We start from the raw sequence: 1,153,433 nt of genomic DNA, 5'->3' as shown, positions 1-1,153,433 counted from the left end.
TACCTACCCGTGCGGACTCACAAGACGTCCTACTACCAGTAAAAGCCTTCTTTTCATTTCATTTCTCGAACCCACTCCCAAGCTATTATCGTAAGTCAATGGTAATAAGACAAAAATCTTCACTTCTTTACCAATTTTTTTTTTTTTTTTTTGCTTAGATGTGTGGACGAGCTCACAGACCACCTGGTGTTAAGTGGTTACTGGAGCCCATAGACATCTACAACGTAAATGCGCCACACACCTTGAGATATAGTTCGAAGGTCTCAGTATAGTCACAACGGCTGCCCCACCCTTCAAACCGAAACGCATTACTGCTTCACGGCAGAAATAGGCGGGGCGGTGGTACCTACCCGTGCGGACTCACAAGAGGTCCTACCACCAGTAATTACGCAAATTATAATTTTGCGGGTTTGATTTTTATTGCACGATGTTATTCCTTCACCGTGGAAGTCAATCGTGAACATTTGTTGAGTACGTATTTCATTAGAAAAATTGGTACCCGCCAGCGAGATTCGAACACCAGTGCATCGCTCGAAACGAATGCACCGGACGTCTTATCCTTTAGGCCACGACGACTTCTAAAAAATTTCATAACAATCGGATGAATGATTTAAGAAGGCATAGAAAACAAACGTGTATTTTCATTCATGCAAAGCTATAATTTACCCAGCGATTATTCCTGGGGGAAATTCCATTAGTTTAATTTTAGATATTTAGGCTCAAGAGCAACATACGCCAATCAGTCAAGAGGCCATAAAACTGCATATGTCCTTTGATCTTTGATCTGATAGTAGCAAAAAACTTCGGTACGGTGCAGATCATCCCTGGACCTTCTTCTTCCTCTTCTTCCAGTGAACTTCCAATAAGATTCTTCTTGCAGTGTCGATTTTAAAAACCTTCGATTGTTAAATATAATATACATATTCTAATAAAAGAACAATGACATGGAGCGAAATGAGATGAAGTTAATTTATTTGAGACTGTAATCAACTGTGATGAAATAAAGTCTTAGTAAAATGGTGGATATTTATTGACAGTTCGGTAGACTTTATGAAAGGACCACCTCCAGTGGCTTTCTGTCATTTTTCCACATTGTGCACTTTCAAAGATGCCAAACAATTAATAAACCACTGTTATTAAATGTTTGAACCGGAAGTAATACTAAATTAACCAAAGAAATAATTCACACAACTTCGCATCTCGCGTTCCCGCCAATAATCCTGAACCTACTTCCAATGCGATTAACATCACCTTTTATTGTACGCAAGACAAGACTGTTTACTTGGCAAAATATTGAACCTTAAGACGTAATGAGAACTTTACATGCAGTAATAAGTCTTTTGTGTGACTTTAAAGTGGATACAAATGCAACTTGCCTTTTGCATATGTAACTTGCATATTGGTAGAAGCTAACTAACTTGCTATAACACCATCCCCACCAATCGTTGAATGGCACTGCCAAGCGCGTTAAGTCGTTTACACGGAGTTCTGGAACACCCAGTCAAAAGCCTCACTCAGTACTTTCACTAACACGTACCACTAACACGGACGCTTACTGGTGGTAAGACCTCTTGTGAGTCCGCACGGGTGGGTACCATCAGCCCGCCTATTTCTGCCGTGAAACTGTAACGCGTTTCGGTTTGAAGGGTGGGGCAGCCGTTGTAACTATACTGAGACCGTAGAACTTATATTTCAAGGTAGATGGCGCATTAACGGTTGTAGATGTCTATGGGCTCCAGTAACCACTTAACACCAGGTGGGCTGTGAGCTCGTCCACCCGTCTAAGCAATAAATAAAAAAAACGCAAACGAATTCTAGGACAATTAATATCATCGGTAATATGTAGATTAGACTAAATTAATTTCAGCTGTGTGCACTATACGGCAGACTTAGAAAGCCTTTATACAGCTACGAAGTGCTACGCCTTTCTACATACTTACGTAGCACTGTTGAGTTTCGTAGAACCGAGAATCGGACAATATTATTTACGAGTAAATTGACCCACAGACGAAGCACTGCTCTTGCTTGGGCCAGTATTAGCAACGTCGTCAGATTTGAAAAAGTTAAGCCTAAGTTACTCCTTATATCATCAGCTACCTATCAGTGAAAGTCCCGTCAAAATCGGTCCAGCCGTTCCAGAGATTAGCCGGAACAAACAGACAGACAGACAGACAGACAAAAATTGTAAAAAATGTTATTTGTTATGTATGTACCGTATATATATATTTGCATGTAGTGAAAAGCGGCTATTTCAATATTACAAACAGACACTCCAATTCGCCCAGCGGGACAACACCTGACGCGGGACAACTTCACGTGGTCACAACGTCACAAGCATAGATAATAATACACATAAATTAACTATAAAATTAATTATAGAAATTAAATTAACTATAGAGAAATTAACTATAAAATAACTATAAGCAACTCAAGCACTTTGTAGGCAGCGGCTTGGCTCTGCCCCTGGCATTGCTCACGTCCATGAGCGACGGTGACCACTTACCATCAGGTGGGCCGTATGCTCGTCTGCCTACAAAGGCAATAAAAAAAACAAAAAAAACCTCAACAACAATGTTACGGGCGTCGGCCACTAGATGGCTTCGTTTCGATTAGTCTCTCATTGTTCCTGTGATGGCAGTAACATATTAACTATCCTATATTTTTATATGCATGTAGTGAAAAGTAGCTATTTCAATATTACAAACAGACACTCCAATTTTATTTATATGTATTTTATTTATATGCATAGATTATACGTCCAAGCGTCCAGGGATATAATAATTTGCTTCATAATTAAAACGGGCGGAATACGATTTTTGTAATTAGCCTGAAGGCAAAACGCGTAATTTGTTAAAACGAACCTTATTATTTAGGATTCGTTAGAAAAATTCATTTTAATCCCCCTAAAGGTCTTCGCTGTGCCTAAAGAGTCTTATGTTAATGTAATAATGGTTATGTAAATTAATACATCTGTTTATTTTAAGGACCGGCGCGGGTAAGATGAAGGGGATTGATTCTTAAGTAGGCACCAGTTTCATTAGAATTTTTGACGGTGTGTAAGTAGTGAGTAGCTGCTGAAATGACACAGCACTTGTCCTAATAGATTACTTGGTTACGATTTACGGAACTTACAGTTGCTAGTGGCCCATAGGCAACACATCTTAAATTCTACTTGGTAATGGGGTTGTGGGACACGACAAATAGAACGGTATGGTATGGACGGTAACCACTCATTGTCAGGTGATATGGTCGGCGGCCTACAAGGCAATAAAAAAAAAAAAAAACCTTACCGCGTGAGTGAAATTTGTCGGTAGATTGACAATCCTAGTGTTATTGTTCATAGCTTGTGCATATGCAAACTTATCTTGACAATGTCGTGAACGAGATTGAGGCATCTGTCAAATTATATGTTTTAAGATACCTATCCCCACATAGACTGGATTGTACCATGTCTGTAATGACCTTCACCACATACATTCGCAGCAGGAATGGCAGGACCGCTTGGATTGTACCACGGGCTAATGCCTGTGTATAGAGCATTGTCTTATTAGATCAACGCAGAGCTCATTCGAATTCATAAGAACGGATTGGAACCAAAGTAAACATTGAAAGCTGAATAAAAAGAGCAAATAACAGATATTTTCTTTTTCTGTGCCGTAAGAAAATATAGATCTGACGAAATTGTGATTGTGGTATTATTGATTCTTTTTTTCAATTGTCTATTTCATAGACGTGGTTTAATTTATTTAATTTATTAAGTCTAACAATGAAAATAAATTACTATCATCCGTAATTGCATGTGTGAGGTGGAAGTTGATATAAATAGAAAAATAATGACAGGATCGAATACCTCTCTGATCAAAAAGAAACCGAGTTGACCCCTATTTTTTTTCCTTTTGATGGGCATCCCAGATCAATACCGGCCTATCAGACGCTGAGGAGTAACCGCCTCATGAGCACGGCTGTTCATCTCAAAACCTCAATGAAACCTCAACGGCATTGCATAATTCCTCACTCACCCTCCGACTGGAACAAATAGCTGCTTCCCGCAAAAATATACGCTGCACAAATAATCACGCAAGTAAAATAAAATATGAGTATATCGTTTGAAGTTCTCCGCTCGTGATCAAATGTTGGATAGAAATAAGTACCCGTCTGCGGGAATTGATGGCATAGTCATATCTCTACGCTACGAATGCACCGGCCACTTTATTTTCTAAGCTGTGGCTTATATGAATCTTGCCATAATAGGTTCATGTTCTTTTCCATGACATACATATGTACATTTATATACTATATGTGTGTTTATATACTACTAAACCAGTTAACGTTTCGCTGTGGCTAATTGTGTGAAAAACATCGATTTCTTAAATCTATTACTGTGATGATACTGTGAGAGAAGCCTTCCTTTTAGATGGATCGCCAATCACAATTGTACTTAGTGTCACAATCGGAACAACGGTTCAAGAACGCATAAACTGGTGATAGGACCTCTTGTGAGTCCGCACAGGTTGGTACTACCCTGCCTATTTCTGCCGTGAAGCAGTAATGCGTTTCGGTTTGAAGAGTGGGGCAGCCGTTGTAACTATACTGAGACCTTAGAACTTATATCTCGAGGTAGGTGGCCCATTTACGGTGCAGATGTCTATGGGCTCGAGTAACCACTTAACACCAAGCTACCTTAGCCTGTGAGCTCGTCCACCTATCTAAGCAATAAACCAAAAATTTAAACAAAAAAAAAATTTCTCATCAGGGTATAGACTAACATAAATAAAATTTGTAGGTTTCAATACCGCCCCATTTATTAGACACTAATAAAGCTCACAGATAACAATAGTAATACTTTGTCACATTTTAAACAAATAATTCGTAAACTAAAATTAAACACATTGTGATTACAAATTGAGACAAAATCTATCCGATCTCTTAAGTCAAAATAAAGCACACATTTTGAAAAAAAAAACTTTTAAATCGAATACATAGTTCCGAAGATCATCCCGGACAAACTCCGTTAGATGCACTAGACTAACATTACTTTCGTTGCCGAAATAAAACAGGAAATCCCGATAAGGATAATTCCGTAATCCAAAAAAATCTCATCTAATATAAGTTATTCTATACTATTCTAAAAGCATCAAACTTTATGAAGACCTTACGCATATTTCGCATACATTTTCGTGTAATATGTTTACGAGGGGACGCGCCCGGGCCACGGCACGGATCCTTTTTGGATAAAAGTATTCCATAGTTTATTCAACACTGAATACGCTATCGGGAATAATTTATCGGCGTTCCGAACAGCTCTTGAGAGATAGAATGTCATGTTTATTGTAATTTACTGTGCGTTTTTATTTACGCTCTTATATATCTCGAATTGAATGACAATTAATCTTCTTAGTCTGGCCATAAATACTGTTACAATTAAAAATAAACAAAATAATACATTTGAATTTGTAATCTGTCATTTCTATATGATTGTTCATTGAGTTTTCTCATTTTGGCGCCAATACATTGTACAATATTTTGCGATATTAAAATGGAGTGGGGTGATAAAGAGAACCGAATCGCTGTGATTGCATTACACAAAGTAGGTATGGAGCCAAATGCAATTTTTAAAACTCTCCATACGCTTGGTATTAGTAAAATGTTTGTGTACCGGGCTATTAATAGGTGCAATGAGACCTCCTCTGTTTGTGACAGAAAAAGATCTGGCCGTCCACGTAGTGTTCGTACGAAAAGGCGGTCAAAGCAGTAAGGGAAAGAATTCGAAGAAATTCTGTCCGAAAGCAAAAGATTTTATCTCGGGAGATGAAGATAGCACCTAGAACTATGTCGCGTATTTTAAAAGATGACTTAGGACTTGCAGCCTATAAGAGACGTACTGGTCATTTCTTAACTGATAATTTAACAGAGAATAGGGTGCTAAAATCGAAACAACTACTGAAGCGGTACGTAAAGGGAGGTCATAGAAAAATTTTGTTTACGGAAGAGAATTATTTACAATTGAGCAACATTTTAACAAACAAAATTACCGTATTTATGTTCAAAACTCTAAGGAAGCTTCCCAGTTAGTCGACAGAGTGCAACGTGGACACTATCCTACTTCAGTGATGGTTTGGTGGGGTATTATTAGCTTTGAAGGAGTGACTGAGCCATATTTTTGTGAAAAAGGTATCAAAACATCGGCACAAGTGTATCAAGATACCATTCTTAAGAAGGTAGTGAAGCCTCTTAACAACACCATGTTCAATAATCAAGAATGGTCCTTCCAGCAAGACTCGGCGCCAGGTCATCAAGCTCGGTCTACGCAGTCTTGGTTGGAAACGAACGTTTCGGACTTCATCAGAGCTGAAGACTGGCCGTCGTTTAGTCCCGATCTTAATCCGCTGGATTATGATATGGTCAGTTTTAGAGAGTACGGCTTGCTCTAAATGCCATGATAATTTGGAATCCCTAAAACAATCCGTACGATTGGCAGTGAAAATTTTTCCCATGGAAAGAGTGCGTGCTTCTATTGATAACTGGCCTCAACGTTTAAAGGACTGTATTGCAGCCAATGGAGACCATTTTAAATAAGCTTTTTATACTTTAAATTGTTTTATATTTATGTATTAAACTAACACACTGTAAAAGTAATAAATGTTGTTTGCAATAGCAATTTTTTTTCCTTTGTCTCAGTATTTATGGCAAGACTAGGTAATATAAAAACGATTGGCAGTGAAAATTTTTCCCATGGAAAGAGTGCGTGCTTCTATTGATAACTGGCCTCAACGTTTAAAGGACTGTATTGCAGCCAATGGAGACCACTTTAAATAAGCTTTTTATACTTTAAATTGTTTTATATTTATGTATTAAACTAACACACTGTAAAAGTAATAAATGTTGTTTGCAATAGCAATTTTTTTTCCTTTGTCTCAGTATTTATGGCAAGACTAGGTAATATAAAAATTGCTTTTATTATTACTTTAAATATTTAATGTGAAATATTATGTTCCCAGAGTAAGTGAAAACTCATCCAGACCTATATTGGGGTGTGACCTGCTACGAATTTATGTATACGAAAAATACATTAATGCCATCCAGTTTTTTTATTTTTATTTGATTGAATTGTTCACATGGTTTTAGAGCTTAAAGTATGCAATTCGTAAACAACTCATATGAAAGGCATTTCTTCCCAAACCAGATCTTCGGTAATTATCGGGAAGCGACCGGAAACCTTCGGTAATTACTCTCATCGAATGTCACCTGTAAATGAATCTCGGGTTGAGTATGATTGAAACGTTTCGCTCTCATTATCTGGTTACGGCTCGAAGGTTCAATTATTGAATTGTGATACAAATGCGGAATTCTTAATGGTATTAATTGCGGCTTCCTATTGTTCTCTCGTATTCCCATCAATGGAGACACGAGATAGGGTATCGAAGTTGACGTGGCGCAAACGATAAAACACCTTATGCATTCGGATTAAGGGATGTATTTCACGGGTTTTTATAGGAAACTAGCTTTTGCCCGCGACTTCGTCCGCGTGGAATAGTTACTTTGGCATAACGCTAAATTTTACCCGTGACTTCATTTACAGCACTCAGAATTGGAACTTCATTACTGAACCGGTAGATGGCGTTGAAGAAGCTAGATTTTGAGATTTTTTGACAAACAATATTTTAATATTTCATAAAAAAAAAAAAAATTCTTTATAAAAAGTATCCTATGTTACTTCTAATACTTCCAACATATGTGTACAAAGTTTCATGAGGATCGGTTGAGTATTTTTCGCGTGAAAACGTAACAAACAAACTTACATTCACATTTATATATTAGTAGGGATACGTATTTAGCACGTTTAAATGAATAACCTACATGAAGTATTCTGTCATATTGTGTAGTAATAATAATTAAAACTGCAGAAGTAAGCCTAGTGTGTAGTGTAGGTACCAACATTGTACCTGTATCTGCAGCGAAACAGCAAGATGCTAGTATGTGTATACAATTTAAAAAAATATTCGCAAACATGAACGAGTTTTGTTTATTTAATTCATATAATTTTAGAATATTAGAATTATTAGATACACTCAAAATTCGTATGGAATTAGTTAATTAACAATTGAAACTAAATGAAAAATAGTAGGGTGAGATTGACGTTAGAAAGATATAAAGACGTGAAGAGATGACTCAATGAAAGATTAATCTCTTTAGCTTATAGTTTAAGAGCATATCAGTGTTTCCACCCTGAACACATCCTAACGGATCCTCCCGATCCATTTTTGGTGCTTTTAGACACTCCAAGCATCGGTGACCGTTCTCAACTTAACCCACCGAGTTTCGCCAGATCTTCGCGGCGGGCTGCGATTCTAACACAGCCGTAGATTCAGCAAAGCACTGCTCTTGCTAGGGCTGGTGTTAACATTCTCTCAGGCTGAGGCCCCTGAGCTCACCTACCAAACCGTCGAATCTGGAATAACGCTTCTACTGGTGGTAGGACCTCTTAGGAGTCCGCACGGGTAGGTACCATCACCCCGCCTATTTTCGCCGTGAAGCAGGAATGCGTTTCGGTTCGAAGGGTGGGGTAGCCGTTGTAATAATACTGAGACCTTAGAACTTATATCTCAAGGTGGGTGGCGCATTTGCGTTGTAGATGTCTGTGGGCTCCAGTAACCACTAAACACCAGGTGGGCTGTGAGCAGGTGTACCCATCTAAGCAATAAAAAAAGAGGATACAAGCGATTGAGTAGAGAAAAAATATATATATTAAATTGTTACTGGAGTTCGTATGTGAATTTGGCACCCACTTCGAGACTTCTTTTACGGTTCAATCCTCTTATCGTGAAGATGAAAGCCCGTGTTATACAAACCGTCAAGATTAGGCTTAATGCTCCCTTAAGTAATACTGTTAGTTGTTTCTTAAAAGTTAAAAGAAATATAACAGGATTGTTTATTAATTACCAGACTCCAGTTGACGCAATGCATAATTTTAAAAGTCTTTAATTAATGTTAAAGGCAATCGAAACGTTCGAAATTGGAACATGAAAACCGTAAGAGTGAGTTTAACCTGTAAAAGTAGTTTAAATTGGGTTTATATTCCTGTATGCAAGCTGTTTGTAACTTAAGATTGTTTTCCTTTGTACGTGTAGGTATTACTCTGGCTGTTTAAATGAGAATTCCAAATGCTGTATGCAACAGCACACTTCAAAAGTTTCGTATCTGTCAATTGAATTTTAAATTTAGAAATTCGATTGCTTTTTTTGTTTAACTTTTAAACGAAAAAAGAACTGGATTAAACAAGTACATAGTCTATAAGAAGTTTTAACGCGATAATTCGCTAAACTACGATAAAACTTGGAAAAAGAGTTTTCGTTAGGCCGTAGGTCCGTAGGTTCTATTTCGACATCGGGCATACAATTTGCTCTTTGACTGGGTGATTTAATTTCTGGTTTCACGCATCCTACCCACAAATAATAATAACATTAAAAAAAAACCAACAGTATTCCAAATTTTTATTCTGACAGTTTGCCATGAATTTCTTTCAACGACGACATATAGTTTCAATGTTTGAAACAGAATTGAACAGAATGTTGAAATAGAATGGAACAGAGTCGATTAATATCCAAAATAAATTATACAAAGCCCAATACCGTGTGCAGCAAAACAAATAAGTTAATGTTTGGTGAGCGATAAAACAATGGCGGCCGTGCTATAAACCGCTGTTATTGAAGAATCGTGGATGGCCGGATTAATGACTATTTAATTCATTAATAGCCTCAGTCACGGAAAGGAGATTTAACGCAAATCTCTGATGAATTCGAAGCCTTATTGATGACATAATCAAAATTACTTTCACGGATTTATCTCGGGTTTTTTATTGTCCTTATTTTTTTTTTATTTTCGTGGTCATCGCGACCGATTATAAACGCGAAAACCGATAAAAATACCGTTTGATGATTTATAAAATAACATTGATAAATTTAATTACGTAGCTAGCTCGAAAATTTGTAGTAACGCTCTGAAAAACATGTTTATTTTTTTGTTTGGGGCCTTTTAAGTAATCGTCTTCTTGAAATATGTACGTCACATTATATCACAAATAATAGGTATCGTTCTGTCTTAAGAGTCTCTGTCTTTTTCTAATTAGCCTTTTCAATATTGGTTTTTGAAGTGAAACTTCTTTATCGGCGTTGGAAAAAAATTTACCGTCACATTTTTCGGTTACGCGTCACATTTTTCCGTTACGCGCCATCTTTTTCTTCACCATTCATTGTTGCCGTACACAAGTGAAGGTGCCTCTTTACTCGGTAACAATAATTATAAAATACCGATGATTTTAAGTGGAGATTTTAATGTAAATTTTGCATCGGAAAATTCTTTGAAGCTAGTTGAATTTCTGAAAGATAAATTGAATTTATCCATGAAAAACAGTCCTCAAACGTCAACAACAAGATCTGGCACTACAATTGATGGAGTTTTTACTCGGTCACTAAATTTCGTGGAATGTAAACCATATATTTCATATTTCAGTTACCATAAGCCATTAATTACAAAAATATATAATGACAATGACAATGATAGTAATAATTCTATTACAATTAATGAAATGCTGTAATAATCTTAGTAGCAAAAAGGTAAAGTGAAATAATTGTATTATTTGTATTCATGTCTATGATAATAAAATCCTTTTGTTTAAACTTTATCTAATTTAACTTTATTTAACCAATTTCTAGAAAGTTGCATGTAGATCATTTTTCGAAAAATAAGGCCATAAACAAGTTTCACTTCTTACGTGTGTACACTAGTACACGCACACATTTTTTTATTAGTTACTAGACTTCTAATGAAGCACTATGCACTTTCCCCGGTTAAAGAGTTGCTTGTGTCACTTTCGATTTCGTAACTTAGCATTCATTTAGCAACGGTTAGCAACTTTTGCCATGTGCACGCTACTGGATGGATACATGCGATGGATAGTTATTATACATTTTGGATAGCATTTACGTAAAATACGTTCCTAGTAAGCGCCTCAATGACTATTAATTAGGTATCCAAGCGGAAGTATAAGTAAGTCGTAGGCCTCGCGTAGTTTCGGAGATCTTGTAATATCTGGTATATCGCTTCCAGGTATGTATTACAGATTACATACAAAAATGAGATTGTGGGCGTTATTTCGTTCGTGATAAAAACTAAAATTCCACAAGTATTTATTTATTATTATTTAATATACGGATGGCCACTTAAATGTTAAGAGTCAGGCGTAAGAGTAAGGCGAACTCAGGTAAAGAATTAACACTCGGGAGGAGTTTTATCGTGGCGTTCACTACAAAATCTTCAACCAACCAGCTCTCAGCATCAAGTCTTCCACCATTATCTACCTTTGAAATTCAAACGTAGATTTAAAAAGAATTAAATATCAATCAATATTAAAAACAATCGCCTTCCACAATTAAATCAAACTTGTCAAATCACCTTAAATCAATGAACAATAATTGTCAGATTGTTCCAAACTCATGACAAATGTTTTCCGGGTAGCATCAAGGAGTTCAATTCGAATTCATTCGAAGCAAAATCTTCTCGATATTTCGATAGTACGTATAACATGATCGATTTGAGTACGCTTTTTGTCTGTGGACGCTTGTTACAAGTTCGGGCCGTCCGTAATCCGACGGACTGCACCTGAAATCCGCAGTAAGGCAACGGTTTCGTGATAGCGTTTTTGGAACGAAGCATAAAAAAACGACTGATTTTTTTCGGTCTTAATCAGTTTTTTTTAATCGGCTTATACTCGACGATTGTTTGATTTGGTGAGTGCCAATGAAGACGTATTCACCTACCTTGAAGAAAATCATATAAAAAGGCAATTGTAACGAAAAATATGGTTTTTACCAAAAACATTAAGATTTCACTTTAAGATTTTTATTATAAATAATTTACGATTAGTCACTATTTAAAAATAGTGACTAATCGTAAAGGTCATTTTTATTTTTCGTAGATGGGTAAATCAGCTCATGCAACACCTAATGTTTAGTAATTATCAGAGTCTGTATATACATCGCGCATAGACATCACAACGTGAACGCCGTCGCCCGACTTGAGACATGGAGTCCAAGTCGCAACAGCGTTGTTGAAGAATTGCCCCGCCTTTAATAAAGTACCCTAAGACTCCTTCCAGGCAGATATAGACAGGATTGCGATACTTGTCTGTGCGAGCTTAGAATACGCTTTATCGTCAACTAAAGATATAGCATTGTTTAATTAACTTTAATTTTGTTAATTAATTTTAATTTTGTTCATTAATTTTAATTAAACAATCAAAAATCAAGTCGACACCGAGAGTCAAAAACCTGCCAGCCCAGCCTCAAATGTTAATAAACAACGCGCCATAACTTAAATTGAACACAAGCTCTCCGTCGAATTCGCGGTGCTAGTACTCAATAAAATCAACATAAAATCATTTTACCCGCTGGTTTTGTAAACGCGTCTTTATCATCAATACAGATCCAAACCTCATACAGTTTGTTCACTAGCTTCGGAGTCCTATTTTCTATGCTATATCCATACATCTTGATGAACTACAATTTACGAAGATTGTTATAGCAAATTTCATGAGATTTCATTACCGTTTTGTTTTCGTTTGAAAAGAATGAAATGGATCGTTACCGATATACATGAAAATAAACATTTATATTGAAACTCACTTTCGTGTTCCTTATTCGAATAAGTGTGCTTAATACAAATGAGTTAAAGATTCGAATAAGACCTCCTTCGTAGGCCTCCGAGCAGTTTGCAAACCAACCCGTGCCTACCTGTCCTATTGAAGCTAGAAAAGCCTGGAGGCCACCAAAACTCACCAAAAAAACCTTTCCGGATAGTTTGAAACCAGGCACTGTTATATCGCGCGATGCAATAATCTTACATAATCCTTACTTAATCCTACCTAATCGTGTCTTTTGGGCAACACTGAATACTAAAAAACTACATTTTTTTTACGAAATTTTATTACGCGAGCCATTTCAATAGTTTAATTCGGAATCAATCTATTGGCAACAAATTTAAAAACAAACACAAAACATTTTTTTTTCCTACCTATGCTGATAGCCTTGAGAGGCTATTTCGTCGTAACCTTAACTACATAGTAGGTGAGCTCGCGGGGCTCAAACCTGACGCCGTTGCTAACACGAACCCTAGCAAGAGCCGTGCTTCGCAGAATCTACAACCGGATCGGAAATGCGACCCACTGAGGAGATCCGGCGAGAAACTCAGTGGGCTGTCAGTGGGTTAATTTACTCGTCGAGCCCTTCGTCGCAAGCGACGGGTTCGTCGAGCCCTTCTCGCAAGCGACGGGTTCGACGAGAACTATGACCGATGCTTGAGGTACCTAAAAGCATCGTTTGTACTTGAGGTACCTAAAAGCACCATTAGTGGATCGGGAGGATCCGAAATGACGTGTTTTGGGCGACGTCGAGTGCTTTCCATTTTGTCCGCAGGATCGGGAATGTAGTTACCGGCGGCCACGATGAGAGAGAGGGTTCTCGTGTCGTGCCGCTTTATCGAAGTAGCGCATTGATGCCGACTGTAGATACTTACAGATGGACTCTAGGTCCAGGTCATCATGCAGGTCGATGCTCCTGACGAACCACGGGGCTCCGACGGCTATCCTGTAAAAACGGGATTGAATGACTTGGAATGGTTTTAAGTTAGTGCGGGCCGCGTGAGCGAACACTACACTTGCATAGGTCATGAATAAAACATTCAATTTCACGTAACATTTCGTCACATTATAAACATCTAAATGCAAAGTTACCAACATGAATAACCGCAAACTGTTTCAAACAACTAAATTATTCAATGAAAACTGCAGCGCGATCAATCTATGTCACTACGGAGTGTTGTCGCATAATATGCCGCATCGTACTTATACCTATATATACCTATATGTAACTAGTCAGGTCATAAGTATTAAGGGTGTTAAATGAAGACTTAGGGCTTCGGGCATATCGAAGAAAAACAGGACATCGTTTGAATGCTCGTCTAATGGACCTGAGACTGAAGAGATGCCGCGCTTTGTTGAAGCGGTACGCGGGAAAAAAATATCGGGAAATTCTTTTTACGGATGAAAAAATTTTTACCGTAGAAGAGAGCTACAACAAACAAAATGATAAGGTGTACGCACACAGTAGTGAAGAAGCGAGCAACCGTATTCCGCGTGTCCAACGAGGTCATTTTCCATCCTCGCTCATGGTATGGTTGGGAGTTTCTTATTGGGGCTTAACAGAGGTACATTTTTGTGAGAAAGGTGTAAAAACAAATGCAGTTGTGTATCAAAATACAGTCCTGACGAACCTTGTGGAACCTGTTTCTCATACCATGTTCAATAACAGGCACTGGGTATTCCAACAAGATTCGGCGCCAGCTCATAGAGCGAAGAGCACACAAGATTGGCTGGCGGCGCGTGAAATCGACTTCATCCGGCACGAAGACTGGCCCTCCTCCAGTCCAGATTTGAATCCCTTAGATTACAAGATATGGAGGACTACACTTGGAGGAAAACTTGGAGGAAAAGGCGTGCTCAAAGCCTCATCCCAGTTTGGAGTCACTCAAGACATCCTTGATTAAGGCAGCTGCCGATATTGACATGGACCTCGTTCGTGCTGCGATAGACGACTGGCCGCGCAGATTGAAGGCCTGTATTCAAAATCACGGAGGTCATTTTGAATAAACTTTAGTGTCATAAGAATCTATGTTTTGTTAAGTTCATTTTGGTATATGAATGGTTACATAATGAATAAACTTGTTTCAATTATTTTACATTAAACATGTGACAGAATTTATGATCTGACTAGGTATATGTAGATCGCAAAATGCTATTTTTTTATTACTTAGATGTCTCAGTATAGTTACAACGACTGCTCCGCCCTTCAAACCGAAACGCATTACTGCTTCACGGCAAAAATAGGCAGGGTGGTGGTGCCTACCCGCGCGGACTCACAAGAGGTCCTACTACCAGTAATTACGCAAATTATATACATATATATACTTATTATATTACACCTGTAACAGAGAAGCTGAGGAGTGCGCGTTTGGGATGGTATGGACATATGATGAGACGAAATGAAAATGAGGTTGGTAAGAGAGTGTTAACTATGAATTTGGAAGGATATAGAGGAAGAGGTAGACCTAAGAAGAAATGGATAGATTGTGTGAAAGACTATATGGGTAAGAGGGAAGTGAGCGAAGAAATGGTATATGATAGAAGAGTATGGAAATAGAAAACATGTTGCGCCGACCCCAGGTGACTAGGAGAAGGGCAGGATAATGATGATCATGATATACTTATTATATTAAAAAGCATGATGCATACTTGCAGTAATTAATAAAAATGACAATAAATAAATAGTAATTGAAATTTAACACCTTATTAGTTTTTTTCGTCAAATGAATAATGAATAATGAACCGCTTTCAATCAACAACGAAAAGTTATAAATCACAGCATGTAATAATCCGCTTGCCACAATTTCCAACAAAGCAAGTATGTAGATCAATCGTGTAATACATCAATCCGGATCCGATACGTGTCCGTGACGTCAACGACTTGCAATATTAGGTGAGGCGGATATACTTTAACACGATTCTCCTATTTGCGGAAAATTTATTTGAATTCTCGAAAGCTACTATTGGCACCAAAACATTAAATTTGCGAAACATTATTTATGGGAATATGAACGATAGTCTCTCTTGACGAAATCAAAAGGGTCCATGTGCCGTTCTTTAGTTGACATCGAAATCAGATAATCCCATAGACCTTTAAAGTAACTTCAGTGGATAATCCACACGACAATCTGGGTCATCAATGACTTTTATAGACGTCAAGAAAACGCCAAATTTCGTAGGGGGAGGGACATTGTCATAGCAATGAGATACCGGCATGGAGTTGAATGCGTTTTCAATCTGAAGGCGCAATATAACAATAGTTTAATTTAATGCTAGCGACCCGCCCCGGCTTCACAGGGTTGCAATATAGAATTTTGGGTTTTTTGTAGGTAGTATAATATATATGTATCATACATATAAACCTTCTTCGTGTATCACACTCTTGCTGAAAACTGCATTAATATCCATTGAATAGCTTAAAGTATCTAAGCAAACAGGCAGCGGAAGCGACTTTATTTTATGTAAAGATAGTGAAAGCAGACTGAAGTTAACTTAACACTTAACACCAGGTGGGCTGTGAGCTCGTCCACCAGTCTGAGCAATGAAAAAAAAAGCTTGGGTGAGAAAGTGCAATAGTGCATATTCTCTTTTAAAATTAATATTAAAAATTAAACAGTAAACAGTATTAATAAATTATACAAAACTGAGCTCTCTTTTTACTAAATGACAGACTTCACTCCATGACACTGAGTGACGCTGAAGAAAAATTATTTTTAAAAAACTAAATAGTTTTAAGTAATAAAGGTTTTTCTTTACATACTTTTAGTTTTTATTTAAATTAATGTTAGGTTAAAATGTCTTTTCAGTGTACCTTTTGTACGTTTCATTAATCATAGGTATATATTTACATAAAATGTCATATTTACGTATTAATCTATTTATATATATTTATAGGCAAAATAATAATATTAGTGAGACCACACATTGTACTTTTGTCTTAAATGCTTTGCATTTATTATCATTTACATCGGCGTCCAATAAAACATACTCTACTATCTATAAGTATATTATATATGAAAATGAATTGCTGTTCGTTAGTCTCGCTAAAACTCGAGAACGGCTGGACCGATTTGGCTAATTTTGGTCTTTAATTATTTGTGGAAGTCCAGAGAAGGTTTAAAAGGTAAATAAATATGAAAATGCTCGGCATTAAATAAAAATGACAATTTTGTTTTTCTTTTTTTTGTTTATGTTTGTTTTATACAAAAGCTTAGGTTTTTTTATTTATCGATTGAGGCATTACGAAGTCTGCCGGGTCAGCTAGTAACAAATAAAACCAACTTAACACAAAAGCTATTACAAATCATTCCATAACAATTTTCACTGCAACTTAGCTTATCGTAAAAGGCGAGACAGACTTCCAACAAAATACTGTTCAAAAACGGGGTCGCGTGCGGACATAGTGACGTGAAAATTGGGTCACCGGTGAAGTAAACGGTATATCATGCCATAGAACGAAGCTCCCTTTGTCTACATGTAATTTTTTTATTAGGTAGTTAAACGAAAGAACTTGCACAGCCACTTTAAGTAGTTACCGGAGATTATAGACATTAAAAACGATAATAAGAAATCTCAGCTCAATAGTACAACTTCTGCCCTACACTTGAAATCGAAACGCATTACTTTCGGTAGGTAGAGACTTGGCTCTGCCCCTGGCATTGCTGAGGTCCATGGGCGACGGTAACCACTCACCATGAGGTGGGCCGTGTGCTCGTCTGCCTACATGGGCAATAAAAAAAATGCTTCGCGACATCAATAGGCAAGGTAGTCGTATCTATCAGTGCGGACTCACAAAACGCATTAAAACCTGCAACTACGCTAATTAAATGTGTAATTAAGTTTTATATTACACGATGTTGCTTCTTCATCGTGAAACGTGAACATGTCTCGAAATACGGAATTCAAACAATGGCACAGTAATGGTTGTAAAACGTCTAGTGAGTCCGTGCGGGTAAGTACCATCACCATCACATAATGCGTTTCGGTTTGAATGGTGGAGCAGTCGTTGTACTGTAAAAACTGAAACCTTAGAACTTATGTCTCGAGAGGGGCATTTGCGTTTTAAATATCTATGGGCTCCGGTAACCACTTTACACTAGGCGGAACGTGAGCTTATCCACCCATGTGAGCAATAACAAAAAAATTGCATCGCTCGATACGAATGCACCAGGTATCGTATCCTTTAGGCCACGACGACTTCAATCTATTACACGATCTTATTCGTTTATCGGAAAGTTTTCCGCTCAGCTACAGTTCAGTAGATTGACTTCCACGGTGAAGGAATAACATCGTGTAAAAAAAACCAAACCCGCAAAATTATAATTTGCGTAATCACTGGTGGTAGGACCTCTTGTGAGTCCGCACGCGTAGGTACCACCACCCGACTTATTTCCGCCGTCAAGCAGTAATGCGTTTCGGTTCGAAGGGTGGGGTAGCCGTTGTAACTATACTGAGACCTTAGAACTTATATCTCGAGGTGGGTGGCGCATTTTACGTTGTAGATGTCTATGGGCTCCAGTAACCACTTAACACCAGGTGGACTGTGAGCTCGTCCATCCATCTAAGCAATAAAAAAAAAAAAGTAGTAAGGAGGTATTTTCCTAGCAATTTTTTTTTATTTGCCTGCAGAATTTGACCTGTGGCATTCACAAATAGTCGTATCGTTCGATAATTGTACATCGTTTTTAATCCTTTAGGCCGCGAATAGTTCAATCACCTACAAATGGAAAAACGCTGCAGTGAATATCACCGCTTGAGAATTGAAATCGAATTCACAATTGTAAAAACGGATACGAAGGGCCACTTCGCGTCACGCGTAGAGAGAAAAGTGGTGCCGCCGTTTACAAGATAGCCATTCTTCTTCTTTCTGTTCTGATTCCACAATATGTAGAGTCGTCGGAGCCTCTCATTATGGTGCATAGGAATTTGGAGTGAATCTACGACCGGTCGCCTGCCTGACGTCAACTTTCCTAGGGAATGCTGTCATTTACATAAAATAGTAGCTAGAAGATTACAAGATATCCCAACCATCAGTAAAAACTAATAAAGTATCTTCCGAGGATGCCATTCGGCGGTGTTATCACTCGTTTAATTAATTATTCCTGTATCTATCTATCTACTCGTAGTAAATGATTCCCGGCCCTAAAATAATAAATTATCTACGATGTATGTTGTATCGATTTTTCTATTTATGACCGAATTCTCTATTTATGACCGCCTAATAGGATTACCGAAAATAAACATGGCACACGCATTATTCTCTGAATACAATATTTTGATCGTTCACAATCAAACTCTCGGTCGTAAAGAGTTCAGTGCTGAGTTCAAAACTGACGTGAGCAGTTGTTTTCTGAATCCACAAACGTTTACGTTCTGATGAAACGAACTTTATATATTATAAGGGCGAATGAGAATGAAACGCGGGATATTAAAAAATAATAATAAACATATAACAATAACAATTGCAGCTGCCTTTGTTTCTTGAGCTAATGTAGACATGGATACCCACCTAATGTTTAATGGGTACCAAGCCTAAAGTGTCAAATTGTTTTTTTTTATTGCTTAGATGGATGGACGTGCTCACAGCCCACCTAGTGTTAATTGATTACTGGAGCCCATGGACATCTATAACGTAAATGCGCCACCCACCTTGAGATATCTAAGGTCTCAAGTATAGTTACAACGGCTGCCCCACCCTTCAAGTTGAAACGCATTACTGTTTCACGGCAGAAATAGGCAGGGTGGTGGTACCTGCCCGTGCGGACTCACAAGAGGTCCTACCACCAGTAATTACGCAAATTATAATTTTGTGGGTTTGATTTTTATTACAAGATGCTATTCCTTCACCGTGGAAGTCAATCGTGAGCATTTGTATGTTCTATGTAGTCTATGTAGTCCACCATAAGCCTACACAGAGTACTGGAGTTCTTTGGACACATTACTCGAAAAGGTGATCGCAATCTTGAACAGCTGATGGTGACTGGTAAGATGGAGGGCAAATGTCCCAGAGGACGCAGTTCCACGAGATGGTCGAACTAAATTCGATCTTGTCTGGACATCAAGCTCCACGAAGCTAAGGATTGCTGCAGATGGAAGATAATTGTGCATGAATGATGCAGCGGGACAGTCACGACCCTTAGTAATCAGGAAAGCGACTCAAAGGAGGATGTAGTTCACCGCATGGTAAGCGGTGCCAGTCGTTCACGAACGTTCGTGTATTATGCCGTTGTAACTATACTGAGACCTTAGAACTTATATCTCAAGATGGGTGGCGCATTTGCGTTGTAGATGTCTATGCTCCAGTCACCACTTAACACCAGGTGGGCTGTGAGCTCGTCCACCCATCTAAGCAATAAGTAAATAATAAAAAATAATAAAAATATGGTTGACCCTACTCGTACGGGCTCACAATACGCCCTACCTTAAGTCTTTACACTCAAATACGATAGTATTCCTTCTTCATGGATGTAATTGCTCATCTCTTCTAAGGTACTTTCTGAATATCTTTATACCAGAAGATATTAGGTCCAATATGAGCTAATCACACGATGCCAGTGCACCGTACACCCTACGAGATCAAGGATCATGGCTGTTTCTGAGCCTCGAACCTGATATCTCTTCATCGCGACACGAGTGATAGCGCAAAATTGAAATAAATAAAATACTTCGATTTACATAATTTGTTTCAGTGTAACATGTTCATTGATAGCTTTAAGAGTGAGTACCTACAAAAAAATCAAGGCTAGATTCCTTATCTAAAGCGGTATTATTAGAAAGATAAATATTAGATTAATCTATTCTAATTTTTGATAGGATTTATATAATAACATGTTTATGAGTCGATGAACAGAGTTGCAACTATTTACTTGCAAACGATTGCTTCAACAAGTTTTTTCAATCGCGTACCTACCTAATTTACAAACGTAGGTAAATCACTCACTGCGATTTTCTGTAACGATCGCGTCATGTAAACCTTTTATTTTGAATGTACCATAAAGACACGTTTAATTAATAATAAATAAAGCTCAGTTTTAAATATAATTTTATATGAGAAAAGTGAAAATGTTATATTACAATGGATTGTTGTAACGATGTTTTTCATATAAACTCTGTCTTTCCTTGAAATATTTTCGACAAATAAACTTAATTTTCATAGAATGCCCTAGTAATACTTTAAACAATTACATTATCCTAAAATAAATATTAATAAGAATTAATTTGCAAAGAAACGATCCACCAATATGAAACAGCCTTTACGTTTGGGCATAATGCCAACGTTCGGTGTTATTTACTTAAAAGGGTATTATAGCCAAAACCCTGTTTTATTTCGATTATAGGGATGGTATCATGCAGGCATCCGCAAAGATTTATAGCTTTCAAAATAACTTCTGTTCAGATGTTCGGGCCTAAATTATATTAGTTTGGCGAGAACTTACGATCTTTGGCTTTTTCAGGTACATATATACCAGACTATTTTTGAACTTTTTCTCATTGCGTATTTTTATCATTACCATCACATAAAAATATATTTTTTAATATGTATTCATCTATTTACGTATGCATTCATATTTCTTGGGCTCTCAGACCCAAAGCTGGATGATTTTTATCTATTTCACTCATAAAACTTATTAAAAATCATCGATCATCCATCCATCATGACGCTTCGCTTCATTCATCTTAATTGTATGAAGGATATGTTATGCCAATATGGCGTCTATAAATATGGATTTGAAAAGAAACTGCTAAATAATCTATTGCGTTTCTTCTCTATTAGTAATCAAGAAAGCTACATAGTATTCTTTCATATCGGCGAGTTAGGTAAAATTAAGTTTATGTGTATGAGAAAATAACACTTTTTTTTTTTTTACTAACAATCACGCCACGTTAACTGGTCCCGTGATAAGTTCGTAAAGAAATTGTGTTACAGGTACCAGATAACGGAAATAAATGTAAGGATTTTTATTATACACATACATATATTTAATATACATCCATAACCCTGGAAAAGACATTTATATTTATCATACAAATATCTTCCCTTGGCGGGATTCGAACCCGCAACCCCCTTGTGTAGTGACATGTCACTTACCACTACACCAGACGGCCGTTAAAGTTATTGTAAGTTAGTTTAGTGTAGTTTAGTGTTAAGTATTGTTTATGAGAAAATAGCACTGGTTACATTAATCCATCCGTTTAAACGACATTATACTGACAATTTATCGGCAAACATAATAAATCCCCATACAAAGCTGCAGCGGGCGACACCTGCGCCCTTTCCCGGCCACCCCACCTTTGATTACTCACGCACATTCCCTTTGTTCCTCTTTGTTCCAGATTGTTACCCTTTATACCAGTTAAACATACCGGGGAAACTGATTTATCTGTGTACACAGGGCCGTTGCCGCGTTTCTCATTGTTTATCAGTTTTAAGACAAGTTATATGTCGGTCAATTTGACGTTTCAGTACTCGAATTAAGGAGAGTTACTCGTATTTTAGATTTATTTGAATATGAGCTGAAAATAGTTTAAAGAAGTGAAGTTAAAACTCTTTGATATGCCGAACATTATTAAGTTAAGATGAAGTGATAATCTTAAGCCGTATAAAGGGTATATGCGTGTTTCAATTTGCATAGATAGGCAGTTTAGTTCATGTTTAGATTCCAAAAATCATTACAGAATTAAAAAGGGTAATTTTTTTTTTTATGAGTCGGTTTTCAGAGGCGAACTCCGCATTGCGGCCCTGGCACGCCAATCCAAAGAAAAACTCGCACAGGGTCCGCACACGTTCTTAGAATGACAACAAAACCTTCCAAGAACTTCATTCGTCTTATTTTACGAGAAGCTCCTTTTCCTTTTACATCTTTTATAGCTTAATCTGAAAATATGTAATTTTATTGCCACAATAAAATCGGAATATGTTTTGTTGTTATTAAAATGGATGGGTTGTTTTTATTTTATATACCTATGAAGGCGAATGAAGATACCTTGTATTCTAGTTTTTTAAAATATCTATTGTTTGTAGCGTGACTCTGTTAGGCAACATAAATACCTTTAAAATATACAAAAACAAACAAAATTTAAGAAATAATATTCCGAAGAAAGAAAAGAAAAAAGAAACGAATAGAACATTTATAAAAAGCACCAAAAGTTTCTTGAGTTTCCGATGTGAATCTTCATTTGCGTAACAGAGAGAGCCACTCCAAATTAAGTTTGCCCTGACAATCCTCGCTGTTTGGACAAGAGAACTTACTCTGAGTGATGTTGAAGTATAAAACTGGTTGGAACTTTTTATTACGCATACAAATTGACTTTCTTAACTGTACTGTATCAAGAATTTTCGATTTCTAAAAACAGAGACTGCCGGCGCGCGCAAACCTGTGATAAACCTTTCAATGACGGTCCTTGGAGACTCGTGGAGCCCGGTGACGGGTGCGGTGACGGGCGCATATCTTATATTATAAGATACTAGCTGTACCCGACCGCTTCGCTGGGCATTTAAAATTAACATTATTATTTCTCACACCCCCCTAAACATTCTCATCATTAACGCCCCCGCAACTGGTGTAGGGAGTCCAACACTCATATAAATATTAGCCTATCCATTAAGTACATGTAATTTCTAGATGGATACCAAGTTTCAAGTCAATTGGATGCATGGTTCAGTAGTTATAACAGAACATCCGTGAAAACCACTGTAGATTTATATATTAGTATAGATTATCCAGGTTCTCGCTTAAAATATGCAAGTGCGGTATATTTAGAGGGATTTTTTTTCATTTGTGGGCATTTGTCGGTAGATGCGAGCATCATGACAAGCATCGTACCGTCTCCACGACCGCAATACCATCGAGTTGTTCCTCGCGTCCCTTTCCTCATTACTGAAGATTGTAACTCCTCCAATACATTATTTTCTCACGTACGATTCCCCTCCATCTTCTGCGATCCTTAGCGCTTCGTAGCAGATAGATGAAATAGCAAATTTAATAGAAAACTAAAGGCAATCAAAATGCAACTATAAACACATTTAGTTAAAACTTCTTTTACGGCTTAATCATGTGTTTTATCATTATTGGTGTTAGGACCTCTTGTGAGTCCGCGCGGGTGGGTACCACCACCCTGCCTATTTCCGCCGTGAAGCAGTAATGCGTTTCGGTTCGAAGGGTGGGGTAGCCGTTGTAACTATACTGAGACCTTAGAACTTATATCTTATGGTGGGTGGCGCATTTACGTTGTAGATGTCTATGGGCCCCAGTAACCACTTAACACCAGGTGGGCTGTGAGCTCGTCCAACCATCTAAGCAATAAAAAAAAATTGTTTTCATTCTTTTCGGACATTTTGAATAGTTTCCATTTACTGTAAGCATTTTAAATTAATGATCTTCTGTAGGGAGCTGTGGCTCATTTTTTGTCGCATTAGATGAACAAGCAGACTGTTCACCTAGTGTTATGTGGTTTCCGGAGCCAATAGAAACTACGAACGTGAATGCCGCCACATACCTTGAGACATAGGTCTAAGCCTCAACACGAATATTTTAACGTTTGCGTATTCATAGATATTATTGTATAACAATGATGCGAGCCCAATTAATTATAATCGGAAACATTTGCATCCGCATTCCGTTGATCAGCTTCGAACACAATGGAATGAGCATAATATATTATTAATATACTTTCAACATTTAAATGGAAATGAGATAAGAGTATAAATTCAGAGTTAATCATAATTTATTATTGTAAATTTGATTGAAGCCTGTAATTGCGTGTTGCAACTTTATATACTTATGTAAATATGCTACAACAATGTATAATATTTAATGATTAAATAAATAGAAAAATCCCGGGATAACTGTCTCCACCTCTTTTTCCCCTACCTATTCGCTGGTAACCTAAGGGACTATTGCGGCTATGCCCAGACCAGGCATGTTTTATTTATTTATTTTTATTGCTTAGATGGGTGGACGAGCTCACAGCCCACCTGGTGTTAAGTGGTTACTGGAGCCCATAGACATCTACAACGTAAATGCGCCACCCACCTTGAGATACAAGTTCTAAGGTCTCAAGTATAGTTACAACGGCTGCCCCACCCTTCAAACCGAAACGCATTACTGCTTCACGGCAGAAATTGGCAGGGTGGTGGTACCCACCCGCGCGGACTTACAAGAGGTCCTACCACCAGTAATTACGCAAATTATAATTTTGCGGGTTTCATTTTTATTACACGATGTTATTCCTTCACCGTGGAAGTCAATCGTGAATATTTGTTGAGTACGTATTTCATTAGAAAAATTGGTACCCGCCTGCGGGATTCGAACACCGGTGCAACGCTTCAACACGAATGCACCGGACGATGTTTTATCCGTTAGGCCACGACGACTTCAAGACAAAACGGACCTGAATGAACCCAGCGTTGTTAAGCTCACTGACTCAACCTGAAAGAATTTGCTAAGACTAGCCTCTTAGCAAGAGCAGTACTTCGCAGAACCTACCGCCGGATCGTAATTGCGACCCACTAGGAGATCCGTCGAGAAACTCAGTATGCTAAATTAACCGCTAATAAAAGCAGTCCCGTATAAATTTCTCCAAAACATAACCTCCTTCAAAGCCTTTCACGGACAAAAAAGTCCTGCATAAAAGTTAAATACAATTAGGCCGACTCAACGAATTTGTTGTACCAAAAAAAATTCTCGTCTAATACCCGACGTATTCATTAATGTAATGGTATTTTGGTTAGATTGTTCCGGCATTTCTAAGGATACGGCAGAGATGTTGGGAATTCCATTTAATACCCCACAGCAATCCGTATTTCCATCGCTATTCAACGGTTATTAATTTCTTTACGAATAAGAAAGGCACAAGGAACGTTTTTTTTTTACATTTCTGTTCTGAGGTTCAATAAATATATGTCGGAGAAGCCACAATTATTAACACCATCGTCAGACATCGTAGAGGCGAATAGGGTGATCAAGCTAAGAGAAATATTGAGTACACCAATCACGTTTGTTATCTTAGAACAATTTAGAAATCTTTTCTTGACGTTAGCAAACGAAAACGAATGACAGTTCTTAGGACGGAGACACCGCTCTTCAAGAATGCTGTTTGGTAAGTGTGATGACGTCTATGCGCCTCCATCGGCTAGGGCTCTATCGTAGCACGAAGTTAGCCAAGTTCCGACAATACCGCAATCGTGTTGCCATCTCTCGGGAATCGTGCTGCGTTTCGTTTAGCTACCAAACTAATGACATTCTCCGACATAATAATATAATACTTTGGTTTTAATTGAACATTTCGTTTTTGCTTGCATTGAAATTTCGTTTAGTTTTCCGTAGATCAGGTCTTCTTTAAGTTATCATGGCATACTCAGGGTGCAAGCGCCCTTCCAGTTTCTGCCGCAAAGCCGATTAGAAAGATGCGATAGACATTAAATAATACCAAATGAGAAACCTAAAATGGGTTGCGTTCACCTTGAAATGTTTATGGACACTGTCAGCTATTCAACACCAAGTGAGTCGAGAGCTGGTTTTCCATTATTCATCATCATGATGCAGAATGGGATGAAGTCGTCGTGGTCTAAAGGATAAGAACCCCAGTGCATTAATATCGAACGATGCGAATGTACCTGCGTTCGAATCCCGCAGGCGGGTACCAATTATCATAATGAAATACGTGCTTAATGGATGTACACGAATGACTTCCACAGTGAAGGAATAATATCGTATAATAAAAATCAATTTAATTTGATTTCGATTTGAATGGTAGGGCAGACGTTGTACAGTAAAAACTGAGACCTTAGAACTCATGTCTCAAGGTGGTTGATGTGTAAGGGAACCAGTAACCTCTTAATACTAGATGAGCTCGTCCACCCACCCACCTAAACAAAAAAATTAAACAAACTCGCATCTTTTGATATTTTGCCAAACATATCAAAATACATAATTATGTGGAATCATATTGTTACGCGCTGGGGTGCGGGATAAATAAAATTCTACCGAAGTACAATTTAAAAACAGTATTCAACACTTAGAACACTTAAAACACTTTAAAATTCTCAATTCGCTTCTTCAGCTTCGCTTCAGGTGATCCGTTCGCTGTTTCGCTTCGAGTAGTTCCGATTAATGACTAACTGCGTGCCATCTCTGCAAAGTTTTTGTACCCGATATTACATCCCTAGAATTATCGAGAATATTCCACACATTTCGAGTATTATGTTTTCGCTATCTGACAATAGATGGCATTGTACTTCGCGAGCGTTCTAGATGCTGTTAGATCCTTCGATATTTGTTCGACTATTCGGCCATAGATGGTGTTACTCTTACCGGCGTAACATTATTACGGTAATTCTGCTAAAACATAATTCAAGGGTTGGCAGAATAATAGTTTGTTCGATTACGATTTATGTTCACGTAGGTACTCTTTAAGCCGAAACTATTTACTTAGGAACTTTTTATATTCGTTAAATAGATTACTCTACTAGAGCACTATCTGCAGTTTTCGGCTTGATATTATCTTCTTTTTATACACCCTGTATAAATAATTTCATTACTAAAACTATAAAATGTTAGAAACCGTCAAATCATTAAAACAAACAAGTCATAAACGATAAAAATGTTTTAAGTACGTCTGTAACTCATGAAAATCTCAGTGTGCATATCGGCGGGAGAAAGTGGAAACGTCGTAACTTGCATTTTGGGCTAAGCGATTTCGTACCTTATCATATAATACATCTACAGTACAAAGTTGGTCTCTTCAAGCTACGACAATTCCGCTTTCTTCCTTCGATATGTATAGTGATGCTTTTATTGGCAGCGGCCTGGCGTCCACTCATCATGCAGGCCGAATGCTCATCTACGTACAGAGACAATAAAAAAAAACCTTTATTTTGCTTAAGTGGGTGGACGATATCGTGGCCCACCTGATGTTAGGTGGTTATCGTACTTCATAGACATCTACAACGTAAATGCCGCCACTAAACCTTGAGATATGAGTTCTAAGGTCTCAGTTTTTACAGTAGTACAACGGCTGCCCCAGCCTTCAAGCCTAAACGCATTACGGCTTCACGGCAAAATAGGCATGGTGATTGTACCTACCCGTGCAGACTGACTAGACTTTCTACCACCAGTAAAACCTCATCAAATGCTGCGTGTTTGCAAATTTAGCAACATTCAGATATTTTAATGAAACTTTTCGACTTTTTGGCGGGATGTTGAAGAAGTGTTTTTTCAGGTTTAAATGTGTAATAACGGTGGTTTATTAACTCTTTAATATCTGTAAAAGTGCACAAATGTGGGAAAATGAAACAAAGCCGCTGGACGTAACTTCTCGAGATCCTCCTAAAAGTCCACTGAAAAAATCTCAGTAAATGACCATCATTTTACTGAGATTATATTTCATCCCACATTATCTCATTTCATTTCATTAAATTTCATCCCTGTTGATTAATGTCTCAAATTAATCATCTTCATTTTCTTTCACTCCATATTTATAATTTTTCATAAAAATAAGAATATAAATTAAAATAAGACGTGACCTAAAAAAAAGGTCTTAGTTACCAGGGTCATAAAATCCCTTAAAAAAAAACTTTTCATTTCGTTTCATTACGCGGCCGTCCGCTGACATGTACACTGTAAATAGTACCGGTTCCTGTACATAATGCCGCATAGAAGCTGTCACGTACAGAAATTACGTTACGGGGGTAAAGTACAACCGCATTAAACGCGGGACGACCACTGCAGGGCCGCACTCAGGAATGTTGCCAACACGTTTTCAACGGTATTTACCGAAAAACGATAAGACGGAACGCAGCTATCCCCCATAGTACGAATAATTCCAATAGAAACTCACACGTTATATGTTTATTAAAGACTCTACCTTAAATTTGTATGAAATTTTTGTACAGGAACACTAATACAAAATATAACTTCGAAGGTGACCTGTCTCTAATTATAGTGAGTCTCCAATTTCTAACAAAGCGTAAAACAAAGACGAATTGCAATTTTTTACCTACATGTTTTAAAAGGCGTCTTAGATTAAGACATACACTAAACATAATTATTTCATTTACTCGTTTTTTATACGATGTTAGATTTACATGGCAAAACCACGAAAAAATGTTAATTTGATAAGCTTTTAATTCGATTTTTCGTGAGAGATAACCGCCAATGTCTTTAGTGTAGTCCTATGTACTTATACTGCCAGAGTTGGTTTTCGAAAAAGGTACAAAAAGTCATAAGAAATTATTTTTATTCGCTAAAAACTAACTGGATCCACCTCTGCATTCAATGACACTTCGTTCTCATTTCACTACCTTCTATCTCCGGGTATTCAATTAATGCAAATTATGAATCCAAAGGAAATTGTTTGAATGTTAAACATTTGCTAGATCCGACGCTTAATGGCAACGTGACCTTTATCAGTGATGTTCATTACGTTTTTTTGTTTTAGCTTTAACTATATTTTTCCTACCTAATCGCTGATAGCCTAAGCCCTAAGGGACTATTCCAGCTACTCATTTACCGGTAGGTGAGTTCTCGGGCTCAACCTGAGAGAATTTGCTAAAAAAACGAGGGCGGGATGAAAAGTAACTAGCCACTGCTATTTAAAAACCTAAAATTTAAAAAATATTTATGTCATTTTTTAATTCGTATCTCTGGCCATCTGTGTTCTAAATATGAATTTGGTGGCGTGAAAATTTTATTGATTTTTTGTCATTTGAAAATATATTTCGTCAAGTGTTTTCAAAATGGATAAAATTGAACAAAGAGCGGTAATAAAGTTTCTTCATATGAAGGGCATGAAGGGGAAAGATATCTATGACGAGTTAAAGAATGTTTTGGGTGAATGTGCTCCTTCTTATGGCACAGTAAAAAACTGGGTGGCTGAGTTTAAGCGCGGTCGTACATGTGTCCAAGATTAAACCCACCCCGGACGTCCAAAAAGCGTCACGACTCCGGAAATTGTCGTAAAAGTAAATGATATAGTTTTAGCAGATCGACGATTGAAGTTATCTGAAATAGCTAACACTACAGGTATCTCAAAAGAACGGGTACATCATATCCTAAGTGAGGAATTAAATATGAAAAAGCTATCGGCCCGTTGGGTGCCGCGAATGCTTGCTTACGCACGCATTCAAATCAAAAAAGGATTCGAGTGCAAAACTCAAAAGAATGTGAACCGTTTTCAGAGTAATAAGGCCGATTTTTTACGTCGATTTGTAACAAAAGATGAAACAAGGGTTCAGAATAAAAAAATCAATCAAAACAATGGACTCAAGCGGGATGCCCGGCTCCAAAAAAGCCATGGCTGTAAAGTCGGCTGGAAAAGTGATGGCTTCCGTCTTTTGGAATGCATATGGGATCTTGATTACCTTTCTAAAGGTCAAACAATTAATGGAGAATACTACGTTAATCTTCTAGATAATCTTCATCCATGTATTCAGTAAAAACGACCAGGCTTGGTGAAAAAAAATCATCTTCCACCAAGACTACGCCAAGGTTCACACATGTGTTAAAGCTATGGCAAAAATCAATGAATTGAAGTATGATTTGCTGCCCCACCCACCTTATTCGCCTGATCTAGCGCCATCAGACTTCCACTTATTCCCTAAGCTCAAAACTTTTTTGGGCGGACAGAAATTTTCCAGGTTCACGGAGACTATGTCGAAAAATGAAATTAATGTTAATTAATTAATTAAAAGTTAAGTGTTTTATTATTTGGCTAGTTACTTATCATCCCGCCCTTGTAGCAGTGCTTCGCTGAATGTACCACCGGATCGGAATCGCGACCCACTGAAAATATCTGGCGAGAAACGCAGTGGGTTTCGTTTAAGGGCTAGTTCGCACATCGAAATCTTCATCGTAATCGACAGGTTCAACGAAGACTGTGATCGCTGTTTGAGGAGCCCAAAAGCACCAAGAATGGTTCCGAGGGATCTGACAAGACATACCTACATTATCCGCCCGGCTTAGAAATAACCAGACACAATAGCTTAGTGATCTGATAGGATTAGATGTGCGCCACCCACCTTGAGATATAAGTTCTAAGGTCTCAAGTATAGTTACAGTGGCTGCCCCACCCTTCAAACCGAAACGCATTACTGCTTCACGGCAAAAATAGGCAGGGTGGTGGTACCTACCCGCGCGGACTCACAAGAGGTCCTATCACCAGTAATCAATCGATCTTCATCATTGTGTAAGTAATGTCTTAAAATTAATTAACCATTAACCAATCATCGTCAATGATATTGAACATATACAAGCTGGATCATATCATACTTTCAAAATATACTATTGCTGTCTATTGACATATTTCTAGCGAATAAAAAATCAGAACCCGAACGATAATAGTTGTTCAATTAATTTTTCCTTCTTACGAGTACAAAAACCGTTGTCGGTAACTAAAACCGATGGCATATTCCCGACAGAATAGAAGTAAAAACTTGCGATCACGAAATCATATTTTAGTAACGTTATTTTCTTTTCAATGTAGCACAATCAAAAATCAAGAGGCACGTGGATTCCGAAGTCTCGAGGGAAATGCGGGAAGCGACCATAAACTGACTTCGGTTTCTATTACGGATTTATAAGATACAGCCATATCCAAAACGATAGTTATTAAATAACAAAACAATAATAGTATTAAACTAACGCAATGTGAACGCCAAACTGGATTTACTTGTGGTAATTTATAATTCCAGGACCTCAGGGGTCGATTCTACTATTCGGCCTCTTTCTGCTGCAAAGCAATCAAACTTTCCAGACTGGACTATGACTGTGATACAATACAATTCATGACGACGCTTGCAGCTGAAAGTAAGTATTGTACTTTTTGACGAAGCATGTTGCTGATAACTTTATTTCTGTAATCTGACGAAGCATGTTGCGGATAATAACATGTACTTTTAGGTTAGGAATATTGTGTTCTTATAGTACTAAAAATGTGTTTGTTTGAAGTATATTAAATTAATACACTTAGTTATGTCAAATTCAGAGTTCGGTCACATGTCTTACAAATAAATAGATTTTATACATACCCTCAAAAAAACAGCAATTAAATACATGTTTAAAAGACTCATCGTATATTGAACTCTTCGTAATCCTCACCCTTTAAAATTTTAAGGTCGCGTCACATGTCTTGAACATCGTATCTCGTTAATAGAGACGCAACATATGCGAGAAATAAAAGTCGAGCAATTGAAAAAATAAACTTTTCCCATTTTGCACAATCAAGTATCAAGCACAAACGGCAGCCCAACAATTTTATTACTCTGGCTTAATATCTTGTACATGATGAGCTGTAAAATAAGATTATCACTTTAATTTTTGTTCAACGAAATATTCGAGGGTATTCTTTTTTCTTTTAATACGTTGACTGCCATTTAGGTCACCGGTGCCCTACGCGACGCACTGAAGTAATTATGTCGATTTCTCTCTTCGATCTTCTTACTAAGGCGCCGGAATATCTAGTAGACTCTGGGAAAAACGAATCGAACCAATAGAATGAATCTATTTGTAAGAGACCTAAATGATCACAACATACATTAACAAACAAAAGAAGGCAATATTAGGCAATCCCGGCTTAGTAACAGAAAACGACATAATTACTTCAGTGCGCCGCGTAGGGCACCGATGACCTACATGGCAGTCAACGTGTTAAAGTAATTAATTTACTTATTCTTACTTGCTAACTTATCCCATCAAAATATCAAAGAAAATGGCGGCCAGAATTTCGCGCGACAATTAAATTTGGAATATTGTAATAGCCATTTGGGGCACTCCTCGCTACATAAATCTAAATACTAATTCTAATGGCCTATTACTATGTCTATGTAATCGTTAATTTTTTTTATCATTTCAAAATACGATGTAATTAATACCTTTGCAATAAAAGATAATTTAATTAATCTCTTTTAATGTGATCTCTTAATGTATTTAATCATTGTTACAGCCTAATTTATTGAGATGAATCCAGACATACACGTATAATTACAGCAAAATGTATCATTTGCTTATTTATAACATATTTTATTTCAAAATTGATCTATATGAACTAAGTCCTTTTGCATAGCTAAAATACAAAGCAATCATCATGCAGAACCCATTTTTAACACCGGAGAAATACTCGTAATGATTTCCTTTTTATTCAAAATTAATACTACTTGTAGATAAAAACTGTATATATTATTTTATTTTTTGGTAAAACATATCCCATGCATTTTCTAGATGAAGACCCTTTTTTTGCCTATAAAGGTATATTTGTATATGACTATAACGTTTTTTCTGTTTGGAAGATACAAATATACTATTTTCAGATGTTACCCTATGCTTGTGCTATATAAGACCTTGTCTATTTCCATATTTCTAAACGAAAAAATAAGACTATATCTTTTAATGGCTTTGACTGACAAGAATGGGATATTTACGACTTCCTTCCGCCGTAGACCTTATAGCGTACGATTTAGGTACTAATTTTAACTTGTTATCCATTTTTAAATAAAGATTTTTTAAGCAATATTGACTTTATTATCACAACTAAGCGATCTTGTAAGTTTTTCTTTGTTTTCCTTTTGAGAGTCGGGACCGTAAAAATGACAATCACAGCCAAATTATTATTAAGCGTTGTGTTATATTTTTCCATTACCTATTCGCTGTAGCCTTGGGGGCTGGCTATTCCAGCTACGCTCTGACGGGGGTGTTATTAATTGGTTTACAACGTACTGTCTTTTTTTCAGTTTATGGCAGAAGCTATCATAAAAACTATGAATATTTCACAGATGCTTGAATCTCACTTACGAATTTTCATATTCATGTTCAATGGTATGTATACAAGTGTATGTATATGTTGTTATTACAATGTGTATTGTATCAATAAGTGCATTGATTAGATTGTACTCTACTACCCACCTATGTAAAGCTCACCATCTTTAAGAATGGTTAGCTGGTACATAATTCAATTGTTGAGTTTAGCTCACCATTTTATAACTTTTCGCAATCATTATAATGTATTAACTGTGTGTACAATAAAGAATAAGAATACATAATATATATACAAGTTCCGAAAAATAGCGTTTGGATTTTTCCAATAGTAGATTCATTCGCAAACCAGCTGCCCTTGAACTGTTAGGTATTCTCCGGAGGCGCTCGGGTAGTTGTTAGCAAATCCCATCCCTCCTGGCTGAGCCCGTTCTCGCCCGGATTTGGACCCTCCGCGTCGTTCTATCTACATATGTATCGAGTATATTCCACCGGTTCGGTGGAAGATCTTCTCTGTGTGGCTAACCTTCCAAAGGTCATAAACGACGCCAAAGGATGGTGCAATATACAAAGCACTGTAAAAAAAGAATACCCTGCCTATTTCTGCCGTGAAACAGTAATGCATTTCGGTTTGCAGGTTGCGGCAGCCGTTGTAACTATACTGAAACCTTAGAACTTATATTTCAAGGTAGGTGGCCGTATTTACGCTGTAGATGTCAATGGGCTCCGGTAACCAGGTGGGCCGTGAGCTCGTCCATCCAATTAAGCAAAAAAAAATAAAAAAATCTAAGGTGCGTAATAAATCCCTGAATCCTACGCAGCGTAACCAATTCTTGCATGTTTTTTTATCTCTTCCACTCAACTTTGAAGCTAACATCACATTCAAAAACGAAAACTATTACTATGTTTGCACCACGAAAGTGAATGAGGCTGCTAAAGTTTTAGTTGGATTTACACCGCCGTCACTTGGACTATTATTGTAGACCCGATTTCATAGAATTAGGTAAAATTTATCATCCCTTTGTCTCATGTAGATAAATAAAATTAAATATATTTCGATTGAAGGATGTGAATTTATTAATCAAGTAGTAAGACTTCGAAATTAAACTTCGGTTCGCTCACATTGCTAGTATCTACGTCGTTAAATAAAGATTACACCGAAGATCTTAATGTAAAATGCGACATTAATGCTAATTTACACTATTAAATACTATTTTCTCGCTATTTCGTCGCACTGTGTCTGCACTGCGGAGTCAATTAATAATCCGTTTTTATTATCTGCTGCTGTGAAGCTGTGACGCTGTTTTATTCCAGAGTTTTCCCTCGAAGAAATCACAATGAGTCTTTATTTATTATAACATGCGCGTCAAAAACATATCACTCTACTTTCTTGGACTCACACTTAACGTGAGACGTCTCAAAATTCTATGATTCTTGACGCACCAATAAATAATATGTTATTAAAAAAAAAAAGGTAATTCATCGATTGAATATACTAATTTTATAAATGTTCTGGAACGATCTACACGGTGACTGATATCAAACAAAATTCACGAAACATTGTTTCTTATTTGACCTTCTGTGGTACAACCTTCGCATGTCTCCAGCGTATAATTTCCCGACATTCCGTCATGAAAGTCAAATATGGTACGAGGTTTTTCAAATTGAATCGCAAATTCTCATATGATATGCGTGTAACGTCAAACGTGTCCATAGATGTCATTTAAAGACGACGAAATCAATTCGATAAATGAAATTATATTATGATTCTTGAATAACAATTCGGGTTTTTTCCCGACAACCTTTTTATACTCGTATATGCGAATACTCTTGAGTGTTGTCTCCTTATAACAGAACAACTGTTTTATATAAAGAATTGTCTTCATCTTTCGTGGCTATCAACATTTTGACCAATACTAGTGGTCTTGCAGTAGTCGAAATTCGACTAAAATTAATTGAAATTATAAGTTTGAACATAATTAAGGTTCTGTTGTCAAAGATTATTATACTTCTTTATTCACAGATCTCGCCGAGACCACACTATAAACAAATAATATTAAAGATAAAGAATATTAACTAATTAATAATTCAGTAATTATTTATATTATATTCATTTAAAATATAAAAAAATCTTCATTATTATCACGAAGAAATCTATTTCTTCGTCTTCAATCATATAAATAATTATTATTTCCTGTTCATTTCTTGCAAATCAACGTAAGAATCACGAAAAACTGCACTTATCATAAATGTTTTATTGCTTACAATACATCTTAACGTAACAAGAGCAAGAGCTGAACAAACACACAAAGCTTCATAAAAAGTTCCGTAATTAGTCGGAGCGTCGGTCAACACCGCGATAAGAAGCTCTAAAGCTCTCGTGAAACTTTCACAATCTCTCACAAACTAACAGGACCGACATAAAAAGGGTTTTAGTAACTGATCAACTTCACAAAGCTCTGGTTTAATTAATTGTAAGTTTTCTGACGCTCTATAACAGACTAGACATGTCCTGTGGAGGCTGGCATCTGAATCTCGGAAACGGCACCAACGATTTTCATAAAATTTAGTATACAGGGGATTTCGGGGGCGATAAATCGATCTAGCTGCGATTTATTTTCAGAAAATGTTGTTTTTTCGTGTTTTCAATAATCAACTTTATCGATAATCAACTTTATGACTCTTCCCGACATCTATTGGTGAATAATAATACTATTTTTCTTAATTGAGAGAAACTAACTCACAACAAGATGGCGTTATAAAAAAAAATACCGAGTAAAGCTCGGTCATCATCTAGTATTAAATTATACAAGAGCCCTCCTTAAATTAGTTTTTGAACTTACTCGTGAAACATTTTTGTTTAATTGATATTTTATTAAGATATTAGTTATTTTTTATCTAATCTCAGGGTCATATATAGTTACACAAAACATTAATAAATCTAAGCACTCCTTTCAGTTATGTTATATCGTTTGTGATTTACGGTTGTCTAAGCTACTCTAAACACCAATGAATCGTCTACCAGTACAAAATAAGGATTTTAATTCTTGTCACCGAATAAACAATCACCTATTTCTTACACGTGCGCTATGAAACTTTCAACGTTATGATAATATTCCGAACAAACGTTCTGCTCATGTTTATTTATCGCATTTCGACATTTGTAGTCTACTTTTTATTGTGTTTATCGTTGGACAAGCCGGCTCATAACGCGAAGCTAGACCACACTTGGAAACAATCTTATTTACATTGTGACGAAGATACACTACCGTATTGCATTTTCGGCCATAGACGTCAGCAATGCCAGAAGCACAGCCAAGCCGCTGCGTACTGCTGAGCACTTTGTGCAAACCTTGGAGGTTTTTTTTGTTTATGATTGAAAGATTACTGGAGTTCTTTCCAGTTTCACCAGGACAGGTGGGCGAGCAAAGGCTCAGCTAGGAGAGCTGGGATTTGCTAACAACTGCCCGAGCGCCTCCAAAGGAGACTTAACAACTCAAGAGCAATTGCTTCGCGAATGAATCTACTACCGGATCGGAATCGCGACCCGCTGAGAAGATCTGGCGAGAAACTCCGCGGGCTGATGCATGGGTTAGGTTGCACGTCGACCTATTTGTCGAGTTCGACGAGCACGGTTACCACCTCGGAAGATGAACATGTCATAGCGCTCAGGAAACGCCGAGGAGGGTACCTCCAAAAACGATCTCTGAAAATTCACTGTGAAAAAACGCAGTAATTCCTGATAGTATCGATGAACTCTGCTTCAATGTGGACGGTGCGATCGTAAACACGAGATTACGGAATCATTTCAAAGAAAAAAGTATTTAATGATCTGTAAAACAAGAACTTTTCTGTTTCTTTCTTTGGATTTCTTTCGACACGATCACGACGAGATGGCCGGTCTATTAAACGTCTCGTTGTATAGAGAAGGTTGGACGGTACAAGACCGCGCGAGGGTCACCAATGCGGTAAAACTTCAGTGGGAGGTCCCCTAAATGAGTTCAGTAGAGTTCAGTAGAAAACAAGGAGAGATATCGGGTTTTTTAGTCTGCTATTAAGTCTGCTCTCTCCAACACTACATGACGATCACGACCACTCTGTCAAGAGTGATACGATTGAGAAGAAAAAAATACAACTACAATGCTATTCAAAGGATCGAACCAAACCAAACAACTGGCATCACCAAGTCAGACCACGACAGTGCGCTAAAACTGTCACTCAAACCCGTCGAATAGAAACCACAGTGCATACATACGTAACTGAAATACTTACTGATACAATAATGAAACAAATAAACGAAACTGTTTATGTTTTAATATATCGAATTTACAGAACTTCTACCCTTTAAGTTTTTAGAACGAAGTTCCTTATGGGACGATGCGGAGGGGTACCCTAACCGGGAAGAACAGTCCGTAACGTAAGATTTTTATTAGTAATGCACACAGTGTACGACTTAACTTTGTAATAACGTACAAAAAAGAACATATTTTTATTATATACATTTTTTATAACTCATTGTGAATAAAATAAAGTTGATAACTTTGTAAAGTAGTTTTATTTTATTTTTATCAATAAAAAATCATAATAAAAATGTATACCCGAATAATTATTTTCTTTATACCTCGAATAGAACTTAAAATTAATATTTTTGTAATAGGGAACTTCGTTCCTATCCGGTGTCCCAAACATCTTTTTTATTTGTTATTTTTTCTGTATTGTATTTTTATTTGTTATTTAACTTGTAGGCTGATGAATATATGGCCCACCTGCTGGTGAGTTCTTTTTTTTTCTCGCTCTAATACGAGAGACAATTCATTACGATTCATACGTTAGATGAATTTTAATAAAGGGTTTCTTGTGATTAAAACTGAATGACTTTTAAGACTAGAATGGATCGGAGTTAGGAGATTTATTGGCATTTCTGATATATGACCCAAATAAATATAATTATATGCAGCTCTAAGTTTGTTTACGTCTTTGCGATTTCGTAACAACTCTTAAACCTTTCAAACAACATATTAATGGAAAAGAAATGAACAAAACCTTATATTAATTCATATAGTTTCGAAGTAGCTGTATACATAGATTTGCTCCTAACAATTATATAGTTAAGGGCTTTTTTCCTACCTAATCTTGAGATACCATATCAGCGTAACCGTTTTTTTTTTTTTTTTTTTTTTTTCCTACCTATGCTGATAGCCTTGAGAGGCTATTTCAGCTTCACCCTAACGTTAGTAGGTGAGCTCGCGGGGCTCAACCGGAGAGTTGCTAACACTGACCCTAGCAAGAGCAGTGCTTCGCAGAATCTACCACCGGATCGGAAACGCGACCCACTGAGAAGATCCGGCGAGAAACTCAGTGGGCTGTGTCTATGGGTTAGTTCGCTCGTCGAGCCCTTCGTCGCAAGCGACGGGTTCGACGAGGACGGTGACCGGTGCTTGTGGTGCCTAAAAGCACCGTTAATGGATCAGGAGGATCCGTAATGACGTGCTTTGGGCGACGTCGACGGTTTACCATTCGGTCTACTGGGTCGGGTATGTAATTTCCAGCGGCTACGATGAGAGGGTTCTCATGTCGTGCCGCCTTCTCAAAATGGCGCAGCGATGCCGACTGTAGATACTTACTAAGAGAGTCGAGCTCCAGGTCGTCGTGGAGATCCACATTCCTAAGGAACCAAGGCGCTCCGACGGCTATCCTGCAGAATCGTGATTGAATAACCTGAAGGGATTTCAAGTTGGTGCGGGCTGCGTGAGCGAACACTACGCTTGCATACGTCATGACGGGGCGTATACAAGTTTTGTAGAGAGTTACCTTATTGCGGAGGGACAGTTTGCTTCGACTACAAAGCATTGGATAGAGTCGTCCTAGAATAAACGCGGCGCGGTCGCGTACCGTTTTTATATGGGGACGGAATGTCATCCCTCTGTCGAGGGTAACGCCTAGATATTTGACCTTCGAGACCCACGGAATGGGCTGGCCAAAGAGAGTGATGGGACTAACGGCGGAGGTGTTTGCGCGCCTACTACGGAGTGGGATGCTCGAAGTGATGTTCGGAGGGCGACCCCTTTTGAAGAGCACCGCTGCGCTTTTCGTGGGGTTAATGTCTATTCGCCACTTCCGGAACCACTGTCCCATGGTGGCTACTGCGATCTGGAGTCGCCGATGAAGCAGCGACATCTTCCTACACGAGTAGTAGATAGCCGTGTCATCGGCGAAGAGCGCTAGATGAGTCTCCGGAGGCCGGGGTATATCATTGATATACAAACTAAATAATAACGGGGAGAGCGCGGAGCCTTGCGGGACTCCGGCAGTCAGTTGACGGGGACGAGAACGAGTTCCCTCTACTCGATATCGAAACGAACGGTTCGACAAGAAGTCTCGTATGATGAGCACGAGTCTGTCTGGCACTCCCATGTTGTACAGTTTGTAAATTAAACCGTTGTGCCAGACTTTGTCGAACGCCTTCGCGATGTCGAAGAAGAGGGCGCCGGTCGGGATTTGTTTACGCCTATTTAGCCCTATCAGAATGTGCTCCGTGAGGCGGTGCACTTGTTGTACGCACGAGTGTTTTGAGCGGAATCCGAACTGTTCGTCTATGAGAATTTTGTTCGCGGTAACAAAATCCCAGAGGCGTTTTCTAAGGAGACGTTCGTAAATTTTTCCTATCGTCGAGAGGAGACTAATCGGACGGTAACTAGAAGTTTCGTTTCTCGGTTTGCCCGGCTTATGTATACCGATAACGTCCGCTTCTTTCCACACCGCGGGAAAGATGCAGTGCGTCATAGCGGCATTTAAAATTGTAGCCAACATTGCTATCAGTTGGACTGGCAAAAATTTTAGCGCGCGGTTGTGGATGCCGTCGGAGCCTGGTGCCTTCCTAGGTTGGAGGTTGTGGATCGCGTCTCTAACTTCGTCAGCGGTAATGGGGGGTAACGCGTCCGAGGGCGGCAGGGAAGCTCTGCGCTCGACCTCCCTGTCGACTAACTCGGTGTGTTCGGGGTCCGCGTGTTGAGTGCTGGTGGTGCACTGCTCTTGCAGTGCATCGGCCAGCAGCTCTGCCTTGTCATCGTCATCGAATGCCGGTGGTTGGCCTGAAGGGCGTAAGAGGGGAGGCATAGTAGCGGTAGTTTCGGATTTGAGAGTCCTAGCTAGTCGCCAGTATGCTTGGTGGGAGGGCGCGAGTTGTTCTAAATAACTATGCCAATTATCGTTACGCGCGTCGCTTAAGCGGGAGTGGACTTCGCGTTGTAGACGACGCATCTGAATCCGGTTTGAATGCGTGAGCGTAACCGGGCGAGGGGCTTTATTAAAATACTCAATATTGAGATCGTTGAAAGATTTTAGTACCGAATTAAATAAAAGTTTTAACTTGTGTAACAATGAGATAAAGTAAAAAAAATTGAAGCTAAAATTAATTCTGTTTCAGACAATGTTTAGAAAAAACTAAGCTTAATACAGGGCGTAAGGAAACTATATATCACTAAAGGTGCCGCCCGAACCTGCTATGTGGCAGCTCGGTAGCCCTACGCTCCTTCGAAATTAGGAATCCTGCGGGCACCCGATTTTAATACGCTTTTATTAGCTTCAGACATATGTATGTGTTTTGTTTTTTGCGGTAGGCAGCGACTTGCCCCTTGCATTGCTGAAGTCCATGGGCGACGGTAACCACTCACCATCAGGTGGGCCGTATGCCCGTCTGCCTACAAAGGCAATAAAAAAAAAATAAAAAAAAAATGTTTGTAACGGAATCTTTGAACATGATTTTGACCCCCTTCAAAACGTCGGATCAACTCGAAATTTAGTATACTTATTAAGGACCGATGACAATTCAATATTAAAAAAATGTTGAAAAATTCAACTAAAAAATTAAAAATAAATAATAGTTTCAAAAAACTAACAAAATACGCTTTTATAGAAAATCCAACTAAAAAATAGAAAATAAATTTTAATATATTTGAATTAAAAATAGTGTAAGAAAAAATGATTTTATTGTAAAATAGCGTGGGGTGTTTTTCAGGATATTATCAAAATAACCCTTCTACTCATATCTGTTCATAAAATATTTATAACTACTGATACCATGCACCCCACGCTTTTTTTTTTACAATAAAGTAATTCTTTCTTACACTATTTTTAATCAAAATTATTAAAATTTATTTTCTATTTTAGTTGGATTTTCTATATATAAAAGTCTATTTTGTTAGTTTTTTTAAACTATTATTTATTAATACAATGCGAAATTTTTCAATTTAATCCGACGTCTTGAAATTATTGAACAATACCTTTAAAAATTTACATAGATAAATACCGGAAAAACTAATAAATCTAGCCTTTAGGCCAGGACGCCTTCTTCTAACTACTGAGCACCATAAGTGACGTAATCTCGTCCAGCGGTCAAGACAAAGATAAAGATGTCCGGTGCATTCGTGCTGAGCGATGCACCGGTGTTCAAATCTCAGGCTGGTACCAATTTTTCTAATGAAATACGCACTTAACAAATGTTTACGATTGACTTCCACGGTGAAGGAATAACATCGTGTAATAAAAAACTAACCCACAAAATTATAATTTGCGTAATTACTGGTGGTAGGACCTCTTGTGAGTCCGCGCGGGTGGGTACCGCCACCCAGCCTATTTCTGCCGTGAAGTAGTATTAGTTGTAGTAGTAGAATACGTTTCGGTTTGAAGGGTGGGGCAGCCGTTATAACTATACTTGAGACCTTAGAACTTATATCTCAAGGTGGGTGGCGCATTTACGTTGTGGATGTCTATGGGCCCCAGTAACCACTTAACACCAGGTGCGCTATGAGCTCGTCCACACATCTAAGCAATAAAAAAAGAGACTACAAACATACGCCTCACAGATACCACTTAAATTTCGAAGACTAGAAATTTCATTACGCTCCTAATGGAAGGACACTCATAATAGGACAAATCGTTAAAATCTTACTCAGACTGGAGACAAATTTTGAAACATTCTCTTGTTTTTAATTATTACAATAATTTCAGGGGCTTAATTAACAGAAACGAGGGTAGTTAGCCGAGTGTCCTTGACTGAGGGGATTAGTCTTAATTTAGACAATTTAATACTTAACGGGACAAATAAAACAGTTTTAATGTGAACTGTATTTTCATTTAAGGTCACTTATGGACATACCAACTCTCGGCCCATCCAAGTGTTTAGCAGAATCAATACAACGCGAATATCATCGCTCACGATGAGAGAAATGATATTAAAATTTTAATAAAAAATTAAGTACCAATTTTTTACAAATTAAATAAAAACACCATTAATGTTGTCGAAATTAATTAATAATAAAGTTAAATCAAAAAGTACGGGTCAGACTTTAACAAAAGTTCAATAAGACCATGAAAAGCAATGTTATATCGACTTCTGATATTGTAATAATGATAGAAGATAGATACTCAAAGAAACCAAATAGAATCATTCTCATCATTATTACTTAGTATTAGTGATCATTCTTCTATACTAATATTATAAAGAGGAAAGATTTGTTTGTTTGTTTGTTTCGAATAGGCTCCGAAACTACTGGACCGATTTGAAAAATTCTTTTTCCATTAGAAGCCGACATTGTCCCTGATGAACATAGGCTATTTTTTTTATTATTTTTTTTATTTATTTTTTTGGTTTCATGTTTGTTTTAATGTTTCCGAAGCGAAGCGAGGGCGGGTCGCTAGTTTATCTATAATTCGCTTCGGTACCTCGACCTATACTATCAATTTCATTCCAACATATACATAGTATGCAAACAATTGCGGTTATCTGTACAATAGCAAATCTCAGTTCGGATTCAATTGGCATTTAACATTGAACTGAATATACAAGATTCATAAACATGGCAAAACTGCTTTATCGTTTTCAAGGCGGAGCTTGTGTCCGCACGGGTAGGTACAACCAAACTGCCGATTTCTGCCGCTATCGTGCACCCCGGTTCCAAGTTTGGAGCAGCGGTTGCACTGATACAATTGAAACCCTGTCCTGGTGAAACTGAAAAGGCCTTCGGGCCACCAGTAAACTTTCAATCATAAAAAAAAAACAATTGAAACTCGCGTCCCAAAATCGGGGGCCGCATTTACGTTGTGGTATGGCCAGCGGTAACAACGGAATCAAAATGTATTAGTTATACGTAATATTGACGGTCGTTATCTCAAGCACGATCTTAGCCCAGTTAACGTAAAATCAAGGTTCTAAAACTACGGAATACAATGTCGGATGCTTTACTTGAGGTAGATTAGGCGATAGGCAGTGACTTAGCTGTGCTCTAGGCATATCTGATGTCCGTGAACATTGGTGATAAATTACCGTCAGGTCAGTTTCCGTATCAACGTTAAAAAAAGGGTTTTCATTCACACAAAAAAATATCGTACACCTGGGCACTGTGGTCCTAGCATTGGTGATGCCAAGAGTGTACACCTCGACAAGCTATCAAACAGACTACTTGTTTATTTATTTATTATTTAAAACCACAGATTATCTAGACAATACATATCACAAGTAATTAGAATTGTTTGTTGGTACAACGTGTTTAGTTCATAAGAAATCGTAAGTGTTTAATTCGTGAATAGTCATTTGGACAGCACCTGATGTGAACATTGCATTGTATAAATAATTCAAATAAAAATTAGAGGTAAATAAAATTGTCTTAGAAATCACATTCAGGTGTCTACTGCCGATATGCAAAAGCATACTTAAAAAAACTGTTTAAATCGAATGAATAATCGGTTACAAGAACACTCCTATTCCTACCCTAAAATCATATCAGTGTCACGTCCCTAATTCGCTATTGATTGTGCCGAATTATCTCATTTTTCCATTTTCCATGTTTTTTTGTAATTACATATTCACTTTTAGTGCTACGCCGCTCAAATTCGATCCTCGGACTTGACTCCGTAACAACCGTCAACACTGAATTGAAATATAATCGGCTAGAAAGTAGTCGGTTGATTTTGAACATCACGAATGCATGTGCATAGCACTGATTAAAATATGCGTTTTTTTAATTAATAATTAAAAGCGATATGAGAAAACAATTTTTAAAATGTATAAATTGATAACTGAAAACGTAAGACTTATTTGTAGCTAGTCAAAACTCTTTTATCCTTAAAGATCGTGGCCTGATGTTGTGGTACTTACAGAAATTTATTAAGACTTTTATACCTAGTCCGAAAAAAAAAACCATTTCAAACGGAAATTAATATTTAAGAACGTACCAAATTATATCTTTTTCATAATTTAACGATCGCTTTCACAAAACACTATGAAATTTATATTTAAATAACATTTTCCTAAAATAACTTTTTAATCTTCCCACGTGTAAGGCAAAAATAAATTCTTAAGCGGACGCGACACGCTCCGTAAGTGACGGACAGACTAATGGTTTCTTTTAATTAAACATTTCCTACATGTAAACACGACTAGTATTATTTTAATACGTATAAAAAATATTTTATCCAACAACCATACGTTTTCAATCTAAAAACAAGAAAAATAATTGTTTATATTAAAACTAAACTAATAGTACTCACCTTATTAATTAAACAAAAAAATAAAAAATAAAACACTAATAATATTTTAGAAAAATAACAAAGGTTCACTTATTAGTCAAAACTTTTATCGAATTTTCACGATTCACATAAGACGCCGGCCGCAGATATCGAAATTCAAATTAGTTCGTAATTTGAAAAGGAGCGCGAAAACTCCCGTGCGTACGGGACACAGTTTCAGGCGAACTGAAGACGACAGCCAGTACAGAACAGAATGAAAGCGCTACGCTCATGCGCTCTATCATTATATACCGCGGGTTTTTCACGCCATTAGAAAATGTATACCCAGACAACAGCGTTTAAACAATCTAATTGACAGCCAAGTATAGTTTAGGGAAAACAAAAGCGGTAGGCAGCGGCTTGGCTCTGCCCCTGGCATTGCTGTTGTCCATGGGCGACGGTAACCACTCACCATCAGGTGGGCCGTATGCTCATCTGCCTACAAGGGCAATAAAAAAAAAAAAAAAAAAATTTTTTACTAACAATTGAATTACGTACTCCCAATGGGTAAAAACTTAAAAATCAAGAGCTCAATATAATTCTATGTTAATAATTTATTTATTAACTTATACAAAGGTGCCTTTCTAAATTGGGGATCATTTAAAAAAAGTTGGTCATGTAGTTTTTAGGTTATAATTTTTCGTCTGATTTTAATGATTGCTTTCGTAGCAAGCTTGTGCGATAGAATCCGCTTCCGATCTCTGCCAATACAGTTTAATATGATGTTTATAAATATATTTCTAGTAATTATACTTCCAGTATAGCTTAATAATATTATATTATTATAATATTCTCTCATAGCTCTCGTATATTATGAATACAAAATTACGAGAAATTAGTACTCACTAGTTACGTAGTAACCGCCCGCGAATTGTGGGGTGTAAGCGTATAAATTTTCCCACAATAATGCCAAATAGAGCGAAAGTAATTGGCATCACAAATCATAAGAAGGCCATAAACTGTACGAGAGATTTTTTTTAGTATTAACTTTTATTAAGTGGTTACTGGAGCCCATAGACATCTACAACGTAAATGCGCCACTCACCTTGAGATATAAGTTCTAAGATCTCAGTATAGCTACAACGGCTGCCCCACCCTTCAAACCGAAACGCATTACTGCTTCACGGCAGAAATAGGCGAGGTGGTGGTATCTACCCGAGCGGCCTCACACCGCCAGTAAATACCAATAACTAAATAAATAAAAATGTATATCGAGGAGTAAAAGGCTATTTGATTTGAGCGACATTTTGCTTAATATGCGACATTTCACTTTGTAATTAAAGGTGCATTTTATTTGATATTAGCATCAAACAGTTCGATGTTTTTAATTGAACTTCAATTAAGTTTACTCCATTAAAATAGGTGTAAAAGTTTTTTTGTTATGACAATTTTTCAAAATTTTAAACTTTAATTGGCTCAGCTGTAAATTAGAAAAATGTCGCATCAACCAAATAAATAATAGGCTTTCACCCCTCGGTACGATGCCACTCCACATAGGATTTTTAAGATTAATATTCCTATAAAATTGTGGCAATTAACAATCTTCAACAACAAACTTCAATGACTTTTTCATAAAACCAGAAAAGACATGTCCAACGATTTTGTTTAATTTTCCTACACTGATGCACTTTCATAGATGCCAAACATTTAATAAGTCACAATCATACTACATATAAGCTGGAAAAATCACTAAATTATCAAAATAAAATTATTGACTTTTTGCATTCCCGCCAATTAATTCCGCGGCAAAATTTGACAGCAGCTTTACCAACTTTTCAAAAATATTACACATAAAGAGTTTGAGTTTGACTTTAAAAAAATAATACACACAGAGCAACTTCAATCACTTAATTCAAACCTGTGAAGTAAGTTATCATTTCTCTTGATATATTTCTCGTGAACCATCAATCTTGGTCTATTGTCCTCGTACGGATAGATCACGACCATCCTGTCTTTTGAAACCAAATACAACCAGTGTTCAACCCAACCATGAGTTCCTCTTTGGAAAGCTGTGGTTTAACTAATTGTAAGTTTTTTGACGCTCTATAAAAGACTAGACATGTCCTGTGGAGGCATCTATGTACCTATATTAAATTATACAAGAGTCCTCCTTAAATTCGTTGTTAGGACTTAGTAGTGAAACATTATTTTTAATTGATATTTAATTAAGATATCAGTTATTTTTTATCTAATCTCAGGGTCATATATATATACATCGTCAGCGCAACCACGACCACTCTGACAAGAATGTCTGACTAAGAAGGTCAACCCAACCCTCATACATAACATCTAGAGTCTCTAATTTCTCTAAGGCCACTCCGCGGAGATGTTAGTGGTAGTCATACTCATAAACAACATTACTTTGGCAATACTATTCTACAAAGTAATCAGCCATAAGCTCATGGCTGTCCACTCTAAACAGTACCTTCTCATGCAGTGTGGGATGTTCTCCAATTTGGAGCCGGTTAGTAAAGTAAGCAACGTTAGCAAAATGTTGAGATATTAACGTATATAGCGAATGCTGTCGAACCAGTTTCCTAAGATAGACAATGATATAATATGTTAATATAATAATAGGGGTTAAAATATGAAATTGCCGTTTTATTGTATTAAGTATATACTTATACTTATAATATACTTCGAATTGACATAGAACTTTCATGGTTTGAGATTTTTGAGTGAAACTTTTTTTCAAATGGTACTTATGAGGTTTTTCTTTTAAAATGTGCAACATTCGATTATCGGCTTTCAGTTGTTTTCTTTATTCAGCCTATACAACAAAGATGGACACTTCGAAAATTCTAGTGATTTGTAATATGAGTTCCGACGCGGAACTAACGCTGCAGAAATAGCTCGCAATGTCAATGTTGCGGTTGGAGAGGGGACTGCTAATAAACGCACCGTGCGATTTTGGTTTAAACGCTTTCATGACGGAAATTTTGATTTGAAGAACGAACCACGTAGAAGACCGACCACACATGTGAATAACAATGAATTGAAAGATATGGTGGAAGCCGATCCGAGCCAAACTACCCAGGAATTAGCGGCACGGTTTAACGTTACCTTGCCAACAATATTGACTCATTTGCGTTAAATCAATAAAATAAAAAATATGAAATATGGATGCCTCATGATTTGACTGATCTGCAGAAAGAAACGCGTGTTGAAACTTATGTTGCCTTGTTGAATCGATACAGAAATGAAGGAATATTGGATCGAATTGTGACATGTGATGAAAAGTGGATTCTTTACGATATCCGTAAGCGAAAAATGCAATGGCGGACCCCAGGTCAAACGCCGCAACAATGTCCTAAAGCAAAGCTTACCAATAAAAAGTTAATGGTAACTGTTTGGTGATCTCAGCATGGTGTTATTCACTATAGCTTTCTCCGATCTGGTCAAGCAATAACGGCAGATGTCTACTGTGTCGAACTCCGAACAATGATAGCAAAACTTGCAGTAAAACAGCCCCGACTCATGAATCGATCTACACCATTATTGTTCCACGATAACGCGAGACCTCATACAGCACGAGAAACCGTTTTAACTCTACAGAAAAGGCAATTAGAAACCATTCGTCACCCTTCGTATTCGCCAAACCTTGCTCCAACGAACTACCATTTCTTTTGTGATTTGTACAATTTTCTACGTGATAAAAAGTTTTCTTCCCAGAAGGCACTACAAAATGCTTTCACACAGTTTGTAGAATCTAGATCACGAGAGTTATCGCAAAGGCATAAATGACTTTCCTATTCGATGGCAGCAATGTATAGATAATAATGGTAGATAATTTGATTAAATATCTAAAATGAAAAAAAAAATTAATTTTTTAACACTACAAGTCCGACTGGCGGGGCTTTTGTGAGTTTTTGTGAGTTCGTTGTTCCGGGCTGTTGGCGAAGATGATATAGAAATAATGTTTACACTGATTTGGTATGAGGATTTAATATAAAAGCGACACAATAACTAAAATAAAATACAAAATGAGTTGAGAATCGTACAGTTAAACTAAGACTCGCAATATTTTACTGGTCGTCGTCGCGCGCGCTGAGGGCGTGTTTTCGCGCTCAGAGAGCTCTGTCTCAGCGGGGGGTAAGGCGGCGGCGGGGGCGGTATCGCACGTTCGGAAATTTCGTTCCGTTATAATTTCCATTTTTCAGTACAAATCGGCAAATTCATACTTTAACCCCTAATATGTAGCTGAGCCTAATATGTAGATGTAGCTATGAAAATATATAAAGAAACGGACATTAACAATGTCTGGGCACAGCCAAGCTGCTGCCGCTCCTGTTATACAGGGTGGCCCATAAGTCCTTTGATATGAAAAAAAAATTATTAAAACAAAACTAATTACATTATGAATTAAATTTTTATTTACATAAAAAGCTTAAAAAACGGGAATTATTTTTTGAAAATAACATCTCCTAAATGTAATCCGTTGCGATCACGGCACTCTTGCAAACGACGTCTAAAATTGTCGATGACTGCGCGGCACGTCACTGCTGAAATGCTTGTCATTTCTCTGCGGATGTTTTCTTTTAGGGCCTCAATTGACCGCGGGTTTGTGTCGTATACTTTAGCCTTAAGGTAGCCCCACAAAAAAAAATCCATCGGGGTCAGATCTAGACTACGTGGAGGCCAGGAAATGTCTCCTCTCTTAGAGATAACTTTGCCAGGAAAAAGTTGACGGATAACGGGCATAGCAGTGTTAGAGGTGTGAGAAGTGGCCCCATCCTGTTGAAACCACGTCCTGGCATTAAAGCCTGAAAAGTTTTGCAATTCTGGTATGAAAAACTCTTCGATCATAGCCACATATCGCTCCGACGTAACAGTAACTGCGCGCCCTCTGCCATCCTCAAAGAAGTAAGGCCCTAGGATACCATGGGCTGACATAGCGGCCCAAACAATCACTTTCGGACTATGTAAGGGCTTCTGATGCTTAAGTTTTGGATTGATGGGGCTCCAATAGCGGCAATTTTGTTTACTAACATGCCCGTTAAGATGGAAATGAGCCTCGTCAGAGAACATTATGTTATTAAAGGAAGTAAACCGATTCAACATTTCATTCGCATAATTTTGTCTTTGAATACCGTCAGTTTCCTTTAATTCTTGAACCAACTGAATTTTGTAAGGGTGCATATGTAAATCTTTCTTCAAAATCCGTTGTAACGATGTCCTGGATACGTTTAATGCTCTGGCGCGCTTACGAGTTGACTGTGTCGGATTTTCGCGAATAGACTGTGTCACTGTGTCTATGTTTTGTTCCGTACGTGACGTCCTTGGGCGACCCAACCGCGGTTTATCTAACGTCGAACCGGTCTCCTCGAACTTAGCAACCCAGTTCTTAATCGTTTGAAGAGTTGGAGTGTCGTCAAAGTTGTGTAAACCTTTGTGTTCTCGAAATTTACGCCGCGCAACGGTTGCCGAATTGTCGTTTTTATAAAACTCGCGCACACAAAACGCACGGTCCGCTCCGGTAAAACGCTCCATCGCGACTAAATTCCCAGAAACCGAAGTTACTCCCCCCGTTTCCCCTGCACCGCTCACGCGCGCCCTGTTCGTTTTATTCAAATTTTACTTTTCAAAGGACTTATGGGCCACCCTGTATATGAAAATGTATATTTTTGACAATTTTTTGACATGACTGCTCCTTCAATACCCAAATAAAACTTTGGAATATATTTCCCTAAAGTATTGTTTCCTACGGCACGCTAATAATGGGACTACCTCTTTCAAACAAAAAAAACAATTTACAAATTCATTGCACAAAGTGAACAAACCTACGAGAAAAATAGTCAAAACTAGAGCCCTCACTTTCCAGGTTTGAAGTCTGTTGACAAAGTAACAAATAATACCCTGAAGGGGGCGTCCATTAATTGCAGCGGCTTGGCTCTACCCCTGGCATTGCTGAAGTCCATGGGCAACGGTAACCACTCACCATCAGGTGGGCCGTATGCTCGTCTGCCTACAAGGGCAATAAAAAAAATTTGCGTGAGGTATTTTTGAGATTTTTTCGGCTCGAGTTGCCCAACGGGGTGGAGCTCTCTATTGTTATTGTTGTACACTTGAATTGTTTGCAAAAGTGACTGTAATTAAAATTACTGTGTAATTTAAGTGACTGTAATTAAATTTACTCACTGTGGAAGGCAATAAAAATAACGAATAGAATCAACGACGCTGACGTCATCATTTGAAAAACAAATCGATTGATCATAATTGAAGTACCAGCATCAGTCAATCTCTATTTTTGTGTAATTCTAGTATATTAAATCGATTTTATCATTTGGTCTTTTTGGTGTAGCTAGACCAGTAGTTACTGATTTATTACCTGCCTCCACTTTCACTATGAAACCGTATCATCTAGTAAATACCAAAGGCTAATTTTCCAAATTATTTTATATTTTTTATTATGGAATTTGATAAAATACTCAGTAAACTAGTTTCTAAATATGAGAAACTTTATTTATTAATCCTACAATGTACGGAGGTTAGGCACTCAAATTCCTGATAATAATCCATCAAACATTTTATTTCACACCAGCATAGCGTATGTATAAAATAAATACAACATAATTTTACAACCATTATCAGAACATAAAAACAGGTATTAAAAGACCACATTCCATTTGTAACATTTGAATTTAATATGAATTCTAAAAACATTAACTATTTCGATAAACGGAGACATTACAATGAACATTATGGAATTATTTCGTTTGTGACGGTTCAAGACAGAAACAAATGCTGATGATCAGTTGACGAGTTTAAAATGTATGTTCAATTATTTAAAAAATCCGGTGTTGTCCGGTTCCCGGGGAGGTCGCAGCCTCTTGACTCCGACCTCAAACGTGCGTTGCGTATAGCGACTACTCGATGACGGTTTGTTCCTCTTTCACGAAAAATTCAATAACCTCTTCGACTGTATTCACCGCATCCGTGTCAAGACCGTCTGTGTCTACGTCTGGAAAAAAAATCGATTATTAAAATTTATCTCCATCAAAACGAGCATGTGCGAAATTCCATAAGCGAAAACAGAAGCACATTTGTAGCACTTAATTACATATAAAAAGATTATACATATTATAAATTCATTTTATAATAATATCTGGCATGTCACGGCGAAACCAGTAGTTTTCAAGAATTTACATTTTTTTTAAAGAATTTTATGACCTCGTAAATAAGACCTTTAGGTCAAGTCTATTTTAATTTTAATGAAAACTGCACCATCACTTTTTTATATATGAAAAATGATAATATGAAGTGAAATAAATGCAGTTGATTAATATGGCATGGCATGGCATGGCATGAAATGAGATAATATGGGATGAAATATAATCTCAGTAAAATGGTGGTTATTTACAGAGACTTTTTCAGTGGACTTTTTGGAAGATCCCGAGAACTTACGTCCAGCGGCTTTGTTTTATTTTTCCACAATAAACCACCGTAATTACACATTTAAACCTGAAGAACCACCAAATAGACAAAATAAAACAAATCACACAACTTCACTCGTCGCGTTCCCGCCAAAAAGTCCGATTTTCATATTGATGACATTCATTTGGTCAAATAGTAATGAAGTTTAATTTCAGCTATATGAATATCCAATGTCAATTTATAAACTTACAATCTCTAAGTTCGAGCCGGCGCGGCTTCTGCTCGTTCCATTCCTGGATCTTAGACTCACGGTACTCCGTGAACTTCTTCATCTGCTCAGTACGCTTAGCCACCAATTCCTGATAAACAATGCCATAATAAAATACTTGAACAATAAAAAATTTCGAAAGGTGCTAGTGATTACTTTTTGCTCTACATATGTAACAAAATTAAGGCCTCGAACCTCTCAGCATGAGACATGAAGATTACTATTGTACCAAAACGTTTACACCTCCAACTCATTTTGTGTTTTTAATATTATCAAAGGTAGGCTTACTTCATACTGCAAACTGAACAAAGTCATAACAGTAGCTATTGAACATTAGGGATGCCAGAAATGCAGTCAAGAAGATTGTAAGCATTCCATATCACCACGAAGTGCTCCATAGCACCCATCCATATTTAAAACTAAATCTCAGTACTTAACTTACTCAGACTTTAATTTGATAAATTAGTGTTTAATATGGTTGTTAATAAACAATACTAAATTTACCTTGCTGGCTTTGCTACTGCGCATACGATCTTTAGACTCGAATTGCGAGTAGTATTTCTTAAGATTCTTCTTGATCTCTTTCTGTTGCTTCTCAGAGAGCAGTGTCGGTGGACGGGGCCTCCAGTGGAACTGCGCGAACCCTTCCTTCATCACTCTGAAATTATTGACAACAGTAAAATTACAGCATCAATTAATATAGAATTCATTTCAATCCAAATTTCTCCCTGTATATACACATGTGTCCATAGATGATGTAATATTATTCGTGAAAAACGATAATAAAATTCATCAGGCTAATTACGTTCAAAGAGAAAATTAGTTTGAATTTTGATTCAATTAATGTATTTGTTCAGAAAGCAGCCCCTTTGGATTTTGAGTAAAAATAATATTATTTTAACATTATTATTCAAACTGGAGGAACATTAAACGGCCGTCTGGTGTAGTGGTAAGTGACATGGTCACTACACAAGGGGGTCGCGGGTTCGAATCCCGCGAAGGGAAGATATTTGTATGATAAATATAAATGTATTTCCAGGGTTATGGGTGTATATTTAATATATGTATGTGTATAATAAAAATATTATATTTATTTCCGTTATCTGGTACTTGTAACACAAGTTCTTTACGAACTTAGCACGGGACCAGTTAACGTGGCGTGATTGTTAGTAAATATTTATATTATATTAATATTATATTATATCTAATAATTTTTTTTTGTTATGTAAACGACGTATAGGCGAAAGAAAATAAATACTATCATTATAAACTGATAACTGTACGAATTTGTCTAAATCTCAACTCTCTGTGATGATCAAAGATAACTGACCTCCTGAGTATCTTGCCCTGGAATGACCAGATGTAATAGCCGCAATCCATTTTACATTTGAGCGAAGACACACCTGTCACTACATAGCGTCCTGTTGGATCCCATTCGATACCAGACATCTGCAAAAGGTAATGAATTGATTTAAGTAAAATACAGACTGCTTTTATGTGATTTGTTAATTACACAAACACGTCTAATCTAATTACTAAGGAAATGTAGTCTATAAAAATATATTTACCTGATAATGATCAGCCACATTCATAATGGTAAAGTCATTTGTGTCCAAGAACTCCAATGCACCACCAGTCAGTCCAAGGTTGGCCAGGACAATGAACTGCCCAGATGGTGACCAGAAAAGATGGTTGAATGGCTTCCTCTCGAACTTCTTGAGCAATGTAGGTGCTTGGCCAGTATTTACTTGATAGAAGCTGATACTGATGTTTGCTGGGTCACCGTGAATAATAGAGAACTTTGACCCAACTGGCTCCCAAGCAAAAGCCTAATGAATAAAACCATAATACTTAAATAAATCTTTGTACACAGATATATGTGTATCAAAATATTATAAAGGCAATATTAAAAATACCGGTGCATGTAGTCAAAGTACCTAACTTTATTTGTCTCATAAGACACTTATTTTTAAATGCAAGCTACCAAGAACAATAGCTTTAAAATCTTTTCAAAAACATGCAATTTATGAGCATTCTAAATAAATGGCAAATAAGGAAGAACATTTGGTTAAATAATTAAAATTTTAAATTAATGTTTACACTATTAGATAATTATTTGTTAATAGTAATTAATCATAAACACTAAGCAACCCACAACTTTAGTGATTTATAGTTAAGTTTCAAAACCTTAGTTCTGTGGGTTTCATTTTAATATAACCTGCTTTGATAGGCATGAGCAACTACCCTGATGATGAAGGCACTAAAAAAGCTGACGAGACGCTTTTTGAAAATAACTTGGGTATTGATTGGTATTGTATTTTATAAATACAACATTCATAGAACACAGTGATAAATATATAACACTAAAATTTGGTGAATTGAAATATCTAAATATTTCCTCTATTCCTTCTCTTTTAATTGTAGCTTTGTAGGCAACCCGCATTATGGTAAATGTTCACCATCACCTCAAGGACATGACATCTCAGTTGGAGCCTATATTCAAAATCTCACTTATAAAAATTTCAGTTGAAATGAAGATAGGCTCTCAGTATGAATTTTAAAGAACATTATTTTAAATTAGATGAATGTTAAAGCTATCAAATACAGAGAAGGGTGAAAACTGGAAACTCGAATTTTTTGCCTACCACTTGCAAAAGTCAAATAAAATAACAAACTTACTATGGTAAACGAACATAATAAAAAACTTAATTACCTGGATAGGTTCCTTGATCTCGACGGAATCTACAGGAATTTCCTTTTCCCTCATATGGAAGATCTCGAAATTATAATACATTCCAGAGTATTTAATATCAATCTTATCTTTCTTCACTTTAGAGTAACGATCTACTTTTACGCACAAGTAGTCTCCGCTCTTCTGCCAATGAATTTTACAGTCAGCCACCGAAAACAAGTTCTTGGAACGAACTTCAGTACGATTGGGGATTTCCAAGAGTGTTACTCTGGCAGGAACATCCTTGTCTTCAGCTACCCAGTAGGCTAGAGTATTATCTGATGGAGACCAGCTGAAATCTCTGCAATAGCATTTTTTAATTACTTTAAGAATAGTATTGAAATTATCTACAATAAAATTTGTGGAATGTATAGAATCTAGCTAGTAGGTGTAGGATTGAAATGATTTTAATAGACCTAGAAATATATATTTTTTGCGCCTCGAATATGGTTATTGCCTATCATTTATGTACAAAGCAGTTATTGTCGCTTAGTCACGTTTGTCTTTCAAGCGTCGATATGATAGCAAACTTACCTAATTCCGGGTATTTTGATTGATTTCTTATCAAGTAACCCAAAACCTGGAGTCTCATATACGGAGAGAACATCAGCTCCAATTCTAGCGAAGAACCTGTCATCTTTACTCCAACGGAAAATAGGCCAGGTAACATACTCATCAGGAGGCGGGAAGCTACGTTTCTCTTGACCAGTTCTGTAGGACAATGCTTAATTTCAGAATAGTACAAGCAAGAAAGTATTTTTATGGAGCATTCTAGGATCTTATGGAAGATAAAGGATTGGTTTTTGAAAAAAAAAAAAAGGGTTTAATTAATTCAATTAAAAAAAAAAAAAAAAAACAATTCTGTACTATAATGTATGAATGATGTGACTTTAGAAAAAGTGATACCAAACATTGTGACCTCTTTACACAATAATATTAGACATAGCCTCATACCTATTTCAAGTAAATATGTAGAGTAAAAAAAAGGAATTTTAAGATTGAATCACACATTTATTTTGATTTTTTCGAACAAATCAATACTATCTTAGTTCATTATACTAGCTTAGCTGAATTTATTTGTGAATACTGCTACAACTACTATCTGAAGTGTTTACATCTAATTAGCCTTTTGGTGAAACTGTAAAGGTCTCCAGGCCATCAGTAATCCTTCAATAAAAAAAAAAAGTTCCACTAGGATAGATGGGCGAGCAAAGCAACCTGAAGGAGTGGGATTTGTAAATTTATTTGGTATTTTTGATATAATACAAGAATATCATAATCAATACTGTTACTTAAAATCTTAGAAAATATTAAAGTATTAAAAAATATTAAAGTATCTTAGAAAATATTAAAGTAAGAAATTACTTACCTAATATCCCAAATAATCAATTTCTTGTCATCTCCTCTGTCACCGCTAGGTGAAAACGTCACAATGTAGTTCTCACATGGGGAAAATGATATAAACCTAGCTTCAGGGTGGAAAAACTTCTGGAATTGTGAGAACTTTGGACCAGCCCATAGTGCTACACCTCGCCAGTGGAAAGTTGCTAAGTATGTTCCTAAAGGTGACCAGACGGCATAGGTTTCGGTCCAGTTCTGGGGGAAAGTAGAGGTGTTATTAAAGCAATTAATTTTATGAAGGAATTCAGACTAATGTTCATAAACTTGATGACGGAAACATGCTCAGAATTGTGCTGAACAGTAATTATCTTCTATTATTATATCAATAGCACTGGATACAGTTATTGAGCAACATCATCCACATGAATCTAGGTGGTTACTAGAGCCCATAGACATAATGTGAATCCCACACCACCCCAGTTCTGGGGAAAAGTAGTGGTGTTATTAAAGCAATTAATTTGATGAAGGAATTCAGACTAATGTTCATAAACTTGATGACAGAAACATGCTCAGAATTGTGCTGAACAATAATTATCCTCTATAATAATATCAATAACACTGGATACAGTTATTGAGCAACATCATCCACATGAATCTAGGTGGTTACTAGAGCCCATAGACATAACAATGTGAATTCCACACAACCCACCAAGAGACACAAGACCAAAGTCTTAACTTTACAGTGAAAAAACCAGTGAGCAGAATAAACAGCAGTCACATCATTCAAACATGTCATGCAAACCATGCATGCCGGCCGGGTCATGCAAACCGAAATGTGACTGTTTTGTGGAAAAAATATGATCATGATATCTGCCTATGCGACTGGTAAATTTGAAATACTTTATTTGGTTTACATTCCTTGTGAGAGATATAAAGCTCATGATATTACTGTATTTACTAATACACTAATCATCAATTTACAAGCTTCTGTTTTCAGACAACTCCAAATAGCAGGAATAAAAAATTCAAAACGATTTCCATAATTCATCACTTACGAAACTCTCAATCATTGAATAATATTAACATTTGGAACTCATTATATGTAATAAAAATAATGATCTGTCATAATTAATAATAGTTATCAAGATAAGAGTTTTGTATGATCTTACTCAAAATTTTTGATTTTTAAGAGCATTCTTAAGAGAAAAAAATACTTACTGGTCTCTCCTGTAACAGCAGGGGTTCAGGTAATGCATTCTGCCACACCTGGAGAGCCACACCAGTCCCAATGCCAACAAGGAACTGGTCATATGCATCAGGATCCATTAAATACCATTGCAGATCTGACTGCACCTTGAATGGTTGAGGTGCCGGTGGCTCCCATTCTTTAGGAATATCTGAATACCTGATATAACAATTATTTTGAATTAATTAAACGGTACTTTTAAATATCTTTTTGAAAAATATTTAGGTATTTAGTTTCATTTCAGTGTTTTTATTTGATCAGTGTGAACTTACTTATAAAATATTTTAATAAAAATTTTCAATACATATATAATACCAAAATATTACATGAATCAATACTTTCTTAAACTTAGCTTCTTCATTCGACAGTTTATGGAAGAAAACAACACATGCTTTTAAAATCTTACAAGAGATGTTTATGGTTCAACAAATTTCTTAGATATTATCCTAACAAAACTATACCCACTTTTAGCATTGTGTGTATCAGTCTAGTATTACTTACTTGGTTATTAAAAAACCAGTTTGAAAAAAGAACTTGTTCTATACTCACTTTTGAAAGTCCGTGAAAAGATTCACTAAAAATGTGTGTTGTTTATCTAATTTACAGTTGTTCGTCGCTTTCACGGCTTCGGCGGCATTCTGTGGGTTACTGTATTCCAGGAAAATGTACCCAGTCGTGAGTCCATTCTCGGTCGTGGGGTAGTATTCGTTGACTATTTTACCGAATTTACTAAATATTTTGTTTATAACGCTCTGTAGTTTCTCAAGACGCTCGGGGCCGACCTGCGGACACCCGTCTACGACTACAACGTTTTCATAACCGTCAGATTCCTTAGGCTTCTGTTCTAAAATATCCGCCAATAATTCTGCAACGTCAAAGTTAGGTTAAGTTACACGACCTCATGAATTTACATGAAGCACTACTTAAATACGGAGTGGAACATTTTGTGTACTTAAGCTAATATATTTAGGTGCATCAAACTGTAGAAATACTCAAAACATCTTTTGCAATATTAATAATTCCGTGGGCGAGGCATATGGCCGGGGAGTTGTGTCCTTCAAAAAAGTGCCTACCTTCTTCAGGAATCTCTACGAAATCCTCTGGGTCGTCAAAATCAGGTTCTTCTTCAAAGTTCTGTTCCTCATTGTCACTTTGAGGAGCTGGATTCGCTTTTTCATCGCCTTTTTTCTTAGCCATTTTGACGATCTAACGTGTACACTTCCCAGACACGCCATTAGTGACAGACCATAGATAATACAGAATCTGACAATTAGCTTGCTTTGTTAACTTTCACTGACAATATGTCTTGCTATCACCATAAACGATTTTCAATGAAAATCGTAAATGTTAATAGAAAAAACTTCTTAATTTCTTAGCAACCATGTTTTCGGCGCAATAGACACCATGGCATAGTACATAGAATGCCATTTGAACACAAAGTATTCTAAGCACATAATATGATTGTGATTTTTTACTCTAAGTGAATTGATCGTAGACAATGTTTTCAAACAGGACTTTATGGCGGGAATGCGGAGAATTTGATTATATTGTTTAATTTTGTATAGAAGCGTTATGCATTTCTTGATGTTTTTCGTATTCGCTTTTTGTGTTGATCAAAATACTAAACGACTCCTAGTTAGCGATAGGCAGCGGCTTGGCTCCTGGCATTGCTGAAATCCATGGGCAACGGTAATTACTCACCATCAGGTGGACCGTATGCTTGTCTGCCTACAAGGGCAATAAAAAAAAAACCTGTGCACCGAGGTACATTATTTAATGGCCATTTTACTTTCAAAGCCGTTTGATTCTGCAATACTTCGTCTGTTGGTATAAGCCCTTGGAGAGAAGGGGCAAGGCTCTCTGTATGAGTCTCAATCACGAACATCCTCAACAGAATCTGAAATATACCACTTATTTTAAAGCTACCAGCGGAATCAAGGCAGTTTAAAAATAGATCGCCAGCTGTTACCATTAATGTTGTTGTTCCACAAGTTTCATTTCAAGGCGTTCATTGCGACCGTTTTGTCATAGCACCCCAGTTCCATGGAGTTTCCACGCAGCCTTCCGCAAGCTTAGGGATTATTGATCTCGGTGTTTCGAGTGGTGTTCAGTATCGAAGTAATTTGGAAGGTAAACCCAAACTAAAACTAAAGTAAGTAAACTGAGACCTTAGAACTTATATCTCAAGGTGGGAGGCGCATTGACGTTGTAGATGTCTATGGGCGCCAGTAACCACTTAACACCAGGTGGGCTGGGAGCTCGTCCACCCATCTGAGCAATAATAAAAAAAAACGAGCGAACAAAAAACAACACGGTACTGGTACTTCACGCTTGGAAAAAACTAATTCTTTAAAAAGCACAAAACTGGCCTCATGTGGAGTACCGCTCCCATGGCTTGGCCGCGACTTCCAAGTACTTCCAAGCTACTTCCGTTAGGACTTCATACAGAAGAGGTCAGTTCGGATTTTCAATAATCCCGTTCTCACAGATCGTTTGAAACTTTTGAGTCAACGGAGTGACTTCGGTTCTCTCTGTATTTTGTACCGAATGTTCCATGGGAAGTGCTTTGAGGAATTATTCGAGATGAACCCTCCCCAACACACCTTCAGCCACCAGGAATTCAATCATACCACCTGGAACTGCTGCATTGATTGAGAGTGCTTTCAAATATATTTTCTGCCAAATATCTTCCGGCTCTAGAATCACCTCGCCTCCATTGTGCTTACCGAGAACTATGACATCTCTTTCTTCAAATGAAGCATGCCGAGAATACTTTGCAGTATGCGGCGACTTGGCTGTGCTCCTGGCATTAGTGACATCCATGGTCACGATCAGATGGGAGCTGTAGGCTATAAAAATAACCAAGGCATTTAAGGAAAACACATTCTACGATATTTTTATTTGATTATATAATTATCAGTGTATATGTTATTATATTGTTATCAGTATATAAGTAAACATTAATATTTATCTTTTTTTTTGTAAATTAAATATTGGTGTGTCATATTTGTGTTGTATTCATTGTTGAAAACGATTTTTTTCTTTACCCGGACCTTTAGCTCTGCATACTGGGTCGCCTAGAAGGAATCCTTATAAGCAATAAGGCTACCAATTACAACACTTGTTTTACAAATGGCGGTTGAATGAAGCTATCTTTCTATCTCCAAAACAACGAAAGAGAAGCTAGACTCAGGTTGAAACGCTTGCCCGGTCCTAAATTGTATTCATAGTTATTAATATAATAAGAAATAAATTACCCATCTAACATTCAGTTGATATTCATTGCCAGCTTAAAAAACAAATATTTTAAACGTGCTGTCTTCAATAATGCTCATCATGAAAATACACGTCCATGATATGAAATGCGTACATATTTTAATGAAGTTTTTATTATTTAGTATTTATTATAGTATTTCAATGAGTCTTGGTAGGGGATATTTTGAGCCTGTACAGTTTGGTCCATCGTACCGCCTATTTCGACCTCGGAGCAAATACTAAATGATGATAATATGAGCGCTATGACATGTCCTTCTCAAAACGAGGCTTGTGGAGAGTATACATAACGGTAGGCAGCGACTTGGCTCTACCCCTGTCATTGCTGACGTCCATGGGCAACAATAACCACTCATAATGTGGGTCGCGCGCTCGTATGCCTATATTTTAGTGTTAGTAATATCAAGGAGACTTCGTTTTAAGTTCATTCAAAGCGGATGAGGAAATTCTGGTTGCGATACCTCCAGTAACCTCTAAGCACAAGGCAGTCCAAGAATTTGTATTATGCACGCTAGAACTTTATAATAAATGTTTTCATTATTTGGGCACTATTAAATAAATGTACTAATTATCAAAAGTACTTCTATAAATATTACGTGTATATCACAGAGACTATCTCGTATAAAAATCGATTTGAATGACTGCGATAGATTAGCAAATAAATAAATAAAACAGTTTAACATTCCATTTGCTGAAACTTTTATTTTTCTCCTCATAGCGCACGCAACACTGCCTTTTGGAGATGAGGTGGCATATGCGGCTTCTCTCGGGTCACAGCACACGATAATTGGGGTCACGTGTACTAGCATGTATAACTACGAGAACAGAACTCTCTATCGATATGAAAAAAAATAATGATACAGTAGCTGTGATTGCGGCTTCACTCAGTTCGATTTGACACGAAAATATTAAAGTACCTACCTACTTAGGCGAGATATTTGCCTACTGGAAATAATTCCTTAAAATATCTTAGATTTAAATGCTCGCATCAGTTGAATTGAATATACCGCGCGTTTTATGGTTATGATACATTCATTAAATCCAAAATTTAAAATTTCATTTTTATTTTTTATTTTTAATAATAATTATTATTATATTATAATACTTTGTATTATATGTATGTATATTTACGGAGATATGTATGTGTACATATATGTATATGTATTTCACTGGAATGGTACACCGCGCGTAGTTCGTTTCCAAATGATTCTTGTCCACCTGATGGTTGTCTGGAAGAGATCGCTCTTAGCGATAAGACCGTCAATTGTACTTTTTTGTTTTTAATGTATCGCACTGTTATTTAATTTTTTGGTGTACAATAAAGAATACTCTCTCTCTCTAAATCTAAGATAGTACCTACTTCATAATTATCTTATAGTGAAACTTAATAGTGTAGTGTAGGTTACCGTAACTTTGCTATAGCGAGAACTATAAATATATTAATGAAACCGCATTTGATCACAAGAAATCGTGAAACGAATATATTATAAACTCCAAATTAAAGACTGATGGAAACACGGGTTATTTATGTAAATAATAACGTCGGATACAGTCGTATTGCGTGCGCGTTTATATCCACATAAAATAGTTTAATATCAGTACATAGTCATAATATGTTATAATAAAGTAAATATTAAAGACCCTTGTCGATATCATTGTTGGGACTTCGAGCTCGACTTATGGCCAGTAAAAAAATTATTGAAGCAGCCGCTATCAAATCACAATTTACCGTTTCTTATCTGAGTAAACAATGGGTGTGTGTTCAAAGTATTCGTCACGTCCTTACGAATCCATCAGATCCAATAACTCTTGCATTAGATACCTTCAGCTCTAACACTAGGAGCAGGCTGAGAAACCCCGGTAACCGTACTCGTCGAACTCGACAAAGAGGTCGACATGCAACCTAACCCATGCATTAGCCCGCTGAGTTTCTCGCCGGATCTTCTCAGTGGGTCACGATTCCGATCCAGTAGTAGATTCATTCGCGAAGCAATTGCTTTTGAGTTGTTAGGTCTCCTTCGGAGGCGCTCGGGCAGTTATTAGCAAATCCCACCCCTCCTGGCTGAGCCTTTGCTCGCCCACCTGACCTGGTGAAACTGGAAAGGCCTCCGGGCCAACAGTAATCTTTCAATCATAAAAAAAAAGGATTCGAGCGTTTGACTTCTGTCAACCAGCTTTGCAATAGAACACAATACACCCACAATGTAGAGTTCACTATTCATTGCATCCTGTTATCATTTAGGACTGTGATTGGTAACTGCACGCACCGTTACTCGTAATCTTGTTCGATCGTCACTCGACTACCAGTATAAGTGCGACAAACGAAGAATTATTGAGCCCGGAATTGTTTAGCTTAACTATTGATGTCATTAGAAAGATCCGTGTTTAATGGTTTTCGTCAATGAACGAGTGCAACGTCCGATTAATAATTCAGAGCGCACGGTGTTACTTACTGTTTTAATTTAATTTCAAGCTGCAGTGGCACACCTGCGTTAAATTTGGAATTTAAACTAATATATAAATCTACAGTGGTTTTTACGGATGTTCCGTTATAACTACTGAACCGTGCATCCGATTGACTTGAAACTTGGTATCCATATAGAAAATACATGTACTTAATGGATAGGCTAATATTTATATGAGTGTTGGACTCCCTACACCAGTTTCGGGGGCGTTAATGATGAGAATGTTTGTGGGGGTGAGAAATAATAATGTTAATTTTAAATGCTCAGCGAAGCGGACGGGTACAGCTAGTACCTAGTTAATATGATTTTACGTTCATATTACCTATCCTATACTTTAAAATAAAATAATTCCATTCATTCAAGTAGTTTTATGATGCTCAAACGAAGAAATATACATACTTTCAATTCATATTTCAGTTTCCCCACGCTATTTAAAGCATCTGGCTGAATATTTAATTTGATAATTTTTCCTCAATACTGTAAAATATCTTTCTTCGAGATCGTATTTAAAGGAGTCGTAAACGGTAGGCTGCAGTGTGTCCTGGCAAGTGGACCGTGGATTGGTCTGCCTTCGAAGGTGATATAAATCCGCAAATTAACTGTGGGTTGAACTACACAAAAATAATCATGTACATATTATATGCTAATAAACGAACAGACGATTGATTAAAAATGATTGTTCGAGTCTTTTTTTTATGATTGAAGGATTACTGGTGGCCCGGAGGCCTTTCCAGTTTCACCAGGACAGGTGGGCGAGCAAAGGCTCAGCCAGGAGGGGTGGGATTTGCTAACAGCTACCCGAGCGCCTCCGAAGGAGACCTAACAGCTCAAGAGTAGCTGCTTCGCGAATGAATCTACTACCGGATCGGAATCGCGACCCGCTGAGAAGATCCGGCGAGAAACTCAGCGAGCTGATTAATGGGTTAGGTGAATGGATTAGGTTGTTCGAGTCATGGACGTGTATATAATACGCAATCAAGAAATGTTAGTAACATTTCTGTTTTGTTTTTTTTATTATTTTATAAAACAGATAAATTTCAACGAATACTAATTTAATAAAACAAAACCTTTATTATGATCATGATATCTAAAATAGAATTGATACTTAACATACATAGGTACATTACTTAATTATTATAATTGACTACACTATTTTTGCAACTTCGTTTTTCATTTATCCTCAATGATTTTTTGAAATAACCGTAACGAAGACGCATTTGAACGATTTACAGCCTTTTGTTAGTTTGAATATCCCTACAGAACGTATCTGGATAAATTATAAGCGACCTGGCACTAGAATACCTAAACTTGTCATGTAGGTACATACAAAAATGCACATAAACAGAATTGAATTCCTGGAGCTCTTTCAGAGTTGTATTCTGGAGACCACGCAGCGGAAAACGTAACGTCAGACGCCCCCTGACTAGGTGGTGTGATGATCTCCGAAGGGTGTCCGGCCAGAGGTGGATGAGGAAAGCCCGAAACCGAGCTTTTTTTTTATTACCCTTGTAGGCAGACGAGCATACGGCCCACCTGATGGTGAGTGGTTACCGTCGCCCATGGACTCCAGCAATGCCAGGGGCAGAGCCAAGCCGCTGCCTACCGCTTAATACTCTCCACAAGCGTCGTTTGGAGAAGGGCATGTCATAGCGTTCGGGAAACACCGTGGAGGGGAGCTCATTCCATAGCCGGAGGGGAGCTCAATGGTATGGATTGTGAGAGTCTATATCCAGCAGTGGACAACTATGGGTTGATGATGATGATGATGAGATAATTAAAAACAAAACAAAACCAAACATAAAAACAGTACTCTTCATAAATAACACGTGTTTTAATACTTTCGTTTATCTTTAGCGTTCTCTCTATTATGTAAAGGTAATATTTATGTTTGTATTTACGCCGTGAGATCATCAGTCGGTGCTTATTGTTTAAAATGTAGTGGTAAATAACAGCTAAAAACATTATGGAATTGGACAATGTGATAATACGATAGACGGGTTAATATGCGTGACAATTTTGGGACTGACACATAGATAGACCTACTCGTAGGACCTACATTTAATATTTAAGAACTAGCATTAGAACAACAAGATATAGCCCCTTTGCTGCGTTAGTATTGATATTTAACTGACGTAAACAATTTTAATCGTTCTAATAATGATATCATATTGTGTTCATACTTCATAGGCCTAAAGATAATGAGTATTAATCAAACCTTCACGAGCTAGTACTAATTAAGCAGTAAATTGATTCGTTGTTTTGTACCGTAACCGATCACAGATTTCCGTAAATCGAAAGAGGAAAATTTTACATTTAGGTAGTTACAATGAGAGGTTTTATGAGTAGGTATCTAATCCTTCTGTGCTGTAAAATTGCATTGTCAATTGTCTCTCGTGGATACTAACACTACACTTGTTGTTGGACAGGGAAAATAATAGCTCAATCGAGTCACTCCGACCGAAGACTCTTGATGAACTTATTTCGAGATTTTTTATGGAAATTAATGAAAGAAATCAGAAATTTAAATTTTCGGTACCGTATTTTTTGCAGTGTTACCGCCTCTTTTTTTAAGGCAGGATTGTTTAATCTTGAAGCGTGAACAGACGTTGGGGAAGAAGGATTTAATACAGGAATAGGAAGACCTCACACGCTCGGCCGGCACCGTACTTCGTAGACGACCACGTAAAGGCAACTCAATCAACTATCTATATTGATACACCGATAGTTCCTTGCTTAGAAAACACTTGATTTCTGCAAATTTGAAGAAGCGAATTAAATCATACGAGCTCGCTCAGCGACCGGACAATTATTATTTGTCGCCCAACTCCCTACTTCCGAGTTCTAATCGGAGAGGAATTTGCAAAATTTATTTTTATAAAACCACAACATTGTTTTTCAATTGTTATCTTAAGGTCCTCTGAACATATTAATTTGCACAGTCTCGAATTCACATCCTTCTGAATCAATTAGGTCTCGATATAAGCACAGAATATTTTAGCCCTATATTTTGTGTTTACAATAAAATCACGAATTTCCACAGTAATCATCACATGATTTTTAGTTAATATATTTAAAATTACGTATTTTGACATATAATGCAGTTTGATACGTTTAGATCAAAGATTACCTTATAGTTCAATTTATTACAGCTGTTTCAATAATAATAAAATTAACATTAATTGAGAAAATAACATTCCATTACAGTGTACACTTGAAAATGTTTTTATACATAATGTAGCTACCTTGTATTTACATTTTACTAGGTATGAATTTCGCTTATTAGGAATTTTACAATATTCTATAATAGAATACTTATATGTCTTGATATAAAAATTTGCATCTTTACTATTTTGTCGCTTGCAAATGACTTCTTCTCCTTGCTATTGTCATATCAAGTAGGGTCGACACGAGATGACACATTCACACTCATCTTTTGGTGTTAAAACTGTTTATTTATGTGAATACATTGGGTAGTCTAATTTAGCCTACAACTTTATGACTGGCTGATGTCGTCTTATAGGAACTGAATTGAGTATAATCGTACTATATCTTCTTCTTCTTCATCGTTCCCTCACTGCTGAGGATCGCGACCACATGTGACTTTCCTCCACAGTGTTTAAACATTAGTTATACTAACCAACCGCTTCCTCAACCAGACCATCTGGCCGGTATTCTGCCCGCGGCGCGCTTGCCCTCTATCTATCTATTACTATATCTTTCTAGCACACAATCTGGGTTAGTATAGTATCTCCTTGCATGTTTACTATTCCGACTTGCAAGTTGGAACACTACATTTAAAATACACTGTGTCTACAATCTAACGTCTCAAGGGGGCTGACGGTTGGGTTGTGATAAAAAAAAATTACGCACGGTCATCCGGTAATTTTTATTTTTTATTTTTTTTATTGTCCTTGTGGGCAGACGAGCATACGGCCCACCTAATGATGAATGGTTACCTACCGTCGCCCATGGACACCAGCAACGCCAGGAGCAGAGCCAGGCCGCTACCTACCGCTTAATACTCTCCACAAGCCTCGTTTGAAGAAGGGCATGTCATAGGATTCCCTGTGTTATGGGTACTAGAGATTGACATAGATACTTTTATACGTTGAAACATATACATATATAGATAATAGACACCCAGATAAAGAGCAATCCTGTCCATCACACAATATTTGCCCGATATGGGAATCGAACTCACCACCCTTGGCGCAGCAGTCAGGGACGCTAACTGCACCACCGGCTCAGTATTTGGGATATCATTTAAGCTGTAAGTCAAATTTAAAAGGGCTTCTGAATACAGTTAAAGTTTTTTACATTGCATTTTACATTTATGTACATTGTCCTTGTAATTATAACTTTTATTATAAATCATGTAAACTACAAAATAGTATTTGCATTAATAACATATAAACATGTATTTGTGTACCTATATATATTTACGCTAATGGTATATATATATTTTTGTGTATCTATTTGTAATTTAATATAGTTTTCATTGCATTACCTTTTGGTTGACTGATAGAGAATGCCTTAGGCATTAAGTCCGCCAATGTAAACTTTTCATGAAGTGTAATAAATAAACTGTCAATTTTAATATGTTGTTAATCTCACGCAATACAATTTTGTTTTGTATGTAGGTATATACTTAATTTAACAACATTCACACGGTGGTATATATCACAGCAAAACCAGCCGTCCGAATTCTGGCTCAACAACAATAATTTAACAACCTACCACCTCCTCTCCTCACTCACTACTCCTCAGTTCGAATTCAGTACAGCAATTCTCAGTGCATCAATCGCCGCCATTGTGAGACGTTGCGTCTCTCGCGTTTTCGGACCACAGATTAACTAATCCCAAACATTAATCCCGCGAAAAGGTATTTTTCAGCCAGTGTCAATTCTCAAAACATTCGTGTTAACTACATTGTTTTTTTTTTGAAGTGAAATCGTAAGAAAGTTTTTTTAAATTGTTGTACAAACTTAACACACCTATTGAGGTGCTATTTGAATTGCTACCTATCTGAGTAGCATGGTTTAGTTTTTTCTTACTGGTTTCTTTCTCAATGGAACGTATGTATTATCGTGGACCTAAATTATCGCTAAGCATAAATTTTCTAAGGTTGCATGCACATTTTGTATTAAAGTCACATAAGTTTAACATCAGACTAAAACATTTGTTTATTATGTTTTTTTAGTATTATTAGCATGTTTTACTAACAGTGTGTACCAAGTTATAGTGTTTTTGGATGGCGCAATTAATTAGTTTCCTAATTTTATGATTAAAATGAAATTATAAATTTATAAAAAGCGTTATATAGCGTAATAATACAATGATTGACTAAGCTGCATCCGTTTATGTTCCACTATTATACATACTTAATGTGTTTATGTTTTTTTTGTACTCTAAAATCTCTTGTGACCTTGTAATAGACATATTATTATATTACATACATATAGTTTATTTTAATGACATAAGAGAGCTCACAACTGGTTTCGTATTTATATTGTAGCTCTCTATCCTTTTCTTCAACGTCATCGGGTTTGAGCCCCGTGAGCTCACCTACTAGTTAGGGCGGCGCTGATATAGCCTCTCAAGGCTATTTATCTATCAGCTTAGGTACAAAAAAAAAACTTTTCTCCAAACGCTATCTATCTGCTTCCGTCAGATATAGGCAGGATTATAGACGAACCCCGGCTAGCTCAAAATGAGACAACATCAATCGTTTTGATTAAAGATAAATAAATATTCTTAATGAATGTCTATTTACCATTATTATGAACCAATCGTATAAATAAAGCATTAGATTTAAATCTACAATATTAAATTTGATTTACATTTTTCATGAGCAATCGCATAGTAGAGCTTTCGTTCCACATTATTTTTTCACATCATTTCACTATAGTGTCAAATGTGAACTAAAACTCAATTAATAACAGATAATTATGATTGTTAATTGCTTGAAATGGAATAGCAATACAGAGAACTTACTTTTCCGGCATCGGAACAGAAAAGGGGAATTTTCGATTGCTTATTTCTTCAAAGGTTTTTGCTAGTTTTTAAACTTCATTCCTATAGTAGTATTTACTTATGAAGAATTCGACAATAATACGCACGAAATTTACGAAATATTTTTAAGTATTGTCTGGTAGTAAATTATCTGTATACTGCTATAACAATATCACAAAGTTTAGATGTGTGTCCTCACGAATACTCACAGTTGGCGGCTTTTAGTGCCATGGTGATTTTCTTTTTTTTTTTCTTACTCTTATCCCACACCATGGTTGGCATGTTGTTTCTTCTACTGCATCCGTTTTCGTTTCTATGGTTTGCATTTTGTTACTATAAAATTTTAAAATAACAATTTCTTTAAGGAGGAGTTAAAAACTAGTAACATTTTATTCGTTTCTCTGAATAAAAATAATAATGTCATAAATGATTGCAAAAAAAGTTTGCCATGATTGTTTTCATTATTCATTGATAATTCCGCTAATATATAGGTATTATTGGATTATCAGCGGTTAAAGTCCTTGAACGCTGACATCCTTTCGTTCCGCACGAAAGCATGATTAGAGGACTTCAAATTTGCTTCTTACCTAAAGCACGACTCAAGATCCGTCTGGTGTTACCAGAGCACATATCCAACTATAAACAAGATATCGAAGCACCAATTGTATTGTAACAATAACCGACTTACTTACCCTTCAATTCGGAACGCATGAATGCTCCAGTGCAGAAATATACGGTTCCTAAAGCCATTAAATTCGGCGTAATTAATTTTTATTCCGCTATATTTGCCAGTGATAACAAACGATTTTTTTTATTGCTTAGATGGGTGGACGAGCTCACCGCCCAACTGGTATTAAGTGGTTACTGGAGCCCATAGACATCCGCAACGTAAATGCGCCGCCCACCTTGAGATATAAGTTCTAAATTGTCAAGTGTAGTTACAACGGCTGCCCCACCCTTCAAACCGAAACGCATTACTGCTTCACCTAAAATGCCACAAACCACTTTACTTTAAATGCCTTGTAGATGCGGTGTGCCTTCATCCTGCTGATGGCAGCTTTGTGCGTTCGAGCCGACGAGATCTGCCTTACGTCTGAAGAGGACCCGTATTTGCTATTCGGAACGAAGACCGCGTACATCTTCTCCAATCGTGGCATCCCAAACGCTAAGGCACATGAAGTACCAGGCAAGTTTAATCTCATAGATAATGTTATGTGCCACGGTTTATGGCAAAATATAATATAATATTAACCTCTAGTGTGTGAAATAAGTAAGACGGAGCGTAACAAGTCGAGGAATCTATATTAATATCCTAGCTGACCCGGCAGACTTCGTAGTGCCTCAATCGAGAAATAAAAGACCTAAATTTTTGTATAAAATATACTTAAAATAAACAAAAGGAATCCGTCCGACGGAGGACACATCAAAGGAAAAACAAAATTGTTATCTTATACCTTTAAACGAGCAATTCCTGTATATAAATATATATATATATATATATATATATAAAATCTGAATCTCGGAAACGGCTCCCACGATTTTCATAAAATTTACTTTACAAAGGATTTCGGTGGCGATAAATCGATCTAGCTACGATTTATTTTCAGAAAATGTTGTTTTATTCGTGTTTTCAGTAATCAACTCTTCCCGACGTCTATGGGCGAATAATAATACTATTTTTCCGCTTTAAAGACACAACAAGATGGCGTTATAAAAAAAACCGATCCAAGCTCGGTCATCATCTAGTTTTTATTTAATTCCGACCATTTTCATACATATTTATATATACTAATATATAAATCTGGAGTGGTTTTTACGGATGTTCCGTTATAACTACTGAACCATGCATCCGATTGACTTGAAACTTGGTATCCATGTAGAAAATACATGTGCTTAATGGATAGGCTAATATTTATATGAGTGCTGGACTCCCTACACCAGATGCCGGGGCATTAATGATGAGAATCTTTGTAGGGGTGAGAAATAATAATGTTAATTTTAAATGCCCAGCGAAGCGGACGGGTACAGCTAGTATTCTATAAGATGGTTACTTGTATGTTAAAATTGGAACGGAATCCAGGAGTGAACGTGACCAATAAAACTAAATTGAAGTGCGCGTTAACTGATTGGACCAATGTTTTTTTTTTTTGGATGGAAAAATTGTATTGACGGAAGTCTTAACTTAATAGGAAATGTCTAATGTGTGAAAATAGTGAAACTTAAAACACTGATTGTAATATTCGATAAATTACGCACGTTACATGCCTGTGGTAACATTGTATTATTATTATTATTATTACTATTTCACAAGCTTGAGACCTTAAGCACTAGAGTGAGACAGACCTACATTTCGTGTTTTGACACTGACACCGGTCACTCACATGCGCACAACACGCAAACCCGCAAGTGTAGGACGGCATTTGCGAATGATTATGCAAAGTTTTCGCTGCATTCGTGGTTTTCCAAGCTGTGTCGGTTTTATAACAGACATCAAAGCGCGCGAACCTCGAACCTTCGCGTAGTCTCCCACACATTCGCTTGCCCAGTTGCGCCGACGATTGCGAAGGTAACGGACGTATCGCCATTTTCATAGTTCGTGACGTCTACTGTGTAGCGTATCTTCATCAAAAGAAATCCCATAAAAACAGCATGGCTGTTAATGATGTCTGGGAAAGAATTCAAAACTCTTTTTCTTTTCAATGTTCTATTGAAGATTTAAAAAGGAGGAAAAATTCGTGAGACATTCGTAAACAAGTGTAGGAGGAAGCGCAAACGGGTTCGCAAATTGAGTATGCGAACCCATTTGCACAGCCGTTAGGTTTGCGAATGAATGTTTGACGGCCCTTCACATGCGCGCAAACATTCTTACAATGTACGAATATTTGCGCGCATGTCAGTGGCCGGCATGATGCTAATTGTATAATTTTCTCGACTCTTAGGTGAGGAGACTGCTTCACTATAGAATACTTGTGTAGGACCTTGTGTTATGCCATGCTTAGTTGGGTGGACGAGCTCACATCCCACCTGGTGTTAAGTGGTTACTGGAGCCAATAGACATCTACGACAGAAACGCCACCCGTCGTGAGATATAAGTTCTAAGGTCTCAAGTATAGTTACAACGGCTGCCCCACCCTTCAAACTGAAACGCATTACTGCTTCACGGCAGAAATAGGCAGGGTGGTGGTATCTACCCGCGCGGGCTCACAAGAGGTCCTACCACCAGTAAGAGTGGGAACAGATTAACATTTTAGTGCAGGCTTGAAGTTAACGTAGTCGCAAAATTTTGTATTTGGAAACTGTGGGAAATTGGTTAACTGACGGCTAAATACCCGAGCCAGTAAAATATTAAAAGCCCCAAAATTATTTAAAAGTTTCTATTGTACACAATAAATTAATTCGTAAAAAAATAAATACGAGGTCTTCAACCTTAATGCAGCCAACAATGTTTCAACAATCTAGAGCATCAATGTTTTGTTTTTTGTAGTCGCCACGCCACGCGGTTTTCACAAAAATTATGCAGTGAATAAGCAAAATGATTCTTTTTTGGCAAAAAAATGATTGTTGATTAATTCACTCTGAATCTTTGCGTGTGCTTTTAATAAATAACAAATATGATATTATATTATTATATAGAGATATCACTGCTATACTTTTTGTCATGATGATTCTGTATGAATTGAAATTCGTCCAAACATTAACTTACTTGAGACTTAGATTTATTTTCTGACTGTTTCCTAATCTTAATGTTATTTCATAATTTGTTAATACATCATAAGCTAAGAAAATCAGTTGAACAAAATTTTATTTCAACTATTTGGTCGTTTTTGAAACGAAAACTTAGTATTTCCAATAAATATATTGATAGCTAAACCTTCTCAATACATATGTAGATACTAATAAAAAAAATACAAACACAAGAGAAAATAGTATTCAATGTTTTATGTTTTTGTCTATTTATTAAATTTTTATTTATTTTATTTTTCTGGACGTACTGGATGTACTAATTCTTAATGCTGAGTATTTTCTTTACTGAATAAAAGTAGTAAAGTAATTAATGAATTATTAAAATAAAAATATTGTTATTAATCTAAATGTGCCTTGTAACATAGCTACACAGAAAAAGCGCGCACCAAACACGCGTTGTTCTGTCTAAGTTAAAATATCCCGCAATAACCGGGAACAGTGGATCTTGTACAAGTTCGTAAAGAAGAAAGAAGGCAACATTTGTCATAATACTCTCTAAAATTCGTTAGTTTCTTTTAAATCACGACACTAACTTCTCTGGTAACTAATTTTTTTTTTTTTTCCTACCTAAGCTGAGAGCCTTGAGAGGCTATTTCAGCGTAACCCTAACTTTTGTAGGTGAGCTCACGGGGCTCAAACCTGATGACGTTGCTAACACGAACCCTAGCAAGAGCCGTGCTTCGCAGAATCTACCACCGGATCGGAAACGCGACCCACTGAGAAGATCCGGCGAGAAACTCAGTGGGCTGTGTCTGAGAGTTAATTTACTCGTCGAGCCCTTTGTCGCAAGCGACGGGTTCGACGAGAACGGTGACCGGTGCTTGAAGTACCTATAAGCACCGTTAGTGGATCGGGAGGATCCGAGATGACGTGTTTTGGGCGACGTCGACTGCTTTCCATTCTGTCCGCAGGATCGGGAATGTAGTTACCGGCGGCCACGATGAGAGGGTTCTCGTGTCGTGCCGCTTTATCGAAGTGGCGCATCGACGCCGACTGTAGATACTTACTGATGGACTCTAAGTCCAGGTCGTCATGGAGGTCGACGTTCCTGACGAACCACGGGGCTCCGACGACTATCCTGCAAAAACGGGATTGAATAATTTGGAATGATTTTAAGTGAGGGCGGGCCGCGTGAGCGAACACTACTCTTGCATAGGTCATGACGGGGCGTATGCAAGTTTTGTAGAGTGTCACCTTATTTCTAAGGGACATTTTACTTCGCCTACATATCATCGGGTAGAGACGTCCTAGAATGAAGGCGGCACGGTCGCGTACCGTCTTGATGTAAGGGCGGAATGTCATCCTACTGTCGAGGGTGACGCCTAAATATTTGACCTTCGGGGCCCACGGTATGGGCTGGTCGAACATCGTGATTGGGCGAATGGCGGAAGCGGAGGTGTTGACGCGCCTAGTCGGGAGAGGGATGCTCAGCGTGGTGTTCGGAGGGCGACCCCTTTTGAAGAGCACCGCTGTACTTTTCGTGGGGTTGATGTCGATGCGCCACTTCCGGAACCACTGTCCCATGGTGGTAGCTGCGGTCTGAATTGTAACTAAAGTGAGTCAGTTGTGTCCGTGTTTACTCAGGAAACCGACAGGGGTTTTATTGCCCTAATACTTAATAGCTTATTACGTAGAATACATTACATAAATTAAAATAAATTGTTGTTAAATAAAAACAATACCCATTTTAATTAAAACAACATCCACACAATTTTGCTGCCTCGTTTATTATGTGTGACAGTTTTCCAATAATAGCGACCCAGTTCCCGCGCGAGGCTGCATCTCATGCACTTTCCCGCCGATTTAAATTATAAGTTAAAAATAATTATACTCTATTATACCCTATGCTACTCTATACAATAATACCCTATAATAAATCGACAATGTTTCTTATCGAAATAACCGATGGAGAATGAGGCGGTAGCCATCATACAACGCAAGGTTTTTGACATTTTCAAGATAATCTTGCATGATAATTAATATGTTTAAACAAGTTTCGACTCACCGCAGACTTCGAGCGCGAACGACTTGTTTTTAGCTGCGAGAATGCAGAAACTGTGGTGCTCGAAGTTCTTGATGCGCTGATGATGAAGTGTGAAGGCTGCAATTGTTCCGCCGCAGGTCACCAGTTTAGAGTTATACGACAAAGGGAAGATTTTCCAACGAACGATATTGCTCGATAGACCGACAGTCCAAATGTTGTTGTTCGAAACTTGTTTAAATGCAAGTTTATCTTTAAAATGTCGTAAGCGAGATTCAGGCATCTGTCGAATATCTTGCGTTGTATGATGGCTACCCGCCACAGAGAATTTGGGACTTTTTGGCGGGAAATCGAGAACCGAAGCTATGTGACTTGTTTTATTTGAATAATTAATCTTCCTTCAGGCTCTTAACCTATAATATGCCTGACTTATTAATCGCTTAGCATCTGTGAAAGTACAAGTATCTAAAATGGAAAAATAATCGCTAGTCGCGTCCTATCCGGGCTTAACGAAAAAGTTTGGTTTGGATGAAGTCGTCGTGGCCTAAAACATAAGACGTCCGGAGCATTCGTGTTGAAGCGATGCACCGGTGTTCGAATCTCGCAGGCGGGTACCAATTTTTCTAATGAAATACGTACTCAACAAATGTTCACGATTGACTTCCACGGTGAAGGAATAACATCGTGTAATAAAAGTGAAACCCGCAAAATTATAATTTGCGTAATTACTGGTGGTAGGACCTGTTGTGAGTCCGCGCAGTAACCACTTAACACCAGGTAGGCTGTGAGCTCGTCCAAACATCTAAGCAATAAATAAAAAATAAAAATAAAAACCTCACTACATTCGCACTATTTCGCTGCGACATTTGTTGCCATCTCGTCTCGTCTCTTTTGATTTCATTTCAATTTCACCCAATAATCGATTTCAGATGAATCAATTTCATTTCATTCCGCTCCATTATACTTTTCATATAACATAAATGTGACTTCGGCTTTTCCTAAAAAAACGGAACTAGTTACTACGGCTAAGAGAATTTTAGAAACAACTTTTAAAATCAATCAACGGCCTTTTTAATCCTTTAAATTTCAATCTCAAGCCGGAGATATTGCTAACACTGGCCCTATCAAGAGCAGGATCTACCACCAGATCGGAAACTGTGTCTATGGAAAGATCTACCAATGACGTGATTTATAAGTGCGGGTCGTATCATGTAAGATCTTATTTAGTTAGAGATGTTATTATGTTCGAGATTAACGACTTTTGACAGCGGACACTTTATTCTCTAATCCTGTACCTGCTAGCGTTCATTCTTAACACGATTACACTAAAAAGACTATTTTCTATTTCATTTATTTTAACATTGCACGCAATGAAACACAATAAAAAATCAAGTGACGAACTTCTAGTCTCGCGGGGAAAACTGGTGCGGCTGCTACCTGCGTACCCGCACGTTACATTGCGCGCTCACTTGAACTAAAACTAAAAGAACAAATCTTAATGTTCTATACGTTTAAGCTAGTAGCTTTTTTTATTTCGCGAATTTGATTAACACGCTGAATATTAGTGTACTTAACCACGCCAAGCTCGACTTGAATTATATACATATTTGCATTTGTCGACATAACGACACGCATTGTCAATTTGCACGTATATCGGTCGTCCTACTCGAGACCATGACTCATCTGTACCGTTAACAATTATTGAGTAACATGACAAATCATCGCTCTGAATTCAAGACTGTGAATTAGATTTTTAATTTTTAACTCGTTGTAAAACATACATACCTACTACGGCTTTACTAAAATCTAACAATATAATCGCTAGTAATTATATTCTAAAATGCCTTTACGGCGAGCATGCGGCCCACCTGATACATACCGATAATCTCCCAAAAATCTAAAACTAGTTAAATAATGAAGCACACAGGATATTCTAATGTTACCTGGTGGAAGCTTGAAGAAACTGGAGTAGCCAGGAATACCAGTGTTCCAAACAGACTATTACCCTCAAAAACTGTAATGACCTAAACACTTTAACTAGTCACCTGCCTGTAAAATTTGACCAAATATATGCCATCCTATCTTATTTAGGTCGATATGTTCTCTGCAGCTCCAATAATTGTGCTCCAAATACTATTTTTGTGGAATACGTATAAAAACTGTTTAAAATAGTAATAATACGAACAAACTTTTTTTTATTGCTTAGATGGGTGGAGGAGCTCACAGCCCACCTGGTGTTGTGTGGTTAATGGAGCCCATGGACATCTGCAACGTAAATGCGCCACTCACCTTGAGATTTAAGTTCTCAGGTCTCAGTATAGTTACAACAGCTGCCCTATCCTTCAAACCGAAACGCATTACTGCTTCACGCGGAAATAGGCAGGGCGGTGGTACCTACCCGCTGAGACTCACAAGAGGTCCTACCACCAGTAAAAAAAACTAACTATAAAAAAACCTTTAAATGACTGTAACAAAACAATATTTAAAAAAAAATCCAATATTCTCGGCAGGATGCCAACCCGTAGCCTTTTGGCTCCTCAGTCGTCACGGCTCGCATAACCCTGAAGCTAACGAGACTGCTGAACTCCAACAACTGGTCGATCTAAAGAACAACATCGTCACGAACTACAAGAATGGAAACTTCAGGAACACTAATGTAAGTTACAAAAATACTAAGTACATCTTATTCATATTTGATTAAGATAGTCGCTAAGTTAGTCGCCTTTCTTTTTCGTTCTTTCTGTTCTTCTGTTCTTTTCGTTTTCTCGAAACCTAAAATTCTAGTATTTATTAAATGGTTTTATAGATTATTTTATCGTCTCCAAACCATCATACGACCAAAGATTCAATCAAGGCTTCCTCTATAAGTAGTAACTTGAAACTATTAAGGCCATTCACAGTGAACTTCAAAACATCTCTGAAACGAAGTCTAATACGGTATTTTTTAAACTTCATATGTCGTTCTTCAACCGAGCTTCAAAGAATCATCATATTGTAAATTACAACAAGATTGAAAACATTACACACATTGTTTCGTTTAGACACCACCAACATTGTTATTGCTGGTAGTAGGACCTCTTGTGAGTCCGCGCGGGTGGGTACCACCACCCTGCCTATTTCTGCCGTGAAGCAGTAATGCGTTTCGGTTTGAAGGGTGGAGCAGCCGCTGTAACTATACTTGAGACCTTAGAACTTATATCTCAAGGTGGGTGGCGCATTTACGTTGTGGATGTCTATGGGCTCCAGTAACCACTTAACACCAGGTGGGCTGTGAGCTCGTCTACCCATCTAAGCAATAAAAAAATATATACCACTGACCACGTTAAGACACAGATTGAAGCTTCAATTATTTATTTTGGTACGTAGACTGTCGAACATCCGTCGTGATAATTTACATCGTTCCCTATCACCAATAGACCCAGAATTTTTTCAAATCCGCTATGTAATGACTCGCATATTAAGCATTCTAGACTCTTCACTCCGGGTCAACGGACTACGAGTTTTACCAGTCACTAATAGCTCATTAAGGATAGGTACATAAATTCTACGTTTGTTTTTGGAGCCTTAATACGAACAACACAGCCGTGAGTTTCCGGCAAAGTCATTACGAAACAACGCACGTATGAATCCATGATAAGGAAACCAAGCATAGTCGGAACGAAATTTAAATAAAATGCAACTATGATAGCGAGCCTTGAAGCTAAAATTTATAAGCTACTAGCTGACCCGGCAGACTTCGTAGTGCCTCAATCGATAAATTAAAGACACAAACAAAAGGAATCCGTCCGACGGGGGGACATCAAAGGGAAAACAAAATTGTTATTTTTATTACCTTTAAACCTTCTCTAGATTTCCACAAATAATTCAAGACCAAAATTAGCCAAATCGGTGCAGCCGTTCTCGAGTTTTAGCGAGACTAACGAACAGCAATTCATTTTTATATATAGAGATAATAAGTTTTGTTAAAAAATGCATTTAATTTTTGTAGTGGCAAACATAAAATAAATAAACACGACAATATGTAATTGAAAAATTATTTTAGTATTCGTTTTTTACGGTGTTTTTATTTACGAAGATTTCACGTTTCAGTATATTTCAATTGAGTTCGCAATACAACACGAAGGTAGGTAGCAGCCGTTCGCGTGTTCGTAATAACATATACCTACACGACACTTTATGCGACACTATATTTTTGATTGTGTTTCATTGCGTGCGATTTAAAAGCCATCAAACATTCTTAGCTACTCACTTAATTCTTAGTGACTATCTGTGACTTTGCTCGTTGACGAAGCCCGCTATAGAAAGCAGAGTATTATATACAGTAGACACTTGACATTGGCGAAATCTAAAAGGAAACGCCATAAACCTAAGAGATATTTAGATAAAAGCCATTGATAAACTAGACAAATAACACCTAAGCAATAAAAAAAATTAAAAAAAAAATTCGAAAGTGGCCTTTTTAGTAATATCGTGTTAACAATAAACACTACCACGAACGATATCAATATATCTCCATTAGCTTATAAAGGCATAGACTATTTTTTCTCCTACCTATGCTGATAGCCTTGAGAGGCTATATCAGCGTCTCCTTGACGTGTAGGTGTGCTCACGGGGCTCAAACCGAGTGTGTTGCTAACACTTGCCCTAGCAAGAGCAGTGCTTCGCAAAATCTACCACCGGATCGGAAACGCGACCCACTGAGAAGATCCGGCGAGAAACTAAGTGGCATAGACGTGATCAAAAACTAAGACCATAGACCGAAGACTTCGCCTCCCATCTTGTGTGAATAGTTCAGAGTAGCTTATAGACACGAAACTGCCATTATGCACGTTGAGACGTGGGGCTAAAGGTAGAAAGAAATTGATCGCCTTGTTAGGCTAGTGGCTATTGATCCTGATTAGGGCACAACGTTGTCAGGATTCAATTCTCATACTCGATTGTTAAAAACATTTGATAGTCGGTGTCCGTTTCCGGTATTCACAGCATAGGACAAAACGGCCACTATGTGCCATTGAATTTGGAACGTTTGTTGTTTTTTTAAAGTCTTCTACCACTATTTGTGACTGTAGGTATAGATAATATCATAATTATACTGAAGTTCAATCCTCAGCCCGTTAATAGCTTTCGCATCAGTGCGTGCAGCATAGATAATATACCTACACTTAACAGTTCTAACCGTGAAGGATCGTGCGGTCCAAAGGCTCACGTCTCATAGACGGTGGCATTCTATGGCTCGAACTCTAACTCAATATAAAATCTAAGTGATGACAAAAAGCTTGCAAATAGACCACGACATTTTTCCATCTCATGTACAGCAAGTGTATTCTTTTTTTTTTATTGCTTAGATAGGTGGACGACCTCACAGCCCACCTGGTGTTAAGTGGTTACTGGAGCCCATAGACATCTACAACGTAAATGCGCCACCCACCTTGAGATATAAGTTGTAAGGTCTCAGTATAGTTACAACGGCTGCCCCACCCCTCAAACCGAAACGCATTACTGCTTCACGGCAGAAATAGGCAGGGCGGTTTAGGCATGTTGTTACGCGCTGGGGTTCGGGATAAACAAAATTTCACCAAAGTAGAACTGAAAACTGTATTCAACACTTAGAACACTTAAAACACTCAATAAACACTTTAAAACTCTCAATTCGCTTCTTTCGCTTCGCTTCAGGTGATCCGTTCGCTGTTTCGCTTCGAGTAGTTCCGTTTATTGACTGACTGCGTGCCATCCCTGCAAAACTTTTATAGCCGATACCACATCCCAGGAATTATCGAGAATATTCCACACATCTCTAGTATTTTGTTTCCGCTATCTGACAATAGATGGCGATGTACTTCTCGAGCGTTCTAGGTGCTACTAGGACCTTCGATATTCGTTCGACTATTCGGCGATAGATGGCGTTACTCTTACCGGCGTAACAATATGTAAATCATTCGATTTCAGCATCGAATCTGCACGGCCGACTTTAACTTGCTGGAACGTTGGAACTGGAAACAGAACAGTAGCACGGCCGGCGATCTCACCAGCGACGGATACGTGACGACGCAGCAGTTGGCACAGGCCTGGAAGCAGCGGTTCCCTGGACTATTGACGCCGAACACTTACAACTATTTGGTATGATATTCGCGAATGTATTCGTTGCTTTTTAAATTAACACGCAATATTATTTGACGGGCTCTTACCGCGATACGCACGTTTCATATTTCCTGTGTACATCTAATGAAAATCAAGGGAAAAATAGATTCAAAGTCGATGACGACCTGGTCCCCTGATCGCGCTGCCAGTGCTATGCATAAGACGTGTTTTTAAAAGAGATACGTACCGCTGATATTATATAAGTAATCGTGTTCAGTCGATCGGAAACGTGTGATGTGGACGCCTTTATATAATATAATAGACACATGTCTTCTTACTAGTACCTCAAGATATATATAGATTAAAATAACAAGCATAGGACAGAATTGTTGAAACGATTAAAATAATTAATAAAGTATTCTAAACCGTACGGCTATGTAAATAAAACTTAATATTTCTTTTCAGTTCAAATTCGTCGAAGAACCACGGTCTAGCAACTCGTTTAGAGCGTTCTCGGAAAGTTTATTCGGAGGCCAGAACGAAGGTTTCGATGCCCCCAAAGAGAACGACGAAAAACTGCTAAGGGTATTGTTAATATTTGAGTATTATAAGTTACTCGTTAATATCGATCACTTTCGGCTATCAATTAAAAAAATACTTGTCGTAACTTAATGATACTGTGACGGATTTTACTTTTACGTACAGCCACTGAAAACGTTATCTATACACTTTTATAGTCTGTGGTATAGAACCAAAAAACCCGCCAAAACTACAACATGTAAAATTACACTCTTACATTTTAATTGTAAAATGTTGTATCCTAAATACGTTAAATAATAGTTTCGTTCGCTTAACGGTAGGCAGCGGCTTAGCTCTGTCCCTGGCATTGCTGATGTCCGTGGACGACGGCAACCACACACCACACAGGTAGGTTGTATGCTCATCTGTCTACAAAGACAATAAATAAAAAAAATCAGAAACGTTCTCTAGAGTGGAGAAAGTTTCATCACAATCGGTTGAATTATCTTCGTACGCGTAGAATAGAAACATTTATATTCGTTTCTTAAAACTACCTACGTGTCATAACGAGAAAATTAACTTCTCGTTGTCTTATGCATTAAAAATTCCAAAGCATAATATGACGTTTTGCATTCCTGCTTTTGTTGGCAATGAAGTGTAGGTACAAACGTGATTTTTTGTTATCTATATATTAATACGTGAAGCAAAAACTTTGTGTCCCTTTTTACGAAAATTGCGCGGACAGAGGAGTATGAAATTTTCCACACTTATAGAGAATATAGAGAAGAAGTGCACAATGCTAATATTTTTTTTAAAATAATGCATAAGAGATACATTAAATTAATCAAGAAAACATTACACACACTACATACCATGTATTTGACGCACACACGCATGCATACTATTTACCTATTGTCAAACTTTTGTTCTTGACGTCTGTGGTCAAATTCAGAATAGATTAAATATTGTTTGTCTTTATTAATCTTTTTTATAGAAGTATAAAATACAATCATAATAGTGTACAAACTTACGATTCCAATTAATTATAGTCGAATTTCGACTACCGGGGGACCACTAGTTTTTATTATTTCTCGTTGTCAAAGTACCTAGTAATCTTTTATCGATTTTTTCCTAGTTATGCTAATAGCCTCGAGAGGCTATTTCAGCTTCTCCTTGACGTGTAGGTGAGCTCACGGGGTTCAAACCGGGAGTGTTACTAACACTGGCCCTAGCAAGAGCCGTGCTTCGCAGAATCTACCACCAAATCGGAAACGCGACCCACTGAGAAGATCCCGCGAGAAACTCAGTGGGCTGTGTCTATGGGTGTTCGTTTTAACGTTTGGCTTTAAACGTTCTAGAACATTCAGATGTCTCTCGAATATTAATTGAATGTTGACCTTTTTTTAACTAACATAAATACTCCATCACGTTCATGACCTGTGCTATGTAACGGATAACCGTGTAGTGTGTGCCGGAGCCACCACAAATGAGGTCCAAGTGTCAATTGTATATGTAGGATTCTTATCCGGGTACTAGTATCAGAATCGACGGCTGCATCCGGCTTCATTGAGTTCTCCGAAGTTATTGCTAGACGCCGTATTGATAGATCATATCGAAGGGTTTTTACTGGTGGTAGGACCTCTTGTAGGGCTCACACGGGTAGGTTTTTTTTATTTATTGTTTAGGTAGGTGGACGAGCTCACAGCCCACCTGGTGTTAAGTTGTTACTGGAGCCCATAGACATCTACAACGTAAATACGCCACCCACCTTGAGATATAAGTTCTAAGATCTCAGTATAGTTACAACGGCTGCCCCAACCGTACAGACCGAAACGCATTACTGCTTCACGGCAGAAATAGGGGGTGCGGTGATACCTACCCGCGCGGACTCACAAGAGGTGCTACCACCAGTAAAAAAACTTTAAATGGTTCTCCTATAACGTTACAAAAATGTCGCTTATTCCAAATAGCTTTTCACCCCGATTCGATTTATTTAACCATATTCTATGTCAAATCGTCATATTCCAGCCACTCAAGTACTGCGACGCTTGGAAGAACCAAGTCGACGAGAACAACAAGACTTTAGAACAGAAAAACATATTTGAATCGAAGCAGGAATATAAAGAGGTAATTGTAGAGAGAGAGAGAGAGGAGACAGAGAAAGACAGAGACAGAGAGAGAATGATTTATTTTATACAAAAATAGATAAATGCTAAACATAAAATACAAACAAGTACAATTGTTGATAAAAGCGATCTCTTCCAAACAAAAATCATTAGGAAACATATTACACGCGGTGTGCCTGTCGATTGAAATATATATACACGTGCACCCATACATATAAATATATACAAATATATACACATACCACATAAATATAAATAAATAGCTACAAACTAAAATCGATCTTACAAACGCTACTTCAAAATTCAATTTATATATATGTATATACTATACTATATAATATGTATATACTAAGTTTCAGATATGCCTTCAACGGCTGTCCCACCGTTACGTTGTTGATGTCTATGGGCTCCAGTAACCACTTAACATCGGATGAGTTATGAGCGCGTCTATCAATCTAAAAATCTAAACAATAATAAACTGCAAACTGAAAATATATGAAAAGTTTCTAAGAAATATTCGCATGTTTTTTTTTGGTAACCAGATGATTTCGAACATTTCCCTGAGACTGGGCTTCAACTACGACCTTCAGAAGAACACAGTGTTGAGCATCTACCAGATGTGCCGATACAACAAGGCGTGGGACGTGACGCAGATCTCGCCATGGTGCGCTGTGAGTGTTAGAAAACAAAACCAAGCTATAGCTTTTACTACTTAACCTTAACTAGTAGGTGAGCTCACGGGGCTCAATCCTGACGACGTTGCTAACACGGACCCTAGCAAGAGCAGTGCTTCGCAGAATCTACCACCGGATCGGAAACGCGACCCACTGAGAAGGTCCGGCGAGAAACTCAGTGGGCTGTGTCTGTGGGTTCATTTACTCGTCGAACCCTTCGCCGGGTTCGACGAGAACGATGACCGGTGCTTGGGGTACCTAAAAGCACCGTTAGTGGATCGGGAGGATCCGTAATGACGTGTTTTAGGCATCTGCGCACTGTTCAATCCCACATACCCACATTTCAGAAGTCATCGTGGCCTAAAGGATAAGACGTCCGGTGCATTCGTGTTGAGCGATGCACCGGTGTTCGAATCTCAGGCTGGTACCAATTTTTCTAATGAAATACGTACTTAACAAATGTTTACGATTGACTTCCACGGTGAAGGAATAACATCGTTTAATTAAAATCAAACCCGCAAAATTATAATTAGCGTAATTACTGGTGTTACGACCTCTTGTGAGTCCGCACGGGTAGGTACCACCACCCCACCTATTTCTGCCGTGAAGCAGTAATGCGTTTCAGTTTGAAGGGTGGGGCAGCCGCTGTAACTATAATGAGACCTTAGAACTCATATCTCAAGGTGGGTGGCCGCATTTACGTTACAGATATCTATGGGCTCCAGTAACCACTTAACACCAGGTGGGCTGTGAGCTCATCCAACCACCTAGGCAATAAAAAAAATTAAAAAAGCAAGGGTCCAACTAATTAGAGCTGTTAAAACTTCTTTAATTACTTAACTCGTATTAACTCTGCGAATCCCAGGCGTTCACGCGTGAAGACTTAAAACGCTTGGAGTACGCCGAGGATTTGGAAACTTATTACAAATACGGTTACGGATCCACAGTCAGTGAGAAAATCGGCTGTAGCATTATTAAGGATATGGTTGACTTCTTCAAGAACCACGCTGAACGAGGTGAGCCGGCAATTCATTTAATATCTACATTTTTTTATTTTCCGAGCAGAAAGACGAGCATACGGCCCACCTGATGGTGAGTGGTTACCGTCGCCCATGGACTTCAGCAATGCCAGGGGCAGAGCCAAGCCGCTGCCTACCGTTTAATACTCTCCACAATCCTCGTTTGAAGAAGGACATGTCATAGCGCTCGGGAAACACCGTGGAGGGGAGCTCATTCCATAGCCGGATGGTACGTGGCAAAAAAGATCTCTGGAAACGCACTGTGGATGACCGCAGTGGCTCCAGGTAGTATGGGTGAACTCTACTCCGGTGGCGGGCGGTGCGATGGTAAAAACGAGATGATATAAGAGATGAGACATAAAGTATTAGGGGTTTTTTAATACAAGTACAGCTAGCTTTACGCGAACGTGACCCGTTTACAAATCGATGCCTCCAATGAACACTACTATAACTCCAAATTCGTACGTTTACAGGAGGAGAGTTTAAACGAAACAAGTTGATAAATATATCTGCAATAATAAAAATTTTATGGTTTTTTTCTTGTGTAACTAGTCGATTTACTCTTGCTTCGAACCCCATCAATAATGAATTTGTAATACTTTTAAAATAGTGAAGCGATTTGCGTGAAAAACGAAAATTTCAAAATTTTGAGTTAGAGTAGTGTTCATTGGAGGCATCGAAATCGTCTTTTCGCATTAAAAGTGTACAATTTCCTTAAATATTCGAAATTGAGTTAATATGCGGAATCATTTGGTATCATCAGTATTTTTCTCATAAATACTGTCAAAAAGAGCGTTGTATGTATATAGTTTTAGTTTTTTTTTTAGTTTTCCTATATTTTGAGTACTATTAACAAAATTAATACATAATTTTATCTTACTTTAAAAGACAGATAATGTAATTGGTAAAAAAATCAAAAATTTATGTTGCAAAGATGATTAATATTAAAAATATCACATGTTAAACCTTTAAAACACTCTTCTGTAAGATTAGTAGTTCTGAGATTATACAGTTTTAATGCGAGAAGACGAAATGAACGAACTCTCTTTCAGACATAAGGACTATAATACAACCGTTCTACTTCTCAGACCGGAATGAGCCATCATGCTTTGCGGCAGAGATGATTGCGATACTGGTACCCACCCGTACAAGCTCTCAATAAGGCCTACCAGTAACATAAAGAGATACTGTGTGCTTGGTGCGAGTTTTTTAACGTTCCCGATAGCGTAAAGTTAACTCAGATTTGTATGCAGTCGGAACAGTGCCCCTAAGTATCTACAGTCGGCATCATTGCGCCACTTCGAAAAGGCGGCACGACATAAGAACCCTCTTGTCGTGGCCGCTAGAAACTACATACCCGATCCTGTAGATCGAATGGTAAACAGTCGACGTCGCCCAAAGCACGTTATTACGGATCCTCCCGATCCATTAACGGTGCTTTTAGGCACCACAAGCACCGGTCACCGTCCTCGCCGAACCCGTCGCTTGCAACGAAGGGCTCGACGAGCGAATTAACCCATAGACACAGCCCACTGAGTTTCTCGCGGGATCTTCTCAGTGGGTCGCGTTTCAGATCCTGGGGTGAATTCTGCGAAGCACTGCCCTTGCTAGGGTCAGTGTTAGCAACACTCCGGCTTGAGCCCCGTGAGGTCACCTACACACGTTAGTGTGAAGCTGAAATAGCCTCTCAAGGCTATCAGCATAGGTAGGGGAAAAAAAACGCCCCTAGCGGCAAACGTAGGCAAACGTTTCAAATCCTCAATCAATGTTACAAACATTTGAGTTAACTGTTACGCTATCGAGAGCGTTAAAGAACTCGCACTAAGCACACTGACATGTAGGTAATAAAAAATAAAAAAGATAAAATTGGATTAAGAATGAGAGTTGTATTAGTTAAAAAATCAATAACTTCATGTTTGTCATTACAGAGTTACGTCAACAACCAAAAGCCATGATCCAACTGACGGACTACCCGATGATCCTGATGGCTCTGACCAAGCTCGGGTCGCGGCAGGACTCGGCCCCCATCACGGGAGACAACTACCACACAAACACCGCGCAGGCCCGCAAATGGAGCTCCTCCAACATGGTCCCATTTAATGCTAACATAGCTGCTGTTTTGTACAAGTGAGTGTATCTATACTAATATATAAATGTACAGTTGTTTTTACGGCTGTTCCGTTATAACTACTGAACCATGCATCCGATTGACTTGAAACTTGGTATCCATGTAGAAAATACATGTACTTAATGGATAGGCTAATATTTATATGAGTGTTGGACTCCCTACACCAGTTGCGGGGGCGTTAATGATGAGAATCTTTGTGGGGGTGAGAAATAATAATGTTAATTTTAAATGCCTAGCGAAGCGGACGGGTACAGCTAGTACTTTATATTACTTCTAATATGGTTCTAGTTACAGTGTTATGACAGTACGAGTAACGCCATCTATCGTCTCCTATCAAAAAAGACATCGAAACAACTAGTAGTCTCGAGAACAACCGTGTTATGTTCGTGAGAGCAACGCCATCTATTGTCGAATACAGAAAACATATATGGAAATGACTAGTACTAGTATGCAGACGCATTTTTCTAGAAAATTGTAAACAATCGTATGAAAGTCATAGATAGAGTCACTTCACATTGAAGAATAGAAGCGTTGCACAGACGGTGTGAATGCAGTTAGTAATCACTTCTATTCAGAGCGAAACAACGAAAGCATCATCTGAACCGAAGCGAAAAAGTGAATTGCATTAAAGTTAAAGTGTCGTAAAAATACAAAATGAGTTTTAATTAGTATTTCCGTGAGAGTTAATAAGTCTCTGGAGCCATAGAGCGTAGCAATATTATACTTTTTTATTATTATTTTATATAAAACTCAAATTTGTTACAAGGGCTGTACTTCAGCTCATATCGTATCACACCTGAATTCAAGTGGTTTTCGGAGTCAATAGACAGCACAACGTGATAGCCGCCAGGCACCTTCAGACATGAGTTCGAAGTTCCAATTAGTTTGTACCTGATATAGAATCTAAGGACCTCATGACTGCTTCGCGACAAATTAGGCAAGAACTATCCTTGCGAAGCTATAGCCATCTAGACCGCTAATAATTATGCTAAGACTTGATACTTTTTTAATACATGATACTATTTTGTTTTGGTTTGAAAGGTGGGGCAGCCGTTGTCACTAAGCTTGAGACCTTTAGAACTTACATCTCAAGGTGTGTAGCGCATTTACGTTGTAGATGTCTATGGGCTCCAGTAACCACTTAAAACCAGGTGGGCTGTGAGCTCGTCCACCCATCTAAGCAATAAAAATAAAATTAAAATAAAATTAGAGAGAAAATTTTTGGCGACCCCTAGTTTGCACACCGCTGCTTTAGACGTCTCGAATTAAACTCAAGCGGCAATATTCAAAAATCGTAAAATCCGACGATACCATACTAATTGAGTGCCTTCAACCTCACAGGTGCACTACGAATGGAAATTTCCAGATCAAAGAACAGTACCAAGTCTTGTTCTTGGAGAACGAGAAGCCAATGAACATTGAAGGTTGTTGGGTTGGACTCTGCGATTGGTCGGCGGTTAAATCGAAATTCGATCCAGACAAATGCGATCTTCAGTTCTGTAACGCGGCCGCACGATCGACTGGCTTCGTTAGTCTTATTTTAACTGTGATTTTATTCTGTATCAATCGTAATTAATGGTTACTTAAATTTAGACTTTACGGTTATGAAGCTAAAATTCACGATCGCATCAATAAATAGTCTTGTTCTTATCCAATTAGGTGATATGACACGATTTTTTTTGATCAACACACTTATGTATTATCTTCAAAAAATCCATTATTTGAATTATTTCAGTAGTGAGTTGGGTTTGTTTGAGCTGAGTGAGCTTACTTACCCGCCCGACCGTAGCTAGAATAACCCCTTAGACTGCTACCAGCGTACTGATAGGTAAAAAATAAAAAAATAAAGACCCACTAGTGGGCAACCATCTTTATTTACATTACGTAATAAATTAGAAGTTTGATATTTAACTAGCTTTTGCCCGCGACTCCGTCCGCGTGGAATAGTTACTTTGGCATAACGATAAATTTTACCCCCCACTTCATTTACGTAAAAAGAAAATATTTTTGAATTATATAATGTTAAGCAGCTATTTAAACTCCTATTTTGATACATTTTTATAGTGCTCACGTGTATTGGTCTTACCGTAATGTTATATAGCCTATAGCCTTCCTCAATAAATGGGCTATCTAACACTGAAATAATTTTTCAAATCGGACCAAGTAGTTCCTGAGATTAGCGCGTTCAAACAAACAAACTCTTCAGCTTTATAATATTAAGTATAGATTCAAAAACCTTAATTCGATTGCACTTCCTTTGCGATTATAACATATTATTGTACCTAGTTGTTAAGCGTTCACGTTATAAATGATATATACCAGTAGATTGTTATTAAATGAAGTACTTAAATGTTTGTTAGTGTTTTTGTGTATTAAACATTGTAATTAGTAGACAGCGGCTTGGCTGTGCCGACGGTGATCACTCACTACCAAGTGGGCCTTATGCTCGTCTGCCTATATAATGGCAATAAAGGCAATAAAGGCAAAAAATTTTTTCTTCTTTTTTGGCTGTATGCGTTGTTACGACACTACTCGATCTAGATTTCTGTGCTACAAAAAATTATGACGACAATTAAAAAAACATACCGACACTGCTACTATTATATGTTTAAATTATATTCATTTCTGTTATGTTTTAACATCCTATAGGTAACGTTTTTCTGTCATCGCTTTTGTGTTTTATTTTATTTTATACAGTTGATTTTTGTACATTCAAGTATATTATTGTTGGATTAATCTCAAATAAAATGTTATGGAAAGACACATCTCTTTTATTGCTTAGACTGGTGAACGAGAACACGGGGCACCTGATGTTAAGTGGCTACCGGAGCGCATAGACGAACACAATATGATTGCCACCACGCACGAGACTTGCCTCCGTCGGAGCCCCGTGGTTCGTCAGGAACATCGACCTCCACGACGACCTGGACCTAAAGTCCATCAGTAACTATTTACAGTCGGAATCAATGCCCCATTTCGATAAAGCGGCACGACACGAGAACCCTCTCATCGTGGCCGCCGGTAACTACATTCCTGAACCTGTGAACCGAATGGTAAACAGTCGACGTCGCCCAAAACAAGTAATTTCGGATCCTCCCGATCCACTAACGGTGCTTTTAGGTACCCCAAGCACCGGTCATCGTTCGTCGAACCCGTCGCTTGCGACGAAGGGCTTGACGAGTATATTAACCCTCAGACACAGCCCACTGAGTTTCTCGCCGGATCTGCTCAGTAGGTCACGTTTCCGATCCGGTGGTAGATTCTGCGAAGCACCGCTCTTGCTGAGGCTAGTGTTAACAACGTCCATAGAGCCCCATGAGCTCACCTACTTGTTCGGTAACGCTGACATAGCCCTCTAAGCCTACCAGCATAGGTATAAAAAAAAGACATTTTATAACCCAGCAATGTATTACGTACAAAAGTGGGTTATCAATAACCATCTCAGCTGACATCGCGGATCTGCTACCCTCTCTCGAATCATAATTAAACTTGTGTTACATACAAATTACTTTATCTAATTACTAAAAATATAATTAACAACTAGCATTTTATATGTAGTTAATACAACACGTAAAATTGATAAATAATATTTTGCCGTTCATGTTGATGTGGATTATTGTTAATTCTCTTCGGAATCTTCTGAGTCGGTCTCTTCATTGCCGAAGGTCGTGTCTAACTTGAAATGGTGATCACTCGATGCACTATGCTTCCCCTCATCGGGATAACTATATTTAAATACTGTGGTTTATCAGGACACAGGGTACACATCGATAACAAGCTATAATAATATAACAATATATTAAAAATCATACAATAATGACATATTATTCAATAACACAATAAGCTTAATGTACTTTCAAACGTTCTTTCTCAAATAATTTGATTTGATAAGATGGCGATGAAAAGATTCGTTCACAAAAAAAAAAATTTAGTCACACTCCGATCTCGTATCAAGGCTGCAATCCACACGCGATACCAATGTGCTACTACTTGAGTAAATGTTAACTCTTTGTATGGAGTTTTAATAGCTTCCCTGCGTTTGCCGCTAGGGGCGCTGCTCCAATTCCATACAAATTTGAGTTAACTTTTACGCGATCGAGAAATTAAAAGAAATCGCACTAAACACAAAGGTGTAACCTTTACAAGTATTCTAAAGCCGATAGATGTATGTTTGTCTCTTTTTAGAGTTGCTTTTTCGTTTCATCAATCTTCAAATCACAAGGGCATTTGAGAAACTCCATATAGCCCATATCTTATTTAAGTTCACCTCTCCAAATTTCGTCTAATTAAATATAATAAATAAATGTTCTATGAGCGTTGGAAAAATAGAAGGGACAAGAATAATTTACAAGCGGTACCCAAAAACCAAAAGTTTTTTTTTTTATTGCCTTTGTAGGCAGACGGGCATGCGGCCCACCTGATGGTGAGTGGTTACCGTCGCCCATGGACTTCAGCAATGCCAGGGGCAGAGCCAAGCCGCTGCCTACCAAAGGCTATACCAAATACGCAATAATTTAATAAAACAAATTAAAAAATTCCAGTGGCTCTTATTTTTGGAAATTTAATTTACAAAAAACTTAAATGTTACTCGAGATGATTTTACTCGGTACGTGGATTAACTATGAAAAATCCAAATTCTCAGTCTAAAAACTAAATCAGTAACTACCTGACGATAATTATCTATCACAGTGTTTCATTAGAACTGTATTTCTATATCACAACTAAACCCATTTTGAAGAATAAATTTTTTTAATTTTTTAATTCACATTACCGATATCTTCATAAAAGAGATAAAGGAAGATAAAGGTTTTCTTAAACCAGTTTCTTCATTTGATGAAATAAACAATATTTCATATGAATATTGTTCGGATTATTGTTTAATAGACATTTGAACTGAATTTTCAGTGACCTTTAAAATATACACTGATTTTTATTTACTCAAATAGAAAATGTATGGAAATTAGGTTTAATCGCAATTAAAAATCTTCTATATTCGTTCATTTTATTATAAATTACATCCAACAAACGTTATGGTGTTAAGATTCATTTTAACAATTAATAGCTAACTCAGAAGGATTTTTGTCACTTACGTCATTTTATAAAAACAAGATTCCTGTTTTTGTTTTTATATTTTATATCGTCTCTAATCATAAATACAGTCGATTAACGAATAACAAATTACAACTGTATCCGATACAAAGTATTTAAGGGCTTCAAATTAATTCTACAGAGATAGGGCACTATTTTGTACAATGACGTCATCATTCAAGAGAGAGCAATACCAATTGCATGCAGCAATACCAAATGTGACCAACAGTCACATTGAGAAAAGTATAGCAGGTAGACGTACCAGGAGCCAGCAAACAATTTAAAGGCTATCTTAAAAAGCTTTTAATAATCTCAATTGAAGCTACAGCGTTTGAGTTCTAATAAACATCATTTGAAGTCGCCGTGCCCTAAAGGACAAGGCGGTCAAGTCCGGTGCTGTGGTTGTACTGTACAAACTGAGACCTTAGAACTCATATCTCAAGGCGTGTGGTGGCATTTACGTTGTAGTTGTCTATGGGCTACGATAACCACCCACCTAAGCCATAAAAAAAAAACAAATAAAAACCAAAACGTCATAAGCGACAAAACAACTTGAAACGATAAAATACAACAAGTGCTATTGCTATATTTCTTTTTGTGTAGCATTCGATCGACACGTACGATTTTTATAAATAAGTAGTAACGCTCTCTCGTACATATCAAAGATGAGGGAAGCGAACGCAATGTCATATATAAATAAGGCCTATTTTCCTACTTAATTTGATGAAGAACAAGTGATATCACAACGGAGGCACTGCCTATATTATAAATTTGATAACCTAAAACGAGCACAAATCACGTCCCTTCCGTAACACTGCCCGAACTGACATTGCGCGTCCTTTTCCCGCTACCGGTAGCGGATTTGTTCTTGTGTCTCTTTCGCTCACTGTCTTCCTCACTAACACTATTACACCGGGGCTTCGGGCTGAGCATCGTGTCCGAGCTCACCGAATCCCTTTGGGACTTCTTCCTCTGACGTTTAGGTACATTTTCGCCCATCAACGTTTCGGTGAACTGCCTCTGCTTCGCCTCCCAAGCCAGGTTCTGCCTTTGAATCACGTCAGGGTATTTCCTCTCGAACTCCACGTCGGGCGGTATGAGCAGCTCCCAGCCGTACCGGGGATTGTATTTGGCGACTGAACGTATTATTTCCAATACGTCTAAGGGCGGCAGGCGTACAGCCGCGGTCACCTTCCGACGGTCGATGTACGTGTTCTGAGTGAAGAGGTACAACTGAAATTTAAAAATTTTAATCTGTTAGACGATATACAAATATGGATTATATCTGGGAAAGTGTTTATAATTGTACATAGGTTTGATATAGTCCCCAGCAAGTAACTTGGCAAGAATTGTTAGATGCGCACAAGTTGTTTTTTAGGTCTCTTTGGTGGTCAAGCGGGACGCGGGGAATGACGTAGCACCGTTCCGAGTGCGCGATTGGTGCGTCAGTCGACCCTTGCCTCCCGCACCGCGTCTACGTTCCGTTCGCTACCGATTACACTTGCGTGTACTAAAGTTGTAGGTACCCTATGTTTATGTTGAGTTTTTGTTACGAGTTGTTATTATTGTATCTATTGTTCTAAATTTAGTTTTTGTGCCAGAAAAATGATTTATGATGTGTACTGTCGCAATTATGCGGGAAGGTAAAAAAAATTTAAGCTGACTACATCGTGTGACCATATAGTCGATTTAGTCACTGAACGTTTTATTGTTTACGCCAGTGACGACGACTCCGGCGGACCGGCGGAGCACACCGCCCTGACTAGCACTACTCACTATGTGATCCCTGGCAGCTACTAGCAGCAGGGGTGGGGGGGAAGCACACCGCTCTCACTAACACTACTTACTATGTGGTCCCTGGCGGCTATCAGCAGCGCGGGGGGCGCGGGCCCGGCGCGCGGGTACAGGTCGGCGGAGCGCGCCGCCCACACGCCGCGCACGCAGCACGCCACGCTGGACAGCGCGCTCACTGCGGCGCTCTCACTCACGGCGCTGCCACTCTCCGTGCGGACGAGCGACCGGACGTCACTCAATGTCATCAACTTAGCTGTGATCAAAAACAATGACAACCTTAAAGAACCTGATACAGTTTAATGTTCTTCCAAACAGTACTCTATGAGTATTGTGATATAAGGTGAACTGACATTTCAGTAGATCATTGGCTTCTGACAACACTACTTTCATTTATTATCCAGGGCATTTGCTTCATGGTTAGTGACTATGGAGGTTATTTTATATAGATTTTTTTTTGCATTTCTACATCCCTTCCTGTTTCAAGAAAATCTTAGTATTATGTATAACTTAACATCAAAATTATATAACTCAATCAAATATTATTTGTAGAAGAGAAATTAACAAATTTTGTATTAATATTGTGTTATAAAATTTCAATAGATATACTCACCATTTAGAAGTAAATTCTTAATTTGCTCTACAACTGAAGGCCGTTTGGTGGGAACTATATCCGCCTCATCTTCAGGCGGTGGTGGTACGAGATTCCGGATATATTCATGAGCGTTCAAACTTAGGGCTGAGCCATCAAGTGTAGTTTGACTGAACAGTTTTAGGCGTTCCAACTGCAATTTATTCATCAAGCATATTTTAACAGAACAACAAAGTTAATTTACCTACTGTATTGCACTTTTTTATAATAGATTCTTATAGCATATACATACGCTTAAAACATACATATCAAAACATATTAGCTCGAGACTACAGTTAATCCAACATATTTCATTCCTATAATGAAAAAAAAATGTAATTAAAATTAAACCTGCAAATTTATTAATTTACCAGTGATTACATTTTTTCCTACCCACAAACCAGTATGTGAGCTCACAGGCTCAATTGTTAAAAGGACTCTACCTTGAGCCTTAATTTGAATCATATTCATAAGCTTCATACAACTAAAAAAACAATGAAAAGAACCTTCAGATCGTCAATTGAATTGATACTGATAAATGGTAATTTATGAACTCAAATTTCAGGGTATTTTCAGGGCATTTTTTACACTTTACTTTTAGATTATAAACAAAACATTTCAAAACTAATTTCATAGGTCAAGCTAATGTTTGACATTTAATGTAACCTAAAGTATGGGAAGTACAGAAAAAAATTACTAGTCAGAAGGCCAATACCACTGACATTAATTTAACCACTCACTTCAGCTTGATCAGTATTTGGATTCACCCAAAACGCATCATACCAAGGCTCTGCAGTCACACGTTGAGTTATAGTTTCGTAAGATTTCTCTCGTGCTTTCTTAGCCACATCTGTTTCTTGACGAGCAAATTTTACGGTCACCTGAAAAACAATTTATTAATATATTAGTACCCACTATCCTAACCCAAAATAGTCCCAAGAGACAAATTATCATGCAATTCATTGAACAGTTTGTCAGTCTTTTAATTCTCTTTGTTATCAGCCTAGATTGCATTGCAATGTGTGATGACTGCAGTAACATGTGCAGCTGCTAGTGGATTCTCCAGGAAATGACCACCCATTTACGACTAGGCTTATTTACTATGAAAATATAGTCATAAATACTAGCTGACCTGGCAAACGTTGTTTTCCCATATACATTATTTCTAGGAAATATATTTTTAGGTGGACCACCACTAACATTTAGGGGTATGAAGAATAGATGTTGACCGATTCTCAGACCTACCTGATGTGCACACAAAATTTCATGAGAATCTTTTGTGCCATTTGGGAGGAATTTAGCGACAAATACTGCGACATGAGAATTTTGTATATTATATAATATCAATAGGAGTGCAACCTTAATCAGTTAGATGTGGTACTAAATACCTTTCTAAAATCGAATAATCTATGTAGAATATCTATCTAGAATACTAGAAAAATTCAGTAATTTGAAGATGGCTAACTGAGATTTAATTTTCTCAGTTTTATATTTAAACTTTTTATATTGTCCGTACAAACCTGTTGTGGTTCAGGTTCATTCTCTTCCTCTTCAGGATCATCAGCCTTGCTCTTTTCTTGTTTACGTTTATCTTGCTTATCATGATATGTGTATGACGGCCTCATTTGTATTATACCTTAAATTAATTTACTATTATTAATTAAACAATAAATGACAAATAAATTCAACTGCAAAGCATATAAGATTCCATGCCACCATCTTATGGATTTTTGCTGCTAAGCAATAAAATGTTCTAGTATAAAAGGTGGGATCGCATTATTTTCTAGAATTTTGACATAAGTATATGACTGTGCCAGGATTCAAATCCATGCACCATTATGTAGGTACCTTTTTTTCTAATGAAAAATGTACATAACAAATATCCATCATTGAGTTCTACAGTGACGAAAATAACATTGTGTGAGAAATCAAACCTGCTTAAAGTATATTTGCTTAATTATGTAGGGCATGTTGTGAGCCTGCAAAGTTAGATACTACCACCTTGCCTATCTCTGCAGTAATGCGAAGTAGTAATGGGTATCGATTTGAAGAGTGGGCAGCCACAATTAACTGAAAGGTGTCTAAGGGTTCTAATAACAACTTTATAACACATGGGCCATAAGCTCTTCCAAGAATATGTACATTTTTTTATTTTTTATTTTATTGCTTAGATAGGTGGACACAGCCCACCTGGTGTTAAGTGGTTACTGGAGCTCATAAACATCTACAACATAAAATACGCCACCCACCCTGAGGTATAAGTTCTAAGGTCTCAGTATAGTTACAAGAGGTCCTACCACCAGTAATTATGCAAATTAAAATTTTTGCGGGTTTGATTTTTATTACACGATAGTGCATGTTTTTAAATTACCTTGTAAAGGAGTACAGTGTAGTTCTTTATCCTCTAATATCGCCACAGCATAGTGTCGAGTGTCAACTGTTGGTCGGCTGCTCTCATACACTATTTTATCCATCATTCTATTTTTGAAATAAAATGATTTATCTTTCTCTTTTACATGCCATGAAGATTCCTGTATTTAAATAACAATAAGAATTCTGTTTCTAAATGACATTGCATGGTCTCTATTAGCTGATTTGGGTATGAAAACTTAAATATTAATGAATTAAGTTTTAAATATTTGGTAAATACGTAGTATGGAGGACTGAATATTCGCATACCTGATGTCCATCAGTGTTTATTGCTATCTGTTCAGCAACGGAAGAACAGAACTTATCACTGTTCGTGTCTAGGCCAACTTCCAGCCTTACAACTTGGTTTTTAGGCTTAAGAGCAGCATTCACGATCTGCACATCACTCCAGTCCCTATTTGCGGGCCTTGCTGGATACTGATATATGTACAGATTCTTGGCTAAGGTCCTCGATAGATAAACTGGTATCTGAAGCGTTATATACGATTTTAAAGCGATAAATCTAAAGACGTCAACATAACCTGAATTAATACCACGTTTATTGAATACTAGATCATAGTTAGTTACCTCTTGCACTACGGGATCGTCGTCATCCATCTTTGTTAAAGTTAAAATCACTACAAATGTTAAAACATAACAAAAATTGTTTCAAATAATCAGCAAACTGCGGTCACGTCATTATGAATCCAATTATGTATTTACAATACATTTGCAATGCAGAAGAGAATTTTTGAGAGATTAGGGTTGACAGATTAAGTTTATGAAATTTCCTTAAAGTTTAAATTTAATATAAATATTAAAACTTAACAGCGCTTCTACTACGTAGATTTCTTGTAGTGGATCGTGCAACCCTTGTGTAAATAGTTCCAGTATCACTTGCGATCAATAAAATTAAGGTAAAGTTTTTAAGAATTAGGAATAATATAATAGAAATTTAATTTCTAGCGGAAAGACGCATAAAATGTTGTTATTGATAAACATTTGACATCCAATAATTCAACAAAAGCATTTTATAAATTTAAATTTCATTTCTCTCGTGGTTCATTCTTATACAAATTCAAGCAATGAAAGTCGACAAATACTACATTTCTGCAATAAGTTTTTTCCCAAACTTATGGAAGTAACTCTCAATCTAGCAAGCGTGTGTTACAAGAATGCTGCATGCCGTAAAGTTAGATGTCAATGTCAACGAAGTCAAAATTGACGCTAAGGGCAAAACACATAGACCTATATAGTATACTTCATTGGCAAAACATTACCTACTTCTAAACAGCTACAATGACTAAAACTCCATTAGTAATTTAGTAAAAATGTTCAGCACTATCCAAAGACTACAATGTAATATGAACTAAAATTGGTATTCGTGTAGAATGACGAGGGAGTTCATTTATGTATTGCATTTTATGTCGATGTATGATTTTAACCATGACACTGCTTGGTATAGAATCTTCATAGGTACTACTTTACTCTTCATTAAATGAAGTTTTCCTATTTCGATATTACTTTAACTTAATTTTAGGGGAGTCTACTCTGATGTTCGTATTTATTGATCCGTACCTCAGGACACTTCGCTTACTACGCAACTTCGCACACAGAGCTTAACACTTCGCTTAAATCGCTTAATTCGCGAAGGCTTGAAGTGTTCAATCAAATCGCTTGGTGCTCGCCCATTTAGCGACTACTGAGGGTGAGTCAAGAGCTAAGCTGTAAAGCACCTCTGTATGCAATACCTTTGTGGAAAACAACCAAGTCGTGTAAAGTTGTGAGCCAACGGGATATTCCGTGCAACGCTGACTATATAGTCCAGTTGTAATGGCACCGCATAATGTCCATCTGGCATTCCGTAGGTGTTGGGAGATTGGGAGAGAAGCGCTCCGCATTAACTAAGGCTAACGGCCCACCTGGTGTTAAATGGTCACTGGAGCCCATAGACACCAACCACGACAATGCCGCCTCCCATCTTGAGACATGTGTTCTAAGTCTCAGTTTTTACAGTACAATGGCTGCCCCACCGTTCAAATTGAAACGGATTAATCCTTCACGGCAGAAATAGGCAGGGTGGCGGTACCCACCAGTGCGGGCTCACAAGACGCTCTACCGTCGGTACTTATGCCAAGGTGCTTTTAGGCACCACAAGCACCGGTCACCGTCCTCGTCGAACCCGTCGCTTGCGACGAAGGGCTCGACGAGCGAACTAACTCATAGACACAGCCCACTGAGTTTCTCGCCGGATCTTCTCAGTGGGTCGCGTTTCCGATCCGGTGGTAGATTCTGCGAAGCACTGCTCTTGCTAGGGTCAGTGTTAGCAACTCTCCGGTTGAGCCCCGCGAGCTCACCTACTAACGTTAGGGCGAAGCTGAAATAGCCTCTCAAGGCTATCAGCATAGGTAGGGAAAAAAAAAAAAAAAAAAAAAAAAACTTATGCCAACTATAATTATTGCGGGTTTGATTTTAATTACACGATGTTACTCCTTAATCGTTAAGGCATCCGTGAACATTTGTTATGTATGTACGGATTTCATTAGAAAAATTGGTAGCTGCCAGCGGGATTCGAATACCGCCACAGTCGCATCACTCGATACGAATGCACCGGGCGTATTATCCTTTAGTCCACGATGACTTCAAAGGTCAAGTTCGCTTTGTTCTCAATTCAACACGACTATCAACTTCGCCGCGTCAGTAAGAGTCTGGTGATCTCCTTCTAACCCAAGAATGTAGACAGCTAAAACACAAAAATATTATTGAATACCATTATGTCTGTAAATTTAAACTAACTAATTTCATTAAGACTGGCTGCCTGGAAGAAGTTTTCCAATAACAATAAAGTAAGTATTATATAATTGACACATCTTGAAGTTCTGTTTGACTTCTGAGTACTTCAATTACTGTTTAATGTCTTAGGGAAGCGTTATTTTAACATGGAAATATTGTTTCGTCAATGATAATATAAGTAATATCTTCAGGATGTCTGATATGATAATAAATGGTAAGTTTTCGCTAGCACAAAACTAAAACCCTTAATCATCTGGTACTAAATGTATACTAGGAGAATTGCATGTCTGAATTAAAAATATCGTGACCTTCACAAAATTATTTGAAGAAGCAGATTTTATGAATTTCCAAGAAATCTTATTTCATTTCATTATTTTTTTTAGATTCTGTACCAGTCGACAAAAAGTGGAGTGAATTAATTCGATACAATATATTTATCATGAAACTAGTAGAATTCGTAAGTAAATAATATCAATGTTAATACTTGGTAAACTTATCATTTTCATTTTCTCTGATATCCGTATCCGTTCGTTGTAGGGTATATCTCTAATCATCACTATATTACCGCTGGCCATTCCAAAACCACAAGGACACATGTACTGTATTTCAAGTGGTCCAACATTAGTGATCTCATTTCTTTTTATCATACTTTATTTTAGAAGAAGAGTGCCACTTTTTATGGAAAAGATGTATTTGTTCTTTCAAATATTATTTACTTTTGGTGCTTTTATTCAATGTTTCCTTTTAAATCTCGTTCGTGTTTGGTTGTGGTTAATTTATGGAGTATTTTACTTTGCTTTATTAGCAGCGTTATCTATAGATTTGTTTCTTATTGCAAACGAAAGAGGGTGTACGTTTAGTTGCGCGTAATTATTACTTCTCATTTTCTTGTATTCATACAATTTTTGTGTAAAATAAACAATAAAATAAAAGTGTGAAAGAAAGAAAACCCTTTTTACTGATATCCACATTATTGATGCTTGACTAAAATTGTTTCTGGTGAACAGCCCCATATTTTGTGATCCTGAATATAGATAGATAAATACTTAGGCTACATATCATTTGTTTAAGACTGTGAAGTAGTGATCACAATTCCACAGTGCAAGCAAAGGCCTGGATTACCAAAACTAAATATCTGTAAAACAGTTATCCACATAGAAAAAGGCTTGTGGTCTACAAAGTTTGGCTTGTGCTCACTTTTCGGCACCGAATGCTGTGACAAGTGGTAGGTATGTACTTGCCAAACATTCATGAAGCATTGATACACCAAAATAAAGCGAGATGCTAAATGACATGATATACACGATGTATTTATATGTCACTATGAAAATTTACAATTGTGGGATTATGAAACTATATTTATGGATTTTGTTTCTCGGCTTCTTCCATTGTTATTAGCGTCGTCGAATTTCTTTTAATTCAGTTCCCCCTTAGAGACATGGTCACTAAAGATTTGTCTCTATGAACTAAGTCTCTATGACTGTCCAATTTAATAAATGAACCAAATGAATGATAGTGCTGTGGGAGATTAAAATTGACAACTCGTTTGTGTTTATAGTTTTATAGTAAAAAAAGTACGTTAATACTGCTCATTATAAATAAACCCCTAAAAACGAAGATACGACAATATTTAAAATTTCATCTATTTTTATGCGCCATATTCTTAACAATTCAATTCAATAAGCTATAGGCTGGTAATTTCATTAAACTTCAAAAAGTACACGATTAACGTGTCGTTTTAGGTTCATAGTTGTGGGTATTTGTATATTCTTTACAACTTTCGAATGCAAATCATTTCAACTAAGGTGATGACCTCTGAAAAAACACGTTAGTTTTAGTCCATACAATATTACAAGGACTAATTTATGCGTTTACTATTTTACACGACGTCCTAACATTTAACGTTATAATGAAGATAGTACATATTACCAACAAGCGATCATAGACGCTTTTTTTTTAAATAAGATTTTATACGTTTAATTAAACCCTCATCTCTAAATTTTTGTATACTATGTCATAACTAATGTTTCTAAACAGTAATGCAAAGTGCAAAGGGATACCTACAACCACAAGTAAAATTAGGGATACAACTTAAAGTTAACTCTCAAAAGAATAATCAAAGTAAAAAAAGCGTATAATATATATTATTCAAATCTACTGTCTCCAAAAAAATATTATGAAGTATGTATTGTGTTCTCAGTTTTCGTCGACATTCCTTGAATAACTTGTTATTGTTATTAAACAAAAATATTTAAAAGTAATTGACATTTGACTATGTATATATAATATAATTTCACATGTAATAAATGCCTAAAGTCTCCCTCGTATTAGGTTCATTTAATTTAAAAGCTGATTGGAAAATGACTTCATTTGACCCAGGTAAGATATTTGGCTAGTTTTTTACAAATAAAAAATCCGTGATTGTTACTTTTAGGTAATGTCAATGATCCTAATGATTTTACCGTTTATATTATCTGATGCCGGGATAATGCATTGCCTGGCGGTTGCGCCCACACTTATAATGTCTCTCATGTTCATCATATTGTATCTGGTGGATCAAGTTCATGACATGGCTGAGCAGCTGTACTTAGCTATACAAATAACACTCAATACCATAGCTTTAATAGCTGTTTTTCTAAGAAAGTATCCAGCGAGTGCATTATATGGACTGTTTTATTGCCATCTGTTAATAGCACTTTGTATAGATCAATACTATGTGTTTAAAGAACGAGGTTGTACATTATTTAAAGATTAATTTAAATAAACTGCATGTAAAATGTTTTCTACTTTTATTATTAACAAACTACGAAATAAAAATTTTATTTAATGTTTTTCAATTCTGAAATCTTAACAAACAGTCCGTATTACTTTTAGGTAGTGGCAATGCTCCTCAACATAGTTCCGCATATAGTGGAACCGGTGGACGTGTTAGCTTGCCTCGTCTCTGGTCCCACACTAATGCTTTCGGCCCTTATTATGGTTCTATACATTGTTGATCAAGTACAATACGAAGCAGAATTGTATTATGCCATCATTGAAATTACATTGACAGCTTTGGCTCTCATTAACTTGTTTATTGTTGGGAAATTGAGAGGAGCTATTTATGGATTGTTCTATATTGATTTAATAATCGCTTTCGGTATGGACATATATTACATGCACAAAGAAAGGGGCTGGACTTTTTGAAAACACACTTGTGCAATTGATTTAAAATCATTGTGTGATTATAACAGGAAAACTCATATAGTGACTGTTTAGAGTATGTAATGAATTTCCTGTTATATATTGTGCAGCATTGAATGTTTGCAGTGATAATGTGACAAGTGAAAGATTAAATAGGAAGTTGAAATCAACAATGTTTTATGTAATGACAGTTATGTTTTGTGGCTGTAAAAAACTGCTGAAAATAACTTTGTGGAATTTATTCTGGATAGTTTCGTTTTTAACATTGGCAACTATATATTGGAATTATAATGAAAATTACAGTGAAGTGGTAAATGCATCGGAAAACCCGTTGATTATTTGGTGGACGGATGGTTTCCCGGGATCGGCAGAGACTAAATATTGTTCAAATAATATAAAATGTGATGTTTTTACAATAGGAAATAAAACTAAGTTGCATAATGTTGCAGCGTACCTATTTTATGGCAGCAGTATTAACTTTGACAATCTTCCATTACCGAGAAGACCAAAAGATCTAATTTGGGGATTATACCATGAAGAGTCTCCAAGAAATACAGAAGAACTTTTAAGTGAGAATGTACTGCAACTTTTCAATTTTTCTGCAACATACAGCAGATACAGTGATGTTCATTTTCCTTTGCAATATCTGAATTCTTTTGAAGATATTACTGACACGACTTATTTTGTGAAAACCAAAGATAAAGATGAACTTTTGAATGAAATTGCCCCCATTATGTATTTGCAGAGTGACTGTGAAACATCCACAGAAAGAGATTTATATGTACAAGAATTGATGAAGTTTATAAAGATTGATTCTTATGGGGCTTGTTTAAATAATAAACATTTACCTTCGAAATTCAAACGAGATTATTTAAATAATTTAAATGAGGAGTTGTTTTTAAAATTCATTGCCAGATATAAATTTGTGATCTCAATAGAAAATGGGGTTTGCGAGGATTATATTACAGAAAAATTTTGGAGGGCTATTAAAGTTGGAAGTGTTCCCATTTATTTTGGATCTCCTTCTATTCGCGACTGGCTTCCGAATAACAAGTCTGCTGTGTTGCTGGAAGATTTTCCGTCTCCGAAAGTAATGTCCGAACATTTATACAAACTTTTAAAGAATAACTACCTGTATGAAGAATATTTAGAACATAAAATAATGCAAAAAATTTCTAATAGGAAGCTTGTTGAAGAATTCCGTTCGAATCCAACTCAAATAGATACTTTAAAAACGACTAACAAATTTGAATGTTTAATTTGTGAGAAAATTCATGATAAAATAAAGGGGAAATCTGCTGTTAATGTTGTCACCAAAAAGCATTACAACTGCCCTAAGCCTATCTCTGCGTTGACTTTGAAGGTAAATCCAAACAATAATTGGGTATTTTCTCGAGATTTTGCCATTGAAAAAGCAAATAATATATATAACAAAATAATGAATGAACATTAATTTTTATTAAATATTTATTTTTATATCAAATATATATATTTTTTATACAATGACCGTTCGTTTGTTATTGACAAATTCCGTCTAGAGGTGAAATCGGATGAATTTCATAGCCTAAACCCCTTTTGATGACGTGAGGAATTTTCTTCGGGACCATTCTGGAAAGAAAAAAGAGTTTGTGATATATTAATTAAAATAAAATAATAGATAACAATAAGGTGTTTTAGATATAATCAACTTACGATATACAGTCGATAATTGGGCACACAGACAAACATAGAGTACAACCAGTGCAATCATCGGTCACATGTGGAAGATGGGTGTCAGAATCGAATCTGTAAGAACATAATATATTAAAACGTTGACTGCCGTGTAGACTCTTCGATCTTCTAACTAAGGCGCCGGAATATCTAATAGACTCCGGGAAAGACGAATCCGCAGATACTGAGAATGAATATATTTATAAAATTCCGAAAAAGGCTAAAACATACATTGCAAACAAAAGAAGACAAAGTCAGGCAATCCAGGCGCTTAGTGATTCATTTATAATACAGATAGTACGCTCATATAAATTTAAAAGCTCTAAGCCCACCTGGTGTTAAGTAGATACCACAGCCCATAGATATCGTTACTAAGTGAAGGGTCCCTGTTCAACTTGAGACATGAGTTCTAAGCCTCAATTGTATAATACAACGACAATCACACCCTTCAAACTGAAACGTATAGTAATAGCAGTAGCTTCACCGCAGAAATAGTCAGAGAAGTGGTACTTACCCTAACGGACACACAAGGTGCCCTACCGCTTATAAAAGGAACGGGCAATCGATTGACCAGCTCCTGAAATTTGAAATATCAATGTACTTAGAGCGGAACTTACTCTATCGCTTGGTACCCAGAGTCTGCACACGCCATGTAGCATTTTCCGCAATTGATACACATATCCTGGAATTGTTGAAAATTAATAAGTAAACCTAAATTAATCATTAGAACACCTACTTGAAGCATTGAGCACGCAACGGAAATACATTGACATTTTGACGGTCTTAAACTGTTTCGATCACGAATTAGTCGGTACCACTTACATCATTTTGCCTTTACTCAAAGACATCATCTACTATTGAAGACTCCTCCATTCTCGTTTAATAGAAGATTAATTTTAAGAAGGACCGCGTTCAGGATAGAACCCTTCGTTTTAGCCAGATAGTACGTCGCACAAAAGATCTCTAGTACTGCATAGGTACCTTGAAAAGTAAAGTACAAAACACAAATAGAATCGAAGTGGCTCAGTAGACCCAGGTGTTTCAAACGATCGATTTGTGTTTCGGCTTAAAGAGGAATGACTATAGCCGTTACTCCATAATAATCGGAATCTCGACCTTGAATCTCAAGGTTGACCGAGAATATCAATTCGATTCTGGTATTGCGCGAGCCGCGAAATGATTTGCCAATTTGCGTCGGAAAAAAGTGCACGTTTACCAACTACCAATACTTTCAACGCGGAAATGGCTGTAAAAAACCGCTTCCACCATTGACTGGCCAATGGAAAAGGTAAGTAACGTTTTATAGGATGTAAGTGTACATTGTAAATAAAACTTATTGCTATCAAGCGTAAAACTTTTCATTGTAGTTTTTATCTTCGTGAACCATTACTACATACATAGGAAAAACTGCTATCGGTAGGCAAACGACCTCTGCTTCCACACTAGACAGGCCGTGGCTCCCTCTCGTATTAAATATAATTAATTACATTTCATGCTAAAAACGATTAGTAATAAAAAATAATCTAGGGTGTATGTAAGCAGCAGCCGTTTCCGTTTTAAGGATTGTTTCGATTAGGTATTTAAAGGCTACGAAATTTCAGATATATCTCAATTAAACCGGACCTAGCAGATGACTTCTAAAATATGAATAAAACAAAAACTCACATCATCAATGAGCGCGACGACTTGGAGTTTATTATCCAGGTGCTTGTACGCCCCCACTTTAGGCAGAGCTTGACCCAATACGTCGCTGATTCTTGGTACTGCGCTAAGGCCGTATGTACTGCCATTGGTCGAACGATTGTCAACAACACAGTCGTCGTCCAGTAAACCTAATTTTAATCTATTTTGATGGAGAATCTGTTCGCGTTTTTTGTTGTAAATACCGAAGTGTGTCAGTACCTAAAAACCAAAAGCGGTTATATTAAAAACATAACTCACCTTCACAAATGCAATGCGTAATATTATGCGTATTTTGCACGGTTGTCGGGTCGTAGGTGCAATTATTTTTGCAATTTTAGCAGCGTGGATAGGCCTCTTACGAGGTGGGTCGATGACCTATTAAAACTCACGGGAATCCGCTGGATGCGGACTGCACAAGACCGATTATTGTGGCGAACCTTAGGGGGGGGCCTGTGTCCACGAGAGAACATAGGTGAGCTGCTACAGTCCAGTATAGTGCAGGCGCAATTAAAACTACTTTTACGTGTATGTGTATTTTTTTTATTGCTTAGACGAGCTCACAGCCCACCTGGTGTTAAGTGGTTACTGGAACCCGTAGATATAAGTTCGAGATATAAGTTCTAAGGTCCGGGTATAGTTACAACGGCTACCCCATCCTTCAAACCGAAACGCATTACTGATTCACGGCAGAAGTAGGCAGGGTGGTGGTACCTACCCGTGCTGACTCACAAGAGGTCCTACCACCAGTAATTACGCAAATTATAATTTTGCGGGTTTGATTTTTATTACACGATGTTATTCCTTCACAGTGGAAGTCAATCGTGAACGTTTGTAAGTGCGTATTTCATTAGAAAAATAGGTACCCGCCTGCGGGATTCGAACACCGTTGCATCGCTAGATATGAAGGTACCGGACGACTTAATCTTTAGGCCACGACGACTTCGAGTATGGACTTATATGGGCTTCAACAATAATTTAACAAAAGGTGCGCCGTGAGCTTGTTGCTCTGTATGTGCAATAAATACGGAAACTGAAAATTTTAAGTAGGTACCTTTCCATTTTCGTCACGAATTGTTTGTACGGGTTTTCCTTTCTGGTGCTTAAAAGTAGGTGGCGATTGTCCCGTCCATCCGTCTAGACCACGAGAACGTAGATACAAAAGAGCTTTAAGTCCTGTTATGTAATCTTCGACCACTGTGAAATCTTGATTTTGCACTGCACTGCAAATCTACAAAGAAATCAAATGCGTACATTGAAATTGACTTTTTACAATAGAGCATGTTTTATGAAAAGATTTCATGAAGAAGAAATAAAATTTAAATGTGACTTGAAATACGGACAAGAAATGGCAACACGAATTATGTAGGTATTGCCAAACTAAAAAAGCTACTTATGCATTTAACAAAACTTGTGGTGCCCCATTAATGTATACTTCTAAAATCACAGATTTCGGCAAGACTACACTTTCTATATAAAAATTAAAAATTATAAATTTCTTTATAAATAGACAAATATAAAGATAAACAAATAGTATGTATGCGTGTGTGTGACAAATACATGGTAGTGTGTGTAATATTTTTTTATTGATTTAATATATGTATTTTTTGTGCATAATTAAAAAAAAAAAAAAACATTCTGCACGCCTTCTCTATATTCTCTACAAGTGTGAAAACTTCATACTCCTCCGTCCGCACGATTTTCGTAAACAGGGGTACCTACTAAGTTTTTCCTTCACGTATTAATATATAGATATATAGATGAACGTTAACGTAAATATGTTGTACCTGTACGACCGGTGCACCACACAAGATGAACTGTAGTGCCGAATCAGCAGAGTCGATACCTCCGATGCCCAGTATTGGGAATCCCGGTAATTTATTTCCGACCGCAGAGACTGCCCGCAATCCGATTGGACGAGTCGCGTTCCCCGATACGCCGCCGTAAGTTGTGCGTTTTTGTTTACCTAAAATTTTAGGGAATATAAAGCTTTTGTTGGTCACATGGGCTTTAATTAATACAGGTATTGCCATAAATTGTCGCTGTTTGGCGGCTTAATGTCATTGTAGTAATTACCGAGACACTAGACAATGTGTGTTTTTTTTTTTGTTAACTCTTGAATATGGAGGGTAGAGATAAGGAGCACCATCTTGTATACGAGACAAGTCGAAAAATTTTCCACTCGCAAGCAGCAAATTACTGTTGGAAAACTCACCGAAATAGCGCTAGTGTAGGAAGTGGAAATTATATTATTATAGCAGACGTAGTTTATGGCGCTGCTTTTTAAATCTTTCCACCTTTTTTATTGCTCTTGTAGACAGATAAGCATACGGCCCCCGTGATGGTGAGTGATTACCGTCGCTCATGGACGTGAGCAACGCCAGGGTTAGAGCCAAGCAGCTGCCTACCGTTTAATAATCTCCACAATCCTCATTTGAAGAAGGACATGTCATAGCGCTCGGGAAACACCGTGGAGGGGAGCTCATTCCAAAGCCGGATGGTACGTAGCAAAAAAGATCTCTGGAAACGCACTGTGGATGGACGCAGTGGCTCCAGGTAGTAAGGATAAACTCTACTCCGGCGGCGAACGGTGCGATAGTAAAAAAGGAGATGATGAAATCATCTCAAACAATTTCGCAGAGATTTCCACAGAGCACTCCCCCAGACCGCTCCACAGAGTCCCTCTGCAGTTTCAGAGGTTCCAAACGATCCATGAATATCCACATACTACTATTTGCTACCTTCATTGGCTCCTTTTCAGCGGACAGTTTTTAATACACTAAATTAGAATAAAATAATACCAATATTCTGAAATAGGCATCGTGATTCAAACTGCTTTGTTAATTATAAAAAACTAGAAGCTATAAACTAAATTAAAATTTATTGACAAGTAATGTAATGGAAACAATACAAGCTGTTACAAACGTACCGACGGCAGGCCAAGGTGTTGCGTCCGCTTTAACCGACATTAATCCCGATACTGTGTTTATGGCAGAAACACCGTTCGCACCACCTGAAAATTGCCAACCACACACAAATTATGACTCATAAATGAAGTGCTGACTATGTAGTACAAGGTGCAAAGAATATTTTGTGGGCTAGTTCTTCCCGAGGCAGAACACAGTCGTTCAACTAAGTTAAACATTAATATTACTAGTAGGTGAGAAATTTATATTGCCTTTTATAAGACTATGGTATACTGGGATGGTATGGACATGCGATGAGACGAAATCAAAATGAGGTTGGTAAGAGAGTGTTAACTATGAACGTGGAAGGATATAGAGGAAGAGGGAGACCTTAGAAGAAATTGATGGATTGCTTGAATGACGATATGTGTAAGAGGGGAGTGAGCGAAGAAATGGTATATGATAGAGGAGTATGGAAGGAGACAACATGTTGCGCCGACCCCAGGTGACTGGGAGAAGGGCAGGAGAATGATGATTAGACTACGGTATACACTTAACAGTGTATAGGCCGTGAATGCAAACACGGGTTTACATTCATAATACCTACATTTACAATGAGTTAAAAATGCTTACCTAATACTAAAATGAAAAGAATACAATTCATATTTCTCCATCATTTTAGTTTTGTTAATGTGAAAATTGCATTAAGTACCTTCATAAGCAGCCACAGCGATACTGACAATGTCCGTAATATTTGGTGTTAATTTCACAAAGAACGGAATCTTGATGGCTTTGCGTACCCACTGAGAAATCCCTTTCACTAACACCGGATCCTGAGAATTTTTCAAATTAATATTTTAATCAATAGAGAAATAAATATAAAATAGTTTACATTATAGGTACGTACATTCATACAATTTAATAGTTTGGTAGTAACAATTTAGTTTACAATTATAGAGTTAGGCGTCCATTATATTTCAAAATAATTGCTATTTAAGCTTTACAGCTTTACAGGTTCCGAAACATTTCAAATACCTATACCATTTCAACATATTTGAAACACTATTCTTTTACATTAGTCGTAAAATTAACTCGATTTAATAAATACGTGCCTCGTGAACCCGTAATGAATGTGAAAATAGCTGGCGGACATTATCTGTGTGCTTAGTGCGAGTTTCTTAACATTCTCGATAGCGTAAAAGTTAACCCAATTTTGTATGCAGTTGGAACAGCGCCCCTAGCGGCAAACGTAGGCAAACGATCCCATTTTATACAAATATGAGATAACTTTTACGCTATCGAGAACGTCAAAAAACTCGCACTAAGCACATCGGTGTCACGCGAGAACGTTTGCCTTATATATATATATATTTTTTTTTATGATTGAAGGATTACTGGTGGCCCGGAGGCCTTTCCAGTTTCACCAGGACAGGTGGGCGAGCAAAGACTCAGCCAGGAGGGGTGGGATTTGCTAACAGCTACCCGAGCGCCTCCGAAGGAGACCTAACAGCTCAAGAGTAGCTGCTTCGCGAATGAATCTACTACCGGATCGGAATCGCGACCCGCTGAGAAGATCCGGCGAGAAACTCAGCGAGCTGATTCATGGGTTACGTTGCACGGCGAACTCTTTGTCGAGTTCGACGAGTACGGTTACCGAGGTCCCTAAGCCTGCTCCTAGTGTTAGAGCTGAAGGCGTCTAATGCAAAGGTTATTGGATCTGATGGATCCGTAAGAACGTGACCTATATTTACTGTACACTGCGTGTAATTTTATAGACCAGCACTATGAAATTGACAATCTGTCGTCGTTTTATAGACGAATATCGTCACACTCACCTGTCCACAGGCAAGTCCCATGCCAGATTCTCCCATTCCGTGTGGGCAAGATAGATTGAGTTCCAAAGCGTCTGAGCCCGCGGCCTCTGCTTTCCGTGCTAATTCCGTCCAGTCATCTTCATTGTACGAACACATTATCGACGCTATCACCACCTGTCGGATTACATGAAGAAATATTATTACAATCATTCGCTCAAAACAGCGATGAAAAGCAAAATAAAAAATTCAGCGCACGTACCCTCCTAATATTTGAATTTCATTGCTGTAAAATGACAGCCGATCCCACCCGGTAGTAAGTGATTAACAGGATCCATATACAAAAAACACCTGACCCTATTCTATCCTGACAGATCCCCACAGACGTCCACAGATGGACATACGCCTCCCCCAAGCCTCGCCACAACGACCGGTCCTACGCTACATCCATCCAACGAAATCCCGAGAACCTAAATAGATAGAATAGCGTCGATCCAACTTGTCCCCTTATCATCGCAGTTATAAAAATGTTACCGAAAAAACAGTTGTTCCACACTTCGGAGTGTTCACAATTCGCTCTGCTACTAATATTTCTTTTATTCTATTAAGTAGATATGAGATCGAAGTTTCGATTGTATTTTAAAGTGTCTGTCTCGGCAGAAATAGACAAGATAGACAGATGTTTACTCATGCGGGCTTGCACCGCGATTCTCCGTAAGTCTAATGTTAGCTTTTTATTTATTGCTTAGATGAGTAGACGAGCTCACAGCCCCCCTGGTGTTAAGTGGTTACTGGAGCCCATAGACAACGTAAATGCGCGTCCCACCTTGAGATATAAGTTCTAAGGTCTCAGTAACGGCTGCCCCGCTCTTCAAACCGAAACACATTACTGCTTCACGGCAGAAATAGGCAGGATGATGGTACCTACCCGTGCAGACTCATAAGACGTCCTACCACCAGTAATTACACAAAAAACTTCAGAGGTGTCGAGGGACACCCGGATGGAACGAAGTTCCTTTCGATTAATTAGTGAAGGAATTGTATTTTTTTTTTAAGTTATAATAATAAATTACGGCATTATGAAGAAGAAAAAAACAATACTATGAACTAAATTACTATTGTTGAAACGCTATCTCGAGAAACTGTAGGTACTCATTACGCGGACCAATCGGATACGAGCAATGTCACGCGATAAGCGCCTACACGTTGATTGGTCAGAATGACAGATCTAAAAAGTGTCGTGACAACTTTTCGTAAGAATTTTTTCCGTCTAGCCCCCTTTCACAACGCGCGATAAGGAACTTCGTTCCAATTATAATTTTGCGGGTTTGATTTTTATTACACGATGTTATTCCTTCACCGTGGAAGTCAATCGTTTACCTTTGTTAAGTACGTACCTATTTCATTAAAAAGATTGGCTATTAACAATAGTCGAGTTTATTCAGCAATAAGAAAACTTACTTTATTAGGGAAATCTTTCTTCAATTCTTTAATGCTCTGGCACCAATACGCTTCACATTTCTCGGATATAAGTTCAATGTTCAGGAATGATCCTTGACCTGGACCGTAGTTCTCGCCAGAGGTGACGCCGCGTACGATCCGAGGTGAGACATTCGTTACTATATCCTAGAAGTGAAATCCATACCAAAATTATAAATGCGAAAGTATCTCATCGTGATAGGTAGGTATTCTGATAACATAATCTATATATTAATACGTGAAGTAAAAACTTTGTACCCCTTTTTCGAAAAGTTCGCGGACGGAGGAGTATAAAATTTTCCACGCTTAAAGTTTATATAGAGAAGGAGTGCAGAATATAATTTTTTTTTTTGAACTGTGCCTAAAAATACTTTAAATCAATAAAAAAAACATTACACACACTACCACCTATTTGACTCATTACCTACGCTTAAACACTCTTTTGTTTAATGTTAAAGTCAAATTGACAATAGATTAATATTGTTTATCTTTAATATTATTTATTTATAGTGTAGCCTTGGTGAAATTTGTCTATGATAGTCTTTGACAATAAACCCTTAATAATGTTCAAACATAATTTCAATTAATTATAGTCGAATTTCGACTAGCAGCGACCATTACTTACAATTATTGATTGTAATTACGTAATTAATGTAATTAATTATTGTAATTACTTTAAAGGTCTATGGATGTTATCAAATAAGTAAATTACTTTTTTGTAAAACGATACCAGGGTGAAAGAAATGTGGATACATAATCTAAACAACGTGAAAAAATAAGACATAGTTTTTCAAGTACAAATAGTTTTGACACAAAGTTGGCCCACTTTTGGGCATTGTCCTTTCTTTCACGAAGTCAAAATTTTTGATACCGATACTCTTCGCGCGTGGCAGCGTGTCTTCAACAATTGCTTTTGTTCGCTAACTGAACATTAGGTATACATCTAAAAAGGCACTATCCCTAACAAAAGTACTCTGTAAAGGTCACGACCCTCAACACTGAGGAACACGATGCAAGGAGGAAAAAAGCACTGCATTCCATAATTTAGGGGGAATTTTTTTATTGCTTTTCTAGACTGACGAGCATACGGCCCACCTGATGGTGATTGGTTACCGTCGCCCATGGACGTCAGTAATGCCAGGCGCAGAGCCAAGCCGCGGCCTACCGGCAAATTTAAAAAAAAAATGGAATATTTCGTACCTTGTCTAGTCCAAAGGTCTTAGTCACCGCAAACCCCCATCCCTGTTGGAAAGCTCTGCGTATCATTGCCGAGCTGGTAGTGGGGGGAGCGCTGGCCAGGCCGAACGGGTTCTCGAACTTGATCCCGCACACTTCGACTGAAAGGTCCACGTCGTCAATAGGACAATGGAATTTTGGGAGTTCTACCGGCGAGTCGAACGGAAGGCCCTGGAAAGGTTGAAGTTTAAAGTCAAGTTTACCCTGGGAATATTTCTTGATCATGTATAGTGAGATTGCAGTTAGCGGATACCAGTTTAATAACTTCAAGGGAAATCATAATTCGACGCTTGAAAGGCAAACGTGAATAAGCGACAATAACCACTTTGTACATAAATGATAGGCAATAACCATATTCGATACGCAAAAAATATATATTTCTAGGTCTATTAAAATAATTTCAATCCTACAGCTAGATTCGTTAAAATAGATTTTTTTTCAGGAATTTCAACTTTAAATTAGTCTACTGTAAAGTTCACGCATTGTCGCTTAGTCACGTTTGCCTTTCAAGCGTCGAATATTGTTCTATCTATTGGCTTAAGACACCACGCCGTGAATATCTATTCCGTGAAAATCTTATTATTATAGTACCTACTGTACAGTGTACAAGCGAATCCGTTATTTAATACACGTATTTAAATGAACCAAAACTAAACGTTGCTCCTCCGCTAATAGCGATCCTCAATGATGAGGATCATGGCCGCCTCTATGCATGGCTTCACAATGATGCATCATCTTACATTAAATAAAACAATAGGGAACGGAGTTGGCGATTATCGGGCACGAACGTAAAAATAAATAAATTTCCTTCATGTTTTTTTTTATTGCTTAGACGGGTGGACGAGCACACAGCCCACCTGGTGTTAAGTGCTTACTGGAGCCCATAGACATCTACAATGTAAATGCGCTATCCACCTTGAGATATGTTCTAAGGTCTCAGTATACTTACAACGGCTGCACCACCCTTCAAACCGAAACGCATTACTGCTTCACGGCAGAAATAGGCGGAGCGGTGGTACCTACCCGTGCGGACTCACAAGAGGTCCTGCCACCAGTGATTACACAAATTATAATTTTGCGGGTTTGATTTTTATTACACGATGTTATTCCTTCACCGTGGAAGTCAATCGTGAACATTTGTTACGTACGTATTTCAATAGAAAAATTGGTACCCGCCTGCGGGATACGAACATCGTTGCATCGCTAGGTACGAATACACCGGACGTCTTATCCTCTAGGCCACGACGACTTTAATATTCATATACATACAATCTAAATTAGAATAAACAGTGCAGTAAATAGAACTGACCTGCAAGTAGCAGTGCATGTACCAAGCCGCCGTTTTGCCATCGTTGACAGATTCAACAGTTGTCTCGGCCACTCCAGCCAGATCCCCGCCTATGAACACGCGGGGTTCTGAGACGCTTTGCATGCTGGAGTCTTCTACTTCTGGTAGTCCCCAACGGTTGAACTTCACACCAAACATCGCTTGTATAACTGTAACGAAAAGAATTGTTATATATCAGTATGACCTAAAATAACCTGAACGTATCTTTTTTATGGGGATCGTAATATACGACAAATAGTTATATTAGCTCAAAGGGGTCACCTCTATCGATCACCTCTATTGATAGTGTGACGTATCGTGAGCTCTGATTGGTACTACATTGGTACTACTAGGGTCATTCCTATTTCTACTGCGAATTATACTTGTTTTTTTATTGCTTAGCTGGGTGGACGAACTCAAAGCCCACCTGATGATTAGTGGGTACCGGAGCCCATAGACATCTACAAAGTAAATGCCGCCACCTACCTTGAGATATGAGTTTCTACAGTAAAACACCCTTCAAACCGGGACGCATTACTGCTTCACGGCAGAAATAGGCAGGGTGGTGGTACCTACCTACCCGTGCGGACTCACAAGACGTCCTACCATTTAAAGGTTAGGTTAGCAGGGACAATTTTATTCTGAATAATATTGCAATCGAGCTCCTCTCTTTAATTTTGGTATGGGGGTAACAGGAATGGTGATTGTTTGAATTAAATATTAATCATATTATAAAAAGAACGTTTGTTTGCCTTATATCATTTCTTTTCTGAAATTAATACACTGGTTTGGTGGAATACCACAAGTTGATGTTTTTAATTCTTTTTATTTTTTCTTGATATCTTCTATTTATGTTTAGGATAAGAGATAGCTGAGTGAGGCATTTGAGAACAACGTCAGTGCCGGCGACTCCTTTTGAGAATGTTATAGTTATTTCTTACCGTTTTAAGTTTGGTTCTAACAGCAACGAGTTGACTAAATAAAAACGAGCTTTACCATCATTATCATAAAGACCAGAACCGAATGCCGAAATGATGAAATTTGCTTTTAATTGCATGATTTGATCGTGATCTTCGATCCATTCGCCGTCTTCTAATTGTTCCGTGCGGCACATCTTTAAACCAATTATCTGTAAAGGTGAGTTTATTTTCAATAGTGATCTACTTTCAACCATAATCACCCGAGACTTAGATTCGTTTTGTTTATTACAATTTCTCCTTGATTTCGTTATTAACATTTTAAATATGTAGAAAAAACTATTTCCTAAAAATTTCTTCGATCCTTTTTTTGACGATTAAAAACCCGACGATGCTCCTCAGACGATTCTTACTTAAAGAATTTTTATTTGCAGCGTCGACAAAAAATTTTTTTTTTAATTAAAAATTCCGGTACATTTCTTAAAAATCATTTTAAAACCAACCTTTCCGTCTTTGACAATTACTTCTTGCGGAGACATGAATGGTACGAATTCACATTTTTCGTCTTTAGCCAAATCGACCTGAAATAAAATAAAGGTAAAATTTAAGTATGTACGTATTTGACATCTGTTTAGTATTAAAAATTATAGGAATATGTATATATATTTATGTAATTTTAATCTCGTTTTTTTTTGTTACGTAATTGCCAGTGGCCTCGAAAGGCCTCGAAAGAAAAGGTGTGTTTTATTTGATGTCAGCATTAAAAGTTCAATGTTTTTAATTGAACTTCAATTATGTTTACTCCATTGAAATAGCTGAAGAAGTTTTTTTGTTATGATATTTTTTCCAAATTTTTTTATTTTAAAGCCCTTCCTGTAAAGTTGCAGCAATGTCATAAATGTCAAAAATAAAATGTCAATGTCAAAAATAGCTTTTCATCCGTCGATATGATGACAATAAAAAAACGCGAAATTGAACCTTAAAACAGTTTCAACAATAATTAAATTACAGTTTGCGCGGAAGCGCTAGTCACCGCCTGAGGTATGTGAGCGGCAGGTAGGTAGGTTTCGTGGAGTCGGAGTGGTGGAGCTCGATGGGGTTTAGTCGGTAGTCGGTTTTGCGGGGCGGGTCCTGCGTCGTAGACGCTGCGCAGCGCCTCGCGCGCCTTTCTCAAGGCGTAGTCTCCCGGTAGGAATTGGAAGAAGAGGAGGACTTTGGTCTTCCTCTTCTCCCTCTTCTTCTCTGGAGGCGCCGGAGTCCGACATAACCCGGTCTATTACCCCTCTCGACCGAATCGCGCGCTCTCCCGTCTCACCCCGCCACATACCTCAGGAGGTGACTAGCGCTTCCGCGTGCACCATAGTAAACTCACTTCTTCGGGCACAGCTCTTATATTGCTGAATCCTTTTCTAAACACGACATAGACCCTTCTAGCTCCGCAACGTAAAGCAGATGTGGCACAGTCGAACGCCGTGTCGCCAGCTCCCAGCACTACGACGTTACCGTACAGCTCTGGTAGTGGTGGCTTGCAGGCACACATTCCTGTTGGAAACGAAGAGCATGTGAATCTAAATAAATAGTTACGAAATAAAAACTGTGAACATTACTTATTGTGGTCTTCGAGCAGCACACGAAGCAGTGCAATGGCTGCCCCACCCTTTGAACCAGAACGCATTACTGCTTCGCGACAGAATTAGACAGATTTCTGGTGCCTACCCTGGCTAGCTGGGCTAGCAAGGGATCATACCACCACCATGACTTTATGTGTAATTACACTTCTAATAAACAGTAATTCGATAGGACATTTTGTTGATGCGGGAAAAGTTAATTTTGATCCTGGTAAGGCACTTTCCGTGTCCGCCCAGGTCACTGCGAACTAACATAAACATAACAGCGTGATCGCGGCTTAAGGCAAGAAATCACGTTTACTAATAAAAAAGAAAATTAAAAAAGATACGCTTAACCGGTCAACCAACCGCTAGCAAGCTATGTAATTATATATACTAGATCATGAACTCGTTCGATCTACAAGAGTCTATCATTCTATCAAGAACCTATCATTCTATCTAAAATATCAGGACACGAAAAGAATCGGAAAATGTTTTATGTACGTAATTAATAAAGCTTTTTTTATATAATCATAATTGTGATAAGAAGGTTATTAACCTTTCTTACTGCCTCTAGATACTAGAGGCAAGAAATCCTTGCTAGTGTAGAAACCCATTTCTTGCGTAAGGCCTTTGAATATGGGAACGCTTTTGGGTTCCGGTAATCCGATCCCGAGGAATACTGCTGCGTGGTCTTCAAGGAGATTCTATAAAATAAAAACAATATAAATGCAGATAATGGACACATTTACATTTTATATTTATAATCATTCGGGAGGAGTCAAACGCTTCGCAAGATCTGCGCGAACGAACGGATCGCTAGTTCATTCACTAAATACATACACGTGTTGAATATGATTCGTTCGATCTATAGTTCAATTTTGAGGCGCGAAACTTCGAAACCAATGTAGCGGATCAACGAATCACGATTTATACATTGGCACTAACTCACATTCAAAGTGATGTCATTTGTAGACAGCATTCTTCCGGTCTCAAATTTCACTCCGAGGTTTTTAACGAGATCAACTTCGTATTGTACCACTTCGTATGGAAGTCGGTATTGAGGGATTTCTGAAGAACTGAAAATGAATACCGCCGGTTAAATGATTTAATACATAAAGTATTTTATTTTTACTAGATATGTATATGTTGTTTACTATTTTGTTACTTTAAGCGGTTATTGTTACCTTAAGCCCCCGAGATACTTTTCCTTCTCGTACACCGTGATGTCCTTGTAACCCAACCTAGCCAGGAAGCAGGCACAGCTGATACTGGCCGGTCCTCCGCCGATCAAAGCGATTTTATGGTCCCCTCCTTTTGGTAGCGGTTTCGTATTGGGGTCTAAAGTTTGGGGGATGCCCATCTTCATGAATATCTGTAAATAGAACACAGCGCATGGTGTGAAGTTACAAAATCTTTTTGCTATTAACACATGATCAAATTTGTGTCGTCCGTGTCAACGAAAATTGTGTCTATTACTACCTACGTGTTAACCGAACAAAATCCTATGTAAAAAATGTTTCGAACACTTCAAAATCAAAACAGGGTGCTAGCTAACGATTCTCAATGTCGATAACAAACTTTCATTTGCTATATTGGAAGCACAAATACGTGTCAATTTAATGAATTCATCCTTCGTAACCCAGCGTTCTAAAATGAAGGTAGCTAGCCGCTACGCGAGGAATCGTATCTTGCACATTGTCTAATTTTTAAGCTGTGTATACATTGCGTGCTGTCTGTGCGTTAAGTCGTACACTGTGTGCATTACTAATTTGTACGTTATTACAAAGTTAAGTCGTGCACTGTGTGCATTACTAAAAAAAATCTTACGTTACGGTCGTTTTTTCCCGGTTACGGTACCCCTCCGCATCGTCCCTTAAGGAAATTCGTTCCAAAAGTCAAATTGCTTACGTCAACAGCGAAATGTTGAAGTCCTCCAATATTGATAGCTCCTTCTTCAGTGGCGTGAAGGTTGCATCCCCCGACGCATAAATCGCTGGTGGGGCAGACCATGCCGCAAGTCAAACCGAGGGGATTGTCTGATAAAATGGCCTTCGCTGCTCCATAGTAATTCTGTTTCAATTCATTCAGTATGTAACGATTTTGATGCTTGCAATTATAAAGGTAATCCAAACGAATAAATGATTTTTTTCGTCTTTTTTTTATTTGAATAGTTAAGCTACGGAGTTCACGACACTCCTAGTATTTAGTGGTTATTGAAGGCCATAAAAATCATAACATGGATAGGCTCCTAGGCTGAGACATGAGTTCGAAGTCACCACGAAAACTACCACCAAACTAGTTAAGGTCTACAAAAAAGATTTCGACGGCCAAGTAGGTACGGAACTTTCGGTTTCTTACATTATCACTTTACCTTATTGGCGATGCTAGTGATGAAGCTTTTGACATCGATCTGCGTGGGACACGACTTCTGACACGGCGCGTCAGCACACTTGAGACATCGTGCCGCCTCCCGTAAAGCTCCACGTTCTGACAGCGTCGTGTGTTTGATATCGTCGAAATTCTTGTTCAGGGTTGGACATGTCTGTAATCAAGTTTATTCAAAATTTTAATCTAAGTATTAATTTTTTTAGTGTGTGAGAGCTCAAGGCTTATCTAGGGTGATTCGGTTTTCGGAGCTCATTTAAGCTAAAAATAATGCCGTCAATTTTAAGACCGCAAAACTTGATGTCAAAGTGTCTATTGTATTGGTTAATGACAATATAACTGTAGCGGCAGTTTCAGCCTTGACGCAAAGCGATGCAATTATTACTTTGTTACGAAAATTCCTAGAACAGGCTTGTCTTGTAAGAATACATAATTGTTTACGATCACACGATCCACAACGAGTGTGTGCCCGTGTGGCGGATTGTAGGTTTATAGCCTTTGGCAGCGTGCATTACGAACAATGTTTAATCTGTGCTTGAAAGAAAAAAAAGCCCGCCAAAACTAAAATGCCAATCTTAATATTTTAATTGTTTAATTTCGTTTAAAAGATTGCTTATTCACTTTAAATAAAACTTGCATGATTATTGCATTATTTAATTTACATCGACATTCAAGTAATAAGTCCAGACTCCGAAAACGAAGGAGAAAAATTAGTTTTACGAGTGATTCGTGTGTAGGAATAAGACTGCTATTCAGTTGATTTTTGAGTATTATTTCTGATACAATTAAATTGATTTCTCGTTTATAAGTATGACGTTTAATTTACCAAGGCTAATTAAGTCGTTTGCTGGTTCGTGAGTGTGTAAACTAATTTAAGTATTTACGAGTGATACATAATTACTGTTCATTAATTATTTTCATTCACGTTATCTTGTAAGTGTGCAAGAAAACGTGCCTAGACTACAATAATTAGGTAAGCCGTTTGCAATATCACCAGTTAAAGCACCCATTTATTTTTCAAATATTTTGAAACGGCGATAGAGCACTCGACGTTTTGTTTTAATATGTTCTAGAAACATCGTTTACCATTATGGCGATAATATTAGGGGCTCTGGTAGGTACTGTTTTGTGTTTGAATTTGTTTAATTGGTAAAACATTTTAAAATATGGTAGCCTTCTTTAGTTTTGAAGAGATTTGTTCTCAGCGATATGCAGTGGCTTAGTTGTGCTCCTAGCTGATGCCCATGAGCAACTTTGAGCATTGGAAGTCAATAACAAATAACTGTCCACACAAACGCTGTAGAATATGGGGTACGTAGGAATATGAAATACGGAACAGTTTGTGTGTGTGTTGTGCCAGGCGAGCAAAGAAGAAAATTACATATGTACTTATTTATTTGAATTAATCAGTGAAGCGTAAAAATATAAGAGATACTGGGAAGAGATCTGTCGTACGTCACAATAATTTTTAATGAAACAAAAAATTTGGTACTACTTATCTAATCCGAAACATCATATTAAGGCAAAAGGTTATATAATCGGCAAATAATATAATAAAATATAAAATATATTTATTAGATTGAATGTTTTATTTCGTAATTATTTCTAATGTATTAAATACGACCATATACTACATTTAAAAGTTATTTTTGATTTAAAAAATGGGAGAATAAATAATGATTGAAATTATGAATGATTGAAAAAATAATTTAATTTCACCGATGGGTGAACAAGTTCACGGCCCTCGAATGTCGCTTTGAGACATGAGGTCGAATGACAGAATGAGGTCCTTGGGGTAGCCCACGAAGAAATACGAGGCTCTCCCACTTTTCAAACTGGAACGCGTCACAATTTTGCGACAGAAACAGGCTAGATCGTGCTACCTATACCCGCGCGGCTATTCAGTAATTTCCCATTAATTTCATGTGAAACAACTACTTACAGTACATTTTCTATCAGCATTTCTTTTCCAATGTTGCTTAATCTTCTTGGTTTGGGCCGATGGAACCAAATTGGTGTAAGGCTTCACTGTAGGATTTAACTTCAGGAGATTCTGAAATAAATTGTAACAAAGATGTACCGTAGTTGTGCATATAATCTTAAACTAATTAGTTAAACTGAAAATATTAGACAGCTGCGTAGCTCTGCCCCTGGCATTTCTGAAGTCCATGGGCGACGGTAACCACTCACCATCAGGTGGGCCGTGTGCTCGTCTGCCTACAAGAGCAATAAAAAAATGGCATTTCGAATTGAAAGAGTTGTTGATTTCTAATAATAATCTCATTATTTTATAACTAATTCCTGAAATTGTTTCTGAAGTGGCCGATTGTATCATCATAATCTAATCATAGCTTTACTTATTCTTTACAAATATATTACAATTATTTCACTGGTGGTAGGACCTCTTGGGAGTCCGCACGGGTAGGTACCACCGCCCCGCCTATTTCCGCCGTGAAGCAGTAATGCGTTTCGGTTCGAAGGGTGGGGTAGCCGTTGTAACTATACTGAGACCTTAGAACTTATATCTCGAGGTGGGTGGCGCATTTACGTTGTAGATGTCTATGGGCTCCAGTAATCACTTATCACCAGGTGGGCTGTGAGCTCGTCCACACATCTAAGCAATAAAAAAAAAACAATATTATAAAAAAAGAACAAATTATCAACACAAAAAAATAATTTACAGATGAAATCAAGCTACAACACTTCAACTTACGTAAAAGAGATAATTATCTTATTTGTAAGAAAATTGTGTGATGATGGCCACGTTTTTATTACATACTCTAGTTTACTTAGCACTGGGTCAGTGACCTTTTCAAAACTTACAGCATGCGCAATAAATATTATGGAACCGAAAATATCAACGTGTTTAAAATATTGAGTACCTACTTTTGAATTATCATTTTGTGTTCTTCGTGTTATCAGTATCACCCTTATCAAAGTTTAATGCGCATTCGAGATGAATTTGACTCTTAATGAACTAACATTAAAAAAATATTTGTAATAATTTTCATTCCTTTATTAAATATGTTTTGCATGTACGTAGATCGATAGGACCGTTATCGGTTTTATTATTTATTATTATTTAGGAATCTAGTAAAGTTTGTTCATTTTATATAACATATTTAGAATCATTCGTTAAATAAATATATTGTTACCAGCTGGGGCTTAGGTCCAATAAAAACTGTTCATACAAATTTTCTTGCGCATCGTTCAACTTGCTGTGCAAATTATTTGGATAAACTAGAACACTATACGGGGTGTCAGGAATGCTAGTGATTGACTGTTAGAGCACTCTCGATACAACTAGAACATTGAAGAAATGTTCTAGAATATTCAAGAAATGTTGCCGTTGTTTTGATATCGATTTTTTACTATTTAACACTGGTGGTAGAGCGTCTTTTACTGATGATTCGGCGTCTTATCAGCCCGCACGGGTAGGTACTACCACCCTGCCTATTTCTGTCGTAAACCGGTAATGCGCTTCCGTTTGAAGGTTGGGCTTGGGGCAGCCGTTGTACTGTTCAATTGAGATTTATAACTCATGTTTTAAGATGGGCGACGGCTTTAACGCGGTTGATATCTTTGGGCTCTGCGTGCTTAGTGCGAGTTTCTTATCGTTCTCGATAACGTAAAAGTTAACCCAATTTTGTATGCAGTTGGAACAGAGCCCCCCCCATCGGCAAACGTACGCAAATGATCCCACTCCATACAAATATGAGCTAACTTTTACGCTATCGAGAACGTTAAAAAACTCGCACTAAGCACACTGGTGACTTAGTAATAAATAAATAAAAATATGACGTTATTTGTACCGACATGACACTGTTTTTGTTGAAAACATATTGAAATCTTGGCTTTGTTCCTCAGTTTATTTACGCACGGACCATTGTTTTTCCTATAACGTTTGTTACTTTTCTTCGTCCACACGTATTAGCTTTGGTATTGTCTTAAATACATTCAAATGACTCAGCTGTGTATCTGTTTTAATTATCTATTCATATTTGCATTAATGTATCTTTAAGCTAACTTTATGAACATTAGATACAAATAACGAATAAAAAACCAAAGGGCTTGATTTTTTTAGGAATGTAGTGAAATGAAATGAACTGTCTTCAATTCATATTTATTCAGTTTGCTTTGTCGTGAGCGAAATACTAACGATTTCTGCAATAATATTAAATAACGCGGTAATTGCATTATACCTACGTTTAGTATCGATTTTCGTTATCACCTAATTAGACCCTGTGATGACAATTAACCTCAATTCTTAAAAACGTAACACATTCATTGCTCTTCAGATTACGATAGTTATTCCGAAAGAATGTTTACTTTTTCATTAAATAAAAACGAACCTGCGAAGTACCTTTTCTTTGTTAAACATATTACTGTAAATGATTTTAAATTGAGTCTGTGATCGCGTTTTATTGCACGTCAATGCCAGAATACTTTAGATACATTTCATGACCGTCTATTCTACAATCCCTATATTGACACTAATAACATTCTCTGTCGCATTTCCGACTTTTTGAGGTCATATTATAATTCCGGTTGCTATGAATAGACACATTGCAGTAGATAATGATCAATGTTGAAAGTTTATTACCTACGTTACGATTTTAAAAACTGTCTACTGTTACACTACTCCAATATAAGAGTTTTTGGACCTTGGAAGGCAACATTTTTTTTTTTTTTTTTTTTTATTGCTTAGATGGGTGGACGAGCTCACGGCCCACCTGGTGTTGAGTGGTTACTGGAGCCCATAGACATCCACAACGTAAATGCGCCACCCACCTTGAGATACAAGTTCTAAGGTCTCAAGTATAGTTACGTATTTCATTAGAAAAATTGGTACCCGCCTGCGGGATTCGAACACCGGTGCATCGCTTCAACACGAATGCACCGGACGTCTTATCCGTTAGGCCACGACGACTACAAAGACAATATAGTCTATGATGTAATACCGAAGGGAATCTTTGACGTTGTATCTCAAGATTGGTGACAGTTTTCATGCTGTGGCACCTCAACACGAGATGTTTAGAAATTGTGTGCTAATTTTATTTATTGATTTTGGATTTTATAACTTTTATAATTGAAATATTTTTATTTATTTGCGGCGGAACGTATTTTATGCCCGCACGGCCTCGTACCAAAATTCTGTTATTCATCCACACATCCACAACGATGTGTTCCAGTTTTAAGGATGTTAAAGTTGTTGGACAATACAATTGAGACTGCGGCCTCAGTGTTTTAAAGTGTGTAACGGTATGCAGGTTGAGATGTCTAAGGGCTCCAGTAAACTTTTAAAATCAAGTGTGCCGCAAATTGATTCATACCAACATGTAGGCAATAAATAAATTAAAATCTCCTCCATTCTTTCAATTTGTATTCGATACAAGGTTAATCTTAATCTACAGTTACCTATAGGTATGTATTTTAGTTGAGAATTGAAAAGGTAGGTAATGGACTAATGGTGAAATAACTACAGCAATACGTGCGAAATTTCAAAAACCATTTGTGTAAATAAAAATCAGGTCTGCCATATCTTTTCATTAGAAAGTCAATAAAGTTTTATGAAAAAAATAATACAGATATTACATAAGTACGTTTTGCGAAATATGATAATTTTTTTCATATTGCATATTGCTTATGTTAATATAAAAAGTAAAGGTGACATAAGTCCATCTATTTAAGTGTTACATTATGACATACCTTTTTACATTTTTGTCAATATCATATTAATTTTCAACGGTTTTATTGCTTTCGTAATAAGATTTCATTTTGTAAAATTAATTGGCCTGCGGCACAAAATTGCTCTGTTAAAAAGCGGCTCGTCAATCAAACAATTAGGTATTGCTGAACGTTTATGGATAAATAACATTATCACGATTCCTTAACAACCAACGTAGGTAATAGCCAGTTAACTTATTACTAAAGTATTCTTGGCGCGAACGTTATCAATTATTATCAGTTTTCGAATAATAATAATAACAACAAAATAATATATATACATAATAATAATTAATTACTCACCTCGATGTCGGGCAGCTCTTTACTTAGTAGCTTCGCCATGATGTTGGAGATGGATTTAAAAAAGTCAGTTTTGTAATCACTAATAAAATGTCTTCGTGTATAAGAATACTTTTTCCGTGCAGACGGAGTGGACTGCTCACTGGCAGTGCGACACAGCGACTGATTGATGATGAAATAAAACTGAATAACGAATTGCACATGTTATCTAGAGCTTGTTTTCATAATTGTGCCGTTATTGACAATATCTGTTACTTAGCCAAATTAAAACGATCCTTCTTGTAAAACAAATAAGTAAAGCGTGTAAGGATCATAGTAGAGCTCTTTTTAAAATGGAGATTGTAGTTGTATGCAGTTTACTGTGTGTTTTTTTATGAAATTTTCGCTTGTGTAATGTCACCAATAGAGTTATATGGACTGTACCGTTTAAAATTTAAAATCCCTATTTTTATATGCGTAATACTCTGAATCTGGTAGGACCTCTTGGGAGTCCGCGCGGGTAGGTACCACCACCTTGCCTATTTCTGCCGTGAAGCAGTAAGGCGTTTCGGTTTGAAGGGTGAGGCAGCCGTTGTAACTATACTTGAGACCTTAGTACTTATATCTCAAGATGGGTGGCGCATTTACGTCGTAGATGTCTATGGGCTCCAGTAACCACTTAACACCGGGTGGGCTGTGAGTTCGTCCAACCACCTAAGCAATAAAAATAAAAATAAACATTGCTTGATGATATTCAGGTTTCTTTTTTAAAGTCACCAGTTAAAAAAATTAGCTCAACTCATAGGAAGTCCTTTTAGCCACTGCATTCGTCCAGCGAGTTTCAAGGTATTTTATCTCCACATACCATTCGACTCAGGAACGAACTCCCGTCTCACCATGGTATGAACCTGTGTGCTTAGTGCGAGTTTTTTAACGTTCTCGATAGCGTAAAAGTTAACTCATATTTGTATGGAATGGGATTGTTTGCCGTTAGGGGCGCTGTTCCAACTGCATACAAAATTAGGTTAACTTTTACGCTATCGTGGACGTTAAAAAACTCGCACTAAGCACACTGTAGGTTTAACGACGGAAGATCTTCCACCGAGCGGGTGATATTGCTCTGTAGACCGACGGTCCAAATGTTGTTGTTCGGAACTTGTGTATGTGCAAGCTTATCTTAAAAAATTCGAAAAGCGATATTCAGACATCTGTCAAATATCTGACCTGACTGTGACTGATCCTGACTGAAAAATGTGACCTGCCTGCGGAATATGAGGTGTCTTGGATGTTAGTATTAACATTGTGTTGTGTATGGACAATTTATACATGATATTTGTTTGAAAAGCCTTGCTTATTTTCTTTCTTGTAAGATGGGCCCTGGGCTGATTAATTATTAAGCAACGGCTCGATCCTTATGAATGTTTCGTATTTCTTACACCTGCTTTTCATCCGCAAACGTCGGATAGTAGTCCATGGACATCTTGATCCTGGTAACCAACATCTAGATTGTCCATTCTTTTATCGAGTTAGATAGTTGCACCCAACCAAGTCTGTAATACATTATGTTACCAGCGTAACACAAAATTTATATAACAAATGTGAACATAATAATATGTAACTCTATCCAGGAAAAACGGCTGAAAGTATCTTAACGAAATTTAGCACAAAGATAGTTTTTGACCTGAAGAAAATAATGACACTTTTCTCATGGTAAATGACATGAGAGTGACTATTCACTCCGGGAAAAATCAGTTTTTTCGGTTTTTTTTTATTGCTTAGGTGGGTGGACGAGCTCACAGCCCACCTGGTGTTATGTAGTTACCGGAGCCCATAGACATCTACAACGTAAATGCCGTCACTCATCTTGAGATCTGGGTTTTAAGGTCTCAGTATAGTTACAACGGCTGCCCCATCCTTCAAATCAAAACGCATTACTGCTTCACGGCAGAAATGGGCAGGGTGGTGGTACCTACGCATGAAGACGTCCTACCGCCAGTAAATACGGTCATATTTTTTTTAAATTACAAATTTAATACGGGTAAAACACAGAATCTCCTGCTAGTAGTACTATGCTAGATCCATGATGACACCAGATGATCCAGATCATATAATTAAAACTATAATAATAATCTATATATTTTTTTGTTGAAAATTAAGACTCGAGTATTTTAACATAATATGGAAATAATTACGAACAAAAAAAATGTGAGTTTAAACCGTAACTTTAGTTTTAATTACCTCAACGAGCCGCGTAAACCGTATAAAGTACTATCCACGTTTTATTTAATTATTTTTAAACTACAATATTAAATAAAAAAAAGGATATATAATAAAACAAACATTTGAACAGTTAATATAAATATAATTTTGAATTATTCAGAGGCTTTACAATATTTGGAAGAATATTGACAATTTTCTTTTCATTATTCGTAACACAGTTATGCAGCGTCTAATTAGTTTACTGGTTCGAATTAAAACAAACAAAAAAAAGTTAACATTATACAAGCGTTTGTAATGAAAGCTCTATATTTTGTTAAAACATACATACATTTTAAAAGTAATGGTTACCTTAAAATACAATTGAACAAGTAACATACCAATAACAAGTTTAAAAATAAAAAGGTTTGATGTTGCCTCAGAGAGAACCGATCGATGTGATGAGGTTTCAAAACGATATCGGATTTTAAAAACAAAAATCGTAAAACGTAAATTACTAATACTAATAAATTGAATATGTTTAAAAACTTATCATAATATGAAGCCCCCTCTCTAATTACGACTTACTTTTTTATTTATAAAAAAATGCAACACCAAATATACATGGCGCGTTCGTTACTTTATTCATCTTTTTTTTTAATTTTGTTAATTTAAATCGTTTTTGTTTTTAATACTAATACATCGTTATTTACACGGTGATTCTTCTAAATATTTGCATCTGAACAATACATACATTAAAATCTTATAGCTACGTTTTGTGCAATTGTTCGAGCTTGTTCTTTTGGGGTGGACGATGATAAAAAACGAAATATACTTTTTTCTTGGCTCGCACCGGCATAAAGCGGTCCTTTGTGGACAAATCGCTCATGCTAACGCAGATGCCGCGCGCTGGCAACTTTTTGTAGCAATCTTCACGCTCCGTCCTACTTCCGTGATTAATACTGAGGTTGCATACATCCAACAGTGGGATCGTATGAACAATAGAGAATTATTCGTCAGTAACGCTTTCAATTAGCTTCTTGTTTTATACAAAATTCCCAGCAAGTTAGAAAAGATCGAACCATCTTTGCAGTTTGTGGTGGAATGTAGTCCCAAACAAATTTACCCGAACGTGTGACCAGAGGTTCTCAAACTTATTTTGTCTACTGCCCACTTCGAGAAAAAATTATTTTCTATTGCCCCCATTTTTTCACCTACTTAAAAACCACTATAGTGAGAGCTCAGTCGCGTAGTCGTTGTCTGAGAGTCCTTCTAGATGAAATTACAAATTGCCTTCCAAGCCTCTACACAACGCCCCTTTTTTTCTGGGCCTTTTAGGGTCTCCCTTTAGGGGTGCAGTGCTCACCAGGGGGCGTTACGACCCACTTTGGGAAAGGCTGGTGTAGACGAACTAGCTCAAGGCAACTCGTTCGTTCACTACAAGGACACCTTTAGAAAGTCAATTATTACACAAAGCGCGTTTTTATAGGATTGCATAATACGCCACGTTTTGGTATGTAATGGGTGGAAAACTTTTATGTGTGTAGATAAAAGCGCGGGCAGCACGGAGCGTGTAGACGATAAATTCCCAATAGTAGCTAACTGTTTTCGATCTCTAAATCTGGTACGTTTTTAAAGGAGCCTCTCCTCACAATCTCACAAGCGCGGCACGCTATGGCAACAAAAGAAAAAACGCGACGCTATATATTACGACAAAAGCAACAACAATTGCACACACCTTAGATACGAAAGCTTACGTTTTAATCATCTTAATACAAAAAAGTTTCATGTTTTGAGGAGTCGGTTTAGGCGTTAATCAACTTAGTGCCGTTTACGAATAGCTATAGATTTATGATACGACGTCGTATGTTTTGTATTCCTTAAGTGATTTACTTTATAAAAATGCATGTGGAAATAGCGGGGGTGGGTAAACGAAAAAATAAAAGTTATATTCCAAAATAAACTTTATAAACAATAAATCGTGTTTGTTTTTGGGCACAATCATTTTTATTCCCAAACAATTTGTTCTTTAAGATGGCGCTACTCATAAAAGGCGGGAAACCAAATTTAAAGACAACAGTGTGGAACTAGGCGAGTACATTTAGACGCTTAAGGACGTATAAGATAAAATAACCAAGATGTTAATCAACGCCGAGCATCGATCTCCTGTACAGAGTATTATCGACAAGAGGCACATCCCTAGTTGAGTTTCGTGCTAGATGTAACTCGTCTAAGAATGATACAATTTTCGATAATTCTTGTGTGTTGTTATGGCGACGCGGCCGTCAATTAAGGCCTAAACCTGTTTTTATCACATTTACATAGAAATGCCTCCTGACACTGAACTGACTATTCATTGATAACGAAAACGTTTTATTGCGATGGGAGGATTTAATTGATTTTTTTTAATTCATATCGATTCCAAGTAAGCAATTGACATTCGATGTTTCAGTCGATCTTTGATGTCATCTATGCTCAGTTCTATTTCATTCGATATCATTTGCTTGGCGAGTTTATTTTTGTTTCATAAATTTTGTTTACTCCCATAAAAGTAATATTAAAGTCGAAACAATCAAATCTTGAATACAACTTTTACCCATAGAAATCAGTTGTAAAAAATGTATAAACGCATTGTTTTCTGGAACAAAACATTTTTCAATAATTACATTAAGAATACATTTCTTTTTTGCTTTTCAATTATATTGCATAACGTATGTGCTTCGCCGCACAAATAGAGACAAAAATAAAATAATATATTTTCAAAACGATTATTCGTCTCGTTATCGATCAATAGTGTACTGATTAATTGATACAAATCGATTTAAAAGTATATCGGCGACCATTCAACTAGTATACATTGAATTGTCCAATTGTGCGATTCCATTTAATTCTTTGAAGACTTATATATTGTTTGCTCGCTGAATTTTTTCATTTGTTTTTGATGATAATTTAACTATTGTAATTATAGTATGCGAAAAAAAATTTGCTAAATTAAATTATCACCAAAAAAAAAATTTTTTTTTTCTGCTGACCATACTTATGTCCTTTTGGCCACACTTCAACAAACGATATGTATCCACAGTATCGGCCGTTCGCAAAGAGCTCACCAATTATTTATATATCAAACATTCAGGGCACGAAACACATTAATGAAGCGGTTACTACCTACTAATTAATGATTGCCTTACGAAACGAATTGATATAAACACTCATTGATAATTACAAACGTACCTACGTAACACAGAAGCGTCGCCAGCGAAGATTACACAATATCGTTTATACAACGCACTGTTATCATTTAATTACCAAAAAACAATACGATGACCAATGTATTAAAACATTTAATCTATTTTAAACAGCTGTGTACGTTTATATCGATGAGGTGAAAGACTATTTTGGTTTAAGCGATATTTCGCTTAATACGCGACATATATCTTTGTGATGAAATGTGCATTTTATTTGGTATTGGCGTTAAAAGAGTTCAATGTTTTTGCTTAAACTTCAATTATGTTTACTCCCATTGAAATAGCTGAAGAAGATTTTTTATTATGTAATTTTTTCAAGATTTTTAACTTTAAATGACTCTCCTGTAAAGTTGCAAAAATGTCACTTAAACCAAACAGCTTTTCACCCCTCGATGTGTGTACCCGAAGCGGACAACTTGATCGAAATGAAATTCGCCACACACTCTTGTGACCATAATTTAGCGCAGGATTTCTCCGTGGTAATCTGACCAAAACATCTACCTTTATCCTTTCGGGGTTGCCTGTTAATTATTTTTTGGTAATCAAAATCTATTCGTGTATTATTATTATTTAATTTGCAACAAAAAATTTGAAATCGAAAATACATCATCATTACAACATTCACCTATAAACAAATACTGTACTTATAAGACACCCATTAATTACATTGACAACAACGCAGAACAAAATCATTAAATAAGCTAGCTAAATCGAAAAATATATAGGTATAATGTTTTTTTTTTTATATATATCACGTGCACAAGTTCCGCGTGACCACCGAGGGAGGGCGCTCGCGAGAGTTTCCTTGATAATGAACTTTATTTCTACAAACATAGAACATATATTTATTTATGTTTAGGTAAAACGATGAACCAATATATCGTCCTTGCAAATTTAAAATCTCCTAGGTGATATTTTGGTCCAAAACATTTTGAATACTCAGCAAAAACTGCCATGTGCATATCTCACTCAATATTTCACTTTATTACGCGTCAATCTTAAAAAATCCTAAGTGTCGGTTTGCATTTTATTGTAGATCAAAGTATCCTATATGCAAATTTTTTTTTTTTCGTAGGTACATAGTTTTATTAGATTTTCTCGAAAACTACATATCATATACACATAGGTTTCAAATTTGCAACGACAATATGCACTATCGAACCTGTGCACGTGCAAAATTTAACAATTTCATTTAATTCACCGACAACAGTCAACGGGATCTTTACAGGGAAACAAATTTGTAGTACCGAACGCAAGTTAAATCAGCAACAACGTAGGAATGTAATTATTTTGTAAAATGGCAAAGAAAAAGAAAAAGAAAAAAACGCGTAAACGACGAAAGCACCCAAACATTTTGTTCGTATTGAATAAGTGGAACGTCACTCATGACTGACAGTGTGACGCCAGCCTTATTGTTTGACAGGAGCCATAGACAAATTAGTTTTAAAAAAAAAAGCCGACACGCTTCCCTCTTTCTGTGTCTATGGTTAATTGTTGACTTTAAGGATCTATAACACTCGAAATCCCTTTTCGTTAACTTTTGGTATATCTACCATAATGATCAATATTAATCTATACTATATATATCTGAATAGATTGAGACAAAACCGTTTTGCATCTCTTTCTCATTTGTTTGTTAGCCGATTTTCATTTTACAGACTGCTATTAAAGTCGAGTGACAATCTAAATATTTTGTTTTTAGAGAAGTCTGTTGTTAATAATGAATCACAATTATGATCTTAAGTTGCATTGCAAATATAACATTTCCAAAAACAATACCTAAATTTAAAATTAACCAAAGTATGGCGTTGAAATGAGTCGCCCCCTCCCAACACCCCTCGCCCCGTGTATTACCGATCCTACAGACTTCTATTAAAGTCGAGTGACATTCCAAATATTTTATTTTTAGAGAAGTCTGTTGTTAATAATGAATCACAATTATGATCTTAAATTGTATTGCGAATATTTTCGCATTTCCAAAAACAATACCTAAATTTAAAACTAACCAAAGTATAGCGTTGAAAAGAGACGCCCCCTCCCAACACCCCTCGCCCCGTGTGTTACAGACCCTACATACTGCTATTAAAGTCGAGTGACATTCCAAATATTCAGTGTACGATTAAACGAAGTTACATTAGGGACTTGACACACACCGACCCCCGCTACGTCGCGCGTATCGTTGGGCGGTGCGCGCTAACGTTTGCGTGTGCGTATCGCGGTCCGGTTGACGGCGCATTAGCTGTGTGTCGCGGCGTTGTTGGATGTTCGTGTGAGCTCTGACGCGCACACCGGCTCCGACGTCTGTGCGATAGCTGGAATTAAATAGAACATTCGATTAAAGGCTTCGTCAGACAGAACGCCGCGTACTTAGCGCTGCGTTTTAACGTCGCGCTCTTTTCATGTCACACAAACTGACTAGATGAGCCTAGCGCTCATTGACGCAACGTAACATCCGCCAAATCATAGTGCCTTTCTATAGCAGTCTGAAAATTTAAAAGTATTATCACATCGAGTGATTCAGATGCGGCATTGTATAAGCGTGGGTATTTTCTAACTAATCCTATCAAAATTTTTTTTATTGCTGCGATTGTTGGACGCACTCACAGTCCATCTGGTGTTAAGTGGTTACTGGAGCCCATAGACATCTACGAGGTAAATGCGCCACCCACCTTGAGATATAAGTTCTAAGGTCTCAAGTATAGTTACAACGGCTGCCCCACCCTTCAAACCGAAACGCATTACTGCTTCACGGCAGAAATAGGCGGGGTGGTGGTACCTACCCGCGCAGACTCACTAGAGCTCCTACCACCAGTAAAATACACGATAGCGCGTTACCTGTGATGTCGCGTCCCTTCTAGAAGAGACTACAATGCCGCCGCCGGCCCTTGATGGGCTGCACCGGGCATAGCACGGCGCGAATCGCCTCATCGAACACGGTCTTCAGGCCCTTCTGCGTCAGCGCTGAACACTCCAAATACTTGACAGCGTTTATCTCCTTGGACATGCCCAAACCCTGAACGAGAAATAAGTTAAATTTACCCTCCGTCTCCATGTGTCCGAACTGGATATTCGTTCATATCTTGATCAGAGATGTATACTTTATCCAAGCCTAATGGATCAATGTGGTAAACAAACAACACTTTTCGCAATATCACGATTTTTGCACTCAAACACATTTAATGATGTTAACATGTCTTAAACCAGTTAAGAAACACCTAACGTACATATTAATGCGGAAATTGTTTTAAATTAACAATTTAAACACAATATTTAACTAAATTTCATTTTTCTTGTTTTTTTTAATAAACTTTACTGGCTTGGAAACTAAAGTCCTTTAAAGCAATAAATTTTAAAAAATTTAGGCCACAGACTAAACAGCGACATGGCAATTTGACATTTCGTAAATCTATCGTATTTATGAATCATGAGGTTGCATTGTACTGTAGGTTAACGAATCATTCTAGTAAATGATAGAAATGAACTTTTCATGACAAGCTCAAATTTCTAACTAGTATCACTACATAGTATAAAACAAAGTCGCTTTCTCTGTCCCTGTGTATGCTTAAATCTTTAAAACTACGCAACGGATTTTGATGCGGGTTTTTTTAATAGATACGAGTGATTGAAGAGGAAGGTTTATATGTATAATAACATCCATTAAATAGTGGAAAAATCAATAATAAATTACAGTTTCCGAAGCGAAGCGAGGGCGGGTCGCTAGTATAATATAAAAGCTTTTTACTGTGTCAAGTTTAAAGGTCAGACATAGCTTGCAAGCTCACAAAGAGGAATTCTACCAAGAATCTGTAACTATTAATTCTAATTTACAAGAATAAAGCATACCTGCGTGTAGGTGATCGGGGCTAGTTTCTTGTCCTTGAGCTTTTCAATGGTGTCCTTGTCTTCGCGTAAGTCGAGCTTGGTCCCGACCAGGATGATGGGCGTCGACGGGCAGTGATGCCGAACTTCTGGATACCACTGAAAACGAAAACAAGCTACCGTCAAAAAAATCGTGCAACTTTACTCACAGAGACAACCCACTAAGGTTCTCGCCGGATCCTCTCAGTAGGTCGCTACTCCGATCACATTATTAGATTATTTATTATTATAGATTCAACGTCACACTGCCCTGGCAAGCGCAGATGTGAGCAAAGATTGAGCCCCGTGATCTCCAGTTTGGTGAAACCAGAATAGGCCCCCGATACTACTGGTAATTGGGACGGAACACGCTATAATATTTATCTTGAAAAAAAAATTCTACATATAGTCTTCTCGCATTAAAATGTATAATCTCAAAACTTACTAATTTTACAGAAGTGTTTTAAAGGTTTAACATGTGATATTTTTAATATTAATCATCTTTGCAACATTTATTGTTTATTTTTTACCAGTTACCTTAGAGTATACACACTATAGCTTGCTTATGTATACTCTAAGCCAGTTACAATATCTGTCTATTAAAGTAACATAAAATTATGAATTAATTTTGTTAATAGTAGTCAAAACATAGGTAAACTAAAAAAAAAGAACTAAAACTAAACTACGCTAGATTTACAAGAGATTTTAAGCGAAAATTGCAAGTATTTTTATTAGATAAGGCTTACTATACTATGTCAGAATATTTAGACGATAACATTAGATAATTTAGATGAAAAAGTAGAATAGAGTTAAATAATTATAATTTAAGTTTAATATTGTTATGTAGATTGTTATGTAGCAGGACATAGTGATACATTTATTAATATTAACCTATTAATCTTTGTTAACCTATGACTACAAATAATAATGAAAAAAAAAACGCTCTTTTGACAGTATTTATGAGAAATATACTGGTTGGTATCCCAAATGATTCCGCATATTAACTAAATTTGGAATATTTTAGGAAATTGTACACTTTTAATGCGAAAAGACGACATATGAGTCGACTATTATCAAAGCCGGCAATGTGACTTTTGGACAATTATTGGTAAATCAGAAAAACGAATTATTGACTTTGTATTCCATTGGCAGTCACAAAACTCTTCTGAACGACATCTTAGATAAATAACAGGTTAAGTATTAACCTTTATTTAATGCAGGTTTTGAACCGTATTCTTTGAAGGAGACGATTATATTCAAATCAATCTGTATTGACACAATCTATGGTCATTTCTTGTCACTTATGTCAATACAATCCACGCGGCATCGATAATGATGTGTTTACATTCAAATCGATGTCATGTGTTTTTATTACTGTCCCGAACAAAATACAGATAACTGTTTCTATGCAATAGAGACGACACAATACTCAAATTATCTTCGTTCTAGCTTACGTGTCCGACTTCTTAAAACATCATGACGTATTAAATTCGGATTCACGTGTAATTATTTGTTTCTTCGGGTCTTGACTTTTAGACTATAATTTTAGATAATCATCTCACTTATATCTTGTATTGGGTGATACCCGTGGATTCGCGCGCGTAGTCAAGGAAATATGTCACCTTTTTTTTGTACATATAAGCAAAAATTTCCCGAAATGAAATGGTTTTTTTGGGAAAAAATTTGCTGTCACATTAATGGCCAAAAAACGATCGCTTTGAAAAAATCATCTCATCGATTATCTCATCATCAATCTGTTATTTTGTTTCGACGTGAAAGACGGACAAACAAACAATCTTTCACGTTTGTAATGTTAAAATGATAAATATTATTAAAAAAATATTCAAATTAACAATTTGGTAGTATTGGTTTCATTAGACCTAATTGTGATTTGTCTAATTTGAAATATTCTAATTAAAACCTGACCTCTAATACTGAACGCAGCAAATACAAATAGAAATTTTGATTAAAGCATTTCGTTTGGGATGAAATAATATATTTTTACCGTGTCAACATCGGCAACAGTTCCCTTACAACTTTAATGATAATATACGTTCAAAGAATTAACTTTTCGTGACAATTCTTATGTATGCAACTTCGCGATTATGTTATTACCAATAATTTCAATCTAATTTTCATATCAATTGCATCGCCGCTATCTTCTTAGGAGTAACGTCTAAAGATGCTTTCAGACTACGCTATACTATAGTGCCATACAGTAAAGCAGCCTATACTTAGCCAATCTTAATATATATAAATTACGTGTCACGTTGTTTGTCACCTAAACTACTGAACCGATTTTAACTTCTTTTTTTTTAAATATGTGTTTTGTTCCAACTTAGGTCATACGGTGATTTTTATTTCGATTAATGGTCGCAATATTTATTAAATAACAATAAAATGATTTCTTATGTTGATATTGTTATTAATTGTAAGTTTCATAAGTCTAAAACAGATGGCGCCTTAAATCAGTTTTTACAGACAATTGTAATACTGTCTGACATTAATATCTCATAGATGGCGCTGTTTTAAAAATATCAACGTTTCACATAAGCTACAATTTAATGGCATAAACACAAACACCACGTGTTGCTGAGGCTAAAGTATAAGTGAAATTTATTTCGTAGTAAACGCAATACAGTGAAATCTAATTGTTCTTACTTTGTTAATTTTTTGTTATTAGCATAGCCGGCCACGTGTTATTTAGAAACAAAAACCTTAGCCACAGCAACGTGTGGCCGGGTCTGCTAGTAATATAAGTGGGATATCGGTACTTTTTGGTTAATTCACACTGGCACACGAGTTTTATTTTTAAAAGAAGAAAATATAAATGACAGATAGAAGTTGGACATAACGATGTTACGAATGTGTATGTAGTATTTTTTGAAAGAATAAAAGATTTTGTTGTTAAACTAAATATCCACTAGATTTCGCCATACCATCCCACATCTTTTTGGGGGCTCGTCCGGGATACCATCCATCGACACCGTTCAGGATGTCGTTCGGTGATAAATTACAGTGGATTGACGAATTTCTACAGAGATAAGTTGAGTGCATTTTCATTGTGCATCCAAGACTTGGAGACGTGTAAAAATAACGATTTTATGATGCAGATTATTGATGAAGTTTCGTGTAACATTATTTTATGCAGACTTATTATGAAGATTACATAAGATTATTTACTGAAGATTACCTACTTAAGAAGAAGACTGATTTTGAAAATTGTTATTAACGACTACTACGACTATTTATTTACGAGTTCAACGAGACTATTATCTTTTTTTTGCATAAAAATCCTAAAGTAAAAAATGCCTCCTAAGAAGAATAATGATAATGACGAAAGAGAAGACGTCGAGGTGCATATCTCGTTTCGTGATTTGGAGCAGTCCATGACACCTTTCACCGGAGATGATACTTACCCGATTTCGGAGTTTTTTGATGAATTTGAAGATGTTGCTGATTTGATGAAGTGGACTAAAGTGGAAAGATTGATCTATGCAAAGAAACTTTTGGGTGGAACAGCAAAGTTATTTTTAAGATCTATTGGTAGAGTTAAGGACTATCCTACTTTGAAGGAAGCCCTTATTGAAGAATTTGGCCCTAAGTTTAATAGTGCTAAGATTCACAAGAAGCTTATTTCACGAAAGATAAAAAATGATGAAACTTTACAACAATACTTTTTAGTTATGAAAGAAATAGCACTGCATGGAAGAGTAGATGATGCTGCTTTAATGGAATACGTCATAGATGGTATCAATGATCCTGAATCTAACAAAGCAATTTTATATGGAGCTACAGATTTGAAAGATTTCCGAAAGAAGCTAGACATTTACAATGATTTTCGAAAGAAGCTGGACGTTTACAGTGATATTCGGAAGAAAATGAGTACACAATCATATCACCAGGCAGTTCCACAAGTAAATGCAGATGCAGGGACAACGTCATTAAGAAAACCGCATTTTAAAAGATGCTATAACTGTGGTGATTTAGACCATCAATCCCCCGGCTGTACAAAGGGCATTAAATGCTTTAAGTGTAATGAATTCGGTCACAAGGGAAACGAATGTAAGAATGATGATAAAAAGTCTTTAATTATTCAGAAGAAAAACGAAGAAGAAAAAATCCCTTACAAGAAAGTGTTATTGAATGGAACAGAGATGGTGGCTTTTATCGATACAGGTAGTGACGCGAACCTTATTATACAATCAGAATTTGAAAAAATTGAAAATAATATCCAACATTATGACAAGAATTCAGAAGTTCGTCTTACGGGTATTGCTAACAAAGAAGTACTTATCAAAGGTGTTTTTACTACTCAGCTACAGATTGATGATGCTGTTACGGATATCAAATTTTACATTGTGGAAGATGATATAATACCTGTAAAGCTGATCATTGGCAACCCCATACTGCGTGAATTCGAAGTTAAGTTTACAAGAAATGGAATTATAATGGAGAAGATACCACTTTGTGCTATTGTTGTTGAGAAGGACGAGGTCAAAGAAGACTACAAGAAATTAAAATTAAGAAAAGAAGATTACAAGAAGTTAGAGAAAGAAGATTATAAGAAGTTAGAGAAAGAAGACTGCAAGAAGTTGGTTAAAGTACCTTACCAGAATCATTTGACACAAAATAGAATACTGTACAAAGAGAAGAATGGAAGTAGTTTTATCGCTGTACCAAAGAAGATGGAAAAAGAAATTATAAGAGAGAATCATAGAAGAGGACGACTAAAAGTTGAAGATTGGGAATGGAGGAGGTCCGATACATACGACTAGCCTTGCTAATTTTATTAAGCTATGAACTGATTCGTCTGAGGCAGACGAATGGGTAGGAATGGCCGAGTGGGATATCGGTACTTTTTGGTTAATTCACACTGGCACACGAGTTTTATTTTTAAAAGAAGAAAATATAAATGACAGATAGAAGTTGGACATAACGATGTTACGAATGTGTATGTAGTATTTTTTGAAAGAATAAAAGATTTTGTTGTTAAACTAAATATCCACTAGATTTCGCCATACCATCCCACATATATAACAGTGTGAACGTACGTGTCCATAACAATGTATAGTGTGCGATATTGTTATATTATGAGCTATATACTATATGCTACTGGTTGTAGGACCTTTTGTGGGTACGCGCGGTAGGTACCACCAACCTGCCTATTTCTGCCGTGAAGCAGTAATGCGTTTCGGTTTGAAGGATAGGGCAGCCGTTGTAACTATACTGAGACCTTAGAATTTATATCTCAAGGTGGGTGGCGCATTTACTGTTGTAGTTTCTATGGGCTCCAGTAACCACTTAACACCAGGTGGGCTGTGAGCTCGTCCACCTATCAAAACAATAAAAATAAATAAATAAATGCTATTATATTATAGCGTATTCTGAAAGCGGCTTAATGTATTCTATGATAAAGTGAAAGATACACAGAAACACGGTAGATACAAGAATATTTATACGGAACGTGGCATATAGATAAAATCGATTTATATTGTCAGATCAATATTCTAACTGAGAATGAAAAAAAATTAATTGAGAGACTCAAACCTTTTTCGGATCCGTTTTAAACATGTCACAAATAAAACTCAGTATGTTGTGGAATTAATTTTATCGTTTCAAAGTTAAAAAATAATCAAGACAACGTGTTTCTTATCGATCGAAACGAAATACCAAATCCAAAGATTCAACATTTTCCATATTTTGCTGTCTCATAGAGTTAAGAATAACAAGATATGTAAAAAATAAATTGTAAACTTTGTAATTTCAATCGAAGCTGCGTTATAATGACCAATGACGTCAATGCTCGTGTGTTCCATTTGAAATATGTACGAATAATTTACTAGCGAGAAAGAGACAGAGATATAATTTAAAAAATCGTTACGTTACGTTATCAGCTATTTCTTCAAAAAATCCTGTTCAATTTAATTATAATTCATCACGGACTCTGTTTATTATAATGGCATTCATTAAACTTATTGGGCTTAGTTTGTGAGCACGAAACCTATGCAGTGTATAAAGTCAATGAACTATACATAACTGGGTCACACGTTTTGCATATGAAGTGTAATTTCCAATCAATCACCGTAGTTTATTTGAGTAGTGTTACGCATTTTTCTTTTTTAACTCTCGAGTTATAGCTGGAACGAATTTAATCAAGTGCTTCATATGTAAAATTCTTCATATGCAACCTTTTTCTCTATCTTTTATTATGTTCCGTTATGTTCTATTTTAGCCGGTACATAAAGCTATACATAAAGCTTTTTTTTTTATTGTTTAGATGTGTGGACGATCTCACAGCCCACCTGATGTTAAGTGGATACTGGAGCCCACAGAAAAAAAAAAGAAAAAAAAAAAAAAAAAACTGCTAACTGACTGTCAATTAATTGTGTTCAATAACATTATTGACATTATTTCGAATATACAGTATTGACAATTGCGGTAATAACCAATTCATGTGATTAAGAACAGTTAGTGAATCAAATTTATATATAAAAATACATATTATTTGTTCTGTGCTGTCATAATGAATAACTTAATAAACAACAAAACTTTAGATTTCCCTTCAAAATCTACGGTTCAGATATCATTTTAGTTTTTAGAGTTTTTTTTTCTAGATGGGTAAGAATCCCTATCCTTGACACTTGAGGTTCAAGTCGCGAATAGATTCATCGATTCATAACGGTTATCCTATGTTAACCTATGTTAACCAAACTTGTGTGTATATTACCTTGGCCCGAACGTTTTCGAATGAGGCTGGGTTGACCAGCGAAAAACATATAAGGAAGACGTCCGTCTGTGGGTAAGAGAGGGGGCGGAGTCGATCGTAGTCTTCCTGTCCGGCTGTATCCCAGAGGCCCAAGTTGATTGGCTTTCCATCTACCATGACATTCGCCGAGTAATTGTCGAATCTGAAATTGAATTGAAATTTTATGAGACGTCTGGGAATCTATTACGTAATATATGTGGGGAGTGTTATTTTTATTACTTTTTTTTCCTACCTAAGCTGATAGCCTTGAGAGGCTATATTTTTTTTTATTTTTTATTGCTGAGATGTGTGGACGAACTCACAGCCCACCTGGTGTTAAGTGGTTACTGGAGCCCATAGACATCTATAACGTAAATGCGCCACACACCTTGAGATATAGTTCTAAGGTCTCAGTATAGTCACAACGGCTGCCCCACCCTTCAAACCGAAACGCATTACTGCTTCACGGCAGAAATAGGCGGGGCGGTGGTATCTACCCGTGCGGACTCACAAGAGGTCCTACCACCAGTAATTACGCAAATTATAATTTTGCGGGTTTGATTTTTATTGCACGATGTTATTCCTTCACCGTGGAAGTCAATCGTGAACATTTGTTGAGTACGTATTTCATTACAAAAATTGGTTCCCGCTAGCGAGATTCGAACACCAGTGCATCGCTCGATACGAATGCACCGGACGTCTTATCCTTTAGGCCACGACGACTTCTATATCAGCATAACCCTAACGTTTGTAGGTGAGCTCACGGGGCTCAAACCTGACGACGTTGCTAACACGAACCCTAGCAAGAGCCGTGCTTCGCAGAATCTACCACCGGATCGGAAACGCGACCCACTGAGAAGATCCGGCGAGAAACTCAGTGGGCTGTGTCTGAGGGTTAATTTACTCGTCGAGCCTTTCGTCGCAAGCGACGGGTTCGACGAGAACGGTGACCGGTGCTCGAGATACCTAAAAGCACCGTTAGTGGATCGGGAGGATCTGAGATGACGACGTGTTTGGGGCGACATCGACTGCTTTCCATTCTTTCCGTAGGATCGGGCATGTAGTTACCGGCGGCCACGATGAGAGGGTTCTCTTTTTTCAGTTTTTTTTTAATATTTATTTTGTTTAAGCCTGTGACAGTGGCAACATTCTATTAGGTTCAGAAAGAGATAGCAGATTAAAGTTAGAGTGAGTAGTAAGAATTTTTTTAGAAAGACGTATACGAAGTGATTGTGAAGTAAAATAAAGAATTTCGATATATTCATCCCGCTTTTACTCATGAACGTTCCCACATATATCTAAATCCTTCAGGACAATCCTAAAACGAGATCTGAGATCTCGGAACTTGGAAGCAACAATCATGTATTTAAAATCGCATTCAAGACTAGTCCTAAAATTAACAAACCAGACGAAATTATGGATTTAAAAACGGAACTGACAGCCCGTTGAGCTAGTTAAAGCGAATCTAGAAACTGAAGTTAATTTAGCTCTTATGTTCTGAACATAAGAGTTAGATGCAGACGTATCTAATGCTAGTAGTATGGTATAATATTTTAGTTTTCCAGCTACATTTATGTTACTAACCAACATCCGTATTCCAGGGTTACTAATGCCGCAAAGAATTCAAATGTTATCCTATAAAAATAATCTTAATAAAAAAAACGACACGAATAAAAAAATGTATAATACTTCAAGGGTAAACGCTATTAGCGAACCATTACGGAACAGAAAATTAGATTTATAAGAAAATAGACCTTTTTACTTACACTGTAGGTATATATTCGCCGGGAAAAGCATTTGTAGTGTAACTGATGAGCAGACATGTTTTACCGACGGCACTGCGGACAAAAGAGAGAAAAATATATATTAAAAGTCTGCAAGCGCGAGACAGTCACCTAAAAACGACTTCCTTATATTTATTCAGACGGACAGTCTGAGTATCAACATGTTTTTCTATGAATTTAAATTTAAAAAGCTCTTTTTTGTTTTTTGTTCTACTTAAATTTAAGGAGAATTTTGTAAAAATGTACGTGATTCAAAAATATATTATTATATAATATATTATAAGATAAATCCTCAAAATCACCGTATCGTAGCAGTGAGTTTAACGTTTACACAACGATCTTAAATTACAAAACAAAAATTGATTTACATCCTCAAACATTAATAACTATTTTTCAACCTATGCTGATAGGCTTGAGAGGCTATTTCAGCTTCTCCTTGACGTGTAGGTGAGCTCACGGGGCTCAAACCGGGAGTGTTGCTAACACAGGCCCTAGCAAAGGCAGTGCTTCGCAGAATCTGCCACTGGATCGGAAACGCGACCTACTGAGAAGATCCGGCGAGAAACTCAGAGCGCTGTATCTATGGGTTAATTCGCTCGTCGAACCCATCGCAAGCGACGGATTCGGCGAGGACGGCGACCGGTGCTTGTGGTACCTAAAAGCACCGTTAATGGATCGGGAGGATCCGTAATGACGTGAATTAATAGCGACGATTATTTCCCGTATGTAGTTTAAGCTCAGTTATTTAAATCCTATGTATGATCTTCAATTATCTTCTATTAGGATAGTGTTTTTTAACATCGTATTTAATAGTATTTTTCGGCGTTATCTGTATTATCTGTTAGAGTGTCTCGTTTTTGTCATTTATATAAATAAATATTAATGCTCGTTGGTATGGTCGTTTGTTTGTCTACTATGTGCAGCTAAAAACATATAATTAAGAAGAAACTTGGAAACCGTTTCCTTGGGCAGTCTAGGAAAGATTCCGGTCATATTACAATCAAAGTACGTATAACCTCTCTCAATTACTTAATATCACAATAATTATAAATATTAATAGCACAGGAGTATTGGTTGTTTTCTGTATGTTCGCCTGATATTACTTTAATTCGATCAACTAAACTAGCTTCACAGTGATAAGTAAAATAATTTTCAAAATAATAGAACTGCTAATTTAACTTTGAAAATAAAATCTAGTTATATTGCAAAAAAAAAAATTGTAACAAAATACATACAGCCACACCGTCTGTATATGTACCTTTACATTGTTGACCTAAAGCATAATACATCTTGAACACGTTCATACCGAGGGTTTCAGAATGCGACAGTGCAAAAATCATACTACCCACAGGCACACACACGAGACTCACCTTGTGTACATGGAAGTCATTTACTAAGATGCGTATCATTATTTTTATAACAGGCGAATTGACAACCTATAATGTAAACCCTAAATTTGTACGGAATTCGTTACAATTCAGGACCACGAATTATTGAAAACTTGTTGTATGTTATAATATTTTCTTCGGCATTCGCGATTCGTATACAGAATCAACTTATTTATTTATTTATTAATTAAGTTGCACCAACAAAGTGATCATCCATACAAAACATTGAACAATTCACAAAAGTTCATGGCAGATGTCACCTCAATTAATAGGTGCAATCGACAGTGCATTAACATCAAAAATAAAAAAATATATACAACTAAGATTTGATTACATTTCATTCATTGCTTAAGATTAATTTATATTTAATTGGGAGATGATCCGTGACAGGTTTTTCCTGTAAGTTGTGAGACAATTAGAAAAAACATCTATTTCACTTAAAATTAGTTCAGCGCAATCGGACAACTCCGAAGGAACATTGACGGATAATTTGATATAAAAATTACGTGTGCAATTCACACGTGGTAGAAGTGAAACCTTCCAAAATTAAAATACAATTATCCTAAACGTCATAAGTATATGTAAAATTTTGTCATTAGTAAATAATTGTAAGGTAGCGCCCTCTGTGAATTGATATTTTAATTTCACATATAATCCTAAATTAAAATTCACTACAAGAGCTTTCATACACACGTTAGTATTAAAAAATCTCACAGATGGCGCTGTATTAAATAGTATGTATATTTCTGTCTCATTCTTTGCTGGCTTCATCCTACACATTTTTGTATTTGTGTCTCTTACCTGTCGTTTTTTCCGTTGCATCCGGTTTGAAATCTCAACGATTCTAAAGAAATTTTCACACTTCAATAATAATAATAACAACAACTTATCTAGCGCCTAAGATACTATTATAGCGATGAAAACCCAATTCAAACAAACTACCAACCTCAAAATACTATTAGTTCGTTCTGTGTGAAATGAAACGTAAAAGTACAGAAATACTTTTTTTATAGAAAATTACGATGGTAGTTAAAAATGTCTGCGAAACGATTAAGGTGTTATAGTCGTTCTTGACCACGAAAACCTGTAAAGTATTCGACATGTCGGAAATAATATCGCAACTTTAGAATTGAAGTGGCGTAACTAAAATTTTTATGAGTTTTATACTTTAAAAAACTTATAAACATGATGAATACAGTTTTAAAACAGTTTGTAACAGTTTATAAAATTAGACAGGCTAGAAAAAGCCAAATTACTCTTTCCGTCCCTTTTAAATCAAACGAATACCCTACAGTATTAAAATCGAAAGAAAAAAAAAACAGTTCTTCTATTACATTTTCGGCGTTTACAAATTCTAAAGGTGCAATATAAAGACTATAAAAAAAAACGCAAGATTCAATCGTAATAGTAGTTTCATGACCTTACAGCATACATGGGTATTATAGGGAGTAGAGAAACCACACACACACCATTGTCTAATTTGAAAAGTGATTTGGAATTCTCGACAGGGAAGCAAGCTCTTGTTTAACGCGCTGTAATTGGCTTGACCCTCATCTATCTTTATATCTAACAGAACATTTTAATGTGAATATTTTTTAAATAACGTCATTCCGTAACATGAAGACCTTCAACATAGTGTTTATCTAAGCGTCCGCGAAAAAAATAGACAAATTACTGAAAATTGTAGAATAAAATTAATACCGCCACCCACATTGACACATGAGTTCTAAGGTCTCAGTTTTTACAGTACAACAGCTGTCTCACCCTTCAAGCCGAAACGCATTACTACTTCGTGCACTACCCGTGCGGACTCAAAGGACGTATCTTCTTATACGTACTTTCAGTACAACCCTAGTTTCAGACGGGGTCAATGCCCTTGCAAGTGTCGGGTTGATACTTCAGACCTGAAACTTTTGGGACGAAACGGGTTACGAAAATCAGAACTCTGCAATACTAAAAAAGATTAAAACTTCTTAGAGAGACATTGTTTTTTTTTTTTCTACCTATTTGCTTTTAGCCTAAGAGGCTATTCCAGCCACGCGCGGATGAGTAGGTGAGCTCACGGGCCCAACCTGAGAGAATTTGCTAACAAGAGGTAATGTCGTAACACATCTACGAAGCAATGTCTTCAGATTATGCATGTTAAATACATTTCATTGAGATGTAAAGTGCCTACTGTCCTCTACCTTTAGAATCAGTAGCTTCGTCGTCAATTCAGTCAATACCCGTAAGTGGGTTAACGGGGATCACTAACGTCACCCATTGTTGTCAACTTGTCACTAGTTTATGACATGAACAACCCAGCAATATAGGACGTTGAGTATAGAGAGAACAGAAAAGGATGGGGTACAATGTCAAACATAATTATCTATCTATATATTAATACGTGAAGCAAAAACTTTGTATCCCTTTTTACGAATATTGCGCGGACGGAGTAGTATGAAACTTTCCACACTTATAGAGAATATAGAGAGGAAGTGCACAATGCTAATTTTTTTTTTAAATAATGCATAACAGATACATTAAATCAGTAAAGAAAACATTACACACACACTACCCTGTATTTGACGCACACACGCATTCATACTATTTATTTATTGTCAAACTTTTGTTCTTGACGTCTGTTGTCAAATTGAGAATAGATTAAATATTGTTTGTCTTTATTAATATTTATCTATAGTGTAGTCTTGACGAAATTTGTGATTATAGAAGTTTGAAAATAGAATCTTAATACTTAGTGTACAAACTTATGATTTCAATGAATTATAATCGAATTTCGACTACCGGGCGACCAGTAGTACTTTTAGTAGTTTCTTCGGTTTTTGCGAGTAATAGACATATTGAAGTTATCTTAAGCCTGTCATCATTTTATCATGAAGACGAAAAGTCGAGTGAAATAAACGGCAAAACCTCAAGATCATATCAGTTCGATCTGTGAGAAACGTAAAATTTAAGGAATATATTTTTTACATGTGTTCTGTGAACACGAAAGCTGTAAAGTATTCGCTGCTTTTAAATAACATAATGACAATAAAAACGCGTGATGTATCCGTTGTAGTTTGAACTAAGGATTTTTACATGTTTTCCATTGACTTGTCTGTTAAGGGAAAATTTAAGCGGTAACCGTACTCGTCGAACTCGGCAAAGAGTTCGACGTGCAACCTAACCTAAACATCAGCCCGCTAAGTTTCTCGCCGGATCTCCTCAGCGATTTGCGATTTCAATCCGGTAGTAGATTCATTCGCGAAGCAGCTGCTCTTGAGTTTTTAGGTCTCCTTCGGAGGCGCTCGGGCAGCTGTTAGCAAATCCGACCCTGAGCCTTTGCTCGTCCACCTGTCCTGGTGAAATTGGCAAGGCCTCCGGGCCACCAGTAATACTTCAGTCATACAAAAAAAAGGAATATCTAAGTTCACTTTAACCCACCTACCTATAACTATTGTGTCAGTCACAGTGTATGCTTTTAATGAAAATACAATAGTTGATAGCATTCAGCTAGCGGTCGCAATAATAGTTTAAACAAAATTGGTATATACATTTTGCCTACAATAGCATCAACCTCTCTTCGTGGAGAATGGGTAGCAATATTCTCTGAGCATTACACTAGCATACCGCAATAGCCAACATCCGTTCAGAAGGGTGGAATAATAATTTTACAAGTTGACATTATCGTTGTCATCCCAATCTATGGGGCTTCTGTCTTCTCACATATAATGTAAAGATAACGATACTGGTGGTAGGACGTCTTGTGAGTCCGCGCAGGTAAGTACCACCGCCCTGCCTATTTCTGCCGTGAAGCAATAATGCGTTTCGGTTTGAAGAGTGGGGCAGCCGTTGTAACTATACTGAGACCTTAGAACTTATACCTCAAGGTGGGTGGCGCATTTACGTTGTAGATTTCTACGGGCTCCGGTAACCACTTAACACCAGGTGGGCTGTGAGCTCGTCCACATAATAAACTATAAAAAAAATTGGATTACGGGCAAGAGGTGCATTATTATAAAACTGTTTAGAATAACTTAGCTTCGGATTAACTAAATCAGTTATGTTTTCTTTTTATGGTAACACGAAAAAATCATCAATCCAATGAAATATAAAAATGATTCAATGAAAGCTAAGTCAATTAAACTTCTTAAATCACAATATATAAGAAGCGCCATTAACAATAATAATATCACAAACGACTGACTCACGACACTGACAAACGAAGTGCTCAGTGACTCATGGGGTCAGGGCTCAGTCAATATTGTAGTTTAAATCAAATAAAAACTCTCGATCGACGCCAGCGATATCATCGAGGGATCACGACCAGGGCGACGACGCCGCGACATCACAATAGTAGAACGTCTTATCTACAACCATAAGTGCCTCTAGAGCGATAGGTTGCAGGCTGGCACAATTCATTATTTCCTTCCTAACTAATACAAGACGGTGTTTACACGATTGATTTTTCTTTTATTAAGCAAACGGGTCATATGGCTCACAGCCCACATGGCGTTATTTTGTTTTCGGAACCCATAGACCGCCACCAACTTTGAGATCTCTTTAAGTACCCAATTTCTATTTTCTACAAATTCAATTAGAATTAAACGATTTTGTTCCTCTTTTTTTATTACTTCGATGGGTAGACGACTTCATGGCCCACCTGGTGTTAAGTGGTTACCGGAGCCCGTAGACATCTACAACGTAAATGTCGCCACCCACCTGAGGACATGAGTTCTAAGGTCTCCGTTTTTACAGTACAACGCCTGCCTCGGCCTTCAAATCAAAACGCATTACTGCTTCACGGCAGAAATAGGCAGGGCTGTGATACCTACCCGTGCGGACTCACAAGACGTCCTACCACCAGTAATTACGCAAATTATAATTTTGCGGGTTTGATTTTTATTACACGATGTTATTCCTTCATCGTGGATTCGTGGAAGCCATTCGTGAGAATGTACTACTTAAGTTAACATGCGACGCTTAATCACTACATAGTATAAAACAAAGTCGCTTTCTTTGTCCCTATATCCCTATGTATGCTTAAATCTTTAAAACTACGCAACGGATTTTGATGCGGTTTTTTTAATAGATACGAGTGATTAAAGAGGAAGGTTTATATGTATAATAACATCCATTAAATAGTGGAGAAATCAATAATAAATTACAGTTTCCGAAGCGACGCGAGGGCGGGTCGTTAGACGCTTAATGTATACTTAGTCTTGCCATAAATACTGTTACAATTAAAAATAAACAAAATACAGTCAAACCTGGGTAAGCGAGAACTGGATAAGTGAGAAAACTCTATAAGTGAGAGTAATAGCCAGGACCCGTCATTTTAAGCTCCCAAAACCTCTATTAGAGAGAAACAGAAGCCTCTGTAAGAGAGAGTCGTTTTTCCCTCATGGACCTCCGTAAGTGAGACTGCTACTTATCTATACCTCTATAAGCGACAGTCGAGCTTTATTTATTTATATTATTTAGGAGGAACAAATGAAAAAACAAATTACAAATTTAACATCTGCTATTTTATGACTAATTCTTAACTTTTGTGAAACTTCCTTCTATTGTTTTTGAATTGGTTTTCTCGTCAATATTGAACCTGTTCTATTTCGTGGAACTAAATAACGTTGTTATTTTATCGCATTCTTTTCGAATGGACACGTGTGCCTCTGTACCGTCATGTTTGTCGGACTTACTCAGTTTTTCGTTAATCAATTGCGAAGGAAAGTTCTGTTCTGCATCATGTCAAAACGGAAAATTAAAGCACTGTCATTAAGTAAATAGTGAATGCGTTTGAATCCGGAAAATCGCGAAATGAAATTCAGAGGGAGCATTAGCGAGAAACTCGGGTTAGTGAGAAACCTGTATAAGCGAGAATGAGATTGTGCTCCCTTGAACTTTCGCTTATCCAGGTTTGACTTACATTTGAATTTGGAATCTGTCATTTTTATATGATTGCTCATTGAGTATTCTCATTTTGGCGCCAATACATTGTACAATAATTTGCGATATTAAAATGGAGTGGGGTGATAAAGAGAACCGAATCGCTGTGATTGCATTACACAAAGTAGGCATGGAGCCAAATGCAATTTTTAAAACTCTCCATACGCTTGGTATTAGTAAAATGTTTGTGTACCGGGCTATTAATAGGTGCAATGAGACCTCCTCTATTTGTGACAGAAAAATATCTGGCCGTCCACGTAGTGTTCGTACGAAAAAGGTGGTCAAAGCAGTAAGGGGAACAAGATCGAGGGACTGCTAGTTAATAAGCCATTCGTGAGAATGTACTACGTGAAGTTAACATTCAACGCTCAATGTATAAGGAAATATTCGGAATATGCATTCGCTTCCGGACACGTGCTCATGAAACGGTCGGACTCATTTATGCTCGGGTGTTCTTCTAGAGAGATTCGTGAAAGTAGGTAGTGGCATGTTCATGATGTTGGTTTTATGTTAGACTTAATTATTATCAACGAGATGATTTTTTTTTAATAACGCCATCTTGTTGTGTCTTTAAAGCAGTTAGTTGCTCTCAATTAAGAAAAATAGTATTATTATTCGCCAATAGATGTCAGGAAGAGTCATAAAGTTGATTATCGATAAAGTTGATTATTGAAAACACGAATAAAACAACATTTTCTGAAAATAAATCGTACCTAGATCGATTTATCGCCCCCGAAGTCCCCCGTATACTAAATTTTATGAAAATCGTTGGAGCCGTTTCCGAGATTCAGATTATATATATATAGAAGAATTCCTCGTTTAAAGGTACAAGATAATCTTTTCTGTATTTGAACACATACACGTGTAAACGTTAGACGACACATGCATGGGCTTTACATTTGGTCGTCGCCTGGCCAACATATTCTTTGAATTCGATGTGTCAGTCAACTTGACAGAGCTGCATTACACGGATATTTAGATTAATGTAGATAAGTAATCAAGCTTATGGTTTTCCCTATGTTAAGCTGTTAGCGGTATTACGTGATGTGACGTCAAAATGTCAAATGAACAGCTATCATAGCGATAAAAACAGATTACAGCTTACTGTGGTACGTCTACGCTTACAGCTACAGCCCACCTGGTGTTAGGTGGTTACCGGAACCCATAGACATCTACAACGTAAATGCGTCACCCACCTTGAGATATGAGTTCTAAGGTCTCAGTATAGTTACAACGGCTGCTCCGTCCTTTAAACCGAAACGCATTACTGGGCTTCATGGTAGAAATAGGCGGGGTAGTGGTACCTACCCGGGCGGACTCACAAGAGGTCCTAACACCAGTACTTACGCAAATTATAATTTTGCAGGTTTGATTTTTATTACACGATGTTATTCCTTCACCGTGGAAGTCAATCATCAACATTTGTCAAGTACGTATTTAATTAGAAAAATTGATACCAGCCTACAGGAATCGAACACCGATACATCGCTAGATACGAACGCACCGAACGTCTTATCCTTTAGGCCACGACGACTTAATTAAGATTATACGTCAGATTATATGTGTACTACAAAGTTTTACGAGATCTTCAAGCCTAATTAGCTTTATGAATATGACCATATAATATTATAAGGAATAAAATATCTTGTGCTAGTGTAAAGAAACGTTACGATTTGCGTTACTAAAATAGTTTGTTGTCTCCTTAGGCCCTTTTGATTATAACCCGATAGATTAGTTGATTGTTACGATTGTTATGTGATTGCGCGAATAGTCGAGAAACATCTGAAGAGTTCTCGAATACGACAATCATTCGAGTTATTTGTATGAGACCTTGAATTATTCCAGTTTACGTTCAGAACAAGGGACGCATTATGTAACAACATTCCTTAGCATTCTTAGATATGTATCTGTCGACGACGCGGTCTTTGTGACTACATTTTTGTTCCTTTTTTGGTATATTTTTTCTTTGCATCTTTCACAGGTTACATATTAAATCTATTTCAATCCACATGAAAACTAAGATTGTACATTCAATTTTACGGAGTGAATTATGTACTTACCCCAAATAAAATATTTTCAAATTTAATATACTTTCTATTTGTATGTGTACAATAAATCATATAGTTATACATTAAACAAAGTTTGGATATTTAAAAAAACGTCATACCGTCGCAAAAACACAGCTTTGCGGGAGACATTCTTAGAAGACGTAAATACATTTTTACAGCCCTGACATAAACAAACACACTAATAATAATCTTGTGTTTGATTCGTAAGCTACGAGTACCCCTAATGTGAGTTTAATATATGTATGTTCCACTGAAAATATATTTTCGCAGGAAACATATAAACATAATATAATATCGACGCTTGAAAGGCAAACATGATTAAGCGACAATAACTGCTTTGTACATTAATGATAGGCAATAACCATATTCGATGCGCAAAAAAATATATTTCTAGATCTATTAAAATCATTTCAATCCTACGGCTACTAGCTAGATTCTACTACAGCTAGATTCGTTAAAATAAATTTTGTTTTCAGGTATTTGAACTTTAAATTAGTCTACTGTAAAGTTCAAGCATTGTCGCTTAGTCACGTTTGCCTTTCAAGCGTCGATATAAACATAATATAATAATAATATGTATTTTTTTAACGATTATAACATGGGTAGCTTCACAGATTAACGTTAAACGAGAGATATGATTCTCAAATATGAATATCACCGTTCATGTGATATGCACAAAAGATTAGCCAGACTAACATTATGCAAGAATGAAACAACAACTCTACTCAACTAATCACAGTAGTAAATAAACACTGATCTGAAATATTTGTGGTAACAATAAATTTTACACATCTTTGGCAGCAAGTCATACATACGTTTCTTCTAATCAAACATATGATATTAATGACTTCCTCATAACAGATTCGAAAAAAAAAAAAACATTTAAATGAAGCGATGACGCATATTTCGAGATTGAGCGGCTGACTCGAACGAACTCAAGTACTTACGCTCTTTTTATCTTTTTAAGTTCGTAATGCAATTGAAACAATAAAAAGATACTTCGTCGGGAACGATTGCTGGTACAATTCTAAAATTTGTTCCTGATCTGTGGAACATTAAATCGTGAATTACAAAATGTATGGGCGCCACGCGTGCATCCAACAAAACAATCAGACAAAATAAGATAAACAAACGCCCTCAATCGAAAACCTTCCCTCCATTTCTGGGGTTCTAAATTTTGCCGCCAAATAAAAAAAAAATACAGAATTCGATTTTTGAGCGTATTCTTAATTTAAATAGTTCGCTTGATCACTTAGTGCATCCTAATTCGATTTTTGAGCGTGTTCTTAATTTAAATAGTTCGCTTGATCACTTAGTGCATCCTACTCCTGCACGCACTTGTTGTTACCCGGTGCATTACTTAATACTTTTGTTTTGTAAGAATGCCACGGTCGTTGCCCTTTGCACTGTCGGTTGGATACGCTTTATCACGCAACTGTTTTCATGTGTACAGATTAAATGACGGGCTACAAATGTTCTTTCTCTGAATACGATCACATTCGGCCCTTGGACGAAAAAAGAGTAAACTTGCGTTACAAAAAAAAAAAAGGGTGCGTGTACTTATGTACGCGCGTAAGAAGTTATACTTTATTTGTATTAAATTTATTTCTTTTTTTTTTTATTTAAATTTTAATCAATTTGAAAAAAAATCGATCAAACAACATCCTCAAACACGCATATTGGACATCCCTTTTCTTGACATCGTATAAATTCGGTAATTCTTGGTACGGTTCGGAAAGTTCACTTGCGGCTATATTCAGACTCGCCAAGTTACGTCGGTCGTATTGTAATGAGCTATTTAGTGGACAAGTTCATTCTGTTAATTTTGTGTCACTGTGCGCGCGCACCGTAAAATTACACTCTCATCAATTTTTCATAACGCGCCTAAAGAAGTATAACTTCAAAAAAATTACCCAGACATTATAATTCGATACATAAAAAAAAAAACAATGGACTATAAAATAGCTGGAAACAGAAATACCGATAATCGCACACGAGTTACGACTGCATTGCGTTGCATAACAATATAACATATCATCGCACGGATTTCCTTTGTTCGTTACAATTTCCTTTGTAATACAACTATTAGTATTACGATTCCATTCAAGAAATAATAATAGTGCTGTCGAGACTACTATTTCGTGCGTCATCTGTTTCTCACGAAGCCGCCAGCCAGAGCCTCGAGTGAGGCTAACGAAATTATATAAACCGAACTACGCTTAGGTACCTTAGTTATGAGTCAAGTTCCTGTAAAATTAATGAGTACGCGTGCGCTAATATAATCGGACTTTAATACGAATCGTAATGTTTTGTTTCGTACTTGATTCACATTTGACAGACAGCTGTCAGAGTACACCAAGTTAATCTGTAGTAGGAGTTTTACTACAGATTAGGAGGGGACTTTTTGGCGGGAACGCGAGGAGTGAAGTTGTGCGATTTGTTTGATTTTGTCTATTTAGTGTTTCTTCAGGTTTAAATGTGTAATAACGGTGATTTATTAACTGTTTAATATATATGTGAAAGTGCACAAATGTGGGAAAACGAAACTGAAAAAATCTCAGTAAATGACCACCATTTTACTGATATTATATTTCATCCCATATCATCTCATCTCATTTCATTTAATTTCATCCCAGTTGATTAATTAATGTCTCAAATTAATCATCTTCATTTCATTTTCAAATAAGACATGACTTAAAGGTCTTAGTCACCAGGTCATAAAATCCCCTTTAAAAAAACAGATTTGGAGTTAAAAAAATATTCTTAGAATGTATTATATTACGTCACGATGATGAGTAAAATGCACTTATACTTCGAAGCGCAATGTTCGAATTAAAATCAATTCGAACAGAGAAACAATTTCTGTATTTATAATATTATTGGCTACCGACTAACTTGGAGGCGCAGTTGTTAGCACCTCTGGCTGTTGCGCTGAGGGTCGTGAGTTCGATTCCCACGTCGGGCAAACATGAGAAGGTTTGTTTGCTCTTTGTCTAGGTGTTTATTATTAGTATGTAATACTTAAACATATATAAGTGTGTTTGTCAGTCTCTGGCAACCATAACACAGGGAACCTTAAATTGGGCCCAGATGACCATGCGTGATTAGTTCTCAGTTATTTCTTATTTATTTAATTTTAACTAATCTATATTTTCTTTCTTTAATCTATAATTTTATCTATCTAATCTATTCTTATTCTGATAATTATAATATAATATAAATTTCTAATATTTATTATTATATTATAAATTATCGTTCAATATCAATGAATGTCACATTATTACAAATCTTCTATATTACGGTTCCGTGGTAGGGTCGCCCGTCCCCTCGACAGCGAGATGACCGAACTATGCTAATTCCATTAGGCGTCCACTTACGTCGCCTGCATCCAAGATAACCAAATGGATCGGGGCGTATTATATCAATTGATTCGGCGTTACTGGAATGACTTAATTTAATTTTTTAGGGGGGGGGGGGGTTAGTGATTATTTACGACTTTCTGATTGTGTATTTTTGTTTTTTTTAAAAACTCCAAATACAGAAATGTTTTAAGCATTTTTAAACAACGCGCACCGTAATGAGGTAGCTCGGTGCAAGTTTTTATTTGAGTTTAATAACGGGCAGGCGAGTTCGAGATCCGAATCAACTTTTTTTTCCTACCTTTGCTGATAGCCTTGAGAGGCTATATCAGCGTTATCCTAGCGTGTAGGTGAGACTCTCGGGACTCAAACCGGAGGTGTTGCTAGCACTGGCCCTAACAAGAGCAGTGCTTCGCAGAATCTACCACCGGATCGGAAACGCGACCCACTGAGAAGATCCGGCGAGAAACTCAGTGGGTTGTGTCTGTGGGTTAATTTACGATAACTACGACCGGTGCTTGAGGTACCTAAAAGCACCGTTAATGTATCGGGAGGATCCGTAATGACGTGTTTAGGGCGACGTCGACAGTTTACCATTCGGTCCACAGGATCGGGTATGGCCGAAACATCAAAATCTTCTGTAACACCTTAACATTTCCTCTTATCCGGTTACGAGTCGAACAAAAAAAAAACAAAGCATAGACAAGCCGCGCGTGTTGTGTTATAAACAATATCTTATCGAAACAGAAAAAAAAAAACGACAGCGATAAGATAACATTGATAAATTTCGTTTAACTACAAATATCGTTTCCTCAACTGAATTCTCCGTGATAGACATGACTACTATGCAACTGACATTACCATTATCATCCATGAGCCAGGATGAGCACTCAAGCTAAGACCGAATATATCGCCTGCCTTAGAAGGTAAAAAAACACGCAAACCACATTCTTATTCTAAAAAGAAAAAATTGAACCCTTTGCGGTCTTAGAACTAATGTAACACTAAACTATAATGATAGATAATATCCAATACGTGGGGAGTCTGAATCTCAAAGGGTAACTTTTATTTATTTATTGCTTGGATGGCTGGACGAGCTCACAGCCCACCTGGTGTTAAGTGGTTACTGGAGCCCACAGACATCTTAAACGTAAATGCGCCACCCACCTTGAGATATAAGTAAGGTCTCAAGTGTAGTTACAACGGCTGTGGCACCCTTCGAACCCAAACGCATTTCTGCTTCACGGTAGAAATAGGTAGGACGGTGGTAACTACCCGCGCGGACTCATAAGAGGTCCTACCACCAGTACACATTATACTTTCATATTAATTTAAGAATGATATTAGCAGTAGCGTCATTTACGTACTAAAGTTATATTATAAGCCTTACATCTTTTTCCACTGTGGTTTTCTGGAACATACCTCTTTCAATAATAAAAGACGATTGGCTTACTCATATTCACTGTTCGTTGAAGTTTTTACGACCTGGAATTTAACATTGGAGTTTCAAGCAAACACTGTAATTTCCAATCCAATCGTGAAAAGTCGGGGATTAACGGTCGCAGTTTTTATTATCCTATTACTTAGATTTTACCGGTCTTTGCCATCGGTTCCCGGAGTCCATAGACATCAACAACATAAACGCCGCCACCCACCTTGCGATACGACTTCTAAGGATCAGTCTGTAGTTTGAGATCAGTAAATTTGTCCGTATTACTTACAGATTACTGCGGTAATGGTTCATTGTGGTTTTGAATACATACTAAACGGCTTATACGCAAGATTTTCAAACTTCCATCTCCACGATAGTGTTCGAAATATGCAATTACAAAACGGTGGAAGAATCTTTAAAGAAAACGATATAAAAAAACCTTTATTGATTTTTTATTATTATTTGTTTAGGCTTTAGATCTCCGGCTCCCGAAGTCTCAGCGAAGTCATTACTATAATCCTAGTTTTTTCAAAAGTTTGACAAAATATCGACCCAGCGCGGCAGCGGCTTTATTACGACGCCCGAATGAACCAATTTATTAACCTAAAACGATTTAGACAGAAAATATAAGCATTTGATTTGTGGTAGACCGCAAGACATCCACCGCTGACGGCAAACCTCAACGGATTTCCAGCATGATATAATCCCTTGACAAATTACCGGAGTAACGATAATGTTGCTATGGCAAAAAACCCACAAAGTTTCTCGCCGGATCTTGTTAGTGGGTCGCGACTCTGATCCGGTAGTAGATAAAGCGAAGCACTGCTCTTACTAGGGCCAGTATTAGAAGTTCCCTTAGGTTGAGCCCGTGAGCTTACCTACTGATCCGCGCGAAGTTGCGATACCCCTTTAAGCTATTAACGATTAGGTAGGGGGGAAAATACAAGGCAGAAAACTTCCCCGAAGCAGCGCTAATAATAATAGAGTACTTCTTTTGCCACGACCAAGGTAGTTTGCACTCTTGGCAGAGTGAGTGGTCGTGTCATCAGTTCGGGTAGTGATGCGCTTCACAAGACGTCGCCATTCCTCCTGTACCGAAGCCATTCTTGTGCACTCACTGACAGGACCGTTTAGGGCTGCGATAATATCATAACGATAATCTGCCGCTCGGTCTTATACCCTCAATCGTGCTAAATCAATCAATATAAAGCACCAGTGAACGCATAAAACAACAAACAAATCCGCAAACATTTCATTTTTCATTATTAGATTATATTTATTACTTTCACGATCACGTGCCGCGTTCCGTTATCGTTTTATACGACGCCATTACGCGGGTACCCGTCGTTTTTGCAAATGGCGTCCCGAATGTTTTAAAGTCGACAGGAACCAGCGCAGGCACGTACTAAATGTACAATCGTCGTATAAATTGCATTGCTATACACGTTTCCATAATAATAATGGGTTGTTGTTCCTTTTATTATATGCCATGATTTGAGTTTTGTTCGAAATGAGCAAATCCTGAATTTCTTATCGATTCATCTTCATAGCAGAACCGTATGCTGACAGAATAGGAATCGGTAATATTAAATACGGAAAATTGCCTATTTCAATCAGTATTAGTTGCGTGTTATGTTATTTTTAAGTACATAGAATACTTGTCAATTTTGCCATTATAATCAAAAATTTTAATTTGCCTTAACCTAGCGTGAGTCAAGCAGCAAACTAAAGCAGTCGGTTTACGTATTTTTATGTTATGAATAAATTTGTTTCAATATACATACAATCAATAATTGATACACAAACGGATATATTTCAAAATTCCAAACCGCTAAACTGTCTACGAAATTATCCCATAAATTCATTTAATTTTGATAAAAGCAATCTCCTTGGCAATTTTAAACGCAATAAACCAGGCGAGTAATGAAGATTGCTAGGGATATCATTAAAATTCACAGCAGACCGTCTGAACCGATGACATTTTGAAATTACTTTAGACTCTAACTGACAGATAGATGAGTCTGTCAGTTTTTAATCTGGCTTGCAATAATTGTTTAACTTTAAATTATGATAATTTTCTCTTAATGATGATTAGTATTCGCCCGATGGTCGATTTTCATTCTTCAATTATAATTCAACATTATTGATTAATTTTATGTACTAAAATTTCGGTCTGTTTTTGAATGCCTTTTTTCTTGAAAAATTGGAAGAAAAACAAACGAACGAATTCCCATATTTTTATCCAATATTTTAATAGCTACGTACCTATAAGAAAAACGCATATCGGTTGAAAAACAGGTGAAAAATACACAACTATTTTGTCTTTGCCCAAATATTTTGCCTTTTCTATACTAATATTATAAAGAGGAAAGATTTGTTTGTTTGTTTGTTTCGAATAGGCTCCGAAAATACTGGACCGATTTGAAAAATTCTTTTTCCATTAGAAGCCGACATTGTCCCTGATGAACATAGGCTACTATTTTAAAAAAAAACTTATTTTATATTTTTGGTTTCATGTGTGTTTTAATGTTTCCGAAGCGAAGCGAGGGCGGGTCGCTAGTTGTATTATATTTGAAATACTTTTTTTTTCAGACCAGCATAGCTGATCCCATGGCGGACTATTTATTTTTATTTATTTATTTATTTATTTATGTACACACAGAAAACAAGACACAGTACAGAGTAATAGTAAAATTATGTACAAAGGCACTGCTTATTTCTTTGAGAAATCTCTTCCAGCAGACCTGCGAGAGGATAATGAGAATAATAATAAAAAGTGATAAGTGTGTGTAGAACACATAACTAAAATAACAAATACAACATGAGAATTATAGCACATACACATAGCAAATATTATAAGTAACACAGTAACACTCGTATATGCGAAGAGTATAGAACCATGATCATTCGGTTGATGATAGATAAAATTGTTTGACCTTGTATTTAAAAACGGAAACAGACTTGCAAACTCGGATGTCAGCCGGCAACGAATTCCACAGTCTGACCGTGTGCACAGTAAAGGAGTGAGAATAGAAATTGGTTTTGTGGGAAGGGAATAACAAAACAGAACGTTGGTTGGACCTGCAGGGAGCATCAGGAGAACGAATGAAAGAGAATCGCTCACGTAAATATAAGGGAGAAGTGGGCTTATGTAGGATATTGAATAAGAGACATAATATTCGAGTATTCCTACGAAGGCGTATAGGGAGCCATTTAAGTTCTTTGCGAAAATGAGAAACATGATCGAATTTTCTGAGATTGTATATAAAACGGATACATAGATTTTGCATCCTCTCAAGCTTGTTTGAGAGCTCCTCAGTGGCATCCAAGTAGCAGGCATCGGCGTAATCAATTATGGGTAGAATGAGAGCTTGAACGAGAGATATTTTTGTATGCTGAGGTAAGAAGCCCTACAGACATCTCAACGAGTGCAAGGCAAAGTGCACCTTCCTACTAATCTCAGCAACGTGAGAACTCCATGAAAGATGTCGATCTACAATAACACCCAGGTTTTTAACTGAATCGGTTAGAGTTATTTGAGTCCCATCCAAATAAATTGGGGGGAGTATAGGATCGCTGAGTCTACTGCGCAATTGTTTACCCCCTATAATGATAGCCTGTGATTTTCCCGGATTAATGTGCAGACCGTAGGCTTTTGCCCATTCACTGATAGACTTCAGATCACTGTTCATCGCAGCAATAGCCGATTCAACTTCAGGCTCCGAGAAGTGGCGATATAGCTGGAGATCGTCTGCGTAGAGGTGGAATTTAGAAGATATAAGCCTAGTGACAGAGTTTATAAACACAGGAAACAGAAGAGGAGAAAGAACACCACCCTGGGGAACGCCCGCACTGACGTTCTGCCAATCCGAGAAAGTCTCGTTAAGACGGACACATTGCGAGCGCCCCCGAAGGTAACTATCAAACCAGTTAATAGCAGACGAGGAGATATTGTTTGATTTGAGTATTTCGAGCAGAACATCGAAGTCAACAGAGTTAAAAGCGCTGCTGAAATCTAACAACACTAATAAAGTTAGTTGTTTGTTTTCCATGGCCCAGCGAATGTCATCGGTCACTTTTAGAAGAGCTGTAACCGTGCTGTGGCCCTTGCGAAAACCAGATTGGAAGGAGCTAAGAAGATTGTGGGAGAGGAGAAAAGACGACAGCTGACGGTGGACAATGTGCTCAAGGACTTTGGAAAGAAAAGGAAGTATAGATATAGGCCGGAACTGAGATGGCAAAATAGGATTGGGGCTTTTTGGGATAGGAACAACGTAGGCTTGTTTCCAAGAATCAGGAAAGTTGCTAGAGGTAAAGGAAAAATTGAAAATATGGGTAAGTACAGGTGCTACCGTTGGAAGAATTAGGGCAATCATTTTAGAGCATACGTTATCAATTCCAACAGCCGTGGATGAGATGGAGAAAAAGGAATTACGGACATCAGCAACCGAGACTGGACTTAAGTCAAAAATAGGGATCCGGGGTACGGATAGACTTGAAATCTTAAGCAACGTGGCCGTCTTTGACGAATCACTGAGTGACACAGGAGGGAGAGAAAAATGCTTATTGAGGGCGCACAAGTCAGTATCCTTGACAGAAGAGACCGGAGTTTTGCCAATGCCGACAGATTTAAGGAATCTCCAAGTATGAGCAGGGCTGCGATTTTCAAGTGATTTGTGACTATGGTCACCATCGTTCATTTACTTTGAGAATGTTGTGTGAATGTGAATGTGAATTTAACGGCCGTCTGGTGTAGTGGTAAGAAACATGGTCACTACACAGGGGGGTCGCGGGTTCGAATCCCGGCAAGGTAAGATATTTGTATGATAAATATAAATGTGTTTTCCAGGGTTATGGATGTCTATTAAATATATGTATGTGTATAATAAAAATCTTACATTTATATCCGTTATCTGGTACCTGTAACACAAGTTCTTTACGAACTTATCACGGGACCAGTTAACGTGGCGTGATTGTTAGTAAATATTTATTTATTAACGTCAGGGATGTCCGTGCCTCGGTATATTGCGAAATAATTAGAGACATGTTGTACACACAGCAACGAGCTCAAAAACCACCTCATTGCGGTTACCAGAATCCGTAGATAACATGTACCACTCATCTTGAGATAGGTGGTACCTCCCTGTGCCCTACCAGCTAATGAGAAACCACAAACACTTTTACATATATTCTCTGAACTGAACGCGTGTTAAAGCATAAAACACAGAAATCACAATCACATCTTCAGATCGAAATATTTTTTTAAGAGCTTTAACATTTCTATGTTTAACACCGGTGTTAGGATTCGCGGCTGAACTAGCCGAAAGGTTACACCAATGCGAGCAGGTTCAATTATGTAAAGAGGGGTCCTGTTTCAGTAATTACGGTAATTAATTAATTAATGTGGATTGTCAGTTTTATGTAATAATTGTTCGCGTAGATATTTTCGAAGCGAATACACCGGGCGTTTTATCCATTAGACCGAGGACCCCTAACAACGTTCCTATATAGTGGATTATAACACTTTTTTTTTTCCACAGGAGAAAATCGCCGGATCCCCACCCGCGCGGCAGGTGGGGTATGTGGGAGTTGAACCTCACTAAAAACTCCTGCCGCTCACAACCGGCGCCCTACCTCGGACCGGGCCGGAGCCCAGTCGGGGCTATTGAAACGGTGGGACAGGGTTGACGCAGAGCACATTACATCCATCCCACCGTCCCACGGACGCCGGACCGGTGGCCGCCAGCGACACGACCACCGGTTCCCTCGTTCAGCGGGCCGAGAGCCCGCTTTGATGGCGCCGCGTTACACCTTCCCCCAGAGCGGTCGGGGGAACGCGGTCTACCATCACCCAGCTTCCTATTGCGGGTGAGCGTGCAGAGCACGCCACCCCACGTCTGGGTCCCTCCCCGCACAAAACGGGTGGGACCCCTAGCTCTTAGGGGGCCAGGTCACGGATACGACCCCGGTCCCGACCCCCTGCTCGGCGGCGGCGGGTTTCTGCGTAGTGAGGAGAGCTTTCCCTCACTCGCCCCGCCGCCTCCTTCTGCGAGATGGTGCACTCGCAGAAGTCGAGCATAGCCTTCCATTACTCATCGCTGCCAAGCATCGACGCCACGACGCCAGGCAGCGACAAGTCAGGTTCTATCTTTGCGACCAGGACACGGCGCTGCACCTCCCAAGCGGGGCAGACAGCGAGCGTATGCTTCGCCGTGTCCAGGTCGTGTCCACAATGGTGACAACTCGTCGTCGGCTCAGCCCCTATCCGGCGCAGGTACTTCCCGAAGCATCCGTGCCCGGTCAGCACCTGCACCAGACGAAAGGTGAGACGTCCTTCGCCACGATTCACCCAGTCATCAAAGACCGGGTAAACCGCCTCGACGGTTCGTAGCCCCCACGTGGGGTTGGCCAATCGCCTCGACCACGACTCGAGCACGGACCGCCGAGAATGGGCCTTCCGCGCCCGCAGCTCACTTTCGGGGAGACGCGCCACGCCCCGAGCACGAAGCTCGCTGCGCCACCGATAGTCGGCAGCGAGCGACTCCGCCTCCAGCTCCCATGGCGGCGTCCCCGCCAAAACACACGCCGCCTCGAAGGAGACGGTGCGATATCCGCGAATGACCCTGATGGCAACGGTGCGCTGCGGCCGGCGCAGGAACCGAGCCATAGTGGCCCGGTTGCGCGGCTCAGCCCACACAGGTGCACCGTACAGGGCCATCGATCGCACCACCCCCGCGTAGAGGCGGCGCACAACCTGATCCGGTCCCCCAATATTCGGGAGCAGCCGGCTCAAAGAACCGGCCGTCCCCACCAATCGGGGGACCAGCTCCGCAAAGTGAGCACGAAAAGCCCACCGGCTGTCCAACACGAGGCCGAGGTACTTCAACTGCACCCCGACCCCTATCCGGACGCCTCCAACCACGATGTGGGTGTCAACGGGTGGCGCCCCCCGCGGCCCGTGAAACCACAGAGCCTCGGATTTATTGAGCGCCACGTCGAGACCCAGCTTCCTTATCCTTCCGACGACGAGGGCCACTCCCGCTGTGGCGAGACGGGCAGACTCCCTATAATCATCCCCCCGGGCCACGACCAACGTGTCGTCCGCGTAACAAATAACGCGGAGGCCCGGGAGGAGGGCGCCCCTCAGCACCCAGTCGTACCCGATATTCCACAAGAGGGGGCCGAGAACCGACCCCTGCGGAACACCACGCACGACCGGAAAACGATGAAGGGTCCCACCGTACCCGGTACATACGACCGACCTGGCCCCCAAATAGGACCCAACCAGCCGGCGGAGGTAGAGGGGCACTCCATGCCTCTCCAGTGCCCCCCCTATCACGGTCCAGGGCAGAGTGTTAAATGCGTTGGCGATGTCAAGAGACACCGCCAGCGCCACCCCACCCCGAGAAACGGCCTCGTCCGAGAGGGACCGCACGCGAAGAATTGCATCCACGGTCGAACGGCTCTCCCGGAAGCCGTACTGCTCCGCCGACAGGTCAGGCCCCACTCCGACCAGGTGCCGAACGATGCGGGCAGCCAGAATACGTTCCAGCAATTTTCCCGCCTCGTCCAGCAGTACGATAGGACGATACCCGGCGGCTGTATCCACCGGGCGCTCCTCCTTCCTCAACAACACAAGTCTACCCGTCCGCCAGAGCGACGGAAACCGTCCCGACTCCAAGCAGCCATTATATAGCTCAAGGAGCCGGTCCCCCAGGGCACCGAGGGCCAAGGCCAATACCCGGCCGTGGACTCCGTCCGGGCCGGGGGCCGTGTCTTTCACAGTCATCTTGACAACGGCCACCCGGAGCTCTGCCTCGGTAATACGGGGCACCTCAGCAGGAGCTTGGCCGTCGACTGTGTCAGACGGCCCGCCCATAGCGGGAGGGACAAAACCCTCCCGCTCCTGCGGGAACAACGCCGAAACGATGTCCCGCAGCTGCTGAGGCTGGAGGCGCTCAGTCATAGAGGGGGCCCACGGGCGTAACTTGCCGCGTACCAATTTGTATGGGCTCCCCCACGAATCCGCTTCGAGCGCCTCCAAGAGTCTCTCCATGCTCTGCTCCTTGGCCCGCCTGATGGCCAGCCGCAGGGCGTCCTTCGCAGGATTATAACACTTGTCGTCTTTTTGTCTAAAAGTCTCTTAAAACCAATTATAAAGTATGAAAGAAAAACGTTTATTTTCAGTGAACTCAAACATAATTAGTTCAAGGCAGCCTTGTGCTGAAAATAAAAGTTCTCATAAATACGCGTATGAATCTTTGAAAATTTCATCGAATCGACTGATATACAGTTTTGTTGAAAGAAGGAAAATTGAAAATATGATGAGGAAAATTTTCCATTTTATCTTCGATAAATGAATCTGAAAAAGTATTTGGTTAGCTGGTAACTCGCACTAAGCTGGATTTCGATGTTGAATCTAGATTTCCGCGAAGCGTTCGGCGTTTAATATGCTTTCACGTTAAAATAACAATGTCCACTATAATAAATACGGTAATAATACGATAAAAATTTCCGAATTTCTGCGGATGGCGCAATATCGCGAAATCGCACGGGTCGACACAACCGACTTGCCCATTTTTAGGGTACGATATCGGTTATTCCAATGTAATAATCAACCGGACACTAAAACAAACCTGAAATTCATATGTATCTTAATAAAAATGAATGACAATTTTTTTATTTTTTTTATTGTCGTATAGGCAGACGAGCATACGGTCCACCTGATGGTGAGTGGTTACTGTCGCTCATGGACATCAGCAATGCCAGCAGCAGAGCCAAGCCGCTGCCTACCGTTTAATACTTTCCACAAGCCTCGTTTGAAGAAGGACATGTCATAGCGCTTGGGAAACACCTTTCTTGATAGCACAAAACCGTCAGCACAAAAGTGGCATATCCTACAATTTTTCATATTCGTCGTTCTACTATATTGCAATTTATTTAAAACAAAATAAATTTTGATGCAAAACCGGCCTATCCCTAGTTTCGCCAATAGATAACAGGTGGCTTTGTCAACATTATTTTTGCGCGTTTTGTTTTTGCCTATGAGTCAGTGTAAATCATTGTCTCCATACTTACTATACTACTCGTAAGCTCAGGTAAGCTTAGGCCACTTTTGCGCTGACGGTTTCATATATAGTGAACTAGTACCTTGCAGCTCGCATCTTCGCCTGCGTTGACTTTACGTTTTGTCGAATCGGCGAAGACCCGTGCTCAGGAGTGAAAAGAAAGGGTAGCATGTTTAATTTGTAGGGTTCCATATTATTGCCCTACAGAGTTACCTCAAGATTGATTCAGTCAGTCAGTTCAGTCAGTTCTGTAGTCATCGTGGCCTAAAGGATAAGACGTCCGGTGCATTCGTATCTAGCGATGCACCGGTGTTCGAATCCCGCAGGCGGGTACCAATTTTTCTAATGAAATACGTATTGAACAAATGTTCGCGATTGACTTCCACGGTGAAGGAATAACATCGTGTAATAAAAATAAAAACCCGCAAAAAATTTAATTTGCGTAATTAGTGGTGGTAGGACCTCTTGAGAGTCGGCGCGTGTAGATACCACCGCCCTGTCTATTTCTGCCGTGAAGCAGTAAATGCGTTTCAGTTTGAAAGTCGGGGCAGCCGTTGTAACTATACTGAGACCTTAGAACTTATATCTAAGGTCTCAGTATAGTTGACAGTGGAAGATCTTCCCTCCGTTGTTAAAACCTTCCAGAGGAACACCGGTTTCTAGCGTTTCTAAACAAAAATGTGTGAAGTTTAAGACTTATCGCGTCAAGCTGAACGCATGACGTCATATATGGCTAATCGTTGTATATGATCTATCTAGGTTCGCTGATGTTTGTTTATTACTATATTGCTTTGTTTACTCCTAATTATAATTAACATTAAAAACGGCTTATCTTTTGTAATGCATAATCGATGGCAATATGGGTGGGTCGAACAACCGCCCGACCTCTTTTTAATTGCAAAAACAAAAATACAAAACGCGTCCAAACATATAGTATTTCCTTTGAAATGAATACTTTTTAAATTCTTCACTCTGGATATTAGATTATGTCCGTGCGAACACCAAACAATGTGGAGCACGCTTTGTGTCCGGCAAATAAGGAGAAAGATACGCACGTAGATAATTTTGTGTACATACATTATTTCACAGCCTAGCCGTAAACAAACGTTATGCGTGACATTAATAGACGGTTTAAACGAAGGTTTAAACTTTAAAGTAATATTTATATATCGTACAAAAATTTAAATTCATTATTGTTAAGAAAACTTTGACGCACTTTATGAATAGTGATACTCATTAGTCATGAGCCCAAAATCGACTGTGCTTGGTGCGAGTTTTTTAACGTTCTCGATAGCGTAAAAGTTAACTCCCAATGTGTATGCAGTTGGAACAGCCGAGCGTCCCTAGCGGTAAACGTAGGCAAACGTTCCAATTCTATACAAATTTGAGTTTTTCTTTTACTTTCTGGATTGTATCCATGTGTATTGGACATATAGTCCTACATAACATTAGTCTTAGGACCGCAAAGGGTTAAAATACACAAATCATTTATAATAGTTTTTTTTGTTTGTTTAATTTTCACTTTTTCGTAACAATATGTTCTATATGACGACTATATAACGATACATTTAATGGATGCGGTTATCGCAAAAGCTGTAATTGGTTATGTCTTAAAATGATATAATTATACTTTGTGTTCAAGGAAGTCAAACGGAAAATCATTTGCGATTGAGGCATGAATTAAGATAATGGCGCCCTTTCATCTTGACGCTATGGCACCATTACAGACTCGGCAATTAGATGGATGATTTAAGGATACATATACTCATGTTTCATAAGTACAACGACAGATAGAAACGTAAATTTTTCATAGATTTGTCAAGGCAATTTTGCCAAAAAATAATAACAAAGTAAATAATTTTTAGACTTCCACATTTAAAAGAAAAAAAACGGTTAAAGTTGGAAAACCTTTGCCTTTCATCCCCAAATACGTACAACTTGGAGTACATTATACCCCTTAAATGATTACAGTTATTATTATTATTATACATACACACACGCATAAGTTATACTATTTGTGGTGGGGTGCTTTGTGCGATTTATTTATTTATTAATAAGGCACACAATACACTTTACAAGCTAAAAAAATATACGCGAGTAAAAGATCTGGCTTGTAATATAAGCCATGTGCGCGTGACTAATCAAAATAAATATGCTAAGTACACAATGCTCCTTCTAGCAACTATAGAATAAAATTATATGACAACAAAAAATAACCTAACTTATAATTATTATATGAAAGTAATTCTATTATTTACAATAATTCATTATTACTTACATCTACCAGGTATATGCCACCATTTATACGACCCTCTGACTGCTGCCTGGTCCCGTCATTGATCTTGGCACATCTATAAATTCTGGTACCCACTGTACATTACGTTCACCAAGAACAAAAAAAAAATTCAACGACTTACTAGTACTTTTTTTACTACCGAGTTTACTAACGAGTTCTATTTCTAACAGCGAAGATGAAAATACATGGTACATTATACATGAAAAATACATTACTGGTGGTAGGATCTCATGTGAGCCCGCGCGGGTATGTACCACCGCTCTGCCTATTTCTGCCGTGAAGCAGTAATGCGTTTCGGTTTGAAGGGTAGGGCAGCCGTTGTAACTATGCTTGAGACCTTAGAACTTATATCTCAAGGTGGGTGGCGCGTTTACGTTGTAGACGTTTATGGGCTCCAGTAACCACTTAACACCAGGTGGGCTGTGAGCTCGTCCACACATCTAAGCACTAAAAAAAGAAAAAAATATTTTTAACGACTTGAGAAACTAAATTATATAAATTTTCCACAAAACGATTTATTTCAAATTACGAATGAGTAATGAAATTTAAAAAAAAAACACTTAGCGGTTTACTAACGAGTTCGACTTCTAACAGCGAAGATGAAAATACATAGTTGAAACACGATCGCGGCGCTATTCCTTGCTACCTTCACAACGCAAAACCTTTCGACTTTCGATATTCCCAAGAAGGCAATGCCTTGTGAAATCAATCGCCCAGAATTTTTATCACTAATGGCGCTTCAACTCCTGTACCTACTTTAGCTTGAACCGATTTTTAATGTTAGCCCAAATGTAGAACGCTTTTTAACGCGACTAATAATTCTTTAATCGCAAAATAATATGTGCAATACGATAAGGAATATAAAGATTTGCGCTAGTTTTTTTTTTTTTATTGCTTTGATGGATGGACGAGCTCACAGCCCACCTGATGTTAAGTGGTCACTGGAGCCCATAGACATCTACAACGTAAATGCGCCACCCACCTCGAGATATAAGTTCTAAGGTCTCAGTACAGTCACAACGGCTACCCCACCCTTCGAACCGAAACATTACTGCTTCACAACGGAAATAGGCGGGGTGGTGGTACCTACCCGTGCGGACTCCCAAGAGGTCCTACCACCAGTTCTAATATAGTATATAATATAGTTCTAGTATAGTAATATAGTTCTAATATATGTGGAAAAATTTTCAGATGTTATCTTACATTGTCACAAACTATCCACAGCAAATTGTTTCACTTAACTGTCGCCAAATATAGAAAAAGAATAGGCCTTATTGCCGTTTCAGAAATAATGGAAGTGAGTATGGACAGTTTGGTGCTATCGGTAGTTCAACCGATAATCATGCACATAATTACTGATGATTTTGTAATCAGATTTCAAGCGATGCGATAACAATAAATTACCGGAATTCCTCAAACTTTTATACACTGGAAAATGCAGCAATAGTTTGCAAACCGACATTAATATAACACTTTACGGTAGGCAGCGGCTTGGCTCTGTCCCTGGCATTGCTGAAGTCCTTGGGTGACGGTAACCACTCACCATCAGGTGGGCCGTATGCTCGACAGCCTACAAAGGCAATAAAAAAAAAAAATTACACCACCGTCTAAAATGGTCAACGGTCGAATCCTCGAATACAATTTAGTTTAATGCTGTTTACTGGTGGTAGGATGTCTTGTGACACCGCACGGATAGGTATCACCACCCTGTCTATTTCTGCCGTGAAGCAGTAATGCTTTTCGGTTGAAAGGCGGGACAACTGTTGTACTGTAAAAACTGAGAACTTAGAACTCGTATCTCGAGGCGGATGGCAGCATTTTACACAGATGTCTATGGGCTTCAGTAACCGCTTAACATAAGTTGAGCCGTGAGCTCAGCCACCGATATAAAAAAATAATACGTACACTTAACCAAACGTAACAGTACTTTGAAAAGTTATGACTAATGTACTTTAAAATAGATATGCATACCTGTGTACAGTATTATATGCAAATTTACAAGGAGCGAAATGTTTTGGAAGGCCCCATTAATTTGGTTAGCCGATTCGCAGTTCGATGAACAATGAACCCATTATTTACCTGTTACCGTCCTATCGATGAGCAAGCGTGGCTGTTTGAACTTTAATATGGCGGCAGTACGTTAACCCGATTCTCGTTTATTGTATCAATGTATAAGAGAGACCATAGAAATCAGGACGTAAATGCCCACATGGCGAAATTAAGCATACGGTCCACTTTAGTGGTTATCATCGCGGACGTTAGTCTGGCTATGCCACCTTTCAAGCCGGAACGCATGAGAAGAAATGTTATTAATATATGGACTCATAGTCTATCAAGGTACGTTAAGAGCCCATACTGGATGGCACCATGGTTCTAGGATCGAGAAAATTTCAAATTATTTATTTATTTGGGAAAGTAATAACATCATAAATCCACACAGTATATTAAACATTGAACAAAAAATCAACAATTTTCCACCAATAACTCAAAAGACGACTAAATAGTGAACAAAAGTAATTGAAATTGTTAACGTAAAAATTACAAAAAGATAATAAAAGTAAAAACAATGAAAACAAACTACCATCATTATATAGTGCAAGTGATAAATAAAGAATATCAATATTAAAGAAGTTCGTATCGTGTACCCATCCTGTACGATACCGATCCAATTGAATCTTCGTCTTCATATCTGGGTGACGATATTAATATTTAAGTATAATGTCTACTCTCTCCAGAAATAGAATGAAATAATGTGTTCAAGAGTAATCACATAGTCCGTCTTAGACATATTTAGATTGTTAATGACGAGATCAACTTGATCATCGTTACGCAAAAAAATTTTTTTTTAATTAATTCAACTTCGATTTTTAATGATATCCGAGAATTTTCTAATTTTTTTTCTTTCACCCATCAACGAACTGCGTTCCGAACTCTTAGTAATATAATAAATCGCTGAAGCTTTGAGAGTTTTTCAAGAGGCTAATTGAGTAATTCCGGAATAAACTCAATTTCCCTTTGTGAAGATTTTTAGATCCAACTTTTTTTAACAAATTCGTTACAATTTACGTTTTACTAAAAAAAAAAAGAACTGGCCCATAGTAATTGTACCAACCATGATATAAAAGGACGTAATTAACGTCAGCGTTATTATCCAAACTAATTATTTATTTCATAGAAGATCTTGCTAAACCAGCTTGTAGTGTAATTACAATGACCTCGATGCAGAGAAGCTGAAACAAGGTCGAATATCGCGCTAATCATAGTTGTTATTCAATTCCGATTATTCTACTATATTGTTCGTTGAGAGAATCATCGCTGAAAATTTTTTGGAGCTCTCGAGGTTTTTTAGCCGTCGCTTTCTTCGAACGAAAGAAGAAGAGCAACACTCATACATTTTCATACCAAAAGTATATCACGCAACAATATAATAATTAATGTGTCAAATCGGTTCATTTACCACTTATCTAATAAGCTTGGCTTACAATTATTTGAGATTATATTGATACCTTAAATTGACAAATAGCAAGGAACGTAGTTACAGACCTTATTGTACACACACACGAATAAGACATGATGTACAACCCATATTAGTGAATAAAGGTACAAAATAAACAATGAAGATACAAAATAAAATTGGCATATTTAATGTTATTAGGACCTAATACGAGAAAAAAACGGTTGAAGTAAAATCAACATTAAAAGAACAGAAAAAGTCCCTCCCTATGGCATCTTACATTGGGTATTTGGAGATATAGCCCAAAGAGGGTTGACGTCAGGCAGGAGGACGGTCGTAATAAAAGTACAGCGAAATCCCTGTGCAGCATAAGAGAGGACATGCCGCGTCGACCCCACGTAATGCGGGATAAGGACAACAAAAAGAAAAAAGCAAATATTGCAAACCTTCATCAGTACAATTGAGGTCGTCAGCGCAAAAGTTGCCTAAGCTTACCTGAGCTTACTATAGTAATGGAGACAATGAGGTCTGAATTAACTTTTACACTGCCTCATAGGCGAAAACAAAACGCGCAAAAATAATGTTGACAAAGCCAGATAGGCCGGCTTTGCATCAAAATTTATTATGTTTTAAAAAAAATTGCAATATAGTAGAACCACGAATATGGAAAAAATGTAGGATAGGCCACTTTTGTGCTGACGGCCTCAATTATCCTGTCTACATTTGATTGTTCACATAATAACCTAATAGTGTGACATCTATGGACTTCGATAACCACCAGCGGTAACACTCAAGCTCGATTGTCTACGGGACAGGTTTTGACCGTTTAGGTTGACCATCGCATTAAACTTTCCGAAATAAACTGGTCAAACTAGTCTGGTATGTGAGCGAGGAACCAAAAATTAGGCCACAACAGTAATTACTTATACGCTCAAACAAACAGCCTGAGGGTGAACCCGGTAACACTAAAAGAGCTTTGTGCGGAAACGATGTCCTGTTGCGGTTCGTTGAACAAATCGAGGCTCGGCAATGTACACGGAAACTATTTAAAGGAATTATAGGTTAGCTAGTATTACATTGTAGTACAATGTCCCACATTAATCAACAAATAAAATAAATTCGATGAATAATTCTACAATAATTGTGGATTTATTAATAGACTTGTAGGCATGCTTTACAGATTATCACGTAAAAACCCGTGAACCGTTTGTATTTTGATTTGTGTGCGTGAAGTTTCAAGGTACGTACGATCTAAATTTACAAAAATGATTTCTTAGAAAGTTGATCTGCATTCGATCAACATCACCTCGTTCTAATAACGCCTGTGTGACGCGCCAGAAATCTGTACGCGGTCTTCGGGATGTTGTAACTCAGCACACATATTGCACTTCGTCGAATCGATAAGTCTAGCCTTGGCGAGGCCCACGTTTCGTTAAAAGAAAACACAGACTGCATTCCGTTTATTCGATTGTCGCATTGTAATTTCGCTGGCATCTTTATTCGTTTTTTTAACTTTGTATTCGTAAAACTGAATCACGTTTACGAGAACTAGAGGTCCCGCAGTAGTCAAAATTCGACTATAATTAATTGGAATTGTAAGCTTGTACACCATTATGATTGTATTTTATACTTCTATAATCACAAGTTTCGCCAAGGCTACACTATAAAAAAATATTAATAAAGACAAAAAATATTTAATCTATTCTCAATTTGACCACAGACGTCAAGAACAAAAGTTTGACAATAAATAGTATGCGTGTGTGCGTCAAATACATGGTATGCAGTGTGTGTAATGTTTTCTTTATTGATTTAATGTATCTTTTATGCATTATTTAAAAAAAATATTAGCATTGTGCACTTCTTCTCTATATTCTCTATAAGTGTGGAAAATTTCATACTCCTCCGTCCGCGCAATTTTCGTAAAAAGGGATACAAAGTTTTTGCTTCACGTATTAATATATAGATAATTTTCATGGAGAATCTCGGAAAGCGGTCAAATGTGACCACCTCTTTCTCCGGTTTAGTCGTGTACGTGAAACGTGTCCCCGGGGTACAAAGGGAGGGCAGTTCGCTGGAGTCGCTATTGTCTTCGAGTGGATTCCGTTGTTCGGTAGATCGACCAGTTCCCGTAGGACGAGGGGAGAGCAAGGCTACGGATCATTTAGCACGCACATCCTCCGACAAAACCCAAAACTTCCATCGTTATTTAAGAATAAACCGTGCCCTAATTTTCAATTACTAGAAGAACCGTGCGATCTCTAAAGTGTATGTAAAACTTTGAATATTTTCGAGACACGTGACTGGCAAAGCAATTGCTGATTGGATAATTTGCTACACCACGAGAAAACCATAATTGTGTTCTTTGTAAAACAAATAGTAATTACCATCAATATTGCTAATTTGTGCAGTTTTTTTTAATGGTATTAAAGTTAATTTCAATCTAAGAAACCTATGTTTATTAGATACGTTTTTATTTATAGTTAACACGCAATAAGGTAAATCATACTGAAACAAAAACACAGTTCTATTTTAGATTACAATTATGTAATTAAAACATTACCGTGCAAAGCTAATTGGTTTTAAGACTGCGATGTAGCGAAGAGATAAGCCTAATGTAATCCACTTAATAAAAAATACCTAAAACAGTGGCATGTTTGTTCGTCATACAGTTGTTGTGAGCATCGAATCTGTTTGAAAATTCTTTTGGCAATCTAGTTTGGTTTTGTGAATCAAATGCATCTTCTTAAGCATAGTATTTCATTACTTTACATATAGTAGATGAGTGTCCTTTGCTTCAATATCACGTAGCTTATTCTAAAAACTTCTCCCAATAGTACGAGAGCAATCGAAGTTCGTAATTTGATAATATTACGTCAGTCACAATTATTTCTGTTTCTCATTTCTTTGCTTATTATATTCTCATACTCTATTGCTAGATGCTTAGTGAATAAGATGATAAAGCTCTCTAATTGCAAAATAATGAAAACGATAAGTTTACTATTTATTACGGAGATCTTTACGTGATAAATTTATTTAAGTTAGAAAGAAAACTGTGGTAAATGACAAAAGTATACATTTTCGAAGACTTGTGATTTTATTCTTCATATAAAATACAAAAATACATATTTAAATAGTGCAGCTTCAAAGGACAAAAAATTTCCAGTGATAACAATTATACTACCAATTTTCTAAATGAATAGTAGATTCAAAAAGGACCTCAAAATTAATACGTCAGAAGTAGCATCAAAAATGATAATAATATGGGATTTTCAAATCTATTTATGGCCGACAAGTGCAACTAAAACTTATTTTAAATCGAAATTATACTATGCTACAAAAAAATTACGCCCATATACATACATAACATGAAAGAGTTCGACGTGCAACCTAAACCAGACACGACCCACTGAGATTGATCGCCGAATTTTCTGTGAGACGCGATTCCGATCCGGTGGTAGATTCAGCGAACGCAAGGCTAGTGTTAGCAAGATCTCCCGGATTGAGCTCCATGAGCTCACCTAACAAGCTATGCATAGTTAGAATACCAATACCTTCACTGGTTGTAGGACCTCTTAGGAGTCCGCACGGGTAGGTACCATCACCCCGCCTATTTCCGCCGTGAAGCAGGAATGCGTTTCGGTTCGAAGGGTGGGGTAGCCGTTGTAACTATACTGAGACCTTAGAACTTATATCTCGAGGTGGGTGGCGCATTTACGTTATAGATGTCTATGGGCTCCAGTAACCACTTAGCACCAGGTGGACTGTGAGCTCGTCCATCCATCTAAGCAATAAAAACATAAAACAAAACCTTAATATTTACAATTCGTATCTCTAAAAACATTGTGACGGATTGAATCCCATCAATATTGTTTTATCATTGAGAACCGTAATACAAAGTCAAATTGTTCTCGAGTCATACATGAAGCGGATACAAAGCAGTCACTGTAAAGTATGTAATTTCAAACCCACAAACTCGTAACGTTATTATAGGATCACTTCTAACATATGTTCAGAGGATATAATATTATGAAGGATTGTCGACATAAAAAGTACAGGTTTTTTTTAAATACATGACACGTGTCCCTGTATGTGCTGTACGTATCTTAATTTCACCTCAAAGATCTTGTTTTTTCCCAATCCTACCCGCTGTTTGACTGATTGGATATTCCAGCTACGTGCAAACGAGTGAGTGAGCTTACAAACTCAATATGAGAAAATTTGCTAACACTGGCCTATAAGCTTAGCTTCGCAGTATCTACCACCGGATCGGAATCGCTATCCACTGAGAAGATCCGGAGAGAAACTCAGTGGGTTATGTCTATGGGGCGAAACATTGTCTAAATTTATCTGAAGAGTTTACTTTTTTTGCTACCTATGCTGTTAGCCTTGAGAGGCAATTTCAGCTTCTCCTTGACGTGTAGATGAGCTCAGGGGCTCAAACCGGGTGTGTTACTAACACTGGCCCTAGCAAGAGCAGTGCTTCGCAGAATATACCACCGGATCGGAAACACGACGCACTGAGAAGACCCGGCGAGAAACTCAGTTGGCTGTGTCTATGAGTTAATTCACTCGTCGAGCCCTTCGTCGCAAGTAACAGGTTCGACGAGGACGGTAACATTTCATCAATAATTTTTAAAAGCCTAAAACATACACACATCCGAGTTTTAACAACAAAAGTACTTGTTAAACAGCATTTGAGAGTTATTTGAGTGTACATAAGTAGGTAGATCACAAAACAATTTTCCTGTAACAATACGCATTGAATACGAAATTTATAAAAACATTTTACCAGTTACGCCTGTACTAAATACGATCAATAAAGTTTTGTTATGAATAATTTATTTATTTTCCGAGTTTGGACAATACTTTTGCTAGTGGTAGGGCATGGCTTGCAGACGTGGGCATCACCGACCCGCCTATTTCTGTCGTGAAACAATGCGTTTCGATTTGAAGGCTTTTTTTTTTATTGCCCTTGTAGACAGACGAGCATACGGCCCACCTGATGGTGAGTGGTTACCGTCGCCCATTGACTTCAGCAATGCCAGGGGCAGAGCCAAGCCGCTGCCTACCGCTTAGCGTGGGGCAGCCGTTGTACTGTAAAACTGAGACTTAGACCAAATCATGTCTGAAGGTCGGTGGCGACATTTACGTCGTTGATGTCTATGGACTCTTGTAACCATTTAACACAAGGAGGGCCGAGAGCTCATTCACGCAGCTAATTATTAAAGAAAAACACCCTCTGAAATTTTCATGATTGATGAAGTTTACTAAAACCATAGCAAGAACCACGATGACAAAGATAAATTATTAGAATCGGTACCAAACATTATTCGTAACTACACTGTAGTGTAGATCTTATATAGTAAGCACTCTATACCAAACCAAATTAATGTAAATTAACTGAATATGTAGTCAGTGTGTACCGACTGATTGAATTCTCTTTGAGTGGATTTTGATCCACGTCTGGATCAAATCGAAACGATTCAATTCGCTCGTGATGCTTTTAATGAAATGTTATATAAATAGTTTTTATGGTTTGGTGGATTGGATGGGTGGACGAGCTCACAGCCCACCTTGTGTTAAGTGGTTACTGGAGCCCATAGACATTTTCAACGTAAATACGCCACCCACCTTGAAATATAAGTTCTAAGGTCTCAGTATAGTCACAACGGCTGCTCCACCCTTCAAGCCGAAACGGATTTCTGCTTCACGGCAGAAATAGGCAGGGTGGTGGTACCTAGCCGTGCGGACTCACAAGAGGTCCTATCACCAGTAAGCCCCCTAAATCTCATTTCAACGCTATGATTTGTCATTAATTATTGCTTTTATCTATAAACTCTGATGATCGACGCCTCAAGATGGCCATATCTATGCGCAATTAAGAATTAAACCCCAACTCTTTAGGTAACTCTCACATTATGATATCCCTGGACTCCGGTAACTAATACCACTTACAGCATTGCGGGCCGTGCGCTCGATAACCCGTTTATTCAATAAATAAAAGCCAATAATCCCTTTAAGCGAATCGCAAATTCGTCTGCACATCTAATTCAAATAAAGGAAACTACTAAAATAATTTTTAAGAGTTCCAAAAGAAGCAAAAATGTGAATGCCACGTTCTCTTAATTATGGATCCTTTGATCTAATTAAGAAGAGGCCAATGAGTAGCGTCTGACCGATTGGCTACAGTTATACGAAAGTCGGACCTTCTTCGAACAGTTTCTAAGGAATGTTGATTATTGAAAAGTGATTAATAAAAAATAATTCACTCCACTGAAATTCAAGAGGTTGCTAGTTTCATACGCGTTTTAAATTTCGAATTCTAATGTCTTCATATTCAAATAATACCTACGTCATATTTTCTCATATTTTAGTAGATACTTCATATTAATTCGAGTGGCAATTCGCTTCTCGATTTTTATATAATAACTAACTGACCCGGCAGACTTCGTATAAATAAAAGACCTAAACTTTTGCATAAAATAAACTTAAAACAAATAAAAGGAATCCGTCCGAAGGGGGACACGTCAAAGGGAAAACAAAATTGTTATTTTTATTTAATTCCGAGCATTTTCATATTTATCTACCTTTTAAGCCTTCTCTGGACTTGCACAAATAATTTCAAGACCAAAATTAGCCAAATCGGTCCAGCCGTTCTCGAGTTTTAGCGAGACTAACGAACAGCAATTCATTTTTAAATATATAGATAGATAGAAGATAGATTGTTTCTAAAAACGAATAAAACGTTTTTGTCAGAAAAAAGCGTTCATGATCGCTTTAACGCTGAATAGAATAGTAAAAAACTGCAACTGTTTTTGTCATCAGCTCTAGAAGACGCTTTATTCATTCTAGGTAAGATCGCTTTTTCATTAACTGCTCTCAGATAGTGTATTATATGGATTTTTTTTATTTAACTGACTAATTCATTACATAAATAAATGCCATGCGTGATCCTGTTACGGTCAAAGCTTTACGGAATACATATTATATGACGTTATCTTAAAACCGAGTCTAAATAATGATCAGAAACATCGCAAGTCTGTGGGACTCTTAATACGGCCCCCTATTACAATCAGTGTGCTTAGTGCGAGTTTTTTAACGTTCTCGATAGCGTAATAGTTAACTCAAATTTGTATGCAGTTGGAACAGCGCCCCTAGCGGCAAACATGGGCAAACGTTCCAACTCCATACAAATTTGAATTAACGTTTACGCTATCGAGAACGTTAAAAAACCCGCACTAAGCGCACAGGTGGCCCGTGAGTTCTTTCGTCCTCGTAAGCAGTAAAAAATGTATAAAAAAGTTATTTCAGCATTGAGATTTAGGTATTTAGACGGTGAGGGCATTGTGTTTTTTTCCTTCACTTACGCACCAAACGAGTGTTGTATAGTATCCGTGCAAAACATACAATCATTGACGTCACTACTAATTACGCTCTCTGTGTAGCATGAAATTAATATGCTTAAAACTTCCTTATTTTCGAATAGATTTCAATTTATATTTTTGTTTATCTGGTTACCGTTAGCTTTATCGTGTATAAACAAAGACATTCGGTCGCTGTGTCTATTGGAAAACTAATTAAAAAACACAATTTAATTTTGTGTGGTCCTTCGACTGTTTCTTTATGGACATAGCAATCAAACTGTAATAAAACATTCACAGTTCAATTGGATTGAGTTACCATAAGGAACGAGTGTTGCCAACTCGACCAGTGCCGTTTTCTAATTCGGAAAGCGGTTAATTTCCTTGGCGGCCCACTAAGCACTCGCAGAGTATCGACTTACATAAATAGCAACGTTTAATTGTTTTCAGAACCAATGAACAAGCACTGTTTTGTAACTATTGTTCGTGATGATAAAAAATAATATCTACGTACATTTAGTTATGTACCACATACTAGTAAATGAGTTAAGAATTCACCAATTCTTTTGAGAGACATTTTGAAATAAAAAAAAAAAGGTGTTTAATTTGAAAAAATATACATAATTCAAAAAACCACAAAAATTGGATAGATAAGTAGTGGCTCAGTTGTGCCCCTAACATTGTTGACCTGCATGAGTGACGGTCACCACTGATCAGCAAACAGAGAGCATATTATCTTTAAAACCTACAATACAAAATGAAATTTTTGGCATAAGAAATGTAGTAAAGTTATAATTAAATTTATAATAATTTATGATAACATAATAATGATTCAGATCTCATACATTTTTGTCAGTGCAATTTAATTATTTTATAACCTTTCACCTGTTGAAGTGCTAAAATAATTAAAATGACAATCGATAATCCGGAAATCGGAATCCGGATGCTCAACAGGATATAAATAGCTTTAGCTCTATGATGTCTACCCCTATAATTTAATTGTTTGTTTGTTATGTTATCACCCTCCGATGAATGTAAAAAAGTAATTGATTAACACAATTACTTGCAGATATTATGGGCTGTAAAGTGAAATACATAATATTTTTGGTCCATTCATTTTTCAGGTATAGTAAGCGGCACGTAACTTGGCAAGGTTTTGATGTGGTGGTAATGTCACGCATAGTGCACATTGCAACAAAAAAATGGTCACTTTTATTGCCCGCATATAATTTTATTTTATTTTATTTTTTATTTGCCATAATTTGTTTTTAAGCCTGTGTGTTTAGAAGAAAGTTAAAGAAAAGAGAGGAATTCGTGAAGTGTATTAGGTGTTTTAAATAAAATACAATTAAAAGTTAAGAAGTTTATTTAAAAAAATATACTTCATATTAAAAATTATTTGTCGCCGTCCTCAGTATCATTTTCTAATAGTGCTACCCCTTGCTACGTTACGTGCCGGGGACTATATGCTAGCTATTTCAACAAAGTAAGCAGGGAATTAAATATAGTTATAATGTTTTCATTCTTATGATTACGAATTACCCTCAAATAATTATAAATTTGATAAAGTTATATCTATTATCATCATAACATATTATTGTTAAAATCAACATTATATTACCCAAACTGCCAACAGAAAACGAAAAAAGAACCTAACCAAGTAAGACTGTTCAGCCCGGCATTTCATCTTAATAGATGACAGCTAAGAACTGTAACTGTTGCAGCAATAACTGACTGCAGGCCATAAAATATACATGAGTTCACAATGGCAAATTAGACAGCTCATTGAGTGTACAAGAGTGGCCTTATATGAGACTTATCACCTCAGATTAACAATTAGCAGAGTTCCTGGATGAGCTGAGATAGTGTTTGCACTATCCCTCCCACCCAAAATATGCATAATTTAGGGATATCAATAAAGTCAATATGTAGAGACCCACCCTTTTTTAGTATAATGTATTGTAGGGATTGTAATCTCTACGCTGTAAATATTAAGTCAATTAGATTAAAAAATCTTAGGAATTTTTAGTTTTTTAGTACAGATTAGATAGATTTAAAATAGGTTTTCTAATCTTATGAGTTAGAAATTGTGCTTCAAACAGTACACACACACACTATAATACTGAACAGGTCTTTAATTACTTCTCAATAATGTTCTAATTCTAGTCTAGTCTATCTGATGACTACTTTTAAAGTTAATAAAGGAAAAGAGTTAGCTCTGAGCTTCTTGCAGCTTTTTTATTAGTAATGAAAATGAATTCTCAATCATGTATCTAACAATTTGAGAGAGCCTGAATTGATTTTATGCCTTTAAATATTTTTGTGCTATTCCATAAGTTGCATAAGTAATAATTCTGTAAGCAATTAAACTTGTACATACCAGCAATTTTACAATGGCTTGAAGTAATGAATGTTGATTATCACAATATTTAAAAAAAGATAATTGAATTATGCATTTGAATTTTAATTCAAATGTATCTTATTTTATATCTATTTAAATATAGTGTCATTATTTCATATATTTGATGCTAAAATGGAGATCTTGAATAATTCCTTAGCACCATGGAAAATATGGTACTAGATACAAAGAGAATCAAAATGTCTTCATAGATCGTTTCCAGTTTAAAAAACTCTGAGATTAGGATTATTAACAATCATAACGCCACCTTTAACATGGTGTCAAATAGATGTAGTAGGTATTTGGGATAGCTGGGCATCTTTCAGTATTCTATGAGAAGCCAAAATGGTCCTTAGTAAAGCATAAATCCTTGTCCAGGGATGGAATACCACTTTGTTCTGTTAAGGACTCCATAGATTTAAGAAACCACTTTGATTCCGAGGACCTGTTGAAACATGGAGCCCAAAGTTTACATTAAGTTGAGTTTCTGAGAGAATGAAATTATTAATTTTCAATTGAAAATATTTGGGTAAATGTTTCGGTAGAATTAATATATAACAAATAAATAAGTAAGAGCTATTCTGTTGTATCTTAATATTAAAACTTCAAATCAAAATGTTTCTTTTTTACAGTAAAAAGACAAACACATGTCTTTTAAAATAAAGACCACAAAAAGCAAACCTCACAATAAAAAGCACTACAACATTATTTTTAATATTTTCCCTCGAATTAAAATTCCATGTTATTAAAAGGTAATGTAAACTTAAAATATTTTTTTTTTTCTCACCACATATTATGTGATGCTGTTACAGTTTTTATTGGTAAAATGAGAATGAGAGCAAAGTGTAAACAGCAAGATTTTCTTCTAATTTAGAAAATAATATTATAGTTAATATATGATTTTGCTCAGTAGTAATATTAGTATAGTATAGTTAAAAGAAAGAAAATTTCTATTAAAGGTCAATGACATGTAGATGGACTATTCATCAATACATTTATCTATATTTTTAAATTTATAATTTCTTCCAACCATAGAGAGAAAATCATAACCTAAATAAAGTTTCTAAATTATATTGAAATAATCGACATCTGATTTGGATGTCACTTTGTTAAAATGATACAAATTTTAGATACATATATATCAATATAACAATAGCAGGGTGATAACAATTATAACATACATGTTTATCTTTGAAACGACGGCGTAAGTTTAAGATGTTTAATTTAAATTATGACGTCAGAGCATTTGAGTTTCAAATTATTACGTTACGAAATCTAGAATGACGTAGAAATACAACGAACTCACCCATCTCCAACAACAACACACTTGATTGCCTGCATTTTTGCTTTTTATGCAATCTTTGTCACAAAATAAAACACAACGGATGCTTACACAGAACAACTCGTTTTTTCACTACTTAATACTTTAGACAATCAAAATACGTCGGCATCACAATCAACACTCGTAGTCTTAGATACGAAAGGTACAGTGTTTAGATAACAACCGCAATTTCATATCTTGGAGATAAGAGGACGATTTACAATAATTTCCTCGTCTCATTAAATTGAAAAAACGTAGGTATCGCCGATTACGTGCACTCACTCCGCTCCGTCAACTGGGCATTCAATTAGGGATGGATGCGAGATGTATCAATCGGAAAATCGATTTGGAATCAGAAAATCGATTATTTTATCGACTTTAACAAATTATTTGAAACACGCCAAATATCGATCGAGAAGGTTGATTTTTTCCTGTTTGTTCAAAGCCAACCACAGAACCAACAAAAAAATAATTTATATTTGGTTTTGTGCGTTGGACTTTTTGGCGGGAATGCGAGGAATGGATTGTGTGAATTATTTTATTTTTTTGGATTTTAATGTTTCTTCAAATTTAAGCATGTATTAATATTAGTTAACCATTTAGCATCTGTAAAACTGCATAACTGTGGGAAAGTCTTAGAAGTTGTCGTAGCCTAAAGAATAAGATGAGATCAAGCGATGTCACGGTGTTCGAATCCCGCAGGCGGGTACCAATTTTTGCAATGAAATACATATTTAACAAATGTTCGCGATCGACTTCCATGGTGAAGGTATAACTTTGTGTAAAAAAAATCAAACCCGCAAAATTATAATTTGTGTTATTACTGGTGACAAAGCATGTTGAGGACCCGCATGGGTAGGCACAGCTTGCCGTGAAGCAGTACTGCGTTTCGGTTTGAAGGATAGGACAGCCATGATACTGTAAAAACTGAGGCCTCAGAACTTATGTCTCAATGTGTATGGCGGCATTTACGTTGAGGATATATATGGGCTCCGGTAACTACATAACACCAGGTGGGCCGTAAAATCGTACACACATTAATACAGTTAACAATTAAATAAAGTCACTAGATGCGGTTTCACGGGTACTTCCGAAGCCCACTCAATTTCCATAAATTCCCACCATTTTACGATATTACACTTCATCTCATCTCATCCCTTTTTATTCCGTTTCATTTCAATGGATTACAATTTCAAGTAAATCAACTTCATTTCACTGCGTTCATCTTTCATCTCATCATCAGCCCGCGGAAGTCCATTGCTGGATATAGGCCTTCCCTAAGGTTCATCACAATGGCGGGTTTTGCCTTACCCAAACCGATTCCCTCGACCTTCGGTAGGTCACCGATCTACTGCGTGGTCTACCTACACTGTGTATTTCAGTGCGACGCCGCCGCGCCGCCGCGCCGCCATCCAAAAACGCAGAGGTCATATATTGAGAGAGTCAGACCAGTCAGAGAGGTCATAGGTTCTACGAACAGTATACTCTGCGCACTCCCACTTCAACCGCGCACTTCTTAGGGCTATATTATATTTATATATTCTCATTTTACATTTATTTTGAATACATAGTAATTGGTATTTTTTTAAACTCGACACTCGGAGCAAACGTCCAAAACCAAATAATCCCAAAAAAAACCCAATTGGCATTTTGAAAAAAATATTTTTCGATTTGGTGCATTTAGTTGACTTTTATGACATTTTTAATAATGAACGCACCCAACAAATTAAATGATTACGACCTAATTAAAATCATTGTTTAAATCAAAAAAATCAAATTAAAAACAAGCAATTTGTGATTAATTATCAAAACACAATTGATCAACAGACAAAAGCAAAAAAAGAACTAAAAATATTGGTTTGTGTAAAAGCCGTTATATGAAGTTTAGTTAACTACCTAATTATGGAGGGTAGACATAAGGAGAAACGTCTCATATGGGAGAACCTTGGAAAAGTGCCCCACTTTCAGCACTAAATAACAGTCCAAAAATCTTCCAGAATGGCGCTAGCATAGGCACAGGGTATGATATGATTCGAGCAGTTGTTAACTGATTGAAGTATGCTGAGTTAGGAAATTTAATTATTTAATTATTAAAAGTATTGCTGTGGTAAAACGTCGAGACATTGCTTGCATTTTCTTAGCAGCTTTAAATAAAATACTTTTTGTGATTTTGTAGTGCTTACAGCTCTTTGGTCCTTTTTTATTTATCTATCTTATTCTAATAACTTTCAGCGGCTTTTTTAAAATTTACCCGGTTGCTACTGTAGCGCCACTATTTAGCAGATTTTAACGGACACTTTTTCACACACGAGACGGTTTTCCTTACTTTTACCCTCCTTAAACCTAAATTTATGTGTATTATCTATGATTTAGTGTTGCGTTGTTTCTTGGGCCCAAGTATATTCCATAATCTTTAATGTAAAAACGTCTAGTAATTATATTAAAATTGGACGCAAAAATTAAATATACACACGAAGTATCTGTTGCCAGAAACAAAAGCCGGGTGTATTCATAGCTTTGTAGCTACGATATGGGTAGATCCTCAGGCTATGCTCACCGCACTTTTAAGTTACCGTGATTCAAAGAGCTGTGTGATTTTAGGTGAACGCTAAAACCCTAGCACAACAAGGAAAGAATGTTCAAAATTTAATTAGTTTTAAAACTAGTTTATTTAGAACCTTTGTATTTCGCCTAAATCTTGACCCCAAGTATATTAGGTCCCCTACGTATTTTGATTTGGGGACGGGCAAAGGTGACCAAAGAAAACGATGTGTAAGCTGCTTTACGCGAGCGAATGATCAATTAGGAACAGATTATCACACTCCCTGACTCACACTGATGGTGGTGCCACCTGGAAGGCTTCAGAGTGCTCACCAACTGAGAGACCTGGTGGTAAATGTGCCATCGACCGTCAGTTTAGCATGCAATCGACACAGGGTGACCAGAAGAGATGCGCTCTAGGCAAAACCGGTCCTTGGCCCCAATTGGCCTTGGATGAATACCGCCTCATGCAAGGTTCGGTTGCGTGTTGATAAGCGACAATAATTTTTAGTTGGTTCAACTCCGATATGCCCAGCATACTGGTCCCAAATCACATATGGATGTCCTACAATTTCCTCCTAATCCAATAAAAGCTGGTAGCCTAGAGAGGCTATTCTAGCGGAATCTTAACTAGTAGGTGAGCTCACGGGGCTCAAACCTGACGACGATGCTAACACGAACCCTAGCAAGAGTCGTGCTTCGCAGAATCTACCACCGGATCGGAAACGCGACTCACTGAGAAGATCCGGCGAGAAACTCAATGGGCTGTGTCTGAGAGTTAATTTACTCGTCGAGCCCTTCGTCGCAAGCGACGGGTTAGACGACAACGGTGATCGGTGCTTGAAGTACCTCGAAGCACCGTTAGTGGATGGGGAGGATCCGAGATGACGTGTGAAGGGTGGGGTAGCCGTTGTAACTATACTGAGAACTTAGAACTTATATCTCAAGGTGGGTGGCGCATTTACGTTGTAGATGTCTATGGGCTCCAGTAACCACTTAACACCAGGTGGGCTGTGAGCTCGTCCACGCATCTAAGCAATAAAAAATAAAAAAATAAACATAAAAAAATTAAATAAAAATATAAAAAATATATATACATATATTTAACTATATCGTGTTTTGGATTATTTTTATAAAACAGTTTTATTAATTCACTTTTTACCTGTTTCACTTTATATCAAATTTTCCGTCATTGTCATTTTCAGTATATTTCTTAGAGTCGCCTCCTTTCTACTTTCTTAAAAAATTAAAAAACAGCTTATAATCCAGAGGTGGTGGTGGATTTTGTAGCCGATACAACTTAAATATTACCATTATTGCTCTCTATCGTAGACTTTATCATACGAAATCGATAAAATCGCTAGAATTCTATCGGACTCAACTCTTAACCGTGCATTTCTCGTATGCTGCTTGGTTTTTCTATAATCTATGCTAAATGCTAATATGGCCACTTCGTCGATGAAGCGCATTGCGCGGTATTGCGTGATACCATTGTTGTTGTCGGCATTATTATGGCAAAAGGTGATAAAGAATTAGAGAAGCCAATAGTGAATAATGAGTTGCCTAATCCTGAGTGTCGAAGTACTGATAATGAAGACTCCGAGTCGGTCCCAGAACAGCCTTTGGACATAGGAGAACATTATTTAGTGCGGCGATCGGATGAGTCATGGCACCCGGCTGAGATTATACAGTCGCGATACAGTACAGCGGAATCTTGTTACGAATATTATGTCCATTATGTCGGATATGATAGAAGACTCGACGAATGGGTGTCCCGCCACCGGGTTATGTCAGATAGGTTCGACGTATGCGAGCAGTCGAACAATAACATAAACTGCGACCACCTGCTCACGGACAAATCCGGCCGGAAAATAACAAGGAATCAAAAACGTAAACATGACGAAATAAACCATGTGCAGAAAACTTACGCCGAAATGGATCCAACGACCGCCGCGCTTGAAAAGGAACATGAAGCTATTACTAAAGTTAAATACATAGACAGGATACAAATTGGAAAATATGAAATCGATACTTGGTATTTTAGTCCGTATCCTGATGAATATGGTAAACAATCAAAATTGTGGTTATGTGAATACTGTTTGAAGTATATGAGAATGGAAAAAACATACCGGTACCATCTCAGTGAATGCACAGCACGCCAACCCCAGGGTAACGAAATATACAGAAAAGGTACAATAGCTATTTTTGAAGCAGATGGCAAAGAACATAAAATATATTGTCAGAATTTGTGTTTATTAGCCAAATTATTTTTAGATCACAAAACCCTTTATTTTGATATAGAACAGTTTTTATTTTATATATTGTGTGAAGTTGACAAGCAAGGAGCTCACCTTGTAGGATATTTTTCAAAAGAAAAGGATTCACCTGAAGGCAATAATGTGGCATGTATATTGACTCTACCTCCATATCAGAGACAGGGGTATGGTAAACTCCTGATAGCTTTTAGTTATGAACTCTCAAGGCTCGAACAAGTTGTTGGAAGTCCAGAGAAGCCTTTATCAGATTTAGGCAAGTTAAGTTACAGATCGTACTGGTCATATGTTTTATTAGAAGTGTTAAGTGCTAGTAGAGGTACATTAAGTATCAAGGATTTAAGTCAGATGACAGGAATATCACAAACGGACATCATTTCAACTTTACAGTCAATGAACATGGTGAAGTACTGGAAAGGACAGCATGTTATTTGTGTTACACCTAAAATAGTTGCTGAACAATTAGCAAGCCCGCACTTTAAAAAACCACGGTTGTCAATAGATCCTTCAGCACTGAGATGGACGCCCCCTAGTAAACAGGGGAACTCTGCCAAAGCCAAAAAGTAGTACAGGCTTACAGGCAGGGCTTAGGGAATGTTAAAACACAGTTAAAACCAATATCTCAAGTCCAGGCCTGTTATAATAAAAAACTGCAACACATAGAATGCTAGAGTATTATAGTCGTAAGAATCTTTAATAAATGCAGTTGCTTTAAAGAAAATTCAAATGTAAAATAGCATTTTGAGATCGAAGAATCCCAGTGGATGGAACGACAGCTAAGTATTTTCAAAATTAGAATAGGATTAATGATATAGCTTTTAAATTGATGAGTGTTTTTCACAACTTGGGGTTTTGTTGAAAGAAAGAGTACCTCTAAATTGTATATTACACTATATGTCTATTTGTATACTATACTTTTATGTATTGCTCTTTTGGGATGATATCTCATATTGTGATGCATTGACCCTAGTATATAAATTTTGTGTATGTAACTTATTTTCAAAGACAAAAATATTTGTTTTCTAAGTGCCACATTCATTAAAAAGGACACAGTTTCATTAATATGTTTATTTCATGACAATGTAATGATTTAGTTCATTACCATTATTATTTCTTTTAATTTGTAAATGCTCTTTTATTTGTTACAAAACTAGATCTGCGTATTTTTGTAACATATCTCATTCAGTTCCTTTTAAACTGGTTTAAGTGATACTAATATTAAGTTTAAAAATTAAGTTAAAATTGGAAATAATGTAAGATTCATTTTAGCTTTAATTTTTTGTTTATTTAGGGCCATGTCTTGTTAGACTGACAGTAAAACTGTCTTCAATGTATAAAGAGACTAATTTGTGTAGTTTAATGTCATTTTAGGGATCATTTTGCAATATTTCATCCACATTTTGAAGTCAGAAATTAAATGATGCAAACAAGGAAATCTTGTGTAATCTTATGACAATGGCCCTCCCACGCATATCCAAACTGTTTTCAGTGTAAAAACACGAGTTTAGTATTGTGAAAAGTTCAATGACTTATGTAACCATGTGCGGACTTAAAATAGCTGAGGATTATTGCATCATTCAAGAATGACATGTGAGATTTGTTTTGAAATGTACTTGAATATTTTCTGTTTAGGATAAGCTTTTGTATTGTGTTTATTTCAATTTGGCAAAAATGTGTTGAATTGTCTAAAAAGATCTTGTTGCCTCATCAGTTAGATTCTGTGAATCGTCAGTTTTCACTGTTTGTTTGTGATAATCTTAATTTGTAAGGTGAAAGTGTCAGAGTTCGAAGATTAAAAAAATGAGAGTAATTTGTAACTGTGTTATTTCTAAACCCTTTTTTATTTCGTAAATTAAAAACAAAACCTTGTATGTTTTTTTTTCAATTACTTTTTATTGATTCATTTTCACATATCGAACACTTATCTATGCATAACAGGAAAAAAAATTACTTAACGTGTTAAATGATCACTTTGTACTTATATGCTGCTTCTGTGACATCATTAATATTCACTTTTATGCTGGGTTCAGGCAACAGAAGCGAGAAGCAGACGTTGTTCTGCGTAGAATCGGCAGGGCAGGGCAGTCTACGTAGAGTACATTGCGATGTGTATAAGCCACAGGTACCTACATTGCAGTGGTGCTCTTACGATATTATAATAATAATAAAAAAAATAGTACATGTCAGTTATTTATAGGCTATAATTAGTGGTAGGGCCCTAGTATACGTGTATTTCTTGTTTTCAACTAATTTCAAATTAATATCACGCTATTGATGGTAATCCACATTCTGCATAAACAACTTTATGACGTCATACCCATAAATGACTATAGTGACAAAAACCTTGAACAAAACAGATTTTTTCCGGAACGGAAAACGTCCCACTACTGTTTAAGGAACATTTTAAATTCAATTTTGATGAGTAAGCAGTTTCAATTTTACAGAGCAGGACAGATTGTTGACAGGCAACGTACGCAGAGTTGCGTCTGTCCATAGGCACACATGCACGTTACAATAAAAGCCCCATCTTGCTTACGATTAGCATACATATACTCGTGAAACTGTGGAAGTCACGTTATTGCCTAAGAACCTGTTTTATGTAAAACAGAGTTCATCTGGATGCGACTGCTTGTATCGACTCGGATTTAACGTATTTTTTTCTGCTGAACATAGATATCGCGCCATTTTACAAATTCGTACGTTAACAATTTAAATTGTTAGAAAAACAACATAATATATTTCGAAATTCGCGGGAAGAAAACGATACTACTAAATTTAATCTGATTATGTCTGGGTTTAATCTGAGTTATCGAGCAGTAGGTATTAAATTAAGTACTTTTTGATCTTATCAACGAAAATTGGGTCATCATACGATACGCTAATACACAGAAACAAAAATCGGATAGATGACGTCATCCAATGGAATGCGCCTTTTTTTTTTTTTTTTTTTTTTTTTTTTTTTTTTTTTTTTTATGATTGAAGGATTACTGGTGGCCCGGAGGCCTTTCCAGTTTCACCAGGACAGGTGGGCGAGCAAAGGCTCAGCCAGGAGGGGTGGGATTTGCTAACAGCTACCCGAGCGCCTCCGAAGGAGACCTAACAGCTCAAGAGCAGCTGCTTCGCGAATGAATCTACTACCGGATCGGAATCGCGACCCGCTGAGAAGATCCGGCGAGAAACTCAGCGAGCTGATTCATGGGTTAGGTTGCACGGCGAACTCTTTGTCGAGTTCGACGAGTACGGTTACCGAGGTCCCTAAGCCTGCTCCTAGAGCTGAAGGCGTCTAGTGCGAAGGTTATTGGATCTGATGGATCCGTAAGGACGTGTCTAGGGCGTCGACGGTGACTGGCTCCTGCATGATCAGGATTCGGGGAGTAGTCAGCGGCGGCTACGATAAGGCGATTATCATGACGCATAGCCTTATCGAAGTACCGTTCCGACGCTGACTTCATGTATTTCTGTATAGATTCGAGGCCCAGGTCGTCGTGTAGGTCAACGTTCCTCACGAACCACGGAGCTCCGACGGCTAACCTGCAAAAGCGGGATTGTAGAGATTGAAGGGTGTCTATGTGCGTGCGGGCCGCGTGAGCGAACACCACACTCGCGTAAGTCATGACGGGCCTTATGCAAGTTTTGTAAAGTGTCACCTTGTTCCGAAGGGACATTTTACTCCGCTTACAAATCATGGGGTAGAGTCTACCGAGAATAAACGCGGCACGGTCACGGACTGATTTTATATGCGGGCGGAATGTCATCGATGCATCCAGGGTAACGCCCAGGTACTTGACCTTCCTGGCCCAGGGTATGGATTGACTAAAGAGAGTAATCGGGGGTGTGAGATTCCTCCTCCTAATACGGGAGGAAATCCGTGTGGAGCTTCCCCTCTGAAAGAGCACCGCAGTACTTTTCGCTGGGTTGATGTCTATGCGCCATTTTCGGAACCACTGTCCTAGGGCTAGGGCTGCGCTCTGAAGCTTCTTCGCGATTAGGGACTTGTTTCTACTGGAATAGTAAACAGTCGTGTCGTCGGCGAATAAAGCTAAATGGGTCGGCGGCGACCGGGGAATATCGTTAACGAATAAGCTAAATAGGAGGGGTGAGAGGACAGAGCCTTGCGGGACTCCAGCTGTGAGAGGTCGTGGGGAGGAGCGGGTTCCCTCGACTCGATATCGAAAAGAGCGGTTCGACAAGAAGTCCCGTATGATGAGCACGAGACTATCCGGCACACCCATGTTGAATAGTTTGAAAATCAAACCGTTGTGCCAGACTTTGTCGAACGCTTTTGCGACGTCGAAGAAGAGAGCTCCCGTGTATAACGGTTTTGGTCGATTAAGCCCCACAAGAATGTGCTCCGTGAGGCGGTGCACCTGTTGAACGCATGAGTGATTTTTACGGAATCCGAATTGTTCATCGATGAGAATGCCCTTGGATGAGACGAAGTCTCTGAGGCGTTTGTAGAGCAGACGCTCATACAGTTTGCCTAGAGACATGAGGAGGCTAATCGGGCGGTAGCTCGTCGGATGATTTTTTAGTTTACCGGGTTTATGTATGCCGATAACGTCCGCTTCTTTCCACACCGCGGGAAAGATACAGTTCGCCATAGCGGCATTGAAAATAGATGCCAACATCACGATGAGTTGGACGGGTAGAAGTTTAATAACGCGGTTGGTTATACCGTCGGAACCGGGAGCCTTGCGAGGACGTAGGTCTTTGATCAAGTCTTTAACTTCCATCGGGGTGAGGAATGCGCCTGTCGCCGATATGCGTGTATGAAAATATTGAAGTGAATGAAGTAAGTACATAGTATATGTATAATTTGCAGATAATAATAGACCGGCTGTTTTTAATCGTTCTCTAAAAAGAAGAATACCTTAGTGTGGATCCCTGACAAAATATGTATTCTACTAATAGGTACTTTTGATTGGATTTTGCAATTCCGCCGATGTGGGAACCGAGTTTTTAGGGACGTGAGAAGTACTTCATTTTCATTGTATAGATTGGATTACGTATTCACTCCCCACCCGGTTAAGCGGTTATCGGAGACCATATCACATCACAACGTGAGCACTTTGGAATCTTTGGACATGAGGTTGTAGTCTCAATTGAATTATGACGGCTACCCTATCCTTCATAGTGGAATGCATGGCTGCTTTACGAAACATACCTAATCAGTTTGGTTGTCCGGGGCTTACAATTTGCCACCAGTAATAAGCCCATGTTTTGTTGCTTAAGTTAGTTGTTTAATGAATTTTGGTCTTCGGCAACGACATCTTATACCCAGTAGGAAAATAAGGGCGACATAATAAATCCAAATCATGTTTCCAAAGTGATCATTTAACTACAAGAACACATACTGAAACTATATATATTTAAATTATTTATAAACCTCATTCCAAGAAGGCTTATGTGTAAGCTGGATTAATTTTTTCACATGAGTTTTCGTACTGTGAAAATATAAATTTGAAAGAAAAAATGTTTGCTAAATATTAGGTACTTAATTACCCATTAAAAACCAAGTTTTACCATAGAATTTATAGGCATTGGAGATATGCGAGAACCAAACAAGATACTGAGAAAATTGTCAATTTAATTTAAATCTATGCGTTAGCATTATTTATAAAAACTTGCGAAACTGCCGTCAAATCCAAAGGGAAGTTACCATATTTTCTTTACTTGTAAATAAACCATAACAACGTTATTGGAAAGGTCCTAGATTCGCCGAATAATGTTACTTTATTAATTTTTTTTTGTTTAAAACAAAAGTTCACAAATAAATTTTGTAACTGCATGTACCACAATGAAAATAAATTCTTTGGTAGTTCACATCGGTAACATAAACCTTTGGTTCACATGAAATATATTGTAATTTAATAAATAATCACAGCAAAGAAAAAAAACTTTTAAAATTATTGCTTAAAATCTATTCCTTTAATTTAAACACCGAACGACAGTAGCATAAAATATTCAACACTTATTACGATTTTTATCTTAGATTGGAAACTTTTTTGCTTTTGACGACGCCATTTTGAATTTTAAATTGTAACCATATTAAAATTAGCAGGGAACATTAAGACATAATTTAAGTCTGTCGTATAATTTTTATTCTATGTACTCAATAGTGCCTAACGCACACCTATGAGTGAATTTATTGTTTATTTAAATAAATCAAAATGCAAGGTAGTTTAATAACCTAAAAGTACATAATATTTATTATCCGCAAAACGCTTCGTCAGATATTTAAATAGAGTTAAAATAAAAGTTACATTTCAAACAAAATTATCTCCGTTAATTTTTTTGTGAATTAGGTCGTTTTTATTCGCAAGTTCTATCGGAGACCGGAATGAATCAATTTTGATAAAATAAATATTATTATATATTTTATTTTTCTTTTATGGTAGGTCAAAATTAAAATAACAAACAGTTTAGCGTAGTTCCAAAAAAAATTATATAACCACATAAATTTTCATTCTGAAGTTAATTTCACATTTGTAACACATTGTCGAGTCAAATACCACAGACTAAAAATAAAAATGGCACCGTCAAAAATTAATATGTCATTATTACATAATATAATCATAAACATTACTAACGAACTACAACTAAATAAATTACTATGTTATATGAGTGTACAGTACCAAAAAGGTAAACGAATCATTGTATATATTTACATGTTTTTTCTGATAAGGTTTTTTTTTTAAATTTCAGATACTAAAACTAAAGTAGAACAAAATTATGTCTATTTCAACTTTACAGTTAGGGTTGCCTTTCATTTACAACAAAGAATATTATTGTAATTTTAGATCGGTTTAATCAGGGTATTAATTATTATATACTATATTATTTTCTACTGATTTTAAATGAATTTCATAACGCGATAAATACAATCTAATTGAAGTTCATATAGACAAAGAGCTAAGTCTAAAATCGACTGACTAACATTGAGTAATTTTTTAGATTGTATAATACTATATAAATTTAGTCCATTCAAGTAAAACATTTTTATATGTTATAACGAAAGTGACCTTTGTGTCGGATGCTAAAAAATATTTAAGCGTATTCTATAAATACAGATTTCACATTCACGTAATAAAGCGTATTGCTCTAATTTAATACGCGGTGGACAACCCTAAATATAATTTACTTTTATGTGGTGAAATTATAAACGTTAACAATAACGAAAAAAAAAAAACGAGAACAAACAAAATGTAACGGTTCCTTGGTTTTTCGAAAATCAAAATTAAAAGAATATTTTTCTCGAATACAAAATTCGAATACCTATTCATATTTTTTTATTATTTTAACGAAACAAGTACATTTTAACTAGGAATCAAATAGTAAGTAGAAACAATTTTGCACGCTAAGAATATTATATTAATACAAATTTTCTCGATATATATTTTTTTAAAATTAAAGGTGGGTAGTCAGTAGAAGGTCTTTTCAGCGAGCCCTTGCATAAAGTGTAGGCCATATATGAGATTACGCACGCTTTTATTGAAATGTAACAGTTGTCACACATGAAATTAATTACAAAATGCGTCAATTTTTTTTATTATTATTGCCTACCCACAATCGGTTAAAACACATCAACAACAAGCTAAGCAACTACTTCACTAAGTCTACCAACTCCAAGATACATACAACTAGTAAGATTTCATTCGATAATTTGTGTATCTAATTAATGCGATATAGCACACAAAAATATATTTTCCTTCATTATCCTTTCTATACAAAAAGTTAATATAATGTTAAGTAAACTCACAGTGCTGTCTTTCTTTTTTTTTTTTTGAAATATAATAAAATATACATTAACGATATAAGTAAATTAATAATTTATACACAAGAGAAATATATTTAATATAAACTACGCAATTTAAAAAGAGTTGCTTCTAAATAATCATACCAGTCAACTACATAACATGGTACACTAAAACATTATCGCTAATGTTATATTGATAAAAATATATTGGATTTCAATTAAATTTAGTTCGAATCGAATCGAAGGAAATTATCGCAAGTAAAAAACAATTTTGTTTCCGTTTCAATAGAATTCAATTTCATTTGTGTAATAAAAAAACGAAAATAAAATTGCGGTTTTCCAATTTGTAAGGGACCTTCGATTATAATTATACGGGTATATTATTGACTATATTAATACTGAATGCGCCAAATTACAGTTCACTACAAACTATTTCCCGAAAACTTCCGTTTTATATTATTTTTGGTAAATACGAGATCTTTTGAAAATACCTAAGACGATTTTGATTTGGTTTTTTTACTCGAACAACAATGGCCGCTGGTATCATCGCGTACACATTTTTTCTATTTTACAATTATACATAGTATATATATTTTTTGTAAATTAATCACACCGTTTTTTTTAACGATATGCAGATAAAATTATTTACTAATATTTTAAGCTCAAGCAGTACTAAATAATTAATTTAGTTATTGCCAAAATATTATACAACAGTGACTTTATTGTTATTTGTAATAAATATTTTTTTTGTCTTTTATTTATAAAAAACCTTGCAAGTATTAGATTTTATGACTTTTTCTGTGTAATGTGATCATATTAAGGCAATCTATGAGAACTTCGGATAAATATTGGGAGCTATTTTGTTATGAGTCACAGTGAATCCAAAGTAAAGGTTAATATGTACTTGTCAGACCTATTTGTCTTAAGAAGTTAGGCGAATACGGAGTAAGCATAATTTTTTCCTAATTTTAGCACACACAATGCTTCAAAACACTTAATGTATAACTACTTGCTATAAACACTACAAAATTTCTGATACCATAAATACATTTATGAAATTCCAAATGAAGCATCTTAAAAGAAATGGCACAAAATACTGAGATTACATAACCGTCCTTTTTCCATATAATTTTAATTACTTAATAATATATTATACATGATATATTGTCTGTATTTTTCACTACATTGCAGGTACTGAGAAGCGACAATCACATCTATTCTCTATATAAACGAATCTTAATATACAAGTCAAAAATTGTTTTTAAATGTCATTTATAATATTTTCTCAGCTTTTACAAATCACAAAACTACTACATACCTAAGTACAATTATAATATTTAATGGAACAATAAAAACTAAAAATTGCATATAAAAAGCGCGGGAATCCAATCGGATCCTTAATATACGAGGTGATGTATAAATATATAATAATATATATGAATACATATTTTCGCGATACAAAAATAAATTGATATGAGATTTTTTTAAGAGGTAAACACTTTAAAGCCCTTTTGTGTACGAGTGTACACTAATACATAGGGAGTTGCATTCTCACAATAAATACTGAAAATAAAATTTTTGATTTTGAAATGCGCGAACGCGTCGATTAATACGTAGGAGCTGTGTAGTCCATGTTTCCTGAAATTTTAGGATTAATAAATATATTATTACTCATGGAACATTTTTTTTGACTGTACTTGTATCGTTGGTGTAATTTGACAGATTTACTGGTGGTAGGACCTCTTGTGAGTCCACGGGGGTAGGTACCACCATCCTGCCTATGTCTGCCGTGAAGCAGTGATGCATTTCGGTTTGAAAGGTGGGGCAGCCGTTGTAACTATACTTGAGACCTTAGAACTTATATCTCAAGGTGGGTGGCGCATTTACGTCGTAGATGTCTATGGGCTCCGGTAACTACTTAACACCAGGGCTGTGAGCTCGTCCACCCATCTAAGCAATAAAAAAATAAATAAATAAAAGAGTTCGGCTGGCGGTCTCGAGCGACCGGTTGAGCCTCCATCTTGAGAGATGAGGTCAACGTTGTAATGACGGAACTATCGCATGCTTAATACGTGGAAATCATTTGTGAGCACACGCTAGGTACAGAAGGTAATCACAATATGAAAGATTGGTACCCTGCTCAAGAAACGATTCACCGTCAGCAAGATGTTTTAAAGTCGTCGTGGCCTAACGGATAAGACGTCCGGTGCATTCGTGTTGAAGCGATGCATCGGTGTTCGAATCCCGCAGGCGGGTACCAATTTTTCTAATGAAATACGTACTCAACAAATGTTCACCATTGACTTACACGGTGAAGGAATAACATCGTGTAATAAAAATTATAATTTACGTAATTACTGGTGGTAGGACCTCTTGTGAGTCCGCGCGGGTGGGTACCACCACCCTGCCTATTTCTGCCGTGAAGCAGTAATGCGTTTCGGTTTGAAGGGTGGGGCAGCCTTTGTAACTATACTTGAGACCTTAGAACTTGTATCTCAAGGTGGGTGGCGCATTTACGTTGTGGATGTCTATGGGCTCCAGTAACCACTTAACACCAGGTGGGCTGTGAGTGAGCTCGTCCACCCATCTAAGCAATAAAAAAAAAAAAAAGATGTAAAACGGGTCGTACCCTATATGAACACAGGTTAGCGCAAATCGAGTTTCTGAAGAAGATTTATTTCAATTTGTTGTCGATAAATACCGTAAATATTCAAATTAACTACAAATTCCATGTCCTTACTTTTGTCGTTTTCTTTCTAGCTCATAATTTTCAAACTGTTTCTAAATATATTAATAAAATACTTATTTTTTATTATTACATACATATTAACTATCTATGGCCAATGTATAACGCACATTTTTTTATTTTTTTTTGTATCTATGATTAAATTAGATCACGGCCCTCCTCATGTTATGTAGTTATTGGAGCCTATAGATACCAACGTAAAGGCTGTCCACCCACTTTGAGACATTAAGTCTCATTTATATAGTACTTCCTCACCCTTTAAACCGCAGAAACAGACTGGGCGGTGTGGTATCCACCCGTGCGGAATGACAAGGTGCTCTACCACCCACCTACTACATAAAATTACGGAAATTATATTTTCAGCCATCAATATGAATGCACCGGGTGCTTTATCGACTTCTTATTTTTTTCCTACCTAAGCTGATGGTATTGAGAGACCATTTCAGCGTAACCTTAACTAGTAGGTGAGCTCACGGTGCTCAAACCTGACGTTGTTGCTAACACTAACCCCAGCAAGAGCAGTGCTTTGCAGAATCTACCACCGTTGCGACGACTTCGAAGAATAGTATTAAAGTTTGCCGCATATTATAATCTTTGTTACCTGTGTTTCCAGCTGTCTGTGAGAAGGGAGGTTCGGTGTAGGTAGGCTGCGGGTCTGGAGCCCCTGGGTAGGTGGGAAAGCCTCCAGGGCTTCCGATCGCGCCCTCCACTTCGTATGCCGGAGCGAACGCCGCATCAGCGCCCATGCGGAACCGTTGGAAAGCGAAGAAAGCGCAGGCCACCTGGAAAGCGTTTTGGTGGATTCTTTTATTTCTTCATCGTCGTACCCTCATTATTGATTGAGGATCACGATCACAGGTATGAAAGTTTTCTATGAAGTTTGGAGCTGCGAGATGGACCGCCTCTTGGATGCTGCGCAACAAGATGATCGGACACTATGAGAAAGTTGTCCTTATAGTGTCCGATCATCTTGTTGGTATCCGGCCTGTTCGAATACCAACAATTTTTGGTTTGGTTTTGAGATTTTTTACCACGGCAACACTGGACGTGAATTGAAATCTGTCACTTCACGGTTGAAAAGATAGATTCGCGGGTCGGCCGCGCCGCTACGGTATCTCTTCATTCCATACTTCCCCTACCACATCCTCACCCTGAAACCTATCCTACGGCGCGATACGACGAGGTCATTGGTTCGTGGTGAGAGATAAGCTAATAATCTTCTTTAATCTCTAATCTTTAGGGGGTTGATTGCTTCCCGCTTCCGTAGGTTTAACCCGCGATTCCCTACAAGTGACCCCTGGGTGGTGCAAAACGGGAGCCGAATACATAATCGGTGGTAGGACTTGTCCGACTGGCTGGCGACCACCCTCCAACTAGAGTCCGCCGCCAAATAGCCTAGCTGTGTTCCGGCGTGTGGGTTGGAGAGCCAGTTTTATTCCTTCCCTTTCCTCTTCCTTGTTCGGGGTGAATCTTGATGATGCCTGGAACATGCGGAGCAGACGTGCGTGCAAGCTCGCGGGACGTGATTGTTTGACGGGGGTATAGGGAGACCCAGTGAAACGGTGTTCGCCGCCGCCCGCCGGTCAGTTGGGGACCTGAACCCGGGTGTCTCTACTAAACTCCGCCCCGGGAAGCTGTCCCGCCAACCGGTGTAAAATCCTGCCGTGCGGTCGTCGTGCCGGAGTCGGAGACCGGAGTGGATCCCGGCGATCGCACGCAGGGTGGACTGGGGGCCCTTCCATGCCCTGCGTCAGTCTCTCACGCAACCCGTGGTCGAGCACGTACTGTGTTCCGCGCTTTATTCAGGTATCGTCACGATTTCGCTTCGAACTTCCTACCCCACCCATTCCCACTCTCCAAACAAAAAAAAAAATCAAACATGACAGTACAAAAAAGGAAAAGGGTTTTGTCGGCGATGCCCCATTCCACATTTAATGTGGATTTCAGCAATGTCAGGGGCCTACACAGCAACCTCGACGCCGTACACCACCATCTTGAGACGGCGCAGCCTGCCCTCCTTTTTCTGACGGAGACGCAGATATCTGCTCCGGATGATACTTCGTACCTTGAATACCCCGGCTACGTATTGGAGCACAACTTCCTGCGTAAAGCCGGGGTGTGTGTATTCGTCCGGGCTGATGTCTGTTGTCGCCGTCTACGAGGCCTCGAACAACGGGACCTGTCCCTCTTGTGGCTGCGCGTAGACCATGGGGGTTGTACCCGAGTCTACGCGTGCCTGTACAGGTCCCAGAGCAGTGATGCAGGTTCAGCTCTGATAGAGCATGTGCAAGAGGGGACTAACCGCGTGCTTGAGCAGTACCCATCTGCGGAGGTGGTGGTTCTTGGAGACTTTAACGCTCACCACCAAGAGTGGCTGGGGTCCAGAACCACTGACCTCCCGGGTCGGGCTGCCTACGATTTCGCCCTGGCCTACGGCCTCTCCCAGCTGGTGACACAGCCCACCCGTGTCCCAGATATTGAGGGGCACGAGCCTTCTCTGTTGGACCTTCTGCTGACCACCGATCCAGCCGGATACAGTGTGGTGGTCGACGCTCCGCTTGGATCGTCTGATCACTGTCTTATCCGTGCTGCCACACCACTCTCTCGTCCTAGTCGTCGAACGACGACCAGGTATCGAAGAGTTTGGCAGTATTTGTCAGCAGATTGGGATGGATTGCGTGAATTTTACGCATCCTACCCATGGGGGCGGTTCTGCTTTTCCTCTGCTGATCCTGACGTCTGTGCGGACCGTCTTAAAGACGTGGTGCTCCAGGGGATGGAATTGTTTATTCCCTCCTCTGAAGTGCCCGTTGGGGGTCGCAGCAGACCCTGGTATAACAATGCCAGCAGGGATGCTGCACACCTCAAGCGGTCCGCATACGTGGCATGGGATAATGCCAGGAGACGTCAGGACCCTAACATCTCAGAGGAAAGGCGGAAATATAACGCCGCTTCCAGGTCCTACAAGAAGGTTATTGCCAAGGCGAAGTCGGAGCACGTTGCTAGAGTTGGCGAGCGACTGAAGAGCTATCCCTCTGGGAGCCGTGCTTTTTGGTCGCTCGCCAAAGCCGCAGAAGGAAACTTTTGCAGGTCTAGTCTCCCACCACTGCGAAAGTCCGATGACAGTCTGGCCCATAGCGCGAAAGAGAAGGCTGACCTTCTGGTCAAACTCTTCGCCTCGAACTCGACCGTGGACGACGGGGGTGCCACACCACCGAACATCCCCCGGTGTGATAGTTCCCTGCCGGAGATCTGCTTTACACAGTGTGCAGTCAGGCGGGAACTCCGACTCCTGGACGTCCATAAGTCGAGTGGGCCAGACGGCATCCCCGCAGTGGTTCTGAAAACGTGCGCCCCTGAGCTGACGCCTGCGCTAACGCGTCTGTATCGCCTCTCTTATTGCGCTAACAGGGTTCCGTCTTCATGGAAGACCGCCCACGTCCACCCTATCCCCAAGAAGGGTGACCGGTCGGACCCATCGAGCTATAGGCCTATCGCGATAACTTCCTTGCTTTCCAAGGTGATGGAGCGAATAATAAATATACAACTCCTGAAGTATCTTGAAGATCGCCAGCTGATCAGTGACCGACAGTACGGTTTCCGTCACGGTCGCTCAGCTGGCGATCTTCTCGTATACCTTACTCACAGGTGGGCTGAAGCCTTGGAGAGCAAGGGCGAGGCTCTTGCTGTGAGCCTTGATATCGCGAAGGCCTTCGATAGGGTCTGGCATAGGGCACTTCTGTCGAAGCTACCATCTTACGGAATCCCCGAGGGTCTCTGCAAGTGGATCGCTAGCTTTTTGGATGGGCGGAGCATCACGGTCGTTGTAGACGGCGATTGCTCTGATACCATGACCATTAACGCTGGCGTTCCACAAGGTTCGGTGCTCTCCCCCACGCTTTTCATCCTGTATATCAATGACATGCTGTCTATTGATGGCATGCATTGCTATGCGGATGACAGCACGGGGGATGCGCGATATATCGGCCATCAGAGTCTCTCTCGGAGCGTGGTGCAGGAGAGACGATCAAAACTTGTGTCTGAAGTGGAGAACTCTCTGGGGCGAGTCTCCAAATGGGGTGAATTGAACTTGGTTCAATTCAACCCGTTAAAGACACAAGTTTGCGCGTTCACTGCGAAGAAGGACCCCTTTGTCATGGCGCCGCAATTCCAAGGAGTATCCCTGCAACCTTCCGTGAGTATTGGGATACTTGGGGTCGACATTTCGAGCGATGTCCAGTTTCGGAGTCATCTGGAAGGCAAAGCCAACTTGGCGTCCAAAATGCTGGGAGTCCTCAACAGAGCGAAGCGGTACTTCACGCCTGGACAAAGGCTTTTGCTTTATAAAGCACAAGTCCGGCCTCGCGTGGAGTACTGCTCCCATCTCTGGGCCGGGGCTCCCAAATACCAGCTTCTTCCATTTGACTCCATACAGAGGAGGGCCGTTCGGATTGTCGATAATCCCATTCTCACGGATCGTTTGGAGCCTCTGGGTCTGCGGAGGGACTTCGGTTCCCTCTGCATTTTGTACCGTATGTTCCATGGGGAGTGCTCTGAGGAATTGTTCGAGATGATACCGGCATCTCGTTTTTACCATCGCACCGCCCGCCACCGGAGTAGAGTTCATCCATACTACCTGGAGCCACTGCGGTCATCCACAGTGCGTTTCCAGAGGTCTTTTTTGCCACGTACCATCCGGCTATGGAATGAGCTCCCCTCCACGGTGTTTCCCGAGCGCTATGACATGTCCTTCTTCAAACGAGGCTTGTGGAGAGTATTAAACGGTAGGCAGCGGCTTGGCTCTGCCCCTGGCATTGCTGAAGTCCATGGGCGACGGTAACCACTCACCATCAGGTGGGCCGTATGCTCGTCTGCCTACAAGGGCAATAAAAAAAAAAAAAAAAAAAAAAAAAATCTATTAAAAGAATATATAACGGCGCCGCGCGATCGCGGCATGTGTTCGAACGGCCTCTAGTGTGGATTTCCAGAGCCCTAAGCTACCACGATGGGACTGGATTCGGATCGAGCACCGCCTTTGTCTCGTTTCCCTATTTTTAATACCGGTCCATCTATTGTCAAAATTGATTAAGTCTAGTCAGTTTGTCAATTGCTGGCACGAAATTGCATACAGTAAGTAATAAGATTTGTCTTATAGTACCTAGTATTCAATATTAGACATTACTACATTGTGTTCAGGGTTTAAAATACACATAATTGTTTTCACGTTATTTTCTAGTATATTACTCACCCAAGCAAATATGGAGAAGAAGCAGAATGCAATAGCGCCCTGCATGTTGTTCGCCGTTCCGATCGGTGGCTTCTCAGTTTTGCCCCAAGCATTGGACAAATAGCAGAATCCAACGAAATACAAGAAGGCCCAGAATGCTGAAAATGTAAACTTTATATCTTGAGAAGACCGAGCTTATTGGTGTGGATTGGGAGAGCCCTATATCCAACAGTGGACGACTGTGGGCTGATGATTATGATGATACCTTGAGACATTATTGTCTTTTATACGCAAAACATCAATCAATAGAATCAGTGGTTGTTTTTATTTATGAATATCGTAACAGTGTCAGTATAGTATGCATGTAAGGCAAACTTATGTAAGCTAGTGAATTACTGTTTTGAAATAAGCTATTCATTTGTTTTTCAGGTTGTTTTATGTCAGACATCGTTCTGTTCGCGACTATGTCAAAGTTAAATTATTATGTAAATTTTTAATACGCGTTCCACTTTGGTTCCAGCGATGATACAGTTCAAAGAATGAATAGTGATGAAATAACTAACTACCGACGAACGCATCGGACTGGTTTTGTATCAAATATTCCGTTCAGAAAATTTATTTTTAAAATGAAATTTATCTACGGCATACGGAATTCTGATAATCATTGAACACTTTTACTGGTGGTAGGACCTCTTTGAGTCCGCGCGGGTAGGTACCACCACCCTGCCTATTTCTGCCGTGAAGCAGTAATGCGTTTCGGTTTGAAGGGTGGGGCAGCTGTTGTAACTACACTGAGACCTTAGAACTTATATCTCAAGGTTAACGTTGTAGATGTTTATGGGCTGCAGTAACCATTTAACACCAGGTGCGCTGTAAGCTCGTCCACCCTTCCAAGAAATTAACAGAGAAATCAAATTATCAAATCTATTTAATGTGCACGATATGTAATTAATAAAACAGTATCATTGTAATCTATACTATTCAACAATGCGTTCAAAAATTAGAACGCGGTATTGTCACTCAGGTGGTTAAAGATAACTATCAACCTTATCAGTTAAAATCAACACACAATGTTGCCTCCGTAACGTTTGCAAAGTAAAAATCGAGGACGGCCGACCCCGTAAAGACGAAAACACCGTATGCACATAAAAAGTAACAATCCATTGCGTGGTTTTACGATCTATAAAATGGACGAATAGGAGATAGAGATGTTGTGAGACAGGTGAATTTGAATGGAGTCATTCTGATGATTTTATTTCCCTTATTAACATATCGACGCTTGAAAGGCAAACGTGACTAAGCGACAATGCGTGAACTTTACAGTAGACTAATTTAAAGTTCAAATACCTGAAAACGAAATTTATTTTAACGAATCTAGCTGTAATCTAGCTAGTAGCTGTGGGATTGAAATGATTTTAATAGACCTTTTTTTTTTTTTTTTTTTTTTCGGGTAGAGGGCCGAACCTCCTACGAGGTCCCCGCGCAAATGGGGCGCGCGGGGTATGTGAGACTCAACGATCTGCATGGTGTTGTGAGCAGACCGCGGGCCCAAGGATTTTAGAGCCCACCCACTAAACGACTCCCCTGCACTCTTACACCCGACGTCCGATCCCCTCCGAGGTCAGAACCCGGATGAGGTAGGGGGGCTACCGCGGTCAACACTACAACCAGACGGCGCGGCTCACCCCAAGGACGCCCAGCCGACGGAGCCTTCGAGGCGAATCGAAGGCTCTGAAACGTCGGCCGTCTCGGTACGGCAGCCCGTCGGGCCGCCCAGACGGTGCCGCTGGTGTCCCGGAATACCCCGCTGGACCAGAACCAGCCTGCCGGGTCGGGACGCGATACACCGTCGACCGGTCGCTCTAATCACTCCACGGCAGCGCGCTAGAGTGCTGGTAGCGCGCCGCGCGGCCTCACCCCCTCAGGTCGCCCCTTGACCTTCACCGGGGGGATTTTAATAGACCTAGAAATATATTTTTTTTGTTCATCGAATATGGTATTGCCTATCATTTATGTACAAAGCAGTTATTGACGCTTAGTCACGTTTGCCTTTCAAGCGTCGATATGTATTTCCGACAGACGAGCAGCGTAAACGCAAGGTTAACACACTTCGGTAATACGCACTGTCAGTGTGCTTAGTGCGAGTTTTTTAACGTTCTCGATAGCGTAAAAGTTAGTCCAAATTCGTATGCAGTTGGAACAGCGCCCATAGCTCTCCTGGCTGAGCCTTTGCTCGCCTACATGTCCTGGTGAAACTGGAAAGGCCTCCGGGCCACCAGTAATCTATCCATCATAAAAAAAAAAGCGCCCATAGCGGCAAACGATCCCGTTCCATACAAATATGAGCTAACTTTTACGCTATCGAGAACGTTAAAAAAACTCGCACTAAGCACACAGAACGCCCTGAAAATATAATTTTGTAGTCTCGGATCTATGGCCAAGGTTAACACACTTCGGCAATACGCACCGTCAGAAAACCCTGAAAGTATAATTTTGTACGGACTCGGATCTATAACCAGTTAGCTGAGAGGAATGCGCGACCTTGCTATAAGAAGTGGTCTTAAAATTGATAATCTCGGATTTGTATTTTCAACTAACCTATAATATGCTGCATAGTATTATTGTTTTTGTAAATCACCTCAATAGTGCGGAGAACAAAACACGTTTTTGAAACTTTAGGGAGCTTTAGTTTAGCGTTAATAGAGTAATGGCGAACGAACATTGTATAACATTGAGGAAAGCATCTTTTGCAGAGTTAAGTTGAGACAACATCTTGAACTATTATTGGTCCATTTTCTGGTCTACAACCTGAAGGTTTTGAACTTTGAACACTAGGAAAATAGGGAATCAGGCAGTTACAGCATTAGCTCATTCCAGCAATGGTACACAAATGTGTATACGATAGGCTGAAACATTTGGAAAAGCGGTCAAGATCGTATAGCGTTCAAAATCGATCGACGTTTCGGGTGTACCTTGTCCATGCCTTACCCAAATATTTTCACGAAAATAATTTCGTGCAGATATTTTTCTATCGAAATAAATATCTAAACATGTAAATTCATCACGATTTCAAATTTCAGGAGGTAATTTTTGATATGTTCCATCACGTTCTGGAATGAACAGCTTTTTCGTTTCTAAAGCTTTGTGTTTTATTCTTTGATGTAATCTTCAAATGAAAAAGTTGGTTGGGGGTTATGCCAATTACGTCGCGAGGGAAACATTCCGGCAGTCATAGGCAAATTTATCCTGTCCTAAAACATACCGCCACTGCGTAAAAGAGCTCCGTAAAATGAATGATACGTTTGGAAGAGATAAAACAAACTGTTTGCCCATTACTTAATAATCTATGAAAGTCGAAAGATTCCCTATAGAGTCCAAAGGTATGATTTTCCCTATAAATTCCGAAACGGTTGGACCCCTTGATGAAATTATCAGATAATCTTCAAATTGGGGTAGCGGGCGATGCTGTGAAAAATCGTCAAGGCTGACTGGGTTTTGCTATTTTAAGATAAATTAAGCCAAGTTTACTTTCAGTGGCAATAAGACCGTATACAAGGGATTATATTTCGGCACACGTTTGTAAATATTATTAAGAAATCAAATTATATAATATTACTAGCTGTACCCGTCGGCTTCGCTGGCATTTAAAATTAACATTATTATTTCTCACCCCCACAAAGATTCTCATCATTAACGCCCCCGCAACTGGTGTAAGGAGTCCAACACTCATATAAATATTAGACTATCCAATAAGTACATGTATTTTCTACATGGATACTTTCAGTAGTTATAACGGAACATCCTTAAAAAACACTGTAGATTAATATATCAGTATAGATTTAATGCGATGTCATATATTCAAATTATATAATTTTTACTTATGACGGTTTCGCGGCATCAGATATTTTCACAAGTGCACGTTTGGCACTGCTCTTAAAACGAAACGTGAAGTTATTCTGACTTCAAAGAAAGGTATCCAAGAAAATGAAGATTTCATTCTTTGAATATAAAAGGGGAAATTGAGATTACGATCGGACTATACTCCGAGAGACTATACATGGAGAAATAAGGATACAATCTATATGCAGTGTTGTCAAAAAACTTTATGTAATTTAAAATTGTGTTCTTTATCGTGTCCGTTGAGTTAAAGAGATGATTTTAAAGAGTTGCGAACGTCTTCCCAAACATGGATGCCGCTACACCTTTTGAAATATGGGATCGATTCTCAATCGTTATAGAATACAGGAACCTTTAACAGCAGAAATATAAAGGGCAGTTCTATCAAACTTGCTCATTATACCACCAACCTCCGAGATCATAATTATTTCGATTCCACGCATAACTATAGCAGCACAACTTTGATTTAATTATGATAAGATTAGAAATTTATATAGAATTGTGTTTGTTGTCGAATCATAATATTCTTGTTTTTTTTTTAGTAGTTTCACAATGTAACAGACAGCGGTTCATCGTACAAGATACTTAAATATGTAAAAGCATTATTTTCAAGATTGACAAGATTAACTTACGTCATTTTCAAGAATTTTCTTAGCTTAATTTTTTTTGGTCTTGAGTATTAGAAGCGCAATGTGCAGAACACATACATTTCGTAGAACAAATAAATAAAATCATGAGCTAAGTAAGATAGCTGCTTCAACATGGCACAAAATGTAGTGCAGTCTTCTTCATGTTTCATAAATTAAATAAGGTTAAATGGAATGACCCCATATTTAATTTGATTATAGCATATATCAGTAGAGATTTAGTGACACGTACTTTGATTTGATAGAAAATTCATTACATTATAAAATTTTGGATATAGTGAACTGCATAAGTGGTGTTGACCTATTAAAAAAGTATTGAGTAAATCTAATAAATATATTCTATCAATTTTCATGCCTATGGTCATCGGTGGATATTAGAATAATGGGTAGCTCGATGTAATTATATAATATCAACATTAAATACAATTTAGAGAACTCACCAGAAAAACCTAAGTCAGCCAACACATAATGCTTCCTAGTCTTGACAGAGGACATTTGCTCAAAGAGATATTCCCCGACAATAAAAGCCACGGAGGCAATGAATGCAATGACAGATATCCCGACACCATAGTTACATGCATTTGTGTCATCATTGTACACGCAATGGTCCTTCCCATCAGAGTCAGTACGCCAGCCCTTGGATGATATGCAGCCCATTACAATCACGCTGAACAGCTGGATGAGACAAAAAGGTTTTAAATAGTTTTCTATAGTCTATGGAAATAAAGAAATAGACTTTTTTGAATTTAGAGCAGTATGAAAGCTCAACTGGACATATGGGTATTTATGTTGGGCAATGAAAACATTCCTGCAATTATAATGCACTAAACACAATTAAACAAATTTCAAATTAACTTAATTCAGGCATTTACTGTCTCAGAAAGTTGAATGTTCTGTAAGCAGCTATTTTTAACTATGTCTTTTAATAGCAGTATCTAATGGCAATATGTCAGAATTCTCCTATAGAACCACCAGCTTTCATTATTAATTGGGTGTTCATCCATTTTGTGATTTCAGAATTTTATTCTCATAATTTTGCACTATTTATTTTTTTGAAATTAATATTTTTTTCAGCGTCTTGTTTTAAGAACGAGATAGGTAATTTAAGTATTCGTTGGAATTTGAGATTAATTTGTCATATCCTAAATTTTATGGGAAATGTATAATATCGACGTGATTCGGTTCTTGTTCATTATTAATAATTTGATTAAATGTTTGTTTTTCTCATTTAATTCAATCAGTCTACGTTTATTGGAAAATTATATTTAAACAAATGTTTTAAATGTAGAGTTCTTCTAAGGAGTAATCTGTTAATTGAACATTTTTAATACGTGTATATAATAACGTATTATTAGGACACCAGAGCATTTTTAATGATGCTTACCCAACATACCGCCCTGACGATCACATGAGGCCTTTGAATAAAAGCCTGAGGGTCAAACGCGCCTCCAGCTTTTCCACCCCCATACGCACCGGAAGTATCCATTTTAGCACACCGCAATTAGATAACTTGATTGTGATACTAGTGCAGTTAGCCGTGCATCAATGACCCAATATAACTTGACCTCCGCTTACTCCAAATTCGTGTTATCGATCGCGCAGCTGAAATTTTCAGTTGACAGAAAAATCTGACAGTAGTGTTGGAGTGATTTCGATAAATAGCGAGCGGCACTTGAGCGATTAAATCGATTTTTCTAAAGACTGTAGATTCAACATAAAAGTATAATTTTGTCTTGTTAATGATTAATCTAGCTTAAGTTTACAAAACCATGCTACTATTTGATTTTGTACATTGATTCCGAACATTTTACAGTACTGAAATTAATGAATACTATTGATTGCATCAAAGGTATTCATTTAATCCAAGGTAAACGGAAAATTGGAATAATGAGCAATCATAAAACTATAATTATAGTGAGGGGTAGATCTCAGGGGTATTTAAAACTATGGGTTAGTCACCAATATCGAATTTCGAATTTTAATCTTCCTTTATCACAAACAATTTTCAATTTTAAACAATAATTACATTTAGACGCGGGCGCACGCTATTCACACTCAAAACGGAAGCGCCCGGAACATAGATTATACACTGTTGAAAAGATCGACATAGATGCTAACTATGTATAGCGAGCGGGCATACGGCCGCGAGAGTGACGTACCGGTCGGTTTGCTACATACTCCCCCTCTAGTCCTGGAGGACGCCCTCGCTCCTGGACTAGCATCTCATTACTACTGGGCTGAGGGACAGGCGCAAGACCAACCATACCACCAGCTGCGGGAGAAAGACGTGGAGCTTCAGCACATGGTTCAGCATGCCGTGTCGTCATATGCCCTGGAACTCGAGAATCTGTTTTAACATTATTTGGGGGACGACCACGTTTCTTTTTAGGCATCACCGGCCGCGGAAGAGCATCACTCTGATTCTCACGGTATAGAGTGAGATCGTTCACATGATATTTCCCTAAAACTTCATCAGGTTTGTCAACATGCCCCACGTTGGGCGCCAGATATAGTGAGGGGTAGATCTCAGGGGTATTTAAAACTATGGGTTAGTCACCAATATCGAATTTCGAATTTTAATCTTCCTTTATCACAAACAATTTTCAATTTTAAACAATAATTACATTTAGACGCGGGCGCACGCTATTCACACTCAAAACGGAAGCGCCCGGAACATAGATTATACACTGTTGAAAAGATCGACATAGATGCTAACTATGTATAGCGAGCGGGCATACGGCCGCGAGAGTGACGTACCGGTCGGTTTGCTACATAATATATTTTCCAAAACACATGATCACAAGCACTTGCATAAGCCCGTTTTCGAGGATAAAAATTCGACGATAGTAAGCGAGACTTCTCAATTTATATTCATTTCATGTATGAGAAAATTTATATGAAATTTATACATTGTCAAAGAATTATTTTGAGAAAATTTTGTTGCATTTTAAAACAAAACGATTAAGTGCTGCTTATTTTCTTTGTTATTATCATATTGTTTCCCTGTTAACTATAATCAATGCACCTTTATGTTGCTATCAGTATTAGTATGATTTATATACCTACTTCAAAGCGATTTTTCTGTAGTATGTGAAATCGATTTTTAATGCATATCCAAAATGAGAATGCTGTTGTTGCATATGCGGATGAACGAGCTTATTATGCTCGACCTGATGGTGGTTACCGAAGCATGTAGACTTCAGAACGCAAATACCCACCTTGAGACACGAGATCAAAGTTTCACTTATATTCTATTACGGTCGTTTCACTGTTTAAGCCGGAACGCACCCTACCACCAGTAGAAAAATTATCACTTAACCCCTCTTATTCTTGTTTGTCGCTACACTCTTAGCAGAACGATCATGACCGTCCTGTTTGCGTTAAAGAGTTTTATAAGCCAACCAGTCCTTCCTCCGCGCGTAGTTGGAATAGTCCATTAGGCTATCGACGAAAAGATAGGGAGGGGGAAAAACTAATGAAATTGCATTGCAGTTCACTAGCTGTCTAGTTTTTTTGATAGAGTATTTCTTAGTGAGTAATTGAGATTAGCAGTTTTTTTTGTACTGAGGTACATACGCTACCAGAGCGCCTTCGACCCTGTTCGAACTTCGCGCCGATTCCCGGCAGCGCCTGTGTGCGAAACCCATGAAGCGCCTCCTATTTTTACCAATCTGCACTTTTTATTATTTGTTAATTTTGAATTCTTTTTTTTTTACTGACAATCACGCCACGTTAACTGGTCTCGTGATAAGTTCGTAAAGAACTTGTGTTACAAGTACCAGATAGCGGATATAAATGTAAGAGTTTTATTATACACATACATATATTTAATATTTAATAACATCCATAACCCTGGAAAAGATATTTATATTTATCATACAAATATCTTCCCTTGGCGGGATTCGAACCCGCGACCCCCTTGTGTAGTGACCATGTCAATTACCACTACACCAGACGGCCGTGAATTGTATTGTTTTGCCGTAAATCTTGTGAGACTTGTACTAGAAATGTAATTTAAGTTTTGTTATTTACAAGGCATATGTTGCGCTTATTGTATCTACTTACTTATCGATACTTCACTACAAATTTTTTATTGTGTAAGTGTAATATAAATAATTTCGTTGGCGACGCCCTTATTGTCTTGGTGCCTGTGTGTAGTTCTAGTAGGTCAAGAGCGGTTATGTCGCGACTGATGTGCGGAAGCATCAGCCGTAAATACCTTATTACCGGTGAATATGATAATAGTAGGTAAATAAAAATAATTTTTGGGTATTACAAATATATTATATCAAAGACAACTGAACTATAAAATAAGTAAGGATCGTTAAGCTGCATCAATAACATTAAATTACATTAAATAATTCAGTTAAAAATAGTCACATTCGTCGCCACTCCGAAAATAATTTTGACTAGTTCGACAAATGATACAAATTATGTAAATTATTATTACTTCAAAGTAGTTTCATGCCTAGCACCTTTAGAATGAGTGACGACAAGAAACTTTGTTCACGTTGAAGAAAATAACTTAGACAATTGAACATACCTATTGTTTTACAAAAGTTTGAAGTATAAAATCTAGTAAATTACATTAAAACCCATCAACCACTCTATTAAAAAAAAAAAACTCCACTCTTTTACAAGGTTTGACATTTCTTTTTTTTTTTCTTCCACGTGATCAAAGAGAAACGTAACGTAGACAGTAACATTATTGCTTAAGGTTAAGTATGTATACAAAACGTCTAGAATATGTTATCAAAGGAGTTAGTAGAAACATTGATCTCTAAGTATTTACACGATCAAGCTACATTGCTACGTTATTTTAAAATTACCTTCATTTAATCAGGCGAATGCAATAAGAATGTACGGAGTATTGGTTTTTACTTATTAAAAAAAACCGACTTCAAGGATTAAATACATCAATTATACAATAGACAAAAACTTGAAATTACAATGCTAAAATCGATCCTGAAATCAGTGAACATACATAATAAGACTTTATTGAACATAGAAGGAACAGGTCCTTTTCCAAGTCGGAAAAAATAAACCATCCAATATTTTTAACTGTAAAGTTAAAATGCGTAATTCAATTAAGACTTATTCAGTGACAATTCTATAGTTGTAAAAGTAAAAAAAAAACTTTGTAAATACATCCAAAGTTTGATCAGTATAAATGGCTCTAAAAGGCAATGAGACAGTCAGTGTTGTTTAACCTAGTGTTTTGTACTATACCATATTATTATTTTTATCACTGTTATGGCCGCTTTCTATCACTATCGGACATGAGAATTCACGAAGTAGGAAAGCATACACGATTACCGTGATATTTTGTAGGAAGTACATAAATTCAAATGTTGCCAGCATATTAATGTTTTCTTTGCGTCAGCTTGGTCTTGATTTGCTATTTTTGTCAATCATAAGGCATGTCTTAAAGCGATGTGGTTAAAAGCCTTATTTTAGTTTATTTGTTCCGTGCGTTATTGTCGTTATTATTTTCAAAGCGAAACAACTCTTAATGATTCAAGTTATCACGTCCTTATTCTGTTATGGTTCTTCATACGAGGCTGACATAATATAATCTATTTAACATGAATTTCTGTGATACAGTAAATCCTAAGTTAATTATAATGCTACGATCTAAATCTAAAACATTTTGTATAAACACTAACTAATGTCCATTTCTACTTCATAAACGAGTACTCTACAATTTTATTATACATGAAAAACTAGCTACTCGGTTATATATTTTTTATCAAGACATGAGTTCAGTAATAAAATAATATTTACAAAAATAGCCACGTCATCTGTATCATTTGGATCCGACTACATCATAGTACTTCAATAGAAAATTAAAAAATACAAAGGAACTAATTATGATTTAAAGATAAAAAAAAAACAATTAAAAAAAAACACACCACTCACTAAATTTCACTACGATAACAAATTAATTATTGTTGTTGTCCATATATAAAATGTACTATAAAGAGTACAAAACGCTATAAAACTATAATATATTATTATTATTCGATCGAGTTTGATCGTTTTATATTTAATGTTGATTACAAGCAAATTGCTCGTCCCTTAAAATAAACTTTATTTAATTTAACAAAAAAAAAAAGGTTTCTTGAAATCAAAAGCTACCTGTTTAATTAACTCTTAATTTATACTCAACGGAAGTCATTTGCCAATAATTATAATCAAGTATCAAATCTTTGGAATTTGAAGTTATTCTAATTTATTCGAGAGTTTGGAGAGATACTTATTTAATTTTAGGAGTCGGTCAGGCCTTGACGTTTCTCTTCTTCCAACATGGCGTCGAGTTCGTCCGTCAGGTTGGCGAGCATGTTGCCGATGTCATTTAGAACGTCCACGGGCTCAGTGCTTTTCCCTTCGTCTTTATGTTCGGGCAGCGAGTGAGGCGTTGTCGGCTTTATGTCGTTGCCCCGGGGCGGCAGGCCGGCGTGCCCCATGCCGGACCGTCCGTAGTCGACCGTGTGCGGGCGGCTCGCGATCTGGCCGCGATTCTGCTTTATCGTTCCCGCGTTTTCGTTTGCGAATGGAATGCTGTCCGACTCTGTGCTCGAATTCGACTAGAACGAAGAAAAAAAATATGTTGAAATAATTCGACTTTTGCCAATTACAGTTCGGTGTTGCCATGTATAATTGGGAAAGAATTTAGTTAACTAAATAATTATAGTAGAAATCTATATGAAGCTGTGTCTATTTTTTGCTTAGACGTGTGGACGAGCTCACAACCTACCTGGTGTTAAGTAGTTACAGGAGCCCATAGACATCTACCACGTAAATGCGCCACTCATCTTGAGATATAAGTTCTAAGGTCTCAGTATAATTGTTACAACGGTTGCCCCACCCTTCAAACCGAAACGCATTACTGCTTCACGGCCGAAATAGGCGGAGTGGTGGTACCTACCCGTGCGGACTCACAAGAGGTCCTACCACCAGTAGGAATGAAGTGACATTTGGAAATGTTACTTTTCGAAAAATATATAGACACCAAACAACAGCATTCGCCCGCGAAGAATGCTCGATAGAAGATATTTTATTTACTTTTAAAAGAAACATCACACTTCTTCCATAAAGTAAAAAAAAAGAAATTTTTAGCTACCTTGAAACTAGCATCAGACCCAGTTCTGAGTTTATCATCTTCGTATCTCCGCGGCGGCGACGACGGCGCCGGTGGAGGGGGAAGCAACCCGGTACTATCCAGAGACACGCTCAACGAATCCGAGCTGGGATACGCTGGCAGACTGAGAGGCAAACTCTTCTCGGGGTGTATTTCCACTGTGGTCTGTCCGAACCGGGAAAACGGGGCGTATTGGGAGCTCTGCCTTTTAGGCGGATCCGGGGGCGGCTTTCTGGCTACGTGCGGACTCGCACCGTACGCGACGCGTTGCAGCCTCGCCGAGTACGCCAGCTCGTCGTACATGTAATCCGGCGACTTGTCTCTGTACGCGGGTGTGGCTTGGATTTTGGCCACAGGACGAGGCCGCACGAGCCCTCGCGGACGGGGCAATGTTCCTCCACCCTCATACGAGCTGTCGTTTGTAGGCGTGATGTCACCGTCATCGTACGAACGCCTCCACTGTCCGCCGCCGTAATAGAACCCGGCTTCCGGCGAGAATGTCGTATGGGATGACCTTTCAGACGGGTCTTCTAGACTTTCAAGAGATTTGCCGCGGGGATGACGAATCTGTGAAGAATACGACCCGCTCTCATTTGTTTCCAAAACACAAACAGCAATGTAAAGCAAACGATGGTGAAACATTACCGACCGGTTACATTAATATTCAAGAAGGGGTCTTTAATAATAATTGTAAAGAGCTCAGGATCGTATAAATTCCATCATTTACTTTAAATCGAATAAATAACCTACAATACGTTTGATAAATGGGTGCTTAACAAAAATCAAAAGGTAATATTACATTATTTTGAATAACTATTACAAGTATGGTACATCTTCATGGACACGTATTGTAAATTGAGAAAAAAATAAATTATATCTTAATTATAACTAACAGAAATAGTAACACTGTATCCGAAAGCATATTTTTCAGAATATTCTATCGACTATCTATCTATGTAGACATTATTGATTTTTGCCAAATTTTTCCTATAAATAAATAGGAATCTGAAATCCATGCTAGGCTGCGGTTGTTAAGTGAATTATATTATCACTGTTAATAAAACTATGTATGTTAATATCATTAATATAAAATACTTGTCATATTGAAAACCATGCTCCTTAAATAAATTACTTTTAGGTATTAATGAACTACCGTGCATAGGCTAAGTGCTACATAGTCAGGCATAACGATGACAGTAAGTAGATATTAAAAAACAGAACAAACAACACATCGTGTGCTTTAAAAAAAAAACGAACATAGACAACATTCACACATTCGCGTGCACGTAAAAGCGTTGTGCTTCGGTGATCGCAGACAATATTGTGCCGTAGGAGGATTCCATACCTGTATAGGGACCAGATCAGTGGCACATAATGGCGTCGCTAGGGCGTCAAAGTTTAGATCAGGAGGTTTATGATAACTCCTCTCCCACTGGTAACGCTCCCTCGGATATAAATCCTTTAGCCGATAACGTCCACAGTGCGGAATGTGTTTGAAAGAAAAAAAAAACAGAAAAAAATAAAAAATGAAACATTCACATGCCGCATCGAGCTTGTGGTGTGGTGAATGCATATGATGTTGCTGGTCGGATGGCAACTCTAACATTTTTTATGTGTAACAAACAATAAACAATTCAATTTCTTTTAGAAAAAAATAAATCCTTTTGTGCATAACTCAGTTTAAGCACATATTAAGGACTTAATAGATCAGTGGGAGAAACTAATAACAAGTAAGTTAGTTTTAATCAAATTAATCAAATGCAGAAGTAACAACTTAGTTCTGAATATATTGTTACATTTCAAAGAGAATAAAAAGAGAATAAATATTTGACTAATAGTTTCGACACCCTCGTCAACTTAGATAAAAAAATTAAGAAAATTAAAAAAATTAAGGTCAATTGCATCATAGACCAGAGACAATATTTCCAAACATGCATAGACTTGTTTAATCCGACCAGCGAATGTAAATGGCGATGGATGGCGGTGGACCTAGAGTTTGAAGCGAAGTTCTGGTACGCAGGGGATTCTAGTGATCGTGAAAAGGGAAACTATTGATTTGTATTGGCAGGTCTAAATATTTTTTCTTATAAGTATCTTCAAAACACTTTGGAAGTGGTTTCACAAACAAAATTATGTTAAATTTGCCTTTTAATATCACGGAGGCTTGTAGCTTCTTGTAATATCACTTTAAGTTGCCTCAGTTATTGTCGAAAGAAGTACATGAATAAACTGTCAATATTAAATTAGTGGCACTGTTAATTATTATTACGTTAGTAAAATATAAATATCTCTTTTAATTTATAGCATTATTTGGCGGCAAAGTTTCAAGATGGCCGATGAGATGACAAGATGTTTTACGTCAAAAATAATCATAATTAAAAAAAAGTGATTTGAAGTGATGCTTTGAAACTCATTTCCGAGAGATGACTTCTAAAAATCTAAAATGAATATTTATTTTTCGTTTATTTTCAAATTTAACTCTTAATCTAGAGATTCTAATTTCTAAAACATCACTACAAACGCCAGTTTCATTAATTAGTTCACGCTCTGCACCGACCTGGCCCGGCTGTATCCTTGTAAAGTCCAAGGATCCCTGGTTGCTGATGCTCCTCTTCCCTGCTCTAATGTCTTTCACTCTTTTAATGGCAAGCAGTATTTTCTTCTGGTGACCAAGTCGCACTATTCCCATGTCCTCTAGATCCTAATAAAATAAGTTGCGTTAATTAGATCTTCACGATTTTTACACCAAAAAAGGACGAAGTTCTCAATTCGTATGTATTTTTTATAGGTGAACCGAGTTTGGTGATTCAATTTTTTTATTTCATAGTCGATGCTTCTCTTTGGTTCCAAGTTTTAATATCTGACCAGTACTTTTTGAGTTGTCCTTAATAATGCATATTTATTGACTTCGGTGCCAATGCCAAGGAGGGTCACAATCTTGAGCAGCTGATGGTGAGGGGTAAGATAGAGGATAAACGTCCCAGAGGACGCAGTCTCACGAGATGGCATCAAGTTCCACGATGCCCTTCACGAAGCCAAGGATCGCAACAGATGAAGAATAATCGGATACTGACGCAACGGGGAAGTCACGACCCAAGAGAACGACGTGTGGAGGATGTACCAATGCGGTGGACCAAGTAAATCAAAACTACAGTGGGAGGTTCTCTAAATCAGTGCAGTAGGATGGCCTCGAGCAGGGTGGGATGGCGGGACATCGCGAGACGCTTTATGTCTACCCCTACCAACAATACATGACGATCATGACCACTCCGTCAAGAGTGACATTATTGCGAAGAACAAAAACAAATTGACATCGTCTACGACTATGTCGGTTTTCTATCTTGTCAATTTTTTTTTGGAACGAAGTTCCTTATCGCGCGTTGTGAAAGGGGGCTAGACGGAAAAAATTCTTACGAAAAGTTGTCACGACACTTTTTAGATCCGACATTCTGACCAATCAACGTGTAGGCGCTTATCGCGTGACATTGCTCGTATCCGATTGGTCCGCGTAATGAGTACAGTTTCTCGAGATAGCGTTTCAACAATAGTAATTTAGTTCATAGTATTGTTTTTTTCGTCTTCATAATGCCGTAATTCATTATTATAACTTATAAAAAAAATTACAATTCCTTCACTAATTAATCGAAAGGAACTTCGTTCCATCCGGGTGTCCCTTGACACCTCTGAAGTTTTTTTGTATTTTTATTATTGAACTAATTTTACACTTTCATTATTCAAACATTCATTATGAATTTTGCTGCAACGTACCTCCCAAGCGAGTTGAGTGACGTCGTGCACGGTGCGATAGCCCTGCGCCACTAGGGCTGGCCCGTACTCTTCCAAACGTAGAAGCCGCAACCATTCTTCTAAGGAACCCTGGAATATAAAAGGATTTAAAAATCATAAGCAAAGACAGAATAAGAGCTCACCTCCCGTCTGGGCGTAGTTGGGATGGCCTCTTAGGCTGCCAGCGAATAAGTAGGAAAAAAACAGCACTTGAAACGGAAATAAAGTTGAAGGTGAAATCAAACGTGGATTTTGGACATTTTTATTTTTTCCACAGGAGTAAATCACCGGATCCCCACCCGCGCGGCAGGTAGAGTATGTGGGAGTTGAACCTCACTAAAAACTCCTGCCACTCACAACCGGCGCCCTACCTCGGACCGGGCCGGAGCCCAGTCGGGGCCATTGAGACGGCGGGACAGGCTTGACGCAGAGTACATTACATCCATCCCGCCGTCCCACGGATTTTGGACATAGCAGAATTTGCAGGAATAATAATATTTAATGTAACGTTCACAGGCATACCGGTATGTAGTCTGGCAAGTTATCCGGTACGTTGAGATTGGCGAGCTCTGCCTTTAACCTCTTGCGGTGGTTGGGCTTCTTGATGCCGACAGCCGTGAGGTCCTCGGGAGTCATCCTTGTTATGGTCGGCAGATCGTACCCGGCCTCTATGAAGAGCCGCGCGTACTCCTCCATTTGGAGGTCAGCTAAGCACGAGTGGATTATGTCTGAATCCTGGAATTAAGTAAAGCTTGTTTAGAATTGCTTTTAAATAACTTTTACCGGAGATAGGGAAACTTGTAATTTTTCAAACGATTACGCGCATTAGGATACAGGACATGTCTCGAAACATGACTTCGGAATTCGCTTTTTATTGTAATAGGAGCCCTTATTGAGACACCCTCCAAACTAGATGCATAGTTGACCGCAGAATCAAATTCTAACCGTACTGAAGATAGGGACCACATGGTTGATTAAAGAAAATACATGACTACACTATTGCTATCACGGGATATAGGGATGTACCTAACCCATAGACACAGCCCACTGAGTTTTTCGCCGAATCTTCTCAGTGGGTCGCGTTTCCGATGCGGTGGTAGATTCTGCGAAGCACTGCTCTTGCTAGGGCTAGTGTTAGTAATGCCTCCAGAGCCCCGAAAGCTCACTTAGTCGCTCGGTTGGGCTGGCATACCCTCTCAAGACTACTTACGTAAGAAAGCAAAATAGAATGGATGTAGAGACTGCAGCTGTAGGATTCTGTGTCGTTTCCCATCAGAATGACATGTTTTTTTTTCGGTATAAAAGATAGCATATTCTTATGTCACTTGCCTGAACTAATACTTAAAAAAAATATCACGTCAAACTGTTTTGACATGAAAGAAGGAAAAAATAAACAAACACACTTTCACATTTATTATATTAAGTACGGGAGTAGGGATTAAGTAAAAGAAACGTTAACTTACAGGTAGACCTTGAGCTATCATAGCTCGGACTCTCTCGGCCAAGTTGCCACAGTGACAGGTGGCGTGGTGGTGGTGCGGCATCCGACCTGACGCCCTGCCGCTGTCCAGGGAGGCTGAGGAGTGTCGAGATCCTGAGCCTGCCGATCCTGATGACGACCCGGGGCTGTCCCGGCCGGGACTCTGCTAAAGACAGTCGAATGTATTTAAAATTATTTTAAATTCGAAGTCACTATAAATAGCGGTAGGCAGCGGCTTGGCTCTGCCCCTGGCATTGCTGAAGTCCATGGGCGACGGTAACCACTAACCATCAGGTGGGCCGTATGCTCGTCTGCTTACAAGGGAAACAAATAAAAAAAGAGGGAGAAATAAGTAAATTATTATTTATCTATATTTTAATACGTGAAGCAAAAACTTTGTACCCCTTTTTACGAAAATTTCTCAGACAGAGAAGTATGAAATTTCCCACACTTATAGAGAATATAGAGGAGTGCAGAATGTATTTTTTTTTAATTATGCTTAAAAAATAGATGAAGTCAATAAAAAAGCATTACACACACACTACCATGTATTTGACCCACAAAAGCATGCATACTACATATTTGTTTATTGTCAAACTTTTCTTATTGCCTAAAGTCTGTGGTCTGATTAAGAGTAGATTAAATATTGTTTGTTTTTATTAATATTTGTCTAAAGTGTAGTCTTGGATTTCACTGTGATTATAGGAGTGTAATAAATAGTCTTTGACAATAGAATCATAATAGTGTACAAACTTATAATTTCAATTAATTATAGTCGAATTTGTACTACCGGGGGACCGGTAGCTATTATTAATATTACTGACCTGCGTCATATCGATTCCCTGATCATCGCTCAGGGCCAGCTGATGATGGTAGTATACGGCGGCTTTGTGTGTCAGCGGTTGGGCGGGCGGGGGAAACGTGAAAGTTCCTCCACCAGCCGGACTTTTACCGAGACTCCCACTAGCGCCACTGACTCCGGACACCGTGCTTCCGTAGTCGGAATGGTCATCTGTAATTAAATTAATACAATATAATCCACGATTTGAACATTGACAATGTGGTTCGCAAACATTTCCCGTCACTGGTCGTCACTGGTCATCACTGGCCATCACTGGTCATCACCCTTTTACTGGTGGCAGGACCTCTTGTGAGTCCGCGCGGGTAGGTACCACTACCCTGCCTATTTCTGCCGTGAAGCAGTAATGCGTTTCGGTTTGAAGGGTGGGGAAGCCGTTGTAACTATAGTTAAGACCTTAAAACTTATATCTCAAGATGGGTGGCGCATTTACGTCGTAGATGTCTATGGGTTCCAGTAACCACTTAACACCAGGTGAGCTGTGAGCTCGTCCACCCATCTTGAAATCATTGAATTTGTATTTTAAAATTGTTATTAATATTTCTGGATTAGAGATTTCAGTGAAATTAAAAGATGCGAATTTTTGAAAAACCAGTTGCCGTGTGTATCCTGAATCAGTAATCGTACAGTTTTATTTCCAATTGAAACTGCAAACGTTTCTAGCGTCACACACAGCTCGATTCTAATTGGTGGCGATTATATACACATCTTTTAATTTCACTGAAATCTCAAGTCCAGAAATAACAATAACAATTTCAAGAGCGGCATATCTATTGCCGCTACAATCGATCTGTATGAAAAACTTCACTTTCATCATAGGTTCGGGGTGGTTACCAAAATTTAATTCTCACCTCTGGTATGGGATGGCGTGTCTGGTGGTTGCGGGTATGGTTGGTCTTCACAGGACGCGTATCCTTGCGAGCCGAAGCTGGAGCCGGAGTGTCTGTGCTGTGGGGTCCCGAACGCGTCTCCTGGCACCGCCGGTGGAGGGACCCGCTTGGCTGTGGCCGTCTTGCCTGCCCCGCTGCCACCGCGAGACATGCCGCCCACTGGAATATAAACAGCAACTACTATTATAAAACTGTAGTTCATCATTCATCAGTTTTCAAGTTCAGATTAAAATCGCACTACCTTGCACAATAATATGGCTCCTACGATATAACTGTACAAGTTGCTACTTATTTTGTATTTACTTGCATATTTTTAGTATTTATTTGTATTTAATCGTAAGTCTATCTTATATTGTATTTATTTTTTACATGTGTATATTAGTATATATTTTTATGTAAGTTTATTAAGATATAGCACCGTCCAGTTCGCTTATTCCTCTCCCTGCAAGGTTGCCTGCAAGAGATCGACTATTATTTGTTTTATATGCTTACTCTGTACATATGGTGTTAAATAAAGTGTTATATTATTATTATTATTCATCATCGTTATTTCCTATTACCCTCTGCTGGGGTGTAGGGCTCGAATCAAACCCTTCCATTTACATCGGTCTTGGGCAGTCTGTTCTAGCTCCTTCCACGTCATGCCCAAGAAACTTAGCTCTTGCTTCACCGAGCGACTCCAAAAACTGTAGTTAATTAAGATATTTAAAGTAACCACTATATTATGGTTTATCTATACTAATATTATAAAGAGGAAAGATTTGTTTGTTTCGAATAGGCTCCGAAACTACTGGACCGATTTGAAAAATTCTTTTTCCATTAGAAGCCGACATTGTCCCTGATGAACATAGGCTACTTTTTTTAATTTATTTTTTATTTTATTTTTTTGGTTTCATGTGTGTTTTAATGTTTCGGAAGCGAAGCGAGGGCGGGTCGCTAGTATTGTATAAATCAAGTACCTAGGACCCAAATTACTAATTAAAAAATGTAGTATCATTTCGTTGATTCGTGTCTACATTTATTTGTTCGATAATCCAAAAAAAATATTGGAAAATATTTGTTAAAAAAATTGTTTAATAGCTTAAGATTTTATAAATTAATAGCGTCGAGGAAACTCGGGGCGGAATTTGATTCCGGAGCCTGTTGGAAAACGGAGAAAGTGTTCTCTGGAAACACTCTGTGAAGGAACGCGGCGATGTCGCATGTAACGGCCTGGCCACGGGGATCGGCGGTGCGAACAGCGAAGCGGTGGACGAGGCGACCATTCGCGCAGCACCGTTTGCAGGCCACGGGTACTCACGTTCGCCGCCGCGACTAGTAAGGAAGTCCGACAGCGAAATGTCTATATCGAAATTATCTCGATATTGCTTACAAATTAATAGTTTTTTGGTTCAGGACCTATTATTTGGAAAAGATTGTGAAGTACATGATTTGAATAAGAATCGGAGTATACCTATAGATGGAGAATTCCACAAGAAGTACGAGAAATACTTTGGGTGGCTAGACTTCCAAATAGCTGGTCTAGCTAGTATTTCAGCTATTTTTTTTTTATTGCTTAGATGGGTGGACGAGCTCACAGCCCACCTTGTGTTAAGTGGTTATTGGAGCCCATAGACATCCACAACGTAAATGCGCCACCCACCTTGAGATATAAGTTCTAAGGTCTCAAGTATAGTTAAAATGGCTGCCTCACCCTTCAAACCGAAACGCATTACTACTTCACGGCAGAAATAGGCAGGGTGGTAGTACCCACCCGTGTGGACTCACAAGAGGTCCTACCACCAGTAATTACGCAAATTATAATTTTGAGGATTTCATTTTTATTACACGATGTTATTCCTTCACCGTGGAAATCAATCGTGAACATTTGTTGAGTACGTATTTCATTACAAAAATTGGTACCCGCCTGATATTCGAACACCGGTGCATCGCTCAACACGATTGCACCGGACGTCCGTTAGGCCACGACGACTTTAAAAATATAAAATAAAAAATATAAAAATTTCGGCGTTAATTTTTCGCGGCGAAAACAACTAAACTCATTTAATCACTGTACTATTCGCCGCGACTACCGCTCGACTCCGTGGCTCGCGCCGTCCGTATTCATGCATTTGTTTTGCTCGCCCGCCGCATCGCGCGATTCGCTCGGTACATTTCGCCGGTCGCTTCGTCGGTCGCCGGTGCGCGTGGCTTGTTAGGTACATTTCTATGCGCTTGTTTTAGTCGCTAGACGCTTCGCCGTTCGCACCGCGCGAATATTCGCATCGGCGAATGTCCCGTGGCCAGGCTGTAAGTGATTTTATAAAAAAAATGGTGGAATTATCATAAACAACCTCTAAGCTTAATCTCCATTTCGCGATGGAAAATTTCTGCACTTCGAAGAAGTTCCATCGAAATGACCCTATTTAAAACAGTTCAATAAAAAAATTGAGTAGGTACTTGTATTAACATATCATTGCATCTCAAAAACTAAATTCTCTTTCCTACTCCTACCTACTCGATTTAAAAGTAATCTTTCATAATCAATCAAATGATTATAATGAATTAAGCTTTATAGAATAACAAAGTAAATGAAAACAAAACTCCATTAATTATCTTCAACTTCCATAAGGTAAACAAAAAATATTGTTGTAACAGAATTTTGACAACAATCCAACAGAACATATTGAAAGCCCTTCTGAAGTTTTCATAATAATGTGGCTCTTTAATGCGAACAAGCCAGCTACGTGGTAATGGCGTTCGTTCACGCGTCATCCTGATCGCCGATAAAACTAGGCAGGAGATAATAAGCTAAACCTGTAATCAATCATGATCACTCCGCTAGAGATGGGCCTTAACCTAATTGCTGTGCCGAATCGATAACACTAACTAATGGGCGAAAAAATCGACATATAATTAATTACGATCCGAGCCCTTGATAGCAGAAAGAAATGGATTTACGGGACGAATTTCGTAATATCGCTCTTTGTACATTATGAAATTTTACTTAAATATTTATTATAGACTAGTTGACCCGGCAGACTTCGTAGTGCCTCAGTCGATAAATAAAAGACCTAAACTTTTGTATAAAATAAACTTAAAACAAACAAAAGGAATCCATCCGACGGAGGACACATCAAAGGAAAAACAAAATTGTTATTTTTATTTAATTCCGAGAATTTTCATATTTATCTACCTTTTAAGCCTTCTCTGGACTTCCACAAATAATTCAAGACCAAAATTAGCCAAATTGGTCCAGCCGTTCTCGAGTTTTAGCGAGACTAACGAACAGCAATTCATTTTTATATATATAGAAGAAGATATTATCGATTTTGTAAACAATGAATATGTAATTGGACTGGCCTGGCCACTAGAGACGAAACTGAATTTGAATCACGTCGATACAATGTGGTCCTGAAATCGTTTTGCGAATCGATTTTATTAAATGTTTCAATTATACGCGCCGACACCTCCGAGAGCCGACACGTTGGTTGTAAAATGAAGCAATTAACCGAATATTTCGTGTGAAGAAGATAATTTGTCTTGAAAAAAAATAAAAAAAATAAAAATGGCGTCGTACAAATTACTTGGGGCTTGTACGATGTTGTTTTTTCGCACAGAAATTTCGGTCACCGCGAACTTTCGTACGTTTAAAATAATATCTTCAATTACACGCACGCGAACATTAAAAGTTATTACAAAGAAATTTTATTTCATATTAAAAATGCACATGCAATATGAATGCGTGCTAAATTTCATGAAATCGAATTTTTCATTATTTTTTTTTCTCTCTCGCGTAGGTACCTACCGTTATTATTTTGAGCACTTTGCGATTAATCGTATCATTCGAAAGTTAACAAAAAATATGTAGATAGTTAGACTTTGGTTTTTGATATTCATTTATAAAAAAAGAAAAACAAAGAAATTATATTCATGCGCATAAAGCAAATTCAAAGCAAAGTCTAAAAACATATATTTGAGAAGTGGTTAAATGATTCTTATTTTTAAATTTCTTATTATTCAGAAGATCTTATTAATCCGACTAAGATTCTTGAAGCATCAACTGTCGTGTGCTCTACCCTCTTTTCGTACCTAATTTCCTTGACCACCTTGAGTACTGGTGGTAGAATGTGCCGTGACACGACCAGATTGTACCTGTGGTTTCACTTGCCTATTACTGCCGCGAAATCAAATCAAATAAAAAAAAACTTTTTTTTTATTCAACATAAATATTCAACAACATAAAACAAAAATCATAAGTTCGAAAGATAGCCTGATATCACGTAGATACCAGCAAATCCTCCCTTCCCTCGCACACCAGTTTCAGTGAATTCAGTAAGTGCCTTGGGTCGAACATGATCAAAATAAAAAGACAACAAAAAGGAAATAAAAATTTTGACAAAACCGCGTACTCTTGATCAGTTGCTATTAGCTGGTCTCTGAGCTATTGTTCACATATTACTTTACATAATAAATTGAAAGTCGTTATTATGAGCACAATAAAGACGAGAATGAGCCGTAAAATATTTTAAATCCACAATAAAATATTTATTTAGCTTTAATTTTATCGTTCACAATCAGTTGACGTTGATCCTTATTAGGCACAGACTATCAAACGACCAAGCTTGTTAGCTCTCAAAGCTCTTGTGAAGGGAAATTAGCTCTAACGGCACTCGAGCTTTTAATCTGACCCCGCTTACTGGATTTACCACCCATAGCTTCTTATGAATTACTTTATTGTCAGTACTTCTTAATAAAGCAAGTTTACTTCATCGGTTTATCGTAGGTCTGTGGTATTTATATTACATATTTTTTAATAAGCCTTCTTTTATTTACGAAGATCCTTATTCAGACACGATTTTATTACTAAACTAGAACAGAAAAGTATATTTTCACTTCTTTAATAACACACAGAAATCCGAAAAAAATGTTCAAAAGAAATAATCATCTGTCTTCAACATATGCTATGGTAGGCAGTGACTTGGCTGTGCCCCTGGCATTGCTGATGTCCATGAGCGACGGTAACCACTTACCAACAGGTAGGCCGTATGCTTGTGTGCCTCCAAGGGCAATAAAAAAGTGCATTTATAGCAATATTTATTAAAGGGTGGGGCAGCCGTTGTAACTATACTGAGATATATCTCAAGGCAGATGGCGGCATATACGTTGCAGATGTCTATGAGCTCCGGTAACCACTTAACACCAGGTGGACCGTGAGCTCGTTCATCAATCTAAGCAATAAAAAAATAATTTATAACGACCCCAACATAAATGGCACATCCCACTGAAACAAAACTAGACCTGTTTCTTGTCTCTTTCGATCGTGCGTAAAAGATACCGTGAAAGAATAAGACAAGACAACTCAGTAATCCCGCATCACACGTTATTTAATTTTATGAGGCAGTTTTTTTTTTTTTTTTTTTTTTTATGATTGAAAGTTTACTGGTGGCCCGAAGGCCTTTCCAGTTTCACCAGGACAGGTGGGCGAGCAAAGGCTCAGCCAAGAGGGGTGGGATTTGCTAACAACTGCCCGAGCGCCTCCGAAGGAGACCTAACAACTCAAGAGCAATTGTTTCGCGAATGAATCTACTACCGGATCGGAATCGCGACCCGCTGAGAAAATCCGGCGAGAAACTCAGCGGGCTGATGCATGGGTTAGGTTGCACGTCGACCTCTTTGTCGAGTTCGACGAGTACGGTTACCGGGGTCCCTAAGCCTGCCCCTAGTATTAGAGCTGAAGGCATCTAATGCAAAGGTTATTGGATCTGATGGATCCGTAAGGACGTGTCTAGGGCGTCGACGGTGACTGGCTCCTGCATGATCAGGATTCGGGGAGTAGTCAGCGGCGGCAACGATAAGGCGATTATCATGACGCATAGCCTTATCGAAGTATCGTTCCGACGCTGACTTCATGTATTTCCGAATTGATTCGAGGCCCAGGTCGTCGTGTAGGTCAACGTTCCTCACGAACCACGGAGCCCCGACAGCTAACCTGCAAAAGCGGGATTGTAGGGATTGGAGGGTGTCTATGTGTGTGCGGGCCGCGTGAGCGAACACCACACTCGCGTAAGTCATGACGGGCATGAGGCAGTGTTTTTAATCAAAGTAGTGTTCCTTTAATAATCAAAATTGAACGATAATCACTGACACTTTAAGATTTAAATTCATTTTCTGTATTACATTTACTGGTTTGATATTGGCCTTTAATTTTAATTAATAATTACAAAAATCGGTTGGCGCGACATTAACAAGCCCACTAGTCTATAGAAATTATCATCGACGATCAGACCGATCGTTACTGCGTCGGGCCTATTACAAAATTATCATTCCTGAACTATTATGACAACGTTAAATTTTAGACTCTAATAATATTGAAATAAGAATTATTGCTGGAAATATCCAGCGTATAATCGTTGTAGCGTGGTTCATATCTATTGACATTTTAAACGTTGCTTTGCGCGCCATTTTTGCGCCAATTATGCGGCGCCGATGTCAATATCCTTGTTTACTATTTAAGCCCTAAATATTGGGAATCCTGGTCCTGGTCGTGACTATTTCTGAAGCGAGCCAGCCATTCGATTGGAATTACAGATATTTAAAAAAAACTTCTACATAACAGCATCTTGTATTCTATCAGATTTTAAAATACTTTTTATTCAATAGACTATAATTACCGACAACCAAATACATAGAGAATCAATCGAAAAAAAAACAAATCCTTCGTAAATCTTCACAATTTTTTTTTTTTTTTTTTTTTTTTTTTTTCCTACCTAAGCTGATAGCCCTAGCGGCTATTTCAGCGTAGCCTTAACTTTAGTAGGTGAGCTCACGGGGCTCAAACCTGACGATGTTGCTAACACGAACCCTAGCAAGAGTCGTGCTTCGCAGAATCTACCACCGGATCGGAAACGCGACCCACTGAGAAGATCCGGCGAGAAACTCAGTGGGCTGTGTCTGAGAGTTAATTTACTCGTCGAGCCCTTCGTCGCAAGCGACGGGTTCGACGAGAACGGTGACCGGTGCTTGAAGTACCTAAAAGCACCGTTAGTGGATCAGGAGGATCCGAGATGACGTGTTTAGGGCGACGTCGACTGCTTTCCATTCTGTCCGCAGGATCGGGAATGTAGTTACCGGCGGCCACGATGAGAGGGTTCTCGTGTCGTGCCGCTTTATCGAAGTGGCGCATGGACGCCGACTGCAGATACTTACTGATGGACTCTAAGTCCAGGTCGTCATGGAGGTCGACGTTCCTGACGAACCACGGGGCTCCGACGGCTATCCTGCAAAAACGGGATTGAATAATTTGAAAGGATTTTAAGTGTATGCGGGCCGCGTGAGCGAACACTACACTTGCATAGGTCATGACGGGGCGTATGCAAGTTTTGTAGAGTGTCACCTTATTTCTAAGGGACATTTTACTTCGCCTACATATCATCGGGTAGAGACGTCCTAGGATGAAGGCGGCACGATCGCGTACCGTCTTAATGTGGGGGCGGAATGTCATCCTACTGTCGAGGGTGACGCCTAAATATTTGACCTTCGGGGCCCACGGTATGGGCTGGTCGTACATCGTGATTGGGCGAACGGCGGGGGCGGGGGTGTTGACGCGCCTAGTCGGGAGAGGGATGCTCAGCGTGGTGTTCGGAGGGCGACCCCTTTTGAAGAGCACCGCTGTGCTTTTCGTGGGGTTAATGTCGATGCGCCACTTCCGGAACCACTGTCCCATGGTGGTAGCTGCGGTCTGAAGTCGTCGATGAAGCAACGCCTTCTTCCTACACGAGTAGTAGATGGCGGTGTCATCGGCGAAGAGCGCCAGATGGGTCTCCGGAGACCGGGGTATATCGTTGATATACAAACTGAATAGTAACGGGGAGAGGGCGGAGCCTTGCGGGACTCCGGCTGTGACGTGACGGGGCCGGGAACGCGTTCCCTCGACTCGATATCGGAACGACTTCACAAAATCATTAGTCTTCTATATATACTAATATAAAGAGGAAAGATTTGTTTGTTTGTTCGAATAGGCTCCGAAACTACTGGACCGATTTGAAGAATTTTTCCATTAGAAGCCGACATTGTCCTTGATGAACATAGGCTACTTTTTTAATTTCTTTTTAAAAATTTTTTTTTGTGTCCTGTGTGTTTTAATGTTTCCGAAGCGAAGCGAGGGCGGGTCGCTAGTTATGCTAATATGAATATTTCCTGAAATTTCCTGTCCAGCCATTTCCGAATAAATAAAAAACAAACATGTAGGTATGTTAGTAATAATATGTGGCAATGGCAAATTCCCCATAGACACAATCAAGTGAGTTTCTCATCGGATCTTGTCAACGAAGCACTGCTCTTGTTAGGGCTGGTGTTAGCAAGTTCTCTCAGTTTGATCCCCATGAGCTGATCTATCAGAACGCGCGTAGTAGAAATAGGCCTCCAAGCTACCAATGAGGGGGTAGGATTTTTTTTAGTAAATCCATAAGCTCAATAACAAACTGCATCTATCTGATTTTACAACAATATTCAGATTTTAATATCATGGCTTAATGGCTTTCGTGTTAGGATGTCTACGGACTCTGGTACTTAACTAAGATGAAGCAGACATAAGAATTCTAAAAAATATTTCTAAAAATACTTTAAAATCATAACGTTTTTTATTTTTTTTTATTGCTTATATGGGTGGACGAGCTCACAGTCCACCTGGTGTTAAGTGGTTACTGGAGCCCATAGACATCTACAACGTAAATGCGCCACCCATCTCGAGATATAACGGCTGCCCCACCCTTCAAAAACCGAAACGCATTACTGCTTCACGGCATAAATAGGCGAGGTGGTGGCACCTACCCGTGCGGACTGACCAGTTGTCCTGCCACCAGTAAAAGTTTTTGACGTTTAAAACGTTCGAACTAAACGAAAACTTTAAGAGCTTGAGTCTACTTAAAGTCAAAGTCAACTTCGTCAAACAGAACGCGTAATTAGCGCGCGTCAGAGCGCTACGCTATGACGCCGAGATGTGTTGTACTACTACGGTATGATACCGTCAAACAGAACGCCAGCGCTCATAGCGCTCATAGCGCTGGCGCTCTGTTTGGTTGTTATGTTACCATAGTAGTACACATCTCGGCGTCATAGCGCGGCGTCAGTTTAGAGCTCTGACGCGCGCTAATTACGCGTTCTGTTTGACGAAGGCTGAAAAGAGCGCGACGTTATGTACGCGGCGCTAAGTACGCGTTCTGTTTGACGAAGGCTTAAAACGATGACAATACGAAACCCCAGCCGCAGCCCGCGCAACATTTCACATAACTGCCAACATTAATACAAAACATATGGTCCTGTTGTGTACATTTGAAATTAAACCGCTGCATCGGTATCGTAATTCCTGACCGTCCATATAATAATGTAAGGAGAATTTAATAAGGTTTCGTAATAATGCTTAATGTTATAAACGTTTTGAGTTACGGTAATGATGCGAAAGGTTTCGGGCACACCGTGAAACTGTGCCTTGAGCGATAAACAAACATCTCAATAGGAATGGTTTTGCGTTGCGATCATTCCGAATGGATTATTGAATAAGCATGACAAAGCCATAGATTCGATTTATAGCTGCATGACAACCGGTCCAATGTTTTTATTTTTTAACCTACTTCAGAAAAGGAGGAGGTTCTCGATTCGACTGTATGTTTTTTTTTAATATTTGTTATCTCATAACTTTTGACTGGGTGAATCGATTTTGATGATTCTTTTTTTATTAGAAAGCTCATAGTCCAATTCTGATAGTGGTATCCAAGAGGAAATCATATAAGTCTTAAATTTGCATTAAGTACGTGCGCGACAAATAGATGAATAACTCAACTCAATATCAAGCCAACCGATATCGATGATTATTGTTTGTATATTAATTTGTTTTGGAATATCTTTTTTTTTCTATTTAAAGTCGGTTTTTGTTAAAGCGTGTCTATTTATATTATTATTGCTTAGATAACTAAGTATACCATCGAGCGGTGAAAGGTTATTTGGCATAAGCGAAATTTCGATTAATACGCCACTTTTATATTTGCAGTTAAAGGTGCGTTTTATTTGGTATTAGCAACAACAGTTCGATGTCTTTAACTGAACTATAATTAAGTTTACTTCATTTAAATAACTGAAGAAGTATTTTTGTTATGATATTTTTTCCAAATAAAATTTAAAGTTTAAATGGCTCTGCTGTAAAATTGCAAAAATGTCGCTTAAACCAAATAGTATTTCAGTCGTCGATATGATATTTACGGTCTACTGAACATAAGCTATATCAAAATTTTAAATTTGTACCTTCAAAGCAGTAAACAAGGTTGTTGTTTCTTTTTTTTTTGTTGTTTATATGGGCGGACGAGCTCACAGCCCACCTGGTGTTAAGTGGTTACTGGAGTCCATAAACATCTACAACGTAAACGCACCACCCACCTCGAGATATAAGTTCTAAGATTCTAAGGTCTCAGTATGGTTACAACGGCTGCCCCACTCTTCAAATCGAAACGCATTATTGCTTCACCGCAGAAACGGTTAGGGTGGTGGTACCCACCCGTGCGGATTCATAAGAAGTCCTACCACCAGTAAAATAATATATGTATTACAAATAAATAAAACAGTCCATCACTAAGCCCATTGCTTATTGGATTGGTTGAACTATAAATTATCTACACAAATTGGTTCTGTAAAGTTTGAGATTACGATTTACGACATTCAACCAGCGGATTTCATTTAATACTTGTCGTGTCTCGTAAATCTTACGTATTGAGTATTTAAATCGATTGTAAAACCATCCTGTGTACATAAAGCGTAAATTCACATTTCACAATTCACAAATGTGTCTCAACTAATGAAATGTATCTTGACGTTATGAAGTTGTCAATAGTAATCTCAATAGTACTAAAAGGTTCATTTGTAAATTACTTTTTAATATGCCGTACCAAAGGCGTTGTGAGATATAAAAAATGTTCCAAGACCGAACCATGTGGATACATGTCGAAGCAGTTAACAAAATTAATAGCCTCCAGGATTACAGCGTAATTTAGATATTTTTTAAAAAAATATGGCTGCTGTTATGTTCATTACTATTTCTGCCCTGAAAGGTAGTGTTTCACATCGCGATGGCTATGGGAAAATTTTTCATTCATCTTAACAGAAGGATACCCTGTGCTAAGATCATCAGATCGACTGCTAAGACTCTCTATATATATTTTTTATTTTTTATTGCTTAGATGGTTGGATGAGCTCACGGCCCACCTGATGTTAAGTGGTTACCGGAGCCCATAGACATCTACAATGTAAATGCCTCCACTCACCTTGAGATATGAGTTCTAAGGTCTCATTTTAATAGTACAACGGCTGCCCCACCCTTCAAACCGAAACGCATTATTGCTTAGAAATAGGCAGGACGGTGGTATAGGTACCACAAGCACTGACTGACAAGACGTCCTACTGCCAGTAATTACGCAAATTATAATTTTGCGGATTTGATTTTTATTGCACGATGATATTCCTTCACCGTGGAAGTCACTTCATTGGAAAAATTGTTACCTGCCGGCGGGATTCGAACACTGATGCATCGCCTACATACGAATGCACCGGACGTCTTATCCTTTAGCCCACGAGGACTTCATAATAAACAAAGCCAACGCAATGCTAACAATGCGAATCACAGACAATCAACATTCGAAATAGTTCTTTACAGAAATTTGTAGACTAAAGAATTATTTAATTTTAGTCGTGTTTCGATTGAGCGACCCCGATAGCTACGCTATTAAAAACAAAACTAGAGTCCGCTGAGCAATTAATGTCCCACAACAAGTGCAGCAATGACAGAGATCCATTACTTAGCGAGTTAAGGCAACATGCGGGTAGCATTATTGGAATCCACCGCCATGTTGTATTTATGTTTCCACCAAACTGATTAAATAAATACAATTTTTCTTTAGTCTCTGAATTAGGCGTAGTTTGCATCCCAGACGAATTACTGTCGTTTTGCATTTGCATTTTGTATTTATGGCATATCTTCCGTTCGAACTAGGAATCACAATTAAAAAATATATATTTGATTTCCCTACCATTTATGTACGTATGAGTGTAGGTATTTTTAATGAATGACGCAAATTATTGTAAATATTGTGTACTATTAATGTTAGATCAATTTTAAATTAAAAAATGCCGATTGCATTACATGTTCCATATTAAATAGAGACGTAATAGAATATTATTTTGATTTTTTTTAAAAACAAGCTGACCCGGCAGAATTCGTAGTGCCTCAATCGATAAATAACAAACCTAAACTTTTGTATAAAATCAACTTAAAACAAATAAAAGGAATCCGTCCGACGGGGGCACATCAAAGGAAAAACAAAATTGTTATTTTACTTAATTCCGAGCATTTATGTAACTATACTTGAGACCTTAGACCTTATATCTCAAGGTGGGTGGCGCATTTACGTTGTAGATGTCTATAGGCACCAGTAACCACTTAACACCAGGTGGGCTGTGAGCTCGTCCACCCATTTAAGCAATAAAAAAAAACATATTTCTCTAACTTTTAACCCTTCTTTGGACTTCCACAAATAATTCAAGACCAAAATTAGCCAAAGCGGTCCAGCCGTTCTCGAGTTTTAGCGAGACTAACGAACAGCAATTAATTTTTTATATATATAGATACGGATATAGATTAAGAATGAGCATTATATTTTTCCGTTTTCGTTCGAATTCACAATAAAAGGTAGATTGAAATTGAAAGCCTGTATCGCAACGAGTTTGAGAACATTCAAAACGGTTCGTCTTGGCCGTGCTGACTGAAAACAAAAGGGCCACTATTACAGCTCATTAGGGCGAAACAATTAGAGGGCCCATCGGGGGCATTGTACGCTAATGGCTTAACTCGGCAATTAGTCGGTTGCGCAATGCAAGAACCGTAGGTAGGTAACAGCTACCGGGTGTGGTAGCTAAATACCTCGTGAAAATTAAATGATTTTTTTTTTCAAACAGCGACGGTAATTACTGAATTACGTTTAAATATGAATTTCAGTCGGCTGAGTTATTTTGAATAGATATAGAAGGAATAATAGGTTGTAAATGAGTGTGCAAAAATTTCGATGCCAACATGGTGTAAGTGTTGCTTTGTTTAAACACTTTTATTGTAAAGGCCGTATTTTAGTGCTGAGCCTATTTTCACATATTTTGCGGAAATTGCTGAAGGTTTTTTTTAAAAAAAAGGACCTTATAAAAAACTTTAACTTTAAAAAAATATAAAAATCAACGTTAAATTCACAGCAAATTAATTATATACATATTTATATTTATAAATATTTTATATTTATTTAATAATAAATTGGTTGCTTGGGTTTCTTGAATGAAACTTCCAAATCGATCCTGAGCTTGTATTTTCCATATACAGGTTTTATTTTAATTTTTATGTTGCGAAAAAGATAGCTTGGCACGGCGATTAATTGAAGTGTATAATGGTGTAGGTAAACATAAATAAATATTTCAACGTTGCTCATTATAATTTAGTAGGCGTTACCTAATTATTGTATTTAATATTAAATTATTAATAATTTATTAAAAGGGTTACACATTTGCGCGCTATGACACGTCCGTACTTACAGATCGATATCTAACACCTATAATTAAACTATGGAAATAGTCTGTTTTTCAACGCTCTGCATTTTATTCGCGGTAATAGAGTCGATCTATCGATGGCACGCGGTCTAGGGTTAAAATCTGCGATCGGTAAAATCATTGGTCTACTCGCCTGATACTCACCGCAGCAATACAATAAATTTATTTAATAACTAGCTGACCCGGCAGACTTCGTAGTGCCTCAATCGATAAATAAAATACTTAAACTTTTGTATAAAATAATCTTAAAACAAACAAAAGGAATCCGTCCGACGGGGAACACATCAATGGAAAAACAAAATTGTTATTTTTGTTTAATTCCGAGCATTTTCATATTTATTTACCTTTTAAACCTTCTCTAGACTTCCACAAACAATTCAATACAAAAATTAGCCAAATCGGTCCAGCCGTTCTCGAGTTTTAGCGAGACTAACGAACAGCAACTCATTTTTATATATAGAGATAGAAGATAGATAGAAGATTATTTTGATTTCGCTTTAAAATTTTGGAGAACTTTCACAAATATTAAATCTAGTATGAAAAAAAAATATGTTAGGAAGTTTAACAGAAGCTGAAGTCTCGTTGGACATATCAACTTGTTGCTCGACCTAATATTCTATCCCATAATGCAAGGCATCATGACAAAATGTCCAAGGCGCCAGAATAAAATGGGATTATAAGTGTAAAGTTGTGCCGAGAATCGAACCACCACACGCATAGACGATCATTCTTGGTTACCACGAGTCGCGTAGTTTTAACCTTCAGGCCAAGCGATACGTCAGTATAAATTACGAAAACAACATTCGTATCATAATAAATTTAATTTAGCGCCATCTAGTGCAAACGTATGAAACAAAAGGAAATAAATCTATATGAATACTTCAATAAATGAATGTACATTCCTGCCTCTTTATCTAGCGCATTTCAGGCTCTAGTAAATTTAATTACGAAAGAGAATTACTGATCGAGAATATTGTGTACTTTTAAAATAATTCAAACAGAGAATTGGCTTTCAGGCTTTCAATTGAATGTTGGTTGGTAAAATTATATCTGTTAAATAAATAAAATTGGAGTGTCTGTTTGTAATAATAAAATAACCACTTTTTACTAAAAGCGTAAGTATGTATACACAGTATAATATATGACAAAACATTTTTTTTAAATTTTGTCTTATTTGTCTGTCTATTTGTTCCGGCTAATCTCTGGAACGGAAGGACCGATTTTAACGGGACTTTCACTGATAGGTAGCTGATGATATAAGGAGTAGCTTAGGCAACTTTTTTTAGACTGGCTTCGCACCACGGCGTCACCCGCGGTACGACAATAACCGCGATAACATCGCGGGATTCAGCTAGTTTTAAATATATTAAAACATATTTTAAAAGATACACAATAATACAAGAGGTTAAATCAAGAAAACTAACGAAGTTCACATAGCCTTATTTCACAGAAAACAATTATTCACCGCTCAACGTCTAATTATTCATTAATGGAGAAAAAAATATCAATCGGTTGAAATTAGATTGTATTGATCAACAAAGAGTATTTGAGTCGTCTATTATTAAATCTGTGCATTTGGACAAAAAAATGTTATTGATATGTCAATACAGATTGATTTGAATATAATCGTCTCCTTCAAAGAAGAATACGGTTCAAAACCTGCATTAAATAAAGGTTAATACTTAACCTGTTATTTATCTAAGATGTCGTTCAGAAGAGTTTTGTTACTGCCAATGGAATACAAAGTCAATAATTCGTTTTTCTGATTTACCAATAATTATCCAAAAGTCACATTGCCGGCTTTGATAATAGTAGACTCATTTATTGTATAAGTTACATCACTAATAATTTTGAACTTAAACCTAATTTTGCTATTTTTATTTCGCTCGAACACACATTTTGCATATTGCCGGAAAGTAAATCGCACGTACAATCGAAGTTCAAGCTTATTGTATACACGACAGGAATAGAAAGGAGTCTCAATATCTATTCAGCAACATGCTGTTCAGTCACGTAAATTCTAAGCCATCTTTTCCTCACAGTTCCGAGGACATGTCAGCAATTTAGCCAGAAATACTGCCGTTAGCATGTCATCGAAAACGTGATCAAGTTTTTTAATAAAATATCTTGGACATTCGAACAATTCTTAACTAAGCCTTTTAAACGAGTAAAAGGCGCGAATCATGTTTCCTTTTCCGACATGTAGATGTCATTAGTATCGCTACTCAATAAGATTTCTCGCTCAAGTAATTATTGCGATTTGAATGATTTTCAGTAATCGAACATCATAATCGATTTCAAAACTACTATTTAGAAAATCGATTGTTACTATTGAATAAAAATATTAATGGTTCGGTAAAATTGAAAATTATTTTACGTAGGACCTTCTTTTGTAGGATTAATTCCATATGGGCGACAATAATCTAAAGAGAATAAAACCAGATAAGTGCGTGTCGGGCTGTATAATGATATTCCGATCTATAAAACATAAAGTATCAACTTAATTATTATTGTACGTGCAATTAAAGTTCTTGTTTTACGAATTAGCTGTAACAAAACGATTTAAAACGTATTTGAGAGTACAAAAATGCTTTAACAATGAACCTTATGTATTGAACATAATCTATAATATTAGATTTGGGTTCAAACAGCTACCTACGTTTTAAAATCAACAAAGCTATATTATCCTGTTTGAAATGTTTTGTTCTTTTATGACTTACTAATCTGCAGATCTTGAGTACAATCTGGTCGAGTACAATCTTCAACTTACCTGAAAACAAACATAAATAAATTAGCTAAAAATAATAAAACCAGGATTATTATCCGTAATTTTACATATAGATCCGACAGTACGGTACAAGTATTTTACTCCGTGTCGTCAATAGACAATCTCACTAACCTTTATACTACTAAAGAGGCAATCAACTAATGCGATGAAAAAAGTAAAGTTTTGTTGAATATTTTCTATAGACATTCCCTATTAATATTATCTACCGCTGGGCAACAATTTGACGCAGTTCTAATAGGTTCATTAAGATACAGTAGAATTCGTATACGACTTCGCTTATAACGACTAACCGCTTTTAACGACGATAATGATTACTCAAGTTAGGTTTCATAGTTAGGTACTGAGAAAATATAACCGTTTAGTGCGACTCCGTTTTAAGCGACCAACTGCTTATAGCGACCATTAACTATGAATATTATGATACGTTCGGTTAAAACGACGCACAATGTTTTGTTTACACAACCTACCAATACCTCATCATCATCATCATCATCTTAGGCCTTACAGCCCAGGGTGGGCCTTAGCCTGGTCCAGTATGTCTCTCCAGACTGCTCTGTTCAGGGCTTTCTCCTTCCAGTTCTTGACGCCGATATTAAATAAACATATGTACTTGAAATAATCCTGCCATTTTGTACGTCATCCGGTTAGTACGACATAGTTTCGCCGGTCCCTTGAAGGTCGTTATATCCGGATTCTACTGTATCTTACTTTCCAAAATTGCACCATCCAGGTGACTTTTATATAAAAAGAAGACATTATATTAAATAAATTACAGAAAAAAAAAATTTTTTTTATAAATTTTTGATGCCGTTTTATCGTAGCATTTTTTTGTAGCGCAATCTTGTATAGTTTTGAGGTATCATTATACTAACATCGAATAACAATACAAGTACATCAGAGATATACGAGATGGCGTCAGAGAAGTTAGTCATAAACATTTTTACTCCGTGCACTAATAATTTAATAAAAAAATTAGATGTACTTAAAGTAGATAAGAATACCTAGATAAATGCCGCGTAGCGGACTAGAACTGCATGATCTCATCTCTTCCCGTGGATGTCGCTTAAAATGGCACTAAGGGATTATTAATGGAAGAATGGGCAGCAGCGTTATCTGATTATTACCAGATTACTGCAATCGCCAATCGGCATTTACTGCTAGTGAGACGCTTTGTAAGTCCGCATGGGCCGCCTCCTCGTGCTCCGACTCTGACTCGGACATGGAGGTCGACCTCGCCCCCGCCTCATCGACGGATGGATTCACCCTGGTACAGAAGGGTAAGAAGCGTGCCGCGGAGTCTCGAGCTCCCGCGGCCGCTAAAATTAGCAAAGCCGTGAACGCGTCGCGCCCCCGCCCTCAGACTCCCGTTGCGCCCCCAGCCCGTGCCACTCCGTCGCCGCGTCCGGTGGCACAAAATAAAACCCAGACCCCTCCCCCGGTTATCCTTCAGGAGAAGGCAGCTTGGGATCGAGTTTGCCTGGCCCTTAAGGCCAAAAATATAAATTTCACGAATGCCCGTAACCTCGCGAACGGCATTCAAATTAAGGTTCAAACACCCGACGACCATAGGGCCCTCTCTTCTTACCTCCGTAAGGAGCGTATAAGTTTCCATACGTATACGCTCCAGGAGGAGCGCGAACTCCGCGTTGTAATACGCGGAATCCCTAAAGAGCTAGATGTAGAGCTCGTAAAAGCCGACCTGTTAGAACAAGGCCTACCAGTGAATTCTGTGCACCGTATGCACACCGGTCGCGGTAGGGAGCCATATAATATGGTTCTAGTCGCTCTCCAGCCTACCCCCGAGGGTAAGAAAATCTTTAACACACAGACCGTCTGTAGGCTCTCTGGTATCGCTGTCGAAGCCCCCCATAAAAAAGGCACTCCTAGCCAGTGCCATAACTGTCAATTGTACGGGCACTCTTCCCGTAACTGTCACGCGCGCCCCCGATGTGTTAAGTGTTTGGGCGATCACGCCACGGCCCTCTGCGCTCGCGACCAAAAAACCGCGACGGAACCGCCTAGCTGCGTCCTGTGTCGAACACAGGGTCACCCCGCGAATTACCGTGGTTGCCCCCGAGCCCCTAAAATAAATCGCCGCGTCGCCCGCCAAAACCGCCTCCGAGCTTCCGGCCCAGACATCAAAGCCTCGGCACCCTCTGCGTCGCAGGCTAAGCCAGCGTTCGTTCCGGCGGCGGTGCCCAGTGTCTCGGCCTGGGCAAAACCGCTGCCGTACACGAACACGGCTACAACTCCCTCCTCCGCGATTCGTCCCGCCCCCGCGACTCGTCCCTCTCCCGCGACCTGCCCTCCGACCGCGTCCGACAATCTCGCTTTAGCGATCGACTTCTTTCAGTCGATCAACTTTGAGCGCGTTAACGCTTTGGGCGACGCCATTCGCGCTGCCTCCACTGCACAACACTTTATCGCCGTTGTGCAGGAATACGCCGACGTATACGCGTCATTAAATACGTACGTCCTCCCCTCACTCCGCCGGTAATCAATGGCGTATATAAGTAGAATAAAGCCCCTATCCGTAACGATAGGATTTTTTAACGCTTACGGTCTCGCAAATCAACGTGATCAGGTTTCTGACTTTTTGCGTGACCACCAAATTGATATCTTTTTAGTGCAGGAGACCCTACTTAAGCCCGCGCGCCGTGACCCTAAAATCGCGAACTATAACATGGTCAGGAACGACAGGCTCTCTGCCCGTGGTGGTGGTACCGTCATTTACTATAGAAGAGCCCTGCATTGCGTCCCGCTCGATCCTCCCGCGCTCGCTAATATCGAAGCATCAGTGTGCCGAATCTCACTGACGGGACACGCGCCGATCGTTATCGCGTCCGTTTATCTTCCACCGGATAAGATCGTTCTAAGCAGTGATATCGAGGCGCTGCTCGGTATGGGGAGCTCTGTCATTCTGGCGGGCGACCTAAATTGTAAACACATCAGGTGGAACTCACACACCACAACCCCGAATGGCAGGCGGCTTGACGCGTTAGTCGATGATCTCGCCTTCGATATCGTCGCTCCGCTAACCCCGACTCACTACCCGCTAAATATCGCGCATCGCCCGGATATACTCGACATAGCGTTATTAAAAAACGTAACTCTGCGCTTACACTCGATCGAAGTAGTTTCAGAGTTAGATTCAGACCACCGTCCCGTCGTTATGAAGCTCGGTCGCGCTCCCGATTCCGTTCCCGTCACGAGGACTGTGGTGGATTGGCACACGCTGGGCATCAGCCTGGCTGAATCTGATCCACCATCGCTCCCGCTTAACCCGGACTCTATCCCGTCTCCTCAGGATACCTCTGAAGCCATAGACATCTTAACGTCACACATCACCTCGACATTAGATAGGTCATCGAAACAAGTTGTAGCGGAGGACTTCCTTCACCGCTTCAAATTGTCCGACGATATTAGGGAACTCCTTAGAGCTAAGAACGCCTCGATACGCGCCTACGACAGGTATCCTACCGCGGAAAATCGTATTCGAATGCGTGCCCTACAACGCGACGTAAAGTCTCGCATCGCCGAAGTCCGAGATGCCAGATGGTCTGATTTCTTAGAAGGACTCGCGCCCTCCCAAAGGTCTTACTACCGCTTAGCTCGTACTCTCAAATCGGATACGGTAGTAAGTATGCCCCCCCTCGTAGGCCCCTCAGGCCGACTCGCGGCGTTCGATGATGACGAAAAAGCAGAGCTGCTGGCCGATACATTGCAAACCCAGTGCACGCCCAGCACTCAATCCGTGGACCCTGTTCATGTAGAATTAGTAGACAGTGAGGTAGAACGCAGAGCCTCCTTGCCACCCTCTGATGCGTTACCACCCGTCACCCCGATGGAAGTTAAAGACTTGATCAAAGACCTACGTCCTCGCAAGGCTCCCGGTTCCGACGGTATATCCAACCGCGTTATTAAACTTCTACCCGTCCAACTCATCGTGATGTTGGCATCTATTTTCAATGCCGCTATGGCGAACTGTATCTTTCCCGCGGTGTGGAAAGAAGCGGACGTTATCGGCATACATAAACCCGGTAAACCAAAAAATCATCCGACGAGCTACCGCCCGATTAGCCTCCTCATGTCTCTAGGCAAACTGTATGAGCGTCTGCTCTACAAACGCCTCAGAGACTTCGTCTCATCCAAGGGCATTCTTATCGATGAACAATTCGGATTCCGTACAAATCACTCATGCGTTCAACAGGTGCACCGCCTCACGGAGCACATTCTTGTGGGGCTTAATCGACCAAAACCGTTATACACGGGAGCTCTCTTCTTCGACGTCGCAAAAGCGTTCGACAAAGTCTGGCACAATGGTTTGATTTTCAAACTATTCAACATGGGCGTGCCGGATAGTCTCGTGCTCATCATACGGGACTTCTTGTCGAACCGCTCTTTTCGATATCGAGTCGAGGGAACCCGCTCCTCCCCACGACCTCTCACAGCTGGAGTCCCGCAAGGCTCTGTCCTCTCACCCCTCCTATTTAGCTTATCGTCAACGATGTTCCCCGGTCGCCGCCGACCCATTTAGCTTTATTCGCCGACGACACGACTGTTTACTATTCTAGTAGAAATAAGTCCCTAATCGCGAAGAAGCTTCAGAGCGCAGCCCTAGCCCTAGGACAGTGGTTCCGAAAATGGCGCATAGACATCAACCCAGCGAAAAGTACTGCGGTGCTATTTCAGAGGGGAAGCTCCACACGGATTTCCTCCCGGATTAGGAGGAGGAATCTCACACCCCCGATTACTCTCTTTAGACAACCCATACCCTGGGCCAGGAAGGTCAAGTACCTGGGCGTTACCCTGGATGCATCGATGACATTCCGCCCGCATATAAAATCAGTCCGTGACCGTGCCGCGTTTATTCTCGGTAGACTCTACCCCATGATCTGTAAGCGGAGTAAAATGTCCCTTCGGAACAAGGTGACACTTTACAAAACTTGCATAAGGCCCGTCATGACTTACGCGAGTGTGGTGTTCGCTCACGCGGCCCGCACACACATAGACACCCTCCAATCCCTACAATCCCGCTTTTGCAGGTTAGCTGTCGGGGCTCCGTGGTTCGTGAGGAACGTTGACCTACACGACGACCTGGGCCTCGAATCAATTCGGAAATACATGAAGTCAGCGTCGGAACGATACTTCGATAAGGCTATGCGTCATGATAATCGCCTTATCGTTGCCGCCGCTGACTACTCCCCGAATCCTGATCATGCAGGAGCCAGTCACCGTCGACGCCCTAGACACGTCCTTACGGATCCATCAGATCCAATAACCTTTGCATTAGATGCCTTCAGCTCTAATACTAGGGGCAGGCTTAGGGACCCCGGTAACCGTACTCGTCGAACTCGACAAAGAGGTCGACGTGCAACCTAACCCATGCATCAGCCCGCTGAGTTTCTCGCCGGATCTTCTCAGCGGGTCGCGATTCCGATCCGGTAGTAGATTCATTCGCGAAACAATTGCTCTTGAGTTGTTAGGTCTCCTTCGGAGGCGCTCGGGCAGTTGTTAGCAAATCCCACCCCTCTTGGCTGAGCCTTTGCTCGCCCACCTGTCCTGGTGAAACTGGAAAGGCCTTCGGGCCACCAGTAAACTTTCAATCATAAAAAAAAAAAAAAAAAAAAAAAAAAAAAGTCCGCATGGGCTGATACCACGATCCTACATATTTCATCTACCTCTGTACATATTTTTTCTCTACCTATTCGCTGCTAGGCTAAGAAGCTGCTACTCTACCCCCTCTGGCTGGTAGGTGAGCTCACGGGGTTCAAACTGAGAGAGTTTACAAACACTGGCCCTAACAAGAGCAGTGCTTCTTTTTTTTCTTCCTACCTATGCTGAGAGCCTTGAGAGGCTTCACCCTAACGTGTAGTTGAGCTCACGGGGCTCAAACCGGAGTGTTGCTAACACTGGCCCTAGCAAGAGCAGTGTTTCGCAGAATTTACGACCGTATCGGAATCACGAGCTACTAAGAAGATCTAGCAAGAAACTCAGTGGGTTGGCCCGTAAGCAAAGTATTCATTCATTTCGGTATAGAAATTAGATCACCTATTAAACAAAATATAAATTCGTTTCGATAAAAAAAACCGTAAAATTGTTCACCCATCAACTGCATAATTTCTTTTTATTAAATCTCTAACTGTTCGGAAATGTGTTAACATTATTTATTTGCGACTACAGTTGCTTCTTATCGCTTTAAGAGTGAGTCGTGACGAATGGGTCACTCTTTAACTTATTGCATGCTAACTGTACAGTCCATTGAATTTTTAGGACAGCGATTCAAACATGTTTCCGTCTAATACAAAAAGCACGCGTTGTGTTAAAACACCTATAGTTCTTTGACATGTATGTATGTTTATAATAGTCAATCTCGGCTCGTTTTGGTGGTCAATCTTTGATCCGATCGCTACCTCACGGGATTGGTGCAGCCGTTTCAGAGTCTACAACGAACATACACATGTCGACTTTTACATACATACATGCTTTTTTTTTTTTTATTGCCCTTGTAGGCAGACGAGCATACGGCCCACCTGATGGTGAGTGGTTACCGTCGCCCATGGACTTCAGCAATGCCAGGGGCAGAGCCAAGCCGCTGCCTACCGCTTAATACTCTCCACAAGCCTCGTTTGAAGAAGGACATGTCATAGCGCTCGGGAAACACCGTGGAAGGGAGCTCATTCCATAGCCGGATGGTACGTGGCAAAAAAGATCTCTGGAAACGCACTGTGGATGACCGCAGTGGCTCCAGGTAGTATGGATGAACTCTATTCCGGTGGCGGGCGGTGCGATGGGAAAAACGAGATGCCGGTCGAACAATTCCTCAGAGCACTCCCCTTGCAATACCGTTTTTACCACGGGTCCCGTGCCCAGGGCCCCCATTCTCAGGGGGCCCCGAAAGACCGACAATTTCTCTCACACGTTTATTCTCAAAACATTTTTGTCGGGCACATTACAATTTTTTTTACAAATCAGTAATCAGAAGGTTCTATTATAGGCACATACTATGCCTAAATTTTGCTCAACAGAAATCCCGAAAGAAACCGTTATCGAAATCGTAACTAAAATACCAGCAGCATTCTAATATCATTAATGACATTATATCATACTGTATTTGATTACCTACAATAAATGGTCTCATACTCAGTAAAAAAATGTTATTATAATTCGCTTTTTTTAAAAAGAGCCTCAAATTCTTGTGTGCCCAAGGGCCCCATCCTAGTTTAAGACGTCCCTGCATACATGCATAGAGAAATCATAGATAAAATAGTCGAAATATTTTCTATCGATAGTTGCACAAAATGCACTATGGTAATCGAATATGCATAATAAACAATATATGATCTGGAATACATCAAAGTGTTAATTCAGGCTATAAAGTATCTTTGTTCGAAATACCCTATAGACGCAACCTACTGGACTTCTCGCCGGATCTTCTCAGTGGTAGCGATTCCGATCCGATGGTGAATTCAGTGAAGCCACTGTTCTTGGTTGGAGTTACAGAATATCAGACATGATTGTAAAGATTAGCTTTGAATCCGTGTCTGCGGACACAAGTCTTAAATGTTTGTTTCTTAAATATGTTTGATTATTTCTGAATTATAACGTTAAAGCAAACCAAAACCGCGAAGCACTCTAATAAAACTTAAGCTTAATGATCGATTGATTAATGTACCTAATAGATACTTAATTTGAATGTTAGTTACGTTAATAAGACAATCACTAGCTTCAAATCTTCAATAACGATAATAATCGCGTCCAATTAAACGGTAAAAGTTTTTTTAAATGCAACCAGTAACGTTTTTTTGTTATTGATCTAATCGCGGATCGAGAATTTTGGCGCCAAACCTTTAGTCTCATACATACATACGGTGAAAGCGTGCCGTCTACTGCCTGAGGCAAAGGGAGATTAATGTTAATGCTTCAGAAAAAGATCAACATAGAATTGGGAGTTTTGACGTGAGCAGGATGACAGGTTGTGAAGTAGTTTGTTTTGAAAATTAGGTACGGATTTATATTGTTTTTTTTTTTTACATATTTTTTTCGACATTTATGTGTAGATCGCTGTGAAATTATTCTGTGATCACGAATTATTAAAGAACAAAAACTAAAAAAGGTGACTAGCATTTGATTTCGCAATTTAGGACTGTACCGTGCATCTTAAAAAATACCATTCACGTCATAATACTAATACATCCTAGTATAATATTAACCTGATTGTATAGCCATTGCAATATGAAACTAAGACTCAGAACTCATGTCTCTAAATTGGTTATGGCTTTCACGTTGTTAACTTGTATGAGCTCCGGTAACCACTTAACACTAGGTGAGCCGTGAGCTCGTTCAGACATCTAAGCATTAAAAAAAAACGATTTCATTAATTTACGTAAAGTTTACACAAGGTTTACGATATTGGCCACAATTTCTCACGCTAGTTTATCTGATTGTATGCTATGTATCTTGTTATCGGTCGTTTACCTCGACAATAACGGAAAATAAATTCGACTTAACGTTGCAATATCGAAACGCAAACATTTAACATTTCGATTAGTCTGTGACAGATTTTATAAGTACAACACTATTCATAGGGAGATTTTAATCTGTGATGAATTAGCCTTTGTGCGGTTTTGAACGATAGGGAACCTAAGCTATTCTGTAAATTGACATCACAATGAAGTAATTTGTGGAGTAATAACTGAAATTCTCGAGAATTTGTTATTCGAATCAGGAATCTTACATCGAAATTAAAGCAATTTGCAGTCACCTAGTAAGATAATTCCGCTAATGTCTTCTAAACAAATTTATACATAGAAATAGCAAGAGACAGCACAATAAGAAGGATTAGATTTGTATAAATATATATTTGTGTGTAGTAGTGGATGGAATTATCACAAGTTCTTAATATTTCTAATCGAATCTTCACAATTCGCAATATGTTTGCATTATTAATGTCACCGGCGACGGTGGCCCTCAATACTGAGCGCATATTGTCCGGCCGGGGCTGTCCAAAAACTTTCTCTACACTTTCGAACGTGCATTAGAAGAATAATTTATCCGTATTCGAATATTTCCGTATAGATTACGATAGTTTTCGGGATCTTATAAGACAATGTGCGCAACGATAATTACTGCTCTCTTGGAGAATCATATTTAATATTAATCACAACTAGGGCTGCCAATTGAATAAAAGTATACAATAAATAAATAAATAAAATTTTAAATGTAGATAATCACACGACTTATTTGACGATGATAGATCACTATAATTCGTAAACCTCAATATTAACTCCAATACAAAATTACCGCTATCTATGTAGTATACTGTAATTTTCCAGAGGTTACTGTTTTAAGATACATACATACTTGTGTATCTGTCATTGTTGCATTGTAGTAATTGAGTGTGGACTGTTTATTTTAATGTTTTAAGATATTTATTGAATCTTCTTAATTTAATATAAGAGAAGTATAAAATTGATGGGTTACTCTTGGCGGCTGGATTTGAAAGAGTTGGTGTCATGGCGGACGTCGCTCGCTGACATTTTGACTTTCAGAAATGGAACAGTCATTATATTGTTGTAAACACACTTAAAGTATGCCACATCCTTCTTCTTCTTCTTTGTTGTTCCCTCATTACTGAGGATCGCGACCACACGTATGCAAGACAGGGACCGCCTGTTGATTGCTGCCCCAACTGTCCTCTTTATAAAATCCGACCGTCTTGTTGGTCCCCTACCTTTGGCTCGTTTCCCCTCTACTTGTCCAAAAATGAGAAACTTTTCCAGATTATGTCCTGATATATCTGCGAAAAAGTTACATGTTCGATTTTGGCTAATGGTGGAGAGATGCTTTGTGATATTGTGATAGTTCAAGGAGAATAAATCCATTGGTCTATTTTTTATTTATTGCTCAGATGGGTGGACGAGCTCACGGTCCACTTGGTGTTAATTGGTTATAGGCCATAGAGATCTACAACGTAAATGCCGCCACCCACCTTGAGACATGAGTTCTAAGGTCTCGCTTTTAACAGTACAAAGGCTGCCCCACCCTTCAAGTTGAAACGCATTACTGCTTCACGGCAGAAATAGGTCCGTCCTAACACCAGTGATTTTCTATAAAGTAGCCCAATGGCATAATTATCTATACTAATATTATAAAGAGGCAAGATTTGTTTGTTTGTTTGTTTCGAATAGGCTCCGAAACTACTGGACCGATTTGAAAAATTCTTTTTCCATTAGAAGCCGACATTGTCCCTGATGAACATAGGCTACTTTTTTTTAAAGAAAAAATTATTTTATTTTTTTGGTTTCATGTGTGTTTTAATGTTTCCGAAGCGAAGCGAGGGCGGGTCGCTATCTTAAATATTTTTACTGGTATCCCTCAAGCTTCTTATACAAAAAACATCTGACTACCCGCAACAAGTATTAAATCGATTACATAATTGTATAGAATCATGTTCACTTTTGAACTATAGGTCACATTAGGTACCTCATACATGCTTGTATTACACATAATTTAGAAGCCACTTACGTAACGATAAGTAGAAATAATCGTGACTTATCGTTAAATTAAATGACCCTTGAAGATAACGGGTGATTGATTGGATATAAGGGGTACCGGTTTTTGTTATGTAAAAACTTCTTAATTGTAATTTATTTATTTTAACATGCATTCAGTTATTTTATTGTATTGTACTATAAACAAACGCACCTACATTTTTTTGTTTTGTTCATACATAGCTTAAGTTAGAGATAATGGGACACGTCTTCACGGATCCATCAGATCCAATAACCGTTAAATACACGCCCTTAGCTCTAACACTAGGAGCAGGCTCAGGGACTCCGGTAGCCGTACTCGTCGAACTCGACAATAAGTTTGACGTGCAACCTAACCTAAACATCAGCTGAGAAACTCAGCGGGTCGCGATTCCTTTCCGTTAGATAGTAGATTCATTCGCGAAGCAGTTACTTTTGAGTTCTTAGGTATCATTTGGAGGCGCTCGGGTAGCTTTTAGCAAAACTCACCCCTCCTGGCTGAGCCCTTGCTCGCCCACCTGTCCTGGTGAAACTGGAAAGGCCTTCGGGCCACCAGTAAACGTTCAATAATAAAAAAAAAAAAAAAAAAAAAATATATATATATTGTGTGCGTCTTATTTGTTTTAGGTAAATCAACAGAGATCCTGTCATCAAACATTCTTAGCTACTCACTTAATTCTTAGTGAATATCTGTGACCTTGCTCGTTCACGAAGCCCGCTATAGAAAGCAGAGTATTATATACACTTGACATTGGCGAAATCTAAAAGGAAACGCCATAAACCTAAGAGATAGATAATCTATTGTAGTAAATAAATCCCACCCATGTGTTTGAGTTACATTACCTGTATGAACTAATAGAAGGAAATATATTTATGTATAACATTCCAACTATTGCAATATATACAAATGGCTTTAAAACCTAAACGAAATTAAGATATGTGTCATGGCAAACATTTTAATTACATTATTACTCAAACATAAAAAAATAATGGGAGTATTTCTCATTTTAACATTAGTCGTACCGCCTTCATCCTAACGGTTTGCTTAGAATTATTTTGCAAATAATTTCAATTCCATGAATTTTTTTAAAATAATAATTTCAATTCCCAGCGTGACTCTTTAATCTACACGTGATGCTCAAATTTCCTAAAGCTTTTCTTTGGTTTAAGAATTTTTAACACGTCAGTCAAAATGGCGTCAGCTTTTTTTATTTTTCATTTAACTTCAATGGCAAGCGGTTATTGTAAGGGGAACATTAAGAGCATATTCCGTGGGAAAAGCTAAATTACGGTTCCAGATGTTTATGAAACTGTGTTTTGTTCCTAAGATGGCAAGCTCGGAGGTCAAGTGCTATCTCACAATTGTAACCGGATTTCTGTCCCACAAACATTCGTAAGATGTAATTTTGCATTACGAAAACATAGTGCAGCGAAATGAAAGCGGATCCACACGCCCTACCCGATCTCACATTGTTGTTAACATAGTTCAATGACATCGCCAATGGTGTTCCAATTTTGAAAAGGCCAATTGCAAAAAGCCAAACCTAAGAGGTTTTCTTCGTCATTTAGATTTAAATAGTTAAAAAAAAAAATATGTTTGCAATTAGCAATTCAGTATTTCGTTAAGGTAGAAAAAAACTACAGTTAAAATTAAACAAAGAAGTGGTAATTGTTTTTCCTTAATTCTTTTAAAGAGAAAAAGGTAAAAACGTGAAATTGCTTTTTGTTTTTGCGAATACACCAGTATTCTCGTTTATCGATTTAAGTATAAGGAATAAAAAAGAAATTCGATTAAATAAATAAAAATGGCTCATTACAAACACAGATCGAAATTAGTGTTCTCCCAAGTTTTCAGATAAATTACAAAACTCACTAAAGCAGAACATTCGAAACACCTCGTAAGAATATATTAATTAGTACTGTGTGAACGACCAGAACATACGAACGGTAATTATGTTGACGACACACTCAGGGAGTCAGGTTATTAAAACGTATCTGACATTACGGTTACAGAAGCTTTTTTTTTTTTTTGGTCAGGAGGAAATCGCCGGACTTCCGCCCTTTCCTGGGGATACTGGGCGGGGTATGTCAGAGTCGAACTGACTAAAACCTCCTGTCGCTCAACAACCAACGTCCAAACCTCGCATGAGACAGAACTCATGACAAGGCAAAGGGGGGAAAGTGAAGCGTTTAGTGCGGAGCACATCTCTCCCATCACCCTCCCCCTCGGGACGCCGGACTGGCGGTCGTCGGCGCCACGACCACCAGCCCTCTCGGTCGGCAGACTGTCCGAAGCCCGCCTAGATGGCGCCGGTTAGAGTGGGTTACCCTACGGAATACCCCGCTGGGCCAGAACCAGCGTGGGTCGAGGATAGCCGGCCTTCCATCACCCGGATGCTCTTGCGTAAAACGCGTGCAGAGCAGCTTGCACGTCGTCTTCTTAGGCCCCCCTCGCCGGTCCCCAGACCGACATGTGAGGGGGACCCGAAACACTTAGAGGGCCAGGGCTTGGGCGAGATCCGCCTCCCTGGCCCCCGCTCGACGGCGGCGGGATTGTGCGTCTCTCACGCGCCCCGCCGCCTCCTTCTGCGAGATGGTGCACTCGCAGAAGTCGAGCATCGCCTTCCACGACTCGTCGTCGCCGAGCATCGATGCCACAACACTTGGCAACGACAAGTCGGTTCCTATTTTTGCGACGAGGACACGGCGCCACCCCTCCCATGCGGGGCAGGCGACGAGCGTATGCTCTGCCGTGTCCAAGTCGCAACCATGGTGGCACTCTGCCGTCGGCTCGGCTGTGATCCGGTGCAGGAACTCACCGAAACAACCATGCCCAGTGAGCACCTGCGTGAGCCGGAAAGTGAGGCGTCCTCTGTCACGATTCACCCAATCCACAAGGACCGGGCGAATCGCCTCGACGGTCCTACGACCAGCCGAAGGATCAGCCAGCCGTCTGGACCATGACTCCAGCACGGACCGCCGAGATTGGGCCCTCCGTGCTCTGACCACACTGGGGCTGGGACGCGCCACGCCCCGGGCACAGAAGCTAATAGGAAAACTTATTATGTCGATATTAAAATGTTGCTAGAGGATTGAAAACTGCTTACATTAAATGGAAATTATTATTAATATTGTTTGGTATATAGTTCACGTTAATCTTTGAATTTAGATTAACTTATAGTATTACTCGTTTAGATAGAATATTAGATAAATATTTAACTAGCTTTGTTATTTTATTTTTATTTAAATTTTTTTGGTAAAATGTTTTGGAATAATGTAACGTCTGCATATAATAATGTAGAAAAACGTTTCAAGTCATTGCTATCAGCATTTCTCCCTTTATCTGCTGGTGTTTACAGCAAAAATTTATCACACAGTCTCCCTTTTAGGGTTGTCGAAACCATTTGTCACACAAATTTTAAAATAGTGAAAGAGTTTACAGGTATGTTATACCATCATGCTTACGCCATTTCTGCCTATAAGCGGTTGGTTATGGGTTACGGTGTTAAGGATACAAAGCTATTGAAACTTCGACCTGCTATCTGAAAGTGGTTAGTTGTAATCACGTGATGATATTTAAGGTTGCAAGTGACCACTTACACAAAGGTTTGGAGATTTTTTGTTTTGCAAGAATATAAAACACCTACCAAATAATTCGAGCAATATAATAATTATTTTTTGTAATTTACCTATTAAACAATATGTGTTACTCAAAAGATAATAATCTTCAAGCATAGACTATCGTGTGTGTGTGTGTGTGTGTGTGTGTGTGTGTCAACCCTACACTTATGGACAAGCAAAGAGCGACCGTGGGTCGAACGGGTTCAACCCGCGGTTACAATCGCAAGTTTTGCCACTTGCCACTTTAAAAATATATTTTCATGTGTCGATGTTTTCAACTACGTAATGTATGTGGGTTAACGTTGGTTTTCGGTGACAAGGTTTTAGAATATTCTAGTGATTCTTTTAAATCACAAAATACTTTAAATTACTTTTTTAATCAACCATATTTAAGTCAATTCAAGAATAGAAGAGATTCTCAGTTTATAGTTTAGCTGCATTTAAAAATTGATGCGACTCATTTAAATATTTTTAATATTTTATCAAAATTCGTATTCCTTACATTTCAAATAGATAAATAGTGTAATTTGCTTATTGAAAGATTATATTTTCATTTTAAAATCACACATTCCTATTCATCTATTGTAAGTTATGTTGTGTTGCCACCTCATAAAATCGTGTAAGTAGTCATGTTATAAATTAATGTCAATACAAACAACGAAATGATCAGTAATTCATATCGTGAGGTGTTAATTCAGCCACTGGCGACTTGTTTATTACACAAGTATTTCAAATTCAAAACTGGTGTGAAATTCGATGAATTAACAAGTTATGTCACCAATACAAGCACTAAAGACTCAAGTTGTTTTGATTAATTGATGCATTGGCGCCATATTTTAAGATAGAGGTCGTTGAGACTCCGCGAACGTAGAGCGCGCGCATTTTTTTCTTCAACATGGCGCCCGTTGCAAGTTGGCGCCAAACCGCTCCATTTCCGAAATACGGATTTATTATCTGCATTTTTTATTAGCTTGTAGTCGTGTCAGCAACCGAGCTCTTTTTGTTATAAGAAATATGATGATGATATCATATGTCTTCTATTAATAGGTACATGATTCAATTTGTTCGATTTCTTTATGGTTCTTAAGTGTTAACTACTATTGAAAGAAAGACGTTTATCGGAAAATTTCAATTAAAAATCAATCTCTCGGAATGCTCGTAAAAGATTTTATACTTTAATAAGAATAATGGAATTAGTGAATGGCCCTTATAAAACACACTAGTGTCTGTTTTGATTTATAGTCGATTGCATCCCATCTCACGTGGGTGTCGCATCACAAGATAAAAGTTACGGCGATTGTATCTTTTACATTTCAATGCAATTCAATCAGAAAAAAACGATTTTCGTGAGACATGATTTATGATATTTTATTTGCGTGGTAAAAAATGAAAGTCGAGATTAATCGTATGTTGTTACAATGTTCAAAGACGTTTACATTGTACGATGTTGCAACAGTTCCATCTCACGATAATTGACATAATCGCATCGGGCAGTATAAAATGAATCTATATATAAATTAAATTTAACATCGACCTATTTTTCATAAACTTATTTCATTTCGAAACATATTATCGTCTTCTCGCATTAAAACTGTACCTATACCTAATCTCAAAATTTCCTAATTTTACAGGAGAGTGTTTTAAAGGTATATAACATGTGATATTTTTAATATTAATCATCTTTGCAACATTATTTTTTTAATTTTTACCAGTTACATTATCTGTTTTTTAAAGTAAGATAAAATTATGTATTAATTTTGTTAATAGTAGTGAAAATAAAGGTAAACTAAAAAAAAAAAATTAAACTAAACAACGCTCTTTTGACAGTATTTATGAGAAAAATACTGGTGATATACCAAATGAATCAGCATATTAACTCGGTTTCGAATTTTTGGAAATTGTACACTTTTAATGCGTCACTTTTTTATTTTTAATAATTATTATTATATTATAATACTTTGTGTATTAATTGTATGTATATTTACGGAGATATGTATGTGTATGTATATGTATTTTACTGGAATGGTGCACCGCGCGTAGTTCGTTTCCAAATGATTCTTGTCCACCTGATGGTTGTCTGGAAGAGATCGCTCTTAGCAATAAGACCGCCAATTGTACTTTTTTGTGTTTAATGTATCGCACTGTTATTTGTTTTTTGGTGTACAATAAAGAATACTCTCTCTCTCTCAAAAGACGATATACTTGCGTAAGATAAGATGGCTAAAATTAAAATGCGATATACTAGTAATAGGAAAGGTATAATATTATACATTTTAAGTGATTAAACAAAAACTCTTTAGAGCTGAACGGACTAAACACAAACGAATTGAGATCTTCTTAGAGACGTCGACAAAATAAACAAGCGAACACTGTATCGATGCATTGTCTATGCACATAGCTAATTCGTATAATCGTGCAACTTAATTTGCAAACTGTTAGACTTTAGTTTCACATTAAATCTAATTAGCGTTTACAATTACTTTAATTAGGGTCTTTTAATTCGTGAGTCTATTTATCCGAGTCGTGTCTTGGATAAATAGACTTGTTAGATAAAAGAAACATTATATAAAAAATAAAAAAACTCATTTGAGCAAAGGTTTTCGTTTGATCACATTCTCAAATATTAAGTGTATAATCTATGGTCACGTTTGTATTTGAAACACACATATTTTATAATTGTTGTTAGTTAGTATCTGATATCTTAGTACTATATAGCACAATAAGGGAGATCGGCATTTTTGTGATATAAATAAAAAAAAATTTAAACATTTACGAATTGTGTGGATTCTTTTCAAAACTCTTCTATCCTGTAAGTGTATAAGAATTCAGGCAGTACGTCGCATTAAAAAATTATAATGTGCAAACGTTAAATGGCGAAAATTCGCTATATTTAGTACCAAACCGTGTACAGTATTGATAATATTATAAAGTATTCTTAAAAATATATTTAAAAGTGATCATAATTATGGTAAATACTTGGTAAACGAATTCCAGTGTTAGATAAATTTATAACGATTCACTCTAAAACCTATTCACTTACACCTTTGTACTTCTCAATATGAGGTTTCAAAATGTTTTCACAAGAAGTTTTACGAGAGGATAATCTTTTTATTGCGGTCGAATGACCATGAATTAGCATTATAGTAACATAAATGTAATTTACATGTAGATGAAATAGTTAAATTACATACCTTCATTTGCTTTGTAGACATAAAGAAATACATACGAATATGTTAGGCGTCAGACGAAATCCGTACTTAATGGACAAAAAGCGTTCTTTCACACCCCGCTATACAAATTGCATTTGCAAAATACGTGATTTAAACTAATAAATATGGCAAAGATTAAGGTTGTTGTTTCGTCTTTCCTACGCAGTTGGCTGTTGAGACTCGATTAAATATAGATATATTTATTTATTGCTTAGATGGGTGGACGAGCTCACAGCCCACCTGGTGTTAAGTGGTTACTGGAGCCCATACACATCTACAACGTAAATGCGCCACCCACCTTGAGATATAAGTTATAAGGTCTCAGTATAGTTACAACGGCTGCCCCATCCTTCGAACCGAAACGCATTACTGCTTCACGGCGGAAATAGGCGGGGTGGTGGTACCTACCCGTGCGGACTCCCAAGAGGTCCTACCACCATTAATAGATAATAAATAAATAACAAAAGATGTGTGGTGTCGTGGGACACCGGATAGGAACGAAGTTCCTTATTATAAAAATATTAATTTTAAGTTCTATTCGAGGTATAAAAAGAAAATAATTATTCGGGTATACATTTTTTATTATGATTTTTTTATTGATAAAAATAATCTTTCTAAAAGAACTTCGTTGCAGTAAATAAAAATAAATAGAACAGATAATAAGATTTTTTCTTTCTTTCTCTCATTTGACGTTGAGTGGTCAGCTTCGCTCGTGGACGCAAGCCTAACACAGCCAAGCACCTTATGTACACCAAGTATGCTACGTACGTACCTACCTACCTACCTCACCCAATGTTAACAGTTTCCTTAATTGTTATACAGGCAACTTTAATTACATTGACAAACTACAAAATTCACTTTAAAGTATTGAGGTGGAGTTAAATAGAGCGGTAAACTTTCGAACTTTATAGCATTTGAACACGTTAAATATTATCAAAACATGCGAAATGCGTTGTGGAATTGTGTAACTTTACGAGCATTTAAAACATTCAAACGTAATTCCCGATATTTAATTGCTCGGCGTTTCTAAATAATTCAAAATAAAGACTATGTATGAATTTTGTTCGTAACTGAAATATTTTGAAAATAAATGCTTTAATTTTAAATTATTTTCGTTCGGTATATTGCAATAATTGATCCGTCAATTTTACCCAATCAAGTACTGACTTTATTACTATGAACTTTAACAAATGATGATTATTGCGGCATATGAGTGGAAGCGTTTGGAATGATTAACTCAAAAACATGCAATGGATTGTAAACACATTCAAATCAATTACCATATTCTGTTGGGTGGGTATTTAGTCTAAAATAGATGGACTTATTGGGCGGAATTAATTCATGTTTTTTTGAGATAAATGAGAATTTTTACAATTTTGTTAACGGCTATATAAACTGAATATGCTCAGGGCTTACTTGGTGCTAAGCGACCACCTCGAAGTCAATTGTATAAGAGCTATCCCACCCTTGAAGTCGGAACATATTATATTCATATATAAGTAGCATGGTGGTTGCTATAATAATAATACCTATTTATTAAAGTAACCAGGACTTATTATGTCAGTGCACCTCTTAAAACTATGTTAGTATCAAAATAACAATTACATATACAATACAACATATCGACATTTTACCTCAACATGGACAGCGATATTTAGACAGCGCTATCTTAGGATTATGGTTACTAGTTAAAACCTATAATATCAGCCTTAATATTTATCATAGAAAGCTTTTATTGCCCATTAAAATTCACCTAATAGAGCACACATCGATCGGCGAAGTTCTCTCGAAGCTCATAACGAGTCTTTAAAAATGCGCTAAATATTCTACAGTGTAAATTTGACGGTAGTCTCAACTAATCTCGCATATGGGCAAAGTTACTTAGTTCTTAAATTACATGCTGCTTTCTAGCGAGCAATCGAAGTGTTAAGGGACGTTCGCATTGGCGCGGGTGGCGGGACAAATCGTGTCGTCTTAATCGATCGGACCGCGTCCGTTACGCACGACCAGTCCGGATAGGGTTGTCACCGTTCATTTGATTTTTTTGTAGAGTGATTAATGAAATTAATGAAATTGTGTCAGTATTACTTATTAGAGTGACGACATGATTTCTAACTTGACATAATATGTCATTGTAATCTTTTTTAGTACTTTTTACTGCCTCAGATATAGTGAAGGCTCTCATGGTATCAATTGAGTAACTGAACTCATGTGTGAATTCCGAAAGCCACCTTGGATAAACGGCGTTCTAAATTTCATGTAAGACGTCACAATTATTTCACAGCTGAAATAAACAGGTCAGGGACAACATCCCATATGGATTCAGAACACGTACTAAAATCAAATGTTAATTTTAAATTGTTTTCAGTATTGGAATCGGGATTTCGACTCGGTTCGTGTTTTGAAGATAATATAAGTAGCACATTTTGCTGATAAAAACAGCTTCGTAGGTAGATTATATGTAAAAATCGACTTTCAAACTTTACAGAAAGCACTCAGAAGACAAAAGACGATAACAAGATACGTACAAAGTCTGAACAAGTGTAACAAATCAAAGGGTAACATATAACAAAGTGTAACAAATCATACGGCGGGGTAAATCAAGCTGTCAACTCATGCCCGAGGGCCTCCGCTCATTCGGAGAACTTCTTCGCGTTTTTGTTGCTGCTGTTCGTAAAGTTCCTTGTTCAAAATTGCTATTTCGTACGTTGAGGTATGGTGATTGGATGCAATTTGTTGTTGTTTGTTAATTAGCGTCCGGAGAGGCTTTTGATGCATTGCGATTTGTGCGTTCGCTACAGACGATTAAGCTTGTTTCGGATTCCGGATAATAAAAATCTGAATACTTGTCCGGTGTAGAAACCTTAAAGGTTTATCGTGAAAACTTTGAAATGACGAAACACGAGTACTGGTGGCATAATACAGCAAGCAGTTAAGGCACTTTACGACATAAGCGCTTTAAAATAAAATGGCTGCGTTAAATAAACCGTTTATTTCAATCGTCTGTAATGAATAGAACGCAGCGCATTCAAATGAACTTGCGAAAACCTAAACGGAGTGCTTTTAAACAGTGGTTATACGGCTCATCTCAAAAGCATCACGTTTTATGCGAGTTATTGTGCAATTGTGGTTTGCACGTGCCGGCCGGTGCGATTCATAATCAGACGTATGATGAATTTGAGCGACAAGGTTTCGAAACCTGTAGGGCTTGCTTTTTGTGTTTTGTTTTTTTAAACAAATGAACTGACTGTGGTTGGTTTCATTTTACATTACTTAATATCTTTTGGGAAACACATCGACGCTTGAAAGGCAAACGTGCCTAAGCGACAATAACTGCTTTGTATATAAATGATAGGCAATAACCATTATCGATGCGCAAAAAAATATATTTCTAGGTCTATTAAAATCATTTCAATCTTACAGCTACTAGCTAGATTCTACTACAGCTAGATTCGTTAAAATATTTTTTTTTTCCTTCAGGTATTTCAACTTTAAATTAGTCTACTGTCATGCATTGTCGCTTAGTCACTTTTGCCTTTCAAGCGTCGATATGCATTTTTTTTTATTAACAATCACGCCACGTTAACTTCCCGTGCTAAGTTCGTAAAGAACTTGTGTTACAGGTACCAGATAACGGAAATAAATGCAAGATTTTTATTATACACATACATATTGAATATACATCCATAATCCTGGAAAAGACATTTTTATATTTATCATACAAATATCTTCCCTTGGCACGATTCGAACCCGCGACCCCCTTGTGTAGTGGCCATGTCACTTACCACTACACCATTATACGTCATTGGTATAATGTTGCGTTCAAATTTACCAGTACCTGTTTAAAATACGAATGAAAACCTTGCAAACTATAAGCAAACATGGATTTCGATGTGACACATTTTACTAGATAGCCCTTCTATTTGACTAAACAATTCACGTAACTAACACCTGGTTTCGAGATGTCGCATCTCTGAACTATGTTTGCGTACCATAAATAGGGCTCTAAAATGCTAATAGTGAAACCTTATCAATCAGTACTTGTACGTGAAATTTTACTTTTTATCATGTAGCCAGTAAGTACATCATATCGATAACAGTAACTGTTGACATTATAGACTGTTTTTTTTTCGGTTGTTTTTGAGATATTCAATCACAAATTCTACTACAAATTACATTAAAATATGTGAATTCCAATGTTTTGTGATTTTGGTGGTTCTTCAGACTTCACGCCAATCGCCTTAGATGGTGTATCCCTGCCAGTCTGCTCCGACTTCAAGTACCTCGGCTCTATACTCCAGAACGACGGCAACATAGACCGGGACGTCACAAATAGAATAAACGCTGGTTGGATGAAATGGCGACAGGTCTCTGCAACAGCATGCGATCGTAGAATGCCCCTTCAGCTCAAGGGCAAAATTTACAAAACGATCATTAGACCTGTCGTGCTGTATGGATCTGAGTGTTGGGCGACGAAAGTTAAGCATGAAAGAGGAGTGCATGCGGCAGAGATGCGAATGTTGAGATGGTTGTGTGGAGTAACAAGAATGGATAAGATAAAGAATAAGTATATCAGAGGAAGTGTGAAAGTGGCCCCGGTAAACAACAAATTAAGGAGCGGACGGTTAGCGTGGTATGGACATGTGATGCGTAGAGAGAAGATGCATGTGACTAGGAGATGTATGGAAATGGTAGTGCAAGGTAGAGGGGGAAGAGGTCGACCGAAGAAGACATGGATGGAGTGTGTGAATAACGATATGAGAGAGAGAGGAGTGAGTGTTGAGATGACGGCTGATAGAAGAGAATGGAAGAGAAAAATTAGTTGTGCCGACCCCACATAGTGGGATAAGGTGGAGAAAAAAAAGATGTGAATTCCAATCAAATTACTGTAGAACCACGTTCTATTGTCGAATCATATCCAAAGGACAAATTATACTTTTAAGGTATGGCCTTATTTAGTACTACTTAAGTCATAGACGTTATTCAATATCTAATTTATAATACAAACGAACAAAACAAATCGACGCTTGAAAGGCAAACGTGACTAAGCGACAATAACTGATTTGTACATAAATGATAGGCAATAACCATATTCGATGCGCAAAAAATATATATTTCCAGGTCTATTAAAATCATTTCAATCCTACAGCTACTAGCTAGATTCTACTACAGCTGGATTCGTTAAAATAAATTTTGTTTTCAGGTATTTCAACTTTAAATTAGTCTACTGTAAAGTTCAAGCATTGTCTCTTAGTCACGTTTGCCTTTCAAGCGTCGATATGCTAAAAAAGCATGTGATAATTTAATTCTCACATAGTTTACTCTACATTTGATTTTTTTATTTGGATCCAATTATCTTGTTAATGCTTCTCGTTATCCTTAGTTAGTCAGTTAAATTGCCTTATCTGAAGAAATTTATACTATTAAAACTATTATGAAAGGTTATAATTTGTTTTTGATGATTTTAAATTGTTTTCTGAAGCAGTTACAATATAAGAGTCTAATGTTGTATTTATTGTTTAATTTTATAACTCGAAATTAAATTGAATTTTTTCTATATTAAAACTTTAGCAATTATTCATTTTGATTTGAAATCTCTAGCTTTCTATAACCACGATAACTATAATAAATTATGAATAGTAAAGCTTTAATTAAAAACAAAAAAAGAACTTGAAATTAAATTAAATAATTTTTTATTTTTTTGTATTGTGACAGCCCTGGCGACGGAGTCTCGTCGTGTTGCGTTGACAAAATGCCCCGTGCCGAATTTAGTCGCTTCGCCTTTTACGCATACACTATAAAATTCACCTCACAGAATCAGGTGCGTTTTGTTTTTACACGGTATAATGTCTCGGGTTACAGTACACGATTTGGTGCGAGGTAAATTTTAAAGACTTCAAATGAGTCTTGTAAGATAGCGCGTGGGATCTGACCTTTTCCGACTCGTAAATTTCTCAAAGAAGATTTACCCAATTTATCTTAAATAAATGGGAAATAAAATTATATGGGTCTTTTTAATTTTTACTTCGATTTTCGCGAGCCGTAGACATAATTAAAACTATTCTGCGGTTTAATCTCGCCTTTTTTATTGTTTTTATATTATTTTATAACATTTCGAATACTTTAGAGATCATTAAAAAATATTACTACTTAAGTTTAAATAAAATGTGTTTCGTTTTCCAAATTTAGTTGATTTTAATCCTTTCTTTGGACTACCTATGCTAATAATCTCCAGGAGTTCTCTCAGCTTCACCAGACGTGTAAGCGAGCTCACGGGGTTCAGCCTGGTGACTGCTAACACTAGCCTTAGCAAGGACAGTGCTTCGCAGAATCTACCACCGGCTCGGAATTGCGACCCACTGAGAAGATCGGGCGTGAATCTCAGTGGGCACACAGGCACATGTGTGTTAATTTACACGACGAATCTTTCATTGCATTCGACGGGTTCGACGAGAACAATGATCGGTAATTTTTAATACTGAATAACAAACACAAACAGCGTTTTATAATGTAAATGTTATTTTATAAACAATAATTTGAGATAACTAATTAACAAGCTCCCGGTCCACGTAATGTTGTGATTACCAAAGCCCAGGGGCATCACGATGTGAGTGTCACCCGAGTCAGAGACAAGGTCAAGGAAGTCTATCGACCTTTCGAAATAGGCTGCTTCGCGACAGCAGAAGGAAGCATAGTGGTATCTGCCCCTATATTGTATATATTGGTATAATCGTCAATAGCACCTGCGGGATTACAATACGGCACCAGTTTTTTTTGCTGATATTTGCAGGTAGCTGTCCTTGTGAAACTGAAAAGGCCTCAGGGCCACCAGTAAACTCTCAATCATAAAAAAAACCTGCCCGCTGGATTCGAACACCGCCATAGAAGCTTCGTTCGGTGTAGTTAACACCGGCCGCCTTATCCTTTGAGACGCATATTAAACATTACTATTTGTTGATTTAAAAGAATCACACGTGACAAATTCACTCTTAATACCTAAACTCGTACATAAATATTTAATAGAGCTTAATCAAAAAAATATGAAATAAGAATATCCCGCATCCTAAATTATCCCTTAAAATTATTTTTAAATTAGCAAGGAAATAAACATTTCGGGCGGCAAATATATGTATAATGAACATTAACATACAAAAGGTTTTCGTATCTTAGCCGTGTGATGCGTCCGTGACTCTCATACGGAGTTGTTCATGTTGAGGATATTAATACAACATTATTATATAATAACGTGTCGCCATATTTTGTTTACGATAAAACCGAGACATGATGTCACCCTTGCAAAGAATAGTATGTGTTCGTGAATTTCCGTTTTAAACTTTTTTTAACCGACTTTAATAAAGCGGAAGTTTTCAAAGCGATAATTTTTTTACGTTACTTTAGATTATTGTTTTTGGGTAACGATTTTGACCAGTACTTTTTGAGTTGTCCTTAATAAAGCATATTTAACTGACTTCGTGATACATTTCTGATATTCGTTTTTTATAATATTGAATTCCGTAGAACCCACTGAATTTCTCGCCGGATCTTCTCAGCGCGTCGCAATTCCGATCCGGTGGTAGATTCTGCCAAGCGCTGCTTTTGCTAGAGTCATGTTAGCAATTCTATCAGGTGAGTCCGTGAGCTCATCTACCGGTCCATGTTTAGTTGGAATAGCCCCTTAGGCTACGAACGACTTGGTAGGTATAAAAAAAGGTAGGTATAAATTTACTGGTGGTAGGACAGTAATGCGTTTCGGTTTGAAGGGCGGGGCAGCCGTTGTAACTATACTGACCTATATATGACTATACCTTAGAACTTATATCTCAAGTTGTGTGGCGCATTTACGTTGTAGATGTCTATGGGCTCCAGTAACCACTTAACACCAGGTGGGCTGTGAGCTCGTCCACACATCTAAGCATGAAAAAAATATATAAAGAAAATAACACGTTGAACCTCATGACGGACACTGTGTATCTACTTTTCCTTATGATCCCAAAAATTTTTGAGGTTCTTTTTTGTAAATAAGGTCTAGTTAGAACTCAAATATAATGGACGACTTATTGCAAAAGTGACTACTCATTGTGTCTCGCATTGGGTTTTTATGGCAGTTAGTAATTTGAATTAAAAACCTATATATGTATATACATAAATATTTAAGTTTTTTTTTAAATCGATACTCGAGTGCAATGACCAATATAAGACTAAAGTCGTGACAAAGTGTTTTCATTTGATAACGCATTCGGACCCACCGCAGACCCTTAAAATTTTGAATATTAATGAAATTAAACACGATTCCGTGGGTATCGCTTCCGATGCGGCGTTTATTGTAAAGTGAACAAAAAGACGTTTATTTTTATTGTACCGAGAACACGATGACGACTCTTTACTGCCCGAATATTAATTAATATAAGATATTTAATATAAAATTAATGTGAAGCATTTTGTTAATGCGAATTTATAATTATAAAATGTACAAAATGTGTGCATCTCTGAAGTATTTTTTTTTGCAATAATTCAGGGTAGTTTGAACTCAGGTTTTAATCAGTTAAACATAGTGGTGGTAGGACCTCTCGTGAGTCCGCGCGGGTGGGTACCACCACCCTGCCTATTTATGCCGTGAAGCAGTAATGCGTTTCGGTTTGAAGGGTGGGGCAGCCGTTGTAACTATACTGGGACCTTAGAACTTATATCTCAAGGTGGGTGGCGCATTTACTTTGCAGATGTCTATGGGCTCCAGTAGCCACTTAACACCAGGTGGGCTGTGAGCTCGTCCACGCATCTAAGCAATAAAAAAAAAGATAAAAAAAGACAGGGAATCCTAGATTGGGGCCCGATGATCGTGCGTGATTTATTTTCATTTCTCAGTTATGTTCGACTCGCGAATATCAAAGACTATTAATGTCTATGTCTTTGTAAAGTTACTACATATAATATTTATTGTTTGTCACTGATTTAAACGAACGTCGAACGTTAACTATTGTAGTTGATTTGCAATAACAATATTGTACACATTGTATTTATGTAGATAGCAGATTGCATAAATCAACAGTAATTTCATTTAATTTACATGAAAATTCATTACTTGAGTCGTCTATTATCAAAGCCGGCAATCTGACTTTTGAACAATATTGGTAAATCAGAAAAACGAATTTTTGACTTTGTATTCCATTGGCAGTCACAAAACTCTTCGGAACGACATCTTAGATAAATAACAGGTTAACTATTAACCTTTATTAAATGCAGGTTTTGAACCGTATTCTTTGAAGGAGACGATTATATTCAAATCAATCTGTATTGACATATCATTAACATTTTTTTGTCCAAATGCACAGATTGCCACCTTTGATAATAGACGACTCACTTCATTGTTTTAGTACAGAGACACAATTAATGAATGCACGACCAGAATTGTGGATAAACATTACCTAATAGTTTACATTATTTACACATTATGTTTAATTTTGTATTATTATAAATCACCCATGTTCTCGAAAACTACAATAATGTGGTAAATATATTTTTTAAAGCAAGTACATTACTCTTGTTAGTTCAATAACTAGCCTCATCTCATATATTTCTTCTGTCCTTCAAAATAGTGTTCACCTATCGGAAATTAAAAAACCAATTCCTTTATAAATACTTATCCAACATAGTTTTAACGAATTAGCTAAATAAAATGCATCTAAGAAGTAAAGAAAACTCCTTGTAAATAAACTAGGAGTTGAATTTGAAAGTGGTTATGAAAAATGATCTCGCTATAAATAATTGAAACATATCTTTTATTTATAGGATACTCAGAAAAGAAACATGTAACTTAAGTGTGAGTAGTGGAAGTACAAAGGCTATATAACGATCACGAGTGAAGAGTCAACTGTGAAACGATCAAGAAGAAGTAGAGGTAGGGGTAGGGTCTGTTGACAGTAGAGCGCGTCTGAGAGAGTAGAGTAGAGAGAGTAGAGGCGAGAGTTCAGGGGAGCCTTTCCAGTGGGTGGGCCTTTATCACATTGGATCATGTGTGATTCGTATGTTTCGCTTTAAAGAATAAGATGACCGTCTAGACTCTAGTCTTGTCACAATGTGGGCATTGATATTCACTTAGTTAGTGCCTTCACCTAAAGTGAATTAGGCTTCTATAGCTAAATTATTTAATGGCAAAAGGAGCTACCTACGATCTTGATACTATAGTAATTTCTTTGGATTACGCGAGTCCTAGATATATTAAAACTATAACTACTTTTTTGGATTTACGGACTTATCCTTCCATGATCACGATGGCTGTAAAGTATTTAAAACTAGGAAATAATTTAATTACGGTAAAAAAGACTGAACCTAAACAAGAATCATAAAAGTAGTACAATTGAAGACATGAGCGGATAAAGCGGTTAAGTACCATTTTTAAGAGTTTTGAGTTTATACATTGAATGAATGTGTTATGTACCTATAAACTATATTAGACTTTAAAACTTCAGATTTAAATGCTTTTTTTTAGAAATCGCATGTGATGAAGAAGTTATGTACGAAGAAAAAGTACAAGTAGCAAAAGTTAGTTGTCCGTTTTCTCAAAATTAATAAATTGTATCATATCCCCTTCATCCACTCATGTCTTCAATTATATTTTGATAGTGATTATCTCGGACTTTGAGCTTCACCCCTTAACCTGTGGGGCTCTTTAGTGTGACACAGGTATGTCTGTACATCTAAATAATTCGTCGTAATCGTAAACTTTGTACAATTGATCGTAAATAAGAACACAGTGTGACAGAGAACGGTAGTCCTGCTTATGGAAGCCAATACGTGCTTCGTGTAGCGTACTAACATTTTATGGGCGAATACATGAATTTTCAGTTAGCATTTTTTTTTATTGCCCATTTAGGCAGACGAGCATACGGCCCACATGATGGTGAGTGGTTACCGTCGCCCATAGACTTCAGCAATGCCTGGAGCAAAGCCAAGCCGCTGCCTACCGTTAAATTTACGGGTCACCAAATTCATTGAGATTCAACCTCAAATGACTTGAAATGTTGATTGCAAGACTAGATTGATTACCTTTTCGGAACGTGCATAGCTAGTTATAAATTGTTATTTACATTTTTTTTTTTTTTTTTTTCCTACCTAAGCTGATAGCCCTAGCGGCTATTTCAGCGTAGCCTAACTTTAGTAGGTGAGCTCACGGGGCTCAAACCTAACGATGTTGCTAACACGAACCCTAGCAAGAGTCGTGCTTCGCAGAATCTACCACCGGATCGGAAACGCGACCCACTGAGAAGATCCGGCGAGAAACTCAGTGGGCTGTGTCTGAGAGTTAATTTACTCGTCGAGCCCTTCGTCGCAAGCGACGGGTTCGACGAGAACGGTGACCGGTGCTTGAAGTACCTAAAAGCACCGTTAGTGGATCGGGAGGATCCGAGATGACGTGTTTTGGGCGACGTCGACTGCTTTCCTTCCTGTCCGCAGGATCGGGAATGTAGTTACCGGCGGCCACGATGAGAGGGTTCTCGTGTCGTGCCGCTTTATCGAAGTGGCGCATGGACGCCGACTGAAGATACTTACTGATGGACTCTAAGTCCAGGTCGTCATGGAGGTCGACGTTCCTGACGAACCACGGGGCTCCGACGGCTATCCTGCAAAAACGGGATTGAATGATTTGAAAGGATTTTAAGTGTATGCGGGCCGCGTGAGCGAACACTACACTTGCATAGGTCATGACGGGGCGTATGCAAGTTTTGTAGAGTGTCACCTTATTTCTAAGGGACATTTTACTTCGCCTACATATCATCGGGTAGAGACGTCCTAGGATGAAGGCGGCACGATCGCGTACCGTCTTAATGTGGGGGCGGAATGTCATCCTACTGTCGAGGGTGACGCCTAAATATTTGACCTTCGGGGCCCACGGTATGGGCTGGTCGAACATCGTGATTGGGCGAACGGCGGGGGCGGGGGTGTTGACGCGCCTAGTCGGGAGGGGGATGCTCAGCGTGGTGTTCGGAGGGCGACCCCTTTTGAAGAGCACCGCTGTGCTTTTCGTGGGGTTAATGTCGATGCGCCACTTCCGGAACCACTGTCCCATGGTGGTAGCTGCGGTCTGAAGTCGTCGATGAAGCAACGCCTTCTTCCTACACGAGTAGTAGATGGCGGTGTCATCGGCGAAGAGCGCCAGATGGGTCTCCGGAGACCGGGGTATATCATTGATATACAAACTAAATAGTAACGGGGAGAGGGCGGAGCCTTGCGGGACTCCGGCTGTGACGTGACGGGGCCGGGAACGCGTTCCCTCGACTCGATATCGGAACGAACGGTTCGACAAGTAGTCTCGTATGATGAGCACGAGTCTGTCTGGCACTCCCATGTTATACAGTTTGTATATCAAACCGTTGTGCCAGACTTTGTCGAACGCCTTCGCTATATCGAAGAAGAGGGCTCCTGTCGGAATGGGTTTCCGCCTGTTCAGCCCTAGTAAGATGTGCTCCGTGAGGCGGTGCACTTGATGGACGCACGAGTGTCTGGCGCGGAATCCAAACTGCTCGTCTATAAGAATTTTATTCGCGGATACGAAGTCCCAGAGGCGTTTACGAAGGAGCCGTTCGTAAAGTTTGCCTATCGCCGGGAGGAGACTGATGGGGCGGTAACTCGCGGTTTCGTTCTTCGGTTTGCCCGGCTTGTGTATGCCGATAACGTCCGCTTCTTTCCACGCCGCGGGAAAGATGCAGTTCGTCATAGCAGCATTTAATATGGTGGCCAACATTGTTATCAGTTGGGCTGGTAACAGTTTAAGCGCGCGGTTGCGGATGCCGTCGGAGCCGGGAGCTTTCCGTGGTTGTAGGCTATCGATCGCCTCCTTGACCTCGGAAGTGGTAATGGGGGGTAACGCGTCCGAGGGCGGCAGGGAAGCTCTGCGCTCGACCTCCCTGTCGACGAACTCGGTGTGTTCGGGGTCCGCGTGTTGAGTGCTGGTGGTGCACTGCTCTTGCAGTGCATCGGCCAGCAACTCTGCCTTGTCATCGTCATCGTAAGCCGGTGGTTGGCCTGAGGGGCGTACGAGAGGCGGCATAGTGGCTATAGTTTCGGACTTGAGGGTCCTAGCTAGTTGCCAGTATGCTTGGTGAGTGGGCGCGAGTTCTTCTAAATAACTATCCCAGTTTTCGTTTCGGGCGTCGCTTAAGCGGGATTTGACCTCCCGCTGTAAGCGACGCATCCGAGTCCGGTTTGAATCCGTGGGATATCGATCGTAGGCCCGGATTGCCGCGTTTCTAATTCTAACGAGGTCCCTAAGTTCGGGGGAAAGTCTGATGCGGTGGAAGCAGTCCTCCACATCGACTTGTTTCGAGGATCTTATGATCGCCGTCGAGACGTGATCAGTGAAGATGTTTATGGATTCGACGGTATCCTCGGGGGATGGAGTTGAATCCGGGCCGCAAGGGAGGATTGGTGGAGCGGTGTCAGCTAAGCACGTGCCCAGCTTCTTCCAATCCACCATGGTCCTCGTATCTGGTTCGCGGTTGAGTGGGCGACCGAGCTGCATGACGACAGGTCGGTGGTCTGAGTCGAGTTCTGACATTGCCTCGATGGAGCGTAAGCGCAGAGTTACGTTCCTCAGCAGTGCCAGATCTATTGTGCTCGGACGACGCGCGGCGTTGTACGGATAGCACGTGGGGGTCGGGGGGTTGAATACTTCGAATGTGAGGTCGTCTATGAACGCGTCGAGACGCCTACCGTTCACATTCGTGCGATGGCAGTTCCACCTAGTGTGGTGGCAATTTAAATCGCCTGCCAGGATGACGTTATTTACAAACGAATGTTCAACATTACGGATTTAGTTCGATAATAAAATAACCATGTAATACGTTAAATTGAATCGATCTGCCCTAATTACGAACAGCTGTCTCATTAAAAATATCTAGAGCCATGCCTTTAGTGGATAAGTGATTGAGGCGGAGAATTTTATGGGCTAGCTGTCACGACCTTGTAGGTACGTGATTATTGATTAGATGTTCTGCAGTTATCACAAGCGATGCCGGGATATAATCAGCGTAAAGACATAACTAGCATTATTGATAAATCGATAAAGGATTTTTACAAGTTTGTGCTGTTTTTGAAGCCAAAAATCAATATAATGGACATCTTAGTATAAGTGAAAGATACTGTACTATTTGTTGACACTAATGTAAATAGGACTTTTTGGCGGGAACGCCAAAGAGTGGCGCGCTTCATTGCCTTATTCTAAAACCGCGTATTCCCTTACTAACTGAATCCTCACATACTTATCAGAAGTAACTGAACTCATCTATTGTTATAGATACAAAAATAAACAATCACCGTGCCCCCAATAATGATGTTTATATTATATTTTAATTTAATATTAACCGATTTTTATAACCTCGTCCCGAATAAATTTTGTGCCGATTATTTTTTTATAATTAGTTGCCGCCGTGTCATAAAAATTACGATCGTGCTGTTCCATTAACATGAATACAGACATTTTTCTGTAAACATCAGCTTTTATTATTGGAATGTGTTCAATATTAAATTAATGAAGAACAAGCAATTTTATTTTATCTTTTCTGTTGACGAGCACGTATGAATGAGGACGTAATTTATTTCAAATTTTAATCAAGACTTAAGACTTAAGACAAAATGGCGTTTTTCACTAGCTCGGACTGGTGACGTGCGCTACCACCAGTAGTAGTAGTAGTAAAAGAAGTTTCAGTAATTAGTAAACTAGGAAAATAGGTATTAATCTGCTGCTACTGACGTATGAGGATGTAGGCAACAGTAATTGTAAAACCAGGTGATAACAACAGCATACCTTGGTTGGGCAAAGTTAGCATTGATTTTTTTTACCTATACAATCGTTAATTATTTAATTATATCCTCTGGTACATTGAAGTTTATACGAAATAAATGCTGTTCCGATAATTTTATTTTATTCCCATTCGATATCGACAAAGAAAATAACAAAATGAAACCCGCAAAATTATAATTTGCGTAATTACTGGTGGTAGGACCTCTTGGGAGTCCACACAGGTAGGTACCACCACCCCGCCTATTTCCGCCGTGAAGCAGTAATGCGTTTCGGTTCGAAGGGTGGGGTAGCCGTTGTAACTATACTGAGACCTTAGAATTTATATCTCGAGGTGGGTGGCGCATTTACATAGTAGATGTCTATGGGCTCCAGTAACCACTTAACACCAGGTGGGCTGTGAGCTCGTCCATCCATCAAAGCAATAAAAAAAAAAAAAAAACTTTTGTAGTGATTTTTACGTTGTACATATATTCTCATATGCTTTAGTTTCAACTCCTTTTGAATATTTAAAAAAACACGATTTCTTATCTACCAAAATCGCTAAATTAGTTTTATGTCATCAGATACAGAGTGTGAATGAATTAAAAACCGAAGTATTCCTAAATTGTGACCATCCAGAGGCGGTAAGAACACTGGAATAATTTCTTGCTGTTAGGGGCAAACGCACTAAGCACTGGCAAAGGCTGCTAGGGATGAAATCCAAAAAGCACTGGTCATTATGGAAACTTTAATAGCCAACATTGAATTATGAAAGTTTAATATACACTAGATGGAGCTTTACTCGGTTTTTTTTTGATAACGCCATCTTGTTGTGTCTTTAAAGCGGTTAGTTGCCCTCAATTAAGAAAAATAGTATTATTATTCGCCAATAGATCTCGGGAAGAGTTGATTATTAAAAACACGAATAAAACAACATTTTCTGAAAATAAATCGTAGCTAGATCGATTTATCGCCCCCGAAATCCCCTGTATACTAAATTTTATGAAAATCGTTAGAGCCGTTTCCGATTTTTTTTTATTTTTTTTTTATTGCTTAGATGGGTGGACGAGCTCACAGCCCACCTGGTGTTAAGTGGTTACTGGAGCCCATAGACATCTACAACGTAAATGCGCCACCCACCTTGAGATATAAGTTCTAAGGTCTCAGTATAGTTACAACGGCTACCCCACCCTTCAAACCGAAACGCATTACTGCTTCACGGCAGAAATAGGCAGGGCGGTGGTACCTACCCGTGCCGACTCACAAGAGGTCCTACCACCAGTCAAGAGGTCCTACCACCAGTGCAAGAGGTCCTACCACCAGTACAAGAGGTCCTACCACCAGTACAAGAGGTCCTACCACCAGTACAAGAGGTCCTACCACCAGTACAAGAGGTCCTACCACCAGTGCAAGAGGTCCTACCACCAGTATTATTCAGATTATATATATATTAATATACAAGAATTGCTCGTTTAAAGGTATAATATTCGTACAACATAACCGTCAAACACGTCATCATCAACGCCGAACCCCATTCAATTTATCCTAATTATCAAAACAGCAATCTCGACGTCGCTAGTCCAATTAGAAGTTATAAATAACATGAGATCATATCTCGTTTGACCTCATCTGACCCCGACTACTACACCTCCGCAATGTACGTGCTAGTGATTGTAGTGTAAGTCATTTTGACTACCCTCATTTCAATAATTACGTAATAGTTAGGTTTTCGTTTTTTTTTTTATAAAGAAATTTGGCTCCAAAGCCTTTGGCCTTTGATTTTGCCAATTTCACGGTATGAACAAAAATGACAGGTGCTTAGAGAGAAAAAAATAACAATAAATACAAATAAATTTGATCAGTTTTTCCATACGCGAATCTGTGATTTTAAAGAACACTACTTTAAAGATAAATATTATTAGCAGATCAAAATTTACATAGAATATTGACATGTTTAGAATAGACTAAAGTTTAATAAAGAATTAATATTAATATGCCAGGGGATGTCTTTTGGAAGGATATCATAAAGGGGGCATATGATATTGGGGCAGTTGAAGACTTAGTTTATTTGTCACACATCAAATCTTGCGGTAAAAAATTATTGACATTACGTGTTGTTACCTTACAGTTTTAAATTTCAATTTTCATTATTATGTAGTTCGTTTTGTGTTAAGAGCTAATCTACCCATATTAGCTAATCAAAACATTGTTTTTTTTTAGTCGCACGGAATCTCAAATATTCGTTTCACGATTTTATAATAACACCCATCATTAGTCTTCCTCCGTTCAGTTAAAAATATTTCTTTCCCAAAAGTACCAGAAACGGGCCAAATGCAGTCTACCCATTACAACTCAGAAGCAATCAACACGGAATAAATTATTTTTGTGGATAAATTACGCATGAGCATTGAATGTATTGTGTTAAGCGCTTCCAAAAAAAATATCGATGGAACAAAAGTATTCTTTTAACCTTCGTTTTCTAATGAGGCGGAAATTAAATTTTCAAAGAAACTCCTTTGTTTATTTTTCTAGAATATGAATGAACAAGTTATTTCAGTATTATTTTATCTGGAGAATCACAACGGAAATTAAGTCTTTCTATGTAACAAGTTTTTTCTTTTTTATTCAATTTAACTTTTTTTGCCTTCTATGAGTATACGGTTTCTTAAATAGTTTCGGCACTGAAAAGGAATGTATAGAAATGTTATAAATATGGAAATTTGATTGTTTGTTCATAATGCAAAATGGTTGAACGGATTTGGATGAAATTGCACACGAAGATATTTCTTGGATAAACCATTTAATTGCTTAGATAGGTGGAGAAGCTGACGACCCACCTGGCGTTATAGTATTATGGGGTGATCACAGAGTCAATAGACATCAACAACTTTTTATTCCACCCATCTTGAGACATTAGTCTAATTCTCAGTTTTACAGTACAACGGCTGTCGCACCCTTCAAACCGAAATGCATTACTGCTTTCCGATCGAAATAGGCAGGGTGGTGGTACCTAGCCGCGCGAGCTCTTAAGGCGCCCTACCACCAGTAAAGCTTTGAATGTGACACTTTGAACGTTAAGTATCGATTCGACTAGTGGTTTAATAAATAGGAAGCGACCACTCGGGAAAATTCAACATCATTACGAATTTAAGGCAGGTGATGCTGTGGGACATATCTAGTAAGTTTTTTTAATTTTGTTTTATCGCCCTTGTAGGCAGACGAGCTTACGGCCCACCTGATGGTGAGTGGTTACCGTCGCCCATAGACATCTACGACGTAAATGCGCCACCCATCTTGAGATATAAGTTCTAAGATCTATGGTTACAACGGCTAAAATAATAAGCTAAGTCTATAAATGTCTGCGATATAAATGAAAATACATATTATCAAAAATACACAAACACACAAAACAAACAAAAGTCAATAGATATAATATTTACTTAAGTATGTATGTACTTTCGTTTTTACGAATATTTTTTTCATTCATCAAATATCAGAAGAAAACTAGATGAACTTGATGATTGTGAAAAAGAAAAATCTTATTAAATCTTTACCGTCGCGAAAGAAAATTACGCCGTCTCTTGGATATTTCTACTTTTGCACTTGTAATGAAAGAAAAATTACATGAGCCCTTAGAGAGGTCGCCGTGTTCGTTTTGCCTAAATTAACTTTTGCGACCCTGTATTCTTGATATTACTTAAATAAGTAGAACTTTCCAGAATTCTCCTATTAAAGACGAAATGAAAAGGTTTTGCCTAATAATGGATATGGCCGCCGACACGGTATTATTGCACATTTGTATCGTAATGCTTTTTGTTTCAATTCATTATTTGGTGTTTAAAAAAACTGTACTATTATAATATTTAAGCATTTTTTTTTTTATTGCCCTTCTATGGTGTATTATCGTCTTAATAGACACATTAGCATATGGCCTACCTCATAGTTAGTCACCAATGCTTGTGGACATCAGCAATGCCAAGGGCATAGCAGAACCGCTGTCTATCGCACCGGACTCTTTTCAAACCTCATTTGAAGATATATATGTGTCGGGTCTCTTTCCGATCATCACCTGTGCCCTTGTGATCAGTCACTTGTAAGTTAGACTTGAAATAAGAACACAATTAGACAATAGCAGACTAGAAACGCGGTGATTTCAGAGATGCGTGAGATAGCAATGGTGCCTCCAAAGAGAATGCCTTTTCTCTCCAATGACTGTTTAGTCATACCACAGCCATAGACTAATTCTTGAAATGTCGCACGTCATGCACAGATTCACTGACACTGGCCATAAGTCATTGTCTATTGAACGAGTCAATAACAAGTCTACCCATAAACAATTACGATTGCAGCGCGATTTCCGATTCCACCCAGGTAATTAACCTGACGTTTCCAATCTAATATATCTCGCAGTTATTTCCACTGATGCTCCAACATATGTAATAGCGTTCAGGATATACTGGGCTGGAGAATTCATTCATTCCAGAGATGAGTGGTAACTGTGTAGCAGTAAAATAAAGATCATAGAATCATCTCAAGCAATTCTTTTGAGCACTCAGGATCCTGTTCAAGTTAAGCGGGAACAATGTTGTAGCTGATTATAAACTTGGAATATACATGCTTATAGTTCGCACGTGTATGTGTGTACGCACTATTTGCGTGATACTCTATAGAACGCATAAGAAAATATACTTAGAGCATATGGGGGTTTTGTGTAGCGGGAGCATGAATTGTTGAATTTTCATCCTAAATTTTGAGACTAATTTTACTTCTTAATCTTTTATTATTATTTTTTATTGATTAGATGGGTGGTCGAGCTCGGAGCCCACCTGGTTTTAAGTAGTTACTGGAGCCCATAGACATCTACAACGTAAATGCGCCACCCATCTTGAGATATAAGTTTTAAGGTCTCAAGTATAGTTACAACGGCTGCTACCCTTCAAAGCGAAACGCATTACTGCTTTAGGGCAGAAATAGGCAGGGCGGTGGTACCTACCTGCGCGGACTCACAAGAGGTTCTACCACCAGTAATCTTATAACTTCTATGTATATAGTCTCAATATATGTTTGCTTTTGTATTAGTGATAATAAATTCGTGTGATAAGATGAATGTCTGTTCGACTTTAATAATAGGACAGAGCACAATAGTATGATAAAGTGAGTTAAACCGTCTCAACTGTGACACTTCTTGTCCTACACGACAAGTCTCGGAGAGAGCAATAGGGAAAAATCATTCTTATAAGGCAGAAGGGATCGATATTAGCAAAGAAAATTGAAATGAAATTCGAACGAAGCAAGAGCTATATTCGAATTAACCCTTCGCAGATCATAAAGCACAATAGATTTTTCGAATCATTCTAGAAAGTCAATCTTCTCCCCTTATAATTCGTTCTCGTGAAATGCTCTCGTGAAACGTGTCATTTGGATGTAATTTGTACGTTTCGGAGCAAGGGCCGTGGGAGGATAATAGAACTCGTTCATATAACATAGACTCGGTCTAATAAGATTTTTAAATGAAATTTTCTTTAAGCACGTAGAATTTCACATGAAAAGATTAGGCAAAAATCATAATACGCGTTCAGAAATAAGATGGTTCTCAGTCTCTGGAAAAAAATTCATGCTGGTTCATGTTTAAACATTTTTGTATATATATTTTTTATGTTTTATTATTTATATATATAAAAATGAATTGCTGTTCGTTAGTCTCGCTAAAACTCGAGAACTGCTGGACCGATTTGGCTAATTTTGGTCTTGAATTATTTGTAGAAGTCCAGAGAAGGTTTAAAAGGTAAATAAATATGAAAATGCTCGGAATTGAATAAAAATAACAATTTTGTTTTTCCTTTGATGTATAATGCATTACGAAGTCTGCCGGGTCCGCTAGTAATTAATACTATTATTGTAACAACAACATTATAAACGGAAAAGTCAATCCTTATGGCTATCGTTTACAAACAATCACCGCCAAATCGTTTCAGACTAGGTGTGGTCGCATACCACACATACCTAAAGATCGGTAGATATGAAAAATAGACGATTAAAAGTTCATTTTTTTCTCATAAAGTCATTCTTAATAAAACTATTTTTCCACATTTATGAAATTAATATTTTATATTAATATTTTATTACTATAATTTTTTCTTCGGTTTTCCCGAATAAAAGGCATCATTAAAACTACTTTTTACGTTTTAAATAAAAAAATAAAAAATAAATAAAAAAAATTATGTATTATCAAATAGTTCCGAAGTTTAAAATACTTACGACTTGCTTGGTCACGGATAACTCTATGACCGTTAATTATTTCATAATAGTTAAATATAATATCAAATTCTGCGACGTAAATTGTACTAATTAATTTTTTTTATACCAGATAAGAAAAAAAATCAATCCGAAAAAAATTTTTATGTTCGATCTTTTAACCCATCAAGATAACCTCACCTACGTGATGTAAAATAAAATATTCTTTTTTTTTACCGCGATATTTTATTTTCGACCGTGTCCAAAGAGAGTTAAAGCGCAAAATTCATTGGGCAAACTTGCAATGTGTATTGTTTTTATGAAACTCGATCTTGCTTTGTCCACATTACCATATATCGCCTTTGTTTTAAGGATAAATAGTTTATTTGAAGAAAAATCAATAAAATTTAATGAAATTAGCGACATACGGATGTCCATGATTCTTCTGACTAATTGAGCAATATGTGATAATCAAAAACTCAAGAAAAATACCTTCAACGAAATTGAAGTCAATTCTTGAATTAAAATCGCAAACTTGTGATATCGAGAAATACAAGATGTATTACAGCAATAAAACAGTGTTAATACTGTAGTCATTTAAAAAACAACACGAAATATTATGTAAAGATATAATTATTTCGTATACTGCATGAATGATTTTGACAGACGTCATAGTGGTAAGCACCTTGTGATTAAAGACATTTCAAACAGCAAAAGACTATAAAACAATTCAATCAACAACTTGCAGTTTGCTTTATTAAATCAGTATCGAAAAAAAGAGTCTAATATTTGAATATAGAGCAATATATACGAAGAACTCGTCGATTACGACAAACAAATTAATCTATAGACACAGCCCCCTGAGTTTCTCGTCGGATTTTCTGTGGGTCGCGATTCCGATCCGGTGGTAGATTGTATACTGCTCTTGCTAGGCTATTCTATCAGGTTAACCTAACCTCACCTAACCTCACCCAACCATCCCAGCGTAGATGGAATACCCCCCAGGCTACCAGCAAATACGTATATAGAAAAAAAGCAAAGCCTCAAAGCGATTGATGTACTAATGGTACATAGATCGTGCTAATTTCATACTAGAGTGGGTACATTTTTTAGAACTACTGTTCGTTGATCGGTTTTTATTTATTTTTTATAACAACGAGAGGCAAACGAGCAAGACGGGTCACCTGATGGTAAGTGATTCACCGCCGCCCACGGTCACCAGCGTTTACGCCAGTGCGTTGCCTACCCTTCAGGTAAGAATATGCTCTTTTCTTGAATAACCCAATGTCGCAGTTGTTGGGAAAGACCGCTGATGGCAACGAATTCCAGAGATTTACTGTGCGTGGCAGAAAACTGTTTTTAAAACGCATTGTAGTGGAACGCCAACCATCCAGATGGTGCGGATGATAGTTCCGGCGAATATAATCACTGACACCTCTAGTTCTATTGTCATTGGTATCATCTGTTTCTTTGTTGATATTTAGGAAAATAATTGACGGTTTCCTATTTGTTTTTATTCATAATCAGTAAAGCTCGTTAATAGGTACAAAAAACCCATTACAAAACGATTAGGCATTATTTCAAAGATATTTCGACTTTATATCTGAAATTGGTGAATGTTATGATATGAACCATGCATTAATCGCGTAACATTGGGTGGGTCGTGAGCGCATCTTCCCGTCTAATAAGCAATTTAACATTACCGAAAAATTATACTGAATAATATCATAATATCAATTATGTATTTGATGAAAACAAAATTTATTTCGAGGTAAGAAACCTTTTGAATACTTTTAAATCTGGAAATATATATTTATATGAGATCCTTTGTGAACGAATGCTGATGAAATACTCTAAACATTCGGTCAGGGGATTGTGAATAATTTATACAAAAGAAAAAAGGTAACTCCCCCGTTTGCGTTTCATGTTGATTTTCCGTGGGGATTGCTTCCATTCACCGGCTTCTTGTGTCCTACTCTAACATACGGAGATCGAGGGGGACGTGAAACGGGATTGAAAAGGATTTGAAATTTTGGCGGAAACGAAATATTCGGGTCGGCTCTAGGGACCGGAATGTTTTTTAAAATGTTATTTTTTAACCTTTCGCCGTTTACCATATGTATTACAGTTGGATTCATGAGGAATCTGTGCTTAGGCGGTTGCAAAAAAAATAGTTCTTCTACATAAGTAGAATAACATACATCTATATATTAATACGTGAAGCGAAAACTTTGTACCCCTTTTTACGAAAATTGCTCGGACGGAGGAGTATGAAATTTCCCACACTTATAGAGAATGTTAATACTTTATTTAATTATGCACAAAAATTACATTAAATCAACAAACAAAACATTACACACACTACCATGTATTTGACACAACACATATACATACATATACCTAGTCAGGTCATAAGTATTGTCACACAGTAAAAACTTTTCTTTTAGAATGCTGGCCACAAAAAAGTTTATTGAATTCGAATTTCGAATTGTTCATGAAAATAAAAATGTATAACTTTTAGAATTTTACTCATTTTTAAATATGGAGTGGACGCTTAAAGAAGACCGTGTTGCAGTTATTGCGTTGCATCGTTGCGGTTACGCGCCAATTCAAATTTTTAACATACTGACAAATTTGAATATAGCCAAAAGATTCGTTTATCGTACCATCAAACGATACAATGAAGACTCTAGTGTAGATGACAGGTCCAGAAGTGGTCGCCCTCGGTCTGTTAGGACTCCAGCAGTGATAAAAGCTGTGAAGGCGCGAATTCAAAGAAATCCCAAACGTAAGCAGAAACTGTTGGCCCTTCAGTTTTTTTTTTTTTTTTTTTTTTTTTTTTTTTTTTTTTTTTTTTTTTTTTTTTTTTTTTTTTTTTTTTTTTTTTTTTTTTTATTGCTTAGATGTGTGGACGAGCTCACAGCCCACCTGGTGTTAAGTGGTTACTGGAGCCCATAGACATCTACAACGTAAATGCGCCACCCACCTTGAGATATAAGTTCTAAGTTCTCAGTATAGTGACAACGGCTACCTCACCCTTCGAACCGAAACGCATTACTGCTTCACGGCGGAGATAGGCGGGGTGGTGGTACCTACCCGTGCGGACTCCCAAGAGGTCCTACCACCAGTGATTACGCAAATTATAATTTTGCGGGTTTGATTTTTATTACACGATGTTATTCCTTCACCGTGAAAGTCAATCGTGAACATTTGTTGAGTACGTATTTCATTAGAAAAATTGGTACCCGCCTGCGGGATTCGAACACCGGTGCATCGCTACACACGAATGCACCGGACGTCTTATCCTTTAGGCCACGACTTCCTTAAGCAGAACCACGGTGAAAAGGGTGTTAAATGAAGACTTAGGGTTTCGGGCATATCGAAGAAAAACAGGACATCGTTTGAATGCTCGTCTAATGGACCTGATACTGAAGAGATGCCGCGCTTTGTTGAAGCGGTACGCGGGAAAAAAATGTCGGGAAATTCTTTTTTCGGATGAAAAAATTTTTACCGTAGAAGAGAGCTACAACAAACAAAATGATAAGGTGTACGCACACAGTAGTGAAGAAGCGAGCAACCGTATTCCGCGATTCCAACGAGGTCATTTTCCATCCTCGCTCATGGTATGGTTGGGAGTTTCTTATTGGGGCTTAACAGAGGTACATTTTTGTGAGAAAGGTGTAATAAACGAATGCAGTTGAGTATCAAAATACAGTCCTGACGAACCTTGTGAAACCTGTTTCTCATCACATGTTCAATAACAGGCACTGGGTATTCCAACAAGATTCGGCGCCAGCTCATAGAGCGAAGAGCACACAAGACTGGCTGGCGGCGCGTGAAATCGACTTCATCCGGCACGAAGACTGGCCCTCCTCCAGTCCAGATTTGAATCCGTTAGATTACAAGATATGGCAACACTTGGAGGAAAAGGCGTGCTCAAAGCCTCATCCCAATTTGGAGTCACTCAAGACATCCTTGATTAAGGCAGCCGCCGATATTGACATGGACCTCGTTCGTGCTGCGATAGACGACTGGCCGCGCAGATTGAAGGCCAGTATTCAAATCACGGAGGTCATTTTGAATAAACTTTAGTGTCATAAGGATCTATGTTTTGTTAAGTTCATTTTGGTATATGAATGGTTACATAATGAATAAACTTGTTTCAATTATTTTACATTAAACATGTGACAGAATTTATGACCTGACTAGGTACTTTTCTTTATTGTCAAACTTTTGTTAGTCTGTAGTAATATTGAGAATAGATTAATATTAAATCTATACTATCTATCTATACTATATATTAATCTATACTGTAATTTTGGCAAAATCGGTGTATAGAGAAGTATAAATAGTCTGACAATAGAACCTTAAAAATGTTTATGTAATTTCAATTAATTATAGTCGAATTTCGACTTCTGTAGGACCGCTAGTTTTATGTAATACGTGTTAAGATATAACAATGTCGAAGGGTAAAAGGCTGTTTGGTTTAACCGACATTTCTCTTAATATGGGACATTTACATATTTTTGGTAATTAAAGGTGCGTTTTATTTGATATCGGCATCAACGGTCCGATATATTTAATTGAACTTCAATTAAGTTTACTCCATTCCAATAGCTGAAGAAGTCTTTTTTGTTATGACATTTTTTCCAAATTTTAAACTTTAAATGGCTCTCCTTCCGGTCACCGTCCTCGTCCAGCCCGTCACTCGCGACGAAGTGCTCGACGAGCGAATTAACCCATAGACACAGCTTACTGAGTTTCACGCCGAATCTTCTCAGTGGGTCGCGTCTCCGATCCGGTGGTAGATTCTGCGAAGCACTGCTCTTGCTAGGGTCAGTGTTAGCATCACTCAGATTTGAGCCCCGTGAGCTCACCTACTAGTTAAGGTTACGCTGAAATAGTCTCTCAAGGCTATCTGCTTAGGTAGGGAAAAAAAGGCTCTCCTGTAAAGTTGAAAAAATGTCGCTTAAAATAAATAGCCTTTCACAGCTCGATATGATAATGTAATGATTTTTCTATGCGCTTGTACTTATTACTTATGCATCGTACTGCGAACGCTCGTAGTTACAGATTTCAACGATTTTGTAGAAGAAAATAAATGAAAAATCTAAAATCTATATATGAGTCGTCTATTATCAAAGGCGGCAATCTGTGCATTTGGACAAAAAAATGTTATTGATATGTCAATACAGATTGATTTGAATATAATCGTCTCCTTCAAAGAATACGGTTCAAAACCTGCATTAAATAAAGGTTAATAGTTAACCTGTTATTTATCTAAGATGTCGTTCCGAAGAATTTTGTGACTGCCAATGGAATACAAAGTCAATAATTCGTTTTTCTGATTTACCAATAAACGTCCAAAAGTCAGATTGCCGGCTTTGATAATAGTCGACTAATATATACTAATATTATAAAGCTGAAGAGTTTGTTTGTTTGAACGCACTACTCTCAGGAACTACTGGTCCGATTTGAAAAATTCTTTCAGTATTAGATAACCCATTTATTGAGGAAGGCTATTATAGGCTATATAACATCACGGTAAGATCATAATCATGTTGTATTTGTTATTTTAGCTGTTCTACACACACTCATCACTTTTAATTATTATTCTCATAATCCTCTTGCAGGTCTGCTGGAAGAGATTTCTTAAAGAAATAAGCAGTGCCTTTGTACATAATTTTCCTATTACTCTGTACTATGTCTTCTTTTTTGTGCGTACATAAATAAATAAATAAAAATACCAATACAAGTGGAGCACCAATAAATAATGTTTCGAAATAGGGGCATAAATAGTTCCTTAACATTCTATAATTAAAAAATATTTTCACTTTCTACGTAATTGAAGTGGGGGTAAAATTTAGCGTTATGCCAAAGTAACTATTTCACGCGAACGGAGTCGCGAGCAAAAGCTAGTAATTTATTTTATAATTTTGTATACCTACTCGTGTGGCTTCATTTGGCATGTTAAAATAAACATTCAAACGTATTCACCGTCAACAGAAGGAAGTTTATAGTTAATATAAGTCGGTGGATATTAAAATAAATTTCTCCTACGTCTACTGTATGTAAATAATTGTTGGCTTAGATTATGCGCGGTAAATATTCAAGGTAAATTATTTATTTACTTTGCCTTCGGCTTTACTCGCATGATAACATAAAAATATTTAATACTACTTTCACGGTTTAGTTTAGCGTTTTTTATTGGTCAATATAGATATTATTTCCGACGTAGGTACTATAAAAATGGAGACCTCAGAACTCGTGTCTTGAGGTGGGTGGCGCGTAATAATATTTATCTTTAAAGTAGTTAGTCTAAAATATTTGTGCTGTTCTTAAAATCACAGATTCGCGTATGGAGAAACTGGTCAAATTTATTTGTATTTAGTATAATTTTGCTCTCTCTAAGCACCTGTCATTGTTGTTCATATTGTGAAATTGGCAAAATCAATGCCAAAGGCTTTGGAGCCAAATTTCTTTATAAAGACCAACTATTACGTAACTATACTGAGACCTTAGAACTTATATCTCAAGGTGCGTGGCGTATTTCCGTTGTAGGTGTCTATGGACTCCAGAGATCACTTAACACCAGGTGGGCCATGAGCGCGTTCACCCACATAAGCAATAAAAAAAAAAATCTACGACCTGTAAAAATCGAAAAATATGCACATGATATATAATAATATGAGTATTGAAAGCTATGAAGGTATATTCTAAAATTGACAAAGTACGGTAAAGAGAGTATATTATTATACATTCTTTTAAATACTACACAAGCATTTTTCTTTATCCCGCAGCTATATTCACAAGAGGAAGAGCAGAGAAGATGGCGAAACATCATCCAGAGAAGGATAATGGGAGGAGGTTGTCACGATCTTCAGACATGACTGCGACTCAGGGAGAAGGGAGGATAGTCACAAACCTTTTTTGATAGCTTTAGTTTGGCAGACAAATCATAGCTGACCTGATATTAAGTGGTTATCTGACCCCGTCGACATTACAAGTTAAATTTCACCATCTACTCATATTTTTTATTGGCCAGGAGGAAATCCCTGGAATTCTATTATCATATATGGGTTCCATTATCAACCATACACTACATTATAAAGTCAGTGTCGAATCATATTGTTTACTAGCTGTATCCGTCCGCTTCGTTGGGCATTTAAAATTAACATTATTATTTCTCGCCCCCACAAAGATTCTCATCATTAACGCCTCCGCAACTGGTGTTGGGAGTCCAACACTCATAGAAATATTAACCTATCCATTAAGGACATGTATTTTCTACACGGATATCAAATTTCAGGTCAATCGGATGCATGGTTCAGTAATTATAACGGAACATCCGTAAAAACCACTGTAGATTTATATATTAGTATAGATATGTGAGAAAGAAAAACATTTATTTATGGTTTTTTTCATTAGTGCCTAGAACATATCAAACCTAAAAGCCTAGTTCAATGATTTTGTTTTCAATTTTCATCATTATTGCGCGTTGAGGCCTCAATAAAACACTAAATTATGAGATTAAAACCTTTCACATACGTCGGCACCTCGCGTTCCCGCCCAAAAAGTCTTAATTCCTACCAATGTGTAATATACCGGTAAACATACATAAAATAACTTAACACAATCACGAAGATTCACGACTGTAATAACACCTTAGACCTCTTCACGGTTGTACATTGTATTTTATATCTTCTCTATTCGTTTGTAAAGCGATTTATGTTGGTAAGAAACATTTAACTTTTACTTTGCTCTTTCGATATTTCCATTGATAGTATTTTGAGTCTCTATTATTGTTTATATATATAAGAAATAACATCATTTACTTTGAGAATGTAAGTCAGTTTTGGTAAGTAATTAAAAATTAAGTAATTTGCGTTTTGGTTTGAAGGGCGGGGCAGATGTTGTAACTATACTGAGACCTTAGAACTCATATCTCAAGTTACGTTATAGATGTCTATGGGCTCCGGTAACCACTTAACACCAGGTGTGCCGTGAGCTCGTCCACCCACCTAAGCAATAGTAGCTCACCCACCAGTAATTACGCAAATTATAACTTTGCGGGTTTCATTTTTATTACACGATGTTATTCCTTGACTGTGAAAGTCAATCGTGGACATTTGTTAAACACGTATTTCATTAGAAAAATTGGTACCCGCAGGCGGGATTCGAACACCGCTGCATCGCTACATACAAATGCACCGGACGTCTTATCCTTTAGGCCACGACGACTTCGAGAATTAATCGTAAGACCAGTAATACGTTTAAATTCGCGAAAACCGAATAAAATATTTTATGTATGTTTGACATTGACAATTGGATCTAATCAAAGGATTTCGTGACTTTCAATTAAATACGTCACTCAATAATCTATATATTAATACATGAAGCAAAAACCTTGTATCCCTTTTTACGAAAATTGCGCGAACGGAGGAGTATGAAATTTTCTACACTTTTAGAGAATATAAAGAAGAAGTGCACAATGCACATATTTTTTTAAAGTAATGCATAAAAGATACATTAAATCCATAAAGAAAACATTACACACACTACATACCATGTATTTGACGCACACACGCATGCATACTATTTGTTGTCAAACTTTTGTTCTTGACGTTTGTTGTCAAATTGAGATTAAATATTGTTTGTCTTTGTTAATATTTTTATAGTGTAGTTTTGGCGAAATTTGTGATTACAGAAATATAAAATAGAATCATAATAGTGTACAAACTTACAATTCCAATTAATTGTAGTCGAATTTCGACTACTGCGGGACCACTAGTAACAGTAAAAAGTTATAGAGCACAAAACAATTGGTTGGGACCCGGCTTCCACTCAGCTAGCGTCAGCCCCTACGTAGCAAGTTTAACGCGTGAAGCCCACGCTTCAAATATTAACATTTCTGCGAAGAGTCTCTCGTTCGAGATGAAATATACTCGCGCGAAATGCTAAAAAAGCTAAAATAAAAATTGTACATTGGAATACTAGCGGTCTCAGGAGCTTTGTTATAGCAAAAGCGCGGGCGGGATTCGGATTATAGTGTTTTCGAGAAATCGTGCTCAATATTGTTAACGTTTTATTTTCTATAAAAATATAATATATAGATCTACCTTCTTTTGGATTGAATAAATTATGGTTTTTATTTTATCAACCTAAAATTTGACACACGCTTTGTGTTCGACAAATTAAAATCTAAAATATGAAATCAAAATGGATTCAAAGCTTCTGGTTTGGTATATTCTTCGATTTACGCGAGCCGTATACATTATCAAAACTATACTGTGTTTTATTTTCGTTGTGTTGATAATATCGATTATCGGATCGCCCGGTCAACTCTTAGTGCTTTTACATACCCGATCCTGTGGACGGAATGGTAAACAGTCGACGTTGCCCTAAACACGTCATTGCGGATCCTCCCGATACATTAACGGTGCTTTTAGGTACCTCAAGCACCGGTCACCGTCCTCGCCGTCGCTTGCAATGAAGAGCTCGACGAATAAATTAACCCATAGACACACCCCATTGAGTTTCTCGCCAGATCTTCTCAATAGGTCGCGCTCCCGATCCTTCTGCGAAGCACTGCTCTTGCTAGGGCCAGTGTTAGCAACACTCCGGTTTGAGCCCCATGAGCTCACCTAGACGTCAAGGCGAAGCTGAAGTATCCTCTCAAGGCTATCAGCAGAGGTAGAAAAAAAAAAGTGTCTTATGCTTTTCAAGTACCGGTAACCCATTCACATTGAACGAAGATTTCGTCGTGCTATCTTCTCGTCGGATCTTCTTAGTGGGTTATCCGATCGAGTGGTAGATTCTGCGACGCGTTGTTCTTGCTAGAGCTAGTCTTAGCGATTTCTCAGGTTGAGCCCGTGAGCTCACCTACTTGTGCCCGCAAAGCTAGAATAGCCTCTTATGCTACTAGCGAATAGGTAGGGGAAAAGATAGTATCACGTGCTACGATAATTGTAAAGCATTCGAAACATAAGTAATAACAAAAGCTAGATTATACCATAACAATAGTATAAACTAATATTTGTACCGTGAAGCAGTAATGCGTTTCGGTTTGAAGAGTGCGGTAGCCGTTGTAACTATACTGAGAACTTAGAATTTATATCTCAAGGTGGGTGGCGCATTTACGTTGTAGATGTCTATGGGCTCCAGTAACCACTTAACACCAGGTGGAGTGTGAGCTCGTCCAACCATCTAAGCAATAAAAAAAACTAACTAGTCCAATATCTTCCGACTGGACGCTTCAGAATTCGCTTGCATGTCATAATTTTTTTTTTTATAATTTTTTTTTTGGACAACCCTAACGAAATTGGCTTCATATCCGAAACGAGGAGGCGGCGTTGCGTAAATTATTAATTTGACTCACGTTTCAAGAGCTTAAGGTGTGTATAGTTTTATTACCCTTTATACTATTTACTCGAAAAGGCTTATATGGACTTTTTTGCTCCTCTTGTTTCGTTATTGCAGAGAGCAGGATAGCTCTGATACTTAAGCTGAGAGCCTTGAGAGGCTATATCAGCGTAACCTTAACTAGTAGGTGAGCTCACGGGGCTCAAACTTGACGACGTTGCTAACGCGAACCCTAGCGAGAGCCATGCTTCGCAGAATCTACAACCGTATGATTACTTTACTCGTCGTTAATTTACTCGTCGAGCCCTTCGTCGCAAGCGACGGGTTCGACGAGAACGATGACCGGATTATTATGTGCCGCGGTTTAAATATTATTGTGATTACAGTTTACAATCGACTCCATCTTGAAATTAAATGGCGACACATAAACATAAGCCGTCGGTTACAGCATCGTAAACACACGTGCGCGCAGTAACTATTTAAACAAACGTATACAATGTCAGCCGGTGCGAACTTACGAACACGAAATGCAGCGAAAGTTAACGTTAAAATTAACGCAATTACATTTAGGCTTACGTTTCTTGCTGATAGACAAATATCCTCTTCGATGAACTTCAGCTACTTACCTGTAAAAGAAAAGGGATTGATTATTTCTATAAATTAATACGTCGTATAAATACGGAAGTCGTCGTGGCCTAAAGGATAAGACGTCCGGTGCATTCGTATGTAGCGATGCACCGGTGTTCGAATCCCGCAGGCGGGTACCAATTTTTCTAATGAAATACATACTTAACAAATGTTCACGATTGACTTCCACGGTGAAGGAATAACATCGTGTAATAAAAATCAAACTCGCAAAAATTATAATTTTTTTTTGTAATTACTGTTGGTAGGACCTCTTGTGAATCCGCACGGGTAGGTAGGTACCACCGCCCTGCCTATTTCTGCCGTGAAGCAGTAATGCGTTTCGGTTATATGGGTAGACGAGCTCACGGCTCACCTTGTGTTAAGTGGTTACCGGAGCCCATAGACTTCTACAACGTAAATGCCGCCACCCGCCTTGAGACATGCGTTCTAAGGTCCCAGTTTTAACAGTACAACGGCTGCCCCGCCCTTTCAAACCGAAAAAGTCTCGCAAAAGCAGCAAACAACTTATCAGATGACCTATGACCACGTAGGTTTTGATGACATTTAAATTGAAATAAGTGATTTGAGTGGATACTCTTCAAAACAGAACCCACAAAGGCTTGGTCGCGGCGGTAATAGAAGAACCGGGTGGTGAAACCAATTGGTACGAACTATGAATTCCCTCCGACCATAAGTAATTACGCAAATTTATAAATAACTAGCTGACCCGGCAGACTTCGTAGTGCCTCAATCGATAAATAAAAGAAGTAAAAGGAATCCGTCCGATGGGGGACACAACAAAGGGAAAACAAAATTGTTATTTTCATTTAATTCCGAGAATTTTCATATTTATTCACCTTTTAAACCTTCTTTGGACTTCCACAAATAATTCAAGACCAAAATCTGCCAAATCGGTCCAGCCGTTCTCGAGATTTGGCGAGACTAACGAACAGCAATTCATTTTTATATATAGATTAGTTTTCTAGTTAATTTTCTGCTTCCAAGCTCTGAAATAACCATACCTCTGGATAGAAGTTAAGCGTCGTACTCATTAGACCACGGATGCCTTCTAAAGCTGTTACTCAGACATAATGTATTAATAGTTAATAAATTTCAAGCATACAATAAACAGTCCAAACGTAAATAGATTTCAGAATTCAAAGGCTTTGGGCCCGTTAATGTTCCGATCGTTAAGCGCATATTCGAATTATTTGCATGAATTGAAGATATTATCCATAGTATAAATTACGTTTTGATATTACTTTTGTAATTAGCTGCCCACGCGTGCAGGAAAAAGCGTATCGAAGTTTCCCAATCGTAGCGCGCCTACTGGCTTGACAAATAACGAAGTTATGTACGAAAATTGGTTTCCGAATGCGGATTAAGTGCGAATGTTAACTGGTTTATCAGTTGCGTAAGGTTTTACACATATACTTGATTTTAAATAGTTTGATTATCATAAAAAAACACAGTACATATTTTCTTTGGTTTCCGCGGGTCGTGTAGATATTTAAAACCACTTTTACGGTTAAATGAAAAAAATTTTTACTGTCTTTATATTACATTCGTCTCTTCGAACACTTTAACAGTAGTCCGATCTCAAGCACCGGTCACCGTCCTCGCCGAGCCCGACTCGAGGTCTCGACGAGTAAATTAACTCATAGACACAGCCCACTGAGTTTCTCGCTGGATCTTTTCCGTGCGTCGTGTTTCCGATCCGGCAGTAGATTCTGCGAAGCACTGCTTTTGCTAGGGCCAGTGTTAGTAACATCTTCAGTTTGAGCCCCGAAAGCTCACCTACACGCTAGAGTAAAGATGAATAGCCACTCAAGGCTATCAGCATAGGTAGAATAAAATAAAAAAGCAGTCCGTGACCACGAAAACAGCAAATAAAATAGTTTTAGTTCCGAAAAAATACGATTTTTAAACATACACAAGTGGAAAAGACTTTTTGATATCTCTTAATGCTCAGATTTTTCGAAGAACCGAAAAGACGCTTCGGATAGTTCTTACAAATTTAGGCTTCTGCAGAAGTGTTTTAGGCTTCCATATAGATATTTATAGTACAGTCAACCGATCCCGCGAAGGTATTTTGCATGTAAATCTGATAGCGGATTTAAAGTTCCCTTTTTAAGGCTCTCTCGTAATAATCTTGACATAATAACGAGAAAGTGGCTTCCCCACGAAAGCCCATAGGATTTGCATCGATAACTGCATAATGAGAAGCGTTTTGTTGTTCGTCGGCGCCGATAGCCCTCGTTGGGCGCCACCGAGTCGGGTTGCGCAAGCTCACACTTCGCACTCACGAAGATCGAAGATTAGACTGCGTTCTTGTTGATTAATTAGAAGCCGGTCCCTATTGTTTTGTAGTTTTAAATTTATTTAACTACATCACTTATTTATTTTACTTCCCTAACAATATCCCGCATCCCACTTAACTTGAATCCATTAATCTATCTTATCTATCTATATATATAAAAATGAATTGCTGTTCGTTAGTCTCGCTGAAACTCGAAAACGGCTGAACCGATTTGGCTAATTTTGGCCTTCAATTATTTGTGGAAGTCCAGAGAAGGTTTAAAAGGTAGATAAATATGAAAATGCTCGGAATTAAACAAAAAAATAACAATTTTGTTTTCCCTTCGATATATCCCCAGTCGGATGGATTCCTTTTGTTTGTTTTAAGTTTATTTTATACAAAAGTTTAGGTCTTTTATTTATCGCTTGAGGCACTACGAAGTCAACCGGGTCAGCTAGTATATAATGAATATTTCTCATAAATAGAAATTTCAAAACAATTGATAATTTTTAATGCTATTTCGTTACATTAAACTTGTTTGAGTGTAAATTTCCAATCGTACAGCTAACTAACTATTAATTAAACTAACTAGTTTATCAGAGGATATTGAAATCAATAAAGCTATGCCCTGCAAACGGTTTATGTTTATGGGAGCATAAACTAAACAATAGAGGTTCGACATTGTAATTAATCAACGAGAAAGAGATGTAATCTGTGATCACAGTCCATAGTGCGTAACTGCGCTTACGCAACCTACTTCCTGAGTTTACGTCTAATTAATCGAACCTATTTAATTATTTTAAAATATTGTTTCTGAATTTCAACGGTAGACGAAGAGAAAAACGTGAAAGATGGGAAAAGTTTTTTTGGGATCTCCCAATAAATTAAACAGCAGTAAACAATATATAACTTTAGGTGATGGGAAAACAACTTTGGTGACATTTCGACTTTTTGTGTCAACGTCAGTATTGTTTTGTACATGTCAATTTTGGGACCCATTATCATGATTAGATGGTGATTTTGTTTTTTTTTTTTCTTGTGTAATTGGAAAAGCGGGTGTAAGGTCCAATTTCAAATAATGTGACGTCAATGTTTTTCTATTACTCCAGAACGCATCATACCAATGTTGCCACTGCCTCTGAAGCCGAAGCGGATGACGGCTTCAAAGGAGAAGAGGTTTTATTTAGCTACCTAACTTCTAGCGGCTATTCTGGCTGGTGGAATTCATCCTGAATGGTGAGCGGCCTCACGGGGTTCAACCTGAAAGAACTTGCTAGCATGTTTTAGCAAGACTAATGCTTCGCTGCATCTGCCACTGGATCAGAATCGCGACCCACTGAGAGGAGCCGGCGAGAAATTCAGTTCGTTAGAGAAATATGACCGTAATATCTGCACGTGCTAGCTTATAATACGATATTTTACATTGGATAGATACGTATCACGAATTTTGAAAGTATCACCCTATTAGCGCTCACGATACGTACCGATGTAATAGTTGGCATTTTGCTTTGAAACACGCATTCTACGTTATTAAAAGTTTAATGACACGTACAACAACCCGTTTAGAATTTGCAAAACCAGCCGGCAAACTAATGGTTCTGTCCCGTGAATTTGATTTGTTGCATGTCCTTATCGTACGTATTTGCATACTCGACGACACACTCAATGTCCCGTTGATAACGTGATAAAATAAAATTTATTAACAGTTTTCATAATGAAACACATGAGCCGAGCTACTGCTGTGATGTATCCGTTTAATCTTCGGATATTTTATTATATCGCACCTTTAGAATTGCAATGGCGTAACTAAAAAAATTAAGAAAATGAATTATAATATACTTACGAATTATGAACATGTATTCTATTTATTAAAATTAAGCCGTAACTTTTAGTTTAGAAAAGGACAAATGTACGCTTTCCGGTTCTTTTAAATCAAGCGCATATCTTAAAAGTATTAAAATCGAAAAACTAAAAGAATGTCTATTTTAATTTTGAATTAAGTCACTTCAATTCTAAAATTGCGATATATATTTGTTACAAATCAAATATCGATTCTATTCACCATGTAACCAACCGATTTTGAACACGCATTTATTAACTTTTCCTGTATTCTTGCAACGGTATCTCTGAATGTAATTTTTACTAACTTCAAGGTGTTGAATTGACTTGAAAATTTGATCACTTATTAAGAACTGATGACACTTGTAGGTTTACGAGGACAGGAAAGATCTTCCACCGAGCGAGTGATATTGCTCGGTAGACCGACGGTCCGAATGTTGTTGTTCGGAACTTGTATATATGCAAGCTTATCTTGAAAATGTCGTAAACGAGATTCAGGCATCTTTTTTTTTTATTGCTTAGATGGGTGGACGAGCTCACAGCCCACCTGGTGTTAAGTGGTTACTGGATCCCATAGACATCTACAAACTAAATGCGCCACTCACCTTGAGATATAAGTTCTAAGGTCTCAAGTATAGTTACAACGGCTGCCCCACCCTTCGAACCGAAACGCATTACTGCTTCTCGGCAGAAATAGGCAGGGTGGTGGTACCTACTCGCGCGGACTCACAAGAGGTCCTACCACCAGTAATTTGTCAGTCAGCATCTGTCAAATATCTTGGGTTCTGTGATGGCTAACCGCCACAACAATATAATTTTATTATTTTATCTCAATATCCTGACCGGATCACACGTAATAATAATAACCAAAATATTGAGTCCTATATACCTATTACCGAGTAATAGGTAGAATATTCAGCTAGTAAATATCAGGTATCAAGATCGTAGTAACGTACCTGTCAGCGGTTCAGGTCATAGTTTTCGCCCACATCCGCCCACTTCTGGCGCCGTACTCAGATTAGCATCCTGACTGTTTACTTTTAACATTCGTAAATTAGTTTCGAAAATATGTATTTAAAACATTTTCGGTTACATTGTATTTATACATACTAGCGAGTTCATATATACCATCTCTAAAATTAGCTTCGGTTAGTTTATTTTCTACAGATGATCGTAATTGGTTGGTTGATTCGGTTTGAAGTAGGGTGGGGTAACCGTTGTAACTATACTGAGACCTTAGAACTTATATCTCAAGGTGGGTGGCGCATTTACATTGTAGATGTATATGGGCTCCAGTAACCACTTAACACCAGGTGGGCTGTGAGCTCGTACACCCATCTAAGCAATAAAAAAAAAAAAGTGTGTGTGTCCGCTCCGACGCACGACTGGAGTTTACTGGATATAAAAAATTAAACGAAACAATACGAGAAATAGTTCTATATTACGACAACACGATACACTACAGATTATTAACAAATTAACGAGACACAAAACAAACGACTAACAAATATATGAAAATACAATAATGAGAGAAACGCGCGATCAGTACGAGGCTTTGTGGCGGACTGCCGGCGCAGCAGCCCGGCGTCACCTGCGATAACGCGGCCGCGCGTTGGCTCCTGATTGGCGCGCGCACGCATCACGCAATCAGGAGCCAATCAGGCGCATAACGCATTTCGTGTGACATGCTAGTACGATTTTGATTGGCGCGCGCACGCATCACGCAATCAGGAGCCAATCAGGCGCATAACGCATTTCGTGTGACATGCTAGTACGATTTTGGTCCCCATAATTTTCATACCCCGGGCCTATATATGTAAATCGATTCTAAAGGAGTAAACTCCAAAAAAATTTGGATTAATTGAAAAATTGAAACCTTGTTAAGCTAAAGCTATAAGTTATTTACGATTTAATGATGCAAGTCTTAATACGTCAAAGGAATTTGAACGTAGAACAATCTTTAACTATGCTCCTAAAAATGTTTGAAAATTGTAAATGGCAAATGGAATTATTGGAAAATTTAATAAAATGTCATTTGTAGTTTTGATTACGGGTATCGCGATCTTCGTCTTACAAATTATTGTTTCTTAGTCACTACATTGCATTGCGAAACGTACCCACAGATGTTAGCATTTTTTTACCTTTGTAGGCCGACGTTCATACGGCCCGCCTGATGGTGAGTGGTTACCATAGCTCACGGACGTCAGCAAAATGCTTGGGGCAGAACCAAGCCGCTGCGTATCGTTAAAAAGGACATGTTCACTACAAGACAACGTTAAGGCTAAATAGTGTTTTCTTCGGGTCGTATTTGTGATTAAAACTGCTTTTACGGTTTAATTTTTGAATATATATTTTTTTAATATTCCTTCTCACTTTTCGTATACTTTAAAGTTCTTACAAGAGTCATCCGTGACCACCGAAACTGTAAATACATCGAGGTAATTCTAAATTTGAATTTTTTTTAAAATGCATCCGTCCCATCAGAGTAATTCCGCTGACCATTGAAAAGTTTGAATTGTTTTTAAACCTTGTCTGACTTCATTGTGCACACAATCAGTATCCGATAAATCAACAGAATCGTCCGGCTTAATTACAAGTCACGGTTATCTCCCAACGTTGCATATTTAGTTGACCGGCCCGGTATAACGTGGGCGGCAGTGAAAGGGACTATCGGAATTGTTTAAAAAAAAACTATTTAAAGCTTTGGCCAGTAAGAATTTTAAAGCATTTAAAATATTTTGAATCAGTTGAATGGTTTTATGCAGATTGATAAAGTTATTTTGGACGATTACTTGGGTGTGCTATGTTTTATGTCAGAATACTATGGCGGCCGTCTGGTGTAGTGGTAAGTGACATGGTCACTACACAAGGGTCGCGGGTTCGAGTCCCGCCAAGGGAAGATATTTATATGATAAATATAAAATGTCTTTTCCAGGGTTATGGATGTATATTAAATATATGTATGTGTATAATAAAAATCGTACATTTATTTCCGTTTTCTGGTACCAGTAACACAAGTTCTTTACGAACTTAGCACGGGACCAGTTAGCGTGGCGTGATTGTTAGTAAATATTTATTATTTATTTATTTATTTACTAGAAGTGTCAGATATACTGTAGTGGTAAACGAGAAGCGACGAAGAATTATCATCATCATCTTAGGCCTTACAGCCCAGGTCGGGCCTTCGCCTGGTCCAGTATGTCGCTCTAAACTGCTCTGTTCAGGGCTTTCTCCTTCCAGTTCCTGACACCGATAACTTTGAGGTCGTGCTCTACGCAATCTAACCATCGGAGTTTGGGTCTGCCACGAATTCCGCGGCCCTCTGGTTTGCTATAGAGCAGTTGTCTTGGCATTCTGGTCTCCTCCATTCGAACTACATGTTCTGACGAAGAATTACAGGAGCCTTAAAATGTTGGGACAATCCTTTTTTTTATGATTGAAGGATTACTGGTGGCCCGGAGGCCTTTCCAGTTTCACCAGGACAGGTGGGCGAGCAAAGGCTCAGCCAGGAGGGGTGGGATTTGCTAACAGCTACCCGAGCGCCTCCGAAGGAGTCCTAACAGCTCAAGAGTAGCTGCTTCGCGAATGAGTCTACTACCGGATCGGAATCGCGACCCGCTGAGAAGATCCGGCGAGAAACTCAGCGAGCTGATTCATGGGTTAGAGAGACAATCCACGATGAAGACAGATCACAAAAAATATATTTAAGATCAAAGTATATCTTAATTCAACTACCGAGTGTTTTAAAGTAAATTTTTAACTTTGATTTTAAATTTAAAATCGTAATAAAAATGGTGATTGTATGTATGATAAAGACATCGAGGAGTATCCAGAATCTTCAAAAAAAATAATTAATTAAAACATTTATCGATGAAATAAAAAAACATATGTACCGTTAACAATGGCGCGTGGTCACCGTATAATGTGTTAATAAATTTTATTAAAGTTTAAGTCACGCCTACAACCAACCCGTTTTTATTGTCATTTACAAAAAGAATGAAAGAAATCGATTATAAAATGAAGGATTACGACCACACGGTGTGAACCCTTGATATAATTTATCAAATACGAAATTCAAAGTTTAGAAGTTTGTTATTGCGATTCAGTAAAAATAAAGTTAATAGTTCATTTATGTACATGAGGAATGAAGTTATTCACGACGCACAAGATTTCGAACTACCCGCAAGTATATAAAGCTGATAAGCCTTGAGAGGCTATATCAGCGTTACCCTAGCGTGTAGGTGAGCTCTCGGGGCTCAAACCGGAGGTGTTGCTAATATTGGCCCTAGCAAGAGCGATGCTTCGCCGAATCTACCACCGGATCGGAAACGCGACCCACTGAGAAGATCCGGCGAGACACTCAGTGGGCTATGTCTATAGGTTGATTTACTCGCCGAGCCCTTCGTCGCAAGCAACGGGTTCGGCGAGGACGGTGACCAGTGCTTGAGATACCTAAAAGCACCGTTATTGGATCGGGAGGATCCGTAATGACGTGTTTAGGGCAACGTCGACTGTTTACCATTCGGTCCACAGGATCGAGTATGAACTGACAATTAGCGATATACGGCGTGTCAGAACACTATTTCATGACAAATATGTCACGTAATAATCAAGTGTCCTCGCTCACGCAGCAGCCAACTTCCGTCGCCTTGGGTATGGAAGCCTGATTGAATCTAACTGAACCAGTCTTGGTCATGGTGGACGTTACTACTGGCGGCAGTCAAAGCACAAATTAGAGTGCCAGCCACAGAGTTCGACGTGACACGTAAGCACATAAGATCACCCCACTTGAATTAAGAATGGTTTGGATCGCAATATTGGTGTCATGGTTATAACTACGTTACTGGTGGCGTCGGTGCCTTGAGTCGATTTTCACGACTCTTCCCACGCGTATTCTATACTTGGTCCACTAACTGAGTGCAATAATTCGATCGTAAAAATTGTTACATATACATATTATTATGTAAATCATATTTTATATTATTGGTTTATATTAACTCATGTATTCGATTTTTTTTTAGCTGTATCTGAGGGATCACGTCTCCATAGATACGCAATCACATTTACATTCACACATGCAATTTTTTACTGGTGGTAGGACCTCTTGTGACTCTTGACCGGTCCTGAGAAGTTCGTTCTTTATTAAAAAAAAAAAAACATTTTTTATTGCTTAGTTGGGCGGACGAGCCCCCACCTGGTGTTAAGTGGTTACTGGAGCCCATAGACACCTACAACATAAATGCCGCTACCCACCTTGAGATATGAGTTCTAAGGTCTCAGTGTAGTTGGAACGTTTGCCTCACCCTTCAAACCGAAACGCATTATTGCTTCACGGCAGGAATAGGTGGGATGGTGGCACCTACCCGCGCGAACTCACAAGAGGTCCTACCACCAGTAATTACCCAAATTATAGTTTTGCGGGTTGATTTTTATTATGCGATATTATTTCTTCACCGTGGAAGTCAATCGTGAACGTTTGTTAAGTACGTATTTTATTACAAAAATTGGTACCCGCCTGCGGGATTTGAACACGGATACATCGCTTGATGCGAATACACCGGACGTCTTATCCTTTAGGCCACGACAACTTCCATCGAAATCTATAGGATGTTTTGACTGACTCGTTGTTGCAATATTTATCGCTCATGACTATTGTGCTGCGGGTCGTAGGTTCGATTCCCACATCAGGCAAACATTCGTGGAATGACATGTTTGTTTGCTTTTTATTTGAGTGTTCGTTATCCATATCTGTATATATTTAAACTATTTATCTATGAATGTCATTCTCTGGTACCGATAACGTAGGGAATCCTAAATTGGGCCCAGATGCGTGATTTGTTCACTGTTATTTATCTATTCATTATTTGTTATATATTTATATATGTATACATAGAACAAAAAAAATGGTTATATCATTGACCAAATACACATTAGGTAAATTCAGAATTTATTGTAACAAATAGAAGTTAACGCCACCGGTGATATAATTCAATTAATTGCGCTAGTAAAATTAATCGCCCAATACCGAGCTATCAGTTTCTAAATGAATTTTCCCCGTTTTAATTAATAGAGTATCAGATTAACATAATCTCACTGTAATTATATTCGAGGCATAATTCAGTGAGTTATAATGATCGATTACTTTATTGGCCCACAAGATGGCTAAGCAGAATCAAGATTGCCAGCTCTTGAAATTTTTACCATAGACATGAATAAAAAAATTAAAAAAACAGTAGCATTTAAATTTATATTTTTGCAAATTAAATATTATATTGATGCAGCATAAAAACCGCATCCCCGTTACGACCAGAGCAAGCGTGAAGCGTAATTTCGCTTATTATGAAAGTAAATTTTATGAATATTATTATTTAACGTATTAAATACCAAGATTACTCAATTTAGTGTTACTGATATTACAGTACTGCGGCAAGCGAGTACACTGACGTATGGAATGTCATATCTTAGAACGCGATAATTATTATATGTACAAATGTATACTCGTAGTGCCGCGAACATTCAAATCTGTTTGTAATAAAGTTTAATCATTGACCTGCGATTTATAGCGCGTTATTAATTGACAGATGTACAATTCTATATTTCTCATACGGCCTTTTATCTATTTTATGTATTTCTTGAGCTCAAAAACATTAAGCTAGGGATGTAGGAAAATAAAAAAAAAATGTTTACAGATCTATGGTGATACCAGCCTATGTACATGTTGCTCCTAAAAAGCTTCAAACTACGTAACTAATATAAAAAAAACATGTCATTTGTCAAGTCGAGCACCGGTATATTTACGGCTGCAATGAATTACCTCGAACCTTTTAGAAGTGCACCGTGTAATGTATTCAAATTGTAATTATACGCGTCGGGCTAAACGTATGCGCGCGCAGCGACGTCCGCCATGACGCGGTTTTTGAATTTGGATTCCGTAGCGATTTTCAATATAATAATTAAATTTAATTTAATTTTAATTATTATTTTTCGTAATACAGCCTTACATTTAAAACATTTAAGTGCATATATTTGTTTCAACTACTTTCCTACCGATTATCGAAGTTCAACGTAGATCACTCACGCCTGCATTTTCCACATTCATTTTATGTGTTTTCATATTTATTACTAGCTGTACCCGTCCGCTTCGCTAGGCATTTAAAATTAACATTATTATTTCTCACCCCCACAAAGATTCTCATCATTAACGCCCCCGCAACTGGTGTAGGGAGTCCAACACTCATATAAATATTAGCCTATACATTAAGTACATGTATTTTCTACATGGATACCAAATTTTAAATCAATCGGATGTATGGTTCAGTAGTTATAACAGAACATCCGTAAAAACCACTGTAGATTTATATATTAGTATAGATTTGGTTTGAAGGAAGGGGCAGCTGTTAAATAGTATAATAGAAAATTCGATATCATATCTCAAAGTGGATGATGACATTGACATTGTGCTGTCCATGAGTTTCGGTGATCACGTAACACTAGGTGGGCCGTCAGTTCTTTCACCCATCTATGCATTAAAAAATTATTATAATAAAAATTTAGATATGTAAACCGACTTTAAGAGTGTAATACGTCAATTAAATATAACAACGATAGCTTTCAAATGTAAAATAATTACAAAATCGCTCTTCAAATAATGAAGAAATTGACGAACACACATAAAAAACACACACACATCCGAACATAAATAAAACCTCCTCAAAATTTTGTTGTCAGTTAAAATTTCATAGACAAATCTGTAGCATAAAGGTCATGTAACCGTATTAGCATTTGTAACGACAAAAACACAGGACAAAAGCAGCTATTAATCCACAGTAATGGAATCTGGTAAAGGGATTAGTGAGCCATCAGATAGCGTGGCCCTGTAACATCGTGGGAATGACATGCGACTTGATGTGACATATTGGAAGATTGATATAAGACCACAGTACAGACAAGGAACAGAAGGCGCAAAAGTATAATATTAATTTACCTTCTTTACAAAATTATTTTATAAAAGTCCCATATGATGTAATTACGTAATTATGTCTATTTACAAGTGCACGATGAGCGTACAATGGGAATGAAATTATTGTTCTTAATGATATTGGTGATAGTTGTATTTCAATAGACTGTTTATTCCTGCAGCGTAGGCTAATGAAAAAATAATATTGTGAAGTTATAAAGACTGAAACTCATAAAAAACAACAGCATATGTTGCATATAAACATAATGTATCATCTAAATTTGGAACATTAGATTCTATAGCATTGTAAAATAAAATAATATCTACATTTAAGCTAATAATATACACAAAAACCACGTTTTTAGAGCTAATTTTCGACAATGGGTCGGTCCAAAAAACTGGTCGACAAATATTGTCGAAATATACCAAACCAACGTACTGAGAACCTTCCTCTTTTGGAATTGCGAGTATTGTAAAGCTTTTGAACGCATGTACGAGTTATTTGAACATTTGTATCGTATGTTTTTAAAAGAAATTATATGAGGTTGTTTTCGTAAAACTAATCAAATTAATTGCATGTACGATAATGTGTCTCATAAGCTTTTTAACATTGAAAATGGGCATTTGCCTACTTTTAACCCTGAGGCTAACCTCACGTTGTATTTCAATAGCCAGAGATCGTCCACACGAAAAGTTTTCTCGCAAGCTTCCTATGCGATGAGTATCTTGCCAGATCATATCAGTGGATTGCGTTTCCGACCCGGTGGTAGATTCTGTAAAGCATTGATCTTGCTAGGGCCAGTGTTAGCAAATTCTCTTAGGTTGAGCCCGTGAGCTCACATACCCGTCCGGGCGTAGCTGGAATAGGCTATTAATCTCTTCCAATGAATCTTCGAGGTGTTTGAAATTTTCCTACCTCTTCAGAATACCCTATCGGATCTCAAACAGAACTCCGCAAAGTTTGTATTTAATATCAATTAAATAAACAGAGATTCGAGTATCGATCAATCGCGTTGTACTTACATTGATAGTCTGCATTGCTTCACTAGGACATTGAACTGTTATTGCGCAGTTAGAGTAAATTTATAATTTTGTTTATTGAGCTACTAATTTATAACGTCGCATTCTTTAAACATTACGTTATTTAATGTTTTCACAATTTCCAAACGGCCTCAACTTAAGATTTTCTTATGTTCTTGCATATTAGAATGACGGGAACTACTAATTTTAATAAAGTTATTATCCCAGGAGTATTTTAATGTGTCCATTAAAACGGAGGAACTAAATTGAACATGTTTAACAATTGGAGTGTAAATACAATAGAACAGCCTTCCGGTAATGCAATTAAAATCTCTTCAATATTCAAAACTATACTCTTGATGGTCTGTTAGGGACTGAAGCGTACGATTTGCTAATTAAATTATAAGTTAAATAGGAATGGGCAATTTCCGAATGTACATTATTTTAAATTTAAATATACTGGTGGTAGGACCTCTTGTGAGTCCGCACGGGTAGGTACCACCGCCCTGCCTATTTCTGCCGTGAAGCAGTAATGCGTTTCAGTTTGAAGGGTGGGGCAGCCGCTGTAACTATACTTGAGACCTTAGAAATTATATCTCAAGGTGGGTGGCGCATTTACGTCGTAGATGTCTATGGGCTCCAGTAACCACTTAACACCAGGTGGGCTGTGAGCTCGTCCACCCATTAAAAGCAATAAAAAAAAAACCTTTTTATTAGGTATGTCAACAATTCATTAAATTTTCTAATTTGCCATTTTTGGTTCTAAAATCACATTTGAGCATTCTGTACTTCCTCTATATTGTTTTCGTATACAGCTACACCGTTAGTCAATAATTAGTATTAAGAATAGTGTTCTGTGAAGGCATTAAGTTAGTTCCCGGACGATATAGCCGCGTAGAAAGCTAACTTTACGATCTAGACCCTAAAGGCTCAGTCAAAGGCTGATTGGAATATTAAGTTCGAAGCTGATTTAATATGCAATGAATTCCCGTGATAGCGAAATCGTATCATTAATCATTATCATGTAGAATTTCCTTCGTACTTATTTAATTTGACGACTTTTCTAATATTATGCCAGGTTTCAAGGAGAATTCGTTTGTATGATAATATTATATTAAAACTACTTTTAAATTTTTGAAGTGAAAACTTCTTTAGAATCGTTGTGATTTCAAACCGGATGCAACGGAAAAAACGACAGGTAAGAGACACAAATACAAAAATGTGTAGGATGAAGCCAGCAAAGAATGAGACAGAAATATACATACTATTTAATACAGCGCCATCTGTGAGATTTTTTAATACTAACGTGTGTATGAAAGCTCTTGTAGTGAATTTTAATTTAGGATTATACGTGAAATTAAAATATCAATTCACAGAGGGCGCTACCTTACAATTATTTACTAATGACAAAATTTTACATATACTTAAGACGTTTAGGATAATTGTATTTTAATTTTGAAAGGTTTCACTTCTACCACGTGTGAATTGCACACATTTTTTTATTATTTTAAATATAATTATATTAGCGCGAAAACAAAAGAAAATGCAGATTGTACGATTTACTTTACCGAAAATTAAACGTTAAAGTCTGCGTTGTTACGGTTCATTATTGTGTCAGCATAAACGAATCTAGAGTCTAGAACAAGGACATACAATATTGTGAATAGCCACTATAACGTGAATGCCCCGACCTAAGTTTGGACGAAACGCAAGACGGCCATGCCCCAGAACACGGCAGTAGGTCGGTACCTAAATTTGGGGGTAGGCTAAATTTAACCTTTATAAGTACCTACTTTCTTCCACTCAAATAAGTTACTTCATAAAGTAGAAGAAAAGAAAAAACCTGTCGAGAATTTGTTTAACAATGTAATTTAACTAAAAGAGAGTGACCGTGAATGGAGATAATGCGGCGGTCAGGTGGCCACAGACGTGTCGAATGGGACATCATCAGTCAATGTTGCTCATTGTCCGGCTAGCAAGTGCTATAAGTAGAAAGACTGTTTAACTCGTTGTGGCTTAAAGTATAAGGCGCCTGGACAACTCGTATCAAGTGTTGCGACTATACCGGTGTTCAAATCACACAAGAGATTAGATTTTTTTAATAAGAAATAGGTGCTTAATAGGTTTTTTTTATTTTTATTTTATTGCTTAGATGGGTGGACGATCTCACAGCCTACCCGGTATTAAGTGGTCACTGGAGCCCATAGACATCTATCTTTAACGTAAAAACAAAAAATTGTAGATGAACGCTGATTCCACGTGGCTAGGATGAATTTTGCTTGTGACATCTAGGGCAATGATAAAAGAGATGGCAAAATCACCTCGAAGAACTCCACAGAGCATTCTCTAAGATACGCAACAAAAAGAGCAACGAAATTTCTTTCTAAGGCCAGAGGTTCCAAACGATCCGTGAGTTTGGAAACAAACCTCGTAAATTTTTCTGTCCTAAGTACTCATGGACAAGTCTTATACCGCCACCTCTTCTAAATTACTCCACACGATAAAGATGTCAAGGGAAATGGGTCGTCTATTCTACAGTCAGGTGTACATGAACCATCAGTGCCTGTGACAGAACTAAGGAATAATTGCGTTGCATTCTATGCGGCCTCATTACCATAACACGTAAAGGTCTTCAAACCATGAAGAGTATTTGTTTTTGTAACTGAATACTGTGAGATTTTTGGCTTTGATTTTGTAACGTTTTAGATAGGTTAGCTGGTTATTACTGGTGGTTGATACCTGTCCATTTCTGGCGCGGAGCTGTGAGGCGATCCAGTTCGTAAGGCGTGGTAGCCATTGGACTATAGGACTGAGACTTAGAACTTTTTTATAAGTGGCGACATTCTCATTGATGTCTCTGAGCTCGGTAATCCACTTTCCACTAAGTGTGTCGTGGGCTCGCTCATCCGTCTAAGCAATAAAAAAAGCTCAACAAAACGTTGGACAAACCTGATAATCATGTTGGATTAGTAAAGGGATCAAATGTTCTGAAAAAATCGGGTCAGTACATGAATTCGTAAGCAATTATTAGCCACAACTTATATAATCGGATATCGAATGAGAAGTGTTTAGCGTATGGCTCATCTTCTATATCTGAGTCTTTGCGTTTTGTAGCGCACATCGAAAATAAACATTAAATAACAATACTGTCACTATCCTGTTATAGTGAATCGTAAATACTAAAGAAATGTAATGAACTGTTTTTTTAATCTACTTCATTCTTTTTCAAATGATTGCGAAAATTGATTCGCGTCACTCGGCATCTTAATATTTCGATTTAGCGCACACTAAGCCAAAAGTAGCTAATGTCCTAAGTAAAATACAATTTAATATTTCATTGAAAATATCCTATTAAACTGAATTCCGCAAAGCTGTAACTTTTCGGATCGAAAACGTATTGACAGAAGTCAATTAAAATCTAGAAAGAATTTAAGATCAAAAAACAACTACCGTTGAGATTACACTTAACCAGTTACATTCTTGTTATAAGATTTCTAAATTTCTGCTGAATCTACAACAAAGTAACGACTGAACCATTGCAGAAATCTCACTTTGCATTGAAAGCGGCCGGTATTACCTAGCCACACAATGTTGCAGGATTAAACTTATAAACATCGTGCGCAGAAGCATAACAATGGCTGTTGTTGAGCCTTATTATAATTTTGTTTACGTTCACAGCGATGGAGAACTGTTTTTAGGTTATAGTATAAATTTATGCCAGTTTGGTTCTGTCAGTAATAGGTGATTTAACTTTAATGCTCGACTTAAAAGGGCGTCTCTAGCCGGTTTCTCTTTAGTAGCAGCCGAACAAAAATTTTAGTATATTTTGTATTTTTTTCTCGATTGACATTAAGTTGATATTTTAGTGTACACCGGTCATTTAATTTTACGGTTTGTTTTCAAGTTACGATTTCTACATCTCAACAATATAAAATCTGTTTTTCTAAGAAATTATTTAAATACCACAATCATAACTATATCAATTGGTCATCTATAGATCGGTAACAAGGTAAACACTCAAATTGTCACCGGTTGTGATTTCGATTCGTATTTGTTACTTTTTAATACCTGTTATGCAATTACTTCACAGAAATTGCTTAAGGTAACAAAATTTTGTCATTGTACTAAAAATACTTAAATGATTTGTTTTTAGTTCGAAATTAATTTTCTATGTAATATGAAATTAATTTCAAACTTGAAGTTCGTTTAATTGAAATACGAAGACTTTATTAATATTACTCTTATAAAATTGTTAATGTACATTTCAAAGAAAAATATCTATTGGTTGAGTTTGTATCGGTTTTACTGCTCAGAGGAACGTCGCTTATTTTTGGAACTGACGACAGCGATAACATGCTTTGACAATCAACAAGTATGTTTTTGACATTTAACTTGAATGAAATAAATTATTTTAAAACTAGACTTTTTTTCAAAAATTACGTTCTCAAAATTTCGAGTCCAAACAAAGGGATAAATACATATCCACTAAATTTGATTTGAACAGGTAGATATTATTGATGTTTCACAAGTGAGACCAATGGGGAAGGAGATCCTTACGCGGAAGTGGCATTGCATTGGATTGGTCACATATTGAGAAAGCCCGATACCCACCTATCAAAGAGAGCACTGACCTAGAAAGTGTCTGGCAAAAGGAAGAGAGGCCGCCCCAGATTTGGCGTCGCTCGGTGGAGCAGGAGCTAGGTGTCTTGGGCATGACGTGGGAGGAGCTAGAATAGACTGCCCAAGACCGATGTAAATGGAAGGATTTGATTCAAGCCCTACACCCCAGCAGAGGGAAATAGGAAAGAATGATGATGATGACAAGTGAGACACGAACTAAAGTGTTTTTGTAAAGCCATATTGTTATTGTCTTACAGTTAAAATACGATTTTAAAAGTTCAGTAAATTGTAAGTGGATGAATTATACAGGTACAGTTCACCGTAGAGTTACGCACGTCCGTCTAGTTAGCGGTGGCTGTATCGAGCTATTTGCATAATAGCCACATGTCGTACACAGCGGGGAACATGAAAATTACCCCATGACACTCGAGCTTAGTGGCCACTGTCGATCCAATAACAATTTTATCTTGTTCTCCGCCATTTAAATAAATACAAATTGATGCCTTGGAAAGTTGCTACGTATTACGTTTGACTTAGAACGAATCTCCACATTTATTTTGAATTGAATATGTCAGAGAAAATTGGGGTAATTTTACATAATTCTCAATGAATCTAAATAGGATAATGCGAATATGATGCAGTACAACTCTCATTTTTATCTCTTCACTGGGTTCAATCCCAAATAACACTAACAAACGATCAATGGCGACTTGAGCCGCTTGAGTGGCCACAAAGACAATTCGCATGTCGTAATTTCACAATATTTTGACAACGCTCTTCACTGTATGATTAATGTTTCTCCAATCATGATTGCAATACATCCAATTTAAATGACATTAAACAGCCTTTTTTATTGAAGTAACTTAAACCGTTGATTAACTCCTGAATTATATCGTCCAACGTGACAAGATCCACTCAAAAACCAGTCAATCGTGTAAGACCGGTAGCAAAAGAAGCAAGTTTGTAAAATTATTTAAAGTTATGAAAAGCTTAAGACATAGCATACCAAGATTTGATAAGACGCATATGGAAATTATTTTACGCAGATATCGCAATATCTCTAGTTAATAATCTTGTTGAATCTTTTAGCCCTTTGAACTAGGAAGGACTTATAATTAAGTAATGAATATATACACTATCGGTTTTGTTTCATCTTCCAAATATGTACTTTCTTCTCTATATTTTGCTTACCATCTGTGTTTGTAAGCTGTTTTCAACTAACCAGTCAATGAGCCTTTGCCTTAGTAGGTAAGATAACAGCTTTTTTTTCTTCATTTATATTTTTTCTTTATTTTCATCTTCATTTATGTCATGAAGTGTTGCACATACCCAAAAAAATGCCAAATATTCTACCCAATAAACTACTATCGGTGAATGTTCTTCTCGTATTTCCACCTTTATTTTGTTCAGTATAACCACCAATTTAGTATAACGCTCAGCATGTAAGCGCACCCTGTATAAGACGCCCAGCGAGTGGTACTTCCTCACTCTGCAGTGCTTAACGCCGCAGGGAGTAATTATCACTTGAGCACAACATGAAGAGATCCGTACTTGTCGCACGAAGAAAAAGTGTTGGGGTCTTAAAAAGTGTTATATATCCCGATTTTAGTATTTTGAATTCAGTGATTCATTGATAATTTAGTGAGTTTGTTTATATTCGAAGATAACAACCGGCTCCAGCTTAGGATGAGTGAATCTAGATATTATGCTGAAAGTACATTGCAGTAACTTCGTATACATGTATTTCTTAAATAATACTTTAATGATTCTTCTTCCATCAAAAGTGACGAATATCCCGTATTAAACATTCCATCCCTAATTGATCAGCTTAGCAATATTTTTTTAATAAATTCTCAGAAACGTGGTTCTTTTTTAAGCATAAGATAATATTTGAGATTTCGTGCTTCTTATTTTCACTCCGAGGTGAAATTTCCATAAATCCTCCCTCACTGAAAGCTTAAAGCGTAAAAGACATCACATCAACTGTCAAAGTTTCTTGTCGGCTTAGGATCTGTGTTGATGAATCAGTAAGCCAGGACAAGTAATTAATTATGTATCTATCTATAGCATGGGCACGTCTATAGAAAAAGGTTTGTTTGGGTCAACACTCCTAATGAGGTAGTATTACACTAGTTCGTTCAGAATCATAAGCCCTTTCTCTTAGAACCACGATTACTGCTTTCTTTATTTTATACTTTGAGCATCCCGCTTATTCTTGCTTTATGTATTTATTCAAGCAGGCAGTATTCTATGAGCCAAATCATAGAAGTGCCTGGTTATAGATGTTTAGCCATTTATTTTTCAAGCTGTACCTCCTACGGGGTTCCCGCGCTTATGGGGCGCGCGGTATATGTGATACTCGGTGGCCGAATATGTGTTAAGCCTTCCTGATGGGATATGGCCAAGAAGTTGTAGAGCCGTTAAATAATTCGCTTGCATTTTCTACCGTAGATTACAGATTGAAAGAGAATTATAAAACAGACGCATATCTAGATCAAGATAATGTGAAAACAGTTTTATTAATTATGACATTTTCATATCTCCATACCGTTTTCGGCTATCGTTACATCAAAAACTTCGTACGGTACATCGCGACTCAACAGATCTGTTAACCTAATTTGGACAACTTTCCATTCATTCTCATAACTATTGAATGGTTTGAATATTTCAGACATCTCATTTCTGGAATCTTCGAGATATCTATATATTAATACGTGAAGCAAAAACTTTGTATCCCTTTTTACATATAGAGAAGAAGTGCACAATTCTAATTATTTTTTTAAATAATGCATAAAAGATACATTAAATCAATAAAGAAAACATTACACACACTACATACCATGTATTTGACGCACACACGCATGCATACTATTTATTGTCAAACTTTTGTTCTTGACGTCTGTTGTTAAATTGAGAATAGATTAAATATTTTTGTCTTTGTTAATATTTTTTATAGTGTAGTCTTGGCGAAATTTGTGATTATAGAAGTATAAAATACCATCATAATAGGTTACGCTGAAATAGCCCCTAAGGCTATCAGCTTAGGTAGGAAAAAAAAAGTGTTTAAACTTACGATTCCAATTAATTATAGTCGAATTTCGACTACTGCGGGACTTCTAGTCTGTTTAGTTTCCTGAGTTTCCTTTATTGATAACTGTACATTTAATTAATAATAGTTTTTAAGGTTTATTAAGCGAGTTATCTGAAAAATTAATGTTCTTTATTTCGAGTTAAATCTTAACCAAACATTACATTAGAATTTTGGATATGGTTTAAAAAGGTTTATCGCAATTCTCCAGTTAAGATTCCAGAATTTACCAACCACATATTGGATGCAAATACTTTTACTGCTAATAAGAAAAGTTGGTGTGATTGATAGATAAATCCGACAACTAACTATACGAGAAGCTCACCTTTAGGCTTCGTATTGTAATTATAATTTTAATTATAATAAAGAAACTTCCGTATTAAAAGACTGTTTAAATTACGAAACTAGCGTTTTAGTTTTTATGGATCCAATTCTCAATGTTTCCATATAAAATAAATCGAAGCGCCTTATATTGAACTCGATGCTAAGTATTAAGTTGTGTTCGGGATAAGTAACACGTGATTATGCCGTTTCGTTACAACGGTACTTTAGGCCTTCGGAACGAGAAGATGTGAATGAAATTAAGAATGTGTGAAGTGCTCCCCGGATAATATCCACTAAATATCACAACTCTGGTATTAACTTGTACCCACTTAATTGAATTAGGAGAATTAGGCAAATTAATATTAAATCGGATGGTAATATGTTTTTAATAATATTGGTAAGCATTGTTGTATAATCTAATGTGTTAAATGCAAATTTAATAGTCTATCTATAATCTATTGTGACAAAACATACTATTTGCGATCGTGAGAAATAAAAATCTAATATTATTTTATAATTTTAAAACAATAGTAATGACATGGATTACACGTAACTATATCTGTATTATAACTAGTATATTAAACCACACAGAACGAATTACGATAGATTATTCTAACAAAGTTTGCGCGTAGAATTAATCTTACCAAAACATACATTGTTTTGTTTGGAGCTAAATCAGATTTTAGTCTTGAAATAAGGGTTGTCACTGGAGAACGTTTGATGAAAATCTAATGATAGTGATTTTGTGTTGTTAAACTAATTATACTCGTTAGCAATTGCTCTTCTATAGATAATAACGATATGTAATTATATTACTCCAGCACAACCCTGAAGCAGCGAACGGACTCAGTAAAGCAGGCTATAAATAAACAATTCTAGATATAAAATTGTCTGCAGGCTCAAGTGGGCGTATCCCGGTTTGTACTTCAAATTCTCTTTTTATTTCTTGAGCTTTTTTTTTACTGCGTATCGTATTTTATGCCTTGTTTTGCTAACAAGACTCAACTCCAACTTCGATTGCTCTTGTGAAACTAAAGTAAGCCTGCATTATGTTTATCTTCGGGTTTATTGTCTTTGAACGTTGTAACTTAAAGTAACTTATTGAAAAGATACTCAACTGTAATTAGCTCTTCGTCCAACTTTATTGTATAATCCAATTTTTTTTTCTTTTTATTGCCCTTGTAGGCGGACGGGCATACGACCCACCTGATGGTGAGTGGTTACCGTCGCCCATGGACTTCAGCAATGCCAGGGGCAGAGCCAAGCCGCTGCCTACCGTTGCGTACTCTCGGCAAGCTTCGTTTGAAGAAGGACAAGTCATAGCGCTCGGGAAACATCGTGGAGGGGAGCTCATCCCAAAGCCGGATGGTACGTGGCAAAAAAGAAACGCACTGTGGATGAACGCAGTGGCTCCAGGTAGTATGGATCAACTCTACTCCGGTGGCGGGCGGTGCGCTGGGTAAAAACAAGATGATGGAATCATCTCAAAAAATTCCTTAGAGCACTCCCCATGGAACATACGGTACGAAATACAAAGAGAAGCGAAGTCCTTCCGCAGACCCAGAGGTTCCAAGCGATCCGTAATATTTTGATAACTAAAAATGTATGTTTTTCGCATTCTCATATCCAGTGTCAAGTGTTGTAATTTTAACTTTAGCTGAGAAAATTCTACGTCGTCTTTTGTTTTTCATTATACCATACCTCATTGCATACCAAAAAAATATTAGAGCACTTATTATACAAATAAAATCGACCAATATTATTCAAGGCTTTGTTTGGAATTGTGAAAATTTTCCGTTCGAGGTTAATTGGAAATTAGTTTTAGTAACGAAAATTACACAGTTATTTCTGATCGTTGCGATATTACAAAAATGCTAAGTATTTTTTTGGGATCATTTAAATGTGTGTATAAAATAGCTTAGTATGTTTCGCAGAGGAGATTCTTCCTCCTCGTTTGGAGACTGGATAATTTGAATGACCCGTTGTGTGCACTTTTCCACGCTCAGTGCCAGTTAGGTTCCCTATTAAAATCGACTAAATCGCCAGTAGTCCTTCTGTTTTCCTTTGCTAGATTCATCTACGTTAAACCCTAATTAGTATAACGAACATTTAAATTTAGAAAGTCAGGTATTCGCATACTGATCAAGCTTATAGAGGTCACAGTTTTAATATCACAAGAACCGCTTAATAGTTTCTTACGAAATTAACACGCTCTTTATCTTATAACGTTTTTATGGGGGCTTTATCTTTGAGGAAGTCGATGTTTACATTTCGTCTTTGTGATGCCGCTGTCTTCGCTATAAAAGTCGAGAATATTAAAGCGGATTAATTGCTGTGTTATGATCTATCTCAGGACATGTGTGATGGGACATTTGTGAGAAATATTTATGTTAATGCGTTCGTAGTTGTAATCTTGGTTGGGTTAAAATTTTCAAAGAAAACTCGTACGGGCTTCTGGTCTTTTATGTTTGCCTCGAAGGATTATTTAAACGAATTTTTTAGATGCGGTTTGCATTACGATTGCTTATGTCACGTCACTATCATTATCATATCTACTAACGTCAACTGTCGAAGCAGGGCCCAAAAATGTTGTATGGAAACTAGCGACATCTTGTAGCGGATGCCCCTAAACTTTGTTGTTAAAGTTAAGACATTTGATTATTGTATAACAAAACACGGAAAAAAAATCATACAAGTCTTTATTTGTTAAAGACAAATTGATTAAATATTAATTTGTGGTTTCTGAAAATTTACAAAATCCTTAATTAAAAATGAAATATAGAATAGGTAATATGCTACTGTATATAGGAGCAACGAGAAACTAGTCGAAGCGAAGCCATCTAGTGGCCGACGCCCGTAAACATTTTTGTTGATTGCTTGAGTTGCTTATCTATAACTAATTTATGTGTGCTATCTATCTGTCGAAGACTTTTTTGGATCTAAGTGACGAAAGCTTTTCTATGATTTGCTATATTGCCTACTTTATGCTTGCTTGTTAATGAATGGTAGGCATTAAAATTGTTTTACTATTTTAAAGGCTTAGACAACAAAGTCATGATTACGAACTGATCTAATGAAGTAGTTATCCTGCATTTTACAAATGTAAGTAACAGTCAAGCTTGACTAAAACTGACTAATGACATAACGCCCAAAGATTTTTAAAATTTTTATTTTGGCACATTGCGAATACATTGCGCCGTCAAAAATTTTAAGGCCGAATATCTGCCCATATTGCGATATTATACTGAAATTGAATTAAATTTAACTGCTATAAAGCCGTGGTTATGTTTGGAAAGTGTCAATATTATGGGCCCTCAGAGGAGTGTACAAGACTGTTGATGACGTCATAAAGTGAATAGTGAGCGAAGAGAATCAAAGTACAGAAATAATTTGAGAGAGATAAAAAGAGAAAAATAACTTGAAATCGGCTTGGTGTAGATTTTATTTATCAAACAAAAAAATAAAAGCATTAGGTGAATCACCAAGTCAGCACTATGGGTACGCTGGTTTTAAAAAGGATTTCAAACAGTTTTGTGTTTTTGTTTATATGACTGGACAGACAAGGAATCCACCGGGTTATTAATTTAAATGTAAACGTCGTGTACCCTAGGTTCCCCACATTGTGACACTAGGACAAAAATATCCACTATGTATTTGTAGACTATCTTTTCGATAGGCTTCTTTGTTGAAATAACCAAGATAATTGCACCTAACTGAGCAGCCTGATAACACGCCTGCCGACAAGTACCTATATAAATTAATTTATAACAAGCCAATACAAAGCTTTTAGAATGTTATGTACAACAAAAAATCACGACTAAATTATAATATTTTCTTGTTGGGATAGAAATTAAAAATGACTGTAATCCACTTAACCATGTTGGTCGATTAATTAATGATACTAAGTTAACAAAGATGTATGAGTACACAAAGAAATGTAATGTTCCCAAATAAATTTATACAATTACCGCTTAAATCTTAATTCGATGTAGGCAGCAGGTAATTTAGGACCCCGGGAGATCTCGTACAGTTGACCGGACGATTTTTATAACAATCTAATAAGGAAACATTTCTGTTAAGTTATCATATTTAAATAAAAATGTTGTTACCAAATAACGTTGTACTTCGTAAATTTTATAATTTAGTTGTTGTGGAATCCGTGAGTTTTGTGGCTGTATGCTTACAATGTTTTTACTTTGTTTATTTTTTCGTTAGTTCTGTGGTATTTGTGACGTTTTTTTTAGTTTGTTTTTTGGCGGGAACGCGAAGAGCCGAGTTGAGTTAATTGTTTTATTTTGGTAGTGTAGTATATTCGTTCAAGTTAAACGTGTAATAACGGGAGTTTATTAACCGTTTAGCATCTGTGAAGGTGCACAAATATGGCAAAATTAAATAAAGTCACTGGAGGTATGTAGCGTCTCGGGTTTTTCAAAACAAATCCAGTGGAGTTTCAGTAAAGAATCACTGAGAATTCATTACACCCCACTTTTTTTCATTTAAGTCTCAATTAAATCAACTGCATCCATTTCGCTCCATATCATTTTTCATATGATAGATTATGCAATTTATTTAGGAATGTATTTAATAATTAAAGAGTTTTATAAACGCTACATCTGCAACAATGCCATCACAAAAAGCCAGTTGCCATATTAAAAAAAAAAGAATAATTGTTTCATTTTAAAAAGCAAAGATTTTGCAAGTATTTAAAAGCGTTTACACGAACTTCATTTTGAATAGATGTGTGAGGATATCTATACAACCAGACAACGACAAGAAAAATCAAAATATTTCATAAATAAATAGCTAAAAGCTTTTTTTCAATTGCAATTTAAATGGGCAAACGAATTCATTAATAATTAATGAATTCATTAATCAAGAAAAAACAATAGCCGATATTTGTATTTTCGTTTATTTACGAATGTCATTCTCATATTAAGAATTCTTTAATAGCTTTTAAACTATCATGGTAGTTTAGGTATATATTAGATTATTTGCTTTAGCTATTACATTCATAATTAATAGATCGGTCCATGAACTCAATGATGTTGAGACGAACACTTTTACATATTTACATATTATATTTTTATGTAATAACTGTTATATCCAATGACATTATTGCTGCCTATCTGTTTTTTACTGTATCTGTTTGAACTGACGCTCAATTTATTCACTAAGTTTTCTGTGAAGTACCATTAAGTTCAATATACGGAAAACAACCATGTGACATAGTAATTCATACAGAGCCCTATAGTATTTTTCACTAAAATACTACAAATAATATGGAACTCGAAAGAAACTTCAAAGTTGTCAGCCTTCTTTTTCTATAAATCTAATACTAAAATTTACATCTTAAATATTGTTTTTTTATTTGTATAACTCTTCAAAAACAATTACGAATTAAATGCAGCGTACAAAGGACGTGTGCTATCATCAGTGAAGACATTTATTTAACTAATATCTCATGGTTAACGATCAGTAAATCTTGTATTTATGTGATTCGAACAAGAATAATCGTTTACCTCTGTACCGGATTTGTAATTAAATGAACATTAAAACTATTAATTTATTTTATTAGCGCTAGGTTAGCGCGAATTACTAAGTGAAAAGGTAACAAAAGTCATTAACTTTCTCAAAAATAAGTCAACTTGATTAATGGACTTTACGTAATTGCCTTAGAAAAAAATGTAATTACAGACATTACGATTCACTTAAAAATTCAAATATAGACTGTGAACAAATATAGATGTGTTACATCGCGGTAGAAATCATTATAATATAATATTACAAATCTACTCAGTACTATGGTTAGATGATTAAAATTTGACAGTTTTTGTTTGGCGGGAAACCCAGGTGTCAAGATAAGGCTTCCGCTTTTATTACACATCATTTGGCTGTATGTACTCAACTCCCTTTGCCTAAGTAAGGGATGAATCAAATAAAATTATACATTGAAATATAACATCATTGTCAGCTCTGATGAATGAGAACTTAAATGTCCCAAGCCTAAGACACCGCGGCAGCTTTTTTGTTATCTAAACATCTAATTTCTATCTATAATATCTATTTGTGGTTGTTGTAAGATTAAACATATAGGAAAATTCCCGCCTATTTCTGTTGTGTCAGTGACAACACACTTTGTAGTGGATATTTTCTCGAGTAATATTATAGTTTGCAAACAGCGGGTCGTGTCCCTATCACATAATAATTTCCTAGACATTATCTAATGTAAAATCAAATTAATAACACGATAAGCGCTCAACTCCGCTTACTTAGGAAGTGAGGTTAGCTTGGCATTAGCGTTTAAGATCGCTTCTGATTACCGTCAACTATTTACTGGATATAGAGTCTATCGCAAGCCCGCACGTTTATATACCTACTACTATGCTGCCTATTTCTGTTTTAGGTAGCTTTATGTTTCAATTAGAAGGACGGAACAGACATCATACAAAACCTTTGAGAATTAGACATAATGATTGAGAACCTATTGCAATAAAAACACACAGACACACACAAAAAATTAATAAAATATATATTCCACGAAAATTTTACAGACCTAGTTTATATTCAGGTCTATTAAAATATATTTTATGTGTTTATCAAGATAGCGAACGTTCACGAAATATAATTACGAAATTAATATCCTAACGGCTTATTTACGAAGCTAATAAGACTTTTATGCTTCAATTAAGAAGTTGATTGACGAAAAATTGTATGTTTTAAACAAGTTTACGTTATATTTTTTTATCTATACATTTTGTTAATACGATGACGATGAAATTTTCCACACTTATAGAGAATATAGAGAAGAAGTGCACAATGCTAATATTTTTTTTAAATAATGCATAAAAGATACATTAAATCAATAAAGAAAACATTACTCACACTACATACCATGTATTTGACGCACACACGCATGCATACTATTTATTGTCAAGCTTTTGTTCTTGACGTCTGTTGTCAAATTGAGAATAGATTAAATATTATTTGGCTTTGTTAATATTTTCTATAGTGTAGTCTTGGCGAAATTTGTGATTATAGAAGTATAAAATACAATCATAATAGTGTACAAACTTACAATTGCAATTAATTATAGTCGAATTTCGACTACTGCGGGACCTCTAGTATAATTAATTCCGTGAAAAGAACAAGAGTTGAAATCGTTTCGATGACACTTCATGAGTATGTTAGCGCATAATTAGTGACAAATATTATAAATATGTTTGGAGATAAATGTCTCGTTTATAAAACATTCAGTTATAGTCAAGATTACAATCGAATTTTTATGACGAAAACCATGTTTTTAACTGATCGCAGTGTCATTGGCGATAACAAAATGTTTTAATTAAAAAAGTTTGTCTTTTTTCATTTGAATATTATTTGTGCATTTTTAAAAGTTAACAAAATAGTCGACAAAACTTTTTAAAATGTTTGCGGATTCGTGACTGATGGTTTAAAAGTGCCATGATTATGTGTTAAGCTTTATTTTTTTTAACTAACATTTTCATTTGCTTTATGGATTTTATTACTTCAACAAACATACAGATTACGATTGCAATACATATTAATTAAAGTTCCTGTGGTCGGATATCAGTTTTTCTTTTCCTACCTATTCGCTCGAAGCTTAAGGTGGGTGAGCGGTAGGTGAGCTCACAGGCTCAATCTGAGAGAATTTGCTAACACTAGCCTTAGCAAGAGCAGTAAGTACTTCGCAGAATTTACCACCGGATCGGGATCGCGAACTACAGAGAAGATTCGGCAAGAAACTCAGTGGACTAGCATATCACTATTAGTCATATACAAACAAATTAACAAAATGTTCACGATTGGCTTCCACGGTGAAGGAATAATAACATCGTGTAATGAAAATCAAACCCGCAAAATTATAATTTGCGTAATTACTGGTGGTAGGACCTCTTGTGAGTCCGCGCGGGTAGATACCACCACCCTGTCTATTTCTGCCGTGAAGCAGTAATGCGTTTCGGTTTGAAGGGTGGGGAAGCCGTTGTAACTATACTATGAGACCTTAGAGCTCAAGGTGTATATCTCAAGGTTTGTGGCGCATTTACGTTGTAGATGTCTTTAGGCATCCGTGACCACGAGAACTCAAGCATTCGAAACGTCACAAATATTATAAAGATATTAAATCGTAATAAACGTGAGATGAAACCGTAATAGAATATAATATTTAATTGTAAAACGAAAATTAAATTCAAAAGGCGTACGTACGTGCAGCTTGCATCAAACGTGCCAGCCGGCGTTGTAGTGCAAAAACAAACGGTTGCAGACGAACGCCTTCCGAGAAACGAAGCGATCCGATCGAGGATGACGGTAAAAACGTTGACACGTGCTTAAGGAATCCAGCGTAGAAAACGTTTCGATCGATGCGATCATAAAATTAACGAATATTCGTTAAGTTTATTACTTTTCTAATATTTTCAACACCGTTTTACTGAGATTATATTTCATCTCATATCATATCATCTCATTTCATTTCATTTCACTCCATATTATCATTTTTCATAAAAAATAAGAATATAAATTAAAATAAGACATGACTTAAAAGACGTTGTTACCAGGTCATAAAATCCCTTAAAAAAACTTAAATAAAAGATTTTCTAATTTCATATTTCACATTTACGTGTCTATAATAATATTATGTCGATAATGTTATAAATAAAATTACATCTACGCTTAATCCTACTACTTACATACTTAAGTTGCGAAAACTGTTCAAGTGTTCATGGTACTATTAAACCTAACAAATCTGTGTAATTCTGAAGATAAACGTATAAATAAATGAACGGGAACAAATCACGCACTGTTAGTCGGGCCCAAATTAGGATTCCCTGTGTTATGGAAATAAAAGACTTATATACATAAATATACACGTTTAATGTATACTTATATAGATAGTCAATACCGAGACAAAGAGCTAATAAACCTGTTCATCACACGAATGTTTGTGTGATGTCGAACAGTAAGAAACGCTGGCTACCGCACCCACCAGTCAGACGTACGTAGACACGATTTAAAAAACAATTTAATTATGTACAATATCGAGTAATGGAAATAACGGATATGGTTCTTTATTTATTTATGAATGAGTGATTATTGATGGCCCGGAGGCCTCTCCAATTTCACTAGGACAGGTGGGCGAGCAAAGGTTCAGCCAGGAGGGGTGGGATTTGCTAACAGCTGCCCGAGCGCCTCCGAAGGAGACCTAACAACTCAAGGGCAGCTGCTTCGCGAATGAATATACTACCGGATCGGAATCGCGACCCGCTGAGTTCCTGATGCATGGGTTAGGTTGCACGTCGAACTCTTTGCCGAGTTCGACGACTACAGTTACCGGACTCCCTAAGCCTACAGATATAGTAAGTACATCAACGACTTTGATAAACCGGCGCATTTTCTAGAACCCGATACGTTTTTGTTCGATTATCTTACTTAATGGAAAATTAAAAACTATACACTAGTTCCATGTATTTTCTATCGTATAATTTGATTTATGATAACGAATACAGAAAGACAAAATGTTTTATTTATAAACATACGGTTGGGATGCTTTTAAAATGGAACATAATGGTGGTTCTGAATTTCTATAAATGTATCGAGTCGTTACGTGCTTTTAGTATAGATTAAGATATGTTTACACAGTTTAGGTAGATAGATAAAACAATAGTGATTTATTACAAAATATTATGAATTATTTCAAACTCCTTCGAGTGCGAAGCGTGGCGCACCTTAGTGACCCCGAAAACCGTACAGCATTCGAAATGTTAAAAATAATATAGATAATGGCAATAAAAAACGCGAGATTAAATAGCTACAGTAATTTTAATAATATCTACTATGTATCGCGGAGAGATGGCGGGACATCGTGAGACGCATCAAGTCTGCCCCTTCCAACACTATATGACGATCACGACCACTCTGTCAAGAGTGACACGACTGAGAAGAAGAAGAAGAAGAAGAAGAAAAATCGCGGAAATCGAACAAAACACGATATTCGTGCTTGTCTTGCGTGTATTTTTTTTTCCTACCGTTTCGCTGGTAGTCTGTCGCAATTCCAGTTACGCGCGGTTACGTGTGAGCTTACGGGCTCATCCTGAGATAATTTGCCAACACTAGCCCTAGCAAGAGCAGTTGTTTCGCTGAATCACTGAGAAGACCCGGCGAGAAACTCAGTGTATTATACGCGTGTGTTTGACATCCGTATCAAAAGATAAAATCCTAGTGTGGATCGTTGGATGTCAAACGTGAATTTTATAAGTAACTAGTGGACCCGGCGAACTTTGTTTCGTCATGCGGTTTGTTTCAAACACATCAACCGGTCAACTTCAATATTCTACTATAATTAACCATAGAATATATTACGTTTAGCTGTCAGTTTCGTTTTGTTATTCCATATTAGTTGCGTTTTGTTATACCACGTTTTATGTCGCGTCCCACGGGAACGTGATAAAAAGTACCCTATGTCCTTCTCCTGGCTCTAAGCTACCTCCCCACCAATTTTCAGCCAAATCAGTTCAGCCGTTCTTGAGTTATAAATAGTGTAACTAACACGACTTTCTTTTATATATATAGATAACTAAGGTGTAGTAAATAATACCACTGCTATTAAATTCACACACAAATGTTTAAATTATTTTGATGTATTTAAAGATATTTAAAAAAACTTGTAATGCGATGTAATCTGGTTGTCAAACATGTAAGGCGATTCATTTATTAGTCTTACCGTTAATAGTATTATGTTAATTTTGATAGTTTTAGGGTCAGAATTCCGTCAATAAATCGTATTTTAACTCGTTGATTGATTTTTACTGGTGGTAGGACCTCTTGTGAGTCCGCGCGCGTGGGTACCACCACCCTGCCTATTTCTACCGTAAAGCAGTAATGCGTTTCGGTTTGAAGGGTGGGGCAGCCGTTGTAACTATACGTGAGACCTTAGAACTTATGTCTCAAGCATTTACGTTATGGATGTCTATGGGCTCCAGTAACCACTTAACACCAGGTGGGCTGTGAGCTCGTCCAACCGTATAAGCAATAAAAAATAAATAAATAAAAACAAATTAAATTTCATTTCGTTTCAAAACTAAGGACGTTAAAATTGTTTTTTTTAATCTTTATTTACTGTGTATACCGGTGTTTCCAATGTGGGGCCCACGCCCCACAAGGGGGCAATTTGGTAATTAAAGGGGGCAATCGCACTAAATTAATATAGAAAATCTGTATTAAAATTATTTCGATTTTGAATTTCAGTTTTTTATTATGTGTTTTGAAATATTACTTACTGTGTTTTGATAATAATTTCATAGTGATTTCTTCCTAAAACCTATCATTTATATTTCTTAAGTGAACAAATAAATTTGTTAATCTTAAAAATTATGTATGCATAAAAATTTTTGAAATGTGACAGTACAGCATAGAACAAAAAAGATTGGGAAACACTGGTCTAAACTGAGTGAGATTCATCAGTCTAAGCATTGAGAAATTTGAGAAAAACATTCAACATTTTAGCATATTTTTCTAAAAAGCATTAATGCTGGCCATTATTACATACTTTAATAGTACCGTTACTGTATCGGCCACTATTTCAAACCAATACGGTTTCGTCGTACACTTAAAATACAATAGTCGTGGTCATAAAATAAATTTTCTTTACTAAGTTAATTTAATATGATCTAGGAAATCACTTATCATGAGAAAGCGTAGACTTTGACGGCAATAAAAATTCCTGCAGGCTCACATCATCTACAAGTCAATTAGCACATTCCAATAAAACGCGCCATTTGAAAAAAAAAAACGCTACAACCAAATGACACTTCTAATTATTTTGACAAATATTATTGCCATGTTTGAGTGACATCACAACATTACATTGGTGTCTATGGTGTTTGACAAATCAGTAGCTCAGGAATTTATTGAAAAATTAAAGAGATAAAAAGCCCCTAATTGATTACGCCTCCTAATATGTAATCGATTATTACATCTATATCTATACTAATACATATATAAATCTACAGTGGTTTTTACGGATGTTCCGTTATAACAACTGAACCATGCATCCGATTGACTTCAAACTTGGTATCCATGTAGAAAATACGTGTACTTAATGGATAGGCTAATAATTATATGAGTGTTGGACTCCCTAATAATAATGACAATAAATAATAACGTTAATTTTAAATGCCCAGCGAAGCGGGCGAGTACGGCTAGTTAGGTTATAAGAATGCAGAAGGAAAATTGAATGTTTGTCGCGCGCTTTTTCTTAGAATCGAAGACAGGAAATACTTACTTGCTGACTGTACCTGCACAACCACTACGTGGGTGATCTTCTGTGAATCGAAATCACAGTACGAAAATTGAAATCCGTAAAATTAACATTTATTTTATATTCTCGATAAATAATTGTTTATATTTTTTTAACGGTTCCGAATAGTGTGGTCGTTTATTTTAGACGCGTTCGATGACTTTGACCTTTCGATTTATGTTTTATATTCATGTATTCTATTTATGATCATAATTCATACGAGTTTTTTTTTATTGCCCTTGTAGGTAGACGTGCATACGGTCCACCTGATGGCGAGTGGTTACCGTCGCCCATGGACTTTAGCAATGCCAGGGGCGGAGCTAAGCCGCTGCCTACCGCTTAATACTCTCCACAAGCCTCTTTTGAAGAAAGACATGTCATACGGAAACACCGTAGAGGGGAGCTCATTCCATAGCCGGATGGTACGTGGCAAAAAAGATCTCTGGAAACGCACTGTCGATGAGCGCAGCGGTTCCAAATGATACCGGATGAACTCTGCTCCGATGACGGGAGGTGCGATGATAAAAAGGAGATGAGAGGATCATCTCAAACAATTCCTCAGCGTTACTTAAGATTACTTCAGCACTAAGTCATTCAATGAAGCCGACGGACCAACACGTATGAATACCGACGTTCTCTCTGTTTCAACTAAATTCTGAAATTCACTATTCGTGCTTTGCTTTCAATAGTAGGATAGTTGTCTCTTCGCGGCATAGAAATTACGATCTTTTTATTTCAATGCATTTGAAGTTTGGAATATATTGACTACGATATTTATCGCCGGGCTACAACACTACAGTACGAAAACAAATGGTAGTTTCAAATTTTTGGAACAATTTAACGACTTTTGAATATTTGTATGTAATTCAGACTACAAGTCTTATTTAGCCCAAACATCAACCCGCTGAGTTTAACGCCGGATCTTCTCAGCAGGTCGCGATTCCGATCCGGTAGTAGGTTCATTCGGGAAGTAGATGCTCTTGGGTTGTTAGGTCTCCTTTGGAGACACTTGGGTAGCTAATAGCAAATCCCACCCTTCCTGGCTGAACCTGTGCTCGCCCACCTGCCTAGTAAAACTGGAAAAGCCTCCGGGCACCAGTAATCTTTCAATCATAAAATAAGTCTTCTTTAGTTTCTTCATAAGTACGAATACCGCTGTGTTTTTCTAGTCCTTAGTTTAGATTATCGCTCCCTACTAGATTGTATTAGTTATAAAAACCTCAATTCGCTGTAAATACTGATGTTTTTACACTCATTTCAAAGTAAGAGTCGGCGCCTTAACCGTTCACATTCCGAAGCACAAACTTCAAGACAAGGGGAGATAAAACTGCAACAAATCGAGTGTCATGAACACACCATACTCGGTAACCGGGAACACCGTTACAAATCCTTACAAACGTTTTAGTCATAACAATAATTCTTATTGCAACAAGCATAAGAATCACAATCGTTTAAATGAAACGCATTACTGAACTTTACTTGCATCAACTGCAGACTTCTTGGTTTCGATGTTTTGTTTATTATTTGCTAAGAGCTAAGATTCAAAATCGTATAGCAGATACTTGTGCTAACAAATCGGGAATGCAGTCTTGAACTAAAAGCAACGTTGTTGCAATTCACGAGAGTCGTTTCTCTGTAACTGAATATTAATCGTTCATATTTCAATTTTTGTTGTATGGATTAATTAACAATTATTATTTAAATCGCATGCATTCATTTTTGTTATTAAGTATTTATTATTATATTTATTTATTAGTTTTTGCTCGAACTGAAACTTGCTTTTGAATTAAAATCATATTTTTTTTAAGTTAAGTTTAATAAGTTTGCATATTTCCTATCATGTGCTCCAAAGATTTATTTGAGTCTTCACACTTCTATTACTTCGATGACTATATACTATAGTTAGTTTTATCGAAAGGATCGTCAGCTTAAGAAACGAAAAAAATAAATATGAAATTAATTACTTATTAATTTAGTTGTGCCGAAATCACGGTTGGCGATGCTAAGGATATTAGGGTATCGTAAAATGTAGGTATTTATAGGGTATTAAAATGGACTGCCTGATCTTCTATGAATGCAAGCTTTAACGTAAGCAATGCTATATCGATAATTGTCAATGAGTAATAGTTTCTAACTGCTTGTGAGTACCTATTACCCCTAGTTTCGAGGTTTAGGTCGGAATCTCAGAATCTTTATATTGGTCATTTGCGGTCTGGAAACTTTCACCAAAGCAGTAGGTGTTCGTTCTGGGGCATTTTTTGTTTCGTATATGTAGGCATGCGGCGTGTATAAAGCTAGCGCGTATAAGTCTAGCTTGGGATTAAATATGAAGCAATCCTCAAAATAAAACGACTGGATGTATGATTTTGAATTAACGATTGGCGCGTGTCACTGGTTGGATCGTTCATAGTAATAAAGCTGATCAAAGCTGCAATCAGCGTCGATATTGTGGTTATTTAAAAGTCAAATGAAGGACAATTGTGTTTACGAATGTGCATACGAAATCGTTATGATATCGATACTATGTTGTTTCGATATAGTGTATTTATTTCGAGCCCGCACACAAAATCGTTTAGATTCTATCGATTACAATACTTACGATAAAAGTGTTTCGCATGTCCACTATTTGTCTAGAGAAGCGTTCGAACTTACCTGTGAAAGAAACAAAAATATTAATACTTATATATGTGCAAAAGAATACTCATTAACGGGGATAGGGGAAGCTTGATTGTGATTTTGAAATAATAAGATATTAATTAGAACTATTTTTTTTAGACTGGTTATTATTTTGAAGATTTTATTTCAGATGTATTTTATTTACGAAACAGTCGACGTCGCCTTATACACGTCATTACGGATCCTCCCGATCCATTAACGGTGCTTTTAGGTACCTCAAGCACCGGTCACCGTCCTCGCCGAACCCGTCGCTTGCGACCAAGGGCTCGACGAGTAAATTAACCCTCAAACACAGCCCACTGAGTTTCTCGCCGGATCTTCTCAGTGGGTCGCGTTTCCGATCCAGTGGTAGATTCTGCGAAGCACGGCTCTTGCTAGGGTTCGTGTTAGCAACGTCGTCAGGTTTGAGCCCCGTGAGCTCACCTACTAGTTAAGGTTACGCTGGAATAGCCTCTCAAGGCTACCTAAGCTTAGGTAGGATAAAAAAAAACAGCAACGTACTTTTGAAACTATTTATTTTCGTGTACCTTTCTGTCACCATATTTATCAGAACGGTAGAAAAATATTGACTTAACCGTAACTTGAATACATTCTGTTTACCCTTTGTTTCTATTTGAGATAAATGAAAAACACTTTTCACAGTAATAATAAATAATAAAATCTAATATTTTGCTAGCGAAGATAACCGAATCTGACTGATTTAGTTTCGCGTGTTGTTCCATCTTTATATTATATAATTTTATAACATGAGTACGTTATGCTTTGAGCGATAAAGCGTCAAGGCCATTCCCGTGTCTTACTTGAGTTTTTGAACCCATAACGTGATTAGTTTAACTGCCGTTTTCAATCAGTGTAGATACATCAACACCTTAGTGAATGTAGATACATTTAGTTACACCAAGTTAATTTTCTCCAATAAATAAGATATTCACGATGAAGGGATTATATTTTATATTAACAATTAATATATGCGCGTAACTTATCAATTTACAAGATATTGTCAAAAGACAGTGTGGTAAGGCTTACGGATAATTATCACCATTTTGCCTATTTCTGCTACTAAGCAGCAATGGGTTCTAGTTTGAAGGGCACGACTTAACCATAAAATTTTGGATTTAGGCCTTACGTATCGAAGTGGTTGGAGCCAATCACGCTGTAATGTCTACAGATTTCGCTAACTACTGAACACCGAGTCTGTCGAGAACTCGCTCATTTGTCTATGCAACAAAAATAAATTTGTAAAAATACATACAAGCGTAAGCCTTGTTGGAGAGTCGGTCCGTCGTTTTTCTTAACAATATCTTCGACTTAACGATCAGAACAATGTCGATAGATAGTGTGTCCGAAAGCCAAACTATGCAAATAAGTTGGCTAATTACCTTCAACTAGCATTCTTAAGCATTAGTCTTACTTGGAAGACTTAGGAGGGATGAAGGCCTACTTCAGCTTTGTACCCGAGGTTATAGACAATCGCACTAATTCATCGAAAAGTTTTGGGTTGAGAATTTACTAGTTTTTCAGAGTATCATCACGTATACCTATGTAGGATCCTAATACCAAAGATCCATACTCTATTATATGCTAATCAAATACGGCCCGCTTTGGTGGCGGATCTTTGATTTGATTTTCCTCCGGACGCTACTAAACTTTACAAGATCACCCGCTGGGCCAATTTTCAAATTGCCTGATAAGTCCATCTAAATCGATCCAGCCGTTTTGAAATCTATAGCGCAAATATACATTTTCGACTTTTTCATTATACATAGATAGATTAGCGATAGTTAGCGTGTTAGCGTGGTGTGGATATGAGATGCATGTGACTAGGGGATGTATGGAAATGGTAATGCAAGGTAGAGGGGGCAGTGGTCGACCGAAGAAGACATGGATGGAGTGTATGAATGACGATATTAGAGAGAGGGAGAGAGAGAGGTTTGAGTATTGAGATGACGGCTGATAGAAGAGAATGGAATAGAAAAATTTGTTGTGCCGACCCCACCTAGTGGGATAAGGTAGAGACAAAGAAGAAGAAGTACATACATAGATAGATTTTCAGGGAAACTACACTTGTTAATAACTACATTCCTAGGTTAATGTTTTAATTTTCCTTATGTATTAAAAGCATTTACGTATGAGCATATTTCTATATCTTAAGCAAATAGAGATACCTATAGATCGGAATCGTGGGTAAAATGATTCACAATGACACTAACTTATTTGTGAATGTGTACATACACACTCAGATCTGTTTTGGCGAAAGCGTCGTCTTGCTCATTTTACTGTTTGTTAGCTTTGGTTTTAGGAATTTTCGTACATCCTTGTAGTCATTAAATATCTTTAGAAACCTGTTACGTTCTCGACCTCGTTGCGCGATCTTTTATTTGCATAGTTACATCCTAATCTCTTTGTTCAAGGGAATCTTGTATTTTGTTAATTTTTGCAAGCGATATAACTACAGACAAAAGTGTACAGATACAAAGTTAAATTTGATTAGGTTCGAATGTTTTAAAAGTAGAGTTGAGTAAGGGTTTAAAAGTGAGTTCTACCTGATCGAGCCCTGAAATATTTGGGATACAAGTTATGATCGGATGACGATACAAGAAAATGTGGAAGAATTGAACGGGTTTTTTATTTTCCAGTTGGTGTATTTCATATTTGGCATATTCTTTATTATTATTTAGAAAATGACCCAGGTGTTTTTCGCTTGTACATATAATGTCTTCTGAGCATCATATCGAGCAAGATCGAGGGACTGCTAATTAAAATAGCCTTTGCAGCAGGCACTTGGGAAAGACTCAATAGTCAGATGGGTAGGTTTTTGTGTTACTAACATAGATTACAAGTAATACTTACTAACAAAATGTATGGTTTCTTTACTGAAATTAATTTAATAATAAACAATAATATATAGGTAGCTTACCCACGTATGACGTCATTAGATCAGAAATTTGTGTAAAATTTGAAAGGAGCTAAAACGACATCCAATTTTAAATAAGGGTCAATTAGTGTCAGTAGTTCGTATATAATGGTTTAATATCATAAACAATAAGATTTTACCGTTGATTTGGTAAGAGGCGGCGAAATCATGTTATCATTTTCGAAGTTCTAAATAATAATACAATAGAAATCGTGCACCGGTACCCAAATATGTGGAAGAACTTGTCATAAAATACATTTCGACAGGGCCCTGTATTATGGAATGTCAACAGATTCGGGCCACCGTGCCCACGTGTTAAGGAATGCACTGCCTACGCTGCCGTTCGCGACGCCATCAATCTGCGACCCATTGTGAGCCATTGTACCTCTACGACCGTTGTTATAGATACTTCAAGACATAAAACACACGCACACAAAGAACGCGGATGGACTGTAAGATCTTATGAAAATACTAACTATAAATTACGAATTTATTTTGGAACGATGCGGAGGGGTACCATGACCGGGGAAAAACGTCCGTAACGTAAGATTTTTATTAGTAATGCACACAGTGTACGACTTAACTTTGTAATAACGTACAAAAAATTACATATTTTTTTATCATTCGTCGACCACGATCTCAGAGCGTTCGTTTGAGCAATACACTAACTCTTATGCAAACAGCCGTGAATGAAGTGTACCACAATAAGTTCGCACGTTACCGAATGACCGTGGGTTGTGGCGAAAACTCCAGTTTTATTTTCTTTATACCTCGAATAGAACTTAAAATTAATATTTTTATAATAAGGAACTGCGTTCCTATCCGGTGTCCCACGACACCACACATCTTTTATATATTTATATATTGTACATATTTTTATCATTTACAGAGTTAGATTGGTTTTCTATAGCTCCATAGTTATAATGAAACAAAACGATTTAAATGAAAATGAGGTTGTATTGTTATTCAGTATGGGTAACTTACACATAAAATTATACCAACAACATCTTAGTTGGCCGCGACAAGCAAAATAATAAAATATTCAAAATGGCCGAAAATATACAACGAAAATGGTATAATTAAATGTAAAAGTAGTATTAATTACGTCAACGCCTCGCGAAAGCCCAACAAAATACTAAACTTAATCGTGTTTCTGCGTGAGAAAACAATGATAGTAAATATTCACTTACGATCTAAAACAGGAAGCGGTACTTACCATTGTATACAGTTTGTAATACTAGATGTCAGCGTAATAAGAAGTAATGATCAAATAAATATGTCGTACTAAAGTGGTTGGTAAATTGGATCTAAAGTTTGGTGTTTGTTTGAAAAAAGAACCCAAAAACGTTCGTCTATTATTCGAAATTGAAATAAAACAATAGTGATTCACGACTGTCGATAAACTTGTCGATTAAATTGAACTAGAGGTCCCGCAGTAGTCTAAATTCGACTATAATTAATTGGAATTGTAAGTTTGTACACTATTATGATTGTATTTTATACTTCTATAATCACAAATTTCGCCAAGACTACACTATAAAAAATAACAAACAAAGACAAACAATATTTAATCTATTCTCAACTCGACAACAGACGTCAAGAACAAAAGTTTGACAATAAATAGTATGCATGCGTGTGTGCGTCAAATATATGGTATGTAGTGTGTGTAATGTTTTCTTTATTGATTTAATGTATTTTTTATGCATTATTTAAAAAAAAAAATTAGCATTGTGCACTTCTTCTCTATATTCTCTATAAGTGTGCAAAATTTCATACTCCTCAGTCCGCGCAATTTTCGTAAAAAGGGATACAAAGTTTTTGCTTCACGTATTAATATATAGATAAAAGTTAATTGAGTTGTTGACGATCTCTTCGTCGCGTGGATGGAGTTCCGTAACGTATGTTGAACCCGTAACCCCATTTATAAAAGTTAGTTCAATTTTAATGGGTCCGTAAACGAAACAGTCTGGCTTCGTCTCGTAATAGCCAGCGGCTAGTTACCGGAGGGGATTCGACGGCTATATCGTCCCACACTCAACCGTATTGGTTCGAAATCACTTTGAAAACACGCACATTTTACGTTCAGGTGCAATAAAAAAGCAAAAGACTATTTTATTGCAGCAGGGACGAAAATGTTTTAGTGGGAACCGTAAAATAAAAACGTTGTAAAATTCACGCATTGTGCCGGCGTCCATGTTATATTTACGACTCCCTTGCACATCCTTTCCGAAATTATCTATTTTGGTATGAAAGTTACGATTGAATGCTGTGCTGAAGAATATTTATTTCGGTAGCGAAAACGACCATCGGTGTATAGTGCGCTACACGATTTCCACAACAGTTAATAATAAGTATTAGAGACATTTTATATTGATTTAATACTACTATTAAGAACAATTTACGAGTCAACAGTTTTTAAAAGGTACACACACACGCGCAGGAGAATTGAATGCGGTGGACTATATCGCATAAGAACTAGATATTTTAAATTTTGAGGCCATTTTAAAACGGTTTTATTAAAAGATTATGTGTATTAGTACACTGCAGTTCAGCTAGCTATGTGTACTTTTTTTACAATAATTACTTTATCATTTTTAAAAATGAACGGTTTGTTTGTTGTCTATGATTTAAAAAGCACAGAGTATCCCAATTTGGGGTCACGTGTCAAACAAAAAGTGGTATGTTTTCGTATGTAATAAAATTTACACTACTCAATCAGTGATAAACAATGCAAACACTAGTTGTTTTCAAGTTTTCTCTGTATGTGGAGATCACGCGTGGCAACATGCTTTCCGCCGCGTAAACGTTGAAATCTCAACTGTATTGAGTAACAACTCTCCTAGCTTTTGAGAGCGGCACGCAAATCTGAAATTACAGGTTCAAGGCTCAAGACATAAAAAAGTTTCAAGATTTATTTGAAGGGTACAATTCATGTTAGTACTGTAGTATATTTTTTTGTAATGGCGGAACAATAAATAAACGAGACATCAACATTTCTCGTAATGCTATAATTTTGTATGTCACAAAAGAAATAATTTAAAAAGTTCCGGTGGGTCAGTGGGCTGATTAGTACTGGCGCCTATTGGTATTTTATTAAGCGTACGATTTGAGGAATCACTGAATAGTTAAGAGAACTTTTCCATATTAATATGCATTTATTAGCTGCAGACATATGTTTGTAACGGAATCTTTGAACATGATTTTGACCCTCTTCAAAACGTCGGATTAACTTGAATTTGGTATACTTGTTAAGGATCGATGACAACTAAACATTTAAAAAAAATATATATATTTAAAAAAACTAACAAAATACGCTTTTATAGAAAATCCAACTAAAAAATCGAAAAATAAAAAATAAAAAATTTGAATTAAAAATAGTGTAAGAAAAAAATATTTTATTGTAAAAAAAAGCGTGGGGTGCATGGTATTAGTAGTTATAAATATTTTATGAACAGATATGAGTAGAAGGATTATTTTGATAATATCCTGAAAAGCACCCCACGCTTTTTTACAATAAAATAAATTTTTCTTACACTATTTTGAAGTCATCGTGGCCTAAAGGATAAGACGTCCGGTGCATTTGTATCTAGCGATGCACCGGTGTTCGAATCCCGCAGGCGGGTACCAATTTTTCTAATGAAATACGTACTTAACAAAATGTTCACGATTGACTTCCACGGTGAAGGAATAACATCGTGTAATAAAAATCAAAACCCGCAAAATTATAATTTGCGTAATTACTGGTGGTAGGACCACTTGTGAGTCCGCACGGGTAGGTACCACCGCCCCGCCTATTTCTGCCGTGAAGCAGTAATGCGTTTCGGTTTGAAGGGTGGGGCAGCCTTTGCAACTATAATGAGACCTTAGAACTTATATCTCAAGGTGTGTGGCGCATTTAAGTTGTAGATGTCTATGGGCTCCAGTAACCACTTAACACCAGGTGGGCTGTGAGCTCGTCCACAACTTCTAAGCAATAAAAAAAAATCAAATTTATTAAAATTTACTTTCAATTTTTTAGTTGGATTTTCTATAAAAGCGTATTTTTTTAGTTTTTTTTTAAACTATTATTTAATTTATTGGCATTCTCGATTAAGATTGAAAAGATGCTTATTCTAATAGGTAGATACTTGTTTTAATAGGTTTTGTTCATTCGATATTCAAATTTAATTATAAGGAATGAATCCGGACAGATGTTTGCATCTTGTTTTTTTTTACTGTTCTTACACAAATTTTTGATTTTCGTGTCGTAATGTATTATCGACCGCATAAAAATTTTAATTAAGGAATGTCGCATCTGTCTTTTAAGTGCGGTAGCTGTGCTCAGCTATACATAAAATTAAGGTGTTCCAGAACGTTTTTAATTATCACCAAAGAGATTGTAGTGTAAGTCATTTTAATTGCAAACAACTACAAAGTAAGTTATTTCCTAATGTACAACAATTGCGATTTTTATATCTCGAGGTGGATGAGGTTAGATTCACCTAGTGATGTCTATGGATTTAACACCGAGTGGACGATGAACTTGCTTACCGTTCCATCTAAGCATTCTAAGCAATAATAATAAATAAATAAAACATTCCTGAATTGTCTATTCACACAAACATCATAAACTGTTTATCGATATCGGTATCGCAGTTACTGGTGGTAGGACCTCTTGTGGGTCCGCACGGGTAGGTACCACCACCCTGCCTATTTCTACCGTGAAGCAGTAATGCGTTTCGGTTTGAAGGGTGGGGCGGCCGTTGCAACTATACTGAGACCTTAGAACTCATATCTCAACGTGGGTGGCGGCATCTAAGCAATAAAAAAAAGTGTTTATGTTGTTTAATGTTATCGATAATGATTTGCAAATCACTAAGACTTTAATCGTCTTGTATCTGGAGGCGAGTGCGGTCTTGTCGGCGACCCGTCAAAGTTAACTAGCCCGAGTCTTTGAATGGCATCGATAACTAAAAGGTCGCTTGGCGCCAGGACCAGCGCGGTTTCCAGTTAAATAGCATCTAAATTTAACTATGAATTTCAAAATTTATTTACTATAACCGTAACGACCTGTTACTATATTCAATACTAGCAGCCCGCTCCGGCTCCGCTCGGGTCTTTAACAAAAATTTCAACGATATTTGACGTTGTTTTATTTTTTTTAATAAAAGAACACTTATTGCGGCATAACTAGAATAGTTAGACATATGCTGTCGCGACACTTATTGTAAATAATGATGTGTTCTACAAAGTTGTAGTATATTATTTTATTCTATCATCAACAGTTTTCGCAGGGCACGCGACGTAAAGAATATTTTACGTATTTTTTTTACACCTTGGTTTACATTATTGGATTTTTAGTAAGGATTCCTAATTTTTTTTAAAAAAAATTATGCCCTATGTCACTCGGGAATAGTGTAGCTTCCAAATAGTGAAAGAATTTTATTTATTTATTTATAACTTCTTATACTAGAAAGTATAAAGGCGGACTTAATGCCATAGGCATTCTCTAACAGTCTACCTTAGGGGAGTGCAGAGATGAAGCTTTACAAATCGGTTCAGTAGTTTCGGAGTCTATTCAATACAAACAAACAAACAAATCTTTCCTCTTTATAATATTAGTATAAAAGTATAGATAACCGTAACGACCTGTACTATATTAAATAACTACATCTAATAACCATATCGAGGGGTGAAAGGTTTTTAAGCGACATTTATCTTTGTAATTAAAGGTGCGTTTTATTTGGTATTAGCATCAACTGTACGATGTTCTTAATTGAACTTCAATTAAGTTTACTTCGTTCAGATAGCTCTAGAAGTTTTTTTGTTATGTTATTTTTTTCCAATTTTTTTAACTTTAAAGGGATTTCCTGTAAAGTTGGAAAAAAGTCGCTTAAACCAAATGGCCTTTCGCCCCTCGATATGTTTTTAATTAATCACATAAATAAATCCTAGATAATCAACAAAGCTGTCACACAAAATAGTCTAGATTATCTGACTGTAGGTCATTGTTAGACAATTTATACTAATTAAAAAAACATATTGATAGACCAGGAGCTAGTTTTCAACATTTTTTTTGATGATTATTCTATTCTATTCTATCAACATAATAATTAGATACCCAAGAGGCTTCAAACTAACCGTTGTCACGTTACATGAATGTTATGTGTCCTAAAACTACATATGATTTGTATTTAAGCTTCCTCATTGCAAGACTGATTGCAGTATTGTGATATTCGAAAAGACTTCGAGAAACTTCACTTGGCCGATTTTAACATAATCTGACCTACGCGTCCATTTGACTTCATATATTAATGCTATTTTAAATCCCCTAATTAACATACACCTTCTCGGAATTGAGTGTGTGTTTAAGGACAATCGTTTCACGCCAAATGAAAAGCGAGTCAGTCGAAATCCAAACTTAACTAAGTCACCACGAAACATTATCCATTATTCTGCTCACGCGCACACCTACAAATACATAAATAGGTAAATACTAAATTCTGAGTAAATAATTCAAGTCATGCACAGCAAGTTCTTCCCACACGACCGTCAACATGGCGCCGGCAGGTTGCACTCGCATTTGTTTTCGTCTAAACTAATCTAAACGGCCTGGCCGCTCGAATTGATAAATCCCGCTAATAACTGTTGTTACGTAATTTATTTCAGGTAATAAATCGTTGCTTTTGTAGGTTCCGTTGATGGATGTATTTGAAGACAGTTGAGCGACCTCGCTCAGCTGTGGCCACTGATCTGTTTATTATTGTTGTAATTAAAGTCCACAAGATCAGCTTTAACGGGATTTTGACAAGGGAACGTGCGTGAGAAGTGAAAGTAAGTCGTCGTGGCCTAAAGCGTGGCGAAAAGACGTCCGGTGCATTCGTGTTGAATGGACCGGTGTTCGAATCCCAGACGGGTACCAATTTTTCTAATGAAATACGTACTCAACAAAATTAAATGTTCTCGATTGACTTCCACGGTGGAATAACATCGTGTAATAAAAATCAAACCCGCAAAATTATAATTTGCGTAATTACTGTTGGTAGGACCTCTTGTGAGTCCGCGCGGGTACCTACCCGCGCAGACTCCCACTCATCACCACCCCGCCTATTTCTGCCGTGAAGCAGTAATGCGTTTCGGATCGAAGGGTAGGGCAGCGGTTGTAACTATACTTGAGACCTTAGAACTTTTATCTCAAGGTGGGTAGCGCATTTACGTTGTAGATGTCTATGGACTCCAGTAACTACCTGAGAGATTTCTCAAAGAAATAAGCAGTGCCTTTGTACATAATTTTCCTATTACTCTGTACTGTGTCTTGTTTTCTGTGTGTACAAAAATAAATAAATAAATAAATAAAAATACTTAACACCAGGTGGGCTGTGAGCTTGTCCACCCATTTAAGCAATAAAAAAAAAGTAAAAGTAGACGAATCTTATACTGCTGTTTTCAATTTATATACAGATATTCCGGTAAAGTGAGTTGTAAATTTAAGGATTTCGTAAATAAAATTAAAACGTTAAGCTGAATCTGGTCGAGTCGTGGGCGATCGAATGGCGTGAGACGTATTTTGCGACATTGGATTTTGATTTTACGGATGTTAAACTAAGTAAGTATTTTAATATAGCAAATACTCGTATTCGATAGCAACGGTTGCAACAATACAGTTGAGACTTCAACGTGAATGCTGGCATACAACACTTAAGATGATGCATAAGAGTTCCGGTAACCGCATAAAGCTATGTGTTCCGTGAGATTGTTTACCCATCCACTAAAAAAATTATTAAATACTGTTCGTTGAATAAATAGTTTGGCAAAACTTTTGCTATGAAAGGAGTAATGGTCTTTTCAAATGTGTAATTAAAAGTTAACGTTAATTAAATAAACCGAACCCAACCTACATGTTAAATCCTAACACCTAAATAAATTTACTTACCTACTCCACGAACGTAAAACGGAACGTATTTAAGGTCGCGTTCGTTTTATTGCCGGCAAAAATAATGGCGCGCTATTGACGCGTTCAGAATTTCTGGCACGTAGGCCGTTTACACCGGCCTGTTTATTTTAAATAAGGTTTCGTTAAGTAAAACCAAACCTAAGGGATTCCGGATAAGAATTCGAATGAAAAATTGAAGAGAAATGTCTCGATTAATCTGTGCTTCGAATACTTAATAAACCGTATGATAAGGATTCCGTGAGATGTTTGTGTTTTCGGGCTGGAATTGTTTTATCTGTGAAATGATTTATTTAGGACTTTTGGCGGGCGCGTGAAGAATTATGTTGTAAATTGTTCAAGTTGGTACACTAATTGTCACGAATCTAATGTTTATTTTTAAACAAACGAATTAAAGTTGCGGTTTACTAACCGATTATTATTTAGGAATTTGTACAAGTGTCGTCTGTCCCACCACACAACCTGAAAGGCATTACTGCTTCACAGCAGAAATAGTCAGGTTGTATAAGTATTAAAAAATTCTTTGAACAATTACGTGATCCGCTAGAAATAAAATTTATGATATATCGCATATACGGTGCTATAAAGTCACTTATGCAATTCTTGTTAGCACTGAACTGTTATTAGTGAGATGCGAGAGATTTTTGATTTTACTGATGGGAGTTTAAAGTTGTAGTTTAAATATTATCATTTTATTTCTATAGCAGAACTCTTCGATCAACAATAGTAACTAGATAAAGGGATACGTACAAAATTAAAGCAAAAACTGTCCGCGTGAATATATACTTATATAGCTACATTCGTTTACTAACAAACGGAGAAAAAAGTTTTGAAACACTTTTACGTTCAAACTAATTACAACTATGGCACCTAGTAATAAAGTCACAAATCTCCAAAACATTATCTAATACTTACGATCATTCGTCACATAAAACGAGCAAAGCAATAAATTACTCCTGTCACTTACCAATAAAAAGACATATATTAAACAACTTTTAATGTTAAATCAATCTTAAACTGCAAGAAATAAAGTAACTTTTCCCTTAATTGCTCTGAGAACTAACATCGTTTTGCTTTATTTATTTTTGCTTCTTGAAATGCCGATTTCTATTTACTACAGGAGGTAAGGGAGTCGCGCTGAACACTAAAATAATTTATTAATGAATTAAAGTAAAAGTTTTGTTGTTTACTTTTTATGTTTTGGAAATGTATGTTTGTTAGTATCTATACATTACTTATTATTTTATTAGCGTTACGTTTTTGTGTAATATATATTTTTAAGTTTTCGCGACCAGTGCACATAATAAAACAACGTTTAAACGGTTTCAAGCGCGGTATTTTTATTACAATGTTTCGGCCACGTTTCAGTAGTCGTGAGCACGGAAGGCAAAGATGTCCAGTGTCAATGAGCGGAGATCTTAGCTGGCTTATAAAAGTCATCTCTTGTTTCTCTGGCGACAATCGAGATCCATTCTGCACACGTGATTGCTAGGAAAGCTAAAATAAAAATGGAAAGCTAAGTATCTAATGAGAGTCCAACAAACAGACACAAAAGCAGCATTAAGCAGTTTTAACCAACTAATTTTGAAGTACTGCTAACAAATTTCGAAAAATTATTACAACACAAATCTACTCCATGCATTTACTGTTCTGTTAAGCAAAAGTTTGTCCATGTGTTGGCCGAGCCTTGACCAACATTTGTAGCGGTGGTTAAAAATCGGTAATTTTGTTCAAAATTTAATATTATTTATAAGTTTAAAGCTTAAAATATAGTTTACACTTCATGTACTTACCGAAAGTAAGATACTCCGGCCGTTAAATTGCTTTTTCGGGCCTTATTTTTGCAACTTTTGAATACACACTGCGGTATTGTGAGACGGGTTAACATTGGCTGTGTTTGAAGTGAACTAAACAAAATAACAGCTCACATTTCAAGTGAGCTGTTATTTGACGAGACGGATTTTATGCACCGACCCGAAATCTAGTTACTATTGTTGATCGAAGGCAGAACTATAATAAGCTGCTGAATTTTCCAACGTTACTTCTGAAAAATTTGCATAAGTGACGTTATCGCATCGTATGTGGGTTATGTAGTTCTAAAAAGTGCACATTGATTATTAGCCAAACATAAATGCGTAAATTTTATTCTACTTATTACAACGATTTTAATTGCATTTTCTCCAATTTCCATAAATAATTCAAAGTCAATTCTGTGTAAATCAGTGTCGGGTTGTTCTCTTGTTCGAACTCTAAATTAGAATTGCGACGGCTTGAACAATATGGCCTCGACTAGAAACGTGATGACTTCTCTGCGGACACATTCATTTGTTTCGATGTATTATTATTACAATTAACATCGAAGGTTCGTATTTTTAATATTAGAATTGTTATTATTATATATTCTGTGCTTAAGTTTGTTTTTGTAGGAGTTACTCGCGTAAAAAAATATTAATATAGTAGTTTTCAGTCTAATGCTCAGAGAATTTCATCGTCCCGGTCGGTGGTAGATTCTGCGAAGCACTGCTCTTGCTAGGGGGCCAGTGTTAGCAACACCTCCGGTTTGAACCCCGAGAGCTCACCTACACGTTAAGATAAAGCTGATATAGCCACTCAAGGCTATCGGCATAGGAAGAGAGAAAAGACTTTTCCCACACCCAAAGACAGAGTACTATTCTAGATTAAGCTATTATTTTGCGTAGATAAATCAATCAAGCAGACTAAGCATTTAAATAGATGATTCTATTGTCGAGATTCAATTTGTTGATCCAATTTTGGAAAAGGTTTTCTTCGTTTATTTTCAAGGTTGTTTTAAGTGGCTACAATCGCTCCCGGATATCTTTTTCCGATGCTATTGTTGTTAATTTCTTGAATATCCGAAGCCATCAGTGGTAAGAAGCACGACTTACGTCTCGTTCGTCCATTTGATTGCGTAAAACAATCAATTAAGAAGTATATAATGACAAAAAAACAAAAATCAACATTACTATCTCTAACAGGCGACAATGTGACGTTTGATTTGACAAAGGCGTTTCCTTCCCCAATCTTTTCTCTGTTGTGTAACGACATCCGTAACATGGGGGTGGCACATCTGTTCGAACTGTCAATTTTGAATCCCGTCAATATTTGATCATTCAATATCCGATTTTTTTATTCTATTGTTGTTTTACATTTGACGTGACGTCACCTTGCGTTGTTTCTTTTATTTATTTAATGTCAATTTGTTGATTTGTCAATATCAATATGAAGAGAAACAGACAAACAAAAATAAATTCTACAGCAATCGAATGGAAGCGTGTGTGTGAACCAATTGTGTGAATTTGTTCTTTGGACTAATCAGATTTTATCGGATAACAATTGCATCAGCAAGGACGTTGATTAATATACTATTGATAAATATTTTCGAACTGTATAATTGATAAATCAATTAGTGCTGATAATTAATTTTTTTCGGTGCCTAAATGTCTACGCTTACTGATAAACGGCATAAGAATACCATGTAGGTTTAACATAGGTATTTGGTAGGTTGTAAGCACGCCCTACCTTTTTTTGAGCCTGCGGTCGTTCTCTTATGAGGTCCCCACGCCTAGGGGGCACGCGGGGTATGTGGGACAGGGCGGTCCGTAGATGTTGGGAGGGGAACGCGGGCTCTAGGCATGGAATTTAGGACCATCACGGCCATCACCCCTTATATAGTTTTTTTTTTATGATTGAACGTTTACTGGTGGTCCGGATGCCTTTTCAGTTTCACCAGGACAGGTGGGCGAGAAAAGACTCAACCAGTAGGGGCGGGATTTGCAAACTGCCCGAGCGCCTCCGAAAGAGACCTAACAACTCAAGAGCAACTGCTTCGCGAATGAATCTACTACTGAGAAGATCCGGCGAGAAACTCAGCGAGCTGATGCATGGGTTAGATTTTACGTCGAAATCTTTTGTTGAGTTCGACAAGTACGGTTACCGGGGTCCCTAAGCCTGCTCCTAGTGTTCGACCCTTACACAGTATAACATCGCTCAATGCAATGTCTTTCTTTTCGACATTTTCGTGGTAAAAAAATTGAACGACGACGTCTATGAGCACTGGTGACCGCTCACGATCAAGTGAGCCGTATGTTCGACCGCATATTAAAGCAATAAAATAACGTCCATACGTCTCATTGACATTAAAGCGACAGTAAAACCTAAACCTATAATTTACGAGACCTTTAAATAAAGATCGTAATTTTACTCACAATAACTACTTATTCGGATTGACCGAGTAATTTTTGTGAGAGTATAATTCTAAGCCATATGCTTCTCGTCAGAAAGCACAAAATCCTGTATACATTCGTGTTACGTGTAATCATAATGATGTTCTTATTTGGGACTTGATGAATAAGGCAATACGATCGAATAGTAATGTTGCGTAACACTTGATGGAAACTCGATCGATGCGTGACCGAAAAGTTATTTATTATATCGCTTCCAAGTTTTGAGAGACTAATAAAATATTTATTTTTATTTTTAATTTACTTTTTAAATCTATACTAACATTCTAAATGTGAAAGTTTGTTTGGATGTTTGCTACTCTATCACACAAAAAGGACAGAGCGGATTCGTATAAAAATACTTTTGTAACTTTATTAATACGTAGAACACTTTTATCATGGTCCATGACCCGGGCAAGGTCGGGTATATATGCCGAAATAAGTACGATTTACTGATCTCTGATTTTACTTACCATCGGAAGTTGACAGATTGACCGGCAGTTTATGGACCCCATAATGACACAGCGCAATAAACTAACTTTCATCACAGGAAAACATTTCCGCGTATCCCTCTCCAAGCAAATCTCTATCTTTCTCTAATTTAACTTTTAGAAAAAGCGGTTTGAAGGGTGGGGCAGCCGTTGTAACTATACTTGAGGCCTTAGAGCTTATATCTCAAGGTGGGTGGCGCATTTACGTCGTAGATGTCTATGGGCTCCAGTAATCATTTAATACCCGGTGGACTGTGAACTCGTCCAGCTAACTAAGCAATAAAAAAAATTTATTAAAACCGTCAGATGCTAGACAAGTTTGCGGCGTTTAGTACAAAATCGACGTGCACATTGCCTTCTTAATTGATTTTTTCGGACAGACAATTCGATTATATCATAGTCACCGGACGGCTATTAGTGCCTAAATTGACACACAAATACAAAGTGTTACCGAGCCCGCTCAACGTTTATACTTCACTCCAAACTGCGTCTAATGCGCATTGTGTATAATCCACGGGTTAATCCGCGTTGCTCAGCTCGGCGCGTCTGCATCGTGTCCAGCTGCCACTATCGAGGTCACATTCGTTTGTTGATGGTTTTAATTGACTCTAACTGACTTGTATGCGTCTGTTACTGCTTATACCGCTACACAATTTACGTAATAAGTACACAGTGAGTACGCGTTCAGCTTTTGTTTAGCTCTCAGATAATGAGGTATTTATTTCTTTAGATAATTTAGCAAAAATTAGGGTATCGAATTATGTTTGGAAGCAATTTATAGCTATTACTATAAAACTGAGGCCTTAGAACTCATATCTAAAGGTAGGTGGCGGGTATTAACATTGTTGATGTCTATTGGCTTTGGTAACCACTTAACACCGGTGGGAAGTGTGCTCGTTCACCCGTTTGCGCAATAGGTACCACTACCTACCACCAGAGGTACAACTACCCTGCCTATTACTACCGTAAGGCAGTAACGCGTTTCGATTTGAAGGGTGGGGTAGCCGTTGTACTGTAAAAAAATGAGGCTTAGCACCCAAGTCTCAAGGTGGGTGGCGGCTTTTTATGTTGTTGATGTCTATAAACTCTAGTGTCTGCTTAACACCAGGTGGGCCGTTAGCTCGTCCACGAATATTAGCAATAAAAAAAGAAACAAGGTCAAAGTCTTTAATTTATCGCGATTTTCTCACCCGTCAAATCTAAAATCATATTTTTGGAGTATCTATCTAACTATGCAGTCTTACAACACGCGCTATTGCCAAAATAAAATTTGGCCACATATGCCTTAGCTGAATAAAATTTACTACCAAGTTAGACTGGCTAGAGATTAATGTTAAAGCAAAAACTGGTATTACTACATGGGGAGATTTCTGGGTATTTCTTTAAAATGATTCTGTCATCAATTTCCAACCATCGCATCGCTTGCGGAGCCAAAACCCATTTCAATCACCCGATACCATTACAGAGGGTTTCCAGATATATATTTTTATGTGCCAGTTAGATCTGGAATAAACTGGGAACGGTGTTTCCTGCTACGAGATGTCTTGTTTCAGATGACGTATGACCAGATTCTTTAGCGACAGACGGTCAGGTCAACAAGACTGGAGACTAAGCTCATCAGCCGTATGCCATTCTCTTCGCAGGTAATAGAGAACATCTATACGTACATTATGAATATTGTACTTAATGTATGTATTGGTAACTTTTTAATTTGTCGTTTTTGACGTCTTTCTATAACGACATACTGAAATAAATTCGTATTCCAAATCCCAGTACGGATCTACAGTCAGATTTCAATCGTTAAAGTACTTTGTTTGTAATCAAATCGTTGATTCGTGATTCTATTGGATTATCTGACGTCTTACAGTCGAGATTGTAAACGTTATTGCCGATGGGAAATTTTCAAATTACTTTACAGACGAGATCAGTACATACAAATGTAGTTGGCGTTCACCATTAAAGCGCTGAAAATTATTTCATAAAGCTTTTGTCTTTAAGTTATTACATTTCAGAAACATTTATATAGATGAATTTTAAAAATCTTACTTTTAACCGTGGAGCCATTATAAAGAGGTATGTGACGAAGCTAGCAAACTACTATATCATTAGGGTATTAGGCCCTTGTTGGTGGCTCGACTTCTACTTTATGTGAAATAGTTATTATCAGGTACCTTGAAATATGTGGTCGATATCTCTATTGTGTTGTACAACAGCTACCCCATCCTTTAAACTAAAATGAATACTTTGTAGAGACAGGCAAGATGTCGCCTATCATTGTTAGCCAAGAATACGCATTATCACTAGTAGGTATACAATAATAAATAATAATAATGCGGGAGGTGGCACACGTTCGTTTGGCCCTAAATTGGGAACTAAAGACTGTATTGTATACGTTAAAAACATATATTTAGACATATAGCATTCAGACAGAGAGCAAATAAACCTGATTACAAAACTGATTGCTACGGATTAAGCATTGCAAGTGAAAAAGCAACTTAGTAAAACTTTTATTTTGATACACGATAATTATAAGAGAATAGTTCATTATTAAATAACTTATTCAATAGCGAAAAACAATATTTCTCTTTGACCATTGTTTTTTGGATAAATAAATAAAATGTATTTAGTTTTTCGTTCGAATTTTTTACTGCCTTACACTGGCAAAAGGAACATGTCAGCATCTTAACTCATGATTAGTGTAAACATCTGTCACATGGCTCGTAGGTAGTTTTATTATGTGCCCATTAAAATTCCTTTGGAACGTCTATATCGGTTGTAAAAGTCTTTTAATCCATAAAATGTCAATCAAAACCTTTATTTTTAGGTTTGATTTTTCAATCGGAAACATCGTCTATTTGTTGGATTAAATTTTAAAGATATATAAATAAAATACTAAATCGGATTAGTTCCAATCTATAAGAAAAGACAATTTAGCTTAATCAAATGACCACTGTGAAATAGTCTCTCACTAATACTACCGGTATTAGAGGATTACAATAGTTTGCACAAATAAAATATATTTAGTTAAACTGGAGTATGAGGGATAGAATAAAAATTTGGCTATATAAAAGAAAAACCAGTCATTAAGAAATAGTTTTTATCGAAAATTAGACGATAGTTAACGCAATATTCAATTATCGATGTTTTATTTTTTATTTATTTATTTATTGCTTACATGGGTGGACGAGCTCACAGCCTCCCTGGTGTTAAGTGGTTGCTGGAGCCCATATACATCTACAACGTAAATTCGCCACCAACTTTGAGATATAAGTTCTAAGGTCTCAAGTATAGTTACAACGGCTGCCCCACCCTTCACACCGAAACGCATTACTGCTTCCACAACCGAAATAGGCAGGATGGTGGTACCTACCCGCGCGGACTCACAAGAGGTCCTACCACCAATTACACCTTATATGTCTGTGACCACGTAAAAAGTACATTAGGTATTCAAAATATCTGAAACATTGAAATGACAATAATAAACGCGATAGTAAACCGGAAATATTATTTTATTTATGTCTAAGATTCGTAAAACCCAAACAAAATACTCTAATGGTCTTTTTAAGTCCATCTATTTCTATTTGTGTGTCCCATATTCATTTCCCATTTGCTTGTAATAAGGAATTCTCAGTTATCTTTCCGTTCATTACGAACGTCTGAAGATTACTCGTGTTTCATAAAAATACTACTCCCTTTTTGTAACAGATTGGTCGGGAATAGTCGGGATTACCTGGGATTGGGGTCGCGGACAAAAGCACTGTTGCAATATGTTTCATTTGTCGTATAGCACAATCAAGTCGTTTCTCTTCCTTTCTCACATTTCCTTATCTCGACCCATCTAATAAATGATATTTTGGACATCAAACCTACTTTGTTAATAATTCTATAAAAGTTACAAAAAAATACAATAATTACAGAACTTTTAAGATGCTTACTTCTTACTGGTGGTAGGGCGTCTTGTGGGTAGGTACTACCGCCCTGCCTATTTCTGCCGTGAAGCAGTAATGCGTTTCAGTTTGAAGTGTGAGGCAGTCGTTGTTATGTTCAAAGTAGGACCTACAACTCATGTCTCAAGGTGAGTGGCGGCATTTACGCTTTAAATGTCTATGGGCTCCGGTAACCACTTAACACCAGGCGGGCTGTGAGAATGTCCACCCTATTCCATCCTATCTATGCAATAAATTAAAAAAGTTGCCTAAGTTTTATTTATAATAATTTCTTGCTTAGCATAATTTAGGTCTGCATCACCGTTGTACATACTCGATAACCCAAAACAAACAAACAGCACGTCTTTTAATAATATTTGTGCACTGCTTTTGAAGTTCTCTAGATTCAATTGACTCAGTTCGGCTAGGCAATTGATCGATGCTAGGGACAAATTCGATCAGACAATGGTCGTGTAACTAAACGTTTTCTGATTCGCTTTCACTCTTTTGTGTACGTTTCCCAGCTATACACAAACCTTAAGGCATTATTGTAGCGTTTTAGATTCCTTTTGATGTTTCGATCAGATTAAACATAGCTGTTTCATTTACGGCCAGGACCTGTTTGAGGTATTTCACATCTGCTTTCAAACGATCAGTATCTTTATTCTTCTCGGATTAGCTCAGAATTTAATAACGGGGAATTTCTTCATTCGCAAGTTTATTTGCAAAACAATCATTTTGTGAAATGACATATAAACTAGCATAACCACGTGTTTGTAGTTGGGTGTCGTCGCTCATGGGCATCAGTAATAATACCAGGGACACACGTGCCGCTCTCTTGTTAGTTATCTTCAGAGCTTCTTTGAAGAAGAACATGTCATAGCGAAGGAAACGCCAAATTGTTCATTGCAGTTAGTTTACATAAGCACAATCTAGGTTGTTGGGATGAACTCGGTCCATTGTTGAATTGTACTATATTAGTAGAGGAAATAACGGGATCTTCTTAAATTTAGAATTCCACAGAAATATATAAGGTCCTATGAAAACATATCTACAAGGTTTACATAATAAAGCATCATAGCATCCGCTACATAGGCAAGACAGGGTTCATTTGGCGTAGTTGGTAGAAAGTCAAGATGCCCACTTTTCTTTTTCTGTAAAATAGGTTTTTATCTAAAACATAAAATAACCGCTTTATCTACGAGTATACTAATACTATAAAGCTGAAGAGTTTGTTTGTTTGAACGTGCTAATCTCAGGAGCTACTGGTTCCTATTTGAATTCTTTCAGTGTTAGATAGCCCATTTATCGAGGAAGACTATAGGCTATATATCATCACGCTAAGACCAATGCAAGCGGAGCACCAATAAATAATGTTTAAAAATTTGGGGTTTTAATCCCTTTTGAGGGCTTCCACTGCGTAAATGAAGAGTCGGTAAAATTTTGCGTTATGCCAAATTAACTATTCCACGTGGACGGAGTCGCAGGCAAAAGCTAGTGTCTTTATAAAAAAAAATTGAGAATCTGTGGTCTAGTTAAAGAGTGATCAGCGATGATTGACAAGCGTCCAGCGATAACAATTGCAACAATCTTCGGCCTCCATCTACAGACAATGGCCGGACAGGTCAGGTGCATTTCACTTTCCTCGCTTCACCAACTTCGGACAACTTTTGCTTTCTACTTAATTTGACATGTACAGTTTCTTAAAAAACCTGTCTTGTGTAAGTAATGTCGAGACTTTTTACTGTTTCACTACGGATCTTTACTGTTGTCTGAGTAATGTTTTTATCGATGGAGTTATTCTATTGTAAGGTGATAGTTCAATATGGACAGAATGTTTTGTGCTTTTTAATATATGATGTTAATCTTGCCTGCGACTTAGGTATTCTGGCCGAAAATCATATTAACATGAAGAACCTTGTCAGAATAGTAACACAAAATAATTTTAATTGACCTTTTTACTTGCGTTTAGTATGTAGGGGAAGTGGCAATTTGTTACATTCAACCGCTACCAAGGGAGTTATAGGCTGCATTTAATCTATACAGCATATCTGCTTATTTTTACCTGAGTAATGACACTATAGCAAATATTAATCTACTATATGTTAAAGATATATTTAATAGGTGCTGCCACGTGCCACTGTTTAACTCTATATAATTTAATTGATACAAGAAAAAAGAAAAATCTGATGATTGCCAATAAGAATTCATTGTACTACTCTCAAATATATTATAATATGTAAAAATCATAACATACAGGTCGGATCTTCCTTAAATTAATATAAGATTTTTTTAAATTCAAAGACGTTTTAAATTTCATAGGTATTTTAGTCTCAGCTGCAATTGTCCGTTTCGTCACCTTTGTGTTCTATTAAATGTTTTTGGGCGAGAATATTTGCTTTTGGAAATTGGTTCATAATTATCATTTTTGCTAACGAAAATTTAAAATTTCGTTGATTCGTAGTCCATATAGTTTGCATCCAAGGTTTAGGAACGGTTCCTAAGACATTTAAGGGGAAAAAATCAAAGAAATTCCTTTTGCGTTTTAGTTTGGTAGTTTATCTTCATCACTGGCAGTTTGTCCGCCCTTTCTAAGTTAATGATGTTACAAAAAGGGATGTCGAAAAAAACCGATAATTTACCACCTACCTCAGACAGGACTTTTGATTTACAATACCGATTTTTGCTTACCTGAAAAAGAAAAGAAAAAAAATTTAGTAAATTTTAAATGAAAGCTTATAAAATTATTCTAATTAAGTACAAGCAAAGCGACTGTTTTTTTTTTTTTTTTTTTGTTTAAGCTAATAGATACTTTTATTAAATTTCGACGCTATTGACTACTTCGAAATTTAACAAGATGCATAGGTATTTAAATATTAGAATATAATTATTATGAGAGGTAAAATAATTTAAGGGGGGTTTTGAGTAGACAGTATATAAATATAATATATAACTTTATATGTAAATGAACGAAACTAAGATGTCATGTAAATTTGTAAGTGGTTAATATAATGTTTTGTAAAAGTGTAAATAGAAATGTAAAACACAGTGCATTAAATTATATTTAAGTGTTATTAAATTTTTTGAGGCTATAAATAATTTCATTTAAATGTATCATAAATTTATTCAATGTTTCCTCTTTTTTTGTAATTTCATTGCAATCTTTAAAGTCTATGTTATGTATTCGACATATAGTCTCGAATTCATACCTTGTATTAAAATATTTTGGACAATGATATAATAAATGTTCCATCGTTTGTATGGTGTTTGAATCGCAGGGACAAAAAGGGTCTTGTGTTATACGAAATCTGTGTAAGTATGCTTTATGGTAACCATGTCCTGAGAGAAATTGTGTTACAGCGAAATTTGGTGGAACTTTATCTATAAATTTCTTTAAGGATGTATAATCTGGAAATATCTGCTTGGTGTATTTACAATTATCTACTTCATTATACAGATTAGTAATTTCTTTAGTAAGTGACTTTTGATTTATTTCTTTTACAAAGCTTATTGGGAATTTGGCATAATTAGTATTTGTTGGTGATCCAGCAGCCTCTTTTGCTGCTATATCCGCCAGCTCATTACCAGGTATGTCATTGTGAGCTTTTACCCATACGAATTTAATTTGTTGTCCATTCCTTTCTATTTCGTGGATGCATTTTAGAGTCATGACTGCATGTGGATTAAATGTGTTGCTATTGCATAAGCCTTGTAACGTGGAAAGTGAGTCAGTGACAACGAATGCACATACTCGTTGATCTCTTACCCACTTGCAAGCTGTTGCTATTGCCAATTGCTCAGCTTGGTAGACTGAGCATGAGCTGTGCAGTTTAATTAATTTTTTATGAATTATATTTTGCGAATCCTGTATCACAACAGCAGCACCGACATTATCATCAGACTTGCTGCCATCTGTATACAGGTAGTATATAATTTCTGTATGTCGTAAGAATACTTCTTCAAGTTCGTTTTGGTCATTAGCTATGTAGTGTTTAACAGGCTTTCGGTTAACAGGGTGTAATCTCATTCTAGGATGTGCAGGGGTTTCTAAGGTTATATCATCTGGTAGATACGGAGAAGATTCATTTAGTTTAGTTTTTTCATTGTTTGCTATGGTTTTAATTTGCATGGGAAGTGGTGGAAGCTGGGATAAGACTATTGAAAGTGGTGTATTAATGGTACGAAAACTGCGAATAATTTTAATACAAAACCTTCTCTGATGTGATAAGAGTTGTTTTTGTATGTATTTGTTTTTTAAAGCTGGTTCCCAGATGGACGCTCCATATGACAAGATCGGTACAATGACCTGTTGGTAAATGGTTCTAACATTTTCAGGATGAATTCCCCAGGTGGGACGAACATGTATCTTTAGTTTATTAAAAAGCTTTTTGGTTTTGTCAATTATGTATTTTACATGATTAGTAAAGGTTAATTTGGAATCTATATTTATGCCAAGATATTTAATATTATTTACATGCTTGAGATATTTGTCATTCAATTGGATCTGTATATTTTTTGCTTTATTTGTAAACGCAATCAGTTGTGTTTTTTCGGGACTAAAGGTTAACTTATTGACATTTCCCCATTTCAGAATTTTATTGATAGTTCTATTGATATTATCCTCTAGGGATTGAATATTTTTATGAGCTGAGATCAGAAGCACATCATCAGCATATGCTTGTAAATATGTCTCGTCTGGTAAGGGGATTGATAACAAATCATCCATTATGAGATTCCACATAGGTGGGCCACAGACAGATCCTTGAATGCAGCCTCGTGACATTGCTCTTGTGGATTCAACGTCTGATAACCTGACCACTACTTCGCGCTCTTCTGTGTAACTTAGGAGAATACCATATATATTTCTGGGACATTTGATTCGTTTCAACTGACAAAATATTGATGGCCACCAAGCATTGTCGAATGCGCCTCTTATGTCGAGTGACACTATTGCCACTTGTTGTCCAGCATCCTTGGCCTCTCTTACAATCTTGATGGCTTTACTTACAGCCATAACTGTCGATTTCTGAAGTTTAAAACCGTACTGTTTTTCGTTATCGATCTGGTTAGTATACATGTGACTGTTAGTACGAAAACCGGTGATTTTTACAAAAGAGGGTGGAATCTTTTGTTCCCTAGATAAACACACACAGTGCTCCACCAACTCCTCGAAATTATCCAACTCGATCTCGATTTACACTTGAATAGATCAAATTTTCTATTGTACAGCTCTGAACCATTGTGATCGGGCACGTGTGACGGGAAATTCGACTAATTCTGTGTGCTTTCATCGTTTTAGTGAAGGGAAATCGAATGTTGCCTCAGCTGCCAAATTCTTGATAAACAACACCAATTTTTTTTATTAATATGATTTGTAATATCTCGCTATATACGTTATTATTTTGTTATTTTGATGTATTAAAATAAATAATGAATGCAATGAATTGAAAACGGGCACCTATAGCTTATATAGCTTTATCACTAAAACAAATCTCTTCTAGGCGTTCTTTAAACGCGATATATATATCCTGATTTGTATTGTTTTGATGTAAATTTAATTATAAAGTGATTCCTTGGTTTTAATCATATGAAATGTTTTTTTTCTTAAGTTATCTGCACCTCAATCTTGTCGTACAAAATTCGAGTACCAAGATTTTCAATCTTCCAAAAAGTCGACAACGGCCCTCGTCTCGAGACAGTGCAGGTACAAAGGGCGAGCCTCCTAGCCCGAACAAAGGGTATTGAAAGGCTCAGTCTCAGGGCACACGAATAATAGCTCGGAGAATTCGACCCGGCGCGGCCGGGACCTGACTCAAGAATTTATGCCGGCAAGGATATTGCGCGATTGGTCGTCTGCGTTGGCACGAGAAATAAACGCTTTGATTTCTTTGCGTTCGTTTTGATATTTCGGTTATGAGTCTAGGGTTGCCAGACGTCCTGTATTTCCCGAGACGTCCCGTATTTTATTAGGCTTAGTTTAAAATGTCCCGGCGGGACTGACTCTGTCCCGTATTGGAACCGTACGATTATAATTGTATTGATTTTTATAAATATGTTATAAACGATAAAAATATGTTAAAACTGACTTGCTCCTCGGAGAAATATCAAAAAAATTATAATAAAGAATGTCACTATATAATTTTGTTTTTTATTTGTCCCGGGTAAAAAAACTAAATTCCCATATATTTTTGCCTCTTTAAGCATTTGCCCTTTATAGGCTGAAAAAAATGTAGCAACCCTAGTTATGACCTTCAAGAATATAAACGTTAAGTATTTTGTTTGGTCTCCATTTACGAGTGTACGTATCAATATGATGCTGAGATATCGAACCACGAGAAATTAAAATGAATTGAAATGTATCATTTTGTCAATTTACATCGCAGCAAACCTTAGTTATATAAATATAGATTTTTTCAATCGATCTGGCCATTAAGTTCTAATTTTTTTTTATTGTAAATGGTTGTCTAGTAAATTCTGTCTTTAAAATTAGATGGACTTTTTTTTGTTTCAGTACATAGGCTGAGAGCCACATCATTCTTATCAGCCAGTAAATTAGTATTCAAACTAGTTCAGACTCCTTATCAAGAACAATTAAGTATTACTTTAATCTCCACTACAGATATGCTAAGCAGTCCTCGTTATTCCTCTTATAGTAAACAAATAACACTGTCTCCATTAAATGCAAATTCTTCCCGGCCCCCAAAAAAGGAGCGGACGACAGTCGTGCGGAAAAATATATACTTTTTCTTTACAAATACTCTCACGAATGCCTTGTGCGAGTACGTACAGGCTCAAAGCATAAGAAAGGGGAAGAATGGTCTTTGAAAAAAAAAAGAAACATTAAAATGTCAACTTATTACGTAGACCACGACGTCTCATCGTTAATAATAACAAATTGCATTATTTTCTATGTTTCATCTGTGGTCCACACTATCTTGTAGTTATGTAGGACTTTTTGGCGGGAACGCGAGGAGTGAAGTTGTGTGATTTGTTTTATTTTGTCTATTTAGTGTTTCTTCGGGTTTAAATGTGTAATAATGGTGGTTTATTAACTGTTTAATATCTGTGAAAGTGCACAAATGTGGGAAAATGAAACAAAGCCGCTGGACGTAACTTTTCGGGATCCTCCAAAAAGTCCACTGAAAAATCTTAGTAAATGACCACCATTTTACTGAGATTAGATTTCATCTCATATCATCTCATTTAATTTCATCCTAGTTGATTAATGTCTCAAATTAATCATTTTCATTTCATTTCACTCCTTAATATCATTTTTCATAAAATTAAGAATATAGATTAAAATAAGACATGACTTAAAGGTCTCAGTTACCAGGTCATAAAATCTCTTTAAAAAAAAAAAAAATGTAGTTATGTTTTTTTTTTGCTGTAGAATAGGTAAAATAGAAAAGAGGTTTTAATTTTTTTAATTCTTAAGCACCGTAATAAGAAAACTAGCGGGAATGATTATGTACACAGCTGTATACAAATATTAAGTGTATAATCTATTTCAACAGTTCTATATCAACAAATACACTCTTTTGTTAGAATAAATAAAGAATATTGTCGAATAATTTATTATTAAGTATTATATTTATTATAAATTTTATTAGGTTTCTGCGTGCAATATCACTACATAGTGTGAAACAAAGTCGCTTTCTCTGTCCCTATATCCCTATGTATGCTTAAATCTTTAAAACTACGCAACGGATTTTAATGCGGTTTTTTTTAATAGATAGAGTGATTGAAGAGGAAGGTTTATATGTATAATAACATCCATTAAATAGTGGAGAAAACAATAATAAATTACAGTTTCTGACGCGAAGTGAGGGCGGGTCGATAGTAAATGTATAAACACGACGTTTTACTTTGCATTCCAATCTGTGCCTTAAATATCTTCAAGACCATAACTCACAATATGATTGATAAATTATATGATCGTTTACCATCATTAAGATTTATACTTAGCATGTCCGCCAGTGTCTGTAATAAAACCGAATACTTTAAAGACCATTTCTCCGAGTTCGATGACCTCGTTAAATATTAGTCGATTATGACACACAAACAGATAACGGTGCCTTTCTCACGTAAGTGTCAATTAAACGAACTTATATACCGATGGAACAATGGCCCGTTGCCGCTGCTGTGCCGACTGTCGCGACGAAATCACTATTAAATCGTTATTCGTTGGAATAAATTGCCGACGTACATATTTTATTGTATATACATATTTGCTCTTTTGTATTATTTTCACAATGGAAACGATTTGTTGCTAAATGCTAAGTAATCGGAATTTTAAGTGATGAACATTGCAACATGGAAACGGAGATGGCGGTTATTGAGTGATAGATGAACGGACGATAGACGAACATAATGTCTTCAATGTTACTTTCCATACGTTAATAATATATTACAGAATTATCTATAGACAAGATCGATAGTATTTATTAGTATTGAATAATTTTTTTCTTTTCTATTGCCTTTGTAGGCAGACGAGCATATGGCCCACCTGATGGTAAGTGGTTACAGTCCCTTATGGACGTCAGCAATGTAAGGGGCAGAGTCAAGCCGCTGCGAGAAGGACATTTCATAGCGCTCGGGAAACACCGTGGAGGGGAGTTCATTCCAAAGCCGGATGGTGCGTGGCAGAAAAGACCTCTGGAAACGCACTGTCGATGAACGCAGCGGTTCCAGATAATATGGATGAACTCTGCTCCTATGGCGGGAGTTGCAATGATAAAAAGGAGATGAGGATTCAAATTAAAAATGAATGTAGGTGGTCTCAAGTAGGGAGATATATCAAGACGTCGTGAGCTGCATCAAATCTGCTCTCTCTTACACAACTATTACGACAACCCTGTCAAGACTACAGCTGTTACTGAGAAGAGTTGAATTGTCATCACTATTGAATATCGGCCGTCTGCCTCACCTATTGCAGTCAGAGGGTACACAATTAGGTACGCCATCAGGATAAACTTCAGATTTACCGCTCAACACTATGCGGAGAAGCATTAAACTAGGTTATATTGTTCAACTATTCAACTATTATTACACGAAATTAATTCCGGTCGTAGTTCAACCGCAGCTCTTGTTCGAAACCGGTTATCCGGGCCGGAGTCGACGAGAGCCGGTTATTAAATTTGCGTGGATTTCGAGAGGTAAACTAGATTCGTAACTTCGTATATATATTACGATAGTTTTATCAGTTCACGATTTAGTTACGAAGTGTTTTATTTTTTAGAACAATATCGAGATATCACTGTAGCTCTGACATGGTAATGTTGATTGGAATTCTTATATTCAAAATAGAATTTGTTTTGCGCCAGAATTTATATTGTTTTGCGTTGTTTGCAATTCTATTTTAAAAAAAGATCATTATTATTACGTCTTCTTACTACGATTTACATTTAAGAGTTCCCATTACTAACGCCACAATCACTGTACTAGATTGTCTACTGCCTACATGTATAAAACGTATCAAATGATGGTGGTTTTTTATTATTGCTTAGATGGCTGAACGAGCTCACAGACCACGTAGTGTTGTGTGGTTACTAGAGCCCATAGACATCTACTACTTAAATGCGCCACCCACCTTGAGATATAAGTTCTAAGGCTCAAGTATAGTTACAACGGCTGCCCGGCCCTGCAAACCGAAACGCATTTCTGCTTCACGGCAGAAATAGGCGTGGGGTGGTACCTACCCGCGCGGACTCACAAGAGGTCCTACCACCAGTAAAAAATATATGAATAGTTATAGTATTTAAGTCCTCTTAAATCATTCTATAGATATTTATTTAAAGTCGCCGCGATATCTTAAAACAATTCGTAAAAAGCTTTACTTTATCCCCTGCCGATGTCTCATTGTTAAAGACAAAATCTATTTTCATAGCTCGTTCATCGTTATCTATGTACATATATGTATTTCTACAATAATATTAAAATCAAATAAACTCTGATCCTCTAACATATAAAAACAATCTTAACAATAAATCATTCTGATTTCTGGCACAAACGTGACCAGATGTGAAACATCTATTAAAACAACAAAACAAAAGCATGCGAGTAATATATATTTTTTTTTTGCAGGCCTTGCAGATCGGCGCAATTTATCTAACATATTTCAAAGTGGACCGGTTTCGCTCAGAAATATCCGGTTATAAATTGGCTGTGATCTCGAAGGAATGAAAGTCATGCAGTTTACAGGCATAGCGTACGATTGAATGTTGGCAGATTTGTTCTAGAAATCTGTTTTCGTTTAATATTTTTAAATAACCGTATTATTTTTGAAAATGATTTCATTCGCTTTTTAGTACTGTCGTTGTGGCCTAAAGGATAAGACGTCCTCGGTGTACAAATCTGGTGGCAGGACCTCTTATGAGTCCGCACGGGTAGGTACCACCGCCCTGCCTATTTCTGCCGTGAAGCAGTAATGCGTTTCGGTTTGAAGGGCGGGGCAGCCGTTGTAACTATACTGAGACCTTAGAACTGATATCTTAAGGTTGGTGGCGCATTTACGTCGTAAATGTCTATGGGCTCCAGTAACCACTTAACACCAGGTGGGCTGTGAGCTCGGCCACCAATCTAAGCAATAAAAAAAATGGCTGTGTCGGGCTTCGAATCTTGAGAATAAAAACGAAAGCACCAATTTTTGGCAGTGAAAGCGGTACATGACGCGTATTCGAACGATCAATCTATTCCTTTACCATAAATGAAGGAAGGGCCATAAAAATGCACATTTCTGAGTTATTGCTGTTAGCAGCGCTTATTGTGTCCAGCACCAGAGACCCCAGGAAAGCCATTTAAAGTTAAAGAGTTGGAAAAAAATATCATAACAAAAAAAGCTTCCTCAGGCTATTTGAATTTGATAAACATAATTGAAGTTAAATTAAAAACATCGCTCTGTTGATACTAATACCAAATAAAACGGAGCTTTAATAACAAAGATACCACACAAAGTCACCCCTCGATATTTTTTTAATTTTTGATTGCTTATTGCTTAGGTGTGTGGACGAGCTCACAGCCCACCTGGTGTTAAGTGGTTACTGGAGCCCATAGACATCTACAATGTAAATGCGCCACCCGCCTTGAGATATAAGTTCTAAGGTCTCGGTATAGTTACAACGGCTGCCCCGCCCTTCAAACCGAAACGCATAACTGCTTCAGTAATGTGTTTTAGGCAGAAATAGGCGGGGTGGTGGTACTTACCCGCGCGGACTCACAAGAGGTCCTACCACCAATAAATAATATACTTAACGCGAAAATTTCACGCCTCGAAAGGACAGACCAAGAGAAACGAATACCATATTTGAAAACAATGTCAAATGATACATACAATACAAAGCGTTTTGTGCTTATTAGTGTCTGTAGGGTCTGTAGTTGAGACCCGTAACGGTCGAATATAATGTCGGACAGAGCGGGTCGACCGTGCACGCTCCGAGATAACCGGCAGCTGTATCACGTATTTCGCAGACAATTAGCAGAAGACAAATATTGTGCAAATATTGCTGTCAACTGTCCATTTCGTATTACGGACTTACAACAAAAAAGCAGATCGCGGACCATCACTAGTGCTGCCTCTGCAGAGCGATTTGTGAAACTTTAGTGCATTCTTTTCCATACAACTAACAACAACTGGCCTAAAGTCGGTATTACGGATGCTTTTGTCTGCCACACAACAGCAGATATTTAGCAATTTCGTTTGTCAAATTTGCGACACCTTTTGTATCTGGTGCTGAATTGTTGCTAACTATCTGCAAGTGTAAAATTTGTGAAATTAAATTATTTTAACTTGATTTAGGTAAGTGTAATTGGTTTAGATCTTTATTTGTGTTTGTATTTTCCATAGTATTAACATTAAATACCACGCTGGGCAATTTAAGTACATTAATAATGTTGAGGTTATAAAGTTTATTTTTTACAAATTAATATTTCTTCTAGGTATGTACTATGGACAGAGCTCAAATAATAAATGGGGCTTTGGAGTCTAAGGAACTTAGGTCGGATACATACGAATCAGTGCGTTTGCGACGCTGTCTTCGTGATCAAGCCTGACCCCTTAATCTATCGGAAAGTTTGTTCAGAACACATTACAGAATTTCGAAACATCAATATTTACAATTGTGCTCTGAATTAAAGCCGTTAATAACCTAGATCATCAAGACGAACAAGAATAGAAAGTAAAATGCAAGGTACTTATATATATTCAATTTAACATTATAATATGTGTAAATAATGAAGAAAATAAAAGATTCACAAAATCTTGTCTTCAAAAGTAGCATTGTTTTTTTGATTTCAGATTTATTCTTAACTAAATGTTTTAAATAACTTGTTTATACAGGTGTTAACAGCATTGCAAAATTTCATACCAGAAACCTGTGGGAATGAGCTTTTTGCATTTTGAGTTAAACTGTAGTAAATCCAATGCCATTAGGGAAGTGGCTATGGCATTAAACAATCTTCCAGTTTTATTGAAACATTTAAAGTTTCTGCAAACAGTACAATGGGTCACAAGTTATTAAAAATGGGTAAGTTAAATAATTATCTTATAGTATAGAGCACAAGAGTTCCACTGATTTTACAATTTCCACGAGTCAATCATATATATCAGTTATATTCTTGAAGCTTTATAACTATAGCTATATTTAGCTTTAGATAGCTATATTTTAAACAGAGTTCTGAGAAATGTCAAGTCCTGGTGAAACTGGAAAGGCCTTCAGGCCACCATTAATCTTTCCTACATATTTTTTTTTTTAATTCAAAATTTGTCTTATTTTTATAGTACATAGATATTTCAACAATAATAATTTTGTGATTGAAAACATTATATAATAGTAAATAAATTTCTTTTCATTATAGGTTTTACAATAAATTTGGCTTTCCTGGGGTTTTGGGGTGTATAGATGGCACTCATTTGCACTTATCAGATCTTCTGTATATGAAGAAAGGTTTTAGAACCGCAAGCATTATCATTTCAAGAATGTGCAAATAGTAAGTATTTTGCTGAAGCCTATCATTCACAATAACAAACATTTGATAGTACTTATTTAAAGAATTACATTTTTCAGATCTGTGATAGTGATCTTAACATTTTAAGTATTGATGCAACATTTCATGATACATTTGTCTGGCTTATCACAACTGAATATGCCTATGCAGGACCTGCACCATAATAGTGAAAAAGTTTGGTTTTTAGGCAAGTAAAACATCATGAGCTCTGTCTCAGTAACCTGACTACAAAAATACTCAATCTAAAAGTATATTTAAAACTGGGAAGGCCGTTAATATATAGTACTACAGTAATGTTTATTGTCATACACTGTTGACCATTGTGAGTATTGAAAGCCAGTTGGAGATGCTTGTTGGTACATAGAGTACTGCATTATGATCATTATATGATGGCCAAGACCATAATTGTTAGCTTGTATTGCATAACATGGCAAACACACATGGGTTTCCAGTGCCCCAACTCTCTGACGAAGATGCTGAAATTGATGTTTCTTATCAAATTCATAACATTGTATTTTTTGGGAGAGAAGAGGAAACACAGCACTTAGCACCATGTCAACATTTAAGGGTGGTTCAATTGGATTGTGGAGAACAGACATTAAATTTAGTCCAACCTCTATATTCTAGTAATTTTATGTAGATATTTTTAAAACTGCTGTTCTTAATTATGTGAACTGAGAGGGCAAGAATAGCCTAATTATTTCTGCTTATAATTTTTTAATTGTGCTTAGTGGAAATATACATATTTCCTTAACATTTTTTTGTTTATAGTAAAGGATGGATTCATAACTATTTGAAAGCAAAATTGTGAGGTTGTTTTATATCTGTCGTGCTCAATTTGTTCTGTATCATTTTATCTTTATGTTAACCCCGTTTGTATGTTGTGTTGTTATATATATTATTGTATATACTGCTGTTTTAAATAATAGAATAGAATGAATAACAAATCGACTAGTAATTCATAATTCTTCTAGATTTTGTTGGATACTTACATGAATATTACTTACAAAATGAAAAACATAATTCATAATTTAGACAAAATGTGGATCAACCACCACTGATTTATGTTCATTGTGATAATAATAATAATATAAATATAAATATTTAACTGGTCCTGTGATAAGTTCGTAAAGAACTTGTGTTACAGGTACCAGATAACGGAAATAAATGTAAGATTTTTATTATACACATACATATATTTAATATACATCCATAACCCTGGAAAAGACATTTATATTTATCATACAAATATCTTCCCTGGGCGGGATTCGAACCCGCGACCCCCTTGTGTAGCGACCATGTCACTTACCACTACACCAGACGGCCGTTAGATACGTTTGGTAATTATTATTTTTGTGTAATTTTGTTTTATTTGAATAATAATTCTTAAATGAGGAAATCGTAGTTTGTTTGTAATACATGTCCAACTTCTTGCCGCATGAAATTGAAGCCACAATTGAAATATAATATTGACTGCCGATAACTTCAAAGAAACATAACTGAACTTGGGGCCGAGGTAAGTAGGATGATAGCAAGGTGATAGCTCTATAACCCTATAGACTAGAAGCAGAACATGCCAAATACTGTGAGTACAAAATATACAATGAAGCTAAATACTGGTATTCTACTAGTGGTAGGACCACTTGTGAGTCCGCACGAGTAGGGACCACCACTCCGCCTATTTCTACCGTGAAGCAGTAATGCGTTTCGTTTTGAAGGGTAGAGCAGCCGTTGTAACTATACTGAGACCTTAGAACTTATATCTCAAGGTGGGTGGCGCATTTACGTTGTAGATGGCTATGGGCTCCAGTAACCACTTAACACCAGGTGGGCTGTAAGCTCGTCCACCCATCTTAGCAATAAAAAAATAAATAGTCATTTTGAAATGCTTAGTTGAGAGTAGTTTTATTAGCGTAAAATATACTCATTAGTGTTATAAAATTTACTGTAGTACCAGCCTAAAGTAAAACGTATATATTTGGATTTGCTTGGCTATTGTAACAAGCGCTATTTCGTTTTTATGGTAATATAAACTATTACGGACTTAGCTAAAATTAAAACAAAATTGAACTTATTATTTTAAACAAGGTTTTTGCCGATATTGGTCAATTCCTTGAATTTTTTTATATATCTCAGCTGGAAGATGCGCGGCCTCTGCTTGCGTACGAGCAGCCTCTGCTGAAATGAAAGCTGCATGAGCCAGTGGTTCGCCTTAGTTTCCATTTTCTCCTCTTTCTACAACTACAGCTCACGATGTGTCTACTCTTGTTTGTTGTCCGCTATAGTCTAGATAATATAATGATTGATTAACATTCTTACTGCAGTGAGTGAGTGCAAAGAGTACCTGGTTAATGAATAAAAATAACTTACTAAATATCGGCCTGATATTTGCAATGAAGCTTCTCTTAAGATGGCTTCGTCGACGAAAAACTGGGCTAATTATAAAAATAAATATTTATTTATTGTCTTAAAATATTAGATTCATTTGTTTATAAATAATATAGAACATTAAGTTAATGTCTGACATGCAGTTTCCTATTCACGTCATATTGCCCATGACCTTGGGTGAACATTATTTTGAATAGTCTGCACAGCTTTTATTTTCCTTCAAGCTGTGAAAGACTACACTATATTTCTGGTATTCAAATCAAAGCCTACTCTTGCCAAGTCAAACAAATCCACTATCTATTGCTTGATAAAGAATAGCAGCATCTCGCCTAGAATGTCATCGACTGGTTGTTCTAGCGTTGTCGGCCTCATGTCGGCGTAAGATGGATCTGTTGTACCTACACGTTATTATTGATAAAACCATAAAACTAACTCATTTATTCTAGAATTTACTATTTAATTTGAAATCGTCGTGGCCTAAGCGGTGTAGTAGAGACGGCCGACTTTCTAATAAAGATGCGACTGAACCAGTGTTAGAATCCCGCAGGCAGATATCAATAAATCGTTGTGAGCTTATGTACTTACTTAATTGATAATGAAATTAATAAATTAGGCTATAATTTTGATCCATTCTTTTTTAAAATAGGTTCGTAACGTAAACAACTATCTGATTACAAATTATCAAACGATTACAAAAAAAAATGTTATCAGTGTTTAACATGACACAATTACATTTTTATAGCTATTATTCAAAATAAAGCAAAAATGATTATTAGATCACTTATTTTTAGTAACGCTTCAATGAAAAGAACAGAATAAGCAGCTCTCACTTGGCGTTTCAAACGTGAATTCCACTTAAACATTTCGAAATGTTTATATGTAACGCGCTTTTATAAATTCATTTGCCGGTTTGTTCAGCAAAAAAAAAGTAATGTGGCTTTTTAGTGCCAATTATTGCTACCCGATTGCGACTGGCGCTAGTTGTATGACAGAAAACTGCAGTAAGCGGTAAGCGAACAATCGCGGTACGTGATACGAAATAATTTGACGTTTTGCGATCGGTCGCGACGCGTCTGCACAACATCTGCAAAATTGTGGCTGTCGCAAATTTTTACGTGATCAGGGGGCCGGCGACTACGTGAGGTGCCCTCAGCGACCCGAAAGATAAAAATAGATAGCACTGTTACGACTACACGTTACAATATTAATTTACAACTTTTACGGTCGCTTTATCGTTTTACGTGTGTTTTATGTGAAGTTTTAGTAAATTTATAGATTTACTAGCTAACCCGGCAGACTTCGTAGTGCCTCAATCGATAAATAAAATTCCTAAACTTTTGTATAAAATAAACTTAAAAAAAAACAAAAGGAATCCGTCCGACGCGGGACACATCAAAGGAAAAACAAAATGGTTATTTTTTATTTAATTCCGAACACTTTCATATTTATCTACCTTTTAAACCTTCTCTGGACTTCCAGAAATAATTCAAGACCAAAATTAGCCAAATCGGTCCAGCCGTTCTGAGTTTTAGCGAGACTAACCAACAGCAATTCATTTTTACTTATATAGATAGAAGATAAATTCATGTTTGATAGATGTACCTAGCTGAAGGATTGTAACTAAGCATGTTCATTCTTTTCGTTTGGTTGTGTTTAGCTCATTATAAGTACGCCAGTCTCCCCCTTCAAAACTAAGCGCTGGCTTCCCCCAAAAATATCTTTCTTTGATGTCTACAAACACAGCAACTCATAAAAGCAATTTCACTAAAAGATAGGGAGAACGTCTGTCTGCGAACAGACAGCGTCGGTGACAAGCCTCGAAGGCGCTCAATGGAATTTGATGCACACAATTTCTCATAATGTTTTGCGTGATTTCATTTTAATTTAATTTAATATCGAAATATTGCCTGCGAAGGCTGACAAACACACGGCCCACATCGTAAGTGGTTAATGTGTTTTCTTCATCGTCAATGTCAAGGGCACAAGCCGCTGCTTATCGCTAAAAACTCTTTTTAAACTTTGTTTGAAGAAAGGCCAGGTCAAAACGTTCAGGAAACATTGTGAAGTTTCAGCTCAGTCCAGAGTCGAACATTTCAAAGAGTGTTGTATTGAGATTGTGATGTTTAAGGTTAATTTGAGTATTTAGAGCATGAGAATTACGTCATGTTTTTAAAGCACCATAAGTACCTACTAATATATTTGTATACGTTTTACTTTTTTGATTCGGTAATTTCTTTGCTGACAAAATTCTTGTTCACCTGCTTCTTCGTTATAACAACAAGACAACTCATTGTTGTATTTGTTTGGAATTTTTACATTTGTTTTAACTTCGATCAACAATAGTGTTGATCGAAGTGTTTTAATTTTATATTAGTGTACAATAAAACATATCTACTCTCTCTACGTCGGTGCAGCATAGAAACACATACAAAAGAAATACTGTACATGGATTGTACATGCAAGCTCCTCTGTCTCTTAGTAATGACAGCGAGTGCAGTGACATCCCTCTCTCACGCCCCGCGGATATTTAAGAAATAATTTCCGCTACCCTAAGCGTGTAGGGCTGGTTTTCATTTCGTTTATTACATACTGTAAGTGTAATTAGCTAAACATCGCTGACTCTTCACTACATAGTATAAAACAAAGTCGCTTTCTCTGTCCCTATATCTCTATGTATGCCTTAATCTTTAAAACTACGCAACGGATCTTGATGCGGTTTTTTTTAATAGATAGAGTGATTGAAGAGGAAGGTTTATATGTACATATAATAATATCCATTAAATAGTGGAGAAATCAATAATAACTAACAGTTTACGAAGCGAAGCGAGGGCGGGTCGCTAGTATACAATAATAACAAGAAAAATCGCATTTTTAGAAACGAGAAAATATTTGTCAGAAAAAAAAATTTACTACACGTTTACGTGTAAGATGTTTTACTGTTGGTAGGGCGTGTTGTGAGCCCGCACGGGTAACTACTAGAATCCTTTGTACTTAGTGCGAGTTTTTTAACGTTCTCGATAGCGTAAAAGTTAACACAAATTTGTATGGAGTTGGAACGTTTACCCACGATTGCCGCTAGGGGCGCTGTTCCAACTGCATATACATTTGAGTTAAGTTTTACGCTATCGAAAACGTTAAAAAACTCTCACTAAGCATTTTTTTATTGCTTAGATGGGTGGACGAGCTCACAACCCACCTGGTGTTAAGTGGTTACTGAAGCTCACAGACATCTACAACGTAAATGCGGCACCCACCTTGAGATATAAGTTTTAAGATATCAAGTATATTTACAACGGCCGCCCCACCCTTCAAACCGAAACGCATTACTGCTTCACGGCAGAAATAAGGTGGTGGTACCTACCCGCGCGGACTCACAAGAGGTCCTACCACCAGTTAACTGATTACCACACTGATTATTTCTGCGTGTACGTTCATGGATTTCAATGTGAAGCGTAGGATTACCTTTTTATTACGTTGCATAATCAAAGCTTCGGCCTTGTGTTAGAAGGTGGCGGCAATCATGTTTTGCGGTCTATAGATATCGGTAACTACTTAAAAGCAAACATGCCACGAGGACATCTGATGTTCCAAACGCGTTTAAATTTATTTATATACAAAGAAAATTCGACTGTATATATTTTATTTATTAAATAAATAAAACCTTTACTGGTATATAAAGATCAATGTACATTGTCTCAAATGCAGTTATTAGACGTTCAAGCCGCCCCCTTTTTTGAAAAGGGATTCGAAAACTCAGCGTATCAGAAAATTAAAAAGGGCAATTCCCTTAATTGGACACTGGTTAGATTAGTGAGGGTTAAATTCATCGTATGTGGTCTGTGCTGGACAGATGTTGCGTCCAGTACCCAGATGTTGATGATGTGTCCGGTAGCCAGAGAAAAAGAAGGTTCAATTTCGATTACTATGCAATTTATATGCATTGTTATGATGTGCGTATCCAGAACGCTATGCTGCTTGTAATCGATACATTTATCTTCTTAGAACTATCTGAAGACTAATTCAAATTGATAGATAACATTTGATATTGTGTAGAAGGTTTTGTGAGCCCGTTCGGATCTTCTCTGTTCTATCATCTCTATTTCTGATGCAAATGGGATAGTTAGTTGAAACTTAGGTAGCGGCTTAACTGTGCCCCTGATATTGCTGAGGTCCATGGGCGACGGTAACCCCTCCCTATCAGATGGGTCCTATGCTCGACTGCCTAAAAAGGCAATAAAAAAAAAACTTTAATATCGTGTCTCAATGTAGATGTGATATTGCGATATCTATATTTGGGTAAGCCTAGCCGAGGACGAAAATAATAAAATTTACAAAACTTTTCGTTCACGAGCTTACCCAATAAAATCATGTTATCAAATAAATAATTTATTTATTACTAATAAGGAGAAGTGCCTACACGATTTGCATTTTCATTTGGTGAATGGGATCTTGTATTTTTTTTTTGAATCGATTAAAATACAACTTTATAGTACACATCCGGTGCCCACTTATGCCCATTATGTAGGTGTTTGTTGTAGGCGTTATGAGCTCAAATAATTATATGTTTATTCGATGCCTTAATATTATATTATCGATGCGACTAATCGTGTTAGTTGCTGTAAATTAAAGTGTTAATATGTTGTTAAGTGTATGCTTTTCTATGTGAAGTCAGGGCGATCTTGTCTTTAAAGTTTACAAGTTTTACAGGCGATCAACAAAATCCTGGTGTACATCAATGAGAGAAGATACCACAGTCATTTCTGTGGTCGCGCCGCAGCAACCATGATTTAGATTCTGGCATAACCTATATTCTACTGCAGTTGAGGATATCGTTTCTCAAAGTGCGATAGTATTTATAAGTGTCTGGATGTAGCTGAGCTCTTACAGCAGATAGGACGCAGCAGATAGGCTTACAGACGTCGTAATTTTTTTATTTCATCCGCCTTTTTTCAATTTTAATGCAAGCAAGTGTAAATACGTTTAAAATAATTTTATTCATATATCCACTTTAGTTATGTTATGTAATATCCAAATTCCAAATGAAGTGTGTTCATCTTTAAAAAAAAACATAATTGGTTGGCGCCGGCCTGTCATAAATCAAAGCGTTCTCTAACGATGCGTCAATAATATTCGGTCATTACGTCTGTTTCAATTAGTCACCAGCGTGGCCAGAAATGAAAAACAGCTTCACAGCTCTAATCTCTGATTTATATCCAGCCTCAATTATAGTGCAAACAATCATGTGATTTACATAAAAGAAAGCATTTAATTCGGTTAAGCCGTGGTTAATCACAGATTTAAACCGTCTGAGCCGTTCGTGGTCATTTGTACCCGTCGCTTCAATAATTAACCCAGACAAGGCGCTACCAGTGAACGGTTAATTTGAATAACAACAAAGAGGAACAAATTGGTTTTAGTCGTAATGTTTTTTTTATAAATATGATCATTTTTAATTATTTAAATGATTCTGAAATCTTGAAGCGTTAATCAAAGCCCTTAGGACGATACTAAAACTCACATAGTAATAGATTCTTCCAGCTTCCGCCTAGAGCACGGAGGCAGCGGTGTAGACGTGGGGTCGGCGTGGCAGGCGGTGCACGTGGAAGCGACATCCTCACATCACCTTCCGACGAACTCCTAGCCAATAAAGACGAACCTCGGTCACGCGACAGCGACCTGCGTCTACCAAAGGGAGCGCCTCTAACTGTTGCGAAATTTTCTTCATAGGTCACATTGAATGTTTCCATAGCAACTCCTTCGGGCTCTCCTCCTCTGCGACTCCTGACGGAAAACGTCCGCCTGAATCCATTAGCGATCCCTTCTATTGTTCTCCTTCGAGGCTTTGGCAGCTCCTCAGAACTGATAACAGTAATATCGTCCATGTTTTGGTAATCGTACATCCTTCGCTCTATTCCTGTAAGGTCCTCGAAGCCTCCGTGCCTGTACTTTAGTGGTCTGCCTTTTTCTAAGTTGCCGAGTTCGTCGTAGCTTCTGTATGTGGACGAAGCTCGTCGCGGTGCGGGCGGACGGCCGGCTTTATCGATTGTCATTTTTAATTGGATCCCCAGTCAGTTACCTAATGAAAAGATTTCTGGATTAGACACCGCATTCCATGGGTGTCTAATTATCATGGTTTGCACGGTATATTTTCGAATCAGTACTTTAAACATTAATAACACCTATATACCATAGAGCAACGTGGTAATGTTTCAACAAAAGACCAAATAAATTACGAAAACAACTGCGTATTTAAAATACATAAACAATTATAAAGGCAAATGAAACACATAAACAGTTTAGTACGTGGTGCATGATGTTTCTCAAATGCTTAAACACCACTCAAGGCAATTTGAATAGGCGTAAAATAACACAGGCTTCTGCATAGTAATATCAGTTGTGCAATAGTAGTCCTTTTGTTTCACACTTAATTGTGTTTTTGTTTGCGAACTACTTATAAAACGAATCCTTTAGAAGAAATGTTATTATTTCAATTGACTCTTGAAGATAGGGACTAGAGTTGTTAGTTTAGTGGTAGAGTTAACATTGTTATTTATATTTTGACATTCAACAAGTGTGTTGTACTGACATCTAAGTTGAAATAAATGATTTTGAATTTGAATTTGAATTTGAGCTGATTATGTATATACATAGCATTACAATTTACCTATTGACAATGAAGAGTTATTTCATTGATGCTATTGAAAACGTTGGACTTTGAGAATAAGTTTCTAAACCTCAATTTAATTTGGTCACCGTCAAATCGATTGGGAATCACTTTACTTTTTTTGGCAGAAATAAAAAGGGACTTCGTGTCAACCGGTGCTAGCTTAAAAACAGATTTCCTATTAATAAATATAGCATAGTTCTTTTATTAGCAGCCTGAATGAAGAAGGAAAAAAAGACAAAGTGTTATTTGAAACTTTTACTTCTGAATTTTCTTTCTTTAAAAATATCCGTATTCTAATGAGCTAGCGTCACGCACTTGCGTGTAACGATTATGATTTCAGAGGAACTGTCACTTCTAATTAGAGTTTTCAAAGCAATTTCTGAATTACGCAGATATTTATGTTTTTTTATGTGAGAACGTGTCTTGGTGTATTGTGAAACGCGTGTAAAGAAACAGTTTAGAAACGCAGATATAGTTTCGACGACAGTAATACAGTACTGGAATGGCCTATCGTAATATACGAAGCTCGATAAAGGAGAAACAATTGATGCGATCACGATAGTATTGTAAGGAAATTTGCTTACAGCCCGAGAAAATTGATAAGCTTAGAATCTCCTATGTAATTCGGAACTAAATAAGACTAAAACATTTATATTTAGTTTCTACATATGTATAGTAATAATTTCTCCAATTACATATGACGCAATTAAGTTAACAAAAAAATTAAAATGACGATTGTCATTTCTTCAACTAGAAATCGAAATTCGACTTATTTCCAGTATTTTTAATAAAAATATTTACGTCAACAGAGACGTTGCAAGTTTAGAATTAATAGGAACGATTGGACTCAATTTGGCGTGAAATTTCAATTAGTTTCGATTCTGTAATAGGACCCGCAATTGTTAACGATTGCAGTTGACGATACGTCCTCGGAAACTATCAAATTAGTGCCCGGCGTTCGAATAATTATCGAATTAGCCACTATTTCCTGCTTCTCGAGATCGTAAATAGGGATTTGGCCTCAATGTATAGTATAGATAGAAGACTGTCCATCGGACATTTTTCCTTACATAGTAAAAGTTTAAAGTTCTACAAGTGCATAAAAGACTGAATGAAGACTTCGGAATAAATGTAAATAGTGGAAAATATAAATCGGATATAATTTTATTAACTTTTTGGAGTTTACTCCTTAAGAATCGATTTACATATATAGGCCCGGGGTATGAAAATTATGGGGACCAAAATCGTACTAGAGAGTATAGCATGTCACACGAAATGCGTTATGCGCCTGATTGGCCATGGTGATGCGTGCGCGCGCCAATCAGGAGCCAACGCGCGGCCGCGTTATCGCAGGTGACGCCGGGCTGCTGCGTCGGCAGTCCGCCACAAAGCCTCGTACTGATCGCGCGTTTCTCTCATTATTGTATTTTCATATATTTGTTAGTCGTTTGTTTTGTGTCTCGTTAATTTGTTAATAATCTGTAGTGTATCGTGTTGTCGTAATATAGAACTATTTCTCGTATTGTTTCGTTTAATTTACCGACATCGTTTTGCTTGTGGCCGGACGCCGTTCGGGTTCGATTCCTGAACGTATCAACTGTTAGTGGGTTGATACCCGAATATAACCCGCTACAAATCATTTATTAATAAAGCTTTTTTAATAAATGCATATTTTACTGTATTCAACTGACACAAATTTATATTTATATCCAGTAAACTCCAGTCGTGCGTCGGAGCGGACACACACACTTTTTTTTTTTACGATAGGTAGGTAATAAGATAGTGCTCTAAATAAATCTCTCTCCGCAGATCATGAGAAAAATAATAAATAGTGATTTACCTAGATGAGAATGGATATTAAATATGTAGGTACATATTTACAAATATATATCATGTGAATTAGCTGTGAAAGACGTTCAGTTTAATTTTTAATTCATTTGTAATTTGTTGTTTGAATATTTTAAATGTCTTACGTAGGGATTTCAAATCACTTCAACTAAAATAACTTTTACGATTTAATCTCGTGCTTCTTACAGTTTTCGTGACAGACACTCTGTCTTTCGTAAAAATAATTTTAATTATGTCTATCCGTAGCTTGCGATAACTGTAAGTGAATATTAAATTAATTTTTTTTAGAGCGATTGAATGTTTTAAAAATAGTTCAGGTTGGTTAGCGTGTGTTACCCACACTTGTTATGATTAGATCAAGCACTCGGCCATTGAAGTCTAAACACGATCCAAAACGCGCTCAAACAAACATTTCATAACAGGAAGGCATTGTTTCTCGAATTATCCAGTTGATAATAATCAAATAATGAGGGACATATCGTACACAGTCATCTGAGCCTAAAACTAGAATTCCCTGTTAAGACCGATATATTATCGTCTTTTCGCATTAAAAGTGTACAATTTTTACAAATATTCGAAATTGAGTTAATATGCGGAAGCATTTGGTATCGTCAGTATTTTTCTCATAAATACTGTCAAAAGAGCGTAGTTTAGTTTTAGTTTTTTTTTTAGTTTACCTATGCTTTGACTACTATTAACAAAATTAATACATAATTTTATCTTAATTTAAAAGACAGATAATTCAACTAGTAAAAAATTAAAAAATAATTGTTGCAATGATGATTAATATTAAAAATGACACACGTTAAACCTATAAAACACTCTCCTGTAAAATTAGTAAGTTTTGAGATTATACAGTTTTAATGCGAGAAGACGATATGTCCAAATTATACACGTTTAAATATGTACTAAAACAGTAATAGATCAAGGTCCGTTTTCGGGAAATGTATGTTTTAATAGGTAAAACACGTATTTAGTTGGTAATAGTTGGCATGTTACTCTAAACACTGACGCTCGCATCAAGATCTTTAGCGCGAGCTCTGAGCTATTGACAGCTTTCTCGCCTTTGAGAACGAGTGATTACTCCGCGGCAGAAATAAGAATGTTGTCTCGAGGATCCTAGAAACTAAAAAGACGTCCCAATTAAAGTACAGCCTTTTAAAAGCATATTTAGTGTAAATATTAAAGTTTTGTTTAGTTTGGTTTGAAATTTAGCCGAATATGTAGGGGAAATTACAATTTATGACCCACTCACTGATTCGAATTAAGTAAAAGAACATAAAGTAATTAAATATAGCAATATGTGTTAATCAGATAGGAACTGATTATTTTAAAATAATTAAAACCTTAGCCCAATTCTAGTCTTAAATTTGGTATATGTTTAAATATTATTTTACTTGATATACAATAGATTCTATGATACTGTTTATTAACCTGTTCAAATTTTTCAAAGAACCCTTCCTATAGTTATGGTTTTCGTAAGTCAATTGGTGTTTAAGTCCTTAAAGTATTCGGCGAAAATCGGCTTCCGAAACAACATGATTGCAGTATAATGACCGTGGCTATTATGTAATTTACGTTCAGATGAGGGACTTCCTCGTTTGAAAGAGTTTGAAGTTGTGAATGAGATAATTATATGACAATGTCACCTTGTTGTAAAAACAGTGATTTTTACGTTCGTATTCAACATCGATTGCTATTTATCTTAACGCTGGTGTTCTATTTGGATTTTGGTATTGTCAAGTGAGCGTATAGTGAGCCTATAGTGAGCGTAGTAATATTTTGGTATTATCACGTGTTCAAGGACAACTCCCATGATGAAAGGCTTTTTTTTATTGCCGTATAGGCAGACTAGCATACGGCCCACCTGATGGTGAGCGGTTACCGTCGTTCATGGACTTCAGCAATGCCAGGGGCAGAGCCAAGCTGCTGCCTACCGTTTAATACTCTCCACAAGCCTCGTTAGAAGAAGGAAGGCTACCGTTGTGTATTAGCTACGTGTTCAAGGACAACTCCCACATTGAAATGTCACCGTTGTGTATAGCCTGTCCAATTCTTCCACGAAGCGGTCAAGCGTTTCGGTTCCTGAAGCTTCAACTTGGGTGACACAATGCATGTTTTGTCTTGGTTTAAGTAATTCTAGGTGGCTCTTGAAGCTGACCCATTGAAAACAAACACCAAAAAAGAATTCAATAAAAAAAATCCTATTGGCTGAGACTTACTCGCCTGTTCTTCGTGATCATTGTAAATAAATATATGAAAACTTCATAGTATATAACATTTTTGGACTATTGTAGATAGTGTCTAAAACCTGATTGTTATTCGCATAGTAAAAATGTGGGTATTTTAAAAACTGAAAAAGAACAACACGCTGTAGTGAAAAATAGAACTTGTTTATGTATTTTTTAACTCTTTAAATCATATTATAGTTGAATGCATCCCGATTTTCTGACCGATATTGATTTTTTTTTAATGCTTAGATGGGTGGACGAGCTCACAGCCCACCTGGTGTTAAATGGTTACTGGAGCCTATAGACATCTACAACGTAAATGCGCCACCCATCTCAAGATACAAGTTCTAAGATCTCAAGTATAGTTACAACGGCTACCCCACCCTTCGAACCGAAACGCATTGCTGCTTCACGGAATCAGGCGGGGTGGTGGTACCTACCCGTGCGGACTCCCAAGAGGTCCTACCACCAGTGATTACGCAAATTATAACACCAAATACCAAACTTCACAAGATAACAGCCTCAAGGCCAACCTGAAGATTTCCTGATCGAAATGTTTCCAGCCGTTGACGGGTTTGATGACGGTTTCTTTGTTTTGCAATATTAACAAAAAGCACGATAAAGCTGCGTAAGTTCTTACGCGACGACATCGTCGGTCATGTTCGCGTTAAGTGCGACATTTATATATTTAATGAGCCCGTCGAGAATTATTTATGTGCGAGCACAAAGAGCTTCCGATAAATATTATCTTTTGTTATTAAAACAATGTCTTTGACACTGCCAGTGGCACATGCATCACGTTTAATCTAATTAGTGATCTGCCACTTGAGAATGTTACGTTATTTATGGTAATAATACGATATTATCATTAATGTTTTTTTGTAATAAAATCTTTGCAAGTTTTGAACACATAAATAAATAGTTGAACAGTTTTTTTTTATTGCTTAGATGGGTGGACGAGTTCACAGCCCACCTGGTGTTAAGTGGTTACTGGAGCCCATAGACATCCACAACGTAAATGCGCCACCCACCTTGAGATATAAGTTCTAAGGTCTCAAGTAAGTTACAAGATCAAGATCAAGATTGATCACTTATTTGAAATCGATTGAATTTTTTTTTTTTCCACAGGAGAAAATCGCCGGTTCCCCACCCGCGCGGCAGGGGGGGTATGTGGGAGTTGAACCTCACTAAAAACTCCTGCCGCTCACAACCGGCGCCCTACCTCGGACCGGGCCGGAGCCCAGTCGGGGCTATTGAAACGGCGGGACAGGGTTGACGCAGAGCACATTACATCCATCCCACCGTCCCACGGACGCCGGACCGGTGGCCGCCAGCGACACGACCACCGGTTCCCTCGTTCAGCGGGCCGAGAGCCCGCTTTGATGGCGCCGCGTTACACCTTCCCCCAGAGCGGTCGGGGGAACACGGTCTACCATCACCCGGCTTCCTATTGCGGGTGAGCGTGCAGAGCACGCCACCCCACGTCTGGGTCCCTCCCCGCAAAAAACGGGTGGGACCCCTAGCTCTTAGGGGGCCAGGTCACGGATACGACCCCGGTCCCGACCCCCTGCTCGGCGGCGGCGGGTTTCTGCGTAGTGAGGAGAGCTTTCCTTCACTCGCCCCGCCGCCTCCTTCTGCGAGATGGTGCACTCGCAGAAGTCGAGCATAGCCTTCCATGACTCATCGCTGCCAAGCATCGACGCCACGACGCCAGGCAGCGACAAGTCAGGTCCTATCTTTGCGACCAGGACACGGCGCTGCACCTCCCAAGCGGGGCAGACAGCGAGCGTATGCTCCGCCGTGTCCAGGTCGTGTCCACAATGGTGACACCTCGTCGTCGGCTCAGCCCCGGGTAAACGCCCGGGTAAACCGCCTCGACGGTCCGTAGCCCCCACGTGGGGTTGGCCAATCGCCTCGACCACGACTCGAGCACGGACCGCCGAGAATGGGCCTTCCGCGCCCGCAGCTCACTTTCGGGGACACGCGCCACGCCCCGAGCACGAAGCTCGCTGCGCCACCGATAGTCGGCAGCGAGCGACTCCGCCTCCAGCTCCCATGGCGGCGTCCCCGCCAAAACACACGCCGCCTCGAAGGAGACGGTGCGATATCCGCGGATGACCCTGATGGCAACGGTGCGCTGCGGCCGGCGCAGGAACCGAGCCATAGTGGCCCGGTTGCGCGGCTCAGCCCACACAGGTGCACCGTTTTTTTTTTTTTTTTATTGCTTAGATGTGTGGACGAGCTCACAGCCCACCTGGTGTTAAGTGGTTACTGGAGCCCATAGACATCTACAACGTAAATGCGCCACACACCTTGAGATATAGTTCTAAGGTCTCAGTATAGTCACAACGGCTGCCCCACCCTTCAAACCGAAACGCATTACTGCTTCACGGCAGAAATAGGCGGGGCGGTGGTACCTACCCGTGCGGACTCACAAGAGGTCCTACCACCAGTACAGGGCCATCGATCGCACCACCCCCGCGTAGAGACGGCGCACAACCTGATCCGGTCCCCCAATATTCGGGAGCAGCCGGCTCAAAGAACCGGCCGTCCTCATCAATCGGGGGACCAGCTCCGCAAAGTGAGCACGAAAGGCCCACCGGCTGTCCAACACGAGGCCGAGGTACTTCAACTGCACCCCGACCCCTATCCGGACGCCTCCAACCACGATGTGGGTGTCAACGGGTGGCGCCCTCCGCGGCCCGTGAAACCACAGAGCCTCGGATTTATTGAGCGCCACGTCGAGACACAGCCTCCTTATCCTTCCGTTGAAATCGACCTAGTACTATTTAGGGTTCTAGAGCTAAATTGCAATAGTGTAATAAAGAAACCATTTTTAATTTCATCGAGTTTGAGCGCCAGTGTTTTCTTTTTTTTTTTTTTTATTGCCTTTGTAGGCAGACGAGCATACGGCCACCTGATGGTGAGTGGTTACCGTCGCCCATGGACTTCAGCAATGCCAAGGGCAGAGCCAAGCCGCTGCCTAAAATAGTGTGTTAAATACATTTCAAAAAAAAGAACACAAATACAAATACAAATTACAAAAAAGTAGGGTTTCCACAATATGCATCTATGTACGTAATTGAAAAAGAAAAAAAAAAATCTTGAGTTCATAAGTTCATTTTCATAGGGTGATTTGTCTACTGAACTCTTTATTGTGCGTTGTCCGACACGCTCTGTCTTGGTTTGAATCAACATGAGACTTCGATCTACTTCTCAAGATAGCTCATGATAAAACACAAGAAGGCCATCAACACACCAGCCCATTACGCCAGAAAGTGATAAGTCAAGAGTGAAATTATGTAACGTTTTTTTCTTTTTTAGTCAAATTATCTTGAACATGTGTAACAAGGTTTAAAGTTCAGGTCAAAACGTAAATACCATGTCGGCATAAAGATAAATGTTGGCCGCTAAATGAATTTCGCGTGATGGCGATCGTTGTCAGCTCACGTAATAAGACAATTACTTGTACACGATAGGGTTGTCACATTAAACTATTTGGTTAGAAGTTTATATGTTGACTTTATTATTTAAATATCTAATTGTAAAGAAACGAACGAAGCCTATTTTTTAGTTACCTATGAGCAGGTATATATAAACAATGTTTATTCAGAGACGCATCTGTCACGAACCATCTGCAAATCGTATCATTACAATACGAACGATCACAGCTTGAAGGCTATCTATAATTTGAATAATAAGTAACAAAAAAAATGTGTAACCCAAAAAAAAATTCAGATGGAATAGTTATTGTGGAAGATTTATTTAAGAATTGAATCCTTCTTGACGTCTCTGTATTTTCTATATCATGTCAATGTCAAGTGTAATCTCAAGAATTGAAAGAACTCGACCTCTAAAGATAATTTTCTTTTACACGACATAATTAATAAATAAACAACAACGTTCATATAAATATCATTATTATAATAATATATTTCGTTTTCAAAATGACCAGCCCTAACGGCACAGAACGATGTCACATCGCATGCTTGCCATCTGATACGAAGGACAACTTGTACCGCGGTATTGTTCGAAATGGCTCAACACAGTAACAGCAAACCGTAAAAACATGACTGGCTCGATGAAGTCGAAACGCGATAGATTGAGTTTGCAAAATTTTGCTAGTCATTTGAATATATTTTGAAAACCATACATTTTGTACAATGAAATGAAATTAAAATGTTTCTTTTGGGTACAGATTGGAAAACTGACTACTCTGAATAACAATAAGGGTAGAATGGGGAGCGGTTTTTTTGTGCGATGAATAGTGATATGTATATAGAGTTGTTTAATTACGAAAGTGGAAAGAAGAGTGTATCTGAAGCAATGCATTCACACAAAAGCCAATGAATATCATAATAGCATCCACACTGAGATATATGGACTATGTCTCTATATACATAATTTGAATAATACCTTCTATACGGAATTCAATGCGGCGGATTAATTAATTCGTGGCAGAAATAGTCTCACTCTTCACCCATACATTCAAAACCATTAAAACTGCAACTACCCACAATTGTTTCGTTTATATTACGTTTTCACAATTAAAGTTGGCGAATGTCGATAAAGAAACAGTATTGTCTTCAGTATTCGCGGGACGTAATTATGCTTTTTTCCTCTTCTTCTTCTTCCCTACCGATTTGCTAGTAGCCTAAAGAGCTATTACCAGGTATGCGCTATTACAAGGTAGATGAGGTGGCGGCCTCAACCCGAGAGAATATGCAAGCACTAGCCATAGCAAGAGCAGAGCTTCTCAGAATCTACCACCGCGAGAAGATCCGGCGAGAAACTCAGTGGGTAGTTAGTGCCCATGGGTAGCGAGCGGTGGGTGGGCGGTGCTTGAAAAAAACTAAAGTAAAAAAACACGAGATAAAACAGCCAAAGTAGTTTTAATTATCGACGAAGATCACAATAAAAGCGTTCGACAATGATGAATTAAACAAACCGCTTTGCTTCCACAAGATTTTAGTACGTCTTCGCTAAATTGCGTACAACTCACTAACCACATTTAGACGCGGATACTGACACTTCACAAGCCATTTGCATTTACTCATACTGTTGAATTCATTTCTTTGAACATCACGGCTTATGTGTAGTGTAAATATTTACACAACGACTTTGGTTATCCTTGAAAAGTGACTACTAAGCACTTTTAACACGTTGAGCGCCATGTAGATCACTGTGACCTTATGCGACGCACTGAAATAATTATGTCGAGTTTTCTATTCGATTTTCTTATTTTGGCGCCTGAATATCTAGTAGACTCTGGGGAAGACGAACCCGAAGATACTGAGGATGAATCTACTTCTAAGAGACCTAAAGGACTAAAACAATCCGGGCGGTTATTGACAGAAATCGACATAATTACTTTAGTGCGCCGCGTAGGACACCGATGACCTACAAGGAAGTCAACGTGTTAAATTCAGCCTCGCAACAAATAAATCAGAGTGCTAACTGTTTTTTTTTCCATTCGCTTAGAAGACATTAACATAGATATAGCCAATCAGTAAATATAAACGTAAAAGCTTACCGAAATTCAGGAATTGCGTTTTAATTCCATGTTAGACAGAGAGCGCACTATATATTTTGTACAATGACGTCAATGTGTAAAAGGGTAACACAAGTTCTATAAGGAAACTCGTTTTCCGACAACAGCGCTGAACTTTCCTCTCTTGAGTAAAAAAATTACATTTTATTTATTTATTGCTTTTTTTATTGCTTAGATGTGTGGACGAGCTCACAGCCCACCTGGTGTTCAGTGGTTACTGGAGCCCATAGACATCTACAACGTAAATGCGCCACCCACCTTGAGATATAAGTTCTAAGGTATCAAGTATAGTTGCAGTAGAATGCACCGGACGTCTTATCGTTTAGGCCACGACTTTTAATTACATTCCTTGTCGAGGTTAGTTGAATAAAAATTAAAGCAAAACATATTTTGTAAACTAAATACCTCTGTCATCAAATGATAGTTTACAAGGTCTCAGTAGACGATAAAGATACGTTTGACTCAAATAAAGCAACAATAAGTTCAATGCCCTCGGAAAATTATTCGAGGCACTAGGCAGCGAAACAAATGTGAGTCGCATATCAGAGCTGCGAGAAATCTCCTTCGTTGATAGCACTAAATTACAGGCACTTCCGAGACACGGGGCCATCACCTGAACGCCACAACCAACAATACCTGACCTCGGGAGAAAGTACCAATCGATTAATCGCATACCCTCAAGCTACACAGTAATCACAGATCATATCAGAAAGTAATTGTTGCATTGATAATTCTCGACTCTTGAATAATTGCCGATAGTGAAACTAATATTTACTTGTTGAAATGATGCCTAATACGTTTTATCGAAAGGGCTTAAAATGTTTTTTTTTTTGAACGAAGTTCCTTATGGGACGATCCGGAGGGGAACTGTAACCGGGAAAAGACGTCCGTAACGTAAGATTTTTATTAGTAATGCACACAGTGTACGACTTAACTTTGTAATAACGTACAAAAATTAACATATTTTTGGAGTTTACTCCTTTAGAATCGATTTACATATATAGGCCCGGGGTATGAAAATTATGGGGACCAAAATCGTACTAGCATGTCACACGAAATGCGTTATGCGCCTGATTGGCTCCTGATGGCGTGATGCGTGCGCGCGCCAATCAGGAGCCAACGCGCGGCCGCGTTATCGCAGGTGACGCCGGGCTGCTGCGCCGGCAGTCCGCCACAAAGCCTCGTACTGATCGCGCGTTTCTCTCATTATTGTATTTTCATATATTTGTTAGTCGTTTGTTTTGTGTCTCGTTAATTTGTTAATAATCTGTAGTGTATCGTGTTGTCGTAATATAGAACTATTTCTCGTATTGTTTCGTTTAATTTTTTATATCCAGTAAACTCCAGTCGTGCGTCGGAGCGGACACACACACTTTTTTTTTTTATCATTCATTGACCACGATCTCACAGCGTTCGTTTGCGCAATACACTAACTCTTATGCAAACAACCGTGAATGAAGTGTACCACAATACGTTCGCACGTTACCGAATGACCACGGGCTGTTGCGAAATCTCCAGTTTTATTTTCTTTATACTTTGATTAGAACTTAAAATTAATATTTTTATAATAAGAAACTTCGTTCCTATCCGGTGTCCCACGACACGACACATCTTTTTTTTTGTAAAGGAGACATCAGGAGCGGTGAAAGAGAAGTGATTTGTGAGGCTCAATAGCGCGCCATGACGCGAGGTGTGAAGGGACGCGGATGTGGGGTCATTCATCAGCGGTGAAAGCGGGTCTTATATTCCTAAATTACCCCGGGCCCACGTCACCACCGACATAAAGACACGTCGGAACATTGAAACGCCTCGCGAAATTGCAGGTCATTCCTCACTAGACGCCTGTAACTCACCTCGTAGTGGCGACTTTGACATTGATGTTAAAACGAGTTCTCGGAACACGAGATTTGATATTAGACACGTACAAAAAAACAGCCTTTAGAAACGTGCGATATATAAAACATTTACACACGAATATGTATTTTTTTTATTGCTTAGATGGGTGGACGAGCTCACAGCCCACCTGGTGTTAAGTGGTTACTGGAGCCCATAGACACCTACAACGTAAATGCGCCACCCACCTTGAGATATAAGTTCTAAGGTCTCAAGTATAGTTACAACGGCTGCCCCATCCTTCAAGCCGAAACGCATTACTGCTTCACGGCAGAAAATAAGCAGGGTGGTGGTACCTACCCGGGCGGACTCACAAGAGGTCCTACCACCAGTAAATATGAATAGTGACACGGCGTATTCATCAAACTAGAACAAAGTTGGAGAAAGGTAATTGCGATAGTCAACTGCAGTTTCAATTGTTCCGGTTGCTTTACGAATACTAAGAGGTCCTTTATTTTATTCTCACGACGACGGAAAGATGTTTAAAAGAAAGCCAGTTTTTGGCGCGTTCCAATCTTTAAGTTTCTCCAAATTCATACGGCCGTTGACAATTTTTTTTTTAATACAGTTTTGTTACGACGTTGTTTTTGGCCTGAAGGCAGAACGTGACGTTGTGACCCCCTACAAATTGGATAAGCATTCGAGTGTTTGACTTGTTACATTTTTAGCGTTCGCGGAATTTTACAAGGACTTCATAATGGGGCTCGAGTCGAATTTCCGCGTCGACCGATAAGTATGACAGCTTCGTTAGCATTCGTTAGCGACATTACGTTAAGACGTGGCGACTAAAAGTTTCGAAGGCCTTAGTTTGATTGTATCTTGTAAAATTCTCATCTCAGCCCGATCACCAAGTCTTCTTGTAGCAAAAGTTACGATAAAAAAAAACTTGAAAACAATTGATCACGCTAGAAAGTTGAAGTCTGTTAAAAGCCGTCCGTCCCATATTCAAATCGCATTGAAGTCGTTAGTAATAATTGCACATCATGCAAAAACCGGCCGTAAGTCAAGCAAAAAAGTTTCCGCCTCAGAATCGATTGTATATTATGGTGATTACAATAATTTTTATTTGCTTTGATTGCACCTGTCTGCGGTTTGGTTCCGTCTACTGATCTCGTTAAGTTCTCGCGATGTTAGATGTATTAATTTTTACGTGTAGCGGTTCTCATATCGTAAAAGTTATAATATTGTCCGTGTAAAAAAAACTGCTTGGTAACAACAGTATATTCCAGTCCGAAAAAAAATCTGATACATTACCTTTTTTTCATTCAAGTCATTACTATTTTTATGCATTATAAATTTTTATGTTCCTTTTTTTTTAATACAGAGTAACTAGCAATTACTCTTTTTCTTCATATACTTATATTATTATTTTAAGTACATTTTTGAGTTCTAAAGATACGCTTGTTAATTACAGCATTTGTAAGTTTGAATTTATATTTTAAAAAGCGCGCAATATCCACGCGAATTTTAACCATAGCTGTTAGTATAATAAAAGCTTATAACGGACGTACATTCATATGTATGTATCTGAACGTAATGGTCTCCTAATTAAAACCACTATTACGACTAATATCGTCCGTAGCCACGAAAACTGTTAATCATTCGAAACATCTGAAATAATACGATGACAATAAAAAACGCGAGATTAATTATGTCTACGACACATACGGTAGGCAGTGGCTTGGCTTTGCCCCTGGCATTGCTGAAGTCCATGGGCGACGGTAACCACTCACCATCAGGTGGGCCGTATGCCTAGAAAGGCAATAAAAAAAAAACATGAAAGCCGAAGAAAATACTGTGTTGTCTCCTATTTTCAAAGGGCATTGGCTTGGCTCGTTGCTTGTACAGCTAACAATACAGTCACCGCGCGTAATCAAAGCATAGTCCAATAAAAACGAAATCAAAATTAATAATCGTAGCGATGCCACTACAAACTATTTTATCGAGAGGCCGTTGACATCAATTGAAAACCTTGATCGAGTTCGGCTATAACTGTGCTTATAGTACCGGTTTGATGGATGGGCATGTCAGCCAGCGATGAACCACTGTATCCTATTGTACCGGAATCCAATTTCGAAAATTCAATGTTAATGAATGCTTCGAACGAAAATGATTGATTTTGTTTAATTTTAATTAAGGTCGAACCAAATATGAGGGTATTGTTTACATTTTTTTTTCGTCTATGAAATATGGATGTAATTTTTTTTTTGACCCTCTCTTGTTTTTAGTTTTTTATCGAAAACCCCTAGCTATTGTAACGCCACAAACCTCGAGACAAGTTAAAGGATTACTATCTTTTGGAGTTTACATTACGCACAAGTTATTACGCAAATTACTATTTTTCGATGATATTCCTTCATTATGCAAATCAGTTGATAATACGTACTTTACTCGGCGAATTTGGTATCGATATTTTAATACCCAGCTTGAACCTAACTCATAATCTATTACGCACAATATAGGATTAGACATATTATTATACAAATTTGTAAGCAATGAATCTCTTTAGTTGATAGTCGAAGTTGTTGAATTTAATAATCTATACGCACTCGATGATAGATAGAGCGATGTTATCAGAAGTCACGGCCTCGACGAGCCCAGTGATAGGGCTGCCAGCTTTCTCTATTAACTGCTATGACAACATGCTTACAGTACAATACTACAAAAGTCTACAAGCAAAATATCCGATTGTCATAGCAAACAGACTACAACTGCCAACATCGATAGATTTGATTACCCTTAACAATACGAATGATAATAAACCTAGCTTAAAAACCAAATAAAACACACTTGAATGGCAAACTAAATATACGTAGGATTGGTAAGAACGGAACGTATGACAAGAGTGTGGAATGGAGCGCTAAGATGCGAGTGAGAGAACACGGAAAGAAAGGGAGAAGAGAATGACAGACAGAATGACAGAGAAAAAGAAGATGGCGAAGACGGTTGAAAAATGAGCAAGACGTAATAAAAGTGCTAATTATTATTAAAACAGAAGATTTTGGAACGGATTTTGGAAGTTTTATTTTATGCGCTACGATCCCTATTCTACATATTGTATCTATTATAAATACATATATAATAACTAACCATGCGAGTTTACAACATGTCCCACCACCGCATTCCGCAAATTGTAATTTTTTATGTTATTGCCTCATCGTTAAAGTCATTCTTAGTCAGTCAGTTAATGTAGATTTAAGTTACTTGACGAGGAAATAAAGATGTTGCAGAAGGAGATATTTGTTCGACGTTGCTGATCGCATTCGCTCCTTATTACAATATGCCGAAATATATCATGTTTCATATTTCTCAAGGTAATGCACCAATAAAATATAAGTGACAAATTTAGTAGTTTTTAACGAACTATAAGCAATCTGCACAGTTACCTTTTTGCAGAAAGCGAGCGGCCTTTAAGTTTAAAAATCACTATAAAAATTTCATTAGTACTATTTCGAAAGCGTTTTTTTTATTAGTACCCTATCTATCACTTCGTTTAAGTTGCCGCAAAATTATTTAGTGTATCACCATGCGTATAAAAAGGAAAATCACAGATGATATTTACGAATGAAACACCCTAAACGTTCGCCATGTTTTGGTGCAGATTAACAATAAGATTTTAAAATTACAAAAAATTTGAAAATAAATAATTTCTAGAACACCACAGCGACGCCATACCGAGTAATAATTTAACCGTTAATAAATATAAACGGAGCTGTAGTGAAAAGTGTCAAACAAAATTGTACAATTATTCTTTTTTATTATTACTATTTAAATTAATATTTGCCATTTCACATTTTAAGTGTTTATCAAAATCAGCCCTAAGAGCAGTAAGAACCTGAAGGTGTCGACTTATAACGGTTCACACTATCTGTTGAAATAAATTGAGTATTCACGCGTCGCATCGTCTCGGATATAAATCGTTGAACGCACATGGCGATTACGCCTTCATTGTTTACGTCGGGGCCATTGACGTTATATAGTACGGGTCTTTATTTAGCTGCACCAACCGACGGCATCAAGATTTTGAAAAATAAAATAAATACTTTCCTAAAATGGAAACGGTTTGTACAGACGGTGACAACGACATTATTGCCTTAGCTATTAGCAGTAGCAGGCCTTCTCAATTATCTTCTTCTTCTCTAATTCTTTTTAAAGTCAGTCGTCAACAAAATCCTGTCTCTATCTTTGGATAGTACTGCTCAATGTTGGCACTCTGTATACACAGCGTACCTTATCTAAATATCTCAAATAGACGAATACATGGCGATTTGGGTCTGCCACTCATGCCGGTCATTGTTGACGTCCATGGGCGACGGATACCACTCACCAACCAGGTGGGCCGTACGCTCGTCTGCCTAAAAGGACAATAAAAAAACGGTTGAATATGCTTATGCGGCTTTACCTATTCCGTTAGGTTTAAAAGTGTCCTATTTTTTGAAGCAAAATTAATGTAAAATCAGTCCCTATAAATGATGTTAAAGCAATCTTTTTATAGTTGTTAATCTGCAGTCCCATTAACTATACAACCTCCACGATTTGAGCTCATATAGTCATTAGAGCAGTTTTCTTTATCCGGCACGGCTCTTTGTTTCGCTGATAACTCAATAATAACGATCATGGTATCCTTTGTGTTGTTAAATGAAGCGTTTTAATTAGTTTTTATGAGGCCTTTTGTACGAAGATGGGATCGCATGATGTGAGACACGATTATTGAATGCATGTGAGTTAACTACGCGAATACGTTTATTATTTATTTTTGTATTAACGGCATTCAAGCTCACGGCCGTCGACATAGTCGTAAATTATTACCAGAGATCATATTTTATTAATTATTGTTACTTCTTTAGAGCGTTAGATAATTTTTTTCCGGGGCCAAATTCAGCATTAAGTAGCTTACTTTCTTTGGACATTGTCTTAAATTCTTAAGGGTAAAGTGATCTCTTTGAGGACATAGACTAGATAGGAGTAGATAGAACAGAAACCAAATCGGGACCGATCAGAGGCGTCTTGGCGTTGATCTTGGCCAAATTGCCTGCAAAATCGCCTTTAAGAGAGATGAAGATCAATTGTTGAGTTAAGCTCGCCATTTTTTATATCTTATCGCAATTACTGTAATATTAACTGTGTGTACAATAAAGAATAAAGAAAGATCGCGACCGCGATCGCGATTGAGAAGAAATCTTCTCAATGGGTCGCGATTCCGATCCGGTGGTAGATTCTACCAAGCACCGCTCTTGTTAGGGCCAGTGTTAGCAAATACTCTTAGGTTGAGCCTGTGAACTAACCTATCGGTCCGTGATTAGCTGCAATAGCCACTTAGGATACTAGCGTTTATGTAAAGATCATCTTCAAAAAGAATATTGGACAATTATTATTTGCTAAAAAAAAAGTAAGTATTTACCAAAGTTTATGTGTGAACAAAATCTAATTGATATGAAATGACTGTCAATTTTAAAATCGAATAATATTCGATTAGTTTTCTGATCATTGAAAATTCCAGTATTTTATTTATAATTAATCGTTCATTTTGACGCGTTTTCACAAGATTTTTGTTTAATTTCTTACGTAGGTACATTACATTTATACGTTAGGTATACTATTTGCTAATAGATAACACAAAAAATATCAATAAATAACTTAATTTAACAAGGATTTTCAATGTATCTAAGATAGGGCTTATTTAGAACAATACATTTATATTTAAGGCAAGTTTAAATTAGTTTTCCAACTCAAGCCTCGCATTTTTGATTAATTACGTAACGGCCATCGACATAATGAACTGTAACAGGTGTTCTTATTTCAGATATTATTAATTTCATTTATGTTAATGGAATGTTAGCGCACCGAAAGGGGTGATGTTTTAGAAGAAAATTCGTGATACAAGAGTGATACTGACGTAATCATGAGATGAATTCATCATCATTATTTACGCAAAGGTTTAAACTAAAACATTCCTATATCTAGTATATATTGTTTTACTCATGTATCTTTTTTTACAATTTCTATAAATAAAATGGCTGTCTGGAGGAGATCGCTTTTAGCGATAAGACCGCCCGTTTTACAAATATAACTACCTGTTGTTCTGTACCTGTTTTTCTATGTTAATTGTATTTTGGTGTGCAATGATGTATATGTTATCGCTCTATATTTATACAACAGGATGTCAATCGTGAAATTACTGGTAGTAGGACGTCTTGTGCGTCCGCACGGGTAGGTACCACCGCCCTGCCTAGTTCTGCCGTGAAGCAGTAATGCGTTTCGGTTTGAAGGGTGAGGCAGCCGTTGTACTGTAAAAGCTGAGACCTTATAACTATTATCTCAAAGTACATAGGCGGCGGCATTTACATTGTAGCAGTCTATGGGCTCCGGTAACTAAATAAGATCAGGTGGGCCGTGAGCTCGTCCACCCATCTAAGCAACAGAAATAAAATAAAAGAAGAACACCTAGGCTCCCGTTTCTAGGTCTAGAATCTTTATTTTTATATATAGCTGGATTATGAAAAACTCTTGTTATTTAAGAATATATATAAACTGTATATACGCAACAGCTCAACTTCACTCGATGTTGAACATACAATTTACTCATAGGAAACAAGAAATAATTTAGTTCGCTGCCAGTAAAAATAGTCTTTTGACTAACAGACACCCTTAATGTAATTGATATGATTAATTACCCACATAGGTAGCTAGCTAGCTACCACCAATATGCCCAATGCTGCCGTGAAGCAATAATGCGTTTCGGTTCGAATGGTTCGGTTGGTATTCCTAATTTCTGTTCTCCTAATTCTGTCTATGAGCTTGCCGGTTACCATTTGTAACTATACTTATAACTGGTTGTAACTATACTGAGATTTTAGAACTTATATCTCAAGGTGGGTGGCGCATTTACGTTGTAGACGTCTATGGGCTCCAGTAACCACTTAACACCAGGTGGGCTGAGAGCTCCTCCACCTAATTAAGCATTAAAAAAAAACAGCTAACCTCACGTGGGACCTGCGCTCGTCCAACCATCTAAGCCATAAATAAATAATAATAATATCGCGATTCAAAATAATCTCATTTTAAAGTGATTGCTTATTGATTTACGGGCCGATCGTTCAGAGATCTTTTCTCGAAGCAAACGCACGTGAAGCACGTTTTCTGTGGGAATCTTAAATAAGTCGTATCACGTTACAACGGAATTATAATGAGTGGATTTCGATTTTCACGATAACAAAAAATACACAAATAAATGTTCGAGGCACGGTAATGTATCAAGTTTATTTATCGCTTCGATTCGTGAGTAGTTTTGATCGTAAACTATCTAAGAGATCAATTCGAGATGTCCTATTTTTTAGCGTGTTACAATGTAAGTATTTGACAATTCAATATATTTCAATATTACTGGCGATCTAGCTACTGTCAGGAGATTTATATTTATCCTTTTTTGGCATCAACGCAGGCAACGACCCATATACTCTTATTGATATCCACTAGACAAGACAGATCCAGACAATGATATACAATAATAATATTATTTGTAGAACATGCAAAAGGACTATTGCTCGACAATCGGAAGTCAATTGATGTAACGGAAAGTGGTGTTTGTTTAAGCCTCGTTATTGCTGTTGTTGATTTGGTAACCATTAAAAAATGGTCATATGTATAATTAATCACAAAGCGAATACTATCTTGAGACCCATCTTAAGACGTGATGTCCAAATTTCAGTTGCATTGACGCCTAACCAGAATGCTTTACTGGTTCGCGGCAGAAATGGTAGTACTTACCCGCGCGGGCTAACAGTTCTATTACCAGTAATAACGTAAATTTATAATTTTTTTCTAAGCATTTTTATACACGATATTGTTCCTTCATCGTAGTAGACATTTTGGATATTATTCAAGTACCTACGGATTTCTTTCGACAAATTGGTGCCTGCAATTGATCGCATCAGTTGATAAGTGTACACCGAGCGTATTTATCATCAAGACCATGATGACTTCTCTTTTCTTGGATACGCATATATCATCAGATTGACAGACTTCAAAAGGAGTAATATCAAAAACTAAACTTTTGTACCATTTGGTATTCTTTTTTTGTCCAAATGGAACAGTATTACAATTCAATTAAATTCCAAGTATAAATCGATACAATTCTAAGTGACAACTAAGATGTGAATCACTGAAACCTCAACTTCTTAATCAGTTCGAATCTCATTCTGAACACAATTAATACATTCGTTTAGAATTATCTAATCAATTTATCGATAACCTTATCAGATAATGTCCATGGAAACGAACACATTTAATACGTATTTAATGAGAAGGTTCCCAACTAATTTTCTTTCAATATATTCAAAGGTAACGCTAATACAAATACAAGTGATCTTTATAATAAGGAGAACTGTGAACATGAAAAAATAATGAAAGAAAACGAACCATTTAATACAACAAAAAGAACTGCTTAACAAGTCGTTTCGAATTGTACGGCTGTAATTAATGATTAAAAAAACCGAAGGTTAACGAACTTAGGTCTGATTTAAGTGAAACCACTTTTACGGTTTAATCTAGTCTGGTACCGTAACTGTGTTCATGGACGAATAAGGGACGAGTCCAAGGATTCACTCACGTGGAGTCGTCGAAAACTATTCGAAATGTTCTGAAATCAGTACTAATAAAAAACACAAGATTAAACCGTAAAAGTACTTTTAATTTTTTTTTTTATTGCTTGGATGGGTGGACGAGCTCACAGTCCACCTGGTGTTAAGTGGTTATTGGAGCCCATAGACATTTACAACGTAAATGCGCCATCCACCTTGAGATACAAGTTCTAAGATCTCAGTAGTTACAACGGCTGCCCTACCCTTCAAACCGAAACGCATTACTGCTTCACGGCAGAAATACGCAGGGCGGTGGTACCTACCCGTGCGGACTCACAAGAGGTCCTACCACCAGTAATTACGAAAATTATAATTTTGCGGGTTTGATTTCTATTACACGATGTTATTCCTTCACCGCGGAAGTCAATCGTGAACATTTGATCAGTACGTATTTCATCAGAAAAATTGGTACCCGCCTGCGGGATTCGAACACCGATGCATCGCTAGATACGAATGCACCGGACGTCTAATCCTTTAGGCCACGACGACTTCAATTGTGTCTACAACTCGGGAAAACGGAAGAAAACACTATAAGACCTGATTATTCAATCGTCGTCGAAGAACAAGTCGTAATATGTGTATTTGTTGATAATTCAATGGTTACACTTTAAATTAGATCAGTTAATATTTTACTTGATGTCAATCTTTAATTAGCCGATCGAAAGACCAGCCCTGAGTAAAGTAAAGGTTTGTAAAGCAACGTGCATGTTATTATTATTAAAACGGTACAAGCATGACAAGGAACAAACAAGGCCAAACGAAAATCGAGCGTAAAACATGACAGTGCAATTAAAGTAACATGCACAATGAGAAGAGCAACAGCTAATTGTCCGTCTATATAAGGGACGGAGATTATACCAAGTGTCAGAGCGGATACGGATTCGTACCGAAATGGAAACCTTAACTAATCGCGGACGAGACCCGATAAATGTGTCGGTGCTCTCGAGATGAGTAAAGAGCAAGCGATGTATCGTGTGAAACTTTGCACATGTTCCATAAAACATTGTTTGAGTGTCAACATCACGTCTACGTATTGATTGTGTCGATTTTTTTATACTCTATAATAATTATAAACTACTAGATGTACCCGTCCGCTTCGCTGGGCATTTAAAACTAAAATTATTATTTCTCACCCCCACAAAGATTCTCATCATTAACGCCCCCGCAACTGGTCTAGGGAGTCCAACACTCTATAAATATTAGCCTATCCATTAAGTACCTGTATTTTCTACATGGATACCAAGTTTCAAGTCAATCGGATGCATGGTTCAGTTGTTATAACGGAACATCCGTAAAAACCACTGTAGATTTATATATATTAGAATAGATAGAACGATTGAAGTGATTTCACTTTAATTCGCTTGGCGTAACAGAGGTTCACAATTATACCGTTTCAGAGGATGACAAATCTATATCGCGATCGCGATGACGTTGACGATGACTATGGATGCTCACTTTGGAAACTTGGCACAACTTAGATTTTTAATAAAGTTGACACATACTTAGCTTAAAGTATACTTTATTCTATCATCATCATCATGCTTTCCTATTACCCTCTGCTGGGGTGTAGGGCTCGAATCAAATTTTTCCATTTGTATCGGTCTTGGGCAGTCTGTTCTAGCTCCTCCCACGTCATGCCCAAGACCCCTAGCTCCTGCTCCACCGAGCGACGCCAAGTTGTTCTGGGGCGGCCTCTCTTCCTTTTACCAGACACTTTCCAGGTCAGTGCTCTCTTTGATAAGTGTGTATCGGGCTTTCTCAGAGTGTGACCAATCCAATGCCACTTCCGCGTAAGGATCTCCTTCTCCATTGGTGTCTGCTTAGTGATCCTCCACAGCTCTTTGTTCGTGATCTTCTCAGGCCAAAAGATTTTCAAAATCTGACGCAGGCACTTATTCACAAACACTTGAAGTTTTTTGATCAAGTCCTTGCGAACAAACCAGGTTTCGCTCCCGTACAGCAATACAGACTTTACATTTGAGTTGAAGATCCTCACCTTTGTTCGTCTTGTTAAGGTTGAGGAACTCCACACTGGCCTAAGTTGACTAAACGCGGCTCTGGCTTTATTTATACGAGCCGCAATGTCTGCCTCGGTGCCTCCCCTATCGTCCACAATGCTGCCCAGGTAACAGAAGCTTCCCACCCGCTCGATGTGCCTCCCTTTGATCGACATAGGAGCCGAATCGGTGGTATTTATGCGCATTTCTTTTGTTTTTGAGAAATTAATACGCAGCCCTGCTTTTTCAGCTTCATCTACTAGATCATCTGCTTTGTTTTGTAGCTGCTGCCGATTGGTTGCTAGGAGGCAAATGTCATCAGCAAAGTCGATGTCCTCAAGGTCTTCATCCGCGGTCCAAGGCAGTCCTTGTCGGCATTTACAGGTACATACTTTATTCTATACAGATATAAAATCAAAACAAATGTACAACAACAAAAAAACTACAATTGGCGGTCTTATTTCTAAAGGCAATCTCTTCTAGAGAACCATCGGGTAAACAAGGATCATGTAAGAAAATAAATTGACTGCGGTTTAGTTATAGATTGAAAAAAAAAACATTCATACTACAATTACAATGCATAGTACAATGGTATTATAGTTCAAATTTCGGACTCAGATTGATCAATAAATCTGGTTCAATAATACCAAGCTTCAAGAAGTACAACTGTAATGGTATATATAAAGTATAGTAAGTTTAATTGCAGCTCTTATATTCGCCTGTTCAAAATTTTAAAGCATCTTTGAGCACTAACCTGACAAGACAAATTCCGAGGAACACTTTATGACGTAATGGCAGCCGCGTTTATGGTAACAGCGAAAATAAAATTACACAGCAATTTCCGAGGTAACATTGCTGCATGATCGTGATTATAATCAGAACATAAAACACCTCATCTTCCCTTTAATTTAAGGTCTATGCAAATGAACCACCTTATCTAACAACTACAATCGTAAAAAAGGTACATTCGGATTTAGCCTGGACAATAAAAAGGATAAAACGATGAAAAAATGCGCCCCGAAACTTTATCAATTTCCCATTGTGCTTAGATAAAGATAAAGATGGCCGATAAACACAGGGACGAAAGTAACGAATGGGTTTTCCATGTGGCTCTTATAAGACGTCTGATTATTCACGAAGAAACGAGAATTATTTATGTTTTAACAAACCCGTAGCGTCCAATTTATTCTCCATTGTAAATGATGTTATCCGAATGTGAAGTGAGTTTACGTCTCGTGACAATGGTTAGCAACAATGCTTTTAAAACAAGGTGATCCCGTTTGCTAGCGAAACGTAATAAATCTATACTAATATTATAAAGAGGAAAGATTTGTTTGTTTGTTTGTTTCGAATAGGCTCCGAAACTACTGGACCGATTTGAAAAATTCTTTTTCCATTAGAAGCCGACATTGTCCCTGATGAACATAGGCTACTTTTTTAAAAAAAAAATTATTTTATTTTTTTGGTTTCATGTTTGTTTTAATGTTTCCGAAGCGAAGCGAGGGCGGGTCGCTAGTATCTACTAAAATAATTCGTGTCCCAGTAGTCAAAATTCGACTAAAATTAATTGAAATTACAAGTTTGAACATATATATGGTTCTATTATCAAAGACTATTCATTATACTTCTATAATCGCAGAATTATCAATTTGACCATAGACTTTAAACAATAACAAAGGTTTGACAATAAACAAAGAGTATTATACATATGTGCTGTATCAAATACATGGTAGTCTGTGTAATGTTTTATTTATTTATTAAGATAGTTTTATGCAAAATTTAAAAAAAAACGTTCTGCACTCCTTCTCTATATTCTCTATAAGTGTGGGAAATTTCATACTCCTCCGTCTGCGCAATTTTTGTAAAAAGCTTTACAAAGTTTTTTTTCACGTACTTATATATAATATACATAGATAAAATAATATATGAGGTTTTTATGTGCGTTTTCATTAAATGTTACTTTTAGCGTTCCATTACCTACAAGCAATTCAATTGTAACTTCATAACTGTAACGTAATGTTGATAAGTCTGGCCGCAAGAAGTGGGACCGGCTTCTGGCTACCCGCCAGGACATTAATCGTGAACAGAAGCCACCTGCAATGTACACCAGTCTCGGTTGAGAGTGTCGTACGTCCACAGTTGGTGTAATTACTACACGGCTTACGGTACGAAATCCGAGGTTTTGTTTTTGCTAGGTCTGCGAACGAAGGATGTTTTATGAATGAGCACTAGAGGGAACTTTGAAAGTACTATCTGAACAAATCTAATTACAGATTAATATTAGGTATATAGTATGAAAAATAATGTTTTAGAAATACAACGTGCATAGATCATTTTACAATAGACGATTTAAATGTTGACGTCATTCAGAATTAGATAATAAAATTTATAGTAATGAATGACAAAAAAAAACAGTTGAGTCAGCTTTATTACAGAGAACTCATAAATAATCCGTATCTTATCGTAGATGCAGGTAAACTGTTCACAATGAAATGAAGTCGGTTTCAAATAATTAATTTGTAAATTTATGTATGGCAAAGTAAAAATGTTGCTATGTATAAATAAACTCAATTATTAACGTCAGAACTACGCTTGAAATTTGCAGAGAGAGCTTTAATAAAACCTGAAAATTCAATAAATTAATGTCTTTAAGGTAAAGTCTGATGTAAATAATGACAAAATACTCTAGAAAATAGATTTAAGACTGGAGTCGATCACAAACATCATTGTTACAAATAAAAATTCATTCCAAAGTAACGTCGAAGCGAAGGGACATAAAAAAAACTGTAACAACATCTGTGACGAATACTCAATCCGTGTAAACTAATTTATTTTAAGCAAACAGGATAACAAAAACTGACACGACCCTGTGAGAAAGTTTTGGACTAACTACCTTCACTTCCGACGGAAATTGCAATCATTTATAAGTAGATTGGTTTGTGCATATCACGATATTGTAATTAGACGGAGACAGTTAGAGATATATGCTGACAGTTTTTTTTTGTGATTTCAAGAAACAACTACGCACTCAATCTTGTTTTATTTTGTATATTTGAATTTGTACTTGGAGCATTCCGAACATTATATGGATTATTGTGTAATTTTAGCCCAAAAATTGTAGACAAACGTAGAGTGAGTGACATTTCTGGAATGTCCCACTGATTGTTCAATTACAACTTATGTAAGTAAAGCAATCAAAAATCGTTGTGCTCATCTAGTTACGTGATTAACGAAACATTGTTATTTCAGCAAAATATTCATTAATTAAAGCATTGAATTGGCCAATGACGGGAGGTATTCAGATTGAAAATCAAAATTTTCTTCGCTGAGAACGGTGGTGATTAACGATGCGATGTCACTGAAGCCGCCCCTTGTCAAGCCACAATGGACGAGTCATGCAATATAATGGCAATATTGTAATCTGCGGTGTGAAGTAAATTACCTTTCGTGAGGTAATTAACACTTATTACATAACGTCTCAGTTTCATATTGCATAAAACGTTTTGCGACAATTTTAGTATTCATTAACTTTTAATTGCTGTAATGGGCTCTGGGTTTTAAGTGGTTACCGGAGTCCGTGGACATCATAATATTGGTGCCGCTGCCTACGATGAAAATAGGATGTTAAAACATTCATTTGTAATTTCTAAAATAGGTATTCTAAGCGTCGAAAATAAAAAAAATTACAATAAAAACACGAGTTAATTTGCAAAAGTAGTTTTATTGATGACTAATGTTTTCGCGTATGCGAATATTTATATGAAGCATATATCGTATTTCCCAACCTTATAACTCCAAACCAAGACTGCTTTCGCGCAAAAAAAGGTAGAATGCGAGGTATGAGGTAACAATACGCTTAAGGACCATTAAGAAAAAATGCATAAACAACATTAGATATTTACGTAAAATCGAAATATATAGTTCAACTTTGTTTGTTCTCAACAAGACCATTATTCAGAAACTTACAAATAAAACAGAAAATTCTAATACATTTCATAACAATCACGTTAATTCTATAGGCCGTTAATGTAATTTTTCAATCTCTTTTTATTATCAAGATACATCAATGGCAAAGAACGTTGATTGCATCATGTTTCAACGGCTCGTTATGGCAAATAAAACTGATTGTCGGTTCACGTGATGATGTCAGATTTTTTGCTAAAATTGCATTGGAATTCTGAATGGGTTTGGTTACCTCATCTTTATATGTGTATACAAATAGTACAAGTTTAGTAAAATAGAGCGTTTCTTATTATCTGCGAAGACAGATGTTCATTTCTAGGTAAGAACATGATTTTTCCCGCGCTTTCGAGCTCAATGTTCCACTGCCTAAATATTTTTAATTTTTCAATCTCTGTTTAATGTTATGTGAAGAAAACACCGGATTTAAAAATCTTTTGTTTATATACGTAAATAGAAGCTTAATGTCGATTACATCATTACGAAACAAAAGATGCTTTTACTGAACTGACTTAATGTTTTTTAGATCGGAATAAATAGAAGTTCCACAAAGTAATATACTGGTACATACGATAACTAGCTACAAGTTCATTGGGCTGTACATGAAAATCAAAATTAAATACGTTTCAAAAAACCCAAGAGATTGGAAAGATATTTCACTGCTACAGACCAGGAACCAACAATACGAACACATTTAATACTAAGTGGCCTCATAGCTGAACGTTTCCAAAAAATTTTATTCAAATTGTTCTTTAAAGTTCATAAAATATTATGGGAAAGAGCACTCAAAGCAACATATCTGAGCACAGGATATGGTAATGGGAGGCGGAGAAATGGAAGGAGCAGTCCGTTCGACTAAAATAGTCCAATTTCTATGTAAGGGCGATTTATTTTCAGCTCTATTTCCTTTTGAGACGCGTTTCAGAATCTCTGTTATTTTTCTGTGGATCGTATGGAAAAAATAGTATAGATCGTTTTTAACTTTTTGACCTTTTCGATGTAGTCACGGATATTTGTGGGCGTCTTAAGGACATTAATTTAGCTACAAATTGACTAAAGTTGTAGCTTTCTGAGTGAGCATGTATATTTATGTTATTGTTATTTGAAGTCATTTTATTAATACAAGAGACTGTGTGACAAAATCGTTTTAAGAAAAAGATAATTTTGCAATAATTTTTATTGTTATTTTTTGACTGTGTAAATCCTAGTTTGAAAATAACTTTTTTTTTCCTAATCCTAATCCATCTATTATAAAAATTACAATATTTAAAACTCAAATTGATTTAAAATGAATTATGCAAGCTTTTTTGTTAGTTTAGTTTGCCTTTAGATTACAGATGTACGAACTTCTGTGTAAGTGTGTTTCTTTCTTATAAAAACAGTGGCTTAAGCTGTATATTGACGGTCCAAGTATGCAAAGTATAAAAAATCCGCATTTGAAATATACCTTGAAGTCAGTAACTTGATGTAAAAGTAATCAAACAAGGACCTTTTCAATTACGTTAAGAACAAAACAGAAGATTGAAAGATAAGATTAATTATATTACCGAAGGTGTCTTACGGCTGAGAGGTCCCATTTCCGCGCCTCATTTTGAGAAATTCATTTTGTAAATGAATTCGTTGCGACTCGTCCAGTAAATTAAGCCAGAACGAAAATTCTGTTAGATTATATTATCATAATAGACAAAAGCATCTTACACAAAATAATTATTGATAATAAATTCAATATTTAAGGTCTATTAAAATTCGTTAACCTAGATATTTTATGAGAATGCCATCGTATTCATAGCTGAAGGGGAAGAGGTCGACCAAAGAAGACATGGATGGAGTGTGTGATGTGTGTGACGATATGAGAGAGAGAGGAGTGAGTGTTGAGATGACGGCTGATAGAAGAGAATGGAAGAGAAAAATTAGCTGGGCCGACCGCACCTAGTGGGATAAGGTGGAGAAAAAGAAGAAGATATTTTACGAGAATACGCTTAAGTTTTCAACTACATACATATGTAGTTTACAGTGGGCATGGTCGAGAAAGATTGACCGTTCAACTACACATGAACTCTACTAATAAGTCTCATAATTTACGCAGAAAATCTTAGATGATCTATTTAATTCTTTTAAAATACCGTTATAAATCTCAACTGCATCACCAATAATGTAAAAAAAATACAAACACGTACGTGAACAGACAGTTAACTACATAGTAAGATTATATTTATTCTTCATAATTATATGTAAGTAATTCCAAAAAGGTGGGGAGACACATATCATATATGTTTTAACTTGATTTCGACATAGTTTTACGACCGGTAGCCCGCTTGAGAGTTCCAAGACTCGGACCGGCAAATAATTATAGAAAAAAAGTAGGAAGATCAGAATGAATCTGGTGGTAGGACCTCTTGTGAGTCCGCACGGGTAGGTACCACCACCCTGGCTGTTTATACCGTGAAGCAGTAATGCGTTTCGGTTTGAAGGGTGGAGTAGCCGTTGTAACTATACTGAGAACTTAGAACTTATATCTCAAAGTGGGTAGCGCATTTACGTTGTAGATGTCTATGGGCTCCAGTAACCACTTAACACCAGGTGGGCTGTGAGCTCGTCCAATCATCTAAGCAAAAAAGAAAAAAAATAATCAGTTTCTCTGGCTTTACATGCAAACACATCCAATCACGAATATTACAAAAGTTATAAGCCAATTCCAATTAGACATTAAATAAACTTTAATTTGCCTTGTGGTCCACGCGTTTTATTGCCGCCGTTAATCCCAAACGTCCGTTTCACTGAACATCTGCTTATTCGTCGGGATTCCGTCAGGGGAGTCATTTTTCGCCGTCAGATGTAAATTCGGTTCAGCTGTCGGACACCTGCCCGGGAGCGTGCCCGGTATTTTGACGGATTACATCTTTCTGCAGCTTTTGTATGCAATTGTACGTTTTTTAACCGACATGAAAAAAGGAGGAGGTTCTCAATTCGACTGTATGTTTTTTTTTGTCGAGTGCTCTTATATCCCCTTAACACTTAAGATCAAAGATTCCTTGAGTGATTGAAGTTTCGTGGTACTGATGACGTCATAGTCAAATCTAAACATTGTATTTTTAAACAAGGAATGCACCTATGTATCCTTGGTTAAACATGCACAAATATGTTTTATCTATATATAGATACTATTATTTTAACCGAGTTAAAAAAAAAGGAGGTTCTCAATTCGACTGTGTTTTTTTTATGTTTGTTACCTCATAACTTTTGAGTGGGTGAATCGATTTTGATGATTCTTTTTTATTAGAAGGCCCTTCCGTGTGGTCCCAAATCAATTTAGTTCAGTTCTGATAATGGTATCCATGAGAAAACCATATAAGTCTTAAATTTGCATTAAATACGTGCGCGACAAATGGATGAATATCACGCCAACCGATTTCGATGATTATTGTTTTTAGTGTAGGTATTATTAGAGGCGACTCCCTCTTAAGTCAAAGTCTATGGGCGGAGCCATTGACGACGAGCACTCACGTGGACTCGTGACGTCATCTGGAGGGGCAACTCGTCATCTGGAAGGGCAACCGACCGACCAGCGGGGACATCACGCCACCTCGGATGACTTTTGCTGGAAGCGCGCGCAGCGTTCACTTGTCTTAGATTTAATATTCTGTGTCGATCGTTCCTACCCACTTTTGTATTTTTTTATTTATTTGAATTACTAAGCCGTTGCTAAAATCAGAAGTGGGATAGGGCTTGTGCCCTATCCGCTTTTGGGTTATCCTGGCGTACAGTTTATTTTTAAAATTTGCATTAAATTAACAACGTAATGACCGATATACGTGTAACTGGAAGCAGGGTAAGAGGACGCTCGCATTCGCCGAATGTTCGAGACCAATATTGGAGAATAATATTGTCGCGTTTAATTGCTTAAAACTCAAATGTGAACGTTGCGCGTGAGTCGAGCCCGCTAGGGTCGCAGATAGAAGACGCACGTCCCTCGACCGCGGACGGTGGTGGCGCCGGACCCGTGGTGGCGTTGGGAATCACATCACCGCCGCCGTCGGAGTCCCGCGCGTACGACGCTACAGACAGGATCATCGGAGCATTAAGTGCACTGTCCAAAGTAAGGTCGAACCATTTTTATATTTCTAATTTTGACCCCAGCGTTAATGATATCGATTCTTGGTGCGAAGTAGATTTTTTTTGTCGGATACCCTCTTATGAAATGTAATAAATCACCAAGTAACTAGCTCAACGACTTTATCACAACCGACCTTACGATCTATTTTTATTGACGCGATAGAACATGCTCGAGACTGAATGCTCAGTTTCGATGGGTGGAAATAACATTCGGAGGGTTCAAAATGTTACTAGTCGGCACACTCCATCAATACGTCAATTAGACAACAGTCCGACTGTCCAGGTCGGTGATCATGCAAACGGGACGCCGTGTTGTTTCATCGCCGTGTCGATTGTACCCGCGTTTGAGAATAGATGTAAAATAGTTCCACCACGCGTTGTGACAATAAAAAGGCAACTACCACATCAGCACGGATGTTAACCGAATCCATTAGATTCGTAAATTCAGATCGAGCTCATGGTTACTTTATTTCTAAGTTTTACCCTGCCGTGCAATACATAGACACATTATGTAAGGAAGTAGAATGGGCTAGATCCTTAACTGGGAAGGCACTGAGTATTTGTCACGAGTTTTGGGCTGTCTTAAGAGTGATGAGCGTACTTGGTTACATGTGTGATTGTCTAGTGACCGGACGTGGGGTAACTTCGTAAAAGACTTTAAGCCGTTGTGTCTGCGAAAGTTAGAGTATGCCAATATTCTTTATAATGCTATGCAATTAGCATCAGATTGCTTTGCCTCATACGTCGAGTGCGCCAGGAGATGGTTTCTCTGTATTAAGATGGTCAGAGGTCTGACTGACAAACTCGGAACTTTAATAATGATACGGGGCATAATGGGCCCTCTGGTTGACTCGCGAACGCTAGTCTACAGATTCACGATTTGATTTAATTTTTGGTGGAGGTCAGGTTAGGCCGAGTCCTCGTAGGGTTCAGGCACTAGTTGAGTCACCAGTGACGCGTAATGTCAAACATTCTTGGGGTTGACTGCATGCTTCCAGAGATTTACGTGGTAACATAGTTCACGTAGATGTTGTAACGTGGTAACATAGTTCACGTAGATGTTGTAACGTGGTAACATAGTTCACGCAAAGATTTACGTGGTAACATAGTTCACGTAGATGTTGTAACGTGGTAACATAGTTCACGTAGATGTTGTAACGTGGTAACATAGTTCACGTAGATGTTGTAACGTGTAACATAGTTCACGCAAAGATTTACGTGGTAACATAGTTCACGTAGATGTTGTACCGTGGTAACATAGTTCACGTATATGTTATGACGTGGTAACAAAGTTCACGTAAAGGTGTGACGTGGTAACACAGTTCACGTTACGAGTGTATTAGCTTGACATGTTAACTTGGCCATGTCAACCAGACTTTACTCTCACAGTATATTATACACCCGATATGGTAACAGTGCCGTGTCGTCAGCACATCTAACGTAACTCAACAAGAGCCTTACTATACATGAACACACTGAAATGTGATGTAAAATGCTCACAAAAACTACTAACTTTTACTAATGGTTCATGGTACCAAAATCATGATTGTAATGCAAACAATCTATTTCTATGACGATATCATAGAACACCCCGATAGCAACGCTGTGCACACAGTGAGTCTTGCATCGTCAGAGATTGAAGACGGTCATGACATCGAGGTGAACGTGGACGTCCACCAGTCAGGAGAGGCCGTATTAGAGGCGACTCCCTCTTAAGTCAAAGTCTATGGGCGGAGCCATTGACGACGAGCACTCACGTGGACTCGTGACGTCATCTGGAGGGGCAACTCGTCATCTGGAAGGGCAACCGACCGACCAGCGGGGACATCACGCCACCTCGGATGACTTTTGCTGGAAGCGCGCGCAGCGTTCACTTGTCTTAGATTTAATATTCTGTGTCGATCGTTCCTACCCACTTTTGTATTTTTTTATTTATTTGAATTACTAAGCCGTTGCTAAAAGTATATTAATTTGTTTTTGTTGAAACAAGAAGTTGAAGCAAGTCTATTTACAATTATTAGTGTTTCAGGTCAAAAGGAATTCGCACTTAACGCTTCAGTTTTGTATTAAACGGAACTTTAATATCGTTCTATTCCCCTAAATATACATACCTATCTACGACAATAAACAATAAAGATATACTTATTTTTATTTGCATAAAGTTCAAAATACCAGCTGCCATTTTACGATTAGTTCGTAAATATAACTCCCATTTTGCAATGGGACTTTGAAACGCATTTACAATGTGATTTACACAGAATTGTTTTACGTATTTCCTTTAACCAGTTTTGAAACTACGATTTAACTTGTTACCGTTTTTATTAATACTATAAGTTTTATTCGTAAATTGTTTATTGCTTTAGTTTTTAACATTTTTGTCCTATCAGCAATGTTTCGTGTAAATATTTGAAGACTTATTTAAAATGCATAAAGTTGTTTCGTTGTAAAGATCCATCACGACAAATTATCTGATTGCCATGATCCTAATAACCCTCGCCTTTCTCTAAGAACAATACTGTATCGTCACAAATGGTAATGTTCACGGTCCTCTGAATATCATTCATTCGAATAAGGATGGAGAAATTATGAAAGCACCTATAAAGTCGATGGTTATCTCAGAGTGGCCGATACCGATGTCGGCTATCCCACAGTCGTCAGAGAACAACCGCAACGGCGCAGGTTTCCGTAAAAGGCGACGACCGTCGACGAGATGCAGGCGATCATAATCGGTGGAAAAACTCGATCCCCTAACCGGAATTGACCCCTTTGGAATTAACACAAACCATTATCGTAAGTAATGCTACTGCACGTTTAGTCTAGATCTTTCTAGATGCTTTCCCATTTTCGATTGGTACAAATCATTCGGGATAGGGACACGATTTGTTTTATAAGATCTTTTCGATACGTAAACACCTTTTTTGGTGTAATAATGGAATCTTAAATATCAGCTGCAAAGCTGGCGAAATCGGAACATAAAGAAACGTATGGTTTGAAAATCAACCTAGGGATGCGCTTGATCTTTCTAGATAATTTCCCATTTTCGATTGGTCCAAATCATTCGGGATAGAGACACGATTTGTTTTATAAGATCTTTTCGATACGTAAACACCTTTTTTGGTGTAATAATGGAATCTTATCAGCTGCAAAGCTGGCGAGACCAGAACATAAAGAAACGTATGGTTTGAAAATCAAACTCGGGATGCGCTTGATTTTTCTAGATGCTTTCCCATTTTCGATTGGTACAAATCATTCGGGATAGGGACACGATTTGTTTTATAAGATATTTTCGATACGTAAACACCTTTTTTGGTGTAATAATGGAATCTTAAATATCAGCTGCAAAGTTAGCGCGATCGGTAGATAAAGAAACGTATGGTTTGAAAATCAACCTCGGGATGCGTTTGCATCTGCCTACCCACGTGCGCACGCCCTCGCAGGTTTCTCTTCATAAACTTTTTTATACCTTCGACGGATACAATTGATCATTTAAAACAGATGCGCTAAATAACGGAATAATCATTCTTTAGGTGAATTTAATTTTTATGTTATTTTTTTTATTTTTACATTGTTGTTGCTTGTTGTTTATTATAACACAAAATATAGGTTATATAATAATGGTATATGTATTGGTCTACATTTTAGTGATTGTATACGAAACACGTGTGGAAGGGAGTCTGTTTTTTGTCAGTCGCCATCTGAGGTCTATTTCGGAACATGTGTGCGAAATTGATGTGCCATACGAGCAGGACGCTACGATTCTGTAAGGTTTCGTATCATCAAACGCAACATAGCCAAATACTTTAAAGTGAATATCATATTTGCATTCTGCAAACAATCTTATCAATATTCATGCTTCGATGGTAAAATCGGCCGCCGATAAAACGGTCCTTGCGAAATGCACGCTGCAATATACATATTTGGTATTAATTGATTAGTACCTATGAAAACTACAAGCTAACGGTGTCTACGCTGTTTTAAGCTTTTTGTTAGTTGACTATCTCGTTAAACGTCCTTCTTCTACATTTCGAGGCACTGGCATGCTTATAGCTTTGTTGTGTAACCTCTATGGTGATTAAATCTCACCATTATTATTAACTGGCTCCATTCAAACACCCACTGTCGTTCTAGGCGGCTCGGAACTATGCCGTCCACCCACAGCGGCTGGTCCCGTAGGCGCACCAGGGTCACACACACAAGCCTTTATTCATGTAGGTATCGACTTCCAAACTCACTGTGTTCAATTGTTCGTGCCAACTCAAATTTACATTCGGAGATTCAATGTCGCCTGACAAAGGCAAGGTCCGCTATTGTTTTGGCTTTTTCGGTGGTCCCGGTGAAAGATCGAAGCCTTCATTTGAATAAGTTAATGAGTGAAGCCTGGTCTCTGAATGTGTATCCTGTTTACCACCGTGCGAGTATACGTTCGTGCTTCGTGCAAACCGAGATAATCAGACAATCCGAATAACTAACAGCATACCATCAATCAAACATGCAAAACTATTTAATAATTTACCATTAATTTTCATGTTACTTTTCAAGAGAACCATCAGCTCGAATTTCGAGATCGCTTAACAAAATTTGTTTTCGCACTTAACACACTAATTCATTGTTTTTAAATTTCTGCAACACACTGCAAGTTATCCGATCCAAATGAAACTGGTTGACTTGGAGTACACTAAGTTTTGCCACAAGTTATGAACTGCACGTCCAAGAGTCTCACATAAGTCAGAATTCACGAAACGCGTCCTTTACAGAGGCGAGTGAGCGTCGAACTGGGAGAGACGACGCGGCACACGGTGCGGGCAGAGCCGGCGTCGTTCGTATCGTACGTAATCGTGTGGCGCGCGGTAGCACCTCCCCTCCCTCGCCACAGAATACTGCACCCGACAAATCCGTCGACGACTCGCCGGAACTGTCTGTAACTGTCACGACTAGTAGATACATTAAACCTGCGTTTATATGATATTTTTTCTCTAGTTTTCACGCAAGGATATCATTTGTTTAGATATTTTGTTTGGCATTTCGAAAATGTTGCGCGGTCTGGTTTTGTTCTGAAATCTTCTAAAATGTAATGAATGCGTAGCAGTTTTTTTTCAATTCAATCTCAAATATAACATTTTTAAAAGTAATGTTGTATATTCGATTAATGATTACCAAATAACCGAGCTTCGAGAAGAAGCTTTTCATACAATACAAATCATTATAACTAAATTTGAACCGTTGACAGAATCAGATGAACATTTCGAATAGGGAAGTTTAAAGATTGATGGAGTTGAAAAGTTTAAGAGCGTTCTATCAATAAATCATCAAATGGTCGAATGGTCATCAATCGATCGAGAATAACAAACCAGGGACGATTTTCGAAGAATTCGATAATGGTAATAATTATGCCATCTGTCGAATAACGTCTTTGAGGGACAGTGAATGGTGAATCGACATCACATCGAGATGTTAAATATATTTTATTTTAATAGATTGATACATTCGGTTTAGGCCTCTGGCCAATTTCGAATTTAACACACTTCTTCTTCTGATTTCGTACAGACCGTTATTACGGCCTTCACGCCCATTTTTTAATCCGTACATTTGTAAGCACCAATGGATTTCTGGTTTTGCAGGACCGTGAATTTAATTTAAATTTTAGACAGATCTCTAAACTCTCTTAGAAACCTCTTCGTACTAAAATGGTTTCTTTTACTTGCATTACTAAGTTTAAATTTGTTCTTTCATCTTCCAGATGGTGGAAGACGATAAATTGTTAAACTAGTTTGGATCAGAGCCCGTCTATCAGGGTCTCGTGGTTTTAGTTTTATTTTCTAAATTAAATTCTGGGAAGGTCGGGTTACAAGGACGACTGACTGATCACGATCATAATTATATCCTACGTTATGAATATACCTAGATTATATGTTGTATTTTTTGGAACGTGTTGGGGTCGATTCGACGCGCCATTTTACCTCAATTATGAGCTGCGAAAATAAGTTAAATATCTTTATTTTTGAATTAGTTATATCGTATTTTTTTTTATTATTAGCACACCGTGACAGTTCTATTACGTAACTAATTCAATTTCTCGTAACTTTATTTTGACGTTATGTGATAAAATTACGATGAAGACTCTCAAGAGCTGCTATAAATTGTAATATGCTCTAAATTCAATCAGACGACGCAAAATCAGATTTCGGTGCTAGCACTCAACGAGCTGCCAGGCTTTTGATGTTTCAATAGGCGTATCATGGCTTTGAATTTATATTCGAGAGTCTAAACCCACGCCCTCTTGAAGCCCACTTGTCACAGGGCCCACACGGTTTCTTCAACATTTCCTTGTATTGTTCCGTTAGATTGCTCTCAGTATATTGCGATTTTAAAAGTACTGGTAAAATTAGCTTTACCTGTTTATATGCCCGACCTGAGTATAAATTATAAGGTATGGTAATTAGCTATCTGTATTACCTAATTAGGGAAGTCATTGGATTGTTTTTATTTGTGAATTGTGAAATTATAAACCTTTATCGTCATCTCTGATCACAAAAACTCCAGAAATTCAGACCGTGAAAAATAGACGTCAATAATAATTTACGTAAATCTTGTGACCGAAATAACTTGAGTAAATAATACGTTCGTTTAAATGGGGGGCAAAAGTAAAATCGATGACAACCCGGTTAAGTAACCTGACATTTTCATGCGCGCCTTTCTGATACTAAATATTGTATTATTTACTTTAATTTATCGAAACAACACGGCCGTTTCAACTTATATGGATCCTCACTACGAGCACAGCAAAGCTGACCTTTTATGAACAGTTAAGGGCAGTTGAATTTACGAAATTCATTTTAATGAATTGTAAGGAGCATTACAGTTAAAATTCTTTCGGTAATTGGGAATGCTTTGGATTTCCGGGGAATATTTTCTGTGTTTATACAAGTTTACATACCTGATTTTAAGTTTTGAGTTTAATTTTTTTTTGCCATTTTATTGTTAATAGCCTCGAGGGGTTTTGCCGGTTTCACCGAACTTGTAGGCGAATTCACGAGGTTCAACCTGGGATTCGTTCCGTGTTCTGTACGCTAAAATATCAATGTTATTAGGATCAACGATATCAGCCTTGTTCTAGTATAAAATGGGAATTCGCGATTTTTCTTCAGTCTTTCCAGTATACTTTGGGTTCTTTTTTGCAGCTTTGGTTTTATAAATTAAATTCAAGACATCAAGTTCTTTTTTTCGACGTGTGAATTAGTTTACGACCCATCGAGTGTTAGGTAACTTAACTTATAAGGTCTCATTTATTTAGTACAACGGTTACCCTACTCTTCGAACTGAAAGGTAGCGGTGTTTCACGAAAGAAATAGGTAAAATAACGTTACATAACCGTGCGAGCACACAACGTGCTCAAACATAAAAATAATTAAATAGAAATGTGTCTCTATAACAGTAGAGTCCTTTTTTTTTTTTTTTTCTTTAACTAAATTGTCCCTTTATATGAGGGTTCGATATTTTGATTTGATAATAAGAAACTTAATTAGCCGTCCCTATTTGATTACAGAATACGATTAATTCATGTAACATAACGGGAGTCCATCGCAGAGATGGATACGATGGAACATTTATTATACCATATATGATATCCACATTTAAATCTACTTTTACGACTGAACCTCGCATATCTTGTTTTAGTTTAAGAATTATCTGACGTTTTCAATACTTGACGGTTTTCATGACCACGAAAACTTTTAATGGCGTCTTCGAAAAGTCCGTCGCAATACACGCAATTTTAAGAACCAGTTTTTACTTGTTCGCGAATTAATATTATGACGTGTAAACTTATGAATGAATTTCGGATGTGTTTCGCTGAATTCGGATTCAATTTAATGGAAGGATGTTATTTAAATCTGCAAATAAACGAAAGCTCTATTATCCACCTCGAATAATTTTATTCTAACCCCATTTGAAGAAGAACAAAGCCGCACCTACCGCTATCTATCTGTTTATTAAAAGTACACATGTACATTAAATTTCAAAAATAAAATTAGCCCAATTCAAACATTACACGGTAACACGCTGCCACGGAACCTCGGCCCTAGTAATTACAATGTCGTTGACCCGATGGGCAAATCGCGAAGTGTACCAGGTATTTCGTATGTAAATGTTTCGGTCGTACCTTGTGTTTGTTCATTTATTTCAGTTCTGTTTCATGGTGTGGCGGATAGCCATCATACAACGCAAGATAATTGACAGATGCCTGAATCTCGCTTACGACATTTTCAAGATAAAGCGCATATATACAAGTTCCGAACAACAACATGCAGTCCGAAGCTACCGACGATGTGCTACTGGGAGGAACCTACCGTGTAGGAGTGAAGACGCCTAAGTTCAACCCCGAAGACCCAGAACTGTGGTTTGCTCAGCTGGAAGGGCAGTTCACCTTGTCCAATATAAGCGCAGACGCCACGAAGTTCTACTACGTGTTGTCGCAACTGGAACCGCAGCATGCAGCAGAAATCCGGGAGTTGATCGTGTCACCTCCAGCCACCAACAAATATGAGACGATCAAACATGAACTCATACGGAGATTATCAGCTTCGCAAGAAAAGAAGATTAAGCAATTGTTGATGCATGAGGAGATGGGAGATCGCAAACCTACACAGTTCCTTCGACACCTGCAGCTTCTGGCCGGAGAAAATGTTCCGAGCGACTTCATCCGCACCATCTGGGCAAGTCGCTTACCTACTCATCTGCAGACATGCATAGCAGCGCAGCAAACTAAGATGTCACTAGAAGATTTAGCCGAACTTGCAGATCGTGTCAATGATGTCGTTCCAGTAACCATGCAAGTAGCAAGTCAAGTAGCCAGTTTGTCAACATCTGCTGTCATACCAAGCACCATTGACGCGTTGACCCGTAAAGTGGAGGAACTCAGTCGAAAACTCGAGACTATGAGTATGGATCTACGCAGACGCCCACGGCCACGCTTTAAAGAAAGTTGGAACTCAAGAAGTCGCTCACGTTCCCGTTCTCGTCCAAGCGATCATCCATACTGCTTCTTCCACTACCGCTTTGGAGAGCGAGCAAGAAGATGCACCCAGCCATGTACCTACCAGAAGGCGGGAAACTCCCAAGGCAGCCAATAGTGGCGGTTAACGACTGCCTTTCCTTAACGAGCCGCCTGTTCATAACGGACCGCAAAACGAAGGTGCAATATCTGGTAGATACGGGTTCAGACCTGTGCGTCTTTCCGCGATCCGCTGTTCGGGAGCCACGCATCAAAACTCAATACGAGCTATTTGCAGCCAATGGATCAATCATATCCACCTACGGTGATCTGCCTCTTACGCTGGACTTAGGACTACGACGTAGTTTCACTTGGCGTTTCGTCGTAGCAGATGTGACGAAGCCTATCATCGGTGTCGACTTCCTAGGATACTATAGCCTACTAGTCGATTGCCGCAATCAACGCCTTATCGATGGCATTACAGCACTTACTGTTGCCGCACCAACAAAGAATTCAACAGAGGCAATTTCATCCGTTCGCACCACTACGGACAACTCAGTATACATACAGACATCTGGAATACCCATCCCATTTTGGGAGGCTTGACGACGAAAGGAAGATCTTCCACCGAGCGGATGATATTGCTCGGTAGACCGACGGTCCGAATGTTGTTGTTCGGAACTTGTATATATGCGCTTTATCTTGAAAATGTCGTAAGCGAGATTCAGGCATCTGTCAATTATCTTGCGTTGTATGATGGCTATCCGCCACATCACTCCCCTCCGAGACTGGAGGTCGTGTCATTTTTTTAGTTAGCGTTGTCCGTGCTGAGATTAGCTTGCAAGGGCCAGTGCTGCTCGAAGCCTGCGGTGAGTCGAGGCTGAGCTTGAATGCTGCGTGCGTGTCGCCAGTGCTGCTCGAAGTTTGCAGTGAGTCGAAACTGAGCTGAATGCTGCGTGATTGTCGCCAGTGCTGCTCGAAGTCTGCGGTGAGTCGAGACTGAGCTTGAATGTTGCGTGCGTGTCGTGCGTAGTCCATGTGATGCAGAGCTGCCACGCCGGAGATGTGTGACCCCAAACTGGTGACCTGCGACGAGATGTGAACACGCAACCTTCTGATTCATCATCAGCGCATCAAGAACTTCGGCTACCACAATCCCTGCATTCTCGCAGATAAAAGTACGTCATTGACAGTCGTCCCACAGCAAGCCAGCATCGCAGCCTCAACAGGACCATCGCAGCCGACTCACCGCGCTTCCTGGTCCTACGGCACGCAACTTCACTGCCTCATCACGCCGCTACAGTTCATCGCAGCCCACGACCGGATCATCAACGCTTGGGGTCACACATCTCCGGCGTGGCAGCTCTGCATCACATGGACTACGCACGACACGCACGCAACATTCAAGCTCAGTCTCGACTCACCGCAGACTTCGAGCAGCACTGGCGACAATCACGCAGCATTCAGCTCAGTTTCGACTCACTGCAAACTTCGAGCAGCACTGGCGACACGCACGCAGCATTCAAGCTCAGCCTCGACTCACCGCAGGCTTCGAGCAGCACTGGCCCTTGCAAGCTAATCTCAGCACGGACAACGCTAACTAAAAAAATGACACGACCTCCAGTCTCGGAGGGGAGTGATGTGGCGGATAGCCATCATACAACGCAAGATAATTGACAGATGCCTGAATCTCGCTTACGACATTTTCAAGATAAAGCGCATATATACAAGTTCCGAACAACAACATTCGGACCGTCGGTCTACCGAGCAATATCATCCGCTCGGTGGAAGATCTTCCTTTCGTCGTCAAGCCTCCCAAAATGGGATGGGGAACATTAACGATTTATGATTACTAATCGACTTTTCTAAGTCTAGTTTAAAAGTAACACTTAATTAAATAGCCATAACGGATAGTTTTGTTTGTTTCCATTGCATACAACTATAGAGCCCTCCGAATGGGAAGTGATCACTGTCACTCATAGATATCAGCAATTCCAGGGGCACTCTGCCTACTTCGTTCGACTTTCTTCAAACCTCGTTTGAGGAAGGACTTGTCATAGCGTAATTACAAGGGTAGAATTTTACTTATACCAATGGTATTAAGCTCCATAATTTCAGGCTTGTATAGAGTATTAAAGGGCAGGCAGCGCCTTGGTCTTGCTCCTGGCATTGCTGATGTCCATGAGCGACAGTAACCACTCACCATCAAGTGGGCCGTATGCTCGTCTGCTTACAAGGGCTATAAAAAAAACTTTCATCGAAATGTTAGTGTGTATCAATGAAATACGTATTTATTTGAAATTAAATTAAATAAATATTTGAAATCTAATGAAAGTTCGAGCTGCAAGCTCCAGACGGCCCTAACTTTTTCTATTTGCCACGTGAACTTAACAAATCTCTTCGAACATCTTCGAAAATCTCTGCGGTAGGCAGCGGCTTGGCTCTGCCCCTGGCATTGCTGAAGTCCATGGGCGACGGTTACCACTCACCATCAGGTGGGCCGTATGCTCGTCTGCCTACAAGGGCAATAAAAAAAAACACAAGTTCCTTATATGTGACCTCAATTGAGACGAAAATAAACGAAAAGCTAATCACAGTAGATACACAACTATTAGCCACATATGACGTCAGGATTTAGTCAGATGTGATATGTCAGAATAATAATAATAATTTAATTAAGTGATCCGAAATGTTTTAAATCATTAATATGAATTTTCAGTTTAATTCCTTTATAGTTTTTTTTTCATTATTAATGTCCGGTTGCCTGTTGTCGATCAGAAGAGGCAAATTTATGTTTACCTCGCTTTCACATCACGAATACTTGCAATTTCAACAGAATAAGTGGTGCCGATGTGTCTACCGTGATATCAGCGTCCTTATCTACGTTGCAGGCGAACATAAAAAAATGCTATTTAAGAAAAAAATTCTACAGAACATGCAGCGCCGTAGATACTGAACTGAAATTGTTTATTGACGCAGTTTTTGATCAGCGTACTGCTACTGAGCAGGGGATAAAGAACCGATCAAAGTTTACGACTGTTTTGACTTCACGCACGAATTGAAATAAAGTTTACAGCGATTAGGTCAACAATTCAGAAATAAAGTTGAAATTTTAATTGAATTACTAATAGTCTAGGCTCCCTTTAGATTTAAATGTGGTTTCGCAAAAATAGCATGGTACATGCTATCAACTAGTGTGTTTTTACAATTATCTCCTTCATTTTGGGGAAGTTAGGTATGAAAATACAGTTAAAATGCTATAATTGATTCTAAATGAAACATTACCTCTAGCAGGTACGTAGCTCGAAGAAGCCTGAGCAGTATACCTAGACATTTAATGTCCCCAAGCTAAGCCAAATTTATGCTTAATGCTGCTTACCGAAAACACACGAGAAAATACCAATAACAAAATACCAAAAAACAAAAACTAAAAAATACCAAAAACAAAATATCTTTAACAAAGCTAGCAATCCAATAGCCAAGACAAAGTGTTAACATTTTCAACTATTTTGATTTTGATCCTAGTCATAGGTTTATAACTAATTTTGATCCTTTGGTTGGAATGAACGAAAAGTTAATATAATATTGAAATATGTATGTATGGGAATATGGCTCAAGCAGTAGTCAACCATCGTCGACGCCCTAAGCACGTCTTCAAGGATCCTGCTCTATAGCTATATTAGGTCTCTTTCGTGGGAGCTCGGGAACTTGTTAGCAAACCCTTCCCTCCTGGTTGAGCCCTCGACTACGCGCAGTCGTCCTAATTAATCGATAAAGTCTCCGGGAAAAATAACCCAAAACAATAAATTCAGTCATTTCATTAAATGCCTTGTTTTATTGCGAAAGCAACCGGCCACTATCGATCAGGAGGCTTATCAGCTTTAGCCTAGTAATGAGGAATTTTACTCAACACGCTCGTGGAGACATGCGTAATGCATTCCTTGATAATGGACATCGATATCGGTACAGTTGAAACATTCTGTCAAGGTAAAGTCCACCACTATCAATAGATATACATGTTTTTTTTATTGCAATGATAAATTGACCGGTTCTGGTGTTATGTAGTTACAGGCACCCAAAAACATAACGTGTATGGCTTTTCTAACTTTCAAAACAGCCCGCCTGCCGGCTTAACATAAGTTTTTATTTATTTATTTTTTCCTACCTAAGCCTAAGCCTTGAGAGGCTATATCAGCGTAACCTTAACTAGTAGGTGAGCTCACGGGTCTCAAACCGGAGTGTTGCTAACACTGACCCTAGCAAGAGCAGTGCTTCGCAGAATCTACCACTGGATCGGAAACGCGACCCACTGAGAAGATCCGGCGAGAAACTCAGTGGGCTGTGTCTGTGGGGGTAACATATATATGTACATATTTATACACCCGTACTTATTACACAGCAGGTTTTTTTTCAGCTCGAATAATTTCAATGAATGGTAAAATCCTTCATAATAAATGAAACGAAAGTATTGAAACGAAAAGAACTTAACAAGAATTTCGCGTTTTTTACTGTCATTAAATTATTTCCAACGTTTCTAACACTTCATAGTTTTCGTGGTAGCGGGCGAGAGAATAATAAAAAAAGCATGCTTGAATAGCTAAGCGAACTAAAAAATGATTTCATCTATTTTTTACCCTATAGAAACCGGCCATATTATTAGAGCGAAGTTATAAGCGACTAAGGTGTCATTTGTCGACATTTGATTATCATGCTAGCTCAGTAAATCATAGCATTGTTTCTAAAATTTTCAGCAACAAAAACATCACATGGGTAGTTTTAAAAATTGCAGATTACCTACTTCATAGGTTGGTTGAGTTGGAATTACGCAATAAAATTAAAACGAATTTATTTGAAACATCATCGTCGCCTTCCAAAATTAATTCGTCCGACAAAACTCAATAAAAGTCAATGAATTTGTTCCAACGCAGAGGTAGGAAGTGTACCCGTCGCGTCTCATTTCACACAAAAACTCTGGTAACTTTATATCAAGTTTCCCGCGACGCTAATTGGCCATCGCTTCCAGTGTACTATTACTTTTGTAGGGTGGATACAAATTAAAATGCTACGAAATGTTTTTTATTTTCGTCGTGTTTGTTTTAAAGGAAACTAAAGAAGACGTTGGCTTAGTGACGTCGTGTGACGGTTTAATTTGAGTTTCATTTGTTTGAGAATGTGTATTTAGGAAAGAAGATGTGGTGAAGTTTCGCTATTGATGAAATAAACGATCTACACTTCTTTGTAGTTATTTATATATTTCATCTCAACAAATATATCATAGTTAGATAACTATTTGCATGAGCTACAATCTATCAAATTTATGATCAAGATACGTATTTAATTCTTTTTTTTTATATTAAACATAATCGATTTAATTTATATTAACGTTCTTGAAAGTGGTTTAAGAGCTAACAATACCGGCAATGTAAGCTTTAATGAAGATGCCAAGATCTGAAATTGGGTTCCGGCTTTCACCACCACACCTAAAATAACTCCCACATCTAAAGTGGAAACCGACATATCATTTTGTTCTCATTTATCAGTTTTTCATTTGTAAATATTAAATTTACAATTACTGTAGGATTTGGAAACGTTCTTAAAATTCTACTTTTTGTATATTTGCTAATGAAATATACAATGTCAGTCCTCAAAAGTTCTTCTAAGGGGTGGTTGTACTACATTATGACATACTGCCGATGAGGAGTTATTTTCGTAAAATTTTATTTACATATTTTAACGCTCAATTGACAGGGGGGATGCGGGGATGTCACCCGCTGCTAAGTTAATATATTGCGTAAGTGAAGGTCAGAAAAAAATGTATATACGATAAAATTTCACACAGCTGTACTTTATCAAAACAAATGCAGAGGTTTAACAAACGACACGGCAAGTACACGTAATCATTCAAATCATATGATTCTAAAATACGAATAAATAATTCTTCAAGAATTTTCATTTCACGTGAACAATTATTTACAATGGTAAATAATATAAATTATAAAGGAGTAGGTACATGGAATTGATATCGACGCTTGAAAGGCAAACGTGACTAAGCGACAATGCGTGAACTTTACAGTAGACTAATTTAAAGCTGAAATACCCGAAAAAAAATCTATTTTAACGAATCTAGCTGTAGGATTGAAATGATTTTAATAGACCTAGAAATATATTTTTTTTGCGCATCGAATATGGTTATTGGCTATCATTTATGTACAAAGCAGTTACTGTCGCTTAGTCACGTTTGCCTTTCAAGCGTTGATATGTATTTTGATACTTAACAAAGAACGATCGTGTGTGGTGCCTTTCTCGAGTGTTTGCGACACAATAAAATTGCCCGCATGATTTTTGCGTTTTATAATTACGCAGAGGCATCCTAAACAAAGTTCCGAGTACCGATCGTTACTTTTAATAACAGTTAATTGTGAGGCCGCAAGAAATTGAAACTCGCCGACGTTTCGTCAATTAAACAAATCGTATTTGTTTCGTTTGAAATTTCTGAATTATTCAGAAATTAGGAAATAGGCAAATTTTGGTAATAAGAATTCAAACACCAAAATAAATAGTAAAATTTTCAAAATTTACCACCCATTTCATTGGCCGTCAATCTATACTCAATATTATAAAGCCGAAGAGTTTGTTTGTTTGAACGCGCTAATCTTAGGAAGTACTGGTCCGATTTGAAAAAATATTTCAGTGTTAGATAGCCCATTTATTTATTTATTTTATTAGGCTCACAATACACATCACAAGCTAAAGATACATAAAAAACACAAATAAAAAGAAACAAAATCTGGCTTGCAACATAAGTTATGTGCGCACGACAAAACAAGACATATAGTGCTGAATTTGTATAACAATGTTCCTTACAATTATGACAAAACAACACAATAACAAAAACTAATCTAACGAATAATGTAAGGGAAAAAAAATTATTCACAATATAATACATTAAACAATTACATTAACCTACCTATTAATAAAGTGGAGGATGCCCTTGAACATTTTTCTGAACGTAGCTAACCTACAAGTAAAAATATCTAACAAGTATATTATATTAATCTAGGAAGGCTATAGGCTATAGAACATCACGCTAAGACCAATACAAGCGGAGCACCAATAAAGAATGTTTCAAAATCGGGTTTTTTTCCCTTTTGAAAGCTTCCGCTGCGTGCGCTGCAGAAACGGTTAGTTTCGCTAAAATAATGTATGACAGAATTGTTCCCCTTTAAAAGATCTAAAAAAAATCCGCGATAATATATGTCTATATGTTAAGGTTGGCTTACTATAACGTTTTTGCCTATTTCACGCGGCCGAAGTCGCGGGCAAAAGCTAGTTTTAAATATGGCAAAATCCGATTATTGAAATATTATCAATTGATTACTTTAATTACGTTTACCTGTCGTATTGCTGGCGTAGAGCCGTTTATACCCTATAACGGCTTTAAAGGCTGAAATAAACTCACACTAAAGTTCTGGATTAAATTATTAAATTTTTAGTTTCGTAATATCTTCTGTTGAACATTGGTCTTTTTATTGCCATAGTTAATATATTTTTATTATGAAAATTGTTACGTTACTTTTAGACATAATTTTCTTCTTTTTTATTTCAGCATAGCAACTGGCTTCTTGCATTTCATTGTTGCCGGTGTCAAGTTTATCTACAATTATTAAATAAATACGTATTCTGTTATATGAAAAATGATATATATGAAGCGAAATGAGTTGAAGTTGATTTATTTGAGACTGTAATTAATTGAGATGAAGTTAAATGAAACGAGATGAGATGAAATGAAAATAAAGTCCCAGTAAAATGGTGATTATTTACTGAGACTCTTTCCGTAGATTTTTGGGATTATATATAACTTAAAACTTTTTTTTTTACGCTGGGGAATCCATTTACGGATACCCGGTCGAGAGGGATATAACTTTAAACCTGGAGATATGCCAAATTAATAAAATAAAGCAATTCACACAACTTCGCTTTTTTTTTATTGCCTAGATGTGTGGACGAGCTCACAGCCCACCTAGTGTTAAGTGGTTACTGGAACCCTTAAGCATCTACAATGTAAATGCGCCACACGCCTTGAGATATAAGTTCTAAGGTCTCTAAGGCATAGTTACAATTATAGTAAGTATAGTTCCCGTTCCCACAAAAAGTCCGACTCCTGATTTCATCGCGTACAAAAATGAACTACCATAGACAATTACTTCATATTAGACTACAGAGACAAAATAGCGTAACCAAAAAAAAAACCGACTTAATTTTATTTAGGTAGGTACCTCTTAATCTTCAGATTTCATATATCATACTTTAATTTGCATAATAACCCTAGTCCGTTTCCGAGGAGGATGTTAATTTTAGCTCGAAGCTATTGATAGATATGATGGCGGTCGCTGTAATTCGTTTTTGACAAACGGAAAACACAATCGGTGGTAGGACCTAGTCCGACTGGCTGGCGACCACCCTCCAACTAGAGTCTGCCGCCAAATAGCCTAGCTGTGTTCCGGCATGTGGGTTGGAGAGCCAGTTCTATTCCTTTCCTTTCCTCCTCCTTGTTGGGGGTGAGTCTTGGTGATACTTGGAACATGCAGAGCAAACGTGCGCGCAAGTCCGCGGGGCGTGGGCTGCTGACGGGGGTATAGGGAGACCCAGTGAAACGGTGCCTGCCGCCGCCCGCCGGTCAGTAGGGGACCTGAACCTGGGTGTCACAACTAAACTCCGCCCCAGGAAGCTGTCCCGCCAACCGGTGTAAAATCCTGTCATGCGGTCGTCGTGCCGGAGTCGGAGACCGGAGTGGATCCCGGCGATCGTATGCAGGGTGGACTGGGGGCCCTTCCATGCCCTGCGTCAGCTTCTCGCGCAACCCCGGATCGAGTGTTCATTGTGCCCTGCGCTTTATTCAGGTATTGCCTTGATCTCACCTCTAGCATCCTACCTCTCCAAATCCTTACTCTCCAACTATAATTATCATGAAAGTCGACAAAAGAAAAAGAGTTTTTTCGGCGGATCCCCATTCCACGTTTAATGTGGATTTCAGCAATGTCAGGGGCCTACACAGTAACCTTGACGCCGTACATCACCACCTTGAGACGGCGCAGCCTGCCCTCTTTTTCCTGACTGAGACGCAGATATCTGCCCCGGACGATACGTCGTACCTCGGATACCCCGGCTACGCATTGGAGCACACCTTCCTGCGTAAAGCCGGGGTGTGCGTGTTTATCCGGGAGGATGTCTGCTGTCGTCGGCTTCGGGGCCTCGAGCAACGGGACCTGTCCCTCTTGTGGCTACGCGTGGACTATGGGGGCTGTACCAGAGTTTACGCTTGCCTGTACAGGTCTCACAGCAGTGATGCGGGGTCAGCTCTGTTTGAACATGTACAAGAGGGGACTGACCGCGTGCTTGAGCAGTACCCATCTGCGGAGGTGGTGGTCCTTGGTGACTTTAACGCTCATCACCAGGAGTGGTTGGGGTCCAGAACCACTGACCTCCCGGGTCGGGCTGCCTACGATTTCGCCTTGTCCTACGGCCTCTCACAACTGGTGACACAGCCCACCCGTGTCCCAGACATTGAGGGGCACGAGCCTTCTTTGTTGGACCTTCTGCTGACCACTCACCCAGCTGGATACAGTGTGGTGGTCGACGCTCCACTTGGATCGTCTGATCACTGCCTTATCCGTGCTGCCATACCACTCTCTCGTCCTAGTCGTCGAACGACGACCGGGTTTCGAAGAGTTTGGCGGTACAGGTCAGCAGACTGGGATGGAATGCGTGAATTTTACGCATCCTACCCATGGGGGCGGCTCTGCTTTTCCTCCGATGATCCTGACGTCTGTGCGGACCGACTTAAAGACGTGGTGCTTCAGGGAATGGAATTATTCATTCCTTCTTCTGAGGTGCCCGTTGGGGGTCGCAGCAAACCCTGGTATAATAAAGCCAGTAGGGATGCTGCACGCCTCAAGCGGTCTGCATACGTGGCATTTAATGTTGCTAGGAGATGCCGGGATCCTGATATCTCGGAGAAAAGGCGGAAATTTAACGCCGCCTCTAGGTCCTATAAGAGGGCTATTGCCAAGGCGAAGTCGGAGCACGTTGTCAGAATTGGCGAGCGACTGAATAGCTATCCCTCTGGGAGCCGTGCTTTCTGGTCGCTAGCTAAGGCTGCAGAAGGTAACTTCTGCAGGTCTAGCCTTCCACCACTGCGTAAGTCCAATGACAGTCTGGCTCATAGTGCGAAGGAGAAGGCTGACCTTCTGGTCAAGCTCTTTGCCTCATACTCGACTTTGGATGACGGAGGAGCCACGCCGCCCAACATCTCCCGGTGTGACAGCTCCATGCCTGAGATTCGCATCACACAGCGTGCGGTCAGGCAGGAGCTTCGGCTTCTTGATGTCCATAAGTCGAGTGGGCCAGATTGCATCCCCGCAGTGGTTCTAAAAACATGCGCCCCTGAATTGACACCCGCGCTAACGCGTCTATATCGCCTCTCGTATAATACCAACAGGGTTCCGTCTTCATGGAAGACTGCTCATGTCCACCCTATCCCCAAGAAGGGTGACCGGTCGGACCCCTCGAATTACAGACCTATCGCGATAACTTCCTTGCTTTCCAAGGTGATGGAGCGAATCATAAACACCCAACTTCTTAAGTATCTTGAGGATCGCCAGCTGACCAGTGACCGGCAGTACGGTTTCCGTCATGGTCGCTCAGCTGGCGATCTTCTTGTATACCTCACACATAAATGGGCTGAAGCCTTGGAAAGCAAGGGCGAGGCTCTCGCTGTGAGCCTTGACATCGCGAAGGCCTTCGACAGGGTCTGGCATAGGGCACTTCTATCGAAGCTTCCAGCATACGGGATCCCTGAGGGACTCTGCAAGTGGATCACTAGCTTTTTGGATGGACGGAGCATCGCAGTTGTCGTCGACGGCTGCTGCTCCGATACCATGACCATCAACGCTGGTGTTCCACAAGGTTCGGTGCTCTCCCCCACGCTTTTCATACTGCATATCAATGACATGCTATCTATTGATGGCATGCATTGCTATGCGGATGACAGCACGGGGGATGCGCGATATATCGGCCATCAGAGTCTCTCTCGAAGCGTTGTACACGAGAGGCGATTAAAACTTGTGTCTGAAGTGGAGAACTCTTTGGGGCGGGTCTCCAAGTGGGGTGAACTGAATTCAGTTCAGTTCAACCCATTGAAGACACAGGTTTGCGCGTTCACTGCGAAGAAGGACCCTTTTGTCATGGCGCCGGAATTTCAAGGAGTATCCCTGCAGCTTTCCGCGAGTATCGGGATTCTGGGGGTCGATATTTCGAGCGATGTCCAGTTTCGGAGTCATTTGGAAGGTAAAGCCAAATTGGCCTCTAAAATGTTGGGAGTTCTCAACAGAGCGAAGCGGTATTTCACGCCTGGACAGAGACTTGCGCTTTATAAAGCGCAGGTCCGACCTCGCGTGGAGTACTGCTCTCACCTCTGGGCCGGGGCTCCCAAATACCAGCTACTTCCATTTGACTCCATACAGAAACGGGCTGTTCGGATAGTCGATAGTCCTGCTCTCGCGGATCGCTTGGAACCTCTGGGTCTACGGAGGGACTTCGGTTCTCTCTGTGTTTTATACCGCATGGTCCATGGGGAATGCTCTGAGGAATTATTCGAGATGATTCCCTCATCTCCTTTTTATCATCGCACCTCCCGCCATCGGAGCAGAGTTCATCCATATTATCTGGAACCGCTGCGTTCATCGACAGTGCGTTTCCAAAGATCTTTTTTGCCACGTACCATCCGGCTTTGGAATGAACTCCCCTCCACGGTATTTTCCGAGCGCTATGACATGTCCTTCTTCAAACGAGGCTTGCGGAGAGTTCTTTATGGTAGGCAGCGGCTTGGCTCTGCCCCTGGCATTGCTGACGTCCATGAGCGACGGTGACCGCTTACCATCAGGTGGGCCGTATGCTCGTCTGCCTACAAAGGCAATAAAAAAAAAAAAAAAAAAAAAAAACCGAAATATTATTTAAACGTTTTTATAGTCCGTGTTACGTATTTGTTTCCAAAATAAATATACGTAGTATTTTGTTGGGTTTTCGTCAGTCGTACATAAATCTATATTTCACAATAAAGGTCACCGTGTATTTGTCATTTTTAATAGTATTATTATAATGGATTATTTTTATATTTGGTATTCAACGGTAGGCATCGGCTTGGCTCTGCCCCTGGTATTGCTGAAGTCAATGGGCGACGGTAACCACTCACCATCAGGTGGGCCGTATGCTCGTCTGAATACACTATGTTCTGTATCGTATGTTCTAAATTAGATATAATTAATAAGTAACATTAAATTCTCAATTTTTTTTTATTTATTGCTTAGATGGATGGACGAGGTCACAGCCCACCTGGTGTTAAGTGATTACTGGAACCTATAGACATCTACAACGTAAATGCGCCACCCACCTTGAGATATAAGTTCTAAGGTCTCAGTATAGTTACAACGGTTGCCCCACCCTTCAAACCGAAATGCATTACTACTTGACGGCAGAAATAGGCAGAGTGGTGGTACCCACCCGTGCGGACTCACAAGAGGTTCTACCATCAGTAATTACGCGAATTATGATATTGCGGGTTTGATTGAAAATTATGATTTGCGCAAATTATGATTCTCTTACTACTTCAATTATTACTTAAGCTCAGATATCGTGTAGGATATAAAAAGATGAAATACATTTATTCTTACTCGTAATTAATGAAACACGAGACGCCTTAGCAGCATTTTGCACACCTGTACCACAGAACACATCCTATAATGTGGCGTGAGGAGTATAAAATGCTTATGTTGCCAGAAATACGGACCGAGCGGCTTGCAACTAAAATATTTAGCGACTTTAGTAAAATATGGTCTCAATGTAGGTATCTTGTTCCGATAGAACGCGGTCGAACGCGGCCTGAAGTGTGTACATCCCTTTCGAAATTGGGCGATATATCGTTTTAAAAGGTGCCATAGATATTACTGTGACAATTGACACTTAAATTAATCACATGTCAAATTAGATTGACGTAAATCTTCGAGCTTTGTTTACTCGGTAGGTATACATCAGTCAAAAAAGTATCCATGGTTTATGATTCCAAATTCAATTTTTGTTTTTTGTATGCTAGATTGGCACAACTGTTTTCCACTTTGGCGTGGAGTTTGAGTTGCATCTGTTATTTAGATTAGAGTGCTGTTTTTGGATAGATTATATCTAGTGTGTATTACGAATTTCATAGTAGACCAAAACATCGAATGTTTTTCTTAAATTTTGTATTGCTAACGGAATTTCCTGTTCGGAGTTACTGAAGTTGTTACAGAAGGCTTATGGTGTATCGATTTTTATCAAAAAACAGGTGCTTACAAGTGGTATAGAGCGTTCAAAAGCGGTCGAGGTGTAATGAAAGACTTTCCTTGCTCTGGAAGGCCATCAACCAATAGTGAAGGAAACAGTAACTGAAAATCCTCATTCGAGTATGAGATAGATAGCCGCCAAACTTTCTGTGTCTCACGAGTCGACCTGTACCATTTTAAATAGTCGAAGCAACTTGGTCACGAAACATTTTTGCTGCTCGGCTAGTCCCAAAAGACCTGAATGTTCTCCCAAAATCTCAATCGTATAAGAGTCGCTAATGGCATGCTTAGAACAAATCAATTCCGACCCAAAATTCATGAAACGCATTGTTACGAGTGGTAGGTTCACGAGTTCAGCATGCAAAATAATCAACAGGTTTCAGAGCGGCGCCTTCCAACTGAAGCGACATCAAAAAAACCAAGCCAAAAGCCGATCAAAAGCCAAAGCCATCTCGACTGTTTTCTTTGACTATCGCGGTGTTGTGCACTCAGAATTCTTGCCGGAAGATCAAACGGTAAATAAAGAATATTATAAGAGCGTTATGCGGCGTTTAAGTTTGCCTTTTAATACCCTTACCAATTCCATTGACAGTTCTCCGTCATCAGTCTAGAAACCTTCCCTAATTCCTATGTCGTGCAAAGGGGTATTATGATCCCAAACTGAGTAGTTGCAAGGTCTTGGGTTATTTTCGGTACGAATTAAACCTATCTAATTTAAAGGTAGCTGCCGTTATTGTAATGTAACGGAATTGTACCTCTTTTTAATTTGGTTACATTTAAAATACACGAAGAGACACGTTTCATTCGAAGCTGTCATTCGTATGACAGATCTGTTCGGCCTATCGCTACTTGTGCATTACAGTGTCACAGATGTTCCACAATATTTGTGTACTTACATTAACATATTACACAAGAGGCGAGAACGGAATTCATATACATTTTGATTGATGGGCGCCTTAGTTCGTTGCGGCCGGAAGATTTATCTAGAACGAGTCGAGGATTTGTTTTATTAAGATATAACCGAGTTTGAGTGTAATCATTAACAGTGCTATTAACGTCGTCAATAGTATTCCTAATAGGCTGTAAGGTCAACATAGGGATTGTTCGATAGCTCAGTTTTATTCAATTTTCAAATTTTTAAGAAATAAGGAGCTAGTGCTGATGATTTCACGACTGACTTTCACCAAACGTTGGGCATAATGTCGAATCATAATAATGTCATCATGCAGCAAATGAATTGTGCATTCGCAAGCACCACGATTCGGATAAAATATTTAAGCGACAGTTCTGCAATTTTACAGGAGAGCCATTTAAAGTTAAAAATGTTGGAAAAATATCACTACCAAAAAAAACTATTTCAGCTATTGCAATGGAGTAAATTTAAATTAAGTTAAATTAACAACATCGAACTGTTGATGTCAATACCAAATAAAACACATCTTTAATTACGAAGATATTAGTCTAGTACTGGTACGTACTAGTCTTCACCTCTCCACGTGATGCGAAGTTACGATCATACGTATTAGTTTTAAGGCTGAGATAGCCGCAATATGATGGATTTTCGACATCAGGTATGTGTAGGCGTTAATGATTTTCATAAGCTTCAGTAACTAGCTACCTAGGTACTTAAGAAGAAACGCGGGTTGGGTTTTTTACGGTATGGTTCCTTTTTCTCTCTGACACCAGAGCAATAATATTTTTTCGCCTACCTATCTGTCAGTAGCTTCGAGAGGCTATTCTGACTTCACTGTTACTAGTGGACTAGCTCACGGGACACAAGCAGAAAGAATTTGCTAACATCTACTCTAGCCAGAGCAGTGCTAACATGAATCTACCACCGGAACAGAATTGCGACAAATGAGAAGATCCGGCAAGAAACTCAGTGAGTTGTATCTATGGGATGCCCAAAAGCATCGGGAGTGGATCGGAAGTATTTGAAAAGATAATAATATGTCTGGCCGACTGTTCGTTGGGTCGTCTCGTCGTAATTATAATTACTACACCATTCATACGTTTACACCTACAATGTCCTTGAGATTTAATTTCACACATTAATTTATAGTAGTCGTAATTACAATATCATAAATGAGTCGACTATTATCAAAGGCGGCAATCTGACTTTTGGACAATGATTGGTAAATCAGAAAAACGAATTATTGACTTTGTATTCCATCGGCAGTCACAAAACTCTTCGGAACGACATCTTAGATAAATAACAGGTTAACTATTAACCTTTATTTAATGCAGGTTTTGAACCGTATTCTTTGAAGGAGACGATTATATTCAAATAAATCTGTATTGACATATCAATAAAATTTTGCTGTCCAAATGCACAGATTGCCGCCTTTGATAATAGACGACTCAAATGACGAAAATTGCCAATTTTTCGGTTACTTTCAAACGTCCAATAAACATAATCAACGCTTACAACAATTTAAAAGCAAAAAATCGTATCCGGCCTGTGTTCCTCAATTATTTTTGAATAAATTATAACCGAGTTTTATTTCAAAGATGGAAGGAAAACGATGATTCCAAATGTAGATTTCGACTTTTATTAAATAGATACTATCTTTCCCTTTCGTCCTGTCTGTTCAGAGTACTTTTAAAGAACAACGTTAACTTTTTTTGTATCAAGATACCAAGATGAACGACGTGGATGTTCAAAACATAAGACATAAGAGCAAAGCGTGAAAAAACACATTTTAAAATGTCTACTTTTTATTTATGATTTACGTTATTCCATTATACTCGTAACTTAAACGATTAAAATGCAATCGTTACACACATGTACCAAGGTCGGGCGCCACATGGCCGCACTGATTACAGTTCACACGATACGGACGGCTTATTTAACAATTGTTGTTAATTAGGCCATGTGGGTTTTGGTATAAAACGGCAATTTGTTTAATTAATGAATCTGTTTAATATAGTGCATTTAATTTTACGAGAAATCAGTTTTATTATAGGCAAAGGAAATTAACGTTTTGTTAAGAAAAAACAAGATGGATATCTTTTTTACGCGATTTTTTTATAGACGTTTTTTAAATACCTAACCATTCGTTCGGAAATAACTTAGAAACCTTATAAATCTATAAGAGTGGTTTTTAAACGGCAAAAAATATAGGATATAGTCGCCATTTGGTTCCGGGCGCGCCATTTGTCATTTTACAACTAATTTCAACTGTCTTTTTGTTGTTTATAATGTAATGTGCAATCGACAGGAAACATGCCCATTGTAGTTAAATCGTTCTAAAACCCTGCCCATTGTGTAATGTACAGAGTTCATCCGTGAATTAATAATAATTACATTAATTTCCTCTGCGCTGTGTAGCACAGTACTCTGAATTCGCAGTGATTCCGATACTATTATAGACTTAATTTTCTTTAGTTTTCGCGAGTACTAAACATAATTAAAACTATTTTTACGATCTTATCTAACGTTTTTCATTATTATCATACACTTCCGGCGTTTAGAATACTTTACAGGTCAACTGAGTCGTCCGTGGTGAACACAAAAACTGCAAATTACACGAAATGTTGGAAATAATACAATGACAACAACATTATTGATTCAAAATCTCATCGATTTTGTTTTATGAAACTTGACGTGGGCACAACACTTTTACATTTGTCAATTTAAATCAGAGGCAAAATAGAAAGTTTTGTACAATAAAAGAAAATACGCAAAAGGTTTTTTATTGCCGGGCGTTCTTTTGATTTTTTTTAATGAATGTACAAGTTATGATGATTCCGTTTGAAGGCTAGGTAAGCCGCTATTTAAACTTCAATAAATCAATATACCGTCTGTCTCACCAGTAAGCTTCTCTCCCCAGTGTTCCCAGAGCACTAGGAATATAATCCTTCGGATTAAAAATAGACTTTTATCATAGGCAAAGTCCCTCCAAAGGGAACGGGATCATGGAATTAGCAAGCAAATAAGTAGGTAAGCTTTGTCTTTTTTTTTATTTTTATTGCCCTTGTAGGCAGACGAGCATACGGCCCACCTGATGGTGAGTGGTTACCGTCGCCCATGGACTTCAGCAATGCCAGGGGCAGAGCCAAGCCGCTGCCTATTTTTATTTTTTTTATAATCTTTTTTATAATCTGCCATCAACGGCATTTACTTAGAATACCTTTTTTCTTTTTTTTTGTCAGGAGGAAATCACATGTCGGAGTCGAACCGACTAAAACCTCCTGTCGCTCAAAAACCAACATCCAAACCTCGCATGAGACAGAACTCATGAAAAGGCAAAGGGGGAAATCGAAGCGTTTAGTGCGGAGCACATCTCCCCCATAACCCTTTCCCTCGGGACGCCGGACCGGCAGTCGTCGGCGCCACGACCACCAGCCCTCTCGGTCGGCAGACTATCTGAAGCCCGCCTTGATGGCGCCGGTTAGAATGGACTATCCTACGGAATACCCCGCTTGGTTAGAACCAGCGTGGGTTGAGGATAGCCGGCCTTCCATCACCCGGATGCTCTTGCATTAAACGCGTGTAGAGCAGCCTTAGAATACCTAGGATACAATCTCTCTGATTTGGCACCACATTTCTTAAATAAATAAAATTGTATATTTATATAATATTGTTATTGCCATATAAATATACATAAATATAAATGTCGCAATATTATCTAGGCGGTAACAATGATAACTTACTTTGCATACAAAACGTGGTTTCAAATCAATGGCAGAGATTTTTACCGTGTGACCAGACGTTAAGAGGTTTGAATGAGCAAATAAAGAGCCTTTGTCGAGTTCAGAATGTTAATGGATGATGAATTAATCTGAATAAGTAATTTAAAGAGTACGGAATTGAGGGCGTGGTGGCTGGCTCTTTGAGATTGAAATTACGCAATGATGCGTTGTAAATTATTTTTTCGTAAATGTATTCTTGTTATGATAAAACTACTTTAATTTTAGTGCATCATTCTTTTCTATTATTACTGCTATTTCTTTTATCCGGTATAACGACCGGAGCCCATGGACATTAACAAAGGGGTTTCTTTTTTTTATCTGCTTATTAATTTATTTTATAATTGTTTATGTCTACGCTCCCCACATATGTGTAATTATTTGATGTGTTATTTTTATTACAAATTTTTTATTATTATATCATATGTTAAATCTAGTAACGCATGTTTTTGAGCGTAATAATTATTAATAATAGTGATGTTGTTTTGAGGTCAATTATATACATAGTAAATCGCATTTTGGTCCTCACGATACAGGCTATGCCTAGTGTGAGGATCATTGGTTAATTTTATTTTGTTGATGCCATCTGCGTACTCTCTCAGTTTGTTAAATATGTAAATAGTATTCTAGGTCATGATTTAAGAGTTAAGAGATTTAAGACTAATAAATAAAGAAATTATTATATTATTATTATTACTATTACTCATGGATTGCGACACGTCGAAAACGAAACAGTATTATTTATTGCACAACTGCCGAAACCTACCCGTTGCGTTTATTTAATCTTGGGGAGTATCTTGAAAACTGCATTTTGGATTTCACGAATCATTGATATAATTATTTCATCTCTCCTTTGACACACCTATTTGACAGACCTATTTGATATACTACATTTTTTATTTATTGCTTTGACGATGGAACGGGATCATGACCGGTTATATAAGGGTGGTTGCGCTAGTTTAAAACTGCTAGTTTAGGTTTCGAAAAATAGCAACATTTTAATTTGGTTTTGCAAATCCTGTCCCATCCCTCTCCGGCACTTTACCTACGGACGCGTGCGAGCGAGATCGTGTGGTGACATCGAGACGAAGAAATATGGCTGAACAACCGCGCGCGCGCTTCGTGTCTTTGTTGTGTTAAATACGTAAATAAGTGAAATCGTTGGTGTTTCTCATCGCGGAGTGGTACGAGTCTGCAGCAAGGACTACATAAAGGTATTGTGCATCCTTCCTTTAACGCAGAACTGCCGCTTCTTATCGTTTCTTCCCGCAGTCTCTGTCCTTCATTTGCAACGACCAAATTTCAAATATTTTCGTAAAAATAAAATATAGGACAGGTAATATGTTACTGCCATCTACAAGAGCAATTATAAACTAATCGAAACGAAGCCATCTAGTGGCCGAGGCCCGTATACATTTTTTTATTTGCTTGATTTTCTTATCTATAATTAATTTATGTGTATTATCTATTTTTGAAAACTCCTTGGCCGTCTGTCTACTCTTGGTTCCAATTGAGTCAACGTCATATTTAAAATTCTTCTCACTCGACTCCCTAGACACCCCACATGAGATCTGAAGTGTGAATAATATTAAAGTACGTACCTAAAACGACACGAGAGTGTTTGATTTGACTCAAGTTCATATGAAATTCAAATCAATGCCTGTATACCACAGAACTATGATAACTGCTGGCTTGTGTGGGCTTAGCTCCTAATAGCCAGGAAATAAATACACAGATTACTATAGTTCACTTGATTCTGTATTGATTTATTCGTAATTCCACTTGTACAATCTTTAGATATGTCCTCACTACAGAATACACCGCTTTTTCTCCCGTTTTTTCAGACTACCGCCTTTTTTATTAAGTCTCGTCCACACTACTTCCATTGCTCCCATCAACAGTGTTGCTATTTCGCAATCCGAAAATTGTCATAATTTTAATAAGATAAATTTTATTTTAATTATTTTGTATATATTATTATAACCTTACACTTGTATGTTTATTTGTCGCGAGTTCGTTAATTGTTTTTTTTTATTTCACGATTATGAAATTAAATATTATTACGTTTGAGCGGCTAAAATGTTGGGTAATTTTATGATATCTCTGTTCGAAGATTTCTTGGTCACGTAGTTGTAGAATGTGCGCGGGATATGTACTTCTCAGTGGTCGAAGACGCTAAAGGTGTTATTTATAATTACATTTACGTTAAGAATGTAAAGCCTGAAATATGAAGCCTTTTTTTAATTGGCAGCATATTTTTTTGTTTAAAATCCATTGAAATACATTAAATTCGGCATCCTGCTGTTAAATAAAAGCATTTTAAGTTTTCCTAGGTTAAATATGTTTTGTCTTTTTCGGACTTCTTTGAAAGTAGTTACCAATGCAAAGTTTATGTTCGTTTATACGGCCTTGAATATTCTTTGTAGCTTTTTTCTACAAAAGAGACGAACTGCTTGCGTTGTAGAAAATGATCTGGCACCACAGATCCAGTACGTTGGTGTTTTCTACGCTCCTCAAGCCGAATCTAAATGCAGGGTCAGTTGCAATTCTCAAAATTAATAACCGGATAGAATAGGTATATGATTCTCCGGCCTTTCGTGACCTTGGCTATATTCGATTTAGCATGCAAAAAACGCTGCATGCAACAATGTAACGATAAAAACAGAATCCTATGAAAAAATTCACGGACAAAATCGTTCGAAAAACGGCGCGAAAGTTACGGAAATTTACTGCACGTGCAAAGGGATGTTTGGAATTCTGGCACGATTTAAAAACATTTTTGGTATTTCACTTCCTAAAAAGACTGCGCGTAGTTACGTAGGTAAATGTTTGATTTAGATTTTGGATTAAATAATCTCATTTCTGATTCGTTTGACTTGAACACGTTTTTTTTTCAAAATACGATTCATTGTAAAAGCCGCTTTGTTTTTTTAGGTAAATGAAAAAAACACATAACTCATCCAATAGTATATAAACAAATTTGTAAATATGGTACCTATGTAATAATTGTAAAGAAGCAATTAGAAATGAAATTATTTTAGAAGTAATTTGACGTTGTCTCTTATATTGCTTGAACTCCGTTCCGGCATTCCGGCAATCCATTAATTACCATCTGATTGATGTTCGCCAAAATACCATACTTCAAAGACAGTACCTGAAACAAGTTGGAATTAATTTTAGTAATTCTATTCGTTTTTTTTTAAAATAAGTTTCAATGTTCGTTATCAAATATAACAAAAAGTACAATGTGACAGCGGTGGGATTCGAACCCACGCCCTTTCGGACTGGTGCCTAAAACCAGCGCCTTAGACCACTCGGCCACGCTGCCCTTACAAGCTTGTTTAAATTATAGTATCTAGTCCCAAGACGTCTTACAATTAAAATGTGCTTGGGGGTTGCCATAGTAGCCATGCCTGGCATACGGGTAGGTGATCATAATATGCGGTTATGATATTGAGAGAATGCTGCCCATTCTCTGGATAATCCCTAATCGATACACACAGGAGAAGGGGAGATATTCTTTTTCAAGGCCACACCACACAGCCAAGTTCGTATTATTTCTAAATAAAAACCTATCGTGAATACAATTAGTTAAATTATATCCAATTATTAGTTTTCACGACGGACTATTATGATTTTCAAAAGTACTACTTTTCAGTTACAATAACAACATTTTCTTTAAAATTTTGAAAAATATCAGGAAAAAGTCCTTACGTCTATAAACTACATTGCCATGTTTTAAATAGTGCAGAAAATACACTAACTGAAACTTTACTGTAGGCGACAAAATCGCTTATTTTGCGACTAAGAGATATATTTCGGGTGTAAGTAAAGGAGGTTTACTCGAAGGGCTCGGCGAGTAAATTAACACAGACACAGCCCACTGAGTTTCTCGCCGGATCTTCGCAGTAGGGCCGCGTTTCCGATCCGATGGTAGATTCAGCGAAGCACTGCTCTTGCTAGGGTTAGCGTTGGCAACGTCGTCAGGTTTGTGCCACGTCAGCTCACCTACTTAAGGTTACGCTGAAATGGTCTCTCAAGACCATCAGCTTAGGTAGGAAAAAAAATATGAATCAACACATTCAACATCACCGCATCTCGCGTTTCGGACTACGCTTTAGACTCACAAGACAAGACATGATTAATCTTGAGCCCTCATTTACGCCGATCGCCTCTAATTCCAGTTATCAACGAGACGCCCGATCGTTATGAATTTATACCACATAATATAACCCGATCTCAGTAGAAACGCCCACCTAGGTTGTACACTTTGAACTATAGACGGGAGAAGAAAGGTTAATGCACTGGTGTGTTTATCGTGTGTAATTTTGTAGCGAATTAAAAAATATACATATTTTACACAGACAAGTTATCGACGCTTGATGGTAAGTAGTTCAGTTTAAGAACCTGAGCGATGCCACGGTATAGCCAAGGAGCTGTATACCGCTAAGTATACTCCGCAAATTCCATTTCAAGAAAGACATCTATCTCTCTCTCTCTCTATCTCTCTCTCTCTCGTTCTCATAAATAAAAATGAAATAAAAGCTATCTCGTTTAAAAGCTGTCCCGACTAGCAAATCGCAACGCAGAACTGTTTCGCGGCAGAAATGAGCGAGGTGTCTATGAAGGATACCTATGAAACTCAACAATATGTAGATCGTGAACTAATGCAAAGATAAACAAACAAACCTCAAAATTTTTCGTGTTTATTAGTTTACTATAAAGGTATTAATCATATCTATATACTAACTAGGGTTATCGCTTTTGACATGATAACGTCTTACAAATCGATGAACACCGGTTGCACGTACGAAAAAGTGTCACGTTCCGCCTTAGCCAGAGCGTGCAAGCGAGAGCGCGGAACAAGCGATAGAGAGGCACGATCGGTCCAAGCATTAATTCATCGAAAAATTGTAATTTTAAATTAGCTCCTTCTTTGTAATAATATAAAATAATGATCATTCAGTGATAATAATTAAATTAAAGTTCAAAAAAGTATGCAATTTTTCATCAATGTTTCTTTATGACGTTATCAAGTAAAACTATCGTCCGTTATCCGACTTTACAAACAACGAATTTGTTTTTCCTACATAATGCTAGTAGCCTCGAGGGGTTAAGTTAGCTAAACCGGACGTGTGGGCGAGCTCACGGGGCTCAACCTGGAGACTTTACTAACATTAGTCCTAGCAAGAGCAGTGCTTCGCTGAATCTACCACCAGATCGGAATCGCGACCCACTGAGAAGATCCGGCGAGAAACTCAGTGGGCTGTGTTTTTGTAACGCCCTTTCACAGAACGAAATCTGTTTCTGTTTATACTAAAAAAAACTATGAAGGTTGGTTATACGTAAAACAAAACACATTTATTGTTTTGCTGCTATTATTACAGATTCGTTGAGCACGATATAAGATTTGTGGAGATGTTTTTTGTTCGCATTCATGTGTTATGCGTGAACAGGATTTAGGATAGCGCGAAAACGCCGCGTAAGTTTTTAGGAATCATTGTAAATTCGTGTAATGTTTACTATTGAATGCATTCTTTTTTGTATCTAGCTGTCGTTAAAGCTATGTATAGGCTTCACCCGCGTCTTCTGGGACAATTATTTTTTCTAAAGTATCACGTAATTGTTACATTTCATTGCCTATTATACTAATCACTACATAGTATACAACAAAGTCGCTTTCTCTGTCCCTATAATAATAATAATAATAATAATAATAATAATAATGTTTTTATTTCAAGTATCCATGACTCATATAAATATATCTATATCTGTCCCTATGTATGCTTTAATTTTTAAAACTACGCAACGGATTTTGATGCGGTTTTTTTTAATAGACACAGTGATTGAAGAGGAAGGTTTATATATGTATACGGTGTTAGTTTCTTAGCCTGATTTTGTTATCTGCTCATCTTGAGCACTATGTTATAGATGATGAAAGCAACGACGAATACGTACTTTTACTGGCGGTAGGACCTCTTGAGAGTCCGCGCGGGTAGGAACCACCGCCCTGCCTATTTCTGCCGTGAAGCAGTAGTGCGTTTCGGTTTGAAGGGTGGGGCAGCCTTTGTAACTATACTGAGACCTTAGAACTTATATCTCAAGGTGGGTGGCGCATTTACGTTGTAGATGTCTATGGGCTCCAGTAACCACTTAAGTGGGCTGTGAGCTCGTCCACCCATCTAAGCAATAAAAAAAATTGTTTTGTATATATTTTTGTTTTATTGCCCGTGCAGGCAGACGAGCATACAGCTCACGTGATGATGAATGGTTACCGTAGGTCATGGACGTTGGCTATGTCAAGGGCAGAGCCAAGCCGTTCCATAATAAGTTCCTAATATTTCTGCAGCATCTCATGATGCGTTTCATGTTGTTATGTCTTTGTGCTACTGTAACCGTACCGACACTGGGCCGCCAGGTTTTATACCTATCTAAGCCATATAAACACATTTTGTATTGAATATTTTTTTATTTAGTTGCACTGACAAAGTGATCTTCAATACAAAACATTGAAAAATTGACAATAGGTGCATTATAGATGCCACCTCAATTATAGGTTCAATCGACAGTGCAATAGTTGACAACATCTCGAAATTACTATGTAATTGATTAAATTAATTGAATAAAAACACAATGAATAATACTTTTTCACTTTGTAACAAAAATTTTGATATCTACACTTACTAGAAAAAATAAAATTATTATACAAAAACCTTAAGACTAAAATGCTATTTCTTTAAAAATCCCTATTCTATTCACATCTCTATACAGATTTAACATAAACTTTGTTTTCCTTCTACTTCGCTTAACTTGAAAATGTGCCTAAAACAGAAAAAGCTAAGGTCGATTTCGGTTTGTGAATACTTTTGGCCATCAACAACCAAGGGCGGATCCAGGGGGTGGGTCATGGGGGTCATGACCCCCCCCTGAGCTGGTTCCAGGACCTAGGTGGACCACATATTGAACATAATGATTTTAGGACCACGGTTATGGAATTAAATAATCTGCCTCATTCCGGGCGTGATAGTGCTTCTCTGGATGTCTTCAAGAGAAGATGACAATATGTACGTGTTTATGTACAAGTTATTATGTGTTAAGTTTTTCAAGTGTACAATAAAGAATAAATATTTTTAAGTGCAGTATTTACGTACATTAATAAAATACCTATTTTTAACTTGTATCTATTGTTATCAAAATTAAATTATAAGTTCTTGACTTGACCATGACTATGTGACCCCCTCCTGGCACCAAAGTTGGATCCGCCCTTGTCAACAACACGCATGATAAAAGCCTGCGGGGTATCAGCGATTAAAATAAGTAAGGATTTGGGTGCAGTTGCCCTAATAGGGGTGGACTGACGCGCGTCAGTCGCGGTCTCTGCGGGTATAACTCAATGTTCCATTCACAATGGATATTGGCAAAATTTTAGGATTGATTGATCGATTTAACAATTCTCTGCCAATTCTTGTTACACAGTTAAAGACAAAGGGTAGATCTTACACTGAGTGGGTGAAATTTCTCGGTAGACAGACGGTCCAAATGTAATTCTTCGAAACTGTGTGGCTACGTTTGCCGCTAGGGAAGCTGTTCCAACTGCATACAAAATTGGTCGAACTTTTACGCTATCGAGAACGTTAAAAAACTCACACTAAGCACACTGGTATATGTAAACTTATTTTGAAAATATCGTTAGCGGGATTCAGGCATCTTTGCGTTACCCCTAGGCGCGGACACCTCGTCTGAGTTTCGACTCCCCCGAAAAAAAAAGTATTGTGTCCTATGATAGCTACCCACTAACACACATATAGTTCATCGGTAATTTAAAAGATAGAAGGATTATGTTCCATCTAGTTTGTGTTTTTTCTCGATAGTCCGGCGGTTCGAATTTCTCTAAGAACCTGTACTGCAAGCCTTATTTTAATCTTAACCTTATTTTGTAAATCTCCTTAGCGCGATTTAGGTTTAGGCGGTTTTCTGTCATTCAATAAAAGTTATGGCTAGTGACACTTCCACGACCATTAAGCATTCTTACCTACATATTTTTGTCACTAATTCCAATTAAGTGTTTTGTGAACTACTTCTGTCCCAAAGTAATAAAATAAAAAAAGAACAGTATTCATAAAACTCAACAATTTTAAATTTCAACACAAACAAAAGACACTATGTTTCGTACATTAGAAAAGTGATTCAGATTAAACAAAGCTTGAAAAAAAAAACAAGCTGATTATGCAAGAAAGCGTTTATTTTCACATCGCATTTCACAGATATCTCCCTCGGAAAAATGCAATTACGCATATTTTACGCGTTAAAAACTCATTAGCCGATCGAAGACCGTGCATGAGTTTATAAAGGAACGGTGTGCTTAGTGCGAGTTTTTTAACGTACTCGATAGCGTAAAAGTTAATTCAAATTTGTATGCAGTTAGAACAGCGCCCCTAGCGGCAAACGTAGGCAAACGTTCCGACTCGTCACAAATTCAAGTTAACTTTTACGCCATCGAGAACGTTACAAAACTTGCACTAAGCACAGGGTATTCTGTATTACTTAACGCTTTACTAAACTCAACGTCACTTCAAGGCAGCCTCAAAGTTACATTATTCGATCGCGTACACATCCTTTCAGCAGCCAGACAATATCAAGTTTGACTGAATAATATGTACTTTTTGATATTATATTATATATATGTCATGTATAATCCTACGTTAATGTATTTATTTTCTCAAAGGTTAGAAGATTGCACAAAGTGGGAATGAGTTGCTCGCTCCGGGCATTTCAATATTGTAGTAATTGTTACGTTATAATGCTCAGTGTAAAAAATTCATATTTAAAAAAAATCTAATATTAAAAAATAAATAAATAATAATTTTATATGTAAAAAAAAAAAAGACATGCCCGCTGAGTTGCTTGCCAATTCTTCTCAGGACGGAGGCTAGTTCTTGTGAATTGGCGGTAGTTCTTTTGACGTTCAACAAGTATGTACTTTCATTTATGTTGAATAAATTTTTTTTGATTTGATTTGATTTGATTTGTTATCTCGAAAATCGCTGTTACGATGGTACTGACTATAGTGTCGATTCAAGAGGAGTTAGAGACTTAAGCAAGACCACGGGTGAGTTATAAGCTTTTACTTAATTTAAGCTTTGTTTCAGTATTTTAATGCCACTACAGACTAAACATACGCCATAACATCTGCGGTCCGAAACCTATGTGTTAATACAACATTCGCTGCCACAGTGGGACTATTTACATGCCCCACCATATTACTTTATGGTGCTTTTCTCGTATCAGATAGCTCACTAAATATAATACGTTGTAATTTACCTTCGTTTTAATTGTCGAATAAAGTACATAATACACACGGTAGCGCAGCGCGTACAGCAGAATAATGGGTCCGATCAAGAATGATCGCCGCAGCGGCACACGAGGCGATAGCCGATATCTGCCGATACCACGGGGTCAGCGCCATTAATCACATCGGTTAAGTTCCGCCGCCCCTTCCAGACACATACGGAACGTTGGGTATTATTTCAAGAATACGGACCAAGTTTGACAACTATGTAGCGGTAACTTATGTGTAGGTATACTGAACTGTACCTTTTTACTAATAAATTTATTATATATATTTATAAATCTCTTTGTAATCGGAAATTGCGGAACCAATGTGGATTTTTTTTTGAGAATTTTGAGATTGGTCTAGTGTACGATCTTGTGAAGTTTGGTAGCGATCGGATCAAAGTAAAACCAAAGATCAGCCACTAAAGCTGACTGGGCTTGACTGGATATCTTCTTCTTTCACTTTTCCTGATTCTTTTGATGCTGCTTAAAGGATTTGGCATGAGTTTTATGACCGGCCGCCTCCTTGACGTCAGCCCTCCATCGGTTATATCTCCATTTAGCCATTGCAACGTGCCATAGTGAGAGATATTTTCGGTTTTATCTTTTGGTTTTGACTAGTAATCAACACAAGTATTATTGTTTTTGCTTTACAGTGCATTGTTTATTATTTTCCTATGTGTCCAAATTTATTATTAACTGCTGGTTATCCAGCTTGATTGATACTTTCGTTTTTTTTATGTTTAAAGGATTACTGGTAGCCCGGAGGCCTTTCCAGTTTCACCAGGACAGGTGGGCGAGCAAAGGCTCAACCAGGAGAGGTGGGATTTGTTAACAGCTGCCCGAGCGCCTCCGAAGGAGACCTAACAACTAAAGAGCAGCTGCTTCGAGATCGGAATCGCGACTCGCTGAGAAGATCCGGCGAGAAACTCAGCGAGCTGATTCATGGGTTAGGTTGCACGTCGAATTCTTTGTCGAGTTCGACGAGTACGGTTACCGGGATACTATCGTCCCATATGCAACAATCTATAATATTATTGTGCATTCTGTTCGACGGTGTGTAACATAGTTCCCCTACATGTAGGTATCTGTGACAGACAGCTCCGTGTGATTACTTTAACAAATCTGTTGGCCTGTGTAGATAGATTAAAGTGTAGTATCACAGACCGCCTTGTGGTTCATGCCCCGCTAATAGCTATGGCGATTAATTTCACTCTGTAGGAAGCATTTAGTGATGTTAGGATAAAGTAGTGCTAATCGTCCTTATCATTGTTGTTTTTTTTCATTTCAGTATTCATTCAAGTTTAGTGTCTTTATCAAAGCAATATTTAAATACCGTGGGCAGGCACAATTTTTTCTAATGAAGGCATCTAATTCGTGTTAAAGAAAAACTTTCACGATGAAGGTATGACATCGTTTAATTACTATACAATTAATTGTTATTAGCGATTAACACAAAGTCGTACGGTCGTCCACACAGTTAAGTAAAAATAAAATATATTTTAGCATATGACATGTCTCTGAAGATTACCTTAATTTTGTAATCTATACTAATATATAAATCTACAGTGCTTTTTACGGATGTTCCGTTATAACTACTGAACCATGCACCCGATGGATTGAAACTTGGTATCCATGTAGAAAATACATGTACTTAATGGATAGGCTAACATTTATATGAGTGTTGGACTCTCTACACCAGTTGCGGGGGCGTTAATGATGAGAATCTTTGTGGAGGTGAGAAATAATAATGTTAATTTTAAATGCCCAGCGAAGAGTAACAAATAAATAAACGCCTAAATAGCACGAACTAATAAGTAATCTCACATTTTTTGTCATGTTGATACTGATCAGGATATTAGAACGAAGTTATAAGTATTGTGATCCGACCTGGATGCGTGAGCAAATTTTCAAGTTAGTCAGACGTGTTGAAGGCAATGAAAGTGACGTTCAGATTTCTTAACATAGTTAATTAGAATAAATAGAGTTCCCGCAGTAGTCGAAATTCGACTATTGATTAACTGAAATTGTAAGTTTGTACACTATTATGATTGTATTTTCAACGCCAAGACTAGACTTTAGAAAAATATTAATAAAGACAAACAATGTTTAATCTATTCTCAATTTGACAACAGACGTCAAGAACAAAAGTTTGACAATAAATAAATAGTATGCTTGCGTGTGTGTGTCAAATACATGGTAGTGTATGTAATGTTTTCTTAATTGATTTAATGTATTTTTTATGCATTATTTAAAAAAATATTAGCATTGTGCACTTCTTCTCTATATTCTCTATAAGTGTGGAAAATTTCATACTCCTCCGTCCGCGCAATTTTCGTAAAAAGGGATACAAAGTTTTTGCTTCACGTATTAATATATAGATATATTATACTATAGTTATATATTTTTTCTAAATATTTTGTAAAATAGCTATTATATTGCAAATATTTCTCTTTTTAGTTAGGTTGTATTATATTATATATAAACTTAATCAATAAATTATAGATTCAACTTCAAATTAACAAAACCTTTCAGGTAGTTGATTGTTTTCTATAAATCAAAGAAGATCTGTGTTAATTAGCCAAGGTAATTAAAATTAAATAATGGTTTAAAATGTTTATATTTTTTATTTAAATATCATTGTTCCCTGCACTTTCAAAGAGCATCCTAATATTTAATAAATCTCGAATAGAATTATTTATCACGTCGTACATCCTGTTATCGTTCTAACACATAAAAACTACGATTTTAATCATTTATCGGCGACACGGATCTAACAAAAGTATCTTTTTTTTAGTCGACAGTTTTCGATAAGCAGAGGAATAAATCACTTATACAGCCGCCGTGTTCATGGAGTATTTCGAACGATACGATATGTACGTACGAGTATTTTTGCTCCATAGGATAGATAGGTAGTCAATGTTATTTACAGTTGAAATAGTACTTCAACCGCCTATTTCCGCCGTGAAACAGTAATGCGTTTCGGTTCGAACGCTGGGGTATCCGTTATAACTGTACTGAGATCTTAGAACTTATATCTCGAGGTGGGTGGCGCATTTACGTTATAGATGTCCATGGGCTCGATTAACCACTTAACACCAGGTGGGCTGTGAGCTCGTCCATCCATATAAGCAATTAAAAAAAAAACTTCGAAAACTTAAAAAAATAAGATAGATTCGCCTGCATCCTATACGTACAAGGAATATTTTTTTTTTTATTTGCTCTTGAATGTGATTTTCAGACTGTATCTCCTTTTTGAATTTGGGTGGTTTGAGATTTATACCGCTAAATTATGAAATAGGTACTACTAAATGATTTTAGTTTTTTAATGTGTAAGTAATATTGTACATATTTGTTTATAAACCTTTCCTATATATTAGGACCGCGTTTTTTTTTCATATTTTATGTAAGGTGCAGGATACACGAATTAGAATATTTAAATGTCAACTCCAAAAATGAGATCAACGAAATATTTTTCAAAACGTCAGCCAGATAGATTCTTGGCACACATGAACAAGTGTGTGAACTGTGAAGTAGACCAAAGCCTATGTTTTTATTTGAGCCCATGTACAAATTTCCAACGAAGTTCACGAGCCTACGAAAGCGCGTGGGATATATAGGATTCAAACGCTGAAGATATGAAATAGGAAGTACCTATAATAGAAATAAGCAGGATAGTAGTGCTTACTGTTGGAAATTCCTTTGCCTTATTCCTGCTTTAATCCTCTATTAACGCCATCTATTGACGCTCGAAGTGAAACAGCGCAGCGTATGCATCAATAAAAGGAACAGAAAATGGCGGGAAAAATAAACTAAAACGCGGTACTAGTGCTGAAAACGATTTTTTTAAATAGCGTTAGTCAATCTATCTGCATATAAAATTCTCGAGAGTGCAGAGCTTAAAATAAGACAAAACCTAAAAAAAAAATTACATTTTTCCCAACTTGAACCTTTTTTTTTATTAAACGGAAATTACGGAATACGTGAAACAGTATTAATATCTAACAACATATTTTAAAATGTTTCCTATACGATTTTTGACTACGCAAACAACTTATATACATACAAATAAATACAGATTAAAAAAACACAAAAACATTCTCATTAGTCTGAAGGGACGTAAAAAAAAATTGCCTTATCTTTTAACCAAAGAAACGAGGTCTGCGCTTTCGCATAAATACCTTCGATTCCTTGTAAATCACTAACAGAGAGGGATCACTTTAAATTGGTACAGTATAATGTTTGTTGTCACTGCCTTGTATGTTTATTTAGGACTCCTTCCTAACTACATGCGACTAAATTAAATGCAACTTTAACAAAACCCCGACTAGAGTACAAAATCGATTGTCCTAAATTCCCGTAAAGCAAATCTGTAGAGGCTGTTTGAAGGTATGTAAGGATAAACAAAAAGGGGTTATTGACCTTGGCTCGAAGCCAGATTCGGATGTAAGCGAATTAACCGCCATAAGAATAATCCGGAACGTGTTTACGGGACTAAATAGTTGGGAGTAACGCTTTTGTTGCTTATTCGGTTAACAGTTTCGCAGCAAAGACTTGTTATTAACGCGATAACCTTTTTAGAAAATATTCCTTAACGATATGACTCGCGTATTTTGTTTAAATCATAACAATATTAGTTCAGATATTGCAAAGGTTCCTATTTTTCTTGGTGACAAACAACTAAGGTATATTCGTCGATAATTAACTTAATACCGTTGCAATTACTATCGTCTAATAAAAAAAATAAAAGACTTTTTTCTTAACACAAAAAATTCAACAGCATTATCTGGCAGTTAGTTGGACTAGAGATTTCATCTTTTAATATTTAGTAAGTAAGTCATTTGAATATAAGCTATTATTTGCAGCAAAATCTAAATTCAAAATCTTAATCTTTAATTCGTTAATACATTTACTATATTCCTGAATTTCCTTTGCCTTTCAACCGTGAAAAAACTTTTGAGACGTAGCTACGATGTGTCCTCCGAAGTTACATTTTTAGGGATTACTTCGAATTTTCTTCAATAAATTAGTGAGTCTAGTCAAGACGTAGTAAATAAATATACATAGTTATCAAGCTGAAATAGGTACTTCTAATACAAATAAGTACTTGATATGGCTCTTAAAGAAAGCTATTTAATAATTCAACAAACAATGTCTCGTAAGAAACTTTTACTAATATTGTTTTGGCATATAAAACTAAGACATATTTATGTAAGTTAGAAAAACTTTATGTTCAAGTATGTTTCCAAAATCTTTAAGACTTAATTTATTATTTATTTAGGTACACATTTTTAATATCATAGCTTTATCACGAATTGTCTTTTTATTATATGTTCGTTACGGCATCATGTTAGTGGTATTTAGTTAGTATTTTGCACGATTTATCATTTTATCAAGGATAGAAATTTTTTCTCAAACATTGAAATATGTATAATGTATTATTTTATTTATATCAAAATACAGTTTAGCTTAGTAAAACTATAGCACAAATTGAGTTGCTTTTATAAATAGAAACAACATTTAAAGCTATCGCTTCACCACTATTTTTTTATTTATTTATTGCTTAGATGGGTGGACGAGCTCACAGCCTACCTGGTGTTAAGTGGTTACTGGAGCCCATAGGACATCTACAACGTAAATGCGCCACCCACCTTGAGACAAGTTCTAAGGTCTCAGTATAGTTACAACGGCTGCCCCACCCTTCAAACCGAAACGCATTACTGCTTCACGGCTGAAATAGGCAGGGTGGTGGTACCTACCCGCGCGGACTCACAAGAGTAGGTGGTAGGACCTCTTGTTATACCACCAGTATAAAAAGAGGTCCTACCACCAGTATACAAGAGGTCCTACCACTAGTATGTATCTTTTTATATTTTAATATTTCAAAAATGCTTTTATATGTCTAATCTTCTTTCTAATGTTTTTATGTTTCAATATTCGAAATTCTATTTATGTCATTTTATATCATATTAACCTCTTTTAAGATTAATCGTATAAAGGTTACATATTATGTATCATCATAAAAATAAGCATCATAATAATTTAGCGGTAGGCAGCGGCTTGGCTCTGCCCCTGGCATTGCTGAAGTCCATGGGCAACGGTAACCACTCACCATCAGGTGGGCCGTATGCCCGTGTGCCTACAAGGGCAACAAAAAAAAAAAAAAGTATTCGAAATAAAGATTATACATGACAAAATAAAAAAAACCCAATACTTTGTTATTGAATTTTCAAGAGGTCGAAATGAAATTCGATTATAATTTTAAATATTATAATAATTACATCTACATGTTATTAGTAGTAAAATATTTATTTGAGTAGTAATTAAATATTGCTAATGACGAATTTAATTTAACTACATACTTAGAAGCGCAAATACCAGTTACTTTATAAAAAAAATGTATTCCCATAGATTTTCAAGTCGCAAGTCGTAGAATTAAAACGACTTTTACGGTTTAATCTTGGATACATAAATTTCATTATATCATTTTTGACGCATCGAATACTTCAAAGTTTGCGTGATCACGTAGGCTTAATTCATTGACGTTTAAAATATATTATCCTAACTACAGATTCTTTGTTAAAATAAACATTTATTTTAAACTAGCTGACCCGGCAGACTTCGTAGTGCCTCAATCGATAAATAAAAGACCTAAACTACTGTATAAAATAAACTTAAAACAAACAAAAGGAATCCTTCCGACGGGGGACCCATCAAAGGAAAAACAAAATTGTTAATTTTATTGAATTCCGAGAATTTTCATATTTTTTTACCTTTTAAACTTTCTCTGGACTTCCACAAATAATCCAAGACCAAAATTAGCTAAATCGGTCCAGCCGTTCTATAGTTTTAGCGAGACTAACGAACAGCAATTCATTTTGATAAATATTTTAAATTTAAAATTTAAATTACTCTTATTAAAATTCTCATATGTTTTAATTACCTTTTACCGTGTCGTGTTGTATCCTCATACTCTTTGTGATGTTAATGGCGGCACACCTTGAACGAGCGCGTGTTTCAGACATATTGGCTTGTTAACAGGGAGAGGGGTTTGTTAATAACCAAGGAAATAGCTGTTTCGGTAGTGGAACTCAGTTTAATATCAAGTTTTTAATTCTTTAGAATTGTGAACGTTTTCTTCGATATAAATTCAAGAAGATCAAGAAGAACAGAACAAGAAGTCAAAAAATGCCACCACCCACGTTAAAATTTATTACTGGTGGTAGGACCTCTTGTGAGTCCGCACGGGTAGGTACCTACACCGTGCCTATTTCTGCCGTGAACCAGTAATGCGTTTCGGTTTGAAGGGTGGGGCAGCCGTTGTAACTATACTGAGACCTTAGAACTTATATCTCAAGGTGGGTGGCGCATTTACGTTGTAGATGTCTATGGGCTCCAGTAACCACTTAACACCAGGTGGGCTGTGAGCTCGTCCACCCATCTAAGCAATAAATAAAAATGAGTTCTAAGTCTCAGTTCTCTAATACGAAGGCTACCCCGCCCTTCACACTGGCACACTATATTCTTTCACTTTAGAAATAGGCAGGGCGGTGGTACCTACCCAGTGAATAGCCTTTAGTTAGAATTCTGATTACATTCTGTAGTGTAAATACTAATTTTGAACCCTCCTGAAGTTATTCATTTGAATTTTAAAGCCTATACTGTTGGATTAATTGGATAAATTCTTAATAAAAAATACTTTTACAGTTTTTCTTAAAGTACTTTTACTTTTCAGTATCTTCTGAAAATTATATTTATTTAAAATAAGACGACAGCGCAAATGTGAACAAAAAACAATTAAATCGTCTGCAACTACGAAAGGTATAAACTATAAAGTGAGTCGTCTATTATCAAAGGTGGCAATCTGTGCATTTGGACAAATTTTTTTTATTGATATGTCAATACAGATTGATTTAAATATAATCGTCTCCTTCAAAGAATACGGTTCAAAACCTGCATTAAATAAAGGTTAATAGTTAACCTGTTATTTATCTAAGATGTCGTTCCGAAGAGTTTTGTGACTGCCGATGGAATACAAAGTCAATAATTCGTTTTTCTGATTTACCAATCATTGTCCAAAAGTCAGATTGCCGCCTTTGATAATAGACGACTCAAGTATCTGAAGCGTTGGTAATAGTAAAATGATAGTTATATAAACGTACTACCGTAAAACCGTGGTTTTGATTATATCTGCGACTGTCGAAAACGGAAAACTGTAAGTATCTGTAAAACGAAAGCTGCACAAGTTTCAAATCAAATTGCTAACAATTGCAATTGCGTAAATTATAAAGAAGCCAATACTTTTTTAATATACTTTTTTTTAAGTAATTTAATGACTTGGTAACTAAGACATTTAGGTAATGTAATGTCTTATTTTAATTCATACTCTTATTTTTATGAGAAATGATAATATGGATATATTATCTCAATAAAATGGTGGTCATTTACAGAGATTTTTTTAGTGGACTTTTTGGAGGATCTCGAGAAGTTACGTCCAGCGGATTTGTTTCATTTGCCCACATTTGTGCACTTTCGGAGATATTAAACAGTAAATAAGCCACCGTTATTACACATTTAAACCTGAAGAGACACTAAATTGACAAAATAAAACAAATCACGTAACTTCGCTCCTTGCGTTCCCGCCAAAAGTCCTTTTTAATATACCATTCCGTGAAAAACATTTAAATTACTAGATCTTGTTTTACTTTGATTTCTACTAACCTACTGTTGAAGAGTACGTGGTCTTTGCGTTCGAATCCTTCGTTACCGAAACCGTATTAAGGCAACGACGAATGACAGTCACAAAAAGTCCTGATCAAGGCTCTCATTACTTAGTTCAGAAACATCAAAAGAATCTCCATAAACTAATTTATTCGTTCCGATGTTCGTAACATTCTTTTTTTTTGTCCTTTAAAGAGAACATCGGGATCCAATTAAGGCTAAAACGTGGCTTCTGCGATATTGCCTTTTGTCACGGAACACCATACAAATCTAGTTGATTAATTAAGTTTTTAGTTTATGACGCATTTATAATATTTAATAAAATGTTTGAATTTCTAATAGAAAAAATACAAATTTAATTTGAACTTATTCGATTATGTACCTATGTGATCATATGCCTGATCTATTTATACATTTATTATTATTTGTGTTACTGATCGATAAATTAATTGGCTGGTGGACGTACCAAATTGAGAATATATTAGTAGTCAATGTCGTCAATGTTCTTGTGAGTCCGCACGGGTAGGTATCACTCTGCCTATTTCTGCCGTGAAGAAGTAATGCGTTTCGGTTTGAAGGGTGTGGCAGCCGTTGTACTGTTAAAACTGAGAACTTATATCGAGTTACATGGCGGCATTTACATTGTCCATCGCATTGGCTCCGGTAACCATTCAACACCAGGTGGGCTATGAGCTCGTCCACCCTTCAAAGATATAAAGCTACATATCTACATATCTATCTATATATCTATATTTTGGCATTTACTGAAGAAGGATATTTGAAGAATGCATTCCTAATAGGACAGAATAAGGGATGAACGATTATATGGAAGGACGATATTTTACCTGCTTAGAAATAAATGTCCACACTTATTGGTCGTATCTCACAAAAAAATACGTAAAGAGTGATTGATGGACTGATTTTTTTGTGGGCAGAAGCACGAAATTCAATTAAAAGTAAAGCTTCTTATTCCGAGTTTTTGAAACTACATTTAAGTAATACACACACGAAATGTATTAAACTTTCAACCCCTTATCACTCGTGCGAGGTTGGGGCTCGCCGCTAATTCTAAATATTTGTACACCTATGAGTTACATTTACAATATTTTGGAGCCTCGATCTTAAGCTTAGCTCTCCATAGCTGTCCAAAATGGGTTCAACGTTCAAATATAGAGACAGCTATTGAACCACACTGCTTATTTCCTAGACAATAGAGTGAGGATTTAAATAGTAAACTGTGGTGGTGCGACACCGGCGCCTTGCGTCCGCTCGCATTCTTCCGTTATTACGCCACATTATGTTTTGTCTCAAACTAATTACAACAGTTTCCCGACGACAATATTAACGAGGTCAACACAAAGTAAAATTAATCCAAAATGTACTTCTTTCGAATGATAAGGCGTATTTTGGTTTCACAGTTAGTTACCTCAATCTTGGCCATTTTGGCAGTACCAATATATTACATAATACATACATACATACAATATATTTTTTACTGGTGGTAGGACCTCTTATGAGTCCGCACGTGTAGGTACCACCGCCCCGCCTATTTCTGTCATGAAGCAGTAATGCTTTTCGGTTTGAAGGGTGAGGCAGCCGTTCTAACTATACTGAGACCTTAGAACTTCTATCTCAAGGTGTGTGGCGCATTTACGTTGTAGATGTCTATGGGTTCCAGTAACCACTTAACACCGGGTGGGCTGTGAGCTCGTCCACACATCTAGGCAAAAAAAAAACATAAGTTTCAATTGAACTTCATTTTTTGAGGCTATGAAAGGTGGACAACTACTCAAGATTCGTATGTAAATCGTAACAATTCGACAGTAAAAAAACTTTTATTTCTATTTTGTAACTCGAAATTTTGACGTCAACTTGTTTGATTACCCAGTTTTAACGTATAAATAATTGTTGTTCATCAACATTCGCATCAGAAGATGGACGTCCTGTACTGGACATAGGAATTCTTAAATGTTTGCCACGGCAAATGGTTCTGCACTGTCTGGATCCAATGAATTCCTAACAGCTTGTTTCTTTCGAAGCTGAAGTCACTGCCCATCGAATAGAATAGGAATTGTAAATATTACTATTCATAATTCCGTATCTAACATGAAACTGTAAGTTTATGAGACAAGTTTCAATATAATTTAACCAAAATATCAAGATCAGTGGCAATTCAACAAAACTCATTTCGTATAATGACTTGTCGCCGGATATTGAGTTCAGGCCTCGGCTGTCACCGTATCGTCAATCATATTATTTACTGTTATTACCTACAATATATATAATTTAAAGAGCAGCTCCCAGGAGACCGTGATACGTGTCAAGGTTATCGGACGGCTAGTTTTATGATTATTTAAATACGAAAACAAATAATTTATGTTGATTTACAAACTTTTGGTGTATCGACAAGTGAAAGGCTTTTTTGGTTTATGCAAGATTTCGCTTAATAACCCAACACTTATCTTTATAATTAAAAGTCCTTTTTATTTTTTATTAGCATCAACAATTCGGCGTTATTAATAAAACTTAAATTATGTTTACTTCGTTCAAATAGCCGAAGAAGTTTTTTTTTCGTCATGATATTTGTTCCAAATTTTAAAGTTTAAATGGCGTCCAGTAAAGTTGCAAAAATATCGCTTAAAGTTTAAGCCTTAAACCAAACTCGATTTGTTCTGAAACGTTCTATTCGAATAGCTTTTTATTTTTTTAATCCTACCTATTCTAGTATCCCTTAGGGTTATTCTAGATTCACCGAGCTTGTAGGTGAGCTCACGGGGCTCAAACGGGGAGTGTTGCTAACACTGGCTCTAGCAAGAGCAGTGCTTCGCCGAATCTACCACCGGATCGGAAACGCGACCCACTGAGAAGATCCGGCGAGAAACAAAGTGGGCTGTGTCTATGGGTTAATTAGCGCGAGCCCTTCGTCGCAAGCGACGGGTTCGACGAGGACGGTGGCCGGTGCTTGTGGTACCTAAAAGCACCGTGTAAATAGCTTCGAATATCCAGAGATAGTTTAGAACGTTTTGATGTTTGGGTTATGGATACAATGTGATACAATGGTATCGACGGAGCGCAGGGAGACCGGCGCCGTGCGTCCGTTTAGCTTTCCGGAGTTAACGCCACACGCAGATTGTTTCATACTGTGAGAAACTAACTAGCGTTTACCAGAACTAGCTGGAAACTATAAGTTTAAACTAATTCGAGGGCTTCAAGCATTTTCCCAATATATGAATGCACGTCGGTTAGTTGATTTGACGTGAAAGTAAACGTTTTTGAACGTTTTTAAAGTAAAAAACATTTTTTAACACGCTTTTATTAGCTTCACAAAAATTTAGACATGATTTTGAACTCCTTCAAAACATCGGATTAACCCGAAATATATAGGTATATAGATATATACTAAGCAGTTTAGTATTTTAGTATTATTTTTAGTTAGATTTTCTATAAAAGCGTGCTTTTTTTTAAACTCTTATTTATTTTCCATTTTTTTTAAGTAAGCTAAGTAGTTAATCATAGACGTTAGCACGTTAATCACCCACCTTGAAACTTCAGATCCACATTTAAATGCCGGAATTCATTATTACTAGTTTTAAATGCGCCTTCTTCTTCTTTCATCCTTATCCTACTTTTGGAATGGAGTCGGCTTTCGTCGTCGACTCAGATACGTCTACCACATTGAATAATGTATCATTTTATCCGATTTGTACTTATTTGAATATATAATTCGTTTGAGATATTGATAATCTTGGAACTTATTACAGTTTAGCTATTTTATTTTTGAAGTATTTTACGTTGTCTACATTGTGATGGTACATTAAAGATGATCACAATATTTAGAATCGCTCTCAAGATATGCTTTTTTGAGTACTGCTATAAAAATACGATAAAACTTAGATGAATTTCTTAGACGTAAGAGACGGGAGTCGCAGAGTTCATCTTTAAATAGATACAACGAAATTAGAAATTATGAGCCAATTAAATATATTATAAAATGATAAATACATGTCCAGTGACAAATTTTAATTGGTAACACAAAAAAATATGATTTAATACGCATATTAAGAGCAGTATGTCATTTGAAACGGTCCGATGATGACTGGGTTGGTGCGGGCACAGGAAATTATCTAAACAAACGCGTCATATACTGTGACATACATTTTAAAATAATGAAATGTTATCCGATTGTTGGGCGTATTTGTTGTTAGGTAAAAAATGTATTTATATTGGCAACACTGGCGGTGTGTGCATCCGCCATTAAACAATTCAAAGTGAGCTCATGTCTTTTTACTCTAAAATAATATCTACACGCAACAACCCGGCCATCCTACTACCGGTGGTAGGACCTCTTTTTTTTTTTTTTTTTTTTTTTTATTGCTTAGATGTGTGGACGAGCTCACAGCCCACCTGGTGTTAAGTGGTTACTGGAGCCCATAGACATCTACAACGTAAATGCGCCACACACCTTGAGATATAGTTCTAAGGTCTCAGTATTAGTCACAACGGCTGCCCCACCCTTCAAACCGAAACGCATTACTGCTTCACGGCAGAAATAGGCGGGGCGGTGGTACCTACCCGTGCGGACTCACAAGAGGTCCTACCACCAGTAATTACGCAAATTATAGTTTTGCGGGTTTGATTTTTATTGCACGATGTTATTCCTTCACCGTGGAAGTCAATCGTGAACATTTGTTGAGTACGTATTTCATTAGAAAAATTGGTACCCGCCTGCGAGATTCGAACACCGGTGCATCGCTCGATACGAATGCACCGGACGTCTTATCCTTTAGGACACGACGACTCTTTATGAGTCCGCACGATTAGGTACGACCACCCCGTCTATTTCTGCCGTGAAGCAGTAATGCGTTACGGTTTGAAGGGTGAGGCAGCCGTTGTAACTATACTGAGACCTTAGAACTTATATCTCAAGGTGGGTGGCGCATTTACGTTGTAGATGTCTATGGGCTCCAGTAACCACTTAACACCAAATGGGCTGTGAACTCGTTCACTCATCTACGTCTAATGGCCTCCGGTAACTGGCTACACCAAGTGATCGGTGAAGTCGTTACTCATCCATGGCATTTAAAAGAACAATGTGTGGATGTTCAGGTGATCGTGAGAAGTTTTCGAAATTAAAACGTATCGGGTCATTAGCACCATGACGCCATAAAATCGCAAGGGTTAATACGCTTCCTACTGGAACCGGTGCGTTCATCGACAGTAAGTTTCCAGAGATCTCTCTCACCACATACCATCCGACTGGAATGAACTCGCCTTCACGGTGTTTCCCGAGCGCTATGACATGTCCTTCTTTACAAGATATGCGGAAAGTACACATAGTTAGGAAATTTCTTAGCCACCTAGACATATGACGTTAATTATTATTACGACATCCTTACCCTTCGAACCAAAATACATTATATCTTCGCGACAAACAGTACGTTATCCAGTGTGAAGCACTCACAATACGCCCTATCGCGGGAACTTTGATTATAGTCGTCATCAATTATACTAAACGATAACATATTAACGATCTCGGTAACATGTTTTAATCTAAATATCTGATATCATGCATAATTAATAACATGCTTCACCCGTGTTTGAGGCAAATTGTAAAGGTGTATTCGTGCCTTAACGGTACCTAACTATAATTTGAATAGGTACAGTACGTTGTGTTTCCGAGGAAACTTACTGGTGGTAGGACCTCTTGTGAGTCCGCACGGGTAGGTACCATCACCCCACCTATTTCTCCCGTGAAGTAGCAATGCATTTCGGTTTGAAGGGTGGGGTAGCGGTTGTAACTATACTGAGTGAGACCTTAGAACTCATATCTCAAGGTTGGTGGCGGATTTACGTAGTAGATGTCTATGGGCTCCAGTGACCATTTAACACCAGGTGGGCTGTGAGCTCATCCACCATCCCAACCCATCTAAGCAATAAAAAAAAAAAAAAAAAAATGGCTTGGCCTTTCCATAACAATAGCCCTAGCGAATGAATCTACTCAGATTCATTCGCCAAGCAGCTGTTCTTAGGTTGATAGATCTCCTTTGGAGGCGCTCAAGTAGCTGTTAGCTAATCCCACCCCTCCTAGCTGAGCCCGTGCTTGCTCACCTGTCCTGGTGAAGCTGGAAATGCCTCCGATCCACCAATAATCCTTCAATCATAAAAAAGGCCCATCACTTTTTTGCTTTTTTGATTGAAACTCTTTCGAAGTTTCCTGCCAGCAGTGATATTCATTCGCCGCCTCTCTCCGTAAACAAACGGAAGAATTCATCAATATTCACTCAGTCAAATCATAAACCGAATCATTCATCGGCGTCGGCCAGAGCCACCGACCGACCCGACACAATTACAATAATTGAATCAGGAAACCGTTCCCCTCTGTAAAATATAAATAAATCAAAAGGGCTCTCCATCGTCGGTCAGTCGCTCGTGGCCTTCTTTATTTAAAAAAAACAACACAAAGAAAAACAATTTTACGTCAAAAACATCACTGTCAAAATTTAACGCGGTACGGAGTTTACTTTTGTCTTTTTCGTACGTTTTAAATTCAAGACGCGTGCGACTGAGACAGATAGTTGTATTAAAATATCTTTCTTGTTAGAATTTAGTACTTTTTCGTATTTTAAACGGCTGTACAAACAACTTTGTTTTAATAGAGCATGGAACGCATAGCCAAGAAAGAATATTTAAATTACAAACACCTGGAAAAAGTGAGCGACCATTTGTTTACATGAACCTTTGTTTTAATTTTCGATTTTATATGGTAGGATTATTTATGAAATTCCCTTGCCTTTCATTGTTATTGGAAATGGAAAAAAATACTGTTCCATAGCTAACGAACTTTTTTAAGCAAAATTTAATCATTATGTAGAAACATGACTTTAGAAGTCGCCGTGGCCTAAACGATAAGACGCGTGGTGGATTAGTATCAAGCGATGTCACTGTGTCGGTGTTCGAATCCTCCAGGCAGGTACCAATTTTCCATTTCTAAATCTAACGTATTTAATGAATTTTCACCGATTACTTCCACGAAAAGGTTTGAATAAATAAATAAAACACGCATAAATTATAATTTGCGTAATTATTACTAAGTAGGGTAGCGCGTCTTGTGAGCCTGCACGGGTAGGTACCACCACCTCAGTAATTTCTCTAAGCAATAAAAAGATGTATAAAACCATGAAACACCACTGTCTGTTTTGTCTATTACCAGTCGGTAATTGTCTATTGGTAATTGAATTTTGTTGAAGTAAAGTTGTAAAGCTTTTCACTCAAATAAGAGTTATTAATAATTGACTTTTTTCCTCGACTCCTGAAAGTACAATATAGAGAATGTTTTAATATCTAAACACCTACACACCTACCCAAAATCAAAGTGAATAAAGAAAACTGACATTCACAAAACTTAATGAGAATATCATCAATGTATTCGTAGTCATCGCAAGCAAAGATGGCGGGACATAGCCCACTGAGTTTTTCGCCGGATCTTCTCAGTAAAAAAAGGGACATAGTAAGACACATCAAGTCTGTCCTCTCCAACACTACATGGCGATCACGACCACTGTGTCAAGAGTGACAGGATTGAGAAGAAGAATTCGTAGGACCTGAAGGATAGCTCAAAGAGTATTACGGATCATATCATTGAACATTAATAATTTAAATGGAACCACACAAAAAGCTTCAGCTACCAAACAAAAAAAAGAATCATCAAAATCGATTCACGTTTGAAAAAACATTCTGAGATTACAAACATTAAAATACATACGAATTGATAACATCCTCCTTTTTCGAAGAGTCAGTTAAAAAAACCACCGTTCTTGCAACTGTACACCGAAAAAAAAAACAAGCAATGAAATTAAAAAAGAAATACAAACAAGAGTAAAGTAAAATCAATGCAATAATTTTAATAAATCTCGTTTTGATCGACCAACGGTCGTGTCCAACCCAAATTAATTACCACATGTCTTACCAAGCTTAATATCGTCATAATATTTTCACTCTGAAACCCGATAAAAGGAACAGCATTTATGATCCGTGCATGAAATAAAATATTATTTGATATGAGAAAATTATTATTAAAGATAAATATAGCGATTCGCATACGTACTGTATCTGTATGACTTTGTGATCAAGATTTAGATGTTTTTTTTTATTATTTTAGTGTCCATAAGCAACCCAAGATAAGCTGCCGTTATCCACCTTGACACATGAGGTCGGCACCTCAATTGTTTTGTAAGCTGTATGTGGCCGAAACGCATAACTATAATTAGTGGGTTCACAACAGACCCTACCGTAAGAGCGTATAAATAACGCTTCCACGGCTGAAGAAGTTGAGAAGAAGCATGATAATAATTGTAGTTATTTTCCTACGTAAGCAAGCCAGCATACGGCTCACAGAATGGTGAGTGGTTATCGTCGCTCACGGGAATCAGTCAGCAATGCCAGATGCACGGTCTAGTGACTGCCTGCCTAGATTTCCTGTCACATAGGTAACGAATTTTGGGATTGTACAGAAAAAAACAGTATTAGAGTACCACAAAACAAAAGGGAATCCTAACTTCAACAATTTCAACACTTGACACGTATCAGATTTTTTTTATATTGTTCATGACTATTATAATAATAATACCTTAATAGAAAAATTATCCAAACGCGATTAATGATCTCCAAACTAGACCTTTTCAGTAGTCTCAACGTAGACTGCTGGAATTGTATTTTAATCGTATCTTCGAGAACAATTCTCGAATTAATTAATCAAATTTCGAATAGAATTACTAAACAAATGAGTTTTAGGCTTATAGATACATACAGATGTCATCAAAGATGGCTCTATAGTATTTTCTTTGGTTTTCGTGTGTCGTAGACGTAATTAAAACTGCTTACAGTTCTCGTGGTTTACATTAGTCGTTCTTGACCACGAAAACTGTAAACATTAGTTTACAGGCGATTACGCCACGTCGGAAATTATCTAATGACAATAAAAAACGCGAGATTTAGTCGTAAAAGTAGTATTTCTTAAAGGAGGATGCTCACACGGGTTATATCGATTCTATTTTCACATTGGCCAATCACGAATGTACTAACAACATCATTTTAGCGCTTGCGTTAAATTTAAGCTGGCTTTTATTCCCATCAACCGAAATTGCTATAAAACATTCTATTTCGGGCTACAAATCAGAATTATCGATTATACAAAACCTTATTTACCAAAGATATTCTCAAGCCAATTACAATATCATCCACAAATCTGTCAGTGTACTGTAATATGGTTTCAGCAGTTCCAGTCGGCGTGCATTGCATTCAACTTTCGCTGACTTATATGGTATTAACGAGTATTTCAACAGAATCACTGTAGGTGTCGATCGATAATAATAAAATATGTTTATGCAAATCAAAACATAAAAATACATATGAAATTAAAAAGCCGCCATACAAAATGATCATTATTTTGAGCAGTGACCACGAAAATTGTAAAGTAATACGTCGGAAATAATTTAATGACAATAAGAAACGCGATATTAAACCGTAAAAGTAGTTTTAATTATTACTTTTACGGTTTGAGTACCTAGTTAAATGATTATTTATGTATATTTGTCGCCTTTCGGCCATATTGCTTTTGATTTTAATTATTTCTATATCTATTCGACAGTTTTATTATCATTTGATAGTTACGCGAGAATTGTCTTTGTGATTGATTGGTGCAGAAAATTTTAAAACCCCTTATTATATTATGCTTCTCAAACTTTAAATACGTTTTATTATCATTATAAAGAACTAAAATTTACAATGTACCTTAAAATAGACAATTAGTAGGTATTTAACCCCCAGATACAACAGTCTGTGTTCTCGTCGGATCGTCTCAGTGGGACGCGATTACAAAACCGGTGGTAGATTCAGCTAAGATTATTAAGGCAGATGTTAGCAAAGTCTCTTAGACTGAGACCTGTCAGCTCGCCTATACATCCGATGAAGCCTGAATATTCCCTCTACGCTACTGGCAGCAGATAGACACAAATTATAGTACTTCGATAAGGCTATGCGGCATGATAACTGCCTTATCGTTGCCGCCGCTGACTACTCCCCGAATCCTGATCACGCAGGAGCCAGTCACCGTCGACGCCCTAGACTTACGGATCCATCAGATCCAATAAACTTTGCATTAGACGCCTTCTGCTCTAACACTAGGAGCAGGCTTAGGGACTCTGGTAACCGTACCCGTCGAACTCGACAAAGTGTTCGACGTGCAACCTAACCCATGCATCAGCTCGCTGTGTTTCTCGCCTGATCTTCTTAGCGGGTCGCGATTCCGATCCGGTAGTATATTAATTCGCCAAATAGAATTATAACTATGTCAACAAACAATTATTACTCCACACGGTATCAGTACTGACCGAATCTTTGTTGAATGCTCAGTAATGTCTGTTTCTTTTAATTATACGAGTAGTCATCGATTTTATATGATATACAAGATATACAAAATATATACGTTTATAAATATTTTGTATATCTTGTATTTTTGATGACGCACATATTAACTAACATACCAAAACAAAGCACCACTTTTCTGAGGATTATTCGAAGCGATTAGAATTATTTAGATACGTCTAGGCAAGGCGTAATATTGGGAACTTAAAATGTTTCCGTTTTTATTTTAATAATTGAGAAATACTATAATATTATTAGTATAATATTATCTCTGTATCTCTATCTCTCAGTATCTCTTCAATTAATGTTTTTTATTTCTTTTTTTCGGTGTTTATTTGAATTTACTTATTAAAAATCGATTTCGTCAAGTCATTCATTATACCTATATTGTCATGTTCCATCCAGTGTGACCATAGTAAAATGTAAATGAATTGTGTGTAAAATTAGCGTGTCAAAATTTGGAATATAAGGCACTAATTTAATAAAGTACATGCATGATTAGCATGGTGTTAAAGATATTAGCTTAATCATACATTTTAATTAATCCTGCTAGCGCTCTCTAAGCAGAATAGTTCAAAGCTAAACAACTTTTATGCTATAGCTAAATGGGTACTTGAATATTTACGGTATCACTTTTAAAGGATAAATTCCGATCGTGCGCCGGAGTTGACACGCACTTTTTTTGTTGATTTTGTTGGCACAGGCAGCCCTGGCCATACAAGCGACCGAAGCCTTTAGTCTTAATTGAATACCGGCTAATTACGATACGACGTCGGTCGATATTTTAACAAAGTAATCACGGCGTTGGCCCCAGGCGTTTCTCCAATTTCTCCAATGTTTGTTATATAAAGTACTGGGAATTTGTAAATGTTACAAAACAATAATAATAAGATGGGGCTGATTTCGGAATTTTATCTGATTTCATTTGAGGAAATAATAGTTGTGAAAGATAATTTCTGAAAATTTACGAAAATTACCGTAATTTTTAATGGATTTAATAAATAAAAACTTAAAATTCACCGCATGTAGCCTTTTATGATTTTTTTTTGTTATTTTTTTCTGGTTGGATTTCGTGAGGCACACGTGTAGTTGCCATCATCCTAATTATATGTGTAACAGTGAGATTTCCCTCTTAAGTATTAAGGTTAGCAATAGTAGCCTAAAATTTACGGTAGCTCAAACATTTATCATCATTCCATTATACATATTCCATTATACATTTTTACCGGTGGTAGCACCTCTTATGAGTCCGCGCGGCCACCCTACCTATTTCTGCCGTGAAGTAGTAATGCGTTTCGGTTTGAAGAGTGGGGCAGCCGTCGTAACTATACTGAGACCTTAGAACTTACATCTCAAGGTGGGTGGCGCATTTATGTTGCAGATGTCTATGGCCTCCAGTAACCACTTAACACCAGGTGGGCTGTGAGCTCGTCCACCCATCTAAGCCAGGCTTTTCGCAAGAGCGCGAGATGCAGTTCTATGAATTGTTTTAATTTGTTAATTCAGTGTTTCTTCAAGTTTAAGCGTGTTAGAATGGTGACTTCTTAACACTTTAGTAAAGTTGTGTGAGAGTGAAACAAAAATCTGAACGTGGCTTCCCAGGTTCCTTCAAAAAGCTCACTGAAATCAAGACAGTAAATACCCACCATTTGAGTAGGATTGCATTTCATTTCATCATATCTCATCGCTTTATATCATTTCGAGAGGTGAAAGGCTATTGGGTTTAAGCGATATTTACCTTTGTAATTAAAGGTGCGTTTTATTTGGTACTAGCTGATCCGGCAGACTTCGTAGTGCCTCAATCGATAAATAAAAGACCTAAACTATTGTATAAAAAAAACTTAAAACAAAGAAAACGAATCCGTCCGACGGGGGATACATCAAAGGAAAAACAAAATTGTTATTTTTATTTAATTCCGAGCATTTTCATATTTATCTACGTTTTAAACCTTCTCTGGACTTCCACAAATAATTTAAGACCAAAATTAGCCAAATCGGTCCAGCCGTTCTCACGTTTTAGCGAGACTAACGAACAGCAATTCATTTTTATATATATATAGATTAGCATCAACAGTTCGATTTTCTCAATTGGACTTCAATTAAGTTTACTCCATTCCAATAGCTAAAGAAGTTTTTTTATTGTGATATTCTTTCCAAACTTCAAACTTTAATTGGCTCTCCTCTAAAGTTGCAAAATTATCGCTCAATTCAAACAGCCTTTCGCTCCCTTGATTTGATTCAATTTCTGGATGAACTTCATTTTATTCGGCTGCATTTTTTACTGTTATATCTGAAGAGTGTTATAAAAATCAACATTGGCAACAATGACATACGCAAGAAGCACATTGCCATACTGAAAAAAGGGCATTCAACTTACCTTATTTTACTTTTGAAAAATAAGCATAATTTTTATTTTACTCTAAAATTAAACTTACTGCCGTTTTGACGTCATATTTGTTCACCGTATATATTACCTGAAATATTAGAATTATATCATTAGAATCAAGTTAAGTACTGTTTCACTTAATTAAATTTTCGTTCAGTTTGACAGTGAATTATTTCCTTTTTTTTCCTTCCCCTACCTATGCTGATAGCCTTGAGAGGCTATTTCAGCTTCTCCTTGACATGTCGATGAGCTCACGGGGCTCAAATCGGAGTGCGGCTAGTACTGACCTTAGCAAGAGCAGTGCTTCGCAGAATCTACCACCGGATCGGAAACGCGACCCACTGAGTGAATCCGGCGAGAAACTGAGTGGGCTGTGTCTATGGATTAATTTACTCGTCGAGCCCTTCGTCGCAAGCGACGGGTTCGGCGAGGACGGTGACCGGTGCTTGAGGTAGCTAAAAGCACCGTTAATGGATCGGAAGGATCCGTAATGACGTGGATTTCCTTAACATATTTTACATGTATGGGTATTGCCGTTCAGCCTATTTCTTTTTCAAAGCTATCGTGTTCAAGCAAATACTATTCTACTTTGCTACTACAAGCATTTGTATTCTACTTATGTATACATCTATCTATCTATATTTCATCTTAAGTCTTTCTTGTTTAAATTAGGAGTTATTAATATGTTTCTTTTCTTTACAGCGTCCCCATTTTATTGTGTATGAGTGTATTTTGCGCTAAACGAACAAATGAGTTCACGGTTGATCCAAGCATAAGAGGTTAACAAAGCCCATAAAAATCACTATGTTAATATCACCTCACTTAAAAACGTGAAGTCGAAATCTCTATTGAATTTTATATCTAATTTACTTTTTTACGTGGATGAGCACACGGCCCACTTGGTGCTAGGTAGCCATCGTTGCTCATGGACATCATCAATGCCAGGGCCAGCCACAGTTAAGTCGGTGACCACTACCGCTGTTTCTCCGCAAATATAAATCCTTGAACTAGGCTAGTTTAATCAAATAAAATTTGATTTTCATTAAAGGGCTTATGTGAGTCGACTATTATCAAAGCCGGCAATGTGACTTTTGGACAATTATTGGTAAATCAGAAAAACGAATTATTGACTTTGTATTCCATTGGCAGTCACAAAACTCTTCTGAACGACATCTTAGATAAATAACAGGTTAAGTATTATCCTTTATTTAATGCTGGTTTTGAACCGTATTCTTTGAAGGAGACGATTATATTCAAATCAATCTGTATTGACATATCAATAACATTTTTTTGTCCAAATGCACAGATTGCCACCTTTGATAATAGACGACTCATGTGTAACAAACGGAATTTTTGTTTAGTGCATTGCATCAAACCCTAAGACATAAATCGATTTTTTTTAATTCTAATTCCATTATGGCTTATTTTAGTCTCAACAATTGCTTTCTCTGAATGTTTTTGTACTCGGTTCGTTGCCCTTTAAAACTGTCAATATGAAATTTAAGCTTTGTGTACATGCAGGAGCTCCTGTGATCTTGCATCTTATCGTAAATAATAAAGATGTCTGACACAGCATCGACAATTCGACACCCCATAAAGATTTACGAGGGAGTCGAACAACTAAAAGTTTTTTAATGTTTCCTACTCACTCACTCACGACTAATGCGCGGCACACGTGAAAGGGACAGTTGAAAATTGAAATGAAAAAGTCAAAGTGAGCTCCCGTTGTCTTGCTTACGCCTTTAAATTTTACAATAAGCGCGAGTGAGACAGATTAATGCATTACGTACCCAAGAATTCAGAGTTTAATCTAAATAAAATATTTTTTCATCGAGTGCTCTTATATCCCCTTAACACTTAAGATCAAAGATGCCTTGAGTGATTGAAGTTTCGTGGTACTGATGACGTCATAGTCAAATCAAATAATGTATTTTTAAACAAGGAATGCACCTATATAGCATTGGTTAAGCATGTACAAACATATTTTTCATCTATATATAGATACATACTATTATATTATTATTATGTAAATTTTTGTAATTGCTCATTATCATTGAAGGAATAAAAGTGTTTAATAATAATAAACACAAAAATGTTTAATAATAATTAACGTTCTATTAAAATTATTCTAAAAGTTTTTAAGTATATTTATAAAAGTACCTACATATTATGTGTAAAATACATTACAAATTTACCAAAGTAAAAATAATTTTAATGTAGTTCACATGGATTGATATGTACAAAAATATGGTTATGGCGGAGAAGATAAACATTAAGTCCTTATAAATAACGGATTAGTTTTATAATAATTTTTTAAATAATAATTTAATAATAATTTATTTATTTATTAACCATGATACATTTACACATAACAGTTTGCTAAAAACTCTCCACACTAGGCACTGCCTGTCTCGTGGAGAGTTTTTTTTACAGGAGTATCTTAAAACTAGTAATAACGGTGCTGAATATACAAGTAAATCAAAATAGTTAAGCGAAATATTATACATATATATATACACACACACATATACATATATACACATACACATATATATAAAAAGAAAAGGAACAGGTGTAATGATTTTTACCATAAGTACGTGTTTAGGGTTACTTAATGCATTTCAGAAAGTCCTCCGAAAAAGAGTAGGACCAATTAAGCAGTTCTTTTATTAACTTTCTTTTAACTTCTTCGTAATTTAGGTTAAGAATTTTGTATTTTTTATTGAGTCTGTTATATAAGTAAGGTTTCATGTAGGAGCTAAAACGACGAGCAAAAGCCGTCCTAACTGAGGGCGTCGGGATTATAGGAGTGCGTTTTGTAGCAAGAACTTTGATGTTGGTAATTTTAGGAACTTCTCTGTGGTAATCAAGGGCTGCCCTAAGGATAAATATTCTTCTCACGCTAAGGACCCCAAATTCTTTAAAGAGAGTGTCTGTGGGATACCTAAATTGTTTCTTTAAAATAGTTTTCAATACTGCTCTCTGAGCTCTTTCAAGGGTAATAAGATGAGAAGTGGCTGCTCCGCCCCAGGCCAGGATGCAGTATGAGAGTATGGATTGGCATAGGGCGAGGTAGATGGATTTCAATATGTTTATACTTGCTACGTCTCGGAGCAAATTAAAGGAGAAAATTAATTTCCGGACTTTAGAAGTAGTAGAGCCTATATGCTCTTTAAATGTAAGTTTTTCATCGATAGTGATGCCTAAGTATTTAGTAGAACTAACTTTAAGTATTTCCGGACAATCACATGGAAGAATTGGTGTAAGGAAATTGTTTTTTTGGCAAGAATGTATCGCTAGAGATAAGTTTGGAGGTGGGGCTGATTTAACTGTTTTGTGAAAGCAGATGTAATTTGTTTTTGATGGATTTATAGTCAGTAAATTTTTATTTAACCAGTCAGCAACTACTTGAAGGCCTTTTTGTATTGTAGTTTGGAGCCTTTCCCAGGAGGACTCGTGGAAAACTATGACAGTATCGTCAGCGTAATTAATTATGTTCGCATTGTCTATTTTAATATGTGACAGACTGTTCAAGTATACCAGAAATAGTGTAGGTCCAAGAATGCTACCCTGGGGTACTCCGAAGGAAACCGTAGAAAAGTCACTGATGTGGTCTCCTACCTTTATACATTGTCTTCTACCTGTGAGGTAACTTGAGAACCAATTAAGGCAAAGTCCTCTAATTCCAGTGTTTTCTAATTTGCGCAGAAGGATGGGAACTGAAACGGTATCGAAAGCTTTTGCTAGATCAAGAAAGACACCCAGGCAGCATCTGCCCTCCTCGATATATTTACAAACAGAGTTAGTGAGAAGGCAGACTGCTTGCTCGGTTGATTTGTGCTGGCGAAAGCCATATTGCTGCTCTGAGATTAGGCGATTAGATTCCAAGAATGCTGTTAATTGTTTGTTTACGATTTTTTCAAGAAGCTTAGAAAATGAAGTGAGTAGGGATATGGGCCTGTAGTTTTTTGGATGATCGGAATTGCCTCCTTTGTGGATAGGGATAACCAAAGCTTCTTTCCAGGTTTCCGGAAAAATGCCCGATGAGAGACTCAGGTTGAATATTCTAGTCAATGGGGTTAAAATAAGGGTTTTAATATGTTTTATGAGGTAATTTCCGATTTTGTCTAATCCTGGAGCGCTTTTGGTATCTAGTTGTGAGATTAACTTTTCTACTTCATCAGTATTTGTAGGGTGAAAAAATAGAGATTGTGATGGGGATAATGAATTGTTGCTTTGGGTAGCGAGGGAATTCTGAGATTCGTTTGTTTTTGTGAGAATATTGTTGGCTAGATTTTGGCCCACAGAGGTGTAGTAGCTGTTGCAGTAATTCAGCGAGTCCTTAACCGTGGAAGATATGTTGCATAAGTCAAAGGTATTGCTTTTTTGTTTCGAACAATGGGTAATGCGTTTAATAGTTTCCCAGAGCCTTTTAGGGTTATTCTGATTAGATATTAACTGGTCTTGATCGTACTCATTTTTAAGTTTGCGGAGAAGGTGTCGGTAAAAATTTCTGTAGCGTTTGTAGGCTGTGATTTTGGGATCGTCCTTGGGACAGTTTCTTGCGTCTAAATGTAATTTGTCTCTATGAACCGAGCATCTGATTAAACCTGGTGTCATCCACGGCTTTGAGGGCGTCATATTGGCTTGTGAGCGACTAGTACTCACCCGTTTGGAGCATTTCTTTATGACGGTGGTCAGGATAGACATAAAGGAATTTGCCGCGTCTGTGGGACAGGATGATTCTAGAATTGTAGACCAGTTTGTTGTTTTCAGTTCTGATTCGATAGAGTCATAGTCAAGTTTAATAAGGTGTTTGAGGCGTTTCTGGGAAGGCTGATGTTTTTTCGCAAATCCGATCATTACAGGATAGTGGTCCGTTACGGACGACAAACAAACGATGGACTCACACTGAACACGAGTCTTTACGAATATATGATCAAGTATAGCATTGTTCCTCGTAGGGATGTCGATTGCTGACCTATATCCAGACTGAGCCAACAGGTTTAGATATTCAGAACAACTATCACTATCGTTAATGTTGATATTCATATCTCCAGCTATGATTGAGCATTGAGAACTAGCCATATGAGTGATTACATCAGAAAGTGAATTTATAAAGGCGTCTCTGTTTCGAAACGAGGGGGAGCGATAGATTCCCAATAACTGTAGGACATTTGGAATGTTCACTAGTAAGCAGTTTGCGTCCATGAGCTCGGGTTCACTGACTACGGCTCTCCATGTGTCCTTAACGTATATGACTACACCACCGGATTGGTTAATATATTTAGTAGAGCAATGTGACGTATAGCCATCCAGTTGACCTATAACTGAGCCTTCTTTGATCCAACATTCAGTAAATACTATGGTATCGTAAGACGTGTTAAGCCTTTTCAGTAAAACTAGAAGACCGTCAAAATTACATTGCAAACTCCTAATATTTAGACTAAGTATTTTAAAGTTAAAGGGGCATAAAACATTCGCGCACTCTTCAGCTTTATCGATTTTGTGGTACTTTATGTTAAAAGAATTGTCAATGTCATTTATTACTTCTAAGGAAGTCATGTTGACTAAATGAATTATGTGTGACGTTATAGGTAAATTTAAATTCGGCCACGTTATATGTATATATTACGAGTGTTTTGAAGAGAGTTCGAATGTACAGCATAACATTTTTGAAAGCGTGAGATATTCCAATAGTATATATAATGTTTTGATAAATTATAATATGATTAGACCTGGTCAGCAGTCGCGTTGGTGATTTCCGGGCAAGTAGTAGATGCGCGAAAAAGTCTATCCAAGTCATCCTTTGATCGTATGGTATAGACTGGATTTTTTTTACCATCGCCATTTGGAGCTTTTCGTATAAGGATATTACCATTTCGAACCCAGCAAAATTTATAAATATGTTCTTTTGCGAACCTTCTCGCTTCACCGAAAAGCTGCCTATTTGTTTTGGTCAGTCGTTCATTAAAGTACAGCGTAGATGACGTTCCACTGATGATGTCTTTGGATGTTAGCCCACGTCTTGTACCTGCGGCGGCAAGCAGTTCATCTCTTTTATTTTTGCGGGTGAATTTCGCGACCACTGGTCTTGTTGTGGAAGAGGATGATGGTGCAGATTGCCTCAACCCAACTCTGATTACCTGGTCGATATCGGTGTCTTGCAGCTCGACTCCTAATTTTTTAGAGGTAGTTAATAGTATGTGCATTAAATTTTCGTTGCTGTTTTCTGGAATGCCGACTATTTCCAACTCATTACGTAACTGGTGTTGCTCATGCGAGTTAATGGTTTCTTGCAAAGAGATTATGGTTGTTTTTAAATTTATAATCTCCGCTTCTTTTGAGGTAAGCCTGTTTTCGAAAAAGGATATTTTTTGCATGAGGTTGTCAGTTACGGACGATAGTTGAGTTTTTACGTCCAAGACATCTTGTCTCAGTAGCCTTATCTCGTCGAGAAGCGCCGATGTTGAGGGTTGGTTGGAGCCAATTGGACTTTCTATGTAGGATTTCGGGCGGCTTCCGCGCTTCCGGTTCACGTTGTCTTCTGAGATCGGGCAATTTAGGGTACGGATAGGTGTGTTCATGTCACTATTTTTCGGCTTTGTGCATGTGCAAGACGGACATACCCATAGTGTCTTGTATTGTTCCGATAATTTATGAAAATTATCTGTTGTTATGTTGAGGCAGTTTAGGTCATAACACTTTTTGCAAGCTGAGCATTTCATAAGGTGGGGTGAGTTAATGCACGTACCACACGCGTAGCAATCCGTTGACATCTTCAAATTTTCGTATTGGACGTAGGTATCACGGCAGTGTGTGTCGATAGCGCGCGCAGGCGAGTGCGGGTGGGGGCACGAAGAGCAGGCGGGGTAGGCGATGCGATCGCGCTGCGCGTGCCGTGCGAAGCGTGAGTTTTAGACGGCGCGGCGTGTTGACAATTTTTAAAAGACAAATTTTGATGTGGAATCCAAACAGTGGCACTAATTGTAGTTTGAAATATACAGTAGTCACACTGTTAACTAGTAGGTGAGCTCACGGGTCTCAAACCTGACGACGTTGCTAACACGAACCCTAGCAAGAGCCGTGCTTCGCAGAATCTACGAGCCCTTCGTCGCAGGTACCTAAAAGCACCGTTAGTGGATCGGGAGGAATAAAGTAGAGAAAAATCAATGGCATTACGAAAGCGCAAGTCCGTTAGCCCGCGACTCGTTTAAGTACAACGAAACGCTTAAAATAGCACAACGTTTAATTAAATTGTGAGGTTAACATATAATTATTACTTGCATATGAACATGTGGGACAACTTATCTAAGTGTACATCGGGTATTGATTTCATTCAATTAACTCAAGAACGAAAATCGATTTTTTTTCCTGCTTAATCGATGTTTTAATTGACCATTCGGAATCGGTGGTTTTTTAAGTGCTTTTTTTTTCGTAACCCTAAAATCTCGTTTACTTCTTCAAGAAAACGTTATTTTTATTGGCTTCAATGAACGCCTTACATAAGCCAACTTACTCATTTTGCTTGTTAAATAAAGCACATAGCGCAAATTCTTTACGATCGTTAAAATGACAAAACAATTTACAGATAATACTGATTCTGATCTGATCGGTAAAGATAAAATTCACCATGAGGATTGATATATGAGTTTGATATGAAAAAAAAATGTTGGAATTATTTGATTTAATTTGGTTAGTGATTTTAAATATGAATCACAGATTTTTAGTAAATGGTTATAATAAAAAAAAAAACTGACTGCCGGACGGAAATATATCGATTAATCTAGCAATAGGATCGCCATTGGTACATGATATTATGAAAAATTTGAAAATCGATCCTCGTATGACGAAAAAATCATTGAACATAAAAAGAACCAGAGTCTACGAACATAAAACTTTTTTTAAGGCAGTTATAAATACAGATGGAATGATATTTTTAAATTTAAATAATGACCCCTGCATTTAAGTGTTGTAAGTTTAGTGTTGATTCGTTATTGATATTAACCTATTAGGAATAGGATGTTTAAATATTGTGGTTCCGGATACGACTTTTCTTCCAAGCTTGAAACCGTTTTAAATAATCTTCACCTCGTAAATAAATAGTAGTTGATAGTTCAGTGCTGATAATCTGCACCGCTATACTTAACGTTGCTTCAGACTTTATCAAGACACACACACTTTCTCAAGACCGCGCGCTGCGCCCACAATAATATGAAAATTATTTTATCAAGCCCAGAGGCGGAGTCAGTAGCCGAAAGTTTTCTTTTTAAATCGTCAAACCTTTTTTTATTGCACTCGGTAAGTGGACTAGATCACGATCCGTCATGTGTTAAGCGGTTATCGGAACATGTCTCCACCCGCTTTGAAATGAATGTGTGAAGGCTGACCTGTATTGCATAAGGACTAATCCACTCATGAAACTCCGATGTCATCATCATCATCATCATCAGCCTTTATCTGCCCACTGCTGGACATATGCCTTCCACATAATGCGATGTATACGACAAAAATATCGTATTTATTATCAATTTTGCGCATTAAAACAGTGAATTTTCTTAGTCATTATTTGATATTTATTGTTCACAACAAAATGAACATTATGATGTACGTAGCTCAGATATCCATCAAAATCCGAATGAGTGACAACAAATAATATTACGTACAAAAATAAAACGAATACCTAGTATAAAATTCCATAATGAAAAGACAAAATTTATAACTGGCATCAAAACTTTACGTTTTTCTTCTTCGTTTATTAGGTACGTGTTGGCAATAATCATATTATTATTAACGTTTATTAATTTATTCAATGTTAATAACGACTTGAATCCGACACGTTATTAACCGCTCTATGTGTGTGTTTGTATGTTTTTTTTTATCGTTGTAACTGGTAAATTATAACAGCCGTTAAATTTCATGAACTTGTATTTATGAATTTATATATGTAATTCTATGAATAAGTTTGGGACTTAATTCTAATATCGAATGGGAAACGAATTCTTTATTGCGACAAAATCTTGTTTTCTTCGGTACCGGGCTATCAGCTTGCGCAATTAATTCCTTTAAATCACATCTAAGGAGGGGAAATTGTTGACAATGTTTGATGAGTTCTAATAATCTACATTATGAATTAAGAAGTTGTGTACTTCCATTCTTGCTTGTGTACTTGATGGGGCACAAAAATGGTGGAGTGGAGACCTCGTACTGGACGTCGTAACGTGGGAGACAGCCAATGAGGTGGACCGATGATCTGCTCAAAGTGGTTGGTAGGGACTGGATGCGGAAGGCAAGAGACCGAAGAGAATGCGAAAAGACCTACACTTAGCATTGGGTGGACATGGGTTGAAGAAGAGTACTTGCAATTTCAGTGGCGGTAGGGCATATTGTAAACCCCGCATGGGTAGGTGCTACCGCCTTGATTACCTCTGCCGCTCAGCAGTTATGTATTCTTATTTACTAGACAGGACGGCCATTAAAAATTATAATTGTACCTTTGATTTCGTGTCTTTATACTTGACAATTGAGCCGTGAGTTCGCTCACCCATCGATCCATTAAAAATTAAAAAGTTTTTTTTTTGCTTTTTTTGTATGCCTATCTGCCAGTAGCCTAGAGGCGATTATTGCTTTACGCTGACTGGTGGACGAGCACCCGGGTCTCAGACTGACAGAATTTGCTAACATCTGCCTTAACGAGAGAAATGAATCGCTGAATCTACCACCAGAGCGCACTACATCCTCTTTATTCATTCAGGTCTATCATAAATCATCTCTACACTCTTTTTTTTTTATTGCTTAGTAGGTGGACGAGCTCACAGTTCCCCTGGTGCTAAATGGTTACTGGAGCCCATAGACATCCACAACGCAAATGCACCACCCACCTTGAGATACAAGGTCTAAGGTCTCGAGTATAGTTACAACGGCTGTCCCACCCTTCAAACCGAAACGCATTACTGCTTCACGGCAGAAATAGGCAGGGTGGTGGTACCCACCCGCGCGGACTCACAAGAGGTCCTACCACCAGTAAAACGCACATTCTTCTCCTCTCCTCCTCTCCTTCCTCTTTCGCGCAGTCCATCCAGGTATTTTTACGATGTCCGCTCCTATAAGGACTATGCCTACAATAAACACAAATATGTATTATGGTCGGCAGCGGCTTGGCTCTGACCCTGGTCTTGCTGACGACCATGTGAGCGACGGTAACCGTTTACCATCAGGTGGACCGTATGCTCGTCTGCCTGCAAAGGCAATAAAAAATACAATATCATATCTTGAAAATACGGACAAGTTAATACTCCAGCATCGAAATTACAGCCGCACTGCAAATATAAATTCTAAATTCCACGATAAAAGTAGAAAGTTGAATGTAGATCAATATTATGGTTTGTTGAGGCTATCTACAATATGGGCCCGCCAGGGTGCGGGGCTTAGCGTTTTAATTAACATGTAAATAAGGAGAAAATACCTGTCATCTGTAGGATGTCGGGCGGTAAATATTTATAGATAATGTTTTGTTCAAACCAGCACTATGTAAGCGCGGCTATGTTTTCGATAATTCGCATTTTCTATTCTAATTTCGTTACGTATGATGTTCGATCACATTTTAATATGCCATAATATGTTTTATCGTTAAAATAAAGTGATAAAGGTCGCGTATTTATAGTTTTTTTTTGTTCAAAGCCAATCCTAACGTTATGTTACTATCAGAGACCATAGACACCAGAATGTTGATGCCATAGCTTTCCTAGAGACATGAATAACGTCATTTCGGATCCTCCCGATCCACTAACGGTGCTTTTAGGTACCTCAAGCACCGGTCATCGTTCTCGTCGAACCCGTCTCTTGCGGCGAAGGGCTCGACGAGTAAATAAACCCTCAGACACAGCCCACTGAGTTTCTCGCCGGATCTTCTCTGTGGGTCGCGTTTCCGATCCGGTGGTAGATTCTGTGAAGCACGGCTCTTGCTGGGGTTCGTGTTAGCAACGTCGTCAGGTTTGAGCCCCGAGAGCTCACCTACTAGTTAAGGTTACACTGAAATAGCCTTTCAAGGCTATCAGCTTAGGTAGGAAAAAAAAAAGACATGAAGTAAATCCTGCATTGGAATAATGACTATTCTACCTATTAAACAGAAGATCAAATGTAAAAATATAACGCAAACAATATTAACAATAAAAACAGAAGACCGCACTGAAGGAAGAAAATAAAAAATGATTAGTAATAACCAAGTTATGTTTGTATTCACGGGAATACGCAACAATGAAACGCGACAAACAAAAATGTGATCTAAGCACAATACAGATTAAGATCAGAATCGTAAGCTCTGTTATGTTCGAAAGTGGAAAATGGGACGATTCCGCTTATCGAAAAGTCGAAGTGTGGTTAAATTATTTTGGATTTCATAAAATGGATTTCAAAAGGTCTTATTTTAAATAGAAAATCTACAGATATTTCTTTTTTTTTAATAAAAATAAGTCAACGAATAATTCAATCGAAACACAGTATTGTTTACTGATTATTCAGAACAAAATTATTTTATAATTATAACTATTTTAGGACTACATTTCGCGTTTTTTATTTATGTACATATTTATTTATTTTATAATAAAACTCTAGAGTCGGCCAGTCAAAGTTAGTTTTTTTTTATCGCTTAGATGAGTGGACGAGCTCACAGCCCCCTGGTGTTAAGTGGTTACTGGAGCCCATAGACATCTACGACGTAAATGCGCCACCCGCCTTGAGATATAAGTTCTAAGGTCTCAAGTATAGTTACAACGGCTGCCCCGCCTTTCAAACCGAAACGCATTACTGCTTCACGGCAGAAATAGGCGAGGCGGTGGTACCTACCTATTAGTCGCCGAGACTAGTGAAACTGTAAAATTTTGATAATGTCGAATTAATTAGATATAAAAATATAGCAAGCCAAGCTTTTTTTATTTTTTCCTACCTAAGCTGGTAACCTAGAGAGTTATGTCAACGTAACCAGGCGAGGTGGGGGCTCTGACCTGTGGACGTTGCTAACACCAACCATAGCAAGAGCAGCGCTCCGTAGAATCTACCACAGGATCGGAAACACGAACCACTGAGATCTGGCGAGGAAAAACAACCCTTGAAATAAATTACCTACGATACTTTGCTTAGACGATGTGATGCAGTAAATCATAAACTCACTTCAGAAACGTTTGAAACGATCGAATCGGAAACGACGTAAACAGACAATGATCTACCGTTCTTTTGTAGTGAGTAAACAATGAGCAAAGGGGAACATTTACCCTCTACTCTGTGCTCTGCCCCGCGCACATACATCACGGCGTGTGCAATGACAGTTGAAACCCGCCCAGCGGTGTTCTTGATTATCATCTGTGCTAGCTTTTTCTTTTGTATTGACTAAATAGAAAACAAATATGGATAATTTCTTTTTTGCTGTTGTTAATGTATGTCTTGTATTGCGGCGATTGCATGCAGCAGAGATGCGAATGTTGCGATGGATGTGTGGAGTAACGAGAATGGATAGAATACGGAATTAATATGTTAGAGGAAGTCTGAAAGTGGCACCTGTGACAGAGAAGCTGAGAAGTGCGCGTTTGGGATGGTATGGACATGTGATGAGACGAAACGAAAACGAGGTTGGTAAGAGAGTGTTAACTATGAATGTGGAAGGATATAGAGGAAGAGGTAGACCTAAGAAGAAATGGATGGATTGCGTGAAAGACGATATGGGTAAGAGGGGAGTGAGCGAAAAAATGGTATATGATAGAAGAGTATAGAAGGAGAAAATATGTTACGCCGACCCCAGGTAACTAGAAGAAGGGCAGGATAATGATGAATGTATGCCTTGTATCATGTGGAACCTAATCTTCTTTGTCACAGATGCCATAACATCCAATTCTGCAACTATAAGTGTCTAGCATGTTGCTACGTCTTTCCTATTCGTTTTAGCAGATCGGAAATACGAGCGAGCTTAGAATATAAGGGTTTGAAACGTAGATGAAGGGGAGGAGTTGAGGAAATCATTTATAGAAGGTCTCAATATTCACGGCATGTAAGAATTATCTGCTACAATTAGTATATGCCTAATCTATGATTTTTATGATGAAAGGTGAAAAATATGCCTGAAAGCACTTGCACCAGTCAGTCAAAAAAACCCTCGATATATTGATGAAGCGCATTTCGTGTTCAGATCACTTTGACGTTAACAAATCAGTGATGACTGTGATGATGAATGAATTATGACAGATCTCCATTAAAACACGGTACTTGACGAAGAAAAATAAGTGGTTGTAAATAACGAAAAAAAGGAAAGTAAGTCTGATTCTTTGTTGAAGTTACTGAAGCTTATTGAATTTTATTTTTATTGTTTGAAAGAGGTTGTACTTACGTAGGATAAGCCATCAGATTGGTTAAAGAATATTTTTTATTCTACAACATTTGTGCTTAGAAAATCAATTGTATCTCTTCAGACATTAAGCACAAGCCACATTAACGTGTATACTGCGATACTCAGGGTGTCGCCATCTGCCACCCTCGCGACACATGTACCTAATGATACGACATGTCAACCCTCCAGACGCGTGCAAAATGAGCTCACTTCAAACGTACGTCCCCGGAACAATCAGACTCCCCTCGAATGCATTTAGTTGCAGGTGCCTACAATTTTTCTTCTCAGACAAATTCGAATGGAGACGTGGCCTGTCTGCGCACGTCTAAGTTTTTCGCGGCGGTAGAAAAACCGTCCTTTCGTACGCAAACGCCTCTATGCTCATCTATACTAATATTGTAAAAAGGAAAGATTTGTTTGTTTGTTTTTATTGAATAGACTCCAAAACCACTGAACCGATTTGAAAAATTCTTTCATTGTTTGGAAGCTACACTATTCCCGAGTGACATTAGCTGTAATCTTTTTTGATAAAATTAGGGATCCTTACTAAAACTCCGTTGCCCGTTGGACCGATGACTTGCGGCGATATGCTGGGAAAGATTGGATGCGGAAGGCGGAGGATCGTTCATTGTGGCGGACTATGGGAGAGGCCTACATCCAGCAGTGGAGAGATACAGGCTGATGATGATGACTAAAACTCCAATAATGTAACCCAATGTGTGTAAAAAAAATTACCTATAATATTCATTAAATCGCGTGCCCTGCGAAAACTATTGATGATAGAATAAAATAATGTACTACGACTTTGTAGGACACATTATTGTTTACAAAAAGTGTTGCGACAGTATTATATGTCTAACTATTATAGTTATGCCGCAATAAGTGTTCTTTTATTTTAAAAAATAAAGCAACGTCAAATATAATAGAAATTTTTGTTGACCCGAGCTGAGCCGGCGCGGACCGCTAGTGCTAAATAATGATAATGTCATTTTCGAAACGTTTCAAGATATTTCCGCATTTACACTATAAAAGAGATGCCTCAGTTTGAATTCAATTCGTTGTATAGATTATGATAATTCGTTTGATTAAAATTCGTTTCGCGGAGTCCATTCTTTGGCGCTTTTCTTCTTTTTTAACTCAACACAAAAGCGGAACAAAACACCGAATTATCTGTAAGAGAATCGTGCGAATCTGGCAAGAGTTGAAGTCAGACGTTCATTAGCATAATAAATACGTCTCGGTGCTTCGGGCAAGCATCGTCGAGAGTCCGAGAACAACTATTTGTCTCGAGCACCTCCGCAGTCATGTTCGTGCTAATTTACATTTTACAAATTGTCCGCTGTAAGCATTCGAACGTTGATATTAAATATAACATTTACAATTTACCGATAGGAGAGCCCCGGTAAAAGGCTAAGCCTATTTTATGCGGGGCGGTTCTAAAAGTATTTGCTCAGTGAAAACGTTTGAATTATTCATTTTACTAAAGCGTGTGAACAGCTTTACTGTTTACGTTTTAAGTTTATAGGAAACTGTGTATTATTAAAACCGATATCGCCATCGGTGTGGTAGTTTTGTATGCGTTTTATATTATCATTGCGTTTTATATCTACGGAATAGGTCGTCACAAACTAGATGTTACACGCTTTCTTGGCCGTTACCCAAAATGATTTTTACGGTACATTAGATGGAGTTGCACCGCAGCCAATCTGTGCGCGGCGTAACGCGTTATAAAACATGATTTAGTGCGCTTGTGACGACAGCGGCCACATACGACCCTCGCCTTGCTCAGGGCTCTCAGATATAATAGTTTTAAAAACACGAAAAGCCGTATTTTAAAAATAAAATCATTACACAATGTGTCTACGACACAAATGCACTCGTATTTAAATTTCGAATTATTTATTCTTATTTTGATTACAAAAGTTAGACGATTTATGTAAGAGATACTTGAGTCGTCTATTATCAAAGGTGGCAATCTGTGCATTTGGACAAAAAAATTTTATTGATATGTCAATACAGATTGATTTGAATATAATCGTCTCCTTCAAAGAATACGGTTCAAAACCTGCATTAAATAAAGGTTAATAGTTAACCTATTATTTATCTAAGATGTCGTTCAGAAGAGTTTTGTGACTGCCAATGGAATACAAAGTCAATAATTCGTTTTTCTGATTTACCAATAATTGTCCAAAAGTCACATTGCCGGCTTTGATAATAGTAGACTCACTTAAAAGTTTGGTTGAAAATTTTTTAAGTATTTAATTTATATCATTTGTAAAGTTTAAAGAAAAAAAAACTGTATTTATAATCCTATATCAAATATAAAATAGCGTACTAATTTTTCTTCATGGAAGAAAGATGTCAGTCAATATGCAATTATGTTATATGTAATGTACGTATATTTAACAAGGATTGTAAGCGTTATATTTTTATTGAACTATGTGGTTAGTCGCCGTCGCGGAGTCCCGCTCATCTGACTGGAACGTTTATCGAAATCTATAGACATTCACAATTTGAACATCGAACTAACAATTGCATTGTGTAAACTCACAAAACATGACTACCTAGTGTTTGAAGTCACAATTAATATTACATGCGTTCGTGACTTATAGTTCAATAAAGGAAATTATTATTTAGCTTTCGATATTTAGCTTTAAGACGAACGAGCGAATGCAGTAGCTTGGAGCAGAGAAAGGACCGGTAGCTAATTAATTTATATAGAACTAGCTGACCCGGCAGACTTCGTAGTGCCTCAACCGATAAATAAAAGACTTAAACTTTTGTATAAAATTAACTTAAAACAAACAAAAGGAATCCGTCCGACGGGGGCACATCAAAGGAAAAACAAATTTTACTTTTACGCTATCGAGAACGTTAAAAAGCTCTCACTAGGCATACTGTTTTGAAGTATACAAGGATACAATTGATAATGAATGCTCATGCTTCAAGGGGATTGGCAGTAGCACATAGTTAATCTCTACGCACGAGTAGGTACCATACAATTGTACATAATTATAAGTACTAGAGGTCCCGCAGTAGTCGAAATTCGACTATAATTAATTAGAATTGTAAGTTTGTACACTATTATGATTGTATTTTATACTTCATAATCACGAATTTCGCCAAGACTACACTATAAAAAATATTAACAAAGACAAACCATATTATATTCTCAATTTGACAACAGACGTCAAGAACAAAAGTTTGACAATAAATAGTATGCATGTGTGTGTGCGTCAAATACATGGTGGTGTGTAATGTTTTCTTTATTGCTTTAATGTATTTTTATGCATTATTTTAAAAAAATATTAGCATTGTGCACTTCTTCTCTATATTCTCTATAAGTGTGGAAAATTTCATACTCCTCCGTCCGCGCAACTTTCGTAAAAAGGGATACAAAGTTTTTGCTTCACGTATTAATATATAGATTGTTGAAAATCAAATAATTCAATTATTTTCATTTATCAAAGATCATTTATTTATTATAAAGTTGTCCTAAACGACAAAACAATTAAATATACTTTTCCTCGTCTCTTATTCAAATGATTTTTAACACGCATTTATTAGCAGGATGTGTACGTTTGTTTGTTTGTTTAAAACGAAATATTTGATGGTATCTTTTAATGACTTCAAGACATCCGATTAACTTGAAAATTTGCACAGGCATTAAGGACCGATGACAATAATTATAACTTGCGCTCTGGTAGCCTGTCCAGTAACGACAGAATAAAAAAGATGAAATTAATTGTAATTTGAGTATGCTGTTTAAAAAGTTTCTGTTTTAGAAGTGTATTTTTTTAGGTGACTATTTAATTGACGCGTTATAATGTTATCGATAAAAAAAATATATACAAATACCTAGTTTATTTACTAAAATGCTAATTACACAATAACAATGAGACTATGCCAATGACAATAACAAAAGAAAAATAATTATTATTCACAAACGAATCTAAATCTTAAGTTTCCTATGATTATGGTCGAATTTCGATCACCGGGCTAAGCTTACTAGTTTAAATCATTTTGATTGCATCACTTTGGTCTGTGCGTTAATATTATGTTTTTTTTTCTACGTCACTTGTCTTCAAAAGTCGTAAACAGTTTCAAGGTACACATATACACATTCATATATATGTATTTACGTTGCAAACCGTTACGAAAGAAGTCAACGACCTGTTATCGAAGTCAGGTACTGAAACGTGTCGAGAATGGGTTATCGTTGAGACTAGTGATGACATGAGTCGGTACTTATGTTTTGTTTTTGTCATCGAGAAGAAATGATCACCTTAACTTTACATTTTTTTTTCATTTGAAAATGCTTCTTGGTAATCAATAATTATATCGTATTATGCACTCAGTATTTGCCGACCAATTTCTGGTCAATTTTTATCCTTCTTCTTCTTTTCAGCCCATGCTGGACAAAGGCCTCCCCCAAGCCTCGCCACAAAGACCGGTCCTGCGCTAATCCTTAATTGAACATAATTAAGCCCAAAATGAAGTGCAATAATGACCGTTACTTGTTCATATATTTTACTGTGTTTGTTTAAAGCACAGTTACCCTACATGCAACTAATCATTTGTAATTAGACAAAATTATATGGCTGGAAAGTTTACAAGCTCAAAGTTTATTTCCAATAAAATACAAAAAGACGAATTAAGCAATATTTATGATTAATAGAACATTTAGTTAGGATTATGTCAAGTTATCGCATGTTACGAATAAATATTTCAGATAATTTATCATAATATTACTCAAATATATGAGCAAATACAATAATATTATTACATTGGCACAATCGTGCACACTCCGAGTGCCGGCCATGTCAATTCTCGTGACAGTTGACAGCTGTCATATTTCCCGCGCAAACAAACACGGTTACATTATCTAGTTATCATTGTTATTACACTCTTGTACCCGTTGTAACTAAATATTGGGTTGTTATCGATACTGCATAAAATAAATAAAAATAAAAATATAGTTTTATGCATGAAGATATTCGAATGTGGTAAGTCAGTTATTGACGGGAATCAGATTTCCGATTTATACCTGTAGCCAAGGCCCGTACGCGTCATGCTTATGGGAGATTCGCACGGGAAGATTGCTATTCAATGATTATTTCAACTTCTTTCAACTTCATTTCTATTGCTTAAATAAAGTTAAAATATGAAACAGCCTATAATTTGATTAGTGTAGATACTGGAAAAATATTTCAACATTTAATTGAATAAAACGACAAACAGAATTTCCTCAATCGTACCGAGGGTTGGTCTTCCTGTTTTGAATTGCTTATACATACGTATATAGGGGACTCTGAGATAAATGCCTACATAATGTCTAAGAGGTCAGTTGCCACATAAAAATAGTCGTTAGATTCAGCCTCATTTAACACAAGAGGTTCTCGAAATTACTGCTGTTAGTTTTTACTTCTTAGAATGGAGAAAAAAACTAAGTTCCTTACTGCTCGTAAGAGTAAAGTACTCATCGAAAGTGGAGAAATACTATTTATTATATTTGAGAGTTTTTAAAAAAAAATTTTTAATTGCACTATTGTTGAGTGAACGATCGTTTATATTCCTTGAATCAGCAATTAAAGACCAGATACTACGAAAACTCCAATTTTCAGAACTTAGTATATTACTAAAAATATGTGATATATGTATGTATTTGCCTACTTACGACTATTGAAAAAAAAACCAAAAAAAAATACAACAGGAAGCTTACCATACAGCCAATGAATAATGTTTATGAAGTATGCTAATCTAAGCTGATTTTCTAAGTTAGATCTCAGTCTAGTTCGTTTAATGGTCCGTCAGATCCTTAAGTGGAGCTATCACACAAAGCGCTCACGTGCCAGAGCGACTGAACCAGTCTTACTTCATTTTCAACTGCAAAAAACATTGTAAACTGAATGCACAGTATGTGCATTGTTTGACTTTGTAGAAGTAACAGCGACACTTAAAACATATTATTGTTTTTGTGACATAAACAGGTAGACGATTTCAATTCCAATTACTCTCCATTGTAGGTACAAGCAAAAAATGGATGTTACAAAATAAACCACTTGTAATGTAATCGATTTATTTGCAAGTTAAAGATACAGATAAAAAATCTATTAAATTATTGTGATTTCAAAGAGAACTAATGCCTAAAGGATAGTTTATGATTTTTAATTTATTATTTGGACCGAAATGCATCGTTTAGGATATATCTTCAACGACAGTCGTTATTTGCGTCACGTTCTTGGCGAAACGCGAAAATTAAATGTAATTACTATACCCAACAATATTTACTTGCTTATTTTTCTTACTTAATGACTTAAAGTGGAACTTGACCTTGACTTTTTAAATGTGTAAATTGTGTACGTAATTTTCAACAAGTCCATTTGCTATAAAATTCTAATTTACTATATAGTCGCAGCTTTCCTGTTACGCACCTAAGTACTATAAATAAGAACGTCAATGAATAATGAACCTTACTGTACACTTCATGTACACGATAAAAGTGATTTGTGAACGGATGCGACAGACAAGGTAGGCTACGTAAGACTGGCTTCACCCGAAGCATTATCGACGCTATTCTGAATAAACTCCACTTTCTATGGCTAACTGTGTTTATGCACTCACGCTAGGGCTACCAGTGCCTGTTTCGTCTATATTAGCTACCGATTTTGGTTCCGTAGTCAAAAAAACAGAACTTCTAATTTCGACATGTCTCGATAAGTCTGACTATTCGCAATATGAAGAAGAAGCGAGACAATGGCTGACATATTATTATATTGTCACAAACTATTGTTAGAAGTAAACTAGCGATTTCAATACTTCGGTAGCTCGGACATGCGCAGAAATCAACCAAAATCACACAAGCTACTGTAGTATATTTTACTAGTAGTATAGCTTAAAACATCATTGAAGAAAACAAATAAATTGACAGAATAAAAATATATCTTTGTAATTATTACAATGACTAATATGAGTCACAAAACAATCATTGTAATCATTGAAATAATGCTATAACAATACATTTTTCCGTAATAAAATACGCAGCCAACTTGTCAATGGTACCAAACTAATCTATATTCTACATGATTGACATTTTAATGAATATGTCACTGCTAAAACAGAAATGTCACTGGAAGCCATACACTGAAGAAAATAACGTTCCGTGAAATATATAAATGTCATAACTAACTAAATTTATGACTGAATTAGTGTATATATTAAACAGTCTGAATTTATTAGATTACAGATCCAAATGAGGTTTTAGAAACCTTTATAATATCGAGCTTTATGCCGCAAGGAAATTCTAATGTTAGCTTGGGATTTGGCGTTAATATCACCCTAGATTTGAGCAGGATCGATATATTGGTACTAATCTGTAGGGTTCGTAAACACGCGATTTGGTATTAGGTAATTATGGACTTTTTGGCGGGAACGCGAGGAATGAAGTTGTGTGTTTTGTTTTATTTTGTCTATTTAGTGTTTCTTCGGGTTTAAATGTGTAATAACGGTGGTTTATTAACTGTTTAGGATCTGTGAAAGTGCACAAATGTGGGAAAATGAAACAAAGCCGCTGAGCGTAACTTCTCAGGATCCTCCAAAAAGTCCACTGAAAAAGTCTCAGTAAATGACCACCATTTTACTGAGATTATATTTCAACCCATATCATCTCATCTCATTTCATTTCATTCCATTTCGTTTTCATTTCATTTCATGCCATGTTTCATATTAATCAACTTCATGTAATTTCATATTATCATTTTTCATAAATAAAAAATATATAAAAGATTAGGCCGTATGGTATGACACCTGTGCCTTCCCAGTTGGAAAAATAAAACTACTACTTAGGTAATTAATTAGGTAAATTGTTTCTTTATTGTTAATTCTCATGCCTGGTTATTTTCTGTTCAAAAAACAGTCTAATATTCTAATTTGAGCTATGTATTACCTATTACTATTACAGTAATATCAATAACAGTCAACAGTTTCTCACAATGAGCACACGAAGCAGTGCGGACCATAAACGGTGCTATCCAATTATTGTCAGCGCCCCATAACTTATCGTGATTTACGCAAATGTCTACTATAAAATAAATCAAAATATTTAAAGACTGTTATTAAAAATGGAATTCCTTCTTTACTTCTGCAATGGTACGCGGACAAAATTGAGATATGAATATCATATTAAGTACGTTTTGTATACATATACAAAATAGTAATATAACGTAGTGAATGGTTAATTTTGAGATGATCACTCATTTATTATCGCATTTCTTAACATCAGAGCACACATCCCTGAAACCTGCGACCAGTGCGTATTTTAAAATAAATAGATACAAGAAATATTAAGATGAATTATTATTTAGATTAGACATCCGAAAAAGGTTCTCTTCCATCTGCCGGGAACGTGTTATGAGGTTCTTCGGACACATCATGCGGCCTCCCAGATATGAATTTGAGAAGCTCATAATTACGGGTCGCATAGAGGGCAAGCGCGCCGTGGGCAGAACACCAGCCAGATGGTCAGATCTAGCAAGAGAAGCACTCGGTGGTAGTCTGTACCATGCAGTCCATGCCACCCATGATCGAGCGCATTGGAAGTACGTCGCATGTGGTCGCTATCCTCAGTAGTGAGAGAATGATATAAAAGAGAGTATTTGGATTTGATTATCTTGTATATCATTTTGTTTAGTGAAAATCTCTGGTAACTTGGGGTGGTAGCTAGCTACATATTCACTAGTAGCCTAAGGAGCTATACCAGCTACGTGCGGACGGGTAGGTAGGTGAGCTCAGGGGCTCAACCTCAGAAAAATTGCACTAACCCTAGCAAGAACAGTGCTTCGCAGAATCTACCACCGGATCGGAATCGCGACCCACTGAGAAGATCCGGCGAGAAACTCAGTGGGCTGTGTCTGTGCGAGAATGCCGCCACCAAAATAAAAATAGTACCAAAAGTTTAACTACACATCAATTTGCAATTTGCACAGAACTCTCTGTCATACAGAAAAATTGCAGAAACACCATCCAAAATAATTTATTTCCAGCAAGATACACCATTCTTAGTGCGTTAAGTCTTTGTTTTCACAAGTACCATACAATTCTTGAAAGAAATCGTGAAATCCAATCAATCGATCTTACAAAGTGAAACTCAAAAAAAGTTTACAAATTACGTTATTGTAAATAACGGATATAGTACTTCTAACATTGACGTCGTTTTTTTTTTATTGCTTAGATGGGTGGACGAGCTCACAGCCCACCTGGTGTTAAGTGGTTACTGGAGCCCATAGACATCTACGACGTAAATGCGCCACCCACCTTGAGATATAAGTTCCAAGGTCTCAAGTATAGTTACAACGGCTGGCCCACCCTTCAAACCGAAACGCATTACTGCTTCATGACAAAAATAGGCGGGGCGGTGGTACCCACCCGCGCGGACTCACAAGAGGTCCTCCTACCACCAGTTAAAAATTTTAGTTGGTTTTGGTGTTGGTGTAATTTTGTGTGTGGTACAAAAATTAAATTCGAACAGACAAGAAAACAAGTTTAACTTGGTAAGTAATAATTTTTAATAGGACACTTATCGCTACTCGCTTGAACCAAGACTACAAGCCAACTACACATCTGCAAATTGCTTATTTGCACAGCGGCTTCGATAATACGAGATGATTTAGTACAGTTAGCGTTATTCAATTTATTGTCAGGCTAATAATTGATACTACAGTTTATAATTCATTTATCTATTATATATTAATTCACGTATTAAACAAGCAAAAAACTTTGTATCCCTTTTTACGAAAATTGCGCGGACGGAGGAGTATGAAATTTTCCACACTTATAGAAAATATAGAGAAGAAGTGCACAATACTAATAATTTTTTAAAATAATGCATGAAAGAAACATTAAATCAATAAAGAAAATATTACACACACTACATACCATGTATTTGACGCACACACGCATGCATACTATTTATTGTCAGACTTGTTCTTGATATCTGTTGTCAAATTGAGAATAGATTAAATATTTTTTGTCTTTGATAATATTTTTTATACTGTAGTCTGGCGAAATTTGTGGTTATAGAAGTATAAAATACAATCATAATAGTGTACAAACTTACAATTCCAATTAATTATAGTCGAATTTCGACTACTGCGGAACCTCTAGTTTCATATAATTAGGGAATTAAATTAGGCTCCCGTGTTTCAATCTTATCTTCGTTGGTTTTTGTTTGTGCTAATAGTTGATTGAAGTCCATTTAAATAACAACGCGAACGACTTTGAGATTTATCTCAATTGTTTTGGAACAGCATGTGACCTTACGAATTGTACGCAATTATCACTATGGATACTTCGTTTTATCTCTTAAACTACGCATGCTTCTTGTTTTTGAGATCATTTAGATTTTAAATTAAAATACACTTATATAACTTGAAAATTAATTAAACAGCTAACAGTTAATTAAATTTTTTTTCTCCTCTTATTCCAGATCAAGATATCAGAACGAAGTTATAAAATTATTGTATTGGCATCGGTCCTTGAAGTGTCTGCAAATTTTCAAGTAAATTAAACTTCTTGAAGTCTGTGAAAATGACGTTCAAAACTTGAGTTACATACATACAAAATAGGTACTCAATCAATAAACGCATGTTAAACTGATAAGACACGTCTTCGTTTTAATTCATAGTTTTCACGTAATCAACTAATCAACACTATCCATACTTAATATTATAAAGAGGAAAGATTTGTTTGTTTGTTTGTATTGAATAGGCTCCGAAACTACTGAACCGATTTGAACAATTCTTTGACTGTTTGGAAGCTACATTATTCCTGAGTGACATAGACTTTTTTTTTTATTTTATTTTTTTTATTGCTTAGCTGTGTGGACGAGCTCACAGCCCACCTGATGTTAAGTGGTTACTGGAGCCCATAGACATCTACAACGTAAATGCGCCACACACCTTGAGATATAGTTCTAAGGTCTCAGTATAGTCACAACGGCTGCCCCACCCTTCAAACCGAAACGCATTACTGCTTCACGGCAGAAATAGGCGGGGCGGTGGTACCTACCCGTTCGGACTCACAAGAGGTCCTAAGGTAATTAAGACTATAATCTTTTTAAAAAAAATATTAGTATCCCTATTTAGAAAACGTGTCGCGACAGCATATGTGTAACTACATATTATAGTTATTCCGCAATAAGTGTTATTTTATTTAAAAAAATAAAACAACGTCAAATATCGTTGAAAAATTTGTTAAAGACCCAAGCGGAGCCGGAGCGGGCCGCTTGTAAGATATACAATAATAATTTAATGTAATCAAGGGTTATTACTGAGTGTGCACTTGTTGTACACTATTGATCATATTCAAGAACGATTTATTTTATATTTATTTTTTAAAAAGACAAGATGTCGGCCGGACTCCATTAATTCCGCTTAGGTATGGGTATATAAAGTAATATCTTCAGTGTTCAAACCATCGATCATGTATACTTTCGCTGTCTGAGCGTGCCGTTAAAAAAAATATATATGCAAATAAGGAGCCCGCACGAGTGATAAGTGTAATTTAATTCGATAGCCATAACGCAACTGAGTAATTTATAGTTATATTTAGATTAATTGAGATAATTGATTAAAAAAACGGAAACTTAGAACTTGTGTTTTTTTTACTGGTGGTAGGACGTCTTGTGAGTCCGCACGGGTAGGTACCACCACCCTGCCTATTTCTGGCGTGAAGCAGTAATGCGTTTCGATTTGAAGGGTGGGGTTGCCGTTGTAACTATACTTGAGACCTTAGAACCTATATCTCAAGGTGGGTGGCGCATTTACGTTGTAGATGTCTATGGGCTCGAATCTATACCTTATACATCATTGCAGACTTTTTTTTTCAATAAACCTACCGAATTTTAATGTCTATCATACTTTTATAATTAGATTTCATATTAATTGCATGTAACTTTGACTAAGCATTTATATGGCTTTAAATCATCGTGAGCATTATTGATCATAAGCTATAGTCACGATTTTTTAAAAAATAAAGAAGTCAAGAAGCCTATGCAATTTTTCAAACGACCAAACTCGACTAATGCGCTCAGAAATGGTAATCTCGATTTTAATCAATTAGAGTCGATTTCAATTGGTCGGTTGTTACTAGTAAATAATGATTTAATTCCCATTTACCTTCATCTATACATATACATAAAATTGGAGTGTCTGTTTGTAATATTGAAATAACCGCTTTTTACTACATGCAATTATGATTATATATAGGGTACATACACCAAAATAACATTTTTTATAATTTTTGTCTGTCTGTTTGTTCCGACTAATTTCTGGAACGGCTGGACCGATTTTGACGTGGCTTTCACTGATAGGTAGCTGATGATATAAGGAGTAACTTGAGCTAGCTTTTTTTAGACTAGCTTCACCCCGTGACCTCACCCGCGGTACAACAATAACCGCGGGTAGCATCGCGGGACTCAGCTATCAATAATAAAATTTAATGTTTCCGAAGCGAAGCGAGGGCGGGTCGCTAGTTTAATATATATTTATAATGAATTCAGCTTCTGATTTATACGGACTTTGGTAACCGGTCAAAAGTGGAGTGCCTCTGAGCTAACTTTCCAAACAAAGCCAATCGGAACAAACATAACCAATTGGAAAATTAACTTGTTCTCTCTCTGTCTACCTTAACTTACACCCACCGTCTAACACGTTTAGGTGACCCAAAAATAGTGAGCATTCGTTACGATACAACATTTATTTACGAATGTTCTCTCACGAAACAGTATTGTGCTCCTATAAAGTAAGATTACTAAACGTAAAAAAAAAACTTTTGTACAACTTCGAAACCTCTGTTTGAGTTTCACGATAATGTACAATGAATTGGGCACTCCGAAATTTATTATCTAGTATCATATTATATTGTTTTATACACGCACAAACACACGCAAATGAATAAGTATTTGTCTTTACTATTCTATCGACATTAACTTTAAAGATAATAAAACGTTACTTTTTCCCTGATATTTTTTGTCAAGGACTTAAATGGTTCAGTAATATTCATAAGAAACATTGATACAGGAGTAGGTGCGTATGTTTTGTGTCTTTAATTCCTAATTGACCGCGGTCCATCATCTTCATCATCATCAGCCTGCGGCAGTCCACTGCTGGACATAGGCCTCCCCCAAATAATACTCATTGTAAAAAACTCATATTTAAAAAAAAAAAGTAATATTAAAAAATTAATAAATAATAATTGCTTATTAAAAAAAAAAAAAAAACATGCCCGCTGAGTTTCTTGCCAATTCTTCTCAGGACGGAGGCTAGTTCTTGTGAATTGGCGGTAGTTCTTTTGACGTTCAACAAGTATGTACTTTCATTTATGTTGAATAAAATTTTTTTGATTTGATTTGATTTGAAAGCTCGCCACTGAACCCGATCTTCGGTTCTACGCATCCAGTTACTGCCAGCTGCCTTGTGCAGGTCGTCGCTCCATCTAGCAGGAGGGCGTCCTACACTACGTTTGCCGGTTCGCGGTCTCCACTCCAGAACACGTCTACCCCAACGGTTATCGGTTCTGCGACATATGTGACCAGCCCACTGCCACTTCAGCTTCACGGTCCGTACAAGAAAAACATTTTGAATGAAAAGCAGTGAAATCTACACTTAAGACTTAATGTTCTCAATAAACAATTAATATCGGGAGAGGTAGATGTCATTAGCCTACCAGTTACTGTCCCGAAACATTCATTACCTATAGAAAGAGTATTGTAATCACCAAATTCGGCTCTTTGGCTTCATCTCTCTAAATACTGCTCAGACTTATAGTATATTCATGTTGATTTATGATAAGTAAATAAAAATGAAATTTATGGACGAAAACCAATAAAGACCGAGAGCCGTAAGTTCGTCTGGAGATATACGCCAAAAAAAAAAAGAAAAATCTTTCTTCGCGGACTATCTTTCACTAGCATACACGAACAGTACAGATATCTTTATTTATGGAGCAAATGAGAAGCAAGCAGACATCGCTCCGGAATGCTATTGTAACTGGTGTTGTTAATAATACAACACGACCAGACTACCGATTGTGGGCACTTAGTACACACGCCCTATTAAATAAAACTGAGAAAAACACACAACCGTACGTGCCCTGTCTCTAAAACTGCCCGCCTACTTTCTTTTCTCATCGCAATATAAATAAATACACGCCAATACAACATCCACGTGCTCTTATCGTAAATACATTCCACATTCGAAGCGGACAGGTCGATCCGTCGTTGGGGCCCGTGAAAACATTACTCTAAAGTCGGGCCCGGCTTTAATGAGAAAGTTCCGCGACCAAGTTCCAGAGATACGGCCGGACCCCGCAATTACTGGCCCGATAACCCGCTACCGACCGATGTACTTGTGCTCGAAAATCTTATGGCTTTAAAGTTTTGTAAGACTTCATACCTTGTACACGGGAAACGTTCTGGATGTAAAAACATAGTTTTAAATATTACTGAATATAATAATACATATTTATAATATAGTTGAAAGGCAATTGCATGCAACGGAGAGCTAATGTTGTGATGGATGTGTGGAGTAACAAGAATGGATAGAATACGCAATGAATATGTTAGAGGAAGTCTGAAAGTGGCATCTGTGGCAGAGAAACCGAGAAGTGCGTATTTGGGATGGCATGAACATGTGATGAGACGAAATGAAAATGAAGTTGGTAAGAGAGTGTTAACTATGAATGTGGAAGGATATAGAGAAAGAGGTAGACCTGAGAAGAAATGAATGGATTGCGTGAAAGACGATATGTGTAAGAGGGGAGTAAGCGAAGAAATGGTATATGAGAGAGGAGTATGGAAGGAAAAAAAATATTGCGTCGACCCCAGGTGACTGGGAGAAGGACAAGAGAATGATGATGATGATAATAATACATATTTATATCGTTAGTTCCGAATTAAAACGTATCAAATTCACGAACGCATTAGGTGATCCTCAAATTTTGTGAAATTTAAACTACGAGTTTCCAGTTCTTCAGAAATCTAAGCTATGATGGGTCTATATAATATATTAATTATGTCAAAGTAATTATTCCCATACCCTTCGAATTTAAGTAAGTTGTGATGTAAGGTTCAACTCCGTCAAGAATGTTCTTTAATAATATTAATGGCTTTTCAATAGAATTCAATAGAATCGGTAAATCCAACAGTAAATCCAATGAACTAAAAAAATAAATTAAGAAACCGAAGTAAAAATTAAATAACTTTTTAAGTCTATATCAGGTTTTTTAGTCAAAGCAGTAAAATGATGACGCTGTCATCCTTCCTTGATATCGGAAAAAAATTCGAAGTTAAACGGATGTCTTCAAAGTTGGCTAGCTATTCCGGTACACATATAGTGATATACAGCTTAAGCTAATAAAAGAGCGTTAAAAAGAAAAAAATTCAGTGCATTTCCTCAGAGAGAAAAGTTATAGCTATCCAAAAGAAATCTCGAATTCCACAAGGAATCCACATGCCACGTTTGACATGACCGTAAAAGCAATACCTTTTTTTTCCTGTTCTTGAAACACGATAAAATTCCATTAATAACCATATTAGTACACACAAAACCGTCTATATATATTTACTAATGCATCACACGTTCAATAGGTAAGTTCAATAAGAGCAACCACACGTCTACTAACCTAGGTTGAGACCGTAAAAACATCGACACCATTTACGGAGAAGTTGATGATGTCTTTCCAAGGAAGTTATGTGCAGTGCGTAATTTAAGCTGTTTATTGTATAGAGGCATGTGAAACGTTGGGTATATGCGCCGTTTTTGGGCAGACTGCATTCGTCAGAAACGAAGTGTGATTGCAGGTGCAGGGTTGGACTCGACACCGAATGAAATTACTGGAGGTAGGACCTCTTGTGAGTCCGCGCGGGTAGGTAGGTACCACCGCCCTGCCTATTTCTGCCGTGAAGCAATAATGCGTTTCGGTTTGAAGGGCGGGGCAGCCGTTGTAACTATACTTGAGACCTTAGAACTTATCTCAAGGTAGGTGGCGCATTTACGTTGTAGATGTCTAAGGGCTCCATTAACCATTTAGCACCAGGTTGGCTGTGAACTCGTCGACCATCTAAGCAAAAAAAAATTTTTTTTCGGACGTAGTTCTCTTTTCAATGGTCAACAAGGAACTTTTAATCTAAATTTTAATCAGAACGTTTCTACTCACCCAAAACGAAATTACGTAAGAATCAGATTCTTTGTATTCTTGATCGTAATTAGAAAGTTTTATTATGTGGTTTTTGTTTTGTCGTAGTGTGTCTTCGGAATCAAGCGAGTAGTATTTTTTTGTTCCACGTTTAATAGTATTGATAATCACATGAGGTTTAAAAAAAACATATTTCTAACGGGATTTCTTATCGAACTTAATCATCAGATGAAAATGTGGAATTTAAAGAACAATCTACAACCAATTTATAATACTTTTCACTACCGGAGACGTCTTATTTTCAATGAAATTGTCTTACAACTCCTCCCGATATTAGCACGGCACTTTATTGTCGGCAGTGAATTGTTTGGAGTCTTCACTCCTACTGTTACTGAACCATCTGTGTGAGATATTCTAGTTATGCTCGCAAATTAGACTTGGTTATCAAAAATCTCCTTTATCATATCACATTTTGTTTCCAAATTCGACCCTGTTACAAAAAATGACCAATTTGGCAATAGCATCGTGTTCACTACACTTGCCCAACGAGTCTGATTGATTTGTCGTATTGATATATAACTGCTTAAAGTTCGAACATCTTACGCTTATTTAACATATACCTTGATCTCAATAGAAGCGTAAAACATGTTAACATTTCTGATAAGTTACAATACTGACCCATGTTTATTTACAATAGGTAAAACTTGTAATTATAGTTCGATAGGTTCAAATATTATCATTTTACTACAGTAAACATGTAAAGGTATCTGTATCTATATATACATATATATATTCGTAATTTTACATGAACTTATATTAATCTTTAAATTAAACTTTTACTTCTAATGAATTACACTTCTGTAAACTTCTGTGCACTTCTGGGCACTTCTTATAACAATATTTAAAATAAACCTGACCGAACGCGGTACCCTTGTCAGGAACGGATTTTTTTACTTCCGATGCCTTTTTCGACGCTGTGCATATTAACTTAACTTTAATCTCTCTCAATGCGTCTTCCGAAATAGACGAGATTGTGGTATTTACCTGCGCGAGTTAACAATACGATCTCAAATAAATAATTATCAAAATGAATCTTAGAATGCTTCTTCTACCTTGCCTAGTAATGAACATGAAGAAAATTGGTTTTATATCACTATTATTAAATCCAATACTACAGTTATTAAACTGGTGTTACCTCCGGCGTAACTTACTAAATCAAGTAACAATATCATTTCGTTGTAAATTTAATAAAGTCATCTCTTGAAGACGTATCTAGTTTGCATACAATAAAGTGAAATGCTAAATAAATTAGCCAAGCAGTGCACCCAGTTATAACGAACTCAAATGAAGCTTCTGATATTAAATCTTATTGGATTACGTTTAAAATTCAATTTGCTTTGAAACTGCGGGTCGCGTAATTGTTGAGATAAAGTTGCCTAAGGCAGGATATGTTTTTCGTTTTGTTTAATATACAACGTTAAAGAATGAAAATGTTAACGTAATAACAATCAAACTCTACGATTTCATGATATAAATAACCTTTAGATACAGGTGAGATTAATTTAAGGTTTATATTGTTTTAAGGGAGGAGAGCTAGTGATATCATTGTCGACGTTTTTGTGATTTTGGTGGTGGGACCTCTTGTGAGTCCGCACGGGTAGGTACCACGGTCCCGCCTATTTCTACCGTGAAGCAGTAATGCGTTTCGGTTTGAAGGGTGGGGCAGCCGTTGTTACTATACTGAGAGCTTAGAACTATGTCTCAAGGTGTGTGGCGCATGTACGTTGCAGATGTCTATGGGCTCCAGTAACCACTTAACACCAGGTGGGCTGTGAGCTCGTCCACATATCTAAGCAATAAAAATATATATATTAAAGACCTTCAGAGAGAGATATACCTACAGAGAAAGCAAATAACGAAAAAATGGCAAGGTAACTGTCGCAAGTTATTTGCAACTTCCAAAATCCAGTACATCAGTCGCGCTGCTATTTCAAGTTCCTTAAATTTATTCAGTTTAATTTTAAATAAGATTAAACGTAAAATTCCCTATCTTCAATTAATCATCTAAATCTTCGTCTTTTCTTTGCACCTTTGTTAAATAATTATACTTAAGCTGAACAGACAAAAGCGAATTACTATTTTTCAAAAGCTCGGTTGTTTTAAAGGGTACTTATTTTATTTGATGTTAGAAATGGAAATTTTGTATATCGCTAGGATTTAGAGGTGCCTGAACATACAAGCTGTGGTAGAAAGTATTGTGAGCCTATACGAATAGATAAGTGCATTCCGGTCTTAGCACCGTGTGTAGTGGTAGAACAGTGTTACTATTGCGACATCTACCACGAATCTGCAGGCAAAATTATTAGTAGTAAAGACCTTTTTTTAGGAAGTAAGGATTACTGGTGGCCCGGAGGCCTTTCCAGTTTCACCAGAACAGGTGGGCGAGCACGGGCTCATCCGGGAGAGGTGGGATTTGCTAACAGCGTAAGATTTCCTGTAAATCTAAAAAAAAAATTAACGGTATTTTTTGATAAATAAACTATTACGATAAAAGACAAAGACAACGGTTTCGTTTTGAAAGAACAAAACGTGCAATATTTCGTTGGACAATTTCAAGTTTCTAAATTTTGACTTTAAATTTGATGGACTTTTAAACTTTAGATATGATTGATCGATTTTGCGGTAGGTAGACTGTGAAATGAAAATGAATCTGCCACCGGTCTCGTTAATGTGGAATCTCAATTAATCTGCTAATCGAAAAATTAATAAGTCTAGTCTAATAAGATGTTACAGTTAAAGACGTCTTATAATTAAGTTTGGAATAAATCTAGTTAAATCAAAAGGGTTTTGGTTCGAATTTCAGACAATTCGTAGTAGTTATATTGATGCAAATTAAGATTACGTTTTAATGTACTAAAACGCGAAAGGAGGTCACGGCTTATCCAGCATTAACCCAATGCGGGGCCTATAGACAACACGTCATGCATATATTTACTTTTTACATTTACCATAGCCGAATATTTACTAGGTAATTCATCCGCCAGTTGCATTATATTACAGTTGAAACGCGTTACTGCTTTACAATAGAAACAGTTAGGATGTCTATTTTTAGTCCAGCTACGCGATTGCTTAGAAAAATTGATACATGTGGAATTTGAAGATAAAGATAGCTCCATCGTTTGATAAACCGAGCTTCTTATACTTTCACGATAAAAATTTTTTATTGCCCTTGTAGGCAGACGAGCATACGGCCCACCTGATGGTGAGTGGTTATCGTCGCCCATGGGCTTCAGCAATGCTAGGGATAAAGCCAAGCCACTGCCTACCGCTTAATACTCTCCAAAAGCCTCTTTTAAAGAAGGACATGTCATAGCGCTCCTGAAACACCGTGGAGGGGAGCTAATTCCATAGCCGGATGGTACGTGGCAAAAAAGACCACTGGAAACGCACTGTCGATGAACGCAGCGGTTCCAGATAATATGGATGAACTCTGCTCCGATGGCGGGAGGTGCGATGATAAAAAGGATTACGGACAATGATCCAAACGTAGACAAATCAAAAGCACTACCGTTTTAAAAAAGGCTTAAGAACCTTCGAATTGGTTATGGATAAAATCTTTTGACGAATAGCAACTACTGATTCCGAGAGGTATCGTTTCAATTCTCAACTAAAAACTTCTATGGAATAACGAAAATATAAAACAAAACCAATAATAATTGAAACTCATTTTCGTGAAACAGAATCGCCCCGCTGACTCTCGAGTATGTACCACAGACGAAGGTGATTTCGGGCCCATAAGAAAGTCCCTGCAACTAGTCTCCCAAGAGGGCTATGATTTGACCGCACTTTCGGAAAGTTTTCCCGGTTTTGTTTCGTTCCATCGCCGACAACTTCCCCAAAATAAATCGTACATTTTTGTTAGGGACCACGCATACCTCCATTTATCTACCTGTTTATTGAGTGCGAAAAAGAAATACATATGGGGTAGATCTACCAAATGTTGACAGCTAGATTTCGTTTCGTGATGGATTGCCAGATATAGATGACGCAAAATATGACGAAGCAACTCCGATCACGTCTTAAGATATAGTTTGAGGTGATAAATCAAGTTATTTTAAAAATAGCTGAAGTACATTTGTAAAAAAAACATATCTATTTTAACCAAGCACTTGTAACGTTGAATATGATAAATATGTAACTGAGACACGAACATTCGTAGCTTTATTCCATAAAAATACAGCCGAACAATACAAAACTAGAACCAAGAAAAATATTCGATCATGAACAAAAGAATATCACAGAAGGAACATGAAAAACACTGACACAAATTCATCACAGGCCATCAAAAAAAAAGCGCAACGTGTAGAAATATTTTTATTTCCTCATTCGGCCATTACCATGTGTATCCATGACAAAAGCGGCTCACAAATATTTGTGAGAAACCATGACAAACACAATTCTAAAGAATACTTATGTTATGCAATATCCATACTGTGTAAGATCGGTTTTATACTTCAAGACTATATGGATGTTAATAGGAACGAAAGCAGCGATTTAGGCTTCTTAAGACAATGAAACTTTGAAGTCTGAGGATAGAAAATTCACCTTTATTATACCACTGCTACCCGTTAAGGCAATAAGATTTTCTAAAAATCGATATCGGTCCAACCATTCGGAGTCTACATATAGGAAACATGCACACATCGACTTTTTATATACGTATAAAGAGGATTCGTTTTAGTGTTACCAAAATAGTTAACAAAACCATTTTTTTTCCTATCTTTTCTATATAGTAACCTCGAGGGGTTTTTTATATTCGCAGAACGAGTAGGTAAGCTCACAAAGCTCAAACCTGACGATGTTGCTAACACTAGCCCTAGCAAGAGCAGTGCTTCGCAGAGTCTACCACTGGATCGGAAACGCGACCCACTGAGAAGATCCGGCGAGACACTCAGTGGGCTGTGTCCGTGGGTTAATTCACTCGCCGACCCTTCGTCGCAAGCAACGAATTCGTCGAGAACTGAATCCGTGTTAACCAGTGTATCGAAACAAGAAAATTTAGCTTTTAGTCAATTTCACATAGCCGATTTCACCCACATTGATAAAATGATCCTTATAGATCGCAATGACCAGGAGCTATTCAAATGCGCATGTCAGCGATTTATGTGATTTATCGACAAAAAAAGTCGTTCTTTAATATTCGCAAAACTAAGCGCTGTGTGAAGGAAGACCAGCAAATATATTAGGCAAAGGGAAAGAGATTGGAATGAAGCCAGAAAGTGGAAAATCGATGGTCGTTTGACGCAGGACCGCCGGTCGCTACAAGAAATATAGTGCTAACACATAAATACGAATGCCGAAAACGGGAAAAATTCGGTTTCCGAACAGACCTACTATGATTTACTGCGTGTTATCGACTTCATAAATAAATTTGAGTGCCACTGGATTTGTAGTGTGCTCCGCAGATTTGAGGATCTTCCTGAAACCTTGGTTCGTGTATATATCAAGATTTTTATATTTAGAAAATTTAATTTTCAGTAGATTGTTTTAACTTTATTGTTGAAAACATGAATGGAAATGCATTATATATTATATTTAGTATTATAATATTATTATTGATCATAATATATATTGCTTATAACTTACTATTAACTAATTATTGAACTTTATAAAGTTTTTTCCAATCTAATCATCAAGCTTTTTATAAAATTTTCATCATCTCATTTCAAAAAAAACATTGCTTCATAAAATTTTAAGAATACAATTTAATAAAACAAAGAGTGACTCGTAACCGCATAAAAACGAAACGAGAAATTTTAACTAGTAATCATCAAGAAAAAAGTCTGTTTAGGCTGGCAACCCGCTCATAAATCCTGAAGTCCCCCCTACAAATCATTATAAATTTACGAGCTCACAAAACAACAGCGGTATTACTTACTGGCTTAATTAGTGAAGTTGTTCATTATTCAGTTATCAATATGCAGTAAACGTGCTTCAAGAAAATTAACAATCAAGAATTTAACAACATAGTTTTACTATAATTAAAATAGTGAAAACTTGGAAACCGTTTGTAAATTGGATACAAAAAAATACCTTTCCAAACCATTTAAAGGTTGCTTATTTCTATAGGTGGAATAAATGACTCGGAATAAAAGTTTTTCTGAAGATCATTAGATCACCAAACCTATAAACATGGTGGGAGAAATTATTTTTACTGGTTGAAAAAATTACATTAACTTTGAAATTTAATTAATGAAAATTGTTAACCCTCAAAGATTAACCGATTCGAATGGCAACCCTAAATATGACGTACGAGGACGTTGACCCCGCTGAGACGCCTTAATCATTTAGCCGTTCGAAGCTTCCGTATTGAAATTTGCGGTTTTTGGGAGCTCTTTCATCTTACAAACAGCGTTCACAATGTGTGCTGTGAAAACTTCATACTGCGGTTTCTCTGTGTCGAACTAAATGATGATTGAATGTGTTGTTTATTATTGATGTAGGCGGGTTTTCGAACGACAGATTTAAGTCGATTCAACTGGGACGTGCCTGAGAAAAAGTCGGGCGATTTCATTGAGAAATTAAAAAAAAACACGTGTGGCACTTGGGGACTGTCATGGTAAAGCTATTGCATAGCATTATTTATCAACTTATGCAATTATAATTAGACAATAATAATTTAATATCAAAACAATAATAAAATAAGACCACGCTATATTTATAAACATTAACTAAAGCAAAACATTAACTGTCCCCTTCACACTCATAAGCTAAACCGCGCGAGAGAGAGATGACAGACTTTTCATTATGCGCATGCAGTGCGACGTCACGCCGCGCGCTTATTCACAAACACTACACAAGCGCAACGTGTGAATGTGTTGATCGCGAGCTACATGGTAGGCGGAGAGGTGTTAGGTTGTTTTCGTTACGGAATTTCTTGATTCGGTCGCCGCGCTCAAAGCCCGCGATAAAATCTATGCAATAGCTTAAAAATTCTATACGGAATACGTACTTAATAGACGATAGAATGACTTTCACACAGAAGGAATTAATATTGTGTTTAAAAAAAAAAACCCGAAAAACCCGTAAATACCTATGCGTAATTATCTATTGGCGATATTATGCATTGCGGCACACGCGGATAGGCACTATCGTCCTATTTTATTTTTGTTAAGAATCTTTCATGCTGTTCAAAGGATCTGTCAACTATTATACAATACAATTGAAAGGCCAACCTTGTATTTTAACATAGACAGCGGCATTCTCGCTGTAATGTCTATGCGCTTCGGTAGTCATTTAACACCAAATGAATTATCAGCTCGTTCAACAATACAAGGCAATAACAAAAATAATTTTCTTCTATCTTGAAGATATGAAGAAAACAGTAAACCAATTTCCTTGTAAGCCTTCTATTTATTCACAGCGTCGGAAACTTAAATCTACTTTTATTTAAATTCGCAATTATTTGAATTGAGACAGCTTCCGCGTGGAAGTTTTTACAACCCTACCTATAACCCTTCTTGATTATGCCCATGTCGACCACACGTCCATAACGGACTGTTAAACCGAAAAACCGACGTCCTTCCCTTCATTAATGACGAACCTGTAATTATCAAGGATGCCCACGTTTAATACCTGTTAATTAACCTCTGAAACATTCTACGGAAAATACCTTTTTTTCTTTCTTTCTAGACCCGCCCGCCACCCTTTCATTTTCAATCAAACGCTCCTTTGCACCTTAAAATCCAATTAAAGGCTCGCACCATGTCTATTAAGAAGGATTTAATTAGAATCTACAATAGTGAAGGGTTATGACGTCACTGAGGGTAGACAATCCGTGTAACGCCACAATGGTTATGAATTTTCCGGGTTATGTTGTATTTACGTCATGCTATTACGGATTTTGATGTTCAATTATATTTATTATCTTTGACAATAGATATCTGTAAGATCAAACACCATTAAACAGGATAACTTTCAATACGTAGGTAAAGTATAAATAATGAATTTTAATAATCTTAAGCGATAAGAAAATGCGATAAATTTTATTCAAAGTTGTGTTTATTTATAATTACTACTATTGTTTGAATTCGTGTTTTTTCACGATTATTATATTGCGAAAAATGTGAAATCGAAACTCAAACATCTAACACAAAATTTCTTACAATCTTCTATCTGATAGTCTGCTTAAAAATATCTATTCTACTGAACATTCATTTCTCCTTGCGTGTTTTCTAGTTCAGAATAAAAAGTTCTATCTGATAATCATTATTTAAAACCATAAAATACAAGGGAAAAGTTTATTTCAAAAACAGTCTTGTATCGGTTTTTTTTCCATTCGCGTCAATATGTTTATTGTGGTCGCGTCTTTTTTAATCATCTTCACGTTGCCCGCCTTAATGACGAAACAAAACAATGGAGAAACATTCCTACATACTCTATACCAATAGATCTTGCTTTATTTTCAAACATGCACAATTTAAAAGTAACATGACTATTCTTTAGAACCACACAGGTAATACCGAATTGGAGTTTCGTGGACCGACTTTCGTACAAATGTCTCGATACCTCAGGAGCTCGGCATCAAGCAGCGTCTATTTGGTATAGTACAGTCTCGAATGGTGAATTTCTTCAGACACGTTTCGGGACGAGATGGCCGGTCCATAGAACGCCTCATTGTACAGGGAAGCGTTGATGGTACAAGACCGCGCGGGAGGCCACCAATGCGGTGGACCGACCAAATTAATACTGCAGTGGGAGGTCCCCTAAATGAGTGCAGTAGAATGGCCTCGAGCAGGGAGAGATGGCGCGACATCGTGAGACGCATAAAGTCTGCCCCTTCCAACACTACATGACGATCACGACCACTCTGTCAAGAGTGACACGACTGAGAAGAAGAATACCGAACACAATAATATCTTCCATTATTAACACTAAACATGCCAAAATGGGTCAATTGAGCCATTTTAAACTTTTGCATTGAAAATGCACGCATCATTTTATATCTTTTGCACATTTGACTTCATGACTTTTTCTTACCAATTACTAAAGCTATTATACAATTTCTTTGTTTTGTTTTATTTATTTTGAGTAATGCTTGTCGTATACCATTATCTACTCTCTATGGTAGAAATAGGTATCAGTAAGTGTTGGTATGTTTAAGTGTTAAATTTCCTAAAAAAACTTCGTTATTTCACAAACAAACCTCTCGGCATGACGTAGGCTAAGTATGGTGTTCACACCGTCCTGTCCTGACCACAGGTAAATCTGATTTGATGTGATGTGGGTACAGCTTTGTATTTGATAACACGTCGTTGCCTTAGAAACTGAAGCATGCGTGTCAGCATCAACATATTTGAGGATAGCTGTGATTTCATTCATGTCTTTCAATGCGAAAGGACTTTTGTGTTGTTGACGTTAAGGTTCGAATTTTAATAGCGTTAAGAAATCGATGCTGTAAAGGTTGTGCGTATCCGCTAAAGCAGCCTTTAAACAATACAAGAACAGTTGAGGCTAAGACTTCATGCCTCACAGGGATGGTGGATATATGTTGTAATTGATGTGAGTGAGACGTGAGTTCATTCACTCGTATACCTATCCTATAAAAAAATCTTAATCCTCCAAATAAAAAAATGCGAGAGTTTATAAAAATAAATGTATTTATTGATGTTTGTTACTCTTCACTGTTAAATAAATGCATTTATTGATATAAATGTTAATAGACGGACTTTGATGTAACTTTAGAACTTAACTAATAGGTACCTTCTATATAAATAGCGTATAATATATAATATAGTACCACTAAAGGACGGTATTTTGCACGCGATTGTTTTCAAGAAATGAATGTTTTCATACAATTAGCGATATGGTAGGTCTCACCGTCTTCGTCGAACTCGACGCTTGCGACGTGTGAATTAACCCATAGACACAGCCCACTGAGATTCTCGCCGGATCTTCTGTGGTTCGCGTTTCCGATCCGGTGGTAGATTCTGCGAAGCACTGCTCTTGCTAGGGCCAGTGTTAGCAACACTCCCAGTTAGAGCCCCGTGAACTCACCTACACGTTAAGGAGAAGCTGAAATAGCCTCTCAAGGCTATTAGCATAGGTAAGAAAAACAAAAAGAAAAGGGAGCGGCGTCAGACAAGATTTCACCAAACTTATGCAAAATAAACTATCAATTACATTAAAATTAATATATTAAATAATATTCTAAAGGTTAAAAACAAGTCACCAGGACCTATGACGTTCAAACACAGAGCCGTAATAGTGCTTAACCCATATACGAAGTGACTGGCTTTTGGCCAAAACATTCGTTCACACACAGTTTTATCTGTTCCATCGTCTTTTAAGTCAATAGATTTTCTACAGACGCAGCAGTTTTTCGTATATAAATCTCTGTAAGTTATGAAAAATCGCATTGGGGATGGTATTTGATTTTTTTTCCGCTCTATTATGATTATGGGTTGGATAACTTGAATAACTGAATGAATGAGCAATAGTTTAGCGAGTGCCAATTGGTTATATGTTACTAGGACTACGATATATAATCCAAACATTGATACAGGTTGGATTACATCAATACATATAAAAAAAGGTTAACGTCGCCACTTAGCAGCCTCCTTTAGGGGACCACAGTCTCTCCACCGACGCGACCTGGATATCCAGGGACTAAGTCCTCCCCCATCGCCCATCCCCATTAGGAATGGGAAATTTTGCCCCGCTGCAGTCTTTCCCCCTAACATAATGTAGTATAGGGATTTTTAAATATCAGTAGGAATAGATTTAGATAAAAAAAAATAGGTACTTGCATGCGGGAGTTGAACTCCGGCAAGGCACATTGCTCGATACGAGTAGGTATACCAGGCGTCTTATCCCTTAGGCCAAGTCGACTTCTATCTTATATGAGCTACGATAAAAACTCACACTTGCCGAGTCAAGTGCTGCATGCTAATGAAAATCACTGATTCGTGGTTAATACAAAGTAAATACTAATTTCCAAATGCAAGGATAACTTGCAGGGCAGCTGGTGCGTTCGACTATTAATAAACATTCGTAAGCAACTAAGTACATTTTGGACAGAACACAATTTATGCCGGTCACGATAAAGTGTTGATACTCCATATAAGGCAACGACGGAATGAGGACGTAAAAACTATTAAGTATTCGCCATGAAATATGAGCGCAATCAAGTGTACATGTCGGTATGTGGATGACATTCGTAGCCGGAGTAAATCGCAATCAAAGAAGAAGAAAGATGTGTTTTATAGAAAAATAGACGGTAGTTCATAAAAAAAAAACTTCAGAGGTGTCAAGGGACACCCGGATGGAACGAAGTTCCTTTCGATTAATTAGTGAAGGAATTGTAATTTTTAAGTTATAATAATAAATTACGGCATTATGAAGAAGAAAAAAACAATACTATGAACTAAATTACTATTGTTGAAACGCTATCTCGAGAAACTGTACTCATTACGCGGACCAATCGGATACGAGCAATGTCACGCGATAAGCGCCTACACGTTGATTGGTCAGAATGACGGATCTAAAAAGTGTCGTGACAACTTTTCGTAAGAATTTTTTCCGTCTAGCCCCCTTTCACAACGCGTGATAAGGAACTTCGTTCCAAAAATTATTAGACAAATAACTTCAATAATCTCAAAAACTACGTAAGTATTCGCAACATCGGAAATAATAAAACGGCAATCAAAAACACTAGAAGAGAAAAATCGTACTAACAATTTTAATTATGTTTGAATTTTACTAAGCAAATAGATCGATTGATATCGTAAGGAAATTACCTACTTGATTGCTTCATTTTTTTTTATTGCTTAGATGGGCGGACGAGCTCACAGCCCATCTGGTGTTAAGTGGATACTGGAGCCCATAGATATCAACAACGTAAATGCGCCACCCACCTTGAGATATGAGTTCTAAGGTCTGAGTATAGTTACAACGGCTTCCCCACACTTCAAACCGAAACGTATTACTGCTTCACGGCAGATATAGGCACGGTTTCGATACATTAGTAAATTGTATGTCTAAGATATTCTATAGCAGACAACCAAAATATGTGAATAACAATAAGTCATAGTAAGCGGGCTGAACATCCAAACAGTGCAATCAAAAAAAAAAACATTGCTTCGACACATACCTTGTGCTATAATAATGATGACAGTTTAATTATTCCAAAAACGAACATTTTTATGTTCTCTATAACGATTGACAACTTAAACATCGTTAACAATCATTACCATAATATTATTTTACCTCTCGTCTACATAATTACGAAACTTGACAAATCTGTACATGCCTCAATCAATATTATTACATCCCCTACATAAAACGAACGGACCACACGGAGAGATTAAAAAAGTCAGGTTTTAATTGGAAATGTGTCATGGCAAGTTGCGAAGTTTGAGCTCAAGCGACGATTGTCCTCGTGAGTTCCAATGAGGGACTCGATTTGACGTGCACTCAAAGAAGTTGAACCTCATTAATTTCTCTCAAACCTCTCGCTATCAATGCCCCGTAAAATTAATTATTAAATATCCCTGTTTATGGGGGAATATGTTGGTTTTTTCTCAACAAATTCTGATGATTCTAATTTAAATAACATAAACCTGTGCATATGTGAACTAAAAAGCTTAATGTTGGAGCTTTATAGTGATCGAGCAAAAAACTTTAAGACAACAATCACAAAACTCCAATTTTTAATAGGTATTTTAAGAAAATCCTCGTGTAAATAATAATATTCTCCAATTTCGTCTTTGTATCTACAAACAGACAAACATTTAACATTGTCTAGACAAAACCCAACACTAAAAGCCACATTAGTTTCGAGAGCTTTCCGATTTACTTCCACATTTGCGGTTCTATGAGCTCGATTTGTCAACTAAAAACTGCAACACAAAGCTATAAGTCGCATCGTACCGTATAAGTATATAAGTTATAAATCGTATCATACACAATCCATTTAAGACCAGAAGATGATATACGATGAGTCTATTTGGCTATTGTTCAGAACACACAAGTACTTCGCCTATGCGGCCAAAACATGCGGGCCTATCCCCGTCTTATATTTTTGCTTAATGGCAAATGACATGCTCTTAAAATCGACTACCTAAATTAAAATTGACAAACTTATCGTTCTGCAACTATCGCCAACAGCCTTTTGAGTAGCTCAATCAATTATTTCATCATCATTATAATCATTAGCCCATAGTCACCCACTGTGGACATAGGCCTCTCCAAATTTATCCCACAGAGCCAGGTCTTCCTCTCTTCTTGTCCTGTTCCGTGGTTCTCCATTCAATAACACGGTCTGTTCCAGCGATCGTCAGTTCTACGGCATGTGTGCCCAGCCCCCTGCAACTTCATGTCGCTGATCCTCTTAGCCATGTCGGTAACTTTAGTTCTCTATCAAATAACCTCTATTTATTTTAACCAAAAAACTTCACTGTATACTGCTTAATAAAAAAGTCTACCTAAGGAGTCTAAAAGAAATAACGTTACAATGCTAAAACACACATAAAGAAATCGTATCTCTCTAAAAGCTAATTTTGCTATTATGATCGAAATTTCAATCTACCCACACGCTGCCTCCTAACAGGGATAGATGGAAAAGTTCAGTGAACGGTAACGACAAATCCAATAAAGAAGCTCGCCTCTAAGAAATTTATGTTATTGACCCGTATTATGCGAGTGACGTGTGAAAACTGGCCACCAAACCGTTTATCGTGGACCCTCGAAATTATCAAGCCCCAGTGTCACTTGTTTGTAAGGCGACTCGAGGGAGACATTCGCGGAGAGCTCAGTATAGTTTGGTCGTGTTATTGATTATTCTGCCGAACACCTTTTCCGATGCGTCAGCCATCAGCCCCTCAGAGGGAGAATGTTCTACATATTACGTGCTAAACGGCTCTGGATGTGTGCCGTCATTTTTGTGATTTATTGTCCAAGGGATCGGTTTTGTTCAGGCGGAGCATGAATATTGTAAAGGAAATTTCGGATTTGTTTCGGAAACATGACACTCTCGTTGAAATATTACCATGATGTCTTTGTCGAAGGTTTCAAAAAGGTTTCACGACAGACTGTATTACTTTCTTAGATGTTCAACACCAGCTAAGTCCATCGGTCCTTATTAATAACACAAAAAAGAGATTGTTGTTTGTTTAGATTTTCCTAAAATATTTAGAAAAAAAAAACAAATAACCCTAATTTTCTTCTTGGATTTACGTAGCTTCCACGATAAACATAAATTCAAAAGCTCAATGCGCAAATGTTCTGCACTTTGTCGGAAAGCGTACAAACAAATCGTATTTCAAAACAATCACAACTGGATTTGTAACGTGATACCTCCCAGCCCATGATTATCTGCGGCCTGGGAGAATATTGACAGACATAACATGATACCTATCATGTTATGCAAATTATTAGCGGAATGATGAAGTGTTCTATGGCAATACGCTAATAATAGAATTACACAATCGATCAAATATATACATAATATATATATATTTTATTACTTATTTGTTACATAGTGTTGAACCGGAACACATAGATAGCACTATATGGTAGCCTCATCCACCTTGAGACATGAGATCTGTCTCAATTTTATAGTACAACGCCTGTACTGCCCTTAAAAATAGGGAGGGTGCTGGAACCTATCCGTGTGGGAATAGAAGAGCCCTCCTAGTATAGGCAACTTAATGTTAGATTCTTAAATGATACATTTGAAACTTCAACTAAAGGAATATCGACAATACTTTAAAATTTAAGCCGCGTAGATCATTCTAGTACGGTGAATATTAATATTATTTTACATTTCAACATAACTATCGATGTACATTGCCAGATCTGCGTTACCAAATTCATAAAATTATTTACGTAATGATTACCTACGATTAATGCCATTTATCAAACCAGTAACAACATAACCATTAAGAGAATAACCATTATTGAAGTCGTATTTTATATTGCTAAAAGTGAAGTTAAATATTTTTTATGATATTCCCAACGTCATTGCATTCAAAATTTCTTTTGTCGTATTTTTCTCAATGAAGTAGGAAACCTATGGAAATGAAACGTCAACCAAAATTTCGTGCCACTGTGACGTCATCTGGCCACAAAACATGGCGGCTTTAGTGCTGTACAAAAGATTTCAATGTTATCAGATTTTATCGATAAACGTTCTTGGCTCATTTTATTTTAAATATTGTTGAGTATTATTTATTTGTAGAATTTATACTTTAATGGGAAGTAAGTAGGTATATTGTTATGTGCAAATATGATATGATTTAGATGGATGAAATCTAAGACAAGTTCGTCCTTCGAATTTGCCAAGTAAACGATATGATGATTTTTAAAAGTTGCTACACTGATTTTATAAAGTTGTCGTTTGTCGCAAAACATAAAGATATGGCGTAGTTCAAAGCCATCAGCCCATTTCTAGCGTGCTGAATGTTATCGTATTTTGAGTACGTGTTTTTCTTAGACTATTACAATCTATTTTAATTGTTTTGCTGACTCTAAAGTCCGTAACAGACTACCGCAGCGCACCCCAAGGAAGGTGCGCCGCACATTTGAATCACTTTCGCTTGAGAGTGATTCAAATTTTAAACTTATCAAGGGACCGCGTGAAAAAAAAAACACCTACAGAACATTTATTCATTAATTACAAACGTCATTCCTTGTGACTTCCTCTCTAAAATCACTTAATTATTAAATATTTAACAAATTTACAATAGTGCGGAATAAAACTATTTTATTTAAATAGTTCCGAAGAGATTTTGTCGGTAGCCTTTTTCCCGAAATATCTAAACAGAATGTCTAAATATGTTTTGATGACATATTTTAAAGTGGTATTTATGATTAGTGTCATGATCAATAGATTCCGACCGAAAAATGGATTTTTTGGATGAGGGCTCCATAATGAATTTAAATACATATAGATAATAGTTTTAGGACATCGACTTTCTTGAGATCCTATAAAATACGTTTTAATTATTATTTTTGTATGTTTTAAGCATGATAAATTATGAAATTTTTTATAATCAATCATATTAAATCGATATCAAAGTCAATAAATAATGTACAACCCAAAACAGACGGCCGAACTGACGTGACAATGACATTTGGCGCGCTAAACATGGCGGATTTTCGGCCTCATTAGACGGAGACGGAGATATTTACGTATATTCATGTTTCATTTTATGTACGCACTGAAATACTGTTATATTGTTTTCCTGCGAGTTAAAGTGCTGAGTAAGAACGAGATAGATATATGTTTATGTATGTGCCTTCAAAATGGGTGCTATTTATATAAGCAGTTGTACGTATAGAACAATATGTCGTGTCCCTACTATATAGGTCTATGATTTTTCTGGAGCAATATACGCAAGTACCGTCATTAAACAAATAATAATTGTTGACGATTGTAGGATTATTTTATATATGTATTTAAAGATAACAGAGTTATCGACACAGTTCAAATAGCATAATGAAGTTTGATTACGCAATATTTTAATCAAACGACATTACTTTTTGAAAGGTGAAGGTTTTTATATAAAGATAAACACGTTAAATGTTTTATTTTACTGTGCAATTTTTTTTTCAAATACTTCACCAACAAAGCTTGATTGAAATAAAATCCTTTTGAGATTAGGAAGGCTAGCAACATTTTGTTTGTCTATTCTGTACTGAAATACATGAAGCAGTAATCTACAGGAAAATATAACCTTAGCTTCAACGCTGGACGTTTTATGGTAGGTGGGCGAAATAGTTTATATTTAAGATTTTTGATAAAATATTGGCTAATGTACCAACATCGATCGATCGAATTCTAAATTTGACGATAGTGACCGGATTCCTCTAATATCTATAAGTTAATATCTATACTAATATTATTAAGCTGAAGAGTTTGTTTAAACGCGTTAATCTCAGGAAGCACTGGTCCGATTAGAAAAATTTTTTTAGCCTTAGATAGCTCATTTATTGAGGAAAGCTATAGGCTATTTAACATCACGGTAAGGCCAATACAAGTGGAACACCAATAAAGAATGTTTCAGAATAGGAGTTTAAATAGCTTCTTAACATTCTATAATCTATACTAATATTATAAAGAGGAAAGATTTGTTTGTTTGTTTGTTTCGAATAGGCTCCGAAACTACTGGACTGATTTGAAAAATTCTTTTTCCATTAGAAGCCGACATTGTCCCTGATGAACATAGGCTACTTTTTTTTATTTTTTTTTTTATTTTTTTTTTTTGGTTTCATGTGTGTTTTAATGTTTCGGAAGCGAAGCGAGGGCGGGTCGCTAGTTCAAAAATATTTTCACTTTCTACGTAAATGAAGTGGGGGTAAAATTTATCGTTATGTCAAAGTAACTATTCCACGCGGGCGGAGTCGCGGGCAAAAGCTAGTCTCTAATCAAAGAGATAAACTAGCTATTGTTCATTGTTTGTTTTCGTCACAAAACGAATTCTGAGTCCCAAGCAACCAGTTAAACATTTCAATAATTTCATGTTCTTCTCTTCTTCAACTTCTTAAGGCATATATGTATGTCGTATCACTCTTTTCAGAGCGGTCGTGGTCGTCATCCAGTATCATTGCTGTGGGCAGATGTTAAGCGCCTCACGAGCAACCGCCACTCCTCGCGGCTTGTGGTGAGCCTCGTACACTCATGCAAACAGCCGCCAACTGCCGACTTGATGTAGACGGTCCATCGCATGGGCAACCTACCACGCGGTCTGGTGCCTTCTACTTAAGGCATTTTTTTTTTCCACAGGAGAAAATCGCCGTGGGATGGATCGTATTTGGGAGTTGAACCTCACTAAAAACTCCTGCCGCTCACAGCCGGCGCCCTACCCCGGACCGGGTGGGAACCCAGTCGGAGCTATTGAGACTGCGGGACTGGGTTTACGCAGAGCATATTACATCCATCCCGCCGTCCCCTACTCAAGGCATAGCTCAATTTAATATTGTTTGTAACGATTGTCCATTTCAAATCGTCCCTTCAAACAATCTTCGTGATAGATCATGGTTTCGTAAAAACTATCGACATGTAATTGACTCGATACGTTCATTTACGAAACTGTTTTGTGTCAGAGATGCAGCGTTGTTTCTGTGTGCCGAGTTTGTAAAATTTAACAATTCTGTTTTGACAGAAGGAATTTTAATGGACTTCACAAGAGTAATGTTCGCAACAAAATACCGGATCTATCATAGATTTATTTAAACCCACAAAGCCATTATTCTATTGGCTTATCTTGAAGTATGCACTCAATCAATTATAAACAAAACTAATATAGCACCTGCTCCCCCCGTTGTAAAGGACAGACGCGGGCCCCGTCCTCGGGGAGTCTGATCAAAGGAAAGTAGATTTATATCTAAAACGATACATAAACCAAACTTCCGGGACGCGGCACTTTAGGAATCTTTGAACTTCATGTAAAATTTAAACAATGCAATCAAAGCGCGCGAAGTTCTCAGCAGAACGCTAACAGTCTAAAATTTGGATTCACGTTCAAGTGTAAACTTTGGTCTCCTTCATCGCATAGCGCTATAGATATTTAGCTATAATTTTAGTCTATTTAAAAACGCTGACTGCTTCGCGAAATTGTCTGTAGGAATAAGTTTAGATTTTTTTTATTGCTTAGATGGGTGGACGAGCTCACAGCCCACCTGGTGTTAAGTGGTTACTGGAGCCCATAGACATCTACAACGTAAATGCACCGCCTACCTTGAGATAAGTTCTAAGCTCTCGGTATAGTTACAACGGCTGCCCCACCCTTCAAACCGAAACGCATTACTACTTCACGGCAGAAATAGGCGGGGTGGTAGTACCTACCCGTGCGGACTCACAAGAGGTCCTACCACCAGTGATTACGCAAATTATAATTTTGCGGGTTTGATTTTTATTACACGATCTTATTCCTTCACCGTGGAAGTCAATCGTGAACATTTGTTAAGTACGTATGTCATTAGAAAAATTGGTACCCGCCTGCGGGATTTGAACACCGTTGCATCGCTAGATACGAATGCACCGGACATCTTATCCTTTAGGCCACGACGCGCGACGCGACGACTTCAATTTAAATAATTAACGATAAATATATCTCGATATTTTGGTGACTTTCTTTTCTCTTCTTCGGAGACTTTGTGATACGTTATGAACGGTCCGAGAAAATGTTTAAATTCCTGAAGAAGGCATCTCAATTCACGATAAACCCACGGAACGGTACTTATCATTGCGTCCTCTTACCACGTTCTGTTCGAACATTGTCGTTACATTAAGGTTAAGGTTTACAACTGCCATCAAACGCTTAGATACGTTTCCAGCCTCCTCTGTATTCCACAACCGAGCGTGCTCCGTTACAATAACAGTCTTCTTAAATGTCGGATCTATACAATTAGGTAATGCAGGGCGGGGTATCTTATGTCAAGAGCTAAGGTAATGAGGAATATAAGGAATATAGAATATGAGGAATATAAGGTAATGAGGAATTTTACTGGTAGTAGGACCTCTTAGGAGTCCGCGCGGGGGGTACCACCACCCTGCCTTCTTCTGCTATGAAGCAGTAATGCGTTTCAGTTTGAAGGGTGGGGCAGCCGTTGTAACTATACTTGAGACCTTAGAACTTATATCTCAAGGTGGGTGGCGCATTTACGTTGTGAATGTCTATGGGTTTAACACCAGGTGGGCTGTGAGTTCGTCCACCCATCTAAGCAATAAAAAAAACTATTATGTATAGTTTCATGTCATAACTATCCTACATTTTTGTTCACTTCCGCCTTGCCAATTAAACAGGCGGGCGACGCACAAAAAAAAATGGCGGTCTTCACTGGTTCAGCGAGGATAGAAGCAGGACGTTCTTTCGAAGTGTACCGGATAAGGTACATTATGTACTCCTAAATAAAGCGAAGCCTATTTGAAATTGTGTAGTAATAAAAAGGAAGAATGACTGAACATCGTTTGAATTTTTCGGCGAAAGCCAAAACACAGTTTATTATTTTTATTTTATTTTTTTCACAATTTTATATTACTAGAGGTCCCGCAGTAGTCGAAATTCGACTATAATTATTTGGAGTTGTAAGTTTGTACACTATTATGATTGTATTTTATACTTCTATAATCACAAATTTCGCCCAAGACTACACTATAAAAAATATTAACAAAGGCAAACAATATTTAATCTATTCTCAATTTGACAACAGACGCCAAGAACAAACGTTTGACAATAAATAGTAGGCATGCGTGTGTGCGTCAAATACATGGTATGTAGTGTGTGTAATGTTTTCTTTATTGATTTAATGTATCTTTTATGCATTATTTAAAAAAAATATTAGCATTGTGCACTTCTTCTCTATGTTCTCTATAAGTGTGGAAAATTTCATACTCCTCCGTCTGCGCAATTTTCGTAAAAAGGGATACAAAGTTTTTGCTTCACGTATTAATATATAGATGACAGCTATTGAAATTGCGTACGTGATCCATCTCATGTAGTATGTAATGCGTTAAAAAAAACAAGATCCTCGTACACTCCCATAACAATATGAGTGTCAGATAAAAAACCTACGCTTTCACGATAATTTTTATTTATCGCATATTTTCGCATTGTAAACGTGAAATCACTTCCGCGTGATGACGTCAATCGAAATTGCACTTCGAGCTTGTTACGTTGCAATACATATCAGATATTAATTAAGGATTTGTAGTGAGATTCAGGCATTTGTCAAATATCTTGTGTTGTATGATGGCTACTGCCACACACTAATACAACTAATATAACAAAGAATTGAACACAAGGAAGAATAGAATTGGTGGTGGGACCTCTTGTGAGTCCGCACGGGAAGGTACCACCACCTCGTCTATTTCTGCCGTGAAGCAGTAATGCGTTTCGGTTTGGAGGGAGGGCAGCCGTTGCGACTATACTGAGTGATATCTATGGGCTCCAGTAACCACTTAACACCAGGTGAACTGTGAGCTCGACAACCCATCTAAGCAATAAAAAAATCGTCTTGAGCTCGAAGTCTCATGAAAGAAAACGTGACTGCCACGCAACAGCACCAACAGACAGTTAGTAAGTAGTATCGTACAAGTTCACAATAAGCACTATCACCATTAATTAAGTAAATTATATCAACCTAATAGAAGTCGTTCTTCTACTATTTATTTCTACGGAACCAAAAAAATTTTTGGCGCCACTACTACATAGTACGCAGAACGCAAATAACGAATTGTTTTTTATTCGATTGTAGCTTTTTATTTTTTTTACACTTTATTTCTAATAAAAATAATCTATTCAGAAATTCTCATCACAATTCTTCGGTATGAATACATACATAATTAAAATAGCGTTGAAACCATTTAAATATTTTTAACAAGTGTTGCAATAATGTAGAGCGTATTTTTTAAATTTTTAGCAATGCAATTTAAGATTGCTCAATGCTTTCCTGAAATAATTGCTTTCAGTTCAAAAGAATGTGTTTATTACAGAGCACAGTGATAAATGAAACACAGCCACAATACAATGTGTTCAAAATGAACAGACTAGAGGAGGTCTGAGAAATTAGTCATTTAAATCTGAATACAAAGATCTTTTAGAGTTTCAATTAAAATTTACAACCATGTCGTGTTTGAGTGAAACTGACGCTTAAGCGTACAGGTCAAGCGATTTACAGCTTAATTGTAAGCTAATAAAGCTTGGAAGATCAACCGGTGATCTCAAGTTACAACTTTGTGAATGAATATTACTACGTTCTTTTATATTATACTACCGTAATACCGGTAGAAATCTAGACATTCATATTTAAATAATATAGCTGACCCGGCAGACTTCGTAGTGCCTCAATCGATAAATAAAAGACCTAAACTTCTGTATAAAATAAACTTAAAACAAACAAAGGAATCCGTCCGACGGGGGACGAATCAAAGGAAAAACAAAATTGTTATTTTTATTTAATTCCGAGCATTTTCATATTTATTTACCTTTTATACCTTCTCTAGACTTCCACGAAAAATTCAAGATCAAAATTAGCCAAATCGGTCCAGCCGTTCTTGAGTTTTAGCGAGACTTACGAACAGCAATTCATTTTTATATATATAAAATAGATAGATTAAGAAATTTTAAGTCAGTACACGTCTTTAAGGTCATCAACACTCCTTCCCCTGTGTTTATTGAATGTATTAGCAATGTTTAAGATTTATCCGCTGGCCCCACGGTCAAGATTAATTACTGTATTTATTAGAAGCCAGCGTGGTGTTTAAGTTGATTCTTACCTTGATAAGCATGTAAAAGCTTATTTATAAGTTGTTATTAATCAGTTTTAATTGTTTATTTGGTTTTAACGCATCCAGCATAAAGCATTTATTTGCTCAGTCCATGTGCAAATTTAAAATAATAATCACAAGATCCACAGCAACTAAATGCACTTTTGTAATGATTTTTATATCTAAATGTTTTACCTGAGTATACAAAGTTCAATTAATCATATTAAAGAGTTGGTTTACAAAATTACGAGCTATGTGCCCACAGAGGTTGATCATCTCTGATTGAGCGGTGAAAACTATTCTGATTTGAATACTGGGATTTTCTCAAGAGTAAGTGTACGCTGCGGGATTGATTGGCTCATGTAACATTTACCATTTAACCATTTAATTCGTCCTATCGTCCCGATTCCAATGCGATAAATAATACATGCACTCGCTATACAGGCGCTCGGATAGTTAATCCTTCTCCTCCTGACTGAGCCCGTGCCGCCTAATCATACCAATGGAGAACTACTTCCATTAAAAAAAATTCATCGACTACCGTCAAAAAGATAAAGTTAGAGTGTAAATAAATTTCGCTCGTCTTCCAACTTTCCTATAATTTTAAAACGTGTTCGTCCTAAATTAACGAATAGGATACGGAATAATTATAAAAATCATTTTTGAAATGAGCTGTAGGGCATTTACTAACTGATCTCGTGGTTATAACTGTTAGTTTGTAGTAACAAGTAGGCTTGACTACTGTACTGTGGAATTCGCGATCGGTCAACGGTCAGTGTTTTCGTTACATATATTTTGTGTATTTTGCCATTAAGCAGTAATTCGTTTCGGTTTGAAGGGTGGGGCAGCCGTTGTAACTATACTGAGACCTTAGAACTTATATCTCAAGGTAGGTGGCGGCATTTACGTTATATGTCTTTGGGCTCAGGTAACACCAGGTGGGCTGTGCTGTGAACTCGTCCACCCACTTAAGCAATATTTTTTAAAAATCTAATATTGATTTTTATCTCTTAGTTATAATTACAGATTTTGGATAGAACACGAGAATTTTTACTTATGGCGTTTCAATTTGGTATGCATTTAAAAATTAATTTAGTACTTCATGATAAACGCTATAAAGTTAATTCTAATTCACTACAAACACAAAGTTTACAGTTATAGAGAATTTCTCGGGCACGCCGGATCCGCGGCGAAAGTTATCCTAGCATCACTACCGGTCTTTTCAACATGAAATATCGTACGAATACTTCACCTTGTCCTCCTGTTCCGACGTTAATCGGCTTAGTTCGAGTTTTCCTTTTATTTGTATCTCTGTAATTATAAACTCGATCTCGAAAGAAAGGTGAAACTGAATCAAAATGTAATCTTTCAATTTTTATGTCAAAATAAAGTGGTGTCATGAGGATGAAAGATTGAAACAAATCACTATAAGCTCGATAAATTTGATTTAATACTACAATAAATTAATTTAGAAAGAATAACCTTGAGCGCACACCAATTGTGGCGACTATCGAAATTTGTATAATATATATTTTTTATCAAGGAAATATTACTAGTGTCCCAAAGGTATTTTGAGTATCACCAGGATAGAAGGGCGACCAAGAGGAGTGTGGATATTACTACGTAGCAGATTTCAATAGATTCAAAAGCAAATCATTCGTAATAACTAATCTCAAAGTATCAGCTTTCATTTGGGGCGTGTGGGCAAACATTAATGCACCAAAAGCTACTGCGGCCTGTGACATTATCTGCAAATAATGGGCAAAACTCTTGTATCACGGCCAAGAAATAGTATATTTAAGCAAACTATAACCAATAACAAAACAGCTTCAAGAGCTCATTCCAAACTTAAACAAGAAATATTAGACTGAGTAAATTTTTGTACAAATCTAGTATTTCAAACGATTTGCCGACAGCGCAATGGTGCAACTATCACTTTTTTACACTCTGCCGTATAGATATGTCAGAAAGAGATGGAACAGATTTTTTTATTGAAACATGGAAATCTATGAATACGGTATAGTCTTGTCGAGATAATATTACCAATACTTCCATTTCGTATTGTTTAACTCAGTTTTAAGTATATATTCTTCAATTACTAAAAGTGTCATCTGGTCGAGAAATGATTTATCTATTCGACACGCAGCTAATACTGATAATACAGTTAAGACTTTTTGATTGCGATTCAATAAATAATTGAAATTTTAATAGAACAAATATTTTTAAAACATCTGTTATCTCAGGGCTGTAATCAGTTGAAGAATAGCGTTTTCTAATTTTGTACTAGACTGGCAATCGTGTAAATTAATTGATAATTTTATATTTTGTTATGATAGTTCGTTTACTCCCTAATTTGTAAACGCATTTTTGCTATACCATAAAGTACTCGAATCGTGGCGAACGACGTTCCTAATCGTGTGAACATCAATACAGACCCTTGTTTGACACGTCCGTCTCCAAATAATCACACGGTATGACAGCCCTGATGTGACATATTGTTAGGGTTGTCACATAAACTCAACGGAAACACTGAGGAAGGGAGTTCATTCTATACTTTTATGAACGTAGCCTAAACCTTTCGAATTTAGTGATCAAACCGGCCTTGAAATGTACATTATTGTTCATAATACGTTTGTATTTACAATTTTCTACTATGCAAAAGTTAATAAAATTATTATTTAATGTTATCATTGCCATAATAAAGTGAAAATTTTCAATTATTTACATTTTGTAATTTATTGTATGGTATAACAGAAGAGTTTTGAACTGATTTAAATCAGTCGGATCGGATTATATAACATATGAAATTTCATTCAATTTTTTGAAATAATTATAATTTTGAAGTGAAACTTCTTTAGGCGCGTTGAGAGTAAAATTATCTCGCGACAGATTCGTTACGGCAAGAGAGAAAAGATACAATTTAGGAAGAGCGTGAGTGAGAAAGAAGACAGAACGTCTCGCGAACCACTCGACTGTAGAGAGAGGGAAAGGACAAAGCGAGCTAGGTCGTTTCTCTTAAACACAGTATTCCTATTACAAGAGAAATTTGATTTAAGGATGAAAAATGAAGAAAACCCCAATACTACACACCGCAAAAGAAGTTTCACTTCTTTCACGTGCACCATTTTTTTTATTTACCATTATTTACTATAGCCTAAAATTAAACGGTACAACCATAAGACCGCCAAACTACGTAGGGCCAGAGATCCGTGATGGATCCGTCCAACGCCCGACCCGCACATCCGGTGATGGAATTTGACACATTTCTCTCGCGCCTGAGTGTCCTTCATAATATCCTGACGCCTATAAAGTGCTCCCTCCGCTGATGAGAATCACAGATATCAATAGTGTTGTAACGCAGGAAACGCATATATCCGCGACGATTGAACCAATCTGTGTATAGTTTTAAGCATATATTGAAGCAGGTAAGAAGTTCAGAAGTTATGGCCAGTTAGTCCGGCTAGAAGATACGGAACGGTGCTTCGGCCCCCTCTAGTTATTACAAAAACAACATCATAAGTGTTAGGTGTTTAAATGTATATAATTCAAATCCTACCTTCTCCCAAATTCTTCCTACCCCGTATTAATTACTACGTATTAATTTTCTAGGTGATAAGACATTTAAGAAGCTCAAACTGAGTACTACTTATGGGTGCTATTTTTGCATTCTTACGTTTCATCCTGAAGGGGAGAATGTCGATATAACAATTAAACAGAGACGTCTGCTGTATGTTTCAAGGTGAGCGTCAGAATCGACTTTGTGATGTCCATGGACTACAACAACACAAAGCGGCTACCGGAGCGCCTAAGCATCTTCAATCTGAATACCAACCATCGTTAAGCATGCAGTTGAAGTCTCAATTGGATTGTATTGATCGTATTTTTATCGTAATCGTAGTTTTGACATTCGAAAACATGCAATTCTTCCTAAACCATTCCAGATTGCAAAATATATGGACATTTAAAATACTTATCTATTCAGGCAATTTTAAATTAGTACGTTTTTTATTTATTGCTTAGATGGGAGGACGAGCTCACAGCCCACCTGGTGTTAAGTGGTTACTGGAGCCCATAGACATCTACAACATAGATGCGCCACCCACCTTGAGATACAAGTTCTAAAGTCTCAGTATGGTTACAACGGCTGCCCCAACCTTCAAACCGAAACGCTTATTACTGCTTCACGGCAGAAATAAGCAGGGCGGTGGTACCTATCCGCGCGGACTCACAAGTGGTCCTACCACCAGTAATTACGCAAATTATAATTTTTTGCGGGTTTGATATTTATTACACGATGTTATTCCTTCACCGTGGAAGTCAATCGTGAACATTTGTTGAATACGTATTTAATTAGAAAAATTGGTACCCGCCTGCGGGATTCGAACACCGGTGCATCGCTTCAACATGAATGCACTGGACGTCTTATCCTTTAGGCCATGACGACTTACATTATACATAATTATTACGTAAGCCTCAATAATATTCAAATACGTTATTTGTTACAAAGGTCGTAACTTTGTATCATACCTAATATTATCAATGTATGACTGACCCACATAGATTAACCAGATACAAACCGACGTAATTAAGATATTAGCTTAGTACAATAAAATTGCTTCTACTAAGGCGGTAGGCAGCGGCTTGGCTCTGCCCCTAGCATTGCTGAAGTCCATGGGCGACGGTAACCACTCACCATCAGGTGGGCCGTATGCTCGTCTGGCTACAAGGGCAAATAAAAAAAAAAGATTTTCAAACACAAAGTAGAAGATGGAACGAATAAATAGTATTAAATTGAATACGATGCAACATAAAACTTGGAAAAATAATTGGTATTAATGGGCTTTAATGTTTTTATTAAAATGGTGATATATTGAGATATTATTTGAGAAGACGAAATCACAATTTTATTGAGATATTGTTTGAGAAGACAACATGAATAAAATTGAAAAACATGAAAAAAAAAAATTGCCTAAGAAGTTAGCTGTATACGTAAAAGAATAAAAAGCTGCACTGTGCTATTTTGAATAACAATATTTTTACCCCTTCTTTCTCCCGTTGCGTCTAAGTTGCTGATTCGATTTTATATGTCGAGGTCAGCAAAGTTATGTTATTTTGCCTCGCTCTAGCGTAGCCAATCCCAAACAAGGAGACCGGCAAATTTAATTTATCTGCATTACAATACGATATAAATAAGGTAGTTTCATTCCGATTTATTTTTTTATCGCTTAGATGGGTGGACGAGCTCACAGCCCACCTGGTGTTAAGTGGTTACTGGAGCCCATAGACAATTACAACGTAAACGCGCCACCCACCTTGAGATTCTAAGGTCTCATTATAGTTACAACGGCTGCCCCATCCTTCAAACCGAAACGCATAACTGCTTCACGGTAGAAATAGGCAGGGTGGTGGTACCTAGTATATTATAATAATTCTATAATTCTAATTCTTAACCCATAATTTAATTCATAACCCATAATTATAATTCTTAACCCATAGACACAGCCCGTTGAGTTTCTCGCCGGATCTTCTCAGTGGGTCGCGTTTTCGATCCGGTGGTAGATTCTGCGAAGCACTGCGCTCGCTAGGGTTAGTGTTAGCAACGTCGTAAGGTTTGAGCTCCGTGAGTTCACCTACTTGTTAGGGTTACGCTGAAATGGCCTCTCAGGGCCATCAGCTTAGATAGGAATTTAAAAAAAAGAGCAGGAAATTAACGCAGAATCGATGGATTTAAATAAAAACTAGACGAAATAAAAATATCTTTATAAGCCTCTACTAACAGTCGTATTTTAACGCATCCAACCGATTCTGATTGATAACGTTAAATTAAATTGGTTTAGACATAGCCACGCAACTGACAACCCTGTTCTTGTCAATCTAATATATAAAATTCTCGTGTCACAGTTTTCGTTGCCATACTCCTCCGAAACGGCTTGACCGATTTTGATGAAATTTTTTGTGCTTATCCGGTATCTATGAGAATCAGCCAACATCTATTTTTCATCCCCTTAAATGTTAGGGGTAGTCCACCCCTATATTTTTTTTTTTTGTTTTTAGACAAAAATTTTAATTACTATTTTTTATGATACAGCATACAAAAATACATACAACCCTAAATTTTTACCCCTCTACGATTAACCCTTATTTTTTATTTGCTAATTAAAAACTTTAAATTTTTTGCGAGAATTTTGTTTTTATTTTGTCATGACGTAGAATAAAAAAAATCATATTACTCTGAAATTTTCACCCCTCTACGATCAACCCCTATTTTTTATTTTTTAATTATAAACTTTTGATTTTTTTGGCAAGATTTTCATTTTTATTTTTATTTTGTCATGAATTAAAATAAAAAATCTGATTTTACTCTCAATTTTTCATCCCTCTATGACCAACCCCTATTTTTTATTTGTTAATTATAAACTTTAATTTTTTTGGCAAGTTTTTTATTTTGTTTTGTCATGACTTAAAATAAAAAAAATCATATTACTCTCATACTCAATTTTCACTCTTATACGATCAACCCCTATTTTTCCATCCCGATTAATATTTTTTTTATTCTATGCACAGATCCGCAATAAGGTTGCAAGATGGCAATCAAATATTATAATTGTAGTACGATAAATTCTTATTCAGAGTTTATAATTTCAAGTTCCTTTAATTATGATTTTTTTTAAATTGAATTTGATCTTCCGCGCTCGCCGGTCGACTACTGATCAACTATCGATCGATCAGCTATCCCCGCCAGGTGTCACTACTCATCCAGCAAACATCACGTAGTAGGGATGAGGACGAAGCCGGTCTCCTGTCTTACTTACTCACTATACATCATAGATTATACAATTAATATATTTGAGAGCTATACAATACTCCTATACATTTTTCAGCCATGTTTTTTTGGTTTTATTTGTGTATCAATAGTATGTTCAGTAGGTCTGAGAATCGGCTAATATCTATTTTTCATACCCCTAAGTGAAGAGGGTTGTCCACCCCAAACTTTAATTTTTTATTTTAATTTTTTTACTTTTTTTTGTTTATAATGAGGTAGGTATTATGTGGTTAAATGAGGTTTTTTTTTCTACAGTAAAATTTCCCTAGAAATCTTATTTAAGGCAATACAACGTTTGCCGGGTCAGCTAGTAATGTATATAAACTATTAAAATTTAAGGGTCTGCCATATTTTTAATGCCAACCTCTCATCTCAGCGTATCAGCATACATTGCAAGATACTATATAGTTTCTTACAAAAACAGAACGGGACAAACAGTCCGTGTACACAAATTTTTGCATTTTTGGATTTTTTTCCAATTATTTTAGTCTCTTGCATCTAGCTTCAATATTAGTGGCAGGGCATGTTGTGTTGTGTCACACTTATTACCTATTTCTGCAGCAGGATAACTTTAGGACCTACTTACACAAAAATTAGGTTAGGTTTCTTGTCCAAATAAAGGCATAAAGTCTCGGTTGCGAAAACATTTTCTCTCAATTTTAATATAACCATCCGCAGCCCTAAGCTATTTTCAAGAAATACATTAAAATCAGGCAATTACGGAATACATACACAAATGGACGTAGCTGTCAACAGGAATGTATTTGCCGCAGACCCGCAAGAGGAAGTTATAAACTCATTCATAGTTCGGCTATAAAATATATAATGTCATGAAAAAGAACGCATATTAAATTTAACGGCAAACGTTAGTTAATTAATGCTTAGCCGATCAATTATTTAGTCCGACTAAAAAGGATTCGATAACCAACGCTATTAGCATTTAATGTAAGATAGTTTGTCATTTGATCCGAATTTTCTGGAAATGAGAAGTATACAAAAAACCTAATTGTGATAAATGAAGATTGTTTCCCGAAAAACACAATTACCGCAACAATTTGACAACTAATGATTCAATGTCAACCGTTTTTTGCTGATTATTTTAAAGTATAAAACTCTTTGTAACGCGATGGTTCTTTAGACGTTCTTAAAAAAGTGTCTACAGCCGTTTGTTCGCGTCACGCCCCAGTGGAACTCTTTAGAAATATTTTTTAAAAACCTCTTACCTATTTAGAGCGGTGTTTTGTGTTGAAGAAAAAAATCGAGGCTGTTTTTCGTAATACTGACCTGTAACAAAAATAACGAAAGCTTTATTTCAGAATTTTAACTGTGCTCTCAGAGTTCTAGATTATTCTTTTGACGGACATAGATGAGTGAGCAATTTTGAAAATTGCACCTAGTAGTAATAAGAGTTCATAGACAACTAACCTGAACGGCGTTTCGCATCCAGAGATCTTTTTTTTTTCATAACCTGGTTTGGTAGCTCACGGCCTACATGATGTTCGACAATTACCGGAACAAATGATGGGTTACAGTACAAATACAAAGAATGGTGGTACCAATTACCCACCAAATTACTTATAGGAATAAAATAAAAATCCAGCTTGGAACTAATTAAAAATATCCATAAGTAGCAAGAAAAAATTAAATTAAAAAAATATCCGATTCGATTGATCTAATATAACGTATTTAATTCTTTTTGAAGCTCGTAGATTATTAACAGATCAAAAAGAAAACAATTTCCTTCCCCAATTATATGTACTGGTGTCATGCTGTAGCTATCTAGTATTGATCTGTTTAGTAGTCTATACCCCGTGAGTTTGTATGTGGACTATATTTTTGTTCACTTAAACTTTGATCATATAAAAAAAATGGACACCATATTGTCCAAATAAGTCCGTCATAATGTCACCTCGATCTGAATATTCTAGAACATTTAGTATAATAAAAATTCGATCTCTAATTCCACAACAAGTATATCTCATATGCTATTTACACGAACATATCATCAAAATGTTTAACGAAATACGAATACAATATTTTATACATATACCGTGCGCTATCAGGTTCACACGAAACAAAATCCTAGATTATTATTTGTCCAATGACTTAAATCCGAGAAACGTGAAATTAATATATGCAAGCTTAAGTCTCTCGTCTTAACGAGATTTAATCTTAATAGTTTCACATTTAAACGTTATTAAACATTCGCTATGCGTGACAAATTACCGATTAATACTAATTTATAAGAATTTAGAATGTTAATAACGTGACAAATTGTAATTTTCTATAAACGAAACATGGCTGCATGCACTAAGTTGTACTTAAGGTAAAGTGGACTCATAAAGTACTTACTTTAACACCATTGATGACCTAATAATTTAGTAAACTTTCCGATATTACTCAGTTACTCTCCGTATTAAAGATACGCGTACTGACCGGATTAATTATGTTTTTTTTTTTTTTTTCTCGGGTTGAATACGTATTTTTAATCAAAATGACTATGCATTGGAAAATTTAAGCGACTCAGTGAGATCGTAATTAGTTATCTCATTGTTAAGATCAGGACCGTGGCTCCGATCCCCACTTTGATGAAGCAGCAGTGAGACAAACGGAATTTTTTTGCTCGCCAGGTGGATCGTGATCTAGGCCGACCAAATTATTAAAAAGGAGTAAACTGATTCAGAATCATTGATACCATTTTTAGTGTTCGTCAGAAGCCGCTTTTTTGTTTTATTTATATATGGATTGTGAATATGAGTGAAATGAAGTCATAGTCTCAATTATTGTATTTAATTATTTTTACCTACCTTAGCTAATGGCCTTGAGAGGCCATTTCAGCGTAACCCTACTTGAGGAGAGCTCACGGGGCTCAAACCTGACGTCGTTGCTTACACTAACCATAGCAAGAGCAGTGCAGAATCTATCACCGAATCGAAAACGCAACCCACTGAGAAGATCCGGCGAGAAACTCAGTGGGCTGTGTCTGAGGGTTAATTTACCCGCCGAGCTCTTCGGTTCGGCGAGAACGATGACCAGTGCTTGGGGTACCTAAAATCACCGTTAGTGGATCCAGAGGATCCTAAATGACGTGTGTATTTAATAAAGTAATTCCCATACCTCAAGTAGGCGCGCATGATTTCTTTGCGTCAAAAATACGTAGCATGGTGGTCCCTACTCGTGCCTCGTATACCCAACTAATAAATGCCGGTTTCTGATCGCAGTGCCTTGTTATTTGTATTATTACTATTACTCAAAGAACGCGGTTAGTCGTTCTCCGGTGAATCCTTTAATCGCCTTTTATGACACCAATTGCTTCAGATCGGTATTATATAGTACCGGGCGGCCACTGCAACTGCTCTGATATAAATCTAATCTATATATATAAAATGAATTGCTGTTCGTTAGTCTCGCTAAAACTCGAGAACGGCTGGATTGATTTGGCTAATTTTGAAGAGAAGGTTTAGAAGGTGAATAAATATGAAAATGTTCGGAATAATATAAAAACAAACAATTTTGTTTTTCCTTTGATGTGTCCCCCGTCGGACGGATTCCTTTTGTTTTTTTTTAAGTTTATTTTATACAGAGGTATAGGTCTTTTATTTATCTATTGACGCACTACGAAGTCTGCCGGGTCAGCTAGTCTACAATAAAACCGGGTACCTACTATATATTACCCCTTGACACAAAAATAACCAAAGGAAATTCCATCCTGCACTACGACTGCGGTTACACAATGAAACGAGATGAATATATTAAATATCAAACTTCGTTATATTAAATACGTCATCAAAAATAAAGAGCAACGATGTAACCTCATTGGTGACTACACCTCCGTGTAACCTGAGAGCGGGCCCAAGAGCTCCAAGCACCTGGTATCGAATAGATATTAAATACCAGGTACTGATATTATATTTATGTGGACTAGTAAGTACATGCGCTGCCAAAGTAAACCGCTACCATGTGTTGAATGCTGCCGCCCAAATGCCAAGTGTATAGAAACAAAGAACGTATATTTTTCTGGCGGTATTAATGTGTGAACATCATTTTATAATACCACTAATCAAAGCCGAAGTCGAGGGATCATTTAGACAGGAAATAAGGAGAGAGTTTTACATGTGACTTAGCATGCCTCCCCACCCCATTTCCTCGCGTAGCACTAGCTGTTACTACATACGATCTATTGGTCAATTAAAATTAAAATAAAGGAATATAAAATGATGTAATAAATAATTGAAATCGTAATTCATTGGTTATATTTTTTTGTTGATATTGGATATTATATTTAGGTTTTCCGTCGCTCAGAGCCATATGCAATGATAATGTTTATTCAAGATCGTTTCAGACATTTCCAATTGGTTTAAAACTAGTGGAAAATAATTCAGCACAATGTTTCACAACGGAGAGTAGGTGGTAAAATATCGGGCTCATGGAACACCTTCAAATTTGAAACATGCCCTTGAAGTATGGTTCATACGTCAGAGACCCTAAATAACTTTTTAATCTTTTCATTCACTCCGCTTTACATAAAAAGACAGAGTAATATGAACGAACTTTTCTTTTCGGGAAAAGATCGACCCAAAATTAGAATAGATAGCAACCCATTAAATTCTTCATCATCATCCCACAGACGTCCGCAGCTGGACACGTCCATAGCCCTCTAATATGATTGTTTAAATTAAAAACGAAAAAAAATCAATCATGATTCGTCGAACGCGTCGCTTAAGCCACAGTCCTCGTATCCGAGTATATAAAACAAACACATTCGTATATTTTCATGTAATGTTAAATAAACAACCATTACCGCTTTCTTTGCTTTCCGAGCGCCTGAAAAAACAAAACAAAAATTGGAGTAAGATATGTTATGATACTTTTCCGCTCTGTTTACTTGATATGTATTTTATGGGACACGGGGAACCGTCGGAATGAGCCAGGAATATGACGTATAAGCCTGTAAGGGCCATACTATTGTCCACGAAGAGGTCGGCATTTAGGTAAATGCCAAAACCCTCAAAATCGATTATTTCTTATTCAGATGGTAGATGGAAAAATATATTTATATATGGCTGGACCTTTTTTTTATCTATTTACGTAAAGGAATATTACAAGCTAATTTTCACTAATTTAAAGAAGTCTCATTAACACCTATCAAAAATCGATGATAATGCAATAATTTTATTACTTTAGTTAAATTACCTGACTAGTATCAGCAGAATAAAAAAAAATCACTATTACATCTCAACCTATTGTTTGTTTGTATGTTTATTTATTAGTAATTTTTATGTCATGAACTTTTAACTATTTAAACTGAGGATTAATCTACTATTTCGTTTATTTGGAATATGGAATCATTTTAAAACGTTCTAATTTTAGTTAAATTACTAACTAAGGATTTCTTTTGTGTTTATTTCGCGTTGTTTACCAGTCTGCGCGGACAGAATCGTAATTCTGCTAATCGGAAGGCAAGTAAACATGCCTACTAATAAATCGAACTTTCTAGATTATTTTCCAAATGCAAATGGCGGCATTTGTGCGTTGACGACTTCGGTAAATTTTATAAGCTCATCAGCGTGGTAGCTCTTCATTGCCTTCTGCACTACGATGGTATAATATCGCTTATATTTGAAAGATAAACAGATTTCCTTTGCGCTTCACTTTACTGCCAATGGTTACTGCTCACTTTCATCAGGAGCTGAAGCTTGCATCGATTCACGGCATCGACAACTTTTGGCAGAGGCAGATACTGGTAAAATCAGTAGAATGTTGGAGTAGAACGATCCACTATGTGCTCTATTCATGATTCGAACTACGACCGCTTTGACAAGAATTAATGTCTCAAAAGAAAATCTTCCGTAATTATTTACGGAATTACCAATTCTAAGTTAATTAATTAGAACTTATATCTCAAGGTGGGTGGCGCATTTACGGTGGTAGATGTCTATGGGCTCCAGTAACCACTTAACACCAGGTGGGCTGTGAGCTCGTCCACCCATTCAAGCAATAAAAAAAAATAAAAAAAAAAACTGTAGATCATGATTCCATTATAAGCGAAATTGGCATAATAAAATCGGTTAATCAAAAAAAACAATTGAAAAAAGAATAATTTGTTTTTGGAATTAAAAACAGTAAAATAAAAACAAATACCTACTTAAAAAAAAAACTTTCATCACTCTTGAATATTATTTCATAAAAAAAAAACTACTAAACCTACTCTATTCGTGGGTCGACTACGTAACTGTAGGTCAGGCCACTCGTCTACTTTATTAGCTTTCCGTCGAAACATCGGCCTTTGTTATGCATTAGGTCTAGACGTAAAGCCGAACGGTACAAAGAATGACCTGAAATCACGGTTGAAGCCTTCTTTGTGGCTGCCACGAATGAAATATGAGGAGAACAAAACCTAACTTATACATGGGTTAAAAGATTTATCACATACCGAGCGTTCTTTTACTTATTTTGTTGTTTTTTTGTTTCTATTCTGTACATCTTTGGTTTTTACGTGTATCAATAATGGATAAGCAATATAACAAATTGAAGTATTTCTAAATTGACAACTTTATAAAAAAAAAAATAGAACAAAAATAAATATTTATTTATGTAGTTGTTCTGATGAACAGACCTCCAAGTACTACAGATACCACGTTAGTTTCGGCCTGCCTTGATGCAGGTTTAGCAGAGCATTCAATATTTTAAATCAGTTTAGCTATTGAATGGTAAACGGTGACTGGTAAAAACGATATTCGTGACAATTCCGCGCTATCTGCCTGCGCTAAATGAAAATTAATCCCCTTCCGATTTTCGCACTATTGACCAGTATTTTTGCTGTTGGGAAAATATGTAAACGTGCCATATTAAGCGCCAAAAGCGCCGTAGGGACATGTACCTACATAACAGGCTACGGTGACTTTTTTTCCTAAGACTTGCAAAGGCAGACTGGTTCATACGGTTCACTTTACTGTTATAATAATTGTTGCTATTTGGTACATATTTATGTAATTGTGTAAGTCCACAATAAATGAGCCCCGGTGAAATGATTTTTAAACAAAAATACCAGTTCAGTATCTTTGAACGGAAAATTGAGCGAACGGAAAAGCGTCTTTTGTTTTGTGTATGAAAAAGAACTTATTTCGCTATTACAACGTCATCGCTGCCATTATACCTTAGCGTCTAGTTTTTTACTACTGTAACGAATATTTGAATTCGACGTTATTTCAAAACTACCGTGTACTTGATGAGATTTTTTCAGTCTTGTTTTCCGAAAAAGAAACTTTAAATAAAAAAAAAGTAAGATTTTAAAACTTGATTGATCACTTATAACCAAATAATCTTAAAAATAGATTTGATATCATAGAATCATTATTTTCTAAATTATCGAAATCAAATTTTTCTACTATATTAATTTATTTTGCACACAAATGACGTCTCACGTACTGATACAACGTTCAGCCGGGCTACAGAAAGTTAATTCGGCAGTATTAAAAAATCAGAGCCGATATTAAGTTATTTCATTTTGAAATAAACCTGTTTAATATTGTTAAATCTTCAGGCCTGATCAACGACAACACTGCACATACATAATACTCGTACTCTCTCTTTCTATTCCCACACGGTAGCGGGATCAGCTTTTCTTATTTTACTTTTCCACTACGGTTTGTCTTCGACATCATTGTCAATAACATGGCATTCCCTCTTGTCATATACGAAATCCAAAAATTAAGCTTAAACATATTATATTGATCCTCGTGTTATGTCTCTAGATAACATATACTGCACACTTTATCGTATTTCGAGCAGTTTTCACCTATTCAACGAAAATAATATTAAAAACAATTTCGTACAAAATGTATTTTTTGCTATTGCAACATTGCCTTAATACTTCTAAAAGTGAAACCTGATCTTCGTAATAATCGTATCGATTAGTTATTTCAGTTCAATTAAATAAAGGGTTTATAATCCATTAAAATTCACGTGAAAATAAACTAAAACATGTTACAAACGAAAAACAATAACACTGCTTAACCATTCAAACCGCTCGGGTCGGCCGTTTGACCCCTATCGCCATTTTCAATATGGCGGAAAGTAAACACACAACATGATTTTATCAGATGTTTTCAGAGTACGAATTATATGTATAAGCCACTATAATGTTCACTGAGGGTTAAAATTCTCTAATTTCTCGTTTTGTTTTTCGCCTATGGCTTTTTTATATTGATTTTAATTATTTTTTTGATTCCTAGTTCCCTCGCTATTAAAATTTTTAATGGGAGTTTCTTAATAGATTGTACACGTAATTAAGGCAGATCATTTGGAGAGTGGTATTATTCTTAAAAAACAGGCCTTATATAAACCATAGATTAGAATTACTATTGCAATTTACATAAGAAATAAGTAATATGATGGTCCCAATCGAGCTTTAACATTATATCCGTAGTGGGATTATAAAATAAAATGTTCATTTAACACACAATAATAAATTCATGGTAGCAACTCATTGTCAAGTATTGCATCATGATCGGACCACCATTGTCGCTGCTTTGATTGATCGTTCAGAAGTTCAAATCAATCGAATATCAACGGTGCTCAAACTGTTTATTTATTTTATTTCCTGTATTTTTTAGGCCAGCACATTATAGTCATTTTTCATATTTTATGGTTTAACAGAGACATACTACTGTTGATAACTTAACTAGAACATTGTGGTCTACGATTTTCTGGTCAAAACAAAGTACTTCAGAATATTCACTGTATTTTTTTCTTGTTTAAATAGGTGAATGAACCTACAGCTCACTTGGTGTTAGCTGGGTAAACTCTTTTAAGCTACGACGACTTCAAAGTTTTACTATATTTTCCTTCATCTGTTACAAAAAAAGTCAAATTGTTTAGTATATTATTTCCTCAAATTTATAACGTAATAAATCATCTGACTCGTTAAATGTATCATATCGTATTCGATTAACAATAGCCAAATTAATGTTTACCTGAATTTCAGAAACAGTTTTATTACAGTTAGTCAAATATAGCTTGATACGCGGAACACTTCATGACAATGACATTCCGATGATCGATTTTTTTTCAAACAAAACTAACCCTAGATAGAAAGTTATATCTATACTAATACATAAATATACAGTGGTTTTTACGGATGTTCCGTTATAACTACTGAACCATGTATCCGATTGACTGGAAACTTAGTATCCATGTAGAAAATACATGTACTTAATGGATAGGCTAATATTTATATGAGTGTTGAACTCCCTATACCAGTTGCGGGGGCGTTAATGATAAGAATGTTTGTGGGGGTGAGATATAATGATGTTAATTTTAAATGCCCAGCGAAGCGGGCGGGTACTACTGTATAAATCTACAGTGGTTTTTACGGATGTTCCGTTATAACTACTGAACCATGCATCCGATTGACTTGAAACTTGGTATCCATGTAGAAAATGCATGTACTTAATGGATAGGCTAATATTTATATGAATGTTGAACTGCCTACACCAGTTGCGGGGGCGTTAATAATTAGAATCTATGTCGGGGTGAGAAATAATAATGTTAATTTTAAATGCCCAGCGAAGCGGACGGGTACAGCTACTTAGTTTCTAGAGTTAGCGATTATGAATTATGATTAATGATTATAAAAACTACAATTTTCGTCACTAAGTGTGTCCATACAAATAATAGACTTCGTATGAGCTCATTCTATTTTATCGTCTGAAGTTCATTAAACTGTGAAAATCATGATTGTGATTTAATGAACTGGGTATTTGGAGATGAATTAATATAGAGCGTATTACGGTTTCTTCAAAACACTCGTAAAAATAGTTGCTATTAAACGAACTAATTGAAATATGTAACTGGAAGATCATAAAACTGATCATATTAATTGAATCTTCGACAATTTGAACAAAGAATCTAACGTCACCCGTATTTTGGCCAGTACAGTCCGTTTTCAGAATTTAACGTATTCTACATACTTCTTCAATCTTAGTTTTTTGAATAACCCTTGAATAACCCTAAATAATAATAATAAACTTTGAGAGCAATGTATATAAAAGTTGTCTATTCTGAAATTGTTGCATTTAAGAAGCATTGCATTATTTCAGCACGTGACTTTTTGATTGGACGGTAAGTGATGCATGCGGTCTATGATGCAACGTGCCATAGCAGTCGACGTCCAATAACCCATAAACAGTGCCCTAATTACATACGCATGTGAAGCGTGTAAACATTTAGCGACTGTAGTTTGATTACCTAGGCGGTCTGGTGTCACCAAAAGTTTAACACTATCACACATATAAATGAGACAAATTTAATGCAAATCTTGAAGATATGACGCAAAGTTTTATCAACCTTTAGAAGCAAAACCCATAGTTATGCTAAGATATGCGCTCATCTAGAAATTAACGATCTGTGTGTTAAGTTTTAGGTGGACTAGCGCTCGCACGTGTTTTATTGATCCTTTACTCAACAGGCAGAGGCGATAACTACCATACTCGATTCTGTGGACCGAATGGTAAACAGTCGACGTTGCCCTAAACACGTCATTACGGATCCTCTTGTACCATTAACGTTGTTTTTAGGTACCTCAAGCACCGGTCACCATCCTCGCCGAACCCGTCGCTTGCGACGAAGGCTCAATATGTAAATTAACCCATAGACACAGCCCACTGAGTTTCTCGCCGGATCTTCTCAGTGGGTCGCGTTTCCGATCCGGTGGCACATTCTACGAAGCACTCCTCCTGCTAGGGCCAGTGTTAGCAACACTTTCGGTTTGAGCCCCGACAGCTCACCTACACGCTAGGGCAAAGCTGAAATAGCCTCTCAAGGCTATCAACAAAGGTAGAAAATAAAAAAGATAACTACTATGCCATCAAGTGATGAGCTCCCGCAATTTTAAACAAATATTATTTACAAACCATTATCTACTTTTTTACTACAATGAATCTGGTAAGGAAACTTTGTGCGGCAAAACAAGTGTTTGATTAAACAACCTATAATTAGTTCTAAGCTTTACTTCCCAACAGATTCAGCTGATGCTATCCATCTCGATGTACATTGAACCCCAATTAGACGCATTCCCAACGTAACGCCGCATGTTCTCACAAAAGACCGTCAATGTTTAATTCATGACACATCATACACGCAGCTAGCGACAGACCCCAACAAAAAGGCTGGTCGGGAATGCTAACACAGCCTTGGTATAGCTCAGTTCATAATGCAGGTGCCCAGGGGGCGATAGCGTAGAGTAAGTAAGAATATGTTTTTACATTAATGATCTAAAAATGATCACCGAAATACTGTTTTTTTACATCATCTCCTTCATCTGCAACTCCTGCGCTTTTCTGGCTTTATCTAAGGTAAAAGCACTAATGCTAGACACTTTAAGGACAAATCAAAGTTCATTCTCAGTTATCAAATGTATTTATCAAAAATTATATTACATCTTTTTTTTTACTGTTAGAGCAACATTTAGAGATAAATTTTTTCATATAAAATATTTCAATACTGTTGTAGTTTCTACAAAAAATTACAAACTTGTTAGTTTTGCCATAGACACTAAAAGATGACAGCATCGAAAATGAAATCCACCAAAAATTGACATCAGTTGGCACTAATAATAGACACGACTTTAACGTTAGTTTTATTATAAACAATTATAATCAATCTTAAGATCATCAACTATTTTCTTAACGCTATCTTGTAAATTATCTTTTCCTATTGGAAACCCTTGTTTGACCATAGCTTTTACCCATGTTACGAGTATTTTTTCTATATATTCGGTTAAATAACAACTTCTTCCCATTTTACGCATAATAGGTGTCTTTCCCTTGACTTTATTTAATAAAGTTACTCGTGGAACTCCAAATTTCTTTGCCGCAGTAGCTGTCGGAACGCCCCGCCTCATACCCTGGACCAGGAAGGTCAAGTACTTGGGAGTCACCCTGGATGCATCCATGACATTCCGCCCACATATAAAATCAGTCCGCGACCGTGCCGCTTTTATTCTCGGCAGACTCTACCCCATGATCTGTAAGCGGAGTAAAATGTCCCTTCGGAACAAGGTGACACTTTACAAAGCTTACATAAGGCCGGTCATGACTTACGCGAGTGTGGTGTTTGCTCACGCGGCCCGCACACACATAGACACCCTCCAATCCCTACAATCTCGTTTTTGCAGGTTAGCAGTCGGAGCCCCGTGGTTCGTGAGGAACGTCAACTTACACGACGACTTGGACCTCGAACCGATCAGAAAATACATGAAGTCCGCGTCGGAACGTTACTTCGATAAGGCTATGCGTCATGGTAATCGCCTTATCGTTGCCGCCGTTGACTACTCCCCGAATCCTGACCATGCAGGAGCCAGTCACCGTCGTCGCCCTAGACACCTCCTTACGGATCCATCAGATCCAATAACCCTTGCATTAGACGTCTTCCGCTTTAACACTAGGAGTAGAGATCCCGGTAATCGTACTCGTCGAACTCGGCAAAGAGTTCGACGTGCAACCTAACCTAAGCATCAGCCCGTTGAGTTTCTCGCCGGATCTTCTCAACGGGTCGCGATCCCGATCCGGTAGTAGATTCATTCGCGAAGCAGCTACTCTTGAGTTGTTAGGTCTCCCTTGGAGGCGCTCGGGTAGCTGTTAGCAAATCCCGCCCCTTCTGTCCTTGTGAAACTGGAAAGGCCTCAGGGCCACCAGTAAACCCTCAAACATATACATTCTTTTATGGCTTCTTCAATATTGGCTTCAGAGTATTGAAACATCTGACCCTTTACTGGCGGCATCATGCTCGAAACTTAAGCTGAAATTATTTGATACTAATAGTTGACATCTGGTATACCCTAATAGTTGACACTGTCTTCGTTTAGTTAGGCTCGTGTAAAATGAACGAAACTCAGATTGAAACTTTTGTTTTACAACATAAAGGCTGAATTTGAAGAAAATTAAGCTAACAAATTCAGTTCGATGTAACCCTAGTAGAAGACACACGTGTCATCTTTTAGGTTTTGATTCATTTTTGGTACTAATAGTAAACACCACTTACAATTTGTACAAAAACAAACCAAAATAACAAGGAAATGGTCCTAATAAATCAATAATTTCATACATTTATAATATCGAAACCAACAGTAGCCAATAATTATAAATATAAGACAAAATCACACCTGTTAAAAGTCAGATGGCTTAAGGAAAACGCTAAGAATTACGCGCAAAACGTCAACCTGCTCACATTGTTTGTTGTCAACTGATGCCATTTTGAATTTTGCTTCTAACACTGTACGCAAGCTTTTGAGAATGTATCATAAATGGTACTAGGTGTCTTTAACATCAATAGCAATGTTATTTAAGTGTTTAGTTTCCTTATTAGAATTTTTTTTTTTTTAAAGTGTCATCTTTTAGTTCAATGTCCAGCATTAGTGCTTTTACCTTAAGTGAGTGAACGCGCTCTTAGGGCTCAGCATGAGTGAGTTGGTAACCTCTGGCCTACCAAGAGTATTGCTTTGCTGAATATTCCGCCAAAGCGGACTTGCGACCCAAAAAGAAATTCCGGCATGAAATTCAATGGTTGTGTCCGTGAGTTAAGTTACACGTCCCACTCTCGACTGGTAAAAAGTACCAAGAGTGAGCCTGAAAGGACTACATCATGTGTGATTGTTATGAGACGACAAAGAAATTATGGGGTACATTACTGCAAATAGATGCGTATGTAATAGAACAATTACTTTGCGAAATCCGAAACGGTCTTCATGTAAGTCTGTTCTAGTGCCTATATTTCCTTATAATATACGAAGTGAAATTATTTTGGCTACTTGATTTTGTAACTACATTGAGGTACATAGGTGAGCTCATGGGGCTCAAACCGGGAGTGTTGCTAACACTGGCTCTAGCAAGAGCAGTGTTTCGCAGAATCTACCACCGCATCGGTAACGCGATCCCCTGAGAAGATCCGGCGAGAAACTTAGTGGGCTGTGTCTTTGGGTTAATTTACTCGTCGAGCCCTTCGTCGCAAGCCACGGGTTCGGCGAGGACGGTGACCGGTGCTTGAGGTACCTAAAAGCTCCATTAATGGATCAGGAGGATCCGTAATGACGTGTTTAGGACTACGTCGACTGTTTACCATTCGGTCCACTGGGTCGGGCATGTAATTACTGGTAGCCACAACAAGAGGGTTTTCAAGTCGTGCCGCCTTCTCAAAGTGGCGCAATGATGCCGACTGTAGATACTAACTGAGTCAAGCTCCAGGTCAACATGGAGATCCACGCTCCTTAGGAACCATAGTGCTCCGACAGCTATCCTACAAAAACGGGATTGAATGACTTGAAGGGGTTTGAAATTGGTGCGGGCCGCGTAAGTGAACACTACGCTTGCTTAGGTCATGACGGGGCGTATGCAAGCTTTGTAGTGTCATCTTACTACGAAGGGACAACTTACTTCGATTCGGATATTACCATGTGTTCATCTGCTTAGGCACTGATACGTATAATACTTGAGAGTTTTTCCCAAAGTTACAAAATTATTAGAATGTTTGCGTCATTTTAATCCATTAGTTAATTGATAGCGAAACGTTTTCAAACAATCCCGACTACGTGTGAACAGCGCGAAATCTCGTTTAGAAATCCATTTTCATCCCAACCCTAAACGCAAACGCCTACTTATCGTGAATAGTTACAAACCTACACATCGATAAAATGATGCTATAAATCAAAACATTGTGTGGGTCGCGGAACCATGCCGGTTCATCTGTTTTGAATCACAATCGATTTGACGATCATAACGAATCAATACAACCGTTTATCGATTCTTGTTATTATCTTTCACATAACTACGTCTCTTATTAATGTGACTTTAGTGCATTTGTACCTAAGAACTGGCATAAGGGGAGACGTATTGATGCCTATAAAGTCGTACGTAGCGAACATAAAATGCTTATGACAGACCACCTACTCTCCTATATGCTTGCCTCGAATCTTCTAAATTTCCTTAAGCTGGTTGAAGCCGCTGTTTAAGTTGGGACTGGTTCAAATGCGTTGGCTATTCTTAGTACCGAACAACCGATATTTCTATTCAAAATATGTAATTGGGAAATCTAAAGGACATTTTTTTTTAATTTGTCATTTGTAAACAGTATTCTCGCTTTATTCTGAAACTGAGAGATTGACAACGTAATGAAAGTCGAAACAAGTGAAAGTGAAGTTAAAACCTTCATTAAGTTTGTTATAACATTAAAAAGTTTCAAAAATGTTTCCTTCCACATATCTTTCTCCTGCCGGATCTAAATATTATGCTATGAAAGATGTACTAAACGTATTATATTTTGATGAAAGTATTCCAATACCTGTTATTGATAGATAATAGACTTACCATTAGAATCAAAGGTGAAGGTGTCTATATAAGTTTGCCTTTACCGATAACACAGACAAGTCCTTTATCCAGCAGAAAATCGTGGAACTGTGAACCGTGGACAAAGGATCGACTGTCTATTCCCTTCTACTAATCTAACAACTTGCCTGAGCTGGTCTTCCAGTCAGGATATTTTACGTGGAGTATAAACATATTTGAACTGTAAATTCTTATCTGGAGTATCGTGGTATCTATGATAGTAAGGTTGACCAACCTTCTATGCTAGAATTACAGTCAGCGAGCTTCTGACCAATGTCGTTCGAAAACCGAGAAAAGCCTACGGCAATAATTCAACTTAACCCATCCCAAAAAAAGTAGGAGGTTCTCGATCCGACTGTAATTTATTTTCTGTGTTACAGTTACATCAAAATTTTATTATAGGTGAACCGATTTTGAGAATTTTTATTTTGATTTTTATCTGAACGTCGTTTCCTCTCCATTTTATGAAGATCTGACCAGTAGTTTTTGAGTAACCCTTTACAATGCACATTCACTTGACTTCAACTACATTGATAATACCTATTCTTATTTTATTTTATTTCTTTTTATTCAACTTTTGTAATACTTACGTTTCATTAACAATTTAAAATAGAATATGGTTGGATCTAGTATTCACCAATAAAACACACCGCGCGCTACAGAAAGCAAGATTTCCTTGAAATTCACCAAAGCCCTCATTAAAATTCTCAGCGACTGCTTCCGACGTTGTTTACACGCTGTATATCAGGCGGTGTACGCTGAAACAAACACCGTAGCACAAAACACCGACATATTAACATGTGGAGCGGCTCGTAAATTTTTATACCCTTCACTGTCATAGCGAACACACGGTAACGCGCTGCGTGACAGCCCTACAAACGCGGAGGTTATTGTCGGTACTGCGCCCTAATATTTGTAAACAAGTAGCAAATAATGTCAGTGTAAAGATATCTATCAGCATCGCAGCGAAGGTTTCGTTTTCTAATATAAAAGAGCAGTAACTCTGCGAGTATTGTTACACCGGTAAGAGTAACGCCATCTATCGCCGAATAGTCGAACGAATAACGAAGGATCTAGTAGCACCTAGAACGCTCGAGAAGTACAACGCCATCTATTGTCAAATAGCGGAAACACAATACTAAAGATATGTGGAACATTCTCGATAATTCTAGGGATGTGGTATCGGCTACAAAGCGTTGCAGAGATGGCACGCAGTCAGTCAGTAATCGGAACTACTCGAAACGAAACAGCGAACGGATCACCTGAAGCGAAACGGAAGAAGCGAATTGAGAGTTTTAAAGTGTTTTAAGTGTTGAATACAGTTTTTAAGTTTTACTTCGATGGAATTTTATTTATCCTGCACTACAGCGCGTAACAGTATTCTCTACGGTTATAATGAGTCATAGACATAATTAAAGCTACCACCTGTACGGTATAATCTCGCTTTGTCGTCTATGACCACGAATACTGTAAAATATTCGAAACGCGCCGGAAATAATAATATCAGTTTATTAGGTTGAAATTGAAACCGACATTTGGATGTGGCATCCCTACTACCTACCAATGGTTTTGAGAAACAAAAACCATAACAAAGAAGTATGCAGAAATGCGGGTTGCCAGCTAGAGTGATTATGAAAATAAGAACATTATATTTCCTTTTATTTTGTAGTAAACACACCACAGATATATGTATTTTTTTACAACATCAATATAAATTTACTGCAACAAAATGTCACAGCGAATGGCGACAGCTTCTCCTTTTTCGGTAGCGTCCAACAAGCTTAGCTTCACAATCGCTGCACGTTTCGATTCTTTTACAGTGAAGTCAGGAAAAACTGGGCACGACTGTCTTGTTGCTTGTAATGCGGAATGCACTTCCTGGCTATTTATATTCGTAGACTATTAGACGTAGACACATACGAAGAGAAGGTTGAGAATAAGTCTAACGCATGTAAACAATTATTTAAGGCGGTGTTCAGAGAATTATTGGACAAACAACCGCCACTGTTCTACTATAAATACGAGTGGCTATTGTCGCGCCACACACTGCGACTTGTGCAGCCGCTAGGGTGAATCTCTGTGTTGATAGTGTTACACCCAAGAAATTCAATAAAAGGTATCATTAGGAAAAGTAAGTTTTTTTTTATTGCCCTTGTAGGCAGACGAGCATACGGCCCACCTGATAGTGAGCGGTTATCGCTGCCCATGGACTTCAGCAATGCCAGGGGCAGAGCCAAGCCGCTGCCTACCTAAGTTTTAATAACTGTCACTACGGAACGAAATCATAATAACGAAGAGAATGATTTCATTATTTTTAAAGACAATATGGACCCAGTCTCTTTGTCAGATAAAATATAATTCGAATAGAGGTAGGTGTATGTACTACATTTTATTTACTATCTCGTGTTTTATTTACTATCCTGTCATTGTGAATTTTTTTATTGAGAGTTTCAATAATTATTATTCAAAATGTTTTATTGACTTTTATTGCAATGAACTCAATTCCATCGAATACGAATGAATAATGATCACAGAACCGCCGATCAGCCATACCTGACGCCGTCAAATGTTTTAAAAAAAATCCTTTTTTTTTAAATTTACACTCATTTTAGATTAAATAAAAATTATTTTTACCTATATATAAAAAAACAATAGTAATCCAGAGAACTGCTCATTTAAGCCCTTTTTAATTTTTCCATTTACATTTTCATAACGAATAATTTTCATATCAAGAAACCGCTGCAGCTCTCTAACCATAAACGTTTCACCGGTGACAGCGTATTAATGGTTTACATGGATATCGTTCAGATCTCGCGTGTCGAGTCTAGTACACGATCTGTATCTTTGACGCCTAGACAAACGCAATAATATACCAGTACACGACTGATTGGTTGCTTTAGAAACTGCTTCCTTTTAACGTACAACCAAAGGTTAATTTTTATTTAACTGTATTTGTTTCTTGTTACCTTCGTTTCTTATGTTGAAGGTGGACTATTAGAAAACGTTATTATTAATGCGACAGAGGATCTTGTATCAATAATTGTTCGTCTAACCCAATAGGCTCTCATAAAGCCATTACTACAATAATTCCTCAACAGTCGACTTTTTCCCCCCTACCTATGCTGATAGCCTTGAGAGGCTATTTCAGCTTCTCCTTGACGTGTATGTGAGCTCACGGGGATCAAACCCGGAGTGTTGTTAACACTAGCACTAGCAAGAGCAGTGCTTTACAGAATCTACTACCGGATCGGAAACGCGACTAACTGAGAAGATCCGACGAGAAGCTCAGTGAGCTTACGATCTACAATAACAGGTTAGCACTACGTGGCTAATGAGCTCGCGTCTACTTATATATTTTTTTCTGACTAATAACGCAATTACCCGCAATGTACAACATGAAACCGGTTACCGTCCTCGTACCGGTCACCGTCCTCGTCGAACCCGTCGCTTGCGACGAAAGGCTCGACGAGCGAATTAACCCACAGACACAGCCCACTGACTTTCTCGCCGGATCTTCCCAGTGGGTCGCGTTTCCGATCCGGTGGTAGATTCTGCGAAGCACTGCTCTTGCTAGGGTCAGTGTTAGCAACTCTCCGGTTTCAGCCCCGTGAGCTCACCTACACACGCTAGGGTAAGCTGAAATAGCCTCTCAAGGCTATCAGCATAGGTAGGCAAAAAAAAAAACAACATGAAATAAGAATCTTGCAGTTCCATTGTGATTTTGGGGTGTGCCACAAAACGCTACTATGCACCATGTCGATGACATTAATAATCTCTACGATGGATATCAGACAGTTACAGTTTATAACAACTAAATGACGTTGAATGTAGCTTAATATTTGTTAAAGATTACATCGGAACGTGAACACACATCTCACAAAGCGACATGAGAAACACAAACACGCTAATCCTACCGCAAACACGAGCGGCCATTGTTTGGGAGTGAACGCGCGGTTTTTTTTTTTGATTTTTCTTTTTGTATCCCATTGACCAAGTTCCCAGGAATACAAAGACAAAACTTTAAAATTACTGTTGTCTACGGTTTTTAGAAAATGAAATTTCCCGTTATTTTAATAATTATTACTTCTAATTAAACATTCCTATTTACGGATACAGAATGACTTATTCAAATTACTTAATAAAGTAACTTATTAATGTACCCTAAAACTATAATTAGCAGATTAGACATGTCTATTCATTGAGAATTTCACTGGTTTTTTTTTATTTCTTAGACAGTTTCATGTGCTCACGGTCTATCTGGTTTTAAGTGGCTATCGAATCCCATAGATATCAACAACGTAAACGCAGTTACCCACTTTGAGATATGAGTTCTACAGTATAACGGCTGCCCCACCCTTGAATCGAAGTCCACCCTAGTATTCTGTATACTACCGAAGACTTCGCATATGACACACACCACTTCTTTCACCAACAGGATTGCCAAAACGCTCATATACTATTTAACATCTCTATTGTTGCAAGAAAGCAATCCGAGTTTTTGGCGGGAACACGACGAGTGAAGTTGTGTGATTTGTTTTATTTTGTCTATTTAGTGTTTCTTGAGGTTTAAATAACGGTGGATTATTAACTGTTTAATATCTGTGAAAGTACACAAATGTGGGAAAATTAAACAAAGCCGCTGGATGTAACTTCTCGAGATCCTCCAAAAAGTCCACTGAAGAAATCTCACTAAATGACCAACATTTTACTGAGATTATATTTCATCCCATATAATATCATCCCATTTCATTTAATTTCATATCAGTTGATTAATGTCTCAAATTAATCATCTTCATTTTATTTCACTCCATATTATCACTTGTCATAAAAATAAGAATATAAATTAAAATAAGACATGTCCTAAAGGTATTAGTTACCAGGTCATAAACCCCTAAAAAAAATTATAGCGATCTTCAAATCCCCGAATTGAGTATCCGTGAAAAACGTCCTTGAATCACAGGGATTTGCTACCTTGATTTTTCTCATTAGCAAACTTCCTTTAACGGCGAAAGTAAACTTTGTTTGCGAAAACAAACAGACCACAGAGTAATTTGTTTCGGAACAGACGGGACAAGCGAGTGAGGCGGTAAGAGATTTGATTTTTTCTTCGTTAAATTAAAATTATTATTCACAATTGTGATCGGGAAAAGGCTAGCTAAAATAACTTACTGCTTGCTTACCTTATCTTACCTCTCTGTTCACAAACATAAGCAATCGAGTGTTTAATGCAAACAGTAGTCTAGTCTGTTTTTTTTTAATTCTTGACGACAATAGATTCAGCGCTATATAAACTGAATTATTTTACTCATCTTGTTACGAATACTCGGAAAGTAAAGTTGAATGAAATAATACTACATGTAGGTAGGTAGTTGAAAAAAATATGTTTGAACAGCAAAATCGAACTTGACAATTTTTTTTTAATCCAGTTGCATTGGTCGTAGAGGCATACTAAACAGAGCGAAGTTATAAAATTATTGTATTGTCATCGGTCCTTGATGCGTGCGAAAACATTCAAGTTGATCGAACTTGTCGAAGTCAGTGGAAATAACATTCAAAGAATCCGTTACACACATTCAAATATGCATTTACGACAAGCTTTTAAAAAAAAAGCACTTAAGACCATGACTACGACTCGTGGAAAATACAAGAAAATCTTATGCGTATTTTTCATTTGCTTTACGTGTATCGGTAACTGTGTTTTTTTTTAACAAATACCCTCTAAGCCAACCTATTTATTTTTACTATATAAGTTATCAATACCCAACATTTGATGACTTTAAATCGTTGTAGTAAAAGTCCTTACATTTAAATATTTAACTTATTAAACATATTACATAACATGACTGTGGTACTAGATTGTTTCGAAGCCCGTTAAGTGTTGTTGAGCAGGAAGTAAATATTTTTTATTATACTTTCATTTTCGTAACTACTGATGAAACAAAAAATAATTTTAATAGGCAATTAAGTGTAATGTTTTTTGTATTAATGTTTAACGTTGCGTATAATTATACCTGTTTAAATTATTGTAAGGTTTGTTGTAAAAGAAATAAAATAAAATTTATCATGTTTAAATTAAGACAATTTTTGGATTGCCAAATAGCAACAGTGTTGGTGGAAGCAATGTTAGAAGTGGGAACGTGACATAATAAAAAAAGGCGGTAGTCTGAAAAAACGGGAGAAAAAAAGCGGTGTATTCTGTAGTGAGGACATATCTAAATATTGAACAAGTGTAGTTTCAAATAAAACAATACAGAATTAAGTGAACTATTGTAATCTGTGTATTTATTTCCTGGCTTTGGAAGTTAAGTCAACACTATATTTATAATATATTACTCTACTTAATAAATACTTATCAAAATAATAATTTCAAGCCACCGCACCGTCCGGGAGAGTCCAATAGATATATTGTGTCTGGCTGTTCTCGTTTTGCTAATGGCGCGTACTTGCACAGACAACAAAGTGGCTAGGATTATACATCAACAAAATGCTCTGAAATATAGTTTTGTTGATTCTGCTGTACCTTATTACCAATAATACCAACCTCAACTAGTTCTTGAAAATGGTCATGTTACGCTCTACTGAGACCGATCTATTATCACGGAGAGGTCTCTTGTTGCCAATGAGCCTGATATTGTCATAATAGATTGGTCTGCGCGTCGAGCAGTGTTAGTTTATATCACCATTCCTCATGAAGAGAACCCTGTGAAGGCAGATATGGACAAATTAATAAAATATTTAGATCTGGCCCACCAGACCACCGGCATGTGGCATGTTCATTCAACTTTCATTGTTCCAATACTTGTCTCGGTACAAGGTTTGATAGCGAAAAGTTTCGACCAAAACTTTAAGAAACTTCCGTTATGCAGCTGGGTTAGATACTTGGTACAAAAAGCAGTTATCCTTAACCGCGTATTGTGAAGAGGGCTCTGACTCTGGAGCTCTAACCACCGGTGACTTGTGTCCTAGACGCCACCAACTATTATTTAAATAGTTTAAAAAAAAAATTAAGTCCAAATTCCAAAATACTACAAAACGATATATTTATAATTTACAAATAAAACAGACTCACACAAAGGCAACAAGTAAAACATATATTATGTGCGTATGTACGTGTCTGAGTGTGTCGATGTGTGCAGCAAAGTCAGAGGAAATGGCTCGCGACAGACCACCACCGTTGAGGGCCGTATAACTCAGAGACCAAGACGGACGATGCCTATAACTAGTGATGTGTTTAAATGTTTTTATTTTCATTGTATAGATAGTGCAACGGTCAGTGGTGATCACAACATGAATTCTAGCATCAACCTTGAAAAGTTTCAGTTGTATTATATAAAGGCTGTCCCACATTTAAAACCAAAACGCAGGACTACTTTGCGGCAGGAAGCCGGTAGGAAAGACCACTTCCTGCCTTCCTTCCTACCTGGTACCTAGCCGTGTGCGCTGACATAACATTATCACCAATATCATCAATAGTATCAAATATGTTAACTAATCCAAAATAATTTTTGGTGTTCCTCTACTTCCATTAAAAGTTTCTACATTGTAATTTCAAAAATCTTGATCTAATTCTCCGTTCATAATCGTAACCGGATCGAATTATAAAAATAACATATGACAAGAAAGTCCAGAGTGAAAAACGAATAAAACTTAACAAAACCGTTCTGCTTCGGTTAATTTCACTACTAAAACGTGAGCATAGAGAATTTAAGTCGGTACTCGATTACATTTCCACATAAATAAATTAGCATAACATTACAAGATACACCTGCTTTAATTTACGCTAATTGCGTTAATACCAGGATGGTCGTATTCACAAAAACAAGCTCACGTGCAGAGCTGTAATTAAGCGAAAAATTCGGCCTAAAAATCGATAAACGGTTGCGCCCAACACTAGACAGCGTGGCGTGTAATTCAATCCGGTCAAGAAGGGAGGGTGCTTATTGCCCGGTCCTTACATACATTACACCTCTCGTTCGCCTCGGCAGGGTTGTATTAGCCATGACTTTCGGCCCGAGACGCGTTCCCTTGCTTACATAAATTCCATCGAACAAAAGTACAGAGCCTAATTAAGCCGAGATACTTCTGAATATTTCAAGGGAAAGGCGCCAATGTGCAATCACCCCTTGAACTTGTCTATCATCAACTATAATTGCACAGTAATATTTTACAAGGTATGACGTAAAGACTGGAAGCCGAATAAGGGTGGCCGAATAACGTGAGAACTTTCTGCTCTCGTGCGTTAAGGATGATGAATTTCCGCAATACATTTTCGGAATTCATGAATATTGAGGCACAGATGTTGGAAAATTCGAAGTGCCTCCGCAGAACAGCTGGTAAATTTTAAGTAACGGGGTATACAAGAAATCGATTTCATTTTGTAAAATGTAAGTGATGAACAAGTAATTTATCCTTCTCATCGTTTTCTCGGTGTTAGGAGTGCAAATGAAATACGAGACGAGAGCAGAAAGAAATTAACACAAAAGCCACAAATGCCAAACATAATTACATCTAGAGTTCGAGTTCTAGATGATACTAATCACTAAACAAGAGAGGCGATTTAACACTAGAGCGTCACTCTCTAAAAAATGAAATAATAAAGAAAGAGTAGAATATTATATTACAATAAAATTGCATATATAGCAGCACGATAAATCCTCAAACGAAACAGTTTACTTGTACACGTTGATTTCCAGCCTATCAAATTAAAACGTCAAGTACAGAGCCAAGTGTTGCGAAGAAGAGCCGACCCAATCTTGGAAGTAAATCAAGAAATACGGTACTCTCAAACGCTCGCTTGAGCGCACTCGACATTTTGTCGCGCGTCGCCGAGAGCACATTAGGCCTACCCTTGTGATATGTGAGCGAACTAAAAGGTTTCAAACATCTGCTCCCCCGTGCAATATTAAAAGATCTAAGAGCGACCGGGAGTTTATAAAAAAAAAAAACGCGTCGGGGCGAGAAGCGTGTCGATATTGTATGAAGGGTATATGGCAAAAAAAGTTTTGCGAAACCGTTAAAACTAATTTAAAAATATAAAAGCCTTAAAAACATTGGTTATGCAACATTATCTTCTATATTTTTCGAATTTAGAATCGTATTTACATATTATTCCCGCCAAAGTGAATTTCAATTACGTTTTAACCAAATAAAATGATCTGCTAGAATATACCATGGAACATCAGCTGGACCGGCGGTTAAGTCCTTTGAAAAATTCACCCCCGCCCGAGCCAGACTAACTTCGACCAATCCAATTACAGACGCGGAACTCTGGAAATTCTAAACCGATTATCCTGAATTGAAAACATTAAGTACTTTACGGATTTTCATCAGAGTTTTAGGCAATATTGAATCTTATGATCGGAGCGAATCGAATTCAAATTGCATCGCCGAAAAATCGACGGCAAAGTCAAAGATACAACGCGAACGAAATTATTTACGGGAAAATTCTTCTTATTTCGCACGCGAAGCAAAGACGGTGATTAGAAAAGTTTTATGACTTTGCATTTTAGGTAAACATCTTTGAGGGAACATGATCGAAAATTGGAGTTGCAATACTGCGTGGCGAGCGAAATATTATCATCATCGATGCGAATAATCGTAAACGCAAAATCGATAAGTAGGTGCGTTGCTGATGCGGGCAAATTAACGCGTTCTCTGCGTACAATTTGGGCTCAACTAGGCTTGAAGTTTTATACTAATTATCAACGTTGCTGAATTTAAAAATGATTTTTAAGTATGGAGTCATCAAGCCTTAAATGGAACGCCTCAGAGCGAGGTAACGCCGCATGAGTCATGTTTTTTCGTGCGTACAGCCGGCTTCATCGAATTATAAGATGTTGTCACGTCAAAAAAAACTAAGTTAAACCCACACGGTATTCCGGTTTAGTTTATTTGTTAGTTCATGTACGTTCTAATTTAAATGGTGGGATAACTGTTATAAAATAAAATTGAGACTTCGAGGTCACTGAAAACCACATTCAGAGTGCAATAAAAGTCTTTCTTTCAGCTTGATTTTATCGTCAACCGGAAAAGACTGTACTTACTGATGATATATCAAGATTTAGATTCATTTCAGGTATTCCATTTTCTAATGTGTTTTGTTAAGAACGAACTATTGTTTGCAAAAGAAAAAAGAAAACACTTGACGAATAAAGGAGAAAAATGTACAGAGAAAACGTATTGAGCAGTTTTGTCTTTCCCGAGTCATATAATATGTAGTTAGATGACATACAATTACCTATTTCCTGTATGCACGCCATATTTATTTATTTACACTTCCTTATTTCACTTTCAATGTGTATTTACAATACACAAATGCCAATGTCGGAGTGGTCAACAATATTATCATGCTCGTGGCCATTCATTGTGGGTTCAAAGGAGAAGTTACCCCGGTGAAAATGGAATGTTCTTAATATTTGAAATTATACAAATGATCACACCCCACAACACAAATCCTAGTTGAACTATGATAAGCTCAATAATAAGACAGAGCACAATCGGCATGCCACCTACTCTATATACACTTACGTTTATTTATTTATTGCGCAGTTGGGTGGAAGAAGTCACAGCCCACCTGGTGTTAAGTGGTTACCGGAGCCCAATTGCAGCTACCCACCTTGAGATCTGGGTTCTAAGGTCTCAGTACAGTTACAACGGCTGCCCCACCCTTCAAACCGAAGTGCATTACTGCTTCACGGCAGAAATAGGCAGGGTGGTGATACCTACCCGCGCGGACTCACAAGAGGTCCTACCACCAGTAATTATGCAAATTATAATTTTGCGGGTTTGATTTTTATACACGATGTTATTCCTTCACCGTGGACGTCAATCGTGAACATTTGTGAAGTACGTATTTCATTGGAAAATTTGGTACCCGCCTGGGATCCGAAACAGAAGTGCATCGTTCAACGCGAATGCACTGGACGTCTTATCCTTTAAGCCACGACGACGTTATACGAATCCTTAGTAGTTTCATTGTGTTTGTGTATCATTGAACAATCACATTAATTACCAGGATTCGACATACATATGACGGCGCCAGGGATGGCTGAGCGGCAGTTCCCAGTCATCAATCGTATTTAGTGGAACTGAGTTCATTGCAGTAAAAGTTAATAAAAACTACTGTATAAAAATTATTGAAACTTTCAAAAAGGGTAAACCGACAGTTTCGCTGTGACTGGTCCGATTCTGTCCACGTACCACGTTTTTGAGATTCTGGCGTTACAGCATCTACCCTATTTTTTTTTTATATTTATCAAATCAACATTTTATTAAATCGAAATCGATCTTTTTTTTTTGTTCCTACCTAAGCTGATAGCCTTGAGACGCTATTTCAGCGGAACCTTAACCAGTAGATGAGCTCCCGGGGCTCAAACCTGATTCTATCAAAACAATGTGTTAATACGTATATAAATAAGTCATTTGCCACGACATATGCGTGTACACAACATACACACCACAATCTATATTATAGATTAATAGGTACGTGAAGCAAAAACTGGAGATGGACTGCACAATGCTATTTTTTTTTTAATTATGCATAAAAAATACGTTAAATCAATAAATAAAAACCTTACACACACTACCATGTATTTGACGCACACACACATGCATACTATTGGTTTATTATCAAACTTTTCTTATTGCTTATACTCTGTGGTTAAATTGAGAATAGATTAAATTTTAATATTGTTTTCCTTTATTAATATTTGTCTAAAGTGTAATCTTGGCGAAGTCTGTGAGTATAGAAGTATAATAGTCTGACAATAGAACCATAATGATGTTGAAACTTTCAATTAATTATAGTCGAATTCCGACTACCGGGGGACCACTAGTATTTATAAATAACGTATATTCACATATCTTTAAACCAGCAAATGTATCAATTTCATTGCTGCCATTTATTGATTAGTAATAACACTGACAACGGAACTGGTTTTTATTCATATTTTCCGAAATAATTCGTTCATGTAATTCACACTTCCCAGGTCCACCGGGGGCAAGGATAAACGATAACTACTCACAATTTATGACGGCTCTGACCTGGAGCCAGAGCCGACGAAAGCTCGAACCGTTCTTTCGTGACTCACGACTCGAAAGTGACAACTTGTGTGTACTGATGTGCACTCAAGTACAATGCAGATCCGGCTTGAAATACATTCGTCATCAGGAGAGACGTTTCCACTTCATTCCCATATAGGATTTGTTATTTAAAATAAAAATTTTGGTGCCATTTATTGGTCGCTGCCAGTCGAACTTACCGCCCATCTTACGCATCAGACCGTAGACACATGGATCTTCTCATCCACCAGGAAAGAGTAATAGGGTGATCGATCTAAGAGAAATATTGAGTACACCAATTACGTTCGTTGTCTTAGAACAATTTAGAAAGCTTCTCTTGACGTTGCCAAACGAAAACGAATGACAGTTCTTATGATGGAGGCACCACTCTTCAAGAAGGCTGGTTGGTAAGTGTGATGGAGTCTACGCGCCTTCATCAGCTAGACTCTGTGTTTTGAGATTTTGAATTTTTGACCTTTTCGTATAGTTCACAGCACTATCTACCGTATAAAAAACTGTTATATGTCTATAGCTTTAGTATTTATCTATGGCTTTCGTTTGATATAGTTCTTAAAAATTCACCTTCATATAAAAGTTTATACGTAAATGTTTTAATCGTTAATTCAAAATAGAGTTTTTGCGCATAGCAGATTTTCGTTTGACAGCGACGATATACAAATTCGTAAAATTCATATACTAGGTTTCATACTTCAGTGGTAAAATTGAAGTGTCTTGATTTACCTGAGTGACTTTTACTACATGCATATGAACACGGCACATATACCAAAATATTGTATATCGGAGCGGCTGGACCGATTTTGATGGGACTTTCACTGGCAGATAGCTGTAGTAATAAGTTTAGGCTACTTCTATTTGGTGAAAATCCACGCAAATGAAGTCACGAGCACAGCTAGTTTAAAATAAAATCACTCTCCAACCAAGTACTATATTTTCCATCGTCATTAATGAACATTTCTATAGTACCTATGTGATTATACAGTAGGCATAAATTAAAGAATTAATAATAGTATTGTGTGCTCGTATGTACTAATTTAAAAGTGTTATTTTCTTGTCACTAATCCCATTCAAGTTAGCATCAAGTCGTTTAGAAATTCAAAGTATCGGAAATAAAAACAATATTAATATGTTCCAAGTTCACAGCGGTCATGAGTACCACAAGATCGCTATTGTAGGGTCGACCCCAGAAATGGTAATAGTTTTATCGACATTAAATATGGAAGTATTCACCTTTACAAATGTTCAATATTTTAATTGTAACCTGTTATAGATATCTATGCGATCGTTCTTATGATGAGATCTTACTAAATATTTGATCTAAAACGTATGGTTTAGACTCGCATCGAAAGTAGAAGTCGAACTAGATACTTGATAACAGACGATTGATAAAGTTTTTATTAAAAGTATTATATATCTGCGTACCATTTTTTGATTCCGAAACTATTCATTTGAATCCAAAATCTTAGAGTATACATAAAATCATGAAAATCACAAATCCCAAAGAACACCCCAATCGGAATGTATGTACATTTTAGGTTATATCAACTTATTTTAATTTCCTTTTTTTTATTGCTTAGATGGGTGGACGAGCTCACAGCCAACCTGGTGTTAAGTGGTTACTGGAGCCCATAGACATCTACGACGTAAGTGCGCCACCTACCTTGAGATATAAGTTCTAAGGTCTCCAGTATAGTTACAACGGCCGCCCCACTCTTCAAACCGAAACGCATTACTGCTTCACGGCAGAAATAGGCAAGTTGGTGGTACCTACCCGTGCGGACTCACAAGAGGTCCTTCAAGTAAACAAAAAAATCATAAGATTGACCTTGAGACTAAAATTAATTATCATCAAAATCAGACGAGCTTGTGGTTCTCTTGCTTTACGTGGACATTGTCTTTTGTCATAAGAGCAATGCGATTTGTTGCGCCAACATATTACATCATAAACCCCATTCAAATTTTGTGACATATAGCGTGTGACGTCATCACAAACAAACCGCAAAAGCATCGCGTCGCATTGTCCTTCTGTACCCAAATGTTTTATATTGCTCTCAAAGCAGGCGCATGCAACATTTGACAAACTCACTTCGCAAAAAAAAATAAGGAATGTCCTGGTATATACGACAACAATTAAAAAAAATTGGACAGTCTTTGGCTAAACCCTAAATGGATCTTTACCATTATTGATAGTTCAAAACACAACGCAGTAAAATATTCTCTATTCTTATTACATTGATTTTATCTTGAACACTTTCGATTTCGATTCATAGAAAATGAAATCAGAGACTCGACGTACGGTTTGAAGAATGACCTTTTGTTGCAAATTAGATTATGAGGGACTAAATTCGGGGAACATTCTGTTAATGAAGGTTTAAAACAGAATTCGAATGTATAATCTAAAGTTAAATTTTAAAAACGATGACTTTTAAAATTGGAATAAGCTATTTTTATTTGTACAAACAAGAAATATGGCAAATTGATTTTCAAATTATTTACATAAAAAAGTAAACAAAACATAAAGTCCCAAATATTTTATCTTTTCCACCACTTCCAAATAAGTGCTTCTGTACTGATAGAATTGACTTAACAAACTCAGCCGTTTACCAGCGGTTGTTGCCATATTAAAAATACTAATTTACTTATTTGAGATTTTTCTTTGACTTTTAGTATTTTACGCCATGCCACGTTGTTGCATCAATCAATTACAGACCTGAGACAGTAAGTATTAATACTGGCATACTCACCTGTCGATGGAATTTTGATAGTAAAACACGTGCTCAAATAATAATGACAGAATATCGAAATATTGCAGCGCTCATTTTGGAAAACTTGTTCAAACATTACTATTTGCTTACATTATAATACCTTTCAAAATTATATTGGTATTGTGTGAATTTGGTATTTCTGTTCAACAAAACTGCCACACAAGTAAATAAAGTCTGCTATTTCGTAATATCATATAAATAAATATTGAAACAAATAGTATAAGAGAATTTTGAGGCTAATGAGAGAATTAACTTCACGACATAAAAAGGTACTTTTATTATTTTTCTTTTTTGTTTGTTTTAATAGCTATAGAAAACAGAGCTATGCCCTGTATAGTTTTTAATCTGTAGTTTTGCTTTTGCAATGTTTCCCTAAACTTCCGATGTTGGCGTTTTTAGTAATAAACTTCGTGTGATAAATCCTTGAATCTTTTATTGATGGTTTTATAAATCGCATGCTTGTGGACAAATCACAACAAAAAGGGATCATTAACCTCGATCAATGCAAAAAACTACTTTTTTTTCACGTACACCTGTCAGACAATAACTAACTGAAAATTTATTCACCATCAAAACTACTATCTTGCGCCTGCAATATTTCTTTAAAGAATTTAATTTCCCAGATTTACAAACCTTATATTTCCCAAATATCAATCTCATAGAGGGTTCTCATTTACTGGTGGTAGGACCTCTTGAGAGTCCGCGCGGGTATGTACCACCACCCTGCCTGCATTTACGTTGTAGATGTCTATGGGCTCCAGTAACCGCTTAACAACAGGTGGGCTGTGAGCTCGTCCACCCATCTAAGCAATAAATAAAAAAAAGCGTGCCGTGGGCAGAACACAAGCCAGATGGTCAGATCTAGTAAGGGAAGCACTTGGTGGCAGTCTGTACCAAGCGGTCCATTCCACCCATGACCGAACACTGTGGAGGAACGTCACACGTGGTCGCGATCCTCGGCAGTGAGGGCGCGATATTGAATAGAATAGAAATATCAATCGGCCATCGAGATCCTGTTCTGTTTACGTTAACATCTAAAACAAGGATGTCACGTTACTAAGGAATATCTTGCTTAGCTTCCACTTCAGTGCTAACCCAAATCAACTGTTTGTGCAAGTCTGAAGACCCTCGCAAACGAACCCAGCGGAAAAATACGAAATCCCGTCCCATTTCCAACAGCCTCGCTCGAACGCCGAGCACACATTGTTAGGTTGACAGCGAACACTGAACACACGACACACCTCATTGTGAACACGGTAGCGAGATGGCACCAGACAGCCTCGTGACTCACGACCCAACTTTAATCAGCAAAGAAAGTCATACAAAATGCTTATTTATTTGTTCAACATGACCTTCGGGTCAGCAAGCTGGGGCTTCGAAGGCTTTGTTCGATGTGACATTGATTTTCGCCATTAATGATACAATGGGCTTATCGTACGGCCCCATATATTTTATTCCGAGAACTGCGGACTGAACTGAAAGTCTGTGCAGATTGCTGTTGATGTCAGGAATTAGTTACACAGTTCACAGAAACATGATTTTCGACTTCAATTTCAATGAGTCTCTTTCATTTGTTTTTAATTCTTTAATATTGATTATTGTTACTATTGATTAATAATGTGCTTTATTTTTGTATGTTTTCAATTCTGTATTCGCTGGTAGATGTTTAATTGAAAAATTATCACTGGTAGTGATTACATTTACGAGTGCCATTATGTGCTATTATTGTTAACATATCTTTTGCCTTGGCATTGATTTTCAAATCAATAATCTAACGCAACAAGGAGCCAACGTTAACTCCTTAAAAACTATAACCGGAAGTTAGTTTCCCCTCTAATTATTTAATAGGAGAGCAGGTAATATGTTTCGCGGTACGAGATTCGCCCAAAAAGATTCGAACGATAGACAAAAGCACAAAGAGGCCTTTAGGTGAAGGTCGAGATGACGGCAGGAAACGTGTGTGCGGCCAAAGCTGTGACGTCACTTCCTGAGCCGATGAACGAGTTACATTATGCTAAGGCATTCGTATCGATAACTTGTTGTGTAAACTGGTATTAGAGTGGTTTTAAGCGATCAAACTGGTACTAATTTATATGTTGATTGACGGATGCGCTCTTTAACACAAAGAGTTCGAAATGAATTTGTTAGCACGAGCATTTAACGTTAATGGCGCGGTGTGGTCGAAAATAAATGTAAGCTTTCTTCGTCTTCCACTTATTTCTAATAATAAACGTAACTCGTTAAATGTGAACGTGGAAGGCTATAGAGAAAAAGGTAGACCTGAGAAGAAATGGACGGATTGCGTGAAAGACTATATGTGTAAGAAGGGAGTGAGCAAAGAAATAGTATGATAGAGGAGTATGGAAGGAGAAAACATGTTGTGTCCAGGGGACTGGGAGAAGGGCAGGACAATGATGAAAAGTACTCTTTGTCTTCAGTATCATTGTGTTTTATGTAGATACAGTTTACAACCAGAAAAACAAATTATATATTCAGTGATACGTGTCCGAAATTTTGCAATTTGTTATCGGTTAAAACTATGTACTACATCAACTTTATCTATCTATCTAAAAATCATATCGATCTGTTGCTTCCTTACGACATGAAAAAAGCACAGCACGTTGAAAGCATTTCCGTAAAATTTCTGGCACATTTTTTTAAAATTACTTACATAAACATGCATAAATACTGGTGGTAGGTTGTAGGTTATGCGCAAACCTAAGTAAGAGATATCGTCCTATCGACTTTTGCCGTAAATCAATCGGTTGCCCGGTTTGTTTGCAAAAAAAGGTTTGTAATCGCAAATGAAACTCAGTAGTTTTGAGAAGCAAATATTTTAATGTGCTAGTGTACTTATTCCGGAAGTTAAGGAGGGAATTAACTCTAACACAAACGGGTAACAACTGTTGCTAAATTAGTTGTAGTAAAGTGATTTAAGAGTTTTATGAATACGTAATGTAACGCGCAGGCGATTAGCAAACGCCCCTTGTGTTTCTTTGAGACAATAGATATCTGGTTCAGTTGATTTTGTATTACATTGCTAGCTGTCGATAACAGTGTTAAAGTCTTCGGGATCGACACGTCTACAATGTCTCCGTTTTCGAGTACACTGCATAACAACAAAATCACTGGATAAGATCATTGAAAACATCAACGGACGCGTCGATAAACACGAGGTGTCAATTTAAATGCAGATGTGTACGGGGCGAACACGGTCCGACTAAGTTTATCGACGTTCATAAACCTGTAAATAGAACGAATGCAGTAAAACCGTGCACCCGGCTACGGCCGCATGCCTGTTTCCAATTTTCACTGCATTGCGATCGATTGAATAACATTGATATCATAGAAGACTCGACTGCACATCGCCTTCGAAGATGATCCGGAAGGTTTGAGGTTGTCGCTGTTTCTTTTTTGCATACATCGACGCGTACGAGAGCTCTTAATGAGCTTCGTTTTCTTTTTGTTTGTTTTTTTATTGATTAGATTGTTTGACGAGCTCAGAGGCCACCTAGTTTAAGTGGTTACTGGAGCCCATAGACATCTACAACGTAAATGCGTTGAGATATAAGTTCTAAGGTCTCAAGTATAGTTACAACGGCTGCCCCACCCTTCAAACCGAAATGCATTACTGCTTCACGGCAGAAATAGGCAGGGTGGTGGGACTCACAAGAGGTCCTACCACCAGTAATTACGCAAATTATAATTTTGCGGGTTTGATTTTTATAACACGATGCTATTTCTTCACCGTGGAAGTCAATCGTAAACATTTGTCGAGTACGTATTTCATTAGAAAAATTGGTACCTACCCGTCTGAGATTCGAACACCGGTGCATCGATCAACACGAATGCACCGGACGTCTTATCCTTTAGGCCACGACGACTTCAAATTAGCAGTAAATTAGCTTACGGCAGTTCGTTTGGTGAAAAATAGTGGCCGTATCATAAAATTGTATTATGTCTGTCTCCTGCCATTTAGGCCGAAACGCATGGATGCTTCGCGACAGTTGTGTAGTAATAGTAATAAAAGCGTGACATTAGGAGCAGGCGCACGAACAATTCGATAGAAAAAAAGGTAATTGGAGAGAGGAAGGTTTTATTATAGTGAATGGGTTTAGAGATGTAGTAGCTGTAGCTAGAGTCATATGTCAGGCTGAGAGGTAGACAATTCATGATAATACCCTTAGACCCAACTATGAGACCACCGGGCAAATAGACAAGCACAACATGGAAGCCATCACCTTCATTCATGGGACCGAAGTCTCGACCGGATTGGAACATCGACTATTCTACCCTTAAATCTAAAACACACACTCAGTACAGCATACGTCAATGGCCATCAGATTAACAATAAATAATTTTCTTAAATTGATAATTGCACCGCAATTGGAGGAGTGCGACAACACATTATTCTATTAAACCACCTACGAATGCTGAAGTGTAAGCTTGAGAGCTAAAGCTAAGTTTATGTAATGTTCTAAAAGTTATAATATAGAATTCATGCTAAAATGCAAACCCGAAAGTGACGAAAGAAACCTTAGATACAGCGTGATTACATTTCATGAAAATATTTTAATGAACAAACTTGTACAAGGCATGCATGTCTTTTGTCGACTTGAATTATTGCTTCCATAAAACGTTACATTGGCAGTGAATCGTTCGAAAGTAAAGTGGAAATCTTGCGGCAACCCACAATCCAATGTCACATGGCTGGAATGTCGCGTTTTCTAACATCACATCCGGATTTCAAGCAATTACAGCCTATCAATCGATACTATAAGGTAAATATCTACTACATTTTGTGCGATTTTAATGATCCCAGTAAAGTAATCTAATTTTTTCAAGATTTCTCGATCGGATTATACTATTTAACTGCTTGCATGAAAATCCACTCATATTTTCTGCCATTAAAATTATCAACATTAAATTATTAAGTTTGAATAGGGATATCGTAAATCACTAAATACCTTATTCAGGTCGCTTCGATCGTTTTCAATATCTCAATCTCGACCCCCAAATGAGGCTACAATATTCCAAAGTTCACCGGCATCATATCAAGAGTGCTCCAGATAAATGGATCACGTTACTTGATTAACCGGCGCACATCCCTTCCCCTTATCACCCCTGGGAATATTTAAATGGGCCCCGAATATATCACACCACCCTCCATGAGGTAAATGAGCGGCCAAGTATACTCGTTTACCTACTCTAGATCGAGAATGTAAATGATGCTATCTTCATTAACAAGCAAAATACAATTTTAAAACATTTCGCATTAACATTAAAAATTTTTCGCTGACAAATGTATCAAGTTATAGAAGATACTTTGTTGCGTGTCCGTATTATGTGTTACGATCATTATTCTAGTCACATTTGAATTAGAGCGACAATTTGTGACATACGTGCAGGCTCAATCAACATGGCAATCACGCGCGGCGCCACCACAGTTATTCTAATGCTTAACGATTGAAAATCAGCACTCGCGTCATTTGTCGGCGATCTAAGATCATAGTTATATTAGATTCTTTTAAGATCACAGTTGGGCAGAGTTTGTACCAAATATTGGCATTGATTTCAATACAATATTGCTAAAACTTTACATCTCTTTGCTGGTAAGTGTAAAAATTCCTGCGATAGATACGTTCTTAGCGTGTTTTTTTTCCTCGGTATAAATCTAACTAATATCCATATCTTTTGGCCAAGGTCCGCAAACTCATTCACGAGATCGAGTGGCAAAAAACTAGAGCAATGAACCAAAAGTCACGTAAGATTCCCATCAACTCCCAAAGCACGTATTGGCGTCTAAACTACCGCTCATTGTCAATATTGGAGTACTGTTCCGAGCCACTGGTAAAATCAATAAAAGCATTATCGGTTATTAAACGTATGATTGCTAAGAATTGTTTTACTGTCTAATGAATAACAAATATTGAAATCGTGACAATAGAGGACTATGTGAATCAAGACAAACTTTTCTATAACTTAAAGGATTTAATATGTTGTATCGTGATCAGGTAACGAACTTTATAAATGAATTCTATGAATACACTCTGATGGTAGGACGTCTTGAGAGTCCGCACGGGTAGGTACCACCACCTTGCCTATTTCTGCCGTGAAGCAGTAATGCGTTTCGGTTTGAAGGGTGGAGCAGCCGTTGTAACTATACTGAGACCTTAGAACTCATATCTCAAGGTGAATGGCGGGATTTACGTTGTAGATGTCTATGGGCTCCGGTAACCACGTAACACCAGATGGGCCGTGAGCTCGTCCACCCACCTAAGCAATAAAAAATAGAAGCTAAGTTAGCTCCAGATTGTAGAAAAAAATAAAAATAAAAAAAACATCAACGTCATTTCTATTATGATTAAGTTGCCAACCTCGGATGTCTGAGTAATTGGCGTAGCAAGCGAACAGTTGTTCACAAAGTGCAAGGCTACGGAGTGCATCGCCGATAAACCGGAGATGGAAGCGAGCTGTTTATTTGATTTTCTGTCGGTACGTGCGAGCATATTAACCAAGCAACGGGCAATGACCCACGACGCCTACCCGGCCGTTTCTTGAGATCATAAAATTCACGAAGGTTTGATGTTTTCGTTACCACAAGGAAACGTCATCGACGTAACCTAATTATTTTGCCGTTGTTCTCGAAGCTAATTCGCATTTTCATTTGAAAACATTTTCAGACATACAACCTTCTCCGACAAGGACATTTAATGATCAATTAATTGATGGCAATCGCTACCAAATAGATCTCCATTCGAGCGTGTTATTAAAATAAATAGACTTCGTGTAGACTGTCTGTGTAACAATTGAAACAATAAATCCTTCGGTCACGTGTACTTTATGATTGTGTAATGGACACAAATTTTTCATTCCACTAAATTAAAAAAGAAAATATAACTCTGGCTTTGTAAAAATAATGTTTAAATCCATTGACTAAAGAATTTGTCGATGTATTCAATCGAGTTGAGAGTTATCTGGGGTTTTTTGAAGGAATCTTCATTTTCACTCTATATTCTTTTCAAAAGATAAGATCTCGATGGTCTCAAGCACTCTATTTAAAATATCGTTCGTTACAAGACTAGTCCGATTAACATACAAATCACGTACAGAACAACGATCAGCGGTAAAGTTTATCGCTAAAGTTTTACATTTAATTATGCGTCCTGTCTAGATCTGAGACGAAACGGCGCACGCAACCTTTTGTCTAGGCCCAGCGGAGTGTCGGTATCGCAATCGAACGACCTAACAGCCGGCGGCTCATCAAACATTGTCGGATTACGTTTATGGACCATTTGTATGGGATCTGCTACGGTTAATGATTTTTCGGGCGCTCCTCTTCTTGGGCAATGCTATTCTGAGATAGTTACTTAATAACTTTTTACTGGGGTGCCGTGTCTTTTGTTAGTTCGTGTCGCTTGCTAGTCACGACTTTTTTCGAACCGACTGCCACCGACTGTGATGTAACAAGTCAAATTAAAAAGTCCAGTAGGAATTCGTTGGAACGTGTTGGCGGTTTCAACTTTTTTTGAACTCTCAAGCTCTTAAAAGAAACTGAAGTGAGTTAAGAAATTAATGTCGGAAACAACAAGCAAGCTTCCAAAAATTTTTACGTTCCAAACATGCAGTATTATCATTTGCGGTTTTTCTCGAGTCCATACTTCACGTGTTCCCTTTTTCTTATCTTTGGCCACCTCTTGATGACATTTTGTTATCTTGTGTTAGTAGGTTACAATCATGCAGAAAAGCTTCTTATGTTTGAATTCTCACCGTTTATTTTCCTCATGCCGGCCCTAGACCTTCACGGCACGGACGAAATCCTGTCTCCAAAGTCAGCAACAACAAAACACACTCGTGAACTTGCACTTTTCATTTATGACACAAGGAACACTTATCGAACTTTTTACGATAGCATAATAATGCAACCTTCATAGATACAAACGTGTAGCACTGCTCTGTTTAGTTGATAAGAAAGAAAACATGAAATGTTTTATCACGAAACGATCTACACCCACGCAAACAAGTTGCGACGCGCGTCAACGCCGCGTGACTGCAGGCGTGTCGGCGTCTGACACTTTGGCGCTGACTGTGGCATAGCTCTGAACTAATAAAAGATTTAAGTGTCAACCGGTAGATGTCACTGTTTTAAATAAATTGAATGTTTACTACACAGGGCCAATAAAACCTAATTAGCAATTGGTACAAATGTAAACACAAATTGTAAACATGGGTACATAAATTGAACGAAACTTAAAGTAATAGTTTAGCTTTTTGTCAACAGCGACTTTTAAACCTTTACGAAAATATATTATCACACAAATACATTTATAATAGTTTAAAAGATATTAATTATAACTTACCTTGTATTTTAAATCAGTATAGGGGCTCGAAGTACTCCTAGTTAAAGAAATCACATCACAAGAATTGCATTTGTTTCGCAAAATATAAGAAAAGGGCTGTATATAGTTCGCTTTACACATAAATATGAAACGAAATATGAAGAAACACCGGGCGTCAGCCACTAATTTCATTGAAATAACGTGATTTCCATGAACAACTCTGACGTATTAGGGGATTTCCGTAAAGCACAGTAATAAAAAGTACGGTCTAAGCACGGACTACGGCGAAAAACACCGATAACACTATCCATCCATCACCCTGTATGCCCAGCTACGTGAAGTTAGCAGTGAGTCTGTACGTCAAAATATACCATAAATAACGCGGTACGTATTCAAGGGTGCGCCACCCTAGTCGTAGTCACTTACACCCTGCTGGTGTCGCCCAATAGGTACGCAGCCATTATAAACAAAACCATTAAAGTTGTTGAGTACACGTTTCACGCTATTTCTTGTTGTCTGGCGTTACTGAAATAGCTATCAAAGCTGACGATCAGTTTTGATAGCTATTTTGATCCTTCACGGTGCTTTCACACTGGCTCTTTATAAAAAAATAACAAGATTATCAGTAAAATTTTGTATTTTAAATTCAATTTTTCAATCTACGCATAAACATGTACATGCGTTTCTTTTTATCCGTACTTACCTATATAATTAACCCAAAAGTTCTAGTCATCGCTTAGATTATATATATTTAAGATTAAATTGTTAAATGCGCATTTATTTATATATGTGAAATATAAATTAATATCAAAACGTTACAATTTTAGCTTTTACAATTTAATGTACCTATTCATTCGTCATCGCTTTCGGTAAATGCGCTGAAAGGGAAAATCGACAAAAGAATCCTTTTTAGGAACGGGATAAGATGCGACGTGAAGAAAAAGACAGCGACAATTTTTCCGCTTCATATCTTTTTGTACATTTCATTACTTCCGCAATGTGTGGACGTAGCTGTCGGGTAACATCGGCAGAGTTCGGAAGACGTCGGGTTCCGTCGAGAATTTACGGGTAACTAATCGATACACAACGGACACGTAGGACTACGGCGTAGCTACTACGGACGTACTACAAGATTACACCTCTAGTGGCGACCATTGACCAAAGTAGTGCAATGCATTCATCCCATTTCAAGTCCCTGAAATTAGAAATGATTCAGATCATATTAAGTTCTCAAAATAAATAAGAATTCATTTAGAAATTACAAGTTACAAGAATACATTTACAGGTTTTAATTCTCACATAAAACAATTCGCTTGAAATAAGCATTAACTAGTACATACGTGTAAGATTTTTTTAAAGAAAACGTATTTATTTGAACATCAGCAGCTTCATTCATAATTAGATATCCAAACAACTAATGCCATCTAGTGAATCGTTTTGACTTTTTAGTTAATCACGCATGCTTATTTTGAATTTGTCATTTTTTTAATAAGTTTGACCAGTTTGTTATCAAAACGTAGGTACGAGGTAGGTACCAACAAAGCAATGAAATTTATTTCTTTTTGTTTATTTTCGACTTCGATTATTATTTCGACAGGCTATTTAAGAAAAGTAGCCTATACATTCAGATTTTATTTTTAATTGCTTTCCTTTAGTTGCGTAGCATGCAACTATCCATAGCTTTTCAGTTAAAACTTAAAAGTTGTATTCTATTCATCACATAATTATTATGTTCGTATGCTTCATAATAATATAGCATTCACGTTTGTGATGTCCATGGTTTCTAGTAACCAATTAACCTCAAGTGGATGTCGGTCACTTGTCCTAAGTATAAAAAATGATTAAAATCTAACTATAAAAAATTCTTAAAATCAACAGTAAGTTTTCAAACCCGAATCCCATACTTTCATTTCGTGAAAAGTTACTGTACATCTCTACGGTGCTTTTAGGTATCTACCACAAGCACTGGTCACCATCCTCGCCGAACACGTCGCTTGCGATGAAAGGCTCGACGAGTGAATTTACCCACAGATACAGCCCACTGAGTTTCTCGCCGGATCTTCTCAGTGGGTCGTGTTTCCGATGCGGTGGTAGATTCTGCGAAGCACTGCTCGTGCTAGGGCCAGTGTTACCAACACTCCCGGTCAGAGCCCCGTGAGCTCACCTACACGTCAAGGAGAAGCTGAAATAGCCTCTCAAGGGTATCAGCATAGGTAGGAAAAAAAGTACATCTTTTCTCTCTCTCTTTATCTCTGCTCTACATTTTATAGGAAGTTCCTACCTAGTTTTAATATGTATTTCTTTTTATGTCTGCTTTATGACATTATTTTCAGATTATCACCTCTTTTATTTCTTTTTGAGATTTAACAAATACTATCATTGTATAAATAATTTTTAATAGGCTTTCTGTAAATGGTTGGGTATATATATTTATATACATATATATTATATTAAGTAAAGTTTTTCCACGCCAGTATACTTAGACAAAAACAATCTTCACTCAATCTGGATTCAGTATGCAGTTTTCTTCCATTCATGAACGTGTTACTTAATCAGGTGTCCCATCCGCGCGTAGCTGGAATAGCCCCTTGTTGGAATTTTAATATGAAAGTAATGGCAGGCAACACTTGACACATGTAAGGTTACAAATTTCGAATATTGGAATTATTTTAAATGTTTAAAACAAATAATTGTCTTCTCGTCGGTGAAGACAATGACTTCTCATCTAGACACGGTCAGAGCAACATCTAAGAGTTTTTATAAAAATAAAATAATGGTGTAATAGTGTTCAAAGTATTTGCAATGTAATTATAATATAGCAGTGTGTTTTTAAATAGCCCCTCATCAACCTACAGAACCCAATTCCCTCAAATTTTACCGTCCAACACCCCTTAGACTACTTGCAACTAAGTAAGAAAAAAAAGATTAGGTGAGCGAAACACATAGATTTCCTACTTCAGTGGCAAAACAGGAAAGTTTTCGACATTTGACACATGACTGCCATGACAGCACTATCAGGTCAGATGTTTTACTTTCTCCTTTAAAGGAAAAAATAAGTTAGTGGGGAATATTTGGAGAAAAATTCGATGGAGAGAAATCATTTGCAAAAAGTATTATATTTGGAATACTAATTCTAGACACGGTGGATATTTTTTTTGGAAATTAATATTGCTCTATAAAAATAAAAAATAGGCTTTCGGACGCTATTTAGCAATAAATAAATAAGAATTTAAAAATATACGACTATATAATACTGTCTCCATTGTTATGTATTCTCGTATTGTATTCTTTCCTTTTTCTAATTTTTGAAATGCACCATTTTGGAAAAAATATTGAAATTCGGAAAATTCCAGAAACTACATCTTGCAACCGTATATAAGTTTTGTGGTGCTTTCAGTATATAGTTGTTATTTAAATTGGTGTTAGACTGCCGGTAGAGAGTACCGTAATTATTTTCATCAGTGTATAACATATGAGTCGACTATTATCAAAGCCGGCAATGTGACTTTTGGACAATAATTGGTAAATCAGAAAAACGAATTATTGACTTTGTATTCCATTGGCAGTCACAAAACTCTTCTGAACGACATCTTAGATAAATAACAGGTTAAGTATTAACCTTTATTTAATGCAGGTTTTGAACCGTATTCTTTGAAGGAGACGATTATATTCAAATCAATCTGTATTAACTTATCAATAACATTTTTTCGTCCAAATGCACAGATTGACACCTTTGATAATAGACGACTCATATCTATATTATCTATGGTGTATAATCTATGCAAGTTTGAAGAGGACTTTTTGGCAGGGACTTTTGGCGGGAATTCCAAAAAGAGCGCGCGTACAATTTGAAAATTTTTTCATTTTTATTTCAATTTTGTTATATTTTTTCATAAAAATACTGTGTAAATAGTTGAATTTATCAGTGGTGACCCTTAGAAATGGAGGGTAACGAGGGGGGCGGGGATAACCCGCCCACCTCAAATAAACGTCCTCGCGTTGAGGATCGTGGTGGTGACCCCAAGGTGGACTTTGGCGTTGGCGGAGGCGGTGAGCGTAATGACTCTTACTTGCCTTTTTTTAAACCAAACTATAAAAGACTTTATCCGGAGAACTCTGCTAATACTGAGTTTAAAGTATTTGTCGAAGCAACTAATAAGGACAGACTGGGCAACAAGAGCCCTATTTACTTAAACCACGTTTTTGCAACGGAAATTAAAGGTGTGACGGCAATTCAAAGAGTGAATGCCAATAAAATAGCAGTTATTTTTAAACAATATAACACAGCAAATAACTTTATTAAGAATTCATCTTTCTTAGAAAAATATGACATGAGAGCTTTCATTCCTGCTGCGCAGATTGAAAAGACTGGAATAATAAGATTCGTTCCAGCTAACATTTCTAATAAAGAGTTGTACAGTAGGCTATCGTCAATATATGAAATTATTGCTATCAGACGATTCACAAAGAAAGTAGGACATGAGCATGTTCCTTTACAAACTGTAAGCATTACTTTCTTATCAAATATTCTACCAGACAATGTTCAATACGACTTATTCTCTTATAGAGTTTTTGAATATATACCACCATTGCAACAATGTTTCAAATGTTTCAAGTTTAACCACTCAGCTAAAATATGTAACAGTAAACAAAAATGTTCTATTTGTGGAGGTGAGCACTTATATAAGGAATGTGACAAGCCCACTGAAATTTGTTGTACAAATTGCAGCGGACCTCATCTTGCCATTTCAAAAGTATGTCCAATTAAAATAAAGAAAATTATGGAAAAAAAATCTAAAATTACTTATGCAAGTGCTACCTCAACCAAGCAAGTAAATAACAATGACTTTCCTCCACTTCCAACATCAAAAACACCTGTATATAATACTGTAAATAAATCTGTATATAACTCTGTAAATAAGCCTCTATATAATTCTGTAAATAAGCCTGTAAATACACATGTAGATAATGTAAATAAACAACAAGATGCCTTTAGAAAATATTAAAAATCAAATTGTCTCCAACAATGATGTACTTATGGCCCTTGTACAGACATTGGTGGAGCTAGGCAATAAGGGTGATAATTCACCTACTACAGTGAAAACAATTAAGGATATCTTAATTAAAAATCTAAAATAATGGATCTAGGTCCTACACAGTCTAAGATACGTATTGCTCAGTATAATATTCAAAGTGCCAATAGTAAAAAACCCTTGCTCATTCAATTCTTGAAACAACAAAACATTGATATATGTCTACTTAATGAAACCTGGTTCAAAGATAACAAATTTAAAATACCAGGTTACAATATTTATAACAGAAATTCAAACAATAGTCATAATGGTGTGGCAATATTAATTAAACCATACCTCAAATACAATATTATTAACACTACATTCTATGAGGACATTCAAACTGCTGCCCTGTCTTTATCAACAGTAAGTGGTAGTTTGACTGTTCTTTGTGTTTATTGTCCACCTACTAGTCGTCATATCAGACTAAATAGATTACAGAGTATAATTTATAATCTTCCAAAACCAATATTTGTAAGTGGTGACTTTAATGCTCATCATATAGCTTTTGGTTGTTTATCTAGTAAGAGTCGAGGTCACAGCTTATTTAATATTATTGACGACTTAGATTTATGCATTTTGAATGATGGTAGATTTACAACTGTCAACTATCCTAGACGAAATCCTTCTGCTATTGATGTTAGCTTCGTCAGTGCTAGTCTTGCATCTATGTGTGAGTGGTCTGTCCATCACGATGCCATGGGAAGTTATCATTACCCTACAATAACAGAAATATCCTTAACTATTGATAAATATCACATTGGTTCGCCAGTAGACAGATTTTTATATAATAAGGCAGATTGGACTAAATACAACACTCTTTCCAGAACAGTTTTCAATAATTTTATCCTAAATTCAAATGACCCTATATTAACTTATAGTGCTTTCTGTTCTTGTTTGGATACATTAAAAACTATGACAATTCCTAAACTTACAAAATCAAATAGTTTCAAAAGCCGTTTGCCAACACCCTGGTGGAATGATATTTGTGAACAAAGTGTCATTGCATCTTATAATGCTCTCAAATTATATAGAAATGTGCCATCCATAGAGAATTATATTAACTATAAAAGAAAGGATGCACAGAAAAAAAGAACAATAGCAGAGCAGAAAAAAATTGGTTGGAATAATCTAACTAATACTTTCAGTAGAACAACACCCATTAGTAAGATTTGGAATTTACTTAAAATGTTTAAAGGTGTTAAAACTGGCAATAGGTCATATAGAGATGAATTCATTCCCTCATTTTTGGATAACTTAACAGACAATAGTAATTTAATTCAGACCAGTAACTTGAATATTTATTTTAATTTAAACAATGACAATCATAATTCCAAATTTTTGGTTGAACCCTTTACATGGTCAGAATTTACAATAAGTTTACAATCTAGACGCAATACAACACCAGGTATGGATGACTACCCTTACCTATTGATTAAAAATCTGGATGAATCAGCTCAAAAATTATTTCTAGATATCCTCAATTTACTTTGGCTTAACAACTATATTCCACAGGCATGGAAAACACAGTGTGTTATTCCGATACTCAAACCAGACAAGGCACCAGAACTTGCTAGCTCATATAGACCAATTTCTTTATCTTCATGTCTTGGCAAAATTTTTGAAACAATGTTAAAAGTCCGTCTTGACTGGTATGTTGAAGCTAATCACATCATTCCTGATGTCCAATATGGCTTTAGGCGAGGGCGAAGCTGTGCTGATAGTTTTATCTCTTTAATATCTGATCTGAAACATGGGAAGGAAAAAAATTTACATACTGTTTGTATATTCCTTGATGTTCAAGGTGCCTTTGACAGTATAGATCCTGGTATACTTGTGAAAGTTATGTCAGGGCTAGGAATACCCGGACAACTCTGCAAATGGATATATAACTTCTTGAATGAAAGGACAGTGTATGTAAAATACAATAATATGCTATATGGTCCAAAATCTGCCTCGAAAGGCACAATGCAAGGTGCTACTTTATCTCCGTTATTGTATAATATATACACAAGTGAAATCTGCAACTTTATAGATAATGTAAATAATAATGTAAATATTCTACAATTTGCTGATGACATCGTTTTGTATAGTAGTGACTATAATTTACAAGTAGCAATAGACAGTATTAATGTAGCTTTATCCCAACTGTTCTATTATTACAATGACATTCTACATTTAAAAATTAATCCATCCAAGAGCAACGTAATGATATTCAGCAAGGATACACCAATCTATAATGTCATTTATAATGGTGAAATTATAAACAAGGTTACCAGCAAAAAATTTTTGGGAATAATAATAGATCAGAAATTAACTTTTGAATCACATATTAATCATATTTCCAAAAATGCTTTAAGAGGTCTTAATGTTATGAAATGTCTTGCTGGAGTATCATGGGGTGCAGATCCCAAAATACTGTCTTTAATATACAAATCGATTGTCAGAAGCCATTTTGATTATAGCTCTCTTGCTTATTTGAATAGTCCACATGCAAGTAAACTTGATATATTACAGAACAGAGCTTTGAGAATAATATCTGGTGCAATGTGCTCAACTCCCATAAGGGCCATGGAAGTTGAGACAAAAGTTATGCCATTAATCTTGAGACGTCTCTTACTTGCACACAGATACTGTCTCAAATTACTATCTTCTAATAATATGCAAATAGTTCAAAAAATTGCACCATACCTAGACATCACTCCTCCTTCATTATTAACTGGAATAACCCTTAACAAATATACACCACCTTTGTCCATAATATATCTGGAAATAGATAATAAGTATAAAAAGATCAGTAAACAGTCCCTTTGGCCATGTTACTCTAATAGTTATCACTCCATTTCATATCCAGTAAATATAATCCCAAGCACAATTAATAGCAATTCTGATATGATTCAGTTCTTGTCACAAAACTATACATATTACACTATATATACTGATGGCAGCAAAGGGAATAACTATGTGCATGCAGCATTTTATGATTCAAAGGCTAGGTTTTCTCAAAGCTTTGTTTTGAATGAATATTGTTCCATTTTTACTGCAGAGGCTTATGCTGTTTATCAAGCCTTACTGCGAATTACTGTGGTTAATAGCTGTACAAACTTTTTAATAATAACTGATTCTTTAAGCCTGCTAGAGAGTTTAAGTAATATATCTGTAAATTATAAAACTAATTACGTCTTGTATATTATAAAAGAGCTTTTGTATAAATATCATCATAAGAATGTAAATATAGCATTTATGTGGGTTCCTTCACATAGAGGCATAACGGGCAACGAAAAAGCTGACAAAGCTGCACGTGAGGCTATAAACAGTATTGACGTTACAGACTCATTACTCGTACCTTTCACTGACTATTTTCTAAATATTAAAGAAAACATTTACACTCTGTGGAGGGAATTGTGGAAGAAAGATCAGGAAAACAAGGGAAAGTGGTATGGAAGTATCCAAGATAACCTGCCTGTTAAACCATGGTATGAAAAATTGAAAACTAGTGAAAGTAGAGTTTTCATCACAACAATAAACAGATTGAGATTTGGCCATAATACTGCGCCGTCACACCTAGCAAGACTTGGCATTGTTTCAAATAGCCAATGTATACACTGTCAAGCAGAAGAAGGGACGATCCATCACATTATTTTCGATTGCCAAAGTTTCTTAATTCAAAGACTTGTGCTGGCTAGTGAACTTAGTGATACCAATGCATTTAAGTCTGTCTCTTCGTCCCGCCCGCCGCCACTTAACTTTTTACTAAAAGATCCAACATCCTATAAACCTATTTATAATTACATAAAAAAGACAATTCAAACAATTTAAATGACAAAATTTAGTGAAGTGAAGTGTAGTGACCCCAAAGTAATGAACATTTTCCAAATAAGATATGACCTAAAGGTCTCTGTCACCAGGTCATAAAATTAAAAAAAAAAAAAAAAAAAAAGACTTTTTGGCATGACTTAAAGATTTCAGTTACCAGGTCATAAAATCTCTTAAAAAAAAAAGACTTTTTAGCGGGAACGCAAGGAGTGAAGTTCTGTAATTTGTTTTATTTTGTCTATTTAGTCTTTCTTCAGGTTTAAATGTGTAAAAACGGTAGATTATTAACTGTTTAATATCTTTGAAAGTGGGTAAATGAAACAAAGCCGCTGCACGTAGCTTCTCGGGATCCTCCAAAAACTCCACTGGTAAAATCTCAGTAAATGACCACCATTTTACTGAGATTATAATATTATATTTTCATCCCATTTCATTTAATTTCATACCAGCTGATTAATGGCTCGAATTCATTATCTTCATTTCATTTCATTTCATTTCATTTACTCCATATTATCATTCTTCATAAAAATATGAATATAAATTACACGACCTAAAGGTCTTAGTTACCAAGTCATCAAATCCCGTAAAAAAAAGATATGATAACTTCGACTTTCCAAAGAAGAAAATCTAAAAGAGATCGGTTCATAGTTTTCTTATTTACGTGTTTTGCAATCATTAAGAAATGATTATGAATGAATTAATTATTTTTTATTCCAAGAATTAACTTAAAAATTTCTTCTACCTCCTAATTGAGAAATGTTATAAAATTATTGTAGGTAAAATGTATTTCTCTTCTGTGACTACCTATCTGAAACTGAAAAGTGAAATAATTGAATTATTGAGGGTATGTTAAATTTTCCTAATTTTAAGACAAGCACATTTCTCTAACATTGGAAAACAATGCCTGATCCAAAACTCCTATCGTAAGTATATTTATTCTAAATGCTTTAAGAATATTTGGTATCAATTTAATTAATTTATATTCGAAACATGGAATTACGATTTATAGAGGAGAAGAGTTAGTAGCAAAGGGTGTAACGAGAACTGAGGGTGCACTGCCCATCATTGGCCTCAAAGAAGTTGTACCAAACGGTTCTTGGTTAGAGCAAAAACAAATACAAGTGGCTTTGGAAGCTAGAAAACATTTAATCGAAGTTAATAGGATAGAAAAACAGTAAGTTATAATATGAAACCACTAAACATAAGCACTCTGAAGGTTTTAATGCCGGCATATTATGAGTTATTCTGCACACTTTATCACAATCAATTATCACTAAATAATCAATCCAATCAAAAGTTTACACTTGTTAAAGTTAAAATTTCATTGGAAATATGTAGTGCATAAATACAAAAAATCCACATTTTTACAAAGCACTATAAATCGTGTAAATTATGATTACTTTTACAAAATATTCTCTTGTAATTATTGGGTTTCACTCGATACTTAAAATGCTGCATTCCTTATTTGACATTGTCATGTAATAAACAAAACATGTGTAATAAGTTCATAGCAGAGTAACAGTATCACAGTTTTTTTTTATCATTTCAGAGGTAGTTTATCACATGCTGAATGGAGAAACGATTTAAGGCTTGCTGAAGTAATTCGACAAACTGGTGGATACTGGCAGTTCTATGGACATCATCAAGGAAAAAAATTGTACCTAAAACCTGAAGAAGCACTATTTTTAATGGAAAGTGTGAGTCTATGGTATTAGGTTTTTTCATAGCATTTATGTCGATTATGTTAAAGAGCAATCGTTTTTTTTCTTTAGTAGCTTGATAGGTGAACAAGCTTTTAATCCACAAGGTGGTATGTGTTCAACAGATCTAGAGATAACACAATGTAAATGCTGCCACCCACCTTGTGACATGAGTTTGAAGTCTTCAAACAGGAACACATGATTGCTTGCATGAGAAATTGGTAGTTGGTCAGACCTACACATGTAGGCCTATGATATACTCCACCATTAAATATTAAAATCAGATATTGAAATGCATATTCTTTGCTTCAAGCATATGCTTTAGGCTTAAAAAATCTGTGACTCTTTTAAAATTCTTTAAGTAACTTCATTTACAATTTAGAAATGAGAATTGTAAACAGACCAAAAATAAAACTATAACCTACATTTTAAATTGGTAGACATTTTAATTAAGCAGGTTGAATAAATCAAAATGTTTTAATTTACAGAACTGTCTGCGTCTTAACAATAATGGTATAACAATGTCATTACAAGAAGCATATTCAATATTACTTAATGAAGAACTGTTGTTACTGCAATATCAAGTTTATGCGTCGCTCAGTAGATTAGGATGTAAAGTCTACAGACATGTTGTTAATAAGAAAGAAAAAACAAATTCTAATGAAGATAAATTAGGAAATACGATAACAAATAAAGATACTGATGTTAGTAGTGAAAGTAACATGGAAATTGATTATGGTATTACTGAAATTGGTACTCGAACTACTGAAAGACATGCTAACAAAAAAATTGATGATGGATCTGAGATATCAAATAAAAATAGTGAAAACAATGCCTATGATGAAGTACAGTCCAATGATAATGAAAGTATTGCTACCAGCAGCCAAGAAATTGATAACACTCACATTGTAGATTGTGAAAGCGATGATGAACTTACTGTTGTTATTGAAAATGATTCTTCCAAACAAAACAACAAAAATACAGGTAGATATAACAATTTATTTTATTGCTCAGTAGACCGACATTACAAATGTTGTTCTTGTGGAATGTTTATAATAAGTTATTTCGTAAATATAGTACAGCAGACAAGTAGCCAAGGTGTGGATGGGTGATTTTTTTTGTTTATACCCATGAGCGAGATCATGTCGACTTTGTCCTAAGTAGTTACTCCCGGTAACAGTACCGAACTCTTTCCCGAATTCGATGTGCAAGCTAACATAAGCTCAGCCCGCTGAGTTTCTCGCCGGATCTTTTGAGCGGGTCGCGATTCCGATCTGGTAGTAGATTCATCCGCGAAGCAGCTGCTCTCTAGTTGCCAGGTCTCCTTCAAAGCTGTAAGCTAATCCCACCCCTGGCTGAGCCGTGGTCGCCCCTGTCCTAGATGGGCCTCTGGGCCACCAGTAATTCTTCACTTATAAAAAAAAGTAGTTACTGGAGCATAGAGACATCACATCATGGATGCCGCCACCCATCTTGAACTACGAGGACTTGTATGGTATAATCGCTGTCCCATCTAGGTCTAGGGGTAGTAGTTGGTTTCTGTCCTTACGCAATTAATAATTTTTCTGGATTACAAAACGGTGTTGATCTTTCGTCGCCAGAATCACAGGTGACGTGTGCCAAGTATTTCACGAAAAAAATATTTCTTCCTACGGGATTTCGGGATTTGAACACCGACACAGCATCTCTGAATATGAATATACCGCACAACTTATCCTTTAGGTCACGATAGCTAGACTAGATAGATATTTTGCAAATCACTCATAAATCCTACAACAAAATTATTGGTGATACTACTATATGACTGACTATGATGATGACATCATCATAGTCAGTTGTTCTTGGCAGAACAGTCGTGGTCATGTGAAATTCTTGTTTATTGAAGCCTTGAAAGATGTTTTCCATAGTTTGCGAACTGAGGCTTGGCGCACGCACTCGTTAAGTGGGGTTTCAGTAAGGTCTTTCACCTGATCAGTCCAGTGCATGGGGATTTGTCCACGAGATCTCTTACCATTTACCCTACTGATTATTGATTCACATTAATTAAATTAGTCTTTTTTTTTATTGCTTAGATGGGTGGACGAGCTCACAGCCCACCTGGTATTAAGTGGTTACTGGAGCCCATAGACATCCACAACGTAAATGCGCCACCCACCTTGAGATATAAGTTCTAAGGTCTCAAGTATAGTTACAACGGCTGCCCAACCCTTCAAACCGAAACGCATTATTGCTTCACGGCAGAAATGGGCAGGGTGGTAATACCCACCCACGCGGACTCACAAGAGGTCCTACCACCAGTAAATTCTATAATTAGTAAAGTCTATAATTATTTTTTGTATCAATTGAATTACAGATGTTGAAGAGTTGACACGTAAAGAAGTTCCTGGTAAAAACACTCACAGTATTGTTACAGACGTGTCAGCTGAAGGCGCTGGTAGCACTCGCGAATCGAATGACGAAACCGAACAAAATTTAAACGAGATGAAGCTACGAAAGCTTTTGGAACGTAAATACAAATCCACTAATGCCAATGCACTCGAAATTAATTTCAAAAAGATACCGGACTTTTATCAGAAAACGTTTGCGACCGTGAAGGCGCCCGAAGAACAGTTCATACCTAAGAACATATATGTAAATAAAACGTCATACGTGCTCAACGTTGAGAACCTTAAAACTAAAGACATTAGAAATACGTCGAGCAACTTATCTTACACATCCTCCGATGAACCAAACGAGTCGCTTAAGAGCATCGGGAACGGTTCGCGTAACGAAATACCCGCCGCGACGCATTTCTACCCGAACACGAGCACACCAAGAATGACCAATCAATACAGACCTTACAACTGGTGGAGGCCGCGCGGGAACTTCAACTACTTTCATTTTAACATGTTCTTTCAGAGGCCATACTTTCCTCAGTATTTCGTACCGAGGTTTCAGTTCCAACCGAGGGTGCATCCGGTTTTCAGATCATACCCGGACATGAGGAACGCCCACACGAACGTTGAAAACGCACAAGGCACGAGGAACTCCCGGAAACGACCACGCGACACACGGATGTACCATTTGCAAATAATCAAGAACCTCGCCGGGAGGCTGAAGAGGCTGATCGCTTCGGGGAATCTGCAGATATCAAATATACAGTCCATACAAAAAGTCATACAGACTTACAACCACAGTTACAAGTGTAAATTGACCCTCACCGATAACTTTGATCTCGTTGACGAGACGGTCGTTATTGAAACTATTGAATTGGATACCGAGGAAGAATCTCAAAATAAAAGGCAAAGAGTCAACGAAGACACCTTCACGGAAAACTTCAACAAGCTCAAAGAGCTAGCGTTGAAGTTGAAAGATTTGAACGAGAAAGACCAAGTCACGTCTCGGCACCGAAGGGCATTTTCGAACGCCATTAAAACTTTCAACAAGTCTTTCAACGCAGACATATACATGAACAGCAACTACGACATGATCGACCGGAGGCAAGTGGTACTGGACACGAGCTCCGACTCCGAAGACGCATTGAATCAACCAAATGCGTTCACCAAGAAATTGAAGAATCCATTTAATATTATAAAGCGTTTTAACGAAATTCGCAACGTGCAATGTACGATCGATAAGGACAACAACGGTGAACCGGAGTCGGATATTGTAAAACCATACGACACAAAACATCGGAGACCAGACGAACTCAGTAAGCACTGGTATCCGAGTGATGATGATTTCGGTCGAGCGGAAGTCGTCCGACGCGACAACGCACGCATTACAGACATTTTCAACAACGGCTACATCTACAGTCTCATATCGGAGTGCCCGAATAAGTACGAAAGCTGGTTAGAAATTAAAATAGCTTTCTTAAAATGTATCGAAATCACCAATAAACACTATAAGAATCAAATTCCGTCAACTAGCGCTGACACGTCTGCTCTGCAGCCCCTAGTGAAGCCAGGTGACTTCTCCGACTTGCCGAAGATGTTGGAGAAATTGCAAATAATAACCGCAGACACTCACATTCCAGAGGAGACCAGCCTCCGAATAGATTTTGATGTTTACAACAGAAGTATAAAGAGTTTTAGAAAAAGCAACAAGCCAAAGCCAGATTTCCGTTTGAGCTGTATCGAGTGAGTATTTAAGTTTGACTTATAAAGTTTATTATTTAATAAAATTGCACCGTAGTTAAATATTCCCCGAAGGTTGACAAAATACTTTTTGGAAGTGCTAAAAACTTTATTAAGTTTCTAGTCGAACGGGTAAACGTTTTGCGCACGCTAAGATCACGAACAAGTAAGCAAGTAAACAAACAAACAAAACCACAAATACTTAGAACTGCTAATATAATTTAATATCGCTTTTTTGATTGAAAATAAGATGTGAAAGTTTAGAAAAAATTTATAAATAAATAGACGGTATTTAGCAATATATTTGAAATACTAACGAAAACCAATTCACTCCTCCGTAAAACATTCGAAACATCCAATATGATTAATAACAAAAAAATAAGGTGTAGTTTATTAATGAAGTCAACTTAAATCGAATAATTAACGCGATCGATAAAAACTGACGCGACGTCTAGACTAAACCGAGCCGGTACCTTAAAAGCAAATGTTTTAAAATATGAATAAATTGCGTACATAGAACGGCCACAATACAACTTTAGGAATGCGAACTCAGAATTGTGGGTAGCTAAATATTAATTAAGGGAAGTACATACATGATCTCTTTTTCAAAGCCCAGATGATTGTTTTGTAGTATGCTGTGGTTTATATAATTTATTTTATTTGATATATATTTCTTATCTATGTATTTTGTATGTATATATCTATATATTGTATGTAATATTTCATCATTCGAACTACATTTTTTTTACTACTTACCGTCATTTTTACAATTTTAATTTAATAATGTCAGCTTATCCATGATCCCTAGTCATTTTGTTTTCGTTTTTCAGCGAATCATGTTGCCTTCCATCAGCAGCGGATGTCTCAGCTCTAATATCGAAATACGAAGACGATGTACCGACAATATTCGCCGTTGTAGGCCTAGGCAGTATCTCATATGTACAAATAAAGCCAATCGTATTACCAGTGTATATGCCTAACGAATAATGTAAATAAAATTCCTTTTATATTGATTTCAGTGGTTTTTCTTGTTAAGTAAGGCAGTTTTTGAATAATAAAATATCGAGTGCGTATCGCTGTGATCAGCGCTGTATACGTGAAATATAATTTTTGTAATTACAAATAACCACCTAGCGAACGTGATTGAGTCTAGATCGGTGTTTCCTAACGTGGGGCCCACGCCCCACAATGGGGCAATTTGATAATTAAAGGGGGCAATTGCACTAAATTAATATAAAAAATCTGTATGAAAATCATTTTGAATTTCAGTTTTTTAATAAATGTTTTGAAATATTACTTACTGTGGTCTGATAACAATTTCGTAGGTAGTGATTTCTTCCTAAAACCTATTATTTATGTTTCTTACGGAAATGGGCTTCTTACGGGCATGGCACAAAAAAGGTTGGGAAACACTGGTGTAGATAGAAACCTTGCCGAACAAAAAATCGAAGTGTCAGGGCTGCTCCAAGTCTGCGGTTAGTCGAGACTGAATGAGTAGTCCGCAGTGCGGTAGTTGACGTTGGTGATGCGCTATCGGCACAAATGTGAAGGTTGCTGTTACGTCGCTGGTCATCAACTTAGAAAGGATTATTCTATAAACAAACGGTATCAAGACTACCAAGGTTCTAGTTCGGAACTTTTAAATACGCAAGATCTGGCTTCTATATGTTCTAATATTATAGCACATAAGTAGATAAAGGCGTGGATGAAACATTTGATTTAACAATTTTTTGTTTTAAATCACCCGCCCTTATTCTATCTAAATATGCCCTATTGTATTCAGTTTAGGTTCAATAAACTGAACCAACTATAGTCAGATTTTTCTAAAACACGAAATTAAAAGAAGACATTTGTTTTTCCATATCTATTTATTCTCACCGTTATCACGGTTAGCCCATATATGTATGTATGTTATACTCTGAATTATGGAGTTTTACGGAAGACGTACATATAAAGTGGTTTTTTGCAGTGCAATTTCGTTTTTTCCATAGATAATACAATTAATGAGTTTTTTCGTAACTGGTTTTAATAGTGTCGATAGTAAACTCTAATATTTGCATCCAGCGTGCTAGTGTTACAAGTAAATAAAAAAGTACACATTTTTATGGAGCCCCCGTAAGCGCATAAACCTTTTTATTGAACATTAAAATGTTTATTAAGATCGGTCTAAGTTAAAAATATAGTTGAAATATATTCGTATGGTTATATTCATATTTAGCTGAGACAATATAAATAATATCATTTAAATCCTTATCGCTAAGTATATTTTGAAAATATTAACATCGACACTTTTCCTTTTTTAGAGTTATTCTTGCTGTTCGATCTTATTGGTGTTCTATTGGATCTTATTGGTGTTGCTTATTGGTGTTCGATCTGAGATCATTAATGAAAAATATCAAAAATTACTTCTCTAGCTGTTGGCATGTAAGTTCCAATTTCGGCCACATACTATATTCTTGCAATTAGACCCTCCTAAGCCATACTACCGTAACCTTAACCTCAAAACATTTTCCAATTTCTGTAAATATAATATTTTCAATGTAAAGATCATTTTACACATCTAGAAATGTCCCGCATTGTTGATAAAGAAAATACACTAAAATTGATTTCAATGCAAATCTGCTTAATAAATTGTAAATTTTCATGTGAAATAAAAGAATTTGTTATAATATTTACAAAATGATTCAAGTTTATTTTTAACATACAACCTCCACCAGCTATAGAAGAAAAGTTTATTCTTAATTTATAACACATTCATAACACTTCAGTCCTTTTATTGATACTTTCAGTTTTCTCCAAATATTTTATTGGACTTTGTAATTTCAGTCAATCGTTTACAAACACAACCGTACATTACGTGAATACAATTATATTATATGTATACATAAGCCTATAGATTGATGAGACTTTAGTCTGAGTGTTTTTTATTTAAATTTTTTCATTTCGTTAATTACATTAGGCGAGTCGTTTTGATAACATTGAACTTGGATCCCATCCATTGTATATTTAGGCGCTGCTATATTGTTCCTTAGTCGCCGAACTCAGGTTTATTTTTGCGATGAGAGTGCCGCTGTCTGTCGAAAGATCTTGCAGCTTAGTCAAAACGAATGGACGAATTTGAGGGTCAGGAGGGGACAGGTTTGCTAACAGCTACTCGAGCATCCGAGGAGGCTTAGCAGTTCAAAGCCTTTTTCTCCCTTTTTTCCTACCAAATCGTCGGTAGCCAAAGATGTTATTCTAACTATGTCCGATTTGGTAGGCAAACTTACGGGGCTCAACCTGGGAGGACATTCTAGCCCAAGTTTAGTTCTACCACCGGATCGGAATCGCGACCCACAGAGAAGATCCTGGGATCATACACACGTATTAAATTGCATACTTTCATTAACATCAAATACTAGACGCAACAGATCCTATCCCTATCTTCAGATATTACTTAAAAGTCTTTTCATTCTCATTCAGTTTTCTTAGGGATCTAAAGAACTAATGTTATGTCGTTACAAAACAACACATTCTAAATCTATTGATATTAATAACTACTGATATACATAATGATATTTAGTACATTGTAAATGTGGACATACCTATACTTAAATTATCTATCTACCTATATTACAATTCTTACCATAAAGCATTCTAAAAATGATCTAGGAACAAAATCATCCTAATGTATTTATTTCCTCACAATCGTAAAAATTGTGAAAATGAAAATAATAAAAATAGGAACTTGAAATCGAATAAGCTACAATTTAACAGAGTTTTAAATAATGATATCTCTGACCGCGCATTTCAGTTTCCATTTTCTTACACTAGGTATTTGAGTAAACTAGTCCTTTAGCTGTTGGGTTTCAGAGCCCATAGACAAACACATTGTTAATGCCGCCGCCATCCACTTCGAATTATGACCTCGAAGTAAATTGTAGCTGTCCCATCTTTCCGACCGGAACGCAAAACTGTCTCATAGCCGAAACAAAGTCACAATACGCATTACATAAAACCAAAACTTAACCATACACATCAAGTTAACGACATTTACCACTATCAGCAACGCGCACACAGAATCACATTTATCAGCTACCACTAAAATTAAGATCACTATGCACCCTTGATAACGCTATTGAGATCAGCAACCACACAATTCAAGGCCACCCAAAGTTAATGCCGGATAATCGATAAAAAATCTCATTTAATGGTCGATAAAACTCGCGGAGTCTCTTCAAAGCGGCCGGGTCGATTCGCGGATGATTCCTTCCTTTAGTTTTGCCCAGGCAGTGTGGGCTCGAACTGCTTTCCGACTTCAGCAGGCAAGGGAAGCCTTTCGCTGAATTAAAATAGAAGTGTTTCTCTGTTATCACGCGCTTGAGGCCGAGGAAGTCCTATAAAAACATATCTAATGACAATACAAAATCATTTATATCAAAACCCAAATTTTTTTATTTTATTTTTATTGCTTAGATAGGTGGACTAGCTCACAGCCCACCTGGTGTTAAGTGGTTACTGGAGCCCATAGAGGTCTACAACATAAATGCGCCACCCACCTTGAGATATAAGTTCTAAGGTCTCAAGTGTAGTTACAACGGCTGCTCCACCCTTCAAACCCAAACCGCGCGGACTCTCAAGAGGTCCTACCACCAGTAAATACAGACCTGTACTTTCGCCATTTCAGCAGCGGGATCGGCAACGAGCCTCTCCCCGTTCACAAGCAGGAGCCTATCTCTTCGGAACCTTCGCAACCAGCGGCGCAGCGGTCGGGCGTACACTCCCAGCCGCACTGGAGCCCACGTCGGGTCCACTGCGCTGCAACCTGACCTGTTACTCAGAGCTAGCTGCTCGAATGGCGCCAGCGAGGGTCGCTTACTGGAGAACGAAACGAAGTATCTGGTTTTTTAGGCGCCAATGATTCTATTGTTTAATGCCTTCGTAGGTAGTGCGTGATCATCGTACCACATGGACGTCAATAATGCCAAAATTTATTATTTTTTCCTAGCGTCAGATTGTCTATAGTAAAACAAATTCGTTTGGAGAATCTTGAGTGTCTAAGATAAAATTTGTTGATACAAAAGGGTTGGTCCACAACTAGCTTACCTAACATAAGTACGTGTTTATATGAAATTGAGTTCTAACCAGATTTCGATGAAGATGAAAATTTTTTTATTGCCTAAATGGGTAGATGAACTCATCGAAATCCATAGGAATTAATAATGTAAATACCGCCGCCCATCTTAAGTCTCAACCGTAATTATTATAAAGAGACCTTAGAACTCATACCTCAAGGTGGGTGGCACCATTTACGTTGTACATGTCTATGAGCTCCGGCACCCACTTAACACCAGGTGGGCCTTGAGCTCGTCTACCCGTCTATGCAATATAAAAAAAAAGTACAACTGCTTCACTGCAGAAAAAGGCAAGGTGGTGGTACGTACCCAAGCGGGCTCACAGGACCAAGCCCTTATCACCAGTAAAATCGATATTCTTCAGAAAATAAGTTCCGAAATTGTCTCACCTTGCCGACTGCGTGTAATCGCTTATAGCTCTAGTGACCGGATCTCGGACCACAGCCAAGAGTTTCACTGAAGGATTCATGGCATAAACCCGTTTTGGTGCCGACTTCGTCACCCAATATGACGGAGTCTTCTCCATTGTAATCTGACCCTCCAATGTTAAGGGCATCCGTTCTCTGAAACCAATATATTCTCTTAGGACCGATTTACGGTAGACAATTTCACGAGCTGATCTGTCATAATTAATTAAACAACAAGGCGCTAACAGCCTGATTTTCTCGTCGGATCTTCTCAGTGGGTCGCGATCCTGATCTGGTAGTAGATTCAGCGAAGCACTGTTCTTATTAGGGCCAGTGTTAGCAATTTTCTCAGGTTGACCCCATGAGCTCACCTACCGTTCCGCGTGAAGTTGGACTACCCCTTAGACTACCAATGATTTGGTAGGCATAAATTCGAAATCACAAATCACATCACTTATAAACAAATAAATTAGTGATGTGCCTTCTTTTTCTTTCAGCCAAGAGAAGTCCACTTCTGGACATAAGCCTCCTCCAAGACTCGTCACAACGACCGGTCCTCTGTTGTCTGCACAGGTATCCGCAACCTTCAACATGTCGTTGGTCTCCCTTATAGGCCTTCCTACCCTAGTCATGTGCCTACTACCATATTATAGCTATATTCGATTGTAAACTAGTAAAATAATCGAATTTTCAAATTCCATTTTGAAAACAGTAACGCAACCTCACCTGTACCACTCGAATCCTTTGTGATAATATTTATCGAAGAAATGGATTTCGGAGACCGCAGCTCGGACGTCCGGATGCAACCTGATATTAAATAGACATTGTAATTTTTTACTGGTGGTAGGACCTCTTGTGAGTCCGCACGGGTAGGTACCACCACGCGGCCTATTTGTGCCGTGAAGCAGTAATGCGTTTCGGTTTGAAGGATGGGGCAGCCGTTGTAACTATACTGAGACTTTAGAACTTATATCTCATGAAACCTCTATGAAATACTAGCTGTACTCGTCCGCTTCGCTGGGCATTTAAAATTAACATTATTATTTCTCACCCCCACAAAAATTATCATCATTAATGCCCCCGCAACTGGTGTGGGGAGACCAACACTCATATAAATATTAGCCTGTCCATTAAGTACACGTATTTTCTACATGGATACCAATTTTCAAGTGAATCGGATGCATGGTTCAGTAGTTATAACGGAACATCCGTAAAAACAACTGTAGATTTATATATTAGTATAGATGTATCTTTATGTCTAAAGGCTACCTTAAGAATTCCAAGAGCGCTCGCGTACCACACTTCTTGACTCCAATAATGAGAGCGTCTGGGAGCCTCCTTACGGGCCCAGCGTTACGGCTCAATCTCGTATACTTGTAGTCTTCAACGTCAAATCCTAGGAACGAAGCGAAACGGAACGCTCCGCTCTTGTACTTTGATATGTGGCTTTTCAAAATCGTTTTCAGCGTGGGCTGAAATTGTAAATGATTAAAACTATGAATTTATTGAAGCGAAAAACAGTAGTTCAGTGGTAATTTAATATGGAAATCGTTTTTTAAAATTGATCTAATTCAAGAAAATAAGCTAAATGGATTCCGGTGATAGATTCTGCGAAGTACGGCTCTTGCTAGGGTTTGTGTTAGCAACAACGTCAGGCTTCTCGCCCGGTGACGTTGATGTAGTCTAGACCACCAACTTAGGTAGGAAAAAAAAACACTAAATGAATAGATACAGTTACGCCTTATAATAATGATTAGGAGGCTACAGTGTAAGGTATCTGTTTTTCTAGGCCCTAATACATTATGATATCATCCCAAAACAGTGACAGACTTAGGCTTGATGCCGCCGTAGGCCCTGTTAATCGCGCCGCCCTTAATGTTATAATAAATTTTAATAATTTAGATTCAATATTTTTATTATATTTATAAAATAAATTTATTCCCTTAGAATAACATTTTCAATGTTTTTTTTCTTCTTTCAATTAGGTAGTTCCTACAAAAAATTTCAGATATATTTTTAATGAAAAAATGCTTTTTAATAAATAATGTTCTGACATTTGAATAAACACTAAAATGATATTTAATACATGCATATCTACGGTATGCCGCCCCTCCAATCATATCGCCCTAGGCCCGGGCCTCATTTTTAAAATTACTATTTCACTATCATATGGTTACAGAGATATCTGCACTCACAACTCTCGTCTTTCACACACTTGAATGCAGGTCTTTTTACAACGCCCCCTACAAAACTAAATTGCCAAAAATTTATAAATTTTAAATTTATTAACTTAATAAACCTTATATTCCAACAAGTATTAAAACTTAGAAGGGCCAATATACGAGTAAGTTAAATAAAATTGAGTAATGAAAAAACCTATCTCACTAGCCTTATAATTAGTATCTTGGGTATGTAATGATCATAAGGCATATCTCTTTTCCCGCGCGGAATGTGTGGTCTTGCATCGCATATTAGTGACCACTTACCATTAAGCAGAGTACGAATGTGTGGTCGTCTGTTTATGAATATAAAAATTTTATAACACCACATTGAAAACATACAATTACTTGATAAAACCATTTCAGCTTTAAAAACGATGTTTACATAAAATAATAAGTCAATAAGTTGTTTAGTTAGGCTGAATAAAATTATGTAGGTATACCTGTTTGTCAACTACACAAAAATTTATCGTATAAAACAAATATAATAGGAACATTATTATGAAATAGGTAAACATAGTTCGTTTTGCAAGCACCGGAACATATTTCATTGCTGATCATTTTTTTCAAAAACACGGCTATTTTTTATTGATTTCACATTATAAATCAATGAATTATGCACAAATACTGCAACATAAACTAAATAAATACTCTAAAACTTATGACTAAAGCTTAATGCAGTGTGGACGGCGCAGTCAACTGAACGAAATTGATATGGTATTATTCTGCAACGATACGATCGATGTATTAACCCGGGAAACAGGCTTAGCACCGCGCAAACGCGATTCGTTCGAGTACATACCTACATTTTAAGAACAAAATAATTCCCGCCAATTTAAGCTACGCCTATTTTCAATGTGTATTTTAAATATAGTCTGCCTCTATCGTAATGATTTTAGGATACACTATGGTTTAAATAAAATTTGCAAGACTTTAGGCTTCGATGACGAAGTAGAGACTTCCGCAACATTGAATATAGGTAATAACATTTTCTCACAGGCTAAATTCTATAGACGTCTTTTTCGTTTATTCTAATTTCAAGTCATACCGATTCCAAAAAAATACCCAAACAAACAATATAGTTAAAGGTATACCTGAAACATATATAGACATTATTAAAAATATATATGCAAACAGTAAAGCAAAAATCCAGTTAGAAACCTTGGGAAAAGAATTCCGAATCAAGCGAGGAGTCAGGCAGGGAGACCCAATGTCCCCAAAGTTGTTTTCAGCAGTGCTAGAGAACGTCTTTCGCAACCTTGACTGGAAACATCTAGGCCTCAACATAGACGGAAGGAAACTAAACCACTTAAGATTCGCGGACGATATAGTTCTGCTTGAAGAAAATCCAAAGGCACTCGAATAGATGATCCAAGCTCTAAATACTGAAAGCTCCAAAGTGGGGTTAAAAATGAACATAACAAAAACGAAATTGATGACAAACTCAGAAATAAGGCCCATTGAAATTGATGGACAAAAAGTAGAATATGTTGACGAATATTGCTACTTGGGTCAGATCATCTCCCCTAAAGATCAAACAACCAAGGAAATAAATAAGAGGATTGCTAATGGGTGGAAAAAATACTGGTCTCTTAAGGAAGTTGTAAAAGCTAAAGAACACAATATGGCAACGAAGAGGAAAGTATTTAATACTTGTATTCTCCCATGCATCACATACGGCTGCGAAACATGGTCCCTTACAAAACACCATAGAGAAAAACTGGGAAAGTGCCAGAGAGGTATGGAACGAAGCATGACAGGAACAAGAAGACAAGATAGAGTTAGCAATGTGCAATTAAGAGAAAAAACAAAACTAACTGACATCCTGGAAAAAACAGACCTCCAAAAATGGAGATGGACCGGCCATATGTTGAGATCTAGACAAGAAAAGTGGAGTCAAATTATAACGAACTGGTATCCAAGAGATGGCAAGAGGTGTCGAGGACGTCAACAAATGCGATGGGAAAATGAGCTGAAACTTACCGCCGGACCCAAATGGAGAAGAGTTGCTCAAGATAGAAAACAATGGAGACTACTGGAGGAGGCCTTTGCCAGAAGGCACACTGAGTTGAGAGACATCTTATAAACAAACAAACCAAAAGATCCAATCACAAAGATAAATCTCACACAGTTTAAAGGGCTAATTATTATTATTATTATTATTATATATATGTGTAAAAGTAATTGAAAAAATTAAATTGGACATGCCTTCTCATATCATCACAAAATTGTAGTCCTTTAATCCAATGCTCAGTTTTTTAGACAGATTAATTTTATTTCATTGTGCTCAATATTTCTTTTCACATTACATAGTATTAAACAATCCATCGAGTTTCTACAAGTTTTTGATCTAGTACAAAATGGATTCCTAGAGTGCTTTTTTGGGGCACACTGATATTCTGCACCAACTGGCATCATGTAAATTTAAGTGAATTTGGAAAATGTGGAGTCCCAAAAGGGAGATGGACCTAGCCATAGATTACATACAATGTCCCCAGTTGTACCAACACTTAGAACATATTTTCTGACAAGCGACAACCGACAAAGAAACTTGATCGTGGTGAACTTTGAAGCTGAGAAATAAATTAAAATGACAGTACAACAGCTCAACTCAAATAATTCTGACGACTCAGATGATATGGTTAGTTTACCGCCCGAAGAAGAAATTTATAGACGAAAATATCAACTGTTATTGGAACGATGTGAAGTCTTGCAACAGGATAACGAAAGAATCATAAACAGGTTCAATTTTCGTGTCGTATTTGTTACTATAGTGATTTAATGTGGAATTAATAACGTGTAATGTTCTTATAGGATACACGAAGTGAAAAAAGTGACTAAAAGGTACCGTAAAGATATTAAGTTAGTGATTGAAAGGTTGGACAGACATGGCGATCCTTTTAGGAGCGCTGTATTGGAAATGGATACGAAATCTGAGACTGTCCAGAGACCTGCTCGTCCTGTAGCGAAAGTACAACCAGTCGCCAAACAAACCGACAAACAAAACGGAGGGAAAAAAACAGGAGCCAAACGAAAAACAAAGGCAGAGAAGGTCAATTATTTATGTATTTTAAATAATTTTATGTAGATTAATCTTAAAATGTATTGAAGTTTAAGTCATGTAAATAATTATATAAGAATCTGCATCTTATTGTAAAGCTAATTTAAATTAATTTACTTTACAGCCTGAAAAAGATCCTAATGCTCCAAAGAAACCTTGTAATGCATTTTTCCAATTTTGTCAAGAACAGAGGCCTTTGGTAGTTGCTGAAGCTAATTCAGAAGTAGGTGCAGAACCATCCAAACAAGAAGTTACTAGACAATTGGCATCAAGATGGAGAGCTTTGACGAATGATGAAAAAAGGGTATGTTGGTTAAATTATAATATGTATAATTATAATAAAATACAGAAGTAATCACAAATTGTTCACTTAGTGTTGGAGAACTAAAACTGTTTACTTTTATATTATTTTCTAGGTATATGTGGCAATGTTTGAGAGGTCAAAAGAGAAATATGCAGAAGAAATGACAGCATATAATATCAAAAAGGAACAATGATGTACCGGCAATAGTATTAAATTCTATTGTGATATCAGCTTTAAGTCTAGGTTAAATTTTGTAAATACAATGTTTTATAAATCTGTTTTTTTAATTGAGATGTCTTGTTTGAGATGATCGATGATGATTGATGATGATACGATTATCTCGTTTTCATCATAACAGTTCAACGCACCACCCTCCACCAGAGTAGAGTTCGGATATACAACCTAGAGCCACTGCGTTCATCCACAATCCGTTTCTAGGGATCTTTTTTCCTATGTACCATCCAGCTTTGGATTGTGCTCCCCTCTGCGGTGTTTACTGAGTGCTATGATATGTACTTCTTCAAACGATGCTTGTGGAGAGTATTTAATGGTAGGCAGCAGCTTGGCTCTGTCCCTAACATTGCTGAAGTCCATGGCAACAGTAGCCACTCACCATGAGGTGGGTAGCATACAGGGCCAATAAAAAAAATTTGAAAATGTCATTGTAAGGTTTATCAGCTTATGTTCGCAGGTTGAAATATCTTAGATTAACAAACAGCAAACTAGGAAAAACTAATATTACAATTAATATTCAGTTGCCCTAAGATTTAGAGATATAAGATCTCCAGGGCTATGAGACTAGTAAAACCTGAGCAACAATATGAAAAACATCAAATTCTTAAAATTACTTGCGTGTCTTCCTCTATAACAGAATCATCAGAACTTTCAGGATCATCTGAAATCCAGCAACAGAATCCTGTGTTCTGTATTACAGCAGTACAATTAGATGAATGGTTTAGAAACATAAGAGTAGTGTGAAAAATAAATTAAATACTAATATTCCTTTTTTTAGATCCAAATATATAAGCTTACCAGAAATCATATATGGATTTTGTCATACAGTAATAGCAGTGTTTGGAAGTTGGGTAGTGGTAATTATTTGATTTGTGGGTTCCAATAAGACGAAATAGTCTTGAAATTAACAATATTAATTTGAGGCAATAAGAATAATGGAATGTGCACTAGGTACCTAAGGCACCATTGAGTCTAGGATTGAAGAAGTGACTTATTATTAATTGCCTTAGCAGTTGAATGAGATGTGGCCCACTTGATGTTAAGTGGTCACTGGACTCCATTTACTAGTGGTAGGGAGTCTTGTGAGCTCACACAAGTTGGTACCAAAACCCTGCCTATTTCTGCCATGAAGCTACAACGCGTTTTGGTTTGAAGGGTGGGGCAGTACTACTACCATACCTTGTTTTTATCTAATATCCATCAGGTATGTAAATTAAATGGCATTATAAATGAAATAAAATTTAATAAAAGAAAACAATTTATTGAATATACAAAAATAAACACCAATATATGCTCCAGAAATGCAACAGTTTTTTTTATTTGTATAAAAAGAGATTTACTTAAATGTATCTTTTTCTAGCCGTATTGCTTTCATAGTATCAATCGGATCATTTTTTCCAGTGTGATTCTGAACTGCCAACTCAGTGACCCTCATGAATGGATTGTATAATTTCTCTTCACCTATCGTAGAAGGCACCTGAAATATTAAGAATATCATTTTTATTTGTCTCTCGCGACTGGATAGAATGTACATTATAAACAACTTTAAAAAGTAATCCAAAGTACAAAAAAGAACTGAATTCTAGTCAGTATTAATGATGGTTCTTAATCTGATTTGAATTTAGTAAGTTCCTGAGGTATGCTAACACAAGGCGAATTAGCTTCTTTTTTTATTGCTCAGATGGGTGGACGAGCTCGCGGCCTACCTGGTGTTATCACCTAAGCCCATAGACATCAAAAACGTAAATGCCACCCTCCTTGAGGCACGAGTTCTAAGCCTCAGTTTTATAGTACAATGGCTGCCCCACCCTTCAACCAAAATGCATTATTGCTTCATGGCAGAAAAAGGCAGGGCGGTGGCACCAACCCATGTGGTTTATACTGGTGGTAGGACCTCTTGGGAGTCCGCACGGGTAGGTACCACCACCCCGCCTATTTCCACCGTGAAGCAGTAATGCGTTTCGGTTCGAAAGGTGGGGTAGCCGTTCTAACTATACTGAGATCTTAGAACTTATATCTCAAGGTGGGTGGCGCATTTACGTTGTAGATGTCTATGGGCTCCAGTAACCACTTAACACCAGGTGGGCTGTGAGCTCGTCCATCCAACTAAGCAATAAAAAAAAAAAAATTAAAAAAGTGGGTTAACAACACGCCCTACTGCTTACTTAGTGGCCAACCTATGAACATTTTCGACTACTTTAAATAATATATGATGTATAATTGTGTTTCATACTGTGGGCTTTCCCTGGTTTCGCCTGTCTTGTGACCAGCTAATTTTGGCTTTGACATTCTCATTAGTAGGTTCTACGTGAGCAGCAAATTTTAAATTCTGCAAAGTGTACTCATGGCCACAAAACACTTTAGTGTGGTCAGGCAGGCTGCTCAGAATTGTTAATGCTTTGTACATTTGATCTGCCGTGCCTTCAAAGAACCTGCCACATCCGCCTAAGAAGAGTGTATCCCCTGAAAATGAAAATGATTTAAAGAGTTTATAATTATTTTTACTAAGTTTAGCATGATAACTACACTTACACTACAATATCATTGAAATAAATTTCAATTAAAACTCATTCTCAGAATATGTAGTGTGTTCAAGTTAAATTATCAATATTATTACTGTGTAAATAGATTTTTAGTGTAATTTATACAACTATAGTTTTCAGATTATTTATTCTATAATTTATCAATTATCAGAGTGAAGTTTTATATAAACATTAAACTCCACAAAATGTTACATCATTCATTAATGTATTGGGTAGTAATGTACCGCTTTTTAATTACATATTTATATTTACTACACTCACCGGTGAAGACAACTGAATCGTTACCTTCTTCTGGAGCAGTTACGAAATAACATATATGCCCAGTTGTATGACAGGGTGTAAAAAGACACTGTACATTCAGGTTACCGATTTTAAACTTTGTATTGTGCTCAACTTTTTTTGTGAGGGCTCCGATCCTGTCGTCACCTCCATAAACTATTAAACCTGGACGTTCTTTGATGAGATCTTCATTTCCACCAGCATGATCCCTAGAAAAGACAACATTTTTAAGAGTTTATAGGAAAGTTCACTTATATTATTGTTTGATTTAACAAAGTAAAATAAATGAGTCAATAGAATGTTTGACTAATTTTAGTAATTTAATGATTTGGAATACATGCCTGAGCCGTTACTACATATTTTAGCCACTAGTACATCCTCAGACTTTTTAGTGAATATGAATATAAGCCAAATTAAGGTGTTATTTATGAAGACAGCACTGTCTGCAAAATACAAATTGAACTCAGCTGGTGTAGAGTCAAAAGAGGATTACCATCATTGCAGTTGCTTTCAATGAATTTATAAAATATGTTGTTTTATTCATGTTTGTTTCAAGAAAGGTTCCCTGACATGCTCCATTTGAAAGTTAAAATAATCGGGCAACTTATATCATCAAGGTAGCTGTTTGTTTATAAAAATTACCAATGATGATGAGTAGTTAGAACAGTAGTCAAATTTACACCCTGTTCTTCAACAGCTTTTAAAACTGTTTTAGGTTCCACAGGATCAACAATAGCAGCTTCCTTTGTTGCCTTGTCTACAATCAAGTACATGTAGTTGTCCTGGAGTGCTGGCAGGATTTTTACATCCATGTTTTTATACTGGTGGTCCTCTTGGGAACTGTGAGCTTCCCTTTGATTGCGAATTAACGCTGGAAAAAATTGTTTTCTGTTTTTTAGACTTTTACTTTTCGTGGATGGCTGGTGGTAAATTGCTTGGGTAACATTTGAGCTTAAAACAGTTACTAGTAGACAGTAAAAAATAATAATAGAAAGTTTATAAAATTACCGGTTTATGCCGCGGTCGATGACGTATGGGTGTGTTAATCACAAATATTTATTCAATACCGCTTCATACAATTTTCATTAATATGTTGTTAGGAGTGTAACTAATTAGTCGGCGAGTTTTTAACCTTTTTTAAAATAATAATATACTACATACCTCGAAAATAAAGTTTAGTTATTCGCTGAGAAAGGCCAGACGGCAACGAATTTACGAATCTGGCAAGCATTGAATAAGTTTTTTTAAAAAGAATAAAGTTTATTGATGATGTTTTTGTTGGTCATTACAAAATATCTAGTGGTGTTTAATCTCAAATCACAGATTTTTTGTTGTTTATCTACACAAATTATAATCAGTCTTTTGTTCTTATCAGTCACGAATACCCATATTTTTTTAAGGGATTTTATGACCTGGTAACTGAGACCTTTAAGTCATGTCTTATTTTAATTTATATTCATATTTTTATGAAAAATGATATTATGGAGTGAAATGAAATGAAGATGATTAATTTGAAACATTAACCAACTCGGATGAGATTAAATGAAATGAAATGGGATGAAATTAATCTCAGTAAAATGGTGGTCATTTACTAAGACTTTTTCTGTGGACTTTTTGGAGGATCCCGAGAAGTTACGTCCAGCGGCTTTGTTTCATTTTCCCACATTTGTGCACTTTCACAGATATTAAACAGTTAATAAACCACCATTATTACACATTTAAACCCGAAGAAACACTAAATAGACAAAATAAAACAAATCACACAACTCCACTCCTCGCGTTCCCGCCAAAAAGTCCACGAATACCCATTGAGGGATGATGGATAGATTTAAATTAAACTTAATTATGGTTATGATTTAATATTTGCGTGAAATATGTAAATCGTAAATCCTTCAACTCACAACGTGTCGTATAGTCGTAATATTGATAAATAGTCAAAAGTCGCTGCGGCCGGTGATAATATTTGGTGCTAGGGTGAGTAATTTTTTTTACATCCGGATCACTGACATAGTTCCTACAAGTCACTCACTCAGAAGCTACACAACTCTACAATATTCAGTATTGTCAAATTTGTAAATTTGTCAATGTGCTTATGTTTACATTTTGTTGATAAAGAAATGTGGAATTTATTTGAATTACGCTAATTGCACAATTTAATATAAAAAATGAAGAGTAAACCTGTTAAACACAAAACTACGAATACTTTTCGAGTAAATATTCTTAGTACTACATTCTTCTCAATTTATTTAAAGTTTTGAAGGTTATATTAAATTATTCTGTTTTAGTTTGTGCCGTTTTCTGAGCGAATAAATTCTATTGATATTCGACATGCTGCACTGTACCACATTGAACACGCTTACAGCAGACAACCAGACGAGAACGAGACACATTTCAATTTGGCGATACAAAAATGGCACGTTCTGAACCTAACAGATAATTTTAAAAGGTTTAAGAAGGAGGTCTTTGGAATTATTACTGTACCACAACTACTTCATAAGAAAGTCGAAATACTAGAAATTTTGGAAAAATATTTGAAACTTGAAGATCAATTGTGTTTGCAGCCACTTCTTGAGTGAGTATAACAAGCTTAAAAAGAGATAGGTGTGAGAAAGTTTGTCTCCTCTTGGGTGCAAGGTTCATCTTGTTGTAGAGAGAGAGTGTTGTACCTTGGAAAATTATTTGTAATAGAGAATTGGATCAAGTTGTCTGTGTCATCAGATATTTAGAGAAAATTCTATTAGAGATGCTGTAGGTCTACATTAGGATTTTAAGAATTATCACTGAGTTCTGAAAATATAGGAAATGCAGAACCTGGTTTTAGTTATTGTTTTATATGTGTTTATATAATTGATAACAGTAGATAATCTGAGTTTTTAGTTTTTTTATTTGGATTATTATTATAATATTATTATTAACTGTATAAAAATAATGAAAATGAAAGAGTGCAGCTTAAAAACAAAAAAAATAACACATTTATAGCAAGCATTACTTTGACTTGACTAAATTTTTTTTAAGTACTTAAGATACTATAATAGTTTATGGGCCAAAGTAGTAAAATGTATTTTCATTAGCCCTTCATATGGATACTCTGGATAAAATTGAATAGACAGTCAAGATAACTAAAGCATCATAACAAAACCTTTACACATACAATCTAGCACAATGTTTTTATTCTTAATTTTGTCAGATATGGTTTAGAATATGTATGTTTTTTTTTTGTTAACAGAATTCTTGTAGCTGCTGCTAAAGATCTACGAGATGATTTCTATCCACACTTTCCGAAATTCCTTGATGTACTTATAAAATTGCTAAATACAAAAAATGCAGAACAACTAGAATGGACACTTATATGTTTGGCATTTTTATTCAAAATCCTGAAACCTTACATGAAAAAGGATATTGCTGTAATATTGAAGAGCATTGTTCCCTTGCTGAGTGAGAATAAACCTCAGTATATTAATAATTTTGCAGCTGAGAGTTTTGCATTTGTTGCCCGTGATATAAGGGACAAGAAGAAGTTTATAAATCTAATCTTAACTTATTTAGAAAATAATGATGATGTAAGTATGAAGTGATGTGATATGATATGACCACCTCTTCTCTCCTAGTGCATCTTGTAAAAAAGATTCATGAGATAATGGGCAGTATCATATACAGCATTAAACAATCACCAAGTTTTATCTATTGGCAGTAGCAGTATTTTAATGTAAGCTTACATAGGCAGGTAGTGCCATCCCACTAATTTCTAACACAGAGCAGTTTGTCTGGTCTATTGGGCTCTGATTTGAAAGATGAGATAACCATCATACACTATAATTGAGACCCACTTCATGTTTCAGGGTGAGTGGTGGTGTTCTCTGAAATTGATGACATCTGGTAATTACTTTCTCTCAGGTGGCCTACTACCTCATCAACCTACCTATGGAATAAAAAAAAGACTTCAATATCTAATGCACTGTAAATTATAGTTTATTTCTTTACTATATTATAGATTCGAAGAAAAAACAATTTTATAGAAAATTGCAAGTAAAACTTATGAGGTTAATTGATTTTCAGGTGATAATAGGTTGTGGTCATCTTTTATTTGAAATTATAAGAGGAGTCAGCGGAAAATTTCACAGCTGCATTGAAACATTTCTACCTATACTACTACAATACTTAAAAGAAAGCAAAGCACATCAGGATACCCTATTCAAAGTACTCACACAAACTATAGAGGATAGCTTACACAGCATATCATATAAGGAATTTACTATATTTTGGACATGTATTCTAAAATTTATTGAAGAAATATTGAAAGAAGGTGATGAAGAAACTAAAGGACTAGAATACATTTTGAGGCTAGCCGGTCAAGTAATTGAGCATCAGAATGGAAAGTTCTTAATCAACCCACCACAATTTGTTCTGTTATTGATAAAGGTTATATGTGAGCAGTCATCAGAAATAGTACTTGAAGTTTGTTCCCAAATTGGGGCAATATTACTACTTTCACCGAATGTATCTTTATCACAGGAACATGCCAGCATCATTGTTAAAGTATTATTGCCTTTGCCATTCCCAAATATCTTAACGAAATTCGTTCAAAATGTGATTGATTATTCTCAGTTTGATATGCACATATTGCCACCTTTTATCAAATACGTTGTCCAATCCGGATTTGACAATGACGCAATGTGCACTTTGAGTAAGATCTGTGTCAAAAAATCTCCTCTATCAATGAATGGAATCAAATTGTTTGAATGGGTTAAATATCCTATTGATTTCGGTCCCAATCTTTCAAAATTCATGGAATATTTTGAAACTGTTATGAATGGTAACACTGAACAAATGTTGGAGAACCCATTAAAATTAGCGAATGTTTTGTTCTGTGTGCCGCATGTTAAAAACATCGATGTGGATTATTGTATAAAAACATTGAGTGAATTAATTTCTAAACTGTTAAAGATATTACTTTCTTACAATTTGGAAAGTCAACTGGACGCAAACAGATTTCACTGTGATAACACAGCATTATCGCGATGTGCCAGAAATATTATATTCATAGTAGCAAATTGTATAGAAAGCGCTGTTCACATATCCAGCTGTAAGAAAGTGGCAGAGATATGTGATATAGAAAGATTATTACCCATCATTCTGCCATGCGCGGCCGATCCAAACTATCTGGGTGCACTGCATTTGCTTGACTTGTATCTAACGGCATACGAACATGAAAACGGACTAAGCTATCCATTTCTATCTTTGGTCGACTCTTATTTGAGAGTCAACGTGTCGTCGCCATTTCATATTGTGAGTAAATTAAAAAGAATAAAATAAAACAGTATCAATGTTTGTATCTCAACAGTTTGAAAATAAACAAAATAAACTCTTTCACTTTATTTCAGGTGCGCCTTTTGACAACACACATATATAAATTATTCGAAAATATAGAAGAATTGTGTAAGTCAGCAGAGATCAATGGTAACGTTGAAAGATTTTCAGTATTCAGTATGTGTTATGCTGTGGAATCAATAACACCTTCCATACAAGAATACAGAACTCAAATAAACATTCTACACAAAATGGCGTTTAACACGACACAGTATGCTTTGGCGAAGGAAACAAATTTTCATCTGTTTGCCCTTGATTATATGTTAGGGGTTTTGTATATGAATTTTAAGTTAATATGGGAGCCAGTCGCTGAATTTGTAGCTGGCTACGGTAATGCTTTAAGCGTTGACGAATTCTGGCCAACATTTTATAGAGCACTGCAAACTTCATTCGTCAATGCAAAAAAGAATCTAAAACAATTTCAGTTTGATTCCGAAATCGACACCAGCTCCGTAACACTAAATGGATTGTATAGTGAATATAATAGCATAACTGAAAGGCCAGATCTATATAACTATAGAAATCTGATATTAAAAGTAATGACGAACTGTATCCAAGCGTGCGAAGCAAGAAATCGTGATGTGGTTGTATTATTTTTAAACTTTATCGACGAAGAGTATAGAAGAGATGATAAAACAAATGCCTTAAAAATAGATGTTGCAAAACATGATGTTATAATGGAAGTCGACAACGGAACTGAAGAAGAAAACGTTGAAAACATTGAAGAAATTATTGAACAAATTGACGATCAAACAGAATCGGTTTCAGGAAAAATAATATTCAAGACTCTTATAAATATAATGCAAGTACTAGCACAGTTCAAGAATCCAAGGGCTTTACATAAAGAGCCAGTATTCTGGGAACTTTACATGGAGTTTTTGAAACACAAAAATCCCGGCCTACAAAAGTTTGCTCTAGATTGTGTCCTTAATTACAAAAATAAAAGTATTACAGTGTACAAAAGTAATTTGTACAATTTGATCGATGAAAAGAAATTCAAAGATGAACTAACACAATTCAAAATCACTGAAGATTCGCAATTGATACACAGTGACGATAGAGAGCATGTGATACCAATTATACTGAGAATACTTTACGGGAAAATGACGTGTAAACTTGCTGGTGATAAGAAAAGTGGCGGACAGGCTAGACGATCTCTAGTGATGCGATATTTGGCCGGCTGTAGTGAAAACGAACTTAGAATGTTCATCGAAATGGCGTTTAGTTACTTCAAGAAATATATGGCTATGGAGCCTAGAGAAATATTTGAAAATATTCACAATAATCTTGATTTGAAATCAATTACCGGCCCAGGAAAGTTGCACAGCATTTTGAATCTATTCGAAGTGGTTCGTGAATATTTTGGCGGTTACATGAAAGACGAACTTTTATCGGAGCTATTCAAGATCTTTTATGCCGTCTGTTCGACTTTTTCAGCTGTTTTATCGAGGGCTGATAAAGTTCATGTTGGTTACGTTAAAGTTATGAAAAATCTCCGAACCATTGCTCTTGTAACAGTGAAAAAGCTTTTCGAACAATTAGACAAATATCCTTGGAGTAAAGATGAGTTGTATGTTATATTTGAAACTTTGCTGTGGCCTTTGATCCCAAAGCTACATATCGAAGGAATACATAGTCCGACAGCTCTCTTAAAACTTTTAAGCGTATGGTGTCAAAATCCACGATACTATGTATTACTAGTTACTCGCTCGAAGGATAACTCTTTAAGTTCATTACCAGAGTTGCTTAAACTTCTACTGGCTCCAAAAACAAGTCCGATTGTCGTTAATATGATTTTAGATATGATTGAGAAATTATTAACACTAACTGAGAATGAAGAAGACAAGGAATTAAGTCCCATTGAATCTTTTAATATTATACCAAATGACGAAATAGTATCAACCGATATGAGTAACATTAATTACGGAAGCAAAATATTAATACCGCACATTCCAAGCATTTTGGAAGTAATGAAAAGGCGCATGGCGAATGCAGCGAAGTCGAACACGGTTAATAAAAGAGACCTCTTGATACTGTCACGAGTGACCGAACTGGTGGCAAACCCTGAAATCTGTGATGAACTATTAACTTTATTATTGCCGATATTAGTAAAGAAAGTTTGTATGAACATGGCTGAAGAAAATATGGAACATGCCGTAACCACAATTATTAACTTGTTGGGACACAGTACTAACCCGCAATCTTACATCAAACATATTGCCGTATTATTCAATAAGGTCAACCAAATTGATGTAAGGAAGCTCCTGATTAAGCTTCTGCAGTCCATAGCAGAAGCGGCTCCAAAAAATAAAGAGACCCTGAAAAGAATGGCTGAAATTATAAGTGAAATGAATGCTTTTAATAAAAGATGGATAGAACAACCAGATTTTGACAGGAGATTAGATGCTTACAAGCGAATTTATCAACTGGCAGATAATGATGAAATTGATATTGATCTTGCTATTCTAATTGTAAACAATTGCTTTTATTTTATTCGAACGGAAAAAGATATCGGTTTGAGAGATAGCGCTGGACTATGTATGAAAAAGATACTACCGAAATTGCTTATGAAATACAGATCGGCGAATGAAGGACAATTTCTAATCCGTGACACAGTTCTTTCATTAATTTCGACTGGAATAAGGGATACGAAGAATGATTTGGTTCGTAATGAATCTATAGCCTTGCTCGGCGAGCTAGCTAGGGAGTGCCCTGAAGCTGATGTAGTGATCTCAGATTTAGCGACATTGACAAACAAAGATGACGTCGAAGTAGATTTCTTTGAGAACATGTGTCATTTGCAGATGCATAGACGCGTTAGAGCCCTATTGAAATTTTCCAAAGTTTCCAAGAAAGTAATGAAATGTCCCGCACCAAGAACTCTTACCAATTTCATATTGCCATTAGCCACAACGTATTTATGTGACGATAAATATACAGACAAAAATACATTGATAGATGCGGCCATTGATGTTGTTGCAACGTGCTGTAGGCTCCTGCCTTGGTACCATTATGAGGTCATTTTAAAGGTATACTTGAACAAAATGCGGCACTCAACCGAGCACCAGAAACAGCTGACGCGGATCATCATCGGAATCATAGACGCTTTTCATTTTGATTTTTCGAAAGCGAAAAACATTGATCTCCCAAAAGCACTAGTTGTTAATATGAAAACTAAATTAACCATTAAAGATCCGCTTAGAAAAGTACAAGTCAAAGATGCAGAGTCCAATGAAATCGACGAAGAAAATGATAGTGAAGGTTGCGTAAAAGATAAAGAAGACTCAATGGACGATAACGATATAGAAGTTGAACTCAAAGTCGCAGATGATGAAGCAGCGAATGAAGAAGATTCTAAAGAAATAACGAATGTACCAGCTTACGAAAGAATCACGAGCGTGTCACCTTCCGTTGCTAAGAGGATAGTAAAATCGTTGACAGCGGGCCTCCTACCTCAGTTGAACAGGTGAATGGAGATTATGTTACCTGAAAAAATACTAAAACATTCCGGCGAGACAAAGTTGATAGTCTTATATCTACCACTTAAACAAATCGGGTTATATTGAAATTTTAATGTTGTGACATATTCTGAGGCCTGTACAAATTTACCCAAATGTACGTGAAGACAAATGAACGTATTTCCAGAATGTTCGTGTAATATAAAATACAGACTAATTACTAGTGGCATTGCTAGTCCTCACGGTTAGGCACTAACGTTCTATATCTGTGGTTAAGCAATCATGCGTTCAGTTTTGAGGGTTCAGACAATTTTTATAGAATATAATTGAGACTACAACCTCATGTATCAAAGTGAGTTACAGCACCTTGTAATATTGCGGAGTCTGCTAATGACTCAAGATTTTCCTCTGTTGGGTCGTCACTAATTTCGTCGACTACCTAGTTTGGTTACAAGAGCCCATAGACATCAACAACAAGAATGTCGTCACGCACCACGAAACATGACCTTTCAATCCACTTCCATAGTAAAGTGGCTGCCCCACTCTTAAAACCGGAAGGCAACCACTAATGTCCAATACCAGCACCAAGTAGTACCAGGGATATAAAATTTAAAATAGTACAGTTTTACACGCGGGAGGAAATGTCCAACTTTTCTCCCTTGGTGCACATACTATTTTTTCTCCTACCAGACCGAAAGTTCGTGGGGTACCGACATACTCATAAAAAAAAACAATTTAACTGTTTTTTTATTTTTAAATAAACAACTACTAATTGAATAAGAACTGTCTGATGAACTCATCTTTGTTTAATACTTCACTATTAAATTTTATTGCCTTTTGTATATTTCACTTTTACACTAAACACAATATTGCAAATTACCCGAGCACAACAATGGCGGAGAATTTTAGGTGCGTGAGAGCTGACGTAGACACTAACGCGCATGCGCACTTGTCAGTACCCAGGGAGAAAGAGTTAGACTTTCTTTCCTTTACAGCGGGACGAAAACCGGACTTTCGGCGTCGGTAAGAGAAAAAACCAGTTTTCCTAACAGTTTTAATAAATTCCCCAGAGCTATAGGTAAAATGACGGACCACGAAGAATCACACAAAGTTAACCGGCGTCGGACCGGCTTCGAGAGGCAGGAGGAAGATATGTTGAGGGTTCCGATAGCGTTGGCGCTGGTGAAGCTGTTGCAGCGGCTGCCAGGCGCTTTGCTGGACAACCACTTACCGGGGTAAGCTTCGTTAGGTTAAATTGTCCTTATCAATAACATTGTAACTATCTCGTATAGACCCAATCATATTTAAAACTATTTTTATGGTTTAATCTCACGTTTTATCATGATAAATTGTCATTATATTATTTCCGCCACGCAGAATACTTTTCTTTATATCAATTTTCGTTCTAGTGTTCGTATTACTATCCGCTTGCACCAATTTTTCTAATGATATATGTACTTAACAAATGTTCACGATTGACTTCCACGGTGAAGGAATAACATCGTGTAATAAAAATCAAACCCGCAAAGTTATAATTAGCGTAATTACTGGTGGTAGGACCTCTTGTGAGTCCGCACGGGTAGGTACCACTGCCCTGTTTATTTCAGCCGTGAAGCAGCAATGCGTTTTGGTTTGGGCAGTCGTTGTATCTATACTGAGACCTTAGAACTCATATCTCAAGGTGGGTGGGGGCATTTACGTTGTAGATGTCTATGGGCTCTGGTAACCACTTAACACTAGGTGAGCTCGTCCACCCATCTAAACTATAAAAAAATAATCAAGAAATCATGTAATATGTCTGCCAAAGGAATTATTATAATATGTGGAGGGTAGAAATAAGGAGCACCATCTCAGTGTATTAACGCGCTGAGTGCGTAGATCATTTTTGAGGGATTTTCGTCCAGTGCGTATGAGAAGTCTTTTGTGGAAATATTGAACTTGTTTACAGTCCATATGAGACCTAATAGGCCCCATACCTACATGTCCGTTTTCGAAAATACCCATTCCCACCGAAATGTGGTTTTGACTGTCGCACCAAATGACAGTCGCGCATAGAGCTTTTTAAGCCGCATAACGCAGTCAACGTGTTAAAAAGTTTCCGCTGAATTAAGCCAATTAACATGGCGCCATAGTAGCAAGTGGAAAGGTTTAAAAAACATTCACTTCAGTCCAGCTCACTTCGCTCTATTTAAAACTTTTATATTCATATCATTTTCATTTCCTAAACTAGCGCTATTTTGGTGAGTTTTTCAGCAATAATTTGTTGTTTAGAGGTGGATACTTTTTCAATTTAACATACCTACCTTCCAACCTCTGTTTTATATTAATGTGTTTCTGAATTTATTTAAATTAATAATTATCGCCATACGACCCTAATCACTGATATACACAATATTTTTATAAGTTTTATGTATTATGTTTTCTCCTTTATTTCCATATAGGTAGTTTGAAAATAATAATAATTATATAGCTTATGATTTAGATAAAGATTGCTAATAAATAACAAATAAATCGGTTGAGATATATAAAGTAAAATGGTACCGAAATGTTTTGTTATTCCTTATTTATATAAATTCAAAATTAATTATGATTATACATGTATGATTATACACATATTATGTTCTTATTTTTCAGTATCATCATAAAACTATGTTCGTTTTTGAAATCACCTTTGAAACAAGTCCGGATATCCGCTCGGGATATCGTCAAAAAGGTCATGATCACGGTCGGAACGTCATATTTGGGCGTTCTGTTTGAGCATCTAACTTTGTTGCTCACAAGAGGATTCCAAGTGCACGTATTAGTAGCGACCGTGCACGCCGTGCTCGACGCTCTGAAGGGGACCTTCGAACCGGGAGACATAAACGCTAACCTCCATTACATTCTCGACGTTTGCGTCAACGACTTATTCGGGGCGTTATCTGAAGAGAAAGAGGTGGATAAGTTGCATTATAAAACGCCCGAAGCGAAGCCCAGCAAGAAGAGTTACGTCACGCTGGCGATCGTCTCCGAGAACATAACGGAACGCTGCCTTATTAACCTGTTGCTGCCATTCAAGGAGGTTCTAGAGAAACACCACTCGAAGAAAATCGTTTCGAAAGTACAAGAGGCGTTAATGCACATCACTAGCGGTCTGGTATCGAATAGATTCATCGATATCGAATCGTTGTTCGTGTTTTTACACGGTATAGCTTCGGACAGCATTCCTCAGTTTGTGTTAGGGGCTCCGAAGAGGGAAATAACGGAGCAGCAGAGGGAGAAGATGCTGAGGGCGAAACCGGACTGCTTTATAGTGCCCGAAGCACCGAAACGCAACAAGGAGACTCAGGCTAAGAACGTCAAGGTTTCCGGTAAAGCGAATGCTCACGTCCTAGTTGAATTCAGTCTGAATATACTTCACGTTATATTGAAACGGGAGAAAGTACCGAGGGTCGAGTGTAGAGCGTTCGTGGATCCGCTCATCCCCCTACTGGTTGACGCGATAAAAAGCGACCACGTCAAAGTGACAACCGTGGCCTTAAAGTGTATAGCGACGTTGTGGACCATCAGAGTTAGCACGCCTACCCTAGAGGAAATGGTTCAAGACATAGTGAAGACTATATTCACGATATTGCACAAATACGCCACGTCTGAAATCAGCAAGCAGAATGATAACCACAACTTAGTTAGGACGGCTTTTAAGGTGAGTTGAATTAGATTAAACGAATTTTAAAAGAGTAAATAAATATTTGAGGTGTCATGTTTTTCTTTTGTAAATTTAGGGAATTAATGTGGCTGTCACATCTCATCCTGTAGTATATCAGTGGGTCTTATGGGATTTTAATGCCTTAAGCTTTGCTTTTTGTGAGGCTTGGACGTCCCACCAGCCTCTCGATTTATTTCTTCAGTGAAACGTTCAGATATGAAGCGACCGACCTTAGACAATCCGACTTTAGATTTCTAAGTGTTCCGGGGTGATGGCGTATACGTATCTATGGCCTCTAGTAACATTGGGCTGAACCCTTATGATGGATAAATGAGGAAAAATAAGGATAAATGAGTTAATGCAAGTCGACGATTGGGTTATGGGTTTATAATATTGAAAATACGGTATCTGCTTCTTACGTGTGATCCATTAGTCGGTTTTTATAACAAATTGGGAAAAATTGGGGGGATTTTTTTTATGCCGGCAACACACAATTTAAAAGTCCAATATTTCGCCTGTTTTTAGGAGAAATGGCACGAAATTTGTAGGTTATCACCCAATTTAAATCTAATTTTTCGTAATTTTTTTTAAACCACCCCCAGGCTGTAACAGTGTTAATACGCAACGTAAAGTACTACAAGCTGGAAGTCGAACAGCTGAAGACGTTGCTGCTGTACGCCGAGGAGGATTGTCAGAACGAAGAGAAGCAGGCCAACTCGTTCTCATTGTTGAAAGCGATACTGGAATCGAAGCTGGTATCGCCCGAACTGCACGAAGTCATGGAGAAAATATCAAAGATATGCATTCTGAGCGTTTCCGCGAAATCACGGTAAATAAAATAATTTCTGGGGGTTTATTTTTTGTCATATTAATTTTTGTATGTAATGCTTTAACAAATGTTGTTACTAAAATAGAAGTTTTTTTTATTTTTATTGCTTAGATGGGTGGATGAGCTCACAGCCCACCTGGTGTTAAGTGGTTATTGGAGTCCATAGACATTTACAACGTAAATGCGCCACCTACCTTGCGATATAAGTTCTAAGATCTCAGTATAGTTACAACGGCTGCCCCACCCTTCAAACCAAAACGCATTACTGCTTCACGGCAGAAATAGGCAGGGTGGTGGTACCTAACCGCGCGGACTCACAAGAGGTCCTACCACCAGGTCCACCCCTAAATTTATTTATTTATTTGTAGACAAATTTTTTGTTTTTATTTTTTTATGATACATCATACAAAAATACATACAACCCTACATTTTCACCCCTCTACGATCAACCCTTATTTTCTATTTGTTAATCTTTACACACTTACAATAAGTTAGTTTTTTTTTTCTACACTAGAAATTCCCTAGAAATCTTATATATGGCAAAACAACGTTTGCCGGGTCAGCTAGTATTATATAATGAACGTTTCGCTTACAGGGAGGAGGCGCGGGTTATATTCGCGAACTACCTGACGTCGTACACGCCCGGGCGCCGCCTCTCCAAGTACGTCGACTTCTTCGTGGCCCAACTCAACTACGAGCTGCAGCACGGCAGAGAGTCTTCGCTCAAGTTCCTCGAGATGATAATACGAAAACTTCCCGAAGTAAATCATTAATATATTCGATCTAACCTTGTGAAGTAATTTAAAGATTTTTTTTAAAGGGGCTTTTTTGACCTGGTAACTGAGACCTTTAAGGTCGAGTCTTATTTTAATTTAAATGAAACTTTTTTTTATGAAATGAAATGAAGTTGATTAATATGAAACATGGCATGAAATGAAATGAGATGAAATATAATGTCAGTAAAATGGTGGTTATTTACGGAGACTTTTTCAGTGGACTTTTTGGAGGATCCCGAGAACTTACGTTCAGTGGCTGTTTCATTTTCGCACATTTGTGCATCTTCACAGATACTGAACAGTTAATAAACGACCCTTATTACACATTTAAACAACTGAAGAAACACTAAATAGACAAATGAAAATATAACAAATCACACAACTCCACTCCTCGCGTTCCCGTCAAATAAAAAAAATGTATGTTTTATTGCATATATATGTGCACGAGCTCACAGCCTACCTGGTGTTAAGTGGTTACTGGAGCCCATAGACATCTTTTTTTTTTATTGCCCTTGTAGGCAGACGAGCATACTTCCTCATCTGATAGTGAGTGGTTACCGTCGCCTAAGGACTTCAGCAATGCCAGGGGCAGAGTTAAGCCGCTGCCTACCGCTTAATATTCTACACAAGCCTCTTTTAAAGAAGGACATGTCATAGCGCTCGGCAAACACCGTGGAGGGAAGCTCATTCCATAGCCGGATGGTACGTGGCAAAAAATTCCTCTGGAAACGCACTGTCGATGAACGCAGCGGTTCCAGATGATATGAATGAACTCTGCTCCGATGGCGGGAGGTGCGATGGTAAAAAGGAGATGAGGGGATCATATCAAACAATTCCTCAGAGCAACCTACAACGTATATGCCGCCACATACCTTGTTCAGTTCTAAGTCTCAGTTTTTACAATACAACGGTTACCCCGCCCTACGAACCGAAACGCATTACTGCTTCAGTGGTGATACCTACCCGTGCGGACTCACAAGACGTTCTACCTACAGTACAAATAATTGATTGCTACTTATGACGACTATACATTACTTATATACTACTATACATTACCTATATACTAATATACATTACTTATATACTACTATATATTACTTATATACTATATGTTACTTATGACGACGCTTGTTGCTGATAACTCTGTTTCTATAATCTGACGAAGCGTGTTGCGAATAATAATATGGACGCTTGAAAGGCAAACGTGACTAAGCGAATTATGTACTTTTAGGTTACTAAACTATCTTGCATTTTGATTTCTTACAGTCTCAATTGGCGAAGTTCGGTGACCACTTACTGTTAACGCTGGGCGCTTGCATGGTGAACGATCCGGCGCCGGAGTGTCGCGCCGCGGCCGCCGCCTGCATCGAGGCGATGCTCAACCGACTCTCCCAAATGGAGAGGAACAAGCTATTCGATCTGGTCCTCACTTTCTTCCAGGACACTCAGGTATATTTCCTGCCCACACTTTCGGGTTTAGGCCTTTTCAGGGAAACATAGGTACATATGCGTTGTTGTGATCATTTATTCATATTGTTACGCGCTGGGTTTCGAGATAAATAAAAATCGGAATATAAATTAAAACTGTATTAACACTTAGAACACTCGCAGAACACTTTAAAATTCTTAATTCACTTCTTCCGCTTCGCTTCAGGTGATGCGTTCGTTGTTTCCCTCCGAGTAGTTCCGATTACTAACTGACTTCGGGCCATCTCTGCAATGCTTGTATAGTCGATACGACATCCCTAGAATTATCAAGAACATTCCTCACAAGACGTGTATTTTTGATGTGTGTTTCTGCTATCGGACAATAGATGGCGTTGTACTTCCCGAGCGTTCTAGACGTTACTAAATACTTTGATATTCGTTTCGGCTATGCGGCGATAGATGGCGTTGCTCTTACCGGCGTAACAATATATTTAACTCCACGCTAAATGGCCACGAATATGTATGTGGACGTAATTTTTTAAATCAATATTCGCTATTTTTGTTAGATTGGAATATAAAATGAACAAATCGTAATAAACAATAAATTGAATTGCGTTGAAGCCGTTAAACTGATTTAATTTTGACAAATCAATAATAAAATATATTTATTTATTTAATATATTTTGTCCACACAGCTGTTAGAAAAAACACGACAATAAGGATACAGAGTACAAGGGCACTACTTATTTCATGTTCATATAATCACATGTTCGATGTATATTTCGATTTAGTCACGCATAAATAAATATCTGTAATCCGAAAAGATACATCTACAAAACTATTCTTGATAAATACATAAAAAATGTCATGCATAACTAGTTTGAATATTGACGTCATTATTCATTACTGTGTGCGTGTGCTTTACGTTTAGCACGAAATTAAAACTAATAGACTTCCGTTATTTATATGCAATATTTGTTTAATGATCCTTTGCATGTCTAATTGACATTTTATTAGAGTCAATTAAAAACACAGTCCAATTTTTCACAGCCCGTTCACTTTGAGCTCGCGGCTCAACTAAGTACACGATTCGTTAACGTAGAAAAAGACGAATTCAAGAACCGCCTATCGACCGTGCTGCCCCTGGTCAACAGCAAGATGCTCCTACTCAGCAATGACATAGCGGAGGGGCGCTTCGTCAAAATAAAACTCGACCAATCCGAAGACAAAACCGACGAAGAAAAACAACTAGAAAAGGACCACAGCCTCATACAGATCCTAAACTTAATCGAGAACATCACTGTACATTGCGAGTCGAGTATGAAGAACGAGAGATATTTAAACGAATACGACGAGATAGGCCAGCAATGTAAAGCGTTTCTTGCCTACCCGCACGCTTGGGTCAGGTTGAAGGCCGCGAAAATAATTGGGCGAGTTCTGTTAACGGTCGATGTCAAGGAATTGGACGATATTGTTTCGAATAAGAAGGAAACTGAGAGGGGATTTATTTATTACGACGTCGAGGAGACTTTAAGAAGTTTGGTCTTGGATCTTTGCGCGCAGTACACGACCACCATACAGAGAGACATGGCGGAACAGGTGAGCTGATCACTGTATTAATTTTTTTTCTTTTTTTTTTCATTAATTCATCTGTAGGCAGACGAGCATACGGCCCACCTGATGGTGAGTGGTTACCGTCGCCCATGGACCTCAGCAATGCCAGGGGCAGAGCCTAGCCTCTGCCTATCGTTGAAGACTGGTTCAAGACTGTGTGATTTATTTCGATAAGTCATAGGTATACTACTCCTCCGAACTTTGGCCAGTAAGAGTTGGATGATGAGAGCCAAACACCGGGCTCAGTGGTGTGGATTGGGAGAGTCCTGTGTCTGGTGGAAGACTGTGGGCTGATGATGATGATGATGATGATGTACTCGCATCGAGCGGTGCGACTCTGCCAATGTATAAAACCCAGATGAAATATGTACATACTTATCAAATGTTCACGATTGACTTCCACGGTGAAAGAATAACATCGTGTAATAAAAATCAAATCCGTAAAATTATAATTTGCGTAATTACTGGTGGTAGGACCTTTTGTGAGTCCGCGCGGCTAGGTACCATCACCCTGCCTATTTCTGCCGAGAAACAGTAATGCGTTTCGGTTTGAAGGGTGGGGCAGCCGTTGAACTATACTTGAGACCTTAGAACTTATATGTCAAGGTGGCTGGCGCATTTGCGTTGTGGATGTCTCTGTGGAGCTCGTCCACCCATCTAAGCAATAAAAAAAAAGTATTTTTTATTCCTTTGACGGGTAGTGCTCACGGCCAACCTGGTGTTAAGTGGTTAGCGAAGCCCATAGACATCTACAACGTAAATGCTAACACCCACCTTAAGACATGAGTTCTAAGGTCGCAAACGCAAAAAAGTTCAAAACGATACGCATTACTGCTTTACAGTAGAACTAGGCAAGGCGGTGGTAACTACCCGTGCGGACTCACAAGACGTCCTACCACAAGTAATTAGCAAATCATTTTTGATTACAGGTAACCGCCGTGCTGTTCCAAATAATAAAAATAGTTCAGTCGACGTCGTGTTTCAAATTAGCGAATAGTATAGAGGGAGAGAACGAACGAACTGAAGGCGGCGGTAAATTGGACACGCGTTGGATCCTGTTCAAGCTGAGGAAGGCCGTGAACGTGGAGGTCGCCCGAGCACCGACCTGCATCAATATAGTAAGTGTTCGACGGAAACTAATTAAGGAAAAAAATTAAAAAATTTGGACAACATTACACGTCATACGTCATAACTAAATGCAATAATATTTTTTTAAATCTATACTAATGTATAAATCTACAGTGGTTTTTACGGATGTTCCGTTGTAACTACTGAACCGTGCGTCCGATTGACTTGAAGCTTGGTATCCATGTAGAAAATACATGTACTTAATGGATAGGAGTGTTGGACTCCCTACACCGGTTACGGGGGCGTTAATGATAAGAATCTTTGTGGGGGTGAGAAATAATAATGTTAATTTTAAACGCCCAGCGAAGCGGACGGGTACAGCTAGTTGCTTATACGGGTGGACGAGCTCACAGCCCACCTGGTGTTGTGGTTACTGGAGCCCATAGACATCTATAACGTAAATGCGCCACCCACCTTGAGATATAAGTTCTAAGGTCTCAAGTATAGTTACAACGGCTGCTTTTCACTTTAAACCGAAACGCATTTCTGCTTCACGGCAAAAATAGGCAGGGTGGTGGTACCTACCCGCGCGGACCCACAAGACGTCCTACTGCATCGCTTTGAGCTCGTCCATACATCTGAGTCATAAAAAAATTGTCTTAATTGACAGAGATCGTCGATATTCTCGATGTGGATCCGCATGGTGGGCGGCCTGGAGGCGGATGACGTCACGGGCGTACTAGATGTGCTGCTGCCGCCGCTAGTTCGCGAGCTGTCCACCGGCGACGCGGCGGCGCCAGCGTCGATACCCAAACAACTCGCCCGACGACTCGCCCGGAAGATCAGAAGGAAAATAGGAGAGATTGAGTACAGCAAGCTAGCAGCCGAGGCGCAGACTAGGCTCAACATTAAAAGGGCCGAAAGGAAAAAGGTATGATTCCTTAATAAATATTTTTGGTACATGCGTAAACATAACCTTAACAAAAACACGCGTAACACTCGGGCACTGCCGCGGTAAAGCTATTGCATAGCATTTTTTATCAACTTATGCAATTATAATTAAACAATAATAATTTAATACTAAAACAATAATAAAATAAGACCACGCTATGTTTATAAACATTAACAAAAGCAAAACATTAACTGTCCCCTTCACACTCATAAGCTAGACCGCGCGCGAGAGAGATGGGCAGACTTTTCATGATGCGCATGCAGTACGACGTCACGCCGCGCGCTTATTCACAAACACTATACAAATGCAACGTGTGAATGTGTTGAACGCGAGCTACATGGTAGGCGGAGTAGGGGGTGTTAGGTTTTATTTTCGTTACGGAATTTCTTGATTCGGTCTCCGCGCTCAAAGACCGCGATAAAAGCTATGCAATAGCTTAAAAAGTACTGCATCTACAATTAGTTCACCTTCACGTAATGATGAAGGTAACACGAAATGCTCTTTTTGTGAGAGCATACGATTAAAAATGTACTATTGCGTGAAATATATTCATCTTTATCATTATTTATGTTTCAATTTAGAATGCTTACAGTTTGTGAATCAACGACACCAAAATAAGAATTCTCAACTGTACAACAAGGAAGTATGAGATCAAAAAACAAATGTCAAATGATATCGAACGTAATTGAGGTTCGAATGGGAGTCTCAGAATGTAATAATTAGGTTTATTGACGTTTATGATAACGAAGCGGTATTTACCAATGTGAAAAAATTTGCTTTTGTGGTATCGGAGGAGATTGCGCATATTTAAAAAAATAATCTTAATGTTTCACAGTTATTACTACAAGAGAAAGTCAAAGATCCGGAGAGGGCGGCCAAAAGGAAAGTCCACGTGAAAGAAAAGAAGAAACAAGCGAAAAAGATAAAGTTAGACATGGTCCACGGAAAGAGACCGCGCCCCAAGAAACGGAAAGCAGAAGATTTTGATCTAGAAGACGAATTACTAAAAGATGAAGGATAGAAATGTTACTGTGCTATGTTCGTTTATGTTTAAGGGATTCGAATCATGTAAATATTAGTTGAGTTTTCAAACAATAAAATAAACTTTTAAACAAATTTTGATGTTTGGTATTATTTTAAAGTAGTAAAACCTAACTACGATTCTTTATAAGAATCACTTATGTCAATTGTACACTATATTAATATACAAAAATATGAGCCATCGCAGGAAGGCTGGTAGATGTGAAACATATATATTATTTTGTATAGGTATAGATGTAAAAAAAGGGTAGTTTACGACAGGAAAATTATGTGGCATAATGAAAAATTTAATTTAAATAATAAAAATAAAATTTAATTTAATTTATTAATATAAAATTTAAAAAATCGTCGTGGCCTAAGGTATAAGTCGTCCGGTGCATTTGTGTTGAGCGATGCACCGGTGTTCGAATCTCAGGCGGGTACCAATTTTTCTAATGAAATACGTAATCCACAAATGTTCTCGATTGACTTCCACGGTGAAGGAATAACATCGTGTAATAAAAATCAAACCCGCAAAATTATAGTTTGCGTAATTACTGGTGGTAGGACCTCTTGTGAGTCGGCACGGGTAGGTACCACCGCCCTGCCTATTTCGACCGTGAAGCAGTAATTCGTTTCGGTTTGAAGGGTGGGGTAGCCGTTGTAACTATACTTGAGTGTGCCTCGTGCTCTCGTGTCGTGCCGCTTTGTCGAAATGGCGCCATATCTACAACTTAAAAACGAACTTTTAAGGACTAATCTACGCTTAGACCAAAATAAAACGCACATATAGAGAAAAATAATATGATTTAATGCCGCAATTAAGTATAAAAGGTTAACAAATTGTACATTCACTTGAATTCAAATACTAGGTATTTACAATCATAAATTAATGACGTTAGAGTCGTTTACAAAACGCTTAAATAATAATATAAAAATTAATTAAAAGTAATAGGAAAATGTTAACTTCGATACTTCGATGTTGTTGCTAACACTTTTATTTAGAAATGTCTATATTGATAATCTGCCTAATAGCTATTTTTAGATCAAAAATTATTTTATAGTTGAATTGGAATATATCTAGCTAAAGCACAACCAATAAAATGTATCTCTAAATTATTACAACTGCAGCACTATAACGAAATGTTGCCAGCTTCTGGATTCATATGATTAAAAATAATGCACAAATTATGCTGACAAATGTCAAAACGAATACTTTATTACTGCTATATATTGTCACTAATATAAATAATGTTTTCAAACTACATTACTTTTTAAATAAAAATCTTTTCTATTTCCTATGTCAAATTTGTATAGACATTTTGATTATTATCTTATACAGGACAATGAGTTCATTGTTTTCATCTGTTGGTTTATCCTGTCAGACAATAATAAAACGAGAAATATATGTATTCGTTGCTTACATTATTTTGTTAACATTATTTTGCCTAACGTTACAATTTAACATCAACATTCCAGTGAATTACCTTAAATATTTGTTTAGTTACAGCACCACATACTTTAAAAGATGTCTTAAAGCGAATTACACAATATTTTTTAAAGCAGAACTGCAATCAAAATATACAAACATTCTCAGAATTTTAATTATAAAATTGTGCATAAATATAAAAAAGAAAACTTCAAAAGTGCCCCTTAAATTCAACAATTACACTACCTAGTTGTATTTACAATTGAGTTTTGTGCAAAAATTATATATATATAACGATTTGGTATTGTTCAACTCCGTTTTGACGTCTCCATGATTTTAGTATTGTCAAATTCCCGAACCATGAAATAAATGAAGCGAAAATTGAAAATTATTTACGTAACAGCTCGACAACTACGTAAATCTCAAAACTTTAGCATTTCGAGTAGCAGATGACGCGAGTTTAGTCCTGATCCAAAGAGGCAAAACTATTTCGATTAGCAAGTTTTAAAAGCCTGATTAATGCGACTGAGGCAACTGGAAACTTCTATTTTAATTTCTATAATTAAGACTTATTTTTTGTATTTTTTTTAAATTATATAGGTTTAAAAAAAATTACAAATTATTCTAGAAATTCGAATCGATCAGCTAAATAAAATCGATAATTTGTTAAGCATCATTATTAACATATTAATTAAGTATTTAACATTCGAATATTAATGCCTATTATGTTTTTGAAACAACTTCTGCCTTCTAGATTGATTTTCATTAAATTTGAAATATATATATTTTTAATTAAATAGTAACATCGTATATGGTTGTATAGAATAGAATAGTAGGTAAAGATATAGAACAGGCGATGGACGGTGGAAAGCTCTGCGATTGAATAAAGCTTCATCAAATTTCAAAGCGTGAAAACTTCGATAGGATTTTTACTAAAAAAAAATTACTAAAAGAATATTTCAAAGAGTTCCATAATTTTGTTGGATACCTCATCAGTTTTAGATTCATTGGCTTATTAACAGTTTTTCCTATTTCTTTAAGATACATTCGTTTTCTATCTCATCAAAAATAGCTTGATATAAACTTAGAGTTTCTTGAATGCTGATAAAGAACTTGCTGAAATTTACATACCTTTTAATCGTAAAGCATTGCCGTTACGAAATAGAAATCCAAGTTTCTAAAGTAAAACTGTGACTGGCAGCTTTGGAAATTACAGTGAAGTTAAGTATAGGTAATGGAACACCGTTTAAATAATTGCGTAGAAATAGAGTAGTAGCCTGTTTTTAATTAATTATATTAGTACCAATTATGATTGTGTGAGTGCGTTCGTCTAAACTTTAAGGCGGACGATTTAGAGTGTAAGGTAACAACAATCTGACCAGAATGTTCCAATTGCAATTTAAATATGTATTAAAATTTATAAGTATCGGGTGACAAAAATTGACTAATTAGATGTTTACATCATATTTCAAGTCGCGTTCACGAATTTGGATGTAATTAAAATTGATTTGAAAAAAATATTTATTAATACGTAAATAAAAAAAAAATTGAGTTTAATCTTTGACAAGAATGTTCCTTCGAAATAAAATAAAAATCAAAATTGGAATTTGGAACATTCTTATAGAAAGAGTAACGTATAATTGCGCTACCAGATGTTGAAACGGTTGTGACAAGCAATTCTTTGTGTAATATTGACGAGTTGATATAACTACAGAGTAACAGTCTAATTAAATTACAACAGCATAGTCGATATGGGATTGTATCTCATTATTCTCGATAGTAATATCCACAATAGTGAAGTTGTTTAATTTATTTGAAAAAATATATATTAATACGTAAATTAATAAAAAATTGAGTTTAATCTTTGACAAGAATGTTCCTTCGAAATAAAAATAAAAAACCAAATTTGGAACATTCTTATAGAAAGAGTATCATTGCGCTACCAGATGTGGAAACGGCTGTGACAATTGACGACCAAAGCGACAAGCAATTCTTTGTGTAATATTGACGAGTTGATATAACTACAGAGGAACAGTCTAATTACAACAGCATAGTCGATATGGGATTGTATCTCATTATTTTCGATAGTAATATCCACAGTAGTGAAGTTGTAGTCGCTAGTACAACTCCCCCCCAGCCGAGTTCGAGGGACCACGACGTGGAGAATTCTCTTGCGGAAAGGAGAGGAATGACTGTAGTCTTGGGACCGACTACTCCATCTCCCGTGTCGTCTCCATGAGAACTACCCCGGGACGAGACCCGCTGGACGCGTTTGAAGTGGATTATCATTAACGTAAACATTGCAAAGAGACCTGAAAAAAATTAGCGATTAATAACGATTGATTAATTGTTAAGCATTGTAATTTTAACTTAATTTCGACTATATTAATTGGTTATAAGTTTACAGAAATCGTATTGTTTGTCATAGTGCAGATACATCTATACTAATATATAAATCTACAGTGGTTTTTACGGATGTTCCGTTATAACTACTGAACCATGCATCCGATTGAATTGAAATACATGTACTTAATGGATAGGCTAATATTTATATGAGTGTTGGACTCCCTACACCAGTTGCGGGGGCGTTAATGATGAGAATCATTGTGGGGGTGAGAAATAATAATGTTAATTTTAAATGCCCAGCGAAGCGGACAGGTACAGCTTGTTTATAAATATAATTAGTAATTTATTTATAATATGCTTTCCTATATTGGAAGTTAAACTAGTCTTTCAATTTTCAATACTATCAAGATAACTTATCTATCATTAAGAGTTTGAGGAATTTTATCGTTTTAAGCGTACCGCTGATCCTTGTGATAATCAATACAGTTAATTGGTTAAGCTTTCGTTTGATAATGAAAAATGTGTCATAAAAAACTTTAAGCTTTAAAATTATAATTGAATTCGATAACAAGATAACACGACATTTTAAGGCAGCAAAATGACTTGATTCCCGAATGTCTCTATTGGAGTTGAATTAATAAGTGACTGAATTTACGACATATAAAATACACAATTTCCATATTTGTCTACTGATACTATCATAATTTTTCTAACCATTTCAGTAAAATTAATCAACATCGCCATAAATCTGATAGCCAGACAACCAGCGTTGGTAAAGCAGCAATACGATCTAGGTAGGATCAAGGATGAGAGCTGATTTAAAAAATATTTGGCTATCTGTAAATTCGGTTTACGGACGATAGCGTTACGTGATAACGTCAGTAGCAGAAATATTCGAACTTCTAGCTATGACGTCACGCGAGAAGAGAGATAAATGTGTCGCAAACCAATTTTAAGGCTGATTGTACCTCTCTCACTTGCATGCTCAGGCGGAACGTGACACTTTTTCGTGCGTGCAGCCACTGTTCATTGATTTATAGCGTCAATTGAGATGAGAGGCAGATATCTTCGATAACCGCTATTTACTGGTGGTAGGACCTCTTGTGAGTCCGCACGGGTAGGTACTATATTGAGACCTGAGAATTTATATCTCAAGGTGGGTGGCGCATTTACGTTGTAGATGTCTATGAGCTCCAGTAACCACTTAACCCAGGTGGGCTGTGAGCTCGTCCACCCATTCAAGCAATAAAAAAAATCCATCCCACAATCAACTAGGCTCCATCACGAATAACCAGACAGAGCTCTGGTACCCCTCATTGGAGCAACACTATCTTCCGCTCACGACAGATGGTACTTACCGGCCAATAAATACATAACTCCGGTTATAAGAACGGCGCTGATCTGATGCTTGCAGACTCCGAAAGCGCCCACCAGCGCCGCGCTTCCCAGCACTATCAGGCAGACCAACGCACAAGATATCGATAGATTTTGCATACCTGTAATGAAGCCTGTTCTGAATCTATTGTTGGTGTGACGTACGTGTGACGACGTTGGTGTCCCGACTTGAAGGATATTATGGCTTTATAGGTTAAAGTTTTTCTAACGTAATTGAAACTAAGTGTGTCCTAAACTGGTAGCATCTAGCTATCTACGCTTAAAAATATTATATAAAACACATGTTAGTTTTGAAAAAAAATAATAATTACGTTACATCTCTAAATGCATATTTAAAAAAAATTCGTTATGTTCATCTAGTTCATCTAGCTCAGTGTGGATATTTAGTGAGTAAGCATATTCATGTCGTAGCATGTTCTCGCTCTTTAGGCGGGGTGCACATTATACGCTCTTATTCGGAAAGTGTTGATGCGTTTTGGAAGGCACTCAGAGCTTTGTTTTTTTTCATTTAAAGAAAATTTTGAGTATAGCTTTTGGTGGATAGGCCTTTGTAACTTCACCAGAGCGGGCGAGCGAACCTAAGGGCTTAAACAGGGGTGGAAGGTTTGTTGTTATCAAAGTAATGGTAGACATCGCTAAATAACGGAAACTAAAAGCATGGTTCGTCGATCAACATTAACTAAAAGTTAAACCAACTTATCGGCAGACGCGTTTGCAAATTGGCCATCCCTAGCTGTTATTGTAAATGGATCTTTACCTCTTTACATTTCGGATGAAATTACAATAAAATATCGATATGATGAATTATATTTTTTTTTTACTTCGCCTCCAGAAACACGCGTTTACAAATTAATATCTTATCCTATCGATTTGCGCAACAATTCCTCGAAACAAGAAAAGCGTTTTCGCTATATATGAGTCCGCGCGGATAGGTACCACCGCCCTGCCTATTTCTTCCGTGAAGCAGTAATGCGTTTCGGTTTGAAGGGTGGGGCAGCCGTTGTAACTATACTGAGACTTTAGAATTTGTATCTCAAGGTGGGTGGCGTGTCTACGTTGTAGATGTCTATGGGCTCCAGTAACCACTTAACACCAGGGGGGCTGTGAGCTCGTCCACCCATCTAAGCAATAAAAATAATAATTTAAACGTTTACATTATTTTAACATTAGTAAATATGTATATAAAAAACAGTTGTATAGACGTGCACGTACAAACACGTAACGAGCAAACAAACCGAGAGTTCGTTATGTAAAATTATTAAAATGTTATGTTTGACTATGAATAACTGACCAATGACCTTGACCTTTCAAGTTCAATGTTCCTGTAAATGTGCGAATAAGGCGCCTTACTCTCTTTTTACTCTTAATACACACACAAGCAAGTTCACCAGTAATTACGCAAATTTTAACAGATGGCATTTTTATTTTTATTAACTACACGATGTTATTCCTTCATCGCGGATATCATTTGGAAGAATGTTTTAAGTACGTAGGTATTTCATTCAAAAAAATGTTATACCTCCATGCGGGATTTGAACACCGACACAGCCGCATCGCTTGACCCGAGTACACGGGTCGTTTTATCTTTTAGGCCACAACGACTTCTTATTAGTAAAAATCTCCAGTTCATGATTTACCTAATGTTCACACTTGTGACATATACTAATTCTATGATTGTAAATTATTTTATAAAATACACTTATTAAATGCTCTTAAGCGTATTGCGATTCTTATACGAAACGCTAAATTATACAATATTATCAAGATTAAAATATATGGTTTTGACTTGTGGTAGGACCTCTCGTGAGTCCGCACGGGTAACACCACCCTACCTATTTCAGCCGTGAAACAGTAAGGGTCGGGCAGCCGTTATAGCTATACTGAGACCTTAGAACTCATATCTTAAGGTGGGTGGCGGCATTTATAAATGTCTATGGGCTCCGGTAACCACTTAACACCAGGTGGGCTCGTCAACCTATCAAAGCAATAAAAAAAGGTCTTAACGTTCCTAGAGTTTGAATAAGTTGCATCATCATTGTCATCACCATAATAAGCTCACAGTTGTTCATTGCTAGATATAGGCCTCACCTAATCTACAGCACTAAGTTCGGTCTTCGACTCTCTTTTTTTTCTACCTATGCTGATAGCCTTGAGAGGCTATGTCAGCGTTGCCCTAGCGTGTAGGTGAGCTCTCGGGGCTCAAACCGGAGGGGGAAGCGACTCTCAACGTCCACCCCTTGTCGGTTGTTCCAAGTAAGAATAAGCTTAACAATCAATAATTGCACGGATTTTTTTTTATTGCCCTTGTAGGCAGACGAGCATACGGCCCACCTGATGGCGAGTGGTTACCGTCGCCCATGGACTTCAGCAATGCCAGGGGCAAACCCAAGCCACTGCCTACCGTTTAATACTCTCCACAAGCCTCGTTTGAAGAAGGACATGTCATAGCGCTCGGGAAACACCGTGGAGGGGAGCTCATTCCATAGCCAGATGGTACGTGGCAAAAAAGACCTCTGGAAACGCACTGTGGATGACCGGAGTGGCTCCAGGTAGTATGGATGAACTCTGCTCCGGTGGCGGGCGGTGCGATGATAAAAACGAGATGAATTTGTCGGAAAATATATCGTAATCGTGTAACTTACGGTGCTGCCAATCCGCCCGGGGCTCTTCGTAGTCGCTATCGGCCAAATAGTTCGTGCAGACCGGTTCCTTTGGGAAGCCAACTCTTGACAAAATCGTGGCTTCCTCCTCTGCAACACATTGGTGTGTTAAAGTATGAGTTTTAGCTGTGTGGTGGCCTTTTTTTATTACTTAGACGGGTGGACGAGCTCACAGCCCACCTGATGTTAAGTGGTTACTGGAGCCCATAGACATCTACAACGTAAATGCGCCACCCACCTTGAGATATAAGTTCTAAGGTCTCAAGTATAGTTACAACGGCTGCCCTACCCTTCAAACCGAAACGCATTACTGCTTCACGGCAGAAATAGGCATAGAGGTGGTACCTACCCGCGCGGACTTACAAGAGGTCCTACCACTAGTAAAGAATTATACTGTTCTATTTCCTCTCGTCGGCATCATAAATGCGATTAAGTAATCTAATGTCGAACGAAAGCATTTGTTTTTTCTGTATTGTTAATAGCTAGCTGCATTGAAAAATTGTTTAACGTGATACTTTAAGGGTAGGATAAATTATTACGTCTCATGACTATTTCGATAGTTGTTTCGAAAGTAAAGCAGCCGTTAGATAATAAATTTGAGACTTCGACCTCAAGCCTCACGGTGGGTGGTGAGTGCGCTCCGAAAATCACTTAATAACAGGTGGGCCATGAGCACATCTATTCATGTACGGTGAAAAAAAAAACGAATTTAAATAATGCAATAGAATCAAATAATATAGCGTTAGTAATAAAATAAGTAGGTTGGTAAGTAAAAAGATTTTAGTATTTCTTTTTTGGGTTTTATTTTTGCATTTGAATATAGTGACAATAAAAAAACTCGAGAATAAATGCGTAAAAGTAGCTTGAATTACGTATACTATTCACGAAAATCGAATAAGGAACATACTGAAAAACTTTTATTTAAAAATTACCTTCTAAAGAGACGCACATCGTCCAGATACCTCCGTTCATAGGGACCAAAAAGGTCCCGATTCCTTTTCTGTTATTCGGGTCGTCGACCTAAGAAACAAGTATTATATTTATTAAACTCGCATCCGTATAGTGAAATATAAAGCTTAAAAGGTTTTTGAGTCTAAAGCTGTAAAGTTTAATTACTGTTTTTTATATTACAAAAACATATTTATTTCATGATTTTGCATATACTATGTAGAGTCTATATTATAGACACATACCAATGCCGTTCTTACTTTGACATCACGTAATGATTGATGTCTATGGGTTCCGGTAACTTAGCATCAGGTGAGCCGTGAGTTAGTTAGCTCTACTATGCAATTAAAAAAATTGTAATCTACATTTTTGTCACACCGATCCATGTAAGACTGTTATTGTATTATTAAAAAATTATTAAAATGTCAATGATCCTTGCTACGTTTGAAGATTATTCCAACCTTTAATTGGTAAAAATGATGTTGGAAGATACACCTAAGCAGATAGATAGGTACTGATTAATTAAGATAATTGAGCGCCTTAAAATCACGTCACGTCAAATACAAATTTAATTATAAGGGATACTGAGCAATAGATATATTATTTATTCGACATAAATAATTAATTATTTATTTTAATGCACACGAATATATAAAAATCATAATAAAAATACGATTTGTCAAAACTTAAGAAATATTGACAACAAAACTTAAGAAAACTTAAGAAATATTGACAGCAAAACTTAAAAAAACTTAAGAAATACTGACAACAAAACTTAAGAAATATTGACAACATTTATGGTTCAATTATAGCTTAAGGAAAAACCTGTATATCACACTAAAGTCACAACGGTAATAATAATTCCAACGAGTCGTACCCTTCGCGTGCGGAACCAAGGTGCAGCGAAGCCAAGGTTGATAAGACTGTTTTGAATTTACGCCGAAGTTACAGCCTTGACCGGAACATTTCCATAGATCGTATAACCTTAAGAACATCTGCACTTTTCCGCAATGCCTATATATGTACGAAGGCATATCTATGTATATAGATATCTATGAATGTACAGGCAGTGACTTGGCTCTGCCCCTGGAATTGCTAAGGTCCATGGGCGACGGTAACCACTTACCATCAGATAGGCTGTATGCTATTCTGGCTCCACAGGCAATAAAAAAAAATAAAAAAATGTATGTTACCGTCTACCACTACACTTACATTTTTGTTTTGAATCATGCGTATAAGAAATTATTATTTTTTTGGAAAAGAGTACAAAAAAAGAAAAATATATCGACTACTGATTACTCTTGCTTAGGTTTTTGCTTACTTTTCTTCAATGTACAGACATTACGGACTCTAAAGTTTTACTATGAGTTTCGATTAGGGTCTCTATTCTTAAGAAATTCTAAAGTAGCTCCAGAAAGGTTACTCAGACAACTAACTCAATTTAGATACGTTGAATCTAATATCCTACCAAGTTTACTTGGCTCTCTTAAAATATGTCAAAGTTTCTTTGAAATACAGTGGAAAATTTAAAGTCACGTACCTTTGTACTTTATTTTAAAGACTTAGATTAGGTTACAAATTTAATTCCAATGCGACTTAAGAAAAGAAATGTGAATCGTTTACCGAATGCAGTTTTATTTGAGTTATTTTAGCGAGAATCGATTTTGACTCTTTTGGTAAGGCTTTTGCTTTGTGTAATAGTAAGTTTCCATGGTACATTTGGGAGAAAAAGTGCTGTTTTATGTCTTTGTTATCTAAAATTTTAGTATGCTATATAAAATTTGCGACTGCTGTAATAATCACCTTTGTAAATATTCATAAACATATCTAAGCGTTTTATATCGTTTATTTTCTCTTACTTCTCTCGAACGCTCAAAGTGAGCTTTAGTCAATTCGAGTATTATTTGTACGTTTAGTGTAATGCAAGGGTTCCCAAACTGATTTTGTCTACTGCCCACTTTGAGAATAAATTATTTCTTAGCGCCCCCATTTTTTCACCTACTCAAAAACCACTATAGCGAGAGCTCAGTTGGTATCTAAGAGTCCTCCTAGATAAAATTAAAAATTGCCTTCCAAACCTCTACACAACGCCCCCATTTTTTTCCTGGGTCTCTTACCGCCCCTCTTTAGGCCTGCAGCGCCCACAAGGGGGCGTTATCGCCCACTTTGGGAAACGCTGGTGTAATGCAACTAACGCAAACGTAATGATTAAGACTAACCAATTTACCAATTCCCCATTTGATAGATTAACATTCGCAATTAGTCTGAGTGGCTCGGCTATCAATTTGCTGATGTTATAAGTATTTAAACATTTAAAATTACACTAAGTATAGTATGAACACCGGATTATCTTGCGGCTTTGTCGGTGCTTATTAGCAGACTCATCATCAGGTGTCATTTACTGGAATTCCTTCAGGCAATAAAATTTGTAAAAACCTTTATATTGATAAAGTATTTACACGCTTTTAAGTCGACTTTGTTATATTTTCTTCGACGTGTACGAATTTAGATATTCTAAGGTTTGGATGTACATATATATAAATTTCGACTCTTCGTTTTTAATCACAGATAGTCCCAATAGTCTTAAAGTAGAATAACTATGAAAATGAGAATAAATGGATAGTCGATTTTCTTTTTTAAAATAATAATTTCGAGCATTTCATGAGTTTTCATCGTCATTATTATGTCATCATCATCATGTCTCGTCTCGGTCAGAGTTAGCAGCTGTTGTTAACATTTCTGCAATAACATCACAAATGTAAGAGATTGAAGGCGGACATTGATTTTGGGCGGTGATGTCTTTCACCAATTTAAGTAGGTATTAAAAAAGTACAAAAAAATCTATTTATAGTCTATCTGTTATTAGAAGGTACCCATCTACTACCCCATTGTCCTCAATTTAGTCTAATCCCCTAGTTTTCAGTTATAACCTAGAGGCGTCCAATTCCCTTGAGAGGTTCTCAAAACGGATTACCTAATCAGTCTGTTTGTGGCGCTCGTCTGCGAATCCATTTACCGGACATTTTCCCTTTGAACAAGACGTCGCTATGCGACTCGTAGATACGATTATTGATAAAATGTTAATACATTTTATAGACGACTAGCTGACCCGGCAAACTTCGTAGTGCCTCAATTGATAAGTAAAAGACCTAAACTTTTGTATAAAATAAACTTAAAACAAATAAAAGGAATCCACCCGAGGGGTACACATCAAACGAAAAACAAAATTGTTATTTTTATTTAATTCCGAGCATTTTCATATTTATCTACCTTTTAAACCTTCTTTGGACAAATTAATTTAAGACCAAAATTAGCCAAATCGGTCGCACCGTTCTCGAGTTTTAGCGAGACTAACGAACAGCAATTAATTTTTATATATACATAGATTATACGAATGTATTGAATAAACTATTATATTATATGTTCTTTTAACAGAATAAAAGGATAACGGAATAGAAAAACGAGCGAATAAATTATGTATGTAATCTCAATCCGATGACGGATGGCGATATGTAAAACTGCTTGAATTTCCAGGCTGTGAGTGAAAAACCCTTTTCAAACAGTGACAGAAAATGTCTGTTTCTTATTCTAAGCTAGAATTACGTTTATTCTATGTTATTGAAATCCGAGAGATACGCATTGATTGTTCTCAGCTTTACGGTCCACGTGATGTTAAGTGGCACTGAAGCCCGTAGACATGGCATGAATGTGTACTCTCACCTTGGAACAAGAGGTTGAAGCCTCAATTGAATTGTGATATGACTGTCCTATACCTCGAATCGGAACGCGTGAATTCTTTGTGTCTATCTGTACGGGCTTAAAAAGTCACAAGAAATCTATCACTACATAGTATAAAACAAAGTCGCTTTATCTGTCCCTATATCCCTATGTATGCTTAAATCTTTAAAACTACGCAACGGATTTTGATGCATTTTTTTTAATAGATAGAGTGATTGAAGAGGAAGGTTTATATGTATAATAACATCCATTAAATAGTGGAGAAATCAATAATAAATTTCATGTTTCCGAAGCGAAGCGAGGGCGGGTCGCTAGTATATATATATAAAAATGAATTGCTGTTAGTTAGTCTCGCTAAAACCCGAGAAAGGCTGGGCAGCTTTGGCTAATTTTGGTCTTGAATTATTTGTGGAAGTCCAGAGAAGGTTTAAAAGGTAAAACTATTTGAAAATGCTTGGAATTAAATAAAAATAACAATTTTGTTTTTCCTTGCCGTCGGACGGATTACTTTTGTTTGTTTTAAGTTTATTTTATACAAAAGTTTAGGTCTTTTATTTATCGATTGAGGCACTACGAAGTCTGCCGGGTCAGCTAGTGCTAGATAAAATGTTTCATTTCATTTCATTCATAGACGACTGAGCATGGAAACGGTAAAGTATCCGAAACTTCGGAAATAATCTAATGAAAATAATAAACGCGCGATTAAATCGTAAATTTAACGGTAGGCAGCGGCTTTGCTCTGACCACTCATGATCAGGTGAACCGTATGCTCGTCTGCCTACACGGGCAATAAATAAAATTGTAAGCGATTTATGTCTACGACTCGACGAAAGTTCCAAGAAAATACTAAGTTTTTTCCACTTTCCGACATATTGTCTGGTGCAAGTTCAAAATTATCTGAAAAATTTAACTAGGTTTTCAATTCACCTACTGATATTACTAGTACTGAAAGTGGGAGCTCAAATTATATTGGTGGTATTCACTGTAAATAAATGTACTGACATTTATCATGTCAAGATGGAGAGGCACAATTCTATTACAATTTTCTATTAACGTACATGATTTCCTTAGAGAGTGGGTCTTAAAGGTATGGGAGTGACACGAGTGTGGAATAATTTGTATATTCTTTACAAGGCCAAGGCCCCGTATTGTTTCAATTGTATAATATTAATAGGTGATTTGTAAAAAAGCAATAATGTGCTTCGGTTTGAAGGGTGCGGCAGCTGTTGTAACTATACTAAGACCTTAGAACTTATATCTCAAGGTCTTCTTCTCAGTCGGACACTCTTGTCAGAGTGGTCGTGGTTGCGTTGACGCTGTATGTGCAGTAGGACCTGTTAGGTCGCCCATGCTCCCGACAACCGCCCTCCAGGCAATGCGCTTCCAGGTCTGGCGGTTCGAAGCGTAACGAGTACATTCGACCATAGTGGACTCAGTTGCCTTCTTTATCAGGTCAGTCCAGCGGGTCGGTGAGCGGCCGCGTGATCTTCTGCCTTCCACCCGGCCCTGGACTACCAGTCTCTCCATCGAGTGCTCTTTTCTGGAGATGTGACCAAAGAATTTTAAAACCCTCGGTTGCACTGTTGACGAGAGTCGGTCTTTGATACCGAGTTCCTTGAGGATGGATGCATTGGTGCGGAATGCTATCCATGGGATCTTTAGGAGGCGTCTCCAGCACCACATCTCCACTGCATCGATTTTACGGCGATCCTGCAATCTTAGAGACCAAGTTTCGGCTCCATAGAGAAAGATATCTCAAGGTGGGTGGCGCATTTTACGTTGTAAATGTCTAAGGGTTCCAGTAACCACTTGACACCAGGTGGGCTGTAAGCTCGTCCACTGATCTAAGCAATAAAAAAATATATCTGTTACTATAGGGATGAGAATATATCCCACTTGATGGTTAGTGGTTACCGAATCTTATGGATATCATCAGTGTCAGGAGTACAGCCGAGCCGCCTCCTCCAACATTAAATTAGCAAAGATGAATTAAGTGTATTACTCTAGAAGCCTACCACAACGTGAATACAGTCTTCGGGCTTGACGCACAAGGTTGAAATCTCATTTACCGTTCAATCGTTTTTCAGGGTTGTGTGTGACAGCTGTTATATCCAAATACAGTTACCAGCATCAGACTATAATTAAAATAATTTAACTGTAACTCTATAACAAAAACAGTTTCGTGTGTTAAGCCCATACGTATGATTCAGTGTCCACAAAAGCATACCGATTATAGTGTAATTATGAACTCATTTCCATTAAGATCGCGTGCAAAGTTGACGTTTCAAGGTGACTCGGAAATATCCAACCCGTTACAGAATTTCGCTAGGTTTTGACAGGCAAACATTTCTATAATTTATAAAAAATAAGTTGGAGTTTTGGAAGTAAGACTATTAATATATTTGCTTCAATAATCTGTCGAATACAAATCAATAATGTATTCTTAACTGTAAATAAGAGCTATCAAAATAAAGTTTGAGCAACCAAAAAATGCGTCCGGACATCTTCCAACCATACATAATAATATGTAAGGAAGTATTTTGGAATATGAATTAATTACAGAGGTGTGAACATTATCATCAAGCCTTATCATCTAACAATATTATATATCGTGGAAAATCTCAAAGAGATAAGGGCTAGTGTAACCGCTGGACTGGTCTAGTTGTATGTACATATTATAGATATAAAATTCGTGAGAGGTTTACGTCAATTGTGAATTGGGGGGTAGAATCGATCAAAAAGGGAAATTGTGAAATTACATGTAAGACATAAATGGGAGTATGAGCGAATTGTGGGGATCAGAGAACGATTATAGTCATTTATTTTATTATGTTATTTGTGTAGGTTATTGGGTTTGTTTATTTTATTAAAAAAAAAAAAAAAATTGTTTATTTTTCTCCAGACGTTCTATCAAGTGATATGGATCTTGTATTGGTAATAGCTCACAAGAAAGCATTAATAAATCAAGACCCTTCAAAACAATTGTTTTCAAAATGTACCTACCTTTTATTAGATCGCCCTATTTAAGAAGTAAAAATAAAAATATTTTTTTTCTAAATTACATATTTGCTTTCTGTTATTTTAAAACATAATTTAAACGACTAATCTAAATTAAATAAACTTTAACAAAACAATTCTGTTAAGTCTCCACAGCGGATAGAGAGACGAACTTTTGAATAAGAATTATAGGTACGTAGGCACAGCTCTAGAAGTTTCGAGAACTTAGTTCGAAACCGGTTAAACTTATAGAACTGGGTGTTACGCGAGGACAATAGTAAAGTTTGACATCGAAGTGTTACGAAACGGGCCAGAGAACAGATTTAAAGGTACTACGGGTGTCACGTCGAGGAAAGAGAGAGAGATAGAGAGGTACTACGGGTGTCATTTTTATTTGTTCTTTTTTATTGCTTAGATGGGGGACGAGCTCACAGCCCACCTGGGTAAATGGTTACTTGAGCCCATAGACATCTACAACGTAAATGCGCCACCCACCTCGAGATATAAGTTCTAAGGTCTCAGTATATTTAAAACGGCTACCCCACCCTTCAAACCGAAACGCATTACTGCTTCACGGCATAAATAGGCGGGGTGGTGGTACCTACCCGTGCGGACTCATAAGAGGTCCTACCATCAGTGAAATGCCACTCATGCTGAGGGGAGAGATAGAGAGGAGATACATGTGACAAGAAGATGTATGGAAATAATAGCGCAAGGTAGAAGGGGAAGAGGTTGACCGAAGAAAACATAAATGGAATGTGTGAATAACGATATAAGAGAGAGAGGTGTGAAAGTTGAGATGATGGCTGATAGAAGAGAATGGGATAGAAAAATTCGCTGTGCCCACCCCGCCTAGTGCGATAAGGTAGAGACAAAGAAGAAGAAGGGGTGTCACGCCGCGCGGTAAGTTAAAGTATATTTGTTGTTCCTGTCTGTTGTTCCACCCTGCCTATTTCTGCCATGAAGCAGTAATGCGTTTCGGTTTGAAGGGTAGGGCAGCCGTTGTAACTATACTGAGACCTTAGAACTTATATCCCAAGATGGGTGGCGCATTTGCGTTGTAGATGTCAATGGGCTTCAGTAACCACTTAACACCAGGTGGGCTGCGAGCTCATCCGTCCACCCACCTAAGCAATAAAAAAAAGGCTGTTGTTTCGAACGGATTTGTATCGTTATTCACACTTAAAGGAAACCATAATTTTTTTTTTACACGCCACGTTATCTTGTCACGTGTTAAGTTCGTAAAGAACTTGTGTTACAGGTATCAGATAACGGATATAATTGTAAGATTTTTATTATACACATACATATATTTAATAGACATCCATAACCCTGGAAAAGACATTTATATTTATCATACAAATATCTTCCCTTGGCGGGATTCGAACCCGCGACCCCCTTGTGTAGTGACCATGTCACTTACCACTACACCAGACGGCCGTTATAATATGCGTAAATGTAATCAAAACTATTTTTATGGTTTAATCTAAGTTTTAAAATTTTCATAGAGCAATGTAGGACGGTGGTGTCTACACACTAGATACACTGTTTGCGGTAACTGTTCACGAACACGCACTGAAAACTGGATCACGCCATAGAATTTGAACGTTCACCTTGTGGCATCTCACTCGTAGCTAATAAATCGGTGTTTTACAAATAAGGCAAAGAATGTTTCGTTAATTGGCGATAGGGCGTTTTGTGAGTCCGCACGGGTAGATACCACCACCATGTCTATTTCTGCCTTGAAGTAGTAATGCGTTTCGGTTTGATGGGTAGGATAGCCGTTGTATTATAAAACTAAGACTTAGAATTCACTTCTGAAGGTCGGCCGCAGAATTAACATTGTTGATGTCTTTGAGCTCCGGTAACCACTTTTTATTTTTTTTTATTGCTTAGATGTGTGGACGAGCTCACAGCCCACCTGGTGTTAAGTGGTTACTGGAGCCCATAGACATCCACAACGCAAATGCGCTACACACCTTGAGATATAGTTCTAAGGTCTCAGTATAGTCACAACGGCTGCCCCACTCTTCAAACCGAAACGCATTACTGCTTCACGGCAGAAATAAGCGGGGCGGTGGTACCTACCTACCCGTGCGGACTCACAAGAGGTCCTACCACCAGTAAAAACCACCACTTAACACCAGATGGGCCGTGAGCTCGTTTATTAATCCAATGTATTCGGAAAAATTGTCTATACCCCGTATGTTTATTGTTGGGACGATTCATCGGTTCTAGTGGTAATATCAAAAACGACTAAAATGAGGGTAGACAGATTTTTCAGCATCTAACATCCTACCCGCAGTTGTCAGTCTGTAAGTGATCACGGCGCCTGAATCACGTCGTAATATTCCAAACTCATTTAATATGAAAACCTTGGAAAGAGCCCGTTAAACAATAACGCCTGTAATGAAAATAAAAATAACCGTGAATAAATCTGAATATTTCCTCAAATCACCGGTACAATTTAACAAAAATATGATTTTTTATGGAGCGATCCAATAAATTTTGTTTACCATTACATTTTTCTCGAACGAAATATAAAAGAATCTCGAATGTTTTAAGCACGTCACGAACTTTTTTGATGTTAGAAGCAGATACATAACTACGTGTCTTCGTAAATAGCATTAGACGAAAATATAGGTGCTTTTATGAAATTATATTTTATTTTATCGATGCTAAAGCAATTGCGTGTTGCGAACAGAAAAGAAACACGGAGCTCATCATTATTTGCGTTACTAGATCTGTCCACGATTACATGGTTCAAATAGACTAAGCTCATTCCTTAATTTTCGTGATTACAATTTGTATAAGGGTAGTTTTCTTTTTGGATTATTTGTTTGTAGAGGGTATTTCCAGAGATCTTTTCTGATACGTACCATCCGGCTTTGGAATGAACTCGCCTCCACGATGTTTCCCGAGCGCTATGACATGTCCTTCGTCAAATGAGGCTTGCTGAGAATACTCAACGGTAGGCAGCGACTTGGCTTTGCCCCTGGCTTTGCTGACGTCCATAAGCTACGGTAACCAATTAGGTGACCTCATCTGCCTACAAGGGCAATAAAAAAATCTGGGATTCACCGAGTTGTTCTACTGGCAATAGACCTGTACTATGAGATAGACATAGACAGAAATAGAAGATATTTGGTGTTCGGCATTTTATACCTAATTATTGTAGGTTCGTAGTCTTTTTTTTTATTGCTTATATGGGTGGATGAGCGCACAGCCCACCTGGTGTTAAGTGGTTACTGGAGCCCATAGACATCTACAACGTAAACGCGCCACCCATCTTGATATATAAGTTCTAAGGTCTCAAGTATAGTTACAACGGCTGCCCCACCCTTCAAACCGAAACGCGTTACTGCTTCACGGCAGAAATAGGTAGGGTGATTGTACCTACCCGGGCGGACTCACTAGAGGTCCTACCACCAGTAATTACGCAAATTATAATTTTGCGGGTTTCTTTTGTCTCTTTCAGTTCACTCATCATAGAAAGGCCGTATGTTCATCTGCCTTGAAAGTTTTAAAATAATTGTGTTAGTGTCTTCTTCTTCTTCTTAGTCGAATACTTAGTGGCTGAAGGTCGTGTCCTTGAAAGCCCTTCGTGGCTCTTTGTACCCTCAGCTTCCATTTGCTTCGGTTTTCGGCTTCTCTCAGGGCGTTCGTAACAGAGAGTCGAGTGAGCGCAGTTATCTCATCCGACCGACGGTTTGGTGGCCGGCCGGCGGGTCTTTTCCCTTCTACCTTGCCCATCACAATCAATCTTTCAAGGTTGTCTGGTGGCCGCCGAGCAATATGACCAAAGTTACCAAGAGCCTTCTGTGTTACTGTAAAGCCAATGAAAATAGAAAGGTTCTCAAAATAGGTACACATTTTTTGTCGTCTAACAACTTCCATTTACGTTTTTTTAGTATTGTGTGTATAATATCTGTTATTTTGGGCGAAACCAAAAACCGTATAATATAAATAACCGTATTTAAAAAGATTAAACAAAATAGTGAATTCTAATACGGTTTGTACTTTGTTTGTGACCTGATTATCATTTAACAAGTTTTTACTGTCGGTAGCCTTATAAGATTTTATAATAAATTCTTGTATAATAAAATAAATTATAGGAATATCTATATAAAATGAATTTCGATTTTGAGATGTCTGTGATTATTTTTGTATTTCGATCATTGAGTGGCATGCAACATGTATCTTTACGTTTGCACATATGTTTCAAATATAATTTTTTATTATTTTATTTCTTATAAATTTGTATGTGTGGCACGAAGTGCATCGAGCTATGGGTCGACATATATCATTTTGTGTTATTCTTTTATTACCCTTGTAGACAGATGGCGAGAGGCTACTGTCGCTCATGGACATCAGCAATGCCATAAGCCAAATGGCTGTTCACCTCAAAATTTTAATAGTCAAATACCGCAAAACATTAATGACGGCTCAATTCACGTGAAATTCTACACTATTTAAATACTAATAATAAGATCTCAATTAATAAATGAAACTAAATAAAGCGTGTGCGAAGTAATAAATATTGAAAGGTAATAAATCGTTGAAACGAATCAAATAAATAAAACTAGAACAAAACGTTCAAAGTATTCGTATAATTACGAAGTCGGTCGCACGTGAGGCGTTTACGCGGCCGAGAGTTGCGCGGTGACGCTCAACTATTGGCTTTCCACGGATTAGTTCGTCAAGAAGAATAATCAGCTTATCAATTTACTTAGAAATGTGAGCAAAGGACATAATTTACTTAGAAATAATATGGTTTAAAGCGTTCGTACTTGAATTGACGTTTTTGCTAACGAAAATTTATACGTTTTCTTGTTGATAATGAAACGTAATAACTTTAATGAGTTTTGAGCTACGTTGGAAAAGTTGCAAATTTTTTAAATTGTTTTTATTGCATAGATGGATGAACGAGCTCACAGCTTGGTACCCGCCTGCGGGATTCGAACACCGGTGCATCGCTAGATACGAATGCACCGGACGTCTTATCCTTTAGGCCACGACGACTTCAAAATTCATTGATTCATTCAATTCATTGAACTTCATTGACTATTTCAATTGTGGGTCAGGATATATTATAAAAATTTAATTAAAGTAAGGATTTTAAAAATACACTAATTCAATTGTGTTGGCTTGAAATAAAAGAGAAGAAAGCGCGTTTGAAATTAAATGTATTCAGAAATGATCGCTTTGAAAGTACGTCGAGTATTTTGCACATAATATGAACAAAGAAACCTCGGGCCACCCGAGTTGGACGAGCCCACAGCCCACCTGGTGTTAAGTGGGTACCGGAGCCCATAAACATCTATAACGTAAATGCCGCCACCCACCTTGAGATATGAGTTCTAAGGTCTCAGTATAGTTACAAAGGCTGTTCCACTCTTCAAACCGAAGCGCATTAGTGCTTCACGGCTGAAATAGGCAGGGTGATGGTACCTACCCGTGCGGACCCACAACAGGTCCTACTACCTGTAATTATGCAAATTATAATTTTGCGGTTTTTATTTTTATTAAACGATGTTATTCCTTCACCGATTCGAACACCGGTGCATCGCAACATACGAATGCACCGGACGTCTTATCCTTTAGGCCACGACGACTTGCAAATTCGTTAAATTCCGGTAGCCAGAAATGCCTTGTGGTGGGTAAGAGGGAGGTAAGGGAGAGGATCACAAAGCAGGACGCCCACACGCCGGGCGGTTAAATAAAATCCCTCGCAGGTACACCCGTACCTTTGGCATTACAAAGGCTGAGAACAGAGAGATATAGAAAGGCTTCAGGCATCAATCGATCTGCAAGAATTCCGTCTAGATCCAACTTTCAGAAGCGAGAATAACAAAGACTAACATGATACGTAGCAAGGGTTTTATGTTATAAATTTAACTGTAATTAAAATGTTCTGTTTTGAAATGTAATGCTGGGTTTTGGCTACCGTTCGGTACTAAAATAGGTAAAACTTTTTAAATCTTGTTCTTCTTCTTGTTCTTGTTCTTGTAACAAATGGATTGATGGCAAATCAATAATTTGTATCGAGGATTTTTTAATGCTGTTGAAGATTTTAATCCCGTCAAATGGGAAGGTGTGATTGGTAGCCCAAAAATAGAGGACGTTGTCACAGAAATTCCAGTACATAATGAGCTAACTAGCGAACAACTACTAAAAAGTGACACATACCAAATGAGCTCCTTCACTAAATTATTCATTTGATACATGATTTCACATTGTTATTTTTTCTGTTAGATTTACTTTATTCCCACGAAGGTTGTACCTTATTCGATAGTATAGGCCGGTATAGTATAGGTCAGTGGTGCCTCCTTAACTACGGCTCATTCACGAAATGCTTAGTCTAGGCACGGAATTTTACTTATTACCTTGCCTTGTAAAAGATGAGTAAACATTTTTGATACACAATAATACAAAAATATGTGTTAAAGAAATGGGTTTTTTTTTTTTTCGAATAAATTTCGATTATTTGTTATATTATACTAGCTGACCCGGCAGACTTCGTAGTGCCTCAATCGATAAATAAAGGACCTAAACTCTGTATAAAATAAACTTAAAACAAACAAAAGGAATCCGTCCGACGGGGGACACATCAAAGGAAAAACAAAATTGTTATTTTTATTAATTCCGAGCATTTTTATATTTATTTACCCTTTAAACCTTCTCTGGACTTCCACAAATAATTCAAGACCAAAATTAGCCAAATCGGTCCAGCCGTTCTCGAATTTTAGCGAGACTAACGAACAGCAATTCATTTTTATATAATATATAGATAGATAGATAGATTTGGCTCTTTTGGTTGAAAACATTGCCGACCACTGGTATAGGTTATTTGTTGCTACCAACTTACTTTGACAACTTTTTCATCTAACAGCCACTGCAGCGGTATGTGCGACGTGTTAGCTAGCGCGGTCAGCGCGGCTCGGTCCCACGCCACGTGCTCCCAGTGGTCTGTCATGATGGCAGCGCATAACATCGCTGTCGAACAACTGAAAAAAGGATTCAATTTAGTTTTAAGGCATACCAATACGAATCCACCAAAAGAGAACTCCGTTTTGACTTTCGAGATTAAGAGAGAGAGACAGAGAGAGTAGAGAGAGAGAGAGAGAGAGAGAAAGAAAGAGAGAGATAGAGGGAGAGAGAGGAAGAGAGAGGAGAGAGAGAGAGAGGAGACAGTATGCTTAATTGTACACAAAAAAAGATTGACTAGCCGATGCCTACGCGCGCATTGCTGTTAGCGTGGAGCTTTATGTTACTTATGACGACGCTTGCAGCTGAAAGTAAGTATTGTATATACTTTTTGACGAAGCATGTTGGGGATAATAACATATACTTTTAGGTTAGGAATATTGTGTTCTTTTTTTTTATAATAAATAAATTAATTGTCTTATAAAAAAGACTGGTGCGCATGTACTTGGACCTTCGAACTTAAAAAGTTAAGAATTATCTCTTTGGGTTTTCTTTAAAATAAAATTGACTGTCAACCTCTTGACTTCTTTCCACTGTATAATGTAATTCAGTAAGTAGTTTGTACAGTCGTTTATTGAGTGTAATTTCACGGTTATAACTGGATGTCTTTCATTTGTTAAAATCAACCGCGCATCACCTGTCGCATTTTTTGAAACTATGAAAGAATCCTTCCCTGAAGGAAAAATAACTGTTTATAGTTTTAAGAGACACAGTAAATCTAATAGTACTTTATTAAATCTTAATTGTCAAAATGGGCGGTAATCATATGTGGTATTTAAGGATCCTCATAAAAGTTTTAAAAATGTCGTCAGGATTTTTCATTTTCCCTTTGCCATTTTGCGAAACTGTTAATTTTCGCAAACAAACGACAATGTACAATTACTAGTTATACATTATGTCGATTTTTGGACAACAAATTTGATTACGTAATAATATTTTACTTTGCAAGTAAAAAAGCATTTTGTCACTAGACAAGTGAATGTCTATTTTAACATTTATATGAAAGTATGTGGACTGGGTTAGCTACCTCGCGTAAGCTGCCTAGGAATATACCCTCAATTGAATAACAAACGTAGTTAAGTTACAAAACAGCGAGCTTAAATTCCAAAGAATACTCATCGCATGATACAAAATCATTTCCATTAATTCCTTAAAAGTCTTTGAGTTCAGTTATCCTTGAATAATTTCACAGATCTTTATCACAGTGATGTTTTATTCAGGAGGCATTCGTTATATACTATACGTCTTTTGTTTTTTAATATCTGTCATAGTAAAATTACAATTGCAAGCTCCTTAGTGATTTATGAATTGAGATGCTTAGGAAAATTGGATTGAAGATTTGCAAGGTAAGGTGATAATTTTGATCGCCTGATGTTGCCTCAATTGACACCTGGGAAAGGTATAATTGAAAATGATATTCGCTCAACAAAGCAAAGAAAATAAACCTTACTTGTACTAAGTTACATATTTACTTTAGGTGGTACGAAAATACAATAAGATTGCCTTCAAATGATTTTTTTCTAATAAACAATTATTAACATTTGTTAATTGATAATGAAAATGGTTACGAGTTGAAAGCCGCGTTGCGCGAAATTAATATAAAAGGTTACAAGTAATAATACATAGAAAATTCGAAATGTTACTTTTTTATTTATTTATTAGGCTCACAATACACATTACAAGCTAAAAAGATACATAAAAAAAAACAAGTAAAAAGAAACAAAATCTGGCTTGCATCATAAGTTATATGCGCACGACAAAAAAAGATACACTGCTGAATTTGTACAACAACGTTCCTTACAATTATACGACAAAACAACACGACAACGAAAACTAATCTAACTTATAATGTAAGGAAATAATTTTATTCACAATATAAAATTAAACAATTAAACAATTACACTACTAACCTATTAACTAACGTGGAGGACGCCCTTGATCATTTTTATAAACGTAACTAGCCTACAAGTAAAAATATCCAACTCCTTTATTTTTATATCGCATAGAAAAATTTTGCATTGCTACTGCATATACTAAAAAAAAAGGAAATATTTTTTTAAAAATAAATGCTTTTATTAACTTTAAAAAAAATTTTTTTTCTGTATCACTGCTTACTATTATTCAAGATCCAGTTTGTTTACCTGTTCTAGTTTACATTGTACGAATATATGCTGAGCACGGGCATAGGTTTTAGTTACAGTGTGGCCAAGGGACCACCACGATCCGAGAAGGGTCGCACCGCAATTTATTTTTAGCGTCCCCTCAAAACGTTGTTATAAACATAAACGTTAGAATTCATCGTCAACTTGATTGCTGTAATTTGTTATGAAACAAAGAGGCCGCATGCTACACGTCTACTTTTTTCATTTTGACGTTTTGTCGTAACGCCATTTTGTTTGTACCGGTGTTCGCTCAAGGCTTGCAATTCGGCTATAATTACATTTCCTTGGACACCTTTAAATTTAAATTTATTTATGTAATAAATTTCCTCTTATGTTTAGTTATTACTTTATTATATAAAATTATAAATTATTTAATATAGAATTATTAAGATTACATAACTGGTGGTAGGACCTCTTGTGAGTCCGCGCGGGTAGGTAGGTACCACCACCCGGCCTATTTCTGCCGTGAAGAAGTAATGCGTTTCGGTTTGAAGGGTAGGGCAGCCGTTGTAACTATACTGAGATCTTAGAACTTATATCTCAAGGTGGGTGGCGCATTTACGTTGTAGATGTCTATGGGCTCCAGTAACCACTTAACATCAGGTGGGCTGTGAGCTCGTCCAACCATCTAAGCATTAAAAAAAAAAACATTATAAATATTACGGACCATAATTTAGAAAGTAATTTAACCTACAAGGATCTTTATGCGAATGGTATTAATTGATGTTTTTTTTTTTAAATATACTAGTCTTATTTCGTCTTAATGACTAATCGTTGCAGACGAACTATAAAAAAATATGTTTTGGGTTAATTTATTAAATAATAATTTAAAACTTTAAATAAAATTATCACATTCCATAACTTCATAATAAATTCGACCGCGTTGAGGGTAACCTCATGTAATTTCGCACAGCTCTGATTTATGTACGTAACATGAAGCGAACTGTGTTATTTAAGACAGTTTCCATAAATATTAAGGAGTGAATTTAGGACGGTGAGGTCTGCGACGAGTTGTCTGTAATCGGATCAGGTCAAGTGTTATGCAAAAACAACAAAGGTTGGTGTGTTTTTGTAAATTCAAATCACTATTCTGTTTTCGTGTGTGAGTTTAAAATGATAAGATTCATTCGGAAAAGGTGAGCGTTGAGTTAACTGGGAAAAAGAAGAAAAAAAATGATATTGATACCCAAATAATATTTATTTATGTTTGATGGTGCTTTTAGGTACCTCAAGCACCGGTCATCGTTCTCATCGAACCCGCCACTTGCGACGAAGGGCTCGACGAGTAAATTAACCCTCAGACACAGCCCACTGAGTTTCTCGCCGGATCTTTTTGGTGGATCGCGTTTCCGATCCGGTGGTAGATTTTGCGAAGCACGGCTCTTGCTAGGGTTCGTGTTAGCAACGTCATCAGATTTGAGCCCCGTGAGCTCACCTACTAGTTAAGGCGACGCTGATATAGCCTCTCAAGGCTATCAGCTTTGGGAGGAAAAAAAAAGAAGTTTGATTATAAGATAGCTATATAATAGGATAGCAAAGAATAATATTAGTGTTATTATTATGTCGTATACGATTATACAATACGATACGATCTAGGTATTAAAGTTTATATTGACATTAATTTATGAATGACGTGCGGATTGAATCGATCGATTTGGAATTTTTATTCTGATCTAACATGCCTTTGTCGATGTTTAGAGTATATATTATAAATAATACTAACTGTAACTATAGGAGTAATTGGTCCGTTTGATAAATCCTGTATTCATCCTTTTAACTTATAATATATAAGATAAATCCTAAGATGATTACAAATCTGGAAATAATTACATAAAGGTTTTTTCAAACTTTTACAAATACGTAATACATTCCGCCTTTGGAAGTACATCTACAGTTATACTGGATACATATTTATGCAAACGGTATATTTCCGTACGTTTTTACATACTGTTGTTATTGTTGGAAGCGAGTTTGACGGCCAATTCTTTTATTCACAAATAGGAATCACTGAGTTGATATTGGATGTATTATGCAGAGATAGTTTCCGGGTAACGTTGAGGAAATATCAAACGATCTTGGAACATGAGCGTACCGAGATTATTTTAAAGTTTATATACATTCTTATTTCTTGACGATAATTTCGAATTAATAAACATAATCTCTTCTATTACGACACTAGGGTAACGGATAAGGTATGAAATGATGTAATTTAAAACAGATTTTTCTAAATTTAATGTTAGTGTTACTTTCAAATATTCTATTGTACTAATAAACATAATTTTAATAAGCCATTATTCGGGATGTACGGAGCACTAATTCGTTCCATATAAGATTGCTTTTTGTACTTAAAACAAACGCAAGTTGTATGCGCAACTGTTGTAATGTTGTGCAATATTGTATATAAATTGTATATAATATTTTTCACTGGTGGTAGGACCTCTTGGGAGTCCGCACGGGTAGGTACCACCACCCCGCCTATTTCCGCCGTGAAGCAGTAATGCGTTTCGGTTCGAAGGGTGGGGTAGCCGTTGTAACTATACTTGAGACCTTAGAACTTGTATCTCAAGGTGGGTGGCGCATTTACGTTGTGGATGTCTATGGGCTCCAGTAACCACTTAACACCAGGTGGGCTGTGAGCTCGTCCACCCATCTAAGCAATAAAAATAAAAAAAATAACCACTTAACACCAGGTGGGCTGTGAGCTCCTCCACCCATCTAAGCAATAAATAAAAAAGAAAAAAATATATATATTTTTCAAATGAAATTTCCGGCTGTTCAATACAATATACGTTTTATTTAACGCTATACTGCTATGAAGTCGTGTTGCTATGACAAAAAAAAAAAATTCCATCATTCATCCATTGTAAATATTGAAGTTCTCCTTTGGGCATAATATTATATAGTTCGCCTCACAAAATCCTTATAAACTGGATCGTGTCTTGATCAGGTGCATCACATACATACATATATGCCGGACCATGTCACTTATTTCCCACTAGTACTACTCCTTAAGGTAACCCAGGTAACTCTTAGACACTTAAAATTGTCCATTAATAATTCAAGCGGTTTGTTTTCGTAGCGTAGAATTAACGCTACGTCGCACGTAGTCATCGAGCTACGTCGTAGACCTACGACGTAGAGCTGCGTCGTAGACCTACGCCGTTATTTACATTGCAAAATGTATTTCGAACAAAAATAGAAGGAAAGCATTTTGTGGGATAACGCTGACCTCGCCGACATAATAACTACAATATTTCTAAAGCCATAAAGGATGTTGCCTTATAAAATCCATCTGGACGGGAGCTCCATCGATTGAAAACGGGCGCGGCGCCAAAACGTCTGGCTGTAAGTAGTCATATATCATGTTTATTATTCCACTAGTGTCAGTACAGTTAAATATTAGGCTCATTTGTGATGAGAACGTACATGGTGCGAACAAGACAGCATGAAATAAATACGGTAATAATAATTTATGTTATTAATTTATCAGAGGTTCTATCTTGACTGATTGTTGAATTGATAGATGTTTAACAACATTTCGGTAAGCCTTTAATATAATATGATGTATTACTATGATTTAGGTTATTTGATAGAAGAATATAATAATCATAATAATAACAATAACCGGATATAAGTCACACACGTTCATCTTGCCCGATAGATTCCCTGTGGAGACTTCAGACTGATATAAAAAGTAATAATAATAATAATATAAATCTTTATTTAACACCACATGTACATAGTAAACATATAAAACAAATAATAGACGCTGACATAAATTGGCGGCCTTATCGCTGAAAGCGATCTCTTCCAGGCAACCTTGCAGGGAGAGGAATAAGCAAGCTAGCGTGGACGGTGCTATATCTTAATAAACTTACATAAAAATATATACTTATATACACATGTGAAAAATAAATACAATACAAGATAGACTTACATACGATTAAATACAAATAAATACTAAAAATATGCAAGTAAATACAAAATATTTACTACTTTTTAAACTATTATATGTATGTATGTATGTATATGTGTATATATATTATACGTTTACGCTTATTTATGGTATGTATATATTTTTGTGTATGTATTTGTAATTTAATATAAATTTCATTGCACCTAGCACTCTGCACTACCTTTGGTTGACTAGTAAAGAATGACTTGCCATTAAGTCCGCCAGTATAAATTTTACATGAAGTGAAATAAATAAATAAATATAGATTTTTATATATATTTAAATATATGCATACGTAAGTATATATTAAACATTCAAACAAAGAGCAAATAAGCTTGTTCATGAGGTAACGACAAAGGCAGTCTTTTAACGAAGGAGTGATATTGTTCGTCGGACCGGCGGTCCCAATGTTGTTGTTCGCGACTTGTAATATATCGCTAGTGAGATTCAGGCATCTGTCAAATATTTTATGTACTATGATGACTCCCGTCATAAATAAGTGATAGTATTTTATATGAAATAAGAAAGCCTTTTATTTCACCCCAAAAAAAAAAATACATTTTACATAATCTTATTTATTTTATTTTTAAATTGTTAGGTACTAGTCTATTATTTTTATTTAATTACTTTGGATTGATTTATTTTCAGTTTAAATTAGCGTGAACCCTTCTGTTTGAGGGTAAAGCCCCCCTCCAAAGATACCCAATAGTCTCTATCTGTGACCTTTTCCATCCACAGTTTACCAGCCGTGCCTTAGATGTCGTTAGCCTATCTGCTTCTAGGTCTTCCTTTTTTCTATTTCTCCGAAGGCCTGGCCATGACTTCAGCCGAGAAGTCCCATCTATCGTCACTCATTCTTTGCCACGTGGCCTGCCTATCGCCATTTCAAGCTCACAGCATAGCTTAGTGCCTAATATAGCATAATACAGCTTGTTTTTTCTCTTATAGTAGAGCACCGAATTTTTATAATTTAAAAATAATAATTTAAATAATCTTTTTTTTCCGTATTTTAAAAGCAGATACTAATTTCGTTAGAAACATTAGTAAATGCCTGCTGCATTCAAATTCTGTCAAAACATAGTCATTAAATCAATCATGTTAATGAAACTCTTCATTCATCATAATGAGTCGTTCGAGTTTCTATCTTACATAAATCCGTTCTCGAATACCGATATTATTACACTGCCCGACTAATAAAACATCTACGGGTCTATGCGGGCTTACGTGACTTGTGGTTGTAACGAGAACGTGCGACCCGGTTTACCCCGGTCAGAGAAAAACAACGAGTGGCTTGACGCGACTCATTTAAGTAGACATCCACACCCTTTTTTGTTATAAGCCACCCCGAAACCTGGATTGATTAAATACCTTTTATCGGTCGAATTAAAAAAATCGTTTGAATGTCATGCTGAAAGTGAGAATGTGATTGTTTGTGTCTGTTTGTCTAGAATAATATGTGGCATTTAGAAGTGTGCTTTTTCTGAGGCCTTTCCTTGTTAGTGATAAAATTTATGTCAGGTCTGGATAAAGAACTTGGCTTTCATCTATACTAATATTATAAAGAGGAAAGATTTGTTTGTTTGTTTGTTTCGAATAGGCTCCGAAACTACTGGACCGATTTGAAAAATTATTTTTCCATTAGAAGCCGACATTGTCCCTGATGAACATAGGCTACTTTTTTTTATTTAATTTTTTTAGTTTCATGTGTGTTTTAATGTTTCCGAAGCGAAGCGAGGGCGGGTCGCTAGTAAGTCATAAAACCAAAGCATTGGCAGAATTATCAATGCTTACGTTTGATACTCAATTTTATGAGCAAATGTGTTGAGTTTGGGAAAATATTATGTGTACATCGATCGTGGGTAGTTGATTTTCAAACTGGATGGTAGGTACGTGGTAAAAATATATCTGAAAACGAATTGTAGATGATCGTAGCATTTCCGGCGTACGTTTTTCACTAGGCGTGAAGCATTACTTCACTTTGTTATGAATCTCCAACGTTTTAGAAGCCATCTTAGATTTGTTTTATTTTACTGACGGTAAAACTGAAAAATATTATAATTTAGAGAATTCGAATTTTCTGAACGTTAAGTACTTCTGATAAGGGCGATTGAGAGCCGTAATTCGGGCCTTAGTTCGTGCGTATTTTCCCGAAACCGATTCAATGTTGCGCGAACTGTGACTTATCTGTGATCGCTAATCACCATTACCTTGGCTTTGAAGCACCAACAAAACAAACAAACCTATTCCTATAAAATGTTCTCCCACTTTATTTTACTTTGTTTTTAATGTCTGTGAGTTTTGATTTAGTTTAGCTTCAGGAGGGCATTCGCTTACTCAATCTATCTAAAATATGTACTAGGTACGTCATAATACGTGCTGCTTAATGATGATTTTTTAAGATATGATTAATAATATTATATTATAGTTAGAAGTTCCTTGACCCTAGGAAAGATGTGTGAGATAGAGGCGCTCCAAAACCACGATGTTCCAATTAATAATAACGTCCATGATGTAAATAAAATCTTCATGGTGTAATTCTAGGATATTATAACACAACACATTAACAAAGAAGAAAACTGAGTTTCATAAAATAAATTGAGAATATCATCAATGTATTTCGCAGTCAATTAAATAAGCACTAGATGATGACCGAGCTTTGTTCGGTTTTTTTTGATAACGCCATCTTGTTGTGTCTTTAAAGCGTTTAGTTGCTCTCAATTAAGAAAAATAGTATTATTATTCGCCAATAGATGTCGGGAAGAGTTGATCATTGAAAACACGAATAAAACAACATTTTCTGAAAATAAATCGTAGCTAGATCGATTTATCGCCCCCGAAATTTCCTTATATACTACATTTTATGAAAGTCGTTGGAGCCGTTTCCGAGATTCAGATTATATACATATATAGTTATATTAATATACAAGAATTGCTCGTTTAAAGGTATAGGATAAGATTATAAACACGACTCAAACTACTAGTCAAATCTTGATGAAACTAAAATTAGACCACACGGGAAACCTGGTGCTGCCAAATCCATCATCGGAATGATTTCTCCTAGAAAAAAAGTTTTGAGGAAAATCATATTAAAAAAAAGCAGTCGTATTGAGAATTTCCACTTTTTTTTAATCTGTTAAAAATTACAGTAGGCACCTATATGAAAAATCATTTGTCTGACATAATACCCAACACGTTTCTATTGTTTCAAATGGTGAAATTCATTTTAAGCACGCCTAAAGGTTCACCCTTTGTTTACGTAAGCTATGTAACCGCGAAGCTTTTATAACACAGAGTTAGGGCTTTTAAATGGCATTAAAATTATAGTAAAGATTTTTTTTGTATGATATTGCTTTTTGTTTATTCCTTTTACTGGTGGTAGGGCGTCTTATGAGCCCACTCGAGGGAGTACGACCACTCTGCATATTTTTGCTGTGAAGCAGTAATGCATTTCGGTTTGAATCGTGAAGCGTGGGGCAGCCGTTGTACTGTAAAACTGAGATTTAAAACTTACGTATCAAGATGGGTGGCGACATTTACGCTACTCATATCTATGAGTTCCGGTAACCATTTAACACCAGGTCGACTGTGAGCTCGTTTACCGATCGAAGCAAAAAAAAACACAAGGATTCTCTTAAACACAATAGAAACGCATCATTGCTGCACGGCAGAAATAGTGGTATGTACTCGTAAGGGCTTATAATATTCCCTAGCACTTATAAGTACTTACCATTAAGGCTGAATTTGGCTTGATTTTTATCTATATATATAAAAATGAATTGCTGTTCGTTAGTCTCGCTAAAACTCGAGAACGGCTGGACCGATTTGGCTAATTTAGGTCTTGAATTATTTGTGGAAGTCCAGGGAAGGTTTAAAAGGTTGATAAATATGAAAATGCTCGGAATTAAATTAAAATAACAATTTTGTTTTTCTTTTGATGTGTCCCCCGTCGGACGGATTCCTTTTGTTTGTTTATTTATCGATTGAGGCACTACGAAGTCTGCCGGGTCAGCTAGTAAATAATAAAATCCTAGTTCTGATTTCATAACAATGTAGTGGAATCCGGTCACACTCCACTACGACTTTGGTGAACGTATGTAATATCATTACTGAAAATGCTATCAAAAGTTGATCATACTATATTAGGAATTACATATTAATACGTGAAGCAAAAAATTTGTACCCCTTTTTATGAAAATTGCACGGACGGAGGAGTATGAAATTTCCCACACTTATAGAGATTAAAGAGAAGGAGTGCAGAATGCTAATAATTTTTTTTAATTATGCCCTAAATAATACATTAAATCAATAAAAAAAATATCACACACACTACCATGTATTTGACGCACACACGCATGCATACTATTTATTTATTGTCAAACTTTTGTTCTTGACGTCTGTGGTCAAATTGAGAATAGATTAAATAATCTTTGTCTTTATTAATATTTTTCTATAGTGTAGTCTTGGCGAAATTTGTGATTATAGAAGTATAATAGTCTTTGTAAATAGAATCATAATTACTTACAATTTCAATTAATTATAGTCGAATTTCGACTACTGCGGGACCACTAGTTAGGAATTACAATGTCAACTTGTATTCAGATTTTCATTTCACCAAAAACTTTAAGAACGCATAAAGGATTACAACGAAACATTTACTTTTATTTACGTAAATAAAATATACACAGCTGTAACTATGTACTGGTACGATTTATGAAAGTGTAGATTGAAAATGAAAATCCAAGGGAACCCTAAAACAGTTTTGTATCGGTAAAATAGGCTTGGCCCGTATAAAAGTTTAGTGCTTTAACGTGTTGAGCTAGAAACGCTTTTAGTTTCTGTAACCTTGCCTGTGTATGTAAAATAGGGTTGACAGTAATTTGTTATAGAATAAAGAATTTTCCTCTTTTAGTATGTATTGCAAGAAATACAGTCGAATCGATAGAGCGTATTATTAACGTGTGTTATCTCAGAAATTTTTACTATATGTGTTGTTTTTGATGATTCTTTTTTTGTTTGAAAGCTGCTGTTTCTTATGTAGTTCCATTTTATCAAGATTTGACCAGTCATTTTTGATTTTTTAATTGAAGTCGATTTACTTTTTTATTGGAAATTTTGTATAATACTATCTATATCTATACTAATATATAAATCTACAGTGGTTTTTACGGATATTCCGTTATAATTACTGACCAAGCATCCGATTGACTTGAAACTTGATATCCATGTAGAAAGTAGATGTACTTAATGGATAGGCTAATTTTTATGAGTGTTGGACTCCCTAATAATAATGACAATAAATAATGTTAATTTTAAATGCCCAGCGAATCGGGCGAGTACGGCTATTTGAGTAAATATACATGTTACATTTTGGTCTGTATGGTTACGTTATAAATTGATACATGCATCCGATATTGCCAGATACCGCTAAGTTAATGATCACACGACTAATGAAGCGATCAAAAACAATTTAATATTTGACCTCTCACATCTCAAGGTCGTCGTGACATTCAGATTATGGGCTCCAGTAACTAGGTACCAGGTAGGCCGTGAGCTAAAACACTTAAATGCCACATTGTGAGATGAAATTGAAGCTTCATTTATGTAGTCTTATAATGGTTCGTATGCTTTTACGCAAAAACATTTGTGGTCTCAGAGACCTACCGGGTTTACAACGCTAGTTTATTGAATTTCGTTGTACCGACTATTGTATCGCAATAACGTGGAGCTAGACGGATGTGATTGTTATTACTTCGTTGTTAACGAAATAGCAAGTCGTCCTGGCTTTAAGAATGAGACGTCTGGTGTTCTCGTATGAAGCAACGCAACTGTGCCGGTTTTCAAACCCTGTAGACAAGTACCAGTTTTTCTGAACAATTACGTACTTACCCATGTGTTTACGAATGAAACCCGGATGACGGAATAGCACTATGTAATAAAAAAACCACGAAAGTTTTTATTTGCGTATTATCTTGTGGAAAGATGCCTCTACGGGTAGAGTATGCTTTATTCTACACCAATATAAAATCAATACAAATGCAAAACAGGTGGCAGCTACCTTGGACAAAGAATTAGTCTAGTTATTCAAAGGGGGAACGCTGCCAGTATCTTCGGAACTTTGCCTAAAGGGACTCCTTTTAATAATATATTTTAGTTATTAAATTATTATTATTTATTATTTAATATTATTATTTTAATATAATTAATTTAGTATTTATTTGGAATTTAATATAAATTTCAATATACTCATTATTGTTTATGTAGGGCTGCTAATAAATTATAATGCAAAAGAATAAATGCAAAAATACGATGGGTGATCATATCTTTAAGAGCAATCTCTTTAAGACAACCATTAGATGGACAAGAACTATCTAAGGAAATAAATTAACCGATTAATATGTAATGCAATCCCGTGCTGCTCCGAAACACAAGTGGCACATTATATAATCATGATCAAACCAAAGACATTCACTGCTGGACATAGGTCTCATCCAAGATTCGCCACAAAGATCTGTTCTGCACAGCCCGCATCCAGCGGATTCCCGCCCCCTTTTGCAAGCTGTCGGTACACAATGTGGGAAGGCTACCCGCGCTGGGCCATCTGTTCTTCAAGCAAAATGCCTTGCCCACTGCTACTTCAACCTCGCAATCATTCAGGCATTTCGGCAACCTCGGTTCTCCTGCAAATCTCCTCATTCCTGAATATATTGCCGAATGATTCCATTCTGGTAATGATTACATTTGTATTTCAATTATTTTCTATTTAATTTTGTGATAGCCACCGCAAATTACCGGAATCTAGATCGTTCATCATCTGCTCATTCTCGCGTCACATTTAGATAAACTTGTTGACAATATATGCAAAGTTTGTTTCCATGCTAAGCAAACTTTGCATATATATATATTGCATATATAAGACTACTTTAAATATAATAAAGAACAATTATTATTAGTAGGAGTTTTGGCAAACACGAAATATTTTCAGAAATATTATCTGTACTAGTTCAAACCACATCGGCAGTTCGATCGAATTTCATCAGAATTCCCTATTAGATCCTGAGTCTGAGAGATAATGATTGTACGATTCAGAGGTCAATCACATCGAGACCTCGTCGGGGTCACAGCTGTCGTTAAGAGTTAGTGCCTGCGTAAATGTCGTGAATAAATCGATTGTGTGTGTTAAGTGTTTATTTGATTTGATTTGGAGAAAAATAAATAAGTAACCAGTATTTTTATCTCAGGTTTTAGCGACCCGTGCATAACTATTACTGCTTGCATCTCGCATTTTATATTATTTCTGATGTTTTTGAATAGTTCATTCAGTTATCGTCATCACGGACTAAAGTTGAATTATAACTACCGTCTATTTATTTAATTTTGTTTAAACGTCATGAAAAGTAGTTTTCATTTTTACATTTGCATTTTGCAAGTTGCCTTTACGTTGTAGATGTCTATGGGCACCAGTAACCACTTAGCACCAGGTGTTAAAACATAAAAATAAAAAAAAACAATAAAAATTATATACCATCCACAAAAACAATGTAGTGCCTAAAATATCACAGCGTGTATCCTTCGTATCATATTTACACAAACCTAGTGTCGGATTAGGTTGATATTTTATGTGAATATTTACACAAATAATTTAAAAATAAAAGTTTAATAATTCAAATTTATCCTGTGTTAAGTGATCGAGTCAGCAGATTTATAGTGATTTAAATGTAATAGTTTACTTGGGTTTGTTTTTTTTTTAAATCTAGTTATCATACCTTTTTTTAATAAAAATCAAATCGGCACCGGTGAGTCAACATATTCAATCTTATTCATATCAATCAATTCAAAATGACAAAGTATATTTTGATACAATTTGTAATTGTTAATTGAACTTTTCAATTTCCGTTTCCAATTTTATTAATTTTTGTAACTTCTTTATTTTTGAAAGGGTTTTGCAATATCTTATAATATCAATAGCAAAAACTAAAATTATCACTCAAAATATATAATACAAAAAAAAAACAATTATCCTTTTGGGTATCAATAATTTGAAAATTAATTATAGCATTAACATTACATTTCAATACTTGAAATAAATAAATAAAACTTGAAAGTTTTCATATAATCGATTTTTATATTTTACTAGCTGACCTGGCAAACTCCGTAGTGCCTCAATCGATACATAAAAGACCTAAACTTTTGTATAACATAAACTTAAAACAAACAAAAGGAATCCGTCCGACGGAGGACGAATCAAAAGAAAAACAAAATTGTTATTTTTATTTAATTGCCAGCATTTTCATATTTATTTACCTCTTAAACCTTCTCTTGGCTTCCACAAATAGTTCAAGACCAAAATTAGCCAAATTGGTCAAGCCGTTCTCGAGTTTAAGCGAGACTAACGAACAGCAATTCATTTTTATATATATTTTTAGCAACGGCTTAATAATTTGAATAAATAAAAAATATAAAAGTGGGTTGGAACGATCGACACGGAATATTAAATCTAAGACAAGTGAACGCTGCGCGCGCTTCCAGCAAAAGTGATCCGAGGTGGCGTGATGTCCCCGCTGGTCGGTCGGTTGCCCCTCCAGATGACGAGTTACCCCTCCAGATGACGTCACGAGTCCACGTGAGTGCTCGTCGTCAATGGCTCCGCCCATCGACTTTGACTTAAGAGGAAGTCGCCTCTAATACGGCCTCTCCTGACTGGTGGACGTCCACGTTCACCTCGATGTCATGACCGTCTTCAATCTCTGACGATGCAGGACTCACTGTGTGCACAGCGTTGCTATCGGGGTGTTCTATGATATCGTCATAGAAATAGATTGTTTGCATTACAATCATGATTTTGGTACCATGAACCATTAGTAAAAGTTAGTAGTTCTTGTGAGCATTTTACATCACATTTCAGTGTGTTCATGTATAGTAGGCTCTTGTTGAGTTACGTTAGATGTACTGACGACACGGCACTGTTACCATATCGGGTGTATAATATACTGTGAGAGTAAAGTCTGGTTGACATGGCCAAGTTAACATGTCAAGCTAATACACTCGTAACGTGAACTGCGTTACCACGTCACACCTTTACGTGAACTTTGTTACCACGTCATAACATATACGTGAACTAGGTTACCACGGTACAACATCTACGTGAACTATGTTACCACGTAAATCTCTGCGTGAACTATGTTACCACGTTACAACATCTACGTGAACTATGTTACCACGTAAATCTCTGCGTGAACTATGTTACCACGTTACAACATCTACGTGAACTATGTTACCACGTAAATCTCTGCGTGAACTATGTTACCACGTTACAACATCTACGTGAACTATGTTACCACGTAAATCTCTGCGTGAACTATGTTACCACGTTACAACATCTACGTGAACTATGTTACCACGTAAATCTCTGGAAGCATGCAGTCAACCCCAAGAATGTTTGACATTACGCGTCACTGGTGACTCAACTAGTGCCTGAACCCTACGAGGACTCGGCCTAACCTGACCTCCACCAAAAATTAAATCAACTCGTGAATCTGTAGACTAGCGTTCGCGAGTCAACCAGAGGGCCCATTATGCCCCGTATCATTATTAAAGTTCCGAGTTTGTCAGTCAGACCTCTGACCATCTTAATACAGAGCAACGATCTCCTGGCGCACTCGACGTATGAGGCAAAGCAATCTGATGCTAATTGCATAGCATTATAAAGAATATTGGCATACTCTAACTTTCGCGGACACAACGGCTTAAAGTCTTTTACGAAGTTACCCCACGTCCGGTCACTAGACAATCACACGTGTAACCAAGTACGCTCATCACTCTTAAGACAGCCCAAAACTCGTGACAAATACTCAGTGCCTTCCCAGTTAAGGATCTAGTCCATTCTACTTCCTTACACAATGTGTCTATGTATTGCACGGCAGGGTAAAACTTAGAAATAAAGTAACCATGAGCTCGATCTGAATTTACGAATCTAATGGATTCGGTTAACTTCCGTGCTGATGTGGTAGTTGCCTTTTTATTGTCACAACGCGTGGTGGAACTATTTTACATCTATTCTCAAACGCGGGTACAATCGACACGGCGATGGAACAACACGGCGTCCCGTTTGCATGATCACCGACCTGGACAGTCGGACTGTTGTCTAATTGACGTATTGATGGAGTGTGCCGACTAGTAACATTTTGAACCCTTCGAATGTTATTTCCACCCATCGAAACTGAGCATTCAGTCTCCAGCATGTTCTATCGCGTCAATAAAAATAGACCGTAAGGTCGGTTGTGATAAAGTCGTTGAGCTAGTTACTTGGTGATTTATTACATTTCATAAGAGGGTATCCGACAAAAAAAATCTACTTCGCACCAAGAATCGATATCATTAACGCTGGGGTCAAAATTAGAAATATAAAAATGGTTCGACCTTACTTTGGACAGTGCACTTAATGCTCCGATGATCCTGTCTGTAGCGTCCTACGCGCGGGACTCTGACGGCGGCAGTGATGTGATTCCCAACGCCACCACGGGTCCGGCGCCACCACCGTCCGCGGTCGAGGGACGTGCGTCTTCTATCTGCGACCCTAGCGGGCTCGACTCACGCGCAACGTTCACTTTTGAGTTTTAAGCAATTAAACGCGCCAATATTATTCTCCAATATTGGTCTCGAACATTCGGCGAATGCGAGCGTCCTCCTACCCTGCTTCCAGTTACACGTATATCGGTCATTACGTTGTTAATTTAATGCAAATTTTAAAAATAAACTGTACGCCAGGATAACCCAAAAGCGGATAGGGCACAAGCCCTATCCCACTTCTGATTTTAGCAACGGCTTAATAATTTGAATAAATAAAAAATATAAAAGTGGGTTGGAACGATCGACACGGAATATTAAATCTAAGACAAGTGAACGCTGCGCGCGCTTCCAGCAAAAGTGATCCGAGGTGGCGTGATGTCCCCGCTGGTCGGTCGGTTGCCCCTCCAGATGACGAGTTACCCCTCCAGATGACGTCACGAGTCCACGTGAGTGCTCGTCGTCAATGGCTCCGCCCATCGACTTTGACTTAAGAGGAAGTCGCCTCTAATAATATAGATAAATTTCACCAATGCATAAAACCATTCTACGCAATACCTTTTAAAGTACACTTCAACCCGTGCACTGTGTTGTCCGCAGTACACTCCAACCCATGCACTGTGTTGATGGCTCTCTACGTCTACATTCGGCTATTGTATTATTTTATTGAGTGGCGTTATTTTGATGTTTATAGTGTTATTTTACTTGTTTTGCGTCCAATGCGTCGTTAGATTTATAATAATATGTTTCCGGACAGTCAAAAAATTAATAACTATTTTATTTGACTATTTTCAAATGTGTTCAATTTGCACAAGTTTTTTTTTTATAAATTGTTTTTTTTATTGCCTGGATGAGTGGACGAGCTCACAGCCCAACTGGTGTTAAATGGTTACTGGAGCCCATAGACATCTACAACGTAAATGCGCCACTCACCTTGGGATATAAGTTCTCTAAGGTCTCAGTATAGTTACAGCGGCTACCCCACTCTTCAAACCGAAACGCATTACTGCTTCACGACATAAATAGGTAGGGTGGTGGTACCTACCTGTGCGGACTCACAAGAGGTCTTACCACCAGTAAAAAGTACGAAGAATTTGTTTCCACAGACCACCCGCACGAGGACAACCCACAGACTCGTAATTATTTCACTACACTGCGACACGAGAATCATTTGGACGTACCCTCTATCTTAAGATAGCGCGTCTCTTAGTTTTACTGTTGTTAGTTTGATGACTAGAAAGTTAATTATTTTTTTATTGGAAAATTATTAACTAGATATTGGTTCTTGTCGTTTTAAAGTTGGTTGAATAATCTTATTAAAAATAGTAAAAGAAATCTATAAGTTACTTGTTATGTATATGTTATGTTAGTTACATGGTGAAATATGTCTGAACATGCAATTTAGAATGATTTATGCCCCAGTTTTAAAGATATGATTAAAGGATTGCTGTTTTGCTTCTCTAGTGTATTACTATGATTACGATTAAGAATGAAAAAAACTATTTTACAAGTTTGGAAAGACTTTGTTTTTATTTTGTAATATTATATTAAATCTTAATATAGAGAAATATTTTCCTTTTAAATTATCGGCTTTCAGTAATGCTCATGATTGTTTAAATATAACAAAGAACCCCGTTCTACGATAACTCTACAAACACTAAGATGTAACCTATTGATTACTTCTATTATTTTTATTAGTTTCCATGTCTTTACCGAGCTCTGAAGTTCGAACCTAATACGGAAGGTATCAGTAGTAACGCAAAACCGGTATCATTAATACCGGCAATATACGACGCATACTTCACGGCAAGTTAGTTTTCTTCCAGTGTGCACAGTGCGAGTTTTTTAACTTCTCGATCGCGTGAAAGTTAACTTAAATTCGTATAGAGTTATTTGTGTGGGTCGTGAAATTAAAAATTTTTTTTTTTTTGCTTAGATTGGTGGACGAACTCACAGCCAACCTGGTGTTAAGTGGTTACTGGAGCCCATAGACATCCACAACGTAAATGCGCCACCCACCTTGAGATATAAGTTCTAAGGTCTCAGTATAGTTACAACGGCTGCCCCACCCTTCAAACCGAAACGCATTACTGCTTCACGGCAGAAATAGGCAGGGCGGTGGTACCCCCCCGCGCGGACTCACAAGAGGTCCTACCACCAAAAAACTCGCACTAAACACACAGAGCTAACGCAGTGAACGTGCTGAATAACACCGAAACCCTTTTGTTTACGAGTTGTACCTCTTAAATTTACGGGGCTCGGTTACGTAAGCGCTATTTTACGAGAGCTATTTGTTCTTGACACAGAGAACGAATATAAAACGTTGGTATGAAAATTTCATCCGCGCAATCTCGTAAAAGCGTACTCTTGAGGTCTTAAGACGCGGAGCGTGATCGTATTGAAGACGAAAAACCTTTGAAGTCGGTCTTCATTGTAACAAGATATTAAATTACTTTTGAAACAATTTTTATTAAGTTAAAATTTTAGGTGACACATGAAATGTACGATTTTTTGGCTACAGAAATGCGAATAGCGTCACGGTTCACTATTCCTAATATAATTCGAGAATCGATCAATTTTAAACGATAAATTGTCTCAGCATACAAAAATATCAATAATTTATCAGTATTCTAAACGAAGCCGGTGATTAATAAAGCCAAGTTACGCCCATTAATTCGTTCGGGTGTTTTTTCTTAGAACACTTAGTATACGACAGGCTGTATGACTAATTGAGGAGCTTCCATTTTCCGTTACAAATTTTGCGAAGGCGGTTCTTTGTGAATTTCTGATGAGGTTTTTTTGACAGATTCCTTTGATACATCGTATATTAATTAGGTTTTCTGGGTAGCAAAAGAAAGTGTGTATCTTAAGATATTTTTAGAATGTTAATTGTGATACGCGCAATGTATCAATTTAAAAAAACAACGTCAATGATCTCAAGTGATGCGACATTCTTTACTTTACTTTTCATTGCGGCTTCATAATTAACCTGAACAATAAGCACAATTTGTATTTTGGTGTTAGTAAAATATATTTAGTCGGCACAGGTAGGTACCACCATCTTGCCTATTTCTGTCGTGAAGCAGTAATGCGTTTCGGCTTGAAGGGTGGGGGAGCCGTTTTAACTATACTGAGTGAGGATTTAGAACTCATATCTTAAAGTGGGTGGCGGTATTTATGTTGTAGATCTGTTGTAGAACTATGTTGTAGGTCTAAGCAATAAATAAACTATAAAATTCTTGGCACAATCTTAGAAGAATTTTTATTAAAAAAATCATCTAAAGTAGTGTTATGCTGACACGAGTAACACCATATGTGGTTAGATAGCAAAAAACGGATGTTGGAACGCCTACAAGATTCTCGAATGTTTCAATTCTATCGTGTTCGAATGCCCTACTTCAATTGCGAATATTCTGGAACATTGTAGTCGAAACAACTATAAAAGCGTGACATAAACGATATGAAGACTGTATTTCACTGTATTTATTATCTATGGACTGTATATAATAGTTTTATTCGAAACAAAATCGAGGGGTACCCTAACCGGGAAAAAACGTGCATAACGTAAGCTTTTTATTATTTATGTATAGTCTTAGTATAATGGCTATACAGTGTCTAATGTACAGTCTACGTGATGACGGTTATTATTATTATTCATATAAATAGCTGTTTCTTTGTATATTATTATTATATATTTTTTATAAATCATTGTGAGTAAAATAAAGTTGATCACTTTGTAAGGTAGTATTTTTTTTATCAATAAAAAAATCGTAATAAAAAATGTATACCCGAATAATTATTTTCTTTACACCTCGAATGGAACTTAAAATTAATATTTTTATAATAAGGAACTGCGTTTCTATCCGGTGCCCCACGAAACCACACTCTCTCTCTCTCTCTCTCTTCGAACGGTCCCTCACTGCTGAGGATCGTGACTCCGTCCGAGTCCGTCAACCAGCTGTCTCCATCGATCCCGTTTTGTAGCTCGGTGGAGTGCGTCGCTGACAGGTATCCCCAGTTCCTCCGCTATTTGGTCCGACCATCGTTTGAGACCTCTACCCTTAGGCCTTTTCCCCTCTATTTTACCGGTCACCACAAGGCGTTCCAAATTAATCCTAAGCCCCAGCTCGTAATAGGTGGTATGGTACAATCGAAAACACATTGAGTGAATTAATGAGATGGAAAAGTACAAATACCTGGTGAGCAGCAAGGTCGCGAGTAGGTAGAAACCTGACGGGTGTACGCCGCACTCGCAGTCAGCCGGTGGCGTGACGGTCTGACCGTCCATGCCGGCGAGCTTGTGGTAGGCGATGTACGCGCGCGCTGGACTACCGTGGGGAGCAATTTTCGAGGCGTAATCGAGGGCCACTCAACGCTGAAACTGCTCATCTGGTCGCCGAGGAGAATGTACTCCTCACCTGAGGACAATAAGCCGAGCTTTTATACTGGTGGCACTTCTTGTGGGTCCACACGGGTAGGTCGTGCGTCGTAGTCGTAGTCGTGCGTAGATTTGTCGTCGTCGTGGCCTAAGACGTCCGGTGTATTCGTGTTTAGCGATGCAACGGTGTTCGAATCCCGCAGGCGGGTACCAATTTTTCTAATTAACTACTTACTCAACAAATTTTAATGTTCACGATTGACTTCAACGGTGAAGGAATAACATCGTGTAATAAAAATCAAACCCGAAAATTATAATTTGCGTAATTACTGGTGGTAGGACCTCTTGTGAGTCCGCACGGGTAGGTACCACCACTCTGCCTATTTCAGCTGTGAAGCAGTAATGCGTTTTGGTTTGAAGAGTGGGGCAGCCGTTGTAACTATACTGAGACCTTAGAACTCATATCTCAAGGTGGGTGGCGGCATTTAGGATGTAGATGTCTATGGGCTCCGGTAACCACTTAACACCAGGTGCGCCGTGAGCTCGTCCACACACCTAAGCAATAAATAAAAAGCTAAATTTTATGAAGTTCTCGCGAAATGTAAGCTGTAGAATCTGTAGAATTTCGCTTTGAAATATTCTCCTATAATCCCTTAAGAAACCGCTTACACAGGGTTGAAAAAAATCGGAACTATAAGTGTAGTTTTATTTGAATAATTGCGTTAAAAAAGTCGAGTTTTCGACGTAATGCTATGATAGCCTGCTTACTGAAAATCGGTCAGGCTTGGAACGTGAAAATATGTTCTCTGGCTTTAAATAAATTACTAGCATTATCAAATATTCATTTCGAACTACTATTATCAAAAGGTGAAAAAAGGCAGGAGATGAGCCGAATGCTCATCTGCTTACAAGGGCAATAAAAAAGCGCTTGTAGAGAAAAATCTGAAGTAACACAGTTTGAACACCAGTGGAAGTTTTAAGTTTGGAGTGCTTGAAGTATGAAACAGAAGTTTGTGCATCTAGCAATTTATGGGCGTTATGACGATGTGAATAGTTTGAAAATATTATTAAAGTTGACTTTATACTTTGGTATTGTAGATATATTTAGACTGATCTTTATTAGTCCACGAATTACAAGTAGTTCGCAATTGAATTATTAAGTGATTATTAAACAACAATAAGCGTATTGGCAAGACGTTTGGGTTTTATTTTGTTTATTAATTAGCTTCTTCGAGAAAGCGGCGTGACACGATAGGTTCCTTGCCCTTTTAGGTACCCCAAGCACTGGAGTTTGACTGCATAGCCCATATACACAATGGACTTAGTTCTCGTCGGGTCTTTTCAGTGGGTCGCGATTCCGAACCGGTGGTAGATTTGGCGAAGCAACTACTCTTGCTAGGGCTGCCACGTGCGAGCATGTCCGGGTGTCATTATTCTGCCTATTTCTGCCACGAAGCACACACGTTTTCCCATTGGAACAAAACAATTACATTGCTACAATTGAAATTTCGATCACAAGTTTAGTGACACAAGAGGTTTGCTTCGTGTCCCAAGGTGATAAGCGTCTAATACTAAGCGATTCGTGAGCTCTTCCAACCATCTAGTGCGATCAATTAATAAAACTACTAATTTGCAAAAAATAAACGTCCCTATTAGGTACCTATATGGTAAAAGTAAAAAGTGATGGATCGTTGTGAAAATTGTAATTTGGTCGTCGCTCCGATATTTCCTACATCAGAGCGAAATTGTTTTTTGTCGAGTCTAGCTTTCGTGATTGATGAAAGCTTTCGCGTTAAGCTCATTTTTAAAGATTGCCGAATGCTAACGAGACTTTTCACGTTTTTGTTTTTTTTTTCTGTACTTTTGATGATTGATAAGAAAATCTTTTTATTGTAAAAATTATGCCATTATTCGATGTTAACTTTATTTATTTGATATAAATAAATATTAATTACCGCCCACTTTGACAAAGGGTTGACGAGGTTGCGGCCAACTTGGTATTAAGTGGTTACGAAAGCCCATATAACGAATAACGGAAACGCTGCCATTTATCTTGAGAAAAGAGGCGGAAGTCGTAATTATATTGTACAAGGATTGTGCTACCCTTCAAACTAGAACGAAAGACTGCTACGGCAGAAATAGACAGGACATTTGTGTATTCGTACGGGCTGGCAATACCTGTAAGAATTTCAAATTTCGAACCAATGGCATTTTTTAAATAATTATTTACGTTAATGTCTTGTTGTGTAAGAAGTTGGTTGGAATCTATAAATACTTTTAGTTTGTAATATAAAATGGTGTTTAAATAAAACATAATTGTAATTAAAAAGGTTTATTATGCGTTTATGTAATTAAAACCACTTTTACGGTTAAATCTTGCGTTTACAATTTTCATTTTTTATTAACCGCGATTTAGAAAAAATAAAAACATGCAACATCCATTTATGGATACCGCGGAGGTACATATTAAACCGTTTATATTTCAAAAAAATTTGTTAAAAATCTGGGTCACACATACCTCACAGTAGCCAAAAAACAAAGAACCAATAATAAAAAAGTCAAACAACAAAAGTTAGATTATTCTAATCGATTCACTCTACGATTAGCGTGAATCACAAGCATTAATTTTAACAAAATCATACTCACGATTGTTTCACTGTTTTTCTTTTGGTCTTAATTCACATTTTTGTTTTTTCTTTGAATCAAACAAATAGCGTTAATTTTTTTATTGAGGATTCGCGTGTGACTAATGTCGAACAATGAAGGGTTTCGTTTGATTATGGTTGCTTAAAGCGATGTCCGCTGCGCGCGCTCTCCGCAGCCAAACTGAACCCCAGCGAAAGTGGGAAAACGAAGCGGCTTGAACAGTGTTGAACATTTGGGGGTTATGTCGATGGTCTAGAACGATTTTTCGGTTGAAAGTGCTATGTTTCCTTTATTTGCTAATGAAATACTGAAACGAATTAAACGCTTTTTGCTGAGAGAACCATTTTTTATTGTAAATAATCAAATAAAGTAAGTTATTATACAAAAAAACTGAACAAACAAAATCCATTGAAAATTGACATACTAGACATGTTTGAGTTCGTTTGTAAAAAAATGATGAATTAATTGAACAGATATTTGAAAGAAAAAATCTGAACAATAGATTGTTAATATTGGTTATTTGTTATACAATCCTAAAAAAAATAGTAACATTTTAGTTATCAGTTTTAAAATAATTTAATAAAAATAAATTTTCTTGTGCATACCTAAAATTAATTTAACGAAAGTTATGTAGGTACGTTACTTTTGCTTGACACAAATTATCTGGTTTTTGGTTTATCGACATGGTTAATTTGGATAGTAACGCATCACTAAAGGTCGATTGGGCGCCCGCTGTGGGCGGGGAGGAAAAAAGTCGATAGCCACCTCATTACACGTTGCACACTGCACTGCAATTAGTTATTTTATCGATAACAAATTTTATATATTAACAAAATATTGCTAGTCTGTTTGTCGATAAATTACGTGGTCACCACTTCAATTTTTTTTTCGTAGGTTCGATAATTGTGAAGTTATAACACAAAATAAGTATACTTAGCGTTACATCGACAAGGCATAACTTTTCGTAAGAAACTTTTCTATTCTAATGCAAGTCAAATTATTCCGATAACATTTGCAATTAATATAACAATTGATATAAGGCAATTAATTAATAAGCTATCTCTATTTATTATTTATTTTCCTAAAAAATATTGCAATCCATTATTTGTATATATTCAAGGAATTTAAGGATTCCTAAAACAAGCAAACCATATTGAAAGCTTAAGAATAAGATACGAAATAGTTTTTTTTTGCGAAGTAACCATAGAGATTACAGCATTGCGGGTTTTCAATTCATGTTTAGCTGTATTGAAGAAGATATTTTAAAACGGAAACGACTTTGATAAGGACTTTTGTGTCCGTAGTCTTGAGAGTTCTGATGGTTAAGGTATTTCATAAATGTCGTTTTAAAGTTAAGCTGCATGTCTATGAGCATCAATGATCATCCACCACACAGAGGACGAAGAAACCGCTTATCCAAGGGTTCTTAACTTAACTAAACCTTATTTGGTGATCGATCTGTCCTGGATTTACGACCTATTCAGCTGGTGGAGGTAAAGGTGCTATCCTCAAAGTTTCAGCACACCCAATGACAAATCAGGGCAAAAGAAGGCAAGCCAATAATGAATAGTACATTTTAAGACATCAAAATCTCCTCGCCTACGTTGTTCCAAATGCTATGAAATTTCTTTCAACAAACAAGTTTGGAAACAAAGTTTAACGTATTTTTTATAATTGCTGATGTCCATAAGCAACAACTTACGATCAGTGAGTCCGTATGATTTATATTGGAAATTAATATTTAAGCACTTTTCAGTATATAATATCTTCTAGTTACAGCTTTGTGGTCGAGGCCTAAAGGATAGGACGTCTGATGCATTTGTGTTGAGCGATGCAACGGTGTTCGAATCCCGCAGGCGAGCACCTATTTTTCTAATCTATTTTTCTAAATAAATATTTTTCTAATTTTCTAATAACACGTACTTAACAAATTTTCACAATTGACTTCCACGGCGAAGGAATAACATCGTCTAATAAAAATCAAACCTGCAAAATTATCATTTGCGTTATTACTGGTGGTAGGACCTCTTGTGAGTCGGCACGGGTAGGTGCCATCACCCTGCCTATTTCTGCCGTGAAGCAGCAATGCGTTTCGGTTTGAAGGGTGGGCCAGCCGTTGTAACTATACTGAGACCATAGAACTCATATCTTAAGGTGGGTGGCGGCATTTACGTTGTAGATGTCTATGAACTCCGGTAACCACTTAACACCAGGTGCGCTGTGAGCTCGTCTACCCATTTATGCAATAAAAAAATAAAATAAAAAATTATAAATCTGTGCTCTCGTTACGCTATTTTGAATTATAATTTACTGGAACCAAACGAACAAACTGGGATTTTTCTTCTTAGAATTCGTATAGAATTTCGTAGTGACAGTTATAGTCGAAGTTTTACAATATTGTTGAAACCTGAAGAACTAAATTATTAAGCTATTGCATAGCTTTTATCGCGGGCCTTGAGCGCGGTGACCGAATCATGAAATTCCGTAACGAAAAAAACCTAACACCCCTCACTCATAGCTTTACCGCGGCAGTTCCCGAGTGCCACACGTTTGTTTTTTTTTTTCATTTTAAATACCACCTACCTACATCGAAAATAGTTGCAGAAAAGTTTTAATTAGCATTCAGCATAACAATTATTTAAGCAAAAAAGTTTTAAAATTTAACTAATTAGTCTTGAGACATGGAATGTGAATGATAATGTTGCGATAAATCAATTAAATCGATTACTTGATTAGTTCTACAATGAACACTGATTCCGTGGATTAAGAACAAAGTATAATGCAAAAGCTGCAAGGGTGATGAATATTTATATACTTCTCTTTTTTCATCTTAAAGCGTCATCTCCTCCTCCTCCTTGGGTCGGTTTCCTCATTACTGAGGGTCGTGGTCATGGCGTTGAAACAGTTTGTTTTTTATAATGCACCGCAATCTGTTCCTATCTGCAGCTGAGGGCAGAGCATCGTGCACTGTGGTATTAAGGGCTGCACGAATCTGGTCCGTCCAACGGGTCGGGTTCCTGCCTCTTGGTCGCTTGCCCTCGACCTTTCCAGTGACCAACCAATTTCTCCAAGTTGTCACTATCTTTCCTTGCAATGTGGCCAAAGTATTCAAGAATCCTTCGCAGGCAAATGGTGGAGAGTCTAGTCCGGATCTTGAGCTGAGCTAGGTTAAGTGTGGGCAATACAAATTTACTTTTTTCGCTGCGAGCCTCAATTACAACGCAGTCAACACAGTCAAACAGACTCGAACTTGAAGAAAGAAAGGTGGGTAGTTAATAAAAAAAACTTTTTAGGCTATTTGAAAGTCAATTAAAAATATCGAACTGTTGATGCTGATACCAAATAAAACGGACCTTGAATTACAAAGATAAATGTCGCCAAATAGCCTTTCGCCGTGCTTTCACCCCATGATATTTAAATGAGATAAATGTAGATAGGTAGGTACATAATGGTGTTAAATTCATAGTAAATTTTATAATTCACCTCATGTCATTCGATTTGCTTTCATTCCATTCCATTTCACGAAGAAAAAAAAGTTAATCGTAAATAACGTAGTGATGTACTGAGTCAACTACTCCGATATCCGAGAAGATGAGTACGTGAGTCTGTAATAGGAGTACATTATAACGTATAAAGAAGGTTAGTTGCTTTAAAGCCAATAAATAGCTATGGTAATATAATGACAACGCAATGTGGCATTCTGTTAATCTTGGAAGTCAAATTGTTACGTTGTGTAGTAATATCTTTTCTCTGAATGACACATTTTTCTGATAAAGTAACAACTTCAGACTTATTCATAAAAAAGTTTTATTGAAAAGACGTTTCGTACTTATTAATGGAACAATAGGATTAGTGGGAATAGTTTAGTAAGTAATAATAATAAGGAAGAATAGTTTTTAATATTCATTATCTCTGAAAAAGTGTTATTAGGTCGCTCTATGATTTGTATCGTAATCTAATCTCTAAAACCTAACATCATCAGTAGACAGAGCTCTTCCTGTCAAATTTGAGAATTAAAGTTCTTTTATCCAATAGTAGGTTCTATAAAAGTTTTCACGGAGAATTAGTGTTCGATTTAGAAGAATCGGCTATTACATCCAAGGAAGACAGCAGACGCGTACATGGCACAAGACAACTACACTAATTTAATAATCCACCGTCATTAATTCTGAAGATCCTGATCAAGATAATTGAACAATTAAATGATTGTAATGGCGTAGGTCTTTAATAAGTGTGCGACTCTTTAAAGTGGGTTAAAATCACGATCAAAGATTTCATAAATACAAACCAAGCTAATAATAACGTGTTAATATTCGATTTCTGTTGAGAAATCGTTGCGTGAAAAATATATGGTTATTGAATAAAGAATGTTGCTACATTTCATCATCATTATTTTTTTATTGCCCTTGTAGGCAGACGAGCATAAGGCCCACCTGATGGTGAGTGGTTACCGTCACCCATGGACTTCAGCAATGCCAGGGGTAGAGCCAAACCGCTGCCTACCGATAATGAATCGATATTGAAACATTTCACAACGACATATTGTATTAGATTCTAATCTGAAACTTCTACTCTATTCACATACTAGTCTTGGCACATGCATATTTGGGACAGCACTAGTGAAGTCTGACACGAGTGAAAACCAAAGAGTATAGACTACATACCTACAACGAATCGGGTATTATTATGTGAACACGCGTACGTTTATTAATGTATTGTGTTTTCCACATTTTATAACAAAATAACCAGATACAGTTAAATTATTCACAATATTTTGTAAGATCAAAAATAAATTCTTTTCGCTGTAAGTATCACCGCAAATCAATATGGTTAAAATTGTTTAAAAACTGCATAAACTATTTATCGGAACATTTCATGTCGGTATTTACAATTGTGCAAAAAGTTTGCATTTCTAGAAATTTTGTTTAGTTTAAAATGTTTATAAACCCATAATTTAAGGTTTTTATTATTGTTTGGAAAATCACCATGCATTTGCACGTCCTTTATCGTTAATGTTAGTCAGGATTTTGTAGAGCAATGGTCAGAATGCATGACCGTTACAGATTTTCGCGGTAATAAGCGGGTGTTTTGTGAAAGACAATTTCACCTCCTTTATTGTTTATCTGTATCGTTTTATATGCAATATAATATTAAACCTTAGTTTTTGAAGTTCGTTTTTTACTTTTACAATATTTATTAAACCGTAATACTTATACTTTTAGTTTTAAGAAATATTTGTCATCCAAACCTTCATACTGGATATTGGACTTCATACTGGACATTTGGATATTGGTTACTGCAAATATGAAATGAGGTCCTTTAAAGTTAATTAAATTATCAGAATTCTAATTAAAGTGTCATTTTATTAAAATTCTTAAATTATATTTTATCCTTACTGGGAAATATTTTTTGATGAAAGAATTTAAAATATGCACTGTAAATAGCTCTAAATTGTTTTTGTATTAGATGGCTGATATGATTGAAGTATCAACAGCAACTCCGGCGGAGTTACTTGGTGCTGGTCGACGCCACTTGGCTGTTAGAGACTTTCATTCGGCTGCTGAAGTACTGGCCAAAGCTTGTGAACTGTTGGCTAAAGAACATGGTGACACGGCGGACCAGTGTGCTGAGGCATATTTATGGTATGTATGTGAATGTAATACTAAAAGTTCCTTTTACAGTCCAGCAGAAATAAAAAAAAATTAATTGAGAATTTTAATATTATTCTACAAATAATATTGTAATAGTATTTTAGTGAATAAGTTGATAGCTTATATAATGAGGTTTTATTCTCTTAATAGCTGAGTTAATCTTATGTGCAATCAAAGCCAAAAATTTGTAATAAATGTAATAAAAAAAGGACTGAAGAAATAACTTAAATCATGTTAAGTTAAATATTTTGTATATTATAGGTATGGCCAAGCACTATTAGGTTTGTCCAGGGATGAAAGTGGAGTTTTGGGAGATGGTATGCCAGGATCAGGCAATGTTGATGATGACGATGAAGGTATGATTAGAAAAAATGTTTTTTATTAACCAATTTAGTTGGTAGTTTTGATTTAAGAGCTTCAAGGTCTTATATCTGAGATGTCTAAAAGATGAGTCTTTTTTGGAATGGGTGGATTGCTGTTGGGCTTGAGGGCTTCCCAATTTCATCAGGACTGGTGGGCGAATGCACGGGCTCGGACAGAAAGACAAAAGTAAACTCAAGCTTGGTATTTCTGTTCATAGTTTTTAGGGTTGGATTTTTGTTGACATCTGGTTTGATAAAAGATGTGGCTCTACCAATAAATATTGAAAAAAGAAAAGTTTGATAAAGTAAAAAGACAAAAGTGTTACCTACATATAAAGTTTAAATTATTGTCACCAGACAAAAAAAAAAACTTTCAAATGAACAACCTTTTTTAGCATTAATTCAATGAAAATAATTTTTGGATGAAGCCACTTAGAGCCAAGTATATATTATGTGTAAAGCTTTAATGAAATTTAATCTAATTCAATTATTTTTGTGCAGAGATAAGCACAACTTGTTAAACATAATCTGAAATGTATATAATTTCTTGTGTCTGTGTTGCAAGTTTCCATACAAATTTTTTTTAGAACAAGATGATGATGACAACAATGACAATGAACAAACAGAACAAAGCTGCGAACCTGAAAAGAGTAAAACTGAACACAACGAGGCTGAATCTACTTCGATGGAGGCTGATACATCAACAAAGGAAGCTGAGTCGAAACCGGCACAATCTACAACTAGTGATGCACCGGGTGCAAGTTCAGAGGTCACTGATAATGCTGAACCTGTGGGTGTATATTTTTATTTTTATTCTAAGTTAATGTTTTGTTGTTTAAAGTCATTGTTATCATGGTGACTGCATATTATAATTAATGTAATTAAAATAATAGTGTATAATTCCAAATTTTGTTATGACATAGACTCGGTGGGAATGGCATCACAATGTGAATTTGAAATCTATTAATTCCATCGTAATCGTAAATTGATGAGGTTTGAAATTTCAATTGTATTGTTTAATGACATACCCACCCTTTATTTAACCAAAACACATAATTGCTTTATAACAAATGGCTGAATAGTGTTAATTTATCATTCCTTTACTTGGCTCCATTCAACTAATTTCATACACCAACTTTTATAATTTCGCCCATACCTCAAGCGGTGATATATTTTGTCAAAACAGAATGGCATTGACACACAGATGATCTGATATACAAAATTACATGGTTCTTCTTCCCCAAAAAATGAAGGTAACCTAGAAATATCTAATTTTATTTATTTTTCATTTAATAGAGCACAAGCAATGATGATGCTAATGATGAATCTGTCGTAAATATGGATAGTGAAGATGATGTCGACAATTTACAGCTTGCTTGGGAAATGCTTGGTAAATATAAATTGAAATGTCAATTTTTCATAACATACGTTAAAATTGCCTCTCTAAAATGTTGCCATTGGAGTCTGGTGGGAAGAATAGGCAACCAGATACCTTTTTTTTTCAATACTGCTTTGTATTCATTAATAGGAATTATATCTCGCATACTATTTAATCATTGAGTTTGTGTTACAGTAAGCTGAGAGTTTTACAGAGAACCCTTACAAGTGGATTTATCTATTTAGCTATTTAAAATAAAAAAATTACATATATTATTCATATTTCACAAAAATAGTAATTGAATTCTGAGTCTGCATGAGATTGTGCGGTACTTAAATATCTTATTGCGCGAGGTGATCCATCCGACATAGTTGGGATAGTAAAAGAATTATGGTATAGAATGGAATATAATGGTCATGTGTTGGGGAATCATTAGTATGATCTGTCTATAACCGAGGAAATATATATCTTCAAGAAACATGCAAGCATTATCCTCAAATGGGAGTATGTGCATATTGGACCACATACTGTAGATTGGGAGGAATAGGAACTAGGGGCAGAATAGGGACAAAGCTGGGTCTTCATAATGTTTTTGTGAGATTTAAATTTGTTGAATTGAAAAGGACTTTTATTTAGTATTTAAGAATATTTAATTGTTTAGTCATAAGAGCTTTGTAACTGATTAAAGATATTGAAAAGTTAATTACCTCAAGTTAAGTACCTACCTAACAACTAAACAGTGCCAGCCCTATCGAAAAACTCTATTCTTCTTATGTGACCCGATTCACCCCAAAAGCCAAGGCAGATCAGGTTAAGCTAGTTTTTAAGTTTTTGTGTATATTTTTCAGTGAAATATGTATAATAAATAATGCATTGTATATGAAAATTAAAATCTCCGGAATCATTTTAATCCCAATTTTATTCATATTACCCTAAGAAAAATTGCTGAATTTGGGTTAGGATTGGAAAGCGTCCCGATTCCCCCCAATCTACTGTAAATTGTATATCAGACTACTTAAGTTTTTGCCTATAAACAAAATAGAGGTACTTTAAATAGAGAGACTTATTGAGGAACATAGACGATACTTTAGTGTGGGTAGTAATCATAAACTGTACAATCCTGTAATTAACTGCGACCGACGTGTTCGCTTCAGACCTGGCCCGCAGTATACTGTCGCGGCGCGCGGCGGGCGGGGGCGAGGGCGCGGGGGGCGGCGCGGCGGCGCGGGCGCTGCTCGCCGACACGCACCTCGCGCTCGGGGAGGTCGCCCTCGAGAGCGAAACGTACGATAAAGCTGTTCTTGATATGCGTAAGTATTTGTACGGGTATTTCTAAACATTTTAAATAATACTCTTAACTATGTAAATAATACTCTTAAATTAAATAATACTCTTAAAATAATACTCTTAGCTATGTACCATGTAATGGCTGTAAATGTTCATTTGTAATGTGTTAATGTTTTTTTTGTTGTGCAATGCAACTGCAATTTAAAATAAAAACAACCAATGGATGTATTCCAAATACTGGATACCTGCATCTGGTTTTTTTTATTAAGTTCTACTATGTACATTGTATACTAATAAATTGTATACATACTATATTATATTGATATTAATTACATTCATATATTGATATGATTTATATGAAGCTTAAAAATTATATGACATATTGTATAACTTGAGGTGTATGTTTAAAATAATGAAATATATTTGTAATAAAATTTTAATTCTTGCCAATGAAGTTGCAAGGTTTTTTTTTTCTAATGCAAACATTTGTTTAAGCTCATTTGTACATATCTAAATACTACATCTGATAGAAGCCAATTAGATCTAAATTGTCCTGTCCTGGTAAAATTGGAACGGCTTCCGGGCCACCAGTAATCTTTCAATCATAAAAAAAAAAAGATCTAAATTGTTCTGATCTTTTACAGAGAGCTGCTTGGAGATCCAGAAGGAATTGTATCACAGCGACGACCGGCGTATTGCTGAAACACATTATCAAATTGGTGTGTACTACTTACTATATTTTCTATCTAAGACATAACGCAGTAGTGGACAAAATATAATTTTCGATACAATGCTTGCTTTTTGACAGTGAACATGTGTAATGTATGTAGGGATAAATTGCATAGGTTTATGTAATCTGTTCTGCAATCACAAGACACAGCTGTTTCCTGCTCCTCCAGCTGTGGGTTAACGAGCTTACCCCCCATGGGTTCACGTGTGTACAAGTATAACTTTCCCTTACAGCCTACACGGGTATCTTTTTTTTGTATTTTTTGCTACCTAAGCCTTGAGAGGCTATGTCAGCGTAACCGAGCGAGTAGGTGAGCTCACGGGGCTTAAACCTGACGAAGTTGTTAACACTGACCCTAGCAAGAGCCGTGCTTCGCAGAATCTCACCGGGTCGGTAACGCGACCCACTGAGAAGATCCGGCGAGAAACTCAGTGGGCTGTGCGTTAGCTTACTCGAGCACTTCGTCGCAAGCGACAGGTTCGTGAGAACGATGACCGGAACGGGTATCGATACCCGAGCTGTAAAAGGATAGAAAAATGAAAATTAGAATTATATTTTATATTGTGTGTATTATTATCTATGAATTTAAGTCTTGGAACTTTGAAATGTCCTTGTTTTAATCCTTGAAATAATCCACAGGGCTGGCTAATTCCCTCGCTTCAAACTTCGAAGACGCGGTCACTCACTTCAAGAACGCCGCCAATATACTCGAAACCAGAATAAAGACTCTCGAGGGTCCAACCGCAGCCACGGACGACGCCACCGTCAAGAAGTACTCTTCAGCGGACCCGCTCTATACAATCGAAGGGGAGATCAAGGAATTGAAGGAACTTCTGCCGGAGATCCAAGAGAAAATACAAGACATGATGGATTATAAAGCGGAGGTGAGGCCTTGTGAATGTGTAGAGGAGACTAGGAAAAAGCTAAGGGGATTGATTTTAAAAGAAAAGAATCGTACTGCTATGGACTGTCAGTCTTAAGTGGATGACAGTGCTCCGTAACTCACTTAGGGTGTAAAGTTATGTAAGTCTTAAGTTTTGATAATAATATAAATATAAACAGTCAAAATCAGAAACAAAAGAAAATTACAAAATAAGTGTGAAATACAATAAATTGGGAAAAAAAACTCAACTGCATTAAAAGTACGAAATTAAACAACGAAAAATAATAACCAGTATACTATATTATAAGAAAGTAGGATAAACCAAGAATTACATTATGTTTTAAAAGTTCTCATCGGCAATGCATTTTGAGTTACATTTATAGTACATCTTTTATTATATTTCACTGTTTATTAAGCACTATTTTTAATACAGTTTGTTTTGCTTTTGCTAATTGCTTGTTCTTTTTAAACTTAGTTGTATTAAGGTTAATGTTAAATTTTTTCATAGCGATCTTGTAATGAGAGTGCTGAAGAGTCGTGCTGATATTTGTGATAAAAAGTATTGTAGATGTATACGTGTATGAACAGTATTATTCTTTGATCTTATAATTGTAAGTCTCGGATTTAGTGGTTGTTTTGAAGTTTAAAAAGACTGAAAGTAAATTGGCGTTGCCATCATTGTGCCCAAGTTTTATAATTCACATGGATTGGTCATTCTAACCGTTGTCAATAATGGGAAATAAAGAAACAATTTATTTAATATGACCAGTATATAGCGTCTGCCTAAATTGTAGCATTTAGAATGTGTCTCAAAAAGCGTACATAGTGGTGTAATAAATGGTTTCTCAATATCAAAACTTTTACACTATTAAGGAAATAATTTTTGCCTCATATTAGTAAGATATTTGTTTCAGTAAAATTAAGGTTTTTCCAAATCACAAGTAAAACTTGTTTGCCTTTGAAATGTGATAGAAATACTGTTGGAACTGTTCTTAATTAGTACGAGGAAGTTTAATTGAAAACCGATAAAAAATCGGTATATGTTTAAAGGTAGTTAAAGTTAGTTTTTTTGCCTAAGAAATAATGTTTATAAATTAAGAGCTGCGGTTTGAAATCTGTCAACGTTCCTATTTGTATGTCGCAGCAATCAGAGGATCTCAGTACTTCCGTCAGACCTTTATGTTTGCTGACTCACTCGATTTTAGTGTTATAAAGTTGTGTCTTGATTACAATATAAGATTTCATATTATATTTTTAATGAATGTAAGCGCATTTTATAACCACATGGCCATTTTTGTACGGATATTTTTGTATCGTTTTTTTTTTAAATATAAATAAAGTAATGTTCGAACATTGAAAGTTTTGTGTTATTTCAGACTCGCGTACATTGATGGCCGTGTGGGCTCGGGTAGTTAGCTGACGGTCATGGTCATTGGTCATCGACTTACCTAATAGAAGTCCGTTTGTAAATTATCCAAAGTTTTGAGAATTTTTGAAAAAAACCATCGCGTTGTTTTAAATTTGTCTAGTTGTATTTTTTATTTAGAATTTCGGTGAATTCTAAATTGATATAATATTTTTTCATTATATTTAGATGCGATGAGATGAGATTTAGATGCACTGCTCATTGCGGATTAAGGGTCGCCGCACGCAGGCCACCGGCCACAACCACAAAACGCCGCCACCGGAATATTTCCTGTAATTTTATACATTTTATATGTAGCGTGTGGCGGCCACCGCCGTCAACCGTGTGCGGCGACCCTAAGGGGTTGTCGCAGCCCATAAATACTCCTATGTAATGTCTTAGACTCGATATTTTGCCAGAGATTTTTTTCTCTGGAAAAAATCGCTCAATACAAAATGGCAAAACGTATGACGACGTTAATTTAAAGAAGGTAGATGAAGATAAACCGCCCAATGTACTGGTATCGAGCCTCCACTACGCCGGTGTCCCATCCTCCAGGCAGATGCTAATTTTTCTAATGTACTTAACTTAACGAATTACTTCCAAGGTGAATGAAATTATAAAAATGAACACAGATTAGCCCGCTGTGTTTCTCGCCGGATTTTCTCAGTGGGTCGTGATTCCTGTCCAGTCGTAGATTATGGGAAGCACGGCTCTTGCTAAGGGTAGTGTTAGGAAATTCTCTGAGGTTGAGCCCGTAAATTCATCTGCTCGTCCAGGTGTAGCCTTAGGCTACCAGCGAAAAGGTAGGGAAGGAAAGAAAAAAAAGAACACCTATTCCCATTTCTGGAAACCTAATACATTATCGTATATCGATCTTTGGTATATCAGTTTGGTCAGACACCGGACGTAGTTCTCTTTAATAGCTGATTCACTTTTTTCTATTCGTTCGGGTGTATTTTTTTATGGCCTAGATGGGTGGACGGGCTACCCGTGCGAACTTACAAGAGGTCCTACCACTACCTCTTGTGAGTCCGCGCGGGTAGGTACCACCACCCTGCCTATTTCTGCCGTGAAGCAGTAATGTGTTTCGGCTTGAAGGCCCACCCTTGTTGTTGCAGCCGTTGTAACTATACTGTGAGATCTTAGAACTTATATCTCAAGGTGGGTGGCGCATTTACGTCATAGATGTCCATGGGCTCCAGTAACCACATAACACCAGGTGGACTGTGAGCTCGTCCACCCATCTAAGCAATAAAAAAAAACCTATTAAATTCGCTTGGCAAAAAGGCCTTGAAACGCTGTGGTACTTGCACGCGTTCCCTTATTTAGAAGCCTCACCCACTACGCCTATCGACTCTGAGGAGTGGTGTGATTCCACCCTGTATAATGAAGCGCAATAATAAAAAAAAAACGTTCGTTATGGGGCTACATCTATACTAATATATAAATCTACAGTGGTTTTTACGGATGTTCCATTATAACTACTGAACCGTGCAACCGATTGACTTGAAACTTGGTGTCCATGTAGAAAGTACATGTACTTAAACTTATTTATATGAGTGTTGGACTCCCTAATAATAATGACAATAAATAATAATGTTAATTTTAAATGCCCAGTGAAGCGGACGGTACAGCTAGTCGCCTTATACGATTCTATTATGCTTCGGAAAATACTAGTAAATCTAATTTAGTGGAGTTATATAGACAATTACTATTCCCCTTTACGATTGCGGTTGCAGGACGCGGACGATTTATTTAATAGAATAATCTATCTATGGGTCCGTCGTTATGCAAGTTTATTTTATGTCCAAATTTTATGTCAAGAAGTAGTGGCCTAAAGGATAAGACGTCCGGTGCGTTCGTGTTGAGCGATGCACGGGGTTTTCGGATCCCCGGCGGGTACCAATTTTAGTTTGCGTAATTACTGGTGGTAGGACCTCTTGTGAGTCCGCACGGGTAGGTACCAGCACCCTGCCTATTTCTGCCGTGAAGCAGTAATGCGTTTCGGTTTGAAGGGTGGGGCAGCCGTTGTAACTATACTTGAGACCTTAGAACTTATATCTCAAGGTGGGTGGCGCATTTACGTCGTAGATGTCTATGGGCTCCAGTAACCATTTAACATCAGGTGGGCTGTGAGCTCGTCCACCTGTCTAAGCTATAAAAAAAAACAGCGCCATAAACTTTCAGAATAGGATACTAAATTAAGAAGGCAAGAAACACTTTCTACGTTAATAATAATAGAAATAAATAGTTAAGGTTTTTAATACTACATATTTTTTAACAATACAACTCACGAAATATATTAAATTTTTTAACCCAGAACATTTCAATCTGTTTAAAACTGCTTTAATCATATCATTTCCATTTCCTACACCAGCGTTATTTCGGTGAATCTTTCTACAATCTTCTAATATATAAAATTCTCGTGTCACGGTGTGCGTGATTGAACTCCTCCGAAACGGCTCGACCGATTTTCGTGAATCTTAGCGTGCAAATATTAAGGGTGGGCCGGGCCACCCCTAAATTTTTTTATTTACTTTTTAGACAAATTTTTTGTTTTTATTTTTTTATGATACAGCATACAAAAAAAATACATATAACCCTAAATTTTCACCCCTCTACGATCAACCATTATTTTTTATTTGCTAATTAAAAACTTTTTTTTGGCAAAATTTTCATTTTTATTTTTATTTTGTCATTAATAAAATAAAAAATCTGGTGTTACTCTCGATTTTTCATCCCTCTATGATCAACCCCAATTTTTTATTTGTTAATTATAAACTTTAATTTTTTTGGCAAGATTTTTTTATTATTTAAGTCATGACAAAATAAAAAAAATCATATTACTCTCAATTTTCACTGTTATACAATCAACCCCTATTTTTCCATCCCGATTTTAATTTTTTTATTCTATGCACAGATCCGCAATAAGGTTGCAAGATGGCAATCAAATATTGTAATTTTATTGTAGTACAATAAATTCTTATTCAGAGTTTATAATTTCAAGTTCCCTTAATTATGATTTTTTTAAATTCAATTTGATCTCCCACCCTCGGCGGTCGACTACTGATCAACTATCAATCGATCAGTTATCCCCGCCAGGTGTCACCACTCATCCAGCAAACATCACGTAGTAGGGATGCGGACGAAGCCGGTCTCCTGTCTTACTTACTATACATCACTTAATATATTTGAGAGCTATACAATACTATACATTTTTCAGCAACGTTTTATAGTATGTTCAGTAGGTGTCTGAGAATCGGCTACTATCTATTTTTCATACCCCTAAGTGATAAGGGTTGTCCACCCCAAACATTTATTTTTTATTTTTATTTTTTGGATAATTTTTTTTTTGCATATAATGAGGTATTATGTGGTTGAATGAGGTTTTTTTTTCTACACTAAAATTTCCCTAGAAATCTTATTTAAGGCAACACAACGTTTGCCGGGTCAGCTACTAACTTTATATTTACAGGTGGACACTTTTTTAATTTGTTCCCTATACAAGATGTTACTACTTACTTTTACCCTCCATAGTTACTTTAGTGGTATTTTCTGTTTTATTTTTATTTTGTTTTTTTAACCCTAATCTGATGGTCTTGCGAGGAGACCATATCAGCGTCACCGGGCGAGACAATAACTTTTATATTTACAGGTGGACACTTTTTTAACTTGGTCCCTATACAAGACGGTGCTTCTTACTTCTACCCTCCATAATAACAAGCCTTAGCGCGATCAACTAAAAAAATAAAAATTTAAATCTCTTTCAGACAATAAAACGGGTACGCGAAACCCTGTGCCCGTCGAACGGCGAGAGCTCTACACAAAATGGCGCTGGCTCTAGCGCGTCTCAGCCGCGACCGGCGGCTTCAGACATCTCGCATCTCATCAAGAGGAAACGGAAGGCGAGCAACGAACCCGAGGCCTCACCCGCGAAGAAGATGAACACGTGAACGCGCTACCGTTGTATGGGTCTCACCGTTACTTGGACTGAACTGAATCAAACGTGTTTGGAATTGGTGTGGACTCTAATTTTTTTTGTTTTTTTTTATAAATTCGTAGCGAACTCCGACCACGTTCCGCCTCTCGAATCTACTCGCGCGCCACCTGTCGCGAGTTGCATGTACTATGACCAAATCTTAAAGGGTGGTATCATTGTAAATAGTTTCAACTCGAGCAGATAAGCGACGTTTGTTGATGTTTGCAAGGACCAAACCTTCTTCGATATTGGACTTTATACAAAAAAAAAAATATTGGACCTTTAAATCGAATTAGAATCAGTTAACGTTAGCGACCCAGACAATGATAAAGAGTACAAAACAATGATGTCGAAACACAGTAAAAGTAGGAAAAAATTATTAAAGAAAAAATCATTGAAATTTTACAGCATTTGCCTTCCACATATTATACGTCTTTGGCCATTTTTGTATATAACAAAAAAAAATGATTTCCAAAATGTTGAAACTTTAAAGTAAAAAAATGATGAACTAGAATTATGGCTAAAATTACTTCGGTTAATATGAATGCGGACGTAATAACGTATGTTTTTTTAGACTTTAAGTGTACTATTATAATAAATTAGGCTTCGTTCGTATAATTGACTGTTAGAGACGATACATTATGTTTATTCAACATCCAAAAAACGTTAAGTGTTCACAAGTGCTCACGATCAGTTGGTAATTGTTGTTGTATTGGTAATGATAAGAATACTTAAGGTCTAATTCGCTTCTGTTGTCTGAATTGTGAGTTTAGGATTTAATCTCACTATTAAATGAAATCGAATGATAAAAAATACGACAAAAAACTTACAATTCGATAATTACATTGATTAATAGTTTGATTAATTGATTGATAAAGTATACGTAAATGTGATAAGAAACTTTGTTGATTAAATATGATAACAGCGACTGAAGATATATATTTAAAATAATTTTTTTAATATCACGATGATTCATGATAAGGAACGATAATATTATTATTATTATCTCTGGCTAGCTGATTCATAGTAAAATAAAATTGTCAGATGACGCTGAATAAAAAAAATCGCTCAATAAATAAATTGTGTTAATTGTGCTACCCATGGACATCAGCAAGGTCCTCTCGCAGGTCCATTTGCGGTTTGTCGGCAGTTTGTATGTAATCAGATTGTGGCAGTGCCATTGTTTTAAAAAATCCTTTCAGCTAAGGATAAATAATAGTTTCAAACGCTACACCCTGTATAAGGATTCAATGCATCCTAGTTAGAGGTTTTTATATCGGATTAGGTAGGTACTTGTTTGTAAATTCGATAATGTAATTTACACATTACATATATCAGATTTATTTGTACAGCTGCCTGACTTTATTATAACTGTGTTATAATGTTAGTTATTCCAATGACTTTGACCTCATTCCGGAGACTAGTTCGATATTTCTGTTGTAATGTCTCCGGTAACCACTTAAAGAGAGGAGTGCTCATCTGACCAAAAAAAAAACCATATCGACGCTTGAAAGGCAAACATGACTAAGCGACAATAACTGCTTTGTACATTAATTATAGGCAATAACCATATTCGATGCGCAAAAAATATATATTTCTAGGTCTATTAAAATAATTTCAATCCTACAGCTACTAACTAGATTCTACTACAGCTAGATTCGTTAAAATAAATTTTGTTTTCAGGTATTTCAACTTTAAATTAGACTACTGTAAAGTTCACGCATTGTCGCTTAGTCACGTTTGCCTTTCAAGCGTCGAATTATTGAATCTAAGAAAAACCGTGTTATGTTTGTTCGATGATGTAACATATTTTTATCTAGCTAGTTAATGATGAAACGAAATGTCTAAAGTTTATGTAGTTAAATTAAGATTTCACTAATTAAAATTACACACGTTTTGAACACTGATTTTTTTTTTTTTTTTTTTTTTTTTTCGATTTTAAACTTTTTCATTTCAATTACTAAAACATAATAGACCAATATTGTTCGTATTGACAGGTTTTTTTTTTTTAACAAATCAACTACTGAATTAAATTTTTAAAAAAGTATCTATAAATATGATAACTTTTTGAATAAAAAGTTTCGATATGGTATATCGAGGGATGAAAAGCTATTTAGTTTAAGCGACGTTTTCTCATTCTTTATAGGAGAGGCATTTAAGTTTAAATTTTGGAAAAAATATCATTACAAAAAAAGCTTGTTCATCTATTTGAATGGAGTAAACTTAATTGACGTTCAATTAAAAAACATGGAACCGTTGATGTTGATACCAAATAAAACGCACCATTAATTACAAAGATAAATGTCGTGTATTAAGCGAATGTTGCCTTCACCCTCAATATAATTAATGTGTTATAAATTGAAATCTAATGATATTGTAGTATATTCTAGAATCTTTTGTATGGAACGTTACTGAACTTTAGTGGCTAAGTATTCGATATTGGGCATCAGTGAAATCAAACATTAAATTATTTGTTAAACCATATTACTGGACTGTTAAACGCGTTCCTTTGTTTAAAAATAGAACTACTCAAATGCCATCTGTTGTGCGTTGATGATAATATTTTCAGAAGCAGTTTGCAGACGCATGTACTTTTTTTAGGGTGATTTAATAATCCGTGGTTAGGTACTTGATAACAAATTTAGAATGATGAATTGTTTGGTATATTACTCGTAATATTTATATTTTATGGTAAGGATGATGGTTTCACCTTAAATCACACCACGCTTAAAAAATTTCGTTGTAAAGAAAGCGTTTTTTTTAAATAATACTCAGTAGCTTTGAGATGTTATTATACTGTTTCGGATTTCGCGAGGTCCTTGACCTATTGCTAAGGAAATACTACAAAACGGTCAAATGTATTTCTTTTGGCTAATCTGTTTTGATCATATTTTTAAAAATATACGATTTTAGATTTAAAATCAATATTCTTTATTGTATAGTAATAAAAAAGGCCTTGTTCTTATTTAAAGTGTGACCGTCATCTGTGCCTCATATAAATCTGTTGTCATTTGCTTTCGGTTGAGCGGTATTAATTACACGTTCATCGAAATGTACGTTGCACTAAAACTATCGAGAGAGGTTTTATGAATAACATGTATCAGTTTCTCATGATTTTATTTAAAATTTAACTTTATTTCTATATTGTAAGATTTATTTTCAAATAAACACTAGTTTTGGTAACCTCTTTTTTTATTTGTCGTGAATCCTTCGACAAAAACGTCAAAATTGTGAAATGTCAGATTTGACGTGACGTTTATAGTGGTGTGGCCGTCACACGGTTTTAATTTTTTTTTAATTATTGAATTTTTTTGTTTGTTGGAAAACTAAATTCACGTTATGGCAGACGGCGACGCTCCCGAGCTACCGAAGCACATGACGTTCTCGAAATCGGATGTTCCGTTAATAGGGGCGTTGCTAGATTTCTTAGAGACTAGTTTTCAGTACATAAGACTCCAGACTTTCGCTCAAGCCGAGAAACTGAACGCCAAGTCTTCGAGGTCCAGTTTGTCGCCAAGTTTCGCGGCATTAGTGTGCTTTGTGCTCGGTATCGTGTCTAACGTCAAATTCGAGGTGGTCACTTTCGATCGCGAACCCCTGGCCAATGACTTACACTACATGCTGATGAGTAAAGAAGATAAACTATATATCGACGACATTGATGTTTCGCGTGAGTGTTTTTTGATACAGCAGGTCGCAGTTTTTGGTAATTACAGGAACGTGGGAAGTTTATAATAAATGTCTGTTTGTGTATCTCTAAAAAATTAATTTTAAATTACTTTAAAATTTCTAATGTCGGCGATAGGGAATTGTACTTCAGCTGAAAAAACCTTGAAGACGTCAGTCATCCCAAGTACTTCCAGACATAATTACTTCAGTACGCTACGTAGGTCACCCGTGACCCACATGACAGTCAAAAGGGATAAACTGCTTTTAGGACTTTCATGTCGCATTTATTATCGTCATGTATACACACGTCACATCAGCAAGGTCAATATTGAAATAATGACGAATAAGTGCTCACTCGGCCGTGACCACGAAAACGAATGCATTCGAAACGTCCTATAAAATATGACATTAATAAACGCCAGATTAAACCAGGACAATAGTTTGTTAGGTATATCAGCGACTTGCGAAAATCAAAGAACAAACAGTGTGCTTAGTGCGAGTTTTTTAACGTTCTCGATAGCGTAAAAGTTAGCTCATATTTGTATAGAACGGGATCGTTTGCGTACGTTTTCCGTTAGGGGCGCTAACTGCATACAAAATTGGGTCACTGTTTCCACAGCATTTTTAGCGTTGTAAATTTTTTCACACAAATCAATAGTTATTTTGATGAAATACATTCCCTTGTTCAACGTAACAAATTTATGTGTATTATCCACGGAATAGATAAATGGTATTATTTATGGTTCAACGCGCGCGCCTCCTATTTTTTTATACTTAGAATTATACATTTCTGATGTGTTTTCCGAAGGTGTGCTATGGTGTGTGGAAGCTTCTGATACTCTCGTCATATTAATAAGCTGTCTTCTTATATGGAATGCATCGAATGTGGTAAGAAAAACAAGGTCTTCAAATTAATAGTTTATTATACATACGAGTAGGTATATATGTATATTACTTATACTTTGACAACAGCTTTACCATAATTCTCACCGGCTAACATACCAACAAATGCGTCGTAGATATTGTCAAAACCTTCTGTAGTATGTTCTCTTACTTTCAATTTTCCACTGAGGATCCATTCGGTTAGGTTGGAGAATGCTTCCGACCAATGCTCCAACCACCGCGAAACAATAAACCCTTCTATTTTCAGTTGCTTAAACACCACAGATGGTTGAATGATACTAGCTTTTGGCGAGTTGTTCAAGTTTTCATTGTAAGAGCTGATACTGCCGCATATAGCAACTCTGCCAAAATCGTTCATCTGGCTCATTATTTGGCTGCTTATTTCGCCACCGACATTATCGTAATAACAGTCGATGCCATTTGGTGCGGATTCTTTAAGCGCTAAAGATACGTCGACCGTCTTGTAATTTAACGCTTTATCGAAGCCGAGTTCCTCTTCCAGCCATTTAACTTTGTCATCCGAACCGGCAAAACCGATAACTGTGCACCCCTTAATCTTTGCTATCTGACCGACGAGAGAACCAACAGCGCCTGCCGCTCCCGTCACAACTACTGTCTCGCCTGGCTTCGGTTTGCAAATATCCAAGAATCCGAAGTAGGCTGTGGCACCCGGCATACCCACGGCTCCAATTCCCAGAGAATGTGACAAACCTTTTAAGTTGGGTAGCTTGTAAACTCGATCAAATGTATTAAGAAATCCGTCGCCGGAATTATTGGTGTTATTAAACACGTAATAGTCACACCAGCCTTTGTGCGATACTACCCTGGTGCCAACGGGAAACTTTGGATTTTTTGAATCCTCCACGACGCCAACTTGGAAACCGAACGTGTCGTAAGGCAGCTTTTGATGTGAATTGTAGGCTCGCTGGTAAGGGTCTACGCTGATCCATTCCGTTTTCACTAATATGTCACCGTTTCCCACTGGTGGAAGATCGTACTCTACAATGTCGAAATCCTCCCGCTTCGGTACGCCCTCAAAGAATTTGTTAACAACGTATTTACGTGCCTTCGTCATTTTAATTATAGCAAACGACTGACTTACAAATTTCAAATAACACAATAAATAGTATGTAATAGTTTATCAGATAATAAATATCTTTATCGATATTATGCGATATCAAAGCGTTAGGGCTAATCAGCAAACTATAGGAATTCATATTCATGATTATGTTACAGACTTATGTGTGGGAAATCCTATTATTATAAAATACTAGCTGACTCGGCAGTCTTCGTAGTTCCTCAATCGATAAATAAAATACCTAAACTTTTGTATAAAATAAAATTAAAACAAACAAAAGGAATCCGTCCGATGGGGGACATATCACAGGAAAAACAAAATTGTTAATTTTATTTAATTCCGAGCATTTTCATATTTATTTAACTTTTAAACCTTCTTTGGACTTCTACAAATAATTCAAAGCCAACATTAGCCAAATTGGTCTAGTCGTTCCCGAGTTTTAGCGAGACTAACGAACAGCAATTCATTTTTACATACTTAGTCTGGCCATATAAATACTGTTACAATTAAAAATAAACAAAATATTACATTTGAATTTGGAATCTGTCATTTTTATATGATTGCTCATTGAGTTTTCTCATTTTGGCGCCAATACATTGTACAATATTTTGCGATATTAAAATGGAGTGGGGTGATAAAGAGAACCGAATCGCTGTGATTGCATTACACAAAGTTGGTATGGAGCCAAATGCAATTTTTAAAACTCTCCATACGCTTGGTATTAGTAAAATGTTTGCGTACCGGGCTATTAATAGGTGTAATGAGACCTCCGCTGTTTGTGACAGAAAAAGATCTGGCCGTCCACGTAGTGTTCGTACGAAAAAGGTGGTCAAAGCAGTAAGCGAAAGAATTCGAAGAAATCCTGTCCGAAAGCAAAAGATTTTATCTCGGGAGATGAAGATAGCACCTAGAACCATGTCGCGTATTTTAAAAAATGACTTAGGACTTGCAGCCTATAAGAGACGTACTGGTCATTTCTTAACTGATAATTTAAAAGAGAATAGGGTGGTAAAATCGAAACAACTACTGAAGCGGCACGCAAAGGGAGGTCATAGAAAACTTTTGTTTACGGATGAGAATTTTTTTACAATTGAGCAACATTTTTACAAACACAATTACCGTTTTTATGCTCAAAGCTCTAAGGAAGCTTCCCAATTAGTCGACAGAGTGCAAAGTGGGCACTATCCGACTTCAGTGATGGTTTGGTAGGGTATTAGCTATGAAGGAGTGACCGAGCCATACTTTTGTGAAAAAGGTATCAAAACATCGGCACATGTGTAACAAGATACCATTCTTGAGAAGGTAGTGAAGCCCCTTAACAACACCTTGTTCAATAATCAAGAGTGGTCCTTCCAGCAAGACTCGGCGTCAGGTCATAAAGCTCGGTCTACGCAGTCTTGGTTGGAAACGAACGTTTCGGACTTCATCAGAGCTGAAGACTGGCCGTCGTCTAGTCCCGATCTTAATCCGCTGGATTATGATTTATGGTCAGTTTTAGAGAGTACGGCTTGCTCTAAACGCCATGATAATTTGGAGGCCCTAAAACAATCCGTACGATTGGCAGTGAAAAATTTTCCCATGGAAAGAGTGTGTGCTTCTATTGATAACTGGCCTCAACGTTTAAAGGACTGTATTTCAGCCAATGGAGACCACTTCGAATAAGTTTTTTATACTTTAAATTGTTTTATATTTATGTATTAAACTAGCACACTGTAAAAGTAAGAAATGTTATTTGCAATCGAATTTTTTTTTCCTTTGTCTCAGTATTTATGACAAGACTAGGTATATAGATTTACAATATTAAATATCAGCTGACGGACGTCCACTGCTGGACAAAAGAATATGTTTTAATTTAATAAGGCCTTTTCGTGCGTGTAGGTGGTACTTAAGCACCCCAACACATCAAATATTTAAGTGTCTAAACGTTAAATAGCTTAAATTGTATTTGTGAATACAATGCTGTCAATTTAGTGTAGATTACGCTAAGTGCAAACCTTTTGAAAGATAACAAACAGAAAGAAGATAGTGCGCTGCTCTTTTTTTTATTGCCTTTGTAGGCAGACGAGCGTACGGCCCACCTGATGGTAAGTGGTTATCGTCGCCCATGGACTTCAGCAATCCCGGGAGCAGAGCCAAGCCGCTGCCTACTGCTTAATACTCTCCACAAGCCTCGTTTGAAGAAGGACATGTCATAGCGCTCGGGAAACACCGTGGAGGGGAGCTCTTTTTTTTATGATTGAAAGATTACTGGTGGCCCGGAGGCCTTTCCAGCTTCACCAGGACAGGTGGGCGAGCAAAGGCCCAGCCAGGAGGGGATAGAGGGGAGCTCATTCCACAGCCGGATGGTACGTGGCAAAAAAGACCTCTGGAAACGCACTGTGGATGACCGCAGTGGCTCCAGGTAGTATGTATTAAAGCCATACACCTATTAGGTTAAGTCGGCGCAGCAGCGCTGCTCATTAAAAAACGACCAAATACGTTTTAACCACGCGGTCTAGGGTTTCCTTATCGGGACAAACGTCGAAACGTATTTGTATTGACATTTTTTTTATTGCTTGGATGAGTGGACGAGCTTACAGACCACCTGATGTTAAGTGCTTATTGGAGCCCATAGACATCTACAACGTAAATGCGCCACCCACCGTTAGATATAAGTTCTAAGGTCTCAAGTATAGTTACAACGGCTGCCCCACCCTTCAAACCGAAACGCATTACTGCTTCACGGCAGAAATAGGCAGGCTGGTGGTACCTACCCGCGTGGACTCACAAGAGGTCCTATTACCAGTAATTACGCAAATTATAATTTTGCAGGTTTGATTTTTATTACACGATGTTATTCTTTCACCGTGGAAGTCAATCGTGAACATCTGTTGAGTACGTATTTCATTGGAAAAATTGGTACCCGCCTGGGATTCGAACACCAGTGCATCGCTCAACACGAATGCACCGAACGTCTTATCTTGTAGGCCATGACAGTCTAACATAAATTTGATATAAAAATAATAATTGGTTATTTGTAAAGCCGGTTTATGGACGATAGTTTAACGTGATAATGTTAGTAGCAGAGCTATTCGATTTAATATATCTGTGACGTCACGGGAGAAGAGAGAAATGTGTCACAAGCCAACCCTGGCGTCGATCGTGCTTGCTGCGTGCAACAAGTGCTCATCGATTTTTAAGATATTATCACGCCAAAAATAGCCTCTGGTCCCCCATTACAGAATATTTATTTATTATCACTACATAGTATAAAACAGTCGCTTTCTCTGTCCCTATATCTGTCTGTCCCTATGTATGCTTAAATCTTTAAAACTACGCAACGGATTTTGATGCGGTTTTTTTAATAGATAGTGATTGAAGAGAAAGGTTTTTATGTATAATAACATCCAGTAAATAGTGGAGAAATTAATAATAAATTACAGTTTCCGAAGCGAAGCGAGGGCGGGTCGCTAGTTGGTTTATAAAAAATATATCTAATAATAAAGTAAACAGCTTCTGGGGTAGCAAGGGGGCGTGTAAATAGCCCTCCTGCGGCGGGAGCATATAAAGCGGGGTTGTAGAAAGGCGTGTAAATAGCCGTCCTAAGCGGTATGTGACAAATGTTCGTCACTTATAATTAGCGGAGCGGTAAAACTATATAGCGGTAAACAAAAGCTAGTAATCAAACTAAAGATATAAATTAAATACACATAAGCGAGCGGGCGGGCGAATGATTACACGGAAGCAGCAATAAAATGGCAATAAATTAAAAGAACTTGCACTCACCTGTAGACCTTGCCAGTGACTGTAGTGCGGGCGTCGGCGATGGAAGCACGCGGGCGGCGGGGGGGTGACGAAGCTCACGTAGCTTTTCGTAAGCACAAGCACCACATAAAAATACAAGTGCCGCCATCTAGGCAGCTCGCGGTGAAGCGTTATCGATCGGGTAGAACCACGCTTTGGATAGTCGCGGTAATTAGTAACTGACAAACTCCAAAGGTGGCGCCATCCCAATAATTCACTACGCATATTAATACTACATCCGCGCGCAACCAGCTTCAATGACCAAAGAATCATGCAATGTGTCTTGTTCAAACATTTTACAACAATTTATTGTACGTTCTTCATATTTATTTTACACAAAAAAGGACACGACAAGAATATTCGCATTTAGAAAACCTCTACAAAGACGACTTTAAATCAATACTGATTTTTCTTCCAGCAAATTAAATTCTATATAGATATTGAGCCATAGAAGATTTTTAGGATGGAACTCATCAGCGCTGAACTGTCTTTCAATCAACAGGTCCAATACTCAGATCATGGTGACAGATTAGGCAAGCTTGAGCTCACAAGGAGACTTGATTTAGAGATAGTTGACAACTTTGTATATCTGGGCGCAAACATTAGTAGTAATAGCTCGTAAAAAGATTAGATACGAAGAAGAATCGTAATGGCAAAAGAGGGCCATGGCGCAACTTTATAAGATATGGAAAGACAACAACATCTCTCGGAAAACCAAGATTGAGCTTGAGTGCGCTCTGGTGTTCTCCATATTCTTGTATGGCACTGAGACATGGACCTTGAAGATAACTGGTCGCGAACGTATTGGTGCGTTCGAGACGTGGTGCTGGCGAAGGATGCTGGCGATTTTCTGGAGATCTCGTCGCACCAACGTTGTCAATACTACAAGATACAGAGTAGGTTTTCCACTATCTGCTTGCGTAGAGTTCTATAAGACCTTGGCCACATTGTCAGAAAGGATGACGATAGCTTGGATAAATCAATAATCTCTGACCAAGTGGATGGGAAAAGACCACGAGGTAGAACCCCTAAAACAATAAAAAACGCCACGAAAAAATTGGACTATTATAAAAATGTAAATTGGTGTTGTTAATTTTACTGACGTAGTGGTACCTATTTAATGGAAATATAGGAAATGCAGTGGAGTAGGGTATTAAAATACAGTTTCTTCGTTGTATATTTTAATTGTCATTCACAAAGTTGAAACCGTGAAATCATTTTCTTTGGAAGCTCAAGAAATTTAAATACATATTTTTAATTATATGTTAACACATATTTTAGTGCGAGTCAGATCTATTCGAGCTTATACCTATTAGATAAAAGTAAAATGACTTATACAAGTGACATTTAAATTATTAACCCAACCTCGGTATTTTATGAATAACTATTTCGGTATACGGTATAGATAACATTTCGGTATAGATAACAAATTGCATAATATTAATTTAAAAGAAATCAATGAAATTTAGACTCTAAGCACAGCTTTTCCGATATTTTCTCCCGCCATCACTCCTATTAAGGCTTCGTAAAGATTGTCAAAACCTTCTGTAATGTGCTCCTTAGCCTTCAGTTGTCCACTTTTGATCCAGTCCACAATTTCAGATATGGCGGCAGGCCAGCGATCCCCCCAACGCCACACTATGAAACCTTCAATTTTCAATTGTTTCATCACTATAGAAGGCTGTATTATTGTGGCTTTGGGCAGCTTTGTAGGGTTGTCGTTGTAGGCACTGATACTGCCACATGCGGAGATCCTACCGAATAAGTTCATTTGATTTATGATCTGACTACTAATTTCCCCGCCAACGTTGTCAAAATAACAGTCAACACCTTTAGGGGCGATTTGTTTTAATGCCGTTGGAATATTCACGGTTTTGTAATTAAAAGCTTTGTCAAAACCTATTTCTTTCTCAAGCCACTCAACCTTCTCGTCAGATCCTGTGAAGCCAATCACTTTGCATCCCTTTATCTTCGCTATCTGCCCTACCAAAGAACCAACGGCTCCGGCGGCCCCTGTCACTACTACCGTTTCGCCGGGCTTAGGTTTGCAAATTTCCAAGAAACCAAAATATGCTGTCGCGCCATGCATTCCCCCAGCACCGACGCCCAATGAATTTGGCAGTCCTTTCAGATCGGGCAGTATGTATGGTTTATTTCCTGTAGCATCAGGTATACTTGGATTTATAATGCAATAGTCAAACCAGCCTTTGTGTGAGACCACCCGTACGCCGATTGGAAAATTATTATCCATAGATTCTTGAACGATTCCTATTTGGTAGCCGAATTGGTCGTATGGTAATTGGTATTGCCTGTTGTAAGCTCGTTGATACGGGTCTAGACTGATCCATTCTACCTTGACTAGTATTTCGCCGTCTTTCAATGCTGGCAGTACAAACTCTATGATCTCGAAATCGTCTCGCTTCGGAACACCTTCGAAATATTTCTTGACAACGTATTTACGTGCTTTAATCATGCTGAGCTATAACTAAGAATATAAAAAATAGTTTAGGTTTCAATTAAATTTGTGTAATCACTAGAAGTGGGGCGTATTTTGATTCAGCACGGGTAGGTGGTATCGCCTTGCCTCCTATTTCTAACATGGAGCAATTATGTATTCTTGCGTTTACTGGTGGTAGGACCTCTTGTGAGTCCGCAAGGTACCACCACCCGCCTATTTCTGCCGTGAAGCAATAATGCGTTTCGGTTTGAAGGGTGGAGCAGCCGTCGTAACTATACTGAGAGCTTAGAACCCATATCTCAAAGTGGGTGGTGGCATTTACGTTGTAGATGTCTATGGGCTCCAGTAACCACTCGACACCAGGTGGGCTGTGAGCTCGTCCACCAAGCTAAGCAATAAAAACAAATCTTGGACAGCCATTTTAACAGGGAATTGATCTATCTTATGTCACAAGTTGGGTAGCTTCAGGCACGTTGTCCTGGAGACGTCTATGGATCCTGATAACAAATGAACACCAGGTGTACGTAATAGGATGTGGTATATTGCGCTTCTTCGAAGTTGCAAGTTCTGAACTAGGAATGTATCCTAGGCCACGATATTCATTTGATTACTTCTATGTGGCCGAGTGCTCAAAATTGATAATGATATAATCTGGTAGTTATTTATTGACTTTCATAATAACATAGCTGTCGGTACGCTTAAATCGTCCTTTATATAACTTTTGCATTAAAGTTTTATATATATATTCAATAAAAAACAAAGTTAAATATAACCGAGAAATGTTACCTTCGTTTGACCCTCTCAACGGATGTCTGTACACTGAACTCCTCCTATCTGCGAAATGAGTTAGATAGCCACGAACGCAAATTTAATTGTCGTTTCGTGATAATGTTTTTAAAATGAAAATATGCATCTGTACAAATATAGAGATTAAGTAGGTGACATAAAACAACATTTTAAAATATGTTACCACACAATAATTTATCTGTTTTCTTAATTCAAAACTTGTAAACTTTAGCAACGATTATTTTTAGTTATTCCTAAGTACATAACATTACAGATGTAAATATTTTAGCCAAGTCATTGTGGAGTTTTTGTAGTTTGATTGTAGGATGTTTTCTTAAAGGCTCTTCGCGCACTAGGCAGCCTGGCTGCGGCAACCGAAATATTTGAGCAACCAGTTATAGCAGCCAATCCATGCCAATTTATGATCTTTTCGTCGAGCGACTTGAACTTTATCTCGTAAAAAAAGCAAAGCAAAGAAAAGATACTGGATTCATCCTCTTTTTCTAAAACGACATTCAAAAGTTCGTTCTGTAAAAGGCTCGTTCTGTAACTATTTTAAAGATGTTCACACATTACCCAGACCGATTTTTCTAAATACAAGAGATTGTAAAAGCATGCTTTGTCATATAACCGACATTTGGCAAAACGAATATGCATTGGCTGGCACAGCAAGTGCGCGGGGACTGACAGCACCCACATACATTCGCCAACACTCGCTCTGGCTGCGCGCAGTCAATTGGCTTTTGTTTCCTACCTAAGCTGAGAGCCTAGAGAGACTTGAGAGGCTATTTCAGCGTAACCTTAACTAGTAGGTGAGCTCACGGGACTCAAACCTGACGAAGTTGCTAACACGAACCCTAGCAAGAGTCGTGCTTCGCAGAATCTACCTTCAAGCCCTTCGTCGCAAGCAACGGGTTCGACGAAAATGATGACCGGTGCTTGAGGTACCTAAAAGCACCGTTAGTGGATCAGGAGGATCCGAAATGACGTGTTTGGGGCGACATCGACTGCTTTCCATTCTGTCCGCAGGATCGGGAATGTAGTTACCGGCGGCCACGATGAGAGGGTTTTCGTGTCGTGCCGCTTTATCGAAGGGGTCAATTGGCTGCCGTGCAACAGTCGCGTAGTATTTTCTGCCGCAGTCAAGAGTTCCGGGCTCCTTGTGTGCGCGGTCTCCCATAAAACGCCATTTATTCGTCTGGTTGCCGCAGCCAGGTTGCTTAGTGCGCGGGGAGTCTAAAAACGTTTTTATGTTCACAGCGGTCACCTTTGAGCGAGTATTTCTTTTTAACTTGGTTGGGAGCCTCTTTGCGGGGCCTGCTTCTTCGGCAAGCCCCGACCGCTGGAGCACTGGTTTATACGATGGCTGTTGTAGATGGAAATATCAACGCCTTATTCCTGACGGCATTTTCATTTTTATTTTGTGAGTAACTATCTACCAAAATAGAATACACAGCTGTTACTATTATATGTATGTATGTATATGTATATGTGATTGTGTATATATGAATATGTATATACTTTTTTTGTGTATGTATTTGTAACTAAATATTAATTTCATTGCACCTACCACTATTTACTCTGCACTACCTTTGGTTAACTGGTAGAGAATGCCTTAGGCATTAAGTCTGCCAATGTAAATTTTATATGAAGTGTAATAAATACATAAAAGTTGAGGAGAACACAAAGAAGTAAAAGCTAAAGGAAGATAAACTGTATTAGCAGATAGTTCTAATTGGAAGGTTGGTATTAATTCATTTTGGGGACACATTTTTTTTTAAATTAAATATAAGAGCTCATATGGTGTGAAGTGCTGGATGCTACTGGATACAATATGGATGCCGTCATCCACCTTGAGCTATGAAGTCAAATTCTATTGTATAACGTTCTAACCTTCAAACTGGAATGCGTATGACTGCTTGCGGCAGAAATTTTACACGATTTCTTCATCTCCACAATCGAGTTCTTTGTGAATATGTATTGAGTACGTGTCACAGTTGAAAAGCCTACGCGATTTGAACGCCTTAATAATAGTCAAGACGGTAAATAATATTGCAGTGCTAGAAGCTCGGATGTGGTTGGAAATCGCGCGTTTAGTGCGAGCTCGTTGGGTGCGCCGGGACCAGGGTGTGAGCCTTCAGGAGTCTGAATACGAGGTTCAAACCCTTTGGAGTAACGACGACGTGCAGAGCGTTGAAGTTAGAAATTACGTATATTGACTTTGTTTGCATTGAAAACGTTGCAAGTTGTTTATTTTTATTTAACTCCATTTTTTAAAGTGAAATTTGGAAGTTTTCGATTTTCCGGAATTGCGAATTTATGGCTTCATTTTTGTATTTTTTTTTTTTTAATTCTAAATAAAATTCAATCTCGATACATTTTGAGTACTTTATTGATTAAGAAAAAAAAGGTATACGTAAATAATTTATAGAAAAAAAGTGTAGTATAGTAGGTAGTAAGTAGCATGATGATGCAAAATAAATACTTAACTTTAACAAAGTGTCTATCGGTACAATAATAATTGACCATGAACTGTTCAAATAAAACACAGTTTTAACACTGTATTGTTCAGAATTTTATAATCAGTGCAAAATCATAATAATAAGTCTTATGTTACACTTTGACTACGGCCTTTCCGTAATTCTCCCCGGCAAGCATTCCTATAAAGGCATCAAAGAGTTTATCGAATCCTTCCGTGACATGTTCCTTTACTTTCAATTTCCCACTCTGAATCCAAGGAATGATTTCCGCAAACGCCTTAGACTGATCATTCCAGCGCCAAACTAGAAAACCTTCGACTTTGATTTGGTTGAATACTAAACTAGGTTGCAGAATAGTCGCTTTGGGTAATTTAGTTAGATCCTCATTGTACGCGCTTATGCTGCCACAGACGGAGACCCTCCCGTAAACGTTCATTTTGCTAATTATCTGACTGCTGATTTCACCGCCGACATTGTCGAAATAACAGTCTATCCCGTTAGGGGCAGCTTCCTTGAGTGCTGCCGGTACATCTACTGTTTTATAATTAAACGCCTTGTCGAAGCCGAGCTCTTCCTCCAGCCATTTCACTTTATCATCCGTGCCAGCGAAGCCGATGACTCTGCAGCCCTTGATCTTAGCTATTTGACCGACAAGTGATCCCACAGCACCGGCCGCTCCGGTGACCACCACGGTCTCGCCAGCTTTTGGCTTGCAGATTTCTAAGAAACCAAAATAGGCAGTCGCGCCCGGCATCCCAACCGCCCCTACGCCCAGCGACGGCGACAATCCCTGCAGATCTGGTAGTTTATAAATACGATCCTTTGGAGTGTTAGGTTGCGTACTAGGAGTGAAGACGTAGTGGTCGCACCATCCTTTGTGCGCAACAACTCTCGTTCCTACCGGATAGTTGCTATCCCTTGATTGGACAACAACACCGACTTGATAACTGAACTGGTCGTAGGGTACAGCTTGGTAAGAGTTGTAAGCCCTTAAATACGGGTCGACGCTGATCCATTCGGCTTTAACGAGGACCTCGCCGTCGATCAGAGGCGGTATAACAAATTCGACTAATTCGTAGTCCTCTTGTTTTGGTACACCTTTAAAGTGGTTCTTCACGACGTACTTCCTAGCTGAGGTCATCTCGACTTTTGTGGGTCCTTGAGTTTTCTGAAAATTTTACCAATTAGAATATTGTGCAGATATGGAGTAATAATGGTTATTCAAGGATACGCCTAGGCGAATTTGGAGTTCTACAACAAGGGCAACTTCATCATTTCCATTTCATTTAATTTGGAAGGTTTTATATTAGTCGTCGTGGCCTAACGGATAAGACGTCCGGTGCATTCGTGTTGAGCGATGCACCGGTGTTCGAGTCTTAGGCGGGTACCAATTTTTCTAATGAAATACGTACTCAACAAATGTTCACGATTGATTTCCACGGTGAAGGAACAACATCGTGTAATAAAAATGAAACCCGCAAAATTATAATTTGCGTAATTACTGGTGGTAGGACCTCTTGTGAGTCCGCGCGGGTGGGTCAGCAGTAATGCGTTTCGGTTTGAAGGGTGGGGCAGCCGTTGTAACTATACGTGAGACTTAGAACTTATATCTCAAGGTGGGTGGCGCATTTACGTTGTGGATGTCTATGGGCTCCAGTAACCACTTAACACCAGGTGGGCTGTGAGCTCGTCCACCCATCTAAGCAATAAAAAAAAACCGCTTCTTCCGTTTTCTACCGTAGCGCAGCTAATATTATGAACAAGATTTAAAATCGCCCTTTAAGGGCGTCACACACGTCGAAGATACTATAACATTTTATCTTAACATACAATATTGTTCGCTGTACATTTTGTATGAACTATTAAATATATAATATATTATCCTAACTACGTATGATAGTTATACAAAATGTATAGCGTGCAATATTGTATGTTAAGATAAATGAGTCGTCTATTATCAAAGGTGGCAATCTGTGCATTTGGACAAAAAAAAGTTATTGATATGCCAATACAGATTGATTTGAATATAATCGTCTCCTTCAGAGAATACGGTTCAAAACCTGCATTAAATAAAGGTTAATAGTAAACCTGTTATTTATCTAAGATGTCGTTCCGAAGAGTTTTGTGACTGCCAATGGAATATAAAGTCAATAATTCGTTTTTCTGATTTACCAATCATTGTCCAAAAGTCAGATTGCCGGCTTTGATAATAGTCGACTCAAATATTAGTATCTTCGCCGTGTGTGACGCCCTTAAGCGACAAGATGGGTGACACTCATTTGTAACGAACGAACCATTTTCGACCATTTAATTATTTACGAAGACACTGAGTTATTTAAAACAGTTTATATACCATAAGTGACACTGACCAATCGCCATTCGGTAATGCGGTCTTTCGCAACGTTAAGTACTTGTCTCGAATAAATAGAAATAACAGGACAACAATTAAGTTAACAATGCCAACGATGTAATATAAAAAAAATCACAAGAGTTACTAATAGACTAGAATACAAGAATGTAACGCGTATCGATAATAAATTGGTCTACAGAATTACTGCCGGCAACGCAAAATGATTACAAGGTACGAAACTTCTGTTTATCTAATATTATTTATGTAATAATTCTGTCGTACCTTATCACACGCGCTTCCAGAGAGTGACTGAGTGAACTGACTCGGCCGGCCGGCTCGATTGTTGTCTAATTAAAAAGCCAAACAAAACGACAGCGAGGTGAAGCGAGTTTAATCGTATGTGCATATAATGTTGCCAGTAAATTCACCAGAATTTCCTTCTATACTTTTTAGTATCGATATTTGGTTTTATTCATGGAGTTAATAAGTACCAAAGTACAATTTTATTATATCCCAAGTAACATTCGCGAATGTCAAATTATGTCATTCTAAATTGAAATAGGGACTAGGTACATTTGGTTTAAGCTTTCGCGATAATCTGCTTCATAAACGCTATTATTTAATGGACTTTTTGGCGGGAACGCGGGAAGTGAAGTTGTGTGATTTGTTTTATTTAGTTTTTATTTATTTATTTTATTTATTTGTTTTATTTATTTATTTTGTTTAGTATTTCTTCGGGTTTAAATATGTAATAACGGTGGTTTATTAACTGTTTAATATCTGTGAAAGTGCACAAATGTGGAAAAATGAAACAAAGCCGCTGGACGTAACTTCTCGGGCTCCTCCAAAAAGTCCACTGAAAATTTTTCAGTAAATGACCACCACTTTACTGAGATTGTATTTCATACCATATCATCTTATCTCATTTCATTTAATTTCATCCCATTTGATTAATGTCTCAAATTAATCATTTTCATTTCATTTCATTTCACCCCGTATTGTCATTTTTTATAAAAATAAAAATATAAATAAAAATTAGACATGACTTGAATGTCTTAGTTCCCAGGTAATAAAATCCCTTTAAAAAAATATTATTTAATGAGATCTTACCACGATTTTCGCTCTAAATTCTCGATATTAGTGTTAGGTTTCGTAAACAATGCGTTTTCACTGTCCAAAAAAACTATACTTTTTTTAAAGGGATTTTATGTCTTGGTAACTAAGACCTTTAAGGTCAAATCTTAATTTAAATAAAAAAAATATTAAATGAAAAATGATATTATGAAACGTAATGAAGTTGACACATTTCGACAAATTTACGTTGTTTTTGTAGAATAATTTTGTAATCTGGTATCCCTTGGAATTCTTATCGGCTCCTTTATTATTGTTACAAAATTTCGACAAGCAATGTAAGTATGTGTGTTAATGTGTTTAGTCGGAGACGTTATGTGAGCGTGGAGTTGGCTTCTGTGTGTAGGTATGTGAGTATGTACAGTATTTTAATTCTTCAAATCACTTAATGTCAAGGTTAATTCGCCGTGTTATTACGTCAAACTGTTTCGTGAATTACTTTTGTCTCTTGCACAGTAAATAAATGATTAAAAAAATTATCTACGGTAATTCTTAATTAAAACTACTTTTATAGTTTATCTTTTAATGTCTTTGTTATTACTGACCTTACGAATACACTGGTTTTCGTGGTCACGGACGATATGGGATTAAATCGCAAAAGTTTAATAGTTTTAATTATGTCTAGAATAGGCGAAAAGCGACGAAAATATTATATACTGTGCCCTAGTGCATTGTCATGTGCGTGAAGCTAAGCTAGAAGTACAATCAAAATCTTTTCGCGATTAAAATAGTTTTCCTCCATGCTATTATTTGTTAACATTATATATAAAGTAAATAGGCGATGTTTAGTGAAATTTAAATAGGTCGTCGTAGCCTAAAGGATAAGACGTCTGGTGCATTCGTATTGAGCGATGCACCGATGTTCACGATTGACTTCCACGGTGAAGGAATAACATCGTGTAATAAAAAATCAAACCCGCAAAATTATAATTTGCGTAGTTACTGATGGTAGGACCTCTATGAGTCCGTGCGGGTAAGTACCTCCACCCTGCCTATATCTACCGTGAATCAGTAATGCGTTTCGGTTTGAAAGGTGGGGCAGCCGTTGAACTATAGGTATTTGAGACCTTAGAACTTATATCTCAAGGTGGATGGCGCATTTACGTTGTAGATGTCTATGGGTTACAGTAACCACTTAACACCAGGTGGACTGTGAGCTCTTCCAATCATTTAGGCAATAAAAAAATATATATTGGACGATAAAGCCGAAGCGTGCGAATAACGTACTGAGGTTTTGAAAATATCGATTATTTAGTTAGCTCATAAGGATAAGTATCAGCGTTTGCGGAGTTGTCATGCATTCCAGAAGACTTTATTGATCACAGAATTGAATGTGGAAGTGCTCTGAATTGAAAATAAAAATAATTGTTTTTCGCGGCATTTTTCTAGTGGAATGAGTTAAGCTTACTTATTCTCCATACTCTTTATTACCGGGAAGTACAAAAGAAAAATTTCTTTTGTACATTCTCCAGTTCTCTCGATGCATGTACCGTATCTGACGGTTGCGAATTTGGAATTCATACTTATTTTAAGAGTATTGATTATTAAGAGAGTTATGATTAGAGAGCATTGCTGTTTACAAAATGTTATGGAATGGATGGGATTTTGAAGTCGTCGTGGCCTTAAAGATAAGACGTCCGGTGCATTCGTATCTAGCGATGCACCGGTGTTCGAATCCCAGGCGGGTACCAATTTTTGTAATGAAATACGTACTCAATAAATGTTCATGATTGACTTCCACGGTGAAGGAATAACATCGTGTAATAAAAATCAAACCCGCAAAATTATAATTTGCGTAATTACTGGTGGTAGGACCTCTTGTGAGTCCGCGCGGGTGGGTACCACCACCCTGCCTATTTCTGCCGTGAAGCAGTAATGCGTTTCGGTTTGAAGGGTGGGGCAGCCGTTGTAACTATACTTGAGACCTTAGAACTTGTATCTCAAGGTGGGTGGCGAATTTACGTTGTGGATGTCTATGGGCTCCAGTAACCACTTAACACCAGGTGGGCTGTGAGCTCGTCCACCCATCTAAGCAATAAAAAAAATAAAAAATAAAATGTTCATGATTGACTTCCACGGTGAAGGAATAACATCGTGTAATAAAAATCAAACCCTCAAAATTATAATTTGCGTAATTACTGGTAGGTAGTAGGACCTCTTGTAAGTCCGCACGGGTAGGTACCACCACTCTGCCTATTTCTGCCGTCAAGCAGTAATGCGTTTCGGTTTGAAGGGTGGACCAGCCGTCGTAACTATACTGAGACCTTAGAACTTATATCTCAAAGTGGGTGGCGCATTTACGTCGTAGATGTCTATGGGCTCCAGTAACCACTTAACACCAGGTGGACTGTGAGCTCGTCCAACCATGTAAGCAATAAATAAAAAAAATGTTATGTTTAATAAAAAAAACTCGAGTGAACGTCATATTAGCCAAAACAAAACACATATATTAAACGATAATGCACTTTATTAACGTCACCAAACAGTGCACTTCTGTTTTGGGTTCATGAGCGAACCAGGCGGACAATTGAACTCCCTAGCGAAGTCATGGGAATTTGATAAAGTTCCGATGACACGAAAGCGCCCCGGCGAGTGAACGGCCGTCTTCAGCTTGCTACGTATCGCTTCAGGTCGCATAGCTCCGCACCAAACCTGAAAAATATTTGTACTGAACTGTTGCAAATGATGTGACAAAAAACCAGCAGCGTAAGGACAAGTTCTTTTATTTGTGCAAGAAAGCAGATAGAAATGGCTGGCATGGCTTGTTTTATTAACACTATCCCCCTTTCGTTGGCTTTGGCTAGTGGCAGTGGCGGAAGGGGGCGCGTTAACATAGCTTGGCGGCATGGCTGGCGGTAGGGCATGGCAGCTGACGTCACGTCCGTTAGAGAACATACAATCCGTATGTTGTCGTCCAGTTTCTTTATTAAATTTTTATATATGTAATGTACATTATTAATAAACAAATATCAGTATTTTAAAAATTTTCAGAATCATGATTAAGATTGAGAACACTTTAATAAAACCTTTTCCGATTTAATCTTTTTTCAATCCAAATAACAGTAAGGTTAGTGTTCAGTAATGTAAGTATTATTGACAAACTTTCTTTTTTGAGCAAAACGTTGAAGGTGCTGCATCTTGCGACAGATACCCGATCCTGTGGACCGAATGGTAAACAGTCGTCACTCTAAACACGACATTACGGATCCTCCCGATCCATTAACGGTGCTTTTAGGTACCTCAAGCACCGGTCACCGTTCTCACCGAACTCGTCGCTTGCGACGAAGGGCTCGGCCAGTAAATTAATCCATGGACACAGCCCACCGAGTTTCATGCCCGATCTTCTCAGTAGGTCGCGCTTGGTAGATCAGTAGGCGCCGGTGGTAGATTCTGCGAAGCACGGCTCTTGCTAGGGTTCGTGTTAGCAACACCGTCAGGTTTGGGTCTCGTGAGCTCACCTACTAGCCCGGCGACGCTGATATGGTCTCTCTAGACAATCAGCTTAGGTAGGAAAAAACTACAGCTGAACGTGGCGAGAGCGACTTACTCTTACACGCTGCGTACAGTCTACACCATAAGCAAAAGTCGCTACTGGCCAATAGGATGATAAGAACATAACACAAGAGAGTACAGAACGGAAGTTCCCTTTAGAGTGACAATGAATGTTCACCTTCGTATCGAAACGAAAAACCATTATTGTTAACGCAACTATTTTAATTAAACACACACCGAAAAATCTCACATCGTTATCTGTTTTCATAATGTTCATTTACAAGAAATAATAAAAATACCATTGTGGGAACGAGTAATTGTAATCTGTAAAAAAATGTCACTAATTAAACTTTGTTTTGGTAAAAAATGTCGCATACACAGAGTACACAATTGAGTAGATAACTATTGTCTTTTTTTTTTACTAGTGGTCCTGCAGTAGTCGAAATTCGACTATAATTAATTGAAATTATAAGTTTGAACATTATGATGGTTCTATTGTCGAAGACTATTATACTTCTATAATCACAGATTTCGCCAAAACACTATAGACAAATAATATTAAAAACAAACAATATTAAGCTATTCTCAATTTGACCACGGACTTTAAACAATAATAAAGGTTTGACAATTAACAAAGAGTTTATATATGTGTGTGTGTCAAATACATGGTAGTGTGTGTAATGTTTTTTTTATTGATTTAATGTATTATTAATGCATAATTTAAAAAAAAAATTAGCATTCTGCACTCCTTCTCTATATTCTCTATAAGTGTGGGAAATTTCATACTACTCCGTCCGCGCAATTTTCGTAAAACGAGATACAAAGTTTTTGCTTCACGTATTAATAAATATATAGATTATGATAGAATGGTGACCCTCAGGTTTTTCCAGTTTCACAAGGACCTTAGCCAGGAGGGTGGGACTAGCTAACAGCTGCTCGAGCGCCTCCAAAGGAGACCTAACAACTCAAGGGCAGCTGCTTCGTGGATGAATCTACTACCGGATCGGACAGTTCTATTGTACGGCTGCAAGGTATGTTTGGAGGGTGTGAAAAAGCGCATGTTCAAAAAGCGGCCATTAGGGTGTTGCCACCGCAGCAAGTGGTTGTTTTTAATTATTCACACCAAAGAATTTTTTCAACTTGGCATACCTTACTCCGGTTACAATTACTAAATTTATTATGATATCTTGGGATTTTAATGGGTTTTCGAGTAGTTATTTCCTGCGTACAGCTGAATAAATTTTATAACTTGTCTCTCATATAATTTTTACCTTGACCCTCCATTAAGGTTCAAGATGGTAAGAGACCGCTTAGGGCGAACCTACAAATCATAATTTAAAAAAGTTTACGCTTGGGTTACTGAGACTCCTGAGTCAGTTAACAAGCAAATTATTGCTTAGTGTCTGTATTTTCATGTTATCTATTAGGCGTTAATAGTGCTTTACTTGATACTTTAAAGATAATTAAATAGATATAATAAATGTGATATTTTTGTGTAGTAGTTTTCGTGAAGTGTCTTCACAAGTTTTTAATTGCCTTTATAGATAGACCGACGAGCATATGGTCCACCTAACCGTGAGTGATCACTCATGAACATCAGCAGTGCCAGGGTACAGCCATGCTTTGCTTACCACAGAGTATTCTCCATTAACTTATTTTGAAAAAGGACATGCTGTAGGGCTATGAAACACCACGAAAGGAAGTTCATTCCAGAGCCGGATGGCATATAACTAATAAATATCTCTGGAAACGTACTGCACACTTTTATTCAATTGACTAGAACGCAGTAGTCGAAATTCGACTATAATGAATTGGAATTGTAAGCTTGTACACTATTGTATTTTATACTTCTATAATCACAAATTTTGCCAAGGCTACACTATAAAAAAAAATTAATAAAGACCACAATGACAAACAATATTTAATCTATTCCCAATTTGACAACAGACGTCAAGAACAAAAGTTTGACAATAAATAGTATGCATGCGTGTGTGCGTCAAATACATGGTATGTAACGTGTGTAATGTTTTCTTTATTGATTTAATGTATCTTTTATGCATTATTTGAAAAAAATATTAGCATTGTGCACTTCTTCTCTGTATTCTCTATAAGTGTGGAAAATTTCATAATCCTCCGTCCGCGCAATTTTCGTAAAAAGGGATACAAAGTTTTTGCTTCACGTATTAATATATACTTTACGATATAGCCATTTAAAAAAAAAATTGTCCTGTACCATCCAGCCGTGGTGGTAAGAGTTGACTCGCGAGCAATTTTAACAAATTGGTGCTTGACCTTTAATTACTTTATCTTACTACCTTTAATCTTGGGTAAGCTGGGTATGGTTTTATTTCAATTTTATTTGTTACTGCTTAGATGGGTAGACGAGCTCACAGGCCAACTGGTGTTAAGTGGTTACTGGAGACCATAGACATCTACGACGCAAATGCGCCACCCTCTTTAAGATATAAGTTCTAAGGTCTTAAGTATACTTACAACACGTTTTTTTTTTTTTTTTTTTTTTTTTTTTTTTTTTTTTTTTTTTTTTTTTTTTTTTTTTTTCGGGCCGGGGGCCGAACCTCCTACGAGGTCCCCACGCCTAGGGGGCGCGCGGGGTATGTGAGACTCAACGATCTGCAGGTGTTGAGAGCAGATCGCGGGCCCAAGGATTTTAGGGCCCACCCACTAAACGACTCCCCTGCACTCTTACACCCGACGTCCGATCTCCGTCCGGGGTCAGAACCCGTTCAGAGTAGGGGGGTTCCCGCGGTCAACACTACAACCAGACGCGCGGCGCCACCCCGAGGACGCCCGACCGACGGGTCGTCGAGGCGATAGTCGACGACCAACGACGTCGGTCTCCGCGGTACGGCGGCCCTACCAGGCCGCCCGGGCGGTGCCGCTGGTGTTCCGGGATACCCCGCTGGGCCAGAACCAGCCTGCCGGGTCGGAACGCGATACACCGCCGACCGGGTTGCTCTTCAACAGTATGTTCGGCGACGACAGCGACGACGAAAATGCGGACTGCCGCGCCGTCCCGTCCTCCTGGTGCCAGCGCGCTAGAGTGACGGTAGCGTGCGGCGCAGCCTCAACCCCCTTAGGTCGCCCCGTGACCATCACCGGGAGGAGACTGCCTCCTCATAGGGGCTGGAGCTGGACAAACGCCCTCCTCCGAACCCCGGCTTGACGGCGGCGGCACGGCGCCGAGAGGGAAGAAGAGCTCTCCCTCTCCCGTTCCGCCGCCTCCTTCTGCGAGATGGTGGACTCGCAGAAGTCGAGCATCGCCTGCCAGGACTCGTCGCTGCCGAGCATCGTAGCCACGACGGTCGGAAGCGACAAGTCCGGTCCTATTTTTGCAACGAGGACGCGGCGCTGCTCCGCGAAAGCGGTGCAGTACGCGAGCGTGTGCTCCGCCGTGTCCTCGTTGCAGCCACTGCAGTGGTGGCACTTCGGCGTCGGCTCCCTCCGGGCGACGAGGTGCAGGTAGCGACCGAAACAGCCGTGTCCCGTGAGCACCTGCGTCGCTCGGAAGGTGAGACGTCCTCGGTCGCAATTCACCCAGTCCGAGAGGACCGGGCGGATCGCCTCGACAGTCCGTCGCCCGTAGGCGGGGTCCGCCAGGCGGCGAGACCACGCCTCGAGCACGGCATGCCGAGATTGAAGTTTCCGCGCTCGAACTTCCGCCGCGCCGGGACGCGGCTCCCCCCTGGAGCGGAGATCGCATCGCCACGCGTAATCCGCAGCGAGCGCCTCCGCTTCTAGGTCCCAGGGAGGCGTCCCAGCTAGCACGCACGCCGCCTCAAACGAGACGGTGCGGTATCCACGAACCGCCCTGACCGCAATCGCGCGCTGCGGACGTCGCAACGCCGCAACGTTGTCACGGGTCAGGGCGTGGCACCACACGGGAGCCCCGTACAGTGCCATCGACCGCACCACCCCCGTGTAGAGGCGGCGCACTACCACGTCAGGCCCCCCGACGTTCGGCAACAGCCGACTCAGCGAGCCGGCAGCCGCCATCAGTCGGGGACCTAATCTTTCAAAGTGAGCGCGGAAGCTCCAACGACCGTCCAGTACGAGACCGAGGTACCGCAACCCGGTTGCCTCGAGCTCGACGCGAACGCCTCCGATCACGAAGTGGGCCTCCTGAGGCGGCGCTCTCCGGGCCCCGTGAAACAACAGGGCCTGGGATTTATCAAGCGCCACACGTTACAGTTACAGTTTAGTTAAAACGGCTGCCCCAACCTTCAAACCAAAACCCATAACTACTTTACGGCAGAAATAGGCAAGGTGGTGGTACCTACCCGCGCGGACTCACAAGAGGTCCTACCACCAGTAAAAATTATTAGTACTATTAGTAATACACAAGTTATTCTATGCAAACATTCTATTGTTTTGTATTTGATGAGACCAGTAGCGGTATTATCGTACACAATTTATTACATATGGAACAAGCCTAAAAAATACGTACTTGAGCGAAATTCAAGAAGAATAGCTGCGTGTGCGTATGGTTTAAGCCCGGTAAAGTTTCTCCATCTGTGCCGTGTCGCTTCACCCAACGCAAATAGGCACGGAACGCTTGTTTGACACCGCCATTGTCCGCTATGTTCTCACCCTGTTGGAATGTATAGCATTTATATAATAGCCTCGCAGATCTAGTGCTTAATAAGCCCTGATTAATGTCCTACGAACTCTGATTTGGATCATGTCGGAGTCGATCTTTGATAAAGATTTGTTTTTACGTTTTCCTTGAATCTATACTAAATTATAAAGCTGAAGAGTTTGTTTGTTTGAACGCGCTAATCTCAGGAACTACTGGTCCGATTTGAAAAATTCTTTCAGTGTTAGATATATAACATCACGCTAAGACCAATGCAAGTCGGTTAAAAAGCGTGATTTTGATACCTTCAATAATTCCTTATCATTTTATTATTCAAAAATATTTTCAGAGGCGGGTAAAATTTAGCGTTATGCCAAAGTAACTATTTCACGCGGACGAATTCGCGGGCAAAAGATAGTTAAATATAAAGCGGGAGAAAATTTTATCACCGGGTCGATGATGGCCGTTCGATTGCATAGCATTTATTTATTTATATTTGTTTTGAACGCGCTGCTAAACTATTCTTCCGTTATGTTATGTTCCCTTATGAAATTTGGTACATTTATTATTGGAATTCAATTAATTTTTTATCCTTTAGCTTCTCCATCAATTTCCTCAGGAATACTGGTGTCATTCCGTAAGAAGCTATTATGAATTCTGTATTTGTTATGCAAGGCAAGGCGCGTAATGCATTTATCGCGCTGGCGATTGTACGGTTCGTGCGGAACCCCTTGTTAAAGGTTTTTTACCTTGCCAATTTGACGCAAATGGACTAAAATTGTGTTGATGTTAACGTTGAAAAATGCTGATAGCTTGACGGTAGATCGAGTATCGTTAGCTTCTATAAACTGTTTTGATTCATCGTTGTTGACTGTTGTTTAGTTTTCGGGCGACCACAAAGTTCATCTTCAAATCAATCTTTCCATGTTGGAAGCCTTCAAACCAATAAGGTGTAGTGCGTTCGTAGTGTTCATATTATTAATGTTGTGAGCCGTTTGCGAGGCATTGTAACCGCGACGGAAACTTGTATTCCATATTTTTTAACGTACCCAAATTGGTGATAATAATATACAAACAAAACACACAAATCAATAAATAAATGACTGAATATGGAAATAGAATTGGACATTTTTAAAATAAAATTCATTTGAATTTAGAATTTATTGCCAGCCACACATACGAGTATTAATTTAAGTAGGTACCTAATACTATACTAATCTATGCGAGTATTTACGTTACAATAGGCCAGACTTCATAGATAAAAAACCTATTATTTGTTAGTATTCAACATGGTACTTATTATCTTCTGGGTATTATATATAGATATATAAAAGTGTTTACTTGTGTATTAACTCCGTCGAGTTTCATATTGACTTCGGGCACGACATAATGACTATATTGATCAATGAGGCATTGTGCTCGGCTGTGAAAAGATTCGATGGCTGAATCCGACCACCACCTGTGCAGGTTACCGTCGCAATCGAACAGTCGACCTTTGTCGTCGAAGCCGTGGGTTATTTCGTGACCTAAAACATAATTCATATATTCCGATCACTGCGCAATGTTTGCGTGATTTATAAGAATAAAATTGGACACAAGTGCCGTAGAAAAAACTGTGGGTAGTTCAAATATTTTATGCATTATTATTGATTTTTTGTGGGGTCTACTTAGAATGGTATTATTATAGTTTACTATCTGGAGCCAATGTTGTTCATCGACAGTGCGTTTCCAAAGATCTTTTCTGCCACTTACCATCCGGCTTTGGATTGAACTCCCCTCCACGGTGTTTCCAGAGCGCTATGGCATATCCTTCTTCAAACGAGGCTTGCAGAGATTTAATAGGGTACAGACTTGTCTATGTCTCTGGCATTGCTGACGTCCATGAGCGACGGTAACCACTCACCATCAAGTAGGCCGTATGGTCGTCTGCCTACAAAGGCTATAAATAAATAAAACCACATTGATAGTACATAATTATAGTACACATAGTACATAATTTAATTTTATGAGAAATATATCTCAGAGTAAGCAGTCTGTTGGAGGAACTGCAATAAAATGTTAATTTTCAATTTAAAACAAAATTAGTATTATATTTATTAATAATTATTTTAATTTTTTTCCGAAATTGTAGTTATTATATTTATTTTATTTTGATATTCTATATGAAATGTTATTGTTAATGAATGTAATATGAATGCAAAACCTGAAGTAAATGAAATAAATAAAAACTATTAGATATAACAACGTAAACTTCTAGAATCGTGCTGTATACGAGTACCTGATCGATAAAAACGAGAATCGTATAGATAATTTCAAGGGTACCTACCAATCAAATATTATAATTACCGATAACAACGCCGATCCCTCCGTAATTCAGCGACCTAGGGAAGTGCCTATGGTAGAACGGGGGCTGAAGTATTCCCGCCGGGAACATTATTTGGTTCTTGTTGCGACTGTAGTACGCGTTCACAACGGCCGGTGCGGTATTCCATAGCGTCTTGTTTACCGGTTGTCCGATACTGACATGTAAACAAAATTTAAGGTAACAATTTTGTCCGTTATAATTAAATATTGCTTGGTTTTAATAAAATGGGAACATGTTTCCTCCCTACCTATTCGCTGGTAAAGAGGCTATTTCAGTTACGTCCGGACGGTTAGGTGAGCTCACGGGCTCAACTTAAGAGAATTTGCGAATCTCTGCTGTTCTAGGGCTAGCGTTACTAGTCCTACTAGTGTTACTAGTCCTAGAAGAGCAGAGATTCGCAGAATCTTCCACCGGATTGGAATCGCGACCCACTGAAAAGATCCAGCGGGAAACTCATTGGGCTATGTCTATCGGTTAAAACTAAGGAGTTACAATAGTACCCAGAGAAGTTGTCGATGTTTGGTAAACTACATTAATGTCAGTCAACTGATTCACACAGGATCCAGAAGCAATTCGTCCACCTCACAGTTCTTTGGACAACCAGACCGTAGTAAGCGCGGCAGTAATTTTAACAAGCTTTTATTAGCTTGGTATGTTTATTTATGTGTATGTAACGAAATTTTCGTAGGTCATTTTCGTTGACTTCCGAAGCTTTTGCATACGCATCAAGGACCGATGAAAATATCCTAATTTTACAACTTCGTTCTAATATCCTGATCAAAATCACCCGGTTGAAAGAAATATGTAAGTAATAATTGTTGGTTCGGTTTGCATATCTATTGTCCATACTTAAATTGAGTTTACAAACCCTCAGACACAGCCCACTGAGTTTCTCGCCGGATCTTCTCAGTGGGTCGCGTTTCCGACCCGGTGGTAGATTTTGCGAAGCACGGCTCTTGTTAGGGTTCGTGTTAGCAACGTCATCAGGTTTGAGCCCCGTGAGCTCACCTACTAGTTAAGGCGACGCTGATATAGCCTCTCAAGGCTATCAGCTTAGGTAGGAAAAAAAAAAATTAGTTTACAGACAACAATTTTTTTTTTGTTTTCTCGTCGTCTCATCTAGTTTTGTATTGTTATTAGAGTAAAACACAACATAATTCACGGATTCCTTAAACCTACCGCGACTGTTCCATCTTCGTCAGATGCTGCAGTATATTTAGAATATTCTCAAAATATTTGTCAGGATGCACGGTCACTTCCTTATACCTATCGTCTAGTTCATTCTTGTTTAATATGAAATCCGGGTATCCGATCCTCAGCAACATAGCGTCCACTTTATGAGCAGCTAATTTCTTTGTCTTCTCGTCTATCCAATCGGTCAAATGCAACAGTTCTTTGAACGACAACTGTATTTCTCTCGTCATCGTCAGAGTATCATTTTTGCTCATCTCGTCGAAGTACTTTTTCACGAACATGGATCCAAGGGCCATTCCCATGTTAGAGTTGACCTGAGAAACGCAGTTCTTCCATCGGGATGGCGCTTCTTCGCGACCAAATAACGTGAAGTAAAATCTAGAACAAGTTTTAGACTTTTATCGGTCGCTTAGTCCGGATTGAAATCATTATCATTATCATTTTTTACTGGTGGTAGGACGTCTTGTGAGTCCGCGCGGGTAGGTACCACCACACTACCTATTTTTGCCGTGAAGCAGTAATGCGTTTCGGTTTGAAGGGTGGGGCAGCCGTTGTAACTATACTGAGACCTTAGAACTGATATCTCAAGGTGGGTGACGCATTTACCTCTAACATTAAAATTTGGTGCGATACAACCGAAAAACATCGCTATCCGAGTCCATCGTAAAACCGGTAATATTTTGTGCCTAATGGAATGTTATCGCCATTCTATTTCTGCCGCGAAATATCTTTGTGTTTCAATCCGAAATGTGACATAGCCGTTATAATAAGCAACTAAAACTTCAAACCCACGTATGACAAAGGTATCGCCGTTGTGATATCTACGAGTTCCGATGATCACTCGTGAGCTCTTCTTTCTATCTGTAGGAATAAATAAAAAGAAGTCGTCGTGGCCTGAGTCGGTGTTCGAATCTGGCAGACAGATACCAATTATTCTAATCAAAAACGTACTAACCAAAGGTCCATGATTGACTTCCACTGGGAAGGAACATCATAGTGTAATAAAAATCAAACCCGTAAAATTATAATTTGCGTAATTACTGGTGTTAGGACGTCTCGTGAGTCCGCGCGGGTACGTACCACCACCCTGCCTATTTCTGCCGTGAAGCAGTAATGCGTTCCGGTTTGAAGGGTGGGGCAGCCGTTGTACTGTCAAAACTGAGACTTGGAGCTTATGTCTCAAGATGGGTGGAGGCGTTTTCGTTGTTTCCGTCTACGGGCTCCGGTAACAACTTAATACCAGGTGGGCCGTGAGCTCGTCAATCCGTTTAAGCAATAATTATAAAAAAGATAAAATATAAAGATATAATAAATAAATAAAGATATATTTAAAGATATATTTACTGACGATCTAGCCACGTTAACTGGTCCCGTGCTAAGTTCGTAAAGAAGTTGTGTTACAGGTACCAGATAACGAAAATATACGTAAGATTTTTATTATTTACATACATATATATAATATACATCCATAGCCCTGAAAAAGACATTTTATATTTATCATACAAATATCTTTGGCGGGGTTCGAACCCGCGACCCCCTTGTGTAGTGACCATGACACTTACCACTAGACCAGACGGCCGTAAAAAAACATTCAAACTTACTGTTGCTTAGCGGACTGGAATCTGTCGTCTAGATTGTTGATTCTGTGCCTTACGAATCTCCAGAGCAGGTAATTTGATAGCGTGCTCGGGTCAGTCTCCTCTATCAATTGAACTAAATGCTGCAATATCATTCGCACGAAGGAAACTTACTACATATATGATTCGCATATATTTATTACTGGTGGTAGGACCACTTGTGAGTCCGCGCGGGTGGGTACCACCACCCCGCCTATTTTTGCCGTGAAGCAGTAATGCGTTTCGGTTTGAAGGATGGGGCAGCCGTTGTAACTATACTTGAGACCTTAGAACTTATATCTCAGGGTGGGTGGCGCATTTGCGTTGTGGATGTCTATGGGCTCCAGTAACCACTTACCTAACACCAGGTGGGCTGTGAGCTCGTCCACCCATCTAAGCCACCTATCTAAAAATTTATAAGCTTTAAATATGTATTAAAGGATTGTTTTTTTTTTGTCATTAAAACTTTTCATTTTATACTGACCCTAACGTAACTAAGTGCGAACAACACGACGGTCTCGCCAGAATGCACAGTTCTATTCATCACGATACACAAGTACCTTCTCCACTCCACTTGAGGCACTAACTCCTCGAGTTTCTTAAGAGTCATACGCCGATATAGCTCGGACACGTTCTTCCTATCCTCTGGACCGGATGTTATCTTTGCTAATCTAAAATCGTTATAGTAAAATTTACTTAATGCTCATCTCCGCATTTAGTTAAATTCCATAAAACAAATTAGCCGTGTAATATTCAACTACTGTAAAATTCACTATTACCAAATAAAATAAAGTACCGAATCAATTATAATAATGGCGAAAGTGAACACAGTAAAGAATTCGATCAAACCACACAACAAAAAGGTTATTTTTACAATAGTTTTTAATTAAGTATTAAATTTAGTTAAAAAGTTTTTAGTGCCAATTTTAAGTGGAATCATAATTATTTTATGTTTTTCTCACTTTATTTCAAAATTTAAAAGTCGATCCACATTTTCTTTTAAAATTCACTATTACCAAATAAAATAAAGTACCGAATCAATTATAATAATGGCGAAATTGAACACAGCAAAGAATCCGATCAAACCACACAACAAAAAGGTTATTTTTACAATAGTTTTTAATTAAGCATTAAATTTTGTTAAAAAGTTTTTAGCGCCAATTTTAAGTGGAATCATAATTATTTTATGGTTTTCTCACTTTATTTCAAAATTTAAAAGTTGATCCACATTTTCTTTTACGTGCTTTCTTTCCCCGCCCAACAATAAAGCAACTGTCGTCAAATATTTTTCGTATGCTTTCAAATAAGCTTTATTGGCCTCTTGAAGAAAGTAGTCTCTCGTTGGTAGACCTAGAAGAGGGAACATCAGATGAATCGGTGAATGATTAACACTTACGTCTCTTTCTTAATATTATTTGTCTTACCTAGGCTTGCTTGGTCAAATTGTATGACAAATTCGTCAGAATTTTTTATGTCGGGACCAACCCATTCTGATATCAAAATGTCATTATTAAACAGTCTCAATTTTGCCATCAGTTCCAACCAATCGAAATTAGAACTATTCCAATATGGATTCAGCAAAGGCCAACCACCAAGTAAGTCCAATAAATCTATGAGTGGCTGGTGTCCACGTTTCTTTAAAATATCGTAGTTCATGCAAGACTTAAACAGAAATCTGGCCTTTAAAACAGCATCGTGATTTGCGGGTTCATTATTTTTAATAATTCCCTGAGTTCTCTCAACTTTTTTGAGCATAAGTGCCCTTTTATCACGTCTTTTTGATAATCGATTGAATGTTTGTAGCTTTCTTTGGAGTCTCAGGTGTCTCGGCTCATCCAACTTGAAGTTCGATGTCCTTTTTCTTAATTCTCTGTCTGAATGACTCTGTTTCTTTTGTTTAACCTTTACTTTTTTGGAGTGATTTTTTATGATGTCTTTCGATAATGGCTTCAATGTTGTTTTCGATTTTGAATTTAAGTATCTTCTCAAACGTTTTACGATTTCAGTATTTTCATTTTGTGTATTTACAATATAGCGATACTCATTTATCGTGCCATTAGTAATCATTTTTGTTTGGGTATCTGTATCAAAAACTTGATCCCTATGATTAAAAGTTTTTTCTTCTTCACTATTATCAGTACAATCCACAAAAGTATAGTGTGGGTCTAAATTTGAACCCGGATAAACGCTACGCACGTCTTCATTCGGCTTAAATTCCAATAGTTCTTTTAAGACGGTGTCTAAATTCTCGCGAAGCATTTCAAACGTGTCTGACCTAAAATCATTTCATGAAATTATGTCTTTGTCTATAATAGGTTATTAATCCACATAAACGTTTTACCCTGCTTTATCTGCTGGTATTGGATTTAAAGCAGCCCAATTCCCACAGGCATACTGGTAAAAGTCGTGACATGGATCCGCCTCGGCGTCCATGTACTGCCTCATTATATTTGATTGTGTACTTCGTATAGTTTCCCTATCGCCTTGACCTTTCCAAAAGGCATGAATACCTGTGACGAAAACAAATTATAAGCACTGGCATGTTGATCCCCAGGTCCCAACCTTGACTCGTTTGGGGCATCAACATTCAATTGGATAATTCGCTCAACGCAATCACGAACCACCGTTAAAACAATTTGATTTAGACTACAGATAGGAAATTCGGTCCTTCCTATGTTCGACCTTGGTACAATAATTAAGGTTTTAACTAATTATTCTATCTTACTATATTCTACTTGCTTTTCCTCTTCATTCTCAAGGTACCGACGACATATGCAACTATGTTTTAAAATATGAACCTTCATTAATATTGGAAGCAGAACAAATCACATAAAACTAGTAAGATATTTTTGTTTTAAGACTAGTGGTCCATATCTCGATAGCAAGCAAATTAGTTTTTAGCATTTTTTTAATTATCATATTGCTTGTAATGGAATTGTAAAAATTTCAGTGTCATTTTTGGGATGTGTTATTAAATATATTCAATATATCTACAGTGTCTCTGGGGCTCTTTGAAAACAAATTGTTTTAACTACACTTAATGCTCGATTCAACTTTCATATCTCTTTATTTTAGTTGCATCATTCACCAGGCCCTTGATACAGTGGCGTTAGTTTAACAATACACGTGGTTTGTTTAATCTTAATCCAATGATTATCATATATTTTGAACTTACCAGTATACGATTTGACAGGTTTATAAACGTGTGCAGAAACACCCATTTCTTCCTCTTCGAGTTCCGGTTGACCTCTAACCTGTTCAACCACATCCTCTAGTGGGCCACGATCGACATGAGTCTGCTGAGGAACTATGCTGAATAGTCGATAATATTAATCATAAAAATATAGTCGATTTCCAATAGCCTTTACATTTTTAATCGCACGCTAAGCCCGTATATGCTATGTCACTAATCTATTTCTTCCGTATGGCAACCACTTCCTTCACTTCTATTTACATACGGATATAAAAAATACACACATTAGATAGATAGTAACTACACGATCCAGTTTCAAACGCACAACAGGCTTAAAATATGCGGTCCGTTCTTAAATATAAGAATTAAACTTAATCAGACACAATGGCCGTAAACAAATATCTTGTACTGTTTGATGAATCCAAAATCAAACAACAAAAATTAGCAAATAGGCTTAAATCGGGAATATCCAAATATTTTTAACAAAAATACAGTCTTCAACCGAAAATTAAACAGCGCTTATTAACAACTTCATAATTGGGCGGTCAAATTAGGAGATCAGTAGGAGAGTTTTTTAAAAACAGCAAACAATGTTTACTACTGCCGGATTCTATGGTTGAAGGGTTTGAGCTTATAGGATTAGCCTGAGATATCTAGGATCGTGTACGCGTCTCTCATAATGAATGGCTGGTTGGATCAGACCCTATCGTGTAAGATAAACAAACAAATCGTGATGTGAGATGGAAAGTAATGTTTTTTTTTTATTGCCCTTATAGGCAGACGAGCATACGGCCCACCTGATGGTAAGTGGCTACCGTCACCCATGGTCTTCAGCAATGCCAGGAGCAGAGCCAAGCCGCTGCCTACCGATTGCTGATAACCAATTCCACAGAATAACAGAAAAGGGATAGAAAGATGAAAATTAGAATAATATTATAAATCATGACGTGTATTATCTATGGATTTAAAAGTGTTGGAACTTTGAAATATCCTTGTTTTAATCCTTGAAACAATCCGCAGGGCTGGCTAATTCCCTCGCCGCAAACTTCGAAGATGCGGTCGCGCTGCCTACCGTAAATAGTTTTAATAGTCTACTACCTTTTAATTGTCTCATCATCATCATCTTCGTCACCATACTGATCAGTGGTTGCCTGGATGTCATATTCCTCGTCGGTTTCGTTCTCAACACTGTCACTAAAAACATTTAGCTATTTATAACTTTATTTTATTTATATATTATATTTTATTTTATTTTAGTCCAGGCTACCAACTACTCGTACACAATCGTATGCAAATAGGAACGATTTAAATTAATCATTAATGGCAGTATTTACGTGAGTGAATATTGATAGATACATAACCGTTCGTAGTGAATAAGACCCAAAATTGTTGTCTATGGGGGTTCCGGTAGCTATTTTACACAAGGTGGACAAAATCATAACTTTCATGAGGGACTATTACATAAATTACGATTTGTTTTGTTTTCTGTCTGTAATGTAGTATTCAGTCCAATAACAAATATTAGCTAAAATAAAGAAACATACACAATTGACTGTTTCAGATAATCGGTCGGATTCATTACGGGCTGTACAACTTAATTTTATTTTTTATTTGTTTTTTATATTGCTTAGATGGGTAGACGAGCTCACAGCCCACCTGGTGTTAAGTGGTTACTGGAGCCCATAGACATCTACAACGTAAATGCGCCACCCACCTTGAGATATAAGTTCTATATAAGGCAGAAATAGGCGGGGTGGTGGTACCTACCCGTGCGGACTCACAAGAGGTCCTACCACCAGTAAGTAATATTGAACTAATTATTAAAGAGACAGTGGTTTTTTTCATAAGGTACCAGGTGAAAAAAGCCTTGTAAGTAATCTATGTTGTCGCTAGGGCAGTTAATTAAATAAACAAGCACACCCAGATATTTTCCAGATACAAATTCATCAAACGTTGTCTAGAATTTTTCCAATCTTTTAAGGTAACCGACGCGTTCTTTGGATATTTAAAAGTACATAATTATGATTAGCTTAGCTTTAATGTTGAATGCATTTTTGAATAATGATGAACGTTAACCATTACGTAAACAAAATTTTTCAAATGTATTGTTGTGATTTTACTTTAAATTAAAAAATAACAAAACCTAAAAAGTTTTTTAACTAATAATACCTAACTAAACTGCACAATACTCACTCGGACTCTTGCGAATCAGCCTGGCTCCTTCGTTTTAGTCTCCTCGAAGTTTCTCTCTGAGTTTCGTAACTACCCCAAAAGAAATTATCATTCGTCAAATTCAGATCATAAACTTCTCTTTTATTTTTCGATTGCGCTTTCGAAAGGATAACTTCTTCTGCGGGCAAGAACGACGTACGGAAACCTTCGAACACATCTCTCTCTTCAGGATCTATACCCTCGTATCTCGAATAAATATCGGGAATGCTTTTAACAACAAACTGGTCAGACGGGTCGCCTAATGAATCACTAGATATCTTAATAACAAAATACACGACACTCACGAATATCGTCAGTGCGATAATAGACAGAAATCGTCCAAAGTTCGCAGTTTTCGGACTGGATTTGATCGAAACAGTTCGCGAACTTCGCGTGTCAACTCGAGTCATGGTGCTAGTTGAATGACGATGCGGTGACAGATATTCAGAACTCGAATCTCGTATGCGTGCTCATTGCAGGATCGACCTTGTCGATGGTAGTAAAAACTAAATTAGCTTTAGTACCTATTTGACAAATCGTTTGACGGGCTAACATTATTGACTGCCTGCGACCTGCTAAGCAATAAATGAAAATGAAATCTATTTCGTTTGCCGATTTAACTAAGCAAGTGAACTTTATCAACGACATGATCCTTTCGGATATGGTATGCGGTGGGTATAAGTTAAATAATTCTTGGTTAAAAAAATTTATAGCGTTAACACAGCAGATGCGTTCACAAGCCATAGCGCGTTAAGTGGTTACTAGAAGCCATAGGCCAACGTGAACTCGCGATCCAAGACAAGAAGTCAGTTTACATTTTTAGTTTTGCAATTCTTCTAACATAACATATTTGCAATACAAGTGCAACAGCTATAGCGTCTGCGACAGAGGCATTCTAACAATATATTTCCTATAACAAAAGTAAGAACATACAAATTATGAACATACGATTTTTTTTTTATTGCTTAGATGGGTGGATAAGCTGACAGCCCACCTGGTGTCCAGTGGTTACTGGAGCCCATAAACATTTACAACGCAAATGTGCCACCCACCTTGAGATATAAGTTCTAAGGTCTTAGTATAGTTACAACGGCTGCCCCACCCTTCAAACCGAAACGCATTACTGCGTCACGGCAGAAATAGGCGGGGTGGTGGTACCTACCCGTGCGGACTCACTTGGGGTCCTACCACCAGTAATTACGCAAATTATAATTTTGCGGGTTTGATTTTTATTACACGATTTTATTTTATATTGTTATACTATCCATATTATTATGTAATCATTTCAAAGTAGGTCAGTTGCTGTACCCTACTAACACTATTAAAAAACTATAGGACCCTAACCCTATCTTATGGAATTATGTTTTTTCGTAATTCAGAAAACGCGGACGCTTCAGAAGAAGCCCTGCGCTTTAGTAGAAATCTTCTGATTACTAAGAATTGGTTTGAAAGATTATCGTGGACCAGCAAGAAACGTTACGTGCTGGCTTTGCTCGAAGATGTCAGAAGCGCTTGGACATTGTCTCTGCTTTTGAAATCGATATGGAACTGTAGAACGAAGGATTCTGTTATGTCGATCAGCGAGTAAGCGATCTCTTTGATTAATGCCTTGTGCAATGGTTATTTGTATGTTGGTATTAAGATGAGTTTTCTTGAAAATAATTCTTTTTTAACTGCGACGCCTTAGCCGTTGGAGCTATCAACTTAAAAACTCTGCAGTTGATACGTTTTTTGATGTTGGTAAGAGTTTTTGGAACATTCGTCGGTAATGGAGTTAAATAATGGAAAAAAAAAATGTATAGAAATCTGTCATTTTCATAATAAGGAATAAAGAAATTTAAAAAATCTGGTTAGAAAAATACGAATATGTTTTATCCCTTTTTACCGAATCTTTATTTATTTTTGTTCTTTATCTTATTAAAATAATAAAAACAACATACAATAGCTTAGGAAAGTTATTTATCCGATTGTATTAAGCCTTTGTACAACATATTTCTTCTAACTCTGTTCAAGGTTCTCTCGTACATGGTCAATTAATCAGAAAATATAATACGGTGTATTATTGTACTATTTATTTATGACAGGAAAAATGTATTGAGCTGCTATGACCAAGTTCCAATGGACCACAACAGAACAGCAATCCCGGTGTCCACGCTCGCACAAGCAATGAAGAACAATCGAGTTTGGTTTCTTTCTTTGGAAAAGGTAAGTAAAGGTAAGTAAGGTCTCTGCTTGCATCGATAATCCTCAACGGCAAGGTCGTGGACTCTAGATCACTTTATCTTGGACTATATTTGGACAGCTCAGTATATTCTCGGCTGCGTGTATGGCATCGTGGACTGAGGTATTGAGGGTAGATCGTATCAGCTCTGACTAGCATTAAACTTCCGCTTCGGGGGAGCAGCTTTTGTAAATTGTCGCCTCTTTTTTGGCAACTTGACCGAAACTCGAAACTCTGCACGTGCCTATGGCGCTAAGCGGCATCGGAATCCTCTGAAAAGGTAAATATAATTTTAAAAAAAAAGCGTAACTAGTGTGAAGCGATTTCTATACAAAGTAGCTTTTCCCCGCGACTCCGTCCGCGTGGAATAGTTACTTTGGCATAACGCTAAATTTTACCCACGACTTCACTAACGTAGAAAGTGAAAATATTTTGAAACATTCTTTATTGGTGCTCCACTTGTATCGGTATTACCGTGATGTTATATGGCCTATAGCCTTCCTCAATAAATGGGCTATTTAACACTGAAATAATTTTTCAAATCGGACTAGTAGTTCCTGAGATTAGCGCGTTCAAACAAACAAACTCTTCAGCTTTATAGTATTAGTATATATATGACGGAGTAGATACAAAAGCAATGTTTTTAAAAAGTGTGACGTCAGCACTAGTGACGTCACGGTTATTACTTTCTTGATGGTGACTCATATTTGGGTTACTAAAAGAAAACTTCACGAGAACTGCGTATATTGCACGAGAAGCGTAACAACTTTACAGAGAGATCCGTACAGTACAACGGCTCGGACACGAATGAATAAACGCTAGACAGCACGGCCGTATTTATAGGACTTCGTACACGTCAGCGTGTTTACAAGATTTTAAAGTATTGAAATTACAATAAAAGGGACCGTTTAACATCAATTTCTTATCACAGAGTAATTAGTTGATGATCAGTAGGTAAATAGTCATATTTGCGCCGACACGGCCATACTGACAGGCGGTGCGTGCTCTGCACCGGCCTCGTTGATTCTCGTAGGTTTTTCTTTGATTCTCATTGACCTGCAGGAATAAAAAGTTTCTCTGAGTAGCGCATCTGTTATACTTGCGTTACTTGTAACTATGTAGGTTTGAGACTTATTAATGCGATTTGATTGTAGGGTTCTCGGAGGGTATTGTAGGGTTCTCGGAGGGTATCGCAGGGTTCTCGGAGGGTATCGCAGGGTTCTCGGAGGGTATCGCAGGGTTCTCGGAGGGTATCGCAGGGTTCTCGGCGGTTCTCGTAGAGTTCTCGGCGGTTCTCGTAGAGTTCTCGGCGGTTCTCGTAGAGTTCTCGGCGGTTCTCGTAGAGTTCTCGGCGGTTCTCGTAGAGTTCTCGGCGGTTCTCGTAGAGTTCTCGGCGGTTCTCGTAGAGTTCTCGGCGGTTCTCGTAGAGTTCTCGGCGGTTCTCGTAGAGTTCTCGGCGGTTCTCGTAGAGTTCTCGGCGGTTCTCGTAGAGTTCTCGGCGGTTCTCGTAGAGTTCTCGGCGGTTCTCGTAGAGTTCTCGGCGGTTCTCGTAGAGTTCTCGGCGGTTCTCGTAGAGTTCTCGGCGGTTCTCGTAGAGTTCTCGGCGGTTCTCGTAGAGTTCTCGGCGGTTCTCGTAGAGTTCTCGGCGGTTCTCGTAGAGTTCTCGGCGGTTCTCGTAGAGTTCTCGGCGGTTCTCGTAGAGTTCTCGGCGGTTCTCGTAGAGTTCTCGGCGGTTCTCGTAGAGTTCTCGGCGGTTCTCGTAGAGTTCTCGGCGGTTCTCGTAGAGTTCTCGGCGGTTCTCGTAGAGTTCTCGGCGGTTCTCGTAGAGTTCTCGGCGGTTCTCGTAGAGTTCTCGGCGGTTCTCGTAGAGTTCTCGGCGGTTCTCGTAGAGTTCTCGGCGGTTCTCGTAGAGTTCTCGGCGGTTCTCGTAGAGTTCTCGGCGGTTCTCGTAGAGTTCTCGGCGGTTCTCGTAGAGTTCTCGGCGGTTCTCGTAGAGTTCTCGGCGGTTCTCGTAGAGTTCTCGGCGGTTCTCGTAGATTTATTTAAGGTGTTCGGATAAGGATGTTGTGTAGTGTGATGTTGTGGCGTACACTGGTACTTATGCAGTGGGCGTACACTGTGGTACTTATGCAGTGGGCGTACACTGTGGTACTTATGCAGTGGGCGTACACTGTGGTACTTATGCAGTGGGCGTACACTGTGGTACTTATGCAGTGGGCGTACACTGTGGTACTTATGCAGTGGGCGTACACTGTGGTACTTATGCAGTGGGCGTACACTGTGGTACTTATGCAGTGGGCGTACACTGTGGTACTTATGCAGTGGGCGTACACTGTGGTACTTATGCAGTGGGCGTACACTGTGGTACTTATGCAGTGGGCGTACACTGTGGTACTTATGCAGTGGGCGTACACTGTGGTACTTATGCAGTGGGCGTACACTGTGGTACTTATGCAGTGGGCGTACACTGTGGTACTTATGCAGTGGGCGTACACTGTGGTACTTATGCAGTGGGCGTACACTGTGGTACTTATGCAGTGGGCGTACACTGTGGTACTTATGCAGTGGGCGTACACTGTGGTACTTATGCAGTGGGCGTACACTGTGGTACTTATGCAGTGGGCGTACACTGTGGTACTTATGCAGTGGGCGTACACTGTGGTACTTATGCAGTGGGCGTACACTGTGGTACTTATGCAGTGGGCGTACACTGTGGTACTTATGCAGTGGGCGTACACTGTGGTACTTATGCAGTGGGCGTACACTGTGGTACTTATGCAGTGGGCGTACACTGTGGTACTTATGTGGTGGAATTTTAGTAATCAAAAATAAAAACTTATCTTTGAGTGTTGATTTTGTTGCTCGACCATGCTGATTTGTGAAGTAGATGTATAGGCTCATCGGCTGTTGCTGGGGGGTAGTCTTCTTCCGCCGATATGGTTAAATGGTCTCCATGTTGCTGAGCGGAGGCGGCATGTGATCCCACTTGATTTATTCTGATGTGTCATCTTCACCCTGTAGGTCGTAATTTGGTTGTGTTTGTAGTTCTTCACGTGAGGTTGATGGAATGGGCTCGGTTGGTTCTGGAGTAGGATCTGAGTAAGTGACTAGTTTCCCGCCGATACGGTCAACTGATCACCAGGTTGTGGAGCACGGCGTAGCTGATCTTGGGCGACCTTGCGGGGTTGTCCTCGACCGATATCAAATAACGGTCATTTTCCAGTATTCTATAGACTTCATGTATTTGAGGGTTGCAATGACCCTTCCAACTCTGGAGCGATAGCATGGATATTTATTCCAATATTGACGTAGTACTCCTTGAATTCGCCAAAGAACTCTCTTCCTCCATCGACTATTATTTGAACCGGTGCACCAAATAGATGCACAGCACGTTTTAGAGCCGCTAATGTATGCTGATCATCTGGAGTACCCAGCTTCCCTGCTATGTCCATATGAATAACTTGGAAGGCAGCCGTCGGTTTTTGTATCGGGTGTAATTGGGCTTGAATGGCCCTGGATCTTCCTTAGGATGATCGGCATATGACACAGTTATCCACAAATGTTTGAACAGTAGAACTCATTTTGTTGAACCAATAAGTCGGATTTTCCCAGCCGGGGTATTATGAAAAGAGTTAATAATGCTCCATTGAAAGGACTTGGGAACGACTATACTGAGCTGTTGACCGAAGGTCATTGAGCTTCTTCTTTAGGATATTGTCCTCCAAAACACAATCTTCTATTGAGTTATTATTACTGAGGCTGTCTATTATTGATCGTGGTTCATCGTCCCGTCTCTGTTTAACTTTAAGCCAGTTTATGACCCGTTACGCGTTCACGTTTGAAGTCAGTGAACGTTCGCGTTTGAAGCAAGTTTCGTAAGTGTGGCCTGGTTTCTTACAGTAGGTACAGGTAGGTACAGTTGTTGTTTTCGAATCCACATTGTTCTTAGCTTCAGGTTTAGTTTCAGAAGGCTTGAATCTACAGTCGTTAGTGTTGTGGTTCGTCTTTTTACAAATACGGCAGCTTGATGTAGATGGTGTATGGTCCGAAAAGCGAGGACGTTTATTATATGTAGTGGAACTGGAGCTTGGATGACTACGTTTCTTCCGTGTGGATGTTGCTATTGAGATGAGCTCAGGAACAGTTGTTGCCCTGGTATTCAGTAGTTCAATACGCAAACGCTCGTCATTTATGCATCCAATCACTGCCTCTACGGCGTGTTCGTCTCCCAGCTTGTCCTTGGTGATTCTTCGCCACAAGATCCAAGCGCGTGACAGGAACTCCGCAATGTCTTTTGTCGAGTCGTACTCATGTTCTCTAAATCGAGCTATGTCTCGAGAATAGCGGTTTTCTGGCTCGAATGTCGTGATAAGATTGTTGCGCAGCTCAGCCCACGAAGCTGCAGTGACCATCCAATTGTCAACCCACATTTCCGCTCTTCCTTTTAGGAGGCTGCCAACTTTCATACGTATGTCAAAGTCGTTTAGTCGATAAGTCTCGATGGCTTTGTCGATATGTTGACACCACTCACGTACTCCCACATTAGTATCGGGATCAAATGTTGGTAGGTAAATATCATTAATACGTATCTTAGTTTCTGCTGGTGTATTTAAGCGTTCCGACATTTGCTGCATCACATGCATCATCTGCATGATGAATTGTGGCGGTACGCTGCTCATCGGTGCGTTAAGCAATGCTGATTGTGGCTGTTCCTGTTCCTGTTCCAAGTGACTCCCAGTATTGCCTGTAGTATTTAATCCATGGTGTGGTTCTGTTTGTAATGTAGCTTCAGGTTGTTGCTGAGCGGAGGCGGCATGTGATCCCACTTCTGATGACGGAGTAGATACAAAAGCAATGTTTTTAAAAAGTGTGACGTCAGCACTAGTGACGTCACGGTTATTACTTTCTTGATGGTGACTCATATTTGGGTTACTAAAAGAAAACTTCACGAGAACTGCGTATATTGCACGAGAAGCGTAACAACTTTACAGAGAGATCCGTACAGTACAACGGCTCGGACACGAATGAATAAACGCTAGACAGCACGGCCGTATTTATAGGACTTCGTACACGTCAGCGTGTTTACAAGTATTAAACACGTGAGCGTGTTTACAAGATTTTAAAGTATTGAAATTACAATAAAAGGGACCGTTTAACATCAATTTCTTATCACAGAGTAATTAGTTGATGATCAGTAGGTAAATAGTCATATTTGCGCCGACATATATTATATTGCAATTGTGTGTGAGAGAGAGAGAACATACTTTATTGCACACCAAAACACAATTAACATTAGAAAACAATCACCAAGCAAATACTTTTGTACAATAGGCGGTCTTATCGCTAAAACGATTTCTTCCAGAAAACCTTTTAACTATCAGAAATTCTGGACAGATAAACATACAGCATATTGCGGTGTACTATTAAAAATACATTATTAAAGAAAATACATACATACAATAAATAGATATATATACCGTTAAATATAATATGAAATCACTATATAATTTATATCCCAATATACTTACATATACATAATAAATCAAGATTATGACGTTTTAGAAAATAAATTTTAATATTTTATATGTGTTATTGTCTTCGTGTTTCACGTGTGACGTCATACTTTTGAGTTTGACCACGAGTATATAGTGTGTTAGTAAATGAAAAATACAAGACAGGAGGGATACACTGCTAGTTCGTCTCTCATTCAATTTAACTTCAATTCATGGGCTTTTAATTTACATATGGGGACCACCATCCTGCCTATTTATAGAGCAATAACGTTCTGGGGGGGGTCAACCGTTATACAATACAATGAGACTTTAACCTCACGTCTTAAGGTGGATTTGTGATGTCTTTATTACCCGCCCATCTGTGCAATAAAGCTACGTATTTGCTTAGAAAAATTATATTTAATAAACTGGAGTAGCGGGCAAAGTTATCGTTCCGTAGAAAATGGAGCATTCGAATTTAATAATAATAAGTGGGACCAATCACGCACGGTCACCCGACCCCAAATTGCGATTCCCTGTATTATGGGTACTAGAGATTGATATACATACTTATAAACTTATAAAAAAGGTATTGATTTTATTTATTGCTTAGATGGGTGGACGAGTTCACAGCCCACTTGGTTGTCAAGTGGTTACTGGAACCCATAAGCATCTACAATGTAAATTCGCCACCCACCTTGAGATATAACTTCTAAGGTCTCAGTATAGTTACAACGGCTGCTCCACCCTTCAAACCGAAACGCATTACTGCTTCATGGCAGAAACAGGCGGGATGGTGGTACCTACCCGCGCGGACTCACAAGAGGTCCTACCACCACCATATATAGGTAATAAGTGCCCAGACAAAGAGCAAACTAACCTGGTCATCACACGAATGTTGGCCCGATGTGGGAATCAAATTTACTACCCCCGGTGTAACTGCTAGGGGCCTTAAATTCTTTTTTTTTTTTTTTTTTTTTTTTTTTTATGATTGAAGCATTACTGGTGGCCCGGAGGCCTTTCCAGTTTCACCAGGACAGGTGGGCGAGCAAAGGCTCAGCCAGGAGGGGTGGGATTTGCTAACAGCTACCCGAGCGCCTCCGAAGGAGACCTAACAACTCAAGAGTAGCTGCTTCGCGAATGAATCTACTACCGGATCGGAATCGCGACCCGCTGAGAAGATCCGGCGAGAAACTCAGCGAGCTGATTCATGGGTTAGGTTGCACGGCGAACTCTTTGTCGAGTTCGACGAGTACGGTTACCGAGGTCCCTAAGCCTGCTCCTAGTGTTAGAGCTGAAGGCGTCTAATGCAAAGGTTATTGGATCTGATGGATCCGTAAGGACATGTCTAGGGCGTCGACGGTGACTGGCTCCTGCATGATCAGGATTCGGGGAGTAGTCAGCGGCGGCTACGATAAGGCGATTATCATGACGCATAGCCTTATCGAAGTACCGTTCCGACGCTGACTTCATGTATTTCTGTATAGATTCGAGGCCCAGGTCGTCGTGTAGATCAACGTTCCTCACGAACCACGGAGCTCCGACGGCTAACCTGCAAAAGCGGGATTGTAGAGATTGAAGGGTGTCTATGTGTGTGCGGGCCGCGTGAGCGAACACCACACTCGCGTAAGTCATGACGGGCCTTATGCAAGTTTTGTAAAGTGTCACCTTGTTCCGAAGGGACATTTTACTCCGCTTACAGATCATGGGGTAGAGTCTACCGAGAATAAACGCGGCACGGTCACGGACTGATTTTATATGCGGGCGGAATGTCATCGATGCATCCAGGGTAACGCCCAGGTACTTGACCTTCCTGGCCCAGGGTATGGATTGACTAAAGAGAGTAATCGGGGGTGTGAGATTCCTCCTCCTAATACGGGAGGAAATCCGTGTGGAGCTTCCCCTCTGAAATAGCACCGCAGTACTTTTCGCTGGGTTGATGTCTATGCGCCATTTTCGGAACCACTGTCCTAGGGCTAGGGCTGCGCTCTGAAGCTTCTTCGCGATTAGGGACTTGTTTCTACTGGAATAGTAAACAGTCGTGTCGTCGGCGAATAAAGCTAAATGGGTCGGCGGCGACCGGGGAATATCGTTAACGAATAAACTAAATAGGAGGGGTGAGAGGACAGAGCCTTGCGGGACTCCAGCTGTGAGAGGTCGTGGGGAGGAGCGGGTTCCCTCGACTCGATATCGAAAAGAGCGGTTCGACAAGAAGTCCCGTATGATGAGCACGAGACTATCCGGCACGCCCATGTTGAATAGTTTGAAAATCAAACCGTTGTGCCAGACTTTGTCGAACGCTTTTGCGACGTCGAAGAAGAGAGCTCCCGTGTATAACGGTTTTGGTCGATTAAGCCCCACAAGAATGTGCTCCGTGAGGCGGTGCACCTGTTGAACGCATGAGTGATTTGTACGGAATCCGAATTGTTCATCGATGAGAATGCCCTTGGATGAGACGAAGTCTCTGAGGCGTTTGTAGAGCAGACGCTCATACAGTTTGCCTAGAGACATGAGGAGGCTGATCGGGCGGTAGCTCGTCGGATGATTTTTTGGTTTACCGGGTTTATGTATGCCGATAACGTCCGCTTCTTTCCACACCGCGGGAAAGATACAGTTCGCCATAGCGGCATTGAAAATAGATGCCAACATCACGATGAGTTGGACGGGTAGAAGTTTAATAACGCGGTTGGATATACCGTCGGAACCGGGAGCCTTGCGAGGACGTAGGTCTTTGATCAAGTCTTTAACTTCCATCGGGGTGACGGGTGGTAACGCATCCGAGGGTGGCAAGGAGGCTCTGCGTTCTACCTCACTGTCTACTAATTCTACATGAACAGGGTCCACGGATTGAGTGCTGGGCGTACACTGGGTTTGCAATGTATCGGCCAGCAGCTCTGCTTTTTCATCATCATCGAACGCCGCGAGTCGGCCTGAGGGGCCTACGAGGGGGGGCATAGTTACTACCGTATCCGATTTGAGAGTACGAGCTAAGCGGTAGTAAGACCTTTGGGAGGGCGCGAGTCCTTCTAAGAAATCAGACCATCTGGCATCTCGGACTTCGGCGATGCGAGACTTTACGTCGCGTTGTAGGGCACGCATTCGAATACGATTTTCCGCGGTAGGATACCTGTCGTAGGCGCGTATTGAGGCGTTCTTAGCTCTTAGGAGCTCCCTAATATCGTCGGACAATTTGAAGCGGTGAAGGAAGTCCTCCGCTAAAACTTGTTTCGATGACCTATCTAATGTCGAGGTGATGTGTGACGTTAAGATGTCTATGGCTTCAGCGGTATCCTGAGGAGACGGGGTAGAGTCCGGGCTAAACGGGAGCGATGGTGGATCAGATTCAGCCAGGCTGACGCCCAGCGTGTGCCAATCCACCACAGTCCTCGTGACGGGAACGGAATCGGGAGCGCGACCGAGCTTCATAACGACGGGACGGTGGTCTGAATCTAACTCTGAAACGACTTCGATCGAGTGTAAGCGCAGAGTTACGTTTTTTAATAACGCTATGTCGAGTATATCCGGTCGATGTGCGATATTTAGCGGGTAGTGAGTCGGGGTTAGCGGAGCGACGATATCGAAGGCGAGATCATCGACTAGCGCGTCAAGCCGCCTGCCATTCGGGGTTGTGGTGTGTGAGTTCCACCTGATGTGTTTACAATTTAGGTCACCCGCCAGAATGACAGAGCTCCCCATGCTGAGCAGCGCCTCGATATCACTGCTTAGAACGATCTTATCCGGTGGAAGATAAACGGACGCGATAACGATCGGCGCGTGTCCCGTCAGTGAGATTCGGCACACTGATGCTTCGATATTAGCGAGCGCGGGAGGATCGAGCGGGACGCAATGCAGGGCTCTTCTATAGTAAATGACGGTACCACCACCACGAGCAGAGAGCCTGTCGTTCCTGACCATGTTATAGTTCGCGATTTTAGGGTCACGGCGCGCGGGCTTAAGTAGGGTCTCCTGCACTAAAAAGATATCAATTTGGTGGTCACGCAAAAAGTCAGAAACCTGATTACGTTGATTTGCGAGACCGTAAGCGTTAAAAAATCCTATCGTTACGGATAGGGGCTTTACTCTACTTATATACGCCATTGATTACCGGCGGAGTGAGGGGAGGACGTACGTATTTAATGACGCGTATACGTCGGCGTATTCTTGCACAACGGCGATAAAGTGTTGTGCAGTGGAGGCAGCGCGAATGGCGTCGCCCAAAGCGTTAACGCGCTCAAAGTTGATCGACTGAAAGAAGTCGATCGCTAAAGCGAGATTTTCGGACGCGGTCGGAGGGCAAGTCGCGGGAGAGGGACGAGTCGCGGGGGCGGGACGAGTCGCGTGGGTGGGACGAGTCGCGGGGGCGGGACGAATCGCGGAGGAGGGAATTGTAGCCGTGTTCATATACGGCAGCGGTTTCGCCCAGGCCGAGACACTGGGCACCGGCGCCGGAACGAACGCTGGCTTAGCCTGCGACACAGAGGGTGCCGAGGCTTTGATGTCTGGGCCGGAAGCTCGGAGGCGGTTTTGGCGGGCGACGCGGCGATTTATTTTCGGGGCTCGGGGGCATCCGCGGTAATTTGCGGGGTGACCCTGTGTTTGACACAGGACGCAGCTAGGCGGTTCCGTCGCGGTTTTTTGGTCGCGAGCGCAGAGGGCCGTGGCGTGATCGCCCAAACACTTAACACATCGGGGGCGCGCGTGACAGGCCTTAAATTCTGCACCACCGAGTCAGTCGATATTAACAAAATTATTGACTAGTCTATTAGTATCTAAATAGTATCTAAGTAGTAAATCTGTGTTCAGGAGGCGCAGGCAATCGTTTTAATGGAACTACTGATTGCATCTGGCGGGCCAATCATGTGGACAGTATTACGAAGAGCTCAAACCTTGTACGATATTTATCAGCATCAGAAGTTAAAAGATTTGGAGGAATGTGTTCTTATTAAAAGTCCTAATGTGGAAAAGGTATTTTTATGGTTCGTGTATTTTATAGCAATCATAAAAGGCAATCATTGTTCTGTCCTTTGTCCAATGGAAAAGTATATCAAAACTCGCACGGCATATATTATTGAAAATTGCCCTCCTGGCTGAGAACTTGCTCGCCCACCTGTCCTGGTGAAACTGGAAAGGCCTCCGTGCCACCAGTAATCTTTAAATTATAAAAAAAATAATTGCAAATTGCTGTTTAGTAATGCGAATAGAAAGTCAATTATTTTTTTAAATTGACCCAATTTGCTTTAGTCGTTTCCGTGTTTATGTTTTTTTTTTCTTTTACAGAATTATCTTGCTGTTTATATGTTTTACTAACACTGCTTTTAAGTATAGTAATAATATGTTAATGTTTTGCAAATTCAGTAATCGAGAGGTGATTATTTTGAAATAACAGTATCCCATGAGCACGAAAACTTTGAGAGATCGTGATTAAGTACAAAACTGAAAATATTAAAGGAGTTTTCTTTTTTAAATCACTTAACTTATTTGTTTTAGGACAAAAAAGAGCAGTCACCGGCGTCGCGTGTGGCGGGAACACCAGCGCCGGATAAAAGCCAAAATGTGAACACAAATCCGATTGAAAAAGAAGTAATAATGATTTCCAGTGTCGTTTGCCGTATATCTTTAGTCGAAATTCTCATTTTTATGGCTGTAACTGTAACTGCTAACTTTCTCATTCGATTTAGCTAGAAGAGAACTTGGCAGCGTGGAATGCTACACTGAAATCAATGCGAGAAAACTTGAAATTAGAAGAATTGGAGATAAGTTTGAAAGACGGTACCGCGAGGAAAATTTGGAAAGTGAACAGATCTAAACCGGAAACGATTGAAACGGTTGACTTTGTAGGTTTACTTTTAAATGCAACGAAGTAGCACAAGAAGTATTTTTAATTTTATTTTAAACTAGCCGACCCGGCAGACTTCGTTGTGCCTCAATCGATAAATAAAAGACCTAAACTTTTGTATAAAATAAACTTAAAACAAACAAAAGGAATCCGTCCGACGGGGGACACATTAAAGGAACAACAAAATTGTTTGTTTTTATATAATTCCGAGCATTTTTTTTATTTTTCACCTTTTAAACTTTCTCTGGTCTTCCACGAATAATTCAAGACCAAAATTAGCCAAATCGGTCGGTAGCCGTTCTCGAGTTTTAGCGAGACTAACGAACAATAATTCATTTTTATGTAAATGTAGATCTATTATATTTTTTAGCAACTTAATTCATGCTTGTTGCAAATATATAGGCTGAGATTTAAATGTTATCGTGTTGGAAATAAACTTTTCTTCTATTTTTATTGCTTAGGTGTCTGGATGAGGCCACGGCCCACCTGGTGTTAAGTGGTTACCGGTGCCTATATGGTAACGCATAAATCATCATCATCCCGCCTTAAAATTTCAAGTTTGTTATAATAACGTAATTCTGGGATCTTTGGGACCTATTTACATTGCACGTAATGTGCATTTACCAGCTACCTTCCCTAATGATTTCAAAAAGCATTAACTTTCTAAAAGATTTGTTACATATATTTAAGCTTGCCTGTTTAATATAGTCTTTACCGATTGGTCGAAATTTGGCCACAATCAAATCAGATTTAAATTCATCTTATGAACTACATTCTGAAAAGAGGTATCAAACAAAAAACAATACAATTCGCTTGACAAATGGGAAACGTTTGTGAACTATATGTATATGTATGTTGGCATTGCTGAAGTCCATGGGCGACGGTAACCACTCACCATCAGGTGGGCCGTATGATCGTCTGCCTACGAGGGCAATAAAAAAAAAGTATATAAATATATATTGTTTATGTCAGGTAAGAAAGTAGGTGATTTTCATTTTGGGTTCGGAAATGGCTCATATACAGACTGCGTAAATTTCCTGGTTTCAAGGTACAATTGTTACCATCAGCTATAGCGAAGAGGATCTTTTGTTATCTACCTCGGAATCAACTGAATGACTACGCACGTGTCAACAAGTATTGGGCGTATCTCGTTGACGAACTGCGCGCTGAACTTGCTGCCAGAGTTAAGATTGATATGGATCTTGCGAAAATGCGTGTACGTTCATAGGCTTGCTTATATGCTAACTTCTGTATATGAACTTAACTGATTCAATACAACACAACACAGAGTAAACACAAAACAACACAACACTGAGTAAGCACAACACAACACAATACTGAGTAAACACACAAATTGAACACGGAATGAATGTCGTGTTAGGCTTACGGTACGTACAATTAGTATTTAAAACTATTAACGAATGTATGAAATGATTAATGTGCTTTTTAAAGTCATAAAAAAGTTAGTAAAGTAAAGAAAACCCACTTCAAGAGTGAAATTCGTCGATTTTAATTAGCAACAGGAATGTGAATACGGTTTAAATTTAAAAAGAATATGGTGATTATAAAAAAAATACATAGCCTAAACTATATAGAATCTTTTTTGAATACGACTAAAAGTACAAAGTGTTCTTTTTGAAAGCACATCTTCACACCCGTAGACTAAAATTATTATCTTTAAGATCCTTTCACCTAGACCTAGACGTCGCAAAGGATTAATGTAAGTCGCTTCCGAAATTAATGCATAATAATGGGTCTCTAAGCGTTCTATACCTATGTGTATTTCAGATCTTCAACGTAGCTAGTCTTTGGGATGTGTTTCTTTTAATATTGTTGCGCGCTGGGGTTCGGGATAAATAAAATTCCACCAAAGTACAACTAAAAAACTGTATTCAACACTTAGAACACTTAAAACACACAACAAACAGTTTAAAACTCTCAATTAGCTTTTTCCGCTTCGTTTCAGGTGATCTGTTCGCTGTTTCGCTTCGAGTAGTTCCGATTGCTGACTGACTGCGTGTTATTTTTTTTTTTTTTTTTTTTCCTACCTAAGCTGATAGCCTTGAGAGGCTATGTCAGCGTAACCCTAACTTTAGTAGGTGAGCTCACGGGGCTCAAACCTGACGATGTTGCTAACACGAACCCTAGCAAGAGTCGTGCTTCACAGAATCTACCACCGGATCGGAAACGCGACCCACTGAGAAGATCCGGCGAGAAACTCAGTGGGCTGTGTCTGAGAGTTAGTTTACTCGTCGAGCCCTTCGTCGCAAGCGACGGGTTCGACGAGAACGGTGACCGGTGCTTGAAGTACCTAAAAGCACCGTTAGTGGATCGGGAGGATCCGAAATGACGTGTTGACTGCGTGCCATCTCTACAATGCTTTTATAGCCGATACCTCATCCCTAGAATTATCGAGAATATTCCACACATTTCTAGTAGTAGTTTCCGCTATCTGACAATAGATGGCGTTGTACTTCTCGAGCGTTCTAGGTGCTTGGATATTCGTTCGACTATTCGGCGATAAATGGCGTTACTCTTACCGGCGTAACAATATGTTACCAGGATTTAATGTTACGTCACGACACAAGCTTGGAGGTCTTGGAGGTTGTTAAGGAGCCGGCTGCGCGCAGTTCCTTGGGTGCAACTAGTTTAGCTCAGTCGGCTAAGTTCAAGCTACTTCAGTCACAGCCAAGTGTGAAGGCCAGTGAGAAATCTGCAGGAGTTTATTCTTTGCGACATTTCTTGAGTAAGAAATTGAAACCGGCTGCGGTGAGTATGTGTTTTTTAATTGTTTAACTCTCAAATTTGTTTATTTCTAGCGCTGGAGAAACTTCGCGATTATAGTGTTTTCTGTTACTTATAAAAGCGTGTATAGTAGAAGCATGCATATTATAGCATATTAATGCTCTGTCTAAACCGTTGGTAACGGGGTATGGGGTCATGGCACTGTCGCAAGGAAACGATTTATACTCGATTTGAAGGATTTCATTAACGAATCCTTATTCGAATGCCATTGAGGTTTAATCAAACGATGGGTTTTCACGTTCCGACGTGCTTGGGATTTGGTTTGAGCGCTTAAAAGCGGGTATACTGTATACATGGAATAGATAGAAAAGATCTACGACTACAATATATATTTTAGTTAAAGTAGTAAAGAAGCAAATTTAGTTTTGAGCCCAAATAAAATTACTTTCAAAATATTCTCTTGATTGATAATATTATATAGCAAAGAGGCTACCTTGTGACGCATCCGTAAGCATTTAACGGAAACAAACATAAACCAGTGACAGTGACACGATGACATTAAATTTACAGCCTCCGAATATCAAATGTTTTTTTTTTTTATTGCCGTATAGGCAGACGAGCATACGGCCCACCTGATGGTGAGTGGTTACCGTCACTCATGGACGTCAGCAATGCCAGGGGCAGAGCCAAGTCGCTGCCTACCGTTTAATACTCTCCACAAGCCTCGTTTGAAGAAGGACATGTCATAGCGCTCGGGAAACACCGTAGAGGGGAGCTCATTCCATAGCCGGATGGTACGTGGCAAAAAAGATCTCTGGAAACGCACTGTGGATGAACGTAGTGGCTCCAGGTAGTATGGATGAACTCTACTCCGGTGGCGGGCGGTGCAATGGTAAAAGCGAGATGTCGGTATCATCTCGAACAGTTCCTCAGAGCACTCCCCATGGAACATACGGTACAGAATACAGAGGGAATCGAAGTCCCTCCGCAGACCCAGAGGTTCCAAAAATATCTATTCCAAAAGTATCTTGAACAAAGATACTGAATGAACTAACGAGTCACGAATCACTAGACTGATGAGGAAATAAAGTATTATCAATTAGAATAGAATAACGCTTACTATGAAAGACGAAGAATACATATTTAAAACAGAAATAAATAAAGCGATATTTAATAATAATAAATATAGAAATTAATATAAATAAATAAACGAATATAGCGCAAAGCTTAATAAAGAAATTAATGCTAAATTTTAAAACCTAACGAAAGTGGTACATTAATTTTATGCTAATTCTAAATTTAAATTATGTTATTGTTAATGCACAAAAAGTGTTTTATTTTTAAGAAAGTTATTATTTTCTGTAGCTTCTCTTGACAACGTATAGGCAAATAAATTGAATATCTAAGAAGTAAAAACGTAACAAAACAACTCTTTTTCGTTTTTATAATATTGGTATCTAATTATCTTATCTTATCTTATACCTTTAAACGAGCAATTCTTGTATATTAATATATATATATATAATCTGAATCTCGGAAACGGCTCCAACGATTTTCATAAAATTTAGTATACAGGGGATTTCGGAGGCGATACATCAATCTAGCTACGATTTATTTTCAGAAAATGTTGTTTTATTCGTGTTTTCAATAATCAACTCTTCCCGACATCTATTGGCGAATAATAAGACTATTTTTCTTAATTGATGGCATCTAACCAAGATGGCGTTATCAAAAAAAAACCTAGTCAGGTCATCATCTAGTTTCTTTTATTAACTTACACATTTGAAACATACAAAATATGGAAAACGCACTGAAACATTTAACTGTCTAAAATTCGTATTTTTTGTCATACAATAAAATACTTTGTGCACAGATTCGACAAACTCCCATTCGGAATATGGCGGAGCTAACGGAAAGATTGAATCGTCGGGGTGCTGCCGATGAAAACATTTGGAAGTGGTGCAAAACTATAACGCGTGATTCGAGAGATAAATTCAAAACTGGAGAGAAAGTATTACGTTATTAATAAAATTTCTTTATTGCACTAAAAAAAATTATGGCTCATACTTTATTATTATTTTAGCAATCGTAATTCGGTGCTTAGAGATTTTCAATTGTGAGCAAATTAAGTAGGGAGTTGTTTCATTTTGCACTTTACACATATTAGAAGTTTATTGAAAAATGTCAGCAATTCATAATTAAAAAATTGGAACATAGAATAGTGGGCTCGTAGTCGCAATAGGAGTATCTGATCATATTTCTTGTACAACAACAGTTGAATACCGCGGCTGCATTTAACTCTTTTAGTGTTGTACTTATATTCAAAGAATTTGCAGAAATTGCAAATTCAAATTTTGAAAGATAAAAATTCCTTATAATAAGGTTAACGTGAAAAAAAATAAAAAATCATTGCTATGTGTATTGGTCGGTCTGATGCTGGTGTGCGCGTCACTCCGTAGGTGCCGGCGGAAGATCAGCGCCGCAGTACCGATTGTCTCGATACTGTTAGGCATTGCTGAGCCGGTAACCATTTCCAAGCCTCGTTATTTTTGTTATCTTTTTTATTTATTTTTTGTACTTAATTTGTGTTTGGAATAAATGTTTATTATTATTATTGTTTATTATTACTATGTTCACAGCCAAAAAAAAAAAATGTTTATTTATAAATGTTATTAGCTTATTAAAAACTATTTACACATGCGCGCGCTGAGAAACGTCCCTACAGGTCGATACCACTTACATTTATTCAAACATTGCGGTAGTCGGTATTCCGACATTCCGCACTTATTACTACGCATTAATAGAGAGTCGATCTATCGACGCTTCGCGCCCGAAGGGTTAAATATTGATAACCAGAGTCATTTCCGAACATAGTTACTACCCTATTTGGAAACCCTTATTTCAAGAAAAATTAAAGTCAACATTATTCTATAACATTACGGAATGGAATTGGCATTAATTTGTCGTCGTCCTCATCAGTTCCACATATCTTTCATACAATACACATTCATAACAAGTTTTCCGCCATCCCTAAATCGAGATCTGCACTTGTTTCACAGGAAACAACTAAGAAGGCATCTAATGCTACTAAAGAAGGCATATTGGAATTAGTCAATGCACATTTTCCTTGTCCAATGATGAAAAAGAAACTTGAGGTACCATTGAAGACTCCCTTGTGTAAAGATCCCTCTCTGACGTAAGTACATAATAATATGTTATTGTTTTTTTTTTTTTCGAAAACTATATCTATACTAATATTATAAAGAGCAAAGATTTGTTTGTTTGTTTGTATTGAATAGGCTCCGAAAGTACTGAACCGATTTGAAAAAATCTTTATCTGTTTGGAAGCTACACTATTCCCGAGTGACATAGGCTATAATCTTTTTTGAAAAAAATTAGGGATCCTTACTAAAACTCCAATAATGTAACTCAAGGTGAAAAAAAATTACTTAAAATATTCTTTACATCGCGAGCCCTGCTAAAACTATTGATGATAGAATAAAATAATGTACTACGACTTTGTAGAACACATTATTATTTACAAAAAGTGTCGCGACAGCATATATTTAACTATTATAGTTATGCCGCAATAAGTGTTCTTTTATTGAAAAAAATAAAACAACGTCAAATGTCGTTGAAATTTTTGTTAAAGACCCGAGCGGAGCCGGAGCGGGCCGCTTGTGTTTTCATAAATCCAGGATGCATTTACATACATTCAATTTGACCAATATTGATTGGAAATTTACAACCTTTTAAGCTAACCGCTACTAATATTTCAAGTTCAAAATTGTAAAAGTTTGATTTTTGTTCGATGTTCTTCATTTTCTTTTTACATAATTTTACCTTTTAACCTTAAGAATGAAGATATAATTTTTACTATTGTATTAATTACTACTATATTAAATAGAGATTACTGTCTAGAGTATTAGGTATTATTATTATTACTATTTTGAAAGTGAGTGTTAGAAAGTTACAATTTTATGTTGAGAAAAATTAAAATTCATGCTTAATGCAGAACATTTACACGTTGACTGCCATATAGGTTACCGGTGCCCTACGCGGCGCACTGAAGTAATTTAAAGTAATTTGAGAAATCGACAAAATTACTACAGTGTGCCACGTAGGGCACCGGTGACCTACATGGCAGTCTAAGGGTTAAGGGGAAGATTTATTGTGGCCAGATACGTTCATAATCGTACTTTCGTATCATTACTCTGATATCAGTTGTGAAGTGACATTGCCATTCTCACTTATAATGCAGCAGTAAAATCGTTTTTATGCTTAACTAGCTTCTGCCCGCGAATTCGTCCGCGTGGAATAGTTCACAAATAATGCTTTATTTTAGAACAAATTTGGTTAGCTAAAAACGTTATAGTGAGTCAACCTTAACATATAGACATGCTGTCGCGGACTGTTTTTTAGATCTTTTAAAGGGGAACAATTCTGTCATACATTATTTTAGCGAAACTTAAACCGTTTCTGCAGCGCACGCAGCGGAAGCTCTCAAAAGGGAAAAAACCCGATTTTGAAACATTCTTTATTGGTGCTCCGCTTGTATTGGTCTTAACGTGATGTTATATAGCCTCCTCAATAAATGGACTATCTAACACTGAAAGAATTTTTCAAATCAGGCCAGTAGTTCCTGAGATTAGCACGTTGAAACAAACAAATTCTTCAGCTTTATAATATTAGTATAGATAATGCCCCGTTATGTAATAGCTTTAAATCGTACTATTACGTCAATAAAAAATAAAAAGATGGTTTATTTTTCCAGTACAACATCAAAAAATCGAAGAAATTTATCACAAACCGCGCTGGCGCGAAATATGCCCAGGGAAGAAATCCACAAACGCTATAGTCTATGGGCGCGCGATTTTAGCAGTCTGTATTCGGTTGTCAAATTACCCTCACATCAGTTTCCTATTTGAATTGAACTTGATATGGAATTAGATATTGTTTTCCTTTTGTCAAAATGTTTATTCTAATTTATTTTATTTTAATTCCAGTTTTTTTTGTCTAGTACCTATTTACCGAAAAGCTATTCTGATAAAGAGATGAATAAATATATTAGTTCCTTAATAATATAGTTGCTTCGATTCTCATAATGCTTTTACAGTAAAATTATTAATAAAACTCTGTTCATGGATACAATATAAATATGTGAGTCACGAGTCTTGTAAGAAAACGACAATAGGAAGATCTACCACCTTCTTCCATTTCAGAATTTTTCATTTCGTTTATTCATTGCTATGTGTGTAGATGTAGATGAGCTAACGATCTGCCTGATGGTAACAGTCACTTATGAGTGTTAGCGAGATAGCAGCAGCATTGAGCAGATCGCAGAGTACTTAAACGTTTAATGAAGCTGTGTACTTACTCTAAGAATACAGTGGACTGTATCTTTTTTTTTCATGTTTCACCTTTGAACCTCTTTCTGTTAATGGCACATTTTAATTATAAATTTTTTTTGTCACTTCTTTTCCAGCTTCCCCTAAATAGTTTGAAATCGTTCTACGTAGACGATGCGGCTTAATTTACGAAGTGGCGACGGACTTTGTAGCAGCCACATAATTCTAAGTATTTTTTATTTTTATTTTTATTGCTTAGATGGGTGGACGAGCTCACAGCCCACCTGGTGTTAAGTGGTTACTGGAGCCCATAGACATCCACAACGTAAATGCGCCACCCACCTTGAGATACAAGTTCTAAGGTCCCAAGTATAGTAAGTATTTATTTATTAATTGACATCAAGGGGCTGTAAGACTCTAAGCTATATAGTCGTGCGTCTCGCACGGATCTGTCGTGGGTACACTAAAGTACTAAATATGTACCATTAAATATTTTGGCTATGTCAGGGAAGAAAATATTTAATTCTGAACAATAAATACCCTTTGCCATCTAAGATATAGGAGCACAGATTTTAAGAGGGGTTTCTTTCTCCTCTTCACATTACCTACAGATTACAGGAGAAATAATATTTTTTTAGATTCTTTGATGCGTTATGTAGCTATTTATTATATTATTTCAATTTCAATAATATATTTACGCGACTGGATAATCAAATAATAAATTCCAGTAGTGTGGTTGGCAGTCTTGCAATTATATAAATTTCGAATTAATTATTCTCTAAACAAGAAAATAATAGAACTATCCTTAACTTTAGAGAATTTAAGTTACAGTAGATTGGGGGAAATAGAGACCAGAATTAGAATAGGGACAAATCAGGGATGTTACAATACTTTTGTTGAGTTGTTAGATTTAATTTTCTTGAACTGAAAATGAGTTTTATTTTGTCTTTAAGAATATTAAATAGTTTAATTTAGTCATCAAAGCTTTGTAACTCATTATAGGTATTGAAAAGTTAATTAGCTACCTAAAGTTAAGTACTTACTTAACAACTAAATAGTGTCAGCCCTATCGAAAAACTCTAATGTCCCCATACGTAACCTGATTCACCCCGAAGCCAAGGTGAATCGGGTCAAGCTAGTTTTTTGTCAGTTTTTGTATATATTTTGTAATAAACCAAATAATAACGCATCGTATATAAAAATTTAAGCCTCTGGAACCATTTTAATCTCAATTTTATTGGTATTACCCTAACAATTGCTGAAAATTTGTGTTGGATTTCGAAAGGGTCCCGATTTCCTCCAATCTACGATACGAACTAATCGTCAAAAATATCGAATTTCACAAGCAGTACTTTTTAAAGTTTTTCTTACAGTAACGGTCTGCTTAATCAAAATGTATATAAAATGTATGTTTTTTTTTACATATTTTAATGAAATCTTTGGGAAAAGCCGTTTATTCGTATTGTTGCATGGCTATTGTAATCAGAAAAACTATTAAGATTGTAAAAGAAAACAGAGTAACTGAAAAACAAGCTTACTAATGAAAGCTTTTAAAAAGTATGGGCTGTTTTTCATTGCTTTTTCAACAGACAAATCAAATAAAGCATCGATTTGTCATAAATGTCAAATGTCAATCAACCAAATTCTGGAATCTAGAGGAAATTGAAGAGATCGAAATTTACGTACTTAGCACTTTATATTTTAAAAAGATCTCAGAAACAGCAGCAGGATTAGAACTTCGTATAATGTGATTAGTGAAAACATAGCAGTGAATAAAAATTGGTTCAAAATGAGCAAACATATGTATTCGACGGCAAATTTGACCGATAAAGAACTGAAGGAACAAGGGAATAGGCTTTTTAGTTTACGGCGGTACGAAGATGCAAAGAATTGCTATACAAAAGCTATTGTAAGTTTTAAATACAATGTTATTATGAAAAATATAAAAAATCTTTTATGTTCAAAGGAAAACACCAGTATAAATTGTATTTTTTTTATAAAAACCAGCCTTGGATTCTAATTTCAATGATATGCAACAATTATACACCTCAAACGATATTAATACGTCATAATCGTTGTTTCATTTAATTGAAAATGCTGTTAACTAAATTTTTCAAGTATCTATATTTGATGAAGTTGTGAAGCGTCTTAAAAATTACTAACATAAAGACAAATATGAAGAACATATTAAGTGCTTTCTCTTGATTAATTTGAAATTATAATTCAAATGATATTTTGAATGTTACATGTAATATTACATTTTTTAATTTTACAGTGAGTATAAACAATGTTTTTCAAACCCTTCTAAGCTAAACGCAGGATATATTTTTAGCTAAATTAGACAGAAGAATAAATGAAACTATTTGTACCTAGAATAGCTTAATCAAACCATTTTAAAGCACTGGAAATAATACAGTGATATAATACATTAATAAATTGTAAAAAATGTTTAAATAATGTCTACAAGATGCAAAAAATTATTCTAACTTAACCAATTGCTGATCTCCAGGCATAATTCATATAATATATACTAATATATAAATCGACAGTGGTTTTTACCGATGTTCCGTTATAACTACTGAACCATGCATCCGATTGACTTGAAACTTGGTATCTATGTAGAAAATACATGTACTTTATGGATAGGCTTAATGGATAGATAGAATATTTGGGTAGTTAAATATGTCATTTTCAAGTTTGGCTTTTCTTAATCCTATTAACAGAATAGTGTTAAGATACTTGTATGTATATGTACCTTAAAATACCATATGTACCTTAGTTTTAGTAATTTAGTGTTTTTAATTTTTAATTTTTGTTTCTGTTATAACAAAATTTGTTCTTAAAATGAAAGTTAAAATAGTAACAAAATATTTTAGATAAAAAATCCATCAGTGGCCACATACTTCACAAACCGTGCCCTTTGTCATCTCAAAATGAAACACTGGGAGGCAACATGTCAAGATTGTCGAAGGGCCCTTGACATTGATACAAACCAGGTCAAAGGACATTTCTTTCTGGGACAGGCTCTGGTTGAACTTGAATGTTATGATGAAGCCATCAAGCATCTGCATAGAGGTACATTTTATTAACTACACAAAATTAAGATAAATGGGAAGAATTATGGTAGTTTAACAATCTATTATTATAGAATTTTTAATTGCTCTAGATGGTCAGTTCATGACCCGTCTTGTGTTAAGTGGTTACTGGTGAGACATTACAACATTAAGGCCATCACACACTCTTGACTTCTGACAGATCAGATCTCAATTCAGTTATAAAATGGCTGTTCTACCAAAATTCAATCCAAATCCAAATTAGAATGAACGATTGTTTCATGATGGTGGTAAGACTAGGGTGGCTTTTGGACATAAGTCTGATTGATTTCTAGTGGGAACGGTAGCCATATAGTAAATTGGTTACTAAATATATTCTTATTATTGTGATTAAATAGAGTGTAAAGAAACTACTCTCGAATCAGAATTATGATGAAGTAGGCGTTAGTAAAGTAACCTCTATGAGTGTAAAAACTTTTTGTTCAAATATTTTAATGTAAAGATAGCTGTCAAGTATCCCCAGCATGGCAATGAGATGGTTCTACACGTAAACATGTGTTTATAAACATTATTTAAAAGAATAAGATTAAGTTCGTAATCACCTTTAACCCATCTTTGTTTCGAACCTGGCCACAATACATCTTATATAAATACATCTCATATATATACTATATTGGCTTAGATTTCTTTGCAATCTTTTCATTTCCTTGCAGTATTTAAACACAACTGTGCAACAGTGCTACATTTTGAGCTATAAACATAATTTTTAAACTATATACTAAATTTTTAGCAAATGATCTGGCTCGTGAGCAGAAGCTAAATTTCGGTGATGACATAGCTGCACAGCTACGCACAGCACGGAAGAAGAGATGGAATGTACAAGAGGAGAAAAGGATAGCCCAAGAAATTGAATTGCAAACATATTTAAACAGGCTTGTACAAATTATAAGCTAATAAGTGTAATAAGTGTAACTCTTAAACCTATTAGTTATTTTACTAATCTAATTTATGAAGCTTCATGTTATTTGACAAGTAACATTTCTATTAGTAAGTAATATAGCAAGTATAATAAGTAGGCTTTTACTTTGACTCTTTTGATTGGCAGAGTAGCTCCTGGCCTACATACCTTGAGGTTGACGTCTCAATTGTATTTTTATTGGCTGTCCCACTCTTAGAATAGACAGGATGGTGGTAACTACTGATGAAGGTATGACCTACCACCAGGAATTATTCACAGGTTTACAAATTTTGCGCATTTCATTTTATTACACTATGATGTTCCTATATTGTGGCAATTGTTGACATGAAGTTGAAGGTGAATCTCAACTGGAATGCATAACTGGAATGCATTAATGCGATATAAATGGCGGGATGGCTATGCCACTGGGGTCTGGTCTGCCACTTACTAACGAAAACAGATATGTTCATCAAGTTTGCAAATATTGTTTATTGTCTGGAAAATACTTCCATCCATTAGGCATTTCTGATTTAAACATTTACCAACAAAATAATATTGAAATTGAAAACTGTACATTTTGATTTTTTTCAACTTTTAATATTATCTTTGCATTTAATATAAACTCTTAAATTTTTTGGTAGGCTAATAAATGAAGACATGCAACGTAGGATAGATACCCTGAAACTAGATGGAAACAATGAAGATGATCGTAATACAAAAGTATCCAAAATTGAGGAAGAATGTGTATGTAGCTTTCGATCAAATATTGTGTGATAAGAAATAAAAAAACAAATAAATTTTTTATTAATATTTTTTCAGAATAACTACTCTAGTGAATTAAATAATTTATTTTCAAAAATTGACGATCGCCGAAGGGTAAGTCTTTTTAACTTTAACAAAATAAAAATAAAAAAAGAAGAATGGTATTCATGAATATTTTTCTTACATATTTGTTACGTTTCTAAGTATAAAAGTATAGAAATAGAAATATGTATTTTAAATACAGAAATGCAGTCAATAATAGTGAGTAAATTGTGAGCCAATCTTGGAGCACAATCAATCTATATAGACACTTACTGTTTCTGCTTATTCATGTTGTTACTTTTACTATGTTGTTACATACATCCGCTGAGACATCTGCTGTTGTGGATGTCCTACATCGAGTGATATCTAGATAAATTATTTTGGTCTGTCCGTAAAGATATTTCAGCATATTTTTGAAAAGTTACAAGACCATCTTGTTTCTTGTAAATATCAAATGTTATTGTGGTTTTCGATTCTGTTACTAGATTAATACCAGGTAACCCTCAGCTCATCTAACTCAGTAAAAGAGTCCAAAGTCAGTTTTGATGTTGTGATTTCATTACGCAGAAGCGCGATGTGCCAGATTACCTATGTGGTAAAATAAGCTTTGAAATCCTGAATGAGCCGGTCATCACTCCGAGCGGTATCACTTATGAGAAAAAGGACATTGAGGAACATTTAGAAGTGAGTTCTAATTTTTAGACTAAATAGAAGAAAACTATATTGACTTAATTCCATTTTCAGAAATTTAGCAGAATTATTTAGATCCATTAAATAGTGGAGAAATACTGTTATTTTTGAGGTTTCTAATGCGATGTTGTAAATAATCAATAATAAAATTTCATGTTTCCGAAGCGAAGCGAGGGCGGGTCGCTAGTATATTATATATATATATATATATATATATTTGTGACATGATGTGACTATGTATCTGAATAGCATAATGGCTGTGTGGTCTCAATCTTGAATTGTAGCACGTAGTCCTGGAATAGCCTATAAACTGTGCCATTGATATTTCTAACTCACGTCTCAAAGCGGGTGTTACGTCTACGAGCTCCGGAAACCAATTTGCACCGTTTGAGTCGTGAGCCGGTTCATTCATCTACGTAATAAATAAACGAAAATTAGTATGACGTCATATGCCATGTGCGTAAGGAGCCTTCTCGCATTGCCTTTGTAATGAATGTAGGTTAATTTGAAGGTTGTTTTTTTCTTTTCAGCGCGTTGGTCACTTCGATCCGGTTACCCGTGTGAAGTTGACGGCAGATCAGCTGATACCCAACTTCACTATGAAGGAGGTCGTTGACGCTTTTCTGCAGGACAACGAATGGGCCCTCGACTATTGAACATATCTTGCCGCAAACATATCTTGTGCTCGCTCTTTATTTGTGTGGAATTTTATTCTGATTTTACGTTTTTTGTTATTTGTGCACGAAAGTCTCGTCTTACGGAAAACTCAAAAGCGCGAATGTGACTAGGGTTGCCACCCGCACTTAATAATAAAGTATTTACGTTATTTCGGGTAATTGTGCTCTATACTTTATGTGAAAAATAAAGTACACACGAAAATACTTTATTTGAAAAGTTTTAGTCCTATGCATGTTTTCGTTAGGCGAAATACATCGATCGCTCAGTTGATGTCGCCGCTCGCCAACGCCCTTAGCACCTAAGCACTCGTTTTTTTAACAATTAAATCTGAACGCAACTTAACCTCAAATGTCAACAACGTCACTGTCATTAATTGTCACAGTTTCGTGTTTAATTTTATCAATTGTAATAAAAAAATATGTATTTAAACATAAAAATAATAATAAATAAATTGTGCTTTATGTTAATACTTTGTAATTTTTTTCATACCCATAATAGCCAATGTACTTTATCTGCAAAAAAAGGTGGCAACCCTAAATGTGACAGTCACGTGGTCATATCAATAATGCGAAAGTGCTCAAGTGTATAACATACTTACGGTACCTACATAACGATAGTCTCATCGATAGAAGCTAAAAATGATTCGTACCCGTTTATGAATTCTAATTAGAAAAAAAAAAATTTTTTTTTTGCAGCAATGCAATTTTTTTTATGCATTTCTGTAGACTCTATACGAGATAGGAAAAGTAGTTGAGCTACGTCAGTTTTTATGTCTACCTTTATCTATATAATATATAAACCATAACCTAATTCCTAAAATAGTTAGGTAGATTAGTGACAAATATGGGGAGGCAACTGTCATAATGACGTTTTAGTAACATTGCAATTTTATATTCTATAAACTAAGTACCATAACTATATATATTATTACATTATTTAGTGTCGATATTTCTTGTAACATGTACGTAAGTGCATATAAGTTTAATCGAAAAACTGTCTAAAAGGAATTCGTTGAGAAAAAATATTGAAATTAATTGGGCGAGAGACGAATGAATACACGCGTATTTTGTTATGTTCTTTTCTCCCTTTTTTCTGTTTATGCAAAACTTATTATTTCGTTTTAATGAACCTTCGACTCGTAGGTTAGGGATTAATTATAATGAAAATAATTAAAACTTTTTTTGTACGTTGCTTACAAATCATTAAATTGATTACAGTTGGAATAAAAGATCTTTGGGAAATATGCTATGGTTCGTATTTGAGAAAAAGTTGTATTTATGTTAGAAAACGGCCAGAAATCAAAAAGGCTAATAATATTGCATCAAGAATCTGGGTTTAGATTTCACAGGCCCACGTTGCCTATATATGGATCTTAAATTAAATGAATAAGTACCCTAGACAGTTTTCTTAAATCATCTCTATCTTTTAATATAATTTTTCTGATTGTCTAATCAATTTATCAAAGTTAAGAACGTGTCTTGACGTTTGTATCTGTCACATCTCTGTGTCAAAGTGACATAACACATGCCAAACATGATTTTATGAGTAAAACAATTGATTGGTTAGTTGGTTAAAATGAAAGTGTATGTATTTAGCCACAGATACATTATACTGACTTATTGTGACGCGATACGTTGCTAACTCGCGCTTAGGGCTCATAGATACTAATTCTAATAATCTAATCTGTAGTTTGGGCTGATTTTTCTAATATCAGATAGATCTATTCATAGGATTATAATATGTAATATAAAAATCACAGATTAACCCCTGAAAAAAAAAAAAGTTTAGCACTTGATTTCACTAAGCAATAGGATGAGCGCATGAGCCGGCAAATCATCACTGGGGAGAAATTAAGCTGAAATTTTTTTAATTATTATCTACTTAGATAATTACGTATACTCTTACGAGAAAGTCTGATTGTTTGGTATATTAGTAACTAAATGGAAATCACGTGTGTTTGAACTGATTATTGAATCAACAAAAATCATTTTTTCTGCAGAATAAAATTGATCCATCATAAAAAAATACACTCGCATTTGTTTGAGTAAAATCATTAGGTCACTTTAAATTTAGTCGGGTTATAATTTACTTGAGGAATTACTGTCGTGTAAAGATGGAAAGGCGCACTCAATCAGGACGAGGGAAAATACATTGATTTTAATGTTTACTTATAACTATATTTCGACAGGTGAAAGGTTAATTGGTTGTACTGTCATTTTTGCAACTTTACAGAAGAGTCGTTTAAAGTTTAAAGGTTGGTAAAAATATCATAACAGAAAAAAGTCTTCAGCTATTTAAATGTAGTAATCTTATTTAAAGTCCAATTAAAAACATTAAAATGTTGATGCTAATACCAAATAAAAAACATATTTTTAATTATGAAGACAAATGTCGCGTATTAACCAAAATGTCGCCGCACTAAATGGTCTTTCACTTCTCGATTTTTAATGGTGAATTATATTTGTTTATCGTGAAGTAATATTTTGTCCTCAATGTATGTTTGTCATTTTAATTAGAAACGTAGGTATTTGTATCCGTGATCGTGTTTCTTTTTACAATAACTATTCATTATTAAGGTTCACATTCATGTATGAGATACATAATATATTTGTAAATGTACGTGAATTACAATAAATTATTATAAAATATTGTTTTTTTTTATTTTCTCGATTCCTAATATCTTTAATATAATTATTGCCGCAATTGTGGTAACCTTACTGTGCAGATTAAATTGTTATCTATATATTGTGTGAGTTACTGCAATGTACACAGTATACAAATATTTTTAGTAAAATATAAGGTAACAATTTTATCTGTCAGAAAGATTTGTTAGCAAACTGCTTGATTTTAAGAAAATGGGGACATGTTTTTTTTACCTACCTATTTGCTGGTAGCTTAAATGGCTGTAGCAACCACGTCCGGACCGGTAGGTGAGCTCACGGGCTCAACCCGAGAGAATTTGCTAACACTAGCCCTAAAAAAAACAGTGCTTCGTAGAATTTACCATAGGATCGGAATCACGACCCACCGAAAATCCGGCGAGAAAGTCAGTGGGCTGTCTATGGGTTAGAGGGATATGTCTGAAATGAATGTATTAAGAAACGCAAGTCTGTTGAAGTTAGACGACGTTTGTCGTTAAAAGAACAGAATTAACCGGCATTCTTAAGAAGTGATATTTTTAAACATTGTAGATCCAAGTACATAATTCTTGGCAACAAAATGTGGTCAGGGCGGGAAAAATTACACTTAGTTTATGACGACGCAATGTATGATCGGACTAGATGAAATCGCGCCTACGTCCCATCTGTAAAACTCTGCTTCCAAAAGTCAGGATATAATTCACAGATTGCAGTAGTTTACTTAATTCTGTATTGCTTTATTTGTAACTCTACTTGTACAATCTTTAGATATGTGCTCATTACAGAATACACCGCTTTTCTCCCGTTTTTTTCCGACTACCGCTTTTTTTATTGTGTCACGTCCCAACTACTGCCATTGCTTCCACCAATAGTGTTGCTATTTGGCCATCCGAAAATTGCTTTAACTTTAACATGATAAATTTTATTTTGCAACAAACCTTACACATCTGAACCTTGTCTTTGAAACAGTTGTAATATAATTAAGAGTTCAGAAAACCAGAGAAGTGTGCGCTATTTCGAAGTGAAATATGAGGGCCTTTCTAAGTAAGTCTTAAATGTGAGGGTAGATGAAGTAACACAAAAATCGATAATCACGAATTAGGTACATTAATGTATGGTGGTAAATTGTTAGTATGGTAGTAAATTGGTAGTACGGTAGTAAATATTTATGGTCGTAAGTAGATTTTAGTTATGTTGAACAAGGTTCGAAGAATGCTCAGCGGGAGTCAGCGGTTTGATTGTACCCTTATCATTTCTCATGTCATATCTGTAGAAATCAACAATGAGTTTACCTCTAACTCTTAAATACTTGAGCTCGATTTTTTATCCCGACAGAAATAGGTATTTACGCCACAGTTTCTAATTTAGCCGGTTTCATTACATGATATGATAGAGGCGATTTGGTAGAAGTCGTTCGTGATCAATTGTTGAGTATATGATTGCTAAAGAATGCTTATATGAACTCAGGCATTGTCACATGCCATATTGACAACAGTCACGACGACTTCCACAAAATTATATAATTTTAGGGCGAAACAGAACATTAAAGCTTTCAATGCGTTTGGGTTTGAAGGGCCGGGCAGCCGTTGTACCATAAAACGGAGACCTTACAACACATGTAAGGTGGGTGGCGGCATTTACGTTTTTGATGTCTATAGGCTCCGGTAACTACTTAACATCAGGTTTTTGTTTTTATTACTTAGACGGGTGTACGAGCTCACAGCCCACCTGGTGTTAAGTGGTTACTGGAGCCCATGGACATCTACAACGTAAATACGCCACCCACCTTGAGATATAAGTTCTAAGATCTCAGTATAGTTACAACGGCTGCCCCACCCTTCAAACCGAAACGCATTACTGCTTCACGGCAGAAATAGGCAGGGCGGTGGTACCTACCCGCGCGGACTCACAAGAGGTCCTACCACCAGTAAGGTGGGCCGTGAGCTTGTTCACCTAGCTAAGCGAATAAAGAATCAATGGGTCAATTGTGGTACGACGATTGTTTGAATCACGGCTTGTGTTACGCTTATGTACTTAAATAAAATAAAGAGCTCTCTTTAATATACTTCGCTGTGAACATTGGATTGCATGAAAGTTTTCAAAAATAATTATCAATATGTCACAAACGTTATCCCGACAACTATACAACGAAAGAGATATCAGTCAAAGCACACATGGGTGTCTTTTTGCGTGTTGTACAATGCATTGAATTTTGACAAAAGCGAATGATCGATACGGCCGCGTTCAGCCGATGAACAAAAAAATTCCGATTCACATAAGCTACGTTGTTATGGAGCGGAAAAAGCGATTTTATCACTATCCGTTCGTCTCTTGCATTCACGTTCATTATTATTTCATTTCAATTTCTACGTAACTACTTAAACTAGTGGTCCTGTAGTAGTCGAAATTCGACTATAATTAATTGAAATTATAAGTTTGAACATTATTATGGTTCTATTGTCAAAGACTATTTATTATATTTCTAAAATCATAGATTTCGCCAAGACAAAATTTAGCTTTTAGAGAAATTTTAACAAAGACAAATAATATTTAATCTATTCTCAATTTGACCATGGACTGTATGCAATGTGAATAGTTTGACAATAAACAATAGTATGCATGCGTGTGTGTGTCAAATACATGGTAGCGTGTGTAATGTTTTCTTCATTGATTTAATGTATCTTTTATGCACTGTTTAAAAAAATATTAGCATTGTGCACTTCTTTTCTATATTCTCTATAAGTGTGGAAAATTTCATACTCCTCGGTTCGCGCAATTTTCGTAAAAAGGGGTACAAAGTTTTTGCTTCACGTATTAATATAAAGGTGTTTAACGTAAAATGATCAAGCACGTAGTCCGTTGTGGTAATATGAGTCGAATGAATCTGCAATAATTTTGCTATTGTTTCGCGGCTAATAGAGACACTAATAGAGGTCATTATTCGTGCAGGCTGAAATTATTTGAATCATATTTTTTATAACACGATATTATTCCTTTAGTAAGGTGGTCATTCATAAGCACGCCTGAAGTAAATACATGTTTCCTTAGACAAATTTGAAGCTGCATGCCAGATTTGAACACTAGGCGCCTTATTCTTAAGATAACGACGACTTCAAAGCTCCACCCGAATATAATCTAACAATATAAAATTTTACGTAAAACGATTCATTTTTAATTGCAGAAAACATGCGAATTCGTGTATATGAAATCGGTTTCAGTTAAACAAATAAATAATAGTTTAAAAAAATAACAAAATACGCTTTTATAGAAAATCCAACTAAAAAATAGAAAATAAATTTGAATTAAAAATTGTTTAAGAAAAAATGATTTTATTGTAAAGCGTGAGGTGCTTTTCAGGACATATCATATAGTATTTCAGGAAATCTGTTCATAAAATATTTATAACTACTGATACCATGCACCCCACGCTTTTTTAAAAACGTATTTTATATACTATTATTTATTTTTCATTTTTTAGTTGAATTTAATTTTTTTTTTAATATTTAATTGTCATCGGTCGTAATAAGTATACCAAATTTCGAGTTAATCCGACGTTTTGAAGGGCGTCAAAATCATGTTCAAAGATTCCGTTACAAACATACATACGTCTGAAGCTAATAAAAGCGTATTAAAAAAGCAATTCCGTTGAATATGTTTTTGAAAGCACATATCCAAGTTTCGTCCGACGCATTTGCTCAACAATATACTTGCTTGTTCGTTGGCTAGTCAGCATGGTCGAACTGTTGCTGGCTGGCTCTTATCCAGATGTGATCGTATTCAATAACACGTTACGCGAACCGAGCGCCCGACCGTGACAATATGTTGGACGCATTTCAATTCAATTAATACGTATTGCACGAACATGCACTCACATTAATTGGTTGGATGTAATCCGAGCCCCTGTTTCTCTGCGACTATGGTGAGTTTTTCTGCGGCAAAATAATCGTGAGTTTTGATTCGATGGGTGTCTAAGATATTTATTACTACTAGTGGTCCAGCGGTAGTCGAAATTCGACTATAATTGATTGAAATTATAAGTTTGAACATTATTCTGGTTCTATTGTCAAATAGTATTTATTATATTTATATAGTCTATTAACCTATTCTCAATTTGATCACAGACTTTAAGCAATAACAAAAGTTTGACAATAAACAAATAGTATAAGTATAGTAAGTAGTTTGTGTGTCAAATACATGGTAGTGTCTTTTTTATTGATTAAATAGCATTCTGCACTTCTTCTCTATATTCTCTATAAGTGTGGGAAATTTCATACTCCTCCGTCCGCGCAATTTTCGTAAACAGAGGTATAAAGTTTTTGCTTCACGTATTAATATATAGATAACACTCCAATTGAGAATTCAAGCAATTTTTAACGTGTGTGTATGACAAACGAATTGTTTCAAACGTGTGTTTCAAAGATTGAATCAATTCGTTAGCTTCAAATTTTTTTTAGCGTCGACCATCTCAAGGCTCCCCTAGACGCTAAGAGTCCATGGAAATTTTGACCAATGCATTAGTCTACCCCGGATGAAATAAACAGAATTGCAGTGCCAATTAGTGCCGTTAATATGCCACTTGTTAATTAATATTAAATAGGTAGTAGTTGGGTAAGTGAATAAGAGGAATTCCATGTCTGCCTCGACTGAATGATGTGGTAGTAATATCGTAATTTCTGAGTGATGACTAGGCGTATCATATAAGGCGCTCTAACCATAGTGCTATTACTAAAAGTAATTTTTACGTTCCAATTGTATGTATGTCATTATTAACTATCTAAGCATTTTTTCTGTTAATTTGAAACCTTTATAATTACTCTGACAATGAAGATATTTCTATTGAAGTTCATCAGTTCAGATGAATTTAAAGATACCTATGTACTTTCATTGTAATGTTAGAAATTAGTAATTATAATGTACGCTACAAGCTACTTCACATTCAAGAGGGCTACGGAGCTACGCTATGTAGCTTGATTCTACGAAAAACAAAACTATCTTAACTGTATTATTTAGATAGTTATTATAATAGGTATTAGTATATTTATAATAAAAAATACAGTTATTAATAAAAATATAATAATTACTATTGTTTATAAATTAATTAACGTCAAAAAATAACCTGTTATTTTATTAAATATCTTTCCATAAAATATCGCTATATGTAACCGTTGTAATCCAGTATACATTATCTCTATATTACCCGTCTTACTAATTTGTAAATTTGCTTAAACGTTATGTCGAATAAATTAAAATTAATTAAAATTCATGAAAACCTGCTACTTTATAAATAAGCAACTCATTACACATAATATCTACTTACTTAAATACTTATACAAACCTGAATTTCAATTTCTTTAAAGATTCGTACATACATTCTCCAAAGAAACGATGTCTCATAAAAGCGTTCGCAGTGTTGAGGGAGGTTGAGGAGGCTCGCGGCGCGCAGGGCGGTCGCGCAGGGGGGCAAGGCGGGGGCGGCGGCTCCGATTCATGTTTACGGGGCTCGGCCGTCAGCTGTTCGTGGGACGTGAATGTGGGACGCGGGCGCCGCGACCGCTCGCACTGCGCATCGATTAATTGATACCTGAGAGACCACGTGCGGCCGGCAGTCACGCCGCGGTCGCCGGCGACCCCGCCCGCCGCGCGCTCGCTGACATGTGACTCGCGTCTACTGCCGTCGGAGTTCATCAATGGGCTGCCCGAGCTGACCGGTGCCGGGACTGCCCTTAGCCCCCAACAGCGTGAGTACCCAGCTCGCGAGCGCCCGTCCTTGGTAAACACGCATTCGCTCCACTAACCGTTAGTAAATAATGGTTTTTCCGATAGCATTAATAGCCAGGAGACAATTTATGCGGCTGCGCGTGTGATGTTTACCGCGACCCGTTCGTCGTTGCCACTTTCTCATTACATTAGCCGCGGTTTTTGTTTTTTTTCTGCCCAGAAACATTTTTTTCCTATCGATTGTTAACCTTCGCTCGTTTCTGTCGGAATATTCATCAAATTCTTTTAAGGTTTACGTAACCGAAGGCGGGTCGTATCATTTGTTATTGGAAACACGCGCTTATCTGCGAGGTGTGTTCACAGAGCGCCCCCGGAGACACGCACCCTCACAATCATTACATAAAACATTCCAAATCGTATTTTATCGATGTGCCCGTCCTTATTGTCGCATTCGTTGTAATTCAACTAGCTATCTATTTGTATAGAGATTCATGTTTGTCTTAGATAAACGTTGCGTCAATGGAATATTTTAGAAGTTCAGTCAATGCGTTTTTATATTATGCTTCATAAAATCATAATAAACGGTCCGACGACTCAAAAAAAACTAGTCTGTGGTTGGTTATCCAAAATTTATTATGATAAATTTGATGGAATTTACTTATAGTAATGTTTAGAATATAAAATATTAAAATCCTACTAATATTCAATCAAACGTTACTGGTTGGATTTTAACGAAACTTCGCAAAAAGATAGTTTAATAGTTCGATATGATCATGCTTAGGATTTTTTTATTATGGTATATGTTATTCCTCTGGTAACGCTGTGCGTTTTATCTATAATAAATACGACGACTGTGTTAGCTGTTTCGGGATTTTACGGGTATACGAATAAACAAATCGATTGGTACTTTATTGACCAGAGAGTGACACAAATCACCCTTTATCCCGGGAAAATGCAACGTGCATCATTCTTTCTGAATTCATAATTTAACAAGGATGATCCTCAGAGCAGATAGCGTGATGGGTGGGATCTTGTTAGCCCACAACACATCTAACACCATTAGTGCTCAAGATATATAGGAGTAGAAGAAATTAGGTTAGAGATTTATGGTAAGAATAGTCACTAGGTATGAATGATTTGAAGCTCGCAGGTAGAGTGACAGATAGCACGCTGTACTCAGAACTAACGTTTTATTTTTTTATTGCTTAGATGGGTGGACGAGCTCACAGCCCACCTGATGTTAAGTAGTTACTGGAGCCCATAGACATAAACGAAGTAATTGCGCCACCCACCTTGAGATATAAATTCTAAGGTCTCAGTATAGTTACGACGGCTGCCCCACCCTTCAAACCGAAACGCATTACTGCTTCACGGCAGAGATAGGCAGGGTGGTGGTACCTACCCGTGCGGACTCACAAGAGGCCCTACCACCAGCGAAAACTGTTCATAAGAACTTGCAGTCGACAATTGCAATGGTGCAAGAGCTTGAAACATCAAAAATTCAAAGTAGCGTATAATTAAAATGCAACCGAAATTAGATCGGACTAAGGATAACTAGAATATTTATTATTTGTATAGTACATTTCATAAAACGCATATTACTAAGCCCTTTTTTTAAAATACAAATATATTACATTGAATTGCATTATTATTAAATATTCTCTCAACATTGAAGGCAACTGATAGATACATACGTAACTGAACATATTTGGAACATGAACTAAATTATTTATCTTGAATTATATAAGTTTAGTACATATTTTTCTCACAAAGTTAAAATATTGTCAATACTCATAAACGTCACATTTTTACATATACTTTTACGGTTTTATTTCGCGTTTTTTGTTGTCGTTATATTCATCCGTGACCACGAAAACTGTAGTCTACGGAACTTCCAAAATAACGCGAGATTAAACCGAAATAGTAATTTTGTTTGCCCCTGAAAACCGCAGAGAAATATTAAACGTTATAATAAAAACATTATATTATTTTATTGATTCGTTTTAAAAAGTTTCGAGAAATTTCCATAACCTCAAAGAGGTCACTTTAATTCCGCCTTAAAAGGGCACTGCCCGTAGTTTCTTGCGGTTTCGAAGTGGGTCAGTGTTTAAATTGTCATGTTTTTTGTTTCGCGATCTCGTTCGTTCTGTAGTATATGTGGATTTTTTTTACTCCTACATGGACAAAATACATTATTTGGTATGTATGTACCTTTTCTTGTTTTTTTCATCCCTCCAATCACGTTTCTAAGGAAAATTGACGTCGGATAAGCCACTGCTTATGCTAGAAGAATAGAGAGAAAAACTATTATATATCATATTTTTAACATTTTTTTCTTGAATTTTTATCGTACACCTTTTCTTAAATCAACGGTTACGTAAATTTCACATTAGAAAACAAAATGTATTATACAGAAGTCAGTTTAAATCATCAATGAGTTGTTATTTGGTAATACTACAAAATTATCTACTCGCATACAAGTCGTCGTGGCCTAAAGGATAAGACTATACTTGAGACCTTAGAACTTATATCTCAAGGTGGGTGGCGCATTTACGTTGTAGATGTCTATGGGCTCCAGTAAGCACTTAACAACAGATGGGCTGTGAGCTCGTCCACCCATCTATGTAATAAAAAAAACACATGAAATAGGATTAAATGTACAAAACTTAGATAAATTAATAAGTTATTTACAATGTCATTAACTTTTCATATACTTACTATTTGTATAGCAAGTATAAAACTACTTAAATACATACAAAGAAATCTACTCCCAAAATAAAAGTCAACAATTACTATTAAATTTACTATTTAATTATGAAAATTACACTCGAATAGTTTTTTTGTCCTTATCTAACATGGTAATATATTTTATTGATAAAACAAAATGGACGACGAATAATCTCAACGAGTAATGCTTTTGTCGAAACACCATCAAAAGCCGTACAGTAATTATCAGTCATTCAATAATGGTCAAAAGCAATCACCGTATTGTTTTATGTATCGTAAATATAACATGCCATGTGTAGCTATAACATCGGTTGAAGATGTGTTTATTATGTGACTATGAAATCGCGTTACGTCAGTTTCCTATGTTAATAATTATGTTACAAGCCTCTGTGAATTTTATTTATTGCGTACAGAAACACATGTCGGTTGTCTCAAAATTTAATAAAAAGAAAGTAGGTATAAAAATTAAGTGTAAGTATTTATAAGTATAAACTATAAGTTTGTATACGTTGTACGACACACATATCAATAGATTTTTTATTTATTTTTAATGATATCATTCAGTTTTTTTTGAGCTGGAATATAATTCTGAGTATGTGTAGTTTTTCCTTTTTTTTGAGCTAATCATACCCTTCAGACGACTTCACGGCCCACTGCATGGTGAGCGATTATAGAAACTGTAGAATCTAAATGCTCCTTGGGACATAACATTAAGATTTCAATGCTTTGGTGCAGAGGTACGTACGTACTGAAACGTACGATTCCTTTTTGACAAAAGTAGGCAGGATGGCAGCAAATAAGTGATCCGTTCCATCGTATTAGTGGTCTGGATTTGCAACTTTTCTTTATACCGATATTTAAAATAGGAATTTACGTATTCAAGTAAGAAAATAGGTTAGAACATTGATTATTTCTACTGACTAATTATTAAATCTAAAAATGTTTGTAAATAACATTTCCGAAATAAAAGACTAGAAAATTTAAAGAAAATTTAGAAAATCTAGAAAATTTCACGTTAAAAAATCTGAAATAAAAAAAATCTAGAAAATTAAAAAATCAGAAAAATCCATAAAGAATTTTTTTTTTATCAAAGCAGTCCGAATGCATAATAGTTTATCCCGAAACGAGGTTTTAATGAAACCTCTATGAATAAGCTGCCAAACTCTTTAAATATGAGAAAAAAAATCAAGATTTTCAGTCACGTTCTCCTGAGGTTTTTCTATTAAGCGACTGTTCTTATCGAGCCCTAATACTTGAACCTTCACGAGCGTCTAAACGAATATCGGAAGGTGCCAGTATAGATGACGAGAATGCATCTATCAGACTCTGTAATCGTAATCACGTTAGAACGCAAAGCTATATTTGATTTATTTATTTACTAGCTAAGTCCGCGATGTTACCCGCGGTTATTGTCGTGCCGCGTGACGAAGAAGTCTAAAAAAGTAGCCTAAGTTACTCCTTATATCATCAGCTACCGATTAGTGAAAGCTTTGTCAAAATCGGTCCAGCCGTTCCAGAGATTAGCCGGAACAAATAAATAGACAGACAGACAGACAAAAATCGTAAAAAATGTTATTTTGGTGTATGTACCGTATATGTATTCATAGACATGTAGTAAAAAGCGGGAAATTCAATATTACAAACAGACACTCCAATTTTATTTATATGAGTTATAAGGTCGAAATTTCAATTGCATTGTATAATATCTGTCTCACTGTTTCCTTTAAGAATTTATAAATACTGGTGATATACCCACAACTTTTAACGGGTGGAAATCACCATTCTGTCCCATAGCCTTGTGTAATTATGCGATGCGGTAGCAAGTGGTTGTGAAGTCGTGGTGGCCTAAAGGATAAGACGTCCGGTGCATTCGTGTTGAGAGATGCACCGGTGTTCGAATCCCGCAGGCGGGTACCAATTTTTCTAATGAAATACATATTTAACAAATGTTCACGATTGATTTCCGCGGTGAAGGAATAACATCGTGTAATAAAAATCAAACCCGCAAAATTATAATTTATGTAATTACTGGTGGCAGGACCTTTTGTGAGTCCGCACGGGTAGGTACCACCACCCTGACTATTTTTGCCGTGAAGCAGTGTGATGCGTTTCGGTTTTAAGGGTGGGGCAGCCGTTGTAACTATACCGAGACCTTAGAACTCATATCTCAAGGTGGGTGGCGGAATTTACTTTATAGATGTGTACGGGCTCCGGTAACCACTTAATACCAGGTGGGCTGTGTTTGTTCACCAATCTATGCAATAAATAAATAAAAATAAAATAAAAATACCTAATATAATTGCTTATCATCTATTAAGGACTATTCTTATGACACCGCAATTCTTAATAGACAAAGCAAGCGCTATTGACCGCGGGTTGAGAGACTTACATATCTTAACACCGCCTCATACGGCCAATGTGTATGGCGGGTTTAAAAAATACCCGATCTAGAATAGTCAGGGGCACGTTCGGACTAGGTTACTATAGAAAAGCATCACTTTTCTATGATATAATATCTGAAACATTGGGTTTCTATCTTGGTCAATTGGAGTAGCAAGGAAATATTACTTGCTGAGTAGATAGAACTAAAGAAAATACGCATTGAATAGAGAACAGTGAACGTCTTTGTATAGGATTTACTCTAGAATCGGATTTACTTCAGATACTAACTCCAAGCTATTGTCAGGCTTATCGATCTATGTTTTAAACCTTGCACGAAATCGGAAAAAGATTTAAAGTTTAAAATAATTATTGAGGAAATACGCTGTCAAAAATTTTATAATAAATAAATAATAAATAAATAAATATTTTACTAACAATCACGCCACGTTAACTGGTCCCGTGATAAGTTCGTAAAGAACTTGTGTTACAGGTACCAGATAACGGAAATAAATGTAAGATTTTTATTATACACATACATATATTTAATATACATCCATAACCCTGGAAAATACATTTATATTTATCATACAAATATCTTCCCTTGGCGGGATTCGAACCCGCGACCCCCTAGTGTAGTGACCATGTCACTTACCACTACACCAGACGGATGTTAAGTTAATTTGAGTATTAATTATCGTGATTTCGCGGGCGTATTCATTATTCACAATGAAGTTTTAACAATGTTTTAAAATTACGCCATACGGGAAACGAGAACCGACAATCTTATTTAGAGCAAATGGATTGCCTGCCGAAAACAGGCTAAACCTCGAATTTATACACCGTAAGTAAACCTTTTTAGGGTATACAATTCTAAAGCTCTATATTATCTTTCTACACACTATTATTAAATGGTATATCGGTTGGTTGGATGGCAAGTATTTGTCTTGATATACTAAGATAATTCTGTGAAAACGAGGTTGATTCTGTTTTTTTTTTTTTTATTGCTTAGTAGGATGGACGAGCTCACAGCCCACCTGATGTTAAGTGGTTACTGGAGCCCATAGACATCTACAACGTAAACGCGCCACCCACCTTGAGATATAAGTTCTGAGGTCTCAGTATAGTTGCAACGGCTGCCTCACCCTTCGAACCGAAACGCATTACTGCTTCACGGCGGACATAGGTGGAGTGGTGGTGCCTATCCGTGCGGACTCCTAAGAGGTCCTACCACCAGTGATTACGTAAATTATAAATTTGCGGGTTTGATTACACGATGTTATTCCTTCACCGTGGAAGTCAATCATGAACATTTGTTGAGTACGTATTTCATTAGAAAAATTGGTACCCGCCTGCGGGATTCGAACACCGGTGCATAGCTACATACGAATGCACCGGACGTTTTATCCTCCCGTCACGAGGACTGTGGTGGATTGGCACACGCTGGGCATCAGCCTGGCTGAATCTGATCCACCATCGCTTCCGTTTAGTCCGGACTCTATCCCGTCTCCTCAGGATACCGCTGAAGCCATAGACATCGTAACGTCACACATCACCTCGACATTAGATAGGTCATCGAAGCAAGTTGTAGCGGAGGACTTCCTTCACCGCTTCAAATTGCCCGACGATATTAGGGAACTCCTTAGAGCTAAGAACGCCTCGATCCGTGCGTACGATAGGTATCCTACCGCGGAAAATCGTATTCGAATGCGTGCCCTACAACGCGACGTAAAGTCTCGCATCACCGAAGTCCGAGATGCCAGATGGTCTGATTTCTTAGAAGGACTCGCGCCCTCTCAAAGGTCTTACTACCGCTTAGCTCGTACTCTCAAATCGGATACGGTAGTAACTATGCCCCCCCTCGTAGGCCCCTCAGGCCGACTCGCGGCGTTCGATGATGACGAAAAAGCAGAGCTGCTGGCCGATACATTGCAAACCCAGTGCACGCCCAGCACTCAATCCGTGGACCCTGTTCATGTAGAATTAGTAGACAGTGAGGTAGAACGCAGAGCCTCCTTGCCACCCTCTGATGCGTTACCACCCGTCACCCCGATGGAAGTTAAAGACTTGATCAAAGACCTACGTCCTCGCAAGGCTCCCGGTTCCGACGGTATATCCAACCGCGTTATTAAACTTCTACCCGTCCAACTCATCGTGATGTCGGCATCTATTTTCAATGCCGCTATGGCGAACTGTATCTTTCCCGCGGTGTGGAAAGAAGCGGACGTTATCGGCATACATAAACCCGGTAAACCAAAAAATCATCCGACGAGCTACCGCCCGATTAGCCTCCTCATGTCTCTAGGCAAACTGTATGAGCGTCTGCTCTACAAACGCCTCAGAGACTTCGTCTCATCCAAGGGCATTCTTATCGATGAACAATTCGGATTCCGTACAAATCACTCATGCGTTCAACAGGTGCACCGCCTCACGGAGCACATTCTTGTGGGGCTTAATCGACCAAAACCGTTATACACGGGAGCTCTCTTCTTCGACGTCGCAAAAGCGTTCGACAAAGTCTGGCACAATGGTTTGATTTTCAAACTATTCAACATGGGCGTGCCGGATAGTCTCGTGCTCATCATACGGGACTTCTTGTCGAACCGCTCTTTTCGATATCGAGTCGAGGGAACCCGCTCCTCCCCACGACCTCTCACAGCTGGAGTCCCGCAAGGCTCTGTCCTCTCACCCCTCCTATTTAGCTTATTCGTCAACGATATTCCCCGGTCGCCGCCGACCCATTTAGCTTTATTCGCCGACGACACGACTGTTTACTATTCTAGTAGAAATAAGTCCCTAATCGCGAAGAAGCTTCAGAGCGCAGCCCTAGCCCTAGGACAGTGGTTCCGAAAATGGCGCATAGACATCAACCCAGCGAAAAGTACTGCGGTGCTATTTCAGAGGGGAAGCTCCACACGGATTTCCTCCCGGATTAGGAGGAGGAATCTCACACCCCCGATTACTCTCTTTAGACAACCCATACCCTGGGCCAGGAAGGTCAAGTACCTGGGCGTTACCCTGGATGCATCGATGACATTCCGCCCGCATATAAAATCAGTCCGTGACCGTGCCGCGTTTATTCTCGGTAGACTCTACCCCATGATCTGTAAGCGGAGTAAAATGTCCCTTCGGAACAAGGTGACACTTTACAAAACTTGCATAAGGCCCGTCATGACTTACGCGAGTGTGGTGTTCGCTCACGCGGCCCGCACACACATAGACACCCTCCAATCCCTACAATCCCGCTTTTGCAGGTTAGCTGTCGGGGCTCCGTGGTTCGTGAGGAACGTTGACCTACACGACGACCTGGGCCTCGAATCAATTCGGAAATACATGAAGTCAGCGTCGGAACGATACTTCGATAAGGCTATGCGTCATGATAATCGCCTTATCGTTGCCGCCGCTGACTACTCCCCGAATCCTGATCATGCAGGAGCCAGTCACCGTCGACGCCCTAGACACGTCCTTACGGATCCATCAGATCCAATAACCTTTGCATTAGATGCCTTCAGCTCTAATACTAGGGGCAGGCTTAGGGACCCCGGTAACCGTACTCGTCGAACTCGACAAAGAGGTCGACGTGCAACCTAACCCATGCATCAGCCCGCTGAGTTTCTCGCCGGATCTTCTCAGCGGGTCGTGATTCCGATCCGGTAGTAGATTCATTCGCGAAACAATTGCTCTTGAGTTGTTAGGTCTCCTTCGGAGGCGCTCGGGCAGTTGTTAGCAAATCCCACCCCTCTTGGCTGAGCCTTTGCTCGCCCACCTGTCCTGGTGAAACTGGAAAGGCCTTCGGGCCACCAGTAAACTTTCAATCATAAAAAAAAAAAAAAAAAAAAAGTTTTATCCTTTAGGCCACGACGACTTTCACGAACAGAAAGTAAAAAATCACGAACGGGACAAACCATCTGTAACCGATTTGCAACGAAGTCAGAGCACATCTGACATTAATTGAAACAGATATGCCGCATCGTAAAACGCTTCGTAGGTGGGAGGGATTTTACGAGCATCAGCATTGCCTCATTCAGCTAACTGCGTACTGTCTTTTTTTATTGCCCTTGTTGGCAGATGAGTATACGGTCCACCTGATGGTGAGTGGCTACCATCGTCCATGGACGTCAGCAATGCCAGGGGCAGAGCCAAGCCGCTGCCTACCGTTTAATACTCTCCACAAGTCTCGTTAGAAGAAGGACATGTCATAGCGCTCAGGAAACACCGTGGAGAGGAGCTCATTGCAAAGCCGGATGGTATGTGGCAAAAAATATCTCTGAAAACGCACTGTGGATGAACGCAGTGCCCCCAGGTAGTATGCATGAACTCTACTCCGGTGACGGGCGGTGCGATGGTAAAACAAGATGGATCGTCTCAAACAATTCCTTAGAGCGCTCCCCAAATGCCTGGGGAGTCTGATGATTTAGGAATACCCGAACTTGCTTCTAAATGTCTGCCTCGTCATACGCCGTGCTGTGGGTACGAAAGGTAATTAGTAACGTCTATAAATCAAATAAGACGTAGTCGTATTTACGGCAATTAAAAAAATTCAGTATGAAAATGTTCGTTAGTGGTATTGTTTTTGCTAGGGTCAGTGTTAGCAACTCTCCGGTTTGAGCCCCGTGAACTCACCTACACACGTTAGGGTGAAGCTGAAATAGCCTCTCAAGGCTATCAGCATAGGTAGGAAAAAAAAAAAAAAGGTATTGTTTTCTTCTTAACCAGGCCACAGCCACCGCTCTACTGGTACTCATAATTTTGTATAGCAACGTTAAAGTCACACTGACCCAATAAATATGAAACGAATTAGCACAACTCAAAGGCAATTTTAATTTTATATTTTGATTTCAGTCAAAAGTTGCATTTGTTTCACAGCTACATAATTCATCTGGATATGTTATGGCTGATGTTTGGCAACAGCGTTTTTGTACTGAGCTGTAAATTTATTTTGATTAGGATAATACTTAATAAAGTCATCATTCATAATAATATGGCGTTAGTGTAGTGAAGCTATAAAGTGAATATCACCATCACATATATGAAATAAAATTAACATTAAAATTACAAAAAAAATTAGTTAGACAGTTTTATGTCTGCCCTGACTGACTTGGAAAAGGCAAAACCAGGCGTAATAATTTGTGATTTATTTATTACTTAGATGGGTGGATGAGCTCACGGCCCACCTGATGTTATGTGGTTACCGGAGCCCATAGACACCTATGTAGGATTGGTCCGTGGATATCGCACCGTCTCATTCGAGGCGGCGTGTGTGTTGGCGGGGACGCCGCCATGGGAGCTGGAGGCGGAGTCGCTCGCTGCCGACTATCGGTGGCGCAGTGAGCTTCGTGCTCTGGGCGTGGCGCGTCCCTCCAAAAGTGAGCTGCGGGCGCGGAAGGCCCATTCTCGGCGGTCCGTGCTCGAATCGTGGTCGAGGCGGTTGGCCAACCCCACGTGGGGTCTACGGACCGTCGAGGCGGTTTACCCGGTCTTTTATGACTGGGTGAATCGTGGCCGAGGACGCCTCACCTTCCGTCTGGTGCAGGTGCTGACTGGGCACGGATGCTTTGGAAAGTACCTGCACCGGATAGGAGCTGAGCCGACGACGAGGTGCCACCATTGTGGACACGACCTGGACACGGCGGAGCATACGCTCGCTGTCTGCCCCGCTTGGGAGGTGCAGCGCCGTGTCCTGGTCGCAAAGATAGGACCGGACTTGTCGCTGCCTGGCGTCGTGGCGTCGATGCTTGGCGGTGACGAGTCCTGGAAGGCTATGCTCGACTTCTGCGAGTGCACCATCTTGCAGAAGGAGGCGGCGGGGCGAGTGAGGCAAAGCTCTCCTCACTACGCAGAAACCCGCCGCCGCCGAGCAGGGGGTCGGGACCAGGGTCTCGTCCGTAACCCGGCCCCCTAAGAGCTTCGGGCTCCACCCGCTTTGTGCGGGGAGGAGCTTAGGCGTGGGGCGGCGTGGTAGGTCGCGTTCCCCCGACCGCTCCGGGGGAAGGTGTAGCGCGGCGCTACCAATCGGGCTCTTGGCCCGTCGACCGAGGGAACCGGCGGTCATGTTGCTGGCGGCCGCCGGTCCGGCGTCTGGGGGACGGCGGGATGGATGTAATGTGCTCTGCGTAAACCCTGTCCCGCCGTCTCAATAACTCCGACTGGGTTCCCACCCGGTCCGGGGTAGAGCGCCGGCTGTGAGCGGCAGGAGTTTTTAGTGAGGTTCGACTCCCACATACCCCACCTGCCGTGCGGGTGGGGATCCGGCGATTTTCTCCTGTGGAAAAAAAAAAAAAAAAAAAAATGTAGGATTGGTAAGAACGGAACGTATGAAAAGAGTGTGGAACGGAGCATTAAGATGTGAGTGAGAGAAAACGGAAAGAAAGGGAGAATGGCAGACAGAATGACAGATAATTGGAAGATGGCGAAGACAGTTAAAAAATGAGCAAGGCGTAATAAAAATGTAAATTAATTTTTAAATTATTATTATAACAGAAGATTTTGGAACAGTGTAACTTTTATTTTATGCGCTGCGATCCCTATTCTACATCTATAACGTAAATGCTGCCACCCACCAGGAGACATGAGTGTAAGGTTTCAATTTTTAACAGTACAACGGCTATCCGCCCTTCAAACCACACCGCATTACTGCTTCACGGCAGGAATAGGCAGGGTGGTAGTGCCTACCCGTGCGGATTCACAAGATGTCCTACCACCAGTAAAAACTAATCGTGTCTCCTCGTCAACTTTCAAATTAAAAAGTCTGCAACGATTTATGTGTGTTATACAAGCGTATGTATTATATGAGATGGATGAATTGCATTTTGTACCGATGCGGTTGGCTCAGAACGACGGATATCGTACGGAAATGAAACCGGAGTTTAGCGTTAAATTGCAAAACCGTTATGGTACCTACAAATTTTGCCGTACGAATTGAAAACGAAATGTGCTAGTGAACAAGTTAATACATTTTATGAATACTTTTAGAAATTTGTTCGTTTTTATTCCTCAAGGCCGCTCAGAATATGCGTTTTAGAATTTGCCGCTTAAAATCGAATTTGATTACGAAATTCAAGTTGACTATCGTAGGAAGTGGTCCATGTAATACTTGGTCAAAGTGTTTTTAAGCTTTTAGGATTAGTATGAAACTAAGGATTATTTTTATACAAAACTAGCTGAGCCGGCAGACTTCGTAGTGCCTCAATCGATAAATAAAAGCCCTAAACTTTTGGGGGACACATTAAGGGAAAAACAAAATTGTTATTTTTATTTAATTACGAGCATTTTCATATTTATCTACCTTTTAAACCTTCTCTGGACTTCCACAAATAATTCAAGACCAAAATTAGCCAAACCGGTCCAGCCGTTCGCGAGTTAGCGAGACTAACGAACAGCAATTCATTTTTATATATATAGTGAATAGTATCGGGCTTTCTCGTTATCATAAATCGTATAAGTAATTAACCCATACATCAACTAACCATTCAATATTTTCAATAACAAGAAGTTATTGTTTATAGCTTTAGGGACGAAAGCGGTTTGAATTTGGGACCTTTTAAAATATATCCCTCAGATTTGAAGTCTGTTTTAATAGGCCATTTTGATCGTTTATCTTTCGACCGTCTGTTAAAACTACTTCATGAATAATATCTAAAATTATAAATTCGAAACTATTAAATTATTCAATACGTACATACCTTAAGTTTTGTGCCACACCGAAGACATTATTTATTGGTATCCGATTTTGTTTTGTTTTTGCTACAACAAATCCTTAAAAGTGTCGAAAACCCTATTTATTGATAACTGAATTTATTGTATAATCTTTGTATTTTTTTTATTGCATAGATGGGTTGCTAAGCTCACAGCCCACCTGGTGTTAAGTGGTTACTGGAGCCCATAGATATATACAACGTAAATGCGCCACCCACCTTGACATATAAGTTCCAAGGTCTCAGTATAGTTACAGTGTAAGTAGTAGTCAGTGTAGTCGTCGTGGCCTAAAGGATAAGACGTCCGGTCTATTTGTGTTGAGCGATGCAACGGTGTTCGAATCTCAGGCGGGTATCAATTTTTCTAATGAAATACCTACGTACTCAACAAATGTTCACGGTTGACTTCCACGGTGAAGGAATAACATCGTGTAATAAAAATCAAACCCGCAAAATTATAATTTGCGTAATTACTGGTGGTAGGACGTCTTGTAAGTCCGCGCGAGTAGGTACCACCACCCCGCCTATTTTCGGCCGTGAAGCAGTAATGCGTTTCGGTTTGAAGGGTGGGGCAGCCGTTGTAACTAAACTTGAGACCTTAGAACTTATATCTCAAGGTGGGTGGCGCATTTACGTTGTAGATGTCTATGAGCTCCAGTAACCACTTAGCACCAGGTGGCCTGTGAGTTTGTCCACCGATCTATCATCAAGCAAGGGGCCATCCATAAAGTACGTCACACGAATTTTAGGACTTTTGAACCCCTCCCCCCCTCCTTGTCACAGGTTGTCACATTTTTATAACCCCCCCCTCCTGATGTGACGTCACACATTTTTTAAATTTATGTATGTATTTAAAAATAATCGAGAGAAAACAGCTATTTTCATTAAACTATTAAATTTATTAAACCTATTTAATTTAAACCTATTTAAACCTATATAAACAAAATTTGCACTCACTCACTTGCATTACAACGCCGCTCTAGAAGTTAAATGACGTTGCATGAGAGATTATCGCATAGCGAGAATGCTAAATTATTAATAAATATAGATCAAGTTTGTAAATTTTTAAAATTTTTAATTCACATACAAACTTTGCGTTTTAGTATTTTAAATTTTAACATGTGACGTCACAAAAGTATTGACCCCCCCATGCCCCTTGTCACACGATGTCACACTTCGGTGATACCCTCCCTCCCCATTAACGTGTGACGTACTTTATGGATGGCCCCCAATCATCTAAGCAATAAATTAAAAAAAACTAAATTTCAACCCGACGTAATTATATTTTAATCAGAACAGAACTTTTATTACTTTAAACATATATGTACATACATATTTGTGCAAGGAACATCAGTGGCACCGCCGGATGTGTCAGCTTATCTCGCGGTACCTTTTCCTTTGCGGACAATTTTGGCATCATTCCCGCTAGTCTAAGCCGCGAACACGTTGCCTGTTACTTGGTAACAACATATTTTTGAAAAACAATTAAACATGCTATAGTTACGGCTGGTTTTAAAAATTTCAGTAAATTTAAGATAGTTTTAATACCGAGATTTGAAAATTTTGTCGGAAATCTTATTACATGCCGCAAAATGTCAATACGGTATGTCAAAGATCATTACAAAGTCATTACAAATATCAATACCGAATGAAGCTGTTAAACAATCTAAGTGCGTTTTAGACTTTATTTCTTGAGGTGGCGTTCACTTTCTTCTGCTCTTCATTACAGGTTAGGTTATGAGCTCAATATTTTTCAACTAGGGTAGATGAAACCCCCTTTGCCTTTTCATGAGTTCTGTCTCATGCGAGGTTTGGATGCTGGTTGTTGAGCGACAGGAGGTTTTACTCGACTCTGACATGCCCCGCCCGCCATCTCCAGTGGAAGTCCGGAGATATCCTCCTGACCAAAAAAAAAGGGTAGATGAAAACTATGTGCTCAAATCGTATAGATGTGAGAACATTTCAGTAGCAACTTGGCTATGTTGCGACATTTCTGTTCTCCATCAGCGACGGCGACAACTTACCATCAGATTGGTTGTATATCAATCAAGATGATGGATTTATACTGAATAATGCTTTGGAATTAAGAAAATCTCAACCTGTCTAATAATTTTATTTAAACCGTTCTTACAGCGAATCTTTTACGTATACGTAATGCGTACTTAACAAATGTTGACGATTGTCTTCTACGAAGGTGAAGGAATAACATCGTGTAATAAAAAATTAAACCCGCAAAATTATAATTTGCATAATTACTGGCGGTAGGACCTCTTGAGTCCGCAGGGGTAGGTACCACCACCCCGCCTATTTCTGCCGTGAAGCAGTAATGCGTTTCGGTTCGAAGGATGGGGCAGCCGTTGTAACTATACTGAGACCTTAGAACTTATATCTCAAGGTGGGTGGCGCAATTACGTTGTTTATGTCTATGGGTTTCAGTAACCATTTAATACCAGGTGGGCTGTGAGCTCGCCCAGCCATTTAAGCAATAAAAAAAAACTTTCAAAAGCTTACCTAGGAATCTTCAACGTTTTGTTTGTCTTTGTTTTGATGTGGTCCACTTGTGGACACATTTTAAAAAATGTAGTGTGATCCACTTGCTACAGTTTGAGTACTACTATTCATTGTGAACTACGACTTTAAGAAATTTTGCACTCCTGGTGTGTTTGGAAGCGAATACCAGGACAGACCATGGTGGACCACGATGACTCTAAAAAAATAACTATCTCATAAAATCTTGCTATCGTGTGCACTGTATGCAATGTGACGTACATACACACATACATGGTGGCAGTATATGTAAATACCAGGTCGTAATAAATACTCTTCCGATTCCTACAGCACAATTTTTCTTAAGTATTATTAATAATATTGAAAACAAGATCGTTTAAAAGTTTTCGACAAATAAGCTTTGGAATGCGGCTCATATTTCTGTTTCCTCAAAAGCGTACGTTCTTGATTACCAGATGAAAAGCGAAAAGCTCTCCGACCTGTTAAGGAATGTTGAAAACGATGAAAAGCCAAACTTTTCTAAAGATCCACGTAATATTGAAAATAATCTTCAAAAAGCTTAGGTTACACTGAAACTTACGAATTGTTTGAAAACAAATTTATGTTTGATTAAATTTTTGAAAACACTTAACTTCTTCACTTCTGCTGCTAGTGCTGTCATGCTCTCGGAAGATATTATATACATCAGGACTAAATAACTGATTAATTATGACGACAAGTTGTTTTGTCGTCACATGTTGGTGCGTAGCAAGATTTATGTGTAACTATGATTAGCAGCCTGTTGACAATTTCGTGATGATTAATTGCATGAGCTCCTCTTATTATTAATTAACAAAATTGCAATCGCAAAGAGGATAAAACGAAAAGCTATAAGATACTATATAGTTAGATATAGTTGCTTTAAAGAACGATATTTAAAAACTATAATTTAACGACATATAACACATAAACTATAAGATATATTTAACACATAAACTATAATTTTAACGACACGTGTCCTGGTCTTAAAAATAAACTAGTATCCAAGTTCCTTTGTTTATAATTGATGAGAGAATGTTAAGTAGTTGACTCTTGTTTTCATGTTATTTTCAAATATACTTTTTTTGTCGTACTGTTAACATAAAAATTTAGCCTATCTTTCCGCTGTTTGTAAAATTGCTGTAACATGTCATAGTTTGTTATAAGAGATTGCTGTACATGCCTGTAACTGGCTTACATACCAGTACTTAATTATATACATGTTAATTTTAAGCTTGAATGTTTTGTGTGTATTGCTGTTGGTATGTCTAAATAAATAAATAAATAAATAAATCTGCACATCTTTGGCATAAATAATATGAAATTTCTAATACACTAAATAATATAGTATCGGTAAAATTAATATTACAAGCTAAACAAGTTATTTTAGGATTATCGATAAAACGGGTTTTGAATAACATTTGCTTTACACACACGACAAATATATGTACCTATTTGTCTAATATTAATACGCAAAGGATAATTTTCGCGACTTTGAAAGCAGTACATTGTTTGTTAATTCGAACTAATACGTATTATCGACTCGTATCTTTTAGTTCAATTACTCTTGTGTATGTTCTTGCCAAACAACTCTATACTAATTTAGCTTAAGTTCTAACAAAGAAGCCTTATTTGCCAGGGATGTAGTCTGGGAAAATTATAGGCAATTTATTCATTTTTTTGAGCACAAGTAAACTTTCCTTTCCTACTTAATCTCTGGATGCCTCGAGGATCTATTATAGCTTCACCTTTTTTTTCCTGCCTAAGCTAATGGTCTAGGGATACCATATTAGCGTCACCGGGCTAGTAGGTGAGCTGACAGGGCTCAAACCTGACGATGTTGCCAACAGGAACCCTAGCAAGAGCCGTGCATCGCAGAATCTATCACCGGATCGTAAACGCGACCCACTGAGAAAATCCGGCGAGAAACTCAGTGGGCTATGTCTGTGGGTTAATTTACTCGCCGAGCCTTTCGTTGCAAGCCACGGTTTCGACGAGCACCGGCTCGATAGGCGAGCTCACAGGACTCAGTCTAAGAGAATTTGTTAACATAAGTAGGTACCATATTGGTAACCAGCGAGAAACAGTTCCGTGTACCTGTTTGAAAGAGAATTATTACTATTAAACTGTTGTCAGGTCTATGCATGTATACTAATTTCCATGATAATGTTAAGATAGCCACGGGAAAAACTGTAGCAATGGGAGACGCGTAGACCGTAAAATAAATTGTTGAACATGATCGTCTGAATCCGGCGCAGTTGTTTACCTCGATACAAGTTACAATATTCCAATACTCTCCGACTAATGAAAGCGATGCGTTGAGATTAGGTTATATCGCGAGTTTCGCCAACTTCGGACGCTGTAACGTATCGCCGATGATGGATTGTGCGGCCTAAGTTATTGTTCACATGAGTGGACGGTTCTGCTTAAGTTGTTTGTGATCGGTATCCTGAGATGACTAAGCAATTTCGAAGATCGACCTTTGAGAGCTTACGGGTTCGCGTGTGGAAGGGAAAAAGGTATCTGCCGTTCGATAATTTGGCTGCAGATTCTTCGAGCATTTTATATTGTAATTCGAATATATTGTCACTTGTAACCAAATATTCTTAAATCGAGGTACCTATTAAACTTTTATGTGGCACGTATTGTTGATAGACACCTAAAAGTTTTTTGATTCGATTTGCCTTGTTAAATATTTCAAATACATAAAACTTAAAAAATTAAGTTTGAGTTTTCATTAAAGCATAATGTTAACACGCTTTATATATAGATTGTTCTAGTATTTATATTAGAACGGCAATTTGGAATGTGTGTTATATAATACTATAAAAATGATAATATTTTAAATATTATATATTAATTTGAGACATATTAAAATTTGAAAAACCATTAACTATAACGAAATAAACAGTTTTTGTAGGTTTGATTTTAGAATATTAAGGAACCATGTCGTTGTGTGATCTATATGATGCCTTTTCTACTTCAATCTTCAAAAATAGTTGTAAAAGTCACATAACCCTCCGTTGCACAGTGAAAATTGTACTCAATTTTAATCGTCAACCGTGATTGAGTTACGCCCTTATAATAATAAATAACGTAACCTACATTTGTTATATCCGAATATAATCTCAAATTTAGAAAATTATTAAAGTCGTACTCAATTTTATAAAAACTTATTAAGTACATGCTTCATTTATACAGTTTTAATGTTGAGATGTTCAGTTCGAAGGGTCGTAGCACGAAAGTGACGCTTTGACTCGTACTTAATTTTTTTTATTTTCAATTATCATCTTTTTATTTATTTTTATTGCTTAGTTGGATGGGCGTGCTCACGGCCCAACTGGTGTTAAGTGGTTATCAAAACTCATAGAAATCTACAACGTAAATGCCGCCACCTGCCTTGAGATATAAGTTCTAAGGTTTAAGGTTTCAGTATAGTTACAACGGCTGCCCCGCCCTTCAAACCGAAACGCATTACTGCTTCACGGCACCCACCCGTGCGGACTCACCAGAGGTCCTACCACCAGTTAATCATCATCTTATGTTTTTAAATTTTAATTGTGTTATATACAAAAACATGTACAGATCATCATTCATATCATTTCATGATATACAATGTATGTATATCATGAAATCGGAACCGAGATAAGCGTAGCGAACGCCTGTTGTTATTCAGATATTCTACGTCACAACATAACAATGTACCTAAGTATAGGTTAGAAATCATTAAAATATTGTTCCTCTTGTCAAACTCACAATACGTCCTAGTCTTGCTATACCTTAGAACCGGAAAAAAGAACACGTGTAGTAATAACGAAAAATTTATTTTTTGCCAATACTGAAACTTAAAAATTCGAGGGCCCATTATTTATTTCAAAGCATTTTGACATCAACCGCTTTGTTCAGCCCCTACATCAGTTATTCATCACATCGTCATAGGGAATGTTTGCTTTAACGACTCGTGAAATATCAAGCACGCTATTTTTTGTGACCGAAAGGGCACCTGGTACTGTTTTACCCTTTTGTTACGGGGTTGAAAATATTGCACTACGTTATTGAATTCTTTTTTTTTAATACAAATTTCAGTGCGTATACATTTTACAAGTAGAATAGTTTATTTTATTTTTACTGGTGGTAGGATGTCTTGTGAGTCCGCACGGGTAGATACTATTATCACGGGGGCAGCCGTTGCAACTATACTGAGACCTTAGAAATTATATCTCAAGGTAGGTTTTGTTATTACGTTGTTACATTTACGTTGTAGATGTCTATGGGCTCCGGTAACCACTTAACGTGAGGTAGGACGTGCGCTAAGGAACTAAAAATAAAAAATTAAATTACTGGAATAGCTACATAGTATTTTAATATTTTAATTTTATTGTTATAAGTATTTTATTCACTAGAGAAACTCCTATTTTAAGATTGGTGGCGGCATTTACCTTGTTGATGTATATTGGCTCCGATAACCACTTAACACCAGGTTATACGAATAAGCAATAAAAAACAAATCGCTTAAAATAGGGCGGCACGGAAAACTGTCCAATAAATGTATGTCGCATTATTCTCGATTTACAGATACGTAATACCTATATAATTAATTACACACACCACTATTTCCGATGAGTTGTTTTACAAGAATAGCGCTTACAGTATTAGCGTTGTCAAATCTATATATTAATATGTGAAGCAAAAACTTTGTATCCCTTTTTACGAAAATTGCGCGGACGGAGGAGTATGAAATTTTCCACACTTATAGAGAATATAGAGAAGAAGTGCACAATTCTAATATTTTTTGAAAATAATGCATAAAACATACATTAAATGAATAAAGAAAACATTACACACCCTACATACCATGTATTTGACGCACGCACGCATGCATACTATTTATTGTCAAGCTTTTGTTCTTGACGTCTGTGGTCAAATTGAGAATAGATTAAATATTGTTTATCTTTATTAATATTTTTTTATAGAGTAGCCTTGGCGAAATATGTGATTATAGTAGTATAAAATACCATCATAATAGTGTACAAACTTGCAATTCCAATTAATTATAGTCGAATTTCGACTACTGCGGGACCTCTAGTTCAAATAATATCGACAAGTGTGCGTGCGTTGTTATAAATTGTGCCTCTTTCTGTGTCCCCTCAAGCTAACAAATTTAAGTAGACGTTGAGTTCACTTGTTGACGCATTCGAGGACTCATTTTGACGTTTCGTTCGTATCGCTATACTCGTGCAATTGTTGTTTATTTGAATTTGAAAAAGAGAATTTTATTTTAATTCCTTCATTGTTTACGATGTTGTAAGCTGCGTGAATCGTGCAAATTGTTTTATAGAATTTTTATTTATTGAATACTAGCTGACGCGGCAGACTTCGCAGTGCCTCAGTCGATAAATAAAAGACTTAAACTTTTGTATAAAATAAACTTAAAACAAACAAAAGGAATCTGTACGACGGGGGAAACGTTAAAGGAAAAACAAAATTGTTATTTTTATTTAATTCCGAACATTTTCATATTTATCTAACCTTTTAAACCTTCTCTGGACCTCCACAAATAATTCAAGACCAAAATTAGCCAAATCGGTCCAGCCGTTCTCGAGTTTTAGCGAGACTAACGAACAGCGGTTCATTTTTATATATAGAGAGATGGTTGTCTTATAAATAATTATAAATTAAAACTAGAAGGGCCTAACCTAATGTAAGTAGGACATATGTACATTTGTACAGATTTTACAAGGCTAGCTTATTACCACTTTGCCGTAGTATCATGTGAGTTCTAATACGAAGAATAGGTCACCATATCCATCGCCATCACCACCAGATCCGATCCATACCTACAATGTGATGTCAATGAGATCCGATACCCATTTAACATCGGGTGGCCCGAGGTTTCTTTGTTCATATTACGTGCAAAATACTCGACATACTTTCAGAGCGATCATTTCTGAATACATTTAATTTCAAACGCGCTTTCTTCTCTTTTATTTAAAGCCAACACAATTGAATTAGTGTAATTTTAAAATCCGTACTTTAATAAAATTTTTATAATATAACCTGACCCAGAATTGAAATAATCAATTTATGGAGATCGACAAATGCAATGTATACGGTATATGGTACGTGTGCTCACAGTTTGAGAAGACAAAGAGATTAAAAGTAATGCATACGTGAAAATGTATTATAAAAAATTATATTATATAATATTATTACATATCTCGTAGAATTAAATCTTAACCATATTATTTTAATGTCTAACATAAGATATAGACATTAGTATATTTCGTAAATTCATCTTTTAATTAGTTCCTATCCTAACATTGATCAACTCTCTGTATCCTGATCTGAATTCTTGTTTCCGATCTTTTTTACATACTCTTACTTTTTAATCGTTCAAAATATTTTCGTTTTTGGGTTAATAATAATAATAAACAGTAAATAATCTCAATATAATTGTTATCATTCTACGGCAGTAACAAAACATTTTCCTTTCCTATATTACCACGGATTTAAGTCGACTGCAAACCTCACAAATAAAGAACGAATAGTGGGATTGAATTACGTTGGAAATGGCGGATCTGGAGACCCCTCTAGGCGGCTCTCGAGTCACTAATGATGCATTCACACTAGCACGCGTTTGGCTTTTGATAAAATACTTCAGTCAACGGCACGTGAACCTCCGAGGGAAACCTTTTATTATAAAAGCTAACATTTTCTGCAGTGGAATTACGTTACAAACGTTTAAAAACGAAATAAGGGTTCTAAAAGTGAAACGTTTTGAGGATTTCACGTATCGTTTTGCGTTCGGAGTATTAATTTAAGCTTTTGTATGGAAGTCTTCTTTAGACTCAATTGTTCCATCATTGATAAGGAACCCGACTGTTGCGGTTTTTTGTCTGTATCTATCGATATCTGTACCTGTACTGACCTGGTAAAAAGAACTGTGCTGCAAGGTTTTTTTTAATAGCCCTTATAGTCAGACGAGCATACAGCCTACCTGGCGGTGGGTGGTTACATCGCCCATGGACGTCAGCAATGCCAGGGGCAGAGCTAAGGCGCTAACTATATATTTTTTGTAATTACCAGAGTACTGGTTGTCGAGAACTGTTCGCTTATATCCAGGGTTGATCGGGCTGTATACAGCAGAATGGTAGAGATTCTTCTTCGACCTGTGTCTACCCAATTATGAGTGTAGGTTTCTTGCCTTTCGCATCCAGTCCTTACCTGCTATTTTGACCAGGTTGTTCATCTCATTGATTGTCTACCCTCGTTACGACGTCTAGAAAGAGGTCTCCACTCCAGTACTGTTGTACCATATCGATTGTCAGTGCGACGGCATATATAGACGCTAACTTTTAACATAATGGAAACTATACGAAAGCTGAAGCAAAACAGAATCCTTGACGTGAAACACATTGCACTTGCAAACTTGAATACTGTGAATTCGTTGTTAACAATTTTGCAACTTATCGCTGTGCGCTTCCAAGAACTGAGCGCGGAGTGAAGCTACATCGCGAAAACTTCACATTGTATTTCACGTGAAGTGTTTATTCCAAGGCGTTTTGTGAAATAAAAATTAAAACACAAACTTCACACAACACTTGTGAGAAAATAATTTCTCATTTCAGAATATGTTTTTATCATAATGTAAAATGGATATTTCTGGTTTATTCGATTGAATACAATGTGTATACAATGGTAATTGGCACTAACACAGTGACTCTTAATATTATATCGATCGTTAGGAATCGTTCTGGGTGTGTAGAGATCTGTGAAATGGAAAAGAATCCAAAAAGAGTGACTCTTATAAAACGCTCACGCTCATCCAATAATTATTGTCCATCGGTTAGTATCTAGGATGAAAGTCCAAAAACCCATAAAAATCATAGTTTTAAATAGTTTGAAAGCCGACGGTCGGGTGGTTGTCAACTTTTGCAATCTTAAACATTCAACGCAAGGTCTATGAATCCATATACATTGTTAAATTATAAGCAAGCTATCGATGTGTATTCATAGTCTAAAAGCTGTAGACGACTCAGCGTCTGTCTGATTGAACGCGATTACCGGAGCCTATAGATGTCGTGTAATGGAAATGTGTGCACTCATCGATATTAATTAGTTTGATGCCTCTTACGTACTGACTATTCTAGATCCAGACTGAAAAAATTAAACAAATCGCATTTATAGACGGAGTATTTGAATTATACCCAAAAATCATACGTATTATATGGAATGTAATTAAAAATAAGCTTGCGCCCAGGGTCAACGGCCTCAAAGGAACGCTTTCCGCTACGTAAATTTAATAAAACTACAATTAAATAATTTTATGTATGTTTAAAATTTTATAGTATTATTAATAATTTATTACTTTTCATTTCTTAATTACTTTTCTTTTACATTCAGCTTTAGATTTCTTTACATCCTGCATTTAAATTAAAAGCTCATGTAACTGTTTAAATAAGGAGAATAAATAACAATATTTACAATTAAATTTGAACGTCGTCCCCGCAAATTGAGTTTGCCAATCCAGCCAAGAGTTCAAGCGGACCCGTTCTATATTTTTCTTTTCGCAAGAAAATTATTAGATAATAATCTTTAGAAAGGAAGCTTGAGTCTAGGGAGTACTTGTATTTAGGGCTGTCAACCGCAAATTAAATTTTTTAATTTCGTTTTAAATTGCGTTTTTTGAGCACTCACGTATTTATTAATCACTAGCTGACCCGGCAGACTTCGTAGTGCCTCAATAAATAAAATACCTAAACTTTTGTATAAAATAAACTTAAAACAAACAAAAGGAATCCTTCCGACGGGGGACACAATAAAGGAAAAACAAAATTGTTATTTTTATTTAATTCCGAGCATTTTCATATTTATCTACCTTTTAAACCTTCTCTGGACTTTTACAAATAATTCAAGACCAAAATTAGCCAAATCGGTCCAGCCGTTCTCGAGTTTTAGCGAGACTAACGAACAGCAATTCATTTTTAATCATTTGATGATTATCTATTTATCATTCCTCATCACTCTCACAATTACTTATGTTCCCTCATTAATGGGCGGAGTGCTTATTAACCCGTAACTTCCGACTTTACGGGTCTTTTCTGTCGTAAGAATAATGTTTGTATTATTTTCTCGCCACACAAGTCTTCCACCCACCTTAAAAATGAAAATTCTAAATAAACATTTCCAAGACAGTACCTTACCAGTACAAGATAAAACAAAGGTCATTGTATTTTATTTACCTAATAATGAACTAAGATGTATAAACGAAAGTATTGCAAGAGCAGTGCGTATTTCGTTTTCTTGCTGGTGCAAGAATTATATGTCAACTAAATAATAGTTTAAAAAACTAACAAAATATGCTTTCATAGAAAATCCAACTAAAAAATAGAAAATAAATTTTAATAAATTTGAATTAAAAATAGAGTAAGAAAAAATGATTTTATTGTAAAGCGTGGGGTGCTTTTCAGGAAATATCATATAATATTTCAATTCATAAAATATTTATAACTACCGATACCATGCACCCCACGCTTTTTTTTACATAAAATCATGTTTTCTTACACTATTTCTTACATTAATTCAAATTTGTTAAAATTTAGTTTCTATTTTTTAGTTGGATTTTCTATAAAAACATATTTTTTTAGTTTTTTTAAGCTATTCGGTCCTTAATAAGTATACCAATTTTCGAGGTAATCCGACGTTTTGAAGGGGGTCAAAATCGTGTTTAAAGATTCCGTTACATACGTACGTCTGAAGCTAATAAAAGCGTATTAAAAATGCTTCCCACGGTTAAGATAAACGAGGCCCGCAATGTCCCGGTTCCGGCTGATACATTCTGAAGTGTTAAATTAATTAATAAATAAATTCTCAGTTGAACAACCTTGTTCAATGTGATATGTACAACAGGATATCGGGGTGCAGTCGACCGCATTGTATCGCATCTTTTGTCATATCGCGTTTGCTACATACGTTAGTCATATACCTATATTATATATTAACTGTACCCATCCGCTTCGCTGGGCGTTTAAAATTAACATTATTATTTCTCACCGCCCACAAAAATTCTCATCATTAACGCCCACGCAACTGGTGTAGGGAGTCCAACACTCATATAAATATTAGCTTATCCATTAAGTGCATGTATTTTCTACATGGATACCAAGTTTCAAGTCAATTGGACGCATGGTTCAGTAGTTATAACGGAACATCCGTAAAAACCACTGTAGATTTATACATTTGTATAGAGAAATAGGTACAGTATGTATTTTCACACAATGATTTTGTTTCAACCTAACTGAAATCCAATTTAAACATTTAACTATTTATTTATTTATTGCGTATATGGATGAGCTGTCAGCCCATCTGGTGTTAAGTGGTTACTAGAGCCTATAGACATCTACAACGTAAATGCGCCACCCACCGGAACGCATTAAAGCTTCACGGCACAAATAGGTGGGGCGGTGGTACCTACCCGTGCGGACTCATATGAGGTCCTACCACCAGTAATTACGCAAATTATAATTTTGCGGGTTTCATTTTTATTACACGATGTTATTCCTTCACCGTGGAAGTCAATCGTGAACATTTGGTGAGTACGTATTTCATTAGAAAAATTGGTACTCGTCTGCGGGATACGAACAATAGTGCATCGCAAGATACGACTGCATGTACACTGTTTATACTTTAAAAAAAGGATATTATGGTGCTTATTACTAAAAATTCAATGTAGACATAATTTACAATCTCACATTACGAATCCAACGAAATAGCTTCCTGAATCTTAATACACCAGACATTCCTGCAGTTTCATTTTGTTGATGATATAACGACTTGAGAAAGATATCTCATGGTAAAGTAAAAAGGAACAGATAATTTTTAAAACAAAAATTATGCAGGCAAACTTTTTTAGTTAGAAAAAGATCATTGATTATAATATTATCGAACACCTACATTTTTTTCGGCTTTATCGAATTGTGGACGTAATTGGAATTACCTACTTTAATGGTTAAATATTGTGTTTTTCTGTCATAATATTATTTCTGACGTTTCGGATACTTTACAGTTTTCTTGGTCAAGGATTAATTTAAACTAGAGGTCCCGCAGTAGTCGAAATTCGACTATAATTAATTGGAATTGTAAGTTTGTACACTATTATGATTGTATTTTATACTTCTATAATCACAAATTTCGCTAAGACTACACTACAAAAAATATTAACAAAGACAAACAATATTTAATATCAATTTGACAACAGACGCCAAGAACGAAAGTTTGACAATAAATTCTATGCATGCGTGTGTGCGTCAAATACATGGTATGTAGTGTGTGTAATATTTTCTTTATTGATTTATTGTATCTTTTATGAATTATTTTCAAAAAATATTAGCATTGTGCACTTCTCCTCTATATTCTCTATAAGTGTGGAAAATTTCATACTCCTCCGTCCGCGCAATTTTCGTGAAAAGGGATACAAAGTTTTTGTTTCACGTATTAATATATGTTTAGATGTTAGAAATATTCGTGTTGACTAAATTAGTGTATCTTTTACTACTACAATGAACACAAGTAAAGTGATTATCGGAATTCTATAAACTATTATTAATTATTCTATAATTCTATAAACTGTACTAACTTTTACACGTGCAGCTTGTGGGCTGGATATACTCAAAATCGTACAACGCTCTCCGTGTTCAATATAATAACGCGTTTAGGGTGCTGGTGGTGCTGCCCCGCTTTTGTAGCGCATCAGGGATGTTTGCAGACGCGCACATAGATTGTTTTTACGCTACCATGCGTAAGAGGTGTGCATCTCTGGTAAGCAGAGTGAGGGCCAGCTCCAACAGCATCCTGAGCATGATCGCAAGCAGGCTGGACTGTGTATACATGGGTCGCTGTGGTGCCATCTCCCATGGGATGTTACGACAGTAATTCATTGTGATGTAAATATAACTACTAACATAGGTCTAAGTCTTATTAACAATTTATATGAGTCATGGTTACTTGCAATAAAAACATTATTATTATTATTATTATTATTATAATAGATGCGGTAGTCGTAGTCAAAGCCTCATTCAACTCCTGTTATGCCTTACGGCATTTTCTACCCCATAATGCACACAAAATATGAAAAATAAATCCTAAATTCTCAATTTTACGTGGCATATTAATAATAGCACTCAGAACATGAAAAAGGAACCCCATTTTGAATTTAAATTAAAAGTCAGAGAGGAAAATTAAGTCCGCAGCCACAAAGGTGGGAATGATCCACTTTCGCAGATTCGCTGTAATTACTGGATATTCACTGGTTTTGGATGGGATACGATCACAGTTCATTTTCGAACAGTTTATCAGTTTTAGATTTGTTACGATTATCCACCAGCATTACTTTTTGTTACACTTTAACTTAAAATAATTTCCAACAATTACTAAACGTATACTCATTCTAGACACTTTAATGTTTGACTAATGTCGAAAAAAATTTTTTTTTCAGAACTCATTAAATAATCACTGAATTAAGGTTTAGGTATTCATTAAATAGAGAAAATTAAGTAATAATTATTCCCTTCACTGGTCAATCTTTGAGGTAGGTAAGGCTTTTCTGATGGGCCTTCGTGTACTCCACTTCGGCGACTGAGCCCCACATGTCGCCGCGGGAGCCCCGCAAGAGTTTCGGCCCTAAGCCTAACAAAAAGAACTTATAGCAATTAACAACTAAATTATATAAAACGTACTTTTAATAGTGTTGACTGCGACACGGCTCATGTATGCTTAAAGTACAGCAATAGAAATACGCCTAGCAGAAACAAACTTTTCGAGATCCGCCATTATGACAGTAACGCATTGTGGTTCAAGGAATTCGGTCACGGAAGCCGCTGTTATTAAAACTGTACCAACAAATTCGTAAGTAACTTATTAATATTTTAGAACATTTCCTGTTTAATTTTATACATCGCGCATACAAGGGTGTCTTATGCTGTCGTTTTTTTCATTACAGAATTTCACCATAAATCGCTGCTCTTACCTCGTCGTTCCACACTAAGTTTTAGCTTTACTCACAGAGGTGGCGTGTTTCACATGTGGCTACACGCATACTAATCCATTAATAAAACAGGGACACAAGCGTCGGTTATATTATTTGTTTCGAGCATTTTGCAGTTTGAAACCTTTATTAATACTGTTGACCCCGTGTATAAAAAAGGCTTAATATAAAGCAATACAGGTTATCCTTTTATAACACGGTATTTTACAACACTGTTCCACTCTAACACGAAAAGGAAAAAATTCGCAAAACCTTCTTTTAACACGGTACTTCTCTGTTCTTTGTCTCCACCTTATCCCACTAGGTAAGGTCGGCACAGCGAATTTTTCTATTCCGTTTTCTTCTATCAGCCGTCATCTCAGCACTTACTCCGCTTTTTCTCATATCGTCATTCACATCCATCCATTCCATCCATGTCTTCTTCAGTCGACTTCTGGGAAGATGTGTGGAAATGGTAGTGCAAGGTAGAGGTCCCCCTCTCCTAGTCACATGCATCTTCACATTCAACGACACGGTACCTCTACATGACGATAACGATAATTATATATGTATAAAAAATGTCATTATGCCCTATAAATAACAGAATATATGGGAATACTCGAAATTTTACTGTTTATTTTTTATGTATAATATGTAAAAAAAATGCCTACATGCGTAGTTGAGTAGTTTCATCCAGAATAATTACTCTTCTTGTACTGGTTTCTAATCTCATATAACACGGTCGAACAACACAGGACTTTATAGGAACGTAGCTCCCGTGTTATAGTCGGTTAACCTATATTCCATACACACACACAAACACATATACACTCACACACACACACACACGTACGTACTATATTCTTACAGATCGTTCTTCCTGGTTAACTTTCTTTACCTGGTGACCTAGCACTGAACCACTGACTTTTGTAACACAGGTTTTCCTAGCATAAAAGTCAGGGAATATTGTTATTGTATACCTCATAAAAAAGCCATGTATATTATTATACTAGTGTTAAGTATTTTTGTACGTGTTTGTATTTTAAGAGGCTTGAATGAATAAATATTATTATTATTATTATTATTATTATTATGAATGAATAAAAACTCAATTATTATAAACCCACAAATTCCGGTTTTTTTCATTGTATACACTAATATTATTACGCATATTCGTATGTTTATGATCTCTATTTATGTATTTATGTGCTACTAGGTCAATAAAGTTGTTGTACGGTGTGTGACGAGCCTCACGGGGCACGACCTGACGATAGCCCTCTGTTTGCATTGACGGGCGGGGATGTTAGCGTAGCGGTTTGTGATTAATGACTGTTTTTGTTGTTTTTTTTATAATTGTTTTTTATTATTTTAACATAAAGTCTGACTATGACCGTATTTATAGGAGAAATTACTACCAATGAATGAAGTAGTAGCAGTTTCTATTACTAATAGTATAAGTATGATATTTTCTTTCATGTACACCCTATTCCTTTCTAACTCCAATGGTGTGTGAACACTTTTTTTTTATTTTTATTGCCTAGAAGTGTGGATGAGCTCACAGCCCGCCTGGTGTTAAGTGGTTACTGGAGCCCATATACATCTACAACGTAAATGCGCCACCCACCTCGAGATATAAGTTCTAAGGTCTCAGTATATTTACAACGGCTACCCCACCCTTCGAACCGAAACGCATTACTGCTTCACGGCAGAAATATGAAGGGTGGTGGTACCTACCCGTGCGGACTCATAAGACTCACCACCAGTAATTACGCAAATTATAATTTTGCGGGTTTGATTTTTATTACACGATGTTATTCCTTCAGCGTGGAAGTCAATCGTGAACATTTGTTAAGTACGTATTTCATTAGAAAAATTGGTACCTGCCTGTGGGATTGGAACACCGGTGCATCGCTAGATACGAATGCACCGGATGTCTTATCCTTTAAGCCACGACGACTTCAAAAAAAGTTTTCAATTTTTCTTTTAAAGCGCCGTGACTATTGTACTGTGTTTCCTTATGTCATTGGACGATAGCTTAGTTTTATTGAAATATAAAAGTTTTAAAGAAATACGGACTCACCACCAACTGTTAGTAATTATGTCACGACTGACTTTTTCTAAGCGTTCCACAAACTGCCGCAACGCGTAGCGTTAGTGTCGCGTATAGTTGATCGCGTGGGTCCCGGGCAAATTGACGGTAGATTTCAAAATTAGTAAGCCAAAGTTGAACTGCTATGTTAGTTAAAAGTGTTGCCGCAGATGTTGATGATGTTGATGTAAAAAGAAGAATAAAGGAAATATTTTGATAGAGCATCTTCTGATGTAGGTACATAACAAAGTAGCGTTCAAGAGTCACTGGTGCTCACGATTGATAGTTCATTAACAGTTATATTGATTTGTCATTGAGTTATTGCTGATTGCTAGGGTAACAACGTTAATAAACGGTAAAAATAAAAATGTGTTAATAAAATCATAAACACATTCATTTGCCAAACTAAGCGTTCCTATTGTTAACTCAAACGAGGAACACATACAACATAATAATATGTAGATATAGCTACGGCCGTTGACCCCAAAAGTTTTGTACATTGTTCATTGCGGGCTTACGTAATAAATTACATAAATACTACACTTTAATAGACACTAAACTGTTTTTATTCATTTCATGCTTAATATGTTGGATTTCATAACTTACTAACTAACATCGAACCGTAGGAGTGATGTTGTCATATTATTTTGTTACAAAATAATAATAGTCTATATATTCAGAACCATAATAAAATTGAAATTATTATTAATCAAATACTTTCTGAATTAATGCCAATAAATATTAAATAAAATAAATAAAAACTCATCAAATCACCACTAATTAAATCACACGAGGATAGTCGTTGTGTGTTGTATGTAGTCTACTGTCAGTCATAACCTTCTCGAATATGTCACCACGTATGACGTCAAGTTTTATCTGTATATTAATATGTGAAGCAAAAATTGTACCCCTTTTTACGAAAATTGTGCTGATGGAGGAGTATGATATTTCCCACACTTATAGAGAATATAGAGAAGGAGTGCAGAATTTAATATTTTTTTTACATTATGCATACAAAATACATTAAATCAATAAAAGAAAACATTACACACACTACCATGTATTTAAAGTGTGTATCGCCTGCATACTATTTGTTTATTGTCAAACTTTTCTTATTGCTTATAGTCTGTGGTCAAATTGAGAATAGATTCAATATTGTTTGTCTTCAATAATATTTGTCTAAAGTGTAGCCTTGGTGAAATCTGGGATTATAGATGTATATTGACAATAGAATCTTAATAGTATACAAACTTATAATTTCAGTTAATTATAGTCGAATTTCGACTACCGGAGCACCACCAGTACTTTTTTTTTTTATTGCCTAGGTATGTAGACGAGCTCACAGCCCACCTGCTGTTAGGTGGTTACTGGAACTCATAGATATCTACAACGTAAATGCGCTACACACCTTGAGATATAAGTTCTAAGGTCTCAGTAAAGTTATATATATCGGTATCGGTATATTTTATATCGTGCGGTAAATTTGTAAAAATAAGCGTTGTTCGATTCTACGTTGAAAATACGGTCCAATGATGCGCGGTGGGCAGTAAAGTTCACGTTTGGTGGGGATTCAACATCGCATTAGCCATGAGGCCTTCCCGGCCATAAACGAGTGAGGTTACGCTGCATTTAATCAGGATAAGATAAGAACGAGGGTCTTCACAAAGCGTAATAAATGTCTAACGAACCCTGTAATGCTCGCATGAAATCACATTTAGGGTTCAACCCGTATTAACCTCGTTTTAATTCATTCATTATCCTTACGCGTTCAACGTTACTTCATTCATTAGCCTCCGAATTAAACATAAATATGCACAAACGTTGTTTCTGTTTAATTTTACGTTTAAGACCGACTTTTCTTTTTGTGTTCATTAACAATTATTTTTTTAATAACATATTCGTGTTTTCTTTTCTGCCGCCAATGTTAAAGACAGCATTAAAACTATATAACGTGTATAATTCCATCAACTATTTTGATTTCAATGGTCTAACTAATAAAAAGGAAATTGAATAAGACAGTAGGCAGCAGACAGACAGTAGTGGTGGTTTTGGAGAATTTGCTTTAAAATCATTTCCCCTATTTGATATTTTTTGAGAAGTACGATCCATACTATTTCAAAAGAGTCTTGTAACCGTCACTAGCATTCGTGATGTCCATAAGCAACAGCGACCACTCGCCATTAGGAAAATCGTATTTTGTCTGCCTTTCTTTCTTCTTCTTCTCCATCGCTCCCTCATTGCTGAGGATCGTGACTCCGTTACAGCTTGTCGACTGCCGGCCTCCATCGGTTCCGGTCAGTTGCCTGGTGTAGTGCAGCGCTAAGTGGTCCGCTGGTTTGCTCGGAGATATGGTCGGACCAACGTTTGGGGCTCCGGCCTCTAGGACGTTTTCCTTTTACTTTTTCAGGGACTATTAGACGTTACAAGTTGTTTCTTGACTGCCTTTAAAGACACAAAAAAAATATATATATATATATATATCTCATTAAAAAGCGCCGCTACCATCTCCGCTACGCTCGTACAATCGTAGCCTACTCAAGGCTGTCAACGAGTATAAAATAAATGAAACAGAGGCATGCGATTACGTTAGTCAATAATATTAAATTTGCTTGCGAGAACAAAGGAGGTAGTAAACTTTACTGTATTGAAAGGGAATTAAGAGAACAATTACATTTTTTTATATACGGCTCACTGTTTACGTAGTATTAAGTACTATCTTGGTATTAACTACTTTATCTTTAATTATTATTACTTGATATTATATTAATTGAAATTATTGTTATTATAAATTAATACGGTCACCCACCCCATCTCAAGACACATACTCCAATTGTCTGTCTGGTCTTTATTTTATTTTATTACAACTTAGACTAGTTCGCTGCATGATCGCGGTATCATCCCGTGCGTGCTCATAATACGCCTTAACGTCAAACGTCAGCAAAAGATACAAGGCAATTTAGATTATGACCCTACATACATAATTATTATAGCACATTAGTGGTGCATCAGTAAAATTTTCATATTAAAAAAGAGAATAAATTAATGAAAATGAAATCGGTCAATCCGGTTTCTTCTTTTCTTTTTTCTTCTTTCTTCCGTCGCTTCCTCATTACTGAGGGCCGTGACCACCTGCACTAGCTTCCTCCAACGTTGCCTGTATTTGGCAGATGCTTAATGACGCCCGAGACGCTGGTGTTTGTGGCCTCCTTTATAATGTCCGTCCACCTGGTTAGCGATTTTCCTCGATTTCTCTTTCCTTCCACGTGACCTACAACTATTAGTTTTTCCAAGTTGTCAGGATTTCGTCGGGTCACGTGTCCGAAGTACTCGAGGAGACACTGCATACAGATTGTAGATAGACGGGTCTTGACGTTTAGCTCCGAGAGAATTGACACATTTGTTTGACGCTCCGTCCAAGGTATGCCCAACATTTTGCGCCAACACCGCATTTCAAGTGCGTCAATTCTCGATCGGGTACGGGCCTTGAGGGTCCAAGTCTCAGAAGCGTACAAGAATATCAAGAAAATAAGGGTTCGCATGAGCATGAAATCCCTTTAGGAGGACTATAATTACTAATACACGTACAGAAGAATTATGCAGATGTGAAAAAAAAATTCCAATCAAAATTTTTATTTGAAAGCTAGCATGACATAAATTACAAGATTTATTATTAATATAAAACACTCGGTACTTACGTATTAACGCCACCACGGCAAAAATTTAATGGTAAGCAAGTGTGGACAACTCGAGAAATATGGAAAAGCGAATCAGAGCACCCCACTTTCCACCTGGTCTTGTCTGCCCTACCCCTAGAGTGTATATAAAGAACCGGAGGCGTGGAGGGAGAGCAGTGGATATCTTCCGTGAATATCTTCATAACCATGGGATTCCGCGGGGTGGGAATGATGCAGAGAGTAAACCCTTACCCCCCCCCCAAAGGAAAGTTTAACCGAATTTTTGCCGCGGTGGCGTTAATACGTAAGTACCAAACGCTCCTCTAAACTCTTCGCTATACTAGTATAATCTCTACCTCTCAAACAAAGTTGTCAATGTGAACGTGACGTGTAATAGGCAGGAATTAGCGGCCAGACCAGGTAATTACCCTGCAGGCACGAGCCCGTCGGCTCTTTGTGGTATCCTATTGAGGCGCCTAACAAGATTTATTGGCAGGTAAGTCGAGTTTATTAAGCTAATGCAATGAAGTCTTGCGTACAGTGTTCTGACTTTGAGTTTTATCTATCGTCATCATGTCTTCGTAACTTATGACAAATCTTTTTAATATTCGTTATAATGAGGTTACGTCATGATAAGAATGAGGAGAGCGTGCTTTATTTTACACACTCTCTCTCTCTTTTCCTATTTATCTCACATGATGGTGGAGTCAGCTTTCCTTATTACTCTTCCTCCAGTTTGCTCTGTCTTAGTATGTTTTATTTTACACCAATATAAAAATTTTGCAAACATTAAAAACGAATGTACAATTGGCGGTCTTATCGTTAACAACGCTCTCTTCCAGGAAATCATCGAATTGACAATAACCGCTTAACGATAGAAAAAATAAAAATAAAAAATATATAAATACCAATAACAGAATGTTAAACTATGTAACTATTAAAATTTTGCGTTTCTTATTTCGTGCAAGCGGCAAATATTAAATTTTTGTAACTTATTAGTTTTATTCTTAAAAAATTACTACATAAAATAGAAAATATATTAGATATTAAGGAGCTTCTTTTACTAGCATTGTTAGAAACCATCACTTTTCTAAAATTGGATGGTAAGCTGTTGCAATTATAACAAAGCTAGTTATTATTGCGCACGGAGACTTAGGCCCGGTTCCAAAAAATAACGAATCGTCATTGTATTATAACAACTAATCGTAATCATGCTACCAATACGTAGCCGTATATTAGCGTTCCACAACTATTTTACTTGCCGCGTTACCTACGAGCATCCGTCGGCGCGCTGCTTACTAACGAATCCCTCTGCGTTTCGGTAATGCAAATGATTGTGTTACAAAGATCCTTTAGAAATAAAACTCTTTTCAAAATACATAAGTTTTTATTAGTATTTTTACATAAATATTTTAAAATAATATAAATTAATTGTAATTCATCACATATGTAATTTTATTTGAACATTCACAATTTAAAAACAGTTACTTTAGTTTTAACTGTAAAGTGAACAAAACGCCATGAAGAGACAAAGGAAACGCCAGATGTCGGCCGGACCGCGCCAAATTAACAGCTGGCATTAAAAATACGAGCCTGGTTCCTTTTACCTTTAAAAAAGGATAAATTTCACCTAACAGTAATTGCACAGACTGCTTGTCGAGCCGAAATCTTAGTTGAAACTCCTGATTATCGAGCTCTGAATAATAATTGATTCTTGTTTTATACACTCTATTACTTCGCGTATCATCACTTGAATCGTCGCTTGAATTCAGTAACATTAAAACTTCGTTATCACTTTCTGAACTCGACATTTTAAAAGAAAAAACACTAACACAAAAATTCCAAAGCACAACCGAACAAAATCGGTAGGTTAAAAAATGCTCTACGCGTCGTAGTTGTGACAGCTCACTGACATTTCTAAAATAATATAGGAACACTACAGACAACAGTCTCCATACAAAACGCAGTACGAACCGTTATGTTAGCCCTCCCATCCGTTAGTAGCAAGTCATCAGTAATTTTAAAAACGAGTCGTTTTTATAGGAACTATTTTGTCCTACGATTCGTAGATATTGTAACGGATCGTAACATAAAACGATTCGTTTTTTGGATATTGGAACCGGGCGTTAAAGGGAATACAGTAACAAAGAACCATGATTTAAAACTGGCTTGGTTCACAACGGCTAGTCCATTATCATCGATGATCTCTGGTTTTAATATTCAAATAAATATTTGAGTCGACTATTATCAAAGCCGGCAATGTGACTTTTGGACAATTATTGGTAAATCAGAAAAACGAATTATTGACTTTGTATTCCATTGGCAGTCACAAAACTCTTCTGAACGACATCTTAGATAAATAACAGGTTATGTATTAACCTTTATTTAATGCAGGTTTTGAACCGTATTCTTTGAAGGAGACGATTATATTCAAATCAATCTGTATTGACATATTAATAACATTTTTTTGTCCAAATGCACAGATTGCCACCTTTGATAATAGACGACTCATTTGTAACAAATAATAATTTAATTAAATTATCGAGAAGGTCGACCACAGAACTGCAACCAACATTCAACGGAGTTTTGCCAGTGCGCGGTCTGTACTTATACATAACTTTGCAATTCTCCCCCTCAGACACAGCCCACTGAGTTTCTCGCTGGATCTTCTCAGTGGGTCGCGTTTCCGGTCCGGTGGTAGATTCTGCGAAGCACGGCTCTTGCTAGGGTTCGTTTCAGCAACGTCGTCAGGATTGAGCCCCGTGAGCTCACCTACTAGTTAAGGTTACGCTGGAATAGCCTCTCAAGGCTACCAGCTTAGGTAGAAAAAAAAAAGCAATTCTCTTGACTTCTAAATACTGTAGACAGTCCAACTATCAATATTAATTAACCAAGTGTTCATAGTATTGAAAAGCAAAAGCCACGGTCGTGGATTTTGCACAACTAATAAAATAAATCTAAAACTTTTTAGAATAGAACGCTTCGATATATAGTTCATAATGTTTGTTATCTAAATATAAATTTCTCTACCAAATATATAAGTACCATTTTCTCCGTCTGTTCTTTAACAGATTTTGTATTTTGTGGCAATGTTTGATGAGCTTTAGTGCTGTGAATAAAAAATGTGGAAGCAATTAGTGTTTTTTTTTTTTAAATGTCTATAACAAAGAAAAAGAGAAAATGTGACATTATTATTTAAATCTTGTGTTATCATTAAGCAATTAGCGTAAATCGACCATTACGATAATTGGGTGAACACTGCTAATTCAAAATACGTAGTTTATTAAAATCGTAACCTATTCTTTTTTTGTTAAAAAGAAAGATCGTAAAACAGTCAAATTTTGATAATCAGACGCTTGAGATATCCCATAAAGTTAATCTCCCGTCCTGTTACACGCCAAAATTCAACGCCAATGGCTCGCTTTGTAAACAGTCATGAATCATCAATCAGGGTTCGCGTTAACAGACATGTATGACGACAAAAACATCTGTGCCACTTCTATTATTCACAAAAGCACATTTAGGACCTTATGGCACCGCATTAAGAGTTTATCACACGAACTTTTAGACAAACCGATGGAAAATACACTAGAGGTGTTCGAATACCCTTATTGTTTGTCAAACCAGGCTTACATGGTCTGCGTCTGTTTAATGATTTATGAAACGGCTATTGGCAGCATAAACGGTGAAAGGAAATTAGAGGTCTTTGTTTACTGGATTTGGGTTTTTGTCGGTCCAATTGTCACAATGAGCTTCATCGTATTTCGGAAAGTACGGTTCCTATTTTCAGATAAACAAGTAAAGTGTAATATTTACTTTAGAATGGAGAAGAAAGTGAAATATTTGTTTTCGATGATAAAAATAATTTTCTTCATTTAAATCTTTTGTAACTCTACCTACTTAATATTGAGACAAATTTAATTACATAAGAATATTCATATCAAAATTGTTCATAATTTCTCATCGTTCATAAGGTATAATTTTTTATTGACATTTGATTTTTGAAAAATTATGTGTTATTACAACTGAAGATGCTGCAAAACATAGATACCCAGATAAATTTTAAGTCTTTAAGATTATTAAAAAAAAGCTGCATTAAAATCATCACTACAGTTACAATGTAATACAAATACTAAGAAAAAGTTGAAACATCCCGTGATGTTTCTTAAAAAAATTAATGTATCGAAACAATTACATTTTTGAGAAAAATATTAATTCTGTCGTAATTTTTATACATCGAACCGTAAACCTATAATAAAATCCGATAAAATTACAATACATTAAGATCAACAGTTGCCCGTTTGATTCATTAATCAAGCGAGCAGTGTATCGTTTACAAATGGATTCATAAGTGTTCGTCTGGTCGCAGCCCTAGAATCTCTGCGATGAATAAGCTTTTCTGCTGATACGTCTTAAATTGGCATTCAAAATAATCATTTTCCTGAGAGGCAGATGGTCCGTTAGGATGTCATTCTTCATCAAGATTAATTTTACTAAAGGCATCACAACGCCTTCACCTTGAAACATAAGGTAGTGTACCACCACCCTGACTATTTCTGCCGTGAAGCAGCAATGCGTTTCGTTTTGAAGGCTGGGGCAGCCGTTGTAACTAAACTTGAGACCTTAGAACTTATATCTCAAGGTGGGTGGCGCATTTACGTTGTAGATGTCTATGGGCTCCAGTAACCACTTAACGTGGAGTGGGCTGTAAACTCGTCCACTCATCTAAAGAATAACAAAAAAAATGCAGTATTATGAAATTAATTAAAACCCACAGATACAAAAATAGACGAGAGCTTTAACTTTACTTGGAAACCGTTATAAATGAATTTAAATAGGTTCTGAATTTATATAGGTATTGAAACTAATTGGAAATTGTCCACAAAATATTACCGACAAATAAATAACTTTCTCAGCATTTCCTTTGACAATTTTATTTATGGACTAACACAAAAGAACGAAGCTAGGTTTCGCAGTAAAAGGGTTTTTCCGTCCGCGAAGCCCTCATTACCATGATTATCCAAGTAAATAGGCCTCTTGCTTCCCATCGTCGAGCGAGATGATAGCGCTGGAGTCCGGCCAGAGTAAGTGATTTAACTGGCTTAAACGAATTCTCGCGTACATTTTCCCTGAAGATATTTTCATAAAAACGTAATAAATTTAAATAGTTGTTCAAAGTAGAAGTAAAAAAGGAACAAAAAACACAATGCGTCCATGCCAGGCTCTTTAAAGCACCGTCTGCGTGGGACTCAAAGTATCTATATCTATAAAATTTGGTTTTGGTATGTTCTCTAAATACTCCGAAAGGGCTGAACTGATTTCGATGAGATTTTCAGGAAATTTCCAAATTGGCCTAGCAGCCGTTTGTGACATTTGGTAGCGATCAAATCAAAGTCAAATCATAGATCGGCCAACAAAGCGGGTCAGGTTTGTCTAGTAATAAAAAAATTACATACTAATTAAATTTCAACTCACTAAGGAACAACAATATAAAATTAGGCAGCGACTTGGCTCTGCTCCTGGCATTGCTGAAGTCCATGGGCGACGGTAACCATTTAACATCAGGTGGGCCGTACGCACGTCTGCCTACAAAGGCAATAAAAAAAAAAACATACACCTATCACCTGCTGCAATTACTTTTTACGAACTTGAAACTAACTTAACGCCAAGACTTAAAATACGTGTCAGGTTCGACCGGGGACTTGACTTCTCTTTAAGCGCGATTGTCATTATACAATAATGAATATACAATAGAAAATAAATGCATGTCTTATTAATTCAAATTAAAATCTCAAAGCATACTCCGTACTTCTTTTTTTAATGTTAACTTAACAAAATATGTGCTGCCATCTATTATCAACTACATACAAAGTTTTTTTTTTTTAAATATCACGTTTTTCGCTTTCTCAGGAAGTAGCATCAAAGTAATTTCAATAGAATTTTTTAAAGGCATAAAAAAAGAGACGAAAATTAATTGATTTTATTTACTTAAGCAGTTTTCATATTCAATTTCGTATGAAAAAAAATGACTAAGTACCTTGTGAAACTTGCTTATTTTTAATCGTATAGTATTGTATTAAGCTCGACTAGGATAGAAGATCTAATATGAAACTATTAGTAATATCTTCCTGCTATTAATTACACATGTTTACGATCGCGGCCTTCTCTATCTCTTGCATATTTAACTTCTTTGTGTACCTATTTTGTATAATTGTTGTCTTGTACGAGAAAATTTTAGATTATTGAATTTGGAACGCTTGGTTGATTTCTATTAAGTTCCCAATTATAATTTTATTCCAATGCAACTGAAAATATTACATTATGCCCCAAGGTAGCGGTATTCACATATTCAAATTGGCATCACTTGGGCTATGAGTTTGTTTAATCATAGTTAAAGTAGTAACAACAGAGCAAGGTGATTTTTTTTTTAAATTGTGCAAAAAAAAACTGATTTACTTTTGTGTGAAATTTTTACTAAGCTCTCTAAACAAAGCTTCTCGTGCTGGAGAAAATGCTCGTTACTTACCCGGATTATACGAGTGGGTTGACTTGTGAACAGTGGCATTGGACCGCAGCCAGACCGAAATACTTAACTGGCTTTTAATATGAGCGCTTACATTTCTTTATTCTTTATTAATACAGTTAGATAGTGAATATGCTTTGTCACTTGTTTTGATGTGTTGAAACTATTGATATAAATTAATAATGTTTTGCTAATGTTATGAGAATCGCAAGACCGGTTGTTGTGGCGAACCTTGGAAAAGGTCTATGTCTAGCAGTGGACGATGTGGGCTGGATAGATGGAGAGAGAGAGAGAGAGAAAGAAAGAGAGAGATTAGAATCGCTTGAAACTTAATAGATAAGTCCTAAAAGATAGGGTAGCCGTTACTTCAACCTCATGTGCATGGTCGTGTGACATAGATTATAACTTCACATTCATACTAAAAATCGTAATAACTATACAATTATAGAGACTTTGTAATGTCAAGAAAATATACTAGATGAAAATAAGAAAATTTTAGATTTTAGTAATTTTGGTAGTAATTAACAAAAAGATTCGGGTATACGAAAAAACTATGGTACCCACTTTGCAAACTTATATTATGTATCACGACTCCTATTCCAGATCTATCAGATCCATTATGATGTAGCGTGAGGCAGACGGCAAGTGTAAGCCAAATAAAAGTGCAATCTACATAATATACTCGTATGTAGGTTAAGCTTAGATTTTTAACGGCTATCTTGTACCTGACTCAGGGTAGATTTGTATTTAATGGAATAAAGAAGAAATTTAAAAAGATTGTGTTCTGAAAAAAATATATCATAATGCCTAAAGAATAAGAACTCTAGTCTATTTCATAAGACTTAATAGGTATGGGCACAACCGATGCGACTTTGTTTCGGTTCAAACTCTGTAAGCATGTACAAATTTTCTAGGTAAATCATCTTCATCATCATCTCAGTCTATCCACTATTCACTGCTGAATATAGACCTCTTTAATTGATGTCCAGTGCCGCCGGACATTACATTGCATACATTACACCGTTTTTACCTGTTTCTAGGTAAATACGGGTCACAATATCCAACCAGAAAATATTTAAATTTGTATAATCACTGGTGTGTATCGTAAGCCAGTTGTGGTACCGACTACCGTCCTCTCGACTTTTACTGAGACATCTGTTTCAGTTTTAAATGGCGTAGGCGTTATAATAAGACCTTGAGAAGTCATGTCCAGTAACTTTAATAACAAGCGGACCACGAGGTCTTTCAGCCTATGCATTGAGAAGTGCATTGATTTAAGATTAGTTTTTTTTTCGTTTCTCTGCAACGTTTGCTAATAAATTTGAAAGACATCAATGACCAAATTGTATTTTCGCACGGGTTCACCCATTGTCAGGATTAAAGATAAACACTTGACCTACGTTCAACACTCGATACTTTTAAATATTCGCAACTACCTATCCCTTACGACTGGACATTGTACAAGGTTACTCGATTTAATCTCGCTAAAACGTTATTCCCGCCTGTCCCACTCATGATATTAGTTCCGAAAAAGATTCTAAACTGTCGGATTCGTGAAAATGGTTGCAGACTATTCCTGGTGAGATACTAGTGGAATGAAATACATAGTTACATTTACAATAAATGTAGTAGCTAGCTGTAGTAGTAGAAATTGCTTTGGTTTCAATGCACAGTTTGATGGTTTTTACAAAATAAGTCCGAGTTTGTAGCGCCATCTATTAAGGAATTGGGTGAAATTACTGTCCGTTTTTAGTTTCGCCGCCACTAGCGACATCTATTAATTCAATTGGAATAAGTCTGTTACAATGTGTGTAACAGAATTAATCGAACGTGTATGATGTGTAATAGAATTAGAAATTTTAATCCTTTTCTCAGTCTCTCAGATCTCCGATCAATTTTATCAAGAAATCTGGTTGAAGTATGGGATTTTCATTTAACTTTTGATCTGATGGATCTACTGATGATTATATCGCGAAGGATTGTCACTATCTCTTTATTGGAACTGCTTGCTATAATAATATTATGGTTTCATCTAATACATAATATAAACCTAAAGTTCGTTGTTCGCAAGTTGCAAACCAATAAACGAAAAGTGCCAGATGTGGGCACACTAATTATCACTAGCTTTTGCCCGCGATTTCATTCGCGTGGAATAGTTCACAAATAATGCTTTATTTTAGAACAAATTTGGTTAGCATAAAAAACGTTTAAGAGAGCCAACCATAACATATAAAAATATGCTGTCGCGGACTTTTTTTTAGATGTTTTAAAGGGGAACAATTCTGTCATACATTATTTTAGCGTAACTTTAACCGTTTCTTTAGCGCACGCAGCGGCAGCTTTTAAAATGTAAAAATAGCCCCGATTTTGAAACATTCTTTATCGGTGCTGCGGTTTATAATATTAAGTATAGATTAAAGTGTGTTCTAAATAACCTTAAAATCCTAAAAAATAAAAAATCTGGAACATTCCAAAAAAAAAGCAACAAAATTTATTTACTAAAACTCCCATTTGTCCGTAACCGAACGCAGCTAAAACTTTGTAAGTGCCTAATTATACTGAAACGACGCGAAGTTTAGGGCACGAATTTGGATATATTAAAACTTGAATACGACTCTGTGTTTCGTATCAGTTAAAAAAAAAAAACATCGAACGGAAAAAAAACCAGTGGGGCATCCATACAAAATTACTTTTGGGAACGTAGGTATCCTCTGTCCCGGTTCAAATGTACTACTGAATTCGTTAAGGAATTACAAATTATCGCAATTGGTTTCTTCTACATGAATGGTGCTTTGAAAAAGACAATGAAGGGTATTTTTTTTCGAACAAAAGAAACAATAGAACGTATTTTGTTTACAGGAAATTACATGTGTCATAATAATACGGTACATATAGGGTAGGTTTTTTTTATAGTAAACGCATATACAAACATATGCCTATTTCTGCCGTGAAGCAGTAATGCGTTTCGGTTTGAAGGGTTGGACAGCCGTTGTAACTATACTGAGATCTTAGAACTTATATCTCAAGGTGGGTGGCGCATTTACGTTGTAGATGTCCATTGGCTCCAGTAACCACTTAATACCAGGTGGGCTGTGAGCTCGTCCACCCATCTAAGCAATAAAAAAATATATATACATATATGTATTTCGGAATTTCATCATAACTGTCCGGTTGTCAAATACAGTCCTTTTTGTTTCTAAGCTCTCTCCTCTTCGCATTATTTGGAGTCAATTTAATTTTGAGATTATGTTTCATCCACTGCATATTTGTCGTTAACAGTTGAAACAGATTTTTCTTATTTTATATACCGACTGCCATGTCGGTCTTCACTTTTTTTTTATTGCATATATGGGTGGACGAGCTCACAGCCCACCCGGTGTTAAGTGGTTACTGGAGCTCATAGATATCTACGACGTAAATGCGCCACCCACTTTGAGATATAAGTTCTAAGTCTCACGTATAGTTGTTACAACGGCTGCCCCACCCTTCAAACCGAAACGCATTACTGCTTCACGGCAGGGCGGTAGTACCCACCCGCGCGGACTCACAAGAGGTCCTACCACCAGTAATTACGCAAATTATAATTTTGCGGGTTTGGTTTTTTTATGATGTTATTCCTTCACCGTGGAAGTCAATAGTGAACATTTGTTGAGTACGTATTTCATTAGAAAAATTGGTACTCGCCTGAGATTCGAACCCCGGTGCATCACTCAATACGAATGCACCGGACGTCTCATCTTCTAGGCCACGACGACTCACTGAAGTAATTATGTCGATTTCTGTTACTAAGCGCCTGGATTACCTGAGTTTGCCTTCTTTTGTTTTTAACGTATGTTTTACTGTTTTAGGTCTCTTAGAAATAGATTCATCTTCAGTATCTTCAGATTCGTCTTTCCCAGAGTCTACTAAATATTCCAACGCCTTAGTAACATATATTGCTTCAGTGCGCCACGTAGAGTACCGGTGATCTAAATAGCAACTTTTTTCAATCACATAATCTAAGGCACATAATCTTATAATCTATAACCTAACTATATAGTCTAATCTATTTATTATAATTATGTAGTAAGCGCTTTTTCATTAAGCTCTTGGGGTCTCCTCAACACATGTCTCTAACTTATCAATCTACGTTTGGTCTACTTCCAGCATTAAGTCGATTTAAAGCAAATTCATACATGCTTTTGATGAAATTTATTTTGTGATAATTTTGTTGATTCGTTTTGTTTATGATCTATTTTTCTCTGACGTCGTGTATTATCGTTATGACGACAGTTTCTGACTCTTTCCTTTGGTTTTCATTGAAATTTTCGTATCGCCGATTCCATACCCGAAGGTGTTTTTAACTGTATGTTCATAAGCCTCAACAAACCTTTTATTTTTTATAGCACAAGCTAACTATAGTCTCATCGCGATAGTATTTATACATTATAAATAGATACATTATAAAATAATTTTAATCTACGTAGAATCTAATTGTCTTCGTAATCGTAAATCTAATTATTCGAAAGAGCACCTTCCGCCATAGTACATAACTACAGCGTACCAACATTTGTGGTAGCATCATTGTATTCCCAGAGGGCGTTCCAACTCGACAGTCGACTGACTGAACCAAACAGCTAATAGATTTAAGCTTAAGCTTACACTGAGCTGTGTTCATGTTCGGGGTAATTCAGTTTTCAGCAATTTAACTGTGGCATACAACTAGATATACAGTACCTGTGTCTTGAATTAACGGGCTGAATGTGTGTGTGTGGTTTTTACATTATAAAAGTTTTAATTAAAACAACTTTTACGTTTTTGTGTAATCGTTAAGTACGGTCAGGGTTTTTTTTATGAGCAAAGATAACCTTAAGCGTATTTAAAATTGATTTATTTTAAGAATTTCAATTATGGTGTACTGATATTATTCACGTAAATATTTAGTTCTCGTGGTTTGTCCCGCTGTAGTACGTTGATAATTGGAAAAACGGTTCAACAGATGTAACTGGTATATACTTTATTGGTACTGTCACTATAATAATAGTCTTACAATATGCATTGGTCTTGCAATAGGCAAAGCAATAGCAAACTAATGTTAAAAATAATCTACGTTTTCAGTGTTAGCCAAACTCCGCTTATGGCCTGGTGGCTGACAAAATAGACTCAGCATTGGCGTTGGAATGCATGAAACCCGTAATAAGCTTGGTCAACAGAAATATTTTAATCTAGTCTAAGTATCTGTCGCTATTTGGACCTAAATATCCCAATATCGAAGGAAAATAAAAGGTTGATGAGCTAGCAAAGACGGGGTATGGGATTGATCACAATGAGGATGGCTCATAATGCTCTGAGCGTTTACTCCACAATCTATTAACGGCCCGAACAAGACCTCGAAGGATCTTCTTTTTCTTTTTACTCTTATCACAGTACGTGGGGACGACGCAGTATGTCCTCTTTTTCAAAATCCATCCTAGTCTTTTTACTACGCCCCCTCCTCACATTACAATCTTCTGTCATACGCGAGTCTTTTTGGCCACATGACCATCCTCTTTATACATAATAATTATGCCCATATGACTCGAGGGATAAAATATCTATGTTTTGTCGTAGTGAAAGTATTATTGATAAAACGCAAAGTCTTGGTAGAAAGTCAGCTAAGATATTTTCTTGGATCCCTCACAGTTACTGGGAAGAATCTACGTAAAATAAAATCAGCTGTTGATGATTCAACTTGTCGATTCTGTATTGAGGTTGGGGCAATTGTGCAACACCAATTTGTGACTGCTTCAACCGTACAAGGATAAGGCTGAGCATCTTGGACAAAGGGTACCCGTACATGGGCTCCAATCTTTAAATGCCATTTCACGATTCTTGATTTTCGATTCTTCAATTGTTTGGATATGTGGAGAAGACAAAAAGACATAAACAATTCCAAAGATGTCGCGCATTGTTTCGAGCAATCATTTGTCCAGCTCTTAAAGTCCAAGAAATGTCCGCACAGGGATAGCACCAACGATTTGTTTAAATCTGCCCATACCCATGTTTTGATTTTAAAACATGGGTATGGGCATGATGGGCATGATGGGATATTAAAGATCATCATATAAAGCTGGCTATCAATGATAGTTCGACAAAGTGTCGCCCTCCGGTCGCAATCGTCAATAAAACAAAATGGTACACCAAAAATATTTTCGCCCCGAAATTTCGACGCTCGCAACAAAGAGCTGAACATTTTTCGTCGAATGCAGTTTGTTGAACAACAAATTAGTTCGACGTCGGCTTCTCTAAGCCGAACTATATAGTTTTGTTCAAAAGCTTTTTGTTTTTACCTACTTTGTACTAGGATTTTTTAAATCAAAACTCCTTCAATTCATGTGAATAGGATATTTATTTTTAGAGTTTATTGGCTCATTCAATACGGTCTTAGCCATTGCCATGTGCTGACGCTTGTAACAGCGCCGAAATAAGGGGGAGGCCTCAATTGCTATAATTGAAAGTATAGTTACAACGGCTGCCTCACCCTTCAAACCGAAACGCATTACTGCTTCACGGCAGAAATAGGCAGGGCGGTGGTACTTACCCGCGCGGACTCACAAGAGGTCTTACCACCAGTAATTATGTAAATTATAATTTTGCGGGTTTGATTTTTATTACACGACTAGCGACCCGCCCTCGCTTCGCTTCGGAAACATTAAAACACACATCTAACAAAAAAATAAATAAAAAAAAATAAAAAAAAGTAGGCTATGTTCATCAGGGACAATGTCGGCTTCTAATGGAAAAAGAATTTTTCAAATCGGTCCAGTAGTTTCGGAGCCTATTCGAAACAAACAAACAAACAAATCTTTCCTCTTTATAATTTTTATATATTACACGATGTTATTCCTTCACCGTGGAAGTCCATCGTGAACATTTGTTGAGAACGTATTTCATTAAAAAAGTGTCTCCGCATGGGATTCGAACACCGTTGCATCGCTCAACACGAATGCACCGAACGTCTTATCCTTTAGGCTACGACGACTTCAAAATCATAAATAATAAAACAAGTCTTAAACAATTTTGTGTGAATTGGTAATCATTTCAATGTTCATTAAGTAGATAGATTAACTTGGTTCTCCTCTGTGTGTCAATTAAAATAGCTACTCCAGTTGCGTCAGAGCGCGTCCTTTACTTCACCTTACATGTTTGAGGGGCGAATGTGGGTACATTGTACATTAGTAAAAATATACATTATGTTCTGTGTTATAGAATTTAACAGAGTTTAGAACATTTCCACCTGAGGAGCGCTTCTATCGTTATAGCGTTAGTTTCATATTTTTTTATTGCTTATGGTAGATTCCCACATAGCGTTAAACCAAAATTCGTATTGTATAACGGCTGTTTTAAGCTTCAAAGCAAAAAGCGTGTCTACTTCGCGGTAGAATTAGGCGGTATCCATCGATGCGACCTTACAATAAGACCTAGTGTAAGTAAAATGTAATTTAAGTATGATTAAGGTACTATAGAGTTGAGGAGATGAACTTTTAACTGGTGGTAGGACCTATTGTGAGTCCGCACGGGTAGGTTTCACCGCCCTGCCTATTTCTGCCGTGAAGCAGTAATGCGTGTCGGTTTGAAGAGTGGGGCAGCCGTTCTAACTATACTGAGACCTTAGACCTTATATTTCAAGGTGGGTGGCGCATTTACGTTGTAGATGTGTATGGGCCACTAAGTGACCACTTAACACCAGGTAGGCTGTGAGCTCATCCACCCATCTAAGCAATAAAAAATTAAAATAATAATAATTAAATAGCTGTATCGCAACATTTTTTTTGTGAAATGTGTCTATATGCAAGATAAACGCGTAACTAACGACTCGCATATGAATGGGTAACAAAGTAACAAATTAAAATCGTAACGCTTTGTTCCATTGGGAGTGCTCAGAATAAAGGTAGAGGGAGGAGTACAGAGGCGACATTGTTGATTTAATATGAATTGTAGCCTTAGAACTGTAAACTTAGTTATTTTTGTATCAGTCAAAATTAGTTAGTATTGTTTTACTTATATCAACACTAATGTTGTTGTACAAATTCAGAACTATGTCTTGTTTTGTCGTGCGCACATAACTTATGTTGCAAGCCAAATTTTGTTTCTTTTTACTTGTGTTTTTTATGTATCTTTTTAGCTTGTGACGTGTATTGCGAGCCTAATAAATAAATATAAATAAACAAAAATTGTTACGCGCTAGGGCTAGGGATTAAAAAAACGTACACCGAATTACAAATTAAATACTTACAACACGTAAGGTACACTTCGAAAACCGCAGCTCACTTCTATCGCTTCGCTTCAGGTGATCTGTTCGCTGTTTTTTTTTTCGAGTAGAACCAATTATTAACTTATCATCTCTGCAAAGCGTTTATAGTGGACGCGATAAGTCTACAATTACACAGAACATTTCCGATAGTTCTAGTTGTTTTGATACACGTTTTCGCTATTTGACAAGAGATGGCGCTACACTTCTTGGGCGTTCCCGATAGTACTAGTTCTTTTGATATTCGTTTCTGCTACTTGATGACAGATGTTACTCTTACCGGCATAACGCTATTATTAAACCACAACAATAACAATAAAACTTTTGCAATTAATTATTTTAATACGTAAATTCATTTAAAGTAGAAATCTACGCGGTCTTTGCTAAGGGATGCATTCTTTAAATTGTGTATTTTAAAGACTAGCTATCCGCCCACATTTATGTCTCCTCCTACACATTATATCGCGTAGGCGGATACCCGCACTTAGAAGTGGGATGAAAGGTAACGTTCCCGAGGCTCAAACTATTTTCATAAAGAAATTTCGACTAAATCGGCTCAATTGTCGTAGCTTTCAAATCATACCGAAACACACCTAGTTTTGTTTCTTTATATCTTTTTGCCATGTAACCTCTAAGAGTAAAAAATGTTTATAAATATGTCCACTGACTCGGGTAAACATTCGTGTGAAAAACAGGTTTGTCTGCTCTTTGTCTAGGTATGTAATATACATATGTGTATCTAAATCAGTCTCTGGTTTTTATTGTGCAGGGAATCCTAGTTTGGGGTTGACTTGTCCCCGGTTACTATTATTATACTATAAGACAAGAGCTTTAGAGTATAAAAGTAAATTATAAGAATATTTTACAAATTTTATTAATTTACATTTACAAATTTTTTCAGAATATGCGATTTTACTACATTTCTCCTAAAAACAGTTCAGGAGAACCAAAGAGATCTGCGTGAATAAACAAATAGACATAGGTTAGGTTATATGCAGATAAGATTTGATTATAATTCAGGAATAAAGTACGGTATTTATGACCTTTGGTAACCAATGAACACCAGTTGCGCCTTGAGATCTATCAGTAAGCCAATGTAATAGAAATACCTCGAGGAAAAATCAGTCACATTGAGCTTAACATTTATTATGATAAATCATCTGCACACCGCCGCCACTAGGAGCCACAGCAACAAAAACCTATTTATCAGTTCTCACCTTTAATTGTAAAATGTACAAATATACTCTTTCTTTTTGCTAATATATTTTATTTTTATAAACCTAAAAGAAATTATTTTATAATTCGTTCTATTTCAATTTTAAGGAGATTCTCAGTTACATTTATTATACATATTCTTGTTTTGAATATTTGAAAAGATCATTTTGCACGTAATATTATTAAAACGAGTGTCGGTTAAACATTGGCTAAATGGAGATCCGAACTTGACTAGGCGCCAACAATGAAACCGCACTTAACACTAGATCGGAACAGATTTGGCTCAAGTGAATCTGTGTTTTAAACTCTCTTATACGTAATGGGTCGCACCTGTCGAAGCTGTGGTTTTTCCTTGACATTTATTAGGCAATATTACAAAAAGTGCGTGTCTTAAAAAAATATTCTGTTATAGTCTTTTTATAAACAATTCAAAACGTCCAAACCAATTTTGCTAGTGGTAGGACCACTTTTGAATCCGCGCGGGTAGGTACCACCCCGCCTATTTCTGCCGTGAAGCAGTAATGCGTTTTGGTTTGAAGGGTGGGGCAGCCGTTGTAACTATACTTGAGACCTTAGAACTTTAAATTCAAGGTGGGTGGCGCATTTACGTTGTAGATGTCTATGGGCTCCAGTAACCACTTAACACCAGGTGGGCTGTGAGTTCGTCCACGCATCACTGCAATAAAAAAATTGTTCGGTGAACATCGGCTTACTGGTGATAGGGAGAATCTTGTGAGTCCGCGCGAATAAGCACCACTACCCTGCTTATTTCTGCCGGGAAGTAGTAATGCCTTTTGGTTTTAAGGGTAAGGCAGCCGTTCCACTATACCGCCCCAGCCTGCGAAGGCGGGGCCTGGCAGAAGCCGCAACAATCCAAAGGGGTGTGTGAATGCCGCCCAGCCAGCGCAACACCCCCAGCCCCGTCCATTGCCTCCCGCCCCGTCCAACATGGACGCAGCCTGGACGACGGTAGTGAAGCGGGGTCGAAGGAGGGCGCAAGACGTACCTAACCCCCGTCCCGTTCCGACAGTCAAGGCTCCCCAGGTAGTGGGTCGAGCAGCAACTGAAGGGAAAAGAAAGGGAGGGCGCAAGGCAAGAAAACCGCGCGCCCCGCGGTCGGCGGCTGTCGTATTGGAGCTGCTGCCAGCTGCCAAGGAAAAGGGCATTACCTATGGGGAGGTGATGGCCCGGGCGCGCGCTAGCGTCGACGTGGATGCCATGGGCGTGGAGGGTGGCCTCCGAGTCCGGCACACCGCCAACGGGGCCCGGTTGCTGGAGTGTCCTGGTGCCAACACCAGTGCGGCCGCGGACAAGCTAGCAACCCGGCTCCGTGAAATCCTGCCGGACCCAGAAGTGGTGCGTATAGACAGGCCCGTCAAAATGGCAGAAGTCAAAGTGACGGGCCTGGATGAATGCGCCACAAAGGAGGAAGTGGCCGCCGCCATTGCATCGCAGGGCAATTGCGCCCTCACGCAGGTCAGAGTGGGAGAGCTGCGAAGCTCTTACTCTGGAGCCTTCACTGCGTGGGCGCGTTGCCCTATGCAGGCGGCCACGCTCCTGGCTACGCCTCCACAAGGTCGGCCCGCCGACTCACCAGGGAGGCTGCGCGTGGGCTGGGTGATGGCCCACGTGCAGTTACAGAAGGCCCGCCCCTGGCGATGCCTCCGGTGCTTCGGCACCGGGCACGGCCTCGCCAGGTGCCCATCGGCCGTGGACCGCAGCGGGCTTTGTTTCCGCTGCGGCCAGCCCGGACACAAAGCGGTCTCCTGCACAGCCGCCGCGCCACACTGCGTGCTATGCGACGCGGCGAAACGGCGGGCCGATCATCGGGCTGGGGGCCCGGCCTGTCTTTCCGCCCCCTCCTCCACAAAGAGGAGGCGTGGCGGGAAAAAGAAGAAAATAGCAGAGGAAGAGCCGGCTGCGTGTAAAGCAGCCGGCCAGTCAGTTCCCGCCGCGGCCGTCGGGCCGCAAGGTGGGACGGAAGACGAGGGAGCGATGGACGTGACACCTCAATAATGGATCACGTCCATCGTTTCCTCCAAGCGAACGTGAACCACTCCGCCAGGGCGCAGGATCTCCTCGTCCACACCATGGCGGAGTGGTTCATCGACATCGCGATCGTTGCGGAGCCATACTTCGTACCTCCCGACCGGGAGGATTCCTGGGCCGGAGATGTTGATGGCTCCGTGGCGATCGTGATGCGACAGTCAACGGCGTTACCCCCCCTTGGAATGGTGGCCAGGGGATCCGGGTACGTCGTAGTTAGGGTCAACGAAACCGTCGTGATCGGGGTGTACTTCTCTCCGAACAGGAGTCTCGCTGAGTTCGAACGGTTCCTGGGTGGGCTCGAGGCGTTGGTTCATCGCTTCGAGTCTCGCCCGGTGATACTGGCGGGGGACCTCAACGCTAAATGTACAGCGTGGGGCTCACCCCGCACGGACTCGCGCGGCGAGTTCCTGTCGGAGTGGGCTTTCGCGACCGGTCTCTGTCTTCTGAACCGAGGTTCGGTCGCGACCTGCGTGCGGTGGAACGGGGAATCACACGTGGACGTGTCGTTCGCGTCTCCGTCCGCCGCACGCCGTGTCCGTGGCTGGCGTGTTCTCGAGGGGGCGGAGACGCTCTCGGACCATCGGTTTGTCCGATTTGAGCTCTCCGTTTCCACTTCGTTGAATACGCCGGCCGAAGACGCCCGCGGCGAGGAGGAGCTCCCGCGTAGCGCTCCCCGATCATTCCCACGATGGGCACTGAAGCGCCTGAATAAGGTGCTCGCGGTGGAGGCGGCCACAGTGGCCGCGTGGGCGCCGATGCCCGCGCGTCTAGTGGACGTGGAGTCGGAGGCCGATTGGTTCCGGGGTACGATGCGTCGCGTCTGCGATGCTGCGATGCCCCGGGTCAGCGGCCGCGCTCCACGTGGTGGTGCGTATTGGTGGACGCCCGAGATCGCACTCCTCAGAGAGGAGTGCGTGCGGGCACGCCGCCGAAGCGCCCGCCACCGCCGTCGCCGTCTTCGCGGTATGGATTTCGCGGAGGTGGCGGCCCGCTTACATGCCGACTGCCGTGAGAAGCAGGAGGTTCTGCGGCGGGCCATCGGCGAGGCCAAGTCTCAGAGCATGAAGACGCTCCTGGAGACGCTCGATCAGGATCCCTGGGGGCGCCCGTACCAGACGGTACGCAAGAAATTGCGACCGTGGGCGCTCCCGGTGACGGAGCGTCTCCAGCCTCAGCAGCTGCGGGATATTGTCTCCGGGCTATTCCCGCGGATGGAGAGGGACTTTGAGCCCCCCTTCATGGGCGTGCCGCCACGCCTTGACGTGAGCGGTGATGCCCCTGCTGAGGTGGTTCCTCCGAGCATATCGGAGCAGGAGATTCGTGCGGCCGTGTCGAGGATGCGGAGGAAAGACGCGGCCCCCGGCCCTGACGGTGTTCACGGTCGGGTTTGGGATTTGGCCTTCGGTGCCCTTGGGGACCGGCTCGTGCGGCTCTTTGAAGCCTGCCTCGAGTCGGGGCGGTTTCCAAAGCAGTGGAAGACGGGCAGACTTGTTCTGCTAAGGAAGGAGGGACGCCCTGCGGACTCACCTGCGGGGTATCGTCCCATCGTGTTGCTGGACGAAGCGGGAAAACTGCTCGAGCGGGTGGTGGCCGCCCGCATCGTCCAGCACCTGACGGGAGTGGGTCCTGATCTGTCAGCGGAGCAGTTCGGATTCAGGGAGGGCCGCTCGACCATCGACGCGGTGATGCGCGTGCGCGCCCTCTCTGATGAGGCTGTCGGCCGGGGTGGGGTTGCACTGGCGGTGTCCCTGGACATCGCCAATGCGTTCAACACCCTGCCCTGGTCGGTAATCGCGGGGGCGCTGCAGTATCATGGCGTCCCTGCGTATCTCCGTCGGCTGATCGGGTCCTACCTCGAGGATAGGTCGGTCGTGTGCACCGGGCACGGTGGGACGGTGCTCCGCTTCCCCGTTGAGCGCGGTGTTCCACAGGGGTCGGTCCTTGGCCCTCTCTTGTGGAACATCGGCTATGATTGGGTCCTGCGGAGCGCCCTTAGCGCTCCTCTCCCGGGTCTAAGCATAGTTTGCTACGCGGACGACACTTTGGTCGTGGCCCGGGGGAAGGATTTGCGCGAGTCTGCTCGTCTTTCCTGCGCGGGGGTGGCCTTCGTCATCGGCAGGATCCGACGGTTGGGTCTGGAGGTGGCGCTTGATAAATCCCAGGCCCTGTTGTTTCACGGGGCCCGGAGAGCGCCGCCTCAGGGGGCCCACCTCGTGATCGGAGGCGTTCGCGTCGAGATCGAGGCAACCGGGTTGCGGTACCTCGGTCTCGTACTGGACGGTCGTTGGAGCTTCCGCGCTCACTTTGAAAGATTAGGTCCCCGACTGATGGCGGCTGCCGGTTCGCTGAGTCGGCTGTTGCCGAACGTCGGGGGGCCTGACGTGGTAGTGCGCCGCCTCTACACGGGGGTGGTGCGGTCGATGGCACTGTACGGGGCTCCCGTGTGGTGCCACGCCCTGACCCGTGACAACGTTGCGGCGTTGCGACGTCCGCAGCGCGCGATTGCGGTCAGGGCGGTTCGTGGATACCGCACCGTCTCGTTTGAGGCGGCGTGCGTGCTAGCTGGGACGCCTCCCTGGGACTTAGAAGCGGAGGCGCTCGCTGCGGATTACGCGTGGCGATGCGATCTCCGCTCCAGGGGGGAGCCGCGTCCCGGCGTGGCGGAAGTTCGAGCGCGGAAACTTCAATCTCGGCGTGCCGTGCTCGAGGCGTGGTCTCGCCGCCTGGCGGACCCCGCCTACGGGCGACGGACAGTCGAGGCGATCCGCCCGGTCCTCTCGGACTGGGTGAATCGCGACCGAGGACGTCTCACCTTCCGAGCGACGCAGGTGCTCACGGGACACGGCTGTTTCGGTCGCTACCTGCACCTCGTCGCCCGGAGGGAGCCGACGCCGAAGTGCCACCACTGCAGTGGCTGCAACGAGGACACGGCGGAGCACACGCTCGCGTACTGCACCGCTTTCGCGGAGCAGCGCCGCGTCCTCGTTGCAAAAATAGGACCGGACTTGTCGCTTCCGACCGTCGTGGCTACGATGCTCGGCAGCGACGAGTCCTGGCAGGCGATGCTCGACTTCTGCGAGTCCACCATCTCGCGGAAGGAGGCGGCGGAACGGGAGAGGGAGAGCTCTTCTTCCCTCTCGGCGCCGTGCCGCCGCCGTCGAGCCGGGGTTCGGAGGAGGGCGTTTGTCCAGCTCCAGCCCCTATGAGGAGGCAGTCTCCTCCCGGTGATGGTCACGGGGCGACCTAAGGGGGTTGAGGCTGCGCCGCACGCTACCGTCACTCTAGCGCGCTGGCACCAGGAGGACGGGACGGCGCGTCGGCGGCTGCGGACTGCGATGCGGTCCGCATTTTCGTCGTCGCTGTCGTCGCCGAACATACTGTTGAAGAGCAACCCGGTCGGCGGTGTATCGCGTTCCGACCCGGCAGGCTGGTTCTGGCCCAGCGGGGTATCCCGGAACACCAGCGGCACCGCCCGGGCGGCCTGGTAGGGCCGCCGTACCGCGGAGACCGACGTCGTTGGTCGTCGACTATCGCCTCGACGACCCGTCGGTCGGGCGTCCTCGGGGTGGCGCCGCGTGTCTGGTTGTAGTGTTGACCGCGGGAACCCCCCTACTCTGAACGGGTTCTGACCCCGGACGGAGATCGGACGTCGGGTGTAAGAGTGCAGGGGAGTCGTTTAGTGGGTGGGCCCTAAAATCCTTGGGCCCGCGATCTGCTCTCAACACCTGCAGATCGTTGAGTCTCACATACCCCGCGCGCCCCCTAGGCGCGGGGACCTCGTAGGAGGTTCGGCCCCCGGCCCGAAAAAAAAAAATAAAAAAAAAAAAAAAAAAAAAAAAAAAAAAAAAAAAAAAAAAAAAAAAAAAAAAAAAAAAAAAAAAAAAAAAAAAAAAAAAAAAAAAAAAGCCGTTCCACTATAAAAGTGAAACTTAGAGCTCATGTCTCATGATTGGAAGCAGCCACAGATCATAGAAACACAGTTGTTGTTTCTATGATCTGTGGAAGCAGCATTTACGTTGTTGATATCTATGTGATTCTGTAACCACTTAACTTGAAGTGGGCCGTGAGTTCGTCCACTCGTTAAAGCTTGAAAAAAACAACAAATTCACAACACGATAACTGGCTAAGTACTGTTAGTGAAAAATATATTTTCTTAAATACTTCTTTTGATCTAATTCTAAATATATTTTAAGTTTAAAAAAAAAAAACAAAAAATGCACCTTTATTAATCTCTAATTTCATATCTCTTCTCGCAAATTTTATGTCCTTTTATTTTTCGATTCTGAATAGGATATTAGAACGAAGTTATAAAATTCTTGTATTATCATCGGGTTCGTTGATTTTTGTGAAAATTTTCTATTTGATATGACGTTTTAAGTTGATGAAAATGAGGTCTAAAGATTCCATTACATACAAACATGCAGATATACCATTCCAAGCCAATGAGGGCGTGTTTAAAATAGTCTTAATCTAACTCTTTTTAAGCTACAAGCTTGCGTTTCGTTCATTCGATGGAGTTTAAAATTAACACCATTATTATTAGTAATTTTTCTATACAATTTTTTTTACGAAATAACTTTTATCAATACAAAAATACGTATATAGGACGCAAATAGAAATGTTGTCGTAAAATCTGCATCGAGCATTAAAGCGCTGTTTTTATCATAACAAACCTTATTATAACTTAGCTAACGTTGTGTGAGCTTAGGCATTACTGTCATATTTAGTTTGAATTAAATTATCATTTCCTCAGCTCGTGTAGCAATTTCCGCAGTAGAATTTTACAGCCGCTTCAGCGCTTCATTAGTAACTCGTAAGGGCTTGCTTTACGCATCAGCTCCGACTCCCACACGATCAGATCGCTAGTACGTGTCATTGACCGTTTGAGGTAGGCGACACGACAAGGCGGTTCGATCGTTGCGCTTTCTCTTAAATAAATAAACAGCAGATGCACTGGTCGCCGTGTTCTAATTCCAATTGAAATATTATTCAACATGAAAATGTAGAGTGAAATGTTTTTATTTTAGTCTTATAATAAATGAAATAATAACAAATGTTATCTGAACACGTGCTGGTTTAAGCTTTCGTTCGAAATACGAAATTTCGGAAGTTGCCAGAAGAATTCGGAACCTTGAAGGTTTTTCAAATTATGTACGAAAAAAAAAAAAACACATAAGCCGTTATTATTGGAAGTAACCACACACGCGGGACGCTTGTTCCGAACCATAGACAGAATTTCAATAGGCAAGTTCGCTTATGAAACAAACCGAGGTCAGCGGCGGCGTGTACCGCGTAGCTATAATCAAAATCTTGCGTGATCGGAACCCTCACGAAATCATTTCTGTCTGCTTCAACCGAAAGTGGTATAAAACAAGGGGAGTTATTACATCGGAATGGACGTGCAAAATCAGTGTACCGGTGTTGTCGGTGGTTCATGTGGCGTGCATTTCGATTGTGGAACAAGGCGCGGAGGAAAAATCGAATTTCCATGTCGGCAGTCGAGGCTGAGGCGGCGCGGCGCACACATCGCGCACACAGCGCCCGCGCGCGCCTTCTCCCGCGAAACTTCGCTTCACGTAATTCAAAACTTCTACGCGCCATCCGAACAGACTAGTGTTAGTGTACGCGTTTCCGTGTCTATGGTACGGTGGGCTAATTAACGGATTATGGGCCGGGCAAGGGTCGGCCCGGGCGCGGGTCAACTCGCCGTCCTAACGTACGAAATTCGTATTCTTCATTACAAGGTGACGTCATTATCGCGGTCGATCGTGTTGCAATAAAATCGCGATCGTGGCAATAATAAAACGTTTTCGTTAATTACCGATTTAATAATAGTTGCATTGTCTCATTCGTCAGTCGTAAAGTTTTAGCGTATAATAAAATAATCCGCAGATTACGACCTTCGCGGATTATTGATTAAAAACATCATTGTGCGAAGCCCGTACCGCAAATAATGTTAATTTATTCTATGCTCCATAGAAATGTTTATACTCGATTGTGTATCGGAATTGTCTTTGTGTTATAAACTTCTGTCATATAATATAAAAGTGCATCCGTTTTTTTTAAGTTTCATGTTTTCATATAGTGTACTTACAGATTAACAATGCTATTTCACCAAATCGATTGGACGCCGGTAAGCTTGGTTAATTCTCAATGAAAATAAAAAATATTATAAAAACGATAGGTATTATATTCAACTATTCGAATATTATAGTAAAATCACCGACACCGAATCATATATCTTATGAGTCGACTATTATCAAAGCCGGCAATGTGACTTTTGGACAATTATTGGTAAATCAGAAAAACGAATTATTGACTTTGTATTCCATTGGCAGTCACAAAACTCTTCTGAACGACATCTTAGATAAATAACAGGTTAAGTATTAACCTTTATTTAATGCAGGTTTTGAACCGTATTCTTTGAAGGAGACGATTATATTCAAATCAATCTGTATTGACATATCAATAACATTTTTTTGTCCAAATGCACAGATTGCCACCTTTGATAATAGACGACTCTTATGAGCACTGAATAGCGTAAAATGATTTGCATAGATGAATTATACAATTTTCTGCTATTTTCCTTTTCAATAAATTTTCTTATAAATCCGTAACTTTCCTTCGTATGATATTGATCTATATTTCCTGTTTTGTAATATCACAATTTTAATGTACATAATATATCATTTAGGATTTTTTATGTTTACGTCATAGTTATAAAAAGAACCGAATGAAACGTGCAACCAAAAAGAATATAAAGAAATTAGAGTAAACTCTTATTTTCATTTTTTAATACATGTGCATGACTAAATGACTTTTTAAAGTACCTATTACCAGTGACTAATCTATACTAATACTAGCTGACCCGGCAAACGTTGTGTTGCCTTAAATAAGATTTCTAGGGAAATTCTACTGTAGAAAAAAAAATCTCATTTAACCACATAATACCTCATTATAAACAAAAAAAAAAAAATCCAAAAAATTAAAATAAAAAATAAATGTTTGGGGTGGACAACCCTTTTCACTTAGGGGTATGAAAAATAGATAGTAGCCGATTCTCAGACCTACTGAAGATACTATTGATACACAAAAAAAACCAAGAAAACATGGCTGAAAAATATAAAGTATTGTATAGCTCTCAAATAGACAGAAGACCGGCTTCGTCCTCATCCCTACTACGTGATGTTTGCTGGATGAGTGGTGACCGACTATCAATCGATCAGCTATCCTGGTGGGGATAGCGCTGATCGATTGATAGTTGATTAGTAGTCGACCGGTGAGGGCGGGAGATCAAATTCAATTTAAAAAAAAACATAATTAAAGGAACTTGAATTCATAAACTCTGAATAAGAATTTATCGTCCTACAATTATAATATTTGATTGCCATCTTGCAACCTTATTGCAGATATGTGCATAGAATAAAAAAAATATTAATCGGGATGGAAAAATAGGGGTTGATCGTATAAGAATGAAAATTGAAAGTAATATGATTTTTTTTATTTAAGTCATGACAAAACAAAATAAGAAACTTGCCAAAAAAAATTAAAGTTTATAATTAACAAATAAAAAATAGGGGTTGATCGTAGAGGGGTGAAAATTTCAGAGTAATATGATTTTTTTTATTCTACGTCATGATAAAATAAAAACAAAATTCTCGCAAAAAATTTTATAGTTTTTAATTATCAAATAAAAAATAAGGGTTGATCGTAGAGGGGTGAAAATTTAGGATTGTATGCATTTTTGTATGTTGTATCATAAAAAAATAGAAATAAAAAATTTTGTCTAAAAAATAAATAAAAAAATTTAGGGGTGGACTACCCCTAACATTTAGGGGGATGAAAAATAGATGTTGGCCGATTCTCATAGATACCGGATAAGCACAAAAAATTTCATCAAAATCGGTCAAGCCGTTTCGGAGGAGTATGGCAACGAAAACTGTGACACGAGAATTTTATATATTAGATATAAATCTACAATGGTTTTTACGGATGTTCCGTTATAACTACTGAACCATGCATCCGATTAACTTGAAACTTGGTATCCATGTAGAAAATACATGTACTTAATGAATAGGCCAATTTATATGAGTGTTGGACTCCCTAATAATAATGACAATAAATAATAATGTTAATTTTAAATGCCCAGCGAAGAGGACGAGTACGGCTAGTATTGTATATAACACAATCTATTTTTACTAAATACTCGTCAGATTTACTATTGTATAAATACGCAAACATTTTTATACTTTTTATTATGTAAGTCATATAAGTAAAAACATATTTTTACAGTCTTCGTTGTATTTAACTGGTGGTAGGACCTCTCGTGAGTCCGCGCGGGTAGGTACCACCACCCTGCCTATTTCTGCCGTGAAGCAGTAATGCGTTTCGGTTTGAAGGGTAGGGCAGCCGTTGTAACTATACTTGAGACCTTAGGACTTATATCTCAAGGTGGGTGGCGCATTTACGTTGTAGATGTCTATGGGCTCCAGTAACCACTTAACACCAGGTGGGCTGTGAGCTCGTCCACCCATCAAAGCAATTAAAAAATATATCCAAAAATGAGTACGTAAAAACATAAATATATGAATTTATCTATTTCTCGGCTATGGAGTAAAGAGAAATCGTAATGGACTACAAATACAAAGGCATCTTAACATAATAATCTCATATATCAATGTTAACATCTTATCCCTTCGGTTGTTGTATTAAGATAACACAACAAAGGGGATTGCCCACTCTCCATAGTGTGCTAGGCCCAAGATGGACATCAAATATTACTATAAAAATGTACTGATTCAAATTCTTAAATGTATTGGATACCTAAAAAATATATTGAAATTGACGCCACTATTATAAAAAATATAATAAAAATAAAAACTCGTTTTGAGGTTAATTTTCTATATAAATAAGTGTCGGATTGTGAGATACTTCAAGAACTTTTCTTTTCTTAATGTTTAAGATGTTCCTAATGTATTTTTATCCAATAGGGTATAAAAACACACTTAATTCTTTAAATATCTATATTTTCTTCATCTTCATACACAATTAGTATCATCTAAAAATAGCAAAGGAGAGCATATACACGGTTTTAAATCTCGGTCAGGGTAAAACCACAATTCAGACAATGTTTTTTAGTCGTAGTATGAAACGTTATTGATAAAAGTAAAATAAATCGAAGAAAAATCAAAACACATCCATTTTGTACGCAAGCACAACACCACAAGCAGCAAGCGAAGTGTCAGTCAGTCAGATTTTTTTTTTTTTTTTTTTTTAATTTATTTATTAGCCGGATACAAAGTCCATTGGCACTTTAAAATAAAGGTATAACAAAATATCTTACACAAATAACTATACTAACTTAACATTAAATACAATCAAATTATTTAAAACAAGGATGAGCTTTAAATTTTCTCAACCGTGTTTTTTATATAATAGTAAATAGATTTAAATAAAACTGGACATTTCAGTAAATCTTGGACACGGCGGGGAATTTCTTTTTGTGATGGTTGACAATGTTGACATTGATGACTACCATTTGCATTGAGTAATGAGTCTAAAGCTGATCTTGTCGGGTTATTTGCTAAAGAATTTCCATGTTTAGTTTGATTATTCTCATAAAAATCCATCAATTTCATAATATCTGTTACTAGTATTAAACGTTGAAATTTAAAAGTCGGGCAACTCAAGAAGAGGTGGGATAAGTCGGCCTCATTTCCTCCACAGTATGTACATCTGTTATTATCTATAATTTTAAAACGAAATAAATGGCTTGGAGTCTGACAGTGGCCAAACCTCAAACGATTAATAATGGTTATAAATTTACGTTCATTGGCTCCTTTATATTTATCATACCATGGCTTACTTGGAAGTTCTTTTTGGATTTCTGCATACCAACTGCCTTTATGCTTTGAGCATAATTTCCAATAGCTTTCCCATAATTTGCGACTTCTTTGTTTTAGGTCAAAAAGAAAGTCCGTAAAAGGAACTCTGCATGAATTAGTATGATCCTCATCATAATTAGAATTGACGATACCATCTACAATTTCATTTCCCTTGATACCCCTATGAGAGGGCACCCATTTAAATGTTACTGGAGTATCCAAAGATGTCAATGCTTCTCTAATTTTATACAATAAATAATTATTTCTATAGTGAATATGACATTTGTCTAAAGCCATTAACACACTTTTTGAATCTGATATTATTAAGAACTCCATGTTATCATTTTGTAAACTTTGTAAGTACAATACAGCTTGATAGATAGCATAAGCTTCAGCTGTGAATATGCTGCAATTATTACTTAACATAAAACATTTTGAGGTTTTAGCCTGAGGATCATAGTAACCCGATTTCACTGCAGATGAAGATTTAGACCCATCAGTGTAGACTTTGTAACTGTTAGGTTTGGTACAGCAATAATCCAGAAAGTCTATATTATCTACTACACTGGACATATCTATATTTAATTTACATATAAGAGCTTTATATTTACAAAGGTATACAGGCCATAGTTCAGATTTGTGCATATTATCAGATAAATCAGTCATAAAGCTCATAATTCCCAATAATTCAGGGATCTGGTTATTGAGAACATTAGTCGCTGTTATACTAGAAGGCAAATACAGTGTATTGGTGACAGTTGTAGGATAAGAAAGTTTTGGAAGAAGAACATCATTCTGAGAAGTTATAACTTTCAGGCAGAATTTTTCAGCAATTAATAATCGCCGAATACATAGTGGTTCTACACATGACTCAACTTCCATAGAATTGATAGGAGTCGTACGCATTGCACCGGTAATAATTCTAAGAGCAATATTTTGGATAACATCAAGCTTTTTTAATAATACAGGACTAATATTCATATATGCCAAACAACTATAATCAAAATGGCTACGTACTAAGCTTTTATATAATAAACAAAGAATTTTTGGATCGGAACCCCAAAAAGTTCCTGCTAAGGACCGCAAAATATTAATACCTTTCAAAGCTCTACTACAAATATAGTCAATGTGTTTGGTGAACTTTAATTTAGTGTCAAAAATTACACCAAGAAACTTTTTTTTTGCTATTTTGAGGGATTAAATTATTGTTATACTTAACATTTACATTTGTATCAATACCATAAGCTAAAACTGAACTTTTACTACTATTTATATTTAATTTAAGTATCTCAGTATAATAGTAGTTAAGTTGACATAAAGCTGAATTAACTTTTGCTTGAGCAACCTGAAAATTACTGTCTACACTATATATTAAGATGTCATCAGCAAATTGTAATATTTTTACAGATTCAGTCACGTGTCTATATATTTGTGAAGTATAAAGGTTATACAGGATTGGAGATAAAGAAGACCCTTGCATCAACCCCTTGAAAGCTAATTTTGGACCATGAAAAACATTATTGTATTTAATGTATAAAGAACGACCAAAATACATATTGAAAATCCATTTTAAAAGTTTTCCTGGGAAACCCAAAGAATATAGCACCCTAATTAATTGGTGAAGATCTACATTATCATATGCCCCCTGCACATCAAGGAAAACACAAATTGCAGTAGAACCTGATAACAAACACTTTTTCATATCAGTCAGGTAAGCTATAAAACTTTCTGCTGCACTTTTGCCTTTTCTGAATCCAAACTGACAAGAAGGAATAAGTTTCTGGTTTTCAACAAAATAATCCAATCTAGTCTTAATCATTTGTTCAAACAATTTCCCTACACAAGACGTAAGAGAAATGGGCCTGTACGAATTAAAATCATCATTAGGTTTGTCAGGTTTTAACACTGGTATGACACATTGCAACCTCCAGGATTCTGGAATCAATTGCTGAGACCAAAGCGAATTTAAAATATTAAGTAGAATAAGTTTTACAGAAACGTGCAGATTTTGAAGCATAATATAAGGAATATCGTCAAGACCAGGGGTTGTATTCTTTCTTGAAGACAAAGCCAAGTCAAGTTCTTCAAAATAAAAAGAATTAAGTAGAAACATGCTCCACTGACTTCCGTCATTAAATTCAAATAAACCAGAAATATTATCATTGTTATTACTAGGCTGCGCTAACTTCTCTAAAAAACTTTCTATCCACTCATCATTTTTGGACAGATTTCTATTAATGTTAATTCTCTTAAATCTTCTAATAAAATTCCACACTCGGGATACTGGAGTGAATCTATTAAAAGATGAACAAAGACTTTTCCAACTGTCTTTCTTAGCCAGTTTGATAATAATTTTTTTCCTAGAATCTATTTTCTTATATTCTATATAATTGTCCATTGTCATATTACATCTATAATTAGCTAACGCTTCTCTTGATTTAGTTACAGCCTCAGCACAAGTATCATTCCACCAAGGAGCTGGAGGAGCAGACTTTTTACTAGAAGATTTATGTTTTAACAATGGAATACAGTTTTCTTTTAAACTAAGTAGCAATTTAGAAAATTCATCATATTGAACTAAAGGATCAACGGTTGAAGGAGAAAAATTATCAAATATATCTTTGGATTTGTCTTTGTACATATTCCAGTTTGTTTTATTATATAAATATTTATGTATAGACTCTTGAACTGTATATTTTTGAGTTGAGGTAATGATGTTAACAAAAGTAGGTAAATGATAGCTCCCTAAAGAGTCGTCACCGACATACCACTCACAAAGTGGTGCAATATCAGGGCTAACACAAGTAACATCAATGGCTGATGCATTATTACCAGGTCTAGAAATAGTAGTAGGGTCACCTGTATTTAAAATACATAAATCAGCATCATCAAATATATCAAATAATTCACGACCTCTTGAATTGGAAGTATCACAACCGAAAGCTATATTGTGAGCATTAAAATCACCAGAAACAAGACAAGGCTTGGGTAATTGCAAAATAATCTTTCTCAAAGTACTCAAACTAATGGAGCTATTATTTGGTGGACAGTAGACACAGAGCACCGAGACAGGACCACATACTGTTATTATAGAAATAGCTATAAATTGAATATTTTGATAGAAAGTAGTTTTTAAGACCTTAAATTTAATATTATTTTTTATTAAAATACCTACACCACCATGCTCATTTTTTGCATTTTTTCCAACAAAAATATAACCAGGTATATAAAAAGGCAGACCAGAATCTTTTAACCAAGTTTCATTCAGCAAGCACACATCTATTTTATTTTCATACAATAAAGATTTAAGAAGTGGTTTTTTATTATTGACACTCTGTATGTTATGTTGCATTAATCGTAAATAATCCATTATTTTGTTAAGTTTTGAATTAAGATCTCCTTAATGTGAGCAGTTGTGTTTGCTGTATTAGAATTGCCTAACATAACTAAAGTTTTGATAATTTTACTCAAGAACTGATCATCTTTAATGAGCTGATCATAAGAACCAATATTAGAAGGAGCAGACTGGACTGCAGTTGAGCTATGTGAAGAATTTTGTGATAACTTTTGTTTCTTAGGTTGGACAGTAGATGGAGCTAATTTATTGTGAGCTAACTTTACAACTGATTTATCATTAGGTAACAACGGAGGAAAATCACTTGACAATAATACAGTTGAATACATTTTAGATGAATAATTATTCTCATGTTTTTTAATCTGAGCCGCTTTTTGAGGACAAAACCTGGATACTGCCAAGTGGTCTCCTCCACAGTTAACACACTTCAAAAATTCAGCTGAGCATTCCTTATAGGAATGACCACCTGAACACTTTGAACATACCTGATCATTTCGACATACTTTGGCACTGTGTCTAAATCCCATGCATTTAAAACATTGCATCAGAGGAGGAATGTAAGTGAAAACTCTGTAACGCCAGTTGTCTAAATAAACATACTGAGGGAGAACAGTTCCTACAAAGGTAACGCTTATAGTAGTGAGGGGTTCCAGACCATCACCAGTTCTTTTCATAAAACGTCTAACACCAACAATTTCAGAGTCTGCCATTAGTTTGTGGTATAAATCCGCGTTACTGCATTCCTTCGGGATAAAACGAATTTTACCCACTCGCTCCACCGAAGAGGCTGGTACAAAAGCTTTCATATTATTGTCACGTAAGCTCACGTGACTCAGAAAATCATTGGCAGCTGCAGCTTGTTTGAAAACCAGCATAATTTTAGCCGCATTAATTCGACGACATTCCTTGATGCCCTTCACGTTTTTGAAAATTTTTGACAATTGCAAAGGATTTTTATTACCGATCTTATCTTCCGGTTTAATTCCCTGTACGTAAACGGGGAACTCTTCTTTATTACTATTATCCGGATAGGATCGCTTATAATCTGGTTTAGAGTACGGTTTATACTTATCGACATCGTTCGATTTTATAGAAGTATCTAATCGCCTCTTTTTCAAGTCTACGGGTGACTTTTTAGACCCGTCTTCATCACCATCACTTTCTGAAGACATTTTTCTCTATTATAAGTACTCTGTCTTGAAAAAGACAATTTAATTTAAAATAAAATAAAATTTTATTTGAAATACGCGGCTCTCCTTTTCCCGCCAAAAAGGAAGTCCAGTCAGTCAGATTAAATTCAGTGTTGTCAGTATAAAGAAAAATAATTACATGAAATTCATATATCGATTATTTTTTTAAATAACCGATAATTGATTTATATCTTAATCTTTTTTTTACGAGTACACATTAATTTTTATGTTTTTGTTTTAGTTGTACATATTTAAATAACAATACTAGTAAAGTTTTTTTTATTGCTTAGGTGGGTGGGCGAGCTCACAGCCACCCTGGTGTTGCTAAGTGGTTACTCGAGCCCACATACATCTACAACGTAAATGCGCCACCCACCTTGAGATATAAGTTCTAAGGTCTCAAGTATAGTTACAAGTTAAAGTCCAATGGGTATGTCTTCGATGTTATTTTATGTGCATAAAATCCATTCAAATCGTTTGATTAATGATAATACTTAAAATGATTTATTTATATGTTTTATTTATATACTCAAAATATTTACTTCATACGTAAAAGGATTTGAAGCTGGCAATATTTTTCCCGCAAAAATAAAAATCCTTGTTTTTTCAATAGAGTTACTTTTTTTAAACTACTTATTGTAAACTATAGTGGCGCTTATTTGCAAGAAAGTAAATGCATATTTATTTATGACAAAATTAATGCACTAAGTATTTTTTCTATAATCTATTGTCCGCTTTGGGCCTAAAATGGGCCATCCCCTTTTCCTCTATAAATAATGCCAGTTCCCACACATGTTGCCTGCAAGATTCTCATATTAGGATGTAGAGATAAGACGGATGTAGGGTAGACAAAATTATATTATTTGAAAATTAACAAAAAATGTTACAAAGTACTAAGTAAGATAAATTGTATTTAATGAGATACAAGCGTTACAGAGTGTTGCATCTATGTGAGCTAAACTAAAGATTTTATTTTGCATTGTATGTTTGTAATATATTTACATACACATAATAGAAGTGATTACAGAGAAGTTAAGTGTATTTATTATATAGTTATTTAAGAATAGCGATCCGCCGTCGCTTCGTTTCGGAAAAATTAAATTTTATTATTGATAGCTAAGCCCCGCGATGTTACCCGCGGTTATTGTCGTACCGCGGGTGACGCTGCGGGACGTAGCTAGTCTAAAAAAAGTAGCCTAAGTTACTCCTTATATCATCAGCTACATATCACTGAAAGCCTTGTCAAAATCGTTCCTGCCTTTCCAGAGATTAGCCGGAACAAACACACAAACAGACAAAAATTATAAAAATGTTATTTTGGTGTAGGTACCGTATATATATTCACTAGCGACTCGCCTTCGCTTCGCTTCGGAAACATTAAATTTTATCATTGATAGCTGAGTACCGCGATGTTAGCCGCGGTTTTTGTCGTACCGCGGGTGACACTGCGGGAAGCTAGTCTAAAAAAAGTAGCCTAAGTTACTTCTCATATCATCAGCTACCTATCAGTGAGTCTCGTGAAAATCGGTTCAGTCGTTCCAGACATTAGGCGGAACAAACAGACAGACAGACAAAAATTGTAAAAAATGTTATTGTGTAAATAGTGTATGTACCGTAATATATTCATATGCATGTAGTAAAAAGCGGTTATTTCAATATTAAAAACAGACACTCCAATTTTATTTATATGTATAGATTATATTTAGACAATTTTATCTTGTGGTTTTAAAACTGCGTTTGTGGCTCACATATCTCATAATTACTATTTTTCCTTTTTATTTCGGAAAGACAAAAAAACATTTTCATTCATAAAAAAAACCTTTAAACTTTAGATTCATTCCATAAAAAAACTATCATCTATCATCTATATATATAAAAACGAATTGCTGTTCGTTAGTTTCGCTAAAACTCGAGAACGGCTGGACCGATTTGGCTAATTTTGATCTTGAATTATTTGTGGAAATCCAGAGGTTTGAAAGGTAGATAAATATGAAAATGCTCGGAATTAAATAAAAATAACAATTTTGTTTTTCCTTTGATGTGCCCCCCGTCCCCGATTCCTTTTGTTTGTTTAAATTTATTTTATACAAAAGTTTAGGTCTTTTATTTATCGATTGAGGCACTAGGAAGTCTGCCGGGTCATCTAGTCAACAATAAATATCTGTTTAAATTTTACTATCCTACTCAAATTGTAAGTTTGAGTTCGTTATGTTATTATATTACGTTTGAGTTTCTCTCCGGCTTTAGAATTTCATGTGAAATTAGTTAATGATCTAATCAGCTATTATATTCGTCACGTTATGGTTAAATGCTAATTAAGTAAATAATTTTCTAGTGAAACATAAAGGTTGTTGACTTTTCACGATTTGTTTCGTAATGGAAATTTTACTAAAAAAACATTGTATTTTTAATATCTAAGTTGTTCTTACGAGTTTACGCACTACCTGACTTTAGGTGGTTTCTGAAGTCCAAAAAACACAAAAACGCGATAAATAATAAATAAAAATTACCGGTGGTAGGACCTCTTGTGAGGGGTAGGTACCACCGCCCCGCCTATTTCTGCCGTGAAGCAGTAATGCGTTTCGGTTTGAAGGGTGGGGCAGCCGTTGTGACTATACTGAGACCTTAGAACTATATCTCAGGGTGTGTGGCGCATTTACATTGTAGATGTCTATGGGCTCCAGTAACCACTTAACACCAGGTGGGCTGTGAGCTCGTCCACACGTCTAAGATATAAAAAAAAAAAATTAGAAATACTAAGCACCATCATAACTTATGGTGTAATGTGCTTTTAATAATCATGTTCGCGTCCGTCAATATACAAAAGACTGTTTAATAGTAGTGCGTACAAAATCACTACTAAATAAAGCTTATAACGATTATTAACGCGGTGTTATATTTTCTTGTAATATAATTAGCTTTTAGGTTCGCTTTAGCGGCAGTCCCTCTGGTGTCTGCTTAAAGCTTTCTACCCTGCCGGATAGGGTAGTTTTGATCATAATATACGAGTAATAGCGACTTTGACGTTACATCTCAAGGTGACATTGCAGAGTTTTTAAGCTCCGGTAATCGCTTATCACCAGGTGAATGAAGGCTCGTACGTAAATTAAAAAAGTAATCGCAATAACCTTTTAAACATGTTCTCGAAAAAATAGCTCTGTGTGAGATAAAACCATATATAAAAAAACGTGTGGCGCTCGGGAACTGCCGCGGTAAAGCTATTGCATAGCATTTTTTATCAACTTATGCAAGTATAATTAGACAATGATAATTTAATATTAAAATAATAATAAAACAAGACCACGCTATATTAAACATTAATAAAAGCGAAACATTAACTGTCCCCTTCACATTCATAAGCTAGACCGCGCGAGAGAGAGATGGGCAGATTTTCATGATGCGCATGCAGTGTGACGTCAGGCCACGCGCTTATTCACAGACACTACACAAGCGCAACGTGTGAACGTGTTGAACGCGAGCTACATGGTAGGCGGAGTGAGGGGTGTAAGGTTTTTTTCGTTACGGAATTTCATGATTCGGTCGCCGCGCTCAAGGCCCGCGATAAAGCTATGCAATAGCTTAAAAAACAAATTAAATGCTCTGGATTTTGTTCAAACTTTACTCTAGATGTGCAGATGGTTTTATCTGTCATTTTAAATGGTTACAGGTATCATATATGAAATACTGATACCCAGAAACCTAGGTTGATACTCTACTACCTATTGTAATGTGTAACGGCTGGTAAACTTCTAACAAATGATTGACTACTGAGTGACAGAAATAAGTAGGACGCTTGAAATAATCGCAACATGCAGTGCAACAGGAGACTGTGTTTGTGTACAATATGATGCTTACAAATTTGATATCTTTATATACATGATATATTTATTCTGTGCGTGTGTTTGTCACTGAACTCCTCCTAAACGGCTGGACCGATTTTAATGAAATTTTCTGTGTACCTTCAGGTGTTTACGAGAATGGTTCAGATTTACAAATCAGCCGGGCAGATGGCGCTGTAGTGATATCTAGGCTATTTATCTTTCCTAGAAATAATTTATATGGCCGAACAACGTTTGACGGGCCAGCTAGTCAAGTAGCAATTTTCCAAAGCTTTTGAATGACACATGCTCGCCGTGATATTGCTCGAACCGCGAGTGTAATTCGAGAGATGATTAACTCGTAGACACAGCTCATTGAGTTTCTCGCCGGATTTTCTCAGTGGATCGTTATTCCGATACGGTGGTGGATTCTGTTAAGCACTGCTCTTACTAGGGCTAGTGTTAGCAAATCCTCTCAGTTTGAGGCCGTGAACTCACCTAATTGTCTGCGAAACTGGAATAGCCTGTTAGGCTGCTTACGAGTAGGTAGGGAAAAAGAGAGATTTTTTTTTATTGCTTAGATGGGTGGACGGGCTGACAGCCCACCTGGTGTTAAGTGGTTACTGGAGCCCATAGACATCTACAACGTAAAAGCGCTACCCACCTTGAGGTATAAGTCCTAAGGTCTCAGTATAGTTACAACGGCTGCCCCACCCTTCAAACCGAAACGCATTACTGCTTCACGGCAGAAATAGGCAGGGTGGTGGTACCTACCCGTGCGGACTTACAAGAGGTCCTACCACCAGTTTTGGACACCAAAACCTTTTTTTTTATATATTTGATGCTTGTATTTAATATTTTGTTTGACAAAACTACAGAGTATTTCAAACATCGAAAAGTGTATAATAATCTTGATCCTTGAATAAGTCGTCGTGGCCTAAAGGATAATACGAATAAGACGTCCGGTGCATTCGTTGTTGCGATGCATCGGTGTTCGAATTCCGCAGGTGGGTACCAACTTTTCTAATGAAATACGTACTTAACAAATGTTCACGATTGACTTCCACGGTGAAGGAATAACATCGTGCAATAAAACTCAAACCCGCAAAATCATAATTTGCGTAATTACTGGTGGTAGGACCTCTTGTGAGTCCGCACGGGTAGGTACCACCGCCCTGCCTATTTCTGCCGTGAAGCAGTAATGCGTTTCGATTTGAAGGGTGGGGTAGCCGTTGTAACTATACTGAGACCTTAGAACTTATATCTCAAGGTGGGTGGCGCATTTACGTTGTAGATGTCTATGGGCTCCAGTAACTACTTAATACCAGGTGGGGTGTGAGCTCGTCCCCCATCTAAGCAATAAAAAAAAAACACAGGTTCGCTCGTTTTCGTTTAAATATTTAGTTCCTACAAAACAAGATGTTTCTGCGTGTTATAGTTTCGCTGAAAGGAGATTAGTTGCCCCTTGTTTGGCTTTGTAACGGGGCAATGCGGTCGAAATAGTCAATAATACGATCGCGGAAACAGAACCACGGTCTAAGTTAAGCTGTTTGCATTTTACATGACGTGTTTAATTTACAAAATTCTATTGTTCTACTAATGTCAATAGTCAATATATATAACAATAGTTTAATGTCAATATATATTTTTTCTTCAGCTTTACTCCATTCTTTTTTTATTCCTTAGATGGGTGGATGAGCTCACAGCCCACCTGGTGCTAAATGATTACTGGAGCCCATAGATATCTACAACGTAAATACGCCACCCACCTTGAGATATGAGTTCTAAGGTCTCAGTATAGTAAATGTTGAATGAGAGCTTTTTTAAAGTATATCCACTGCCTATAGTATGAAGCTGTTTTTATTCAGTTCTTAAATGGCTTTGTCCAGAAAGTATTAAATGGAAGCATTGAAAAATAAAAGTTTTGTACTCATCGATTTCGAATTAAATGAAGCATAAATATCTCATTATGATTACGATTGGCTGCTGACCGCAAATTGGCAAGGTCCTTTGAAGAATAAACAGAGATAAACGTACCGCTCCTCGCGTCTATTCATTATGAATAAAAAGCGTACGCGGCTCAATAGTGACCGCTTGTCAATGTTAATTGAGGGATCGTTTTCAAACTTTGTACTATTCGAATTGTATACTAACTTTAATTTTGTTGAGTTTCGTTGATGATCCATCTATACTAATATTATAAAGAGGAAAGATTTGTTTGTTTGTTTGTTTCGAATAGGCTCCGAAACTACTGGACCGATTTGAAAAAATCTTTTTCCATTAGAAGCCGACATTGTCCCTGATGAACATAGGCTACTTTTTTTTAATTTATTTTTATTTTTATTTTTTGCTTTCATGTGTGTTTTAATGTTTCCGAAGCGAAGCGAGGGCGGGTCGCTAGTTTATTATAAATAGCTTGAAGGTATTTGTGTTTGTTCGAAAGAATAACAATTTCTAAAAGGTTGGTTTTGAAATTGGGGGTCAAAAGCGAGTTATTTTATTTTATTCTCATAACCTTAATGCTACCGTAATTATAAGTGCACTAAATTTGTTGTCATGACAACAGGCACGTGGTCCTCTAACTATATATTCGTAAACGCTGTTAAATCAGAAGTTATATATTAAAAACTACCCCAAATCTCATTCGTATCACTAGTTCGAAATTAAAATTCTACCTTGTTTGCTATTTTTCCAGTAATGCGTGGTGAAATTCGGCAATTTTATTTAATCAGTATATAACAAAACAATAACGGAAAACTAACTGGATATTAGGGCATTATTAAAAACAAAAGAAGTACGATTTTTAAGCTTTTTTAAAAAAGTTCCTATTTAAATTGTCATCCGTGTTGGTGTTATCAAATGCGTAAAATGAAAAATATAAATGAATATTATATTATTATAGTATTATCAATAAATCTGCATTTTTTATTCTGAACACGCCTACATACAAAAAAATGGAAAATTAGAGACAGTTTAAATTCATTAAATCGTTACTTTTTGGCCGCGAAATTTAAAACGACCCAATAATAGAGGTAACTATCTCTATTAAATTAGTCACATATTTTCCTTCGCTTTTGCTAACACATTTTTATTAGAGATCTGTATGAAAAAGATGTATGTTTTCGTATATAAATAAAGCTGTAATAAAACTACAATGAAAAGAAACTTGAGAAAATAAATACAAAAAAACAAATCGAATATTCGAATGAATTGATATTACACAACGATTGTTCTCTTTTAGATGTAATCAAATAAAACATTAAACTGAATGCTGTAGCTGGGTGTGTTTTTAAAATTTAATACGAACGTGCACAAAGCAAGGACTTCGTTGGGAAAGCGAGTTCTATCTTGCATTAATACCGTCCACAATAACGGGAATATTGAAGCGAAGAAATCCGCTTACAGTGCAATCGAAAATGTTATAATATATTTGTAAATGCGAGTAGAATATTGGATGGGATTTTTATTAGAATGGCTCAAAGTCAACATAGAACACTGTTAAATAATATATGTTGGCGTAATATCACTATTTGGTTAACTAAAATTAGTTAAAGTTAACTGTTTCCTTAATGTCGTATACGCATGTAAGCAACTGTTTAAGGCGGTATTCAAGAGAATTCATGACTAAGATAGCCCCACTATGGTGACTATTGTCACACAATTTACTGGTGGTAGGACCTCTTGTGAGTCCGTACGGGTAGGTACCACCGCCCCGCCTATTTCTGCCGTGAAGCAGTAATGCGTTTCGGTTTGAAGGGTGGGGCAGCCGTTGTGACTATACTGAGACCTTAGAACTATGTCTCAAGGTGTGTGGCGCATTTACGTTGTAGATGTCTATGGGCTCCAGTAACTACTTTACACCAGGTGGGCTGTGAGTTCGTCCACACATCGAAGCAATAAAAAAAAACATTCCGACTCGAGCAGCCGACCAAGGCGGAGCTCTTTGTTTTTATCGTTGAGCACTAGAAAATAAATGTAATTCATTGGAAAAAGTGAATCTTAATTTCTGTCACTATGGAAGGCAATGATAATGATGAAGAGAATGGCATCAGCGACGCGAACGTCATCATTTTAAAAACACCATCGAACCAGCCTGTCCGTCATATATTTGTTTTATAATAAAATTATGAATAACCCTTTATTTTACAAATATGACACACATGACTGTTGACTGTAGTAACCAGTGCGGGCTTACGTACCGAAGTTTTCACGATTCATCAAAATAGTTATCAGTTACTGGACGGACTCACAAGAGGTCCTACCATCAGTTACTGGTGGTAGGACCTCTTGTGAGTCCGCGCGGGTAGGTACCACCGCCCTGCCTATTTTTGCTGTGAAGCAGTTATGCATTTCGGTTTGATTTGTGGGGCAGCCGTTGTAACTATACTTGAGACCTTAGAACTTATATCTCAAGGTGGGTGGCGCATTCACGTCGTAGATGTCTATGGGCTCCAGTAACCACTTAACACCAGGTGGGCCGGGAGATCTTCCACCCAACTAAGCAATAAATAAAAGAATGGCTTGCACAATATTAAATTGTCTTCTACAAAAACTTAAATCTATTAGAAGCCGAAGAAAATACATATTAAAATTGACGGAGAATCTAACTCGTAGGCTTTATTCCACAATTGTTTTAGCTAACAATTTCTAATAGCAGAGCGTATTTAAAGTCAATACTTGGCCTATATTGCGTGGGAACACGAATGCGCGGCGCTATGACGTCACAGGTACCTTATAACCTAATTTGGTAGTCACAACGATTTTTAGCCAGTCATTCCGCTATATATAAGTGTATTGAATTGAAATGTAATGTTTTATCGTCTCAATTCGCATAGCTCCCATTTGTATAATGAGCAAGTTTAACAAAAGCGGCAAAAAAAAATTTTTTACCACAGATTATACCAACAATCACATCATCTGTACTGATTAGTAAACAGCTTCTTGTGATCGAAACATAAACAATATTACAGTGATTACATTTTAATTCGTGTTTTATAATTCGCATTGAGAGAACATACGCTCGGACGGTAAATAAGTATATTAGTTGGCGCTGTTATGAGTATATGTTCTAGCTATTTTGTCAAGCGACATCAAATGCGCATTAATTTTACTATACTAAAAGCCATTACTGAAGGTAGAGTGTATTGTGATTCCATAAAGGGAGATCTATACTAATATCTTGCCGCTTTGAAGGCTAAGAGTAGCCGTTATACTATAGAAATGATATTTAGACCTCAGGGACAGCATTCACATTGTAATTTCCAAGGGTTCTAAGTAAGCTATGAGCTCGCTCATCATTTTATGTAATAAAATACCAATATTTTGCAATCATTGAAAATATCAGAATATACTACAAAAGGTTTTATTTTAGATTTATACTTTATTCTTTTCCTCGCTGGCTATTCCACCCAACTAGGTTTCAGCATAATATTGTATATCCAAGGTTTCGTTTTTTTAAATATCGCTTATATAAACAGTAACCTATTCCTTCCTTTTTTTTTTTTTTTTTTTTTTTATTGCCTTTGTAGGCAGACGGGCATACGGCCCACCTGATGGTGAGTGGTTACCGTCGCCCATGGACTTCAGCAATGCCAGGGGCAGAGCCAAGCCGCTGCCTACCGCTTAAAACTTATTAATACATAATACTAAAGAGAAAACTCACCTAGAAATTAACGTTTCAATCTTTTGCAAATGCTAACTACAATACGCATTGATAACGATTGTAGCAAATTTTATCTATCGACAACTTGATTGACAGCCATTGTTACTCGCGTAGCGATGCTGCGTCATTTTCTCGTAGCTTGTTGCTACGAGCTACTGGAATATCTGTACTGATCGTAGCAGAAGAAATACTAATTATATGTACATTTTAGACAGTTGGTCATAATGAGCAAGATTTTTTTTATTTTTTTTATTTCTTATATGAGAGGACGAGCTCACAGCCCACCTGGTGTTAAGTGGTTACTGGAGCCCATAGACGTTTACAACGTAAATGCGCCACCCACTTTTATATATAAGTTCTAAGGTCTCAGTATAGTTACAACGGCTACCCCACCCTTCAAGCCAAAACGCATTACTGCTTCACGGTAGAAATAGGCAGGGTGGTGGTACCTACTCGTGTGGACTCACAAGTGGTCCTACCGCCAGTAAGATTATAATACGTTTGACTGGACACGAGTAAAGAGGCCACGAGAGTCGATTGAAAAACAAGAATGCGGTATTAAACTTTAGCTTCTATCTACATTAAATGCTTATATTTAAAGAATCATCGAATTGCAGTGTTAACACTCAATAACAAACTAGAAAGAGGGTAGACAGATTTGTACTAATGATTCCGGCGTACAGCTTTAAAATATAGAGAACTCATTAAAACAAAACATCGTGGTAAGAACCCATTAAGTCTATTACTTAATGGGTAAGTAAGTTTATTATTTAAATCGTTTTTTAAATCATATCACGCAGGACGTGGCGTGAAGTGATTTTAGAATTGCACTTATTTTGATAGGTCGACCTATTGACATAGTCAATTTGTACACTAAGCACATTTTTTCACAATTGTACTATAAAACAAACTTAAGACTTATTTTTATGTTTATGGGCCCCAATGGCCCCTTAACACTAAGTAGCCTTTGAGCTTGATCACATATTTAAGCAATAAAGAAAAAAAAAATGCACGTGCAACTTGGTGCACGTGAAAGAAGTGAAACTTCTTTTGTGGTGTGTAGTATTGGAGTTTTCTTCATTTTTCGCCCTCTTGTAATAGGGAAATGCAGTGTATAATGCTGTGTATAAGTGAAACGGCCTAGCTCGTTTTGTCCTTTCCCTCTCTCCACGGTCGAGTGGTTCACGAGACGATCTGTCTACTTTCTTATTCTCGCTCTTCCTAAATTGTATCCTTTTTCTCTAGCCGTAACGAATCTGTCGCGAGTTGAATTTTACTCTCAAGGTGCCTAAAGAAGTTTCACTTCAAAAATAGGACGGGTCTGGATAAAAAACAGTACACCGAGATTGTTGCTTCTGAAATCACAGACAATTCTGTGTGCTTATTGCGAGTTTTTTAACGTTCTCGATAGCGTAAAAGTTACCTCATATTTGTATGGAATGGGATCATTAGCCTACGTTTACTGCTAGGGGCGCTGTTCCAACTGCATACAAAATTGAGCTAACTTTTACGCAATCGAGCACGTTAAAAAACTCGCAATAAGCATACTGAAGTATGTAGGCGTGTAATACTTTCGTAAGTATAGCTAGCACAGCAAGTTAAAGCTTCCATCACTAAGTTCCTTAACGACTACCGCGACATTAATGCAATTAGTATAATAAAGATCATTAATCAAGTTTCGTTTTTTTCTGGAGTCGGCACCGCACGACACTATCGCTCGATCTAACGTACTTTGAACTTTAAATGACCCCTCTCCGTCGGAATTCCGAAAAGCAATTCCCGAACACGGTAAAAGTACAGTTGAACTCCTCAAGTTATTCGGCTAGTCAAGGATTGTTTCGTATTATGTCATGGATTTCCGCAAACAGGTTTTTTTGTGATATATTGTTTCTTTGAACAGTAAGCGAAATGGTACAAATGGAAAGGGTACAAATGTGAATCAACTTGATGATTTCCAAATTAAAATTCATCCTAACATACACAATACAGAAGGTTCGTCCAACAGTGTATAGTCTACTGGTGGTAGGACGTCTTGCGAGTCCGCACGGGTATGTACCACCACCCCGCCTATTTCTGCCGTGAAGCAATGATGCGTTTCGGTTTCGGTTTGAAGTGTAGGCAGCTGTTGTACTGTAAAGACCCTAGAACTCGTGGCTCAAGGTGGGTGGTCGCATCTATGTTGTAGGTTTCTATGGGCTCCGGTAAACAACCAATGTAAAATATTCATAAATTTCACCGTAATTAAATCACTATAGGCTTAGACGCTCAAACGAAGAGAGCATAGAAGTTAATTATAAGGGTTTTACATACTTCACTTAATCCCGTGTCTGATTGAGTAATAAATAGGTCTACCCAAATTTATCTTTAAATAAGGAACACAAAAGCTTGTGTTTTATATTCACCGTCATCATCATTATATTACATTTCCTAGCGACCCGCCCTCGCTTCGCTTCGGAAACATTAAAACACACATGAAAAAAAAAAAAAAAAAAAAAGTAGCCTATGTTCATCAGGGACAATGTCGGCTTCTAATGGAAAAATAATTTTTCAAATCGGTCCAGTAGTTTCGGAGCCTATTCGAAACAAACAAACAAACAAATCTTTCCTCTTTATAATATTAGTATAGATATAGATATCTTCGCCTTGTATTAAAGCCATTTAAATGAATTTCCTCCAAGCGCTGGTTACCGTTTTCGTCAAATGCCACAAAAAGTTCGACGTACGACCTAGTCCATAGACACACATACACCTCTGAGTTTCTCGTCGGGTTTGCTTATTACAGTAGTTCGCAATTCTGATCCGGTGATAGATTCAGCTAAACACTGTTTCAGGGCTAGTGTTAGTAAACTAATGGCGTCTACAAAATCATTAGTTTTGGAAAAAATGCAAATAAATTAAGAACCATGTCTTAACATAAATAAACATTAAAAATACCTATTATTAAACTGTATCTTAAAACGAATTTCGACGTCTCCTAGGCACGGAAATTACGGGTAGACTGAAACTGCGGGTAGTATTTGAAGAACTGAAAAATGTAGTTTTTTTAGTATATATGTATATAAAATTTAAAGGCTATAAGGAAAAAGAAAATACACGAAAACCGTTATATAGGCTTCAGGAAAATAAGTTCTTTAACGTTCAGATTGTTTATTCCATTAAACTTACAAGTAGTTTGAGAGCTCTCGTAGTTTTAATACAGTTTGAATTTGAGTTAGCCAGCGCTGACATGCTCCACATATTTAATTAAGGCACTTTAACACACTAGTTAGGCATTAATGAGACTACACGTTGTTCGGGAAAGATTATGCCCCCTTGTACACTTGTTACTTGTCTTTGGTTTGAAAATGCATGACTTTAATGTTGTTAGAAGGGCCTTCGAAATTTTGTACGAGTTTCCATGCAAAGTTTTCGCCTCTGACTGCTGGGCCGAGGTTCATGGATTCGATTCTCACATTGGGAAAGCATTTGTGTTGTTACGCGCTGGGGTTTGGAATAAATAAAAGTGGCACCAAAGTAAAACTTAAAACTGTATTTAATACTTAGAACACTCACAGAACACTACAACTCGTACTTCACGTCTTCCGCTTCGCTTCAGGTGATCCGTTCGCTGTTACGCTTCGAGCAGTTTCGATTACTGACTTCGTGCCATCTCTGCAACGCTTTTATAGTCGATACGACATCCCTAGATTTATCGAGAACATTCTGGGCAAGTCGAGTAGCTTCGATGTGTGTTTCCGCTATCTGACAATAGATGGCGTTATTTTTCTCGAGCGCTATTGACGTTACTAGTTCTTTTGTTATTAGTTTCTGCTATTCGGCGATAGATGGCGTTACTATTACCGGCGTAGCAGTACGGTGAATATGTTTGTTTGCTTTTTGGTTTGGCATCTATATATTTCAACACGTATAAGTATTTATATCAGTCTCTCCCCATTAGTACAATGAGCTCTACATTAGGACCAGATGACAGAGCGAGAATTGTTCCTGGTTATTATTATTTTTATATATTTTTATTTTATATAATATTAGTTTAAGAGAACCGAAAGCGAAATATGTAATGTATGTATCCTAAACACAAACAGTTAATGCCTTAATAAATTGTTAATCTGGGGACTGGGACCCTAAAACACACACAGCTTCCTAATTTCCGTATTTTTTATTTGAATTATATTCTTGACAGTTAAAAAATGGTACCTCGAATTGTTTTCGTTTTAATCTTGCAAGACTACTTACTATATAAGCTTAATTGTTAACTAATGCCTGCTTAATGAACTGCCCTGAATGTACATGATTTTACTTTTGTGAAATCACTATTCTTGAAAATGGACCTACGGGAGGACTTCGCCTATTTTTGTGTGAAGGATTCTTGGATTCGATTTCGTCTTTTTATAGTCACACTTTCTGCCTTCAGTACCACTGGCTGGCGTAGTTAACGAGATACGATGACCTGACCGAAACTTTCAAAGCGACCATAAAAAAAAAATTTTTTGCTGACCTTATAGGCAGACGAGTGAGTATACGGCCCACCTGATGATGAGTGGTTACCGTCGCCCATGGACTTCATCAATGCCAGGGGCAGAGCTAAGCCGCTTCCTATCTTTATTGCCCTTGTAGACAGACGAGCATACGGCCCATCTGATGGTGAGTGGTTACCGTGGTCCATGGACTTCAGCAATGCCAGAGGCAGAGCCAAGCCGCTGCCTACCTACTATTAAATGTAAAATAACAGTATTCACATGTATGTTTTTATGTATTCGATTATAATTAATATTATTTCAATAAAAAATACTACAAGTTTAATGTTTCGAGATTAATCGATTACTATTACTATTTAAATAGTAATCGATTGAGTTCAATTAAGTGAGTTTCGAGTTTCAAGAGTTGCATTAATTAAAAAGTAATTTGATTCGATTTAATTGCATACTGTCAGTTGAAAGCATTGTTGCTCTTGAACTGTTTCCATTTTTAGCCATGTACCGTTTATATTTTATCATAAACTAGCAGCCCGCTCCGGCTCCGCTCGGGTCTTTAACAAAAAATTTAACGATATTTGACGTTGTTTTATTTAAAAAAATAAAAGAACACTTATTGCGGCATAACTATAATAGTTAGACATATGCTGTCGCTACACTTTTTGTAAAAAATAGTGTGTTCTACAAAGTCGTAGTACATTAGTTTTATTCTATCATCAATAGTTTTTGCAGGGCACGCGATGTAAAGAATATATTAGGCAATTTTTTTACACTTTGGGTTTACATTATTGGAGTTTTAGTAAGAATCCCATTTTTTTTTCAAAAAAGGTTATATATAGTCTATGTCACTCGGGAATAGTGTAGCTTCCAATCAGTGAAAGAATTCTTCAAATCGGTTCAGTAGTTTCAGAGCCTGTTCAATACAAACAAACAAACAAATCTTTCTTTTTTATAATATTAGTACAGAAGTATAGATTAGTATAGATGTCTGTTACATATAAAGTTACGGTAATCTAAATCAATTATAATATGCGTTACTAGATCTATCTATTTCTTTCCTACGGTTTGCTTAAAACTTTTTTCAAACTACTGTAGCTAAGGCAGAGATGGGTATTGTAAAGGTTCCTCTGTCTTACGAAGCCTTGACTGACAACACGCATCATTTGATTGAATTTTGCATTCAGTTACCATGCGTGAGGGTGAGGGAGACAGTCCTAACAAAATCGCATTTGTCAGCGCTACGAAGCAAGTACCTACGTAAGACCACATCAAGGGTTATATGTTTACTCATGTTCGCCCAATGATCGAGATTCTTCCATAATCATTGACACCATAAGATTTACACTCATTGTAGGTGTTGCATTTGTTGTTTTTGACATCATGAGAACAAGTTATTAGACGATATTAAAACAAAAGATAACGCTAATGCTACTCTACTACGATCTGCTACTGATACCTTAGAACTCATATCTCAAGGTGGTTATGGGGTATTTACGTTGTAAATGTCTATGGGCTCCGGTAACCATTTAACACCAGGTGGGCTGTGAGGTCGTCCGCCCTCATACAGAATTAAAAAAAAAACAAGAAAAAATATCATCACATCAATAGCATCAGTTGAAAAACAGAGCTGAAAATAACATGTAACTATCTAAAGTATATCCATAATTTATTAATGTGTTATTGAAATTTAATTCAAATTATATAATAATTTTAATATTTAGAATAATCCGTTTTGTGTTTCGACATAATTCATTGTAAGTGTGGACAAAAAAAATGTAATAAAATCGTTGGTATCGATAACATGTGTACTTTGGGTATGGCAAAAATAATTTCGTTCTCGACATTGTCGAATGAGTAATCACCAGGGTTAGCACCAGTTTTCGTCGTGGGTCATATTTCGAATCCACCTGGTGTATTACGAATTTATTTTTTAATGTAATACATTTTACATTAAGGCATGTATTAAAAACGCTATCTGTAGTATTAAGCATGTGATATTTGGTGAAATGAAACAGCTCCACTGGACAGACTGTGCTGAAAGTGCTTTGGTCTTTCAATATTGTATCTTATACCTTTAAACGAGCAATTCTTGTATATTAATATATACTTATATAATCTGAATCTCGGAAACGGCTCCAACGATTTTCATAAAATGTAGTATACAGGGGATTTCGGGGCGATAAATCGATCTAACTACGATTTATTTTCAGAAAATGTTTTATTCGTGTTTTCAATAATCAACTCTTCCCGAAATCTATTGGCGAATAATAATACTGTTTTTCTTAATTGAAGGCAACTAACCGCTTTAGATCAAAAAAAAAAACTGAGCAAAGCTCGGTCATCATCTAGTTTATATTTATAAGAGCTCATGACTCACTCGATGTTAGTTGTTCTCTTATAGCTAGAGTAATCACAACGTCAGCGTCACCATCCAACTTGAGACGTTAGATCGAGTTCTCAATTGCTTAAAGGGTGTATTGTTCTAACAGAACGCATCACTGCTTCGGGTCAAGAATAGCGTACATACTCTAACTAGGTACTGTTGTAGACTTTACGATTTGCAACAGTGTTTATGCAAATTTAATTTTGTAGCATAATCACTGTTTTTGTTTTGTTAATATAGGATACGAATTAATTCTTCACCGTGAAATTCTTCTTTGAATAGTTTTTAGCTTCAAAAGTTATAACTTCAATCTAAAAGTGAAACGATCTCTAAAAGTTGTAACAAATTCAAATCGACTCTATTAAGTTTATAAAAAAAATTAATGAAATTTCTAATAGCTCTAGTAAACTACTGGCCGTGGTGGCTATAAATAAATAAATAAATATTATGAGATGTTTAATTTTAATATCACAAAAAGAAAACGATTTCTTAAAAGTCTCACAAATAAGATTCGACTCTATTAAGTTTATACGAAATTTTAATGAATTTTCTAATAGCTTAAGTAAACTAATGCCCGTGGTTGTTATAAATAAATAAATTTTATGAGACGTTTAATTATACTACCACAAAAAAAGAAAACGATTTCTTAGAAGTCTCACAAATAAGATTCGACTCTATTATGTTTATACGAAATTTTAATGAATTTCCTAATAGTTTAAGTAAACTAATAGGCGCGGTGGTTATAAATAAATAAATATTGTGAGACGTTTAATTTAAACATCACAAAAAAGAAAACGATTTCTTAAAAGTCTTACAAATATGATTCGACTCTATTAAGTTAATACAAAATTGTACTTAATTTTCTAATAGCTTAAGTAAACTAATGCCCGTGGTTGTTATAAATAAATAAATGTGATGTGAAGTTTTTGTAACATCGTAGGTGTACCACAATAGAAGCACGGATGCGGTGGAGCGGGCGGCCCACTGAGGGCAGGCGAGGGCCGCGCGCTGCTTGTATGATGCACCGCGCTAGGTAAGCCGTGGGCGTCCGCGGTGCATGTACGCGGCGGCGGGCGGCGCGTCGCTCGCGGGCCGTAAGGTACGTTCATATCAACGAATTATACAATTATTTACAAGCATTGCACAGTACAGTACAGTACAGTATATATTTTGTTTATTTTACGTATATATTTTCTATAATGATGTATTATCTATAGTACACCGCAACATACCTGCTATATTTTTATATTTTCCAGAATTTCTGTAATTAAACGGTTGTCTGGAAGAGATCGCTTTTAGCGATAAGACCGCCTATTGTACAAATGTATCTGCTGTTTGATTATTTTTTGAATGTTAATTGTGTTTTGGTGTGCAATAAAGTGTATTCTCTCTCTCTCTCATTGTTACAATTTTACCGACGGTTCAAATCAACGAATTACACAATTCTTTTTCAATTATTTACAAGCATTGTTACAATTTTACGGACACCCTGTGTTTCTTTTGTTTGGTATTTCGTGAAGCAATACAAAAAAACTCCGTTTTGGTTGGTAAGATGTCATATAGGTATTCTAAGTCAATTGTAATTGTGGTAGAAGATAGAAAATAATATATAGTAGATTTTCAGTAGATTTTCAGCTACGTTTCTTAAGTCCGTTAAAATATATATATAAATTTATAACAGCAGTCTGTAATGTTACGCAATGTATGCTTTCCATTTTAGGCTAATATTCAAATTACTCGAAATTACAATGGAACACGGAACGCGGAAATAGGGTAGAAGTAATTTATTTCACCACAGTCTCGGAAAGCCCAATTAGTCTATGGTGGATGGAATAGAGAAACGAATGAAAAATAAAAATATATTAAATTATTGGATTTCTTATTCTCTTGCACAGTGATTGTAGTTCGAATAAATACCTTTTTTGGGATACTATAATACTTTGTGATTTATGCAAAATAACATTTGATGCAAATTTTCACAATGCATAATAAAGCATTAAATAAAAAAGAAATATATCTTATAATCTATTTATAGTAGTCTTATAATTTTACTGGTGGTAGGACCTCTTGTGAGTCCGCGCGGGTAAGCACCACCGCCCTGCCTATTTCTGCCGTGAAGCAGTAATGCGTTTCGGTTTGAAGGGTGGGGCAGCCGTCGTAACTATACTGAGATCTTAGAACTTATATCTCAAGGTGGGTGGCGCATTTACGTTGTAGATGTCCATGGGCTCCAGTAACCACTTAACACCAGGTGGGCTGTGAACTCGTCCACCCACCTAAGCAATAAAAAAAATAATTATCTATATATATATTTAAAAACAAATATTACAATTGTCCTCGAGTTGTGAAGTTTGTAGGAAACACTATAAGCGCCTCACATAGTGGAGTACAGAACTTTAAGGTAGAGATTCAAAATTATATCACCGAATTGACGACACTCTTGGAAGTAAAAAGACCTGGTTAAAGCGTGAAAGTAATATTTGCAAATTTACGAAATTGTTGCATTTCAAGAACTAGACGAGTAGGTATAGTTAATATAATAATAAAACATCAAGAAAAAAGAAATCCGGCTTCAACAAGATATAATTAAAATATCATCAATGTAGTTATGGTGTAGTTATTGAGGATAAACTACTGTTGGTCAAATCTTGGAAAAATTTAAATATAACTTCTTGAGAAATAGCAGCTATCAAATAAAAAATAATCGCCAAGCTGATTCACCTTGAAAACCAGTTCTGCGATAGCACTGATAGAAAACTAATAATCTTCTTTGTTTTGAAGTCGGTTAAAAATAATAATTAAGTATTTCATTACTGGGGTGGATGGAGCCGAGAGAGAATCAAAGGCCGGGTTCAGTGGTGTGGATCCAGGGAGACCTATGTCCAGCAGTGGACGACTGTGGGCTGAAGTAGATAATGATGATTTTATTACTTTTAAAATCCAAGTTTCATTTAGATTATATAATAAAAATCGTACCAGAAAAATTATAATTTGCATAATTAGGTGGTAGGACCTCTTGTGAGACCGCACGGGTAGGTATCATCGCCCTGTCTATTTCTGCCGTGAATCAGTAACGCGTCTATACTGAGACCTTAGAACTCATATCTTAAGGTAGGCGGCATTTACGTTGTAGATGTCCATGGGCTCCGGTAACCACTTAACACCAGGTGGGCTGTGAGCTCGTCCACCCATCTTAGCAAAAAAATAAATATATTAATTAGTTATAGACGAATTTCGCATACTGCGGGACCACTTTATTTATTTATATGGTTTCTATTAATTGATATGTTTGGGTAGGCGCGCCAGCACGGCCGGCAGCCAGCGCCTTCGAGTCCGCGTCCGCGCAGCCCGCTCCACCCGGCGCCCACCGGCGTCCGCGCGTACTCCTGCCAGCACTGGGAGTCGCGTCTGCAGGCGCCCCCGCCGCCGCGCACCCTCTCCGCCCCCCTCTCCGAGACATGCGACCTCGCCGAGGTACTCCTGTCTGCCAACATAACTAATCGGTGTCTCTGTGTTAGTTTAGCATGTTGCAGCCCTGAACAGACGACGCGCTATAAACCTAATTCATAATACATACATACCTCATTCATAATAATATCAGCAGTAAACGTACATACGTATTGTCGTATGAATTTGGGTTAGTTAACGCTTTTACAAACTTTGTAACTATACTTGAGAACTTAGAACTTATACCTCAAGGTGGGTGGCGCATTTACGTCGTAGATGTCTATGGGCTCCAGTAACCACTTAACACCAGATGGCCTGTGAGCTCGTCCACCCACCTAAGCAAATATTTAAAAAAAATACTAGCCGTACTCGCCCGCTTCGCTGGGCATTTAAAATTAACATTATTATTTATTGTTATTATTATTAGGGAGGCCAACACTCATATAAATATTAGCCTATCCATTAAGTACATGTATTTTCTACATGGATACCAAGTTTCAAGTCAATCGGATACATGGTTCAGTAGTTATAAGGGAACATCCGTAAAAACCACTCTAGATTTATGTATTAGTACTTACAACTTAATATTATCGGTGTTAATGATCTATGCGAAACGATTATGAAATATGTATGCGTTTGCTGAAATAGTATTGAATAGAGTTTAAAGCTTGTTGTCTTTTCGGGCATTTTGACGTAAGTATTATGTTGTGGTTGTGCTTAGGTTGACTTGTAAATCTCGATATTTTGTAGCTGCCACTGTGCGGAGTTTAGTAAGTATGCCATGTCAATGTTTTTCATATAGAAATAGTTAGATTAAGCATGTTTATAATGCGAGACAATGCAACGTTATGCCGTGTATTTGTTTATGTCGCTGCCCGATCTTTAGATATCCTTAATTGCCCGCCGTTTGCCAAAGTTTGTGTTTTAAAAAAAAAAAACTAGGTGCCTTCAAGAGTTCGGGTGCTAAATATGATCTTCGGACAAGTGTTATTCAGTGAAGTGATCAAAGTGGGTTGGCCATGAAATATCGATACCTAGAGAAACTTAGCGTTCGATGGAAGGTCTCGAAGAACCAAAGACTGCGACTTGATGTAAGGAACGAAACATGACTCGAAATGAATCCAAAAAAAACAATTGAAGATAACATTTTCTAAACGCCAAATTGCGCTCGCTTCCATTTGAGTATAATTTTTCTCACTAAACATATCTTAGGGTAAGGTTACACAACCAAGTGAATTTATAAAAGAGATCAATTAGCTTCTATTTAGATAATTTCTTGCCTTTATCGTGCCTATCTCTATTCTTATTCTAAAGTGATTTAAAACGAAAGTAATAAATTCTGTGATCGAACTAATATAGGTTCATATCAGTGTTTTTTTCTTGTAAATATTTAAATAATATTTTTCAAAAATTACTAGTTAGGAAACAAAGTGCTCTGGATAGGTTTTAAAAGACTTAACGGTACGTAATAAGGAAGTTAAGTTCTGTGCGGAAACGTGCCTCGTGCCAGTGAGTCGGCTTGAGGCTGAACTTTCTGCAGACGTTCCCCCAAGGCCACAAACCTGGCAAGTATGCAGGCAGCTCTTATGCTAAGAGCTAAATCTCGGGAGAGGAGAAAACAACGCTTGAAAAGAGGCATCAAACAGGAGCTACCGAGTAATGTCGCCACGAAGACGATCGCGCCGTTCCCGCGATATCCTCCTGCTTCATGGGTATGTTACGTTTTGTCTATGCATGATCGCTCTGCCTTTATATTAATGTTTGAACTTCAAAAGATGTGGTTTTTTTTTCATATACCCTCGTCCAAGATTCTACTCAAAATAAGTTATAATTTTTGTACTATCAATCGGTCTAGAATGTACCGCCAATATTTTAATGGCGGTCTGCTCAGGAAGCAATCGACCATAAACGCTGTAACGTGTTTAGTAAGTGATAGCTTGCGTCCGGATGCTTTAGTCGGGCGAATCGATTTCGTTTTGAAAAACTTGGTATATTTTGATACAAAAAAAATTTATTATTTTAGAGAATTTGATAGTGCATTTGAAGAAACGACGTGAGAACATAATTTCTTCAAATGTACTACGTCGTGGACGAAGGACTTTGTTCGTATCGATGTTGTTTTTTTGTTAAATGTTTATCTAAGTTATATGTTTGGATTTTTTTTTCTCTGTCGGTCATACAAAACATACATTGTGAGTATATATTTTCAAGAATATTCGCAATACTTTTTTTATTAATAATAATATGCTATATAAATAAATCCCATTAATACATTCAAATTATGCCGAATCTGCCAAAAGCCACATGGGAAAAAATAACCTTGGGGAAAAAATTATCTTGAGTAGTGACTCCGCACCGGAATGCGCGTTTTGGTAGATTTTCCATAAAGTGGACCGACAAGCTTATGAAGGTTTCGGTAATCTGTAAGATGGGGGCAGAAGAGGAACTCAAAAATTGGTGAACATTGGGGTCATGTCCTCTTCTGGAAGTTGATAATAATGTGACAGAATTCTCCGTTATCTAGCCAAAATCAGCGTAGACTTTAATATTGGTGTCGTTTTTAATACGCTTTTATTAGCTTCAGACATATGTATGTTAGTATGTAACGGAGTCTTTGAACATGATTTAAACCCCCTTCAAAACGTCGGATTAACTCGAAATTCGCATACTTATTAAGGACCGATGACAACTCAAGATTTAAAAAAAATATTGAAATATTGAAATTTTACTAAAAAATTAAAAATAAAATTAAATAATTGTTTAAAAAAAAATAAAAAAATACGCTTTTATAGAAATTCCAACCAAAAGATAGAAAATAAATTTTAATAAATGTGTATTAAAAATAGTGTAGGAAAAAATTATTTTATTGTAAAAAAGCGTGGGGTGCTTTTCAGGATATTATGAAAATAACCCTTCTACTCATATCTGTTCATAAAATACTAATGACCCCACGCTTTTTTTTTACAATAAAATCTTTTTTTTTTACACTATTTTTAATTTAACCTTACACCTTTTCTGTGATCAAAATAAAAACCAATCAAACTTTTCGCAGTCGTCTCGAAATATACTTTTTCTTTTTCAATACATTGAACTTTTTAAAGAAAAGTTGAGACTGGCCGTTCAAGCGACTTAGGATTTTAAAGCACGATCAGCACGCAAAGTTCGCGAGGTATCCAAAATTGACGAAAATTTCTATGTGCTATAATATCATTCGTGTCGATCGTTTTAACAACACGTCAAAACATTGTAGATACAGACAGGTTTATTTCAAAAAGCTTCCTCGCGCTTTTCAAGTAGCATACGAAGTGAGCGTCATCAGTCGAAAAAGCGCATTTGACGTGCTCTTTTAGTCACAATGCAATAAAAATGACAAACAACACGAGTCTTTCACTCTATGCACGGCGCGGTAAATTGTCCACTACACGTCTGCGCTATTATATCACTGACTGATGCATTGTTTTTATGTTCGTCAGTATTGTTCATTGTTTGCGACTGGTACTATTCCACAAAAGGTAACGTTGAGGTAACTTTTCATTTTTTTCAAATGGAAATGAAATTCTTATTTCAAAATCGGGTATCGAGGTACTCGGCTTCTTTAGATTGTGCTAAATATTGTTTTCGGGTTTAAATTAAAGCACTAAGTTAATTAAGGCACTAAGTTAATTAGTTTTTTTCTGTTTTATGTAGCCAAGGATATGTAAGGTGAATTTCGATCTGGTTTGTTAATAAGCTATTATACATAATATAATATTTGTTTTTCTTCCTCGACTTGTGTTGGCTTTGATAAATATCCCATGCTGTTTCCCACAGGAAAAAAGATATCTATCTATACCCCAAAGTTTTAATGAGATTTTATGTGAAAAATAAAAAAAAGAATGGAACATTACTAAATGATGGAGAGAACCCCAGCGTGTGTTACTGTAGAGCCTCTTCTTCCTCGTCGTCCTCCTCGCTGCGTTATTGGCTGTTGTGTTGCCTGAGTGGTGTCTGTTGGATTTTGTGTGTTTGATGAATGTTGTATGTCTGACGGTCGTGGCGTGTTTTGTGTGTAGTGTTCTTGTCTGTTATGTACGAATACTGTGTCTCCAAGCACCTTACTAAGTATAATTGATGTGTGAATAGCTGCTTGTTTCTGTAGGATACCAACGTTAATGTTGCTGTCCAATTTGTTTAGGTATCTTGTAATACTTTTAGCTACTACCCCGGTAGCGCCAACGACTATTGGGATGACAGACGTTTGTGTATTCCACAAACGACTGACTTCAGTTTTCAAAAAACTTTTTAAAAAGTCGTTGTGGCCTAAAGGATAAGACGTCCGGTGCATTTGTATGTAGCGATGCACCGGAGTTCGAATCCCGCAGGCGGGTACCAATTTTTCTAATGAAATACGTACTCAACAAATGTTCACAATTGACTTCCACGGTGAAGGAATAACATCGTGTAAAAATCAAACCCGCAAAATTATAATTTGCGTAATCACTGGTGGTAGGACCTCTGGGGAGTCCGCACGGGTAGGTACCACCACCCCGCCTATTTCCGCCGTGAAGCAGTAATGCGTTTCGGTTCGAAGGGTGGGGTAGCCGTTGTAAGTATACTGAGATCTTAGAACTTATATCTCGAGGTGGGTGTCGCATTACGTTGTAGATGTCTATGGTCTCCAGTGACCACTTAACACCAGGTGGGCTGTGCGCTCGTCCACCCATCTAAGAAATAAATAAAAAATCTGATGTTGAGTGTTCACCTTCGTTTATGGGTATTAGCAATGCAAAGTGCAACACTAGCTGCTAAATAAACACAGTAAATAATTCTACAGTTGATAGTAAAATAAACAGCTCAAATATGAATAAGATCGTTAGGATTTTGGTTCCAATAAAAAAAAAAAACATTTTCTTTATCAGAACGCTTAAAAAAAATCGATTAACATTGAAGTAAGTTTATAAAGCAAGAGGGTGCTGTCAGTTCCATTCAGTATCGCACGGAAGCTATTATCGCCTCGCCGCCTCTGTAAATGCGCCTCCCAACCTCAAGAACGATCCGCTTATCTCAAATCGAACCTTATATCAAAACGAATAGAGTATATTTTCTTTATTCGATCGGTACTCGCTTGAATGATGCGGCAGAATATTTACTTACACAGTTACTTATTGACCACGAAGTATCTTTTTTCCAACGCCACTGACACGATTGTTTCGTGTGAGAATGGAGATTGATTTTGTTTGAAGTAGTCAGTCACCTTTCAGACGGTAATGGTAGGTAATATATAATTTCGTTAATGCAAACAATTTAGACTAGAAAAACAAATAACTGACGACGGGTACTTACTACATAAAGAAATTAGGAAAATTATACAAAAAAATAATTAAAGTGAGACAAAAAAGTGCTTAAGATTTTCCGAGTCGATTTTCCGTACTTAGATTAACTGGATAACTTCTCAATTTAAGAATAACTAAGAGTTCCCATAAAACTACATAGATTTAAAAATGATAAACGGCTGCGAAATATTATTAACGGACAACAAGACTGAAAAAATATTTTTTCTAAAGCGTATGATTAAAATAAAAGTTCATTTTTATTGCAATTAGTTATAATAAAGTTAAAGTTGCCAAAAGTGTTAAGAGTTCAAATAATTCGCTACCTAGAACCACTACGTTCATCCACAGTGCGTTTCCAGAGATTTTTTTTGCCACGTACCATCTGGCTTTGGAATAAGGTCCCCTCCACGGCCAGAACGCTATGACATGTCTTTTTTCAAACGAAGCTGCGGAGATTACCTACCGGTAGGCTTGGCTCTGCCCCTGGAATTGCTGACGTCCATGGGCAACAGTAACTATTCACCACCACCAAGTGGACCGTATGCTCGTCTGCCTACAAAGGCAATAATAAAAAAGTCTATATATTTAATATCCAGGATTTAGTAGATTACATTTTCGGCTTATTTGCACTCATTTGAATATGCAGTAGCTTCTGAGGAGGGAAGTAAGGTGACGACAAAGGGAAGACATTCGGCCGAAAGGATTTATTTTACTCTGTACACTGACGATTTTAATGTTGAAATGAAGATAATTAATTTGAGACATTAAATGAAATGAGATGATATGGGATGAAATATAATCGCAGTAAAATGGTGGTCATTTACTAAGATTTTTTCAGTGGACTTTTCGAATTTACTTCCACAGATTAAAATGAAACGCACAGATTATTTAAGCAAACGTTTTGTTGATGGCAAGACGTCGTGTGCGTGACAAGTCAGTATCACTATCCTAAACGTTCTTGACGCGAAGAAGTCATGTAGTCTGTTTAAACTGTGGCCCATAGATATCATAGTTGAATATAAGCCAATGAGCAGGAATTTCACTGCCCATTTAAAATCTTGTGAATACCATAATAATGATGCTATGGCACGGTCTAGTTTTTAGATATTATTTTAATTTGTAATGATGATGTATTTAGACGCTATAGCACGATCAGTTTACCGGCTCAAAAAAAATCTAGACGAAGTTTCATTATCAAATAACCGATCAATCAACAACATCAATAATTTGAGCTTCATTCAAACACAAGCTCCACAAATGGCTTTTAAAATTTCATCGTCTATTTGAATTATTTATAAAACTGTAAATTTAAATTAGTGCCTATTCTCACACATTTTGATTTTAAACTACGAACAAAATTCGAGATAATAACACGGCTACGAACTAATTAACGTGCAATAACTATAAAACAATAATCGGTGGCAGTCATCGAGTCGCTCATTATCGATCCAGAACATCGATATCGGCATAGCGGGGCCTTGACACGCCACGCTTGTGTCACTTAGGGCTACCCAACCCCTTGGCGGGAAGATTTTTTAGCTAATAGCTAAATAACACGAAGATGCTTGGAGACGCATAATCAATTAGCATGACAAAGTTTTTTTTTTAAATATGCCGTAAAGGATTACATTTCGAATATATTAATTACAATATGCGGACTTCGAAATAAATTGTATATAGAATTTATCTGGTAGTGTAGGAGCTGTTTATTTTTATAGGATAAGAATATTTTATTTTTAAGAAAATTTCAATGGATATTTTTGCTTTCATAACAGTTTTTGAAGACAATTTCTTATCATATCATTATTTATTGGTTGACTATCCAATTTGCCGTGTTTTTAAATAGTGAATTCAAAACGAAAGCTAATATAAAATAATAAAAAAATTAATTAACAATTTAAATTGAAAGTCTTCTATGCTATAACCCTAACTTCAGTGGGTCAATTACAGTTGCGATGGGAAAACGATTATAACATTTTATCCCTTTATTTATTTATTTCAGATGATATCGACGCTTGAAAGGCAAACGTGACAAAGCGACAATGCGTGAACTTTACAGTAGACTAATTTAAAGTTGAAATACCTGAAAACAAAATTTATTTTAACGAATCTAGCTGTAGTAGAATCTAGCTAGTAGCTGTAGGATTGAAATGATTTTAATAGAACTAGATTATTATTTTTTTGCGCATCGAATATGGTTATTGCCTATCATTTATGTACAAAGCAGTTATTGTCGCTTAGTCACGTTTGCCTTTCAAGCGTCGATATGAAAAAGAAAAAAAACATTTTTCAGTCTTTCATATTATATATAATAAAAAATGACAAATTTTCTAAAATCATTACAACTATTCAAAATTTTAAGATTTTTAAGAAACAAACAGACGCCAGTTTGTTTGATTTGATTTGATTGATTGATTGCCACCAATTTTGATTAGTCATTATCATGTTGACGACACGTTATCGCGTGGTAAAAACATAATTTATTTATAATAATAAAACTTATTAGATTGTATTTAAATATGCCCTTTAAAGAGTACTCAAAGGATGTACTCAAATATTTATCGTTATAAAATGACGCACTTATTCTATTTCTATACTGATGGTAAGGTTGAATGCCTTCATTTATCATCTCGTAAAGGCGATTCTCGTCCGGTATGTAACGAGGTTAGCCGAGCTCATTACCTGTTCTATTCCGGTCAATTGAATGCTAAGTTCGTAAACGAGTATGATGCATAATATAAGCGAAAGGGAATATCAAGTTTTATCATTTTTTCAGTACAAATCTTTCTTTTTTTTCTTATTGCTTAGATGGGTGGACGAGCTCACAGCCCACCTGGTGTTAAGTGGTTACTGGAGCCCATAGACATCCACAACGTAAATGCGCCACCCACCTTGAGATATAAGTTCTAAGGTCTCAGTATAGTTACAACGGCTGCCCCACCCTTCATACCGAAACGCATTACTGCTTCACGGCAGAAATAGGCAGGGCGGTGGTACCCACCCGCGCGGACTCACAAGAGGTCCTACCACCAGTAAAACTTTTCTGAACTCTACTCAAAAAAAAATCTTGTTTTAATTGGGTAGTCATTAATAAATTCGGTATTTCCAATTCTGGTATACTAGTCGTCGCCCAGCAGTCGAAATTAGACCATAAATAATGTAAGTTATAAGTTTGAATATTATTATGGTTTTATTGTTAAGTACAATACTTTTTAAATCACAGATTTCGCCAAGGCTACAGTTATAGACAAATTTTATTAAAGATCAACAATATTAATCTATTCTCAATCAAACCACAGACTTTAAAAGTAAACAAAAGAGTGTATATATACGTGTATGTGTCAAATATATGGTAGAGTGTGTCATGTTTTTATTTACTGATTTAATGTGATTAATGTGATTTTATGATACTGATTTAAGATGATACCATCATCTCGTTTTTGCCATTGCACAGCCCGCCAACGTAATAGAATTCACCCATACTACTTGGAGCCACTGTGGTCAGCCACAGTGCGTTTCCAGAGATCTTTTTTGCCACGTGCCATCCGGCTATAGAATGAGTTTTCCTCCACGGTGTTTCCCGAGCGCTATTACATGTCCTTCTTCAAACGAGGCTTGTGGAGAGTATTAAGCGGTAGGCAGCGGCTTGGCTCTGCCCCTGGCATTGTGTCGTCCATGGGCGACGGTAACCATTCAACATCATGTGGACTGTATGCTCATCTGCCTACAAAGGCAATAAAACAAATATAAGTTTTATTCATAATTAAAAAAAAAAAAGCATTTTACACTCCTTCTCTATATAATTTTAAGCGTGGGAAATTCCATACTCCAACGTCCGCGCAATTTTTGTTAAATAAATTTTGCTTCACGTATTAATAAATAGGTACCGAGCTTAGTCTCTTTCAAGAGTGCTGTGAAACAAAATTTCAATGTACAAAAGACCTAAGTGTTCTTGATTTTGACATTTGACACATAAATTTCGTATGTTCCTTTGATGTTTATTTAGAATACCATTATTAGGAATGAATATAAAAAAAAAATTATAAAGAGAAATGAATATTCATTCTAAGCTCAAAAGGTCACGTTCTTTCTAAAAGGTCACGTTGTAGAAATCAAAGAACGTCATCTTTAAAGCGTGTTGGTTCAGTGACGCCTCTTCACGTCCTTCTCTACCAACCGTTCGAATGTACTCAACAAGAGCACAAAGCGATGTAATAATACTTTTGTGTTCTAACATATCTATACTTCTATACTAATATTATAAAGAGGAAAGATTTGTTTGTTTGTTTGTATTGAATAGGCTCCGAAACTACTGAACCGATTTGAAAAATTCTTTGACTGTTTGGAAGCTACACTATCCCCGAGTGACATAGGCTATATTCTTTTTTTTTTTTTTAATTAGGGATCCTTACTAAAACTCCAATAATGTAACCAAATTGTGTAAAAAAATTACCTAAAATATTCTTTACATCACGTGCGCTGCGAAAACTATTGATGATAGAATAAAATAATCTACTATGGCTTTGTAGAACACATTATTATTTACAAAAAGCCGGAGCGGGCCGCTAGTTCTATTAATAAAGCCGCATTTATAGCTATTTTTAAACTAAGAGATTTGCATTTTCAAAATGATTAATACCGTATTCCTTTTTCTGGTTCGATGTTAAGTGGTTACCGGAGCCTATAGACGTCATAGCGGTTTAAGATTGCTGAGGTCCATGGGCGATAGTAATCACTCATTATCAGGTGGACTGTATGTTCGTATGTCTCAAATGGAAATACTAAAACATGTTTGACCGAGTTTATAAGACGCCCCGCCCCCTTTAAATGCCGTTGATCGCGGAGAGCTGGATTAATATTCAGAGTACGCTAATGCCCATTTTTCTTTTATAGCTAGGTCGGTGGTCGTGCTCACAGCCCACGTGATGTTAAGTGGTTACTGGAGCCCATAGACATCTACAACTTAAATGCCACCACCCACCTTGAGATATGAGTTCTAAGGTCTCAGTATAGTTTCAACGGCTTCCCCACCCTTCAAACCGAAACACATTACTGCTTCACGGCAGAGATAGGCAGGGTGGTGGTACCTACCTGTGGTGACTCACAAGAGGTCCTACCACCAGTAATTACGCAAATTTTAATTTTAATTTTGCGGGTTTGATTTTTATTACACGGTCGTGAACATTTGTTAGGTACGTATTTCAGAAGAAAAATTGGCACCGGTGCATAGCTTTAAACGAATCCACCGGACGTCTTATCCTTTAGGCCATGATGACTTCACAAATGGTTCGATCCATTCATTAGTGACGATCTATGCAGGGTAGCTGGCAAAAGCTGGATGAGAGAAGCCGAGGACCGTGCTCAGTGACGTGCAATTGGAGTGGCATATGTCCAGCAGTGTACTGTTGATGATGATGATGCTGATTTTAAAAGACTAATAACAAGAAAAATCAGTTATAAAATACGATATTAATCTTAGACTTTAAAATTATTCTTTCTAAAGACGAAAATGTGAGTAGAGTTTTAATTAAATAAATGATGTTGTAGTAGTTCTAAAAACACTCCTGTACACTTGAGGTCATAAATATCTCGTTTTGACTAATCTTGTTTTGGATGTAATCTCAAATTGAATATTTCAAGTTGTAGTTTTGGATCCAAATCGAGCACAAAAGGTTCTCTAATTACGGTTATTTGCTTATAAAATATCGTTTTCCATAAACGCACTATATAAAACCGAAAAGCTACTGTCAGTTAGAAAAAAAAAGGTGTGCAATTCACACGTGGTAGAAGTGAAACCTTCCAAAATCAAAATACAATTATCCTAAATGTCTTAAGTATATGTAAAATTTTGTCATTAGTAAATAATTGTAAGGTAGCGCCCTCTGTGAAAAGATATTTTAATTTCACGTATAATCCTTAATTAAAATTCACTACAAGAGCTTTCATACACACGTTAGTATTAAAAAATCTCACAGATAGCGCTGTATTAAATAGTATGTATATTTCTGTCTCATTCTTTGCTGGCTTCATCCTACACATTTTTGTATTTGTGTCTCTTACCTGTCGTTTTTTCCGTTGCATCCGGTTTGAAATCACAACGATTCTAAAGAAGTTTTCACTTCAAAAAAGCATGTACTAAATCAAATTTTAATTATCCACAAACAAATGCCGTTTGATGATTGACTGGTTAACGGAAGAAGGAAAGACATTGTGGCTACTCCCATTCCAAGTTCGTACCAAATTTATCCTATCGCAGTACATCTGTTAGTCTCCCTTTATTTACAACCCCCTAATTCTTATTGTCAACATATAACCGGTGCAACGATATATTTATATGCAAACAGAATATAGCTAAATTGGTACATAATCTTACGAGCAGATACAACGTGTCCTTTTATAAGAATTTCATCGCGGACACATCTTTGATCCGATCCCAAGGAGCTTTTGTTTTCGTGGGGCGTTCTGTTAAATTACTTCTCTTAATGTTTTATTTTTGTGCACAAGCATTCACACATACACCAATTAATACGTATACCATTCTTCTCTCAAATTCTCACACATTTATACATACATATGTATGTATATACATGCCCTCGAATATATGTACTAAAATTAGTGAATCATAAATATATACATTAATTATTTCTGTTTATTTCTAAATTGTAAATTATGTATGTAGTTAACGGAAGTAACGAGCCATTCTCATTACAAAATTATTCACCGGGAAGACTCAAATGCATCTCTTAAAAAATATATTTTATTTTACTTTTATTATGTAATAATTTCTAACGTTTTACAGATATGATTTACGAAAAAAACTACGGTCGAATCCGTATATGAGTACAATTTTTACATAAGTATACTATAAAGCTACAGCTTCAAATCAAAGCTTGTAGGTAAATAAACATCAGTGACCCGAAGACTCAGTGCAAACTAGAACAAATCGTTCACATAATGCCTGCATCCATACATTCCCTCTAAGTAGGAAACAGTGTAGAGTATTATTATCTTGATATATATACTTCTTTGAGCGAACAAAATTGATTTCTAATAGAAAAGGTAGCTACCATTTGCCGATTTGTGCTGCAAAGTAATCAGGCATTCCATTTTGAAGCGAAAAGTAACTGTTTGCTATAGCAGTTGTTTTATTCTTCAAACTTGACCGGGTTACTGTTACGTGGCTAAAATAGATAGTACCTACCCGTGCATAGTCACAAAACGTCCTACCACTGATTGATTGATTATATATATTTTTAGGATTTGATTTTTATTTTACGTTATTATTCCTTTGTCGTGTAAGTTATTCTTGATCATGCGTTAATTACGTATTGTTTGATTAGAAAAAAAAAAATGGTATCCGTTTGTGAGATTTGAACATTGGCACAGTCGCATTGCTCGATACGAGAACACCAGGCGCCTTATCCTTTAAGCCGCGATAACTTCGTAAATGGTTACTATTTATAGCAGCATTGTTCAGAGCGTTCACACGATTTCAATACACCTATTTTATTTCTTAGAGCTCTATCACTAGGCGTTGGGTAGTGAAACATTTCGGGCTTTAGCACAACCTATTATTTCTGCTTGGTCTGGCTAAGCTCGTAACTGGGACAGGGTGACGTCAATCCTTAAATGTCACCTACGTAAACCAACCTTTACTTGTGTGTACTTTTACAGTTAATATTGGCGTATCAGGTTTACTATTCTTATTCTAAATTTAAAAAAATTGTCTCAATTTTTTTTACGAATCTTATACCTTTAAACTAGCAATTCTTGTATAGATATGCATATAATTGTTGGAGCCGTTTCCGAGATTCAGATTATATATATATATATATAAACGGCTCCAACGGAAACGGCTCCAACAATTTTCATAAAATTTAGTATAGAGGGGATTTCGGGGGCGATAAATCGATCTAGCTACGAATTATTTTCAGAAAATGTTGTTTTAATCGTGTTTTCAATTTTCAACTTTATCGATTGACTCTTCCCAACATCTATTGGTGAATAATAATACTATTAAGCTATTTCAGCAGATGGCGTTGTTAAGCCACCCGAAGCCAATGAGTGTTTGCTTTAAGGTTAGACCAAGAAAATGAATTGTTTATTTATATTATTTGTGTCTTTTTCATATAAAATATAAAAAAAATACCGAGCTAAGCTCGGTCATCGTCTAGTTTGTATAATAAGAGATAAATAATTTTACTCTTTTTTTAAGAATAGGGACACGATTTTTAGTAAGATGATGAAGTCACAATGAGATGAGTAGGTTCAAACAAGACTAAAGCTAAAGCTAAAATAACAAAGCTAACATTATAATATTAAATCCATATGTAAAATCTCAGAACTAATCTAAAGAGGTTTCATCTCGGTAATGCTCCAAGTTTGCACGTAGTGCTTAACGTAGCAAACAGCGTAGCGTCGTAGACACCGTAGCAATGTACCGTAGAGTTGCTACGAGATTTATGTAGCGGCAAGTTGTGTACGTGCTAACGACTGTAGGATTTTTTGTATGAAATAATACTTTGAGTAAGTTTTAAGGAACAATAAAATTACATTTTTGTAGCTTAAAGTACCTTAAATAGAGAGAATTGCTCTCGGCTATTTTTTAAATCTCAGTAACAAGTTTAATGTAAAATTTGTATTTTTTTAAAAGTATCATGTACCTTTGTCGGTCGGTGACTAGATTTATAGCAAAAAACAATCAAACAACAAATATGCTATGAAGCGTACATTAGTTCATCAATATACATATTATGTTAGAAGATTTAAAATATGGATAGTATTTTTTTGTAAATATTCACTTGATACGCATTCAGGAACTACTAGTGTAACGACTGAGACAATATAATAAACTCGCATACAATCAATACATGCCACATGTGAGTTTACATTTCTACCGTTTGAAGTACCGAGTATTAACTAGCTGTAAGTGAAATTTGTTGAATTCGAATCTCAATAAAATCTTGATGACAGTGTATTTTTTTTAATACATATAATGTACTAATTTAATCAATCGGGCGATCAATATTTAATTAATTTAATAACTGGTGGTAGGTCCTCTTTTGAGACCTCGCGGGTAGGCATCACCATCCCACCTATGTCTGCGGCGAAGCAGTAATGCTTTCTAATTTAAAGGGCGGGGCAGTCATTGTATATGTGACGGAATTTAAGTTGTTGATGTCTATGGGCTTCAGTAACGAATTTAACCGAGATAAGCCGTGGAGCTAGATCGTAGGCCGAGATAAAATTAATGTGACAGGACACTCAGAAATATTTAGGGAATAGCTTAAATAATTTTAAAATTAGTAATCGTTAAAGCAGAGAAGGTACGGTTAATTTTGATATTGAACTCTGCATAGGAAGGTCATATTACATTTGTTCTGAAAATAAGTTGGTTGCTAATCGTCTTTCGAATCATGAATATCTAGAAGACCCTATAAAGATTTTCTCTAGATTAATGAATAAAATCATTAAAAAAGTGGTGTACATAATCCCGTAATGTTTCAAATAATATTCAATTTGAGTCACTCAAACAAATTTCATTTAAATATAATATACCTTATTAAATTGAAATGTATCTTTTTTTAGAATTAGCCGTTTGATAATTAAAACTTAGAAAACCGGGATACATTGTTAAGACTTTTAAAGTTAATTCACTATAGGACATTTTAATATACACCCCGTTCTTCATCTTTTCAATCGTGTCACTCTTGATAGAGTGGTCGTGTGATGTCAACATTTCATTGAATTGCATACATAACGGAAAACAGTACAAAGGACGATTGAAAAGGCAATTAAAAAAAGCGAGGTAATATCGTAAATGTGGTATAATTTTGTCTATGACTCGCGAATGCCGAAGACAATCTTAAGAGCCTAATAATAAGAAATATTTTTATTACAACTCAATGTACTATATTTTTTTTTGTAAAAGGAAAAGTAAGCTTAGATGGTAAACAAATATTATTAACGTTATCATTGTGTATCTTATTCTTATACCTTTAAACGAGTAATTCTTGTAAATATATATAAACTGAACCTCGGAAACGGCTCTAACGATTTTCATAAAATTTAGTATACGGGGGATTTCGGGGGCGATAAATCGATCTACCTACGATTTAATTTCAGAAAATGTTGTTTTATTCGTGTTTTCAATAATCAACTCTTCCCGACATCTATTGGCGAATAATAATACTATTTTTCTTAATTGAGGGCAACTAACCGCTTTAAAGACACAACAAGATGGCGTTATCAAAAACAAAACCGGTCATCATCTAGTTTCAAATTAAATGAAGTTTTGAATTGAAAATATTATCAACCACTTGATACCTCTCGGACATTTTAGCTTGAAAGGTGTTAAATAACTACACTACAAATTCCGTACGTATATAATTACGTTCCGTGAGTATATCTAAATTACATATTTTAATTGCATTCTACCACGATACAACAGAACCGATTATTTCACGTGTCAAATCAAGAATGATGGCTCGAAAATAGCTGCTATTTACACAGTATTAGGTACATGATGACCCGGGCTCACGAATGCTAGCCTTGTGACCCAAATACCCGTTCTGTTTGAGTGCATTAATTGAAAAATATTTAACCCTTGGAATGAGTCGAATTTTCGCGTGCGATTCAAAATTTGTTATTGGACCCGTAGACTTCGCTTCCAACAGCCAGGAAATAAATAAAGTTATAAATAAAGATAACAATAGTTAGCTTGATACTGTATTGCTTTATTTTCAACTCCACTTGTACAATCTTTAGATATATGCTCACTACATAATGCACTGTTTTTTCTGCAGTTTTTCCAGACTACCCCCTTTTTTATTATGTCGTCCCTACTAATGCCATTGCTCCCACAACAGTGTTGCTATTTAGCAATCTGAAAATTGTCTTAATTTTAACATGCTGAATTTTATATCAGTCATTTTACAACAAACCTTACAGACCGATTTTTTTATGCACTTTCAATATTGTAGTGTTATTATTAGTTTTAGTGGAAGCCAGTTTCTTGGATTAGGCATTGGTGGTAGAAGGCGTATTACAAGTCCACACAGATAGGCTCCAGTATTTTGCCTAATTCTCGAGCGTTGTAGTCATAGGTTTCGGTACAAAAATTCACATCGTGATATTTTCGAAGTCATCGTGGTCTAAAGGATAAGACGTCCGGTGTATTCGTATCGAGCGATGCAACGGCGTTCGAATCCCGCAGGCTGGTACCAATTTTTCTAATGAAATACGTACTTGAGATGTGTTCACGATTGACTTCCACGGTGAAGGAATAACATCGTGTAATAAAAATCAAACCAGCAAAATTATAATTTGCGTAATTACTGGTGGTAGGACCTCTTGTGAGTCCGCACGGGTATGTACCACCACCCCGCCTATTTCTGCCGTGAAGCAGTAATGTGTTTCGGTTTGAAGGGTGGGGTAGCCGTTGTAACTGTACTGAGACCTTAGAACTTATATCTCAAGGTGGGTGGCGCATTTACGTTGTAGATGTCTATGGGCTCCAGTAACCACTTAACACCATGTGGGCTGTGAGCTCGTCTACCCGTCTAAGCAATAAAAAAAAGGGCTTAAGTAACCACTTAAAACCAGATTAGCCGTGACTCACTGTAAGCATCAATGAAAACACATCTATGTATAAGTTCATCAAACTCAATAAATATAACCTTCGTAGCATTAATTAAGGAAATATTTAAAAAAAAAATACTATAACAGAACGCAAAGAATTCTCAACAAACATTTTCATTAGCATTTCGATAGCTGGAGTATTATTATTTAAAAAAACATATTCACTCGCGTATCGCACGAGGTGGCGTGTGGCTCGCCCATCGTGGTTTCGTTCGTTCCACATAAATCAACATTATAATTTTTGCTAATTCAAAGCTTACATAAAAACGGTTTCGTGCTGTCTTTATTGTGTAACGCAACTACTGGTTCCACGGTTAGGAGAATAATAATGAAGTTACGAGAAGTGAGAACATGGAAAGTGTATTAACAGTATTTAGTTGCAAAACAGTATTTCAATGAATGCGGATCGCCGCGCCCGGAGAAAATGCTTGGATTTTCAGTATACTTCACCTCAACGTCAGCCATTTATAGTTTGGTTAAGTAATAAGATCTCGAAGTGAAATTAAAGTTGTATTTGAAAATTTTAAACAATTAATTATAGCAGTGTTTGCTCCTATTAAATAGGGAAATTTTAGATAAGGACGATAGTATTTTTTGGGATTTAAATCGCGTTAAAATTTTCATTAAAATGATTACGACACAAAATGGCGATTAGATAACAATTGATCGAATACAAAGTCATTGGGCCGACCAGTGGTCCTCAAAGTGCAAGTACTTAAATAGACCAGTGCTTGTCAAAATGGAAGCACTTCAACAGAGTCACGACGACTTGTATCTCAGCATGGTTTATTATACAGTGATTTGTGATATAATTAACGTGAGCGACTAATAGTTGGACAAAAATAATATTCCAAATGCCTAATGACAAAGGAATCGTTAATTTGGTCAATATAGAGGTAATTGGGAATTATTGAATATTTTTTCCAACTCATTCAAAATCCTTAATGTTGTCTTTTCAAAATCAGTCCAATTAACTTTTTAAACAAACAATATTTTATGGCTTCAGCCTTTGATACAAAATGCTGTACGGACTACGTTCCTTTTGCATGCCCAATGAACAAATAGAACAAAAAGTTTATAGATATTAAAAATCGAATCTTATTAGGGAAAATTAAACAAAGCCGCTGGACGTAGCTTCTCGAGATCCTCCAAAAAGTCCACTAAAAGAAGTTTTAGTAAATATCCACCATTTTACTGAGATCTACTATATATAGTATACTACTACTACTACTACTACAGAGAGATACTATGTTTCATCCCGTCTCATTTCATTTCATTGCATGCCAATTGACTAATGTTCCAAATTAATCAATTTCATGTGACGCCATATTATCAGGCTGTATCTTTGCCTTTCTCATTGGAAAAATAGAACTACTACTACGAATCTAAATAGCTATGTCAGTGAAGTCCTTTTGGATTATTATATTTTATCCTTTTGGATTATTGATATACTATAAGATATACTCTATCGAATTTATTAAATAGAAAGTCGCTTTTTTACAATAAAATCATATTTTTTACACTATTTTTAATTCAAATTTATTAAAAACTTTTTTCTATTTTTTGAAAAAAAAAAAATTAGTTACAATTTTTTTTTTCTTTTTTATTGTATTGTCATCGGTCCTTAATGAGTACCAAATTCCGAGTTAATCGGACGTTTTGAAGGGGGTCAAAATCATGTTCAAAGATTCCGTTACAAACATACATACATACGTCTGAAGCTAATAAAGGCGTATTAAAAAGAGGACATGCTGAGTAAGGGCATAATAGGGGTAGGAAGAAGAAGAAGAAGAAAACGAAGAATAGCTATCTAATACAAATACTTCTTACGTTATTGCATTCGTGTATGAGTTTGTACGTAGGACAGTGGAAATGATTAAAGAACCACAGCGTTTATTGGATGAAAAAAATAAAATTACTAGCTTATCACTCCTTCGGCTTCGCTTTTAAAGATAATGTAAAAATACCGACTGGTCCATTGTCAAATCTAAATGTTCGATTTATTATTGATTTGAACGCCCTAACTACGAGTAGTAGTGCGTTTCGGTTTGAAGGGTGGGGCAGCCGTTGTAACTATACTTGAGACCTTAGAACTTTATCTCAAGGTGGGTGGCGCATTTACGTTGTAGTTGTCTATGGGCTCCAGTAACCACTTAACACAAGGTGGGCTGTGAGCTCGTCCACCCATCTAGGCAATAAAAAAAAAGTTACCAACTGTATCTTATTTGTTTCATAGTAATGATTGAACCGGCTGTATGTATTCCGTACGCATAATAATTCGGGGATTTATGAATCCCTTCGCTATACAAGGCTCCTGATTTGCATAGTGTTCGCGCTGAGCTTAGGGGTTCGTATTGAAATAGCGATATAGTTATGTTACGTAATTGCTGAATAATCTCGTTTTAAAATTTTTTAAAGTTGTTGTATTTAAATTTGCTGACGGGAATTTAGGTATTCAGTTTTTTTTCTCAAAATTTAAAAAATGATATAGTCATAAGTCAGATAATGTCAGTGTCAGCAACACTCCCGGTTTGAGCCCCGTGAGCTCTCCTATACGTCAAGAAGAAGCTCAAAAACCCTCTCAAGGCTATCAACATATGTAGGAAAAAAGTAAAATCAATGCTATATTGCTGTACTGTTGTTGACGCTTTTGATTAAATATCGGCAATCTATATATTAATACGTGAAGCAAAAACTTTGAATCTCTTTTTACGAAAACTGCGCGGACGGAGGAGTATGAAATTTTCCACACTTATAGAGAATATAGAGAAGAAGTGCACAACGCTAATATTTTTTTTTAAATAATGCATAAAAGATACAATTAATCGATAAAGAAAACATTACACACACTACGTACCGTGTATTTGACGCACACACGCATGCATACTATTTATTGTCAAGATTTTGTTCTTGAAGTCTGTTGTCAAATTGAGAATAGATTAAATATTATGTCTTTGTTAATATTTTTTATAGTGTAGTCTTGGCGAAATTTGTGATTATAGAAGTATAAAATACAATCATAATAGTGTACAAACTTACAATTCCAATTAATTATAGTCGAATTTCGACTACTACGGGACCTCTAGTTTTATTAAAAGTTTCACTTAAACATTCTAGCTTACATTGTAATTGGTCAGTTTATTTTTGAACGTGCGTTATTTCTCAACTAATGTCTACTTACGCATTTCATGGTTTTCTTGACTTATTATTTTAAATAGGGTGTAGTGACAGAAAATGATTTGATTGGTAGTATCATAGTTTCTATTTTAATCACAAGGCAGTCAGTTCCGGTCTGACGCTACAAAATATAAAAAAAGTAAGAAATATTGAATACCGCCGAATATTGTGTGGAGTTCGTTGTCGCAACTGAAAAAAATATATCCAAATATGCGTCGGAAAAGGATATAACTGAGCGATGATAAAAAAAAAACAAAATTACTAGACAAAATAACTAATTACCACGATTTTGTAATTATTTACCGTCTGGTTTCCTTCGAGAATCTTCGCTACTTATTCACAATTTAAGCCAGGGTATAAGATTTAATATTTATTATACGATTTCCATTACTCATTCGATATTACTGGTGACGACACTGAACTTCAGTAACAAAAAGTTATTATAGTATATTATAACCAGAAAGTTACTTGAAGAAACGATTATGATATCTGTAGCGACATCTATCGGTTTTATGTTTCCGCGTTTCTTACACGATTGTATTTCAAAGTCTAAGTAAGACATCTGGTAGATATTTTAAAATGTATGACAGTTGCACGAGTATAAATCTACTATTAAAGTACATTTTTACATTTAAATTATATCAAAAACAAATATGCCGTTTCTGCAGACCTTACAAGCTCACAATACGTTGTGTCTTTTCTAATCGTCTATTTTATATTGTTAAGATGGGTGGATGAGCTCATGACCCACACGCTGATAAGTGGTCACCGGAGCCCACAGATATCAAATAAATGTCGTCACCCACTTTTAGGCATGGCTTGGAAGTCTCCGTTTTTACAGTACAATGGCGGATACAACCTTCAAATCTAAACGCATTACTGCTTTACAGCGGAAATAGGGGGGATGGTGAGACCTACCCGAGCGGGCACACAAGGTCGCCCATCACTAGCTAGCCATATCGCCTGACGATTTGTTAATGTCAAAAGAGTATTTAAAGAAAATAACTTATGCTTCGCTAAAGCTTCCATATTCTTTAGATAACAAATCATTCTACATACTTGGACTAAAAAAGTAACATATTGCGTGATACTGTAGACAAATATGAGGCATTCCGAGATAATTCCATTTGATACATTGACGACGGACATTCGGTTTCTGTTCGCTGTTCGTAAGGCCTTTTTATGGGTACTTTAAGTCGGTTTTTATTGCATACACTGTTCGTCCTTATATGATATTTTACCAGCGTAAAACACGAAACAGCATTTATTCCCTTTGAACTTGAATGACAAAAAATACCTTTAAAAGAATGCTTTTTGTTTTTGTTGTGCATTGTTTCTTAAGTGAAAATCAAAAAATAAAAACAATAAAATGTAGTCAAACAATTCTAAGGTTATTGTTATTATTATTATAAATTAGCGACCCGTCCTCGCTTCGCTTGGGGGAGTAAATTTTATTATTGATTTTAATGAAGTTTCTTTTATGCAAATATGAACCTGAGAAAATTATGTAATATAGGATATTGTATAGCGAATTGAATGTAACCTCCACGAGACTCTACCACGTGGCTCTCAAAATATTTGTAGACTCACTTCTTGCTGCTTCTGGCAATTCATAGAGCTACAAACATACTTTTCGCCCTTTCAATTGATACACTATTTCAATTGGAACCTGCCAACATATTTTGCAGCAGACATGTATTGGGAAAAGTTCATTGTTTTTAATATTGTTATTACCTTGAATGTGGGCATAAATTACATTACTGGTGGTAGGACCTCTTGTGAGTCCGCACGGGTAGATACCCCTGCCCCGCCTATTTCTGCCGTGAAGCCGTAAAGCGTTTCGGTTTGAAGGGTGGGGCAGCCGTTGTAGCGCATTTACGTTGTAGATGACTATGAGCTCCAGCAACCACTTACCACCAGGTGGGCTGTGAGCTCGTCCACCCATCTAAGCAATAAAAAACAAGGGTGCGTGTACTTATGTACGCGCGTAAGAACTTATACTTTATTTTTATTAAATTTATTTCTTTTTTTGTTTATTTAAATTTTAATCAATTTGAAGAAAGATCGATTAAACAACATCCTCAAACCCGCATATTGGACATTTCTTTTCTTGACATCGTATAAATTCGGTAATTCTCGGTACGGTTCGGAAAGTTCCCCTGTGGCTATATTCAGACTCGCCAAGCTACGTCGGTCGTATTGTAATGAGCGATTTAGTGGGCAACTTCATTCTGTTAATATTGTGTCACGGTGCGCGCGCATCGTAAAATTTCACTCTCATCAATTTTTCATAACGCGTCTAAAGAAGTATAACTTCAAAAAAAATATAATAATAAGGAGTTCCCTTTGTGTACTATTTCGTACGTTGTGCGTTACAGTGTGCAGCTGGGCGCGCGGCGTGGCAAGAGGCGGCGGCGCTATCGGTGGGGGGAGGCGGCGCGGGCGCAGGAGGCGCGGCACGGCGCTGCTCTGTCCTGGGCGACCACCCCGGCGCCCGCCGCGACCCACGTGGAAAATGGCATCGAAACAATCGCGTATGTAGTTTATTGTCTTTCCTTTGTCGTATCACTCTTGTTAGAGCGGTCGTGGTCGTCATCCAGCACCATTGCTGTGGGCAGATGTTATGCGCCTTACGAGCAATCGCCACTCCTCCCGGTGTGGTGAGCCTGGTACACTCATGCAAACAGCCGCCAACTGCCGACTTGATCTGGTTGGTCCATCGCATGGGCAACCTTCCACGCGGTCTGTTGCCTTCTACTTTGCCCTGAACGACAAGGCGCTCTATGGAGTCATTTCCTCGCCGGGAGACATGTCCAAAAAAATATTTTCGAAATCATGTTTGGATTAGATCGAATAGGATCAAATCGACGGGTAAAAGGCGGTTTGATTTACGCGCCATTTTCGTAACTTTACCGGAGCCATTTAAAGTTTAAAATTTGGAAAAAAACATCATGACAAAAAATATCTTCAGCTATTTGAATAGGGTTAAGATAATTGTATTTTAATTAAAAACATCGTATTGTTGATGCGTATCTATACATATAAATAAAATTGGAGTGTCTGTTTGTAATATTGAAATAACCGCTTTTTACTACATGCATATGAATATATAGACGGTACATACACCAAAATATTTTTTTTTACAATTTTTGTCTGTCTGTCTGTCTGTCTGTCTGTTTGTTCCGGCTAATCTCTGTAACGGCTGGACCGATTTTGACGAGAATTTGATTGATAGGTAGCTGATAATATAAGGAGTAACTTAGGCTACTTTTTTTAGACTAACTTCGCCCCACGGCGTCATACGGCGGTACGACAATAAACGTGGGTAGGTAATATCGCGGGACTCGGCTATCATCAATAATAAAATTTAATATCTCCGAAGCGAAGCGAGGGCGGATCGCTAGTACTAAATAAAACCTTTAATTACAAAGACAAATGTGGCTTATTAAGCGAAATGTCTCGTAAATCAAATACCTACCTCTCACTCCTCGAAATGATGTAAAAATCTTAAAAACCAAACAAGTCTAGTAGTAGTAGTAGTAGTAGTATTGGGAAAATATAATACTTGACGGAAAAACTTAATTATCATGTTCTTTTACTGATATTGACCTCTGAAGCGAGACTTCTCTGTCACAGCTTAGTATCACACCAGCGATATCTAGGGTGACCCACCGGCCTACAACTCTATTTCGAATATCCTCAAAAACTAAATTGGTGGTAGTACATCTTGCGAGTCCGCACAGGTGAAGCAGTAATACGTTTCGGTTTGAAGGGTGAGGCAGCCGTTGTACTGTAAAAACTGAGACCTTAGAACTTATATCTCAAGGCGGGTGGCGGCATATACGTTGTACGGCTCCGGCAACCACTTAACACCAGGTGAGCCGTGAGCTCGTCCACCCACCTAAGCAATAAAAATAAATAAATAAAAGAAAAAAGTGTGTGTGTGTGCAAGTCACACACGGTAGAAGTGAAACTTATAAATAAGATATACGTACATATTATGGACAATGTTTAGTAGACGATAGTGGGGATGCTACGAAGAGTCGCATAAAGAGGAGACCGAGAACGTCTAATATGTTCTATCTCATTCTCTCGCCGGTTGAATGCTATACATTTATGTATTTGTGTCTCTATGGACTTATTTTTTCGTTTCATCGAGTTTGAAATCACAATTCTAAAGAAGTTTAACTTCAAAAAGTTCTCATTGTGCGATTGCTCTGTTATCTTTTAGGTCCGAGACGCATCATATGGGTCATCATCAGACTCCGACGGCGAGTTGGAGGGCATCAGCGGCGAGCCCTGGGGTGTCGCGAGACTACTGTATGCTGGTCTGGCTACTTTGGCCGTCGGTCTCGTTGTTTACTTCGTTGGCACCGGAGACAAGGTACACTCAATGTGGTGGTAGCTATCATATTATATTTGACAGCTGCCTGAATCTCGGTAACGATATTTTCCGATTTTTTCGGACCCTCGGTATACCGAGCAATTTCGCGCACTCGGTGGAAGATCTTCCCTTTGTCGTTAGCCCTCAAGTATACTATCAATTATTTTACTAATTCAAGAGAAATTGTTCAAAAGTAACCCGCAGATTGTGCTTCTAAAACTGGTTGAGCAATATGAGCGGAAAAAGAGAAGCAATTCGGCGTCTGAAATGACATCAGGATGATTGTAATTCAGTTGGCCCAACAACTTAATAAAGAGCGTCGATGATGCATCTATCCTTCCAAGCGTTCACTTTGGGGTTCTAGCTTTGAAACAGCAGACGCGTTGCCACCCATAGGCTAATGATTCTCTTTTACAATATTAGTTTCTTTTACTAACGTTTTAGGGTTTCAAAACGCCGGCCCTACGGCTGGTGGGGCCTTCGCTCATTGTTGCGGGTCTTGCGTGTTGTCTCCTTCGTATCGCCTTTTGTATATTCGCCAAGCCCTGCTGTCGTCGACGGACCAACTACAAGGAGAGCAGAAGGTGAGTTTAATAACATGCTAATGCGGCGCGCGTCGACTTCTCTGAACGTTATTGTGTGTGATAAGTTACGAATAAAACTAGACTAGTACTACTAAAGTATTATCTTTGGTTTTTATGAGTTGAATATAAAGTAGGGAGAAGCACCAGCTACGTCTTGAGGGGATTGGGAAAAATACTGGATGGACCGAAATTGGGTAGGTTCATCAAGTTGCATGTTCTACGCGCTGCTTGATGAGGTTGATATGGACGGTTTTAATTAATTAAATTTCAAAAAATATATACTAATATAGTTCTCAAGTTATTTCTAATACGAACACAGTATGAGCCTATGATGTTTCGAAATAAATTTTTTTTTTTGTATATAATAAATAATATATACATACATACAGTGGTGGTCAAATAATTAGAAACACTTTTTATGAGTAAAGAAAGTATAACTCCAACGTAAAAATGTTCGTAAAAAATATATACATTCAATATCAATCAATCAATTATGCAATAATCTATATAGCCACTGTAATAAAAAAATCATAAAATATAAAACCTAAATTGCTTTTAATTACAAAATCAGTCTTCCACATGTAGGAGATTATTTTCTGTTACTGGCCGCTTGGACGCATAATTAAAAACATTTTACAAAAGCATCTATCCTTAGCTCGTTCTTTTTTTGAAATTTGAGAATAATATTTTTACATTATTCTCCAATTTCAAAAAAAATATATTAATATTTTTATATTACATATTATAATGAATATTTTAGTTATTTTTGTTATGTAACTGACATTTTGAAAAAAAACTGACTATTTTCATTTAGCTACTGAACAGCACAGTGTTATTTTATTATTAATAATACACAAAAAAAGATTATCGGCCAATAAAATTTTTTTAATATTTATTTAATTTTTACTTGATTGTCGTGTTAGACTGTCTGGCTGTGTCGAGGGAGAAGAGATGCCGTTGGCGGGGAGCGGGTCGCGGGGAGTTGGACCCGCGCAGTGCTCGCCCGCGCGACGCCTCGACGCCTCCTCCTGCGACGTGTCCAGCCTCTCCAGCGGGGAGGAGGACGAGCGCATGCGACGGTATCGCACCGCATCGCTGCATCCTCCTATTTTACACCAGGTAGTGTGGCTAACTACGTAAATAGACATACGTGTTCTCCTGCTGCCAGTCGAATGAGACATCGTTTGCTTTACGATTGACGTCACTGTATCGATATGTACAGAGCTGGTATACAGTATAGCGTAAGGTTTGATTACGGATTATAAACTATTCCCGTGTTTAGTATTAACATATCGCCATTTATTACTTACTAGATCTATTGTTCTGACGCTGACCTTATTCTTATTCCAGTAGAGGTATAGTATAATGTTTCATAAAAGGAATTTCTCTGCCAAGAAAGAAATCACTTAATCGCTTTTAAATAACACGTCTCTATTTTATTTATAAAAATATGATGACACAGTAGCTGAGTGATAATTTTGAGCGACACGCCCGATAGACAAAAACGACAAAAAAAAGAACACGAACGATCAGAAATCAAGTTTAAATTTTTGCCAACAAAAAAAAAACATACGAAATTATTAGGTAGGTAGTATTTAATGATTCAAACGTAACAATGTAACAACTTTCATTGTAACTAGCGTACTGCCTTTTTCGTTTCAGGTCATGGCGCATCAAAATGGCGGACAAAGCGGCCATCGGTTATCACCACAAGGCACGTTGCGACACAGTCCGTCCCCGCAGAGCGCGGCTCGGCACACGCCGTCACCGCACAGCACTATGCACCACAGTCCGCCGACGCAGGCCGCCGCCTTGCCCGGTGCAGCGGTGCAACAAAGTGCAATACCCAGCGCAGTGCCGCTAAGCGCTACGTTACCAAGCGCAATGGCGTCGAGCGCGAACAATGCCAACGCTGGTCGCCGACCGCCCCCTCGCAACGTCTCGTTCGCCGGCGGATCCGACGGCGAACTCGTCCTTAGTCCCGCCCAACTACGGTCCTAACCTTAAAAACAATGCGTGACTCGCGTTACCTTACCTTCCAATCGGTCATGTGATTCAATGAAACTCTGTTATCATGTGTGAAACGTTTCCGCAAAACACTCTACGGATTTATAATTTATTGGCACGTCTCATAATAGTCTTACTGGAATCTATGGTAAAATAACTAACATAGTGTCATAAATTAGTGTTTCAAACAATAAATAAAAAAAATCTTGATTTACTTTTATGATTTTTTACAAATTCTCTAAATATTACGTCACAAAAAATGTTACAATGGAGTGTTTACATTTTCTACTATTACTTACGTTGCTTCTAATCTGTGGACGCCTTTAACTATTTTACAGTAGATTTCGTGTCATAATATATCTAACTCTAAGATTTAATCTTAATTCTGTAGCGATTTAATACTGAATGTGCTAGATTCACTGTCTATAAGTCAACTAGTTACGCTCGACGGGGTGTGAATTTGTAGAAGAAAAAAAACTACCAAACTGACAATTTTGAGGGACTGTGGTATGATGATGAGTTACACCAGGTTAAGTTTTTTGCATTTTTTTTATTTTGTTCACAGTGCAGTGATAAAGAAACAAATAAATGTACACACTTAAATATATTAAAACCATTATGTTCTTAAATAAAATTGTTAATCATTAAATTGTTAACGAATGCAAGCAAGTTCACATCACGTCCGTGTTCGAATCTAAATCTTTAATAAATTATTAACTAAATTGTGTTAAATTGCCTACTATTAGACGCGAATTTATATTTAAATACTTAAAAACATAAAATAGATTTATAACTGACAATAATGATTGTTAACTGATGTATAAAATGTTATGGCGTGTGTGCGTTAATTTTATTTAGTTACGTCCAACAATATGGATGTAGTTCAAGCGTCAAGTTAGTAGATTAAAAACTGAAACAAGAACTTGCATAAATATGTTTTTGACAGATAAGCTTCACAGTCGATTCGTAAGGTTGTGGTTTAAATTTTATTACGATTCATCAATCCATCGAATTATGTATATCGAAAAATAATTTTACATCACTAAACGGTTTAACTGTGTGGAAATAAATAGCCTGTAAAATTACGAATTAAAATTAAAGAGGATTTTTATGATAACTTGAAGAGTGATATTGTGTAAATTTTTTTATTTTATTTTATCATCGAATATTTTTTTCAGGTTTAAGCACACGCTTATTACACAATCATATTAAAAATCATATTAAATTGTGAAAAGTTAACAAATTCTTTGGACACTACTTCTCGGGTGCTTCGTAAAAAAAAAGATTGAAGTTGCGCTATTTGATTGAGAGGATTACTGAGGAATATTGTAATAACTAATATAGGTCAAAAGTTCGAGTAGCCAATGGTTATAAGTACAAAAAAAAAAATTATGTCAGAAAGAAAATCATACGTTTAAAAGTATCATTTAATTTTTAATCATCCAATTAAACAAAAAAAATCCAATTAAACAATTAAACAAACATACTTGGAATCTCCATAGAGATTAACTTAAACCAAACACTTAAAAATTCAATTAAAATTATAGTTACTCTATCGTTGAAATTCCTTTTTACAATTCTTTCAACCAAGTCAAATATATATATTTTTAAGTCTGTTATTTATTTTACTTACTCAAAACAATACTTTAGTAGCTCGTTGCCGTCCATCAATGCTTTTATCTCGCTGGTCACACACACAAAATACTAGCGATATCTTGCCGCGTTATCAACATTCGGCTTAAAAGCAAGGCTTAAGATGGAGATAGTTATGCTTTTGTCTAAATAATATTTAAAAATGAATTCTTTCCGTTTTTTTTTCTTAAACTCCGCTGGTATCCTAAGGGGATATTCCAGCTAAGCTCTGGCTGATAGGTGAGCTTATATGATGCTCTACCTGAGAGAGTTAACTTTTTTTTTTTTTATGTTTGAAGGATTACTGGTGGCCCGGAGGCCTTTCCAGTTTCACCAGGACAGGTGGGCGAGCAAAGGCTCAGCCAGGAGGGATGGGATTTGCTCACAGCTGCCCGAGCGCCTCCGAAGGAGACCTAACAACTCAAGAGTAGCTGCTTCGCGAATGAATCTACTACCGGATCGGAATCGCGACCCGCTGAGAAGATCCGGCGAGAAACTCAGCGAGCTGATTCATGGGTTAGGTTGCACGGCGAACTCTTTGTCGAGTTCGACGAGTACGGTTACCGAGGTCCCTAAGCCTGCTCCTAGAGCTGAAGGCGTCTAGTGCAAAGGTTATTGGATCTGATGGATCCGTAAGGACGTGAGTTAACTTTTACGCTATCGACAACGTTAAAAAACTCGCACTAAGTACACTGTTCTTCGCAAAAACTACCATCGGATCGGAATCGCGACCCATTGAGAAGATCCGGCGAGTGGTTGACTAGTGGGTTATGCCTATGGATTTTGTACAAATAACTTTAGAAGTAAACATTATTCTTCGTCGGCTGTCGTCACAATAACCTACTTGACGTTTGAACTACACAGACACCAAATATATAAATATAGTTAGCTAATTACATAAAATTGGTGTATAGTGAGTGATATACTGTTTGACAGTCATGTTTTTTATGTGTAAGTAATTTAAAAAAAGTAATAAATATATATATTATATTAATTATAATGTGTGTTTACGCGTGCATTGTATATTGCACAGAATAGTATAATGTTTATAAATATATTGTAACAATGATATATTTTAGAAATATTTGCACCTTTCGTAGTGAAATATTAAATTGTATAACCGCAGATTTTAACTAGGATATTGGAATCGAGACACAAAATTAATAGTGTGTGTTTTTAAAATAAAACGTGTTTAATAAGTTTTTATTATCGAAACCAAAATATAAAAAAAGAAGAAATTGTCTATGAAATAAAACATTTTGATTCGTTTTTGTCAATTATATATACCTTTGTCATGAAGATGTAGTTTATTTGAATTATTTAAATCTAAGGATTGTCAATTACTTACTGATTATTTTTGATATAAGATTAGCGTTGCTGTTTATTTTTGTTGTCAATATGAATTGCTTGAAAATGTAATACCATCTAACATTCTTTTGAAGTGAAGAATGAATTGATTTATGCAAAATACCAAAAATAAATAACAATACCAAAATTACCAATGTATTTAAAATGTTGAAATCGTATGCAGATAATTTTTAAGTAATTTTTTATTCCAAAGACGAATAAATACAAAATAGACTAACCCTAACAATAATTTATGTAACAAATCTATATACATAAATTATTTCGTAGCGAAAAATTCATTTGCGTTGATGCCTAATATTTACATATAATTTCTACAAATTTATTAACTGACGCGTTAAGTTAGTATCATTTAAAAAAAAAGTATATTACAACACCAGATTTAAACATAGATTTACGTAAATAGGTGGTAAGAAAAAAATATGAGCTTCATTTAGACTAAATGGCTTACGTAACAGAGTGTTGTGTACATTAACGAAATAATCGACCATCAAACGTCATTTCCTTACTTCATCGTCTAAAAAGATAATTGAATTCGTAATTTACAACAAAAAATATATTATATCATTTTAAAGTAAAACCTGATACTGAAATGAGTTTTTGAATTACGTCTCTGGCTTCTAAAACAATGAAGTATACAGTCTTGATATTTATATACTATATGCGAGTACCTATATTTATGTTATACAAATACGTTTTCTGATACTCGATAGCAAATTGGAGCCATCGTTAAATACGTAAGAAAACCGCTGTTATTTTATTTTTTAATTACATTAACAGCACAGACAATGAAAATTTTTCTATTTAATTCTGATGGCGGATAGATTGGACACAGCTACTGAAACTTTACTTTATGCATTAATGGCTTCAGAAAAATGTATACACGATACATTTCAATTTAATGACGTCACTAGTGGGCGATTTGAAACTTTTTTTTTTGCGTGTAGGCTATATTATTTTAGGCTGTGCTTCCTTGAACTAGGTGACGCCTTACAGAGAAGTGAGAGACTACACACAGATTACTCATTAAAGTTGAGAGGATATTAAATTTTGTAACGACGAAAACGCGCACACAAAACTGGTAACAGGGTTCATTTAGTTTATTTACTGACAGACGGATTCCCGTTTACCAAACTCAAATTTTACGATAAACATTTATAAATTTTACCATCAACGAACGTATATTTTACTAAGGGAAATCCGTCAACACTTTTAATGGACTATAAATAAATCGATATAGTAATGAATTCGTTGAAATTTCGTGACAAAAATCTGCGTGCAACTGTCAAAATCAATGTTCGAAACAAAATATTTTTCACTTCGCCAATTCATATCGCTTTCGACTAATAGTATGTTTTCAGCTTGTTCAAGAATTCGAAGCGTTTTTATTGTTGAATTTAATATAACTTTGCTTTTATAACTTTGAGACGACATTACGATAATTTTTAACCACATCACTTAATGGGAAATTGCAAAATTACAGTCATGACGCAATGCTTAAAGGATACATAGGCGTTTGTCTGGTTTTTTTTTTGGAATTCATTTCAAATGTTCATTTTTAAATAGGGCATAGCATCTGAAGGGCGTATTGTGAGCTCGCACGAGTAACTTTTAGCTTACTGCCTATTTCTAAGCAGTCAGCGTTGTGGTTTAAAGTACGATACCTATTGTAGCCGTCATTATACTAAAGAGCTCTCGAAGGTGTTCACGTTTGAGTGTTTATGGGCGTCAATATAGACTTCAAAATTGCCCGAGAATATTTATGACGCGACTGATCCAATGACATGCTATCTGCGGCGGTAGTCATCACGGAACACAAGATATTTGCCAGATGCCTGAATCTCGCTAACGATATTTTCAAGATAAGCTTGCATGCTCGTATATGTATACAAGTTCTGAACAACAACATTAGGAGTGACGCTATACTGAGCAATATCACCCGCTCGGTGGAAGATCTTTCCATTCGTTGTATACCTACATAATGGTACTGGTGTACTGGAACATGGATTTATGTTTGACAAAGCTCATTTCTGGCCTTATTTAGAGTAGGTACTCTTCCTATCTCAGGGCCGCAGCTCCCAAAAACTAGCTGCTTCCATTTTATTCTATACAAGAAGATGGCCATTCTGACTATTGATAACCCCGTATCCACGGATCGTTTGCAACAAATCAGTATACGAACGAACTTCGATTCTCTCTGTAATTTTGTACCCCATGTTCTCTGAGGAATGCTCTCTAGGATTATTGGAGACGATCCCGCGTTTTTCTTTAACTATCGCACCGTCCACCACCTGAGTAGAGTACATCCATACTACCAAAAACCCGTTGCTTTCTACAGTGCGATTCTATTAGATCGATTTTATTTGTGAACTTTCCATGGTATTTCGTGAGGGCTAAGACACATCTTTCTTCAAACTTGAGGACTGTCGACAGTGATAGACAGCGTTGCTGACATCCATGTATGCTAACCTTTCTACAAATGTATAAAACATATTTATTACCCGTGCGGACCCACAAAGCGTTTTAGGTAGTTGGTAACAGAGTTTTTTTTTTTTTAATTTTAGCGTCTGACTTTTATAGCACTAAGTTTTATTTTATCGTTCGTGAAAAGCATTTTAGATACGTATTTACACTTGCAATTGCTACCTGGCGTAGCGTTCAAACCGCAACAAAATTATGAAGGTTTTAAAATATGACTCAAAGTATTATTTTAGTAATGTGAAATACTAACATACCTTATAAACATGGTTTTTTTTTTCATTATCCTAATATTTCGACCACACGATTGTGGTTCTTAATCGCAGGTTATTCAAACAATTGTTTATTTCGTCTAATGTTTATATTAAATTAATGGCAAATGATTTTCCGTTTTAGCTGTTCATTTATTTCAATAAAACGTATATTAAGTTCTGTTCGCGTTTATAAATACACGTGCTTCCATATGGCTTGCATTAACGAATGTGTAATTCGTGTTTCCTATATAAGTGCTACTTCATAGTCTAATAAAATAGTTTTATTTGATAAGCTTGAATTAAGTTTGTGGCCTAATTTTGTTCCACGTTATGATGATACTCTGATTAACTGTTGTAACTATACTTAAGACCTTATATATCAAGATGGGTGGCGCATTTACGTCATTGATGTCTATAGGCTCCAGTAAGCGCTTAACACCAGGTGGGCTGTGAGCTCGTCCACCCATCAAAGTAATAAAAAAATCATCACATAAACATTTTTTTTAGTATTGAGTGAAATTTTATTTAATTTAATTTATTGTGTACAATTGATATATGATATATGATGTACATAGTTCAAATTAACAAAATAAGAAATATAGATGTTCGCTGTTCGTTGTTCAAAAATTGTTTTCGAAATAGAATATTACTACGAAATATCCAAATGAAATTTGTACTACCTATTTATGACTACAAAAACTAACAACTGAGTGATATAACATCAAATTTATACACACGCAGCACTGATATAAACGTAGAAATATCATATTCACGTTATAAAAACAGTTTAGTAAAAAAGGACACATTACCCCGAATTGCTACTCACTAACTACTTGCTTATATTTTGAAGTCGGTTATAAATTCGATCGCTTCCAGAAATTATTAAGGTTTGCAGAATCATTATAATCAACGGAGTGAAATCAAAACGTGGATTTAAAAAATATAACTTTAACAAATACTTTTTTGTAAATATAAACTACTCTAGTGTAGCTACAGCTTACATTATAAGTAGCTTTAACAGTGTTAGCAAATACAATAGTAATGAAACGCAATTTTTTTACTGTATTTAAGTTACGTGTAGATACTGATTATGGACGTAATATTAATTATTTAGTTGTACAATACGATGTTTTTCAAAGAAAAGTACCTATAGTAAGTTGCGCCACAGAACATTTTATATTATTAATATAATTTATTCATTTTGTAAAATATGTTTCATCGTTCATTACCTATATAAACTGTTTTTAAAATTAAGTTTTATTAAGAAAGAAAAAAACGTTATTGCCATTATAGGTTTATACTAAGACGATATACCAATGAAAATTTAAAACATGTACTTTAATATACAGACAGAATTCACATTGGAGTGTTAAAGGAAAATGTAAATTGACACAGCTCAATATTGCTTGAGGTTTTTTTTTTTAAATTTAATTTAGTATACTTGTGTAAATAATTTCACATCATACCCGTGTTGTTCATCGTTTGAATTATTTATAGGCATTGGTGCATATCATGTGTATAGAGCAAATGAATAATCAAATAAATTAGAACGAAAATATAGTTGATAATATTGTTTTATTTGCCTGCATATCGTGACGAGTTATTTGGATATTCCACGGGAAATTTCAATGATCGTCGCTCAGAATAACTATTGACATCGTAATGCCCACTGAGTTTCTCGCCGGATCTTGTCAGTGGGTCGCGTTTCCGATCCGGTGGTAGATTCTGCGAAGCACTGCTCTTGCTAGGGTCAGTGTTAGCATCACTCCGGTTTGAGCCACATGAGCTCACCCACTAGTTAAGGTTACGCTGAAATAGCCTCTCAAGGCTATCAGCTTAGGTAGGATAAAAAAAAAGTCATTGTAAGTAGTCTAGTCCAATATAATTTTGGCATAAACAATGTCAGCGTCAGTATCTTCATAAAGGCAGCGCGACACGACAACTGTATCGCATTCGTCGTAAACTACATTCCTGTCCCGGACGACGCAAGACACAGCCGTCGTCGCCCGACATATCTTTTCGGATACTATTGAACTACTCTCGGTGCTTATTAGCGCTCCAAGCACCGGTCATGGTTCTCGTCAAATTTGTCAAAAGGCCTTTGGTGTTAAGTTTAATGTACAACAAAATCCACATAAACACAACCCACTGATTCCTTCTCAGTCACGACTCTTATACCGTTTCAAAAATGTAGATTTACTTTTGTGTTGGGAACTCAACGCTTACGCCAAAAATTTTAGATCAGAAAATGAGAGAATTATATGAGCAGTTCACATGCGGGAGAAAGTAAATCAGAAGTATTGTATTTTAGCCTCGAAGAAGTGGTGCTGTGAATAATTTTCGCAATTATTCTATTTCATTCGCAGTCGCAATATAAACGGACAGTTAGTTTATCGGCCAGAGCGACACAAGCGACTTTTTATCCCGGGAAAAGGCAATGTGTTTCACTGTCTTATTTATCTATTTAGGGCTTTTTTTTGTTTCCTACCTAGCTGAGAGCCTTGAAAGGCTAGTTCAACGTAACCTTAACTAGTACCTACTTGAGCTCACCTGAGCCCACGGGGCTCAAGCCTGACGACGTTGCTACCACGAACCCTAGCAAGAGCCGTACTTCGCGACCCACTGAGAAGATCCGGCGAGAAACTCAGTGGGCTGTGTCTGACGATTAATTTACTCGTCGAGCCCTTCATCGCAAGCGACGGGTTCGACGAGAACGATGATATTTAGGGCGGGAAGTCGCGGTTCACGTTCTGTAGATAATGGTAAAATGTTGCGTTATGGTAATTGAGTGTGGACTGTATTTATTGTTTTGAGATATTTATTTTACCTTTATATGACAAATTAAACACTTAATATGAGAGAAATATAAAGTTGATGCTTTGTTCTTGGCAACTGGAATTAAAAGAGAAAAAGTGTCATGGCGGACTTCGCTCGTTGACCTTTTGACGTTCAGAAACTGAACAAAATTTTTATCTATTTTTTATATATTTTAGTTGGGTGGACGAGCTCACAGCCCACCTACTGTTAACTGGTTACTGGAGCCCATAGAGATCTACGACGTAAATGCGCCACCCACCTTGAGATATAAGTTCTAAGGTCTCAGTATAGTTACAACGGCTGCCCCACCCTTCAAACCGAAACGCATTACTACTTCACGGCAGAAATAGGCAGGGTGGTGGTACCTACCCGTGCGGACTCACAAGAGGTCCTACCACCAGTAAGTTATCTATTTATGCTGCTTTCTATGGATCCGCGTAATTAATAGGATATGGGACATTATGGGTCCCTACGGGAAAGTATCACCATGTGTTTCGCCGGGTAGCGCAGATTTCGACCTCATTTGTCAGAGCTCCATTAATTCAAGTCAATTTCAATCAAATTAAATCCAGTTGGCGGTGAGTTCGTCTGTCTGACGAGATGCAAAACCAACACTATGACATTTTGGGATACGAAAAACAAAAACAAACTTTGTTAACAACAATAGTAATATTTATTTTTTTAACACAAAATCTTTAAACATCCAACTCCATTATTTACACAGATTTATTTATTGCTACTCTCAAAATATTTCACAACTTCGAAAACACAAAATTATAATAGTATTTACAAATAACACAGTACAACCAATAGAAGTGCGCTCAGAACATGAACATTCATATTACGAAGGAACAAGCAAAAACGAAGTAAAAAAAACAGTTAAAAACAGTACTTAGACTGAAAAAGATAAGGTCCATATTTATATTTTAGTCACACACCTAACATTTTAAAAAATCATCAGACTGTACAATACATTCTTATATGCTATCTCTGTTTAAAGATACGCTCATATACAGAAAACTGATTTTTGCATTTTTCTTATTATTATTAGATAGTATTATTATTAGATACTTTTGGGTATTATTGTAAATTTTGCATATGGATTTGCAGCACTGAACCCTTTTCGCGCTGAGCTTATTTTCGCACATTTTGCAGAATTTTCTTAAGGATTTTTGAAAAAAGTACCTTATAAAAAACTTTAACTTATAAAAAATACGCCAAATTCACATCAATATAATTTTAAATGGTTATTTATAAATGTTATTAACTTATTAAAAAGGTTATACATTCGCGCGCTTAAATACGTCCTTACAGGTCCTTACCTAATACCTATAATCAATCACTTTATACGCATTGATGAGTCGATCTATCGACGGTTCACGCTTTAAAGGTTAAACTCACAGTTCAACATACCGAGCTGCATTTTCACACCATCACTGGCTCGGAACGTAATTCACAGCCTCGTTCAAGCATGACATTTTTATGCAACCATATATTTAATAATTGAGTAGAAATTTTCGGTGTTGAGAATTAAAAAAAGTTGTTTTCTATCTCTCAGTCTACAGACGTCCCACTGTTGGACACAAGCTTCACCCAAGCCTCGCCGCAATCACAAAAACATAAACCATTAGCTAGCTGTCGTAGAATTGATTACAATAATACTTTTTTTAGCGTTGAATAATTGGCCATCCATAATTAATTATCACTCACATACGTAATTTTATTCATGCTGTGATTAATTTAAATATTAAAGTTGAATAGAATTCAGAGGTTGCGTTCACATTATTAGGTTAAGTACATAATTAATAATGATAATTTCGTAGATAAAGAATTACGTACATTTTTTTTAATTATAATTGCAAAACGAACTGCAACAAAACAATAAAACATTTTTGATCATAATGAAGTAATTGAAAATGAGACAATACAAACTGAGGATAATTCTGTTGCAGATCGCAATGAAGTAACAGACGCTAAGGCGATAGAAAGTAATGATATTTTAGGGAATGAAAGACCTCAAACAACTAGAAAACCACCAGTTTGGACAAAAGATTACATATGCACAGTTTGCATGAGCGAAGAATACGATCTAAAATGGATTGATTCAATAATTGCTGAAATAACAGCATACTTAAAAAATGATACCTGGTCTATTGTTAAGAAACCACTTTATAGAAACGTCATTGACAGCAAAATAATTCTGAAAGATAAATTAGGAACAGATGGCAATATTGTACGCAAAAAGGCTCGACTAGTAGCCCGAGGATTTTCACAAATACCCGGTGTTGACTACCAGAAAGTTTTCGCACCTGTGACTCGACTAAGTTAAATAAGATTATTAGTGGCTTTAGCTGTACAAAAGGCTATCCATTTGGACCAGATTGATATTTGCACTGCATTTTTAAACGGAGATATTGAAGAAGAAATCTATATGAAAAAGCAGAAAAATATAGAAGAATATCTAGAAAAGATAATTAAATACAAAAAGGATGCAGAAATTAAACAAAGTTATTATATTAAATTAAAAGTTAAAAATGCTACACGATTTAAACCAATATAAAGAAAACACTGTATGCAAATTAAAGAAAGCCATCTATGGATTAAAACAGTCAGGAAGACAGTGGTAGAAGAAACTAGAAGCCGAATTAAAATCAATAGGTTTCAAACCTACCAAAGATGATCCATACATGTACATATACGCGAAAGGCGGAGAAACTATTATTATTAGCATATATGTGGACGATATTATAGTTGCGTGCAAATCGCAAGAAAAAATAGACAATATTAAGAAATTACCTGTACAGAGATTTAAAATGAAATTAATTACTGTCTCGGAATAACTTTCAAAAGAGATGAAAAGCAAATGATACTGAGACAAAGACAGTATACTGAAACTACCAAAACCTTATAGGATCACTTATGTACTTAGCGGTTGCCACACGTCCTGATATAATGTTTGCAGTAAGTCACCTTAGCCAATTTAACAACTGCTGAACATTTTAAGGCCACGAAAAGAGTTCTGCGATATTTACAAGTAACTAAAGACTTAGGTCTGACTTACATAAAAGGAAACATGAAACTTGAAGGGGCAGATGATGCTGATTGGGCGTCGTGTGCCATTCATCGTCGCTCAGTGACAGACTACGTATCTACATATGGTGGAACACCAATAAGTTGGGAGGCTAAGAAGCAAAGAACAGTCGCGCTTAGTGCAGCTGAGGTGCAGTACATGAGGCGGAAAAGCATAAAATTTGTTGTTTTAGTATACCTACTCATATTTAGAGGGGTAAAGGTCCCAAACGATGGTCGGACCAAATAGCGGAGGAACTGAGGATACCTGTCAGTGACCCACTCCACCGGGTTGCAGGGCGGGATCGATGGAGACAGCTGGCTAACGAAATCGGACGGAGTCACGATCCTCAGCAGTGAGGGACCGATCGAAGAGAGACTCATATTTACGTGGTAACCCTTGATCTTCCGACTTTGTAATTACTCCCAGTGCTTCTAGTCAAGGGCTTAGAAATCGCACATAGAACATATCATGCTATTATATATTAAACATACCTTCTTGAACATAATTTACATGGTAGCATATTAGGCAATTACATACATCAGAAGTTGTCTTCGTTTTGGAAACAATTTCAGTACACACTGTATAAGAAGAACTCAGTTCTTCATAGAATTCAACTAAGGGGAATTACGTAACAATTTAGCTTAAGATTTATTCACAGCGCATAATGTAACGAACGTAAGCTTTCAAAATAAATATATTAAAACCTATTTTAGGCATTAAAAGATATCGTGTTTAGAAAACTCTTAAGAATACTATATAAATGGACGCGAAACGACATTTTTTCAATGCAATTTAAACAAATACATCTACTTTAGTCTAATCTAGTATTTTTTAATTAATATTGGTTTAAATAAAAAATTAAATTCATTTATTCAATGATCAATTTTTTGTTGAAATATCAGATCTGTAATGTTGATGTGTTGTGTTGGCCTCCATTAGTCAATATTTATTTCGAATTATTTGTCGTCACATAAGAAGAAACAATTGTTATAAGTTATAATCGAATTTTTATTTTCAATTATCGTTTTTATTTATCACTGGTGTATAAATTTGTTGAGCCCTATTCAAAGGCGCACAAATTTGTTACCTACAAACTTTTTCATTAATTTCATTTATATTTACATATTTATGAAAGGATTGTTTGTATTTTTCGCACTCATCTATTTTTAAATAAACATCCATATTGAAGTTTGAAAAAAAAACCCACTATAATTGTCAACCCTAACCATAAGCAAGCTTTGATTTTTTATTCACAATTTTTAAAGTTAGCAACACCAAATTTAACAAATTTTAACCAACCTTTTTGTTCTAAACTTACAATTTGTCACATATTGAGCTCGTTACATATTTTATTCCTACATTATTATTAGTTATTGAAATCGAATCTACACTAGTAAACATTTCTTTATAACCACCGTGATTTCTCATTTATCCGTATTATCGTCAAAAACACGAAATAATTCCGTCTTTATCGCTCTTATTTACACGCGTTAAAAGAGAAAGAGGCAGATATCTAAGTGTGTAAGTGAAATAATATTATTACATAGCATGACAGTTTTTAAAAGTCATACGTATTATTAAAGAAGGGATATTATTAAAACACTAATTGATTTAAAACTTCATCATGACCTTAATAACTGATGCTTTGATATAAAATTTCATGATTATCAAATAAATTATTAAATATTAATTTTACTTGTTCCATTATTTTATACACATATAATTTCAAGTTTAATTAACAATAAACATACCACACACTAAGCATACCATGGTCAAATGGTCCATTTTGAGTTTTTGTATTGCAAATACATGTATCATCTTATTGCTTTTGCACATATCATGACTTTTTCTGACTTCTTACTTACTTCAATTAATCTACAGTTATTATACAACTTTTTTGTTGTTTTGTTTATTTTTAGTATTACTTGCCATAATCGTTATCTAGCCGCTATGGTAGAAATAGGTACCAGAAGGTGTTGGTATGATTAGTGGTAAGCAGAAAAATGGACAATGTGTCTTATGTTTTATAGAATTGTTTTTTTGAAGTGAAACTTCTAATGCGACTTCTAACAAGGTTGCGTTAAACGTTTAACGCTACCATGGCATAAAAAGAGACAGAGCGAGACTGAATGCGTGGCCCTCGAACGCACACGAGTGTTAGCAACGAGTAGCGTCCAATATTTTAATGAAGTATTTAAAAAAAAAAAATATTTATCTATCTATAATTTAAAATATATATAATATAAATATTGAAGATGTCGCATCTCTTATAAACAGCATTCCCAATTACAACGGCAATGTGATTTAAAGATGAAAAATGAAGAAAACCACAATACTACACACATCGAAAAAGAAGTTTCACTTCATTCACGTGCACCAAGTTGTACGCGCACCGTTTTTTTTAAATTTCTGTTTATGTCGAAGGTATCGAGGGCCGATTCCTAAACCTGAATAGCTTTACGCTATACATTAATTACCTTTTCTAGTTAATTCGTGGGTCCGGCAGCCCGCGCCCGGTCCTGTATCAAATAGTCTCGACGAGGCCTCTCCGTTTCGTTCGCGGCGCTTCGCCCGATATAAACGAGGTTTCTTCAGACGAATTGCTTCGGGTCTTCGCCTGGGACGTACTCGGTTGTGCCTGCGAGCGATTAGTTCGATTAGAACATATTCGTTTACATTCAACAAAAAGGGCGATACTCATGTTAAGCGCTGGGGTTCAGAATAAATAAAAATTCTACCGAAGTACAAATTAACTCTGTAATAACACTTAACGAACATTATAAAATTCTCAATTCGCTTTTTCCACTTTGCTTCAGGTGATCTGTTCGCTGTTTCGCTTCGACTAGTTCCGATTACTAACTGACTGCGTTCCTCACGACTTCGACGCTTTTATAGTCGTTACGACATCCCTAGATTTATCGACAACATTCTTCACAAGTCGAGTAACTTCGATGTGTTTCCGCTATCAGACAACAGATGGCGTTGTACTTCTCGAGCGTTCTTGACGTTACTAGCTCCTTTGATATTCGTTTCAACTATTCGGCGATAGGTGGCGTTACTCTTACCGGCGTAGCAATATAATGGATTTTTTATTTAATACGTGTTAAAAGATCAACGGACGACATCATGCCAAACGTAGCTAGGTATAGTCAACCTATCTCGTGCTAAGGCCTTTTTTCTTTACGAAAACAAATTTGGCAAATACGAGAAACAGATTACATTAAATAAAGATCGAACATAGCTGTAACTGTAAAGTAAATGTAACTGCAACTGTAACTGTAAAGTACTTAAAAATAAAAATAAAAGGATTCCCATCTGGTACGACCGATAAATACTTTCTTTAAAATCAAATGAACATTTGACTATTGGCATACCACCGTAAGGTTTCATTTTGAGGAAATTGTAGTTTAAATAATTCTTATACGTTCGTTTATATCTTTTAATATGGACGAAATTATACAGTCCATTTTAAGTGCTCACATTGAATAGTTTCTTGACATTAAATTGTCATGATAATATGATGATATTAATTTATCCCTAACGGGAAAGGCAAAGGACTTTAGTCCATACAGCCAGGTGTCATGATAATAATGAACATGACGCGACGTGACGGTTCTCAAACTTTGCAGCTGAAATCTTTTTTGTTATTAAGTGAATTATTATTTATATCTTCCAATTACATTTATCTGCGGTACGACATTTGGAGTCGCGGCGCTGGTGGAGGCGACGTTCCTCCGTATATCTTCGAGTGGTATTTCCTCTTGGTGGCCCCTCGGAGATCCCTCTCGGGAACCGCTGCTTCCTCTCGACACGCTACTGGAATGGCAACACATAGTGTCAATACACCTGTTTGACTATATTAACAAAATAATAAAAAGCTGCCAAACAGATATTTATTGAAATTTATTTAGTATGCTCAAAAGAAAATTGCAGTTTTATCTAATAATATTATACTAATAGTATAATTTATATATTTATATTTAATAATATTATACTAATAGTATAATTTATATATTAATATTTAATAATATTATACTAATAGTTAATATTTATTAAGAATCACACAGTTGTGAAAGGAATTAAATACAACTCATCTATTTAGGAAATAATTTTAATTGGTGTAGAGTTATAAAAAATAGAAAGAGAGCATAATTAATTTTAGTAGAGTTTGGAGGACAGGGGTGGTCTACAGAAAATCATTTTTGAAATATATTGTATGACCGACGTGTAAAATGACGTCATTGTTCAATTTAACGTAGTACAATATCAATGTCTAACACTAGGCATTACAGTAACAAAGTCGTTTGATAAATGCATTTAGCGAGAAGATATACATAATATTATTTATTATCTTTAATGATTATAAGTTGCGTACGCAAATTGAGTATCAGTTAAGAGAGACTTGATTTAGGCATACTTTAAAAGTTAAATTTGAATTCAACAGGTGTGGGTGTGTACCGACCTCTCTCTGCTCGTGGTTCGTTCTCGATAGACGACGATGCCGTCTTTCAGTAAGTGACCGCTCGGCCTTCGGAGCCTCCGCTCTGAGTCGTCGCCGTCGCCTCCTTTATGGAAATTTCAAGGTTACATAGGGTACTTTAGTGCATGACTTTTTGGCGGGAACGTGAGGAGTGAAGTTGTGTGATTTGTTTTATTTTGCCTATTTAGTGTTTTTTCGGGTTTAAATGTGTAATAATGGTGGTTTATTAACTGTTTAATATTTGTGAAAGTGAACAAATGTGGGAAAATGAAACAAAGCCGCTGGACGTAACTTCTCGGGATCCTCCAAAAAGTCCACTGATAAAATCTTAGTAAATGACCACAATTTTACTGAGATTATATTTCATGCCATATCATCTCATTTCATTTCATTTCATTTAATCCCAGTTGATTCATGTCTCAAATTAATCATCTTCATTTCATTTCACTCCATAATATCATTTTTCATAAAAATATGAATATAAATTAAAATAAGACATGGCTTAAAGGTCTCAGTTACCAGGTCATAAAATCCCTTAAAAAAAATACTTTAGTGCATCGAGCAAACGCTCGTGCGATGAACAAGGTTGTTTGCTCTTTGACTGGCTTTTTATCTTTACTAGTGGTCCCGCAGTAGTCGTAATTCGACTATAATTCATTGAAATTATAGTTTGAACATTATTATAGTTCTATTGTCAAAGACTATTATACTTCTATAATCAAAGATTTCGCCAAGACTACACTTTAGACAAATAATAGCAAAGACAAAAAATATTAAATCTATTCTCGATTTGACCATAGATAGACTTTATGCAATAAGAAAAGTTTGACCATAAACAAATAGTACGCATGTGTGTGTGTGTCAAATACATGTTTTTTTTTTTTATTGCTTAGATGGGTGGACGAGCTCACAGCCTTCTCTATATTCTCTATAAGTGTGGGAAATTTCATACTCCACCGTCTGCGCAATTTTCGTAAAAAGGGGTACAAAGTTCTTGCTTCACGTATTAATATATAGATATATGTCGGAGACGGTCAATAGTTTGGTAGCTAAACGAAACGCAGCACGATTCCCGAGAGATGGCAGCACGAAAACTTACTAATTTTACAGGAGAGTGTTTTAAAGTGTGTTAAACAACATGTGATATTTTTAATATTAATCATTTTTGCAACATTTATTTTTTATTTTTTACCAGTTACATTATCTGTATTTAAAAGTAAGATAAAATTATCTATTAATTTTGTTAATAGTATTCAAAACAGGAAAACTAAATAAAATAAAAAAACTAAAAACTAAACTACGCTCTTTTGACAGTATTTATGAAAAAAATACTGGTGATAACCAAACGATTCCGCATAATATTAATTATTAAATATTATTAATTTAAAATAAAACGATTCCGCATAATATTAATTATTAAATATTATTAATTTAAAATTAAATATTATTAATAATTAATATTATGCGGAATCGTTTGGTTATCACCAGTATTTTTTTCATAAATACTCTCAAAAGAGCGTAGTTTAGTTTTAGTTTTTTTATTTTATTTAGTTTTCCTGTTCCAAATTCGAAATTGAGTTAATACTCAATTTCGAATTTGGAAATTGTACACTTTCAATGAGAAAAGACGAATTGTGTTTGGATAGAACGTGCAATTGTACGGAACCTGTAGATCTCCTGATCGCCGAGAGGCCGGGGCGGGAGAACAGCGGGCGGGGGCGCGGCGCGGCGGGGGGCGCGGACACTCCCGACACTTCCAGCAGTCGCCCGATCTGCTGCATCTTCTTCTGGCGGGACTTCATGCGACCCTGTCAATTATTTACATCCAGTCAACTCATCAAGGTTCTGATCTTAATCGGAGAGCGATGATTGAAAGATTACTGGTGGCCCGGAGGCCTTTCCAGTTTCACCAGGATAGGTGGGCGAGCAAAGGCTCAATCAGGAGGACTGGGGTTAGCTAGCAACTGCCTGAGTGCCTCCGAAGGAGACATAACAACTGAAAAGCAACTGCTTCGCGAAAGAATCTACTACCGGGTCGGAATCGTGACCCGCTGAGAAGATCCGGCGAGAAACAGCGGGCGGATGCATGGGTTAGGTTACACGTCAAACTCTTTGCCGAGTTCGACGATAACGGTTAATTGATAACTTAATCACTGTACTTTTAAAACAAAGGCTTACATTTCGACTAACTATTCAAAAAATTCTTACATTTTTTATCCATTATCTACGTCAAACTGAATACGGATCATGACGTATTATGTCACTTGTGGCTATTTTTTTTATAGTTTGTTTGCACTCATGTTACGTGCAATGGGGATGCGTTAAGAGCCGCGACCCTTGTAAATTTACTGAGCCTACATTTCTAATGTAAACACCAACTTGAAATCAAACTTAACTTTCTCAGTTTAACATTGTGTTTACAATTTTCTTTTTTTATAATACCGTATAAATCATTAAATTTATTAAATGTCAAATATTTATAAAAAAAAGAACATAATATTCCTAACCTAAAAGTACATGTTATTATCCGCAACACGCTTCGTCAGATTACAGAAATAGAGTTATCAGCTCTTAAGGTGCTTCGTCAAAAAGTACAATACTTACTTTCAGCTGCAAGCGTCGTCATAAGTAACATATAGATCCACGCTAACAGCAATGCGCGCGTAGGCGTCGGCTAGTCAAACATCAGTAAGTAATATTAACTTAGTATATATCGTATACCTTAATGAGCCTCTGTTTGGCCGCCATGCTGCGTATGTAGTCGTCGAACTTGAACTTGGCCCGCAGCAGTAGCGTCCTGGGAAGCGCGCCCGTCGCGCCCACCCGCGGCTTGTGGATGGTCAGGTGGAGGCACCGCGGATCTTCCTTATCGCCTTGGATCTGAACAGACGGTGGGTAGGATCTCTTATGAGTCCGCACAGGTAGGTACCACCACCCTGCTGTGAAGCAGTAGTGCGTTTCGGTTTGAAGGGCGGGGCAGCCGTTGTAACTATACTTGAGATCTTAGAACTTATATCTCAAGGTAGGTGGCGCATTTACGTTCTAGATGTCTATGGGCTCCGGTAACCACTTAACAGCGTGGACTGTGAGCTCGTCAACCCATCTAAGCTATTTAAAAAAAGCGCATATTAAAGATACACGCGATATCAACTCGAACAAGGGCTATTTCGTTTTTCTTCGCCATTCGCAAGTCGTAAAGCATTCGAAACGTCGAAAATAATAACAATAAAAACGCGAGATCAATTGTCATTAATTGAATAACATTTTTTTGTTTTTAATTATTATCATTTTAATCTACTCTACTCCTATTCCGGAAATATTTAGATCTATTAATACACATTTAAGATTAATCAGACGTCTTAGAATGAAACCTATATATACTTCACATTTACAGATGTTGATTTCACATTAACAAGTTTGGGGTTGCCAGTACTCATAATTAAAAAAGTGTTACCAATTGTCGATTAAAAAAAATTTATTACGGATTTCTTCGACGTACCTAAACGTTTTCATTCCATCAAAGTTACCTCCAAATCCTGAAGGCTGCCCACCAGTTTGGCGACTCCCCACCCGAGCCTCTGTTTGTCCGGCTCGACGAGTATTATCTGCATGTTGTCGACGGCTAAGAACCTGTGCTGCCACGTACCATCCTTCTGTATTATGTCGCACGATATCAGATCGGAATCGTCTGCAAAATTCAATACTCATTACAACTATACATATTTATTATCTATACTTAATATTATAAAGCTGAAGAGTTTGTTTGTTTGAACACGTTAATCTCAGGAACTAGTGGTCCGATTTGAAGAATTATTTCAGTGTTAGATAGCCTATTTATTAAGGAAGTCTATAGGCTATATAACATTACGCTAAGGCCAATACAAGCGGAGCATCAATAAGAATGTTTCAAAATCGGGTTTTTTTCCCTTTTTAAGAGCTTCCGCTGCATACGCTGCAGAAACGGTTAAAGTTTCGCTAAAACAATGTATGACAGAATTGCTCCCCTTTAAAAGATTTTAAAAAAAGTCTGCGACGGCATATGTTTATATGTTAAGGTTGGCTCACTATAACGTTTTTTATGCTAACCAAATTTGTTCTAAAATAAAGCATTATTTGTGAACTATTCCACGCGAACGAAGTCGTGGGCAAAAGTTAGTTAATTATAAAAGCTACTTAAGTACATTTAATCACAAATAGGCAGGATGTTTTTATTTAAGCGTTTCCGTTCCATCGGACAAAACCCGGTGAACCCAGAAAAAAACAATTAAATGCCCAAAACACCCTCCTTTTTACTAATACAAGTGTTCGCACATGATCTTGCACGAGAATGTACCAATACGCTGCTTCGGCATAAAGGCACTGGTGCGTTCCGGTTTCAATATTGGCAACGCCATTCACCCAATGACCGCCTAACTGTAAATACTCCGAAAATCTAACGCAAAGCTTCTTTGTCTTGTTTTCGTAAGACAAAGGTCCTTATATCGTGACGTACGGACCAGATCACTATACCTGTAAACTAAACGACTTACTGAGATCCAAAACGTTGCCGACTTCGACAAACGGTGCCGGGTTCGTCAGAGGCAGTTGGTTTTCTGGTATCCCGCTCAACTTCAAGAACAGGTCTCGTATTAGGAAGAACGATCTTATCGCTCTACGGGCTCTCTCTATCTGAGATTGAGGCATAAAAGAAAAAATATTATAACTGTTGCTAAGAACTTAAGTTCGAAGCGTCTTTCATAGGTTTATACAGATATGTGTGCTTAGTGCGAGTTTTTTAGCGTTCTGGATAGCGTAAAAGTTAGCTCATATTTGTATGGAATGGGATCGTTTGCGTACGTTTGCCGCTAGGGGCGCTGTTCCAACTGCATTGGCATAGCTTTTACGTTATCGAGAACTTTATGAAACTCGCACTAAGCACACGGTAAGCCCAGCTAACTAAACCTACACACAAATGTATGGTCTTCGAATACAGACAAACATGCGGTCTCGCTGATGACGAATCAACAATCATCAATAACGACATGAACACATTTCTCGGCTGAGATCAGCGCGATAATGGTACCAGAGGTGTGGTCTTACAATACGCCATACTCCACACACAAATAATGCTATCAACAATGCACAATTATATGCACCAGTGGTCACTCTGTGGTCGAAATCGACTATAATTAATTGAAATTATAAGTTTGAACATTATTATGGTTCTATTGTAAAGACTGTTTATTATAAATTTATAGTCACAGTTTTCGCCAAGACTAGACAGACTAAACATAGACAGATAATATTAAAGACAAACAATATTAATCTATACTCAAATTGATCACAGACTTTAACAATAAATATACAAGCGCGTGTGTGTGTCAAATACATGGTAGCGTGTGTAATGTTTTCTTTATTGATTTAATGTTTTTTTTATGCATAATTAAAAAAAAAAACAGTATTCTGCACTCGTTCTCTATATTCTCTATAAGTGTGAGAAATTTCATACTCCTCCGTCCGCGCAATTTTCGTAAAATGGGGTATAAAGTTTCTGCCTGAGGTATTGTTACATAGATGTATTTACTTGTGGCAGGGTATCTTGAGAGCCCGAGCGGGTAGGTACAACTACTCAACCTACGTCTGCCACGAAACAATAATGCGTTCCAGTTCGAAGGGTGCGCTAGTCGTTGTACTACAGAACTGAGATTTAGAACTCAAGGTGAATGGCGGTATTTAAGTTGTTAATGTCTACGGACTCCGGTAGCCCGTCTAATCATTAAAAAAATCTATATGTTTATACGTGAAGCAAAAACTTTGGACCCCTTTTCACGAAACTTGCGCGGACGGAGGAGTATGAAATTTCCCTCACTTATAGAGAACATAGAGAAGGAGTAGGTACAGAATGTTAATATTTTATTAAATTATGCATAAAAAATACATTAAATCAATAAAAAAAAACATTACACCCACTACCGTGTATTTTTTTTTTATTGCTTTGGTGTGTATTTGCCGTGTATTTGACACACACACATGCATACTATTTATTTATTGTCAAACTTTTCTTATTGCTGCTGTGGTCAAATAGAGAATAGATAAATATGGTTTGTCTTTATTAATATTTGTCTAAAGTGTGGTCTTAGCGAAATCTGTGATTATAAAAGTAGATTATAGAAGATTATAGAAATCTTTGACAAGAGAATGATAATAGTGTACAAACTTATAATTTCATTTAATTATTGTCGAATTTCGACTACGGGGACGCCACTAGTAGTATTAAAATAGTGATGTTATCTCACCTCCCCGCTCGGCAGTCGCTTAGCAAACGCAATGCCAGACATCGGCGTGCGTGTGGGAGGAAGCAGTATTGCCGCATCCATGCATAGCCATTCCACGTTCAGAGGACGCTTGCTCATCTCACAGTACCTGGATATTATTTTGTTTGTTACCTTCAATGTATTGTGATACATTAGCGAACTAAGGCACTGTCTACCAGTCAAGCAATAGTGGTGCAGACAAGTCAAGGTGGGTTATCGGTATATCAAAGTTCGATTAAAAACATCGAATTGTTGATAGTGATACCCAATAAAAGGGACTCTTCATTACAAAGATGCGAAAACTATTGATGATAGAATAAAATAATGTAATACGGCTTAAGAATACATAGTTATGCCGCAATAAGTGTTCTTTTATATAAAAAAAATAAAACAACGTCAAATATCGTTGAAAATTTTGTTAAAGTCCCGAGCGGAGCCGGAGCGGGCCTCTAGTCGCAAATAATTCTGTATCCACTCACTCATCTTCAAACATGTCCAGGAAGATATCGTCGCACTTGTAAAAGTTACGTGCGAGGGCTGCGGCCCGCGCACGTAACGTGTCCGCGGCGGCCACGTGACGGCTCATGACGCTCCGTGAGCCCGGGCCGGAGTGGCCCGTCGCTGACCGTGAGCTCCCGTTAGCTGACGGCGCGGGACCCCTAGTCCCTTGCATTGCGATGCGCATTAACGTCACGCTCAACTCCAGAGTGACCAGGCGGACCTGAGAGGCTGGGGACGCGGTTGATTTTATTATTTCTCTATTTCCACCGACGATCAGAGGGATCTTCTATGATTGGTACTAAATTTCAACGGTTTGCGATATAGAACATCTTGCACTATCACTACTGCTACTTTCGTTTTTGTTTGCTCTAAATATGTAGACGAGGTCGCAGATGCAAGATCTTCCCGCCCTTCAAACCCGTAGTTGAAATAGGCAAGACGGAAGTTCTACCCGTGGACATGAATATTAGGCCCTACTAAGTTTTCCCATCCTCCAATTTGTTGATTAAAAGTGGCGGAAATTCGGTGAGACCATCGGAAATCAAACTCCAACATTGTATTTTGTCTTATACTGTAAGTATAAGGACTAGAAGAAAACTGGTAATGGATTTTCAAGAATCCATTGCTACCACGTACCTATTTTTTTGAAATTCTCAATATAAAGAAGTATTTTAATTTGATGAGAATGAAAAAGATAGAAACATAATTTTCGATTCGTCATACAGTCTGTAGACTATATTCGTGATTAAAAGTGAAGATTTGGACTTGTGTTCATACTTACTAGGTTTACAGCTCAAATTTGCAATAGCCATTAGCTTATAAATCAATAGTGAGTTAAAACTCTGCAATGTTTTTTTTGTAGGAGTAGAAGAAGTTGATGTCGATGATCCTTCGCTTTTCTCTACAATTTCACGGCCCGACGTATTCGCTGAGTTCAAATGAGACAGTTCCTCTTCGGGACACAACAGCGTATCAAGTAGTTCTGTGTTGACACCTTAAAACTCACAAACTCTTAGATATAGAAAAAGAACAAAATATGATAATGAATACTAGAAATGTATGTCTTACCCACTAATAGCCGTCGAAGCAAGTAAAGAAAAACATTGATTAGAAAGAAACGGACAAGCATTACTTTCATTTTATATTATAATCCGTACTAACGACTCACCTTTGTTATTTATCAACGCGAACAATAAGCAAAGAGCAAATAATGCTTTATAATCATTCTCGCCACAATCCAAAGAATCAAAGATCGTCTTTAGAAACGGCCTCTTGGCGATTTCTCGATTCTCTTTCTCCAATACATTCTCTAGCGAATCGGATCTGTTTATTGGTGTACTAGTTGTGACTCCGAGCAATTGCTGTTTCTCTTCATCAGTTATGTTGTTGAATTCCGAATTGGATTTCGTAGAACTGGATTCTATACCAGAATCGGGCAGCGGAGAATCCGGCATGTTCTCATTGTGAACGACACTCGATTTAACCGAATGAATTTGAGTCACGAGATCTTCAGTCGAGTCGTGAGCTATACTCGACGTTTCGCTTATATGAGATGTGGACGGAAGTGAATTCGATACCAACTCAGGATCGAGATCACAACTCGAATGATCTGTATCTTTGTCGTCGAAACTGAACGTTTTACAGCCACTGTATTCCGGTGTAGTGTAATCGCGTTCGCCAGAATTATTCTCTAAAGCCTTCTCTAGACTCATCTGCGGCTTCGAAAACTCCAATTTGACATTGGGCTTAGCGGTACTGATGTACATTTCGAGAATTTTCGTAGCTCCTTCTTCCAGCACCGATAAGTCTGATTGCAATAAGATCCAGGCCAACGCGTGCACAATCGGGCCGTGTGTTATTATTAGGAACACTTGCGATAAGAGAAACAGGGCAACCACACACGATACAGAAGGTCTCTCTTCTTCGCTCTCGATTCTTTGTCTCGGGAAGTTCATTCTAGAAGGCGACATTTCGCTGTTTTTCCCCGTCAAAATGGCCTCTAAGCTCCTTGTTATAACTTCTATGTTTTGCAGATGATCCCTATTGTAGGGGGGCGCCGTAGACGGTCTTTTAATCGATTCAGAGGTCAAAGAATAAATGTATAAGGGTATCAGCAGTTTATGTAGAAGATGTTCCGTGAGCACGTCGTTAAGATCTGGTATATTTAGGCATAGGATGTCGTTAATGTAGTGTAGATGGTCCAGATGTTCGGCAACTAAGTCGTCCAATTTTTGCTGGGATTGATGGCTATCGAAAATGGTTTCGTATTATTTTATATTTTAAAAAAAACATACAGGTCAGTACTATGCATATTGCCTTGAGTTAAAACATATTTCTTGGTACTACGTTTTTATTGACCTCTAATATTAATAAACATATTTTTTATTCTGTTTTAAAACTAAATTACTTACTCAGCGTCGTTCCTGACACAAGTATCTAACTCCAATATATGTTTTCCGATAAACCAGACCAAATTACTAAAATATGGCGCTGCCGTCCTGAAATTATTACAATATTTCACTAACATCGTTTAACTCAAAAATTACTGACTAATATTCACGTAATATCACAAATCGTTGTTGTCAAACTAAAATCTGCTGTGTGCACTTTTTGAGATTTCTACTTTTTGACCTTTTCGTATAGTTCGCAGCTCTATCTACCGTATATAAAAAACAACTGTTATATGTCTATAGCTTTAATATTTATCTATAACTTTCATTTGATATTGTTCTTAAAAATTCATCTTCATATAAAATTTTATACGAAAATGTTTTACTCCTTAATTGAAAATACAGTTTTTGCACATAGCAGATTTTGGTTTGACAGCGACGAAATTCTGTTTTCAATCTAGAGCAGTTTTCACTCACCTGTCTCTTATAAATCTAAGCATGCTGGCATCCTGTACTCTATACACATTAAGGGTGAGCGTCCGCACCGCAATCCGAACCATCGACTCTGAATGGTTAAAGAACTTTATTGCCTCGGTGTAAAGTGGAAAATCCTTTGTGTGCTGCAATGTATTTATGAACTTTAAGTTAGATTAAGATAGCCTTTCAATTCAATATGGATTTTGAACTCATCTCTCAAAGTCAGTGGCTGCATGATAGTAACTCATTCCATAGACACGACCTACTGGGTTTCTCGCCGGGTCTTCTCAGTGGGTAGCGATTACGATCCGGTAGTAGATTCAGCGAACCACTGCTATTGCTAAGATCAGTGTTAGCAATTCTCACAGATTGAGTCCTTGAGTAGTTGGAATAGCCCCTTTGGTTACCAACGATTAGATCGAGAGAAAAAAGTAACTCAACTTTGGGTGCAACTTGAACCACTACCGATATTCCCCTATAATAGTTCAAATCCTTCAAGATGTTCAAGGGCATCCTCCACGTCATTAATAGGTAGGTTAATGTAATTGTTTAATGTATTATATTGTGATTTTTTTTTTCCTTACATTATACGTTAGATTAGTTTTCGTTATCGTGTTGTTTTGTCGTAATTGTAAGGAACGTTGTTATGCAAATTCAGCACTATATGTCTTGTTTTGTCGTGCGCACATAGCTTATGTTGCAAGCCAGATTTTGTTTCTTTTTATTTGTGTTTTTTTATGTATCTTTAGCTTGTGATGTGTATTGTGAGTCTAATAAAATAAATAAATAAAAATCGGGTGTAGGCACTTTTTATTCTTTATCCGGGAGGACGAATCGAAATTGTGGGGTGTGTAATATCTATTGTACAAATAATGTTGCATGTGTTTAGTGTACAAGAGGCTTTATGGTGGAAGTCCTATTTTTTTAATGCCCTTATAGGCAGACGAGAATATGGCCCACCTGAGTGTGGGTGGTTACTGTCGCCAATGGACGTCAGCAATTCCAGGGGGAGAGCCAAGCCGCTACCTACCGTTAAGTACTCTCCATAAGCCCCGTTTGTCGAAAGACATGTCATAGGGCTCGAGAAACAGCGTGGAGGGGAGATTATTCCAAAGCCCAATTCTTCAAAGTGGCGGTTTTGGCAACAATTGTGACCTTCATTTAGATATTTTTTTCATTTTGTCATTACAGTATACGCATATGGCTATGATCCTGGTGTAGCCAACGTGAATGATGGTAACGTAACCACTCAGCATTAAATGTGCGGTACGTTCTCCTGTCTATAAAGACAATCAAAAATAAGCCTTACGGCTTCTTAAACAAATTTAAGCGCCTTCAGCTTAATCCGGATCTCGTATCGACAATAAAATCAGAAAGTAAGTAGGCACATTAATATCGAATAATGTGGACATATCGGTAACAAGGCTGGTCTTCGAAAATTCCTTATTTATGTTATTCAAATACAAATAATGCTATTTTATCTAGTTTATCGTATTTCATATTAATAATGTGCCATTAACGTCCAAGAGCTAGAAAGCAGTCGTTTAGTTAGTAGTTCAATTAGTTTATAGGTGAAACCGGCCGTGTTCGAAATTCGCTAAATCGGGTTAATCGACCTAGTACCGTCGCCGTAGTAACGATAGTACTATGCAGAGACACGTGCTAAGCGCATATGCATTATTTATATCACATCGAAAGACTATATATGTAATATCAATAAACAAATATGTTGTATTTAAAATAGTTAAGATTCTATGTATAATATTTTAAATTTCCGAGTTACTGAAGTTTTGAAGTCGTCGTGGCCTAAGAGATAAGACGGTGCATTCGTGTTGAGCGATGCCCCTGTATTCGAATCCCAGGCGGTTACCAATTTCTGTAATGAATTACGTACTCAACAAATGTTCACGATTGACTTCCACGGTGAAGGAATAACATCGTGTAATAAAAGTGAAACCCGCAAAATTATAATTTGCGTAATTACTGGTGGTAGGACTTCTTGTGAGTCCGCGCGGGTAGGTATCACCGGTCTGCCTACTTCTGCCGTGAAGCAGTAATGCGTTTCGGTTTGAAGGGTGGGGCAGCCGTAGTAACTATACTGAGATCTTAGAACTTATATCTCAAGGTGGGTGGCGTATTTACGTTGTGGATGTCCATGGGCTCCAGTAACCACTTAACATCGGAGGTGGACTGTGAGCTCGTCCACCCATCTAAGCAATAAAAAAAAAATACTTAGAGGGTACTAGGCTGCACTAAAAGTATCGGGAATGGAATATTTCCACTGTTCCTGTCATATTAAAATCTTTTTAATTGAAAACTCCAGGGTTTTAAAAATCGAATACCATTTATTTATTTAAAAAAAGATTCTCGGTCTTGTCACGAGGTTTTGTCAAACTTGTTTAGTCGTTGAGAAAATGGAATTGACTGCGATGATTTATTATGACTTTCGAAGTGGTTTAACACAAAAACAGTGTGTTGACCAGATGATTTCTGCATTTGGTGATGAAGCCCCATCCAAAACCACAATTTATCGCTGGTTTGCTGAGTTTCAACGTGGACGTGTCAAGCTCAGTGATGATCCCCGTCAAGGTCGTCCAAAAACTGCAGTCACCCAAGAAAACGTTGATGCTGTGCGTAAGCTGATTGAGGAAGATCGACATGTGACATACCGCGAAATTCAGGCAACTTTAGACATTGGCATGAGTCAAATACAAATAATCTTGCATGAACAATTAGGTGTAAAAAAGTTGTTTTCTCGATGGATACCGCATTCGCTCTGTGAAGAGCAAAAATTACTTGGTGCGTCAGAACTCTCGAAAGATTCCACGCAGGATCCTCAAATGCTGTATACAACATTGTATCAGGTGACGAATCCTGGATATACGCGTACGAACCCGAAACAAAAAACCAGTCACGAGTTTGGGTGTTCGAAAATGAGTTAAAGCCAACAAAAATTGTTCCTTCACGGAGTGTTGCAAAAAAAAATGGTAGCCACGTTTGTCTCCAAAACCGGTCATGTTACGTCTATTCCTCTTAAGGGACAAAGAACGGTTAATGCAGAATGGTATGCTAGCATTTGTTTGCCACAGGTCGTTTCTGAACTCCGTAAAGAGAACTGCAACCGCCGCATCATCCTCCATCACGACAATGCGAGTTCTCACACCGCGCACATAACAAAAGAGTTTTTAGAGCAAGAAAACATAGAATTATTAGACCATCCGCCGTACAGCCCCGACCTAAGCCCTAATGATTTCTATACCTTCCCTAAAATAAAGAATAAATTGGGTGGACAGAGATTTTCATCACCTGAAGAAGCTGTGGACGCCTACAAAACGGCCATTTTGGAAACCCCAACTTCCGAGTGGAATGGTTGCTTCAATGATTGGTTCCATCGTATGGAAAAATGTGTCAAATTTCGCGGAGAATACTTCGAAAAGCAATAAATACATTTTTAAATAGTAATGTTGTGTCACTTCGTTAATTCCCGAATTTTTCAGTGCCGCCCACGTATTGAGCGATAGATTATAAAAGTAATAGTGGGGTTGCTCACCGAGCTCTCGTCCAGTGAGAATACGATGACCCAGAAATCTAATCTATAGCCACAAACAAGAGTCACTAACATTCACCTTCGAGATAGTCAAAAACAATAGTAATGTTTGTTACCATTTACAATTGCTTATTTTCCTACTTAACTCCCACCATTGAGAACCCTTAGCACGGTAAGTTCTGAGCCTGTTCACTATGACATGTACTAATTTGCGTAGGTAGGTATCACGCGTTCTAATTGGTAAGGTATGGTAGGTTGAAGACCTTTCCCATTACACCAGGACGGTTGGCTAAATATGGGTTTAGCCGGGAGGAGAGCCAGGAGACCTGACTGCTCAAGGTCACCTGCTTCGTGAATGCATCTACAACTGGATCAGAATCGCGACCCACTGAGAAGACATAGGCCAGGAGCTCTTTGATGAGTTTGACATGTACGGTTGGTTACCTGTGTATCTAAGCCCGATCCTAGTGTTAGAGTTGCAAGCGTTTAACAAACGTGTTAATGGATCAGATGGATCCGCAAGAACGTGTCTGGGACGTCCACGGTGACTAAGCATGCATGAGCCGGATCAGGACTATAATTTACTGCTTCCACGATGATAATTTATCAGGGTTATCATGCCGCAAGTGATAATATTGTCTGGTTATTAATACAAAAATATTGTCTGGTTACAAAAAAATAGGTTTTTAATTGCGTACTGAGACGTAGCCTCAGCCTTCTTGCATAACATATTTTATCATTGCCCTTAATTTTTAATATCTCCTAATGGTAGCGTGTGTTGCCAGACCACAGGTGTTGGTACCAAAAAACTACCTAACTCTGTTTAAGGGGCATAATAATCGTTTTTTTACTACAACCGAGCATAAAAGTAGCATCTCATAATAAACTATGATATTCTCAGTGTTAGTGATTTTCTTTAATGTTTACCTCATATTGCTAACCGATTGTCTTCTGTCTTTTTTGATGATAATTCTCACGTTTAAAAGGTAGAATATGAAGCAATGATTTTGACCTACGCAACAACGTTAACCGTAATTATGATCATAACATAGCACTAAATAAATATAGAAATATCTAAAAATAGATGGATCGGTTAGTATAAAACTAATTTAAAAATCTTACAAGTCGATGAAAAACGCATTTGACGATTATTCACCTAAATGTTTAAAACGAAATTATTGTATTTATTTATTTATTTATTTAAATAAGTACTGCCACATCACAAACATCTAACATTGAAAATAAATTTAAACTATTTAATTTATGGCCTGATGCATGTGACAACAATGGCGTACATAGCATTGGCAATTCATCGGCTCGAAAATAGAATACAATAATAATAATAATAATAATAATTTAAAAAAAACAGTACTATTTGTTGAAATATTAATAAAAATGTCTAAAATGCTATCACGATCGGGCGATGTACTTCAAATTCAAATCGATAAGCCAATTACAACTAGGTTAGGCTCTAATTCCAAGATCTATTTCTATACTAACAAAAGCGTGTTAATTAACAATAACACGATAGAAACATTTCATGACGCAATCTAATGGCATAACGTATACGAGTGATGACGTATCATTTAACGACTATGCGCTAATAAAATATATATTTGTATCATGTCCTATATTATATCCGTGTATGATCAGGTTTGTGGAATCTATTTATCGATCTTAGGTTCTTTTAATCTTGGAGCATGCCCCAGTACTCTTGAAAGAGGAATGTTGTATAGACTTAGATAAGAAAATAAGGTCAGAATACGGCGACTATTGCTAACGATGTCGAATAGGGTTGCCAGATGTCCCGTATTTCCAGGGACGTCCCGTATTTTAGGCTTAGTTTAAAATGTCTCGGCGGGACTGACTATGTCCCGTTTTCGAATCGTACGATTATAATTGTATTGTTGTATAATTTTTATAAATATGTTAAAACCGGCAAAAATATGTTAAAACTGACTTGCCTTCGGAGAAATATCCCAAAAAAACAATAAAGAATGTCACTATATAATTTTGTTTTTTATTTGTCCCGGGTAAAAAACTAAATTCCCGTATTTTTTTGCCTATTTAAGCATTTGCCCCTTATAAACTGAAAAAACCAGGCAACCCTAATGTCGAATGAAATGAATATTTATAGTCATGATAATTGACTTTAAAATACTTCATATAAACCGTACCTACGTACATACGTAGATATTAATTTATTATAAATCATCAGATCTGCACAGTTTGTTCTCGTAAGTTTAAATGAATACTAACATAAAACGTAATGGAAAGTAAATTTTTAATACTGGTGGGATAAATGTCGAGAACAGTCTAGTGATATATTTAGATTCTTTTTTTTATGGCTTAGATGGATGAACGAGCTCACAGCCCACCTGGTGTTAAGTAGTTACTGGAGCCCATAGGAGGTCTGTGGGCTCCAGTAACCACATGGACATCTATAACGTAAATGCGCTACCCACCTTGAGATATGAGTTGGTCTCAGAATAGTAATAACGGCTGCCCAACCCTTCAAACCGAAACGCATTACTGATTCACGGCAGAAATAGGCAGAGCGGTGGTACCTACCCGCGCGGACTCACAAGAGGTTCTACCACCAGTAATTACGCAAATTATAATTTTGCGGGTTTCATTTATAACACGATGTTATTCATTCACCGTGAAAGTCAATCGTGCACATTTGTTAAATACGTATTTCATTAGAAAAGTTGGTACCCGCCTGCGGGATTCGAACACCGGCGCATCGCTACATACGAATGCACCGGACGTCTTATCCTTTAGGCCACGACGACTTCAACATGTATACATACGAAATTTAATTCATTTAAATATTTACTCACCTCATTGTAAAAGAAATGTATCGTGTGGTTGTTGAGTTTTAAACTTAATGTCTTCAGGAATGATATGTAATATGCCATCACTTCTTCATCGGAAAAATCGAACTTATGAACTATTATAGAATTAACGTGGTTATTGCTTAAGAGGTAATCTGAAAAATAAAGGATTGTAAAACTGTAACGAAATTGAAGTTTCTGAAATAATATTGTAAAACTAAAAAGTAGATTTAATTGTGCTTTTAATTTCAAAAACAAACAAAAACATATTCGATAAGCTTGATGTAGCTTTTCATCAAGCCAGTAACAGATGATGGAGACAGTTTTTTTTCTACTCAGCTACCAGTAGCCTTCACGGATTGTTCTGGCGGGATAGCTCACAGGTCTAGGCATGAAAGAATCTGCTAACAAGTACCCTAGCAAGAGTCAGTGGGTCGCGATACCGATCCGGTGGCAAATTCTGCGAAGCACTGCTCTTGCTAGGGCTAGTGTCAGCAAATTCTCTGAGGTTGAGCCCGGGAGCACAACTACCCGTCCACACGTAGTTAGGCTAATCCCTTAGGCTGTCAGGAAATAGTTATGGAAAAAACTTAAGAAAGAACGCGTGTATTATGTATACATTAATACTTGAAGCAAACATTTTGTACCCCTTTTTACGAAAATTACACGGACGGAGGAGTATGAAATTTCCCACACTTATAGAATGTGCAGAATATTTTTTTTTTTAAATTATGCATAAAAAATTCATAAACTAAATTATGATTAATATATTGTTTGACTTTAATATTATTTGTCTATAGTGGTCTTGGCGAAATCTGTAATTATAGAAGTAAGTAATAGTCTTGTCGAATTTCGACCACTGGAGGACCACTAGTAAGATTTATTTTACTAATAGCGTCCCACTATGCTAATGTATATATATACTCATAAGTCAGCGCGATTACTTAGACAATTTTAAAGAATATGCACGCACTCTCGAAGTAACAGATGCATACAGTTCATTAAATGAAGTTTCATATAGGAAAATGAATTCATTGTAAATAAAAATGTGAGTAATATATGTATGTCATAGATAACCTTTTTATATGTATTTCATAGTCCGCTTTCTGCTATCGGTTATAAATATATCATTGTGTTGAATTAGTTATTGTACATATTGATTCATATATTTCTAAAAATATATTGAACAGTAATTGTAAAAAAACAGTTGAAAGTGATACAAACTGGTCTTTCCGTAAAATGATACCAATTTTTACTGCACGTATTGGAATAAATCGAGTATTTGGTCTTTTTTTTTACCTACCTAAGCTGATAGCTTTGAGAGACTATTTCAGCGTAACCTTAACTAGTAGGTGAGCTCACGGGGTTCAAACCGGAGTGATGCTAACACTGACCCTAGCAAGAGCAGTGCTTCGCAGGATCTACCACCGGATCGGAAACGCGACCCACAAAGAAGATCCGGCGAGAAACTCAGTGGGCGGTCTATGGGTTAATTCGCTCGTCGAGCCCTTCGTCGCAAGCGACGGGTTCCACGAGGACGGTAACCGGTGCTTGTGGTACCTAAAAGCACCGTTAATGGATCGGGAGGATTCGTAATAAGGTGTTTTGGGCAATTTGGTCTGATATAGGTAAATAGAAAGTAGAAAACAATTAATGAAGCATTTTCTTTCGGATGTCCCTTTTTTGTGTACTTCGTCGTCGTCCTAACGTAATGGTGATGGTGTCAGGTAAAATCGGATGGAGCGAGGCGGCTTGCCGCTCCGATGCATCCATCATTCAAATCCAGCATGCAGATACCAATGTTTCTAATCAAATACGCGCTTGACTCAAGCTCACGAATGACTTTCACGGTGAAGGAATAACATTGCGTATTAACCTTTTGTGGTCTTAAGACTAATGTAAGTCTGAACTATATGTCCAAAAAATTCTGGACCTTAAAGGGTTAAAATCAAATCAGAAAAACCTACAATTTTCGTAATAACTATGCTATTTGAAATATACACCCGAAGTGACAAGGTCGGTGGCGGCATTCACGGTTAGCTGTGGATGGGCTACGGTAACCACTTAACACCAAATGGGTCGTGAGCTCGGTCACTCTTCGCATTAATAGCCTATGTTGTGTAAAGCGGTAATTAGAGCCTGTAGAATGAGATATAACATTCAAATGACAAAGGTCAGTGTTGCCATGTGATTTGATATGGTCTTAAGCTCTGACAACTCAATCAATGCCATATTAAACACGCAAACTAATAGCAAAAACGATTATTATCATTTAGTTTCCTTATGATTTTGCATTGCACGAACATAACGCCTAAGTGTGATGTTGACAACAATTAAGTGTGACAAATTTTAAAATAATTACTTGATAAAGATGCTTATTAGAGTCTATTGCTTCTTACATTACAGTTTCTGTGGTCATGAATAATTACTTAAGGCATCAGTGGTTTTTTTTCTATGACTTCAAGATCAATTATATATTTTCTAGTTCTATCTTATTTTAATAAAGAATAGAATTTTGAGATTTTATACTTGATTAAACCATTTGACCTGTTTGATTTGTTTTACTACAAAAACTTGTAAATTGTTGTAAAATATTTTAAAATATCAGAAACAAACAATGAAGAAGATATACGCAAGATTAATGTGGAATAATAATATTAATTACGAATTTTGAGAATTTATCAATGAAATGCACATAATTCTTGAATTCATTCCTCATCGTTATTTCAAAATTATGTTGAGAAATAAATCTTAGGATAATGTATAGAACTTACACAGTGATGTTTCATTCCTGATGTTCTCAAACAGTATATTCAGGGTTTGCAAAAGCTGCACACATACATATGATGAGCCTCCACACTTCTGTCTCATTATCTTCAAGAAATATGACAACATGTTCTTCTCTAAGAAGAAACTATAAATATAAATAGTAGTGTTTTAATCCAACAGATAAGTATGAAACGACAACATGTTTAATTAAACATTAGGTAGCAGCTTGGCTCTGCCACTGGCATTGCTGACGTCCATGAGTGACGGTAACCACTCCTCATCAGGTGGGCTGTATGCTAGTCTGCCTACATGAGCAATCAAAAACCCTTTCAATTAACAACAGTTAGGAGAATATGTTCTAAAATGTAAATATTGACAGCTAAAGTGAAGATACATACATTTCACATATTTAGAACAGGTGCTTGTGACGTTTTGTGAATTGCTGTTTTAAATTCATTTAAGTATGATAGTACAATGGATGCTTACTTTCTATTGTTACAAAATTCTAAATAAGTTTATGTTTTTAGTAATTTCTTTTGTGTAACACAAGAGTGAGCTTAATCTTTTTGTTTTTAATCTCTATCTCTTCACTAATTTGAAATAGGAGTTATTGTGCGAGACAGATGCAAATTAACTATTCAAGAACAGATGTGTCATCACATATCAAGTCAGTACTAATATCAGTAGAGCTCACAGTAACTTAAGGCAGATCTTTTTGAGCTGGATTATACACAATCCCTTCTTCACACATAAAAAGATAATTTAAAAAATACGGCTCACTTATGTCACAAGTAATACTAAATTTCGAAAACGATTGCATATCACTTTACATGTTTTATTTTCAATTTTACATTGTAGAGACAAACCGGCTCAAAATAATGAGTTCAATTACACAAAGGCAGGTCAGATTCTCAAATATGTATTTAAAGTTCTAGTAATGTAACCTTTTACAACAATAATTTATTAACTTCTAATATATAGTCAGAATATTAATAATTAATTATTATTTGTAGCCTTAGTGAAATCAATTTCATACTTAAATTAAATTGACTTCCAAGGTTGAAATACAGTCTTGAATTTTGAATATACTATTAATAATTATGACTCTGTCTTTTTTAATATTTATATTGCCTTAATGATTAGGCAAGCAACCCTTTTTATGTTGTTTAATCATCGATACTTATGGTCATTAATAAGAGCAGGGACAGCTGAACCTATGCCAATCACTCATACATTACTCGTTAATTAGTTTTACAATAATACCTGTCATTCTATCTACTTCTAATTATAATAATCAAATAATAAATTTTAATAAATTTCATTTCAATTTTAAAACATACTCAAGAATGTACATGAGAGGGCTATGACAAAGATATTAACAACGTAAACAATTTATTGTTTACTTACTCAAAAACTGAGCTGTCATTCTGATCGCCCCATATGAGTATCTCCGCTATGCACCTTAGCGATTCCACAAGCGTTCCTCTGTTGCTTTCAGAAACAGTTGTATTTTTGCAAAGTATATTGTGTAAATATTTTAGTCTTTCCAATGAATGGGGGTTCTTGGGACGGCCCCAGCCAGTCCCGAACCAGCTTCTGCTCCGGAACATTGCGTTTAGTACAGTCCTTCAATTATAATTAAATGGTGTTGTTTAACATTATCAAACGTTATGTTCACTCACGACAATTTTGTAGTACTTTCATTTTAAATTTTATTTTTAAAACACACGTCTGTTACAACAATTTATCAAACTGATCATGTAAACTAACAAAGCTTTGCGTTCGAGGTGTATGAACTGACAGTCTTGTTATGTTTTATTTTTATTTTATTATTTTTACTTTATTTATATGTATCAGGAGGTAAACTTGTCCGATTTTGACATGACAGTAAAACATGGCATGTTCTTCCTGAATTTTGACATTAAAATTGACAGTGACATTCATTGACAATAGTCGGTTGTCGGGGTTACTGAGTTTTAAAAGATACTTGACAACGATTTTTTATCTACTAATAAAATCGACTAATTTTCATTTGCAAATTTGTATATTTGTTATGATAATATATGTATAAATGTTGTAATATAATTGAACAATTTGCAAATTTTATTTCTAGTTTTTTCCTAATTTGACAGTTTGTAACAGTAGCTAAGAACTAAATAAGATTTTTTTTTTTTTTTAACTAAATTATGTCGAGTCCAATTTTTTTTCAAAGTAATTTAAAATATAATAATGGAAATAATAAAAAAAAACTTTTATAACAGGTATTTCGAATGTCGTAAATTCTACGGCGCAGCGTTGTCAACGCAGCATCAATCGCGTTTGAGTGGCAACTGCGTGGCAGGAGAAGACTTGATCGTTTTGTACCCACTTGGCGACGTACCGTGGAAAGCGAGACGAGGACTGCCGGCATGACCTGGAGTGATGTCAAGGAGCAAGCGCAAGGCAGAGTCAAGACAACTTGTAAAGGCCCTATATAGCAGCGAGGTACCCTAAGACTACAACAATAATAACAACAGCAAGTATTTCGAAATGATGATATTACTTATTTCATAGACCGAGCTCGTAATGAAGGGTTTTTGGAGTTTCTGGTAGGTTGCGTAGTGAATTACTATTTGTTACGAATTTAAATTGTTTATTACTGCGTAATTGATTGGTTTTCAATTAAGATTTGTGAAATTTATACAGTAATGCTTCAAAATTGTCAATTATCAATTCGAATGATAAAACAGTTGCCTAACACAATATAATTGAGACCTCAACCTTATTACTATACAAGGTAGCGGCATTCACGTTGTGATTCCTATGAGCTTCGGTACCTATCTACTTATGACCAATTGGGCATTGAGGGCGTTCTCCCTAATGACACTTACTTAATAGGTGCAATGCAGAGACCCGTCTGTAGTGGCAGACGGCGTCGATATCACCAAAACGCGCCATTTCCTAAAATGGTTACCCCGGGAACCCTGTAAGGGAGTTCACGTGGAAGACTACACGATTCGGTGTTCTCCGTTAATTCAATAAAAATAAAAACTGGTTCTTATGTTAATAAATTAAAACTCATTAGCGTGATGATAAAATTAATTTATTATAAATTCTATCAACTACAGCATAAAAATTGAGTATCAAAAACATAACACTCTTAAAATATTTAGACATGTTTCCTTAAATCTAAATAGTACACATAGGTACATTAGTATGTTATTAATAAAATTAAAAATACTATTGTAATAATAATTGTGACAATATTTGACTAAGTTAAATAACAGTTTAATTAATACACAATCGACTTAATTTCATAAATAATAAAATGTACTGGCAGTTAATAGGCAGTATATTAAGTTAGTTTAAATAAATAATACACTATAATAAAATTCATTTTATCTAATGAGCGACGTATTAGAAAAACCTAAATTAATCAAGATAAAGATCATAAATACCTTTTATAAATGTACTTATTTTACCTGGCAAACGTAGGCAAACGAGCATACAGCCCGCATATTGAAAAAATAAGTAGAAGACGTATAAAAACAGTTTAATATTATAGTGTTAATTATGTTGTTTTTTTCTAATAATGCGGTACGGCTATAGTCGCTCATAGAGGCCAGCAACTCTATGCCGCCGCCTACTGAAGTACAAAAATATCAATGATTTAGCTAGGCTAGTTGAAATGATTTTCATTTGCTATAGATATACTTACATCACTAATTCCCTAGCACATTTCAATAAAAAATAAGAATAACTAGTGTCATCTTGAACAATTACTTAGCAGGCAAAACATAACTAAACATATTGCAAATTCAATTACAGTTATTACAATATTGTTTTAATAATATGTAGAAGATTACTATGTGCTTTTTCTCTTGAAAATGGAAGGCAATTGGTACAAACTAGTTTATAATTAAATGTTAGCTTTATTATCTAGTGGACGTCTGTTAAATATTAATATTTTTAAAACTAGATTACAAATCTATGTATTTACTTGAATAATATTTAATTTCCATGTTGTTAGATTTATACCGATTTATTTGAAATAAAAGTTAGTATAAAATAATAAGTAAATCTAAAATAAATATTAAAATAATTTTAACGTTAACGTTACTAAACTTGACTGAAATTTCTTAGCTGAAATTTCTGAACTGAAATACTTTATTTATTCATATACAGATTTTACAGATAGGCATTTACTCACATTAAAATACGTAGATCTTTTGCGTACAATGCTTGTCTTGGATATTTTAAAATACAAAATAAATGCCGAATTATTGAATAAAACCGTAACATGAACTCTCGTGAAGATAATACTTAAAATAGCAAGAACGTATATTAAAATAAAGATATTTAGGCCACATTTTAAATAGCTTTTTTGTTCAGTGAGAATCACTTTACAATTTTGCGTTTCGATAATATTTAATAATGAACACGTTTTAAGTACGGCTTTTACAAGATATGCAAGTCGCAAACGCGTACAAAAACATCAGGCTGTTATTATCGACTCGTCAGCTATGTGTGTAATTGCTTTAAACGTTTTAAAATAAGGCACATTGATTTAAACGTGCTTTATGACCTCACAATGATTTCTGGGAAAGTTTCGTAATCTCCTGACTTTCTTTCCAAGCTTTCTATTTCGTTTTATTTAGGCAAGTCGATCCTTTTTGTTATAACCTACGTGAGCTCGATACGAGCCATCCGAGTCCTAACCTTACCCTAGCCACTTTACGTCTATGGGTAGAAGTTTTGCAAGGCATCCGAATAAATTGAATTGTAAGTGTCTCGAAGAACATAAACACTATCGCCAGGTTTACCATTGAAGACAAACTGACCCTTGAGATTAGTGACTTTAGAGTTAGTTGGAGGGCTGGGTTTGGGTTTCGGTTTTGGTTGGTAAGACGGATTGTAGTTCGGCCGTGATGGCATCATAGGTTGAGGTCCATACCCGTATGGATCAACTGACATCTGAGGAACTTGTGGATAAGTCGGAGCACCACTCCATTGGTAAACCCCTGTCGGTTTTCCGTTAGAAACAAAATCTATTGGCAAATTAATGAATGGATCCGCAACTTGAGGCGGCATACCTTGGGGCATCATAGGGGACATGGGTGGACCTAGAGTAGGTGGCTGCGATACGTAACCCAAACCAGGCACGAACATATACGGAGTTGGAGGTAATCTAATGTAGAATATAGGCGAGTTATCGTATTGCAATGAGTTGATATTATCGTTTGGGAATGTGTCTCCGTTTCCATTTTTCTTCTTGTTCTGCTGTCTACGTCTAGTTGGGATAGTCCTGGACAAATCTTCTTCTTCGTAATTGCCGTCGTTCGCGCTGAAATTGATGTCGTCGTCGTCATCAGAATAGTCGAAGCTGGACGTCAAGTACGAAGGATAGTAGCCGAAGAGATTGAGGGCCTTGTTCTTTCTAAAATTTGAAGGTTTCTGTGTCGTGGTGCTGCTGGATTCATTTGATTCTTCTAGAGGCTTTGCATCTTGGGTGACTTCTTCCGGTGTCGCGGAAGCTGCCCGTGTCCGTCTCGAACTGGGCGCTGCGAGGACTTCGAATACGACGTTCAATAGCAAAAGTGCTACGAATGCGGTTCTAGGATACGCCATTTTTCTTTTCTGCAAATAAGAAAATAATGGACTTAGTGATATTTGTGTAATCATCAAGGAAAGAGTATGTAGGGATACACTTTTGATACTAATTTTATATTTGTTTTAAGCATCTTAAAATCCTAAGTTACTTTACGAATACGTTCAGAGGTTACTAAAGAAAGAATGCCCTGTAATAAAACAATGACGTCATTATTCATGTGTACCAAACGAATTTCGTACAAATACAGTAGAAGCTCCTTGTTCACGTTTTTTCCCACTATTCGCGGATTAAAAAAATGCGACCCAATTTCTATGTTCGCGGCTAAAAATTTCTTCATTCGCCGATCTATTCGGTACATCGGTACATACACATTGATAAAAAGTATTGCAATTTGTAGGCATCCAACCGAATACCCTTTGTAAACGAACTTTTCCCTATTCACGTTTCTGTATTCTCGGCTAATTTACGGAAATTAAACCCCGAAGTCTCTTAATATGATAAATTATTAATTTAATTAATTATACTATATAATCGATCAACTACTCAATTATTTGTATGTATTAGAAAAATGCCAATTAAGCTCAAGAGTTTTAATAGAATCAATTAGCTTTACACACGTAGCCTTACAGCCTTACAGAAATAAGGCTTAACTTTATAGCGGGTCATGCAACATAAAATGCTCGGATGAAAATAGCAGCTACAATATACCTATGTATATTTGCGTGGTTGACTCTCGATGTGTTAAAAATAATATCCGAGGAATTATTTACGTTTAAAAAGCACCTTGCTTCGTCAATTATGTAATTTTCCTGCAAATAACACATTTGCACGTTCTGTCCGTGCGTTTTAGCATCCATCAACCTTTAAGGCGGATGCAGATGGTGGCTGGAACTGAACTTGAGTTATTACCTCCCCTCTCTTAAAGTATTTAACAACATTATATTAGAGGAAACTCATAATGTTAAGTTTCCTTATCCTTAACGATGTTAGAAGTTTATTGCAGCCATGGCTTCTTAGATTTAGTTTCTGTTGTGATAGTTTAAAAAAAAAGGTCGAATTTTTTTTTTTTTTTAAAGCCACAATTATATTAATACTGAATTTTAATTTAAAAGTTCTACTGTTTAGACGAATTCCGAAAACTCGGAATAGACGGCTCGTTTTAAAAGAAAAAAAATCCTAATGGATGTTACAAAACGGACCTTATGAATTCCATCGGCGAGTATCCTTCTGTAATACGTACATTTCATTTAAATATATTACTCTTTATTATATTAAACATAGAACTGAGGCTTATACTTATTCAATGGGAACTACCGATAAGAGTCCAGTTTTGTCAATTTATAGGATTGTGATTGTATATGAATTTGAATTTGAATCACGTTTAAAGATTCCGTTACAAACATGATTTTAGGGTAAGTAGCTTGTAAATTTCTGAAGTGTGGTTAATTCTGAAAATAAGGTAAAATTTAAGCAAGAATGTTTGGTTTATTGCAATTGCGCAGACAAGCTTAGAAATTTTCTTTGGTTTATCTTTATTTTAATATTCTATTCTAATTCTTTTGATTTGGGGGCAGGTGACCGTGTGTGACTTATCCCGCTTTTTATTATTAACATTAACATGGCCTTTTTGTTTGGCTATTGGGGCAATAAATGTCTAGTCATTTTTATTTGACATCTACCATATTTTAAATAGATTAAGTACAATGAATACATTAGGGTAGGGGTCGATTGCGCTATACTACACGGATCGCCGATGATCGTAGGCGATTTTAACCGGTTATTATCCGGTTATCAATATGAAATCTATGTGAAAAGCTAAGGAGTTCATTTGCTCGTTTTGATAATGTATTTAGTTCAAGGAATCAAGTTTTACTTGTCGGGCAGGCTACTCGCGGAAGTTACCATGAATCATAAACACTACCTTGACAGGCCTTAGTCTTTTGAAGGGATAATGATAATACCCATTGTCTACGGGAGTTGCACACATACGGTCTGTAGCTTAGCGCTCTCCCCGCATTTAGGTGTTCACTGTCTTAACTAATTGTCGACAATCTGTTTTCTCTGCCTAATTAAGTATTTAACGTTCCATAGACTTTTCTTTAGAGTGTGGATATATGATTATAGGCGTCTAAATGAACAATATTCATGATGATGTGCAAATAAGAGCTCTGTAGGTATGCTTGAGTGAAAATATCCAGTTGTTTTCTATGTGATCTCTCCTTCCTGTTCTCTGAGCATTCTTTTGGACGTAATAATTGAATGTATTATAACGAGTACTTTTTCGAAGTTAACAGTTCGGGAAATAAAATTCTATAGATATATATCTACACTTTATTTTACTATAGGTTTTGCCCTAAGCACGTCATTACACGGATCCTCCCGATCCATTAACGGTGCTTTTAGGTACCTCAAACACCAGCCACCGTCCTCGCCGAACCCTCGAAGGCTTGATGAGTAAATTAACCCATAGACACAGTTCACTGAGTTTCTCGCCGGATCTTCTCAGTGCGTCGCGTTTCCGATCCGGTGGTAGATTCTGCGATGCACTGCTCTTGCTAGGGTCAGTCTTAGCAACACTCCCGGTTTGAGCCCCGTGAGCTCACCTAATAGCTCGCGTAATCTAGAATAACTCCTTGAGGTTACTAGAATAGGTAGGAAAAAAATAGGTTTTAAAGCGTTCGTGGCGAAATATACCTACAGGGTGTAATCACGCTGGGGCTACTGCTTCTTCATAGTAATCTTAAAGTTTTGACAGAGTGGTCGTAATCGTCATGCAAGACTGGGGTGGGGGGTGGTTTTGGCATATTAAGATTTTTTGCAATCACGATTTGCCGCATTTCATGAACTACTACTGACTAGAATTAACCGATCTACTTACTACATAGAAAATGATCTTGTACTAGTCGGGTAGGCTCCAAAAATATTAAAATTTTTTTTTAGTTAGTCTTAGTATAATTAAGTTCGGCACGCATAAAAGATAATAAACAGAAGCAAGATAGTATAGAATGGTGAATACCTACTGTTATGCGAAATGTGTGACTATAGGTACAGGTATAACTAACAAAAATTTTATAGACTCTCTGTTTTAAATGATTTTGATTGTGTGTTTATTATTATTTTAATAAAATTCTTTACGATTTCTGAAAACTTGAAAACGTTATTATTTAGCATTAAGAGGTCCATTGAAATTGCATGTTTCAAATCAAACCGTCTTGTTAAAAAATTACATACATTTTTTTAGTACTGCTTAAACTTGTAACTATGGGTCTATTTCTAGAACGAGTTTATATTTAATAAAATTAAAATTAAAATGACGCTAGGAAAAACATATCTAGAGGCCGCAACCCGACTCGTTGGTCCGATCAGATCCGCACCGCTTTAGACAGTACAGTGTACAGCGCGCTGCATGACGCCGTGGACAGGGGAAAGTGGAAAAACATCTTAAGATTGAAGCTCATGGGTGATGGTGGTCACGACCCTCAGACATGAGGAACACGATTCGAGGAGGAGGAAAAACATGAAAAGTTTCTGAGATTTATGCTGTCAACTATGACACATTCTAAGCAAAAATTTAAATAGCATTTAGCTATAAACAAATATAAGAGAAATAAAACAAGTTTAAAGATATTTAGAAATAAAATATTTTTTGGCTTAAAACGTATAAAAATACGCTTCGCTTCCCATTATGGTATAAAGAAATAACGCATTTACTATTCTACTACGCTCATAATTTACTTATTTCAAGCCGATCGCTCGCAACTAGAGTACACTTCGAACAGGATGTTTTAGCAAAAAGTTAAATACCAATAACACTTGTTCTAGGGACCGTAACCAGTTTTTGAGATATTTAAAAATAACCTCTTATGGACTTGTAACGTTTATTGTGACAAACTCAAAGTAAACCGGATACCGGTCTGTTCTATTCAAGAGATGCGCTTATTTACATTATTTATACGCTATATATACTCCCTTTTTTTCCCTACCTAAGCTGATAGCCTTGAGAGGCTATTTCAGCGTAACTTTAACTAGTAAGTGAGCTCACGGGGCTCAAGCCTGACGACATTTCTAGCACGAACCCTAGGAAGAGCAGTGCTTCGCAGAATCTACCACCGAATCGGAAACGCGACCAAGTGAGAAGATCCGGCGAGAAACTCAGTGGGCTGTGTCTGTGGGTTAATTTATTCGTCGAGCCCTTCGTCGCAAGCGACGGGTTCGACGAGAACGATGACCGGAATATACTCTCAGTTTTGTATCTTATCTATATATTAAGTCAGCCTTTCCCAAAGTGGGCGATGACGCCCCTTTGTGTGCGCTGCAGGCCTAAAGGGGGGCGGTAATAGACCCAGAAAAAAATGGGGGCGTAGTGTAGAGGCTTGGGAGGCAATTTGAAAATTCATCTTGGAGCACTTTTAGACACCGACTGAGCTCTCCCTATAATGGTTTATAGTAGGTAGGTGAAAAAATGGGGGCGCTAAAAAATAATTTATTCTCAAAGTGTAGACAAAATAAGTTTGGGAGCCCCTGTATTAAGTGAAGCAAAAACTTTGTACCCCTATTTACGAAAATTGCGCGGACGGACGAGTATGAAATTTCCCACACTTATAGAGAATATAGAGAAGGAGCGCATGCAGAATATTCTTTTATTTAAATTATGCATAAAAATGCATTAAATCAATAAAAAAACATTACACACACTTCCATCTATTTGACGTACACACGCATATATACTCTTTTGTTTATTGTCAAACTTTTGTTATTGTATAAAGTCTGTGGTCAAATTGAGAATAAATTAATATTGTTTGTCTATAATATAATTTGTCTGTAGTGCAGCCTTGGCGAAATCTATGATTTTTGAAAATATAATAATGTTCAAACTTACAATTTCAATTAATTACGGTCGAATTTCGACTACTGGGCGACCACCAGTATAGATAGGGTTAAAACAAAAAAAGATTCTCGATTTGAATTGTGTGTTTTTATTGGTCAACACTGAGAGCCGAGCAAATAGCTTAAGTGCAGTAGTTAGAGTCGGTAGTGCCATCAACAATGTTAATTTATATTGCTAACACGTAGCCAGCTTTGGGCATTTATTGAACACGTCGCGCTGGATTATGGCTCGACCAGTTTGAATTGACATTACTTTATCAGTTTATTTACGAAAACCTTTAATTAAATTAAAATCTTTCACGAAATCAAGCATTGGAACGTTTTCCTTGAAACCTGATTTGAAATTGCAACCTTTTAAAAAGTTCCAACAAATTGAACTAGAGCACACTAAATATTCTTTTTATTACACGCACACACACAAAGCCTGAAGCCATAAACTACCTTATTTTTTGCGTTAAGAACATTAATCTCCCATTTACTTTACGAAAGAAAGTCAGATCGTTAAAATACAATTCGCACAACTGTAAGAAACGAAAGCATAACGTGATCTTTATTATCATAATGTTCCGTGAAGGTGTAGGCAAGGCGTTCTAATAAAGTTTGGTGTGGAAATTCAAATTTTGTCGCGTCACTATAATGAGTAAGTAAGCAACTAAATAATACATTTAACGTGAAAATTTTCATAGGTACTTTATTTGTATGTTATTTCTGATCAGCATGTTGCTCATTCATCGTTGCTTGTTTTTTGTAATGTTAATGTATTTAAAGAAACATTTTGGTTAATATTTATATTACTTACTTAGCATTTCATTACTTAAACGTTATTCAATGAGACTTATTTAATTTAGTTTTCGCCATATATATTGTATATTTTATTGGTACCTTTAAGACGACTTTTAGGACCTCATGTGAGTCCGCACGAGTAGGTACCACCTTTGTAACTATACTGAGACCTTAGAACTTATATCTCAAGGTGGGTGATGCCTTTATGTTGTAAATGTCTATGGGCTCCAGTAACCACTTAACACCAGGTGGGCTGTGAGCTCGTCCACCAATCTAGGCAATAAAAAAAAAGACTTAACGTCGCGCTTAATTATTGACGCAAATGTCACGCAAGCTATCAACAGTTCAGGTACCTAATTAAAAAAAAAAGCTGCATACGTTTATTGTTCTTGTCCCTAAAAATTTGGTACCACGATACTTTTGTTCCATAGTTCGATATTGCATAACTGTTATGTGCCTAAAGTACAATTAACTGTGATCAGATTACATCGTGCTTCCGTGCGAAGAGCGCCGCTGGCGGAGGCAAGCCGCCGTCTAATCAGACGCGCATAACTCAAATTCCTAATTACCAAAACGAGTGCGCTCTCGTGTATTATAAGTGCCGTCGGCCATCTAACCGATTATAATCTTATCTGTAAACCGAAATCAGCGATCTCGTATTGTTGTTATCGGTGTTAAGTTAACGGGGGGCGTTAAAATTTAATGTGACGCCTATTTTATTCGCATCTATGTTATGGTTTTACGTATCCATGTTAACTTCGTACTTGATTTTGATATGTAAGGATGTTTATGTATGTGTGGTAGCTATACTATAGACAAAATAGCTTTAGCGTTTTTTTTTTAAAGCTAATAGATACTTTTATTAAATTTCCACGCTATTGACTACTTCGAAATTTAACAAGATGCATAGGTATTTTTAAATATTTGAATATAATTATTATGAGAGGTAAAATAATAGAATATGATAAGGCGGTTTTCAGTAGACAGTATATAAATATAATATATAACTTTATATGTAAATGAAAGAAACTAAGATGTCATGTAAATTTGTAAGTGGTTAATATAATGTTTTTCTAAAAGTGTAAATAGAAATGTAAAACACAGTGCATTAACTTTAGCGTTAGCGGAAAAAATCGCATATTAAAATTTTGATGTCTATAGGCTCTGGTAACTATTTAACACACGGTGGCTTAGCTTTCTTTGACCTAACTACAAAAAAAAAAGTTTTTGTTTTAGTATGTTTACATTTTTAATTGATGCGACGGTACTTGACAACAATTCCGACGCATACAAGGTCGTTGACTCCGCATCAGCTGATTCTCATCCGCATATAGCGTGAAAACATCAATTTGTGAATATGAAATTCACAAAACGTTGCGCATTAATAATAAAATGAAATTTAAGAAACACGAGATTAAGCCGTTAAAATAATTATTAGTAATTACGTGTACGACTTGTGTAGACCGAAAGAAATGCAATTGAAATTGCATGAGATAGTTCCGTCACCTTATTTTTGCAACCGTACTCCTCGCCACGGGACCAGAATTCATCCACACAAAGAAAAGTTAATTCCTTCACTAGACCCAAAAATCCTGATGATTCTTGGTATCAAGATTATCGATAATCTTTTTTTTAATTCTTTAGCAACATAATAATATTGTGTGGAATATATTATATATTATTATATAAAATTCATAGTACGAACACGTTGTATAAGCTATTTATCTCTATAAAAGCCATGTAGTATTAATATCGATTAATAAAACTGTAATAGATTTTCAAACGAAGACATTACACAAGAATTTTTACAGCTTCAACTTCATTATTTAACATTCTCGAAGGGTTATAAAAAAAAAATGTATAATAAAACTATTAAAACAGGATCATGGTGTTAATAAACAGACGTTTTATTAAATTTTAATTAAAATGAAACTGAACTTCATTTTGCTCCTTGAATCGATTTTTTTTATTACCCTTGTAGGCAGACGAGCATACGGCCCACCTGATGGTGAGTGGTTACCGTCGCCCATGGACTTTAGCAATGCCAGGGGCAGAGTCAAGCCGCTGCCTACCGCTTATTCCAGCTACGCTATGTCTGGTAGGGGACCTATCTACCTACCGATAATTCTTAATTTTGAGTGTCGAATCCTCTCTGAGCAACATTTTTGTACACTATCCTGTGACTTTATTGTAAAAGGTTTCTTCGTGTCAGTAAATACTTCACAAATTATTTTTAAACAATAAAGGGACTGAAAATATTTAGCTATTCAGCGATCACTAAATTATTACTGTCTGTCTTTAGGCTGTCTGGTGTCGGCCCAGAATAGCCCCACCCTTCCCGTGGGTGCACTAAAAAGTGAATAAGTGATTCACCTGAGAATGGGCCGTAGTAGCTGCCCATTCTCAGGTGCGAATGTCAACTGGTATTTGTTGATGATAGGGGGTATTTTGAGCCCGCATTTCTGACGCGAAGCCGTCATATTGTGTTCCTGTTTAAACGCTTTGATTATCGTTAAATAATTGAGTTGAGTATTCCTATCTCATGGTGAGTAGCGATATTAATGTTATGATGTCCATGGGCTTCAGTAGGTACGTAAGCGCGCCATAAGCTCAACTGGTATTTGTTGATTACAGGGGGTATTTTGAGCCCGCATTTCTGACGCGAAACCGTCATATTGTGTTCCTGTTTAAACGCTTTGATTATCGTTAAATAATTGAGTTAAGTATTCCTATCTCATGGTGAGTAGCGATATTAATGTTATGATGTCCATGGACTTCAGTAGGTACGTAAGCGCACCATAAGCTCGGTCACTCATCTAGCGCAATATGAAGAAAAAAAAAGAATGTGTGACTGTTTAACATCGGCTAACCATGAGCTATTTTGACCGTTATGGCTAACAAATAAAAAACACTGGCTGTCTTTTGCAAGTCGTCGGTCCACTACACTTTGATGTGAATATTCATCTATTCTCTTAACATTTGAAATAAATAAAAAAACTGAATTGGCTTCATTAATTAGATATGTCTATTACGATCGCTTTGGTAGTTATTGATTAGGGTCCATTAAACCAAGGGTCAGGTTCGATTTGATAGGAGTCAAGATCATTGTCAAAGATATGATTTAATATATTATTATGACCTATTATTATTATATTTACCTATTATTATTATATTTACTGGTGGTAGGACCTCTTGTGAGTCCGCACGGGTAGGTACCACCACCCCGCCTATTTCTGCCGTGAAGCAGTAATGCGTTTCGGTTTGAAGGGTGGGGTAGCCGCTGTAACTATACTGAGACCTTAGAACTTGTATCTCAAGGTGGGTGGCGCATTTACATTGTAGATGTCTATGGGCTCCAGTAACCACTTAACACCAGGTGGGCTGTGAGCTCGTCCACCCCTCTAAGCAATAAAAAAATATATATATATCAGGTTGTATTTGTTCTTATCTCGTATGTGCAAGTGTATACACAGATTTAAAATCTTTGCTTTTAGGCCGATGAAGGTTATTTTAGAAAAAAAGAAGAAAAAATACAATGTTTAGTTTGATTAACTGATATTTATGGAACATAATGACTTATATTAAATGACAATTATACGTTAAATGTAAATTAACAACAAAAAAATATCATAAATTCAACATCACTTCTAACTTAAATTGTCGGACGGATCCTTTTGGCTAGACTTTAAAAACAATATGGAAACAGTCTCATTCACTTCAAGCTATGATAATCACGAAGATACCGCGTTGTGACACCGAAACTTCGGCCTATAGAAAATCGTTAGATGAACGTTGATCTAAAAACTGTTTCGTGATTTCATGTTGATCAGTTGTCCCAAATGACCCGTCAGAATTACACATGCCATCATAATTATCTCACGTTCTCTGACCACTGTGAAAATTAATACACCTCGGTGCATCTTAGGGATGGCTCTGACGAATACTCGGGTCAATAAAAAATATTATATTTCCTAATTAAATTCATAGAGCATTCGTATATTTCTTGAAGTGAATTGGGAATTAAGAAACTACCGATTTAAGTTCTTGATAGGTATTTCTTATTAGGGAATATCTTTCTTATGTTTAACTGACGCGGCACAATCAAGCAGTCTTTACAGTTAATAAAAGGAAAAAAATTGTTGTTAAAAAAAATTAACACAAAAAAAATACAAAAATTTTTAAAATACCCGAATTTTGGTGGTCTCTTCAAACATCTCTTCAAGTCTGCCCTCATTTTAAATTCATCATTGGTCTTATCCCGGTGAGATTATGTACATACTGCAAACAGCGTTATTTTGAGCATCACCGGTTTGAAGCTACATTGGTTTTTGTTTATTAAAATTTCAATAAAATTGACAACCTTATTTTGTAACAACGTTTCCATGCTGGCATCATCATTAGGGTGTGGACTCGGCAATTAACATGATTGTAGTTGTATGCGATATTTTAAGCGGTAATAAAATTATAATAAACGACTCGCCTCGTTTTAAGTGTTAAGTAATGTTACATAAGCGATAATTCGTATCTTCAAACGGTATTGATACATTGCTTGGATATAAAAACCTTGTTTGTCTCACTATAACGAAAAGCTGATAAAAAAAACAACCATATCTTGTATATTTATAATTGAGAGGTTTTTTCTAAGCTTACGTTACGTATTTTCTCATTGACAATTGAAATGTGTAGTATATTCTCTTTCTCAAATTCCTTTATGCTCTTTCATTTATCTAGTGATTTAGCCGAGCGATCCTGGATGGGAGAGAGAGAGAGAGAGAGCACCAGTCTACCCACTTTCGACGCGAAGTGTTTGTAACTTCCGTTCTTAAGTGGCATAAAACATATATTTTTTATTGCCACGGTAGGCAGACGAGCTCACGGCCCATCCAATGCTGAGTAGCTACTGTCACTCTTATACGTAAAAAAACTTGAAACTTGTTTCAAAAAAATATGTCATAGCGCTTAGTGGTATTTTAATATATTATTAAGTCTTAAATAGCAAAATTAAATAGTATTGAGATTTGCGCTTTATGTATCAATTCGGATATTTACGGTGAATGCTTGGCAATAGGAGGAACATGATTTCGTTTGAATAATTTATTTAGTTAGATTGATGACAGTACTCTTATATTAATGACTTGGTAATTAACACCAAATCCAAATTAATATGCAGTAATATAGCCTTAGCTTGACTTTCATTCCTTATTTTAACCTTTTAGGGGTTAAATTTCCATAAATCCTTACTTAACGGATGTTAACAATATAAAAAGCATCAAATAGCACAATCTCTATTTAATTTGTGCTAGTGACCTAGCGACCCCCCTAGACGCCCCTAGCGACCTAGGCATTGTATAAGATAAAGAGAGAGAGAGAGAGAGAGGGAGAATATATAATACTTTACTGCACGCCAAAACCCAATTAACATTCAAAAACAGTCAATAAACTGGTATAATTGTAAAATAAAGCGATCTCTTCCAGACATCCGTTTTATCTACAGAAATTCTGAAAAAGACACAGCAGATATGCGGCTGGATGTTTGAATCGGTCACTCAGTCAAGACAATTAAATATAAATGCTTTGATATAACAATATAGTGAACAGCTAACATTCCTAGTTATAGGCTCGTCAGCTATCAAGCGGAATGGCTTAAACTATGAAGTACTAACTTTAATCGATAAACTTGAACTAACGAACTGAACATAATTCACATTTAATAGGATAGGATAGGATAGGATTTAATAGGACGATAGGATTTTTGCGCTTAAAATACATTATTACCCATTTAAACTAACACGATCTCATGGAGTTGTAATGCTTAATGAGAATTTATTAACCAATAATTGTTTTTGATTGCGGAAATTTTTATTGTCGTTTTTTGTTGTTGTTTTTTTATTGTGAAAACTTCTTTAGAATCGTTGTGATTTCAAACCGGATGCAACGGAAAAAACGACAGGTAAGAGACACAAATACGAAAATGTGTAAGATGAAGCCAGCAAAGAATGAGACAGAAATATACATACTATTTAATACAGCGCCATCTGTGAGATTTTTTAATACTAACTTGTGTATGAAAGCTCTTGTAGTGAATTTTAATTTAGGATTATACGTGAAATTAAAATATCAATTCACAGAGGGCGCTACCTTACAATTATTTACTAATGACAAAATTTTACATATACTTAAGACGTTTAGGATAATTGTATTTTAATTTTGGAAGGTTTCACTTCTACCACGTGTGAATTGCACACATTTTGTATTTTTTTAATTACTTAAATGGGTGGACGAGCTCACAGCCCACATGGTGTTAAGTGGTTACTGGAGTCCATAGACATCTGCAACGTAAATGCGCCACCCATCTTGAGATATAATATAAGTTGTATGGTCTCAGTATAGTTACAACGGCTGCCCCATCATTCAAACCGAAACGCATTACTATTTCACGGCAGAAATAGGCAAGGTGGTGGTACCTACCCGCGCGGACTCACAAGAGGTCCTACCACCAGTAAATGTCGTAATGATACTTTAATTAGCTTACACCGTGGAATAGCGATTTTTCTGCGTTTAGTACTTTTAATTTTCAGTGTGATCAACAACGTGGATACGCCTTAGTTAAATCTCGCCGATGGCGATCCAGCGATAGAGGCAATAGAGGAGAGAGCGATAGAGGTAATCGCAGTGTTAGGGAGTTATAGATTAATTGTAAATACGACAACATAATTCAAATTCCCTATTTTTGCCGCGCCGCAGTATAAGTTTGAAGGGCGGGACAGACCTTAACACTTAAGGCTTCAACCTCATGTACTAAGTGAGATAGCATCATTCACGTTGTGTTGTCTATCAGCTTGAATAACCAAATGAGCAAAATTTCGTATTGATTTCAATACGTAAGGCTTTTACAAAAAAATAGTATTTTAACTAACTTCTTCAAAATAGGCTTGTGGAGAGTATTAAGCGGTAGGCAGCAGCTTGGCATTGCTGAAGTCCATGGGCGGCGGTAACCACTCACCATCAGGTGGGCCGTATGCTCGTCTGCCTACAGGGGCAATAAAAAAAATAAAATACTGTTCGTTGTCTTATAGGTTATATAGGTTATAGGTAAAATGATTTAGATATCCATAGTCTATCCCGTAGTCTGATCGAAGGACAGGAATGTTTTTTTATTCTTTATAATTATCCCTAAAAAGTTTTTGTTTAACTGTAAAATATTTTAATGAATTAGCTTGCTTAAAAGTCGTCGTGGTCATCGTCGCTCATGTACACCGTCAATGCCAAGACCACAGTAAAACCGCTGCATGTATTTTAGGAAACCAACCCCTCCCCCCCCTTTAAACTGAATTCCCGAATAACTTCATCATAAATTGGAACCTGTAGGTTTTTTCGTTCCTACGAGTATATTTAAAAGTTGTAGTAGAATGTGTATCACCGTTCTCCCTAATTCTACCATTAGAAATATGCAGTAATTGTTGATCCGATTGAAGAAGCAATACGAACCCTAGCGGTTGCAGGATTAAGTGAGAGCCAATCTCGAAAGACTTAACGAAGTACCACCGGAATTCTGGATCATAGACTTTTGGAATTCATTCTCAATGATTGGTTACTTCTGGAATTATTCAAAAACGCATAGTACCTGCTGCATTTGTTTGTTGGCAATTAATAAGTATCAACCCTCAAAAGTCAAATGATGATTTTCCCAAAAATACCATTTCCAAATCTAGTTTCATAACAAATTGTAAAGCAATATATTATTGTTATAATACATAATATTAACGCAACGTTATAATTCATAGTCATTTTAAATTAGAGCCGTCGAGTCAATGACCTATGAAAAGATAAGTTGTTGCCGCGTTAAAGACTACTCTTACATTGATAATTTCGGCTAAACATAAAGATCTGGTGTACCTAATGTGTTATTATTGTTAATATTCAGAAAAAACGGACATGCTAAAATTTAACTATTCAAATCGTTTGAGACTCGGCATTATGTCGTAATTGATTTAGAACACGTAAAGTTCGAGAACATTTTCTGGTTTAGTTTTTTATCTGAGCATCGCATTAAGAATTACAGCAACTAAACAGTGGGCGGACGTCAGTTTTTGTATACAATCATTGCAGATTTCATAGAGACTACATGTTCAGTTCATTAAACGAGTCTTTACTAGTGTTTATATCTGTTATATGCCAATCATTGGACATACATCAGTTATTGACCTCCGAGATTATCCAGTTATGAATAGGTATTATTTGTCAAAACGTCGTATTAACCGCTAAGTGTATGAGTAATGATGTGAAAAAAAAAGCGATTTTTATTGCGTATTAAAATTATTGAGTTCAATTTTATAAGAGCTCAGTTAAATGTTTTTTTTGTGTTTTGACTAATAGGCATTGTACGTATGCTAATTAAAGCTTAGTGATACTATCAAATGTCAAACTACTGGTCATTGACATATATTTTACGAAGATTATCTGTAGCAGTGCTTGCTGTTTTTTTTTAATTGAGTTTTAATGGACAAAGACAAAATACAATTTTCTCTTCATCTTTTTTTATTTAGTAACTCCTGGGGGTTTTCATATTTTATGTTTTTAATACGTGCTTTTCCTTCAAAATGCCAAATAGACAAAAATAATATTCAATTAATACATATGTATAAATACAATTTTTATATATGGGCTAAAATACGGTCTGAAATAAATGATTATTATTATTTGCACCTGGCAATGCTGAAGTCCACGGGCGACGGTAATCACCCATCATTAGGTGGGCCGTATGCTCGTCTGCCTACTAAGACAATAAATTAAAAGTCACAAGTGTCAAATATACGCGGTTTTTTTAAATCACGAAATTCATAAAGCCATTTTGCTTATCTTAAATATGTAAATAAATTACGAAGTCAAAACATATCTCATATCATTCCTAATTCATATTCAGCACAATACTTTGACTGATAAAAAAGTTAAGAATAATAAAACGTTAGAAATTGAAGAAAGTATTATAACAAACGCACGACGAACCTCCATGTCAATGGCACTAGGATGCTTTTTATATCGTTATTTTATGATCAAAAAAATTACTCATACCTAGTATCTAGGCTCAAAAGTGCCTACGATTTATTATTTATTTTTTGTGCGTTATGTGCCTATATGTTCACAGATAATGTTGTAAATGTTTTTTTTAATTATTGCCCTAAAAAGTCAAAGGTGTTTTGAAACGTAGCTTATAAAATAAACTAAAATAGTATATTCACGTAAATCGATTTTCAATACTATTGTATCTATTGTTTTAGACTAAATTTTAAAAGTAATGAAGAAGGATATTTTTTTAAAAATTTGTGAATGTTTCCAATTTTTTTTTTGTAAATAGTTGTTATTCGAATCTTTTGTAATTGTCATGTCATTTTTTTTTCAGATCTCAACGATCAGTTATTATTTAATTTCATACAAAATTGGTTTTCATCTTAGTTTTATTTGCATATTCAATATTTTGTTTCTAACTTTTCTGATTTGTTCCAAGTCTCGTGTAACCACAAAGTGAAAACTGTTGAAATAGTTTCAGTACTTATTAATTTCGATCTACTTTCTAATCCGCTAAGCCTAAAAGCTATAGCACTGAATATTCTAACTATTTCTAACCACAATAACAGCAGCTCCGTGAATACTATCGGAATTGAATCTAGCGAAAGGATTGCGATTCCGTGTCCGCCCTACAAAGTCTCTCCTCTCTCGTCTTTACCGAACAAATCTGGAAATAACCGGAATGAAGTGGAATGAAGTGGATTATTACTTTTTTTTAATAATAATATCTATCACGCATTGTAAATACTCTTAACGTATAAATTTAATGTGAAGATTACGTATATTTTTTAAGATTTCTTAAACGTATACTTTTAATTAAGTACGTTTTAAGTAAGTGATAAATCGGAAAGTGCTCAGTGAAATACAGACTTACTTTGTTAAACAAAAAACTTAAACACTGTTTTTTTTCTTTGATGCTTTGATGTAAAGCAAACGATATCCTTCCGGTCATCGTTTTCGTCGAACCCGAAGGGCTCGGCTAGTGAATTAACCCATAGACACAGTCCACTGAGTTTCTCGCCGGACCTTTTCAGTGGGTCGCGTTTCCGATCCGGTGGTAGATTCTGCGAAGCACGGCTCTTGCTAGGGTTCGTGTTAGCAATATTGTCAGGTTTGAGCCCCGTGAGCTCACCTACTAGCCCGGCGACGCTGACATGGTCTCTCTAGACCAGGGGTGGGCAAAAGCCGGCCCGCGGGCCGGATCCGGCCCTTTTGCTAATTTTATCCGGCCCGTTGAAAAATTCCGCACATAAATTTTTTTAAACTCTTTTATGAGATTTTGTTGACATCAGCATTAAAAAAGCATATGCGGTAAAAAAGCATATGCGGTATAGTCCTCCGGCCCGGGAGACATTTTGAAAATTTCATTTTGGCCCGCGCTTTAAAGTATTTGCCCACCCCTGCTCTAGACCATCAGCTTAAGAAGAAAAAAAACCCCTTCTAATATTAGTTAGTACAAAGTAATGACCAAAGATTCGTTTGGTGATGTTAATGCGTGGAGTACAAATACAAACCGACCTTGGTTTTGCTGAAGACACAGTCGATGACTGTCTAATAATCCTTCGCTATTAAAATAAGAACTTTTATTTTAGTACGATTTGGATTTTCTTGTGATAAATTATAGCCGGTCTAATGACTAAGTTTTAGTTCTCTGTAGGCGCAAAACGAGCGTACCAAGCTTACTTTTACCTCTAATATTTATTGAACATTTGTCACGTTCGTTTGGTTTGTAAATCTAAATTCCGATGAGTACACATGATGTTTTATCAATCAAAATGTAGCTCCCTATTATTTCGGCTTTATGTATACTTACCTATGGACAAATAATCGCCAATCGACGACAACATTGAAAAACTAGTTGTTACTGGCAAAATGGAGGGAAAAAGATCGCGACGGTGCAGCCAATACGTTAGTCTGATCCCTGATTCCACCGTCTATGGTATTCTTCAAGTAGCCGAAGACAAGACGAGACGGCACAGTAAGGTGAGGACGTAAGTCATGGATGAAGGTGGTCACGACCTTCAGAAATGAGTAGCACGACTGTGGGAGATGCACCGACACAGTTTACATACTTGCTGGGACGCTAATCAACGTCTTTATCTACCCACTTTATTGGTCCATCATTTATTTACGTTAAGATTTTAGAAATAGTGCCACCACGCTGCCTGTTTCTGCCGGGAAGCAGTGATGCGTTTCGGTTTGAAGGACGGGGCGGCCGTTGTAACTGTACTGAGACATTATAACTCATATCTCAAGGTGGGTGGCGGCATTTACGTTGTAAATGTCCATGGGCTCCGGCTAATACTTAACACCAGGCGTGCCGTGAGCCCGGTCACCGTTCTCGTCGAACCCGTCGCTTGCGACGAAGGGCTCGACGAGTAAATTAACTCTCAGACACAGCCCACTGAGTTTCTCGCCGGATCTTCTCAGTGGGTCGCGTTTCCGATCCGGTGGTAGATTCTGCGAAGCACGGCTCTTGCTAGGGTTCGTGTTAGCAACATCGTCAGGTTTGAGCCCCGTGAGCTCACCTACTAAAGTTAGGGTTACGCTGACATAGCCGCTAGGGCTATCAGCTTAGGTAGGAAAAAAAAAAAAAAAAAAGCCGTGAGCTCGTCTAAACAAGCATTAAAAAAAGTTTTCTGAGAAAAATATACAGTTTAATTAAGTTAATTAATTAATTCTAATTAATTTTAACTTTATCTTATAATGTTTACTTTAGATATCGCTTGCATCACACTCGACAACTATTACGGTACTTTCATGTTGTTCGAACTAAGTATGGTTAATAAAACTTTTATTAAACTAGTAGCATCAGGAAAATGTTATGCTTACATTGGTAAGCTTGGTTGACTAGCTTGGAAACTAAATGTTGAATTAACGGATAAATGTTAAGTACCACTTACCTAATTATTGTGATTACAAAAATAAATAATATTGAAAATAAGCACCGGAGCTTAAAGTTCGTCTTATGATCAACGGCTACCGGAGCTCATAGCAAAAACAGCACAATTGCTTCATCACTTATGACATAAATTTAAAATCTCATTAAAATTACAATAATTGTATAGCTTTAGAAGCTTTAGTATATAGCTTTAGAAACCTTCAGAAAGGAAGGTATATTCACAAAAATCAGCTTTTTTTTCTATGCTGGGGAATCTTCTAACAGACCGAGCTATGTCGGACTCCGGCGTCTCCAAAGAAGAAACGGGAGAAAAGGAAGACCGAGGTCTTCCTCCTCCAATTCCCCCCAGGAGACTATGCCTTGCATAGTTGCAAAAAGGCAACAACGATTACCGACTAAACCCCATCGAGCTCCACAACACCAGCTAAACGAAACCTACGGTACCACATAGTGCACACCGAGGGTCCGTCTTCGCCGGTACCTGTCCTGATGATAGGACCGGATTTAATCCTCGAGAAAATCCCGAAGGACATCGTCTCGGGTAACAAACCCTGGGCTGCGCACAGGGGCCACCTTGCACCGCCTCACCATCGAAACGAATCGATAAACATACCTACTGCTAACACGGACAGCCACAAAATGATAGCAGTAGGTTTATAAAATCCCAATGAATTCTGATCGAACGGTCGGATAACCACTTGAACGGTCAATTCGTTCTTTTGTCGACTATTTTTATATGTATATGAGAACGGTCGGTTCGTTCCTTGTCGCCTTTGTGCCTGTCTTTTAAGAAGTCAAAAAATGTACTGCCTACCGCTCGTCACGTACGCCCTCGTTCTATTTCTTTTCGAATTCTTGTCAAGTCTCTGTCTTAGTCTGTGTCTACTATGTCTAGTCGTTGTAGTTCTTATGTCGTGTCAAAGAGGTTGCACGCCACGACCCTAATTAATAGCAGAGCAGACTGTGATAATAACAACTCTCTGATCCGAAAAAAATATTCCACCGAAAAAAAATTAACAAATGGATTTCAGTTTTATTTAAACTCTTTATGAGCTTGGCGATTAATCTAGATTATTCCACGGTTTACACTCAAACTAGAATAGATGTAACAAATTATTCACGGACCAGCACTAAGCGTAGGTACGTTAATAAATAGTGCAGATAATCGCGCGTCTACATAGATTAATTCAGGCAATTACGTGTTCGGAATCCCTGATAAAGGAGCGTGAAATAATTTATTCGAAGATTTTGGTATGTCTTAATTTGTTTTCAGTATTCACTATATGTGCATATACATACATTTTGGAAACTATTATTTAACGAATTACTGTTAAGCTTTTTTTATATTGCATGGTTTCCCCGATATTTCGGCATGTTGCAAGCGCCGTGACCCAGGGGCAGACTGAAGACTGCGGCTAGGATGTTGGGAGCAGACCTTTTTTTCAGTCTACGAGGTGGCGGTGACCTCGTCCCCTTAGGTCGCCCCGTAACCTTCAATCGGGGGGAATAAGCAGAGAAATCTGGCTACCTTCTTTCTAGTCATTTTTTTTGTGTCACCACCGAACCTCTAAGGGATTCGGGTTCAGCTATTTAGGTCTCTCACGTAATTTTATTAAGATAAAATGATACATCTATAGAAATAGTTTTGACTGGTTGGTAGGCATTATAGAAGTATTTCGTGAAAATTTATCAGAGGCTAACGTATTGATACAAACATTGATATTTGTCTCAGAATTTGTTTTCCGGTATAGTCACGTCACTCGGTAATCCACTACTTAACTTAGAGAAGGAGAAGGTATGCTTCATTTCAGACCAAAACATAATTAACACAATAGGCGATCTTGTCGCTAAAAGCGATCTCTTCCACTCAACCGTTTACCTACTTAGCCATTAGGTTAAGATGAGAGATGAGAAAGCAGGATTACTTTACGAAAATTTTAAAGTTTTTTTTTTTTTTTTTATTGCTTAGATGGCTGGACGAGCTCACAGCCCACCTGGTGTTAAATTGTTACTGGAGCTCATAGACATCCACAACGTAAATGCGCCACCCACCTTGAGATACAAGTTCTAAGGTCTCATGTATAGTTACAACGGCTGCCCCACCCTTCAAACCGAAACGCATTACTGCTTCACGGCAGAAATAGGCAGGGTGGTGGTACCTACCCGCGCGGACTCACAAGAGGTCCTACCACCAGTAAGTTTGTGGATTTTCTAATTTTGTAAACTTTTAAACGAAATATATATCTAATGTTTTCTATAGTCTGCAATTATACATGCTTTCTTGTTAATAATATAAGTGGCTTATGTTGAACAAGCACAGAGTATTAGTGTAACGAAAGCGTAACGTCTCCAATTAAAATTTATAATTTAACGTGACACTTGCTTTTATGTGTCTACAAAAGATTCAGTGTATGACTATCATAGATCTAAGGGGAAAACGGAAATGACGTTTTAAAAATCTCAGTTTGATTAAGTACTACATATAAAAAATAAAAGCAATCTGAAATTGAACTATACTTGTAATTGTAACTATACTTGAGACCTTAGAACTTATATCTCAAGGTGGGTGGGGCATTTACGTTGTAGATGTCTATGGGCTCCAGTAACCACTTTACACCAGGTGGGCTGAGAGCTCGTCCACCCATCTAAGCAATCAAAAAAAAAAAAAAAACTCAGCGGCTATAAATTAGAGAAATGCGTTTACGATTAGTATCTGACCAAAGTTACGGCTTCAGCCACCTTCGGCTAAAATAAAATAAAAAAAACACTGCCCACCTGGTGCTAAGTGGTTACTGGAACCCATAGACCTCTACAACGTAAATGCGCCACACACCATGAGATATAAGTTCTAAGGTCTCAGTATAGTTACAACGGATGCCCCACCCTTCAAACCGAAACGCATTACTGCTTCACGGCAGAAATAGGCGGGGCGGTGCTACCTACCCGTGCGGACTCACAAGAGGTCCTACCACCAGTAAAAAACTGCCTAAGACAGCATTTAAAAAAATTAAAATTTGGCTACATAAAAAAACAGGAGCCGTAATGCAAGAAATTGTAAAATAGTATGTCAACATTTTTCAATAACAAATTTTCAGTAATATTTATCTTGCAATGACTGCGTACGGCGATAGTAAATAGAACATTAATCAGATAAAACGAACACCATCATTCGGTCGTAGATGAATTCAGAAAATAATAAAAATAAACGACTTTTATCATTTCGTCTCGAGTTCATTCACTGTTATTGTATAACTTCCGTGACCACGAAAATTGCGACGTAATCAAAACGTCGGAAATAATATTGTATATTGACAATAAAAACGCGAAATTAAACTAACCGTGAAAGTAGTTTTAGTTAAAACCGAAAAGCCTAAGAGAATTTAGTATAACAGTTTTAATTCTTAGATTTGACTGATTCTTAAACTTAGCCGCGTTACCCTTCATTTTTAATTTGAATTTCGATTTATAAAACAAACGACAATATTTGATTTTATAAAGTTGCCAGTCTTGAAAATCGATAGTATCATAGGACCGAATCTAGTATATTGTTTACGCTTGGGGCATTAAATTCTATAAACTGCATTTCAATTGTACTTACTTACTTTATAAACCTGAAGCTACTCCAAATTGTTTTTCTGTGCGCCTGCAAAGAAAAAAGAAAACATTATAAAGATATGATTTTAAATTTACAAGACATATTTGATTTAAATTAATCTTAAGGGATATTTTTTGTTTTGTTTTTAATGACAGAATTATTATAATTAAGCAATCAGTATTCCGAACGATGTCTTATAACGAAATCATTTAGTCTACTCTTATTTATGACTCTGTACTACTGCACCTGTTATTTGCCTGTTAAGTGTTTGTCTGAGATAGAATATTTTGATAACCCTATAACTTGGCAATGTTGGAAAATGTCATTAGGTCTGCACTCGTAATAATGGGTAAACTAATACTTCTGTTATACTACGCTAATAAATATGTTTCTTCGAGTTAATCTAACTCGTCATCTGAATATTTCATAACCATTCCGGTTGTAAAATTCATTTATGTTCCCGTAAAATTATTTCCTGTGGTCCTTATGTTCCTCGATAAACCTATTTGAGCTATCATCAGAATCAGAATTTAGCACCATATAAATGGCGTATTTCTGTTGAGCTATCTAATATTTAGTATCGATAGTGACTGCTCTGGATAATATTGAATTCGGACGGTATGGGATTAATGACAAATATACCGTTGTCGTAGAGATATTTATTTTATAATTCAATTGAAATGACAGTAATTCTCCTTAGTGGGTTTTTAAGTAGTGAAAAACAAACAAAGTTTTGAAGTGAAACTTCCTTATCGGCGTTGGAAAAAAATTTACCGTCACATTTTTCGGTTACGCGTCACTTTTTTCCGTTACGCGCCATCTGTTTTGTATTCATGTCTATGATAATAAAATCCTTTTGTTTAAACTTTATCTAATTTAACTTTTTTGTATTCATGTCTATGATAATAAAATCCTTTTGTTTAAACTTTATCTAATTTAACTTTATTTAACCAATTTCTAGAAAGTTGCATGTAGATCATTTTTCGAAAAATAAGGCCATAAACAAGTTTCACTTCTTACGTGTGTACACTAGTACACGCACACATTTTTTTTTTAGTAGTTTATCTAAAAAAAATATTATTTTTTATTACTTAGATGGATCTGCGAGCTCACAGCCCACCTGGTGTGGTTACTGGAGCCCATAGATATCTACAACGTAAATGCCCCACCCACCTTGAGATGTAAGTTCTAAGGGTCTCAGTATAGTTACAACGGCTGCCCCATCCTTCAAACCGAAACGCATTACTGCTTCACGGCGGAAATAGGCAGGGCGATGGTACCTACCCTTGCGGACTCACAAGAGGTTCTACCACCAGTAATTACGCAAATTATAATTTTGCGAGTTTGATTTTTATTACACCATGTTCCGTACGTATTTCATTAGAAAAAATGGTACCCGCCTGGGGATTCGAACACCGTTGCATCGTTAGATACGAATGCACCGGACGTCTTATCCTTTAGGCCACGACGACTTCGGCGACTTATCAGCGTATAGTATAGAGGAGTATATTTCCGATAGATATATACATACATATATCATACAGTTTATTAATTGATAGTACCGTATAAACATTTTTCCTATTCGATTCGCTCACCGATTTCAAATGCAAGATAAGTAACTCGGAAGCTAACAAATCAAATATAGTAAGGGAGGCTGAGAACAATGAGCTAACGTTATCTATAGCTGATAAGATACCAGAGACTCCTACAGTAATGATAGGTACCACTAATGGCGACCAGTTACCGGTTACGGCACAATAGATATCGGTTTTCCTGCATTGTAACGGAATTATTGCAGAATATTTTAATTAAGGTGCTTGTCTATGGCTTGGCGTTTTCGATTCAGGTGTGTTAAGTTTACGAAGGTAATGAATGCGCTTCGCCGAAAAATTACGGGCTAAATTATTTAACGAATCATTCTGTCGTCATGAATGACTCGCTGGTTCAGTAGTTAGCGGCACTAACTGTTGTACCGAGGGTCGTGGGTTCGATTCCCTCGTCGGGCAAACGTTCGTGTGATGAACAGGTTTGTTTTTTAATACGCTTTTATTATTATTTATTTTTTTATTGCTTAGACACTTCTAAGCAATAAATAAAAAAAAAAAAAAAAAGATCGGTGAACGAGCTCACAGCCCACCTGGTGTTAAGTGGTTACTAGAGCCCATAGACATCTACAATGTAAATGCGCCACCCACCTTGAGATATAAGTTCTAAGGTCTCAGTATAGTTACAACGGCTACCCCACCCTTCAAACCGAAACGCATTACTGCTTCACGGCAGAAATAGGCGGGATAGAATATTAGCTTCAGACGTATGTATGCTTGTAACGGAATCTTTGAACGTGACTTTGACTCCCTTCAAAACGTCGGATTAACTCGAAATTTGGTATATTTATCAAGGACCGACGACAATTCAATATAAAAAAAATATTGAAAAAATTGAAATTCAACTAAAAAATAGAAAATACATTTTAATAAATTTGAATTAAGAATAGTGTAAGGAAAAATGATTTTATTATAAAAAAAGCGGTCATCGTCTAGTCAATATTGACATTATAAATACTACTGTCTATTGTGACTTCATCACACTAAAACCAATTCCTATAAAATATTTATAATACTCAAAACACTAGTTAAACGAATATAATTTAAGGGAGTGCTATACAGAATCCAATCAGCCTAATTAGCACAATATATTGGCATGCGGGACAAACTGCAGATAAACCATATAACATCATGGATTTAGAACTGACGCAAAGCCCTGATTAATGTGCCCTGATACCACAATCGTCTATTTCGCTCTATACAATACATGTCATTGTAATTGAACTTATTGAGAAATCCAATGCGATATATTTCGGTTAGGCGCTAACATAAATTTAGCACAAGGTGAACCGTAAGAGCTTGTTTGGTCGTCAATTAACTAAATAAAATAAACCAAAGATATACTGAACCTTTACCGATTCAGTCTGGGTTTGTCAGATGCAAATTCTTTTACATTCCAAAAAACAGTTGATCTCGCTTAAATATCCACACGCCGCTTAATCTTAAATTTGGATCTCTATGATATGCGTCAATGATATCGATGCGTTTCAAGTCCAAACCATTGACGAGTCATAAATTCGTGTGTAGTGTTCACTCCGTACAGGTCATTAATGTTGTACATAGGCGGCACTGAAAATTTCGGGAATTAACGGAGTGACACATCATTACTATTTAAAAATGTATTTATTGCTTTTCGAAGTATTCTCCGCGAAATTTGACACATTTTTCCATTCGATGGAACCAATCATTGAAGCAACCATTCCATTCGGAAGTTGGGGTCTCCAAAATGGCCGTTTTGTAGGCGTCCACAGCTTCTTCAGGTGATGAAAATCTCTGTCCACGCAATTTATTCTTTATTTTAGGGAAAGTATAGAAATCATTAATTAGGGCTTAGGTTGGGGCTGTACGGCGGATGGTCTAATAATTCTATGTTTTCTTGCTCTAAAAACTCTTTTGTTCTGTGCGCGGTGTGAGAACTCGCATTGTCGTGATGGAGGATGATGCGGCGGTTGCAGTTCTCTTTACGGAGTTCAGAAACGACCTGTGGCAAACAAATGCTAGCATACCATTCTGCATTAACCGTTATTTGTCCCTCAAGAGGAATAGTCGTAACATGGCCGGTTTTGGAGACAAACGTGGCCACCATTTTTTTTGCAACACTCCGTGAACGAACAATTTTTGTTGGCTTTAACTCATTTTCGAACACCCAAACTCGTGACTGGTTTTTTGTTCCGGGTTCGTACGCGTATATCCAGGATTCGTCACCTGATACAATGTTGTATACATCATTTGAGGATCCTGCGTGGAATCTTTCGAGAGTTCGCAGAGTTCGAGTTACGCACCAAATAACGTGAGCCGCTTTTTGCTCTTCACAGAGCGAATGCGGTATCCAGCGAGAAAACAACTTTTTTACAGCTAATTGTTCATGCAAGATTATTTGTATTTGACTCATGCCAATGTCTAAAGTTGCCTGAATTTCGCGGTATGTCACATGTCGATCTTCCTCAATCTGCTTGACACGTCCACGTTGAAACTCAGCAAACCAGCGATAAATTGTGGTTTTGGATGGGGCTTCATCACCAAATGCAGAAATCATCCGGTCAACACACTGTTTTTGTGTTAAACCACTTCGAAAGTCATAATAAATCATCGCTCTTGAATTTTCTCGAGTCAATTCCATTTTCTCAACGACTAAACAAGTTTGACAAAACCTCGTGACAAGACTGAGAATCTTTTTTTAAATAAATAAATGGTATTCGATTTTTAAAACCAAGGAGTTTTCAATTAAAAAGATTTTAATATGACAGGAACAGTGGAAATATTCCATTCCCGATACTTTTAGTGCAGCCCTCGTATATGCCTTGTCAGCGCTATGGCTACCGCGACAGAACTCGTGTTCCATAATTAAACCATTCTTATAGTATCCTAATTTATAATAAAGAATATAACTGTAGGGAAAACAAAGCAAAAATGAACAAACAAATTACTGAATTTGAAAATTAAATTCCATATGTTTCCAAATAAAATTCATTTTGCCAGCCGTACGTAAATTACGTTTCAAATGGCCAGTATTATAAAACAGCAACGTCATAGGTAAAAAAATGTAATATCTAAAAAAAATTAATCCTATTAATTCAAGATTTTTTTTAACTTAGTACCCTCATTTTTTTGTAATTGAAGTGTTCGTATCGTATACATTAACAGTATAAATATCTAAAAGACGTCTTTGTTAATTACTAGTGGTCGCCCAGTGATCGAATTTTGACCATAATTAATTAAAATTATAAGATTGAACATTATTATGGTTCTATTGTCAAATACCATACTTTCTATTCTCAATTTGACCACCAACTTTAATAATAAACAAAAGAGTATAGTTTTTTTTATTGTTTTAATGTATTTTTATGCATTATTTAAAAAAAAATTACATAACATTTTGCACTCCTTCTCTATAATCTCTATAAGTGTGGGAAATTTCATACTCCTCCGTCCGCGCAATTTTCACGTATTAATATATAGATTCTGTAATTAAATATGTAATAGTTACCGTGTAGTCTCTAGGCTATGTCGTTGGTCAAGCCTAGCGGGGGTGGTTACAGCTTCGTATAATAAAATCGGACTAGCAACATTTGTAATTTGAGTAATTAGTGATCGAAGAGCGGTCATGTGCCCGCACGACTTGGTAGCTTCATTCTACAAACCGCATTCCGGTTCGAAGGATCCGATAGTAGTCTTAATCCAAGCTTCAGGATTTTTCATGTAAAATATAAATAAATATTATTTTAATATCAAACAATCCGTTCATTCGTGAATTAAGCTCACTTAATTTTTTTTTTAGGTTACAATAAATTGCACAATTTTTTATTTTAGACAAGACCCGAAATAATTTTTTTAACGAAATCCTAATCGATGTTAAAATAACAGTAAATCGTCCAGCAAACGGTCTAAGGAGTATCTAATTGCCGTATTTACATTTAAATCGAGCGTGCTTCGCCTGTACTGGATTTGTTTAGGAACTAAGTCGATGTTAACACAGCTACTGTGCACGCGAGTTCTCGGTTAAGATTTAGTGAGGAACACGTTTTTGTGGACGTTGAAACAGCGTTCTGTTCTAACTTATCTGCAAGTAAACAGTCTCATGTTCATCTTGTCGAGATAATAAGAAGTGCACTTTAAGGGAAAACTATAAAGGCGACTTTAGACTTTTAGAACAAATCGAATGTCCGTTCTAGTTTTACGAATTGTGCTCTAGTAAAAGATTTATTTGGCACTGTAAGTCGTTTTTACAGTCCGTTTATCCTTAATAAGTATTTACGCTTGATTTTACAGCATGAAATAATTTTTTACGAGAGCTAGAATCGCAGGCTATTAGCAGTAAAATGAAATATGGGATATTCCTAGCTTTTGTTACTATCTATTAAAGATCTATTAAGTTAATTTTAGAATAAATAAAAAATTAGAACCATTACATAAAACTTAATGGGGTAATAAAGAATGTTGTGAAGTTTTCATCCTGCGTTTCATCTTGAAATAATCATCGCAAAACGTTAACTAATCCGAAATAGTTGAATTTATGTGTGTAATGATGTACGTTCAATGATGAAGCTGAATTTCTTCCAACACATTTCTTCACAGAAGCCCTAAGCTACCGTCGGCCTGAACCGGTCGGTATATTATTGTATCTAAATTTATTATAACTGTATTTATAAGGCCATTGAAATTCGATCTCCTGCTGCGTTCGAGTTAGACGGGAGCTCGAACAAGATTTAACAAATCAGAGATGTTTTGACGTAACGACTCAACATTCTAACGCGTACTAATCGATCGATCTGCATTTCAATATCGATCATTCGCTTTACAGCTTTTAGCGACGCCGATTATCAATACAGATAGCATTAATATCGTGGGCTTATATATATAGACGCTTTTTAATGTTATGCTGAATATATAAGTATATAATATATAAGTGGGGAGATCGGTACTTTTTGGTCAATTCACACTGGCACACTAATTTTATTTTAAAATAAGAAAATATAAATGACAGTCATCAAATTGACATAATAAAATATTTTGTTGTTACACTAAAGATACACTAAATTTCGCCATAACATCCCACATATATGTATGTATATTTTGGATTTTTATTTTTTATTGCTTAGATTCGTGAATAAGATCACGGCCAACCTGATTTTAAGTGGTTACCGGAGCGTATAGACATCTACAACTTAAATGCCGTCGCCCACTTCGAGATATGTTTTCTAAGGTCCCATTTTTTACAATAAAACGGCAGTTCACGGCAAAAATACTACCTAGCTGTACGGACTCTTAAGACGCCGCACCACTAGTCATTTTGAAATTGAAAGTATTGCTCTTAAAATAATTGAGTAATCGGAAAGAAATCACACACGATAATCTGGACCCGAAGTAAGATATCCTGTGTGAGATTTTTTGTGTGTGTTCAATTGGATTCGGGAATGGTTTAAAACTACAATTCGTTACCAAAATGTATTATTAATTATTATTATATAAAAGTTTCAAGTTTTCCAATTTAATACGAGTACAAAACAACATCTATCGGATCTGTTACGGATATTTATGTTATTAATATACATAGTATATAGATAAACATGCAGTGAAAGAGCAAACTTGTAAAATTACCTGGGACAGCTGTTCTTTTAAGTTATATGAAGAGAAACATATCCTAATTGATAATGTATTTCAAAAGCACGTGGCATTACCCACTATATTCTCTTGATGTAAAATGCTTAATACCCACATGAAAAAGATACTGCACCTAATGGATCTGAATCGTAATAAGATTTATTTAATTTCGCGCGTTCAATTAACTACAAAATGACAAAACCGGAAAACAGTAACCGTCCATGTATAAATTGAATCTGATTAGTGACAACCAGTCTTTTACTGCCATTCTGAAGTATAACTTCATTGGCAATGAACATTCCGACTAAACCTACGCATTTTTGCTAAACAAACTACAACAATTACTTTAATTAACGCTAAAGACTTAGTTAGGGTGGGGTAGCCGTTGTAAATATACTTGAGACCTTAGAACTTGTATCTCGCGGTGGGTGGCGCATTTACGTTGTAGATGTCTATGGGCTGCAGTAACCACTTAACACCAGGTGGGCTGTGAGATCGTCCATCCATCTAAGCAATAAAAAAAAAAAAAAAACTCGAACATCCGAACGATCTAAATCTGTCAAACATCGATTTTGTTACGATATACTTAGATATCGATCTATCGAATTCGTTAGTGGACACCGCACTCAATTATACGAATCAATTGATCCAGGTTAAGAGAAATCCAGGACCACTAATAGAAATTACACGGCTGGACGATAATACGTACATGTTAATAGACCGTAGTAATTATCGTATGTCCTATAGCGTACAATTAGTTTGATTGTTCGAACAGACGTGAATGTGTAACATCGGTGCTTCGATCGGGGTAAAAAAATAATGAATGTCAGCGAATAAGAAATCTGTATTGATGTCTTTATTTTTTTGCTTCAATAGAAAGATGGGTTTGTATCTTTTTTTCCTATCTATACTGATAGCCTTGAAAGGCTATTTCAGCTTCTCCTTGACGTGTAGGTGAGCTCACGGGGCTCAAACCAGAGTGTTACTAACACTGGCTCTAGCAAAAGCAATGTTTCGCACGATCTATCACCGTTCCACGAGTAGTTCGTATATTTTGCCTATCGCTGGGAGGAGACTTATCGGACGGTATTCGTGTCTGATTGTTCGGAGTCACTGTTTACTTTAAGGCGTAATATAAACAATGAAAAATATGTAAAAACCATAACAAAGAGAAAAGTTTAGATGTGTTTTTTAGTTATATATCTCTGGAAATCAATAAATATATCGCAGACTGCGTAAAGGTATAAATTTTATGTCAGTTACCTCAATGACTTCCTTTTATAGCTTACTTAACGTTGCATGTATATTTTAGATTTGCAATATTTTAGAATACATTTCATTTATTTTATAAATACACAATACAATAAATAGATACAAGAAGAAATTGTATTAGATATTCACTTACGGACATCGTAAATAATTAAAAAAAAAAGCTTCCTCCAACACGAGGAAGTATACTTGGTTGTTAAAATTTATGAATTACTTATTTCCTTTGATTGGTTATTCAAGGTGCAAATTTTTCAATGAATAATTTACTCGTAATTCACAACATTTTTTCGTATGTACAACAACATAGTTTAGACTTTAATGTAATGACTCAAGTATTAAAATACCTTGAGGTTATCGTAATCATCGATCGTGTCTTCTGTTGAACATAAAGCGTTTAACTTTTCAAGTAAATTCAATTATTCAGCCGGAATTTGATTTTGTACGAATATATAAAATTTATTTACCGACTCGAGCGAAAGAATACTAAATTGCGTGTCTTAATGTAGCAGTATTAAATAATGTATTTGCATTTCATTAACATACAAAGATTTCAAATAAAGAAGCAGATATATGTATTTTTGTGTATCTTAATATTTTTTTTGTTTAAAATGTTTATTTTGGAAGCGATTTACTTATTTACTAACAAAGAGCGTATTTTGTTTACAAATCACAGAAGATTTTAAGCAAAATCAAATCCGAATGGAAAGGCGTAATTGGCTGTTTTGGCGGCAACGTAAATAGGCTTCTGAATAAAAGAGACCGGAAAAGTGGTTATTGTCAATTTAATTTCCTAATCACCAAATTAAATTTCGCCGTTCTTTGTGGTCGCCGAGAGTGAGAGTGGAGGCCGCCTGAGTTAAAGAATTGAATGAAATTGCCACAACGACGGTAGCACGTGACCGGCGTCATTCCGATGGAGTCTCGCCAACTTTTTGTGTTGACTCGGAGAATTTATTGAGCGAATGCTTCATTTAAATAACTCACAAACACTTATGGTCTTATGGTTTAACTTTAGGGATATTAGTTTTACTTTCATTGGAAGAGGAGCTTTCGAATTTTATAACGAAGCGAGCCTTATATTTGCTTGCTGAGTTTTGGTCATGAGCACGAAAGCTACTCTAGCCATCCATGTTTTAAAGTAAACCAATATGATTTCGATCTGGAATTCTCGTAAACAGATCATTCGAACCCCAAATGCCTATTGCGGCAAATAGTTCTATAGTAATGACTTAATATACTCGTAGTAGTGACAACGGCTGATAGCAGTATGTTGTAGGTATCATCTTCCCTATTTCTGCTGAGACGTAGTCGTGTGTTTCAATTTGAACGTTAAGCCGTTATACAATAAAAAAATTGAACACATATCTCAGAGTGAGCGAACTCATTTGATGTTTAGGGGCTCCGATAATTCGTCTTTTCGCATTAAAAGTGTACAATTTCCAAAAATATTCGATGCTGAGTTAATATTCCGAAACATTTGGTATCACCAGTATTTTTCTCATAAATACTGTCAAAAGAGCGTAGGTAGTTTAATTTTAGTTTTATATTTTTAGTTTACCTATATTTAATTTAATTTAATTAAATTTATTTTGAAAGACATAATGTAACTTGTAAAAACTAAAAAATAAATGTTGCGAAGATGATTAATATTAACAATATCATAATAATATGTGAAACTTTTAAAACACTCTCCTGTAAAATTGAGTAAGTTTTGAGATTACACAGTTTTAACGCGAGAAGACGAATTGATGCCGGGCCGGCCGAGAGCTCATCTGCTGAAATACAAGACTAAATACAGGCCAAGGCAATGTAATGCCGGGCATCGACAGAATCAGGCGACAGTTGCATTTAAAAGTTAATTGCTTTTTTTTTCAATCGAATGAAATTTAAAGAGCGTAATGCAGGTAATTGAATTTAAAAGGGCGATAATTAAGACTTGTCCGATTTTAAATTGATTAAAAAGAAGAACGTACGGTGAAAGCAAACGAAGATACAATGAACCCAGTTTACAATTTAAGCAAACAATAAAATACTTTCTACGCTGGTGGTAGGACGACTTGTGAGACCGCGTGGAAAGTACCACTACCATGCCTATTTCTGCCGTGAAGCCGTAATTCATTTCGGTTTGACGGTTAGGGCAGCCATCTATATCTATACTAATATATAAATTTACAGTGGTTTTTACGGATGTTCCGTTATAACTACTGAACCATGGATCTGATTGACTTGAAACTTGGTATCTATGTAGAAAATACATGTACTTAATGGATAGGCTAATATTTATATGAGTGTTGGACTCCCTACACCAGTTGTGGGGGCGTTAATGATGAGAATTTTTATGAGGGGGGGGTGAAGAAATAATAATGTTAATTTTAAATGCCCAGCGAAGCGGACAGGTACAGCTAGTTGTACTATAAAATTGAGACTTACAACTCATGTCTCAGATAGGTGCCGGCATTTACGTTGCTGATGCCTATGGGCTCCGGTAGCCTCTTAACATCGGGCGGGACGTAAGCTCATCTACCAAACAAAGCAATAAATATTAGAAAAAAAAACCTTATGCTTTACTAAGTAAACTCCATCAAAAGATAGCATGCCCGTCTGAATTAATTGTGAATTCTTGCTGCGAATTACTTAGTTATCTTTTACAAACATTGAGTCACAGTATCTATTGCCGCCAAGCAACTAAGTTAAAAGGTTCCTACGTTGAGAAATTAGATTTTATTAATTTATAGACTATAGATATAGACTTAGGTGTAGTATGTACTCGCACATATATTATTACTATGTATAAAGTAATTTTAACGTTATTTCTTGACATACTCTGTGCATTGAAACCGTTTTCGAAAACATATGAAGTGTTTTTTTTTTTATGGAGAATGAGTTATCGAAACTTTATAGTCATTATAAGAAGAATACTAAAAGGGTTGCTCGTAATAAAAAAAGGATAGAAATGGTCTTTTGGAAAAAATACTAATTCGCAGCATAATTAGGCAGGATTGTAATACTCAGCCGTGTGGGTTTATTATACGCGCTATTCAGTACTAGTATATTTCCATTGCTTGTATACGTGGACGAGTTTCGGCTCACCTGGTCTTAAGTGGTCACCGGAGCCCATAGACATCAACAACGTAAATGCTGCCACCCACCTTGAGACATGAGTTCTAAGTCTCAGTTTTTACAGTACAACAGCAGCCATGCCCTTCGATCCGAAGCAATAACTGCTTCACGGCAGAAATAGGCAATGCGATACGACACGTCGCCTTAAAATCAGTAAAAGCTCGTCTGCTTGTCTTTAACGACGCTCACGGGAATAAAGAAGGTGGTACTATTCTATATAAAATTTCAACTAAGCTAAGCTCCGATAAGTACAACAAAAATTAAAAAAGGACAAATTCCTAACCAATCATATCATTGAATTTGGAACGTAAATTCGAATTGAGAGCATTCTACTTCTGTATGTCATTAAAAACTATGTCATTATTATCAATTTTTAACCGACAGCAGCTGAACTGATCAGTTCATCTGAAGGCACATCGTAATTAAAACAATTAAGTTTTTTGTTTGCATTTTTTAATCGTTTGAAAAACAACCGGACCGGGTCTAATTGAGATTAATCGGTTTTGATACTTTAACGATCGAGATGCCCGTTGCTTGCGATTTCGTAGTCTAACGCTTTCGAAGAGGCAAAAATTATTTTGCAATTCAAATTGAGCGTCGGGTGCTATTTTTATTAACAGCTTTCCATCACTCAGCAATTTAAAGGACAATTCTTTTTTCCCTGTCAAAGCGTTGGTAGTTTACGCCGTAGAATAAATAGCCAGTAGCACTATGGAGACAGCACACTCGTTGCCTTAAAAACGTACTGTAGTCGCTTCTCCGTGTGCTATATATGTTACAGATATACAAAGAGCACTTACACTTACACTTACACTTATTACTGGTGGAGGATCTCTTAAGAATCCGCGCAGGTTGGTATCACCACCCTGCCTATTTCTGCCGTGAAGCAATAATGCGTTTCGGTTTGAAGGGTAGGGCAGCCGTTGTAAACTATACTTGAGACCTTAGAACTTATATCTCAAGGTGGGTGGCGCATTTACGTTGTAGATGTCTATGGGCTCCAGTAACCACTTAACGCCAGGTGGGCTATGAGCTCGTCCACCTATCTAAGCAATAAAAAAAACACATACACACACAGAATTACATACTGACCTAACGTAATTGAATTTTATGTTAATATCTTTCTATTGTTTCGTTATTAAATCTATATTTAATTGTATAAATAAAAGGCAGCTTTCAAAAGATATAATAAACATTACGCGCACTGAAATACGCCAATACATTTTTCTTGTTAATAAAAAACACATATCATGAAATATTTGACAGCTACAGCTTGGCGATACTATTTACACTTGGAATGGAAATAACAACATGCCTTTATTAGGATTCAATGAATATCTTTAACCACTCGCATCTCAATTACTTATCGACGATTACCTTTCAGCAATACAAAATGAAAACATTCATAAAGGTGCAAAATATTTTATGATCTACCGTGAATTTATGATTTGGCGTGAGTTTGCGCACAAATGGTGAAATATATCTATACATATAAAATAAAGTCGTGTTAGTTACACTATTTATAACTCAAGAACGACTGAACTGATTTCGCTGAAAATTGGTGAGGAAGGTAGCTTAGAACCAGGAGTAGGACATAGGATACAAGGACATTTTTATCACATTCCCGTGGGACGTGACATAAAACGTGGTATAACAAAACGCAACTGATATGGAATAACAAAACGCAACTGACAGCTAAACGTAATATATTCTATGGTTAACTATAGTAGAGTTTTGAAGTTGACCGGTTGATCTGTTTGAAACAAACCGTGTGGCGCAACAAGGTTCGCCGGGTTCGCTTGTTATATTTAAAAAAGAAGTTAAAAATATTATTAAAAAACATATTGAAATTTTCTTAATTAAAGCGATGTCATCGTTTTACTCTATCAGCTTGAACGTCCAATGGTAAACTTAATTATACATAATTACGTAGTATCAGTACCGCTACCTGTGCCTGAGATAATACTCGTAAATAGCATTATAAAATTTAATTAGAAATACGGCCAGAAATATTATGGTCAGAGGCCAGAAAGCCATATAGGCCACGAAGATGGCCCAAAACATGTACAAATATCATGTTGACTAAAATAACAATCTTAGGCGACTCCTCGCGGTCCCTTAACCACATACAAACATTCAAGCGCAGCTTGATTACTTTAGTTTACCAATAAGGTGTTTCAATTGACCTCAAATGTGATCAAGACAAATTTGATACCATCTTAATGCCTTGATGTTCTAGAACAAAGAAATTTATTACCTTTTTATAATTCACTCTCTAATCTCATTATCAATATTATTATAATTATTATATTAAAATATGGAAAAGGCCTGAACGTTTATTAGCTGCTTGAGTATCGATTTAAAAATAATGTTGATTATTATATCGACAATCGTAAATAAATACCATCAATAACAACGGGAACCCTAGTTCTGAAATAAAACGATTTGTGGTCGTTTGGTTGCATCACTAAAAAAACCACTTGCAGTTTTCGCTGATACGTGTGTTTTAAAGCCGAGAGATTCCAATATCGATTTAAATGCTGTAACCTACGATCGTTTGAATATCGATTAAATTCGATCGTAAAACAAATCGTCGGCCGCGCCCTCTGATGCTTTGTCGACAGTCGGACAGGTTGCCGGCTGGTTGTGTATAAATAGCGCGGTCGATGTACGGCCTCCGAGCGTCCTTCACTCGGCAAAGCTTGCCGGATCAATGGACGTCAGGGCTGCGATAAAGCAAAGTTCACACGTCGTGTTCTCGCATTAGAACTGTACTAGTGGTCCCGCAGTAGTCGAAATTCGACTATAATGTTAGTTGAAATTGTATGTTTAAACATTATTATGGTTCTATTGTCAAATACTATTATATTTCTATAATATAATCACAGATTTCACCAAAACTTACACTATAGATTCTTCTTCTCAGTTGTTCACTCAAAACTTACTAATTTTACATGAGAGTGTCTTAAAGGTTTTTAAAATGTAATATTTTTAATATTAATCATATTTGCAATATTTGCAACATTTTTTTATTTTTTTACCAGTTACGTTATCTGTCTTTTAAGGTAAGATAAAATTATGTATTAATTTTGTTAATAGCAATCAAAACATAGGTAAACTAAAAAAAAAATAATCTAAAACTAAACTACGCTCTTTTGACAGTATTTATGAGAAAAATATTGGTGATACCTTTTACGCATACTAACTCAATTTCTAATATATTTGGAAATTGTACACTTTTAATGCGAAAAGGCAACATATCGCTTCGAATCAGCTGTTGGAACGAAATCACAGTCGTCACTAAACGATTTTATTGTACTCGACTACATCGGCGGTGCACGATTGCTAAGTGGCAGAATACATTTAAAAAAAAATTACAGTTATCGGTATTATTAAGATGCTAATTACGAGAAGCGTTTCTTTGAAACGAACGGCTTTGAAACCGAAAATGAAACTCAAAATTAATGTCTCGGTTGTCGTTAAAGTAAAGCAGTATTCTTTTTATTAAGTAAAAAAAAGGTTTCCAACTGGAGCAAAAACTGATATATTTGATAACTAAACGAAAACAGTCACAAAAATGAGCATTTTATGTTGAACTACTAAATTATCACTCAATTACTTAAATCCACATTACACAGATAATAAATTGTCAATTTGATTTTTGTTTATGTGCTTCTTGCGTGCGTTTATTGTCATAATATCTCGAATGATAATTTCAGAGATTGATTTAAATAAGCCTAACTAAACATTTATTGCATAATTAATAAGAAAAAATATATTTGGTATATAAATTTTGAAGCGCATTCCAATTCACTCTAGTCAAAGCATAAACCTTACTATACTTTTTGGGGACATCGCCTTACACGGCTACTGTAATTCAAATTTTAATTATAATAATAATAATTTAAAGTATTCTAGAGCACGCAATCACGGACCCATAGTTACAAAGTCGAGTTTAGTGATAGAAAAAAACGACTAAAAAAAACGACTTGACGTACAGTCCGTTATTGTTGTTTTCTAGTCCTTTCTGTTTACTAGTTGTTAAAAAGAAAACAATAAATTGTTCATCGAAAAATGCAGTTACATTACATGCACAGAATATTTATAAATTTTGAAGTCGTCGTGGCCTAAAAGATAAGACGTCCGGAGCATTCGTGTTGAAGCGATGCACCTGTGTTCGAATCCCGCAGGCGGGTACCAATTTTTCTAATGAAATACGTACTCAACAAATGTTCACGATTGACTTCCACGGTGAAGGAATAACATCGTGTAATAAAAGTGAAACCCGCAAAATTATAATTTGCGTAATTACTGGTGGTAGGACCTCTTGTGAGTCCGCGCGGGTAGGTACCACCGCCCTGCCTATTTCTGCCGTGAAGCAGTAATGCGTTTCGGTTTGAAGTGTGGGGCAGCCGTTGTAACTATACTGAGACCTTACAACTTATATCTCAAGGTGGATGGCGCATTTACGTTGTAGATGTCTATGGGCTTCAGTAGCCATTTAACACCAGGTGGGCTGTGAGCTCGTCCCACCATCTAAGCAATAAAAAAAAAAAATTAATTTGCTAAAATTCAATTAGTTTCATGAATTCCATACGAATAAAATATTATACATTTATGGATTCTAATCGAGATAAATCTGTAAACGACCTTTAATTGGAACTACACTCAATTCCATCAGTGGGCAGTGTGTTGTCTCTACCTCTGGCAATATTTTCCAGGAGTGACGCCTATCTTCATACATATTTAGTTGGATTATTTGCTTGCTTGTCTAGGAAGTCAAAAAGTAATACAGATCAATGCGTTATTTGTTCGTGGTAGATATGTATATACATACGGTATATAATATAAGGTAATCAGTAATGTATCTCTATTTCACGTCTCATACCATTTTCTACCGTTATTGCTATGGACTTTTCATTTAAAAAGTAAAAAGCATCATCATATTGACATTTTACCCGATAAGCACCGTTCTTTAACAATTGCAAATTTTATGACTGTCTCGCTCTTCGCAAAAAAAAAAACATTGCTGTTGTCAATTATGTGGAGGTATTATTACTTGTTTACGAGCATTAATTGTTTCTTCAGTGCACGATGCTGATATAGACGGAACGCTGCATTTTATTGTTGTAACGAAGAATAAAACTTTCTAATAAAACATTTTATTGATGTCAAATTTAATGAGCATTAGAAATTATTTTCTTTACAAACGTGTTACAAAACACATTACTTCCCAAATTCCAACAAATAGAAGGAAATGCTAGAAAGGTAACTTTATCAATATATCCTTAAATCATTATTCACTCTTTAGCGAGCGTGTCATAGATATCATCATATTCAGACAGTTTCATATGGTCATTTGATAGTGAGCCGATACACACAGCTAGCTACCTTCCTAATTTGGTCGACTTGATACGATCAAATGTAGATTCTTTTGACAGGTTATCTAGGAAAATTAATGTTTATTTTCAAAGAGACAAATCTAGTTCTTAACGATCTGCAGTGAAGTCACTAAGCGAGGAATTTTTAAAAGTGAAATTTAGAGAATTTTGATATTTTGGCTGAGTACTGTTTCGATGAGATTTTTTAATAAGATTGCGTTAGAAAATTAGCTGTTTCAAGTCAGTTATAAGTCAAGTCATTATTTGAGTAAGATATAGCGAATTAACATAATCTAAATGTTTAAGTTATCGGTTGCTGCTCAGATAGACGTTTAATAATAAATTGTAGTTGTAGTTTTATAAGAAGCATGGCTTCCCAGTCGTAAACTTAACTTGACGTTCATAATTTAATTGAAAATTGATCAAAAATTTCTTCCATAGTATCAGATTTTACGATAAGGTACTAAATTCTCTAGTTCATAAATTTATAATAAATTATCTGCGTTAAATCAAGAGGAAGCTCAAACGCAATTTGTACTAACTTATAGCGTAATTCGTATAAACTTATTAGTGTTCCTTTTTTTCATCGGAATAACAGATGATGCTAGTGAAAATATATACCTTAGAATCTATGTACATTTGCTCCCAATACTAATTGCATGAATTTTCCATTTAGCTAGTGTTTAGCGCTTTACCATTTAGATATTCTTTCAGACTATCCGTAAAATCTTATACCTTTAAACGAGCAATTCTCGGAAACGGCTCCAACGATTTTCATAAAATTTGATGTACAGGGGATTTTGGGGGCGATAAATCGATCTAGCTCCGATTTATTTTCTGAAAATGTTGTTTAATTCGTGTTTTCAATAATCAACTTTATCGATAATCAACTTTATGACTCTTCCCAACATCTATTGGCGAATTATTGTAGGCAACTAACCGCTTTAAAGACAACATGACCATCATGTTAAAATGATATAAAAAAAAAAAAAAAAACGAGCAAAGCTCGGTCATCATCTAGTTGTTTTAATATAAAAAAAATAATTTAATATAAACAAACAAACAAACAAGATCGAGCCAAAACTCGCGTGGTTACTGTTGATTTTTTTTTTATTTCGTCTTCTTTCGAAAGAGAAAGCAGGGGAACTCAGAATGACGATTTTAATTTTTAAATAAGTGTTTTCGGTCTGAATTGCCAGAATTAAAGACACAAAGCAGTAGATTTTTAGATAACATACTTTACACGCTCGACTTCTTAAAAGGTTAATTTGTTTAATTTTATCTTATGTATCAATGAATATCTGTGAATTTCTTTTTTGGTGTTCATTGTATGCTTGAACTTATTTGTTTTGAAGTTAAGACGTTGTTTGTTGCAAAGACAAATAGCATTGAAATTTCAGAGAAGATTTGCATCTGAATACCAATATCGTGAGTTTAAGAACGCGCCACTCGGCTAATAAGTTGCTCCAAAGCAAACACTGGTGGTAGGACCTCTTGTGAGTCCGTACAGGTATTCCACCACCCTGCCTATTTCCGCCGTGAAGCAGTAATGCGTTTCGGTTTGAAGGGCGGGGCAGTCGTTGTAACTATACTGGGACCTTAGAACTCAATTGGGTCCAGTAACCACTTAACATCGGGTGGGCTGTGAGCTCGTCCACTAATCTAAGAAAAAAAATGATTTCCGTTCGATTTAAGGTATGATTTTGGAGGCCCTGTATTCGCACGCGTCATTTTCATTCATTGCGTCATAATTACCACGACAAAGTTAGTAGGCACGATATGTTTTGGTAAATCTACGTAAATATTTTCATAAAGATAGCGATAGTCATAGCGGAGCGTGATCGGGCTTTACAAGTAGATTTAAGTGTGTATTAAAATTTTATAAATAGGATAGTCGGTATTCGTGTATGTGTTTACGTAATCCTTAAATGTATTAGGTACTATATTCGTTCTCATGCTGCGTGTCTTACCATAATATTACACGTACCCACCAATTACTGCACTACTACTGGGTTCTTTGTATTGCTTCTATTTGTAGCAATGGTACCTGTTTTTTTTTTTTATAACTCAAAGCTTGTGCGTCAGCATTCCTTTTGTTTTTATCGTTTAATCAATTACATTATACAGGATAGTAATTGTGAGGAAATTTCGCTTCGTACGTATTTATTATAGGATTTATGGACCTCTTTAATTGCAGTGCTCTGTTATGATTTAATTGTTTGATATAACGTCACTGCAAACATAGACTTTGAATTAATACGTTTTGTAATTTATAAATCTTATTTTTTGATTGCGTAGATTAAAGTACGAGAATTTTATGCAAGTTAAAAGTTTTTTTTTTTTCGATGCATTGTCTCTGGAGTTTACTGGTCATCGGAGTTAATAGACATCGTATCGTTAAGATTAAGGTTAACCTACCTTAATACACAAGCTCGAGGTCTGAAGTGTAATGTCGCATCCATCAATAGAACTCATGATAGCTTACCGGCAGAAATAGACATGATGGTGACCCAGCTCGACCCTTGGAGTCACGGAAACGGATACTTAGCGAGTTATGACTTTAGTTAACAAAACTACTTCGCAGTCACCGGATAATGATAAAATAAGAAAGCACCTACGTAGCTTAAACGATTTAACTAAAAATAGTTTGAAATATTGAAATTGCGATATTAAAAGCTTAAAGAGACGTCTGAGCCCCTCCGGACATATTTCAAGAGCAGAACGATTCTCGTAACGAAGTCTTCAACACCTGACTCATTTTGCGTTAATTTTTTTATGGGCTGAAGGCAATTTGTAAAATGATTTTATGCTTTTACGACCGCAGGTACCGGCGTTTGGTCGCTTTGAAAGATGCGTTGACAGCCGGACAGATAACGCTTACATGAGCATATAGGTAGTAGCGTATGTTAGCATTTTAATAGGCACTTTTTCATCTAGCGTCTATAAATGTATATATTGAAAAGTAGATAAAATCTACTCAGTCTTTACCATCACATCTAATGTCGGTTTGGTAGTATACATTCTATTCAAGTATCAAGTTTGATTCGCATCGGCGCGTGTTTCTTTTTTTAATTTTTTTTTATTGTTTAGATGAGTGGACGAGCTCACAGCCCACCTGGTGTTAAGTGGTTACTGGAGCCCATAAACATCTACGACGTAAATGCGCCACCCACCTTGAGATAACAGTTCTAAGGTCTGAGTATAGTTACGACAGCTGCCCCGCCCTTCAAACCGAAACGCATTACTGCTTCACTAGGTTCACTGCTAGGTAGGGTGGTGGTACGTACCCGCGCGGACTCACAAGAGGTCCTAGCACCCAGTAAAAACGTGTAGGTGGATATTGAAAGTATAGGATCGAAGGATAGGAAAGGACAGAAGTATGGGCCTTTTTAATTGTAAACTCATGGTCAACACATAGGTACATGAGATCGGAGTTTTCGGAACTCACGACTACGGCAATTATTGAACTCATAACGCGATATGGATTAAAAAAAGGAAACTTAAACAATAACCGACAATGGAATATATCCACGCTACTCAATTCACATTATTTATACAAAGAATTGACAAGTATAGAGGAAGAACTGACTACCATAGACCACAATAGATTAGGATAATTTGCCATGTGATCTGCATATAGAATATTTATCATTCTAAATTAATTAATACATTCAAAGTTAATTACTAAGCAATTCGTTCCAAAAATTAGTCATTCAAAATAATTCGTTCTAATTTACGCAATAAGCACTCATTCATATTGTAGCGAATCATCAAACGGCTCAGAGGATATTAACTTGGAAAAGTTGGTTAAAGACACAGAATTTGGGCCTCAACACAGTCGTATCACTCGATGGTAATACGCAGAGCATCTAAACTATGGAGTCTTCAAAATAAGGCAGAAAAAATGGTGTAGAAAATTACCACCATCTAAAATTAAAAGTAAACTTTAAATAAAGTAAACAAAAGCACAACCAGTCTACCAGCTGGTCATTGCCTTGAAGCTCAAGCGTCGCCAGGCCCTTAATTGCACCTGTAATTTAAAATACTCCAAGGGACATAATTCCATTTGTTTATAGACAATAGCAGTTTTAAGCATTCTCACTTTACAAATAGAGTTGTAATTTCATTAATACGCTTTTTGCAACGAGTGACTTAGAGGGCAATGAGTCGGAATGCCGTACTCGTACAATTGTATGCGAATGAGATTTCTTGTCAAACGTCAAATTTTGTTAGAAAAGTATGAGTTGTAATAATTGCATATATATGTAATATGTGTATGTATCCTTAAGTTTTGATTGTACTAACAGCTATCCAGCACATTTACAAAGTCTAAGCATTTCAAGAGATCTATTCCATTCCATTCCATTGCATTCCATTCTATTCTACTTTTTAAATAAATTGCACTACTTTAACTTAATAGCTAATTAAGAAAATATATTTTTAATAAGTTGTGTTATTCTATTTGAGTGATGTTCTCTTTTTAAAACTTTTACTCCGATAACGCCAGGCTTGGCCGCACCCAACTATGAAAAATAAAAAATAAATGAAGTTTATCCAGATGCCTGAGCTAAAGTGTCTATAATAACAAAAATTCAACAGAACACATTCGAACCGATGTAGCTCTAACAAACAAATCCACCTATTCTTTTTTTTGTAACAAAAGACGAACGTATCAACAGTATCAAAAGCATTTTACAAATATCACTTCTTATCAAAGAAAAATACATAAATCATTCAGATCCCTCAGGAGACAGCGAGGAAAGCCGTTTAATTGAGCTATGACCACTATTCACTTGAAGCCTGTGACATTTATCACCGAAGATATTTAAATTACAATTCCACATTATAAATTTATTTAACAGAGCTTGGCTTGGGACAGAATAAATCACACTGTAATGAGGACGTTACGGTTACAGATTATCTTAACTGCGGGAATGAATCAATTTAACTTTAGCAACCTCACATTATATGCTAAAAATACATAAATCTGGCGTACGCCCTTACACGCAAACAAATCATAAAAAGACTATAATCTATTATACATATTAACGCTAACATTTACAGAGGGCACAAGTATGAAGGAATTGTTTTAAAATGTGGAGGCTATCCACATTATAAACACAATTAACGGGTGCTCAACTCGATTTTTATATAAATCATAAATAGTGCTAGGAACACATTAAATCTTATTGTTTATAAAATAAAATTGCAGTCGAATTAGTCTCAATCTAGATTCAAAAGAGTGCATGCAGTGCGATGTTAAAGGCAATTTAGTTTTACTGGTTACAGCATGAAAAAACATAAGTATTCAAATGGAAGATTGTGGTAGGCAGCGGCTTGGCTCTGCCCCTTGCATTGCTGAAGTCTATGGGCAACGGTAACCACTCACCATCAGGTGGGCCGTATGCTCGTCTGCCTACAAGGGCAATAAAAAAAAAAAAGAATAATAATCTCCAATAAGCCTACTTAATTTTAATTTAATTTAATTTAGTTTTTCAACACACCAGCCGACAGTCGAAGTGAACGATCATATAAATTCACTTTCGAAACATGTTTCCGTTTGCGAAAAAATTATTTAATGTCATTAAAAACTTTATCGGCTTTGATCAGGACCGTTCATGTGAATTCGCGCTGCCCTCGTGTCATATCTTATTCGAGCTTCGAAATTAATATAGGCAATCATAATAAGTTTAAATTCCATTTTCGGCGAAGAAAGTTCGAGATTAAATGAAGCACTTAACAGCTTGAATAAGTATTAAATGTAACTAAAATAAACAAAAAAATTTTTGTATCTGAATCTTATGACAGAGACCTACAAAAAACTAAGGCATTTACTACAACTTATATCGTAATTGTGATGGACATTAAAGAATGATTATGACAGTTTTTAGCATAATCAAGACGCGACTCTACCGGTAAACGTTTGAAGTGTGAGCTAAAAATACCAAAGACGGATGATTTTGATGATGAATGTACGGACTGGTTACATTTACGGTAGCTGTCCATTCCATGAGTGCCGGTAGATACGGCTTCCTTCGACAAGACATTACAGAATAAAAACAGAATGATCCGAACCACTTCTTTTTAAATCGTTTGAAGTATTGGAAGATATCGACGATGAAGGAATAGTACCGTGTTAAAATTAATTGAAAAATGTTTATTTACTGGTTGTAAGCCCGCACGGGAACAACTATCGGCTTCGTGACTTAACTGGCAGGATGATGTTACCACACCAGAAAAATGGCACAATGGCGGCGTATCACCATCTAGTCTGAGTCCAATCACCCATCAATGTAAGGTGTATATTTTGTATGTATGTATGTATGTAGGGTGTATATTTTGTGTGGTGAGGCGGCGCAAGGTGGCTCCTGTGCACCGCTCACGGTGTGTCTCCGAGACGACGTCCTGCGGGATTTTCCCGGGGATGGAGTGCCGTCCTATTATCAGGATAGGTACCGGCGACGGCGAGCCTTCGGCGCGCACTGTGCGGTACCGTGGGTTTCGTGCAGTCGGAGTGGTGGGGCTCGATGGGGTTTAGTCGGCAGTCGGTTTTGCGGGGTAGCTCTTGCGTGGCTGACGCCGTGCAGTGCCTCGCGCGCCTACTCTAAGCGTAGTCTCCCGGCAGGAATTTGGAGAAGAGGAGGACCCCTGTCTTCTTCTTCTCCCTGTTCTTCTCTGGAGGCGCCGGAGTCCGACATAACCCGGTCTCTTACCCTCTCGAGTATCCGTAAATGGATTTCCCAGCGTTAAAAAAAAAAAGGGTGTATATTTTGTAACTGATATCGCTAACGCCTCTACTTAGGAATATAAAAACGAACACAACGGATGCTAAGTCAAATTACCATTCATAAATTTCGAACAAAGACTCGTTAATAGCTTCCTGCGGAGTGAATCGTGGAAACCACCACGTCACGCGCCTCAGCCCCTGCTCGCACCTCGCCCCGCGCCCGCGTACCGCCCCCCGCAACCCTCAGTCGTCAACGACTTCGCGCTCGTGCGCGACTTCGTCACCGCGGTAAACTTTGACCGTCTGCGATCGTTCGCAGATGCTATCCGTAGGTCGGTAACCCCCGAACAGCGGCTCGCGGCCGCTTTCGATCACATGGACGTCTACGAGTCCGTGTCTCGCACGTTATAAAAATTCTTTACCGGTAATCAATGGCGCAAAAAGGTAGAGAAAAACCGTATTCCCTTACGTTAGCATTCTACAATGCTAACGGACTCGCGCGGCAACGCGATCAAATTTTCGAATTCCTCCGCGATAATCTTGTAGATATTTTGTTAGTGCAGGAGACCTGTCTGAAGCCCTCGCGTCGTGACCCGAAAGTCGCGAATTACGTCATGGTTAGGAATGACAGACTCACCGCCTCCAAAGGCGGGACTGCCATTTACTATAGGCGGGCTCTGCACGTTGTTCCTCTCGATACTCCCTCGCTCTTACATATCGAGGCGTCAGTGTGCCGTATCTCGCTGACGGGACACCAGCCGATCGTCATCGCATCCGTTTATCTCCCCCCGGACAAGCCCCTCCTGAGCAGTGACATCGAGTCACTGTTTGGCATGGGAGACTCCGTCATCCTGGCAGGCGATTTAAATTGCCACCACACTAGGTGGAACTGCCATCGTACGAACGTTAACGGTAGGCGTCTCGACGCGTTTATAGACGACCTCACTTTTGAAGTAGTCGGTCCCCCAACTCCAACATGTTATCCGTATAACATCGCGCTCCGTCCGAGCACTATAGACCTGGCATTGCTTAGGAACGTAACTCTGCGCTTACGTTCCATCGAAGCACTGTCAGAGCTCGACTCAGACCACCGACCTGTCCTTATGCAGCTCGGTCGCCCTCACAACCCAGCCACTGTTACGAGGACCATGGTGGATTGGAATAAGCTGGGCACGTGCCTAGCCGAAGCCGCTCCGCCAATCCTCCCTTACGGCCCGGATTCGAATCTATCCCCCGAGGACACCGTCGAATCCATAAACATCATTACCGATCACATCTCTTCCGCGATCATTAGATCTTCAAAAGAAGTCGATGTGGAGGACAGCTTCCACCGCATCAGACTGTCCTCCGAACTTAGGAATCTCTTAAGAGTTAGGAACGCGGCAATCCGGGCCTACGATCGTCTTCCCACGCATTCAAACCGGATTCGGATGCGTCGTCTACAACGCGAAGTCCACTCCCGCCTAAGTGACGCGCGTAACGATAATTGGCATAGTTATTTAGAACAACTCGTGCCCTCCCACCAAGCATACTGGCGACTAGCTAGGACTCTCAAATCCGAAACTACCGCTACTATGCCTCCCCTCGTACGCCCTTCAGGCCAACCACCGGCATTCGATGACGATGACAAGGCTGAGCTGCTGGCCGATGCACTGCAAGAGCAGTGCACCACCAGCACTCAACACGCGGACCCCGAACACACCGAGTTAGTCGACAGGGAGGTCGAGCGCAGAGCTTCCCTGCCGCCCTCGAACGCGTTACCCCCCATTACCACTGACGAAGTTAGAGACGCGATCCACAACCTCCAACCTAGGAAGGCACCCGGCTCCGACGGCATCCGCAACCGCGCGCTAAAACTCTTGCCAGTCCAACTGATAGCAATGTTGGCTACAATTTTAAATGCCGCTATGACGCACTGCATCTTTCCCGCGGTGTGGAAAGAAGCGGACGTTATCGGTATACATAAGCCGGGCAAACCGACAAACGAAACTTCTAGTTACCGTCCGATTAGTCTCCTCCCGACGATAGGAAAAATTTACGAACGGCTCCTTAGGAAACGCCTCTGGGATTTTGTTACCGCGAACAAAATTCTCATAGACGAACAGTTCGGATTCCGCTCTAAACACTCGTGCGTACAACAAGTGCACCGCCTCACGGAGCACATCCTGATAGGACTAAATAGGCGTAAACAAATCCCGACCGGCGCCCTCTTCTTCGACATCGCGAAGGCGTTCGACAAAGTCTGGCACAACGGTTTAATTTACAAACTGTACAACATGGGAGTGCCAGACAGACTCGTGCTCATCATACGAGACTTCTTGTCGAACCGTTCGTTTCGATATCGAGTAGAGGGAACTCGTTCTCGTCCCCGTCAACTGACTGCCGGAGTCCCGCAAGGCTCCGCGCTCTCCCCGTTATTATTTAGTTTGTATATCAATGATGTACCCCGGTCTCCGGAGACCCATCTAGCGCTCTTCGCCGATGACACGGCTATCTACTACTCGTGTAGGAAGATGTCGCTGCTTCATCGGCGACTCCAGATCGCAGTAGCCACCATGGGACAGTGGTTCCGGAAGTGGCGCATCGACATCAACCCCACGAAAAGCACAGCGGTGCTCTTCAAAAGGGGTCGCCCTCCGAATACCACTTCGAGCATCCCACTCCCTAATAGGCGCGCAAACACCTCCGCCGTTAGTCCCGTCACTCTCTTTGGCCAGCCCATACCGTGGGCCTCGCAAGTCAAATACCTAGGCGTCACCCTCGACAGAGGGATGACATTCCGTCCCCATATTAAAACGGTACGCGACCGTGCCGCCTTCATATTAGGACGTCTCTACCCTATGCTTTGCAAGCGAAGCAAACTGTCCCTCCGTAATAAGGTAACTCTCTACAAAACTTGCATACGCCCCGTTATGACGTATGCAAGCGTAGTGTTCGCTCACGCAGCCCGCACCAACTTGAAGCCCCTTCAGGTTATTCAATCCCGATTCTGCAGGATAGCCGTCGGAGCACCATGGTTCCTGAGGAACGTGGATCTCCACGATGACCTGGAGCTTGACTCTGTCAGTAAGTATCTACAGTCGGCATCGCTGCGCCATTTTGAGAAGGCGGCACGACATGAGAACCCTCTCATCGTAGCCGCTGGAAATTACATACCCGACCCAGTAGACCGAATGGTAAACCGTCGACGTCGCCCAAAGCACGTCATTACGGATCCTCCTGATCCATTAACGGTGCTCTTAGGCACCACAAGCACCGGTCACCGTCCTCGTCGAACCCGTCGCTTGCGACGAAGGGCTCGACGAGCGAACTAACCCATAGACACAGCCCACTGAGTTTCTCGCCGGATCTTCTCAGTGGGTCGCGTTTCCGATCCGGTGGTAGATTCTGCGAAGCACTGCTCTTGCTAGGGTCAGTGTTAGCAACTCTCCGGTTGAGCCCCGCGAGCTCACCTACAAACGTTAGGGTGAAGCTGAAATAGCCTCTCAAGGCTATCAGCAAAGGTAGGGAAAAAAAAAAAAAAAAAAAAAAAAAAAAGGAAACCACTGATATTTATATGCAGGTGTGACTCAGAATACATATTTAAAACAAAATTAAACGAACTAAATAAAATTACTTTTTAATTCTTTATTTCTTGGGAGCAAAAGCGTCATAATCCATGTCTCTATGTATGTAAGTAGACAAAGACAATACAGTCAGGTATGGTTTGTGAACTTTGTTTGTCAAAGATTTTCTTTTCATTTAGTAACGTCGACTAGTTTTGGTGCTATCAACTTTTTTACTAAAGTTACTTGTTTTATTTTAATGCCTGTCAAAATCGAATTGAAATATATTAATTTAATTCTTGAGATGTCAGGAATTGTGGTCGCCTTTTGATCATCTGGTGCGTTCCTATCGAACGGTAGGCTATCTATAAATGCATTACGAAAATAGACAGGTAGGTAGTTGGGATTTTTTCCCCTACCTAATCGGTCGCGGACTGCCTTAATGTGGGGACGGAATGTCATCCCTCTGTCAAGGTTAACGTCTATCTAGGTACTAACCTTCGAATAGGTCCGATATCCGACATATCAACTTTTCGAATTGCCTATTTATTATGATTGGTAATTTTTATTGTTTTTTGAAAATACTCAAGATTATTAAGCGGCTTCAGTTATTTTATGTAAAATGTATGTTATGTACGGTTAATGTTAGATTAATGTGAAGTCGTCGTGGCCTAAAGGATAAGACGCCCGGTGCATTCATGTTGAAGCGATGCACCGGTGTTCGAATCCCAGGCGCGTACCAATTTTTCTAATGAAATACGTACTCAACGAATGTTCACGATTGACTTCCACGGTGAAGTAGTAATAAAAATTAAATCTGCAAAATTATAATTTGCGTAATTACTGGTGGTAGAACCCCTTGTGAGTCCGCACGGGTAGGTACTACCACCCCGCCTATTTCTGCCGTAAAACAGCAATGCGTTTCGGTTCTTGAGACCTTAGAACTCGTGTCTCAAGGTGGATGGCGCATTTACGTTGTAGATGTCTATGGGCTCCAGTAACCACTTAACACCAGGTGGGCTGTGATCTCGTCAACCTATCTAAGCAATAATAAAAATATATGTTATTTAGATATTTACTGGAGTTCAGTGGACTTTTTAAACGAATCCGAGAAGCAATACTAAACAGTTTTTGAATGGTCTTAATTACACTTTTAGATCTGAACAAAAACTAAATTTGCGTAAAAAACAAATTCACTCTTGAAGTTTCCGTCAATAAACGACACTAGCTCGCTTATAATGTTTCTTAAAGTACATCAAAAGTCAAACAGATTTATTCATTCGTAAGAGCGAGAATAATCAATAATAAAATTCACAAATACAACCTACGGATAATAAGGAATGACAAAAAAAATACACACACACACACACACACACACACAATCCAATTTAACGGTGCTCCTACCGAATGTACATTCAAAATATTAATAACATAGATAATTATTAATAAATTCAACAAGTCGTCAGTTAATAAAAGTAAACAGATTAACTAATAAATAACTTGATTGCCCGTCATTTGTATTTCCATCGGCCGCTGATTGATTTGAGCTTAAGCGTACGTTGCGGGTTTTTGTTGAGGTCATCGTACGAGCGTCCAAATAATATTTATTAACTTCATAATGCTGCAGGGTCTTCGCCGTGAGTTTCGTAATGTTAAGTAGATTAGTTCTGTACAAAACTTAATGTGTACTTGCTTAATGATTATTACACGCTGTACGTTTTCTTTGAAACGGCCGATGTGTTTTTTTTTTTTTTGGTAGTCAAGTTGAGTAGACTTGCCCACGGCCTTCTTGAGTGGCTACCGGAGCGACTACATCGTCTCGACATATGTAGTCGAAGTCGTAATAGCTCATTGCTACTTTGAGCACGAAATACGCGATGCAACGTCAAGTTGGTTGTGAACTTAATTATCCAAACCTAATTATAAATAAGAATGGAAACCGTTAATTACATTATTTTTTTTGTTATATTATTCTTATTCCTGTTGATATGACGCCATGTTTACTGATGTTAGGATGTCATGTGATCCGCACTGTCTATTTCTGTCGTGAAGCAGCAATGAGTTTCGGCTTGAAGAGTGGGGTAGCCGTTATACTGTTAAAACTGAGACCTTAGAAGATGGCGGCAGTTACGTTGTAGTTACGATGGACTCCGGTAACCACTTAACACCAGGTGGGCCATGCGATCGTACACTCACCTAAGCAATAAAAAGAATAAAAAATCACACAAGGAAAGCAACATTGTTTTTTCAGCCCACAAACGTCCACTGCTGGACATAGGCCTCCCCCAAGCCTCGCCACAAAGACCGGTCCTGCGCTGCCTGCATCCAGCGGATCCCCCCGAACCTCAATAGATCGTCGGCCCATCTTGTGGGAGGCCTTTACATTTACATTTTATTATTTTTTTTGTAAATTTATCGTCTCAAAATAATGTTTGATATGGATTTTAAAAAAAAGACAACCACATCTAAGTGTGCCCGTGTGAAGTTCCTAAGTACGCAGGTACAGTTAAATTGTAAGTTGGTAAGCTTAAATAAATATTAGATTTACAAATTAAGTATTTTAATGAACGTAACGCTCAGATGACTGATGAGCAAGTGTATATCTATATATATATAGAAACGTAGAAAACGAACCCAACCGACTTAAATGACACGGATGATTCGGCAAATTCAAACTTTAATGAGCCACTTAGCCGGCTATCGCCTAGAGAATGTTTGAAGTCGCAACACTCATTCTCCAACAAATGTACACATTGTGGCCTTAAATTTACACACACATACGTAAATATTTAATCCCGTGATGCGTATACTTCGGTATAGACGTTCTCGCTTTATCGAACAAAAAAAATACTAAGATTTTTTTTTGTTGTCTAGACGGGTGGACGAGCTCACAGCCCACCTGGTGTTAAGCGGTTACTGGAGCCCATAGACATCTACAACGTAAATGCGCCACCCACCTTGAGATAGAAAGTTCTAAGGTCTCAAGTATAGTTACAACGGCTGCCCCACCTTTCAACCCGAAACGCATTACTGCTTCACGGCAGAAATAGGCAGGGTGGCGGTACCTACCCGCGTGGACTCACAAGAGGTCCTACCACCAGTAACATCAAAGTCAAGCATCAGATCTTTCGAATTGGGTAATAATAAGATTAATAATAAGACTACAAAAAAAATGTTTTCTTGAGGATTAGCTGTAAACAGCATATGGTTATTGGGAGAGTAACGGCAAACTATGCAGTGTGATCACTAAGAAGAATGACGTGCAACAGCTAGAAAACGTGCAGTCGATAAAGAATAAGTCCTAATCCATACATTATTCCATACATATATCCATACAAGATTATTGAACACCATGTCCAATAATCAAGAATGGTCCTTCCAGCAAGACTCGGCGCCAGGTCATGAAGCTCGGTCTACGCAGTCTTGGTTGGAAACAAACGTTTCGGACTTCATCAGAGCTGAAGACTGGCCCTCGTCTAGTCCCGATCTTAATCCGCTGGATTATGATTTATGGTCAGTTTTAGAGAGTACGGCTTGCTCTAAACGCCATGGTAATTTGGAGTCCCTAAAACAATCCGTACGATTGGCAGTGAACTTTTTCCCATGGAAAGAGTGCGTGCTTCTATTGATAACTGGCCTCAATGTTTAAAGGACTGTATTGCAGCCAATGGAGACCACTTCGAATAAGCTTTTTATACTTTAAATTGTTTTATATTTATGTATTAAACTAACACACTGTAAAAGTAATAAATGTTATTTGCAATAGATTTTTTTTGATTTTTAGTTGTAACAGTATTTATGACCAGACTAAGTATATAGATAAGTTCCAAATGTTAATGGAATATACTAATCGCATTATCTCGAAATCCTCAAATACAGCAGATTTCTTATGTGATTATCACAAAGAGTATTGATAAACGTTTTTTTGTTTATCTAAGTAGGATTGTTTCTTTCATATTCTTTCATTAGCCAGCCAGCATTCAAGAAAAAACGTCTCAAAAAATTCCTATTTAAATAAATAACAGAAGCTTATGCGCGATTACGTGACATCTGTCAAATGGCTGGCGTGAAACTCGACGTGCAAGTGACGTTGGCAATTTAGTTGTACCTCCCGGCTACAGCTTCTCGGTCGTGGTGGCCGTGAAAATTACATGCCTCTCGAAGGATACCGTGTCTCTTTAGAAAGTGGCCATACGTTAATTACCGATGATTAACAAATAAAAGAAGAAAAGCCGCAACAACAACAATCTTACATCCAGTTATTGAATACTAGCGACCCGCCCTCGCTTCGCTTCGGAAATATTAAAACACACATGAAACAAAAAAAATAAAAAAAAGTAGCCTATGTTCATCAGGGACAATGTCGGCTTCTAATGGAAAAATATTTTTTCAAATCGGTCCAGTAGTTTCGGAGCCTATTCGAAACAAACAAACAAACAAATATTTCCTCTTTATAATATTAGTATAGAAATATTCTCTATTTGTTATTTCGAGATTGGCGAGTGTAGTTCTCAGTAATCAGTGCTTTGGTTAATTATTATCGGGTGGGCCTAGTAATGCTAGTTTACCTGCAGCGACCATTACAAGTAATATTAAAATACTTTCGGCTTATTCATACCATATAAACAAAAACGACGTTGACGAGTCCATACGTATATATTACTCGTGGTAGGGCCTCTTGTGAGTCCGCACGGGTAGGTACCACCACCCTGCCTATTTCTGAAGTAGTAGTGCGTTTCGGTTCGAAGGGTGGGGCAGCCGTTGTAACTATACTGAGACCTTAGAGCTTATATCTCAAGGTGGGTGGCGCATTAACGTTGTAGATGTCTATGGGCACCAGTTACCACATAACACCAGGTGGGCTGTGAGCTCGTCCTCCCATCAAAGCAATAAAAAAAATAAAAAAGTATATATGAAAAATCTTATACGTACATAATATGTGTCAACTATGTTTTTATTTTTATAATCAGATAACCTAATCGCTCAGAAATATAGACGGCACAATGTGAAACCTGCTTATTAAGCACAATACAAGAGAAATTCATTTAGAGATGCACTAATTCGTTCAGATTGATCATCGATGTCGACCAAAGAAGAAAAAAAGCCACCATATCAATCACACACATAAAGAAAATTAAATATTCACGAACCGGACGCTTCGTCATTATGCACCACGAGCACAAAGGCGCTCCTAACATTATGATCGTTTTGTCGATCACTTTCATCGATGTAAAAAACTGTAAATTTATTATTTGGTGCCGTAAAAAGTGCTTGAAAAACCTAACTTAATTGTCACGGTCATTCGGATGGATTGACGGGCCGGAGTATTATTAGTTTTTGTTCGTTAAAACATTCGCTTTCACTGAAATGTGTCGTATTCTTTAAATAAAGGTTTTATAAGAGAGAATCCTCTTTCGTTATTACCTGCCAGTTACATTCTCGAGCTACAATAGACTCCTTATGATTAACGGCCTCAAATTCAGATTTTCACCTGTGTTACAAATTTCACATGCGTGACAAAAATATTTTTAAGCAAAACGCAACTGATTCCGAACGAAAATCAAACTAGTCCTTCGTAACATACAATAATCTCATGAAACAATACACAGACTAGACTTTCTCTTTAATTTTTTTTATTTATTTACTTAATATCTCTTTAATATCAAGACTTTAATACGCTTTTATTATCTTGATATTATACATGTATATTTGTTCGCAATGTAACGTAATCTTTGAAATATATTTCGTCTTCAAGACGCCTTATTAATTTGAAAAGTATCACACGCATCTAGAACACAATACTACAACTTCGCTCTAATATCCTGGCCAGTATATCGTTTTTAAAAAAAAAAGATTAAATGAATTGTTAGTTCGGTTTGCTATATTATAATCGTGTCTTTTTTTGGTTTTTTGAAACTACATTTATTCTGATTAGATTTTGAACAGCATTAAACAAAAATAGAAAACCTTTTATTGACCCATAAATACGATCACACATTCCGCTTGATATTAAAGGAGACACAGGATCCCAAAAATGTCACAACAAGGATTCCACTGCCCTCGGATCAGACATCGGAGTCTAGTCAGGTCAACTACATTTGTAAAGCAGTTCAAATTGGCTGACCGTTGGCTTAGTAAATAGCAGCCCTGACTGCTGGGCCAAGAGTCTTGGGTACCCATTTAACGATAAGTTTTATCTTGTCATCAGGTTTGAGCCCCGTGAGCTCACCTACTAGTTAAGGCGACGCTGATATAGCCTCTGAAGGCTATAAGCTTAGGTAGGAAAAATAAAAATAAATAAATAAAAAGCAGTCCTGACTGCTGGGCCAAAATTGGTGGGCGCCCATTTTGGGAATTTAACGAACAGTTTTGGGTTTACTCTCTCTGTCAGGGTCTTTAATTTAATATTTAAACATATATAAGTGCATACTCGTTGATGTATATCAGATTCATATAGGTATTGTGATAGGATATTGGGTGAACCGAAAAAAAATTTTTTTTTGACACGATGCAAATTTATTTATTAGTAATAGATAGGTTAATAATAATATATTATATTATCTCTCTCTTCGATCGGTTCCTCACTGCTGAGGATCGTGACTCCGTCCGATTTCGTCAACCAACTGTCTCCATCGATCCCGCCCTGCAGCCCCATTATTATATTATAGATTAACAGAAATCTCCAAACGCTTGAAGGAGGTTACACGTGATGCTAAGGCTGGCTGGTACTTTGCACAGAGAGTGAGTCTGGCTGTCCAACGAGGCAACGTAGCCAGTATCTTGGGAACTGTGCCTCCTTCAAGCGCATTGGAAGATCTGTTCTACTGTGTCAGTTGATTTATGTTAAATTGTTTTGATTTGACTTTTTGTTAATAATAATAAATTGTATTTATATATATTAGATTATAGATAATAGATTATGCTAACTTCATTTAAAGCTGTGATAATAATACTGTATTTCGTCTTCTATTCTATAGGCCACTACTGGACTGATAATAGGACATAAATAAATACGAACACACGACAGCGAGCCAACACAATGGCTGGTGTGTCGGACACTAGTGTTGTAGTCTAGTCGTTGCTTGTATTAGTGTAACGGTTCTGCAGACACTGGAAACGCGTTTAGTTTAGCATTGTTTTGTCATGGGATGATTTATACGTTGAATTCACTAATATGTTGTAGATACATTTTATATTTGACTATGCCTTATGCCTGCGACTTCGCCCGCGTGGAATAGTTACTTTGGCATAACGCTAAATTTTACCCCCACTTTATTTACGTAGAAAGTGAAAATATTTTGAAACATTCTTTATCGGTGCTCCATTTGTATTGGTCTTACCGTGATGTTACATTGCCTATAGCCTTCCTCAATAAATGGGCTATCTAACACTGAAATCTGACCAGTAGTTCCTGAGCTTAGCGCGTTCAAACAAACAAACAAACTCTTCGGCTTTATAATAGTAGTATAGATGTATCAAGCTATATTTCTATCGCGAGGCAGAAGAGTGGAACAGACTTTTTTATTGCTCAAACGTTTGATCGGTCCACTTGATGTTAAGTGGTTACCTGATCCCATTGACATCAGCAACGTAAATGCCGTCACCCAACTTCAAGCATTAGTTCTGAATCTCACTTTTACAGTACAAAGGCTGTCTTACCTGTCAAATCGAAACGCATTACTGCTTCACCGTAGAAATTGGATAGATGTTGGAGCAGAAATAGGCAGGGCTTATACAATATAACTTAAGCCTCAATCAGACATCATCGCGGCAGATCATCGTTACCAAATAAAGGCTAAATGATCCCTTGAACGAGTACACTAGAAGGAACGCGGTATGCGAGAAATGGCGACGTCTTGTGAAGCGCACCACCACCCGAACTGATGACCACGATCACTCTGCCAAGAGTACAAACAACTATGAAGGTAAGGTTTTTTTTTATTGCTATATAGACAGTGCTCACAGCCCACCTGGTGTTAAGTGGTTACTGGAGTCCATAGACATTTACAACGTAAATACCACCACACACCACCTTGAGATATAGGTTCTAAGGTCTCAGTATAGTCACAACGGCTGCCTCACGCTTGAAACCGAAACGCATTACTGCTTCACGGCAGAAATAGGTGGGGTGGTGGTATCTACCCGTGCGGACTCACAAGGGGTCCTACCACCAGTAATTACGCAAATTATAATTTTGCGGGTTTGATTTTTCAGATATCACAAAGCCGATATTATACGTCACGTCACAATTTAAATAAGCTCTAGTAGACATGATGCCAATTTAGTTGTGAGATCGTCTTTATAGCTTTCAGTAGTACTTCAAACTAAGTTAGCAGTTGAAATCTTCATGTAACGAATGTATGATAATTTAAAACATCATTACGGCTCAACCTCATTCTGACAGGCACGAAATTTTTCCACACAAAATTGTAACATATTCCAATGTATGAACGTCGGATATTATTTGAAAAAAAAAAAAAAAAACAGTTTTTATTTAAAGCTTATAAGACCTAAACGTATGTCAGTACTAAAATACTTATAAGCCATTTGAATTACAATCAATTAAATCGCATTATTTAAATAAAACGTAACCCGCAATTCTCCTATCAAGACCAATAAATCCGAGTAACATTAAAACTGCTCTTTGCTATGCGATACCTAAATAACCAGCGGCCGTCTTAGGTGTAAAAACTTTATTTACAATCGTTTATATTACATAATGATTTATTATGCGACCGAGTGTTTTATTCACCGTTGCACATGTCGCTGTGGTTTATTTGCGTTGCTAAATAGCGATTAAAAACGTTTATTTCTTAGCGCGTTTAATGCGTGAAGGTTTATTTATTGTTAGATGTTGGACGACGGAAGTATCTGGAATATTCCTTTTTTTTTTTAATTCACGACGTCAGCTATTAATGCTTTGAGCCTTAGCTCTAGTGCATTCTTGCGACTAAGTAAATGCGATAAGGGTACGCTAAGAGATGCTAAGGTGCTCTTATGAGCAAATTTTATGCGCACTTAAATCTTAAGAAAGTTATCATGTATCTTATAGTATATAAATTAATAGAATACGCGAAAAAATTCATTTACCTACCTGAATTTTAAATAATACCTGATTTTAAATGATTACCGCAGCTTAAAAATATCACAGCAGAGTCGTGAGATCAAAATTTAAATTGCATTGTATTTTTTTATTTATTTTTTATTGCCCTTGTAGCCAGACGAGCACAAGGCCTACCTGTTGATGTGTGGTTACCGTTGCCCATGGACTTCAGCAATGCCAGGGGCAGAGTCAAGCCACTGTCTACCGCTGTATTACAGCTGCTCCACCTTTGAAACGGAAAGGCACGACAGCTTGCGTTCAGAAATAGGCAGAACCGTGCTTTCAACCCATGCGAGCTTAAAATACGCCATGCCATTAGTAAATAATTGTTGATAATCGTAGTGCTCTGGTAGTATCGAGTTGGTGCCTATTCTCCGATACCTTAATCGCGTAGCACGACACCCGCGGGAATAGATGGCGGTACTATTCCATCCCAATACCGCACTGCCGAAGACGTACTTAAAGAGCCGAAGAAGTAAATATAAGTAAGTATCTACCGCCACTGATAGATAATAATGAACTTTGGTTGAATATTACAGAAACGCAATAAGGAAGGTATGTTAAATGATAATTTATATTAATTTGTATGCTGTGAAAAATGCTGTGAAAATGCAAAAACATTAAACTCTTTGAATGAAAATTTGAAGTCGATTAAGGCGTCGGTTATACTAGCGGGATTAACATTGAGTATATGTATTAACATTACGAAGTGCTGAGAAAATCACTATTTTTAAACACTGTTCTTATTTTTTTCGGGAGAAAGTTTAATGTGTTTATTAATTGCATTAATTGCATCATCACGTACTTATTACGCAGATTGAATTAATTGAATCTCGCTCTCGATTTAAATTTAAAGTTTAAATATACAAGTACTTAATTATTAAAGAAACTCTTCAATCGTTTCGTCACGATTTTAATTATATTACATAAATTGGTTTACGTGTAATTTTCACAGATCAGTTTGAATTTCAAACTATTCAAATGATACACCTAATAATTCAAGCTAACATTGACTTGAAAGTTTTTTCAACTGTTAATTCCAAAGGATCACATAGACATAATATTAAAGTAAAAAAACAAATGTAAGCGTGGTATGGATCAAACTGTGGTACACTTGTTAATTGAATGTAAAGCATATGACATAGAAAGACAATTTTGTAAAATCCCTGATAATTTAACAGACTGTCTGACTCAAGATGGGTATAAGCAGACCCTTAGTTTTTTAAAGATCATTGGTTTGTATAATTTAGTATGATGTCGAAGTCAATGTAACTCAAAATGATACTGTAAGCTGTGGTCATTAATGACCCTAGTTGTTAAAAAGCGACCTTAAATAAATAAATTAAAAAAAAATATTATTAAAGTAAACGAAACTGAAACAGAACAATATTATAAACAAAATAAACCGGAGAAAGTCTTGTTACGTAGTAAATATTATAATAAATATCCATAAACGTAGTGTTTTCTACCGGGAGCTCTAGACATAATCATAACTAATTTTACGATGTAATCTCGGGTTTTTTATTGTCATTATTCTATTTCCAACGCTTCGAATACTTTAGTTTTTTTTTTTTCTGAGCTAATTTTCGAGGTCACGGCTTACTGTTTTCATAATATATTATGTAATGTATTCGCGACAACCTTTATTTGTCTATATATGTATAGGCAAATAAAGGACTATAGTCCTAAATCGCTTTACTTTTTTTCAGTTTTTCTTATCTGATTGAGTGATCATTAGTATGTACAATATCACAAAGCCACATCATTTTGATGAGACTCATATTATTAGCATGTACTTCATTTCGCTATTATGACGAAAACAGAAAAAAACGGGTAAAGTGTGAAATTTTCATCTTTTGGTATTTGAAAGTCTAAATTTTGGTGTAAATGATTTTAGCAATAAAATTAATAGCATTGAATTAGAAACACTAAAAAATAAACAGTAAAAGCCCCTACCTATCGGCACGTGGCAATGGATATTTGGAAATATAACCAAAGGAGGTTTGACGATAGACAAGCAGCCGATTCCCTATCCCTATTTGCCAAATCCCTATGCACCGTGATAAGAGGTCATACTGCCGACCCAACAAAATATGGGATACGGGAAGAAGAAGAAAATACTTTAGCTCGCTACAACAATAGATAGAAGGAAGTTATAACAGAAAAACCTTTATTAGCTATTTATGATCATCAGTGAGTTTAACTATAAATTTTAAATTATGATAGGGCGTATCTGTTTATAAAGAACACAATGTAATCGCGTATTCTTTTTCATCTCATTCATTCTCCATCAAGGTAATAATTTCCACAGAATAAACTTAGACGGACTCACTCACCTGAGGTTTATCTCGTAATCTGTAACAGATAAGAGTAAGTTAACAATAGTCTGTTTACATCAAATAGCTTGTCTGTTGTAAATAAAATTATAATGAAATCATTTTCAAAAAGAACGTTTTTAAATATTGTAGCAGTTAGCGTAAGTAGTAATTTTGTATTATAAAAAGCTTGTGTCTGGTAGTGTAAAAGTTATTTTTAAAATCAATAAAGTCATTCTTGTCGGATGTTGATAAAAAAATACTTATATATTAGTTTAAAATACACAGTCCTTTGTCTACGGAATTTGACTTGAATGAAAGAAAACACTTAAATTCATAGACCAGCGGTGGGCACATCCGCTTGAAGATTGACTCTTTGAATAAATTTCAATTGTGTATTTACAATTGTGTATTATCTATATTTGGCTCTTTTGGATGAAAACGTTGTCGACTACTGACCTAGGAAGTATCGCCCTTGTGTTGATTCTGGAAAGGACTACCGACCCCGAGCAATTCCACTAACACAACACAAATTTGAGTGAGCACACAAATAGCAAGGGCTATAATTTCATTACAAATGATGGATGAATAGTCATTAGTGAGAGTCAGTCATTCGAGAATTTTCTCCGGTTTTCACGAGTCGTAGACGTAATTAAAAAGTGTTTTACGATTTAATCTCACGCTTTTTATAATAATTACATTATTTCCGATGTTTCGGATATAGTACAGTTTAAGAGAAGAAAATACTACAGAGCATAATAAAATTGTGTTTCTTTTAATATGTATTCAGTGTATATGAATCGTTTGAGAAGTAGGTATGTTAAAAAATAACGAAACTTGTTGTTTGTAGCTTTTAAATATTTGATGGTTTATGTTTTCACGAATGTCTCAAGGTCACTGATTCAATGCCGACAACACTTTTTTTTTCGGGCCGGGGTCCGAACCTCCTACGAGGTCCCCGCGCCTAGGGGGCACGCGGGGTATGTGGGACTGGTCCGCAACAGCGAACCGCGGGCCCTTTTTTTTTTTCCACAGGAGAAAATCGCCGGATCCCCACCCCCGCGGCAGGTGGGGTATGTGGGAGTTGAACCTCACTAAAAACTCCTGCCGCTCACAACCGGCGCCCTACCTCGGACCGGGCCGGAGCCCAGTCGGGGCTATTGAAACGGCGGGACAGGGTTGACGCAGAGCACATTACATCCATCCCACCGTCCCACGGACGCCGGACTGGCGGCCGCCAGCGACACGACCACCGGTTCCCTCGTTCAGCGGGCCGAGAGCCCGCTTTGATGGCGCCGCGTTACACCTTCCCCCAGAGCGGTCGGGGGAACGCGGTCTACCATCACCCGGCTTCCTACTGCGGGTGAGCGTGCAAAACACGCCACCCCACGTCTGGGTCTCTCCCCGCACAAAACGGGTGGGATCCCTAGCTCTTAGGGGGCCAGGTCACGGATACGACCCCGGTCCCGACCCCCTGCTCGGCGGCGGCGGGTTTCTGCGTAGTGAGGAGAGCTTTGCCTCACTCGCCCCGCCGCCTGCTTCTGCGAGATGGTGCACTCGCAGAAGTCGAGCATAGCCCTCCAGGACTCATCACCGCCAAGCATCGATGCCACGACGCCAGGCAGCGACAAGTCAGGTCCTATCTTTGCAACCAGGACACGGCGCTGCACCTTCCAAGCGGGGCAGACAGCGAGCGTATGCTCCGCCGTGTCCAGATCGTGTCCACAATGGTGACACCTCGTCGTCGGCTCAGCCCCTATCCGGCGCAGGTACTTCCCGAAGCATCCGTGCCCGGTCAGCACCTGCAGAGAAACTTCCCACAATATGCTCTGTATCAAGGACAGGGCTTTCTGTACAAGACCCCCAACCCAGTGGGGTAGCGAAACTTTCTGATGTTTTTTATGCTATCAACTGTGCACCGACTTAACTATCGGAACAATGAAAGTTGAATAAATGTGTCTGCCACATGGCGATAGTCTCGTGGGGCAGGTCTAACTGCTTTATTATTATTAATATTATTTTATTATCTACTTCAACAATACTAGCATAAAACATTATATTTTTTTTTTTTTTTATTGCTTAGATGTGTGGACGAGCTCACAGCCCACCTGGTGTTAAGTGGTTACTGGAGCCCATAGACATCTACAACGTAAATGCGCCACACACCTTGAGATATAGTTCTAAGGTCTCAGTATAGTCACATATTAATAGTACTGTGACTATTAAAGGCAATAAATAAATCTGACTTCGAATTTTTCAAATAAAAAATACATAACTAACCATCTAAGCAATAAAAAAACAACATATTTAAATGAAAAATAATAGGAGCAATAAAAATATGTTAATTGTAAAATTAAATTGAGCACCAATTTCTGCAGTGGTATACATCAATTAAATTTGAGACTGGGACTACTTTGAGACTATAACATTTTCAAACAATAATCTATCTTCTATCTATACTTAAGTATATAATATACTTATCTAAAAACAAATTGCTGTTCGTTAGTCTCGCTAAAACTCGAGAACGGCTGAACCGATTTGGCTAATTTTGACCTTGAATTATTTGTGGAAGTCCAGAGAAGGTTTAAAAGGTAGATAAATATGAAAATGATCGGAATTAAATAAAAATATCAATTTTGTTTTTCCTTTGATGTGTCCCCCGTCGGACGGATTCATTTTGTTTGTTTTAAGTTTATTTTATACAAAAGTTTAGGTCTTTCATTTCTCGATTGAGGCACTACGAAGGCTGCCGGGTCAGCTAGTATTATTATATTATCTACTTCAATAATACTAGTATAAAACATTAGTACTGCAACTTTTAAACGCAATAAATAAGTTCGACTTCGCATTTTTTAAATAAAAAATACATAATAATATATTTAAATGAAAAATATTAGGAGCAATAAAAATATGTTAATTGTAAAATTAAATTGACCACCGATTTCTGCAGTGGAATACATCAATTAAATTTAAGAATGGGACTATAAAGTCCCATAAGAGAGACTATAAAGAGACTATAAAGTTTTCAAACAATAATATAATTTTCATAATCTGTTTGTTTTCAAGTCACGGAGTAATGAAACTGAACTCCTGAATTGAAATTAACTCCTCATTTTCAAAGTCGGCTAAATAAAGAACTAAACGCACTAAAAGTTTTCGCTCGCAAAATTTTCGCAAAGCTCTCATTACATGGTTAATTTAACATTCGTTACGTGCATACTTCAACAATTAATTAAGCAATCAGAGCATATCAAGTTACGGTTTCCTTAAAAATTCGAGTGGTAATTTTTGTTTTAACTGAGCGCATTTGAAATTCGCACCCTTGCGAACTTTATCGATCATGAATACTACAGTACATCAGGATGTTGTTTTGTCGTCGTCGTGGCCTAAAGGATAAGACGGCTGGTGCATTCGTAGGTAACGATGCACCGGTGTTCGAATCCCGCAGGCGGGTACCAATTTTTCTAATGAAATACGTACTTAACTAATGTTCACGATTGACTTCCCTGGCGAAGGAATAACATCGTGTAATAAAAATCAAACCCGCAAAATTATAATTTGCGTAATCACTGGTGGTAGGACCTCTTGGGAGTCCGCACGGGTAGGTACCACCACCCCGCCTGTTTCTGCCGTGAAGCAGTAATGCGTTTCGGTTTGAAGGGTGAGGTAGCCGTTGTAACTACTGAGACCTTAGAGCTTATATCTCAAGGTGGGTGGCGCATTTATGTTGTAGATGTCTATGGGCTCCAGTAACCACTTACCACCAGGCGGGCTGTGAGCGCATCCTCCCATCTAAGCAATAAAAAAAAGAGATGGATCAGCATTTAATTATCTTGGGTGTAATCTATAAACTAAAATAATTTTTTTATGGTTTTTTAAACCACGTAAAGCTTTGCACAATGTAATAACATTTTTACATATTACGTATACAACATATTTAACTATCTAGCGGTATTATCGTCGATTTGTTCGAAAGTCGACATAATTAAAATTTACTTTTACGGTTTAATTTCCCGTTTTTACAGTTTTCGTGGTCACGGAGAACTGAGGCGGTACTCGTCAACATTTGAACATTATAGCCGTTTATCTTATAAATAATTTCAAAAACCGTAAAAGTATTTTTATTATTTATGAACTAGTTATGATAAGCACGTAGGCATGTAGATAATCAACAATAAATAAATAATTATTTTTCTTTTTAAAATAATCAGAAAGGTAAGCTTCGTATGTTCTGTGTATAAATAGGACTATACTATACCACCGCCCTGCCTATTTCTGCCGTGAAGCAGTAATGCGCTTCGGTTTGAAGGGTGGGGCAGCCGTTGTAACTATACTGAAATCTTAGAACTTATATCTCAAGGTGGGTGGTGCATTAACGTTGTAGATGTCTACGGGCTCCAGTAACTACTTAACACCAGGTGGGCTGTAAGCTCGTCCACCCAACTAAGTAATAAAAAAAATGTAAATTTCTTCGGATTTGGAATAGAAAATAATTAAGGTTTCGCTTATCAGCCCAATCAACCTTAGCCAACGAGGCGAGAGTGACAACATTAATTTGCTAAGCCAAGCATAATGCTATTTTCAGTAATTTGATATTTATTTAGTCTGTATTTTAAAGCGTATCTACAAATCTCGACCGTCACAAACCACACACTATAGGTACACGGTAGCCTACGCATGGCTTGCTCGTGTATACGACGCGATATGCGAGTTCGTTGACGCCGCGTGTCAGCTGTTTTTATGATGCGACATTATTATTTTTAGCGATTTTATGACCTGGTAACTAAGACCTTTAAGTTGTGTCTTATTTTAATTTATATTCTCATTTTTACGAAAAATGATAATACGAAGTGAAATGAAATTAAATAAGATGAAATGATATGGGCTGACATATAATCTCAGTAAAATGGTGGACATTTACTGAGACTTTTTCAGTGGACTTTTTGGATTATTCCGAGAAGTTACGTTCAGCGGCTTTGTTTCATTTTCCCACATTTGTGCACTTTCACGGATATTAAACAGTTAAGAATCCACCGTTATTACATATTTAAACCTGAAGAAACACTAAATAGACAAAATAAAACAAATCACACAACCTCACTCTTCGCGTTCCCGCCAAAAAGTCTATGATGCGACACATTTCAATATTAAAAAAAAACATTAATCTCTTAAGCATTGAACGTATTTTATGTTTTTAGTTCAAGTAACGAGATGAATAAAGAGTATTTTTGGCAGGAACAAAAGGAGCGAAGTTGTGTGAATTATTTTATTCTCCGGATTTAAATGTATAAAATGTATTAGCTCTTTAGTATCTATGAAGGTTCAAATATAGATAATACAATAAATAATAAAATGTGGGTAAATGAAAAAAAAAACCATAAACGGGGCTTCTTGGGCTCTTTGATATTTTACTGTAACTTTCACTGAATTTCATCCCAACTATCATCATTTTACTTCATACATTTTTTTATATCACAGAACTTACAGAAATGTTGTATGTATTTAATAATTGAATATTTTTATAAACTCAATACTGGCAACAGTTGCCAATGACCATACATAAAAAGAAGAAGATATTTAATAAACTTTCTCCATAAACTTGTACCTTCTAATTACATAGTTATAATTAGATTCCTCTTTCTCATTTACTGATGTACATTAAAAGCAAATGAATTCTAAGACAAGACAAGAAACAATTAATTAGTTATGTGCCGTAATTTAATTGAAATCATCCGCAGAGCAACTTGAGTTACTAGAGACTAACCACCAGACTAAACTTAGTTTGTCAGAGGTAAAGAGTTATATATTTTCGCAGATTCCCATTATTATTTTTTAAATTATAATTTACAAAATGCCTTCTATAAGCTTGCTGTATGTTGCTTTATAGAAAGAAGCCATACATGCAGACCCGAATGCTAAACATCTTGAATGTAGATGCAAATATCGAATGGTAATCGAAATTGGATCTCATAGCATAGTACCCGAGGTGGGTACAATGGAAGCGATTGGGAGCGATATATTATCTATATATATAAAAATGAAATGTTGTTCGTTAGTCTCGCTAAAACTCGAGAACGGCTGGACCGATTTGGCTAATTTTGGTCTTGAATTATTTGTGGAAGTCCAGAGAAGGTTTAAAAGGTAGATAAATATGAAAATGCTCCGAATGAAATAAAAATAACAATTTTGTTTTCCCTTGGATGTGTGTTTTAAGTTTATTTTATACAAGAGTTTAGGTCTTTTATTTATCGATTGAGGCACTACGAAGTCTGCCGGGTCAGCTAGTATTATAATAAAATTTTGGACTGCTTCGTCCAAACGTGGACTTTTACAAGACCAATCTTGTTAATAACCACAATAGGTTAACATCTTCCTTTCTCCTTTCCTTATTCTTGATTGGCTCATTTATTATGCTTAGCATCTGCCCGATGATTGAAACTAATCAACCATCTAGCTATTAGTTGACTTTTCAATTTCTGAACGTCAAAGCGTCTGCGAGTGACGTCCGCCATTGACACCACCTCTTTTTCAAATCCAGCTGCCAAGAGCAACGCATCAACTTTATATTTCTCTTATATGAAGTCTTTAAATTATATTATGAAGCGTAAAATAAATATCTCAAAACAATAAATACAGATCGCACACAACGCAACATCGACATAAAACAATCACTCAATACATTTCTAGAATATCATAAGACATATTAATGTAACAATATAATCACGAACTGAATTTTATAGGGCTAAGGTAATGTCAATCGCAAATCATAGTAGCGGTAGCAGAGTTTTATGACACAGTTTAAATATAATAAAACAAGAACGATAAAACCTAATAAACCTTTGTTAAAATATTTTAATGTAAAATGTTCCTTCAAAGATCATTGCCAACATGTAATTGGCAAATAATATTAACGCAGTCATAAAACGCGGTTCATTTACAGTAATGAATATTGATATTTTTCTTTTGTTTTATTCACTATTATTGTCTATACTTAATATTATAAAGAGGAAAGATTTGTTTGTTTGTTTGTTTCGAATAGGCTCCGAAACTACTGGACCGATTTGAAAAATTCTTTTTCCATTAGAAGCCGACATTGTCCCTGATGAACATAGGCTACTTTTTTTATTTTTTTTTATTTTTTTTTTGGTTTCATGTGTGTTTTAATGTTTCCGAAGCGAAGCGAGGGCGGGTCGCTAGTTATGTATATTTTTGAACGGACACATTTTACGAAATTCACTGTCAGTCATTTTAATGTCACTTATTTTTTTTAAATCAGTTCTATTTAAACAAATAAAGTTATGAAATAACAAAAATTATATTCTTATTATAAATGAATGATGAAAAAACTAGAGGTCCCGCAGTAGTCGATATTCGACTATAATTAATTGGAATTGTAAGTTTGTACACTATTATGATTGTATTTTCCACTTCTATAATCACAAATTTCGCCAAGACTACACTATAAAAAATAATAACAAAGACAAACAATATATAATCTATTCTCAATTTGACAACAGACGTTAAGAACAAAAGTTTGACAATAAATAGTATGCATGCGTGTGTGCGTCAAATACATGGTATGTAGTGTGTGTAATGTTTTCTTTATTGATTTAATGTATCTTTTATGCATTATTTAAAAAAAATATTAGCATTGTGCACTTCTTCTCTATATTCTCTATATTTTCTTCACGTATTAATATATAAATTATATTCTTGAAACTAGTTGAAACATTCTTAATAATTTGATCATCTGATTTGATGAATTCCAATTACATATTAAATAACGAACCACTGATATTTAAAAAAAACCTACGAATTGAAATTTCATCACGATTCAAATAGGTCACTCTTTAGGTACTATTATTTAGTCAGGTTAGGTCACTATTTATCGATTATCGTCGTCAGAATTATAATGAGCGTAATGTAAATACTAACTAAAGCGTGACCAATAATGTATTCAGGATGTATGTATCTGTGACAGGAAAGGTGTAAATGATTCCTACTTTGTAGGACTAAACGAGCATCGGTAGCCCAGTACTTTCTTCGAATTTCGTATTGTTTTTTTTTATTGTTTGATGGGTGGACGACTCACAGCCCACCTGGTGTTAAGTGGAAACTGGAGCCCATAGACATCTACAACGTAAATACGCCACCCACCTTGAGATATAAATTCTAAAGTCTCAGTATAGTTAGAACGGTTGCCCCACCCTTCAAACCGATACGCATTACTGCTTCACGGTAGAAATAAACAGGGCGGCGCTACCTACCCGCGCGGACTCACAAGAGTTTCTACCACCAGTAATTATGCAAATTATAATTTATCGTATTGTCGTAGCTATCGTTTTTATCTTTAGTCTGTACTTGAACAACTGCGGTATCCTGATCGTGGACACTGTAACAGCAACACGGTTTTAATTACTAGCAGTCATTATGAATACTGGTTAAAATTAAATTTAATTGACGTTGAAATTAACGATAAATTAAAAGTACTTTTACAATTTGATTTCGAGTTTATTATTGTTGTTACATATAATATATGTTAATATGGTCATTAGGAAAAGAGTGAAAACTCGAATATAGTAAATGTTCAGTTCGAACGTGAAAAGAGTTCACAAATCTGTTCTCATTTCATTCATTCATTTCATTCTATCTAGCTCACAGTTCACCTGGCGTTAAGTGGTTACCGGAGCCCATAGACATCTACAACATAAATGCCACCCACCTTGAGATCTGAGTTCTAAGGTCTCAGTATAGTTACTTATTACTATAGTTCACTCTACTATACTCATATACTATACTCAGCCAGAATAGTCCCGCTGTCTGCTTCAAGTCATCAAATAGATTATTAATGGTTAAGAAATATTTCAACAAGACGTCAAAAATGGGTAAAAAAAAAGAACTAATAGTATCCGATATTCACTATAGACCATAGACAATTAATAAGTTCTATCAACGAATAATGGACTAGCATATTACATCAAGGAGGACGAAACTATACAACTGTCAGCGAAACGTCAAAAACCTTTTAAGATTCTGTCCTCGAATATATTAAGGGTATAATCTATGATTCTGTCAGAGCCCGACACAACATCTTTATGATTTACTTATGCTTTCATTAAAACACAATCGCGTTCATGATTGCATTTTAATTTAATGATCATAAACAATGTTCTTTTCTGCAGGAAATCCGCGCTATCATACCGATTCATTAATCATACGACTTCCATTGATGCGAGCGAGGCGCCAAGAACTCTCACTTGTGATGTAAAAAGATACCTCTAATGTATCAGCGTAATGGAATTGCGATCGTAATGATATGGTCGTGAAGTTTGTTTGTATTAGTGGCTTATTATTTTAACGAAGACTGATCGTAATTCTTGAGATAACGTTTCGAGACATTCATCTAGTAAGTGCTTAAATTAAATGTGGAATGGTGTTTTGATAGATACATTAACTCCAAATGTTGGAAAAATCATATGAGTCAAGTGAAAATCTTGTTTTTTATTAAAAAAACTCTTTAATGCGGGCTGCGACAAGAGTTGAAAATAATAATCAGAATTCATCAAGTAACGATAAAGTGCAGTATAGCGCTGCCGCCCCTTTTATTTTGCTTGCCGGCAGCTGAACCTCCTACTAGGTCCCCGCGCCTAGAGGAAGTCTTAACTATACTAAACTCATAGCGACTTACATGTCGAAAGATGGAACTATATATTCGATAATAGTTCGGTATTTTTAATAGTAGTGCATTTGTTTTATATTAGTTTTTGATAGTAGGTAGGCGAGTATTAGAAGGTAAGTAAGTAGAATCGAAAGAAAATTAAGATACGTCAAAATATATATGAGCGATCCGCTTTTGTTGGGCCAAATGGACATGCATTTGCCGTGAGATTCCTAAAGGGACCACACAAGTTTTTGATTTTTTAAATTTTATTCTTTTCTTTTATAAAAATATCCTCTTACACATCATCATCATCATCATCATCATCATCAACAGCCCACAGTCGTCTACTGCTGGACATAGGCCTCTCCCAATCTACACCACTGAGCCCGGTCTGCTGCTCTCCTCATCCTCTTACACGCAGAGATTAAATTCAGAAAAATTAAAGGTTTACGTTGAAAATCTTTATAAGATCGTGTCTAAAATACTAATATCCGTAATATGTAAATACATACATATGACAAAAAAATAAATGAAATTTGTTTCGTGTGTAGTTCATTATCGTGTGAAATATTAGGTTCTACGTAATGTGGCTATTCAAAAACAGGCAATTTATAACCAATTACCGAACGGACAATGAAGACAGGAGTTTCCGTGAATCAAGTTACGCTTCTCAAGCCTCGAGGGCCGTTCCATCAATTACGTACGACCGTAATAGACGGACCTTGTTTTTGTGAGCTTAACACAGCGAAACGTGCATTGATGATTTCCATGTTTTTTTTTATTGCTTAAATGGGTGGACGAGCTCACAGCTCATCGGGTGTCAAGTGGTTATTGGAGCCCATAGACATCTACAACGTAAATGCGCCACCCACCTTGAAATATAGTTCTAAGGTCTCAGTATCGTTACAACGGCTACCCTATCCTTCAAATCGAAACGCATAGCTGCTTCACGGCAGAAATTGGCGGGATGGTGGTACCTATCTGTGCGGACTCACAAGAGGTCCTACCACCAGTAATTACGCAAATTATAATTTTGCGGGTTTGATTTTTATTACTATCGCTAGTTAAGAACGCATCGGACGTCTTATCGTTTAGACCACGACGACTTCAAGTCTCACTTACATGCAAGTATTTATTGTTTATTTATTATAATATTAAATTATGAATATGACAGATTTCTTGATTTCGAAGGCTATATTTCCCGGGCGCGAGCCAATTTAAACATATATCTATTTATAATTTTTGCCGTTCAATGGTGCCGATATTTTGTGTTAATGTGAAACATTTATCGGTTGCCAATTAACGTGCTTGATTGTATTGATTGCACTTTAATTTATTTAATCACTTTGTTTGTCAAATGAACCTTTAATATATCAAAAGATTTAGCATAAATTATAAATGAGCCCTCGTGAATCGATACCCCACGGCTTTTTTTTTTGTTGCTTAGTTGTGTGGACGAGCTCACAGCCCACCTGGTGTTAAGTGGTTACTGGAGCCCATGGACATCTACAACGTAAATGCGCCACCCACCTTGAGATATAAGTTCTAAGGTCTCAGTATAATTACAACGGCTACCCCACCCTTCAAATCGAAACGCATAGCTGCTTCACGGCAGAAATTGGAGGGTGGTGGTACCTACCCGCGCGGACTCATAAGAGGTCCTACCACCAGTAAAAAAAGCGGCTTATACAAAAAAGCGGTTTCGATTTATCTACATCTTATTCTATGGGCTGATATAACCTCTTAGCATCAATCGGATCGTCGGAACCTATGTACATGGCCAGATATAAAAAAAAAACAATGATATACTTTTAAAACTACTAGAACCACCTTCTAATCCATTAATGAAACATGAATGACAGTTAAGCAAAACAATTTCCGGTGGATCTTTGCTGAGATTCTCTGAGCGGCGAAAGTTATTCACATCCACTTTAAGTACGTCAAACTGACATGTTTAATGGAAAAGTAATCGATTGTCAAATCGAGATGGTATATCGATTGCACAATAATAAATTACCAACCCAAAACCGATGACGGGGCAACCTACAGCCACCGTTGCCCTAAACATGTCATTTGGGATCCTAACAATCCGCTTTTGCTGTTTTTAAGCATTCCAAACACCGATAACCGTTCTCGTCGAACTCAATTTTACCCACAGATACTTACTACCCACGACGACTAAAGTGGCGGATGAAAGGCGATTGCATGCAGCAGAGATGCGAATGTTGCGATGGATGTGTGGAGTAACGAGAATGAATAGAATACGGAATGAATATGTTAGAGGAAGTCTGAAAGTGGCACCTGTGACAGAGAAGCTGAGAAGTGCGCGTTTGAGATAGTATGGACATGTGATGAGACGAAATGAAAATGAGGTTGGTAAGAGAGTGCTAGCTATGAATTTGGAAGGATACAGAGGAAAAGGTAGACCTAAGAAAAAATGGATGGATTGCGTGAAATATGTGTAAGAGGGGAGTGAGCGAAGAAATGGTATATGATAGAGGACTATGGAAGAAGAAAACATGTTGCGCTGACCCCAGGTGACTGGGAGAAGGGCAGGGGAATGATGATGATGATTAGACTTATGACCTTCTCAATAGGTCGCGATACCGATGCGGTAGTAGATGAAGCTAAGCACTGCTCTTTCTAAGGCAGATGTTGGCAACGTCTTTCAGGCTGAGCCCCGTGAGATCGCCCACCAAGTAATGTGAAACCAGACTATCCGCAAAGCTACCGGTAGTCTTAAGCAAAAAAGTACAATAATTCTGATGCTATAATTTAAGAAAATGTCTCATGTTTTGTCATTAGAGCATTAAACTTTGGGATTTTGGAAAAGGGCTGTTCGATGAATGACCGAACTCAGAATTGAGATTCATTGTGAATAATTGTTATGTTTATCAATCTTCTATATTCACAATTTATAAAAATTAATATGTAATTGCATTGCCACAAAATTCATTCGATAATTATGAAACTTTTAGTTCTCCAGAAAAAGATTTTGTTATTTTTTTTTTACTGCCTTATAGGCAGACGAGAGCATACGGTCCACCTGATGGTGTGTGGTTATCGTCGCCCATGGACTTCAGCAATACCAGCGGTAGAGCCAAGACGCTGCCTACCGTTAAATACAGTATCGTCAACGTACGATACGTTTTTTTATAAAGTTAGCGATAGTAACTGATCTAATCTCAGTACTAATAATTATTTTTTACAAATCGATTGTAATCGTTTTAGTGAAAAATTCATTGTTCATAACATTAAACACTCACTCGCTTTATTATATTTTTCATAATGGACGCTCAAAATTCGTAAATTTTCTATAATTATGAATACTCATCGCTTAGTCAACTCGAAGACAGCTTTGAAATTATCAACACCAAGCTCCGACGTTGGATCATTTTTGCATAACTAAGTCCAAATGAAGATGTAAAGAAAATTGCTTATATAATTTATTCAACGCTTTCCAGCAATACTTTACATAGCTGATAACCGTATTTATTTATAGTTTTATATCTAGCTGATGCATATTAAACGGAGTGGCTTTCAAGGAGATGAAACAGATAATATTAATTAGTATTTCTATGAATTTTATCTTAAAGCATCTCTTTGATTTATTACTAAATTAAAAATTCCAAATTAAATAAAACCCCTACGTTACGATTTTCTCGTGCAGGGACCAGTACAGCGTGTTCCTAAAATAGGAAATCTTTAATAAAACTACGGTCTTCGCTTACAATTTAAGTGAATACAGTTATACCAACGATGTGATTTAATAGAATGAATATTAGAAATAAATAAAAAATCTAAAATAGCAAACCTACCCATTAGGGCCCTATTGCCCTAAATACGTCATCACGGATCCTCCCGATCCATTAATGGTGCTTTTAGGTACCTCAAGCACCGGTTGCCGTCCCCGCCGAACCCAACGCTTGCGACGAAGGGCTCGGCGAGTAAATTAACAATAGACACAGCCCACTGAGTTTCTCGCCGCATCTTCTCAGTGGGTCGCGTTTCCAATCCGGTGGAAGATTTTGCGAAGCACTGCTCTTGCTAGGGCCAATGCTAGCAACACTTCCGGTTTGAGCCCCGAAAGCTCACCTACACGCTAGGCTAACGCTGATATAGCCTCTCAAGGCTATCAGTATAGGTAGGGAAAAAAGGGCCCTAAATTCCATTCCTTGGACCCGCGGTCCGCTCTTAACATCTGTGGCCAGTCCCACATACTCCGCGTTCTACTCTACATAGGATAGGTTCGACCAAAACAAAACTACCCCACTCCTATTGTGATGTTTCAGCTATCCGGTAATCACTTAATATGTGGAGGGCCGTGGATCTGCGCATAAAAAGCTACAAAAAATATTCAAGTTCGTGAAGTCGCTTGAATTCACCACAAAAGCCAATCTATGCGATTTCTGTGAGTCACAATTAAAACGATTTTTACTTTAACACTACTGTTTTCCTGACCACGAATGTCTAAGCATTTATTTTTCGATATTGGAAATTTTGCTATAAAGTAATTGACATTTGCGTTTCTTTGCACAAAATAAATAATTAACATTTTCTTGAGGTCGGACAGAAACGCGAGATTACACCATCATGTAATAATATAAAAAAAACCCGGACATATGGCTTGCGTAATTGCTACAGGAAGGAGGCGTTGTAAGCCCGCATGTATATGTAGGTACCTGAGTCGTTAATGCGACTGAAACTATGATCCCACGTCACCAAGCGGAATTCTCATTAAGATGTCTCTGGACTCGGTATCCACTTAACTTCAGGTGAGCCGTCAGCTCGTTCGCTCATGTAACCAGTGGCGTAAATTATAAATGTACAGTTAATTCTACTGTGACGATGTTTGCGACATGAATTAATGAATGAATGAAAGAAGAGTTGTAGACCTTACTCCCTATTTGGTTTTATTTTATTTTTATTGCATAGATGGTGGAAAAGCTCATAGACCATCTAGTATTAAGTTACCGGAACCTATAGACATCTATAATGTAAATGCCGCCACCCACCTTAGATATAAGTTCTAAGTTCTCAGTATAGTTACAACGGCTGCCCCACCCTTCAAACCGAAACGCGTTACTGCTTCACGGCAGAAATAGGCGAGGTGGTGGACCCACCCGTGCGGACTTACAAGAGGTCCTACCACCAGTAAAGGTTAGAACGTGGTATCAACCCGTGGACTACCATAGTCCCGGAACGAGCGTGGAAAGTTTACAACTAATTTCCCTATGTATCGTTAAATCAATACATTTATCAACAAAACGCCCCGTTGGTATTTAATTATCGGAACAACCGCACATCGCATCTCGAGTAATTATGATCTTCCGGTGATTTTAACATTAAACTACTTTATGATTGATGTTAACAGTAAACTGAACCATCGCGTTATTAAGTACGAAATAAAACAAATCTCCTTTTAATTACCGTGAAGGTACAATTATGAAATTTATTACATTTAATAACTTCAACTTGCGGTAGGCAGCGGCTTGGCTCTGCCCCTGGCATTGCTGAAGTCCATGGGCGACGGTAACCACTCACCATCAGGTGGGCCGGGTGCTCGTCTGCCTAAAAGGGCAATAATTATTTTTAACCGAAATGTGTAAATTAGTGTCACAACTATAAACACAAAATGATGAGTTATATACGTTACTTCAGGATTAATTATTTCTCTGTTAATCATTTACATATAGATATCGCTCGTGAAGTTGTAACCAAATCAAACTACAATTAAATAATCAAATTATCACGTGGCCAAAGTCTGCTACATAACCATTTTGTTTTTTTTTATATATTCCTTAATAGGGTGGACGATCTCATGGTCCACCTGGTGTTAAATGTTTACCGGAGCCCATAGAAATCTACAACGTAAATGTCGCCACCCACCTTGAGATATGAGTTCTAAGTTCTCAGTCTAGTAAAACGGGTGACCCCACCTTTCAAACCGAAACGGATTACTGCTTCAAGGTAGAAATAGGCAGGACGGTGGAACCTGCCCGTGCGGACTCACAAGAGTCACAAGACGTTCTACCATCAATAATAACGGAAATTATAATTTTCCGGGTTTCATTTTTATTCCTTCACCATGAAAGTCAATCGCGAACATTTGTTAAGTACGTGTTTCATTAGAAATATTGGTACCCGCCTGCGAGATTCGAACACAGTTCCATCGCTAGATACGAATGCAACGGACGTCTTATCCTTTAGGCCACGACGACTTAAAAACCTAAATCCTAAAAAACGTAAAGAAAAGAAGACAGTAAAAATTTAATAACAATTAATCCACACCGTTTCTAGCGATCGCGAAGAAATCTATTCATGGTACTTGGACATGACGCTTCGCAACTGCCGACGGCTGTTACATCTGAAAAAGCTTTACTGCTTAATATCACGAGAGTTATATCATGCGAGACAAGTTGATATGCGAAAATCCATCTTATTACCGTCATGTACGTGCTGTGATAGTCGACACGAAGTGCGAATTCAGTCGTTGTGTCGTACAGTGAAAGCCGAAGTTTGCTTGTAGGTTTTAATGATTTTATTCCGCAATTACCCCGATCCGATGAGTAGCAGCAGATTAACTTAGCATCTAGATTTCATTGTGAGCTCTGATGCCAAGATTGGTTCTTAATACGATCACGCACTGGTAACCGCGAGCAATTAAAATATCATTTGTACTTAGAGCATTGTGGGCAGGAAGTCGCAACGATTTACGTATTTCGTTAATTAAGATTATCTATGATTTTTACTTTTTGTTTTTGCCACGAATAAATCACGAAGAAGTCTTTGTGAAAATAATTACATTTATCTGTTTTTAGTCCCAAAATTATTTTCAAAGAAATTTAAATATATGTTGCTATAGACCGAGATACAATTGATTCAACAAAAGTTAAAGTTACCTGAGCCTATACTCATAACGACCATAACAAATACCATAACATTCCATGGCATAGCATAGCACTCCATGGCATAGCATAGCACTTTAAATCATCAGAACGCGAGTCTGCTTAGCGGCAGAAATAGGCATTCACGTATGTTAACACTATGCCCCACCAATAAGTTACAACACAAAATTGCATGTTTATTTTATTACACGATGCTATTAAATGTTTTAGCTAATTTAATATCTTACTAGCTGACCCGGCAAACATTGTTTTGCCATATACAAGATTTCTAGGGAATTTCTAGTGTAGAAAAAAAAACTAACTTATTGTAAGTGTGTAAGGATGTGGTAAATGAGTGAAAGAGGTATGTAGTGCTGTGAACGATGAGGGAATATATAATAAAAATAACAAAACCTCATTCAACCACATAATACCTCATTATAACAATAAAAATGTCCAAAAAAAAATATATGTTAGGGGTGGACAACCCTAATCACTTAGGGGTATGAAAAATAGATAGTAGCCGATTCTCAGGCTTACTGAATATGCATAAAAAATTTCATGAGAATCGGTCAAGCGGTTTCGGAGGAGTATGGGACCGAACATTGTGACACGAGAATTTATATATTAGATTAACAAAGAACTACCTCCATGGTAGTCCTTAAGTACTTTGAGCTTGTTCAAACGAGATTTAAAGGAGTCCTCGGTATTAAGCAGCGGCTTGGTTATGCCACTAGAATTGCTAATGAGCGATGGTGACCAAACAACAGTAACTGTCTTGTATTTCGAACATGTGTTGTGGAATAACGACGAAGGGAAGATCTTCCACCGAGCAGATAAAATTGATCGGTAGCCGAATGTTGTTCGGAACTTATATATTGGCGGGTGACCTAAATTGTAAACACATCAGATGGAACTCACATACCACAACTGCCAACGGCAGACGCCTCGATGCAAGCTCATCTTGAAAATGTCGTAAGCGAGATTCAGGCATCTGCCAAATACCTTGTGTTGTATGATAGCTACCGCCACATGTGTCATAGATTATATTGTGTATAAACTTCTCCATATACGTATGTATGTACCTATTCAATTTTCAGACAGTACAGTATTTTCTTTGGTTTCTGTGATGGCTAAATATAATAAAAAGTACGGTTGTGCTAACTAACTAACGTCTATTTTTTTTTGTTAATTTAATTATTAAAACAAAATTACACTTCAATAGGCCGTGAACCGCAAAAACAGTAAAATCATATACTCTTTTGTTCATTTTTAAAGTCCGTGGTCAAATTGAGAATAGATTAATATTCTTGATCTTGAATATTCTTTGTCCATAGTGTAAGCCTTGGCGAAATCTGTGATTATAGAGGTATAGTGTTGACAAGAGACCATTAATAATCAATTCGAACTTATAATTTTAATTATTGTCGAATTTCGACCGCTGGATGACCCCTAGTATTAAATTAAGCGATTACAATAAAAATTCCAAGGGTTAGAAAATTTATCAAACTGTTTGTGGATATTTCCGACACTTTAGCCCAAATATTGAAACTAACATATATAAACACAGATGTCAACTGTCAAATTGCAGTGTATAGATAGATAGATACATATCTATTTACATATATTATTACTCTGCTTGATGTATTTTTGCATCAATATTGCCTTTGATGTTTTCTAAAATCATGACGATTTGTTATGATATTATTCACTAATAAATAGTATTTATACCGTTCATTGTCGTAATTCACGTAACGAATTTGCTTGTATAGCTAGTTCCACTTCAGAAATTTACGAACACAATATCTAAAATTTATGATTTTATACAAAACAATTATTCAAATGTGAAAAAAAAAAACGTGATAAATTAAATCTTTGAATATTTAACGTGCTTCCTTATTTTGCGAATTTGCCACCAATTAGAAACGGTCCATAAAATTATTCACGGAGAGTTTTTAATTCGTAATTGTGTTTGTTTAATTTAGTTGTTTTATTGTTAACTAAGCTCTGACATCATTTAAAATTGGAGAACTCATATAATGAATATTCCATAACCATCACCAATATAAGTATTAAAATAGTTAATTTTATTTGGAGAGCAATTCTTTTTTTTTTTTTTTATTGCTTAGATGGATGGACGAGCTCACAGCCCACCTGATGTTAAGTGGTTACTGGAGCCCATAGACATCTACAACGTAAATGCACCACCCACCTCGAGATATAAGTTCTAAGGTCTCAGTAGAGTTACAACGGCTACCCCACCCTTCGAACCGAAACGCATTACTGCTTCACGGCGGAAATAGGCGGGGTGGTGGTACCTACCCGTGTGGACTCCCAAGAGGTCCTACCACCAGTTATTACGCAAATTATAATTTTGCGGGTTTGATTTTTATTACACGATGTTATTCCTTCACCGTGGAAGTCAATCGTGAACATTTGTTGAGTACGTATTTCATTAGAAAAAATTTATCTTTCAACAATTGTGAATTGTGCTTTGCACTAGCGAAATTAGAGCACTTCTGTGAGTCTATTATGGTCGAATGTACTCGAAACGCTTCGAACCGCCAGACCTGGAAGCGCATTGCCTGGAGGGCGGTAGTCGGGAGCATGGGCGACCTAACGGGTCCTTCTGCACATACAGCGTCAGCGCAACCATGACCACTCTGACAAGAGTGTCCGAGTGAGAAGAAGAAGATGAGTTCTCCATCTCGCAGAAGAAGGCGGCTGGACGTGAGAAAGAGCTCTTTTTTTCTCTGCATCAACCCGTCGTCTTCTAGATCGATCGATCGAGAGATTCGATTCTGAACCTGTACCACATGTGCCACCATCCTGGCTGTTTGAATCACACTTTGAACAGTTTGTAAGACTTTCCAACGTCTCTATTATTCAACATTGAAAAAATGCTCGGAATACGCCAAATAAATACTTACAGAACTTCCTTCTTCTTCGTAGATATTTAGTACCAGCATTAATAAAAACTGACCGATTTACAATTTTTATCGATTCGAAATAAAGTCTAGAATCGCTTGGCCCCGGCCATAGCATTCCTGCGCGTGCGACACAAAACACTTTGCGCGGCATCAAATTGATGCAAATAGTCCTACATCACTATGGGAACCATGAGAAAGTAATAACATAGTTAAAGAATCGTAACTAACAACTTTGGTTAATAAGTTATTTTTATGTACTAAATTTTTTTAGTTCTTCATCTATAATTTACTAGAGTTGATACTATACACAATAACAAATTTTAAAAAAACTGCATAAGCGACTGAATCGCATATCAATTTTACAAAATCAGGTACAGCGATTTTTAGAATGTTGCTAATGAGCAACCATAAAGTGAATGAAACAATGAAAGCTGAAGTAAAAATTTCGGTTATATTATTAAAACTGCTGTTAAAAATTAGATACGTCTACGGCACACACGCGTACAGATTCCCAAATACGAAAATAAGAATTAATCATCAATATCGACGAAAAACAGACCCTGTCTAAGAATTCAGGTCGAAATTACCATTGTATAAACGTTGACATGACAACAAACCAACGTTTTATCGTAACGTCAATCGGTGACTTGTTTCAAAATTTCATACTGTCGCATTAGTATTCTCAATTCAAAACAAAGTAGCATCGAATCGAATGCCTTTAACGGGAGCTGTAACGAGAGCTTATTAAAACGAAGCTAACCCTGATTTAGGTATATGAATCTTGGGTTTTGGAGTAAGCAATTTTAAAACTAAAATAGTACTTTTTTTGTATGTGTTTTATTAAAAGCGGCTATTAGCAAAGTTTCCTTTTAAGTTTCTCAGGCCATTTACAAAACAAATTTTGAGTAAATTTTAATGTGCCGGAGCTAATTATTGAAAATTATAATTAGGCATCCTCTTCGTAAGCTCCTTGTCATTTCAACCTAAATATTTTTTCTGATTTAGATAGATACCTATAAGAAACTTAGGTTTTGGAATAAGCAATTTTAAAACTAAAATATTTTTTTTATGTATCTGTTTTATTAAAAGCGGGTATTAGCAAAGTTTCCTTTTAAGTTTCTCAGGCCATTCACAAAACAAATTTTGAGTAAATTTTAATGTGCCGGAGCTAATTTTTGAAAATTATAATTAGGCACCCTCTTCATAACTTCCCTGTCATTTCAACCTAAATATTGGTTCTGATTTAGGTATAAGAACCTTGAGTTTTTGAATAAGCAATTTTAAAGCTAAAATATTACTTTTATTTTATATGTGTTTCATTAAAAGCGGCTGTTAGTAGAGTTTCCTTTTAAGCTTCTGAAGCTATTTACAAAACAAATTTTGTGTATTTTAATGTGTCGCTGCTATTTATTAAAAATTATAATTAGGTATCCTCTTCGTAAGTTACTTGTCATTTCAACCTAAATATTGGTCCAGTGCTATAAAGCTCTTAGCACACACAAAATCCCGTACAAAAACCTGTAGGGCGATCAAGTTTCTCTAGTGACTTATTATTTGCAGTTCCATCCAAGACAATGATCTCAAGTAGCCACCATGCATTGCTATAACAAAGTTGCTAATCACATATCACTAGATTGGCCACACTATTACCACTAATATTGTGTCTAATGCACTTAATACTGGTGTTAATAAAAAACTTGAATTTGAAGAACGGAAGTGGAGTTTATTAGAGCGCTCAAGCCACAAACCTATCGATTCAAGATTTCACATAAACCCATCTGAGTATGGTATGCACTAATTTAGCTAACGTCTCAAAGATTCTCGGACTCTCGATCCAATGATGCTCGTGTCATTTCCGCGGCACGAACGCTGTCGGTGCACTATAATCATCAACCATGGGGAATTGTGTTAAATCGAAGAGAGCAAGTTTGTAAGATTTTATTGTTGCTATGAACAATAGCTGCTTCTTCACATTGCCGTATTAAAAAATTGTCACTCATTTTTCTTTGTAACTTAACTACTGAAAGCGAAGTAAAAGCTTTAGTATAGAAGTAGTATCAAACGGATTCTTCTGAAATTTTTTATTTTTTTACTGGTGGTAGGACCTCTTGTGAGCCCGCGCGGGTGGGTACCACCAGCTGCCTATTTCTGCCGTGAAGCAGTAATGCGTTTCGGTTTGAAGGGCGGGGCAGCCGTTGTAACTTACTTGAGACCTTAGAACTTATATCTTAAGGTGGGTGGCGCAATTACGTTGTGGATGCCTATGTGCTCCAGTAACCACTTAACACCAGGTGGGCTGTTAGCTCGTACACCCATCTAAGCAATAAAAAAAAAAACAAAAAAAACTGTTTTAGTGTGTTCATCGCCATTTTAATTAAATTTAGATTAATGGTCATTATAGGCAAGTACTAAAGTAACAAACAAATTACTGATGTACACTTTAGAAGTGATGGAGGATTTTTGTCAGTTGAACGTTGACTTCGTAGATACAACTCGCAGCCTTCCCCGTGCTAGCCCTCGATCATATTATAATAATATCATCCAATAGAAACTTAGGACTACTTCGTGACCAAAACAGACAAGACACTAGTACCTACCTGTACTGATTAATAGCATATCCTATCTCCGTCAAGTTTGTCAGATATTTATGTTACAATTTAGTTAACTTAAGGCGAACTTAAATTCTATAATTTTTTGAACAGGAACCTATCAGGAGCTATCTGCTTAAATAGGTACATTAAGTTAATCTTACACAAATAAATATTTTCAAGTAGGTAAGCTTGATTGAGATATATCTTAAAACGAATAGGTAGGTCTTCAAGAAGTAGCAACTTATAAATTAATGCGATAGGAAATCAGTTTGCAACAAAAAAAGGAAGTCTTGTTATTAATAAAGTAAAACGTATTATATACTTATCATACTTAACATACATTTCATATTTGTTTTCTGTATTTCATTGATACTGGTCAAGGTATTGTCAGAGCGAAATTAGCGAAATCGGCAAAAATGTCTTTCAAAGATTCCGTCAGATGTCTACAATTACGTAGTTAATAAAAGCGTATTAAAAATAGGATAGTCTAAAATTATAATTTATTGGTAACATTAAGCTCCGTTAATAGCTACTAAATAAATAAATAAACGTTCTACAAAACAGACGAGAAAATGGTACTTGATTGTTTCATCTTTGCCTATATAAGTATATGAAATCCTTATAAATTATTATACTGGAATTATATACTTAATGCTATTTATTAATATTATAAATTCGAAAGTGAGTTTGTCTGTGAAACTTTCAGGTAGGTGTAGAAAATTACTAAATTATAGAATATCTTAAATGCAAAAAGAAAAGTACTTCTATTCCCGAGGTAAGTTCTTTTGAACATTAACGCGAATAAAATCGTGGATAAATGCGCATAATTTTTAAATTTTAAATTCAATTTGATTCGATTAGCTTCCAGGTTATTAATGCTAAATAAAGCAACTGCATTATAACTGTAAAGCGTTTAAATCGTTTTTATACTTTACATTCAAATTTACCTCCTTTTTTATTTTTATTTTTTTATTTTTAATGCAGTAATGCAGTAAAATGTTTCATATTGAAAAACAAAAAGAGCATAATTATTAAACTAAACAATCGAATAAACGAAAATAGTTTACGATTATTATTTATTTAATAAAAGTGATTTGTATCGATTTTCTATTTTATGAACTAATGTGTAATGTGTAAGAACTCTATTTGTTTGATTGTTTGATGTACAAGTAATTTTTTATTGTGTTTTCTAATATCGCACTTTTGTGCCATTGCAATGCTGTACGGTTATACTGCTTTAAACCGATTTTTTTAACGATTTAAAGCGGACAAGTTTTTATTTTACTGTAAGAAAAATACGCTAAGATTAAATCCTCCATATTTCCTTTAGCTCCAAGACAACGCCTAGTTTATCTTCCTTAGTAAAAATGACGGTATTTTCGCTGGTTCGTCATTTTACTCTACTGTACTATAAATGGACTGATAGTTATAGTTGTCTGATCTACGCACTAGCAACTCTATAATCTAAAAAAAAGACATAATATGTTTTATAGTTTCTGATTTACAAATCAAATATGGGTTAAGCCGCGTGGCACGACTAGTGAAGCGTCAATTGTTTTTCTTTAGACTCATATGCGTATTACCCGTCGCTTGCGATGAAGGGCTCGACGAGTAAATTAACCCTCAGCACAGCTCACTGAATTTCTCGCCGGATCTTCTCAGTGGGTCGCGTTTCCGATCCGGTGGTAGATTCTGCGAAGCACCGCTCTTGCTAGGGTTCGTGTTAGCAACGTCGTCAGGTTTGAACCCCGTGAGCTCACCTACTAGTTAAGGTTACGCTGGAATAGCCTCTCAAGGCTACCAGATTAGGTAGGAAAAAAAAACACTTTTTCTTTTGAAGCACGAATTAAAATTTATTCAATACGCTATCTAGAAATTTTCATGATAACTCTTGTTCTGAGTGCAAAAAAAACATAACAAATACAATGAGAAATGTTAACTTTGCTTTATTAGCATAGATCGAATGAATGAGCTCACGGACCACTCGATGTCTTCAAGTGTCGAGCAAATATTAGATTTCATCAGAATTATATTTGCACATCAACAAACAATTAGTTGGCGAAATAAAGGCACAAGAGTCGGTTAAGTTGTTTGAAAACATTCATTCTGTTTACATTTTATCACCGTTACTTTGTGTTCTTCGTTAACGAAAAAAAACAAAATTCCAGACGCAAGTAATTTAAAAATCGACATGTAACACGGATTTTTTACTGTTCGACCGGTCTGCCGGTCTACTCGCTCTGAATAGGCGATTCGGGTTATATTTTAAGCGAAGTTGTGCATAAAAGAAATTTGCATCAATGAAGTCATCATGGACTAATTTAATCGAGTTTCTTTTTTTGTTTATTTAATGCGTAAACTGATGCTCACTGCCAATCTAGGGTTAGGTACTAGCGCTTATAGAAAACACAGCGTGGATGTGGCCATCCATCTTTGAAATACTGGTGGTAGGACCTCTTGTGAGTCCACGCGGGTGGGTACCACCACCCTGCCTATTTCTGCCGTGAAGCAGTAATGCGTTTCGGTTTGAAGGGTGGGGCAGCCGTCGTTACTATACTTGAGACCTTAGAACTTGTATCTCAAGGTGGGTGGCGCATTTACGTTGTGGATGTCTATGGGCTCCAGTAACCAATTAACATCAGGTGGGCTGTGAGCTCGTCCACCCATCTAAGCAATAAAAAAAAAAAAGATATGAGACTTAATTGTATTGTATTTATTGTATTGTATTTTTTTTTCCTACCTATTCTAGTAACCTCGAGGGATTATTCTAGATTCATCGACCTAGTAGGTGAGCTCACAGGGCTCAAACCTGACGACGTTGTTAACACTAAACCTAGGAAGAGCAGTGCTTCGCAGAATCTACTACTGGATCGGAAACGCCCACTGAGAAGTTCCGGCGCGAAACTCAGCGAGCTGTGTCTGTGGGTTAATTTACTCGCCGAGCCCTTCGTCGCAAGCGACGGATTCGACGAGAACGATGACCGGTGCTTGGGTACCTAAAAGCACCGTTAGTGGATCGGGAGGATCTAAAATGACGCGCTTAGGGCGACGTCGACTGTTTACCATACAGTCCGCAGGATCGGGAATGAGTTTTGTATAAAGGTTGTCCCGCCCTTCAAACTGGAACGCAGGACTGTTTCGCGACAGAAATGTGCTGAATTGTAGTACCAAAACAACGCCAATAATTCAATCAATAAAAATCAAACCCGCAAAATTATAATTTGCATAATCACTGGTGGTAGGACCATTTGCGAGTCCGCGCAGGTATGTACCACCACCCTGCCTATTTCTCCCGTGAAGGTGGGTGGCGCATTTACGTTGTAGATCTCTATGAGCTCTAGTAACCACTTAAAACCAAATGAGCTGTGAGCTCGTCCACCAACATAAGCAATAAATAAATAAAATAAAAAAGCAAATAAGTTACTGAATCTTTGATTTCCCACAAATGCATTTCGTTTCCCACTGGTTTTCCAATTCCTGATCGCGCGTACATGTAAGTTTATTGCATTAAATTCACTTCCCACCTCGATGCGTGATCGCGTGTCGGAATCTAACGAGCCGTGTCGCCGCACAAGCAGTAAAATGTCGTACGACCACAAAAACTCAATCCGAATACGTATTCAGACTATGAGTGCATCTATCGGTATATTACGTGACGATCTTTGTAATGCTGATTAATTCAAATCGTTTCGATTGGCATCAAAAATTACGACTATCTCTGAAGAAAGTTTAACTGATTTGCGAACCGTTACTACACGTCTTCGAAGATTTGACAACTGTGTGCTCAGTGCGAGTTCTTTAACGTGCTCGATAGCGTAAAAGTTAACCCAATTTTGTATGCAGTCGGAACAGCGCCCCTAGCGGCAAACGTAGGCAAACGATCCCATTCCATACAAATATGCGCTAACTTTTACGCTATCGAGAACGTTAGAAAACTCGCACTAAGCACACTGATAGTCGAATTCAATAAAAAGTTAAAACTATAGTAGCTACATATTATTATGCCATTATCGATATTCTTAGATATTTTATGTGATACAAAATATTTGTTTATTATTTTCATCTATCATAATTATCTATATCTATACTCTATACTAATATTATAAAGAGGAAAGATTTGTTTGTTTGTTTGTTTCGAATAGGCTCCGAAACTACTGGACCGATTTGAAAAATTGTTTTTCCATTAGAAGCCCACATTGTCCCTGATGAACATAGGCTACTTTTTTTTATTTTTTTTTTATTATTTTTTTTTGGTTTCATGTGTGTTTTAATGTTTCCGAAGCGAAGCGAGGGCGGGTCGCTAGTTATATCATAATTTGGAAAGAGAATAAGTTTGATATAAAAGGGCTGTGACATCAATGAAACCCCTCAATTCATGCTGTTTTGGATCCCAGAACTAAGGTAGACCTAGATAGAAATGACAAATATACAACGCTTTTGTGGTAGTATAGTATACAATTTTGGTGAATAAAGAATTGAAACTTTTGAGAAACAATTTAAATTGCCTTATAAAATTCTCAAATAAAATAAATCAATTAAAGGCTTTAGTCGAAATCAATGTTATGTAATTATGTATGTAATTACGGCGCACGCCGGTTTTGACGTCATGAATCATCACTGTGCCCGCTCTGTGGTAACTTGAAATTAACTTTTCAAGGTGGGTGGCGCATTTACGTTGTAGATGTCTATGGGCTCCAGAAACCACTTAACACCAGGTAGGCTGTGAGCTCCTTCACCCATCTAAGCAATAAAAAACCGACTCTATTAATAATCAACTTATTGGACAACAAGAAATAAACTCAAAATGCCAATTGGTTCAAAATTAATACCTACTATATATAGCACATTTTTTCTACGCTAGCTAGATTAACCGGAAAGAATGCAACAATCACATCGAATATTAATAAATTTGTCCATACAGGCAACATAGGATCGATCGCTGTGATGAGGCTTGGGAGGAAGCCTACATCTAACAGTGGACATCAGTGGACTTCGAGAAAGGGAGAGGGAGAGAGCAGTTCTGATGGCTGTAGACCTCACTGACAAAAGGACCAGTGTTTTTGTTAAATACCACTGAAAATGCCTTGAGGCGATTTGTATCTAGCTGGAGAGGCAGCGAACCAGTTAGCTTATACTGTAAATAAGAGAGGATATGGCGACAAAGTTGGCAAACAATTAATATCAAGATTTACGTGCGGCGACCAAATATGTACACAAACTCAGTCAGGCTATTCGGAAATTACTGTTATTATCTTTTTTAAAACATACAAAAACGGTCACAATACTTTACGATTGTGTATAATCATTTTTACCACGTATCTTCTATCTTCTATATATTTAGATAAAAATGAACTGCTGTTCGTTAGCCTCGCTAAAAGTCGAGAACGGCTGGACCGATTTGGTTAATTTTGGTCTTGAATCATTTGTCGAAGTCCAGAGAAGGTTTAAAAGGTAGGTAAATATGAAAATTCTCGGAATTAAATAAAGTTAAGGTCTTTTATTTATCGATTGAGGCACTACGAAGTCTGCCGGGTCAGCTAGTTTGGTAATAAAGTATCCTTCTTCTGTTTACGATTTGATAAGTTCCAATCTGCACATATTACTGGAGGTAGAGCAATCTGCACACCTGAACCATCTTGCTCATGACTCCCAAAAAAGAATCATAATTACGAGTTACTGGGTTCTCACCTATTATAAAACATTACAATTTGAATACGACAGATACAAGCAAGACGGGAACAGAAATCTAATGACAACTGATTAAAAATTATAAACTGATGGTAGGACCTCATGTGAGTCCGTACGGGTAGGTACCACCACCCCCCCTATTTCTGCCGTGAAGCAGTAATGCGTTTCGGTTTGAAGGGTGGGGCAGCGGTTGTAGCTATGCTGAGACCATAGACCTCATATCTCAAGGTGGGTGGCGGCATTTACGCTGTATATGTCTATGAGCTCCGTAATCACTTAACACCGGGTGGGCGGTGAGGTCGTCTACTCACCTAAGCAATAAAAATATCTAATAATAAAAATAATAAAAAGTGAAAAAGATCCTTCGTGTTTAGCGTCAAAAGTAACAGCTTTCATTAGCAAATACTGGATATTTGATGGTACACTAATCTCGAATATTTCAAACCGGGTCACGTACGCATTTTCGTTTTAATCTTTGCGTCGTGATGCGTTACGGTCGGTTTTCCGTGATTCGCAGTTCACGAGTTAGGTTTTTTTTTTCTTCTTAAATTCTATCCGGTTTTTATATAAATTATTGTTAAATACATATTTATGAGTTTTATGCGAAACGAAGTACGTGCCGGTATATATTTATTCTGCTTCAAAGAGAAGAATTCCCATTACACTGACATTTTCACTAATTATTATTAAAGGAACGGTAGGTAGGGGCTTGGCTCGGTAGGCAGCGGCTTGGCTCTACCCTTGGCATTGCTGAAGTCCATGGGCGACGGTAACCACTCACCATCAGGTGGGCCGTATGCTCGTCTGCCTAGAAGGGCAAAAAATAATAATCATGTGATCCAGGTAGACAAAAAGTAAACTGTCCGCTATTCAACTCAATTAAGAGTTCGGTTTGCGCCTCGAACTAAGAAATCGTGGTGTAGCTTTTAAATATTTGCTTTACACCAAGTGATTTCGTACGCTCATTTGAGACAGTAAAAATCTCAAAAAACTCCGTCTTGCCAAAAAAGCCGTAATTCCGTAAATTCATCCATATTTCTTGAAGCCTCGACTTCGCACTTGTAATGTTGTTAATAGCTTACAATGCTTACAATTCCTAGATGTTTCAATAATAAAAGGTATAATTTCAAGCTACATTTCATTTTACTGGTGGTAGGACCTCTTGTGAGTCCGCGCGGATAGGTACCACCGACCCGCCTATTTCTGCCGTGAAGCAGTAATGCGTTTCGGTTTGAAGGGTGGGGCAGCCGTTGTAACTATGATCGAGACCTTAGAACTTATATCTCAAGGTGGGTGGCGCATTTACGTTGTAGATGTCTATGGGCTCCAGTAACTACTTAACACCAGGTGGGCTGTGAGCTCGTCCACCCAATTAAGCAATAAAAAAATATATTATGAAACACATAATTCTTTAAAAAGTTTACACAAAATCCCAAGAGGAACTTAACTCTGGATTTACCATTATTACCTATGTCCGAATAAATTAAAATGTCATTTACCTTCGACATCAATAAAAATATTTATATTATTAATTTTAGCTTGTTACCTAACGCCATCCCTGTTTGACATAAATTACTTACTCAACGCAACCGAAGAAAACAGTTTTCCCAATTCAAGTTCCAGTTAGTATGTTAATGAACCGCAATGGCGTTACTTTCATTGAAAAGTGTCAGTAACCACGGCTGCCTAGAGTTGTGGGACAAAATTATTGTGGGTAATTTGTCGCTAAGCGTTCAGAATGTACCGACCGTGTGCCGAGGCCGCGGACGGAGGCTTCCGTGTCGGTTTGCTCTGATTACTCACGGTTAATAGTTGTATGATGGTATGAGAAAATACCGAAAATTGTTTTTGTGAATTAAATTAGAAAATACATAATTCAATGTCTAAATTTATTTTTTTATTGTTTAGGTGGGTGGGCAAGCCCACAGCCCACCTCGTGTTAGGTGGTTACAGGAGCCCATAAACATCTAAAACGTAAATGTCGCGACCTACCTTAAGATATGAGTTCTAAGATCTCAGTATAGTTACTAAGGTTGCCCCACCCTTCAAACGGAAACGCATTAAGTAATTTGTTGTTGTTGCTTAAGGTCCTATGAGCCTCAAGTGGGCAGAGAGCTCCAGCAATAGTTTACTATGGTTTTCGATCTTGCTCCTACGCGAAATGTATTTCTGTATTTATTTTTGGTGCCTATTTCAGCCATGTTGTTCTATAGGATGTGTATGTAAATCGCAAAGAACATCGTTTAATAGTATTACAATTATATAGTATTTTAGATTATCATAATATTGTATAATACGCAATAGAACTTTCGTTTACAAAATCGTATATAAAGTAGCAAATTCCCTTAACTTCATGCCGCACTTAAACGATCATTAAGTACCATTTCCCATAGAAATGTCCATGTAAATGTGTGTATTCAATTTGATTATAGATGGCCACCCTTTCGCAGCTTCCATTATACAGAGGCGGAAACTGTGCCCGGTATTCATAGTTTAGAACTAATAGTCGATTACGATAATTTTTTTTTTGACAACGAAATCCATAACTGAATTTACAAGAAATTTATTACTAAGAGTGTACATATTATATTTCAGACACATTTAAAATAGGATTGATCGATTATGATTTATGGAAAAAATTGTATTGTTTACACTATACGGAATAAGCATTGATCACTGTTGATAGATAAAATCAATAGCACGTATTGAAATTGATTAAAAAATCTGACGAATTCGAAATATCGAACTGTTATAACCATTCTATGTATCCCTTTCTGCATACTCGATTACCTTACCCGTCCACTCAGCACACTCCTATCCCAACGTCTCACCGGCCCACCTATCCGAGCTGTCTTGATCCATTATCCAAACCAGACGTTTGTTTCATTCAAGTGTCCTAGTTTTATTATATAAGGGGAGTAAGGGGAGGTCGGAATGCTACCTTCACCGGCCCAATTGTCAATCCCACCTGCACGCGCCGGATGGCGGCAGCGACCAAGAGGTTGGCGTGGTACTCCCTGCTAGAAAACCAACGAGGCAATGGCGACCGAGCAATGGCGATATAACCACGCACACCCGTCAGGACAAGCTATACGGAAGAGCCGTCAGAAACCTTGGGGATCAAATACCCCCTAAAATGCTGGTGCAGAAGGCAACGGGAAACCACTGCACTAATTTCCCACGAGAGTCATGAGCAGGTCGTATTCGACTGATGCGTGACCACGACGACTCTGTCAAGAGTGTTCGAATAGGAAGAAGTTTTATTTAAAAAAAAAACATTTTTTCAAAAGACTCAAATTTAAACCCTCATAATAGAACGCAAAAAAAGAGCTTAAAGTATAAACAAAAAGTAAAAATCATTCTATATCCACAACTATAGATTATTATGTACTACAAAGTTGCATATTGAGTTAAACATGTGATTGTTCGTACGTAAGGCCTTCAATACTCATTCAAAGTTAAGGAAGTTATTATATACTTAACTTGGGTAGACATTAGCAGAAGTATTATCATTTAAGAGCTAATGTATAGCAATTTGTGTAACGCGTAAAGGATAATTTGTAATTGTATTAAATAGCAAAATTGATTGCACGAAGGAAGTAATATTACGTTGTTATATTAACTTTCATTTTGTTTTAATGACCAAATGAAGATTGGCACTGAGCCTTTCTTAGGTTACCGACTTTAATGGTGGCTTAATTTGATTTTCTACAATCATATTGTACTATAGTGAATAAGAAACGTGATCCAAGAATTCAGTCAAAGGTGTTTTGCTTTTTTTGTCAGCATACGCCAGCTGACCAGCTACTCATCTTAAAGCTAACCGCCACCGTTCTATTAGCAATGTCCGTTAGTGTACTGAAATATACGAACCTACTAGTACTCATAAGTAGAGAGCTTGTTGGAACCTGTTCGTCCGTCGGTCCCCCTCCCCGATTTAATTTCAGCTCGAGCTCTACAAGGCTCTACTTAAAACTTCTGCTCAGTCTCTATCAATCCCTAATGGAACCCACCGGTCCCTAACTAGTCGGCCTAGATACGGCTGTTAATAAGTACAGTAGGAATAAGTCCTTCAACGCAAATAAACTTTAAGCTACAGCCGCAACCCTGCGAATAGTTCCACAAATGGCGCATCGAAGTATGACCTGAAGCGCACTTGTGTTCATCTAAAAGGGTAGCTCAGCGTGAATCTTTTGTTGTTTGAGACAAAGAACTCTTCCGACTGACAATATTCGGGGTGAGGAAGGTCAAGTATCAGGAGTCATCATGAATAACTCTTTAATCTTCTGTCTTCATGTTAATCCCGGCCCGTACTGCGTGAATGCTGGCCGGTTTTATGACGTAATCTGCAACTAAAGTATTCTGTCGCTTCGTAACAAGGTAACACTTTACCAAAACCTGCACACCTTACTTCATGACCTATAGGAGTGTGATGTTGGTTCATGTGGCCCACACCCACATAAATTCCCTATAATCTGTACAATCCCGCTTTTCTAGGTTAGCCATCGGTGTGGTACGACAGGAATTTAAATTCCATATCATAGTTGTCAAAGAGTTACGTGATTCTTAGTCTTAGAGTTTGTCGCCTGTTGACCTCAGTGGATCGCTACCGATTGGATTACAGACGCACTCGTGAAATGGTTGCTTTTTAGCTGTTTGGCCTCCTCCAAAGGCACTCGGTAGTTCTTACCTTACCTTTTCCCTTTCTAGTTGAGCCCTTGAATTTTCTCATACCACCTTGTGAAGTTGAAAAGCTTCCGGCAATAAATCCATCCAAAAATAAACATTAATTTTCATTTATCGACGTAGAGTCATTGTTAGCCGACGACCCCGCTTGGCATTCTCGCGATGGGCCGTGTGTTTGATTGTAGCTTTGACCACGAGCACTTTGCCTCTCCTGAGTTCTATCTCAAGCGGGGATTGGAGATTCTGGCGAGTGGAGGGCAGGTGTGGATTCAGCCCCCGACCCAAAAAACCAAAGGTGCACTTTTCAAAGATAGGATAAGGTCTTTGATTATTTAAGTCTATATGTGACGGTATAATTTAGCTTGCGGCCAGCATTGATCAAGAGTCTAGAATAAGAAAGTTTCAAAACGCGCGCTCGTTCAAACCCGTCTCAAAAATTTATTCACGAACGACTTTTCACAGTGAAATGGTGGCTACAGTTTTATTCCTCGTCCATGTTGAGTTATCGGTATCGAGTTTCGGTTTGCTTATTTTGCTTGTTTAAAACAAGCAATAATGGTTACTACTACAATCCCTTATACCTCTTTAATTAAGGTATATTTTTCCATGAAATAATCTCCACAAATATATTGACATTTTTTTTTAATATTTCGATGCACTGCTCACTCATTAATAGCACCACTGTTTTTAATCTTAGTATTAATAAATTTTACGGTTACACAAAGTTCATTAAACTTGACTTGACACAGACGCTGTGCTCTAATTTCATTGTCCGTCATCGTTCAGCTGCTATTATAGCATTTAATAGAAAAGAAAAATTAAAATCGAATACCTAATTACAACTTTTGAAGCGACACGTGGCTATTTTAAAAGTCGTCGTGGCCTAAAGGATTAGACGCGCGGTGCATTCGTATCTAACGATACGACTTGGCTTGTGTTTGAATCCTGCAGGCAGGTGCCAATCTTTCTAATAAAATACGATCTTTAAAAAGTTTACGAACGACTTCCACGATGAACACCGTGTAATAGAAATCAAACAAAAAAAGAAAAAAAAAACAATTTGCGTAATTACTGGTGGTAGGGCATGTTGTCAACGCACACGGGTAAGAACCGCTCGAGCAATTTACTAGTGGTAGGACCTCTTGTGAGTCCGTACGGGTGGGTACCACCACCCTACCTATTTATGCCGTGAAGCAGTAATGCGTTTCGATTTGAAAGGTACCGCAGTCGTGGTACTCTATAAAACTGAGACTTAGAACTGATGTCTACAGGTGGGTCGCGGCATTTACGTAGTTAGTGCTGTAATGGGCTAAGTATTTCTTTATTGCCTAATTATTTTCTTAAACGTCCCACAGCGCCATCTCCCAAGCTGATTCAATATACAATATTTTTCAATTTTTTCTGTCTGGCACTTCGGCTTACACCGTTTTCTCTCCATTTACGTGACCGTTGCTAAGTAGTGCCAAAGCTTGTCTCGGTCGTAAGTGGGTAATTAAGTAGAAAAGGTAACATTTGCTAAGTACATATTTCATTGTTTCATTCATTGAAAAATTGGTACCAGCCTGCGGGATTCGAACATCGTTGCATCGCTACGAATGCACTGGACGTCTTATCCTTTAGACCACGACGACCTCGAAAACTCATTTGACATTAGGAGCACAGAATCTTATGGTTAGCAGTATTCCCAGCAATGAATCATAAGATACAACTATATCCACATACGTGGTCTCTTCAAACTACTACTGATTCGATAGTTCTCCGCGCTATAATCCCTGTCTTAAATTGTCTATGAATTCTCTAAATCCTCTATGAAATCGTTCGAGACCATCCCTTCATCTCCTTTTTGCGGTCGCTTAGTAAGCCAGCGAGCAGAGTTCATGCATTAAAACCTAAAAGCATTGCTTTCATTCACAATACATTTTTAGAGATGTTTTTGCCACACACCACGCTTAGAATAAACTCCCCTTCACAGTGTTTCCCGAGCGCTGTGACATTTCCTTCTTCAATCGCTGCTTGAAGAAAGTCCTCAGCAGTAGGTAGCAGCTTGACTTTAGCTACACTATTTACCATCAACGGCATGATCGTTTGCCCACAACTAAAAAAATATATATGAAAAAATTCTATTGGTAATGGAATTCGCAAGAGTGGCTGAAACCATTCTGTATATTTTGAAGCGAAGATATTGTGCTAATGCAAATGTTGAACTCTTTTTTTTTCCTACCTATTCTAGAAACCTCGAGCGTTAATTTACTCGCCGAACCCTTCGTCGCAAGCGACGGGTTCGACGAGAACGATGACCGGTGCTTGGGGTACCTAAAAGCACCGTTAGTGGATCGGGAGGAACCGAAATGACTGTTGAACTCAAAGAGAAGACTGAAACTTATATTGTGTTTTTTTAGGAAGGAGTGATTACTGGTGACTCGATGACCTTTTCGGGTTCATGCGCGGGCTCAGCCATAAGGGGAGGCATTTTTTTTTTTATTTTTTTTTTTTTTTCGGGTAGAGGGCCGAACCTCCTACGAGGTCCCCGCGCAAAAGGGGCGCGCGGGGTATGTGAGACTCAACGATCTGCATGGTGTTGTGAGCAGACCGCGGGCCCAAGGATTTTAGGACCCACCCACTAAACGACTCCCCTGCACTCTTACACCCGACGTCCGATCCCCTCCGAGGTCAGAACCCGGATGAGGTAGGGGGGCTACCGCGGTCAACACTACAACCAGACGGCGCGGCTCACCCCAAGGACGCCCAGCCGACGGAGCCTTCGAGGCGAATCGAAGGCTCTGAAACGTCGGCCGTCTCGGTACGGCAGCCCGTCGGGCCGCCCAGACGGTGCCGCTGGTGTCCCGGAATACCCCGCTGGACCAGAACCAGCCTGCCGGGTCGGGACGCGATACACCGTCGACCGGTCGCTCTATTCACTCCACGGCAGCGCGCTAGAGTGCTGGTAGCGCGCCGCGCGGCCTCACCCCCTCAGGTCGCCCCTTGACCTTCACCGGGGGGAGGCCGCTACCTACAGGGGCCGGGACGTGCGGGCGTATTCCCGCCTCCGGCCCCCGGCTCGACGGCGACGGATCGGTGCGGAAAGGGAAGAGCTCTCCCTCTCTCGCTCCGCCGCCTCCTTCTGCGAGATGGTGGACTCGCAGAAGTCGAGCATCGCCTTCCAGGACGCGTCGCTGCCGAGCATCGTAGCCACGACGCGATAAGGGGAGGCATTTGTTTACCCTTTTTTTATTGCTTAGATGGGTGGACGAGCTCACAGCCCACTTGGTGTCAAGTAGTTACTGGAGCCCATAGACATCTGCAACGTAAACGCACCACCCACCATGAGATATAAGTTCTAAGGTCTCAGTATAGTTACAACGGCTGCCCCACCCTTCAAACCGAAACGCATTACTGCTTCACGGCAGAAATAGGCGGGGCGGTGGTAACTACCCGTGCGGACTCACAAGACGTCCTACCACCAGTTATTGTTCGAGCGGCTCCGAAAGAGACTCAACAGAATAAAATAAGAGACGAATTTTATTGTTAGTTTAGTTTGCTATTTAAGCGTGTTTTTCTAGTTCTTAAACTAAATTTTAAAGCTATTCATTTTATCAGTCGAATACCGTGCTAATATTCCTTTTTTGAAATTTTAAATAAAATTAGACTCAGCTTTTTTTTTACTGGCCTTATTAGGAATAATAACTCAATGTAGCCTAAAAAAAAATGTTTGCTAATCTGTCTAAACTACACATGTTAGCTAGTAATTACACTAAAAGGCTCTGAGTAATACATGATTGGTGTCAATAAAATTTTAAAGTCTCGGAAATATGACTTACAATTAAATATATGGCATAAACATAAGACAACCAGTTATCAAATGTGAATGAAACATTAGAGGCAATTAAACACCGTAAAAGGAACACAAAGGTTTTCTTAATAATTTGTATCTTACGATCATCTTTATAAATATGGTTAGTTTGTTATAATTATTATGGGCAGGGTTTGGTTTTTTACTGTATAATTTTTGGCCCAGAGTTGTTTATTTTGCATGGCGAAAAAAATATTCAATTACCTAATTATCACCCAATTGATACTTTTATTCCAAAAAAATATATTCAAAAATGGTCTTTAATTATGCGCTTCGTCTATTTATTTTCATAAAAATAGGTTTTACTCTTCAAAGAAATTTGTTTTCAAAAGTGCCTCTTGTATTCTCTTGTAGTCTGTATTCAAAACCAACAGACGCGTCTTTTTGTCGCAATTTTGTGACGGCACCGGTCATCGCCACTATAAGATTGTACACAACTCTAATATTATAATAAATATACTGTTAAACCTCTCAAAATATTACAAGAATGAACAAAGTTTTGATAAAAACATTAAAATACAAAATGCACTTAAAACACGGAAGAAGATAGCACTAAGATAGCATCAAAATTCACACCACATTGAACCAAAGCCCGTGGCATTTCAGTCTTTAGTTCTTGTGCTGAGAGCAGCTTATTAGCTGTGACGTCATTTTGTCACAATATGTCAAGTTGACATGAGGAAGCGTGTACATGCACCGATCAGCGTATAAGGCAAAACGCACAGCATTAATATTAATGAGTGTTCTGAAACAGTGCACGGTCGCGTGTGAACTGAAAATTAAAATATCCGTAACGCGTCGCGCGTGAGTTGTATAGTTGAGTATGTAACTGTCTTAACTAGATGGCGGAGCGTTAACAGTGACGCGCGTAAATTTAAAAATAATTTGAATTTTAAAATCGGAACGTGCAGTTTTAGATTCGCAGATGTAGATCGTTGAACGAGATGGAAATACCGTAGGCCATAGATGTCACGATCAATTCAGAAATATACCTACAGATTACTTTTATTTTTAAATACAAGTAACTCCAAAGTTTGACTCTGCTTCTACTTTTGAGATTGCTTCGTGGAAGGAAGATTAATTTTTTAATTAATAAAAAAAAAAACAAGTATATTTCTATACATCTGATTAACAGGGTCACGGGAATCTAGGGACACTAAAACGAGAATTAAAAAAACATTGTTTCGCGCCAAAACCTTTTGTACACAGAATCTCACAAATATAACTGTCCAGCCATTCTTAGAAGAACCATAAATTCTATCAGACAATATTAGATATCAGAGCAACGAATGCTAAATAAATTTAATATGAAGAGATAAGGTTCTATTGAAATCCGATACAAAAGCGGCAGATGTGCAAACATTATATACCTAGTCGGAGATACAATTGTATTTGAAGACACAAATAACGAAAGTCAAGGTTGTTGTAGAAAAAAAAAACTATTTTCTTGAAATTAATACATATAATTCAATCGCCTTCGATGAAATGAGGATCTACTTGAAACAAATACGCTTAGATCAATTGAGATCCTTAATCGAAAACTTATTATATAATTCGTATTTTAAACATTTTAAAAGAAAAGAAAAAATATAGGTGGTGTCTGAATTAAATTATCGACAGTGTATATTTTCTTTAAAGCAAAAAGGTCCTAATAATTCCGTCATCTTCTTTTTTTTCCATTGCACCGGACGCCACCGGAGATTTTTAGGCACATACTATCCGGATTTGGAATGAACTACCCCCATAGTGTTTGTCGAGACCTATGACACGACCTTCTTCCAACGAGGTTTAAGCAAAGTTACTTGTTTCTTGGAGCTTGCCTGTGCTCCTGGCGTTGCTAATATCCATGAACTACGGTAACAATTCACCATCAGATAGGCCGTATCCTTGGCTATCTACAGTAAAATTAAAATTACTCCTTAATTCAAGAGGTCATAGTCTGTATTTTGATATATTCTTCCTTAATAACCATACTCAGATGTTATGTAATGTGTTAAAAAAAATACTCTATTTTCTTGCTATATCTATAATCTAGCTTTCATATCGGTCAAACCACAGCTACACCATGTATACCGATATTTTATTTTATCGTATTAAAAAAATATCGTAGCGCTGCGGATAAAAAGCGTCGTCGAGGCTATTCCAGAGTTTCAACGCACTTGTAAAGAAATACCGCTAAAACCTACGGCTGTTCTTACAGGACATTAAACTGATAAGCACTATTTTAAAAGCCATTCGATTTGATTCAGGTTCGAGTATGGAGATAAAATTTTGTCACCATTGCCACCCAAAGCCTCTCAGAATGCCCAGCGGATCCAAAGCATCTGTGGTATTCAAATCTTCGAGGAATCGAGCGGTGGTTAAGTGAATAGTGCTCCGCACTAAACGCTTCACTTTCCTCCCTTTGCCTCTTCATGAGTTCTGTCTCATGCGAGGTTTGGACATTGGTTGTTGAGCGACAGGATGTTTTAGTCAGTTCGACTCTGACATGCTCCGCCCTCCATCCCCAGTGGAGGGCGGAAGTCCGGCGATTTCCTTCTGACCAAAAAAAAAAGTGAATAGTGTTAAATGGAGGCAGCTGTGTTTTTTTATTTGTTTAGTGGATGATTTCACGGCCCATCTGCTGTTAATTGGGCTCCGGAGCCCATAGACATCAACATCGTAAACGCCTTTATCTACATTAAGACATGAGTTCTAAGTCTTAGTTCTGTAGTAAAACGTCCAGCGACTGCGCCACCCTTCAAACCGACACACGTTACTGCTCCACATCAGATGTGACCAGCGGAAAATGGTACTTACCCCACGGGCTCACAAGATAGATACACTACCACCAGTAAAAAATGATTTTCGAATTTGAATGAAAGAAATGGGTTTCGAATTGAGATGCTTAAGAACCACAGGGGCGAGTTGTACTCAACTTGGCCGCGATTTATGCATTACATAGAAAAGCCTCTAGTGCGCCATATAAGCATACCGCCTCTTATGCATACCTTTAAAAGGAAATTTTAAAATTTATTATTTATCATTGAGATGAGTCACTGTTATACAAGGTTTCACATATCGAACCGCAGAATAAATGCTTTTGGGGGATTCCAGGAGGCTTAGAGCACATTCCCCAGCAGAAACGGTTCTTTATGGGATTGAATTGAAAGAGAATGATCAATAATGGTTTTTTTTGTCATAAAGAGGTTGCGTTCGATATGATTATTAAAAAAAGAAAAAAGAAAATCCAAATTCGTAATGCAAATGGCGCCTTTCACTAGCACTACAAATGACCACCACTACTTATCGCTAATAATCGAATGAACTCCGCATAATTGCCCGTAAATGACTTTCTATAACGCGATTACTTAAAATTACTTCCAATTATTACGTCTTCCTTATTAAACATTCGGACGTACCTAAATAAAATTGTTATTACCGAATAATGTATATTTTTAATATTAAACTGAATTACATTAAAATCATTTCGTTTGTATAAGAATATTCTAACTAGTTTGAGAGTCGGTTCAATTTACGATATTCTAAAGGCTACATTGTTACAGTCCAATGTTTCTGCAACAATAACAACTTTTTCTATTAGAATTAGAAGATTGATTATTTTTCATAAGTCTTCCTTTTTTTTCCCGGAGCTCGCGGGGCTCAAACCGGAGAGTTGCTAACACTGACCCTAGCGAGAGCAGTGCTTCGCAGAATCTACCACCGGATCGGAAACGCGACCCACTGAGAAGATTCGGCGAGAAACTCAGTGGGCTGTGTCTGTGGGTTAATTCGCTCGTCGAGCCCTTCGTCGCAAGCGACGGGTTCGACGAGGACGGTGACCGGTGCTTGTGGTGCCTAAAAGCACCGTTAATGGATCAGGAGGATCCGAAATGACGTGCTTTGGGCGACGTCGACGGTTTACCATTCGGTCTACTGGGTCGGGTATGTAGTTTCCAGCGGCTACGATGAGAGGGTTCTCATGTCGTGCCGCCTTCTCAAAATGGCGCAGCGATGCCGACTGCAGATACTTACTAACGGAATCGAGCTCCAGGTCACCGTGAAGATCCACGTTCCTCAGGAACCATGGTGCTCCGAAGGCTATCCTGCAGAATCGGGATTGAATAACTTGAAGGGATTTCAAGTGGGTGCGGGCTACATGAGCGAACACTACGGTTGCATACGTCATGACGGGGCGTATACAAGTTTTGTAGAGAGTTACCTTATTACGGAGGGACAGTTTGCTTCGACTACAAAGCATTGGGTAGAGTCGTCCTAGTATAAACGCGGCGCGGTCGCGTAAAGTTTTTATGTGGGGACGGAATGTCATCCCTCTGTCGAGGGTGACGCCTAGGTATTTGACCTTCGAGGCCCACGGTATGGGCTGGCCAAAGAGAGTGATGGGGCTAACGGCGGAGGTGTTTGCGCGCCTATTAAGGAGTTGGATTCGGAGAGCTCGGAGAGCTCGAAGTGGTGTTCGGAAGGCGACCCCTTTTGAAGAGCACCGCTGTGCTTTTCGTGGGGTTGATGTCGATTCGCCACTTCCGGAACCACTGTCCCATGGTGGCTACTGCGATCTCGAGTCGCCGATGAAGCAACGACATCTTCCTACACGAGTAGTAGATAGCTGTGTCACCGGCGAAGAGCGCTAGATGGGTCTCCGGAGACCGGGGTATATCATTGATATACAAACTAAATAATAACGGGGAGAGCGCGGAGCCTTGCGGGACCCCGGCAGTCAGTTGACGGGGACGAGAGCGAGGTCTCAAGTATAGTTACAACGGCTGCCCCCCTTCCTTCAAACCGAAACGCATTACTGCTTCACGGCAGAAATAGGCAGGGTGGTGGTACCTGCCCGCGCGGACCAGTAACCATTAATGTTTCGTAAACAAGAAGTTATAAAAATAAATAATTTGGACATCCATTTTCAGGTTAATGATCGAAGTACAAAGATATATAAACTTGTAGGCTGACTGATTATTAGTAATATTTTTCAAGTGGCACATTTAATATTGTTTTTATACGTAATACTACAGAAGGTTAATGAATCCACTAACATTAAATTTTGAATTTGATCAGAAACAAAAAAACAATATATTTTGCAACTAGATGTATAATAACCGGCAAACTTCTTGAGCATTTGTTGACGTAGTGGGGGTAAGTTTGCGCATGGTACACTCACGTGCAAAAACATTACTTACTCTGCGTCATAATGCTATTAAATTATTAAAATCAACATAATTATGTATTTATTTATATATTTATTAGAACATCAACAAAACATATAGGTTAAAAATTGTAATAATTTAATCTTGGGGTAAAATAGATATTCCTTCTATTAAGTCAAAACTAGAGCTGTTGCCAGGTCTTGGTTCAGTTGAAGCGAAGCTGGTATTTGTAATTTTTTTTTCGTTATCATAATCTTGACCATCATCATCATCACTGTTTTTATCACCCGAGTCGCTATCATCGTGATGAGTCGACATAAGGCTCATCGGCGTAGTTTACAACTCGGTCGATTCGGTCTTCTTTTTTGTCTATAATTAATTATTTTTTGAAGATATTCGATTCGTAGTAATCGAATGTTACTTTTTTCATTTACCAGCTTCCGATTATTTTCTGTTCTTTTCTTCCATCTGAAGCCTAGCTCTTTCATAATTCGTCGTAAGCTTCATTCCGAGCCATTAAAATTTATATCTTCTTTAAATTTTTCGAAGCCTTTCTACGGTACGGAGTTTCGCTGCTTGTTATGTAGTTATTATGATTACATCTTTTTATTACAGACTAGCGACCCGCCCTCGCTTCGCTTCGGAAACATTAAAAAACACATGACACCAAAAAAAAAAAAAAAAGTAGCATATGTTCATCAGGGACAATGTCGGCTTCTAATGGAAAAAGAATTTTTCAAATCGGTCCAGTGGTTTCGGAGCCTATTCGAAACAAACAAACAAACAAATCTTTCCTCTTTATAATATTAGTATATATTGAACGAAACTATCCATTCCGGTAACTTTCTTCTTCCCTGATCTTTTCTTACCCGAAGTCCGAAACACGGTGAGCAAGCCAGAGCCTTTAGCTTCGTTAATAATGCACCTAACAGTACTCACTGATGTTTTTGTTGCTTCCGAAGTCTGTTTTAATTTTTCCATATCATTCTTCCCCTGTTTTATAATGAAGCAATATACATCGTACACAAATTTTCTACCCTTTCTTTTAAGTACTACACCAGTTTGTCACGGCATAGTGTATGTTTTATAAAAAATCAACAAACACTCAACAAATAGCAATGGCAACAAAGTCCACAAGCAATTATAACAAATAACTTAACGATTAATAACGATAGACTTTCCACTGTACGCAAGCGTACTTTTGGGAGCAAGCGGAATGAGGGCGCGGTGCGGGACGCAAGGCTCGACTGATCTACCAATAACGCGCTCGATACGATTTCCCCTGCCGTCGCGCCTCACCCTCACCACCAAAGTGATCTAAAATTCGGTTCTGCGCAGTCAAGGTCATTTGCTCAAGAAGTTTGCCGATTACTATACACGTTCTAGAATGAATTACTATATATATATATAAATGAATTGCTGTTCGTTAGTCTCGCTAAAACTCGAGAACGGCTGGACCGATTTGGGTAATTTTGGTCTTGAATTATTTGTGGAAGTCCAGAGAAGGCTTAAAAGGTAGATAAATATGAAAATGCTCGGAATTAAATAAAAATAACAATTTTGTTTTCACTTTGATGTGTCAGACGAATTCCTTTTGTTTGTTTTAAGTTTATTTTATACAAAAGTTTAGGTCTTTTATTTATCGATTGAGGCACTACGAAGTCTGCCGGGTCAGCTAGTTATTCATAAATTATATCACATAACAAACCAATGTTCGCACACTCAATTTAATAATGGGTACTTTTGCCGAATAATTCGTGTATGAAGTCATTACGCGTAAAGGTACTAACAACCACTTCAGGTCGCGAGTTCAAAGCTAAACAACGTTCATTAGGCATTATAAAGTTATAAATTGCAAAGCGAAAGTGTTGGACTATTTTAAAATGGTCAAAACTAAGAGAGAGTTCCGAATGAACTTCGATTTGGCAACGTAGTTTTATTTCAGAGACTGAACAACTTAATCTGCAGGTAATTATGTAGTGCTAGAGCCAATTACACGGATAATCTAGGCAGTAAATAAATCGTCTTTAGTTAAATTTAATACAGGAAAGCTTAACGATGTACTTTTGTTTTTGTCTTGATTTACAATTAGCGGTTTCTTAGTGGATGTAGACTTTTTAATTTTATCTTATCTTAATATTTTATCTTAGTGCTCTGAGGAATTATTTGAGATGATACCGGTATCTCGATTTTACCATCGCACCGTTCGCCACCGGAGTAGAGTTCATCCATACTACCTGGAGCCACTGCGGTCATCCACAGTGCGTTTCCAGAGGTCTTTTTTGCCACGTACCATCCGGCTATGGAATGAGCTCCCCTCCACGGTGTTTCCCGAGCGCTATGACATGTCCTTCTTCAAAAGAGGCTTGTGGAGAGCATTAAGCGGTTAAACGGTAGGCAGCGGTTTGGCTCTGCCCCTGGCATTGCTGAAGTCCATGGGCGACGGTAACCACTCACCATCAGGTGGGCTGTATGCTCGTCTGCCTACAAGGGCAATAATTTAGTAATACATTAGTCGTAAACGATTTTCTTGCTGTAAACGAAAATGGAATACGAAAATGATGTTTTTTAAATTTGAAGATTCATATAAATTGTCTGGAAGAGCGAGATATATTTTATTTTTAGATATCATCAGCCGATGTTTGGATGTAGGCTTATCTTGATTCACAGCGTCTATGTTGCTTTGAATAAAAAATTGATAAAAAGAATTTTACCCATTGTGGTATTTTGGGCACCAGGATAAAGAATGTCTCTCATATTGAGCTGTTTGGTGACCCCGCCTATTTCTGCCGTGAAGCAGTAATGCGTTTCGGCTTAAAGGGTGGGGCAGCCGTTGTAACTATACTGAGACCTTAGAACTTATATCTCAAGGTGGGTGGCGTATTTACGTTGTAGGTGTCTATGGGCTCCAGTAACCACTTAACACCAAGTGGGCTGTGAGCACGTCCACCTATATAACCAATAAAAAAAAACACTGCGGCGCTTGGGAACGAAGAGAATCCCTATTGTCAACCAACTCAATCCCTTCAGAACATACATACCTACGCTTACGTACGTGTATATAATATATTTCAACGAATTGCAATAAAACGGTATAATCTCAAAACTTACAAATTTGAAAGGTTTCAAATGTGACATTTTTAATATTAATCATCTTTGCAACATTTATTTTTTATTTTTTACCAGCTAGGTATTACGTGTCTTTTAAAGTCAGATAAAATTATGTATAATTTTTTTTAATAGTAGTCAAAACATAGAAAAAACAAATTAAAACTAAACTACGCTCTTTTGACTATATTTATGAGAAAAATACTGTATGTGATAGATACCAAATGATTCCGCATATTAACTCAATTTTTTTTTTTTTGCATTTGTAGGCAGACGAGCATACGGCCCACCTGATGGTGAGTGGTTACCGTCGCCCATGGACTTCAGCAATGCCAAGGGCAGAGCCAAGCCGCTGCCTACCGCTAAAATTTCGAATATTTTTTGAAATTGTACACTTTTAATGCGAAAAGACGATATACTGTATTGTAAATTGTATCCTCTACTATTTCTCGCTAAATGCAGACGTAGGTAATGAAAATTTTACGGTTTAATCTTGCATTTTTTATTGTCATTACATGTATTATTTCCAACGTTACGTATACTTTTTACAGCCCTCGTGGTCCCGGCTGTATCGTAAAATAGTTTTAATTATATGTTAAACTAGCGACCCGCCCTCGCTTCGTTTCGGAAACATTAAATTTTATTATTGACAGCGGAGTCCCGCGATGTTACCCGCGGTTATTGTCGTACCGCGGGTGAAGCCGCGGGGCGAAGCTAGTCTAAAAAAAGTAGCCTAAGCTACTCCTTGTTATATCATCAGCTACTTATTATTGAAAGTCCCGTCAAAATCGGTCCAGCCGTTCCAGAGATTAGCCGGAACAAACAGACAGACAGACAGACAAAAATTGTGCAAAATGTTATTTTGGTGTATGTACCGTATATATATTCATATGCATGTAGTAAAAAGCGGTTATTTCAATATTACAAACAGACACTCCAATTTTATTTATATGTATAGATGAGTAGCAGATACATAAAATATAATAATAGTCTGTTTGACTGGCTCGATTCTGCAGTAATGAATGCCTCTGACTGAAACGTCGTGGTTCGTGGCTTCGATTCCAGCATTGGTCCAACATACGTGTGATTAAGAGGATTATTTTCTCTTTGTCTGGGTGTTTATTAACTACATATGTATATATTCAAACGTACATAAATATGTTTTGTTATGTTTATTGCTTAAGCAGGTGGAAGAACTCGGACCCACCTGGTGTTCAGTGGTTACCGGAGCCCGTAGACATCAACAACGTGAATGCCACCAGCAATTTGGACACCTCAGTTCAAAACCTCAGTTTTATAGTTCACTAAGGTCTATCTGTTTTTTTTTATTGCTTATTTGGTTGGACGAGCTTAGAGCCCACCTGGTGTTAAGTGGTTACTGGAGCCCATAGACATCTACGACGTAAATGCGCCACCCACCTTGAAATATCAGTTCTAAGGTCTCAGTATAGTTACAACGGCTGTCCCTCCCTTTAAACCGAAAGGCATTATTGCTTCACGGAAGAAATAGGTGGGGTAATGGTCTTACCCGTGCAGACTCACAAGAAGTCCTACCACCAGTAAAAAAATCTTAAAAATCTTATCTTATAAAAATCTCTATTATTATTGGTCTTAGCCCATGAAATTACTCGTATTTTTATCGTGTCTATATTGATGAAAAATACGTAGTGAAATATAGTGAAAACAAGACACTAACCAATAAAAAAATTACCAAACGTGAAAATAGAATTCCATACTTTCAATAAAAATTAATTAGAATTTATAATTGATTGTCATTCACACATCAATAACGTTTCAAATGTCCAGTAGGTATTTTAAAACGGCGACTTCACAGGTAATAACTTATTATAAATCTTTATATAAATAAGTAACATACACAGACTGAAGTCTTCCTAAATAGCTTCTTTTAAATGATATAAATAATTGAATAGTGGTTTAGATTCACAACTCGATATTGTATTACTGAATAATAATCGTAACTTTTTATTAAAAAAATTATCAAAGTGGTTCAGATTTTTACAACTTTTCAAAAGGGTTTGAGATAATATCTGTACCTCTGTATACAGGAGAACATCTATTGAGTCCTCTGGTAATATTTGTATGTACATATATATAATATAGTATGTAAATATATAAAGCGTCAATAAACTTCCATTGACTCTGGCACCTTTAGGTAAATTAAATTTAAAAAGTAAAGTGAATAAAAAAATACTCAATAACTAAGGATCAATTGTGACACATTCGGTTGCAAGCTTCTGGGCACTATTATTCTAACCATTTTTATCGCGATTTCCGGTTTTAAGGATAGGACTACCGTTATGATAACACAATTGATATTACAATCTCCCACCTCAATGTAGACTGCAGTATAATTATTGAATGTAGGGCTTATCGCCAGTGTGCTTAGTCCTAGTTTTTTAACTTCTCTCTTCATTCTAAGTTAATTCAAATTTGTATGGAGTTGAAACAGCGCCCCTAGTGGCAAACGTAGGCAAACGTTCACAACTCGCACTAAGCACACTGGTCATCAAAACGTACCGGGAATACTTAACTAAAGCATCGTTAACTCTTATTTGAAAATCGAATGCTGAAAATTAATAAAAAAAAGAAAACAAAAGAGTTTTTGTCCCGTTAACGGAGACGACAGTGAGAACAGTAATGTTCGCGTGCTCCATTGATCTCGAAAACCAATTTCGGTGAATCACTGCGAGTATTGCGAGAGTGACGCAGACATAGCACTAGACGTTCTCACATTTAGGCAATAAGCTTCCCACTTTCGTGTATTTATGGGTTCTTAGAGCTTCAATTCGATTGGGTTTCGGTTAATAAATTTCTAGAATTGATGAAAGATTTTTTTCGAAGAAGAAAATTAACTTTCTTTATGACATGATAATTTGTAAATCTTTCGAAAATCTCGTGTCAATTCAATAAATAGTTTTATAGACGCCCGACAACTAATAATTTGTTCACGCAGGTAAATAGCGATATATGTATTATATTTCCAGACCACAAACAATTATATTTTTAGGATTTTCGTGGAAAAAAAAATTTTTTTTTTAAATTTGAAAATTTGTTCGAAATTGGAATTATTGAAAAAAAAAACATATAAATCGTAGTTTCATTGAACGAGTAAATATAAATATAGATTTACGAACTAGTACATTTCAAACATCGGACGCTCCCTTCATTTATCAACAGAAGGTGATGTTTACCCGGCCACCTACCAAGTGTTTGTGTAAAGATTTAGACTAGACACACGAAACTGCCTACCAAATTGTAGAGAGAAGGAATAGGTAAGAAATTGACGTAGAGAGACGCATACACTACATATACCTATTACCTATACCTACACATTTATGTCACATATCCTGGGCTATTACTGACATTTATATAGTCGAGACTAAGATATGTAACAAGTTTTCTAACATAACTGGTATTAGATCGATTCGTGTGCCCGCACAAGTAGAAATCGTTCGTTTGAATTATCTTTATTATACCTGCCGCGAAACAATAATAGCTTTAAGTCTGAAGGATGGAAAGAGATTCAAAATTAAAAAAAAAATCCTAGATCTTAAAAATATTCCCGTACATTCTTCATTAAAATTTTCAAATTAACATTTATGAACTCATTTGAATTTTACACTTGTTAAGCTGAAGTTTTAATGCACCACCAATATTATTAAAGTTCACTCAAATAAACCACCTTTACTGTTCGTAGGACCTCTTCTGAGTCCGCACGGGTAGGTCCACCACACTGCCTATTTTTGCCGTGAAGCAGTAATGCGTTTCGGTTTGAAGGATGGGGCAGCTGTTGTAACTATACTGAAACCTTAGAACTTATATGAAAGGTGGTTGGCGCATTTACGTTGTAGATGTTTATGCGCTCCAGTAACCACTTAACACCAGGTGGGCTGTGAGCTCGTCCAAACATCTAAGCAACAAAAAAAAAACGAATTTTGAAACTTACAGCGTAGCACAGAATTATATGAAGTATCCACGAACATTTACTTAGAGCAAGAATCACTTAATGAAGGTTTCATCTGACAAAGGCAATATATTTAAAACGGCTATCAAAACGGCTAAACACCTAAATCACGTCAAAACAATTTGACCCTTAACCCAATACACATAAAGTGCCGCAAATCTAAATTGTTCGACTGTAATCAAAGTTCATTCGAGTACGTGACAAAATAAGGGAGTTTATTTAATAAAGGTGTGTGAAAGTTTGAAACGTGACCGCCGAAGTTGTACTAAATAGCTTTCCAAATAAAAAGAACTCACCACTTAAGCTGTTTGTACATAAATTAACTATATTTAAAATGCAGTTGGGGCCAATAGGATTTAAAATAAAGTATATACAAATTTACTAATTTAATAATAACAGTTTTGTAACACCGCGTATTGCAAAGTGAACAACTTTGAGGACATTTTTTAATTTAAAAGATGTGAAGATTCTGTTCGGTCATTAAAACGATACATTCAATAGTTTCATGATTAAATAAAATTAAAACATTACAATTAAATGTAGGTACTAAAAACATTGTATTCATTTGTCACTATTCCCGCGAAGTCATAGCGAATTGAAAGGGATAAATATAAAAAAAAAAAACACAATTAAGCTATGATCAAAATAGATAATATTTCTTTTCAATCTAATAACGATTGTCATCAATCCCCGGTTATGCAAATAAGTTATCAATAGCAAATAATAAACAAAATTTACTATACGAGGGCTGCACTAAAAGTATCGAGAATGGAATATTTCCACTGTTCCTGTTATATTAAAATCTTTTTAATTGAAAACTCCTTGGTTTTGAAAATCAAATACCATTTATTTATTTAAAAAAAGATCGCGCACAGAACAAAAGAGTTTTTAGAGCAAGAAAACATAGAATTATTAGACCATCCGCCGTACAGCCCCGACCTAAGCCCTAATGATTTCTATACTTTCCCTAAAATAAAGAATAAATTGCGTGGACAGAGATTTTCATCACCTGAAGAAGCTGTGAACGCCTACAAAACGGCCATTTTGGAGACCCCAACTTCCGAATGGAATGGTTGCTTCAATGATTGGTTCCATCGTATGGAAAAATGTGTCAAATTTCGCGGAGAATACTTCGAAAAGCAATAAATACATTTTTAAATAGTAATGTTGTGTCACTTCGTTGATTCCCGAAATTTTCAGTGCCGCCTAGGTAATCAATGTAGTAATATATACTAAGTAGAATTTTTATTTTTATTTTTTATAAACAAATAATCTTAGAGTTTGTTTGCTAAATGATAATAGTTTCTTTTTTTCTCTGGAAAAAATCCGTTGCGATTTTCAACGCACAGATAGATGCAGAGCCGGATGTTTTTGTACATTGCAACCTTATGCATTACATAAAATAATACGCTCTTTTCAACAGCTTATAATAATATGTTTCATAACACGACGTAAAAATATACTTGAAAACTAAACTATCCTAAACGTTTTCCATAAATTTAACACAGACCCCATTTTTTAAGATAATAATTTAGTTTTAATAAAGTATATATACCTAGTCAGGTCATAAGTATTGTCACACAGTAAAAACTTTTCTTTTAGAATGCTGGCCACAAAAAAGTTTATTGAATTCGAATTTCGAATTGTTCATGAAAATAAAAATGTATACTTTTAGAATTTTACTCATTTTTAAATATGGAGTGGACGCTTAAAGAAGACCGTGTTGCAGTTATTGCGTTGCATCGTTGCGGTTACGCGCCAATTCAAATTTTTAACATACTGAAAAATTTGAATATAACCAAAAGATTCGTTTATCGTACCATCAAACGATACAATGAAGACTCTAGTGTAGATGACAGGTCAAGAAGTGGTCGCCCTCGGTCTGTTAGGACTCCAGCAGTGATAAAAGCTGTGAAGGTGCGAATTCAAAGAAATCCCAAACGTAAGCAGAAACTGTTTGCCCTTCAGATGGGGTTAAGCAGAACCACGGTGAAAAGGGTGTTAAATTAAGACTTAGGGCTTCGGGCATATCGAAGAAAAACAGGACATCGTTTGAATGCTCGTCTAATGGACCTGAGACTGAAGAGATGCCGCGCTTTGTTGAAGCGGTACGCGGGAAAAAAATATCGGGAAATTCTTTTTTCGGATGAAAAAATTTTTACCGTAGAAGAGAGCTACAACAAACAAAATGATAAGGTGTACGCACACAGTAGTGCAGAAGCGAGCAACCGTATTCCGCGTGTCCAACGAGGTCATTTTCCATCCTCGCTCATGGTATGGTTGGGAGTTTCTTATTGGGGCTTAACAGAGGTACATTTTTGTGAGCAAGGTGTAAAAACGAATGCAGTTGTGTATCAAAATACAGTCCTGACGAACCTTGTGGAACCTGTTTCTCATACCATGTTCAATAACAGGCACTGGGTATTCCAACAAGATTCGGCGCCAGCTCATAGAGCGAAGAGCACACAAGACTGGCTGGCGACGCGTGAAATCGACTTCATCCGGCACGAAGACTGGCCCTCCTCCAGTCCAGATTTGAATCCGTTAGATTACAAGATATGGCAAAACTTGGAGGAAAAAGCGTGCTCAAAGCCTCATCCCAATTTGGAGTCACTCAAGACATCCTTGATTAAGGCAGCCGCCGATATTGACATGGACCTCGTTCGTGCTGCGATAGACGACTGGCCGCGCAGATTGAAGGCCTGTATTCAAAATCACGGAGGTCATTTTGAATAAACTTTAGTGTCATAAGAATCTATGTTTTATTAAGTTCATTTTGGTATATGAATGGTTACAAAATGAATGAACTTGTTTCAATTATTTTACATTAAACATGTGACAGAATTTATGACCTGACTAGGTATATACACTTTAAGGCCACTTTTCACACGTCTTTGACACTCATAACATGAAATAATATTTAGCATTTTATTGATCAATCTTCTTCCTATTCGTACACTCTTGACAGAGTGGTCGTGGTCATGCATCAGTCGGATCCTGCGATACCGATGCTCTCGCGATGCGAGGCCACGTGGCACGATGTTTCGCAGAGTGAGAGCAATCATTTATGTTGGAGTGAGTCACAGATTTTATGAGGTCGGTCCATCGTGTTGGAGATCGTCCGCGAGATCTTTTGCCCTCGACTTTCCCTTGCACCACCAACCGCTCAATGGAGTCCTCATTACGAGTGATGTGCCCGAAGAACTTGAGGATCAATATATGTATGTTTAATTAATTATGGTAACAATTTCCTATCAGGTAAGCCATGACTTCTTGACTTTTAGCAATAAAACATCTAAATCGAACATGTCGGTCACTAGCTTTACAGCCACTCAATCTTTGTATCTTTTTCAGTATAATATTTATGTACTGTAGCTGCGTTAATATTTTATTTACTGACGCCAGTAAATGTTAATGTTGCTTACTGGTGGTAGGACCTCTTGTGAGTCCGCGCGGGTGGGTACCACCGCCCTGCCTATTTCTGCCGTGAAGCAGTAATGCGTTTCGGTTTGAAGGTTGGGGCAGCCGTTGTAACTATACTTGAGACCTTAGAACTTATATCTCAAGATGGGTGGCGCATTTACGTTGTGGATGTCTATGGGCTCCAGTAACCACTTAACACCAGGTGGGCTGTGAGCTCGTCCACCCATCTAAGCAATAAAAAAAAAATTGATATTGAATGAATCTATATTATATAACGCAAATAAAATTAGCAAATGCTATAATTTTCATTTAACCAGATCATTAATTAAATAACTGCCTTCGACATTAAAATTTAGACTGATATAACACAATCGAAAGATATTACGTCATTATTATGTTTGTAGCTTCGAATAAATCACATAATTGAGGCTGATCAAACTTTTCAATATTTCACACAAATCAAATTATTGAGTAATCGAGTCGTTATCGATTACGCGTACACGACAATCGACAAAAATCGTCACTTTCTACGTCTGCACACCCACTAAAGCTTACGGACACTTTCACGGAACCGCACGTAATTTTTTTTCATTAATCAATTTATCGACTAAACTGTAACACCCACGAATGTAGTATAATTGATATGGATTGCATTTTTTTTTTCATTTAAAAAAAAACAAACCAAAGATAATCGATTTGAATATTTTTGTAAGATGAATCGATATTCTGAAACTAGATCTCGCTATAGTAAAAAAACACGTCTCATAGTGTCCGATATTCGTTACAGTTATGTTTCGTTTACGCTTTATTGAGTTTATGACATAGATGTTATTTAAACTGCGTGGATTGAATTATATAGATTTTCCGCCCCCGATGCTTTGTTTGCTTTCAATGAATAGTTTTAATCTAGGTATATATTACTAGTTGATCCTGCAAACGTTGTTTTGCCATAATTATATAAGATTTCTAGGGTATTTTAAGCTTATTGTAAGTGTGTAAGGATGTGGTAAATGAGTGAAAGAGGCATGTAGCGCTATGAACGATCAAGGAATATAAAAATAACAAATCCTCATTCAACCACATAATGCCTCTTTATAACAAAAAAAAATGTCCAAAAAATTAAAAATAAATGTTAGGGGCGGATAACCCTTATCAGTTAGGGGTATGAAAAATAGATAGTAGCCGGTTCTCAGACCTACTGAATATGTGTATAAAATTTCATAAAAATTTCAGAGGAGTATGGTAACTAACATTGTGACACGAGAATTTTATATATAAGATATTATTATAATTCATTGGTACTCATGTTTGTTACCTAACTCTTTAACTGCTGGACTGATTTTTATGTGTTTTTTTGGATGGTATAGATCTATAATTGGAATCCTTAGAAGGTGTCCCGATTGTGTTCCAAGTTTATTTTTTAAATTTTCGTATGTATTTGAATTTTAACTATGAATGATGTCTTAGGGGTTCTCGTATTGCAAAAACCCTAAAGTTTGTTCATTTAAACATATAAAAATCATTTTTTGTAAACTTTGATAAAGATAAAACAAATTTTATTAACTTTGCTAGACTGTTCTTGAGAAAGATTCTAGTTGGAGCTCAAATGGGGCAAGTGTCTTTTTTTTTGTAGTGCTTGCTGAACTACGTTTTTTTAGTAACAACGAATGTATGAATAAAATCCAACATTAGACTATTGCTAAACAAAACTAGCAAAACAGAGAAATGTTAAAGCTTTCTATTATTATCTTTTACATATTATATATACAGTAATAAGGTCTGCGTCTCTGTTGTATATTATGACGTCTATCCTACGCTTGAAACTGGAACACATGACTGCTTCACGGCAGATATAGGCAGGGCAGAGGTATCCAGATGGGCAAGCTTATAATTTTTCGCGGTAGGCAGGAGCTTGGCTCTGAGCCTGACATTGCTAACGTCCATGGGCGATGGTAACCGCTCGCCCTTAGGTGGGCCGTATGCCCCTCTGCCAACAAGGGCAATAAATAAATAGTAGTTTAAAAAAACTAACAGAATACGCTTTTATAGAAAATCCAACTAAAAAATAGAAAATAAATTTTAATTAAAAATAGTGTAAGAAGAAATGATTTTATTGTAAAAAGCGTGGGGTGCATGGTATAAATAGTTATAAATATTTTATGAACAGACTAGCTGACCCGGCAGACTTCGTAGTGCCTCAATCGATAAATAAAAGACCTAAACTTTTGTATAAAATAAACTTAAAACAAACAAAAAGAATCCGTCCGACGGGGGACACATCAAAGGGAAAACAAAATTGCTATTTTTATTTAATTCCGAGCATTTACTTAATTATCTACCTTTTAAACCTTCTCTGGACTTCCACAAATAATTCAAGACCAAAATTAGCCAAATCGGTCCAGCCGTTCTTGAGTTTTAGCGAGACTAACGAACAGCAATTCATTTTGCGTGAAGCAAAAATTTTGTACCTCTTTTTACGGAGAGCAGAATGCAATTTTTTTTCAAATTATGCGTTAATAATATATGAAGTCAATAAAAATAAACATTATACACACACTACCATGTATTTGACACACACACGCAAATACTCTTTTGCTTATTGTTAGTCTGTGGTCAAATTGATACATATTATTGTTTGTCCTTGATATTATTTGTCTATAGAGTAGTCTTGGCGAAACTTCTTATTATAGAGTCTTTAACAATAGAACCTTAATAATGTTCAAACTTATAATTTAAATTAGTTATGGTCAAATTTCGACCATAGGACGACCACTAGACTATGATTAATTCATATGATGTCGCATATGTAATAAATAATTTTTTATTTCAGTTTTGCAGCCAAAATCCTCGGTCCTGTTGTACTTTTCGCAAACGAATATGGGTCAGTAAAATATCGACCTTTCTTCAGGTTACATCACAACAAACAATTCGCGGCGACGCTGAGACAGCTGAACAAACATGAGCAAATTCAATTGGCCAGTTTCAACCGTGTAACTGTATAAATAAATTACATTTAAAACCGTAAAGATCGTCTAAGCCAAACCTTAAATACAATTGTGCTTGGAATTGGTTTTTTTTTTATTGCTTAGATGGGTGGACGAGCTCACAGCCCACCTGGTGTTAAGTGGTTACTGGAGCCCATAGACATCTACGACGTAAATGCGCCACCCACCTTGAGATATAAGTTCTAAGGTCTCAAGTATAGTTACAACGGCTGCCCCCCCCCTTCAAACCGAAACGCATTACTGCTTCACGGCAGAAATAGGCAGGGCGGTGGTACCTGCCCGTGCGGACTCACAAGACTTCCTACCACCAGTAAATGAATACTCGTTTGAAAAAAAACTATTATTAAGCTTAAAAAAATTATTCATGAATTATTACCGTAGCGTATTTAATGAAATACCATAAATATAACAATTTACATATATACACACGTATTTAATTAATAATACTTTTACGCTTTATCGACTGTTTGTCGATGAAATATTCGATTGTCGTCAAATAACACCTTATTGTCCTCCTTTTCTAATGGGTTTCATCCTACTATATTTTTTTTTCACTTTTTATTATTTTTAATGGCTTCTACCCTGGTCTATTAGTCGTCCATGAACTACGAAGACTATAAACTATTTGAAGTATCGGATATAATAAAATTAAAAGTCAAATTAAACAAAGAAACACACACACATAGACATTGGATTACAAAATCGAGCTTATAAAGATATATTATATTATTTAAGATTATTATTATTTAAGATAACATATATCTTTATTTATTTATTGCTTAGATAGTTGAACGAGCTCACAGCCCCCCTGGTGCTAAGTGGTAAACTACTGAGGGATAACCGGAGCCCATAGAAGTCTACAACGTTAATTTCGCCTTGAGATATGAGTTCTAAGGTCTCAGTATATGCTAGCTGCGAGACTGAGGATATAGGAGAGGCAGAGAAAATACCGCCACCTTCGAGCTGGTTCGACGAATGTAATTCAAATTGTTCAAAAAACATTTTTCTCTATTTCTTTTTTTTACAATGTAATTAATAACATATAATATGGTTTTTTTGGTTCGTTTTGATTACAGGAAATTATTGGAGAACCAAACACCATCTACTACATCTATCATTTTACTAACGAGGCGTTATCGCAACTTTATAAGTTCGTTAATAGACTGTTATAAAGCGATATTGAAATTAGAGCTTTAATGAAAAGCGTACACAATCGTAAGTATACATATTTTATGCCTGTAAGTTTCATTTGGTTTTTTCAGTTTTAATGTCAAAAATGAATACATACTATTAATTTGTATAATTTTTCTTTTTCATGACAGATTTTTATAAGAAAGAGATATAACTTCCATACTCTGTAATAATCCTCCTTTAAATATAAGTATTTATTATATTAAATTAAACTATGTATGAAAAATATACAGGGACAATTATAAATAAAATAACGGTATATTTGAGTTTCTTTTATCGATATTTTTTTAACTCGAATTGCGCTGCTGATTATTTTATTGCTTTTCCTCAAGTTGAGACTGTAAAATGGATTTTTTTTTTGGGTATTTATTTAATTGCTACAGTTCCTTGACCTCGCGCAATAGAATATTAATACGATAGTAGTATATTGTGTATATTAAAAAAAAAGTTTATGTGATATGTTCAGTAGCATCTTTTTCCTAACAAATTTAATATTACATTGCCAACAAATAAAAGTGTATATCTAAAAAAAAAACTTACCAAAAAAATATTTTCGTCCTCGTCAATAATTTCTTTTTTTTCTTTTTACTATTGTTTCTTTTTTTTTTAAATGCACAATTAAATAAATAAAATTGAATTTCACTGCCCGTATCCACTGCGGTTGCGTGTACGCGCGTCTGTCTATACGATGTACCCAACGTCAGCGCGCGCGACTCTGAGATCGCGAGTGGCGCCCGACCCGCAACGCGCTAGTATATACGCCGTCGGTCTGGTTGCACTTTCGCCGTTTACGAACGCAATCTTCCGATCTAGGGGTTGTTGCTTGTTGCTATACTCCTTCTCCTTGCGTCGTTCTCCTCATTACCAAGGATCGTGACGCCCCGCTGCATCAATCTCTGTTGTACAACTGTTCTCTTTGGCATCGTCCAGACAAGATCGAAATTGGTCCGCCCACCATTTTTTTTTTAGTTGGGTGGACGAGCTCACAGCCCACCTGATGTTAAGTGGTTACTGGAGCCCATGGACATCTATGACGTAAATGCGCCACCCACCTTGAGATATAAGTTCTAAGATTTCAAACGGCTGCCCCACCCTTCAAACCGAAACGCATTACTGCTTCACGGCAGAAATAGGTAGGGTGGTGAGACCTACCCGTGCGGACTCCCAAGAGGTCCTACCACCAGTAATAAACTCGTGACTCCCTCGCTGCATCAGTCTCTTTTGTACAATTGTTCTCTTTGGTCTCGTCCAGACAAGATCGAATTTGGTCCGACCATCTCGTGGGACTGCGTCCTCTGGGACGTTTGCCCTCTATTTTTCCCGGCACCATCAGCTGCTCAAGATTGTGACCCTTCTTTCGAGCAATGTGTTCAAAGAACTCCAATACTCTACGAATGCATATTGTGGAAAGTCTAGTTTTAATATTATGTTCTTTTAGCATTGACTGTGCTTGTTGCTATGGCCCTTGCATCAATTCTGTCCGATCGGTTGTCGTAACTTTTTATTACCCGATAACACTTATCTCAATCTACATACTAACCGATCTATATCTGATTCATAAACATCATCTATTTCTGTCCAACAAAAACGCGAATGCATTGCTAAAATTTGACTACGTGATTTTATCTTTGAATGGTAGATGTACAGTCGAGAAAGTTTTCTTTTGTCTTATTTAAAGGATAAATTAGGTAAAAGTTCTGAATACCACGGATTGATTATGGAATTAATAATAGCTATAAGACACAGTATTAATATGAAACGATATTATCCGGAAAAATTGTCGCTGGTAATGTTCCGTTTGATGTTAAATTTTGCTGTCGGAACTAATAAAGACTTAAAACGCACATTCATACAGGGAAAACTCCTTCCTCTATCTTGAGAGACAAGATCGAAATATAATTGCATCCAAAAATAAAATAAAGCTTAATTCCAAACTCAAGCAAATCATAAAATTTCTAAAGGTAAAGTTTTGTGTTTTCCCGCGATTTCCGCAAAAAAAAAAAACAGTTTGTCATTACTAAAGATCATTTCGTGACATAAATAATACAGCGCCAGGTAAGATGTTGAATACGATCGATAAGAAATCGAATAAAATTATGATCAATCAGCGTGATTATTATTCTAAGCAGCAAAACGCGGCGGCGCTTCGATAATTAGTGCCGCCGTTGCATTCAGACTCTTGATTAGATCAATTACGAGGAACAGCACTACAGTCAACTATGTTGTGCGCACGTCACTATTGTACCTATTTAATAACTGTCACACACGCGGCCAGCGATATATAGCAGATTTTGTGAACTAGATGACTAAATAAGATCTCGAGTCTAGGGTTAGGTGTTCACCGGAGTACATGTATGTACATCACAACCTGAATACCATTATCTCGCGAATGAACATTAAAGATTTGCGGCAGAAAAAAATTTAAATGGTGATACAAACCCGTATGGGTTTCTAAGCCACCGGTAATGGGACAGGCGATAATTGATACTCTGACCACATATCCAGCCAATAATACCTACTCTAAAGGACTTATAAAATAACCCACCACCAGTAATTATGCAGCTGGACCACATATCTCAAAATGCTCCAGTAATTCCTTCACACCAAAACGTAGATATGCTTAGATACAAACAGGACGTTGTGTCTATGTATATGTGTATACATAGACACAACGTGTCTATGTATACAACATATACATACGTGCCACAGGTACGACAAGCACCAATAAAATTAGTGGAAATTAAAGCAGCCGTAGAGTATTCATATCGTTAAGAACGTTTATGTTCTTATCTATTTTCTATAGGGGCCGTTTGGTATTGGTACCTATAGAATTGTTCGAGATACCACATACAAGATGATTTTCTCGTAGCAAGAACTTTATAACCGATGTGTATACTAAATTGTTTTATTGACAATTTCCACTCTGAAGGGCGAACCGATCATATAGTTTACGATACTAAATTGATAGTTAGAAAAATATAGTTTCATGTAAATAGATAACAGGAAGCGGAGTTCAAGTTCAAACTGTTTGATAAAGGTTACACCAATGTATTGGTTTATTGAGATAATATCGATGCCATTTTATTGTAGTACTAGCGACCCGCCCTTGCTTCGCTGCGGAAACATTAAAACACACATAAAAACAAAAAAACAAAAAGTAGCCTATGTTCATCAGGGACAATGTCGGCTTCTAATGGAAAAAGAATTTTTCAAATCGGTCCAGTAGTTTCGGAGCCTATTCGAAAAAAACAAACAAACAAATCTTTCCTCTTTATAATATTATAAGTATAAGTATAAGTATAGATTGTGAGCCTGCACGGCTTAGTACCACCGTCCTGCCTATTTCAGCGGCGATACCGTCATTCGTCCTGGTTCGGAAGGTAGGACTGCCGTTTTGCTGTTCAAAGAAACGATAGGTATCTGAAGGCAGCGTCAGAACGCTTCATCGAGCTCACCTACCGGTCTGTCAGTAGTTGGAATAGCCTCTTAGGCTACCAAAGATTAGGTAGGGTTAAAAAAATGCTACACAGAAGGTCGAGGTCACTATTCCCATTAGGACAAAAAATCATGTGACGAACAGTTTTCTATGTACTACCTGAGAGTTTAATATCTATTCAGACACCTCCTTAAATGTACAGAAGTATCTATCACTTTCTGGTTCCAATAAATCGGTATAGCAAATCCTAATCTGGGACCACTTGACTGTATTTTTTATTGGTGGTCGTCTGGTGACTCCGGCCGGGTAAGTACCACCACCCTGTCTATTTCTGCCGTGAAGCAGTAATGTGTTTCGCTTTGAAGGGTAAGACAGCCGTTAAACTGAAACCCAGAAATCATATCTCAAAGTGGGTGGCTGATTTTACGTTGTTGATATCCATGGACTCCAGTATCCACCACGTCTCGTATTTCTATAATACACAAAGAAAAACTATACCATATCCTTCTTCGAGCGTTACTCATTCATTTAGAAGTAACAGAGTTAAAGTTGTAGTCATTCATTAAGTGTATCAAGGCCACCAATTAGTTGTAACTGTTACGTGCGCCATCTGTTGAACGATCATGATACTGTGACAGAAACTTTCCAACAGTGCCAATGACTGTAACAAGTTTCGTCACAGGAAAAGCATACGAAAAAACATTCATTTTTATAATAAAAGTACAAATAGATGATATGTTACAGATTATATTAAAAATAGATTAACTTAAATAAAAAAAAAGGTTCTATGATGTTGTGTATTAAATTGTTATGAAACCTAAAAAAAAATGTTTTTTGAAGAACAGAGTATATCTGCTAGCACTTAGCGAATGACAAATTAAGTACAAACCCAAGAGGCCCTTCCGTAATCCTCGTAAAACTTTGTCATGGTCTCGTAAAACCTATTTCTAGAATCGGCTAACCTTAAATACATTACGTAGGAACTAAATATTATGCCGATATGTGCCGATATAATATTATGGGGTCATTTTACCGCTATAATGAAAATTGTATGCGTCCAATTTGCTAAAACCGATAAAACTTGAATAATTGAACGATCTTGCCTATAAATTTAAGGCTATTGGCTATTATTGTGATGTGAATCAAATATAGGACAAACTATGAAACTGTAAATAAAGCTTGTTTTTTTTTTTAATCACGTGGCTCCATAGTATTCATTGTAAATACTTTACATTCAGCAAAGGAAGCAATTAAATTAAGTATAGAACATGGAACAATTTTGAAGCGTTTAAAGGTTGGCCACACTGTTGTGTTAATGAATCAACAGCCAAGCTGATCAAACGAAAAAAGGTTTATATATTTATTTTACATCTTTGAAACTAATATTATGTTTGTCTGGCGGAAGTATGAATAAAAGGTTGAGTCAGTCCAATTTTAAATGCTTAAATCTATTTTTCAGGTACCCGAATAAGTTTCAATTCGACAATATTTAATAAAAAGTTAGTAGTAAAATATTTCAAGTTGACGTGACTCTCAATGTGTGGTTCGACTATCTTTGTAGCTGTTCAATCAATCTGCGGACTTGCTAAAAGAAACGTTCTGCGGTCAATAACATCATTTCGCCTATGCATTTAGCTCGTATTTAATGCGCAAACCCATTATAAGCGCAACGATACATTTTTTCTAGCGATCCAAAGTTAACCGCAAACTATATCTCTACAAAAAAAAAAGTCCAAAACTGCAATCTATTAGTAATGCGCCCTCATCAAAATACTCTTGACAAATGCACCAATTTTTATGTCGAGAAATTGAAAATTACTTTTCTTTTTATCGCGTACGTACTGGCACTTTAATTAAAGGATTGAAGTCGTTTAAGTTGCAACTAAGTATGTGGAAGTTGAAGATTAATACTTAATATTCTTCCTTTTTAATACGCTTTTAATAGCTTCAGACGTATGTATTTATGTTTGTAACGGAATCTTTGAACATGATTTTGAGCCCCTTCAAAACGTCGGATTAACTCGAAATTTGGATAATTATTAAGGACCGATGACAATTCAATATTTAAAAAAAATATGAAAAAAATATTGAAAAAATTGAAATTCAACTAAAAAATTAAAAATAACTAATACTTTAAAAAAACTAACAAAAACGCTTTTATAGAAATCCAACTAAAAAATAGAAAATAAATTTTAATAAATTTAAATAAAAATAGTGTAAGAAAAAATGTTTTTTTCTCCTACCTACGCCGAAGGTTCGGTTTTCGTCCCGCTGTACAAGGGAGAAAGTATAACTTTTCCTCCCGCTGTATGTTGTGCTCGGGTAATTTGCAATATTGTGTTTAGTGTAAAAGTGAAATAAACAAAAGGCAATAAAAATTTTAATAGTGAAGTATTAAACAAAGATGAGTTCATCAGACAGTTCTTATTCAATTAGTAGCAGTTTATATAAAAATTAAAAAACAGTTAAATTGTTTTTTTTATGAGTAAGGGGGGCTCCACCCCGCCTACCCCCGGCCAGGGATTCGCCCCTGGACCCCGGCTCGGTACTCCACGAACTTTCGGCCTGTTAGGAGAAAAAATAGTATGTGCACCGCGGGAGAACAGTTGGACATTTCCTCCAGCGTGTTTGCCACGCCGTACCAATTTTTTTAATGAAATACGTACTTGACAAATGTTCACAATTGACTTCCACGGTGAAGGAATAGCATCGTGTAATAATAATCAAAGCCACAAAATTATAATTTGCGTAATTACTGGTGGTAGCACCTCTTGTGAGTCCGCACGGGTAGGTACCATCGCCCTACGTGTTTCAGTCGTGAAGCAGTAATGCGTTTCGGCTTGAAGGGTGGGGCAGCCGTTGGAACTATACTGAGACCTTAGAACTTATATCTCAAGGTGGGTGGCGTATTTACGTTGTAGATGTCTATGGGCTCCAGTAACCACTAACACCAGGTGGGCTGTGAACTCGTCCAACGATCAAAGCAATAAAAAAAAAACTAGATTAAATAAAGTCTCAAAAACAGGTATAAATACGATATAGGTAAGAGCCGGTTAAAACAAGTGTAGCAAGCAAGTTTCAGAACGAAGAATAACTAGAACAGCGGTCGGGGAACCGGGGTAAATTACCCCAAATGGGGTAAAATGAAATTTTGGGGTAAAGTAAAGTATATATTGAAGTAAAACTTCTTTAGAATCGTCGTCAACTCGATGAAACGAAATGAAACGAAATGAAACGAAACGAAAAAATAAGTCCATAGAGACACGAACACATAAATGTATAGGATTCAGCCGGCGAGAGAATGAGATAGAACACATTATTTGGAAACACAAAGTTCACGTGATTGACTAGTTATTGTTTTCTTTTCAAAATTATCATGGGGGCTATAATATGAAAGATGCTAAAAAGAAGCGATTTGGTTTTTTTTTTGTTCTTCGCCATGGGATAATATCAACTTACACAAAAATATTTTGGGGTAATAATTAAAAAAGTTCCCCGACCGCTGAACTAGAAGAACCAGAAACTGAGGGGAGAAGTAGTGGACAAACAAACAATCGAGATGATTACCTGCCTGAAACTAGCAGCAAGCTCTAGACGAATTCTATATTCAACACGGACGAACAAACATACCATACAAATATTTACTAAAATAATGTAACATTAAAATAGCTTATTTATCTAAAACTAGAGGTCCCGCAGTAGTCGAAATTCGACTATAATTAATTGGAATTGTAAGTTTGTACACTATTATGATTGTATTTTATACTTCTATAATCACAAATTTCGCCAAGACTACACTATAAAAAATATTAACAAAGACAAACAATGTTTAATCTATTCTCAATTTGACCACAGACGCCAAGAACAAAAGTTTGACAATAAATAGTATGCATGCGTGTGCGTCAAATACATGGTATGTAGTGTGTGTAATGTTTTTTTTATTGATTTAATGTGTCTTTTATGCATTATTTTAAAAAAATATTAGCTTTGTGCACTTCTTCTCTATATTCTCTTTAAGTGTGGAAAATTTCATACTCCTCCGTTCGCGCAATTTTCGTAAAAAGGGATACAAAGTTTTTGCTTCACGTATTAATATATAGATAAACAATGTACAGCCACACTTAAAGCATAACTTCATAGCACGTAAAGAATTATGTAAATTATGTAAAAAATCTAACACAAAGTAACGTAACAACATCTTATTAACGAGATGAAATGTTTAGTGCACGTATCCAATCAGCGTTAGTAGGGATGTTTCATTGCTAGTTTTTTTTTTTGTTATGCTCCTTTACATGTTATGTATGTTAAGTTGTTGTCGAAGTTTAGTGGCGTCGAAATGGGAACCAGCCTTCTTCAAACAAAAGATCCCAGTGTCCATAGATAATACACTCTTACGATAGGCAGTGTGTTGGCTCTGCCCCTGGCATTGCTGAGGTCCATGGGCGACGGTAACCACTCACCATCAGGTAGGCCGTATGCTTGTTTATATCATCATGATCGGCTACTCTTGGCAGTCGTGGTGATGCATTATCACAGTCATCATAGTTGTGTCAGGTCGTGGAATCTTTGTTTATTTTTTATATACAAAAGTAATAAAAAGAACTCGATATATAACGATAATACACTTAATATACTCGTAGTTGTTTATGTACATAATAATTTATTTAATTGTAGTAAAGTTCTTAGAAATAGACAAGACAATGGTGCCAAGATGACGATGCACCTAACCAAAAGTAAAATTAAAATCAATTTGTTATTCCATTTTATAACACATGTCGACTCCGTGTTACAAATTATATACGCTACAGCAAACTTCATTTACTAGAGGTCCCGCAGTAGTCGAAATTCGACTGTAATTAATTGGAATTGTAAGTTTGTACACTATTATGATTGTATTTTATACTTCTATAATCACAAATTTCGCCAAGACTACACTATAAAAAATATTAACAAAGACAAACAATGTTTAATCTATTCTCAATTTGACCACAGACGCCAAGAACAAAAGTTTGACAATAAATAGTATGCATGCGTGTGTGCGTCAAATACATGGTATGTAGTGTGTGTAATGTTTTTTTTATTGATTTAATGTATCTTTTATGCATTATTTAAAAAAAATATTAGCATTGTGCACTTCTTCTCTATATTCTCTATAAGTGTGGAAAATTTCATACTCCTCCGGCCGCGCAATTTTCGTAATAAAGGATACAAAGTTTTTGCTTCACGTATTAATATATAGATAAACAATATACAGCCACACTTAAAGCATAACTTCATAGCACGTAAAGAATTATGTAAATTATGTAAAAAATCTAACACAAAGTAACGTAACAACATCTTATTAACGAGATGAAATGTTTAGTGCACGTATCCAATCAGCGTTAGTAGGGATGTTTCATTGCTAGTTTTTTTTTTGTTTTGCTCCTTTACATGTTATGTATGTTATGTTGTTGTCGAAGTTTAATGGCGTCGAAATGGGAACCAGCCTTCTTCAAACAAAAGATCCCAGTATCCATAATTAATACACTCTTACGGTTGGCAGTGTCTTGGCTTTGCCCCTGGCATTGCTGAGGTCCATGGGCGACGGTAACCACTCACCATCAGGTAGGCCGTATGCTTGTTTATATCATCATGATCGGCTACTCTTGGCAGTCGTGGTGATGCATTATCACAGTCATCATAGTTGTGTCAGGTCGTGGAATCTTTGTTTATTTTTTATATACAAAAGTAATAAAAAGAACTCGATATATAACGATAATACACTTAATATACTCGTAGTTGTTTATGTACATAATAATTTATTTAATTGTAGTAAAGTTCTTAGAAATAGACAAGACAATGGTGCCAAGATGACGATGCACCTAACCAAAAGTAAAATTAAAACCAATTTCTTATTCCATTTTATAAGACATGTCGACTCCGTGTTTCAAATTATATACGCAACAACAAACTTCAGTAATAAAACGTTTTTTTTTCTTTATAAAATAACTTAAATTAAATTAAATAACGAAATTAAAGTACTTTGATGTCGAAATAAATATTTAACATTTGAATTTGTCGAAGAGCGCATGTATAATCAGAAAATCTCATAACAGTGGGAACTTCATGATGCGTTCTGTGTATGTCTTTGTACGCTCCCATAGACACAGCCCGTTGAGTTTCTCGCCGGATCTTCTCAGTGGGTCGCGTTTCCGATCCGGTGGTAGATTCCGCGAAGCACTGCTCTTGCTAGGGTCAGTGTTAGCATCACTCCGGTTTGAGCCCCGTGAGCTCACCTACTAGTTAAGGTTACGCTGAAATAGCCTCTCAAGGCTATCAGCTTAGGTAGGTGAAAACAAATCTATCCGCTTTGCCAACATTGTTACTTTTATCTATACTTTACTACTTTCGGATTTTGAATTACTTTCTTGAACACTTAACTACTGGTGGTAGGGCTTCTTGTGAGACCGTACATGTAAGAAACAAAACCCGGTCGGTGAAGTACTTATGCAATTCAGTTTGAACAACGGAGCAGCAGTTATACTATAAAACTGGGACTTAGAGCTTAGAGGTTCGGCGGCGGTATTTACTTTCCGGATGGGCTCTGGTAACTTAGCATTAGGTGGGCCGTGAGCTCATTGACCTACTAAGCAAAAAAAACACGTTTCGATAAAAAAAAACACATATGAATTAACATCCCTATTATTGTTGGGAGGAAGTTAACACTGTAAAGCATGTGAGCGTAACATATAGTACGTACCGGCTATAAATTTCAAAAGTTCGCATCTCTAATCAATTAACTTGAACATCAATTATCGTGTACGGTACCGTTTTGTTTATTAACCGTGTCGTGATGTATTCGATAATGTCTTGTTATTATTAGTACTGAAACGCGCTTAAGGGCCTCCGAAAAATTGTCGTCAATTTTAGGGTAGATAAAAATTGACGACAATTTTGTGAAAGACGATATGGGTAAGAGGGGAGTGAGCGAAGAAATGGTATATGATAGAAGAGTATGGAAGGAGAAAACATGTTGCACCGACCCCAGGTGACTGGGAGAAGGGCAGGATAATGATGATGATGATGATGAGTAGATACAGTTTTATCTATGTTCAATGGTCTTTGGTTGGAGATTATTCGGTCATATCAACCTCATTATTACCTAAGCAGAGTCCGCAGATACTAATAAGAACAATTTGCTTATCCAGAGTGCGTATCCAGAGAGGTTTGTGCTACGTATGACCCGACTCTGAAATGAACTTGACATTTCCTCCTTCGAATTTAAAAATTTAGGCAGAGGCTCAGTTGTGCCCTCGGAATTCATGAGCCTCAGTGACCATCTAAGGTACACGGTCGCCTATGCTTATAGCCTTGAGAGGCTATTTCAGCTTCACCCTAACATGTGGGTGAGCTCACGGGGCTCAAACCGAAAGTGTTGCTAACACTAGCCCTAGCAAGAGCAGTGCTTCGCAGAATCTACCGCCGGATAGGAAACGCGACCCACTGAAAAGATCCGGCGAAGCACGGTCGCTGAGGCTCATAGGGCCGTATGTTTTTTTTTTTGCTTAGATAGGTGAACGAACTCACAGCCCACCTGTTGTAAGTGGTTACTGGAGCCCATAGACATCTACAACGTAAATGCGCCACCCACCTCGAGATATAAGTTCTAAAGTCTCAAGTATATTTACAACGGCTGCCCCACCCTTCAAACCAAAACGCATTACTGCTTCACGGCTGAAATAGGCAGGGTGGTGGTACCGACCCGTGCGGACTCACAAGAGGTCCTACCACCAATTGCTCAAAGGCAATCGAAAAGTAAACCTCAGTATGTATGCAGACAGATCGGGGTAAGTTACAAATAATACGCTTGCAGACAGTAAATTTGTCTTAAAAGCTTCATTATATTATACGGCACATTAAGTGACCTCTGCCTCTCGTAAAATACGCCTTTAATGATATTATATATAAACTGATGTCGTTAAACTTAAGTTTACTAAGCTAATATCGATATTAAGAAACACGAATTAGCAAGCTAACTGTGCGACCTCTCCTGTTCATTGTGTTTCACCTTCAGAGCATGCTTATGTCGAATGCATGCTAAAACGTATCTTAATACATGTAGCCAAAGTCTTAATTGTACTGTAATGGCCACATTCCTAAAGGTATATGGAAATCAGAACACTGATTGGCTAGTTTAAAGAGGCATAGAGCCGTATCTTCTCGTGTAGGTTTACAATATGCCCTAACAACAATAGGTACGCGAAGTTATGCATTATGCGGATTTGATATCTGTTATCGATTTTATTCCTTTATCGTGAAAGTCGTTCATATGCATTTGTTAATAAAGGATTTCAAAAAAAAAGAAAAACTACTTCTCTGTGGGATTTCAACTGTGAAAAAGTCATTTTAACTAGCAAATGTATTTTACGGATCTAAGCCCTAGTAAATTTTACTTATACCTAAAATTAAAATAAAATATTTGTTAAGCTAAATTTTACGAGAATTATGGCTGAATTTAAAAGAGTCAGACTATAAAGTTGAGAAAAATATTGACACTAAATTAGAGATGTTTTCAAATCGGCAATCTAGATGGTTCGTATTAGGAGGCTGTTTATGTCTGATAGTGATTCCAAGATTTTACATCAAGTTAATAATACGTAGATATTTAATGTTGACTTGCGTAGGGCTCTACAGTTTGGAAAGCCTTCCGCTTGACTAGGGTTGTCAATGTCAACTAAAAAAATGTAAGCAATTAAATCATATTACACATGGAAAGAACATAAAGAACTACTCGAAGAACATGGTTTTAAATAAAACTGACTGACACAGCTTTTGCGCATAAAATCCATTTTTCCCGACAACAATATTCTGATAAATCATGTATTCATTAAGTGGTTACTGGAGCCCATAGACATCTACAAACGTAAATGCGCCACCCACCTTGAGATATAAGTTCTAAGATCTCAGTATAATTACAACGGCTGCCCCACCCTTCAAACCGAAACGCATTACTGCTTCACGGCAGAAATGTGGTACCTACCCGTGCTGACTCACAAGAGGTCCTACCACCAGGAAAGTCTCGTCTGAAAAATAACCAATTTAGATGGGTTTAAATAAAAAATAAAAAACGGTATTATATTTATATTAAACAGGATTTTATTTATATACATACGTTTTAACATCAGGTGAGCTGTGAGCTCGTTCACCCATCTAAGCAATAAAAAAAAGAATGAATTGATAATTTGTCGTCTTCTCTATAACCTTTCTTTTTTTGTTTTTTTTTTTTTTTATTTTAAATCTGACAACCCTAACCACAGCCTAGTTCCCGTCGATCTAATCGAGGATCTAGCTGTTCAAAGGCGCATATGTAAAACGCGTTTCGAATTTCACACGAAGAAAAGGCACCGTAGAAAACTGCTTTAATTACTCACGATTAAAATCTTCGGGAGCACAAGTTTTTAGTACGATAATGCATTCACGTTAGGTACAGTACAAAAATTCTGGTATTTGTTTAAACTGTGTATGTTTTTTTCTATTTTATTTTTAACCTCCTATTGAAATATTGGATACTTTTTGTTCGATGGTAACGTTTCAAACTTGGAACAAGCACATAAATTAAAAAAAAAACACTTAGTTAACAACCAACACTATTCAAATATAAAAAAATGTCCAATGTCAAAAAAATTATGTGTGGTGTCGTGGGACATCGGATAGGTACGAAGCGTGCGAACTTATTGTGGTACACTTCATTCACGGTTGCTTGCATAAGAGCTAGTGTATTGCGCAAACGAACGCTCTGAGATCGTGGTCAATGCATGATAAAAAAATATGTTATTACAAAATTAAATCGTACACTGTGTGCATTACTAATAAAAATCTTACGTTACGGACGATTTTCCCGGTTAGAGTACCCCTCTGCATCATCCCATAAGGAACTTCGTTCCAAAAACTGCGAAGTAAAAACTCTCAAATATTAACTAATATTTAAATAAATCTGTAGAGTATTCGACACTTCGACTTAATAATAATAATGATGACAATTTAAAAAAAAAAAAGGAGAGATGAAACAGTGAAAGTAAACTCAATTATGTCTACGACATGCCAAAATCGAAGGACATCATCATACTAAACTAAACGAATATTCACTTATGACATTCATCCATCATTTGCAACGGATGTGTTCAAATGAAAGCGTGTAGATTCACTTATTCACATCGTTATATTATTTTCACTTCACGTTGTATCTATAATGTGTGTTACAATGAATACAAAAACATCACCAAAACTTACGTTACGCTTAATAAATTTTAAAACGTCGAGCCCCGTGAAAAATGGTTACGGCGAAAATGAAATTTGAATGCAAATTTTTCATACACATCAAACAATTCGAAAATAGTTTTAAATTGCGAATTTGCATCACGAATGAATAAATTTTAGTAGTTAAAAAAAGTTAATATTATCATTATTGTATTTTTTTTCCTACATTATTGTATTTAATACGTAAACAGCATCAGTGATCACGGTGGATATGACGTGAACAATAGAGATGAGATTCGGATACAAGATTACTTATTTAATAAAACCTTTACTCTAAAAGCATGCGTCACATAGAAAGTAGTATTACATTATTATTTTATTAGTAAATAGTTTAAATTGCTGCTGGTTGAAAAAAAACTTTTTTTAATACTTTTAAGTCGTTTGGCGTAAACATTTCAAAATAGGTTGATTTATTGTCATGAGATTAATCAGAACATCAAAATATCTGGTCTGGCTTGTTGAATTAGCTTGTGAACGTTTGATTTTAGATTCTCAAGGAGGGTGGCGCATTTACGCTGTGGATGTCTATGGGCTCCAGTAACCACTTAACACCAGGTGGGCTGTGAGCTCGTCCACCCAATTAAGCAATAAAAAAAATCGTACATACGTGAGATCGAACACATTGGTAAATTCCCTAAAACCGCGCATATTGACTGATGATTCATGAGCATAAAGAATTATTCACTAATCAGAACATCCAAATATCAGATCGGGCTTGTTGAATTGGCTTGTGAACATTTGATTTTAGATATCCGTAACATACGTGAGAACGAACACATTGGTAAATTCCCTAAAACCGCGCAATTTGACTAATGATTCATGAACATAAATAATTATTAACTCGAGTCCAGCCCGACATATAAATCCCTTTTGCGAATCACAAAAGTACCTTATACGATCAAGATTTTACACCTCATTTTCCTGTTAAGATAACTGTTTGCTCCTAATGACTAAAAATTTCTACCATCACTGTGCTTAGTGTGAGTTTTTTAACGTTCTCGATAGCGTAAAAGTTAGCCCAATTTTGTGTGCAGTTGGAACAGCGCCCCTAGCGGCAAACGTACGCAAACGATCCCATTCCATACAAATATGAGCAAACTTTTACGCTATCGAGAACCAGGGACGTCTTAAACTAGGATGGGGCCCTATGGCACACAAGAATTTGAGGCCCTTTTGGAAAGTAAAAACAGCGAATTATAATAACATTTTTTTACTGAGTATGAGACCATTTATTATAGGTAACCAAATACAGTATGATATAATTGTCATTAATGATATTAGAAAGCTGCTGGTTTTTTGGTTTCAATTTCGATAACGGTTTCTTTCGGGATTTCTGTTGAGCAAAATCTTCTATTATAGGCATAGTATATGCCTTGTAAATACCTTCTGATTACTGATTTGTGAAAAAAGTGTTATGTGCCCGACAAAAATGTTTTGAGAATAAACGTGTGAGAGAAATTGTCGGTCTTTCGGGGCCCCCTGAGAATGGGGGCCCTGGACACGGGCCCCGTGTGCCCTTATGGTAAAGACGGTATTGTCGAGAACGTTAAAAAACTGGCACTAAGCACACACATCTCTAGCTCTAGAACATTAGGCGCTAAGTGCTCGAAAACGCTAGTAAATTATACACAGTTATTACATATAATTCAAAACACTCTTTAAAATTAGATCGCTTGTCTATTGTACTACTTACATAACTAATGAGTGATGTTTCTGTAGCTGATGTTCAATACTATGAAGTTTTTGTTCTTAATGACATTTATTTGTTCATGCATAAAGGAAAGCCTTAAAGTATTAGTAGGTTCTTGAGGGCCAAGAGATAAATAGCTTATAGATTAAACAAACAAGCCTATATTATTATGCTATTATTGTTCCTCTACTCGAGCTCTAGGCTCGGTTTACTGAGCTCCCGCCCCGAGACCCTCAGGGAAAGGGTGGCTCAGTTTCCCCTCCTACGAAGACCGTATCCCCCAAGACTTTCGTGATGATGGTGACCGTGTGTATGGCAGCTTGTTTCTGCATGATGTGTGGGTTGATGTTTGCATCTAATTTATCTATGTATTTCTGTAGGCTTTGGCTATTACTCCGGTTGCTCCTATTACTATTGGTACTATTACTATTGGCTATTACTATTGGTACTATAAACTATAGGTTAGTATAATGTTATTAAAGATATATTTTTTTACAATTTTATTTTTATTATACGATACTATTCATTCATCATTGTCACAAATATAAAATTTTATTTAAAATTTTATGTTTCAATTTCGTAAACTTTCATCATGATAAATTGATCCGGGTAAAACCAGTAGTAGGTACCTGCTATATTCCCGAAAATGCAATGTATCTAATTAATTCCGAATTAGAATTACAATATGAACAATAGAGACGCACTTAAAACCTTATTTGAGAACTGATTAGTTAACAGGATTGCATATATAATCTATAGATGTCTAATTTCATTTTGACAAAAAAAAAAACAATAAATAAAATAAGGAATTCAAATAAATTAAATTAATAAAATGAATGGAGTATTCACTAATGTGTTGTGGTATATTGAATTCTTTGTGTTTGCTGTGACTTTAATAGGTTTCTTTTTTTTCTTTTTGTATTTTGCTGATTTGAATTTTATTTCTTATAACATTAGATTCGATATGAGGAAAAAGTGAGTACATATTTTAAAAACATAATACATATTTATGTAATGAGCACATGCTAACTAATTATTGTAAAAAAAAAAAGAATAAAGTGAGCGCCAAGCTATCGGCCCACCTTAATGATGTCGATAGCATAAACAAAAATAAAAATAATAGTTATAAATAGTCAGGAAATATTTGTACATTTCTTTATTAAGAGATTGCGTATCGTTCACCAAACCGAGTTGAAAATCTATTACTCTGTAGGTACCTAATATTGTTACTGGTACCTACTGACGTGAAAGTAGAAGTAAGTACCTACCAGTAAAGAAAAAGAGAGCGTTTACGTTATTAAAATAAAAGGAGTAACCATTATACTTAGAGACATACACTACACATTGAAGCAGGATTTTAAGTTGTTCAAATAAAACAATATAACCATGTCTTATTTTAGCACATTACAAGTTATACCTACTAAACAGCTAGTCTAAGAATTCTTGCAAGAAGACTGATTAGTTGCGGTTTTCATGTTATTATTTGTATTGTAATCCCACCGCAGCGTCTGATCAACATTATATTACACTTACAAGAAGCATTACATCAACGTCTTGTTACCATATATATTGTTTTTATTAGGATAAAAGACATGGTTTGCTTTGCGAAATTTGTGATTTTTTTTGTGAAAAATAGTTTTTGCGGGGAATCGAAATAGGGAAGATCTTCAACAAGGCATGTGAAATTCTTCGATAGGCAGATAGATAGATGGTCGGACCACCTTTTTTTTTATTTTTATTGCTTAGATGGGTGGACGAGCTCACAGTCCACCTGATGTTAAGTGGTTACTGGAGCCCATAGACATCTACAACGTGAATGCGCCACCCACCTTGAGATATAAGTTCTAAGGTCTCAAGTATAGTTACAACGGCTGCCCCACCATTTAATCCGAAACGCATTACTGCTTCACGGCAGAATTAGGCGAAGTGGTGGTACCTACCCGCGTTATCTATGTATGTTCACCGATTTCTCGAGAATGCTTGAACCGATTCGACTTGATAATTCGTTTTTCTTTTTTTGTAATCATCAAGATCTGATAGGATCCTGGAGAAATCCAGAAAAATCTATAATTTTCAAAGCCTATCTTGAAGTTATTTGGGTGTTTCTTGTTATTCTTCTTATTCTGTGTCGCCACGCACCAGCCGGCCGACGCCTTGTACATCAATATTACGCGCTTGATCATTATTTTGCTGTGATGTTATTTTAAGATATCTTCTCATACTCATTAAATACTCATAGCGAGATATTTATTAAAACCAAGTGAGTGGAAAAAGTAGTTTCAGTTAAAAAAAAAATTGTATTTATTTGGATAAGGATTAATATCATCTTCATAAAAACACCTTCACAAATAATGCTTTTAGAAGAAAGTTGTTTAATATCATCTTCGTAAAAACACCTTCACAAATAATGCTTTTTAGAAGAAATTTGTTTAGCATAAAAAACGTTATAGTGAGTCAGCCTTAAAATATAGCCATATGCGGTTACGGACTTTTTTTAGAACTTTTAAAGGGGAATAATTCTGTCATACATTATTTTAGGGAAACTTTGACCGTTTCCACAGCGCGCGCAACTAAAGCTCTTAAAAGGGAAATCCCCGACTATGACACATTATTTATTTGTGCTCAGCCTGTATTGATATTAGCGTGATGTTGTATAGTTAGTCTATAGCTTATCTCATTAAATGAGCTATCTACCACTGAAAGAATTTTTCAAATCGGACCAGTAGTTCTTGAAATTAGCGCGTTCTACCAAACAAACAAACAAACAAACAAACTCTTCAGCTTTATAATATAATATTAGTATAGATATTAGTATAGATATTTAAAGTTTTCTTGAAAATATCGAAAAAACAATTTTTATTAATTTTATTAATCATGTTTCAATATTGCAGATATATTGCAGACGGCACATGGTTTTTGCAGAGTTGAAATAGATGAAAATGCAGCCTAAAATTATAGTGTAATAAAATGTGTTATAATTTTTTTACTTAGAAAGCTAATTTTGTCGAATTTTCCTTTTCTTCTTGTGTACAGCTAGTTCAAGGTATATCTGTAGTTTAGTGGTTATCAATCGTGGCTTCACGCAATTTGATTGGTACCGCTTTTTGTTCTATTGGTGGTAGAGAGTCTTATGAGTCCGCACGGGTAGGTACCATCACCCCGGCTATTTCTGCCGTGAAGCAGTAATGCGTTTCGGTTTGAAGGGTGGGGCAGCTGTTGTAACTATACTGAGACCTTAGAACACATATCTCAAGATGGGTCGCAGCATTTACGTTGTAGACGTCTATGGGCTCCAGTAACCACTTAACACCAGGTGGATGGTGAGCATCCACCCAGCTAAGCAATAAAAAAAAACCTGTTCATCCCACAATGTTTGTTCGATGTGGGACTCGAACTCACAACCCTCGGCGGCACATTTAGGGGCACTAATTACTGCACAACCGAGTCAGTCAACTGATAGTAGGTCATTTGTAGGTTCGTACAGATAGGCATTATTAACTAGCCTTGTATGCGGTCGGAATACCGACCAATTAACGACTGTCCCATTACCGGATCGGTACCGCCATCTAATATTTTTTTCTGCCGCAAGTCATTTATGTGGTTTGAGTCGTGGAATAGGCGTTGTATATTACAATCGATACTTCACTAGATGGTATTGACATTCTAATGCTTAAAGGCTCCAGTAACCAATTTTTTAAACGGGCAACTTTTTTAAAATATCTATTATGTATATACTATAGTATAATGAATATTGACAATTCACACAGCTAGGCCACTGTCATGGAGCAATGATCTAGATCAGCCTTTCCCAAAGTGGGCGATGACGCCCCCTTGTGGGCGCTGCATTCCTAAAGGGGGGCGGTAAGAGACCCAGAAAAAAAGGGAGCGTTGTGTAGGGGCTTAGCAGGCGATTTGTAATTTCGTCTAGGACGACGCTCAGACACCGACTGAGCTGTCGCTATAGTGGTTTTTAAGTAGGTGAAAAAATGGGGGCGCTAAAAAATATTTTATTCTCAAAGTGGGCGGTAGGCAAAATAAGTTTGGGAACGCCTGATTTAGATGATTAATAAAAGTATTTTATATTTAAATCAGCAGATTACAAAGTAGCAAGCAGAAACCGTCAAAATTGCGCGTTGTCGAAGTCGATCGGAGACCAATATGGTGCGATCTCAGCTGCATCTGGTTTTGCAGACTGATCTCTACTGTGTTCGCGGTGGCGTTGTGCTATTATTTTGCGTATTCTCTACTGTCGGACACGAAGCTGAAGTTTGGACTGTTTATGCCTTAGCCGGCATGGCTCCGGTTGCGTCATCGTAATAAAAGCCACGAAAACGGGTTCAATATTTATTTACGGATTGATTCGATTTAACATTACCATAGCTAAAAATACACTGATAAATGTACAAGACAAACAAAAGAAAACGAATAAAAATGTGTTATTAATTATCAATCACAAACAAGTTTAGGATTTCCAACATTAAATGCCAATAAAAACCTTTAAAATTAATATTTTTATAATAAGGAACTTCGTTCCTATCCGGTGTCCCAGTTCCTATCCGGTGCCCCACGACACCACACATCTTTTTTTTTTTTAAAACAATAAGATTCAAAACGAGAAACACTTAAGATTCGTGTGTGCTAGCTTACAAATTTCTTTTTTGGTCATAAACAATTTAAAGATATAGTTATTGCAGTTGTTATCTTGTAATAAAAAAAAAATGTGTTACTCGTAGCGAAAATATACTTAATTACATCTTCCTTCCTTCCTAGTCATACACTCTTGACAGAGTGGTATAGTGGTCATGCATCAGTCGAATCACTTCGATACCGATACTCTCGCGATGCGACGCCATGTGGCGCGATGTTTCGCAGAATGAGAGCAATCATTTATGTTGGAGTGAGTCACAGATTTTACATTAATTACATACAATTAGATAATTGGGATCACTAATTGATATTGTGCTCTTATCTGACGCTTCTTTTATCTGAATATGCAGCGACGTGCTCAAAGACGACTTCCCAGCCTGTTTATACTTCGCCAAGTCTGTTATCCGTTCTAGTTTGAAATGTGAAACAGTTATACTCCGCCTTCTTGTCAGAGTGGCAGTTTTCAGGTTATGGGGTTCATGGACCCTGTCAACCACGTAGCGCGTAGGGTGGGCCGTGCGCTAGTTCTTTTTTATTTATTGCTTATATGAGTTTGACGAGCTCACAGCCCACCTGGTGTTAAGTGGTTACTGGAGCCCATAGACACCTACAACGTAAATGCGCCCCCCACCTTGAGATATAAGTTCTAAGGTCTCAGTATAGTTACAACGGCTGCCCCACCCTTCCAACCGGAACGCATTACTGGTTCACGGCAGAAATAGACAGGATGGTGGTATCTAGCCGTGCGGACTCACAAGAAGTCCTACCACCAGTGAAACCAGTCGTTTGCACTTTTAGCGCAATCGCAAATCCCAACTGCTTGGAAGGGTCCACCGATGGCAATAAAAACGATAAATGCGTGTGTGACTACTCGCGGGAAATGGTTCCGTCATGGATTGAACGCTCAGGAATAAAATTCAGTGTATATAAATTGGAATATAAAAAATATATTTTTGACGCTTGACTCTAAAACAACGTGTAAAAGTTAATACGTAAATCAATTTCAAATATTTTATAGTATTCATCACGCATTGAATAATGTGATCAGATTTTATTAGAAGTATTTACATATTAAAAAAAGAATTTAATTTCCTACGCTCTTTAGTTAGAGAGGTGACACTTTTTACTTATTCAGTACATAACTAGAATAAAACCATGGTCAATGTTAATATTCATCTAAAAAAAACTCATGATTATGCTTAAATAGTTTTTATTTTCTTTTAACCTTACGTAAATTATATGCAATTCTATACCTGTTTTCAAAATTGTAACTGCTTAAAAGAAAATACCCAGCTTCCAAATTCATTGATAAAATAGCCAAATAAAAGCTGTTAGTAACATACAGACCGACTAACTTACAAGAGTTACAAGACAATTGGGTAGATTCGATAGTGTTTTCGATTTTGTCTACGGAGTTTTATCTATATACCTATATAAAAATGAATTGCTGTTCATTAGTCTCGCTAAAACTCGAGAACGGTTGGACCGATTTGGCTAATTTTGGTCTTGAATTATTTGTGGAAGTCCAGAGAAGGTATAAAAGGTATATAAATATGAAAATGCTCGAAATTAAATAAAAATAACAATTTTCCGGACGGGTTCCTTTTGTTTGTTTCGAGTTTATTTTATACAAAAGCTTAGGTCTTTTATTTATCGATTGAGGCACTACGAAGTCTGCCGGGTCAGCTAGTAAATGCATAAAAACGTTAGGCACTCATTACCTTGTGTGCGTTTCAAATACCACTTAACTCACAATGCCTTACTTTACCATTTGAATAGAATTTAGATCTTCGAAAGCTAGCCTCTGGTGACTGGTCACCTAGATGTGTTGCAACAATAAGGACTAAAGAACTCTTCAATCACAAATTAAACATCATTGATTTAGTTTTGAACGTATCGAGAGTGTGAGAATAGTAAATATTAATTATAGTCGGACAGAAATCGGATGTTTAATGACAGAGAGAGATCCAAAAAGATGATCCAAAAAATGTTAAATTACCCGTCCACAAAATGGTTCGGTTTAATTTTATTTCAATTATGTTTTTTTGTACAGGATGTACGTCCGTGAGCGTAATCACTTTTGAGTTTCTTGTTTCAGTGAAAGTTAAGTAATGCACTTACTTTTTTTTTTGGGCGTTCGGTTTCATATGCGAGTGAGATATTGTCTATGTTTCTGTGATAATTTTTAATAGACGATCTTCTCTCGTTTTTTTTTTTTTGATAACACCATCTTGTTATGTCTTTAAAGCAGTTAGTTGCTCTCAATTAAGAAAAATAGTATTATTATTCGCCAATATATGTCGGGAAAAGTCATAAAGTTCATCATTATCGATAGTTGATTATTGAAAACACGAACAAAACAACATTTTCTGAAAATAAATCGTAGCTAGATTGATTTATCGCCCTCGAAATCCCCTGTATACTAAATTTTATGAAAATCATTGGAGCCGTTTTCGAGATTCAGATTATATATATATACAAGAATTTTTCGTTTAAAGGTATAAGATTATGGCTACTTGCCGGTTATAGATTAATTAAGGTAATGAATCAAAAAGTCTGACTCAAGTGTGTGGTGAACTACGCAGCTTATAACGATTTGAATTGTTTAAACAGAGAGACTAGTCTTACCAAAAATATTGCTCGAATCAAAACGTCACAAGTTTTCTATAGAAACAGTGTTGCGTTGTACGTTAGTTTAAAGATTGATTTAATAAATAGCACATATTTATTATGGTGATGTAATAAATAGGTGCTATATAAAAAAACACTAGGTATTATTACTGTTTACTCATGGTTGAAATACGATAATAATTACTGAAGCCTCTAAATTTGTTCAATCTACGTATTTTACATTTAGGTATAACTAATTCTTCTTAAGCAGGTGGGGAACCATGTAACAGTTTCCATTTGAAATGAAAAACTCTTAAGCCGCGTTGAGCACTTTTTGTTACGGGAAAAATTATGGGCTCGCGTCATCGACACGCTAATGTTGTATAATATGTCAGCTGCGCTTCTGTACTCGAATACATACCTACCTAAACGATTATTACACCGTATAAACTTTCGGAGAAGGTCAACATTTAAACTATAATAATTATTAGTAGGTAGGTATATCATATAAGTACCTACATACTGTGTTAAATGAATGAAGCTGAATAAAAAACAACTTGATTTATGTATCTGAAACGTTTAAATGATAATATTTATTTAAATCAAATAGATTGAAACGAGATGAGATGACATGAAATTAAATTATGTTCCAGTTAAATGGTGATAGTTTAGTAAGAGCGGTAGACTTTCTAGAAGAACCTGAGAAGCCATGTTCACTGGTTTCATTTCATTTTGCGTTCCAACCAAAAGGTCTTTTACTAAAACTAATGAGAATGAATATGAATTTCGCCACCCCGTGAGACAATGTTGAAATTTCAATTATTATGTACATATTAGGAAATTATATTGTTTGTAGTTACAATTATTAACAAATCATAATACAGGGCTGGTCTTAAATTATTTCATAGAAAGGTTGAAATTTTTAGATTTGGTGGTTTTAACGAATGGTGATTTAATGGAATGTTGCGTTAATCTTTTCTGTGAGTGCTGCATAATTTCACAGAGAGCCTTTCTGTCCTTTACTTTCATTGGAATTAATTAAGTTATCACACTTAGTACATACTAGTTGACGAACCTATAACGCAGCTATAACACTTTGAAAACGCCGCTGATCATTCTACAACAAATCCCTTACTCGACCGAAGAAATGGAGTGTTGCTACTATAGGCATCACCATAACACCAAAAATTTTGAGATTGCGTTGCTGCTTTGTTATGCTTATGAATACTGGTAATAACTAAAATAAAAATAAAATTGATGGTATCATTAATTTAATTTGTTTTGGTCTAGATACATACACAGTATTATGCTTGGCTGCATGGGCTTTATAACTTTGTTTATGTATTCAAGTCTGTGAACAAAATAAAAATTATTGTCTATGTTTCCAGTGAGTGTTGCTAGATGTACTGTAATTACGGTAAATACCACGTACCGCTATTGATAATTAAATAGTGTAAGGGCGTTATCATCTTAGATATAAAAAATATATATATATTTGTGAATTAAAAAATAACATGCGAAAAAGATAAACTTCTTGTGATGTGTAGTATCGTGGTTTCCTTAATTTTTTATCCTTAAATCAAATTTCTTTGGTAATAGGGAGTTTTGTGTATAAGATAAACGACCTGTTCACAATTTATATATATTTTAAATTATATCTAGAACAACAAATAATATTATTTTTTAAACTTTCATTAAAAATAAAATATAAGATAATTAATATGTTACTGCCTACAGGAGCAATGAGATCACCTACTCGCCCAGAGAATCTAGTATAACACCTCGAGTTTACTAGAATAGGTAGGGAAACAAAAATCTTTCTCACCTCCTCCACGGTGGAATGGTTCGCGAGATGCTCTGCCTATTTTCTCACTCTCACTCTTCCTAAATTGTATCTCTCTAGCCGTAACAAATCTGTCGCGCCTTTTTGCTCTCAATGCACCTAAAGAGATTCCACTTTAAAAATAGGTGTTTGTTATAAAACTTTGTTCTAGAATTCTATCCCTGAATGAAAAATAGTATTAATTCAGTGACATGAAAACCAAACAAGCATTTTTGAGGACATCTGAAGAACTGTACAAGCATAACAAACGATTTAAATTTCAGAGTGCAGACTCCTTAAAATTTTATTTTACTCTGGAAATTGTAAAATAGGAACTGATGATAAATAGAAAAAAAACCTTTTTAGGTTAGAAAGTGATATGCAGGTAGTGCCATAAATTACACAAAAAGCAGAAATAACAACGTGTAAAAGTATTCCAATGGAAATCTAAAACATAATGTTTTATAATGCAGTTCCAAGTGATAATTTAGAAAAATAAATGTGTATGTGGAATATATTGAATCTACAATTGGAGACGCTTATTTTGCTTTACACTTCTGTATTTATAGATTTCTCATTTAAGTCTGGCAGTACCACAACCCCAATGAATATTCAAATGAATATTCTTTGATCTGTACCGTAAAATGGGGCGATTAGGGACAAATTCCAACTTTATGAGCAATTTTAAGGTAGTTGTTGATGTATATAATGCTATATCAGGATCAAAATGATTGAGTCTTGGGGGCATCTTTGTTGTCCAATTTAAAAATAAGCAACTAGCATTCCAGTTTATGCAAAAAATGCAAAAATAGGTGTAATCCCTATTTACCCGAAAATTGCGGTTAATTGGGATGAAATGAGAAATTTGCTAGGGTTGGCACTACTTTTATTTTTATATATAGTTTTAATTAATTTATTTATTTAGTTGCACCAACAAAGTGATCATCAATAAAAAAAATTGAAAAACTGACAAAAGTACATGGCAGACATCACCTCAATTATAGGTGCAATCGACAGTGCTGATATTTCTATCTGGGTTAAGAGATTAGGTGTGTCGGTTATTCCATGGATTAATCAGATGAATACCCCCACTCTGAACAAATATTTAATATTTTATTATGTATTACTTAGACATTTTTGTCCACCTTGAGATTTCATTGATCTTGTTACATGTCTCTGCAAAATCGACTTACTTATATTAAATTGCTTATCTATTTCAACTAAAGACTTATTCCCAATTTCGCTTCGAATAAACCAGATTTTTAACAACAAATTTAAAAAAATATTGTTATAACTACATAGACAACCCTACAAACCTGTACCTATTTATACTTAGGTCGTTTCCATTTCACGTATTCTTATCCCAATTGACCCCTTTTTCGTTGTTATTTGTACCTAAGCCGTCCCTAATATCCCCAAAAACAACAGATTTTTACATGTATTTTTATTTAATCAAATACATTAAAACCAATAACAACTGAGACTTACCTTTAATATATATGCTGGTTCAAACACTAAATAACGTTTATAAATCATAGTCGTCTTCTATTATTATCAAATAAATAAAAGAGAGCAAAGTTTCTAGCACTAAAATAATTACCACCACAGGAAGTTAATTTGAAACGCGATTTTTTATAACTTAGCAGCTATTATCATGCATATTCAGAGTTGTTTTGTGAACTTTCAACATTCTACTATTAAACTACAAAAAATGGAAGATTTTGCAACGAATATAAAACTTATATTGAGCGTCGAAAGATTTTCCCGGTTTTTTCCCGATTCGCCTCTCAATCCCTAAACGCCCCATTTTACCGGTATCATCTGTATGTGGCTATCTGTCATTAATGTCATCTTTTCGAAGTTATAGCATAGTAACGTTATAGCAATTCTCGACAATTCTGGTGTTGGCCTTTAGAAGAAATTTGCTTGCGATAGTGTATTGCATACGTGTATTAAACGACAAAGAGTTTTAATTGTAGAAGAATATATCTAAAATTTTTGAAACACAATATGTGCTATATCTGATATTATTCATACAAAATGTCACTATTTAATGAGAAATTTAATGTACCCAGTAATTTCAACATAAAATATTCTGACAGTAAGGACACATCACATTATTACCAGAAATTAGCTGCTCCAACACACGGCTAATGCTACCAAAGAAGTTTCCTTAGAAAAGTTAACAAAATTAGATTTTTCCTTCATAAGTAACGACACTAGTCATTGAAGTAGGTACCTAATCCGAGAGGTTAAATATGAAATAAGGTATTATGTACTACTATATCGATGAAGAAGAACAAAAAATGAAGGGTACTCTGCGCGACTGGCGAAAAGCCCTGAGAACACCGATTACATACAGAGTTGGTAATGCTGTTCGTATACAACCACAGTTAGTTGTTTTAATGACATCAATGGGAACTTTTCTGCTTTTATTAGTCTATTACTGGTGGACATCAGTGCAGGGGCCCCCTGTAATTCAGTGGATCCACAGAACGAGACAATACAACACTACATATCCACTAACTAGACCTGTTATAGCAGGGGATTATATTACATTCCGGATTGGCATTGTAGCTGATCTTGATACTAATTCTAAGAGCTCAACAAAAGCATATTCTTTTCATAGTTATTTAAAAAAGGGCCATTTAGTTTATAATCGCGTTAAGAACAGTGTGACAGTGACTTGGGATTCTCAGCAACCGACTTTGTTAACATCCATGTATTCACATAAAGGGCGTGGTATGGAATTGTCTGAACTAATTGTTTATGATGGTAGACTGCTCACATTTGATGATCGATCAGGCATGGTAAGTTGATTTGACTCCTTATCTGCTAGTAGCCTTGAAGGGCTATACTGGCTTCACCTTGACTGGTGGTTGATACTTCATTAGATTACACTAATTAATTCAGCAATTAGAATATTGTCTTTGATTTTCGAGTCATGGACAATTAAAACTACTTTTATGGGATATCTTGATTTTGGAATTTGAAGTGTTTTGAGTACTTCAAAAGTTTTCATAAAATGGAAATACTAAGATGAACATAAAAAGTGGGAGATTGTAAAGCAGTTTTAAAGTACCTAATAATGTGAATTTTGATAAATTATTCAAAATAAATAGCAGAAACTGGTGAAAATTATATCTATTTAATTTTAAGTCTCATCTCTGCAATGTATTTGACAATGCTGATCAGCTTTTTCTTAAAAAATGGAATCGTATTAAGCAATTAATATATCTCATTGAAATGTTGCTGTTTGAAAACCTATTAAGAAATTTAAGGCTTACAATTATCTCCCATTTCTCGTTTTGAGTGGTGGCAAATAGATCCTAAGAATAATTGGCAACAGTAATTTACACATTATACTAGCATACATAGCATGAGATTGCCTATGAGCATTTACTGGTTACTATACTGAGACCTTAGAACTTGTATCTCAAGGTGGGTGGCGCGTCTACGTTGTAGATGTCTATGGGCTCCAGTAACCACTTAACACCAGGTGAGCTGTGAGCTCGTCCACCAATCTAAGCAATAAAAAAAAAAAATTGTTTTTTGTAAGCCTGCATGCATAGATATACCCAAACTTTCTATTTCTGTGATGAAGCTGTCATGCTTTCCAAAAGGTGGGACTTCAATTGTACAATACTATTAAAACTGAGCTGTAGACTGAAGGTGGCCCACGTTTACATTGGGTTGTAAATGGGCTCCAGCACGCACTATACATCAACTGGTCTGTAGGTTCATACACCCTTATCTATGCAATAAAAACAATATAGATAATATGAATTATCTAAAAAAGAAATGTACAATATTTTAATTTCACAGCAATGAATAGGTCATTAATTTGTATGACCTTTTATTGGAATGTTAGTTGGAAATTAATCTATAATTATTATTTTTCAGGTTTTTGAAATAATATCTAACAAAATGGTGCCATGGTTAGTGTTGACTGATGGTAATGGTCATGTCGAAAAAGGCTTTAAATCAGAGTGGGCCGCAATGAAAGATGAAATTCTATACATAGGATCTATGGGCAAAGAATGGACAACTTCCAGTGGAGAGTTTGAGAACTATGACCCAATGTGGGTAAAAGCTGTTAATATAAATGGAGAGGTACAAACGTAAAAGATTTTAAATTCAGAATATTCTTCATACATTAATAAAAATACATTAAAGTTCAAATTCTGTGAAATCTAATTCTTGAGAGTGTAACGATTGTATTGTGTAAAGATTCAGACATCAAAATAAAGTATATTATAAGTTTATACAATCATAAGTGCTGAAAAAGAGTTTCAACAAGTAAATTAATAAAATATACCTATACCTTGCTCAAATTAATCTAGGTTTTTTGGGTCTTTTAATAATTTTTATTTATTAAATATCAGGTTCAACATTTGACATGGGTAAATCGATATAAAGCCATTAGAAGTTCAATCGGGGTACAATGGCCTGGTTATGTTATACACGAGTCAGGAGTCTGGTCACCTCTCAAGCGACTATGGCATTTCCTGCCGAGGAGGTGTAGTTACGAACAATACAATGAAACAAAGGACGAAATTAAGGGTTGCAACTACCTTATTACTGCAGATGATAATTTCAGAAATATTAAAGCTAACAAGGTAACAAATTTAACTTAATATTTGTGTCAGTGATCATTAGTTTTTATAAGTAACAAGAATCAGACCTGTTTGATGGTGAGTGGGTGCTGTCAGCTGTGAGTAAAGACAAGATACAGGATACCTACACATACTGGGACAGGATACCTATCATAAAGTATTGTGTAAACTTTCTATGAACTTCTTTAAAAAAAAGAACATGCTACAGCACAGTAACAATTATATGATGTTTATTTCAAAGCTTGATAGTACAGAGGAAAGATACTTTCAATTCAAATGGCTATAATTTAATATACATCTATCTTAAATACTTGTTGTCATAGTTTGTTAAAATTTACTGAACCTACATCTGGAATGCAAGTAATAACCATCACATGCATTTCTTCAATATTGTAAATGTTCATTTCTTAATAGTAATGAATTCAGAACTATACCGTATACTGTAAAAGAAGTATTTATGATGCTATGCTGTCAGAAATCTAGTTTTAACGTTAAGTTTATTTATTCAATTCTCAATGTTTCAAGTAGTTCACAGTTTTAGTAGCTATAGTTTTCCGTAAAAATGCTTTCAGTGATATTTGATACTTGTCAAAGCTACATTTCATAAAACTGTAATTCCACCTCTTTAGAGATGCTTCTTAAGGAAATCGTTGAACTATTGTTAATTTCATTATGAATAAGGGAACTGTGTTCTTAGTGTGAGTGAGCAAACGTAGGGGCACTGTTCCAACTCCATACAAATAGGAGTTAACTTTTACACGATTAAGAAGTTAAAAAACTCAGACTGAGCACACTGAACTCTTTCAGTGAACATTATTTAACGAATTTAAAAATATTATTTCAGATTACAAAATTTCAACCTAAGCATGGCTTCTCATCGTTCAAGTTTATACCTGGATCTAATGATGAGGTCATAGTGGCTTTGAAAACAACTGAGTTTGAAGGCAAGACCGCAACATACATAACAGCATTCACCACTGATGGCTTAGAGTTACTATCCGATACTTTTGTGGAAAACATGAAATATGAGGGCATCGAGTTTTTGTGATTGTGATTAGTGATAAATCTATTTAAATGTAAATTTGTAATATAGAATTGAAATTGTTGATTTGTGTTGTTTTTATTTAGAAATAAATATTTATTGTGTAAACATGGAAAGGATACAACCTGAAAGAATAATTCGAAATTTGATACAGGCTATATGATTTAATAATACAAGTTGATATCTCTTAATGATGGCTGTTAAAAAGTGGCCATATAATTTTGTACTCTGGCAATAACAGTCTTTTCAGTGCGTGAAAGACTGAAATTTGATCAGTGATTTTTATAGTTCTATTTTATCAAGTTAATGTTTCTTTGGGCTTAAATATCTAATAATAACTGATTATTATCTGTTTGGTGTTATGAGTAAATATAAAGTAAGTTTCAAAAGTCCATTAAAATTTGCTCATTTTACTGAAGCTTGTTACAATTATTAAGATTTGCCAAAATTGATAACTAAAAATTCGAGTAATCGATTTAATAAAAAAAAAAAAAAAAAAGTGACAAAAATTAAAAGTCAACACTTTGGCGCAGATAATTGTTGTCTTATTACATACTAATCACGAAGTTTTTCATCCAAAGTCAAAAGAAAACAAAACATTCTTGTTTCACTTCACAAAACTTTATTTAAATATAAATTGCACAAAATATATATATAGTATTCGATTATATCAACACGTTCGACATGTGTATTTTAAATATCAACAAAAACCCTTACCTACAAACGATACAACTTTATAAAATCAAAGTTAAACAAAACAGATTCAATATATTAGGAACGTTGTGCTAACATTTATAAATAGGCTTACCATTGCCCTAATTTTTATATTCAAACAATGTAGTTAACGAAATTCATTTTAAACCAATAGACCTTGTTATTTCTTCGAAGACAGTCCACGCCATTGCAGCCATGAGAGTTCTACGAAGCATCCTGGGTACGGCACCTTTGAAATACCCTTTAATTCCGTACGTCTGTAACAACAAATTAATTTCCATTTTATTCCATGATTCAGCTATGATACGTATGGGCGACGAAGTTGATAACGGTTCCGGTCTCAATTAAGACATTTGTATTATCTATGCTTATCAATAGACTATATCAAATACATAATATCGACGCTTGAAAGGCAAACATGACTAAGCGACAATGCGTAAACTTTACAGTAGAGCAATTTAAAGTTGAAAAATTTGAAAAAAAAAATATTTTAACGAATCTAACTGTAGGATTGAAATTATTTTAATAGACTTATAAATAGTTTTTTTTTGCCCATCGAATATACTTAAAGGTTATTGCCTATCATTTGTGTATATAGCAGTTATTGTCGCTTATATAATATATTGTCCATAATTTGATAAACAGGTAAAATTATCTGAATTTTATATAAAAGGTTTCTCGTCACAAGTAAAATTATCTAAGCCAGCATTGAAAGATTAGGAGTAACATGTAAAGCAATATGAGCTATCGTTGAAAGATTTTCAGTAACATGTAAAGTTAGACAAATTCGCACAGCTTACAGTTTCGTTTTGGGTATATTGGACTAAAGTGATCCCATAGTTCACAACAAATCGAGTAAATGTATCTAAATACTATTCCATTTTTTTATGCATGTAGAAAGTGTAAAGAATTGAACTAAAATGTAATAAATTACTATGGTAAATCATGCAAAAGAGCGAGACGTTTATGAATAAACATTTATTGTAATAAACAATAGGGATATATTTGTTTGTAACAAAATCACGCTATTACTGTTTTTTTTTTATTGCTTAGAGGTGTGGGTGACCTCACAGCCCACCTGGTGCTAAGTGGTTACTGGAGTCCATAGACATCTAGAACGTAAATGCGCCACCCACCTTGAGATATAAGTTCTAAGGTCTCAAGTATAGTTACAACGGCTGCCCCACCATTCAAACCGAAACACATTACTGCTTCACGGCAGAAATAGGCTGGTGGTACCTACCCGTGCAAACTCATAAGAGGTCCTCGTGAGGAGAGATGCTCGTGGGGTCCACCGTCAGCCCACTCGTAAAGATTACGAGCTAGCCTCCGGATGAACTCCCCGAGCGACTCCACATCCAGATCCCGGGCGATTACGGCATTTCTGACGTAACGCCCTGCTCCGACTATCGTGCGAAGAGCCAGATTTTGCTGGACCTGTAACCTCTCCCGCATACCCTGCGGGATGAGGGATACCAGGCCGCAGCTGCGTACGTGATACGGGAACGGACATACGTCTTATAAATGCCGAGCTTAGTCCTGACCGGCAACCTGGAGGCCAACACCGGCCGGAGGAGGAATCTCGCGTACCGAGCGGCCGCCAACGCCGACATGGCGTGGGCGGTCATCCTCAAACTCCGGTCGATATCGACCCCCAAGTACCGGACGCTGGATCTAAACTCGACATTAGCGCCACGGAGACTGAGCTGTCCCGGGACGACTGTTGTGCGGACCGGACCGAAGAGGATAGCCGCAATCTTCCCCACGTTGACCGCGACCCTCCATCGGTCCAGCCACTGGGGCAGTAAGTCCAATAGCCTCTGCATCCTCGAAATGGCCGCAGAGGGGAAGTTTGATGACGCGAAGTAGGCGCTGTCGTCGGCAAACAGCGCCAACTTCACGTCGGCTTCCCACGCTTGAGGGCAACCTCCAATGTCGTTGGTATAGAGAGCGTAGAGGAGTGGTGCCAGGACACTCCCCTGAAGAACTCCGGCCGTGACTGGGCGCACCGACGACTTGGCGCCCTCGACCGCGACAAGGAAGGATCTTCCCTCCAGGTACGACCCAGCAGTCGCACGTAGGCGTGCTGGAGGTCCGTGTTCTGCAACAACTTGTGAACCAGTCCCGCATGCCAGACACGGTCGAAGGCCTTCTCGATATCGAGAAAGACTGCGGCCGTGTACTGGCGCGCGTTGGACCGATCCGCCAAGTGATGCATAACGCGGACCAATTGCAGCGTTGTCGAGTGACCGCTACGAAACCCGAATTGCTCGGGTCTGAGAAGGATGTGCGGCGACACCCTTCTCAGCAGCAGCCGCTCGAACAACTTGCCCACGTGCGACAGCAGCGTGATCGGACGGTAACTGGAGGGATTTCTCCTGTCCTTGCCGGGTTTGGGCAAGGCGATAACCTTGCCCAATTTCCAAGTTCCCGGGAAGTGTCCTGTGGACAGAATGGAGTTGAACAGTTTCAGTTTCAGGGAAGTGGAAAAAAGCGAGGGAGGGAATACCGTCCTCGCCCGGCGCCTTGCGCCTCTTCATCCGCTTGATGATGAGGCGCAATTCGCTGGGAGTGATGAGATCACCATCTCCCAACGGTGGCACCGGGGAGGAGAGTAGGCTTGCTACGCTCTCTTCCACCGATTGGTGGAATGCGGCCTCTGAGGGTACAGAGTCATTAGGAGCGAACTGCCGCTCCAGCATCTCGGCCAGGATATCGGCGCGGGCCTGAGCCGAGAAGCATCGGTTGCCCCTCTCGTCCACTAGTGGACAAGTCGGGGCAGGCCGATTTGAGAGCTGGCGACAAAGCCGGTGGAGGGATACTGAGGAGGGGTCCTCGCGGGCCTCCTCGATCCTCTCCTGCCAGGCATAGCCCCGGAAGGTGCTAATCTTTGTCGCCAGCTCCGCTTCCAGCTCATTAAGCTCGCGCTTTATCCTGGGACAACGAGTTGTCGCCCAGAGCCTCCTCAAGCCCCTCTTCTGGCGAATAATCGCCTTCAGATGGGCCGGGAGTATACCTCTGGGCCCGCCGCTAGGCACAAGAGTCGTCGCCTGGTCGATCGCTCCCCTGATGGAGTCGACAAGGCGGATTGCCGCATCGTCGACCCCATCAGGGGTGTTGGGGTCCTGAATCACGGGAAGGTCGAGAGACGACTCTTAAAGAGCTCCCAGTCGACCTTCGGTCGTAGGGGCGAGGTCGCAACCCGGGTGAGCCCCATTCCCAGTGTCACCAGAATAGGGAGATGTGGGGTACCCAGGTCGTACAGTGCCTCGATCGTTACGGGGCACCGTAGCCCCTTGTGCACACACACATCCAGCACATCGGGCTGATAGCGCGCGGCGGTCGGGACGTGTGTGGGTTCGTGACGACTTACGTATCAGCGTAACTTTAACTAGTAGGTGAGCTCACGGGACTCAAACCTGACGATGTTGCTAACACTGGCCCTAGCAAGAGCAGTGCTTCGCAGAATCTACCACCGGATCGGAAACGCGACCCACTGAGAAGATCCGGCAAGAAACTCAGTGGGCTGTGTCTATGGGTTAATTTACTCGCCGAACCCTTCGTCGCGAACGACGGGTTCGACGAGAACGATGACCGGGGAAGTCAATCGTGAACATTTGTTAAGTACGTATTTCATTCCAAAAATTGGTACCCGCCTGCGGGATTCGAACATCGTTGCATCGCTACATACGAATGCACCGGGCTTTTTTTTTTTTTTTTTTCAGGCGGGGGGCCGAACCTCCTACGAGGTCCCCGCGCCTAGGGGGCGCACGGGGTATGTGAGACTCAACGATCTGCAGGTGTTGAGAGCAGATCGCGGGCCCAAGGATTTTAGGGCCCTCTTACTCTTACACCCGACGTCCGATCTCCGTCCGGGGTCAGAACCCGTTCAGAGTAGGGGGGTTCCCGCGGTCAACACTACAACCAGACACGCGGCGCCACCCCGAGGACGCCCGACCGACGGGTCGTCGAGGCGATAGTCGACGACCAACGACGTCGGTCTCCGCGGTACAGCGGCCCTACCAGGCCACCCGGACGGTGCCGCTGGCGTTCCGGGATACCCCGCTGGGCCAGAACCAGCCTGCCGGGTCGGAACGCGATACACCACCGACCGGGTTGCTCTTCAACAGTATGTTCGGCGACGACAGCGACGACGAAAATGCGGACCGCATCGCAGTCCGCAGCCGCCGACGCGCCTTCCCGTCCTCCTGGTGCCAGCGCGCTAGAGTGACGGTAGCGTGCGGCGCAGCCTCAACCCCCTTAGGTCGCCCCGTGACCATCACCGGGAGGAGACTGCCTCCTCATAGGGGCTGGAGCTGGACAAACGCCCTCCTCCGACCCCCGGCTCGACGGCGGCGGCACGGCGCCGAGAGGGAAGAAGAGCTCTCCCTCTCCCGTTCCGCCGCCTCCTTCTGCGAGATGGTGGACTCGCAGAAGTCGAGCATCGCCTGCCAGGACTCGTCGCTGCCGAGCATCGTAGCCACGACGGTCGGAAGCGACAAGTCCGGTCCTATTTTTGCAACGAGGACGCGGCGCTGCTCCGCGAAAGCGGGGCAGTACGCGAGCGTGTGCTCCGCCGTGTCCTCGTTGCAGCCACTGCAGTGGTGGCACTTCGGCGTCGGCTCCCTCCGGGCGACAAGGTGCAGGTAGCGACCGAAACAGCCGTGTCCCGTGAGCACCTGCGTCGCTCGGAAGGTGAGACGTCCTCGGTCGCGATTCACCCAGTCCGAGAGGACCGGGCGGATCGCCTCGACGGTCCGTCGCCCGTAGGCGGGGTCCGCCAGGCGGCGAGACCACGCGAATGCACCGGACGCCTTATCCTTTAGACCACGACGACTTTGTAAACTTTTGTTAAATCTTTTTACGGAATCTATAGTCGTTTCTTTGGCCTTATTTGGTGGTTCACATCTCCCTCATGGGAACAAAATGCAAAATAATGTGACAAACGACTTAACTAAGCGACGCCCAGCTTACGAAAGTCACCTTTTACCAGCCCGCCAAAACGTGGTACGCGACTAGTTGCGCATACCCACACAACGTATTTAAACTCGCGCAGTTCTTTAGCGACAAAAAATTATATTTTGTTTACGGGTAAACATAACTAAGCGCCAAAAGTAACCATTGAAATTAATCAAGTAAAATTATCTAGGCGACGTAGTTATTAGAAATGTTGTCATGTAAAAATATTTACGGATGGAAAGAGATATTATGTTAAACAAGTAAAACTATCTAAGATTCAATATTGTTCCATTTTGTTTCAGGTTAAATTGTATAACTGTACCAATTACGACTACTTTGTATAGGTACAATCTACTAAGTGGTTTCAAAGAAAAATTTCATAACAAGTAAAAGTAAATAAATACAAACAAATGAAAATTTAAAAACATGAATAACTGACTAAGTAAATAATACCTTATTATTAAAATGTCCTAACTGCAGGATGTCTCAAAAATAACTTTTTTTTTGTCGTTTGGTAGGAAAAAACTCTGCATTTTTATGAAAATCACACCATATCTAAGCGACATAAAACACGTCACAGAGTGATGAAACCTATACTAAATGACGCAGAAAAATCAGACGATTCCAATGGTGTATCTAACTCATTTTACATACTTTTGTCGCTTAGTCAGGATTGCCTTTCAAGCGTCGATATGTAACCTAATAGAATATTACATTTTGTTATTATTAACCGTCTTTGAACAAGGAGGTTCTCAATTTAATTATTACATTTTTTTGTGTTTCAAAATTTTTATTTTGTTTAAAAGCTGGTGCTTGTCGTATAGTCATTTAAGTTTCATCCTGATGACCAGTACGTTGTAGTTTTGAATGTACATTGATGTTATTCGGATTTTTGTTGAAGTCAGTTTTATTTTTATTTTGTATTATTATCGAAATGTTAAGGAATCATTATTAATTACTGTTCAAATGTCACCAACTAAACATTCAAGATCATGTCAATGCACCAACATAATTGAATTCACGAACATCATCTGATAAATAATACCAACACGAAGTTTTTTATCCTAAAATGATTCCAAAAGAACACTAAAAAGCCATGGCGTAGATAACCTTTCGCGTTGCAATCGCCAAAAAATGTACGAATAATTAAAGTTAATTACTATAAAAATACATTTAAACTTGACTCTTAGCCTCCATAAAGGTTTCACACCGAGGAAACGTGCTAAACTACAGATAATAAAATAGAAGGATTGTTTTATTAATTGGAACAAAAATAAACGCTAATTGCTAAAATAATATTTTTTTCTAATATTACAAAAGCTATTTTAATGATTGAAATCATAATTGCTCTTTCGAAATAAATACGTTTGCAACTAATAAATTTATATATCTTATTTTCCCCCTGCCTATGCTGATAGCCTTGTGAGTTCAGCTTCTTGACGTGTAGGTGAGCTCACGGGGCTTAAACCGGGAGTGTTGCTAACACTGGTCTTAGCAAGAGTAGTGCTTCGCATAATCTACTGCCGAATCGGAAACGCGACCCACTGAGAAGATCCGGCGAGAAACTCAGCGTGCTGTGTCTATGGGTTAATTTACTGGTCGAGCCCTTCGTCGCAAGCGACGCGACGGGTTCGGCGAGGACGGTGACCGGTGCTTGTGGTACCAAAAAGCCCCGTAAATTGATCGGGAGGATCCGTAACGGCGTGTTTAGGGCATATCATACTACTACTACTTATATCATACTAAAATTTATGTCATTTCTTTTATTAAACACATACACACCTGATGGATGTAAACAGCGGCACTAAAGGCGTTTGGAAACTTATCAGGATAAAGTTGCATTTTCGTCTTGAGAACGTCGGCCGGGTTTGTGGCCAGCGAGGCAGCGATCCCGGCGACAATACCGCACGAGAAATGAATAGCACTTGCAGCGCTTGGTGACTGAAGCCATTCTGTGAAAGAGTTAAAATTATGACTTTTTTTTTGTAAACAGATAGATCAATGGTCCAGAGTCATTGGGAAATGTAAGCTGAATACCGGCTGCGTACACTGAGACCTCAAATTAGAGCTTCCTTTGCGTTTTAATAATGGCTATAAAAAGAAAACATAGATAATTTCGTGGCAGAAATAAGGACTGTGTTATGGAGTTATTTACTAGCAGTCTGACAACACGCAAACACTGAAAATTATATAGGTACTTTACTTTTAATTCGATATTTGACTATGTTGCGGAGTTAAATAGTTTACACTATACATGGAGGGATATTTGCTTTATACACATCACCGCATTCATAAAAATATTATTAAGGTTTCAAATTATGATTTTTACAATAATCGACTATCCGATTTTATTTTAATTCGAGCTATTTAAATCGATAATATATGTGGCTGTTAAATATGTTATTGTTATGTCAGCTGTCAATTTTCCATATTACAGTGCTTCGTAGTTCGTTCGACAAATTGAATCGAGATTTTTAATTTAGAACATCTAAAGTATCTGTAAATGTCGAGCGAAAATAGAACGGTTGTTCGCCAAATTGGCGGGAAAAGACATTTTTGTTTTGTTACCGTTAAATTATTGAAATAATAAATCATACACTTCATGCGATTAGAGAGACAAAATCTTGGCAAGCATGTAGAATTATCGTATTTGATGAAAAATATCACTAGGTAATCTAATCTCAAAAAATTTGGTAGGTATTTGATATTAACAATGACGCCACAGTAAAAACAAATAACGACATAAATTATTGATAATGATTACAAAGGTGTCGATAGAATTCAATTTTATTTAAACATGAAAGTGTCCATAGATAACATTATTGAATACCGACGAATATTACAAGCAAATAAAATGATAAAAAAAATTCTAGAACCGTTCAATAGACTTAATTGAGATAAGAAATGTAATTTAACATGAAAAATATAAACATGTGAAATATGAAGTGGATGTAATTTAATTATTGGTAGCATAACTTTTTTTCTGCCGCCGCTGTTGCCGACGAGATAACGCGGCGTTTACTTATACGATTCGTATCGCCACCGTTCATTGCACGATATTAAAATCAGCATGTTGTTCAACGTGAGACGACATATCAATCCTACCACCGTTTGTTCCATCAAAACAATAATTGACTTGAATTTTTTTTGCCACACGTTTACTGTCAAAGGCAAAGGTGTTACAGGCTAAACTGCAAATACAATGAACTTGGTAAAACATTGAAAATACAACTAGAGTCTCAACTAGAGTCATTTTGGAAAACGCTAATCACGTTCATAAATTTATCATAATAATTTTGTAAAAAGAAAAATAATGGCAATATACTGATGGTAGTTATAGTAACGTGAACCAGGCATGGAAGAGTACCATTTTGCCTATTTCTGCCGCGAATCCATCATGCATTTCAGCTTAAAGGGTGGGACAGTAGAAAACACATATGGAACTTCGTCTTCAAATGTCAAAGTATTGAACTAAACATTTAATTTTAGCTAGATTTATTTATTTATTTATTTATTTAATAAGTTGCACCAACAAAGTGATCATCAATACAAAACATTGACAAATTGACAAAAGTTCATGGCAGATGTCACCTCAATTATAGGTGCAATCGACATTGCATTAACATCAAAAATAAAAATAAAATATACAGCTAAGAATTGGATACATTTCATTCATTGCTTAAGATTAATTTAATTGGGAGATGATGAGCTCGTTTGCTTTCCGGCATTGTTGATGTCCGTGAACATAGGCGACCACTCATCATTAGGTTAGCCGTATGGCTCCTCTGCCTATCGAGGCAATAAATAAAGGATTTATTTATCGGCGTTCATAGACGATCGCCCAGTCTAGCCTATAGTAGTTATCAGTGCCTGAAAACAACATATGCATATATAGGGTATATATAGGCTAATAACATCTTTTGCTCCAATTTTTCCACTCCACAATGGCACCTAAAGCATTACAATTTCGAAGGACCAACATAAAATAATTCTTAATACACTTCAAACGTATTAAGCTAAAGTATTTATCATTTTCGTATTAATCTTATCACAGCAGGATTATTATTCTTACCTTTGGGAACGGCTTGTTTTGTTTGTGTGTAAAACATTAGATACAGTCCCGAGAACGGCGCGTCCCGGGCCAAGGTCGGACCCAGGCCGCAGGACAGACCTCGAAGACCTTCCGCTTTGTATATGGATTTCAGAGCACCACTCAAACTGGTGTATTTGTACACCCCTGATTCGTACCTGGTTAGAGACATAAAAAATAGTTACACTCAATGATTTCGGCTTTCAAGTGTCTAATAGAATACAAGTTTAGTTTTTTTGGAACGAATTTCCTTATGGGACGATGCGGAGGGGTACCCTAACCGGGAAAAAACGTCCGTAACGTAAGACTTTTACTAGTCATGCACACAGTGTACGACTTAACTTTGTAATAACGTACAAAAAATAACATTTTTTTAATCATTCATTGACCACGATCTCAGAGCGTTCGTTTGCGCAATACACTAACTCTTATGCAAACAACCGTGAATGAAGTGTGCCACAATAAGTTCGCGCGTTACCGAATTACCGTGGGTTCTTGCGAAACCTCGTATTTTATCTTCTTTATACTTCGAATAGAACTTAAAATTAATATTTTTATAATAAGGAACTTCGTTCCTATCCGGTATCCCACGACACCACACATCTTTTTTTAATTACTCTCAGTTTTATTAAGGTATATCTAGTTGGTATTAATTATCTTAGTTATAGTTGGTAATAACTAAATAAAGCATATTTGTCTGTCTCCATAGACGGGCTCTAGTACCAGAAAGAATTACTAACACTGGCCTTAGCAAGAGCAGTGCTTCGGTGAATCTACTACCGGATCGGAATCGCGACCCTTAAACGTAATCCGGCGAGAAACTCAGTTGGCTGTGTCTATGGGCTAGTACGCATGTTCGTTGTAGTCGACAAGTTCAATGAGGACGGTGACCGGTGCTAAGCTATTGTTTTTCTTGTGACCTCTAATTTGTATGATAATTTAATCGGACACAGAAGATACAACGCACTCATTCCCGATTCCTTTATCTATTGTGTTTTCAATTAATTTCAGTAGACTCATTGTGACGATCGATCAAAACAACCGATTAGCCAATTGCGAAAACATCCGATACGTGCGAACTGATTTGACGTCAACGACAAGCCCACATTGCAAAGTTCCTTTGGCAAACAAAAATTACGAAAACAAAACGATAGTAGAATTGGCGGGTGTTGCGGGCACTTCCCTGTTCGATAGCAGACTTTTTTCTCTTATAACTCGTGCAAAGCGTGCGTCATCAGATTTAGATGAACGAAATACCCGTAATGTGTAAGGCACAAAAAACGTTTATTGGGGCTTTGTGTGATAACATTTAATTTTATATTAGCGAAATAGCGAAATTTTTTTTCGGGATAATCTGAAAGATTCGAATGATTTAGAAGTGGTTCTACGAGCTGTCTTTTCGAAGAGCAATCTCTATTAATTTTTATACCAACTTACAGTAAAATTAAGAATCCTTACGTAAACACTAGAAATGCGGGTATTAATGAATCATTTCGAAAATGCATCGTGCGAATATACCATCAATATTTCCCAAATTTATAAATAAAATTATATATACGATACAAATAAATATAAGTATCACATTCACAAGCTTACCTAGTTTTTATCACAGTTATTGGTATCAAGGCAATCCCGCTCATGGTCCTTGCGACAACGCCCAAAAGAACAGCCTCAATAGCTTTCAAGTCTCCCGTAGACTTCCCCATCTTCCCTTTGAGCCAATGCAGTGAAGAGAAATATAATCCGACCCCGGGAACACATCGGGCAACGGAGGGTATCATCCCTCGCCACAATCCAACGATTTGCTCCTGACGGATTATGTTAGCGAAGATCGTTATCATCCCGGGTTGAATTCGGCCGCTGGAAAAGGAATTTATAATAAAGCTTTTTTTTAAATTAATGATTAAGTCATTGAGCAAGAAACTAACCATAAAAATAAGTAGCTCATTAAGGGAACGAAAAAAGAAAATGGTCAACATGTGGACATGGCAACCACTGAAATTTAACCGATCACTGTTTGGCCCGCATGGAACTCCTAAGATAAGTTGTTCTATTTTTTTTCCCTATCTATTCTAGTAACCTCGATGGGTTATTCTAGGCCGAGCTTGTAGGCCAGCTCACAGGGCTCAAACCTGACGACGTTGCTAACACGACCCTTTTTTTTTTTTTTTTTTTTCCACAGGAGAAAATCGCCGGATCCCCACCCGCGCGGCAGGTGGGGTATGTGGGAGTTGAACCTCACTAAAAACTCCTGCCGCTCACAACCGGCGCCCTACCTCGGACCGGGCCGGAGCCCAGTCGGGGCTATTGAAACGGCGGGACAGGGTTGACGCAGAGCACATTACATCCATCCCACCGTCCCACGGACGCCGGACCGGTGGCCGCCAGCGAAACGACCACCGGTTCCCTCGTTAACCACCGGTTCCCTCGTTTAACACGACCCTAGCAAGAGTCAGAGCTTGTCGAAAACAATTTGAAATACTATTTATTACTATAACTAAACGCGATAAAGTTAAAATAAATGAAAGCTGCTGTGGGTAGGCCGAATTGACACGGACGGGTTAATAACCACAATTTCATAAATTCTGTAGCGTGAGGCATTAACGCCGTGATGTTGATACTCTCCGGTTACCACTCAACACCAGGTCAGCCGTGAGCTCATCTTAATATATACAGCAAATTAATAAAAGAACAGAGAATACAACTAATTTTAAGTATGTTTTTACTTATCAATTCTAATCGATTAGTTCATACGTACCGGTAACGCAGTTTGAATTATCTGCAATGTTAGGAGCGTATGTAACTTTGTTTTGCTTCAAAGCGCAATAATCATTGGTATTGAAGAGTTGCCAAACTTTTCAAACTGTACACGGTGTATAGTATTCGAGTTATTTTAACCTACCTACTTTATAATGTACCATACCATGTACCACATAATATGGTATTATTATAGTCGTTTTTCCCGTGAGCTTGTAAATGAATAAGTTCTGAGCGAGCACGGGCTCGATTCGGGATATGAATAAGTAAAAATCTAAAGATATCATAACATAACACACAACAGTGTTGATGCCTATTAGTATTACGTGTTAATCATGATAATATTAAAGATTACAACGATCAATCAATTTCGATTATTTAGCAACCCAGTAACATAAATGTCGTTGACGTTAATAATATATCATAAGACTGGGTCCAAATATTTAATAAGTTAGCAGAAGTGTCATTACCAATGGTGCAGAGTGTGCATTGCACCTGCGCTCGTGTTATCTCGCCAGACGTTATAAATCAACCCCAAATAAAAAGAGTTCTGGTTTGCATACATTGTACAGTGCATATGGTCCGGTATTGAATTTTGACCGCAATGATTACATACGGGCGTTACATGAGCTAGAGGTACCTTTGAGCTTGAAATTCTTTTTGATTAGTTACATTGTAACGTCGGGGCATTTCTGATCTACTCAAGCAACTAAGAAGAGGAAGAAAAAAACGGTTATTTACTTGACTGTAGCCGCCATGACATGATGATTCGGATTCTGCAAACGAGTCTTCACTAAATCCAACGGCTGGAAGAGCACAGTGCTGAATGTTCCAGAAAACGAACCCGCAAGAAACGCTTTGAACACCGGATGATACTGTGAAAAGTTAAAACATTATGTGAGCTGTTGGCACATTCATACGCGGCCAATGATAAACTTTGGCCCAAAAGTATACGATACGAGTAATGTATTGATGATGAAGAAATTGAAACTTACGTTAGTCACGATGTCCATTCTGATGCACTTTCAATTCTACTTGGATTTACCAAATATTCTTCGTCAAGTAATATCTTTGGAGTAAATACCAAATTTATAGTATTCGAAATTGTAGAGCCAATGGCAAATAGAACGTTTAAGTTGAAATAGCTTCAAATGTAAGCCTAGATCGTATCCGAGTAGTCTGAATAGTAGATAGGGTTGATTCGATACAGTAAAGCTATGGTCATTTTCTGCGCAACGGCGTTCGAAAAATACATGTAGGCTGCTTCTGCCAGGGATAATCGTAAAAGATTTAAATAAATATAATATGAAACGCCTGGAGCGTTGCCGATAGTTGCAACTTTTTAATTTCGAAATTAATTTGGGGACAGAAAATTACAATCAACGAATTTATCCATCAGGGATTATATCACTTGCGTAGAAAAATTAAGTGCGCGATAGTAGTTTTCCGAAACAGTAATGATACGTGCGCTCACGTAGACTTACGAAGGCGAACTGAACGATAAACTGCCGTGTTAGCGACGATAATGAGTAACTTATACATTTTGTTATCAGGGACAGACGGAGTCCGGACGGGTAAGGGAGGTGGAAGGTCTTGATCGTTAACCCTTAGAGATAATGAGTATCCATACGTACATACTGACTAGGGGGTAATGAGGTACATGCGATAAATTAGGGTCGACACATCATATTTAGAATTAAAATTAAAAGAAGATGCCGAGAAAGAGGAACGGAATAGAAAGGTAAAATCTCCAAAATCATTGTGCACAGGTAAATTCTTGAAAAAAAAATGCGGCAATAAGTTATTCAAGCTAAGCTTAGCTTAGCTTATTACGCGTATTATATAGCATTATGCACAGTATTTTTCATCATGTATATACAACGAAGCTACAGTTCACCGGAGGATAAGTGGTCACTGTTAAAGATAACCTATGCCATTAAAATAATTGATATAATATGATGATTGTATTTTACTAATGGCTATCTTACTAATTAAACTTAAAAAAATAAGAAGGATACTGGCGATACAGCACTTGATTTACCAATCAACAAAATACCCCCTTCCACCAATCTTCTTTTTCTCCATCTTATCCCACTCGGTAGAGTCGGCACAGCAAAATTTTCTCTTCCATTCTCTTCTATCAGCCGTCATCTCAACACTCACTTCTCTCTCATATCGTCATTCACACACTCCATCCATGTCTTCTTCGGTCGAACTCTTCCCCCTCTACTATACTACCATACACCCTCCAATAAAATAACATTTTTAAAATTGCACAGAATTTGACAATTTTTTTAAACACAATAATGGTTTGGACAACCTTAACACTTTAAAATCAGGAAATGAGAATAATATATATTTATTTTGACTACAATTATTGTATTTTTACAATTATTGTATTAATCATGAGTATATTGTAATAGTTGATGCAATTTTGTTCATCTATTGCATTTCATACTATCACTACAACATAATTGACTTTAAAAAAATAATAAACAATATTGCTTATTGAATTTTTTGTCTACTGTTTAGCTGTGGGTTATGAATTTATTTTGAAAGCTCACAAACTAAATGTCAGTAAGCAATGAAGCAGCAACATATATTATGTTAGCATTTTAAAGATTATATATAATCGTTTAATAATATAAATAACCAATTAGATGCCAACTAAAAGTTTTAAAAACAATAACATATTACGATCATTCTTTATCAAAGAACCTTTTTTAATTTGAATTCCTAATCAGTATATTATTATTTGATTTAGTAAGTCTTTTATTTTCAGCAGCTATATTGATTCATAAATTTTTATCATTGTTATTAAAAAAATTATATCAACACAGATTAAAATGATTACAATATTAGTGTCAACATGTTTTTTTCCAAGTATAATAGAGCAATACAAAAATAATGCAGTAAATAACATAAATGACAATAAAGTCTGAAAATACAAAAGTTAAATGTGCTGTATTAGTAATGATAGACTTGGTTGTACACTTTTTTAACATAGCTACTCAATCTTCAACAGTTTCTTGAAACCAATATTGGGTAAAAATAATGTATTCATTGTTTTAATTTCTTTTTTGTAAACTTTAATTGCAAGCCTATAATGAATAGCGACTAGTCCACCAATAATAAATGGTCGCACGAAACTATTTGTTAATGAAAAACTATTCAACAGAACTACTCAATAGAAATTTCAATGCATAACAACATTCTTTGTTTTGTTTAGTAGTCATTTAAACAGTGAATCTTCAATTTTGAAGCTATTTACTGTATGATAATACTTGTATGATGTAAAACATAACATTACTTGCGACGGCCTCTCCACTATTGATATTACTTCTGTTGATAAGTGTAAAAGGAACACAAGTCTATTTGCAGTAAATATATGGCCCGGGGTCAGTAAAGGACACTTTATCTTACACAAACAACTTCGCAGGGGTCCACTTACTTCATTATCTGTCGGCTTGTCGAGGTCAACGGGCGCCGTTGTATCTGTCGCCCATCCATTCGAAAGCGCTTCCAAAGATTGCGACATTATTTTTCAAAATATGCGAAAATTAAATAGAAAAATTCAGTACATAAAATATTACGTCTCGACTTCTTGCACATTTTCACTGATTAAAGGCCCAAGGTTACAGCAACACTGAAGCATGTTTGATTACAAAGATAAAATTACTGTGCCAATGTTTAGAAAAGCTTATCATATCTCTATTTTGCTGTCATAAAATTTAAAATTGAGTAAGGACTACTACGATTTGTATGTTGGAAAAGTAAATACACTATCTCTGATTTTTGTTGTTTTAAATTCATTGACATATTCTAGCCAGGCCAGCTGGCTGAAATTTTCCAGTAATCTGAAAATTGGTAAAAATAATGTATTTGTATTGTCAAATCACAAAAAATTGTGATAGGTAATTCGTTTTTAATGCGTAATATTTTGCATTTATTTGTGTAGTTTAAATTTGACAATTGACACTTCTGTTTGACAGTAAGGCTACACTATGACCAGGGTTGGATTTCGTACTATAATTATAGTATTTCTACTACAATTTCATGCTTCGTACTACCTATGTACCATCAATATCTAACGATAGTACGAAAAAATACTATAATTTCAATACCTTGCCTGTATGACTAACATAAGTAATATTTCAATAACATTCGGTGCTAGCCCAACATTAAAAAAAAAGTTCATTGAGATGTAATCACACACAGGCCACACAGGCCAACCACACACCACAGGCCATTTAAAGAAATAGTAAAATGCCCTAGATTACTTAGTACTCCCCCATTCTAATGCGGACTGCGAGAGAATATTCAGTAAAGTGAACCTTACCGAAACCAAGATAAGGAACAAACTGGCAACACAATCCATAGACGCCATCTTGTTATCTTGTAACGTTATCAAAAACAGTAGCAAAAGTGGGAATTGTACTGATTTTATTCCTACTAAGGATATGTTAATAAGATTAAATTCTAAGATTTCTGAGGATGAAATAAAAAGTAAAATAATTTTTACAAATACTACATATTATTATCTTTTTAAATTTTTTATGGTATCGTTTTCATCTTACCCAAATCCAGCCCTGACTATGACTGTAGGACTCCATTATTTAATGCCTATTACCCCTCTGTGAAGTTAGTGTATACCTAGCTAATTAAATTTTATTTTGTCGACTATGGATCCGCTTTTATATCACATTATTTTATAAGTGAGAGTTGAAGTTCAGGCATGATCCGAGCGCAAGTGTATTTCAAATAATCAAATGTTCGGACTCTTTGATTATATACACGTGTGTATAATCAAAGCTCGGACCATTACATTACTAGTAACAAAGGAACGCTGCTAAATTCATTCTCCAATCCATTCTGGAGATGTAAAATATGCAATCAGAAACGTAAGACAAAATAGAAGCGGATACAACCAAAAAAGTGTCAGAATTCGTTGCAGTTTTCAGTGGAACTGACAAAATAATCCCAGACAATCCCAGCTTACATTCATAGAGATGTAAACGAGACTGAGGCCATACATTAATCACGAAAGAAAATTAGGTTACATATTTTCTTCAATATTACTTAGGTATTTTGTAGGCAGCGGCTTGGCTCTGCCCCTGGCATTGCTGAAGTCCATGGACGACGGTAACCACTCACCATCAGGTGGGCCGTATGCTCGTCTGCCTACAAGGGCAATAAAAAAAATTAAAAAAAAGAATATCCTTAAAAACTACCCGCGAATAAGCGTGGAAAAAAAATTGAACAATGAGGTCGTATTATCACTGTTTCTAACATCCGCTGGGGGTCTTACGGGAGACATCACGCGATGATGTGATGTCGCTTAGATACCCTTAGGTTATCGTCTTCTACGCACATTTTCCTTATCGTAACATAAGTTTATTCACGTTGACGATATTAATTATTATTATGACTTTGTTTTAAATGTATTGGTACGTTAATCAAAATATGGACTTTGAAACATAAGAATGATGCTAATTCAAACATGGCGTGTACAATTTACTATTAAACATAATATTGATACAGTATCATGCTAAAACAAATAAAAACTATTTTAGGTAACGTAAATAAATTTTAAGGTTTAAAATAATGGCGCGATATTATTATGTGGTACAGTGAACCATTTTAGAATAATTGAACACCAATACGGTCGCATCGCCCGATACGAGGTGCCCGGTAGACATGCGTAGTTCCGGACCTAAATAGTTCCTGGAACTATGTCCTCATATGGAACTATATCATTCAATCCGAGTTGTCAAAATTAACATGTTCAGACAGTTCCATTTCCATTCCAAGTGTACTGTTATGCAGGAACTACGAACGCGTTGAACATGACGGACATGCGGACATGATTAGAGCATAGGTACCGCGCGGCGCGGAGGCGTGGCGCGGCGAGTCCACCCGAACGAGTCTCGAACCGACACGAGTCCACGTAAAGATATAAGGCGACATATGGCACGAATACGAGGGAGTGAGATGGAGCGAGTGCATGAAACTGCGTGTGGAGCTCTTTCATATTACATTTTTATTAATATTGAAGTTATGCTCTGCGACCTACGTGTTACAGTCGATAGTTGAATAAATTAAAATGTTTTGCTATGGATTTTGACCTTGACCATGCATCATTCCTACGAGCACTTAACCTTAAGTGTTTGTAGACCATTTCTTAGAAAATCATAATTCAAAATTAGAGAATTTTAAAACATTCACCACTTTCGCTATTCGGTATCTCGGTTATGGGAAAAAAGTTGTAAGGCTACAACGAGCTCAATTTACGTTGTATATCAGAATAACGTGGTATTTTAATTAACAACTGATAGGTTATAGTTTCCGGTGCATCGTACAATACATTGAAAAATAATGAAAGTAGTAGAGTAGTTGAAATTATGACAAAGTAATTACAGTACATTAATAAATTATGCAACCAGCTGTAACAATGAACCTAAAACTAAAAACCTTACAAAATAATAATTACAATAATAATTGCCATAAGCGGCAATCTATTTTTATATAGTGCTTTTAAAAAATTGTATTTTTTGAAAAATATTGTGTAATTAATAATAACTTAATACGTGATTCGCTACACTACAAACAGCTACTAGACTTAACATGTCCGCGGAACTAAACAGCTTCAAACAGCTACTAGACTTAATATGTCCGCGGAACTAAACAGCTACAAACTACAAACAGCTACTAGAGTTAACATGTTCGTGAAACTAAACAGTTCCGCGAACATGTTTACTGGAACTAGTTCCGACACTCAAAAGAACGATGTCATGTTCAATCCAGTTCCGAACATGATTAGCGCACGTCTAGTGCCCGGTGTCTTTTTATTCTTTAGGCCACGACGATTTGAAACTAAGGTGATTTTTTAATAGCTATAGGAAATTATTAAAAAAAAAACACATAAAATTCAGAAAAATGCATGAAATCTTTTTTGAACCGATAGTGCGGTTCATATAATTTAATGTTTGAAGATTATTTAGTCCATCCGCTTAGTCCAATTTTGGCATACACTTTCCAACATTTTGGCCGGTATCTCACAAATAAATGCTTCAATGGTGTCTTCCAATGCGTCAATCGAATCGGGCTTGTCAGCATAGACATGAGCCTTAACATAGCCGTACAAAAATTATTCTAAAGGCTTTAAATCGCACGATCTAGGCGGCCAATTGACCGGTCCCCAACGTGAATTTAACTGTTCACCGAGTTTGCCTCTCGATTGGTTCATTGTTTCGCGTCCGGTGTGGCATATGGCACCGTATTGTTGAAACCACATGTCATGCAAGTCAAGCTCTTCCATTTTGGAGAAAAAAAGTTGGATATCATCTCACGGTAGAGTTCGCCATTCACAGTTACGTTGCGATTCAGATCATCTTTGAAGAAGTACGGTCCAATGATGCCACCAGCCCATAATCCACACCAAACAGTAACTTTTTCTGGATTAATTGGTAGTTCTTCCAATGCTTCTGGCTGATCTTCGTTCCAAAATTGACAATTCTGCTTATTAACGTATCCATTGAGCCAAAAATGAGCTTCGTCGCTTCACGCAATTTTTCGATGAAAAAGTGGATTTTCCGTCAACTTTTCAAGAGCACATTCACAAAAAATTCTGCGTTGTGGTAGATCGTTCGACTTCAATTTTTGCACCAGCTGTATTTTGAAAGGTTTCACACCTAAATCCTTCCGCAAAATTTTCTACGTTGTTGAGTAACAAAGGCCCAATTGCTGCGAATTTTTTTTTTTTATTGCTTGGTTGTATGGACGAGCTCACAGCCCACCTGATGTGAAGTGGTTACTGGAGCCCATAGACATCTACAACGTAAATGCGCCACCCACCTCGAGATATAAGTTCTAAGGTCTCAGTATAGTTACAACGGCTACCCCACCCTTCGAACCGAAACGCATTACTGCTTCACGGCGGAAATAGGCGGGGTGGTGGTACCTACCCGTGCGGACTCCCAAGAGGTCCTACCACCAGTGATTACGCAATTTATAATTTTGCAGGTTTGATTTTTATTACACGATGTTATTCCTTCACCGTGGAAGTCAATCGAGAACATTTGTTGAGTACGTATTTCATTAGAAAAATTGGTACCCGCCTGCGGGATTCGAACACCGGTGCATTGCTTCTTACGAGTGCACCGGAAGTCTCATCCTTTAGGCCACGACGACTTCAAAACCGCCGAATGACTTCGAATGACGCCGAATCGATAATTGATGGTCATCACTAGCATTGACCGATACAGTTGCAATATTTTCTTCAGTTCGCACTGTACGTAAGCGTGTTGGTGGTATAATGTCCAACAATGTAAATTTGGTGCGAAATTTATTTACAATAGCCCGAATAGCAGCTTCAGTGGGTCGATTAAACTGACCTGAAAATGGAAGAAGCGCGCGATGAGCTTTCATAACAGAGCACGCATTTTTACACACTTTATATTAGCTTCACTTGTATGTATGTTTGTATGTTTGTAACTGACTCCCTTAGACGCGATTTTGACCCACTTTAAACGGCCAGATTTCATTCAAACTTTGTAAATTTATCGAGGACCGATAACAATACACTAATTTGATAAGATTACTCCATTATTCAATTTGCAAAATAAGATTTTTGCCAATTTATATAATTTTTATCTATAGTCGATAAGGCAGGAATTGATGTTAAAGTAATTAATAGTTTTAAAAATACGCTTTTATAGAAAATTTAACTAAAAAATGAAAAAGAAATAATAGTTTAAAAAAACAAAAAAAACTGCTTTATATAAAATTTTACTAAAAAATAGAAAATAAATTTTAATAAACTTAAATTGAAAATAGTGTAGTAGATATTATGTACTATAATATAATCTCGATGTGTAAAAAATATTTTATTTTAAAAAAAGCGTGGGGTGCATGGTGTTATTAGTTAAAAATATTTTTCTGAGAGATATGAGTAGAAGAATTATTATTTCAATAATATCTGAAAAAGCACCCTACTAGACTATTAGGAGTGGGTGATATAAATCGTATATAGATTCAATATCTATATATCGCAGCAATATCGATGAATCCGATATCGCCCCGCACGAAATCTATATATCGATATCAGCCGATACACGATATTGCTCGATGTGATGCGCATCGGCATATCGTACCGATTCGTGAATCGAAATCTATATATCGATATCAGCCGATACACGATATTGCTCGATGTGATGCGCATCGGCATATCGTACCGATTCGTGAATATCAGCAATATTCATTTGGTTCGTATCGAATCGGCCAGAGTGAGTGAGCGCACGATAGGGATATCATGTGATGAATGAAACAGAAACAGGCATTATCCATACAATTGTAAACCTTATATTTAAGTCCATATGTTTGTAGATTATTCTTAGCGTATCAGCAGGATACAATTTAGGAAAGAAGTTTCAACTTTCGACTCTAACTTGAATGCAATATAGCCTATTTGCATCGTTGAATTTAATTTCACGCGCTTTGACCTTGAACTAGAATTTTTGGACAAGTGTTTATAAATACTTAAAAGTTTTTTGTGTTTGATTTTTAAAGTACACCTTTTTCTATTTTTAGTTGAATCCAAATAATTGAGTTTATTTTTTGTGTTTGTGTAAAACTTTTGAAATTTACACTCTTTTGGTATATTTTGTAATTTTAAATTAAGACACAAAATACTAAAAACTGAAAATAATGTAGCCAGTTCTAAGCCTGGTAAAAGCATGAAGGAAAGTTTTGTTGATATTTTTATTTTCATGTTCTTTTTATTACTTTAAAATCTAATATATAAAATTCTCGTGTCACAATGTTCGTTCCCGTACTCCTCCGAAACCGCTTGACCGATTCTCATGAAATTTTTTATGCATGTTCAGTAAGCCTGAGAATCGGCTACTAGGTATCTATTTTTCATAACCCTAAGTGATTAGGGTTGTCCACCCCTAACATATTTTTTTTATTTGGACTTTTTTTTTGTTATAATGAGGTATTATGTGGTTGAATGAGGTTTTGTTATTTTTATTATATATTCCCTCATCGTTCACAGCACTACATACCTCTTTCACTTATTTACCACATCCTTACACACTTACAATAAGTTAGGTAGTTTTTTTTTCTACACTAGAAATTCCCTAGAAATCTTATATATGGCAAAACAATGTTTGCCGGGTCAGCTAGTCATATTATAAATTGATATCAGAAAACCAACCTTATAACGTTGACTTAAATCTATATCTACTACGATATTATATCAGCGTATCGTTTAAAATCTCAAATATCATGAATCGAGAAAATCTACTAGCATCCATCAATATATAGATTCAATATCCAATATTGATACTCCGAGACTCGATATATAGATACGATTCGATACGCGGCAAAACCGATATTACCCACTCCTATAGACTATACTACTTCTTTGCTTACTTCTATTAATCATCCCGAATATTGGAATAGCGTTACAGAATAAAGTTGAAGACACTAAACTTGTCAATTCCTAAGATTAATTTCTATGAAACTTATTGGAACGAAGTTCCTTACGGCAGGCTTGGAGGGGATAGGGATTTTGCTGCGCGACCGAACTGAAAAAAATGTGATAGTAAAACCGTAAGAAAAAATCCGTGGAAAAAAGTGCGTGGAAAAAATCCGTGGAAAAAGTGCGTGGAATAAAACCGTTAAATGAGACGTGCACAGGCGCGACAGTCGTATACACAAGCGAGTAATGTATAATACCTTTCTCTTTCTCCCTCTTTCTTTTCGTTCTCTCATCCCTTCTCTCTCTATTTTGTAATTATTTCTATTTCTATGTAATTTTATGTTGTCAAACAAAAATAAAGAGACATATTTTGTTATTTTAATTGATAATTTGAATTACGATTTTATTTTTATTTTACGTAATTTATTATTTCCTAAAATACTGAATTTCCTAAATACTTTCCTGTACTTAAATAAAAACTAATCAGCAAAATTTAAGAGAAAAAATCAAGAAAACCAACATAAAATTGAGCACGATTTTTTTTTGCAAATTGTGTCGATTCTACATTAGCCGAAGTAACTTCGTTCATACCTGGTGTCCCACGACACCACATAATTAGTTTTTTTTTAATTTTTTTTCTTTAGCTGTTATTATTTTTCTTTACACTCTGACTAGGCAAACAAACGGTCTTCTGTGATGTATTATGATGTGAATACATACAAATTGTACCTATCTTGAGAAATGAGATTGAAATCTCAATTGTATTGCAAAAATGACTACCGATTAATGAATTGGACCGCATGATGTAAGTCACAATAGGCAATGACAACGTTCATTTGAAAAAAAATAAAAAAAATACAGTCATTACACAAGCGCCTGTGCAACTTGTGGAGCAGGTTTTACGTTCCGTTCTAGACTAAATTTTAGTATTATAAAATTTGCGATTGAAATAAGTATGCGAACAACATGATATCTGAGTCGACTAGTATCAAAGCCGGCAATGTGACTTTTGGACAATTATTGGTAAATCAGAAAAACGAATTATTGACTTTGTATTCCATTGGCAGTCACAAAATTCTTCTGAACGACATCTTAGATAAATAACAGGTTAAGTATTAACCTTTATTTAATGCAGGTTTTGAACCATATTCTTTGAAGGAGACGATTATATTCAAACCAATCTGTATTGACATATCAATAATTTTTTTTTGTCCAAATGCACAGATTGCCACCTTTGATAATAGACGACTCATCTAAAGGTAGTTCAAATGAATTTATCTTTTGAAGAATCATTCAACAGTAAACTAAGGATATTCAAACAATTCTTTTTTGTCAAAGTTAGACTTAATGTCACATTTTCATTCACATCAGTGTACTTACTGCGAATGTTTTATCGTTCTCGATAGGGCAAAAGCTAACTCAAATTTGTATGGAGTTGGAACGTTTGCCTATGTATTCCGCTAGGGGCGATGTTCCAAACGCATACAAATATTTGATTTAACTTTACGCTATCGAGAACTTTAAAAAACTCACACTAAGCACACAAAAGAGCTTGATTAATTCAGAGAAAATGTTGGGAGAATCCTAGAAACCACGTCCTTTGGCTTAATTTACTTTTCCCACACATACCTAAGCACCTTTAGAGATCATACTAAAGGCACCATTATTAACTTTAAGAAGCCCCAAATTAATAAACTAAATTAGTTCAAACAACTTCATTACTCGCATTCCCGCCATAATTAAATGGCGTAATGAAAATGATTACAAAAATATAGACCACCGTTCTAAGAAAATAGACTTAATGACTTGACTTAGAGGATCTGTTAATAGTTGGTAGTCGACAGTTGGAAATGAAAACAAAAACCTTCTTAATTAAATTTTATTCTATTCTACGTACTTCCAAAAAGCCGGGACTTAGTGAAACTTACTTAAATATAGAATCGTCAGTAAAATACATAACTATAGAATAATATCTAATAATATGAGAAAATACATGTGGATATTTAAGTAATAATATTATTATAGTAAATTATTAATCACAGGGTGACCTAACGCTTCTTTAAATGGAATGATTTTTGAAGACAATAAATAAATTTTGAAACCCTGATTATCAATCCAAAAATGTTAGACACCATTTTAATTTTGACAAATTATCTTCGCCCTTAAAGGGCTTGAAGGCACGATAGTTTAATTACAGTAAAAAGAAATTATAACATGTACAATGTAAAATGTTACATCAGGATTCTTTCTACAATTCATAAATTTTATGATTTATTGGCACAAGTTAAAAATGAAGCAAAATATGTAAATCATTTTTGTAATGGTCAAATATTAATTTTTCAATTTTGAAAATTTCTTATAATTATATAAAGATATAAATGAGATTATAAATTTCATAGCAATAAAATTAATTTGAGGAATGTTAAAATATAAACATTACATAACTATTTTATTTAATTAACTTATATGTTTTTAAAGATTAAACACGGTCGATTATCCTTTTTTTGTTTTGTAAAATCTTAAATAATTATTTTAATATAAATGGAATGACAAACATAACTGAAATCTTATTATGAACTAGGTGTTATATCAACGGTAAAAATAAAAAGGATTCGTCTTTTATTTTCAAAATGTCATTCTTACCTACATTATTGGAATCTAAGTACAGACTTTTTTGTAAGGAATGACTGTTATTAAGAATGTAGAAGTTTTCGCGCCTAAATTTTAGTACAGTGACTTAGAAGCATCTAGCATGCTTGTAACAAGCCATTCAAATGTGCACGTTTAGACAGTTTTACATGTGTCTCGTGTTACCAAAGTTGATTCCGCTTTGGTTGGCGCCCTTATTTGAACCGTACTGAAGAGATATGACTCCCTGACCAGCCCGGAGCTGCTCCTCGGAGAAGTTTCGCACGTTCTTCTCAGCTTCTTTCGGTCCTATTGACGGCTTCCCGTAGGTTCCAGCCTAAAATGACATTAAATATATATATTTTTAATAAACTGTAAAACATCAATTTAGACTAATATAAATCTAAATATTTTGTGACATTATTTTGTAATAGTTCTCTATATATTTAGATATATTTTTACGCAATTTTCAGTTCCCGAGTTTTAGGTTATGTTGTTCGGCGGACAACATAAGTATTATCTATGACGTGTCTATGATGGACACTAGTATGTCATTGTGTTTAATGATTTAATATGTATGTTTTAATTAAAAACGAATTAATCAACGTGTCAAAAATAAATAATCTTTAATTATTTCGTTAAACTGAAAAACCAATTCGAGTTAACGTATAGGTAAATATTTTACCTACACTACATAGTAGAATCAAAGTAAAAAGCAGTAATGTGTTCTTCTACCTTTCTGCCCAGTGACTGCAAGCAGATCACGACGGAGTTGAGATTCTGTCTCTCCCACAGGTCGACAGTTTGAAAAGTTTCCTGTGCCGGTACACCCAACTGTCTTGCGGCTTCGAGGAAAGCGTTGATATTCTCCATGCACTTGAAGGCCATCGACGATGTGTTGATCTTTTTGATCATGTTCGGGTGGATGTTGTTGGCTAGCCTGTAATAATATGTTAAAAACTATGTTACATATTTATCTACTTGAAAGAGTCAAATATATCATTGTGTTTTCCTTTACATTAGGTTTTTTTTCCTTTTGACTATTTAAACTAAAATGTATAATGTAATTTTTTTTTATATATTTTTTACCGACATATTTGTTTATGAAGTTTATGATTTCCGCATAGACTTACGAATCATTTCTTAATTATCGTTGTAGGTAGCATGTATGTACTATTTACTATGTACCTAGTAGTCTGTGTGTGTGTGTGTGTGTTTTTACTTCACTTAGAAGTTTGTACGTGTCTATTTTGGTATAACTTACTTGCACAGAAGAGTGCCGTCTTTAAGCACTTCGTAGAAGTTGTCCATATCCCCTGAGGTGTTCTCTGGTTCGCCGGTGATCATCCGAATCCATTCCAAGGACTCGTGGGCCAGCTCCTCGCTGTATTTGCTGTTGATCTGGAGTATCAGAAATTACAATCAAATTTTGTCATTTAGGAAACCAAACATTAGTAACATAAAACACAAAAACATATATATAATATATAATCTGAATCTCGGAAACGGCTCCAACGATTTTCATAACTTTTAGTATACAGGGAATTTCGGGGGCGATAAATCGATCTAGCTACGATTTATTTTCAGAAAATGTTGTTTTATTCGTGTTTTCAATAATCAACTCTTCCCGACATCTATTGGTGAATAATAATACTATTTTTCTTAATTGAGGGCAACTAACCGCTTTAAAGACACAACAAGATGGCGTTATCAAAAATAAGCTAAAATTTATTTTCAGCGATCTAAATGTGCTGTGTCGTATTACATAATACGCTGGGCTTGGCTCTGTTCGTTCCAGAAAATTTCTACCCTTTCGGTATTTTAATAGCCACATTAAATATAGGGGCGGCTAAAGTATAGTTTTATTAAAACAATAATAAGTCTTGACTTTTAATATCATTTAATGTTTTTATTTAATTCATTCGCAATACGTACTGGTGTAGGACCTCTTGTGAGTCCACGCGGGTGGGTACCACCGCCATGCCTATTTCTGCCGTGAAGCAGTAATGCGTTTCGGTTTCAAGGGTGGGGCAGCCGTTGTAACTATACTGACACCTTAGAACTTATATCTCAAGGTGGGTGGCGCATTTACGTTGTAGATGTCAATGGGTTCCAGTAACTACTTAACACCAGGTGGGCTGTGAGCTCGTCCACCCATCTAAGCAATAAAAAAAAACATTACATACAAAGTGGTAGGTATGTTAAGTTTTTATGTGTTTATTTTTTATTTTTCCTATCTCTTTATCACTAGTACTAACTTATTAAATATCGGTGAACCTGTAATAATATTATTATGTGAGTAGCATGTTCATTTATTTTATTTGTTCTCTTACGTAAAAAGGAACACTACGGATTTATGGATAAATAACTCGCTTATACACTACCGCTAAGGCCAATCGATTCGTCACATTAATAAAATATCTCACGAAACATATTACCTATATCTTTTGTTGTTTTCGAAAGGTTAAGCTATTTAAGATAAACCAATGAATTTTAGTGTATAAAATAAAACAGTTTACATATTAAACAATTAAGCTTACTTGAAGTTATTTTTAGGAACGTAGTGAAGTTCTTCGGTCGCTTATGGGTACAACTGTAATATGGTATTACTGAGCTACTAAAAACAAACGAGTAGACACTTAACCAAATTATACAAATCGGATTTTACCCTAGAATAATAACTACAAATGACGTAAGACTGATTAATTTAATGTACGATCAAAACTAATTTTACGAATTAAACTCGCGGACGACTGTGACAATGAAAACTGTAAAGATTAATAAAAGTGAAACCCGCAAAATAATAATTTGTGTAATTACTGGTGGTAGGACCTGTTGTGAGTCCGCGCGGGTAGGTACCACCGCCCTGCCTATTTCTGCCGTGAAGCAGTAATGCGTTTCGGTTTGAAAGGTGGGGCAGCCGTTGTAACTATACTGAGACCTTACAACTTATATCTCAAGGTGGGTGGCGCATTTACGTTGTAGATGTCTATGGGCTCCAGTAACCACTTAGCACCAGGTGGGCCGTGAGCTCGTCTACCCATCTAAGCAACAACAAAAAAAAGATTTGGTTCAAAACCTCGGAAAGAATGTAATGATGTTAAAAGATGCGAGATTAAATCGTAAAAGTGGTATCAATTACGTCCATAATAATATATGACTCGCGAAAATAATTAAATTTGAATCATAATAAGAACAAATAGCTGTGGAGCCTAAAATCGACTGTTTTACAGAACACGGCGTGAAATTACAGATACGTCTTTATATTTATTTAACAGCTAAGCGTATATAACATGCTCAGTGCGATATTCATTTCAATTTATTATAATGCAGAGTGGAAATTAGATGCAGTTGACTTGTACGTTGAAATTGAAGGTCACGCTGATAACCGCCGAGCGAATAGCTGTTTCTTTAAACAATAGTTTCAACGTCAAAAGGCTTTTAGTATTGTTCGAATCGTGAACTCGTATCGAACAAATGGATTCCGATGCGAACACGCGAACGTGACAACAGATATTTTAAAAATCTAAAACATATGCGAACAGACTTTCGTTTCTTCACGATGTAAACAAGGGAAAATTCTTCGTAATTTCACCACAATCATTCGAAGGCAAAGAAAGCTGAGCAAGTAAATAAAATACAGAAGTTTTTGCTTTAATTAAAATTACTATTGATAAAGAATTAATAGTTGTGATGCTGTTCAGAATTAGCAACAGAATTAATAGGACCTTATTAGCAATGTAAGTGACACACTTACAGAAATAAACATGACTCAAATGAAATTCGAGCAAATTGTATAAATATGTTACGTACGACCTTATTAAATACTTAACCTACCATGTTATGACATCGCATCGTCACTTGTTGGTTATAATAAGCTTGATATTTGAAAAGAATCCCCTAGCCTTTTTCGTTAAATTAACTGGTGGTAGGACCTCTTGTGAGTCCGCACGGGTTATATACCACCGCCCTGCCTATTTCTGCCGTGAAGCAGTAATGCGTTTCGGTTTGAAGGGTGAGGTAGCCGTTGTAACTATACTGAGATCTTAGAACTTATATCTCAAGGTGGGTGGCGCATTTACGTTGTAGATGTGTATGGGCTCCAGTAACCACTTAACACCAGGTGGGCTGTGAGCTCGTCCACCCATCTAAGCAATAAAAAAAAAGTCTTTATTTTGACAGCAAAATGTATTTATAGTATTCATCTAGATAGATCGATTTACCACATCCATTTTTTTTAAGTTTAAAAACCTTAAGGATGCTCAATGTATTCATGTCAAGTGATACCACTACGTCGGGTTCCACTTCTGATAATTTTTTTTTTTTTTTTAATTAGGTACCTACAGTGATTGTTGTTCAATGAAGTCATCTTGTTGTTGATTGGTCATTTCAACAATTTCTGAGTAATTTGATAACCCGACTTATCCAAGTTTCTTGTTCAATTGAGTCTGAGTCTGAATTCATTTTAAATAAGCCATTAGTTGCTTTAATATTAAAAACGGCGAATTGGGTTATTACGATGGCAGAACAGTAGCCCGGCGTCCGCAATGGTGAAAAAAAAAAATCCTTGTGCTATTTATTTCTTATCGGACCACAATGGATTTTAAAATACTAACATGAACAATCTATTTTGTATTTAATATCAATGCGACTATTTATAGTAATTTTTTTAAAATTAAATGAATAAAACATTTTAATTAAAGTTGGAGTTACTAAAATAAAAAAGCACACCCATATTATATTAATATAATACAATAATTTTGTAAATAGTATATGTGACCGTAATTACGTTTCTCTTATCGAGATATTTTGCTGGAATTTTTCATATATAACACGTACATTTTAAGGTAAGGCCCGACGGTATTTGTGCATCATGTTTTTCCTAAAAGCACACTGAATCAATAGTTCCTTATAAATATCGTTATTAATATATTATTTATACTCTAACGTTGCGTGGCTGATGGTTCCGAAAACAACTCGATGACGTCAGCCTCGAAGGATTCAAAGCGTGACTCAAGCCTTGGAGACGCCAGACATGCTTGGTGCGAGCAAAAAACATGAGGGTCTTTCGTAACCGGATTTAAATATATTTTTTTGAACTAGGACGCCCGGAAAAGTACTTAGATTTCGTGAAATAAAAGTGCAATCAAGACGTGGCTTTATCTGCAATGCAACTCTAGAATTTGTTGCCGGATTAAATAAAACCCCCGCAAGCACACATGTAATATTTTATATCTTGTTTTTTTTTTTTAAATAAAACGTTTCTCTAGCCCGTCTCTCGAGGGCTGACCCCATTCGTAGCTGTACGGTTGCACGCTTTCTAGTACCATAAAACCCGATTGACCTCTTTATCTGGTCTATTCGTGGCCCTTAATTATTATTCCGAAGCGTTCTTTAATTTGTTTGTGAAGGCAAAGGAAGTGAACTTTTTAACGTGTCCTGTTGCACCTGTCCAAATAAAACTGGGGTCCTTTTGGAGGAAGTGAGTCTTCGTTGATGTCGGATAATAGGGGACTACTAATTAGAATGTTTGAATGAATTATGGCGGTCACATTTTTTGTATAAAGTTTGACGTTAATATTTGCTGTTTCCGAGAAACGGTAATAGTCCGAAACTATAGTTGTGCAACTTTACAGCCATTTATAATTTAAAACTAGTTGTACTTGCCCGCTTCGCTGGGCATTTAAAATTAACATTATTATTTATTGTCATTATTATTAGGGAGTCCAACACTCACATAAATCTTAGCCTATCCATTAAGTACATGTATTTTCTACATGGATACCAAGTTTCAAGTCAATCGGATGCATGGTTATAATTATAGTTATAACGGAACATCCGTAAAAACCACTGTAGATTTATATATTAGTTTAAATAATGTAGATACAAATGTTATCATCGTACTTGAAATTATAACAAGAATACAGAAATCCAAAGCGAAGTCCAATGACTAAAATCATTTGTTGTATTTATGTTGAATGAAATTTATAATATAATAATCGCTAAGCGATTCCTGTTTTAGCGTTTTTTCATTAATTTCTTATAGCATGATATTATTTTTCTGCTTATGTGTGATATAATTTAGCATTTAGATCCGACTGTTTTTCGGTCAAGTCTATTTTCGGCCGTAGTTACTGCTTCACTCACACTTTTCCATCACACAGTTTTAATAACACCATCATCAGGATTATGGCGTCTTATTAGCCCGCACGGGTAGATACCACACCACCTATTTCTGCCGTGAAGCAGTAAATACTTTTTAGTTCGAACGGTCTAGCAGCCGTTGTACTTAAACTGAAACATAGAACTCATGTTTCAAGGTGTGTAGCGGCATTGACGTATTTACGTTAATCCATTAACGGTGCTTTTAGGCACCACAAGCACCGGTCACCGTCCTCGTCGAACCCGTCGCTTGCGACGAAGGGCTCAACGAGCGAATTAACCCATAGACACAGCCCACTGAGTTTCTCGCCGGATCTTCTTAGTGGGTCGCGTTTCCGATCTGGTGGTAGATTCGCGAAGCACTGCTCTTGCTAGGGTCAGTCTTAGCAGCACTCCGGTTTGAGCCCGTGAGCTCACCTACACACGTTAGGGCGAAGTTAAAATAGCTTCTCAAGGCTATCAGCATAGGTAGGAAAAAAAATTACGTTAAGTAATAAAATAATTTAGTCCAAAAGCGAATAATCCGACATTAATATAATAAGATTCTCTGTAATTAATCTACCGGTCGCTTTATTTCAGTACATTACTGATAGCTGCTAACTATCAGTTTTATTAACCTTTCGAAGTTTAGTCTTTCATTAGTCTTAGGAACGCAAAGAGCTAATAATATTAAGCACTTTTTATATTATTATTATGATTTGGAAAACCGAGCACAAAATTCCGTAGTTAAATTAAATATTACTATCAAATAAAGGAGGTCATTTGGTGAGTTATTCCCGAATAGTGTTGATAACGGGCATATCGCACTCATTATAATTGCAACATAAACATTTGACATGAATGCAAATTAATTAAGCGGTTTCGATACATAAATTATTTTTGTATGTAAATATAAATGAGTTTTATCGTCTCGTCGAGGTGGTTGGTGAATCTAACTCCAACACCGATACAGGTTCCATTTCCGGTCCGAGTCGATTTGTTTGAGTTTTTTTTTTCTGGTATTCGAGTTCTGGTCTTGTTTGGTCTGCTGTACTTGTTAAGTTTTTTTTGTATTTTTTATTGCATAGATGAATGGACGAGCTCACAGACCACCTGGTGTTAAGTGGTTACCGGAGCCCATAGACATCTACGATGTAAATGCCGCCACACACCTTGAGATATGAGTTCTAAAGTCTTAGTATAGTTACAAAGGCTGCTCCACCCTTTAAACCGAAACGCATCACTGCTTCACGGCAGAAATAGGCAGGGCGGTGGTACCTACCCGTGCGGACTCACAAGAGGTCCTACCACCAGTGAGAAAGTGTCTTTCTTATAGATGAAACAAAGCTAAAATTGGTGGTGGTATTGACGGTGGTGATGGAAAAGGCGGGATTGTAAATTCGCATCGTAGCGCACTTCGGCACCATGTAACTAGGTAATTAAGCTAAGCTACTACTACTGTTGACTACATTGAAAGAAAAGTCACAGCCTGCCTAATCTGAAGTGGAGCTCATGGAGATCACACCGTAAACCATACTACCAACGTTAGCACATAAGTTATGTCGTAGTGTCAATTTCACTTGACAGCTGTCTCAGCCTTCTAATTTGAACACGAATTTGGCAAGACGGTGACACCAGACCGTGCGGGCTCAAAACACCACGTACCTATGGATAATTGGACTATAATAACAATTTCGAGGGGTGAGGCTATTTGGTTTAAGCGACATTTCAGTTAATACGCGACATTTGTCTTCATAATTAAAGGTCTGTTTTATTTAGTATTAGCATCAACAATTCGATGTTTTAAAATAGCCGAAAAAGTTTTTTATGTTATGATATTTTTTTCCAAAATTTAAACTTTTAATGGTTGACAGACAACCACATGTACAAAGTTTAAAAAAATTTCGCTTAAGCCTTTAAATAAAGCCTTTCACTCCTCGATACATAAAAAGATACGATGTAGATCTCTAGATCCATATAAAATTATGGATAAGGCTGCGTCTGTCAGTCCCATTTTACATAAAGGCGTTCGTTCATTGCTAATCTCATTGCACATACACACGTTCATAAAAAAAAAAAAAACGACTGTTACCATAAATAGCTATGATTCAATGTCAACGGTCGAATTGCTGTTACGTCACTATTACAGATAGATTATCAACGGCTTCATAAAACGATTCGGGAACTGGTTTTAAAATTTGTATTAAATATGATATTAAATAAAAATAATATTTTATTTTTTAAATATTGCTTGCAAAAAGAAACTTGTAAAATATGCAGTTGTAAATAATATTCTTTTTTTTCTATTTTCAAAATATTGCTTATAAAATAAAACTTGTAAATATGCAGTTTTTTCTTCTTTGTTAACTGCAGATGCGTTATACATGTTTGAATATTTAATATTTTTCATTATTTTATTTTTTTGTACTTGGTTGCTCTAAATATAAAAAAAAAGCAATATAAGTTCAACTTGCAATATAAATTAGATTTAGCTTAACAAGCAACATTTGTCGTGTATTTTAAATTGTATGGTAAAGTTTAAAAGCAAGTACTTTAAGTTTTCAAACACATTCCAAGATAAAACTGTTTTTCGTGATGATCGAAAATAATAATCCAAATTAAAGTAAAGCAACATAGAAGTGCTTATACGTTCTATTGATTGGAAAATTCAGACTAAAGCGATTCGTTTAATATCCGACAAGTCTTGCCACTTGCCAAGGCATCGACAATGGCTCTTACGAGTAAGGAGTGAGGAATGGGGTCGCCGGTCGACACGAGGACGGCTGCACGACCAATGCTGTACAACCAGTTGTATCTGATTTGCAGAACGACATTGAGGTTAAGATTTGCGACTTTTGTCGGTTAAAAAGCGAAGAGGCAAGCTAATGAAACACCAGAACTTTGGTATGGCCACTAGAATGTTTTGAATGTTTACTCATAAAGTTGCCGTTTTACAATACTGGTCATTGGATACATAATTTATGTGTCTGGCAATAAATGCTAAATTCAAATGAATTTTATTTAGAAAATATGGAATTCTATTTTCGAATTCGAGCATTTATTTATTTATTAGTGTTTTATTTTCGTTAGGTATGTACGTTTGCATTTTTTTCATCATTAAGGACACTATTAAAATATTAGTAATGCCGTCAAGAAATGTCGTCGTACAAACGACTCACAATATCAAAGATTTGTATGTAGTGAACATTATAAGCGAACACCCGACGGCTTATCGACTTCAACGCTTCTAACCTGGTAATTTTGATATAAAAAATGGATCCCGTGGTCGCCCAAAAACTAAAGTCGAACAACAACGACGAATTAAAGGCGACTAGCACTAGCTTTTAACGTTAGTATAAAAACAATTTCGGTCCATTTGCGTCAAATTGGTTGGTAAAAAAAACTTGATAAGTGGGTGTCACACGATCTGAACGATCGACACCGCGACGAATCTGTAAGTTACGTATGCCTTGCTATGTTGAAGTGCTATGTCACTTGCGATTAAAAATGGATTATTTTTGATAATCGTAAAGTTATTATGTTGGTTAGACTCTGGTTCAGCACCTAGGGAATGCGTTAAACAAAAACTCATCCCCAAAAAGTCGTGTTAACGTTTGTTGGTCTAGTGCCAGTATCTAGTGCCATCACAACTTGACACCGGCATCACTGCGGATGTAATTACTGTGAGCAACTGGACACAACGGTGGAGAAGCTCTCGAATATCCAACCACCTTGGTTAATCACTCGTCCCCGATGCTCCTACTAACGCTTGACCTGATACGGCATAACATATGGTCTCTAAGTTACAAGAGCTAGGGCTGAAATTGTCTAGTCATCCACCGTAATCACCAGACCTGGCACCGACAGGTTACCATTATGTACTTTTCCAAAGTTTGGACAACTTTATGGCAGGTAAAAAATAGTAATAATAATAATAAAACCCGGTCCGTTACTCCCTTCGACCGGGTATCCAGAATAGATTCACCAGAGTTAAAAAAAAAAGGTAAAAAAATACTACCCGATAGGCAGTACAAAATGCCTTTGCAAAGTTCTTTGACTGCCGTCTTCAAAAAGGACATTGAATAATTACCGCAGCGCTGGCAAATACGCATCATTATAATAGATGCATACTTTGATTGATAAAAAATATATAAAAAAAACTTGAACTTCTCTACTAAATGGCAACTTTAGAGATAAATAGATGAAGACCTGATGTTTAGTTTATTTTTGTTGTAGGTAAGCTCAAATTTTGAAAGAAATTTTGAAATGTTGAAAGACTAGTGAAGGCAGGTAAAAGGAAAATTAACTGGAATCTGATCAGTGTTACCTACTGGGACCAATTTTTTATTATATATCATAAAGAAACTCACTCAAAATAAAATATCAAAATCGGTCCAGACGTTTGGGAATAGTATAGCAACAGACACGTATGGATGAAAATAAAAATCTTACGTTACGGACGTTTTTCCCGGTTAGGGTACCCCTCCTCATCATCCTATAAGGAACATCATTCCAAAAGAAGTACTCATATAAGTATATTTTGAAGATAGTTATTCTGTGGTTAGAGTAAATATATTTATAGTAAATATATTATCGTCAGAGTAAATATATTTTATTCGAAAGTTTTGAATGTTAGTGTTGTAATTAAACATTTCGTAAAATTGTAATTTAAAAAACCGCGCATGGTACTAACAGAGTGTACCTACACGCCATTATACCTACAGGGGTTACGTAGACACATTCACGAAGCCGTTATGGGAGCAATAAAAATAGCATGTTGTTACATTATGCCCTTTTTTTGTCCCTATTTATTTTTAATAACAAATTTTGTAACACGGCCGTTTTTTGTACCCTATGTAGCGTAAGACTGAACAATATAAGGATGCCTTATTGAAGTGTAAAAATAACAAATGACGTCAAACCAATGCAAATACAAAACTGTGACTTCAAAAACTTTTAATCTAAGATTATCTAGCAAATATAAGCGTATGAATCCAACCCACAATAGTAATACATCAAGTCGCCAAGCCAAAGCAAAACATTGACGTTTGTATGAAACAATAGACAATAACATACAAAAACATTGCTACAATAATAAAACAGTGGTCTAATATATCATATTTCAATGTAGACCACACTTGACGAAAATGTTGTCTAAGCAAACGTGGACGTGTTAAATATTTATGATATACATGTTTAAGTATTTACAGTTAAGACATATCAGTCTGTAAGTGGTTATTAAGAACAAAATATTGTTTGCTTTCATTAGTTTCGACGGCAATTTACACCAAAATGAGCGCCATCATAAATTCAATAGCAATTGTAAAACATTACTTTAAATCCTTTTTTTTTTCTGCCTATGCTGATAGCCTTGAGAGGCTATTTCAGCTTCGCCCTAACGTTTGTAGGTGAGCTCGCGGGGCTCAACCGGAGAGTTGCTAACACTGACCCTAGCAAGAGCAGTGCTTCGCAGAATCTACCACTGGATCGGAAACGCGACCCACTGAGAAGATCCGGCGAGAAACTCAGTGGGCTGTGTCTATGGGTTAGTTCGCTCGTCGAGCCCTTCGTCGCAAGCGACGGGTTCGACGAGGACGGTGGCCGGACTTTAAAGACTTTAAGCCGTAAAAGTGTTATAATCAACTCACGAATAACTATGCTCGCTACTAGCGATTTGTAAAACTGATTATATCAAATAGTATTACATATTAGATAGGATTTATTTTCGATAAAATTCAATTAGGGTTGGAAGTTTCGGTTGCAAAATAATGAATTGTATCATTTGGCTTTTTTTTCCCTAAAAGACTATTGTCATTGAGTTAGAAAAAAATAAAATAAATTTCTATAAGGGAAATTACTTTGTATTTTTTTTTCTATGAGGCCGTTTGTGTTATATAAATAAAAACACTTATTTAGATTTTTTTATCAAATCGAAATTCAAATAGTTTCTAAAAATATTTAATTTAGATTTAATTGAAATATGTAAATATCATCGCCAAATTGATTTTTTAAGTTACTTTATAATGTGTAAAAATGTAACACGTTATTTTTGTACGATTTCTGTTTGTTTGAAACATAAGTAAGCTTTGATGAAATCGAGTGAAATGCACATGTCAATCATGAACATATGGCTGATATTTAAAATGAGCCGTGTGTAAGCCTTATAAATGAATCGGCCTTATAAGGAGAGGTTTCTGTACCGAGAAACGGGAATGAGTCACCGTCGCGCCAGTATTAGTTTAAAATGAATTATTTCGATTTATAATCGAACATCTGGTACTATGAATCTGTTTGTGGATGCTACATATGTGTCAGAACTGGGTTTGTATTACGTATTTCGTAATTTCATTATCAATGAAACTGATATGCGTATTAAGCTGGATGTCTTCGATCAATTTGAAATGATCGTTTTAATTTTCTACAGAAAAAAAAAACGATAGAATTTAGTGTACCTACTTAAAGTGTAGTTAAATTTCGATTAAATAATTATAAGTAGGTTTAATGCAGAAGGCAGGTACTGTGTTTGTCAAAATGAGCTTTTTTTTTTTTTTTTTAAGAGATTTTATGACCTGGTAACTAAGACCTTTAAGTCATGTCTTATTTTACTTTATATTCTTAATTTTATGAAAAATGATAATATGGAGTGAAATGAAATGAAAATGATTAATTTGAGACATTAATCAACTGAGATGAAATTTAATGAAATGACATGATATGGGATGAAATATAATCGCAGTAAAATGGTGGTCATTTACTGAGATTTTTTCAGTGGACTTTTTGGAGGAACCCGAGAAGTTACGTCAAGCAGCTTTGTTTCATTTTCCCACATTTGTGCACTTTCACAGATATTAAACAGTTAATAAACCACCATTATTACACATTTAAACCTGAAGAAACACTAAATAGACAAAATAAAACAAATCACACAACTTCACTCCTCGCGTTCCCGCCAAAAAGTCGTCAAAATGAGCGTTAACATTTAAACCATAGATAATACACATAAAGAAATTTAAACTGTGACAATTTGGTAAATATTTTACTCTCTCAAAAGGCAAACGATTTTCCAATAGGTAATGTAACGTGTTAACAGTAACGTAAACAAAATAAAATAAAAAATTGTAATAGTGTGAAAAGTGAATAGTTTCAAACTAAACAAATAAACAGATTCCTTGATAATATGAAATATTGATAAAATACTAGCGGTGCGCAAGTTAATTAATTAGGAAACACGCAAACATTGGATGACCCAAGCTTCTAATGCGATAAGACACATAGTGTCTAGTGTAAGATACATAGGTATGTATGTACGTACATACATACATCACATGTTTTGAAATTATACACACAAACTTAAAAATCGTTAAATACACGTATAGATGATACGCTATACATGGACTTTTATATTTGGTTGTGTAATAGGTTATTGACCATTTGGAGTTTCGAATGTCGAGTCAAGAAATTGATATTAGACGTTAATGTACTCTTTTAAAGAGAAGATAATATATTATTAAACTTATATACGATAATGAAAATGTTCAATATTGTTAATATGATTGAATGTGATTATGGAAACTATTATTACATTATAAATAATTCAGATTGAGAATAAATTTAAATTGTGTCGTGCCCATGTGTACGATTTGTGACATTCTAGAAAATGCTATAAATAGACATTTACAAAACTACATGGAAAGCTATAAAACACTGTCTAAGTAGAATCATTTCGAATCTATGGCGTCTACGTCTACTTTTTGTAATCGGTGTTTTGTGTCGTATGGGAAATGGTCTGAGGAATTTGACATGAGCATAATGACGACAGCGCACCATCCGCCACTGGAGCATAGACCATACATTTCTAGAAAAAAAACAATATCCGATCCAGGCGACGTGGATGGGGCAAAGCAAGGCCGCCGTCGTGCAAAACATGTCTTGTCGGATCCCCCGGATCCACTCTCGGTGCACTTAGGCTCTTCAAGCACCGGTCACCCTCCTTGTCGAACTCATCGTCGGAGTCGACGTGCAAACTAGCCCATAGACACAACTCACTGAGTTTCTTGCCGGATCTTCTCAGTGGGTCGCAATTCCGATCGTAAATTCAGCGAAGCACTGCTTTTGCTAGGGCTAGTGTCAGCAATTCTCTCAGGTTGAGCCCGTGAGCTTACGTACCAGTCCGCGCGAAGTTGGAATAGCCCCTTAGGCTAGGAAAAAAAAAACGGAGAAAAATTCCACGTACCATTCGGGTCTAGAATGAATTTGAATTACGACACGACATTCTTCAAAAGATGACTTTAAAAGACACCTCAGCAATGCTGTTAGCAACAGTCTATGAGCCACGGTGACCTGTCACCATCAGGCGCGCCGCAAGATTGTGGGCCTTCTAAGACAATTAAAAAAAAAGGAAAATAATAAACGTAAATAAACATGGTCAGTCGTGAATAATACAGAAAATTTCCCAACATTCTGAATAAGCAATAATGACGAAATTCTTGAATGCATTTTTAAAAAGTTCACGAAATACGACGGTCTCCAAAAACTCTTGTATTTTGAGCGGAAAACCGGTTGTAAAAGCTGTATTGAGTGCGCCTCCTTGGCCCACTATCAGTACCGTTGTATCTTCAGAAAAAAAAAGTTTAACCTATGCACCACCAATCAGAATATTACATAGCCTCGACAATGTCATAAGTATGTCTTTACAAATAAATTCTTTCAACCGCAAATTAACCTAATGGAAAATGCAGCGAGCTTCATCTATCTATGTATGATTTTATTTTCTCATTGACATATTATTGATCTCATTGACTGATCTCTGAATTTATTGACTATTGGTACTGTTGACCGTTATTCGTGCTCAACGCGATATGTAGACGTCAGTGTGCTTAGTGCGAGTTTTTAACGTTCTCGATAGCGTTAAAGTTAACTAAATCTGTATGGAGTTGGAACGTATGCCTACGTTTGCCGCTAGGGGCGCTGTTTCAACTGCATACATACAAATTTGACTTAACTTTTACACTATCGAGAACGTTAAAAAACTCGCACTAAGAAAACAGAAATTTAAAGAACAAAACCGACATCACTGACAGTTCGGTAGAACAGCCCTATCTTATACCTTTAAACGAGCAATTCTTATATATATATATAATCTGAATCTCGGAAACAGCTCCAACGATTTTCATAAAATTTAGTATACAGGGGATTTCGGGGGCGATAAATCGATCTAGCTACGATTTATTTTCAGCAAATGTTGTTTTATTCGTGTTTTCAAGAATCAACTCTTCCCGACATCTATTGGCGAATAATAATACTATTTTTCTTAATTGAGGGCAACTAACCGCTTTAAAGACACAACAAGATGGCGTTATCAAAAAAAAAACCGAGCTAAGTTCGATCATCATCTAGTATCACACAATACACACAGTTAGCTTCGAAAATAATATTTAATAGGTACTATATATCTGCAATATTATATGTAACGGTAATGTTCATATGATAAGGACGTATGTTAAACGTTTATGTAGTTAAAGGTAGGCAGGCTTGGCCGGCAGAGCGTGAGTCTGGGGCAACGACCTTCTAGGTATGGTGAATTTCAAAAGATCAACACGTTTAGTACTGGGCTTAGTAAAGGAAATGTACTGAGAGCTAAATTGTTTTTTTTTTTTAATATATGACGCAAGTGCAATTTTTGCTTGACTTATTTCTGAGATTACTTATACTTAGGTACGATTATCGTGGAAGTTTTACTTTTTATGCATATAAGATTAGCATAGAGTATGTACTGATCAACTGTTCTTGATTTAAACAGAGATATTATGACGTTTTATTTATTTAGGTGGCGAATTTATTTAGGGAAATCGTGTAATTTTCACATATTCACTATGGTTTTCAGCAAAATTAAAACGAACTATCTAATCCAATTGAACGTAAATTCTCTCCAAAAGTATTAGATACAATTTGGGATTCGGCAACAAATTGGGTAAATTGAATTGCTACGTATTTCGGAACGATACCATTTTAGCATTCTGATGCGATTTAATAGAATGACGTCACATCATATTGATTCATATGAGCAAATATACATGTACATGAATATATAAATTAATTACCTACCTCTACGAATGTGTATGTTTTTGATCAATCCAATATTTTTCATAATAACCTTCGATCATATTAAAATTTAAATTCAATGAATACAATATATTATTATTATTATGATTGTATTCATTTTATTACGAAGATATTCACCTTCATTTTTATTTAGCGAACGACAACTCTCGCAATTTCGAATAATTTATATTAATAATATGTATAATACAATTAAGGAAAATTTTAACAATCGCATTAAGCATTACGTGTACGCTTTGTGAATCATCTTGACGACCTTACCTAAAAGTAAACATGCCACTTACATAGGCACGATCCAAGTCATTTAAAATTCTAAAGCGATACTCCCGTTTCGCCAAGGCGTCGAGTATTTTATACTTGGAATGCAGACAAAAGTGTGTGTGGCGTTTTTGGTTTTGATGTCTTCTGGTTAGAGCCTCATGAGTTCACCTACTCGTCAGGTTACGCTGGCATAACCTTCTAAGGTTACCAACAGCTTAGGCAGAAATAAAAAAGATTGGTTTTTAAGTTGTTTTGTTGCAATTTTTTTTCTACACGTTTTCGAAGCATGACGACATTCATTGGGTAGAAATAAATTAATTTCTCAAATTATATTTTAATTCTATTGATTATCCAGCACACATTCTTTAATTATCAACAATTGCCAATTTAAATAAGTACATCACCCCATTATTTCTAAAGTAAACAATTTAATGTCTATAAGACTAAACTATAATACAGATAAAAATACTTTTTGTAGGAATACATCATTGACGATTTGTGTAATTAGAAGATAATGTTGAGTAAGTATTGATTTAGTAATGAAGGTAACAAGGTTACATTAGAATTTCTTCAAAAACGGTGTTTTCAAGACTTATTATCTGTAATGCATCGTCTAAATCAACGTGGCCTAAGGGATAAGGTGCGGTGTATTCGTAGCGAGCAATGCTAAGTGTGCCGATGTTCAAAACTGACAGATACCAATTTTTCTAAATAAAAACGTACTTAACACGTCTTGGCGAATGACTTCCGCGACGAAGGAATATCGTCAGATAAAATATGAAAGCAGCAAAATTTATAAAGTGGTCAAACGAAGCCCGTCTAAATTGGGTGGGCGGGTGTTTTATCTTTTTGTGCGATCGAACCTGTTTCGGTCGTTATGGGATCCCGTGGATACATCTTTGAAATCATGTTGTCACTTGCGGACTTGTGGATAGATGCACGGAAAATGAAAATCACGGTCCTTGAATCGCGGGAATTTCTGGAGTTCTTATGACCATGCAATCAGTGGAAATCTTATTTAGAAAGAACATGAAAGAGCATTCGTTAAGTTTTTTAATATGGTCGTGATTCGGTGTACGATTTAAAAAATCTCGCCGATTGGAATTCAGTGGATGTCATTCCTAATTTCAACTCTAATATTGAAATGATATTACAAAGTTTAAAAATTAAATTAACATGACGTGCTTTAACAACGGAATTACATTATGTTCACATTGGACACATTAAAAGACATGGAAGGATCTAGGCTTTACTTTTGTTATTCTAACTGCAATACCAGTATTCCATTCTTGTATAGGTTAATGAACTTTAATGGCCAAAGGTATTAAAGGCTAAAAGGTATTAAATTTTAAACAAACGTGATTAGAAACAATCGCTAGGTATATTTGATAATCTATGAAACGTGCTCTTGAATATTTATGTACGCCTAGTGTGAATATCTACCCGCGTCAAAACGTTACACACACGAAATACTCCAGGCACAGGTGACTATTACGATGCTAATTAAATTTCGGCAGCAAGAAGATGCCCCGTTCTTATTTAAAACAAATGAACCACGAAGATTTGGAAGTATGTCTGGCGCCAAGTGTTTAAAGATGAGTGCCATGTGCTAATGTAGGTCAGGGTCGAGTCCTTGGAACAACTGGACCGAGCAGCATCCCTGATCAATAAACGATGCCTCGCGACCTATTTAACAGCCACTCCCATTGAAACGATTTTTTTTTTGTTTTTATTTCCAACTCACCTTTCTCTGGGCTTCAGCTGCAAATCCTGATTTGGTCGCTCGGTTGTTTGCCATTTCGAACTAATAACAATTTAATAAATTATTTAAATAAATCACAGACACGGTAGAAGGTGAAGTCACTGTGTACAGAATGTAAACAGGCCGGCGGGTCAACGGGACACGTCCGAGTCACACGAGGGTCGATGTGTGAGTACTGTGAGTGTGTGTTTGCCTGATGAATGACATCATGGTGCGCGCAGCGGCCTGGCGACGGCTTGACACACGGCACGGCTATAGTTACGAGAGACAATTTATCGATATAGCCTTCATGAACTTATCGAGACTTCAACATCACCAATTGAATATTTCAAATTTTAAATGGTTCCATGGATAGGAAACGTTTCTTTTATACATATTTATTTTTCAAATTTGTTATCTTTAATATCATATTCGCCGTCAAACAAAACACACGCAAAACATTATACTCTATTATACAGAATACCAAAAAAATAATAATCCATTACGTACTTTTTGTAAGCGTGTTTAAATAAGACTTCTTTTAATTAATTAAAAATTTTTTTTTTAAATAAGTAATGGAGTTGGTAAGCGGTGGTGGTTGAGCTTGATGAATTTTGTCAGCGAAGTTGCAGTAGTTAAATAATAAAAATTAACTACTACGCAATTAATAAAATAAAAACATAAATTTAATTATAGCGGTAGGCAGCGGCTTGGCTCTGCCCCTGGCATTGCTGAACTCCATGGGCGACGGTAACCACTCACCATCGGGTGGGCCGTATGCTCGTCTGCCTACAAGAGCAATAAAAATAATAATTATAAAACATTTTGAATTTATTAATAGTCTCACATTTATCGACCGATTTCCCAACACTACATACAGGTCGAAATGTAAAACGAAAACCAAGTATGGAGTACAATAAGTGCGAAGGGGTTAGCAGTACTATCCTTCTCTTTCACCGTCTCCGCGATATGGCGTCCGCGTCACTGCGCGGTCCCCGGCAAGGCAGTGGATTGTGGATGTTTGAAATTTTATTACATTCAGGTGGATAAAGATTTTATGGTTAATACGACCTATACGCATTATAGAATAAAAAAAAAACATTTACTAACAATTCAAGGACTAGTTGATCTATTTCAATTGTTACAACACAATTATAGCGTCTATTACCCATATTTCCCAGTGTATTTTAATAAGCTTCACGGCAGAAACAGTCAGAGCACTATCCCTCTGAAAGTTTAAGACTTCGCAACAAGTTCTAACTTCAGTTTATTTATTTTGTAGTCGTCGTGGTCTGCGAAATAAGACGCTCGGTGCAATCCTAGCTATCGATGCACCGGTGTTCGAATCGCGCAGGCGGGTACCAATTTTTCTGATGAAATACATAACTTATAAAAACAAATGTTCACGAATGACTTGAATGACGAGTGAAGGAATACCATTGTCTAATAAAAATCAAACCCGAAAAAAATATAATTTGTGTAATTACCTACTAGTGGGCGTTTTGTGAGTTTGTACAGGGCTGATACCACCAGACCACCTGTCTGCCTATTATTGCCGTAAAGCAATTATGTGTTTCGGTGTCAAGGGTTGGAGCATCTTAGCAATAAATAAAAAAGTTACGCAGCTGCACATTCTTGCAATTAGTTGCAATCATCAATACTACTACTATTTGATCGAAGACATTATATCTGACTGATATAAGACATTATAATAGACTTATATCTCGAGGTGGGTGGCGCACTTACGTTGTAGATGTCTATGGGCTCCAGTAACCACTTAAGACCAGGTGGGCTGTGAGCTCGTCCACCCATCTAAGCAATAAAAAAAATACACAATATCTAAATCCATTGCTCTGTGGAGGATTGCTTTGATCCGTATTTCCAGGTACTACGACGTCTGGTCATTCTTTTTTTCCTAGCTAATAGCCTTGAGAGGTTACTTCAGCTTCACCCTAATGTGTGTGTGGGTGAGCTCATGGGGCTCAAACCGGAAGTGTTGCTAATACTGGCCCTAGCAAGAGCAGTGCTTCGCAAAATCTACCACAGGATCGGAAACGCGACCCACTGAGAAGATCCGGCAAGAAACTCAGTGGGCGGTGTCTATGGGTTAATTTACTCGTCGAGCCCTTCGTCGCAAGAGACGGGTTCGGCCAGTTCGGTGACCGGTGCTGACTAAACGGTACCTGACTAAAAACACTGTCGTGTGGTCATATCAACGTTTCATAATACTGAATCGCAAGATTAAGATGTCAGTCCGGCCGCATACTCTACTGTTGCACCGGTCCGGCTATCGCATTGTATTATAAGACAATCTGCGTCCACAGTTGGTATTGAAACACATAACTCTTATTAGGCAGATGATTAAACTCAGCATGACTGATGACCGTTGGCTCACCTATCTTGCTTAAATAGAAATATATTTTGGACGCCTAGAGCTCCACCCTACTCCTCCAACCCCGTTCTTACACTCGTCTGTAGTAGCATTATCTGCACTTTGGTCTCATAACCCAAATTTCTAAGTCCTAGTTGCGATACATTGCCTGTCTATACCTTACGATGGGTTTGTATGTTTTTTCTCACTTGAGCATTACGAAACTTTAACGATGCAATACAAGAAGCCGGCCTCCTTTAGTATTAGATGTTATTCTAGTATAACATAATATATACTAACTGGCACTGCAACTTTTTTTTATAATTTAGGGATTACTGGTGGCCCGGAGGCCTTTCCAGTTTCACAAGGACAGGTGGGTGAGCAAGGGCTCAGCCAGGAGGGACGGGATTTGCTAACAGCTACCCGAGGGTCCCCAGGGTAGACCTAACAGCTCAAGAGTAGCGGCTCCGCGAATGAATCTACTACCGGATCGAAATCGCGACCCGCTGAGAAGATCCGGCGAGAATCTCAACAGGCTGATGTTTCGGTTAGGTTGCACGTCGAACTTTTTGCCTAGTTCGACGAGTACGGTTACCGGGGTCCCTAAGCCTGCTCCTAGTATTAGATCTAAAGGGGTCTAATGCAAGGGTTATTGGATCTGATGGATCCGTAAGGTCGCGTGACACCGCAACTATGCCGGATTAAAATATGCAGCAGGACTTATATTGTTGTTGAACAATTTATTAATTTTATTCGATTCGAGATGACGCATCTGACAATAACATGTTTGCGCAATAACTTTAACAAAAAACTGTAATGAAACAACAATTTTATTAAGTGTTAATGTTCATAACAAGATAGGAACGACCACAGAAACGACAAGTATTATCTACGTTTTCCACAATCGCAAAGTTCACAATATCTGGAACGTACGATCTTATGGATCCACTCGACCAACTAGCACTGTTATTAACAATAGGGACAGGCATAGGGATCCTAGTAACGGTACTTGTCGAACTCGTCAAAGTCCACTACGCGATGTTTAACACATAACAATATCTTACTGAGAATAAAAAATGTACATGGTACTGTGCTCGCGGTAACCCCCTTACCCCGCCCTCGATCTAACACGAGGGGGTGTCGGACGCTTGGGTGAGAGTGCTGGGTGGGAGAGTTATCATCCTTGGGTCCGTGGTCCGCTCACAACATCTGTGGACTGTCCGGTCCCAAAAATATAGTGTGTTATAAGAATATAATTTCCCGTGCTATAAGAATATAATTTCAAAAGGTTCGAAAATATTTGTTTCCAAATGGTAACGTTTCTATGGTTTATTTTAAAATCTAAAGTAGGTATTTACTAGTGGTTGTTAAGTAAAAGCACAATCTAAAAAGTTTATAATTAGAGGAGAGAGAATGGTTTAACAATGCCAACAGAAAATAAGTTACAAAAATTACCTACTAACGCCAAAGTACATTAGGGCAGTCTCAGGAATGTCGATCTGAGATGGATTTCTCGAAAAAATAGAACAAAATCGATTATTAGATCTACTGCGATTACCCTAAAGAATGAATGACCTAATGAATTAAAAATTGCCCCAAGGAGAAAATACAGCATGAAGTGGTTCATGGTTTGGACCTTGATATTACTTCTGTGGCTTGGACAGCCTTATACAGATATTCATTAACTTCTCGATGCAGAGAATGTGCTCGAAGAATACATATATATTTTGCTGTCTGAGACACCTCAGTCAGGCAGGACATGGAAAGGGGGGATTGGATTCGTGTCTTTCAACTACTGCAAATAAATAATATGTACGAATGTTTTTTTTTTATTGCGTTTGTAGGCAGACGAGCATACGGCCCATCTGATGGTGAGTGGTTACCGTCGCCCATGGACTTCAGCAGAGCCAAGCCGCTGCCTACCGCTGAATCCTCTCCACAAGCCTCGTTTGAAGAAGGACATGTCATAGCGCTCGGGAAACACCGTGGTGTCTATAAAAGTTATGTTTTCAACATTTGGAATTGAACTACTAGTGACATCTAGTAAAGACGAGAGTGCAATTGAAAAGGCTTTGTTCAAAAGTTTCCATGTTTCGTAAAACGTTTCACTTGTTCGGTCTTAGTTGAGCTGGTTATTCCTAGATGTCACTCTTAACAATGTGTGTAAGTCTCGCTAAAGAATTTTATTATTTAGCAACAGATATTATTTAAAATTCTCTTCTTCTTTTTCTCCACCTTTTCCCACTATGTGGGGTCGGCACAGCTAATTTTTCCCTTCCATTCTCTTCTATCAGCCGTCATCTCAACACTCACTCCTCTCTCTCTCATATCGTCATTCACACACTCCATCCATGTCTTCTTCGGTCGACCTCTTCCCCCTCTACCTTGCACTACCATTTCCATACATCTCCTAGTCACATGCATCTTCTCTATGCATATTATTTAAAATTCATTTTAAGCAAAAGTTCTTTAGCCCACTAATTTTTATTTAATACTTTTACTACTTTCTTATTAAACGAAATCTCTGTTATAAATATTTTAAAACGAACCTTAGCCTTAATGTTTATACAGCTGTCATTAAAATGCAGAAAATAAAAAGAAAAAAGAAATTGAATAATTCATTTGACACACCTGTTGAAATTCCAAGCACATTCCAAGCACCAAAATGTTATCAAAATAAAACACAAAATAATAAAATGAAAAAATTGTAAAAAAAACCGGAAAGGCACTGCAATTAATGAATTATTGAAATAACTGAATACCATTTGGAAAAAAAGAACAATGGACCGTGCTCGGCGAAATCGTAGGGGCCGCTATCAATCCCAGAACAACTCTACAGCAGATCAATATAACACACGAACTACTAAGCCATGGTCATTTCTAAGTGGATTTTATAGTTTCATGATCATGTGCTGTCTGCTAAGCGTAATCTATCTGATGTTGGAATACCACTGTCACACGTGCAATACAAAATGTGATCTTAACGGAATCACCAGGAACATTAACGATATTTCGGTAATTATAATCACATAATTTTTTTTATACACGTAATTTTTTGTAAATTCTACTTTCCCCGAAATATTCTTCTACACTTTACCGATTTACACAGTCAATAAATAAACGATAGCCTAAGAATAATTACTCGTGAATAAAGGATTTACCTTGTCGATTACATCCAGAAACACCGACGAAATAGCTATATAAGTATCCGGATTCAAACTTGGGATTTGGCGATATTTTTATTGCTTATAAACAGAAGAACTCACCTGGTTATTTAGCTAATAGAGTTTAGAGGAACCGCAATCTGCACGCCGTCTATCCTATATAAGATAGACGGCTCAATATATAGGTCAATTATTAGTACAATTAGTACTCGTAGTAGTACCTACGACTCTATAGGTCAAAGTCTTAATAGTATTGGGTAAAGGGTTACCGTTTTTACTTTTAGTCTTTGAAACCGTGATGCGAGACTTGCTGAACAATTTACTTCTACAAATGAAAGTGAACGTGACAAGGAATTCACACTTTATCGCAACAAGCCCCGTAAATTAAACAACAATACAGTATTGAAGATTAGGCTTAACTTAGGTCATAGAAACGTTTGAATTTTGTTTACAAGCATTATAATATAATGTGAGATTTCTTTCCACTTTATCGTTTCAGAGAAATTTGTCTTTGATGAAAAACAATTATGAAGACTTAGAAATCAAACTATCAAAGTTTTCTCAAGAGCTACCTAAGCTTGAAGGACAAATGGAAATACTTGAAGCCCTGGCGAACACTGTGGAAACAAAGGATTTTGGATGGAATCCGAATTCTCCTTTACTTCTGAATGCAGAGAGAATTCAAACGCATTCTGTATTTGATTCAGGAAATTTTAGTAAAGTGGCCAAACAGAATATTTTCAAGCCAGATCTCGGTATAGATTGACTAGGAACAGACAATGAAACAAGTGAGGATAAGCGAAACATGTGCTATGGATTTTTTTGATCACTTTATTACAAATAAAAACATTTTCATTACAAAACAGCTTTTTTTCTCAATACAAAAAGTATTTTGAATGATATTGCTTTACATCGAAATCAACTTTCCTTTTTTTTTATTAAGCTGTAAGTACTTATGATATCGTTACTATACTTATACGTTTAAAATCTGGACTGTCCCATTGTAGGATCATCATTACACTGCTGAGTTTTATCAAATTTGTCATCGCATTTTAATACCCGAAGGTCTTTGTTATATTTTTTTTCTTCTCCAACGGCTGTTGGTTTTAGCGCTTTACGAGTAATTGTAGTAGCATTTCTAATCGGCTTTTTACTGTCGTTTTCTTCTTGCACAGAATAATGGTTATGTTTCTTATTCTTAGCATCAATAATCACTTGCATTTGTAATTCGTGTAGCCTCCTTCGATCCAAGAATTGTTTCTGGTTATGTTTCTTCTCCAATTTATCTAATTTTGTACCAATGTATTCTGTTTTTAGAATTGCGTTTATTTCTTTCTGTAGATTGTCGTACGCATTCCCGATATTATTTATTGTATCCTAAAATATAAGTTTAAAATATAAAGGGTTGCAGTATTGTATTCAGAAGACATTAAAGAGAACAATCAACATGAAATACGCCTTTTTCCAGGTTTTTTTTGGCAAGTTTGACATGTACGTGTGCGGTATGTGTAAGTATCCACAAAATAAAAGTATCATCTTAAGGTTGAATTAATTTATAAGCAGTTTTGTAAGTTTTTTTCATTCATAATTAACTCACTTTTCTTTGGTTGTAAGGTAGTGCTATTTTATAAAAGCTCTTAAGCTTAGACGATTGTAGGTTCTTTCCTATGGAGGGTAGAGGTAAGGAGCACCTTGTCTAAGGGACAAGTTGAAAAAGTATCCACCTATAAACAGCAAGTTGGAAGACTCACAGAAATATCGCTAGTGTAGGAAGAGGAAATTATAATAATTTAGCAGTTTTAAACAGATTGGAGTGTGGTAGTAAATCGCTCTGATTGTAAAATCTTACCACTTGCTACTATGGCACCGCCTTAATTGGCTTCCTTTTAGCGGACACTTTTTAATATACTGAGATGGTACTCCTTATTTCGACCCTCCATAGTTTTTTCTAATACATCAAGGGTAATTTTACGAAGAGTATACTAACTTTCAATGAATGAAGACTACATTTCATAAGAGATAGCTCGGATTGTATCACATAACGCTCCCAAAAATTTATACTCAGATGTCCTGCCAAAACAAATAAGCCAATAAATAATGCTGTCTCTATTAATAATGACTTAAATGTGCTCCTTGAAGGCATGTTTTAGGAACTAATAATTTTGATTGCAAGATCACATTATTATACAAAAGGCATTTGTTGTATCTGAAATGACTTGAAAAATTGACATCGGTGTCAAGTTGATTATAACGATCACAAAATATTAAGTGTACTATCTATGTTCATAAAACAGATTATATATTCCCATTTACAATCAAAAAAATGCAATTCAATATCGATAAAATAATTTAAAATAACAACATTTTATTTATTTATTTTTTATTGGTTTAGATGTGTGGACGAGCTCACAGCCCACCTGGTGGTTACTGGAGCCCATAGACATCTACAACGTAAATGCGCCACACACCTTGAGATACAGTTCTAAGGTCTCAGTATATTCACAACGGCTGCCCCACCCTTCAAACCGAAACGCATTACTGCTTCACGGCAGAAATAGGCGGGACGGTGGTACCTTCCCGTGCGGACTCACAAGAGGTCCTACCACCAGTAAATAAACAGAAGTATTATATAACAAAGTTAGTGGCAAAGCAACCAGTTTTCTTGTTGTTAGAAAGAGTTTGATATATTTTTTCTTTATTATTCCTCCTGATCCACTCTTGGTTCTTTAAGGCTTTCCTAGCATCGGTCACCGTTCTAAATCAACCTAGGCTATAGGCACAGCCCGCTGAATTTCTCGCCGGATCTTCACAGTGGGTTGCGGTTGGATATAGGTGAGTACAGGCCGTATGAGCGAACATCAGACTCACATATTATGTCATAATGTGGCGAATAGTTACTATGAAAGAACAGGTCAGTCAGTCCAGAACAGTCCTTTTGCAGATTATTGGATATATTCTGCTTGGAATTCATTCAGTGGCCAAGGAGCCGTCCAGGATGTATTAATTATATTTACTTAGCGGTAAAAAATCAAACAATGCATACCCAGCCCGCTCTTATTAGTTCAAAAGCAATAAGTGAATTCTTAATGTTATTAAACTGGCTTCACATAAGGATTCAAAAATTATTAATTCGACTATTATCTTGGACCTTTTTTCTGGGTGAACCGATTTTGATGTACCTTTTTTTAATCGAAAGATGGTGCTTCTTACGTAGCTGCATGCACTTAAACTTTATCAAGATCTCACCACTACTTTTTGAGTCAGTTGAAGTCGTCGTGGCCTAAAGGATAAGACGTTCGGTGCATTCGTATCTAGCGATGCACCGGTGTTCGAATCCCGCAGGCGGGTACCAATTTTTCTAATGAAATACGTATTTAGCTAATGTTCACGATTGACTTCCATGGTGAAGGAATAACATCGTGTAATAAAAATCAAACCCGCAAAATTATAGTCTGCGTAATTACTGGTGGTAGGATATCTTGTGAGTCCGCACGGGTAGGTACCACCCCTATTTCTGCCGTGAAGCAGTAATGCGTTTCGGTTTGAAGGGTGGGGCAACCGTTGTAGCTATACTGATACCTTAGAACTTATATCTCAAGGTGGGTGGCGCATTTACATAGCATAGATGTCTATGGGCTCCGGTAATCACTTAACACCAGGTGGGCCGTGAACTCGTCCACCCATCTAAGCAATAAAAAATAAATAAATAACCATCGTAATGCACATTTAATTTACTTTGAATATGTCATTGTCTTCTTATGTTAATTTGCTAGTCGAATCTTGCGAATCACAACCAATGTAAAACGTACAAAAGTCGGAAGTGTTGTGATATTTTTATATACTTATATTCCGATTCTAGGGTATTATAGATTGCTACTAAAAATCCAAATTATTTTATTTTATTTACTACTTATGTATTATGTGGTTATTAACACCGATTTATCGAACCTCCCGTTACAGCCCGCAAAAGTGTTATATTCGCTAGTTAATTTTTAAAATCAATTAACTGATTTTAAAAAGAACAAAACCATGTACATAAATCTAAAAGCAATTTATTTATTTGTTTATTCACAATACAATGTGATTACCAATCAGAAAAGGTGGAGTTGCTTGCATCACTTGCTTGGCCGTTGAAGGAATCCGTGTAGACATACGACATTATTGTTATTTCCTGAAAATAATAACGGCCATTGAAAAAAAAAAATTTTTTTATTGCTTAGATAAATAAATAAATTTGGGGTAGACGTGTTCTGGAGTGGAGACCGCGAACCGGCAAATGTAGTGTAGGACGCCCTCCTGCTAGATGGAGCGACGACCTGCGCAAGGCAGCTGGCAGTAACTGGATGCGTAGAGCCGAAGATCGGGTTCAGTAGCGAGCTTTGGGGGAGGCCTATGTCCAGCAGTGGACTGCCGCAGGCTGATGATGAAAAAAAAAAAATATATTTTAAGAGAGGCCGCCCCAGAACAACTTGGCGTCGCTCGGTGGAGCAGGAGCTAGGTGTCTTGAGCATGACATGGGAAGAGTTAGAACAGACTGCCCAAGACCGATGTAAATGGAAGGATTTGATTCGAGCCCTACACCCCAGCAGAGGGTAATAGGAAATAATGATGATAATGATTGCTTAGATGGGTGGATGAGCTCACAGCCTCACTGGTGTTAAGTGGTTAATATTTGATGCGATCAGATGTTTTCAGAAACTAGGCAGTCTCTGATAAGAATTGATGCGACATAAATGCAAGCATCATGTTGTATTGACATTAGAGATATATGAATCGAATCTCATTTGAAATTGCAGAAATAAATTTGGATGTGCGTTTTAGATCTTGAGTAGCACCGTATCAGCAATGCATAGGGTACTGTAAATAAAGGGCGACCAAGGGAGCATTCTCTTTAGCCAACGGGAATTTACTGTTGGTAGGGGTCTAATGTAAACACTCATGTCATCAGTTACCACTATCTTGCCGTTCTACTATAAATAGCAGAAATATATAACCTAACTTGATTCATTGTTGGTACATCTATAAAGAAAACATTTCTTCTTAAAAATTCACTTACTACAAAAGGCCTCAATACAAAAGAAAAAAATTACAAGTTAAGTCTTGTTTTGAAAAGCCTCCCTGAATGGAACGTTGCCATTAATGCACAAGGTCAGTCCACTGAGTTTCTCGCCGGATCTTCTCAATGGGTCGCGTTTTGCGATCCGGTGGTAGATTCTGCGAAGCGCGGCTCTTGCTAGGGCTTTAATATTGTCAGGTTTGAGCCCCGTGAACTCACCTACTAGTCCGGCGACGCTGACATGGTCTCTCTAGACCAGTGATTATCAAACTTATTTCTTTTACCGCCCCCTTTGAAAATCAATTATTTTTCAGCGCCCCCCATTTTTTATACACCCCTAAAACTTTAAAACCACAATTTCATTAATTTAATTAATAAATGTTGTATTAATTTTAGTAAATGTAGTACCACGTAGTACATAATTATGTATTTGTAGATGCTATTATTGTTTCTTCATATTATTATATGTCCATACATTGCTACAGAGCGTGTATTTACAAATTTGCAAAGTAAAAATGAATTCTTCTCATCAATATGTTTGTTTAAATTCAGAATCACCAAAATAAATTGCTAGTTCACTGTACTATTACTATGCTAATTTATTAGAACGAAATTATTTTTGTTGAATATCTTTCTCATTAATATAATATTCTCATCATAAGATAATTAAAAATTTATTAGCTAGAAATGGATCCTCCGAAAAGGACCTCAGAAGGTGAATCAGTATGGCAAAGAGAGCTATGTCCCAAATGGACCGTGTTTGGGCGGACAGAAACATCTCGAGGAATACCAAAAAGCAGCTCGTCACCTCCCTCATCTTTTCCATTTTTCTCTACGGCGCAGAGACTTGGACCCTCAAGAAAGCCGATCGCCAACGCATCAACGCGTTTGAGATGTGGTGCTGGAGGAAAAGGCTCGTTGGACAGAACACAGAACCAACGAATCCATTCTTACCGAGCTCAAGATTCCAATGCGCCTCAGCACTACATGCGCGCGGAGAAGTTTCGAGATCTTTGGAGATATTGCCAGAAAGAGAGGTGACAATCTGGAAAAGCTGCTGGTAACAGGCAAGGTATGCGGGAGAAGGCACAGAGGCAGAAATCCAATGCGCTGGTCGGACCAAATACGCTCCACTCTCAATATCTCAGTCCACGTTGCTATCCACACAGCCGAGGACAGGCAGGAATGGTGCAAGATGATGCAGGAGAAAGTTATTAGAGGAGGCCACGACCCTCAGCACTGAGGATTATCGACGCAAGAAGGAAGGAAACTACGTTTTTTTTTTTTTTATTGCTTAGATGGGTGGACGAGCTCACAGCCCACCTGGAGTTAAGTGGTTACTGGAGCCCATAGACATCCACAACGTAAATGCGCCACCCACCTTGAGATACAAGTTCTAAGGTCTCAAGTATAGTTACAACGGTTGCGCCACCCTTCAAACCGAAACGCATTACTGCTTCACGGCAGAAATAGGCAGGGTGGTGGTACCCACCCACGCGGACTCACAAGAGGTCCTACCACCAGTCATTACGCAAATTATAATTTTGCGGGTTTGATTTTTATTACACGATGTTATTCCTTCACCGTGGAAGTCAATCGTGAACATTTGTTGAGTACGTATTTCATTAGAAAAATTGGTACCCGCCTGCGGGATTCAAACACCGGTGCATCGCTTCAACACGAATGCACCGGACATCTTATCCGTTAGGCCACGACGACTACGAAAAATAAATTAATATCATTTCGTATTATAGACAAATATGGGTAATTTTTCATAGAATTTTAGTTTATAATTTAGAACTGGTTCAAATAAAAACCGCCGCCTAAGTCAGCGTTTTTATTATTTGTAATAATTAATATCTATACTAATATTATAATTACGGGTCTCTATACGGGGGTGGTGCGGTCAATGGCTTTATACGAGGCGCCCGCGTGGGACCAGTCACTGGCCGTGGGGGTAGCGATGTTGCTGCAACGGCCGCAACGCACCATCGCGGTCAGGATCATCCGTGTTTATCGCACCATCTCTTTCGAGGCGGCGTGTGTACTGGCTGGGACGCCGCCTTGGGTCCTGGAGGCAGAGGCGCTCGCCGCTAACTATCAGTAGCGGGCTAACCTTCGTGCCCCTAGACACCGCCGTCGCTGCCGCCTGCGGCGCGACGAGCCCGTCGTGTTCGCGGAGGAGGAGACTCGGCTGCACCGCGAATATCGCGCTGCGAAGGACGCCCTGCGGCTGGCCATCAGGCGGGCCAAGGAGCAGAACATGGAGAGACTCTTGGAGGCGCTCGAAGCGGATCCGTGGGGGAGCCCATACAAACTGGTACGCGGCAAGTTATGCCCGTGGGCCCCCTCTATGACTGAGCGTCTCCAGCCTCAGCAGCTGCGGGGCATCGTTTCGGCGTTGTTCCCACAGGAGCGGGAGGGTTTTGTCCCTCCCGCTATGGGCGGGCCGTCTGACACCATCGACGGCCAAGCTCCTGCTGAGGTGCCCCGTATTACCGAGGCAGAGCTCCGGGTGGCCGTTGTCAAGATGACTGCAAAAGACACGGCCCCCGGTCCGGACGGAGTCCACGGCCGGGTATTGGCCTTGGCCCTCGGTGCCCTGGGGGACCGGCTCCTGGAGCTATATAATGGCTGCTTGAAGTCGGGATGGTTTCCGTTGCTCTGGCGGACGGGTAGACTTGTGTTGTTGAGGAAGGAGGGGTGCCCGGTGGATACAGCCGCCGGGTATCGTCCTATCGTACTGCTGGACGAGGCGGGAAAATTGCTGGAACGTATTCTGGCTGCCCGCATCGTTCGGCACCTGGTCGGGGTGGGGCCTGACCTGTCGGCGGAGCAGTACGGCTTCCGGGAGGGCCGTTCGACCGTGGATGCAATTCTTCGCGTGCAGTCCCTCTCGGACGAGGCCGTTTCTCGGGATGGGGTGGCGCTGGCGGTGTCTCTTGACATCGCCAACGCATTTAACACTCTGCCCTGGACCGTGATAGGGGGGGCACTGGAGAGGCATGGAGTGCCCCTCTACCTCCGCCGGCTGGTTGGGTCCTATTTGGGGGTCAGGTCGGTCGTATGTACCGGGTACGGTGGGACCCTTCATCGTTTTCCGGTCGTGCGTGGTGTTCCGCAGGGGTCGGTTCTCGGCCCCCTCTTGTGGAATATCGGGTACGACTGGGTGCTGAGGGGCGCCCTCCTCCCAGGCCTCCGCGTTATTTGTTACGCGGACGACACGTTGGTCGTGGCCCGGGGGGATGATTATAGAGTCTGCCCGTCTCGCCACAGCGGGAGTGGCCCTCGTCGTCGGAAGGATAAAGAGGCTGGGTCTCGACGTGGCGCTCAGTAAATCCGAGGCTCTGTCGTTTCACGGGCCGCGGAGGGCGCCACCCGTTGACGCCCACATCGTGGTTGGAGGCGTCCGGATAGGGGTCGGGGTGCAGTTGAAGTACCTCGGCCTCGTGTTGGACAGCCGGTGGGCTTTTCGTGCTCACTTTGCGGAGCTGGTCCCCCGATTGATGAGGACGGCCGGTTCTTTGAGCCGGCTGCTCCCGAATATTGGGACTGGGTTAATCGTGGCGAAGGACGTCTCACCTTTCGTCTGGTGCAGGTGCCTACCGGGCACGGATGCTTCGGGAAGTACTTGCGCCGGATAGGGGCTGAGCCGACGACGAGGTGTCACCATTGTGGACACGACCTGGACACGGCGGAGCATACGCTCGCTGTCTGCCCCGCTTAGGAGGTGCAGCGCCGTGTCCTGGTCGCAAAGATAGGACCTGACTTGTCGCTGCCTGGCGTCGTGGCATCGATGCTTGGCGGCGATGAGTCCTGGAAGGCTATGCTCGACTTCTGCGAGTGCACCATCTCGCAGAAGGAGGCGGCGGGGCGAGTGAGGCAAAGCTCTCCTCACTACGCAGAAACCCGCCGCCGCCGAGCAGGGGGTCGGGACCGGGGTCGTATCCGTGACCTGGCCCCCTAAGAGCTAGGGGTCCCACCCGTTTTATGCGGGGAGAGACCCAGACGTGGGGTGGCGTGCTTTGCACGCTCACCCGCAGTAGGAAACCGGGTGATGGTAGACCGCGTTCCCCCGACCGCTCTGCGGGAAGGTGTAACGCGGCGCCATCAAGGCGGGCTCTCGGCCCGCTGACTGAACGAGGGAACCGGTGGTCGTGTCGCTGGCGGCCGCCGGTCCGGCGTCCGTGGGACGGTGGGATGGATGTAATGTGCTCTGCGTCAACCCTGTCCCGCCGTCTCAATAGCCCCGACTGGGCTCCGGCCCGGTCCGAGGTAGGGCGCCGGTTGTGAACGGCAGGAGTTTTTAGTGAGGTTCAACTCCCACATACCCCACCTGCCACGCGGGTGGGGATCCGGCGATTTTCTCTTGTAGAAAAAAAAAAAAAAAAACTTCGTGCCCGGGGCGTGGCACGTCCCAGCCCCAGTGTGGTCAGAGCGCGGAGGGCCCAATCTCGGCGGTCCGTGTTGGAGTCATGGTCCAGGCGGCTGGCCGATCCTTCGGCTGGTCGTAGGACCGTCGAGGTGATTCGCCCGGTTCTTGTGAATTGGGTGAATCGTGACAGAGGACGCTTCACTTTCCGGCTCACGCAGGTACTCACTGGGCATGGTTGCTTCGGTGAGTTCCTACACCGGATCGGAGCCGAGCCGACGGCAGAGTGCCACCATTGTGGTTGCGACTTGGACACGGCAGAGCATACGCTCGTCGCCTGCCCCGCATGGGAGGGGTGGCGGCGTGTCCTCGTCGCAAAAATAGGAAACGACTTGTCGTTGCCGAGTGTTCTGACATCGATGCTCGGTGACGACGAATCGTGGAAGGCGATGCTCGACTTCTGCGAGTGCACCATCTCGCAAAAGGAGGCGGTGGGGCGCGTGAGGGATGCACAGGCCCGGCCCCGTTGAGCGGGGTCCATGGAGGCGGATCTCGCCCAAGCCCTGGCCCTCTAAGTGTTTCGGGTCTCCCTCACATGTCGGCCTGGGGACCGGCGAAGGGGGCCTAAGAAGACGACGTGCAAGCTGCTCTGCATACGTTTTACGTATGAGCATCCGGGTGATGGAAGGCCGGCTATCCCCGACCCACCTTGGTTCTGACCCAGCGGGGTATTCCGTAGGATAGACCATTCTAACCGGCGCCATCTAGGCGAGCTTCGGACAGCCTGCCGACCGAGAGGGCTGGTGGTCGTGGCGCCGACGACCGGCAGTCCGGCATCCCGAGGGGGAGGGTGATGGGAGAGATGTGCTCCGCACTAAACACTTCACTTTCCCCCCTTTGCCTTTTCATGAGCTCTGTCTCATGCGAGGTTTGGATGCTGGTTGTTGAGCGACAAGAGGTTTTAGTCGGTACGATTCCGACATGCCCAGCCCTCCATCCCCAGTGAAGGGCGGAAGTCCGGTGATTTCCACCTGACAAAAAAAAAGTGTGGCTCTCGGGAACTGCGGCGGTAAAGCTATTGCATAGCATTTTTTATCAACTTATGACATTATAATTAGACAATGATAATTTAATATTAAAACAACAATAAAACAAGACCACGCTATATTAAACCTTAATAAAGGCAAAACCTTAACTGTCCCCTTCACACTCATAAGCTAAACCGCGCGAGAGAGAGATGGGCAGACTTTTCATGATTCGCATGCAGTGTGACATCACGCCACGCGCTTATTCACAAACACTACACAAGCGCAACGTGTGAATGTGTTGAATGCGAGCTACATGGTAGGCGGAGTGAGGGGTGTTAGGTTTTTTTCGTTATGGAATTTCATGATTCGGTCGCCGCGCTCAAGGCCCGCGATAAAAGCTATGCAATAGCTTAAAAATGTATGTATGTAATGTAGTTTTTCATCACGATAACGCTAGACCTCACACATCTTTAGCCACTCAGCAAAAATTAAGAGAGCTTGGCTGGGAGGTGTTAATGCATCCGCCGTATAGTTCTGACCTTGCACCTTCAGATTTCTACCTGTTTCGGTCTCTTCAGAATTCTTTAGGCAGTGTCAGGTTAACATCACGAGAGGACTGCCAAAACCAATTGTCGCGGTATTTTGATCAGAAGCCCCAAAATTTTTTATAGCAATGGGATAATGTCCCTATCTAAAAGATGGCAAAAAGCTATCGAACAAAATGGTACCGACATACTTTAGTTAAATGTGAATAAACTATATTAAAAGATGTTGTAAATTTTCTTAAAAAATGCGAAGAAACTTTTTCCCCAACCTATTATTATATAGAAATAAAATAGTACAATGTTTACGATAAGTGAGCTGTTTAGGCTTACTATACTATACTATTTGACATTGGACGGTAAATTGTAAAAAATAATAATCTTAGACAAGTTTTTGAACAATAACGTATTTCCATTTTATATAAAAATTATGATTCTCACATCAGTAATTTCTTATAAAATGCTAGGAAAATGCTTTAAAATGCCCTTATGTTAAAAACAAGAAAGAAAGTAAAGAAAACCTCAATTTGTGTTAGTTTACGTATGTGTAATATTTTAAAACTGCATGGTAGTTTTTTTCTAATGTTTAAAATAATTTCTGGTGCAATGTAATTAAGGTAAAATTGCTCTAATTTTTTAACTATCATCGATCATGTTCCGCAGAAACTTGTTACAACTTGATTACGTACGGTGTGTGGGCTATCCTACGAAATCTATGTTAATTATTTTAAGTTTTTATAACATCATACAGGGTAGAAATATAAACTAATTATTCGTTATTGTGTAGTAGGTGAGTTTTAATTTTAGTAAAATTTAAAATACTATAAAGTAAATGAAATTACAAATTTTACAGCGCCCCCCTAACCCACATCAACGCCCCCCATTTTTTCGTGGGCCCCTTAACGCCCCCCTCTAGGTTTCCCCACTTTGAGAAAGACTGCTCTAGACCATCAGCATAGGTAGGACAAAAAAGCACATTAATGTGTCAAATTTGTGCTTTTATATTATGATAACTCTCGTGCTGATGAAAGTCATCATAATAGAAATAAATATAATAATAAAAAAAAATATAAAAATATGAAGATAAAAAAATTATAAATATTATAATAAAAATAAGGATTGTGATGTCTGGTGAAGCGCACCACCACCCGAAATGATGACCACGACCACTCTGCCAAGTGCAAACGACTGAGAAGAAGAATTATAAGAACAACTCTTTGCGACTGGCCTTCGACGGCCTTTATAACAGTAAATTAAAAAAAATACCATTTTGCTCTTTCTATGGTTGAAGCCGACCGTGAATCCAAAAGATATGTTGATAAGAATTCAAAAGGTTTAAGTTTAATACCTAAATTATATATTTATTAAGGAGTCCGCTTAAAAACAAACCTTGTGCGAAGTATTTTTGTTCGGAAAGAATATCTTACGAAGAAAGCCAAGCTTTTTTTCGCTGCGCATCGGTTCTGATCGCGTTATGTGCATGCAATAACTCTGACAGGCAGACACGTCACTGAACATATTCGACTGGAAACAAATTATTTTCGTTTTCATTAGATGTAATTTGTTGTTTTGTGGCTTTTTACTAAATTTATCCCCAATTAATCAAGTGATATTTTGGCTTAGTTTAAGTAGGGTTAGCGCAAAATTAGACGAAAACCAACCAATGGAGCAAGCCGGGTTCAGACGGAATTTTTCAACAATAGACCACATCCATACACTCAAACAATTAATTGAGAAGTACAACGAATTCAACAAAACACTGTATGTGGCTTTTATAGATTATGCAAAGGCTTTTGATTGCATTAGTCATAAAGCAATGTGGGAAAGCCTAGGAAAGCAAGGTATACCAGAAACATATTTAGACATTATCAAAAATATATATGCAAACAGTAAAGCAAAAATCCAGTTAGAAACCCTGGGAAAAGAATTCCGAATCAAGCGAGGAGTCAGGCAGGGAGACCCAATGTCCCCAAAGTTGTTTTCAGCAGTGCTAGAGAACGTCTTTCGCAACCTTGACTGGGAACATCTAGGCCTCAACATAGACGGAAGGAAACTAAACCACTTAAGATTCGCGGACGATATAGATCTGCTTGAAGAAAATCCAAAGGCACTCGAAAAGATGATCCAAGCTCTAAATACTGAAAGCTCTAAAGTGGGGTTAAAAATGAACATAACAAAAACGAAATTGATGACTAACTCAGAAATAAGGCCCATTGAAATTGATGGACAAAAAGTAGAATATGTTGACGAATATTGCTACTTGGGTCAGATCATCTCCCCTAAAGACCAAACAACCAAGGAAATAAATAAGAGGATTGCTAATGGGTGGAAAAAATACTGGTCTCTTAAGGAAGTTGTAAAAGCTAAAGAACACAATATGGCAACGAAGAGGAAAGTATTCAATACTTGTATTCTCCCATGCATCACATACGGCTGCGAAACATGGTCCCTTACAAAACACCATAGAGAAAAACTGGGAAAGTGCCAGAGAGGTATGGAACGAAGCATGACAGGAACAAGAAGACAAGATAGAGTTAGCAATGTGCAATTAAGAGAAAAAACAAAACTAACTGACATCCTGGAAAAAATAGACCTCCAAAAATGGAGATGGACCGGCCATATGTTGAGATCTAGACAAGAAAAGTGGAGTCAAATTATAACGAACTGGTATCCAAGAGATGGCAAGAGGTGTCGAGGACGTCAACAAATGCGATGGGAAAATGAGCTGAAACTTACCGCCGGACCCAAATGGAGAAGAGTTGCTCAAGATAGAAAACAATGGAGACTACTAGAGGAGGCCTTTGCCAGAAGGCACACTGAGTTGAGAGACATCTTATAAACAAACAAACCAAAAGATCCAATCACAAAGATAAATCTCACCCAGTTTAAAGGGCTAATTATTATTATTATTATAATTAAGTAGAAGTAGCAATGTGTATCGCTTTGAAGATTGGAGCATATTATATCAAACCGTCTTCGTCGATTTCATTTTTACCATCGCACAGCCCGCCACCGGAGTAGGGTTCATCCATACTACCTGGAGCCACTGCGGTCATCCACAGTGCGTTTTCAGAGGTATTTTTTGCCACGTACCATCCGGCTATGTAATGAGCTCCCCTCCACGGTGTTTCCCGAGCGCTATGACATGTCCTTCTTCAAACGAGGCTTGTGGAGAGTATTAAGGGGTAAGCAGCGGCTTGGCTCTGCCCCTGGCATTTCTGAAGTCCATGGGCGACGGTAACCACCCACCATTAGGTGGGCCGTGTGCTCGTCTGCCTACAAGGGCAATAAAAAAAAAAGTCGAATTCGTCAATAATGACGAATAGTTCGATAGCACAGTCCACTGAGTTTCTCGCCGGACCTTTTCAGTAGGTCGCCACTCTGATTCGGTGGTAGATTCTGCGAAGGACTGCCCTTGCTTGGACTAGTGTTGGCAAACTGTCTCAGGTTGAGTCCGTAAGCTCACCAACCCGTCCGCGAGAAGCTGGAATAGCTTCTTAGGCTACCAGCGATTTGGTGGTGTAAAAAAACTATATTAATACAATACCATTGAAGCATCGACCGGCGTGTCTTAATTTATGTGCGGCAACATTATGCTGTCTGTGGGCATCGGTAAAAAACCACAACAATACTATTCAACAAAATTCGATTTATGATTAGGAATGTATTCAATAGGTACATAGCATACAATCGTAGGCAGCGACTAGCCTGTGCCCCTGGTATTGCTGAAGTCCAAGAGCGACAGTATACCAGATACCACTAGGCTTGCCCAATACTTATCTGCGTATAGTATATGAAACCGCACAGTTTGGTGCCACTGTTCTACCTATGTCTGCTGAGGAACAATCGTATGTGCTCGATTGCCAGGGATGTGATTTTAAGAATTCCAGCCGTCACTCTAAAAAAGTTAAGGTTTTGACCTTGTTCTTCGAGGAAGGGCAAATTCACATTACGTGCTCTAGCAACCACGCAACCCAAAGTGGGCTGTCAAGGCCCCTGTCAATCTATGCTAGTTAAAGAGGCACTAAATAAACTAACAGTTTCAGTAGTACTATCTAGCACTGAACACCTCAGACGGCAAAGCTCGTCGGTTGCTGACAAGCAAGCTGCTTCGGCTCGATTTATTTCTGTCTGTAAATTGACAAAAACTTTCTTAAAATTTCGCTTCTCATTAAAACGAATCGGCTGAAGCATACCTCATGTAAGGAAAACGAATCGAATCGAAAATTAAATTTTACTAATGTTTTTTGCACTCCACGCAATGTAAGACGAAACAGCTGAAGTGCAGAGTCAACGGTCTCGAGCGAATTTCGCCATTCATTGCTGTTCTGTCTGTGATATTCATGTTTAATCTAACACATGAACATTATTTTTCGTTGAACACTAAATTGAGACCTTATAAATTCTTATTATTTACTTAAAATTGAAAATTTACTTTCATACTAACTTCGATCAACAATAGTCATAATAAGAATGTTTTGAAGATAAACCAAATTGAAACCGTAAACTATCCAGAAGAGCACAAATTTTAAAAACGATGCAAACCTAAATTCTACCCACAAAATTAACCTAATTCAAACACAAATACATACTAATAAAATAAGGAGATACCTATTGTACATTATTGTTATACTTAAATTCTACAATATTCATTGTTCTAACCGTTATAGTATTAACAACTTTCTTGACATCCTTCAGCTCATTATTTGCATGTATTTTCTGAGATACGTCAGGTATGAGATAGCTCAGAAGTACTATTACGAAAACAGTTGCCAGAGCTAAATAGTTGACGTTAATAGCAGAATAAACGGCTCCAAGGCACTGCATCATCATTTTGTACAGTTTCTGGGTGTCTCTGAGTTCTGACGTTTGACTGGTTTGCTGGAATGGCGGATGGCGACTGTGAGAGTAGTGACCTGAAAGAAAATTCAACAAGGCCAATCGTTTTAATTATAAAACGTCCGGTGCATTCGTATCGAGCGATGCACCGGTGTTCGAATCCCGCAGGCGGGTACCAATTTTTCTAATGAAATACGTACTTAACAAATGTTCACGATTGACTTCCACGGTGAAGGAATAACATCGTGTAATAAAAATCAAACCCGCAAAATTATAATTTGCGTAATTACTGGTGGTAGGACCTCTTGTGAGTCCGCACGGGTAGGTACCACCGCCCTGCCTATTTCTGCCGTGAAGCAGTAATGCGTTTCGGTTTGAAGGGTGCGGCAGCCGTTGTGACAATACTGAGACCTTAGAACTATATCTCAAGGTGTGTGGCGCATTTACGTTGTAGATGTCTATGGGCTCCAGTAACTACTTAACACCAGGTGGGCTGTGAGCTCGTCCACACAACTAAGCAATAAAAAAAAAATACTATTGTTTACCAACGTGAAATAACATTATAATTGTTTTTTTATAAAATTATTGTTTTCCTGTTTGTTTGTAGCATATGTTTTCTTAAACCGTTAATTTGATAGCGATGTAGCTTTTTACGATTTTTTTTGTAATATTATTAACATTGCGTTGAAGGACGGTGCGCGAATCGTTTGGGTAAAAAAGATTTTATTCATTTAATTAAAAAAAAACCTGTGTATGTGCGTCGCCTCGCCATACTCATTAAACTATATTATAATTCCATCCAACATTTTGGAAAATGCCCCTTAAATTGACTTCTTAATTTGGATTTGATGTTGAAAGTTAATACAAAAACAGCGCTAGAGGTTAAGAGAGAAAATCAATTATTTGACAGTGACATTCTACACTACAGAAATACTCAAAAATCATGGAAGATAGAACTAAGGAGTATCATCTCAGTGTAATTAAAGTGTCTGCTAAAAGGAAGCTTATTGAGGTAGCACAAAAGTGCCCAGTGGAAAGATTCTAAAAACACCCCCATTAAATACCAACCACACTTAACTCTATTTAAAACTCATATAATCATTTCCACTTCCTACACTAGCGCTATTTATTATTATTATTATTTATTCTTTATTTGTACACACTGTTAATATAATACAGTAATTGCGATAAGATATAAAAAATGGCGAGCTTAACTCAACAATTGAGTTATCTACCAGCTAACCGTTCTCAAAGAAGGAAAGCTTTACATGAGTGGGTAGATGAGTACAATTTAATTATTGATACTATAGACAATAACAATAAAAATAATAAAAATAAACACTAATACATAATATATCAAACTATATACATACACAATTACACACATTTATGTGAGTCTTGCGACAATAACTTGCTGTTTACAGGCGGCTGTTTATATCTTAAATATTAAGTGTATTATTTATGGGCGGACTCTTTTTCAACTTGTCCCCTATATGAGATGCTTCTTACCTCGACCCTCAATATAAAAAAGTACATACAGTTACTTTAATTTTAAACTACCGTAGTTTAGGTGTTATTTAATTGATTGACTAAAGTGTGTATGATCGATTGATAAAAGGTTTCATGTGATCCAGTGAATCCCAATTCTGGACGAGCCATCAGTTAAATATTGATATTTGTGCTTTAATGTGATGTTATCATATCATAATAATAATAATAATAGGTTTCTCACTCTGGAATCCTAACCACTGGTGGTTTGTGTCGTAGAAACCGCTATCAGCGGCAATCTAATTTTAAATTGTTTTTAAAAATTGTATTTCTAATGTCTTTTTTATGAAATATTGTGTAATTAATAAAATTTAAAATAAATATAAATAAAATGTAATATAATAATAATGTCTAGTATTCGTGGTCCAAATAAAGATATATGTTTCATAAAGATATGGTCATCAATTTCATTATGCATACTTACCGGTAATTACTAATTTTCTATATAATATAAAATTAAAACACCTCAAATATTATTATATTTATTTCAGAAATAACTGTACAAAACGTACACAGTAAAAACAATCAGAAACATATTATTTTTAAATATTTTAAGACAATACATATTTCATAAATGTGCGTACCGTAAAGTTTGATTTATGCGTATATTTTTCTTCAAAGAAATACCAATGATAATTAGGTTAGGATGCATCCATGAGTTCCAGATAAAAATATCCTTTCACTTTGCCAATTTCGAAGTAATAATCGTAATCATCAAATTTTTTCTAACATGCAACAAAGCTTTTGATAAGTTTGGTAAGTAAGAAAAAAATAAACCCTGACTTTTTTTGTTTCCAAAAGACACAGTTAAGTGGTCTGGTTCAGTAAGATCAAATCTTTGAAGAACTTTTTGACATTTTGTTCAGCTGGATAAATATGAAAACGTATTGTGATTAACTGGGTAACAATATATCTTTTTCTTTTATTTTTTCTGTATCTTCATCTTCGCAGCAAATGGAACAACAAGAGGTTTTTGTTTCGACTGTATCTTGATTTTTATTTAAGCTCGTGCTTCTGTGAAAAAAGCAACATTAAAAAACCAGTAACTTTACGTAATTAATAATTGTATGCAATCTATAATAATATTATAAAGAGAAAAGGTTTGATTGTTTGTTTCTGTTGAATAGGCTCTGAACCGATTTGAAAAATTTGGAAAAATTCACAGTTTGGAAGCTACGCTATCCCCGAAAATTAGAGATCCTTACTAAAACTCCAATAATGTAACCTAAGGTGAAAAATTACCTAAAATATTCTTTAGATCTTGTACGCTGCGAAAACTATTGATGATAGAATAAAATAATGTACTACGACTTTGTAGACCACATTATTATTTACAAAAAGTGTCGCGACAGCATATGTCTAACTTTTATAGTTATGCCGCAATAAGTGTTTTTTTTATTTAAAAAAATAAAACAACGTCAAATATCGTTGAAATTTTTGTTAAAGACCCGAGCGAAGTCGGAGCGGGCCGCTTGTAAACTTATATATACGGAAAATATTAATTCATTTTTAAGGATACTTCATCATTCAGATCAATTCCTGTTATTCCAGACACCCAATTATACATGTAGGTACATAAGAATATTTAGAATGTATCTGTTTCAAATCTCACCTTTTATTAGTTTGATCACGATTCAATGATAGTATTCTTTCTTTGCAGTTCTAAAAAAAAAAGTGACGTTAAAAGACATCGCCTAGTAAAAGGTTTACTATTCATAATACACAATTTAATCAATTGATTTAAAATATTAGCTGTTTTATTGTCCCACCAAATCTAAAGCGTGTTAATTGGCAAATATACAATTTTCCGTGTGTAATATTACAAACGTGATATTAATAGGTTCATTATTATCACTATTAATAGACACATTAATATCACTCTTTACCATACACTAGTGTCTTAAGTTTTTGTTTCAGGTGGAAGTATTGCGGCTGATCCAGAGAATTTTCTGCATGACTAGGACAGATTGACAAACTCAGTAATTCAACCAGGTGGGGAAATTTAGACTTAGCGCCCGCAAAGGTGGCCTAACAGCTGAAGGACAGAATATGCTTCACGAGTGCATCTATCTCTGAACCAGAATCGCGATCTACTGAGAAGATCCGGGGAGAAACTCAGCAAGCTGATGCTATAGGCTTTATCATCACGGAGCTGATATCATAGTATATTTAATACACATAAATACGACAAACTTTAATTCTAATAGAAACTCACTTTAGAACAGTCGGATAACCCGATATCTCTCAATACTTTCGCGTCAAAACCAGCGATTACAGGCAACGGTAACGTATTGGCTGATTTAGTAGATGTATCAGGAGAATTCTTAGCGTTCTTATCGATTTCTGCATTCAGCGTATTTTCTGCTTCGTAGTCATGTAGTACTGTTTCACTTGTTTTTGTAGGAATGTTATTTGGGTCAGATGAATTACCCCTCTGACGAGAAATGTCTTCTAGAGCTGGTACGATACCTGATGAAGATTAGGTAAATATTCATTTGTTTTATAAGCTATAATTTAATTTGGCTGTATGATGTATATCTAAAATATCATCACATCACACCTTCTCGTTAGTATCGTCTATCTAAAGGATAACTGGAGGCTGGGAAATAGTGGTCCTTAAATAGTCTGAATATAATTTATTGGGTAACGTTATTGACACCTGCAGTGTAATTGAAGCATCGACGACAGTAACATCTATGGGCTACGGTACCCACTTTATATCAGATGCTCTTCGTTCACCTTGCTTAATCAAAAAATAATAATTAAAATTTGTCTAGAATAAGGCACTTTCTCAGTTCTTTAAAGGGCTAAGCCTCTAGTAACATTTGATCTGATCGGGTGCGAGACATCAACAAATCCCCAGGTCCAATAATCACCTTATAGGGTGTCTAGGTACTCTCCCGCCTTCTATTCTCCGTTGATCGTCTACGGACGATACCCGTAACGAGAGAATGAGATAAAGCGATCATCTTGAACAATTCTTCAGAGCAGAGTTAGGTATTAACTAAGAGTTTAATGCCGTTACCTTAAATTAAATCAGGCGTCGCTGATGACCTTGACTTTATTTTCAACCAATCCACGTATGGTAGACAAGAATTAATGAGACAAATACACATAATGGATTTAATAGTACTAGTAAAAGTATCCGTAGGTAAAATTGCCGGGGCTAAATGTTCAATCCAATTGAACTTTCAATATTGTGTCACAGTTGGCGGCAGTTTTTAGTTTTAAATGTCAAAGGGCAGTGGTACCCTCTCAACTGTGCCACGAAATCGATGCCACATATGATGCAATAAAAACTTACTGGCGTGACTAAGAGCTTCCTGTCTTTCAGTGACCATCTTAAGCACATAAACCAGAAGTCCAATGACAGCACCGACAGCAATAGTGATGACGATCAGTGATTTCTTGACAAAATCTTCGAAACATTCCACTAAATCATCCACATAACATTCCAGCTGGTCCACCAGAGTCTCGTTTGAACACATTTGGATTTTTACGGTTAAAATGTATAGTAAATATACCTGGAGTGTTTAAAATGTATGTTTATGTTATCTCGTTTATTTTAGTTCTGTTAGGAAAACGGTTCTTATTTAAGTAAGAAAACTCAATCTTTCAAATACTCCGACCTTCGATCCCGAGGTCAAAGCGATCTATATTAATGGCTTTAAATGGGTAGCAGTAATTCAATATGAGCGCGATCAATGCAGCATCTGCTGGCTTAATTAAGAAAAACATAGACATTTGCTCAATTATTTTTTTATTATTTTTTTATTGCTAGATGGGTGGACGAGCTCACAGCCCACCTGGTGTTAAGTGGTTACTGGAGCCCATAGACATCTACGACGCAAATGCGCCACCCACCTTGAGATATAAGTTCTAAGGTCTCAGTATAGTTACAACGACTGCCCCACCCTTCAAACCGAAACGCATTACTGCTTCACGGCAGAAATAGGCGGGGTGGTGGTACCTACCCGTGCGGACTCACAAGAGGTCCTACCACCAGTAAAAATAAGTCTGTTTTTCTATAGATTATTTACTGTTATAAAACAAACAATTATTGTAATATATTATGGATATACATTACCACGCGATCCTTTTTACATTTTTAAAATATTGAGAGTAGCACCTCTTGCAAGGAAAAATACGACGCATAATCATATAAATTTTACGAGGCTTTTATAATTTTGTTTGCGATCCAATGACGTCTAGTACTGAGCATAGATAATGGTTCATTTCTTAAGCGCTAGTGTCATCTTCTTATAAGAAGTCTAATTCTTTGGTCTTGTCTGTTTTTTTTTTACTAATACCTTTTTGTTGTACATGTAGTTAAACTGGCAACTCCATATCTGGAGATTCTATTGAGATTTCTCAGTTTATCTAACTAATAAAATAGGTTGGCAACAAGCTCCTTTTTACTATAAACCGTAATAAACCAGCAATATTCGGGAATTTCAAGCGATCCGCGCCGTCAGCCTGCGGGATCCCGTATGATGGATCGACTCGATCCCTTCATTTTGATTTATTTCACTATTATAACAAAAAAATACTATTATTACATGTCCTGAAATGAAAGCAGACCTTATTAATCACAAATTACGTGAAATATCGAAGAAAATTACTATAAATTAAGGAGCCGGTGGTGGAAATAATAGATATGGCGGATATAGGGTGGAATTTTTAATTGGGTTCCACTCAAAACCCGAATAGAGCGCCTATTAGCGCCCTTATTTATGGCATTCTTGCAACTTAGAACAAACTATTCACCTTTTTCTTCTTGTTTTTAACTCACATTATAAGGGGTTAGTGCAAAATGTCCTCTTTTCCCTTCAAGCCTATGATACGAGTACGTCATCTCTGCACTCATATTCGTCTCCCGCACATCCTGTTTCAAACTATTCATCCAGGTATTTTTAGGATCCTGCCTCCTCACATTACCGTTCATTACAGTAAGCAATTGTACAGCATATAAAAAACTGAGCCCATTGTACCCAACAATGTTTAATTGTCCCATATTATTCCCGCTTTATTTTACCTCAAGTTAATTGCGAATTCCAATGCAGCAGCTGGGTTAAGATTGATATGAATAGATTTACAATTGAAACCTTAACTTATTGTTTTATTGTTCCTAATTTGCGTTCCAAATGAAAATGGCCTTTTCCGTTACGAATGGAGATTTAAGGCTTTAGTTGAAATACGCAGTGAAATAAAGGTAATGTTTCACTCTTAAATTAAGTTCTTTAGTTATATAGACTTTTTATTTTATTTAAAATATAATTATTTGAATATGAAATCGGCGTGGTTTAAATAATAAGATTTCTTGTGCATTCGAACCAACTGATGCGACGATGCTGCCGTATTTCTACTACACATATTTCTATACGATCCGCTAACTCTACTATTAGGCGCCTTCAGCTCTATCAGGTATAGATAGGGTAACCGAACTCATCCAACACACGAAATAGTTCGACGTGTAACTATATCAGTCCGCTGAATTTATCATCGGATCTTCTGAAATTTCGGATCCGATAGTACCTAGTCAGGTCATAAGTATTGTCACACAGTAAAAACTTTTCTTTTAGAATGCTGGCCACAAAAAAGTTTATTGAATTCGAATTTCGAATTGTTCATGAAAATAAAAATGTATACTTTTAGAATTTTACTCATTTTTAAATATGAAGTGGACGCTTAAAGAAGACCGTGTTGCAATTATTGCGTTGCATCGTTGCGGTTACGCGCCAATTAAAATTTTTAACATACTGAAAAATTTGAATATAACTAAAAGATTCGTTTATCGTACCATCAAACGATACAATGAAGACTCTAGTGTAGATGACAGGTCAAGAAGTGGTCGCCCTCGTTTTGTTAGGACTCCAGCAGTGATAAAAGCTGTGAAGGCGCGAATTCAAAGAAATCGCAAACGTAAGCAGAAACTGTTGGCCCTTCAGATGGGGTTAAGCAGAACCACGGTGAAAAGGGTGTTAAATGAAGACTTAGGGCTTCGGGCATATCGAAGAAAAACAGGACATCGTTTGAATGCTCGTCTAATGGACCTGAGACTGAAGAGATCGCGCTTTGTTGACGCGGTACGCGGGAAAAAAATATCGGGAAATTCTTTTTTCGGATGAAAAAATTTTTACCGTAGAAGAGAGCTACAACAAACAAAATGATAAGGTGTACGCACACAGTAGTGAAGAAGCGAGCAACCGTATTCCGCGTGTCCAACGAGGTCATTTTCCATCCTCGCTCATGGTATGGTTGGGAGTTTCTTATTGGGGCTTAACAGAGGTACATTTTTGTGAGAAAGGTGTAAAAACGAATGCAGTTGTGTATCAAAATACAGTCCTGACGAACCTTGTGGAACCTGTTTCTCATACCATGTTCAATAACAGGCACTGGGTATTCCAACAAGATTCGGCGCCAGCTCATAGAGCGAAGAGCACACAAGACTGGCTGGCGGCGCGTGAAATCGACTTCATCCGGCACGAAGACTGGCCCTCCTCCAGTCCAGATTTGAATCCGTTAGATTACAAGATATGGCAACACTTGGAGTAAAAGGCGTGCTCAAAGCCTCATCCCAATTTGGAGTGACTCAAGACATCCTTGATTAAGGCAGCCGCCGATATTGACGGACCTCGTTCGTGCTGCGATAGACGACTGGCCGCGCAGATTGAAGGCCTGTATTTAAAATCATGGAGGTCATTTTGAATAAACTTTAGTGTCATAAGAATCTATGTTTTGTTAAGTTCATTTTGGTATATGAATGGTTACATAATGAATAAACTTGTTTCAATTATTTTACATTAAACATGTGACAGAATTTATGACCTGACTAGGTAGATGCATTCGCGAAGCAGCTGCTCTTGAGATGTTAGGTCTCCTTTGGAAACGTTCGGGAACAAATCCCATCTCTCCTGGCTTAGTCCGTGCTCGCCCACCTACCCTGGTAAAACTGGAAATTACTTCGGGCCACCAGTAATAAATACTTAAAAAAAATACAAATTGTGGTTTGAATTTTTTCTATAATATTATACAGTTACATGCTGTTGCTGTAAATTACAGAGAAACCAGTTTGTAATTACATGATCAGTATTAAAACAGAATGGATTTTCCTCATCATGAAGCTTAATAAGGTACATTTTTTTCCCTACCTATGCTGACAGCCTTGAGAAGCTATTTCAGCTTCACCCTAACGTGTAGGTGAGCTCACGGGGCTCAAACCGGAGTGTTGATAACACTGGCCCTAGCAAGAGCAGTGCCTCGCAGAATCTACCACCGGATCGGAAACGCGACCCACTGAAGGTACTAATAGCAATCGACCCAAAAAAGGATTTGTACGAAACTAAATTCTTTTGTAAAGAAACGTTGTATTAACAAAAGAACGTAAACACAATTGCACGGCTCTCCAATGTGTCCAATCAGGACCGGGAGTAATCTCAGCCCAAAGTTCTTTTGAAGTTGGCCGTTTCGATTTGGTATTTGTTAAAAGACATTCGTTCTGTCACTACAATTTACGAGATCGCCGTGATCAGTTTGCCAAAAATGTACACGTACTTTTTAATTTTTTATTGGGGCTTATTTATGCAGACCTTTGGTTATTGATGTTGATAAATTGGACAGACAAGACCATAAGTCCCACTACGTGCTTGCCGCCACAGACCTTGACAACTAGAACGAAATATCAAATGCATTGAAATGTAGCCGTCCTGATCTTCAAAATGATTAACATAATTTTCCTTGCTGATACCCAAAATAAGTTTGGACAAAAAAAACTAAAAAAATACCCCGAATTTGCCCAATAAAGTTGTAAAGTATAAATTTTTAAACCTTTACTGGTAGTAAGACTTCTTGTGAGTCCTCACGGGTAGGTACCACCGCCCCGCCTATTTCTGCCGTGAAGCAGTGATGCGTTTCGGTTTGAAGGGTGGGGCAGCCGTTGTAACTATACTTGAGACCTTAGAACTTATATCTAAAGGTGGGTGTCGCATTTACGTTATAGATGTCTATGGGCTCTAGTAATCACTGAACACCAGGTGAAATGTGAGTTCGTCCACCCATCTAAGCAATAAAAAAAGAAAAAGTAAAATCATCAAAATAAAATTTTGATTAAATCGTCCGTAGTTAGTAGTCATAGTGATTGGTTACTTCATTATTGATGAATGCCAGAAAATACGTAGTTTGTCCTTAAGAATTTCCTAAACAAATACAGTACAAGTTTTCACGAATCTAAAGGAACGGTACCAGTCTAATAGCATGCAAATATCTAGGATTATCCCTTGTATGTGTACATATGGCATAATATTATACCCGAGTCTCGATATATTCTGATATATCGAAACGAGACTCGGATCAAAATTCGTTCCACGCGGCTTATTATCAGTCGACCGAGAATCTCAGTGGATCACCTTGCTGCATATAACGTACACAATATATGAGTAGGAGTGAGTTCTTCGCGCGGATTTTGGTAAGAATGTAGGTGAAAAATGTATGACAGCAACTGAAATGTAGAAAAATGACTTATTCATTTTTCAGTATCCAGTAGAATTTAAAACAAACGTGTCACTGGTAATTTTATAACTGGTGGAAAGTATTCAATATAGCTAACAGGCAGTTAAGTCGTTGAGTATTCGCTTTCCTCTTCGGATATTTTTTGAAGAAGCTATTAACATTATGTTGGCAAATATTGGGGTAAAGTCAACTATATATTTGAAAGGCGACGATGGTTCATGTCAAAGTTGTACAGAATAGAGCTTAAATACGCAATTCGTCTTTTATTTGTCCATATTTTTCGATAATACTTATCAGTAACAAACATTGAAAATCAGAAGTACGGCAATATGAACATGATAAATATAAATTATACCTGTACCAGTGTGTCGTTAGATTTGTAACAACATGGTGTTAATTTATAAAATTATAGGAGGAGACTATTTTGCTTAAATGGTTGATTAAATGTGAACATTGATAATGTAAGTTATAAATTGGATCTATTATATTATTTCGAATACATTTTGCTGGTAAATAACCAGTGTGATAGTGACATTTTGAATGCACTAAATGTGTTCATCGTTTATTTGAGTACTTCATTGTTTATGTAACCAAAGATCGAAGAACGCAGTTTAAGGGACTCAAGATCTCCCTGCACTCTTAGCCTGAGCTTGCGAGCCTTTAGGGATAGAATCCGGGAGACCAGCGGATTCGTTAACGAAAACGACTGCATGTGGCTAACATGGTCAGCGGCCTCTCAAGCCACAGGATGTGATGCAACTCGAGTACTAGGATACACCGTTGAACCTGAGAATTAGCCTGTCGCGTTGTGAGCATGATACACTACAATATAGATCGTCAGTCTTGAGCAAATTGCCGACGCGTTAATAGCGCGTTGCACAGCCTCAATCAGACACCGACTTCTTACAGGAGCGTAAATTGAGCGTAGCTCCTTCTTTGAGCATCGCTTAAGCAGGGATTGGTATAAATAGTGAAAGACTCTCCCTCTTATACTCCGCCACCTAATTCTGAAAGATGTTCACAGAAGTCGAGCATCACCTTCTACAATTTGCCGCTGTCGTGCATCGCAGCCATAACGACGGGTGGCGACGGCTGGTGTTTTATTTATTTTGCCCAAGGGTTGAGAACATCTACGAGCTACCCATAGCATGAAAAACGTGGGGAAGAGTACCGGCCATTGGAACGGCAGCGTTAATAGACTTGATATCGGAACAACAGCTATACTATGAATGTGATAATCTGCCTATCCATGAGTAAGGTATCAGTAGCAGAGTGACCGTGACGGAAATCGTACTGTCGGTCACTGATAAAGTGACGTGGGTGGGTATTTACGGTCTTCAACAAAGAAAGAACCCTGTTAGTGTTTTGAGAAAGCAGATAGAAACACGTAAGCGCAGGTGCCAACTTATCATATAAGGACCACTTTACTACCCAAGACTAGACGTAATATTCCTTTCAAATTAAACATTTCAAAAGATTCATAAGATTTTGTTTTGATACACATGTAGCAAAACTAGCAGTGGGCCGTTTTTAAAGAAGTTTTTATTTTCTAAAACAGCCTTCAAGAGAACTTACTGACTAGCGAGGAGTTTTCATAGCGCCATTATTGCCATGTTGTGCTAGTTTAGTCCGCCTCGTCTGGTTTTTTTCGTCGTTGTTATAACGAGAATAAAATTTAAGTATATAAGAAGTTGTCTTTGCATTTTGTTACTATGCATCTAAACATTACGCTCTTTTGCTGATAATTAAGTTGCTCTTTACTAAATGTAGTTAAAATTTCAACGCTGTAGTTTCAAGAAGTCAATTTTAGGAAGCTAATTTTTTCATTTCATATTTCAGATAGAATGTTCAGATTAAATAACACCATATTTAAACTAGCATTTTACTCGGTATGTGCACTTGGCGTGTTTGTATGGTATGTTTCAAATCTAATGGTTTATACTATAACCCAACCAATTATAAAAAGTACAAGAATAACCAAACTCAATAAAACTGTCCACGAAAATATTAAATTCATCCTTATATGGACGGATCCAGCAATAGACCCAATCGTGAAATTGGGAAATGGCCATCAGACGTTCGTCGAAAGAGAATGCCCAGTAAAATCATGTTTTGTCACATCAGACAGACATTTTTTCAAAGATGTAACTGAGTTTGAAGTGATAATTTTTCATGGTAAAGAGATTGTACGAAGTCTCCCTGCCATGCCGGAAATACGATCTACTCACCAAAAATATATTTTTGCATCCATGGAATCTTCTGACTACTATCCAATATGCGACGTTAGATTTAAAGGCTTTTTCAATTGGACATGGACTTATAAGTTAAATTCTGATGAGTACAACGGCTATATTATAGTTAGAAATAAAAAGGGTATTATTATAGGACCTAAACAAGACATGGAGTGGTTAAGAATTGAAGAAATGGATCCTGTGACCAAAGAAGTTGAAATAAAGTTGAGTCGCAAAACAAAAATTGCTGCGTGGTTTGTTTCTAACTGTAGAGCTCCTAGTGGCAGAGACATTTTTTTTAAAGAAGTCCAAAGGGAATTGAATAAACACGGTTTGTCAGTTGATGTATACGGAGAATGTGGAAATAAAATTTGTCCACGCGATGACGAGAGCAAATGCTTTAAATTGATAGAAAGGGACTACTATTTTTACTTCGCTTTTGAAAATTCTTTAAGTGAAGATTACGTAACTGAAAAATTATTGACCGCAATTCGAAACTACGCCATTCCAGTTGTTTATGGTGCCGCGAATTATACGAGGTAATTTGTTCATTCACTATTTAAAATATCATTCCTAAAGGTCAACCAGATAAAAGAATGTTAAAATAAATGAAGAATAGTCAAAAACAAAAGTTCACGAAAGTCATGTGTTTTCTTTTATTTATTTTTTCATTGCATTTTTCGGTAAAAATTGCGGCTCATCTCGACCCAGATGTAGCCTTCAGTATAATACATACATATTAATATCAGAATTCATTCGATTAATACAATGTATAAATAAATACCGGGAACACGTCGCGCACGGTTCTCCGGCCCCAAATTGGGATTCCCTGTATTATAGGAACTAGAGACTGATATTTAAATGCATAATATACGTCTACAAACACATATATAGATAGTAAACACGCAGACAAAGACATATTTTCAGCTCATATAATCTTATAATCTTAATATAATCTTAAACCTCTAAACGAGCAATTCTTGTATATTAATATATATGTATATAATCTGAATCTCGGAAACGGCTCCAACGATTTTCATAAAATTTAGTATACAGGGGATTTTGGGGGGCGATAAATCGATCTAGCTACGATTTATTTTCAGAAAATGTTGTTTTATTCGTGTTTTCAATAGTCAACTCTTCCCGACATCTATTGGCGAATAATAATACTATTTTTCTTAATTGAGGGCAACTAACCGCTTTAAAGACACAACAAGACGGCGTTATCAAAAAAAACCCGGTCATCATCTAGTTATACTTTATTCGCAATGAGTAAATACATTTCAAAAACATTACAGTACAAGTTTGTTGCCATTCAACTGTTCTTATGTTATAGGTTCATGCCTAATGGTACCTACCTAAACGGTCGAGATTTAGGCGCGAAAGAACTTGCAAGACAAATGATTGAGATTTACGAAGACAAGAAAAAGTATAAAAGATTTTTTAAGTGGCATAATCATTACTCTTATCACGACGTGTATGAATCTCCGGAAAGCGATAGCATTTGCAAGTTGTGCGCGATAATTAATAACAATACAGTATTTGATAAGGCAACTGTTTATGAAGATTTTAATTCATGGTGGAATCCGAAGGGCCGGTGTTAATAAATAAAAATAATAGTAAAGTGTTTTATTTATTATTATTGTACAAAAAAGTAAAAACGGAACTGTGTCGATAAAATTTAAATTGAAAAATATTTTATTACGCAGCGGTAGGTGTTGTAGTGTGATTGAGTAACCAATTTTTGTACATTTTCGTTTGGATAACGTGCTGTGGTCGTACTATTTCTGAATGGCATGACAAAAATAGAACTGATTGTTCATAAGTAATTAAAAAAAAACAAATACATTTTACGTAATGCAATACCTATAGTTTGAAATTTATCGAGCGCAAGCGGTTTTCCTTCCTTAGCATAGTTACCAGCTTAATAATATAATAATTAATTATAAATAAAATAGTATAAATGAATAAAATTATCTCCCTAAACATCAGTTTATTCTCGTTTCGACTTTAGAAATGGAATGACCATTAAACAAGCTTTAAATTAATATTAAATAAATTACCAAAGCCAATCGCTTAAAGTAATGTTTGTGTCCATCAAATAGCTATTCTTTGCAAAATATTGTTGATAGTTATCATAATAAATGCTATTATGCTTGTATCTAAGAGTCTTTGGTGCATAAGTACGAATATTTGAAGTCATTTACATATTATGTGTACCAGTGTTTTATTTTGTAAAAAAATTATATGACGGTTCAATCAATCAATCAATACTGATTAATTTAATACTTTAGTTTCATAATTAGCTATGTCAAGTGAACTTTGTCTTTATATGTGAGAAAACTTCAGTTTTATTATAAAATTTTCGAATTTAATGTACTGTATAATTTGTTTTGATGTTTAAGTCCATTTTGATAATCACATTAATTAATAATTGTAAAAATATATTTTACTAATTTCATTTTCGTGAACCTATTTTTTTCATATTGAGCCGTTTGCGAAGCACCGATACTTACTCGTGTGCCTAATAAACAGATTAGATAAACTCATATCCTGATATTGTATCGTGCGTTCATGAAAGAAACTCAGTGTTGATTCAGCGGCCAATACAGCTAGCCAGCAAATCGATTTATAGTTAACGTAAAATGAGGAATATATTAAATAAAAAAAACATTCTTTTTATTCTTATTTTTTGTGGTGATCTTGTTATTATTTCTAAAAACATTCAAGGACGTGACTATCCAGGAGCAATTTTTAAACGGTTATAAAATTATTACCGAAAATGATGAAATAAAAAATATTGAAGTCGTGACGACACCTCAAGCAACCAGAAAACAAGAAACGACAGAACCAAATGAGGCATCGAAATTAAAATACATACTTCAGTGGACTTCTCCACGGGGAGTACCATTTGCTTACATGGGAAAAGGACAGGAAGGTTTTATACAAAGAAAATGCCCACACACCAATTGTTTTGTGACCGCGGACCGCAATTTACTCGGTGATTATACAAAATTCGACGTGATAGCTTTCGCAGGACCTGACGTGGTACGCATGTCGGAAAGAGCTTTGCCTGAGAAGAGGTCACCGCATCAAAAATACGCATTCGCTACAATAGAATCCTCGGACAATTACCCAGTTTGCTCAAATCGATTTGACGGTTACTTTAATTGGACATGGACATTCCGACTGGATTCGGAAGTCCGATGGGGATATTTCAATGTCAAAGATAAAAACGAAAACGTTATTGGACCGAATAAAATAATGCACTGGATGAAAATTGAAGACATGGAACCGGTCAGCGAAGATTTCAAAATACAGTTAAAGTCTAAGTCTAAGGCCGCAGCGTGGTTTGTGTCAAATTGTTACACAAGAAGCAAAAGGGAAGATTTCGCTAATGAACTTCAAGTTGAACTGAAAAAGCACAATTTAGAACTAGATATCTATGGCAGATGTGGAAACCTTAAATGTTCCCGGGATACAGAAGAGGCATGTGATGAAATGATCAGAGAAAAATATTACTTTTACTTGTCGTTTGAAAACTCATTTGGTGAAGATTATGTCACAGAAAAATTATTACATGCCTTAGAATTCGACGCTGTTCCTGTAGTGTATGGCGGTGCTAACTACACCAGGTAATTGCATTAAATAAATATATATTTTTTTAATTTCTATTGTAGTTCTGACAATTTTTTCTGAGAACTGATGTAATATTACTATATTTCATTCGATTCTTCAGTCATCTTGCCTCTTTCATTCTATGTTAATATCTTTTAGCATTATGATTTAACTAAATTTGACACGGTAGGTATCTGCTTTCCTTTACCTTAAATCAACTATATTCGAATAAAAGGCAATTGGCAGTCATTAAATACATATAACCTCAAATTATACTACAGTTAGTTTTATTTAAAACTGAATCAATTTTAATAATATTTAACGTATTAATATTGTTTTTGCAGATGTTTGATTCAAAATGTTATGGAATAAGCAGAATAATGTAAACGATTAATTATATTGACTCATTCGCTTTAACGATAAGCCCATATAATTAAAACCCACGCTGTGTTATAAGCACGATATGTTTAAACCAAATCATTCTTAGAATTCATTATTTTTAAATTATTTTTTTAGAATTAATCGTTTTAAATTTATTTATTAAAATGCAACAGCTACATACATAATATATTTAATGTCTCATGTAAACTAAAATTTATGATAATATCTTCGTGCATATTAGATGATTACAATGATAACATAGTATTAATTCTAATACAAATGTAAAATCGGATTTCAGGTTTATGCCTGAAGGGATTTATTTGAATGCGAGGGAGTTAGGAGCAGCCGCGTTAGCTGAAAAAATGGCATACCTGATAAAAACACCAGATCGTTACATCGATATGTTTAAATGGAAAAATCATTACACATACTTCAGAAAATTCAGAAGAGTCGATACAGATGAGTACTGCTTATTTTGTACTATACTGAATCAGGAAGACAAAGTGAAAAGTATATCTGTGTACGAGAATTTCAGAAAGTGGTGGGATCCTCCAAATCGATGCTAGCTGATATTTCGAGAGGCTCTACATAGACTGATGCGACTACGTATTGGTAAAACTATTTTTGCTATTAGCGTTTTGAGGTTACACCATTATATGCCAAGCAGAAGCGTAGATTGATGTAAATTGTGCCTATAATGTACTGTCGAAAAGTTAATTGACCAAAAAGTCTACTAATGTACCTATTATATTGTAATTTAAAAACAAAATAACCGAAGTTCCGAATCTATTGTTATATCGATCAATGGCTGCCGTCGATTTACAACGCCCCCTAGGTAGGTACTAATTAGGATTTGTATTGGTATGGTACGTTGTGCGCCCACTCTATTGAGTACTACCACCCTGTCTATTTCTGCAGCTAAGTACACATGCGTTCAGATTTGAAGAGCGAGACAGGCTTTAAAAAATAGACTTGAAACTTCGACCTGGGTGGTGGCATTTACGTTGTGATATCTCTAGATTCCGGCAACCAGACGGGCCGTTAGGTTGTCCACACATTATGTGGAATAAAAAAGATGTGTAATATCGTGAGACACCGGATAGGAACGAAGTTCCTTATTATAAAAATATTAATTTTAAGTTCTATTCGATGTATAAAGAAACTAAAACTGGAGGTTTGGCAACAACCCACGGTCATTCGGTAACGTGCGAACTTATTGTGGTACACTTCATTCACGGTTGTTTGCATAAGAGTTAGTGTATTGCGCAAACGAACGCTCTGAGATCGTGGTCATAAAAAAATATATTATTTTTTGTACGTTATTATAAAGTTAAGTCGTACACTGTGTGCATTACTAATAAAAATCTTAGGTTACGGACATTTTTCCCGGTTAGGGTAACCCTCTGCATCGTCCCATAAGGAACTGCGTTCCAAAAAGTCCAAAACAAAAACTATAATACCAATCATGTATTACATTATTTAGAAGTTTAAAACAGCTTGGATCCTGCTTTGAATTTGTTTTTTATACTTGCACTAGTATATTAGTAAGACTGTTAGGAATCGTTAATTATATCTAGCTCAATCATTATAATTAGATAGTATCGGCACTATGGAAGACTGTTCTTATGATTGTGCTATGTTCACATTTAATAATCTCATTAAAAAGTCAAACGGTTTGTTCCCATTTCCCGAAACAAGGACGGAAGAAGTTGAACTTCTGGTGTCTTAAGCGCTAAAAATCTCTAAGTGTACGTAATACTAATTGTTTTTCAATTATCAGTTGTTGCGGCGGCTTTATTGTTCCAAACGAAGTAGGAGGGGCATCCGCCAGCAGATTAGATTGTTTATGTATTTTTTTTAAATTATTATTAAAATAAAAAATCACGTAATATGTGACTAATTAGTAAATCGACGTGTCGATGTTTGACTTAGTAACTAAGATCGCGAATCCCAGTTCATCACAGTCTGAAAGTGTTCTGAGCTATTTGAGGTTATAATATTATCTTTTTTACCATCGCAACATAAGTCACTGTTGTGTAGAGTAGTCTTTCTGTTTTGTGTACGATATAAATATATAATATCGTTATAAATCGATTTTTAATTATTTATTTTAACTGCACTTTTTTTTTGTATTTTATTTTATTTGTTATTTGATAAGGTATTCGAACGAACTATTAATTGTATTAATCGATTAGCGTAATTGTATAATCCTGTAGTCAGTCCATCGTCAGTCTTGAGCAAATTGCCGACGCGTTAATAGCGCGTTGCACAGCCTCAATCAGACACCGACTTCTTACAGGAGCGTAAATTGAGCGTAGCTCCTTCTTTGAGCATCGCTTAAGCAGGGATTGGTATAAATAGTGAAAGACTCTCCCTCTTATACTCCGCCACCTAATTCTGAAAGATGTTCACAGAAGTCGAGCATCACCTTCTACAATTTGCCGCTGTCGTGCATCGCAGCCATAACGACGGGTGGCGACGGCTGGTGTTTTATTTATTTTGCCCAAGGGTTGAGAACATCTACGAGCTACCCATAGCATGAAAAACGTGGGGAAGAGTACCGGCCATTGGAACGGCAGCGTTAATAGACTTGATATCGGAACAACAGCTATACTATGAATGTGATAATCTGCCTATCCATGAGTAAGGTATCAGTAGCAGAGTGACCGTGACGGAAATCGTACTGTCGGTCACTGATAAAGTGACGTGGGTGGGTATTTACGGTCTTCAACAAAGAAATAACCCTGTTAGTGTTTTGAGAAAGCAGATAGAAACACGTAAGCGCAGGTGCCAACTTATCATATAAGGACCACTTTACTACCCAAGACTAGACGTAATATTCCTTTCAAATTAAACATTTCAAAAGATTCATAAGATTTTGTTTTGATACACATGTAGCAAAACTAGCAGTGGGCCGTTTTTAAAGAAGTTTTTATTTTCTAAAACAGCCTTCAAGAGAACTTACTGACTAGCGAGGAGTTTTCATAGCGCCATTATTGCCATGTTGTGCTAGTTTAGTCCGCCTCGTCTGGTTTTTTTCGTCGTTGTTATAACGAGAATAAAATTTAAGTATATAAGAAGTTGTCTTTGCATTTTGTTACTATGCATCTAAACATTACGCTCTTTTGCTGATAATTAAGTTGCTCTTTACTAAATGTAGTTAAAATTTCAACGCTGTAGTTTCAAGAAGTCAATTTTAGGAAGCTAATTTTTTCATTTCATATTTCAGATAGAATGTTCAGATTAAATAACACCATATTTAAACTAGCATTTTACTCGGTATGTGCACTTGGCGTGTTTGTATGGTATGTTTCAAATCTAATGGTTTATACTATAACCCAACCAATTATAAAAAGTACAAGAATAACCAAACTCAATAAAACTGTCCACGAAAATATTAAATTCATCCTTATATGGACGGATCCAGCAATAGACCCAATCGTGAAATTGGGAAATGGCCATCAGACGTTCGTCGAAAGAGAATGCCCAGTAAAATCATGTTTTGTCACATCAGACAGACATTTTTTCAAAGATGTAACTGAGTTTGAAGTGATAATTTTTCATGGTAAAGAGATTGTACGAAGTCTCCCTGCCATGCCGGAAATACGATCTACTCACCAAAAATATATTTTTGCATCCATGGAATCTTCTGACTACTATCCAATATGCGACGTTAGATTTAAAGGCTTTTTCAATTGGACATGGACTTATAAGTTAAATTCTGATGAGTACAACGGCTATATTATAGTTAGAAATAAAAAGGGTATTATTATAGGACCTAAACAAGACATGGAGTGGTTATGAATTGAAGAAATGGATCCTGTGACCAAAGAAGTTGAAATAAAGTTGAGTCGCAAAACAAAAATTGCTGCGTGGTTTGTTTCTAACTGTAGAGCTCCTAGTGGCAGAGACATTTTTTTTAAAGAAGTCCAAAGGGAATTGAATAAACACGGTTTGTCAGTTGATGTATACGGAGAATGTGGAAATAAAATTTGTCCACGCGATGACGAGAGCAAATGCTTTAAATTGATAGAAAGGGACTACTATTTTTACTTCGCTTTTGAAAATTCTTTAAGTGAAGATTACGTAACTGAAAAATTATTGACCGCAATTCGAAACTACGCCATTCCAGTTGTTTATGGTGCCGCGAATTATACGAGGTAATTTGTTCATTCACTATTTAAAATATCATTCCTAAAGGTCAACCAGATAAAAGAATGTTAAAATAAATGAAGAATAGTCAAAAACAAAAGTTCACGAAAGTCATGTGTTTTCTTTTATTTATTTTTTCATTGCATTTTTCGGTAAAAATTGCGGCTCATCTCGACCCAGATGTAGCCTTCAGTATAATACATACATATTAATATCAGAATTCATTCGATTAATACAATGTATAAATAAATACCGGGAACACGTCGCGCACGGTTCTCCGGCCCCAAATTGGGATTCCCTGTATTATAGGAACTAGAGACTGATATTTAAATGCATAATATACGTCTACAAACACATATATAGATAGTAAACACGCAGACAAAGACATATTTTCAGCTCATATAATCTTATAATCTTAATATAATCTTAAACCTCTAAACGAGCAATTCTTGTATATTAATATATATGTATATAATCTGAATCTCGGAAACGGCTCCAACGATTTTCATAAAATTTAGTATACAGGGGATTTTGGGGGGCGATAAATCGATCTAGCTACGATTTATTTTCAGAAAATGTTGTTTTATTCGTGTTTTCAATAGTCAACTCTTCCCGACATCTATTGGCGAATAATAATACTATTTTTCTTAATTGAGGGCAACTAACCGCTTTAAAGACACAACAAGACGGCGTTATCAAAAAAAACCCGGTCATCATCTAGTTATACTTTATTCGCAATGAGTAAATACATTTCAAAAACAGTACAGTACAAGTTTGTTGCCATTCAACTGTTCTTATGTTATAGGTTCATGCCTAATGGTACCTACCTAAACGGTCGAGATTTAGGCGCGAAAGAACTTGCAAGACAAATGATTGAGATTTACGAAGACAAGAAAAAGTATAAAAGATTTTTTAAGTGGCATAATCATTACTCTTATCACGACGTGTATGAATCTCCGGAAAGCGATAGCATTTGCAAGTTGTGCGCGATAATTAATAACAATACAGTATTTGATAAGGCAACTGTTTATGAAGATTTTAATTCATGGTGGAATCCGAAGGGCCGGTGTTAATAAATAAAAATAATAGTAAAGTGTTTTATTTATTATTATTGTACAAAAAAGTAAAAACGGAACTGTGTCGATAAAATTTAAATTGAAAAATATTTTATTACGCAGCGGTAGGTGTTGTAGTGTGATTGAGTAACCAATTTTTGTACATTTTCGTTTGGATAACGTGCTGTGGTCGTACTATTTCTGAATGGCATGACAAAAATAGAACTGATTGTTCATAAGTAATTAAAAAAAAACAAATACATTTTACGTAATGCAATACCTATAGTTTGAAATTTATCGAGCGCAAGCGGTTTTCCTTCCTTAGCATAGTTACCGGCTTAATAATATAATAATTAATTATAAATAAAATAGTATAAATGAATAAAATTATCTCCCTAAACATCAGTTTATTCTCGTTTCGACTTTAGAAATGGAATGACCATTAAACAAGCTTTAAATTAATATTAAATAAATTACCAAAGCCAATCGCTTAAAGTAATGTTTGTGTCCATCAAATAGCTATTCTTTGCAAAATATTGTTGATAGTTATCATAATAAATGCTATTATGCTTGTATCTAAGAGTCTTTGGTGCATAAGTACGAATATTTGAAGTCATTTACATATTATGTGTACCAGTGTTTTATTTTGTAAAAAAATTATATGACGGTTCAATCAATCAATCAATACTGATTAATTTAATACTTTAGTTTCATAATTAGCTATGTCAAGTGAACTTTGTCTTTATATGTGAGAAAACTTCAGTTTTATTATAAAATTTTCGAATTTAATGTACTGTATAATTTGTTTTGATGTTTAAGTCCATTTTGATAATCACATTAATTAATAATTGTAAAAATATATTTTACTAATTTCATTTTCGTGAACCTATTTTTTTTCATATTGAGCCGTTTGCGAAGCACCGATACTTACTCGTGTGCCTAATAAACAGATTAGATAAACTCATATCCTGATATTGTATCGTGCGTTCATGAAAGAAACTCAGTGTTGATTCAGCGGCCAATACAGCTAGCCAGCAAATCGATTTATAGTTAACGTAAAATGAGGAATATATTAAATAAAAAAACATTCTTTTTATTCTTATTTTTTGTGGTGATCTTGTTATTATTTCTAAAAACATTCAAGGACGTGACTATCCAGGAGCAATTTTTAAACGGTTATAAAATTATTACCGAAAATGATGAAATAAAAAATATTGAAGTCGTGACGACACCTCAAGCAACCAGAAAATAAGAAACGACAGAACCAAATGAGGCATCGAAATTAAAATACATACTTCAGTGGACTTCTCCACGGGGAGTACCATTTGCTTACATGGGAAAAGGACAGGAAGGTTTTATACAAAGAAAATGCCCACACACCAATTGTTTTGTGACCGCGGACCGCAATTTACTCGGTGATTATACAAAATTCGACGTGATAGCTTTCGCAGGACCTGACGTGGTACGCATGTCGGAAAGAGCTTTGCCTGAGAAGAGGTCACCGCATCAAAAATACGCATTCGCTACAATAGAATCCTCGGACAATTACCCAGTTTGCTCAAATCGATTTGACGGTTACTTTAATTGGACATGGACATTCCGACTGGATTCGGAAGTCCGATGGGGATATTTCAATGTCAAAGATAAAAACGAAAACGTTATTGGACCGAATAAAATAATGCACTGGATGAAAATTGAAGACATGGAACCGGTCAGCGAAGATTTCAAAATACAGTTAAAGTCTAAGTCTAAGGCCGCAGCGTGGTTTGTGTCAAATTGTTACACAAGAAGCAAAAGGGAAGATTTCGCTAATGAACTTCAAGTTGAACTGAAAAAGCACAATTTAGAACTAGATATCTATGGCAGATGTGGAAACCTTAAATGTTCCCGGGATACAGAAGAGGCATGTGATGAAATGATCAGAGAAAAATATTACTTTTACTTGTCGTTTGAAAACTCATTTGGTGAAGATTATGTCACAGAAAAATTATTACATGCCTTAGAATTCGACGCTGTTCCTGTAGTGTATGGCGGTGCTAACTACACCAGGTAATTGCATTAAATAAATATATATTTTTTTAATTTCTATTGTAGTTCTGACAATTTTTTCTGAGAACTGATGTAATATTACTATATTTCATTCGATTCTTCAGTCATCTTGCCTCTTTCATTCTATGTTAATATCTTTTAGCATTATGATTTAACTAAATTTGACACGGTAGGTATCTGCTTTCCTTTACCTTAAATCAACTATATTCGAATAAAAGGCAATTGGCAGTCATTAAATACATATAACCTCAAATTATACTACAGTTAGTTTTATTTAAAACTGAATCAATTTTAATAATATTTAACGTATTAATATTGTTTTTGCAGATGTTTGATTCAAAATGTTATGGAATAAGCAGAATAATGTAAACGATTAATTATATTGACTCATTCGCTTTAACGATAAGCCCATATAATTAAAACCCACGCTGTGTTATAAGCACGATATGTTTAAACCAAATCATTCTTAGAATTCATTATTTTTAAATTATTTTTTTAGAATTAATCGTTTTAAATTTATTTATTAAAATGCAACAGCTACATACATAATATATTTAATGTCTCATGTAAACTAAAATTTATGATAATATCTTCGTGCATATTAGATGATTACAATGATAACATAGTATTAATTCTAATACAAATGTAAAATCGGATTTCAGGTTTATGCCTGAAGGGATTTATTTGAATGCGAGGGAGTTAGGAGCAGCCGCGTTAGCTGAAAAAATGGCATACCTGATAAAAACACCAGATCGTTACATCGATATGTTTAAATGGAAAAATCATTACACATACTTCAGAAAATTCAGAAGAGTCGATACAGATGAGTACTGCTTATTTTGTACTATACTGAATCAGGAAGACAAAGTGAAAAGTATATCTGTGTACGAGAATTTCAGAAAGTGGTGGGATCCTCCAAATCGATGCTAGCTGATATTTCGAGAGGCTCTACATAGACTGATGCGACTACGTATTGGTAAAACTATTTTTGCTATTAGCGTTTTGAGGTTACACCATTATATGCCAAGCAGAAGCGTAGATTGATGTAAATTGTGCCTATAATGTACTGTCGAAAAGTTAATTGACCAAAAAGTCTACTAATGTACCTATTATATTGTAATTTAAAAACAAAATAACCGAAGTTCCGAATCTATTGTTATATCGATCAATGGCTGCCGTCGATTTACAACGCCCCCTAGGTAGGTACTAATTAGGATTTGTATTGGTATGGTACGTTGTGCGCCCACTCTATTGAGTACTACCACCCTGTCTATTTCTGCAGCTAAGTACACATGCGTTCAGATTTGAAGAGCGAGACAGGCTTTAAAAAATAGACTTGAAACTTCGACCTGGGTGGTGGCATTTACGTTGTGATATCTCTAGATTCCGGCAACCAGACGGGCCGTTAGGTTGTCCACACATTATGTGGAATAAAAAAGATGTGTAATATCGTGAGACACCGGATAGGAACGAAGTTCCTTATTATAAAAATATTAATTTTAAGTTCTATTCGATGTATAAAGAAACTAAAACTGGAGGTTTGGCAACAACCCACGGTCATTCGGTAACGTGCGAACTTATTGTGGTACACTTCATTCACGGTTGTTTGCATAAGAGTTAGTGTATTGCGCAAACGAACGCTCTGAGATCGTGGTCATAAAAAAATATATTATTTTTTGTACGTTATTATAAAGTTAAGTCGTACACTGTGTGCATTACTAATAAAAATCTTAGGTTACGGACATTTTTCCCGGTTAGGGTAACCCTCTGCATCGTCCCATAAGGAACTGCGTTCCAAAAAGTCCAAAACAAAAACTATAATACCAATCATGTATTACATTATTTAGAAGTTTAAAACAGCTTGGATCCTGCTTTGAATTTGTTTTTTATACTTGCACTAGTATATTAGTAAGACTGTTAGGAATCGTTAATTATATCTAGCTCAATCATTATAATTAGATAGTATCGGCACTATGGAAGACTGTTCTTATGATTGTGCTATGTTCACATTTAATAATCTCATTAAAAAGTCAAACGGTTTGTTCCCATTTCCCGAAACAAGGACGGAAGAAGTTGAACTTCTGGTGTCTTAAGCGCTAAAAATCTCTAAGTGTACGTAATACTAATTGTTTTTCAATTATCAGTTGTTGCGGCGGCTTTATTGTTCCAAACGAAGTAGGAGGGGCATCCGCCAGCAGATTAGATTGTTTATGTATTTTTTTTAAATTATTATTAAAATAAAAAATCACGTAATATGTGACTAATTAGTAAATCGACGTGTCGATGTTTGACTTAGTAACTAAGATCGCGAATCCCAGTTCATCACAGTCTGAAAGTGTTCTGAGCTATTTGAGGTTATAATATTATCTTTTTTACCATCGCAACATAAGTCACTGTTGTGTAGAGTAGTCTTTCTGTTTTGTGTACGATATAAATATATAATATCGTTATAAATCGATTTTTAATTATTTATTTTAACTGCACTTTTTTTTTGTATTTTATTTTATTTGTTATTTGATAAGGTATTCGAACGAACTATTAATTGTATTAATCGATTAGCGTAATTGTATAATCCTGTAGTCAGTCCATCGTCAGTCTTGAGCAAATTGCCGACGCGTTAATAGCGCGTTGCACAGCCTCAATCAGACACCGACTTCTTACAGGAGCGTAAATTGAGCGTAGCTCCTTCTTTGAGCATCGCTTAAGCAGGGATTGGTATAAATAGTGAAAGACTCTCCCTCTTATACTCCGCCACCTAATTCTGAAAGATGTTCACAGAAGTCGAGCATCACCTTCTACAATTTGCCGCTGTCGTGCATCGCAGCCATAACGACGGGTGGCGACGGCTGGTGTTTTATTTATTTTGCCCAAGGGTTGAGAACATCTACGAGCTACCCATAGCATGAAAAACGTGGGGAAGAGTACCGGCCATTGGAACGGCAGCGTTAATAGACTTGATATCGGAACAACAGCTATACTATGAATGTGATAATCTGCCTATCCATGAGTAAGGTATCAGTAGCAGAGTGACCGTGACGGAAATCGTACTGTCGGTCACTGATAAAGTGACGTGGGTGGGTATTTACGGTCTTCAACAAAGAAATAACCCTGTTAGTGTTTTGAGAAAGCAGATAGAAACACGTAAGCGCAGGTGCCAACTTATCATATAAGGACCACTTTACTACCCAAGACTAGACGTAATATTCCTTTCAAATTAAACATTTCAAAAGATTCATAAGATTTTGTTTTGATACACATGTAGCAAAACTAGCAGTGGGCCGTTTTTAAAGAAGTTTTTATTTTCTAAAACAGCCTTCAAGAGAACTTACTGACTAGCGAGGAGTTTTCATAGCGCCATTATTGCCATGTTGTGCTAGTTTAGTCCGCCTCGTCTGGTTTTTTTCGTCGTTGTTATAACGAGAATAAAATTTAAGTATATAAGAAGTTGTCTTTGCATTTTGTTACTATGCATCTAAACATTACGCTCTTTTGCTGATAATTAAGTTGCTCTTTACTAAATGTAGTTAAAATTTCAACGCTGTAGTTTCAAGAAGTCAATTTTAGGAAGCTAATTTTTTCATTTCATATTTCAGATAGAATGTTCAGATTAAATAACACCATATTTAAACTAGCATTTTACTCGGTATGTGCACTTGGCGTGTTTGTATGGTATGTTTCAAATCTAATGGTTTATACTATAACCCAACCAATTATAAAAAGTACAAGAATAACCAAACTCAATAAAACTGTCCACGAAAATATTAAATTCATCCTTATATGGACGGATCCAGCAATAGACCCAATCGTGAAATTGGGAAATGGCCATCAGACGTTCGTCGAAAGAGAATGCCCAGTAAAATCATGTTTTGTCACATCAGACAGACATTTTTTCAAAGATGTAACTGAGTTTGAAGTGATAATTTTTCATGGTAAAGAGATTGTACGAAGTCTCCCTGCCATGCCGGAAATACGATCTACTCACCAAAAATATATTTTTGCATCCATGGAATCTTCTGACTACTATCCAATATGCGACGTTAGATTTAAAGGCTTTTTCAATTGGACATGGACTTATAAGTTAAATTCTGATGAGTACAACGGCTATATTATAGTTAGAAATAAAAAGGGTATTATTATAGGACCTAAACAAGACATGGAGTGGTTAAGAATTGAAGAAATGGATCCTGTGACCAAAGAAGTTGAAATAAAGTTGAGTCGCAAAACAAAAATTGCTGCGTGGTTTGTTTCTAACTGTAGAGCTCCTAGTGGCAGAGACATTTTTTTTAAAGAAGTCCAAAGGGAATTGAATAAACACGGTTTGTCAGTTGATGTATACGGAGAATGTGGAAATAAAATTTGTCCACGCGATGACGAGAGCAAATGCTTTAAATTGATAGAAAGGGACTACTATTTTTACTTCGCTTTTGAAAATTCTTTAAGTGAAGATTACGTAACTGAAAAATTATTGACCGCAATTCGAAACTACGCCATTCCAGTTGTTTATGGTGCCGCGAATTATACGAGGTAATTTGTTCATTCACTATTTAAAATATCATTCCTAAAGGTCAACCAGATAAAAGAATGTTAAAATAAATGAAGAATAGTCAAAAACAAAAGTTCACGAAAGTCATGTGTTTTCTTTTATTTATTTTTTCATTGCATTTTTCGGTAAAAATTGCGGCTCATCTCGACCCAGATGTAGCCTTCAGTATAATACATACATATTAATATCAGAATTCATTCGATTAATACAATGTATAAATAAATACCGGGAACACGTCGCGCACGGTTCTCCGGCCCCAAATTGGGATTCCCTGTATTATAGGAACTAGAGACTGATATTTAAATGCATAATATACGTCTACAAACACATATATAGATAGTAAACACGCAGACAAAGACATATTTTCAGCTCATATAATCTTATAATCTTAATATAATCTTAAACCTCTAAACGAGCAATTCTTGTATATTAATATATATGTATATAATCTGAATCTCGGAAACGGCTCCAACGATTTTCATAAAATTTAGTATACAGGGGATTTTGGGGGGCGATAAATCGATCTAGCTACGATTTATTTTCAGAAAATGTTGTTTTATTCGTGTTTTCAATAGTCAACTCTTCCCGACATCTATTGGCGAATAATAATACTATTTTTCTTAATTGAGGGCAACTAACCGCTTTAAAGACACAACAAGACGGCGTTATCAAAAAAAACCCGGTCATCATCTAGTTATACTTTATTCGCAATGAGTAAATACATTTCAAAAACAGTACAGTACAAGTTTGTTGCCATTCAACTGTTCTTATGTTATAGGTTCATGCCTAATGGTACCTACCTAAACGGTCGAGATTTAGGCGCGAAAGAACTTGCAAGACAAATGATTGAGATTTACGAAGACAAGAAAAAGTATAAAAGATTTTTTAAGTGGCATAATCATTACTCTTATCACGACGTGTATGAATCTCCGGAAAGCGATAGCATTTGCAAGTTGTGCGCGATAATTAATAACAATACAGTATTTGATAAGGCAACTGTTTATGAAGATTTTAATTCATGGTGGAATCCGAAGGGCCGGTGTTAATAAATAAAAATAATAGTAAAGTGTTTTATTTATTATTATTGTACAAAAAAGTAAAAACGGAACTGTGTCGATAAAATTTAAATTGAAAAATATTTTATTACGCAGCGGTAGGTGTTGTAGTGTGATTGAGTAACCAATTTTTGTACATTTTCGTTTGGATAACGTGCTGTGGTCGTACTATTTCTGAATGGCATGACAAAAATAGAACTGATTGTTCATAAGTAATTAAAAAAAAACAAATACATTTTACGTAATGCAATACCTATAGTTTGAAATTTATCGAGCGCAAGCGGTTTTCCTTCCTTAGCATAGTTACCGGCTTAATAATATAATAATTAATTATAAATAAAATAGTATAAATGAATAAAATTATCTCCCTAAACATCAGTTTATTCTCGTTTCGACTTTAGAAATGGAATGACCATTAAACAAGCTTTAAATTAATATTAAATAAATTACCAAAGCCAATCGCTTAAAGTAATGTTTGTGTCCATCAAATAGCTATTCTTTGCAAAATATTGTTGATAGTTATCATAATAAATGCTATTATGCTTGTATCTAAGAGTCTTTGGTGCATAAGTACGAATATTTGAAGTCATTTACATATTATGTGTACCAGTGTTTTATTTTGTAAAAAAATTATATGACGGTTCAATCAATCAATCAATACTGATTAATTTAATACTTTAGTTTCATAATTAGCTATGTCAAGTGAACTTTGTCTTTATATGTGAGAAAACTTCAGTTTTATTATAAAATTTTCGAATTTAATGTACTGTATAATTTGTTTTGATGTTTAAGTCCATTTTGATAATCACATTAATTAATAATTGTAAAAATATATTTTACTAATTTCATTTTCGTGAACCTATTTTTTTTCATATTGAGCCGTTTGCGAAGCACCGATACTTACTCGTGTGCCTAATAAACAGATTAGATAAACTCATATCCTGATATTGTATCGTGCGTTCATGAAAGAAACTCAGTGTTGATTCAGCGGCCAATACAGCTAGCCAGCAAATCGATTTATAGTTAACGTAAAATGAGGAATATATTAAATAAAAAAACATTCTTTTTATTCTTATTTTTTGTGGTGATCTTGTTATTATTTCTAAAAACATTCAAGGACGTGACTATCCAGGAGCAATTTTTAAACGGTTATAAAATTATTACCGAAAATTATGAAATAAAAAATATTGAAGTCGTGACGACACCTCAAGCAACCAGAAAATAAGAAACGACAGAACCAAATGAGGCATCGAAATTAAAATACATACTTCAGTGGACTTCTCCACGGGGAGTACCATTTGCTTACATGGGAAAAGGACAGGAAGGTTTTATACAAAGAAAATGCCCACACACCAATTGTTTTGTGACCGCGGACCGCAATTTACTCGGTGATTATACAAAATTCGACGTGATAGCTTTCGCAGGACCTGACGTGGTACGCATGTCGGAAAGAGCTTTGCCTGAGAAGAGGTCACCGCATCAAAAATACGCATTCGCTACAATAGAATCCTCGGACAATTACCCAGTTTGCTCAAATCGATTTGACGGTTACTTTAATTGGACATGGACATTCCGACTGGATTCGGAAGTCCGATGGGGATATTTCAATGTCAAAGATAAAAACGAAAACGTTATTGGACCGAATAAAATAATGCACTGGATGAAAATTGAAGACATGGAACCGGTCAGCGAAGATTTCAAAATACAGTTAAAGTCTAAGTCTAAGGCCGCAGCGTGGTTTGTGTCAAATTGTTACACAAGAAGCAAAAGGGAAGATTTCGCTAATGAACTTCAAGTTGAACTGAAAAAGCACAATTTAGAACTAGATATCTATGGCAGATGTGGAAACCTTAAATGTTCCCGGGATACAGAAGAGGCATGTGATGAAATGATCAGAGAAAAATATTACTTTTACTTGTCGTTTGAAAACTCATTTGGTGAAGATTATGTCACAGAAAAATTATTACATGCCTTAGAATTCGACGCTGTTCCTGTAGTGTATGGCGGTGCTAACTACACCAGGTAATTGCATTAAATAAATATATATTTTTTTAATTTCTATTGTAGTTCTGACAATTTTTTCTGAGAACTGATGTAATATTACTATATTTCATTCGATTCTTCAGTCATCTTGCCTCTTTCATTCTATGTTAATATCTTTTAGCATTATGATTTAACTAAATTTGACACGGTAGGTATCTGCTTTCCTTTACCTTAAATCAACTATATTCGAATAAAAGGCAATTGGCAGTCATTAAATACATATAACCTCAAATTATACTACAGTTAGTTTTATTTAAAACTGAATCAATTTTAATAATATTTAACGTATTAATATTGTTTTTGCAGATGTTTGATTCAAAATGTTATGGAATAAGCAGAATAATGTAAACGATTAATTATATTGACTCATTCGCTTTAACGATAAGCCCATATAATTAAAACCCACGCTGTGTTATAAGCACGATATGTTTAAACCAAATCATTCTTAGAATTCATTATTTTTAAATTATTTTTTTAGAATTAATCGTTTTAAATTTATTTATTAAAATGCAACAGCTACATACATAATATATTTAATGTCTCATGTAAACTAAAATTTATGATAATATCTTCGTGCATATTAGATGATTACAATGATAACATAGTATTAATTCTAATACAAATGTAAAATCGGATTTCAGGTTTATGCCTGAAGGGATTTATTTGAATGCGAGGGAGTTAGGAGCAGCCGCGTTAGCTGAAAAAATGGCATACCTGATAAAAACACCAGATCGTTACATCGATATGTTTAAATGGAAAAATCATTACACATACTTCAGAAAATTCAGAAGAGTCGATACAGATGAGTACTGCTTATTTTGTACTATACTGAATCAGGAAGACAAAGTGAAAAGTATATCTGTGTACGAGAATTTCAGAAAGTGGTGGGATCCTCCAAATCGATGCTAGCTGATATTTCGAGAGGCTCTACATAGACTGATGCGACTACGTATTGGTAAAACTATTTTTGCTATTAGCGTTTTGAGGTTACACCATTATATGCCAAGCAGAAGCGTAGATTGATGTAAATTGTGCCTATAATGTACTGTCGAAAAGTTAATTGACCAAAAAGTCTACTAATGTACCTATTATATTGTAATTTAAAAACAAAATAACCGAAGTTCCGAATCTATTGTTATATCGATCAATGGCTGCCGTCGATTTACAACGCCCCCTAGGTAGGTACTAATTAGGATTTGTATTGGTATGGTACGTTGTGCGCCCACTCTATTGAGTACTACCACCCTGTCTATTTCTGCAGCTAAGTACACATGCGTTCAGATTTGAAGAGCGAGACAGGCTTTAAAAAATAGACTTGAAACTTCGACCTGGGTGGTGGCATTTACGTTGTGATATCTCTAGATTCCGGCAACCAGACGGGCCGTTAGGTTGTCCACACATTATGTGGAATAAAAAAGATGTGTAATATCGTGAGACACCGGATAGGAACGAAGTTCCTTATTATAAAAATATTAATTTTAAGTTCTATTCGATGTATAAAGAAACTAAAACTGGAGGTTTGGCAACAACCCACGGTCATTCGGTAACGTGCGAACTTATTGTGGTACACTTCATTCACGGTTGTTTGCATAAGAGTTAGTGTATTGCGCAAACGAACGCTCTGAGATCGTGGTCATAAAAAAATATATTATTTTTTGTACGTTATTATAAAGTTAAGTCGTACACTGTGTGCATTACTAATAAAAATCTTAGGTTACGGACATTTTTCCCGGTTAGGGTAACCCTCTGCATCGTCCCATAAGGAACTGCGTTCCAAAAAGTCCAAAACAAAAACTATAATACCAATCATGTATTACATTATTTAGAAGTTTAAAACAGCTTGGATCCTGCTTTGAATTTGTTTTTTATACTTGCACTAGTATATTAGTAAGACTGTTAGGAATCGTTAATTATATCTAGCTCAATCATTATAATTAGATAGTATCGGCACTATGGAAGACTGTTCTTATGATTGTGCTATGTTCACATTTAATAATCTCATTAAAAAGTCAAACGGTTTGTTCCCATTTCCCGAAACAAGGACGGAAGAAGTTGAACTTCTGGTGTCTTAAGCGCTAAAAATCTCTAAGTGTACGTAATACTAATTGTTTTTCAATTACCAGTTGTTGCGGCGGCTTTATTGTTCCAAACGAAGTAGGAGGGGCATCCGCCAGCAGATTAGATTGTTTATGTATTTTTTTTAAATTATTATTAAAATAAAAAATCACGTAATATGTGACTAATTAGTAAATCGACGTGTCGATGTTTGACTTAGTAACTAAGATCGCGAATCCCAGTTCATCACAGTCTGAAAGTGTTCTGAGCTATTTGAGGTTATAATATTATCTTTTTTACCATCGCAACATAAGTCACTGTTGTGTAGAGTAGTCTTTCTGTTTTGTGTACGATATAAATATATAATATCGTTATAAATCGATTTTTAATTATTTATTTTAACTGCACTTTTTTTTTGTATTTTATTTTATTTGTTATTTGATAAGGTATTCGAACGAACTATTAATTGTATTAATCGATTAGCGTAATTGTATAATCCTGTAGTTTTAATGGCGGTAATGACTCATGATGATCACTGCACGTTTATAAATTTCCACGATCTACAAATTGCTCTTTTTACATGACAGCAGTAATCGGATCATCAAAATGGAGAATCGATGTTGTTGTGTTTTTATTTTTGCGTAACAAAATAGATTTAGAATTTTGCTCGAGAAATTATGGTTTATTTAAAACTAGTTTCACGATTTAATCTCGCGTTTTTATTGTCATTACACTATTTCCAACGTGTCGAATGCTATACAGTTTTTGCGGTCACAGTCATTGGTCCATTGAATAATATCGAGTATGTGCGACTCACCAAAACCGAAAGAAATACTAAAATCAACGCTGTACCTTAAAAAAGTTATGTTTCGAGTATTATGTTATTTGTCGCGCTTGTAGACCGGTGTAAAACCGATAAGACTCGCTTACGTGAAGTTTACGATAGTACACACAAAAGTCAACGTATCTCCGTGATAATAATCAGTGTGGCAACTAATTGGGAGGCGTGGGTAATACCGATTTACTCCAAAACGAAGTTATAAGATATAAATAAAAAAGTTTGGACTTTCTTAAATAAACAAAAAACGATACTTACATCTCATCTAACTTCTTAAGTTGCTTTTCCCTGCCTATTCGATGGTAGCCTAAAGGTTATTCCAGCTTCGTGCGGACTGGATATTTCAATCGCCTTCAGTAGTAACTAGATCTCCAGCCTAGCCACCTAATTCCTTAGTCTTAAATTCTCAAGTAACGACGGTAGAATATGAAAAGCTGTAAACTTGATCTTTTATGCCGACTGAAGCATTGGACAATGGTTGAAATAGATCTAAAGTTTTATCATTAACAGTGGTAATAGCGATTTTGGTATTAGGTACGTATGTTTGTGTTTTAATAAACTTATCTGTATGATATGCAAATTCTCTAGTATTCATAGGTAGATGACTTGTAGATACGTGAATGGAATTCCCGAGTACTCGCAGTTGGTCGACTTAGACTGCTGCGTTCATATTTTGTTACAGGCATGCGTGTCGATAATGATTAGCTTAATCGCTTAAGCCTACATCTTTGAAAGCGTGTGTTTACTGAAGACTTAAAACTCGAAAATCATGACATTGAAACGATTTGCTTAAGAAATACATATACATAATAGTTTATGACCGAGTCGTATTGTACAATAAAAAAACGAGTGATGTATCATAATCATAAAATAGTTTTATTTCGTGTAGCCGCATTAAGGATTTGATAATATCTATCTCAAGTCAAACAGTGTTGTCGAAAATTGTTGAAGTCACCTAAAATTATGTCTTTAGACTTTTATTTGGAATATTTAGAGCAATTTATCCGTGGAAAAGTCGAGAGCACAGTTTTTATAATTATCTTGTTGATCGCGTAACAAGTGGATACGTAACATGCAAAAATATGATCTCGATACTTCAGATAAAAAAGTGTTTTTCTGTTTTTTCTGTTCGATGCGTGAAAGAGTTCTCGGCCTACTAGATGTACCTTAACACATACACACATTACATCGTGAATAAAGCCTCCCGCCAATCTAAATCTAACTAACAAAGTCGAATCCTGCCGTTCTCCCAGTCACCTGGGTTCGGCGCAACATGTTTTCTCCTTCCATACTCTTCTATCATATACCATTTCTTCGCTCACTCCCCTCTTACCCATATCGTCTTTCACGCAATCCATCCACTTCTTCTTAGGTCTATCTCTTCCTCTATATCCTTTCACGTTTATAGTTAACACCCTCATACCAACATTTTCATTTCGTCTCACCACATTTTCATTCGTTTCTTCACCAATTAACTAACAAAGTTGCATAAGAAATTTAAGAGGCACCAATTTTTGTAATAAGAACATCCATGGAGGCTAATCGATAATGCTACCAATAAATTTGAATTAATTTTGGGTTCAATAATTGAATAGGCGTTAATACTACAATGTATACGAGGACAAGAAAGTGGACTATTTTACATAAGTAAATTTATAAAATACAAAACTTAAACAAATGTAAATGAAACCTAAATTTGAGAAATACGAATGAGTGTTTTTTTTATATATTTGGATAAGAAAAAGATGTCATAAAATGATGTTATACAGAATGATGAATGAAAATAAAATACAGAAAATTGTGAGCGGACTACTTTTATTTACGATGATTTATGTCGTAACACTACGGTCCCACAATTTGAAGTTTATGATACTTTAAAAAAAATATATAGACTTTTTAGTGTACCCAATCAAATGATACTTATTTACTGCTATAACAACAAAACAGAATAGAGATAATACTGTGCATGCTTACAGCAAATGACTGCACTTTCACGGTATATCCCGTGCTAATTCTGTAGTTAAGCAATTATGGAAATTTCATTAGTCTGCAATTGATATTGCACTAGGCAGAGGGGTTCTTTAATGCATCTCATATAATTCTGCATATTTAGACTTTTATTAATTTACTAGCGGCCCCTCCGGCTCCGCTCGGGTCCTTAACAAACATTTCAACGATATTTGACGTTGTTTTATGTTTTTTAATAACATAACACTTATTGCGGCATAACTATAATAGTTAGACATATGCTGCCGCGACACTTTTTGTAAATAATAATGTGTTCTTTGTACGACTTTGTAGTCGTAGTACATTATGTTATTCTATCATCAATACTTTTCGCAGGTCACGCGATCTAAAGAATATTTTAGGTAATTTTTTTATACCTTGGCTTACATTATTGGAGTTTTAGTAAGGATCACTAATTTTTTTCAAAAAATATTTTAGCCTATGTCACTCGGGAATAGTGTAGCTTCCAAATAGTCAAAGAATTTTTCAAATCGGTTCAGTAATTTCGGATCCTATTCAATACAAACAAACAAACAAATCTTTCCTCTTTATAATATTAGTATAGAAGTATATATATATCTATTATAGATACGATAAAATATGTATTTTGTTTTCATGAATTAATGTTACATTAAATGTTAAATCAGTTACACAATAGTATTTAGTGAAATAAAATGTCAAGTAAACCATTTACTTATTACGTTTAACAATAGAGGAGCGAAAAAAATTTATATAATAAAACATTATAATTAATAATTAATTGTTAAGCGATTATAAATTATTTTATATATAATGGAAAAACATTAAAGTATATTTTATCATCTCTACATTTTATCACCTATCAAAATTCAATTGTCATACCGGGGGCTTTAAATCGATCTTATGGAATAAATTGATAAATACGTAATATATCTATATATATAAAAATGAAACCCGTTTTCCGTTGTCACGACATAACATGAAAACGGCTTGACCGATTTGGCTAATTTTGGTCTTGAATTATTTGTGGAAGTCCAGAGAAGGTTTAAAAGGTATAAAAATATGAAAATTCTCGGAATTAAATAAAAATAACAATTTTGTTTTCCCTTTGACGTGTCCCCCGTCGGACGGATTCCTTTTGTTTGTTTTAAGTTTATTCTATATAAAAGTTCAGGTCTTTTATTTATCGATTGAGGCACTACGAAGTCTGCCGGGTCAGCTAGTTTTGTATAAATGTGTAAATAATACGTACGAGTATATGGATATATAGGTGTGAATTGTATATTAATTTATTTTATTGTAAAATATGCGGTGTAGTATTTTATGTGTGTGTGTATGTACATTGTGTGTGTTTTGTATTTAATATTTTATTGTAATATTTTTTTAATAAAACAAATGCATCTGCTATTGTACTCTCTATACTACCTTTGGTTGACTCGTATCTTTGAGCTTTGAGCTTTGACCTTTAAGCCCAAAGTCCAACAATTACTTCGTGTACTCTTCTAAATAAAGTTAAATAATCAAATAAATAAATAAACTCCAAAAACCTAGTTCTGAATAGAACTGTACAAAATTTACAATATATACATATGAATGTAATGCTATAGTTCATAAAAAGTGTTTTTATCATTCACTTCTACTGGCAATTCGTGATCATAGAACGTGCTTCAAAATGAGGTCGAGTAAGAAATATTTAACACTATTTGTTATATTCACTGCGTTAACTTAAATAGTAATAAATCATCAACTTCGTAATCAAATAAATAATGTGATAGCAGTAAAAAATTAACAAAGTAATTAGGCTTAAAGCATATTCTAAAGTTTATAAAGTCGAATTAAGCTTTTGTGTTTACAATATAGTGATACAATATAGCTGTCTTGTACGTTAGCTACAGTTTTTGGTCACTGGTAGCACATCTACAACGGAAATGCGCCACCCACCTTGACATATAAGTTCTAAGGTCTCAGTATAGTTACAACGGCTGCCCCACTCTTCAAACCGAAACGCATTACTGTTTCACGGAAGAAATAGGCAGGGTGGTGGTATCTACCAGTAAAAAAGTGCTTAGTTACTGTATGTAGATTTTTTATAGATTTGAAGAAGAAGTCGTCGTAGCCTAAAGAAAAAGAAGTCTGGTACATTCGTATCGAACGATGCGAATGTGCTGATGTTCAAATCCGGCGGGCATTTACCATTTTTTTAAATAAAATACGTACTAAGCTTTAAATATAATAAAATACGTACTACCCAAATGTTCAAGAACGATTCCCACCATGAAGTGATAACATTATGTAATAAATGATAAATAAATGATTTTAGTATTATTATACTATATTTATTTAAATACTTATTAATTACACAATTTTTTTTAAAAAAGATTAAATATACAATTTTTAAAAAACACTACGTAAAAATAGATATTCGCTGATGGCGGTGTTTACGACACAAGCCACCAGTGGTTAGGACTCCAGAGTGAGAAACCTCCTCACAATGCGTACAGTATCGAGGATAACTGCTTTCTGTATTAGGCCAGTTGGATAACGAAAGTTTCTTAAGATGTTGATCGAAACTTTTTTGTTTTTTAATGCACTTCTCATTCCAAACCAGATGGTACGCGGCAAAAAATATATCTGGAAACGCACTGTGGATGAACGAAGTTTTTATTTTTTATTGCTTAGATGGGTGGACGAGCTCACAGCCCACCTGGTGTTAAGTGGTTACTGGAGCCCATAGACATCTAGAACGTAAATGCGCCACCCATCTTGAGATACAGGTTCTAAGGTCTCAAGTATAGTTACAACGGCTGCCCCACCCTTCAAACCGAAACGCATTACTGCTTCACGGCAGAAATAGGCAGGGTGGTGGTACCCACCCGCGCGGACTCACAAGAGGTCCTACCACCCTACCACCAGTAATTACGCAAATTATATTTTTGCGGGTTTGATTTTTATTACACGATGTTATTCCTTCACCGTGGAAGTCAATCGTTAACATTTGTTGAGTACGTATTTCATAGAAAAATTGGTACCCGCCTGCGGGATTCGAACAGCGTCGCATCGCTTCAACACGAATGCACCGGACGTCTTATCCTTTAGGCCACGACGACTTCAGTTACAATAGACTTAAACAGATACAATTTGTCCATTGATATCTTCGGATATTATATAAAAATCTGACGTACACTCAATACTGACTTAGCTTGTCATTGAATTATTGAAGAAAACTCTTACTCTTATTTATATAAGATCCTACCTGTCGTATTCAGTGTGGCCAGTTATAAAAGGTTAGCATATATACGTACGTGAAATCTTTATGAAATTGACCCGTGTTTTTCTTCAAACGACGTCTAAGGAAACCTGCCTGAGCCTTTATCAGGCGTGCGCCTGTCTCGAGCCTAAACAAAAAAATACTCATCAGAAGCTAAGTAGCTTACTAGTAGGGTAGATGAGTATACGCCCCACGTGTTGATCACTTATCAGAGTCATGAATTCCGGAGCCTATACAAAGAACGAAGTCCCAAAATCGGACCACCTAATGGCCCTAGTGGAAGGTACCCCCGCCCCTTTCTGTTGCGAGGAAGCCATACGTTTCAGTTTAGAGATTGGGCCAGCTGTTATTCAATACAACTGAAGCTTCAACCCCATATCTCAATTTGCGTGGGAGAATTCTCTTTGTGACGTCAACGGGCTCCGAAAATAACTCCCTTGATCTTGGTCGAGCGAAAAAACGATTTTTTTCTTTCTAATATTAAGATTATTGTTATCCATTGAAACATAATAGTGTTACTGTGTACTCTGTTTTCACTAATTAAAAACAAAACAAAACATCGAAAATACTTTAGAAAATTTAGTAGATAGCAATTAAAATCGAAAATACTATGACTAAAAAATGATAAGAACGATAATTGACTTCACTGAAATTGTCTAATAGATAAGATTTGTTATGAGCGATTTTTTAGCTAACGTAGATATTGGACGCGGCTTAATTAATGAAGAATTCTCTTCAGCTTCGAAGAACGAAAAACCAAACAGTTTTTATTTTTTATCTTAACCTTTTCAAATTGTGCGTCATAAATAAAATTAAATGTCAACTTGAACACCTTTTTTTCAGTTTTTTTATTTGTGGGAGAAGTTGGATAATGTTTTGTCCGTTCATACTTGTTAATAATCGCTGTACCTACGGTAGGCAGCGGCTTGGCTCTGTCCCTGGTATTCCTAGCGTCCATTAGCGAAGGTAACTACTTCCACCATCAGGTGGGCCGTATGCTAGTATGCCTGCACGGCCAATAACCTACAAATATTTACTTCAGTGCCTACAGTGTATACATAATTTTGTTCAAATCAACGAAATGATTGCATTGCTAATTAAGTGGAAGAATAGAGTATATTATTATTATTATACATATACCTATGTAGTATGATAACTACCACTAATTATTTTAGCTGATTAAAAAACGTAGATGATTTTTTAAACGTAATACGAACTCAATCAACTAGTGCATGAGTTTGCTTGTGATCTGAGAATCGCGCTATGACATATCCTTCTTCAAACGAGGCTTGTGGAGAGTACTTAACGATAGGCAGCGGCTTGGCTTTGCCCCTGGCATTGCTGAAGTCCACGGGCGACGGTAACCACTCACCATCAGGTGGGCCATATGTTCGTCTGCCTACAAGGGCAATAAAAAAAACCTCTTTAAAAGCAGTGCACGATGGTCTATGAGTAAATACAAAAAAAAAAATATGTTTAGGTGAAAGTGTTTTTTTTTATTTAATTTAAATCTACAACACATGCATTTCCAAATTAAAATGTTCATCTCATTTTGTACCATTTTTAGAATATTAATATAAATTTCGACGTGAAATTAATTTAATTAATGCCTTGTCTTTATTTTATATGCATATATTTTTTGCTTTTTTGGGAGGATAGGATAGGTGGGGGCTCGAAGACCTTTCCAGCTTCACCAAGACGAATGGCGAGCTGGGATTCAGCCAAAAGAGTAGCAATAATGTATGCGGTGTGGGTGTGTATCTCTTGCATTACGATGACCGCTTTCTACCAGACGATACTGCTGGTAGGAGCTCTTGTGAGTCCGCACTACTACCACCTACCACCACCACCCTGCCTATTTCTGCTGTGAAGCATTAATGCGTTTCGGTTTGTAGAGTGGGGCAGCCGTTGTAACTATACGGAGATCTTAGGACTTATATCTCAAGGTAGGTGGCGCGTTTTGCTGACCGAGAGGGCTGGTGGTCGTGGCGCCGACGACCGCCAGTCCAGCGTCCCGAGGGGGAGGGTGATGGGAGAGATGTGCTCCGCACTAAACGCTTCACTTTCCCCCCGTTGCCTTTGCATGAGTTCTGTCTCATGCGAGGTTTGGATGCTGGTTGTTGAGCGACAGGAGGTTTTAGTCGGTTCAACTCCGACATGCCCCGCCCTCCATCCCCAGTGGAGGGAGGAAGTCCGGTGATTTCCTTCTGACAAAAAAAAAGGTAGATGGCGCAATTACGTCGTAGATGTCTATGGGTTGCAGTAACCACTTAAAACAGTCGGTGGGCTGTGAGCTCGTCCACCCATTTAAGCAATCAAAAAAAACGATTTGCAAGCCTTCAGTCTTATATCTTTGCTTTCATTGATCCAAAGGCTACCATAAAGTAATTTCTCTTAAAAAAAGCTTATGAAAAGTATTATTTACGATTTCCTTATCGCTATACTGGTGGAACGATGAATCGCAATGGGTGGCTGACAAGAACTGGATAAGGAGAGCTGAAGACCCCACTCGTTGGTGTAAATTGGGAGTGGCCTCTGTCCAGCAACGTTCAGCAGGATGACTATGGGCTGATGATCATAATAAGTAAGCATACTTTTCGATTTCTTCGTTAACTTCAATAGTTACCTACATGACATTAATGGTTATTTTATTACTTAAGTGCTATTTTATTTAAGTGTTATCTATCACTTTATCTAACATTGCTAACACGACAACAACATTTTGTTTTGTTTTTCACTGTTATCGTTTAACCATTAATTTTATATATCTGTTGGCGTAAATAAAGTAATTGCTTAATGTCAATTTTGTTAAGACACTTATACATACATAAATAGTCAACACAAGGGTATTTAACTATAATATTTTATTGTTTGTTCTACTCAAACTGCACGTAACGTATATTGAAAAAAACATAACTAGTTTTCTTCTTCTCCGTATATTTTTATAAGCCTCTGGGTCTTGTTACTCTAATGACCTTAACAACTGTATCGCGTGGTTCCAGTTCGATTCCTAGTCGGAGTTCCTGTTTTTGTCAAAGTTATTTAGTATCCAAGGTCGAGATGTATTTATTTTTGTTTCGTGTGTAATATTTTCGGTACCAAAATTCTATCTCGGAGCTGTTGAATGGCAAAAGCTAAGAAGCTTAATCAATTCGGCTTAGTTGATTTTTTTTAACAAATATTAATATCGTGGGTATCCAGTTAATGAGCGAAACTAGTTCAGAATTTTCAACCACGTAAATCAGATTTTTGGAGTTTACTCCTTAAGAATCGATTTACATATATAGGCCCGGGGTATGAAAATTATGGGGACCAAAATCGTACTAGAGAGTATAGCATGTCACACGAAATGCGTTATGCGCCTGATTGGCTCCTGATTGCGTGATGCGTGCGCGCGCCAATCAGGAGCCAACGCGCGGCCGCGTTATCGCAGGTGACGCCGGGCTGCTGCGCCGGCAGTCCGCCACAAAGCCTCGTACTGATCGCGCGTTTCTCTCATTATTGTATTTTCATATATTTGTTAGTCGTTTGTTTTGTGTCTCGTTAATTTGTTAATAATCTGTAGTGTATCGTGTTGTCGTAATATAGAACTATTTCTCGTATTGTTTCGTTTAATTTACCGACATCGTTTTGCTTGTGGCCGGACGCCGTTCGGGTTCGATTCCTGAACATATCAACTGTTAGTGGGTTGATACCCGAATATAACCCGCTACAAATCATTTATTAATAAAGCTTATTAAATATAAACAATTCCTTCTATCAGTGAATGGACAACTTATATATTAATTGTAAAAGTGAATTATATAGACTTACTTAATTACCGCATCCACGTGTTCCGCAACTCCCGGATCATTCTCACTAGAATACGTAACTTCCATATTTTACTGTATTCAACTGACACAAATTTATATTTATATCCAGTAAACTCCAGTCGTGCGTCGGAGCGGACACACACACTTTTTTTCTAGAGACGAACGTAAATTGGAACTTAGTAGGGTTTTCATCTCATACCGCCATCGTATATTTTTCTATGACAATGATTTGGTTTCATCTCGCTCAAAGGACGCTACATGTTCATGGATGATTTTGATTTGATAATCGATAATAGTATGTCCAGCTATTCATCTGGGAAAACGGTTAGAAGAATCGATTTCAAAGAAATCATCCAATAAGATTATTGCAAGTAACTAATAAAATGTAAAAACAATAGGTTATATCAATAACTTTGCCAGGATAGCCGAATATATAAAATATTTACTATAATATATAAAATATTTAACATGAAATACAAATATTAAAATTTGTCGAAACGATTCGCGTGCACAACTTAACTTTATGAGAAGGGGGTCCCAGATAAAGGTAATATAATGATTTCATCCAAAATATATTATTTATGTCTTACACAGTCAAAATTCACGGAGCACAAAACACCGTCTCACATACATTCACTTATAATCTCAATATTTTACTATACGCAGTTCTTTAACATTCCACTACACTTTTCTCACTTTTATTTCGCCTTCGATTATTTACTTTTCGTTCGTTTTGAAATTCCAACTTTCGTATTCCCTTGTTCGCATTATAAAGTCTACACGCGATTTTGTTTGCACTAGAACCTTACTGAACTTTCCTTTGAGGCTTAAATTGATATAACATAATATATCAGGAAAGATCTTGAGGCTTTTATTTCATTAATCCATTCTATAGGTAACGCCTATACGTAGTTGCTCTTTTTCGAGGTAAATTGTTTCACTGAGTAGCTTGATACGATTGTCACTTCGGTGCTCTAAGAGAAACCTCCCATGAAGTATTTATTTATTATGGTGCCCTATTTTATTTCGATACGAAAATCATTCTCAAAGGCTTAAATGCATAATTTTTCTTTCTTTTACGTTACAAAGGTGTGGCAAGTTCATCTTATTCAATCTAGGCTACCGATGTACTCAAACGTGCCTATCTGTCTTCCTCGGATCTTTTGCTGACATACACGATACTCTGTCTTCTATGAATAACAACTTTTGAGCAAAGATATTTGATTACAGGGCAATATATAAAACTACGCAAGCAACTTCAGTTAGTTTTTTTATTTTTCACAAATACAAATAAGCTCTTACAGCTTCTAATGAGATTTCTGTTTGAATAAATAAATCTTGAATACTGTGGTTACACAGGCATATGTAGCGTTGTTCAAACAATTTCCAAAAAAAGAAAGAAAAAGAAACCCTTAAGACCTAAACGTCGTAAGTATGAGATGAGGTCTAATACGCCTAGTCGTTATGTCCCTTGCGGTGCGACTTAGAAAAACCTAGACTTCTCTGTCGTGTAGAGGCCTTAACTTAAATTTGATTTAATGTGAGAAAGAGATAAATATATACTTAAGATGTTCTATTAAATCAGAATACCCGGTGTAAGCACATTATGTTATTCTTTTAATCAACGTTTTCTTAAATCACCAAGAATCACACTTAAAGCAAAATACAAACGGCAAACCCAAAACACTTCTGTGAGGTTCGAACATAAATCCCTTTCAAAAAGTGAACAGTAATCCAAGACAAAAGAGGGTTATAGATTAAAAATTAAAAATCATTAAGCTCTAAGCTCGGGGCTTATCGTGACGGCCCTGTGAAATCAGTCGACAGTTAATTCCCGGCTTGGCTTTCCGAGCGAACAGGTTAATTGAGACCTCCGGAAACTCGAAATAGTCGTTCAATTCGATTTAAATCTAGTGGGTTTTAAGCCTTCAATACATAAATAATATAATTTACTTTACTGTAACAATAAATGTAATAATATATTTGTAATTTTGCAAACGAAAAACAAAGCATTTTAGATCAGTTTTATTATGTCTTAATTCATAATCCATTACAATCCAAGTGTCAAATTCAAATATTTTTTTAATTATAATAGTTATTCTATGGCTTTTTAATAGCCATTTATATTCCTCAGGGGTATGCAGGACCACGAATATTATTACTGTGTAAAACTTTTCGACAGTGTTGCCATATGATACAGATTTATTTGTATCAGATTTTTAACCACGATTTGGCTTAACTTACGAAGACTTAACTTAACTAACTTAAGAAAACAGTGATGGAAATTTGTTATATCCGACTCTTAACGAACTAGTTTCTGCATTATTATGCTTTCCCCACTCCAGTGCTGCGGTTGAAAGAATATTTTCTGCAATAAACTTGATTAAAACTAAAACAAGAGACCGTTTTGGTCCTGAAACGATGCAGGGACTTATTTTAACCAAACAATTACTCAATAATGCGCATGTTATAAGTTATATAAGTGCTCATGTTATAAGTTTAACATAGATAACCATTTGATTTCCAAAACGAATAAAAATATGTAGGAAAAGTAATAAATATATTTTATTTATGATAGTCTTTATTTTTCCAGTTTACCTAGTAATATTGTTATTGTTCCCATACAGATTATATACATATTTTTTGACCTTTTGATTCAGATTATTCGATTTATAATGTGGCAGCACTGCTTTTCGAACTCACCCGAACTCGAGCAGCAGGTATTGAAATATCAACAGCCTATATAAAAGCCTTGTTTTCGTAGGAATAAATTTTGTTCTGTTTCAAAGAATATTCCGGGAACTCGTTCAACACAGTTTCGTTGAATATTTTATATCCTTTGCTTTTGTTTTCAATGGAGTACGTGAGCGATTATCGTAGCTCAAACACACCAAACCATTTGATTCACCACTGCATTTGAATATGCAATTTCGAAAAAGGCACATCTCTGACAATTTAAAATGTTCAGGAAATGAAACAAAAATTGATTATTTTCTAAAGCAGTGTAAAATTTAAAATATTAACTTTTGAGATATATTTTAGTGTTAATAAGCAATTGAAAATTACTGGAATTACTATAAAATGGGTGTAGGTAAGCCTCAAAAATACATGTATATGAAAAAACGTATTTGACAAAATATGCGACATGTGCCCTTTTCGAAATTGCATATTCATTTGTACAATGACTGTCTCAAGGAATGCATAAGCTTTGCTATTACCAGCAGTGTTTAAGTTAGAATATAGGTTATGGGTAGAAGAAGCAATAGCTGGAATCCGAGGAGGCCCATTCGTATTATCTATATAATATTAATACGTGAAGCAAAAACTTTTTACCCCTTTTTACGAAAATTGCGCGGACGGAAGAGTATGAACTTATAGATAGAATATAGAGAAGGAGTGCAGAATGTTAATTTCTTATTTTTATTTTGCATAAAAAATTCATTAAATCAATAAAAGAAACGTTATGTATTTGACACAACACATCTACACACACATATACTCTGTGTTTATTGTCAAACTTTTGTTATTGTTGAAATTCTGTGGTCAAATTGAGAATAAATGATTGGGACTTTTTGGCGGGAACGCGAGGAGTGAAGTTGTGTGATTTGTTTTATTTTGTCTATTTAGTGGTTCTTCAGGTTTAAATGTGTAATAAGGGTGGTTTATTAACTGTTTAATATCTGTGTAAGTGCACAAATGTGGGAAAATGAAACAAAGCCGCTGGACGTCACTACTCGGGATCCTCCAAAAACTCCACTGAAAAAATCTCAGTAAATGACCACCATTTTACTGAGATTAAATTTCATCCCATATCATTTCATCTCATTTCATTTCATTTCACTCCATATTATCATTTTTCACAAAAATAAGAATATAAATTAAAATAAGACATGACCTAAAGGTCTAAGTTACCACGTCATAAAATTCCCTAAAAAAAAGAATAAATGAATATTGTTTGTCTTAAGCATTATTTATCTATAGTGTAGTTTTGGCGAAATCTGTGATTATATTAAAGGAGTCTACGAGTAATAGTGTTTGACAATATAACCATAATAATATTTATAAATAAAATTTCAATTCATTATAGCCGAATTTCCACTACTTCGGGACCACTAGTTTTTATTAATAGCTGGAGTGACCACTGGTACCAGTCTACAGCCCCGTGTTTGTTATTTAAAATAAATTTTATGTGGTATGTATATTTAAGGGGTTCATTAGATGAGAAATTAGGAAAATATGTGTACCTATTGATTTGTTCAACAGCTTCGATTATTAGATGCAGACTCCAGTTCTCTTGGCGGCTGTTCTATATCATCTAACTATATTCGAGATTCTGTAGCTTACTTTTAGTCACATAACGCTACTGATTTCACGATTAATTTATTTAAATTTTAATTAACGGTTTTCCATATGTTTGGTTTTTCGCGGTATTTTTATTTGTCACAGATTATATCGGGTTCTGTGTCTGTGATGGTCTCTTGTGAGATCGAGTTCTTAACGTTAACCTTTTTGCAGCAGTTACTAATAAATACAGTATAATAACAATAAAATGTGTGACTAACATACTTTTTATTTAATGGAAATTATTAGCTAATTTGAAACATCTTTTTTTTATATATTTCATTTGAAAATTCCTCCTAAAATAAACCTAGATGTATTATTTCGGTGACGAAAAACGATTAATGGGTTTCCGATTTCTCCAGCTACCATAATTATTGAAAATATTCTAATTTATGGCTATGAAAGTTTATTGTTTTGTTTCATTTGAAGGCTATTGTTGTTGAAACAGCTGTAACTAATAAAACTTAGTACATTAAGCAACGGCACGTCCCCGCCCCGAAGGGCGAAGGGTATATATAAATTGTTTTAGAAAAATAAGTCCGTCACAACATTAGATTTGTCCAATAAAACTTTTGTCATTTTTCGGTTCATGATGATATAGATTCGAAATATGAAGTTCAAACGAATTTTCAATTTATGTTCTTCTATGAAAATAAGTCATGTGTGGCTTACTGTATATAATTAATAAAAAAATAACAAAAATGTATTTTGTTTTGACGCTCATTATGTTTCAACATAACAACTAATGCAACTAATGCAACTAATGAACAAAAATGAAGAAAATAAAACGAATGAAAAAAAAATCTCGACTGGAGATAATCAAAATTCACTATGACAATGCAGGACCGAAATACATACTTTTTTTGTAAAAAAAATTAAATTGATTACCACCAAACAGTAACAATGTAGGACCGTTATTTAAATATTAACGAGACAAGTTAGCCGCAAGATTGATTATAAATTTTCAAGTCAATATTAAATTTAATGAATGGAGCTATCAACATTTCACAACTGCTTTGAGAATAAATTAAGTTTTTATTTTCACAGGCGGAATGTTAATTACATTTGACAACGGCTAAACGAAGTCAAAATGACATTAAATATTCACAACGCGTTCTCGAGATATTTAAAATTTAAGTTATTCGTGTACTGAAAAGAACCTACTTAGAGATACGACAACTCTAATATCGATCAGATATCCATGGTCTTATAATCTATTATTATTTATCTATTCTCTTATAGGAAATTACATGATATAGCTAATTTAAATGCCAAATATTAAAAAATCTCAACCATTGTACAGAATATGGAGATGATTAAATTAAGAATTAATTTAATTAGGTAAGTAAAAAATTACATAATTCAAATTTACTGACAAATAAAAGGTAATCTTTGAAGTCGTCGTGGCCTAAAGAATAAGACGTCGGGTGAATTCGTATCTAGAGATGCACCGGTGTTCGGATCCCGCAGGCGGGTACCAATTATTCTAATGAAATAAGTACTCAACAAATTTTCACGATTGACTTCCATGGTGAAAGAATAACAATGTGTAATAAAAATAAAAATAAAACTCCCAAAATTATAATAATTTACATTTTTACTGGTGGTAGAACCTCTTATGAATCCACACGGGTACCTACCACCGCCCTGCCTATTTCTGCCGTAAAGCAGTAATTCGTTTCGGTTTGAAGGGTGAGGCAGCCGTTGTTACTATACTGAGACCTTAGAACTCATATCTCAAGGTGGGCGGCGGCATTTACGTTGTAGATGTCTATGGGCTCCGGTGACCACTTAAAACCAGGTGGGCTATGAGCTCGTCTACGTCGTATGCAATAAATAAATAAAAAACCACTATCGAGCTATTAGTATCATTATGTATTAAGTATCGAGTCTTCAGATTGAGAATGAGCTGAATTTGTCTTTCCTTTCACTAGATTTCCATATTTTTTGTGAAACCCTTCGTCGGAGGATGTATCACGAGCGCTTAATCGGATTTGATTCCAGGGATTGAACGAGTCTCTTCAGGGTTGTTGCTTTAGGTTGCTACATTGAGATACCACTCGAACCGTATCTAGGCGGGTAAGCTGTATGGAGTACAAGCCCCAATATCTTGTCACGGTACTTTGAGACCGTTAAGTTTCAGTGCGCCCATAGGGAGATTGATACTCGTACTTTTGATTTGGGTTATGGTAATTAAATAAATGAAACTAGATGATGATTTTTTTGTTGTAACGCCATCTTGTTGTGTCTTTAAAGCAGTTAGTTTCTCTCAATTAAGAAAAATAGTATTGTTATTCGCCAATAGATGTCGGGAAGAGTCATAAAGTTGATTATCGATAAAGTTGATTATTGAAAACACGAATAAAACAACATTTTCTGAAAATAAATCGTAGCTAGATCGATTTATCGCCAACAAAATCCCCTGTATACTTTTTTTATGAAAATCGTTGGAGCCGTTTCCGAGAATCAGATTAGAAGAATTGCTTATTTAAAGGTATAAGACACAGTAGAATATGATTAATCTGTGATTTATCGTAGAATTTAATCAAGCTTAGAAACACATTGAAGCGCATTTAATACACGAACTAGGCACGTTACGTTGGAATCTAATAATTTTCAAAGTACGGCGCACCCCGGGGTGCACTCCAATTAATAACTCCATTGTTGAAGGAACTATGCGTTTGACAGATTCCGATCAAGAGCGGTAGTAGAAAATGGAATTTACAAAGGTACATACGTTTTGATTATTTTTATTGGTAAAGACTTATTTTTATTTTCAACTATCGTTACTGGACGAGTTTTTAAATCACAATGTACTAAAAAGTATTCTAGAGTTCATAAATTATATATTTTTTATTTAAATATCGGCCCACCTGGTGTTAAGTCGTCACCGAAGCTCATAGACATCAAGCAGGTTAATGCCGCTGTCCATCTTGAGACAAGAATGATTTATGTGTATTTTGGTTGAATACTACGGAATCAACTAAAACATGAAGTCAGTCGCCCATCGGCAATCAATGCCGCTGTTTACGTTGTTAATGTCTATGGGCTCTGATAGCCACTACATACCTGGTCAACCGTAAGCTCATCCAACAACCCAAGCACTAAAAAAGACCAGACATTACCTTGCCCACTGAAACAATTATTAAAGTGA

At 37.1% G+C, this 1,153,433-nt stretch overlaps 36 protein-coding genes, 13 long non-coding RNA genes and 2 other non-coding genes across 116 annotated transcripts; 26 read left to right on the top strand and 25 right to left on the bottom strand.

The window, feature by feature from the left end:
- Window positions 1-11,174: 11,174 nt before the first annotated feature.
- On the bottom strand, window positions 11,175-11,654 carry LOC134200388 (uncharacterized). The gene is made up of 2 exons (XR_009975283.1): window positions 11,452-11,654; window positions 11,175-11,357 (listed from the first exon to the last, which is right to left on the bottom strand). It is a non-coding gene; the product is annotated as an uncharacterized LOC134200388 (long non-coding RNA).
- Window positions 11,655-51,625: 39,971 nt separating this feature from the next.
- On the bottom strand, window positions 51,626-59,181 carry eIF3-S9 (eukaryotic translation initiation factor 3 subunit 9). The gene is given in 11 exon segments (NM_001044137.1): window positions 51,626-51,964; window positions 52,628-52,736; window positions 53,150-53,303; window positions 53,976-54,094; window positions 54,214-54,474; window positions 55,359-55,677; window positions 55,911-56,087; window positions 56,746-56,972; window positions 57,936-58,122; window positions 58,513-58,828; window positions 59,037-59,181. Coding segments are annotated over 11 exon segments (2,088 nt in total). The 5' UTR covers window positions 59,161-59,181; the 3' UTR covers window positions 51,626-51,869.
- Window positions 59,182-68,370: 9,189 nt separating this feature from the next.
- On the top strand, window positions 68,371-90,741 carry LOC101737657 (multiple inositol polyphosphate phosphatase 1). Of its 3 annotated transcripts, none has more exons than XM_012695840.4 (10): window positions 68,371-68,654; window positions 70,740-70,899; window positions 77,949-78,094; window positions 81,385-81,555; window positions 81,982-82,101; window positions 84,064-84,162; window positions 84,704-84,832; window positions 85,701-85,851; window positions 87,783-87,981; window positions 89,324-90,741. In XM_012695840.4, exons 2-10 carry the CDS (start codon window positions 70,740-70,742, stop codon window positions 89,556-89,558), a joined length of 1,410 nt encoding a protein of 469 aa, XP_012551294.3. In that variant the 5' UTR covers window positions 68,371-68,654; the 3' UTR covers window positions 89,559-90,741. The 3 variants fall into 3 exon arrangements, with proteins under 3 accessions (XP_012551294.3, XP_004932561.3, XP_037872840.2); XM_004932504.5 differs by having other exon boundaries at window positions 68,442-68,583; XM_038016912.2 differs by having other exon boundaries at window positions 68,494-68,776.
- A 1,772-nt stretch (window positions 90,742-92,513) lies between these two features.
- LOC101745782 (DNA-directed RNA polymerase III subunit RPC5) lies at window positions 92,514-99,049 on the bottom strand. The gene is made up of 8 exons (XM_012695838.4): window positions 98,490-99,049; window positions 98,172-98,390; window positions 97,864-98,023; window positions 97,013-97,128; window positions 96,233-96,373; window positions 95,475-95,646; window positions 94,918-95,117; window positions 92,514-94,303 (listed from the first exon to the last, which is right to left on the bottom strand). The coding sequence occupies exons 1-8, from the start codon at window positions 98,517-98,519 to the stop codon at window positions 93,866-93,868; spliced, it is 1,476 nt and encodes a 491-aa protein (XP_012551292.2). The 5' UTR covers window positions 98,520-99,049; the 3' UTR covers window positions 92,514-93,865.
- Window positions 99,050-100,747: 1,698 nt separating this feature from the next.
- On the top strand, window positions 100,748-105,383 carry LOC101736861 (alpha-(1,3)-fucosyltransferase 10). Of its 4 annotated transcripts, XR_009975415.1 has the most exons (4): window positions 100,748-100,908; window positions 101,078-101,151; window positions 101,232-101,923; window positions 103,129-103,475. XR_009975415.1 is itself a non-coding variant. In XM_038016908.2 (3 exons), exons 1-3 carry the CDS (start codon window positions 100,887-100,889, stop codon window positions 103,878-103,880), a joined length of 408 nt encoding a protein of 135 aa, XP_037872836.2. In that variant the 5' UTR covers window positions 100,748-100,886; the 3' UTR covers window positions 103,881-105,383. The 4 variants fall into 4 exon arrangements, 3 of the variants coding, with proteins under 3 accessions (XP_037872836.2, XP_004932555.1, XP_004932556.1); XM_038016908.2 differs by lacking the exons at window positions 101,232-101,923; window positions 103,129-103,475 and adding an exon at window positions 103,569-105,383; XM_004932498.4 differs by lacking the exon at window positions 101,232-101,923.
- Window positions 105,331-127,194, bottom strand: LOC101737414 (dihydropyrimidine dehydrogenase [NADP(+)]). Its single transcript, XM_004932502.5, has 22 exons — window positions 126,969-127,194; window positions 122,881-122,991; window positions 120,925-121,095; window positions 120,462-120,623; window positions 119,738-119,925; window positions 119,503-119,629; window positions 119,110-119,257; window positions 118,316-118,485; window positions 117,447-117,524; window positions 117,023-117,155; window positions 116,009-116,196; window positions 114,664-114,870; window positions 113,446-113,610; window positions 112,009-112,161; window positions 110,886-111,006; window positions 110,197-110,280; window positions 109,055-109,233; window positions 108,322-108,498; window positions 107,253-107,489; window positions 106,205-106,269; window positions 105,570-105,662; window positions 105,331-105,485 (listed from the first exon to the last, which is right to left on the bottom strand). The coding sequence occupies exons 1-22, from the start codon at window positions 127,005-127,007 to the stop codon at window positions 105,395-105,397; spliced, it is 3,087 nt and encodes a 1,028-aa protein (XP_004932559.2). The 5' UTR covers window positions 127,008-127,194; the 3' UTR covers window positions 105,331-105,394.
- Window positions 127,195-129,285: 2,091 nt separating this feature from the next.
- Window positions 129,286-185,158, bottom strand: LOC101736734 (ras-related protein Rac1). Its single transcript, XM_004932496.4, has 6 exons — window positions 184,832-185,158; window positions 144,758-144,829; window positions 142,974-143,154; window positions 136,229-136,363; window positions 135,221-135,398; window positions 129,286-134,697 (listed from the first exon to the last, which is right to left on the bottom strand). The coding sequence occupies exons 1-5, from the start codon at window positions 184,864-184,866 to the stop codon at window positions 135,240-135,242; spliced, it is 582 nt and encodes a 193-aa protein (XP_004932553.1). The 5' UTR covers window positions 184,867-185,158; the 3' UTR covers window positions 129,286-134,697; window positions 135,221-135,239.
- A 3,608-nt stretch (window positions 185,159-188,766) lies between these two features.
- Window positions 188,767-191,470, top strand: MOF (protein). Its single transcript, NM_001099835.1, is given in 1 exon segment — window positions 188,767-191,470. A coding segment is annotated over 1 exon segment (1,329 nt). The 5' UTR covers window positions 188,767-188,898; the 3' UTR covers window positions 190,228-191,470.
- A 4,088-nt stretch (window positions 191,471-195,558) lies between these two features.
- LOC101736592 (synaptogyrin) lies at window positions 195,559-211,570 on the bottom strand. Of its 2 annotated transcripts, XM_004932495.5 has the most exons (5): window positions 211,318-211,570; window positions 210,374-210,608; window positions 205,411-205,547; window positions 200,764-200,944; window positions 195,559-199,054 (listed from the first exon to the last, which is right to left on the bottom strand). In XM_004932495.5, exons 1-5 carry the CDS (start codon window positions 211,417-211,419, stop codon window positions 199,023-199,025), a joined length of 687 nt encoding a protein of 228 aa, XP_004932552.1. In that variant the 5' UTR covers window positions 211,420-211,570; the 3' UTR covers window positions 195,559-199,022. The 2 variants fall into 2 exon arrangements, with proteins under 2 accessions (XP_004932552.1, XP_062529428.1); XM_062673444.1 differs by having other exon boundaries at window positions 199,008-200,944; window positions 211,318-211,567.
- Window positions 211,571-214,195: 2,625 nt separating this feature from the next.
- On the bottom strand, window positions 214,196-553,199 carry LOC101736209 (caskin-2). Of its 19 annotated transcripts, none has more exons than XM_062673428.1 (11): window positions 552,342-552,629; window positions 467,695-467,778; window positions 224,051-224,248; window positions 223,165-223,352; window positions 222,324-222,506; window positions 221,383-221,595; window positions 220,843-220,950; window positions 219,632-219,775; window positions 218,420-218,533; window positions 217,057-217,641; window positions 214,196-216,520 (listed from the first exon to the last, which is right to left on the bottom strand). In XM_062673428.1, exons 1-11 carry the CDS (start codon window positions 552,355-552,357, stop codon window positions 216,200-216,202), a joined length of 2,154 nt encoding a protein of 717 aa, XP_062529412.1. In that variant the 5' UTR covers window positions 552,358-552,629; the 3' UTR covers window positions 214,196-216,199. The 19 variants fall into 19 exon arrangements, with proteins under 19 accessions (XP_062529412.1, XP_062529415.1, XP_012551236.1 ...); XM_062673431.1 differs by lacking the exons at window positions 467,695-467,778; window positions 552,342-552,629 and adding exons at window positions 231,278-231,348; window positions 402,290-402,591; XM_012695782.4 differs by lacking the exons at window positions 467,695-467,778; window positions 552,342-552,629 and adding an exon at window positions 552,932-553,199.
- LOC134200469 (uncharacterized) lies at window positions 338,144-339,056 on the bottom strand. The gene is made up of 2 exons (XR_009975421.1): window positions 338,623-339,056; window positions 338,144-338,326 (listed from the first exon to the last, which is right to left on the bottom strand). It is a non-coding gene; the product is annotated as an uncharacterized LOC134200469 (long non-coding RNA).
- LOC134200473 (uncharacterized) lies at window positions 348,702-348,964 on the top strand. The gene is made up of 2 exons (XR_009975425.1): window positions 348,702-348,799; window positions 348,886-348,964. It is a non-coding gene; the product is annotated as an uncharacterized LOC134200473 (long non-coding RNA).
- On the top strand, window positions 356,910-359,888 carry LOC101739649 (uncharacterized). 2 transcript variants are annotated; one of them, XR_005245706.2, is made up of 5 exons: window positions 356,910-357,281; window positions 357,422-357,672; window positions 357,822-358,008; window positions 358,340-358,471; window positions 358,549-359,888. It is a non-coding gene; the product is annotated as an uncharacterized LOC101739649 (long non-coding RNA). The 2 variants fall into 2 exon arrangements; XR_009975418.1 differs by having other exon boundaries at window positions 356,910-357,672.
- On the bottom strand, window positions 360,379-361,455 carry LOC134200468 (uncharacterized). The gene is made up of 2 exons (XR_009975420.1): window positions 360,860-361,455; window positions 360,379-360,775 (listed from the first exon to the last, which is right to left on the bottom strand). It is a non-coding gene; the product is annotated as an uncharacterized LOC134200468 (long non-coding RNA).
- Window positions 428,079-428,158, bottom strand: TRNAL-UAG (transfer RNA leucine (anticodon UAG)). Its single transcript has one exon. It is a non-coding gene; the product is annotated as a tRNA-Leu (tRNA).
- LOC134200392 (uncharacterized) lies at window positions 473,958-479,727 on the top strand. The gene is made up of 2 exons (XR_009975287.1): window positions 473,958-474,073; window positions 479,551-479,727. It is a non-coding gene; the product is annotated as an uncharacterized LOC134200392 (long non-coding RNA).
- LOC134200471 (uncharacterized) lies at window positions 549,221-550,471 on the top strand. The gene is made up of 2 exons (XR_009975423.1): window positions 549,221-549,352; window positions 550,275-550,471. It is a non-coding gene; the product is annotated as an uncharacterized LOC134200471 (long non-coding RNA).
- An 8,788-nt stretch (window positions 553,200-561,987) lies between the features above and the next one.
- On the top strand, window positions 561,988-568,626 carry LOC101735977 (uncharacterized). Of its 5 annotated transcripts, XM_062673424.1 has the most exons (7): window positions 561,988-562,166; window positions 562,575-562,721; window positions 562,808-562,972; window positions 563,348-563,495; window positions 563,987-564,482; window positions 565,852-567,616; window positions 568,444-568,626. In XM_062673424.1, exons 2-7 carry the CDS (start codon window positions 562,699-562,701, stop codon window positions 568,598-568,600), a joined length of 2,754 nt encoding a protein of 917 aa, XP_062529408.1. In that variant the 5' UTR covers window positions 561,988-562,166; window positions 562,575-562,698; the 3' UTR covers window positions 568,601-568,626. The 5 variants fall into 5 exon arrangements, with proteins under 5 accessions (XP_062529408.1, XP_004932546.1, XP_004932547.1 ...); XM_004932489.4 differs by lacking the exon at window positions 561,988-562,166 and having other exon boundaries at window positions 562,365-562,721; XM_004932490.4 differs by lacking the exon at window positions 561,988-562,166 and having other exon boundaries at window positions 562,368-562,721; window positions 565,912-567,616.
- Window positions 568,627-569,468: 842 nt separating this feature from the next.
- Window positions 569,469-575,088, top strand: LOC134200470 (uncharacterized). Its single transcript, XR_009975422.1, has 3 exons — window positions 569,469-570,037; window positions 572,280-572,487; window positions 573,632-575,088. It is a non-coding gene; the product is annotated as an uncharacterized LOC134200470 (long non-coding RNA).
- Window positions 570,273-576,918, bottom strand: LOC101745633 (heparan sulfate glucosamine 3-O-sulfotransferase 3B1). The gene is made up of 6 exons (XM_012695837.4): window positions 575,797-576,918; window positions 574,404-574,606; window positions 573,861-573,941; window positions 573,117-573,290; window positions 572,260-572,470; window positions 570,273-571,989 (listed from the first exon to the last, which is right to left on the bottom strand). The coding sequence occupies exons 1-6, from the start codon at window positions 575,902-575,904 to the stop codon at window positions 571,753-571,755; spliced, it is 1,014 nt and encodes a 337-aa protein (XP_012551291.1). The 5' UTR covers window positions 575,905-576,918; the 3' UTR covers window positions 570,273-571,752.
- Window positions 576,919-577,061: 143 nt separating this feature from the next.
- LOC101735765 (uncharacterized) lies at window positions 577,062-578,992 on the top strand. Its single transcript, XM_004932487.5, has 4 exons — window positions 577,062-578,095; window positions 578,168-578,405; window positions 578,539-578,718; window positions 578,831-578,992. The coding sequence occupies exons 1-4, from the start codon at window positions 577,944-577,946 to the stop codon at window positions 578,909-578,911; spliced, it is 651 nt and encodes a 216-aa protein (XP_004932544.1). The 5' UTR covers window positions 577,062-577,943; the 3' UTR covers window positions 578,912-578,992.
- A 1,200-nt stretch (window positions 578,993-580,192) lies between these two features.
- Window positions 580,193-583,607, bottom strand: LOC101735625 (hydroxyacylglutathione hydrolase, mitochondrial). Of its 2 annotated transcripts, none has more exons than XR_009975416.1 (5): window positions 582,936-583,183; window positions 582,417-582,645; window positions 581,757-581,983; window positions 581,099-581,415; window positions 580,193-580,833 (listed from the first exon to the last, which is right to left on the bottom strand). XR_009975416.1 is itself a non-coding variant. In XM_004932486.5 (5 exons), the coding sequence occupies exons 1-5, from the start codon at window positions 583,003-583,005 to the stop codon at window positions 580,289-580,291; spliced, it is 897 nt and encodes a 298-aa protein (XP_004932543.1). In that variant the 5' UTR covers window positions 583,006-583,607; the 3' UTR covers window positions 580,193-580,288. The 2 variants fall into 2 exon arrangements, 1 of the variants encoding a protein (XP_004932543.1); XM_004932486.5 differs by having other exon boundaries at window positions 580,193-580,429; window positions 581,186-581,415; window positions 582,936-583,607.
- Window positions 583,608-583,831: 224 nt separating this feature from the next.
- On the top strand, window positions 583,832-602,067 carry LOC101745495 (small subunit processome component 20 homolog). Of its 2 annotated transcripts, XM_012695793.4 has the most exons (14): window positions 583,832-583,984; window positions 584,060-584,346; window positions 585,001-585,334; window positions 585,831-587,060; window positions 587,156-590,607; window positions 591,670-591,834; window positions 593,234-594,281; window positions 594,887-595,113; window positions 595,709-595,874; window positions 597,156-597,338; window positions 598,368-598,916; window positions 599,861-600,049; window positions 600,670-600,930; window positions 601,787-602,067. In XM_012695793.4, exons 1-14 carry the CDS (start codon window positions 583,940-583,942, stop codon window positions 601,970-601,972), a joined length of 8,322 nt encoding a protein of 2,773 aa, XP_012551247.2. In that variant the 5' UTR covers window positions 583,832-583,939; the 3' UTR covers window positions 601,973-602,067. The 2 variants fall into 2 exon arrangements, with proteins under 2 accessions (XP_012551247.2, XP_062529403.1); XM_062673419.1 differs by lacking the exons at window positions 583,832-583,984; window positions 584,060-584,346 and adding an exon at window positions 585,614-585,731 and having other exon boundaries at window positions 585,214-585,334.
- Window positions 602,068-602,761: 694 nt separating this feature from the next.
- Window positions 602,762-648,680, bottom strand: LOC105842473 (uncharacterized). Its single transcript, XM_038016938.2, has 7 exons — window positions 648,176-648,680; window positions 645,348-645,569; window positions 624,353-624,491; window positions 610,734-610,821; window positions 609,784-609,891; window positions 607,105-607,242; window positions 602,762-605,712 (listed from the first exon to the last, which is right to left on the bottom strand). The coding sequence occupies exons 2-7, from the start codon at window positions 645,437-645,439 to the stop codon at window positions 605,441-605,443; spliced, it is 837 nt and encodes a 278-aa protein (XP_037872866.1). The 5' UTR covers window positions 645,440-645,569; window positions 648,176-648,680; the 3' UTR covers window positions 602,762-605,440.
- Mir3208 (microRNA mir-3208) lies at window positions 617,820-617,915 on the top strand. The gene has a single exon (NR_107492.1). It is a non-coding gene; the product is annotated as a microRNA mir-3208 (primary transcript).
- A 4,135-nt stretch (window positions 648,681-652,815) lies between the features above and the next one.
- Window positions 652,816-667,036, top strand: LOC101735399 (nuclear autoantigenic sperm protein). The gene is made up of 9 exons (XM_004932484.5): window positions 652,816-652,979; window positions 653,642-653,817; window positions 654,088-654,182; window positions 654,776-654,978; window positions 655,485-655,578; window positions 656,721-656,876; window positions 657,498-657,572; window positions 658,223-658,467; window positions 663,645-667,036. Exons 2-9 carry the CDS (start codon window positions 653,642-653,644, stop codon window positions 663,825-663,827), a joined length of 1,227 nt encoding a protein of 408 aa, XP_004932541.2. The 5' UTR covers window positions 652,816-652,979; the 3' UTR covers window positions 663,828-667,036.
- Window positions 667,037-667,085: 49 nt separating this feature from the next.
- Window positions 667,086-678,906, top strand: LOC101747190 (uncharacterized). Its single transcript, XM_004932483.5, has 4 exons — window positions 667,086-667,523; window positions 668,331-668,410; window positions 677,791-677,953; window positions 678,589-678,906. Exons 1-4 carry the CDS (start codon window positions 667,193-667,195, stop codon window positions 678,747-678,749), a joined length of 735 nt encoding a protein of 244 aa, XP_004932540.1. The 5' UTR covers window positions 667,086-667,192; the 3' UTR covers window positions 678,750-678,906.
- LOC101746921 (prostaglandin reductase 1) lies at window positions 668,428-669,623 on the bottom strand. The gene has a single exon (XM_038017017.2). It carries the CDS (start codon window positions 669,498-669,500, stop codon window positions 668,478-668,480), a length of 1,023 nt encoding a protein of 340 aa, XP_037872945.1. The 5' UTR covers window positions 669,501-669,623; the 3' UTR covers window positions 668,428-668,477.
- Window positions 674,452-677,505, bottom strand: LOC101747052 (prostaglandin reductase 1). The gene is made up of 2 exons (XM_038017018.2): window positions 676,531-677,505; window positions 674,452-675,771 (listed from the first exon to the last, which is right to left on the bottom strand). The coding sequence occupies exon 2, from the start codon at window positions 675,757-675,759 to the stop codon at window positions 674,752-674,754; it is 1,008 nt and encodes a 335-aa protein (XP_037872946.1). The 5' UTR covers window positions 675,760-675,771; window positions 676,531-677,505; the 3' UTR covers window positions 674,452-674,751.
- Window positions 678,907-679,081: 175 nt separating the features above from the next.
- LOC778466 (NADP-dependent oxidoreductase) lies at window positions 679,082-681,676 on the bottom strand. Its single transcript, NM_001098295.1, is given in 2 exon segments — window positions 679,082-680,178; window positions 681,643-681,676. A coding segment is annotated over 1 exon segment (1,008 nt). The 5' UTR covers window positions 680,152-680,178; window positions 681,643-681,676; the 3' UTR covers window positions 679,082-679,143.
- Window positions 681,677-682,009: 333 nt separating this feature from the next.
- LOC110386307 (uncharacterized) lies at window positions 682,010-687,737 on the top strand. Its single transcript, XR_002431508.3, has 3 exons — window positions 682,010-682,837; window positions 686,874-687,014; window positions 687,528-687,737. It is a non-coding gene; the product is annotated as an uncharacterized LOC110386307 (long non-coding RNA).
- Window positions 684,941-701,720, bottom strand: LOC101745201 (neprilysin-4). 2 transcript variants are annotated; one of them, XM_062673423.1, is made up of 14 exons: window positions 701,462-701,526; window positions 701,139-701,207; window positions 700,044-700,139; window positions 698,928-699,064; window positions 698,094-698,262; window positions 697,177-698,027; window positions 696,952-697,102; window positions 696,237-696,423; window positions 695,738-695,856; window positions 694,122-694,514; window positions 692,924-693,096; window positions 691,919-692,103; window positions 690,449-690,592; window positions 684,941-685,143 (listed from the first exon to the last, which is right to left on the bottom strand). In XM_062673423.1, exons 4-14 carry the CDS (start codon window positions 698,971-698,973, stop codon window positions 684,967-684,969), a joined length of 2,595 nt encoding a protein of 864 aa, XP_062529407.1. In that variant the 5' UTR covers window positions 698,974-699,064; window positions 700,044-700,139; window positions 701,139-701,207; window positions 701,462-701,526; the 3' UTR covers window positions 684,941-684,966. The 2 variants fall into 2 exon arrangements, with proteins under 2 accessions (XP_062529407.1, XP_021207833.1); XM_021352158.3 differs by having other exon boundaries at window positions 701,139-701,720.
- Window positions 701,690-724,358, top strand: LOC105842472 (uncharacterized). 3 transcript variants are annotated; one of them, XM_062673439.1, is made up of 12 exons: window positions 701,690-701,827; window positions 702,536-702,740; window positions 703,241-703,361; window positions 713,673-713,834; window positions 714,357-714,449; window positions 714,548-714,703; window positions 715,754-715,921; window positions 717,268-717,474; window positions 719,324-719,461; window positions 720,510-720,646; window positions 722,225-722,331; window positions 722,936-724,358. In XM_062673439.1, exons 1-12 carry the CDS (start codon window positions 701,743-701,745, stop codon window positions 722,947-722,949), a joined length of 1,593 nt encoding a protein of 530 aa, XP_062529423.1. In that variant the 5' UTR covers window positions 701,690-701,742; the 3' UTR covers window positions 722,950-724,358. The 3 variants fall into 3 exon arrangements, with proteins under 3 accessions (XP_062529423.1, XP_021207834.1, XP_021207836.1); XM_021352159.3 differs by lacking the exon at window positions 722,936-724,358 and having other exon boundaries at window positions 722,225-722,532; XM_021352161.3 differs by lacking the exons at window positions 713,673-713,834; window positions 722,936-724,358 and having other exon boundaries at window positions 722,225-722,532.
- An 80-nt stretch (window positions 724,359-724,438) lies between these two features.
- On the top strand, window positions 724,439-729,362 carry LOC101746780 (E3 ubiquitin-protein ligase CHIP). Its single transcript, NM_001309569.1, is given in 7 exon segments — window positions 724,439-724,707; window positions 725,675-725,873; window positions 726,642-726,783; window positions 727,451-727,553; window positions 727,629-727,685; window positions 728,181-728,297; window positions 728,834-729,362. Coding segments are annotated over 7 exon segments (864 nt in total). The 5' UTR covers window positions 724,439-724,587; the 3' UTR covers window positions 728,960-729,362.
- A 7,801-nt stretch (window positions 729,363-737,163) lies between these two features.
- Window positions 737,164-858,116, top strand: LOC105842471 (uncharacterized). Of its 3 annotated transcripts, XM_021352137.3 has the most exons (8): window positions 737,164-737,358; window positions 821,209-821,367; window positions 823,566-823,742; window positions 846,223-846,378; window positions 848,076-848,228; window positions 848,673-848,812; window positions 849,736-849,931; window positions 850,475-858,116. In XM_021352137.3, exons 2-8 carry the CDS (start codon window positions 821,326-821,328, stop codon window positions 850,811-850,813), a joined length of 1,203 nt encoding a protein of 400 aa, XP_021207812.1. In that variant the 5' UTR covers window positions 737,164-737,358; window positions 821,209-821,325; the 3' UTR covers window positions 850,814-858,116. The 3 variants fall into 3 exon arrangements, with proteins under 3 accessions (XP_021207812.1, XP_062529424.1, XP_021207813.1); XM_062673440.1 differs by lacking the exons at window positions 737,164-737,358; window positions 821,209-821,367; window positions 823,566-823,742 and adding exons at window positions 793,660-795,146; window positions 824,658-825,427; XM_021352138.3 differs by lacking the exons at window positions 737,164-737,358; window positions 821,209-821,367; window positions 823,566-823,742 and adding exons at window positions 793,660-795,248; window positions 824,658-825,427.
- LOC134200387 (uncharacterized) lies at window positions 786,825-787,500 on the top strand. Its single transcript, XR_009975282.1, has 2 exons — window positions 786,825-786,935; window positions 787,142-787,500. It is a non-coding gene; the product is annotated as an uncharacterized LOC134200387 (long non-coding RNA).
- Window positions 858,117-860,015: 1,899 nt separating the features above from the next.
- Window positions 860,016-887,630, bottom strand: LOC101746544 (protein CLEC16A homolog). Of its 2 annotated transcripts, XM_062673421.1 has the most exons (17): window positions 887,503-887,630; window positions 887,140-887,358; window positions 885,738-885,877; window positions 882,970-883,118; window positions 876,580-876,722; window positions 876,124-876,210; window positions 874,881-875,959; window positions 874,494-874,706; window positions 873,691-873,940; window positions 873,194-873,320; window positions 871,448-871,586; window positions 870,446-870,606; window positions 869,640-869,798; window positions 868,585-868,726; window positions 866,901-867,003; window positions 866,119-866,254; window positions 860,016-865,076 (listed from the first exon to the last, which is right to left on the bottom strand). In XM_062673421.1, the coding sequence occupies exons 2-17, from the start codon at window positions 887,340-887,342 to the stop codon at window positions 864,963-864,965; spliced, it is 3,345 nt and encodes a 1,114-aa protein (XP_062529405.1). In that variant the 5' UTR covers window positions 887,343-887,358; window positions 887,503-887,630; the 3' UTR covers window positions 860,016-864,962. The 2 variants fall into 2 exon arrangements, with proteins under 2 accessions (XP_062529405.1, XP_062529406.1); XM_062673422.1 differs by having other exon boundaries at window positions 866,119-866,251; window positions 887,140-887,624.
- Window positions 887,631-887,869: 239 nt separating this feature from the next.
- LOC134200472 (uncharacterized) lies at window positions 887,870-898,948 on the top strand. Its single transcript, XR_009975424.1, has 2 exons — window positions 887,870-888,216; window positions 897,475-898,948. It is a non-coding gene; the product is annotated as an uncharacterized LOC134200472 (long non-coding RNA).
- Window positions 888,799-1,008,139, bottom strand: LOC101746405 (circumsporozoite protein). Of its 4 annotated transcripts, none has more exons than XM_021352129.3 (4): window positions 1,007,913-1,008,139; window positions 951,242-951,260; window positions 912,559-912,603; window positions 888,799-891,348 (listed from the first exon to the last, which is right to left on the bottom strand). In XM_021352129.3, the coding sequence occupies exon 4, from the start codon at window positions 891,337-891,339 to the stop codon at window positions 890,452-890,454; it is 888 nt and encodes a 295-aa protein (XP_021207804.1). In that variant the 5' UTR covers window positions 891,340-891,348; window positions 912,559-912,603; window positions 951,242-951,260; window positions 1,007,913-1,008,139; the 3' UTR covers window positions 888,799-890,451. The 4 variants fall into 4 exon arrangements, with proteins under 4 accessions (XP_021207804.1, XP_012551303.2, XP_062529426.1 ...); XM_012695849.4 differs by having other exon boundaries at window positions 912,563-912,603; XM_062673442.1 differs by lacking the exon at window positions 951,242-951,260 and having other exon boundaries at window positions 1,007,913-1,008,103.
- A 15,393-nt stretch (window positions 1,008,140-1,023,532) lies between these two features.
- Window positions 1,023,533-1,027,301, top strand: LOC101746266 (uncharacterized). The gene is made up of 3 exons (XR_210049.5): window positions 1,023,533-1,023,769; window positions 1,025,686-1,025,753; window positions 1,026,890-1,027,301. It is a non-coding gene; the product is annotated as an uncharacterized LOC101746266 (long non-coding RNA).
- Window positions 1,027,302-1,031,305: 4,004 nt separating this feature from the next.
- LOC134200466 (uncharacterized) lies at window positions 1,031,306-1,032,461 on the bottom strand. Its single transcript, XR_009975414.1, has 2 exons — window positions 1,031,877-1,032,461; window positions 1,031,306-1,031,402 (listed from the first exon to the last, which is right to left on the bottom strand). It is a non-coding gene; the product is annotated as an uncharacterized LOC134200466 (long non-coding RNA).
- A 1,224-nt stretch (window positions 1,032,462-1,033,685) lies between these two features.
- LOC101746124 (soluble calcium-activated nucleotidase 1) lies at window positions 1,033,686-1,037,597 on the top strand. The gene is made up of 4 exons (XM_004932478.3): window positions 1,033,686-1,034,683; window positions 1,035,777-1,035,986; window positions 1,036,259-1,036,492; window positions 1,037,334-1,037,597. The coding sequence occupies exons 1-4, from the start codon at window positions 1,034,147-1,034,149 to the stop codon at window positions 1,037,535-1,037,537; spliced, it is 1,185 nt and encodes a 394-aa protein (XP_004932535.1). The 5' UTR covers window positions 1,033,686-1,034,146; the 3' UTR covers window positions 1,037,538-1,037,597.
- A 533-nt stretch (window positions 1,037,598-1,038,130) lies between these two features.
- LOC101745781 (mitochondrial glycine transporter B) lies at window positions 1,038,131-1,054,063 on the bottom strand. 4 transcript variants are annotated; one of them, XM_021352108.2, is made up of 7 exons: window positions 1,053,503-1,053,578; window positions 1,051,047-1,051,120; window positions 1,050,793-1,050,926; window positions 1,048,891-1,049,154; window positions 1,047,277-1,047,452; window positions 1,044,987-1,045,156; window positions 1,038,131-1,038,502 (listed from the first exon to the last, which is right to left on the bottom strand). In XM_021352108.2, the coding sequence occupies exons 2-7, from the start codon at window positions 1,051,062-1,051,064 to the stop codon at window positions 1,038,383-1,038,385; spliced, it is 882 nt and encodes a 293-aa protein (XP_021207783.1). In that variant the 5' UTR covers window positions 1,051,065-1,051,120; window positions 1,053,503-1,053,578; the 3' UTR covers window positions 1,038,131-1,038,382. The 4 variants fall into 4 exon arrangements, with proteins under 4 accessions (XP_021207783.1, XP_062529402.1, XP_004932532.1 ...); XM_062673418.1 differs by lacking the exon at window positions 1,053,503-1,053,578 and adding an exon at window positions 1,053,362-1,053,473; XM_004932475.5 differs by lacking the exon at window positions 1,051,047-1,051,120 and having other exon boundaries at window positions 1,053,503-1,054,063.
- Window positions 1,054,064-1,062,399: 8,336 nt separating this feature from the next.
- On the bottom strand, window positions 1,062,400-1,081,611 carry LOC732906 (transgelin). The gene is given in 4 exon segments (NM_001046907.2): window positions 1,062,400-1,063,499; window positions 1,063,898-1,064,102; window positions 1,064,427-1,064,563; window positions 1,081,428-1,081,611. Coding segments are annotated over 4 exon segments (567 nt in total). The 5' UTR covers window positions 1,081,482-1,081,611; the 3' UTR covers window positions 1,062,400-1,063,328.
- A 4,786-nt stretch (window positions 1,081,612-1,086,397) lies between these two features.
- LOC101745403 (uncharacterized) lies at window positions 1,086,398-1,087,822 on the top strand. The gene is made up of 2 exons (XM_004932472.3): window positions 1,086,398-1,086,810; window positions 1,087,459-1,087,822. The coding sequence occupies exons 1-2, from the start codon at window positions 1,086,577-1,086,579 to the stop codon at window positions 1,087,723-1,087,725; spliced, it is 501 nt and encodes a 166-aa protein (XP_004932529.1). The 5' UTR covers window positions 1,086,398-1,086,576; the 3' UTR covers window positions 1,087,726-1,087,822.
- On the bottom strand, window positions 1,087,773-1,089,208 carry LOC105841238 (uncharacterized). The gene is made up of 2 exons (XM_004932473.5): window positions 1,088,947-1,089,208; window positions 1,087,773-1,088,336 (listed from the first exon to the last, which is right to left on the bottom strand). The coding sequence occupies exons 1-2, from the start codon at window positions 1,089,100-1,089,102 to the stop codon at window positions 1,087,941-1,087,943; spliced, it is 552 nt and encodes a 183-aa protein (XP_004932530.1). The 5' UTR covers window positions 1,089,103-1,089,208; the 3' UTR covers window positions 1,087,773-1,087,940.
- Window positions 1,089,209-1,090,995: 1,787 nt separating this feature from the next.
- Window positions 1,090,996-1,103,712, bottom strand: LOC101745544 (uncharacterized). Of its 2 annotated transcripts, XM_038017010.2 has the most exons (5): window positions 1,103,544-1,103,707; window positions 1,102,620-1,102,873; window positions 1,101,996-1,102,088; window positions 1,099,347-1,099,481; window positions 1,090,996-1,091,130 (listed from the first exon to the last, which is right to left on the bottom strand). In XM_038017010.2, the coding sequence occupies exons 1-5, from the start codon at window positions 1,103,572-1,103,574 to the stop codon at window positions 1,091,044-1,091,046; spliced, it is 600 nt and encodes a 199-aa protein (XP_037872938.1). In that variant the 5' UTR covers window positions 1,103,575-1,103,707; the 3' UTR covers window positions 1,090,996-1,091,043. The 2 variants fall into 2 exon arrangements, with proteins under 2 accessions (XP_037872938.1, XP_037872939.1); XM_038017011.2 differs by lacking the exon at window positions 1,099,347-1,099,481 and having other exon boundaries at window positions 1,103,544-1,103,712.
- A 1,101-nt stretch (window positions 1,103,713-1,104,813) lies between these two features.
- On the bottom strand, window positions 1,104,814-1,108,616 carry LOC101745261 (uncharacterized). Of its 2 annotated transcripts, XM_004932471.3 has the most exons (5): window positions 1,108,432-1,108,616; window positions 1,107,649-1,107,868; window positions 1,106,560-1,106,813; window positions 1,105,957-1,106,006; window positions 1,104,814-1,105,358 (listed from the first exon to the last, which is right to left on the bottom strand). In XM_004932471.3, exons 2-5 carry the CDS (start codon window positions 1,107,830-1,107,832, stop codon window positions 1,105,238-1,105,240), a joined length of 609 nt encoding a protein of 202 aa, XP_004932528.1. In that variant the 5' UTR covers window positions 1,107,833-1,107,868; window positions 1,108,432-1,108,616; the 3' UTR covers window positions 1,104,814-1,105,237. The 2 variants fall into 2 exon arrangements, with proteins under 2 accessions (XP_004932528.1, XP_062529203.1); XM_062673219.1 differs by lacking the exon at window positions 1,105,957-1,106,006 and having other exon boundaries at window positions 1,108,432-1,108,605.
- Window positions 1,108,617-1,113,142: 4,526 nt separating this feature from the next.
- On the top strand, window positions 1,113,143-1,116,707 carry LOC119629781 (alpha-(1,3)-fucosyltransferase C-like). Of its 7 annotated transcripts, none has more exons than XM_062673417.1 (5): window positions 1,113,193-1,113,313; window positions 1,113,877-1,114,110; window positions 1,114,692-1,114,767; window positions 1,115,238-1,115,622; window positions 1,116,420-1,116,707. In XM_062673417.1, exons 4-5 carry the CDS (start codon window positions 1,115,252-1,115,254, stop codon window positions 1,116,685-1,116,687), a joined length of 639 nt encoding a protein of 212 aa, XP_062529401.1. In that variant the 5' UTR covers window positions 1,113,193-1,113,313; window positions 1,113,877-1,114,110; window positions 1,114,692-1,114,767; window positions 1,115,238-1,115,251; the 3' UTR covers window positions 1,116,688-1,116,707. The 7 variants fall into 7 exon arrangements, with proteins under 7 accessions (XP_062529398.1, XP_037872850.1, XP_037872851.1 ...); XM_038016925.2 differs by having other exon boundaries at window positions 1,113,217-1,113,313; window positions 1,113,877-1,114,172; XM_062673415.1 differs by having other exon boundaries at window positions 1,113,190-1,113,313; window positions 1,113,877-1,114,172; window positions 1,114,692-1,115,622.
- An 888-nt stretch (window positions 1,116,708-1,117,595) lies between these two features.
- On the top strand, window positions 1,117,596-1,131,947 carry LOC119631140 (alpha-(1,3)-fucosyltransferase C). Of its 15 annotated transcripts, none has more exons than XM_062673405.1 (7): window positions 1,117,596-1,118,718; window positions 1,119,381-1,119,694; window positions 1,121,497-1,121,792; window positions 1,122,312-1,123,242; window positions 1,124,040-1,126,338; window positions 1,127,001-1,130,862; window positions 1,131,660-1,131,947. In XM_062673405.1, exons 6-7 carry the CDS (start codon window positions 1,129,937-1,129,939, stop codon window positions 1,131,925-1,131,927), a joined length of 1,194 nt encoding a protein of 397 aa, XP_062529389.1. In that variant the 5' UTR covers window positions 1,117,596-1,118,718; window positions 1,119,381-1,119,694; window positions 1,121,497-1,121,792; window positions 1,122,312-1,123,242; window positions 1,124,040-1,126,338; window positions 1,127,001-1,129,936; the 3' UTR covers window positions 1,131,928-1,131,947. The 15 variants fall into 15 exon arrangements, 10 of the variants coding, with proteins under 10 accessions (XP_062529389.1, XP_062529392.1, XP_062529394.1 ...); XM_062673408.1 differs by having other exon boundaries at window positions 1,121,497-1,122,387; window positions 1,122,858-1,123,242; XM_062673410.1 differs by having other exon boundaries at window positions 1,119,381-1,121,792; window positions 1,122,312-1,122,387; window positions 1,122,858-1,123,242.
- An 898-nt stretch (window positions 1,131,948-1,132,845) lies between these two features.
- On the top strand, window positions 1,132,846-1,152,497 carry LOC110386304 (alpha-(1,3)-fucosyltransferase C-like). Its single transcript, XM_062673413.1, has 5 exons — window positions 1,132,846-1,133,958; window positions 1,134,621-1,143,092; window positions 1,144,500-1,144,710; window positions 1,151,522-1,151,620; window positions 1,152,284-1,152,497. Exons 1-2 carry the CDS (start codon window positions 1,133,243-1,133,245, stop codon window positions 1,134,886-1,134,888), a joined length of 984 nt encoding a protein of 327 aa, XP_062529397.1. The 5' UTR covers window positions 1,132,846-1,133,242; the 3' UTR covers window positions 1,134,889-1,143,092; window positions 1,144,500-1,144,710; window positions 1,151,522-1,151,620; window positions 1,152,284-1,152,497.
- Window positions 1,152,498-1,153,433: the final 936 nt, after the last annotated feature.

Source organism: Bombyx mori, chromosome 17 (assembly GCF_030269925.1).
Source record: "Bombyx mori chromosome 17, ASM3026992v2".
NCBI classification, from domain to species: domain Eukaryota; kingdom Metazoa; phylum Arthropoda; class Insecta; order Lepidoptera; family Bombycidae; genus Bombyx; species Bombyx mori.
Note: the sequence above shows the minus strand (reverse complement) of the source record. Positions and strands in the feature narration are given on the sequence as shown.

Excerpts from the sequence above, each read along its gene's own strand:
- LOC101737657 (XM_012695840.4), top strand. The coding sequence starts at position 70,740 with ATGCGGTGTGCCTTCATCCTGCTGATGGCAGCTTTGTGCGTTCGAGCC. Across the intron at positions 84,163-84,703 it reads CGAAGCAGGAATATAAAGAG|ATGATTTCGAACATTTCCCT; the intron begins GTAATTGTAGAG and ends TTTGGTAACCAG. Across the intron at positions 85,852-87,782 it reads CAAGAACCACGCTGAACGAG|AGTTACGTCAACAACCAAAA; the intron begins GTGAGCCGGCAA and ends TTGTCATTACAG.
- LOC101745782 (XM_012695838.4), bottom strand. The coding sequence starts at position 98,519 with ATGGATGACGACGATCCCGTAGTGCAAGAG. Across the intron at positions 98,391-98,489 it reads ACGATCCCGTAGTGCAAGAG|ATACCAGTTTATCTATCGAG; the intron begins GTAACTAACTAT and ends ATAACGCTTCAG. Across the intron at positions 94,304-94,917 it reads TAGCCGCCAGGGACCACATA|TTGTACCTCTTCACTCAGAA; the intron begins GTAAGTAGTGTT and ends TTTAAATTTCAG.
- LOC101736861 (XM_004932499.4), top strand. The coding sequence starts at position 104,050 with ATGTTTTATGTAATGACAGTTATGTTTTGTGGCTGTAAAAAACTGCTG.
- LOC101737414 (XM_004932502.5), bottom strand. The coding sequence starts at position 127,007 with ATGGCGAAGCTACTAAGTAAAGAGCTGCCCGACATCGAG. Across the intron at positions 119,630-119,737 it reads AAGTATCTCGGGGGCTTAAG|TTCTTCAGAAATCCCTCAAT; the intron begins GTAACAATAACC and ends ATTCATTTTCAG. Across the intron at positions 109,234-110,196 it reads AACACCTTGGCCTGCCGTCG|GTAAACAAAAACGCACAACT; the intron begins GTACGTTTGTAA and ends CTAAAATTTTAG.
- LOC101736734 (XM_004932496.4), bottom strand. The coding sequence starts at position 184,866 with ATGCAGGCAATCAAGTGTGTTGTTGTTGGAGATGG. Across the intron at positions 144,830-184,831 it reads TGTGTTGTTGTTGGAGATGG|TGCCGTCGGTAAAACATGTC; the intron begins GTGAGTTCGTTG and ends TTTTGTCCGCAG. Across the intron at positions 143,155-144,757 it reads GGCGAATATATACCTACAGT|ATTCGACAATTACTCGGCGA; the intron begins GTAAGTAAAAAG and ends ATTCAATTTCAG.
- LOC101736592 (XM_062673444.1), bottom strand. The coding sequence starts at position 211,419 with ATGGATACTTCCGGTGCGTATGGGGGTGGAAAAGCTGGAGGCGCGTTT. Across the intron at positions 210,609-211,317 it reads TCGTCAGGGCGGTATGTTGG|CTGTTCAGCGTGATTGTAAT; the intron begins GTAAGCATCATT and ends TGTCTCATCCAG. Across the intron at positions 205,548-210,373 it reads GGCTGACTTAGGTTTTTCTG|CATTCTGGGCCTTCTTGTAT; the intron begins GTGAGTTCTCTA and ends TTACATTTTCAG.
- LOC101736209 (XM_012695775.4), bottom strand. The coding sequence starts at position 366,927 with ATGACAATCGATAAAGCCGGCCGTCCGCCCGCACCGCGACGAGCTTCG. Across the intron at positions 224,249-366,395 it reads CTGGAAGAATCTATTACTAT|TGGGCGGCATGTCTCGCGGT; the intron begins GTGAGTTTTAGT and ends TTTATATTCCAG. Across the intron at positions 216,521-217,056 it reads GGTCTGATGCTAGTTTCAAG|TCGAATTCGAGCACAGAGTC; the intron begins GTAGCTAAAAAT and ends TCTTCGTTCTAG.
- LOC101735977 (XM_062673424.1), top strand. The coding sequence starts at position 562,699 with ATGCCTGATCCAAAACTCCTATC. Across the intron at positions 562,973-563,347 it reads GTTAATAGGATAGAAAAACA|AGGTAGTTTATCACATGCTG; the intron begins GTAAGTTATAAT and ends TTATCATTTCAG. Across the intron at positions 563,496-563,986 it reads CACTATTTTTAATGGAAAGT|AACTGTCTGCGTCTTAACAA; the intron begins GTGAGTCTATGG and ends TTTAATTTACAG.
- LOC101745633 (XM_012695837.4), bottom strand. The coding sequence starts at position 575,904 with ATGAAATATGTTCCGGTGCTTGCAAAACGAACTATGTTTACCTATTTC. Across the intron at positions 574,607-575,796 it reads TTTGTGTAGTTGACAAACAG|CCCACGCTGAAAACGATTTT; the intron begins GTATACCTACAT and ends TTACAATTTCAG. Across the intron at positions 571,990-572,259 it reads CTGAAATGGCGAAAGTACAG|GACTTCCTCGGCCTCAAGCG; the intron begins GTCTGTATTTAC and ends ATGTTTTTATAG.
- LOC101735765 (XM_004932487.5), top strand. The coding sequence starts at position 577,944 with ATGACAGTACAACAGCTCAACTCAAATAATTCTGACGACTCAGATGAT. Across the intron at positions 578,096-578,167 it reads AACGAAAGAATCATAAACAG|GATACACGAAGTGAAAAAAG; the intron begins GTTCAATTTTCG and ends ATGTTCTTATAG. Across the intron at positions 578,719-578,830 it reads TGACGAATGATGAAAAAAGG|GTATATGTGGCAATGTTTGA; the intron begins GTATGTTGGTTA and ends ATTATTTTCTAG.
- LOC101735625 (XM_004932486.5), bottom strand. The coding sequence starts at position 583,005 with ATGCTTGCCAGATTCGTAAATTCGTTGCCGTCTGGCCTTTCTCAGCGA. Across the intron at positions 581,984-582,416 it reads CTAACTACTCATCATCATTG|GGATCATGCTGGTGGAAATG; the intron begins GTAATTTTTATA and ends TGTCTTTTCTAG. Across the intron at positions 581,416-581,756 it reads CGATTCAGTTGTCTTCACCG|GGGATACACTCTTCTTAGGC; the intron begins GTGAGTGTAGTA and ends TTTCATTTTCAG.
- LOC101745495 (XM_012695793.4), top strand. The coding sequence starts at position 583,940 with ATGAAGAGTAAACCTGTTAAACACAAAACTACGAATACTTTTCGA. Across the intron at positions 595,875-597,155 it reads TAATACGAAAACTTCCCGAA|TCTCAATTGGCGAAGTTCGG; the intron begins GTAAATCATTAA and ends GATTTCTTACAG. Across the intron at positions 598,917-599,860 it reads AGAGAGACATGGCGGAACAG|GTAACCGCCGTGCTGTTCCA; the intron begins GTGAGCTGATCA and ends TTTTGATTACAG.
- LOC105842473 (XM_038016938.2), bottom strand. The coding sequence starts at position 645,439 with ATGGACGGTCAGACCGTCACGCCACCGGCTGACTGCGAGTGCGGCGTA. Across the intron at positions 609,892-610,733 it reads GATGTGCGTCTCTTTAGAAG|AGGAGGAAGCCACGATTTTG; the intron begins GTAATTTTTAAA and ends AATGTGTTGCAG. Across the intron at positions 605,713-607,104 it reads AGTTATGTATTTATTGGCCG|GTCTCTTTGCAATGTTTACG; the intron begins GTAAGTACCATC and ends AATTTTTTTCAG.
- LOC101735399 (XM_004932484.5), top strand. The coding sequence starts at position 653,642 with ATGGCTGATATGATTGAAGTATCAACAGCAACTCCGGCGGAGTTACTT. Across the intron at positions 655,579-656,720 it reads GCTTGCTTGGGAAATGCTTG|ACCTGGCCCGCAGTATACTG; the intron begins GTAAATATAAAT and ends TGTTCGCTTCAG. Across the intron at positions 658,468-663,644 it reads TGATGGATTATAAAGCGGAG|ACAATAAAACGGGTACGCGA; the intron begins GTGAGGCCTTGT and ends AATCTCTTTCAG.
- LOC101747190 (XM_004932483.5), top strand. The coding sequence starts at position 667,193 with ATGGCAGACGGCGACGCTCCCGAGCTACCGAAGCACATGACGTTCTCG. Across the intron at positions 668,411-677,790 it reads TATGGAATGCATCGAATGTG|CGGTCACCTTTGAGCGAGTA; the intron begins GTAAGAAAAACA and ends TTATGTTCACAG. Across the intron at positions 677,954-678,588 it reads GGCATTTTCATTTTTATTTT|TGCTAGAAGCTCGGATGTGG; the intron begins GTGAGTAACTAT and ends ATAATATTGCAG.
- LOC101746921 (XM_038017017.2), bottom strand. The coding sequence starts at position 669,500 with ATGACGAAGGCACGTAAATACGTTGTTAACAAATTCTTTGAGGGCGTA.
- LOC101747052 (XM_038017018.2), bottom strand. The coding sequence starts at position 675,759 with ATGATTAAAGCACGTAAATACGTTGTCAAGAAATATTTCGAAGGTGTT.
- LOC101745201 (XM_021352158.3), bottom strand. The coding sequence starts at position 701,566 with ATGACTCGAGTTGACACGCGAAGTTCGCGAACTGTTTCGATCAAATCC. Across the intron at positions 697,103-697,176 it reads ATTTGACCAAGCAAGCCTAG|GTCTACCAACGAGAGACTAC; the intron begins GTAAGACAAATA and ends TCCCTCTTCTAG. Across the intron at positions 685,144-690,448 it reads TCTTCTTGAATTTCGCTCAA|GTTTGGTGCGGAGCTATGCG; the intron begins GTACGTATTTTT and ends AATATTTTTCAG.
- LOC105842472 (XM_021352159.3), top strand. The coding sequence starts at position 701,743 with ATGAAAATGAAATCTATTTCGTTTGCCGATTTAACTAAGCAAGTGAAC. Across the intron at positions 714,450-714,547 it reads CAAATCCGATTGAAAAAGAA|CTAGAAGAGAACTTGGCAGC; the intron begins GTAATAATGATT and ends CATTCGATTTAG. Across the intron at positions 717,475-719,323 it reads AGAAATTGAAACCGGCTGCG|ATTCGACAAACTCCCATTCG; the intron begins GTGAGTATGTGT and ends CTTTGTGCACAG.
- LOC105842471 (XM_021352137.3), top strand. The coding sequence starts at position 821,326 with ATGTACGCGGCGGCGGGCGGCGCGTCGCTCGCGGGCCGTAAG. Across the intron at positions 846,379-848,075 it reads AATGGCATCGAAACAATCGC|GTCCGAGACGCATCATATGG; the intron begins GTATGTAGTTTA and ends GTTATCTTTTAG. Across the intron at positions 849,932-850,474 it reads ATCCTCCTATTTTACACCAG|GTCATGGCGCATCAAAATGG; the intron begins GTAGTGTGGCTA and ends TTTTCGTTTCAG.
- LOC101746544 (XM_062673421.1), bottom strand. The coding sequence starts at position 887,342 with ATGTTCCGGAGCAGAAGCTGGTTCGGGACTGGCTGGGGCCGTCCCAAG. Across the intron at positions 885,878-887,139 it reads AATGACAGCTCAGTTTTTGA|TTTCTTCTTAGAGAAGAACA; the intron begins GTAAGTAAACAA and ends TTATATTTATAG. Across the intron at positions 866,255-866,900 it reads CGAACCACGAGCAGAGAGAG|TAGCGTGTCGAGAGGAAGCA; the intron begins GTCGGTACACAC and ends TTGCCATTCCAG.
- LOC101746405 (XM_021352129.3), bottom strand. The coding sequence starts at position 891,339 with ATGGCGTATCCTAGAACCGCATTCGTAGCACTTTTGCTATTGAACGTC.
- LOC101746124 (XM_004932478.3), top strand. The coding sequence starts at position 1,034,147 with ATGTACTACTATATCGATGAAGAAGAACAAAAAATGAAGGGTACTCTG. Across the intron at positions 1,035,987-1,036,258 it reads CTGTTAATATAAATGGAGAG|GTTCAACATTTGACATGGGT; the intron begins GTACAAACGTAA and ends ATTAAATATCAG. Across the intron at positions 1,036,493-1,037,333 it reads GAAATATTAAAGCTAACAAG|ATTACAAAATTTCAACCTAA; the intron begins GTAACAAATTTA and ends ATATTATTTCAG.
- LOC101745781 (XM_004932475.5), bottom strand. The coding sequence starts at position 1,053,589 with ATGTCGCAATCTTTGGAAGCGCTTTCGAATGGATGGGCGACAGATACA. Across the intron at positions 1,049,155-1,050,792 it reads GTCATGGCGGCTACAGTCAA|CGGCCGAATTCAACCCGGGA; the intron begins GTAAATAACCGT and ends TTCCTTTTCCAG. Across the intron at positions 1,047,453-1,048,890 it reads ATAACTGTGATAAAAACTAG|GTACGAATCAGGGGTGTACA; the intron begins GTAAGCTTGTGA and ends GTCTCTAACCAG.
- LOC101745403 (XM_004932472.3), top strand. The coding sequence starts at position 1,086,577 with ATGGACCGTGCTCGGCGAAATCGTAGGGGCCGCTATCAATCCCAGAAC. Across the intron at positions 1,086,811-1,087,458 it reads GGAACATTAACGATATTTCG|AGAAATTTGTCTTTGATGAA; the intron begins GTAATTATAATC and ends TTATCGTTTCAG.
- LOC105841238 (XM_004932473.5), bottom strand. The coding sequence starts at position 1,089,102 with ATGCCTTCAAGGAGCACATTTAAGTCATTATTAATAGAGACAGCATTA. Across the intron at positions 1,088,337-1,088,946 it reads GTAGTCTTCATTCATTGAAA|GATACAATAAATAATATCGG; the intron begins GTTAGTATACTC and ends CTTATATTTTAG.
- LOC101745544 (XM_038017010.2), bottom strand. The coding sequence starts at position 1,103,574 with ATGAGTATGGCGAGGCGACGCACATACACAG. Across the intron at positions 1,102,874-1,103,543 it reads GAGGCGACGCACATACACAG|GTCACTACTCTCACAGTCGC; the intron begins GTTTTTTTTTAA and ends ATTTTCTTTCAG. Across the intron at positions 1,091,131-1,099,346 it reads ACAAAAATACTTCGCACAAG|GAAATAACAATAATGTCGTA; the intron begins GTTTGTTTTTAA and ends TATTATTTTCAG.
- LOC101745261 (XM_004932471.3), bottom strand. The coding sequence starts at position 1,107,832 with ATGTGTTCAAACGAGACTCTGGTGGACCAGCTGGAATGTTATGTGGAT. Across the intron at positions 1,106,007-1,106,559 it reads GGTTATCCGACTGTTCTAAA|AACTGCAAAGAAAGAATACT; the intron begins GTGAGTTTCTAT and ends TTTTTTTTTTAG. Across the intron at positions 1,105,359-1,105,956 it reads CGTGATCAAACTAATAAAAG|AAGCACGAGCTTAAATAAAA; the intron begins GTGAGATTTGAA and ends CTTTTTTCACAG.
- LOC119629781 (XM_062673414.1), top strand. The coding sequence starts at position 1,114,697 with ATGTTCAGATTAAATAACACCATATTTAAACTAGCATTTTACTCGGTA. Across the intron at positions 1,115,623-1,116,335 it reads GGTGCCGCGAATTATACGAG|TTATACTTTATTCGCAATGA; the intron begins GTAATTTGTTCA and ends GTCATCATCTAG.
- LOC119631140 (XM_062673405.1), top strand. The coding sequence starts at position 1,129,937 with ATGTTCAGATTAAATAACACCATATTTAAACTAGCATTTTACTCGGTA. Across the intron at positions 1,130,863-1,131,659 it reads GGTGCCGCGAATTATACGAG|GTTCATGCCTAATGGTACCT; the intron begins GTAATTTGTTCA and ends CTTATGTTATAG.
- LOC110386304 (XM_062673413.1), top strand. The coding sequence starts at position 1,133,243 with ATGGGAAAAGGACAGGAAGGTTTTATACAAAGAAAATGCCCACACACC. Across the intron at positions 1,133,959-1,134,620 it reads GGCGGTGCTAACTACACCAG|GTTTATGCCTGAAGGGATTT; the intron begins GTAATTGCATTA and ends ATCGGATTTCAG.